Here is a 1,153,433-nt window from a genome sequence, read left to right as displayed (position 1 = left end):
GTGGAGGGAGAATATCAGCCCCCTAGAGCTTCCAGCGAGACAAAAATCAAATGTAAAGCAAACTGGACAAAAACACTAAATAATGCAAACGATCCAAATTGTACAAAACAGACTTAGCTTTTCTTGCATGAGGCAGACTGAAAGGAATCCGGAGGAGACCAAATAGGTCTGGATACAACGATGCCAGGCAAGAGACTGAGTCCAGAGGAGACTCAAATAGGAAACACCCGCTGCTTAACGACACAGCTGGAGCTCAGGCCTGCAACAAGACATACCTAACACAATACCGTTAGTGACCACCAGAGGGAGCCCAGAAACACAGTTCACAACATACCACCAACAACCACCGGAGGAAGCCGAAGAGCAGAATTCACAACAGTACCCCCCCCTGAAGAGGGGTCACCGAACCCTCAGCAGAGCCCCCAGGCCGATCAGGACGAGCCAGATGAAAGGCACGGACCAAATCAGCAGCATGGACATCAGAGGCAAAAAACCAAGAATTATCCTCCTGGCCATAACCCTTCCATTTGACAAGGTACTGAAGCCTCCGCCTCGAAAAGCGAGAATCCAAAATCTTCTCAACCACATACTCCAACTCCCCATCAACCAACACAGGAGCAGGAGGATCAACAGAGGGAACAACGGGCACCACATATTTCCGCAATAAAGATCTATGGAAAACATTATGGATGGCAAAAGAGGCCGGAAGGGCCAAACGAAAAGACACCGGATTGATAATCTCAGAAATCCTATAAGGACCAATAAACCAAGGCTTAAACTTAGGGGAAGAAACCTTCATAGGAACATGACGGGAAGACAACCAGACCAAATCCCCAACCCGAAGCCGGGAACCAACACACCGACGACGGTTAGCAAAACGCTGAGCCTCCTCCTGAGACAACACCAAATTGTCCACCACCTGAGCCCAAATCTGCTGCAACCTGTCAACCTAGGAATCCACACCAGGACAATCAGAAGGCTCAACCTGCCCCGAAGAAAAACGAGTATGAAAACCAAAATTACAAAAGAAGGGCGAAACCAAGATAGCCGAACTAGCCCGATTGTTAAGCGCAAACTCGGCCAATGGCAAGAAAGCCACCCAATCATCCTGATCAGCAGACACAAAGCATCTCAAATAAGTTTCCAAAGTCTGATTAGTTCGCTCGGTCTGGTCATTTGTCTGAGGATGAAATGCGGAAGAAAAAGACAAATCAATGCCCAGCCTAGCACAAAAGGCCCACCAAAACCTAGAAACAAACTGGGAACCTCTGTCAGACACAATATTCTCCGGAATACCATGCAAACAAACCACATGCTGAAAAAACAATGGAATCAAATCAGAAGAGGAAGGCAATTTAGGCAAAGGCACCAAATGAACCATCTTAGAAAACCGGTCACAAACCACCCAGATAACCGACATCCTCTGGGAAACCGGAAGATCTGAAATAAAATCCATAGAAATATGCATTCAGGGCCTCTCAGGAACTGGCAAAGGCAAAAGCAACCCACTAGCATGGGAACAACAAGGCTTGGCCCGCACACAAGTCCCACAGGACTGCACAAAAGAACGCACATCACGCGACAAAGAAGGCCACCAAAAGGACCTACCAACCAAATCTCTGGTACCAAAAATACCAGGATGGCCAGCCAACACAGAACAATGAACCTCAGAAATCACTCTACTAGTCCATCTATCAGGAACATACAGTTTCCCCACTGGACAGCGGTCAGGTTTGTCAGCCTGAAATTCCTGCAGAACCCATCGCAAATCAGGGGAAATGGCAGAAAGGACCACCCCTTCCTTCAGAATGCCGACCGGCTCAAGTACCTCAGGAGAATCAGGCAAAAAACTCCTAGAGAGGGCATCAGCCTTAATATTCTTAGAACCCGGAAGATACGAAACCACGAAATCAAAATGGGAGAAAAACAGGGACCATCGAGCCAGTCTAGGATTCAGCTGTTTGGCAGATTCGAGGTAAATCAGATTTTTATGATCGGTCAAGACCACAATACGGTGCTTGGCTCCCTCAAGCCAATGTCGCCATTCCTCAAACGCCCACTTCATAGCCAACAACTCCCGATTGCCGACATCATAATTGCGTTCAGCAGGCAAATACTTACGGGAAAAGAAGGCACACGGTTTCATCAAGGAACCATCAGAATTCCTCTGAGACAAAACGGCCCCTGCTCCAATCTCAGAAGCGTCAACCTCAACCTGAAATGGAAGAGAAACATCTGGCTGACACAACACCGGGGCAGAAGTAAATCGGCGTTTAAGCTCCTGAAAGGCAGAGACAGCCACAGAGGACCAATTCGTTACATCAGCGCCTTTCTTCGTGAAATCGGTCAGGGGTTTAACCACACTGGAGAAGTTAGCAATGAAACGGCGATAAAAATTAGCAAAGCCCAAAAATTTCTGAAGGCTCTTCATGGATGTGGGCTGAATCCAATCATGAATGGCCTGAACCTTAACCGGATCCATCTCTATAGATGAGGGAGAAAAAATGAAGCCCAAAAAAGAAACCTTCTGCACTCCAAAGAGACATTTAGACCCCTTCACAAACAAAGCATTGTCACGAAGGATCTGAAATGCCATCCTGACCTGTTTCACATGAGACTCCCAATCATCGGAAAAAATTAAGATGTCATCCAAATATACAATAATGAATTTATCAAGATAATTCCGGAAGATAACATGCATGAAGGACTGAAAAACAGATGGAGCATTAGAGAGCCCGAATGGCATCACAAGGTATTCAAAATGGCCTTCGGGCGTATTAAACGCAGTTTTCCATTCGTCACCCTGCTTAATACGAACAAGATTATATGCCCCCCGAAGGTCAAGTTTAGTAAACCAACTAGCCCCCTTAATCCTGGCAAACAAATCGGAAAGCAAAGGTAAAGGGTATTGAAACTTAACGTGATCTTATTCAAGAGGCGATAATCAATACAGGGTCTCAAGAAGCCATCCTTCTTAGCAACAAAAAAAATCCCGCTCCCAACGGTGAAGAAGATGGCCGAATATGCCCTTTCTCCAAAGACTCCTTAACATAACTCCGCATGGCGGTATGTTCCGGCACAGACAGGTTGAAAAGTCGGCCCTTAGGAAACTTACAGCCTGGAATCAAGTCAATAGCACAATCACAGTCCCTATGCGGTGGAAGGGAACTGGACTTGGGCTCATCGAATACATCCTGAAAATCAGACAAAAACTCTGGAACTTCAGAAGAGGAGGAAGAGGAGATTGACATCACAGGAACGTCATTATGAACCCCCTGACAACCCCAACTAGTCACAGACATAGACTTCCAATCCAACACAGGATTATGTATCTGCAACCATGGAAACCCCAGCACAATAGCATCATGCAAATTATGCAACACCAGAAAACGACAATCTTCCTGATGGGCTGGCGCCATGCACATGGTCACCTGTGTCCAAAACTGGGGTTTATTTTTAGCCAAAGGTGTAGCATCAATGCCCCTTAAAGGAATAGGGTTCTGCAAAGACTGCATGGGGAAACCACGAAACCATGGGGAAACCACCAACGCCTGGCAAATTCAAAGTCCATTAAGTTCAAAGCGGCGCCTGAGTCCACAAACGCCATGACAGAAAATGACGACAATGAGCAGATCAAGGTCACAGATAACAGAAATTTAGGTTGTACAGTTCCGATGGTAACTGAACTAGCGATTCTCTTTGTACGCTTTGGGCAGACTGAAATGACATGAGAAGCATCGCCAAAATAAAAACACAACCTATTCTGATGTCTGAATCCTTGTTGTTCCGTTCTAGACAGAATCCTATCACACTGCATAGGCTCAGGCACCTGCTCTGAGGACAACGCCACAGCGCGCACAGTTCTGCGCTCTCGCAAGCCCCGATCGATCTGAATGGCCAGAGACATAGAATCACTCAGACCAACAGGCGTGGGAAACCCCACCATAACATCTTTAACAGATTCAGAAAGACCCTTTCTGAAAATTGCCGCCAAAGCATCCTCATTCCATTTAGTCAGCACAGACCATTTTCTAAATTTCTGACAATACAATTCTGCCGCTTCTTGACCCTGAGACAGGGCCAACAAGGTCTTCTCCACTTGATCCACAGAATTTGGTTCATTATATAATAATCCTAGAGCCTGAAAAAAGGCATCTACATTAAGCAAGGCCGGATTCCCAGATTCCAGGGAAAATGCCCAATCCTGAGGGTCGCCACGCATCAGGGAGATGACAATTTTAATCTGCTGAATGGGATCACCAGAGGAACGAGGCTTCAGAGCAAAAAACAGTTTACAGTTGTTTTTAAAACTCAAAAATTTGGACCTGTCCCCAAAAAACAAATCAGGAGTAGGAATCCTAGGCTATAAAAGCGGAGTCTGAGCAATATAATCAGAAATGCCCTGTACCCTAGCAGCAAGCTGGTCTACACGAGAAACTAATCCCTGAACATCCATGCTAGCACAAGACTCCTCAGTCGCCCAGAGGAAAAGAGGGAAGAAAGGACAAAACAGGCTACAGAAAAAAATGGCTCTTTCTTTCCTTCTTCTGAGATGCATTTAACTCATTGTTGGCCAGTTGTACTGTTATGATCTGGTGACCTTGGAGCCGCATGACAGACTTTCTCAGGAGTAGGTGGTACCTGTACTGACCGCAAACCCTAATCTAACACCGCAACTAGAAGTAGCCGTGGGATGTACCTAACACGTCCTAGACATCTCGACACAGCCGGAGGACTAAATACCCCTATAGATGGAAATGGGAATTCTATCTTGCCTCAGAGCAGAACCCCAAAGGATAGGCAGCCCCCCACAAATATTGACTGTGAGTATAAGAGGAAAGACACACGCAGGCAGAATAACAGGATTTAGCAAAAGAGGCACTTCTAGCTAAATAGAAAAGGATAGGACAGAATTCTAAGCGGTCAGTATTAAAATCCTATACTCAAAGGTATCAGTATCGGATGGTATCGGCCGATATCCAAAAAATATCGGATATCGCCGATACTGATACCCGATACCAATGCAAGTCAATGGGACACAAGTATCGGAAGGTATCCTGGATGGTTCCCAGGGTCTGAAGGAGAGGAAACACTCCTTCAGGCCCTGGGATCCATATTCATGTTAAAAATAAAGAATTAAAATAAAAAATATGGATATACTCACCCCTCCGGCGGCCCCTGGACCTTACTGATGTAACCGGCACCCTCCGTTCCTAAGAATGAGCAGTGAAGGACCTTCGATGACGTCTGTTATGACCCCAATGGCAGATGGTCTCAGAAATAAATACCAAGTCTGCAAACACAAAAAACCAGCTCATAGGGCAGTGGTAACTGGGCTGACCGTATATCTAATCCTAGCACCACAAATAGCAGCAGCCGGGGAACGTGCCTACGTTGGTTCTAGACGTCTCGCGCCAGCCGGAGAATTAACTAACCCTAGAAGGGAAAAGATAGACCTTTCTTGCCTCCAGAGAAAAGACCCCAAAAGTTGGATACAAGCCCCCAACAAATATTAACGGTGAGGTAAGAAGAAAAGACAAACGTAAGAATGAACTAGGTATTTAGCAAAGAGAGGCCCACTAACTAATAGCAGAATATAGTAAGATGACTTATACGGTCAGCAAAACCCCTATCAAAATTTCCATGCTGGATATTCAAGAACCCCCGAACCGTCTAACGGCCCGGGGGGAGAATACCAGCCCCCAAGAGCTTCCAGCAAAAACAGGAATCACATTTAGTACAAGCTGGACAAAAAATAAGAGCAATGCAAATAACCAAAAAACAAGGAAGCAGGACTTAGCTTAATTTTGCAAGAACCAGGACCAGCAGACAGGAGCAAACAGAAAGGACTGATTACAACGATGCCAGGCACCAGACTGAGAATTCAGAAAGTCTATATAGCAACACCCCTGGACTAACGACCCAGGTGGGTGCCAAACTAGGGAAAGACAATCCCAGAGTCATACCACTAGTGACCACAAGAGGGAGCCAAAAAAGTCTAATTCACAACAGTACCCCCCCTTTAAGGAGGGGTCACCGAACCCTCACCAAGACCACCAGGGCGATCAGGATGAGCAGCGTGAAAGGCACGAACTAAATCGGCCGCATGCACATCAGAGGCAACCACCCAGGAATTATCCTCCTGACCATAGCCCTTCCACTTGACCAGATACTGAAGCCTCCGTCTGGAGAGACGAGAATCCAAGATCTTCTCCACCACGTACTCCAACTCGCCCTCAACCAACACCGGAGCAGGAGGCTCAACAGAAGGAACCACAGGTACAACGTACCGCCGCAACAAAGACCTATGGAACACGTTGTGAATGGCAAACGACACCGGAAGATCCAAGCGAAAGGACACAGGATTAAGGATTTCCAATATCTTGTAAGGACCGATGAAGCGAGGCTTGAATTTAGGAGAGGAGACCTTCATAGGAACAAATCGAGAAGACAGCCATACCAAATCCCCAACACGAAGTCAGGGACCCACACCGTGGTGGCGGTTGGCAAAACGCTGAGCCTTCTCCTGTGACAACTTCAAGTTGTCCACCACATGGTTCCAAATCTGCTGCAACCTATCCACCACAGAATCTACCCCAGGACAGTCAGAAGGCTCCACATGTCCTGAGGAAAAACGAGGATGGAAACCAGAGTTGCAGAAAAATGGCGAGACCAAAGTAGCGGAACTAGCCCGATTATTAAGGGCAACCTCAGCCAACGGCAAGAAGGTCACCCAATCATCCTGATCTGCAGAAACAAAACACCTCAAATAAGCCTCCAGAGTCTGATTAGTTCGCTCCGTTTGTCCATTAGTCTGAGGATGAAAGGCAGACGAAAACGACAAATCAATGCCCATCTTAGCACAAAAGGATCGCCAGAATCTGGAAACAAACTGGGATCCTCTGTCAGACACGATATTCTCAGGAATGCCGTGTAAACGAACCACATTCTGAAAGAACAAAGGAACCAGATCGGAAGAGGAAGGCAGCTTAGGCAAAGATACCAAATGGACCATCTTGGAAAAGCGATCACATACCACCCAGATGACAGACATTCCTTGAGCCACCGGAAGATCCGAAATGAAATCCATGGAAATGTGTGTCCAAGGCCTCTTCGGGACAGGCAAGGGCAAGAGCAACCCGCTGGCACGAGAACAGCAAGGCTTAGCTCGAGCACAAGTCCCACAGGACTGCACAAATGACCGCACATCCCGTGACAAGGAAGGCCACCAAAAGGACCTAGCCACCAAATCTCTGGTGCCAAAAATTCCCGGATGCCCTGCCAACACCGAGGAATGAACCTCGGAAATGACTCTGCTGGTCCACTTATCAGGAACAAACAGTCTGTCAGGTGGACAAGAGTCAGGTCTACCAGCCTGAAATCTCTGCAACACACGTCGCAAATCTGGAGAAATGGCTGACAAGATTACTCCCTCTTTAAGAATACCAACTGGTTCTGCGACTCCAGGAGAGTCAGGCACAAAGCTCCTTGAAAGAGCATCAGCCTTCACATTCTTTGAACCTGGTAAATAGGAGACCACAAAGTCAAAACGGGAGAAAAACAATGACCAACGGGCCTGTCTAGGATTCAGGCGTTTAGCAGACTCGAGATACATCAGATTTTTGTGATCAGTCAAGACCACCACACGATGCTTAGCACCCTCGAGCCAATGACGCCACTCCTCAAATGCCCACTTCATGGCCAACAACTCACGATTGCCAACATCATAATTCCGCTCAGCAGGCGAAAACTTCCTAGAGAAAAAGGCACATGGTCTCATTACAGAGCAACCAGGGCCTCTCTGCGACAAAACGGCCCCTGCCCCAATCTCAGAAGCATCCACTTCAACCTGAAAGGGAAGTGAGACATCAGGCTGGCACAAAACAGGCGCCGAAGTAAACCGGCGCTTCAACTCTTGGAAAGCTTCCACGGCTGCAGGAGCCCAGTTAGCAACATCAGAACCTTTCTTGGTCATATCCGTCAAAGGTTTAACAACGCTAGAAAAGTTAGCGATAAAACGACGGTAGAAGTTAGCAAAACCCAAGAACTTCTGAAGACTCTTAACAGACGTGGGCTGAGTCCAATCATGAATAGCTCGGTTCTTGACTGGGTCCATCTCCACCGCAGAAGGGGAAAAAATAAAACCCAAAAAGGGAACCTTCTGTACTCCAAAGAGACACTTTGAGCCCTTAACAAACAAAGCATTCTCACGCAAAACCTGAAACACCATCCTGACCTGCTCTACATGCGAGTCCCAATCATCAGAAAAAAACAGAATATCATCCAGATAAACAATCATAAGTCTATCCAGATACTTCCGGAAAATATCATGCATAAAGGACTGAAACACTGAAGGGGCATTAGAGAGCCCAAAAGGCATCACCAAGTACTCAAAATGACCTTCGGGCGTATTAAATGCAGTTTTCCATTCATCTCCTTGCTTAATGCGCACAAGGTTGTACGCACCACGAAGATCTATCTTGGTGAACCACTTGGCACCTTTAATCCGGGCAAACATGTCCGACAACAGAGGCAAAGGATACTGAAATTTAACAGTGATTTTATTCAGAAGCCGATAGTCAATACAAGGTCTCAAAGATCCGTCCTTCTTGGCCACAAAAAAGAATCCCGCACCAAGAGGGGAAGAGGATGGACGGATATGCCCCTTCTCCAGAGATTCCTTGATATACGAACGCATTGCGGTATGCTCAGGTACAGACAGATTAAATAATCTTCCCTTAGGAAATTTACTACCCGGAATCAAATCTATAGCGCAGTCACAGTCCCTATGAGGAGGAAGAGCACTGGACCTGGACTCGCTGAATACATCCTGATAATCAGACAAATACTCAGGAACTTCCGAAGGAGTAGAGGAAGCAATAGACACCGGTGGGGAATCACCATGAATTCCCTGACAGCCCCAACTTGACACAGACATTGCCTTCCAATCCAAGACTGGATTATGGGTCTGTAACCATGGCAGACCCAAAACGACCAAATCATGCATTTTATGCAGAACAAGAAAACGAATCACCTCCCGATGTTCAGGAGTCATGCACATGGTCACCTGTGTCCAAAACTGCGGCTTATTTTCCGCCAATGGTGTAGCATCAATACCTCTAAGAGGGATGGGATTTACCAATGGCTCAAGAACAAAACCACAGCGCTTGGCAAATGACAGATCCATAAGACTCAGGGCAGCACCTGAATCCACAAACGCCATAACAGGGTAGGAAGACAATGAGCAAATTAAAGTCACAGACAAAATAAATTTAGGTTGCAAATTACCAATGGCGACAGGGCTGACAACCCTTGTAAGGCGTTTAGAGCATGCTGATATAACATGTGTAGAATCACCACAGTAAAAACACAACCCATTCTGACGTCTATGATTTTTCCGTTCATTTCTAGTCTGAATTCTATCACATTGCATTAAATCAGGTGTTTGTTCAGACAACACCACCAGAGGATTAGCAGTTTTGCGCTCCCGCAAACGCCGGTCAATTTGAATAGCCAGCGCCATGGAATCATTCAGACTTGTAGGAATGGAGAAACCCACCATCACATTCTTAATGGCTTCAGAAAGGCCATTTCTGAAATTTGCGGCCAGAGCACACTCATTCCACTGAGTAAGCACGGACCATTTCCGAAATTTTTGGCAATACACTTCAGCTTCATCCTGGCCCTGAGAAATAGCCAGCAAGGCTTTTTCTGCCTGAATTTCAAGATTGGGTTCCTCGTAAAGCAATCCGAGCGCCAGAAAAAACGCATCAATATTCGCCAATGCCGGATCTCCTGGCGCTAGCGAGAAAGCCCAATCCTGAGGGTCGCCCCGCAAGAAAGAGATAACAATTTTAACTTGCTGAGCTGAGTCTCCAGACGAACGGGGTCTCAGAGATAGAAACAATTTACAATTATTCCTGAAATTCCTAAACTTAAATCGGTCTCCAGAGAACAGTTCAGGAATAGGTATTTTAGGTTCAGACATTGGACTACTGGTAACAAAATCTTGTATGCCCTGCACACGAGCAGCAAGCTGATCCACACTTGTAATCAAAGTCTGGACATTCATGTCTGCAGCAAGCTTAAGCCACTCAGAGGTAAAGGGGAGGAAGAAAGAGAGGAAAAAAAAAAAAAAACTCAGAATTTCCTTTCTTATTATCACACTTCTGCAATGCAAGAAACATTCAACTTAGGCCTGGCATACTGTTATGACCCCAATGGCAGAGGGTCTCAGAAATAAATACCAAGTCTGCAAACACAAAAAACCAGCTCATAGGGCAGTGGTAACTGGGCTGACCGTATATCTAATCCTAGCACCACAAATAGCAGCAGCCGGGGAACGTGCCTACGTTGGTTCTAGACGTCTCGCGCCAGCCGGAGAACTAACTAACCCTAGAAGGGAAAAGATAGACCTTTCTTGCCTCCAGAGAAAAGACCCCAAAAGTTGGATACAAGCCCCCAACAAATATTAATGGTGAGGTAAGAAGAAAAGACAAACGTAAGAATGAACTAGGTATTTAGCAAAGAGAGGCCCACTAACTAATAGCAGAATATAGTAAGATGACTTATACGGTCAGCAAAACCCCTATCAAAATTTCCACGCTGGATATTCAAGAACCCCCGAACCGTCTAACAGCCCGGGGGAAGAATACCAGCCCCCTAGAGCTTCCAGCAAAAACAGGAATCACATTTAGTACAAGCTGGACAAAAAATAAGAGCAATGCAAATAACCAAAAAACAAGGAAGCAGGACTTAGCTTAATTTTGCAAGAACCAGGACCAGCAGACAGGAGCAAACAGAAAGGACTGATAACAACGACGCCAGGCACCAGACTGAGAATTCAGGAAGTCTATATAGCAACACCCCTGGACTAACGACCCAGGTGGGTGCCAAACTAGGGAAAGACAATCCCAGAGTCATACCACTAGTGACCACAAGAGGGAGCCAAAAAAGTCTAATTCAAAACAGACGTCGCGACTTGTGATTGGTCGCGTGACCGCTCATGTGACCGCTCACGCGACCAATCACAAGCCGCACGTCATCGCAGGTCCTAAACTCACTGCATTCTTAGGAACGGAAGCTGCCGGTTACATCGGTAAGGTCCAGGGGCCGCCGGACGGGTGAGTATATCCATATTTTTTATTTTAATTCTTTATTTTTTACATGAATATGGATCCCAGGGCCTCAAGGAGAGTCTCCTCTCCTCCAGACCCTGGGAACCATACACTGGGAACTTCCGATTCCGATTTCCGATATCACAAAAATATCGGAACTCGGTATCGGAATTCCGATACAGCAAATATCGGCCGATACCCGGTACTTGCGGTATCGGAATGCTCAACACTACTGCTGATGCTTACCACTAGCTGTTCCATAATGGGACACCTTGTGTGCAACACTGGCAGCTGCGGATGGAGTGGTCATGGGACTGTGCTCTGTGGACGAGCTTTCGCTTCTGCTGGAGGAGGAGGAGGAGGGGTGGCGAACGCCTACAGCCAACTTTTTCCTAGACCGTGGGCTAGGCAAAACTGTCCCACTATGGCTGTCCCCTGTGGACCCTGCATCCACCACATTAACCCAGTGTGCCGTGATGGACACGTAACATCCCTGGCCATGCCTACTGGTCTTGCATCTGTTGTGAATTGCACCTTTCTACTGCCTGAATGCATGGACAATGCAGTCTTTGACATGCTGGTGAAGGGCTGGGAAGGCTTTTCTCGCAAAGAAGTGTCGACTGGGTAGGTCATAGCGTGGTACTGCGTAGGCCATCAGGGCTTTGAAAGCTTCGCTTTAAACCAACCGGTAGGGCATCATCTCTAACGAGATTAGTCTGAGCTGAACTGGAGAGCTGCATATGGTGGAACTAGCGGGGGTGGTAGTGGACATGGCAGATTGAGAGAGGGTTGGTGAGGGTATTCCTGCTGTTGGCCTACATACAGTGTTTCCTACCAAGAACCTGGTGATTCCCTGACTGCTTTGGCCTTGCGACGATACCTGTTGTGAACTCCGTTTTCAGGCTCCCTCTTGTGGTCACAGATGGTATTGTGTGACTTTGGTTTTTTGGCTCCCCCTGGTGGTTTGGTTTATTATCCTGCGGGTCTGGCTGGATCAGCTGCCTCGTTATTCACCAGGGAGGCTCCTATTTAGCTCTGCTTCACTTCCACTTGTTGCCGGCTGTCAATGTATTCAGTGCTATTCTGATTACTCCTGATTATCCCGTTTTCTGCCTCTTCAGGATAAGCTACAGTGGGGCAAAAAAGTATTTAGTCAGTCAGCAATAGTGCAAGTTCCACCACTTAAAAAGATGAGAGGCGACTGTAATTTACATCATTGGTAGACCTCAACTATGGGAGACAAACTGAGACAAAAAAATCCAGAAAATCACATTGTCTGTTTTTTATCATTTTATTTGCATATTATGGTGGAAAATAAGTATTTGGTCAGGAACAAACAATCAAGATTTCTGGCTCTCACAGACCTGTAACTTCTTCTTTAAGAGTCTCCTCTTTCCTCCACTCATTACCTGTAGTAATGGCACCTGTTTAAACTTGTTATCAGTATAAAAAGACACCTGTGCACACCCTCAAACAGTCTGACTCCAAACTCCACTATGGTGAAGACCAAAGAGCTGTCAAAGGACACCAGAAACAAAATTGTAGCCCTGCACCAGGCTGGGAAGACTGAATCTGCAATAGCCAACCAGCTTGGAGTGAATAAATCAACAGTGGGAGCAATAATTAGAAAATGGAAGACATTCAAGACCACTGATAATCTCCCTCGATCTGGGGCTCCACGCAAAATCCCACCCCGTGGGGTCAGAATGATCACAAGAACGGTGAGCAAAAATCCCAGAACCACGCGGGGGGACCTAGTGAATGAACTGCAGAGAGCTGGGACCAATGTAACAAGGCCTACCATAAGTAACACACTACGCCACCATGGACTCAGATCCTGCAGTGCCAGACGTGTCCCACTGCTTAAGCTAGTACATGTCCGGGCCCGTCTGAAGTTTGCTAGAGAGCATTTGGATGATCCAGAGAAGTTTTGGGAGAATGTCCTATGGTCTGATGAAACCAAACTGGAACTGTTTGGTAGAAACACAACTTGTCGTGTTTGGAGGAAAAAGAATACTGAGTTGCATACATCAAACACCATACCTACTGTAAAGCATGGTGGTTGAAACATCATGCTTTGGGGCTGTTTCTCTGCAAAGGGGCCAGGACGACTGATCCTGGTACATGAAAGAATGAATGGGGCCATGTATCGTGAGATTTTTAGTGCAAACCTCCTTCCATCAGCAAGGGCATTGAAGATGAAACGTGGCTGGGTTTTTCAACATGACAATGATCCAAAGCACTCCGCCAGGGCAACGAAGGAGTGGCTTCGTAAGAAGCATTTCAAGGTCCTGGAGTGGCCTAGCCAGTCTCCAGATCTCAACCCTATAGAAAACCTTTGGAGGGAGTTGAAAGTCCGTGTTGCCAAGCGAAAAGCCAAAAACATCACTGCTCTAGAGGAGATCTGCATGGAGGAATGGGCCAACATACCAACAACAGTGTGTGGCAACTTTGTGAAGACTTACAGAAAACGTTTGACCTCTGTCATTGCCAACAAAGGATATATCACAAAGTATTGAGATGAAATTTTGTTTCTGACCAAATACTTATTTTCCACCATAATATGCAAATAAAATGATAAAAAAACAGACAATGTGACTTTCTGGATTTTTTTGTCTCAGTTTGTCTCCCATAGTTGAGGTCTACCTATGATGTAAATTACAGACGCCTCTCATCTTTTTAAGTGGTGGAACTTGCACTATTGCTGACTGACTAAATACTTTTTTGCCCCACTGTAAGTTCTGTTTGAATATTTTTTTGCTCATCTGCCTGCAATATGATTTCTGTGTATGATGAGTCTAGTCCAGCTTGCTAATATGTGATTTCTTTTTGCTGGTAAGCTCTGGGGTACGGAGTTGCTTCCCCCGCACCGTTAGTTGGTGCGGGGGCTCGAGCAATCTCTGCGTGGATATTTTGAATAGGGTTTTTTATTGACCGCACAGTTCCCTTCCTATTTTCTGCTATCTAGTATTAGCGGGCCTCATTTGCTAAATCTGATTTAATCTCTGCGTTTGTGCTTTCCCCTTAACTCACCGTTAATATTTGTGGGTGGCTATTCTATATCTTTGGGGTCATTCCACTGAGGCAAGAGAGGACTTTCTTTCCCTCCAGGAATAGTCAGTTTCTCAGGCCGTGAAGAGACGTCTAGGATTTTTAGGTAACGTTCCACGGCTGCCTATAGTTGTTTGCGGATAGGATCAGGTTGCGGTCAATCTAGTTACCACTTCCCCAGAGCTAGTAGTCTGTTCAGTTACTTAGCTAGTCCGACCTGCGATCCTTGCCACTAGGATCATATCAGTACAGCCGGACTATAAAGTGTTAATTGCATGGCAGAAGCAGGAGAAAAGAAGCTTGGAGATATTTTTTTTTTTTTTTTTTGCTGCCGTGTGTCTAGCTGCTGTGTGTCTGGCTTCTCTCCTCCTCTTAATCTTGGTGTGGCTCTGAGTTCAGCTGCTGATATGGATATCCAGAGTTTAGCCTCCAGTGTAGATCATCTTGCTGCAAGGGTACAAAGTATTCCGGATTTTGTTTTGCACAGTCCTATGTCATAGCCTAGAATACCTATTCCGGAGTTGTTTTCTGGAGATAGATCTATGTTCCTGAATTTTAAGAACAATTGCAAGTTGTTTCTTTCTTTGAAACCTCGTTCCTCTGGTGATTCCGTTCAGCAAGTTAAGATTATTATTTCTTTCTTGCGCGGCGACCCTCAAGATTGGGCCTTCGCATTGGCTCCAGGGGATCCTGCATTGCTCAGTGTGGATGCGTTTTTTCTGGCCCTTGGATTGCTCTATGAGGAACCTAATCTTGAGAACCAGGCTGAAAAAGCGTTGTTGGCCCTCTCTCAGGGGCAAGATGATGCAGAGGTGTACTGCCAGAAATTTCGGAAATGGTCGGTGCTTACTCAATGGAATGAGTGTGCACTGGCTGCAAATTTCAGAAAAGGTCTTTCTGAAGCCATTAAGAATGTCATGGTGGGGTTCCCTATGCCTGCAGGTCTGAGTGAGTCAATGACTCTGGCCATTCAGATTGATCGGCGTTTGCGGGAGCGCAAACCTGCACACCATTTGGCGGTGTCTTCTGAACAGACACCTGAGTCTATGCAATGTGATAGAATTCTGACCAGAAGTGAACGGCAAAATTATAGACGGCAAAATGGGTTGTGCTTTTACTGTGGTGACTCAGCTCATGTTATCTCAGCATGCTCTAAGCGCACAAAAAAGATTGATAAATCTGTCACCATCGGTACTTTACAGCCTAAGTTTATTTTGTCTGTTACCCTGATTTGTTCCCTGTCATCGTACCCGGTTATGGCTTTTGTGGATTCAGGTGCTGCCCTGAGTCTGATGGATTTGTCATTTGCCAGGCGCTGTGGTTTTGTTTTGGAGCCTTTAAAATTCCCTATTCCATTAAGGGGAATTGATGCTACACCATTGGCTACGAATAAACCTCAGTACTGGACACAAGTGACCATGTGCATGACTCCTGTTCATCAGGAGGTGATTCGCTTTCTTGTATTGCATAATTTGCATGATGTTGTCGTGTTGGGCCTGCCATGGTTGCAGACTCATAATCCAGTCCTGGATTGGAAAACAATGTCTGTGTCAAGTTGGGGTTGTCAGGGAATTCATGGCGACGCTCCTGTGGTGTCAATTGCTTCATCCACTCCTTCTGAGGTCCCTGCGTTTTTGTCAGATTACCAGGATGTATTTGATGAGCCCAAACTCAGTTCTCTACCTCCTCATAGGGATTGTGATTGTGCTATAAATTTGATTCCTGGTAGTAAGTTTCCTAAGGGACGACTTTTCAATTTGTCAGTGCCGGAGCATGCTGCTATGCGGAGTTATATAAAGGAGTCTTTGGAGAAAGGACTTATTCGCCCCTCCTCCTCCCCTCTTGGTGCGGGGTTCTTTTTTGTGGCTAAGAAGGATGGTTCCTTGAGACCTTGTATTGATTATCGCCTTCTAAACAAAATCACGGTCAAATTTCAGTATCCTTTGCCATTGTTATCTGATCTGTTTGCTCGCATTAGGGGGTCTAGTTGGTTCTCCAAGATAGATCTTCGTGGTGCGTATAACCTTGTGCGTATTAAGCAGGGTGATGAATGGAAAACTGCATTTAATATGCCCGAAGGCCATTTTGAGTACTTGGTGATGCCTTTTGGACTTTCTAACGCTCCTTCTGTCTTTCAGTCCTTTATGCACGACATCTTCCGCGAATATCTGGATAAATTTATGATTGTGTATCTGGATGATATTCTGGTTTTTTCGGATGATTGGGAGTCCCATGATAAGCAGGTCAGGATGGTGTTTCAGGTCCTGCGTGCCAATGCTTTATTTGTGAAGGGCTCAAAATGTCTTTTTGGAGTCCAGAAGGTCTCTTTTTTGGGTTTCATTTTTTCTCCTTCTGCTATTGAGATGGACCCAGTCAAGGTTCAGGCTATTCATGACTGGACTCAGCCTACATCTGTTAAGAGTCTTCAGAAGTTCTTGGGTTTTGCTAATTTTTACCGTCGCTTCATCGCTAATTTTTCTGGTGTTGTTAAGCCATTGACGGATTTGACCAAGAAGGGTTCTGATGTTACTAATTGGTCTCCTTCGGCTGTGGAGGCCTTTCGGGAGCTGAAGCGCCGGTTTTCTTCGGCTCCGGTCTTATGTCAGCCAGACGTCTCCCTTCCTTTCCAGGTCGAGGTTGATGCTTCTGAGATTGGAGCGGGGGCTGTTTTGTCGCAGAGAAGCTCTGATGGCTCTGTGATGAAGCCATGTGCTTTCTTTTCAAGAAAGTTTTCGCCTGCCGAGCGGAATTATGATGTTGGTAATCGGGAGTTGTTGGCTATGAAGTGGGCATTTGAGGAGTGGCGACATTGGCTCAAGGGAGCTAAGCATCGTGTGGTGGTCTTGACGGATCACAAGAATTTGATTTATCTTGAGTCGGCCAAGCGGCTGAATCCCAGACAGGCTCGTTGGTCGTTGTTTTTCTCTCGCTTTGATTTCGTGGTCTCATACCTGCCTGGTTAGAAGAATGTGAAGGCTGATGCTCTTTCTAGGAGTTTTGTGCCTGACTTTCCTGGTGATTCAGAGCCAGCTGGTATCCTCAGAGAAGGGGTGATTTTGTCTGCCATCTCCCCAGATTTGCGACGAGTGCTGCAGGAGTTTCAGGTGGATAGACCTGACCGTTGTCCACCGGAGAGACTGTTTGTCCCGGATAGATGGACCAGCAGAGTTATTTCCGAGGTTCATTCTTCGGTGTTGGCAGGCCATCCTGGGATTTTTGGTACCAGAGATTTGGTGGCTAGGTCCTTCTGGTGGCCTTCCTTGTCACGGGATGTGCGTTCCTTTGTGCAGTCTTGTGGAATTTGTGCTCGGGCTAAGCCTTGCTGTTCTCGTGCCAGTGGCTTGTTGTTGCCTTTGCCTGTCCCGAAGAGGCCTTGGACGCACATTTCCATGGATTTTATTTCAGATCTCCCTGTCTCTCAGAGAATGTCGGTCATTTGGGTGGTGTGTGATCGTTTTTCTAAAATGGTCCATTTGCTGCCCTTGCCTAAGTTGGCTTCCTCCTCCGAGTTGGTTCCTCTGTTTTTTCAAAATGTGGTTCGTTTGCACAGGATCCCTGAAAATATTGTTTCCGACAGAGGATCCCAGTTTGTGTCTAGATTTTGGCGGACCTTTTGTGCTAAGATGGGCATTAATTTGTCTTTTTCGTCGGCCTTCCATCCTCAGACGAATGGCCAAACCGAGCGCACTAATCAGACTTTGGAAACCTATTTAAGATGTTTTGTTTCTGCTGATCAGGACGACTGGGTGACTTTTTTGCCATTGGCCGAGTTTGCCCTTAATAATCGGGCTAGTTCTGCTACTTTGGTTTCGCCTTTTTTTTGTAATTCAGGGTTTCATCCTCGTTTTTCCTCGGGTCAGGTGGAGCTTTCTGACTGTCCTGGAGTGGATGTTGTGGTGGATAGGTTGCATCAGATTTGGAATCATGTGGTGGACAATTTGAAGCTGTCACAAGAGAAGGCTCAGCGCTTTGCCAACCGCCGTCGCTGTGTGGGTCCCCGACTTCGCGTTGGGGATTTGGTGTGGTTGTCTTCTCGCTTTGTTCCTATGAAGGTCTCCTCTCCTAAGTTTAAGCCTCAGTTTATCGGTCCTTATAAGATTTTGGAAGTCCTTAACCCTGTGTCATTTCGTTTGGACATCCCGGCATCGTTTGCTATTCATAATGTGTTCCATCGGTCGTTGTTGCGGAGGTATGTGGTGCCTGTGGTTCCTTCAGTTGAGCCTCCTGCCCCTGTGCTGGTTGAGGGAGAATTGGAATATGTGGTGGAGAAGATCTTGAATTCTCGTATTTCTAGACGGAGGCTTCAGTATTTGGTTAAGTGGAAAGGCTATGGTCAGGAGGATAATTCCTGGGTTGTCGCCTCTGATGTTCATGCGGCCGATTTGGTTCGTGCCTTCCATGTGGCTCACCCTGATCGCCCTGGGGGTTTTGATGAGGGTTCGGTGACCCCTCCTCAAGGGGGGGTACTGTTGTGAACTCCGTTTTCAGGCTCCCTCTTGTGGTCACAGATGGTATTGTGTGACTTTGGTTTTTTGGCTCCCCCTGGTGGTTTGGTTTATTATCCTGCGGGTCTGGCTGGATCAGCTGCCTTGTTATTCACCAGGGAGGCTCCTATTTAGCTCTGCTTCACTTCCACTTGTTGCCGGCTGTCAATGTATTCAGTGCTATTCTGATTACTCCTGATTATCCCGTTTTCTGCCTCTTCAGGATAAGCTAAGTTCTATTTGAATATTTTTTTGCTCATCTGCCTGCAATATGATTTCTGTGTATGATGAGTCTAGTCCAGCTTGCTAATATGTGATTTCTTTTTGCTGGTAAGCTCTGGGGTACGGAGTTGCTTCCCCCGCACCGTTAGTTGGTGCGGGGGCTCGAGCAATCTCTGCGTGGATATTTTGAATAGGGTTTTTTATTGACCGCACAGTTCCCTTCCTATTTTCTGCTATCTAGTATTAGCGGGCCTCATTTGCTAAATCTGATTTCATCTCTGCGTTTGTGCTTTCCCCTTAACTCACCGTTAATATTTGTGGGGGGCTATTCTATATCTTTGGGGTCATTCCACTGAGGCAAGAGAGGACTTTCTTTCCCTCCAGGAATAGTCAGTTTCTCAGGCCGTGAAGAGATGTCTAGGATTTTTAGGTAACGTTCCACGGCTGCCTATAGTTGTTTGCGGATAGGATCAGGTTGCGGTCAATCTAGTTACCACTTCCCCAGAGCTAGTAGTCTGTTCAGTTACTTAGCTAGTCCAACCTGCGATCCTTGCCACTAGGATCATAACAGATACCTCCACATTTGCTGCAGGTGGTGTCCTAAATGGTGGGCTTACAGTGAGGGAAGCAATGTAGCATTGCTGACTACCTTCATTCTGAGCAGGTGCACCTATGTTAAGGACGTTTGGTAGTTAGTCCAGGCTTGCAAGTGCATGCTGGTTAAGTGTCTACGCATGCACGTCGTATTTAAATTTTTGACATTCTGCCCTCTGCTAAAGGTCCTTGAGCATTTCTTACAGATAACTTTGCACTGATCATTCGGATCTTGGTTAAAAAATTGCCAGACTGCACTCTTCCTACTATCGAATACCTTTTCAGGTATTGCACACTGTGCTACTTTCACCGGATGACCATGCTGTCCTAAAACTGTTTTTGATTTTGACACATGGTTTGGGCCAGATACGGGCCTGCCAGATGAAAGCTGTTGCGATGTTGATGTCTGCTGCGGCTCATACTCCTCCGCTTCAGAGCTACTGCCAGCGGCACCCTGTTCCCCCAATGGCTGCCAATCGGGGTCAACAACTGGGTAATCTATCACCTTCTCTTCAATGTCCTGTGCACCTTCCTCTGTGTCACCGTGTTAGGTGCTATAGCGTTCGGTACGGGGCACCATAGTCTCATCAGGGTCAGATTCTGGCTCAGTACACTGCGAGGGCAATGTTGTGATCTGAGTCAATGGAACAGCATAATAATCTAGCTGTGGCTGTGCATCTGTGCACTCCATGTCCGATTCATCTTGTAATGGCCTGTTAACAATTTCCCTTTCTAACCCAGGCACGGTATGTGTAAAGAGCTCCATGGAGTAACCTGTTGTGTCACCTGACACATCCTTCACTGTTGTTCTGGATGAAGGACACAAGGAAGCGACTTGTTCCTGACCGGGAGCATCCACTGACCACTCGCTTTTTTTTAATTTTGAACTTTCCGAAGAGGAGGCGAAAGAGCTAGAGGCTGAGTCAGCAAGGAAAGCCAAAACTTTTTCCTGCTGCTCCGGCTTTAAAAGCGGTTTTCCTACTCCCAGAAAAGGGAGCGTTTGAGGCCTTGTGTAGCCAGACGATGACGCTGGCTAAACAACTCGAGCCTTAGGTGCTATTTTGCTTTTCCCACTGCCACCAGATGCTCCACCACCACCACCATCATTACCAGCTGGCAATGACCGCCCACGGCCACGACCTCTTCCACCAGACTTCCTCATTCTTGGGAAAATGTAACCAAACTAACAACCGTTATATGGTACTGTAAAACAAGGTAGAAGGTGTATGTGAACCTATTGTGAATTTAAATCTCCCTTTCTATATGTGTGGGAGACTGGTGCAAAATTCAGGCCCACTGTATTACACTACACAGTGTATGTGGCAGAAAGTGGCTGGCAGAGATACGCCAAACAGAACTGACGCAGATACACTTAGTGGCAATATAAATCTCCCTTTTTATGTGTGGGACACTGCTGTAAAATTCAGGCCCACTGTATTACACTACACGGTATAAGTGGCAGAAATTGGCTGGCAGATATACGCCAAACAGAACTGACGCAGATGCACTTAGTGGCAATATTAATCTCCCTTTTTATGTGTGGGACACTGCAGCAAAAAACAAAACAGGCCCACTGTATTACACTACTCAGTATAAGTGGCAGAAAGTGGCTGGCTGATATACGCCAAACAGAACTGACGCAGATACACTTAGTGGCAATATTAATCTCCCTTTTTATGTGTGGGACACTGCAGCAAAATTCAGGCCCACTGTATTACACTACACAGTATAAGTGGCAGAAAGTGGCTGGAAATATATAAAAAAGGGACTGTACTACAATAACAATCTCCCTACAATGATCTCAGGACAGGTATGGCAGCCAGCAATAAAAATGACTGCTGCACACAAAAGTGGGGACAAATAAACAATAGAACTGTGCAGAAAGGAACAACAGGACTTTTGCTTTTAAAAAAGCAGTTGGTTTGCACAGCGGCATACAAACAGCAATGCAGCTATCAGGGAGCCTTATAAGCTACAGAGCCGATGCACAAAAATCTAGCCTCCACTGTCCCTGCAAAGAAAAGGTGGTGTTGGACAGTGGAAATCACTACAGCACAAGCGGTTTGGGGGTTAATATTTCCTCCCTAACAATATCCCTGCTTCTGACGAAGCTGCAGCAACCTTTCCCTTTGCTCAGTTCGGCAGAAGTAAGATGGCGGTCGGTGTGCACGCCCCTTTATAGCCCCTGTGACGCTGCAGAAAGCAAGCCAATCACTGTCCTGCCCTTCTATAAGATGGTGGGGACCGAGACCTATGTCATCACGCTGCCCACACTCTGCGTCCACCTTCATTGGCTGAGAAATGGTGCTGAAAGCGTCATACGAAACGCGACTTTGGCACGAAGATCGCCGACAGCATGGCCGATCCCACGCTGGGATCGGGTCGGGTTTCACGAAACCCGACTTTGCCAAAAGTCGGCAATTTTTTAAAATGTCCGATCCATTTCGCTCAACCCGAGTGGTGATCAATTGAGGCTCAAGAAAACTCATCCTGATGCCACAGATAGGCTGGAGTTACACACAACGTATAAAAAATCAGTCCGTTTTATGAGGCCGAGATACGCAGAAATGTTCATGAACAGTGATCCGTATGTGATCCGTATTCAATGTGAGGATGTGATTTTTTTCTCCAAAAAGTATCCGTGTGTCAGCTGTATGGCGAAATTTTCTTGCCGGATTGCAAAATGGACATATAATGGATTCATGGGCTCAAATATTTGTATATAAATATAAATATATATAATAGTCTATATATTGTCGGCTTTTGCTAAATCATTACCGAACCCAACAGGAAATGAGACATGGTTTACATACAGTAAACCATTGCATATCCGTTATATTTTTACATATCACTCCCTAGTAATGTTAATAGTGTATGTGTGTACAATTTGGGAGCTGTAGGTTTTAAATTAAAGGATTAATTCACGGAAAAAACTGGCATGGGCTCCCGCACAATTTTCTCCACCAGAGAGGGAAAGCCAGTGACTGAGGGCAGATATTAATAGCCTACAGAGGGATCATGGTTATTTCCCCCCCCCTGGCTAAAAACATCTGCCCCCAGCCACCCCAGAAAAGGCGCATCTGTAAGATGCACCTATTCCAGAACTTAGCCTCTCTTCCCATTGCCCTGTAGCATTGGCTTATGGGGTCATAAGGGGTTAATATCACCTTGCTGTCATAAGGTTATATTAAGCCTGGTTAATAATGACAATAAGACACCTATCCATTATTAATCCAATAGTCTGAAAGGGTTAAAAATACACACATATTAAGAATAAAGTCTTTTAATGAAATAATGAAACACACAGGTTTTAACATCTTTATTGTAAGCTCAATCCAAGCGAAGCCCTCATTCTTCTGTAAAAAAATGCAAAATAAAAAAGCAACAATATCCCATAGCTGGCATTTTCCCAGGCTGAAGAGTTCATGCCACCAGGGGGCGCAGTTTTGGTGATGGCACCACTAGTCACCGAAGTTCCGTTCCCTGTATTTCATTCATTCTCCTGTCGTTTACAGCTGGGAGCGGCCACATTAGCAGTGCTCCCAGTTGTAAAATGTAAATGCCTAAAGATATGGATTACTATACGGCGGACAAGTATGGGATATTGCTTCTTTTCTATTTTGCATTTTTTTACAGAAGAATGAGGGCTTCACTTGGATTGAGCATACAATAAAGATGTTAAAACCTGTGTGTTTCATTATTTCATTAAAAGACTTTATTCTTAATGTGCGTGTATTTGTAATCCCTTTCAGACTATTGGATTAAAAATGGATAGGTGTCTTATTGACACATCCATTATTAACCAGGCTTAATATCACCTTACAACAACAAGGTAACATCAACCCCTTATGACCCCATTAGCCAATGCTACAGGGCAATGGGAAGAGAGAGGCTAGGTGCTGGAATAGGCTCATCTTACAGATGCACCTTTTCTGGGGTGGCTGGGGGCAGATGTTTTTAGCCAGGGGGCAATAACCGTGTTCCCTCTCTAGGCTATTAATGTCTGCCGTCATTCACTGGCTTTCCCTCTGAGGCAGGGAAAATTGCGCGGGAGCCCTCGCCAGTTTTTTTTGTGAATTAATCCTTTAATTTAACACCTACAGCTCTCAAATTTTACACACACACACTACTAACATTATTAGGAAGGGATATATAAAAATATAACGGATATGCAATGATTTACTGTATGTAAACCATGTCTCATATCCTTTTGGGTTCTGCATAGTGTTGAGCATTCCGATACCGCAAGTATCGGGTATCGGCTGATACTTGCGGGTATCGGAATTCCGATACCGAGATCCGATACTTTTGTGGTATCGGGTATCGGTATCGAAACAACATTAATGTGTAAAATAAAGAATTAAAATAAAAAATATTGCTATACTCACCTCTCCGACGCAGCCTGGACCTCACCGAGGGAACCGGCAGCGTTCTTTGCTTAAAATGCGCGCTTTTCCTTCCTTCCGTGACGTCACGGCTTCTGATTGGTCACGTGCCGCTCATGTGGCCGCGACGCGACCAATCACAGCAAGCCGTGACGTAATTTTCAGGTCCTTCTAGGCATTCAGTATTTTAAAATTACGTTCCGGCTTTGCGATTGGTCGCGTCGCGGTCACATGGGCGACGCGACCAATCACAAGCCGAGACGTCACGGGAGGCAGGAAACGCGCGCATTTTTAAAATTAAGTCACGGCTTGTGATTGGTTGCGTGCCGCCCATGTGACCGCGACGCGACCAATCACAGCAAGCCGTGACGTAATTTCAGGTCCTGAATGCAGAAATAGGCATCAGGACCTGAAATTACGTCACGGCTTGCTGTGATTGGTCGCGTCGTGGCCACATGGGCGGCACGCAACCAATCACAAGCCGTAATTTTAAAAATGCGTGCGTTTCCTGCCTCCCGTGACATCACGGCTTGTGATTGGTCGCGTCGCCCATGTGACCGCGACGCGACCAATCACAAAGCCGGAACGTAATTTTAAAATACTGAATGCCTAGAAGGACCTGAAAATTACGTCACGGCTTGCTGTGATTGGTCGCGTCGCGGCCACATGGGCGGCACGCGACCAATCAGAAGCCGTGACGTCACGGAAGGAAGGAAAGGCGCGCATTTTAAGCAAAGAACGCTGCCAGTTCCCTCGGTGAGGTCCAGGCTGCGTCGGAGAGGTGAGTATAGCAATATTTTTTATTTTAATTCTTTATTTTACACATTAATATGGTTCCCAGGGCCTGAAGGAGAGTTTCCTCTCCTTCAGACCCTGGGAACCATCAGGGATACCGTCCGATACTTGAGTCCCATTGACTTGTATTGGTATCGGGTATCGGTATCGGATTAGATCCGATACTTTGCCGGTATCGGCCGATACTTTCCGATACTGATACTTTCAAGTATCGGACGGTATCGCTCAACACTAGTTCTGCAATGATATTACAGAACCCGACAATTGAATTATTGCCTACTCTGCTATCTAACTCTCTATGAAATATAAAGATATACATATATATATATATATATATGTATATATATGTATATATACACATATTACAGTGCCTTGCGAAAGTATTTCACCCCCTGGAACTTTTCAACCTTTTCCCACATATTATGCTTCAAACATAAAGATACGAAATGTACATTTTTTGTGAAGAATCAACAACAAGTAGAACACAATTGTGAAGTTGAACGAAATTTATTATTTTACATTTTTGTGGAAATTCAAAAACTGAAAAGTGGGGTGTGCAATATTATTATTCGGCCCCTTTAGCTTAATACTTTGTTGCGCCACCTTTTGCTGTGATTACAGCTGCAAGTCACTTGGGGTATGTCTCTATCAGTTTTGTACATCGAGAGACTGAAATTCTTGCCCATTCTTCCTTGGCAAACAGCTAAAGCTCAGTGAGGTTTGATGGAGATCGTTTGTGAACAGCAGTTTTCAGCTCTTTCCACAGATTCTCGATTGGATAGAGGTCTGGACTTTGACTTGGCCATTCTAATACCTAAATACGTTTTTTTGTGAACCATTCCATTGTAGATTTTGCTTTATGTTTGGGATCATTGTCTTGTTGAAAGACAAATCTCCGTCCCAGTCTCAGGTTTTTCGCAGACTCCAACAGGTTTTCTTCAAGAATGGTCCAGTATTTGGTTCCATCCATCTTCCCATCAATTTTACCATCTTCCTAATCCCTGCTGAAGAAAAGCAGGCCCAAACCATGATGCTGCCACCACCATGTTTGACAGTGGGGATGGTGTGTTCAGGGTGATGAGCTGTGTTGCCTTTATGCCAAACATATAGTTTGGCATTGTTGCCAAAAAGTTAAATTTTGGTTTCATCCAGAGCACCTTCTTCCACATGTTCGGTGTGTCTCCCAGGTGGCTTGTTGCAAACTTTAAACAACAATTTTTATGGATATCTTTGAGAAATGTCTTTTTTCTTGCCACTCATCCATAAAGGCCAGATTTGTGCAGTGTTCGAGTGATTGTTGTCCTATGGACAGTCTGTCCCACCTCAGCTGTAGATCTCTGCAGTTCATACAGAGCAGTGTTTCTCAACTCCAATCCTCAAGACCCACCAACAGGTCATGTTTTCAGGATTTTCTTAGTATTGCCAAGGTGATGGAATTAATGCTTGAGGAGGTAATGAAATTATCACCTGTGCAATACAAAGGAAATCCCGAAAACATGACCTGTTGGTGGGTCTTGAGGACTGGAATTGAGAAACACTGATCCAGAGTGATCATGGACCTCTTGGCTGCATCTCTGATCAGTCTTCTCCTTGCTTGAGATGAAAGTTTAGAGGGACAGCCAGGTCTTGGTTTATTTGCAGTGGTATGATACTCCTTCCATTTCAATATGATCGCTTGCACAGTGCTCCTTGGGATGTTTAAAGTTTTGGAAATCATTTTGTATCCAAATCTGGCTTAAAACTTATCCACAACAGTATCATGGACCTGCCTGTTGTGTTCCTTGGTCTTCATGATGCTCTCTTTGCTTCAAACAGAACCCTGAGACTATCACAGAGCAGGTGCATTTATACGAAGACTTGATTACACACAGGTGGATTATATTTATCACCATTAGGCATTTAGGACAACAATGGATCATTCAGAGATCCACAATGAACTTCTGGAGTGGGTTTGCTGCACTGAAAGTAAAGGGGCCGAATAACATTGTACGCCCCACTTTTCAGATTTTGAATTTCCCCAAAAATTTGAAATAACCAATAAATTTCGTTCAACTTCACAATTGTGTTCCACTTGTTGTTGATTCTTCACCAAAAATTTACATTTGGTATCTTTATGTTTGAAGCATGATATGTGGGAAAAGGTTGAAAATATATATATGTATATATATATACTGTATGTGTCAATGATATATACTGTATATCTACCTATACTACGTGCAGACATTTATTTTATCTATTTTATTCTAACCTGTACACCGCACTGAATTGCCGGCTTTTCTAAAGGACACTGGTGCTTATTTCTTGCAAGCACTCATCCGTATTACAGTCTAGTGTGACTCCAGCCATAAATAGAAACTCTGGCTTATTACCCATGTTTTTGTCATATTTGACAGTAGATTTTTTATATGAAACCTGCAAATATTGGCAGCAAGCCACAGGACCAATGTGAATAGCAGTAAACAAAATAGCTGTCATAAGAAGTAATCTAACAAACAACTTACAAGTATAACAGCATATGTGTTAAAATAATTTCCTAATTATGTCCAAATATAAGATTAAAGACAGAAACTGAATGACAAACTTTGGATAATGTCATCTCAGTAGTGATATGCGAGCACTAAAATGCTCGGATGCTCGTTGCTCGGGTCCAGCATATTGGAATGCTCAGGTGCTCGACCCCAGCGACAAGCCCAATGTAAGTCTATGTGAAACGTGAGCATTTTTACCGTGGCTCCCGCCCCCCCCCCCCCCCCGGGGACTATAGAGTGACTATAAATTGCGGAAATCAATGGGATCAGTGCTCAAATGACATGGAAACATCATGGGGAAGACCCCTGGAAGCATTTCTGACTCCCAGGTCACAGCTTTGAACAATATTGTCAGGGTCTTATGCAACTTTAACAGACTCACAATAAAACATAAAAAAACAAAAACAAAATGGATTTTACTGGGAAATATGTTAAGGAACATCCTTTCCAGGGAAATGACTTGTATATAAGGCAAAATAAATAACCCCCCCAAAAAATGCTCCTCCACACCTTGGGTTTGTTCAGATGTAGATTTTTTCATGTGTTTTTTAACTTTAGCATTGCTTTCAACCAAGACAAATGCATTCACTGGGAAATGTCATTTTATCATTTTACAACCTTATCCGGCCATGTGGTATGTCACACATCATCAGACACATCCTGTTTCATTTATGAATGAGGGACTCTGAAAGTCACAAAGCCTATGTTTCTAGGGCCATCAGGCGGCCTTTACTATTCATCCATGAGCTGGCTATGCTTTATTGTTCTCATTATTAAACAATGGGTCTCCTATACTGTTATTGCCTATGCAGTGAGTGTCAGGGCTGCCAAATATTTGGACGCACCCCAATAATCCTATGAAGAGATGTACAGGAGGGCTTCCTGAAAAACAGTGTTCCCATTATTAGGAAGTTGATACTCCCATACTGTTTGCCTATGAATTTAATGCAATGCTTGCCCTGCACCAAATTTAGACGCACCCCAATACTCCTTTGAAGAGACGTACGGGAGGGCCACCTGAGAACAATATTCAATACTGTTTGCCTATGCATTGAATGCAAGGCCTGCCCAAAATTTATACGCACCCCAATACCCCTTTGAAGAGACGTATAGGAGGTCCTCCTGAAATCAGTGTTTACATTATAAGGTGATTGCTGTCTCATCTGCTGCTATAGACTCTAATGGTATAAAGTCCCTCTGCTTGCTGTCTCCTGCAACATATTCAAATGGTGCAACTTCCTACCTCTGATTGCTGTCTCATCTGCTGCTATAGACTCTAATGGTATAAAGTCCCTCTGCTTGCTGTCTCCTGCAAAATATTCAAATGGTGCAACTTCCTACCTCTGATTGCTGTCTCATCTGCTGATATAGACTCTAATGGTATACACTTCATCTTTCTGTCTGCTGTCTGTCATCTGCCACTCTACCATCTAGCAACATATTTTAATGTGCCTGCTTAATGATTGGTATATTTCATTTGTTGCATTGTACAATTTACTCACTGTTTGATGTATATCCATTACTGTGCCCACTCTAGATACTATCAGGTGAAGGTGTTAGGGTACCGTCACACAGTGCCATTTTCATCGCTACGACGGCACGATCCGTGACGTCGCAGCGTCGTATGATTATCGCTCCAGCGTCGTAGACTGCGGTCACACTTTGCAATCACAGCGCTGGAGCGATGCCGAAGTCCCCGGGTAACCAGGGTAAACATCGGGTTACTAAGCGCAGGGCCGCGCTTAGTAACCCGATGTTTACCCTGGTTAACAGCGTAAACGTAAAAAAACCAAACAGTACATACTTACATTCCGGTGTCTGTCCCCCGGCGTTCTGCTTCTCTCCACTGTGTCTGTGCCAGCCGGAAAGCACAGCGGTGACGTCACCGCTGTGCTCGCTTTCCGGCCGGCAGGCGCTCACAGTGCAGAGTAGCTGAGACGCCGGAGGACAGACACCGGAATGTAAGTATGTACTGTTTGTTTTTTTTTACGTTTACGCTGGTAACCACGGTAAACATCGGGTTACTAAGCGCGGCCCTGCGCTTAGTTACCCGATGTTTACCCTGGTTACAAGCGAACACATCGCTGGATCGGTGTCACACACAACGATCCAGCGATGTCAGCGGGTGATCAAGCGACGAAAGAAAGTGCCAAACGATCTGCTACGACGTACGATTCTCAGCAGGGTCCCTGATCGCTGCTGCGTGTCAGACACTGCGATATCGTAACGATATCGCTAGAATGTCATGAATCGTACCGTCGTAGCGATGAAAATGGCACTGTGTGATGGTACCCTTATAGCATGTTGCCAGCCACAATGTGTTTGATCATTTAACCACCCCCTGGTGTGCTGGCCCCAGCTGCCAAATTATCCCCACCCTGGTCCCACAATCCATCTCTCCTGACCCAGCAGTCTGGACTATAAATTAAGAACCATACTTAGGGATGCACGCAAGTGGGGGTGCACGCAAGCATCCCAGAAGGAAAGCGTCATGAAGATAAGCGTCGTGATACAGCAGTTATTCCATGGCAGATAGTCAGGGCAGGAGTCAGGTAACCCACACTCTGCACTCCCTTCTATCAAAATGCATTATTCCTATCCTCCTATGTTCCCTTGCAATCCACTTTCACCGCCCCATCCCCCCTCCACCACGACTCATATACATCAGCTCCTCTCTCCTTCCCTCTCCCATGTACAGCTCCCATGCACTTCTCACCTTCCTGGAAAACCTCAGTCCATCTTGCCCAAACACACCGCGCAAAAAAACTTCATACACTTCCAAAAACTACTTGCTTTTTATCTTCTTACTCCTATTGATTTCGGGGGACATCTCCCCCAACCCCGGTCCCCCATCCCCCAACTTCAACCCCTACCCTACCTCATATCAAAACCATACTAACCTTATTAATATTACTTGCACTCCCTCACCTCTCTCTTTCAATTGTGCCCTTTGGAATCCACGGTCTGTTTGTAACAAGCTTCCTTTCCTGCACAACTACTTTGTGAACAGCTCTCTGAATCTGTTGGCCCTCACTGAAACCTGGATCCAGGACTCTGACACTGTCTCCCCTGCTGCCATTTCTCATGGTGGCTTACAATTCTCCCATTCCCCGAGACCCACAAACAGACCTGGTGGTGGAGTCGGCATACTCCTGTCCCCACAATGCACGTTCCATATTATACCCCCAGTTCCATCACTCTCATTCCCTTCTTTTGAGGTCCACACCATCAGGCTCTTTCGTCCCCTCTCCCTCAGAGTAGCGGTCATATACCGGCCCCCAGGCTCACCCACCCACTTCCTGGACCACTTCTCAGCCTGGCTGCCGCACTTCATGTCCTCAGAACTTCCAACCCTTAACCTGGGAGACTTCAACATTCCCATTGTCAGCCCCACTTCCACATCGGCATCCCAGCTTCTATCACTAACCACTTCTCTAGGCCTCTCACAGCTCTCAACCTCTGAAACACACAAAGACGGTAATACCCTGGACCTGGTCTTTGTCCTGCTCTGTTCAATCTCCCACCTAGATAACACACCGCTTCCCCTCTCTGACCACAACATTCTATCCTTCACACTCAAAGTTCCTCCCCCACCCCAGCACTCTCCTACCTACAACACATTCAGAAATCTACATGCCATTAACCCTCATACACTTTCAGACTCCCTACACTCATCATTGTCCCCAATCTCTTCTATTTCATGTCCTGATCTGGCTGTACATCACTACAACGACACTCTTAGAAGCACCCTTGAAGAAGTAGCTCCCTTCACCCTCAGAACCTCCAAACACAGAGTGAAACTGCCCTGGCTCACTCTACACATTCGATCCCATCACAGAAGAAGAAGTCTCCCTTCTCTTCTCCTCTTCTCGTCCGACTACATGCACTACCGACCCCATTCCCTCACACCTCCTCCAGTCTCTCACTCCAGTTGTCACAACTCACCTAACCACAATCTTTAATCTCTCCCTCTCCTCTGGCATTTTCCCCTCCTCCTTCAAACACTCTATTATTACTCCATTACTAAAAAAACCCACCCTCGACCCATCCTGCACAAACAACTACAGACCGGTCTCCAATCTCTCCTTCATCTCTAAACTCTTGGAGTGCCTGATCTACTCCCACCTTACCCGTTACCTCTCCACTCATTCCCTCCTAGACCCTTCACAGTCCAGTTTCCGCCCCCTACATTTGACAGAAACTGCACTCATCAAGGTGACCAATGACCTTCTGACAGCAAAATGTAATGGTGACCACTCTCTGCTCATTCTTCTCGACCTTTCTGCAGCTTTTGACACTGTTGATCACCCTCTACTACTCTCTAGGCTCCAGTTACTAGGCATTAAGGAAACTGCTCTCTCCTGGTTCTCCTCTTATCTTTCTGACCGCTCCCTCAGTGTTCTGTTCTCTGGTTCCACTTCATCTCCTCTTCCTCTCACTGTCGGGGTACCCCAGGGCTCAGTCCTTGGCCCCCTTCTCTTCTCCCTCTACACAGCCCCAATTGGACAGACCATCAGCATATTTGGCTTTCAGTACCATCTTTATGCTGATGACACACAACTATACATGTCATCCCCTGACCTTACCCCCGCTGTACTACAGAACGCCACTGAAAGCTGTCTGCAGTCTCCAACATCATGTCCACTCTCTATCTGAAAGTCAGCCTCTCCAAAACTGAACAACTTCTGCTCCCGCCATCTACAAACATCCCTAAATCTGACATTTCCCTCTCCGTGGGTGGCACCATAATAACACCCCGGCAGCTGGCACGCTGTCTGGGTGTTTTGTTTGACTCCGATCTCCCCTTCACATCCCATATACAATCTCTTGCCCGCTCGTGCCGCTTACAACTAAAGAACATCTCAAGAATCCGCCCTTTTCTTACCATGCAGACAACAAAAACCCTCACTGTCGCCCTGATCCTGTTATGATCCTAGTGGCAAGGATCGCAGGTCGGACTAGCTAAGTAACTGAACAGACTACTAGCTCTGGGGAAGTGGTAACTAGATTGACCGCAACCTGATCCTATCCGCAAACAACTATAGGCAGCCGTGGAACTTTACCTAAAAATCCTAGACGTCTCTTCACGGCCTGAGAAACTGACTATTCCTGAAGGGAAAGAAAGTCCTCTCTTGCCTCAGTGGAATGACCCCAAAGATATAGAATAGCCCCCCACAAATATTAACGGTGAGTTAAGGGGAAAGCACAAACGCAGAGATGAAATCAGATTTAGCAAATGAGGCCTGCTAATACTAGATAGCAGAAAATAGGAAGGGAACTGTGCGGTCAATAAAACACCCTATTCAAAATATCCACGCAGAGATTGCTCGAGCCCCCGCACCAACTAACGGTGCGGGGGAAGCAACTCCATACCCCAGAGCTTACCAGCAAAAAGAAATCACATATTAGCAAGCTGGACTAGACTCATCATACACAGAAATCATATTGCAGGCAGATGAGCAAAAAATATTCAAACAGAACTTAGCTTATCCTGAAGAGGCAGAAAACGAGATAATCAGGAGTAATCAGAATAGCACTGAATACATTGACAGCCGGCAACAAGTGGAAGTGAAGCAGAGCTAAATAGGAGCCTCCCTGGTGAATAATGAGGCAGCTGATCCAGCCAGACCCGCAGGATAATAAACCAAACCACCAGGGGGAGCCGCCAAAAAACCAAAGTCACACAATACCATCTGTGACCACAAGAGGGAGCCTGAAAACGGAGTTCACAACAGTACCCCCCCCTTGAGGAGGGGTCACCGAACCCTCATCAAAACCCCCAGGGCGATCAGGGTGAGCCACATGGAAGGCACGAACCAAATCGGCCGCATGAACATCAGAGGCGACAACCCAGGAATTATCCTCCTGACCATAGCCTTTCCACTTAACCAAATACTGAAGCCTCCATCTAGAAATACGAGAATCCAAGATCTTCTCCACCACGTATTCCAATTCTCCCTCAACCAGCACAGGGGCAGGAGGCTCAACCGAAGGAACCACAGGCACCACATACCTCCGCAACAACGACCTATGGAACACATTATGAATAGCAAACGATGCCGGGAGGTCCAAACGAAATGACACAGGGTTAAGGATTTCCAAAATCTTATAAGGACCGATAAACCGAGGCTTAAACTTAGGAGAGGAGACCTTCATAGGAACAAAGCGAGAAGACAACCACACCAAATCCCCAACGCGAAGTCGGGGACCCACACAGCGACGGCGGTTGGCAAAGCGCTGAGCCTTCTCTTGTGACAGCTTCAAATTGTCCACCACATGATTCCAAATCTGATGCAACCTATCCACCATAACATCCACTCCAGGACAGTCAGAAGGCTCCACCTGACCCGAGGAAAAACGAGGATGAAACCCTGAATTACAAAAAAAAGGCGAAACCAAAGTAGCAGAACTAGCCCGATTATTAAGGGCAAATTCGGCCAATGGCAAAAAAGTCACCCAGTCGTCCTGATCAGCAGAAACAAAACATCTTAAATAGGTTTCCAAAGTCTGATTAGTGCGCTCGGTTTGGCCATTCGTCTGAGGATGGAAGGCCGACGAAAAAGACAAATTAATGCCCATCTTAGCACAAAAGGTCCGCCAAAATCTAGACACAAACTGGGATCCTCTGTCGGAAACAATATTTTCAGGGATCCCGTGCAAACGAACCACATTTTGAAAAAACAGAGGAACCAACTCGGAGGAGGAAGGCAACTTAGGCAAGGGCACCAAATGGACCATTTTAGAAAAACGATCACACACCACCCAAATGACCGACATTCTCTGAGAGACAGGGAGATCTGAAATAAAATCCATGGAAATGTGCATCCAAGGCCTCTTCGGGACACGCAAAGGCAACAACAAGCCACTGGCACGAGAACAGCAAGGCTTAGCCCGAGCACAAATTCCACAAGACTGCACAAAGGAACGCACATCCCGCGACAAGGAAGGCCACCAGAAGGACCTAGCCACCAAATCTCTGGTACCAAAAATCCCAGGATGGCCTGCCAACACCGAAGAATGAACCTCGGAAATAACTCTGCTGGTCTATCTATCCGGGACAAACAGTCTCTCCGGTGGACAACGGTCAGGTCTATCCACCTGAAACTCCTGCAGCACTCGTCGCAAATCTGGGGAGATGGCAGACAAAATCACCCCTTCTCTGAGGATACCAGCTGGCTTTGAATCACCAGGAGAGTCAGGCACAAAACTCCTAGAAAGAGCATCAGCCTTCACATTCTTCGAACCAGGCAGGTATGAGACCACGAAATCAAAACGAGAGAAAAACAACGACCAACGAGCCTGTCTAGGATTCAGCCACTTGGCCGACTCGAGATAAATCAAATTCTTGTTATCAGTCAAGACCACCACACGATGCTTAGCTCCCTCGAGCCAATGTCGCCAATCCTCAAATGCCCACTTCATAGCCAACAACTCCCGATTACCAACATCATAATTCCACTCGGCAGGCGAAAACTTGCTTGAAAAGAAAGCACATGGCTTCATCACAGAGCCATCAGAGCTTCTCTGCGACAAAACAGCCCCCGCTCCAATCCCAGAAGCATCAACCTCGACCTGGAAAGGAAGGGAGACGTCTGGCTGACATAAGACCGGAGCCGAAGAAAACCGGCGCTTCGGCTCCCGAAAGGCCTCCACAGCCGAAGGAGACCAATTAGTAACATCAGAACCCTTCTTGGTCAAATCCGTCAATGGCTTAACAACACCAGAAAAATTAGCGACGAAGCGACGGTAAAAATTAGCAAAACCCAAGAACTTCTGAAGACTCTTAACAGATGTAGGCTGAGTCCAGTCATGAATAGCCTGAACCTTGACTGGGTCCATCTCAATAGCAGAAGGAGAAAAAATGAAACCCAAAAAAGAGACCTTCTGGACTCCAAAAAGACATTTTGAGCCCTTCACAAATAAAGCATTGGCACGCAGGACCTGAAACACCATCCTGACCTGCTTAACATGGGAGTCCCAATCATCCGAAAAAAACAGAATATCATCCAGATACACAATCATAAATCTATCCAGATATTTGCGGAAGATGTCGTGCATAAAGGACTGAAAGACAGAAGGAGCGTTAGAAAGTCCAAAAGGCATCACCAAGTACTCAAAATGGCCTTCGGGCGTATTAAATGCAGTTTTCCATTCATCACCCTGGTTAATACGCACAAGGTTATACGCACCACGAAGATCTATCTTGGTGAACCAACTAGACCCCCTAATGCGAGCAAACAGATCAGATAACAATGGCAAAGGATACTGAAATTTGACCGTGATTTTGTTTAGAAGGCGATAATCAATACAAGGTCTCAAGGAACCATCCTTCTTAGCCACAAAAAAGAACCCCGCACCAAGAGGGGAGGAGGAGGGGCGAATAAGTCCTTTCTCCAAAGACTCCTTTATATAACTCCGCATAGCAGCATGCTCCGGCACTGACAAATTGAAAAGTCGTCCCTTAGGAAACTTACTACCAGGAATCAAATTTATAGCACAATCACAATCCATATGAGGAGGTAGAGAACTGAGTTTGGGCTCATCAAATACATCCTGGTAATCTGACAAAAACGCAGGGACCTCAGAAGGAGTGGATGAAGCAATTGACACCACAGGAGCGTCGCCATGAATTCCCTGACAACCCCAACTTGACTTAGACATTGCTTTCCAATCCAGGACTGGATTATGAGTCTGCAACCATGGCAGGCCCAACACGACAACATCATGCAAATTATGCAATACAAGAAAGCGAATCACCTCCTGATGAACAGGAGTCATGCACATGGTCACTTGTGTCCAGTACTGAGGTTTATTCGTAGCCAATGGTGTAGCATCAATTCCCCTTAGTGGAATAGGGAATTTTAAAGGCTCCAAAACAAAACCACAGCGCCTGGCAAATGACAAATCCATCAGACTCAGGGCAGCACCTGAATCCACAAAAGCCATAACCGGGTAAGATGACAGGGAACAAATCAGGGTAACAGACAAAATAAACTTAGGCTGTAAAGTACCGATGGTGACAGATTTATCAATCTTTTTTGTGCACTTAGAGCATGCTGAGATAACATGAGCTGAGTCACCACAGTAAAAGCACAACCCATTTTGCCGTCTATAATTTTGCTGTTCACTTCTGGTCAGAATTCTATCACATTGCATAGACTCAGGTGTCTGTTCAGAAGACACCGCCAAATGGTGTGCAGGTTTGCGCTCCCGCAAATGCCGATCAATCTGAATGGCCATCGTCATTTACTCATTCAGACCTGCAGGCGTAGGGAACCCCACCATGACATTCTTAATGGCTTCAGAAAGACCTTTTCTGAAATTTGCAGCCAGTGCACACTCATTCCATTGAGTAAGCACCGACCATTTCCGAAATTTCTGGCAGTACACCTCTGCCTCATCTTGCCCCTGAGAGAGGGCCAACAATGCTTTTTCAGCCTGGTTCTCAAGATTAGGTTCCTCATAGAGTAATCCAAGGGCCAGAAAAAACGCATCCACACTGAGCAATGCAGGATCCCCTGGAGCCAATGCGAAAGCCCAATCTTGAGGATCGCCACGCAAGAAAGAAATAATAATCTTAACTTGCTGAACAGAATCCCCAGAGGAATGAGGTTTCAAAGAAAGAAACAACTTGCAATTGTTCTTAAAATTCAGGAACCTAGATCTATCTCCAGAAAACAACTCCGAAATAGGTATTCTAGGCTCTGACATAGGACTGTGCACAACAAAATCCTGAATACTTTGTACTAGTGTTGAGCGATACCGTCCAATACTTGAAAGTATCGGTATCGGAAAGTATCGGCCGATACCGGCAAAGTATCGGATCTAATCCGATACCGATACCCGATACCAATACAAGTCAATGGGACTCAAGTATCGGACGGTATCCCTGATGGTTCCCAGGGTCTGAAGGAGAGGAAACTCTCCTTCAGGCCCTGGGATCCATATTAATGTGTAAAAGAAAGAATTAAAATAAAAAATATTGCTATACTCACCTCTCCGACGCAGCCTGGACCTCACCGAGTGACCCGGCAGCGTTCTTTGCTTAAAATGCGCGCGTTTACTTCCTTCCGTGATGTCACGGCTTGTGATTGGTCGCGTGCGGCCCATGTGGCCGCGACGCAACCAATCACAGCAAGTCGTGACGTAATTTTCAGGTCCTCAATGCCTAATTCTAGGCATTCAGGATTTTAAAATTACGTTCCGGCTTGTGATTGGTCGCGTCGCGGTCACATGGGCGACGCGACCAATCACAAGCCATGACGTCACGGGAGGCAGGAGACGCACGCATTTTAAAATTACGTCACGGCTTGTGATTGGTTGCGTGCCGCCCATGTGACCGCGACGCGACCAATCACAGCAAGCCTTGACGTAATTTCAGGTCCTGAATGCCTAATTCTGCATTCAGGACCTGAAAATTACGTCACGGCTTGCTGTGATTGGTCGCGTCGCGGTCACATGGGCAGCACGCAACCAATCACAAGCCGTGACGTAATTTTAAAATGCGCGCGTCTCCTGCCTCCCGTGACGTCACGGCTTGTGATTGGCCGCGTCGCCCATGTGACCGCGACGCGACCAATCACAAGCCGGAACGTAATTTTAAAATCCTGAATGCCTAGAATTAGGCATTGAGGACCGGAAAATTACGTCACGGCTTGCTGTGATTGGTTGCGTCGCGGCCACATGGGTGGCACGCGACCAATCACAAGCCGTGACGTCACGGAAGGAAGTAAACGCGCGCATTTTAAGCAAAGAACGCTGCCGGGTCCCTCGGTGAGGTCCAGGCTGCGTCGGAGAGGTGAGTATAGCAATATTTTTTATTTTAATTCTTTCTTTTACACATTAATGTTGTTTCGATACCGATACCCGATACCACAAAAGTATCGGATCTCGGTATCGGAATTCCGATACCCGCAAGTATCGGCCGATACCCGATACTTGCGGTATCGGAATGCTCAACACTACTTTGTACCCTTGCAGCAAGATGATCTACACTGGAGGCTAAACTCTGGATATCCATATCAGCAGCTGAACTCAGGGCCACACCAAGATTAAGAGGAGGAGAGAAGCCAGACACACAGCAGCTAGACACACGGCAGCAAAAAAAAAAAAAAAAATATCTCCAAGCTTCTTTTCTCCTGCTTCTGCCATGCAATTAACACTTTACATGGCCGGCTGTACTGTTATGATCCTAGTGGCAAGGATCGCAGGTCGGACTAGCTAAGTAACTGAACAGACTACTAGCTCTGGGGAAGTGGTAACTAGATTGACCGCAACCTGATCCTATCCGCAAACAACTATAGGCAGCCGTGGAACGTTACCTAAAAATCCTAGACGTCTCTTCAAGGCCTGAGAAACTGACTATTCCTGAAGAGAAAGAAAGTCCTCTCTTGCCTCAGTGGAATGACCCCAAAGATATAGAATAGCCCCCCACAAATATTAACGGTGAGTTAAGGGGAAAGCACAAACGCAGAGATGAAATCAGATTTAGCAAATGAGGCCCGCTAATACTAGATAGCAGAAAATAGGAAGGGAACTGTGCGGTCAATAAAAAACCCTACTCAAAATATCCACGCAGAGATTGCTCGAGCCCCCGCACCAACTAACGGTGTGGGGGAAGCAACTCCGTACCCCAGAGCTTACCAGCAAAAAGAAATCACATATTAGCAAGCTGGACTAGACTCATCATACACAGAAATCATATTGCAAGCAGATGAGCAAAAAATATTCAAACAGAACTTAGCTTATCCTGAAGAGGCAGAAAACGAGATAATCAGGAGTAATCAGAATAGCACTGAATACATTGACAGCCAGCAACAAGTGGAAGTGAAGCAGAGCTAAATAGGAGCCTCCCTGGTGAATAACGAGGCAGCTGATCCAGCCAGACCCGCAGGATAATAAACCAAACCACCAGGGGGAGCCAAAAAACCAAAGTCACACAATACCATCTGTGACCACAAGAGGGAGCCTGAAAACGGAGTTCACAACAGATCCACTCCCGCCTGGACTACTGCAATGCTCTATTAATTGGCCTCCCCCTTACTCGACTTTCCCCTCTCCAGTCCATCCTTAATGCAGCAGCCAGGGTTGTCCATCTGGCTAATCGTTACTCAGATGCATCCGCTCTTCGCCATTCATTACACTGGCTGCCCATTCATTACAGGATACAATTCAAAGTTCTTGTTCTCACCCACAAAGCTCTCCACAGTGCGGCACCCTCATACATCTCCTCCCTCATTTCGGTCTATCGGCCTAACCGACTGCTGCATTCTGCAAATGACGTTCGACTAACCTCGGCATTAATCCGTACCTCCCACTCCCAACTCCAAGACTTCTCCCGTGCTGTGGCAATCTTCTGGAATGCTCTACCACAAGATATTAGGACCATCCACAACTTGCAAAGTTTTAGTCGCTCCCTCAAAACACATTTGTTCAGAGCTGCCTACCACATTAACTAATCAAGGTCATTTTATGTTTGTGTGTGTGTAGCCCTTTCACTATCTCCATCTATCCCCCACCCCCTGAAGATGGCTGGACCATCATTGTAAATACATCATTGTAAATACACACCTGTACTTTGTATCTCCCCCACCTCATTGTAGATTGCAAGCTCTCATGGGCAGGGTCATCTTATTTTGCTTTATTATTGTATTGCTAACATTGTTACCTATGATTGTTGTTTGAAACTGTTAAACTGTAAAGCGCTGCGGAATATGTTGGCGCTATATAAATAAAGATTATTATTAAGGAAGTTGGTCCACCCATACTGTTTGCTTATGCAGTGAATGCAACACCTGCCCCAAATTTTGACGCATCCCAATAACCCTTTTAAGAGACGTACAGGAGGGCCACATGAAAGCATTGTTCCCATTATTAGGAAGATGGTATTCCCATACTGTTTGCATATGCATTAAATGCAAGGCCTGCCCTGCACCAAATTTAGACGCATACCAATACCCCTTTGAAGAGAAGTACAGGAGGGACACCTGAAAGCAATGTTCTCATTATTAGGAAGTTGGTACTCCCATACTGTTTGCCTATGTATTGAATGCAAGGCCTGCCCTGCACCAAATTTAGATGCACCCAAATTCACCTTTGAAGAGAAGTACAGGAGGGACACCTGAAGGAAATGCTCCCATTATTATGAAGTTAGTACTCCCATACTGTTTGCCTATGCATTGAATGCAAGGCCTGCCCAAAATTTAGACGCACCCCAATACCGCTTTGAAGAGACGTACAGAAGGTCCTCCTGAAATCAATGTTCCCATTATTAGGAAGTTGGTCCTCCAAAACTGTTTGCCTATGCAGTGAATGCAACACCTGACCCAAGTTTGGACGCATCTCAATAACCCTTTGAAGAGACGTACAGGAGCGCCACCTGAAAGCAATGTTCCTATTATTAGGAAGTTGGTACTCCCATACTGTTTGCCTATGCAGTGAATTGCAGTGTTGAGGCTGAAAAACCGGCAGTGTAGAATTGCAGTGTTGAGGCTGAAGAACCTGCAGTGGAGAATTGCAATATTGAAGCTGAAGAACCTGCAGTGGGGAACTGCATTGTTGAGGCTGAAGAATCTACAATGAAAATTGCAATGTTGATGCTTCCTGACAGTGTTTGAAAGGGTCACCGAGAAGGAGAAACTCCTGCCAGTGCAATGGGCACAGGTATTGGCATCATTCTTGACAGGGTAAGCCCAGAAAGCATACTGAGATTTAGTTTTGCAGGATGATAAAGAGTATGGCAAGCTATAAACGGAGATTTTTGCATGCTTGGTAGTAACAATGACTCTCAGTGCCTAGCGGGTTCACCATTGGCCGTATCACTGGGACAAACCACCTCGCTCCCAAATGTTTGACCTGTTGCACCTGGTCCAGAAGTGGCTGCAGCCAGACTCCTCTATGCCTGCTCATATGGTAGAACAGGTGGTGATGGACCGGTTTGTGCGCTCTCTGCCGAGGCCCGTACACGCTTGGGTTGCCCAGGGTGATCCCTGGAATGTCGATGAACTGGACGGACTGGTTGAGAGATGCCAGGGGATGGAAGGTTCCGTGGTAAAGCAGCCCACTCCATAGTGGGGGTCCCAACAGGGGGCAGAAGCCCAAAAGGGGGTGGGTCTCCCATACTATTTGCCTATGTAGTGAATGCTTGAGCTGACCCAAATTTGGATGCATCACAATGCCCCTTGGAAGAGACGTTGAGGAGGGCCTCATAAAGCAATTTTCCCATTATTAGGAAGTGGGTCTTCCATACTGTTTGCCTATGCAGTGAATGCAATGGTTACCAAAAATTTGGACGCAGCACAATACCCCTTTGATGAGACCCCTTTGACAGGAGTGCCTAATGAAAACAATGTTACCATTATTAGGAAGTCAGTCTCCCATAGTGTTTGCCTATGCAGTGAATCCAAGGGCTGCCAATAATTTGGACGCACCGCAATACCCTTTTGACGAGACGTGGAGGAGTGCCTCATAAAAAATGTTCCCATTAGAAAGGAGAGCGTCTCTTATACTTGTAATGCTCATGCACCAAGTGTATGGATTGACAAACATTTACCCCTGGGGGGTATACATGAACATACTGTATAACCATTTTTTTTTGTATGGGCATCATAAAAACTCTTTAAAAAATTATGTGGGTGTTGCATCACGGACCATAGTCACCCTGGCGATCTGGTGGTGTAGGATGGGAAGGAGGAGGACAACAGCAAATAGATAAAATAAGGAAGCGTTTACCCAAGGGTGGGTGTGAAGAGGTGCTTGGAAATATTATGTTACACTGTTATTATTCGGTGGTGTAGAGAAGTCTGGCCCAATCCAGCCCTTGTTCATTTTTATAAGAGTCAGCCTGTCAGCATTTTCAGTTGTCAGGCAGGTACGCTTATCACTTATAATTCCATCAGTGGCACTAAAATCCAATCAAAATGCTAGCGGCAGGCAGGCCAGGACCTCCAAGGCATAGAGAGCCAGTTCATGCCACATGTCCAGTTTGGATACCCAATAATTATAAGGCACAAAGGAATCAGGACGTTGGTACAATCAGCAAGGTACTCCCTCAGCATCTTCCAAAACCTTGCACCCCTTGTAAGAGTACCCCGTGCCTCAGGGCCAGTGCAATAGTAGGGTCTGAGAAAACTCTCTCAGAACTTTTCCAATGTACCCCTGACTCTGCTGGATTGGATTTGTGTCTCTCTTGTCTGTACTCCTTGGTTGTCCAATGAACTGTGTCCTCTGCTGCCAGCGTTTTCAGATGGGAATTTTTTTAATAATTCTGCAACAAGGGCCATCTTGTACTGCCCCATTTTAGTAGACCTGTCTGCCTCTGAAATAAGAGATAGACAGGTCTCCTTGTAGTGTGGGTCTAGAAGTGTCACCAACCAGTAATGACTGTCACACAAAATTTTGAGAACGCGAGGGTCACGGGAAAGGCAGTGTTACATAAACTCAGCCATGTGTGCCAGACTGCTAACAGGCAAGATTTCTGTGTCCTCACAAATAGGATCAAACAAAAAAGACAGCACACTGCAGCTCCAAAACTTGTAAACATGAAAAATTAAAATTGAATTGCATTACTGCACTAGAAATAGGAAAAATTGAGAAACTTTAGCTCATAAATTGGCCAATTCATGTGTACCTGGTAGCCACGATAAGGCATTTCTTGTATACCAGGACCTAGCAATGCCTTTCCTCACTTAGAATAAAGTTTTCATCTGTATGGGAACATGAATCCTCTGTTACACTAAAATATATATCTCTATTGAAGTGGTGATTTTAATCATAGCACGACCACTACCCCTCAACAGAGATATAGATTTTAGTCTACCAGAGGATTCATGTTCTCATACAGATGAAGAAGACTTTATTCTAAGTGAGGAAAGGCATTGCTAGGTCCTGGTATATGAGAAATGCCTTATCGTGGCTACCAGTTACACATGAATTGGCCAATTTATGAGCTAAACTTTCTCAATTTTTCATATGTCTTCTGCAGTAATGCAATTCAATTTTAATTTTTCATGTTTGCAAGTTTTGGCGCTATAGTGTGCTGCTTTTTTTGTTTGAGTGTAGATGAGTTGGTAACTCTAGGTTCAGCACTTGTTCATACTTAGTCTGTGTTTGGATGTGATGGTCAGTTTTTTTAAATTTGTATTTATTAGCCTTCTGACTGAGCACTCCGCCTTTTAGCCACAGGTGTTTTTAATCACAGCAGGACCACCACCCCTCCACAGAGATATAGATTTCAGTCTAACAGAGGATACATGTGCCCATACAGATGAAGACTTTATTCTAAGTGAGGAAAGGCAATGCTAGGTCCTGGTATAAGGGAAATGCCTTATCGTGGCTACCAGTTACACATGAATTGGCCAATTTATGAGCTAAACTTTCTCAATTTTTCATATGTCTTCTGCAGTAATGCAATTCAATTTTAATTTTTCATGTTTGCAAGTTTTGGCGCTACAATGTGCTGCCTTTTTTGTTTGAGTGTATATGAGTTGGTAACTCTAGGTTCAGTACCTGTTCACACTCATTCTATGCTTGGATGTGAAGGTCAGTTTTTTTTAAATTTCTCAGCAAGAGGGTGACTGACCTTGCTCTCCTTCTCCTCCTCCTCCCTGTCCTCAGGCCACCCACGCTATATAGACAGAATGACAGTTGTGCTTGTAGTACCTTCTACAGGGCATGAAAGTAGCTCCTGTTTTTCCTCCTCCTCTTCCTCATTATCACGCAATCCACATTGGGATGAGATGAGGCTGGGCTGTGTGTAGTCACTCTGTATGGCTCCTTGCTCCATCTCATGGTGCTCCGCCTGCAATGCATCCTCTTCGATTGTGAGCAGAGAGCATTTCAGAACACACAGAAGGAGGATGGTGATGCTAATTATGGTGTCATCGCCGCTCACCATCTTGGTGGAATCCTCAAAGTTTTGGAGGATGGTACATATGTCTGACATCCATGTCCACTCCTGAGGTCTTATTTGTGTAGTTTTAACTGAATACCAATGGCCTTGTTGATGCTGGTAGTAAACAACTGCCCTCTTCTGCTCACAAATCCTTTCCAACATCTGTAGTGTAGAGTTCCAACGCGTGGTGACATCACACACCAGTCGGTGAGCCAGATGCTGCAAATGCTGCTGAAGCACGGCAAGGGCGGCAGAAGCTGTAGCTGATTTTCTAAAATGGCATACATGGGGCATACTTTGACAAGCAGATCTGGTAGTTCTGGGTAGGTTTTGAGAAATCGCTGAAACACAAGGTTAAGCACATGGGCCAGGCATAGCACGTGTGTGAGCTTGCCTCACCTCAGAGCCGCCACCAGGTTCCAGCCATTGTCACACACGACCATGCCTGGCTGTAGGTTCAGCGGTGTCAGCCACAGATCTGCCTGTTCTTTCAGAGCTTTCCACAACTCTTTAGCATTTTGCGGGTTGTCACCTAAGCATATTAGCTTCAACAAAGCTTATTGCCGCTTGGCTAAGGCACTGCTGCAGTTCTTCCAGCTTGTGACTGATGTGCTGATTTTGGAGATGGAGGGTGAAGAGGAGAAGGTCGTGCAGAAGCTGTAGACTGTGGGGAAAACCCTGATTGACGTGGGGCCCACAATCCTCGGCACTGGGAGGACGTCTTCCATCCCAAGGTCTGACTTGGTCCCGACTTCCACTATGTTAACCCAGTGTGCCATCAGCGAGATGTATCATCCCTGTCCACAATCAATTGTCCACATGCTCTTGGTTCGGTGGACATTCCCAGTAACTTCATTGTTGAGGGCACGGCTAAAGTTGTGGGACACGTGTTTGTTTAGTGTGAGAATGGCACACCTGGAGAAATAGTGGTGGCTGGGGACTGAGTACTGAGGGACAGTCGCCGCTATCAGGTTGCAGAAAGCTTCCATCTCCATGAGCCTGAAAGGCAACATTTAGAGAACAAGCAGTCGAGAAATGTATGAATTTAGTAGTGCTGCTTGTTGGGCATTGGCTGCGTATTTGCGCTTGCTTTCTAAGGACAGGGGTATGGACAGCTGAACACTGCGCTGGGACAAGGACGTGGACGTGCTTACTGATGGTGCTAGTTGAGTGGGTGTAATAACAGGTGCAGGGCAGGAGGCATCTTCACATGCACCATAGAAAGGGGATTGGCTTGCAAGCACAACAGCGGAAGAAGCAGTGGTGTCACCCGCAGACACTGTTCCTGGACCCTGGGGTTCGGCCCACAAAGTTGGGTGCCTTGCTGCCATGTGCCTGATCATGCTGGTGGTGGTCAGGCTGGTAGTTTTGCTACCCCTGCTGATACTGGCTTTGCAGGTGATGCAAGTGGCCTTTTTGGGGTTATCGGCAGAGTCTTTAAAAAGCAACCAGACTCGAGAAGACCTAACAGTTGTACTGGTTACTTCCGTAAAGTTAGTGTTACAGGAAACAGTTACCCGTCTTCTGTATGCGGCCAACACACTGCTTCATCCTGCCTGTTGGGGTCCTACACTTCCCTCCCCCTGTGTGCTGTTGTCCTCACTCTGCATGTACTCCTGCCTGCTTGGGTCAGTTACTGTATCATCCACCACCTCGTCCTCCACTTCCATACCTTGGGCCTCCTCCTGACTTTCTGGTAATTGTATCTCATCATTGTCCACCTCTTGGGACACTTTCCCACCGTCACCTTTGTGTGACCGTGGCTGCTCAAATATTTCGGCATCACTACATGCCATCTCCTCTTGCCTGCTTCAAGTGGACTGGGTGAGAGGCATGAATCTATAAATGGAAAAGTCAACATCTCTTCGGTGTCCAAGTGTGGGATCAGTTGTCTCCGGGCACTCAGCATGGTGGGAGGAAGGAGCATCAGGGTGAGGAATATGCGGTCCAGGCTAATGGCTACTGAGACTTGACCATGTGGAGGACAGGACTGTGGTGATTGCAAAGTGACTGGAAGCATTATCTGCTATCCAACCAACAACCTTTTGACACTGCTCTGGGTTTAATAGTGGTGTGCTGCGGTCCCCTAGTAATTTGGACAGGAAGGTCAGGCGAGAAGATGTGGGTGTTTTTTGTGGCAAAATTTCAGCTTGCCCACGGCCGCGGCCTTGGCCTCTGCATGCACCATCACCATCCCCATCACATCCAGTTCCCCGTCACTTGCCACGCGCCTTGCCCAGTTTTGTGAGGACAATATTTTACACATTAACTACAAATGGCTGAATTTGGAGTGCACTGAAATGTGATTCGTGTGACAGACAAACTCCAGTTTAAAATAGCTGGCCTGTAGGTAACTATTTTTTTTCAGCAAACTGGTGTCATATCTAAGACACTACAACAAAATTTAACAGTAGGCCACAAATTGCAGAATTTTCAATGCACTGAGACGTGATCCGTGTGACGGCCAAACCCCTGTTTAAAGAAGCTGGCCTGTAGGTAACTATGTTTTTTCAGCAAACCATCAGTGACTGGAGGTAAACTTTACATCTCCGATCACAGCTGAGAGCTCACAATGTTCTGTACAGCGTGGGAACCGCGAATCTCTGACCAGTGGGGATGATTTCCCCACCGATCAGAAGCAGTGTTTGCCACGCTGTCATAGGGAAAGAAAGAGAAATGGGGGTGCACCAATATCATATGTAAGTCATCATGACGGGGTGCAATAGCTAGTCTATACATCAAAACATGTCAAATCAGAAAAGATAGACTCATGTGGTATGCACAACCACAGAAAAATGAGAAACAAATGTATATATAAATATATAAAAAAACACCTTTATTACACCTCAAAGAATACATATAAAAACATTTAAAACATGAAAACCAAACCATCCATGCACCATACCCCAAAAGGCAGATAGAGATCCCATCAATATGCCAACAGTATAATGTGAATGCCTACAAATAAACCTATATATTCCAGTTAAATCCTCCAGTATGGAGTACTCCTAGGGACTAACCGCCCTAACCTGTGTATATTAGCACATTATATGTCAAAATGTTCCGCCATCCGGGACCGGTGTGCACACTGCTCATACATAGACGCACACACCGTGTTCCGGTTTGAGTGATAGTATCCGGAAGAGTCCAAGATAATACTACCTGTTGGTGGTCAGATAGCAACGAACAACAGAGCTGTTAGAATACAGCAGGCATTAGTGGCACAGGGTTTCTTAACAAAGGTTAGGTTCCCATGAGGCAAATTTGAGGGATCGACACAATAGCCCAAAGCAAATAAGGGGGGGGGGGGGTGCAGGCAGGCCCCACGCGTATCGCTGCCGCAGCAGCTTCGTCAGACTTCCCCTGACGAAGCTGCTGCGGCAGCGATACGCGTGGGGCCTGCCTGCACCACACCCCCCCTTATTTGCTTTGGGCTATTGTGTCGATCCCTCAAATTTGCCTCATGGGAACCTAACCTTTGTTAAGAAACCCTGTGCCACTAATGCCTGCTGTATTCTAACAGCTCTGTTGTTCGTTGCCATCTGACCACCAACAGGTAGTATTATCTTGGACTCTTCTGGATACTATCACTCAAACCGGAACACGGTGTGTGCGTCTATGTATGAGCAGTGTGCACACCGGTCCCGGATGGCGGAACATTTTGACATATAATGTGCTAATATACACAGGTTAGGGCGGTTAGTCCCTAGGAGTACTCCATACTGGAGGATTTAACTGGAATATATAGGTTTATTTGTAGGCATTCACATTATACTGTTGGCATATTGATGGGATCTCTATCTGCCTTTTGGGGTATGGTACATGGATGGTTTGGTTTTCATGTTTTAAATGTTTTTATATGTATTCTTTGAGGTGTAATAAAGGTGTTTTTTTATATATTTATATATACATTTGTTTCTCATTTTTCTGTGGTTGTGCATACTACATGAGTCTATCTTTTCTGGTTTGACATGCCACGCTGTCATACACATGACAGCATGTCAAACACTATGCTGTCGGACCCCCCATTCAAGAGAATGGGGTTCGGGCCCACTATGCTGGATGACAGGCTGTATGGACGCATCATGCAGCCTGCCATCTAGATGCAGCAGGGATGACTGTGAGGTCACATTCTGCTGTCCTTGACTTTTCTGCAGCAAATACGCTGCAAAAAAAGTCAGCCTGCGTATTTGCAGCGTTTTTTTCACGATCCATTCAAGTCAATGGGTGAAAAATGCTGCAAAAACGCTGAAAGAAGTGACATTCTCTATTTGTTTTTAAAAAAACGCTGCGAACCATAAAATCATGATGACAGAAAAAACAATATGTGCGCATGAGATGCCTGAAATCTCATAGGCTTTGTTGGTACTGTAAAAAGCAGCTGAAAATTATCAAAAAAGCAGTAAAAAATGCCCAGATTGAACTTACCCTAAGACAATTTCAGATCTGTTATTTGTGCTTAGTGTGAACCAAATTTAATCTGTGCAACAAATTTAATCTGTGCTAATAGTGGTGTTATCTGATGAATTACAGTTAAGCTGCACAATACTGGACTGTGAGCACAGATCTCACTAAAGGATGTAGGTCCCTCATGATTCTGGCTGATCAGTCACAAACACACCAGTAGTTTTCTGGAAATCATTTGGCAGGGTTATGGCAGTTCTTGTCCTGTACATAATCGCAAGAAGGAGCTAATACTAGTCTAGCTGCTAATTTGTTGACCTTCTATGGAATGAATGTTTGTGACTACCACTTGCAAAAACTTTGCTTTTAAGGGGTTGGCTTGCTGGCACCTCATCAGTGTCAATTTCATTTTCATCAAAGATTTTCAAATTGGTTCACAATATCTTTTGCTTTGCTTTTAGAAACATTAACATTTCTGGTTTAATTACGCTAAGGTTATACTCTGATGGGCAAGTGGTCACTTAAGTTTTTGAGCAGTGTATTTATGCATTAAAATTACTGTGTATATTATGTGTATAGTTAAGAAAGTATTTACAACGTTCAATTATAGAAAAGAAAATGCAATTAAAATTTCAATTCAGTTTATTCTCAATGTTATTTTATGTACAGGGTGGGCCACTTATATGGATACACCTAAATAAAATGGGAATGGTTGGTGATATCAACTTCCTGTTTGTGGCACATTAGTATATGGGAGGGGGAAAACTTTTCAAGATAGGTGGTGACCATGGTGGCCATTTTGAAGTGCGTCATTTTGGATCCAACTTTATTTTTTTCAATGGGAAGTGGGTCATGTGACACATCAAACGTATTGAGAATTTCACAAGAAAAACAATGGTGTGCTTGGTTTTAATGTAACTTTATTCTTTCATGAGTTATTTACAAGTTTCTCTTTGTTTACAGCCATTGACATGTCGCAGAGGTTAACAAGTGAGGAGTGGATAGAAATAGTGTTGATGTCTGGTGAACACAATACCCGGGTCATTGCAGCAGATTTCAATGTAAGACACCCTACGAGACCACCCATCTCTCACGCTACAGCTAGCAAACTGCTTGCCAGATTTTATGAAACAGGTTCAGTGTTGGATTTGTCAAAGTGTGGACGCAAGAAAACTGTCACTAATGAAGAAACACCAGTGTATGTCCTGGCTTCATTCAGCAAGAGCCCACAGCGTGGCACTCACCGCATGTCACTGGAGAGTGGCATCAGTCGAACATCCTTTCGGCGGATATTAGCTACTCACAAATGGCATCCTTGAGGATGACCCAGATCGGCACACTGAAATTACAGAATGAGCAAAACAAAAATTGGAACAGGACTCTCAGTTTACACAGAACATTATGTTCAGTGATGAGGCAAACTTTCTTGTGAATGGTGAAGTTAACAAAATCAACCACCGCTATTGGTCTGACACTAACCCACAGTGGATAGATCCGTCCAAGACTATTGGAACACAAAAAATTGATGGTATGGTGTGTTATATGGGGTACAAAGATAGTGGGGCCATTCTTCATCAATGGAAACCTCAATGCCACTGGATATGTGAAATTTCTACATGATGATGTATTGCCCTATTTATGCACTGAAGTTGGCACGTTCCCTGAGTTTTTCTGGCAAGATGGTGCACCACCACATTATGGGTGTCAGGTCCAAACATTCCTACATGAACAGTTTCCTAGAAAGTGAATTGGTCATTGTGGGCCAGTTGAATGGCCACCAAGGTCTCCCGATCTGACCCCCATTAGACTTTTATCTTTGGGGTCATCTGAAGGCAATTGTCTATGCTGTGAAGATACGAAATGTGCAGCATCTGAAACAACGGATACTGGAAGCCTGTGCTAGCATTTCTTCTGCGGTGTTGCTATCAGTGTGTCAAGAGTGGGAGAAGGGGGTTGCATTGACAATCCAAAACAATGGACAGCACTTTGAAAACATTTTATAAGTGGTCATAAACTTGTAAATAACTCATGACAGAATAAAGTTACGTTAAAAGCAAGCACATTATTGTTTTTATTGTGAAAATTCTCAATAAGTTTGATGTGTCACATGACCTTCTTCCCATTGGAAAAAATAAAGTTGGATCCAAAATGACTAACTTTAAAATGGCCGCCGTGGTCACCACCCATCTTGAAAAGTTTTCGTCCTCCCATATACTAATGTGCCACAAACAGGAAGTTGATATCACCAACCATTCCTATTTTATTTAGTTGTATCCATATAAATGGCTCTCTCTGTACATTGCACTGTAGTTTTCACTTAATTTACACATTTGTTAGTTGTAGTAGTATTCTGCAAACTGCTTCATGTTTTGTCTATTATGAATTTTCTAGAATATTACTATTCATGGCAATTTATGTAAAGTATAATTAATATATAAGAGGAAATCCAACAGCAATTATACTTGTTCTATATGTAATTGTCATAGTTTGTACATGATATAAGCCTTTGCTTTTATTGCTTGTAAAGAAGAATTTGTTTTGCAATAAATGCTATCTTCTTAAAAAGCCATGTGTTTTTCACTGCCCACATAAAAATCAAACTACTTTTTGTAAAGTACATTTAGTGCTTCCCCCAGACACTGGTCATGGAACAGATGAATCATGCAACATATAGCTGCCAATAAAATGATTCCTGCCTTTATTTTTTCTAATAATCATAGTCCCCAAATCCTTAGTAACACTTCACCAAACATGTAATAACCACCCAGGATATAATTGTTAATTCCAGTTTAAGAAGAGATTTATGCCAAATTTTTTAATATTAAAAATAGAATTTTTTTAAAAAAATGATACATAAAAGATTGTGAAATAACAGAGAACATCTTATGTTAGAGACACATAATTAGCTTGTAGAAACCTATGAAGTAATACATAAGGTGGGCTCATTATGTGTTCTTAAGGCTGGGGTCACACTAGCATATAACACGGCTAAGTGCTATGTGATCGCATAGCACTCTGCCCAGCGATTTTCTTTGGCGCACCTCAGATCTGAGAATATTTTCTCATGCCGATTCGACATGAGAGAAGAATAGCAGCATGCAGAGACTGGCAGCCAGACTCCACTCATTTGCGCCCATACTACAAGTCTATGTAAACATGTGGAACATCGGACTGCACTCGGATGTCATCTCAGAGTGCAGTGCGATATACACCGAGACAGGCCACGGAGGAGATGGAGAAATTAAAGCTCTTCTTAACCTGGGATTAACAATTATATCCAGGGTGGTGGTTATTATACTGTATAATTTCTTGCCTTAAGATATGCCAATAATAAGAGACACAAAGTAGTCAGGATCAAAATTGCATTTCAAAATGATAATTGAATAATATTTCAGTTGCTTAATCAACATTCATATTGCAAGTTTTTTATGTTTGTTTGTTTTTTTGGCTATTTTGCACATTTTTTATTTATTAGTATTATTATTATTATTTATTATTATTATTATTATAGTGCCATTTATTCCATGGCGCTTTACATGTGAGGAGAGGTATACATAATAAAAACAGGTACAATAATCTTGAGCAATATAAGTCACAACTGGTATAGGAGGAGAGAGGACCCTGCCCGCGAGGGCTCGCAATCTACAAGGGATGGGTGAGGATACAGTAGGTGAGGATAGAGCTGGTCGTGCAGTGGTTTGGTCGATCGGTGGTTACTGCAGGTTGTAGGCTTGCTGGAAGAGGTAGGTCTTCAGGTTATTTTTGAAGGTTTCGATGGTAGGTGAGAGTCTGATATGTTGTGGTAGAGAGTTCCAGAGTAGGGGTGATGTGCGACAGAAATCTTGTATGCGATTGTGGGAAGAGGAGATAAGAGGGGAGTAGAGAAGGAGATCTTGTGAGGATCGGAGGTTGCGTGCAGGAAAGTCCCGGGAGACGAGGTCAAAGATGTATGGAGGAGACAGGTGGTGGAGGGCTTTGTATCTCATGGTTAGGCTTTTGTACTGGAGTCTCTGGGTAATGGGGAGCCAGTGAAGGGATTGACATATGGGAGAGGCCGGGAATAGCGGGGGCACAGGTGGATTAGTCAGACAGCAGAGTTTAGAATAGATTGGAGGGGTGCAAGAGTGTTAGAGGGGAGACCACAGAGCAGGAGGTTACAGTAGTCAAGGCGGGAGATGATGAGGGCATGGACTAGGGTTTTTGAAGATTCTTGGTTTAAGCATTTATTTAGCAGTAATATTTTGTAATCATTTTACAAATAGGGGAAGCAGTAATTAATTAATAATACATTATTATCGAATAGCAATGAGAAGCAAAAGGAAAGAGTAGCACCTTGCCAAATTTTAGAGCGTTTCTCCTAATGAATGGAGGCAGACATAGCCTAACTAAAAGAAAAAAAGAGTGAAAAAACCCAAAGACTCCGAACACATTTATGATTCATGTTTCCCTAACACTGTCTAGACTATTTCTTTTGAGGGAATCTTCATATGTGAGAAGCTCATATGATCTTTATATAGATTTTCTTGCACCAAAAGGACTCATCTTTAAAGCAGATCTTACGTATCTCTATTAAGGGTATGAGAACACATTGCGTATTTGGCTGTGGATCCGCAGCAGATTTGGCCCTGCGGATCCACAGCAGTTTTCCATGTGGTACAGCATGTCAATTCTTTGAGCGGAATCCGCAGTGTTTTACACCTATTCCATTGTAGGAATCCGCAGGTGTAAAAACACAGGCGTAATCTGCACAAAATCGGCACAAAATCGGCAGAAAACCCACAGGGAATCCGAAGGTAAAACGCAGGTCATTTTGCCTGCGGATTCTGCAGAATCTGCATGGAAAAATCCTCAATAGAATCTGCAACGTGTGAACATATCCTTAATGTGACCTAATTGTTATACTACTAATATGAGCTATTTTATGTATTTGATTTATCCATGTTTTAACTTGTCCCCTTTTGATCTCCTTTTTTTCTTCACCCTCCATTCCTATCTGGTAAATAGATTTCTTAATGACATTGTTCTGTCCTCACTAAATGAGGCAGGCTCAAGTAGCTATACAGGCAGCCAAACCGCTATACAGGAGTCCAATAAGGAGACTGTGGTTGAGTCTGTGCTTTATTTAACGTAGTGATATATTGATGCGGTGAAACTGTAAACAATGATATACATACAATCAGTGCATGGTATAGAAGAAATACATACTACACATGATGTACATTATGCATAAACATTTAGATAGTTAGTAACTGAACTAGGAGTACAACTGACTAAGCTAGGCTAATATAGAGCAGAAATTATCTACTGAAAGCATAAAGACATACCGGCAATGCAATTGCAAGGGGGATGAAGTGCAAGTGTCTTTCCTTGAAAGCAGACTGAAGGAAGTGAAGAGAAAATGGAGGGAGGTGTAGGCTGAGCTACCATAATACTTTGCAAAGTGGGAGGAGAATCAGACATGGAAAAAATAGAAAAAACAGAAATAGAAGTGTGATTATGACTCTGACCGCTAGAGGGAGCCAAAACACTACAGACAAATAAAGGTATGAACAAATTAGATGGCGGAGACAGAACAGACATACTGTACATACTGTGACTTATCCAAATCAACCTGTTCAGAGATTCATGGTGTTTATAGCCCTATAGTCCGTGCATCATATCAAACACGTGCAACTGAGTTGCATGTATCAAACTACATTTATGTGCTGTATATGAGAAGGTATATCAAATGCCAATACTAATACTTAAATTTGAAAACATGAAAAAAGAACACAAGAACAGGCACTTTAAAAATCATTATATATGGTGGAATAATATAATCTCATTTGGTGTGGGTATACAAATTGAGCATGACTAACATTTAGAGTCCAGTTGTATAAGGAAGTTTGTGGCCATCTGATGCTTGTCTTAGGACATCAAATTTGTGAATAATGTTAGACTGATTGGAGGTGTTTCCTTCGATTGTCGCATTGTATCGGTGCATCTACAGTTGTGTGCAAAAGTGTTTGCCCCCTTCCTGATTTCCTATTCTTTGCATATTTTTCACACTTGAAGGTTTCAGATCACAAAACAAATTTAAATATTGGACAAAGAAAACACATGTAAACACTAAATGCAGTTTTTAAATGAAGGTCTTTATTATTAAGGGAAAAAGAAATCCAAACCTACAGGGACCTCTGTGAAAAAGTGATTGTCCCCTAAACCTAATAGCTGGTTGGGACAACCTTAGCAGCAACAACTCAATCACACCTATCCTCAAAAAGCCCTCTCTTGACCCATCCTCTGTATCTAGCGATAGCCCTATATCACTTCTCTCCTATGCCTCAAAACTACTGGAACAACACGTCCATCTTGAACTGTCCTCCCATCTATGTTCCTGCTCCCTCTTCGACCGCTTACAATCAGGCTTCCGGTCATTCCACTCCACTGAAACTGCCCTAACTAAGGTCACCAATGACCTATTAACCGCCAAGAGCAAGCGACACTACTCTATTCTCCTCGTCTTGGACCTGTCCTCTGCCTTTGACACAGCAGACCATTCCCTGTTGCTGCGGACCCTCTCATCCCTTGGCATCACAGACTTGGCCCTATCCTGGATCTCGTCATATCTAACTGACCGGACATTCAGTGTCTGCCACTCACACACCACCTCCTCACCTCGCCCCCTATCTGTCAGAGTCCCGCAAGGTTCAGTTCTAGGGCCCCTGCTCTTCTCCATTTACACTTTTGGCCTGGGACAGCTCATAGAATCTCACGGTTTTCAGTATCATCTCTATGCTGATGACACACAGATCTACATCTCTGGACCTGATATCACCACCCTACTAACCAGAATCCCTCAATGTCTATCCGCTATTTCATCCTTCTTCTCCTCTAGATTTCTAAAACTTAACATGAACAAAACAGAATTCATCGTCTTTCCCCATCTCACGCGACCCCTGTTATGACCCCAATGGCGAGGGTCTCAGAGGAACGTGGAAGTCTGCAGAATACAAAAATCCAGCTCATAGGGCAGTGGTAACTGGGTTGACCATATATCTACTCCTAACGCCAACACTAGAAGTAGCCGGGGATCATTCCTACGTTGATTCTAGATGACACGCGCCAGCCGGAGAATCTAGCTACCCCTAGTAGAGGAAAACAAAGACCTTTCTTGCCTCCAGAGAAGGGGACCTCAAAGCTGGATAGAAGCCCCCCACAAATAATGACGGTGAGGTAAGAGGAAATGACAAACACAGAAATGAACCAGGTTTAGCACAGAGAGGCCCGCTTACTGATAGCAGAATAAAGAAAGGTAACTTATATGGTCAACAAAAACCCTATCAAAATCCACACTGGAAATTCAAGAACCCCCGAACCGTCTAACGGTCCGGGGGGAGAACACCAGCCCCCTAGAGCTTCCAGCAAAGGTCAGGATATAGATTTGGAACAAGCTGGACAAAAATACAAAACCAAAACAAATAGCAAAAAGCAAAAGGCAGACTTAGCTGATATAACTGGAACCAGGATCAGTAGACAAGAGCACAGCAGACTAGCTCTGATAACTACGTTGCCAGGCATTGAACTGAAGGTCCAGGGAGCTTATATAGCAACACCCCTAACTAACGACCCAGGTGCGGATAAAAGGAATGACAGAAAAACCAAAGTCAAAAAACTAGTAACCACTAGAGGGAGCAAAAAGCAAATTCACAACAGTACCCCCCCCTTAGTGAGGGGTCACCGAACCCTCACCACGACCACCAGGGCGATCAGGATGAGCGGCATGAAAGGCACGAACTAAATCGGCCGCATGAACATCAGAGGCGACCACCCAGGAATTATCCTCCTGACCATAGCCCTTCCACTTGACCAGGTACTGAAGCCTCCGCCTGGAGAGGCGAGAATCCAAGATCTTCTCCACCACGTACTCCAACTCGCCCTCAACCAACACCGGAGCAGGAGGCTCAGCAGAAGGAACTACAGGCACAATGTACCGTCGCAACAAGGACCTATGAAATACATTGTGAATAGCAAACGACACAGGAAGATCCAGACGAAAAGATACAGGATTAAGGATTTCCAATATCTTGTAAGGCCCAATAAAACGAGGTTTAAATTTGGGAGAGGAGACCTTCATAGGAACAAAGCGGGAAGAAAGCCACACCAAATCCCCAACGCGTAGTCGGGGACCCATACCGCGGCGGCGGTTGGCAAAGCGTTGAGCCTTCTCCTGTGACAACTTCAAGTTGTCCACCACATGATTCCAGATCTGCTGCAACCTATCCACCACAGAATCCACCCCAGGACAGTCAGAAGACTCCACATGACCCGAAGAAAAGCGAGGATGGAAACCAGAGTTGCAGAAAAAAGGCGAAACCAAGGTGGCGGAACTAGCCCGATTATTAAGGGCAAACTCAGCCAACGGCAAGAATGTCACCCAATCGTCCTGATCAGCAGAGACAAAACACCTCAAATAAGCCTCCAAAGTCTGATTGGTTCGCTCCATCTGTCCATTAGTCTGAGGATGGAAAGCAGACAAAAACGACAAATCAATGCCCATCCTACTACAAAAGGATCGCCAGAACCTGGAAACGAACTGGGATCCTCTGTCTGACACAATATTCTCAGGGATGCCGTGCAAACGAACCACGTTCTGGAAAAACACAGGAACCAGATCGGAAGAGGAAGGCAGCTTAGGCAAAGGAACCAAATGGACCATCTTGGAGAAGCGATCACATATCACCCAGATAACGGACATGCCCTGAGATAGCGGAAGATCAGAAATGAAATCCATGGAGATATGTGTCCAAGGTCTCTTCGGGACAGGCAAGGGCAAGAGCAAACCGCTGGCACGAGAACAGCAAGGCTTAGCTCGAGCACAAGTCCCACAGGACTGCACAAATGACCGCACATCCCTTGACAAGGAAGGCCACCAAAAGGACCTGGCCACCAGATCTCTGGTGCCAAAAATTCCCGGGTGACCTGCCAACACCGAGGAATGAACCTCGGAAATGACTCTGCTGGTCCACTTATCCGGGACAAACAGTCTGTCAGGTGGACAAGACTCAGGCCAATCAGCCTGAAATCTCTGCAACACACGTCGCAGATCCGGAGAAATAGCTGACAAGATAACTCCTTCTTTAAGAATACCAACAGGATCAGCGACTCCAGGAGCATCAGGCACAAAGCTCCTAGAAAGAGCATCGGCCTTCACATTCTTTGAACCTGGTAAATACGAGACAACAAAATCAAAGCGGGAGAAAAACAATGACCAGCGGGCCTGTCTCGGATTAAGGCGTTTAGCAGACTCGAGATACATCAGATTTTTGTGATCAGTCAAGACCACCACACGATGCTTAGCACCCTCGAGCCAATGACGCCACTCCTCAAATGCCCATTTCATGGCCAACAACTCCCGATTGCCCACATCATAATTTCGCTCGGCAGGCGAAAACTTCCTAGAGAAAAAGGCACAAGGTTTCATAACAGAGCAACCAGGGCCTCTCTGCGACAAAACGGCCCCTGCCCCAATCTCCGAAGCATCCACCTCAACCTGAAAGGGAAGTGAGACGTCAGGCTGGCACAAAACAGGCGCCGAAGTAAACCGGCGTTTCAACTCCTGGAAAGCCTCCACGGCAGCAGGAGCCCAGTTAGCTACATCGGAGCCCTTCTTGGTCATATCCGTCAAAGGTTTCACAATGCTAGAAAAATTAGCGATAAAACGACGGTAGAAGTTAGCGAAGCCCAAGAACTTCTGAAGACTCTTAACTGACGAGGGCTGAGTCCAATCAAGAATAGCTCGGACCTTGACTGGGTCCATCTCCACAGCAGAAGGGGAAAAAATGAACCCCAAAAAGGGAACCTTCTGTACACCAAAGAGACACTTTGAGCCCTTGACAAACAAAGAATTTTCACGCAAAATTTTAAAGACCAACCTGACCTGCTCCACATGCGAATCCCAATTATCAGAAAAAACCAAAATATCATCCAGATAAACAATCAAAAATTTATCCAGATACTTCCGGAAAATGTCATGCATAAAGGACTGAAAAACTGAAGGCGCATTGGAGAGCCCAAAAGGCATCACCAAGTACTCAAAATGACCTTCGGGCGTATTGAATGCGGTTTTCCATTCATCACCTTGCTTAATGCGCACAAGGTTGTACGCACCACGAAGGTCTATCTTGGTGAACCACTTGGCACCCTTAATCCGGGCAAACAAGTCAGACAACAGCGGTAAAGGATACTGAAATTTGACAGTGATCTTATTTAAAAGCCGATAATCAATACAAGGTCTCAAAGATCCGTCCTTTTTTGCCACAAAAAAGAATCCCGCACCAAGAGGGGAAGAAGACGGACGAATATGTCCTTTTTCCAGAGACTCCTTGATATATGAACGCATAGCGGTATGTTCAGGTACCGACAGATTAAACAGTCTTCCCTTAGGAAATTTACTGCCTGGGATCAAATCTATAGCACAGTCACAGTCCCTATGAGGAGGCAGTGCACTGGACTCAGACTCACTGAAGACATCCTGATAATCAGACAAATACTCCGGAACTTCCGAAGGCGTAGAAGAAGCAATAGACACAGGCAGGGAATCCTCATGAATACCACGACAGCCCCAACTTGAGACTGACATAGCCTTCCAGTCCAGGACTGGATTATGGGTCTGTAACCATGGCAGCCCTAAAACGACCAAATCATGCATTTTATGTAAAACCAGGAAACGTATCACCTCGCGGTGTTCAGGAGTCATGCACATGGTAACCTGAGTCCAATACTGCGGTTTATTTGCTGCCAATGGTGTAGCATCAATACCCCTAAGAGGAATAGGATTTTCTAATGGTTCAAGAGTAAATCCACAGCGCTTAGCAAATGAGAGATCCATGAGACTCAGGGCAGCACCTGAATCTACAAACGCCATGACAGGATAAGATGACAGTGAGCAAATCAAAGTTACAGACAGAATAAATTTAGGTTGCAAATTACCAACGGTGACAGGACTAACAACCTTAGCTATACGTTTAGAGCATGCTGAGATAACATGTGTAGAATCACCACAGTAGTAGCACAAGCCATTCCGGCGTCTATGAATTTTCCGCTCATTTCTAGTCAGGATTCTATCACATTGCATTAAATCAGGTGTCTGTTCAGACAACACCATGAGGGAATTTGCGGTTTTTCTATCACATTGCACCGAATTAGGTGTCTGTTCAGACAACACCATGAGAGAATTTGCGGTTTTGCGCTCCCGCAACCGCCGGTCAATTTGAATAGCCAGTGCCATAGTATCATTCAGACCTGTGGGAATGGGAAAACCCACCATAACATTCTTAATGGCTTCAGAAAGGCCATTTCTAAAATTAGCGGCCAGTGCACACTCGTTCCAATGTGTCAGCACGGACCATTTCCGAAATTTTTGGCAATACACTTCAGCCTCGTCCTGCCCCTGAGACATAGACAGCAAGGCCTTTTCTGCCTGAATCTCAAGATTGGGTTCCTCATAAAGTAAACCGAGCGCCAGAAAAAACGCATCAAGATCAGCCAATGCCGGATCTCCTGGCGCCAGCGAAAAAGCCCAATCCTGAGGGTCGCCCCGTAAGAACGAAATAACAATTTTTACTTGCTGAGCAGAATCTCCTGATGAACAGGGTCTCAGGGACAAAAACAATTTACAATCATTCACGAAATTCCTAAACTTAAACCTGTCTCCGGAAAACAGTTCAGGAATCGGTATTTTAGGTTCTGACCTAGGATTTCTGATAACATAGTCTTGTATGCCCTGCACACGAGTAGCCAGCTGGTCCACACTTGTAATCAAGGTCTGGACATTCATGTCTGCAGCAAGCATAGCCACTCTGAGGTAAAGGGGAAGGAGAAAAAAAAAACCTCAGAATCTTCTTTCTTATAATCCCTCTTCTGCAATGCATTAAACATTTAATACTGGCCTGGCAAACTGTTATGACCCCAATGGCGAGGGTCTCAGAGGAACGTGGAAGTCTGCAGAATACAAAAATCCAGCTCATAGGGCAGTGGTAACTGGGTTGACCATATATCTACTCCTAACGCCAACACTAGAAGTAGCCGGGGATCATTCCTACGTTGATTCTAGATGACACGCGCCAGCCGGAGAATCTAGCTACCCCTAGTAGAGGAAAACAAAGACCTTTCTTGCCTCCAGAGAAGGGGACCCCAAAGCTGGATAGAAGCCCCCCACAAATAATGACGGTGAGGTAAGAGGAAATGACAAACACAGAAATGAACCAGGTTTAGCACAGAGAGGCCCGCTTACTGATAGCAGAATAAAGAAAGGTAACTTATATGGTCAACAAAAACCCTATCAAAATCCACACTGGAAATTCAAGAACCCCCGAACCGTCTAACGGTCCGGGGGGAGAACACCAGCCCCCTAGAGCTTCCAGCAAAGGTCAGGATATAGATTTGGAACAAGCTGGACAAAAATACAAAACCAAAACAAATAGCAAAAAGCAAAAGGCAGACTTAGCTGATATAACTGGAACCAGGATCAGTAGACAAGAGCACAGCAGACTAGCTCTGATAACTACGTTGCCAGGCATTGAACTGAAGGTCCAGGGAGCTTATATAGCAACACCCCTAACTAACGACCCAGGTGCGGATAAAAGGAATGACAGAAAAACCAAAGTCAAAAAACTAGTAACCACTAGAGGGAGCAAAAAGCAAATTCACAACAGACCCCCCAACGAACCTATCCATTACAGTAAACGACTGACCACTCTCCCCAGTCCCACAAGCTCGCTGTCTCGGGCTAATCCTTGACACTGATCTCTCCTTCAAACCACATATCCAAGCCCTTTCCACTTCCTGCCTTCTTCAACTCAAAACTATTTCACGGATCCGTACATTCCTAAACCAAGAATCTGCAAAAACCCTAGTCCATGCCCTCATCATCTCCTGCCTCGACTACTGTAACTTCCTGCTCTGTGGCCTCCCCTCTAACACTCTTGCACCCCTCAAATCTATTCTAAACTCAGCTGCCCGACTAATACATCTGTCCCCCCGCTATTCCCCGGCCTCTCCCCTCTGTCAATCCCTTCACTGGCTCCCCATTACCCAGAGACTCCAGAACAAAAGCCTAACCATGACATACAAAGCCATCCACAACCTGTCTCCTCCATACATCTGTGACCTCGTCTCCCGGGACTTTCCTGCACGCAACCTCTAATCCTCCCTCACAAGATCTCCTTCTCTACTCCCCTCTTATCTCCTCTTCACACAATCTCATACAAGATTTCTCTTGCGCATCACCCCTACTCTGGAACTCTCTACCACAACATATCAGACTCTCACCTACCATCAAAACCTTCAAAAAGAACCTGAAGACCCACCTCTTCCAACAAGCTTACAACCTGCAGTAACCACCGATCAACCAAACCACTGCATGACCAGCTCTATACTCACCTACTGTATCCTCACCCATTCCTTGTAGATTGGCAGCCCTCGCGGGCAGGGTCCTTTCTCCTCCTGTACCAGTTGTGACTTGTATTGTTCAAGATTATTGTACTTGTTTTTATTATGTATACCCCTCCTCACATGTAAAGTGCCATGGAATAAATAGTGCTATAATAATAAATAATAATAACTGCAATCAGGCATTTGCTATAACTGGCAATGAGTCTTTTACAACGCTCTGTAGGAATTTTGACCCACTGATCATGAACTGCCTTTTTAATGCCATGCCACAGCATCTCAGACGGATTTAGGTCAGGACATTTACTAGGTGACTAAAAAGTCTTAAATTTGTTTTTCTTAAGCCATTCAGAAGTGGACTTGCTTGTGTGTTTTGAATCATTGTCCTGCTGCATAACCTAAGTGCACTTCAGTCACATACAGATGGCAGGATATTTTCCTTCAGAATATTTTGATAGACAGCAGAGTTCATGGTTCCATTTATCAAACGAAGCCTTCCAGGTCCTGAAACAGCAAAACAGCCCCAGATCATCACATTACCACCACCATATTTTACTGTTGGTATGATATTCCTTTTCTTAAATGCTGTGCTACTTCTATGCCAAATGTAATGGGACATACAGCTTCCAAAAATTTAACTTTTGTCTCGAAAGTCCATAGAGTATTCTCTCAAAAGTGATGTTTTCTTGCCAAACCGAGACAAGCATTTATGTTGTTATTGCTCAGCAGTGGTTGTCGTCTTGGAACTCTGTGATGCAGGCCGTTTTTTCCTTGTGTTTTTCTTATGGTGAAGTCATGAACACTGACCTTTACTGACGCAAGTGAGGCCTCCAGTTCTTTAGATGTTGTTGTGGAATCTTTTGTGACCATTTGGGTGAGTTATTGCTGAGCTTTCGGGGTAATATTGGCCTACCGGCCACTTCTCTGGAGGTTCGCTGTTCCATGTTATCGCCATTTGTAGATAATGGCTCTCACTGCGGTTTGCTGGAGTTCCAAGGCTTGAGAAATGGCTTTATAACCTTTTCCAGACTGACAGATCTCAAATACTTTGGTTCTCATTTATTCCAGATTTTTTTTGGATTGTGGCATGATGTCTAGTTTTTGAGAATGTGTTGATCTACTTCACTTTGTCAGGCAGGTTCTATTTCAGTGATTTCTTGATTGAGAACAGGTGTGGCAGTAAACTGGTCTGCTACTGGCCATGGAATTTGAACTCAGTTTCCCAAAGATGTGTTAAACCACAGTTCATTTATGTTTTAACGAGAAGAGGTCGGGATGCAATCACTTTTTCACATCGGACCTTGTAGGCTTGAATTAGAGATGAGTGAACTTTTCAAGGCTCGGTTAGGTTTGGATTTGACAAACGGTCCACCATTTGACAAACAGTTTGCCAAACGTACCCGAACAGCATTGGATTCAGGCAAAACTAAACGCATAGACAACAACTTAAGGGGTGACAAAAAGCTTCCCAAACAACTATAATTAGGGGCAGACACCATGACATGTTGCATCAATTGACTCACAGTATAAATTTGCAAATGTCAAAGCAGCAGTCAGCCATGGGCCATGCATGAGGTATCAGGGTCTGGGATAGCATTTACAGCTTGGAATTTAAATTTTAATGAAGACCTGGTGGTTAAGGGAGTGGTGTAAGCCTTCTTAGCTGGGAGCCTAGAGGATACCATTAAAAATTAACTTTTATTTAAATCATAACTTAAAAATTCATCAGAGCAGCAAGAGCCCAAATCCAAACCTAACACATACTACTACTACCTAGATACTGCAAACCACAAAAAAAATTCCCATCCTTAGGTAACAATGTTAGCTAATGTATCTGATTAGTGCTACTAGGACTAAATAAGTGAAGTATCACAGTGCAATAAAGTGAATGGTAAAGGAAAAAACATTGTGGATCTCACCCAATTGAAGTGCAGACTGTCCTCCGGGTCACGTCCATATGGATAGAAGCATCCCTCACTCTGCCATCAAATTATTGCAATTTTTGCCTCTACTGAGTTTTTTTTGCAAATTTGACAGACAACGTGTGTTCGGTAGTGTTGAGTGAAGCGCCCCAGAGTCTGGTCGTTGCAGTAACGTCGCTCTTCCACCAGGGGGAGTGATGGTACATCTGATTGCACTAAAAGAGTTCACCTTGCCAGGTATCACAGTCACACATTACACTTCACACTCCAGCCACCAGGGGGAGCAAAAGGTCCTATCCACTAGGCCACTCCTCACACATGGGTAAAACTGGGGGTTGGATAGGAAGTGGGGGAGAAAGCAGTTGGGGAGAGTTCGAGATAGGGCCTGTCAGGGGTGGGATCCTGACAGTGGCCTAACACAGACAGATCGCTACGGAGCCGTGCCTGTACCTTATAGCAGCAGTCTCCTAAGAAAGGACATGAAGCGAAGTATATTGTGGAGAAGTGAGAAACGGGATCACAGCACAAGGAGACAGAACCAGAAGGAGTCATGCCCCGAGATCGGCAACATCCTTCTGAGGCGTGTAGCCGGCGGCCGGAATGCCGAGGAAGTAATAGACTCTACGCATTACTTTGAACTACGGCAGGGCAGTTAACTTTAGGTTGGCTGTCTCACCTTTTACACCTAATGAAGACAATGGAGGCAATTGTGGGAGAGGGGCGTCTCTAGGGTCCCTATAAAATAACTCCAGGCCTACCCCGTCATACAGGTGCGTCCTATCCATATCATCTGGGGGACAGAGAGAAAGAACAGAAACATACACGACAGTTGTGAGGACTATCCCGTGGTGCTCAGCAGGGAAGTACTACAACACCAAGGCACTAGTAGGTAGGCTACTGATTTCCACCTGCAAAGGGAACTCTGGATGTGCCTTCGGACCGGCCAGTCTCAGCCAGCCCTGTTAGCAGTGCTCTGGATTGCGGATGCCAAAGCCTTCAGTAAAGAGTTAAAGAGACTGCAACCCTGTGTCCTTGTCATTTACTGCAACCTACACTACCACCTACTCCTTTTATTGGGCGCCCCTTAGCAGGGCCACGGACCGGGTCGGGCCACCGTGACATTCTCAGAACCGAGAGACCCGGTACCGAGTATGCTGCTGCCCTGCGTCTGGGGGCCGCTCCAACTTGGCGTCACGAACAAGATCTACTTAAGCCTGAGGAATCAGGTCATGTGTGCCTTGAAACTGTGATTGAATTGTGCTTGAACCGTGATTTATTGCAAAGACTGTGTATTGCTACTTGCCGCCAAAATCAGCCATTGCCGCGCCGTGTGGGGCACGAGGGGAGGAGCCATAGCTTCGTGTGTGGAGCCGGCCGAAAAGAGCGTGGAGCAAGAAGACGCGGTGAGGTGCTGATTCCGGAAGAGGAACCCCGACTTCCACCAGGTTAGCAGAGGGGAAGAGCGGCCATATCTGATTCAGGAGGAGAGGAGGCGGCGGTCGCAGCTGCAGACCCAGAGGCACCTCTGGGCCCTGCAGTAGGCGCAGCCGCAGGCCTTGTACCACCGCCGGGTTCCGCAAAACTTGCCGCCCCCAGCAGCCAGCCGGATACTGCCGCGGCCACAGCAGCCATAATGCCCTTCTCCATGCCGTACCTACCTGGAGCAGCCTGGCTCCCAAGATACTCTGGAGAATCACATACATTAACCGACTTTAAAGAGGGGATCTGCAGCCTGCTTGAGTTTTATCCCCTGACAGAACCTCAGAAAGTTCATATAACAGGCCAACTCTTTGGAGCTGCTCTGAGAGAAGTGAAATCCTGGCCCGCCGCGGATAAGAGAACTGAGCAGCAGGTCTTTGCAAAGCTTAAGGCCACCTTTGACATCCGCACTGCCACAGAAATTAAATTGACGTTCTATGGGTGCAAGCAGAGGCCACAGGATAGCTTACAGGACTATGCCCTTAATCTCCAGGAGGCACTGCGGGCCATCAAGCAGAATGACCCAAACAGCATGCAAGATGAGGATAAACTCCTGAAAGAGCAGTTCGTCGAGGGGCTCCTGTGCAGTCACCAAAGGGCCCAACTGCACTTCCTGGACATGCAGAATCCATACCTGACTTTCGCACAATTCAAATATAAAGCCATCCAGGCGCTACAGGAGCGACAGCCCAGCCGTGCAGTACTTCCCAGGTGTCAAGCTCTCACGTACCACCAGGAGGTGGCGACAGATGCTCCAGTTTCTGCTGAGGCTGATGCCCAGATCCTGGAAGACTATTCCCCTGCAGGACTACGCCTCCAGATGCCGGAGCTGACCAAGAGCATTGCTGCCCCAGCCCAGACCATACAGTCCCTACATGAGGCCCCCAAGGAGAAGATCCAGCTGGCTTCCAGACTAGAGGATGTCCCCTGGCAGCAACAAAGGAGGATCCCGCTGACCAGAGGCAGGGATGACGATCGCTTTCATCGGGATGGACGACCTATCTGCCGCCGCTGCCACCAGGTGGGCCACCTTGCAAGGTACTGTCATTTAAACGAGCAACCCCTGGGGCAGAGGGCCAACCCCAGAAGTAGGACGATCAGGCCCGCAAAATTGGAGAGCCAAATATATTGGAGGGCGACCAGTTCTTCCCATCGTGATCGACGGTATCCCCATGAACGCTTTGCTGGATACTGGTTCTCAGTTGACGACTATGCCTTACATCCTTTATAAACGTTATTGGGAGGACAACGACATTACTCGTGGCCCCGATGATGATTTCACCATAATAGCCAGTAATGGTCAGCCATTGCCACAAGTGGGATATAAAGAGGTCACCATTAAAGTGGGGCGGGTAGAATTGGAGGCCCATGGGATTGTCATTGTTGATATTGACCGACGTGAATGTAATCCCATGATGACCATTGGCACTAATGTCATAGAAAATTGTCTTGCAGAGGTTATTGTCTTGTTACAGCAGGTAGCAGAAACAGCTGGTTACAGTGAACAACGTGCCCTGCAGAAAGAAATCAGAGCTCTGATGCAGAGACAGCAGGTGGAGCTGACTGGTGGTGAAATTGGCCGTGTCACAGTGAGTGATTCAAACCCCATTGCGATACCCCCCAGGAGTGAAATGTTAATATGGTGTCGGGCAGCCATAGGCCTCAGGGGTAATGACTACCAGGCCCTGGTAGAACCTGTATATTCAGATAATAGGCCTACCCTCCTGACAGCCAGAGGGGTGGTCGACGTCCGCAAGGGGAGGGTGCCAGTAAGTGTTCTTAACTGTGGGGAGGAAGAAGTCCACCTAACTAAATATGCCACACTTGCCAAACTGTTTACTGTTAATAATAGTGTGATACAGGCACCCGGACCCTTGGTCCCGTCCAATCCGGCGGAGAACGACGGCTCTGCAGGGCAACTGAAAGATTGGTGTCGGGAATTGCACGTGGGCACTGACTCTACCCCATCTCACCAGAAACAGGGGGCCTACAGGGTGGTTCATGAGTACGAGCGGGTATTCAGCAAGCACCCCCTAGATTTCGAGCAGGTAAAAGGGATTCAACACCATATCCCCACAGGAGATCATCCACCCATAAAAGAGAGATACCGTCCTGTACCCCCAGCTCATTATCAGTGTGCCAAAGACATGTTGCGAGAGATGAAGGAGGCTGGGTGTTGTGAACTGTGTTTCTGGGCTCCCTCTGGTGGTCACTAACGGTATTGTGTTAGGTATGTCTTGTTGCAGGCCTGAGCTCCAGCTGTGTCGTTAAGCAGCGGGTGTTTCCTATTTGAGTCTCCTCTGGACTCAGTCTCTTGCCTGGCATCGTTGTATCCAGACCTATTTGGTCTCCTCCGGATTCCTTTCAGTCTGCCTCATGCAAGAAAAGCTAAGTCTGTTTTGTACAATTTGGATCGTTTGCATTATTCAGTGTTTTTGTCCAGCTTGCTTTACATTTGTTTTTTGACTAGCTGGAAGCTCTAGGGGGCTGATATTCTCCCTCCACACCGTCAGTCGGTGTGGGGGTTCTTGAATGTTCAGCGTGGATGTTTTGTAGGGTTTTCTGCTAACCGCATAGTCCACTATCTATTTTCTGCTATCTAGACTATTGGGCCTCACTTTGCTGAATCTAGTTCATCTCTACGTTTGTGTTTTCCTCTTGCCTCACCGTTATTATTTGTTGGGGGCTTTCTATATCTTTGGGGTTCAATTTCTCTGGAGGCAAGCGAGGTCTTATTTTTTCCCTCTAGGGGTAGTCAGTTCTCCGGCTGGCTCGAGACGTCTAGAACCAACGTAGGCACGTTCACCGGCTACTTTTAGTTGTTTGTGTCAGGATCAGGTATGCGGTTAGCCCAGTTTCCACCTCCCTAGAGCAGTATTTATATTTTTGCTATCTTGCCAGAATATCAGAGATCCTCTGCCATTGGAATCATAACAGAATGCCAGGCCAAAAGAAAATGTTTAATGCATCGCAGAAGCGGGATTAAAAAGAAGTTCTGATTTTTTTTTTTTTTTGCTGCAGTTTGCCTAGCTTCTTTTATCCCCTTTTTCTCTGAGTGGCTGAAACTCTGCTGCAGATATGAATGTCCAGACTCTGACTTCTAGTGTGGATCAGCTTGCTGCTAGGGTGCAAAGCATTCAGGATTTTGTTATCCATAGCCCTATGTCTGAACCAAAAATACCTATTCCTGAGCCGTTTTTTGGAGATAGATCTAAATTCCTGAATTTTAGGAATAATTGTAAATTGTTTCTGTCTCTGAAACCTCGTTCCTCTGATGATTCCGCTCAGCAAGTTAAGATTGTTATTTCCTTCTTGCGCGGCGACCCTCAGTATTGGGCCTTCTCTCTGGCGCCAGGAGATCCTGCATTGGTGAATGTTGATGCGTTTTTTCTGGCACTTGGTTTGCTTTATGAGGAGCCTAATCTTGAAAATCAGGCTGAAAAAATGTTGCTGGTTATCTCTTAGGGTCAGGACGAAGCTGAGGTATATTGCCAAAAATTTCGGAAATGGTCCGTGCTTACTCAATGGAATGAGTGTGCACTGGCCGCAAATTTCAGAAATGGTCTTTCTGAAGCCATTAAAGATGTGATGGTGGGGTTTCCTATCCCTACAGGTCTAAATGATTCAATGGCTCTAGCCATTCAAATTGATCGACGTTTGCGGGAGCGCAAATCTGATAATCCTTTGGCGGTGCTGTCTGAACGGTCACCTGATTCTATGCAATGTGACAGAATTCTGACCAGAGCCGAGCGACAAAATCATAAACGTCAAAATGGGTTGTGTTTCTACTGTGGTGATTCAACACATGTTATCTCAGCATGCTCTAAACGTTTAAAGAAAAAAAAGTTAATCGCCATTGGTACTTTTCAGCCTAAGTTTATTTTGTCTGTGACTTTAATTTGTTCATTATCTTCTTACTCAGTTATGGCTTTTGTGGATTCTGGTGCTGCTTTAAGTCTGATGGATTTTTCGTTTGCCAAGCGCTGCGGTTTTGTCCTGGAGCCTTTGGAAAATCCTATTCCTCTTAGAGGAATTGATTCTACGCCATTGGCAGAGAATAAACCTCAGTATTGGACGCAGGTGACCATGTGCATGACTCCTGTACATCAGGAGGTGATTCGTTTTCTGGTACTGCATAAAATGCATGATGTTGTCGTTTTGGGTCTGCCATGGTTACAGGCCCATAATCCAGTTTTAGATTGGAAAGCTATGACTGTGTCTAGTTGGGGGTGTCAGGGGATTCATGGCATTGGTGTCTATTGCTTCTTCTACTCCTTCTGAGATCCCTGAGTTTTTGTCAGACTTTCAGGATGTATTTAATGAGGCCAGGTCCAGTGCCCTTCCTCCTCATAGGGACTGTGATTGTGCTATAGATTTGATTCCTGGTAGTAAGTTTCCTAAGGGACGACTGTTTAATTTATCTGTGCCAGAGCATGCCGCGATGCGGAGTTATATAAAGGAGTCTTTGGAGAAGGGACATATTCGCCCCTCCTCCTCCCCACTTGGTGCAGGATTCTTTTTTGTGGGCAAGAAAGACGGGTCTCTGAGACCTTGTATTGATTATCGTCTTCTGAATAAGATCACTGTTAAATTTCAGTATCCTTTGCCATTGTTGTCTGATTTGTTTGCTCGGATTAAGGGATCCAGTTGGTTCACCAAGATAGATCTTCGTGGTGCGTATAACCTTGTGCGCATAAAGCAGGGAGATGAATGGAAAACGGCATTTAATACGCCTGAGGGTCATTTTGAGTACCTGGTGATGCCTTTCGGATTATCTAATGCTCCTTCTGTGTTTCAGTCCTTCATGCATGACATATTCCGGAAACATCTGGATAAATTTATGATTATTTATCTGGATGATATTTTGGTTTTTTCTGATGATTGGGAGTCCCATGTGAACCAGGTCAGGATGGTGTTTCAGGTTTTGCGGGAGAATGCTCTATTTGTGAAGGGCTCAAAATGTATCTTTGGGGTACAGAAGGTTTCTTTTTTGGGTTTCATTTTTTCCCCTTCTACTGTGGAGATGGACCCAGTTAAGGTCCGTGCCATTCATGACTGGACTCAGCCCACGTCTGTTAAGAGCCTGCAGAAGTTCTTGGGCTTTGCTAATTTTTACCGTCGTTTTATCGCTAATTTCTCCAGCGTGGTTAAACTTTGACGGATATGACCAAGAAGGGTTCTGATGTTGCGAATTGGTCTCCTGCGGCCGTGGAGGCCTTTCGGGAGCTGAAGCGTCGGTTTACTTCAGCGCCAGTCTTGTGCCAGCCGGATGTCTCTCTTCCCTTCCAGGTTGAAGTTGATGCTTCTGAAATTGGTGCAGGGGCTGTTTTGTCGCAAAAAAGTTCTGATGGCTCCGTGATGAAGCCATGCGCCTTCTTTTCAAGGAAATTTTCGCCTGCTGAGCGGAACTACGATGTTGGTAATCGGGAGTTGTTGGCCATGAGGTGGGCATTTGAGGAGTGGCGACATTGGCTCGAGGGAGCTAGTCATCGTGTGGTGGTCTTGACTGATCATAAAAATCTGATTTACCTCGAGTCTGCCAAGCGCCTGAATCCTAGACAGGCCCGTTGGTCGTTGTTTTTCTCCCGTTTTGACTTTGTGGTCTCGTACCTGCCTGGTTCGAAGAACGTGAAGGCTGATGCATTTTCTAGGAGTTTTGTGCCTGATTCTCCGGGAGTCTCTGAGCCGGCTGGTATTCTCAGAGAGGGAGTAATTTTGTCTGCCATTTCCCCAGATTTGCGATGAGGGCTGCAAAAATTTCAGGCTGATAGGCCTGATCGTTTTCCACCAGAGAGATTGTTTGTCCCTGATGGATGGACCAACAGAGTTATTTCTGAGGTTCATTCTTCGGTGTTGGCGGGACATCCTGGGATTTTTGGTACCAGAGATTTGGTGGCCAGGTCCTTTTGGTGGCCTTCCTTGTCGCGGGATGTGCGTTCTTTTGTGCAGTCCTGTGGGATTTGTGCTCGGGCTAAGCCTTGCTGTTCTCGTGCCAGCGGGTTGCTTTTGCCCTTGCCTATCCCAAAGAGGCCTTGGACGCACATTTCCATGGATTTCATTTCGGATCTTCCGGTGTCTCGGAAGATGTCTGTCATCTGGGTGGTGTGCGATCGTTTTTCTAAAATGGTCCATTTGGTGCCCTTGCCTAAGTTGCCTTCCTCCTCTGATTTGGTTCCTTTGTTCTTTCAGAATGTGGTTCGTTTGCATGGCATCCCTGAGAATATTGTATCTGACAGAGGATCCCAGTTTGTGTCCAGATTCTGGCGATCCTTTTGTGCTAAGATGGGTATTGATTTGTCTTTTTCGTCGGCTTTTCATCCTTAGACTAATGGCCAGACCGAGCGAACTAATCAGACGTTAGAGACTTATTTGAGATGTTTTGTTTCTGCTGATCAGGACGACTGGGTTACCTTTTTGCCACTGGCCGAGTTTGCCCTTAATAATCGGGCTAGTTCTGCCACCTTGGTTTCACCCTTTTTCTGCAACTCTGGTTTTCATCCTCGTTTCTCCTCAGGTCAGGTTGAACCTTCTGACTGTCCTGGGGTTGATTCTGTGGTGGATAGGTTGCAGCGGATTTGGAACCATGTGGTGGACAATTTGAAATTGTCACAAGACAAGGCCCAGCGGTTTGCCAACCGCCGCCGCGGTGTGGGTCCCCGACTTCGTGTTGGGGATTTGGTTTGGTTGTCTTCTCGGCATGTTCCTTTGAAAGTCTCCTCTCCTATGTTCAAGCCTCGCTTTATCGGTCCTTTTAAGATTTTGGAAATCCTTAACCCGGTGTCTTTTCGCTTGGACCTTCCAGCGTCTTTTGCTATTCATAATGTGTTCCATAGGTCCTTGTTGCGGCGGTACGTGGTGCCTATGGTTCCTGCTGTTGAGCCTCCTGCCCCGGTTTTGGTTGAGGGCGAGTTGGAGTACGTGGTGGAGAAGATTCTGGATTCTCGTATCTCTAGACGGAAACTCCAATATTTAGTTAAGTGGAAAGGCTATGGTCAGGAGGATAATTCCTGGGTTGTCGCCTCTGATGTTCATGCGGCTGATTTGGTTCATGCCTTTCACGCTGCTCATCCTGATCGCCCTGGGGGTCTTGGTGAGGGTTCGGTGACCCCTCCTCAAGGGGGGGGGGTACTGTTGTGAACTGTGTTTCTGGGCTCCCTCAGGTAAAAGCAGGTAAAAGGGATTCAACACCATATCCCCACAGGAGATCATCCACCCATAAAAGAGAGATACCGTCCTGTACCCCCAGCTCATTATCAGTGTGCCAAAGACATGTTGCGAGAGATGAAGGAGGCTGGGTGTTGTGAACTGTGTTTCTGGGCTCCCTCTGGTGGTCACTAACGGTATTGTGTTAGGTATGTCTTGTTGCAGGCCTGAGCTCCAGCTGTGTCGTTAAGCAGCGGGTGTTTCCTATTTGAGTCTCCTCTGGACTCAGTCTCTTGCCTGGCATCGTTGTATCCAGACCTATTTGGTCTCCTCCGGATTCCTTTCAGTCTGCCTCATGCAAGAAAAGCTAAGTCTGTTTTGTACAATTTGGATCGTTTGCATTATTCAGTGTTTTTGTCCAGCTTGCTTTACATTTGTTTTTTGACTCGCTGGAAGCTCTAGGGGGCTGATATTCTCCCTCCACACCGTCAGTCGGTGTGGGGGTTCTTGAATGTTCAGCGTGGATGTTTTGTAGGGTTTTCTGCTAACCGCATAGTCCACTATCTATTTTCTGCTATCTAGACTATTGGGCCTCACTTTGCTGAATCTAGTTCATCTCTACGTTTGTGTTTTCCTCTTGCCTCACCGTTATTATTTGTTGGGGGTTTTCTATATCTTTGGGGTTCAATTTCTCTGGAGGAAAGCGAGGTCTTATTTTTTCCCTCTAGGGGTAGTCAGTTCTCCGGCTGGCTCGAGACGTCTAGAACCAACGTAGGCACGTTCACCGGCTACTTTTAGTTGTTTGTGTCAGGATCAGGTATGCGGTTAGCCCAGTTTCCACCTCCCTAGAGCAGTATTTATATTTTTGCTATCTTGCCGGAATATCAGAGATCCTCTGCCATTGGGATCATAACAGCTGGGGTAGTGAGAGACAGTTGTAGCCCCTGGGCAGCTCCATTAGTCCTCGTTAGGAAGAAAGATGGCACAATGAGGATGTGTGTTGATTATAGGCAGCTAAATCACATTACACATAAGGATGCTTACCCACTGCCCAGGATAGAGGAGTCCTTGGCTGCTTTAAAATCTGCTAACTACTTCTCTACTTTGGATCTTACCAGTGGGTACTGGCAGGTTCCCGTGGCAGAGGCAGACAAGAAAAAGACGGCCTTCACGACGCCGATGGGTCTCTGCGAATTCAACTACATGCCCTTCGGATTGTGCAATGCCCCGGGAACGCTCCAGAGGATGATGGAGTGCTGTCTAGGGCACAAGAACTTTGAAACCGTGTTGCTATACCTGGACGACGTCATCGTCTTCTCCAAGACTTATGAGGACCATCTGAAGCACCTGGCCGAGGTGTTCGAAGCCCTGTCCAACTTTGGCCTAAAGGTAAAACCGTCCAAATGCCATCTGCTAAAACCAAAGGTGCAGTACCTGGGCCATGTAGTGAGTGTCGAAGGGGTGGCCCCAGACCCTGACAAGGTCACTGTGATCAAAGACTGGCCGAAGCCCGGCAACCTCCATGAAATCCGGCAGTTCCTTGGGTTGGTAGGCTACTACAGGAGGTTTATCAAGGACTTCACCAAGATGGCCGCGCCATTGCAAGACCTGTTGGTGGGCCAATCCAAAAAAACCAAGGGTAAGAATACCCCATTTGATTGGAATGATGGACTGGAAAGATCGTTCACTTGCTTAAAGTTGGCGCTGACGGGAGAAGAGGTACTGGCCTACCCTGAATATGACCAACCGTTTGTGCTGTATACGGATGCCAGCAATGTGGGGCTGGGAGCCGTGTTGTCCCAGGTCCAGAAAGGCAAGGAGAGGGTAATCGCTTATGCCAGCAGGAAACTTCGTCCCACTGAAAGGAACCCTGACAACTACAGTTCCTTTAAGCTGGAATTCCTCGCCATCGTTTGGGCAGTGACGGAGAGGTTCAAGCACTACCTGGCCTCAGCAAAATTCACCGTCTTCAAGGATAATAATCCACTAACGCATTTGGACACAGCAGAGCTCGGTGCCTTGGAACAGCGGTGGATGGCCCGGCTGTCCAATTATGACTTTACCATCAAGTACTGGGCAGGGCACAAGAATGCGAATGCCGATGCATTGTCCCAGATGCCCAACTTGCCAGAAACGGGGGAAGACCCGGAGGCACTTGAAGAGGTAGAGCTGCCCGCTTTCCATCGCCCCAAGGCCACCCAGTGTTCCCATCATGTGGAGAACAGGCGCAAGAATAAGCAGGATGCCACGCTGAATCCCCTGCCCCATCACGGATGGGCAGAGACCCAGGAAGGTGACCCCGCGGTCCATCAGGTGAAAGAGCTTCTGATGCAGGCAGGTTTGCATCCTGGCCCAGATGATCCACAAGAGACACAACAGCTGTGGAAGGGGAGAGGCAAACTGTTTATTCACGATGGTAAGCTGTGCCGTAGAAGCATCGACCCACACACTGATGAATTGGTATGGCAGATAGTGGTCCCAAGGCAAGATGTGCCAATGGTTCTGGGAGCGTACCACGATGGGGCAGGACACTTCGGATGGAGGAAGTTGGAGAGGCTACTCCGTGGGAGGTTCTACTAGATCGGCATGAAGAAAGCCATCGAGAAGTGGTGTCGAGAGTGTGGCCCATGTAGCCTACGCAGGAAGGATAGTGACAGCCAGCGGGCTCCCTTGCAGCCTATCATCACCAAACGGCCGCTCGATCTGGTCGCGCTAGATCATGTGAAGCTAACACCTAGCCGGTCAGGCTATATCTACTGTTGTGAACTCTGTTTTTGGGCTCCGTCTTGTGGTCACAAGTGGTACTGTGTGAGTGCTGTCTTTGGGTTCCCTCTGGTGGCTCTTTGTGTCATTCTGCAGGTCTGAGACAGGATCAGCTGTCTCGTTATCTGTTAGCTGGTTTCCTATTTAGCTCACCTGGACTTTCAGTGTTTGCCTGCTGTCGATGTATTCAGTGCTATTTTGATCTCTCCTGAATTCCTTCACTATCAGTCTCTTCAAGAGAAGCTAAGTTTTCTGTTTGGTTATTTTTTGCTCATCAGTGTTCAATATGTTTCTTGGTTATTTACTTGTCCTTGTCCAGCTTGCTAATATGTGATTTCCTTGCTTGCTGGTAGCTCTGGGGGGCTGAGTTTCTCCCCTCACACCGTTAGTTGGTGTGGGGGTTCTTGAAATCTTGGCGTGGATATTTTGTATAGGGTTTTTTACTGACCGCACAGTTCCCTGCCTGTCTTCTGCTATCTAGTATTAGTGGGCCTCATTTGCTGAATCTGTTTTCATTTCTACGTTTTGTATTTTCCCCTTACCTCACCGTTAATATTTGTTGGGGGCTTCCTATATCTTTGGGGTCATTTCTCTGAGGCAAGTGAGGTCTTACTTTCTCTATAGGGGTAGCAAGTTTCTCAGGCTGCGTTGAGACGTCCAGGAATTTAGGCACGTTCACCGGCTACCTTCAGTGTGTTTGGTTAGGATCAGGTTTTGCGGTCAGTCCAGTTACCACCTCCCTAGAGCTCGTTCTATGTTCAGTTACTTAGCTAGTTCATTCTGTGATTCTCAGCCACTAAGGATCATAACAGTACAGCAGGCCAAAAAGTGTTTAATGCATCGCAGAAGTGGGATAAGAGAAGTCCTGAGTACAATTTTTTTTTTTCCTCTCCCTTTGCTGCAGTCTGTCCAGCTTCTCTCATCCCCTTAATCTCTGGGTGGCTTTGAGTTCAGCTGCAGACATGGATATTCAGAGTCTGACTTCTAGTGTGGATCATCTTGCTGCAAGGGTGCAAAGCATTCAGGATTTTGTTGTTCACAGTCCTATGTCTGAGCCAAAAGTACCTATTCCTGAGTTGTTTTCTGGAGATAGATCTAGGTTTCTGAATTTTAAGAATATCTGGATAAATTTATGATTGTGTATCTGGATGACATTTTGGTCTTTTCTGAGGACTGGGAGTCCCATGTGAAGCAGGTCAGGATGGTATTTCAGGTCCTGCGTGCTAATGCCTTATTTGTGAAGGGCTCAAAATGTCTCTTCGGAGTACAGAAGGTTTCCTTTTTGGGTTTTATTTTTTCTCCTTCTACTATTGAGATGGACCCAGTCAAGGTCCAGGCTATTCATGACTGGACTCAGCCTACATCTGTTAAGAGTCTTCAGAAGTTCTTGGGTTTTGCTAATTTTTACCGTCGCTTCATTGCTAATTTTTCTGGCGTGGTTAAACCCTTGACGGATTTGACCAAGAAGGGTTCTGATGTGACTAATTGGTCTCCTGCGGCCGTGGAAGCCTTTCGGGAGCTGAAGCGCCGGTTTTCTTCGGCTCCAGTTTTGTGTCAGCCTGATGTCTCTCTTCCTTTTCAGGTCGAGGTTGATGCTTCTGAGATTGGAGCAGGGGCTGTTTTGTCACAGAGAAGCTCTGATTGCTCGGTGATGAAACCTTGTGCTTTCTTTTCAAGAAAGTTTTCGCCTGCCGAGCGGAATTATGATGTTGGTAATCGGGAGTTGTTGGCTATGAAATGGGCATTTGAGGAGTGGCGACATTGGCTCGAGGGAGCTAAGCATCGTGTGGTGGTCTTGACTGATCACAAAAATCTGATTTATCTCGAGTCTGCCAAGCGGCTGAATCCTAGACAGGCTCGTTGGTCATTGTTTTTCTCCCGTTTCGATTTCGTGGTCTCATACCTGCCTGGTTCGAAGAACGTGAAGGCTGATGCTCTTTCTAGGAGTTTTGTGCCTGACTCTCCGGGAGTTTCAGAGCCGGCTGGTATCCTCAGAGAGGGAGTGATTTTGTCTGCCATTTCCCCAGATTTGCGACGAGTGCTGCAGAAATTTCAGGCGGATAGACCTGACCGTTGCCCACCAGAGAGACTGTTTGTCCCAGATAGATGGACGAGCAGAGTTATTTCCGAGGTTCATTCTTCGGTGTTGGCAGGCCATCCTGGGATTTTTGGTACCAGAGATTTGGTGGCTAGGTCCTTTTGGTGGCCTTCCTTGTCGCGGGATGTGCGTTCCTTTGTTCAGTCTTGTGGGATTTGTGCTCGGGCTAAGCCTTGCTGTTCTCATGCCAGCGGTTTGCTTTTGCCTTTGCCTGTCCCGAAGAGGCCTTGGACGCACATTTCCATGGATTTTATTTCGGATCTTCCAGTCTCTCAGAGAATGTCGGTCATCTGGGTGGTGTGTGATCGTTTTTCCAAAATGGTCCATTTGGTGCCCTTGCCTAAGTTGCCTTCCTCCTCCTATTTGGTTCCTCTATTTTTTCAGAATGTGGTTCGCTTGCACGGCATCCCTGAAAATATTGTGTCTGACAGAGGATCCCAGTTTGTGTCCAGATTTTGGCGGATCTTTTGTGCTAAGATGGGCATTGATTTGTCTTTTTCGTCGGCCTTCCATCCTCAGAGGAATGGCCAAACCGAGCGAACTAATCAGACCTTGGAAACTTATTTAAGATGTTTTGTTTCTGCTGATCAGGATGATTGGGTGACTTTTTTGCCATTGGCCGAGTTTGCCCTTAATAATCGGGCTAGTTCTGCTACTTTGGTTTCGCCTTTTTTCTGCAATTCTGGTTTTCATCCTCGTTTTTCCTTGGGTCAGGTTGAACCTTCTGACTGTCCTGGGGTGGATTCTGTGGTGGATAGGTTGCAGCAGATTTGGAACCATGTGGTGGACAATTTGAAGTTGTCACAGGAGAAGGCTCAGCGCTTTGCCAACCGCCGTCGCGGTGTGGGTCCCCGACTTCATGTTGGGGATTTGGTATGGCTGTCTTCTCGGTATGTTCCTATGAAGGTCTCCTCTCCTAAATTCAAGCCTCGCTTCATCGGTCCTTATAAGATTTTGGAAATCCTTAACCCGGTGTCATTTGGTTTGGACCTCCCAGCGTCGTTTGCCATTCATAACGTGTTCCATAGGTCTTTGTTGCGGAGGTATGTGGTGCCTGTGGTTCCTTCTGTTGAGCCCCCTGCCCCGGTGCTGGTTGAGGGCGAATTGGAGTACGTGGTGGAGAAGATCTTGGATTCTCGTATTTCTAGACGGAGGCTTCAGTATTTGGTTAAGTGGAAGGGCTATGGTCAGGAGGATAATTCCTGGGTTGTCGCCTCTGATGTTCATGCGGCCGATTTGGTTCATGCCTTCCACGCGGCTCATCCTGATCGCCCTGGGGGTTTTGATGAGGGTTCGGTGACCCCTCCTCAAGGGGGGGGTACTGTTGTGAACTCTGTTTTTGGGCTCCCTCTTGTGGTCACAAGTGGTACTGTGTGAGTGCTGTCTTTGGGCTCCCTCTGGTGGCTCTTTGTGTCATTCTGCAGGTCTGAGACAGGATCAGCTGTCTCGTTATCTGTTAGCTGGTTTCCTATTTAGCTCACCTGGACTTTCAGTGTTTGCCTGCTGTCGATGTATTCAGTGCTATTTTGATATCTCCTGAATTCCTTCGCTATCAGTCTCTTCAAGAGAAGCTAAGTTTTCTGTTTGGTTATTTTTTGCTCATCAGTGTTCAATATGTTTATTGGTTATTTACTTGTCCTTGTCCAGCTTGCTAATATGTGATTTCCTTGCTTGCTGGTAGCTCTGGGGGGGCTGAGTTTCTCCCCTCACACCGTTAGTTGGTGTGGGGGTTCTTGAATTCTCGGCGTGGATATTTTGTATAGGGTTTTTTACTGACCGCACAGTTCCCTGCCTGTCTTCTGCTATCTAGTATTAGTGGGCCTCATTTGCTGAATCTGTTTTCATTTCTACGTTTTGTATTTTCCCCTTACCTCACCGTTAATATTTGTTGGGGGCTTCCTATATCTTTGGGGTCATTTCTCTGAGGCAAGTGAGGTCTTACTTTCTCTATAGGGGTAGCAAGTTTCTCAGGCTGCGTCGAGACGTCCAGGAATTTAGGCACGTTCACCGGCTACCTTCAGTGTGTTTGGTTAGGATCAGGTTTTGCGGTCAGTCCAGTTACCACCTCCCTAGAGCTCGTTCTATGTTCAGTTACTTAGCTAGTTCATTCTGTGATTCTCAGCCACTAAGGATCATAACAATCTACGCTCTTACCATCGTGGATCACTACTCTAGATTCCTGGTAGTCGTGCCTGTCAAAGATCTAACCGCCAGGACGGCCACCAAAACCTTCCAGCAGTACTTCTGTAGACCACATGGGTACCCGGAGAATGTACTTACCAATCAGGGGCCAGCATTAGAAGCGGAAGTGTTCCAGGAGATCTGCAATCTGTACGGGTGTAAGAAGATCAGGACTACACCGCACCATCCACAAACCAACGGGATGTGTGAGAAGATGAACCAAGTGGTGATCGACTTACTGAAGACCTTGCCTGTGGAGGAACGGAACTTGTGGCCAACAAAGTTGCCTGACTTGGTAGACATGAGCAACCACATCCCAGTGAACTCCACCAACTGCACTCCAGCGTACTTGATGCGAGGAAGATCTAGCAAGTTACCTGTTGATCTGGACATGGGGGTCCTAACCCCTGAAGATACCTTGCCAGATGCAGATTGGGATACAGAAAGGCAGCAAAGGTACCCCCAAATACAGGAATGCGTGAAAAGAAGTCTAGCCCAAGCCAGACAAAAACAAGAAAGGGACTACAACCAGCATGCTCCTGCGATTACCTTGTCACCCGGTGAGCAAGTACTCAAACGGAAGAGGAGATTACACAAGCTTGACGACCAATGGGAAGCGGAACCGTATACCATCCTGCCATCCGATTTTGACAATACGAAGGTCTGTCTCATCAGCAAAGATGGAGGGGAAACCTCAACGGCAATATCCAGAGACCACCTTAAAATATGACCTGACAAGTTGAGAGAGAGGGAAACAGATCCAGGGACCTCTCCACCTGTAGAAGAGGAGAAGATGATACACACTGTTCTCGGCGATTTTCCCCAGTCTTGGACTCAAATAAATCAGGCCATCGTGGTACCTGTCTTAACGTTTTGTCAACTGAAACCGCCAGAACTAAATGTGGTGCCAGATCATCCGGACCCGAAATCACAGCAGACCCCACCAGAGGATGCCATGCCAACAGTTGAACCGGCAAGTCCTCCCACTGCTATCAGTGAATCTGCCATGCCCACCATTAGTAGCAGTAGCCCTGAGAGCTCCAGCATGCCAGTGCTACCCAGAGTCGCTAGAAGTGTAGCTAGAAGACAGTGCACTACACAAGCGATAGCAAGCACAGCGGGCCCTGTTAGGCCAATAGCAACCCCTGCACTGCGGAGGTCTACACGTAGCACCAAGAATCAAACTCCACTTCGCTACAAATATAACGATATGGAAATATTAACGATAGCTGCTATTTTGTTGAAAATGTTTGTGTAAATATCTTTGTTACAGGTTTAAAAATGGACAATGGAGTAATGGACAGTGAATTGCTCCAAAGCTTTCAAAAGGGATCCCTTTGTTTACCCGGGATCCCTGCTGTTTCAAAGATACACCCACTAAACTGGGAGTCATGAACTGTGCATGACCAAGACTTTCGCAATGTTCAAGTGTCCTCACCTCCCATAAAGGGAAGCACTGTTATATTTACTTGTTTATAGCATTTACTTGTTCATAGCATTTCAAAAATGTTGTATGTCTTTTACTAACATGTATTGTTGTTCTTCTTTTCCCAGTCTGGGAGTACTGGATTTAATGGGGGGGGAGTGCAGCGCCCCAGAGTCTGGTCATTGCAGTAACGTCGCTCTTCCACCAAGGGGAGTGATGTTATGTCTGATTGCTCTAAAAGAGTTCACCTTGCCAGGTATCACAGTCACACATTAGACTTCACACTCCGGCCACCAGGGGGAGCAAAAGGTCCTATCCACTAGGCCACTCCTCACACATGGGTAAAACTGGGGGTTGGATAGGAAGTGGGGGAGAAAGCAGTTGGGGAGAGTTCGAGAGAGAGGCTGCTGTCAGGATCCCACCACTGGCAGGCCAACACAGACAGATCGTTACGGTGCCGTGCCTGTACCTTATAGTGGCAGTCTCCTAAGAAAGGACACGAAGCGAAGTATATTGTGGAGAAGTGAGAAACGGGATCACAGCACAAGGAGACAGAACCAGAAGGAGTCGTGCCCCGAGATCGGCAACATCCTTTTGAGGCGTGTAGCCAGCGGCCGGAACGCCTAGGAAGTAATAGACTCTACGCATTACTTTGAACTACGGCAGGGAAGTTAACTTTAGGTTGGCTGTCTCACCTTTTACACCTAATGAAGACAACGGAGGCAATTGTGGGAGAGGGGCGTCTCTAGGGTCCCTATAAAATAACTCCAGGCCTACCCTGTCATACGGGTGCGTCCTATCCATATCATCTGGGGGACGGAGAGAAAGAACAAAAACATACACGACAGTTGTGAGGACTATCTCGTGGTGCTCAGCAGGGAAGTACTACAACACCCAGGCGCTAGTAGGTAGGCTACTGATTTCCACCTGCAAAGGGAACTCTGGATGTGCCTTCGGACCGGCCGGTCTCAGAGAGCCCTGTTAGCAGTGCTCTGGATTGCGGATGCCGAAGCCTTCAGTAAAGAGGTAAAGAGACTGCAACCCTGTGTACTTGTCATTTACTGCAACCTACACTACCTCCTACTCCTTTTATTGGGCGCCCCTTAAGAGGGCCACGGACCGGGTCGGGCCACCGTGACATTCCCAGAACTGAGAGACCCGGTATCGAGTACCCCGCTGCCCTGCGTCTGGGGGCTGCTCCATGAGCGATACCTTCTGATATCGGAAAGTATCGGTATCGGATTGGATCGGCCGATATTCAAAAAATATCGGCTATCGCCGATACCGATACCCGATACCAATGTAAGTCAATGGGACCAAAATATCGGAATTAAAATAAACCCTTTCTTTCCTTGTAGGTTCATTCTACATGAAGGAAAACAACTAAGAATAATGTAGGATGTATTGGGGGAGGTGGTGGAGACATTAAAGGCATATAGGTTTAGCCCAATCAAATAGAATAGCAGGAATTTTAATTTTTTTTTAAGACGTTTGGAGTTACAAAGATATTGACTATGTTAAGATTTTTTTTATTTTGTCAGATATTGATGTTTCACTACTTCCATGCCCTTCACTTTCTTTTTTACTTCTCCCACACTTTCTTCTTCATCATCCTCAGCAGCAGCATCTTTGACATCAACTTCTTCTTCACCTTATTCATCTTCTTCATCTTCTACCTATTATTTTTTTGTTACATTCTTCATATTCTTTTTATTAAACTATTATTCTTCTTAATATTCTACTTCTTCATCATATTCTTATTTGTGACAGACATTCCTGTAGTTGATATCTATAACAGTTTGAAGATTACACCTTCCGTTCTGCCAGTCACAAAAGAGTTACAACAGGATTTGTCCGCGTTCAGTTAGGCCTGCAGCAGCAGGCTTTTTCCAGGGGAACCACGAGGAGGAACGGACTCACCCCCATACACTGCTTAGTCTTCTTCTGCTTATAATTTAGATAATATCTTTTGCTCTGATGTTTAGTCTTATGCTTAATGTTCTTCCGCTTTTTGTTCTGCAGCCTCTTCTTCTTCTGCTTCTCGGTCTTCCGGGTCGTCGTCTTTAGGGTCTTGAACTTGGAAATGTAGCAGAAGGTACAAGGAGGCTGAGAAAATGCCAATAACCAGCTGATGGAACTGGAACTCAGATGGTTACCCAAAGGTCCAAGAGCCAATGGAACTACCGAGGACCAGCTGACGTTACTGGAACCCGGTTACTAAGCAGGAGGTACCCGTGCCAGAAAGCACTACCAAGGACCACCTGATGCTGGTGGAACTCGGATACCCAGAAGGAGGCACCTAAGCCATAGGCTCTGCCCAGAACCAGCTGACTGTACTGGAACCAGGATGGGGAGCAGAAAGTACAAGAGCAAAAAACACTGCCGAGAACCAGCTGACGGTACTGGAACCCGGATGGGTAGCCGAAGGTACAAGAGCCAATGGAACTACCGAGGACCAGCTGATGTTACTGGAACCCGGTTACTAAGCAGGAGGTACCCATGCCAGAAAGCACTACCAAGGACCACCTGACGTTGGTGGAACTCAGATACCCAGAAGGAGGCACCTAAGCCAAAGGCTCTGCCTGGAACCAGCTGACGGCACTGGAACCAGGATGGGGAGCAGAAGGTACAAGAGCAAAAGACACTGCCGAGAACCAGCTGAGGGTACTGGAACCCGGATGGGTAGCCAAAAGTACAAGAGCCAATGGAACTACCGAGGACCAGCTGATGTTACTGGAACCCGGTTACTAAGCAGGAGGTACCCGTGCCAGAAAGCACTACCAAGGACCACCTGATGCTGGTGGAACTCGGATACCCAGAAGGAGGCACCTAAGCCAAAGGCTCTGCCTGGAATCAGCTGACGGTACGGGAACCAGGGGGACCTATTCAAGATTGTCTTCCTAGAGCGCCAACTAGCGGTGTTGGAACCAAGGGGGGAGCAGAGTGTAGGCCGAAGCCTGCACTGGAGGCAGCTTATTGTCTGTTGTGTCTGCATGGCATTTGAAGGACACGTTGCTGGCTACACAGCAGGGGAACAGCTGGCGTTACTGAACCCCACTGACAGTGGCAGGTGTTTTTCTCTGTGCAGCCAGCATTTCCGAGCACCAACTGGCGGTGTTAGAGCCCAGGGACAGCAGGAGGAGCAGAATGTAGGCCGAAGCCTGCTCTGGAGGCAGCTTAATATCTGTTGTGTCTGCGTGGTGTTTGCAGGACACGTTGCCGGCTACTGTTATGACCCCAATGGCAGAGGGTCTCAAAAGTACATACCAAGTCTGCAAACATAAAAAACCAGCTCATAGGGCAGTGGTAACTGGGCTAACCGTATATCTAATCCTAGCACCACAAATAGCAGCAGCCGGGGAACGTGCCTACGTTGGTTCTAGACGTCTCGCGCCAGCCGGAGAACTAACTAACCCTAGAAGGGAAAAGATAGACCTTTCTTGCCTCCAGAGAAAAGACCCCAAAAGTTGGATACAAGCCCCCCACAAATAATAACGGTGAGGTAAGGAGAAAAGACAAACGTAAGAATGAACTAGATATTTAGCAAAGAGAGGCCCACTGACTAATAGCAGAATATAGTAAGATGACTTATACAGTCAGCAAAAACCCTATCAAAATTTCCACGCTGGATATTCAAGAACCCCCGAACCGTCTAACGGCCCGGGGGGAGAATACCAGCCCCCTAGAGCTTCCAGCAAAATCAGGAATCACATTTAGTACAAGCTGGACAGAAAATACGAGCAATACAAATAACCAAAAAACAAGGAAGCAGGACTTAGCTTAATTTTGCAAGAACCAAGACCAGCAGACAGGAGCAAACAGAAAGGATCTGATTACAACGATGCCAGGCACTGGACTGAGAATCCAGGAAGCTTATATAGCAACACCCCTGGACTAATGACCCAGGTGGGTGCCAAACTGAGGAAAGACAATCCCAGAGTCAAATCACCAGTGACCACAAGAGGGAGCCAAAAAAGTCTAATTCACAACAGTACCCCCCCTTTAAGGAGGGGTCACTGAACCCTCACCAGGACCACCAGGGCGATCAGGATGAGCAGCGTGAAAGGCACGAACTAAGTCGGCCGCATGCACATCAGAGGCAACCACTCAGGAATTATCCTCCTGACCATAGCCCTTCCACTTGACCAGATACTGAAGCCTCCGCCTGGAGAGACGAGAATCCAAGATCTTCACCACCACGTACTCCAACTCGCCCTCAACCAACACCGGAGCAGGAGGCTCAACAGAAGGAACCACAGGTACAACGTACCGCCGCAACAAAGACCTATGGAACACGTTGTGAATGGCAAACGACACCGGAAGATCCAAGCGAAAGGACACAGGATTAAGGATTTCCAATATCTTGTAAGGACCGATGAAGCGAGGCTTAAATTTAGGAGAGGAGACCTTCATAGGAACAAATCGAGAAGACAGCCATACAAAATCCCCAACACGAAGTCGGGGACCCACACCGTGGCGGCGGTTGGCAAAACGCTGAGCCTTCTCCTGTGACAACTTCAAGTTGTCCACCACATGATTCCAGATCTGCTGCAACCTATCCACCACGGAATCTACCCCAGGACAGTCAGAAGGCTCCACATGTCCCGAGGAAAAACGGGGATGGAAACCAGAGTTGCAAAAAAAAGGTGAAACCAAAGTAGCGGAACTAGCCCGATTATTAAGGGCAAACTCAGCCAACGGCAAGAAGGTCACCCAATCATCCTGATCTGCAGAAACAAAACACCTCAAATAAGCCTCCAGAGTCTGATTAGTTCGCTCCGTTTGTCCATTAGTCTGAGGATGAAAGGCAGACAAAAACGACAAATCAATGCCCATCTTAGCACAAAAGGATCGCCAGAACCTGGAAACAAACTGGGATCCTCTGTCAGACACAATATTCTCAGGAATGCCATGTAAACGAACCACATTCTGAAAGAACAAAGGAACCAGATCGGAAGAGGAAGGCAGCTTAGGCAAAGATACCAAATGGACCATCTTGGAAAAGCGATCACATACCACCCAGATGACAGACATGCCCTGAGACACCGGAAGATCTGAAATGAAATCCATGGAAATGTACGTCCAAGGCCTCTTCGGGACAGGCAAGGGCAAGAGCAACCCGCTGGCACGAGAACAGCAAGGCTTAGCTCGAGCACAAGTCCCACAGGACTGCACAAATGACCGCACATCCCGTGACAAGGAAGGCCACCAAAAGGACCTAGCCACCAGATCTCTGGTGCCAAAAATTCCCGGATGCCCTGCCAACACCGAGGAATGAACCTCGGAAATGACTCTGCTGGTCCACTTATCAGGAACAAACAGTCTGTCAGGTGGACAAGAGTCAGGTCTACCAGCCTGAAATCTCTGCAACACACGTCGCAAATCCGGAGAAATGGCTGACAAGATAACTCCCTCTTTAAGAATACCAACTGGTTCTACGACTCCAGGAGAGTCAGGCACAAAGCTCCTTGAAAGAGCATCAGCCTTCACATTCTTTGAACCTGGTAAATACGAGACCACAAAGTCAAAACGGGAGAAAAACAATGACCAGCGGGCCTGTCTAGGATTCAGGCGTTTAGCAGACTCGAGATACATCAGATTTTTGTGATCAGTCAAGACCACCACACGATGCTTAGCACCCTCGAGCCAATGACGCCACTCCTCAAATGCCCACTTCATGGCCAACAACTCCCGATTGCCAACATCATAATTCCGCTCAGCAGGCGAAAACTTCCTAGAGAAAAAGGCACATGGTCTCATTACAGAGCAACCAGGGCCTCTCTGCGACAAAAAGGCCCCTGCCCCAATCTCAGAAGCATCCACTTCAACCTGAAAGGGCAGTGAGACATCAGGCTGGCACAAAACAGGCGCCGAAGTAAACCGGCGCTTCAACTCTTGGAAACCTTCCACGGCTGCAGGAGCCCAGTTAGCAACATCAGAACCTTTCTTGGTCATATCTGTCAAAGGTTTAACAACGCTAGAAAAATTAGCGATAAAACGACGGTAGAAGTTAGCAAAACCCAAGAACTTCTGAAGACTTTTAACTGACGTGGGCTGAGTCCAATCATGAATAGCTCGGACCTTGACTGGGTCCATCTCCACCGCAGATGGGGAAAAAATGAACCCCAAAAAGGGAACCTTCTGTACTCCAAAGAGACACTTTGAGCCCTTAACAAACAAAGCATGCTCACGCAAAACCTGAAACACCATCCTGACCTGCTCTACATGCGAGTCCCAATCATCAGAAAAAACCAGAATATCATCCAGATAAACAATCATAAATTTATCCAGATACTTCTGGAAAATATCATGCATAAAGGACTGAAACACTGAAGGAGCATTAGAGAGCCCAAAAGGCATCACCAAGTACTCAAAATGACCTTCGGGCGTATTAAATGCAGTTTTCCATTCATCTCCCTGCTTAATGCGCACAAGGTTGTATGCACCACGAAGATCTATCTTGGTAAACCACTTGGCACCTTTAATCCGGGCAAACAAGTCCGACAACAGAGGCAAAGGATACTGAAATTTAACAGTGATTTTATTCAGAAGCCGATAGTCAATACAAGGTCTCAAAGATCCGTCCTTCTTGGCCACAAAAAAGAATCCCGCACCAAGAGGGGAAGAGGATGGACGGATATGCCCCTTCTCCAGAGACTCCTTGATATACGAACGCATTGCGGTATGCTCAGGTACAGACAGATTAAATAGTCTTCCCTTAGGAAATTTACTACCTGGAATCAAATCTATGGTGCAGTCACAGTCCCTATGAGGAGGCAGAGCACTGGACCTGGACTCGCTGAATACATCCTGATAATCAGACAAATACTCAGGAACTTCTGAAGGAGTAGATGAAGCAATAGACACCGGCGGGGAATCACCATGAATTCCCTGACAGCCCCAACTTGACACAGACATTGCCTTCCAATCCAAGACTGGATTATGGGTCTGTAACCATGGCAGACCCAAAACGACCAAATCATGCATTTTATGCAGAACAAGAAAACGAATCACCTCCCGATGTTCAGGAGTCATGCACATGGTTACCTGTGTCCAAAACTGCGGTTTATTTTCTGCCAATGGCGTAGCATCAATACCTCTAAGAGGGATAGGATTTACCAAAGGCTCAAGAACAAAACCACAGCGCTTGGCAAATGACAGATCCATAAGACTCAGGGCAGCACCTGAATCCACAAACGCCATAACAGGGTAGGAAGACAATGAGCAAATTAAAGTCACAGACAAAATAAATTTAGGTTGCAAATTACCAATGGCGACAGGGCTAGCAACCCTTGTTAGGCGTTTAGTGCATGCTGATATAACATGTGTAGAATCACCACAGTAAAAACACAACCCATTCTGACGTCTATGATTTTTCCGTTCATTTCTAGTCCGAATTCTATCACATTGCATTAAATCAGGTGTTTGTTCAGACAACACCACCAGAGGATTAGCAGTTTTGCGCTCCCGCAAACGCCGGTCAATTTGAATAGCCAGCGCCATGGAATCATTCAGACTTGTAGGAATGGAGAAACCCACCATCACATTCTTAATGGCTTCAGAGAGGCCATTTCTGAAATTTGCGGCCAGAGCACACTCATTCCATTGAGTAAGCACGGACCATTTCCGAAATTTTTGGCAATACACTTCAGCTTCATCCTGGCCCTGAGAAATAGCCAGCAAGGCTTTTTCTGCCTGAATTTCAAGATTGGGTTCCTCGTAAAGCAACCCGAGCGCCAGAAAAAACGCATCAATATTTGCTAATGCCGGATCTCCTGGCGCTAGCGAGAAGGCGCAATCCTGAGGGTCGCCCCATAAAAAAGAGATAACAATTTTAACTTGCTGAGCTGAGTCTCCAGATGAACGGGGTCTCAGAGATAGAAACAATTTACAATTATTCCTGAAATTCCTAAACTTGAATCGGTCTCCAGAGAACAGTTCAGGAATAGGTATTTTAGGTTCAGACATTGGACTACTGGTAACAAAATCTTGTATGCCCTGCACATGAGCAGCAAGCTGATCCACACTTGTAATCAAGGTCTGGACATTCATGTCTGCAGCAAGCACAAGCCACTCAGAGGTAAAGGGGAGGAACAAAGAGAGGAAAAAAAAAAAAAACTCAGAATTTCCTTTCTTATTATCCCACTTCTGCAATGCATTAAACATTCAACTTAGGCCTGGCATACTGTTATGACCCCAATGGCAGAGGGTCTCAAAAGTACATACCAAGTCTGCAAACATAAAAAACCAGCTCATAGGGCAGTGGTAACTGGGCTAACCGTATATCTAATCCTAGCACCACAAATAGCAGCAGCCGGGGAACGTGCCTACGTTGGTTCTAGACGTCTCGCGCCAGCCGGAGAACTAACTAACTAACCCTAGAAGGGAAAAGCTAGACCTTTCTTGCCTCCAGAGAAAAGACCCCAAAAGTTGGATACAAGCCCCCACAAATAATAACGGTGAGGTAAGGAGAAAAGACAAACGTAAGAATGAACTAGATATTTAGCAAAGAGAGGCCCACTGACTAATAGCAGAATATAGTAAGATGACTTATACGGTCAGCAAAAACCCTATCAAATTTTCCACGCTGGAAATTCAAGAACCCCCAAACTGTCTAACGGCCCGGGGGGAGAATACCAGCCCCCTTGAGCTTCCAGCAAAATCAGGAATCACATTTAGTACAAGCTGGACAGAAAATACGAGCAATACAAATAACCAAAAAACAAGGAAGCAGGACTTAGCTTAATTTTGCAAGAACCAAGACCAGCAGACAGGAGCAAACAGAAAGGATCTGATTACAAAGATGCCAGGCACTGGACTGAGAATCCAGGAAGCTTATATAGCAACACCCCTGGACTAACGACCCAGGTGGGTGCCAAACTGAGGAAAGACAATCCCAGAGTCAAATCACCAGTGACCACAAGAGGGAGCCAAAAAAGTCTAATTCACAACAGGCTACACAGCAGGGGAACAGCTGGCGTTACTGAACCCCACTGACACAGTGGCGAGTGTTTTTCTCTGTGCAGCCAGCACTTCCGAGTACCAACTGGCGGTGTTAGAGCCCAGGGACAGCAGGAGGAGCAGAGTGTAGACCGAAGCCTGCACTGGAGGCAGCTTATTGTCTGTTGTGTCTGCGTGGCATTTGCAGGACACATTGCTGGCTACACAGCAGGGGAAGAGCTGGCGTTACTGAACCCCACTGACACAGTGGCGAGTGTTTTTCTCTGTGCAGCCAGCACTTCCGAGCACCAACTGGCGGTGTTAGAGCCCAGGGACAGCAGGGGGAGCAGAGTGTAAGCCGAAGCCTGCACTGGAGGCAGTTCAATATCTGTTGTATCTGTGTGGCATTTGCAGGACACGTTGCCGGCTACACAGCAGGGGAACAGCTGGCGTTACTGAACCCCCCTGACACAGTGGCAAGTGTTTTTCTCTGTGCAGCCAGCACTTCCGAGCACCAACTGGCGGTGTTAGAGCCCAGGGACAGCAGGGGGAGCAGAGTGTAGGCCAAAGCCTGCACTGGAGGCAGTTCAATATCTGTTCTATCTGTGTGGCATTTGCAGGACATGTTGCCGGCTTCACAGCAGGGGAACAGCTGGCGTTACTGAACCCCACTGACACAGTGGTGAGTGTTTTTCTCTGTGCAGCCAGCACTTCTGAGCACCAACTGGCGGTGTTAGAGCCCAGGGACAGCAGGGGGAGCAGAGTGTAGGCTGACGCCTAATTGGAGCAAATTGAAAGGGAACCTTTAAACCCCTCCAGGCGTTAGTAACTCGAAGAGCCACCTTGTGCAGCAGTAATGCTGCAGAAGGAAAAGGTGGCTCTTTTAGTTATGTTCCTTGCACACGCTGAATGAAATACTTCTAAAATTTTGCCCCTCATAACGTGAAACCATTTCGGAGGCGGTACTTTCCTTCTTAATGAGACGAAGCACAGCTGTCAAAAATACCCCCTTGGTCTTGGGCGCAGCCTCCTGAGCGTTGTTTTTTTGTGTTCCGGAGTCTGCGCTGTTGTGTTATCCCTTGGCCATGCGCTGTTACTGGGCATGCCCATGAATCCCAGCCCCGCAGTGTCTTCCGATTTATTCACACTGCGGGGCTGGGATTCATGGCCTTGCGCAGTAAATATCTTCGCCTCTCTCTCATGTCCTTATGCCTGCTTTAGACTGTGCGGCGTCAGCTGATCCCTTATCGCATGACACGGCCCTGAAGCTGCACAGTCTGAAGAAGGCGGAAGGAGATGAGTGAGAGGCGAAGATATGCACTGCGCATACCCAAGAATCCCAGCCCCGCAGTGTCTTCTGATTTATTCACACTGCGGGGCTGGGATTCATGGCCTTGCGCAGTAAATATCTTTGCCTCTCACTCATGTCCTTACGTCTGCTTTATTCTGTGCGGTGTCAGCTGATCCCTTATCGCATGCCATGGCTGTGAAGCCGCACAGTCTGAAGAAGGCGGAAGGAGATGAGTGAGAGGCGAAGATATGCACTGCGCATGCCAATGAATCCCAGCCCCACAGTGTCTTCTGATTTATTCACACTGCAGGGCTGGGATTCATGGCCTTGCTCAGTTAATATCTTTGCCTCTCACTCATGTCCTTACGCCTGCTTTAGACTGTGCGGCGTCAGCTGATCCCTTATCGCATGCCACGGCCGTGAAGCCGCACAGTCTGAAGAAGGCGGAAGGAGATGAGTGAGAGGCGAAGATATGCACTGCACATGCCCATGAATCCCAGCCCCGCAGTGTCTTCCGATTTATTCACACTGCGGGGCTGGGATCCATGGCTGTTATGGCCTGGTGGTTACGGAGCAGTACTGAGATGACCTGGTGGGTAAAACCAATCATGGACAAGCTCAGCGGAGGTGGCAGCTCAACTGACAGTAATCACTGTTATGACCTGGTGATTACGGAGCAGAACTGAAATGACCTGGTGGGTAAAACAAATAAAGTACTAGCTCTGAGGAGGTGGTAGCTTTACTGACCGCAATCCCTACTCCTAACACCAACACTAGAAATAGCCGTGGAGCGTACATATCTCTGCCTAGACGCCTCTTCACAGCCTAAGAACTAGCTACCCCTGAAGATGGAAACGGAAAACTATCTCGCCTCAGAGAAACCCCCAAAGGAAAGATAGCCCCCCACAAATATTGACGGTGAGTGGAGAGGGAAATGACAAACTCAGAAATGAAACTAGATTTAGCAAAGGAGGCCAATACTATCGAAATAGACAGAGATAGAAAAGGCTACTGTGCGGTCAGTATAAAAACTAAAAGTCCACGCAGAGTTTACAAAAAAATAACCTCCACACCGACTCACAGTGTGGAGGAGCAAATCTGCGACCCCAGAGCTTCCAACTAGCCAGAATACTTCATAATGACAAGCTGGACAAAAGAGACATAACCTAAACTGAACAGACGGTCATAAGCAGGGAAACACCCAAAAACTAGCAGAACTTATCTTAAGCTGAAATGGACTGGCCAACAGAGAACTTCCAGGAAAGGACTGAATCCACAGGAAGAAACATTGACAGCTGGCATCAACTACAGCCTAAAGCCCAGTTAAATAACAAGGCCAGGGCACCGATTAGTGAAAGCAGCTGCTAAGTTCCACTTGAAACCACCAGAGGGAGCCCAAGAGCAGAACTCCCAAAAATACCATTCATGACCACAGGATGGAGCCCAAGAACGGAATTCACAACAGTCCCCCCCCCCTTGAGGAGGGGTCACCGAACCCTCACCAGAGCCCCCAGGCCGATCGGGACGAGCCAAATGAAAAGCACGTACCAAATCGGCAGCATGGACATCGGAGGCAAAAACCCAAGAGTTATCCTCCTGGCCATAACCCTTCCACTTGACCAGATACTGAAGTTTCCGCCTTGAAAGACGAGAATCCAAAATCTTCTCCACCACATATTCCAGCTCCCCCTCAACCAACACCGGAGCAGGAGGGTCAACAGAGGGAACCATGGGCACCACATATCTCCGCAACAAAGATCTATGGAACACATTATGAATGGAAAAAGAAGCTGGAAGGGCCAAACGAAAAGACACCAGATTGATAATTTCCGAAATCCTATAAGGACCAATAAAACGAGGCTTGAACTTAGGGGAAGAGACCTTCATAGGAACATGACGAGAAGACAACCAGACCAAATCCCCAACCCGAAGCCGGGGACCAACGCACCGACGGCGGTTAGCAAAACGTTGAGCCTTTTCCTGAGACAATGTTAAATTGTCCACCACATGAGTCCAAATCCGCTGCAACCTATCCACCACAGAATCTACCCCAGGACAGTCCGAAGGCTCAACCTGCACTGAAGAAAAACAAGGATGAAAACCGAAGTTACAAAAAAAAGGCGAAATCAAAGTAGCCGAAATAGCCCGGTTATTAAGGGCAAACTCGGCCAACGGCAAGAAGGTAACCCAATCATCCTGATCAGCAGACACAAAGCATCTCAAATAGGTTTCCAAGGTCTGATTGGTTCGCTCCGTCTGTCCATTTGTCTGAGGGTGAAATGCCGAAGAAAGACAAATTAATGCCCATTCTAACACAAAAGGACCGCCAAAGCCTAGAAACAAACTGGGTACCTCTGTCAGACACAATATTCTCCGGAATACCATGCAAACGAACCACATGCTGGAAAAACAAAGGAACCAAATCAGAGGAGGAAGGCAACTTAGGCAAAGGTACCAAGTGGACCATTTTAGAAAACCGGTCACAAACCACCCAGATGACAGACATCTTCTGAGAAACAGGAAGATCAGAAATAAAATCCATGGAAATATGCGTCCAGGGCCTCTCAGGGATAGGCAAAGGCAAAAGCAACCCACTAGCACGAGAACAGCAGGGCTTAGCCCAGGCACAGGTCCCACAGGACTGCACGAAGGAACGCACATCCCGTGACAAAGAAGGCCACCAAAAGGACCTGGCAACCAAATCTCTGGTACCAAAGATCCCAGGATGACCGGCCAACACCGAACAATGAATCTCAGAAATCACCTTACTAGTCCATCTATCAGGAACAAACAGACCCGACCGCTGTCCTGTGGGGAAATTATCAGCCTGAAACTCCTGAAGCACCCGCCGCAAATCAGGGGAGATAGCAGAAAGAATCACCCCCTCCTTGAGAATACCAGCCGGCTCCCGGACTCCAGGAGAATCAGGCAAAAAACTCCTAGACAGGGCATCAGCCTTCACAATCTTAGATCCCGGAAGATACGAGACCACAAAATCAAAACGGGAGAAAAACAAAGACTAGTCTAGGATTCAACCGCTTGGCAGGCTCAAGGTAAATCAGATTCTTATGGTCGGTCAAGACCACAACACGATGCTTAGCTCCCTCAAGCCAATGTCGCCACTTCTCAAATGCCCACTTCATAGCCAACAACTCCCGATTGCCGACATCATAATTACACTCAGCAGGCGAAAACTTTCTGGAGAAGAAAGCACACGGTTTTAACACAGAGCCATCAGAACTTCTCTGAGACAGAACAGCTCCTGCCCCAATCTCAGAAGCGTCAACCTCAACCTGAAAAGGGAAAGAAACATCTGGCTGACGCAACACAGGGGCAGAAGTAAAACGATGCTTAAGCTCCTGAAAGGCCTCCACAGCTCCAGAGGACCAATTCACCACATCAGCACCTTTCTTGGTCAAATCGGTCAGAGGTTTAACCACAGTAGAAAAATTAGCAATGAAGCGGCGATAAAAATTAGCAAAGCCCAAAAATTTCTGAAGGCTCTTCACAGATGTGGGTTGAGTCCAATCAAAAATAGCCTGGACCTTAAGAGGGTCCATTTCAATAGCCAAGGGAGAAAAAATGAACCCCAGAAAAGAAACCTTCTGAACTCCAAAAAGGCACTTAGACCCCTTCACAAACAGTGTATTAGCACGGAGAATCTGAAATACCATCCTGACCTGCTTCACATGAGACTCCCAATTATCAGAAAAAAACAAAATATCATCCAAATATACAATCATGAATTTATCCAGATACTCCCGGAAAATATCATGCATAAAGGACTGAAACACAGATGGAGCATTAGAGAGCCCGAAAGGCATCACAAGATATTCAAAATGGCCTTCGGGCGTATTAAATGCTGTTTTCCATTCATCACCCTGTTTGATGCAAACAAGATTATACGCCCCTCGAAGGTCAATCTTGGTAAACCAGCTAGCCCCTTTAATCCGAGCAAACAAATCAGAGAGCAAAGGCAAAGGGTACTGGAATTTGACCGTGATCTTATTGAGAAGGCGATAATCTATACAGGGCCTCAAGGAGCCATCCTTCTTGGCAACAAAAAAGAACCCCGCTCCCAACGGTGATGAAGAAGGGCGAATATGCCCCTTCTCCAAGGACTCCTTTACATAACTCCGCATAGCGGCATGCTCTGGCACAGACAGATTGAAAAGTCGACCCTTAGGGAACTTACAGCCAGGAATCAAATTAATAGCGCAATCACAGTCCCTATGAGGAGGCAGAGGACTGGATTTAGGCTCCTCAAATATATCCTGGAAATCCGACAAAAACTCAGGAACTTCATAAGAAGGGGACGAGGAAATTGACATCAGGGGGATGTCACTATGTATCCCCTGACAACCCCAACTAGTCACAGACATAGATTTCCAATCCAGCACTGGATTATGCACCTGTAACCATGGAAACCCCAGCACAACCACATCATGCAAATTATGCAACACCAAAAAGCGAATATTTTCCTGATGTGCTGGAGCCATGTTCATGGCTAACTGTGTTCAGTACTGAGGTTTATTCTTGGCCAATGGCGTAGCATCAATCCCCCTCAAGGGAATAGGGCTCTGCAAAGGCTCCAAGGAAAAACCACAGCGCTTGGCAAATTCTAGGTCCATTAGGTTCAGAGCAGCGCCAGAATCCACAAATGCCATTACAGAAAAGGACGAAAATGAGCAAATCAGGGTAATAGACAAGAGAAATTTAGGCTGTACAGTACTGATGGTAACCGACCTAGCAACCCTCTTAGTTCGCTTCGGGCAGTCAGAGATAGCATGAGTAGCGTCACCACAGTAAAAACACAGCCCATTCTGACGTCTGAACTCCTGCCGTTCTGCTCTCGTCAAAATCCTATCACATTGCATAGGCTCAGAACTCTGCCCAGAGGACACCGCCATATGGTGCACCATCTTACGTTCACGTAGGCGCCAATCAATCTGAATGGCCAGAGACATTGATTTGTTCAAACCAGCAGGCGTGGGAAACCCCACCATAACATCTTTAAGGGCTTCAGAAAGACCCTTTCTGAAAATAGCTGCCAGGGCATCCTCATTCCATTTTGTAAGCACAGACCACTTTCTAAATTTCTGACAATATATTTCTACTGCTTCCTGATCCTGACACAGAGCCAGTAAAAAATTTTCTGCCTGATCCACAGAATTAGGTTTGTCATAAAGCAGTCCAAGTGCTTGAAAAAATGAATCTACATTGAGCAATGCAGGATTCCCTGGCTCAAGGGAGAATGCCCAGTCCTGCGGGTCGCCACGCAGCAGAGAAATAACAATCTTCACCTGCTGAATGGGGTCACCAGAGGAACGGGGTCTCAGAGCAAAAAACAATCTGCAATTATTTTTAAAGTTCAAAAACTTAGATCTATCCCCAGAAAACAAATCAGGGATAGGAATTCTAGGCTCAGAAACAGGAGTTTGAACAACAAAGTCTTGGATACTCTGTACCCTTGCAGCGAGATGATCAACACGCGCAGACAGACCCTGAACCTCCATATCAGCACCAAGCTCCTGCACCATCCAAAAATCAAGGGGAAAAAAAAAGACAAAACAGGCAACAAGAAAAAAAACAAAAAAACAATGACTCAGAACTTTCTTTTCCCTCTTTTGAGATGCATTTAACACATTGTGGGCCAGCTGTACTGTTATGGCCTGGTGGTTACGGAGCGGTACTGAGATGACCCGGTGGGTAAAACCAATCATGGACAAGCTCAGCGGAGGTGGCAGCTCCACTGACAGTAATCACTGTTATGACCTGGTGATTACGGAGCAGAACTGAAATGACCTGGTGGGTAAAACAAATAAAGTACTAGCTCTGGGGAGGTGGTAGCTTTACTGACCGCAATCCCTACTCCTAACACCAACACTAGAAATAGCCGTGGAGCATACCTATCTCTGCCTAGACAGCCTAAGAACTAGCTACCCCTGAAGATGGAAACAGAAAACTATCTCGCCTCAGAGAAACCCCCAAAGGAAAGATAGCCCCCCACAAATATTGACAGTGAGTGGAGAGGGAAATGACAAACTCAGAAATGAAACTAGATTTAGCAAAGGAGGCCAATACTATCTAAATAGACAGAGATAGAAAAGGCTACTGTGCGGTCAGTATAAAAACTAAAAGTCCACGCAGAGTTTACAAAAAAATAACCTCCACACCGACTCACGGTGTGGAGGAGCAAATCTGCGACCCCAGAGCTTCCAACTAGCCGGAATACTTCATAATGACAAGCTGGACAAAAGAGACATAACCTAAACTGAACAGAAGGTCATAAGCAGGAAAACACCCAAAAACTAGCAGAACTTATCTTAAGCTGAAAATGGACTGGCCAACAGAGAACTTCCAGGAAAGGACTGAATCCACAGGAAAAAACATTGACAGCTGGCATCAACTACAGCCTAAAGCCCAGTTAAATAACAAGGCCAGGGCACCGATTAGTGAAAGCAGCTGCTAAGTTCCACTTGAAACCACCAGAGGGAGCCCAAGAGCAGAACTCCCAAAAATATCATTCATGACCACAGGACGGAGCCCAAGAACGGAATTCACAACACATGGCCTTGCGCAGTAAATATCTTCACTTCTCACTCACGTCCTTACGCCTGCTTTAGACTGTGCGGTGTCAGCTGATCCCTTATTGCATGCCACGGCCGTGAAGCCGCACAGTCTGAAGAAGGCGGAAGGAGATGAGTGAGAGGCGAAGATATGCACTGCGCATGCCCATGAATCCAAGCCCCACAGTGAGAATAAATAAGACACTGCGGGGCATTATCTTGGGCAGGGTGGTCACACAGGCGCAGCCATCCTGACAACAAATGATGTCAGAAGACGGGCAGCGCTAAACGTGCATGTCCAAGGGATAACATAACAGCGCAGGCTCCGGGACAGATTCAAACAACGCAGAAGAGGTGGCGCACGGCACCAAGGGGGTAGGAATGACGGCTGTGCTGCGTCCCATTACGAAGGAAAGTCACACCTCCGGGATGGTTAATCGGTATCAGGGGACACATTTTATAAGTGTTTAGTTCTGCGTGTGCAATGAGTATAACAAAAAGAGCCACCTTGTCCAAATGCAGCATTTATGCTGCGCAAGGTGGCTCTTTTAGTTACAAACGCCTGGGAGGGGGGCAGGTTCCCTTGAATTTTTGTTGTAGTGTCTGCGTGGTGTTTTCAGGACACGTTGCCGGCTACACAGCAGGGGAACAGCTGGCATTACTGAACCCCACTGACACAGTGGCGAGTGTTTTTCTCTGCGCAGCCAGCACTTCTGAGCACCAACTTGCGGTGTTAGAGCCCAGGGTCAGCAGGAGGAGCAGAGGAGCAGAGTGTAGGCCGAAGCCTGCACTTGAGGCAGCTTAGTGTCTGTTGTGTCTGCGTGGCATTTGCAGGACACGTTGTCGGCTACACAGCAGGGGAACAGCTGGCGTTACTGAACCCCACTGACAGAGTGGCGGGTGTTTTTCTCTGTGCAGCCAGCACTTCCGAGCACCAACTGGTGGTGTTAAAGCCCAGGGATAGCAGGAGGAGCAGAGTGAAAGCCGAAGCCTGCACTGGAGGCAGTTTAATATCTGTTATGTTTGCGTGGCGTTTGCAGGACACGTTGCTGGCTACACAGCAGGGGAACAGCAGGCATTACTGAACCCCACTGACACAGTGACGAGTGTTTTTCTCTGTGCAGTCCGCACTTCCGAGCACCAACTGACAGTGATAGAGCCCAGGGAATCAAGGAGGAGTGTAGGCCGAGGCCTAATTGGAGCAAGTTGAAAGGGAACCTTTAACCCCCCCCAGGCATTTGTAGCTGAAAGAGCCATCTTGTAAAGCACTAATGCTGCATAAGGAAAAGGTGGCTCTTTTAATTATGTTACTTTCAAATGCAGAACTAGACACTTATGAAATGTGTCCCCTCACACCGTGAGACCGTCCTGGAGGTGGGACTATCCTTCGTAATGGGACGCAGCACAGCCGTCATTCCTACCCCCTTGGCGCCGTGCGCCGCCTCCTCAGCGTTGTTTGAATCTGACCCGTAGCTTGCGCTGCTATGTTATCCCTTGGCCATTCGCACTTAGAGCTGCCCGTCTTCTGACATCATTTGTTGTCAGGCTGGCTGTGCCTGTGCGGCCGCGCTGCCCGAGATCCCACCTCACAGTGTCGTCTAATGTAATCACACTGCGGGCCTGGGATCCATAGGCATGTGCAGTGCATATCTTTGCCTCTCACTCCCCTCCTTCCAGCTTCTTCAGACTGTGCGGCATCACGGCCGTGGCATGCTATTAAGGATCAGCTGACAGTGCACAGTCTGAAGAAGGCGGAGGGAGATGAGTGAGAGCCTGAGGTGAAGATATGCACTGCGTAAGCCCATGGATCCCAGGCCCACAGTATGATTAAATCAGAAGAGACTGCGAGGCGGGATCTCAGGCAACGCGGCTGCAGCCTGACAACAAATGATGTCAGAAGTCTGGCGGCCCTAAATGCGCATAACCAAGGGATAACATAACAGCGCAGGCTACGGGACAGATTCAAACAACGCTGAGGAGGCGGCGTACGGTGCCAAGTGGGTAGGAATGACGGCTGTGCTGCGTCCCATTACGAAGGAAAGTCCCACCTTCGGGACGGTTTCACGGTGTGAGGGGACACATTTCATAAGTGTTAGCTTCAGCATGTGCAAGGAGCACAAAGAAAAGAGGTACCTTTTCCTTGTGCAGCATTACTGCTGCCCAAGGTGGCTCTTTCAGTAACAAACGCCTGGGGGTGGGGGACAGGTTCCCTTAAATTTCAGTAGTTGTGTCAGCGTGGCAGTCGCAGGACACATTGCCGCAACACAGCAGGGGAGCAGCTGGCGTTACTCAACCCCAATAACAGAGGAGCAACTGTTGACTGTGTAGACAGCACTTCCGGGCAGCAACTGGCTGTGTTAAAGCCCAGGGACAGCAGGAGGAGCAGGCTGGAGGTATTGCCGCAACACAGCAGGGGAGCAGCTGGTGTTACTGAACCCCAATAACAGAGGAGCAACTGTTGACTGTGCAGACAGCACTTCCGAGCAGCAACTGGCGGTGTTGAAGCCCAGGGACAGCAGGAGAAGCAGGCTGCAGGTATTGCCGCAACACAGCAGGGAAGCAGCTGGCATTACTGAACCCCAATAACAGAGGAGCAACTGTTGACTGTGCAGACAGCACTTCCGGGCAGCAACTGGCTGTGTTAAAGCCCAGGGACAGCAGGAGGAGCAGGCTGGAGGTATTGCCGCAACACAGCAGGGGAGCAGCTGGTGTTACTGAACCCCAATAACAGAGGAGCAACTGTTGACTGTGCAGACAGCACTTCGGAGCAGCAACTGGCGGTGTTGAAGCCCAGGGACAGCAGGAGGAGCAGGCTGGAGGTATTGCCGCAACACAGCAGGGGAGCAGCTGGCATTACTGAACCCCAATAACAGAGGAGCAACTGCTGACTGTGCAGACAGCACTTCCGGGCAGCAACTGGTGGTGTTGGAGACCAGGGAATCAAGGAGGAGCAGAGGAACAGAGTTTAGGCCAAAGCCTGACTGGAGGAAGTTGAAAGGGAACCTTTAACCCTCCCCCCAAGGCGTTTGTAGCTGAAAGAGCCATCTTGTGCAGCACTAAGGATGCAAAAGGAAAAAGTGGCTCTTTATTTATGCTCCTTGCAAATGCAGATCTAAACACTTATAAAATGTGTCCCCTGATACCGTGAGACCGTCCCGGAGGTAAGACTTTCCTTCGTTATGAAACGCAGCACAGCCATCATTCCTACCCTGCTTTGAAAAAGAACTCATTGTTCGAAACGCGTAGCCTGCTGCTAATCATTCTCCTGTGAACCATGTCATTGGACTTTGGATTTTATCTTCAATAAATTTTGATATTTTTGGAAGCTGGATTTCTTTTTCCTTTTATCTTATCGTTCCACCTGATGACTGCTTGGTATCCGGGCTTCCCCACAACAAATGCCTAATAGGTGAGCTGGTTTTCACTATTTTTCCTTATTTTTCCTTGATCATTCCTACCCCCTTGGTGCCATGCGCCGCCTCCTCAGCATTGTTTGAATCTGTCCCGTAGCCTGCGCTGTTATGTTATCCCTTGGCCATGCGCACTTAGCGCTGCCCGTCTTCTGACATCATTTGTTGTCAGACTGGCTGCGCCTGTGCGGCCGCGCTGCCCGAGATCCCACCTCGCAGTGTTGTCTAATGTAATCACACTGCAGGCCTGGGATCCATGGGCATGTGCAGTGCATATCTTTGCCTCTCACTCCCCTCCTTCTGGCTTCTTCAGACTGTGCGGCGTCACAGCTGTGGCATACTACTAGGGATCAGCTGACGGCGCACAGTCTGAAGAAGGTGGAGGGAGATGAGTGAGAGCCTGAGGTGAAGATATGCACTGCGCATGCCCATGGATCCCAGGGCCGCAGTGTAATTAAATCAGAAGAGACTGTGAGGTGGAATCTATGGCAGCGCGGCCGCACAGGCGCAGGCAGCCTGAAAACAGATGATATCAGAAGACGGGCAGCGGTAAGTGCGCATGGCCAAGGGATAACATAACAGCGCTGGCTACGGGACAGATTCAAACAACGCTGAGGAGGCGGGGCACGGCACCAAGGGGGTAGGAATGACGGCTGTGCTGCGTCCCATTACGAAGGAAAGTTCCACCTCCGGGACGGTCTCACAATATGAGGGGACACATTTTATAAGTGTTAAGTTCTGCAGGTGCAAGGAGCTAAACTAAAAGAGCTACCTTTTCCTTGTGCAGCATTACTGCTGCACAAGGTGGCTCTTTCAGTAACAAACGCCTGGGGGGGACAGGTTCCCTTAAATTTCAGTAGTTGTGTCAGCGTGGCGGTCGCAGGACACATTGCCGGCTACACAGCTGGGGATCAGCTTACGTTATTGAAACCCAATAACACTGGGTCATGTGTTTTGACTGTGCAGCCTGCACTTCTGAGCATCAACTGGCGGTTTTGGAACCCAGGGATTACAGTTCAGGTGGTAGAAACATGAACGCAACAGGAGACCTGGATACTGTAGCCAATCAATTATTTAATCTGGAAGAGGAGTGGCAAATTCCTGCGAGATCAAGGCCTTGTTCATTTTCAGAAAAGTAAGCCGGTCTATGTTATCGGAGGATAGTCGCATGCGACGGTCTGTGTTATGGACCTGGTGGTTAGGAGCACCCTGAATGACCTGATGGTTAAACTGTAGAACAGGACAAGCTCTGGGAAGTGGGAGCTCTGCTGAACGCAAACCCTAATCCTATCACACACACTAGAAATAGCCGTGGAGCGTACCTAACTCTGCCTAGACGCCTCTTCACAGCCTAAGAGCTAACTACCCCTAAGAATAGGAAATAAAGCCTTACCTTGCCTCAGAGAAATTCCCAAAAGGAAAAGGCAGCCCCCACAAATATTGACTGTGAATTAAGATGGAAGTCACAAACACAGGAATGAAACAGGTTTTAGCAAAGGAGGCCAGACTTCACTAAACAGACAGAGGATAGAAAAGGTCTCTTTGCGGTCAGCACAAAAAACTACAAAATACCACGCAGAGTATGCAAAAAGTCTCCCGCACCGACTCACGGTGCGGAGGTGCCACTCTGCATCCCAGAGCTTCCAGCTAGCAAGGCAAATTCATGATAGCAAGCTGGACAAGAAAACAATGAACAACAAAATAACTAGCAGGGACTTAGCTTCTGCTGGAGTAGACAGGTCATCAGAAAGATCCAGGAGAGATCTGAACCAGTACTAAGACATTGACAGCTGGCATGAAGTAACGATCTGAGTGGAGTTAAATAGAGAAGCCAGCCTAGCCATAAACGAGGGCAGCTGAGGAAGGAATCTCAGAACCAGCAGCTCCACTCACATCCACCAGAGGGAGTCCACGGACAGAACTCGCCGAATTACCATTCATGACCACAGGAGGGAGTTCGAGAACGGAATTCACAACAGGTCTGTTAGTACACCACCTGCGGCACTAAAGACGCGTTCCGATAATACACTAGCAGCAGGGCAAGCCAGCACCTCCAATGCATACTGGCTTAGCTCTGGCCATGTATCCAGCTTAGAGACCCAAAATTTGAAGGGGGAAGTGTCATGGTTCCCAATGGCAAGGGAACGTAAGAAACATATAAATAACGAACGAGCTCTCGGGTGATGGAAACTCGAGTTGACCGTGAGCTAAATCTACCACACAACTAATAGTAGCCAGGGAGCATACCTACGGCTTCCTATATGCCACGCGCCAGCCGGAGGACTAACTACGCCTGGTAGAGGAAGAAACAGACCTGGCTTACCTCTAGGGAAATACCCCAAAAGATGATAGCAGCCCCCCACATGTAATAACGGTGAATTAAGAGGAAAAGACATACACAGTATGAAAGTAGATTTAGCAAAGAGAGGTCCACTTACTAGATAGCAGAAGGATACAAAAGAGGACTTCACGGTCAACTGAAAACCCTTTCAAAAACCATCCTGAAATTACTTTAAGACTCCTGTGTCAACTCATGACACAGGAGTGGCAATTTCAGCCCGCAAGAGCTTCCAGCTACAGAGAATTACAAAAACTGCAAACTGGACAAAAGGTACAAAACAAAAGGACAATGTCCACTTAGCTGATCAGCAGACTAGTAGCAGGAACATGCAACCGAAGGCTCTGGTTACAATGATGACCGGCAAGGAAATGACTGGAGAGCAAGGCTAAATAGGAAACTCCCAAACGCTGATGGAAGCAGGTGAACAGAAGCAGCAAAGTGCAAACAAGTCACCAGTACCACCAGCAACCACCAGGGGAGCCCAAAAAGCGGATACACAACAGTACCCTCCCCTTAAGGAGGGGGCACCGAACCCTCACAAGAACCGCCAGGGCGATCTGGATGAGCCCTATGAAAGGCACGAACCAAATCCGAGGCATGAACATCAGAGGCAGTTACCCAAGAATTATCTTCCTGACCATAGCCCTTCCATTTAACCAGATATTGAAGTCTCCGTCTGGAAATACGGGAGTCCAAGATCTTTTCTACCACGTACTCCAATTCACCCTCCACCAGCACAGGAGCAGGAGGTTCAGTAGAAGGAACCACCGGTATCTCATATCTCCGCAACAACGACCGATGGAACACATTATGGATAGCGAAAGATGCCGGGAGGTCCAAACGAAAGGAAACAGGGTTAAGAATCTCCAAAATCCTATAAGGACCGATGAACCGAGGCTTAAATTTAGGAGAAGAAACCCTCATAGGGACAAAACGGGAAGACAACCACACCAAGTCCCCAACACGAAGGTGGGGGCCAACACGACGACGGCGGTTAGCAAACTGCTGAGTCCTCTCCCCAAAAGATGATAGCAGCCCCCCACATGTAATAACGGTGAATTAAGAGGAAAAGACATACACAGTATGAAAGTAGATTTAGCAAAGAGAGGTCCACTTACTAGATAGCAGAAGGATACAAAAGAGGACTTCACGGTCAACTGAAAACCCTTTCAAAAACCATCCTGAAATTACTTTAAGACTCCTGTGTCAACTCATGACACAGGAGTGGCAATTTCAGCCCGCAAGAGCTTCCAGCTACAGAGAATTACAAAAACTGCAAACTGGACAAAAGGTACAAAACAAAAGGACAAAGTCCACTTAGCTGATCAGCAGACTAGTAGCAGGAACATGCAACCGAAGGCTCTGGTTACAATGATGACCGGCAAGGAAATGACTGGAGAGCAAGGCTAAATAGGAAACTCCCAAACGCTGATGGAAGCAGGTGAACAGAAGCAGCAAAGTGCAAACAAGTCACCAGTACCACCAGCAACCACCAGGGGAGCCCAAAAAGCGGATACACAACAGGGAAGAGCCGTCTAGGAGTACAGTAAGAGGGCAAGACATGTAGTCTGTCACCATCTGACGGAAATGTTGCCTCCTGCTGACTGGAGCCGTCTGTGATGGTGTAGACATGTGTGGCAGGCACACAAAACTGTGCCACAGTTGGGACATACTGGTCTTGCCCTGTGCTGAGGAACTGATTCTGCTCCATCTTTGTGCAGAGCTTCCTCTACTGCCACGACGCACTGAGCTGCTTTGTAAAGCACTAGCAGCACTGCTCTCACTTGGACTGGAGAAGATGATGGAATTCACCAGTGTGTCTTGGTACTCCTGCATTTTACGCTCCCGGTTCAACGGTGTTATGAGGCTTTGTAAGTTGTCCCGGTAGCGAGGATCTAGGAGGGTGCACACCCAATAATCAGCTGTGTTGAGAATGTGGGCAATGCGGCGGTCAATTCTCAGGCACTGCAGCATGTAATCAGCCATGTGCTGCAGACTGCCAACTGGCCAAGAAACGCTGTCCCCTGCTTGAGGCGTGATCTCTGCCTGCTCTGCATCACCCCACCCTCGCTCTACACACTGACTACTGGAGAATTGTGTAACTCCCTCCTCTGGACCGATGTCTTCCTCCTCCATTGACTCCTCCTCATCCTCCTCACAAAGTGTCCCCTGCCTAGGCCTTTGTGAGGAACCACGTAGCCCTGACTGTCCAGAAGCTGATGGAATTGGTGACTCCTCATCCTCCACCTCTTCCACAACATCATCCCTTAGCGCTTGCAGTGTTTGTTGAAGCAGGCAGATAAGGGGGACAGTCATGCTGACTAGTGCATCATCTGCACTCGCCATCCGCGTGGAATCATCAAAGGAACGCAAAACCTGGCAGACGTCCTTCATAGTGGCCCACTGGGTGGTTGTGAAGTCTGACCGGCGCGGAGTGTGACTTCTTTGCGCCTGATGCAGCTGGTACTCCATTACTGCTGGCTGCTGCTCACTAGGGTTGAGCGAAACGGGTCGATCATTTTCAAAAGTCGCCGACTTTTGGCTAAGTCGGCGTCTCATGAAACCCGATCCGACCCCTGTGCTTGTCGGCCATGCGGTACGCGACTTTCGCGCCAAAGTCGCGTTTCAATGACGCGAAAAGCGCCATTTCTCAGCCAATGAAGGTGAACGCAGAGTGTGGGCAGCGTGATGACATAGATCCTGGTCCCCACCATCTTAGAGAAGGGCATTGCAGTGATTGGCTTGCTGTCTGCGGCGTCACAGGGGCTATAAAGGGGCGTTCCCGCCGACCGCCATCTTACTGCTGCTGATCTGAGCTTAGGGAGAGGTTGCTGCCGCTTCGTCAGAAGCAGGGAGAGCGTTAGGCAGGGTCCACTAACCACCAAACCGCTTGTGCTGCAGCGATTTCCACTGTCCAACACCACCTTCGGTGTGCAGGGACTGTGGAAGCTATTTTTTTTTTTTTTTCCCCTCAGCGCTGTAGCTCATTGGGCTGCCCTAGAAGGCTCCGTGATAGCTGTATTGCTGTGTGTACGCCACTGTGGAAACCAACTGCTTTTTTCAAAGCACATATCCTCTTGTTCCTTCCTTTCTGCACAGCTATCTTTTTTGTTTGTCCACACTTTTTATTTAATTTGTGCATCAGTCCACTCCTATTGCTGCCTGCCATACCTGGCTTAGATTACTGCAGGGAGATAGTAATTATAGGACAGTCCCTGTTTTTTTTTTGTTTTTTTTTGTGGGAGATTAAGATTGGCATTTCTGCTACAGTGCCATCCCTGTGTGTGCCATCTCTCACTGAGTGGGCCATAGAAAGCCTATTTATTTTTTCCGTGATTTGTGTTCTAAATTCTACCTCAACACAAAAACACTACATCAATCAGTGGGAGAAAAATATTGGCCTCAGTCAGGGCTTGTGTGCCACTGCTGTGTGTGCTATCTCTCATTCAGTGGGCTATAGAAAGCCTATTTATTTATTTATTTTTTTTAATATTATTTGGTTTCTAAAGTCTCCCTGAAAAAAAAAAAAAACCTAAAAAAACAGTGGGAGAGTAATATTGCCCTTTCAGCTTGTGTGCCAGTCTTGACTCCTGGGTGTGCCACCTCTCTCTAATTGTGGGCCATAGAAAGCCTATTTATTTTTTCCGTGATTTGTGTTCTAAATTCTACCTCAACACAAAAACACTACATCAATCAGTGGGAGAAAAATATTGGCCTCAGTCAGGGCTTGTGTGCCACTGCTGTGTGTGCTATCTCTCATTCAGTGGGCTATAGAAAGCCTATTTATTTTTATTTTTTTTTTAATATTATTGGGTTTCTAAAGTCTCCCTTAAAAAAAAAAAAATACCTAAAAAAACAGTGGGAGAGTAATATTGCCCTTTCAGCTTGTGTGCCAGTCTTGACTCCTGGGTGTGCCACCTCTCTCTCTCATTCAGTGGGCCATAGAAAGGCTATTTTTTTTTTTGGTTTTTTTAATATTATTTGGTTTCTAAAGTCTCCCTGAAAAAAAAAAAAAAAACATAAAAAAACAGTGGGAGAGTAATATTGCCCTTTCAGCTTGTGTGCCAGTCTTGACTCCTGGGTGTGCCACCTCTCTCCCTCTCATTCAGTGGGCCATAGAAAGCCTATTTATTTATTTTTTTAAATATTATTGGGTTTCTAAAGTCTCCCTTAAAAAACAAAAAATACATAAAAAAACAGTGGGAGAGTAATATTGCCCTTTCAGCTTGTGTGCCAGTCTTGACTCCTGGGTGTGCCACCTCTCTCTCATTCAGTGGGCCATAAAAAAGCTTTTTTTTTTTTTTTTCCTTGATTTGTGTTCTAAAATCTACCTCAACACAAAAACACTACATCAATCAGTGGGAGAAAAATATTGGCCTCAGTCAGGGCTTGTGTGCCACTGCTGTGTGTGCTATCTCTCATTCAGTGGGCTATAGAAAGACTATTTATTTATTTATTTATTTTCTTATTATTTGGTTTCTAAAGTCTCCCTGAAAAAAAAAAAAAAAACATAAAAAAACAGTGGGAGAGTAATATTGCCCTTTCAGCTTGTGTGCCAGTCTTGACTCCTGGGTGTGCCACCTCTCTCCCTCTCATTCAGTGGGCCATAGAAAGCCTATTTATTTATTTTTTTAAATATTATTGGGTTTCTAAAGTCTCCCTTAAAAAACAAAAAATACATAAAAAAACAGTGGGAGAGTAATATTGCCCTTTCAGCTTGTGTGCCAGTCTTGACTCCTGGGTGTGCCACCTCTCTCTCTCATTCAGTGGGCCATAGAAAGGCTATTTTTTTTTTGGTTTTTTTAATATTATTTGGTTTCTAAAGTCTCCCTGAAAAAAAAAAAAAAAACATAAAAAAACAGTGGGAGAGTAATATTGCCCTTTCAGCTTGTGTGCCAGTCTTGACTCCTGGGTGTGCCACCTCTCTCCCTCTCATTCAGTGGGCCATAGAAAGCCTATTTATTTTTTTTTTTAAATATTATTGGGTTTCTAAAGTCTCCCTTAAAAAAAAAAAAAACATAAAAAAACAGTGGGAGAGTAATATTGCCCTTTCAGCTTGTGTGCCAGTCTTGACTCCTGGGTGTGCCACCTCTCTCCCTCTCATTCAGTGGGCCATAGAAAGCCTATTTATTTTTTTTTTTAAATATTATTGGGTTTCTAAAGTCTCCCTTAAAAAACAAAAAATACATAAAAAAACAGTGGGAGAGTAATATTGCCCTTTCAGCTTGTGTGCCAGTCTTGACTCCTGGGTGTGCCACCTCTCTCTCATTCAGTGGGCCATAGAAAGCATTTTTTTTTTTTCCTTGATTTGTGTTCTAAAATCTACCTCAACACAAAAACACTACATCAATCAGTGGGAGAAAAATATTGGCCTCAGTCAGGGCTTGTGTGCCACTGCTGTGTGTGCTATCTCTCATTCAGTGGGCTATAGAAAGACTATTTATTTATTTATTTATTTTCTTATTATTTGGTTTCTAAAGTCTCCCTGAAAAAAAAAAAAAAACCATAAAAAAACAGTGGGAGAGTAATATTGCCCTTTCAGCTTGTGTGCCAGTCTTGACTCCTGGGTGTGCCACCTCTCTCCCTCTCATTCAGTGGGCCATAGAAAGCCTATTTATTTTTTAAAAAAAAATATTATTGGGTTTCTAAAGTCTCCCTTAAAAAACAAAAAATACATAAAAAAACAGTGGGAGAGTAATATTGCCCTTTCAGCTTGTGTGCCAGTCTTGACTCCTGGGTGTGCCACCTCTCTCTCTCATTCAGTGGGCCATAGAAAGGCTATTTTTTTTTTTTGTTTTTTTAATATTATTTGGTTTCTAAAGTCTCCCTGAAAAAAAAAAAAAAAACATAAAAAAACAGTGGGAGAGTAATATTGCCCTTTCAGCTTGTGTGCCAGTCTTGACTCCTGGGTGTGCCACCTCTCTCTCATTCAGTGGGCCATAGAAAGCATTTTTTTTTTTTTTCCTTGATTTGTGTTCTAAAATCTACCTCAACACAAAAACACTACATCAATCAGTGGGAGAAAAATATTGGCCTCAGTCAGGGCTTGTGTGCCACTGCTGTGTGTGCTATCTCTCATTCAGTGGGCTATAGAAAGCCTATTTATTTATTTATTTTTTTTCTTATTATTTGGTTTCTAAAGTCTCCCCGAAAAAAAAAAAAAAAACATAAAAAAACCGTGGGAGAGTAATATTGCCCTTTCAGCTTGTGTGCCAGTCTTGACTCCTGGGTGTGCCACCTCTCTCTCTCATTCAGTGGGCCATAGAAAGGCTATTTTTTTTTTTTTGTTTTTTTAATATTATTTGGTTTCTAAAGTCTCCCTGAAAAAAAAAAAAAAAACATAAAAAAACAGTGGGAGAGTAATATTGCCCTTTCAGCTTGTGTGCCAGTCTTGACTCCTGGGTGTGCCACCTCTCTCCCTCTCATTCAGTGGGCCATAGAAAGCCTATTTGTTTTTTTTTTTAAATATTATTGGGTTTCTAAAGTCTCCCTTAAAAAAAAAAAAAAACATAAAAAAACAGTGGGAGAGTAATATTGCCCTTTCAGCTTGTGTGCCAGTCTTGACTCCTGGGTGTGCCACCTCTCTCCCTCTCATTCAGTGGGCCATAGAAAGCCTATTTATTTTTTTTTTAAAATATTATTTGGTTTCTAAAGTCTCCCTGAAATAAAAAAAAAACTTAAAAAAACAGTGGGAGAGTAATATTGCCCTTTCAGCTTGTGCGCCAGTCTTGACTCCTGGGTGTGCCACCTCTCTCTCTCTAATTGTGGGCCATAGAAAGCCTTTTTTTTTTTTTTTTTTTTTAATATTATTTGGTTTCTAAAGTCTCCCTGAGAAAAAAAAATAAATAAATTAGGTGGGAGATTAATATTGACATTAGTGCTTGAGTGACAGTCCTGCGTGTGTGTCATCTCTGTGATTTTGTGCCACAGAAAACAGAGTGTGTACCATTGTGCCTGATTTTACTTGTGGTCTCACCAACCTGTTAAGGGATATTGAAATCATACTGAAGTTATAGCTCACCGTGTAAGTTGTTTGACAGCAACAAATAAAGTTACTTTGGTTAAGATTTTAAAACAATGAGGAAGTCTGGTGCAAGAGGTCGTCGTGGGCGTTCATTGTCAGCTGGTAATGATGGTAGTGGTAGTGGAGCATCAGGTGGTCGTGGGGATAAAAATATTCCACCTAAGTCTGGAGCTGTGGAGCCAGTTTCGTCGTCAGGCTACACAAGGCCTCGAACGCTCTCTTTTCTGGGAGTAGGAAAACCGCTTTTAAAGGCGGAGCAGCAACAGCAAGTTTTGGCTTACATTGCAGACTCAGCCTCTAGCTCTTTTGCCTCCTCTTCCGAAACTGGTAAATGTAAAAGCAGCGCGTCGCTTGTGGATGTTCACGGTCAGGGACAAGTCGCTTCCTTGTCCTCCTCAGCAAAAACTACAACAAGAGAGAAGGATGCAGCAGGCGACACAACGGGTTACTCCATGGAGCTCTTTACACATACCGTCCCTGGCTTACAAAGTGAAACACTTAACAGGCCATGCCCATTACAAGTATATTCTGACATGGAGTGCACTGATGCACAGCCACAGCCAGAGTACTATGCTGCTCCTTTGACTCAGACCACCACATTGCCCTCTCAGGGTACAGATCCACAATCAGACCCTGATGAGACTATGTTGCCCCGCCACGAACGCTATACCACCGACCGACACAGTGACACAGACGAAGTTGCACACGAGCTCGAAGAGGAGGTAATAGATGACCCAGTTATTGACCCCGATTGGCAGCCATTGGGGGAACAGGGTGCAGGCGGCAGTAGTTCAGAAGCGGAGGTGGAGGAGGGGCCGCAGCAGGCATCAACATCGCAACAGGTTCCATCTGCCGGGCCCGTATCTGGCCCAAAACGCGTGTCAAAGCCAAAACCTGTTGGAGCACAGCGTTGCCATCCGGTTAAAGCTCAGTCTGCAATCCCTGAAAAGGGATCCGAGTCTAGGAAGAGTGCAGTCTGGCATTTTTTTAAACAACATCCAACTGATCAGCGCAAAGTCATCTGTCAAAAATGTTCAACTAGCTTAAGCAGAGGTCAGAATCTGAAAAGTCTAAATACTAGTTGCATGCATAGACACTTAACCACCATGCATTTTCAAGCCTGGACTAACTACCAAACGTCCCTCAAGGTTGTAGCACCCTCGGCCAATGAAGCTAGTCAGCAACGCAACATCCCTTCCGTCACTGTAAGGCCACCATTTTCCGCACCACCGGCAGTATCTGTGCAGGTTTCTTTGCCAGCCAAAAGCAGTCAGGGTCAGGGAATCACCAGTTTTGTAGGAGGAAATATTGCATCTAGGGCACCGGCGGAAACAATACCGTCTCCAACCGTCTCTCAGTCTGCCATGTACACCGGCACACCCGAAAGTTCCACGATCTCCAGCTCTCCAGTCCAGCTCACCCTACATGAGACTCTGGTTAGAAAAAGGAAGTACTTATCCTCGCATCCGCGTACACAGTGTTTTAACGCCCACATAGCTAGACTAATCTCGTTAGAGATGATGCCCTACCGGTTAGTTGAAAGCGAAGCTTTCAAAGCCCTGATGGAGTACGCTGAACCACGATACGAGCTACCCAGTCGACACTTTTTTTCCAGAAAAGCCATCCCAGCCCTGCACCAGCATGTTAAACAGCGCATCGTCCATGCACTCAGGCAATCTGTGAGTACAAAGGTGCACCTGACTACAGATGCATGGACCAGTAGGCATGGCCAGGGACGTTATGTGTCCATCACGGCACACTGGGTGAATGTGGTGGATGCAGGGTCCACAGGCGACATCAATTTAGGGACAGTTGTGCCTAGCCCACGGTCTAGGAAACAGTTGGCTGTAGGCGTTCGCACCCCCTCCTCCTCCTCCTCCTCGTCCTCCTGCAGAAGCTACAGCTCTTCCACAGAACGCAGTCTGCCAACCACTCCATCGGCAGATGACACTGTTGCACACCAGTTGTCCCATTATGGGCCAGCTACTGCCAAGCGTCAGCAGGCTGTATTGGCTATGAAGTGCTTGGGCGACAACAGACACACCGCGGAAGTTCTGTCCGAGTTCTTGCAACAAGAAACGCAGTCGTGGCTGGGCACAGTAGATCTTGAGGCAGGCAAGGTAGTGAGTGATAACGGAAGGAATTTCATGGCTGCCATCTCCCTTTCCCAACTGAAACACATTCCTTGCCTGGCTCACACCTTAAACCTGGTGGTGCAGTGCTTATTGAAAACTTATCCTGGGTTCTCCGACCTGCTCCTCAAAGTGCGTGCACTTTGCTCACATATCCGACGTTCGCCTGTACACGCCAGCCGTATGCAGACCTATCAGCGGTCTTTGAACCTTCCCCAGCATCGCCTAATCATAGACGTTGCAACAAGGTGGAACTCAACACTGCACATGCTTCAGAGACTGTGCGAACAGAGGCGTGCTGTTATTTATTTGTGGGAGGATACACGGGCAGGCAGTAGGATGGCAGACATGGAGTTGTCAGGTGTGCAGTGGTCTAAGATACAAGACATGTGTCAAGTCCTTCAGTGTTTTGAGGAATGCACACGGCTGGTTAGTGCAGACAACGCCGTAATAAGCATGAGCATCCCCCTAATGCGTCTGCTGATGCAAAGTTTGACGCACATAAAGGAGCAGGCGTCTGCACCAGAGGAAGAGGAAAGCCTTGATGACAGTCAGCCATTGTCTGGTCAGGGCAGTGTACAGGACGAGGTAGCGGGCGAAGAGGAGGTGGAGGACGAGGAGGATGATGGGGATGAGTATATTTTTAATGCCGAACCTTTCCCGGGGGCACAGGAAATTGGTTGCGTGTCACGGCCGGGTTCTGGTTTTTTGAGGGACACAAGTGACGTAGATTTGCCTGCAACTGCCCCTCAACCAATCACAACCGGAGATTTGACAACTGGAACTTTGGCCCACATGGCGGATTATGCCTTACGTATCCTAAAAAGGGACACACGCATTACGAAAATGATGAACGATGACGATTACTGGTTGGCCTGCCTCCTTGATCCACGCTATAAAGGCAAATTGCAAAATATTATGCCACATGAGAACTTGGAACTAATATTAGCAACCAAACAATCAACTCTTGTTGACCGTTTGCTTCAGGCATTCCCAGCACACAGCGCACGTGATCGTTCTCACACGAGCTCCAGGGGGCAGCAGACTAGGAGTGTTAGGGGTGCACACATCAGAAGTGGCGTTGGACAGAGGGGTTTTCTGACCAGGTTGTGGAGTGATTTTGCTATGACCGCAGACAGGACAGGTACTGCTGCATCAATTGAAAGTGACAGGAGACAACATTTGTCCAGTATGGTTACTAACTATTTTTCATCCCTTATCGATGTTCTCCCTCAACCGTCATTCCCATTTGATTACTGGGCCTCCAAATTAGACACCTGGCCAGAATTGGCAGAATATGCATTGCAGGAGCTTGCTTGCCCGGCAGCAAGTGTCCTATCAGAAAGAGTATTCAGTGCTGCAGGTTCAATATTAACCGAAAAAAGGACTCGTCTGGCTACCCAAAATGTTGACGATCTAACATTCATTAAAATGAACCACAACTGGATTTCGAAATCTTTTGCCCCACCTTGCCCGGCCGACACCTAGCTTTCCTATGAAAAGCTCTTGCCTGTGAATTACTTTTCTAATGTCTAATTTGCTGCAGCTGATTGTACAGCATACGACATGTTTACACCTCCCTAAATGGCAAAACTCCCCACACGGGGCCGTGGTATCGCGACTTGGCGCAAGCACCCGTGAGACTGCTGTTTGTCTGAAGAGGTGGGTGTGCTCGCTTTTGGTTGACGGCATTGCTACTGGGTCCCTCATAGTACAATGTAGTGTCTCTGGCGGTGGTGGTGCGCACCCAACGTCAGACACACCGTTGTAACATGAGGGGCCCTGGGGCGGTCCCGCCGGCCTCAAGAGAGTTCCCCCCTACCCCAGCTCAAAATGTGCTCTACCACGTGCAAAATTATGTCGCACAGCTCCACCAATCTTTAGTCTATTCGCTGACATCATTCAATGTCTGGCACTGACAATACAAATTTGTAGACATCTATGATGCAACTTAAAGTAGTCTGTGTCTGTGTCCTATATTGGCACCATTAAATAGTTACTGCCAAATTACTATGTCAGAAACTCAGCAGATGAGCCCACCCCTGTACCTAAGTATGCCACCTTTTTTTTTGTTTTGGTTGTTTTGCGAGACATTAACATCTATTTATATTTTGGGAGTACTGGGACAGACACTCCTTGCACTACTCCTCCACTCACCACCAAGCTGCCCGTGTATCCATGTAACCGCTGTAAAACTGCCATGAGCCTATTGTTTGTTATTTTAGGCCTTTGAAGCCTGTCTGCGGTCCCTCCTTCCACTAGTCCTCCACTGGCCAGACCACTGCTGCCCGTGTACCCCTGGAACCAATTATAAAGTGCCTACAGCCAGCCCATTTTTTTATGTTAGGCCTTTGAAGCCTGTCTGCGGTCCCTCCTTCCACTAGTCCTCCACTGGCCAGACCACTGCTGCCCGTGTACCCCTGGAACCAATTATAAAGTGCCTACAGCCAGCCCATTTTCTTATGTTAGGCCTTTGAAGCCTGTCTGCGGTCCCTACTTTAAATACTCCTCCACTCACCACCAAGCTGCCTGCCCGTGTATCCATGTAACCGCTGTAAAACTGCCATGAGCCTATTGTTTGTTATGTTAGGCCTTTGATAGCCTGTCTGCGGTCCCTACTTTAAATACTCCTCCACTCACCACCAAGCTGCCTGCCCGTCTATCCATGTAACCGCTGTAAAACTGCCATGAGCCTATTGTTTGTTATGTTAGGCCTTTGATAGCCTGTCTGCGGTCCTTACTTTAATTACTCCTCCACTCACCACCTAGCTGCCTGTGTATCCATGTAACCGATGTAAAACTGCCATGACTGCCTACTGTTTGTTATTTTAGGCCTTTGATAGCCTGTCTGCGGCCCCTACTTGCAATACTCCTCCACTGACCACAATGCTGCCTGGAGTGCCTGCCTGTGTATCCATGTAACCGATGTAAAACTGCCATGACTGCCTACTGTTTGTTATTTTAGGCCTTTGATAGCCTGTCTGCGGCCCCTACTTGCAATACTCCTCCACTGACCACAATGCTGCCTGGAGTGCCTGCCTGTGTATCCATGTAACCGATGTAAAACTGCCATGAGTGCCTACTGTTTGGTATTTTAGGCCTTTGATAGCCTGTCTGCAGCCCCTACTTGCAATACTCCTCCACTGACCACACCAATGCTGCCCGTGTACCCCTGGAACCTATTTAAAAGTTCATAGAGCCTAGTTATATATTTTATTTACTATTAATAAGGCCATGATGGACTACGCTGTACCACGCTACAAGCTAACCAGTCGACACTTCTTTTGCGAGAAAAGCCATCCCAACCCTCCACCAGCATGTAGAAGACCGCATTGTCCATGCACTCTGGCAATCTGTGAGTACAAAGGTGCACCTGACAACAGACGCATGGACCTGTAGGCATGGCCACGGAAGATTACGTGTCCATTACGGCGCAATGGGTTAATGTGGTGGATGCATGGTCCACAGGGGACAGCCTACTAAGTCTGTCTGCAGTCCCTAATTCAAATTGTCCTCCACTGTCTAAATTGGAGCTTCCACCTTCTGGCTTTCGGCCTATAGTATCAGAAATTAAACTGCATTTGGCCTTCAACTTTGGTTAGGGCCTACTAACGGCTTCTGCCCCTCCCTGGTGTTGCCCTCAACTAAATAAAGCTGAGCTTCAACCTTCCGGCTCTCATTAAGTGGTTTTTAAAAAAAAAAATGGTGGTTAGGGCCTACTAACGGCTTCTGCCCCTCCCTGGTGTTGCCCTCAACTAAATAAAGCTGAGCTTCAACCTTCTGCTCCAAATTACCATTTTAAAAAATGCAATAGGCTTTTCCGGCCTACTAAAGGTGTCTGTCTGTGTGCCCCTGCCTGGTGTTGTCCTCAACTAAATAAAGCTGAGCTTCAACCTTCTGCTCCAAATTACCATTTTAAAAAATGCAATAGGCTTTTCCGGCCTACTAAAGGTGTCTGTCTGTGTGCCCCTGCCTGGTGTTGTCCTCAACTAAATAAAGCTGAGCTTCAACCTTCTGCTCCAAATTACCATTTTAAAAAATGCAATAGGCTTTTCCGGCCTACTAAAGGTGTCTGTCTGTGTTCCCCTGCCTGGTGTTGTCCTCAACTAAATAAAGCTGAGCTTCAACCTTCTGCTCCAAATTACCATTTTAAAAAATGCAATAGGCTTTTCCGGCCTACTAAAAGTGTCTGTCTGTGTTCCCCTGCCTGGTGTTGTCCTCAACTAAATAAAGCTGAGCTTCAACCTTCTGCTCCAAATTACCAGTTTAAAAAATGCAATAGGCTTTTCCGGCCTACTAAAGGTGTCTGTCTGTGTGCCCCTGCCTGGTGTTGCCCTCAACTAAATAAAGCTGAGCTTCAACCTTCTGCTCCAAATTACCATTTTAAAAAATGCAATAGGCTTTTCCGGCCTACTAAAGGTGTCTGTCTGTGTGCCCCTGCCTGGTGTTGTCCTCAACTAAATAAAGCTGAGCTTCAACCTTCTGCTCCAAATTACCATTTTAAAAAATGCAATAGGCTTTTCCGGCCTACTAAAGGTGTCTGTCTGTGTGCCCCTGCCTGGTGTTGTCCTCAACTAAATAAAGCTGAGCTTCAACCTTCTGCTCCAAATTACCATTTTAAAAAATGCAATAGGCTTTTCCGGCCTACTAAAGGTGTCTGTCTGTGTGCCCCTGCCTGGTGTTGCCCTCAACTAAATAAAGCTGAGCTTCAACCTTCTGCTCCAAATTACCATTTTAAAAAATGCAATAGGCTTTTCCGGCCTACTAAAGGTGTCTGTCTGTGTGCCCCTGCCTGGTGTTGCCCTCAACTAAATAAAGCTGAGCTTCAACCTTCTGCTCCAAATTACCATTTTAAAAAATGCAATAGGCTTTTCCGGCCTACTAAAGGTGTCTGTCTGTGTGCCCCTGCCTGGTGTTGTCCTCAACTAAATAAAGCTGAGCTTCAACCTTCCGGCTCTCATTAAGTGGTTTTTAAAAAAAAAAATGGTGGTTAGGGCCTACTAACGGCTTTTGCCCCTCCCTGGTATTGCCCTCAACTAAATAAAGCTGAGCTTCAACCTTCTGCTCCAAATTACCATTTTAAAAAACGCAATAGGCTTTTCCGGCCTACTAAAGGTGTCTGTCTGTGTGCCCCTGCCTGGTGTTGCCCTCAACTAAATAAAGCTGAGCTTCAACCTTCTGCTCCAAATTACCATTTTAAAAAATGCAATAGGCTTTTCCGGCCTACTAAAGGTGTCTGTCTGTGTGCCCCTGCCTGGTGTTGTCCTCAACTAAATAAAGCTGAGCTTCAACCTTCTGCTCCAAATTACCATTTTAAAAAATGCAATAGGCTTTTCCGGCCTACTAAAGGTGTCTGTCTGTGTTCCCCTGCCTGGTGTTGTCCTCAACTAAATAAAGCTGAGCTTCAACCTTCTGCTCCAAATTACCATTTTAAAAAATGCAATAGGCTTTTCCGGCCTACTAAAGGTGTCTGTCTGTGTGCCCCTGCCTGGTGTTGCCCTCAACTAAATAAAGCTGAGCTTCAACCTTCTGCTCCAAATTACCATTTTAAAAAATGCAATAGGCTTTTCCGGCCTACTAAAGGTGTCTGTCTGTGTGCCCCTGCCTGGTGTTGTCCTCAACTAAATAAAGCTGAGCTTCAACCTTCTGCTCCAAATTACCATTTTAAAAAATGCAATAGGCTTTTCCGGCCTACTAAAGGTGTCTGTCTGTGTGCCCCTGCCTGGTGTTGTCCTCAACTAAATAAAGCTGAGCTTCAACCTTCTGCTCCAAATTACCATTTTAAAAAATGCAATAGGCTTTTCCGGCCTACTAAAGGTGTCTGTCTGTGTGCCCCTGCCTGGTGTTGCCCTCAACTAAATAAAGCTGAGCTTCAACCTTCTGCTCCAAATTACCATTTTAAAAAATGCAATAGGCTTTTCCGGCCTACTAAAGGTGTCTGTCTGTGTGCCCCTGCCTGGTGTTGCCCTCAACTAAATAAAGCTGAGCTTCAACCTTCTGCTCCAAATTACCATTTTAAAAAATGCAATAGGCTTTTCCGGCCTACTAAAGGTGTCTGTCTGTGTGCCCCTGCCTGGTGTTGTCCTCAACTAAATAAAGCTGAGCTTCAACCTTCCGGCTCTCATTAAGTGGTTTTTAAAAAAAAAAATGGTGGTTAGGGCCTACTAACGGCTTTTGCCCCTCCCTGGTGTTGCCCTCAACTAAATAAAGCTGAGCTTCAACCTTCTGCTCCAAATTACCATTTTAAAAAATGCAATAGGCTTTTCCGGCCTACTAAAGGTGTCTGTCTGTGTGCCCCTGCCTGGTGTTGCCCTCAACTAAATAAAGCTGAGCTTCAACCTTCTGCTCCAAATTACCATTTTAAAAAATGCAATAGGCTTTTCCGGCCTACTAAAGGTGTCTGTCTGTGTGCCCCTGCCTGGTGTTGTCCTCAACTAAATAAAGCTGAGCTTCAACCTTCCGGCTCTCATTAAGTGGTTTTTAAAAAAAAAAATGGTGGTTAGGGCCTACTAACGGCTTTTGCCCCTCCCTGGTGTTGCCCTCAACTAAATAAAGCTGAGCTTCAACCTTCTGCTCCAAATTACCATTTTAAAAAATGCAATAGGCTTTTCCGGCCTACTAAAGGTGTCTGTCTGTGTGCCCCTGCCTGGTGTTGCCCTCAACTAAATAAAGCTGAGCTTCAACCTTCTGCTCCAAATTACCATTTTAAAAAATGCAATAGGCTTTTCCGGCCTACTAAAGGTGTCTGTCTGTGTGCCCCTGCCTGGTGTTGTCCTCAACTAAATAAAGCTGAGCTTCAACCTTCTGCTCCAAACTACCATTTTAAAAAATGCAATAGGCTTTTCCGGCCTACTAAAGGTGTCTGTCTGTGTGCCCCTGCCTGGTGTTGCCCTCAACTAAATAAAGCTGAGCTTCAACCTTCTGCTCCAAATTACCATTTTAAAAAATGCAATAGGCTTTTCCGGCCTACTAAAGGTGTCTGTCTGTGTGCCCCTGCCTGGTGTTGTCCTCAACTAAATAAAGCTGAGCTTCAACCTTCTGCTCCAAATTACCATTTTAAAAAATGTAATAGGCTTTTCCGGCCTACTAAAGGTGTCTGTCTGTGTGCCCCTGCCTGGTGTTGTCCTCAACTAAATAAAGCTGAGCTTCAACCTTCTGCTCCAAATTACCATTTTAAAAAATGCAATAGGCTTTTCCGGCCTACTAAAGGTGTCTGTCTGTGTGCCCCTGCCTGGTGTTGCCCTCAACTAAATAAAGCTGAGCTTCAACCTTCTGCTCCAAATTACCATTTTAAAAAATGCAATAGGCTTTTCCGGCCTACTAAAGGTGTCTGTCTGTGTGCCCCTGCCTGGTGTTGTCCTCAACTAAATAAAGCTGAGCTTCAACCTTCTGCTCCAAATTACCATTTTAAAAAATGCAATAGGCTTTTCCGGCCTACTAAAGGTGTCTGTCTGTGTGCCCCTGCCTGGTGTTGTCCTCAACTAAATAAAGCTGAGCTTCAACCTTCTGCTCCAAATTACCATTTTAAAAAATGCAATAGGCTTTTCCGGCCTACTAAAGGTGTCTGTCTGTGTTCCCCTGCCTGGTGTTGTCCTCAACTAAATAAAGCTGAGCTTCAACCTTCTGCTCCAAATTACCATTTTAAAAAATGCAATAGGCTTTTCCGGCCTACTAAAGGTGTCTGTCTGTGTGCCCCTGCCTGGTGTTGCCCTCAACTAAATAAAGCTGAGCTTCAACCTTCTGCTCCAAATTACCATTTTAAAAAATGCAATAGGCTTTTCCGGCCTACTAAAGGTGTCTGTCTGTGTGCCCCTGCCTGGTGTTGTCCTCAACTAAATAAAGCTGAGCTTCAACCTTCCGGCTCTCATTAAGTGGTTTTTTAAAAAAAAAATGGTGGTTAGGGCCTACTAACGGCTTCTGCCCCTCCCTGGTGTTGCCCTCAACTAAATAAAGCTGAGCTTCAACCTTCTGCTCCAAATTACCATTTTAAAAAATGCAATAGGCTTTTCCGGCCTACTAAAGGTGTCTGTCTGTGTGCCCCTGCCTGGTGTTGTCCTCAACTAAATAAAGCTGAGCTTCAACCTTCTGCTCCAAATTACCATTTTAAAAAATGCAATAGGCTTTTCCGGCCTACTAAAGGTGTCTGTCTGTGTGCCCCTGCCTGGTGTTGTCCTCAACTAAATAAAGCTGAGCTTCAACCTTCTGCTCCAAATTACCATTTTAAAAAATGCAATAGGCTTTTCCGGCCTACTAAAGGTGTCTGCCCCTCCCTGGTGTTGTCCTCAACTGAACAAAGCTGAGCTTCCACATTCTGGCTTTCGCCCTATACTATCAGATATTAAACTGCATTTGGCCTACTAGTGTGGTTAGGCCCTTGAAACAGTGTCTGCTGCTCTTGGGTTTGCTACTCCACTGAACAAAGCAATGCCGCCTGTTTAGTCCTGTTACCAATTTTGAACTGCATTTAGCCTACTTTATTCTTTGGCCCTATATCTGTTTCCTCCTCATCCTGCCCATTGCCCAGCCACTGCTAAATGAGTCTGCTGGTACATTGACCTAGACCACTACATTCCCCTTGTACTCTACACAGCCAGAATCTGACCCTGCTGAAAGTAAGGTTCCCCTTCCCGCATGTTATACCACCTTACACAGGGACAAAGAGGAAGGTGCAGATGAAAGTGCAGGTTCCTTCATCAGGTGGGGGGGCATACTCGTTGGCGACGTCACTGGCACAGGGCCCCTCAGAGTACGCAAAAGTGTCGCTGCTGGTGGGAGGCGCCCCCGCCATGCAAACACACCGCCGTACTTTGAGGGGCCCTGTGCCAGTGCCAATGCGAACGAGTGGGCCCCCCCCTGCTTGCTCAGGATCACAGCACTTGCAACGTTTAAATACTTACCTTTCCCTGCAACACCGCCGTGACGTAGTCCGCATTTCCTGGGCCCACGAAAAACTTGAGCCAGCCCTACTCCCCCCACAACTTTCCCTCAATTCCCTATGCCCAACTATTATTATACAGTTAATTAAGATTGGCAAGCTTCAGAAACAAGAATGGATGTTTTTGGCATTAAAATGGGCACTGTAGGTGTTTTCCTGGCCTCCACTCACTGCCGACTATGCTTCCCCATTGACTTGCATTGGGTTTCGTGTTTCGGTCGATCCCCGACTTTTAGCGATAATCGGCCGACTGCACTCGACTCGACTCTGGACAAAATCGGGTTTCCCAAAACCCTACTCGATCTTAAAAAAATGAAAGTCGCTCAACCCTACTGCTCACACAACAGCTCCAACATATGTAACGTGGAATTCCACCTGGTGGGTAGGTCACATATGATGCGATGTTCCGGAAGGCGGAATCGGCGCTGCAGAGCTGCAATGCACGATCTTGCCATGCTAGAACACCGCAAGTGAGCACACTCTAGGCGGACCTTGTGCAGCAGTGCATCAAGATCCAGATAGTCCCTCAAAAAACTCTGCATGACCAAGTTGAGCACATGTGCCAGACATGGGATGTGAGTGAGGTTGCCTAGGGCCAGAGCTGCCACCAGATTTCGGCCATTGTCACATACTACCATGGCTGGCTGGAGATTCGCTGGTACAAACCACACGTCCCTCTCCTGCTTGATGGCATTCCAGAGCTCCTGCGCTGTGTGGCTTTGATTCCCCAAAAAATTAATTTCAAGACAGCCTGTTGACGTTTCGCCACAGCTGTGCTCATGTTGGTCGTAACAGGAAAACGTTCACGGGTCCATGTGGAGGTGGACTGTGACGGCTCCTGCAGCGATGATTCTGAGGAACTTGTGTATGAGGAGGAGTCAATGCATACAGACTGGATTCCTGCAATCCTTGGAGTTGGCAGAACACGTCCTGCGCCACTCGCACGATCTGTACCTGGCTCAACAACATTAACCCAATAGGCAGTGAGGGAAAGGTATCGCCCCTGTCCATGGTGACTGGTCCACGCATCGGTGGTGAGGTGGACCTTGTTACTGACGGCATTCAGTAGCGCGTGTTTTATGTGTCCCTCCACATGCTTGTGCAGGGCAGGGACGGCTTGCCTGCTGAAATAAAGGCAACTGGGCATATTGTATTGTGGGACTGCCAATGCCATCAAGTTACGGAAGCTGTCAGTCTCCACCAGCCTGAATGACAGCATTTCAAGGGACAGTAGTTTTGCAATGCCAGCATTTAGAGCCTGTGCTCGGGGGTGGTTTGACGAGAATGGCCGCCTTTTCTCCCATGCCTGTGCTACTGATGGCTGTAGACTGGGCTGGGAGTGTGAGGATGACTGGGAACGTGGTGCTGTGGGTGGAATTACAGTGGGTCTATGGACAAGAGTGCCAGAGGTTCTTCCATGGCGATCCTGTGAGGAAGCTGAACCAGCTGTGTGTGAGCTGGAGGAAGAGGCCACAACACGAGCTGAAGAGGTGGTAGGTGCCGCTGTTGGTTGGCCTAGGTCTTCAGTGTGTTTTTGTAACAACATCACGTGCTTGGTCCGCACATGTTTCCACATATTTGTGGTATTGAGGTTTCTGACATTTTTCCCTCTTTTGACTTTCTGATGACACACCTTGCACTTGACAAAGCAAATGTCATCGGCAACTGTGTCAAAAAAGGACCAGGCACTGCAAGTCTTGGGAGCGCCCGTTTTGGCTTTTGAAAGAGGTGTGCTCCTAACGGGTGCTGAAGTGGAGGCTACAGGAACCGCAGTCTTCCCCCTCCCTCTCCCTCTTTGGCCCATTTGGGGAATCTCTTCCTCAGAGCTGCTCCCACCACCTTCCTGTACCTCACGCCTTGATGGTTCAAGGACCTCATCATCTACACTACCCTCTGCCACCAACTGCTCCTCCTGGGTAGTCTCGGCAGCTCAGTACGCACCAGAAAGTGGCACCTGAGTCTCATCATTAGATGTGTACTGCGGTGTGGTGACCAGAGGCACCGGCCCACCTGCCTCTTCAGAGTCAGAGAGACAAAGCTGTTGGGCATCACTGCACACTGCCTCTTCTTCCATTTCTCCAATGCAGCTTGGCTTGCCCCCTGTTTCCAAGCCAAGAGATTCAGAGAACAGGAGTAGAGATGGCTCCTGTCCTGGGCTCTCTGACTGCCTGGGCAATTTGGCAGGTGGTGAAGAGACAAATGGGTGCTCTCCAGTGCTCTGTGCCTGAGAGGATGTAGCACTAATTGAAGTCGATGCGTTAGCTGCCATCCATCCGACAACGGCTTCAATTTGTTCTTCACGCAGCAGCGGTGTACGGCGATCTCCTACAAAGCTGCGCATGAAGGACTGTTCCCTGCTGAAACTGGGGAGTCACCGGTGCCCGCAGCAGGCTAGAATCCCCACGTCCTCTCCCTGCTCCGCGCCCATGCCCACGTGCCTTACTCCCTGCCCTCTTCATCTCGGTTGACTGATTAAGCCCTTAGTACTTTTCTGCTTATCTTTGTGTGCTTATTTCTGAACAGCTCCTAACAGGTATAAGAACCACTAATTTTCTAAAATGTGGACTAGACTTTAATATGAGCTAATGTGGCCTACACAACTGTAAAGTGGTGTGTTTGGTGAACTTTATTATTTTTTTTTTTTTTTGCAGAAATGACTACAGAGCGATGTGCACTCACACAGAGACCGTGCAGACAGCCATAAACGGCTCTGCAAGGCCAAAAAAAGCTCCTCAATGTAATCCTTTGTAGTGTTTTTCCACAATTTGGCTGGATACGGGTGGAAAGCCACTAATAGGAAATATTTGAAAAAATGTGAAGCAGGCTGCACTAATTGCAAAAAAGGACAATGGATTTAACGGTATGAGGCAGTGACGCACCCTGAGGTGACTACAACTGGCTGTGGCTGCGGACAGACTACAGAGCGATGTGCACTCACACAGAGACCGTGCAGAGAGCTGTAAACGGCACTGCAAGGCCAAAAAAAGCTCCTCTATGTAATCCTATGTAGTGTGTTTCCACAATTTAGCTGGACACGGGTGGAAAGCCACTAATAGGAAATATTTGAAAAAATGTGCATCAGGCTGCACTAATTGCAAAAAAGGACAATGGATTGAATGGTATAAGGCAGTGAGGCACCCTGAGCTGACTACAACCGGCTGTGGCTGCACACAGACTACAGAGCAATGTGCACTCACACAGAGACCGTGCAGACAGCCGTAATCGGCACTGCAAGGCCAAAAAAACCTCCTCTATGTTATCCCATGTAGTGTTTTTCCACAATGTAGCTGGATACGAGTGGAAAGCCGCTAATAGGAAATATTTGAAAAAAAGTGCAGCAGGCTGCACTAATAGCAAAAAAGGACAATGGATAGAACGGTATGAGGCAGTGACGCACCCTGAGCTGAATACAACCAGCTGTGGCTGCACACAGACTACAGAGTGATGTGCACTCACATAGAGACCTTGCAGACAGCTGTGAACAGCGCTGCAAGGCAAAAGCAAGGTTCTCACACAGCGGTTGCTAAATTAGCCTGGGTAAAGCACAATGAAGCAAATCGCTATCTCTAAACTGGCCCTCAGTCAGAACACAGTGTCCTGTCCCTAACTGAATTCACAGCAGAGTGAGCCCAAAATGGCGGCAGCAACTTTTAAACTGCAGCATGACATCATTTCAGCAGCCAATCACAGCCATGCCAGTAGTTACATGCCCACCATTCAGAACAGAATGTGCCCACACTTCTAATCACAGTCCTCATTGGCTGAATTCGGGCAGTTTGAATTCTGGGAACTTCCGATTCCAGTATCTGATATACGGAAAATATCGGAACTTGGTATCGGAATTCTGTTACCGCAAATATCGGCCGATACCCGATACTTGCGGTATCGGAATGCTCAACACTAGTGTTCGGTCATCCTTTGCTGTCTCAAAAAACTCCCAGGCTAGGCAACTTTTGATGCTCCTGCGAACTGCACACTCACGACAGGTGCTGGCCACAGCCAGAGTTGGGGCTAAAGATGCAGTGCTTGTCATGGTTGCATTACTTTGTGCCTGTGTGGATAGCCACAATATAACCTCCTCATCTTCCTTCTTCTCCACCTTCTCTGCTGAGCTTCTCAGCTGCGTACCTCTGGGTTCACACCAAGTGGGATCTACAACCTCCTCATTATCCTGTCTGTTCTCACACTCCTCACCCTGATGAGAGTAAACCTTCTCCTCCTCTTTTTGCCCTGAGATCACAGTATAGTCCATGTGTGCCTCTGGTGTCTGAGTCTCATCAGGATTACCTCCACCCTAGGTGGTTAAAGTCCGGTGACAAGGGTCTGGATTCTACTCAGACCCTACTTCGTTCAGCTCTGCTCTTTAGAGCAGACCTCTGATGCCCATGGAATACAATGTGTCAACAGCTCTTCAGAATGGCTCATTTGAGGTTCCCCACAGTCAGTTAGGTGTTTGGAAATTTTTGACGCTGGGGAAAATAAGGGTGATTGAGGTGTCACCTCTGAGTATTGCACTGTGTGTGTGTTGTTAAGGTGGAGGAGGAGGAGAGACCATTTGATGCAGTGTTTTCCATCCACTGGAGCACATACTCTTTCTGAGCCTCATCTACCGCTGTGCGGCTGCCAAACAAAGGGAGTGGAGTAGGCCGGCTAGTAACAGATGTTGTCAGTGGTGTTTGGATAGGACAAGACGGTGTTTGTTCAGTAGAGCTTTCATTAACATTAACACATAACCCACATACACGTTGAACACGAAACCTATTGTCCCTTCCACCATGACCTCGCTTCTTCCCACTTTTGTAAGTAGCCTTCCCCTCTTCTACTCTGCTGTTTCACAAACTTAGGCCCACAGCTGTCAATCACCTGTTACTAAATGAACAATCACTATTCATTTTCTTAGACAGTGTGCCTGAACAACACTTTTATGCCTAACAGTATTATAGAACCATGGGATGAGCGGGCACCATCCAATACTAAATATTTCAAAAGGGGATCACCAGATGCATGAATATATGAACCAACACTAAACTAAGAAAAACATCAGCATCATATGAATGGGATCACCACAACAATAAGTATAAATAGCAAGTTTTATTAATTTTAAACAACACCACACAGAAAACTGTAGTAAAAACAATTTAAAACTCCCACAAACAACTGGGAGATAAGGGTCCAAATAGTACAAAAATATTCAATACTTGAAAAACATTGCTGAGTCATATTATAACCATCTATCCCCGTATCAGGGTAAAGCCACATGTAAGAGGTGCTGTAGATTAAATCCTGCAAGCATGCTGTGTCACCGATAAATATAAACACAACCCCCAACCTGATATTGGGGGCTACCCCAGGGTTAGCTCACCTATATATGCACATGGGGATCTACACAGTGTCCACAGGGGCCTGATATAAGGAGCAGTTACCAGATGCAAAGCACCTATGCATTAAAGTGCTTACCACCCACATGCAAAGAGCAAACAGCAATTAAATAGGAGAGAGGACTCAAGCAATGTGTGACCCACACGTATCGACGCTAGAGGCGTCTTCCTCAAGGTCCACAGTCAACTAGTGGTGCAGCCATACTTAAATAATCCATAATTAAGAAAAAATGCATACCAGGTGTACAGCATAATGGCGGCGGAGCTCAGACCAGGTACGTTCATCCAGCGTACATTCAATCCCAATGCGCAGGCGCCAGACTCAGCATTATGCGCTGCGCATGCGTGAACCTGTGACCTCAGTCACTATGGCAACCCGTATGAGCAGTGAAAAACCCATACAAGGTCTGATCGCTTATCGCAGCCTATCCCAGGTGTGCGCCCTAACAATATAACGCCCATCTACTATATGCGAATACAGAATGTTGCGATCAGGTGATAAATGAGCATAATTACCCATCAGTCACTATAGCAACCCATGTATACAATGAAAGACCCATACTAAACGGTGAACAGAGTTTATTCCTATGTTTTGTTCCTCTTTTGGGTAAATTGTGCCCATTTAGAGTTTGCCCTTTCCCCATTTAAATTTAAGCTTTTCCAGTTAACACTTGGGTTCTACCTATAGTAAACGCTGGTGGATGCATGGGTCCTGCTGAGTATTTTTTCCCCCTTCCCTTGGTGGAGCCATGTATATACCAGCAGCCTTGTATTTAATATGGACATGTGAGTGTGGGGTTCCTTATATGATATAAAGTGTACTTTTTTTCACTTCCCTCACCGCACACATTGTATGCAATATGTTTATGTTGCATGCAAAACGGATATGTGTGTATGTGTGTGGGGGGCATTTATAGGGCACATTTCTTGTAATACTCTGTTCACCGTTTAGTTTGAAGGGATGAACACTGTCTTTGCTACTTATGCGTCTTCGCCTCTAGGGTAGCGTATTCGTATGCGCAGCATTTCCCATAGGTGTGTGCGACTGTATCTATTCATTACCTGATTGCAACCTGTTAGGTTTATATATGGTAGATGGGCGCCATGCTATTCAAATAATGTCAGGGCGCATCCCTAGGATGGGCAGCGATCAGACCCTGTATGGGTCTTTCATTGTATACATGGGTTGCTATAGTGACTGAGGTCACAGGTAGGGTTGAGCGAAACGGGTCGATCATTTTCAAAAGTCGCCGACTTTTGGCTAAGTCGGCGTCTCATGAAACCCGATCCGACCCCTGTGCTTGTCGGCCATGCGGTACGCGACTTTCGCGCCAAAGTCGCGTTTCAATGACGCGAAAAGCGCCATTTCTCAGCCAATGAAGGTGAACGCAGAGTGTGGGCAGCGTGATGACATAGATCCTGGTCCCCACCATCTTAGAGAAGGGCATTGCAGTGATTGGCTTGCTGTCTGCGGCGTCACAGGGGCTATAAAGGGGCGTTCCCGCCGACCGCCATCTTACTGCTGCTGATCTGAGCTTAGGGACAGGTTGCTGCCGCTTCATCAGAAGCAGGGAGAGCGTTAGGCAGGGTCCACTAACCACCAAACCGCTTGTGCTGCAGCGATTTCCACTGTCCAACACCACCTTCGGTGTGCAGGAACAGTGGAAGCTATTTTTTTTTTTTTTTCCCCTCAGCGCTGTAGCTCATTGGGCTGCCCTAGAAGGCTCCGTGATAGCTGTATTGCTGTGTGTACGCCACTGTGGAAACCAACTGCTTTTTTCAAAGCACATATCCTCTTGTTCCTTCCTTTCTGCACAGCTATCTTTTTTGTTTGTCCACACTTTTTATTTAATTTGTGCATCAGTCCACTCCTATTGCTGCCTGCCATACCTGGCTTACATTACTGCAGGGAGATAGTAATTGTAGGACAGTTTTTTTTTTTTTTTTGTTTTTTTTTTGTGGGAGATTAAGATTGGCATTTCTGCTACAGTGCCATCCCTGTGTGTGCCATCTCTCACTGAGTGGGCCATAGAAAGCCTATTTATTTTTTCCGTGATTTGTGTTCTAAAATCTACCTCAACACAGAAACACTACATCAATCAGTGGGAGAAAAATATTGGCCTCAGTCAGGGCTTGTGTGCCACTGCTGTGTGTGCGCTATCTCTCATTCAGTGGGCTATAGCAAGCCTATATTTTTTTTTTTTTTTTTTTTTAATATTATTTGGTTTCAAAAGTCTCCCTGAAAAAAAAAAAAAACCTAAAAAAACAGTGGGAGAGTAATATTGCCCTTTCAGCTTGTGTGCCAGTCTTGACTCCTGGGTGTGCCACCTCTCTCCCTCTCATTCAGTGGGCCATAGAAAGCCTATTTATTTTTTTTTTTAAATATTATTGGGTTTCTAAAGTCTCCCTGAAAAAAACAAAAAATACATAAAAAAACAGTGGGAGAGTAATATTGCCCTTTCAGCTTGTGTGCCAGTCTTGACTCCTGGGTGTGCCACCTCTCTCCCTTTCATTCAGTGGGCCATAGAAAGCCTATTTATTTTTTCCGTGATTTGTGTTCTAAATTCTACCTCAACACAAAAACACTACATCAATCAGTGGGAGAAAAATATTGGCCTCAGTCAGGGCTTGTGTGCCACTGCTGTGTGTGCTATCTCTCATTCAGTGGGCTATAGCAAGCCTATTTTTTTTTTTTTTTTTTTTTTTTAATATTATTTGGTTTCTAAAGTCTCCCTGAAAAAAAAAAAAAACCTAAAAAAACAGTGGGAGAGTAATATTGCCCTTTCAGCTTGTGTGCCAGTCTTGACTCCTGGGTGTGCCACCTCTCTCCCTCTCATTCAGTGGGCCATAGAAAGCCTATTTATTTTTTTTTTTAAATATTATTGGGTTTCTAAAGTCTCCCTGAAAAAACAAAAAATACATAAAAAAACAGTGGGAGAGTAATATTGCCCTTTCAGCTTGTGTGCCAGTCTTGACTCCTGGGTGTGCCACCTCTCTCCCTTTCATTCAGTGGGCCATAGAAAGCCTATTTTTTTTTTTTTTAATATTATTTGGTTTCTAATTCTCCCTGAAAAAAAAAAAAAAACCTAAAAAAACAGTGGGAGAGTAATATTGCCCTTTCAGCTTGTGTGCCAGTCTTGACTCCTGGGTGTGCCACCTCTCTCCCTCTCATTCAGTGGGCCATAGAAAGCCTATTTATTTTTTTTTTTAAATATTATTGGGTTTCTAAAGTCTCCCTGAAAAAACAAAAAATACATAAAAAAACAGTGGGAGAGTAATATTGCCCTTTCAGCTTGTGTGCCAGTCTTGACTCCTGGGTGTGCCACCTCTCTCCCTTTCATTCAGTGGGCCATAGAAAGCCTATTTTTTTTTTTTTTAATATTATTTGGTTTCTAATTCTCCCTGAAAAAAAAAAAAAAACCTAAAAAAACAGTGGGAGAGTAATATTGCCCTTTCAGCTTGTGTGCCAGTCTTGACTCCTGGGTGTGCCACCTCTCTCCCTCTCATTCAGTGGGCCATAGAAAGCCTATTTATTTTTTTTTTTAAATATTATTGGGTTTCTAAAGTCTCCCTGAAAAAACAAAAAATACATAAAAAAACAGTGGGAGAGTAATATTGCCCTTTCAGCTTGTGTGCCAGTCTTGACTCCTGGGTGTGCCACCTCTCTCCCTTTCATTCAGTGGGCCATAGAAAGCCTATTTTTTTTTTTTTTAATATTATTTGGTTTCTAATTCTCCCTGAAAAAAAAAAAAAAACCTAAAAAAACAGTGGGAGAGTAATATTGCCCTTTCAGCTTGTGTGCCAGTCTTGACTCCTGGGTGTGCCACCTCTCTCCCTCTCATTCAGTGGGCCATAGAAAGCCTTTTTTTTTTTTGGTTTTTTTAATATTATTTGGTTTCTAAAGTCTCCCTGAAAAAAACAAAAAAAACATAAAAAAACAGTGGGAGAGTAATATTGCCCTTTCAGCTTGTGTGCCAGTCTTGACTCCTGGGTGTGCCACCTCTCTCCCTTTCATTCAGTGGGCCATAGAAAGCCTATTTTTTTTTTTTTAATATTATTTGGTTTCTAATTCTCCCTGAAAAAAAAAAAAAAACCTAAAAAAACAGTGGGAGAGTAATATTGCCCTTTCAGCTTGTGTGCCAGTCTTGACTCCTGGGTGTGCCACCTCTCTCCCTCTCATTCAGTGGGCCATAGAAAGCCTATTTATTTTTTTTTTTAAATATTATTGGGTTTCTAAAGTCTCCCTGAAAAAACAAAAAATACATAAAAAAACAGTGGGAGAGTAATATTGCCCTTTCAGCTTGTGTGCCAGTCTTCACTCCTGGGTGTGCCACCTCTCTCCCTCTCATTCAGTGGGCCATAGAAAGCCTTTTTTTTTTTTGGTTTTTTTAATATTATTTGGTTTCTAAAGTCTCCCTGAAAAAAACAAAAAAAACATAAAAAACAGTGGGAGAGTAATATTGCCCTTTCAGCTTGTGCGCCAGTCTTGACTCCTGGTTGTGCCACCTCTCTCTCTCTAATTGTGGGCCATAGAAAGCCTTTTTTTTTTTTTTTTTTAATATTATTTGGTTTCTAAAGTCTCCCTGAGAAAAAAAAATAAATAAATTAGGTGGGAGATTAATATTGACATTAGTGCTTGAGTGACAGTCCTGCGTGTGTGTCATCTCTGTGATTTTGTGCCACAGAAAACAGAGTGTGTAACATTGTGCCTGATTTTCCTTGTGGTCTCACCAACCTGTTAAGGGATATTGAAATCATACTGAAGTTATAGCTCACCGTGTAAGTTGTTTGATAGCAACAAATAAAGTTACTTTGGTTAAGATTTTAAAACAATGAGGAAGTCTGGTGCAAGAGGTCGTCGTGGGCGTTCATTGTCAGCTGGTAATGATGGTAGTGGTAGTGGAGCATCAGGTGGTCGTGGGGATAAAAATATTCCACCTAAGTCTGGAGCTGTGGAGCCAGTTTCGTCGTCAGGCTACACAAGGCCTCGAACGCTCTCTTTTCTGGGAGTAGGAAAACCGCTTTTAAAGGCGGAGCAGCAACAGCAAGTTTTGGCTTACATTGCAGACTCAGCCTCTAGCTCTTTTGCCTCCTCTTCCGAAACTGGTAAATGTAAAAGCAGCGCGTCGCTTGTGGATGTTCACGGTCAGGGACAAGTCGCTTCCTTGTCCTCCTCAGCAAAAACTACAACAAGAGAGAAGGATGCAGCAGGCGACACAACGGGTCACTCCATGGAGCTCTTTACACATACCGTCCCTGGCTTAGAAAGTGAAACATTTAACAGGCCATGCCCATTACAAGTATATTCTGACATGGAGTGCACTGATGCACAGCCACAGCCAGAGTACTATGCTGCTCCTTTGACTCAGACCACCACATTGCCCTCTCAGGGTACAGATCCACAATCAGACCCTGATGAGACTATGTTGCCCCGCCACGAACGCTATACCACCGACCGACACAGTGACACAGACGAAGTTGCACACGAGCTCGAAGAGGAGGTAATAGATGACCCAGTTATTGACCCCGATTGGCAGCCATTGGGGGAACAGGGTGCAGGCGGCAGTAGTTCAGAAGCGGAGGTGGAGGAGGGGCCGCAGCAGGCATCAACATCGCAACAGGTTCCATCTGCCGGGCCCGTATCTGGACCAAAACGCGTGTCAAAGCCAAAACCTGTTGGAGCACAGCGTTGCCATCCGGTTAAAGCTCAGTCTGCAATCCCTGAAAAGGGATCAGAGTCTAGGAAGAGTGCAGTCTGGCATTTTTTTAAACAACATCCAACTGATCAGCGCAAAGTCATCTGTCAAAAATGTTCAACTAGCTTAAGCAGAGGTCAGAATCTGAAAAGTCTAAATACTAGTTGCATGCATAGACACTTAACCACCATGCATTCTCAAGCCTGGACTAACTACCAAACGTCCCTCAAGGTTGTAGCACCCTCGGCCAATGAAGCTAGTCAGCAACGCAACATCCCTTCCGTCACTGTAAGGCCACCATTTTCCGCACCACCGGCAGTATCTGTGCAGGTTTCTTTGCCAGCCAAAAGCAGTCAGGGTCAGGGAATCACCAGTTTTGTAGGAGGAAATATTGCATGTAGGGCACCGGCGGAAACAATACCGTCTCCAACCGTCTCTCAGTCTGCCATGTCCACCGGCACACCCGAAAGTTCCACGATCTACAGCTCTCCAGTCCAGCTCACCCTACATGAGACTCTGGTTAGAAAAAGGAAGTACTTATCCTCGCATCCGCGTACACAGGGTTTTAACGCCCACATAGCTAGACTAATCTCGTTAGAGATGATGCCCTACCGGTTAGTTGAAAGCGAAGCTTTCAAAGCCCTGATGGAGTACGCTGAACCACGATACGAGCTACCCAGTCGACACTTTTTTTCCAGAAAAGCCATCCCAGCCCTGCACCAGCATGTTAAACAGCGCATCGTCCATGCACTCAGGCAATCTGTGAGTACAAAGGTGCACCTGACTACAGATGCATGGACCAGTAGGCATGGCCAGGGACGTTATGTGTCCATCACGGCACACTGGGTGAATGTGGTGGATGCAGGGTCCACAGGCGACATCAATTTAGGGACAGTTGTGCCTAGCCCACGGTCTAGGAAACAGTTGGCTGTAGGCGTTCGCACCCCCTCCTCCTCCTCCTCGTCCTCCTGCAGAAGCTACAGCTCTTCCACAGAACGCAGTCGGCCAACCACTCCATCGGCAGATGACACTGTTGCACACCAGTTGTCCCATTATGGGCCAGCTACTGCCAAGCGTCAGCAGGCTGTATTGGCTATGAAGTGTTTGGGCGACAACAGACACACCGCGGAAGTTCTGTCCGAGTTCTTGCAACAAGAAACGCAGTCGTGGCTGGGCACAGTAGATCTTGAGGCAGGCAAGGTAGTGAGTGATAACGGAAGGAATTTCATGGCTGCCATCTCCCTTTCCCAACTGAAACACATTCCTTGCCTGGCTCACACCTTAAACCTGGTGGTGCAGTGCTTATTGAAAACTTATCCTGGGTTCTCCGACCTGCTCCTCAAAGTGCGTGCACTTTGCTCACATATCCGACGTTCGCCTGTACACGCCAGCCGTATGCAAACCTATCAGCGGTCTTTGAACCTTCCCCAGCATCGCCTAATCATAGACGTTGCAACAAGGTGGAACTCAACACTGCACATGCTTCAGAGACTGTGCGAACAGAGGCGTGCTGTTATTTATTTGTGGGAGGATACACGGGCAGGCAGTAGGATGGCAGACATGGAGTTGTCAGGTGTGCAGTGGTCGAAGATACAAGACATGTGTCAAGTCCTTCAGTGTTTTGAGGAATGCACACGGCTGGTTAGTGCAGACAACGCCGTAATAAGCATGAGCATCCCCCTAATGCGTCTGCTGATGCAAAGTTTGACGCACATAAAGGAGCAGGCGTCTGCACCAGAGGAAGAGGGAAGCCTTGATGACAGTCAGCCATTGTCTGGTCAGGGCAGTGTACAGGACGAGGTAGCGGGCGAAGAGGAGGTGGAGGACGAGGAGGATGATGGGGATGAGTATATTTTTAATGCGGAAACTTTCACGGGGGCACAGGAAATTGGTTGCGTGTCACGGCCGGGTTCTGGTTTTTTGAGGGACACAAGTGACGTAGATTTGCCTGCAACTGCCCCTCAACCAATCACAACCGGAGATTTGACAACTGGAACTTTGGCCCACATGGCGGATTATGCCTTACGTATCCTAAAAAGGGACACACGCATTACGAAAATGATGAACGATGACGATTACTGGTTGGCCTGCCTCCTTGATCCACGCTATAAAGGCAAATTGCAAAATATTATGCCACATGAGAACTTGGAACTAATATTAGCAACCAAACAATCAACTCTTGTTGACCGTTTGCTTCAGGCATTCCCAGCACACAGCGCACGTGATCGTTCTCACACGAGCTCCAGGGGGCAGCAGACTAGGAGTGTTAGGGGTGCACACATCAGAAGTGGCGTTGGACAGAGGGGTTTTCTGACCAGGTTGTGGAGTGATTTTGCTATGACCGCAGACAGGACAGGTACTGCTGCATCAATTGAAAGTGACAGGAGACAACATTTGTCCAGTATGGTTACTAACTATTTTTCATCCCTTATCGATGTTCTCCCTCAACCGTCATTCCCATTTGATTACTGGGCCTCCAAATTAGACACCTGGCCAGAATTGGCAGAATATGCATTGCAGGAGCTTGCTTGCCCGGCAGCAAGTGTCCTATCAGAAAGAGTATTCAGTGCTGCAGGGTCAATATTAACCGAAAAAAGGACTCGTCTGGCTACCCAAAATGTTGACGATCTAACATTCATTAAAATGAACCACAACTGGATTTCAAAATCTTTTGCCCCACCTTGCCCGGCCGACACCTAGCTTTCCTATGAAAAGCTCTTGCCTGTGAATTACTTTTCTAATGTCTAATTTGCTGCTGCAGATTGTACAGCATACGACATGTTTACACCTCCCTAAATGGCCAAACTCCCCACACGGGGCCGTGGTATCGCGACTTGGCGCAAGCACCCGTGAGACTGCTGTTTGTCTGAAGAGGTGGGTGTGCTCGCTTTTGGTTGACGGCATTGCTACTGGGTCCCTCATAGTACAATGTAGTGTCTCTGGCGGTGGTGGTGCGCACCCAACGTCAGACACACCGTTGTAACATGAGTGGCCCTGGGGCGGTCCCGCCGGCCTCAAGAGAGTTCCCCCCTACCCCAGCTCAAACTGGGCTCTACTACGTGCAAAATTATGTCGCACAGCTCCACCAATCTTTAGTCTATTCGCTGACATCATTCAATGTCTGGCACTGACAATACAAATTTGTAGACATCTATGATGCAACTTAAAGTAGTCTGTGTCTGTGTCCTATATTGGCACCATTAAATAGTTACTGCCAAATTACTATGTCAGAAACACAGCAGATGAGCCCACCCCTGTACCTAAGTATGCCATCTTTTTTTTTGTTTTGGTTGTTTTGCGAGACATTAACATCTATTTATATTTTGGGAGTACTGGGACAGACACTCCTTGCACTACTCCTCCACTCAGCACCAAGCTGCCTGCCCGTGTATCCATGTAACCGCTGTAAAACTGCCATGAGCCTATTGTTTGTTATTTTAGGCCTTTGATAGCCTGTCTGCGGTCCCTACTCCTCCACTGACCACCAAGCTGCCTGCCCGTGTATCCATGTAACCGCTGTAAAACTGCCATGAGCCTATTGTTTGTTATTTTAGGCCTTTGAAGCCTTTCTGCGCTCCCTCCTTCCACTAGTCCTCCACTGACCAGACCACTGCTGCCCGTGTACCCCTGGAACCAATTTTAAAGTGCCTACAGCCAGCCCATTTTATTGTGTTAGGCCTTCGAAGCCTGTCTGCGGTCCATACTTCCACTAGTCCTCCACTGACCAGACCACTGCTGCCCGTGTACCCCTGGAACCAATTTTAAAGTGCCTACAGCCAGCCCATTTTATTGTGTTAGGCCTTCGAAGCCTGTCTGCGGTCCATACTTTAAATACTCCTCCACTCACCACCAAGCTGCCTGCCCGTGTATCCATGTAACCGCTGTAAAACTGCCATGAGCCTATTGTTTGTTATGTTAGGCCTTTGATAGCCTGTCTGCGGTCCCTACTTTAAATACTCCTCCACTCACCACCACCAAGCTGCCTGCCCGTGTATCCATGTAACCGCTGTGAAACTGCCATGAGCCTATTGTTTTTTTATGTTAGGCCTTTGATAGCCTGTCTGCGGTCCCTACTTTAAATACTCCTCCACTCACCACCACCAAGCTGCCTGCCCGTGTATCCATGTAACCGCTGTAAAACTGCCATGAGCCTATTGTTTGTTATTTTAGGCCTTTGAAGCCTTTCTGCGCTCCCTCCTTCCACTAGTCCTCCACTGACCAGACCACTGCTGCCCGTGTACCCCTGGAACCAATTTTAAAGTGCCTACAGCCAGCCCATTTTATTGTGTTAGGCCTTCGAAGCCTGTCTGCGGTCCATACTTCCACTAGGCCTCCACTGACCAGACCACTGCTGCCCGTGTACCCCTGGAACCAATTTTAAAGTGCCTACAGCCAGCCCATTTTATTGTGTTAGGCCTTCGAAGCCTGTCTGCGGTCCATACTTCCACTAGGCCTCCACTGACCAGACCACTGCTGCCCGTGTACCCCTGGAACCAATTTTAAAGTGCCTACAGCCAGCCCATTTTATTGTGTTAGGCCTTCGAAGCCTGTCTGCGGTCCCTCCTTCCACTAGGCCTCCACTGACCAGACCACTGCTGCCCGTGTACCCCTGGAACCAATTTTAAAGTGCCTACAGCCAGCCCATTTTATTGTGTTAGGCCTTCGAAGCCTGTCTGCGGTCCATACTTTAAATACTCCTCCACTCACCACCAAGCTGCCTGCCCGTGTATCCATGTAACCGCTGTAAAACTGCCATGAGCCTATTGTTTGTTATGTTAGGCCTTTGATAGCCTGTCTGCGGTCCCTACTTTAAATACTCCTCCACTCACCACCACCAAGCTGCCTGCCCGTGTATCCATGTAACCGCTGTAAAACTGCCATGAGCCTATTGTTTGTTATGTTAGGCCTTTGATAGCCTGTCTGCGGTCCTTACTTTAAATACTCCTCCACTCACCACCTAGCTGCCTGTGTATCCATGTAACCGATGTAAAACTGCCATGACTGCCTACTGTTTGTTATTTTAGGCCTTTGATAGCCTGTCTGCGGCCCCTACTTGCAATACTCCTCCACTGACCACAATGCTGCCTGGAGTGCCTGCCTGTGTATCCATGTAACCGATGTAAAACTGCCATGACTGCCTACTGTTTGTTATTTTAGGCCTTTGATAGCCTGTCTGCGGCCCCTACTTGCAATACTCCTCCACTGACCACAATGCTGCCTGGAGTGCCTGCCTGTGTATCCATGTAACCGATGTAAAACTGCCATGAGTGCCTACTGTTTGGTATTTTAGGCCTTTGATAGCCTGTCTGCAGCCCCTACTTGCAATACTCCTCCACTGACCACACCAATGCTGCCCGTGTACCCCTGGAACCTATTTAAAAGTTCATAGAGCCTAGTTATATATTTTATTTACTATTAATAAGGCCATGATGGACTACGCTGTACCACGCTACAAGCTAACCAGTCGACACTTCTTTTGCGAGAAAAGCCATCCCAACCCTCCACCAGCATGTAGAAGACCGCATTGTCCATGCACTCTGGCAATCTGTGAGTACAAAGGTGCACCTGACAACAGACGCATGGACCTGTAGGCATGGCCACGGAAGATTACGTGTCCATTACGGCGCAATGGGTTAATGTGGTGGATGCATGGTCCACAGGGGACAGCCTACTAAGTCTGTCTGCAGTCCCTAATTCAAATTGTCCTCCACTGTCTAAATCGGAACTTCCACCTTCTGGCTTTCGGCCTATAGTATCAGAAATTAAACTGCATTTGGCCTTCAACTTTGGTTAGGGCCTACTAACGGCTTCTGCCCCTCCCTGGTGTTGTCCTCAACTAAATAAAGCTGAGCTTCAACCTTCCGGCTCTCATTATGTGGTTTTAAAAAAAAAAATGGTGGTTAGGGCCTACTAACGGCTTCTGCCCCTCCCTGGTGTTGTCCTCAACTAAATAAAGCTGAGCTTCAACCTTCCGGCTCTCATTAAGTGGTTTTTAAAAAAAAATGGTGGTTAGGGCCTACTAACGGCTTCTGCCCCTCCCTGGTGTTGTCCTCAACTAAATAAAGCTGAGCTTCAACCTTCCGGCTCTCATTAAGTGGTTTTAAAAAAAAAAAAAATGGTGGTTAGGGCCTACTAACGGCTTCTGCCCCTCCCTGGTGTTGTCCTCAACTAAATAAAGCTGAGCTTCAACCTTCCGGCTCTCATTATGTGGTTTAAAAAAAAAAATGGTGGTTAGGGCCTACTAACGGCTTCTGCCCCTCCCTGGTGTTGTCCTCAACTAAATAAAGCTGAGCTTCAACCTTCCGGCTCTCATTAAGTGGTTTTAAAAAAAAAATGGTGGTTAGGGCCTACTAACGGCTTCTGCCCCTCCCTGGTGTTGTCCTCAACTAAATAAAGCTGAGCTTCAACCTTCCGGCTCTCATTAAGTGGTTTTAAAAAAAAAAAAAATGGTGGTTAGGGCCTACTAACGGCTTCTGCCCCTCCCTGGTGTTGTCCTCAACTAAATAAAGCTGAGCTTCAACCTTCCGGCTCTCATTAAGTGGTTTTAAAAAAAAAAAAAATGGTGGTTAGGGCCTACTAACGGCTTCTGCCCCTCCCTGGTGTTGTCCTCAACTAAATAAAGCTGAGCTTCAACCTTCCGGCTCTCATTATGTGGTTTAAAAAAAAAAAATGGTGGTTAGGGCCTACTAACGGCTTCTGCCCCTCCCTGGTGTTGTCCTCAACTAAATAAAGCTGAGCTTCAACCTTCCGGCTCTCATTAAGTGGTTTTAAAAAAAAAATGGTGGTTAGGGCCTACTAACGGCTTCTGCCCCTCCCTGGTGTTGTCCTCAACTAAATAAAGCTGAGCTTCAACCTTCCGGCTCTCATTAAGTGGTTTTAAAAAAAAAAAAAATGGTGGTTAGGGCCTACTAACGGCTTCTGCCCCTCCCTGGTGTTGTCCTCAACTAAATAAAGCTGAGCTTCAACCTTCCGGCTCTCATTAAGTGGTTTTAAAAAAAAAATGGTGGTTAGGGCCTACTAACGGCTTCTGCCCCTCCCTGGTGTTGTCCTCAACTAAATAAAGCTGAGCTTCAACCTTCCGGCTCTCATTATGTGGTTTAAAAAAAAAAAATGGTGGTTAGGGCCTACTAACGGCTTCTGCCCCTCCCTGGTGTTGTCCTCAACTAAATAAAGCTGAGCTTCAACCTTCCGGCTCTCATTAAGTGGTTTTAAAAAAAAAAAAAATGGTGGTTAGGGCCTACTAACGGCTTCTGCCCCTCCCTGGTGTTGTCCTCAACTAAATAAAGCTGAGCTTCAACCTTCCGGCTCTCATTAAGTGGTTTTAAAAAAAAAAAAAATGGTGGTTAGGGCCTACTAACGGCTTCTGCCCCTCCCTGGTGTTGTCCTCAACTAAATAAAGCTGAGCTTCAACCTTCCGGCTCTCATTAAGTGGTTTTAAAAAAAAAAAAAATGGTGGTTAGGGCCTACTAACGGCTTCTGCCCCTCCCTGGTGTTGCCCTCAACTAAATAAAGCTGAGCTTCAACCTTCTGCTCCAAATTACCATTTTAAAAAATGCAATAGGCTTTTCCGGCCTACTAAAGGTGTCTGCCCCTCCCTGGTGTTGTCCTCAACTGAACAAAGCTGAGCTTCCACATTCTGGCTTTCGCCCTATACTATCAGATATTAAACTGCATTTGGCCTACTAGTGTGGTTAGGCCCTTGAAACAGTGTCTGCTGCTCTTGGGTTTGCTACTCCACTGAACAAAGCAATGCCGCCTGTTTAGTCCTGTTACCAATTTTGAACTGCATGTAGCCTACTTTATTCTTTGGCCCTATATCTGTTTCCTCCTCATCCTGCCCATTGCCCAGCCACTGCTAAATGAGTCTGCTGGTACATTGACCTAGACCACTACATTCCCCTTGTACTCTACACAGCCAGAATCTGTCCCTGCTGAAAGTAAGGTTCCCCTTCCCGCATGTTATACCACCTTACACAGGGACAAAGAGGAAGGTGCAGATGAAAGTGCAGGTTCCTTCATCAGGTGGGGGGGCATACTCGTTGGCGACGTCACTGGCACAGGGCCCCTCAGAGTACGCAAAAGTGTCGCTGCTGGTGGGAGGCGCCCCCGCCATGCAAACACACCGCCGTACTTTGAGGGGCCCTGTGCCAGTGGCAATGCGAACGAGTGGGCCCCCCCTGCTTGCTCAGGATCACAGCACTTGCAACTTTTAAATACTTACCTTTCCCTGCAACACCGCCGTGACGTAGTCCGCATTTCCTGGGCCCACGAAAAACTTGAGCCAGCCCTACTCCCCCCACAACTTTCCCCCAATTCCCTATGCCCAACTATTATTATACAGTTAATTAAGATTGGCAAGCTTCAGAAACAAGAATGGATGTTTTTGGCATTAAAATGGGCACTGTAGGTGTTTTCCTGGCCTCCACTCACTGCCGACTATGCTTCCCCATTGACTTGCATTGGGTTTCGTGTTTCGGTCGATCCCCGATTTTTAGCGATAATCGGCCGACTGCACTCGACTCGACTCTGGACAAAATCGGGTTTCCCAAAACCCTACTCGATCTTAAAAAAATGAAAGTCGCTCAACCCTAGTCACAGGTTCACGCATGCGTAGTGTTGAATGCTGAGTTTATTTATTTATTTCATTATTCAGCAACCATGTATGTGATACGGATATATGCATGTGTGTGTGTGGGGGGACTTATAATACATAATGTAGATTTTCTGTAATATGCTGTCCACCACACAGGCTTAAGGGACGAATACTACCGTCGTTACTTATGCGTCTCCGTTCCCATAGCAACGTGTCTGTAAGCGTAGTACTTTCCATAAGGATGGGTAATTATGCTCATTTATCACCTGATCGCAACATTCTGTATTCGCATATAGTAGATGGGCGTTATATTGTTAGGGCGCACACCTGGGATAGGCTGCGATAAGCGATCAGACCTTGTATGGGTTTTTCACTGCTCATACGGGTTGCCATAGTAACTGAGGTCACAGGTTCACGCATGCGCAGCGCATAATGCTGAGTCTGGCGCCTGCGCATTGGGATTGAATGTACGCTGGATGAACGTACCTGGTCTGAGCTCCGCCGCCATTATGCTGTACACCTGGTATGCATTTTTTCTTAATTATGGATTATTTAAGTATGGCTGCACCACTAGTTGACTGTGGACCTTGAGGAAGACGCCTCTAGCGTCGATACGCGTGGGTCACACATTGCTTGAGTCCTCTCTCCTATTTAATTGCTGTTTGCTCTTTGCATGTGGGTGGTAAGCACTTTAATGCATAGGTGCTTTGCATCTGGTAACTGCTCCTTATATCAGGCCCCTGTGGACACTGTGTAGATCCCCATGTGCATATATAGGTGAGCTAACCCTGGGGTAGCCCCCAATATCAGGTTGGGGGTTGTGTTTATATTTATCGGTGACACAGCATGCTTGCAGGATTTAATCTACAGCACCTCTTACATGTGGCTTTACCCTGATACGGGGATAGATGGTTATAATATGACTCAGCAATGTTTTTCAAGTATTGAATATTTTTGTACTATTTGGACCCTCATCTCCCAGTTGTTTGTGGGAGTTTTAAATTGTTTTTACTACAGTTTTCTGTGTGGTGTTGTTTAAAATTAATAAAACTTGCTATTTATACTTATTGTTGTGGTGATCCCATTCATATGATGCTGATGTTTTTCTTAGTTTAGTGTTGATGCCTAACAGTATTAGCACAAAAGATTTGGAGTAGCTAATTGGGCCTCGTGGCTGCATAACTATATTAGGCCTAACGATTTTTACGTTGAAATCTGGTCTTTTGATTTGCCACTGGATCACAGTTTTAGCACAAACAATTTGGAGAAGCTAATTTGGCCTCGTGGCTGCACCACTATATTAGGCCTACCAATTTTTATGTGGAAATCTAGCCTTTTGATTTGCAACTGAAACACAGTTTTAGCACAAACGATTTGGAGTAGCTAATTAGGCCTCATGGCTGCAACACTATATTAGGCCTAACGATTTTTAAGTGGAAATTTGGTCTTCTGGTTTGCCACTGAAGCACAGTTTTATCACAAATGATTTGGAGAAGCAAATGAGGCTTCTGGAGACTGCCACACAGTTTTTGCACAATCTACTGGAAGATCGATTTCACACAGGAGAGAATCCTATCTATTTCACTTTCAGCACAAGCACTAGCGCAGGAGCGACCTCTCTTCATTGTGACACTGAGCAAATGGTGCCAGCTAAACAACATTTCTGTGTCAGGACTCCAGGCCACCACCAGTTGCAAACTATTTGGAATTGCAAATACGACCTCTTGGCTGAACCTGTCAGGACTCTGAACATTTTTTATTACCTTTTTTGCATTACTTCCCTTTTCCAAGATGGCGTCTTTGGTCTCATGTGCAGTGTCTCCCTGCTATAAAACTCCACCCCAACCTCCAGTCTGTGCTAGAGTATTCTGCCTTGCATCCAGCTCCTGACCGTGGTGACTCTCTGGCTATATACCTGCTCCTGTGAACCTGTGTGGTGATCCTGCTACTCTGCTCTGAGTTCCTGCTGCATATACCAGTTTCCAGTAATCCTCCTTCATCTGCTGCTCATGTTTACTTCCATCTGCATTTGCTGGACATGTAAGCTGTTGCTGCTCTGCAAAAACCTGAGACTATTACCCAGGCCTCCCTGGTTGTACTAAGATATTATTTGAACTGCCTTATAAGCATAGCTATATGTGTTTGGAATAAAACAAGGACTTATTCGTGTCAAGTATCCTCAAGAATAATTGTGCTTCATAGACTTTCTGCGTGATTGAATTTTCCTCTGAAGTTTCTTAGACTGTTAAGCTGCGTTTAATATTTACACCAAGTGTTGTGGAATTGAGTTTCTCTCTGCACCTGTTTGAATCACTGTGTGATAATATAGACTTTACCACTTATAAAATTGTGTCCTGTAGTTGTCTTGTTCCATGCAAAGAGTCTCCTGAGTTATCCCCTATAATTATTACAGGATACTCTAGCCAAAAAAGAGGAGACTGCTGGAACAATGAATGCAGAAAGCAGATTAGAGCAGGTAGGTGTTTTCCATAATTAGATCACTGCAGAAAAATGTGCAAGGTCTGCAAAAGAAGTTTGGAAGCTTTGAACACAATCAACAAGTGTTCGGACAATCTTTGCAGGACTTAAGCACCCGCATGGCAGCCCAGGAAAACAAACTTGCTGGCATAGAGTTCCAGTATGGTCGGGCATTTCAGGACATAATCACGCAAATAGCTGCACAAGCGACTTTACCCTCTGGGCAACCGCCACCAGCTAGCCCACCTAAGTTGCCCCCATTCAGATTTAATGGTGATCGCGACAAATTTCGTGGCTTTGTGAATCAATGTATGCTATATTTTGATGTGCATGCTGACCATTTTCTTAATGATAGATCCAAAGTATTGTGTAATAATGCTGCTGACCTCACAAGCACTCGCCTGGGCGAATCCGATGATTGAGTCTCGTGACCCATGGTTAAATAACTTGATGATTTCTTGGCTGCTATGGCATTAATGTTTGATGATCCTAATCGCTGTGCAACCGCTGAATCTGCTTTATTGTCTTTACGCCAGGCTAAACGTTCTGTTATTGAGTATGCTACTGAATTCAGGATATTAGCGGTAGATACCAATTGGGACAGTTATGCACAATTGCCTATTTTTAAAAGGGGTCTGTCTAGTATTGTAAAAGATAAATTAGCTCGCTCTGAGTCACCACAAGAGCTAGAAACGTTTATACAGCATTGTGTGCGCATAGACATTCGCCTTACTGAACGTAGGCAGGAGAAGTTTGCTGCCTTTAACCGTATCACTAACTTTTCCCTTCCTTCCAAAGAGCCTGCAGGTAAAACATCTCGGGAGGTTGAGGAGGTGCCCATGCAAATAGATTCCGTTCAGAGGTGCGAGATTAATGAGCGCCGGGAGCATCGCATTCGTCAAAGTCTATGTTTCTACTGCGGCCAGTCTGACCACTTTTTGATTAATTGTCTTAAGTGTCCCAGACAGCCTAACAAGGTGCTAGCAGCAGTAGGGGAGTATGACAACTGTGATGATGAGTCTGACATCTCTGAATGTAGCCTGCCTTTAAACGCTGTATTCTATTCACTTTCTATGACTTCACCCCTCTAGGAACTTAAGGAAAAGAACTCTCACTGTTCTCTACCTATTAAGATCCTGTGTTCAGGACAGTGGATTTCCAGTGCAGCTATGACTGACTCTGGTGCAGGTGGCAATTTCATGGATATCGCATTTGCCAAGGAACATGGTATTGGAATTCAGCAAAGAGCCTCTCCAATTACCATGGAAACAGTGGATGGGTCACCTTTAATCTCTGGGCCTGTGGATCAGGAGACCGTACCCCTTGAAATTTGGTTGAAGCCTAATCATCAGGAGCAACTTTCTTTCTTGCTAATTTCTTCTCCTCATTTTCCTGTGATTTTAGGCATTCCTTGGTTGCGTTCTAAGAACCCAATTATCAACTGGGAGACCAAGGAGATCTTTCCAAAAAGGAGAAACTCGGTGTTAACAGATGCTGTCCCTGAGTCCACGGCTATGGAACCACATGTACAGGTATTTACTTTACCTTCAGCATATAAAGAGTTCTCTGACATCTGTGACAAGAAGAATGCAGATCAGCTTCCTCCACACAGGCATTATGACTGTCCCATTGAGCTGCTTCCTGGGGCAGCTATTCCTTTTGGTAACATATACCCTTTGGCGGCACCTGAGCTTCAAGCCTTAAAGGAGTATATTGATGAAAATCTGGCCAAAGGCTTTATACCTCCTTCTTCCTCACCAGCAGGGGCACCTATATTTTTTGTAAAAAAGGAGGATGGGACCCTGACACCCTGTGTTGACTATAGGGAACTCAATAAGGTAACCAAACGAAACCGTTACCCTCTGCCTCTGATTCCCGAATTATTGGAAAGAGCCGCCATGCTAAGTTGTTCTCTAAACTGGATCTTCGTGGGGCTTATAATTTGGTGCATATTCGTCCAGGGGATGAGTAGAAGACAGCATTCAGATGCCGGTATGGACACTTTGAATCTCTTGTGATGCCCTTCGGGCTTTGTAACGCCCCTGCAGCATTTCAACACCTTGTTAATGACATCTTCAGAGATTTGTTGGACCAGTTTGTGGTGATCTATTTGGACGATATACTAATCTTTTCTGACTCTCTACAGGAACATGAAGAACATGTCAAAACTGTTTTAAGACATCTGAAAGAGAACCATCTGTATATTAACCTGGAGAAATGCGAGTTCCATCATTCTGAGATACAGTTCTTAGGTTATATCATCTCTCCCCAGGGGCTGAACATGGAATCTGGTAAGATTCAGGCTATCCTTGACTAGCCGGTACCCAAGAACGTTAAGGAGTCCAACGTTTTATTGGTTTTACAAATTTCTACAGATGCTTTATTTGAAATTTTTCTGATATTGTCCATCCCATTACTTCCTTGTCAAAGAAGGAAAAGCCCTTTAAGTGGTCATCACATTCTCAAGAAGCTTTTGATCGGCTTAAGACCGGTTTCACCTCAGCACCGCTGTTGATACACCCAGATCCAACACTTTCTTTCATTGTGGAGGTGGACACTTCTGATAATGCTTTGGGGGCTATTCTCTCCCAAAGAACTGGAGAGAAGGGTCTGCTACATCCTTGTGCTTTCTTTTCCCATAGACAAATCTCATCAGAAAAGAATTACGACGTGGGAGACAAGGAATTGTTGGCTATTATTGCCGCTTTCAAAGAATGGAGGCATCATCTGCAAGGAGCTGCACAACAGATCATAGTGCTAACTGACCATCACAATTTAGAGTTCCTTAGATCCGCTAGATGTCTTTCTCCTCGACAGGCTCGATGGAACTTATTTTTAAATCAATTTAACTTTGTTATCTCATACCGTCCAGGTTCTCGTAATGGGAAGGCTGATGCTTTATCCCGAATCCATGCTGCGGATTCCGTACCTGGAGCCCCATTCAAGACCATTCTATCTGATGCCAATTTCATCAGAGTTATCCACAATCAGGACTTGTGGAAGGAGTGCAGGGAGGCTTATGACGGTGATGTATTTCAGGCCAACCCACCTGTGGATATTAATCTTGTCTTTAAGGGTGGCATGTGGTTCAGAGATCGACGTATCTATGTCCCTGAGGTCGTTCGGCTGCAGATCCTCAAGTTGGTACATGACTCCGAGTTGGCTGGTCACAGGGGGTACAGAAGACACAAGAGTTCCTGAGCTGATTCTTCTGGTGGCCAACTTGCCTGAAGGACACCAAGGACTATGTTCTCTCTTGCGAGGTATGTGCTCATTACAAGAATCCTCATGGTGCACCTACGGGTCTTCTACAACCATTACCTGTTCCATCCCGCCCTTGGGGGTCTATATCAATGGACTTTATTGTGGAGCTGCCTACATCGGGGGGCATAAATACAATCATGGTGGTAGTTGATCGCCTGACTAAAGCTACTCATTTTGTTCTGTGCACCGGCCTCCCCTCTGCTAAAGATACAGTGGACTTGGTTATACAGAATGTCTTTCAGTTGCATGGGGTCCCGGATGAGATCATCTCTGACTGTGGAGTACAGTTCACTTCAAGATTCTGGAAGGGGTTTTGCTCAGCACTAGTGTTGAGCATTCCGATACCGCAAGTATCGGGTATCGGCCGATATTTGCTGTATCGGAATTCCGATACCGAGATCCGATACTTTTGTGGTATCGGGTATCGGTATCGAAACAACATTAATGTGTAAAATAAAGAATTAAAATAAAAAATATTGCTATACTCACCTCTCCGACGCAGCCTGCACCTTACCGAGGGAACCGGCAGTGTTGTTTGCTTAAAATTCGCGCTTTAACTTCCTTACGTGAAGTCCCGGCTTGTGATTGGTCGCGCGCCGCCCATGTGGCCGCGACGCGACCAATCACAGCAAGCCGTGACGTAATTTCAGGTCCTTCAGGATTTTAAAATTACGTTCCGGCTTTGTGATTGGTCGCGTCGCGGTCACATGGGCGACGCGACCAATCACAAGCCGTGACGTCACGGGAGGCAGGACACGCGCGCATTACCGGTTCCCTCGGTAAGGTGCAGGCTGCGTCGGAGAGGTGAGTATAGCAATATTTTTTATTTTAATTCTTTATTTTACACATTAATATGGTTCCCAGGGCCTGAAGGAGAGTTTCCTCTCCTTCAGACCCTGGGAACCATCAGGAATACCGTCCGATACATGAGTCCCATTGATTTGTATTGGTATCGGGTATCGGTATCGGATTAGATCCGATACTTTGCCGGTATCGGCCGATACTTTCCGATACCGATACTTTCAAGTATCGGACGGTATCGCTCAACACTACTCAGCACTCAATATTGATGTCTGTCTCTCTTCGCTTACCATCCCCAGACAAATGGTCAGACTGAGCGTACCAACCAGATGCTGGAACAATATCTAAGATGCTATGTCACCCATCTCCAGGATGATTGGTTGGAGTTGCTGCTGTTAGCCGAATTTTCATATAACAATTCTCAGAGCGCCTCCACTAAATTTACACCTTTCTTTGCCAATCTGGGTTATCATCCGTGTATCTTACCTAGGTCTCCAATTAATTCTCCGGTTCCGGCAGTGGAGGAAAGGCTGACTGCGATGAGGCAAAATCTGGAGGTTCTAAAGGAATCCCTGACCACAGCGCAAGAAAGTTATAAGAGATCGGCTTATAGATTCCATAAACCTGCACCCATGTTCAAGGAAGGAGATTCCGTGTGGTTAGCAATTAAGAATCTGAAGTTAAACGTTCCTTCACAAAAACTTGGACAGAAATTCATTGGCCCCTTCAAGATCAACGGTATTGTGAGCTCTGTGGCCTGCCGGCTGAAGCTGCCTAGGACTATGAAGGTACACCCAGTTTTTCATGTATCTTTACTAAAGCCTGTATCTCCTAATACCTTCCAAGGACATGTTGTGCCACCTCCGCAGCCTGTGGTGATTGATGGGCAAGAACAATTTGTGGTGGAGGAAATTATTGATTCCAGGATTCCCAGGAATCGGCTCCAATATCTGATAAGATGGCAGGGATATGGCTCTGAGGAAGACTCTTGAAAACCTGTGGAAAACATCAGTGCCCAACAGAAGATTTCTCATTTTCATCAGAGATTCCCTGAGAAACCAGGTCTAGGATCGTCCTGAGGCCGCTTCTAAGGAGAGAGTAATGTCAGGACTCTGAACATTTTTTATTACCTTTTTTGCATTACTGCCCTTTTCCAAGATGGCGTCTTTGGTCTCATGTGCACTGTTTCTTCCTGCTATAAAACTCCACCCCAGCCTTCAGTCTGTGCTAGAGTATTCTGCCTGGCATCCAGCTCCTGACACTGGTGACTGGCTATATACCTGCTCCTGTGAACCTGTGTGATGATCCTGCTACTCTGCTCTGAGTTCCTGCTGCATACACCAGTTTCCAGTAATCCTCCTTCATCTGCTGCTCGTGTTTACTTCCATCTGCATTTGCTGGACATGTAAGCTGTTGCTGCTCTGAATTCTGACACCGGCTCCACAGATCACGTTCAGAAAGGGCCGCTCAATAAAAGACAGGGTAGTCCACAGCCATTTTACTCCTCCTCAGACACGATCTACCTGGTTAGGGAGTCCAGCCAGGGGATGCTATAGATGTGGAAACTGTAAATATTGCCAGTCCATACAGCAGGGCAGGGACTTTTTGAGCAATGTAACAGGAAGAACGTTTCACATTAATCATTTTATAAATTGTAAAACTACGGGAGTTATCTACAAGATGACATGCAAATGCGGGATGGAGTATATTGGCAAGACAAATAGGGAGCTTAGAAGAAGAGTAGGAGAACACCATCTTGACACAATTAATAAAAGAGACACTCCGGTTGCTAACCATATTAACAGGATTCATCAAGGCGATCTAAAGATGGTTAACTTTATGGGCATTGACAGAGTATATCAGTCCCAGAGAGGAGGCGATTGGGACAAAAGCATTTTGCAGAGAGAAAGCAAATGGATTTTTCGCCTCCGAACAACTACACCATGTGGCTTAAACGATCAGCTCAGCTTTTCTTCCTTCCTATAGAACTAGGGTGTATTAGGGTAACCTGTCAATAGGGTCAGCCGTCGTTGAGTGGGGGCGCCACTGCGTAGGAAAGGGTGCCAACCTCCGCGAGAGGTAGGGACAAGTATAGAGAGGGCTCCTTAGGGACATCAATAGATGCACCCTTTCCTATCTTTCCCACCACGGAGTTCCGCTGTGTCACGTACACATAAACTTATTTTTCATTTTTTTATTATTTTGTATACCGTATTTTTCGGACTATAAGACGCACCGGACCATAAGGCGCACCCCAAATTTGGGGTGAAAATTGCAGAAAAAAAGATTTTTTATAAGATGGGGGTCCGTCTTATTGTCCGAATTTACAGTATCTTACCTGAAGGCTGGCGGTGGCAGAGCAGGGTCACAGGAGGCATGGTGTCTGCAGAGGTGGGGTGATGCGGTACGGCGTGCACCTGAGCAGGGTCCCTTCCTGCTTAGGTGGGCGATGCCACGGCCTGGTGTCCATGGGAGGGTTGCAGCACTGGTTACCGGCAGAGGTGCTGGGATGAGGAAGTGCTGGGATGAGGAGGTGCTGGGATGAGGAGGTGCTGGGATCAGGAGGTGCTGGGATCAGGAGGTGCAGGGATCAGGAGGTGCAGGGATCAGGAGGTGCTGCGATCAGGAGGTGCTGGGATCAGGAGGTGCAGGGATCAGGAGGTGCTGGGATCAGGAGGTGCAGGGATCAGGAGGTGCAGGGATCAGGAGGTGCTGGGATCAGGAGGTGCAGGGATCAGGAGGTGCAGGGATCAGGAGGTGCTGCGATCAGGAGGTGCTGCGATCAGGAGGTGCTGCGATCAGGAGGTGCAGGGATCAGGAGGTGCAGGGATCAGGAGGTGCTGGGATCAGGAGGTGCTGGGATCAGGAGGTGCTGGGATCAGGAGGCGCAGTGACAGGTATGGTGTGAGAGGGTCCCTTTCCCCGGTGAGGTGATGCAGCAGCCCGGTAAGCAGCAGAGCCGGGTGAATGCTGTTGTTATCGGTGGTGGTGGCCATCTTCCGGGGGCCGCGCGTGCGCAGATGAAGCGCTCTGATTCCCGGGGCTTCAGGAAAATGGCCGCGGGAGGCCGCGCGTGCGCAGATGGAGATCGCAGCAGCCATTTTCCTGAAGCTAAGAACTTCAGAAAAATGGCCGCCGCGATCCCCATCTGCGCACGCGCGGCATCCCGTGGCCATTTTCCTGAAGCCCCGGGAAGCAGAGCGCTTCATCTGCGCACGCGCGGCCCCCGGAAGATGGCCGCCACCACCGATGACAACAGGATTCACCCGGCTCTGCTGCTTACCGGGCTGCTGCATCACCTCACCGGGGAAAGGGACCCCGCTCACTGCGCCTCCTCATCTCCGCACCTCTGCCGCCGCACCTCTGCCGCCACGGGTAAGCCTGCATTTCGACTATTAGATGCACCCCCCATTTTCCCCCCTTTTTTTTGGGGAAAAAGTGCGTCTTGTAGTCCGAAAAATACGGTATATCTCTATTTTTCATTTCTCATTCTTGATATGGCCATAGCGAGATGTGTGTACTTTTGTGGGGGTGGGGTTTAATCCGTTTTTTTGAGCTATATTTGATCCTCTAGTCATGGAGGTGCCGTTATTTAGATATGGTTGTTGTACCTGCATGTGCCATCTTCAGAGACTCGGGAGTAAGATAATAGCTCCCTTGGTACATAAGATGAGTATTCAACAGTGCAGGATTTTTTGGAGTGACGGCTGTCCCCTGTCCCGTACTGTATAGAGCGCAATGCGCTGTCGCACATTACCATATAATGGGCGGTATATGGACGAAAGTCCCCGCCCACCGGATATGATGTTACGGCATGTTCAGCCAATGTCTTGATATCCGGAACTAATGTGCGCATCCTAATTTAGAGTGCACGTATCTAAACATACCGGAAGTTAGGTTCCCGGCATCCGGAAGCACGAGGCTGCTAACGCCGGTGAGTAATCTATATAAGAAGGCGGAGTACAGACCGCTTTAGCGATATGCTCATCCATGATGCATGAAGGTGACACGATCCCCTGATGAATACAGGTCGTATGAAACGCGTTGGGAGGCACTATTCAGCAAGGTGGACCTATAGAAAATGATGCGGTTGTATTTGGAGAGCCGCGCAAATGGTCCGCACCAACTCAAACTGCATTAAGTCCAGACAAGGACCTTTAGAAGGCAGATGAGTATAACACCTTATCATATATGCATGCAACTGTGTTGATTCAGGCTTTTATCCTGTAATAAGAAATAAGGTTATATTGCCATACGGTTGCTATTTCTTTATGAGCACTGCTATAAATTCACCGCCTAGTCGATTATAGTACTTCAAGAGTACGGTCCTAGAATTGAGGACACTCTTTTTCCTATTTTATAGGTACTATACTTAGTTTGACTACCAATACCAAGTAGGTATACATTTTGTGAATATTAAGATTGGTTGTCTGTTAATCGGTGGCCATATCTCCACTTGGATATTTGAAACTAGTGACTTGTAGGACACTTGATTTCTTTGGCGGTGATACGTTTTTATACATGTCTTTCTGTTTTGTTTTTTTGTGTATGCACTGAGCACTTTGTTGTCAGCACTTTTATATGTACTTTTTATAGTTACAAAGATTAAAAGTTATATTTTAATAGTAGTATAAAGGAACACGCTTTACTTATCCTAGTATTCTTTGGTTCCTAAAAACTGAGAGTCTAGCTAATTCTGTTGCTGCTCTGCAAAAACCTGAGACTATTACCCAGGCCTCCCTGGTTGTGCTAAGATATTATTTGAACTGCCTTATAAGCATAGCTATCTGTGTTTGGACTAAAACAAGGACTTATTCGTGTCAAGTATCCTCAAGAATAATTGTGCTTCATAGACTTTCTGCGTGATTGAATTTTCCTCTGAAGTTTCTTATAGACTGTTAAGCTGCGTTTAATATTTACACCAAGTGTTGTGGAATTGAGTTTCTCTCTGCACCTGTTTGAATCACCGTGTGATAATATAGACTTTACCACTTATAAAACTGTGTCCTGTAGTTGTCTTGTTCCATGCAAAGAGTCTCCTGAGTAATCTCCTATAATTACTACAGTCTGCTTTTTATATGGCCAGGAACATGTGACTTCGGTAACCAATCACAAAAGACCTTTTGTGATGATGTCATGGATGGTTTCTGTGCCCTTATTGGTTGCTGGGATCAACACACATAAAGTTTTTTGGTTTTTTTTAAAAAGCATGCGCCACTCCTGTAATCTCTTCAGATGCTCCTTTATCCTCTCCACACCCCTTCCCTCATTAAACACATCCCCCGCTCATCCGCTCAACATACAGCAGCACCCTTGTAGCCAAAGTCATACAAAAGCATTAATGAAAACGTGATGATTTACCGAACTGTGACTGACTTTTGACGACTTTGAGTAAAAATGCTTGTGAAAACGAACACAAATCTTAATGTGCTACGTTGGTAGCTGGTGAATGTTTTCCGAACACATTCATCTCTAATCTGAAACATTTAAGTATTACAAATATGCAAAAGAAATGAAAATTTGGAAGGGGCAAACACTTTAGCACACAACTGTAGATGGATACAGGAGAGGATAGACTTAGTTATTTTATTTCCATATATTAGGGTGTATTGCAATTCATATTGCAGTGTTCATTAGTGGGTCCATATTGATTTGTAGGATTGCTACTTACAATAGGTGGCACTAGAGTTCAAATCCTCAAGTAATTCAAGAATCCAAGGCACCAGGTAGTATTCTTTAAAAGAGTTTTATTGACACCAGTGTGCACATAAAAAATAGATGTGATGTTTCGGCCATGCAGGGCCTTTTTCAAGCCAAAAACAAGTTGTACATATAGACATGAAACAAAACAAATATTAATTATAGTCAATCAGTTGTGTTCCACTCCTTCTAGTTTCTCCTACTGGTCCAATCTCCATAACCATGGTAACACTACATAGACATAATTCAAGTTAAAAAAAAAAACAATCATAAAACAGCCATCAGAGTATATGAATGGAATATTCTATAATATAATGCATTACAGTTGCAAGACAATTATTATCATTAAATATTAGAGATGAGCGTACCTTTCAAGGTTTGGATCTGTTCGGTTCTCCAAATGTCGCTATGTTCGCTGAACAATTCGAATGTGCCTGAACCCCATTAAATTCAATGGGAGGCTAAACCAAATACAGGTCCTTCTCAAAAAATTAGCATATAGTGTTAAATTTCATTATTTACCATAATGTAATGATTACAATTAAACTTTCATATATTATAGATTCATTATCCACCAACTGAAATTTGTCATGTCTTTTATTGTTTTAATACTGATGATTTTGGCATACAACTCCTGATAACCCAAAAAACCTGTCTCAATAAATTAGCATATCAAGAAAAGGTTCTCTAAACGACCTATTACCCTAATCTTCTGAATCAACTAATTAACTCTAAACACATGCTAAAGATACCTGAGGCTTTTAAAAACTCCCTGCCTGGTTCATTACTCAAAACCCCCATCATGGGTAAGACTAGCGACCTGACAGATGTCAAGAAGGCCATCATTGACACCCTCAAGCAAGAGGGTAAGACCCAGAAAGAAATTTCTCAACAAATAGGCTGTTCCCAGAGTGCTGTATCAAGGCACCTCAATGGTAAGTCTGTTGGAAGGCAAAAATGTGGCAGAAAACGCTGTACAACGAGAAGAGGTGACCGGACCCTGAGGAAGATTGTGGAGAAGGACCGGTTCCAGACCTTGGGGAACCTGAGGAAGCAGTGGACTGAGTCTGGTGTGGAAACATCCAGAGCCACCGTGCACAGGCGTGTGCAGGAAATGGGCTACAGGTGCCGCATTCCCCAGGTAAAGCCACTTTTGAACCATAAACAGCGGCAGAAGCGCCTGACCTGGGCTACAGAGAAGCAGCACTGGACTGTTGCTAAGTGGTCCCAAGTACTTTTTTCTGATGAAAGCAAATTTTGCATGTCATTCGGAAATCAAGGTGCCAGAGTCTGGAAGAAGACTGGGGAGAAGGAAATGCCAAAATTCCTGAAGTCCAGTGTCAAGTACCCACAGTCAGTGATGGTGTGGGGTGCCATGTCAGCTGCTGGTGTTGGTCCACTGTGTTTCATCAAGGGCAGGGTCAATGCAGCTAGCTATCAGGAGATTTTGGAGCACTTCATGCTTCCATCGGCAGAAAAGCTTTATGGAGATGAAGATTTCATTTTTCAGCACGACCTGGCACCTGCTCACAGTGCCAAAACCACTGGTAAATGGTTTACTGACCATGGTATTACTGTGCTCAATTGGCCTGCCAACTCTCCTGACCTGAACCCCATAGAGAATCTGTGGGATATTGTGAAGAGAAAGTTGAGAGACGCAAGACCCAACACTCTGGATGAGCTTAAGGCCGCTATTGAAGCATCCTGGGCCTCCATAACATCTCAGCAGTGTCACAGGCTGATTGCCTCCATGCCACGCCGCATTGAAGCAGTCATTTCTGCCAAAGGATTCCCGACCAAGTATTGAGTGCATAACTGAACATTATTATTTGATGGTTTTTTTGTTTGTTATTAAAAAACACTTTTATTTGATTGGATGGGTGAAATATGCTAATTTATTGAGACAGGTTTTTTGGGTTATCAGGAGTTGTATGCCAAAATCATCAGTATTAAAACAATAAAAGACCTGACAAATTTCAGTTGGTGGATAATGAATCTATAATATATGAAAGTTTAATTGTAATCATTACATTATGGTAAATAATGAAATTTAACACTATATGCTAATTTTTTGAGAAGGACCTGTATATACACAACACTTTAAAGGGTGATAGAAATCTTCCCAGACAGCTAAAATTAGGGGCACACACCATGAAAAGTGGCATCAATTGACCCATGTTAGAAACTTGCTAATGGCAAAGCAGTAGTCAGTCATGGGCCATGCATGAGGTATAAGGGTCTGGGCCAGGATTTACAGCTTTGAATTGAAGTTTCAGTGAAGACCTGGTGGTAAAGGGAGTGGTTTAAGCTGTGAGCCTTGATACCACATGCAGCAGCTTTTTTTTCCCAGCCACACTCAGATGGCACAAAGATAAGTTTCATAGAGGACTATTGGTAGAAAAATGTAAGGAAAGTAACAGGTAATTGACTGATCAATTGACCCACAGTAGAACATTTTATAATGGCACAAAAGCAGTCAGCCATGGGCCATGCATGAGGGAGCAGGGCCTGGGCCAGCATTTGCAGCTTTGGGGGTTAGGGGAGCAGTGTAAGCCTTCTTTGGTGTAAGCCCTGATACCTCATACAACAGCTATTTTTTCCCTGCCACACTCAGATGGCACACACATCAGTTTCATAGAGTACTATTGATAGAAAAATATAAGGATTGTAGCACAAGTAGTTGAGTGAAAATAAGTTCAGGACAGCCTTTCTGGGAGCCCTACAGGAAACACACATGAAGGAGTCCCAACTTGGATTCGCCACAATTAAAAAAATAGGCATAAAGAGAACAATGAGTCCATGCTATATCAATAGAATAATTGTTTACATTTTATTAGAAAAATGTTAAAAACATAAAAACAAAAAACAAAAAAACACATACAAATACATATACAGTAGAGAATTGAGCAAAAAAGTAACAAAAGGTCAGTGACACAAGAACCAAAGAAAATAGGACAAGGAGTGCTACATATATAAACAGCCTATAGAATAATGTCCGCACAATGATCTGAATATTGTAGCTTTGTGCATCCTCCTGTCTTTTACACCTGGTGCGGCTGCGTGGTCATGGTCAGGCGCTGGCCGTCCCGCGTGACCACACCGGGCTGACAAGTGGATGCACATCTGCAGGACCTTACAGGCGCTACTGCACATGTGCCGAATCCAGCGAAGTGAATCCAGCTGACCGCAGGCCCTGGATATAAATAGAGGGATATTGCAAATGATAAACCATGCCCCCTGAGGAAGATACCATTTAGTGAAACATGCATTGGGGTTAGCACACAGGAGTGATAGCCTATTTAAATCTATGGGTAATGACCACACCATTTGATGTATATATGTAGGTGCCTACCAACCCTTACTAGAGGGTTTATTGTTGTTAATATATGCCATGGTGGATATTGCTCCATATCTTTTGGTGTGGGCATCAATGTGGGTGTGCAGTAGTAGTTGAACTTATATTTATCTTATTACTATACATGGCTGTAGTCCATTTTTGAATGCCACACTTGAACGATATATGTACTATTATTATCGGTATAGTCACTTAGATTACTAAAGAGTCTGCTACAATATTCTGATTATTGTGAGAACATTACTCTATGGGCTATTTATATATATACAGTATAGCACTACATGCTCTATTTACTTTGGTTCTTGTGTCACTGGTCTCACCTTTTGTTACTTTTTTGCTCAATTCTCTTTATGTATTTGCATGTGTTTATTTTGTTTTCTGTTTTTAACATTTTCTAATAAAATGTAAACAATTTTATTGATATAGCATGGACTCATTGTTCTCTTTATGTCTAATATTTGATTGAGTCACTATTTAGTTTGATATATGGATACTTTTTGCATAAATATGCATAAATCATGATGATGTTGTTTAGCAGTTTGTTACATTTTCCAAAATTATTGTCACACACCACCAAAGTGGCATCGTTTGCTACAGAGTAGAAACAGTATCATAGGCCTCTTACACACCTTCCCCTACAGCAGAGGTGTCAAACTGCATTCCTCGAGGGCCGCCAACAGGTCATGTTTTCAGGATTTCCTTAGCATTCCACAAGGTGCTGGAATCATTCTGTGCAGGTGATTAAATTATCACCTGTGCAATACAAGGAAATCCTGAAAACATGACCTGTTGGCGGCCCTCGAGGAATGCAGTTTGACACCTCTGCCCTACAGGAAACCCAGATGAAGACCCAACTTGGAGTCTCCACATTTAAAAAACTTGTTTGTAACATAAGCAGCAGTAGCAACAGCAGACAGAGAAGAAATGACAAAGGTGGCACAGACTGCAATAATGCGAGCTCAAAGCAGCACACTAAAAACTGCACCATCTCTTAGTCTGTCCAGTCTGCGAATATGGTGCAAAAGTCGTTGGAGATCCATGACTTGTTCATTTTGATTAAAGTTAGGCGGTCTACACTTTCAGAAAACAGCCAGATGCGCTTAACCGTCAGGACTCCACCAGCAGCGCAGAAGACACATTCTGAAAGATGCTGGCTGTCAGACATAACAAATCCTCCGAGGCTTGACAGGCAAGCTCAAGTCACTCTTTCACTTTTGAAGACCAAAATGTAAAAGGGTCCAAGTTCCCCTTGATGGCATTGATACTGAGCTCAAAATACTCCTGCACTAACCTCTCCAGTCGTTCATAATGTGCCAGACTTGTACTCTGTTGTGCTTGTCTGAAAAATGTGTGAAATGACTCACAGAAATTGCTTAAGACAGTTACACTACTGCTGCTGCTGCTAATGTTTTTGCATGGCAAATTAATCGTTTAACTGGTAGGCTGAAAGACCTCTGTAGCGATGCAAGTCGATGACCTGCAGGGTGCGATCATCAGAAGTGAGCATACAGCGACCATGCTTTCTGCAGCAGCGCATACATCCCGAGATAGTGGTGGAGAAATTGGTGTACCACCAGGTTAAAGATGTGAGCCATGCAATGCATGTCTGTGAGGTTGTACCAGCGTAGGGCCGCCACCAGTTGCAAACTATTTGGAATTGCAAATACGACCTCTTGGCTGAACCTGTCAGGACTCTGAACATTTTTTATTACCTTTTGTGCATTACTGCCCTTTTCCAAGATGGCGTCTTTGGAGTCATGTGCACTGTGTCTTCCTGCTATAAGACTCCACCCCAGCCTTCAGTCTGTGCTAGAGTATTCTGCCTTGCTTCCAGCTCCTGACTCTGATGACTCCCTGGCTATATACCTGCTCCTGTGAACCTGTGTGGTGATCCTGCTACTCTGCTCTGAGTTCCTGCTGCATATACCAGTTTCCAGTAATCCTCCTTCATCTGCTGCTCGTGTTTACTTCCATCTGCATTTGCTGAACATGTAAGCTGTTGCTGCTCTGCAAAAACCTGAGACTATTACCCAGGCCTCCCCGGTTGAGCTAAGGTATTATTTGAACTGCCTTATAAGCATATCTATCTGTGTTTGGACTAAAACAAGGACTTATTCGTGTCAAGTATCCTCAAGAATAATTGTGCTTCATAGACTTTCTGCTTGATTGCATTTTCCTCTGAAGTTTCCTATAGACTGCTAAGCTGTGTTTAATATTTAGGCTACTTTCACACTAGCATTTTTCTGCAGACGTCGAAATGCGTCATTTTGTGAAAAAAACGCATCCTGCAAAATCACCCGCAGGATGCGTTTTTTTCCCATAGACTTGTATTGGCGACGCATGGTGATGGATTGTCATACGTCGTGTACGTCGTACAACGGATGCGTCAAAATTTAGCGACACGTCGTCTGGAAAAAATGTTGATTGTAACGTTTTTTGTCTCCGCCTAAAAAATGTGTCACGACGCATCCTGCGGCATGCGTCGTTGGCTACAATTGAAGTCTATGGACGCAGGATCCGTCGAGACACGTTGTACGATGCAATGCAGCGCTGCAATACGTTTTTTTACACTGAGCATGCTCAGATTCAGGATTTTGTAGCCAATTCACCAGACACCCCCAAATCTATATAAACCTGGCCTGGGCCTTCAACCTCACATATGCCAGCAAGACTCCAGCCTGCCAGCAAGACTCCAACCTGCCAGCGAGACTCCAGCCTGCCAGTGAGACTCCTGCCTGCCAGCTAGACTCCAGCCTGCCACCTAGACTACTGCCACACCCTGACTCTAGCCACCATAGAGCCAGTGTGAGTATTGCCATTTTTGTGTGCATCTGTGTGCATGTGTCTGCATGTCTGTGTGCAGCCAAGCATTTTAGTGCTTGCCCATCACTAGAGCTAACATTTTTATTGATACTATTTTGGGATAGATATGATGTTTTGATCACCTCATATTGCATTTTATTGCACTGTTGCAGTGGACAAAAAAACGTAATTCTAGAGTGTTGATTTTTTTTCTCTTTACATGGTTTACCAATCAGATTAAGTGTTTTTAGATTTTGATTGTTAGGATGTTATGAACACAAAAAGACCAAATATGTGCATTTTTTATTTTTTTAATTGTTTCATTTTTAATGGGGCAAAGGGTGAGTGATTTGGACTTTTGTGTTTTTTTTTACTTTTTTCATATTGTTAAAAACTTTTTTCACAATTTTACTGACTTTAAAAGTCTTCATAGGAGATCTGAAGCTTCGTCCAATCGCCTGTGCTATACAAAGCAGTGTATCAGCAATGCTATGTATATCAGAAATCACGAGCCAACGTTCACAAGAGACTCATAATGACATGCACGGGTGTTAGGTGTCGAATTCCTGCCTCTGCACAGGGGGCATCTCGAACCATCTCCTCTGCGGTCTCCCATTCTTCTCCAGCTGCAGTGGAGCCTGCTCAGCAGAGACGTCGGTCCCAACGTCTGACTCAGGCTGATACTGGGTGACTAGTTACTACTGTTCTTTCAGGCTCTGCCTTTGTAGCCAGCGCTGATCAGCAGTGAGCAGATCTTTCTGGGGACTAACTCCTGCTTTTCCCATACTGGGCATGCCCACAGGACGACTTCCCATTGGAGGTCGGGGGTCACATGCGCAAGTCCTGAAGCAGTTCCTATTGGACCACTAGGAAGGTCCTTGAGTGCTAAAACTATAAAAGGTTCGCATGCGCTAGCATCAAACCTATGTTATGAGCTCAGCGCTAGTGTGGTCATGGTTGTATGTGGTCAGGGTTTGGCTGAAATAAGCCCCTAGAATACCAGCACCTCCGGTGAGGAGTTTTGTGTATGTGGATTCATGGCTGGCATATAACCATTAGAATTCCGGCTCCACTGGAGAGGAGTTGCTTGTGTGCTATTCTGACTGCATGACCACTGTTGGCTCTATTAGGTAGCTGTGATCTCCTGTGAGGTTAACAGGGCACAGCGTTCTCTTTTGTAGTGAATCTGTGAAGTAACAGAGTTCGCTTATACCACCATATAGTACCACCTGCTACTAGCAGCAGGTTTCTCTCCTGCACGGTGGATGCACCTACTGTCTCATATATATATATTCAGTGTGTTCCACCAACCCTAACAACGGGGTTCTTCTGCAAACCTCCAAACGTCATTGCAACCCATCGGCACCCTACACTCACGTGACAGGGCACCAGTAGGTTGGATTTGTGACATGCTTTCTGGTGGCATGGGTTTAATCCCACTATCAGTCATATACAGCTGGATTTAAATGTTAAGAGATGTGGGTGGAACACCGATCCACCAAAGGTTGTTAAAGGCACTTCAATAAGCCATCAAGTGCGGGGGAAAGATGCAGCCTCGGTGTCAACCTTTGACGTAAATATATGTTCCAGGGTGCCAGTAGTGAAAGAAATACGATGTAGAATCGCTGATCAATAATGTTGAGCATTCGGATACCACAAGTATCGGGTATCGGCCTATATTTGCGGTATCGGAACTCCGATACCGAGATCCGATACTTTTGTTGTATCGGGAATCGGTATCGGGATCGATATAATGTGTAAAATAAAGAATTAAAATAAAAAATATTGATATACTCACCTCTCCGACGCAGACTGCACCTTACCGAGGGAACCGGCAGCCTTCTTTGCTTAAAATGCGCGCGTTTAATGCCTTCCGTGACGTCACGGCTTCTGATTGGTCGCGTGCCGCCCATGTGACCGCGACGCGACCAATCACAAGCTGAATCTCAGGATCTAAATGCCTAATTCTAGGCATTCAGGACCTGAAAATTACGTCACGGCTTGTGATTGGTCGCGTCGCGGTCACTTGGGCTGCATGCGACCAATCAGAAGCCGTGACGTCACGGAAGGCATTAAACGCGCGCATTTTAAGCAAAGAAGGCTGCCGGTTCCCTCGGTAAGGTGCAGGCTGCGTCGGAGAGGTGAGTATATCAATATTTTTTATTTTAATTCTTTATTTTACGCATTAATACGGATCCCAGGGCCTGAAGGAGAGTTTCCTCTCCTTCAGACCCTGGGAACCATCAGGGATACCGTCCGATACTTGAGTCCCATTGACTTGTATTCGGGTATCGGTATCGGATTAGATCCGATACTTTGCCGGTATCGGCCGATACTTTCCGATATCGATACTTTCAAGTATCGCTCAACACTACTGATCAAGTGAAGAAGACTAGTTAAACAGGACTGTACCATTAAAGCTGGGTTGTGGTCAAGTTGGAAGAAATAGTAGACTTAAATAGCCCTGGAGTATACTACTGTAATAATTATAGGGGATAACTCAGGAGACTCTTTGCGTGGAACAAGACAACTACAGGACACAGTTTTATAAGTGGTAAAGTCCATATTATCACACGGTGATTCAAACAGGTTCAGAGAGAAACTCAAGTCCACAACACTTGGTGCAAATAATAAACACAGCTTAGAAGTCTATAAGAAACTTCAGAGGAAAATGCAATCAAGCAGAAAGTCTATGAAGCACAGTTATTCTTGAGGATACTTGACATGAATAAATCCTTGTCTTAGTCCAGGCACAGATATATATGCTTATTAGGCAGTTCAAATCCTATCTTAGCTCAACCAGGGAGGCCTGGTTAATAGTCTCAAGTTATTGCAAAGCAGCAACAGCTTACATGACCAGCAAATGCAGATGGAAGTAAACACGAACAGCAGATGAAGGAGGATTACTGGAACTGGTGTGTTGTGAATTCCGTTCTTGGGCTCCATCCTGTGGTTGCGAATGGTATTTTTGGGAGTTCTGCTCTTGGGCTCCCTCTGGTGGTTTCAAGTGGAACTTAGCAGCTGCGTTCACTAATCGGTTTCCTGGCCTTGTTATTTAACTGGGCTTTTGGCTGTTAGTGGATGCCAGCTGTCAATGTATTTCCTGTGGATTCAGTCCTTTCCTGGAAGTTCTCTGTTGGCCAGTCCATTTTCAGCTTAAGATAAGTCTGCTAGTTTTTGGGTGTTTCCCTGCTTATGACCTTCTGTTCAGTTCAATTTATGTCTCTTTTGTCCAGATTGTCATTATGAAAAATTCCGGCTAGTTGGAAGCTCTGGGGTCGCAGATTTGCCCCTCCACACCGTGAGTCGGTGTGGTGGTTATTTTTGTAAACTCTGCGTGGACTTTTAGTTTTTATACTGACCGCACAGTAACCTTTTCTATCTCTGTCTATTTAGATAGTATTGGCCTCCTTTGCTAAAAATCTAGTTTCATTTCTGAGTTTGTCATTTCCCTCTCCACTCAACGTCAATATTTGTGGGGGGCTATCTTCCTTTGGGGGTTTCTCTGAGGTGAGATAGTTTTCCGTTTCCATCTTCAGGGGTAGCTAGTTCTTAGGCTGTGCAGAGGCATCTAGGCAGAGTTAGGTATGCTCCATGGCTATTTCTAGTGTTGGTGTTAGGAGTAGGGATTGCGGTCAGTAAAGTTACCACCTCCTCAGAGCTAGTACTACTTTGGCTTTACCCACCAGGTCATTTCAGTGCTGCTCCGTACTCACTAAGTCATATCAGTGATTACTGTCTGTGGAGCTGCTACCTCCTCTAAGCGAGTCCATGATTGGTTTTACCCACCAGGTCATCTCAGTACCGCTCCGTACCCACCAGGTCATAACACTGGTGTATGCAGCAGGAACTCAGAGCAGAGTAGCAGGATCACCACACAGGTTCACAGGAGCAGGTGTATAGCCAGGGAGTAATCAGAGGTCAGGAGCTGGATGCAAGGCAGAATACTCTAGCACAGACTGAAGGCTGGGGTGGAGTTTTATAGCAGGAGACATAGTGCACATGAGACCAAAGACGCCATCTTGGAAAAGGGCAGTAATGCACAAAAGGTAAAAAATGTTCAGAGTCCTAACAACTACAAAGGAAGGATACTGTATGTAAAATGCTTTGTACTGTAAATGAAACGTCCATAAATCTTTGTACCCACTATCCCTTATCAAGTTTCTGTTTAGTAAAGAGTTTATTAGTGAACGTTGGTCTCCCTCATTGAACTGTGAATCATCTGGTCCTGGCAAACCTGCAACATCAGTTGCATAAGGTCTGCACGGGCGTAATCCGGTCACAGCACAAGTCCACACACCCAGCCGTGACCTCCACTTTCATGTAATATGCCAGAGCAACCATGACTAATGCCTTGCCTGTGGCTACCTCTCATTGCCACATTTCAGTTTCATCAAGTCAACAGCATTGTAGATTTAAGTTACTGTGGAGATGAACTGATTGTTTTTCTAGAATGCTAAATTTCATGCAATCTACTCCAGAGACGCTCGTTCCCTGCTCTTGCGTACTATGAAGGATTTTAAGTGAAGAATAATCAAGTGAAAAAAGCCTTTGTAAACCTTGAAGGACAATAATACAGCATTGGTAAAAGGCAATAAGTTATTCAGCCAAGGCCTGAGACAGCTTGTTATATTTTAATGAACCACAAATTCTGCAATGTACTAGAAAATTCTTAAAAAGAACGTCTGGTCATCTATCTGTGAGCTGAAGCATAATTGGGCTATTCAGCAAGATTGTGATCCAAAAGACAAAATACAAATATGCATGTATAGAGAGAAACCTGGAAAGTCAATTGCAATAAGTGATATGTATGATAGAAGTAAATGATAAACATACTAAGTTGTAAAAGAGTTTAAATCTTTGTTTAATAAAGAGTCACAAGTTTTGTCATCACATTTAGTAATATATCCCCTTCCTGAGATGTGATGCACAATTCACAGTAATAAATAAAAATACAAAAAAGCAGACAAAACATATATTGCTTGCACATCTATAGCATTAAATCAAAGAAAAGGAGCACAAGTATGTTGCCTGGCAAATATAGAAACATATACACGATGCATCAACACACTGTGATTAATGAATTCCTGAGCTCCACTATTGCTGTAAGTCTTATAAAAGCAAGGTACTTAGTGTATTTTGATCAAAGAATGCAAAAGCCATCCAACCATGTCAAGATGTACTTAAATATGGATGGTCCCCATCTCTAATGTCCATGTGCCAAACCAGGCTTCATCTAAATGGGGAAATGAAAGGAAATGAGGCATAGCTCACATTTAAAACCTTGTCTGGGAGGAAGGTGTAGATAAGACCCCCCTCCCAATCGGGTATTGATGGTGTTATGAATTTACAAATGTACTGCTCTGTATTGATTAAGAAGGTGCTGCAATCACTCTGTGTGCTTGGTAGATGTGCACTTTTCCAACATGATGATGATTCAAAACACAGATCTGCTGCATTTTTGAAGAACAGTGAACAGTGAAAGTGATTCATTCCTCAAGTATGTTTCACGATCTGAACCCAATCGAACACCTATGGGGAATTTTGAAGAGGCAAGTTGAACATCCTTCTCCATTCAGCATCCAGGATCTAAAAGAGGTAATTTTTAAACAAATTTGGTGGCTGTCCTTAAAAATAATTGACAAAAAAGAAAGTCTAGCACTCAACTTCGGTAAACGTGAAAAGACGCTTTTATTTTGTAGCACTCGAAACGTTTCAGTCCTAACATGGACTTTCATCAGTCACGTGCCAGTGTAGGCCTGTGGGGTCAGGCAAGAGCCAGGAGATGTAGGCTATAAATAAAGGTATAGAGGAAAACCCTATGCGGCACAAATAAGGAAAGTAGTATATGCTGAATTGCGGTATTAAAAACTCGTGGATGATAATACCTCTGGTAGATAGTGGCACCTATGGGCGAAGACAGTGCCGATTGCAGGGAGAGGGTGCAGCCTTCAGACGCGGTATCCGTAATAAAAGCGTCTTTTCACGTTTACCGAAGTTGAGTGCTAGACTTTCTTTTTTGTTTATACTTACGGTTTGGGAACCTAGTCTATGCACCATATTGTGACTGTGCACACGGTGTTTTCTCATACTTAAAAATAATTGAGTCATACAAAATACTAGATGTAGTAGTTTTTTATGTGGGGTGTTTTTAATTTTGCATCATGGAATTTGAGTAAAACTGAAGATTTTATAATGACAGAAATATTTTTAACCTTACTTTCAAGTTATGGGTTCAAAAATGTTCTATGTAACCGTCTTGTCAACATTTTGGAAATTGTTCAGTGAAATATTGAATAAAATCTTACTTATCAAATGGGATGTACTGAATTATGCTGATGTATTTAAGATAAAATCGAGACCCCCTGCACACTCATCGCCAAAATCACTTACAACTACAGCTAAGCAATTAAATGGCTGTTTGGTCAGTGTTTCATCATTGTGGGAAGCGTATCATCTGCTAAATATCATCATTTTACCCCAATAAGAGTCATTCAGAAACTGTAAAAGGCTCTCACTGGAATATCAGCTCCCATCAATAACAGTAGGAAGCCGGCTCTTTGTACTTGATCATTCAGTAAAAACCCACCACTACATATAAGACTTATCAAGGTCGATAAGAACCAAGCTGAACACCTGAGGAAATTGCCATAATTCCTCATAGTTATGATTAGTGTTGAGCGATACCGTCCGATACTTGAAAGTATCGGTATCGGAAAGTATCGGCCGATACCGTCACAGTATCGGAATCCAATCCGATACCGATACCCGATACCAATACAAGTCAATGGGACTCATGTATCGGACGGTATCCCTGATGGTTCCCAGGGTCTGAAGGAGAGGAAACTCTCCTTCAGGCCCTGGGAACCATATAAATGTGTAAAAGAAAGAATTAAAATAAAAAATATCGCTATACTCACCTGTCCGACGCAGCCGGGACTTCAGCGAGGGAACCGGCAGCGTTGTTTGTTTAAAAATCGCGCTATTACTTGGTTACGTGAATTCCCGGCTTGTGATTGGTCAGGTCGGCCATGTTGCCGGGACGCGGACCAATCACAGCAAGCCGTGACGAAATTACGTCACGGCTTGCTGTGATTGGTCCGCGTCCCGGCAATATGGCCGCCCTGACCAATCACAAGCCGGGACGTCACGGGAGGCTGGACACGCGCTCATTTTAAAATGGGCGCGTGTCCAGCCTCCCGTGACGTCACGGCTTGTGATTGGTTGCGCCGCGATCAACCAATCACAAGCCGGGAGGCTGGACGCGCTCATTTTGAAATGGGCGCGTGTCCAGCCTCCCGTGACGTCACGGCTTGTGATTGGTTGCGCCGCGATCAACCAATCACAAGCCGGGAGGCTGGACGCGCTCATTTTGAAATGGGCGCGTGTCCAGCCTCCCGTGACGTCACGGCTTGTGATTGGTTGCGCCGCGATCAACCAATCACAAGCCGGGAGGCTGGACGCGCTCATTTTGAAATGGGCGCGTGTCCAGCCTCCCGGCTTGTGATTGGTTGACCGCGACGCAACCAATCACAAGCCGTGACGTCACGGGAGGCTGGACACGCGCCCTTTTTAAAATGAGCGCGTTTCCAGCCTCCCGTTACGTCACGGCTTGTGATTGGTTAATGGCGGCCATGTTGCCGGGACGCGGACCAATCACAGCAAGCCGTGACGTATTTTCGTCACGGCTTGCTGTGATTGGTCCGCGGCCCGGCAACATGGCCGCCCTGACCAATCACAAGCCGGGACTTCGCGTAACCAAGTAAAAGCGGGAATTTTAAACAAACAACGCTGCCGGTTCCTGCGCTGAGGTCCCGGCTGCGTCGGACAGGTGAGTATAGCGATATTTTTTATTTTAATTCTCTATTTTACACATTTTAACATTAATGTTGTTCCGATACCCGATACCACAAGAGTATCGGAATCCCGGTATCGGAATTCCGATACAGCAAGTATCGGCCGATACCCGATACTTGCAGCATCGGAATGCTCAACACTAGTTATGATCAATTTGCACAGTATACGAAAAGCTCAAGCACAGTTGGGTTATGCAGCAGAACAATGATCTGAATCACAGAAGTAGGTACACATTTGGATGGATTATTATTATTATTTATTACTAGACGGTGACCCGATTCTAACGCATCAGGTATTCTAGAATATGTATGCGTAGTGTATAGCACAGCCCATGTAGTATATTGCACAGTCACACAGTACATTGCGCAGCCCACGCAGTACATTGCGCAGCCCACGCAGTACATTGCGCAGCCCATGCAGTACATTGCGCAGCCAACGCAGTACATTGCGCAGCCAAAGCAGTACATTGCGCAGCCAACGCAGTACTTTGCACAGCCCACGTTGTATGTTGCGCAGCCCATGTTGTATATTGCGCAGTCCATGTTGTATATTACGCAGCCCACGTAGTATATTGCGCAGTCCATGTAGTATATTGCGCAGCCCACGTTGTATAGTCACATAGTATATTGCCCAGCCACATAGTATATAGCACAGCCCATGTAGTATATTGCCCAGCCCATGTAGTATATTGCTCAGCCACGTAGTATATTGCCCAGCACATGTAGTATATTGCCCAGCCACGCAGTATATTGCCAAGCGCATGTAGTATATTGCCCAGCCACATAGTATATAGCACAGCCCATGTAGGATATTGCCCAGCCCATGTAGGATATTGCCCAGCCCACATAGTATATAGCAATGTGGGCATCATATCCCTGTTAAAAAAAAAGAAATAAAATAAAAAATAGTTATATACTCACCTTCCAGAGCCCCCGGATCCAAGCGAAGCGGTTACCGACGCTGCTCGTGCGCTCCGGTCTCAAGAGTGCATTGCGGTCTCGCGAGATGATGACGTAGCAGTATCCCGAGACCGCTATGTCATCATCTCGCGAGATTGCAGCATGGACCGGTTACCGGAGCGTCGCGAGTGGGAAAGGCCTGTTGTCTATCCGGGGGCCGACGGACGGTGAGTATATAACGATTTTTTATTTTTATTATTATTTTTAACATTAGATCGTTTTACTATTCATGCTGCGTAAGCAGCATGAATAGTAAAAAGTTGGTCACACAGGGTTAATAGCAGCGGTAACGGAGTGCATTACACCGCGGCATAACGCGGTCCGTTACCGCTGCCAATAACCCTGTGTGAGGGCAGACTGGAGGGGAGTATGGAGCGGGCACTGACTGCTTGGAGGAGGGAGCGGCCATTTTTCCGCCGGACTGTGCCCGTCGCTGATTGGTCGTGGCTGTTTTGCCACGACCAATCAGCGACTTGGATTACATGACAGACAGAGGCCACGACCAATGAATATCCGTGACAGACAGACAGACGGAAGTGACCCTTAGACAATTATATAGTAGATTATAGTTCCATTTATTGCATGGCGCTTTACATGCCAAAAGGGGTATGTATAAAAAAATCAATTACAATAATTTAAACAACACAAGTCATTGACTGTTATAGGAGAAGAGAGGACCCTGTCCGCAAGGGCTCACAGTCTACAAGGGATGGGTGAGGATACAATAGGTGAGGGTAAAGCTGGTCGTGCAGCAGTTTGGTGGAACAATGGTTACTGCAGGTTGCAGGCTTGCCGGAAGAGGTGGTTCTTCAGGTTCCTTTTGAAGGTCTCCATGGTAGGTGAGAATATGATATGTTGGTTAGAGAATTCCAGAGTAGAGTGAATGCACGGGAGAAATCTTGTATGCGATTGTGGGAAGATGAGATAAGAGGGGAGTAGAAGTTGTGTGTAGGTGAGTATCAGGAGACTAGCTCACATAAGTATGGAGGAGACAGGTTGTGGATGACTTTATATGCCATGGTTAGGGTTTTCAACTTGAGTCTCTGGGCAATGGGGAGCCAGTGAAGAGATTAACAGAGCGGAGAGCCTGGGGAATAGCGTGGGACAGGTGGATTAGTCGAGCAGCAGAGTTTAGGATAGATTGGAGTGGTGCAAGAGTGTTAGAAGGGAGGCCACAGAGCAGGAGGTTGCAGTAGTTGATGCGGGAGATGATGAGGGCATGTTCTAGTGATTTTGCAGACTCTTGAATGTACAGATATTGGAAAAAATTTTGAGTTGGATAACGAAAATAGTTTTTGAGTGAGTCAATGTCCTGATTTGAATTGTATTGACATGCTTTGGCAATACATTAAATGAGTAGGTCATGCTAATGTAATCTTTAACATTTCTCTTCAGCAATTTAAGAGACTAATTGCAAGTTATCGTAATTACTTTTCACATGGGTGATATATGTTTTGAAAAAATCTTTACTTTCAATCAATGGAATGATCATTTCAGAATTCCATTTTATGGCTACTCAAGTCATCCTTATCTTATACAAAAATTGGTGGAATGATTGGAAACATTTAAATATGATAGATTAGGGAAAAAATAAAAATTGGCTGAGGGGCTAATATGTTCCACATCTATAAATGCATTCTACAGTATATATATATATATATGTATAGACTACACTTACATAGTAATTATGCAACCATATAATCACAGCCATCATTTCCATCATAAATGTTCCCTACCATTTTCTTCTAAGAGATTCATACTTACTTCATTGACATGATTACAAAGAAACACAAGTCTTGCTGTACACACAATGTTTGCGTGATTTAAAAAAAATCTGAATATTGATGTCTTTTCTATTTATTTCACATCTTTCTTCACATGCAAATGAGTTGAATTATATTTAATAAGCCTTGTCAAGTTGCAATCAGTTGATAGCCATCCTGTACTAACGCACAGTGATTAGCCTCATCACATGTAATTTCATTTTCTGCTTGTTCTCCAATTATTATAAGAAACCAGCAGAGATAGTGGAGAAAGTCTCTTTTGCCTGTATATACAGTATATATATACCCTTTGAGCTCATAACCCTAGTAATAAAATTCTTAATACAAATACAGTACACTTGTAAATCATATATATCAGGGGCAGACACTGAGAGCAAAGTGCCCCTGTTCAAGAATTGTGTATGGTCCCCTCTTAATAAAGGGGACTTTCATGTTATTTTTTTTGTGCTCATTGGCTTGAGCTAGGGAAAACATAATAAAATCAGAGTTACTCATTTTCACCTGATCTATTAATGTCTCTCTGCTATGACACCATCTATGTTTACAGGCAGCAGTGGTAATGTCACATGTGACCACTGCAGCCAATCACAGGGCTTCAGCCCCTTTTAGAAATAGTACTCGTTGATACTCGTTTCACTGTGGATATTGACACAATCCTACCAACTTCCACCATCATCTTCACAAGGTCTTTTGCTTTTGTACTTGGGTTGATATGTACATGTCGGACCAAAGCACGTTGATCTCTGGGACACAGAACCCATCTCCTTCCTGAGCAGTATGATGACTGAACATTCCCATCTTGTTTTTGCTTGCATATAATTGTTTGTACAGATGAATGAGGCACCTTCGGCTATCTTGAAATTGTACCCAAGGATGAGCCAGACTTGTGCAAGTCCACAATTCCCTTCCTGATATTTTGGCTGATTTCCTTAGACTTTCCCATGATGCTGCACAAGAAGCAGTGTGTTTTAGGTGTACATTAAAATACATCTGCAGGTGTGTCTCTAATTAACTTAGATGTTGCCAAAAAAAAACTATCAGAAGCTTCCAAACACATGACATCATCATGTGGGCACTCCAGAATTGTTTAAAGGCATAGTAATATTAGTGTATGTAAACTTTTGATTTTGCATTAAGTAGAAAAAATGCCTTAAAACATTCTCTCTCTCATTATTCTGGCATTTGGCAAATATTAATAATTATGGTAATTCTAATTGGTCTAAAATGAGAAAGGTTTATTCTGATTTCATGACAGATATTGAGAAAAACATGCATATGTGTCTTTTTATATAGAGTATGTAAACTGATTTCAACTGTACACTGGATAAGCATAAAAAGACACATCATGCGCACAATTATTACTGCACATACTATATCATAAAGAAATCAATCACACTACTAAGGATATTCATCAAAGGCAGATACACAAACACCAGATATACAGGTAGATAAATATATATAGAGGCACATACGAGACATACAGGTAGATACACATACAGTGGCATATAAAAGTTTTGGCACCCCAGGTCAAAATTACTGTTATTATGGACAGTTAAGCAAGCAGAAGACTAAATAATCTCTAAAAGGCCTAAAGTTAAAGGGATACTGTCACCTGAATTTGGAGGGAACAATCTTTAGACCTAGGGGCTGGGTTTTCGGGCGTTTGATGCACCCTTTCCTTACCCGCCGGCTGCATGCTGGCTGCAATATTGGATTGAAGTTCATTCTCTGTCCTCCGTAGTACATGCCTGCACAAGGCAAGATTGCCTTGTGCAGGCATGTACTACGGAGGACAGAGAATGAACTTCAATCCAATATTGCAGCCAGCATGCAGCCGGCGGGTAAGGAAAGGGTGCATCAAACACCCGAAAACCCCGCCCCTAGGTCTAAAGATTGTTCCCTCCAAATTCAGGTGACAGTGTCCCTTTAAAGACGACGCATTTACTTTGTATTTTAAGCATAAAATATATATTTTCATTTTTTACATTTCAAAAAGTATGAAAAGGAAAATGGGCTGATACAAAAGGTTGGGCAACACTGGAGATTTGTGTACTCAGATAAATTTGACCAAGGTTTTAGACCTTAATTAGCCTGTTAGGATTATGACTAGTGTTGAGCATTCCGATACCGCAAGTATCGGCCGATACTTGCCGTATCGGAATTCCGATACCGAGATCCGATACTTTTGTTGTATCGGGAATCGGTATCGGGACCATATTAATGTGTAAAATAAAGAATTAAAATAAAAAATATTGATATACACACCTCTCCGACGCAGCCTGGACATCACCGCTGGTAACCGGCAGCCTGCTTTGTTTAAAATGAGCGCGTTCAGTACCTTTCATGATGTCACGGCTTCTGATTGGTCGCGTGCCGCTCATGTGACCGCCATGCGACCAATCACAAGCCGTGACATCATCCCTCAGGTCCTAAATTCCTAATTCTAGGAATTTAGGACCTGAGAATTACATCACGGCTTGTGATTGGTCGCGTGGCGGTCACATGGGCGGCCGCGACCAATCACAAGCCGTGACGTCATCTAAGGCCCTGAACGCGCTCATTCTTAAGAAGGAAGGCTGCCGGAAAGAAGCAGGGCGCGTCTGAGGGTGAGTATATACCTAATAGGAATATACTCACCCTCGGCTTCTTTCCGGCAGCCTTCCTTCCTAAGAATGAGCGCGTTCAGGGCCTTAGATGACGTCACGGCTTGTGATTGGTCGCGGCCGCCCATGTGACCGCCACGCGACCAATCACAAGCCGTGACGTAATTCCCAGGTCCTAAATTCCTAGAATTAGGAATTTAGGACCTGAGGCATGACGTCACGGCTTGTGATTGGTCGCGTGGCGGTCACATGAGTGGCACGCGACCAATCAGAAGCCGTGACGTCATGGAAGGTACTGAACGCGCTCATTTTAAACAAAGCAGGCTGCCGGTTACCAGCGGTGATGTCCAGGCTGCGTCTGAGAGGTGAGTATATCAATATTTTTTATTTTAATTCTTTATTTTACACATTAATATGGTTCCCAGGGCCTGAAGGAGAGTTTCCTCTCCTTCAGACCCTGGGAACCATCAGGGATACCTTCCGATACTTGAGTCCCATTGACTTGTATTGGTATCGGGTATCGGTATCGGATTATATCCGATACTTTGCCGGTATCGGCCGATACTTTCCGATACCGATACTTTCAAGTATCGGACGATATCGCTCAACACTAATTATGACTTGTTCACTATGATTGTTGGGAAAGGCTAAGTGATGCAAATTTCCTAGCTTTTTAAAAAAACAGTTCTTCTAACCTTGTGCTGTAGAACAGCATATATGGTTTCTTCTAAGCAGCTGCCTAGTACACTGAAAATGAAAATGGTTGAGGTCCACAAAGCAGGGGAAAGCTATAAGAATATAGCAAAGGTTTTTAAAGCAGCTCTTTCCTCAGTATAAAATATAATTAAGAAATGGCAGTTAACAGGAACAGTGGAAGTCAAGGTAAGGTCTAGAAGACCAAGCAAAACTTCAGTGAGAACTGTTCATAGGATTGCTAGAGAGGCAAATCAGGATCCCCACTTGACTGCAAAAGACCTTCAGAAAGATTTAGCAGTCTCTGGAGTTCTGGTACATTGTTCTGCTGTTCACAGACACTTGCACAAATATGGCCTTCATGGAAGAGTAATCAGAAGAAAACCTCTCCAGCATCCTCACCATAAAATTCAGAGTCAGAAGTATGCAAAAGAACATTTAGACAAGCCTGATGCATTTTGTAAACAAGTAGTGTTGACCAATGAGGTTAAATAGAACTCCTTGGCTACATTTATCAAAGGTATTGTCACGGGTTTACTGTGAAAGAGAGGAGCCAAAAGACCGCAGTGCCTGATTTCTCCTACTCCTGCACTGATTAGAAGCACTTCACCTTCTTCTTAAAAGGTGTAAATTTCTTTAGGCTCTCAGCTGTGCACTGTTAGCCACTCCCATCTCGGATACAAACTAGGCACTTGCTAGCACTCATTGTCAGAGGTAGCTTATGCTGCATGGCTGGAGGTTGTTGTTGGCTATTATACTAAAAGGTGAGTTTATCTGTGACTGTTGTTAGGTTTTGAGTGTGTGATAATTCCCTTTCTTCTACTTTGGTTTAACTCCACCCTCCACTCCCTGGTGCATTCCTCTATTATATGTGTGACTATATTTGTATGCTTGGTATTTTTCGTTACTAGTGTTCATATTACCTTGTTAGTCTGGTTGGTGTACTATGGTGAAAGGGGTACAGACTGAGGGTGGTAATCTTAGGTAGATTGTAAGCTTGTGAGCAGGGACCTCACTCCTAATGTCTCTGTTTAAATTTTTAAATTGTCTTAACTTGTACTGAATTTATTGTCTGTACTGTTATGGACTGGTAATTTAGGAGCGACATGCGACTAGCTCTGAGCAGATGGTAACTATACAGACCGCAGTTCCTGATCTTAACACAACACTAGCAGTAGCCGTGGGATGTTCCTGTCACTCTCTGGACACCTCGTCACAGCCGGAGAACTAGCTACCCCTAAAGGTAGAAACAGGAAAGCTATCTTGCCTCAGAGAAAATCCCCAAAGGATAGGACAGCCTCCCACAAATATTGACTGTGAGAGGAGAAGGAAATGACATACGTAGTAGGAAACAAGATTTAGCAAAGGAGGCCACTTCTAGCTAGATAGACAGTAAGGAAAGGATACTGTGCGGTCGGTAATAAAAACTAGAAAAAGTCCACCGCAGAGATATGCAAAAAATCTCCACACCTGACTAAAGGTGTGGAGGGCAAAATCTGCAGCCCAGAGCTTCCAGCTTAGCTAAATAGATCCATACTGATAAGCTGGACAATAAGTCCACAACAAGTGGACTGCAAAAGAACAAACAAGGACTTATCTTTGCTGAACTGGACAGAGTGTCAGGGAAATCCAAAAGAGCAGTGGCTCCAAGCAGGAACAATTGACAACTGGCATTGATTGAGGGATAAGGCCAGACTAAAATAGCCGAGCCAGAAAGACGATCAGTGGAAGCAGCTGCTGATGCTAAATCCAAGAAGCAGCTATACCACTCAAAACCACAGGAGGGAGCCCAAGAGCAGAATTCACAAAAGTGCTACTTACAACCACCGGAGGGAGCCCAAGAGCGGAATTCACAACACTGTACATGTCCCCGCTTAATTGTAAAGTGCTGCGGAATATGTTGGCGCTATATAAATAAAAATTATTATTATTATTATTAGACTTTGTGATGTAGTGGGCCAATTCATAGACACTTACCTGAAACCCTTTGCGACTTCTCTACCATCACATATTAAAGATACCACTGTGACACTTCACAGACTGGATGATTTACATTTGGACAACATGTACATGGTGACTGTGGATGCTGAATCGCTCTATACTTCCATGAGATGGCATTGAGGCAGTATCCTGGTTTCTGAAGGTTAGCAGTCTGGATAAAAATCTGATCCATTTGCTACTGTCCTATTAGGATTTACCTTGACATATAACATCTTTGTGTTTAAAGATCGGACAAATCTACAGACTCAGGGTACGGCAATGGGGGCAGCTTGTGCCCCCTCTTATGCGAACCTCTTTCTTGGATATTGGGAACAGCAAATTGCTCAATCTACACCAAACTCACTTATAATTATGGGAGAAAACAGGAGTTCTTAGGCATTAACATCAGTCTATTTGAAAATGGCAGGATCGCCATTTATGTCCACCGTAAACCATCAATTCTTCCCTTCATGCAGAATCTTCACATATACCATCAACCATTCATCGAATTCCAGTTGGCCAATTTATGCGGATCAGTAGAATTTGCTCCACTGATGCCGACTTTTAATTTATATCAGGATGACCACTAGAGAAAACCGCAGAGACATAGAAAAAGCAAAGACAAGTACAGATTTGAATTCCTTGAAAATGTTCACTCATCATTTTAAGAGGTTCCATCACAGCAATGCTAATGGACTGAAAGTCAGAGAAATTGATGAATTTCACTACAATTTTGAGGAGGTGATATCTTCAACAAATTAGCCGGAATCGAGAGCAAGTGGATTTACAGACTCGGCACAGTTGTGCCTGGGGGTCTCCAGGAGCGCTTTGGTTTTAATGCTTTCCTGTAAAGATTCTTTTAAGGGTGGGTCCTTATATTGCATTTTACTATGAGTTTTAATTGTTGCTTTTCTCCTCTTTTATAGAATTTATGCTGATGACCTCTATTTGATATATGTGCTGTTAACATGAGAACATCGGTTAGCAGCGACGGCATCATCTTCCTTGGCCAGAGTTCAAATGGACCTTCTTTTTCCATCTTACTTTCCACTATTCGGGACTATTTATTGGTTGTGTTTCAGCCACCTGTTTTGATTTGGACATTACTGACTACCACATTTTTTGTTCTTGATTTCTTTTAGTGCTTCTTAAAGCCAAAAAGTTGCCATTTGAAATGACTTTAGTTTTGTGTGATGGCATCAGGCATAGACTAATAAAAATTCTGAAGAATCATATATTTATGCACAACATTTATGCATTGTTTTATTATTTTCAATTAACTGTATATTTGATGAGACCCATTTAACACCTTATTTCACATTGGTATTTACCTCAGAAGGCACAAGCTGAAAGCTTTACAATGGCCCTCACAGTTCATTGATCGGAACTTCATAGAAAATCTGTGGCTAGTCCTCAAAATAGCAGTGCATGCAAGACGACCAAGGAATCTCACAGAACAGGAAGACGTTTCCAAGGAAGAATGGATGGAAATCCCTCAAACAAGAATTGAAAGACTCTTGGCTGGCTGCAAAAATCGTTTACAAACTGTGATAATTTCAAACAGGGGGTGCTACTAGGTACTAACCAAGCAGGATGTCCAATCTTTTGCATTGGCCTATTTTCCTTTTTGTAATTTTTAAAATGTAAAAGATGAAAACATAGTTTATATCTATTTTGCCTAAAATACAAAGGAAATGTGTCATTTTTAACTTTAGGCTATTTCGAGATCATCTCATCTTCAACTTGCTTAACTGTTCACAATAACAGTAATTTTGACCAGGAGTGCCCAAACTTTTACATGCCATTGTATATAGACACATGCACACATACCAGATATACAGGTAGATACCTATATATATATATATATATATATATATATATATATATATATATATATATATAGGTACATACACACAAAATATGCAGGCACATACATACATACAAGATGTACAGTGGGTACGGAAAGTATTTATACCCCTTTAAATTTTTCTCTGTTTCTTTGTTTCATTGCAGCCATTTGGTATTTAAAAAAAATTATATTTTTTTATCATTAACGTACACTCTGCACCCCATCTTAACTGAAAAAAGCAGAAATGTGGAAATTTTTAAAAATGTATTAAAAAACAAAAACTGAAATATCACATGGTCATAAGTATTCAGACCCTTTGCTCATTATTGAGTAGAAGCACCCTTTTGAGCTAGTACAGCCATGAGTCTTCTTGGGAATGATGCAACAAGTTTTTCACACCTGGATTTGGGCATCCCCTGCCATTCTTCCATGCAGATCCTCTTCAGTTCCATCAGGTTGGATGGTGAGCGTTGGCGGTCAGCCATTTTCAGGTCACACCCCCTATACCAGATTGGATGGCCGAGCTGTCAGTAACTGCATCCCAGACACCCTGAGGGGTGGAACTGTGTCAAAATGTACCCCAGACCACAGAATAGGGTATGGGTGAGAAAGCAACATTAATAACCACTTTTTTGACTGTTATATACCACCAAAATGTGACAGAAAGCATGTAATACTCTATGGATGAGTAATCTAATCCAGAAATATTTTTCAACGCTTTTTGTGAGTTTTACATTCCACCATAATGCAATAATAATGTTAAACTGTGTTGTTGACTCATTGAATTCATAAAAAAATCTAAAATGTAAATATTTTGAAAGTGTAGCTGATGTACTTATACAGTCATAAAGGCTTTGCAGAAAGATCAAAGCCAGGCAAAAATTATATGGAGGGTTATCCATAAACCACTGAAACGCAAAAACTAGCAGGCCTCATTCAAATATTTTAAAAGTGTAGTTGCTATACTTCTACACTCATAAAGACTTTGCACAAGTACAAAGCCAGGATAAAATTCTAAGGAGGGTAAGACAGTAATTCTCTCCAGGTGTCCGGTCCTTCATTTCCTTCCTTGGAAGGCTGGGGGACTGTCTCCACCTCCTTCCTGGAGCCTGATTCCCAGGTGCCTGGGCTGTAAGTGACCTTGCTTCAGCTGTGTCAGAGCCACTGACATAAAGAAATGGGCAACAGCCCCTGTGTTACCTGCACCATTGCCTGCTCCCGCATAGGAGGTGGGAAACCCTAGGCAAAGTTCTGGGGCTTCCCACCTCCTATGTGGGAGCCCTGGTAGTAGCCCTGTCTTGAGCCACTTCAAGGAGCCTCTCACGGGCCTGTGGCATATATTTGCCAATGGACTGCACAGCCCTAATCCCTGTCTACAGATTGAATTCAGGCACTCTCCCTGCTCCTGCGACTCTCTATCCCTCTGTAGGCTAAATTCAGATTGTATATGATACAAACAGCCAGAGCCTTATTTAGAGTTTATGCTGCCCTAGGCACTTTTATTGATGTCTCCCCCATTGGTGAGTATGACTAATGTAGACACTGTTGGCAGTAATTAAGCTACTTTCACATCAGCGATTTTTACCATTTACGACATATCTGGCAGTTTTTCTGCATCTGCCACATAATGGATCACTTATGGCAACACTGCGTTCGGCCTCATTCTTTCCATATGGGACTTGCAGACATGTGCGGCATTTGCAATTTTGCCACAATCCGGCAAATGCGGTACTTGTTTTTTTGTCTCACCACAAGTGCAAAACCGAAAGTACAGCTCATGTCCGCAAGTAGCCATCACTACCTGTCCCTGCACCTTGCTAGCTCATCCCTAACCATCCCCGTCTAAAACTACACTATAAAGCTTTAGAAAAGCAATTTATTAACTTAAATATTCTTATGATATGGGCCATATGTGGGAAAAAAAGGTCTGATTACCGGAGAGTGGGAGAATTACCTGCATTGTCCCACTCTCCAGAGTTCAGTGCAGGTCAGGCTGTGAGGATGCGCAGCATCAGTCACATAACCGCTAGTCACTGAGAGGTATGGTATATTGTTGGTTTGTTTTGTTTTTTTTTATTACAGGAGAAAGACGGCTTTGCATGAATTAGCTGTATAATAAAGATGGAAAACTGTGTTTTATTTCTTTAAAATACTTTATTCTGGCTGTGTCTTTATTTAACCTATAATAACTATAGGTATAACAACTATAGGATTAGTAATGGATAGGTGTCTTATTGACACCTCTCCATTACTAAGAAGTGGGCTTGATATCACATTACAATACAAAGATGACATCAATCCCCCTAACTATCACCCCACTTGCCACTGCTACAGGGCAAGTGGGAAGAGAGAGGCTAAGTGCCAGAATTGGCGCATCTTTGAGATGCATCATTTCTGGGATGGTTGTGAGCTGGTGTTTGTAGCCAGGGGGCGGCCAATATCCATGGCCCCATCCTAGGCTATGAATATCAACCCGCAGCTATCTGCATAGACTTTTCTAGTTATTAATTATAGGGGGACCCCACATCATTTTTTTGAGGGGTCCCCTCTATTTCAATGGCCAGTAAAGGCTAAATATAGCGCTGCAGGCTGATATTCATAGCCTGGGAAGATCCATGGGTATTAACCTCTTCCCAGGCTATAAACATCAGCCCCCAGTCGCTAGCTTTCCTTGTATGGTTTGAAAAATTGCGTGGGAGACCATGCCAATTTTTTCACCAAAATCATCTTTTATTATTTAAATACAAGTACAGTAATTTGCACACACACTATACTAATTTAATTTGTCCCACACATCTATATACAGTAGCTACCTATTCTGTATGTATTTACTATATGTAAACCATCTATTCTATCCTTTTCCCAAGAAAATAGGAGGCGCCGGACCCGGACCTGTGACACCCATCGGACTGCCCCCTGGGTGAGTATACTAAAACTTATTTTTCTCATCTTGCAGGTCAGACCGCAGACTTATCTACAGCATTATAGAATGCTGTAGATAAGTCCTAAAAGGCAGTGGCCGCATCTTATAGTGGCCAAAACAGGCTACAGGTTTGCTATAAATTTAAACATGAGCCATGTATGAGGGAGTCAGAGTTGGAGTCATGGAAATTGAGGAGTCGGAGGTTTGGCTTATCAACTCCATAGCCCTGGTATTCTCAGGTCTTCGATGGGTTTTCATCTATAACAGTAATAAAGTTACTTAAAATGTAGATTTAGTAAAACGTAAGAGAAAAAAAACAAAAACACACAAACACGGACCTGTGACACCCATCAGAACGTTTTCAGGGAGAAAATGAAGGCGGAACTTTTTGTCATCCACACTTTCTTTAAAAAGGCGGAACTTTTTCAGGGAGAAAATGAGAAATATTTTAAAAAAGAAAAAAATAATAGAAAACGCACATCAGTAATGCATCTCATATTTCTCCCACTACAAAAGCCTCATGTCCCCAGGAATGACGTCACTGAGCACTACAGACCCCCAAACATATAGAGACTAAACCCTGTGGTACTGGAAAGGTTAATCTGGACAGAAAAGGTGGTGGCTCTTGTCCTGGGGGTCACAGCCTGGGTCCTCAGCAGCAGATATGGCTGCACCCCCTAGCACACCATATAATGACGGCTGCTTTACCTCATATCTCCTGTGAGGATTCCCTTAGTGACTGCAGCTAGGACACTGCGCGCCCGCAGTATCACAGCCTCCCGGCCCGCCCCACAAGGACCGGCTCATCTGCACCCAACACCGAGCACACACCCTCCCGACTCTGCATTCATAGATAAGGTGTGCCCGATGTGACGTAGCACTGTACATGCCAGGACCTAGTGGACTGAAGGACCTTTGATGATGTCATGAGCATGTGATCGGTCACATCTGTGGGAGGAGTCTGGAGGCTGCAGACAGACGGGAGATGTGTGTGGTGATATACGGATTACAGCATCAGGGTACATACCCATATCATATCATGTTCAGGTCACCCTTCTGCTCCCCTGCTCTGCTCACTTTCTCTCCTCTGCTGGATGTGTGTGTGCAGTGCCGCTGTCACTTGTAGCTCTTCTCCTCCTCTGCATCACAGAGATCCCCGCAGCAGCTAGAAAACTGAGGTGGGTGGGCGAGCTGACCCCTGGATTTATAAAAAAAAGACCTTGCTCAGGTAACGCCCCCCTCTCATCCTGGCATCCAAGGCACATGCCCTCAAGTGCCTAGTAGCAAATAGAGCCCTGCAAACAGTAAATGATTAGCCCATAGAAGAACTGTTAGAATGATGGCTCAGCTTCAGCACCAGTATCAATACTACCTCTGATTCATTATGCTGTGCACACACAGGAGGCCTATACAAGCACTCTATCCCTCCAATAGGAAGTGACACAGAGCGGTGCAATGGTGTCAGTGTGCAAAGCCGGGCAGCACCTGTTCTTTTATAACCCCTCATGATGTCACACGGCTAGCCAATCACAGTAATGCTACAACCAAGATGGCTATGGCATTACAGTGACACACAGGCACCCCCCGCATGCTTATTGGCTGTGTAACAGTTGCGAAAAATGCGGGGTGGGGATTTGAGTTTTACTTAGAGCACCACCCATTGCTAGCTGAGTAACAAGTACATTCAGGCACTGTGATACTTGAGTGTGATAGTATCACGAAACGTCCAGTGCAAAAGGCCAGAACGTGATTTAAGAGGGACATGAGGAGATCATGCGGAGAGATGCCCAAATATTTGGGTAGCCATGGTCAGAAGAAGACAATGGTGGAGAATACCAATTAGTGTCTCAAAAGATTAATGATGATGAGACACAGTTGTCAATAAGTGATGCTGTTAAGTGAAAAAGGCAGGAGGAGTAGAGTACAGAAGTAGAAGACGAGGTTGTGGATCAGGAAGTCACTGACCCAACCTGAGAAGGTTCCATGCAGAGCGAGGTCAGCAGCACAGAGGGGAGGGACTGTATAGTAAGGAAATGGCAGTGGGGTGCCCAGAAGGAGAAGGCAGGCAACTATTGCCCAGAGAACCCACACGCGGCAAGTTCCCAGGCAAAGGGTTAGGTGATCCCCAGTCTGGTGCCTTTTTAAAGAAAGTGTGGATGGCAAAAGAATAATCCTTTGCATCCTATGCTGTACCAGGATCAGCACCTCTTCCTTATGGGAACAGACAAGGGACTGACTGGGAGCTGGTAACATGTAGAATGCAGATGGGACATGGATTCTCCAGAGAAGTTGCCCTAAGGGCAGGTACAAGGAAAACATGGTCGGCACACGGAGTGTTTAAGGAGATAGCAGAGACTGCTGGAAGGAAACAAGGAAAGAATATAGTGAGAATGGAATCTGCCTGGGAAGCAGAGAAAGTTCAGGAAAATCATTTTTATGTGGACTATGCTGTGAAAGTGACGTGTGCTCTTGTTATAAGTAAAGTTGAACTGTTGGAAAAGGACTGTGGCTCTGCCATGTTTAATGGAACCTGGGAGCTTGAGACTGAAGTGACAGACACTGAAGGAACCTCAGTAACTACAGTGAGTATTCTGCTGCACGCCTCACACACACGACACAAGGGATTGTGTTTTTCATCTCTGTGGTGCCAGGGTGTGGGACTATCACAGTTTGTTGCCACGGCTACAACACTGGCTGCCTTACAGGACAGTATCAAAAAGAGAAAAATGGGTGAGTGAACCCTAAAAGCATCATTTGGATATAAACCAGATACATGAATAATATTCAACATTTAGTGATGTGTGTAATTGCAAATACCCCTCTATGCAGTTACCTGTCTGAATAGCCCTGTCTAGCAGCGGAGGTTGGCACCCTACTTGACAGATGATATGGTGCACCCGCTCAATGATGGCTGACCCTGGGAGTCCCAATGATAGGTGATTTGACCCTCAAGGAATAATGCAGGCAGGCAATATTAGTTTCATGGTAGAAGATAGAAACACTCACAAAAAGTTTCAAGCAACGAACATGTCTGTCTGCCCTACATCAGCTATCTGATAGATTGCTTCCAGACCATCTGATCCTGTCTGTGAGTGTTTCTATGTGAAAAAATACATTTTCTTGTCTGTCATCAAAATTTGTCTGCAACTTTCCAGTGGGCGTTCCACTTACTTACCTGGATGCAGCTATTTTCAGGTGGTACATTAATGCCAACACTGGGTAATTTTGAGTCAGGAGTATAACGTGTAGTACTTGACAACTATGTTCTGAAAAGTGGATGTCATTTTGTTTTTAAAAGCAGAACATTGTTGTGTGCAATATGTTTTTTTTGCAGTTACTTTGTTAAAAAAAACACCCATAGTGTAAAAACAAATGCAATATCCAAAAGAAAGAAACACTTTATTCTATGTCAGAAATAATGGCAAAATTATTTTTACATACTCTATATTTACATGTTTGGTTATTGTAAATTTCTAGTACATATGGCAGTCTTCTTTCCTTTATATGCTGAAATACTTTAAATATATATCTATATATATTATATATATATATTTCTGTTCATTTAAATAAGTTGCATGCTGAAATTTATTATATCATCAATATATACACAGTATTTGATATTTACAGATTTAAGAGTTATTTAACCCATAGGAGTCGCTTTGTGACCTCTACACAGCTTTGCATCAGGGATGAACATCAGCTCAGCTTGAAATCATGGGTATCCTAATACTGAGGTGGAGGAACAATTCCTCCCATCCCTGTCCTCCAAGCACATAGACTGTCACAAAGGGCTAACATGGGCAATAAGGCTCTGCAGGAGTCAGTAAGAAAGGGGTTACACACAATTGTGTTGCTGGCAATCTATTGAATAGTTATTCTCCTCATTTTGGATGCAGCAACAATCAGTGGAAAACAATGATTCACGGGAAATGAAAACAAAGAAATGTTAATAACATCATGTACATTGAATATGACATGTGCTCTAGTCATTTTTTTTCTTTTTGTTAAACAGGAGTTCTTAATTATTCAAATCAAAGTAGAGTATATGACGTAGAAGAAAAAAGCAAAATTGCAGTAGTTTTATTTAAAAAAGAAAAGGTTCAAATTTGACTTAATATTAATACCCTGTTTGGAGATACTCAGGCTCAATGATTGGGCAGCTGTATTCCCCAAATCATTACTCACAGTTGTAATCTGAACAAAGAGAAGAGATTCAATATCCTCAAAGAAATTCTCAAAACCCCATGAAAAATAAACAAATAAACAAAAAAAAACCCACATAAAATGACACTGCCGTCCTTTATATTTGCCTAAAGGGTAGATTAGATGGACTGTTTATAGGCAGCCTGGAAATTAATTTTCATGTAGACTACCTTGCTTTGAACTGTTCCAGATTCAGGCTAATTGTACTTTCTTTTTTCAAAGTTTTTTTTACTGTGGCCTAACCCTTTTTGTTAGGCCAAGGTCACACCAGTCTCTCGCATCAATTCCTGGCACTGCCGCAGGCACTCGGGACCGGAGCGTGCGGCTCCATGTATTTCTATGTAGCTGAACTCTCCGGTCCTGAGTGCTGGCGGCAGTGCCGGGAATTGATGTGAGAGACTCGTGCGAGATTCTCGCATTGAACTCGCAAGTGTGACCCCGGCCTTACAAGGATCCTTTTATGATATTTGTGAAAGGTCCCACTATTGGTACCTTTAGTGATTATTTGTAGTCTAAAAACAATCCACTAATTTTTATACAATGTCACCAGCTTTACGTTGTGCTAATTTAAAGATGACAGGTCACCAAGTCAAAAGTAGCCAGATATTTCACTTATTTTATTCCCACTGCTTCCCTAAGTATTGCGCTTTTTCATTTTAAAAATCTGCCATACAATTTCAGAGATAGGGGTCTTTTCATTTAGCGTTACTTTCTGTGGTCTTTACAACTGGGCGGCTCTCACAAGATAATAATACAGAGCTGTCTAAAGACGAAGCACCGAGAGAGTCACACCAGCACACCCTCTTGATAAAGACTAATAAGATCTGCACTAAATTACAAAGGCCTATATTTCTGGGACCATATGTTGGGTTTTAAAAAAGAAAACAAGTAGAATGCTTAGAGGAGCAGTGGGAATTAAAAAAGCAAAAATTGGCCATTTTTGACCTGATAATGCACACATTTTCTAGGAAGAAAGAGTGGGACTCTGTTTAGTGGCTCTCTGGTAAGGCTAATTGATGACTATCCCAAAAAAGGAAACTCCCCTGTATTAACAGGGTTGTCCGGTGACAAATCTTTATTTAATTTTTTCAATTGGATGTCAGAAACCCACTGCCCCCCTTAGCCCCCGATCTTAGTTGCAGAGGTGGAAGAACATGTGGACATGGCTGATTGAGGGCCATTTTAAAGCACTACTTCAGGTCTAAAGAGAGGATTGTGCTTTACCTGCTTTTTACCTATAAAAGGTAACTAAATCCTACTGGTTCCTGCAGCAGGAAGGTTTCAGAGGTCAGACGCCCCAGTGTTATTACTTCCATAACCTGTCTGATTGCCAGGCTACAAAAGTAAATAAGGAATTACATTTAAAAATTGGTTTTATAAACCAGATTACTCCCTTAAGGTATCATTAATCCAGAGTATCTCCAAACCAAAATAGATATTGGGGGTTTTACATGTAACATTTAGTGTTTTAATGTAATTCAACGTAGTAGAATGTATCTGCACAGATATTGCTAATCAACAGTGATCACTTCATTCACAATAACATTCTCTAAATGTTCACCTAAGAATATTACAGACATAGAATAATTGTCATTTTACATATACAAATTTTATCGGAACCTTCATTATCAAGGCATCAAGTAACCAGGAGTTCAGGACTTCATACAAGTTTTTAACATGAGCCCACATATTAGAAAATACAAAGCAGAGGATGATCACAGTTCACTAATTTAATCCCATTTCATTGGCAGGCAACCAAGGAAGACACAATTTTCTGCTTGTTTAGTAAAACAGAAATAATACACAGATTTTTAAGTAAACATTTTAAGAAGATATTCTTTACTGTGGGTATTGCCGTTGTGCTAATCCAGTTTTACACCAGTTAATGACATAGTTTATATATCAGTCGTAAAACGCTTGCACATTACCAGGAACCCATAAAATAAATATAAAAAACAGTTATATACCGTATGCTCTTCATTCAGCCCCTGTATTCATCTCTCAAGTACTGGTAAGTATAAATTAAAATAGAATTCAGTTTATGGCAATTATATTTATATCATAAGCTAAAGGCTCATTTAGACGTCAGTGATTTTCCTCGTACACAAAAAACTGTTCTGAGTTTCATCAGTGTTTTCGACCAGATTTTCATTTCAGCTTGGTTATTGTGTCAGTTTTGACCATTACAGATTCATCACTTTTTCTTGTATACAAAAAATCTGATGGAGATTTCTCAAGCTTCTCCTGTTAATGAGTCCGTGAATAATGGACAATGTATTGATTGCATCCGAGTCCTGTCCGATTCTTTCAAAGACCATAGACTTAAGACTGATCCAAGAATCGGATCAAAATCGGACATGTCTCCTTGATATTCTGATGAATATTCCCACCAGCCGCTGCCTGCGTTCACTGTTACTAGTGGCAGCAGTCATAGGCTGATGGGAGTAGTAGTCCCATCAGCCGACACCAGTAAACTTTTTACCTCCGATCACAGCTGCGGGCTCACACTGTTATTTGACAGCATGGGAACCACGGATGTCTCACCAGCTGTAATGATTTAACGATCAGAGACAGTGTTTGCCATGCTATCATGCCTGGCATTTGAAGTGCCAAACCCAAACAGTAACACAGACTTCCTGATGAAGTCCGTGTTCAGAGTCCATGCCCGAACAGTAGGTGTTCAGTAAGGAACAAACTTTACTGTCCGGGTTCGCCCATCTCTAATTATATTATGTACTGCAATTCTGAAATTTGATTTTGTACCCAAAGACTCTTTTTATCACAACATTATGGAAATTAATTAAAGTGGTAATCCGAAACACAAATTCATTTTAATTCCGAATCCTTATCTATTTAATGCAAAAATCGAATCTAATGCACTTTAATTAAAAATTCACTATCCTTCTCTAACTGCACTAACGGCTTTATTTTTTTATTACTTCCTTTGTGAAGACTTTTTCTATGAAATTCCCAGTGTATACTGTGATACTCAAACGAAGTGTCATAAGTGGGCAGAGGTTATCACAGTGACTGATGTTTCAAGGGCAGGGCTTGGGCACTGTCAGTGCGCATTGTAAAGGGATTAACCGGAGTGCAGAGATCAGTGCCGCCCCTGCGCCACTGCTCTCTGCATTTCCAATGTTCTTACCAAGCGCACTGTCACTGTTCTATAGGCTCATTGCTTCTGATCAGAGCCGATGAGAGAACACATTGTCATTGTGCATATTGCACCATGACAAGAATCTACTGAGCATATGTGGGAATTGACAACCGACACATGCTCAGTAGAATAGGGACTAGCCCTGCCCCTGTAAAAAGGTCACTGATGACTATTCCTATCAGGGAGGGGGCAGAGGCTGCAGCAGTGACCTCAGTCTCTGCCCCATGATGACACTTCATTTGAATATCCCAGCATGCACTGGAATTTTCAAACAAAGTGCCATACAAAATGAAGTAGTACAAAAATAGACAGTTAAGTAGTGTAGTTAGGGAAGGAAATACTTTTTAATTAAAGTGTATTAGAAAATAGATTAGATTATGGCAATAAATAGATAGGGATTTAGAATGAAAATTAAGTTGTGTTTCGGAACACCCCTTTAACCACTCACTAGTCATTATTACCTTAACTGTGCAAGAAACATCAGCAATACAAGTCCTATAACTATAGGTGCAAGGTATAGAGGCCATGATTTTTAGATGTAACTATGGTATAACGGTATGTACAAGAGGTATTTTCGCCCCTCACGAACTCTGTCTCAGGCAGGACTGTAAACCCCACACCTCATATTTATAGTGCTGTCAGTTTACTAGAAGAAACACATTATTATGTGCCATAAAAGTATTAGATGGGAATACTCTTTTAACTGCACTTATAAACAAAAGTAATGTTTAGTTATAGCTTATCCAAGATGTCCACAGATTAAAATCATTTATTATTCTATACAGTAATCGTATATTCGAAGAAGGAATTTATGGAACATCACATCATGATAAATATCTAATATTCTGAAGTCTATACTGCAGTATCACAAATGTGTCTTTCCATAGTAATCCAATGCCAAAGGTAAATAGCTAAAAGCTGCTGCAGCGCTGAGTGTCGCTTCAGTTTAGATTTGATACTATTGAGCTTTCTGACTTATTTTTATGGACTAATGCTTTCATTGTATTATTTCCTGTTGCTCCCCTCTCTTAAAAGTGCCATTATTAGATCTTAGAATTGCTTTTTTGGCATTTGATGCAAAGCATAATAACAGTGGAGTAGATTTTCTCCACAAGGGGCATGCTCCTGGCCAAATGTTATTTCTATTTATAAAATGGGAACTATTGAAAGGAACTGAAAATAACTGAAAAAAATGGCAAAAATTAATAGATTTAAAAGTATCCATCTCCAGCTGTACAAGTATATACTTATTCCATCCAGGTGTAAAAACTACAAGCTTTCAGAAATTACATTTCATAAAGAAAGGTGCAAATAAAATTATGGAGCTCTGAAACTGCATCTCTCACAGGATCACCGTTTTAGTTAAAATATACCACTTATGACCAGCAGATGGCACAACGGTTCTGCCAGTGAATTGTCTCTGGAGGTCAGTCAAACATGTCCTACTTTGCACTTCAGATAATGCACAGCCCAGTAGAGATTGAAGTGAAATGCTAGGTGGACTCACATGAAAAGCCTCTAACCCTTCTGTGTGCAGTGAGCCTGGTTGAATTGCTAGCACATCTATCTATCTATCTATCTATCTATCTATCTATCTATCTATCTATCTATCTATCTATCTATCTGTCTGTCTGTCTGTCTGTCTGTCTATCTATCTTTCTCATATCTATCTATCTCATATCTATTTATCCATCTTTTATTCCATATCTATCTATCTATCTATCTATCTATCTATCTATCTATCTATCTATCTTTCTATCCCATTTCTATCTATCTATCCCATATCTATCTATCTATCTATCTATCTATCTATCTATCTATCTATCTATCTATCCCATATCTATCTATCTATCTATCTATCTATCTATCTATCTATCTATCTATCCCATATCTATCTATCTATCTATCTATCTATCTAATGCTGAACATGATTCTGATATCATGTGTCACTGTCAATCAAGACTTTAACCCCTTCATGACCTTGGGATTTTCCATTTTTCAGTGTTCGTTTTTCACTCCCCTCCTTCCCAGAGCCATAACTTTTTTATTTTTCCATTAATATGGCCATGTGAGGTGTTATTTTTTGCAGAACGAGTTGTACTTTTGAACAACTTCATTGGTTTTACCATGTCGTGTACTAGAAATCGGGAAACAATTTCCAAGTGCAGTGAAATTGCAAAAAAAGTGCAATTCCACACTTGTTTTTTGCTTGGCTTTTTTGCTAGGTTCACTAAATGCAAAAACTGACCTGCCATGATTTTCCAGGTCATTACGAGTTCATAGACATCTAACATGACTAGGTTATTTTTTATCTAAGTAGTGAAAAAAAATTCCAAACTTTGCTAAAAAAAAAAAATGCGCCATTTTCCGATACCCGTAGCGTCTCCATTTTTCATGATCTGGGGTCAGGTGAGGGCTTATTTTTTGCGTGCCGAGCTGGTGTTTTTAATGATACCATTTCGGTGCAGATACATGCTTTTGATCGCCTGTTATTGCACTTTAATGCAATGTCGCAGCGACCAAAAAAACGTAATTCTGGCGTTTCAAATTTTTTTCTCGCTACGCCGTTTAGCGATCAGGTTAATCCTTTTTTTATTGATAGATCAGGCGATTCTGAATGCGGCGATACCAAATATGTGTAGATTTGTATTGTTTATTGATTTATTTTAAATGGGGCGAAAGGGGGGTGATTTAAACTTTTATTTTTTTATTTTTTTTTTCACATTTTTTTTACTTTTTTTTTTACTTTTGCCATGCTTCAATAGCCTCCATGGGAGGCTAGAAGCTGGCACAACGCGATCGGCTCTGCTACATAGCAGTGATCATCAGATTGCTGCTATGCAGCAGAAATGCAGGTGTGCTGTGAGCGCCGACCACAGGGTGGCGCTCATAGCTACCGGGGATCAGTAACAATAGAGGTCTCAAGGACCTCTATGGTTACACTGCAGAAGCATCGCTGACCCCCGATCATGTGACGGGGGTCGGCGATACACTCATTTCCGGCCGCCCGGTCGGAAGCGCCGGTTAAATGCAGCTGTCTGCGTTTGACAGCGGCATTTAACTAGTTAATAGCGGCGGGTGAATCGCAATTTCACCCACCGCTATTGCAAGCACATGTCAGCTGTTCAAAACAGCTGACATGTCCCGGCTTTGATGCGGGCTCACCGCCGGAGCCCTGCATCAAAGCGCGGTATCTGACCTCGGACGTACTATCCCGTCCGAGGTCAGAAAGAGGTTAATTAAACTGTATTCCACTGAAATATGACAAGTTATTAGGGTACCTTCACATGTTGGGAAAGTTTTACAAATTAAAGGGAATGTGTCAGCAGGTTTATCATACCTAATCTGAGCGCAGCATGATGTAGACAAAAAGACCCTGAATCCAACTATGTATCACTAAGTTTACTGGGTTCAGCTGTTCTGACTCAGAGATTTTCGAATTAGCAATTCAGCAGAGCTGAGAAAGCTAACCCCACCCACCCAGGCTCACAGTGCACATAGCTATAGACCCTGGGGTGCTTATCAAAGGAGGGGGTAGAGTCATACTTAGAAAAACTTGTAAGTGTCTGTTGCCTAGTAAAGGTAAAGGTAAACCACAGCACACAGCCTGACTTGTGAACAATCATTGCATTCTGTGTTTTAATCCCTACCTCATGCTGTCCTCACATTACATAGCAATGACCTACTGACAAATTCCCTTTAACAACATTCAAATCAATGGAATCAATTTTCAGTCTCAGAAATTCCAACAACAAAATCTACAATGAGGGAATTTACACTTAATAATAATCAGCTATTGATGCTCACAACTATGGGGTCCATATGACACAGTGGAACTAAACCATATTCAACTATGCCACCCCAGACGCTACACTCTCCCTTCCTCTTCTCTCACATAGGAAACACACTCAACAGGATTGACAGATAGTGTTAGTAAGACACACAGGGGGAAAAATAGTATTTAGCCAGCAACCAATTGTGCTCCCACTTAAAAAGATGAGAGAGGCCTATAATTAACATCATAAGTAGACCACAACTATGAGAGTCAAAATGAGAAAACAAATCCAGAAAATCACCTTGTCTGATTTAGCAAGATTTATTTTGCAAATTATGGTGGAAAAAATATTTGGTCTCCTAAAAACATGCAAGATTTCTGGCTCTCACAGACCTGTAACTTCTTCTTTAAGGGGCTCCTCTGTCTTCCGCTCACTACCTGTAGTTATGGCACCTGTTGGAACTTGTTATCGGACTAAAAGACACCTGTCCACAACCTCAAACAGTCACACTCCAAACTTCACTATGGTGAAGACCAAAGAGCTGTCGAAGGACACCAGAAACAAAATTGTAGCTCTGCTCCAGGCTGGGAAGACTGAATCTCCAATAGACAAGCAGCTTGGTGTGATGAAATCAACGGTGGGAGCAATAATAAGAAAATGGAAGACATACAAGACCACTCAAAATCTCCCTTGATCTGTGGCTCCATGCAAGATCTCACCCCGTGGGGTCAAAATGATCACAAGAATGGTGAGCAAAAATCCCAGAACCACATGGGGGAACTTAGTGAATGACCTGCATTGAGCTGGGACCGCCATAACAAAGGCTACCATTAGTAACACAATATGCCACCAGGGACTCAGATCCTGCAGTGCCAGACATGTCCCCTGCTTAACCCAGTACATGTCCGGGCCTGTCTGAAGTTTGCTAGATAGCATTTGGATTATCCAGAAGAGTATTGGGAGAATGTCATATGGTCTGTTGAAACCAAAGTAAAACTGTTTTGGTAGAAACAAAACTTGTGTTTGGAGGAGATAGAATGCTGAGCTATATATCCAAAGAACACCATACCTACTGTGAAGCATGGGGGTAGCAACATCATGCTTTGGGGCTGTTTCTCTGAAAGAGACCAGGACGACTGATCCGTGTACATGAAAGGATGAATTGGGCCATGTATCGTGAGATTTTGAGTGCAAACCTCCTTCCATCATCAAGGGCATTGAAGATGAAACGTGGATGGGTCTTTCAGCATGATAATGATCCCAAGCACACCACAAGGGCAATGAAGGAGTGGCTTTGTAAGAAGCACATGAAGGTCCTCGAGTGGCTTAACCAGTCTCCAGATCTTAACCCCATAGAAACCTTTGGAGGGAGTTGAAAGTCCGTGTTGCCCAGCGACAGGCTTAAAACCACACTGCTCTAGAGGAGATCTTGAACAACAGATAAACGCATATAATTGGGTGAGTGCCGCATAATATTAACAAATTCCTACTAGTGTAGTGAGTAACAGGCATACACACCCAGAGAACAGGACAAGTCCGGACCCACCAAAAATCAATATTATCACCACAGACTGAATAGTGGAAAAAAGTCCATAAGTATTACAAATTATTGCACAATAGAAAAATCTTTATTGTTTAAAAACACATATAAAGGCAAAAGACAGGGGCACAACTGGAATAAGCGGTGACACAAACCACATCACTGGTAAGGAACCACACATGTTAGGGACGTATCATATCATAAGCGCAAGTGCGCAGCATAAACTGTATAGTGACTGCGATGGACACATATCGATATAACATACCTAGTGATCTGTAGATCAAACACGTGTGGACCTCCACCCTCCTGGAGGAGGGTGGAGGTCCACACGTGTTTGATCTACAGATCACTAGGTATGTTATATCGATATGTGTCCATCGCAGTCACTATACAGTTTATGCTGCGCACTTGCGCTTATGATATGATACGTCCCTAACATGTGTGGTTCCTTACCAGTGATGTGGTTTGTGTCACCGCTTATTCCAGTTGTGCCCCTGTCTTTTGCCTTTATATGTGTTTTTAAACAATAAAGATTTTTCTATTGTGCAATAATTTGTAATACTTATGGACTTTTTTCCACTATTCAGTCTGTGGTGATAATCTAGAGGAGATCTGCATGGAGGAATGGGCCAACATACCACCAATAGTGTGTGCCAACCTTGTGAAGACTTACAGAAAACTTTGACCTCTGTCATTGCCAACAAAGGATATATAACAAAATATTGAGATTAACTTTTGTTAATGACCAAATACTTATTTTCCACCATAATTTGCAAAATAAATCTTGCCAAATCAGACAAGGTGATTTTCTGGATTTGTTTTCTCATTTTGACTGTCATAGTTGTGGTCTACCTATGATGTCAATTACAGACCTCTCTAAAAAAAAATTTAAGCGGGAGAACTTGCACAATTGGTGACTGACTAAATACTTTTTCCCCCCACTGTATAGACACACAATCAGACAGTCACAGAGTGAAATCAGAGTCAAATATTTCATGAAATAATTGTAATACAATACAACATGGTTTCGAAATCACTGACAGGCCACAACTCACATCACAACTACTAGGTGGCAAAACAAACAGTTACAGTATCCACATCTTGTAATCATGTAAAGGAAAAAAAATACGGTATTTTTATAAAAGCTGAGGCTAAATTCATGTTTGGTTTGCAAAACTCTGGTATAAACTTTATCCCACTAAGACAAGTTAATTGTCAAAGGGAACAATCTCTTTTATAGTTATTTGAAAAGTTACATCCCGTAATTCATTACTGTCCATCACTATTCCCTATTGTAAAGTTTCAGATAGACAGGATATATTTTGTGGATAATGAGTTCAGCTTTCGCCCCATAGATTGCAAATTAATTTAGAAATAGAATTTCCCTTTTATGGAAATCGGATGTAATGGTTTATGAAGGATTAATTTGCATGCAATTGAACTGTTCTTTTAAAATGATTATATCAACTTTCTCCATTAGAAAAAAAGGGAAAGAGTTTTTTAGAAAAGTTACTATTATAATGTTTATTGCCTAGATGATACATTACTTGTACATGGCATGCATGCTGCAGGTGTTTCCACTGAAAAATCAATTTGCTTTGGGATAAAAAAGTATAAAATGACTTAAAGGGGCTGTCCACTACTGGGGACAACCTCTTCTTGATCAAACTGTTTTGCCTCGATAAAATAATGAACCCTATACTCACCTCCCGTTCTGGAGTCTTTCCCGCGGTGTTGGCACCTGCTCTCACCAGGGTTCTCATGCACTGTTGTTACACATGATGCCGGCGCCCAATCAGAGCTGGCATCACTGTCCTGGCAGCAGCAGCCTGCACTTCGTCTTCATGGTTGATTTGTCTGAAGGTGGGGTCAGTGATGCCAGCGCTGATTGGCCGTTGGCGTCACATGTCACAACACAATACGGGGGCACCGGGCAGAGCGAAGGCTGACACAGCGGGAATGATGCTGGCATGGGAGGCAATTATAGGCTTTATTATTTTATTAAGGTTAAGCAAGGTGTATAAGAAGAAGTTGTCCAAGTAGTAGACAACTTCTTTAAAGAAGTTGTCCACTACTTTAACATTGATGGCCTATCCTTAGGCTGTTCTCTGTGTCGGCAATGTGCCATACTTGGCAGTGGCCACTATACAGTAGACAGAGCTGTGAGTATATCAATATTTTTTATTTTAATTCTTTATTTTACACATTCATATGGATCCCAGGGCCTGAAGGAGAGTTTCCTCTCCTTCAGACCCTGGGAACCATCAGGGATACCTTCCGATACTTGAGTCCCATTGACTTGTATTGGTATCGGGTATCAGTATCGGCGAGATCCGATACTTTGCCGGTATCGGCCGATACTTTCCGATACCGATACTTTCAAGTATCGGACGGTATCGCTCAACACTATTCATGAGGAATAACTTTCCCGCAAATTAAATTTCCTGAGAAAATCCACGCAAACAGGTGAATTCGAATTTTTCCTGATCTGCTCATCTATACAGCCCAGGTTAAATCAATGAGCAGGAACACATTACTGTCTCCATCAGTTCTTACTGAGTAGACTAGACATGGCAGTGATGAATAATACAACAGCTGTAACTACAATGACAAGCATAATGCATCCGCATAGTAGTGCTCTATAATCATATCTTATTATTAGTACGTCTGCTTTCAGAGATGGTAACAATTAAGTGACAAGAGTGTCACTGGAAAATCATCTGTATGCCATTTATATTATTTAGCCTACACTTGTAAAGCGGTATGCTGATCTGAGACATTTATCACATCTGCAACTCTTCCCATTCACTTCTGTTGGAGTGCTGAAAATAGGCACTCAACGTATGGTCACTTCTCCAATATCCTTTTTAGAGATATACAATATATACGTCTATAACACACTTATGGCATATCTTATGGAAATCCCATGCATGTCTAACTTTGGAATACCTGTCTAGGGCCATGGCGAAAAGGAATTGAAGACTTTCTTGTCAAGAATATTATGCAAATATCGGAAGCCATTCCATCACATTTAGGACTGCTAACCCTGCTTTTATGGAAATCAGAATTTGGTTTAAATTTCAAAGCAGTTAGTTAACATTATGTCCCTTCCAGAACATCACATCAAGAATATTCTCTAAGCATTGTAAAATAGCGGTGAACGTTGCAAAGCATGATTACTAACATCAGCTCATTGGAGTCTGTAGAATCCTTGATGATTAGATAAGCGATAGTTTAGGCCCCACATAGACCATGTACTGAGTGTTATTCAAGCAATCATAGCATATAGGGACTGGTGTCACATTAGTACCACTGTTTGTATATCTATTTCCTCCCATTATTCCAGCTGGGTTTTTACCATTCACATAGCCTGATTAGGCTATGTTCACACGATGAGCATTTTGGTGAGCTTTTGATGTTGCAGATTTTCTGCACCATTTCTGAACCCATAAAGTAAAATAGGTAAGTGGCATTTTTTCAAAAATCCACAGTGCATAAAACTCACCAAAAACGTATCATGGGAACTACGCATAAAGACTGACTTATTGCTGTTACAAACACATAGTTAGAGATGTGGAATAAGGGGGATAACATATTATTTGCCAAGAGAAAATCTCCATACAACATAGAAAACATTTAGGAGCTGAAATTCCTGATTAGAAATGTGGCTAATATTCAAAATAAATTCTAAGTCTTGTTTATAACAAAGTACAAAATTATGTTTTATTTATAATCACACAAACAAGACATATTGATATACAGTTGTGCTCAAAAGTTTATATACCCCAGCAGAATTTTTGCTTTCTTGGTCTTTTTTTCAGAGAAAATAAGTGATAACACCAAAACTTTTTTTCCACTCATAGTTAGTGGTTGAGTGAAGCCATTTATTGTCAAACTACTGTGTTTTCTCTCTTTAAATCATAATGACAACCCAAATAATCCAAATGACCCTGATCAAAAGTTCACATTCCCCATTTCTTAATACCGTGTATTGCCCCATCTAACTTCAATGACAGCTTGAAGTCTTTTGTGGTAGTTGTGGATGAGGTTCTTTATTTTCTGACAAGGAAAAGCTGTCCACTCTTCTTAACAAAAAGCCTCCAGGTCCTGTAAATTCCTGGGCTGTCTAGCATGAACTACATGCTTGAGATCTCCCCAGAGTGGCTCAATGATATTGAGGTCTGGAGACTGAGATGGCCACTCCAGAACCTTCACTTTGCTCTGCTGTAGCCAATGACATGTCAACTTGGCCTTGTGTTTTGGATCATTGTCAAGTTGGAACGTCCAAGTACGTCCCATGCGCAGCTTTCGGGCTGATGAGTGCAAATTTTCCTCCAGCATTTGCTGATAAGTAACATGTAATTTTTGTTTGTTTAAAACACATAGAGTAATATGCAGCTGAACATGCTGTGTGTTGCGTCAATACACCCATCAGGGCATGGTAGCCAAAACAACTCCCTAACTAAGACTCAGCCAAAGCATGTATAAAGTCCTCTTACCCATGGTTTGTGACGCCTGTACGCTGTGCGGGGCTTCTGCACAGCATGTATGCGTTACTTATCTATTACCTCCATGACCTGACTACAAAATGCTAATTGCTGCTATTTTGGCTACTATGCTGGTCCCCTACCTTATGTAATGATTTGCCTGTTTCGCTGCCTCACGGTTATATCACGGCCTGCCTTTTACATTCATTATGTTATATGTGGTCTTGTCTTGTTTGTGTGATTATAAACAAAACTTAATTTTGTACTTTGTTATAAACAAGACTCAGAATTTATTTTTAATATTATCCACATTTCTTTTTTCTGATCAGTGATTTAAGCTCCCAAATGTTCTCTCATGTTTCCTTATTTTTTGCAATTGTAGTTTTTAAACCCCTTCACAAATGAGGAAAATTCTGTTTTTTCCTCCCCTTCTTCCAAGAGCCATAACTTTTTTTTATCTTTCAATCGACATAGCCATATGAACGCTTGTTTTTTTTGCAGGATGAGTTATACTTTTCAATGACATCATTCATTTTATCATGTGATGCACTGGAAAAAAATCTAAGTGCATTGACATTGCAAACAAAGTGCAATTTTACAATTATTATTTATTTAACCTGTTCACTATATGGTAAAACTGATCTAACAAAATGGTTCTTCAGGTCCGCATGATTATGCAGATACCAAACATGTTAAAACTTTTTTTTATTATTATTTAAGTGGTGAAAAAAAATTCTGAAATTTGTAAAAAAACAAACAAAAACAAAACAATAAAACTTTGCATGGGTCGCCATCTTACGAGACCTGTAAAGCTTTAATTTTTCAGGATATGGGACTCTGTGAGGGCTAATTTTTTGTGTCCTGAGCTGATGTTTTTACTGATACCATTTTGAGGTAGAGACAATGTTTTGATCACCTCTCATTTTACTGCAATGTTGTAGCAGCCAAAAAAAAATTCGCAATTTTGGCATTTTGATTTTTTTTTCACGTTATGCTGTTTACCAATTTAATTAATTTAATTACCTGTACAGTATATTTTGAGAGATCGGACTTTTTATGAACACAGCAATATTAAATATGTCTATTTTTTTCTAATAGTTATATTTTTATGGGGCAAAAGGGGATGACTTGAACTTTTGTGGCTTCTGTTTTTTTCATTTTTTTTTTTTTTTTACTTTTTGCCATATTTAATAGTCCCCTTGAGGGACTGGAAGCTGCGATCATCTGATCGCTTGTGCTAATATAGCCGTGCATCAGCACGGCTATGTATAGTGAAAATACTGATCTCCTATGAACGCCCGCTAAACGTATTTTGTTGAATGCAGATTTTTGTTATATTCAAATAGAATTCAATTCCATTTAAACATATTTGCTCATCTCTAAAAATAACTGATCTTTTTAAACTTTTGTCTTCATTTAACATCTACATCCGCATTACAGGAGAGATTTTAGATGCCCCATATTGCAATATAGTAACATGTACAATCAGTCATTGCTGGAAACTACATTTTAGCTATGTTTACAGTTAACATTTTTACAGCGTTTTTTTCTGTATTCATAACATGTTCTGTAGTCAGCAAAAATGCTGTGTTCGAAACGTAAGTTGTGCTGCATTTTTTGGTGTATTTTTGCTGTGTCTAACTGCTGTGTTTTTGGTACGGATTACATGTGGGGTTTGTCTACACTATATGATTAATAAAGTCAATTTTTTTTCACTAAAAACACAACAACAAAACTTTGCAAAAACGCAGCAATGCCTGTTTGATGCGTTTTTTAAACACTGCAACAGCACTGAAAGAATTGACATGCTTCAGATTTAAAAAACTGCAGCACTCAAAGTCAATCAAGTAAAAAAAATAAGAATGTGCATGAAATCTCTGAAATCTCATAGCTTTCACTGGTACTGTAAAACGCAGCTTCTTCTCTGCAGAAAAAAAACAGCAAAAAATACTGCATGTAAACATAACCTAACTTGGCAAATACAGATACACTTCAAAATAGATCAATACATAAACGTTACCAGGATAATAAATGAAAATGAGAGTTTATAGTGCATCTTGGCTTTTTAATTGCCATAAAGATACACAACAAACCCAAAAAGACCGATATAATATCACAAATAAACTGTTGTAAAAGTATATTCTTATTCTTGAATCAATATGACTTTGCCAATTCCTAACCTCCCATGGTTGCTTTCTGAGGAAATGTCCATTAGCAGTTAGCACCCCGCCTGTTTGCTGTAAAGTCACATACAATTGATTGTTATGATTGTTCTTTTATCGAGACAAAAATAATTAAATCTATATTGTTCTACAATTCTTCTGCAAGCAAAGTATGCAAATCTATCTGTTATTACCTTGTGACTACATTTACATTCACACTATACGCAGGAGAAAGGAAAATCAAAATAGATTGAATACCAAATGCAATGTTGGAGTCGAAATCAGCAGGTTCTGTCATTGAATTTCTGTTCTGAGCGCAGTTGAAACCACTCAGTATTTTTCTTTATGTTCTTCCAAAGAAAACTGAAGCTTTGTTCATTCAACGAACAATTCTTGTGTTTGCAGATCAAGAATAGCTAGTATTTGCCACAAGCTTTATAGCACTTAATCCGAAAATTTTCTTATTTTCCCAGTTATTTAGACATTGTTTGCCTGCACATAGAAATATATATATATATATATATATATATATATATATATATATATATATATACATACATATATATATATATATGTGTGTGTACTAAAGTTACTTACAAAGTGGACACGCTAAGCAACATTAATTTCTGGACCCAAAGTTGTAATTGGAAAAAATAAAGGAATTCAGTTTAATTTTAAAAGATAAATTAAGCATTGGGAACTCGAAAATAGTGAAATAAATTCAAAGTTTTGACCCTCCACGTGTGACTATGAGAGGTCAGAAATGAAAAGCCATTTATAGGTTATTTTGGTATGGAAGTGCAGAGAAATATTATTATGGCTTAGGCAATTCAGATGATATTAATAGTGGTAAATGTATAGACATTTCCCACGAGTACATTGTTACACTATTCACAGATCTACATCTAAAAGTTATAACATTCCCAACAGGTCAATTAGGCCTCGCTTAGACATCCAATTTTTTCATGTAGAAGAAAATCGGATCAATTATTCTGATCAGACTCAGAGTGTGATACGAGTACCAGCTGATTTTCTTGTATGTGGAGAAATAAAAAAAACAATTTCTCCACCTTGTCCAATCTGACTACCCATGAAAATTGTTCCGCACTCTGATCTAATTCAAGTGCAGACCGATGTTTTCACGGACCCATTGACTTACATGGCTGATTTTGATCTGACCCCCAGATCAAAATCGGACAAGTCTCCCATATCAATGGCATCATAGACCATCATATGTACAAGTGCTATTTATTAAAAGCACTCGTATGCAAAAAACTGACGTCTGAATGAGGCCTTAACTAAAGCATCAGAATAGTCTTGTCATCCATATATGCCAAGAATATCTTGAAAGTGAATTGACTTTCCCATCGTGTCATTGCTGTTAGTATTGCTTCAATAATCATAAAAAAAATTCTATTAGATAAATAAAACCCAAACATTTTCAACCTTCAGATGTCAATTAGTTAACTTCAGATAAATTGACATCCAAGATGTAAAAATGAAATAAAGTTTTATAAATTGCTTAATGATAACATGTGAAAAGGGAAATGAATAATAAGCCATTTATTTAGGATGCTTCCTTGGTTGCCATTGGCATAGTGCAAAATATAAAATGATTAATTTTTAAAATTTCAGGTGTGGATGGATAACCATGAATATTTCATCTATCAATGATCATAAGCATCTGTGCGCAGATTCGACATTGTAGGGAATCTACTTAACTTTGAATTAATAATTCAGAACTCCTGCAGATTTATTGCATTAGGAAACAAAACCATTAAAGCATTAAGACAGCCCTTTTTGCGTCCCTGCCAAGAAGGTTCAATTGTTCTGCACATCACTTCACAACTGCTGGCCTTGTATTGTTTGCAGAACGATTCTTCTCACAGCAGTTCCCATTAAATATTCATTAAGAAAAATGTTCAGCTAGGCATGCGCATGCATGATTATTCTTGTTCACAGTGCTATGGTGAAAGACCTACTCCATGCCACTCCGAAGAATCTGGTTGGCTGCAATGAGCATGACACTTATGATAAAGGCCATGGCAAATGCACATATAAGGCTCTTCCGTACACAAGTTTGCCTGTTCTGCTTCTGGGAATGTACTGAAAGAAACAAAAGAAAAAAAAACATAAAAAAAAATTATCATTATGCATTAATTTTTGAGAATCCATTGCCATCATACAAACTGTCGAGATAGCAGAATGGCACAGCATTCCCTAAAGCTTGAAACTACAGGGAATCTGTCACCAGGCTTTCCCCATATAGAGTATGGCCAGCAACTGTAAGTCTCTGTTGCAGCATTCTGGAATGCTGTATACACAGTGGGGAAAATAAATATTTGATACACTGCCGATTGTGCAAGTTTTCCCACCTACAAAGAATGGAGAGGTCTGTAATTTTTATCATAGGTTCACTTCAACTGTGAGAGACAGAAACTAAAAATAAAAAAACAGAAATTACATTGTATGATTTTTAAATAATTCAATTGCATTTTATTGCATGAAATAAGTACTTGATCACCTACCAACTAGCAAGAATTCTGGCTCTCACAGACCTGTTAGTTTTTCTTTAAGAAGCCCTCCTACTCTTCACTCATTACCTGTATTAATTGCACCTGTTTGAACCCGTTGCCTGTATAAAAGACACGTGTCCACACAATCAATCACACTCCAACCTCTCCACCATGGCCAAGACAGAAAGAGCTTTCTAAGGACACCAGGGACAAAATTGTAGACCTGCACAAGGCTGGGATGGGCTACAGGACAATAGGCAAGCAGCTTGGTGAGAAGGCAACACATTTTGGCACAATTATTAGAAAATGGAAGAAACACAAGGCCTGGGGCTCCATGCAAGATCTTGCCTAGTGGGGTAAGGACAATTTTGAGAAAGGTCAGGAATCAGCCCAGAACTACATGAGAGGACCTGGTCAATGACAAGAAGATAGCTGGGAACACAGTCTCAAACATTACCGTTAGTAACACACTATGACGCCATGGATTAAAATCCTGTAGGGCCAGCTTGGTCCCCCTGTTGACGCCTGTACATGTCCAAGCCCATTTGAATTTTGCCAATGACCATCTGGATGATCCAGAGGAGGCATGGGAGAAGTTCATGTGGTAAGATGAAACCAAAATAGAACTTTTTGGTTTCAACTCCACTTGCCGAGGAAGAAGAGGGATGAGTACAACCCCAAGAACACCATCCAAACTATGATGCCTGGTGAGAGAAATATCATACTTTGGAGGTGCTTTTCTTCAATGGGACAGGATGACTGCACCGAATTGAAAGGAGGAAGGATGTATCATGAGAATTTGGCCAACAACCTCCTTCCTTCATTAAGAGCATTGAAGATGGGTCATGGCTGGATCTTCCAGCATGAAAATGACCCAAAACACACAGCCAGGCTAAGCAGTGGCTCTGTAAGAAGCATTTCAAGGTTCCTCAGTGGCCCGGGTAGTGTCCAGACCAGAACCTAATAAAAAATCTTTGGAGGGAGCTGAAACTCTATGTTGCCCAGCAACAGCGTCGAAACCTGACAGATCTGGAGAAGATATGTATGGAGCACAGGGCAAAAATCTCTGCTACAGTGTGTGCAAAACATTATCAAGAACTACAGGAAAAGTCTGATCTCTGTAATTGCAATCTAAGGTTTCTGTACCAAATATTAAATTCTGTTTCTCTATTGTATATTGTATACTTATTTCATGCAATAAAATGCAAATTCATTACATAAAAATCATACAATGTGATTTTCTGGATTTTTTTTTAGATTCACTCTCTCACAGTTGAAGTGAACCTACAATAAAAATAACAGACCTCTCCATTCTTTGCAGGTCCCAAAACTTGCAAAAATCGGCAGCGTGTCAAATACTTATTTTCCCCACTGTATGTCCCAATCCACTCTGCAAGACAAAAAAATAGCTTTTATTATTTTTAAAGAAGGGTGTCTTGATCCTGCATCTTCTCTCTACTTGTAATCACTGTCCCCCATCCCAGCTTCTTGCAGATGATGCATATTTTGTCAATCACAGTGTTCTCCATCACATTCCTGAGTAGGCACTCTTCTCTCTGTCCTGCCAAGCGTCAAACAAAGCACTGTAGTGCACATGAGCTGCATTTACTTACAGCTCATCAGCGTTCTTTGGCTTTTCCCCATGCATGTGCAATACATTACTGTACTCTGCACTCAGCAGACCAGAGAGGAGTGCGCCTATGCATAAGCACGATGGGGAACACTGTGTGGATGATGTATGATTCACATCCACATAAAGCAGGAAAGGAGGACGGCGATCGCGTAAAGAGAGGAGGGGCCGGATCAAGATCAGCAATACACATTGAACCACATCAACCTGTAGGTGAGTATAGTAAAAGGTATTTTTTTGTTTTGCAGGGAGACCTGGAGACTTATATAAAACATTCCAGTTTGCTGTAACAGAGTGCTGTAAGATACTGGCCCTACTTCATATGGGGAAAACCTGGTGACAGTTTCCTTTTAAGACAACAAGTAACACAAGCATTCTTCTATAAATCCTATGAAGAACACAAAGGTTAATTTCTTTCTGCATACATGGAAAGGGAGGGGGCTCCTGCGGCAGCCAGTTGACTTACAGCCAAATCCAAATTTTAGTTTTAATTTGTCTTTCTTGATTTTGTTTTACACTACAGTGAAAACAACAAGTTACCTTTATTCTATGAGTTGCTACAATGAGAGGTTTAATAAACATATTTTCTAAGGTAAACTATTTTAAATGAGGTTTTTATTTTTTTTTAACCCTTTAGGAACCAAGCCACTTTGTTGGTTAATTACTGGGCCTCATTTTTTAAATCTGACAAGTGTCAACTTATGAGGTATTAACTTTGGAATGCTTAAACGGATTCCAGGGATTCACGGAATGCTTTTCCATTAAATATTGTACTTCATGATATTGGTAAAATTTGTTCAATATGACTTGTGTTTTATGCTCTTAAACTAGAGAGTTATGTCACACAAAACAGTTAATAAATAACATTTCACACATGTCTAGTTTACATCAGCACAATTTTTGAAACATATTTTTTGTTAGGAAATTAGAAGGGTTAAAAGTTGATCAGAAATTTTTCATTTTTCCAACAAAATTTACGAAACGATTCTTTTTAGGGACCACATCACATTTGAAGTGACTTTGGGGGGCCTAAATAACAGACAACACCAAACAGTGATATAATTTTAAAAACTGCACCCCTAAACGTCGTTAAAACCACATTAAAGAAGTTTGTTAACCCTTCAGGTGCATCACAGGAATTAATGCAATGTGGAAGGAAAAAATGAACATTCTACTTTTTAAAACCAAAATTCTATTTTAGCCCCAATTTCTCCTGAGTACGCCAATACCTCATATGGGGGGAAAACTACTGTAAGTCTTGAAATGGAAGGAGCACCTTTTGAACGCAAAAATTAGCCCCTGATGTGCATAAACACAGTAAACCCCCACAAGTGACCTAATTTTGGAAACTAGACTGCTCAAGAAATGTATCTAGCGGTGTGGTGAGCATCTGGAACCCCAAGGTGCCTCACAGAAGTTTATAACATAGAGACATGAAAATAAAAAAAATCACATTTTTCCCTCAAAAAGTGTTCTTTTATCTCCAATTTTTTAATTTTCACAATGGTAAGAAGAGAAAATGGATACCAAAATTTGTTGTGTAATTTCTTGTGAATACGCCAATACCCCATATGTGGGACAAAACTACTTTTTGGGAGCATGGCAGGGCTCAGAAAAGAAGGAGCACTGTTCAGTCTCCAACATCTAATTTGTTACCTCTATTTGTTTTGCATAATGCCTCAGGTTATTCATTAGTACGAATATAGAAAACTTGCATACTCAGAATGTTAATAATCTTTATTTGGTCTGTAGTGTTTTGCTCCATCTAGCGGCTAAAGTCAAGTTTACGGTCCAATTTTCTATTTTCTATTTCTTATGTCTGATTCTCCTCCCCTTTGCAATGCATTGTGGTAGCTCAGCCTCCATTCCCTTTACCCTGCATTCAAGAAGAGACATCTCCACTACAGTCCCCTTGTGATTGCATTGCCGGTATGTATGTATGCTTTCTATAGGTAATTTTTGCTCTAATGTTAGCCTAGCTTAGTGAGTCGTACCCCTAGGTCAGTTACTAGCTTTGTAAACGTTCATACACAATGTGTAACATGTGTAATAAGTATTTCTGCTGTATCATGCACTGATTGCTTGCATTATGATTGTTTCCAGTTTCACTGCTCCAATATACTATCACTTTCAGTAAAACACAGACTCAACCACAGTCTCCTTATTGGACCCCAGTATAGCAGTTTATCTGCCTGCATAGCTACATGAGCCTGGCTCATTTATTGTGGACAGAACATGCACCGTTTCATTTTTTGAATGCAAAAATGGCTGGAATCGATGAGCGGACGCCTTGTCGCATTTGGAGAGCACCTGATGTGTCTAAACAGTGAAAAACCCCACAAGTGGAAACAAGACCCCTCAAGGAATATATCTAGATGTGTGGTGAGCACCTTGAACCCACAGGTGCTTCACAGAAGTTTATAACGTAGAGCCATGAAAATCAAAAAAATCACATTTTTGTCACAAAAATGGTCTTCTAGACCCATTTTTTTTATTTTTACAAGGGTAACATGAGAAAATGCACTGTACAATTTTATTGTGCATTTTTTCCTGAGTGTGCCAATACCCCATATATGGTCAAAAACTATGATTGAGGCACAGTGCAAAGCTTAGAAGGGAAGAAATGCCATATTGAAGTTCAGATTTTACTGGAATGGTTTGAGCGTGCCATTTCAATTTGGCAGAGCCTGAGGTGCCAGAACAGCAGAAATCCCCATAAATGATGTCATTTTACAAGCTACACCTCTCAATTAATTAATCTCGGGGTACAGTGAGCATGTTAACCCCACATGTGCCTCACAGAAATGTGCCTCAGGTAAAGAAAGAATAATTACATTTTCACCACTAAAATGTTGTTTTAGCCCCAAATGTTTAATTTTTATAAGGGTTAAATAGGAAAAACATGCAGCTCACAGTTTGTGCAATTTCTCCCGATTGTGCCAATACCCTACATGTAATCGGTAACCTATATTACAGGGCAGATTTTACTACTAAAACCCCCGAAGTGCCAGAATTGCAGAATCCCCCATAAGTGACCCCATTTTACAAACTACATCTCTAAATTAATTAATCTAGGGGTGCAGTCATCATATTGACACCACAGGTATGTCATAATTTTTTCTACCAATGGGCAGTGAAGAAAAAATAATTACATTTTTACCACAAAAATTTTGTCTTAGCCGCAGATTTTAAATTTTCACAAGGGGAAATGGGTAAAAATAGCACCAAAATATATCCCACAATTTCTGCTGAACGTGGCAATACCTGATATGTGGCTGTACAGCACTGGGATGGAGAGATATATGCCTTCTGGTTCGCAGATTTTCCCAGAACAGTTTGACGACACCATATACAGAGCCCCTAAGTGCTAGAAGAGCAGAATACTCCCCTCAAGTGATCCCATTTTGGTAATTATACCCCTGACATATATGTGTAAGCTAAATGTGGTTTAGGTACACTATGGGGCTCAGTTGCGAGGGGGCACTTGGAATTTGGTAGTGCAGAATTCGCTGGATTTATTTGGGGTGGTGTGGGGGCATAGCGCTTTTCCAGAGCCTGTGTACTACCAGTAACATGGAATCCCCCCATATTTCCATTCACAGATGATGGACCTGAGTGGGGAATTGCTTATTTTGTGCATTGCATTGAACCTTCTGTTGGGAACGTTTTACATAACTTGGGAATCACATGTAATAGGCACTCTTCGTTGTGCACTTGCATCAGGGTTTCCATCAAAATTTCCAAATGTCGTGATTCAGATGAAACACCTGAGGGATCCATTCACCATGATGAAGCAGCAGAGTTACTCTGGACTCTGCTGGCCTCTGTTAAGAAGTGTCCTTTTTTTCAGAAGTGCATAAAACTGTGGCTGATGGCACTTTTATGCACACTTAAAAAGACGGACACCGCCGGATTATAGGCCAGACAGCATCCACAGTGCCTCAGTCTGCCTCATTATAGGAAATCTTCCACCGGGGTTTCCATCTAAATCATGTGTTTCAGTGATTTACATGAAAACCCCGGTGTAAGCGCTCCATGCAGAGCACATGATAAAATGTGAGCAGAATGAACAAATCAACAGCAGGTGAAGAATTGGTTTTATTTATTTTTTATGTTGTTCCTCATGCGGCATAAGTGATTAAATGACTTTATTCTTTCGATAGATGTGATTACAGTGATACAAAGTTTATATTTTTTAATGTTTGGCTGCTGTCACACACTAAAATACGCTATTTTTTCCAAAAACTAATTTCTCCATCGCCATATTTTGAGAGCTATAATTTTTCCATATTTCTGCCGACAGTCATGTGAGGCCTTGTTTATACCATTTTCAGGCACATGACATTTTTTTTAGATTGCCTTGTATTCCTATTTTTGGGGTGGCAAAATGAACAAAAAACAACAATTCAGGAATTGTTTTTTTTAATGTAGTTTCGCATGTGGTAAAATTGATAAAGCCACTTTATTCTTCGTGTCAGTACGATTACAGAGATACCTCATTTATGTCTTTTTTTATATTTTGGCACTTTTACACAATAAAAAGCTTTATAGAAGAAGTAATTATTTTTGCATGTCTATATTCTGAGAGCTATAACTTTTTAATTTCTCTGCTGATGAAGCTGTATGGCAGCTTGTTTTTTGTCGGACAAGATGACATTTTCAGTTATATCATTTTTCCTTGTATTCGTCTTTTTGATCACATTTTATTCTGCTTTTTTTCCAGTGATATGATGAAAAAGCATAGTTTGCCACGCTTTTTTTTATTACATTGACTGAAGGGGTTAAGTAGTGTGACACTCTTACAGATTTTTTTTACATAAAAAAGGTATATTAGTGAAATATTTTTATTTATTTTTATTTTATAATTTTTTATAACACTTTTTATTTATCATTTTTAGCCTTGCAATTATAGCATCCTTGAGGCATTTGTTTCACCCTACTGCAGAAGACACCCTTATGATGATTTCATTGGGGGAGGGGGAGTAAATATGGACTGAGAGAGTTAGCATCCACTCTCTGTCAAACACTTTGACCATGGCATCTAAACTTCCGATACCAACTTTTGTAGCTTCTGATTGTGTTTATCGACAACAGTTTGGGCATTGGGACTGTGCAATGTACAGTGTGGCAATTCACTCATCAAGCGCTACTGTAAATAGATCAAACATTAAAAGAATTCTTTCAATAGAACTGCTGGATATTTTTTTTATATTTTGGTGAATATCAAGCTTTCTTTGTATGGAATATGTTTATAAATTCTTGCATTTTGGCTTAGATTAAAGTTTTTGCAACAATACATTGATCTAAAATAAACCAACCAAGAGATGACATAAAGCTTGACAAATATTTCTAAGAGAAGAGTGAGACAGCTCCATATAAACTGGAGCGAGATCGGAACGCAGTGTACAGACCGGCTGCTGCTCTCCGTTCCATAGTGATAGCTTCATGTATTTCTATACAGCCGTCATGCTCACGGTGGAGAGAACCACTGGCCAGTCCGTGCACTGGGTTCTGATCTTGCTCAATCTGACTCTGCAATAAAAATCTACTATGATGAATTTGGTGCATCTTGTCAAGGTCAAAGCTGGAGAAACTTTGCATGCAGCCTTTCTCTGTGAAATGTAACTAACTTAAACAAATTGTTTCAAAATAAATTAAATCAGTCACCAGGTTTTTGCCACTTTATCTGAGAGCAGCCTAATGCAGAGACAGAGACCCTGATTCCAGTGATGAATAACTTACTGAGATGCTTAGTATAGTTTTGATAAAATCATTGTATTATTAGCTGGAGTTCATTATTAGAGGACTAGTAACCATGCTCCAAGGTAGTCAGGGACTGAATATTCCACTCCCACCATTGATTGGCAGATCTCTGTGTACACTGTACCTGGGCAGAAAGCTGCCAGTGTTGGGGGGCAGGGTTATATAGAGCTCGGCATTAGATAACTGGTAGTTTTGCGGCACATAAAACAGTGATTTTATCAAAATCACAGCAAGCAGCTTATTAAGTGATGCTACACTGGAATCAGCGTCTCTGGCCCTGGATTATGCAGCTCTCAGATAGGGTAGCAAAACTCTGATTAAAAATTCTCTTTAAAAGGTATAAACAACTACTTATGAGACTAAAAGTGTGCAATCAGTGTAGCAAAATCCATAAAAAACCATCTTGCCTTGATGTCATAGGTTGAACATTTTATTAACTGTGCATTGTCACAATTTGCATGCTGTCATACTTTATACCAATTTATTAGATATAACAAAGTAAGGAATAAGTATTTTTGCTTTCTTTAGTAACATCACATATATTAACAACCATTATTACATGTATACTTAAAATATTTGTCCTATAATAATAAAAATACATGATTAAATCCATGCTTTGTAAATAAAATATTCAGACAAAGTGGCATACATTTTAAACTATAAGGCACTACAAAGTTTTAGACAGACCCTTATAATAGGGCACCCCTACATGTGCATCGGGACCTGAACTCTACCTTCCCATTCCTATAATTTATTTAAAATGATCTATTTTATCACAAGGCTACATTATCGTGATGCTTCTGTCTCTACATGGTTTACCACGCTCCCTGCAATGGATCGTTGAGTCTGTTGCAAAGCTAAGCTAATCCCACAGGATAAAACTGAGATAAAGAGAGATTAATTAAAAACAAGATGGATAACTAATGAAATCCGGAATCAGGCAGATAATAAATCTACTGACAGACCAAAATCTAAACTGCTTTTAGTTTCTCTGTGTCAGAGCAGATCATAGAGAGAGGTATATTATAAAACATTATAACCAATACTCCCGTATATGTAATTCACAGTATGATAAATTAAACAGAGCAAACATTTCTCAAAAATATTGTATGCAATGCTTATATATCACCCAAATAGATTGTCATTGTCATTGTCAGTGGGCAAACTTACAAAATCAGCAAGGGATCAAATAATTATTTCCCCCACTGTAAGTGCGTAAAATAAAAAGCAATGAAATAGCATTCTTATCTTAATCTTATGCACTTTATACTGCATTGGAACTATATTCACCTAATACTATATCTCTGCATAATTCTCACCGTGGCAACACTGCCATTTGGTTTGAACTACCACATAATATCAAATTAGCATTCCTTTGTTTCAATAATTATTTATTATTATTTATTTGAAGTAATTATTCTAGATTCTTTATGCTGCTCAATATCCCAGTCTGAGTTTACAATATTATTCTTACCTAATAAAGAATAGTTTGTCCCAAGAAACCTTTTAGTTTAAATTGTGAGTTTTGCTATAATTGTGAGCATGCGCTAGCCGCGCTAAACACGTCTGACTTGTGGTTCATGGCAACCAGTGACAATGGTTTTCGGCATCCAACTACTTTGGCGCCACTGAATCCATGCATTCTATCATGGCCATGGACCGGAAGTCACCTTGCTATGTGGTGATATCGGCATCGAATGCACCGCAATAATCATATGCACTGATGGATCACCTTACGATTGGCCAATAGCTCTTGGAAGATGATAGGTCACACTAACACTTGTTTGCTTCTTATTTGTCCCGGGTATGTTAAAAGTAACAACTCCCCTCCCCCAGACACGACCCCAGAATTAGCAGAGCGAAATGAGGGTCGAGTGAAGGGGCGCATGTCTTCTTATACATATACTATACATGTTTGAATTGCGCTGGTTCTATAACTGTCATTTATTATTGATACGTTACATAACAATTGTGGTGTTATTTTGCACTAATGATCATAAACTGCACTTAACTATCTTAGTATATATTGTTTCAGTACATTGGTTCTACATAGGTCCAAATTAGTGCTTTTCATAACTATTGCCATCATTATGTTGTTTTAAAACCATTGTTATTTACTTGAGCATAAATGAATTGGACTAAATTGCCTAAAAAACATATCTTTTTGAGAACTTCAGATTTTTTTTTTCTGTTGACCCACTTGTATGAGGATTTGTTTTATTGCATGGCAAGCTGATGTTTATAATTATATCATGTTGGAGTACATACAATCCTTTGATAGTTTTTTTTTATATTTTGTTTGCGGAGGTACAGCAAGTAATACAATGGGTTTTTTTTTGCATTTTTTCAAATGTCATTATTTCTGAAATGGGAAAAGAGGATGATTTTAAGTCGCCCTATGGATTATGAGCTTAATCATGTGAAAACTTGAACTATATTTTTATGGTGCATATAGTAAATTTATAATGCATATAGTAAATGTACTGCTTTCCTATAAAGCCCAGCCATTAGCTCCTCAGCTATCGTAGTCCAATTATTGCATCATGGGGGTGTGCATGGATGCTGGAACAATGGCACCATGCAATTGATCAATTTAAATACTGTTATCACAGACTAACATCAACATTTAAATGGTTAACAGCACCAATTGGATCTAGCTCCACTATTTAATCAACTTACTATTAAATTGTTTTAAAATATAAATACATTTCTTGGTGCAAATAATCATTGCCTTGTGAATATTATGATTTATAATATAATATTCATAAATGATTGTAAAGACCCATTTATAACACTCATTGCTCTTTTAGCTCATCCTTGCTGAAATGCTAATTGGTTATTTAAAAAAGCAGAAAAAAGTGTGATGCTCAATAGAGCAAGTTATATTGTGCATTGGCATTTCTAAAGTTCAATATTAGAGTTAAAGATTAAACATGGACAAAACTTAAGTTTAAATAAAAGCTTTGACAGTATCACTTTGCAGAGAATCTTAACATTTCCTTTTGAGAGTATAGAAATAACTAAAATTGAATCTTTTTACTCATTTTTAATCATAGTCAGATTCAAGAATTTTGTGGAAAGTAAATGGGGGTCTGTAGTTTAAGAATAGGTGGTTTGGCAGTTATCTTAAAAATTGAGTGCTATATTGCATATTACTGACGTTCTCTACATTTGCAAAAATATTGCTCAAAATTGTTAATACACCAGTAGTCTTGCAGAAAAAAATATATTTCAATGAGTAAAAGAATACAAAATGACTGGACAAGAGCATCACAGAGGATAGAGTCTTAGGCCTATATTCATCAAATTAGTTAAAACGCTTTGAAAAGTTGTTACATTTTTGGATACATCATAGGTCATGTAGCAGCATTTGATGCAGGCTCCGGCGCTGAGCCTGCATCTTTTCAGGCACACAGCTGCTGATTTGATCAGCTGTCATGTGCTCCTAACAATCTTGGGTGGAATCACGATATGCTGTTGTTAATCTCTGACAGCAGCATTTAACTCACACTTACCAGAAGCTCGTCACAAACCGATGCCCCCGTCACATGATTGCGGGGCACCGACAGGTTGGCATGACCAACGGGGTTCTGCAGAAGACTCCCATGCTTGTCATTGCATATCTCCTATGACCGCTGGCCCTTGACTGGCATTTATAGGAGATGATCATTCTTGCTACACATGGCAGGGATGAAGCCCTGCTATTAGTGTTGAGCATTCCGATACTGCAAGTATCGGGTATCGGCCGATACTTGCTGTATCGGAATTTCCGATACCGAGATCCGATACTTTTGTGGTATCGGGTATCGGGTATCGCAACAACATTAATGTAATAATGTGTAAAAAAGAGAATTAAAATAAAAAATATCGCTATACTCACCTGTCCGACGCAGCCGGGACCTCAGCGAGGGAACCGGCAGCGTTGTTTGTTTAAATTTCGCGCTTTTACTTGGTTACGTGAAGTCCCGGCTTGTGATTGGTCAGGGCGGCCATGTTGCCGGGACGCGGACCAATCACAGCAAGCCGTGACGAAATTACGTCACGGCTTGCTGTGATTGGTCCGCGTCCCGGCAACATGGCCGCCATTAACCAATCACAAGCCGTGACGTCACGGGAGGCTGGACATGCGCGTATTTTGAAAAGCGCGCGTGTCCAGCCTCCAGTGACGTCCCGGCAACATGGCCGCCATTAACCAATCACAAGCCGGGACGTCACGGGAGGCTGGACATGCGCGTATTTTGAAAAGCGCGCGTGTCCAGCCTCCAGTGACGTCCCGGCAACATGGCCGCCATTAACCAATCACAAGCCGGGACGTCACGGGAGGCTGGACATGCGCGTATTTTGAAAAGCGCGCGTGTCCAGCCTCCAGTGACGTCCCGGCAACATGGCCGCCATTAACCAATCACAAGCCGGGACGTCACGGGAGGCTGGACATGCGCGTATTTTGAAAAGCGCGCGTGTCCAGCCTCCAGTGACGTCCCGGCAACATGGCCGCCATTAACCAATCACAAGCCGGGACGTCACTGGAGGCTGGACACGCGCGCTTTTTAAAATACGCGCGTGTCCAGCCTCCCGTGACGTCACGGCTTGTGATTGGTTAATGGCGGCCATGTTGCCGGGACGCGGACCAATCACAGCAAGCCGTGACGTAATTTCATCACGGCTTGCTGTGATTGGTCCGCGTCCCGGCAACATGGCGCCGTGACCAATCATAAGCCGGGACGTCACTGGAGGCTGGACACGCGCGCTTTTCAAAATACGCGCATGTCCAGCCTCCCGTGACGTCACGGCTTGTGATTGGTTAATGGCGGCCATGTTGCCGGGACGCGGACCAATCACAGCAAGCCGTGACGTAATTTCGTCACGGCTTGCTGTGATTGGTCCGCGTCCCGGCAACATGGCCGCCCTGACCAATCACAAGCCGGGACCTCACGTAACCAAGTAAAAGCGCGAATTTTAAACAAACAACGCTGCCGGTTCCCTCGCTGAGGTCCCGGCTGCGTCGGAGAGGTGAGTATAGCAATATTTTTTATTTTAATTCTTTTTTTTACACATTAATATGGTTCCCAGGGCCTGAAGGAGAGTTTCCTCTCCTTCAGACCCTGGGAACCATCAGGAATACCGTCCGATACTTGAGTCCCATTGACTTGTATTGGTATCGGGTATCGGTATCGGATTGGATCCGATACTTTGCCGGTATCGGCCGATACTTTCCGATACCGATACTTTCAAGTATCGGACGGTATCGCTCAACACTACCTGCTATGTGTCGAACAAGCGATTGAATGATTGCAGCTTCAAATCTCCTAAGAAGACTATTGAAGGAAGTAAAACATTTTTTTTTAAATATTAAGAAAATATAAAAGTTAAAATCACCCCCTTTTTGCCCCACTCAAAATAAAACAATAAAAAATACACATATTTGGTATCTCTATGTTCAGAAATATCAGATGTATCAAAATATAAACTAAATTAGTCTGATTGGAAAACGGCTAACTGAGAACTGTGGATTTGGTTGTCAACATTTAAATGAGTTTTCCTACTTTCCAGTACACTAAATAGTAAAACCAATTAAAAAAAAACAGACAAAAAAAAAAAGTAATGGCGCTGGGAAGAAGTTGAGCCAGAAACGAAAATGCGAAAGGGAAAATCCCAAGGTTGTAAAGGGATTAAGAGGCACTTTTTAATGAATCAAGGGTATGTCACTCTTACATGTCTCTAAATCAAGACCGGTGTGAACAACGCAGGTCTTGATGAATCTAGGCCTTTGTCTCTGTCTTGTATATAAACCATTAACTGCAGAATTTATTGTAATACAATACAATATATATTAATTCAAACTACAAAGGACGTATGGATGAAATCCAATTCAATTTAGTTATTTTTGTTGAGTTTGTATAAAGGTTAGTTTGAACTTCTAAAATATTTCCTATCTGTCATAAATTGATTTTTCCATGATCTACTGTAGCTACCATCACTTCCAGTTTGAAGTTGCAGGATGTATCTCATCCGTCCAAATAAAAATTATACTGCTCTACTTACAGTGAGGTTTCCATCACTACACTATCTGACATGTTATTTAACACCTTTATTACATCTTTAAAAAGAAAATTTAAAAGCATTTTAACCCCTTTGCAACAATGAAATAATCAATCAAGTCAGGAAAATCCTTGGTAGAATAAACACATTGCTAAAAAATGAACATGCACAGAATATAGATAGCGTTTTACATAGTACATGAACTTCACTCATGCATTTCATTGATTGTATTTTTAAGTGCTGCACATATCATTGAAATTGTCACTAAAGTCGAATGTATTACTTTTGTAAAATCCAAAGATAATTGAATGGTACCAAAATATTTTTCTTAGTATATTGATTAAGATAAAGATAAATAATCTTATAAGCCTGTTAACAATGATGAAGTGAACTATTCTAAAGCTTAATTCGTGTTTTATTTAATTTTCATTATAGACACTAAAGGTCTTACAGGTCTTACCTTAGTAAAAAAAAATGTATTCAGGATATCCTAAAAATTGTCAATTAATAAAGTGAAATAGTATTAGCAGCTGCAACATATCTGCCGTCTATATGAAGATTATTACTACCTTTAGACTAAAGTTGTTTTAGAAAAATAATATTTTGAATATAAAATATATTACTTTACCACTAAACTGCAGCTACTGTTATGAATACATTCTAATGTACTTATTAATAAGTCAACTCATGTCATGTTTTTTGGGAACTGTGCTTAGTACTCCGTAAGGGCTCATTCAGACAAACCTAATGTATATTATGGCCACAAGTCATGGCCTGACAACTGGCCTAATAACTCAAACTTATGACATCATAGATATAAGTTAAAAAAAATATAGGTCCCACAGTCAGTGTGGGAGTAATACACATACTAAAGTGCAGTCACATAAGCTCTAACAATAAAAATGTATAGTGGTGAATCAGTAGAAGCATTAAAATGTTTGTCCAGGTCTAACATATTGATATCCATAGGATAAGTCATCAGTATATCGTTGGCAGAGCATTCAAGAGAATTATAATTAAACTGCAGAACTCAACAGCAGCCACTAAATAATATATGAAACAGATGTATTACACTTTGTACAGTGTTTACATCAGACTGCTACCAAAGCAGATATTAGCGGATTAATGGGTGTATCTGGTGCCAATCTCATATTGATGAGCTATCCTATATGTTAGTCTAGGTCAACATGCTTGAACTTTTGCAGTTTTCAAATTTTTCCAATAAATCAAAATACACGCAGTAATTGAAAGCTGTATAACATAAATGTTATGCAGTATGCACACTTATACAAACATTATGTATGTAGGTAGACAGGACCGACCTCCTGACTTCCCATCAATAACACTCAACTCCTAAAGTTAAGATTTTACCAAATACTTAAAAATTTATGAAGCAGTGAAAATATTGCAGTACTAATTAGTAATAATAACTATGACAGTGTAGCTTTACATGTAAGTGGTTAAAACCATCAATACGCCTTTTAACAATGGTCAATAAAGAGCCTTAAAGCTCACTGCCACTTGGAATTGAGTGAAAAGCACCTCCCGGTAGAGGAAAATGTTGTGGATATTGGCAGCACACCATGCTGACACCCTACTGCAATGGAACCAAATGGCTTTAGAATCGATCAGAACCACTTAACCCCTTCACGCCATGGCCAATTTCCATTTTTTCATTTTCATTTTTCCTCCCCTTCTTCCAAGACCCTGAGCTAATGTTTTTACTGATACCATTTCCAGGTAGATATGATGTTTTGATCGCCTCTTATTGCATTCCATTGCAATATTGCGGCAGCCAAAAAAATATAATTCTGGTGTTTTAATTTTTTTTCTCATTACACCGTTTACTACTCGGATTAATTTAATTTATTTTAAATATTGATAGATCAGAATTTCAAGAGTGCACCGATATCAAATGTTCATTTTTTTTTTATTTTAATTGCTTAATTTTTAATTGGGCAAAAATGGCATGATTTGAACTTTAAGATTTTTTTCATATCTTAAAAAACATTTTTTTCAATTTAACTATATTTGTTAGAGCCCTAAGGCTACTTTCACACTTGCGTCATGTGATGTACGTCACAATGCGTCGTTTTGGAGAAAAAACGCATCCTGCAAAGTTGCCCGCAGGATGCCTTTTTTTTATCCATAGACTTGCATTAGCGACGCATTGCTACGTATGGCCACATGTCGCATCTGTCGTGCGACGGATGCGTCGTGTTTTTGGCGGCCGCGAGGCACAAAAAAAGTTCAATGTAATGTTTTTTTGTCCGTCGGTTCCGCTTTTTCCGACAGCGCATGCGTGGCCCCTCCTCCCCGCTCATCACACTGGGCAGCGGATGCGTCGTAAGACTGCATACGCTGCCCATGTTGTGCTAAATTTAGCACAACGTCCGTCGGTACATCGGGCCGATGGTTTGCGACGGCCCTGTACCGACGGATGTGTTAAAGTATTCTTAGTGGACATGAACCTGCAATTATCTGATCGCTTTTACTATACATAACAGTGCATGTATAGAGAAAATCAGGGTCTCCTATGCACTGGCTTTCTCAGGAGTACTGTCATGACAACCACGGAAGTCTTAAGCAGACCGCTGGCCATCATGGCAACCGATCAGGGCCCCATGATCACATCATGGTTCTGTCCCTTGTCGGCATACATTTAACATTTAACAGGTTAACAGCCTCACTCCCCCTGTGGCTGTGATGATAGCTGAATAATTTAGTCATGATCTGCTGGGGAAGATTTGGGCTTGGCTCATGAGCCCGCATCAAGTCAGGAACCCAACATATGACGTAACTGAACATCATACATTGGGAAGGGGTTTAACCCTAAAATGCTTTTGTCAATCATGACAATGGCATGTACTGTAGATAGTTAAAAAATAGAGAGAGCTACCTCTTGAACCCTATCAGCACCCAGCAATCACAATTGCAATGGGTGTTAGGTCCTAATGCAACCCAAGGACATAATGATCCCAGGGTACAGTGGCCTGATAGGCCCAGCCATCAGCAGGTTCTAACAGGCTGTTTCAGTGAAAAACTGGTATAATGTACAGCAGTATATGAGTACTGCTGTGTATAAGAACAATTATCAAAGTGAAAAGTATTCATGTCCCATAGAGGGACAGAGTAAAAAAAAGCTCTAAAGATGTAAAAAAAAACACACAAAATGAAAAAAATTCTAAATCTTTTCATCAATAAAATAACCATTTTTTTTTTACAAAAAAGCCATACATATAAATAGCATAATTGTGTTATTTAGTGGACAATGTACCACCAATAACGAAAATGAGACTTTAGCTCATTCTGCATCTAAAAAATATAAATAAACCACAATGAAAAAATCTTATGGACTAGAGATGAAAATGCACTAAAATGCTTGGATGCTCTTTTCTCAAACTGAGCAATTCCTAATGCTTGGATGCTCACTTCAAATAAAGAGTATAATGGGAGTCAATGGACTACCAAGTTGAGGTCATGTGCCAAGCATGGCACATGTGTGAGCTTCCCAAGCTTCTCATCTGTCACCCGGTTAGGCTCACACACGACCGCGCCTGGTTGGAGGTTCAGTGGTAAAAAACAGATCTATCTGGACTGTTGTTCCTTTAAGTAATCTGCTGTGGTGTGCGGTTTGTCTCCTAGACAAATTAGCTTCAGCAGAACCTGTTTCCGGTTTGTTGAGTAGTGCTGCAAAGCTTCCAGGTTCTGGCTGATGTGGACGACGTGCTCTGAGATACCACATTGAAGATGGAGGTTGAGGAGAAGCAGGAGGGGTTGCAGGAACTGGTATAGGAGGTGAAGGAAACCCTGATAGAAGTAATGCTTGGTGTCGGTAGAACATGTACCGTGCCAGGCACCGGCCTCCACAATGTTCACACAGTGTGCAGTCAGGGAAATGTATCGTTCCTGGTCACAAGCGCTTGTCCACTTGTCAGCTGTTAAGTGGCCAATCCCAGTAACTGCTTTGGTAAGAGCATGGGTGATGTTCCTGGCCACATGCTGGTACAAGGCGGGATGCCACAACTAGAGAAATAGTTGAGGCTGGGGACTGAGTAATGTTGGACCAAATTTCTGTACGTGTGCCATACCAAATTTTATTTCAGATAGTCAAAATTTCTCACATACAAAGATCTAGAGTATACATGACAATATTCTATTTCTATTTCTACACAGGTAGGACAATTTTTGCTTTTATTACAAAGAGACAACATATTATACAAAACAAGTTCTACAGTATATATGACAATGCTCAATTTTTGAACATCAAAATTTCTACACCTGGAGGAGACCAATTTTTTTTTTATTTCAAACCAACGAAATTTCACATGAACCAAGTCATCACTAGCCAACAATCAAAAACAACTTTTTAAAACCTTCCATTACCTCCTGAGTCCTAAAGTACAGGTTCCAGTCTCCAACCTCAGCACTCACAATCTAGCCACTTATTTCATACAAAAAATCAACTACATCTGTGAGGACATTTTTGCAGAATCCCCTCAGAACCTTGATCCCCTTCCCGTACCTCAAGCTCACTTTACATCTTGAGCCTGTCACAGAAGAATTGACCAGACTTCTTGCTTTTTCTCCCCTACAATCTGCACCAGTGACCCTATTCAGTCACATCTCCTCCAGTTTCTCTCCCCAGCTGTCACTAGCTACCTAACTAAAATATTTAACCTCTCTCATTGTTCTGGTATCTTTCCCTCTTAATTCAAACATGCCATCATAGCGCTATACTTAAAAAAGGATCCCTTGAATAGAGCTGTGCTGATAACTACAGATCTGTCTCTAATCTTCATTTATCTTTAAACTCTGGAACTCTCCTCTGATACACTATCTCTCAGATCACTTTCTTCTTGACCCTTTACAATCTGGTTTCCACTCTTTAGACTCTACTGAAACTACCCTTACCAAAGTCTGTAATGACCAATTAACAGCAAAATCCATTGACCACTACTCCCTGCTGTTTCTCCTGGCTCTTTCTGCCACATTTGACACTGAGAATGACAATTCTCCGCTCTATCAGTCTCGAGGACATTGTGCTCTCCTGAATCTCCTCATAACTTTCTGACCGCTCCTTCACTGTATCTTTTGCCGGATCCTCTCTTTTTGACCTTACTATCAGGATTCATCAAAGCTCAGTCCTACACCCCCTACTTTTCTTTCCAAACACCACCGCTATTTTACAAACCATCAGCAGAATAGTGTCTAGTATTATCTTTATGCTGATAACACCCAATTATACACCTCTCCTCCTGACATCACCCCCACCTTAATACAAAATACTAAGGATTGTCTGTACTCTGTCTCTAACACCATGTCCTCCCTCTATCTGAAACTGAATCTCTCCAAAACTGAACTTCTCCTGTTTCCTCCCTCTACTAACCTACCTATACCATATATTGCAATTACCTTGGGTGGTTAAACCATTATTCCCAAGTGGCACTTTAGCTGTCTTTGGGTCATATTTGACACAGAACTTTCCTTTATACTTTCCTTTATTCCCTATATTCAATCACTCACTAGCTCATCTTACCTACATCCTAAAAACATCTCCAACATTCAACATTTTCTCACCTTTGAAACTATAAAAACATTCACTGTCGCTCTTATTCATCTTCGTCTTGACTGCTGCAACTCTTTACTGATCGGTCTCGCTCTAACCAAACTTTCTTCAATCAATCCGGTGTCCAGTGGTGCTACTGTGGGTGTCCGGCACTGCTGCCCGGTGCCCTGCTGGTGTCTCCAATGCTGCGGGTGCACGGCCAGCACTGCCCGATGCTGCTGCGGCAGTCTCCAGTCTCCTGGCAGTTCCATGGTTTCCTGTGTGGTGGACTCCAGTAAAATGGCTGCCGGGTGGGGTGGCACATGAGCAGATGGAGATCTCAGCACCGAGATCTCGAGAGATGATATTTCAGTGCTGAAATCTCATCTCTCGAGATCTCGGTGCCGAGATCTCCATCTGCACATGCGCCACTCCCCCATCAGCCATTTTCCCGGAGTCCACCACACAGGAAATCATGGGACTTCTGGGGCTCTGGCCTTTCAGAAAATGTCGGCAGAGCCCTGGCAGCAGCAAAGACTGCCGCAGCAGGACTGGGCAGCGTCGGCCGGGCACTCGCAGCATCGGAGACACCAGCAGATCACCGGGAAGCAGCACCGGACACCCGCAGCTGGACCGACGAACACTCCCCCGCAGCGCCGCTGAGCACTGGAATCACCCGCAAAGCACCAGGCAGCAGCACCAGACATCAGCAGCACTGCCATACACCCCTTCATCCCAGCTTGAGGCCTGCAGCATCACCCCTTTCTTGCCCCCTCCAGCAGTGACCCTGGGACTCTGCTTCACCGCAGCCACCACCCCCGGAAAGCAATAAGACACATGGATTATAAGAAGCACCACCATTTTATAAAAAAAAAATCCTATTTTTCTCCTCAAAATTTGGGGTGCGTCTTATAATCCGGAGCATCTTATAAAGTGAAAAATATGGTAGTTACAGATGGATGATGAATTCCTGAGGCTGGATAAAATTCAGGGTTCCAGAAGGACACCATTTATATTGATGTGTTCATCTTATCTCTAACTGAAATTTTTAATTTAGGTATTCAGCAGCTTAGCAGTTACAAAACTAAATGTGTCCAATTCCTACATCCTACAACTTCACATATGAGTCCGATCTAAAATTGGCATCATTCCAATTCTTACATTGAATTTATTCAAAAAAATTTCTGATAGAATGGCGATATATGTTTGACCTATTTTTTTCTAATTGCTTGCATACAGCAAAATGATGTAATCACATATTGTATAATATAAAACCGAAAAGTAATGTTAAATACTGTTTAATTCCATTAAGAGTGAGAACTTATTATATAGGTAATCCATTCATATTTGGAATGGCCAAATATGGTACTGTGGATTAATCTTGATTGGTTCCAAAAATGTTAAACTCTTTTTTTTTTTTACTTTAGATGTTTTTCATTCCATAAGGACATCTTATACTAATTCATTTTACTAAAAGGTTAAATTGCTGAATAATTGGTTGATCTCAGATTAAATTATAGCCTCTGCTTTATGACTACAATGCCTGGGTCTATTGAACTTGACTTCAGTTACCAATAATTAATACGAGGTGGTCATACACATTAGACTGAGGTTGGTCAAACCTGCCCATTTCAATGGGATCAAGGATCCATCTAATGGGAAAAAAATTGAGTAAGTTAAATTTTAACAAATCTAAGCCTTTGTTTTCAAATTATTGTGGATAAGCCAATGCCATAAATATCTGACAACTTGGTCTTTTTTTTAACAAGGATAAAGATTTAGTTAACTTAATTATTCCCCTGTTTAAAAACTCTGGTTTTGACTTGTTGGCACCTAACAGCATCTTGGGCAGAAACCCCTCCAGCATCTAGTTTTGCCACTGGGTCTAGTCAGTAGTTTGATTTCAGTAATGTCAGGGTTACACACAAAGAATAACGGTTTATTGAATGGATCATGTAGATGACGAAAAAGTGTACATAGCTAAATACATATATAGGTCAGATGTCCTAATAATGCATTTCAAAATTTAGATAATCAACAGAGATAAAGGGTTCACTTATTTTTAATAATGCAGCATGTCTGCTGCAAACAGCAATATGTACCATACACAAGACATCCTTCATACCCTGTCATCAATAGTTCACAAAATCAATTGTTGAATGATTTGCAATTACATTTGTCATTTCTAATGTTAATTAGAATTTATAATCTGATTTGTGCTGTTGCTGGAATATTTTATTGTATACAATTTTACTAGGCAAATATCAATTCTTACCTCCTTCAAACTCTGTTTGACAGTTCCCAGAATTTTCGTTTAAACTTTCCTCTTCATTTATTATTATGTTTTCAATGTCCTTCATTGTTAAATGATCCCGAAATGCGTGGTAAAGAATGTGCTTTAATTCCTCCAGTGTTATTCTTTGCATGTCAAACTGCAGAGAAAAAGTTAAGCATATATGTTAGTAGATAAATGACGTGTTCTTAGGCTGCGTTGACACGAGCTTTCATCAGTAGTTTAGGCAGATTTAACAGACAAAAAACACTACATTCAATACTCTCCATCAAAATGACAGAAGCAAGCATGCAACCAAAAGGACCTAATTATGTCATTGTCACAAATTGAATTTGCATTATTTTGCCAGAAGAAAAGACACAACTATAGTGCAGACATATCCTAATAATGACCTGTACATTTTTTTGTGGTGTTTGAGATGATTTATCAACTACCACCTAGAGATAGTAGATATTCTCATGACTCCTTAACCAGCAGACCATTGGTTGTCACTATTGGACATGTAGGTTTTCTGCCTGAAGGCTTGTAGGTTGCTGAAATTTATGATACAATAAAGGCATTTTTTCCGGATTTAGAATAGAGGTGTTTTTTACCCTCCCTGCTGAATCTCAGTACAACATGCTTACTAGTTTGATGTCCTTTAAAAAATATGTCCTCTCCTTTTTGTAAACATTGCTACTTTTTTGAATATTTTTCAAATCTCATTGTTTTATAGAGAACTTGAAATTTTAAGAAAATAAACTTTTAGTGAATACCAAATACTGAATTGCTAATTAAAGAGGTTGTCCACTACCCTAACCCTCTGCTGTAACATCCATCACTCCTACAAATTACTATACTCCATTCTGACTATATTTCCCATCATTCCTTGAACTGAGATGTAATTTAGCAGTGTGCCCACCCCCTATAATTCTACCTAAACACCTCCCACCTCTCTTCCAGCATCACACAACATCAGCACCATGCTTTTGTATAGAACACTGGTAGAGGAAACAGAAGTAATGCACGAGGCACCAGTCCTGCCAATAAAGATTATCCCCTACTGACACTCATTGACTGATGGATTGATAGATATATTATCGATTGATAAATAATATAGATAGAATACATACTCTGCTTTATACATACAGATATAACTGGGGCTGGGGCTGTAGGTAGAGGTGTGTCTACAGCATCAACAGCAGGAACAGCGGAGTGGAGCTACACCCACCCAAATTGCAAGCCATGTCTACTATTACTTTCCAGAGCCCAGAACTTAGGGAGATTTTGACCTGACATCTTGGAGGCAGGAGATTCTCAACAAGTGTTCAAATGACCAGAACAGCAGATCAGGTTATAGAAGGATTTGGAAAAGCAAGTGCTTATCTATGGCAGTTAGTTTGCATGAAAGGGACATGTAAAGTAGTGGCCAACCCCTTTGACATGAAAGTCTGCAGTCACTCAATGTGATTGTGAGACCTCACTCAATTCATTTGTATTGAGTGAGGCTGCGCACATCTATTCAGAATGTGGCGAAGAGTATGCATATCGCATACTTACAGTCTGACTGCCAGCACTCAACAAATCCTGACAGCGCATATTGTGCACGAAGTGAGAATTCACAAGTCACAAAAGTATCTGCAGACTTTCCTGTTAAGCCTGGACAACACCTTTAATAAATGAAAATACAATTTCTTGAATTTAAAAAGTGACAAATGTGCAATATTTCAATTAAATTAATTCATTTAACCAATTCCTATTTAACCCCTAAAAGAGACTCTCTTTTTAAACTTTTAAACTTACTCTCATATCTAAAATTCTGGTACCTATGATTTTTATATTGACAGCATGAAGCTTATCAAGATCTCCAATGAATGTCCAATAAGAATGCCAAGGCATATTAGCTTTATTATCAAAGGAATATACAGCCCGCTACATATTTCCACTATATTAATTGCTGCAGGGAAACTTTAGCATCCAACGAATGACCATCTGCATGCAATGGATGCACCAGGTCCACCAGAGTCTAACAGAGAGACACTGATTTTTCCTTTTATAGTAGTTGGGGCATGCAAATTGTTCCTTTCTGGCTGCTAGGCATCCTAAACCACTGGTATACATATAAAAGTCGCCAGATATTGTTTATTAAAGGGGGTTTCATTGATTAAAATATTAACAGCTTATCCTAAGAATAGGCCAACAATGTGATATAGATGGGTGTCATACAGTAGCATCCTGTTCATTGCTGCACCAAACACATGGTCGGGATTGTGCTGAGTACTGAACTCACAGAAGCTCAGCTTCATTTGTTTGATCATTACCATGAATATACCAATGGTAATATAGACACAGAAAAACCTTTTTAAAGCCTATGGTTTGTTAGTAAATGAAAGCTAAGATTATATTAGCTGCTTGATGTGAATAGGGGTGAACAATAATAATACTTTTAAGGACAACATTAAACAGTACATTCAAGTTTAATACATCTGAAAACTGTGTGTAGGTCACCCTTCATGATCTGTCATCACTTTATGTATTTGCTTAGTATTTCATATTTGTTATCATAAGCAGCCAAAATTGAGTTTTCATTCTTTTGAATAAGGCAATTCATCTTTAGCGCAATGATATGTAATCATGTTCTTTCACATTAATTCTAGAGTTATAAAGTTATTGATGGGTAGAGATCAAGTCAAAGACACTACTTATCCAATTTATACTTCCAGTTTTCTAAAATAAAAGCTGTTTGCAAATACTGCTATTTCATCCTTCTATTGCGGAAAGTAAATGAAGCCAAAGATGAATCTGTTTTCTCTTTATTGCTTTAAATGGATAATTTAATGTTACCAACACAGTCAAATCCTTAGAATGATTAATTGGGGCACTTCATTTCTTCTGACCCATTCCATTTAATGTCAACCAAAACACTGAACAAGACAAAATTACTATTTCAAAAAAGTAAATGTCTAAAATAATACACTTTCAACTGTGCTACAATCAAATTACTGAAAGTCCATCCATCTGTTTTAGTGACCTCCTTCTCGAAGGCTAATAGCTTTTCATGCTGATCAAATAAAAATAGCATCAGCCATGAGCTCCTTAAATGATTTCTTATCATGTCACAGATGTTACAACAGCCCAGGTGTGACAGACACAAACCTTGTGTACCTTGCTTTAATGCAACTAACTCTCTATGTCCTTGGTTTGTAGTTGACATATTAAAAGGGGCAATTAGGACTTTCTTAGGCTTGTCCATAATGCAACAATATAGGAATATGTATATGATTAAATTGTTTTTCTCATCAAAGACAATCCCCATCAGAATGTGGCCCTATGGAGTTTTGACTGATCACTCTAGATCCCAAGCCTAGGAAAATCAGCTGTGGGCAGCCATATTTTGTAGTGGCCATAATAAGGTATGGTGATCAATGTATAATGCAGGTATAGCTCATACAAAGTAGCTCTTCATTCTAGATCAAAGAGGAGAGGTCCAAATGAAAGCCAACTCTCTATGATTTCCATGTATTATAAAATCCAAAATATGTACCGCAAACTGACTCCTGATGCCTGAACTCATACATAATCACACATTATTGCCCTTCTATCGGTATCAAAAAATGTTAAATAGTTAAATATAGTCAATGTTATTAACCTTATACATCAAATGTGTTCCATTTAGAAAGAGCAATGGTCAAGAATGTGCACAACCACTCCAATCATTGTCTAAATCTGACAGTGATGGCAAAGTTCTGCATTAGGCTATCTCTGTCCGTCCCATAGACTGTGACAGGAGCGACATGACACATGCATGACCACTGCTCCACTCAATATTGGATAGCAGGATGCCTACTCTTGGAGATCAGTTAGAATTATAAAATATATATCCCTTAACCCTGCATTGGGCGCATCTCTGTGAACCAGAGTTTGGGCACTATGTGCCTGACAGGTACAGATTAGAAAATCACCTATAATATCTATTTATCTCAATTTCAGTAATCAATTACATTAATAGTGGTGTATTAAAAGAGAGTATGCAAAATCAGAGGCAAAAAAATTAACTACGGTAATTTAATAACTAGGGTTGAGCAAAACGGATCGGTCATTTTCATAAGTCGCCGACTTTTGGCAAAGTCGGGTTTCATGAAACCCGACCCGATCCCAGCATGGGATCGGCCATGCGGTACACGATCTTCGCGCCAAAGTCGCATTTCATATGACGCTTAAAGCGCCATTTCTCAGCCAATGAAGGTGCACGCAGAGTGTGGGCAGCGTGATGACATAGGTCCTGGTCCCCACCATCTTAGAGAAGGGCATGGCAGTGATTGGCTTGCTTTCTGCAGCGTCACAGGGGCTATAAAGGGGCATTCCCGCCGACCGCCATCTTACTGCTGCTGATCTGAGCGTAGGGAGAGGTTGCTGCCGCTTCGTCAGAAGCAGGGATAGAGTTAGGCAGGGTACATAAAGCCCCAAACCGCTTGTGCTGTAGTGATTTCCACTGTCCAACACCACCTTTTCTTTTTGGGACAGTGGAGGCTCGATTTCTGTGTAACAGCTCTGTAGGTTATAAGGCTCCCTGATAGCTGCGTTGCTGTGTGTACGCCGCTGTGCAAACCAACTGCTTTTTTCAAAGCACAAATCCTGTTGCTCCTTCATCTCTGCACAGCTATCTATCTTGTTTGTTTGTCCACACTTTTGACTTTTGTGTGCAGCAGTCCTTTTTATTGCTGCCTGACATACTTTTCCGAGACAACTGTAGGGAGATAGTAATTGTAGTACAGTCCCTTTTTTTTTTTTTTTTGGTTATATCTCTTCAAGCCACTTTTTGCTACAGAAAATATACTCTAATACAGTGGCCCCGATTTATTCACAATTCTCCCAGAAAAAAAAAAAAAAAGTGGGAGATTAAGATTGGCAAATCTGCATCAGTGCCAGTCCTGTGTGTGGCATCTGTCTTTGTTTTTCTGCCACAGAAAACCTACTTTTTAACAGCGGGCCTGATTTCTTCACAATTCTCCCAGAAAAAAAAATAAAAGTGGGAGATTAAGATTGGCAAATCTGCATTAGTGCCAGTCCTGTGTGTGGCATCTGTCTTTGTTTTTCTGCCACAGAAAACCTACTTTTTAACAGTGGGCCTGATTTCTTCACAATTCTCCCAGAAAAAAAAATAAAAGTGGGAGATTAAGATTGGCAAATCTGCATTAGTGCCAGTCGTGTGTGTGGCATCTTTTTTTGTTTTTTAATTTCTGCCACAGAAAACCTAATGTGTAGCAGTGGGGCTGATTTCTTCCTAATTCTCCCAGAAAAAAAAATAAAAGTGGGAGATTAAGATTGGCAAATCTGCATCAGTGCCAGTCCTGTGTGTGGCATCTGTCTTTGTTTTTCTGCCACAGAAAACCTACTTTTTAACAGTGGGCCTGATTTCTTCACAATTCTCCCAGAAAAAAAAATAAAAGTGGGAGATTAAGATTGGCAAATCTGCATTAGTGCCAGTCGTGTGTGTGGCATCTTTTTTTGTTTTTTAATTTCTGCCACAGAAAACCTAATGTGTAGCAGTGGGGCTGATTTCTTCCTAATTCTCCCAGAAAAAAATAAAAGTGTGAGATTAAGATTGGCAAATCTGCATTAGTGCCAGTCCTGTGTGTGACATCTTTTTTTTTTTAATTTCTGCCACAGAAAACCTACTGTGTAGCAGTGGGCCTGATTTCTTCCTAATTCTCACAGAAAAAAAAATAAAAGTGGGAGATTAAGATTGGCAAATCTGCATTAGTGCCAGTCCTGTGTGTGGCATCTTTTTTTTTTTATTATTTCTGCCACAGAAAACCTACTGTGTAGCAGTGGGCCTGATTAAATCACTTGTCTCACATATCCCCCCCAAAAAATAAAATAAAGGGATAATAATCTTGCCAAACCTGTGCATCTGTGCGAGTGCTGTCTGTGGTATCTGTCAGTCATTTTGTGCCACAGGAACTATACCGTGATATAGTGGGCCTGATTCAATCCCTTGTCTCCCATATCCAAAAAAAGAGGGACATTTCTATTGCCAGTGTTTTTATCTGCGTCAATCCTGTTAGTGCCATATCTGCCACCCTCTTTCTGCAAATCAAACTGTGTTGTTGTGTAATACAGTGGGCCTGATTTTTCCCTGGATTCTCCCACACATAAATAGGGACATTTCTATTGCCAGTGTTTTTATCTGCGTCACTCCTGTTACTGCCATATCTGCCAGCCTCTTTCTGCCAACAAAACTGTGTTGTTGTGTAATACAGTGGGCCTGATTTTTCCCTGGATTCTCCCACACATAAATATGGACATTTCTATTGCCAGTGGGTGCATCTGCGTCATTCCGGCTAGTGCCATATCTGCCACCCTCTTTCTGCAAATCAAACTGTGTTGTTGTGTAATACAGTGGGCCTGATTTTTCCCTGGATTCTCCCACACATAAATAGGGACATTTCTATTGCCAGTGTTTTTATCTGCGTCACTCTTGTTAGTGCCATATCTGCCAGTCTCTTTCTGCAATTCAAACTGTGGTGTTGTGTAATACAGTGGGCCTGATTTTTCCCTGGATTCTCCCACACATAAAAAAGGGAGATTTAAATTCACAACCAGTTCACGTACACCTTCTTCCTGGTTTTACTGGACCACATAACGGTTGTTAGTTTGATTACATTTTTCCAATAATGAGGAAGTCTGGTGGAAGAGGTCATGGCCGTGGGCATTCATTGCCAGCTGGTAATGATGTTAGTGGTGGTAGTCGTGGAGCATCAGGTGGTCGTGGGAAAAGCAATATAGCCCCTAAGTCTCGAGTTGTTGAGCCAGCGTCATCGTCTGGCTACACAAGGCCTCGAAGGCTCCCTTTTCTGGGAGTAGGAAAACCGCTTTTGAAGCCGGAGCAGCAGGAACAAGTATTGGCTTTCATTGCTGACTCTGCCTCTACCTCTTTCTCCTCCTCCTCGGAAAGTGCCAAATGTCAGAGCAGTGTGTTGTCAGTGGATGCTCCCGCTCAGGAACAAGTCGCTTCCTTGCGTCTTTCACCCAAAACAACAGTGAAGGATGCGTCAGGCGACACAACTGGTTACTCCATGGAGCTCTTTACACATACCGTGCCTGGGTTTGAAAGTGAAATTGTTAACAGGCCATGCCCATTACAAGATGAATCGGACATGGAGTGCACAGATGCACAGCCACAGCCAGATTATAATGCTGTTCCTTTGACTCAGATCAGAATATTGCCCTCGCAGTGTACTGATCCAGAATCTGACCCCGAGGAGACTATGGATCTCCGTCAAGAACGCTATAGCACCGGCTTACACGGTGACCCAGAGGAAGGTGCACAGAACATAGAAGAGGAGGTCATAGATGACCCAGTTGTTGACCCCGATTGGCAGCCATTGGGGGAACAGGGTGCAGGCTGCAGTAGCTCTGAAGCGGAGGAGGAGGAGCCGCAGCAGACATCAACATCGCAACAGGTTCCATCTGGCAGGCCCGTATCTGGCCAAAAACGTGTGGCAAAACCAAAACCAGTTGTAGGACAGCGTGGCCATCAGGTTTAAGTAGCTCAGTGTGCAATGCCTGAAAAGGTATCCGATAGGAAGAGTGCAGTGTGGAATTTTTTTAACCAAGATCCCAATGATAAGTGCAAAGTCATCTGTAAGAAATGCTCCAGGACATTCAGCAGAGGTCAGAATGTTAAAAATTTAAATACAAGTTGCATGCATCGACATTTAACCACCATGCACTTGCAAGCCTGGACACACTACCAAACGTCCCTTAATGTTGTAGCACCCTCTCACAATGAAGCTAATAAGCAAGGCGACATCCCTTCCCTCCCTGTAAGCCCACCGTTTACCACACCACCTGCAGGTAATGTGGCGGTTTCGTAGCAAGGCCAAAGCAGTCAGGGAATCACCAGGTTCATGGTCGGAAAAACTGTATGTAGGGCACCATCAAGAATACCGTCACCAACCCTCTCTCAGTCACCCATGTCCACCGGCACCCCCGCTAGTTCCACCGTATGCAGCTCTCCAGTCCAGCTCACCCTACATGACACTCTCGTTAGGAAAAGGAAGTACTCATCCTCCCATCCGCGTACACAGGGTTTGAACGCCCACATTGCTAGACTAATCTCGTTAGAGATGATGCCCTACCATTTAGTTGAAACTGAAGCTTTCAAAGCCCTGATGGACTACGCTGTACCACGCTACGAGCTACCCAGTCGACACTTCTTTTCGAGAAAAGCCATCCCAGCCCTCCACCAGCATGTAAAAGACCGCATAGTCCATGCACTCAGGCAATCTGTGAGTAGAAAGGTGCACCTGACAACAGATGCATGGACCAGTAGGCATGGCCAGGGGCGTTACGTCTCAATCACGGCACACTGGGTTAATGTGGTGGATGCAGGGTCCAGAGGGGACAGTAATATTGGGACAGTTCTGCCTAGCCCACGGTGTAGGAAACAGTTGGCTGTAGGCGTTCGTCCCCCCTCCTCCTCCTCGTCCTCCAGCAGAAGCGAGAGCTCGTCCACAGACCGCAGTCGCACCACCACTCCATCTGCAGCTGCCACTGTTGCACACAAGGTGTCCAATTATGGAACAGCTTGTGGCAAGCATCAGCAGGCTGTATTGGCAATGAAGTGTTTGGGTGACAACAGACACACCGCGGAAGTTCTGTCCGAGTTCTTGCAGCAAGAAACTCAGTCATAGCTGGGCACTGTACATCTTGAGGCAGGCAAGGTAGTCAGTGACAACGGAAGGAATTTTATGGCTGCCATAGCCCTTTCACAACTGAAACACATTCCTTGCCTGGCTCACACCTTAAAACTGGTGGTGCAGTGCTTCCTGAAAAGTTATCCAAGGTTACCCGACCTGCTGCTGAAAGTGTGCAGACTTTGCTCTCACATCCGCCGTTCGCCTGTACACTCCAGCTGTATGCATAACCATCAGCGGGCTTTGAACCTTCCACAGCATCGCCTAATCATCGACGTTGCAACAAGGTGGAACTCCACACTGCACATGCTTCAAAGACTGTGCGAACAGAGGCGTGCTGTTATGTATTTGTGGGAGGATACACATACACGGGCAGGCAGTTGGATGGCAGACATGGAGTTGTCAGCTGTGCAGTGGTCGAAGCTCCAAGACCTGTGTCAAGTCCTTCAGTGTTTTGAGGAATGCACACGGCTGGTTAGTGCAGACAGCGCCATAATAAGCATGAGCATCCCCTGTTGTGAGTTTGGTTTTTGGGCTCCCCCGGTGGTCACTGGTGGTACTGGACTTGTGTGCTTCACTTTCTCTGTTCACCTGTTTCCATTAGGATATGGGTGTATCCTATTTAGCCTTGCTGCTCAGTTATTCTAGTGCCGGCCATCAATGTAACCAGAGCCTTTCTGTTGCATGTTCCTGCTTCTAGACTACTATCAGCTAAGTTGGACTCTTAGTCCTAAGTTTGTTTTGCATTTTTGTTCCAGTTCACAGTTATGTTATTTTTCTGTAGCTGGAAGCTCTTGTGGGCCGAAATTGCCACTCCGGTGTCATGAGTTGACACATGAGTCTTAAAGTAATTTCGGGATGGTACTTTAATAGGGTTTTCAGCTGACCGTGAAGTTCCCTATTGTATCTTCTTGCTATCTAGTAAGCGGACCTCGCTTTGCTGAACCTACCTTCATACTGCGTATGTCTTTTCCTCTGAACTCACCGTCAATATATGTGGGGGGCTTCTGTCTCCTTTTTGGGGGAATTTCCCTAGAGGTAAGCCAGGTCTGTCTTTTCCTCTATTAGGGTTAGTTAGTCCTCCGGCTGGCGCTAGGCGTCTAGGGATAAAACGTAGGTACGCCACCCGGCCACTGTTAGTTGTGTGGTAGGTTTAGCTCACGGTCAGCTCGAGATTCCATCACCCAAGAGCTGTTCTGTTATTTATGTTCTCTGACGTTCCCTTGCCATTGGGAACCATGACAATCCCCCTAATGTGTCTGCCGATGCAAAGTTTGACGCACATAAAGGAACAGGCGTCTGAAGCTGAGGACGAGGGAAGCCTTGATGACAGTCAGCCATTGTCTGCTCAGGGAAGTCTACAGGACGAGGTGGCGGGCGAAGAGGAGGAGGACGAGGAGGATGATGGGAATGACTATTTGTTGGATGAGGAAGCTTCTCAGGGGGCAATAGAAACTGCTGGCGGTGCAAGGCCGAGTTCTGGGTTTTTGAGGGAGACAAGTGAAGTGGATTTGCCAGAAAGTGCTCCTCAACCCAGCATAAGCACTGACTTGACAACTGGAACATTGACCCACATGGCGGATTATGCCTTGCATATCCTCAAAAGGGACCCACGCATTTTAAAAATGATGACAGATGATGATTACTGGTTGGCCTGCCTCCTTGATCCTCGCTATAAAGGCAAATTGCAAAATATCATGCCACATGAGAACCTCGAACAGATATTGGCAACCAAACAAGCTACTCTTGTAGACCGTTTGATGCAGGCATTCCCAGCACACAGCGCCGGTGATGGTTCTCACGCGAGCCACAGGGGGCACCAGGGCAGAGGTGTTAGAGGTGCACAGATCAGAAGTGGCGTAGGACAGAGGGGTTTTCTGACAAGGTTGTGGAGTGATTTCGCAATGACCGCAGACACGACAGGTACAGCAGCATCCATTCAAAGTGACAGGAGACAACATTTGTCCAGTATGGTTACTAACTATTTTTCCTCCATTGCCGATGTGCTCCCTCAACCGTCATTTCCCTTTGATTACTGGGCATCCAAAATAGACACCTGGCCTGAATTGGCTGAATATGCATTGCAGGAGCTTGCTTGCCCAGCAGCTAGTGTGCTATCAGAAAGAGTATTCTGTGCTGCTGGTTGAATACTGACCGAAAAAAGGACTCGTCTGGCTACCCAAAATGTTGATGAGCTAACCTTCATAAAAATGAACCACTCATGGATTTCAAATTATTTTGCCCCACCTTTCCCGGCTGACACCTAGCTTTCCTGTAAAAAGGTCTTGCTTTGGGACTGGTGTTACTGACTGTTCCAATCTCTTAATTTGCAGCTGCTGTTTGTCCAGAATACGACATGTTTTCACCTCCCTAAATGCACTAACTCCCCCCACGGGGCCGTGGTCTCGCCACTTGTCGCAAGCACCCGTCAGAGTGCCGTTTGTCTGAAGAGGTGCGTGCCCACTTTTGGTCGACGGGACTGGCACTGGGTCCCTCATAGTACAATGAAGTGTCTCTGGCGGTGGTGGCGCGCACCCAACGTCAGACACACCGTTGTAACATGAGGGGCCCTGGGCTTGTACCGCCAGCCAGGAGAGAGTGTCCCCCCCAAGGTCAAACAGTGCTCTACCACTTGCTAAATTATCTGTCGCTGCTCCACCACTGTTTAGTATAGGCGCTGAAATCCTTTCATGCCTGGCACAGACAATAACAGTTTGTTGACATGTATGATGCTAGTTAAAATAGTCAGGGGCCCTGTCCTACATTTGCACCAGTAAATACTTTGCGCCAAATTACAATGTCTGAAAGTCAGCATAGGAGCACACCCCTGTACCTAAGTATGCCACCCTTTTTTTTTGGGGGGGGTAATTATGTTTTGGATACATTAACATCACTTTAGATTTTGGGACTCGGAGTACTTACTGTGTCAGACACTCCTTCCAATTGTCCTCCACTGACCACACCAATGCTGCCTGTGTACCCCTGCCACATAATGGAACCTGCATAGAGCCTAATTTATTATTTTAGGCCTAGGAAGTCTGTCTGCGGTCCCTCCTTCCAATTGTCCTCCACTGACCACACCAATGCTGCCTGTGTACCCCTGTCACATAATGGAACCTGCATAGAGCCTAATTTATTATTTTAGGCCTAGGAAGTCTGTCTGCGGTCCCTCCTTCCAATTGTCCTCCATTGACCACATCAATGCTGCCTGTGTATTCCTGTTGCCAAATTTAAGCTGCATAGAGCCTAATTTATTATTTTAGGCCTAGGAAGTCTGTCTGCGGTCCCTCCTTCCAATTGTCCTCCACTAACCACACCAATGCTGCCTGTGTATTCCTGTTGCCAAATTTAAGCTGCATAGAGCCTAATTTATTATTTTAGGCCTAGGAAGTCTGTCTGCGGTCCCTCCTTCCAATTGTCCTCCGCTGACCACACCAATGCTGCCTGTGTATTCCTGTTGCCAAATTTAAGCTGCATAGAGCCTAATTTATTATTTTAGGCCTAGGAAGTCTGTCTGCGGTCCCTCCTTCCAATTGTCCTCCGCTGACCACACCAATGCTGCCTGTGTATTCCTGTTGCCAAATTTAAGCTGCATAGAGCCTAATTTATTATTTTAGGCCTAGGAAGTCTGTCTGCGGTCCCTCCTTCCAATTGTCCTCTGCTGACCACACCAATGCTGCCTGTGTATTCCTGTTACCAAATTTAAGCTGCATAGAGCCTAATTTATTATTTTAGGCCTAGGAAGTCTGTCTGCGGTCCCTCCTTCCAATTGTCCTCCGCTGACCACACCAATGCTGCCTGTGTATTCCTGTTGCCAAATTTAAGCTGCATAGAGCCTAATTTATTATTTTAGGCCTAGGAAGTCTGTCTGCGGTCCCTCCTTCCAATTGTCCTCTGCTGACCACACCAATGCTGCCTGTGTATTCCTGTTACCAAATTTAAGCTGCATAGAGCCTAATTTATTATTTTAGGCCTAGGAAGTCTGTCTGCGGTCCCTCCTTCCAATTGTCCTCTGCTGACCACACCAATGCTGCCTGTCTATTCCTGTTACCAAATTTAAGCTGCATAGAGCCTAATTTATTATTTTAGGCCTAGGAAGTCTGTCTGCGGTCCCTCCTTCCAATTGTCCTCCACTGACCACACCAATGCTGCCTGTGTATTCCTGTTGCCAAATTTAAGCTGCATAGAGCCTAATTTATTATTTTAGGCCTAGGAAGTCTGTCTGCGGTCCCTCCTTCCAATTGTCCTCCACTGACCACACCAGTGCTGCCTGTGTATTCCTGTTGCCAAATTTAAGCTGCATAGAGCCTAATTTATTATTTTAGGCCTAGGAAGTCTGTCTGCGGTCCCTCCTTCCAATTGTCCTCCACTGACCACACCAATGCTGCCTGTGTATTCCTGTTGCCAAATTTAAGCTGCATAGAGCCTAATTTATTATTTTAGGCCTAGGAAGTCTGTCTGCGGTCCCTCCTTCCAATTGTCCTCCACTGACCACACCAATGCTGCCTGTGTATTCCTGTTGCCAAATTTAAGCTGCATAGAGCCTAATTTATTATTTTAGGCCTAGGAAGTCTGTCTGCGGTCCCTCCTTGCAATTGTCCTCCACTGACCACACCAATGCTGCCTGTGTACTCCTGCAACCAATTTAAAACTGCATAGAGCCAACTTTTTTAGTTAACACATACGATACTACCTTTGTCTGTCTGCGTCACTAAATCACGCTGTCCTCCACTGAAAAAGCTGAGCTTCAATCTTCCGGTTCTCATTAAGTATTTTTAAATGTAACACTACAGTTGCCATACTACTTGGGTTGGGGCCTAGTAACGGGGTCTGCCGCTCCTTGGTGTTCTCCTCCTCCTTGGTGTTCTTCTCTGGGTTTCCTTGTCTGAGCTTCAATCTTCCGGCTCTCATTAAGTATTTTTAAATGTAACACTACAGTTGCCATTATACTTGGGTTGGGGCCTAGTAACGGGGTCTGCCGCTCCTTGGTGTTCTCCTCCTCCTTGGTGTTCTCCTCCGGGTTTCCTTGTCTGAGCTTCAATCTTCCGGCTCTCATTAAGTATTTTTAAATGTAACACTACAGTTGCCATACTACTTGGGTTGGGGCCTAGTAACGGGGTCTGCCGCTCCTTGGTGTTCTCCTCCTCCTTGGTGTTCTCCTCCGGGTTTCCTTGTCTTAGCTTCAATCTTCCGGCTCTCATTAAGTATTTTTAAATTTAACACTACAGTTGCCATACTACTTGGGTTGGGAAAACCACTAAAGAAAATTAGTGTACACGTCCAAACAGTATAAATATTTTATTTAGACAAATACCACAACATGGATACAGGCTACAAGGTACGGGATGTAAAATAAAATAAAACCTCATGAGACCTAGGAGATTAGCAGCGATCCCCAGCAAGTGATCACATAAACAGCCCCACTAAAAATGTGGGATCACAAGATAAGCACACATAAGTAATATTAGTTCTCTGTCAAGGACATATAGAAATACCAGGTGTTATATATTAATATATAGAAATGTCCATAGATAGGTGCAAGTGTATAGAACGAATGCGTACATACCACGATACAAGAGGGGATCACGCCAACTCCAGCCCACCCCGACGCGCGTTTCGGTATAATCCTTCCTCAGGGGGCGTGTTTGGACGTGTACACTAATTTTCTTTAGTGGTTTTGCTTTCATAGCTATAGTGTGTCCTACACATTATCCATATATAGGTTGGTCATACTGTTTTATATAAATATGATAATATGAATGTACATTTATGTACCAGCCGTCTGTGTATACCTTTTTCTGCATGTTTACTTGGGTTGGGGCCTAGTAACGGTGTCTGCCGCTCCTTGGTGTTCTCCTCCGGGTTTCCTTGTCTGAGCTTCAATCTTCCGGCTCTCATTAAGTATTTTTAAATTTAACACTACAGTTGCCATACTACTTGGGTTGGGGCCTAGTAACGGGGTCTGCCGCTCCTTGGTGTTCTCCTCCACTGAACAAAGCAGTGCCGTCTGTTTCCTACTGTTAGCAATTTAGAACTGCATTTAGCCTAGTTACTTATTTGGCCCTACTCACTCTGTCAGCCTCTCATTACAGTGGTCCTCCACTGAACAAAGCAATGCCGCCTGGTTAGTCCTGTTACCAATTTTGAACTGCATTTAGGCCACTCTATTATTTGGGCCTAGATCTGTGTGTTCCTCCTCATCCTGCCCATTGACCAGCCACTGCTAGATTAGCCCGCTGGTACATTGACCCAGACCACTACATTCCCCTTGCACTCTACACAGCCTGAATCTGACCCTGCTGAAAGTCAGGTTCCTCTTCCCGCATACTATACCACCTTACACGGGGACAAAGAGGAAGGTGCAGGTGAAAGTGCAGGTTCCTTCATCAGGTGGGGGGGCACACTCGTTGTCGACGTCACTGGCACAGGGTCCCTCATAGTACGCAAAGTGTCGCTGCCGGTGGGAGGCACCCCCGCCGTGCAAACACACCGCCGTACTGTGAGGGGCCCTGTGCCAGTGCCAATGCGAACGAGTGGGACCCCCTGCTTGCTCAGGATCACAGCACTTGCAACATTGCAATACTTACCTCTAACTGCTCCACCGCCGTGACATAGTCCACGTTTCCTGGGCCCACTGAAAACTTGAACCAGCCCTACCCCCCACAACTTTAGCCAAATGACCCCCCAATTTTCAATGGCTACCTATTATTGTAAGGTAAATTAAGATTGACAAGCTTAAGTAACAAGAATTGATGTTTTTGGCATTAAAATGGGCACTGTAGGTGTTTTCCTGGCCTCCACTCACTGCCAACTATGCTTCCCCATTGACTTGCACTGGGTTTCGTGTTTCGGCCGAACAACGACCCCGACTTTGCAAGAAGATCGGCCGATTTCACTCGACTCGACTTTTGACAAAGTCGGGTTTCGCAAAACCCGACTCGACCCCAAAAAAGTAAAAGTCGCTCAACCCTATTAATAACCATAAAAGTAAACATAAAAGTCATAAAGCAATAAGTATCCAAATTTTGCAACCACTCACAAATAGCCTCCAGTTTTTAGGACATAACTATTACTAAACATTAAAATTAGGTAAAAACTTAATTGTAAGGAAATTAGATGCTTCTGGAGATACGTTCACTCAGATTTAGATGTTAAAAGCTCAGCAGAAGAAACACAATGCCAGAGAGAAATGCAAGGGTGGCAGATCATGTCACATAATATCAGAGATTATTATTACGTTTTCGGGCGCAATGTGCCTGAGAGGCCATTTCTAAGAAAACCCTACTTATTTCTATGAAATAGCCCCAAACTTTGCCTTAATCGTTCATAAATCTAGCAAAATAAACAATTGTGATGAAAAAACCCAGAAAATATAAACATTCAAAAGTGAGAACCTTCATTCACAATGAGCCTGAGATGCCACAGTGGTCACACCTTCTCTCCGCAAGGAAGAGGGTAAAACTGAGTGGGGGGGTTTTCAAGCAGTAAGCAAAACTAGGAAGGTATTGGGAGGGATGGGATACCCTGCTGTTTTGGAGAGGAGGGGGAAAAGAAAATGTGTAAGTTTTGCCTGTCAGGTCTATTATGCCTGATGCAGAGTTAACAAGAACCTGTCAGGTGATACATGCTGCCCAAACCACGGAAGCTGGACAGCATAAATCGCAGCTTGGCTACACAGTTGCAATCAGGAAAATTATTGGAACATTTTTGAGAAAATGCTCCAATAATTGAGAATTTCAAAGAAAATTTACTTTGAGGCTAGAGCAGCAGACGAGTCTGACTCTACCTACCGCCGGCTGTTTTGTGGTTCATTTGTTTCTCAGTGTGAATGTGAGGGAGAGACCTGTTAATCACCTGCATGCTGGGAAGAGCCATCTGGAGGAGGAATAGGACGAGTCTCATCTTTGGCTATGGTCACCTGTCGGATCTTCAAAGTATATTCTATCTGAAACACCGAAGCCTTTCAGAGAGTAATATACCCATCTGCAATCATGCAGCAAGGCTACGATTCATGCCGCTCATGGTTTGGGCAACATGAATTATCTTGCAGGTGGCCTTTAAAGAGCTTAGGCAGTTTTTTAAGGAATACAGAAAAAATTGGCAAACAGAGGAAGCAAAGATTGTCAAAGTGCATATAAAAAGTCCTAATATTTTATAAGCTGCAGTGGACAAGAAAAAACACTTCAAAGCCTTTTTATCACTGCTGTAGTGTAAAAAAGGAGATAATATTGAGCAGAACATTCATGTTTTATGCAAGAGAAAAATCAATTTCACAGTGTAGGTCACCTTTATTGATCATGTGCAGTAGCTTTACTTATGCTATATATTTTGCCACACTAGCTACATTAAGTCAATATTTAAATTTAGTCATGCATGTTTAGTACAATATATTATATGTTTCTTAACTGTACTTTAAAATCTATTTTATTTTATGTCCCAAAAAAATCTTTTGATTCCCCAAAATCAATTGTTTATTCATAAATTTGGGCTCATCAATATGTCAGTAAATACACCATGTTCCAAATTATTACGCAAATTATATGTTAAAGGATCTATACACGGTAGATCTCAGAGCATCATAAGGAATATTGCATCAAATAATTTTACTGTGAATCGCATTTTCCTGTAAAAATCACACAATTTTCTAAATTGTGATGTTGGGAGATTTAATCATTTCTGTTAGAATACCAATAGTTGATACACAAGCATCAGCAAGTGGTTGAAATAGTCAGGCTAAGACTCATTCACCGACCATGAAACATGGATGTGAGTACAGATAGTGATGCACAGGCCGCCCACAGGTCTTGTGACCTGAACCCGATGTCTTCATAGTCATGTGTGAGGCTCTTAAGTTTCAGGTGACCAGTCCATTCATTGCAGTTCTTTCACTGCCATGGGAGGATCTCAAAGCATCAAAGCATTCAAATAAGGAAATTTATTAAAAGGTGACAAAGCCTATATAGGAGAGGGGCAAATATTAAAAAGATTGCAGTATTTAGAAAAAAAATGCTCTGTGAGTTTCTATAAAAAACATCAATCTTATCCATAGCTCAGTCCTATGCATTTCCATGTGAATGCACTATCATTTAGAGACAGGTTTTATTATTTCATAAATGCATCATAATTCATGTAACCAAGAAGCATGCTAAGCTCCTGTTTTGTCTGCTAAAAAAATGCTATAAGTGCAGAAACAAAAACGACAGCAATATGGAGAAAAGCATGAATGTTTTCCTGAGTGAAATGTTCTCCATTGTATTTATCCACTCTCAGCATCACTACTGTATTGCGTCTCTATGAATGATCAGCATACACTATTCTCTTTTTAAATGTTTCCTCTATGTCATGATTGCATACTGTGTATTTCATAAGCATGTTTGCCAACCATAACTATCAAATCTGTTGAAGAAAATGTGACAGTTGCTCTGTGATATGTGCTATTCTTACATTCTGAGTCATTTGTGTTCTCCCCTGGAATCAATTGTTGAATAAATGGAAAACTGCCAACAAATTGAAAGAAAGAAAAGTGGAATTGGAAATGAAACAAAGGATCTACTTACGTCAAAGTGACATGGTGACTCACTTTGTAGAGTAACTGAAAAAAATGAATGTATTCTCACTGTAACAGGTTTTACATAGAAATAAGTACATAATATAGCTGAATCATAAGCAGCTGTGTAATGCAATTCTGATTGACAGAGACACTGATTTCGCTAGATTATGAAGTGTCAATACCAATGCCATCTCTGGATACAAATCATGATACTTTTTATTTCACATATTAATTCATACGTTAGTATATATATATATATATATATATATATATATATATATACACAGTATATAATAAATATATCACTGAGTCTGTCTGGGATTGTATGAAGAGGCAGATTTGCACATGCCTGCACCCAAGACAATCTGCAGCTAATTCTCCAAGATGTTTTGAACAACCTTCCTGCTGAGTTTTCTTTCAAAACTGTGTACAAGTGTTCCTAGAAAAATTGATGCTGTTGTGAAGGGAAAGGGTGGTAACTAGTGTTGAGCATTCCGATACCGCAAGTATCGGGTATCGGCCGATACTTGCGGTATCGGAATTCCGATACCGAGATCCGATACTTTTGTGGTATCGGGAATCGGAATCGGAAGTTCCCAGTGTATGGTTCCCAGGGTCTGAAGGAGAGGAAACTCTCCTTCAGGCCCTGGGATCCATATCCATGTAAAAAATAAAGAATTAAAATAAAAAATAGGGATATACTCACCCTCTGACGCGCCCTGGTAGTAACCGGCAGCCTGCTTTGCTTAAAATGAGCGCGTTCAGCACCTTCCATGACGTCACGGCTTCTGATTGGTCGCGTGCCGCTCATGTGACCGCCGCGTGACCAATCACAAGCCGCGACGTCATTCTCAGGCCCTATACTCCTCATTCTAGGAATTTAGGACCTGAGAATGACGTCGCGGCTTGTGATTGGTCGCGTGGCGGTCACATGAGCGGCACGCGACCAATCAGAAGCCGTGACGTCATGGAAGGTGCCGAACGCGCTCATTTTAAGCAAAGCAGGCTGCCGGTTAACAGCGGTAAGGTGCAGGGGCCTCCGGACGGGTGAGTATATCAATATTTTTTATTTTAATTCTTTATTTTACACATTAATATGGATCCCAGGGCCTGAAGGAGAGTTTCCTCTCCTTCAGACCCTGGGAACCATCAGGATACCTTCCGATACTTGGTGTCCCATTGACTTGTATTGGTATCGGGTATCGGTATCGGCGATATCCGATACTTTTCGGGTATCGGCCGATACTATCCGATACCGATACTTTCAAGTATCGGACGGTATCGCTCAACACTAGTGGTAACATCAAATATTGATTTCACTTAGATTCTTCTTATATTCACCCACTTTGCATTTTAATTCATGTATAGTTTTGAATGCATTCTTTCTTGCAGTATTTTTTCCACATATGCCTACAAAATTTGCACAGTGCTATATATATATATATATATATATATATACTGTATATATATGTGTATATATATATATCTGTAATATAATGCTGGGAGCGTTACTCTGCTCCACCACTTTATATACTGCGCAAGCGCCTGTGCAGACGCTCCCAGCGTTACATTATAGCCACAGTGCTGCTAATCAGGAGAAACAATGGAAGCTTGTATAAAAGGTTAAAATGCAATCTTTATTGAAAAATGACACATTAAAACAAAAACACAGCACTTATCAGACCATAATGATAGTGCAATACAAAAAGAGTAACAAAATGACAAAAGACACCAGACAATATGAGGTTTGACCGCATATAAGGTATTATGTGTTGGGGAAATATCCCATATAACAAGGCATAGGCATACTAGTTAGACCTCCAAACACCCATAACTGTTCTCAGGGATATACCATGAATCCCTTGCGTATATTATAACAACCCAGATCCATACCAGGTACCTATAGTCCAGTGCATGGGAATGAACAGAGGCTTATCCGCAATTAGGTGAGGCACTTCTGGTTATCCTTGTTCATTCCCATGCACTGGACTATAGGTACCTGGTATGGATCTGGGTTGTTATAATATACGCAAGGGATTCATGGTATATCCCTGAGAACAGTTATGGGTGTTTGGAGGTCTAACTAGTATGCCTATGCCTTGTTATATGGGATATTTCCCCAACACATAATACCTTATATGCGGTCAAACCTCATATTGTCTGGTGTCTTTTGTCATTTTGTTACTCTTTTTGTATTGCACTATCATTATGGTCTGATAAGTGCTGTGTTTTTGTTTTAATGTGTCATTTTTCAATAAAGATTGCATTTTAACCTTTTATACAAGCTTCCATTGTTTCTCCTGATTAGCATTCTCGGTGTATGGAGGTACATGCTATTGTGGGGTGACTGACATCAGTCACCACAATGAATCTGGTTTTTGTGTTAATATTATAGCCACAGTGTCCGTCTTAAAGAAAAACTGGCGCTGGTACCAATGTCGGCGTCACGATCTCACCTACTGATGAAGTCCACCACCACAGTGTCCCCACGCCCACTGATTCTGCCGAATGTCCAACTGCTCCAGGAATCGGCGCTTTCTTGAAGAGACACTATAGCAATCGGCACCTGCGCAGTCCGCGCTTTTCTGCACCAGCGACGATAGATAAGTATGTCTTTTTTGTTTGTTTGTTTATCGCAGCAGCATACGGCGCATATAACACTATTATGGGGCCATCAACTTTTATGGAGCAGCATACTGGGCATATACTATGCAGAATCTTATGGGGGACCATCAACCTTTATGGAGCAGCATACAGGGAATATTCTATGGAGCATTTTATGGGGGCCATCAACCTTTATAGAGCAGCATACAGGGCATATCAATGGAAGCAGCACATTACAGAATAAGGGTGCAGGATTGGAGCAGCACATGACAGAAATGGGGGCGCAGGATGGGAGAAGCACATGACAGAATGGGGGCGCAGGATGGGAGCAGCACATGACAGAACAGGGGCACAAAATGGGGGCGCAGGATGGGAGCACATGACAGAAATGGGGCACAGGATGGGAGCAGCACATGACAGAATGGGGGTGCAGGATGGGAGCACATGACACAACGGGGGCGCAGGATGGGAGCAGCACATGACAGAATGGGCTGCAGAATGGGAGCGCAGGATAGGAGGAGCACATGACAGAATGGGGGCGCAGGATGAAGGAGGAGCACCTGACAGAACGGGGGCCCAGGATGGGAGCAGCACATGACAGAATGGGGGCACAGGATGGGAGCACATGACAGAACGGGGGCGCAGGATGGGAGGAGCACATGACAGAACTGGGGCGCAGGTGTAATACTATTGTAGGAACTCAAGGATTCTTATAGCATGTTGCAATGAACAGACAGAGACGGGTTTCTTTAGTGCAAATAGTGTATTTTTACAACAGCAATAACACCCAAAACAATATACTGATAACCCACAGTGTCCTAGAATGAAACGAGTCCTTGAAATATATACAGCAAATCGGCAGAGTTCTTAAGGCAGAGTCCTCAGCAAGGTGAGTGTGATAGGTGACGTGGTGCAGATCCAAACACTGTCGGCACAGAAAGAGTCAAATCCAGGTATGAAGTAAACACAGGGAAGTCCAGAACAAGTCCACAAGTTCATCCCAGGTGTAGCATGAACATGGGTAAGTCCAGAAACTAGTTCACAAGTTGATCCCAAATGTGGCATAAACACGGGTAAGTTCAGATACAGGTTCACATTAAAGTATTATACTGGTGTTGTTTCCAACAGCTCCCACCGGGGGGAGTAAATGAAGGATTAAGTAGCAACACACAGTCGGGAAACAAAGTTCCAAAAACACAGTTCTTACCAGAAGGAGTGAACCGAGGGTTAAGTTCCAAGTCAGCAGACTAATGATAACCTAGTGAGTGTAGCTTACAAATGCAGGAAATGTCCAGAGCCAGAGGTAGAGACAAACTCAGAACCAGCAGCTGAGCTGAAGGAGAACAGTATCAGAATACTCCAGCAAAGAGGCTGACACCTGACCCAGGTTTTAAACAAACGAACAGGAAGTAGGGCAGACATAAACAGCAAACTCCATCTTAACAAAGGGCAAAATCATTCACAAGGTGACTTAGAAAACCCGGAATACTGACAGCAGGATGGGAGCAGCACATGACAGAATGGGCCGCAGGATGGAAGCACATGACAGAAAGGGGGCGCAGGATGGGAGGAGCACGACAGAACAGGGGAGGTGGATGGTAGCAGCACATGACAGAATGGGGGCACAGGATGGGAGCACACAACAGAAAGGGGGCGCAGGATGGTAGGAGCACATGACAGAACAGGGGCGCAGGATGGGAGGAGCACATGACAGAACAGGGGCACAGGATGGGAGCAGCACATGACAGGATGGGGGTGCAGGATGGGAGGAGCACATGACAGAAGGGGGGCGCAGGATGGGAGCAGCACATGACAGAATGAGGTGCAGGATGGCAGCAGCACATGACAGAAAGGGGGCACAGGATGGGAGCAGCACATGACAGAACGGGCCGCAGGATGGGAGCACATGACAGAACAGGGGCACAGGATGGGAGGAGCACATGACAGAAAGGGGGCGCAGGATGTTAGAAGCACATGACAGAACGGGCCGCAGGATGGGAGCACATGATAGAAGGGGGGTGCAGGATGGGAGGAGCACATGACAGAAAGGGGGCGCAGGATGGGAGCAGCACATGACAGAACAGCTGCGCAGGATGGGAGCAGCACATGACAGAATGGGGCGCAGGATGGCAGCAGAGCATGACAGGATGGGGGCACAGGATGGGAGCAGCACATGACAGAACAGGGGTGCAGGATGGGAGCAGCACATGACAATGGGGGTGCAGGATGGGAGCAACACATGACAAACTGGGGGCGCAGGATGGGAGGAGCACATGACAGAATGGGGGCGCAGGATAGAAGAAGCACATGACAGGATGGGGGCGCAGGATGGGAGCAGCACATGACAGAACGGGCCGCAGGATGGGAGCACATGACAGAATGGGGGTGCGGGATGGGAGGAGTACATGACAGAACGGGGGCACAGGATGGGAGCAGCACATGACAGAATGGGGCGCAGGATGGGAGCACATGACAGAACGGGGGCACAGAATGGGAGCAGCACATGACAGAATGGGGGCACAGGATGGGAGCACATGACAGAATGGGCCGCAGGATGGAAGCAGCACATGACAGAATGGGGGGCGCAGGATGGGAGCACATGACAGAATGGGGGTGCAGGATGGGAGGAGCACATGACAGAACGGGGCGCAGGATGGGAGCAGCAAATGACAGAATGGGGGCACAGGATAGCAGCAGCACATGACAGGATGGGGGCGCAGGATGGGAGCAGCACATAACAGGATGGGGGCACAGGATGGGAGCAGCACATGACAGGACGGGGCGCAGGATCAAAGCAGCACATGACAGAATGACAATATGCAGATACACAAAACAGTATAAGAGCACAGCATAAGGGCTGCACATGACAGGAAATGGGCGCAGGATAATAGCAGCATACGACAGGATGGAGGTGCAAGATGGTAGCAGCACATAAAGATAGGTTCTACATCCTGGTATGTGCTGCTTTCATCCTGTGTCCTTTTACCAATACAAATGCTTGCCACCCAGGCATAGAATGGGTTCAATAGCTAGAATATACAGTGGGGCAAAAAAGTATTTAGTCAGTCAGCAATAGTGCAAGTTCCACCACTTAAAAAGATGAGAGGCGTCTGTAATTTACATCATAGGTAGACCTCAACTATGGGAGACAAACTGAGAAAAAAAAATCCAGAAAATCACATTGTCTGTTTTTTTTATCATTTTATTTGCATTTTATGGTGGAAAATAAGTATTTCGTCAGAAACAAAATTTCATCTCAATACTTTGTAATATATCCTTTGTTGGCAATGACAGAGGTCAAACGTTTTCTGTAAGTCTTCACAAGGTTGCCACACACTGTTGTTGGTATTTTGGCCCATTTCTCCATGCAGATCTCCTCTAGAGCAGTGATGTTTTTTGCTTTTCGCTTGGCAACACGGACTTTCAACTCCCTCCAAAGGTTTTCTATAGGGTTGAGATCTGGAGACTGGCTAGGACACTCCAGGACCTTGAAATGCTTCTTACGAAGCCACTCCTTCGTTGCCCTGGTGGTGTGCTTTGGATCATTGTCATGTTGAAAGACCCAGCCACGTTTCAACTTCAATGCCCTTGCTGATGGAAGGAGGTTTGCACTCAAAATCTCACGATACATGGCCCCATTCATTCTTTCATGTACCCGGATCAGTCGTCCTGGCCCCTTTGCAGAGAAACAGCCCCAAGCATGATGTTTCCACCACCATGCTTTACAGTAGGTATGGTGTTTGATGGATGCAACTCAGTATTCTTTTTCCTCCAAACACGACAAGTTGTGTTTCTACCAAACAGTTCCAGTTTGGTTTCATCAGACCATAGGACATTCTCCCAAAACTCCTCTGGATCATCCAAATGCTCTCTAGCAGACTTCAGACGGGCCCGGACATGTACTGGCTTAAGCAGTGGGACACGTCTGGCATTGCAGGATCTGAGTCCATGGTGGCGTAGTGTGTTACTTATGGTAGGCCTTGTTACATTGGTCCCAGCTCTCTGCAGTTCATTCACTAGGTCCCCCCGCGTGGTTCTGGGATTTTTGCTCACCATTCTTGTGATCATTCTGACCCCACGGGGTGGGATTTTGCGTGGAGCCCCAGATCGAGGGAGATTATCAGTGGTCTTGTATGTCTTCCATTTTCTAATTATTGCTCCCACTGTTGATTTCTTCACTCCAACCTGGTTGGCTATTGCAGATTCAGTCTTCCCAGCCTGGTGCAGGGCTACAATTTTGTTTCTGGTGTCCTTTGACAGCTCTTTGGTCTTCACCATTGTGGAGTTTGGAGTCAGACTGTTTGAGGGTGTGCACAGGTGTCTTTTTATACTGATAACAAGTTTAAACAGGTGCCATTACTACTGGTAATGAGTGGAGGAAAGAGGAGACTCTTAAAGAAGAAGTTACAGGTCTGTGAGAGCCAGAAATCTTGATTGTTTGTTTCTGACCAAATACTTATTTTCCACCATAAAATGCAAATAAAATGATAAAAAAAACAGACAATGTGATTTTCTGGATTTTTTTTTCTCAGTTTGTCTCCCATAGTTGAGGTCTACCTATGATGTAAATTACAGACGCCTCTCATCTTTTTAAGTGGTGGAACTTGCACTATTGCTGACTGACTAAATACTTTTTTGCCCCACTGTATATATATATATATATATATATATATATATATATATATATATATATATATATATATATATATATATATATATATATATACACACAGCTCTGGCAAAAAAATTAAGGTACCACACATCAAAACCCTGTCATGGGCAGCCCAATCTCCAGACCTGAACCCCATTGAAAACCTCTGGAGTGTGATCAAGAGGATGATGGATAGTCACAAGTAGTGTTGAGCATTCAGATACCGCAAGTATCGGGTATCGGCCGATACTTGCGGTATCGGAATTCCGATACCGAGATCCGATACTTTTGTGGTATCGGGAATCGGAATCGGAAGTTTCCAGTGTATGGTTCCCAGGGTCTGAAGGAGAGGAAACTCTCCTTCAGGCCCTGGGATCCATATGAATGTGTAAAATAAAGAATTAAAATAAAAAATATTGATATACTCACCCGTCCGCAGGCCCCTGGACATCACCGCTGGTAACCGGCAGCCTTCTTTGTTTAAAATGAGCGCGTTCAGCACCTTCCATGACGTCACGGCTTCTGATTGGTCGCGTGCCGCTCATGTGACCGCCACACGACCAATCACAAGCCGCGACGTCATCCCTCAGGTCCTAAATTCCCTTCTAGGAATTTAGGACCTGAGGGATGACGTCACGGCTTCTGATTGGTCGCGTGGCGGTCACATGAGCGGCACGCGACCAATCAGAAGCCGTGACGTCATGGAAGGTGCTGAACACGCTCATTTTAAACAAAAAAGGCTGCCGGTTCACAGCGGTAAGGTCCAGGCTGCGTCGGAGAGGTGAGTATATCAATATTTTTTATTTTAATTCTTTATTTTACACATTAATATGGATCCCAGGGCCTGAAGGAGAGTTTCCTCTCCTTCAGACCCTGGGAACCATCAGGGATACCTTCCGATACTTGAGTCCCATTGACTTGTATTGGTATCGGGTATCGGTATCGGATCAGATCCGATACTTTGCCGGTATCGGCCGATACTTTCCGATACCGATACTTTCAAGTATCGGACGGTATCGCTCAACACTAGTCACAAGCCATCAAACAAAGAAGAACTGCTTACGTTTTTGCGCCAGAAGCAGTGTAAAAGACTGGTGGAAAGCATGCTAAGAGGCATGAAAGCTGTGACTAAAAATCATGGTTATTCAACAAAATATTGATTGCTGAACTCTTCCTGAGTTAAAACATTAGTATTGATGTTTCCAAATTATTATGAACTTGTTTTCTTTGCATTATTTGAGGTCTGAAAGCACTGTTTTTTAAAAAAAAAATTTGACCATTTCTCCTTTTCAGATCAAAAATACAAAATGTATTGCTTGGAAATTCAGAGACATGTTGTCAGAAGTTTATAGAATAAATGAACAATTTACATTTTACTCAAAAATATACCTATAAAGAGAAAAACCAGACAAACTGAACATTTTACAGTGGTCTCTTAATTTTTACCAAAGCTGTATATATATATATACATATATATATATATATATATATATATATATATATACACTCACTGGCCACTTTATTAGGTACACCTGTCCAACTTCTTGTTAACACTTAATTTCTAATCAGCCAATCACATGGCGGCAACTCAGTGCATTTAGGCATGTAGACATGGTCAAGACAATCTCCTGCAGTTCAAACCGAGCATCAGTATGGGGAAGAAAGGTGATTTGAGTGCCTTTGAACGTGGCATGGTTGTTGGTGCCAGAAGGGCTGGTCTGAGTATTTCAGAAACTGCTGATCTACTGGGATTTTCACGCACAACCATCTCTAGGGTTTACAGAGAATGGTCCGAAAAAGAAAAAAAATCCAGTGAGCGGCAGTTCTGTGGGCGGAAATGCCTTGTTGATGCCAGAGGTCAGAGGAGAATGGGCAGACTGGTTCGAGCTGATAGAAAGGCAACAGTGACTCAAATCGCCACCCGTTACAACCAAGGTAGGCCTAAGAGCATCTCTGAACGCACAGTGCGTCGAACTTTGAGGCAGATGGGCTACAGCAGCAGAAGACCACACCAGGTACCACTCCTTTCAGCTAAGAACAGGAAACTGAGGCTACAATTTGTACAAGCTCATCGAAATTGGACAGTAGAAGATTGGAAAAACGTTGCTTGGTCTGATGAGTCTCGATTTCTGCTGCGACATTCGGATGGTAGGGTCAGAATTTGACGTAAACAACATGAAAGCATGGATCCATCCTGCCTTGTATGGAGCATCTCTGGGATGTGCAGCCGACAAATCTGCGGCAACTGTGTGATGCCATCATGTCAATATGGACCAAAATCTCTGAGGAATGCTTCCAGCACCTTATTGAATCTATGCCACGAAGAATTGAGGCAGTTCTGAAGGCAAAAGGGGGTCCAACCCGTTACTAGCATGGTGTACCTAATAAAGTGGCCGGTGAGTGTATATATATATATATATATATATATATATATATATATATATATATATATACACATACATACTTACATACATGTATATATGTATATATACACTGCTCAAAAAAATAAAGGGAACACTAAAATCACACATCCTAGATATCACTGAATGAAATATTCCAGTTGTAACTCTTTATTCATTACATATTGGAAAGTGTTGAGAACAATATAACCTAAAAAGTATCAATGTAAATCACAACTAATATCCCACGGAGGTCTGGTTGGAATGATGCTCAAAATCAAAGTGGAAAATGAAGTTACAGGCTGGTCCAACTTCAGTAGAAATGCCTCAAGACAAGGAAATGATGCTCAGTAGTGTGTGTGGTCTCCACGTGCCTGTATGACCTCCATACAATGACTGGGCATGCTCCTGATGAGGTGGCAGATGGTCTTCTGAGGGATCTCTTCCCAGAACTGGACTAAAGCATCCGTCAACTCCTGGACAGTCTGTGGTGCAACGTGACGTTGGTGGCTGGTGCGAGACATAATATCCCAGATGTGTTCAATCGGACTGGTCGGGAATGGTCAGGCCAGTCCATAGCTTCAATACCTTCATCTTGCAGGAACTGCTGACACACTCTAGCCACATGAGGTCTGGCATTGTCCTGCATTTGGAGGAACCCAGGGCCAACCGCACCAGTATATGGTCTCATAAGGGGTCTGAGGATCTCATCTCAGTACCTAATGTCAGTCAGGCTACCTCTGGCGAGCACATGGAGGGCTGTGCGGCCCTCCAAAGAAATGCCACCCCACACCATTACTGACCCACTGCCAAACTGGTCATGCTGAAGGATGTTACAGGCTGCAGATCACTCTCCACGGCGTCTCCAGACTCTGTCATGTCTGTCACATGTGCTCAGTGTGAACCTTTTATCTGTGAAGAGCACAAAGCACCAGTTGCGAATTTGCCAATCCTGGTGCTCTGTGGAAAATGCCAAGCATCCTGCATGGTGATGCACTGTGAGCACAATCCCCATCTGTGGACGTACGTCAGGCACTCAGACCGGTTTCTAACCGTTTGTGCAGACACATGCACATTTGTAGTCTGCTGGAGGTCATTTTGCAGGGCTCTGGCAGTGCTCCTCCTGTTCCTCCTTGCACAAAGGATGAGGTAGCGGTCCTGCTGCTGGGTTGTTGCCCTCCTTCAGCCCCCTCCACGTCTCCTAGTATACTGGCCTGTCTCCTGGTAGCCTCTCCAGCCTCTGGACACTACGCTGACAGACACAGCAAACCTTCTTGCCACAGCTCGCAATGATGTGCCATGCTGGATGAGTTGCTCTACCTGAGCCACTTGTGTGGGTTGTAGAGTCCGTCTCATGCTACCACGAGTGTGAAAGCACAACCAACATTCAAAAGTGACCAAAACATCAGCCAGAAAGATTTGGTACTGAGATGTGGTCTGTCGTCCCCACCTGCAGAACCACTCCTTTATTGAGTGTGTCTTGATAATTGCCAATAATTTCCATCTGTTGTCTATTCCATTTGCACAACAGCATGTGAAATTGATTGTCAAACAGTGTTGCTTCCTACGTGGACAGTTCGGTTTCACAGAAGTTTGATTTACTTTGAGTTATATTATGTTGTTTAAGTGTTCCCTTTATTTTTTTAAGCAGTGTATATATTTTTTTGTTATAAGGCACGGAAAGATAGAGAATCTTTATATCTGTCATACGATATACATTATCTCAGTTAGATACACTACTTGTAGTTTCCTAAGAAATAATGAGCTGTCCAGAGTGCTGAAAGCTGCCATCTTTCTCTCTTCTTGATGCTCAGCCATCTTGTAAACTCAACTTCTGATTGACCAGAAGTGATATGTAATAGTCAAAAAATTATCAGTGTAAGTCTATGAGGGACTCATTCTGGCTCTTAGACTTACACTGAAAAGTGGCCCCCGGGTTGCTCCAGCAAACACTCTAGTGATCCAACAGGTTAGAACCTGCCAAAACACGACTGGATCGGTATTGATAACAGAAGAAGATGGCAGCTGGTAAGTATTAGACTAGGAGCAGAGAACTTACATTAGTGACACCACTCCGGCAATGAAATGTAAAAAAAAAATGCTGAAATGGTGCTTCAATCTTCTAGTAGGCACTGTTAAAACCAGAAGCTTACATTCACTATATAAAAAAGGTACATGTGCATGTTTTTCTCAATATCTGACATGAAATCAGAATAAACCTTTCACGTTTTAGGCCAATTAGGAATACTATAATTATTAATATTTGCCAAATGCCAGAATAATGAGAGAGAGAGAATGTTTTAACACATCTTTATTACGTACTACTTTGTCAAAGGTTTACATACACAAAGATTATTATGCCTCTAAACAATTCTGGACTGCCCATATGATGATGTCATGTGTTTGGAGGCTTCTGATTTTTGGTAACATCTAAGTTAATTAGAGACACACCTGTGGATGTATTTTAATGCACACCTGAAACACATTGCTTCTTCATGTAGCATCATGGGAAAGTCTAAAGAAATCAGCCAAGATAGCAGGAAGAGAATTGTGGACTTGCACAAGTCTGGCTCATCCTTGGGTACAATTTCAAGATACCTGAAGGTGCCTTGTTCATCTGTACAAACAATTATACGCAATAACAAAAAAGATGGGAATGTCCAGCCATGATACCCCTCAGGAAGGAGACGAAATCTGTGCCCCAGAGATTAACGTGCTTTAGTCTGACATGTGCATACCAACCCAAGGACAAAAGCAAAAGACCTTGTGAAGGTGATGGCAAAAACTGGTAAGATAGTGTCAATATCCACAGTGAAACGAGGACTGTATCAACATGGGCTGAAAGGCCATTCTGCCAGGAAGAAGACATTGCTTCAAAAAGAAACATTAAAAACAAGACTAATGTTTTCAAATGCACACAGGAATACAGACCTTAATTCTTGGAAACATGTCCTGTGGTCTGATGAAACTAAAATTGAACATTTTGGGCATAATGTACATTGTTACATTCGGAGGAAATAAGGGAGACCATCCTAACTGTGAAACATGGGGATGGCAGCATCATGTTGTGGGATTGTTTTGCTGCAGGAGGGACTAGTGCACTTCACAAAATAGCATCATGAGAAAAGAAGGTTATGTGGCAATACTGAAGCATCATCTCATCACATCTTGGACAATTACCCAAAGCATACTGACAAAATGGTAACAAAGTGGCTTAAGGATAACAAAGTCAATGTTTTGGAGTGGTCATCACAAAGCCCTGATCTCAGTCCTATTGAAAATTTATGGGCAAAGCTGAAATGGTAGGTGCGAGCACGGTGACCTACAAACCTAGATCAGTTACACCAGTTTTATCTGGAGGAATGGGTCCAAATTTGGACCAACTATTGTGAGAAGCTTGTGGAAGGATATCCCAAATGTTTGACCCAAGTCATAGAATGGTAGAGTTGGAAGGGACTTCCTGGGTCATCTGGTCCCACCCCCTGCTCAAAGCAGGGTTCACTAAATCATCCCAGACAGATGTCTGTCCAGCCTCTGTTTGAAGACTTCCATGGAAGGAGAACTCAGCACCTCTTGTGGCAGCCTGTTCCACTCATTGATCACCCTAACTGTCAAAAAGTTTTTTCTAATATCTAATCTGTGTCTCATCCCATTCAGTTTCATCGCATTGTTTCTAGTCTTTCCTTGTGCAAATGAGAATAAAGATAATCCCTCTACAATGTGACAGCCCTTGAGATATTTGTAGACAGCTATTAAGTCTCCCCTCAGTCTTCTTTTCTGCAAGCTAAACATTCCCAAATTGTGTAACCGTTCCTCATAGGACATGGTTTGCAGACCAGTCACCATTCTGGTCGCTCTTCTCTGAACTAGCTCAAGTTTATTGATGTCTTTTTTGAGTTCATTCACTTTAAGGGCAATGGTACCAAATACTAATGAAATATATGTAAACTTTTGACTTTGTAGTATCATAAATAGTGTTGAGCATGCCGATACCGCAAGTATCGGGTATCGGCCGATACTTGCGGGTATCGGAATTCCGATACCGAGTTTCCGATACTTTTGTGGTATCGGGAATCGGTATCGGGATTAATATCAATGTGTAAAATAAAGAATTAAAATAAAAAATAGGGATATACTCACCTCTCCGGCGGCTACTGGACTTTACCGCCGTAACCGGGAGCTGTTGTACCTAAGAATGCGCGCTTGAAGGGCCTTAGATGAGGTCACTGCACTCTGATTAGTCCGTAGCGGTCGCGTGACCACTACGCGACCAATCACAAAGCAGTGACGTCACCTAAGGTATTTCAAGCGCTTGAAATACCTTAGAAGACGTCACTGCTTTGTGATTGGTCGTGTAGCGGTCACGCGACCGCTACGCGACCAATCAGAAGCTGCGGACGTCTTCTAAGGTATTTCAAGCGCTTGAAAGACCTTAGGTGACGTCACTGGTTTGTGATTGGTCGCGTAGCGGTCACGCGACCGCTACGGACCAATCAGAGCGCAGTGACCTCATCTAAGGCCCTTCAAGTGCGCATTCTTAGGTACAACGGCTCCCGGTTACGGCGGTAAAGTCCAGGCTGCGTCGGAGGGTGAGTATATCCCTATTTTTTATTTTAATTCTTTCTTTTACACATTGATATGGATCCCAGGGCCTGAAGGAGAGTTTCCTCTCCTTCAGACCCTGGGAACCATACAGGATACCGTCCGATACTTGGTGTCCCATTGACTTGTATGGGTATCGGGTATCGGGTACTTTTAAGTATCGGACGGTATCGCTCAACACTAATCATAAATGCCTTAAAACATTCTCTCTTGCTCAATATTCTGGCATTTGATAAATATTAACAATTATGGTAATCCAAATGGGCCAAAACCAGGTAAGATATATTCTAATTTCATGTCAGATATTGAGAAAAACATGCATATGTGTTTTTTATATAGTGTATATAAACTTCTGGTTTCAACTGTATATAGCTCATACAATGAGAAAAAGTGATCTATAGTTACAGCTACATCATATTATTTCCTATGTATTTAGTAGGTTATAGTCTGGTTCAACTTTAGTTAATTGCCATTCTCCCTTGCAACAGTGAGAATATGTTATACTAGATGGTGGCACGATTCTAACGCATCGGGTATTCTAGAATATATGTGCGTAGTGTATAGCACAGCCCAAGTAGTATATTGCACAGCCATGCAGTACATTGCTCTGCCCACGCAGTACATTGCGCAGCCCACATAGTACATTGTGCAGCCCACGCAGTATATTGCGCAGCCCACGCAGTACATTGCGCAGCCCACGCAGTACATTGCGCAGCCAACACAGTACATTGTGCAGCCAACGCAGTACATTGCGTAACCAACGCAGTACATTGCGCAGCCCATGCAGTACATTGCGCAGCCCACGTAGTACATTGCGCAGCCCACGTAGTATTTTGCACAGCCCATGTAGTACATTGCGCAGCCCACTTAGTACATTGCGCAGCCCACGTAGTACATTGCGCAGCCCACATTGTATATTGCGCAGCCCACATTGTATATTGGGCAGTCCACGTAGTACATTGTGCAGCCCACGTAGTACATTGCGCAGCACACGTTGTACATTGCGCAGCCCACGTAGTATATTGCGCAGCCCACACAGTACATTGTGCAGCCCACACAGTGCATTGCGCAGCCCACACAGTACATTGTGCAGCCCACGCAGTACACTGCGCAGCCCACGCAGTACATTGCGTAGCCCAGGCAGTACATTGCGCAGCCAACACAGTACATTGCGCAGCCAATGCAGTACATTGCGTAACCAATGCAGTACATTGCGTAGCCCATGCAGTACATTGCGCAGCCCACGTAGTACATTGCACAGCCCAAGTAGTATATTGCACAGCCCACATAGTATATTGCACAGCCCACGTAGTACATTGCACAGCCCACGTAGTACATTGCGCAGCCCACGTTGTATATTGCGCAGCCCACGTAGTATATTGCGCAGCCCACGTTGTACATTGCGCAGCTGTAGTATATTGCTCAGCCCACGTAGTATATTGCACAGCCCACGAAGTATATTGCCCAGCCCATGTAGTATATTGCGCAGCCCACGTTGTACATTGCGCAGCCTACGTTATATATTGCGCAGCCCACATTGTACATTGCGCAGCCCACGTAGTATATTGCGCAGCACACGTAGTATATTGCCCAGCCCATGTAGTATATTGCGCAGCCTACGTTGCACATTGCGCAGCCCACGTAGTATATTGTGCAGCCCAATTTGTATATTGCGCAGCCCACATTGTATATTGCGTAGCCCACGTTGTATATTGCGCAGCCCACGTATAGAGCAATGTGGGCATGATATCCCTGTTAAAAAAAAAAGAATTAAAATAAAAAATAGTGTTATACTCACCTTCTGATGGCGCCTGGATCCAGGAAGCAGTTACAGATGCTTGGGATCCACCAAAGCTCCGCCAAGTCGCTCGCGCCGGCCGCCATCTTCCGTTCCCAGGATGGATTGCGAAATTACCCAGAAGACTTAGCGGTCTCGTGAGACCGCTATGTCTTCTGGGTAATTTCGCAATGAATCGCCGGGAACATAAGATGGCGGCTGGTGCGAGCGGCTTGGCAGACTACTGAGTGTGAGTATAGCAGGTTTTTTGTTTTTTTATTATTTTTAACATTACATTTTTTTACTTTTGATGCCGCATAGGCAGCCTCAATAGTAAAAAATTGGGGACACACAGGGTTAATAGCAGCGGTTACGGAGTGCATTACCCACGGCATAAAGCGGTCCGTTACCGCCGGCATTAACCCTGTGTGAGCGGTGACCGGAGGGGAGTATGCGGGAGCCAGGCAGTGAGTGCGGAGAGTAAGGAGCGGCAATTTTCTTCCGGACTGTGTGCGTCGCTGGCAATGGTCGTGGGCGTTTTGCCACGACCAATCAGCGACTTGGATTCCATGACAGACAGAGGCCGCGACCAATGAATATCCATGACAGACAGACAGACAGAAGGACAGACGGAAGTGACCCTTAGACAATTATATAGTAGATTCTTCCCAGGGAAGTGAAAGAAAAAAATGATTATCATCTGAACTGATACCATACCCAGTACCCAGCACCCAGAACGGATATCATTCCTCTGTACCCACTGCTGTTTCCAGACCAAAATCCTGGTATCAACAGGAGCACTGATAGATTGCAGTAATTTGTGCTTAGTGATTAGCTACATCGTTCAAATTTCATTCAAGCAGAAGAAGCAGTGTAGACAGCGGTTTTAATTTTTTTTTTCTACAATTGTATCAAATATGAAGAGTCTCATCCTATGTGACACAAGAAAACCTGTATTTATCTTTTTAACTAGCTGAAGATATTGGATAGTAGAGTTATTTACCATTCGTCCAAACAGAAGTACAGCAATATTTGGGTTGCCATGCACCTCTGACATCACTATCATAAGCCTTATAAGGCTGACTCCGGCAGCTGCACACCATTTGACTAATCAAGTAGTAACCAAATGCTGTTAACACGTAGCTGCGTTTAGTCTAGTCACACAACAAACCCAGCTCTGCTATTGCTTGGCTCTTCTACAACAAGGTGCTTGTCTGCCAATCCAACTCTGCTGTTCCAAGGTATGGTCCACACATTTGGCTCTGCCATACCAAGGCGGCTGTCAAATTCAGCTTTGCTGTTCCAGTGTGCTGTTAATACACTTGGACTGCTAGATGCACTTGGTGCCTGCCTAACAACTTGGCTCTGTTGCTCCAAGATGCTGACCATACATTTGGTTCTGCTATACAAAAAAGTCTGCCTTTTCACAAAACACTGTCCAACACTTAACTCTGCTGCAACAAGATCCCTGTCTGAACATGATTTTGCTCTTCTAAAGTGGTCTTATTGTACCAAGGTGCCTGACTATACATACAGCTCTTCTGCTTCAAGGTGATGTTCGCATATCCAACTCTACTGATCCTTGATGTTCCACATACCATTCAGTATATTCAGTTTTTCTGTTCTACATGCAGTCGTCTGGTTTGTGTACCTTGCTGCTTCAACACCTTAATTCAGTTTTGCTCACTTACACTTACAGCTTTGGAAATTCATTTACAAGGTGACTCATAACAGCCATAAGACAGCAAAAGAAACTATTATGACTAAAGAATGTGTTCAGATTTTGGTTGTGCTCCAGATCTTTGGAATCATTGAATATAAATACATCAACAATTGATTACGACTTTAATGATTAATGCCATATAAATAAGGTATAACATGTGGGACACCCAATCTATGTCAGGAACACAAGCCCTCTAAGCCTGATTTTGCAAGCAATGGCGGTGGCAGCAGATACATGGTAAAGACACACAAAAATATAGTCCAAGTAAATACTAATCAAATGAGTATACACTACCATTCAAAAGTTTAGGGTCACCCAGACAATGTTGTGTTTTCCATGAAAACTCATACTTTTATTAATCAAATGAGTTGACAAATGAATTGTAAAGTCAAGCTGCTCCCACAACAGCTCAATGGGGTTGTTTTTGCATAATTTGGAGGTGTGCTTTGGGTCATTGTCCTGTTGTAGAATGAAATTGGCTCCAATCAAGCACTGTCCACAGGGTATGGCATGGCATTGCAAAATGGAGTGATAGCCTTCCTTATTCAAAATCCCTTTTATCTTGCACAAATCTCCGACTTTAACAGCACCAAAGCAACCCCAGATCATCACATTACCTCCTCCATGCTTGACAGATGGAGTCAGGCTCTCTTCCAGCATCTTTTTAGTTCTGCGTCTCACTAATGTTCTTTGGATTCGTCCGTCCGTAACACTTTTTTCCAATCTTCCTCTGTCCAATGTCTGTGTTCTTTTGCCCATATTAATCTTTTCTTTTTATTATCCAGTCTCAGATATGACTTTTTCTTTGCCACTCTGCCCTGAAGGCCAGCATCCCGGAGTCGCCTCTTCACTGTAGACGTTGACACTGGCGTTTTGCGTGTACTATTTAATGAAGCTGCCAGTTGAGGACCTGTGAGGCATCGATTTCTCAAGGTACAGACTCTAATGTACTTGTCTTGTTGCTCAGTTGTGCAGCGGGGCCTCCCACTCCTCTTTCTACTCTGGTTAGAGCCTGTTTGTGCTCTCCTCTTAAGGGAGTAGTACACACGGTTGAAGGAAATCATCAGTTTCTTGGCAATTTTTCGCATGAAATAGCCTTTATTTCTAAGGACAAGAATAGACTGTCGAGTTTCACATGAAAGTTCTTTTTTTCTGGCCATTTTGAGAGTTTAATGGAACCAACAAATGTAATGTTCCAGATTATCAACTAGCTCAAAGGAAAGTCAGGTTTATAGGTTCTCTAATCAGCCAAACTGTTTTCAGCTGTGCTAACATACTTGCACAAGGGTTTTCAAGGGTATTCTAACCATCCATTTGCCTTCTTACACAGTTAGCATACACAAAGTACCATAAGAACACTGGAGTGATGATTGTTGGAAATGGGCCTCTATACATCTATGAAGATATTTCATTACACATCAGACGTTTGCAGCTAGAATAGTGATTTACCACATTAACAATGTATAGAGTGCATTTCTGAATCATTTAATGTTAGCTTCATTGGAAAAAACTGTTCTTTTCTTTAAAAAAAGGAAATTTCTAAGTGACCCTAAACTTTTGAACGGTAGTGTATATAATAATAATTCAAATAAAATTCCAGGGATAGACGTTCCACACAGTCTATGTAGCCTATACTGTTGCATAGGATTCTCATAAAGGACCTTTTAACAAGCAATCTGATCTGTAGGAATCATATTTTATGTCACTTGCTGCCTGTCTCTGCCTGTTCTCTTTTCTACATTCTTCAGAAAACATACAGCTTACGAAATTAGTATTGAACACGTCACCAATTTTCTAATTAAATACATTTCTAAAGGCGCTATTGGCATGAGTTTCTCACCAGATTTTGATAACAACCCCTCCAATCCACACAGGCAACAATCAAATCATAGCTGTCCTTAAATTATGTGTAATAATGAGAAATGACAAAGGGAAAAGATTCGAATACCTGACGAAAGATAGGTACAAAGCCATGGAAAGTCATGACACGAGCAAGAAATGTATCAGTATTTAGAAAGCAATCCTGCCACTTAGTGTAAATATTATCAGCTGGTTCAACTGATGGCATATATAAAAAGGTATCTCCTTACGAAGGTGCCACACAAGAAACATCTCATGATGGATAAAACCAGTGGTAGGGCTAGCGGAACGCACCAAATAATTAGAAAAATGGTATAAGGTGTGTTCGCAGCCCGGGGTCCACTGTGCAGAGATGGAATCTGCTGCTGAGTAATGATGGACTATGTGGTGGTATAATGTGGATACACACACGGGTTAGCTTCACTCAGTATGAAGGAAGTGAACCCTGTTGTGTCATAGGGCCGCGGTACCGCACAAAGAGCGCAAGCAAAGAGTCACAGAACTCTGTCCCAAGACTCAGGGAAAGAGTTCCTCTAGACCTCTAGTGCTCGACACCGCTACTGGGGTGTCAGAGATAACCAGAAATAATAATTTAATGCACAAGAGTGCGTGCAATGCCGCTCTGGTGGACGCCACTAACCACCCAGACTTGGGCCAGGAAAGCGCTCTATTTGCGCACGGTGCCACACTGGCGGCCAAAGCTATCAGACGCTGTATTGTGTGCTAGCTGTGCGGAATAGCACTGTCAGGCGCTAGGTAGCTTCCACCATTCGTGAACAGTCAACAACACTAGGGATGGGAATGATTCGGAGCTTTCATCCATCGACAGGCATACATCCACACACACACGTTAATAAGTTTATACTAGCGCATGCGGCCATGTAAACCTTTTATAGCGGAAGCTCTCCAGGACCTTCCTAGTGGTCCAATAGGAGCTGCTACAGGGCCTGAGCATGTAAGCCCCGCCCTCCAATGAGAGGTCATCCCTTGGGCATGCTCAGAAGAAGAAAAGCAGGACTTAGTCCCAGGGACACTTGCCCGCCGCTGATCAGTACTGGTTACAATGGCTGAGCCTGGAAGGAGAGCAGTAACCAGCCGCACAGTATCAGCTTGAGCCAGACGCTGGGACCGACATCTCTGCTGAGCAGGCTCCACTGTGGCTGGAGGAGAATGAGAGATCGCAGCAGAGATGGTTCGAGATTCCCCCTGTGCAGCGGCGGAAACTCAACACCTAACATTACCCCCCCTCCCAGGGCCCCCCTCCTTAGGCTTCGCTATGCTCGAGTGCAGCAATGAGCTGTGGAGCCCAAATGTGCTCAACAAGCTCCCAGGACCTCTTCTCTGGGCCATGACCCTTCCAATCCACCAAATAGAAATTTTTGCCACGTACCACCTTACACCCCATGATGGCGTTCATCTCATATTCGTCCGTGGAGGAGCCCGATGTCCCGGCAGATGACTCGGAAAACCGGGACATGTGGACGGGCTTTAGGAGGGACACATGAAAGGTGTCGGTGATACCTAGGTGTTGAGGAAGGGCCAGACGTTAAACCACAGGATTAACCTGTTCCAGGACCTTGAAGGGACCTAGGTAGCTAGGCGCAAACTTAGTGGACTCAACTCGCAGCTTGATGTTACGGGTGGAGAGTATAGAGGAACACGGCACTCGCTAGAATGGTGCTGTTGGTGCTCAAGTCAGACGTCCAACCTGTTGAAATGTAGTAATGAACTTGGCACTCAGGTATATGCCAGTATAGAGCTTCATTTTATTTATACATCCAGACACAATAGTTATGAACATTTTCGGTCCCTCCCTGCTGCACGGCACACATTAGGACTTGGACACAGTGCTGCTCCCTTGCAATTATATTGCCCTTTTCTTATGTGCTTCTGGCTCATGTTCCCTAGCTGGTATACAGCATACACCAGTTTGCAGCAGGTTTTCTTAATTTGGATGCTCATTTCCGTTTACAGAGCATCCCTCCACATCCAGTTCATGCTAAAGAGTGTTCTGATGAAGGTCCTTTGATGGACCGAAAACGTTCATAACTATTGTGTCTGGATGTATAAATAAAACAAAGCTCTATATTTGAATATACCGAGTGCCAAGTTCATTGTTATGGGTGGAGAGCCACACTAAATCACCAGGAGCAATGGTCGGAGCGGGGCGCCGATGTGCATCGGCAGAGACCCTCATTCTCTCCTTGGAGGCCCGGATAGTATCCTGTGTGCGGTCCCAAATGTCACGTGCCTCCACAGCCCAGTCTGCCAGCCTGGAGTCGGTGGAAGACACGGGCATAGGTACAGGAACCCGTGGATGCTGGCCGTAATTAAGGAGGAATGGGGTCTGCCCAGTGGAGTCAGCTACGGCGTTGTTCAGCACAAACTCCGCCCATGGTAGCAAGGATGCCCAGTCATCCTGCCTGGCAAAGACAAAATGTCGAAGGTATGTGACCAGTGTCTGGTTGGCTCTCTCTACCAACCCATTCACCTCAGGATGGTATGCTGAAGAGAGATTCAGCTCGATGCTGAGAAGACGACAAAGCTCTCTTCAGAACCGAGACGCAAACTGGGGGACCCTGGTAACTGTCAATTTTGTCTGGCATACCATGTAGGCGGAAAACGTGCTTAATAAACAACGCCACCAAGGCCCGTGCAGAAGGTAGTCATGGAAGAGGCACCAAGTGCACTATTTTGGAAAAATGTTTGGTGACTACTCAAATAATGGTGCAGCTAAGGGACTTGGGTAAGCCCACCACAAAGTCCATTCCGACCATTTCCCAGGGCTTGATCGCCACTGTAAGGGGGTAAAGTAGCCCAGCAGGCCATTGTCGAGGAGACTTATCCTTGGCGCAGTAGACAAACGCCCGAATATAGTCTCCAACGTCACGGGCCATATGCAGCCACCAGTACGTCCTTGTCAGAAGCTCCGATGTCCTCTTGGTCCCAAAATGTCCACCCACCCAGGACAAGTGAGCCCAAGAGAGAACCTCCGGTCGCAAACTAGATGGCACAAATGTCTTGCCCGGGGCAGAGACTCTATTGAAACCGGGGCCACGGTCCTCAGGCTCTCCGAAGGGACAATTAACCGAGGCTCCTTTTCCTCCTTTACTGATGACACTATGGAGTGGGAGAGAGTGTCAGCATGGATGTTCTTCTCCCCAGAAAGATAATGGAGGGTGAAGTGGAAGTGGGAGAAGAACAAGGACCATCTAGCCTGGTGAGAGTTTAGCCGCCGGGCAGTCTGTAAATAAACCACATTTTTGTGGTCAGTATTCACTTGGAAGGAAAAATGAGCCCCCTCCAGGAGCTGTCTCCCCTCCGAGAAGGCCAAATTCATAGCTAGCAACTCCCTGTCCCCGATGGAATAATTCCTCTCCACTGGTGTGAAGGTCTTGGAGAATGCAAGTATGCTTCCAAACTTGAGCATCCTTTTGGAAGAGGACTGCTCCAGCAATGACAGATGAGGCATCCACCTCCATTATAAATGGTTTATCTACATCGGGCGATGAAGGATGGGAGCGCTAGCAAAATTAGACTTAATAGAGAGGAAGGCCTTGGAGACCTCCTCTGACCACAATTTGGGATTTGCTCCCTTCTTGGTGAGGGCTACCAAGTGAGCTACCAAAGTTGAGAAGTGAGGAATGAACTGGCAATAATAGTTAATGAACCCCATAAAGCGCTGCTCCTCTTTGAGAGAATGGGGTTCCTGCCAGTCCATCACAGCCTGTAGCTTGGCAGGATCCATAGCCAATCCCTGGGTGGAAATGACATAGCCAAGGAAAGGTAAGGACTCCTGCTCAAACACACACTTCTCCAACTTGGCATAGAGGGAGTTTGCCCGAAGGAGGTTGAAGACTTTGCAATAATTTCTCTGGTGGGAGTCTATATCTGGAGAGTAGATGAGAATATCATCCAAATAGACTACGACCGAGGTGGTGAGCATATCCCGGAAAATATAATCCACAAAGTCTTGGAAAATGGCAGGAGCATTTCAGAGCCCAAAGGGCATCACCAGGTATTCATAGTGCCCGTCCCAGGTGTTAAATGCCATCTTCCATTCGTCCCCCTCAGGGATGTGAATCAGGTTGTAAGCACCCTGCAGATCTAGCTTATTAATACCCTTGCTCCCCGCAACCTATCGAATAGCTCAGATATCAGAGGCAGAGGGTATTTGTTGTTAATGATGATTGCAATAAGACCCCTGTAATCTATGCATGGACGTAGCTCTCCGTTATTCTTCTGCACGAAGAAGAACCACTCCCCTGCAGGTGACACTGACTTCTTAATGAATCCTCTTGCCAGATTCTCCTGAATTTATTGGGTCATTGCCTCCATCTATGGGAGAGGTAGGAGATAGACTCGACCCCGGGGAGGCTCTGCACCAGGCAAGAGGTCAATAGGACAGTCATCGGGGAGGTGGGGTGGAATGGTCTCCACAGCCCTCTTGGAGAACACGTCCGCATAGGGCCAATAGTGCTTGGGGAGAGAAGAAAGATCTGCGGGTACTTCAGTAGAAGCAACCTGAACACATTCCCTCAGATATCTACCCTCACAAGATTCACTCCATCCCAGAATTCTCCCATAGGACCACTCTATATGAGGAGAGTGGTAGCGTAGCCATGGTATCCCTAACAGAACCTCATCAATTCCCTCGGGAATGACTAGCAGGGAGATAATCTCCTGATGGGATGGAGACATGGATAAAGTAAATAGGATTGTCTGGTGTGTTATTTGTGAGGGCAGAGTCGACCCATTCACCACTCGTACAGTCACAGGCTTGGCGAGCATCGCCAGGGGTATTGTGTGGCATTGGGCGAAGGCAGAGGACATAAAATTCCCCTCTGCCCCGGAATCCACACAAAGCTCGACTGTAAGAGTGGATGGGCCAAAGGTGATTGTCCCTTTGAAGGACAGTTTGGAGGAAAACATCACTGTGTCTAGTGTACCTTCTCCTACATCCACTAGACGCTGACGTTTTCCCGACCACTGGGAACATCTGGAGGCAAGATGTCCTGACCGCCGGCAGACATGACAGACCTTGAGTGCATGAGCGATCCGGGACTTAGATCCTGCTTGTGACACCTCCATGGCCTCATGTGGCTCGGACGCCTGGACCGGAGATTCCAGAGGTATGGCAAAGGTGGGAACCAGCCAAAACCTCGGCCTACACGGGGCTCGCTCCAAACTTTGCTTGTTAAAATGAAGGTCGATGCGAGTTGATACAGCTATTAGCTCCTCCAGTGTGGCAGCAATCTCCCTAGTGGCCAAAGCATCCTTCACATGGTCAGCCAGCCCCCTCCAAAATACAGGGATGAGGGCTTTATCCAGCCACTCCAGCTCAGATGCTAAAGTCCAGAAGTGGACAGAAAAATGGATGAGCCCTGTGTCAGTGGCAGCAGTTGAAGCACCGTATCATGGGTGACATGAGGTCCCAAAAAGACCTGTTTTAGAGTGCTCAGGAACTGCAAAAGCACTCTGCACCACATGATCGTCACGCTCCCACAGCGGTGTAGCCCACTCCAACACCCTGTCCGACAAGAGAGATATTATGAATCCCACTTTAGCCCACTGTGAGGGGAAACATGAAGCCAGAAGCTCAAGGTGTATCGCACACTGGTTCGCGAATCCCCTGCATGACTTGCTATCGCCAGAGTACTTATCTTGCAGTGGGAGGAGGGATAAGGTCAGAACAGGGGTGGCAGTGGACAAACTAGCTGCAGCCATGCTAGCAGCCTGAACAGCTACTGCAGTAACATCCTTGAGAGCCGCCAACCTGCCCTCCAGCTGCTGGATGGACCACTGCAGTTGCAGTTGGTCTGCCATTACTAGCCAGACCCTGGTGCTAGTATGATGTTAGGGCTAGCGGAATGCACCAAATAATTAGAAAGATGGTATAAGGTGCGTTCGCAGCCCGGGGTCCACTGTGCAGAGATGGAACCTGCTGCTGAATAATGACGGACTATATGGTGGTATAATGTGGATACACACATGGGTTAGCATCACCTGGTATGAACGAAGCAAACCCTGTTGCTTCACAGGGCTGCGGTACCGCACAAAGAGCGCAAGCAAAGAGTCACAGAACTCTGTCCCTAGATTCAGGGATAGAGTTCCTCTAGACCTCTTGTGCTCGACACCGCTACTGGGGTGTCAGAGATAACCAGAAATAATAATTTAATGCTCAAGAGTGCGTGCAGTGCCGCTCTGGTGGACGCCACTAACCACCCAGACTTGGGCTAGGAAAGAGCTCTATTAGCGCACGGCACCGCACTGGCGGTCACTGCTATCAGACGCTGTATCGTGTGCTAGCTGTGCGGAATAGCACTGTCAGGTGCTAGGTAGCTTCCACCATTCGTGAACAGTCAACAACACTAGGGATGGGAATGATTCGGAGCTTTCATCCATCAACAGGCATACATCCACACACACACATGTTAGTAAGTTTATACTAGTGCATGGCCGTGTGGCCATGCGAACCTTTTATAGCGGAAGCTCTCCAGGACCTTCCTAGTGGTCCAATATGAGCTGCTACAGGGCCTGAGCATGTGACCCCCACCCTCCAATGAGAGGTTGTCCCTTGGGCATGCTCAGAAGAAGAAAAGCAGGACTTAGTCCGAGAGATACCTGCCCGCCGCTGATCAGTACTGGTTACAATGGCTTAGCCTGAAAGGACAGCAGCAACCAGCCGCACAGTATCAGCTTGAGCTAGATGCCGGGACCGACGTCTCTGCTGAGCAGGCTCCACTGTGGCTGGAGGAGAATGGGAGACCGCAGTGTAGATGGTTTGAAACTCCCCCTGTGCAGCGGTGGGAACTCGATACCTAACAACCAGTGAGCTGTCAAAACCTTGTTGACCTTATTATTGCAAATTTTCAAAACATACTGATGGCATTGGTTACAGAAGAATTTCTAAACTACGCAAGTTCCAATGAGCACTGTTGGGGCCATATTATATGGAAGTGGAAAGAACATCATTTCACCATAAATTGGCCATGATCATATTCTCTTCAGAAAATTTCAGAGGATTAAAAAGAAATCAGAAGAGTTGTCCAAGAGCCAAGGACCACCTGAGAATAGCAACTGAAGACAAACATAGGACTCAAAGAAGGGCAATTGAAATAGGTGTTGAGAATATTTCCATGCAGCAGGTCAAAAGAGTAAGCACATCACAAATTACAAACTGCACCCTACTACACTGATATCTAATAGAGGCAATTCCCCAGTGCATTCACTTTGTATACATCCCACCTGGATAATAGAATTTAGAAAGCTGGCAGGAGAGAAATTTATGCCTCTAACTTATTTTGCTTAAAGCGTAACCATAATTTTAATTTTTATTTGATAAATGAATTGTACACATGAAAATGGGCAACCTTGTAAAATAGCTTATCAGAAAAAAAATATTCTTTCTCTGCCAAAACTGATCAGACATTATCAAACTTCTCAATTTTGAGGTAAAATCTGCATTAAGTGAAGACAGACTTTCCCATTATGGAGATAGAATCACATCAGTAGCAGCTGCCATCTCTTATGTAGGTGGGAGGAGGGAGGAGCTAGAGACAGAGCTCCTTCCTCCTCTCCCTCCTATCTACATAAAATCTTATCTGCAGCAGCTGCCATTGCCTATGCCAGAAGTTATTGTAACATAGCTTTACTAAGGGCATATCAGCATATCTCTACCTATTATACTAAAAATGAGGATTATTCTACTTCTTCACAGAATGTGCTATAGAAGTGAGCCTATTTAAACTTTGTGCATTCAAGGCTGTCACGGGGTTACCGCAACAGGGAGGAGCCAGAAGACCACAGCGTCTGATTGCTCTTACTCAAGCGCTGAAAAGAAGCACTTCACCTTCTTTTTAAAGGGTGTAAATTTATTTTGGCAGTACAGTGGTTAATCGGGCATATTGTGATCTTTGGGAGCTACTCCCCTCTGCTGAGCATGGTTAGCTACGTCTATCTCCTTTATAATCAGCACTTTGTAAATGACATCTAGTCACCTGGTAGCTAAATTTGTAGTAATCTATTTTGATGACATATTCATTTATTTACCAGACCTTGATTCACATCGGGTACATGTCAGAAGGCCTTACAAATACTTAGCGATAATAAGTCATTTGTTATACTGGAGAAATGTATGTTCTCAGTTGAGGAGATCCCTTTTCTAGGAAATGTGCTATTGTCCACTGGTTTTCACATGGGTTCGGTGAAAATTTGGGCGGTACTGGATTGGGATTTCAAGTCCTTATAAAGGTTTTTAGGTTTTTAGGTTTCGCCAACTACTATTATAAGTTTATCAAGAAATTTTTGGTAATAGCCAAACCTCTGATGGATATATTTAGGAAGGGGACAGACTTTTCCAAACTAGGGAGACAATTGATACCCTGAAGAAGTGTTTTGCATCTGCGCAGATCCTCATACAGCATGACATCACTCAGCCTTTTACAGTCGAGGTTGACGCGTTTGAGGTGCGCTGTTTTGATTCTGACCTCTTGTCCCGCACATTTTGAGATGGACATGAGGAGATCCTGTGTAGTGATGCCCAAATATTTGACACAGTTGCCAAAAAGTGACGTTGTGAAGTCAACACGTCAGGAGGAGGATGCAGAAGTGGAAGATGAGGTGGTTGACAATGAACTCACTGACCCAACCTGGGAGGGTGCCATGCAGAGCAAGGCCAGCAGAACAGAGGGGGAAGGATGTTGCAGCATTGCAACAGGCAGGAAGAGGCAGTGTGGTGACCAAAGGGAGAAGGCAGGCAATTGTTCTACAGAGCACCCACACAGGGCAAGTTCCCAGGCCAAATGTAAGGTGTTCCAACCTTTGTTACTTTTTTCAAGAAAGTGCAGATGATAAACAAAAGGTCATTTGCAACCTGTGCCATACCAAGATCAGCAGGGGGCTGACCACACACAGTCTGACCACTACCAGCATGCTCAGGCACATATCATAAAAGTACCGAAATAGTGGGCCAAACGTCTGGGTCTACAATTGATGTTTATGGGTGTCACTACTGCCTCTTCCTCTTGCTATGTGTTTTCCAATCCCCTGTCCAGGACTCAGGCACAGATGCCACAGCCACCCACCCACAGGCCCAAAGACCTAATGGGCATATTTCTAGACTGCTTGCTCTGAAAATGTTGCCGTTTGAACTTGTAGATACTAACGCTTTCCGATACCTCATGGTGGCGGCCATCCCTCTGTCCAATAATACAGTATATAATATGACATTTCTTAATTTTGCCTGTATTGCTAATTCATGCAAAGATTATTGAAAATACAGTATCTATTTAAGCTAAATACAATTCACTTAAACAATTGTCAGGAAAGCGGAGATCATCTCTGAAAAGATATTAATGAATGAAACATATCAAGATATTTCTCCAGCAAACAAGATCATAGCACAATTCTAACTATCTAATCTTTGTGATGTTCTTCAACATTTTAATTAAGAAACATAAACCCTTCAAGAAGATTTTCACAATAATGACAGCAATGTTCTAATGTTTCAGCAGTTTGAATATGAAAATGGGTAAGAAATGAACCATTTTTTATAATTAAAAGGCATAGAACATAGAAGGTAATGGATATGATTCACAAATTTGTCATAGAGCTTCAAACATTTATGAGCAGACTATGGAATCATTTCATGGCAATGTAAGAACAGAGTGAGAGGTACAAATAATTGTCCACAGCCAAGTGGCTCCTTGGAAACTAGTAAAAATGTATTAAAAGAGACATCTGGAAAATGGGTACAAACATGATCACCACAGAACTATTACAATAGTCTCAGCCATTTTTTCCTCTCAGCAGCGTAACGTTCAGATTACTAGTGATAGTTTTAGGCAGTGGCGTAACTACAAAGTTATGGGCCCCGGTGCGAACTTCCAAATGGGGCCCCCCCCGCCATAAAATTCAATGTAAGCCCCATAGAATACAATGCAGCCCCCCTCATAGTATAATGCAGCCCCTCCATACAGGGGCAGTGACAAAGACACGAGCAAATGGTGACGAGGGGGCAGAGGAGAGGGAACAAGGGGGCAAGGAAGACAGGCACTAGGGGACACATGGGGGCTAGGAGGCAGGGGAGAAGGATACAAGGGGTCTAGTGGGCAAGGGAGACTGACACAAGTGGGCAAGGGAGACTGACACAAAGGGCACACGGGGACTAGTGGACAAGAGAGACTGGCACACGGGGACACGGACTAGTGGGCAAGGGAGACTGACACACGGGGAATAGTGGGCAAGGGAGACTGATACAAGGGGACTAGTGGGCAATGGAGACTGACACACGGGGACAAGGGACAAGCACAAGGGGACAAGGGAGACAGGCACAAGGGGACACATAGGGACTAGTGAGCAAGAGACTGACACAAGGGGACAAGGGATACAAGCACAAGGGGACACACAGGGACAAGTGGGAAAGGGAGACTGACACACAGGGACTAGTGGGCAAAGGAGACTGACACAAGCACAAGGGGACATAGGAGACAGGCACATGGGGACACACAGGGACTAATGGGCAAGGGAGACTGGCACACGGGGACACAAGCATAAGGGAGACAGGCTCAAGGGGACACACAGGGACTAATGGGCAAGGGAGACTGGCACACGGGGACAAGGGACACAAGCATAAGGGGACAAGGGAGACAGGCACATGGGGACACACAGGGACTAATGGGCAAGGGAGACTGGCACATGGGGACACAAGCATAAGGGAGACAGGCTCAAGGGGACTCACGGCCTCCTGACCTGCCAGAGCCGCTTGCAGCTGCGACCGTAGTAGTTACGCCGCTGCCTCACACACACATACTACAGATATCACACACACACTACAGATATCACACACACACATCATACTACAGATATCACACACACACACACACACACATCAGTTATTACACACACTACAGATATCACACACACATCATATTACAGATATCACACACATACTACAGTTATCACACACACACACTACAGATATCACACACACATCATATTACAGATATCACACACATACTACAGTTATCACACACACACACTACAGATATCACACACACACACACATCATACTACAGATATCACACACACACACATCATACTACAGATATCACACACACACACACTACAGATAACACACACACACACTACAGATATCACACACATACACACACTACAGATATCACACACACACACATACACACACTACAGATATCACACACACACACATCATACTACAGATATCACACACACACACACACTACAGATATCACACACACACACACATCATACTACAGATATCACACACATACTACAGTTATCACACACACACTACAGATACCACACACACACACCAGAGATACCAGCTCATATACACAACTCACAATCTCCTCTCTGGTACAGGGGTGGCTGATGTAAACCGGCTGCAGCTCCTCAGCTTCTCCTGACTAAGGCTAGTTTCACACTAGTGACTAAGGCTAGTTTCACACTAGCGTCGGGAACAACCCGTCGCTGTGCGTCGGGCCGACGTTCCCGACGCTAGTGTGGTCTCCGCCGCACAACGGGGGCAGCGGATGCATTTTTCCCACGCATCCGCTGCCCCATTGTGAGGTGCGGGGAAGTGCGGGGAGGTGGGGGCGGAGTTCCGGCCGCGCATGCGCGGTCGGAAAAAGTGGACCGTCGGGAGCAAAAAACGTTACATGTAAGGTTTTTTTCTCCCGACGGTCCGCTACCACACGCCCAAGCGTCGCAAAACAGACGCGACGTTTGGCAATGCGTCGCTAATGTTAGTCTATGACGAAAAAACGTATCCAGCAAGAACTTTTGCTGGATGCGTATTTTCGGCAAAACGACGCATTTGCGACGTATTGCAGTTAACGCTAGTGTGAAACTAGCCTAAAGCGGCTCTGTCCCGCACCTCCCCCCTGCTCTCGCCTTCTGTCCCGGGGTTATTTTGGCTTTCTCTTAAAGGGAACCTGTCACCCCGTTTTTTCCGTATGAGATAAAAATACTGTTAAATAGGGCCTGAGCTGTGCATTGCAATAGTGTATTTTGTGGACCCCGATTCCCCACCTATGCTGCCGAAATACGTTACCAAAGTAGTCGTTTTCGCCTGTCAATCAGGCTGGTCTGGTCAGATGGGCGTGGTGTCTTCCCCCAGATCTTGCTTAGTTTTCCGTTGGTGGCGTAGTGGTGTGCGCATGTCCAAGGTCCCGAATCCACTGCACAGGGGAGTGAAAATAGCGTGATGTGTGACATTTCATTGGTGATCGGTGGGGCGGCCATCTTCCTTTGGCCGCGCGTGCGCAGAAGCGGCGCTCTGCTGGCCGCGGCTTCAGGAAAATGGCCGCAGGATGCCGCGCGTGCCCAGATGGAGATCGCGGCGGCCATTTTCCTGAAGCAGAGATGCGACACCTCGTACACACCTGACTCCGCTCCGTACACCCCCGACTCCGCTCCGTACACCTCGTACACACACGGCTCCGCTCCGTACACCTCGTACACACACGGCTCCGCTCCGTACACCTCGTACACACCCGGCTCTGCTCCGTACACCTCATGCACACCCGGCTCTGCTCCGTACACCTCATACACACACGGCTCCGCTCTGTACACCTCATACACACACGGCTCCGCTCTGTACACCTCATACACACCCGGCTCCGCTCCGTACACCTCATACACACCCGGCTCTGCTCCGTACACCTCGTACACACCCGGCTCTGCTCCGTACACCTCATACACACCCGGCTCTGCTCCGTACACCTCATACACACCCGGCTCCGCTCCGTACACCTCATACACACACGGCTCCGCTCTGTACACCTCATACACACACGGCTCTGCTACATCCACCCAAACCCCTCCTGACCTCACACAAAATCTTACCCTCCTCCAGCATGATGACAAACAGCACTGCACTACTGTCCTGCACTACACGGAAGCCCTTGATCATGTGACTCCAACTCCTCCCCTCCTGTGACCTCATCACAGGTCCTGTGCGCACAGAGCAGTGGCAGCTATAGTAGTGGTGTGCGGCTCTCTGCGGTGGAGGGGCTCTGCTGCGGGTCAAGTGCAGTCCCACCCGTGATCGCGAGTGCACGCGCAGCAGGGCCTGTAAGGAAGAATTATTTAAAGGGCCGGCGGCCCATTTTGTAGCTTAGAGTTCTTAGGAGCCCGCCCAGTCTGCTGGACTGGGTGGGCCCCTAAGCACTGCGGGCCCCGTCGCAATTGCGACCCCTGCGACCGCGGTAGTTACGCCCCTGGTTTTAGGATCTTTTTGCAGATGGTAAAGTTAAAACTCTAATTAAAGAATGACAGCTTTGTTTTAAAAAACAATGTATTAATGTATAATAGTTTTCTAATGTATATGTTTACATTCCTAGTAGCCAAGGTAACTAAATGGCAGTATTATTAGCAGCCTAAGGTTATGTGCACATGTTGCGGATTTTGTTGCAGATCCACAGCGCTTTCTCCGCGCGGATTTGCACCAAATCTGCAAAGGGTGGATCAGGCAATGTTAATCAATGGGAATTCAGAATTGGTGTGCACATGCTGCGGAAAATTCCGCACTGATTCACATCGTTTTATTTTCCACAGCATGTCAATTCTTCCTGCAGATCTGCAGGGTTTCTGCACCCATTGAATTACATTGAGTCAGTCAAATCTGCATCTAAACCGCAGGTGTAAAAAGGTCTGTGGATTAGCTGCGGATTTGCTTGCCAAAAACACTGCAGAAAGGAAGGAAGAAGAGTGTGTGGGCGGATAATATGTGTGTGGGCGGAGACTATGTGTGAGTGGAGAATATGTGTGTGAGCAGAGAATATGTGCGTGTCTGTCTGTATGTGTCTGCAGGTGTCTGTGTGTGTGTGCGTGTGTCTGTGTGTGTCTGTGTGTATGTCTGCCAGTGTCTGTGTGGGTGTCTGCGGGTGTCTGTGTGTGTGCGGGTGTCTGTGTGTGTAGCCAGGCATTGTCTGATGGAACAGTAGTAGTCCCATCATCCAGTGACTGTGTTGAATTGTAAAACATAAAAAATACATTCATATACTCAAAAAACACCTAATTCCCCGAAGCCCTCGATCTCCTGCAATAAAAGTAAAGTAATAAACCAATACTTACCTTTCCTCCGTAGTCCATTTAATAATGAGTGTTCCATGGTGATCTCATGTGTAGAACAGTCACATCGGGAGATGTGACTGCTCTACCCGACTCCCAGTGATACAGTGACATGAGGCATCCTCCCACAGTGTATCACTGTGCCGTCATCAGAGTTCACCGGAGATAGTGCTGTCACTTGCAGCACCACTGCATGAGAAAATTCTCACACAGCAGTAGTGCCGTAAGCACGAACTCCGGAGACCACTTAGATAAAAAAGAACCTACACATTATTGGTGTCTATGAATTCGTAATGACCTGGAAAAATCATAATGGCAGGTCACTTTTAGTATTTAGTGAACCTAGTAAAAAAGCCAAACAAAAACAAGTGTGGGATTGCACTTTTTTGCAATTTCAACGCACTTGGATTTTTTTTACTGTTTTCTAGCACACAACATGGTAAAACCAAAGGTATTTTTCAAAAGTAAAACTCCTCCTTCAAAAAACAAGCCCTCACATGGCCATATTGACTTAAAAATAAAAAAGTTATGGCTCTGGGAAGAAGGGGAGCGAAAAATGAAAGAGCAAAGCCGAAAAAAGCTCTGAGGGTGAAGGGGTTAAGTTAGATTGCGGAGCGAAGCATACATCATGAAGTCTGCTCCTTTGTGCACCTTCCAAATGCAAGAAACAGGACAAGAGAGTGCGGTTTATTTCACCTACAAACATGAGTGGCAGAATATTGAAAAGTCACTGGTCAATACTGAAAACAGAATCTTCATTACTGTATTGCTTATCTTACACTCCTCTCATGACATCTAGACATTCTAGAAACCTGAAAAATATTGTCTATTGAAAAATTATTGTCTATTGTACCATAATGATATACATGTCTAAATTATTTAATTTTACCTTTTCTCTTTTCCTGACTTTTTTTCCCTTTTTTTTCTTATTTGTGACTTTATTAAAACACTTTCAATATGGTGGTTCACGATTTCACTTGTCATTTTGATCTGAGTGATCCACCTCTGGGACTGATGTGCGCGTACACCTTTCACTGTGTTCCCACCCACACCCCAGCAGGCCACACCCAACATGTCCGGGAGGCTCGGCAATGTTTCCTTCACTCACCAGTGTGCATGTTGCTGGTTTGATCGCTGGGGGTGAGCCTGGTGCGCACGCGGTCATCTGCACATGCGCTAAGAGTTCCATCCCATTGGACCGGTGACCATGTGATGCAGTCACATGTTTAAAAGGTTATTAAAACAGGAGAAAAACGAGTCACATTAAGCCTGGATATAATCAAAATATCCTTTATTATAAGACTAGTATCAATTCCATTTAAAACAGATATATAATACGGTACATGAATATGAATAAATTCACTAGGTAGCTAAACGGTGATTATTAAGGTGCAACCCATAAACCGGGACACATGACAGGACATAAGTATTAGGGAGGTTAAAAATTAATACACAAGCGAGTCCAATTCATGCAAACAAAAGTAAAGGCCCAAAATCAGCAGCACATGGCAGAATTAAACGTCCTTGCACGGCCAAAATGCCACAGTATATACCGCCATCATGTGCCACATAATAATGTCCATACTAATTGTGTAAACATAGATAGGTGTATCAATTACCCATTTCTGGTAAGGTGTCCTGAGCTGGGTCCCGGTCCCGTACCCCAACGCGCGTTTCGCGTTTACGTGTGCCGCTTCCTCAGGGGGCGCCCCCTGAGGAAGCGGCACACGTAAACGCGAAACGCGCGTTGGGGTACGGGACCGGGACCCAGCTCAGGACACCTTACCAGAAATGGGTAATTGATACACCTATCTATGTTTACACAATTAGTATGGACATTATTATGTGGCACATGATGGCGGTATATACTGTGGCATTTTGGCCGTGCAAGGACGTTTAATTCTGCCATGTGCTGCTGATTTTGGGCCTTTACTTTTGTTTGCATGAATTGGACTCGCTTGTGTATTAATTTTTAACCTCCCTAATACTTATGTCCTGTCATGTGTCCCGGTTTATGGGTTGCACCTTAATAATCACCGTTTAGCTACCTAGTGAATTTATTCATATTCATGTACCGTATTATATATCTGTTTTAAATGGAATTGATACTAGTCTTATAATAAAGGATATTTTGATTATATCCAGGCTTAATGTGACTCGTTTTTCTCCTGTTTTAATAAGCTTATGATCGAGTGGCTTTAAATGTACAAGAAATTCTCTGACGCTTTATTTATGTACATGTTTAAAAGGTTCTACAATGAACATCATTTTTACTTACCCTTGAGAAAGTGAGGTATGAACACATGAAACGCATGTTGGGGATTCACATGCACTTGCATGTGCACTGGGGATTGCCTCTGGCAGTATGGGTAAGGATTTTTCTTCACACTAATGACATTATTGAAGTTGGTGGGGATTTATTGTGAAGGAGGTTAAGGGCCCCTTTCCACTTGCGAGGAAAACGGACGAGTGCAATCCGATAAAAAATCGGATTGAACTCAGATAAATGTTATTCAATAGGTGTCTTTTCATTTGCGATTTTTTTCTCAGCCGAAATCGGACTGAGAAAAAAAATCGCTCGGCCGAGAAAAAAATCGCAGCATGCTGTGTATTGCTGCGATTCTCGGACGAGACTCACCAATGCAAGTCAATGGGTGCGAGAAAAAAATCGCACAGCACTCACACCATGCGAGTTCTGTCCGATTTTTACGCACCGGTGTCCTATGAAAAGCCGGCAATTCAGCGCGGTGTACAGTAAAATCACACTGACAGGTTAGAATAGAGTAGATATATACACATAGAATATATATATATATGTCAGTGAGACACCTATATATGTATATTTATATTTAATGCAGCGCTAGATAGCATAAAAGCCGCTAATTCAATTGCCGGCTTTTGCTCTCTCCTTCACAAACCCGACAGGATATGAGACATGGTTTACATACAGTAAACCATCTCATATCCCTTCTTTTATTACATATTCCTCTTCACTAATGTAAGAAGTGTCTGTGTGTCAAATTTGGGTGCTCTAGCTATTAAATTAAAGGGTTAAATCGCAGAAAAAATTGGCGTGGGCTCCCGCGCAATTTTCTCTGCCAGAGTGGTAAAGCCAGTGACTGAGGGCAGATATTAATAGCCTAGAGAGGGTCCATGGTTATTGCCCCCCCTAGCTACAAACATCTGCCCCCAGCCACCCCTGAAATCTGTAGTTTACCTGTAGTTACCTTGAGTTGCGGTGATGCGCCCCCTGCTGGATGTCCTCATATGAACTCGAGCGTGGGAAAAAATCCCAGGCTCCAGTTCATGAGGACATCCAGCAGAGGGTGCATCACCACAACTCAAGGTAACTACAGGTCACCCTGCTTTCCATTCAGTCCCCGGGTTTTTACAGGCAGGGGTGGAAGCTTGTTAAAGGCTTCTGCTTGTAAAAGTAGTTAACCCTTTCAGATGGATTTACAACGTGGGACAGAACGACAGAATGTATGGAATATTGTTTTTTGTTTTTTTGTAACTTTGTTTCAGGTGACAAGGGTCTTCAGGTGGATTAAGAGTCTAATAAAATATTACAACATCCTGTGTCTTTATTTTATTAAAATACTTTGTAATAATGTGTGTGTGTTTTATTAACCATTTACTACTATTGGATTAATAATGGATAGGTGTCTTATTGACGCCTCTCCATTATTAATCTGGCTTAATGTCACCTTACAATAGCAAGGTGACATTAACCCTTCATTACCCCATATCCCACCGCTACACGGGAGTGGGAAGAGAGTGGCCAAGTGCCAGAATAGGCGCATCTTCCAGATGTGCCTTTTCTGGGGTGGCTGAGGGCAGATGTTTGTAGCTAGGGGGGCCAATAACCATGGACCCTCTCTAGGCTATTAATATCTGCCCTCAGTCACTGGCTTTACCACTCTGGCGGAGAAAATTGCACGGGAGCCCACGCCAATTTTTTCCGCCATTTAACCCTTTAATTTAATAGCTAGAGCACCCAAATTTGACACACAGACACTTCTTACATTAGTGAAGAGGAATATGTAATAAAAGAAGGGATATGAGATGGTTTACTGTATGTAAACCATGTCTCATATCCTGTCGGGTTTGTGAAGGAGAGAGCAAAAGCCGGCAATTGAATTAGCGGCTTTTATGCTATCCAGCGCTGCATTAAATATAAATATACATATATAGGTGTCTCACTGACATATATACAGTATATGTATATATACCTATTCTATGTGTATATATCTATTCTATTCTAACCTGTCAGTGTGATTTTACTGTACACAGCACTGATTTACTGGCTTTTCAAAGGACACCAGTGCGTAAAAATCGGACAGCAATTCGGATGTCATACGGATGTTGCCATAAAAAATCGCATGACACTCGCATGACACTCGCATGACAATCGCATGATTTTCCTCCATTTTTTCGGTCCGTTAATCGGACCATTTTGTCTCTCGCAAGTGGAAAGGGGCCCTAATGGTCAGAATGTCATTATGAATCTGTTGTTTAAACTTTCTCTCAGACTCACATTAGAGGTTGCCCTTAGAGTGTTAACTACCACTTGTGTGTTTTTTTTTAAACTATCCCTGAGGGGGATTTTTATGTGAGTTTTATCTTTAAAAAAATAGATTTTTTTAACCTCAAAACACTCCATATTTCTCTTCCAATAATTTAAGTTCTTTAACCCCTTTCTGACCTCAGACAGGATAGTACGTCCGAAGTCAGATCCCCTGCTTTGATGCGGGTTCCGGCGGTGAGCCCGCATCAAAGCCAGGACATGTCAGCGGTTTTGAACAGCTGACATGTGCCCGCAATAGCTGTGGGTGGAATCGCGATTCACCCGCTGCTATTAACTAGTTAAATGCCTCTGTCAAACTCTGACAGCGGCATTTAACTACCACTTCCGGCCATCTGGTCAGAAATGCATGACAACATGACGGCATGACAACCAGAGGTCTCCTTGAGAGCTCTATGGTTGTTGATGCCAGATTGCTATGAGCGCCACCGTGTAGTCGGCGCTCATGACAATGCTGTAATTCTGCTGCACAGAGGTGATCTGTGCATAACCTCTATGTAACAAAGGCGATCGAGTTGTGCCAGCTTCTGCCAACCCATGAAGGCTATTGAAGCATGACAAAAGTAAAAAAAAGATTTAAAAAAATATAAAGAAAATAAAATAAATATAAAAGTTTAAATCACCCCCCATTCGCCCCATTCAAAATAAAACAGTAAAAAAATCAAATATACACATATTTGGTATCTACTCGTTCAGAAGCACCCGATCTATCAATAAAAAAAAAGGATTAACCTGATCACTAAACGGGGTAGCGAGAAAAAAATTAGAAACTCCAGAATTATGTTTCTTTGGTCGCCATGACATTGTATTAAAATGCAATAACAGGTGATCAAAAGAACATATCTGCACCAAAATGGTATTTTTAAAAATGTCAGCTCGACATGCAAAAAATAAGCCTTCACCCGACCCCAGATCACGAAAAATGGAGATGCTACGGGTATCGGAAAATGGCGCAATTTATTTATTTTTTTTAGCAAAGTTTGGAAATTTTTTTCACCACTTAGATAAAAAAATAACCTACACGTTTGGTGTCTATGAACTCGAAATGACCTGGAGAATCAAAATGACAGGTCAGTGTTAGGCTAGGTTCACATTGCGTCAAGTACATGGCGTTAAACGGATCCGTTAAACGCATGTACAGAAAAGGTTAAATTTTGTTGAAAAATCGGCATCACGTTAACGCTTGCGTTAACGATTGTGACCGCGTTTTCCTCACTTGGATGTCCTTTCGCGATGTATCCGTTTGTCTGCGTTTGTCACAGTCAATAAAGTTTTTTTTTTTTTCTCCTTTTGTCATCATCGGGGTGTGGGTGCAGACTCATTCTCCATTTTGAAAGCATTGAGTGAACTTCTGCTAGCAAGATGTTTGTGTCTGAGCTCGTTCGATTTCGCTTGATGCGGTTGCGACTTCGGCAGAGAAAGCGTAGTTCGCAAAGGAGATATTGGATCCATGAAGTGAATTTCTTGCGGAGTACATATGGTGCCTTTCACACCCTGTATCTTCAGCTTCGGGATCACCCCTCCAAATTCCAACGCTATCTAAGGATGTCCATTGAGACCTTTGATGTTCTGCTCTCACACGTGAAGGCTGAGATACATCATCATCGCAGCACTTTCCGTGAAAGCATTTGTGCGGAGGAACGTTTAGTAGTGACTGTGAGGTAATTATAAATTTTTTTTCTCATGCTAATGACAAAGACTACATGTAGGTATAGTGGGGCATAATGTTCATTTGAATATTCTATTGTATGTAGCCTTTTAGTTGTCCTTTAAAATCCTAAACAATTTCCTTTTTTTCTTTTCTTTTTCAATGCCGACAGATATCTGGCTACCGGAGAATCTTTTGCGTCACTGCATTACCAATTTAGACTGGGGAAGTCAACAATTTGCCAACTGGTTCGGGAAACTTGTGATGCCATTTGGAACAACTTGCAACCACTTGTGCTACCAACCCCGACATCAGAAATGTGGCTAGCGATTTCCCAACAGTTCGAGGATGTGGCTAATTTCCCCAATTGTATTGGTGCCGTTGACGGCAAGCACATACGGATTCAGAAACCAGCGCATAGTGGGTCCCTCTACTATAATTATAAGAAATACTTTTCTATTATATTGATGGCTATTGCAGATGCAAGATACCGTTTTGTAGCTGTGGATATTGGTGCGTATGGCCGGACAAACGATTCCAGAGTCTTCAGAGACTCCAACATGGGGAGATGTTTGTACAGCAACAATTTTAACATACCCTCATCACGACCTCTACCGGGGACCGAAGAACCAAGTTTGCCCTTTGTTTTAGTTGGTGATGAGGCGTTCCAACTTGGACAAAATCTCCTCAAGCCGTACTCAAGCCGCAGTCTGAACTCCACCAGGCGCATTTTTAATTATCGCTTGAGCCGGGCAAGACGTCATGTGGAGTGTGCATTTGGTATTTTGACATTAAAATGGTGAATTCTACTAACTTGCATGCAACTGCAACCAGAAAATGTGGACCGTGTTGTGAAGGCATGCATCTGTCTGCATAATTTTGTTGCCAGACATGAACCCCAGGTGGTTGACCCCGATGAATGTGAGTCGAACCTCATTAGCATTGAATCTACTGCAGTTCGGTCTACAGCTCAAATAATGAGGATTCGTGAGCCAGAATTACGTTTTTTTGGTCGCTGCGACATTGCATTAAAATGCAATAACAGGCGATCAAAAGAACGTATCTGCACCGAAATAATATCATTAAATCGCCAGCTCGGCATGCAAAAAATAAGCCATCACCTGACCCCAGATCATGAAAAATGGAGACGCTACGGGTGTCGGAAAATGGCGCAATTTTTTTTTTTTTTTTTTTTTTAAGCAAAGTTTGGAATTTTTTTTCACCACTTAGATAAAAAACAACCTAGTCATGTTAGGTGTCTATGAACTCGTATTGACCTGGTGAATCATGGCACGTCAGTTTTAGCATTTAGTGAACCTAGCAAAGAAGCCAAACAAAAAACAAGTTTGGGATTGCACTTTTTTTGCAATTTTACCGCACTTGGAATTTTTTTTCCGTTTTTTAGTACACGACATGGTAAAACCAATGAAGTCATTCAAAAGTACAACTCGTCCTGCAAAAATGAAGCCCTCACATGGCCATATTGGAGGAAAAAAAAGTCATGGCTCTGGGAAGGAGGGGAGCGAAAAACAAAAAATCGAAAATACCCAGGGTCATGAAGGGGTTAAAGAGTGGCTTCTAATATTGTTAGATGCATTTAAGGTCTATGATGACTTGATTTATACTCACTTAAAATGTTTCTGGGATTTGTTTCATGGTAAATACCTAGTAGAACCCCCTTTTTAAACTATCACAGCTTGTAAATGCTTTTTGTAGCCAGACAAAAGTTTTTCAATTCTAGTTTATGGCATTTTCATGAATTCTTCCTTGGAAAATCTGTGAGATTCCTGAGTCATCTTGCATGCACTGCCATTTTGAGGTCTATGTACAGAGTTGCAATGATGTCCAGCTCAGGGGACTGTGAGTGCCGTTGTAAAACCTTCAGCTTGCACCTTTTGAGTTAGTCAGATGATTTTGGCATGTGTTTAGGATGATTATCCATTTATAGAAGCCATCCTCTTTTCAATTTCAGCTTTTTTACAGATTGTGAAATGTTTTCATCTGCTTCATTGAATCCATTCTTCCCTCTAACTGTGAAATATTCCCTGTGCCATTGGCTGAAACAGTCACAAAGCATGATTGATCCACCCCCGTGATTAATAGTTGGCAAGATATTTTCCTGAAATTCTGTGCCCTTCTTACACATACCTTAGATTATTGTGGCTCTATTTTAACCTCATCAGACCACATGTTTGTATCCAAAGTGGATATGGCTTATTTAGATCTTCTTTTGCATGCTTCTGATGCTAAATTTTATGGTGAAGAAGCAGGAGAGTTTTTTCATATCTCTTCCATGAAGGCCATATTTGTGCAGGTGTCTCTGAACAGTAGAATAATGTACCACAACTACAGAGACTGCTAAATCTTTCTTAAGGTCTTTTGCAGTCAAGTGCAGCTTCTGATTTGCCTCTCTAGCAATTCTTCACGCAGCTGTCACTGAAATTTGCTTGGTCTTCCAAACCTTATCTTGACTTCCACTGTTCCTGTTCTGGCATTTCTTAATTACATTTAGAACTGAGGAAAAGACAACTTGAAAATGCTTTGCTATCTTCGTAAAGTCTTTTCCTGCTTTGTGGGCCTCCACCATTTTCATTTTTTGAGTGTTAGGCAGCTGCTTAGAAGAACCCACCACGGCTGCTGTTTTTTGGCACAAGGTTAGAGGCTGGATTTTTATAAAGCTGGAAAATTTGCATCACCTGGCCTTTCTTAACAACGATAGTGAACAAGCCATAGCTAGAGATGAGTGAATATTTCAATGTTCGATTCGGATTATGTTTGCCGAATTTGCAATATTCGCTTATTAATTAATCGAATATTCGCCAAGCATAGCCGAATGCCATTCACGTCAATGGGAGGCAAAAACAAAAGCATGCACAACACCTTAGAATGGCCCCAAATGCTGCCAAAACCCAACAAATGAGGGACAGACATCAGGAAAGTGGCCTCAATTTACCCACAGTACAGATTTTAGCATGGCACTGCAACAATCAGCCAGGCATGAGGTATCGGGGTTGGGACAACATTTAAAGCTTTCCAATGAACATCACAGTAAGACGAGGTGGGTGAGGGATCGGTGTAGGGCCCATTTGCTCGGAACCCTGACACCACATGCAGCACCTGTCATGTCGGACGCTGTTCAGACCAGGTCGTTCGACAGACAGCGTTAATTCCGCTTTTGACCACTATGTGCTCGTTGGCGTCGGCTAGATTTTATCTAGCTGTTCCGGGGTTAATTTACCTGATCCTCGGATTGGAGGCTGGGCCATGCCCATTGCCTTTAAATAGTTCTCCTGATCATTGGGCGTCACCAATTATAGCTTCTGTCTTCTTGCATTGTTATCTCGGTCTGGAGTGGAGAGTTGGTTGTTGGAGATTCGTTGCTGGTGGTGTATTTCCCTTTTTCTTATTTACTCCTTCCTATATTTGTATTTATTTTGCCCTGAGCATTTATAGTGTATTCCTGAGTGACTGCGGCATGGTGTATATTTTCCTTTATCCTTGTCTGTGCTAACTGTGGGTATTGGAGTATTACATCTTCACTGGGTGGTGGGCGGAGGTTTCAGCCTAGGGCTGATATCACCACCACAACATGACAATGTGTGATACGACGGGCTGTATCACATTCAGCAAGAGAAAAAATTAGATTTTTTTTAAATGCACGTTAGGTCTGAAGACAAGTTCATTCACTGCCACAATATGACAATGTATGATACGGCGGGCTCTATCACATTCAGCAAGAGAAAAAAATAGATTTTTTTTATTGCGTGTTAGGTCTGAAAACAGGATCATTTCACCGCCACAACATGACAATGTGTGATACGGCAGGTTGTATCACATTCAGCAAGAGAAAATAAATTTTTGTAGTGTGCCTTAGGTCTGAAGACAGTTTAATATCACTACAACCACAGCAATAAATGACAAGGTGGGAGGTGGGATAGAGCAGGCTTTTTCACATTTAGGTTAGTGAAAAAATATTATTTAATATGCTAAACTTGTGCATGGAGCACAATAGAAGCAGTGCACAGCACACTTGTAGGGCATGTGCCCTGTCAGCTTTGTCTGAGAACCATCAGAAATGCCCCCAAAACAAAATACGGAAGGTACATTTTATGACCACACTGGATACTATCTAGCTACATTATCTGACTGATATGCAACCACCTATCTTACGAGCTTACTAGCTTTTCCACATTTCCACATTTAGCTACTGAAATAATATAATTTAGAATGCTATACTCATGCACGCAGCACTGTAAATGCTGGGCACAACACACTTGTAGGACATGTGCCCTGCCAGCTTTGTCTGAGAACCTCAGTAATGCCACAAACAAATTCTGGAAGGCAAATTTTACAGCCACACTGGACACTATCTAGCTACAATATGTGACTGATATACAACCGCCTAACTAAATAGCTGAAATCTTGATAGCAGTAACAGTGGCAGCATCAAGAGCAGCCGCTCTGTGCTGGTACAGTGTCAAAATGGCACTAAAACCACATGTCAGATATTTATATGGAGAGGGACATGTAATTTCTGCAGCCAATGACATAAGCCGCAGTGTCAGGACTTTCTGTGTGTTTCCTGCGCCCTGATTGGCTAGCCACAATGTGCACACATAAAGTTACGGAAAAAAAATTACTGCTGTGCTTTCAAAAACGCTATGCCTCTGAGCTCTGCAAACCCCCTCCCTTCATCAAACACGTGCCAAACACACAAAAAAAACCACCATTATCGTTGCTAAAAATATTTTTGTGGCAACTGAAATATTTTCTCGCATTTTTATCGAATGTTACCGTTTTTTACCGATTTTATAAAATTTTGCTCAGGTTTCCGATTACGAATCCGAATGTGCCATATTCGTGCCGAATTTATGTTTGGTGATCGCTTTCCAATCAAATTCACTCAGGTCATAGCCATAACCCTAACAGGCGAATTAAAGTCTGAAAACTTTGTCAAACTTATCTGAGCACATAAATCTCCAAGGCTGCCCAAATTTTTGCATTGGCTCATTTTCCTTTCTGTAATTTTAAAATGAAAAAAATGACGTTATTGTTTAGTTAAAATGCAAAGGAAATGTGTCTTTTTAACTTTCAAACTTTTAGAGATCATTTCATTTTCATCTCGCTCAACTGTTCATAATAACAATAAAATAACCTTTTCATGCCACTGTATATAGCAATAATCTTATCAATGACTGTATCCTTGCTTATCTAGGTGAAAGAGAATTTGTCCACTATTCTTGGAAGCTGTTTCATTTGCATATTTATATAAGCAGGTTACCATAAGTATTAGGCCATGTTCACATGGTCAATATTTGGTTACTATTTAACATCAGTATTTGTAAGCCAAAACCAGGAGTGGAGTGGAACAGTCAGAGCAAATACGGAACATGTGAACATAGCCTTGCTTTGAGCTTTGGATAGGGATAAGCGAATATGCTTGGTGATAGGCGGATATCACTCGAGTAACTGGGTGCTTGGATGGACTCGGCACTCAACAAGCATTGGCTGGATTAGAAGCTCAAATCCCTGCCTGTTTGACAAGCAATCCCTGGATGTTTTTTGGCTCTGTAACTGGGGCCAGTCACTCTAATGCCATAGCCATCTTGGTCGTGGTATGACTGTGATTGGCTGGCCGCGTTACCTCATAGTGGATATAAAAGGACAGGTGCCATCACGCTCAGCACACTGATGGAATTATACAGCACAGGGACAGTTGTGATTGGAGGGAGAGAGCAGTTACCCAGGCCCACATGTGCACAGTTCAACTAATCAGAATCCATTTTGTGCTTTGGGGTTTGTATCAGATACATACTGAATTTAGCCTAGGGATAATTGCAGGAGCAGGTAGAGTGGCAGAATACAGCTGCTAGGCAGGGCTTAGCAGTCCGTTGCTAAATATATAGCTGCTGTACATGACCATATTCTTTTTTGGGGGGTGTAAAATTGACTATTGTCATCCATAGAGTTAAACGTACTTAGTGTTACACTCCGGTGGTATTTAGCATTCCAAAAAAAATGTTCAAAATTAATTCCGGAATGAATTTGTCATCCATAGAGTATTATGTCCATATTGTTATATTTCAGTGATATATAACATTCAAATAAAGCGTTGACATTTTTTTCTGGATTTAATTTGTCATCCATAGAGTTTTATGTGCTTTGTGTTACATTTCAATTGTACTTAAAACTCCAAAAAAGCTTTCAAAAATTGTTCTGAATCTAATTTGTCAACCATAAAGTATTGCATCCTCTGTGTTACATTTTGGTGGTATACAGCACTCCAAAAAAGGGTTAATTTTTTGAAAATTCAATTTGCTATCCATAAAGTATTGCATGCTTTGTGTTACAATAAGGTGGTATTAAACTAAAAAAAAAATGTTTGCCTTGTAGAGGTGACCAGTTTTTCCTTTATTAAAAGTAAACTTAGTTTAAAGAGACCTAGCAATTGGAAAATGCATAGGGTGTGCGGTAAGTGGAAGTGGTGATGATGGTGAACGCAGACACCAAGGACATGGGGCATGTGCGACTATGACTGTTGCTGAAGCACAAGAAACACAAGAAACATGACGATCCACAACAGTTTCCTGTCCCACTTTCCAGGGATTCCAGATTTGTTATCTCAGAGAACGTCGTCCACATCAGCCAGAAGCTGGAAGCTTTGCAGCACTGCCTCAACAAAATGCTAACAGGCTCTGCTGAAGCTAATTTGTCTAAAAGACAAACCACACACCAAGGCAGAGTTATGTAAAAAAATAACAGATCTGTGGCTCTCACCGCTGAACCTCCAACCAGGCACTGAAGAGTGAGCGTGGATGTCTGACATTTGTGCTGTTCTCCAAGACTTTGAGGACTCCACAAAGATGGTGAGTGCCAATGACGCCATCATCAGCACAATCATCCAACTTCTGCACCTACTTAAACAGTTGCTGATCACAATTAAAGTCAAAGATTTGCATGTGTAGCAGGTGGAGATGGAGGAATATATAAGAAAAGGAGATACTACCCAGCCACATCTCTATTGATTAGTGCAAATTGTGTAACAATGAGGAGGTGGAGGCTGAGGAGACGGAGTAACAGGATCTTGTGGCCAGCAGAACAGAGGCTGGTATCCAGACAAGTATCATTTGCATAATCTGTTTTCATTTTTACGTTTGTGTTTTCCCCTTACCTCACTGTTATTATTTGTTGGGGGCTTCCTATATCTTTGGGGTGATTTCTCTTGAGGCAAGTGAGGTCTTTCTTTCCCTCCAGGAGTAGATAGTTTCTCAGGCTGCGTCGAGACGTCCAGGATTTTAGGCACGTTCACCGGCTTCCTTTAGTGTGTTGGTTAGGATCAGGTTTGCGGTCAGTCCAGTTACCACCTCCCTAGAGCTCGTGTCTATGTTCATAAACTTAGCTAGTCCGTTTTGTGATCCTCAGCCACTAGGATCATAACAGCTCTCGCACTCATGGTAGCTTGAGATGGACTCTACAACCCACACAAGTGGCTCAGGTAGTGCAGCTCATCCAGGATGGCACATCAATGCGAGCTGTGGCAAGAAGGCTTGCTGTGTCTGTCAGCGTAGTGTCCAGAGGATGAAGACGCTACCAGGAGACAGGCCAGTACACCAGGAGATGTGGAGGGGGCCATAGGACGGCAACAACTCAGCAGAAGAACGCTATCTCAGTCTTTGTGCAAGGAGGAACAGGAGGAGCACTACCAGAGCCCTGCAAAATGACCTCCAGCAGGCCACAAATGTGCATGTGTCTGTTAGAAACTGACTCCATGAGGATGGTCTGAGTGCCTGATGTCCACAGATGGGGTCATGATCACAGCCCAACACCATGCAGGACACTTGGCATTTGCCACAGAACACCAGGATTGGCAAATTTGCCACTGGCACCCTGCGCTCTTCACAGATGAAAGCAGGTGCACACTGAGCACATGTGACAGACATGACAGAGTCTGGAGACGCCATGGAGAGAGATCTGCCTGCAACATCCTTCAGCATGACTTTTTTGCAGTGGGTCAGTAATGGTGTGGAGTTGCATTTCTTTGGAGGGCCACACAGCCCTTCATGTGCTCGCCAGTGGTAGCCTGACTGACATTAGGTACCGAGATGAGATCCTCAGACCCCTTGTGAGACCATATGCTGGTGAGGTTGGCCCTGCGTTCCTCCTAATGCAGGACAATGCCAGGCCTCATGTGGCTGGAGTGTGTCAGCAGTTCCTGCAAGATGAAGGCATTGAAGCTATGGACTGCCCCACCCATTCCCCAGACCTAAATCCGATTGAACACATCTGGGACATCATGTCTTGCACCATCCACCAATGTCGCGTTGCACCACAGACTGTCCAGGAGTTGGTGGATGCTTTAGTCCTGGTCTGGGAGAAGATCCCTCAGGAGACCATCCGCTGCCTCATCAGGAGCATGCCCAGGCATTGTAGGGAGGTCATACAGGCACATGGAGGTCACACACACACTGCTGAGCATCATTTCTTTGTTTTTAGGCATTTCCACTGAAGTTGGATCAGCCTGTAATTTGATTTTCCACTTTGATTTTGAGTATCGTTCCAAATCCTGGCCTCCGTAAGATATTAATTTTGATTTACATTGATAATTTTAATGTTTTTTTGTTCTCAACACTTTCCACTATGTAGTGAATAAAGGTTTACAAGTGGAATATTTTATTCAGTGATATTTAGGATGTGGTATTTTAGTGTTACCTTTATTGTTTTGAGCAGTGTATATAGCCTAATCACTATTTCTCTGAACAAAACTCTCTATGAACCGCCACCGCACCCAAAAGCACTACAAATATTGGCTGGTGACTAGATCATGCAGCCTTTATCTATCCACCATTTCCGCAAGATGGCTGGATTATCATTGTAAATAAGCACCTGTACTTTGTGTCACCCCCACCTCACTGTAGATTGTAAGCTCTTACCAGCAGGGTCGTCATTATTTTGCTTTAATTATTGTATTATCTTTAACGTTGTTACTTATGAACAATGTATGAATTGATGAATTGTAAAGCGTTGCTGAATATGTTGGCGCTATATAAATAAAGATTATTACTATAATTTTATTCTTTTAAAATTTTTCCTTATATTCCAGTCATTGTATAGGAAATAATTTTTTAATCATTTTTTCCTGTAAATTCCAATTTATCGACGGTTTTTAATTTTTTATTGTCTGTCCTTTAAGTGGAGTAAATGTGTGACATCATTGTTCTAGACAGCGATCTGGGAGTGAGAGATGCTTCCAGGAGTCTTCCCCATTCTGTTCTCCTTCCATTCAGCACTTTTTCCATCCATTTTAACATTTTCACTGCCTCCCAGACCTCCTTGTAGAGTCTGCCAGAAAAATGCTCAGATTTCCCATTGACTTCAATTATACTTCTTGCTGAAAAAGAGCATCTGAGCAGTAGGAATTGCTCAGTTCAAGTAACGCACATTCGAGCATTTTAGTGCTAGCTCATCCCTAGTTCTGGGCTAAAAATTATGTCCCCTTAAAATGTAGCTATGTGTAGAGTTTGATTTTGTGCAACCTTTAAAAAAGTGTTTAAGAACTTAAATTTGTTAGAAAAATGTGAATACTATCTAAGATAGATAACGATGTGACCTGGATAGACATCTATCTGCATGCATTTACTTGTGTCTACTATCAGCATGATATTAATAGATACTGTAAGTTATACACCTAAATATTCTATGCTAGAATACAGCTTACCATTCAATTTTTAAGTCTCCATGTGTATAGCATATTTTATCACTTTCATAGTGATGACCTGTTTGTCTTTGGCTGATACTGTATGTAGAGCTTGATTAAAATTAGTAAAATCATGGGATATTTCACAGTTTTCCAAGCAGAATATGTCCCAACTGAACAGAAAACTGGAACAGCTCCAAATGAAAATGAATTAATGTCTAACTCAATCCTTACATCTTTAATTTAGGCTCCATCTTGCAGCATATTCTCTAAGGAATGAGCCTGGGAGTTTTAATTGGAAACAAAGTCTGAATTCCCATTTGCGCTCCAAAAAGGTCTTCATATGGCCAGCTAGCTAGCAAGTTCATGATGACCCATGAAGACATATCTAAAATAGAAATCAGCTTCCTTGTCTGCACTAGTTTAAAATTCCACATCCTGAAAGACGTGAATGAATTGAAGAAGGCTTTGAAAGTGACACACTTAAGAGATTTAAATGCTGCATGAAAGCCACTAGATTTTCACATTTCTAGCAAATAGAAAAATAAATTGAGATGGTCAGCAATTACCAGTATATTTATATAGATAGTACGCAATGTTTGGTCATGAAGTACCTTAACATTTCAAATATAATATTCCTTCCTTTCTTCCAGTACCATTCTTAAAATTCCTAAAAAATGATTGATGAAATGCAATTTGCAAAATATATATTGATGCATATAAATGAAAACAAACGCTTTAGTTATCGCCAACACACCTTTTATGGCAGTCATTAATGGGTGTTATTTTACAGAACTACCTTTTCACCACTTTAGAAAAAAATTGTGCTGTTAACTTACAGCCAGGGCATGGAAAGAAGCTGTGATGTACAAGAAAGCCGAGCTGTGCTCTCCTGCAGCTTCCTGCCTGTTTTTTTTATAAGAGGAGTGACAGGTACCTGTTCGGAGAGCAAAAATCCCCATAGAAAGAACACACAAACTAGACAAAAACAGTTTTTACTGACTTTTTCTTACCATAATTAGGATTAGAGCTGGGGTTTAGGCCAAAGTTAGAGTCATGTCTAGGGTTAGGGGTAATAGTTGCACAAAATAGTAAAAAATGTAACAAAAAATAATAATAAAAAAATAAAAATAGCATATATACAGATATATTATATTTATGTGATATTACCTTATCTTATATATGTTTTATCATAATGTAATGTGAAATTTAGAAGCTAGTTTGTGCTCTAATTTAGGCAAGGACACGAAAATCACTTCACAGGGAGAAATTTTATGGAGTGGCACAAGAATTGCTACTTCTCATATTATGGAAGAAGCTGCAGAAATTTCAAGTGCAAATGCAGAAAGTATCTTTCATATAGTGCTGAAAATAAACTTTGAGAATGCAGCAAAATCTTTTTGTGCTCAGATCCCTCAATTTACAGCGACTCTGGGCAACATTGGTTTTTTAATTATGTTATGTAATTTTATGTCAGGTTTCAGGAAAAAGCAGAGAAAACCTATTGAGTAAAATGGCAAACTATAATCACATCCAAGTACATTAGGGTGCGTGCCAATTCAAATAATGAGCAATAAAAATGTTTATTCTCCTATATTTTTTTGCTGTGGTCTACAAAGTAATGCTACACTACACCTAATTTCCAAAAATATAATTTCCTTGTAAGCAATGTATTTTAGACCATATATAAGTCTAAAAAATAACAGATACCAGCATCCTTGTAATATTAACATTTCTATTATGTCATGTTTTAAAAAGCTGTTCTATGGAACTCAATCTTGTCAAAATTTTGGAAATTGTTCTTGTGTTCAGTGAGATATTGATTAAAATCTTTATTTTAAAGGCGGTGTACTTATTTTTGCTGAGCAGTGTACCAAACACGTGGAAACAAATGAAGCCAGCAAGAGGGAAGCTAAAGATGATAAAAAAGGGTAAGTAACCTATATGTGAGGGTGTCAAAGAAATGTGTCAAAGTATATGTGTCAAATAAAGATAAAGGAGAGTCCTTGCACACCCAAACGTGTGTTTTGCATTTAACTTAAACAGGGGAGGCTATTCTTTTTCGGGAAGCCACCTGATGACTTATATTTATGCTACTCTCAATCACTAGGTTCAACGGTTATGCCCATGTAGATAAAATAAGCCACTAGCATCAGTAATTGGCTGCACTGATTTCTACATAATGTCACAGCTGCACCCAAAGCAGTGAGACTGCACCAATGGCAGAGAGCTGGCATAGAGTTCCCTGAAAGGTGACAACTAGTGATGAGCGAATAGTGAAATATTCGGATCTGGGAATATCGGCACAAATAATTTCTAATTTCCTTGTATTCATACAGAATAACGAATCCAATGCAAGTCAAAGGGAATGCCAAATATTTTTCTGCTGGACTCAACAAATAGGTCTGGGGGCATGGGAAAAATGCTGAACTTGATTGGAAAGATCTAAAACTAAATGGAAACAGCATGGAGAAGATGCCTGCACGCCTTTCTGACTCACATATGGTATCTGGGAATAATGTTGTCCAATTATTGCACCAGTTTTATGGATTTATAAGAAGACCTACCAAACCAACCATTTTTTCCTTCATATAACATGTATATAACACAAAATAAAAAATAAATAAATAAAAAGTTATATTTCCCCTTTAGTGTTTCCTTAATGACCAAATACTTATTTTCCACCATTATTTGTAAAATAAATCATGCCAAATCAGACAAGGTGATTTTCAGGATTTGATTTCTCATTTTGATTCTTATAGTTGTGGTCTACCTATGATGTCAATTACAGGCCTCTCTTATCTTTTTAAGTGGGAGAACTTGCACAATTGGTCGCTGACTAAATACTTTTTTCCCCACTGTATAGCACTATCATATTACACAGCACTTTACATACTTTATCATCACTGTCCGAAATGGGGTTTACAATCTAAATTCCCTATCGATATGTCTTTATAGTGTGGTAGGAAACCAGAAAACCAGAAACACAAACATGGGGAGAACATACAAACTCCTAGCAGATGTCATTGGTGGGATTTGAATCATGACGCAGCCATCATTAGGTGATTACGTGGGGGAACTGACCAGTGAAATACCCGATGGCACTCACATCACAGAATCTGTATCTGCGGGTCCCAAAACTTACGGATACAAACTCAACACTGGTAAAACGGTATTAAAAGTTAAGGGTATAACACTGAATGTCAGTAATATTCAATCTATTAATTTTAGCAGTCTGACAGATTTAGTTCTAGACTACCCATGTAATTCTGACACAGAAACACAGAAGCATATTGTTCTACAACAGCCGTGCATTGTGAGAAATAAAAAGGACGGAACATTAAAACAAGGCCGTGACGCAGAACATAAAAGTGCGTTCACACAAAGCGGCGACTATTAGACAATTTCACCACCCAGCCATTTGGCTATTAATTGAGTATTGTGATGGATCCACGACTACAACACCCCTTCTCATGCATTCTAGCAGGCCTGTCTAATTCTGGAAAGAGCAATTTTGTAAAACAACTGATATATAATATTGAAACTCATTTTTCTCACAAACCTGATAATATTGTTTGGTTTTATTCATGCTGGCAAAAACTATATGATGAAATCTCTCTCTTTTCCCAACACCAGATTTGTGGAGGGTCTGCCGCATACATTCGTAGATGATGAATTATTCCCTCCTGCCAAGGTAAATTTGACTAGTGTTGATGATCTCATGGATAGTGCTAGCAAAAACTGTGAAGTAGAAAAAGCATTTACCAAGTATGTACACCACAGAAATCTCAGAAATTTTCTATCTGGTAGAAAACATATTTTGTCAGGGTAAGAAAAGTCGCATAATAAATTTCAACACATAGTACATGGTGCTTTTCCATAATCCACAAGATAAATTACAAATTTTAACACTAGTCTGTCAGATGTATCCTGTAAAAACACTTTCCTAGAAGCTTTTGAGGATGCCACGCAGGAACCTTATGGGTATTTGCTGGTAGATTTGAGAGCTGATACCCCTGAGGATCTTCACTTAAGAATGGGGTTGTTTCCACCAGCACTGTCCGCTTTCTAGTTCAAAAGAAAACCACTTCTAAAAAGTGAATTTTATGTGGAATCAGACATTCTACCCTATGTTTACTGTCTGTAAAGATGTCTGAGAAACTCTGTCGTAACTGGGCTTTCTTAAAAACACTGGTGAAGGCAACCCCCGCTGTCAGAAAATCTATTTTGTGCAGTGCAAACAACGATTTAATTACAGCCATAGGTGAGATTGCTTTAAACATCTTAAAAGGCCGAATTCCATTGAAAGAGCGATAAGAAAGTATACTAAAGAAGTGGCGTAAAGCTACAAGAACCATGAGTGATAGATCATAACCCATAAAACCCATAAAGAAAAAGAAGAGGCTACTAAAGCAGACTGGCGGGTTTATAGGACCTCTTTTAGGTTTTGCAATACCAATAATAATGAGTCTGCTCACAGGCAAAAAATGGAGCATACAGAGAAAATGTATCTAGTCCCCAAACAGGATCTAGTCAAACTAAGACCCCCTAATACAGCTAACAAGCAAGAGAGTGTTTTTTGTCACCTTTATGATGAAACTAGTGCTGTTTTACAATGCTGTGACATACCCGATGACGTGAAAATGAAAATGTATCATTCCATGCTACAGTGATACTTGGTACATGCTAGGCACAGTTCAAAAGATGTAACAACTTTACATCTCGTTAGCACTCCTAAATCTGAACAGCAACAATTGTCAAATTCAGACCCTGATAAAAATCAAGAGGTCACTGAAATTGTAAGTCATGTAAACCAAAGATATAAAAAGAATGCTGAATTTTTACTAAACAAGTTAGTGCAGAATAAAAATGTTACAGCCTAGAATGATAAAAGAAAATTTATTTTCAAAGGAACTGTAATGCCAGGATCTGATCTGCTGGATTTAGTACATACAGTAGTTCAACACAGAGTCATGCCTTGACCAGCAGGAATTTGTTTTGGGGTTGGGATTCATTTATGAAGGTAATGGCCAAGCTAAATATTCCATCTACAGTTGTGTACAATTCCGCTTCTAGATTAAAAATCTCCATCAGTGAAGGTAGTGTTGTTTCTACACCCCAGACGCTATCCACACCAATCTGTACAATTCAGTCATTACACTCTCCATCATTAGGTGTCACACAAGGAACACTGTGTTAGGGCTAGCGGAACGCACTGAGTGAATATAGATGTTTATTATTATTGATGCGTTCGCAGCCCGGGGTCCACCGTGCAGAGAAACCTGCTGCTAGTAAATGGTGGCACTATTTGGCGGTATAGACTAGCTCTGTTACTTCACAGAGTAGCCGTGAAAGGAAAGCACTGCGCCCTGTTAGACTTCTCAGGAGCACAGGCTAACTGCCCAACAGAGAGTAGTCAGTGGTCATGCATGAACACAATCTCCTCACCGGAGGTGCTGGTATTCTAAGGGCTTATTTCAGCCAGGTCCCTGAATACACACAAACACACAATCTCCTCACCGGAGGTGCCGGTATTCTAGGGGCTTATTTCAGCCAGGTCCCTGAATACAATCTCACATGACCACACTGGCGCAAAGCACATAACTCAGAAAGATACTAGCGCATGGCTGTGCGGTCATGCGCACCTTTTATAGCTGCAGCAACTACAGGACCTTCCAAAAAATGACCAACGGGAAGCTGCCACAGAACTTGAGCAACTTCAGGACCTTCCTAGAGTACCAATGGGAATAGCTACAGTACCTGAGCATGTGACCCTTGATCTCCAATGAGAGATCTTACCCTGGGCATGCTCAGAAGGGGAAAAGTAAGACTTAGTCCCAAAGACGTCTGCTCGCCGCTGACCAGTACTGGCTACAATGGCAGAAGCTGGAAAGGCAGCAGTAACCCTTTGCACAGTGTCAGACTGAGCATGACACTGGGACCGATGCCTCCGCTGAGCAGGCTCCACTGTGGCAGGATAAGAATGGGAGACCACAGCAGAGATGGCTCAAGATTCCCCCTGTGCAGAGGCAGGAACTCGACCCCTAACACACTGCTACCTAAAAAAGGCCTCTACCAATACTATCACATACCATGATTAAGGCTCTTAGCTATGTTGGTTGTTCATCCCAGGTTGTGGTGACCAGGATCCATGTCTTTTTTAATGTACTACTGTACCGAATCATTTTTTTTCATTTTTTTACAAAAAAGATAACTTTCCTTCTTTATTTCATCACTGGAGGTTTCTTCCCCCACCTTTTTCTATTTCGCCGACATCCAAGACTGAGAAGGCTCCGGGTGATGCTTCTTCATCCAGCAAGGTGCTGCAACAGATGGTGAGCTGATGTTTTCTCCCCACTAATTTCCCTCTATTGTTTTCTACCAATAATACAATCCATGTGGCTCACAATGTAAGTGATTTGTTGGATAAATGCAGTTTGGTACATGTGAATGTAATACTTTTTGTATTATTTTGTAAGAATTGTAATGATGTATATTAATTGTACTTGTAATGCTTTTATATTATTCTGTATGAATTTTTATATTATTGAAATGTCTTTGAGATGTATTTATTTTTAGAACAATAAAATCTTTTAAAACTTTTACAGTATCATATCTTTTGCTTTTTTTTTTAACAAACAAATAAAACACCCGCTTTATACTTGGTGGAGTTGTAACATGGCCATATAAATAATATGCCCATTGAATGAGAATCACACTATTAAGTAAGAGTAAATACTCTGCTCGGAATATAAAACTCATAAAATGAGAATCACACTGTCCTCATGTAAAATGTGAATCACACTCTCAAACAAGAGTGAAACACATTTTGTCCTATGTGAGAACTGTGCTATCAAATAAGAGTAAATACACTCTGGGAATATAAAACTCATATAAAATGAGAATCACAGAGAGAATCATGCTGTTGAATAAGATTGAAACACATTTTGTCCTATGCGAGAATACTCTGATAGCAACATCAAACTTATATAAAAAGAGAATCACACTATCAAATAAGAGTAAATACTCTGCTAGCAGATATAAAACTCACATAAATGAGAATCACACTATCAAATAAGAGTAAATAGTCTGATAACAAAATCAAACTCGTATACAGTGGGTATGGAAAGTATTCAAACCGCTTTAATTGTTCATTCTGTTTCATTGCAGTCATTTGGTAAATTCAAAAAAGTTCATTTTTTCACATTAATGCACACTCTGCACCCTATCTTGACTGAAAAGAACAGAAATGTAGAAATTTTTGCAAATGTAATAAAAAAAAAAAACTGAAATATCACATGGTCATTCAGACCCTTTTCAGCTAGTACAGCCATGAGTCTTGTTGGGAATGATGCAACAAGTTTTTCACACCTGGATTTGAGGATCCTCTGTCATTTTTCCTCGCATAGCCTCTCCATTTCCATCAGGTTGGATGGTGAACGTTAGTAGACAGCCATTTTCAGGTCTCTCCAGAGATGCTCAATTGGGGTTAGGTCAGGGCTCAGTCTGGGCCAGTCAAGAATGGTCACAGAGTTGTTTTGAAGCCACTCCTTTGTTACTTTAGCTTTGTGCTTTGGGCCATTTTCTTGTTGGAAAGTGACCCTTCGGCCACGTCTGAGGTCACATTAAAATTTTTTTCCTATTTTTATTCTATAAATTTGGGTGTGTTTTATGATCCAGTGCATCTCATAGTCTGATAAATGCAGTAATGTCTACTGGTCTTATAACTCTACTTTTGAAGCTTGTAGAAAATGCCTCTGATCAACACGACATGTATTCATAAACAATGATGGATAATTTCAATGATTAATATGTTATTTCTGTTATTGTATTTTGAGCCTTATATTTGATGGTGATAACTGTTTTTAGTACGACTAAAAATTAGCATGTTGACTGCATAGGCTCACATAAACTTGCAAAGACACTCCCATGTAAAATACTAAGTTATTTCCCCCAAAAGAGCCATTTCTAAGAGTATAAAAAATAATGAAGCACTTAACATGTCATTGCAGGTTTCTTCCATGATAAGTGCTGTGTATTCTCAAATATGGAATTGGGAAATATAAATACATTCAGGATACCAGCCAATAAGGCAATTAAAGACCCACTTCCTTTTCAGATCAGAAAAGAATGCCAACTCATGGCTGGCACATAAGTACTGAACAATCCCATGAACAGATGTTACTACTAATATAAAATTTTGGTGGAAATGTATATATGTACCGTATTTTCCGGCATATAAGACGACTGGGCGTATAAGACGACCCCCCAACTTTTCCAGTTAAAATATAAAATCTTCTTAAAAGTCGGGGGTCTTCTTATATGCCGTATGTCATCTTATAGGGCCGGTGAATATGTGCCTTTTGGCGTGGGGAGTGGTCCCGATGACGAAGAGAGGGGGCGTCTCACAGTAAAGTGTGAGTGGAGTATATCCCCCATTACCTCATTGCGGCAGCGTGGGGGGTCTCTGGCGGTGCATCTTCTTGCAGCATCGGGGCTCCTCCGGCATCTCCTCCAGGCCCGGAGGCACCGGCAGCCCCATTGCTCTGATGCGGTGGCCTCCGGGAAAATGGCCGCTGCTCAGATTCAGATCTCGTCTCCCGAGATCTCAGGAGACGAGATCTGAATCTGAGCAGCGGCCATTTTCCCGGAGGCTGCGATGCGGTGGCCTCCGGGAAAATGGCCGCTGGGGGCGGCGCATGCTCAGATTCAGATCTGAATCTGAGCAGCGGCCATTTTCTCGGAGGTCACCGCATCACAGCAATGGGGCTGCCGGTGCCTCCGGGCCTGGAGGAGATGCCGGAGGAGCCTCGACGCTGCAAGAAGATGCGCCGCCGCCGCCCCACAGCACCCACGGCACGAAGATGCACCGCCGCCCCACAGCACAGAGCACCCACGGCACGAAGAGGAGCTGCCACTCCCAGCACAGAGACCCCCACGCTGCCGCAATGAGGTAATAGGGGGATATACTCCACTCACACTTTACTGTGAGACGCCCCCTCTCTTCGTCATCGGGACCACTCCCCCCCACCCACCATATGGACATTTTATCTGTACCCGGCGTATAAGACGACACTCGACTTTTAAGAAGATTTTGAGGGGTTAAAAAGTCGTCTTATACGCCGGAAAATACGGTATATATGATACATATATACAGTATATATATATATACTGTGTATATATATATATATATATATATATATATATAAACACAGGTGCTTCTCACAAAATTAGAATATTTAGTTCAGTTATTCAATACAAAAAGTGAAGCTTATATTATATAGAGTCATTACAAACAGAGTGACCTAATTCAAGTGTTCATTTCGGCTAATGTTGATGATTATGGTTTACAGCCAATGAAAACCCAAAATTCATTATCTCAGTAAATTTGAATAATTAACAAAAAACACTTGCAAAGGTATCCTAAGTACCGTATATACTCGAGTATAAGCCGACCCCAGTATAAGCCGACCCCCCTAATTTTGCCACAAAAAACTGGGAAAACTTATTGACTCGAGTATAAGCTTAGGGTGGAAAATGCAGCAGCTCCGGTGAATTTCAAAAATAAAACTAGATGCTCCATACCGTTCATTATGGCCCCATAGATGCTCCATATAAAGCTGTGCCACATATAATGCTCTGCACCGTTCATTATGGCCCCATAGATGCTCCATAGAAAGCTGTGCCCCATATACAATGCTCTGCACCGTTCATTATGGCCCCATAGATGTGCCATAGAAAGCTGTGCCCCATATACAATGCTCTGCACCTTTCATTATTGCCCCATAGATGTACCATAGAAAGCTGTGCCCCATATACAATGCTCTGCACCATTCATTATGGCCCCATAGATGTGCCATATAAAGCTGTGCCATATAGAATGCTCTGCACCGTTCATTATGGCCCCATAGATGCTCCATATAAAGCTGTGCCATATACAATGCTCTGCACCTTTCATTATTGCCCCATAGATGTGCCATAGAAAGCTGTGCCCCATATACAATGCTCTGCACCGTTCATTATTGCCCCATAGATGTGCCATAGAAAGCTGTGCCCCGTATACAATGCTCTGCACCGTTCATTATTGCCCCATAGATGTGCCATAGAAAGCTGTGCCCCGTATACAATGCTCTGCACCGTTCATTATGGCCCCATAGATGTGCCATAGAAAGCTGTGCCCCATATACAATGCTCTGCACCATTCATTGTTGCCCCATAGATGTGCCATAGAAAGCTGTGCCATATATGCTCTGCACCGTTCATTGTTGCCCAATAGATGTGCCATAGAAAGCTGTGCCCCATCTATAATGCTGCTGCTGCAATAAAAAAAAAATGACATACTCACCTCTCTTGCTTGCAGCTCCTCAGCGTCCCGTCTCGGCTTCTCTCTGCACTGACTGTTCAGGCAGAGGGCGGCGCGCACACTAGTAGGTCATCACGCCCTCTGACCTGCACAGTCAGAGCAAGAGGATGGGAAGACGGAGCAGCGCCCGGCGTGTGGAACGGGGACAGGTAACTATGTAATACTCACCTGCTCCGGCGTCCCTGGCTCCTTATCCCAGACAGAGGGTCTCCGGGTGCCGCAGCCTCTTCCTCTGTCAGCGGTCACCATTACCGCTGATTAGAGGAATGAATATGCGGCTCCACCCCTATGGGAGTGGAGTCCATATTCATGACTTTAATCAGCGGTCCCATGTGACCGCTGAACAGGGGAAGAGCTGCTGCACCGAAGACCGTGGGATCAGCAGGGGGAGCGCCAGGAGCGCCGGGACTAGGTGAGTATGCGACAGTCCTCTCTCCCCCTCACCCGCCGACCCCAGCGCCGATCATGACTCGAGTATAAGCCGAGAGGGCACTTTCAGCCCCAAAATTTGGGCTGAAAATCTCGGCTTATACTCGAGTATATACGGTATATAAAAAGGTCCCTTAGTCTGTTTCAGTAGGCTCCACAATCATGCGGAAGACTGCCAGCTTGACAGATGTCCAGAAGGCAGTGATTGACAAATTTCCCAGCTTTATAAAAACTAAGCCTCATCTAACCTTGTGCCAAAAAATAGCAGCCATGGGTTCTTCTAAGCAGCATTTCAGTAAGAACTGTCATGATCCAGACAGGGTTTTGAGTACTGTTTTTCCTTGTTCCTGGTCTGGTCATGTCAAGAGTTAACGTTTCTCAGCCTCTGCTTGGGTTCAGGTTGGCTATTTATCACCACTGCTTCCTGCAGACGATGTCAGTTATAGTTTTTGCCTAGTGCTGCTGTAGCTGACTGATTGCTCTGATTTGTTCTGCTGCATTGTTGTCTGAACCTGTATCTGTTTTCCCCTATCCCTGTCTTGACTCTGTGTATCCCATTAGTGTGCTGACTCCCTTGGTTTGACTTGGCTTGAATCCTGACCTGCTTTTGTCTTTTGTCTTTTTGGCATATCCGCTCCTAACTGTTACTGACTCCCTGGCTTGTCTCTGACTGTGAGTTTGCTTATTCCTTTGGTACTGTGCTACAGTCTAGGATTTGACCCTGCTAGTTTGACTATTCTGCTGCCACCTGTGGTAGCCTCACTGCTGCACTGCAGGCCAGCTCTGTTTAGATACAGCCCTACTTCCACTCTACTGTCATCTAGTGGAGCCTGCACCTACCTGCATTGCATCAGCAAGCATGACAGAGCTGCTCGTAGGATTGCTAGAAAGCCAAATAAAAACCACCGTTTGACTACAAAAAACCTTCAAATATACTTAGCAAACTCTGGAGTTGTGGAACATTGTTCTACTGTTCAGATACACCTGCACAAAATATAGCCTTCATGGGAGAGTCATGAGAAGAAAATGACAGAATTTAAGGAAAAGAACATCTTCCAAATCATTAAGCATGGGGGTGGATCAATCATGCATTGAATTTGTATTGCATCCAGTGGCACAGGGAAAATTTCTCGGGTAGAAGGACGAATGGATTCAATAAAATTTCAACAAATTCTTAATGCAAACATAACATCATCTGTCAAAAAGTGGATAGCTTCTACATATGGATAACAATCCTGAACACAAGTCAAAATCCACAACAGACTACCTCAACAGGTGCAAGCTGAAGGTTTTACAATGGCCCTGGAATGAGTGAGTCATGACCTTCTGGGATTTCGGGGGTTAGAAAATCACTATGCATTGTGAATTGCAGATCTTCTATTTAGTTTGTGTGTTTCTGTATCATATTAAATGGATTTAATTTTCTTTGGTGTTGTGGAGGTTAAAGACCCTTTCTATGCTGGTTAGAAACTTGCAGCTCCATTTCACAGCTGTTCCTGACCTGGTCATTTCCTCTCCCTATAAAATCTGACCAGACCTACTCTTCCTTGTCAGTGAAGGTTTCACTTCCTAGCTCCTTGGAGTCGCTGTGCTCAGTTGGAGATCCTTGTTGCTGCTGGAGATTGTTGCATGCTGTTTTTGGGTGTTTGCTTTCCTCATTGTTCTATTTTCATTTGGCTTCTACTTCTATATCCTTCCCTATATACCTCTCTACCTTTGGTGTATGTTTTGTATGTTAGTTGCTTTTTGTTATCCCTGTTTGTATTATGTGTTTATATACTAGAATTTATGTCCTAGGCCTTTTGGGGGAGGGGACAGCTTAGTGTATAACAAGAGAACAGTAAAGATGGTGACCCAAACCTGGGTACTTTTGGGAGTATGGATAATTAGGGACCCAGCCCAAAGGACAGTGCAGGGCCCCTTTCCCTATTTACGTGCAGTCACACCATCACAAGCCCTCACAGTCTTCTGATCTGAAGATCATTGAAAATAGCAGTGCATGTGAAATGACCCAGTAAGCCCACAGAACTGGAAAAATGTTCCTAGGAAGAAAGAATAAAGATCCCTCAAACAAGAATTGAAAGATTGTGGCTGGCTACAAAAGCGTTTACAAGCCGTGATACTTTCAAAAGAGGATTCTACTACATACTACCCATGCAACTTGTCCAAAGTTTTGCATTGGCTCATTTTCCTTTTCGGAATTTTCAAAATATAAAAGGTTAATTTTTTCTTCCCTAAAATACAAAGGAAATGTGTCATCTTTAATTTTAAGGCTTTAGAGACCATTTCTTCTTTCTTCTTGAACTTGCTTAACCCCTTCCCGACCTTTGACGCCACGTAGGCGTCATGAAAACCCGTGCCAATCCAACCCATGACGCCTATGTGGCGTCATGGAATGATCGCGTCCCTGCAGAGCGGGTGAAAGGGTTAACTCCGATTTCACCCGATCTGCAGGGACTGGGGGAGTGGTACTTCAGCCCAGGGGGTGTGGCTTCACCCCCCAGTGGCTACGATCGCTCTGATAGGCTGTTGAAAGTGAAACTGCCAATCAGAGCGATTTGTAATATTTCACCTATAAAAATGGTGAAATATTACAATCCAGCCATGGCCGATGCTGCAATAGCATCTGCCATGGCTGGAGACCCCGATCTGACCCCCCCCACTGCCACCGATCGCCCCTCCCAGTTGTCCTTTCTGCCCCGTCCTCTCCGCTCCCCTCCGTCCTCCTGTCGGCTCCCCCATCCTCCTGCCCGCTCCCCCGTACTCCAATGGCTCCCCCCGTCCTCCGATCCACCCCCCATACTCAGATCTCCCCCCCTCATACTTACCGGGCCTCCCGATGCCCGTCCATCTTATGGCGGGCGCATGCGCAGTACGCCCGCCGAATCTGCCGGCCGGCAGATGAGTTCCAGGTATATTTTGATCACTGTAATATAACCTATCACAGTGATCAAAATAAAAAAAATAGTAAATGACCCCCCATTATCACCCCCATAGGTAGGAACAATAATAAAATAAAGAAAATATTTTTTTTTCTTTTTTCACTAGGGTTAGAAATAGGGTTAAAACTAGGAGTAGGGTTAGGGTTAGGGTTAGGGGTAGGGTTAGGGGTAGGGTTAGGGTTAGGGTTATGGCATGTGCACACAGTGTGGATTTGGCCGCAGATCCGCACCGGATTGGCTGCGGATCCGCAGCGGGTAGGCCGCGGATCTGCAGCGGATTGGCCGCTGCGAATTCGTAGCAGTTTTCCATCAGGTTTACAGTACCATGTAAACCTATGGAAAACCAAATCTGCTGTGCCCATGGTGCAGAAAATTCCGTGCGGAAACACTGCATTGTATTTTGCGCAGCATGTCATTTCTTTGTGCGGATTCCGCAGCGTTTAACACCTGTTCCTCAATAGGAATCCGCAGGTGAAATCCGCACAAAAAAACACTGGAAATCCACTGTAAGTCCGCAGGTAAAACGCAGTGCCTTTTACCTGCAGATTTTTCAAAAATCGTGCAGAAAAATCTCACACGAATCCGCAACGTGGGCACATAGCCTTAGGGTTAGGGTTGGAATTAGATTTAGGGTTGGAATTAGGGCTAGGGTTGGAAATAGGGTTAAGATTAGGCTTGTTGTTAGGGTTACGGATAGAGTTAGGGGTGTATTGGGGTTACAGTTGTGGTTAGGGTTGGGATTAGGGTTAAGGTTGGGATTAGGGTTAGGATTTGGGTTACGGGTGTGTTGGGGTTAGGGTTGTGGTTAGGGGTGTGTTGGGGTTAGGGTTGTGATTAGGGTTATGGCTACAGTTGGGATTAGGGTTAGGGGTGTGTTGGGGTTAGTGATGAAGTTAGAATTGAGGGGTTTCCACTGTTTAGGCACATCGGGGGTCTCCAAACGCAACATGGCGCCACCATTGATTCCAGCCAATCTTGCGTTCAAAAAGTCAAATGGTGCTCCCTCCCTTCCAAGCCCCGACGTGCGCCCAAACAATGGTTTATCCCCACATATGGGGTACCAGCGTACTCAGGACAAACTGGGCAACAGATATTGGGGTCCAATTTCTCCTGTTACCCTTGCAAAAATAAAAAATTACTTGCTAAAACATAATTTTTGAGGAAAGAACAATTATTTTTTATTTTCACGGCTCTGCATTATAAACTTCTGTGAAGCACTTGGGGGTTAAAAGTGCTCAACACACATCTAGATAAGTTCCTTGGGGGGGTCTAGTTTCCAAAATGGGGTCACTTGTGGGGGGTTTCTACTGTTTAGGCACATCAGGGGCTCTGCAAATGCAACGTGACGCCCGCAGACCATTCCATCAAAGTCAGCATTTCAAATGTCACTACTTCCCTTCCGAGCCCTGACGTGCGCCCAAACAGTGGTTTACCCCCCCATATGGGGTATCAGCATACTCACAACAAACTGGGCAACAAATATTGGGGTCCAATTTCTCCTGTTACCCTTGTGAAAATAAAAAATTGCTTGCTAAAACATCTTTTTTGAGGAAAGAAAAATTATTTTTTATTTTCACGGCTCTGCGTTGTAAACTTCTGTGAAGCACTTGGGGGTTCAAAGTGCTCACCACATATCTAGATAAGTTCCCTTGGGGGTCTAGTTTCCAAAATGGGGTCACTTGTGGGGAGTTCCTAATGTTTAGGCACATCAGGGGCTCAGCAACCTCAACCTGACGCCTGCAGAGCATTCCATCAAAGTCTGCATTTCAAAATGTCACTACTTCCTTTCTGAACCCTGACGTGTGCCAAAACAGTTGTTTACCCCCACATATGGGGTATCAACGTACTCAGGAGAAACTGGACAACAGCTTTTGGGGTCCAATTTCTCCTGTTACCCTTGGGAAAATAAAAAATTGTGGGCTAAAAAATCATTTTTGAGAAAAGAAAAATTATTTTTTATTTTCATGGCTCTGCGTTATAAACTTCTGTGAAGCACTTGGGGGTTCAAAGTGCTCACCACACATCTAGATTAGTTCCTTGGGAGGTCTAGTTTCCAAAATGGGGTCACTTGTGCGGGAGCTCCAATGTTTAGGCACACAGGGGCTCTCCAAACGTGACATGGTGTCCGCTAATGATTGGAGTTAATTTTCCATTCAAAAAGCCAAATGGCGTGCCTTCCCTTCCGAGCCCTGCCGTGCGCCCAAACAGTGGTTTACCCCCACATATGGGGTATCATTGTACTCAGGACAAACTGGACAACAACATTTGCGGTCCAATTTCTCCTATTACCCTTGGGAAAATAAAAAATTCTGGGCTAAAAATCATTTTTGAGGAAAGAAAAATTATTTTTTATTTTCACGGCTCTGCGTTATAAACTTCTGTGAAGCACCTGGGGGTTTTAAGTGCTCACTATGCATCTAGATAAGTTCCTTGGGGGGTCTAGTTTCCAAAATGGGGTCACTTGTAGGGGAGCTCCAATGTTTAGGCACACAGGGGCTCTCCAAACGCGACATGGTGTCCGCTAACGATTGGAGCTAATTTTCCATTCAAAAAGTCAAATGGCGCGCCTCCCCTTCCGAGCCTTACCATGTGCCCAAACAGTGGTTTACCCCCACATATGAGGTATCGGCATACTCAGGAGAAATTGCCCAACAAATTTTAGGATCCATTTTATCCTGTTGCCATGTGAAAATTAAAAAATTGAGGCTAAAATAAATTTTGTGTGAAAAAAAATACTTTTTCATTTTTACGGATCAATTTGTGAAGCACCTGAGGGTTTAAAGTGCTCATTATGCTTCTAGATAAGTTCCTTGGGGGGTCTAGTTTCCAAAATGGGGTCACTTGTGTGGGAGCTCCAATGTTTAGGCACACAGGGGCTCTCCAAACGTGACATGGTGTCCGCTAGCGATGGAGATAATTTTTCATTCAAAAAGTCAAATGGCGCTCCTTCCCTTCCGAGCCTTACCATGTGCCCAAACAGTGGTTTACCCCCACATATGAGGTATTGTTGTACTCAGGAGAAATTGTCCAACAAATTTTAGGATCCATTTTATCCTGTTGCCCATGTGAAAATGAAAAAATTGAGGCTAAAATAATTTTTTTGTGAAAAAAAAGTACTTTTTCATTTTTACGGATCAATTTGTGAAGCACCTTGGGGTTTAAAGTGCTCACTATGCTTCTAGATAAGTTCCTTGGGGGGTCTAGTTTCCAAAATGGGGTCACTTGTGGGGGAGCTCCAATGTTTAGGCACACGGGGGCTCTCCAAACATGACATGGTGTCCGCTAAAGATTGGAGCCAATTTTTCATTCAAAAAGTCAAATGGCGCTCTTTCCCTTCTGAGCCCTGCCGTGCGCCCAAACAGTGGTTTACCCCCACATATGAGGTATCATCGTACTCAGGACAAATTGGACAATAACGTTCGTGGTCCAGTTTCTCCTTTTACCCTTGGGAAAATAAAAAAATTGTTGCTAAAAGATAATTTTTGTGACTAAAAAGTTAAATGTTCATTTTTTACTTCCATGTTGCTTCTGCTGCTGTGAAACACCTGAAGTTTTAATAAACTTCTTGAATGTGGTTTTGAGCACCTTGAGGGGTGCAGTTTTTAGAATGGTGTCACTTTTGGGTATTTTCAGCCATATAGAACCCTCAAAATGACTTCAAATGTGAGGTGGTCCCTAAAAAAATGGTTTTGTAAATTTTGTTGTAAAAATGAGAAATCACTGGTCAAATTTTAACCCTTGTAACTTCCTAGCAAAAAAAAAATTTGTTACCAAAATTGTGCTGATGTAAAGTAGACATGTGGGAAATGTTATTTATTAACTATTTTGTGTCACATAACTCTCTGGTTTAACAGAATAAAAATTCAAAATGTGAAAATTGCGAAATTTTCAAAATTTTCGCCAAATTTCCGTTTTTTTCAAAAATAAACGCAGAAATTATCGACCTAAATTTACCACTAACATGAAGCCCAATATGTCACGAAAAAACAGTCTCAGAATCGCTAGGATCCGTTGAAGCGTTCCTGAGTTATTACCTCATAAAGGGACACTGGTCAGAATTGCAAAAAACGGCAAGGTCATTAAGGCCAAAATAGGCTGGGTCATGAAGGGGTTAACAAGTAACAGTAATATTAACCAGAGGTGACAAAACTTTACATGCAACTGTCTATATATGTACAGTACTGTGCAAAAGATTTAAGCTGATGTGAAAAAATGCTGCAAAGTCAGAATGCTTTATAAAATAGAATGTTAATACTTTATTTTGATCAATTAACAAATGAATGAACAAAAGAGAAATCTACGTCAAATCAGTGTTTTGTGTGACCTCCCTTTGTCTTCAAAACAGCATTAATTTCTAGGCACATGAGGAACAGCCAAATTGTGCTGCAAAGGTCAGGTTAGGGCTGGGTGATTCATCATTTAATTTGAATAATTCACCATTAGAGCTTGGCATAATTTATATTTTTTACAGAATTGAAAATTTTCCACTCTTTTTACCACTTATCAATGGTTGAGCTGACACTGTAAGATGAAGAAAACTGCTGAGCTCAGCAACTGGACGGAGCTGCTCAAACCTGAGTGGGAGCTGTGTAGTGTGAGATAAGTAGATGTTGATTGTCCACCAGGAAGCTCAGGGGATGCAGGAGAAAAGGAAAAAGAGGTGAGGTGTGCTGATGATTAGAGATGAGCGAACTTGTTTGGAAAACATTTGCCAATCTCAAATTCGGCATGAACGTTGCACATTCAGATTTATGTTCAGATTCCCGAGCTTTTCTCCTAAAAATCAGCGAAAGTCAGCTAAATTTTGATAAATGATTGAGTTTACTCAGGGCTCTTTCAGACGTCAGTGTTTCTGGCAGCTGGACGGGCTGCAACATGTCCCGCAGACGTGGGTCCCTTCCCAATTTTTGACAAGCAGCAAAGCTAAAGCAGACAGCTGAGGGCTGGCATTCTCTGGCTGGTTAGGGGCCATCGATATTTGCCCCCCAGCCTAAAAATAGCAGCTTTCAGCCATCCCAGAAAAGGCACATCTATTAGACATGCCAATTCTGATGCTTTCTTTGGCTAATCCCACTTGCCCTGTGGAAGTGGCAAGTGGGGTTCATATTTGTGGGGTTGATGTCACTTTTGTATTGTCTGGTGACACCAAGCCCACGGGTTCATAATGGAGAATGACTTGTTATCTTCTCTGCATACAGGTGAGGAATATTGTTGTTTATTATTTTAATTCTGTTACAGAAGATATTGGCTTCTGTGGGCTGTGCAATGAAGTGATTATTGTTTAAATTAGATTAAAGAAGTCTGTGTCATTCCTTCAACTAAAGAACTATATTCTGGTTGTGTGTTTTTTTCTACAATTTGACTGTAGGGTTAGAAATGGGGGTATCTTATAGCCTCCTCTTCGTTACTATCCTCTGGGCTTGATGTCACCTGACAATACAAAGGTGACATCAACCTCCCAACTATCACGCCACTTGCCACTGCACCAGGGCAAGTGGGAAGAGCGAGGCTAAGTGACAGATTTAGCGCATCTTATGGATGCACCATTTCTGGGGGGCTGAGAGCTAATGTTTTTAGTGTGTGAGGGGGCCAATATCCATAGCCCCTTCCTAGGCTATTAATATCATCCTGCAGCTGTTTGTCTAGACTTTGCTGGTTATTAAATATAGAGAGACCCTATGTCATTTTTTGTGGGGGTCCCCCATTTTAATAACCATGATATATTAAGTATACCTGGGAACCTTTATGAATATTGTCTCTTTCCCAGAATATTATCATCAGCCCCCAGCCGTCGGCTTTCACTCTGCTGATTATGAAAATTATGGAGACCCTCATGTGTTTTTTTCAATTACTTTTTTAATCGTCAACAAGAACAGTAAGGTCACCTGAGCTCATAGCAGCTGTTTCTCTTGCTTTGCAAGTGCCAGTCCTGAACTGATGAATGCCCGAGAGTCCGGCACTCTGACATTCAACAGTCTGGCACTGTAGCTACCGTGAGCCCCTGTGGCTTCAACTCAGGTAACATTTGTTACCAAAGTTCACAGCCAATGGGTCTCCTGGAAGCTGCAAGGCCTGGAAATCTCATATGAAACTTTGAGGGCCATTTTAAGGTTACTGTAGTTTCCAGCTGCTGAAACTCCTGAGGGCTGTGAACTAAGATCACCTTGGGTGTGTATTTTACTGTACTTGTTAATGAAAAAAAATAATGAAAAAAAATGAAGTGGGGTCCACTGTAGTTTTCATAAACAGATGAGGGAAAACGGATGGTTGGGGGCTGATGTTAATATTCTGAGAAGAGTCAAAATTCATAAAGGTACCCCGACATTTATTACCAGCTCACAGCTGTATTTTTAGCCTTACCTGGCTATAAAAATAGTTATTAAAATGGGGGACCTCCCCCAAAATTACTTTTTCCCTGTATTTTTGATAACCAGCCAAGCAAAACTGACAGCTACAGTCTGCAACCCTCAGCTGTCAGCTTCAGCAAGGCTGGTTATTGAGATTAGAGGTCCACATGCCGTATTTTTTAAATATTTAAATAAATTTAAAAAAAAATGGTGTAGGGTCCCCCCACTTTTAACAGCCAGCAGAGCTAAAACAGACAGCTGGGGGCTGGTATTCTCATGGCGCTGAGGTGACTGCAATTCAGGGGCCAGGCTGGGAACACAGCCTCAGTGAACGGCGGTAACCTTGATGACATGACTGCTAGTCACTGACGTTGTGCTCACAGCAGCTCATTCCTCAGTGGTTCTTTAGCCTGAACAATTGCATCTTGGCACTATTTCCAGGCATGGATTATGGCACTGGACAGAATGATGGACAGGTGAGAGATATGTTTATTTTTTGTTTTATTACAGGAGACAAGGGCTTCAACAGAATGGTTGTTAGGTGAGTATAACTTCCTTTTTTTATTTAAAAATAACAAACACAAAGAGAGTTTTGTTTCTATTTAAAAAAAGGACTTTATTCAGGCTATGTGTCTATTTAAAATATAACTGTAGGATAAGTAATGAATAGCCGTCTTATAGATGCCATTCCATTACTTAGTTGTGACCTTGATGTTACCGGACGATATAAAGGTGACATAAACTCCACAAATATGAACCCCACTTGTCACTGCATATCACGTCAAGTGGGAAGAGTCGGGCAAAGCACCACAATTGGTGGATCTATTAGATAAATAATTTTAAAAAATCATGGGGACCCCTTTATTCTTAATAGCCAGGCTTGCTTATGCTGACAGCAGAGGGTTGTAGCCCGTAGCTGACAGTTTTGACTGGATGATTATTGAAAATACTGGGGAGCCCACATCAAAAAATGTTTTACATTATTTATAGTTCAATTGATGGGTCAATTGATGCCACTGTTCCTGGTGTCTACCCCTAATTTGAGCTGTTTTGACAGCATTTTGCCCCCACTGAAGATGTCTATGCATTTGGTTTTGCCTCCCATTGAATTCAATGGGGATTGGGTGTGTTCGATGAACCATTCAGTGAACATGTTCAGTAAACATTGGGATTTTCGCCAAACAGAACCAAATTATTCTTCACTGAATACAGATTTCATCTCAGAATTGACAATTTTGACAATGACTGATACATTTTGGCATATAAAAAAGCACATTTTTTGGAAGATATATTACAAAGTTGCTTATTTTCACGTGTACTATTGATTTCTGAAGAAAAAATTAAAACAACGGTTACTTTTTAACCACCATTTTTTACCCCTTGCCTGTCACCTCCAACTTTACCCCTGTATGTCCACTTGTATCAACCCTAAAAATAAAAAAAGATGAGCTGGAGTACATTTATGAGTCAACGTATGTAACTTTCTAGGGTACATTATAGCAAATATGTACTTCAGATAGCCTCATCTTTCTGATTAGCTGTACCTTTAACCCCTTCACCCCCAAGGGTGGTTTGCACGTTAATGACCAGGCCAATTTTTACAATTCTGACCACTGTCCCTTTATGAGGTTATAACTCTGGAACACTTCAACGGATCCTGGTGATTCTGACACTGTTTTCTCAGGACATATTGTACTTTATGATAGTGGTAAAATTTCTTTGACATTACCTGAGTTTATTTGTGAAAAAAATTGAAATTTGGCGAAAATTTTGAAAATTTCGCAATTTTCCAACTTTGAATTTTTATGCAATTAAATCACAGTGATATATCACACAAAATACTTAATAAGTAACATTTCCCACATGTCTACTTTACATCAGCACCATTTTGGAACCAAATTTATTTTTTGTTAGGGAGTTATAAGCGTTAAAAGTTGACCAGCAATTTCTCATTTTTACAACACCATTTTTTTTTAGGGACCACATCTCATTTGAAGTCATTTTGAGGGGTCTATATGATAGAAAATACCCAAGTGTGACACCATTCTAAAAACTGCACCCCTCAAGGTGCTCAAAACCACATTCAAAAAGTTTATTAAGCCTTAAGGTGTTTCACAGGAATTTTTGGAATGTTTAAATAAAAATGAACATTTAACTTTTTTTCACACAAAATTTAATTCAGCTCCAATTTGTTTTATTTTACCAAGGGTAACAGGAGAAAATGGACCCCAAGAGATGTTGTACAATTTGTCCTGAGTACGCTGATACCCCATATGTGGGGGTAAACCACTGTTTGGGCGCATGACAGAGCTCGGAATCGAAGGAGCGCCATTTGACTTTTCAATGCAAAATTGACTGGAATTGAGATGGGATGCCATGTTGCGTTTGGAGAGCCACTGATGTGCCTAAACATTGAAATCCCCCACAAGTGAGACCATTTTGGAAAGTAGACCCCCTAAGGAACTTATCTAGATGTGTGGTGAGCACTTTGACCCACCAAGTGCTTCACAGAAGTTTATAATGCAGAACCGTAAAAATAAAAAATCATATTTTTTCACAAAAATGATCTTTTTGCCCCCACTTTTTTATTTTCCCAAGGGTAAGGGAAGAAATTGGTCCCCAAAAGTTGTTGTACAAATTGTCCTGAGTACGCTGATACCCAATATGTGGGGGTAAACCACTGTTTGGGCGCATGGGAGAGCTCGGAAGGGAAGGAGCGCCGTTTGACTTTTCATTGCAAAATTGACAGGAATTGAGATGGGACGCCATGTTGCGTTTGGAGAGCCACTGATGCGCCTAAACATTGAAACCCCCACAAGTGACACCATTTTGGAAAGTAAACCCCCTAAGGAACTTATCTAGATGTGTGGTGAGCACTTTGACCCACCAAGTGATTCACAGAAGTTTATAATGCAGAACCGTAAAAATAAAAAATCATATTATTTCACAAAAATGATCTTTTTGCCCCCAATTTTTTATTTTCCCAAGGGTAAGAAAAGAAATTGGACCCCAACAGTTGTTGTACAATTTGTTCTGAGTACGCTGATACCCCACATGTGGAGGTAAACCACTGTTTGGGCGCATGGGAGAGCTCGGAAGGGAAGGAGCGCCGTTTGACTTTTCACTGCAAAATTGACAGGAATTGAGATGGGACGCCATGTTGCGTTTGGAGAGCCACTGATGTGCCTAAACATTGAAACCCCCCACAAGTGAGACCATTTTGGAAAGTAGACCCCCTAAGGAACTTATCTAGATGTGTGGTGAGCACTTTGACCCACCAAGTGCTTCACAGAAGTTTATAATGCAGAACCGTAAAAATAAAAAATCATATTATTTCACAAAAATGATCTTTTTGCCCCCAATTTTTTATTTTCCCAAGGGTAAGAAAAGAAATTGGACCCCAAAAGTTGTTGTCCAATTTGTCCTGAGTATTCTGATACCCCATATGTGGGGGGGAACCACCGTTTGGGCTCATGGGAGGGCTCGGAAGGGATGGAGCGCCATTTGGAATGCAGACTTAGATGGAATGGTCTGCAGGCGTCACATTGCGTTTGCAGAGCCCCTAATGTACCTAAACAGTAAAAAAAAAAACACAAGTGACACCATTTTGGAAAGTAGACCCCCTAAGGAACTCATCTAGATGTGTTGTGAGAGCTTTGAACCCCCAAGTGTTTCACTACAGTTTATAACGCAGAGCCGTGCAAATAAAAAATATTTTTTTTTTCCACAAAAATTATTTTTAGCCCCTAGTTTTGAATTTTCCCAAGGGTAACAGGAGAAATTGGACCCCAAAAGTTGTTCTCCAATGTGTTCCAAGTACGTTGATACCCCATATGTTGGGGTAAACCCCTGTTTGGGCGCACGGGAGAGCTTGGAAGGGAAGGAGCACTGTTTTACTTTTTCAACGCAGAATTGGCTGGAATTGAAATCGGACGCCATGTCGCGTTTGGAGAGCCCCTGATGTGCTTAAACAGTGGAAACCCCCCAATTATAACTGAAACCCTAATCCAAACACACCCCTAACCCTAATCCCAACGGTAACCCTAACCACACCTCTAACCCAGACACACCCCTAACCCTAATCCCAGCGGTAACCCTAACCACACCTCTAACCCAGACACACCCCTAACCCTAATCCCAACCCTATTCCCAACCGTAAATGTAATCCAAACCCTAACCGTAACTTTAGCCCCAACCCTAACCCTAACTTTAGCCCCAACCCTAAATGTAGCCTTAACCCTAGCCCCAACCCTAGCCCCAACCCTAACCCTAGCCCTAACCCTAACCCTAGCCCTAACCCTAGCCCTAACCCTAACCCTAACCCTAGCCCTAACCCTAGCCCTAGCCCTAACCCTAACCCTAGCCCTAACCCTAGCCCTAACCCTAGCCCTAATCCTATCCCTAGCCCTAACCCTAGCCCTTGCCCTAACCCTAGCCCTAACCCTAACCCTAGCCCTAACCCTAGCCCTAGCCCTAACCCTAACCCTAATGGGAAAATGGAAATAAATACATTTTTTAAATGTTTTTAATTTTTCCCTAACTAAGCGGGTGATGAAGGGGGGTTTGATTTACTTTTATAGTGGGTTTTTTAGTGGATTTTTATGATTGGCAGCCCGCACACACAAAAAGACGCTTTTTATTGCAAAAAATATTTTTTGCGTTACTACATTTTGAGAGCTATAATTTTTCCATAATTGAGTCCACAGAGTCATGCAAGGTCTTGTTTTTTGCGGGACGAGTTGTCGTTTTTATTGGTAACATGTTTGCGCACGGGAGAATTTTTGTTCGCTTTTTATTCCGATTTTTGTGAGGCAGAATGACCAAAAACCAGCTATTCATTAATTTCTTTTGGGGGAGGCGTTTATACCGTTCCGCGTTTGGTAAAATTGATAAGGCAGTTTTATTCTTCGGGTCAGTACGATTACAGCGATACCTCATTTATATCATTTTTTTATGTTTTGGCGCTTTTATACGATAAAAGCTATTTTATAGAAAAAATAATTATTTTGGCATCGCTTTATTCTGAGGACTATAACTTTTTTATTTTTTTGCTGATGATTAGTGTTGAGCGATACCGTCCGATACTTGAAAGTATCGGTATCGGAAAGTATCGGCCGATGCCGGCAAAATATCGGATCCAATCCGATACCGATACCCGATACCAATACAAGTCAATGGGACTCATGTATCGGACGGTATTCCTGATGGTTCCCAGGGTCTGAAGGAGAGGAAACTCTCCTTCAGGCCCTGGGAACCATATAAATGTGTAAAAGAAAGAATTAAAATAAAAAATATCGCTATACTCACCTGTCCGACGCAGCCGGGACTTCAGCGAGGTGACCGGCAGCGTTGTTTGTTTAAAATTCGCGCTATTACTTGGTTACGTGAATTCCCGGCTTGTGATTGGTCAGGTCGGCCATGTTGCCGGGAGGCGGACCAATCACAGCAAGCCGTGACGAAATTACGTCACGGCTTGCTGTGATTGGTCCGCGTCCCGGCAATATGGCCGCCCTGACCAATCACAAGCCGTGACGTCACGGGAGGCTGGACACGCGCTCATTTTAAAATGGGCGCGTGTCCAGCCTCCCGTGACGTCACGGCTTGTGATTGGTTGCGCCGCGGTCAACCAATCACAAGCCGGGAGGCTGGACGCGCTCATTTTAAAATGGGCGCGTGTCCAGCCTCCCGTGACGTCACGGCTTGTGATTGGTTGCGCCGCGGTCAACCAATCACAAGCCGGGAGGCTGGACGCGCTCATTTTAAAATGGGCGCGTGTCCAGCCTCCCGTGACATCACGGCTTGTGATTGGTTGCGCCGCGGTCAACCAATCACAAGCCGGGAGGCTGGACGCGCTCATTTTAAAATGGGCGCGTGTCCAGCCTCCCGTGACGTCACGGCTTGTGATTGGTCAGGGCGGCCATATTGCCGGGACGCGGACCAATCACAGCAAGCCGTGACGTAATTTCGTCACGGCTTGCTGTGATTGGTCCGCGTCCCGGCAACGTGGCCGACCTGACCAATCACAAGCCGGGAATTCACGTAACCAAGTAATAGCGCGAATTTTAAACAAACAACGCTGCCGGTTCCCTCGCTGAAGTCCCGGCTGCGTCGGAGAGGTGAGTATAGCGATATTTTTTATTTTAATTCTCTCTTTTACACATTTTAACATTAATGTTGTTGCGATACCCGATACCCGATACCACAAGAGTATCGGAATCCCGGTATCGGAATTCCGATACAGCAAGTATCGGCCGATACCCGATACTTGCAGCATCGGAATGCTCAACACTACTGATGATGGTGTATAGTGGCTCGTTTTTTGCGGGACAAGATTAAATTTTCAGCGGTACCATGGTTATTTATATCCGTCTTTTTGATTGCGTGTTATTCCACTTTTTGTTTGGCGGTATGAGAATAAAGCGTTGTTTTTTGCCTCGTTTTTTTTTTTTTGTTACGGTGTTCACTGAAGGGGTTAACTAGTGATATAGTTTTATAGGTGGGGTCATTACGGACGCGGTGATACTAAATATGTGTACTTTTATTGTTTGATTTTTTTTTATTTAGATAAAGAAATGTATTTATGGGAATTATTTTTTTTTTTAATTTATTTATTTAGGATTTTTTTTTTTATTTTTATTTTTTTACACATGTGGACATTTTTTTTTACTTTGTCCCAGGGGGGGACATCACAGATCGGTGATCTGACAGTTTGCACAGCACTCTGTCAGATCACTGATCTATCTTACAGTGCTGCAGGCTTACCAAGCGTCTGCACTGAGCAGGCACTTGGTAAGCCACCTCCCTCCCTGCAGGACCCGGATGCCGCGGCCATCTTGGATCCGGGACCTGCAGCAAGGAAGGAGGTAGGAGACCCTCGGAGCAACGCGATCACATCGCGTTGCTGCGGGGGTCTCAGGGAAGCACGCAGGGAGCCCCCTCCCTGCGCGATGCTTCCCTGTACCGCCGGTGTGCCGGGGGTTAATGTGCCGGGGGCGGTCCGTGACCGCTCCTGGCACATAGCGCCGGATGTCAGCTGCGATAGGCAGCTGACACCCGGCCGCGATCGGCCGCGCTCCCCCCGTGAGCGCGGCCGATCGTGCTGGACGTACTATTCCGTCCTTGGGAAGTAGGGCCCACCCCACATGGACAGAATAGTACGTCCAATGGCAGAAAGGGGTTAAAAAACTTGAGATTTAAATTGAAAACCACCCTTAAAATTAAAAGAAAAAATGTGAGATTTTAGATTTTAGTAGAATCACTCATCTGTATGTCAGGTTGTGGCAAACAGTTTCATGTCACACCATGGCAAGACTGCACAGCAACAAGGCACAATGTACTTATACTGCATCAGAAATGACTCTCCTGGGCAATGATTTCAAAGCAGACAGTGATTTTAAGGTGTGCTGTTCAAGCTCTCTTGCTGTCATCAGCAAAAGAAAACTTCATGAGCAGTTGTAAAACATATCATGCTTACTACCAGTCAAATAGTTTAAACACATCTGTTCATATAATTATCTACTTTATTGCAATATGCACATTATAGATTTAGACTAAAGGCAGCAAAATCACAAAGGAACAGATGAAAGCGACGAGTAAAGAAAAGTGAAAAAAAAAAAAACAGATTATGTGTTGACCCTTAAATTCCTCAAAGTAAGCCCCTTTCTGATTATGAACTGATGATGGCTTTATACCCCCTTGTCATTTTATCAAGCAGCTTCATCAGGTAGTCAGTTTGAATGGTTTTCAATGAATGGGTATGTGTTTCTGTGTTTTGCAGAAGCAGTATTGGTACATAGTTCCATACAGTGCTAATGTAAGGAGATGACCATAGCCGTCACATGCCTCCCCCTCTTTGGACACTGTGCACATGTATCACATGCAGTACCTTGCCGTTTATTAATGTTAATGTATTCATGTAATGTTGCCGTATTGTGTATGTATTTGATATTTACTGTTTACAAGCTTAGGGATAGGATAGAAGTTAGCATAGGGTAAGAGTGGGATTAGATTAGTGGGGCACATTAGTGATAGGGAATCAGAGTCTTAGAGTAGGTACAGTGAGCATTAGGGGTTTGCCAGTTGGGAGGAGCAATATTGTAGTGCAGTATATTGCAGTGTGATATAGGGAGGCACTTCCTGGTTGGGAGTCAGTCAGGATGCAGCAGTGAAGAGAGACAGTCTGCTAGCCATGGGGATAAAGCTGCTAAGGCAGGAAGGGGCCCCAGGCTGAGTGTCATGCAGGCAGTCACCAGCTCAGACAGAACCGTTCCATGGAAGGATCCGAAGCTTATGGCAGGGACTAGGGGGCATGTCATGGTTCTCAATGGCAAGAGAACATAGTAAAGCATACAAAAAGGACTAGCTCTTGGAAGATGGGAACTCGAGCTGACTGTGAGCTAAACCTACCGCACAACTAACAGTGGCCGGGTAGCGTGCCTACGTTTTATCCCTAGACGCCCAGCGCCAGCCGGAGAACTGACTGACCCTAGCAGAGGAAAATACAGACCTGGCTTACCTCTAGAGAAATTTTCCCCAAAAGGCAGACAGTAGCCCCCACATATATTGTCGGTGATTTCAGAGGAAATTGACATACGAAGTATGAAGATAGGTTTAGCAAATTGAGGTCCGCTTACTAGATAGTAGGAAGACAGAAAAGGGAACTTCACAGTCAGCTGAAAACCCTTTCAAAACACCATCCTGAAATTACTTTAAGACTCTAATATCAACTCATGACACCAGAGTGGCAATTTCAGCTCACAAGAGCTTCCAGCCTCAGAAATAATCAATCACAGAGAACTGGAACAAAAATGCAAAACAAACTTAGGACTTCAAGTCCGACTTAGCTGATAGTAGTCTAGGAGCAGGAACATGCAACAGAAAGGCTTCTGGTAACATTGTTGGCCGGCATAGAAATGACTGAGGAGCAAGGTTAAATAGAAAACTCCCACATCCTGATGGAAACAGGTGAACAGAGGAGATGAAGCACACAAGTGCAGTACCACCAGAAACCACCAGGGGAGCCCAGAAACCAAATTCACAACAGTACCCCCCCCAAGGAGGGGGCACCGAACCCTCACCAGAACCACCAGGGCGATCAGGATGAGCCCTATGAAAGGCACGGACCAAATCGGAGGCATGAACATCAGAGGCTGTCACCCAAGAGTTATCCTCCTGACCGTAGCCCTTCCACTTGACCAGATACTGAAGTCTCCGTCTGGAAACACGGGAGTCCAAGATCTTCTCGACAACGTACTCCAACTCACCCTCAACCAACACCGGAGCAGGAGGCTCAACGGAAGGCACAACCGGTACCTCATACCTGCGCAACAATGACCGATGGAAGACATTATGAATAGAAAAAGATGCAGGGAGGTCCAAACGAAAGGACACAGGGTTAAGAATCTCCAATATCTTGTACGGGCCGATGAACCGAGGCTTAAACTTAGGAGAAGAAACCTTCATAGGGATAAAACGAGAAGATAACCACACCAAGTCCCCAACACAAAGACGAGGACCAACACGACGACGGCGGTTGGCAAAATGCTGAGTCTTCTCCTGGGACAACTTCAAATTGTCCACCACATGCCCCCAAATCTGATGCAACCTCTCCACCACAGCATCCACTCCAGGACAATCCGAAGACTCCACCTGACCGGAAGAGAAACGAGGATGAAACCCCGAATTACAGAAGAAAGGAGAAACCAAGGTGGCAGAACTAGCCCGATTATTGAGGGCAAACTCCGCCAAGGGCAAAAAGGCAACCCAATCATCCTGATCCGCAGACACAAAACACCTCAAATAAGTCTCCAAGGTCTGATTAGTTCGCTCGGTCTGGCCATTAGTCTGAGGGTGGAAAGCAGACGAAAAAGACAAATCAATGCCCATCCTAGCACAGAACGCTCGCCAAAATCTAGACACGAATTGGGTTCCCCTGTCAGAAACGATATTCTCCGGAATACCATGCAAGCGCACCACATTTTGAAAAAACAGAGGAACCAGCTCGGATGAGGAAGGCAATTTAGGCAAGGGCACCAAATGGACCATCTTAGAGAAATGGTCACACACCACCCAGATGACAGACATCTTCTGAGAAACAGGGAGATCAGAAATAAAATCCATGGAGATGTGAGTCCAAGGCCTCTTCGGAATAGGCAAGGATAACAACAATCCACTAGCCCGAGAACAACAAGGCTTGGCCCGAGCACAAACATCACAAGACTGCACAAAACCTCGCACATCTCGCGACAGGGAAGGCCACCAGAAGGACCTAGCCACCAAATCCCTGGTACCAAAGATTCCAGGATGACCTGCTAACGCAGAAGAATGGACCTCCGAGATGACTCTACTGGTCCAATCATCAGGAACAAACAATCTACCAGGCGGGCAACGATCCGGTCTATCCGCCTGAAACTCCTGCAAGACCCGTCGCAAATCTGGGGAAACAGCAGATAATATCACTCCATCCTTAAGGATACCTGTAGGTTCAGAATTACCAGGGGAATCAGGCTCAAAACTCCTAGAAAGGGCATCCGCCTTCACATTTTTAGAACCCGGTAGGTAAGAAACCACAAAATTAAACCGAGAGAAAAATAACGACCAGCGCGCCTGTCTAGGATTCAGGCGCCTGGCGGACTCAAGATAAATCAAATTCTTGTGGTCGGTCAATACCACCACCTGATGTCTAGCCCCCTCAAGCCAATGACGCCACTCCTCAAAAGCCCACTTCATAGCCAAGAGCTCCCGATTACCAATATCATAATTTCGCTCAGCGGGCGAAAACTTACGAGAAAAGAACGCACAAGGTCTCATCACGGAGCAGTCGGAACTTTTCTGCGACAAAACCGCCCCAGCTCCGATTTCTGAAGCGTCGACCTCAACCTGAAAAGGAAGAGTAACATCAGGCTGACGCAATACAGGGGCGGAAGAAAAGCGGCGCTTAAGCTCCCGAAAGGCCTCCACAGCAGCAGGGGACCACTCAGCAACATCAGCACCCTTCTTAGTCAAATCAGTCAACGGTTTAGCGACATCAGAAAAACCAGTTATAAATCGACGATAAAAATTAGCAAAGCCCAAAAACTTCTGAAGGCTCTTAAGAGAAGAGGGTTGCGTCCAATCACAAATAGCCTGAACCTTGACAGGGTCCATCTCAATGGAAGAGGGGGAAAAAATGTACCCCAAAAACGAAATCTTCTGAACCCCAAAAACGCACTTAGAACCCTTTACACACAAGGAATTAGAGCGCAAAAACTGAAAAACCCTCCTGACCTGTTGGACATGAGAGTCCCAGTCATCCGAAAAAATCAAAATATCATCCAGATACACAATCAAAAATGTATCCAAATATTCACGGAAAATGTCATGCATAAAGGACTGAAAGACTGAAGGGGCATTTGAAAGACCAAAAGGCATTACTAAATACTCAAAATGGCCCTCAGGCGTATTAAATGCGGTTTTCCACTCATCCCCCTGCTTAATTCGCACTAAATTATACGCCCCACGAAGATCAATCTTAGAGAACCACTTGGCCCCCTTTATTCGAGCAAACAAATCAGTAAGCAGTGGCAAAGGATACTGATATTTAACCGTGATTTTATTCAAAAGCCGATAATCAATACACGGCCTCAAAGAGCCATCTTTTTTAGATACAAAGAAAAAAACCGCTCCTAAGGGAGATGACGAAGGACGAATATGTCCCTTTTCCAAGGACTCCTTAATATATTCCCACATAGCAGCATGTTCAGGCACAGATAGATTAAATAAACGACCCTTTGGAAACTTACTGCCCGGAATCAGATCTATAGTACAATCGCACTCTCTGTGCGGAGGTAGTGAACCAATTTTAGGCTCCTCAAAAACGTCACGATAATCAGATAAAAATTCCGGAATCTCAGAGGGAATAGATGACGAAATGGAAACCAAAGGTACGTCCCCATGAGTCCCCTGACATCCCCAGCTTAACACAGACATTGCTTTCCAGTCGAGGACTGGGTTATGAGATTGCAGCCATGGCAATCCAAGCACCAACACATCATGTAGATTATACAACACAAGGAAGCGAATAATCTCCTGGTGATCCGGATTAATACGCATATTTACTTGTGTCCAGTATTGTGGTTTATTACTAGCCAATGGCGTGGAGTCAATACCCTTCAGAGGTATAGGAACTTCCAGAGGCTCTAAATCAAACCCACAGCGTTTGGCAAAGGACCAATCCATAAGACTCAAAGCGGCGCCAGAGTCGACATAGGCGTCCGTGGTAATAGACGATAAAGAGCAAATCAGGGTCACAGATAGAATAAACTTAGACTGTAAAGTGCCAATTGAAACAGACTTATCAACCTTCTTAGTACGTTTAGAGCATGCTGATATAACATGAGTTGAATCACCACAATAGAAGCATAACCCATTTTTTCGCCTAAAATTCTGTCGTTCGCTTTTGGACAGAATTCTATCACATTGCATAATCTCTGGCGCCTTCTCAGTAGACACCGCCAAATGGTGCACAGGTTTGCGCTCCTGCAAACGCCGATCAATCTGAATAGCCATTGTCATGGACTCATTCAGACCTGTAGGCACAGGGAACCCCACCATAACATCCTTAATGGCATCAGAGAGACCCTCTCTGAAATTCGCCGCCAGGGCGCACTCATTCCACTGAGTAAGCACAGACCACTTACGAAATTTTTGGCAGTATATTTCAGCCTCATCTTGCCCTTGAGACAGGGCCATTAAGGCTTTTTCAGCCTGAATCTCTAAATGAGGTTCCTCATAAAGCAACCCCAAAGCCAGGAAAAACGCATCCACATTGAGCAACGCAGGATCCCCTGGTGCCAAAGCAAATGCCCAGTCCTGAGGGTCGCCCCGGAGCAAGGAAATTACAATCCTGACCTGCTGTGCAGGATCTCCAGCGGAGCGAGATCTCAGAGACAAAAATAATTTACAATTATGTTTGAAATTCTGGAAGCGAGATCTATCCCCGGAGAAAAATTCAGGTAAAGGAATTCTAGGTTCAGATATAGGAGCATGAATAACAAAATCCTGTAACCTTTGAACCTTCACAGCGAGATTATCCAAACCTGTAGCTAAACTCTGAGGATCCATATTAATCAGGCGAAATCAGAACCATTCAAGGATTAGAAGGAGAGAGAGACGAAGGCTGCAGTAAGCAGAGATGCAAGTGAATCAACTAATGAGCAAACTCAGGAAAAAAAAAAAAAAAATTCTCTGCAGAGTTCTTTTCTCTCCTTTCTTCTGCCAATTATTTTAACCCTTGGCCGGCCAAACTGTCATGGTTCTCCATGGCAAGAGAACATAGTAAAGCATACAAAAAGGACTAGCTCTTGGAAGATGGGAACTCGAGCTGACTGTGAGCTAAACCTACCGCACAACTAACAGTGGCCGGGTAGCGTGCCTACGTTTTATCCCTAGACGCCCAGCGCCAGCCGGAGAACTGACTGACCCTAGCAGAGGAAAATACAGACCTGGCTTACCTCTAGAGAAATTTTCCCCAAAAGGCAGACAGTAGCCCCCACATATATTGTCGGTGATTTCAGAGGAAATTGACATATGAAGTATGAAGATAGGTTTAGCAAATTGAGGTCCGCTTACTAGATAGTAGGAAGACAGAAAAGGGAACTTCACAGTCAGCTGAAAACCCTTTCAAAACACCATCCTGAAATTACTTTAAGACTCTAATATCAACTCATGACACCAGAGTGGCAATTTCAGCTCACAAGAGCTTCCAGCCTCAGAAATATTCAATCACAGAGAACTGGAACAAAAATGCAAAACAAACTTAGGACTTCAAGTCCGACTTAGCTGATAGTAGTCTAGGAGCAGGAACATGCAACAGAAAGGCTTCTGGTAACATTGTTGGCCGGCATAGAAATGACTGAGGAGCAAGGTTAAATAGAAAACTCCCACATCCTGATGGAAACAGGTGAACAGAGGAGATGAAGCACACAAGTGCAGTACCACCAGAAACCACCGGGGGAGCCCAGAAACCAAATTCACAACAGGGGCAGCTGAGTTCGTGAGCCCATTCATTACCCTATAAATTGAAGCCTGACCAGGGGAATGGCAAGAAGCTGGCAGGCCCCTAAAGGCATGGACGGGGCAGAGATTGTCCAGAAGCAAGGCAGGGATTGCCAGAAGCAAGGCAGAGATTGCCAAAAGGAATAGAGGTTTCTGGAGAGATGCCACTCTGTGTACACTGTGCTGCATATGTGAAGGATGCCCTACTGCTCAGTAAAGTTGAACTGTTGGAAAAAGACATTGTCTCTGAAATGGTTTGTGGAGCGCGGGCATGCGGAGCTGGAGTAACAGAAGCCAAAGGGACTCTGACAGTAAATGTGGGTGTACTGCTGCGCATGCTGCACATGTAGCAGAAGGGACATTGTATTTCATTTGTGTGGTGCCAGGGTGTGGAAAAACTACAGTTCATTGCCATGACTACCACCCTTGCCGTCTTACACTGAGCCCTATTCAATAGCTCTTTAAGCAAGAATGTAGGAAGAATCACTCAATTCAAAAAAGAAAGGCAACAGTTCATCATTATGTTAAGACATGAAGGACAGTCATATCATAAAAAATCGCTAGAACCTTGAAGATATCCTGAAGAGCAGTTATTAACCCCTTCATGACCCAGCCTATTTTGGCCTTAATGACCTTGCCGTTTTTTGCAATTCTGACCAGTGTCCCTTTATGAGGTAATAACTCAGGAACGCTTCAACGGATCTTAGCGATTCTGAGATTGTTTTTTCGTGACATATTGGGCTTCATGATAGTGGTAAATTTAGGTCGATAATTTTTGAGTTTATTTGTGAAAAAAACGGAAATGTGGCAAAAAATTTGAAAATTTCGCAATTTTCACATTTTGAATTTTTATTCTGTTAAACCAGAGAGTTATGTGACACAAAATAGTTAATAAATAACGTTTCCCACATGTCTACTTTACATCAGCACAATTTTGGAAACAATTTTTTTTTTTGCTAGGAAGTTATAAGGGTTAAAATTTGACCAGTGATTTCTCATTTTTACAACAAAATTTACAAAACCATTTTTTTTAGGGACCACCTCACATTTGAAGTCATTTTGAGGGTTCTATATGGCTGAAAATACCCAAAAGTGACACCATTCTAAAAACTGCACCCCTCAAGGTGCTCAAAACCACATTCAAGAAGTTTATTAACCCTTCAGGTGTTTCACAGCAGCAGAAGCAACATGGAAGTAAAAAATGAACATTTAACTTTTTAGTCACAAAAATGATCTTTTAGCAACAATTTTTTTATTTTCCCAAGGGTAAAAGGAGAAACTGGACCAGGGACGTTGTTGTCCAATTTGTCCTGAGTACGCTGATACCTCATATGTGGGGGTAAACCACTGTTTGGGCGCACGGCAGGGCTCGGAAGGGAAGGAGCGCCATTTGACTTTTTTAATGAAAAATTGGCTCCAATCTTTAGCAGACACCATGTCGCGTTTGGAGAGCCCCCGTGTGCCTAAACATTGGAGCTCCCCCACAAGTGACCACATTTTGGAAACTAGACCCCCCAAGGAACTTATCTAGAAGCATAGTGAGCACTTTAAACCCCCAGGTGCTTCACAAATTGATCCGTAAAAATGAAAAAGTACTTTTTTTTCACAAAAAAATTATTTTAGCCTCAATTTTTTCATTTTCACATGGGCAACAGGATAAAATGGATCCTAAATTTTGTTGGGCAATTTCTCCTGAGTACACCAATACCTCACATGTGGGGGTAAACCACTGTTTGGGCACATGGTAAGGCTCAGAAGGGAAGGAGCGCCATTTGACTTTTTGAATGGAAAATTATCTCCATCGTTAGCGGACACCATGTCGCGTTTGGAAAGCTCCTGTGTGCCTAAACATTGGAGCTCCTCCACAAGTGACCCCATTTTGGAAACTAGACCCCCCAAGGAACTCATCCAGAGGCATAGTGAGCACTTTAAACCCCCAGGTGCTTCACAAATTGATCCGCAAAAATGAAAAAGTACTTTTTTTTCACACAAAATTTCTTTTAGCCTCAATTCTTTCATTTTCACATGGGCAACAGGATAAAATGGATCCTAAAATTTGTTGGGCAATTTCTCCTGAGTATGCCGATACCTCATATGTGGGGGTAAACCACTGTTTGGGTGCACGGCAAGGCTCGGAAGGGGAGGCGTGCCATTTGACTTTTTGAATGGAAAATTAGCTCCAATCGTTAGCGGACACCATGTCGCGTTTGGAGAGCCCCTGTGTGCCTAAACATTGGAGCTCCCCTACAAGTGACCCCATTTTGGAAACTAGACCCCCCAAGAAACTTATCTAGATGCATAGTGAGCACTTATAACCCCCAGGTGCTTCACAGAAGTTTATAACGCAGAGCCGTGAAAATAAAAAAATTATTTTTCTTTCCTCAAAAATGATTTTTAGCCCAGAATTTTTTATTTTCCCAAGGGTAATAGGAGAAATTGGACCCCAAATGTTTTTGTCCAGTTTGTTCTGAGTACGATGATACCCCATATGTGGGGGTAAACCACTGTTTGGGCGCACGGCAGGGCTCGGAAGGGAAGGCACGCCATTTGGCTTTTTGAATGGAAAATTAGCTCCAATCATTAGCGGACACCATGTCGCGTTTGGAGAGCCCCTGATGTGCCTAAACAGTAGGAACTCCCCACAATTGACTCCATTTTGGAAACTAGACCCCCAAGGGAACTTATCTAGATGTGTAGTGAGCACTTTGAACCCCCAAGTGCTTCACAGAAGTTTATAACGCAGAGCCGTGAAAATAAAAAATGTGTTTCCTTTCCTCAAAAATATTTTTTTAGCCCAGAATTTTTTTATTTTTGCAAGAGTAACAGGAGAAATTGGACCCCAAAAGTTGTTGTCCAGTTTCTCCTGAGTACGCTGATACCCCATATGTGGGGGTAAACCACTGTTTTGGCACACGTCAGGGTTCGGAAGGGAAGTAGTGACGTTTTGAAATGCAGACTTTGATGGAATGCTCTGCGGGCGTCAGGTTGCGTTTGCAGAGCCCCTGATGTGCCTAAACAGTAGGAACTCCCCACAATTGACTCCATTTTGGAAACTAGACCCCCAAGGGAACTTATCTAGATGTGTAGTGAGCACTTTGAACCCCCAAGTGCTTCACAGAAGTTTATAACGCAGAGCCGTGAAAATAAAAAATGTGTTTCCTTTCCTCAAAAATATTTTTTTAGCCCAGAATTTTTTTATTTTTGCAAGAGTAACAGGAGAAATTGGACCCCAAAAGTTGTTGTCCAGTTTCTCCTGAGTACGCTGATACCCCATATGTGGGGGTAAACCACTGTTTTGGCACACGTCGGGGTTCGGAAGGGAAGTAGTGATGTTTTGAAATGCAGACTTTGATGGAATGCTCTGCGGGCGTCAGGTTGCGTTTGCAGAGCCCCTGATATGCCTAAACAGTAGAAACCCCCCACAAGTGACCCCATTTTGGAAACTAGACCCCCCAAGGAACTTATCTAGATGTGTGGTGAGCACGTTCAACCCCCAAGTGCTTCACAGAAGTTTACAACGCAGAGCCGTGAAAATAAAAAATCATTTTTCTTTCCTCAAAAAAGATGTTTTAGCAAGCAATTTTTTATTTTCACAAGGGTAACAGGAGAATTTGGACCCCAATATTTGTTGCCCAGTTTGTTGTGAGTACGCTGATACCCCATATGTGGGGGTAAACCACTGTTTTGGCACACGTCGGGGTTCGGAAGGGAAGTAGTGACGTTTTGAAATGCAGACTTTGATGGAATGCTCTGCGGGCGTCAGGTTGCGTTTGCAGAGCCCCTGATATGCCTAAACAGTAGAAACCCCCCACAAGTGACCCCATTTTGGAAACTAGACCCCCCAAGGAACTTATCTAGATGTGTGGTGAGCACGTTCAACCCCCAAGTGCTTCACAGAAGTTTACAACGCAGAGCCGTGAAAATAAAAAATAATTGTTCTTTCCTCAAAAATTATGTTTTAGCAAGTAATTTTTTATTTTTGCAAGGGTATCAGGAGAAATTAGACCCCAACAGTTGTTGCCCAGTTTGTCCTGAGTACGCTGGTACCCCAAATGTGGGGGTAAACCACTGTTTGGGCGCACGTCGGGGCTTGGAAGGGCGGGAGCACCATTTGACTTTTTGAACGCAAGATTGGCTGGAATCAATGGTGGCGCCATGTTGCGTTTGGAGACCCCTGATGTGCCTAAACAGTGGAAACCCCTCAATTCTAACTTCAACACTAACCCCAACACACCCCTAATCCTAATCCCAACTGTAGCCATAACCCTAATCACAACCTTAACCCCAACACACCCCTAACCACAACCCTAACCGCAACACACCCGTAACCCTAATTCCAACCCTAATCCTAACCCTAATCCCAACCGTAACCCTAATCCCAACCCTAACCAGAACTGTAACCCCAACACACCCCTAACCCTATCCGTAACCCTAACCACAAGCCTAATCTTAACCCTATTTCAAACCCTAGCCCTAATTCCAACCCTAACTCTAATTCCAACCCTAACCCTAAGGCTATGTGCCCACGTTGCGGATTCGTGTGAGATTTTTCCGCATGATTTTTGAAAAATCTGCAGGTAAAAGGCACTGCGTTTTACCTGCGGATTTACAGCAGATTTCCAGTGTTTTTTTGTGCAGATTTCACCTGCGGATTCCTATTGAGGAACAGGTGTAAAACGCTGCGGAATCCGCACAAAGAATTGACATGCTGCGGAAAATACAACGCAGCGTTTCTGCACGGAATTTTCCGCACCATGGGCACAGCGGATTTGGTTTTCCTTAGGTGTACATGGTACTGTAAACCTGATGGAAAACTGCTTTGAATTCGCAGCGGCCAATCCGCTGCGGATCCGCGGCCGATCCGCTGCCAATCCACTGCGGATCCGCGGCCAATCCGCTGCGGATCCGCTGCGGATCCGCGGCCGATCCGCTGCGGATCCGCTGACAATCCGCTGCGGATCCGCTGCGGATCCGCTGCGGATCCGCTGCCGATCCGCTGCCGATCCGCTGCCGATCCGCTGCCGATCCGCTGCCGATCCGCTGCGCATCCGCTGCCGATCCGCGGCCGATCCGCTGCGGATCCGCGGCCGATCCGCGGCGGATCCGCGGCCGATCCGCTGCGGATCCGCTGCGGATTTGCTGCCGATCCGCTGCGGATCCGCTGCCGATCCGCTGCGGATCCGCGGCCGATCCGCTGCGGATCCGCTGCGGATTTGCTGCCGATCCGCTGCCGATCCGCTGCGGATCCGCTGCCGATCCGCTGCGGATCCGCGGCCGATCCGCTGCGGATCCGCTGCGGATTTGCTGCCGATCCGCTGCCGATCCGCTGCGGATCCGCTGCCGATCCGCTGCGGATCCGCGGCCGATCCGCTGCGGATCCGCGGCCGATCCGCTCTGTGTGCACATGCCATAACCCTACCCCTAACCCTACCCGTAACCCTAACCCTACCCCTAACCCTACCCCTAGTTCTAACCCTAGTTCTAACCCTAACCCTAGTGGAAAAAGAAAAAAAAAATATTTTCTTTATTTTATTATTGTCCCTACCTATGGGGGTGATAAAGGGGGGGGGTTTATTTATTATTTTTTTATTTTGATCGCTGTGATAGAACCTACCACAGCGATCAAAATGCACCTCTAATGAATCTGCCGGCCGGCGGGCGCACTGAGCATGCGCCCGCCATTTTGGAAGATGGCGGCGCCCATGATGGAGGCGGACGGGGACCGGGAGCCTCGGTAAGTATAAGGGGGGGGGAGATCGGGGCACGGGGGGGGCGTCGGAGCACGGGGGGGTGACATAGGAGCAGGGGGGGAGCGGGCAGGAGGACGGGGGAGCGGACAGCAGGACGGGGGAGCCGGCAGGCGGACGGAGGGGACCGGACCCTATAACGGAGCGGTGGGGGGGCGATCGGTGGGGTGGGGGGGGGTCACATTAGTGTTTCCAGCCATGGCCGATGATATTGCAGCATCGGCCATGGCTGGATTGTAATATTTCACCAGTTTTTTAGGTGAAATATTACAAATCGCTCTGATTGGCAGTTTCACTTTCAACAGCCAATCAGAGCGATCGTAGCCACGGGGGGGTGAAGCCACCCCCCCTGGGCTGAAGTACCACTCCCCCTCTCCCTGCAGATCGGGTAAAATAGGAGTTAACCCCTTCACCCGATCTGCAGGGACGCGATCATTCCATGACGCCACATAGGCGTCATGGGTCGGATTGGCACGGGTTTTCATGACGCCTATGTGGCGTCATGGGTCGGGAAGGGGTTAAAACTGTTAATCACTACGATGAAACTAGCTCTCTCGAAGGTCACTCCAGAGTTGAAAGACCAAGACTTACCTCTGCTACAGAAGATAAGTTCCCTAGAGTTTATGCACAAACATCACATCTCAAAATCAACTGTTCAGAGGAGTCTGCAAAAAGAAAGCTTATATAATTGAATTGCTGCAAAAAAGACGCTACTGAGGAATGCAAACAAGAAGACACTTGTTTTTACCAAGCAACACGAGGACTGGACATTAATTGAATTCTGTACTGTGGTCTGATTAGTCAAATATTTAGATTTTAGGTACCAACCACCTTGTCTTTGTGAGATGCAGAAAAAGTAAGTAGATAGTTTGTACATGTGTGGTGCCTAAAGTGAAAAAAGGAGGGGGTAGATGTGATGGTGTGCGGGTGCTGTGCTGGTGACACTGTTGGTAATTTATTCCAAATTCAAGTCACACTTACTCAGCATGACTACCATAGTATTCAGCAATGACATTCTATCCCATTTGGTTTGCACTATTGCAATGAGAGTATATTTTGTATTACAACAGGACAATGACCCAGATCACACCTACAGGCTATGGATATTCACCTCGGTATATTCAAGTGACCGGCTCAGCATGTTTGGCGCTTAATTTGCTTGCCAATCACAGTAATATTGGCACCATCTTTGGTGCAAACTCCGCTTCTGATTGGCGGTGAAATCATCCCCACTAGTCAGAGAGCCACGGTTTCCACACTGTCAAAAGACAGCGTAAGCGCTTAGCTGTGATTGGAGGTATAAAGCTTACCTCCAGTCATTGGTGTCAGCTGATGGGACTACAGCTCTTATCAGCTGCCATCTGCTGCCACCTAATTATAGTGACAGCAGGAGCGGCTGATGGAAGGATTCATTAGCCGGCTCCTGCGCTGTAAATAAATAATTACAGAAAAAATGGCGTCGGTTCCCCCATATTTTTGATAACCAGCCAGGCAAAACTCACAGCTGAGAGCTGCAACCCTCAGCTGTCAGCTTCAGCAACCTTGGTCGAAGGCTTATCTTCAAATAAGACAATGACACTAAGCACACAGCTAAATTAACAAAGGAGTGGCTTCAGAACAACTCTGCAGGGCCGGTTTTAGACAAAGTGGGGCCCTAGGCAAAAATTTAAAGTGGGGCCCCAAATGCTAACATTGTAAAATCACACAAACATTTAAGTTACAATACATGAGCAGGATGCGGATACAGTTGGTGGAGGGGCCTGGAGCCAGTGCTCACACTGTGGCCCCCATATTTAGGGGCCTAATATCGGCCAACAGGTCTGCCACTATTAGCTGTATGCAGGGGTGTTGCTAGGGTCAGGGTTTTTAACACCACAGATAATACAGTGATAACTCTCTGAGTACAGATAATTTAGTAGATGTCACCTGCAGTCCTATGTAACCCCACAGATAGACATAGCGTTTCAGAGTAAGACTATGTTCACATGCAGCATTTTTTTTCAGTAGCCAAAACCTTTTCTATTAGCAGTAAAAACGTTGCGTTCAAAACACCTGTTTTTCCGCTTGTTTTGTGGTGTTCTTCATGCTTTTTTCAGCTTTTGTTTGGAGTGAGGATGCTTGCTTTGTCTACAGTATGTTTAAGACCACATTCATACGATCAGAATTTGGTCAGTATTTCACATCAGTATGTGTAAGCCAAAACCAGGAGGGTGAGAAATACAGAAGTGGTAACGTGTTTCTCAGGGTATGTGCATATGCTGCAGATTTTGCTGTGGATCTGCAGCAGTTTTCCATGTGTTGTACAGCACCATGTAAACGTATGGAAAACAAAATCCGCCGTACACATGCTGCGGAAAATACCACGCGGAAACGCTGTGTTGTATTTTCTGCAACATGTCAATTCTTTGTGCAGATTCCTCAGCGTTTTACACCTGCTCCATAATAGGAATCCACAGGTGTAAAAACGCTGTTGAAAACCGCACAAAAAAAGTGGTAATTCCACCGTAAATCTGCAGGTAAAACGCAGCACGTTTTACCTGCAGATTTCTAGGAATCTGCGTGAAAAAATCCACTGCAGATTCCGCAATGTGTGCACATAGCCTCATTGTTCCACTGCTATTTCTGCATTACAAATATTGATGTGAAATACTGAACATGTGAACGAGACCTAATAGTTTAATTCACCAAAACCACTTAAAAAATTGCAGTGAAAAATGCCGTTGCAATATCTGCAGCTTTTTTATTCTTTCATTGCTTTCTACGGGTGAAAACACACTGAAAGAAGTGACATGTCACAGATTTAAAAAGTGCTACAGTTCTGAAATCCAATCAGAAAACAAACAAGCGCCAGCTGGAGATTTCGGAAATCTCCTATGTTTTGCTGGCACTTTGAAAAGCAGCTTTTCGCCATGTTCATATGCAGAATTTTTGCAGAGTTTTCTTCTGCAAATAAGAAGTTTACGGCATTTTACAGCACAAGCAAAATCTGAGATTTTCAGAAATCTCCTGCACACCCTTTTATTTTCCCCTGACTGGATTTCACAACTGCAGCATTTTTTAAATCTGCAGCGTGTCACTTTCAGCAATTTTTTTCACCCGTAGAAAGCAATGAAAAAGTTTAACAAATGCTGCAAATGTTGCAACGTTGTTTTTCGCTGCCTTTTTTGTGAATAAAACTAACTTTATTAAACATGTACTGTAGACAAAATGCATACTGTAAAAAACAAACAGCAAAAGCTCTAAGGGTGTGTGTCCACAATCAGTAAGCACTGCGGGTCAGCTGCTGTGTACTTGTGCAGCTTCCAACCCGCAGCGGCCAGATGTTACAGTATAGTGGATGGGATTTCAAGAAATTGCATCCCTACTATGCGTGCACTGACACCGGCACCTCACCTGCGGAGACGGACATGGGGCGCGTCTGTCCAGGCTGCAGCATGTCAATTTATATGGCGTAGATGCGAGTCTCCACCAGAGAAATCTCACACCTGCAATGTATAGGATGCAGGGATTCCGCACAGATCAATGAACACACGCGGAATCACCTGTGTTCAAAACATGGCAACACTTTGGACGCAGCACATGTCCGCTGCATCCAAGGTGCTGCCATTTCCGGATCCTCTGCACATACCCTAAAAAATGGGTGCTTTGAAAGCAGTGTTTTTACTGCCAAGAGAGCATGTTTTGGCTGCAAAAAAAATGCACCAAAAACGCTGATTCCTATGCACACCTGTACTATATGTGTATGGTTTACCCTTATTGTTTCACGTGGGAATTCATTTATTTCTATATAATAAATGCCCTGATTCAGCAGACAATATTCCTGTCTTGTGTCATCCAGACAGTAGTGACAGGAGGTCACCCTGTCAGATTACAAGCAGTGACTGTGGTCAGAGCCAATGCTGAAGGCTGCTGTATGCGACTGTGAAACCTGATCCTACAGCAAACAGCACAGAGCTCCGGGACCACAGTGAGTAAATCACAGCACTGAGGGGGTCACAAGGTGGGTTTGGGAGACACGTTCTGGGACTACAGAGCAATGCACAGCATTATTCACTGCTGAAAACCCTCTGGGCACTTCATACAGGGGTTGTAGGTGGGGGCCCCAGGCGTCTGCCTGGTCTGCCTGTGCCAAACGCCGGCCCTGCAACTCTGTGACCATTCTTGACTGGCCCAGCCAGAGCCCTGACCTAAACCCAATTGAGCATCTCTGGAGAGACCAGAAAATGGCTGTCCACCAACGTTCACCATCCAACCTGATGAAACTGGAGAGGATCTGCAAGGAAGAATGGCAGACGATCCCCAAATCCAGGAGTAAAAAACTTGTTGCATCATTCCCAAGAAGACTCATGGCTGTACTAGCTCAAAAGGGTGCTTCTTTCGTTTTTAATAAATTTGCAAGAATTTCTACATTTCAGTTTTTTTCAGTCAAGATGGGGTGCAGAGTGTACATTAATGAGAAAAAAATGAACTTTTTTGAATTTACCAAATGGCTGCAATGAAACAAAGTGAAAAATTTAAAGGGGTATGAATACTTTCCGTACCCACTATATATATATATATATATATATATATGTGTGTGTCATTGACATCTATATATGTACCTATTCTATGTGTATTCACTGTATGGAATCTGTCTATTCTATCCTGTCGGCTCCTGTGCTATTCTATCCTGTCGGCTCCTGTCCCCGGCAGATGAATTACTGGCTTTTCATCTATCGTGCGGTGTGAGTAAAAAAGGTATGCAGAAATCTTCTCCATGTTGTTCCCATTTAGTTTTAGCACTTTACAATCCATTTCAGATTTTTTTCTCATGCCCCCAGACCTGTTTGTTGGGTTGAGCAGAAAAATATTCGGCTTTTTCATTGACTTGCATTGGATCCGTTATTCAGTACGAATATGCGGATATTAGAAAGTATTTGTGCCAATTTTCCTGAATCTGAATATTTCACTATTCATTAATCACTAATGATAACTTGATGAAGCTGCTTGAGATAACGTGAAAGGGGCTTATAACTGTTAGGCCGGGTCACACTTGAGAGTGCAATGCGAGAAACTCGCGCAAGTCTCTCACATCAATACCTGGCACTGCCACCAACACTCGTGAGCGGAGCGTGCGACTGCATGTATTTCTATGTAGCTGAATGCTCCGTTCCCAAGTGCCGGCGGCAGTGCCGGGTATTGATGCGAGAGACTGACGCGAGGTTCTTGCATTGCACTCGCAAGAATATTTCTGGTTTGTTTCTAACATGTTTCTTCACTTCTTGTTTCCATATGTGTTCCTTTGTGGCTTTGTTGCCTTCAATGTGAATCTACAATGTGCACATAAATGTTTATGCACTCATACACACATCACCACTTACTGTACAAGAATGTACTCACAGATCACCACATTTTGCATATGGGTGCATTAATACACACACCACAACTTACTATACATGGGATTACTAATACACACATTACCACATATTTTACATGAAAGTGTTAATACACACGTCACCATTTATTGTACATGGAAGCACTAATACATACCGTATATACTCGAGTATAAGCCGTCCCGAGTATAAGCCAACCCCCCTAATTTTGCCACAAAAAACTGGGAAAACTTAATGACTCGAGTATAAGCCTAGGGTGGAAAATGCAGCAGCTACTGGTAAATTTCAAAAATAAAAATAGATACCAATAAAAGTAAAATGAATTGAGACATCAGTAGGTTAAGTGTTTTTGAATATCCATATTGAATCGGGAGCCCCATATAATGCTCCATACAGTTCATGATGGCCCCATAAGATGCTGCATATTAAAATATGCCCCATATAATGCTGCACAAATGTTGATTATGGCCCCATAAGATGCTCCATACAGATATTTGCCCCATATAATGCTGCACATGGCCCCATAAGATGCTCCATACAGATATTTGCCCCATATAATGGTGCACATGGCCACATAAGAACATAAGATGCCCCATACAGATATTTGCCCCATATAATGGTGCACATGGCCACATAAGATGCCCCATACAGATATGTGCCCCCATATAATGCTGCACATGGCCACATAAGATGCCCCATACAGATATTTGCCCCCATATAATGGTGCACATAGCCCCATAAGATGCTCCATACAGATAATTGCCCCATATAATGCTGCACATGGCCATATAAGATGCCCCATACAGATATTTGCCCCCATATAATGGTGCATACGGCCACATAAGATGCCCCATACAGATATTTGCCCCATATGCTGTTGCTGCGATTAAAAAAATTAAAAAATCACATACTCAACTCTCAGGCCCCCGGCACTTGCTATATTCACCTGCTCCGCATTCCACCGCTGCCAAGCGCCGCTGTGTCTTCCATCCTCTGCACCAACGATCAGGCAGAGGGCGGCATGCACTAATCGCGTCACTGCGCCCTCTGACCTGAGTGTCACTGCGGAAGATGCAGTGGCGCCAACGGTGGAACGAGGAGCAGGTGAATATCACTCACGGCCCCGTCATACTCACCTGCTCCTGGCGCCGTCGCTGCACGTCTGTTTCCCGGCGCCGCAGCTTCATCCTGTAGTGAGCGGTCACATGGTACCGCTCATTACAGTAATGAATATGTGGTTCCACCACTATGGGAGGTGGAGCCACATATTCATTACTGTAGTGAGCGGTACCATGTGACCGCTCACTACAGGAAGAAGCTGCCGGCGCCGGGGAAAAGACGTCCAGGGACCGCGCCAGGAGCAGGTGAGTATTATTACACAGCTCCACTCCCCCTCCCCTGCTGACCCCTGGGTATGACTTGAGTATAAGCCGAGAGGGTTACTTTCAGCCCAAAAAAGTGGGCTGAAAATCTCGGCTTATACTTGAGTATATACGGTATCTCCATTTGCAGTAAATCAAATCCCTAATACACACTTCACTACGTATTGTACATAGAAGCACTAATACACACATCACCACTTACTGCACATGGATGTACTAATACACACATCACCACTTACTGTACATGAACAAATTTATATACGTCATTACCACTTACATAAATGGAATCACTAATATGCATCACTACACATTGTACATGGATGTACTAATATACACCTAACAAAAGATTTTACAAAAAATGCTGGCTAGGTACAAAAGTACTGTACATATACAGAAACCAAAATGTGGCAGCAGTTTGGTGTGTGCAATTGCCAAACTGAACTAATAAAACAAATGTGCAAAAACAAGCGCACAATTAAATGTCTACATTTTTATTTCAATTTAACAAAATTCAACCCCTTACCCACAAACGACATAAGAAATGCTAGTCAAAAGGATAGCCCCTGTAGCAGAGCACTGTGTTGGTATAGCAGATGTGTTTTTTTCTCTATTGATTTATGTAGAGCCTTAGGCGCATTCTTAATATTAAGTATAATGGTATGTCAAGTGTAAGGAGATCTACAATATTATATCTTTGTGGTAAAAATTTAAAACAATAAAACCACTGTTTTTGGATTCCTACAGTGTCACCAGAGTTACATTTATTAGTTCAATTTGTGTCACAGATACAATTGTTGGACTACTGTGCAACAAGATGTCATTCTTTTTCACCCACAGTACCCTAAGTATATAATTGCAAATCAATTTTGATGAGTTAGGTAGTATTTGGCTTTAGTTTAATCATTCAAGCATCCCAATTTCAGTTGCCCATTTCTCTTTATTGTACATTTTAGTTTGGTTGTGTTTTTCATGATTTAAGTATTATCAGTGCTTTTTTCATACACCACTTGTTGTTTTTTTTAGCTTGGACTCTTTCTTTTTTATTGGCTAGGATAAAATACAAAACATATTGGATCCATAATACAAAACCATAAATTGTCTCTTGAGAAAGAAAATACGATTGTAATTAGTTATTTGCTGATAAATGTATTGAGCCACTTAAACATGCATTATTTGGCTGCACGACATGTTGTTCCTAAGAGCACTCTTGTTGGATACATTTCAAGATGCCAATAAGCAATCCATTTAAGATCACAAGCAGTTAAACAAAGTATTTTTTTCTGTTGTGCAGATTTGTTTTTCATTCCCAAAGGAAAAAAAATGTCATCTGCTCCCTGTGTGGTTATTGCACTGACAGTTTAATGATAGGTTAATATGGTTTCACAACACTGCATGTCTGTAGTAGTTCAAAAGCTGTTCTGAGAGAAAAGTAATGATCCAACCTTCAGAATTAAAGCTGCTATTAAAGACCAAAGTGCTAGTGGGAATAAAAGCCCATTTACTGAGTAACTTCATTGAAAATAAATTATGTAGCGCCCATATAGATCAATGCAGTTATTATTACATTTCACATAACTATTGTTGTTATACTTGACTTTTAGTAGCGGCTTTATTTTTCCAATTATATTTTATCATTTTTTATTTATAAAGTTTATGTTATCTCTTTCATGATCTTGGATGTATCTATACATCCTGGTTGGGAAGTACATCTCGATCTTGTCTGTATGGATACATCCCGGTGATTCTGCGAGCACAGGAGCTGGGAGCATGTAATCGTAACGGGGTGTTCAGCTGACATGGCGGCTGACATGTGGCACTCACTGCCAGAAGTGGTGCCAGCGCTGCTCCCGGCATTTCAACCCCCTAAATGCTGAGATTAATATCACAGCATTTAGAAGGCAGGCAGAGGGAGGGGCTCTCTCTGCCCTACAATCGGCACCCCTGCAATGTCATCATGATGAGCCAATCGTTGCCATGGTGACCCAATGTCATCATCACGACATCTGGGTCACCAGGGTTAGCAAGTTAGTTAGATCATGCTAACTTGTGTCAGTGCAGCATTGACAGTTATAAAGCATAGTAATGCTCCTCCTCCATATGCTTTATAAGTGAAATAAGCCTGCTGAAAGTGAAAGTCCCATAGTAGGGCTGGCAAAAAAAGTGAGAAAAAAAGTAAAAAAGAAACCTATATAACTGTCCCACTAGTTATCCACTTCAGTGAACACTGTAAAAAAAAAGTAAGGCAAATAACGATGCTTTTCCATCATATCGCTGAACAAAAAGTAGAATGAAACGCAATCAAAAAGATAAATATAAATGAAAATGGTATAGTTTAAAACATCATCTTGTCCTGCAAAAAAAAATCTGCCACACAGCTCTACCAGCTGGAAAAGGAAAAAGTTAAAACTCTCAGAATAAAGCAATGCAAAAAATATTTTCTTTTCTATAAAATAATTTTTATTATGTAAAAGCAACATAACATATAAAATATGTAAATGTGGTATCACTGTAATCATACTGACCTGAAGAATAAAGTTGCCTTATCAATTTTAGTACACGCAGAACGGCATTAACCCACCCCCCAAAAAAACAATTCCTGAATTGCTGGTTTTTGTTAATTCTGCCATCATCATCATGTGCTCGAAAATGGTATCAATAAAAATGGCAAATCGTCCCACAAAAAACAAGCCCTTACATGACTGTTGGCAAAAATATAGAAAAATTATAGCTCTCAAAATATGGCAATGCAAAAAATAGTTTTTACAAACAAAAGCATGTGACTTTTAGCATGTGACAGCAGCCAAATATAACAAAGATAAAAATCTGTTAATGCTGTAAATGTCCCAACCCAAAGTAGTCTAATCACTTATATGGCACAAGGAACAGAGTAAAAAGATAAATAAAACCAATTCTTGACCTACTGTTGATTTCTTCATTCTACTTCCCAAAGAACGCAGTATGGCTCAGCTCACATTTATTCTGAGTGCTTATACCACGGTTTCCTTGTAAATCTCCGAAATGCGTGATTCAAAAGGAACCCCAGGTGGAAGATTCCCTGTAGTAAGGAAGATGGAGGCACTGTGGATGCCGTCTGGCCTATGATCCTGTGGTGTGCGTCTTTTTAGGAGTGCATTAAAGTGGCGTCAGGCACAGTTTTGTGCACCTCTGCAACAAAGTACACCGCTGAATTTAGGCCAAACTGAATCCAGAGAAACTCTGCTGCCACACTATAGTGAATGGATCCCTCGGTGGCTTCATCACATCACAAAGAGATTTAAATGGAAACTGCGATATAAGGGCTCAGCGTAGAGCACCAGATAAATGTGATCACAAATTTTATGTTCCCAATAAAAGCTTCAACTTAATCCACAAAAAAGCAACTCCCCAAGCATATCCGTCATCTGTTAACAGAAATACATGGAGTGTAACACTAGTCATTGTTCATGGCCAAGCCGTGAGTCAGGGTAGTCAAGAAGTATAAGGTCCGAAGCCAAGAGGGTATGTCATAAACTGAAGGAAGAGACAAAAGCTTATTCAGGTAATGTTCTGAGGTCAAAATACCAGGAGGTTACTGACGTTACTGCCACTGCTAGCGGTGGAGGGCTATAGGGGTTTTCAAATTTTTTATCTGATCCTGCAACTGAAATTGCGATGACTCTAGATTCTGGCATTCTTTACCAAGATCCTGAGTCATCTGCATGAAAAGCGCCACCTGGTCACAAAGCAAATGAACAGGCTCCATACTGGCGAAAAAGAAAAATGTGTCAGCTAGACATAATGTGACACAAGTCACTGTTCATGGCCAAGCCATGAGTCAGGATAGTCAAGAAGTCCAAGGGCAGAAGCCAGGAGGGCACGTCATAAACAGAAGGAAGAGAAGAAATTATTGGATACATTTTGGCACAATTTTTACCCATTTTCCCTTGTGAAAATGTAAAATCAGGGACTAAAACAACATTTTTATGGTAAAAATTTAATTTTTTTCTTCACTGCCAAATGATATAAAATTCTGTGACACACCCGTGGTGTCAATATGATAATTGCACCTTTTGATGAATTCATTGAGAAATATAGTTTGTAAAATGGAGTCACTTATGGGGGGTTGCAGTTTTGGTACCTCACGGGCTCTCCCAGTAGGTCATGGCACCCACAAATAATAACAGTAAAATATGCACTAAATTATGGAGCACTTTGCCTCAAAAGTAGTTCCTGATTACATGTAAGGTATTGCAGTACTCAGGAGAAATTGCATAACAAACTGAGGGGTCCACTCTTTCCTATTAACGCTTATAAAAATTTACAATGTGGGATAAAGCAACATTTTAGCTGTGAAAATGTAATTATTCTTTCTTCCTGCCCAATGGTATAAATTTCTGTGAGGCACATATAATGTCAAGATGCTCACTGCACCCCTATATGAATTGATTGAGAGATGTAGTTTGTAAAATGATGTCACTTAGGTGGGGTTTATGCTGTTCTGACACCTTAGGGGCTATGCCAAAGTGACATAGTACTCTCAAACCATTCCAGAAAAATCTGAACTTCAATATTGTGCCTCTTCCCTTCTACACTTTGCACTGTGTCTCAAAAGCAACTACATATTGGTACTAATGTACTGTATGGATCAAATTCTCATGTTACCCTTATGAAAAAAAATTGAGGGTAAAAGAACATTATTGTGGGAAAAAATTGAAATTTTTTTTCATAGCTGAACGTTATAAACTTCTTTGAAGTACCCGAGGGCTGTAGGTGCTCACCACACTTCTAGATGCATTTTTGAGTGGTCTAGTTTCTGAAATTGGTTCACTTGTGGGGCAATTTCACTGTTCAGGAACATCAGGGTCTTTCCAAATGTGACATGTTGTGCGCTAATGATTAAAACAAATTTTGCGTTCAAATTTCAAATGGTGCTCCTTCCCTTTCGAGCCTTGCTGTGCTCCAAAACTGTAGTTTTCCCCGACATATGGGGTGTCATCGTTCTCAAGAAAAATTGCACAACAATTTTTATTGTTCATTTTCTCCTGTTTCCCTAATGAAAATAAAAAAAGTCTGAAAGAACATTTTTGTGGAAAAAAAATATTTTTTTATTTACACGGCTCAATGTTATAAATTTCTGTGAGGCATCTGAGGGTTTAAGGTGCTCACCACACATCTAGATAAGTTCCTTGAGGGGTCTAGTTTCCATAATGTGGTCAATAGTGGGGGGTTTCCACTGTTTAGGCACATCAGGGGCTCTCCAAACATGATGTGGTGTCCGTTCTCAATTCCAGCCAATTTTGCGTTCAAAAAGTAATAAGATGATCCTTCCCTTTTGCGCCCTGCCGTGCACCCAAAAGCAGTATTTATTCCCCACATTTGGGGTAATGGTGTGCGCAGGAGAAATTACATAACAAATTTTGTGGTCCATTTTCTCCTGCTTCCACTGTGAAATTAAAAAAAGGGCTAAAAAATATTATTATGGAAAAAAATGTGATTTTTTTATTTTCACAGCTTAATGTTATAAATTTCTGTGAAACACCTGGGGGTTAATGGTGCTTACTCTACATATTGAGGGGTCTAATTTCAAAAATTGGTCCACTTATGTTTTTTTTCACTGTTTAGGCACATCAGAAGCTTTCCAAATGCGACATGACATCCACTAATTATTGCAGAAACTTTTGCATTAAAAAAAGTCAAATGGCTCTCCTCTTTCGAGCTCTGCTGTGCATCCAAACAGTAGTTTTCTCCCACATATGGAGTATTGTTGTACTTAGGAGAAATCGCACAGCACATTTTACTGTGCATTTTTTCCTGATACCCTCATGAAAATAAAATATTTGGGGCTAAAAGAATATTTTTGTGAGAAAAATGTGATTTTTTTGAATTTTTACGGTGCTACCTTATAAACGTCTGTTAATCACCCGGGGTTCAAAGTGCTCACCACACATTTAGATGCATTATCTGAGGGGTCTTGTTTCCAAAATGGTGTTACATGTAGAGGATTCTACTGTTTAGGCATATCAAGGGCTCTCCAAACTCGAATGGTGTCAGCTAATGATTCCAGCCAATTTTACATTCAAAAAATCAAAAGGTACTCTTTCTCTTCCAAGCTCTGCCATGCACCCAAACAGTAGTTTTCCCCCACATATGGACATATGGAGTTTTGTCATACTTAAGAAAAATTCCACAACAATTTTTGCGGTTCTTTTTCTAATGTTAGCCTTATGGAGTCTATTTTCTCCTGCTACCCTTGTGAAAATAAAACAAAAATTGGGTCTAAAGTAAAACTTTTGTGAAAAAAGTTAAATGTTTATTTTTTCCCTCCACATTGTTTCAGTTCCTGTGAAGCACCTGAAGGGTTAATAAACTTCTTGTTTGTGGTTTTTAGCACCTTGGCAGGTGCAGTTTTTAAAATGGGGTCATTTTAGGTTATTTTCTATTACATAGGTCTCTCAAAGTCACAGGTTTTGTAAATGTTAGAAAAATGAGAAATTGTTGGTCAACTTTTAGCCCTTCTAACTTCCTAACAAAAATAAACGATGCTTCAAAAATTGTGAAGAAGTTATTTATTAACTATCTTTTGTGACAGAACTGATTTAAGGGCATACAAATTAATAGTATGAAAATTGGTACATTTCCCAAATTTTTGCCAAATTTACAGTTTTTTCACAAATAAATGCAAGTGATATCAAACCAATGTTATCACTGTCACGAAGTATAATATGTCTCAATAAAACAGTGGGATCTTTTGAAGCATTCCAGAGTTATTACCAAAGTGACACTGGTCAGAATTGTAAAAATTGTCCTGGTCATGAAGATAAAAAGAGGCTTGGGTGTGAAGAGGTTAATCATATATCACATTTATAAAGTTCCTATTTACCGTAATTATAAAAGTTGTACAAATTGTGCAAAATACCAAAAATGTATTTATGGTATGTTATGGTCCATGGCATATCTGTTCATCTTATGGAACCACATTACAGAATAACGGATTTCAATATGAAAACTTATTGAGTTCTGTATAAATAAAGCATATTGCCCATTGCATTACAGAGACTTCTATCATCTGAAAGTGTTTTAAACATTTTTCACAATATCTGCATTAGCAAATTATGCAAGCAGAAGGTAAGTAAATTAAATTATTTAAATCCTCTGCAAATCAGAGACTGTGATCATCATCCATGAGATCCTGTCTCAACTGATTAACTTACTATCATAAATATTCAGAATGAAAATATTTCCCGGTAATCATAGTTGAAGACATTATTTTTATGATGGTGAAGGCTGATAAGGTTATAGACTATTCAAGTAGTAAATACTTCTACTGGAAAAGTCATTTATTAAGCTAAAAGTGCTATAGTGTTATTGACCACCATCTCATCTTTAACTATTATTCCTTCAGAAGGAATTACTAATGAAAATACATTTTCCATTTGCAGTTTATATAGCGCTATCGTATATTTGTAAAATATGATTGCTAATTTGAGTAGACCCAAACATGCAGCAGACCGTCATATTGCTTAGGGTATTTTATTGGTGAAGGACTGCTAACTAACTATACAAAGAAGATTACTTTTAAAAGTTTTTTTAATTGTATGTGCATTTAGAATTCTTTACAGTGGTTGGGAGGTCCAATTGCCAGTGAGAATGCCTTTTCAGTTTTCTGAAATCTGACCAATCACTTTATGTGGTAATAACTCAACAGATCCAAAGGATTCTGAGATGTTTTGTTTTTTTTGTGACATATTGTACTTTTGGAAGATATATTATAGTATTAAAGTATCAAAAATGTTACAACAAAAATTGCAAATTGAGATTCTGGTTTGGCTATTATCCTAAGTCATGTGACAAGGCTTGTTAAAGGGTCGACATTGACTTGTAGGATTGCTACCTTCCAATAGGTGGCACTAGAGTTCTAGTTCTCTTCCTCTCTGAAGAGACAATTTGCATAATTAGCATATTTCCCAGAGGGTCGTTGCAGCTTTAAGTCTCCTCATCTCGGTATGTCAATCTCCGCAAGGAGAAACGTTACTTCTTGGACAGCAAAAATTGAAAATTGTAATTTTCAAACTTTACATTTTTATGCCCTTTAATTTCCCACATGTCTACTTTACATCTGCATCATTTTTTAAAGATTTTTATTGTTAGGAAGATAGAAGGGTTCAAAGTTGATCAGAAAGTTCTCATTTTTACAACAAAATTTTCAAAACCATTTTTTAGGGACCACATGACATTTGACTTTGGGGGGCCTATATAACAAAAAATACCAAAAAGTGACAATACTCTAAAAACTGCACCCCTGGAAGTTTTCAAAACCACATTCAAGAAGTTTATAAATCCCTCAGGTGCTTCACAAGAATTAATGGAAGTGGAAGGAAAAAAATGAACATTTAACTTTTTTCGCAAAAAAATTTACTTTATGCCCAAATTCTTTACTTTCACAAGTGTAACAGGAGAAAGTGAACACCAACATTTGTTGTGAAATTTCTCCTAAATACGCTACTACCAGATATAAAGGAGGAAACTAATGTTTGGGTTGCATGTCAGGGATCTGAAGGGAAGGAGCACCTTTTGATTTTTTAGCTCAAAAATAGCTGGAATCCAGAGCGGATGCCATGTCGCATTTGTAGAGCCCCTAGTGTGCTCAAAAATGATACCATTTTAAAACCCACACCTCTCAGATATTTGAAAATTGTTGTCTTTACATTTTTTTAACCCTTTAGTAGCTACATAGAAATTAATACAATGTGTAATGAAAAAAATACATTTTACCTCTAAAGTCATATTTTGGCTCTAAATTTCTCAATTTTGCAAGAGGTAACACCAAAAAGTGGGCCCCACACTTTGTTACTCACTTTCTTACAATACTCCACATGTAAAAAAAACAAAACACATATATATATATATGTATATATATATATATATATATATATATCCTAAATGGTGGCCATTAAATATATAAACACCTATACAATAAGGCTCCACACAAGAGCAAATAAGAATAAAAAATATTTTTATTTTCAAACCACAGTAAAATAAGACCAAAAAGGTCATAAAAGTCAATATAGATTACAGATGAGGTGCCTGGACAAAGCATTTCAGTGCGAAATGCGCGTCGGGTGTGGTGGACGCCTGGATCCTCTCTGTCATCTTTGGTAATGAATATGTCTTTATTTTTAACATCTTATATGCATTTTATTATGATTGAATAGACTCTGCAGGACCTCTCATCGGCCCTATATGGGAATATTTGTGTTAGGGTTGGCGGAACGCACGAATATATTTATTAGATGGGATAGGTGCGTTCGCAACCCGGGATCCACCGTGCAGGAAAGAACCTGCTGCTAAGTAAGGCGGCGAAGCAAATTAGAATAAACAAACTCTGTTACTTCACAGAGCCTCTAGTAAAGAGAACGCTGTGCCCTGTTTAGCTCACAGGGGACACAGCTATTGTGTAGAGCCGACAGTGGTCGTGCAGTCCAACCAACACGCAGCTCCTCTCCGGTGGAGCCGGAATTCTATCGGCTATCAGCCAGCCCTGAATTCACACATAAACTCCTCGCTGGAGGTGCCAGCATTCTAGGGGCTTATTTCAGCCGGGTCCCTGACTGCATACACAAAACTCCTCGCCGGAGGTGCCAGCATTCTAGGGGCTTATTTCAGCCGGGTCCCTGACCACACACACAACCACACTGGTGCTGAGCTCGTACATATTTGACACTAGCACATGGCCATACAGTCATGAGAACCTTATATAGCTGCAGCACCTACAGGACCTTCCAAGAAGGACCAATGGAAGGCTGCCACAGAACTTGATCAGGTACAGGACCTTCCTGGAGGACCTGAACATGTGACCCGTGATCTCCACTGAGAGATCTTACCCTGGGCATGATCAGTGTGTGCAAAGCGGGACTTAGTCCCAGAAAAGCCTGCTCGCCGCAGATCAGTGCAGGGTACAATAGCAGAGCCTGGAGAGACAGCAGTAACCCTTTGCACAGTATCAGACTCAGTGAGACGCTGGGACCGACGTCTCCGCTGAGCAGGCTCCACTGCGGCTGATGCAGAATGGGAGACCGCAGCAGACACAGCTCGAGATTCCCCCTGTGCAGCAGCGGGAACTCGACTCCTAACAATTTGTCTCTTGATGTATGTTTTAATAACTTTATTGTACATACTCAGGCCTACTTTATGGGGGTGCCCTGCTTTATGAGATAGGGTCTTTATGTCATGTGCAGCACTGTGCTGGATTAAATAACAATCATTACCTGGTGTATATATACACTTGGATTTGGATTATCAACATGTGAATTGTTTCCAGGCGTGTCCACTTTCTTTTTTCCTGTATATGTGTTCCTCATGTGTAATCTATATTGACTTTTATGACCTTTTTGGTCTTATTTTACTGTGGTTTGAAAATAAAAATATTTTTTATTCTTATTTGCTCTTGTGTTGAACCTTATTGTATAGGTGTTTATAATACTCCACATGTAGTAAAAAAGTTCTGTATGGACAAATGGCAGGGCTCAGAGCGGAAGAAGCAATATTTGGAACACAAATTTGGCTGAAAGAGATGGCGGGCACCATGATGCATTTTTAGGGTCCCTACAGGTCTAAACAGCAAAAACTCCCCACAACTGACCACATTTTAGAAACTACACCCCACCCCTCAGGGTTTTTATCCAGGAGTATCATGAGCATATTGAACTAACAGATGCAACACAGAATTTGAAAAAATTAGGCTGTTAATTTGAAAAATTCCATTTTTTTTCACAAAAATCTTGTTTTCGTCCCAATTTTCCCAAATCACTTTTTCAAGAGGTAACACCAAAAAAGTTTACCACACAGTTTTTATACACTTTACAAGCATGGTGATATCTCACATGTAGTCAAAAAGTTCTGTTTGGACAAACAGCAGCGCTAGGAATGGAAGGAGCAATATTTGAATTTTGGAACACAAATTGGTTGAAATAGATTGCGGGTGACATGTCATATTCGCAGGGCCCTTAACGCACTCAAACAGCAGAGATTCCCCACAAATGACTCAATTTTGTAAACTATACCCCTCAGGGATTTTATCCAGGGGTACAGTGAGGATTTTGAACTCAAAGGAACTAGATAGAATTTGATAACATTAGGTAATCATATTGAATGTGTCATTAGTCTTAAGTGCTTGCTACTTGAGCTTGTATGGGATAATCGGGTATGTACCAAGTATCATGGGTGCTTGAGTAACATGCTAAAGTACCTGTCCTGCATGTTAGATACCCCAAAAAAACATGCAGGAATCGCTCGCAATCCCCAGATAGTTTCTTGGTTGTCTAAAAGCCGCCAAACATGCAGAAGGAAGACTCAAGCATGTCACTTGAGCACCGTAATATTCAATGCATACCAAAGCATCCTGATGCAAACTTGAATAGCGAGAACTTGTGCTCAACACAAGTCTTCATATTGTCATTATTTTTTTTACTTTTGAAAAAACCCTAACCCCAAACCTGAACCAAACTCTAAGCCCAATGCCAACCCTAAGCCCATCCTCAACTCTAAGCTTAAGCCCAACCCTGACCTATAAAACTAACCCTATGACCAATCCTAACCCTAAGCCCTATCCTAAACCCTCGGCCCTACTCTAAACCTAAGCCCAACCCTAACTTTAAGAATAAAAGAAATAAAAAAAAATTATCTTACTAAGAGGATGACACAGTGGAGGATGACACACTAATTGGCTTTTTATCACTGTGATAGCACGTGTCACAGTGATCAAATGGAACCAACAGGAAAAAAAACCCTGCTGTTGCCAGGTACCTCTTTTTTTTCCATTAAGAGGAGGCGAAGGGCTTGTGGATGGAGCAGGAGGGCCCATAGGATGATGGTGGTACTGGGGTTGACTTGGTGACATCATGTCTCTCTCCTCTGACATGTATTTTAAAAGTGGGCACACTTTTTTTTTACCTGATCGCCGTCATGTCATTGGGGATTAGAAAATCCAGCCCTGATCGTGTTCTCCAAGGCCTCAGCTACCCCTTGTGGTTGAAACCCCGGAAATTTTCTGACTCTGGGGGGTGCTATACCCTTATTCCCAATCAGAGCATAAGGCCTCCTAGTGGCCACTATTTTAATGTGTATCACAGGTTGTTAATGGGTAAACTTTGTTCCCCTTTACATAACAGTTTTTTTTATATACCAGTCATGTAATAGAAATTTGGACTGGCTGTGGCTTTTTTTATGGCTTTTTTATGACTTTTAATAATTTATTTATTATTTATTTCATATATTATGCCTTGAATAAGCACACGAAAGCCATTTCAGGAGAATTTCAACATTGTATTACATTTTTTTTTTAAATTTCCCTAATTACTGCTGCTATGTTAGCCCTAGTTAAAGGAAAAATTCGGATCTCTCAGCAGTTCCTGTTCTTTACTTGCAACAAGTGATCACGTAAGTCTAGAGAAGGAAGCACAGTTAATACTTCCTATACTGAAATCAAATTTTAGAACATAACTGCAGAGTGTCATGCAGACACCAGATTCTTTTAAATTAATTGGTGTGCCCAAAATAGTTAATAATCGTTACCTGCATTACACACAGCTGTCTTACATAGACACCTTTATAAAAGAAACCTGTCCACAGAATCAATTGATCAGTCAGACTCTAACCTCTACAACATGGGCAAGACCAAAGAGCTTTATAAGGATGTCAGGGACAAGATCATATGTAGGATAGCTGCGGAGACACCATCACGTGTTTCTCAACGCAAGCAGTGAATAGCCAGACCTTTCCCCGGGAAGGAACCACGGGAAGGGCAGCATCCAATAAAGGAAACATCCAATACAGGAAAACCACCTATGCCAAGCATGGTATCCATCCACAGACAGCTGTTTCTCCTTTTTTCTTTTTTTCTTCCCTCAGATGGGAAAATCCACGGTCCAGAAATCCAAGACCAACGAAAGAATCCCAAACAGCTGCGTCAAATCCAAAACACAAAAGCTGTTCCCATCATCATCGGAAAATTTCAGTTTGATACAACATCAGAAAAAACAAATCAAGACATATTTACAAGATATCTCCACTTCTTCACCTTCCAAATCCCTTCGGCATCCACCTCCCCCCTTCTCCTTTTATCCCATAGAAAACACACATACATCTTCCCCAAAATTACTTTAAGACTATTCTTTACTACAATTTCCTTCCTCTTAAAAACATACACATTCCTCACATCCCATAATACTTCCTTTATACATGCAACCATTAACCACAACACTCTCTCCTTCACTCCATCACACATTCCCAAGCCAAACATGAACAACTCGAACGATAACAAGCTCACACCACACAATTCTTTACACAACGGTCCCATTCTTCCAATCACCTCCCTAGCATAATGACGATTCCAAAACACATGTATTACACTTTCCCTTCCACCACACCCACCTCTCGGACACATATCACTTCTCCCCAACCCACGATTCTTCTGAAATTCTCTAACTGGTAACACTCCATGCAAAGACTGCCACACAATCTCACTCTGCCTATTCGTCATACCGTCCAACCGCACTTTCTTCCATACTTTTTCTATATCATTCCCTCTTACCATGTTTATTCCACACTCTGTCTCTCTACATTCAATCATCCTATACACAGCCTTCTTATTACTCAACAACCTAACATCCACATCACACAACTCATACTTCACCAAAAATTTATAAACCCACACATACCATCTAGGCACATCAAAAGCAACCGGATACCTCAGATCCCTCTCTCGCCACCTCAAACGGAATAAATACGCCCCAAACAAAAACCTACACAGACAAGAAAACTTCCCATTCATCCTAATCACTCTCAACACAAAAACCACAATATTTACACCAAAAAACACCTCAAGGTTTGGAAAACCCAATCCACCTTTTTCTAGACGTTTCACCAAAACCTCCCTCCTAGCCCTCTCCATTCTAGAATTCCACAAAAACACAAACAGAATCCTATTTAACCCCCTCATACACATATACCCCGGCGGAAAGACCACTGCAATATATAAGAAAATAGGCAAAATCACACTTTTAATAACTAAGATTTTTCCAAAAAACGAAAGACTTCTCATCTTCCAAAAACATAACTTCCGCTCAACCTTTCCTTTCGCATCATCCCAACTTTCTTTCCCATCCAAACTCTCTGAAAATTTCACCCCCAAAACCTTAATAGACCCAGTCACCTCATTCACTCCTACATCCTTACTTAAAACCCCTCCCCCAAAAACCTTACACTCACTCTTCTCCCAATTCACCTTAAATGCTGACGCACCACAAAAAATAGACACTAATACCTTCACCCGCCTCACAGAATACTCTGAATCACACAACACACACACGTCATCCATATAACCACTAACCTTCCATTCCCTCCCCCCACCTCCTGGCACTTGTACACCTCTAATCACTTTATCTTTCCTCAACATACAAAGCAATGGTTCAATTGCACAGATAAAAACCACAGGAGACAAAGGACAACCTTGTCGCACACCTGAAAAAACATTCACTCTTCTACCCACATAACCATTCATCAAAACACAACTATAAATGTCCTTATATAAGCTCCTCACCCTCCAAACAAAATCAGGCGGAAACCCCATTCTCAATAATACCCGGAACAAAAAACTATGTGCTAACCGATCATACGCCTTTTCAAAGTCCAAACTCAAAACAAATACACTCTTCTTCCGACTCATACAGTCCCACAAACAATCTCTCAACATACACACACACTCATGTATACGTCTCCCAGGCACCGCACAATACTGTTCATCCCCAATCACACTCTCTATCACATCACGCATCCTATTCGCCATTACTTTCGCATAGATCTTATAATCGCAATTCAACAACGTTATCGGTCTCCAATTTTTTAAAGTCTTCAAATCTCCTTTTTTAGGTATTAACACAACCATCCCTGCACGCATACTCTCAGCCACCTCCATACTAGACCACATATACTTACACACATCCACAAAATCCTTACCAATCACATGCCACATCACCCTATAAAACTCTATAGGAAGACCATCCTCTCCTGGAGTCTTATTTAACGCCATGCTATTCATTACCTTCCATACCTCATCATCTGTCACCTCACCCATCACTCTCTCTCTCTCCATCTCACTCAATTTATTTTCTAATACACTTAGTACATCCTCCTCCAAAGCCTCATCCCTCCACTGCATACAGCTCCTCATAAAACATAGCCACCTCTTCACACATATCCTCCCCACTTACCTCTCTTCCATCCATTGCATTCAAAACACCCATACTCTGCTTTTTCCCAAAAACCTTTTTAAAGAAAAACCTCGAACACCTTTCATCTTGCTCCATTCTATCAATTTTTGCCCTAAAAATAATACTCTTCCCTTTCTCCTCCAAAAACTCATTAATTTATTTTTTAACCTTTTTTATCCCCTCCTCCACCTCCATTCCTCCATCCCTCAATTTATACAATAAACATAAACGGGCATTCAACTTAACAAACTTCTCCCTCTTAATTGCCGCAAACTCATACCCCACACTTTTAAAAAACTTTTTTGTCTGCCTCTTAACCCAATCCCACCACTCACAAACATTCCCCAAATTTTCCTTACTCTTACACCACTGTTCATACTTTCTCACATACTTCTTCCTCACATCTTCATTTTCCAACAATTTCACATTTAATTTCCACAAACCCTTTCCAAACACACCATTAACATTAATATCTAACTCGCACAACACACAAACATGGTCCGAAAAAACGACCCTATCCTGCTTATATCCAACAGGAATAATATTTTTAGAAATAAAACAATAATCCAACCTGGACTGTGCTCTTCCACTATCAGAAAAAAAGGTATCTAACAAAGGGTTAACCTTACACACACGTTGCATATCACTCAAATCAAAGTCAGTAACTAACTCCAGCAAGACTTTTCCAGACACATCCACATTCACTCCCCCCACATCACAATTCATATCACCCACAATCACCACAGGCACTCTTCCTGGAACAAAAAGCTTCACTTTTTCAAATAATAACTTACGCTCATTTTTTTCTACTGGCGCATAAATATTGATAACACAAAACTTAGCATTTTTATATTCAAAATTTGCTAAGATACACCTCCCCACCTCCACAACCAAATAATTATTCAAAACAACCTCCTGCCCCTTAACTAAAATACCCACACCATCATTTCTGTTATTTGCACTACCAGACCACACAGACGCACCATAAGACCACTCATCCCCTTTCACACCATCCACAATCCCACATTCTTGCAAACAAAAAATAGATGCACTCTGCATAGCTAAAAAATCCAAAATTGCTGCTCTCCTTCTCGCTTTCTTAAAAACTCTCACATTTTGAGAAACTATAGAAAAACCCATACTATAAAAACAAAAAACACAATGGAAAAATTTCCACAAAAACTACACACATTACACAAAAAGCCCTTGACAAAGGTCAAGACTCACAGAAAGGGAAAAAAAAAAACAACAGATCCACTGAGCTTTCATTCTACCCAGTATCACCATTGTCCTCCTCTGCCATTTGGACTGAACAGCTATTCCCTGAATCACTAACACGTTCGTGCTCACTCCACTTTTTTTTTTTAGCTGGCCCAATTTTCCTCTGAGGCATACTACTGCATGCCTCATCACTTTCCCCATCCTCCTCCCTCTGACACTTCTTCCCACCCCTGTCCTCATCTGAAGAAAACCCTCCAATATTCTGAGGATCTGAGGGGTGCACCAGGCTCTCAGCTTCAGAAATGCGCACGTCTTCCTCCGTTGCATCCATTGCTTCCTCAAGAGAAAACATTTCAGGCACAGTAGAGTCATCATCTTGCTCCTCATCTTCTTCCTGATCTTCTTCCTTATTAAACCCCTTCTCTACTTTTTTTGCTGCCAACCAAAACTCCTTATCTTCCTTCTGTTGTTTTTGGGCATCACTCATAGAACCACGGGGTGCTAGCACAATGTCCTCTGGAGTTACAGAGCGTCTTTCCCTCTCCCTCTCTCTCTCCCTCCTTTCCTCTCTCTCCATTCTTTCAGATTCCTTTCTGATAATCGCCAACCTCCTCCTTCTCTCCTCCTCCTCTCTCCATTCACTCTCTGAGCGTCTAGGCGCCCTCATCGGACAATCCTTATACATGTGGTCACCACTACCACAGACGTCACAGGTCTTAGCCATCGGGCAATCACCAGCCATATGCCCCTCCTTCTTGCAGTTTCGGCAACACTGCCCCTTCTGGCAGTCTGCCTGAACATGTCCAAAAGAGAAACATCTCCTGCAAAACAGAGGCTGCCCAGGGTATGTGAGGAAACCCCTATGCCCTGCCACCGAAAAATTCGCCGGAGGGTGTCTGAAACCACCCACACTGCCAGGATCTCTTCTGAATCTTACACGATACTTGTATCGACAATTGAAGATTCCTAAACAGTTGACTTGCTTCTCTCCCTTTGAAACAAAGTCACAGTACTGTGAGAGGAAGCTCTCCAACAATGCAGGTTCAGTAAAGGGGTTATAGACAGTGATAGTCACCTGCCTTTCCTGAAGACCAAACAGTGGTTCACATTTAACTCCCTTCAAACAGGGATCTCCGGCATGATTCCGGAACCACTCATAGATATTCAGGCAATAATGCTCCGACATAAAAGTAACGTCGTAGTTACCTTGATTAGGGAACTCATTGATACTATAGATGTTCTCCCGTTTTCCTCCAGCCTTTTCCTCAATAAGGTCACGAACGATAAAGACCACACTGTTCCTTGCCCGGATAGATGGCTCCAACGTCACACGGATGGTGTTCTTCACATAATTCATCTTCAAAGCTGTCGGTACAAGCTACCACAGAAAAAGACAGAAATCTCTGCAAAAGAGTCTGGATTCCTCCAGAAAAACCTCACTCCTGACAGCTGTTTCGGGGTGTTTGCCCCTCATCAGTGTGGAGTAGGAATCTGGCTATTAGGAGCAGTGCCTAGTAAAAGGCTGTAAAGGCACAGATGATTGGCCTCGGGGAGACCAAAGCATCCAACACCGCGGAGACACCATCACGTGTATCTCAACGCAGTGATCCAGAACACTGCCCCCATCCCTTATGGGAAATATGCAAACGCATGTAGGATAGCTGCGGAGACACCATCACGTGTTTCTCAACGCAAGCAGTGAATAGCCAGACCTTTCCCCGGGAAGGAACAACCACGGGAAGGACAGCATCCAATAAAGGAAACATCCAATACAGGAAAACCACCTATGCCAAGCATGGTATCCATCCACAGACAGCGGTTTCGGGGTGTTTGCCCCTCATCAGTGTGGAGTAGGAATCTGGCTATTAGGAGCAGTGCCTAGTAAAAGGCTGTAAAGGCACAGATGATTGGCCTCGGAGAGACCAAAGCATCCAACACCGCGGAGACACCATCACGTGTTTCTCAACGCAGTGATCCAGAACACTGCCCCCATCCCTTATGGGAAATATGCAAACGCATGTAGGATAGCTGCGGAGACACCATCACGTGTTTCTCAACGCAAGCAGTGAATAGCCAGACCTTTCCCCGGGAAGGAACAACCACGGGAAGGGTAGCATCCAATAAAGGAAACATCCAATACAGGAAAACCACCTATGCCAAGCATGGTATCCATCCACAGACAGCTGTTTCGGGGTGTTTGCCCCTCATCAGTGTGGAGTAGGAATCTGGCTATTAGGAGCAGTGCCTAGTAAAAGGCTGTAAAGGCACAGATGATTGGCCTCGGGGAGACCTGTATTGGATGTTTCCTTTATTGGATGCTGCCCTTCCCGTGGTTGTTGAGAAACACGTGATGGTGTCTCCGCAGCTATCCTACATGCGTTTGCATATTTCCCATAAGGGATGGGGGCAGTGTTCTGGATCACTGCGTTGAGAAACACGTGATGGTGTCTCCGCGGTGTTGGATGCTTTGGTCTCCCCGAGGCCAATCATCTGTGCCTTTACAGCCTTTTACTAGGCACTGCTCCTAATAGCCAGATTCCTACTCCACGCTGATGAGGGGCAAACACCCCGAAACAGCTGTCTGTGGATGGATACCATGCTTGGCATAGGTGGTTTTCCTGTATTGGATGTTTCCTTTATTGGATGCTGCCCTTCCCGTGGTTGTTCCTTCCCGGGGAAAGGTCTGGCTATTCACTGCTTGCGTTGAGAAACACGTGATGGTGTCTCCGCAGCTATCCTACATGCGTTTGCATATTTCTCATAAGGGATGGGGGCAGTGTTCTGGATCACTGCATTGAGAAACACGTGATGGTGTCTCCGCGGTGTTGGATGCTTTGGTCTCCCCGAGGCCAATCATCTGTGCCTTTACAGCCTTTTACTAGGCACTGCTCCTAATAGCCAGATTCCTACTCCACACTGATGAGGGGCAAACACCCCGAAACAGCTGTCTGTGGATGCATACCATGCTTGGCATAGGTGGTTTTCCTGTATTGGATGTTTCCTTTATTGGATGCTGCCCTTCCCGTGGTTGTTCCTTCCCGGGGAAAGGTCTGGCTATTCACTGCTTGCGCTGAGAAACACGTGATGGTGTCTCCGCAGCTATCCTACATGCGTTTGCATATTTCCCATAAGGGATGGGGGCAGTGTTCTGGATCACTGCGTTGAGAAACACGTGATGGTGTCTCCGCGGTGTTGGATGCTTTGGTCTCCCCGAGGCCAATCATCTGTGCCTTTTACAGCCTTTTACTAGGCACTGCTCCTAATAGCCAGATTCCTACTCCACACTGATGAGGGGCAAACACCCCGAAACAGCTGTCTGTGGGTAGGAGTGCCTCTCGGCCTTTTGGCTGCGATCTTGTGTCGCAGTCAGAGGGTGCGAGTGTTTCTTTGCAGCGTGCTGCTAATTTTCGTCTGCGATATTCGTATCGGCAGTGAAGACTGAAGATGTTTGTCAAGAATACGATTCGTTTGGTCGTGGAGGATGGTGCCAAAAACAACGTGGTATATGTGGTTCGTGACCTGCTGGAGGGAAAGGCTGGAGCTCATCGGACTGACATTTTCAGTGTGAATGAATTTCACAACCAAGGTATATATGATGTAACCTTTGTGAGTGAGCCTTGCTGTCTAACTGTCTTCGAGTGGTTAAGAAGCCATGATGGTGACCCCTGCCTGGGGGGAGTGCGGGTGGAGCCTTTGTTTGGGCTCATGGAGAAAGTAGTGACTGTAACCGTGTACAATCCTTACACAGAAGTAAGGCTGCTGGAGCAGTTCCTGGCTCGGTACTGCGAATATGTAAAAAGTGGAGAGAAACAGAGAAATTGTTTGGGCATTTTTAATTGTAAATATGTGTTTCGTGTGAAACTGAGGAAAGACCCAAGCTGTTTGGGAGGCTTTACCCATCCCCCGGCGAACTTTTCAGTGGCGGGTCATAGGGGCTTTCTGTCGTATGCAGGGCAGCCTCTATACTGCAGGAAGTGTTTTCAATTTGGGCACTTACAGAACACATGTGAGAAGAGCATGGTTTGTCGTAACTGCAAGCAAGAAGGCCATACAGCGGCTCAGTGTCCGATGCCACGTGAATGTGACCAGTGTGGTAATACAGGGCACCTGTATAAGGACTGTCCATATGGTGTGCCAAGGAGGCCAACTAGAGAGGAGGAGAGGCGGGAGGAGGAAGAAAAGAAACGTAGGGAGGAGCGGAGGCAGGAGGAGGAAAAAAAGAGAGAGGAGGAGGTTAAGAAACGGGAGGAGGAGAGGAAGCGGGAGGAAAGCGAGGCATCTGCGCAGCAAAGCGCTGAGGTAATTCCGCCCTCCATGGTTGAGAGATGGCGGGATAGATGGCAGGAGGACAAGGAGGCTGAAAGGAGGAAGGAGGAGCTGGAGGACAAGTTATTCTGGAGAGCTGCAAAGCAAGAAGAGCGTGCTATGGTTAAAAATAAAAAGAAAAAAAAGGAGGCCCCAGTTACCAAAGATGAGGAGTTGGGTGGTTTGATGGATTTTGACACTTCTGGGGCGGAGGAGATGGCTGCGTCATTGATTGTTGATTCTGATCCAGAAAGCATTGGCGTTTTTTCCTCAGAAGAGGAGCCTGGAGGTCGAAAGTGTCCCAGGGAGGGTGGTGGGGAAATCTGTGATGAAGGTGGAGGGCCCCAGAGGAAGGCTGGGCAGAAGAAGGCGCGTGTGGAGGAGTGTATGGAGGTCAGCGGCTCTGAAAGCTGCTCAGCGCAGATGGTGGAGGAGGACAGTGGCGGTGCTGTGTAGATATGTGCTATTATTTCAGTAGCTAGGTGATTTTGTATATAGCAGTTGCCTTTAACCCCTTCACCACCAAGGGTGGTTTGCACGTTAATGACCGGGCCAATTTTTACAATTCTGACCACTGTCCCTTTATGAGGTTATAACTCTGGAACGCTTCAACGGATCTTGGCGATTCTGACATTGTTTTCTCGTGACATATTGTTCTTCATGTTAGTGGTAAAATTTCTTCGATATAACTTGCGTTTATTTGTGAAAAAAACGAATATTTGGCGAAAATTTTGAAAATTTCGCAATTTTCCAACTTTGAATTTTTATGCCCTTAAATCACAGACATATGTCACACAAAATACTTAATAAATAACATTTGCCACATGTCTACTTTACATCAGCACAATTTTGGAACCAAAATTTTTTTTTGTGACGGAGTTATAAGGGTTAAAAGTTGACCAGCAATTTCTCATTTTTACAACACCATTTTTTTTAGGGACCACATCTCATTTGAAGTCATTTTGACAGGTCTATATGATAGAAAATACCCAAGTGTGACACCATTCTAAAAACTGCACCCCTCAAGGTACTCAAAACCACTTTCAAGAAGTTTATTAACCCTTCAGGTGTTTCACAGGAATTTTTGGAATGTTTAAATAAAAATGAACATTTAACTTTTTTTCACACAAAATTTATTTCAGCTCCAATTTGTTTTATTTTACCAAGGGTAACAGGAGAAAATAGACCCCAAAAGTTGTTGTACAATTTGTCCTGAGTACGCTGATACCCCATATGTGGGGGTAAACCACAGTTTGGGCGCATGGCAGAGCTTGGAAGCAAAGGAGCGCCATTTGACTTTTCAATGCAAAATTGACTGGAATTGAGATGGGACGCCATGTTGCATTTGGAGAGCCCCTGATGTGCCTAAACATTGAAACCCCTAACAAGTGACACCATTTTGGAAAGTAGACCCCCTAAGGAACTTATCTAGATGTGTGGTGAGCACTTTGACCCAACAAGTGCTTTACAGAAGTTTATAATGCAGAGCCGTAAAAATAAAAAATCATATTTTTTCACAAAAATGATCTTTTCACCCACAATTTTTTATTTTCCCAAGGGTGAGAGAAGAAATTGGACCCCAAAAATTGTTGTGCAATTTGTCCTGAGTACGCTGATACCCCATATGTGGGTGTAAACCATTGTTTGGGCGGAGGGCAGAGCTCGGAAGGGAAGGAGCGCCATTTGACTTTTCAATGCAAAATTGACTGGAATTGAGATGGGACGCCATGTTGCATTTAGAGAGCCCTTGATGTGCCTAAACATTGAAACCCCTAACAAGTGACACCATTTTGGAAAGTAGACCCCCTAAGGAACTTATGTAGATGTGTGGTGAGCACTTTGACCCAACAAGTGCTTTACAGAAGTTTATAATGCAGAGCCGTAAAAATAAAAAATCATATTTTTTCACAAAAATGATCTTTTCACCCCCATTTTTTTATTTCCCCAAGGGTAAGAGAAGAAATTAGACCACAAAAGTTGTTGTGCAATTTGTCCTGAGTACGACGATACCCCATATGTGGGTGTAAACCATTGTTTGGGCGCATAGCAGAGCTCAGAAGGGAAGAAGCGCTATTTTACTTTTCAATGCAAAATTGACTGGAATTAAGATGGGATGCCATGTTGCGTTTGGAGAGCCCCTGATGTGCCTAAACATTAAACCCCCCCACAAGTGACACCATTTTGGAAAGTAGACCCCCTAAGGAACTTATCTAGATGTGTTTTGAGAGCTTTGAACCCCCAAGTGTTTCACTACAGTTTATAACGCAGAGCCGTGAAAATAAATTTTTTTTTTTTTTTCACAAAAATGATTTTTTAGCCCCCAGTTTTGTATTTTCACAAGGGTATCAGGATAAATTGGACCCTAAAAGTTGTTGTCCAATTTGTCCTGAGTACGCTGATACCCCCTATGTGGGGGGGAACCACTGTTTGGGCGCATGACAGAGCTCGGAAGGGAAGGATCGCCATTTGGAATGCAGACTTAAATGGATTGGTCTGCAGGCGTCACGTTGCATTTGCAGAGCCCCTGATGTACCCAAACAGTACAAACCCCCCACAAGTGACCCCATATTGGAAACTAGACCCCCCAAGGAACTTATCTAGATGTGTTGTGAGAACTTTGAACCCCCAAGTGTTTCACTACAGTTTATAACGCAGAGCCGTGAAAATAAAAATTATTTTTTTTTTTTCACAAAAATGATTTTTTAGCCCCCAGTTTTGTATTTTCACAAGGGTATCAGGATAAATTGGACCCTAAACGTTGTTGTCCAATTTGTCCTGAGTACGCTGATACCCCCTATGTGGGGGGCAACCACTGTTTGGGCGCATGACAGAGCTCGGAAGGGAAGGAGCGCCATTTGGAATGCAGACTTAAATGGATTGGTCTGCAGGCGTCACGTTGCATTTGCAGAGCCCCTGATGTACCCAAATAGTACAAACCCCCCACAAGTGACCCCATATTGGAAACTAGACCTCCCAAGGAACTTATCTAGATGTGTTTCACTACAGTTTACAACGCAGAGCCGTGAAAATAAAACATATTTTTTTTCCCACAAAAATGATTTTTAGCCCCCCAAATTTTTATTTTCCCAAGGATAACAAGAGAACTTGGACCCCAGAAGTTGTTGTTCAATTTGTCCCTAGTACGCTGATACCCCATATGTTGGGGTAAACCCCTTTTTGGACGCACGGGAGAGCTCGGAAGGGAAGGAGCACTGTTTTACTTTTTCAACGCAGAATTGGCTGGAATTGAGATTGGACGCCATGTCGCGTTTGGAGAGCCCCTGATGTGCCTGAACAGTGGAAACTCCCCAATTCTACCTGAAACCCTACCCCTAACCTCACCCCTAACCGTTTACTGAACATTTTCTGACAGTCATAAGTGCCACGTATATAAGTGCCACGTATATAAGTGCCACGTATTTAAGTGCCACGTATTTAAGTGCCACGTATTTAAGTGCCACGTATTTCAGTGCCATGATATTTCAGTGCCACGATATTTCAGTGCCACGTATTTCAGTGCCACGTATTTCAGGCACTGAAAAATACGTGGCACGTAAATACTTCAGTGCCACGATATTTCAGTGCCACGATATTTCAGTGCCACGATATTTCAGTGCCACGTATTTTAGTGCCACGTATTTCAGGCACTGAAAAATACGTGGCACGTAAATACGTGGCACGTAAATACGTGGCACGTAAATACGTGGCACTTAAATACGTGGCACTGAAATATCGTGGCACTTATATACGTATATACGTATATAAACGTATATTTCAGTGCCACGTATTTCAGTGCCACGTATTTCAGGTTAGGGGTAGGGTTAGGGTTTTTTGTTTTTTTCTTGTTTTCTTGTGTTTTTCTATAAAAACGCATGCGTTTTACCGCATTTACATGCATTTTTTCACACATGTGGTTTTTTTAAAAAACGCATGCAGATAAAAACGCAAGTGTGAAACCAGACTAAAAGACGCTTTTTATAGCAAAAAAGTTTTTGCGTCTCCACATTTTGAGACCTATAATTTTTCCACATTTTGGTCCACAGAGTCATGTGAGGTCTTGTTTTTTGCGGGACGAGTTGACGTTTTTATTGGTAACATTTTCGGACACGTGACCATTTTTTATCACTTTTTATTCCGATTTTTGTGAGGCAGAATAACCAAAAACCAGCTATTCATGAATTTCTTTTGGGAGAGGCGTTTATACCGTTCTGCGCTTGGTAAAATTGATAAAGCAGTTTTATTCGTCGGGTCAGTACGATTACAGCGATACCTCATTTATATCATTTTTTTATGTTTCGACGCTTTTATACGATAAAAACTATTTTATAGAAAAAATAATTATTTTGGCATCGCTTTATTCTGAGGACTATAACTTTTTTATTTTTTTGCTGATGATGCTGTATGGCGGCTCGTTTTTTGCGGGACAAAATGACGTTTTCAGCGGTAACATGGTTATTTATATCTGTCTTTTTGATCGCGTGTTATTCCACTTTTTGTTCGGCGGTATGGTAATAAAGCGTTGTTTTTTGCCTCGTTTTTTTTTTTTTTTTCTTACGGTGTTTACTGAAGGGGTTAACTAGTGGGCCAGTTTTATAGGTTGGGTCGTTACGGACGCGGCGATACTAAATATGTGTACTTTTATTGTTTTTGTTTGTTTTTTTTAGATAAAGAAATGTATTTATGGGAATAATATTTTTTTTTTTATTATTATTTATTTAGGAATTTTTTTTTTTTTTTTTTACACATGTGGAAATTTTTTTTTTACTTTTTTACTTTGTCCCAGGGGGGGACATCACAGATCGCAGATCTGATAGTGTGCACAGCACTCTATCAGATCCGCGATCATACTTTCATCGGAGCAGGCTGCAGCTTTCATCTGCAGCCTGCTCCGACCCGGAAGTGCTCCCTGCAGGACCCGGATACAGCCCCTCGGCCATTTTGGATCCGGGGCCTGCAGGGAGAAGACGTTCGGTACGAGGTGAGTACATCACCTTGTACCGATCGTCTCAGGGAAGCCCGCAGGGAGCCCCCTCCCTGCGCGATGCTTCCCTGTACCGCCGGTACACCGCGATCATGTTTGATCGCGGTGTGCCGGGGGTTAATGTGCCGGGGGCGGTCCGTGACCGCTCCTGGCACATAGTGCCGGATGTCAGCTGCGATATGCAGCCGACACCCGGCCGCGATCGGCCGCGCCCCCCCCGTGAGCGCGGCCGATCGCGTATGACGTACTATCCCGTCGGCGGTCATGGGGGCCCACCCCACCTCGACGGGATAGTACGTCAAATGTCGGGAAGGGGTTAAATTTTTTTTTTTTTTTTTCCTTTTGGTTTGTTTTTCATGTAAGTTGAGTAATGTCATGTTCGTAGGTTATTTTTTTTATTTTTTTTTTTAGTATTTTTTTGTGTATGTGATGGGTTTTGTACTCATATCACAAAATGTGAGGGTCTTTAAAAGCAGGTGGCGGCGGGCAGCCATTTTGGATTTTTTTGCAACCCAGAATGCAGGAATTTTTTGTCTGCAGGAGTGTGGGATTGTGGATGGTGTGAAGGGGAGTGAATGGCCTCATGGTGCGTCTGTGTGGTCAGGGAGTGCCTGTAATAAAAATGATGGTGTGGGTTTTTTGGTGAAGGGAAATGATGTGAGTTTGTGTGACTATATGGTGATTGAGGTTGGAAGGTGTGTGTTGGCTAATTTTGAGTTTAGAAATGTTCGTTTTTGCGTTATTAATGTATATGCGCCTGTGGATAAACAGGAGCGTAGAGTTTTATTTGAAAAAATTAAGTTTTTTATTCCAGGAAGAGTGCCTGTTGTGATAGTGGGTGATATGAACTGTGATGTGGGAAGTGTGAATGTCGATGCATCAGGGAAAGTGTTAATGGATATGGTGAGTGATTTTGGTTTAAAAGATATGCAGCGGGCATGCAAGATAACTCCGTTGTTAAATACGTTTTTTTCTGACAGTGGGAGGGTGGAGTCTAGATTGGACTATTGTTTTGTTTCAAAAAATCTGATTCCTGTTAGTTATGCACAGGAGAGGGTGTTTTTTTTGGATCATGTGTGTATGAAGTGTGAATTGTATTTGCATGTTAATGAGGTGGCTGGGAAAGGTGTGTGGAAGTTGAATGTGAGTTTGCTGGAAGGAGGGGGGGTGAGAGAGGAGTATGAAAGACATTATGCAGAGTGGTGTGGGTGCAGGAGTGATTTCAGAAATGTGTGTGAATGGTGGGATTGGGTTAAATGGAGAACCAAGAGTTTTTTTAAAAAACTCGGGTACAAGTGTGCGGCTGCAAAGAGAGAAAGGTTTGTTTTTTTAAATGCAAGATTGAGTTTGTTGTATAAGTTGAGGGCGGGAGGGATGGATGTGAGTAAAGATTTAGTGAAAGTGAAAAAAGAAGTGAATGATTTTTTGTTAGAAAGAGGGAGGAGTATTGTGTATAGGGCCAAATTAGAGAATTTGGAGAAGAATGAGAAGTGTTCGCGGTTTTTCTTTAAGAAAGTTTTTGGGAAGAGACAGAGTATGAGTGTTTTGAATGGGATGGATGGAAATGAAGTTAGTGGCGCGGACTTGTGTGAGGAAGTGGCAAAGTTTTATGATGATTTGTATGCTGTGAAATGGAGGGATGAAGGTTTGGAGGGTGAGGTGTTGAGTGTTTTGGAAAATAGTTTGAATAGGATAGAAAGGGAAAGTTTGATGGGTGAGGTGACGGGTGAAGAAGTATGGAAGGTGGTGTGCAGTATGGCGCTGAATAAAACACCGGGGGAGGATGGTCTACCGGTGGAATTTTATCGTGTGATGTGGGATGTGATTGGGAAGGATTTTGTGGATGTATGTAAGTATATGTGGGCGAATGCAGAGGTGGCAAATGGTATGCGTGCAGGGGTGGTTGTGTTATTGCCAAAAAAAGGTGATTTGAAAAATCTAAAAAATTGGAGGCCGATCACATTGCTGAATTGTGATTATAAGATTTATGCGAAACTTTTGGCTAACAGGATGCGTGGTGTGGTTGGGAGTGTGGTGGGTGAGGAGCAATGTTGTGCGGTACCTGGAAGACGAATACATGGAAGTTTGTGTATGTTGAGAGATTGTTTGTGGGACTGCATGAATCGTAAGAAAGGGGTGTATGTGTTGAGTTTGGATTTTGAGAAGGCGTATGATAGATTGGCGCATGGTTTTTTGTTTAGTGTGTTGGTGAAGATGGGTTTTCCTTCTGAGTTTGTTGAGAGAGTGAGAAGTTTGTATAAGAATATTTACAGTTGTGTGTTGTTGAATGGAAATGTGGGGAGAAGAGTAAATGTATTTTCGGGTGTTCGGCAGGGGTGTCCTTTGTCCCCTATCGTTTTTATTTGCGCAATTGAGCCTTTGTTATGTTTGTTAAGAAAAGATAAGGTGATTCGGGGTGTGCAAGTACCCGGGGGTGGGGGGAGAGAATGGAAGATGAGTGGCTATATGGATGATGTGTGTGTGCTGTGTGATTCAGAGTGTTCGGTACGGCGTGTGAAGTTGTTGGTTTCTATTTTTTGTGGAGCATCTGCTTTTAAAGTGAATTGGGAGAAGAGTGAGTGTAAGAATTTTGGGGGAAGGAGTCTGAGCGATGATGTTGGAGTGAATGTGGTGAGTGGATCGATAAAGGTTTTGGGTGTGAAATTTTCAGAGAAATTGGATGGAGAGGAAAGCTGGGTGGATGTGAGAGAGAGAGTGGAGCGTAAGTTAAATTTTTGGAGTTTGAGGGATCTTACGTTTTTTGGTAAAATTTTAGTTATTAAGAGTGTTGTGTTACCTATTTTTTTGTATGTTGCGATGGTTTTTCCACCAAGCCACATGTGTATTAGAAGATTAAATAGGGTTTTGTTTGTCTTTTTTTGGGGTTCATGTATGGAGCGTGCAAGGAGAGAGATTGTTATGAAGAGTTTGGATAAGGGGGGACTGGGTTTCCCAAATTTGAATGTTTTTTTCGGCGTGAATATTATGGTGTTTGTACTAGGTGTGATTAGGATGGATGGGAAGTATGCATGTATGTGCAGGTTTTTGTTTGGAAATTTCTTGTTTCGTTTGAAATGGCGTGAAAGAGATCTTAGGAGCCCAGTGGCTTTTGAGGTTCCTGTGTGGTATGTGTGGGTTTACAAATTTCTAGTGAAGTATGAACTTTGTGATGTGGATGTGAGATTGTTAGAAAAGAAGAAAGCTGTATATAAGATGATTGAGTGTAGAGAGATGGAATGTGACATTATTGTAGGACGAGCCCATAGGCTGTTCTTGCCAGATTTTAAAATGGTAAGAGGGGATGATGTGCAGAAAGTATGGAAGAAGGTACGTGTGAATGGTATGACAAATAGGCAGAGTGAGATTGTATGGCAGTCATTGCATGGGGTGTTGCCAGTGAGGGAGTTTCTGAAAAATCGGGGTTTAGTGAGGAGTGAGAGGTGTCCGAGGAGTGGATGTGGTGGGAGTGAGAGTGTGGTGCATTTGTTTTGGAATTGTCAGTATGCTAGAAGTGTGATTGCAGGTCTGGGTCGTTTGTGTAAGGAGCTGTGTGAGGTAAATCTGTTGTCTTTTGAGCTCTTTATGTTTGGATTGGGTATGTGTGGGGAGAAGGAGAGAGTATTGTGGTTGATGATGGCATGTATAAAAGAGGTTTTGTGGGATGTGAGGAATGTGTATGTGTTTAAAAGGAAGGATATTGAGGTTAAAAACTGTATAAAAATTATTTTGGGAAAATTGTATTTTTGCTTTGTGTGTGATCAGAGGAGGAGAGGGGAGGTGGATGCAGAGGGAATTTGGAAGACTAAAAAGTGGAAACATTTTGTTAATGTATCTTGAAGTGGTTTTTGGTTGTTAATTAAAACATTTTTGTGTGTTTTCCAATGATGATGGGAATGGCGGTGGCACTAAGTGTGTGGCACGCTGTTTTGGGAGATGAGTTCCTTATAGTTTTGGTTACCTGACTGTGGAACTTCCCATCTGAGGGGAAAAGAAAAAAAAAAAAAAAGCTGTCTGTGGATGGATACCATGCTTGGCATAGGTGGTTTTCCTGTATTGGATGTTTCCTTTATTGGATGCTGCCCTTCCCGTGGTTGTTCCTTCCCGGGGAAAGGTCTGGCTATTCACTGCTTGCGTTGAGAAACACGTGATGGTGTCTCCGCAGCTATCCTACATGCGTTTGCATATTTCTCATAAGGGATGGGGGCAGTGTTCTGGATCACTGCGTTGAGAAACACGTGATGGTGTCTCCGCGGTGTTGGATGCTTTGGTCTCCCCGAGGCCAATCATCTGTGCCTTTACAGCCTTTTACTAGGCACTGCTCCTAATAGCCAGATTCCTACTCCACACTGATGAGGGGCAAACACCCCGAAACAGCTGTCTGTGGATGGATACCATGCTTGGCATAGGTGGTTTTCCTGTATTGGATGTTTCCTTTATTGGATGCTGCCCTTCCCGTGGTTGTTCCTTCCCGGGGAAAGGTCTGGCTATTCACTGCTTGCGCTGAGAAACACGTGATGGTGTCTCCGCAGCTATCCTACATGCGTTTGCATATTTACCATAAGGGATGGGGGCAGTGTTCTGGATCACTGCGTTGAGAAACACGTGATGGTGTCTCCGCGGTGTTGGATGCTTTGGTCTCCCCGAGGCCAATCATCTGTGCCTTTTACAGCCTTTTACTAGGCACTGCTCCTAATAGCCAGATTCCTACTCCACACTGATGAGGGGCAAACACCCCGAAACAGCTGTCTGTGGATGGATACCATGCTTGGCATAGGTGGTTTTCCTGTATTGGATGTTTCCTTTATTGGATGCTGCCCTTCCCGTGGTTGTTCCTTCCCGGGGAAAGGTCTGGCTATTCACTGCTTGCGTTGAGAAACACGTGATGGTGTCTCCGCAGCTATCCTACATGCGTTTGCATATTTCCCATAAGGGATGGGGGCAGTGTTCTGGATCACTGAGTTGAGAAACACGTGATGGTGTCTCCGCAGTGTTGGATGCTTTGGTCTCCCCGAGGCCAATCATCTGTGCCTTTACAGCCTTTTACTAGGCACTGCTCCTAATAGCCAGATTCCTCCTCCACACTGATGAGGGGCAAACACCCCGAAACAGCTGTCTGTGGATGGATACCATGCTTGGCATAGGTGGTTTTCCTGTATTGGATGTTTCCTTTATTGGATGCTGCCCTTCCCGTGGTTGTTCCTTCCCGGGGAAAGGTCTGGCTATTCACTGCTTGCGTTGAGAAACACGTGATGGTGTCTCCGCAGCTATCCTACATGCGTTTGCATATTTCCCATAAGGGATGGGGGCAGTGTTCTGGATCACTGCGTTGAGAAACACGTGATGGTGTCTCCGCGGTGTTGTATGCTTTGGTCTCCCCGAGGCCAATCATCTGTGCCTTTACAGCCTTTTACTAGGCACTGCTCCTAATAGCCAGATTCCTACTCCACACTGATGAGGGGCAAACACCCCGAAACAGCTGTCTGTGGATGGATTCCATGCTTGGCATAGGTGGTTTTCCTGTATTGGATGTTTCCTTTATTGGATGCTGCCCTTCCCGTGGTTGTTCCTTCCCGGGGAAAGGTCTGGCTATTCACTGCTTGCGTTGAGAAACACGTGATGGTGTCTCCGCAGCTATCCTACATGCGTTTGCATATTTCCCATAAGGGATGGGGGCAGTGTTCTGGATCACTGCGTTGAGAAACACGTGATGGTGTCTCCACGGTGTTGAATGCTTTGGTCTCCCCGAGGCCAATCATCTGTGCCTTTACAGCCTTTTATTAGGCACTGCTCCTAATAGCCAGATTCCTACTCCACACTGATGAGGGGCAAACACCCCGAAACAGCGGTCTGTGGATGGATGCCATGCTTGGCATAGGTGGTTTTCCTGTATTGGATGTTTCCTTTATTGGATGCTGCCCTTCCCGTGGTTGTTCCTTCCCGGGGAGAGGTCTGGCTATTCACTGCTTGCATTGAGAAACACGTGATGGTGTCTCCGCAGCTATCCTACATGCGTTTGCATATTTCCCATAAGGGATGGGGGCAGTGTTCTGGATCACTGCGTTGAGAAACACGTGATGGTGTCTCCGCGGTGTTGGATGCTTTGGTCTCCCCGAGGCCAATCATCTGTGCCTTTACAGCCTTTTACTAGGCACTGCTCCTAATAGCCAGATTCCTACTCCACACTGATGAAGGGCAAACACTCCGAAACAGCTGTCTGTGGATGGATACCATGCTTGGCATAGGTGGTTTTCCTGTATTGGATGTTTCCTTTATTGGATGCTGCCCTTCCCGTGGTTGTTCCTTCCCGGGGAAAGGTCTGGCTATTCACTGCTTGCGTTGAGAAACACGTGATGGTGTCTCCGCAGCTATCCTACATGCGTTTGCATATTTCCCATAAGGGATGGGGGCAGTGTTCTGGATCACTGCGTTGAGAAACACGTGATGGTGTCTCCGCGGTGTTGGATGCTTTGGTCCCCCCGAGGCCAATCATCTGTGCCTTTACAGCCTTTTACTAGGCACTGCTCCTAATAGCCAGATTCCTACTCCACGCTGATGAGGGGCAAACACCCCGAAACAGCTGTCTGTGGATGGATACCATGCTTGGCATAGGTGGTTTTCCTGTATTGGATGTTTCCTTTATTGGATGCTGCCCTTCCCGTGGTTGTTCCTTCCCGGGGAAAGGTCTGGCTATTCACTGCTTGCGTTGAGAAACACGTGATGGTGTCTCCGCAGCTATCCTACATGCGTTTGCATATTTCCCATAAGGGATGGGGGCAGTGTTCTGGATCACTGCGTTGAGAAACACGTGATGGTGTCTCCGCGGTGTTGGATGCTTTGGTCTCCCTGAGGCCAATCATCTGTGCCTTTACAGCCTTTTACTAGGCACTGCTCCTAATAGCCAGATTCCTACTCCACACTGATGAGGGGCAAACACCCCGAAACAGCTGTCTGTGGATGGATTCCATGCTTGGCATAGGTGGTTTTCCTGTATTGGATGTTTCCTTTATTGGATGCTGCCCTTCCCGTGGTTGTTCCTTCCCGGGGAAAGGTCTGGCTATTCACTGCTTGCGTTGAGAAACACGTGATGGTGTCTCCGCAGCTATCCTACATGCGTTTGCATATTTCCCATAAGGGATGGGGGCAGTGTTCTGGATCACTGCGTTGAGAAACACGTGATGGTGTCTCCGCGGTGTTGGATGCTTTGGTCCCCCCGAGGCCAATCATCTGTGCCTTTACAGCCTTTTACTAGGCACTGCTCCTAATAGCCAGATTCCTACTCCACGCTGATGAGGGGCAAACACCCCGAAACAGCTGTCTGTGGATGGATACCATGCTTGGCATAGGTGGTTTTCCTGTATTGGATGTTTCCTTTATTGGATGCTGCCCTTCCCGTGGTTGTTCCTTCCCGGGGAAAGGTCTGGCTATTCACTGCTTGCGTTGAGAAACACGTGATGGTGTCTCCGCAGCTATCCTACATGCGTTTGCATATTTCCCATAAGGGATGGGGGCAGTGTTCTGGATCACTGCGTTGAGAAACACGTGATGGTGTCTCCGCGGTGTTGGATGCTTTGGTCTCCCTGAGGCCAATCATCTGTGCCTTTACAGCCTTTTACTAGGCACTGCTCCTAATAGCCAGATTCCTACTCCACACTGATGAGGGGCAAACACCCCGAAACAGCTGTCTGTGGATGGATTCCATGCTTGGCATAGGTGGTTTTCCTGTATTGGATGTTTCCTTTATTGGATGCTGCCCTTCCCGTGGTTGTTCCTTCCCGGGGAAAGGTCTGGCTATTCACTGCTTGCGTTGAGAAACACGTGATGGTGTCTCCGCAGCTATCCTACATGCGTTTGCATATTTCCCATAAGGGATGGGGGCAGTGTTCTGGATCACTGCGTTGAGAAACACGTGATGGTGTCTCCGCGGTGTTGAATGCTTTGGTCTCCCCGAGGCCAATCATCTGTGCCTTTACAGCCTTTTATTAGGCACTGCTCCTAATAGCCAGATTCCTACTCCACACTGATGAGGGGCAAACACCCCGAAACAGCGGTCTGTGGATGGATACCATGCTTGGCATAGGTGGTTTTCCTGTATTGGATGTTTCCTTTATTGGATGCTGCCCTTCCCGTGGTTGTTCCTTCCCGGGGAAAGGTCTGGCTATTCACTGCTGGCGTTGAGAAACACGTGATGGTGTCTCCGCAGCTATCCTACATGCGTTTGCATATTTCCCATAAGGGATGGGGGCAGTGTTCTGGATCACTGCGTTGAGAAACACGTGATGGTGTCTCCGCGGTGTTGGATGCTTTGGTCTCCCCGAGGCCAATCATCTGTGCCTTTACAGCCTTTTACTAGGCACTGCTCCTAATAGCCAGATTCCTACTCCACGCTGATGAGGGGCAAACTCCCCGAAACAGCTGTCTGTGGGTAGGAGTGCCTCTCGGCCTTTTGGCTGCGATCTTGTGTCGCAGTCAGAGGGTGCGAGTGTTTCTTTGCAGCGTGCTGCTAATTTTCGTCTGCGATATTCGTATCGGCAGTGAAGACTGAAGATGTTTGTCAAGAATACGATTCGTTTGGTCGTGGAGGATGGTGCCAAAAACAACGTGGTATATGTGGTTCGTGACCTGCTGGAGGGAAAGGCTGGAGCTCATCGGACTGACATTTTCAGTGTGAATGAATTTCACAACCAAGTTATATATGATGTAACCTTTGTGAGTGAGCCTTGCTGTCTAACTGTCTTCGAGTGGTTAAGAAGCCATGATGGTGACCCCTGCCTGGGGGGAGTGCGGGTGGAGCCTTTGTTTGGGCTCATGGAGAAAGTAGTGACTGTAACCGTGTACAATCCTTACACAGAAGTAAGGCTGCTGGAGCAGTTCCTGGCTCGGTACTGCGAATATGTAAAAAGTGGAGAGAAACAGAGAAATTGTTTGGGCATTTTTAATTGTAAATATGTGTTTCGTGTGAAACTGAGGAAAGACCCAAGCTGTTTGGGAGGCTTTACCCATCCCCCGGCGAACTTTTCAGTGGCGGGTCATAGGGGCTTTCTGTCGTATGCAGGGCAGCCTCTATACTGCAGGAAGTGTTTTCAATTTGGGCACTTACAGAACACATGTGAGAAGAGCATGGTTTGTCGTAACTGCAAGCAAGAAGGCCATACAGCGGCTCAGTGTCCGATGCCACGTGAATGTGACCAGTGTGGTAATACAGGGCACCTGTATAAGGACTGTCCATATGGTGTGCCAAGGAGGCCAACTAGAGAGGAGGAGAGGCGGGAGGAGGAAGAAAAGAAACGTAGGGAGGAGCGGAGGCAGGAGGAGGAAAAAAAGAGAGAGGAGGAGGTTAAGAAACGGGAGGAGGAGAGGAAGCGGGAGGAAAGCGAGGCATCTGCGCAGCAAAGCGCTGAGGTAATTCCGCCCTCCATGGTTGAGAGATGGCGGGATAGATGGCAGGAGGACAAGGAGGCTGAAAGGAGGAAGGAGGAGCTGGAGGACAAGTTATTCTGGAGAGCTGCAAAGCAAGAAGAGCGTGCTATGGTTAAAAATAAAAAGAAAAAAAAGGAGGCCCCAGTTACCAAAGATGAGGAGTTGGGTGGTTTGATGGATTTTGACACTTCTGGGGCGGAGGAGATGGCTGCGTCATTGATTGTTGATTCTGATCCAGAAAGCATTGGCGTTTTTTCCTCAGAAGAGGAGCCTGGAGGTCGAAAGTGTCCCAGGGAGGGTGGTGGGGAAATCTGTGATGAAGGTGGAGGGCCCCAGAGGAAGGCTGGGCAGAAGAAGGCGCGTGTGGAGGAGTGTATGGAGGTCAGCGGCTCTGAAAGCTGCTCAGCGCAGATGGTGGAGGAGGACAGTGGCGGTGCTGTGTAGATATGTGCTATTATTTCAGTAGCTAGGTGATTTTGTATATAGCATTTGCCTTTAAATTTTTTTTTTTTTTTTTTTCCTTTTGGTTTGTTTTTCATGTAAGTTGAGTAATGTCATGTTCGTAGGTTATTTTTTTTAGTATTTTTTTGTGTATGTGATGGGTTTTGTACTCATATCACAAAATGTGAGGGTCTTTAAAAGCAGGTGGCGGCGGGCAGCCATTTTGGATTTTTTTGCAACCCAGAATGCAGGAATTTTTTGTCTGCAGGAGTGTGGGATTGTGGATGGTGTGAAGGGGAGTGAATGGCCTCATGGTGCGTCTGTGTGGTCAGGGAGTGCCTGTAATAAAAATGATGGTGTGGGTTTTTTGGTGAAGGGAAATGATGTGAGTTTGTGTGACTATATGGTGATTGAGGTTGGAAGGTGTGTGTTGGCTAATTTTGAGTTTAGAAATGTTCGTTTTTGCGTTATTAATGTATATGCGCCTGTGGATAAACAGGAGCATAGAGTTTTATTTGAAAAAATTAAGTTTTTTATTCCAGGAAGAGTGCCTGTTGTGATAGTGGGTGATATGAACTGTGATGTGGGAAGTGTGAATGTCGATGCATCAGGGAAAGTGTTAATGGATATGGTGAGTGATTTTGGTTTAAAAGATATGCAGCGGGCATGCAAGATAACTCCGTTGTTAAATACGTTTTTTTCTGACAGTGGGAGGGTGGAGTCTAGATTGGACTATTGTTTTGTTTCAAAAAATCTGATTCCTGTTAGTTATGCACAGGAGAGGGTGTTTTTTTCGGATCATGTGTGTATGAAGTGTGAATTGGATTTGCATGTTAATGAGGTGGCTGGGAAAGGTGTGTGGAAGTTGAATGTGAGTTTGCTGGAAGGAGGGGGGGTGAGAGAGGAATATGAAAGACATTATGCAGAGTGGTGTGGGTGCAGGAGTGATTTCAGAAATGTGTGTGAATGGTGGGATTGGGTTAAATGGAGAACCAAGAGTTTTTTTAAAAAACTCGGGTACAAGTGTGCGGCTGCAAAGAGAGAAAGGTTTGTTTTTTTAAATGCAAGATTGAGTTTGTTGTATAAGTTGAGGGCGGGAGGGATGGATGTGAGTGAAGATTTAGTGAAAGTGAAAAAAGAAGTGAATGATTTTTTGTTAGAAAGAGGGAGGAGTATTGTGTATAGGGCCAAATTAGAGAATTTGGAGAAGAATGAGAAGTGTTCGCGGTTTTTCTTTAAGAAAGTTTTTGGGAAGAGACAGAGTATGAGTGTTTTGAATGGGATGGATGGAAATGAAGTTAGTGGCGCGGACTTGTGTGAGGAAGTGGCAAAGTTTTATGATGATTTGTATGCTGTGAAATGGAGGGATGAAGGTTTGGAGGGTGAGGTGTTGAGTGTTTTGGAAAATAGTTTGAATAGGATAGAAAGGGAAAGTTTGATGGGTGAGGTGACGGGTGAAGAAGTATGGAAGGTGGTGTGCAGTATGGCGCTGAATAAAACACCGGGGGAGGATGGTCTACCGGTGGAATTTTATCGTGTGATGTGGGATGTGATTGGGAAGGATTTTGTGGATGTATGTAAGTATATGTGGGCGAATGCAGAGGTGGCAAATGGTATGCGTGCAGGGGTGGTTGTGTTATTGCCAAAAAAAGGTGATTTGAAAAATCTAAAAAATTGGAGGCCGATCACATTGCTGAATTGTGATTATAAGATTTATGCGAAACTTTTGGCTAACAGGATGCGTGGTGTGGTTGGGAGTGTGGTGGGTGAGGAGCAATGTTGTGCGGTACCTGGAAGACGAATACATGGAAGTTTGTGTATGTTGAGAGATTGTTTGTGGGACTGCATGAATCGTAAGAAAGGGGTGTATGTGTTGAGTTTGGATTTTGAGAAGGCGTATGATAGATTGGCGCATGGTTTTTTGTTTAGTGTGTTGGTGAAGATGGGTTTTCCTTCTGAGTTTGTTGAGAGAGTGAGAAGTTTGTATAAGAATATTTACAGTTGTGTGTTGTTGAATGGAAATGTGGGGAGGAGAGTAAATGTATTTTCGGGTGTTCGGCAGGGGTGTCCTTTGTCCCCTATCGTTTTTATTTGCGCAATTGAGCCTTTGTTATGTTTGTTAAGAAAAGATAAGGTGATTCGGGGTGTGCAAGTACCCGGGGGTGGGGGGAGAGAATGGAAGATGAGTGGCTATATGGATGATGTGTGTGTGCTGTGTGATTCAGAGTGTTCGGTACGGCGTGTGAAGTTGTTGGTTTCTATTTTTTGTGGAGCATCTGCTTTTAAAGTGAATTGGGAGAAGAGTGAGTGTAAGAATTTTTGGGGAAGGAGTCTGAGCGATGATGTTGGAGTGAATGTGGTGAGTGGATCGATAAAGGTTTTGGGTGTGAAATTTTCAGAGAAATTGGATGGAGAGGAAAGCTGGGTGGATGTGAGAGAGAGAGTGGAGCGTAAGTTAAATTTTTGGAGTTTGAGGGATCTTACGTTTTTTGGTAAAATTTTAGTTATTAAGAGTGTTGTGTTACCTATTTTTTTGTATGTTGCGATGGTGTTTCCACCAAGCCACATGTGTATTAGAAGATTAAATAGGGTTTTGTTTGTCTTTTTTTGGGGTTCATGTATGGAGCGTGCAAGGAGAGAGATTGTTATGAAGAGTTTGGATAAGGGGGGACTGGGTTTCCCAAATTTGAATGTTTTTTTCGGCGTGAATATTATGGTGTTTGTACTAGGTGTGATTAGGATGGATGGGAAGTATGCATGTATGTGCAGGTTTTTGTTTGGAAATTTCTTGTTTCGTTTGAAATGGCGTGAAAGAGATCTTAGGAGCCCAGTGGCTTTTGAGGTTCCTGTGTGGTATGTGTGGGTTTACAAATTTCTAGTGAAGTATGAACTTTGTGATGTGGATGTGAGATTGTTAGAAAAGAAGAAAGCTGTATATAAGATGATTGAGTGTAGAGAGATGGAATGTGACATTATTGTAGGACGAGCCCATAGGCTGTTCTTGCCAGATTTTAAAATGGTAAGAGGGGATGATGTGCAGAAAGTATGGAAGAAGGTACATGTGAATGGTATGACAAATAGGCAGAGTGAGATTGTATGGCAGTCATTGCATGGGGTGTTGCCAGTGAGGGAGTTTCTGAAAAATCGGGGTTTAGTGAGGAGTGAGAGGTGTCCGAGGAGTGGATGTGGTGGGAGTGAGAGTGTGGTGCATTTGTTTTGGAATTGTCAGTATGCTAGAAGTGTGATTGCAGGTCTGGGTCGTTTGTGTAAGGAGTTGTGTGAGGTGAATCTGTTGTCTTTTGAGCTCTTTATGTTTGGATTGGGTATGTGTGGGGAGAAGGAGAGAGTATTGTGGTTGATGATGACATGTATAAAAGAGGTTTTGTGGGATGTGAGGAATGTGTATGTGTTTAAAAGGAAGGATATTGAGGTTAAAAACTGTATAAAAATTATTTTGGGAAAATTGTATTTTTGCTTTGTGTGTGATCAGAGGAGGAGAGGGGAGGTGGATGCAGAGGGAATTTGGAAGACTAAAAAGTGGAAACATTTTGTTAATGTATCTTGAAGTGGTTTTTGGTTGTTAATTAAAACAATTTTTGTGTGTTTTCCAATGATGATGGGAATGGCGGTGGCACTAAGTGTGTGGCACGCTGTTTTGGGAGATGAGTTCCTTATAGTTTTGGTTACCTGACTGTGGAACTTCCCATCTGAGGGGAAAAAAAAAAAAAAAAAAAAAAAAAAAAAGCTGTCTGTGGATGGATACCATGCTTGGCATAGGTGGTTTTCCTGTATTGGATGTTTCCTTTATTGGATGCTGCCCTTCCCGTGGTTGTTCCTTCCCGGGGAAAGGTCTGGCTATTCACTGCTTGCGTTGAGAAACACGTGATGGTGTCTCCGCAGCTATCCTACATGCGTTTGCATATTTCCCATAAGGGATGGGGCAGTGTTCTGGATCACTGCGTTGAGAAACACGTGATGGTGTCTCCGCGGTGTTGGATGCTTTGGTCTCCCCGAGGCCAATCATCTGTGCCTTTACAGCCTTTTACTAGGCACTGCTCCTAATAGCCAGATTCCTACTCCACACTGATGAGGGGCAAACACCCCGAAACAGCTGTCTGTGGATGGATACCATGTTTGGCATAGGTGGTTTTCCTGTATTGGATGTTTCCTTTATTGGATGCTGCCCTTCCCGTGGTTGTTCCTTCCCGGGGAAAGGTCTGGCTATTCACTGCTTGCGTTGAGAAACACGTGATGGTGTCTCCGCAGCTATCCTACATGCGTTTGCATATTTCCCATAAGGGATGGGGGCAGTGTTCTGGATCACTGCGTTGAGAAACACGTGATGGTGTCTCCGCGGTGTTGGATGCTTTGGTCTCCCCGAGGCCAATCATCTGTGCCTTTACAGCCTTTTACTAGGCACTGCTCCTAATAGCCAGATTCCTACTCCACACTGATGAGGGGCAAACACCCCGAAACAGCGGTCTGTGGATGGATACCATGCTTGGCATAGGTGGTTTTCCTGTATTGGATGTTTCCTTTATTGGATGCTGCCCTTCCCGTGGTTGTTCCTTCCCGGGGAAAGGTCTGGCTATTCACTGCTTGCGTTGAGAAACACGTGATGGTGTCTCCGCAGCTATCCTACATGCGTTTGCATATTTCCCATAAGGGATGGGGGCAGTGTTCTGGATCACTGCGTTGAGAAACACGTGATGGTGTCTCCGCGGTGTTGGATGCTTTGGTCTCCCCGAGGCCAATTATCTGTGCTTTTACAGCCTTTTACTAGGCACTGCTCCTAATAGCCAGATTCCTACTCCACACTGATGAGGGGCAAACACCCCGAAACAGCTGTCTGTGGATGGATACCATGCTTGGCATAGGTGGTTTTCCTGTATTGGATGTTTCCTTTATTGGATGCTGCCCTTCCCGTGGTTGTTCCTTCCCGGGGAAAGGTCTGGCTATTCACTGCTTGCGTTGAGAAACACGTGATGGTGTCTCCGCAGCTATCCTACATGCGTTTGCATATTTCCCATAAGGGATGGGGGCAGTGTTCTGGATCACTGCGTTGAGAAACACGTGATGGTGTCTCCGCGGTGTTGGATGCTTTGGTCTCCCCGAGGCCAATCATCTGTGCCTTTACAGCCTTTTACTAGGCACTGCTCCTAATAGCCAGATTCCTACTCCACACTGATGAGGGGCAAACACCCCGAAACAGCTGTCTGTGGGTAGGAGTGTCTCTTGGCCTTTTGGCTGCGATCTTGTGTCGCAGTCAGAGGGTGCGAGTATTTCTTTGCAGCGTGCTGCTAATTTTCATCTGCGATATTCGTATCGGCAGTGAAGACTGAAGATGTTTATCAAGAATACGATTCGTGTGGTCGTGGAGGATGGTGCCAAAAACAACGTGGTGTATGTGGTTCGTGACCTGCTGGAGGGAAAGGCTGGAGCTCATCGGACTGACATTTTCAGTGTGAATGAATTTCACAACCAAGGTATATATGACGTTACCTTTGTGAGTGAGCCTTGCTGTCTAACTGTCTTCGAGTGGTTAAGAAGCCATGATGGTGATCCCTGCCTGGGGGGAGTGCGGGTGGAGCCTCTGTTTGGGCTCATGGAGAAAATTGTGACTGTTACCGTGTATAATCCTTACACAGAAGTAAGGCTGCTGGAGCAGTTCCTGGCTCGGTACTGTGAATATGTGAAAAGTGGAGAGAAACAGAGAAATTGTTTGGGCATTTTTAATTGTAAATATGTGTTTCGTGTGAAACTGAGGAAAGACCCAAGCTGTTTGGGAGGTTTCACCCATCCCCCGGCGAACTTTTCAGTGGCGGGTCATAGGGGCTTTCTGTCATATGCAGGGCAGCCTCTATACTGCAGGAAGTGTTTCCAATTTGGGCACTTACAGAATACGTGTGAGAAAGGCATGGTTTGTCGTAACTGCAAGCAAGAAGGCCATGCAGCGGCTCAGTGTCCGATGCCACGTGAATGTGACCAGTGTGGTAATACAGGGCACCTGTATAAGGACTGTCCATATGGTGTGCCAAGGAGGCCAACTAGAGAGGAGGAGAGGCGGGAGGAGGAAGAAAAAAAACGTAAGGAGGAGCGGAGGCAGGAGGAAAAAAAGAGAGAGGAGGAGGTTAAGAAAAGGGAGGAGAGGAAGCGGGAGGAAAGCGAGGCATCTGCGCAGCAAAGCGCTGAGGTAATTCCGCCCTCCATGGTTGAGAGGCGGCGGGATAGACGGCAGGAGGACAAGGAGGCTGAAAGGAGGAAGGAGGAGCTGGAAGACAAGTTATTCTGGAGAGCCGCAAAGCAAGAAGAGCGTGCTATGGTTAAAAATAAAAAGAAAAAAAAGGAGGCCCCAGTTACCAAAGATGAGGAGTTGGGTGGTTTGATGGATTTTGACACTTCTGGGGCGGAGGAGATGGCTGCGTCGTTGATTGTTGATTCTGATCCAGAAAGCATTGGCGTTTTTTCCTCAGAAGAGGAGCCTGGAGGTCGAAAGTGTCCCAGGGAGGGTGGTGGGGAAATCTGTGATGAAGGTGGAGGGCCCCAGAGGAAGGCTGGGCAGAAGAAGGCGCGTGTGGAGGAGTGTATGGAGGTCAGCGGCTCTGAAAGCTGCTCAGCGCAGATGGTGGAGGAGGACAGTGGCGGTGCTGTGTAGATATGTGCTATTATTTCAGTAGCTAGGTGATTTTGTATATAGCATTTGCCTTTAAATTTTTTTTTTTTTAATTTTATTTTCCTTTTGGTTTGTTTTTCATGTAAGTTGAGTAATGTCATGTTCGTAGGTTGTTTTTTTTAGTATTTTTTTGTGTATGTGATGGGTTTTGTACTCATATCACAAAATGTGAGGGTCTTTAAAAGCAGGTGGCGGCGGGCAGCCATTTTGGATTTTTTTGCAACCCAGAATGCAGGAATTTTTTGTCTGCAGGAGTGTGGGATTGTGGATGGTGTGAAGGGGAGTGAATGGCCTCATGGTGCGTCTGTGTGGTCAGGGAGTGCCTGTAATAAAAATGATGGTGTGGGTTTTTTGGTGAAGGGAAATGATGTGAGTTTGTGTGACTATATGGTGATTGAGGTTGGAAGGTGTGTGTTGGCTAATTTTGAGTTTAGAAATGTTCGTTTTTGCGTTATTAATGTATATGCGCCTGTGGATAAACAGGAGCGTAGAGTTTTATTTGAAAAAATTAAGTTTTTTATTCCAGGAAGAGTGCCTGTTGTGATAGTGGGTGATATGAACTGTGATGTGGGAAGTGTGAATGTCGATGCATCAGGGAAAGTGTTAATGGATATGGTGAGTGATTTTGGTTTAAAAGATATGCAGCGGGCATGCAAGATAACTCCGTTGTTAAATACGTTTTTTTCTGACAGTGGGAGGGTGGAGTCTAGATTGGACTATTGTTTTGTTTCAAAAAATCTGATTCCTGTTAGTTATGCACAGGAGAGGGTGTTTTTTTCGGATCATGTGTGTATGAAGTGTGAATTGGATTTGCATGTTAATGAGGTGGCTGGGAAAGGTGTGTGGAAGTTGAATGTGAGTTTGCTGGAAGGAGGGGGGGTGAGAGAGGAATATGAAAGACATTATGCAGAGTGGTGTGGGTGCAGGAGTGATTTCAGAAATGTGTGTGAATGGTGGGATTGGGTTAAATGGAGAACCAAGAGTTTTTTTAAAAAACTCGGGTACAAGTGTGCGGCTGCAAAGAGAGAAAGGTTTGTTTTTTTAAATGCAAGATTGAGTTTGTTGTATAAGTTGAGGGCGGGAGGGATGGATGTGAGTGAAGATTTAGTGAAAGTGAAAAAAGAAGTGAATGATTTTTTGTTAGAAAGAGGGAGGAGTATTGTGTATAGGGCCAAATTAGAGAATTTGGAGAAGAATGAGAAGTGTTCGCGGTTTTTCTTTAAGAAAGTTTTTGGGAAGAGACAGAGTATGAGTGTTTTGAATGGGATGGATGGAAATGAAGTTAGTGGCGCGGACTTGTGTGAGGAAGTGGCAAAGTTTTATGATGATTTGTATGCTGTGAAATGGAGGGATGAAGGTTTGGAGGGTGAGGTGTTGAGTGTTTTGGAAAATAGTTTGAATAGGATAGAAAGGGAAAGTTTGATGGGTGAGGTGACGGGTGAAGAAGTATGGAAGGTGGTGTGCAGTATGGCGCTGAATAAAACACCGGGGGAGGATGGTCTACCGGTGGAATTTTATCGTGTGATGTGGGATGTGATTGGGAAGGATTTTGTGGATGTATGTAAGTATATGTGGGCGAATGCAGAGGTGGCAAATGGTATGCGTGCAGGGGTGGTTGTGTTATTGCCAAAAAAAGGTGATTTGAAAAATCTAAAAAATTGGAGGCCGATCACATTGCTGAATTGTGATTATAAGATTTATGCGAAACTTTTGGCTAACAGGATGCGTGGTGTGGTTGGGAGTGTGGTGGGTGAGGAGCAATGTTGTGCGGTACCTGGAAGACGAATACATGGAAGTTTGTGTATGTTGAGAGATTGTTTGTGGGACTGCATGAATCGTAAGAAAGGGGTGTATGTGTTGAGTTTGGATTTTGAGAAGGCGTATGATAGATTGGCGCATGGTTTTTTGTTTAGTGTGTTGGTGAAGATGGGTTTTCCTTCTGAGTTTGTTGAGAGAGTGAGAAGTTTGTATAAGAATATTTACAGTTGTGTGTTGTTGAATGGAAATGTGGGGAGGAGAGTAAATGTATTTTCGGGTGTTCAGCAGGGGTGTCCTTTGTCCCCTATCGTTTTTATTTGCGCAATTGAGCCTTTGTTATGTTTGTTAAGAAAAGATAAGGTGATTCGGGGTGTGCAAGTACCCGGGGGTGGGGGGAGAGAATGGAAGATGAGTGGCTATATGGATGATGTGTGTGTGCTGTGTGATTCAGAGTGTTCGGTGCGGCGTGTGAAGTTGTTGGTTTCTATTTTTTGTGGAGCATCTGCTTTTAAAGTGAATTGGGAGAAGAGTGAGTGTAAGAATTTTGGGGGAAGGAGTCTGAGCGATGATGTTGGAGTGAATGTGGTGAGTGGATCGATAAAGGTTTTGGGTGTGAAATTTTCAGAGAAATTGGATGGAGAGGAAAGCTGGGTGGATGTGAGAGAGAGAGTGGAGCGTAAGTTAAATTTTTGGAGTTTGAGGGATCTTACGTTTTTTGGTAAAATTTTAGTTATTAAGAGTGTTGTGTTACCTATTTTTTTGTATGTTGCGATGGTGTTTCCACCAAGCTGCATGTGTATCAGAAGATTAAATAGGGTTTTGTTTGTCTTTTTTTGGGGTTCATGTATGGAGCGTGCGAGGAGAGAGATTGTTATGAAGAGTTTGGATAAGGGGGGACTGGGTTTCCCAAATTTGAATGTTTTTTTCGGCGTGAATATTATGGTGTTTGTACTAGGTGTGATTAGGATGGATGGGAAGTATGCATGTATGTGCAGGTTTTTGTTTGGAAATTTCTTGTTTCGTTTGAAATGGCGTGAAAGAGATCTTAGGAGCCCAGTGGCTTTTGAGGTTCCTGTGTGGTATGTGTGGGTTTACAAATTTCTAGTGAAGTATGAACTTTGTGATGTGGATGTGAGATTGTTAGAAAAGAAGAAAGCTGTATATAAGATGATTGAGTGTAAAGAGATGGAATGTGACATTATTGTAGGACGAGCCCATAGGCTGTTCTTGCCAGATTTTAAAATGGTAAGAGGGGATGATGTGCAGAAAGTATGGAAGAAGGTACGTGTGAATGGTATGACAAATAGGCAGAGTGAGATTGTATGGCAGTCATTGCATGGGGTGTTGCCGGTGAGGGAGTTTCTCAAAAATCGGGGTTTAGTGAGGAGTGAGAGGTGTCCGAGGAGTGGATGTGGTGGGAGTGAGAGTGTGGTGCATTTGTTTTGGAATTGTCAGTATGCTAGAAGTGTGATTGCAGGTCTGGGTCGTTTGTGTAAGGAGCTGTGTGAGGTGAATCTGTTGTCTTTTGAGCTCTTTATGTTTGGATTGGGTATGTGTGGGGAGAAGGAGAGAGTATTGTGGTTGATGATGGCATGTATAAAAGAGGTTTTGTGGGATGTGAGGAATGTGTATGTGTTTAAAAGGAAGGATATTGAGGTTAAAAACTGTATAAAAATTATTTTGGGAAAATTGTATTTTTGCTTTGTGTGTGATCAGAGGAGGAGAGGGGAGGTGGATGCAGAGGGAATTTGGAAGACTAAAAAGTGGAAACATTTTGTTAATGTATCTTGAAGTGGTTTTTGGTTGTTAATTAAAACATTTTTTGTGTGTTTTCCAATGATGATGGGAATGGCGGTGGCACTAAGTGTGTGGCACGCTGTTTTGGGAGATGAGTTCCTTATAGTTTTGGTTACCTGACTGTGGAACTTCCCATCTGAGGGGAAAAAAAAAAAAAAGCTGTCTGTGGATGGATACCATGCTTGGCATAGGTGGTTTTCCTGTATTGGATGTTTCCTTTATTGGATGCTGCCCTTCCCGTGGTTGTTCCTTCCCGGGGAAAGGTCTGGCTATTCACTGCTTGCGTTGAGAAACATGTGATGGTGTCTCCGCAGCTATCCTACATGCGTTTGCATATTTCCCATAAGGGATGGGGGCAGTGTTCTGGATCACTGCGTTGAGAAACATGTGATGGTGTCTCCGCGGTGTTGGATGCTTTGGTCTCCCCGAGGCCAATCATCTGTGCCTTTAGGGACAAGATCATAGACCTGCACAAAGCTGGAATGGGCTACAAAACCATAAGTAAGATGCTGGGTGAGAAGGAGACAACTGTTGGTGCAATAGTAAGAAAATGGAAGAAATACAAAATTACTGTCAATCAACATCGATCTGGGACACCATGCAAAATCTCACTGCATGGGGTGTCCTTGATCATGAGAAAGGTGAGAGATCAGCCTAAAAATACATGGTGGAACTTGTTAATGATCTCAAGGCAGCTGGGACCACAGTCACCAAGAAAACCATTGGTAACACATTACACCGTAAAGGTTTAAAACCCTGCAGTGCCCAAAGGTCCCCCTGCTTAAGAAAGCAGATGTGCAGGCCAGTCTGAAGTTTGCCAATTAACACCTGGATGATTCTGTGAGTGATTGGGAGGAGGTGCTGTGGTCAGATGAGACAAAAATTGAGGTCTTTGGTATTAACTCAACTCGCCGTGTTTGGAGGAAGAGAAATGCTGCCTATGACCCAAAGAACACCGTCCCCACTGTCAAGCATGGAGGTGGAAACACTATGTTTTGGGGATGTTTCTTTGCTAAGGGCACAGGACTACTTCACTGCATCAATGGCACAATGGATGGAGGCATGTACTGGAAAATCTTGACTGACAACCTCCTTCCTTCCGCTTAGACACTAAAAATGTGTCGTGGCTGGGTCTTCCAGCAAGACAATGACCCAAAACATACAGCCAAGGCAACATAGGAGTGGCTCAAAAAGAAGTACATTAATGTCATGGAGTGGTCTAGCCAGTCTACAGACCTTAATCCCATAGAAAACTTATGGAGGGAGTTGAAGTTCGAGTTCTCAAGTGACAGCCTCAAAATCTTAACGATTTAGAGATCATCTGCAAAGAGGAGTGGACCAAAATTCTTCATGACATGTGTGCAAATCTCATCATTAACTACAAAAAAAGTTTGACTGCTGTGCTTGCCAACAAGGGTTTTGCCACCAAGTATTAAGCCTTGTGTTGCCAGAGGAATCAAACACTTATTCCATCTCTCAATGTCAAAATTAACCTACCCTTAAAATTATAGACTATTCATGTCTTTGTCAGTGGGCAAACTTACAAAATCAGCAAGGGATCAAATACTTATTCCCCCACTGTATATGTGTGAATATATATATATATATATATATATATATATATATATATATATAGACAAAAAACACATCAGCACATGTACATGAATCTAGGCCATGTGAAAACACAGACAAATATTCAATATGAATTATACTTCAAAAATATTTTTTTCAAAATTTTTTTCAAATTTTTTTTTTCATAAAACTTACAGTAATGAGGAATCTTAGCGCATAAATTGGCCAATTCATGTGTGCCCATCAACCACGGCAAGGTGATCTTTCTCTGATGGGTCCTACATTAGGGGTGCTGGTTGGTTTTTTTCTCTATTTAGTTATTGGATGTGGCTGCATCCATACTGATCTTGCACTCCTCCCATTGACCTTGCAGGTGGCGGTAATCAGCTCTACCTGCCCATAAATTGTAGGTTTAGCCCAGAGTGACATGTTTTGTCCATAGTTGTAGGCTGGTGGCCCAAGAGTGGCATGTACGGTAGAGTAGGACCCATCAGAGGGAGATCACCTTGCCGTGGTTGATGGGCACACATGAATTGGCCAATTTATGCACTAAGAATCTTCATTACTGTAAGTTTTATGAAAAAAAATTTTGGGAAAAATATTTGTAAAAGAATAATTTTGAAGTATAATTCATATTGAATATTTGTCTGTGTTTTCACATGGCCTAGATTCATGTACATGTGCTGCTGTGTTTTTTTGTCTATATGATGCAGCTTGCAGCTTTGCACGTGTTTACATTAGGGGTGCTGGTTGTTTTTTTTTCTCTATTTAGTTATTGGATGTGGCTGCATCCATACTGATCTTGCACTCCTCCCATTGACCTTGCAGGTGGCGGTAATCAGCTCTACCTGCCCATAAATTGTAGGTTTAGCCCAGAGTGACATGTTTTGTCCATAGTTGTAGGCTGGTGGCCCAAGAGTGGCATGTACGGTAGAGTAGGACCCATCAGAGGGAGATCACCTTGCCGTGGTTGATGGGCACACATGAATTGGCCAATTTATGCGCTAATAATCTTCATTACTGTAAGTTTTATGAAAAAAAAATTTTTGAAAAAAATTTGTAAAAAAATAATTTTGAAGTATAATTCATATTGAATATTTGTCTGTGTTTTCACATGGCCTAGATTCATGTACATGTGCTGCTGTGTTTTTTTGTCTATATGATGCAGCTTGCAGCTTTGCACGTGTTCACATTAGGGGTGCTGGTTGTTTTTTTTTCTCTATTTAGTTATTGGATGTGGCTGCATCCATACTGATCTTGCACTCCTCCCATTGACCTTGCAGGTGGCGGTAATCAGCTCTACCTGCTCATAAATTGTAGGTTTAGCCCAGAGTGACATGTTTTGTCCATAGTTGTAGGCTGGTGGCTCAAGAGTGGCATGTACGGTAGAGTAGGACCCATCAGAGGGAAATCACCTTGCCGTGGTTGATGGGCACACATGAATTGGCCAATTTATGCGCTAAGAATCTTCATTACTGTAAGTTTTATGAAAAAAAAATTTTTGGAAAAAATTTGTAAAAAAATATTTTTGAAGTATAATTCATATTGAATATTTGTCTGTGTTTTCACATGGTCTAGATTCATGTACATGTGCTGCTGTGTTTTTTTGTCTATATGATGCAGCTTGCAGCTTTGCACGTGGTCACATTAGGGGTGCTGGTTGGTTTTTTCTCTCTCTCTCTCTCTCTCTCTCTCTCTCTCTCTCTATATATATATATATATATATATATATTATATATATATATATATATATATATATATATATATATATATGTATATACAGTACAGACCAAAAGTTTGGACACACCTCATTTAAATTTTTTTCTGTATTTTTCTGTATTTTCATGACTATGAAAGTTGTACATTCACACTGAAGGCATCAAAACTATGAATTAACACATGTGGAATTATATACTTAACAAAAAAGTGTGAAACAACTGAAATTATGTCTAGGTTCTAGGTTCTTCAAAGTAGCCACTTTTTGCTTTGATGACTGCTTTGCACACTCTTGGCATTCTCTTGATGAGCTTCAAGAGGTAGTCACCGGGAATGGTTTTCCCTTCACAGGTGTGCCCTGTCAGGTTTAATAAGTGGGATTTCTTGCCTTATAAATGGTGATGGGACCATCAGTTGTGTTGTGCAGAAGTGTGGTGGATACACAGCTGATATTCCTACTGAATAGACTGTTAGCTGTTTTTTTTCTTGCCATAATACAAATTCTAAGTAAAGAAAAACGAGTGGCCATCATTACTTTAAGATATGAAGGTCAGTCCAAAAAATTGGGAAAACTTTGAAAGTGTCCCCAAGTGCAGTGGCAAAAACCATCAAGCGCCGCAAAGAAACGGGCTCACATAAGGACCGCCCCAGGAAAGGAAGACAAAGAGTCACCTCTGCTTCTGAGGATAAGTTTATCCAAGTCACCAGCCTCAGAAATCACAGGTTAACAGCAGTTCAGATTAGAGACCAGGTCTATGCCACACAGAGTTCTAGCAGCAGACACATCTCTACAACATCTGTTAAGAGGAGACCTTGTGCAACAGGCCTTCATGGTAACAAGCAGAAGAGACTTGTTTGGGCTAAAGAACACAAGGAATGGACATTAGACCAGTGGAAATCTGTGGTTTGGTCTGATGAGTCCAAATTTGAGATCTTTGGTTCCAACCACCATTTCTTTGTGTGATGCAGAAAAGGTGAACGGATGGACTCTACATGCCTGGTTCCCAACGTGAAGCATGGAGGAGGAGGTGTTATGGTGTGGGGGTGGTTTGCTGGTGACACTGTTGGGGATTTATTCAAAATTGAAGGCTTACTGAACCAGCATGGCTACCACAGCATCTTGCAGCAACATGCTATTCCATCCGGTTTGCGTTTAGCTGGACCATCATTTATTTTTCAACAGGACAATGACCCCAAACAAACCTCCAGGCTGTGTAAGGGCTTTTTGACCAAGAAGGAGAGTGATGGTGTGCTACGCCAGATGACACGGCCTCCACAGTCACCAGACCTGAACCCAATCGAGATGGTTTGGGGTGAGCTGGACCGCAGAGTGAAGGCAAAAGAGCCAACAAGTGCAAAGCATCTGTAGGAACTCCTTCAAGATTGTTGGAAGATTATTCCCGGTGACTACCTCTTGAAGCTCATCAAGAGAATGCCAAGAGTGTGCAAAGCAGTAATCAAAGCAAAAGGTGGCTACTTTGAAGAACTTAGAATATAAGACATATTTTCAGTGGTTTCACACTTTTTTGTTAAGTATGTAATTCACATGTGTTAATTCATAGTTTTGATGCCTTCAGTGTTAATTTACAATTTTCATAGTCATGAAAATACAGAAAAATCTTTAAATGAGAAGGTATGTCCAAACTTTTGGTCTGTATTGTATCTATTTAAAAAATGGCAATTTTTTCATATCACAATCTTTATTAAAAACATAATTACAAATCTTGCAATTTTCACTCTGGCCACTGGGGCTGTTTTAGCTTCCAATCCATTTAGGATGACTTTTCAGCAGGCTCTTTATCATCAGAGGCAGGATTACAGTCACAGGTAACAACTCAATATGCAGATGATTATATAGGAGTCACCATTCACATAAGGGGTTGTTACAGTTCCCCTGCTGCCACTCCCTTCACAATTGAACATGCGCATTGGATGCTTCAATACAATATAAATGGTCATAGTCACTCTTTTGCTGCTAATGTACATGATGATTTTTTTGAAATAACAAGAAGTATTAGACTAAAAACATTTTACAGGTCAATGTGAAAATAAAAGAATCCTATTTGTATCAAAGATTGTGATACAAAAAAACAAAAATTGCCAAGAATTGTTTAAAAAATCATGAAACATAAAAAAAGATTTAAACAATAGGTCACTTTCTACTGACACATTTCCTTTAAACAAAAATAATATTGATATGATGTAGTTGACTCATCCTCAGTTTATGAACTAAAGCTTACAAGTGCGCTTTAAAAGAACAAGGACTATCAACCTATGGTATAAGCTATATTGGTTAGTGAGAAAACAGAAATATTTTAGTATATCTTTTAGTATGGAAAGTCACATACAAAATTGAAAAAAGTGTGGAGCCTTCTTTTCAATTAATTAGAATTGGGATTGATTCAAATGATATCTTTCATATCTGCATTTTATTGGATGCCTGATTTACATTCCCAACCTTCATTGTAAGTAATTGTGTTTGGTTAAGTGAAAAGCACTTCATTTTAGTACAACAGACACTATCACAATATATAGCATGTCAGTATGAAAGAAATTTGCCAAGGCTCAGTTGTTTTAGTCTTTTGCTTAGAATGATATTTTCTAGTATCATGTTGACCTTTAAAGCATGAATGAATTTCTAGTTTCCAAGGAATTTTACTTCTTAATTTGACTAGATATACAGTTATATGAAAAAGTTTGGGCACCCCTATTAATCTTAAGCTTAATGTTTTATAAAAATTGTTTTTTTTGCAACAGCTCTTTCAGTTTCATAGATCTAATAACTGTTGGACACAGTAATGTTTCTGCCTTGAAATTAGGTTTATTGTACTAACAGAATATGTGCAATCTGCATTCAAACAAAATTTGACAGGTGCATAAGTATGGGCACCCTTATCATTTTCTTGTTTTAAATACTCCTACCTACTTTTTACTGACTTACTAAAGCACTTTTTTTGGTTTTGTAACCTCATTGAGCTTTGAACTTCATAGCTAGGTGTATGCAATCATGAGAAAAGCTACTTAAAGTGGCCACTTGCAAGTTGTTCTCCTGTTTGAATCTCCTCTGAAGAGTGACATCATGGGCTCCTCAAAACAACTGTCACATGATCTGAAAACAAAGATTATTCAACATAGTTGTTAAGGGGAAGGATACAAAAAGCTGTCTCAGAGATTTAACCTGTCAATTTCCACTGTGAGGAACATAGTAAGGAAATGAAAGAACACAGGTACAGTTCTTGTTAAGGCCAGAAGTGGCAGGCCAAGAAAAACATCAGAAAGGCAGAGAAGAAGAATGGTGAGATCAGTCAAGGACAATCCTCAGGCCACCTCCAGAGATCTGCAGCATCATCTTGCTGCAGATGGTGTCACTGTGCATCGGTCAACTATACAACGCACTTTGCACAAGGAGAAGCTGTATGGGAGATTGATGCAAAAGAAGCCGTTTCTGCAAGTGAAGCGCCCCCACTGCCGCAGGGCCGAGGGGTACCCGGTACCGGGCCTCTGAGTCTCTGCTCTGGGGTTGTCACGGTGGCTAGGCCCGGTCCGTGACCCTGCTGAGGGGCGCCCCAAATAATAGGCTGTGGATGATGGTGGTGGTGCGGTGCAGTAAATAACGAGGACACCAGGTTGCAGTCTCTTTACCTCTTTACTGAAGGCTTCAGGTGTCCAATCCAGGGCGCTGTTAACCGGGCTGTCTGAGACCGGCCGGTCCGAAGGCACATCAGGAGTCCCCTTCACAGGTGGGAATCAGCATCTACCTTCTAGCGCCTGTGTGTTGTAGTCCTTCCCTGCTGAGCACCCCAGGATAGTCCTCACAACTGCTTCTGTCTGTCTCTGATGCTCGTTCTCTCCGTCCCCCAGAAGATATGGCTAGGACGCACCCGTATGAAGGGGTAGGCCTGGAGTTCTTCTGGGACTCTAGAGTCGCCCCTCTCCCACAGCTGCCTCCGTTGTCTGCTTAGGTGTTTTAGTGAGACACCCAACCTATGATTGGCTGTCCGGCCGTGGTTTGAAGTAATGCTTGTAGTCTCTTACTTGCTCGGCGTTCCGGCCACCGACTGTTGCCCCTCAGAAGGATGTTGCCTAGATCTTACAGCATGACTCCTTCTGGTTCTATCACTTCTTTGCTGTGTCCCCGTTGCTCACTGGTTTGTGCTATTCTTAGGAGTCTGCCAGGATCCCATCCCTGACAGGTCCTCTCACTGGCTCTTCCCAGTTACTTCTCTCTGTCTTCCTGTCCAACCCCCAGTTTTACCAGAGTGTGAGGAGTGGCCTACTAGATAGAACCACTCCCCCTGGTGGCCGGAGTGTGAAGTGTAATGTGAGTGTTACCTGATCAGGTGAACTCCTTTAGTGCAATCAGACGTAACATCACTCCCCTTAGCGGCAGAGCGACGTTACTGCAACGACCAGGACTCTGGGGCGCTGCACTCCCCCCCGGTTAAATCCAGTACTCCCGGACTGGGAAAATAAGAACAACAATACATGTTAACAGGAAAACACACAACATTTTGAAAGATTATTCACAATTAAACATAATATTGCTTCCCTCTGTGGGAGGTGAGGACTCTTGAACATTGTGAAATTTAGGTCATGCACAGTTTATGACTCTCAGTTCAGTAGTTGAAACAGCGGGGACCCCGGGTAAACAAAGGGGTCCCCTTTTAGAAGTTTTTGGAGCAATTCACTGTCCATTACTCCGCTGTCCATTTTTAAAACCTGTAACAGAAGATATGCACACAAACATTTTCAACTAAATAGCAGCCCTCATTAATACCTCCAAGTTTTGTAGCGGAGTGGAGTTTGATTCTGAGTGCTGCGTGTGGACCTTCGCAGCGCAGTGGTCGCTATTGACCTAACAGGGCCCGCTATGCTTGCTACCGCTGGTGTAGTGCACTGTCTTCTGGCTACACTTCTAGTGAGTCTGGGTAGCACTGGCAGGCTAGAGCTCTCAGGGCTGCTGCTACCAACAGTGGGTACGACAGATTCGCCGATAGCAGAGGGAGGACTTGCCGGTTCAACGGTTGGCATGGCATCTTCAGATCGGATCTGCTGAGCTTGCTGAGGCTGCGGGGCCGGATGATCTGGTACCACCATTGTTTCTGGTGGGTCCGGCTGTTGGAACGTTAGAACGGGTACCACGATGGCCTGATTTATCTGAGTCCAGGACTGGGGAAAGTCACCAAGGACAGTGTGGATCATCTTCTCCTTTTCTTCAGGTGGGGAGATTCCTGGATCCATTTCCTTCGCTCTCAGCTTATCAGGGCAGGCTTTAAGGTGGTCCCTGGATATCACCGTCGAGGTCTCCCCTCTGTCCTTGCTGATGAGACAGACCTTCGTGTTGTCGAAATCGGATGGCAGGATGGTTTATGGTTCCGCTTCCCATTGGTCATCGAGCTTGTGTAGTCTCCTTTTTTGTTTGAGTACTTGCTCACCAGGTGACAGGGGAATCGCAGGAGCGTGCTGGTTGTAGTCCCTTTCTTGTTTCTGCCTAGCCTGGGCAAGACTTCTTTCCACGCACTCCTGTACTTTGCGGTACCTTCGCTGCCTTTCTGCATCCCAATCTGCATCCGGCGAGGTATCTTCGGGGACTAGGACCCCCATGTCCAGATCAACGGGTAACTGGCTAGACCTTCCTCGCATCAGGTACGCTGGAGTGCAGTTGGTAGAATTTACTGGGATGTGATTGTATATATCCACCAAGTCAGGCAACTTTGTCGGCCACAGGTTCCGTTCCTCTATGGGCAAGGTCTTCAATAAGTCGATCACCACTTGGTTCATCTTTTCGCACATTCCATTGGTTTGAGGATGGTACGGTGTGGTTCTGATCTTCTTACACCCGTACAGTTGGCAGAACTCTTGGAACACTTCTGCTTCGAATGCTGGTCCCTGATCGGTCAGTACCTTCTCCGGGTAGCCATGGGGCCTACAAAAGTACTGCTGGAAGGCCTTGGCGGCAGTCCTGGCCGTTAGATGTCATGATCTCAATGGCAAGAGATCATAGCATCAGCATATATAGGAACTAGCTCTTGGAAGATGGAAACTGAGCTGACCATGAACTAAACCTAACGCACAACTAGCAGTGGCCGGGTAGCATGCCTACGATGATTCTAGATGCCCAGCACCAGCCGGAGGACTAAATAAAACTAGCAGAGGAAAATATTAGTCCTAGCTCACCTCTAGAGAAATACCCCGAAAGGAGACAGAGGCCCCCCACATGTATTGGCGGTGAATCAAGATGAAATAACAAACGTAGTATGAAAATAGGTTTAGCAAATTTGAGGTCCACTTACTACATAGCAGAAGACAGAAAGGACACTTTCATGGTCAGCTAAAAACCCTATCAAAACACCATCCAGAAATTACTTTAAAACTCTGGCATTAACTCATAACACCAGAGTGGCAATTCCTGTTCACAAGAGCTTTCCAGACACAGTAACGAAACTACAGCTGTGAACTGGAACAAAAATGCAAAAACAAACATGGACAAGAGTCCAACTTATCTAGTAGTTGTCTAGGAGCAGGAACAAGCACAGAGAGGCTTCTGATAACATTGTTGACCGGCAAGCAACTAACAGAGCAGCAAGGTTATATAGCGACTCCCACATCTTGATGGGAACAGGTGAACAGAGAAGATGAAGACACCAGTTCAATTCCACCAGTAGCCACCGGGGGAGCCCAGAATCCAAATTCACAACAGTTAGATCCTTGACAGGCACAACCACCAAAAATCTGGAGTAGTGATCTACGATGGTAAGAGCGTAGATATAGCCTGACCGGCTAGGTGTCAGCTTCACATGATCCAGCGCGACCAGTTCGAGCGGCCGTTTGGTGATGATAGGCTGCAAGGGAGCCCGCTGGCTGCCACGGTCCCTCCTGCGTAGGCTACATGGACCGCACTCTCGACACCACTTCTCAATGGCTCTCTTCATGCCAATCCAATAGAACCTCCCTCGGAGTAGCCTCTCCAGCTTCCTCCACCTGAAGTGTCCGGCTCCATCGTGGTAGGCTCCTAGAACCATGGGCGCATCTCGCCTTGGCACCACTATCTGCCATACCAATTCATGAGTACGTGGGTCGATGCTTCTCCGGCACAGCTTGCCATCATGGATAAACAGTTTGCTTCTCCCCTTCCACAGCTGTTGGGTCTCCTGTAGATCATCTGGGACGGGATGCAGCCCTGCCTGCGTCAAGAGCTCTTTCACCCGACGGACCGCGGGGTCACCATCCTGAGTTTCCGCCCATCCGTGATGGGGCAGGGGATTCAGCGTGGCATCCGGTTGGTTCTTGTGCCTGTTCCTCACATGATGGGAGTTCTGAGTGGCTTTGGGGCGATGGAATGCAGGCAGCTCCACCTCTTCAAGTGCCTCCGGGTCTTCCTCTGCTTCCGGCAAATTGGGCATTCGAGACAGGGCATCAGCATTTGCATTCTTGTGTCCTGCCCGGTACTTGATGGTGAAGTTGTAGTTGGACAGCCGGGCCATCCACCGCTGTTCCAAGGCCCCGAGCTTGGCGGTGTCCAGATGTGTTAACGGATTGTTATCCGTGAAGACAGTGAATTTCGCTGAGGCCAGGTAGTGTTTGAACCTCTCTGTCACGGCCCAGACGATGGCAAGGAATTCCAGCTTAAAGGAACTGTAGTTGTCAGGGTTCCTTTCCGTGGGACGAAGTTTCCTGCTGGCGTAAGCGATTACCCTCTCCTTGCCCTTCTGGACCTGGGACAGCACGGCTCCTAATCCTACATTGCTGGCATCCGTGTACAGCACAAACGGTTGGTCGTATTCGGGGTAGGCCAGTACCTCTTCTCCCGTCAGTGCCAACTTCAAGCAAGTGAAGGACCCTTCCAGCCCCTCGTTCCAATCAAATGGGGTGTTCTTCCCTTTGGTCTTCTTTGATTGCCCCACCAACAGGTCTTGCAAGGGCGCGGCCTTCTTGGTGAAGTCCTTAATGAACCTCCGGTAATAGCCTACCAGCCCGAGGAATTGCCGGACTTCGTAGAGGTTGCTGGGCTTCGGCCAATCCTGGATCACCGTGACCTTGTCGGGGTCTGGGGCCACTCCGTCAGCGCTCACCACATGGCCCAGGTACTGCACTTTAGGTTTCAGCAGATGACATTTGGACGGTTTCACCTTTAAGCCAAAGTTGGACAGGGCTTCAAACACCTCAGCCAGGTGTTTCAAATGGTCTTCGTAGGTCTTAGAGAAGACAATGACATCATCCAAATACAGCAGCACGGTTTCAAAGTTCTTGTGTCCCAGACAGCACTCCATCATCCTCTGGAACGTCCCCGGGGCATTGCACAATCCAAAGGGCATGTAGTTGAATTCGCAGAGACCCATCGGTGTCGTGAAGGCCGTCTTCTCTTTGTCCACCTCCGCCACGGGAACCTGCCAGTACCCACTGGTGAGATCTAAGGTAGAGAAGTAGTTAGCAGATTTTAAGGCAGCCAGAGACTCCTCTATCCTGGGCAGTGGGTATGCGTCCTTATGTGTAATGCGATTCAACTGTCTATAATCAACACACATCCTCATTGTACCATCCTTCTTTTTAACCAGGACTAATGGAGCTGCCCAGGGGCTACAACTGTCTCTCACCACCCCAGCCTCCTTCATTTCTCGTAACATATCCTTGGCACACTGGTAATGAGCTGGGGGTACAGGGCGGTATCTCTCTTTTATGGGCCGGTGATCTCCCGTGGGGATATGGTGTTGGATCCCTTTCACCTGTCCAAAATCTAAGGGGTGTTTGCTAAATACCTGCTCGTACTCGTGAACCACCCTGTAGGCCCCCTGTTTCTGATGGGATGGGGTGGAGTCAGTGCCCACATGCAATTCCCGACACCAATCTTTCGTGTGCCCTGCAGAACCATTGTCCTCCGTCATGCCTGACGGGACCAAGGGTTCAGGTGTCCTTATCACACTATTGTTGACAGTGAACAGTTTGGCGAGCGTGGCATACTTGGTGAGATGAACCTCTTCCTCCCCACAATTGAGGACACGTACGGGCACCCTCCCCTGGCGCACGTCGACCACCCCCCGGGCTGTCAGAATAGTAGGCCTATTGTCTGAATACACGGGTTCTACCAAGGCCTGGTAGTCCTTTCTCCTGAGGCCTATGGCAGCCCGACACCATATTAACATTTCACTCCTGGGGGGTATCGCAATGGGGTTTGAATCACTCACAGTGACACGGCCAATCTCACCACCAGTCAGCTCTACCTGCTGTCTCTGCATCAGAGCTCTGATTTCTTTTTGCAGGGCACGTTGTTCGCTGTGGCCAGCGGTTTCGGCTACCTGTTGCAACAAAACAATAACTTCTGCAAGACAATTTTCTATAACATTGGTACCGATAGTCATCATGGGATTACATTCTCGGCGGTCAATATCAACAATCACAATCCCCTGAGCTTTCAATTCCACCCGCCCCACTTTGATAGTGGCCTCTTTATACCCCACTTGTGGCAATGGCTGACCATTACTGGCTATTATGGTGAAATCATCATCAGGGCCACGAGTAATATCAGTGTCCTCCCAATACCGTTTATAGAGTACATAAGGCATAGTCGTCACCTGAGAACCGGTGTCCAGCAAAGCATTCAGGGGGATGCCGTCAACCACTACAGGAAGAACTGGTCGCCCTCCAATGTATTTGGCTCTCCAATGCTGTGGGCCTGACCGTCCTATTCCTGGGGGTTGGCCCTTTGCCCTAGGGGTTGCTCGTTTAAAGGACAGTACCTTGCAAGGTGGCCCACCTGATGACAGCGGCGGCAGATGGGTCGTCCATCCTCATGGAAGCGATCGTTGGACCGGCCTCTGGCCGGCGGGGTCCTCCTCGGTCGCATCCAAGGAACATCCTCCGGTCTGGTGGCCAGCTGGATCTTCTCCTTGGGGGCCTCCTGTAGGGACCGCACCGTCCGGGCCAGGGCAGCAATGCTCTTGGTCAGCTCCTGCATCTGAAGGCGGAGTCCTGCAGGGGAGTCGTCTTCTAGTCTCTGGGCATCGGCCTCGGCGGTGACTGGAACATCCGACGCCACCTCCTGGTGGTATGTGAGAGCGGGACGCCCAGAAGGTGCTGCATGGCTAGGCTGTCGCTCCTGCCATGCCTGGATAGCTTTATCCTTGAATTGCGAAAAAAGTCAAGTCTGGATTTTGCATGGCCAGGAAGTGCAGTTGACCCCTTTGGTGGCTGCACAGGAGCCCCTCAATGAACCTCTCCTTCAGGAGTTTATCCTCATCCTGCATGCTGTCAGGGTCACTCTGCTTAATGGCCCGCAGCGCCTCCTGGAGATTAAGGGCATAATCCCGTAAGCTATCCTGCGGCCTCTGCTTGCACCCATAGAAAGTCAGTTTAATTTCGGTAGCAGTGCGGGTATCAAAGGTGGCTTTAAGCTTTGCAAAAACCTGCTGTGCAGTTCCCTTATCTGCGGCGGGCCAGGATTTCATTTCTCTCAGAGCCACCCCAAAGAGTTGGTTTGTTATCAGATGAACCTTCTGAGGCTCTGTCAGGGGATAGAACTCAAGCAGGCTGCAGATCCCTTCTTTAAAGTCAGTGAATGTATGTGAATCCCCAGAGTATCGTGGGAGCCAGGCCGCCCCGGGCAGGTATGGCATAGAGAAGGGCATTATAGCCTTTGCGGTAGCGGCGGTGTCTGACTGGCTGATGGGGGCAACGGGCTCCGGGGCTGCCAGTGGCGGTATTAGGGCTGCGGCTTCGCCCGCTGCGGGGACCGGAGGTGCCCCTGCGTCCACGGCTGCGGCCACCACCTCCTCTCCTCCCGACTCGGACATGGCTGTCCCTTCCTCCTACTAACCTGCTGGAGGTCAGAGTTCCTCTTCCGGGATTGGCGCCTTACCTCGCTTTTCCGTTCCGCGCTTCTTTTGGCCGGTTCCGCCCACGAAGCTAAGGCTCCTCCTTCCGTGCGCGGCAATGGCGAATTTTGGCGGTAAATGACAATACACAGTCCTTGCAAAAAGTCACAGTAGTTCCAAGGCACACATGACCTGATTCTTCAGGCTTAAGTAGATCCTGTTCGTGACGCCAAGTTGCAGCGCTCCCACTGCCGCAGGGCCGAGGGGTACCCGGTACTGGGCCTCTGAGTCTCTGCTCTGGGGTTGTCACGGTGGCTAGGCCCGGTCCGTGACCCTGCTGAGGGGCGCCCCAAATAATAGGCTGTGGATGATGGTGGTGGTGCGGTGCAGTAAATAACGAGGACACCAGGTTGCAGTCTCTTTACTTCTTTACTGAAGGCTTCAGGTGTCCAATCCAGGGCGCTGTTAACCGGGCTGTCTGAGACCGGCCGGTCCGAAGGCACATCAGGAGTCCCCTTCACAGGTGGGAATCAGCGTCTACCTTCTAGCGCCTGTGTGTTGTAGTCCTTCCCTGCTGAGCACCCCGGGATAGTCCTCACAACTGCTTCTGTCTGTCTCTGATGCTCGTTCTCTCCGTCCCCCAGATGATATGGCTAGGACGCACCCGTATGACGGGGTAGGCCTGGAGTTCTTCCGGGACTCTAGAGTCGCCCCTCTCCCACAGCTGCCTCCGTTGTCTGCTTAGGTGTTTTAGTGAGACAGCCAACCTATGATTGGCTGTCCGGCCGTGGTTTGAAGTAATGCTTGTAGTCTCTTACTTGCTCGGCATTCCGGCCACCGACTGTTGCCCCTCAGAAGGATGTTGCCTAGATCTTACAGCACGACTCCTTCTGGTTCTATCACTTCTTTGCTGTGTCCCCGTTGCTCACTGGTTTGTGCTATTCTTAGGAGTCTGCCAGGATCCCATCCCTGACAGGTCCTCTCACTGGCTCTTCCCAGTTACTTCTCTCTGTCTTCCTGTCCAACCCCCAGTTTTACCAGAGTGTGAGGAGTGGCCTACTAGATAGAACCACTCCCCCTGGTGGCCGGAGTGTGAAGTGTAATGTGAGTGTTACCTGATCAGGTGAACTCCTTTAGTGCAATCAGACGTAACATCACTCCCCTTAGCGGCAGAGCGACGTTACTGCAACGACCAGGACTCTGGGGCGCTGCACAAGCACGTCACAAACAGAGTCTGCTGAGGTATGCAAAAGCACATTTGGAGAAGCCAATTTCTTTTTGGAAGAAGGTCCTGTGGACTGATGAAACCAAGACTGAGTTGTTTGGTAATACAAAAAGGCTTTATGCATGGTGGCAAAAAAACACAGTGCGTTGTATAGTTGACTGATGCAGTGACACCATCTGCAGCAAGATGATGCTGCAGATCTCTGGAGGTGGCCTGAGGATTGTCCTTGACTGATCTCACCATTCTTCTTCTCTGCCTTTCTGATGTTTTTCTTGGCCTGCCACTTCTGGCCTTAACAAGAACTGTACCTGTGTTCTTCCATTTCCTTACTATGTTCCTCACAGTGGAAATTGACAGGTTAAATCTCTGAGACAGCTTTTTGTATCCTTCCCTTTAACAACTATGTTGAATAATCTTTGTTTTCAGATCATTTGACAGTTGTTTTGAGGAGCCCATGATGCCACTCTTCAGAGGAGATTCAAACAGGAGAACAACTTGCAAGTGGCCACTTTAAGTAGCTTTTCTCATGATTGCATACACCTAGCTATGAAGTTCAAAGCTCAATGAGGTTACAAAACCAAAAAAAGTGCTTTAGTAAGTCAGTAAAAAGTAGGTAGGAGTATTTAAAACAAGAAAATGATAAGGGTGCCCATACTTATGCACCTGTCAAATTTTGTTTGAATGCAGATTGCACATTTTCTGTTAGTACAATAAACCTCATTTCAAGGCAGAATCATTACTGTGTCCAACAGTTATTAGATCTATGAAACTTAAATAGCTGTTGCAAAAAAAACAATTTTTATAAAAGATTAAGCTTAAGATTAATAGGGGTGCCCAAACTTTTTCATATAACTGTATGTAGTTCATGCAAGAGCGCTATTGATGTATTTCAGAATTCACCTTAAAGAAAAATAAGGACCATAATGAAAAATATTTAAATTGTTAACATCGTACAAAAAAAATAAATCACACCTAAATATTATTAAAAAAATAATAATTATATGAATGCATTTCTGAAATGTTATTAGTTGACATCCAGGTATGAAGATTCCTACTAACTGCTAAATCAAAGAAGCAGAAATTCTCCACTGAGCACTTTCCAATACATGTGTCTTATGCTTTCATCTGCATCTTTTTTTTTACTCCCCACAAATCATCATTAAACTCCTGTATGTAGGGTATATTGCCAAGATGTGGCAACTCTAGCCACACTAAAGAGAGGAAGGGAACTACTAGCTAAGTAATGTTGCGCTTTTTTTAGGTAATTGGTGGGAGTCTAATCATTGATGTCATATCAGAACCACAAACCGTGATCTGTCACGTTACAGTATTATTTCAAGGAAAAATAGGCCCATAATGCTAAAAAAATTATCAACGGGTTCTAAAGTAAAAAAATATCCACACACAAAAGAAACAACACTGTCTGACATCTAGCTTGATATTATTGTAATCTGAGACTATTGTACGTAAGTTAATGGATCACTGTACATAAACCCCAGTATTAATATTTTTTAAAACAAAAAAAGTTTTATTCACTCAAATTTTGACATACTGTAGGTTGGCAAGGTTTTTTAGTAGTGACAATTTTAAATTACATTATTTTAAAAGAAAATATTTAGAATTGAGAGTCCTCAGTAGTTGATACCTTTTAATGGCTAACTGAAAAGATGGTAACAAATTGCAAGCTTTCAAGAATACTCAGGCCTCTTCATCAGGCACAGACTAAAGCAAATTCTGAAGAATCACATATTTATACACAACACAACACAGAACTGTCATTATGGGAGAGTAATAAGTGATAAACAGTTGTGTCCATAAATATTGGAAATTTCCTAGACTAGGAGTGAATGTTTTGTTGTCCTCTGATTGTGGTCTGGTTCTGTTATGATGACCCCACATGGTCTGAAGTGCAAATTCCTTAACTGATGTAAAAAGACATAAATCCATGCGACACATTCATTCCTGCACTAAGTGTGTCAAAGGTTGTCATAAATTTATACTCCCAAATTCTCCTGTCTCTCTTAAATTTGAAGTTACCCTTCAGTACAAGTAATTTCATGTCTATAATGTTATGATTGGGGAGACAAAAATGTTTGGCCACAGGTAGATCCATTCTTTTTTCTCTTATTGTATGGCGGTGAGAATTTATCCTTGTTCTCAGTTTCTGCCCTGTCTCCCCAACATGCAAACCCTCAGTTGGACACTTAGTACAAATAATTAAGTACACCACATTAGATGTGATGCAGCTGACGATACCTGGTATCTTGTAGTCCTGATGTGAATTGGGGATCTTTATCTTGTCCATAGTCATTATAAATAGACAGGTTTTACATTTTTTCTGGTTGCAAGGAAAGGATCTTGCAGCTGTTGGCAAGGACAGGGAGCTTCTGACAATGATGCTTCTTAGATTTGGGGGCTGCCTAGAACACAGAACAATAGATTGTAAGCGGGCATCTTTTTGCAGTAAAGGTTGTAATTTCCGTGCAGCTCCCCTTAGCACCTCCAGATATGGATTGTAGGAAACTACTAGAGGTACCCGGTTATTTTCTTCTTTAGCTTTGTAATGTAGTAGGTGATTCCTTGATATTCTGGTGGCTCTTGTAATCTGGTTTTCAATTGTTCTTGGATGGTAGCCCTGATTCAAAAAGGTCTTTCTGAGGTAACCAAGGTTTTCATTCCTATCCATGGGGTTGGAACATATACGATTATATTTTGTGTTTTGGATGGAAACTGTCCCATTTAAGGTATGTTGGGCGGTCAATTGGATTCTGATACATGGATGTCTCTATTTTATTGTTCTGCAGCTTAATGATGGTGTCCAAAAAAGTTAATTTCAGTACAGGAGTAGTTGAGTGTAGTCTATGCCTGATGAAGAGACTTGAGTAGTCTCGAAAGCTTGCAATTTGTTACCATCTTTTCAATTAGCCATTAAAAGGTATCAGCCACTGAGGACTCTCAATTCTAAATATTTTTCTATTTACTGGCTAACACGGTACCAAGGTATATATCTTTCCTGTATCATTATTTTAAAGGAAACCTCTAAGGCGTTTTGTGCTGCCTGAACCATGAATAGAATGAATAAAACACAGGCTCCATCATTACAAATAACTACAAACACTGTGATGATTCAGAGAACATATATTTAAAAGTAAGAGCAGGGAACTAATTTATTAGTCAAAGAGGAAGGTCTCCGCAGCGCCGAGTCCAACTCTGTCTATGTAGGCATATTAAGGAACTCATCAATCTGACTGTGCGGAGCATGACTAGACTACTGTAGTTGTTTTATTCTCAGTTAGTATTTTCAAATATGTGTCCTCGGAAACCCATTGAATGAATTTCACTCATCTCTATTGTCAACAATTTCAGTATAACAATTCACAATTCAAAAGAAATTGGCACACCATTCAAGGACTTGCTAGAAAGAAGCTCTATAATTGGCAACTTCACTTTAAACTAGTGCATAACAAAATGGCCATATTCTTTATTTGCACATGGGCCAAATGCTGATTAGGTCTGTAAAAAGCTACAAAAATACTATTTTTATATAGAAATGTCAATTTTATGCTAAAATATGCTCATTTACATATACCGTATATTATGATACAACTAATAATGTACAATCTCCAAAAACATGCAGAACACTAGTCAGCGGTGAGATATTCCTGCAATAAAGTGTTTTCCTGCACAAATCCCAGATCTACGATTTTAATATAGCAAGAGAGAGTAACACAATGTTCATTCATATCATAGCATGGCCTATTTTTAAGTAAAAAATGTGTTCATATGTTTATCAGTGCTAATGGGTGCATTTGTTTCAACAAGCCTTTAAGTATATCCATGTGTCATTTCCTACTTTGCTCTCTAGTACTTGTTATAACCTTGTATATCTTATATTTATATTCTGATCTTTAGCCCCATGACTATCCAAGTATCAATCTTCTATACATTTGCTTTTTACATTACTTTATTGCTGATGTATGATATTGAACTGCCTGTGATATATTGTTCATAACTATAACAAAGTTTCAAAATCTAATTTGTTGTGTTGCTAGGAGGTCTCTTACTAAAGATCAGCGAACCTTCCAAGGTTCAGTTTGGTTTGTCGAACATCCCAATGTTCGCCGAACAGTTTGACGAACGTACCCAAACCAAATTAAATTCAATGGGAAGCCAAACCAAATGAATGCACAACTTTTAAGGGGTACAAAAAGCTTCCCAAACAGCTAAAATTAGGGACAGAGACCGTGAAAAGTGGCATCAATTGACCCAAAGTAGAAATTTGCCACTTACACTGCTGCTGTTTTTGCAGTGACACCTTGATGTTCCCGGGGTTGGACGTCTAGAACTGGGATGCATACTATGTGACTCACTGCTGTCTTAGGGGAAAATCACTCTTAAGATTTTCTACAAGTGTGTTTTGATACTCCAGCAAGCGCACATCCTTTTCGAAAGAGGAAAAGCATCTGGCTAAATTTACTGTTGTACCGTGAATCTAACAGAGTGGCAACCCAGTAGTAAGCACTATTTCTAATCCTAAAAATACTGACATCATGTTGAAGAAGGTGCAGCAAGAAGGCTCTCATGTGTCACACACTTCCATGAGGTCCAAGTTCGTGGTGTGTTGGTGGCAGAGTAACTCTCAAGGTTGCTTCCTCCAGCCCCTCCTGCAAACCATGGACCACAGAGAGGAAAACATTATCCTCTTCATCTCTTGACTGTTGCATGTCCATCATTTTTTTCCACACTCACATGGCACCTTCCTGTGCAATGAAATTCTGGAACGTAGAGATATTGTTATCCCTTCCACATCTTTTACTTCCTCCTCTTCCTCTGGGACCAACATCTCCTCCCGCTATTCAAAGTGTGCTCCAACATGTACAGTAGATGAGCAGAATAGTGATGCTGATGATGGCATCGTCAGTGCTAACCATCTTAGTAGCCATTTCAAAACTTTTCAGAAGGGTGCAGAGGTCCTTCATCTGTGCCCACTCCACAAGTGTGATTTGTACCACGTCCAGACTGTGTTGGCCCAGGGTATGCAAAAAAGGACATCCAGCACAAGGGCCCATTGCTGCTGCCACATGTGCAGAGTGGAATTCCACCATGTCAGAACAAATCAAACTGTTTACCGGTAGGTGGAAACACCTCTGTAGCAATGCAATTCGATAACCTGCAGGGTGCGATCATTGGAAGTGAGCACACAGCGATTGTACTTTCTGCAGCAGGGCATCTAGGCTGGGGTAGTGGCAGAGAAATTGCTGTACCACCAGGTTGAGGATGTGAGCTATTCAACATACGTGTGTGAGATTGCCTTGGTGTATAGCTGCCAGCAGGTTTGCAAAGTTACCACACACACGACCTTCTCTGGCTCCAGGTTCAGTGGAGACAGCCATTGCTTAAACTCAGTATGGATACCTGTCCACAACTCTTGAGCAGGGTGACTGTGATCTCCAAGGCATGTTAACTTTAACACTGCCTGATTGCATTGAGCCCTGACTGCACAGTACAGGGGTGGGGGGATTCTTTCTGCACTGTTGTAATGCATGCCTCATTAAGGGGAGGGTGAGGGTGCATGTGGAGGCTCTAGAGGAGGTGGAGGAGGAAGAAGCAGTGGAGGAACCCCTTTATTGCCTGCCCCCACAGCCACCAGAATCACCCAGTGCCCAGTCAGTGAGACGTAATGCCCCTGCCCATGTTTGCTTGCCCAGGTTTCAGTTGTGAAATACACCCTGGCACACATATACTTTTTCAGGGAATGTGTGCTGTTGTCTGCGACATGCTGGTGTAGCGCAGGCACAGCTTTCTTAGAGAAGAAATGGCAACTAGGCAACTGGTACTGGGGGACTGCAACGTCCATCAACTTTCAGAAACTGTCTGTATCCAGGTAGAAAGTCAGCATTTCCGTGGTCAAGAGAATGGAGATGGTGAAGTTCAAGCTCTTAGCTTTGGCACGTGTAGGAGGAAACATTCTTATATGTGACCACAGCTGCGGGACCGAGGGCTGGCTGCTGTGCTGAGAGAGGGTGAAGTGTGAACAGGACAAGTTGCTGGGCTGTGAGTGAGTTGCAGGTGGAGATGTTATGATGGAATGAGAAAGATGGGTTGTGCTTAGTGTTGAGCGATACCGTCCGATACTTGAAAGTATCGGTATCGGAAAGTATCGGCCGATACCGGCAAAGTATCGGATCTGATCCGATACCGATACCCGATAGCAATACAAGTCAATGGGACTCAAGTATCGGAAGGTATCCTGTATGGTTCCCAGGGTCTGAAGGAGAGGAAACTCTCCTTCAGGCCCTGGGATCCATATTAATGTGTAAAATAAAGAATTAAAATAAAAAATATTGATATACTCACCTCTCCGACGCAGCCTGGACCTTACCACTGTGAACCGGCAGCCTTCTTTGCTTAAAATGAGCGCTTTCAGCACCTTCCATGACGTCACGGCTTCTGATTGGTCGCGTGCCGCTCATGTGACCGCCACGCGACCAATCAGAAGCCGTGACGTCATCCCTCAGGTCCTAAATTCCTAGAAGGGAATTTAGGACCTGAGGGATGACGTCGCGGCTTGTGATTGGTCGTGTGGCGGTCACATGAGCGGCACGCGACCAATCAGAAGCCATGACGTCATGGAAGGTGATGAACGCGCTCATTTTAAACAAAGAAGGCTGCCGGTTACCAGCGGTGATGTCCAGGGGCCTCCGGACAGGTGAGTATATCAATATTTTTTATTTGAATTCTTTATTTTACACATTCATATGGATCCCAGGGCCTGAAGGAGAGTTTCCCCTCCTTCAGACCCTGGGAACCATACACTGGAAACTTCCGATTCCGATTCCCGATACCACAAAAGTATCGGATCTCGGTATCGGAATTCCGATACCGCAAGTATCGGCCGATACCCGATACTTGCGGTATCGGAATGCTCAACACTAGTTGTGCTAGATGAAATTAAACAGCAGCCATCTCTGCTTCCGTAATAGCTGATGAGCTCTCACTCACCCCAACTGTAGGGGATAAACAAGTGCAGTTTCTGAAGCCAGAGACCTGTGTGAGAACACTTGGAAAGGTGATGGAAGAGGAAGAAACAACAGATGTGTTTGATGGGACAGAGGGTGGTTGGCGAGGAATGCTAATCTGCATTTTAGCGCTGTGAGATTCCCAGATAAAGACATGTTGATCGCGCAAGTACCAGTTCATGCATGTAGTAGTCAAATTATTGCTATTTTTACCTCTATTGAGTCCACTTTTGCAAATCTGGCAGATAACGTGAGTTGGGTCATCCTTTGTGGCCTTAAAAAAGGCCCATGCTAGGTAACCCTTTCTGCCCCTGCGAACTACAGACTCATGACTGATGCTGGTCAAAGCTCATTTGTGGCTGAGAATGCAGTGCGCAGAGTCGTCATGGTTGCATCACTCCATGTCTGTGCGGCTATCGCAGCATAACCTCCTCATCTTAATCCTCCTCCATCTCCTCTGCTGAGCTACTCATCTTTATGCCTCTGGTTCACATGAAGTGGGATCTACAACTTCATGGTCATCATCTCTGTTCTCCCACTCATCGCCCATAGAGTCACCCTGTGAATTCGGAAGCCAATCACAGAAGACTTTGTGTCAAAGCGTTGGGGATGGTTTCTTCGCCCTGATTGACTTCAAGAATGTACATACATTAATTATTTCAGAACAAAAAAAATTATACTCCGCTGCTCCTTTGATCTAGACACACCTGCTCCCCTCATGAAACACGTCCCCACACTTATCATAGAGCATCACTATCCTAGACACAGCCAAGACAAAAGCATTAGTGGAAATGCGATTATTTACCAATCTGTGACCGAATTTTGCCAACTTTGAAGAAAAATGCTTGGGAAACCGAGCACAAATCTGAATGTGCCATGTTCATACTGCATTTGAGATTGGCGAACGTTTTCCAAACAAGTTCAGACATCTCTTTCTCTTACCTTGTACATTTTGGTTACGTTAACAGAATATTTTGTGTCTAGAATTGTGTATTAATTTAATTTTTTTAACTTATTTATTAATATAAGTGATTTTTTGTCTACTACATTTGAGTCCTGCACATTTTTCTATAGCTACTTTCTTTTAAATTGTGCATATAAAACTTAGTACCCTGTTGTAGACTACCATTATAGTTTGCTTTACAAATATTGAAACAACTTTTCTAGGCACAGAGAAATAATTGTATTGATTCCCAAAATCCAAATGTTACCTTTATTTTTAGTATCAATTTCCCCTTCAACTCCATCTTAGTTCTTTTTATTATTTACATCATGCCAATGTGCCTCTAGACAATATTTCCCATGAAACAGATCTGTATATATCCCACAGCTCACATACCCACCCTCTGTGCTTACCAATTGTGACTATACAGTCGGAGGATGGATACATCATTGCACACAGTTTCTCATTCTATTTTACCTAGTATGAGCTATCCTGACACTCATCTGCAGTCAATATTACAGACAATAATGTGAACCATGATGACAGTGGCCCCACACAGGCTTAGTACTGCAAGGGAGCAATGAGTCATATAACGTATAATGTAACTAGTACTCTGTATTGCTAAGCAGCACCATCGCCTCTGGCCAAAATCACTAATGGCTAAGATTATTTGCTCTGTGTGGAGCCTGCACACTGCCTCTACATCTTCTGATCTCCTACCCAGTAAAACTTGTTTACAATCACAGGCCATGCCCCCATGAAATTATTCTTCTGAGCACACTGCAGAGCTGAAGTCTGAGACTTCAAAGCACAGACAGGAAATTTCTGTGCTCTGTGCTTAAGAAGAATTATAACAGACAGTGAGAAGCTGTAAATTACATGGCCACATATGACAGCCCAGGAACACAGTGGACTTTTAAAAAGAAGTAAATGATGCAGTTTCTTCATTTCTAACATTTCTAATAGTCTTTACAATGCAGTGCCTTGGAAACCAGTTTAACCCCTTCACGACATATGGCATACATTTATATCATATGTAGTGTCCCTGACTTTGATGCAGGATCACACATCGATTTCATATATTTCCCAGTAAATGATGGCTGATTTAATCAGTGACCTCTGCCTACAGCTGTTACCTTAAGTGCCACTGTCAATCTCTGGAAGTGGCATTTAACATGCCCAGTCAGGGGGCCGTGTCATTCCACATTCCCATCGATGCACCCGTAATGTGATTGCAGGGCCCCAATGGGTTGCCATGACAGCTAAAGGCCTCTGTGCCTGTCATAACGAGTAAGTATGCAGCTGGCGGTCATAGGAGATCGTGATTTTTACTACAGAAAATCGCATGTTCAAGTTCCCTAAGGGGACTCATTAACCCCTTCATGACCCGGGGTATTTTAGCTTTTTCGTTTTCGTTTTTCGCTCCCCTCCTTCCCAGAGCTATAATTTTTTTATTTTTCTGTCAAAATGGCCATGTGAGGGCTTATATCTTGCGAAACAAGTTGTACTTTTTAATGACATCATTCGTTTTAGCATGTCATGTACTAGAAAACGGGAAAAAAATTCCAAGTGCGGTGAAATTGCAAAAAAAGTGCAATCCCACACTTGTTTTTTGTTTGGCTTTTTTTGCTAGGTTCACTAAATGCTAAAACTGACCTGCCATTTTGATTCTCCAGGTCATTACGAGTTCATAGACACCAAACATGTATAGGTTCTTTTGTATCTAAGTGGTAAAAAAAGGCCAAACTTTGCTTAACAAAAAAAAATGCGCAATTTTCCGATACCCGTAGCGTCTCCATTTTTCGTGATCTTGGGTTGGGTGAGGACTTATTTTTTGTGTGCCGAGCTGAAATTTTTAATGATATCATCTTGGTGCAGATACATTCTTTTGATAGCCCGTTATTGCATTTTAATGCAATGTCGTGGCGACCAAAAAAATGTAATTCTGGCATTTTGAATTTTTTCATGCTACGCCGCTTAGCGATCAGATTAATCCTTTTTTTATTGATAGATCAAGCAATTCTGAAAGCGGCAATACCAAATATGTGTATATTTGTTTTTTTATTTTATTTTGAATGGGGCGAAAGGGGGGGGTGATTTAAACTTTTATATTATTTTATTATTTTCATATGTTTAAAACTTTTTTTTTACTTTTGCCATGCTTCAATAGCCTTCATGGGGGGCTAGAAGCTGGCATTGCCTGATCGGCTCTGCTACATAGGAGCGAAGCTCAGATTGCCCCTATGTAGTAGAATTGCAGCATTACTATGAGTGCCGACCACAGGGTGGCACTCATAGCAATCTGGCATCAACAACCAAAGAGGTCTCAAGGAGACCTCTTAGGCCGGGGACATACACAAGGTATAAAAAAACGGTCCGTTTTTCACGGACGAGAATCGCACAAATGTTTCCAAAACAGTGATCCGTGTGCAGTGCGAGGATGCGATTTCCTCACATCAAATGATCCCTTTGACATCCGTGTGACATCCGTATGGCATCCGTATGCCGAGATTTTCTCGCAGGCTTGCAAAACCGACATCTAATGGATTTATGTGCTCAAATGTTCGTTAAAACATATATACAGTATATATATATATATATATATATATATATATATATCATTGAGACACATATATATATTCTGTATTTATATTTAATTCAGCATGAGATATGTTAAAAGCCGCTAATTCAATTGCCGGCTTTTCATTTCTCCTTCCCAAACCCGACAGGATATGAGACATGGTTTACATACAGTAAACCATCTCATATCCCCATTTTTTTGCATATTCCACACTACTAATGTTAGTAGTGTGTATGTGCAAAATTTCGGCGCTGTAGCTATTAAATTTAAGGGTTAAATTGCGGAAAAAATTGGCGTGGGCTCCCGCGCAATTTTCTCCGCCAGAGTGGTAAAGCCAGTGACTGAGGGCAGATATTAATAGCCAGGAGAGGGTCCATGGTTATTGGCCACCCCTGGCTACAAACATCTGCCCCCAGCCACCCCAGAAAAGGCACATCTGGAAGATGCGCCTATTCTGGCACTTGGCCACTCTCTTCCCACTCCCGTGTAGCGGTGGGATATGGGGTAATGAAGGGTTAATGCCACCTTGCTATTGTAAGGTGACATTAAGCCAGATTAATAATGGAGATGCGTCAATTATGACACCTATCCATTATTAATCCAATTGTATGAAAGGGTTAAAAAACACACACATTATTAAAAAGTATTTTAATGAAATAAACACACAGGTTGGTTTAGTATTTTATTGTTCTCTCAATCCATCCGGAACGCCCTCGCTTGGCAAAATAATAAACCAACAATATACATACCCTCTCTGATGAACTGTCACGTCCCACGAGGTAATCCATCTGAAGGGGTTAATTATTTTACAGGCAGGAGCAGTGCTAATGCACTCGCTCGTGTCTGTAAGCCCCGGGTGCTGAAAGGAAAGCTGAGTGGTCTGTACTTACATTGAGTTGCGGTAAGGCGCCCTCTGGTGGATGTTCTCATGAACTGCAGCCTTAGAAAAGTTCCCACGCTCGAGTTCATATGAGTTCATCCACCAGAGGGCGCCTCACCGCAACTCAATGTAAGTACAGATCACCCAGCTTTCCTTTCAGCACCCGGGGCTTACAGACACGAGCGAGTGCATTAGCACTGGTCCTGCCTGTAAAATAATTAACCCCTTCAGATGGATTACCTTGTGGGACGTGACAGTTCATCAGAGAGGGTATGCATATTGTTGGTTTATTATTTTGCCAAGCGAGGGTGTTCCGGATGGATTGAGAGAACAATAAAATACTAAACCAACCTGTGTGTTTATTTCATTAAAATACTTTGTAATAATGTGTGTGTGTTTTATTAACCATTTAGTACTATTGGATTAATAATGGATAGGTGTCATAATTGACGCCTCTCCATTATTAATCTGGCTTAATGTCACCTTACAATAGCAAGGTGGCATTAACCCTTCATTACCCCATATCCCACCGCTACACGGGAGTGGGAAGAGAGTGGCCAAGTGCCAGAATAGGCGCATCTTCCAGATGTGCCTTTTCTGGGGTGGCTGGGGGCAGATGTTTGTAGCCAGGGGGGGCCAATAACCATGGACCCTCTCCTGGCTATTAATATCTGCCCTCAGTCACTGGCTTTACCACTCTGGCGGAGAAAATTGCACGGGAGCCCACGCCAATTTTTTCCGCGATTTAACCCTTTATTTTACACGCTACAGTGCCCACATTTTGCACATACACACTACTAACATTAGTAGTGTGGAATATGCAAAAAAAAGGGGATATGAGATGGTTTACTGTATGTAAACCATGTCTCATATCCTGTCGGGTTTAGGCAGGAGTAATGAAAAGCCGGCAATTGAAGTACCGGCTTTTCTCTAACACCGGTGCGTATTTCTCGCAATGCACACGCATGGTCCGTGTGTAATCCGATTTTTTCTTGCACCCATAGACTTTCATTGGCGAGTCTCGGCCGAGATACGCTGACAATCGCAGCATGCTGCGAGTTCCCTCGGATCCGAAATACGGTGGAGAAAATATCGGATGATGGGAGCTGGACCATAGATTAACATTGGGCCGAGTGCTATGCGATTTTATTATCGCATAGCACTCGTCCGTATTACGGTCTAGTGTGACCCCGGCCTTATTGTCATGCTGATGCATCGCTGACCCCCGATCATGTGACGAGGATCAGCAATGCTCGCATTTCCGGCCCGATGGCTGGAAGCGCTAGTTAAATGCCACTGTCAGCATTTGACAGCGGCATTTAACTAGTTAATAGCAGCGGGTGAATCACGATTCCATGCGCCGCTATTGTGGGCACATGTCAGCTGTTCAAAACAGCTGACATGTCCTGTCTTTGATGCGGGCTCACCACCAGAGCCCGCATCAAAGCGGGGGTTCTGACTTCGGACCTACTATCCCGTCTGAGGTCAGAAAGGGGTTAAATACAGTAAAAAGTAAAAATAATTTTTTTAAAAAATGAAAAAATAAAAAATAAAACCCAAAGTTGTAATCACTCTCCTTTTGCCCCATTAACCTTGGGATTTTCCGTTTTTCAGTGTTCGTTTTTTGCTCCCCTCTTTCCCAGAGCCATAACTTTTTTATTTTTCCGTCAATATGGCCATGTGAGGGCTTATTTTTTGCCAAACAGGTTGCACTTTTGAACGACATCATTGGATGTCGTGTACTAGAAAACGGGAAAAAAAATCCAAGTGCGGTGAAATTGCAAAAAAAGTGTAATCCCACACTTGTTTTTTTGTTTGGCTTTTTGCTAGGTTCACTAAATGCTAAAACTGACCTGCCATTATGACTCTCCAGATCATTACGAGTTCATAGACACCTAACATGACTAGGTTATTTTTTATCTAAGTGGTGAAAAAAAATTCCAAACTTTGCTAAAAAAAAAAAAAATTGTGCCATTTTCCGATACTCGTAGCGTCTCCATTTTTCATGATCTGGGGTGGGTTGAGGGCTGATTTTTTGTGAGCCGAGCTGGTGTTTTTAATGATCCCATTTCGGTGCAGATATGTTCTTTTGATCACCCATTATTGCATTTTAATGCAATGTCGTGGCAACCAAAAAAAACTTAATTCTGGCATTTCGAATATTTTTCTTGCTACGCCGTTTAGCGATCAGGTTAATGCTTTTTTTTATTGATAGATTGGGCGATTCTGAACGCGTCGATACCAAGTATGTGTAGGTTTGTTGTTTTTTTTATTGATTTATTTTGAATGGGGCGAAAGGGGAGTGATTTCAACTTTTATTTTTTTTATTTTTTTCAAATTTTTTAACTTTTTTTTAAACTTTTGCCATGCTTCAATAGCCTCCATGGGAGGCTCAAAGCTGGCACAACTCGATCGCCTCTGCTACATAGCAGCGATCATCAGATCGTTGCTATGCAGCAGAAATGCAGGTGTGCTATGAGCGCTGACCACAGGGTGGCGCTCACAGCTATCCGGGATCAGTAACCATAGAGGTCCAAAGGACCTCTATGGTTACTCTGCAGAAGCATCGCTGACCCCCGATCATGTGACTGGGGTCAGCGATGCGCTCATTTCCGGCCACCCGGCCGGAAGCGCCGATTAAATGCCGCTGTCAGCGTTTGACAGCGGCATTTAACTAGTTAATAGCGGCGGGTGAATCGCGATTTCACCCGCCGCTATTGCGGGCACATGTCAGCTGTTCAAAACAGCTGACATGTCCCGGCTTGATGCGGGCTCACCGCCGGAGCCCTGTGGGTTTCACGGTGCTCACAATGATCTCATTGAGGTTATCACAGTTCATTGTCCCATCTCACAGTGAAGAGTGGAAACAGCGCTTCAATGACCGTCGGTGACCTCTATGATGTCACCGTTTGTCCATGACGATGCTCTCACAGCACCTCATTGTGTCCTGCTTTTCAGAGTGAATGGTTGCATCATGGCACCATACATGTTGAAAAGCAAATATCACACAGATGAGTTACGATGTAGGATAGTATGGATTATCTGCAGTTTGGTCAAGTGGGTGAGGTATATAGTTGTTTGTTATTTTTCTTTTTTTACAGGGGACATGGACATAGGTGGATTAGGTGTCAGGTGAGAATTATTGTTTATTATTATCTATGTTTTACAAGGGACAAGGGCTTCAATGGAATAGGCATAAGGTGAGTATAACTGTTTTTTATTTTGAAATAAATGTGTAAAATAGGGTGATGATTTTTATTTCAAATAAAGGACTTTGTGTTTATTTCCAAACTTACTATGGGGTTAGCAATGGGGGCATCTTATAGACAATGATGAGAGATGCCCTGAGCAGCCTGCTGGTGCCTGAGATCAGTGTGAACTGTACTGCTTCTCCATGGTGCCGGTCCATCTCACTCAGATACACGGAGGGCATAAGGATGTAATACACTGACACACTGCCACATGGACAGCACACAAACATCACACTGATGTCAAATACATACACATGGACACAGACCGCGGCTCTCACCAGTACTGGGATGTGTGAAAGAGGCCTAAGGGTTATCAACTTTTACATATTTTCGCAATCTCTTCGAAATCTGATCACAATCTTATACTATTGTCACCAGTCTACCAACCTGTTGTTAGAACACAGCCTGCTACCATTAAAACAGTTAGAATGTGGAGTCCAACAAATGAACAGGCTTTGCAGGATTGCTTTCATCTTACAGACTGGGATGTGTTGCTTGGGACAATGGACGAGTATACAAATGTTAATGATGTGGTTGGTAGAGTGACTGACTACATTAACTTCTGCACTGATATGCTGGTGCCTGCTAAAAAGATTAGGTGTTTTGCAAACAACAAGCCATGGATAACAAAGGAATTGAAGCATTTGCTCAACAGGAAAAAAAAGGCATTTAAATTAGGCGACAAAGAGGAAATTAAAATGATACAGCATGAATTGAAGTATAAAATAAAGGAGGCCCAGAAAGCCTTCAGAATTAAACTTGAAAAGAAACTGTCCCACAATAATACCAGGGATGTTTGGTCAGGAATGAAATTACTGACTGGGCTTAAGGCAAGGTCTGATCACGGGGGAGGAAAACTGGACAAGGCTCATGAGATGAACGAGTATTTCAATAGATTTAGCAGTACATGTGTACTGCCAACTGGAAGCGGAGGGGAATTGGGTGCAAATTCTGCAACATCAATATTGGAGGATGAGCAGACTAATTTTAGAGTATCCGAAAATGATGTGAGGAGGCAGTTTAAGTCACTTAACATTGGTAAAGCAGCAGGACCAGATGGACTCAGCTCACGTGTCCTTAAAGTTTGTGCAGACCAGCTGTGTACTGTCTTTACACTCCTATTTAATGGAAGTCTACAAACACAGAGGGTACCAGTGTTATGGAAAACTTCCTGTCTGGTGCCGGTACCCAAGACTTCTTCTCCTGCAACCCTAAATGACTATCATCCTGTAGCCTTAACATCTCACGCTGTGAAGGCCTTGGAAAGATTAGTGCTTGCTCACTTAAGACCAAGGGTTAACGCTTTTATTGATCCCCTTCGGTTTGCTTACCGACATAGATTGGGGGTGGATGATGCTATTCTTTCCCTGTTACATAGTGTACATTCATTTCTGGAGACTGACGGAACCATGGTGCGAGCGATGTTCTTTGATTTCTCGAGTGCATTTAATTCCCTGCAGCCACCTTTACTACACAAAAAGATGACTGATATGAAGGTGGAGGAGGGGATGAGAAATTGGATAACTGACTACCTATCAGATCGGCCACAGTTTGTACAGATGGGAGCAGTTGTGTCAAGCAGATTACTGAGCAGTGTAGGTGCCCCACAGGGAACGGTGCTTGCGCCCTTTCTATTCACACTGTATACATCAGACTTTCAGTATAAATCTGATCTTTGCCACCTTCAAAAATTTTCGGATGACTCCGTGGTTGTGGGATGTATTAGGGGAGATCAGGGGGATGAGGAATACAGAAGGGTGGTGTCGAATTTCGTGGATTGGTGCAATGGTAACTATCTACAACTTAATGTTAAGAAAACTAAGGAGTTGGTGGCCAACTATAGCAGGATTAAGTTGGAATGCTTACCGATCACTATTGCTGGGCAGGAGGTAGAGCAGGTGGATAGTTACAAATATTTGGGGGTCCATTTGGATAGCAAACTGGACTGGAGATGCCACTCAGAGACTGTCTACAAGAAGGGGATGAGCAGACTGTATTTCCTAAGGAAACTGAGGTATTTTAATGTGTGCAGCAAAATGTTAGAAATGTTCTACCAGTCTGTGGTGGCAAGTGCCATCTTTTTTGCAATCATATGCTGGGGTAATAGTGTGCGGGCCTCTGATGCTAATAAGCTGAATAAGCTTATCAAAAAGGCAAGCTCTGCTGTGGGCTGCAATCTGGACTCTCTTGAGGAGGTAGTGGAGAGAAGAACTCTGAAAAAGTGTATGGCAATTATGAACAATAATGCACATCCATTATATGAGTTATTCATGAGACAGAAGAGCACCTTCAGTAACCGGCTAATACTTCTGAGGTGTAAGAAGGAAAAATATAGGAAATCGTTTGTGCCAACTGCGATGGGAATGTACAACAATAACATTAGGGTTAAATCATCAAGGTGAATGTCTTCTTTATTCCTTCTACTTTTCAGTTTACCTGCGGTGTATGTCCTATTCTAATGTATAATGTCCTTCTGTCAACTACACTGTCATGTCAATTAAGTAATTCATTTTATGATTCTTATGATGTAAGTTGTGCTGCTGTGATACCATAATTTCCCACGGGATCAATAAAGTGTATCGTATCGTATCGTATCGTACTTTCTTGCTACTGGGGGTAAGGCACTCTTCCTTAAGTGTCACTTCTAGTTTAGTAACTTCTCCTTGTTCCTGTGACACATTAAATCTCTGTCAGTGCTTCTTCTGAAGTCTACACTGTGATCACTATGTTTGCATATATGAATTAATGCCAATACTGCTATCACAATATTTGCAAATAAAGATAACAGTGCCTTTAAATAAGACCAATCTGCTATGGAAACAGTAAATGGTGGGGGATAGAGAGCTGGTGATTTTGCATAACTGATAACAGCAGCTCCTTTTCAGGAGTTGAGAGGGAGGGGGAGGTAAGCAGCTAATTTCTGTACAGAAATGTATGGTCAGGAGAGAGGTGGCTCAGGAGTTAACTCATCAACATCAAATTTAGCTACTGCTTGGCAACAAGCTATGTATTATGTAAGACAAAAAAAGATAAAAGCTCTCAGAGCAGGAAAATGTCAGCAGGTAGAAAACAAATGTAATTGGAAATTTTCTGATATTCATGATAGTTATCTATACCAATTTCAGAACATGAAAATACTCCTTTAACCCCTTTCTTACCTCGGACGGGATAGTACGTCTGAGATCAGAAGCCCATCTTTGATGCGGGCTCCGGCGGTGAGCCCGCATCAAAGCCGGGACATGTCAGCTGACATGTGCCCATAATAGGCGCGGGCAGAATCACGATCTGCCCGTGCCTATTAACTAGTTAAATGCCTATTAACTAGTTAAATGCAGCTGTCAAACGCAGACAGCAGCATTTAACTACCGCTTCCGGCCGGGCGGCCGGAAATGATCGCATCGCCGACCCCCATCACATGATCGGAGGTCAGCGATGCTTCAGAATAGTAACCATAGAGGTCCTTGAGACCTCTATGGTTACTGATCCCCGGCAGCTGTGAGCGCCACCCTGTGGTCGGCGCTCACAGCACACCTGCAATTCTGCTACATAGCAGTGAACATCAGATCGCTGCTATGTAGCAGAGCCGATTGTGCCTGCTTCTAGCCTCCCATGGAGGCTATTGAAGCACGGCAAAAGTAAAAAAAAAGTAAAAAAAATGTGAAAAAAATAAAAAAATATAAAAGTTTAAATCACCCCCCTTTCGCCCCAATCAAAATAAATCAATAAAAAAATCAAATCTACACATATTTGGTATCGCCGCATTCAGAATCGCCAGATCTATCAATAAAAAAAGCATTAACCTTATCGCTAAACGGCGTAGCGAGAAAAAAATTTGAAACGCCAGAATTAAATTTTTTTGGTTGCCGTGACATTGCATTAAAATGCAATAACGGGTGATCAAAATAACTTATCTGCACCGAAATGGAATCATTAAAAACGCCAGCTCGGCACGCAAAAAATAAGCCCTCAACCCACCCCAGATCATGAAAAATGGAGACGCTACAAGTATCGGAAAATCGCGCAATTTTTTTTTTTTTAGCAAAGTTTGGAATTTTTTTTCACCACTTAGATAAAAAATAACCTAGTCATGTTAGGCGTCTATGAACTCGTACTGACCTGGAGAATCATAATGGTAGGTCAGTTTTAGCATTTAGTGAACCTAGCAACAAGCCAAACAAAAAACAAGTGTGGGACTGCACTTTTTTTGCAATTTCACTGCACTTGGAATAAATTTTTTTCCCTTTTTCTAGTACACAACATGCTAAAACCAATGATGTCTTTCAAAATACAACTCGTCCCGCAAAAAATATGCCATCACATGGCCAAATTGACAGAAAAATAAAAAAGTTATGGCTCTGGGAAGGAGGGGAGTGAAAAATGAACACGGAAAAACGGAAAATCCCAAGGTCATGAAGGGGTTAAGGAGGGTAAAAGAAGAACTTAATGTAAAATGAAATAATTAACCAAGCAAAATTGTTGCATTCACTGTCTGGCTGTTTGTAGTATTTTCTGCCTGATCCTGCAGAGAACAAAGTCCCATCTTTAGTTGGTAGCTATGCAGGCTGAAATCTCTTCCCACTTACAATGGACAGTATGAATTAACTATCTTTTGGATGTAGCAGGGAGGCTTCTGATGCAGTCATTTGTCTTACTACCACAAACATGACGGGGAGGAAGAGTAGGGATATTATGACTTATCTTCTCAGTTGAAATGGTAATATGAGACAATAAAGGATCATGGTAGAGGAGCAGATTTATAGGATAATATTTTAACATTATGTATTGAGAGAACAGACTAATGTACAGCACTGTGCAAGAGTTTTAGGCAGGTATGAAAAAACCCCTCATTTATTATTCAGCTCCATCAGGGAGCAATCTGACTGGCTCCAACTTTTTTCTGCAGCAGGACGATGATCCTATACAGCCACTATTGTTATAGCTATATTCAGAGGAAAGAATAACAAGGAGTCCTGGAAGTGAATCTATCTCTTCCCCGCCTTTTAGGCAGGTGTGGATAAAATGCTGCAGAGTAAAAACGCTTTAAAAAAATAGAAGTATTCACAGTTTATTTTTATCATTTAACAAAATGCAAAGAAAAATCTAAATGAAAACCATATTTTTATTTTGATCACCTTTGGACTTCACAACAGCATTAATTCTTCTAGGAATACTAGCACACAGTTTTCAAATTAGTTCAGCAAAGAGGAATCCCCAAACATCTTTAACAGCTAACTATAGATTTTTTGTGGATGTGGGCTTGCACAATTCCTTCGGTCTCTACATGTAATTCCAGACAGAATGGATGATATGGCCTCCATAAAGCTCTGATCTCAACATCGTCACATCTTTGCATGATGGATAAGTATTTGCCTGTGTTTATCAGCATTGAGGACACCAATAACACCTTAATGACTGTCAATACGCCTTTTAACAGCGGCAGTTAAGAGTACTTATTCCTCAGTGCCGCTAATTAGCAGCGCTGAGAAATAAGGGTATAGTGCCCCCCAGCGTTGGAAATTATCCAGGGTCTTGGCTATAGGGGTAGCTGAGACAAGGTATTAGTTGATGATTTAATGATTCATAGTTATCATCAAATCATCAACTAATACCTTGTCTTGTGTATATGAATTTTAAATGAGTGTCACTTCAAGGGGACCCATACATGTATAAGAAACCCTGAGAAACATTTTCTACACTTTAAAGCACTATAGCACCTTAACTAATCTTGCCCTCAACTGTTTAACCCTAGAATGCGTGACCATAGAAATCTACACTATTACGTACCTGGGGCCTTTGAGGCCTGTTTTCAAATAACATGGAATAACTCCAAAAAAAATTTTTTTCAAAGTTATTTGAAAGTAAGCATGCATTCCCACTAGCTCTGGGGTCCGCCTGGACGGGATTTCGTAATGGATCTGACCTCCTGGTGACCCCGGCTAAGGCTGGTAGAACGCGTACCTGGGGCCTCGCAGGCCTGTCAGGTTACTTTTTTATTATTTTCTATAAAACTACTTTAGTTACAATTTTGAAACTCTAGGTATTCCTCAGCTATATAGTTGTTAATAATTTCCAGTTGTTCGTATATTTTTATGTTATAGGCATTTTGTATAGCAACGCTTTTTTTGTGACTACCCCATATTCACGTACCTGGGGCCTTTTAGGCCTGTGTGCAAATAACATGGAATAACTCAAATAAAAATACTTTTCAAAGTTTATTTTAAATTTGCAAAGTAAGGATGCATTCCCACTAGCGCTGGGGTCCACCAGGAGGGGATCCGTAATGGATCTGACCTCCTGGTGACCTCAGCTAAGGCTGGTGGAATCCCGGCATTCCATCAGCCTTAGCTGGAGTTACCAGGAGGTCAGATCCATTATGGATCCCATTCTGGTGAACCCCAGTGCTACTTGGAACATAGCCTAAGATGTGTATAATTCCAAAAAAAAATTATGTACATAAAACAACAAAAATGTAACTAAACGGGCACGCCCAATATATTCACTCAGTACAATTTTTTATGATGGATACATTTTTTCTTATAAAAAGTTAACAAGGGACAGGATAGAGGATAGCCGCCGAGGAGCGGGGGCACCACTTGCGTACTAAAATAGGGTGCCAACCTCTGCTGACAGGTAGGGGCAAGATAGATGTAATCAAAGATCTGCCACTCTGCCAATGCGGACTAAAAATATGAAAATTGGGGTACAGTATGTATGACAAAGACTGGCTTATCCCATCTTACTAGGGCCCATTAGGGGTAGAAGGGATAGTTGACAGTGAGCGGGGGCGCCATTTGCGCAGGTGATAGGGTGCTAACCTCCGCTGACAGGGAGGGTGCATGTAGTGAAGTGTAGGGTCAGGCACCACCCTGGTCTTTTCTATGGTATGTTGTTGTTATGGTGATGGTTTATGTAGTGCACTAATTGAGATTTTTTAAAATTTAATCAAGAAAAGGTAATTTTTTATCCATTAAGCACTGGGGAGTTTTCTGTAATTAATTACAAAATTGACTCAGTCACTAAGGGGTTAAACCCTTTATGACCTTGTGATTTTCTGTTTTTGTTTTTTCCTCCACTTCTTCCAAAAGTCATAACTTTTTTATTTTTTTCTGTCAATATAGTTGTATAACAGCTTGTTATTTGCGCGACAAGTTTTACTTTTGATTGACAACATGCATTTTATCATATGATGCATTTGAAAGCTGGGAAAAAATTCCAAGTGTGTTGAAATTTTAAAAAAAGGGCAATTCAACTATTGTTTTTTGGGGGGTTTACTTGTCATGTTCACTATATGGTAAAACTGAACTGCTAATACAATTCTCCAGGTCAGTAAGAGAACACATAAATCTAACATGTGTAGTTTTTTTTATTTATGTGGTGAAAAAAATGTGGGAAATTTATAAGAAAAAAACATTTTGCTTGACCCAACTTCAGACCTTCTGACTACGCTTCTGTCTCACCCTCCTGTATTCTACATACCTGCTATGACTCATTGTTCAGCTGCTGCAGGTGTGGGAACTTCCGTGGAGTAACACCTAGTGACTACCTGCAGCCAAGCCTATCCTCACCGCCATAGGCTCTAGCAAAAATCAGGTAATCCCTTTGTCATGTCCCTCCAGCTTAAGACCAGCCTTTGGCACAGTGGGTCCACACTCATCTCTGTCACACCCTACTGATTCTGAGCTTAGCAGTCACTTGGTTCTACATAGTTATGGAAAGTTATCTCTGTATGAACATTATGACAGCCTTCTGGACTTCTACTTCCAGAAGTAATACTGAATCTTTTTCTACGAGAATATATGTCAACCAGTTCATCTCCAACATTTTCCAGAGCACTTTACAAATAGTGCCATAACTTTCTGTCCCTATAAAGACTCAAAATCTAAATTCTTTGTCAGTATGTCATTTAGAGTTTGGGAGGAAATCCAAACAAGGAGAGCATACACACTCCATGGTCAGATTCAAATCCAGGCCTCCGATACTGCAAGGCAACAGGGTTAACCAGTGAGCCACCATGGTTCCCAAAGTTTTAGTCATTTTAAGATGACTAAAAGTTGACTGTAGACAAAAAAATTAATTTCAATCCACATTCTGTTTACATCGATAAAGAATTGTATGTCTCTGCCTGTTCTTATATGTAATGTCATCTGACTTTACTACTTCAAACTGTGACCTCATGTTCCATCTCAGCCTATACCCCTGAGATGTGGTGTAGCTTGTGTCTTACTGTTTATGCAATCCAGTTCCCTGACCAAGACATACTACAGTCTGTCTGTGCTTTTGATGTACCCCCTCACTCTTACTCTTGTTCTACTGTACACTTGCTGCCTGTACCTTCACAGATTGTTTATGACCTGCCAAGGAGCAATAGAAACAGAGAGAGGGAAATGATGTCACATGCAAGCTGTAAAAGTGCAGGAAAACAATGCAAAACAAGAATCAGTGAAAGTGGGGACATGAAACCCATACACAGACTGTGATAAGCCTTGGTCAGGGGGCTGGCTTGTACAATAAGCAAGAGGCAAACCTCACCCCAGATCACCGATGTAGTGTTCCAGAAAGAAGGGGGAGAACTTGGGAACAGCAGCAGTGATGTGATCCTGTGATGTGATGTGAGAAATAGTAAAATCACATGACATTACATATAACAAGAGGCAGAGGTTTTTTTTTATACATTTTTATCTCATCAGAGTACCTATTTAATTTCTTAGCATACAGTATGATAATAGTATCCAGACACTTGGACTATTGGTATATACTGTAAGTGGTTATGGTACAACAACTACTAACTTATAGCAGCTTTTCAAATATGTTCTTCCCTTTTACCATTTCAGACTAAGTGCATATGAGGAAGAATATTCTTCATCGAATCATCATTGGTAGTCTGAGCTCTGAAGATTGTATCCAGTGAAGTGACGTCAAGGCCAATATCACGAGATGGCAGAGTCACTGTCTATCCATACACATTGGTGTTGGTGGAACTTGTGGTGCCACTCTGTCAGACAAAGTGGGTATGTGTGCTGCCCAGTAGCTCAACAGTTGTAATAAGATCCCTGCTTTGACTAATGGGGTAGTAACACACCCTACTTAAACTACAAGCATATTGCTTGGAGCTTGGAGTGCAAGTTGGGTTTGGTTGCATGATACTGTATATGTCTGATGCTATATCTGCTAACATCCTGATTCAGACTCAGCTTGATCTTGTCTGTTCTGTAATCCAGACCTTAAACCAGGCTAGATTGACTTTGATTTTTGACTGACCTTGGCTATTCTTCAGACCATAATTTTGTCTCATAATTCTGTGGCTGGTTCTATCACCCTAGTCAATGACCTGGCCGGTTTAATTAATCTTGCCTCATCTTCTGGCCAATAGCTACTCTTTGGACACAACTAAGGTGGCTCATTATAAATCCAGGTCCCTGTATTGGAGTTAAAGGATACAAGTTGGGATAATTCTGAGACCTGCTATTGGCTATCTCCAAGTCTGGCTGAGGGTGCCTTATTGAGCTCATGACCTCTGTAATGCCTAACAGTTAAATGCAGACAAACAACGATGGAACACAGCAGCTTCTATACTGGATAAGTAGGGCATTTGAAACCATAAATAATGTTTTTTTACAGTGATTTCTCCTTTTTCCAGAAACTGAAAATAATTTTAAATGAAAACATAAAAATTCAAATTAGGTAAAACGTAGTCATTGTAGGATATGTATGCAAATATTGGTTTAATCATTTACCATAGTTGTTAAGCAAAGGTCTAAAACATATCCATAAATGCAAATTTATATATTTTTCACATGAATATGTATCTAGTTACATCTGGAACTAAAACTTAGCCTGGTATAGGACATATATTAATATGAAAACTGTTTTAAGCTGCAGGGTTGATAAATTCAATTTCATTCAGTGAGATAATTGTTTTTGACTGCAATTTAATTCTGCTATTCGCATATAGCACAGAGGAGTTAAACATAATAAATGATGCATCACATAATTAAAATTCAGTGCATTAGAAAGACAAATCTCTGCCTATATATTTTACTGCAGCCAACTACCAGTTTAATTTGATGAAATACCCAGTGAGACTTGTATTTTTTAACTTAATGCCAATTAGCAATGTTAGTTATCATAAACTAAACATTTTACTATGAAAGAAACTAATTCCACTAAGTACGCAACACAGACCGAACAGCTTTTGGCTAAACTATCAGATGATTTCAAACACCCTTAGAGATTACAGCACCCTATGAAAGAAGTGCCCTAACCAATCATGATATGTTAGACACATCATTAAAATTCATGAGCAGATGTTGATGAGCTCCAAGGAGACTTGCTATGTATTATTATGCCAAACCAGTGTTAGATAGTTGTGGAACGTCAGCACAATTCAAAGACATTTTCAAGAGATTATGTCCTGCTATGGATAAATGATATGGGGAACAGAAATGGTGAGTACTGGGTCTAGGAATGAATAATTTGTTTTGATTACTCATTCACAGCCAAATAATACTGTAGCACAGGTTATAGTCCTTACACAACAATTTGCCTTCTAGGCATTTGATACAAATATAATTTGCCATCGTAGAATATTTTTACGATTTAATGGATGGGATAGGAGTTTTGTGCTGAAGAAGAGAACTATCAGGGTATGTTCCCACGGTCAGTAAACGTTGCGTACATTCGCAGCGTCCAACCCGCAGCACCCAGATGTTACAGCACAGTGGAAGGGATTTCAAGAAATCCCATCTCCACTATGCGTGTACGGATGCCTCCGGCTTCCCTGGGGAGACGGACATGCGGACCGTCTTTCCAGACTTAGGCTAAGTTCACACGTTGCAGAATTGCCGCGGAAATTTCAGCTGCAATTCTGCGCCTCCTGCCGCGGGTATATCGCATGCAGAATTAGCATGCATATACCTGCAGAAAACTAGCGTTTTGCAAGCATAATTAGCTTGCAGAATGCTAGAGTTTTCCAAGCGATCTGTAGCATCGCTTGGAAAACTGACTGACAGGTTGGTCACACTTGTCAAACATAGTGTTTGACAAGTGTGACCAACTTTTTACTATAGATGCAGCCTATGCAGCATCTATAGTAAAAGATCGAATGTTTAAAAATAATAAAAAAAATAAAAAACATGGTTATACTCACCTGCAGACCTCAGCGGCGTCCGTTCCTATAGCTGGAGTGCAGTGAAGGGCCTGCGATGACGTCTGTTATGATCCCAAGTGGCGGAGGATCACAAATAGATCAGCAAGTGATTAAACTAAGGACGAGCTCTAGGGAGATGGTAACTGGACTGATCGCAAATCTGAACCTATCTAAAACAACTAGAGGTAGCCGGTGAACGTGCCTTAAAAATTCTTAGACGTCTCGAGCCAGCCTGAGGAACTAGCTACCAATAAAGAGAAAGAAAGACCTCGCTTGCCTCCAGAGAAATAATCCCCAAAGATATAGAAGCCCCCAACAAATATTAGCGGTGAAGTAAGAAGAAGGCACATACATAGGGATGAAATCAGATTCAGCAAAAGAGGCCCACTAGTACTAGAAAGCAGAAAATAGAGCAGGGGTCTATGCGATCAATAAAAAACCCTTACAAAATATCCATCCTGAGATTTCAAGAACCCACACACCAACTAACGGTGTGTGGGGAGAAACTCAGCCCACTAGAGCAACCAGCAAGCGAGGGAATTACATTTTAGCAAGCTGGAACAGAAAACATGATAAACACTGCTGATCAAAAAATGAGCAAACAAAACTTAGCTTATCCTGGATGGACTGGGAGCAAGGTAGTCAGAAGGAATCTGAGTAGCACTGATTACATCGACAGCCGGCCACAAGTGGAAGTAAAACAGAGCTATATAGGAACCTCCCAGAGGATAACGAACCAGCTGATAGCCAGAGACCAGCAGGATAACAAACAAAGCCATCAGGGGGAGCCCAAAGCAAAAGTCACACCATACCACCAGTGACCACAAGAGGGAGCCCGAAAACAGAGTTCACAACAGTACCCCCCCCTTAAGGAGGGGTCACCGAACCCTCATGAAAACCCCCAGGGCGATCAGGATGAGCCACATGGAAGGCACGAACCAAATCGGCCGCATGAACATCAGAGGCGACAACCCAAGAATTATCCTCCTGACCATAGCCCTTCCACTTGACCAAATACTGGAGCCTCCGTCTAGAAACACGAGAATCCAAAATCTTCTCCACCACGTATTCCAATTCTCCCTCAACCAGCACCGGGGCAGGAGGCTCAACCGGAGGAACCACAGGTACCACATACCTCCGCAACAACGAGCGATGGAACACATTATGAATAGCAAATGATGCCGGGAGGTCCAGACGGAATGACACAGGGCCAAGGACTTCCAGAATCTTATAAGGACCGATAAACTGAGGCTTGAACTTAGGAGAGGAGACCTTCATAGGAACGAAGCGAGAAGACAACCACACCAAGTCCCCAACGCGAAGTCGGGGACCCACACGGCGACGGCGGTTGGCAAAGAGCTGAGCCTTCTCTTGTGACAACTTCAAATTGTCCACCACATGATTCCAAATCTGATGCAACCTATCCACCACAACATCCACTCCAGGACAGTCAGAAAGCTCCACCTGACCCGAGGAAAAACGAGGATGAAACCCCGAATTACAAAAAAAAGGAGAAACCAAAGTAGCAGAACTAGCCCGATTATTAAGGGCAAACTCGGCCAACGGTAAAAAAGTAACCCAGTCGTCCTGGTCAGCAGAAACAAAACATCTTAAATAAGTCTCCAAGGTCTGATTAGTTCGCTCGGTTTGGCCATTCATCTGAGGATGGAAGGCCGACGAAAAAGACAATTCAATGCCCAACTTAGCACAAAAGGTCCGACAAAATCTAGACACAAACTGGGATCCTCTGTCAGAAACAATGTTCTCAGGAATCCCGTGCAAACGAACCACATTTTGAAAAAACAGTGGAACCAACTCGGAGGAGGAAGGCAACTTAGGCAAGGGCACCAAATGGACCATCTTAGAAAAACGGTCACACACCACCCAGATGACAGACATTCTCTGAGAGACAGGGAGATCTGAAATAAAATCCATGGAAATGTGCGTCCAAGGCCTCTTCGGGACAGGCAAAGGTAACAGCAAACCACTGGCACGAGAACAGCAAGGCTTCGCCCGAGCACAAATTCCACAAGACTGCACAAAGGAACGTACATCCCGTGACAAGGAAGGCCACCAAAAAGACCTGGCCACCAAGTCTCTGGTACCAAATATTCCAGGATGGCCCGCCAACACCGAAGAATGAACCTCGGAGATGACTCTGTTGGTCCATCTATCCGGGACAAACAGTCTCTCCGGTGGACAGCGGTCAGGTCTATCCGCCTGAAACTCTTGCAGCACACGTCGCAAATCTGGGGAGATGGCAGACAAAATCACCCCTTCTCTAAGGATACCAGCCGGCTCTGAATCTCCAGGAGAGTCAGGCACAAAACTCCTAGAAAGAGCATCAGCTTTCACATTCTTCGAACCCGGCAGGTACGAGACCATGAAATCAAAACGAGAGAAAAACAACGACCAACGAGCCTGTCTGGGATTCAGCCACTTGGCCGACTCGAGATAAATCAAATTCTTGTGGTCAGTCAAGACCACCACACGATGTTTAGCTCCCTCGAGCCAATGTCGCCACTCCTCAAATGCCCACTTCATAGCAAACAGCTCCCGATTATCGACATCATAATTCCGCTCGGCAGGCGAAAACGTTCTTGAAAAGAAAGCACATGGCTTCATCACAGAGCCATCGGGGCTTCTCTGCGACAAAACAGCCCCCGCTCCAATCTCGGAAGCATCAACCTCCACCTGGAAGGGAAGTGAGACATCTGGCTGACATAAGACCGGAGCCGAAGAAAACCGACGCTTCAGCTCCCGAAAGGCCTCCACAGCCGCATAAGACCAATTAGTCACATCAGAACCCTTCTTGGTCAAATCCGTCAAAGGCTTAACAACGCCAGAAAAAGTAGCTATGAAGCGACGGTAAAAATTAGCAAAACCCAAGAACTTCTGAAGACTCTTAACAGATGTAGGCTGCGTCCAGTCATGAATAGCCTGAACCTTGACTGGGTCCATCTCAATAGTAGAAGGAGAAAAAATGAAACCCAAAAAAGAAATCTTCTGGACTCCAAAAAGACATTTTGAGCCCTTCACAAATAAAGCATTGTCACGTAGGACCTGAAAGACCATCCTGACCTGCTTAACATGAGACTCCCAATCATCCGAAAAAACCAGAATATCATCCAGATACACAATCATAAACTTATCCAGATATTCACGGAAGATGTCATGCATAAAGGACTGAAAGACTGAAGGAGCATTAGAAAGTCCAAAAGGCATCACCAAGTACTCAAAATGGCCTTCAGGCGTATTAAATGCAGTTTTCCATTCATCACCCTGTTTTATACGCACAAGGTTATACGCACCACCAAGATCTATCTTGGTGAACCAACTAGACCCCCTAATGCGAGCAAACAAATCAGTTAACAATGGCAAAGGATACTGAAATTTGACCGTGATTTTATTCAAAAGGCGATAATCAATACAGGGTCTCAGGGAACCATCCTTCTTAGCCACAAAAAAGAATCCTGCACCAAGAGGGGATGAGGACGGGCGAATATGTCCCTTCTCTAAAGACTCCTTTATATAACTCCGCATGGCAGCATGCTCCGGCACAGATAAATTGAAAAGTCGTCCCTTAGGAAACTTACTACCAGGAATCAAATTTATAGCACAATCACAGTCCCTATGAGGAGGTAAAGAATTGAGTTTGGGCTCCTCAAATACATCCTGGTAGTCTGACAAAAACGTAGGGACTTCAGAAGGAGTGGACGAAGCAATTGACACCACAGGAGCGTCACCATGAATTCCCTGACAACCCCAACTTGACACCGACATAGCTTTCCAATCCAGGACTGGATTATGAGTCTGCAACCATGGTAGACCCAACACGACGACATCATGCAAATTATGCAGTACAAGAAAGCGAATCACCTCCCGATGAACAGGAGTCATGCACATGGTCACTTGTGTCCAGTACTGAGGTTGTAGAGATCAGACTGAAAGAATCCATTGTGTCTTTTCTCCTGAGACATCTGGCTTCTTATCAGGAAACTTAAGTAAGGTTGACATTTCTTTTTATGGACGCATTCCTTCTTGACTGATGTAACCTCTTACCTAAATACCAAGCTGAACCTTATCTCTAGTATAGACTGTTTTTTTAAGGATGTGAAATATGAGCGCTTGTACGCATGTCTGTAAAATGTCTAACTCTTTTTATAAAGGAGGGGTAGAGCTCAGTGGGTCAGACGCGCTCCTGGGCTTCCCCTGTATATGATCACACAACCTTTTGTGCTGCGTGTCATTTCTATGGGATCCCTACCTCTAGTAAGCCAGGGACTGAGAAGGACTTAACATTTCTCTGGCGCACCGAACAGGGACCTGAGAAAAGAGTATTTGCTCGAGATTTACCTGCGGATACGGACAACGGAGATCTGGGATAATGGACGGCAAATGAACTGAAAAACCTGGCCAGGTAAGAGACATTATTAGTTCTCTTTTATCTGCCCTGTATTATCCGAAAGATCTCTATGAGCCGTGTCACGCTGGGTTAGTCTAGTAGTGAGTAGATACCTATAAAACTCGGGTTACCATATTGTATAGACTTATGAGTCCTGTCCCTGGCAGTGTGTGAACAGTGTGAAGGTTGTGGTATGTTGTGAAAGAAGAGCAAAAGTGCGTAGAAAAATAAGCCGAAATAGTTGGGGTATAAGCCTTATACACGGAAGTCAGCCTAACTGGGTCATGTTGTTGCGTCCTTCTGGGAGACCTCCGCCCATGCTTGATTCTCATTAAGTGCTTAACTTCCTTCATTTCTGGATAAGGTTTGATAGAATGAGCCCAGGACGCGGTTTCATGAGCCTGGGACAAGTATGCTAACTGACACAGAAAGTTTTGTGATCTGTATGGTGTTGCTGGGTCTGTTTGCGTGCATAATAGCACTTAAGTACGTCCTGCATATTAGAAGAAACGGAGCAGACAAGCCCTTTAATATTTTAGCTCCCTAGGAGAGAAGGCAACGAGACGCCACCAACAGAGGAAGTGGTTGTCCAAACGTCACCTAGGGTAGTCATAGCTAATATTGAAAAAGAAAAATGGGAAATAAACAGACAAAAACCGTCTTAGGACAAGTGGAAGCAGCAGATATCATACAGGAAAGATGTGGAAAGATAGTCAGAAGGCAGATTAGGAGGGTAAGAGAAAAATTGGGAATTTCAGAAGCACTTATGTTCAGTACAGAATGGGAAAGACTGAGTAAAGAACGAGGTGGAATTATCAAAGACAATGGGTGGGAAGAAATCATACATTGTATGATAGAGGTCTCAAAAACAGCTAAAGAGGAGAATTGGAAGTACGATTCAGACACTTCCAAATGGATCATGGGGAAGGGAAAAAGTTGTGACATAATCCCGCCACCTTACCTAGATCCAAAAGCCCAATCATTTGTACCATCTGGAAGAGCAGAAGGAGGAAAACAATTTCCAGCCTTGTATCCCAATCTTGGTGGGGTAGGAGGATGGGAATGTTCACACTGTGGACAACAAAATCCAGATTGGAGAAATGATTGCCTAGCCTGTGGTACACCTAGATATGGCGCTGTACTTGCCCCTGTTAGGGTAGTACCAAGACCTTTTAGAGAAGCTGGTGAAGGAGGAGTAATGAACACCAGATATCATCAGACCAGACAATACTTTCCTTGGTCCCCTGCTGAGGGTATGTCACTCTTGCATAATGCACCGGATCCCACTCAATACCCCATAAGGTTTGCGCAGTATATACAACAAATCATGCAGACTCATGCTGGGGTCTGGGCGGACGGGGAAGAATTATGTAGAATGAAAATGTCCCCCGGACTTTTTCAGGAATTATTGACACACCTACAGCCCAATAGACCAGTGGCAGAAGGGGGTGCCTTACAGACAGAAGCATCAGGTACCCAGTTCACAGAGGCATTAATAATTTTCATGAGAGGAAAACAGAGGGAAAGGGGGTCTACAGGTGTGATTATGCAGAAATTTGGGCAAAGTATTGAAGAATATAGTCAAGAACTAGAAAATAGCTTTAGGGATGAAGGATTGGATTTGACTGATGCTTCAGTAAGGAGACTTTTTACAAAACAATTAATAGAGGGGCTAGATCCGAAAATCAGAGAAAAATTTAAATCCTCTACTCCAGATTGGAGAACAATTGAACAACCAAATATTGTGAAACAACGATGTTTAGGAATAGTCATGGATATGAGAGAGAATCGTAAGCCTGTTAGAATAGCACAAGCTAATACAGGAGGAAGAGTGAGACACAATTTTCCTTGCCACTACTGTAAAAAGCCAGGTCATTTCCAAAGAGAGTGCAGGAAGAAGTTGGCAGATATAAAGTCAGGCAAATTTGTTCCCAGAAATAACCCTCCCCAAACGGACAACCAGCAGAAATCTACCATCATAGATGGTCCTATACCAGATTCAGATTGACTCGATGTGTTACAAACTTCCCTACCAGCTAGAAGACCTATGATACAGGTGAATGTGGGGGGGAGAGAGATTCCATTTTTGATAGATACAGGTGCAACTTCCTCAATTTTGAATCAAGATTTTCTTCCGAATCCGGAAGATATTTCAGAACAAACAACTTTTGCTGAGGGTTATGATGGGGTAATTCGAACACTGCCATATACTGTGCCCCTAGAGGTCTCATTAGGACCTAAATGTTTTGCATCCAGATTTTTGTATGCCAGAGGTGCCCCAACATGTCTGTTAGGAACTGATGTACTAAAGAAATTAGAAGCTAACATCAAATTTAGGGAAGATGGCACAGTTATGCTGACTATCCCTGATGATGCAGAAACATTAGAACAATATGTCAGAATTCAGGCTTTTGAGGATTATACTGAAGAAAAAGAGTACACCACAGATCTAGACCTCTCAATGATCCCAGAAACACTGTGGGCACAAGGTGACACTGATGTGGGATTATTGCATATTTCTCCTGTAAAATTATCTGTGCAGCCAGGAGCTGTTCTCCCACAGCTCAGACAATACCCTGTGAGTGCCCAGCAGGAACTAGCGATTACAAAACAGATAGAGGGATATAGAGAGAAAGGAGTTTTGGTAGAGATACAATCACCTGCTAACACTCCTCTGTATCCAGTCAAGAAGAGAACTCTTGATAAGGGTTCCATGCCCAAATATCGTATGGTACATGATCTAAGAGAAATAAACAAAGTTCTAGATCCAATCACCCCAGTTGTACCCAATCCTCATACGTTACTATCACAGATACCAGCCAGTTCTCAAGTGTTTACTGTAATAGATCTTTCAAATGCATTTTTCTCGGTTCCTTTACACCAAGATAGTTGGCATTTGTTTGCATTTACATTTAAGGGCAAACAGTTGGCGTGGACACGCCTTCCACAGGGAATGATACACTCCCCTACTCTTTATTCAAATGCCCTACAAACAGTTCTTCAAAGGTTTGAACCCGAACCACAGGTAGTAATTTTACAGTATGTGGATGACATACTACTTTGCTGCCCAGATCTAGAAACTGCAGAAAGGTCCACTGTAAGTTTACTATGTTTTCTAGAAAAAGAAGGGTGTAAAGTGAATAGACAAAAGCTACAAGTTTGTCAGACCAAAGTGGTCTTTCTAGGTCATTGCATTTCTCAAGGTAAAAAGCATCTTACACCTCAAAGAACTGAAGCAATAAGACAGATGAATGAGCCTAGAAATCATAAACAGCTACGAGCATTTTTAGGAATAGTGTCTCATTGTAGACAATGGATTATACATGCCAGTCAACTAATGCAATCACTGTATGACTGTGTAAAAAGTGAACCTTATTTGTTGACAAAAGAAGGTCAGATTTCGTTCCAACAATTAAAAGATGCCCTTGTTTCAGCTCCAGCGTTAGGGCTACCAGACTACACTAAACCATTTCAGCTTATGGCTGCAGAAGTTGATTCTCATGCTACAGGAGTTCTTACCCAGAAGCATGCAGGGAAACAAAGACCAATTGCATATCTTTCAGCAAGGTTAGATCCCGTAGCTAGAGCAGCGCCAACCTGTGTACGTGTAGTTGTTGCTGTCTCACTATTGTTGGACAAAGCATCAGAAATTGTCCTAGAGTATCCACTCACAGTTCAAACTACACATGATGTTTATGGGATATTAAACAAGGTCCAACCAAAACACATTTCCATGGCCAGACATTTGCGGCTACAGTGTTCTTTGCTGCTTCCCTCTACTATCACATTTGCAAGGCTTCAGACTCTTAATTTAGCAACACTGCTACCTCTCGAGTCTGAAGGGGGGAATAAGGACACTGATCCACACGCAAATTTTTTCCCTACAGACACACATGATTGTACAGAGCTCATTTTACAAGAAACGGTAGGCTTACCCAATGTATCCGAAACACCACTTCAAAACCCAGATTTAGAGCTGTTTATAGATGGTAGTAGGTTTGCAGATGACACAGGTAACTTCCATACAGGGTATGCAGTTGTGTCAGAATCTGAAACTCTCAAAGCAGAACCACTTCCACCAAAACAGTCTGCACAAGAAGCAGAACTAACAGCATTGATTGAAGCGCTAAAAATAGCTGAGAATCAGACAGCTAATATATACACTGATTCTAGGTATGCACATGGTATTGTGTTTGACTTTGGAGTAATCTGGAGAGCTAGAGGTTACATGACAGCGTCAGGACAACCTGTAAAACATGCTTCTCTGATCAAACAGATCTTAGAGGCTGCACAAGAAACAAAAGAAGTAGCAGTAATTAAGGTAGCTGCACATGTGAGACTCGACACTAGGGAATCTAGGGGAAATGATAGGGCTGATAAAGCAGCCAAAGCAGCGGCAGTCAAACCCTTACAGCAGGTTCATACTGTAAACCCCACAGAAAATACTGAAGATAGACTGAGACAAGCACAGGAAGATGCAGGAGAAGAGGAGAGGGACAGGTGGAAAAAGGAAGGGGCAGAAGAACAAGCAGGAATTTGGAAGAAAGATGGACTAATATGTCTACCTAGAGCCTGGTACCCGATTGTAGTTGGTGGACTACACCACCCTACTCATGTGTCTGCAAATGCAATGACACTACTGGCAAAGCAAGTCTGGTTGGCTCCAGGTTTTGGCAACTACGCAAGAGACTATTGTGCTGCATGCGTTATATGTCTGGCACATAATCCCGGACAGACGACAAAGACCCCTATGAAGCACCACGTCCGACCTCTCTATCCGTTTCAGCGATTACAAATAGACTTTATCCAGCTGCCAAAAAGTAATGGGTATGAGTATGTGTTGGTGTGTGTGGACATGTTCTCAGGGTGGCCAGAGGCCTATCCAGTTCGGAAGGCTTCAGCTAAAAACACTGCTGTAAAGCTAGTTGCCGAACTGATACCCCGTTATGGTCTCCCTGAAGTGATCGAGTCAGATAGGGGTACTCATTTCACTGGAGAAATATTTCAAAATGTACTGAAAATGTTGGGTGTTGAAAGTCAGTTACACACTCCATACCATCCTCAAAGTTCTGGTAAGGTGGAACGCATGAATGGAACTTTAAAATTAAAAATACAGAAAGCCATGGCTGAAACAGGAAAGCCTTGGACAGAATGCCTTCCACTGGCCCTTTACTCAATACGCAATACCCCAAGGGGTAAGACTAAACTGTCTCCATATGAAATTTTGTTTGGCAGGACTGCCAATTTAGGATGTTATTTTCCACAACAACTTGTGTTAAATATTGAGTCATTGACTTCTTATGTGCAAAATCTTCAGAAACAATTAACTAAGGTGCATGCACAAGTTTTTGCTTCCCTTCCAGATCCTGACAACATTGAAGGAAGTCACAAGTTGGAACCAGGTGATCAAGTCTATGTAAAAAGACACACCAGAAAGGCTCTTGAACCAAGATTTGACGGACCCTTCCAAGTCCTGTTGACAACACCTACATCAGTCAAGCTAGAAGGAAAGGCATCATGGATACATGCAAGCCACTGCAAAAAAGCAGTACAAAACTCATGATATTGATGTTAATAATGTTAATCTCAACGGAGGCATGGGATAGACTAAAATCTCTAGCCCCTTTGAACAATAGATTCGTACAACATCATAGAAAATTAGTGCATGACTTGTTAAACAATACACAAACCCTGACAGATTGTTGGATCTGTACCCATTCACCGGTATCAGCCACAAGTATACCTTTTCTAGCCGTTCCCGTATCAGCAGAAGAAATATTCGCTTGGCCTAATTGTTCAGACAACCTGGCCAACAACCAAACTGGTAATGCTAGGCTGTGGAATACTACAATCGCCATACCAATTGTGGGATGGGTAGAATTTCCTTGGTGGCAGGGTAATCTCTCAGGGAGTAATACACATCTACAATATTTAGCATTCAGGGGAGGAAAATGGGTACCTAGGAATAAGACTGGATTAACTGATCTAGGACAGGTCCCCACTGAAAATCTACAGCTCAGTTTCAGTACAACCGTCCCTTCCTCTGATGCTTTCAAACCTGTAGTATTGGAAAGATACATACATAATAGAAAATGGGAACATTCTGAGTTGTTCCCTCAAGGTAATGAAAGAGATTGTACAAGCAAACTGGGGAACCTGGTTTGTAATGAATAGTACTATGAGTATGACATTTAAATTAAAGGACGTACAACGACTCAGAGATCAGTATGACAAAGATAATGACCAGAATAAGGATAACTGGTGGTCAGATACCTTTTCTTTTCTTAACCCAGCCAACTGGTTCAGAGGAATCGGTGGGTGGGTTGCTGGGATTATGCAGAGCATAATACATATAGTTATGATTATTGTAGTCATATACGTACTATTCCAGATTGTGCTCAAGGGTATCTCAGTATGCACAGATAAACTTTGTGTAATAGATGCAAGAGTATAAAGTTTTTTTTTCCTTTATTCTTATGTTTTCCTCTAGTGATTCTAATTAATATTACTGTACTAATTTTTGTTTTTATATTTTAGTATACTGCTAAAGAAGAAAATAATTTGCGATAGAAGAATTAATACTAGATTTGATTCTCTTATTAATAATATAAGTGTGTACATGTGTAATACCAAAAATAAAGGCTTTGTCTTTGGCCCTATGGTAATAAAAAAAGAATATGTCAAAGGGGGGAATTGTAGAGATCAGACTGAAAGAATCCATTGTGTCTTTTCTCCTGAGACATCTGGCTTCTTATCAGGAAACTTAAGTAAGGTTGACATTTCTTTTTATGGACGCATTCCTTCTTGACTGACGTAACCTCTTACCTAAATACCAAGCTGAACCTTATCTCTAGTATAGACTGTTTTTTTAAGGATGTGAAATATGAGCGCTTGTACGCATGTCTGTAAAATGTCTAACTCTTTTTATAAAGGAGGGGTAGAGCTCAGTGGGTCAGACGCGCTCCTGGGCTTCCCCTGTATATGATCACACAACCTTTTGTGCTGCGTGTCATTTCTATGGGATCCCTACCTCTAGTAAGCCAGGGACTGAGAAGGACTTAACAAGGTCTATTCGTAGCCAATGGTGTAGAATCAATTCCCCTTAGTGGAATAGGGAATTTTAAAGGCTCCAAATCAAAACCACAGCGCCTGGCAAATGACCAATCCATCAGACTCAGGGCGGCACCTGAATCTACAAAAGCATTAACCGGGTAAGATGACAGGGAACAAATCAGGGTAACAGACAAAAAGAACTTAGGCTGTAAAGTACCAATGGTGACAGATTTATCAACCTTTTTTTTGCGCTTAGAGCATGCTGAGATAACATGAGCCGAGTCACCACAGTAAAAGCACAACCCATTTTGCCGTCTATAATTTTGCCATTCACTTCTAGTCAGAATTCTGTCACATTGCATAGATTCAGGTGTCTGTTCAGAAGACACCGCCAAATGGTGCACAGGTTTGCGCTCCCGCAAACGCCGATCAATCTGAATGGCCAGAGTCATTGACTCATTCAGACCTGCATGCGTAGGGAACCCCACCATGACATTCTTAATGGCTTCAGAAAGACCTTCTCTGAAATTTGCAGCCAGGGCACACTCATTCCACTGAGTAAGCACCGACCATTTCCGAAATTTCTGGCAGTACACCTCTGCTTCATCTTGCCCCTGTGAGAGGGCCAATAACGTTTTTTCAGCCTGGTTCTCAAGATTAGGTTCCTCATAGAGCAATCCAAGGGCTAGAAAAAACGCATCTACACTAAGCAATGCAGGATCCCCTGGCGCCAATGCGAAGGCCCAATCTTGGGGGTCACCACGCAAAAAGGAAATGATAATCTTAACTTGCTGAACGGCATCACCAGAGGAACGAGGTTTCAAAGAAAGAAACAACTTACAATTGTTCCTAAAATTCAGGAACCTAGATCTATCTCCAGAAAACAACTCCGGAATAGGTATTCTAGGCTCTGACATAGGACTGTGAACAACAAAATCCTGAATACTTTGAACCCTAGTAGCAAGATGATCCAGACTGGAAGCCAAGCTCTGGACATCCATGTCAGCAGCTGAACTCAGAGCCACACCAAGATTAAGAGGAGGAGAGAAGCAGCAACAGCAGCTAGACACATGGCAAAAAAAAAAAAAAATTCTCAAGGCTTCTTTTCTCCTGCTTCTGCCATGCAATTAACACTTTACTGGCTGGCTGTACTGTTATGATCCCAAGTGGCGGAGGATCACAAATAGATCAGCAAGTGATTAAACTAAGGACGAGCTCTAGGGAGATGGTAACTGGACTGATCGCAAATCTGAACCTATCCAAAACAACTAGAGGTAGCCGGTGAACGTGCCTAAAAAATTCTTAGACGTCTCGAGCCAGCCTGAGGAACTAGCTACCCCTAAAGAGAAAGAAAGACCTCGCTTGCCTCCAGAGAAATAATCCCCAAAGATATAGAAGCCCCCAACAAATATTAACGGTGAAGTAAGAAGAAGGCACATACATAGGGATGAAATCAGATTCAGCAAAAGAGGCCCACTAGTACTAGAAAGCAGAAAATAGAGCAGGGGTCTATGCGATCAATAAAAAACCCTTACAAAATATCCATCCTGAGATTTCAAGAACCCACACACCAACTAACGGTGTGTGGGGAGAAACTCAGCCCACTAGAGCAACCAGCAAGCGAGGGAATTACATTTTAGCAAGCTGGAACAGAAAACATGATAAACACTGCTGATCAAAAAATGAGCAAACAAAACTTAGCTTATCCTGGATGGACTGGGAGCAAGGTAGTCAGAAGGAATCTGAGTAGCACTGATTACATCGACAGCCGGCCACAAGTGGAAGTAAAACAGAGCTATATAGGAACCTCCCAGAGGATAACGAACCAGCTGATAGCCAGAGACCAGCAGGATAACAAACAAAGCCACCAGGGGGAGCCCAAAGAAAAAGTCACACCATACCACCAGTGACCACAAGAGGGAGCCCGAAAACAGAGTTCACAACAGACGTCACTGTCTTGTGATTGGTTGCGTGAGTCACATGAGCGGTCACGCGACCAATCACAAAACAGTGACGTCATCACAGGTCCTGAACCACATCATCTATAGGAACGGAAGAGAGATCATGCACCGGAGAGGCGGGAACACTTCGGGGGCCATCAGAGGGTGAGTATAGGACTATTTTTTATTTTAATTCTTTATTTTTTACCAATTATATGGTGCCCAGTCCGTGGAGGAGAGTCTCCTCTCCTCCACCCTGGGTACCAACCGCACATGATCTGCTTGCTTCCCGCATGGTGTGCACAGCCCCGTGCGGGAAGTAAGCAGATCAATGCACTCCTATGGGTGCAGAATCGCAGCGATTCCGCAATTTTAATGAACATGCTGCGTTTTTTTCTGGAATGCGATTCCGCTCAGGAAAAAAATGCAGCATGTGCACAAAAAATGCGGAATGCATTCTATTACATAGGATGCTTAATGTAAGCGTTTTTTTCGCGGTTTTATAGCGTTTTTATAGCGAAAAACCGCGAAAAAAACGCAAAAAATATGCTACATACAGCCTAAAAGAGCATGACTATTTATCTTGCGGAGACGCTCAGTCTCTGCAAGATAAATATCACGAGTGCAATGTATTGGGCGGTGTGATTCCGCACAGTTCAATGAACACATGTGGAATCACCAGCATTCAGAAGCCGGCAGCGCTTTGGACGGAACAGACATGTGCTGTGTCCAAATCGCTGCTGATTACTGACCGTGGGAACATACCCTCAAAGCAGTAGCAAACAGGCTGAGATTTTACAAAATCTCTTCCACAAACTGCAGTGGAAATTGATCTGCAAAATATTGCATCTTAGTTTATGTTGCAAATTTTACCCTTGGCAATGCATAGGGTGACATTAATGACGGCAAATACACATAAAAATCAAAGAAAAATGTGCTGCATGACGATTCTGTTGAAACTTTAGATTTGGATTTGCTGTACACTTGCTATCGCAGGTGCATGTGAACAATCATATAAAATTGTCACTTTACAAATGCATTTAGGGTGATTTAACCCCTCTAGCACCAGAGCCTGTTTTCACCTTCATGACCAAACCAAATTTACAGTTCTGACCACTGTCACTTTATGTGGTAATAACTTTGGAACGCTTCAACACATCCCACTGATTTTGAGAATGTTTTCTTGTGACATATTTTACTCTATGATAATGGTAACAAAATTTTGATATGACTTGCGTTTGTTAAAAAAATGGAAATTTGGCAAAGAATTTGAAAAATGTTGCAATTTTCAAACTTTAAATTTTTTTGTCATTAAATTAGAGTTATGCCACACAAAATAGTTACTAAAAAACATTTCCCACATGAGTAATGTAAAGACACTAGCGCCCAAAGGGATAGGTACTGCTGAAAAATGGGTCCTATGTGGCAAACTTGTAGAGAAAGATGATCAAATACAAACCGGATACTGTCACACTAAACAGCTAGTCTACATTAAAAAAAGATGTGCAGTGATAAATATATCAATAAGAATTGCATGTATAAAGTAATGCTCAAATAATCCCTTTAAAAATTATGGTAATTCAAATTTATACACAGGTATTTATGATCAATATCTTAGAGTAGTTCACTGGAGGATGGCGGTATCCTTGTACCTCTGAATCTCCTGTGTGTACTAGTGTCTGCATCCAGTGAACTAATCCAAGGAAGCTACAACCCCTGGCAAAAATTATGGAATCACCGGCCTTGGAGGATGTTCATTCAGTTGTTTAATTTTGTAGAAAAAAAGCAGATCACAGACATGGCACAAAACTAAAGTCATTTCAATTGGCAACTTTCTGGCTTTAAGAAACACTAAAAGAAATCAAGAACAAAAAATGTGGCAGTCAGTAAGTAATGGTTACTTTTTTAACCAAGCAGAGGAGAAAAATTATGGAGTCACTCAATTCTGAGGAAAAAGATATACAACCCCTGGCATAATTTTTGCCAGGGGTTGTATATCAGCAAACGGCAGGCCTTTTTTTTTTTACTCCTTCTCAAGTTTCACATACATGCTTGTTAGCTGAAATGCTAGGTCTACAATATCCAAGAAGTATCATTTCTCCTTGCGGAGATTGACATGCTAAGCATGCCAATAGAAAGTATTTGAAGCATTATAAACTGACACTTTTTAGTAGAAAGAGATTGGTTAACTATAACAAGGACGTTCTATCAGCAAATTGACTCACAGCATTTTGTTGCACCGCACCCATTTCTAAATGCTTCTGCAGGATCCCTACAGCGGATCTCAGTACACACAGGAGCTTTCTTCACTTACAAGGATAACCCCTGTCCTCCAGTGAACTACTGTATAACAAGGACACTATCTCAGCAAAGCAAACTGCAGGTCTTCTTTTTGTTTCACATACACAATTGTTGGCTGAAATGCTAGGTCTGCTGTGGAAACTCTTTGTAGCATTTGAAACTGACTCATTTTTAATAGAAAGAGATAAGTGAATTATTTATACTCTACAGTGCCAGCTAAAAAAATCTTTACACTTGTGCGGCAAAAAAAGTTACATATAAAACCGCATCATGATTTAACTTCTTACGAGTGCCCGCAATGGGGGAGATAATCAAAAACGGTCTAATAGCAAAACTGGCTTATTTGCCAGTAAGGGTAATGTATGGGTGACATGACAAAATACTAATTGTAACAAAATGTACACAATAAAACACTTGGATGTTAAGATTTTGTGTTTTTGTTGAACTTGCAAAGTTTTTTTTTTTACCAGCACTGTATATGTAATATGTATAGCCCAAACTGTAGATTTGTGGTGTTAGCAGAAACACCACAATTTGTTGCTTCTTCTATTTATAGAGAGGTATTGATTATAAATACCTGTCTATAAATTTGAATTACCATGATTTTTGAAGGGATTATCTGAGCATTACTTTATACATACAATTCTTATACCTATATTTATCATTGCACGTCATTTCCCCATTGCTGTCCACTCCCTATTTAGCGTGACAGTATCCAGATTGTATTTACCATATATACTTGTGTATAAGCCAAGATTTTCAGCACTTTTTTGTGCTGAAAACGCCCCCCTCGGATTATACACGAGTCATGGTCCAGAAAGCCAGCGGGAGAGGGCGAGGGGGGAGCACAGTGACAGCTGCAGCCGCCGGCTTCCAGAAGACATCAATACTCACCCTTCGTCGCTGCATCTTCGTCCCTGCACCTCTGATCCGGCGCCGACAGCTCTTTCCTGTTCCTGTCCTCAGCGATCACATGGTACCACTCATTAAGGTCATGAATATGGACGCGACTCCACTCCCATAGGCGTGGAGCACATATTCATGACGTTAATAAGCGGTACCACGTGACCGCTCAGCACAAGAACTGCCTTGCCAGGACAGTGGAGATGCAGGGACATTCAGCGATGGAGTGAGGAAGGTGAGTATGAAGAGGGAGGACAAGGGAGGATGGGGGAGCCGAGCATACAAGGATGGGAGCGGGGGAGCCGAGCATACAAGGATGGGACCGAGGGAGCCAAGCATACAAGGATGAGGCCGGGGAGCCGAGCATACAAGGATGGGACCGGGGGAGCCAAGCCATGCATACAAGGATGGGACCGGGGGAGCCGAGCCATGCATACAAGGATCGGACGGGGAGCCATGCATACAACAGGGGGAGCCACACAGTGCAGGACAGTACTGGGGGAACCACGCATACCGGGATAGGGATGAGGAGACAATACATACCCGGCTTATACTTGAGTCAATAAGCTTACTCATTTTTCCATGGCAAAATTAAGTGCCTTGGCTTATACTCGAGTATATACGGTAATAACATTTCCTACATTGTCTACTTTACATCAGTGCTTTTTTAATGTATTTTTTTAGGAAGTTATAGAGGTTAGAGGGTTTTAACAAAATTTACAAAAATTAAATTTTTTTAGAGACCACATTACAATTGAATTAACAGAAAATACCCAAAGGTGACACCATTCTAAAACTGCACCACTCAAGGTGCTCAATTTATTAACCCTTCAAGTGCTTCACAGGAATTTTTGGAATGTTGAAGTAAAAAATGAACATTTTACTTTTTTTTCACAAAAATTTTACTTTAGAACCCAATTTTTTTATTTTCACAAGGGTAGCAGGAAAAAATGGACCACAGCATGTGTTTTCAATTTCTTCTCAGCATGCTTACACCCCATATATGGGGAAAACTATTCTTTGGGCGCACAGCAGGGCTTGGAACAGAGCATCATTTGACTTTTTGAATACAAAATTTGCTGGTATAATTATAAGACACCATATCGCACTTAGAGTGCCCCTGATGTGACCAAACAGTGGAAACACCTAACATGTGACATCAATTTGGAAACTAAACCTCTCAGGGAACTTATCTATATGTGTTGTGAGCACCTTGAACCCCAGGTGCTTCACAGAAGTTTATAATGTAAAGCAATAAAAATAAAAAAAATCTAATTTTTTCATACAAAAATTTTCTTTAAGTCCCAAATTTTTCATTTTCACAAGGTAACAGGAGAATATGGATCCCAACATTTCTTCTGTTACTATTTCTGAGTAAACAGTTACCTCATATGTCATAAAAAAACTATTGTTTGTGCACATGGCGGGGCTCAGAAAAGAAGGAATGATGTTTTGGAAAGCAGATTTTGATGGAATGGTCTGCAGGTGCCATGTCACGTAACAAAACATGAGAGCCCCTGATGTGCCTAAACAGGCGTGTCAGCTCCTGCGCTTAGAAGGCACTCATAAGCCACCTTCCCTGCAGAACCCTGAAGTACCCCTATGTCCATCTTGCAGCCAAGGGCCACCATGGAGACCATCGGCATAATGCGATCGCATCGCGTTTTGCCAATGGAAGCAGAGAGGAAGCTCACTCCCTCTGTGATGCTCCTTGATATCGCTGTCAATATTGGTAGCAGCATCAGAGGGGTTGAACGTCCACGATCAGTGCTAGCACTGATAATAGGCATTGCTGCAGTGTGTTAGCTCTCACAAACAGCTCACATCCGCACCCTATCATGATGGCACTTAGCATGAGCCTGCCCGATTGCCATACATACAGTATATGGTGGATTGGGGAAATGCAGCTCTCGCGGCACTGTATATATACGGCACATGTCGGGAAGGGGTTAAACAGGACAATTTTAACCATTTATTGAGAGGTTTACACAGGCCAATGAATACTAATACAAATGGAAAAAATAAAATAAATAGGGATGTATTATTTATTGTTTGCTTGTTTATGCATTCATCCACTAGTATTTAATGCTCCTCTCCATTTCAACTTTACAATAACAATTTTTTGCGAATTATACAGTCATTACACTAGTCTTAACATTCTGGCCATATGCACTAGTCTGTGATCTCCTTATGTGATAATTTTTTAGGAAATACAGTGTGCTGCCCTCTGTGTGTTGATGATCTGTTATGACATCACAGGATTACGCATTTGTAACGTGGCCATAGTCAACATCGTAAAAATTCCAGCTGGACATTTTGCATACTGTTATGCCTAATAAATCCGTATTCCTTCTTATTTCTTTTTTGATTGACTCCCTGAGGAAGAGCATGTGAAACGCATGCTGCGATGTGTGGCTGGGGACAAGGGAAATCACTTTACTATGCAGGGTCTGTATTAAAGTTTTGAAATATTTTTTTGTATTTTCTGTTTTTTTCATATGAGTGCTGCACTTACAATTTCACATTTAGTCATATTTTTAAACACGTTTAATGCTTCAATTGTGCCATAATTTAATTATATGTCTTGAAATAATGGCTATTTATCTCTCTGCATTTTATAAATTGTTTACATTAAGTATTCATTTCTACCAATAATTTATCTTGTAACCTTTGAGCTAGTTCACATATAATAATTTTTGCCTATTTTTTTATTTATTATTTATATTTACTATACAGGCACTCACAACGATGGCCACACACTGGACCTCATCTTCACCCGCCTCTGCTCCCTATCTAAGGCCAGGTTCACATTAATGTATCTGTGCGCAGCGTATGCCTGTGTACAGATCCGCATAGATCCGCATGCGTCTTGCGTACCTATATTTAACATTGTGTACCCAGGGACATGCGTTTGCATCAGTTGCGTCATTTCGCGGTGTGCGGCGAACGCAGCATGTTGCATTTTTTTAGGCGTCAAATATGCGCAGGCATGCGCATGCAGATGAGTGCGTCAAGACAACGCATTACTGTCTATGAGAATGCATTGGTATGCAAGGACATGCGAACACATGCGCTCGATGCGCTTGCGTACTTCGGACTGCGCATGTCCAGGACAGGAACTGATTGAGACTTGCCTTCCTGGAAATATTGAACGCATGCGCATAAACAATGCAAACGCAGGCAAAAACGCATACAAACACATGCACACACAGCTTTTTTTTGCATCATGCGTAAGCTGCAGATGCGGATAAAAAACGCAGTGTAACCATGCATTTGCATGCGTTTTGGCATGTGTTTGCACATGCAGATGATGCGCTCTGCACAGATACACTAATGTGTACTTAGTCTAACCTCTCTAAGGGTTCACATTAATGTATCTGTGAACAGCATATGCCTGCATATAGATCTTCATGCGACTTGCGTACATATATTTAACATTGTGTACGCAGGGACATGCGTTTGCATCAGTCCGCATGTGGATGCGTCCGCATGCGTCGATTTGCTGTGTGCAGCGAAAGCAACATGTTGCATTTTTTGAAGCGTCAAAAATGCGCAGGAATGCACATGCGGATGAGTGTGTCAAAACAAGGCATTACTGTCTATGGAAACGCATTGATACGCAGGGACATGCATACGCATGTGTTCGATGCGCTTGCGTACTTCGGACTGTGCATGTCCGGGAACCGATTGAGACATGCCCTCCTGGAAATATCAAATGCATGCGCATAAACACAAACGCAGGCAAAAACGCATACAAACGCATGCCCATGCAGCATTTTTTTTGCATCATGCGTAAGCTGATGCGCATAAAAAAATGCAGCATAACCATGCGTTTGCATGCGTTTTGGCATGCGTTTGTGCATGCAGATGATATGCTGCACACAGATAGCGATTAGCACAGATCGAAACTAAGTGGATCGTTATGCTTGATACCATGACCCCTAAAGGTCTTAATGAGTCCCTTAGTTTCGCTCCCTACCTCTAGTTTGGGTTTGCTGTATTTCTGTTTCTCTTAGTGGTATGGCTCATCCTTGGTTCTTACCATCTTCCCTCCGGTGGTTTTGCATTGGTGTTTTTAATTGTTTTTAATTTGTGATTTTTTTTTTGTCTATTAGTAATCATATTTTTGTGGGCCCTGCCTCGGTCCTCCTCATCCTGCTTCACGCCATCTACTCTTTGGGAGCTGCTGAATTTGCTGCATTTGTGGACCCTTGAAGCGCTCTGATTATCAACCATCTGCCCCATATATGAAGATATCTGCATTATCCCTGCTTTAAACCTGTACCATTATTTGTTTATGCTGAGATTGATTACATTGTGAGTCGCTGCTGTTATTGTATGCACGGGTATACTGCATTTATATAGATTCATCTATAGCTATAGTCCTTAGTGGTCTTTTCTCTATATGGGCTCGAGTGCTTAATTTTAATTTTATCTATTTTTGGTTTCATATCTGCCACTGTCCCATTGCAGCGTGCGCCCCCATGTGGCCGTGCGCATCGCCCTGTGTGCGGGCGGCTGCCGCATATGGACGGGCGTCTCATGTGCCTTGTGCCCAGGTCCGGAACCTTTTTTCCTGGCCTGCGTGCTCGGCCTGACGCCAGGTCCTTGTGCGGAGCCTTCCCGCCGCAGTGCGCATGCGCCGACAGCGCTACTATGATTGGTGGCTGCCGGACATGTGACCTGGGTCAGGGGGGTTATAGGCAGGTCCTACCTCACCAGATACCATATCCCCTTGAGGAAGCGCCATGTGAGCGCTGCGAAACGTGCGTCGGGGGCTTACCACCGGCGGGGTCCCTTCTCCTCTCCCCCCCTTTTGCATGGGTAAGCATGTTTTTCATTTTATTGCTGCTGTGTCCTGGGCTACTGCTTATAATGAATTAGTGCACTTGCCTCAGACTGTTTGTTGCATATTGACACAGCAGTCACTTGTTTCTTAGCTTCCCATGCGATTGTAATTCTGTGCTATATGGTGTTTACTGTTTACACACTTGCTTGGGATTACTTCCTAGAGCGGTTGCTATATGGTGTACATTGCCCATAATTATTTACATAATTATTCCCTATAGCATTGGGGTGTTGGGGGCAAGGGTTTGTTTTCCTTCCCCTTTCATGCAGTGTTGTGGTATACTTGTTATGATTATCTATGTCCTGTTTTTAAATTTTGTTAAAATAAAGATTTTCTTACATATTTGTACTTCTGGCTCCTGATCCTCCTTTCCTTAAGCATTCAGTGTTTGGAGCAATGATTTGAATAATCCGGGTTATTACCTTATTTATACTAGTGCTCTCTCCCGGGTTTTCGCCTACTATGTATTCGGATTTTTGGTTATCATTAAGTGTTTCTGTGTGTTTGACAGTTTTTTCCGTTGCTACAATGGACTTTCGTGCACGTGATCGCACCTGGCGTGCACAACTTAATGAGGTATTCCATGACAACACTGAAGGGGGCAGTGATGGGCCCACCAGAGAGCTACAGGAGGTCATCACACGGTTTAAAGATCTATTACTCAAAAGAACGCATATCTGGTGGAATTATGAATTCCTTGACAAATATATCCAAAAAGATCTTATCCCAAGGGGACTCCGCATTCACGTGTTCCCCTCCTTCCCGATTGATGATGAGGAGTTCAGGGGTAAATGGGAGGATCTTACTAACACCTGTTCTAAGGGATTCATGATTCTCCTTAAACAGATGAACCAGAAATCCCTGGATCTCATCGAGACCGAGATTGATGGCCTTCAGGCCACTTTGCAAAAGGACATGACAGGTGATGCCTTGAAAAAACTGAACGATGACATTAATGTGGAGCTTCAGAGGTGGGATAAAGAGATACAGGCCACAAAAGCAAAAAAATTTCAGTGGGACATCCAGGACAAACAACACTCTAGAGTGTACCGGTGGCAGAACCATTTGGACGTTCCCGCAATAGGTCGAGAAATGCTTTTCACTCCAGATCTAGGTCCACCTCCACTCGATCCAATAAATCTATTTTTGATGAGGATACCATTACTACCTCCCAACCTAGCGGTTTGGCTCCTTTGGGTTCCAGTGATAGAAGAATGGCCACAAGACAATACAATAAAACTCAGACGCCTGGAGGGAGGGCCGCCCAGGTTGGTACACAGGGTTGTTTACAAGTGCTCAATCTATCTACACATACTCTTTCAGAGGATCAGGTGTATGTCCTCAGTAGGGGTCTCACTTTTTCTCCCACTAATTCTTTTGATTATTTTGCAGCGTTAAAGGATCTACATTTATTTTCCCGGAAACTCATCTTAAAGAAACTTCATACCAGCAGAGACTGTACTGTGGGGATGAGTGAACTAGAGAGGGAGACCCTTCGTGATTTGGAGGATTTGCTTGAGGAGCAACAGATATCTGATGTAAGTAAATTTCCCCCTTCCACTCATCCCAGATCGACCAAGTTTCCCCCCTTGTCCCTATCACCAGCAATCGAAGTCTTCACCAAATTGGTTGGTGAGGATTTCAAAAAGTTGTCAACACGGCGGACTTATGATAATCTGACCCTTAGGAATCGCCAGGCGATACAACAACTTCAACAACTTAAGTCCATGAAAGATGTTGTCTTTAAACAGGCGGACAAGGGGGATCGTGGTGATCTGGCCGTGTGTTAAGTATGAGCGGGAAGCTTTTCGGCAGCTTAAAGATCCAAATACTTACCTCAAGCTGTCCTCCAATCCCACGGCTCCCTTTCTACAGGAACTACAAAATATTTTAGTTGGGGCCCTTGATGATAACGTCATCACCAAACAGGTATTTGATGGGTTGTTGGTAAAGTCACCAAGGGTCCCAACTTTCTACTTATTGCCCAAGGTCCATAAGGATGCCCTCGATCCTCCGGGATGTCCTATCGTGTCGGGGATCGACAGCATATGTGATCCAGTGTGTCGATTCATTGACTACTACCTCAAACCATTGGTGGAGACCTTACCGTCCTTTGTCAAAGACACGACGGACGTCCTGTCTAGGGTCGATGGCATCCTTGTGGACCAGGGCACTATATTTGTTACGGCTGATGTCGAGAGCCTATATACGTGCATAGATCACTCTCAGGGTTTGGCAGCTGTCCGCCGCTTCCTGGGGGCCTCCGACCTGGACGGCCCTCTGTGTGAGCTGATCCTCGAGCTGGTGGGGTACATCCTTACCCACAACTTTTTTGTCTTTAAAGACAATTTCTACCTCCAGAAGCATGGCACAGCCATGGGCGCGGCGTGTGCGCCCTCGTATGCCAACCTCTTCCTTGGCGCCTGGGAGAGGGAGATTTTTTTGGCGACGGGGGCCCACCGCTTGCTGCCCATGTGCGGTGCTGGTATCGCTATATTGATGACATTCTGTTTTTGTGGGGGGGGTCTGCCCGCCAGCTCGGGGACTTTATGATGTGTCTCAATGAAAATCCATTGAATATACGACTTACGCATCATTGTAGTGAGGCCGCGGTCGACTTCCTGGACGTCCGTCTGGAGGTCGATTCTGACCGGCGCATTCAGACGGACATGTACAGGAAGCCGACTGCCATTAACTCTTTACTGCATGCATCTTCTGCTCACTATCCAGCCACTATTAGGGCCGTCCCGGTCGGACAGTTCCTCAGGGTGCGGCGGATTTGCTCCACCGAGGCCAGGTTTGAGTCACAGGCCCTTGATCTGAAGGATAGATTCGCGGCTCGCGGATATAGCCGCAGATCTATAAGGGCCGGATATGATTGGGCACGCTCCACACAACGCAGTGATCTTTTGCACTCTAGGGTCCGACGCCGTACTGTGGGTGGAGATGGACATATTAGATTCATCTCCACCTACAATCATGAATGGGAGAGTATGCGGTCCATTTTGAAAAAACATTGGCCTGTTCTCCAGGCCGAGCCTTCCCTGTGTGCTACCCTGGGCGCCTCTCCCTTCTTGACTCCCAGAAGAGGCACTAACCTCAGTAATATGTTGGTGAGGAGCCACTACATTCCAGCTCCGGAAAGGAACTTTTTCGGTACAGGTGGCCCTCGTGTGGGTTGCACCCCATGTGGGCACTGTCTTGCCTGCGCCAATGTCCTGCGCTGCTCCGACTTTGCTTCCAGTGATGGCATAAATGTATTTCAGATCAAAGAGCGTATATCCTGTGGGACCACTAATGTGATATATTACGCCACTTGTCCGTGCCCCAGGATATACGTCGGCCTCACTACTCGCGAACTTAGAGTTCGCGTGAGGGAGCATGTGCGGGACATTGGCGCGGCCAGGACGGTGTTTCCGGGGGTGGATCTCAAGACAATCCCCCGTCACTTTAGGTCATACCATCACTGCAATGCGAAATTGCTTAAAGTGAGGGGGATTGATGTGCTCCATTTGGGTATTAGGGGTGGGGACAACAAAAAGCGATTAGCACAGATCGAAACTAAGTGGATCGTTATGCTTGATACCATGACCCCTAAAGGTCTTAATGAGTCCCTTAGTTTCGCTCCCTACCTCTAGTTTGGCTTTGCTGTATTTCTGTTTCTCTTAGTGGTATGGCTCATCCTTGGTTCTTACCATCTTCCCTCCGGTGGTTTTGCATTGGTGTTTTTAATTGTTTTTAATTTGTGATTTTTTTTTTGTCTATTAGTAATCATATTTTTGTGGGCCCTGCCTCAGTCCTCCTCGTCCTGCTTCACGCCATCTACTCTTTGGGAGCTGCTGAATTTGCTGCATTTGTGGACCCTTGAAGCGCTCTGATTATCAACCATCTGCCCCATATATGAAGATATCTGCATTATCCCTGCTTTAAACCTGTACCATTATTTGTTTATGCTGAGATTGATTACATTGTGAGTCGCTGCTGTTATTGTATGCACGGGTATACTGCATTTATATAGATTCATCTATAGCTATAGTCCTTAGTGGTCTTTTCTCTATATGGGCTCGAGTGCTTAATTTTAATTTTATCTATTTTTAGTTTCATATCTGCCACTGTCCCATTGCAGCGTGCGCCCCCATGTGGCCGTGCGCATCGCCCTGTGTGCGGGCGGCTGCCGCATATGGACAGGCATCTCATGTGCCTTGTGCGCAGGTCCGGAACCTTTTTTCCTGGCCTGCGTGCTCGGCAATATAGTCCAGACTTTTATCTGTGTTTTTAAGAATTTTATTAAAAGCCTCTAAACCTTCTTTATATGTAATTCTTGTGTATAGATTTACCACATCTATTGTGTAATCTAATGTGTAAAAGAAAGAATTAAAATAAAAAATAGGGATATACTCACTTCTCCGACGCAGCCTGGACTTTACCGCCGTAACTGGGAGCCGTTGTACCTAAGAATGCGCGCTAGAAGGTCCTTAGATGAGGTCACTGCGCTCTGATTGGTCCGTAGCGGTGGCGTGACCGCTACGCGACCAATCACAAAGCAGTGATGTCACCTAAGGTCTTTCAAGTGCTTGAAATACCTTAGGTGACGTCACTGCTTTGTGATTGGTCGCGTAGCAGTCACGCGACCGCTACGCGACCAATCAGAAGCTGCGGACGTCTTCTAAGGTATTTCAAGCGCTTGAAAGACCTTAGGTGACGTCACTGCTTTGTGATTGGTCGCGTAGCGGTCACGCGACCGCTACGGACCAATCAGAGCGCCGTGACCTCATCTAAGGCCCTTCAAGCGCGCATTCTTAGGTACAACGGCTCCCGGTTACGGCGGTAAAGTCCAGGCTGCGTCGGAGAGGTGAGTATATCCCTATTTTTTATTTTAATTCTTTCTTTTACACATTGATATGGATCCCAGGGCCTGAAGGAGAGTTTCCTCTCCTTCAGACCCTGGGAACCATACAGGATACCGTCCGATACTTGGTGTCCCATTGACTTGTATTGGTATCGGGTATCGGTATCGGATTAGATCCGATACTTTGCCGGTATCGGCCGATACTTTCCGATACCGATACTGTCAAGTTTTTCTTTACTTAGCTGATTTTTTCTTGCCATAATACAAATTCTAACAGTCTATTCAGTAGGACTATCAGCTGTGTATCCACCAGACTTCTGCTCAGCACAACTTATGGTCCCAACCCCATTTATAAGGCAAGAAATCCCACTTATTAAACCTGACAGGGCTCACCTGTGAAGTGAAAACCATTTCCCGTGACTACCTCTTAAAGCTCATCAAGAGAATGCCAAGAGTGTGCAAAGCAGTCTTCAAAGCAGAAGGTGGCTACTTTGAAGAACCTAGAATATAAGACATATTTTCAGTTGTTTCACACTTTTCTGTTAAGTATATAATTCCACATGTGTTAATTCATAGTCTTGATGCCTTCAGTGTGAATTTACAATTTTCATAGTCATGAAAATACAGAAAAGTCTTTAAATGAGAAGGTGTGTCCAAACTTTTGGTCTGTACTGTAGATAGATAGATAGATAGATAGATAGATAGATAGATAGATAGATAGATAGATGATCGATAGATATGATATATATAGATAAATAGATGATAGATAGATATGATGTGTATATATATATATATATATATACACTCACTGGCCACTTTATTAGGTACACCATGCTAGTAACGGGTTGGACCCCTTTTGCCTTCAGAACTGCCTCAATTCTTGGCAATTCGTGGCATAGATTCAACAAGGTGCTGGAAGCATTCCTCAGAGATTTTGGTCCATATTGACATGATGGCATCACACAGTTGCCGCAGATTTGTCGGCTGCACATCCCTGATGCAAATCTCCCGTTCCACCACATCCCAAAGATTTCATGTTGTTTACGCCAAATTCTGACCCTACCATCCGAATGTCGCAGCAGAAATCGAGACTCATCAGACCAAGCAACGTTTTTCCAATCTTCTACTGTCCAATTTCGATGAGCTTGTGCAAATTGTAGCCTCAGTTTCCTGTTCTTAGCTGAAAGGAGTGGTACCCGGTGTGGTCTTCTGCTGCTGTAGCCCATCTGCCTCAAAGTTCGACGCACTGCGCATTCAGAGATGCTCTTAGGCCTACCTTGGTTGTAACGGGTGGCGATTTGAGTCACTGTTGCCTTTCTATCAGCTCGAACCAGTCTGCCCATTCTCCTCTGACCTCTGGCATCAACAAGGCATTTCCGCCCACAGAACTGCCGCTCACTGGATTTTTTTTCTTTTTCGGACCATTCTCTGTAAACCCTAGAGATGGTTGTGCGTGAAAATCCCAGTAGATCAGCAGTTTTTGAAATACTCAGACCAGCCCTTCTGGCACCAACAACCATGCCACGTTCAAAGGCACTCAAATCACCTTTCTTCCCCATACTGATGCTCGGTTTGAACTGCAGGAGATTGTCTTGACCATGTCTACATGCCTAAATGCACTGAGTTGCCGCCATGTGATTGGCTGATTAGAAATTAAGTGTTAACAAGAAGTTGGACAGGTGTACCTAATAAAGTGGCCAGTGAGTGTATATATATATATATACATATATATATATATATATATATATATATATATATATATATATCTATATATAAAATTGTCTAAGGGTTTTTCCGTCTGTCTGTCTGTCTGTCTTTCTGTCTGTCTGTCTGTCCTGGAAATCCCGCGTCTCTGATTGGTCGAAGCCGCCAGGCCTCGACCAATCAGTGACGGGCACAGCATGGCGACGATGATGTCATAATGGAAATCCCACGTCTCTGATTGGTCGAGGCCGCCAGGCCTCGACCAATCAGCGACGGGCACAGTATCGACTTTGATGTCATAATGGTTGCCATGGCGACGATGATGTCATAAAGGTTGCCTCGACCAATCAGCGACGGGCACAGTCTGTCGCGAATTCTGGAATCATCATTGTCCATATACTACGGGGACATGATGCATATTCTAGAATACCTGATGCGTTAGAATCGGGCCACAGTCTAGTATATATATATATATATATATATATATATATATATATATATATATATATATATAATATATACTGTAAATACCTTTTCAGGTGAAAAAAGTGAGGTTTATTCAGCCCACATCTCTGTGCGACGTTTCGGCTCACACTGAGCCTTTTTCAAGCAGTGAGTGGTACCAACAACTGTGGTTTTATACGCATAATCTACAACCATTTGCATAATTGTTCATAAAACATTATTACATATAATTACATATAACTTTGACATATAATTCATTGTGTACATATATATTATTTGTGCCATCATTAAAGTGCATTGTGCTAACGTGCTAATATAATTATATATCCTCATATCCATTTTGCTAACTCTCCTCTTTTGTTTATATTTCTGCTAATTCTTTTAAATGTCCATCACATATTATTAATATTTTATGCTTATTCCACTTTCTTACCCTGCCGCCCACAGAGCACACCACATGGAGGACACTGATCGCCATTCTCGGCGTTCCTTTGTTCCTACTGCGCATGTCTCAGCGTCATACCATTCAGTCATAGACTGTTAGCCAATCTCCTGCAGTGAATTTCACTTGCGCCTGCGCACTCGGCCTCTATCCTTACCGCGACACCATCTTTGATGTGGCTCACTCTTCGTGCATGATAAATCTAGCCTGTATATGTAGCGGTATTCATAATAATGAGAGATTCTCTTTATATTTTATATATCCCGCTGTACTTTTTACTTATAGACACTATATGGCTTCATGGCTAGACTTTGCACTCTGGTACAACGGATGACACCTTACTCAGGTTGTCTCCGCTTACCAATGCCCCTTCAACTAGTCTCATAGCCCATAACGGCCATAAGACATCGTATGAGGATACATAAAAGCGCTTTTATACTGCCAAATGTCTATGTATGTATAAACAGGCTTTCTTGTTCTGTTTAAAATAATTTTTATTTTTTCTATTTTTTTATATTATTCTTCGTGTCATCACTGTTGGCCAGTAACAAAGCCCTATATATACAATAAAGAAAATGCATTATAAAATACAGCGGAGTTGTGTAAAAAGCCTGTTTATACATACATAGACATTTGGCAGTATAAAAGCGCTTTTATGTATCCTCATACGATGTCTTATGGCCGTTATGGGCTATGAGACTTGTTGAAGGGGCATTGGTAAGCGGAGACAACCTGAGTAAGGTGTCGTCCGTTGTACCAGAGTGCAAAGTCTAGCCATGAAGCCATATAGTGTCTATAAGTAAAAAGTACAGCGGGATATATAAAATATAAAGAGAATCTCTCATTATTATGAATACCGCTACATATACAGGCTAGATTTATCATGCACGAAGAGTGAGCCACATCCAAGATGGTGTCGCGGCAAGGATAGAGGCCGAGTGCGCAGGCGCAAGTGAAATTCACTGCAGGAGGCTCCGGATTGGCTAACAGTCTATGACTGAATGGTATGACGCTGAGACATGCGCAGTAGGAACAAAGGAACGCCGAGAATGGCGATCAGTGTCCTCCATGTGGTGTGCTCTGTGGGCGGCAGGGTAAGAAAGTGGAATAAGCATAAAATATTAATAATATGTGACGGACATTTAAAAGAATTAGCAGAAATATAAACAAAAGAGGAGAGTTAGCAAAATGGATATGAGGATATATAATTATATTAGCACGTTAGCACAATGCACTTTAATGATGGCACAAATAATATATATGTACACAATGAATTATATGTCAAAGTTTTATGTAATTATATGTAATAATGTTTTATGGACAATTATGCAAATGGTTGTAGATTATGCGTATAAAACCACAGTTGTTGGTACCACTCACTGCTTGAAAAAGGCTCAGTGTGAGCCGAAACGTCGCACAGAGATGTGGGCTGAATAAACCTCACTTTTTTCACCTGAAAAGGTATTTGGAGTGCTGCCTTCTTTTGCTCTTTTTGTATACATTTGGGTGGAGGAGTGGACTACTCGACCCAGGAGGCCAGGCACCCACTGGTGAGCATTGTGCTGTTCCAATTTCACTTTCTAATATATACTGTATATATATATGAAAAATATCTTGATTCCTCTTATTCACTATCTTGCTATAACGCTGAAGCAGTGTAAATGTCTGTTTGTGTTTCCCATCTCTCACGCGCTAATAGCTGCAATAATTTGTAATGGACGTTTCATGGCCTAAAGTGATATAGAATTACTGACAATCACAGTTATCACTGAATAGTACTTAATAGTCATGTCTTCTCACAGATTTCAGTCTCTTTGGGGCAATAGATTTGCTTAGTGTGCTAGATGTTCCAGAAAGTCAATACCTGCATGGTGAATTTTCTTCTCACTTGATTAAATGTGTTAATTTCTTGGTGTCTGGTAGCACATTAATCAGTAACCAGTGATCATATCACCAGCATTTAATTACCTCTTCAGCATCTGTACGAAATCTCTTCTGTTAAACATACCTCAGCAACACAAAGCACCAGTTATAAAGTTCAATATCTTATATTTACACATGAAATTAAATTTAATCAAGGAAAAAATATAAGTGATAATTTTATTCTAAAGTTAAATAAAAGACAGAATAAAGCAGTCTGTTTTATCCATCTCCTTTATTAAAAAAATAGTACCTGGATAAGCTGATTGTCAATGTGGTCAGTGTATTGTTCTAGTTTTTGGGCTTTTATTGTGTCTACTCTTTAGCTTTCTTTTTTTTAACAAGACTGTGTTTTTTCTACTTATGTAGATGATTGTGATGTATTTCACATGCTGGCAAACAGCCATGATCTCTAGAAAACTGTCGATTTAGATCTTTCATTCTCAGAAATTGCACTTCAGGTCATAATGCCCTTGATTCAGGATTTCATTGCCTCAATATGGCATGTGTTTATACCTGAGAACTGCACATTGTAACATTACTTTGCCTTTTAATCTTTTTCAACTTGTGGCAAATGGTTCAGTTCTACTATTAGAATTATAGCTGACAGACTCGCAACCCAGGCTTGCTGATCAATGTGTTGGTTAACAGAACCTGTTCCCGTAACTCTAATATGGGATTTATTGATCTACACTTAGCAATTACAATTAAAAAATGTATTAATTAATCTGTGTGTTCTCTCTACCTAGTCCTGTGCTAGGTCAGGGATGTAGATATACAGCAGGGGTCCCCAACTTGTGGCTCAGAAGCCCATGATTTGTGATTTGCAGCTATCTGTCAGCTTTCTGCATTAGCACCAGGTCTAGCAAATGCTTAAGGAGATGGTGATAGGATGATACTGCCATTTAGAGGAGGTGCTTGAAGCTGGGTGTGATAGTGTGGTGAGTGTGCTTGATGTGAAAATACTGAAAGGGTTATAAAGTTGAAATCCCTGGATATACGGTAAGTATATTGCCTATAAGGGAAGGGGTCAAACTTAATAATTGGTCTGTACTCAAAAATAAAATTGAGGTGCTGGAGGAGTGAGTTGTAGTCCTAGTATATAGAAAGGAATATCCACTGCACTCTCAAATTCAATGTATTCAAGATACTTTATTGATTGGTACACATCAAAGAAGCATGAACCAGTTGAAAACAGATTAGCGACAAAATAAAGAAGACCTTTTGATCCGTCCTGGGTCTTTATCACAAGGTCACAGTATAGCTGAATCAATGAAATGCAAGATATGAAGGCAGGAGCTTGTTCTATAGGGATAAATAGAAGGGTCCATTTGTCTGGGGAATAGTAGAGAATAACGCATGCACATCCAGTGCCACACTGCACCTGTTGTTGGTTAAATATTTGTTGCTGCCTAGTGGCTTCCATGAGTGCTTTCACCACTGCCTCCATCTCTGCAAAAATCCCCGCCTGGGATTGCAACAATCCCTTTACCCAGGACACATAATGGCAGCCAGCCAAAAGGAAAAATGTTCGGTTTTAGCATCAACCTCACTGTGTTCCCACTTCCAGCCACCAATTTTTGGGATTTGCTTTGGTAGGCTATGGCAGGAATGCAGTAAAGAGGCAAATGTGGGCTTTCAGTCCAAGTTCAGTGTTTCATTCACATTGGCAGCAGAAAAAAACACAGCCTGACATCAGGCAATGCAAAATTCCAGCTTGTTTACACCTCATAGGTTAGGACCCTGATGTGCCAGTCCATTCAGATCTGATGTTGCCTAAAAATATACCTCAGCTTTTTTTGTTGGCCAAAAAACCCCGGAATCGAAGAGAAGGTCCAGGCAAGACTTGATCTCCTTACCTGCTGTTCATCAGTGTGAGAGCACTTGCTCGAAGGAATATATCTCGCATCCAGCAATACCCCTCACTTTGTCATAGTACATATATGACACGCCCACCAGGGCCGTGGGGTTATTGGAACTGGGTCAGATAGTTCTTTGGGGAAGTCACGGGGCCATGACCTGACTCCGTGGCCCTGGCTGTGCCGTAAAATGGGGAATATGCATATGGGATTTAACGTGACGCCACCTGTGGTGTTCGGCAACGGATGGCCGACGCTGCTAAAGGAGACCGCTGGGGCTGATGATGACACAGCTGGGATGGTTCTGCTCCCCACAGGTGGAGCGGGGCCCCAGGGCTATCGGTCCCATTTATGTCAGGCTTCATGTACCTTGTGGTGCAGGACTCAGGGTGCAAGAGATCACTGAATGACAGAAGGGCTATAGTTTTCTTTTCCTTTACTTGATGATTGATTGTACAGACAGGGGTACTAGAAACAGATCGTAATGGAGAGGAGGGCAGCCTGGAAGCAATTTTTGGATACACCTGGCCAGGTAGGTATGGAGACCTTCCTTCTGCGCTGTCCTACTTTTTTTTTCTTGCTGCCTAACAGCTCACCCTCCTGCTGCTAACTGACATTCTCTGTTTTATTAAAACAAAGCGTTGCCCGCATGGGAGGCAGCTCGAGCCTATCACAGGTGCTGCTCCTTTGTGTTGGCTCCAGGCTCTGGTATGCTGCTGTACCACTGGGTATTAGATCGGGTCAGGAGACCTGCAGTCCCCTGCCCTCCGGATTTAGCTGCCGGGACTTCAGTAACCACACAACCACGGACTCCAGTATCCGGTTCCTAGCTCTCAGCTCTCGGGCAAGTTTAATCACAGCTCCACTCCCCAGATTCTGCTCTACTTCTCTCCCACTGACACCTGGTAAGGGGACCCCTCCTTGCTTCCAGGCATGACATTACTCCTTGTAAGGGAGGCAATGCCACTGTATGTAGCAACCGGACTCCTGGGGTGCTATATATATATATATATATATATATATATATATATTTTTTTTTTTTTTTTACTTAATTCAGCACTTTGGGGATATTAATAAAGGGCTGTCCAACAGTAGACAACTGTTACATCTCCTAGTCCTATTTCTGTGATGTCTGATCTGTCACCGGTGATGTAGTGTCATCCAGACTGGCAGTATGGGTTTGTATGTTGGAGAAATTATCTCCCATCTTTGGTCAGTGAGACAGTACTACGCCCTTTAAAATGTTTTTACTGCTAAAAGTTTGTCAGTTATTGTTCATACTGGCTCTGGTCTACTCCTATTGTTCTGCTACTACTTTGCCTGTTTTAATTTCCATTTGAACTCAGCCAGTTTACTGTATTAGTCTACCCTTCTGATTCTGATCTGGCGACCTTACCAATCCTGTCAGCCTGCTACTCCCAGTTGCTCCTCCAAGGATTCAATCAAGGGTACGTTTGAATCTCTTTATATTCCTGTATATGGGCTAGAGGGTAAAGGCCAGGGCTCAACTTGGACCCAGTAATCGGAGTAGCTAGCGCAAAGCTTCTCTGTGGAATCCAGATGACCACGGAAAGATATTTCCCAAAACTCCTTTTAATATGCAACAAAACTGGTGACATTTGCATAATAAATTCCTTCTGCATATTTCCATATGTCTGCTTACCTATTAAACTTTTTTCTAATCCATATAAAAAAAATGTACTTCTCTATTGTGTGATTTTGTAAAAGTGCATTGCTTTAACAGTATATGTGATGATTCCTGCCTCTATTTATTATTTTTCAATCATGTTTCTTTTTCATGCATTGCCTTGTCCATGGAAACATTTATGCAGAAAGAAGGAATGGTTCAGGAAGCTAAGCTCAAGTCAAAATAATGGAAATAAGTGAGGTACATGTTGGCATTTCTGACATTTTCCTGTGTAGTTTAAATTGGTAATTAAGTGAATAATGTAAATTTTTGGAGTAAAGGTTCATTTCCATGAAGTATTTTTTCATGCAATGAAAACATGATATTCTTCAGAATAATATATTCCATTCTTATCTGTCATGATTTATTTTCATATTTATGCTGGCCATTAATGGTCATTAATAAAACTAATAAATCAATATTTTGTTGGGTCTTTTTAACACTGGAAAGCTTCCCCAACTGTCTCTTTACAAGAAGTGAGATTATAGGATTTGATTATTTAATTTCTTTAACAACATAGTAGTTGTACTTTTGACTCCGTCCTAAAACCCGAAGATTCAGGGCCCAGTGGCAGCGCCAGGAGTTAATTGAGAGCTGGAAGCATGGAGGTTAAACATCATGGAACTGCAAAGAGAAGAAGGAAATGCATGAGGGTCTGCTGTCTGGCTCTATAATCCCAAATGCCGAATGGAAAATATATGGGGCCATAAAGCATTGAATGCTAGAAGGAAGCCAGGCATGCTTTATTCCTGTTCCAAGTTGTCTTTACCATTAGCAACCTCTTTAACCCCTTGCCTGCTGGACTGTGTCTTTCCACTGTCTTCTAAAGCCATAGACCTCACAATTTGGTAATCATATGCTGGAGGTGAATGGAGATGGTTGTATTGACAGCGCTTCCCCTTGAAGAACAAGTGTGTTATTGCAATATGTAATGTGAATTGTGCTATACGTTAATAGTGTTAATGATGTGTGTTGTTGTTGACAGTAGGGAAAGTGACAGTTAATGTTTGGAGCTAGCCCAGAGTGAGGGGGCTACACTAAAGGGAAAGATAAAGTTTAATGTCACGATATCAGAAAAGGCTCAGTGTGCGTGGAAAAAAGACCTAAGGTCTGATGTGAGCAGTGACACTTGACATAGGTGTCCTAAACGAGAACGGAGACAGACAGAAGTGTAGCGCCCCCACTGCCGCAGGGCCGAGGGGTACCCGGTACCGGGCCTCTGAGTCTCTGCTCTGGGGTTGTCACGGTGGCTAGGCCCGGTCCGTGACCCTGCCGAGGGGCGTACAGTAAATAACAGATATGGATAATGGTGGTAGTGATGTTGTAGTAGTGAGGCTGTGGTGGTGCGGTGCAGTAAATAACGAGGACACCAGGTTGCAGTCTCTTTACCTCTTTACTGAAGATCTCTGGGTCCTCAGTCCGGAACACGGTTCACCAGGCTGCGCAAGTCCGGCCGGTCCAATGGCACCTCCAGAGTTCTCTTCACAGGTGGAAATCGGTGCCTTCCTTCTAGCGCTATGTGTTGTGGTCCTTCCCTGCTGTGCTTACAGAAAGTCCCCCACAACTGTTGTGTCTGTTTCTTAAGTTCCCTCACAACTCGATTAGATGATGTTCTGCTAATCCTCCGTCCCTCCCTGATGTTCTGGTTGGAACGGCACCCGTTTGACGGGTAGGCTCGGAGCTCTTCCGGGACCCTAGAGTCGCCCCTCTCCACAGGTTGCCCCCCAAGACTGCATAGGTGATTTAAGGTAGACAGCCCGCCTTAAACTGACTGTCCTGCCGCTGTTTGGAGTATTGCTTGAAGCTGAATGTTATGATACTCCCTCGGCGTTCCGGCCACCGGTAGTGCGCCTCAGTAGGATGTTGCTTCGGTCTTACAGCACAACTCCTACTGGTATTTCTCCTTTTGCGTGATCTCGTTTCTCACTCAGCACAATCTATCTCGCTTCTAATCCTTCCTTGGGCACCGCCGCTATCCTGAGCAGGCACGGTCCCGTTACGTTCGTTCAAGTTGCCAAGCCTCTGTCAGGATCCCACCCCTGACAGAGACCTTACTGTATCTTCCCCCACAACACCCTCTGCCACAAGGTGTTGCCTGGTTCCAACCCAGTCAGCTTTCTGATCTAACTTCCTGCCTGACCCCCAGTTTACCCACTATGGTGGGGAGTGGCCTAGTGAATAGAATCCTTAGCTCCCCCCGGGGGCCCGACTATGAAATGTATTGGTGTCTGTGATACCTGATCAGATGAACTCCTTCAGTGCCATCAGACGCACCATGGCTCCCCTTAGTGGCGGAGCCACAGTACTGCAACGACCAGGACTCTGGGGCGCTGCACTCCCCCCTGGTTAAACACAGTACTCCGGGACTGGGAAGAAAACAACAATACAAGTTAGCAAAAAGACATACAGTTTTGTTGAGTGCAATAACAATAAGCATATTTAAACAGAGCTTCCCTTTATGGGAGGTAAGGACACTTGAACGTTACAAACATGGTTAGATATCATAGCAACATGCTACAATTAACTTTTCTTACCCAACCGGGTATTCTACTAAGTGCAAAATTGTTGAACAATAATTTAACATTGCCTTTAAGGACATACTCTCTGAATCCACTAAAGACCTTCTTATAATCACATTATAAGGCAATTTAACTTTTTCATTCTCCTTCTTTAAATCTGCAGGACCGCCTGTCCTAACGGCACCAGACCTACTGCCTCTCCTTTCTATGCAGGACCGCCCCGTTCAGCCCGGGCCTACTGCCTTTTCAACTACTATACACGGTATAGAACATAACATTACTTTCAGTTTAAGAGCACTGAGCCATCTCTACATGACTCCTATGAGGACTCAGGGTTTACCTTCTATCCTAATTATCTATCAACATCATCAAAAACATTTTCTATTGAACATTAAGCCTTCTCATTATCTTTCTCACTATCATGCATGCTGGACACCACGTCTACCCCTACGGGCCCACTGCATCCTTCTTCTATCTTTCACTTTCTTTCGGAGAACATCATCAACATTTCTTCACAATTAACTAGTTAAATACATATAACTTACTCATATAAACATTATCATCACTTTCTTTCATCAAACATTATTGCTATCTGTCTTAAAACAATATCACCATTTACGTGCAACAAATGAACATCCCCTTTAAGAGGGGAACAAGTCTCTATGAGGTAGCATATCTTCTCAAGCTACCAGTCCGTACTCAGCAAAGGTTCCAGTGTGGTATCTTCACAAAGAGTCCTTTTTGAAGTAAAACCAGTAGGGAGCACCTTTAATAAGGTGCAAACTGTACAAAAAGTTCGTATCATGCACTGTTCATGATTTCAGCAGTTCTTTTCAACTAGAAACTTTGTGCAAAAACTTTGGAAAAACAAACAAAAACAAACAATAGGGATCCCGGGTCAACAAAAAGGATCCCCTTAAGAGTTAACCCTGAACAGGTTTAGCAGCAAAACAGTAAAACAGCAACTATATACATACTCAGGGTTTCGAGGTTTATCCTTCTAAATCTGGAGGTGACCTTTGTTCCCCGGCCGACGCAGCACCCGTACTGGTAGTTAGTCTCTCAGATGCCATCAGATCAGCCGGTGTCTGGATTTGAAGGCTAATCCTGCTTGCAAGTTTGGTAGCCGCTACAAGGCGTACAGTGGTGATAGGAACAAGGTCTGGCAAATCGGGATCATTCATGATCGGGGCAACAGGGGGCGCCCTCTCAGGTTCACACCGCCGAACATTCCGGGCACACCATCCTTGTGCATTCTGATGACGGGTGTAAGTCACCTGATCCCCCTTTGCAATGGGTCACCATTTCGACTGCAGCAGGGGGTTTTCACGTTATAGCTAGTAACAAAGACATCAGTTGGTAGCCCCGGTTCCTGTATGGAGCCCCATCCCCTCTTCGGGTGGTAGGCCAGCACAGTTCCCCGCTTTACCACGTCTTTCCTGCCGGGCGCAGACTTCTTACGCCGTGTATCATATTGTTCGGTCTCGTCTCGACCCTTCCAGTGTTGTATTAGACATTGCTTATACTGTTCCCAGGTAAGTACCGCAAGGGTGAGGCCATCCTCCCGGGTCCCATCCGGCCCGGTCCAGGGAGTGTCCCACCGGAGGATCACCCCGTCTAGGCCCACATCTATGGGTTCTCCCATCTTGGTTGGTAACGGAGGCACTAGCGTTCCCATCGCGTTAGAGGTGAGGATGACCCGCTCCACCAAGAAGGAACGATCACTACTGGGGTGAGGAGCGGTCTCAGGAGCGGGATCGGTCGGGAGAGCAGAATCGGCCAGGGGAGTAGGGGCGCCGTCCATACCTGCACCTGATGTGATTCCATCGATGTCGCTCCGGTCCATTGACAAGGACACTGGAATCGGCTGCAGCCCGGACCGCGGCTCCTCCAGAGTGGTCTCTGGATGTGGCTCCGCCCTCCATGGTTCCGTGGCTGGGATAGGTAAGCTCGGCTCCTCCACCGGCGGCTCCAAGGGGTTCAGGTCCTTCACCGGCGGTGGACGCAAGTCCGTCTCTGATGGGCAGGGGCAGGCCAGGATCACCTTGCTGTGGCTCGGGCACTTGCTGCTCATCGTCGCTGTCGGGCATTCGGCGGCAACGCATGCACCTGGCTCTGCCATTTCTCCGAGGTCGGGCTCCTTCTTCACCTCGTTCCCGCCGTTGCAAATCAGGGGGTGGTCCTCTGCTTTGAGGCAGGTCATCGCTTTGCAACAAGAGACGCAGGGGGCGGTCGCCGCTCCTGGCGCCACTTTGGTAGTCCCCTCCCATGGCACGCCCTCCTTCTTTTCTGGCGCAGCAATGGCGGCGGTTTTTGGCGGGAACTTTTGGCGGTAAGTGGTAGTACACAGTCTCTCAATAAAGTACAGTCCAAGCACAATAAATCACAGTTCCAAGGCACACATGACCTGACTCTTCAGGCTTAAGTAGATCCTGTTCGTGACGCCAAGTTGTAGCGCCCCCACTGCCGCAGGGCTGAGGGGTACCCGGTACCGGGCCTATGAGTCTCTGCTCTGGGGTTGTCACGGTGGCTAGGCCCGGTCCGTGACCCTGCCGAGGGGCGTACAGTAAATAATAGATATGGATAATGGTGGTAGTGATGTTGTAGTAGTGAGGCTGTGGTGGTGCAGTGCAGTAAATAACGAGGACACCAGGTTGCAGTCTCTTTACCTCTTTACTGAAGATCTCTGGGTCCTCAGTCCGGAACACGGTTCACCAGGCTGCGCAAGTCCGGCCGGTCCAATGGCACCTCTAGAGTTCTCTTCACAGGTGGAAATCGGTGCCTTCCTTCTAGCGCTATGTGTTGTGGTCCTTCCCTGCTGTGCTTACAGAAAGTCCCCCACAACTGTTGTGTCTGTTTCTTAAGTTCCCTCACAACTCGATTAGATGATGTTCTGCTAATCCTCCGTCCCTCCCTGATGTTCTGGTTGGAACGGCACCCGTTTGACGGGTAGGCTCGGAGCTCTTCCGGGACCCTAGAGTCGCCCCTCTCCACAGGTTGCCCCCCAAGACTGCATAGGTGATTTAAGGTAGACAGCCCGCCTTAAACTGACTGTCCTGCCGCTGTTTGGAGTATTGCTTGAAGCTGAATGTTATGATACTCCCTCGGCGTTCCGGCCACCGGTAGTGCGCCTCAGTAGGATGTTGCTTCGGTCTTACAGCACGACTCCTACTGGTATTTCTCCTTTTGCGTGATCTCGTTTCTCACTCAGCACAATCTATCTCGCTTCTAATCCTTCCTTGGGCACCGCCGCTATCCTGAGCAGGCACGGTCCCGTTACGTTCGTTCAAGTTGCCAAGCCTCTGTCAGGATCCCACCCCTGACAGAGACCCTACTGTATCTTCCCCCACAACACCCTCTGCCACAAGGTGTTGCCTGGTTCCAACCCAGTCAGCTTTCTGATCTAACTTCCTGCCTGACCCCCAGTTTACCCACTATGGTGGGGAGTGGCCTAGTGAATAGAACCCTTAGCTCCCCCCGGGGGCCCGACTATGAAATGTATTGGTGTCTGTGATACCTGATCAGATGAACTCCTTCAGTGCCATCAGACGCACCATGGCTCCCCTTAGTGGCGGAGCCACAGTACTGCAACGACCAGGACTCTGGGGCACTGCAGAAGATAGCAAGATTCCATCAGAAAGCGGAAGAGAGAAATAACTAAAAGAACAGAGTGATCGATGTGAGATGTGCCCTGGGAGAGGACGCCCAGCAATATAGCCCAGAGCTTACAACTCTGGAAGGCAAGGGGCCTAGACAGGACAGAGTACATAAGCCAAAGAGAGTGCCCCAGGCAGGAGTTCCATGGCGTCAGAGATGGAGAAGATAAATACTGGCCATACTGGCAACATTGTTCCTTTGAGGGGAAAGAAGATACAAAACCATGGGTTTTAGAATAGTATCAGGGAAATGCAGTAGATACAGTATATCTCGACTTCAGCAAAGCATTTGATAAAGTACCTCATACCATACTTATTGAAAGAATGACCAAGCATGAGATTGACAAGGCTATGCTTAGGTAGATTCATAACTGTCTCAGTGATCGTAGTCAAAGAGTGGTAATAAATGGTTGCACATCCAATTGTAAGAGTGTTTCAAGTGGAGTACCACAAGTATCCTGGCCCCAGTAATATTCAACATTTTTATAAATCTAGACAAAATAACTGAAGGAAAAACTAATCAAAGTTGCAAACGATGCAAAGCTAAGAGGGATAACTAACACTAGAATAGGCAGAGAAAGGATTCAGAAGGATCTAGATTAGCTTGAACATTTGGCAGTGACTAATAGAATGGTATTTAACGGAGAAATGCAAGATTCTACATCTGTGAAAGAAAAACGAAAATTTCATCTACAGAATGGGAGTAATAGAACTAACAACAGCATGTGTGACTTGGGTATACTAATAGATCACAGACTACACATGACTCAACAGTGTGATGCAGCAGCAAAAAAGAAAAACACAGTTCTAGGATGTATTAAGAGAAGCATAGAGAAGAGTCTAGATAACGTGAAGAAATTATCCCTCCAATCCTTGGTCAGGCCTCATCTGGAATACTGTGTCCAGGTCTGGGCACCACATTTTAAAAAAGACATTGAAAAACTGGAGCAAGTTCAGAGAAGAGCTACCAGAATGGTGAGCAGACTGCAAAGTATGTCCTATATGAAATGGTTATAGGATCTGGGAATGCTTAGCTTGTAAAAAGAAGGCTAAGAGGAGATTTAATAGCTGTCTACAAATATCTGAAGGAATGTTGCAGTGTAGGGGGATAATACTTATTTTTCATTTGCACATAGAAACACTAGAAGCAATGGAATGAACCAGAAAAGGAAAAGATACAGATTCAATATTAGAAAAAACATTTTGACGGTGAGGTTGATCAACGAGTGGAACAGACTGTCACGAGAGGTGGTGAGTTCTCCTTCATTGCAAGTCTAGTTTTAGGTTTAGTAAATCCTGAATTGGGCAGGGGGTTGGACATGATGACTCTGGAGGTCCCTTTCAACTCTAACATTCTATCATTCTATGATTTTTTTCTAACTGGACTGTACTTCTCAGCTGGGTTGTGGTGAAGTAGAAATGAATGTTGAAGATTGAAGATAGAGGATAAGCGAGTAAAGATTGAAAATGAATGTGAAACTGAATTGAAACTGTGTCTGGAAAAATGTTCCATATTGTAAAGGAAATGTTCATCAATTTGTGTGTCTGTTATGTACTCTATATAAACCCCACCGAGATATTGTTTAGTAAAAAGTTTATTTTTGACTGGTGGTCTCCCTCATTGAACCGCCAAACATCTGCTCCTGCCCAACCCAAGTCATTAGTACCATGCGGCCTGCGAGTGCATAGCGCCTCCATAGCACAAGTCAACACACCCAGCCACAACCTCCACTTTCATGTAATGTGCTGGGGAGTAAGAAACAAGTACCTCGCCCACAGCTATCACCCATGCTACATAGGATAAGTATATGCTATATACTCTGGTCTGGTGTCTGATATTAATATACAGGATCTGAATATGTTTATGGAGGTCTGGTCTGGGATCTAATAAAAATTAGAGGTCTGATCTGAAATAGTTTTTACAAACTGGTCTTAGGGATTGATTTTGGTATAGCGGTTCTGAATACATTTAGTTATGCCATTTTTAATAGGTCCTACCCTTATAAAAGGCCACTCTCAGTTTAGGTGCAATATGATGCTTAACATCTCTGCCACTGGCGTTAGTTGTGCACATCAGCTCTAAGAAACATTGCATATTTTATGCATTTGATATAGAATAATGTTAGATTTTTTTATAATATTTTGGTATTTTTGCCCTTTTTCTTCATATAGCACCTTCATCCAGTAGTCACATTATATCGGCATCACTATTACGCAAAGGCAAATACTTTTATTTGTTTTCACATTATTTTCTCATTTAGATTGAAACGCAGGTTCCAACTTAGGCACTGACCATCATAGCCCTACGATATTGTAGCAGATGGCACATTATACAGTTATATGAAAAAGTTTGGGCACCCCTATTAATCTTAAGCTTAATGTTTTATAAAAATTGTTTTTTGTAACAGCTATTTCAGTTTCATATATCTAATAACTGTTGGACACAGTAATGTTTCTGCCTTGAAATGACGTTTATTGTACTAACAGAAAATGTGCAATCTGCATTCAAACAAAATTTGACAGGTGCATAAGTATGGGCACCCTTATCATTTTCTTGTTTTAAATACTCCTATCTACTTTTTACTGACTTACTAAAGCACTTTTTTTGGTTTTGTAACCTTATTGAGCTTTGAACTTCATAGCCAGGTGTATGCAATCATGAGAAAAGCTACTTAAAGTGGCCACTTGCAAGTTGTTCTCCTGTTTGAATCTCCTCTGAAGAGTGGCATCATGGGCTCCTCAAAACAACTGTCAAATGATGTGAAAACAAAGATTATTCAACATAGTTGTTCAGGGGAAGGATACAAAAAGCTGTCTAAGAGATTTAACCTGTCAATTTCCACTGTGAGGAACATAGTAAGGAAATGGAAGAACACAAGTACAGTTCTTGTTAAGGCCAGAAGTGGCAGGCCAAGAAAAACATCAGAAAGGCAGAGAAGAAGAATGGTGAGATCAGTCAAGGACAATCCTCAGACCACCTCCAGAGAGCTGCAGCATCAACTTGCTGCAGATAGTGTCACTGTGCATCGGTCAACTATACAACGCACTTTGCACAAGGAGAAGCTGTATGGGAGAGTGATGCGAAAAAAGCCGTTTCTGCAAGCACGCCACAAACAGAGTTGGCTGAGGTATGCAAAAGCACATTTGGAGAAGCCAATTTCTTTTTGGAAGAAGGTCCTGTAGACTGATGAAACCAAGATTGAGTTGTTTGGTCATACAAAAAGGCGTTATGCATGGCGGCAAAAAAACACAGCATTCCAAGAAAAACACTTGCTACCCACAGTAAAATTTGGTGGAGGTTCCATCATGCTTTGGGGCTGTGTGGCCAATGCCGGCATCGGGAATCTTGTTAAAGTTGAGGGACGCATGGATTCCTCTCAGTATCAGCAGATTCTTGACAATAATGTTCATGAATCAGTGACAAAGTTGAAGTTACGCAGGGGATAGATCTTTCAGCAAGACAATGATCCAAAACGCTCCAAATCTACTCAGGCATTCATGCAGAGGAACAATTACACTGTTCTGGAATGGCCATCACAGTCCCCAGACCTGAATATCATTGAACATCTGTGGGATCATTTGAAGAGGGCTGTCCATGCTCGGCGACCATCAAACTTAACTGAACTGGAATTGTTTTGTAAAGAGGAATGGTCAAAAATATCTTCCTCCAGGATCCAGGAACTCATTAAAAGCTACAGTAAGCGACTAGAGGCTGCTATTTTTGCAAAAGGAGGATCTACTAAATATTAATGTGACTTTTCTGGTGAGGTGCCCATACTTATGCACCTGTCAAATTTTGTTTGAATGCAGATTGCACATTTTCTGTTAGTACAATAAACCTCATTTCAAGGCAGAAACATTACTGTGTCCAACAGTTATTAGATATATGAAACTGAAATAGCTGTTGCAAAAAAAACAATTTTTTATAAAAGATTAAGCTTAAGATTAATAGGGGTGCCCAAACGTTTTCATATAACTGTAGCTTTTATGTGAAACCAGAAATCTGTCACAGTAATTAACTTTTTTCCTTACAACACCTGGGCTACAAACACGGCATACTCTGTTGTCTCCATGGCTACCTCACTTTCCGTAAACTAAAAGTTATCACTTCCATGGCTATTGCCATATTGCTAAATGCAATGTACTTATACAAACAGCATTGATGCTGTTAGTTTTTAGCAGTGTCATAAAAAAACAGTTTATTCCAGGTAGTTATGGTGCTGACCAAATTAAAGGGATATTACTGAATTTATTCTTTCAAAACCGACATTTATTTATGCAACAACTAATATGATCTTAATGCTTCGTTTCATGGCTATTAAATCTAAAATTTTGTTCTCAGCAATACTAGTTTGCAAGACGATTGAAAAACAGCTACACCACGTTCTTACAAAAATTAAAGACTGATGGCACAGTCTTATGTTCTGGAGTTCAGGGATGACTTTGCTGGTCACTGTGGGCTACCACTAAATCAGTTCCACTGGAGAAACCACGTGGTTGCTTAAGATATTTCTCTAAAATGCAAATTTTTTTTCCATATCCGTGCTAATATTTGCAATCCCAATATTAAGCTACGATTTCTGTATATCTGCAGCAATGTGTTATTTCTAGTTAGTATCATGTCCCTTTCAGATACGTATGCTTAGATTGCCATACTTTTTTTTTTACTATATTATTGTAGAAGGTGTGTGTTGCAACAAAGCTGTGACAAATGTGCAACAAATTAGTGTGGGTCATGACATGTGTCCTTAAAGCCCCAGTCGTTTTTTTTTTTCGATCTCTTTCTAAGGGATCACTTATATGAGCGTATTTAATGTAGTCACATACTTACACACCCATCGGCATCTTCATCTATTTTATGCCCTCTCCTGTTGCTCCTACATCATGTAACGCCTTTTGTAGCTGCCAGATCAATGTGTGTTAAATAAGTCACTTAATAATAATAACTTTATTTCTATAGCTCCAACATATTTCGCAGCACTAGAGGGTACTTGTACAGACAATACAGACATTATAGAAAAACACAACTCAACAGACGCCAAAAGGAGTGAGCAACCTGCTCGTAAGTTTACAATCTGTGAGGAAATAGGGGAGACACGAAAGATAAATGATAAAAAGTGCTTGTATTGTATTGTCCAGCCATCAGTATAATAAATAAGGTATTCACATAATGCTGCATGAAGCGGTCACGAACCAGGATGTGTACAAGTACAGACACAGAGGGGTATTAAATGCATGGAGAGTGTGTGAATAGATGTGATGAAGGTCCTGATTTGGAAGAAAAATTTGTATGGGCAAAACAGGAATAGTTAAATAATTGCAAAGTGCCCTGGATGAAGCTGCACCTCCTATACATAGAACAACTCAGCGCAGACGGCGACAACCGTGGCACACGCTGCAAACACGTTTCCTGCAGCGGTGCTCCAGGTGCACCGAACGTCTGTGGAGAAAATCTAATCTACCCAAAGATTTCATCCATTATAAGTTCATGCTAAAAACATACAACTCTGCCCTTCACCTCTCGAAACAAACCTATTTCAACACCCTCATCACCTCGCTGTCCAATAACCCTAAACGTCTCTTTGACACTTTCCAGTCCCTACTCAACCCAAGAGAGCAAGCCCCAACCACAGATCTCCGCGCTGACGATCTGGCCAATTACTTCAAAGAAAAAATTTACCACATTTGACAGGAAATTATCTCCCAATCTCTTCATACCATGCACTGTCCTCCCTTCCCCACTGCATCTAGTTCACTCTCCGACTTTGAACCAGTTACAGAAGAAGAAGTAAGCAGGCTCCTTGCATCTTCTCGCCCGACCACTTGCACCAGTGACCCCATTCTGTCACATCTCCTCCAGTCCCTTTCCCCGGCTGTCACCTCTCACCTAACAAAAATATTCAACCTTTCCCTCACTTCCGGTATTTTTCCCTCCTCATTTAAGCATGCCATCATACATCCGTTACTTAAAAAACCCTCCCTCGACCAAAATTGTGCCCCTAATTATAGACCTGTCTCTAATCTTCCCTTCATCTCTAAACTCCTCGAACGCCTGGTCCACTCCCGTCTTACCCGCTATCTCTCAGATAACTCTCTTCTCGACCATCTTCAATCTGGCTTCCGCTCTTTACACTCTACTGAAACTGCCCTCACTAAAGTCTCTAATGACCTACTAACAGCTAAATCTAATGGTCACTACTCCATGCTAATTCTCATGGATCTCTCCGCAGCATTCGACACTGTGGATCATCAGCTCCTCCTCACTATGCTCCGCTCCATCGGCCTCAAGGACACCGTTCTCTCTTGGTTCTCCTCCTATTTCTCTGACCGATCCTTCACTGTATGTTTTGCTGGTTCCTCCTCCTCTCACCTTCCCATTACTGTTGGGGTTCCTCAAGGATCAGTCCTAGGCCCCCTCCTCTTCTCTTTGTATACTGCCCCTATTGGACAAACAATCAGTAGATTTGGTTTCCAGTACCATCTCTATGCTGACGACACCCAATTATACACTTCTTCTCCTGCTTTCACGCCGACCTTCTTAGAAAACACCAGTGATTGTCTTACCGCTGACTCTAACATCATGTCATCCCTCTATCTGAAACTGAACCTGTCAAAAACTGAACTCCTCGTGTTCTCTCCCTCTACTAACCTATCTTTGCCTGACATTGCCATCTCCGTGTGCGGTTCCACCATTACTCCAAAGCAACATGCCCGCTGCCTTGGGGTTATCCTTGATTCCGAGCTTTCATTCACCCCCACATCCGATCACTAGCTCGCTCTTCTTATCTGCGTCTCAAAAACATTTCTAGAATTCGCCCTTTTCTTACTTTTGACTCTGCAAAAACTCTTACTGTCTCACTTATTCATTCTCGTCTGGACTATTGTAACTCTCTACTAATCGGCCTCCCTCTTACCAAACTCTCCCCGCTCCAATCTGTCCTGAATGCTGCTGCCAGGATCATATTCCTCACCAACTGTTACACCGATGCCTCTACCTTGTGCCAGTCATTACACTGGCTACTAGTGTTGAGCGATACCGTCCGATACTTGAAAGTATCGGTATCGGAAAGTATCGGCCGATACCGGCAAAGTATCGGATCTAATCCGATACCGATACCCGATACCAATACAAGTCAATGGGACTCAAGTATCGGACGGTATCCCTGATGGTTCCCAGGGTCTGAAGGAGAGGAAACTCTCCTTCAGGCCCTGGGATCCATATTAATGTGTAAAAGAAAGAATTAAAATAAAAAATATTGCTATACTCACCTCTCCGACGCAGCCTGGACCTTACCGAGGGAACCAGCAGCGTTCTTTGCTTAAAATGCGCGCGTTTACTGCCTTCCGTGACGTCACGGCTTGTGATTGGTCACGTGCCGCCCATGTGGCCGCGACGCGACCAATCACAGCAAGCCGTGACGTAATTTTCAGGTCCTGAATGCAAAATTAGGCATTCAGGACCTGAAATTACGTCACGGCTTGCTGTGATTGGTCGCGTCGTGGTCACATGGGCGGCACGCAACCAATCACAAGCCGTGACGTAATTTTAAAATGCGCACGTTTCCTGCCTCCCGTGACGTCACGGCTTGTGATTGGTTGCGTCGCCCATGTGACCGCGATGCGACCAATCACAAGCCGTAACGTAATTTTCAAATCCTGAATGCCTAGAATTAGGCATTCAGGACCTGAAAATTACGTCACGGCTTGCTGTGATTGATCGCGTCGCAGCCACATGGGCGGCACGCGACCAATCACAAGCCGTGACGTCACGGGAGGCAGGAAACGCGCGCATTTTAAGCAAAGAAGGCTGCCGGTTCCCTCGGTAAGGTCCAGGCTGCGTCGGAGAGGTGAGTATAGCAATATTTTTTATTTTAATTCTTTCTTTTACACATTAATGTTGTTTCGATACCGATACCCGATACCACAAAAGTATCGGATCTCGGTATCGGAATTCCGATACCCGCAAGTATCGGCCGATACCCGATACTTGCGGTATCGGAATGCTCAACACTACTGGCTACCCATCCACTCCAGAATCCAGTACAAAACTACTACCCTCATCCACAAAGCACTCCATGGCTCAGCACCACCCTACATCTCCTCTCTGGTCTCAGTCTACCACCCTACCCGTGCCCTCCGCTCCGCTAATGACCTCAGGTTAGCATCCTCAATAATCAGAACCTCCCACTCCCGTCTCCAAGACTTTACACGTGCTGCGCCGATTCTTTGGAATGCACTCCCTAGGTTAATACGATTAATCCCCAATTCCCACAGTTTTAAGCATGCCCTAAAAACTCATTTGTTCAGACTGGCCTACAGCCTCAATGTATTAACCTAACTATCCCTGTGTGGCCTATTTAAAAAAAAAAATAAAAAAAGAAACAATCAGGTTCATCGCATCATGTTCTCATACACTTTATGCAGTTAATAGCACTCTGTGTCTGTACTGCTACATACTTAGGCAGTTAACTGGTTCATGCAGCTTTACATGAACACCCGAGCCTTACACTATGGCTGGTCCAAATAACTAAAGCAATTGTTACCATCCACCTCTCGTGTCTCCCCTTTTCCTCATAGTTTGTAAGCTTGCGAGCAGGGCCCTCATTCCTCCTGGTATCTGTTTTGAACTGTGATTTCTGTTATGCTGTAATGTCTATTGTCTGTACAAGTCCCCTCTATAAGTTGTAAAGCACTGCGGAATATGTTGGCACTATATAAATAAAAATTATTATTATTATTATTATTAATTGAGGTGACACGATAGGCCAGTCTAAAGAAATGCATCTTTAGGCCATGACTAAAATTGTGCATACTGGGAATCAATCGAATTGTCCTGCATAATGCATTTCAGAAAATTGGTGCAGCATGTGATAAATCTTAGAGACAAGATTGTGGGGTTCGGATTGAGGATGTTAGTCTTAGCTTATTAGCAGAACGGAGGGTACAGGTAGGGTGGTAGAATGAGATGAGAGATTTAGGGTGGTGCTGAACCATGGAGAACTCTATGGGTGAGAGTGATAAGTTTATATTGGATTCTGCAGTGGATGGACAACCATTGCAACAACTGGCAGAGGGTGGAAGCATCAGTGTAGCGGTTGGAAAGGAATTTGATTCTGGTTGCTGCATTCAGGAATAATTGGAGATGGGAGAGTTCAGTAAGAGGGAGACCGATGAGTAGAAAGTTGCAATAGTCCAGATGAGAATGAATAAGAACAACAGTAAGCATTTTAGCAGAGTCAAAGGTAAGAAAAGGTTAGATTCTAGAGATTTTTGAGGTGTAGGGGACATGAGCGAGCGAGTGATTGCATGTATGTGTGAATGAAAAATCTGAATCAAATATGACCCCAAGACAGCGGGCATGTTGTCAAGGAGTAATGGTAGAACGACACACGGAACTGGCAATATCAGGCATAGGTTAGTTAGTGGAGGGAGGAAACACAAGGAGTTCAGTTTTTGATTCAGCTTTAGATAGATGGAGTAAACAACATTGGAGACAGCAGAAAGACAATCGTTAGTATTGCGTAGTAATGCAGGGGTGATGTAGGGAGACAATATATACATGTCAAGGACTCATTTAGGATTGCTGGATAGTGCAGTGATAAGGGTGTTGAAGTAGTTTTATTTGGAGAGGTGAAGGGCAGATTTGTATGTTTTAAGCATAAATTTTAAATAGATGAAATCTTTGACCAGATTTGATATTCTCCACAGATGTTTGGCACACCTGGAGCACAGCTGGAGAAAACATGTTTGCAACATGTGCCAAAATTGTCGCCATCTCTTCAAAGTTGTTCTAAATGTAGGAGGTGCAGCTTCATCCAGGGCATTTTCCAATGTTTCACTATTATGTTTCATAGCAGAGTCACGACATGAGAGGGAGGAGATTGGAGCCAATGATGACTTCAAATTCTTCAGAAGTTTCTGGGTATTAATGGCTCGTATATTCCTACAAGTGTGGTAAGTGGGGGTGCACTGAGCGGGGTGACAGTTCTTAACAGAGAATAAAAGAAAGTTGTGGTCAGAGGGCGGGAGAGGGGAGTTAGTAAAATCATGCACTGAGCAGTGCTAGCAGAAAATCCATCTTCATGTTAGTCAGTAATCTGTGACTTTTCTCAATACAAGTCTGAGACTAAGAACAAAGCTACATGCAGTATGCAGTACGCTCACATATGTGATTCCTAACAAAGGGAAAAAACTCTGGAATGGTTCTTTACGTTTGAATTAAGTTCAAAGTGGCATGGCACGGATGGTCACAAGGTAGGGTGGGATTGGCATTAGCATGCATCTCTATTCTGACTGACAGCATCCAGAGAGTATATAAGCTAAAAATTTCAAGTCAAATGCAGATGACAGAGAATGGCAGAGGACATGCAGTACAAAGGAAATCTCTGTCCCATAGTTAGCTAGCATGCAGGGTGAGTAGAACGTGATAAGATTTGCCACTCCAGTGCTTTAAAGCGACACATTAGTGCCCGTAAAAAGCTCTAGTGTGAGCTTCAGTAGTTTTAGTTTGTCCTTGGTGAAGGAAACCAGCTCATTTAAATGAGGGTACCATCATACAAAGACAAAGATTGTCACAGCAAAGACATTTTAGACTATGAAATGCATCTGCCACAAAAATGAGAGATTAGGAATACCAGAGGGATGCAGAGTCACCACGCCAGAGGAGACTATATTCTGATACATTGGTGAGAAGAGAAGCGTAGTTCCAGAAATGCCTAGTAGACTGGTGCCAGTGTATAAGAGACTGTGACATGATAACCGTGGTTGGTAGTCCAAGTACAGAAAGACAAGCTTTACAGAGGCAAAGAGACGGTGCCAAAGTAAAAGAGGGCCTGCTGAGGACATTGCCAGCCAGGGCCGCCATCAGGGCATTACTGCCCTTACTACTGTATGGGGCCAGGTGATTAGAAGCAAAAAAGGGGCCCGAAAACGCTGGCAGCCTGGTCCGCTCAGGCCCACCTCTCTTTGCTTCTCCTCATCGGGCCCCTGGACATTTTGTTCAAAGCTTCCGAATGCCCGATGCATAACAACACTGTGGTGTTTTAAAGATACACCTACAGTGTTGTTAATGCATCCGGTGAATGGAAATTGGCACTGTACCTTTAAGCTGCGGCTGGCCCAGGAGCTTCATGGTCCTGACGTCACACGCTGCTCTACTTCCTCACTCCGGAGCAGAGCAACGTGCGGTGTGCCATGTGGGGGCAGACGACGAACGAGAAGGTGGAGGCGGCGGGCGAGCAGGGTGAGTCTCACTCTCTCCAGTGATCCCATCTGCTGAGCTGGTTCTAATCCTATCCTGTGTGATCCCATCTGCTGAGCTGTATCTAATCCTATCCTGTGTGATCTCATCTGCTGAGCCCTGTATCTAATCTTCTCCTGTGTCATGCTGTTTGCTGAGCTGTATCTAATCCTATCCTGTGTGATCCCATCTGCTGAGCCGTGTATCTAATCCTCTCCTGTGTGATACTGACTGCTGAGCCATGTATCTAATCCTCTCCTGTGTGATACTGACTGCTGAGCTGTGTATCTAATCCTCTCCTGTGATACTGACTGCTGAGCTGTGTATCTAATCCTATCCTGTGTGATACTGTCTGCTGAGCTGTGTATCTAAACCTGTCTTGTGTGATACTGCCTGCTGAGCTGTGTATCTAATACTTTCCTGTGTGATCCCATCTGCTGAGCTGTATCTCATCCTCTCCCATATGATACTGTCTGCTGAGCTGTATCTCTCGTAGGAATTTTTGAGAATATTTTCCCATGCTCGAGTTCATATGAAGTTATGCCAGCAGGGGGCGTTGCACCGCAAGTCTAGGTAGCTACGTTCCCCTGCATTCCATTCATTTCCCAGTTTTTACAGTCAGGGGCGACAGCTGCATTAGCAGGCTCCTGGTTGTAAAATTATTTAACTGCTTCTGATGGATTTACATCGTGGGACATGACTGTACAGCGGACAGGTATGGGATATTGTTGTTTGTATTTTTTAACTTTTTTTCAAAAGACAAGGGTCATCATTTGAATTGAGCGTATAATAAAGCTATTATAACACCATGTGTATTTATTTCATTAAAATACTTTTTTTCATAATGTGTGTGTGTTTTTTAACCCTTTATTACTATTGGGTTAATAATGGATAGATGTCTTATTGACACCTCTCCATTATTAACCTGGCTTAATGTCAACTTACAGTAGCAAGGTGGCATTAACCCTTTATTACCCCATATCCCACCGCTACTCTGGAGTGGGAAGAGAGTGGCTAAGTGCCAGAATAGATGCATCTTACAGATGCACCCTTTCTGGGGTGGCCGGGGGCAGATGTTTTTAGCTGGGGGGGCAATATCCATGGTCCCTCTCTAGGCTATTAATATCTGCCCTCAGTCACTGGCTTTCCCACTCTGGAGGAGAAAATTGCGCGGGAGCCCTAGCCAGTTTTTTCCGTGATTTAACCATTTATTTTAACACCTAGAGCTCCCAAATTTTGCACACATACACTTGTAACATTATTAGTGAAGAATATGTAAAAAAATAAGGGATATGAAATAGTTTACTGTATGTAAACCATGTCTCATATCCTGTCCGGTTTGATAAGGAGATAGCAAAAGCCGGCAATTGAATTACCGGCTTTTATGCTATCTAGCTCTGTATTAAATATAAATATATACATATATATGTGTGTGTCAATGACATATATATATATCTATACTATGTGTAGACATTTATTTTCTCTATTCTTTTCTAACCTGTCAGTGTGATTTTACTGTACACCGCGCTGAATTACCGGCTTTTCTATAGAACACTGTTGCGTATTTCTCGCAAGTCACACGCATGGTCCGTGTGTAATCCGTATTTTTCTCGCCCCCATAGACTTTCATTGGTGGATTTTTTGCGCAATACGCTGACAAACGCAGCATGCTGCGATTTTCTCAGCCCGTAAAATACGGCCGAGAAATATACGCCAGATAGGAGCTGCCCCATAGAGAAACATTGGTCAGTGTGCAATGTGTTTTTTTTGGTGCCTCTCATACGTCCGTATTCCTCTCTAGTGTGACCCCGACCTTAGCTAAATTATTGAACCTTCTACTGTGTATACCTGCATTCTTTCTTCCATCCATAAGTGGAAACCATTCAAACTTCAAGGAACACTACATTGTATATTATATTTGAAATGGCATACCATCTCCATAACCAAATTGACCAACCCACTTATCCGTTGGCTTGCCAAATAATACAACACACAAATATATTTTTCCACTAGTAACTGAGAACTTTATATAGTCCAAACTTCTCTACATCTGAATTAGGAAGCTTTATATTGGGCCCTTTGCAAATTCTCTACAAATTGAATGAAATTTGGATACGTTACAGATGCAGTAATTTAAAGTCCAAATGAAATATGTGTTTCTAAAAATCATACAGTTGTCTATAAGCTTGTGCCTCTTCTAATTTTCCAAGCTATAAAGCACTCAACCCCCTTTGGTGCAAATAGGTACTGAGTGAAAAAAAACTAAAGATAATGCAAAAGGAACAGGATGGCAGCAAGAAAACTAATAAAATGGGAAATATCTATGATGAGATGAATTCAGGGGTAAAAATTGAAAATAGAGTTTAACTGCTTAATTTTTCTTACAAGTGAAAATTGGCACAATGTAAGCTTTTTGTACGAAGGTACAATCCTCATATATTGAGAGTACATAAAGTCATAAGGATATACTAAGGAAAATACTAAATACACCATCTGCTTTAATACAAAATCACAATTAAAATAATTTCTTATTTCGTGATCACATAAATTAATTGAGAACTATTTGGAAACTTCTAATAAAATAGATGCAGTTTTTACATTTCCAAACTTTTATAGAAAAACTGAAATGATAAAAAAAATAACATTTGCCTTCATTATGGGTGCCAAATCTTACTGGAAGAAGTTATGTACCTAAAATATAACTGCTGCATGAATAGGACATCTGCAGCCATAGAAAAACACATTGAAGATCACACTGTTTCTTTTGCTATATCTATAGCTAAGGAAGGTCAGTTATTCACTACTGATCTATTCAAATGGAGCAAAAGAACACTTCTGGAGATACAATTGGAGATTCCAAGCCATGATTCAAGTATGTGAAGTGTCTTTTCTAACTGTAGAAGTCAGTATATAGATTATAAAACTGGTCGACATGGCTCCCGCATCTTAAATGTTCTTGTACAATAAATATTAACTAATAAAACAAATGTGTACTGCAAGTGCATGAGTATCAATAGAAAGACAGCAGGAACTTAGGGAGTTAAATAAGTGGATTAGAAATTTGTGCATGAAGGCTTTGGGGTCAAGGAGACTAGGATGACTTTTCATTTGGCTACAGGCTCTACAGAAGGGATAGGCTACGCCTCAATGGGGAGAGTGCTGGTGGAAAAAATAGTCAGACGGATGGAGACGCTTTTAAACCCTGATCTAGAAATAAGGAGGTTGGATGTGTAGAAAAGGAGATAGAGTAGACAAAGAGAGGGAAACAGTAGGGGTCAATGAGGATTTTTAAGGTGCAAGGAAACTGGGGAGGTGAGTAGGAGTAATAAATGTGCTAATAGTAATAAATGTCTGCTGGCAAATGCAAGATGTCTTGCAAGCAAAATAGATGAAATGGAGACTAATGTCAGCTACAGATTGTGTCAATAAGGCAGAAAAAATGAACAAAAAGGTCATAACAAATAATAGAACAAAAGTTGAAAATATAAAATGTGATTTTTAATGAGGCAAAAGATAAAAGGTGGGCAAGTAATGGCACTTACAACACACAGGAAGTACCTGCAAAGAAAGGTGAGACCACAAACATTGGGGGTAGCAATTGCATGAGACAGATAAGTAAAATGGTAGGCTAAAAAGCATACAGCCAACTGACTTAATACTGAATAAACAACAAAGGAAAAAACACTGACAGACCTTTCATGTGTAGTAGCAGAATAAATCAGAGGAGGAATGGGAGGAATAGTGCTAAGCAACAGCACATGTGAAAAAAGACTTGGGTATACTGATAGATCATAAACTGAACATGAGTCAACAGTGTGATGCAGCAGCAAAAAAAGGCAAATGCAATTCTGGGATGTATTGGCAGAAGCATACAGTCTAGATCAAGTCATTACTTTGGTCAGACCTCACCTGGAATACTGTGAGGAATCCAGTTTTGGGCACCATATTTTCAAAAATACATCAACAAACTGGAGCAAGTTCACAGAAGAGCGACAAGAATGGTAAGCGGTCTGCAAACCATGTCCTATGAGGAACGGTTACACAATTTGGGAATGTTTAGCTTGCAAAAAAGAAGACTGAGGGGAGACTTAATAGCTGTCTACAAATATCTCGAGGGCTGTCACATTGTAGAAGGATCATCTTTATTCTCATTTGCACAAGGAAAGATTAGAAGCATTGGTATGAAACTGAATGGGAGGAGACACAGATTAGATATTAGAAAAAACTTTTTGACAGGGTGATCAATGAGTGGAACAGGCTGCCACAAGTTCCCCTTCCATGGAAGTCTTCAAACAGAGGCTGGACAGACATCTGTCTGGGATGATTTAGGGAATCCTGCTTTGAGCAGAGGGTTGGACCAGATGACCCAGGAGGTCCCTTCCAACTCTACCATTCTATGATTCTATGAAGCTGCTCCCCAGAACTGTTACACAAAAAGAAGCAGCTGCCTTCCAAGCAATCAGGAAGTGAGAAGAAACTGCAGAGCTGTGAGCTGCTCATGCTAGCAAAGATAACTATAATGAATAGTGTTGAGCGATACCGTCCGATACTTGAAAGTATCGGTATCGGAAAGTATCGGCCGATACCGGCAAAGTATCGGATCCAATCCGATACCGATACCCGATACCAATACAAGTCAATGGGACTCAAGTATCGGACGGTATTCCTGATGGTTCCCAGGGTCTGAAGGAGAGGAAACTCTCCTTCAGGCCCTGGGATCCATATAAATGTGTAAAAGAAAGAATTAAAATAAAAAATATCGCTATACTCACCTCTCCGACGCAGCCTGGACCTCAGCGAGGGAACCGGCAGCGTTGTTTGTTTAAAATTCGCGCTTTTACTTGGTTACGTGAAGTCCCGGCTTGTGATTGGTCAGGGCGGCCATGTTGCCGGGACGCGGACCAATCACAGCAAGCCGTGACGAAATTACGTCACGGCTTGCTGTGATTGGTCCGCGTCCCGGCAACATGGCCGCCATTAACCAATCACAAGCCGGGACGTCACGGGAGGCTGGACACGTGCCCATTTTAAAAAGCGCGCGTGTCCAGCCTCCAGTGACGTCCCGGCTTATGATTGGTCACGGCGCCATGTTGCCGGGACGCGGACCAATCACAGCAAGCCGTGACGAAATTACGTCACGGCTTGCTGTGATTGGTCCGCGTCCCGGCAACATGGCCGCCATTAACCAATCACAAGCCGTGACGTCACGGGAGGCTGGACACGCGCGCTTTTTAAAATGGGCGCGTGTCCAGCCTCCCGTGACGTCCCGGCTTGTGATTGGTTGCGCCGCGGTCAACCAATCACAAGCCGGGAGGCTGGACACGCGCGCATTTTAAAATTTTAAAATGGGCGCGTGTCCAGCCTCCCGGCTTGTGATTGGTTGACCGCGGCGCAACCAATCACAAGCCGGGACGTCACGGGAGGCTGGACACGCGCCCATTTTAAAATGCGCGCGTGTCCAGCCTCCCGTGACGTCACAGCTTGTGATTGGTTGCGTCTCCCATGTGACTGCGACGCAACCAATCACAACGCCGGAACGTAATTTTAAAATCCTGAAGGACCTGAAATTACGTCACGGCTTGCTGTGATTGGTTGCGTCCCGGTCACATGGGCGGCACGCAACCAATCACAAGCCGGGACTCATGTAAAGGAAAGAAAAGCGCGAATTTTAAACAAAGAACGCTGCCGCTTCCCTCGGTAAGGTGCAGGCTGCGTCGGAGAGGTGAGTATAGCAATATTTTTTATTTTAATTCTCTCTTTTACACATTTTTACATTAATGTTGTTTCGATACCGATACCCGATATCACAAAAATATCGGATCTCGGTATCGGAATTCCGATACAGCAAGTATCGGCCGATACCCGATACTTGCAGTATCGGAATGCTCAACACTAATAACGAATGAAATCACCAAACGACATTAAAATAAATCTCCCCAATATAATATAAATATGTTAATGCCAAAGAGAAAACACCCATAAAAGATATACCATATATACCATAGCAATATAATTGTATAGAGCAAAAAGAAGGCTGAGATAAATTTTCAGCTGTGTTTTGCAATGAACTGCGTGTGCCAGGTACCAGTCAGCAAGCAGAAATCAGAGTTCACCACCCAATATAACTAAATTAACACAAGGAGAAGTACAGCTGTGTCTGAGCAAATTAAATATTGACAAAGCCCCAGGGCCAGATGGCATTCATCCACAGATATAGAGGGAGTTGAGTTCAGTAATTAAAAGACCACTATAGCTCATCTTCTTAAACTCTTTTGTAAAAGGGTCAGTGCCACAAGATTAAAAAATGGCTGATATGGTGCCTATTTTAAGAAAGGTAAAAAGATGGGTCCATACATCAATAGCGTTCAGAATATTTGAGGGCATTATAAGGGATGCCTTGCAAAAATATATTGCAGAGAACAGCATAATAACTGACAACCAGTATTGGTTCATTAAAAATAAATTATGCCTAACAAGCATGCTGTGTATTTATCAGGTCATAAATGCAAATCTGGATGCTGCTCATGCAGTAGATTTAATGTATCTGGACTTTGCAAAGGCATTTGATACTTTAATAATCTTTATTTTTTTACTTTACCACAATGCTGCCTTGTACTGAAGCTTCAACAGCAGGGACTAGGGAACAGTTTAGGCACGTGTGTAAAAAACTGGTTAAGGGACAGGAAACAAAGAATAATTGTTAACGGTACGTTCTCTAAATGAGAAAAATCAGCAATGTGGACCACAAGGAGCTGTGTTAGGACGAATTCTTTGTATTCTCTTTATAAATGACCTTGTGGATGAGGCTGATTCATGAGCCTCCTTTCCAGAGTTCAGAGACTACTGACCTGACCGATAGACAGGAGTACAGTGAATCGATCTGCCAGTCTTTTAAATGGTTATTGAGAAAAACTCAAAAAGAAAATTTAAATACACATGTAAGTAGTATAGAAATAGAGCAGAATCACACAAGTATAAGAGGAAAATTCCCTACTACAACCACATGTGTATTAAGGACCAATTAAAGACTCATCAGTAAACATAAATACAAGAAAGAAGAATAAAACGACAGCAGAAAGTGAATTAAATAAAATTATACAACTGTTTTAATCAAGAATACAACTATAGTGGGGATGGAAAAATGACCAAATAAGACAGCGCACACAACTCCAAGTGACGCTCATAGAATAAATCTATATCAGTTCAAAAATATATATAAACACTGTATAGTATAAATCAAATGAATAATGAATATAATTGATATTAGTAGGCTATTATAAAATGCAAAAAGTACTTAAATATAAACCTAATGTAGGTGCCTCAATCTTTAAATGGATTGTCTGTCCAAATAGATCAGTCTGCAGTCACTATGTGTCACTGTAGACTTCTGAATCCACCCAGTGCAATGTGCACTGCAAGGATTCTCCACTTTCTGAGTCGGGACCTGAGGATATGTATATACATGATACATACTCCTAGCCAGAGCCCTTCCAGTGGGCATGGCCTTTTTCCATACACTTTTATAAAGCGAGGCTGCACCCTGTAGTCGACCACACCAACTGAACACCACATCAGTAGTCAGGGCTCGGCCTCGCTCAATACAAGTGTATGGAGCGAAGTCGCGCCTACTTGATGGGTTCTGGCCGGGAGTATGCATAACTCATACATACCCTCCAGTTCTGGGTCAGAAACTGGCGAATCCTTGCAGTGCACAGTGTATATACTGGGGGCATTCATAAGTCTGCAGTCACACAGAGTGACTGAAGATTTATCAATTTGGACCAGACAAACCCTTTATTTCCCCTCTATAAATCATTTTCAATGTCTAGGATCTAGTTTTGGGGTGAAGGGATAATAATGTGGGCATTTTGTATGATGATATCTCTTTCAGGTTCTCTTTGAATTGAACAATAATTAACAGCTCATAAATTTAATGTATATAAGATATCTAATATATTTCATTTGTAGATCAGAACCCATTTATAACATGTTTATTATAAACCCCTAAAAGGTCAACTTTTCCATTTTACAGCAGTCTTTCTCTATTTTATTATACCACTGGTCTTCAGAGTACTACACATTAACAGCCATTAACCACAGATCCCATAAGTATAGTCACGAGTGAAGGAGATCTAGACCCACTCTAGATGAGCTTGAACTTTACCACTATCGCTTTCCCGTAAAGCACTGGAATGAGTTTAAAAAATTATCTAATTTACACTATAAATACACTTCTTATTGGAAAGTGACTTTTTTTGTAGATTAACTTGGTATATTTTGCTGATAAAAAGGCTGAATGTTTCAATAAAATGCGGTGAATGGTCTAATGCATAAAATGTCAAGACAATAGAAATATAAGAATCCAGTTGACTACCAGGCTGCTTCCAAATTTTAATTTACCTGAGTATGTATCTTGCAGTAGCTGAAAGCATACCGATATGAACATAAATTGTGAACAATAAAACATCTTAATGCAAGTAAGACTCTACTGGGAATAACGCAAGTTAAGTAGTCAAAGTCTTTAACCACAAATAGTCATTTGAATCTAAATATAGCAAGGAAAGCAGCAAGTCGTCTATTTTCTATAAGAAAAGGAGGCAAAACACACAAAATCAAACAATAGTTTATTATTTTCCATTCAGCGAGAAAAATGAAAGTCTCTATTCTTTTCAATGCTTCCTGAAATTATTTACCCTAGGTCTCTCCATGCTAATGTTTGCAATGCTGGTTTAGAACTAGAAGATTCCTACATACAGAGGACCATTTATAAGATTACCAATTATATATATTTTGTACATACTGCATAAGGCGTATACAAAAAAAAAAATCATAACCCGAGTCAAACTATTTAATAAAGGAAACTATTTAGAATGTGCTTAGTACTCTGATCGTGGGCACCAGTTTTACACAATATACAGTCTAAATATATATGTATATTGTTATATACTGTCTATTGTTATATTCAAATGTAACCTTTTCATATTTACAATGCCAAAAGAGTGGTGTAGAAAAGAGGGAGCCACACAGGAAAAAAACATATTGAGAACCCCAATATGGTACCATTTTATTTTTTACCAAGAACAAAGGAATTTATAGTGGTTGTCTGGCCTCAACAAAAATGTATAGGCATACTCATCTTCTAGCATCCGCATGTAGCCAGAACAGGCTGCTCCAGTAGTCTGTGCCATAACTAGAAGTAACAATGTTCTATTCTTCATTCCTCTATCCACTAGCGCCATGCATTGTCTGCCGCGGTATGGAGTCTGGAATGGCACATCATCATTTTCCTTGATTAAAGTGTAATCGTTGATTTGATTATTAGTCAATATTACACATGACAGTTACTTTGTAATATACACTCACCGGCCACTTTATTAGGTACACCATGCTAGTAACGGGTTGGACCCCCTTTTGCCTTCAGAACTGCCTCAATTCTTCGTGGCATAGATTCAACAAGGTGCTGGAAGCATTCCTCAGAGATTTTGGTCCATATTGACATGATGGCATCACACAGTTGCCGCAGATTTGTCGGCTGCACATCCCAAAGATGCTCCATACAAGGCAGGATGGATCCATGCTTTCATGTTGTTTACGCCAAATTCTGACCCTACCATCCGAATGTCGCAGCAGAAATCGAGACTCATCAGACCAAGCAACGTTTTTCCAATCTTCTACTGTCCAATTTCGATGAGCTTGTACAAATTGTAGCCTCAGTTTCCTGTTCTTAGCTGAAAGGAGTGGTACCCGGTGTGGTCTTCTGCTGCTGTAGCCCATCTGCCTCAAAGTTCGACGCACTGTGCGTTCAGAGATGCTCTTAGGCCTACCTTGGTTGTAACGGGTGGCGATTTGAGTCACTGTTGCCTTTCTATCAGCTCGAACCAGTCTGCCCATTCTCCTCTGACCTCTGGCATCAACAAGGCATTTCCGCCCACAGAACTGCCACTCACTGGATTTTTTTTCTTTTTCGGACCATTCTCTGTAAACCCTAGAGATGGTTGTGCGTGAAAATCCCAGTAGATCAGCAGTTTCTGAAATACTCAGACCAGCCCTTCTGGCACCAACAACCATGCCACGTTCAAAGGCACTCAAATCACCTTTCTTCCCCATACTGATGCTCGGTTTGAACTGCAGGAGATTGTCTTGACCATGTCTACATGCCTAAATGCACTGAGTTGCCGCCATGTGATTGGCTGATTAGAAATTAAGTGTTAACAAGAAGTTGGACAGGTGTACCTAATAAAGTGGCCGGTGAGTGTATTTTATCAGAGAAATGTGCTTCAATTCTGAGGTAAATTCGGTATTAAGTGAAGACAGACTTTCCCATTGCTGACATAAGAGATGCCAGTTGCTACTGATGAGATTCTATCTAGATAGAAGCTTCAGAGAGGAAGAGGACTAGAACTCTAGTACCACCTATTGGAAGTAGCAATCCTACAAGTCAATGTCGACCCTTTAACGAGCCTTGTCACAACACTTAGGATAAAAGCCAAACCAGAATCTCAATTTGCAGACACTGTGTTTCGGGGTATTGCCCCTCATCAATGCAAAGTGGAGATCTGGTTTGGCTGAGTGAGAGGCATCTGACCGGTATCCAAGAAGTATAATTTCTCCTTGAAGAGATTGACATGCTAAGCATGCCAAGATGAGGAGTCTTAAAGACGCAATGCTCCTCTGGGAAATATGCAAATTGTTTCTTAGACTCCTCTCACTCAGTCAAACCAGATCTCCACTTTGCAATGACAAGGGACGGTACCCCGAAACACAGTGTCTGCAAATTGAGATTCTGGTTTGTCTTTAATTTAGTCATGTGACAAGGCTCAATAAAGGGTCAACATTGACTTTTAGGATTGCTACTTTCAATAGGTGGCATTAGAGTTCTAGTCCTCTTCCTCTCTGAAAAGACAATTTGCATATTTCCCAGAGGAGCATTGTGGCTTTAAGTCTCCTTATCTCGGCATGCTTAGCATGTCAATCTCTGCAAGGAGAAACAATGCTTCTTGGATATCTAGATAGAAGAAAGAGGAGGAGGGCAGAGATTTGCCTCTAGATCCTCCCTCCTGCTATCTACATAAAATTATATTCTTAGTAACTGCCATCTTTTATGTCAGTAATGACGAAGTCTGTCTCCACTGAATACAGATTTTACCTCAGAAATGAGAATTTTGATAATGACTGATCAATTTTGGAAGAGAAAGAAGTACATTTCTTTAAAAAGATACAGTTGTTTGAAAAAACTGCTTTTGCCCCTTCCTGATTTCCTATTTTTATGCATGTTTGTCACACATGTTTCAGATCACCAAACAAATTTAAATATTAGACAAAGATAATGCAAGTAAACACAAAAAGCAGTTTTTAAATGAATGTCTTTATTATTAAGGGAAAAAAATCCAAACCTACAGGGCCCTGTGTGAAGAAATGCCCCTTAAGCCTAATAACTGGTTGGGCAGTTCCTATTCTTATGCATGTTTGTCACACTTAAATGTTTCAGGTCATCAAACAAATTTAAATATTAGACAAAGATAACGCAACTAAACACTAAAAGCAGTTTTTCAATTAAGGTCTTTATTATTAAGGGAAAAAATCCTAACCTACAGGGCCATGTATGAAGAAATGCCCCTAAACCTAATAACTGGTTTGGCAGTTGCAACAACTGCAGTCAAGTGTTTGTGGTAAATGGCAATGACCCTTTCACAATGCTTTGGAGAAATTTTGGCACACTCATCTTTGCAGAATTGTTATAATTCAGCCACATTGGAGGGTTTCCAAGCATGAACTGCCTTTTTAAGGTCATGCCACAGCATTTCAATCAGATTAAGATCAGGACTAGTGTTGAGCATTCCGATACCGCAAGTATCGGGTATCGGCCGATATTTGCTGTATCGGAATTCCGATACCGAGTTCCGATATTTTTGTGATATCGGAAATCGGAATCGGAAGTTCCCAGTGTATGGTTCCCAGGGTCTGGAGGAGAGGAGACTCTCCTTCAGGCCCTGGGATCCATATTCATGTAAAAAATAAAGAATTAAAATAAAAAATATGGATATACTCACCCGTCCGGCGGCCCCTGGACCTTACCGATGTAACCGGCAGCCTCCATTCCTAAGAATGAGGAGTTTAGGACCTGCAATGATGTCGCGGCTTGTGATTGGTCGCGTGAGCGGTCACATGAGCGGTCACGCGACCAATCACAAGCCGCGACGTCATCAAAGGTCCTTCACTGCTCATTCTTAGGAACGGAGGGTGCCGGTTACATCGGTAAGGTCCAGGGGCCGCCGGAGGGGTGAGTGTATCCATATTTTTTATTTTTATTTTTTACATGAATATGGATTCCAGGGCCTGAAGGAGAGTTTCCTCTCCTTCAGACCCTGGGAACCATCCAGGATACCTTCCGATACTTGGGTCCCATTCACTTGTATTGGTATCGGGTATCGGTATCGGCGATATCCGATATTTTTTGGATATCGGCCGATACCATCCGATACCGATACCTTTGAGTATCGGAAGGTATCGCTCAACACTAATCAGGACTTTAACTAGGCCACTGCAAAGTCTTAATTTTGTTTTTCTTAAGCCATTTAGAGGTGGATTTGCTGGTGTGTGTTGGATCATTATCCTCCTGCATAACCCAAGTCTGCTTCAGCTTGAGGTCACAAACAGATGGCCAGACATTCTCCTTCAGGATTTTTTGGTAGACCATATTTTACTGTTGATATGATGTTCCTTTTCGAAAATGCTATGTTACTTTTACGCGAAATATAATGAGACATACACCATCCAAAAAGTTCGACTTCTGTCTCATCAGTCCACAGAGTATTCTCCCACAAGTCTTGGGGCTCATCAACAGTACTGGATTTTGTCTTGGAACTCTGCCATGCAGACCATTTTTGCCCAGTTCCTTTCTTATGGTGGAGTAATGAACACTCAGAATAACTGAGGCAAGTGAACACTTCAGTTCTTTTGATGTTGTTGTGGGGTATTTTTTGACCTCTTGCATGAGTCGTTGTTGCGCTTTTGGGGTAATTTTAGTCAGCCGCACAATCCTGCAAACGTTCACCACTGTTCTATGTTATCCCCATTTGTAGATAATGGCTCTCACCATGGTTCGCTTGAGTCCCAAAGCTTGAGAAATGGCTGTATAACCTTTTCCAGACTGATAGATTTCAATTACATTGTTTCTCATTTGTTCCAGAATTTCTTGAGATCTTGAGATCGTGGCATGATGTTTAGCTTTTGAAGATATTTTGGTCTACATCACTTTGTCAGACAGGTCCTATTTAAGTGATTGTTTAATTGAGAACAGGTGTGGCAGTAATCATCAGGCCTAGGTGTAGCCAGGGAATTTGAACTCCCAAAAGATGTGATAAACCACAGTCAATTTATGTTTTAAGGGTGGGGAATCACTTTTTCACACAGGGCCCTGCTTCTTATCCCCTTAATAAAAACCTTCATTTAAAAGCTAATATTTAAATTTGTTTGGTGATCTGAAACATTTAAGTGTCATAAACATGCAAAGGAATAGGAAATCAGAAAGGGGCAAACATTTTTTCACACAACTGTATTATTACAAAGTTGATTATTTTCATGTGTACTATTGATTAATGAGATAAAAATGAAAATGATGGCTACTCTTTAACCCCTTCATGACCTTGGACGTACCCAGTATGTCTTGGTTGGGAAAGACTTCCCGATCTTGGACATACTGTGTACGTCCTGGTGATTATGCATATTATAATTATTAATGCATAAGGCCAGTCTCACACGTCTAGATAATTCCGGTACCGGAAAAATCTGTACCGGAGTTATCCATGTCCGTGTGTCCGTGAGCTCACGTGGCACATCAGTGTGGCACACGTGCGGCAGCCGTGTGCTGCCCGTGTGCCGACTGGGTACCACACGGACCGTGCAGGAGACAGCGCTACAGTAAGCGCTGTCCCCTGCTTTGGGTGCTGAAGCCGCCATTCATTTCTTCTCTCCAGCAGCGTTCGCTGGAGAGGAATGAAAAATCATTGGTTTTTTATTTTTTTTACGGTTGAAATACAGTTCCCGGTAACCTATGGGTGACCCCTATGGGAGGTGGAGCTGCATATTCATCACTGTAATGAGCGGTACCACGTGACCGCTCATACAGGACAAGCTGTGACGCTGAGAGGAAGCATCGAGGGAGCTGGGTGAGTATTTTATTTCCAGCGGGCGGACGCACAGGGGGTGGGAGGGGGTAGGTTACAGGGAACTTTATTTCAACCGCAAAAAAAATAAAAAAACAATGATTTTTCATTCCTTCTCTCCAACGAACGCTGCTGGAGAGAAGAAATGAATGGCGGCTTCAGCACCACAAGCTGGGGGGACAGCGCTTACTGTAGCGCTGTCTCCTGCACGGCACACGGACTGCACACGGACAGCATCCGTGTGCGGTACGTGTTTTACATGGACCCATTGACTTTAATGGGTCCGTGTGATCCGTGCGCTCCCACGAACACTGACATCCGTGAAAACACGCTGACATGTGCAGAGACACATTGATTTTAATGTGTCTACATGAGTCAGTGTCTCCGGTACGTGAGAAAACTGTCACCACACGTACCGGAGCCACTGACGTGTGAAACCGGCCTAAGAGATGTGCGCACGCGATCACCGCCAGCTGTGAAGCTAACATCATAGCTGACACCTGGCTCTAAGTTTAACCCCCTAAATGCTGAGATGCATATCTGGGTCATGAGGCTACGCCAATCCCCTTTGACCATGTGCAGAGCTGACAGAACTGGGAGCTGTAAACCATTGCAATGCCCCTGCATTGCAATGGTTTCTAACAATGATCAGACTGCTGAAAGTGAAAGTTCCATAGAGACACTAAGCACATAAAGTAAAGAAAATTGTAGAAGTATTTTTTTAAAAATCATAAAATAATAAAGAATATATATATATATATATATATATATATATATATATATATACCGTATATACTTGAGTATAAGCTGAGATTTTCAGCCCATTTTTTGGGGCTGAAAGTCCCCCTCTCAGCTTATACTCGAGTCATACCCGGGGGTCGGCAGGGGAGGGGGGGCAGGGGCTATCTAATTATACTCACCTACTGCTGGCAAAGTCCCTGCGCATCCCTGCTTCTTCCAGCGCTGCATATTCTTCATGTACTCAGGGGTCACATGGTCCCGCTCATTACAGTAATGAATATGCGGCTCCACCTCCCATAGAGGTGGAGCCGCATATTCATTTCGGTAATGAGCGGTAACTGTAACTGCTCAATACAGGAAGAAGATGCAGCGCTGGAAGAAGCAGGGACTGCAAATCGCCAGCAGTAGGTGAGTATACAGCGCTGCGACGCTTAGGTCAGAGGGTGCGGTGACGTATGTCAGTGCGCGCCCTCTGCTGAACGTCAGTGCTGAAGATGGAGCCGCATGGGGAGCAGGTAAATATTGAAAGTGCCAGGGGTCCTGAGCGAAGAGAGGTGAGTATGTGATTTTTTTTTTTTTTATCGCAGCAAATGCATATGGGGCAGTGACTGTACGGAGCATCTTATGGGGCCATAACGATTGTGCAGCACTATAAGGGGCAGTGACTGTATGGAGCATCTTATGGGGCCATAACGATTGTGCAGCACTATAAGGGGCAGTGACTGTACGGCGCATCTTATGGGGCCATAACGATTGTGCAGCACTATAAGGGGCAGTGACTGTACGGAGCATCTTATGGGGCCATAATGTTTGTGCAGCATCATATGGGGCAAGTGACTGTATGGAGCATCTTATGGGGCCCTTATTACCCTTTATGCAGGGTTATATGGGGCATATTTTAATATGGAGCATCTAATGGGGCCCATCAAACTTTATGGAGCATTATATGGGGCTCCTGATTCAATATGGATATTCAAAAACACTTAACCTACTGATGTTGTCTCAATTAATTTTACTTTTATTGGTATCTAATTTTACTGATGGATTATAGGCTGAACTGGATGGACAAATGTCTTTTTTCGGCCTTACTAACTATGTTACTATGTTACTATGTTACTTTTGAAATTTACCGGTAGCTGCTGCATTTTCCACCCTAGATAAACATACCGGAACCCATAATATAAAAGGACCATATTCATGGGAGATACTCTTCCAAAAGCCATATAAAAATCATACGAAAAAAATAAGAGCCTAAATTCCCAAATGTGACTCAATCGTATACAAATAATCACTAATGCCATGCGATTCGTTTTTGAAAAAATATGAATACAACTTTATTTATAATACAACACAATACATAACACAGGCAAGAGATTAGTGCAGAGATAAAAACAGGACCAATGGACAAGTTAGAATATGATGATACATACAGGTGGTGACTGATTATCCATATAACTACCGGCTATACCAACAATGTAACAAAGGTATACTCACTAAAGGTAATAGAAAGCCAGAGTAGAGTACTTAGAAACGGGCAAGAAAACCGTAATATACACCTTCCCAGAGGATGTACTATTTATACTATATCATGATCAATTAAATGACCTAAATGCAAAACCCAATTTAATCCGTACATCCATAGGGGAAGGGGTTAAAGAGCTATGCATGTGCAGCCCAAATATACCTTACCCATGGGATAATAACAGACGCCACGCAGATACCCCAACGCGCGTTTTGCTGCTGCTTCTTCGGGGGGCAGTGTGTAAATGTGTCAAACCCCGACCTTAAATACCCCTCAGAGCACTAGGGAACAGGTGAAGCCCATGTCAGAAAATTGCCTATAGCCGTGTAAGTGGAGCGCATGTGGGCGGGGCCAAAAACTCCCCCATCATCACATTCGGCATCAGGATGCGATGCAGTATGGGAAAGAGTTCCCATAGCTACCAGTGATTGCATCGCTCACAGAGACGCCTTATGGGATGGGAGGCAGAGACGGAATGACAGGTTGAGGCCTATTAGGCCCCCTCATGCACCTTATGATAAGTTCAGATCCAAACATAAGGGTATCTCACCACAATTAAAGGATAAGAAGAATATGACCAATTTGGAGGTAATTAACTTGTCCTCCCATATACTAACTGAGGCCCAGTGTGAGGTCCTGCGTTTGGGTTTGACCTTTGTGCCTAATAACAATTTTGATTTTTTTACCACAGTGAAAGATCTTTTCTTATTTACAAGAAAATTGATTTAAAAAAAATTGCACTTTAAGAGTCAACCAAGTGCGGACCTCAACACCAGGGCTGAACAGGAGGCTCTACGTATTCTCGAAGAATTAGCATGAGAAGTCTCTGATGTGTCCACAGGTAATTTTCCTAGATCCATCCTTCCTAGATCCACCACGTTCCCCCCATTGTCATTATGCCCACAAGTGGAAATTTTCTGCAAACTGGTTATGCAGGAACTTAAGGATATTCCTACTAGGAGAATTAATGACAATCTAACGGGCAAGCAGAGACAGGCTGTTATGACCCCAATGGCGAGGGTCTCAGAGGAACGTGGAAGTCTGCAGAATACAAAAATCCAGCTCATAGGGCAGTGGTAACTGGGTTGACCATATATCTACTCCTAACGCCAACACTAGAAGTAGCCGGGGATCATTCCTACGTTGATTCTAGATGACACGCACCAGCCGGAGAATCTAGCTACCCCTAGTAGAGGAAAACAAAGACCTTTCTTGCCTCCAGAGAAGGGGACCCCAAAGCTGGATAGAAGCCCCCCACAAATAATGACGGTGAGGTAAGAGGAAATGACAAACACAGAAATGAACCAGGTTTAGCACAGAGAGGCCCGCTTACTGATAGCAGAATAAAGAAAGGTAACTTATATGGTCAACAAAAACCCTATCAAAATCCACACTGGAAATTCAAGAACCCCCGAACCGTCTAACGGTCCGGGGGGAGAACACCAGCCCCCCTAGAGCTTCCAGCAAAGGTCAGGATATAGTTTTGGAACAAGCTGGACAAAAATACAAAACCAAAACAAATAGCAAAAAGCAAAAGGCAGACTTAGCTGATATAACTGGAACCAGGATCAGTAGACAAGAGCACAGCAGACTAGCTCTGATAACTACGTTGCCAGGCATAGAACTGAAGGTCCAGGGAGCTTATATAGCAACACCCCTAACTAACGACCCAGGTGCGGATAAAAGGAATGACAGAAAAACCAGAGTCAAAAAACTAGTAACCACTAGAGGGAGCAAAAAGCAAATTCACAACAGTACCCCCCCCTTAGTGAGGGGTCACCGAACCCTCACCACGACCACCAGGGCGATCAGGATGAGCGGCATGAAAGGCACGAACTAAATCGGCCGCATGAACATCAGAGGCGACCACCCAGGAATTATCCTCCTGACCATAGCCCTTCCACTTGACCAGGTACTGAAGCCTCCGCCTGGAGAGGCGAGAATCCAAGATCTTCTCCACCACGTACTCCAACTCGCCCTCAACCAACACCGGAGCAGGAGGCTCAGCAGAAGGAACTACAGGCACAATGTACCGCCGCAACAAGGACCTATGAAATACATTGTGAATAGCAAACGACACAGGAAGATCCAGACGAAAAGATACAGGATTACGGATTTCCAATATCTTGTAAGGCCCAATAAAACGAGGTTTAAATTTGGGAGAGGAGACCTTCATAGGAACAAAGCGGGAAGAAAGCCATACCAAATCCCCAACGCGTAGTCGGGGACCCACACCGCGGCGGCGGTTGGCAAAGCGCTGAGCCTTCTCCTGTGACAACTTCAAGTTGTCCACCACATGATTCCAGATCTGCTGCAACCTATCCACCACAGAATCCACCCCAGGACAGTCAGAAGGCTCCACATGACCCGAAGAAAAGCGAGGATGGAAACCAGAGTTGCAGAAAAAAGGTGAAACCAAGGTGGCGGAACTAGCCCGATTATTAAGGGCAAACTCAGCCAACGGCAAGAATGTCACCCAATCGTCCTGATCAGCAGAGACAAAACACCTCAAATAAGCCTCCAAAGTCTGATTGGTTCGCTCCGTCTGTCCATTAGTCTGAGGATGGAAAGCAGACGAAAACGACAAATCAATGCCCATCCTACTACAAAAGGATCGCCAGAACCTGGAAACGAACTGGGATCCTCTGTCTGACACAATATTCTCAGGGATGCCGTGCAAACGAACCACGTTCTGGAAAAACACAGGAACCAGATCGGAAGAGGAAGGCAGCTTAGGCAAAGGAACCAAATGGACCATCTTGGAGAAGCGATCACATATCACCCAGATAACGGACATGCCCTGAGATAGCGGAAGATCAGAAATGAAATCCATGGAGATATGTGTCCAAGGTCTCTTCGGGACAGGCAAGGGCAAGAGCAAACCGCTGGCACGAGAACAGCAAGGCTTAGCTCGATCACAAGTCCCACAGGACTGCACAAATGACCGCACATCCCTTGACAAGGAAGGCCACCAAAAGGACCTGGCCACCAGATCTCTGGTGCCAAAAATTCCCGGGTGACCTGCCAACACCGAGGAATGAACCTCGGAAATGACTCTGCTGGTCCACTTATCCGGGACAAACAGTCTGTCAGGTGGACAAGACTCAGGCCTATCAGCCTGAAATCTCTGCAACACACGTCGCAGATCCGGAGAAATAGCTGACAAGATAACTCCATCTTTAAGAATACCAACAGGATCAGCGACTCCAGGAGCATCAGGCACAAAGCTCCTAGAAAGAGCATCGGCCTTCACATTCTTTGAACCAGGTAAATACGAGACAACAAAATCAAAGCGGGAGAAAAACAATGACCAGCGGGCCTGTCTCGGATTAAGGCATTTAGCAGACTCGAGATACATCAGATTTTTGTGATCAGTCAAGACCACCACACGATGCTTAGCACCCTCGAGCCAATGACGCCACTCCTCAAATGCCCATTTCATGGCCAACAACTCCCGATTGCCCACATCATAATTTCGCTCGGCAGGCGAAAACTTCCTAGAGAAAAAGGCACAAGGTTTCATAACAGAGCAACCAGGGCCTCTCTGCGACAAAACGGCCCCTGCCCCAATCTCCGAAGCATCCACCTCAACCTGAAAGGGAAGTGAGACGTCAGGCTGGCACAAAACAGGCGCCGAAGTAAACCGGCGTTTCAACTCCTGGAAAGCCTCCACGGCAGCAGGAGCCCAGTTAGCTACATCGGAGCCCTTCTTGGTCATATCCGTCAAAGGTTTCACAATGCTAGAAAAATTAGCGATAAAACGACGGTAGAAGTTAGCGAAGCCCAAGAACTTCTGAAGACTCTTAACTGACGAGGGCTGAGTCCAATCAAGAATAGCTCGGACCTTGACTGGGTCCATCTCCACAGCAGAAGGGGAAAAAATGAACCCCAAAAAGGGAACCTTCTGTACACCAAAGAGACACTTTGAGCCCTTGACAAACAAAGAATTTTCACGCAAAATTTTAAAGACCAACCTGACCTGCTCCACATGCGAATCCCAATTATCAGAAAAAACCAAAATATCATCCAGATAAACAATCAAAAATTTATCCAGATACTTCCGGAAAATGTCATGCATAAAGGACTGAAAAACTGAAGGCGCATTGGAGAGCCCAAAAGGCATCACCAAGTACTCAAAATGACCTTCGGGCGTATTGAATGCGGTTTTCCATTCATCACCTTGCTTAATGCGCACAAGGTTGTACGCACCACGAAGGTCTATCTTGGTGAACCACTTGGCACCCTTAATCCGGGCAAACAAGTCAGACAACAGCGGTAAAGGATACTGAAATTTGACAGTGATCTTATTTAAAAGCCGATAATCAATACAAGGTCTCAAAGATCCGTCCTTTTTTGCCACAAAAAAGAATCCCGCACCAAGAGGGGAAGAAGACGGACGAATATGTCCTTTCTCCAGAGACTCCTTGATATATGAACGCATAGCGGTATGTTCAGGTACCGACAGATTAAACAGTCTTCCCTTAGGAAATTTACTGCCTGGGATCAAATCTATAGCACAGTCACAGTCCCTATGAGGAGGCAGTGCACTGGACTCAGACTCACTGAAGACGTCCTGATAATCAGACAAATACTCCGGAACTTCCGAAGGCGTAGAAGAAGCAATAGACACAGGCAGGGAATCCCCATGAATACCACGACAGCCCCAACTTGAGACTGACATAGCCTTCCAGTCCAGGACTGGATTATGGGTCTGTAACCATGGCAGCCCTAAAACAACCAAATCATGCATTTTATGTAAAACCAGGAAACGTATCACCTCGCGGTGTTCAGGAGTCATGCACATGGTAACCTGTGTCCAATACTGCGGTTTATTTGCTGCCAATGGTGTAGCATCAATACCCCTAAGAGGAATAGGATTTTCTAATGGTTCAAGAGTAAAACCACAGCGCTTAGCAAATGAGAGATCCATGAGACTCAGGGCAGCACCTGAATCTACAAACGCCATGACAGGATAAGATGACAGTGAGCAAATCAAAGTTACAGACAGAATAAATTTAGGTTGCAAATTACCAACGGTGACAGGACTAACAACCTTAGCTATACGTTTAGAGCATGCTGAGATAACATGTGTAGAATCACCACAGTAGTAGCACAAGCCATTCCGGCGTCTATGAATTTTCCGCTCATTTCTAGTCAGGATTCTATCACATTGCATTAAATCAGGTGTCTGTTCAGACAACACCATGAGGGAATTTGCGGTTTTTCTATCACATTGCACCGAATTAGGTGTCTGTTCAGACAACACCATGAGGGAATTTGCGGTTTTGCGCTCCCGCAACCGCCGGTCAATTTGAATAGCCAGTGCCATAGTATCATTCAGACCTGTGGGAATGGGAAAACCCACCATAACATTTTTAATGGCTTCAGAAAGGCCATTTCTAAAATTAGCGGCCAGTGCACACTCGTTCCAAAGTGTCAGCACGGACCATTTCCGAAATTTTTGGCAATACACTTCAGCCTCGTCCTGCCCCTGAGACATAGCAAGCAAGGCCTTTTCTGCCTGAATCTCAAGATTGGGTTCCTCATAAAGTAAACCGAGCGCCAGAAAAAACGCATCAAGATCAGCCAATGCCGGATCTCCTGGCGCCAGCGAAAAAGCCCAAGGGTCGCCCCGTAAGAACGAAATAACAATTTTTACTTGCTGAGCAGAATCTCCAGATGAACAGGGTCTCAGGGACAAAAACAATTTACAATTATTCACGAAATTCCTAAACTTAAACCTGTCTCCGGAAAACAGTTCAGGAATCGGTATTTTAGGTTCTGACCTAGGATTTCTGATAACATAGTCTTGTATGCCCTGCACACGAGTAGCCAGCTGGTCCACACTTGTAATCAAGGTCTGGACATTCATGTCTGCAGCAAGCATAGCCACTCTGAGGTAAAGGGGAAGAAGAAAAAAAAAAAAAAAACTCAGAATCTTCTTTCTTATAATCCCTCTTCTGCAATGCATTAAACATTTAATACTGGCCTGGCAAACTGTTATGACCCCAATGGCGAGGGTCTCAGAGGAACGTGGAAGTCTGCAGAATACAAAAATCCAGCTCATAGGGCAGTGGTAACTGGGTTGACCATATATCTACTCCTAACGCCAACACTAGAAGTAGCCGGGGATCATTCCTACGTTGATTCTAGATGACACGCGCCAGCCGGAGAATCTAGCTACCCCTAGTAGAGGAAAACAAAGACCTTTCTTGCCTCCAGAGAAGGGGACCCCAAAGCTGGATAGAAGCCCCCCACAAATAATGACGGTGAGGTAAGAGGAAATGACAAACACAGAAATGAACCAGGTTTAGCACAGAGAGGCCCGCTTACTGATAGCAGAATAAAGAAAGGTAACTTATATGGTCAACAAAAACCCTATCAAAATCCACACTGGAAATTCAAGAACCCCCGAACCGTCTAACGGTCCGGGGGGAGAACACCAGCCCCCCTAGAGCTTCCAGCAAAGGTCAGGATATAGTTTTGGAACAAGCTGGACAAAAATACAAAACCAAAACAAATAGCAAAAAGCAAAAGGCAGACTTAGCTGATATAACTGGAACCAGGATCAGTAGACAAGAGCACAGCAGACTAGCTCTGATAACTACGTTGCCAGGCATAGAACTGAAGGTCCAGGGAGCTTATATAGCAACACCCCTAACTAACGACCCAGGTGCGGATAAAAGGAATGACAGAAAAACCAGAGTCAAAAAACTAGTAACCACTAGAGGGAGCAAAAAAGCAAATTCACAACACAGGCACTCTCTGAATTGAGAGAGTTGCGTGATGTTGTTTTCAAACCTGCAGACAAGGGGGGGAACATGGTGGTTTGGTCTACCAGGATGTATGAACGTGAGGCCTTCAGACAGTTGAGGGACAAGGAGGCATACTCCACCCTCTCATACAATCCTGTTGCTGCTTTCCAGAATGAGCTGCTGCGCGTTCTTGAGCTTGTGCTCTCTCGGGGAGTGATCACCCCAAAAATTTTAGATGGCCTTTTTGTCCAGTCTCCGATGGTCCCGACCTTTTATCTCTTACCTAAGGTCCATAAAGATCCGGTCATACCTCCTGGTCGACCGATTGTCTCTGGCGTAGGGGGGTTATGTGAGCCAGTATGCAGATTTATTGATCATTATTTGCATCCCTTAGTGGAAGTGCTCCCCTCCTACGTCAGGGACACCACGGAGGTTCTTCGGAGACTGGATGGTCTTGTCCTGGAGCCCGGCATGTTGCTGGTCACGGCGAACGTCGAATCCCTGTATACCTGCATAGCGCACCAACATGGGGTGAGGGCTGTGGAATTTTTCCTGAGCACAAGTAATCTGGATGCTATGTTGCAGTCCTTAATTTTGGAGCTTTTGAGGTTTGTACTTACAGTTTTTTTACGTTTAAGGATCGTTTTTTTCTACAGCAACGCGGTACCGCGATGGGCGCGGAGTGTGCCCCATCCTACGCTAACCTCTTTCTCGGTTTTTTTTGAGAGGGAGGTTTTCAGGGATTGGGCATGTGCCGCTTCCCTAGCGGTGGGTTGGTACCGCTATATTGATGACTTATTGATTATTTGGCAGGGGTCAGTGTCTGACCTGTCCACATTTTTTTGCTTTCTTAATAGCAATGAGTACAACATTAAATTAATGTTTCAATACCATGATCGAAATATTGATTTTTTGGATATTCAGATTTTTGTTGATGGTGACTGCACTGTGCAAACAGATGTGTTTTGGAAAAAGACCTCAGTGAATTCACTATTACATGCTTCGTCAGCCCACACCCCATCCACGGTACGGGCGGATCCGATAGGGCAGTTCCTGCGGATCAGGCGGTTGTGTTCCACCCCCGATCGCTTTGAGGTGCAGGCGCTGGACCTTCGGGACCGTTTTCGCTCACGAGGGTATAGCAACAGATGCATCAAAAAGGGATACGTACGGGCTAAGACGTCTGTCCATGGCCGGCTTCTGACGGGCTCCAGGGGGGATAAGAATGGTTCTGAACAGATCAGGTTCATAACTACGTATAACAACAGATGGGATGCCATTCGTGGTATCCTAAATAAACACTGGCCTGTTCTAAAAACTGAACCGGTGATTGGTGGTTTACTCCCCGAGAGACCGCTAATGACAGCGAGAAGGAGCAGCAACTTGAGGGACCTTCTGGTTAAGAGCCACTATGTGGCAACCCCGTCTCTCCCCTCTTTTTTCACGGGTACACCACGGCAGGGCTGTTATCCATGTGGCTCATGTGTGGCCTGTCGGAATATTGTAAGGGCTACTGATTTTACATCATCTGATGGCAAAAGAACGTTCAAAATAAGGGAGTATATATCCTGTAGCAGTGACTTCGTCATATATTATGCCACATGCCCGTGTGGCTTGGTGTATGTGGGCCTTACTTCTAGGGAGTTGCGTATTCGTACAAGAGAGCATGTGAGGGACATCAGAGCAGCGCAGTCCTCTATTGACATGGCCTCCTTAAAAACGATCCCTCGGCATTTCAGGCTGTGCCATGCCTGCAACCCGGATCTACTAAAAGTCCGTGGTATTGACCGCTTACGTTGCGGTATTAGAGGAGGTGACCTTAAACGCAGGCTGGCACAGCTTGAATGTCGCTGGATCGTTACGTTAGATACTATTGCCCCTGCTGGGCTAAATGAAAAAATTAGTTTTTCCCCCTTTTTATAATTCGGTGCGTCTGTGGGGGATCCTGCCTGCCTTTTAGCGATGGTCTCATCTTGTGTTTCATCTGGTGCCGTTGTTTTTATTATATTTTCTTATGTGTGTTTTTTGTGTTTTTTCACTTAATTACTTAGCGTTATCTCTTGGGCGAAGTCCTTTGGACCTTGAAAGAATCTTATTCCTCATCTATATTCCGCACTCTATGGACAAGCCACGTATCTATGACATCTCCGCCATGTTTTTTCACTTTGTGCCATCATCATAAGTTGCAACATGCTGTATTACATGCTGTATTATGCATTTATTTTTCCTTGGCTGTATTTAATTGAGTGCATTACATTATTATATTGTAATACTGACCGTTATGTATTATCAGCAACTCTTCAGGTTGGTTACTGCCCTGAAGCAATATGGCGTAATTGTCGGTTCCGGTCGTGAGCTGCGCATGCGCACGGTTGCCGTCTCCGCCTCCCATCCCATAAGGCGTCTCTGTGAGCGATGCAATCACTGGTAGCTATGGGAACTCTGTTGTGATCCGCTTTTTGGGCTCCCCTGGTGGTGGCTGGTGGTACTGGAGACTTGTGTGTGCTTTTCTGCCTCAGCTCACCTGCTTCCATCAGTTTTGGGAGTTCCCTATTTAGCCTTGCTCTCCAGTCACTTCCTTGCCGGTCATCATTGTAACCTGAGTCATTCAGTTGCATGTTCCTGCTACTAGTCTGCTGATCAGCTAAGTGGACTCTTGTCCTTTTGTTTTGTATTTTTTGTCCAGTTTACAGTTTGGTCATTTCCTGTTACTGGAAGCTCTTGTGGACTGAAATTGCCACTCCTGTGTGATGAGTTGACACAGGAGTCTTAAAGTAATTTCAGGATGGGTTTTTGAAAGGGTTTTTCAGCTGACCGTGAAGTCCTCTTTTGTATCCTTCCTCTATCTAGTAAGTGGACCTCGCTTTGCTAAATCTACCTTCATACTGTGTATGTCTTTTCCTCTGAACTCACCGTTAATATATGTGGGGGCTACTATCATCTTTGGGGAATTTCACTAGAGGTAAGCCAGGTCTGTTCCTTCCTCTTTCAGGCGTAGTTAGTTCTCCGGCTGGCGCATGGCATCTAGGCAGCCGTAGGAATGCTTCCTGGCTACTGTTAGTTGTGTGGTAGATTTAGGTCACGGTCAGCTTGAGTTTCCATCACCCGAGAGCTAGTCTGTTATTTTTGTGTTTCTGATGTTCCCATGCCATTGGGGAATCATGACAGTATGACCGGCCACTGTTAAAGTAATTGGCAGAAGAAAGGAGAGTAAAAGAAGTCTGTAGATTTTTTTATTTTTTTTTTTTCCCTCTCATGTTTGCTACTTAGTTGGCTCAGTTGTATTTCTGCTCTATTTACAGCCTTGCCTTTCTCTCCTTCTAATCCTTGAATGGCTCTGATCTCTTCGGTTTAAGGATGGATCCTCAGAGTTTGGCTGCAGGTTTAAATAATCTTGCTACGAAGGTTCAGAATTTACAAGATTATGTTATACGTACTCCTATTTCTGAACCTAAGATTCCTACACCAGAGGTATTTTCCGGAGATAGATCTCGGTTTCTGAATTTCAAATGTAATTGTAAATTATTCCTTTCTCTCAGACCTCACTCCTCTGGAGATCCTGTTCAGCAGGTTAAGATTGTGATTTCTTTGCTGCGAGGTGACCCTCAAAATTGGGCATTTTCATTGACACCAGGGGATCCTGCGTTGCTCAATGTGGATGCGTTTTTTCTGGCTTTAGGGTTGCTGTATGAGGAACCTAATTTGGAGATTCAAGCTGAAAAAGCTTTAATAGCCCTGTCTCAAGGGCAAGATGAAGCTGAGATATACTGCCAAAAATTTCGTAAATGGTCTGTGCTTACTCAGTGGAATGAGTGTGCCCTAGCGGCAAATTTCAGAGAGGGCCTTTCTGATGCCGTTAAGGATGTCATGGTGGGGTTTCCTACGCCCACAGGTCTGAATGAGTCCATGACAATGGCGATTCAGATTGATCGGCGTTTGCGGGAGCGCAAACCCGTGCACCATTTGGCGGTATCTTCTGAAGGGACGCCAGAGAAAATGCAATGTGACAGAATTCTGTCAAGAAGCGAGCGGCAGAATTATAGGCGCAAAAATGGCTTGTGCTTCTACTGTGGTGATTCCGCGCATGTTATATCAGCATGCTCTAAACGTACTAGGAAGGTTGACAAGTCTGTTTCTATTGGCACTTTACAGTCTAAATTTCTTCTGTCTGTAACTCTGATTTGTTCATTATCAGTTATTACCGTGGATGCCTATGTGGACTCTGGCGCCGCTCTGAGTCTCATGGATTGGTCCTTCGCCAGGCGCTGTGGGTTTGATTTGGAGCCTCTGGAAGTTCCTATACCTCTGAAGGGTATTGATTCTACACCTTTGGCTTGTAATAGACCACAGTTCTGGACGCAAGTGACTATGCGTATGACTCCAGACCATCAGGAGATGATTCGCTTCCTCGTGTTGTATAATTTACATGATGTTTTAGTGCTTGGATTACCATGGTTACAATCTCATAACCCAGTACTGGACTGGAAAACTATGTCTGTGTTAAGCTGGGGATGTCGGGGGGCTCATGGGGACATACCTTTGGTTCCTATCTCGTCATCTATTCCCTCTGAGATTCCGGCATTTTTGTCGGATTTTGGGGATATTTTTGAAGAGCCTAAGATTGGTTCTCTCCCTCCCCACAGAGAGTGTGATTGCGCCATAGATCTGATTCCAGGCAGTAAATTTCCAAAGGGTCGTTTGTTTAACCTATCTGTACCTGAGCATGCTGCCATGCGAGAATATGTTAAGGAGTCCCTGGAAAAGGGACATATTCGTCCTTCTTCATCACCTTTAGGAGCTGGGTTTTTCTTTGTCTCTAAAAAGGATGGCTCGCTGAGGCCTTGTATTGATTATCGACTCCTGAATAAAATTACTGTCAAATATCAGTATCCGTTGCCGCTGCTTACTGATTTGTTTGCTCGCATAAGGGGGCTAAGTGGTTCTCCAAGATTGATCTCCGTGGGGCGTATAATTTGGTGCGAATTAAGCAAGGGGATGAGTGGAAAACCGCATTTAATACGCCTGAGGGCCACTTTGAGTATTTAGTAATGCCTTTCGGCCTTTCTAATGCGCCTTCAGTTTTTCAGTCCTTTATGCATGATATTTTCCGTGAATATCTGGATAAATTTATGATTGTGTATTTGGACGATATTTTGATTTTTTCTGAGGACTGGGAGTCTCATGTTCAGCAGGTCAGGAGGGTTTTTCAGGTCTTGCGGGAGAATTCTCTGTGTGTAAAGGGTTCTAAGTGTGTTTTTGGGGTTCAAAAGATTTCCTTTTTGGGGTACATTTTTTCCCCTTCTTCTGTTGAGATGGACCCTGTCAAGGTTCGGGCTATTTGTGACTGGACGCAGCCTACTTCTCTAAAGGGTCTTCAGAAGTTCTTGGGCTTTGCTAATTTTTATCGTCGATTTATAACTGGTTTTTCTGGTGTTGCTAAGCCTCTTACGGATTTGACTAAGAAGGGTGCTGATGTTGCCAATTGGTCCTCTGCCGCTGTGGAGGCCTTTCGGGAACTTAAGCGCCGCTTTTCGTCTGCCCCTGTGTTGCGCCAGCCCGATGTCTCTCTCCCCTTTCAGGTTGAGGTCGATGCTTCCGAGATCGGAGCGGGGGCGGTTTTGTCGCAGAAAAGTTCCAATTGCTCAGTGATGAGACCTTGTGCGTTCTTTTCTCGAAAATTTTCTGCCGCCGAAAGAAATTATGATGTCGGTAATCGGGAGCTTTTGGCCATGAAGTGGGCATTTGAGGAGTGGCGTCATTGGCTTGAGGGTGCTAAACATCAGGTGGTGGTTTTGACTGATCACAAGAATCTGATTTATCTTGAGTCTGCCAGGCGCCTGAATCCTAGACAGGCGCGCTGGTCGTTGTTTTTCTCTCGGTTTAATTTTGTGGTCTCATATCTACCAGGTTCTAAGAATGTGAAGGCGGATGCCCTTTCTAGGAGTTTTGAGCCTGATTCCCCTGGTGATTCGGAACCTACAGGAATCCTTAAGGATGGGGTGATATTATCCGCTATTTCCCCAGATCTGCGACGTGCTTTGCAAGAGTTTCAGGCGGATAGACCTGATCGCTGTCCACCTGGTAGACTGTTTGTTCCTGATGATTGGACCAGTAGAGTCATCTCGGAGGTTCATTCTTCTACGTTGGCGGGTCATCCTGGAATTTTTGGTACCAGGGATTTGGTGGCTAGATCCTTCTGGTGGCCATCTCTGTCTCGAGATGTGCGTGTTTTTGTGCAGTCTTGTGATGTGTGTGCTCGGGCCAAGCCTTGTTGTTCTAGGGCTAGCGGGTTGTTGTTGCCCTTGCCTATTCCGAAGAGGCCTTGGACGCACATCTCGATGGACTTTATTTCTGATCTTCCTGTCTCTCAGAGGATGTCTGTTATCTGGGTGGTGTGTGACCGTTTTTCTAAGATGGTTCATTTGGTGCCATTGCCGAAGTTGCCTTCCTCGTCTGAGTTGGTTCCTTTGTTTTTTCAAAATGTGGTTCGCTTGCATGGTATTCCTGAAAGTATCGTTTCTGATAGGGGTACCCAGTTCGTTTCTAGATTTTGGCGGGCATTCTGTGCCAGGTTGGGCATTGATTTGTCTTTTTCGTCTGCCTTCCATCCTCAGACTAATGGCCAGACGGAGCGAACTAATCAAACTTTGGAGACGTATTTGAGGTGTTTTGTGTCTGCGGATCAGGACGATTGGGTTGCCTTTTTGCCGTTGGCGGAGTTTGCTCTTAATAATCGGGCTAGTTCTGCCACTTTGGTTTCCCCTTTCTTTTGCAATTCGGGGTTTCATCCCCGTTTTTCTTCTGGTCAGGTGGAGTCTTCGGATTGTCCTGGAGTAGATGCTGTGGTGGATCGGTTGTATCGGATTTGGGAACAAGTGGTGGACAATTTGAATTTGTCCCAGGAGAGGACTCAGCGGTTTGCTAACCACCAGCGTCGGGTTGGTCCTCGCCTTCGTGTTGGGGACTTGGTGTGGTTGTCTTCCCGTTTTGTCCCAATGAGGGTTTCTTCTCCTAAATTTAAGCCTCGGTTCATCGGTCCCTATAGGATTTTGGAGATTATTAACCCTGTTTCCTTTCGTTTGGACCTTCCGGCATCTTTCGCTATCCATAATGTGTTCCATCGGTCGTTGTTGCGGAGATACGAGGTGCCGGTGGTTCCTTCTGCTGAGCCTCCTGCTCCTGTGCTGGTTGAGGGTGAATTGGAGTATGTTATAGAGAAGATCTTGGACTCCCGTATTTCCAGGCGGAGACTCCAGTATCTGGTTAAATGGAAGGGCTATGGTCAGGAAGATAATTCTTGGGTAACTGCCTCTGATGTTCATGCCTCGGATTTGGTTCGTGCCTTTCATAGGGCTCATCCAGGTCGCCCTGGCGGTTCTTGTGAGGGTTCGGTGCCCCCTCCTTAAGGGGGGGGTACTGTTGTGATCCGCTTTTTGGGCTCCCCTGGTGGTGGCTGGTGGTACTGGAGACTTGTGTGTGCTTTTCTGCCTCAGCTCACCTGCTTCCATCAGTTTTGGGAGTTCCCTATTTAGCCTTGCTTTAGACAGTCACTTCCTTGCCGGTCATCATTGTAACCTGAGTCATTCAGTTGCATGTTCCTGCTACTAGTCTGCTGATCAGCTAAGTGGACTCTTGTCCTTTTGTTTTGTATTTTTTGTCCAGTTTACAGTTTTGTCATTTCCTGTTACTGGAAGCTCTTGTGGACTGAAATTGCCACTCCTGTGTGATGAGTTGACACAGGAGTCTTAAAGTAATTTCAGGATGGGTTTTTGAAAGGGTTTTTCAGCTGACCGTGAAGTCCTCTTTTGTATCCTTCCTCTATCTAGTAAGTGGACCTCGCTTTGCTAAATCTACCTTCATACTGTGTATGTCTTTTCCTCTGAACTCACCGTTAATATATGTGGGGGCTACTATCAACTTTGGGGAATTTCACTAGAGGTAAGCCAGGTCTGTTCCTTCCTCTTTCAGGCGTAGTTAGTTCTCCGGCTGGCGCATGGCATCTAGGCAGCCGTAGGAATGCTTCCTGGCTACTGTTAGTTGTGTGGTAGATTTAGGTCACGGTCAGCTTGAGTTTCCATCACCCGAGAGCTAGTCTGTTATTTTTGTGTTTCTGATGTTCCCATGCCATTGGGGAATCATGACAGAACTCTTTCCCATACTGCATCGTATCCTGACGCCGAGTGTGACGATGGGGGAGTTTTTGGCCCCGCCCACATGCGCTCCACTAACACGGCTATAGGCAATTTTCTGACATGGGCTTCACCTGTTCCCTAGTGCTCTGAGGGGTATTTAAGGTCGGGGTTTGACACATTTACACACTGCCCCCCGAAGAAGCAGCAGCGAAACGCGCGTTGGGGTATCTGCGTGGCGTCTGTTATTATCCCATGGGTAAGGTATATTTGGGCTGCACATGCATAGCACTTTAACCACTTCTCCTATGGATGTACGGATTAAATTGGGTTTTACATTTAGGTCATTTAATTGATCACGATATAGTATAATAGTACATCCTCTGGGAAGGTGTATATTACGGTTTTCTTGCCCGTTTCTAAGTACTCTACTCTGGCTATCTATTACCTTTAGTGAGTATACCTTTGTTACATTGTTCGTATAGCCGGTAGTTATATGGATAATCAGTCACCACCTGTATGTATCATCATAGTCTAACTTGTCCATTGATCCTGTTTTTATCTCTGCACTAACCTGTTGCCTGTGTTATGTATTGTGTTGTATTATAAATAAAGTTGTATTCATATTTTTTCAAAAATGAATCGCATGGCATTAGTGATTATTTGTATACGATTGAGTCACATTTGGGAATTTAGGCTCTTATTTTTTTCTTATGATTTTTATTTTCCACCCTAGGCTTATACACGAGTCATTAAGTTTTCCCAGTTTTTTGTGGCAAAATCAGGGGGGTCGGCTGAAACTCGGGTCGGCTTATACTCGAGTATATACGATATAGATATATATATATATATATATATATATATATATATATATATATATATATATACAGTACCCATTTTATGTAAAAAAATAAAGAAAAAATGTACACATATATCATACATCAAATGGAGTAAAAATACCCAAAAGATAATTCATAAAGAAGTAGCAATCATGTTCAAATATTAGATAAAACTATATCAAGTTTATTGTACATACAAAAATTTAAAAAAAGTAGTGTCAAATACTGAAAAGTAGACAATTAACCCCTTCATGACCCCAGATTTTTTCATTTTTGCGTATTCTTTTTCCGCTCCCCTCCTTCTCAGAGCCATAACTTTTTTATTTTTCTGTTAATTTTGCCATGTGAGGGCTTATTTTTTGCAGGACAAGTTGTATTTTTGCACGACATCATTGGTTTTAGCATGTTGTGTTCTAGAAAATGAGAAAAAAAATTCCAAGTGCGATGAAATTGCAAAAAAAGTGCAGTCCCACACTTTTTTTGGTTGGCTTTTTTGTTAGGTTCTCCAAATGCTAAAACCGACCTGCCATTTCTATTCACCAGGTCATTACGAGTTCATAGACACCAAACATATCTAGGTTCTTTTTTATCTAAGTGGTAAAAAAAAATTCCAAACTTTGCTAAAAACAAAATTGCGCAATTTTCCAATACCCGTAGCATCTCCATTTTTCATTATCTGTGGTTGGCTGAGGGCTTATTTTTTGCGTGCTGAGCTGATGTTTTTAATGATACCATTTTGGTGCAGATATGTTCTTTTGATCGCCCGTTATTGCATTTTAATGCAATGTCGCTATGCTGTTTAGCGACCAGGTTAATTTTTTTTTTTTATTAATAGATCGGGTGATTCTGAATGTGGCGATACCATATAAGTGTAGGTTTGATTTTATTTTTATTGTTTTATTTTGAAAGTGGCAAAAAGGGGGTGTTTTAAACTTTTATATTTTTTTGTGTAAATCATTTTATTGAAACAAGTTGCATAGAAATTTGATACAAAATCAATCATCAACAGGTACATGTATGATTAAACGCCAGCGGTGTAGATGCTGGAATGATTACTAAAGGCATCATATATCAGTTTCAATATAGCATAAATACTAATGATATTTGAGAGTAAACAAAGTAGATAGAAGGGAGAAGAGAGGGGGAAAAGAAGAGGGGTGAGGGAAGGTGGGGATTGGGACCTGGTTTCCTGCTTACAATCTACCATGTTCTATCCAAGATGTCAAATCCGGAGTCTCCCTGAACATGATCCATGGAGACCATATACTTAACACCCTGTCCAGGGTGCCAGTGTCCTGTCCAATCAACTGTTCCATTCTAAATATGTGGTTCAACTCCACCACAAGATCAGATCGCGATGGGGAATTGGATTGTTTCCAGTATCTAGGTATCAAATTGCGTGCAGCAGTGAGGAAATGTCTAAGGAGGCCTTTCTTAAATCTGGCAATGGAAACATCACAAATCGATAATAAAGCCAGCTCTATAGTCGGCTGTATTCTATAAAAGGATAATTTGTTATGAAGATCAAATACCTCCATCCAAAATTTATGAATGGAGGGGCAAGACCACCATATATGTGTGTATGATCCCTTTTCAGTCCAGCACCTCCAACACACATCTGTAGTGGATGGGAACATTTTATGAATATTGTCTGGGCATCTATACCACCGAGACAATAGTTTGTAGCTTCTCTCCTGATAATCAGCACACAGCGAAGATCTGGACGTAAGAAGAAGGCTCTCGGATCTATCCTCTGGTGAAAAAGTTTTGTTTAGATCATTCTCCCATTTCACAAAGAAAGCAGGAGAGCCAAACGCAGCCACCCGATGGTCATGAAACATCTTATATAAGAATGATACCGGGCGCGTAGGAGGGCTTGCACCCAGGCATGCCGAGTCCGACTCCATGGGTGTGAGGGGTCTAAAAATATTGGTATGTTTCGAGATCCCTTTAATAAAACTTTTTACTTGTTCATAAGGGAACCATGATACAGGAGGCGGGTCTGAATCGGCAAAGAGGGACCGTAGGGGCTGTATGTCAGTTTGGTTTATATAATCATAAATTATTGGGTGGTTGTCCTTATGTTTATGGAGAAAAAAGATTTTATCTCGACCGGCTGGAAAGTCTAAATTATCGATATCTGGTGTCATGGGTCCCGGGATTGAGGAAATATTGAGATTTTGGCTGCCCTTTTTAATGAAGAACACCAAATTTCTTGTAAGTAGGGGGAATTCCTCCCTCGATTTCTGAGTGCTTTCTTTTTGCCAAATATTAGCGATAGGATTGATTGTCGAGAGGTCAAATTCCAGTTTAACCCATTTTTTAGTGTGCGCATGGTGGAAAAGGTCCAAGACACAAGTACCCAGGGATGCATAACTATAATTTTGGAAGTTTGGAAGGCCCAGTCCCCCTGTTTGCTTGGATCTGTTTAATAGCTGATATGATAGATGTGGGCGCTTGCCAGACCAGATATATCGTGTGATCATAGCTTTGAGTCTGGAAAAGAAAGAGGGCGGGAGGGCCATGGGGATCGTTTGGAAAAAATAGAGGAGGCGTGGTAACTAGTGTTGAGCATTCCGATACCGCAAGTATCGGGTATCGGCCGATACTTGCGGTATCGGAATTCCGATACCGGGATTCCGATACTTGGCGCGTATCGGATACCGGAATCGGAAGTTCCATGATTCAAAATTCAGAAATTCAGCCAATGAGAAAGATTCCAAGTGTGGGCACATCCTGTTTAGCATGGAGGGCATGAAACTACTGGCAAGGCTGTGATTGGCTGCTTAAATGATGTCATGATGCAGTTTAAAAGTCGCTGGCGCCATTTTGCGATCACTCTGCTGTGAATTCAGTTAGTGACAGGACGCTGTTTGCTGACTGAGGGACAGTTTAGAGATAGCGATTTGCTTCTTTGTGCTTTCCAAAGGCTAATTTAGCAACCGCTGTGTTCACCTACTAATCACCTTCCTTTTGCCTTGTAGCGCTGTTTTCACAGCGATCTGCAAGGTCTCTCTGTGTGTGTGTGTGAGTGCAGCCCACTCTCTAGTCTGAGTGCAGCCACATAGGCCATCCATAGCTGGTTGTATTCAGTTCAGGGAGGGTGGTTCATTGCCTCATACTGTCCTTTTTTTTTTTTTTTTTGAAGTAGTGCAGGCTGCTGCACATTTTTTCCAAAAATTCCTATTAGTGTCTTTCCACCCGTCTCCAGCTAATTTGTGGAAAAACACTACATAGGATAAAGTAGAGGAGGGTTTTTGGGCCTTGCAGCGCCGTTTACGGCTGTCTGCACGGTCTCCGTGTGACTGCAGCTCGCCCTGTAGTCTGTGAGCAGCCGTAGCTTGGTTGTCTCCAGCTCAGGGTTCTTCACTGCGTCATACCGCCAAATCAATTTTCATTTTGTTTTCAAGTAGTGTAGTCTGCTGCTAATTAATTTAAAAAAATCCTATTAGTGTCTTTCCACCCGTCTCCAGCTAATTTGTGGAAAAACACTACATAGGATAAAGTAGAGGAGGGTTTTTGGGCCTTGCAGCGCCGTTTACGGCTGTCTGCACGGTCTCCGTGTGACTGCAGCTCGCCCTGTAGTCTGTGAGCAGCCGTAGCTTGGTTGTCTCCAGCTCAGGGTTGTTCACTGCGTCATACCGCCAAATCAATTTTCATTTTGTTTTCAAGTAGTGTAGTCTGCTGCTAATTAATTTAAAAAAATCCTATTAGTGTCTTTCCACCCGTCTCCAGCTAATTTGTGGAAAAACACTACATAGGATAAAGTAGAGGAGGGTTTTTGGGCCTTGCAGCGCCGTTTACGTCTGTCTGCACGGTCTCCGTGTGACTGCAGCTCTATCCGTTGTCAGTTCAGCCCCAAAAAAATAAATAAATAATAAAGTTCACCAAACACACCAGTTACACCACTTTACATTTGTGTAGGCCACATTAGCTCATATTCAAGTCTAGTCCACACTTTAGAAAATTAGTGTGTCTTATACCTGTTAGGAGGAGTTGCTCAGGAATAAGCACACAAAGCCGTTAGTACTTTTCTGCTTATCTTTATCAGTCAACCAAGATGAAGAAGGCAGTGAGTAAGGCACGTGGGCGTGGGCGTGGGCGCGGAGCAGGGAGGGGACGTGGGGATTCTGTGCCTGCTGCGGGCACCGGTGAGTCATCAGCACCCACTTTCACAAGGGAACAGTCGTTCATGCGCAGCTTTGTCGCCGAGCGCCGTACACCGCTGCTGCGTGAAGACCAAATTGAAGCCGTTGTGGGATGGATGGCAGCTAATGCATCAACTTCCATTAGTGCCACATCCTCTCAGACACAGAGCACTGGAGAGCAGCCATCTGTCTCTTCACCACCTGCAAAATTGCCCAGGCAGACAGAGATCCCAGGACAGGAGCAGTCTCTACTTCTGTTCTCTGAATCATCTCTTGGCTTGGAAACAGGGGGCCAGCCAAGCAGCATTGGTGAAATGGAAGAAGAGGCAGGGTGCAGTGATGCCCAACCGCTTTTTCTGTCTTCCTCTGAAGAGGCGGGTGGGCCAGTGGCTCCGGTCACCACGTCGCAGGCCGCATCAGCTGATGATGACACTCAGGTGCCACTTACTGGTGCGTGCTCTGCTGCTGAGACTACCCAGGAGGAGCAGTTGGGGGCAGAGGGTAGTGTAGATGATGAGGTCCTTGACCCATCTTGGCGTCAGGGACAGGAAGGTGGTGGGAGCAGCTCTGAGGAAGAGATTCCCCGTACGGCCCAAAGAGGGAGAGGGAGGGGGAAGACTGCGGATCCTGCAGCCTCCGCTTTGGCACCCGTAAGGAGCATGTCTCTTCCAAAAGTCAAAAGGGGGGCTCCCAAGACTTGCAGTGCCTGGTCCTTTTTTGACACAGTTGCAGATGACATTTGCTATGTCAGATGCAAGGTGTGTCATCAAAAAATCAAAAGAGGTCAAAAAGTCGCCAACCTCAATACCTCCAACATGTGGAAACATGTGCGCAACAGGCACCCGGCGGAGTTAGACAAACACACTGAAGAGCTAGGCCAACCAACAGCGGCAGCTACCACCTCTTCAGCTCGTGTTGCCTCTTCCTCTAGCTCACACGCAGCTGGTTCGGCTTCCTCCCAGGATCGCCGTGGAAGAACCTCTGGCCCTGTTGTCCAGAGACCCGCTGTCATTCCACCCGCAGCACCACTTTCCCAGTCAACCACACACTCCCAGCCCAGTCTACAGCCATCGGTAGTACAGGCATGGGAGAAAAGGCGGCCTTTCTCGTCAAACCACCCACGAGCACAGGCTCTGACTGCAGGCATTGCCAAACTTCTGTCACTGGAAATGCTGTCATTCAGGCTGGTGGAGACTGACAGCTTCCGTGACTTGATGTCATTGGCAGTCCCACAGTACAGTGTGCCCAGCCGCTTTTACTTCAGCAGGCAAGCCGTCCCTGCCCTGCACAAGCATGTTGAGGGACACATAAAACACGCGCTACTGAACGCCGTCAGTAGCAAGGTCCACCTCACCACCGATGCGTGGACCAGTCAACATGGACAGGGGTGATACCTTTCCCTCACTGCCCATTGGGTTAATGTAGTTGAGCCGGGTACAGACCGTGCGAGTGGCGCAGGACGTGTCCTGCCCACTCCAAGGATTGCAGGAATCCATTCTGTACGCATTGACTCCTCCTCTTACACCAGTTCCTCAGAATCATCGCTGCAGGAGCCGTCACAGTCCACCTCCACATGGACCCGTGATGAACGTGTACCTGTTACGACCGACATGAGCACAGCCATGGCCAAACGTCAACAGGCCGTCTTGAAATTAATTTTTTTGGGGAATCGTAGCCACACAGCGCAGGAGCTCTGGAATGCCATCAAGCAGGAGAGCGATGTGTGGTTTGAGCCAGCGAATCTCCAGCCAGGCATGGTAGTGTGTGATAATGGCCGAAATCTGGTGGCAGCCCTGGGCCTCGGCAACCTCACTCACATCCCATGTCTGGCACATGTGCTCAATTTGGTCGTGCAGAGTTTTTTGAGGGACTATCCGGATCTTGATGCACTGCTGCACAAGGTCCGCCTAGAGTGTGCTCACTTGCGGCGTTCCAGCACGGCAAAAGCGCGCATTGCGGCTCTGCAGCGCCGACACCGCCTGCCGGAACATCGCATCATATGTGACCTACCTACCAGGTGGAATTCCACGTTACATATGTTGGAGCGGTTGTGTGAGCAGCAGCAAGCTGTAATGGAGTACCAGCTGTATCAGGCGCAAAAAAGTCGCAGTCAGCGCCGTACAGACTTCACAACCACAGAGTGGGCCACTATGAAGGATGTCTGCCAGGTTTTGCGTCCCTTTGATTATTCCACGCGGATGGCGAGTGCAGATGATGCACTAGTCAGCATGACTGTCCCCCTTATCTGCCTGCTTGAAAAATCACTGCAAGCGCTAAGGGATGATGTTGTGGAAGAGGTGGAGGATGAGGATTCACCACTTCCATCATCTTCTGGACAGTCAGCGCCACGTGGTTCCTCACAAACGCGTAGGCAGGGGACAGTTTGTGAGGAGGATGAGGAGGAGTCAATGGAGGAGGAAGACATCCGTCCAGAGGAGGGAGTTACACAATTGTCCAGTACTCAGTGTGTACAGCGAGGGTGGGGTGATGACGAGCGGGCAGAGATCACGCCTCCAGCTGGGGACAGCGTTTCTTGGGCAGTTGGCAGTCTGCAGCACATGGTGGATTACATGCTGCAGTGCCTGAGAAACGACCGCCGCATCGACCACATTCTCAACATGTCTGATTATTGGGTGTTCACCCTCCTCGATCCTCGCTACCGGGACAACGTAGAAAGCCTCATCACACCGTTGAACCGGGAGCGAAAAATGCGGGAGTACCAAGACACACTGGTCAGTTCCATCATCTTCTCCATTCCAACTGAGAGAAGTGCTGCTACTGCATTCCAAAGCAGCTCAGTGCGTCCAGGCAGTGGTGGAGGCTCTGCACAAAGAGGGAGCAGAAGCAGTGCCTCTGCCCAAGGCAAGACCAGTATGGCCCAACTGTGGCACAGTTTTGTGTGCCCCCCACAAAAGTCTACACCATCACAGACGGCTCCAGTCAGCAGGAGGCAACGGTTCCGTCAGATGGTGACAGACTACATGTCTTGCCCTCTTGCTGTACTCCCAGACGGCTCTTCCCCTTTCAAGTTTTGGGTCTCAAAGCTGGATACATGGCCAGAGCTAAGCCAGTATGCATTGGAGGTGCTGTCTTGCCCTGCGGCCAGTGTATTATCGGAACGTGTCTTTAGTGCTGCAGGTGGTGTACTAACTGACCGTCGCATGCGACTATCCTCCGATAACGTTGACCGGCTTACTTTCCTGAAAATGAACAAGGCCTGGATCTCGCAGGAATTTGCCACTCCTCCTCCTGATTAAATAATTAGGTCACTGTATACGTTATCCAGGTCTCCTGTTGTGTTCATCTTTCTACCACCTGAACTTAAATTCCTGGGCTCCAACACCGCCAGTTGAGGCTCAGACGTGCCGTCTGCACAGTCAAAACATACGACCCAGTGTTATTGGGTTTCAGTAACGTCAGCTGATCCCCAGCTGTGTAGCCGGCAATGTGTCATGCGACCGCCACGCTGACACAACAACTGAAATGTAAGGGAATCTGTCCCCCCCCCCCCCAAGGTGTTTGTTACTGAAAGAGCCACCTTGTGCAGCAGTAATGCTGCACAAGGAAAAAGGTAGCTATTTTGGTTTTGCTCCTTGCACACGCAAAACTTAACACTTATAAAATGTGTCCACTGATACCGTAAAACCGTCCCGGAGGTGGGACTTTCCTTCGTAATATGACGCAGCACAGCCGTCATTCCTACCCCCCCGGCGCCGCGCCCCGGCTCCTCAGCGTTGTTTGATTCCGTCCCGGAGCCTGCGCTGTTATGTTATCCCGTGGCCAGGCACACTTAGCGCTGCCCGTCTTCTGGCATCATTTGGTGTCAGGCTGGCTGCGCCTGTGCGGCCACGCTGGCCGAGAGCCCGCCTCGCAGTGTCTTCTGATTTAATCCCACTGGGGGCCTGGGATCTATGGACATGCGCAGTGCATATCTGAACCTCCACCTCTCACTCATCTCCCTATGGCTTCTTCAGACTGTTCGGTGTCAGCTGGTCCCTAATAGCATGCCACGGCCGTGACACCGCACAGTCTGAAAAAGAAGCCGTAGGGAGGGGAGTGAGAGGCGAGGATATGCACTGCGCATGGCCATGGATCCCAGGCCCCCAGTGGGATTACATCAGAAGACACTGCGAGGCGGGCTCTCGGCCAGCGCGGCCGCACAGGCGCAGCCAGCCTGACACCAAATGATGTCAGAAGATGGGCAGCGCTAAGTGTAACATAACAGCGCAGGCTCCGGGACGGAATCAAACAACGCTGAGGAGCCGGGGCACGGCGGCGGGGGGGTAGTAATGATGGCTGTGCTGCGTCATATTACGAAGGAAAGTCCCACCTCCGGGACGGTTTCACGGCTTCAGGGGACACATTTTATAAGTGTTTAGTTCTGTGTTTGCAAGGAGCATGATGAAAAGAGCCACCTTTTCCTTTTGCATCTTTTGTGCTGCACAAGCTGGCTCTTTCAGCTACAAACGCCTTGGGGGGGGGGTTAAAGGTTCCCTTTCGACTTTCTCAGGCTTCGGCCTACATTGTGTTCCTCTGCTTTTCCACCTGCCCCTGGGCTCCAACACCGCTAGTTGCCGTCCAGAAGTGCTGTACGCACAGTCAACAGTCGCTCCTCTGTTATTGGGGTTCAGTAACGTCAGCTGTTCCCCTGCTGTGTGTGTGGCAATCCCTCCTACCTCCTCCAACCTCCTCCTCCTCCACCTGTCCCTGGGCTCCAACACCGCCAGTTGCCGTCCAGAAGTGCTGTACGCACAGTCAACAGTCCCTCCTCTGTTATTGGGGTTCAGTAACGTCAGCTGTTCCCCTGCTGTGTGTGTGGCAATCCCTCCTACCTCCTCCAACCTCCTCCTCCTCCACCTGTCCCTGGGCTCCAACACCGCCAGTTGCCGTCCAGAAGTGCTGTACGCACAGTCAACAGTCCCTCCTCTGTTATTGGGGTTCAGTAACGTCAGCTGTTCCCCTGCTGTGTGTGTGGCAATCCCTCCTACCTCCTCCTACCTCCTCCAACCTCCTCCTCCTCCACCTGTCCCTGGGCTCCAACACCGCCAGTTGCCGTCCAGAAGTGCTGTACGCACAGTCAACAGTCCCTCCTCTGTTATTGGGGTTCAGTAACGTCAGCTATTCCCCTGCTGTGTGTGTGGCAATCCCTCCTACCTCCTCCAACCTCCTCCAACCTCCTCCTCCTCCACCTGTCCCTGGGCTCCAACACCGCCAGTTGCCGTCCAGAAGTGCTGTACGCACAGTCAACAGTCCCTCCTCTGTTATTGGGGTTCAGTAACGTCAGCTGTTCCCCTGCTGTGTGTGTGGCAATCCCTCCTACCTCCTCCTACCTCCTCCAACCTCCTCCTCCTCCACCTGTCCCTGGGCTCCAACACCGCCAGTTGCCGTCCAGAAGTGCTGTACGCACAGTCAACAGTCCCTCCTCTGTTATTGGGGTTCAGTAACGTCAGCTGTTCCCCTGCTGTGTGTGTGGCAATCCCTCCTACCTCCTCCAACCTCCTCCAACCTCCTCCTCCTCCACCTGTCCCTGGGCTCCAACACCGCCAGTTGCCGTCCAGAAGTGCTGTACGCACAGTCAACAGTCCCTCCTCTGTTATTGGGGTTCAGTAACGTCAGCTGTTACCCTGCTGTGTGTGTGGCAATCCCTCCTACCTCCTCCTACCTCCTCCAACCTCCTCCTCCTCCACCTGTCCCTGGGCTCCAACACCGCCAGTTGCCGTCCAGAAGTGCTGTACGCACAGTCAACAGTCCCTCCTCTGTTATTGGGGTTCAGTAACGTCAGCTGTTCCCCTGCTGTGTGTGTGGCAATCCCTCCTACCTCCTCCAACCTCCTCCAACCTCCTCCTCCTCCACCTGTCCCTGGGCTCCAACACCGCCAGTTGCCGTCCAGAAGTGCTGTACGCACAGTCAACAGTCGCTCCTCTGTTATTGGGGTTCAGTAACGTCAGCTGTTCCCCTGCTGTGTGTGTGGCAATCCCTCCTACCTCCTCCAACCTCCTCCTCCTCCACCTGTCCCTGGGCTCCAACACCGCCAGTTGCCGTCCAGAAGTGCTGTACGCACAGTCAACAGTCCCTCCTCTGTTATTGGGGTTCAGTAACGTCAGCTGTTCCCCTGCTGTGTGTGTGGCAATCCCTCCTACCTCCTCCAACCTCCTCCTCCTCCACCTGTCCCTGGGCTCCAACACCGCCAGTTGCCGTCCAGAAGTGCTGTACGCACAGTCAACAGTCCCTCCTCTGTTATTGGGGTTCAGTAACGTCAGCTGTTCCCCTGCTGTGTGTGTGGCAATCCCTCCTACCTCCTCCAACCTCCTCCACCCTCCTCCTCCTCCACCTGTCCCTGGGCTCCAACACCGCCAGTTGCCGTCCAGAAGTGCTGTACGCACAGTCAACAGTCCCTCCTCTGTTATTGGGGTTCAGTAACGTCAGCTGTTCCCCTGCTGTGTGTGTGGCAATCCCTCCTACCTCCTCCAACCTCCTCTAACCTCCTCCTCCTCCACCTGTCCCTGGGCTCCAACACCGCCAGTTGCCGTCCAGAAGTGCTGTACGCACAGTCAACAGTCCCTCCTCTGTTATTGGGGTTCAGTAACGTCAGCTGTTCCCCTGCTGTGTGTGTGGCAATCCCTCCTACCTCCTCCAACCTCCTCCAACCTCCTCCTCCTCCACCTGTCCCTGGGCTCCAACACCGCCAGTTGCCGTCCAGAAGTGCTGTACGCACAGTCAACAGTCGCTCCTCTGTTATTGGGGTTCAGTAACGTCAGCTGTTCCCCTGCTGTGTGTGTGGCAATCCCTCCTACCTCCTCCAACCTCCTCCTCCTCCACCTGTCCCTGGGCTCCAACACCGCCAGTTGCCGTCCAGAAGTGCTGTACGCACAGTCAACAGTCCCTCCTCTGTTATTGGGGTTCAGTAACGTCAGCTGTTCCCCTGCTGTGTGTGTGGCAATCCCTCCTACCTCCTCCAACCTCCTCCTCCTCCACCTGTCCCTGGGCTCCAACACCGCCAGTTGCCGTCCAGAAGTGCTGTACGCACAGTCAACAGTCCCTCCTCTGTTATTGGGGTTCAGTAACGTCAGCTGTTCCCCTGCTGTGTGTGTGGCAATCCCTCCTACCTCCTCCAACCTCCTCCAACCTCCTCCTCCTCCACCTGTCCCTGGGCTCCAACACCGCCAGTTGCCGTCCAGAAGTGCTGTACGCACAGTCAACAGTCCCTCCTCTGTTATTGGGGTTCAGTAACGTCAGCTGTTCCCCTGCTGTGTGTGTGGCAATCCCTCCTACCTCCTCCAACCTCCTCCAACCTCCTCCTCCTCCACCTGTCCCTGGGCTCCAACACCGCCAGTTGCCGTCCAGAAGTGCTGTACGCACAGTCAACAGTCCCTCCTCTGTTATTGGGGTTCAGTAACGTCAGCTGTTCCCCTGCTGTGTGTGTGGCAATCCCTCCTACCTCCTCCAACCTCCTCCTCCTCCACCTGTCCCTGGGCTCCAACACCGCCAGTTGCCGTCCAGAAGTGCTGTACGCACAGTCAACAGTCCCTCCTCTGTTATTGGGGTTCAGTAACGTCAGCTGTTCCCCTGCTGTGTGTGTGGCAATCCCTCCTACCTCCTCCAACCTCCTCCTCCTCCACCTGTCCCTGGGCTCCAACACCGCCAGTTGCCGTCCAGAAGTGCTGTACGCACAGTCAACAGTCCCTCCTCTGTTATTGGGGTTCAGTAACGTCAGCTGTTCCCCTGCTGTGTGTGTGGCAATCCCTCCTACCTCCTCCAACCTCCTCCTCCTCCACCTGTCCCTGGGCTCCAACACCGCCAGTTGCCGTCCAGAAGTGCTGTACGCACAGTCAACAGTCCCTCCTCTGTTATTGGGGTTCAGTAACGTCAGCTGTTCCCCTGCTGTGTGTGTGGCAATCCCTCCTACCTCCTCCAACCTCCTCCAACCTCCTCCTCCTCCACCTGTCCCTGGGCTCCAACACCGCCAGTTGCCGTCCAGAAGTGCTGTACGCACAGTCAACAGTCCCTCCTCTGTTATTGGGGTTCAGTAACGTCAGCTGTTCCCCTGCTGTGTGTGTGGCAATCCCTCCTACCTCCTCCAACCTCCTCCTCCTCCACCTGTCCCTGGGCTCCAACACCGCCAGTTGCCGTCCAGAAGTGCTGTACGCACAGTCAACAGTCCCTCCTCTGTTATTGGGGTTCAGTAACGTCAGCTGTTCCCCTGCTGTGTGTGTGGCAATCCCTCCTACCTCCTCCAACCTCCTCCTCCTCCACCTGTCCCTGGGCTCCAACACCGCCAGTTGCCGTCCAGAAGTGCTGTACGCACAGTCAACAGTCCCTCCTCTGTTATTGGGGTTCAGTAACGTCAGCTGTTCCCCTGCTGTGTGTGTGGCAATCCCTCCTACCTCCTCCAACCTCCTCCAACCTCCTCCTCCTCCACCTGTCCCTGGGCTCCAACACCGCCAGTTGCCGTCCAGAAGTGCTGTACGCACAGTCAACAGTCCCTCCTCTGTTATTGGGGTTCAGTAACGTCAGCTGTTCCCCTGCTGTGTGTGTGGCAATCCCTCCTACCTCCTCCAACCTCCTCCAACCTCCTCCTCCTCCACCTGTCCCTGGGCTCCAACACCGCCAGTTGCCGTCCAGAAGTGCTGTACGCACAGTCAACAGTCCCTCCTCTGTTATTGGGGTTCAGTAACGTCAGCTGTTCCCCTGCTGTGTGTGTGGCAATCCCTCCTACCTCCTCCAACCTCCTCCTCCTCCACCTGTCCCTGGGCTCCAACACCGCCAGTTGCCGTCCAGAAGTGCTGTACGCACAGTCAACAGTCCCTCCTCTGTTATTGGGGTTCAGTAACGTCAGCTGTTCCCCTGCTGTGTGTGTGGCAATCCCTCCTACCTCCTCCAACCTCCTCCAACCTCCTCCTCCTCCACCTGTCCCTGGGCTCCAACACCGCCAGTTGCCGTCCAGAAGTGCTGTACGCACAGTCAACAGTCCCTCCTCTGTTATTGGGGTTCAGTAACGTCAGCTGTTCCCCTGCTGTGTGTGTGGCAATCCCTCCTACCTCCTCCAACCTCCTCCTCCTCCACCTGTCCCTGGGCTCCAACACCGCCAGTTGCCGTCCAGAAGTGCTGTACGCACAGTCAACAGTCCCTCCTCTGTTATTGGGGTTCAGTAACGTCAGCTGTTCCCCTGCTGTGTGTGTGGCAATCCCTCCTACCTCCTCCAACCTCCTCCAACCTCCTCCTCCTCCACCTGTCCCTGGGCTCCAACACCGCCAGTTGCCGTCCAGAAGTGCTGTACGCACAGTCAACAGTCCCTCCTCTGTTATTGGGGTTCAGTAACGTCAGCTGTTCCCCTGCTGTGTGTGTGGCAATCCCTCCTACCTCCTCCAACCTCCTCCTCCTCCACCTGTCCCTGGGCTCCAACACCGCCAGTTGCCGTCCAGAAGTGCTGTACGCACAGTCAACAGTCCCTCCTCTGTTATTGGGGTTCAGTAACGTCAGCTGTTCCCCTGCTGTGTGTGTGGCAATCCCTCCTACCTCCTCCAACCTCCTCCTCCTCCACCTGTCCCTGGGCTCCAACACCGCCAGTTGCCGTCCAGAAGTGCTGTACGCACAGTCAACAGTCCCTCCTCTGTTATTGGGGTTCAGTAACGTCAGCTGTTCCCCTGCTGTGTGTGTGGCAATCCCTCCTACCTCCTCCAACCTCCTCCAACCTCCTCCTCCTCCACCTGTCCCTGGGCTCCAACACCGCCAGTTGCCGTCCAGAAGTGCTGTACGCACAGTCAACAGTCCCTCCTCTGTTATTGGGGTTCAGTAACGTCAGCTGTTCCCCTGCTGTGTGTGTGGCAATCCCTCCTACCTCCTCCAACCTCCTCCAACCTCCTCCTCCTCCACCTGTCCCTGGGCTCCAACACCGCCAGTTGCCGTCCAGAAGTGCTGTACGCACAGTCAACAGTCCCTCCTCTGTTATTGGGGTTCAGTAACGTCAGCTGTTCCCCTGCTGTGTGTGTGGCAATCCCTCCTACCTCCTCCAACCTCCTCCTCCTCCACCTGTCCCTGGGCTCCAACACCGCCAGTTGCCGTCCAGAAGTGCTGTACGCACAGTCAACAGTCCCTCCTCTGTTATTGGGGTTCAGTAACGTCAGCTGTTCCCCTGCTGTGTGTGTGGCAATCCCTCCTACCTCCTCCAACCTCCTCCAACCTCCTCCTCCTCCACCTGTCCCTGGGCTCCAACACCGCTAGTTGCCGTCCAGAAGTGCTGTACGCACAGAGCCAAACACCTCGCCAATGTGTTAGTGGGGTTCAGCACCGCCAGCTGTTCCCCTGCTGTGTATACGGCAACGTGTACTGCGACCGCCACGCAGGCACAACAAGTTAAATGTAAGGGAACCTGACCCCCCCCCCCCCAGGCGTTTGTTACTGAAGGAGCCACCTTGTGCAGCAGTAATGATGAAAAGGGAAAAAGTGCCTCTTTTCGTGATGCTCCTTGCACATGCTGAACCAAACACTTATGAAATGTGTCCCCACACAGCGTTAAACCGTCCGGTAGGTGGAACTTTCCTTTGTCGTGTGACGCAGCACAGCCATCATTTTTACCCCCTTGGCGCCGTGCGCCCCCTCCTCAGCGTTGTTTGAATCTGTCCCGGAGCCTGCGCTGTTAGGTTAGCCCTTGGCCATGCACACATGTTGCGCTGCCCGTCTTCTGACCTCATTTGGTGTCAGGCTGGCTGCGCCTGTGCGGGTGCGCTGGCCGAGATCCCGCCTCGCAGTGTCGTCTAATGTAATCCCACCGCGGGCCTGTGATCCGTGCCCGTGCGCAGTGCATATCCTCTCCTCTCACTCCCCTCCCTACGGCTTCTTCAGACTGTGCGATGTCAGCTGGTCCCTAATAGCATGCCACGGCCGTGACACCGCACAGTCTGAAAAAGCCGTAGGGAGGGGAGTGAGAGGAGAGGATATGCACTGCGCACGGGCACGGATCACAGGCCCGCGGTGGGATTACATTAGACGACACTGCGAGGCGGGATCTCGGCCAGCGCACCCGCACAGGCGCAGCCAGCCTGACACCAAATGAGGTCAGAAGACGGGCAGCGCAACATGTGTGCATGGCCAAGGGCTAACCTAACAGCGCAGGCTCCGGGACAGATTCAAACAACGCTGAGGAGGCGGCGCACGGCGCCAAGGGGGTAAAAATGATGGCTGTGCTGCGTCACACGACAAAGGAAAGTTCCACCTACCGGACGGTTTAACGCTGTGAGGAGACACATTTCATAAATGTTAGGTTCCGCATGTACAAGGACCATAATTAAAAGAGCTAAGTTTACCTTTTCCAGCATTAGTGCTGTACACAATGGCTCTTTCAGCTGCAAACGCCTGGGGGGGGGGGGGTTAAAGGTTTCCTTTCAACTTGCTCGAGTGCAGGCTTCGGCCTACACTCCGCTCCCCCTGCTCCTCCTGCTGACCCTGGGCTCTAACACCGCCAGTTTTTGCCCAGATGTGCTAGCTGCACAGAGAAAAACACCAGCCAATGTGTCAGTGGGGTTCAGCACCGCCAGCTGTTCCCCTGCTGTGTAGCCGGCAACGTGTCCTGCGACCGCCACGCAGACACAAGAACTGAAATTGAAGGGAACCTGTCCCCCCTCCCCCAGGTGTTTCTATGTTTTACAGCTACCTTGAACAGCAGTAATGCTGCATGTGTTCAAGGTGGCTCAGAAACTTATTCTCCTTGCCCATGTTGAAGTGAACACGTCTAAAATGTGTCCTCTGTGACCATTAAAACGTCCCTCAGGTGTGATTTGACTTTGTATTGACACACGCAACAAGCTCCTTGGTAACGCTGCCCGTCTTCTGGCATCATTGTTTGGCTGGCTGCGCCTCTGCGGCCGCCCTGACCCACACAACAGCCCTCGTTGTCTTATTTAATGGGACTGCGAGGGTGTGATTGATGGGCAGGATCAGTGCATCAGTTCGCCTGTCCCTCCTCTCCTTCCGCCTTCTTCGGACTGTGCGGCTTCATGGCCGTGGCATGCGATAAGGGATCAGATGACGCCGCACAGTCTGAAGCGGGTGTAAGGACCCGAGTGTGAGAGGCCAACATATGTGCTGCGCCAGGCCCTGAATCCCAGCCCCGCAGTGTTTTAACAATGTTAAGACACTGCGGGGCTGGGATTCATGGTCATCGCGAACCGCACCGGCCGACATTACATGATGCCAGAAGATGGGCAGCGCTAACGGCGCTAGGCCAGGGGATAACACGACAGCGCAGACTCCTGTACAGCAAATAACAACGCTCGGGAGGCTGCACCCAGCACCAAGGTGGGATTCTTGACACCTGTGCTGCGTCTCATTACAAAGGGAACTCTCGCCTCCATTACACAGTTTGACTGTATAAAGGGCTGAATGTTATACGTGTTCCATTCAGCGTGTGCAAGGAGAAAAATTACAAGAGCAACCTTTGACTTGCGCAGCACTGCTGCTGCATAAGCTGTGGCTCTTCTACTTTGTAACCCCTGAGGGGGGGTTAAAGGTGACTTTTGAAATCGGTTCAATTAGGCTTCGGCCTACACTCTGCTCCACCTGCAGAGCCCGGGCTCCAACAACGCTAGTTGCTGTCCGGAAGTGCTGGCTGCACAGAGCCAAACACCTCGCCAATGTGTCAGTGGGGTCCAGCACCGCCAGCTGTTCCCCTGCTGTGTAGCCGGCAACGTGTCCTGCAAAAGCCACGCAGACACAACAGACCCAAAGCTGCCGCCAGTGCAGGCTTCGGCCTACACTCCCCTCCCCCTGCTCCTCCTCCTCCTGCTCCTCCTCCTGCTGTCCCTGGGCTCTAACACACCGCCAGTTGGGGCCCAGATGTGCTAGCTGCACAGAGAAAAACACCAGCCAATGTGTCAGTGGGGTCCAGCACCGCCAGCTGTTCCCCTGCTGTGCAGCCGGCAACGTGTCCTGCAAAAGCCACGCAGACACAAGAACTGAAATTGAAGGGAACCTGTCCCCCCTCCCCCAGGCGTTTTTACGTTATCCAGCCACCTTGTACAGCGGTAATGCTGCATGTGTGCAAGGTAGCTCAGAAACGTATTCTCCTCGCACATGTGGAACTGAAAACACGTCTGAAATGTGTCCTCTGTGTGACCATTTAACCGTCCCGGTGGTGTGACTTTCCTTTGTAATGACACGCTGCAACCCCCTTGGTAGCGCTGCCCGTCTTCTGGCATCATTGTTTGGCTGGCTGCGCCTCTGCGGCCGCCCTGACCCACACAACGCCCCTCGGTGTCTTATTTATTGGGACTGCGAGGGTGTGATTCATGGGCAGGATCAGTGCATCAGTTCGCCTGTCCCTCCTCTCCTTCCGCCTTCTTCGGACTGTGCGGCTTCATGGCCGTGGCATGCGATAAGGGATCAGATGACGCCGCACAGTCTGAAGCGGGTGTAAGGACCCGAGTGTGAGAGGCCAACATATGTGCTGCGCCAGGCCCTGAATCCCAGCCCCGCAGTGTTTTAACAATGTTAAGACACTGCGGGGCTGGGATTTATGGTCATCGCGAACCGCACCGGCCGACATTACATGATGCCAGAAGATGGGCAGCGCTAACGGCGCTAGGCCAGGGGATAACACGACAGCGCAGACTCCTGTACAGCAAATAACAACGCTCGGGAGGCTGCACCCAGCACCAAGGTGGGATTCTTGACACCTGTGCTGCGTCTCATTACAAAGGGAACTCTCGCCTCCATTACACAGTTTGACTGTATAAAGGGCTGAATGTTATACGTGTTCCATTCAGCGTGTGCAAGGAGAAAAATTACAAGAGCAACCTTTGACTTGCGCAGCACTGCTGCTGCATAAGCTGTGGCTCTTCTACTTTGTAACCCCTGAGGAGGGGTTAAAGGTGACTTTTGAAATCGGTTCAATTAGGCTTCGGCCTACACTCTGCTCCACCTGCAGAGCCCGGGCTCCAACAACGCTAGTTGCTGTCCGGAAGTGCTGGCTGCACAGAGCCAAACACCTCGCCAATGTGTCAGTGGGGTCCAGCACCGCCAGCTGTTCCCCTGCTGTGTAGCCGGCAACGTGTCCTGCAAAAGCCACGCAGACACAACAGACCCAAAGCTGACGCCAGTGCAGGCTTCGGCCTACACTCCCCTCCCCCTGCTCCTCCTCCTCCTGCTCCTCCTCCTGCTGTCCCTGGGCTCTAACACACCGCCAGTTGGGGCCCAGATGTGCTAGCTGCACAGAGAAAAACACCAGCCAATGTGTCAGTGGGGTCCAGCACCGCCAGCTGTTCCCCTGCTGTGCAGCCGGCAACGTGTCCTGCAAAAGCCACGCAGACACAAGAACTGAAATTGAAGGGAACCTGTCCCCCCTCCCCCAGGCGTTTTTACGTTATCCAGCCACCTTGTACAGCGGTAATGCTGCATGTGTGCAAGGTGGCTCAGAAACGTATTCTCCTCGCACATGTGGAACTGAAAACACGTCTGAAATGTGTCCTCTGTGTGACCATTTAACCGTCCCGGTGGTGTGACTTTCCTTTGTAATGACACGCTGCAACCCCCTTGGTAGCGCTGCCCGTCTTCTGGCATCATTGTTTGGCTGGCTGCGCCTCTGCGGCCGCCCTGACCCACACAACGCCCCTCGGTGTCTTATTTATTGGGACTGCGAGGGTGTGATTCATGGGCAGGATCAGTGCATCAGTTCGCCTGTCCCTCCTCTCCTTCCGCCTTCTTCGGACTGTGCGGCTTCATGGCCGTGGCATGCGATAAGGGATCAGATGACGCCGCACAGTCTGAAGCGGGTGTAAGGACCCGAGTGTGAGAGGCCAACATATGTGCTGCGCCAGGCCCTGAATCCCAGCCCCGCAGTGTTTTAACAATGTTAAGACACTGCGGGGCTGGGATTCATGGTCATCGCGAACCGCACCGGCCGACATTACATGATGCCAGAAGATGGGCAGCGCTAACGGCGCTAGGCCAGGGGATAACACGACAGCGCAGACTCCTGTACAGCAAATAACAACGCTCGGGAGGCTGCACCCAGCACCAAGGTGGGATTCTTGACACCTGTGCTGCGTCTCATTACAAAGGGAACTCTCGCCTCCATTACACAGTTTGACTGTATAAAGGGCTGAATGTTATACGTGTTCCATTCAGCGTGTGCAAGGAGAAAAATTACAAGAGCAACCTTTGACTTGCGCAGCACTGCTGCTGCATAAGCTGTGGCTCTTCTACTTTGTAACCCCTGAGGGGGGGTTAAAGGTGACTTTTGAAATCGGTTCAATTAGGCTTCGGCCTACACTCTGCTCCACCTGCAGAGCCCGGGCTCCAACAACGCTAGTTGCTTTCCGGAAGTGCTGGCTGCACAGAGCCAAACACCTCGCCAATGTGTCAGTGGGGTCCAGCACCGCCAGCTGTTCCCCTGCTGTGTAGCCGGCAACGTGTCCTGCAAAAGCCACGCAGACACAACAGACCCAAAGCTGCCGCCAGTGCAGGCTTCGGCCTACACTCCCCTCCCCCTGCTCCTCCTCCTCCTGCTCCTCCTCCTGCTGTCCCTGGGCTCTAACACACCGCCAGTTGGGGCCCAGATGTGCTAGCTGCACAGAGAAAAACACCAGCCAATGTGTCAGTGGGGTCCAGCACCGCCAGCTGTTCCCCTGCTGTGCAGCCGGCAACGTGTCCTGCAAAAGCCACGCAGACACAAGAACTGAAATTGAAGGGAACCTGTCCCCCCTCCCCCAGGCGTTTTTACGTTATCCAGCCACCTTGTACAGCGGTAATGCTGCATGTGTGCAAGGTGGCTCAGAAACGTATTCTCCTCGCACATGTGGAACTGAAAACACGTCTGAAATGTGTCCTCTGTGTGACCATTTAACCGTCCCGGTGGTGTGACTTTCCTTTGTAATGACACGCTGCAACCCCCTTGGTAGCGCTGCCCGTCTTCTGGCATCATTGTTTGGCTGGCTGCGCCTCTGCGGCCGCCCTGACCCACACAACGCCCCTCGGTGTCTTATTTATTGGGACTGCGAGGGTGTGATTCATGGGCAGGATCAGTGCATCAGTTCGCCTGTCCCTCCTCTCCTTCCGCCTTCTTCGGACTGTGCGGCTTCATGGCCGTGGCATGCGATAAGGGATCAGATGACGCCGCACAGTCTGAAGCGGGTGTAAGGACCCGAGTGTGAGAGGCCAACATATGTGCTGCGCCAGGCCCTGAATCCCAGCCCCGCAGTGTTTTAACAATGTTAAGACACTGCGGGGCTGGGATTCATGGTCATCGCGAACCGCACCGGCCGACATTACATGATGCCAGAAGATGGGCAGCGCTAACGGCGCTAGGCCAGGGGATAACACGACAGCGCAGACTCCTGTACAGCAAATAACAATGCTCGGGAGGCTGCACCCAGCACCAAGGTGGGATTCTTGACATCTGTGCTGCGTCTCATTACAAAGGGAACTCGCGCCTCCAACACAGTTTGACTGTATAAAGGGCTAAATGTTATACGTGTTTCATTCAGCGTGTGCAAGGAGAAAAATTAAAAGAGCAACCTTTGACTTGTGCAGCACTACTGCTGCATAAGCTGTGGCTCTTCTACTTTCTAGCCCCTGAGGGGGGGTTAAAGGTGACCTTTGAAATCGGTTCAAGTAGGCTTCGGCCTACACTCTGCTCCCCCTGCAGAGCCCGGGCTCCAACACCGATCGTTGCTGTCCGGAAGTGCTGGCTGCACAGAGCCAAACACCTCGCCAATGTGTCAGTGGGGTCCAGCACCGCCAGCTGTTCCCATGCTGTGTAGCCGGCAACGTGTCCTGCAAAAGCCACGCAGACACAACAGACCCAAAGCTGCCGCCAGTGCAGGCTTCGGCCTACACTCCCCTCCCCCTGCTCCTCCTCCTCCTGCTCCTCCTCCTGCTGACCCTGGGCTCTAACAAACCGCCAGTTGGGGCCCAGATGTGCTAGCTGCACAGAGAAAAACACCTCGCCAATGTGTCAGTGGGGTCCAGCACCGCCAGCTGTTCCCCTGCTGTGCAGCCGGCATCGTGTCCTGCAAAAGCCACGCAGACACTTGCTCTTGTACCTTCTGCTCCCCATCCTGGTTCCAGTACCGTCAGCTGGTTCCGGGCAGAGCCTTTGGCTTAGGTGCCTCCCTTTGGTATCCGAGTTCCACCAACGTCAGGTGGTCCTTGGTAGTGCTTTCAGGCACGGGTACCTCCTGCTTAGTAACCGGGTTCCAGTAACGTCAGCTGGTCCTCGGTAGTTCCATTGGCTCTTGGACCTTCGGCTACCCATCCGGGTTCCAGCACCGTCAGCTGGTTCTCGGCAGTGTCTTTTGCTCTTGTACCTTCTGCTCCCCATCCTGGTTCCAGTACCGTCAGCTGGTTCCGGGCAGAGCCTTTGGCTTAGGTGCCTCCCTCTGGGTATCCGAGTTCCACCAACGTCAGGTGGTCCTTGGTAGTGCTTTCAGCACAGGTACCTCCTGCTTAGTAACCGGGTTCCAGTAACGTCAGCTGGTCCTCGGTAGTTCCATTGGCTCTTGGACCTTCGGGTAGCCATCCGAGTTCCAGTTCCATCAGCTGGTTCTCGGCATTTTCTCAGCCTTCTTGTACCTTCTGCTACATTTCCAAGTTCAAGAGACTAAACACAATGACCCAGAAGACCACCCCTAAGATGACGACGACACCAGAGACGACAACCACCGTGATGACGACGACCCTGGAGACGATGACCCCGAAGACCACCCCGATGACGACGACCCCGGAGACGACGACCCTGAAGACCACCCCGATGACGACGACCCCGGAGACGACGACCCTGGAGACGACGACGACCTGGAAGACCGAGAAGCAGAAGAACAAGAGGCTGCAGAACAAAGAGCAGAAGGACATTAAGCATAACACAAAATATCAGAGCAAAAAATATTATGTAAATTATAAGCAGAAGAAGACTAAGCAGTGTATGGGGGTGAGTCCGTTCCTCCTCGTGGTGCCCCTGGATAAAGCCTGATGCTGCAGGCCAAACTGAACGCGGACAAATGTAACTGTTTTGTGACAGGCAGAACGGAAGGTGTAATCTTCAAACTTTTATAGATAACAACTACGGGAATGCCTGTCACAAATAAGAATATGATGAAGAAGTTGAATATGATGAAGATAATAGTAAAATAAAAAGAATATGAACAATGTAACCCAAAAAATAATAGGTAGAAGATGAAGAAGAAGATGAATAAGGTGAAGAAGTTGATGTCAAAGAAGCTGATGATGAGGATAATTAAGAAGAAAGCGTGGGAGAAGTAAAAAAGAAGGTGAAGGGCGTGGAAGTAGTGAAACATCAATATCTGACATAAAAAAAAAAAAAAAAACATAGTCAAATTCTTTCTAACGCCGAACTTCATAAAAAAAAATAAAAAATCCTGCTATTCTATTACATTGGGCTAAACCTCTGTCCCTTTAATATCTCCGCCACGTCCCCCAATACATCCTACAATATTCTTAGTTGTTTTCCTTCATGTAGAATGAACCTACAAGTGTATAAAGGGTTTATTTTAATTCCGATATTTTCGTCCCATTGACTTGCATTGGGATCGGGTATCGGTATCGGATTGGATTCCGATACTGTGACGGTATCGGCCGATACTTTCCGATACCGATACTTTCCGATATCGGAAAGTATCGCTCAACACTAGTGGTAACAAATCCATCTTGACAGAATTTATTCTACCCAGCCAAGACAAGTGGAGTTTATTCCACTTATCCAGATCTATCTCCACTCTGCGAAGCGTCTGGCTGTAATTGGCTTCATATAGCTGTGTTGTTTTTGAAGTAAGTGTAATGCCTAAATATCTGAGGGAATCTGTTTGCCATCTGAATGGGAGAGAGGAGCGTAGCTGGGTGACCAAGGAAGACGGGAGTGAGACATTCAGTATTTCTGATTTGTGTGAATTTATCTTGAAGTTACTGAAGTTCTGAGATGATATTGGGAATGGTAACCATGGGGGAAGTGATGTACAAGAGCACATCGTCGGCAAACAGGGCGAGTTTGTGTTCTTCTGACTGGATCTCCACGCCCTTTATGGATGGGTTATTACGGATCGCGGTAGCTAAATGCTCCATGGTTAAGATATATAATAGGGGCGAGAGGGGACACCCCTGCCTAGTGCCATTACGGATTTGTATGGAGTTCGACAGGGATCCGTTTATTTTGATCCGTGCCGAGGGAGTCTCATAAAGCGCCATGATGCTCTGCAACATCTTCTCTTTTAGCCCAATACTCTCCAGTGCTCCCCGCATGAATTCCCATCCCACTCTATCAAATGCCTTGTCAGCATCAATTGAAAGTATACACATGGGGACTCCACCTCTGTTTGACCTATCAATCAGGGAAATCGATCTTATAGTATTGTCTCTTGCCTCTCTGCCCGGGATGAAGCCAACCTGATCTTGGTTGATCAGACGGGGCAGAAGGCCATTTAATCTTTGGGCTATCATTTTAGCATAGATTTTCACATCTACATTGATAAGTGAAATGGGGCGATAGCTGCTACACAAAAGAAGGTCCTTCTCCGGTTTAGGAATAACTGTTATATGCGCCGCTAATGCCTGTGGTGGAAAGGACCCTCCCGAGGCTACATAATTACAAGAGGTCAACAGAGGAGTGCACAGCAGGTCCGAGAACCGTTTATAGAAGCTGGCTGTAAAGCCATCAGGGCCAGGGCTCTTGCCAGGCTTCAAGTCCCCGACCACAGAGGAGATCTCTTCCAGTGAAAAATCATCCTCTAGCTCCGCCAGACACTCCTCCGAGACCGCAGGAAGTCGATTTGATTGGATGTATGATTTAATTTTATCTCGAAGTGAGGGTGGGGGAAGATCACTGTAATGGCCCTTTAAGTTATAAAGTGAACTATAATAATCATGAAAACTAGATAATATGTCCTGCGTACTATAGACTTTTTTACCTTTGGAATTTTTAATATATGGGATAAATGTTTGGGGACCCCTGGGGTGCAGAGCTCTTGCCAAAAGTTTACCACTTTTGTTACCTAGATGATAAAAACGGCTCTTTATTCTTTCTCTCAGGCATCGGGATTTCTGATCTAGGATAGTGAGAAGTTTTTGTCTGGTCGAGGACAGTTCTGACAAAGTGAGTGGGGAGAGATCCTGTTTATGTTTTGTTTCAAGTTTATGAATCCGAGAGGACAATTCTGTGATTTCTTCAATCCGCTCTCGTTTAAGATGAGCACCATGTGAAATAAATACGCCTCTCAGAGTGCACTTTAAGGCCTCCCATTTAATCGAGGGCGACGTGGGGTCGTCGACATGGTCCACCATAAAGCCTTCAATGGAGCGTTTCACTTCTGATACACAGGTCTGATCCTGCAGAAGATTCTCGTTTAACCTCCACGAGAACCTGGATCTCACAGAAGGGTCCAGTTGCATCGTGAGGTAAATAGGTGCATGGTCAGACCGCAGAATCGACCCCACATCGGCCCCAACATCGCCACCCAACAAGGAGTGAGAGACAAAGAAATAGTCAATTCTGCTATATGTAGAATAGATTGGAGAATAAAAGCTATAGTCCCTCACGCTCGGGTGCAGCACCCTCCACACATCCATCAACCGCAAGTCACTCAACTGCTTCTTCACTTTTTTGATAGAGGATATAGGATAGGAGGACTTACCCGATGACACGTCGAGTAAAGGATTCATTGGGAGATTGAAGTCACCTCCAAGGATGATCGGCGAGCCTCCTGCAAATTTTTCTAAGAGCTGTTTGTATGTGGAGCTGAATTTGTGCTGACCCTGATTGGGGAAATAAACATTTGCCAGAATGAGATTACGAGATTGCCATGCCAGCTTCAAGAAGATAAATCTCCCTTCTGTGTCGACCACTGAATCAAGTACCTCAGGAAGGAAGGACTTATGGAATCCAATAGATACCCCTTTAGACTTTGAATGAGGGTTTGTACTATGGAACCATTTGGGGTAATGGCACGATGTACAATTAGGAGTCACTCCAGTCTTAAAGTGAGTCTCCTGTAGCAACAATATTGAGACATGTTGCTTATGACTAGAGTATAATGTCTGTCTTCTCTTTTCCGGTATATTAAGCCCTTTAGCATTAAAAGAGCAAAATTTGACTCTAGCCATAGTCAAGATGTTGGTTAGATGAATGATTGTGAGAACAGTGAAACCAGGTCGATGGTAGGTCTATAAAACTTCTTAGGATAGGGGAGAAGGTAAGGAATAAAGAGGGAAAAGCTGTGAGGAAAAGAAAAAAGAAACCCATATGTAATAGGTTAAGGAAGAGGAGGAGCAAAGAGGTGACTGAACACCTAAGGGGGGAAATCTTGACGCGGTGGTGAGCCCAAAAGCCACCACTCGCGCCAATTTAGGTGAGGAAGAGCCGAGGGCGGGGTTTGGTCTCCCGGGCGCCCCCGCGGCCTTAGTACAAAAAACATATCAGCAATTATATAACATTATGAAGGGTCAAACTACAGATATTGGAAACTACATCTGCTTGGATTAACCAAAGCTCCAGCTAGATAATATAAATGTTAGCAAAGAAAGTTAAGCTAATAGCGCCTCAATATTATGCTAGACCTCAGCAAAAAAAAAAAAACATTCAAAATTAACTTATATTGAAGCGAATCATATAAAAGAACATGACCAATTCCCCTCAGATAGCAAGCCCACAGTTAGAGTGGTCCAGACAGAGAAGACCAGGTAGTTTAAATTACAGTGAGAGCAAACGGAAGTTGGAGAGAACGAAAACCCTCAGGTCTGATCCGTTGGTAAATCTTGTTTCTTGGGTTGCTTAGAGCGTTGGACCTTTGACCATCTCGGTGATAGATCTGGAAGCTGGGGAGAGCTAGGCCAATCAGGGATAGCCGTCATCGGCAACTCAAAAGTACCCAAGAAGTTGGCTAGGTCACCTAGGTTACGAAAGGTAGCCGTCTTCCCTCCTTTGAAGGCTATCAGTTGGAATGGAAAGCCCCACTTGTAAGGAATGTCTTTTTCCTGGAGGTGGGACAGCAACGGGCGCAGAGCTCTTCTCAGTTGCAGGGTTCGCCTGGATAGATCCGAGAGAATTAAAATCTGCGATCCGCAGAAATGAATTGTGCCCTTTCATCTAGCGGCCAGCATTATAGAATCCATGGTTTTATAATAGTGTACTCTGCAGATAACGTCTCTGGGTCTGGAATCTGATTGTGGTTTTGGGCCCAGAGATCTATGGATTCGATCAAATTCTATGGTGTCTGTCCCCTCGTCATTTAGGATTTCAAGAAACAGTTTCTGGACTGTGGTGTCTAATTCAGATGGGCTTATGGACTCCGGTAAACCACGGATCCTGATGTTGTTACGTCTGTTCCGGTTTTCTAGATCCTCCATTCCGGTTGCTAGTTCTTCCAGTCTCAAAGTATGGTTTGTTATGATTTCTCTGTGGGTTTGTAACTCTTGCAATACGAGTTCCTGGGAGTTCTCTACCTCCTCTACCCTGGTTGTAAATTCTGATTTTAATGCTTGAAGTTCCTTTTTATATGAGTTTTCTATTCTACAGGCAAATTTCTCCAAGTCTAATTTGGTAGTGAGGGATCTTATAAGTTTGCTGAGATCCTGTATGTTCAGGTCCTCAGAAAGTTCATTACCATCATCAACTTCCTCAGTTGCCCTTTCAGGGGAGTTGTGGGGGGTCATTAAGTCCTGTGAAAATAAACAGTCCTCTGAGAGCTTACTAGAGGACTGGGATCTGGTGTTTCTGTGCTGCTTATTAGCAGATAAAAAGTGATCCATCTCTGTGGAGTGGGCTGTAGAGTTCAATAGTGCCTCCAAGCGTTTCCTGGGCTTGCCCATGAACAGTAGAGATTTTATAAGCAAATAATTGGCCGCGGTGGGTACCCGTGAGATTCAAGGGGTTACATCAGGCAACTCATTCCCCACCTGGCAGAAACCTCTCCCTGGGAAATTTCCCCCTTTTTATTTACTTGGGGGGGTAAACTGAAGCCCTACAAGGGCTGGCTGGCACAAGCAATCTGGCGCTGGACTTATGGGCAATTCAGAGTCCTTGCAGGGAAATAGAGCTTGCTCCTTTAAAAAAAAAAAATATGGAGGCTTTTGGCGCCAAAAGAGGGAGCTGGAGAAGAAGGGGGGAGGGACCAGAACCGCCACCGCTCTGGACTTCCACAGGGCTCCGCTCACCGCCCACACCGGTGAGTGTGTTATGGAGGAGGCAGGCGTGGGGGGACGGCAAGGCTAAGGTGGTGGGTGTCCCGGACCGGTGAGCCGCAAGTGCCGCGGCGGCCTCCACGCTGCGATGGCTGCCGATGTAATGGGCGGGCTCTCCTTGCTCCGGCGCTGCTCCCCGACTCACCGGACCCTTCCAGGCTGCGCCGCAATCTCCCTCTCCGCCTCCTGTATCCCGGTCCAGCGGAGGTATATTTCCTGTTGCTCCTTCACCGCTGGAGCCCCGCGGGGAGACAGTAATGGCGCCGTCCGTCTGGGGCTCTGCAAGCTTTCACCGGCGTCTCTTCCTCCCGGAGTTTCTCCTAGCGCAGTAATCCGGCAGCGCCGGGTGGGGGACTCAGTAGCCTCCGGGTTTGGGGACAATTAGGGGGTTTTGGTGCGAGATTAGAGCTCCCAGACTATAAAATCTGGGGAGCTCAAAGCAGCCACGTCTGCACCTTTCAGACTCCAGGCCACGCCCCCAAACTTTTATATATTTTTTTCATATTTTTTAAAACACTTTTTTTTTACTTTTGTTACTTTTGCCATGCTTTGATAGCCTCCATGGGAGGCTAGAAGCTGGCACAACTCGATAACCTCTGCTACATAGGAGCGAAGCTTAGATCGCTCCTATGTAGCAGAATTACAGGCTTGCTATGAGCACCGACCACAGGGTGGTGCTCATAGCAATCTGGCATGAACAATCATAGAGGTCTCAAGGAGACCTCTGGTTGTTATGCCGACGCATCGCTGACCCCCGATCACGTGAAGGGTCAGCGATGCGCTCATTTTCGGCCCGATGGCCGGAAGCGCTAGTTAAATGCTGCTGTCAGAATTTGACAGTGGCATTTAACTAGTTAATAGCGGTGGGTGGATCGTGATTCCACCTGTCGCTATTGCGGGCACATGTCAGCTCTACAAAACAGCTGACATGTCAAGGCTTTGATGCGGGCTCATCAACGGGATGACATTGGATGGGATAGTACGTCCGAGGTCAGAAAAGGGTTAAATAGATTAACAATATAAAAATAGTAGGTCACTGGTGAGAACACAAGAGAGCAGAATAACAGAAGGAAAATGTTAGTAGATAATAAATGGGTAGTTAGTATAGTTAATATACACATGACCATTAATCCAGGTATAATCCTAAGAGGATTGGAGCATAATATGTAATAATACCATTATAGAGCAAAAAGGCATTTAAAGTGCAGAAAAAGATTTCAGTAATAAGCCTCAATCATTGAGAAAAAAAAAGAATAGATGAATGCACAATTCAGAATAGAAAAGATATCTTGGTACCGTGTTAGCCAAAAAAATGTTTAGAATTGAGAGTCCTCAGTGGTTTGTTACCATCTTTTCAGTTAGCCATTAAAAGGTATCAACCACTGAAGACTCTCAATTCTAAACATTTTTCAATTCAGAATAGAAATAGCATGATGTAAAGTAAGTGGTCACCTAAAAGTACAATAGCATGGCTTACACATAGAGCAGATTGTTCACATGTGACTCTGTGGGCCCCGACATGCATTTCATGTGGGCTTTCTCTGGGGGCGATGTGGGATCATGTGTAATGTGTATTTATATACACCTACCACAGGTGTAAGTGTCTCCAGTCCTACAAAATCAGAGCATGCGCAGTGAATCCCGCCGCCGCTTGCATCACATCCAATACTCCCGGTCACAGCAGAGGTCTAGGAAAAGTTTACAATGATGTCAATGACCCGCTGTGTTCAGTGTGGATGCCATCAGCAACATAGGCGGGTCAGAGCCTCAATGCCCATGCGCAAGTATCAGTGGACATTTTTGTTGAGGGAACAAATATGGACAGACGCAACTGTGTAAATGGATGACAAACAACCTGTAACAAGTGTATGTGATGTGTGAAAAAATGATGAAAATAGAAAGGAAAAGTAAGAAAAAAGTTGAAAGACATGAGGAAAATAAGGAAAATAAGAAAACTAAGGAAAAAAGTGTACAAATTGGAATGATCAATATGAAAATTTAGCACAATAGATAATGTAATCACAATATTATAATTATACCGTATATACTCGAGTATAAGCCGACCCGAGTATAAGCCGACCCCCCTAATTTTGCCACAAAAAACTGTGAAAATTTAATGACTCGAGTATAAGCCTAGGGTGGGAAATGCAGCAGCTCCGGGAAATGTCAAAAGTAAAAATAGATACCAATAAAATTAAAATTAATTGAGACATCTGTAGGATAAATGTTTTTGAATATCCATATTGAATCAGGAGCCCCATATAATGCTCCATAAAGTTTATGATGGCCCCATAAGATGCTCCATATTAAAATATGCCCCATATAATCCTGCATAAAGGTTAATAATGGCCCCATAAGATGCTCCATAGACACATCTGCCCAATATAATGCTGCACAAATGTTGATTATGGCCCCATAAGATGCTCCGTAAAGATATTTGCCCCATATAGTGCTGCACAAACGTTATGGCCCCATAAGATACTCCATACTGACATTTGCCCCATACAATGCTGCACAAAAATTAATTATGGCCCCATAAGATGCGCCATAAAGATATTTGCCCCATATAGTGCTGCACAAACCTTGAACCTTGATTATGGCCCCATAAGATGCTCCATATAGACACGTTATGGCCCCATACGATACTCCATACTGACATTTGCCCCATACAATGCTGCACAAACATTAGTTATGGCCCCATAAGATGCGCCATAAAGATATTTGCCCCATATAGTGCTGCACAAACCTTGAACCTTGATTATGGCCCCATAAGATGCTCCATACAGACACTTGCCCCATGTAGTACTGCACAAACGTTGATTATGGCCCCATACAGACACTTGCCCCATATAGTGCTGCACAAACGTTATGGCCCCATAAGATGCTTTATACAGATATTTGGCCCATATAATGCTGCACAAAAGTTAATTATGGCCCCATAAGATGCTCCATATAGACAATTGCCCCATATAGTGCTGCACAAACGTTGATTATGGCCCCATACAGACACTTGCCCCATATAGTGCTGCACAAACATTATTGCCCCTTAAGATGCTCCATAAAGACACTTGCCCCATTTGCTGTTGCTGCAATAAAAAAAATCACATACTCACCTCTCCGTCACTCAGGCACCCCGCCACTTTCAATATTCACCTGCTCCTCGTTCCGGCGCCGCTCCATCTTCAGTGTCTTCTGCACTGACGTTCAGGCAGAGGGCGTGCACTAACCACGTCAACGCGCCCTCCGACCTGAGTGTCACTGCAGAAGACGCTGAAGACGTAGCGACGCCGAAAAGGGGAGCAGGTGAATATCGCGCAGCGCTCCCCTCCCCGTTATACTCACCTGCTCCTGGCATGGTGCAGTCCATGCTTCCTCAGCGCCGCAGATTCTCCCACGGTCACCGTTACCGGGCAGCCAGGGTCCTGCAGGGACCACGCCAGGAGCAGGTGAGTATAATTAGACAGCCCCCGCTCCCTCTCCCCTGCCGACCCCTGGGTATGACTCAAGTATAAGCTGAGAGGGGGACTTTCAGCCCCCAAAAATGGGCTGAAAATCTCTGCTTATACTTGAGTATATATGGTAATAACTATAAATGTCAAAAAGGTGGTAATAGTACAAGCAAATAATGTATATGTTACCACAAATAAAGCAGCACAAAAAGCAGGCCATCCGCATGATGTAGAATAAAGACGGTTCTGGAGTACTGAGTAGTACTGAGTAGGGAAAGAAAGACGGTGCTCCAGATAATCGCAAAAATGCAATTCCTGAATTTCTGATGTTTGTACATTCTGCCTTCCAAAAAATTAAAATAGAAAGCAATTCCAAAACTGTACATGCCAGAAAATAGTACTAATAACAATGGCTATTCATCTTGCAAAAAACAAGCCCTCACCTGACTCTGTTGGTTGAAATCTGGAAAAATAGCTCTCAAAATATGGTGATGCACAATAAAAAATATATTATGTGTGACGGCAGTCAAACATGAAAATGCTATAAGTCTTGTATCACTGTAATTGAGACAGATGGAGACACTGTGGATGTAGTCTGGCCTATGATCCGGCTGTGTCTGTCCTTTTAGGTGTGCACTTCTGACATGAAGAACAACGCTGAACAGAGGCCAGATGGAGTCAAGCGTAACTCTGTTGCCTCATTATAGTGAGGTAAAGCAGGTGCTCAGAGTAGAGCACAGGATAATTGTGGTCCCCCAAAAATTATGTAAAATGTTCCCAACAAAAACTTCAAATCAATCCACGAAAAAAGAAATTCCTCACTCAAGTACATAATCTGTTAATAAAAATATAGGAAGCTTCCACAATACTGGTAGTAAAAAGGCTCTAGAAAAGCTAAATGGCTACTCACCCTCCAAAAGAAATCCAACAAATCCAAATGCCTCCCACCTTTCTGAGCCCGAATGTGCCTAAACCACATTTAGTGTCCACATGTTTGGAACTTCTGTAGCGAGTACAGCCTGCCTAATTCAAGGGTGTGAGTCTCCAGAAGAATGAGCTGGGCACTACAATGTACTGGGCACGACAGTATACTGGAGACTACAATGTACTGGGCACTACAATGGCAGCTTTCAATTTTCACTCAGCAACATCAGCTGCTGCCTGTTTCTGGAAAACACCCATGGAGTCAAAATTCTCACCAAACCTGTAGATAAATTCCAAAAGGGGTATAATTTCCAAAATCGGGTCACTTGAGGTGGAACTCTGTTCTTCTAGCACTAAGGGTCTCTGCAAACTATTTAAGGAAAATCTTTACTCCAAGAAGCAAATAGTTTGGGAAGGAGGGGAATATCCCTAAAGGTTCCCAGGCTACTAATATGGCAGGACCACAGAAAAAAATGTGGTGAGGGTCCTCCCCATACTTTCAAACCAACAAAGGCTAAACTGACAACTGTGAACTGATATTAATAGCCAGGGAAGGGGTCAGGGAAATTGGCTCTTCTCCCAGGCTAAGAACATCAGCTCTCAGCCACCCCAGAAATAGCACATCAATAAGAAATCTGTTGCTTAGCCTTGCTCTTCCTACTTGCCCTGTGGAGATGGCAAGTGGGGTAATAAGGTTGGGGTTGATGTCATCTTTGTATTGTCAGGTGACATCAAGCCCAGGGGTTAGTAAAGGAGAGGTGCCTATAAGATGCCCACCATTACTAACCCATACAAGTCTTGAAAATAAGCACACAGCATGAATAAAATTATTTATGTGAAATAAAAATCAACACCCTATTTCACAGTTATTTAAATATAAAAAACAAACTTATATTCAACTTACGCCTATTCCTTTGAAGTTCTTGTACCCCGTAAAAACAGAAAATAACTAACAACCATTACTCTCACCTTACGCCTATTCTTCCAATGCCCATGCCCCCTGCAAAAAGAAAAATAATAAACATATCCTCACCTGTCTGAAGTGAAGATTAGAAATACTGTCCCACACTGTAATCCATCTCTGCGATTACTGATTTACAACCTGAACGGTGTCATTATGCGACCATCTAGGCTGAAAACCAGGACACAATGAGGTGCTGCAAGCACAGCTTCAGTAATGTGCAGTAACATCATAGAGGCTACCGCCAGCACTTCGCTGTGAGCTGGGACTATGAACTGCAGTGACCTCAATGTGAGTACCACGAGCACCGTGAGAAAATTCTCACAGTGTTCTCTGTTATCTCATTGAGGTCACCACAGTTCATGGTCCAGGCTTACAGTGAAGTGAGAACCAAAAAGCATGAAGTAACATAACTCATAAAAATATAAAAATGTATGTTTATTAATAAATATAGAAAAAACAACCAAAACAAAGCAAAAAATATAATTACAATCCAGAGAAATAGACAATAATTAACACAGAGTCATATGAATATTGAGAACTGGGTGCACCAGAACCAGTGTTGTACTATGGACAAAGAGGGGAATCTACAATTTAAAGTGCAAATGCTTAATATACCGCAGTAATAGGTATAATAACAGAGGTAGGAAGGGATATACCCTATGGTCAAGTGACCGGTCACTTGACCATAGGGTATATCCCTTCCTACCTCTGTTATTATACCTATTACTGCGGTATATTAAGCATTTGCACTTTAAATTGTAGATTCCCCTCTTTGTCCATAGTACAACACTGGTTCTGGTGCACCCAGTTCTCAATATTCATATGACTCTGTGTTAATTATTGTCTATTTCTCTGGATTGTAATTATATTTTTTGCTTTGTTTTGGTTGTTTTTTCTATATTTATTAATAAACATACATTTTTATATTTTTATAAGTTATATTACTTCATGTTTTTTGGTTCTGATTGTATTTGAAGTATCTCAGGGTATTATCCCGATAAGTCCTGGATGATCCAGACAGGACTATTTTCTATGTAGTTATGGTTTCTGTATCTGAGGTCTTGTTTCTAATTACAGTGAAGTGAGCCTGGGAAGCAGCTCGCTGACAGGCGGTAAATAGTGATTAGCGAGCACTAAAATGCTCGAGTACTCGATACTCGAGTCAAACTAAATGAAATGCTCGGGTGCTCGACCCGAGTAATGAGTATAATGAAAGTCAAGCGCTGAAATGGCATAGGAACAGCATGGAGAAGACCCCTGGAAGCATCTCTAGATCTCAGGTCGCTGCTGTGAACAATGTTGTCAGAGTATTACGCTACTTTTACTGACTGACAAAACATACAAAACCGCACTTAAAATGGATTTGACTGGAAAAAATGTTAAGACACATTCTTTCCAGGATAATGAATTGTATATAAGGCAAAATAAATAGGAGGAAAAAATGCTCCTCCACACTTTGGGTTAAGGTCACATGAAGTGTTTTTGCAGTATTTTTGCACATTTGCATTGCTTTCAAAGGTGAAAAAAATATTCCACAGAAAAGGTAATTTTATCATTTTAATAGCTTATCTGACCATGTGGTGTGTGAGACATGATCACACACATTGAAATTCATTTTTGTTTTTTGCAGAGCCATTAGCCGACCCTCACTATTTGTAGATGGCCATCAGATGGCCCTTTTTATTGTTAGAGGGCCAGCAGGTGTCTTGTGTATAGACGAGACCAGGATAGAGTTTTATGGTAAACCATATAATTCAACTGTTTGGTGGAAATGGAATGAGGACTACAAATAAAAAACACAGTAGTTACAGTCAAATATTGCAGAGATTCAAAGATATTTTGGGGTTGTTTTGCTGCCTGTGGCTCTGAGTGCCTTGAAATGTGAAGATTCCCAAAGGATTTTGGGTCGCAATGTATTGCCCAGAGTCATAAAGCTGGGTTTGCCTCGTAGTAGTTCATGGGTCTTCCAGCAGGACAATGACCTCAAACATACTTCAAAAACCACTCAGAAATAGATGTAAATAAAGCACTGGAGAGTTCAGAAGTGGTAAATCCAGCCTTAGTAATGTAAAGTCTACAGAGATACTATGAATGGACACATTTGATTATTTAATTTTGCTTACTTATATCAATTTCTAAGTACAGAACACCATACAAAACGTGAATCAGGCAATGAGTGCATAGAAAAAAAACACCAGCAAGGCTTATAATTTATAAGGCAATAATCCCTGATCAGGCGCTTTGCCCAACTCTTCCCACTTGCCCTGCAGCATTAGTGATGAGTAGTGTTGAGCGATACCGTCCGATACTTGAAAGTATCGGTATTGGAAAGTATCGGCCGATACCGGCAAAGTATCGGATCTAATCCGATACCGATACCCGATACCAATACAAGTCAATGGGACTCAAGTATCGGACGGTATTCCTGATGGTTCCCAGGGTCTGAAGGAGAGGAAACTCTCCTTCAGGCCCTGGGATCCATATTAATGTGTAAAAGAAAGAATTAAAATAAAAAATATTGCTATACTCACCTCTCCGACGCAGCCTGGACCTCAGCGAGGGAACCGGCAGCGTTGTTTGCTTAAAATTCGCGCTTTTCCTTCCTTACGTGAAGTCCCGGCTTGTGATTGGTCGCGTGCCGCCCATGTGGCCGCGACGCGACCAATCACAGCAAGCCGTGACGTAATTTTAGGTCCTTCAGGATTTTAAAATTACGTTCTGGCTTGTGATTGGTCGCGTCGCGGTCACATGGGCGACGCGACCAATCACAAGCCGTGACGTCACGGGAGGCTGGACACGCGCGCATTTTAAAATGCGCGCGTGTCCTGCCTCCCGTGACGTCCCGGCTTGTGTTTGGTCGCGTCGCCCATGTGACCGCGATGCGACCAATCACAAGCCAGAACGTAATTTTAAAATCCTGAAGGACCTAAAATTACGTCACGGCTTGCTGTGATTGGTCGCGTCGCGGCCACATGGGCGACGCGACCAATCACAAGCCGGGACGTCACGGGAGGCAGGACACGCGCGCATTTTAAAATGCGCGCGTGTCCAGCCTCCCGTGACGTCACGGCTTGTGATTGGTCGCGTCGCCCATGTGACCGTGACGCGACCAATCACAAGCCAGAACGTAATTTTAAAATCCTGAAGGACCTAAAATTACGTCACGGCTTGCTGTGATTGGTCGCGTCGCGGCCACATGGGCGACGCGACCAATCACAAGCCGGGACGTCACGGGAGGCAGGACACGCGCGCATTTTAAAATGCGCGCGTGTCCAGCCTCCCGTGACGTCACGGCTTGTGATTGGTCGCGTCGCCCATGTGACCGTGACGCGACCAATCACAAGCCAGAACGTAATTTTAAAATCCTGAAGGACCTAAAATTACGTCACGGCTTGCTGTGATTGGTCGCGTCGCGGCCACATGGGCGGCACGCGACCAATCACAAGCCGGGACTTCACGTAAGGAAGGAAAAGCGCAAATTTTAAGCAAACAACGCTGCCGGTTCCCTCGCTGAGGTCCAGGCTGCGTCGGAGAGGTGAGTATAGCAATATTTTTTTATTTTAATTCTCTCTTTTACACATTTTTACATTAATGTTGTTTCGATACCGATACCCGATACCACAAAAGTATCGGATCTCGGTATCGGAATTCCGATACCCGCAAGTATCGGCCGATACCCGATACTTGCGGTATCGGAATGCTCAACACTAGTGATGAGCGAGTTTGTTCGGAAATCGATCGCCAAACATAAATTCGGCACAAATATTGCACATTTCCTGCCTTCAGTCACACTGATATTAGAATGTACACATTTGGAGTACTGATGATGTTCTGATTAGCATAACACTCAGAGGCGACAAGTACTAATCTGAATCTGCAAAAACCCTAGTCCATGCCCTCATCATCTCCCGCCTCGACTACTGTAACCTCCTGCTCTGTGGTCTCCCCTCTAACACTCTCGCACCCCTCCAATCTATTCTAAACTCAGCTGCCCGACTAATCCACCTGTCCCCCCCCGCTATTCCCCGGCCTCTCCCCTATGTCTATCCCATCACTGGCTCCCAATTACCCAGAGACTCAAGCACAAAACCCTAACCATGACATACAAAGCCATTCACAACCTGTCTCCTCCATACATCTGTGACCTCGTCTCATGGTACTTTCCTGCCCGCAACCTCCGATCCTCACAAGATCTCCTTCTCTACTCCCCTCTTATCTCCTCTGCCCACAATCGCATACAAGATTTCTGTCGCGCATCACCCCTACACTGGAACTCTCAACCTTCAAAAAGAACCTGAAGACCAACCTCTTTAGACAAGCCTACAACCTACAGTATCGACCAAACCACTGCACGACCAGCTCTATCCTCACCTACTGTATTCTCACCCATCCCTTGTAGATTGTGAGCCCTCGGGGGCAGGGTCCTATCTCCTCCTGTACCAGTTGTGACTTGTATTGTTCAAGATTATTGTACTTATTTTTATTATGTATACCCCTCCTCACGTGTAAAGCGCCATGGAATAAATGGCGCTATAATAATAAATAATAATAATACTAAATCTTGCACTGCTAGCATCAGTATTTCATACTTGTATAAATACAGCTAAAATGCAGGAAAGTAGACTGGGAAAAACCACTTGGAAGCCTCTTGCATACATTTTTGCAGAAATATAGACCAATTCCCTAAAAAAATGATTTGCTTAGTTTCATAACTTTCCATGCTGGATGCAATTATTTACAATACTGTTTAAATTTACTAGAAAAAATGCCACTGCTACATGTGCCCTTTAAAAACAGCATTTCTGTCCATTTTTTATTATTAATTGAATTTCTAGCAAGTCCAAGGATCAGAAAATATGAATCTTTTTCCAACCTAATAAAACTGTGAAGGGCAATAGTAAAGTCACAGTATGATTTAACTTTTGGAATGTTATATCAAAAGGTTCACGGACATTTTAGTATCTAAAGTACATTTATTTGACATCTTTTTAACATTTTTTGCACTTTTAATTAAATCCTAACAAAAAATGGACCTTTTCATTTCTATATAAAACAATTCCTTCTAGAGAAAATGAAGTCATAAATTCTAAAAATTACAACTAACCTGATTTTGAATTTATTGACCCTTTGATTTCTATGCACATATCGCATAGGCGCATACTGCCGCACATCTAAAAATACAAACTCTGATATAATCTACAAGTATTTACAAATTAACAAGCACAATTTTATGTTCTTCACGTACAGCATATGCTTTTATTATTTATTTTACTTACATAGCGCCATCATATTTAAGTGCTCTTTACAGGCATTATCATCACTGTCCACATCGGGAATCACGATCAGTACAGTGGCTTGTGAAAGTATTCACCCCCCCTTGGCTTTTTGCCTATTTTGTTACATTACAACCTGTGTTTAAATATTTTTGTGAACTGATTTGTGTGTGATGCATCAGCACTAAATAGTCTAAGTTGGTGAAGTGAAGTGAGAAAAATATAGGCATAAATTAACCCCCTAATGACCACCAATACGACTTAAAACTGACCTGATGTCACGATCCATGTTTGGATCTGTGCCAAATCTGGTTTCCCTCTGATTTAAACCTTTTTTCCTTTCTGGTCATCGGGGGTTAATGAAGTCCCCCCCCCCCCGGTGGCCGCTAGTGTTATTGCATTGCATTGCTGCTGGGTCAGCTGATGTTTGTGACCACTCCCACCATCCTTTATAAGGTCACCTGGTGCATCAGCTGGGCTGACTGTTGGTTATACAGTTCCTTTCAGGAGACCAACCTCGCAGTAGCAGCTCCCTGGTTTCAGCTAAGTCTGGTGTTTGGAGCTCAGTTGCTGTGCTATCTGTGTTGTGGAGTCTGCAGCGGTGTGCACAAGCTAAGTTCTGAGTTTTGTTACTTTGTAGTTTGTGCATTCACCTTTTGGTATCGTGTTCCCCTCACTCTCATATTGTTTATTCCTGTTTATTTGCTTTGTGGTGCTGTTTACACTGTTCACCTCCTGGGGTGGGGGTTAGGAGTTTAGTTCAGGGTTTAACAGGAGGCAGGGACAGGTCGGTGACTTGGGTCTCCCTAACTTCAAGGGTACCCCCAAGTTAAGGAAAGACAGGACTTCCCCTAGCCTGAGGGGCAGTTCAGGGGCCCAGATTCCTTATCTTCTGTTTTCCTATTTCTGCCCCATGACATTATAACCAACCGTTCCTTTTTTTTTTCTGGTGAGCCATGGCCAAAATGCAGGCCTTTGCCCAATTGCTACAGACTCTCACCGATGAGTGTAAGGTGCTGCGTGGTGAGGTGGTGCAGCAGCTGCAGCAATTGTTGGGGTTTTGGGCCTCGGCTCAGGTACAGGCTCAACCAGAACCCAAGATATCTCTCCCAGACAGGTTCTCTGGAGGGAGAGATAAATTTTTGGTTTTTAAGGAGGCCTGCAAGTTGTACTTCAGGCTCCGCCCTCGTTCATCAGGGAGTGAGGAACAATGGGTGGGTATCATTGTTTCCCTTCTTAAGGGTGATCCCCAATCCTGGGCCTTCTCCCTGCCGACCGGTTCACCATCCCTACGGTCGGTGGACAAGTTTTTTACGGCTCTGGCTCTGGTGTATGGTGATCCAGATGGAGTCTCCCTGGCGGAATCCCGACTCCGTAAGATCAAGCAGGGGGGTCGGGTGGCTGAGGAGTACTGTTCAGAGTTCAGGAGGTGGGCACAGACATACAGTGGAATGACCCTGCCCTTAGGAGCCATTTTGTGCAGGGTCTGTCCCCTAGGTTGCAAGATACTCTGGTGCAGTACGTAGCCCCCAGATTGTTGGAGGCCGCCATGTCCTTGCCATCCAGGTGGATAGACGCTTGAGGGACATACACCAAATGTGCCCCCTATAGTCTTTGCTAGGGAGGAGGACACACCTGGGAAGGCAGACGAACCCATGCAGGTGGGAGGAGTTGGTTCCCAAACTGGGTTGTCTGTGGTTCGCCGTGAAGTGGGGGCATGTTTCTACTGTGGGCAGACTGGTCATTCTATCAATGTCTGCCCAGCACGTGCCAAAGTACCTGCACCATCTAAAGAGCCACGTGTTGTGAATTTGGATTCTGGGCTCCCCCGGTGGCTACTGGTGGAATTGAACTGGTGTCTTCATCTTCTCTGTTCACCTGTTCCCATCAAGATGTGGGAGTCGCTATATAACCTTGCTGCTCTGTTAGTTGCTTGCCGGTCAACAATGTTATCAGAAGCCTCTCTGTGCTTGTTCCTGCTCCTAGACAACTACTAGATAAGTTGGACTCTTGTCCATGTTTGTTTTTGCATTTTTGTTCCAGTTCACAGCTGTAGTTTCGTTACTGTGTCTGGAAAGCTCTTGTGAACAGGAATTGCCACTCTGGTGTTATGAGTTAATGCCAGAGTTTTAAAGTAATTTCTGGATGGTGTTTTGATAGGGTTTTTTAGCTGACCATGAAAGTGTCCTTCCTGTCTTCTGCTATGTAGTAAGTGGACCTCAAATTTGCTAAACCTATTTTCATACTACGTTTGTTATTTCATCTTGATTCACCGCCAATACATGTGGGGGGCCTCTGTCTCCTTTCGGGGTATTTCTCTAGAGGTGAGCTAGGACTAATATTTTCCTCTGCTAGTTTTATTTAGTCCTCCGGCTGGTGCTGGGCATCTAGAATCAACGTAGGCATGCTACCCGGCCACTGCTAGTTGTGCGTTAGGTTTAGTTCATGGTCAGCTCAGTTTCCATCTTCCAAGAGCTAGTTCCTATATATGCTGATGCTATGATCTCTTGCCATTGAGATCATGACAGTTTGACCGGCCCACTAAAGGGTTAAAATCCTTGGCTGAGAAAGGAGAGAAATAAGTAGTCTGCTGAAATTTTTTTTTTTTTTTTTTTTTTTTTCTCTCTCCTTTGAATGGCTCTGTGTTCACCTGTTTGCAATGGATCTTCAGAGTGTAACTGCAGGTTTGAATAATCTCGCCACGAAGGTACAAAATTTGCAAGATTTTGTTTGTCATGCACCTGTATCTGAGCCGAGAATTCCTTTGCCGGAATTTTTCTCGGGGAATAGATCTGGGTTTCAGAATTTTCGAAATAATTGCAAATTATTTTTGTCCCTGAAATCTCGCTCTGCCGGAGATCCTGCACAGCAGGTCAGGATTGTGATTTCCTTGCTCCGGGGCGACCCTCAAGACTGGGCTTTTTCATTGACACCAGGGGATCCTGCGTTGCTCAATGTGGATGCGTTTTTTCTGGCCTTGGGGTTGCTTTATGACGAACCTCATTTGGAGCTTCAGGCAGAAAAAACTTTGATGTCCCTATCTCAGGGGCAAGATGAAGCGGAAATTTACTGCCAAAGATTCCGTAAATGGTCTGTGCTTACTCAGTGGAATGAGTGCGCCCTGGCGGCGACTTTCAGAGAGGGTCTCTCTGATGCCATTAAGGATGTTATGGTGGGGTTCCCTGTGCCTGCGGGTCTGAATGAGTCCATGACAATGGCTATTCAGATCGATAGGCGTTTGCGGGAGCGCAAACCAGTGCACCATCTGGCGGTGTCCACTGAGAAATCGCCAGAGAGTATGCAGTGTGATAGAATTCTGTCCCGAAGCGAGCGGCAGAATTTTAGACGGAAAAATGGGTTGTGTTTCTATTGTGGTGATTCTACTCATGTTATATCAGCATGCTCTAAGCGCACTAAAAAGCTTGGTAAATCTGTTTCCATTTGCACCTTACCGTCTAAGTTTATTCTATCTGTGACCCTGATTTGCTCTTTGTCATCTATTACCACGGACGCCTATGTCGACTCTGGCGCCGCTTTGAGTCTTATGGATTGGTCCTTTGCCAAACGCTGTGGGTATGATTTAGAGCCTTTGGAGACTCCTATTCCTCTGAAGGGGATTGACTCCACCCCATTGGCTAATAATAAACCACAATACTGGACACAAGTAACTATGCGTATTAATCCGGATCACCAGGAGATTATTCGCTTTCTGGTGCTGTATAATCTACATGATGATTTGGTGCTAGGATTGCCTTGGCTGCAATCTCACAACCCAGTCCTCGACTGGAAAGCTATGTCTGTGTTGAGCTGGGGATGTAAGGGGGCTCATGGGGATGTACCTGTTGTTTCCATTTCATCATCTATTCCCTCTGAAATTCCTGAGTTCCTGTCTGACTATCGTGACGTCTTTGAAGAATCCAAGCTTGGTTCGTTACCTCCGCACCGAGAGTGCGATTGTGCCATAGATTTAATCCCGGGTAGTAAATACCCAAGGGGTCGTTTATTTAATCTGTCTGTGCCTGAACATGCTGCTATGCGTGAATATATAAAGGAGTCCTTGGAAAAGGGACATATTCGTCCATCGTCATCTCCCTTAGGAGCCGGTTTTTTCTTTGTGTCAAAAAAAGACGGCTCTTTGAGACCATGTATTGATTATCGGCTTTTGAATAAAATCACTGTTAACCCCTTCCTGACATCTGACGTACTATCCCGTCGAGGTGGGGTGGGCCCGTATGACCGCCGACGGGATAGTACGTCATACGCGATCAGCGGCGCTCACGGGGGGAGCGCCGCCGATCGCGGCCGGGTGTCAGCTGATTATCACAGCTGACATCCGGCACTATGTGCCAGGAGCGGTCACGGACCGCCCCCGGCACATTAACCCCCGGCACACCGCGATCAAACATGATCGCGATGTGCCGGCGGTGCAGGGAAGCATCGCGCAGGGAGGGGGCTCCCTGCGGGCTTCCCTGAGCCCCCCGCAGCAACGCGATGTGATCGCGTTGCTGCGAGGGTCTTACCTCCCTCCCTGCAGCTCCCAGACCCGGATCCAAGATGGCCGCGGATCCGGGTCCTGCAGGGAGGGAGGTGGCTTCACAGAAGCCTGCTCAGAGCAGGCACTGTGAAGCAGCCTGCACTTTCCTCAGATCGGTGATCTGTCAGAGTGCTATGCAAACTGGCAGATCACCGATCTGTATTGTCCCCCCCTGGGGCAAAGTAAAAAAGTTTAAAAAAAAATTTTCCAAATGTGTAAAAAAAAAAAAAAAAATATTCCAAAATAATGAAAAAAAAAATAAAATATTATTCCCATAAATACATTTCTTTATCTAAATAAAATAAAAAAAACAATAAAAGTACACATATTTAGTATCGCCGCGTCCGTAACGACCCAACCTATAAAACTGCCCCACTAGTTAACCCCTTCAGTAAACACCGTAAGAAAAAAAAAAAAAAAACGAGGCAAAAAACAACGCTTTATTACCATACCGCCGAACAAAAAGTGGAATAACACGCGATCAAAAAGACGGATATAAATAACCATGGTACCGCTGAAAACGTCATCTTGTCCCGCAAAAAACGAGCCGCCATACAGCATCATCAGCAAAAAAATAAAAAAGTTATAGTCCTGAGAATAAAGCGATACCAAAATAATTATTTTTTCTATAAAATAGTTTTTATCGTATAAAAGCGCCAAAACATAAAAAAATTATATAAATGAGATATCGCTGTAATCGTACTGACCCGACGAATAAAACTGCTTTATCAATTTTACCAAACGCGGAACGGTATAAACGCCTCTCCCAAAAGAAATTCATGAATAGCTGGTTTTTGGTCCTTCTGCCTCACAAAAATCGGAATAAAAAGTGATCAAAAATGGTCACGTGTCCGAAAATGTTACCAATAAAAACGTCAACTCGTCCCACAAAAAACAAGACCTCACATGACTCTGTGGACCAAAATGTGGAAAAATTATAGGTCTCAAAATGTGGAGACGCAAAAACTTTTTTGCTATAAAAAGCGTCTTTTAGGCTGGTTTCACACTTGCGTTTTTATCTGCATGCGTTTTTTAAAAAAACGCATGTGTGAAAAAACGCATGTAAACGTGGTAAAACGCATGCGTTTTTAGACGCATGCGTTTTTATAGAAAAACACAAGAAAACAAACAAAAAAAAAAAACCCTACCCTTAACCCTACCCCTAACCTGAAATACGTGGCACTAAAATATACGTTTATATACGTATATAAGTGCCACGATATTTCAGTGGCCACGTATATAAGTGCCACGTATATAAGTGCCACGTATATAAGTGCCACGTACTTAAGTGCCACGTACTTAAGTGCCACGTACTTAAGTGCCACGTACTTAAGTGCCACGTATTTACGTGCCACGTATTTACGTGCCACGTATTTACGTGCCACGTATTTAAGTGCCACGTACTTAAGTGCCACGTACTTAAGTGCCACGTATTTACGTGCCACGATATTTCAGTGCCACGTATAACCACATAGTTATAGTATTTATAGTACGTGGCACTGAAATACGTGGCACTGAAATATCGTGGCACTGAAACACGTGGCACTGAAACACGTGGCACTGAAACACGTGGCACTTAAATATGTGGCACTTAAATATGTGGCACTTAAATACGTGGCACTTAAATACGTGGCACTTATGACTGTCAGAAAATGTTCATTAAACGGTTAGAGGTGAGGTTAGGGGTAGGGTTAGGGTTACCGTTGGGATTAGGGTTAGGGGTGTGTTTGGGTTAGGGTTTCAGGTAGAATTGGGGAGTTTCCACTGTTCAGGCACATCAGGGGCTCTCCAAACGCGACATGGCGTCCGATCTCAATTCCAGCCAATTCTGCGTTGAAAAAGTAAAACAGTGCTCCTTCCCTTCCGAGCTCTCCCGTGCGTCCAAAAAGGGGTTTACCCCAACATATGGGTTATCAGCGTACTCGGGACAAATTGAACAACAACTTCTGGGGTCCAAGTTCTCTTGTTATCCTTGGGAAAATAAAAATTTGGGGGGCTAAAAATCATTTTTGTGGGAAAAAAATATGTTTTATTTTCACGGCTCTGCGTTGTAAACTGTAGTGAAACACTTGGGGGTTCAAAGTTCTCACAACACATCTAGATAAGTTCCTTGGGAGGTCTAGTTTCCAATATGGGGTCACTTGTGGGGGGTTTGTACTGTTTGGGTACATCAGGGGCTCTGCAAATGCAACGTGACGCCTGCAGACCAATCCATTTAAGTCTGCATTCCAAATGGCGCTCCTTCCCTTCCGAGCTCTGTCATGTGCCCAAACAGTGGTTACCCCCCACATAGGGGGTATCAGCGTACTCAGGACAAATTGGAAAACAACTTTTAGGGTCCAATTTATTCTGTTACCCTTGTAAAAATACAAAGCTGGGGGCTAAAAAATCATTTTTGTGAAAAAAAAAAAGAATTTTTATTTTCACGGCTTTGCGTTACAAACTGTAGTGAAACACTTGGGGGTTCAAAGTTCTCACAACACATCTAGATAAGTTCCTTGGGAGGTCTAGTTTCCAATATGGGGTCACTTGTGGGGGGTTTGTACTGTTTGGGTACATCAGGGGCTCTGCAAATGCAACGTGACGCCTGCAGACCAATCCATTTAAGTCTGCATTCCAAATGGCGCTCCTTCCCTTCCGAGCTCTGTCATGTGCCCAAACAGTGGTTACCCCCCACATAGGGGGTATCAGCGTACTCAGGACAAATTGGACAACAACTTGTAGGGTCCAATTTATTCTGTTACCCTTGTAAAAATACAAAGCTGGGGGCTAAAAAATCATTTTTGTGAAAAAAAAAAAGAATTTTTATTTTCACGGCTTTGCGTTACAAACTGTAGTGAAACACTTGGGGGTTCAAAGTTCTCACAACACATCTAGATAAGTTCCTTGGGAGGTCTAGTTTCCAATATGGGGTCACTTGTGGGGGGTTTGTACTGTTTGGGTACATCAGGGGCTCTGCAAATGCAACGTGACGCCTGCAGACCAATCCATTTAAGTCTGCATTCCAAATGGCGCTCCTTCCCTTCCGAGCTCTGTCATGTGCCCAAACAGTGGTTACCCCCCACATAGGGGGTATCAGCGTACTCAGGACAAATTGGAAAACAACTTTTAGGGTCCAATTTATTCTGTTACCCTTGTAAAAATACAAAGCTGGGGGCTAAAAAATCATTTTTGTGAAAAAAAAAAAGAATTTTTATTTTCACGGCTTTGCGTTACAAACTGTAGTGAAACACTTGGGGGTTCAAAGTTCTCACAACACATCTAGATAAGTTCCTTGGGAGGTCTAGTTTCCAATATGGGGTCACTTGTGGGGGGTTTGTACTGTTTGGGTACATCAGGGGCTCTGCAAATGCAACGTGACGCCTGCAGACCAATCCATTTAAGTCTGCATTCCAAATGGCACTCCTTCCCTTCCGAGCTCTGTCATGTGCCCAAACAGTGGTTACCCCCCACATAGGGGGTATCAGCGTACTCAGGACAAATTGGAAAACAACTTTTAGGGTCCAATTTATTCTGTTACCCTTGTAAAAATACAAAGCTGGGGGCTAAAAAATCATTTTTGTGAAAAAAAAAAAGAATTTTTATTTTCACGGCTTTGCGTTACAAACTGTAGTGAAACACTTGGGGGTTCAAAGTTCTCACAACACATCTAGATAAGTTCCTTGGGAGGTCTAGTTTCCAATATGGGGTCACTTGTGGGGGGTTTGTACTGTTTGGGTACATCAGGGGCTCTGCAAATGCAACGTGACGCCTGCAGACCAATCCATTTAAGTCTGCATTCCAAATGGCGCTCCTTCCCTTCCGAGCTCTGTCATGCGCCCAAACAGTGGTTACCCTCCATATATGGGGTATCAGCGTACTCAGGACAAATTGGACAACAACTTTTGGGGTCCAGTTTATTCTGTTACTCTTGTAAAAATACAAAAGCTGGGGGCTAAAAAATCATTTTTGTGAAAAAAAAAAAAGAATTTTTATTTTCACGGCTCTGCGTTATAATCTGTAGTGAAACACTTGGGGGTGCAAAGCTCTCAAAACACATCTAGATAAGTTCCTTAGGGGGTCTAATTTCCAAAATGGTGTCATTTGTGGGGGGTTTCAATGTTTAGGCACATCAGGGGCTCTCCAAACGCAACATGGCGTCCCATCTCAATTCCAGTCAATTTTGCATTGAAAAGTCAAATGGCGCTCCTTCCCTTCCAAGCTCTGCCATGCGCCCAAACAGTGGTTTACCCCAACATATGGGGTATCTGCGTACTCAGGACAAATTGCACAACGTTTTTTGGGGACCAATTTCTTCTCTTACCCTTGGGAAAATAAAAAATTGGGGGCGAAAAGATCATTTTTGTGAAAAAATATGATTTTTTATTTTTACGGCTCTGCATTATAAACTTCTGTGAAGCACTTGGTGGGTCAAAGTGCTCACCACACATCTAGATAAGTTCCTTAGGGGGTCTACTTTCCAAAATGGTGTCACTTGTAGGAGGTTTCAATGTTTAGGCACATCAGGGGCTCTCCAAACGCAACATGGCGTCCCATCTCAATTCCAGTCAATTTTGCATTGAAAAGTCAAATGGCGCTCCTTCACTTCCGAGCTCTGCCATGCGCCCAAACAGTGGTTTACCCCAACATATGGGGTATCTGCGTACTCAGGACAAATTGCACAACATTTTTTGGGGACCAATTTCTTCTCTTACCCTTGGGAAAATAAAAAATTGGGGGCGAAAAGATCATTTTTGTGAAAAAATATGATTTTTTATTTTTACGGCTCTGCATTATAAACTTCTGTGAAGCACTTGGTGGGTCAAAGTGCTCACCACACATCTAGATAAGTTCCTTAGGGGGTCTACTTTCCAAAATGGTGTCACTTGTAGGGGGTTTCAATGTTTAGGCACATCAGGGGCTCTCCAAACGCAACATGGCGTCCCATCTCAATTCCAGTCAATTTTGCATTGAAAAGTCAAATGGCGCTCCTTCCCTTCCAAGCTCTGCCATGCGCCCAAACAGTGGTTTACCCCAACATATGGGGTATCTGCGTACTCAGAACAAATTGCACAACATTTTTTGGGGACCAATTTCTTCTCTTACCATTGGGAAAATAAAAAATTGGGGGCGAAAAGATCATTTTTGTGAAAAAATATGATTTTTTATTTTTACGGCTCTGCATTATAAACTTCTGTGAAGCACTTGGTGGGTCAAAGTGCTCACCACACATCTAGATAAGTTCCTTAGGGGGTCTACTTTCCAAAATGGTGTCACTTGTAGGGGGTTTCAATGTTTAGGCACATCAGGGGCTCTCCAAACGCAACATGGCGTCCCATCTCAATTCCAGTCAATTTTGCATTGAAAAGTCAAATGGCGCTCCTTCCCTTCCAAGCTCTGCCATGCGCCCAAACAATGGTTTACACCCACATATGGGGTATCAGCGTACTCAGGACAAATTGTACAACAACTTTTGCAGTCTATTTTCTCCTGTTACCCTTGGTAAAATAAAACAAATTGGAGCTGAAATAAATTTTGTGTGAAAAAAAATTAAATGTTCATTTTTATTTAAACATTCCAAAAATTCCTGTGAAACACCTGAAGGGTTAATAAACTTCTTGAGTGTGGTTTTGAGCACCTTGAGGGGTGCAGTTTTTAGAATGGTGTCACACTTGGGTATTTTCTATCATACAGACCCCTCAAAATGACTTCAAATGAGATGTGGTCCCTAAAAAAAAATGGTGTTGTAAAAATGAGAAATTTCTGGTCAACTTTTAACCCTTATAACTCCCTAACAAAAAAAAATTTTGGTTCCAAAATTGTGCTGATGTAAAGTAGACATGTGGGAAATGTTACTTATTAAGTATTTTGCGTGACATATGTCTGTGATTTAAGGGCATAAAAATTCAAAGTTGGAAAATTGCAAAATTTTCAAAATTTTCGCCAAATTTCCGTTTTTTTCACAAATAAGCGCAGGTAATATCGAAGAAATTTTACCACTATCATGAAGTACAATATGTCACAAGAAAACAATGTCAGAATCGCCAAGATCCGTTGAAGCGTTCCAGAGTTATAACCTCCTAAAGGGACAGTGGTCAGAATTGTAAAAATTGGCCCGGTCATTAACGTGCAAACCACCCTTGGGGGTGAAGGGGTTAAATATCAATACCCATTGCCGTTGCTGACTGATTTGTTTGCTCGCATAAAGGGGGCCAAGTGGTTCTCTAAGATTGACCTTCGTGGGGCGTATAATTTGGTGCGAATCAGGCAGGGGGATGAGTGGAAAACCGCATTTAATACGCCCGAGGGCCACTTTGAGTATTTAGTGATGCCTTTTGGTCTTTCAAATGCTCCGTCAGTTTTCCAGTCCTTTATGCATGATATTTTTCGCGATTATTTGGATAAATTTATGATTGTGTATCTGGATGATATTCTGATTTTTTCGGATGACTGGGACTCTCATGTCCAGCAAGTCAGGAGGGTTTTTCAGGTTTTGCGGTCTAATTCTTTGTGTGTGAAGGGTTCTAAGTGTGTTTTTGGGGTACAGAGGATTTCCTTTTTGGGATATATTTTTTCCCCCTCTTCCATTGAAATGGATCCTGTCAAGGTTCAAGCTATTTGTGATTGGACGCAGCCCTCTTCTCTTAAGAGTCTTCAGAAATTTTTGGGCTTTGCTAACTTTTATCGTCGATTTATTGCTGGTTTTTCGGATATTGCTAAGCCATTGACCGATTTGACTAAGAAGGGTGCTGATGTTGCTGATTGGTCCCCTGATGCTGTGGAGGCCTTTCGGGAGCTTAAGCGCCGTTTTTCCTCTGCCCCTGTGTTGCGTCAGCCTGATGTTGCTCTACCTTTTCAGGTTGAGGTCGACGCTTCTGAGATCGGAGCTGGGGCAGTGTTGTCGCAGAAAAGTTCTGACTGCTCCGTGATGAGGCCTTGTGCCTTCTTTTCCTGTAAATTTTCGCCCGCTGAGCGGAATTATGATGTTGGGAATCGGGAGCTTTTGGCCATGAAGTGGGCTTTTGAGGAGTGGCGCCATTGGCTTGAGGGGGCCAGACATCAGGTGGTGGTATTGACTGACCACAAAAATTTGGTTTATCTTGAGACCGCCAGGCGCCTGAATCCTAGACAGGTGCGCTGGTCATTATTTTTCTCTCGGTTTAATTTTGTGGTGTCATACCTACCGGGTTCTAAGAATGTTAAGGCGGATGCCCTTTCTAGGAGTTTTGAGCCTGACTCGCCTGGTAACTCTGAGCCCACAGGTATCCTTAAGGATGGAGTGGTATTGTCAGCCGTTTCTCCAGACCTGCGGCGGGCCTTGCAGGAGTTTCAGGCGGATAGACCTGATCGTTGCCCACCTGATAAACTGTTTGTTCCTGATGATTGGACCAGTAGAGTCATCTCTGAGGTTCATTCTTCTGCGTTGGCAGGTCATCCTGGCATTTTTGGTACCAGGGATTTGGTGGCAAGGTCCTTCTGGTGGCCTTCCCTGTCACGAGATGTGCGAGGCTTTGTGCAGTCTTGTGACGTTTGTGCTCGGGCCAAGCCTTGTTGTTCTCGGGCTAGTGGATTGTTGTTACCCTTGCCTATTCCTAAGAGGCCTTGGACGCACATCTCGATGGATTTTATTTCAGATCTGCCTGTTTCTCAGAAGATGTCTGTCATCTGGGTGGTGTGTGACCGTTTCTCTAAGATGGTCCATTTGGTTCCTCTGCCCAAGTTGCCTTCTTCTTCCGAGTTGGTTCCTCTGTTTTTTCAAAATATTGTTCGTTTGCATGGTATTCCTGAGAATATCGTTTCTGACAGAGGGACCCAATTCGTGTCTAGATTTTGGCGGGCATTCTGTGCTAGGATGGGCATAGATTTATCTTTTTCGTCCGCTTTCCATCCTCAGACGAATGGCCAGACTGAGCGGATTAATCAGACCCTGGAGACATATCTGAGGTGTTTTGTGTCTGCTGACCAGGATGATTGGGTTGCTTTTTTGCCATTGGCGGAGTTCGCTCTCAATAATCGGGCCAGCTCTGCCACTTTGGTGTCCCCGTTTTTCTGTAATTCGGGGTTTCATCCTCGATTTTCCTCTGGTCAGGTGGAATCTTCGGATTGTCCTGGAGTGGATGCTGTGGTGGAGAGATTGCATCAGATCTGGGGGCAGGTGGTGGACAATTTGAGGTTGTCCCAGGAGAAGACTCAGCTTTTTGCTAACCGCCGTCGTCGTGTTGGTCCTCGTCTTCGTGTTGGGGACTTGGTGTGGTTGTCTTCTCGTTTTGTCCCTATGAGGGTCTCTTCTCCTAAGTTTAAGCCTCGGTTCATCGGCCCGTATAAGATATTGGAGATTCTTAACCCTGTTTCCTTTCGTTTGGACCTCCCTGCATCCTTTTCTATTCATAACGTTTTTCATCGGTCATTATTGCGCAGGTATGAGGTACCGGTTGTGCCTTCCGTTGAGCCTCCTGCTCCGGTGTTGGTTGAGGGTGAGTTGGAGTACGTTGTGGAGAAAATCTTAGACTCTCGTGTTTCCAGACGGAGACTCCAGTATCTGGTCAAGTGGAAGGGATACGGCCAGGAGGATAATTCTTGGGTGAATGCATCTGATGTTCATGCCTCTGATCTGGTTCGTGCCTTTCATAGGGCCCATCCTGATCGCCCTGGTGGTTCTGGTGAGGGTTCGGTGCCCCCTCCTTGAGGGGGGGGTACTGTTGTGAATTTGGATTCTGGGCTCCCCCGGTGGCTACTGGTGGAATTGAACTGGTGTCTTCATCTTCTCTGTTCACCTGTTCCCATCAAGATGTGGGAGTCGCTATATAACCTTGCTGCTCTGTTAGTTGCTTGCCGGTCAACAATGTTATCAGAAGCCTCTCTGTGCTTGTTCCTGCTCCTAGACAACTACTAGATAAGTTGGACTCTTGTCCATGTTTGTTTTTGCATTTTTGTTCCAGTTCACAGCTGTAGTTTCGTTACTGTGTCTGGAAAGCTCTTGTGAACAGGAATTGCCACTCTGGTGTTATGAGTTAATGCCAGAGTTTTAAAGTAATTTCTGGATGGTGTTTTGATAGGGTTTTTTAGCTGACCATGAAAGTGTCCTTCCTGTCTTCTGCTATGTAGTAAGTGGACCTCAAATTTGCTAAACCTATTTTCATACTACGTTTGTTATTTCATCTTGATTCACCGCCAATACATGTGGGGGGCCTCTGTCTCCTTTCGGGGTATTTCTCTAGAGGTGAGCTAGGACTAATATTTTCCTCTGCTAGTTTTATTTAGTCCTCCGGCTGGTGCTGGGCATCTAGAATCAACGTAGGCATGCTACCCGGCCACTGCTAGTTGTGCGTTAGGTTTAGTTCATGGTCAGCTCAGTTTCCATCTTCCAAGAGCTAGTTCCTATATATGCTGATGCTATGATCTCTTGCCATTGAGATCATGACAGCCACGTCCTCCTGGTCAAGGGAGGGAGGCGACCAGGGTGTGTATATTTCCTCCATTTTTTCATCTCAGTGTACCTTACCTGCTGAGGTGGTTATTGGTGGGGTAACTGAGAATATTCCGGTGCTTGTGGACAGTGGAGCAGGAGTCAATTTGGTGGATGCTCATTTTGTCCAGACCCATGGCCGGATGAGTAGGACGCTAGCGAAACCCTTAATTGTCCAGGCCAATTAACTCTGCTCCGCTCAGCCAGGGGAGCATTACACAAGTCGTAGACAATATACATCTGCGTATAGGGGCTTGTCATGAAGAGTATTTATCATGCTACGTCTTGGAAGGCATACCAACTCCCATGGTTTTAGGGCTTCCTTGGTTGAAAAGACATAACCCGGTCATAGACTGGCGGTCCAGGAAAGTAGTCAGCTAGGGTCAGTCGTGTAAGGACTGCTGCCCAGGAGCTACGATCTCTGCCGTTCTTCTAAAACCTACCTCTTCTCCTTCAGTGGGTGCAGCAGAGGTGCTGCCAGGGATTAGGGGCAAGACTTTACCCTCACTACAAGTTAACCCGGTGGGTCAGAGACCTCTTAGGAGGAGGGGTCAGATGAGGGTGGTGGTTCCCTCGGAGCATTGTGGAGTTGTGAGTGTAGTGACACAGGGGGACACCTCTGTTGTCAATTCGTCAAAGAATTCTCTGTCTTGTGGCAAACATTTGCATGGAAATAAACGTTCAGGTCCGGACCTGTGTGTGAATGAGTACGTATGGGTGTCCACCAAAAACATCAGGTGGAAGTGTGCAACTGGGACCTGGAGTTCCAGGGTGATTGGGCCATATCGGGTGTTGGCCATTCTCAACCCGGGGACTTTTCAGTTGGAGTTACCCCCAGTTATGCATGTACACAACTCATTCCCCAGGTCGGCGCTCAGAAGATTTGTGGTGCCTCCGGAGCCTACGTTGCTGGCATTTTCATCAGGCCGCGTTTGCCATAAACCTGAGAGTCAGGTGATTGCCGAGGTGAACTCTGGTGGATCGAGGCGTCCTCACCATAGGTTGTTATCCGGTGAGGCCCGGTGTTGAGTGTCCAGAGGCCACTCATTGAAAGGGGGGTACTGTTACGATCCATGTTTGGATCTGTGGCAAATCTGGCTTCCTTCTGATTTAAACCTTTTTTCCTTTCTGGTCATCGGGGGTTAATGAAGTTTTCCCCCCCGGTGGCCGCTAGTGTTATTGCATTGCATTGCTGCTGGGTCAGCTGATGTTTGTGACCACTCCCACCATCCTTTATAAGGTCACCTGGTGCATCAGCTAACTGTTGGTTATACAGTTCCTTTCAGGAGACAACCTCGCAGTAGCAGCTTCCTGGTTTCAGTCAAGTCTGGTGTTTGGAGCTCAGTTGCTGTGCTATCTGTGTTGTGGAGTCTGCAGCGGCGTGCCCAAGCTAAGTTCTGAGTTTTGTTACTTTGTAGTTTGTGCGTTCACCTTTTGGTATCGTGTTCCCCTCACTCTCATATTGTTTATTCCTGTTTATTTGCTTTGTGGTGCTGTTTACACTGTTCACCTCCTGGGGTGGGGGTTGGGAGTTTAGTTCAGGGTTTAACAGGAGACAGGGACAGGTCGGTGACTTGGGCCTCCCAACCTTCAAGGGTACACCCCAAGTTAAGGAAAGACAGGGCTTCCCCTAGCCTGAGGGGCAGTTCAGGGGCCCAGATTCCTCATCTCCTGTTTTCTTATTTCTGCCCCGTGACACCTGAGATATAAGAGAATAGCATCATCTGATGGCTGACAATCCAGCAGCTGTCAACTGTACACTCTAGCTGACAACTTGCTACACCAGCCATGATTAGTGTTGGCACCGACAATGGCCGTTTAACCCCTTAAAAACTGCTGTAAATAGTGACTACAGCATCTGGATGGTTAACACAGTGTGGGGGCTCCTTCTTTAACCCCATCAGCACCTGGAGATCGTGATCGTATGGTTCTGGTGTTTGCGATGGCAATTCATGTTCAAATAATGGCCTTAAAGTCTGCCAGCTGTAAGGTATTACTGAAAATCACTGTGGGCTATGTGCAATAATATTATTTATTCTTATATTGATTATTGTTACATCTAATATGTTCTAATTGAAGTAGACAGTCTGTTTATATCTATTTATTTTATTTAATCTGAAGATAAAACCCTGTGAGATTTCTTTAGAAACTATTTATCATTATAATCTTTTGGGTAAACATTTCTTATGGTTTCACCTGCTATATAAATATGCAATTACATTTCTGTAATATATTATACCCATTGGCATATTACTAGTGGTTTTGGAGTCTATTGTAAAGATATTAGTGACATTCACAATACTGTCAGCCTCAGTGTCTTTAGAGATCTCTCTGTTTTTTTTTAGTACTGTTATATATAATTTTACTCTTTTAATAGTCAATAAGAATTGAAAATGTTTAACTTTATGGATCTCTTTGTTGTTTTTTTGGGGGGGAGGTTCTCACACCCTTAAGAAGTAGGTACGGTATATTTAATTGGTGAAGAGCCTTACACTTACACTGATTGGACACGTATGTTGTTAATAAGTTGAAACCTGAGCAGAGTGGCCCTCCAGGCACTGTGGGTTTCAGCATTTGTCCGGCCTTGCCTGGTGTTTGGGACAGCCCTGTTTATACTTATTGGTATTACAGTATATTTATAAATTGCCTCTAATGTGTTCTACTATTACCAAAGTTCTTTTTTTAACATTACATCGTCCGATCGTGTGACTTCTGCAATTGCTGAAGTTTTAGTAATCTCAAAGTATCAGTAATTGGTAATCTCAAAATATCTCAGTACTGTTCATCACATATTTATTAGATGTCAAACTGATAATAACAACAACTCTAAGATGTCATAACTATATGGCCTAACAGTGAAGTAATAATTAAACGTGTTTACAACTATATTACTACATCATCATAAAACAAGGAAAAAAATAAATTAACCCATAGGCTATTCATGATGGTAGAATTGAGTTTCAAGGTTTAAGTTTACCAGATTATAATTAACCTCTTCGCCACCTTGGGTTTTTCCATTTTTGAGTATCCGTTTTTTGCTCCCCTTCTTTCCAGAGCCATAACTTTTTTAATTTTTCCATCATCAATATGGTCATGTGAGGGCTTGTTTTTTTGCAGGACGAGTTGCCCTTTTGAACTACACCATTGGCATTTCCATATAGTATACTGAATACTGAAAAATGTGGAAAAAATATCAAATTGCGGGGAAATCGCAAAAAAGTGCAATTTTACAATTGTTTTTTTTCTTTTTTTTTACCATGTTCACTAAATGCTAAAACTGAACTGCCAATATGATTCTCCAGGTCATTACGAGTTCATAAATACCAAACATGTATAGGTTCTTTTTTAATTAAGTGGTGAAAAAAAAAAACAAATTTCTAAAAAAAAAAAACCAAAATCGCCATTTTCCGAGACCCGTAGTGTCTCCATTTTTTGTGATCTCGGGTTGGGTGAGGGTTTCTTTTTTTGCGTGCCAAGCTGACATTTTTAGAGATACTATTTTGGTGTAGATATGATCTTTTTATCGCATGTTATTACATTTTAATTAAATGCAGCGGTGCCCAAACGAAAGTAATTCTCGCATTTTGATTTTTTTCTCTTTATGCCATTTACGGATCAGCTTAATTATTTTTATATATTGATAGATCAGGTGATTCTGAACGCAGCGATACCAAATATGTGTAATTTATTTTAATTATTTTATTTTGAATAGGGAAAATGGGGGTTGATTTGAACTTTTATATATTTTGTTATTTTATATTTTTAAAAACTTTTTTTTACATTTTACTTTCTTCAGTAGTCTCCATGAGAGACTAGAAGCTGCGATCATCTGATCGCCTGTACTACCAGAGTCCTCTGTGTAGAAGAAATGCTCACTTGCTATGAGCGCCGACAACTATCTATCTGGCAATGACAACTACAGGGGTCTGCTGCGACCCACAGTCATGTGACATGGGCACCGATGGGCAGGATTAATGACATGTTTCTGGCACGATCATGTTAAAAGCTGCTTTCAAAGATTGACAGCGGCATTTAACATGTTAACAGCTGCGGGTGGATCATAATCCCATTTCATCAGCTGATACGTGCCTGAAAAGTTATAGGCTGATCGCCGAAGCCCGCAGCAAACAGGGGGAGGCCACCTTAGATGTAACCATATGTCTAAGGCGGTAAATAGGTTAATTCTCAATTTAGAAAAACAACAGAGAAGAGAATTCTAAATGATCAGGATATAGCGCTTACCTGCCAGAATATACTATCTATTGTATTGCCCAGGAATCCATCCCGACCCTCTGTGGACACCAGTTTAGGACCAAGAATTGTCATAAATTCGTCAAAGTCCACTTGACCATCCCCTACAAAAAAAGAAATTCATATAACATTTTTTTGCAGTTCATTTTATAGCATTGTCATGTGTTACAGTATTTTATATTAACTTTCTATAAGCAGTTTACCCACCTAACATACAATTACTCAGCTTAACACCACAGTAATTCTAGTGAGAAAATATTTTTATGAAAAATAAATTATCAATGTAGAATCCAAGGATCCAATGCAACAAAGGTTTTGGTTAACAAAGACCCGATGAAACCAAAACATTTTTTTTTTCAACCAATATACCTTTGATACTTGGACTCTACATGTAAAATTGGCCACGTGGAAAGCTGAACCAAGAAAGCACGAAGTCTTACTACTGGTGCATGGGATCTCTTCATAAATTCATGCAAATCAATTATGTAGGCAAAAATCCAATATTAATGTATCTAGAAGTAAGCAAAAAATGATTGACAAAGGAAAACAATATTACATTTAGGGGGGTTCACATTTAGGAGGTTTCAGGGGAGTCCTTTCATGTTCATTTTGAGGGGGATGCTCTTCAAAATCCTAGTCGATAATACATATCTTAATGTAAGTTTTTGTAATGGAAAAGTGGGCTAGCCTGTCAAACTAATTAGTATGGGAACACTGGTATCAAACAAGATTTACAACGCAGATTTCCTATCTAAAAGTAGCTGGTAAAGTAAAAATGTATAACTGCAGGTATAACAAGCATACCAAATGGATATAAGGCCAAATAAGTGAGGGGGACATCTGCAACAAATTGATGGGATATGTCCAATGTTTTTCAAGAGGGCAGAGGTCATCCGGTACATACGCTGACTGGGATAGAAAGATTGCTGCTCTCTCTATTCATTTCTACAGGATCTTCCAAAATTGCCAATTGAACATCCCTTTGAGGGAATTTGAATCCAGAGAAACAGATAGTTTTTCTTATATTAATATATTTTAAAATATACTGTATTTAATCCTATGTCAGGTGCAATAGGCCTGACAGACAGAGCTCTCACGTTTTTGTTTCCTCCTCCTCGCCAAGGAGCCAGGGGATCCCAGCACTCCAAGTACCTTCCTATCTTTAGGTGCTGTTTGAAACCCCCCACTCAGTTTTACTGCTAACTAGAGATGGGCAGACACCTGGATGTTTGGGTCCAGTGGATTCGGCCAAACAGTTACAAAAAGTTCGGGTTGGGGTGCCAGAACAGTACCCAGACCCCATTCACTTGAATGTGGGCCCAAACATCCAGTGTTTGCTGTGCTGTAATGTGCAAGACAACATGGCAAACACCGCTTCTATTCGGCGGTGAAATCATCCCCTCTGGTCAGAGAGCCGCTGTTCCCACTCTGTTAAAAGACAGAGTAAGTGGTCAGCTATAATCGGGGGTATAAAGTTTACCTCTGATAACTGATGTCAGCTGATGGGACAACTGCTCCCATCATCTGACACTTGCTGCCGCTAATAACAGCGAGAGCAGGAGTGGCGGATGGAAGTATTCAGCCGCTCCTTTGCGGTAAATAAATAATTTAAAAAAAACAGGCATGGGTCCCCCTGTGTTTTTGCTAACCAGCCAGGCAAAACTCAGCTGTCAGCTTTAGCAAGGCTAGTTATCAAGAATAGAGGGGTCCCCACGCCGTATTTTTGAATTATTTAAGTAAATATTTTTTTTAAATGGTGTGGGGTCCCCCCATTTTTGAAAACCAATCTTGCTATAGAAGACAGATTGTGAGCTGGTATTCTCAGGCTGGTAAGGGGCCATTGATATTGCCCCCCCCCCAGCATAAAAAGAGCAGCCCGCAGCTGCCTAGAAAAGGCACATCTATTAGTGTGCCAATTCTTGAGCTTTGCCTAGCTCTTCCCACTTGCTCTGTAGCGGTGGCAAGTGGGGTTAATATTTGTGGGGTTGATGTCACCTTTGTATTGTCAGGTGACATCAAGACCATGGCTTAGTAATGGAGAGGTGTCTATAAGACACCTCTACATTACTAATGATACAGTTGTATTGTAAATAAAGACACATCAAGAATAAAGTCCTTTAATTGAAAGAAAGACACAGACTCCTTTAATAATCTTAATTAAACAATACTTAGGACCTTGCCTAATTCCACCAAAGCCCTTGAACTCCTGTAATAAACCAAAAATTAAAAAAAAAAAACAATATACCATACCTGTCTGTGTCATGCTGTAATCCATGTCTGGGGGATAATCAGTTTTCAACCTAGACAGTGCCAAGATGAGACCATCGAAGCTGAGAACCACTGGGGAATGAACTGCTGCGAGTGCAGCCTCAGTGATCAGTGGTGACATCATTGAGGTTACGTCCAGTCATTCTCACACTGAGAGCGGGGATCTCACCGAGGTCACCACAGTTCAGCCAGCTGGGCACGGAGCTTTAGTGATGAAACATAACCTCAATGATGTCACCACCAGTCACTGAGGCTGCGATCGCAGCAGTTCATTCCCCAGTAGTTCTCAACGTTGATGGTTGCATCTTGGCACTGTCCAGGTTGAAAACCGTTTATCCCCCAGACATGGATTACGGAATGGGACAGAACAACGGACAGGTATGGCATATTGTTTTTTTATTTTTGGTTTGTTACAGGAGATCGAGGGCTTCGGTGGAATTAGGCAAGGTTGTAAGTATGGTATAAGTAAGATTATTAAAGAAGTCTGTGTCTTGCTTTCAATTAAAGGACTTTATTCTTGCTGTGTCTTTATTTACAATACAGCTGTAGGATTAGTAATGGATAGGTGTTGTATAGATGCCTCTCCATTGCTAAGCCATGGGCTTGATGTTACCTGACAATACAAAGGTGACATCAACCTCACAAATATTAATCCCACTTACCACCGCTACAGGGCAAGTGGGAAGAGCCAGGAAAAGCGCCAGAATTAGCGCATCTAATAGATGTGCTTTTTCTGGGCAGCTGTGGGCTGCTATTTTCAGGATGGGGGGACCAATATCCATGGCCCCTTGCCAGCCTGAGAAAACCAGCCCCAAGCTGCCTGCTTTAACAAGGTTGGTTGTCAAAAATGGGAAGACCCCAAGCCATTTTTTAAAATCATTTAAATAATTAAAAAATATGGCATGGGGACCCCTCCATTCTTGATAACTAGCCTTGCTGAAGCTGACAGCTGAGTTTTGCCCGGCTGGTTAACAAAAATACATGGGAACCCACGCCAGGTTTTTTTTTTTAATGATATATTTACAGCTCAGGAGCAGCTGATGAACACTCCCATCTGCTGCTCCTGCTCTCACTGTTATTAGCGACAGCAAGTGTCAGATGATGGGAGCAGTTGTTCCATCAGCTGACACCAGTAAATGGAGGTAAACTTTATACCTCTGATCACAGCTGAGCGCTCACGCTGTCTTTTGACAACATGGGAACCACGGCTCTGACCAGAGAGGATGATTTCACCACCTATCAGAATCGGTGTTTGCCACACTGCCATGCACATGACAGGGTGACAAACACCTGGTGTTCGGGCAGTCGAACTCAAACAGTAACATGGACTTCCTGGTGAAGTCGGTGTTCAGTGTCCATGACCGAACAGTAGGTGTTCGTTATGGATGCCGAACTTTACTGTTCGGGTTCGCCCATCTCTACTGCTAACCTTGTGGAAAGCAGGTGTGACCTATGTGGCCTTTTGGGCTCATTGATCCTAAAGGTTCTCACTTTTGAAGGTTCACACTTTCTATGATATTTTACATCACAGTTGTTTATTTTGCTTGTTTTATGAACGAATAATGCAAAGTTTGTGTATATTTTGTAGAAATAAGTAGAGTTTTCTTAGGTGGCCTCTCAGGCACATTGCGACCGAACACATAATAATAATTTCTAATACATGATATTATGATCTGCCAACCTAGCTTTTCTTTCTGTCAATGCGTTTCTTCTGCTGAGCTTTAAACTTCTGAATCTGAGTGAACTTGACTCCAGTAGCATTTAAGTGCCTTACAATTAAGTTTTTTACCTAATTTTAATGTTTAGTAATTGTTATCTCCTGAAAACTGAAGACTATTTGGCAGTGGTTGGGTACTTTTTGCTTTATTACTTTTATGGTCATTAAATGAGTTTTTTTGCATCTGATTTAGTATACTCTCTTTTAATGCATTTCTATGAAGGTCATTGATGACTTTTATGCCCCTACAATTGAGATAACTAGATGTTATAAGCGATTTTCTTACCTGTGCTTGTTAGGCGCATTGCGCCCAAAGTCTGGTGCGCCAGAGATGCACCTGATGCAGGGTTAAAAAGGAAACTTAGTGATTAATACATAAATTGTCATGACTCTGTTGTCCGGTATCCCGGTACCAGGGAATCCTTCCCTTTCCCTAATGCTAGGGAGCACCCTAGCTCGCCCTGCTCCCCAGATTTCTTCTGATGATGAAGATGCCGGGGCCACGTACCTTGCTTTAGCTCCTGAATCCGCCCTGAGTCTGTACCCTTCCCCCACCCAGGGAAGAGGGGAGTAGAAGTGTACCATAATACTCCAACCAGACTAACAAGGTAATAAGAACATACCAAACATACAAATATACTCACATACAACAGAGGAATGCATTGGGGAGTGGAGGATGGGGTTAAAAAAAGTAGGAGAAAAAAGGGAATTATCACACACTCAAAACCTAGCAACAGTCACAGATAAACCCACCAAACACCTTCTCCATTAATAACCAACAACAACCTCCAGCCATGCAGCTTAACCCCTTTACCCCCAAGGGTGGTTTGCACGTTAATGACCGGGCCAATTTTTACAATTCTGACCACAGTCCCTTTATGAGGTTATAACTCTGGAACGCTTCAACGGATCCCGGTGATTCTGACATTGTTTTCTCATGACATACTGTTCTTCATGATAGTGGTAAAATTTCTTTGATATTATCTGCATTTATTTGTGAAAAAAATGGAAATTTGGCAAAAATTTTAAAAATTTAGCAATTTTCCAAACTTGAATTTTTATACAATTAAATCACAGAGATATGTCACACAAAATACTTAATAAGTAACATTTCTCACATGTCTACTTTACATCAGCACAATTTTGGACCAAAATTTTTTTTTGTTAGGGAGTTATAAGGGTTAAAAGTTGACCAGCAATTTCTCATTTTTACAACACCATTTTTTTTAGGGACCACATGTCATTTGAAGTCATTTTGAGGAGTCTATATGATAGAAAATACCCAAGTGTGACACCTTTCTAAAACCTGCACCCCTCAAGGTGCACAAAACCACATTCAAGAAGTTTATTAACCCTTCAGGTGTTTCACAGGAATTTTTTGAATGTTTAAATAAAAATGAACATTTAACTTTTTTATACTAAAAATATAATTCAGCTCCAATTTGTTTTATTTCACCAAGGGCAACAGGAGAAAATGGACCTCAAAAGTTGTTGTACAATTTGTCCTGAGTACGTCGATACCCCATATGTGGGGGTAAACCACTGTTTGGGCGTATGGCAGAGCTCGGAAGCAAAGGAGCGCCATTTGACTTTTCAATGCAAAATTGACCGGAATTGAGATGGGACGCCATGTTGCGTTTGGAGAGCCCCTGATGTGCCTAAACATTGAAACCCCCCACAAGTGACAACATTTTGGAAAGTAGACCCCCTAAGGAACTTATCTAGATATGTGGTGAGCACTTTGACCCATTAAGTGATTCACAGAAGTCTATAATGCAGAGCCATAAAAATAAAAAAATCATATTTTTTCACAAAAATGATTTTTTGCCTCCAATTTTTTATTTCCCCAAGGGTAAGAGAAGAAATTGGATGCCAAAAGTTGTTGTCCAATTTATCCTGAATACGCTGATACCCCATATGTGGGGGGGAACCACCGTTTGGGCGCATGGGAGAGCTTGGAAGGGAAGGAGTGCCATTTGGAATGCAGACTTAGATGGAATGGTCTGCAGGCGTCACATTGCGTTTGCAGAGCCCCTAATGTACCTAAACCATAGAAACCCCCACAAGTGACCACATATTGGAAACTTGACACCCCAAGGAACTTATCTAGATGTGTTGTGAGAACTTTGAAGCCCCAAGTGTTTCACTACAGTTTATAACGCAGAGCCGTGAAAATAAAAAATCCTTTTTTTTCCACAAAAATATTTTTTAGCCCCCAGTTTTGTATTTTTCCAAGGGTAACAGTGTAAATTGAACCCCAAAAGTTGTTGCCCAATTTGTCCTGAGTACGCTGATATCCAATATGTGGGGAGAACCACCGTTTGGGCGCATGGCAGAGCCTGGAAGGGAAGGAGTGCCATTTGGAATGCAGACTTAGATGGATTGGTCTGCAGGCGTCACGTTGCATTTGCAGAGCCCCTGATGTAACTAAACAGTAGAAACCCCCCATAAGTAACCCCATATTGGAAACTAGACCTCCCAAGGAACTTATCTAGATGTGTTGTGAGAACTTTGAACCCCCAAGAGTTTCACTACAGTTTATAACGCAGAGCCGTGAAAATAAAAATCCTTTTTTTTCCACAAACATTATTTTTTAGCCCCCAGTTTTGTATTTTCCCATGGGTAACAGGAGAAATTGGACCCCAAAAGTTGTTGTCTAATGTGTCCTGAGTACGCTGATACCCCATATGTTGGGGTAAACCCCTGTTTGGGTGCACGGGAGAGCTCGGAAGGGAAAGAGCACTGTTTTACTTTTTCAATGCAGAATTGTCTGGAATTGAGATCGGACGCCATGTCGCGTTTGGAAAGCCCCTGATGTGCCTAAACAGTGGAAACCCCACAATTATAACTGAAACCCTAATCCAAACACACCCCTAACCCTAATCCCAATGGTAACCCTAACCACACCCCTAACCCTGACACACCCCTAACCCTAATCCCAAACCTATTCCCAACCGTAAATGTAATCCAAATCCTAACCCTAACTTTAGCCCCAAACTTAACTTTAGCCACAACCCTAACCCTAACTTTAGCCCCAACCCTAACTGTAGCCCTAACCCTAGCCCTAACCCTAGCCCTAGCCCTAGCCCTAACCCTAACCCTAGCCCTAACCCTGACCCTAACTCTATCCCTAACCCTGACCCTAGCCCTAACCCTAGCCCTAACCCTAGCCCAAACCCTAACCCTAACCCTAGCCCTAACCCTAATGGGAAAATGGAAATAAATACATTTTTTTAATTTTTTCCCTAACTAAGGGGGTGATGAAGGGGGGTTTGATTTACTATTTATAGCGGGTTGTCTAGCGGATTTTTGATTGGCAGCCGTCACACACTAAAAGATGCTTTTTATTGCAAAAGTTTTTTGTGTTACCACATTTTGAGAGCTATAATTTTTCCATATTTTTGTCTAGAGTCATGTGAGGTCTTGTTTTTTGCGGGACGAGTTGACGTTTTTATTGGTAACATTTTCGGGCATATGACATTTTTTGATCGCTTTTTATTCCGATTTTTGTGAGGCAGAATGACAAAAAAACAGCTATTCATGAATTTCTTTTTGGGGGGCGTTTATACCGTTCCGCGTTTGGTAAAATGGATAAAGCAGTTTTATTCTTCGGGTCAGTACGATTACAGTGATACCTCATTTATATCTTTTTTTATGTTTTGGCGCTTTTATACGATAAACATTTTTTATAGAAAAAATAATTATTTTTGCATCGCTTTATTCTGAGGACTATAACTTTTTAATTTTTTCACTGATGATGCTGTATGGCAGCTCATTTTTTGCGGGACAAGATGACATTTTCAGCGGTACCATGGTTATTTATTTCCATCTTTTTGATCGCGTGCTATTCCACTTTTTGTTCGGTGGTATGATAATAAAGCGTTGTTTTTTGCCTCGTTATTTTTACGGTGTTCACTGAAGCGGTTAACTAGTGGTGGGACAGTTTTATAGGTCAGGTCGTTACGGACGCGGCGATACTAAATATGTGTACTTTCATTGTTTTTTTTAAATTTAGATAAAGGAATGTATTTATTGGAACAATATTTCATTATTATTATATTTATTTAGGAATTTTTTTTTTTTTTTTTTACACATGTAAATTTTTTTTTTTACTTTGCCCCGGGATGGGGGGGCATCACAGTAAAGAGACAGATCGCTGATCTGACACTTTGCTGTGTACTGTGTCAGATCGGCGATCTGACATGCACAGCAGGGAGGCTTCCCGGCGCCTGCTCTGAGCAGGCGCTGTGAAGCCACCTCCCTGCAGGACCCGGATGCAGCCCCGTGGCCATGCCATTTTGGACCCAAGGCTTGCAGGGAGGAGACACTCAGTACAAGGTGAGCACATCGCCTTGTACCGATCGTCTCAGGGAAGCACGCAGGAAGGGGGCTTCCCTATACCGTCGGAACACTGCGATCATGTTTGATCGCAGTCTGCCGGGGGTTAATGTGCTGGGGGCGGTCCGTGACCACTCCTGGCACATAGTGCCAGATGTCAGCTGCGATAGTCAGCTGACACCCGGTCGCGATCGGCCGTGCTCCCCCCGTGAGCGTGGCTGATTGAGCTGGACGTACTATTCCGTCCTTGGGAAGTAGGGCCCACCCCACAAGGAATGGAATAGTATGTCCAATGGCAAAAAGGGTTTAAGCTAGCTCTGACAATCAGTGCTAGCTAGGATCTAGTTTATATAGGAGATGGAAGAGGCTAACAGTGCACAGCTGAGAGCCTAAATGCTCCAGGAGCTCTTAACTGAGCAGATTAAACCCTGCACTGCCAAAATAAATTTACACCTTTTAATATGAAGGTGAAGTACTTCTAATCAGTGCAGGATTAGGAAAAATCAGACGCTGCGGTCTTCAGGCTCCTCTCTGTCTCGGTACACCCATGACATAAAGGTTGAAAATAGACTGATAAAAAAGCGTGATTGTTACTGGTATCCAGTAATGACCATTCAAAAAATAAGGTATTGTTCATAAAATATTTAAGTTCTTTTGTTTTGTTTTGGTTAATTAGTTTCCATGAAAAGTGACAAAGCGCAAATCAGTGGTTTAACTAACACATGAATGTTGTTTGTGAACACTGTTATGTTAGTTGACTACAGCTTTCTGAAGTCCTTTCATAAGAATCTTCACAATTTGTGCATTTAAATGATACATTTGGAGAATCAATTACCTGTGTCACTCAGCTTCTTTACAAAAGCATAATTTGGACATCTGTGTCTATATCAAGCAGCTTCTCAGCATCACATAAAAATGATTTATGAGGCTATTAATAGTCTAATTTTTCATTTTAAAAATTGTGATAAGTAATAATATATTTAATAAGTGCCAACAACAGTTGTAACAGGAAAGTAGTTCAGCTTCAAGTAATTAGGGCATCTGTTTCAAACAACCCTGAACAGGGAAACACATATCCTTTAATAACATCTTAATTAGCAAAGTACCACTTATGCAATTTTCAACTTTTAAATAATTGCACAAAACTATTCTTGGAGGCAAAGGAAAAAAATAATTGGGACATAGATTTTTGAAAATTATTCAGGAATGTAATTAAGGAAAGGCAATGTAGAAGTCTGTTGGAAATTATTAATGAGGATGTTTATTACAGCATCATCATAATAGGTGCAAAAAAAACCAAAACAGAAATATAGCTTTATTTAATCCGCTTGACAAGTAGTATAAATGCTAAAGAATAATGGATCTCACATGGCAAAAACATTAAACACTACAGTATCTAGAATGAAAAGGCATACGATTTGGCGAAATCTCATTAGAATAATTGGACTCTATCATTAAATGACTTTTAAAATTATAATAAACCCATTCTGCGTAAAACTTTGTGGAAAAAACATACCCAAGTAAATTTTTTTTTCTTTGGTAGGTTTAACTAAAAGCTTGAACAATAGTTTTTGTTATATGTGTCTAGCACTATACTGTAGTTCATCTAGTAGTAGGTTTTTAGTAGCAGGTTTTCCTGCAGTTGTTAAATATGGCAGGTGATTTCCATAGCAAAGGAGTTATATGACTTTATTGCTCTATGCAGTAGGCCTTCTTTTGGCCAAGAAGAGATAGTGATAACGTCTTCAGTGACTGTTGGTTTATACTACACATGCCCCAATCAGACAGTGTTGATCTATATAGCTGTCTGACTGCTTGGATCAGGTCAACTGTGCTGTGCTGCTGAGTGAACTACAAGTTCCAGACACTCTAAGCAAAAGCTGCTGAGCGTAGAGAGGGCTGTTAAGTCCGAGGCTACAGATAAGTCCATAGTTGAATGCAATTTCATAGTTGAATACAAAGCATAGTTTGATGTTTTCCTTACTAGCTTCAATTGGGTTTTTTTCAGCTTGTATCTGTATGGTTATCCTTATTGAATATGTGCTCCATGGACAATACCACCAGGTATGCATCTTGTGAGATGTCTGCATGCCTTGAACAGTCGTTTGAGGGTGAATAAGTTTGCACTCAATGTCAGCATGTTACATGTTTGGAAGCCCAGGTAATGGATCTAAATGTGCAGCTGGCAACACTCGGGAGCATTGCAAACCTGGAAAGGAGTTTAGAGCTCACCGAGCTTGTGCCGGCTGGGATCAGTGATATGGAGGAAGGGTGGACATGGAGAAGATAAGGACAGAGAAGTAAGCAACTGGGTAAATGTTACAAGAAGGGGTAGGGGGAAAAGTGCCAGGGAGCCCAGTCCTAATCTGGCTCGACCTAGTAAATATGCCTGTTTGGCTGATATTAGGAATGCAAGCCAGGACTGGATTCACTGCAGCAGGATGTTGCTCCTAGCAATCATTAAAACAACTGCTATAGGAAAGAGGGAAATAGGCATGCAGCAAAGGACAGACAGATATTGGTGGTAGGGTGTAACAAAGGTGATTTGGGGTGGTAGTCATGGGCGAGTTCACTAAGTTACAGTCAGTGAGCACCCCTGCATCTTGTACATGGGGAGATAAGCGACATCTTGGTCCTGCGGTACGGTCAGTTACCTCCGTTTCACATTCACTTCAGTTGCTGGAGACCAATTCTCAGGAAACACCACAAAGCCGTAGTTCTGTTCCAACGGTTAAACTTTACTGAACAGCAAGAGATCCATCACATTCAGGGTACAATTCACACAGGTCAACATTTCCTACATTTCCTATTCTTTCCCTGCTGTCTTTACGGGCCATTAGGGTCCCATCTGTTTATCAGCTATTATCCTGGTCTCGGGCCCCATATTCTGCCTGGGGAGGATCCCTTTGAGCCGATGCCTGTTCCCACTGCTCTCCAGCCAGGAGCAGCTGTATTCCCCACAATTGGGGAAATCTCTCTGCTCACTGATGCACACATCCTGCCCTTGGGCAGATTGCCCAGCGGCTCACAGAACCAGGAAGTATCCTGACTAAAAAGTACTCTGCTCTGTGCTGCCCCTCCCATCAGGTTAGCCCCTGTGCTGCCAGTGTCTCCCTATTCTACACTATATTAGATCACTAATGTGCCCCCTTTATTCTAACCCCTATAGTTCGATATTATGTAAGATCCTATACTAACCCTAATCTTATACACGGCATATGCCAGACACATTATATAAACATTACTTTACATGACAGTTACAAGACATCACAGTGTATGAAAATTAATAAACAGCAGGGTGCCACATGTGAACTTGCAAACGGTATCAAGGAGAGAGAGAAGGAAACTGAGGGTCCCCACCACCTCCTTAGAAGGGGGCTCTATAATTAGGTGGACAGACAGGGTCATCTGCCTCCAAGACCGTGAATGCTGAACAGTGTGCTGTCTGCCTGGTGCTTAGGTTCGATATAATGTGGATCAAATAGACAGATTGCTGGGTGGAGCTGGGGAAAACCCAGCGGTCCTGGTATGCATCGGTACCAATGACAAAGTTAGATGAAGGTGAAAGGTTCTTAAGAATGATTTCAGGGAACTAGGAGAGAAGATGAAGACAAGGACCTCCAAGTGGGTGTCACCAGATAGGCAGCGGGAGCTTAGGGAGATAAATAAGTGCAGGAAGAAAGGGTTTGGGTTCGTGGATAACTGGGCCGACTACTCTGTTGGCTATAGGCTCTATGGTAGGGACAGGCTGTACCTCAATGAGGAGGGTGTAGCTGTGCCTGGGGAAAAAATGGTAAGAAGGATAGAGGAGCTTTTAAACTAGGGTATGGGGAAGGGATGGTAGTTGTTCTAATAAGGGGATAGATAGACAGAGAGAGGGAGGCAGTAGAGGCAAATGAGGATTTAGGGGGCTGGGACATGCAAGGAAAGCAGGGAGCTGAGTAGGAGTAATAAATGTGCTAATAATATTAAATGTTGGTTGGCAAATGAAAGAAGTCTAGTAAACAATATGGATGAACTGGAGACTCTTTTGACGGTCACAGAGTACGATGTGGTGGGCATTACGGAAACCTGCCTTGATGAGAGCCATGATTGGGTAACAAACGTAGAGAGTTACACTACATTTAGAAAGGACAGGAAAGATAAAAAAGGTTGAGGGGTGTGCATATTCGTAAAATCCACATTAAAACATATGCTCAATAAGCACATTGGGGGGAGTTACAGCAATATAGAGTCACTATGGGTAAATGTACATAGGGATGGTAATAATGGAAAGCTGCTAATTGGAGTTTGCTGCAAGCCTCCTAATATAGCTGAACAGGTAGAGGATGAAATGCTGCAGCAATGTAAAATAGAAATCAAGCTAGCAAAGCTATCTACAGAAAAACAAATCACCATCGACATTAAAATAAATCCCCAAATTTTTTATAAATACATCAATGCCAAGAAGAAAAAATAAATGGTATCGGCCCCTTAAAAGATGACAATAACAAGATAATCACAGAGGACAAAAAAAGGCTGAGATATTAAACCGGCACTTTTCATCCGTGTTCACCAATGAACTGTCTGTTACATGGATCATTCAACAAGGCAAAAATCAAAATTCACAACCTGATATAACTAGTTTAACACAAAAAGAAGTGCATTTACGTCTGAGCAATTTAAACATTGACAGACCATTGTATCTCATATTCTTAGACTCTCTTGAAACAAGGGTGATGCAACACGATTGGAGGATGGCTCACGTGGTACCAATATTTAAGAAAGGTAAGAAGGTGGATCCAGGCAAGTACCGTCCGGTAAGCCTGACATCAGTAGTGTGCAAAATTTTAGAGGGTATTATAAAAGATGACCAGCATAAATATATTGCAGAGAATATTATAATAAGTGACAACCAGCATGGATTCATGAAAAATAAGTCATGTCTAACTAGCATGTTGGGTTTCTATAAGGAGGCGAGTACAAATCTGGATGTAGGCAATGTGGCTGATGTGATTTATCTGGACTTTGCAAAGACATTTGATACAGTTCCACATAGCAGCCTTATACTTAAGCTACAGAAGCAAGGACTGGGGAAACTATATGCAGATGGGAAAGGAATTGGCTAATTGACAGTAAACAAAGAGTTGTCATAAATGGTACATTCTCTAAATGGGATATAGTCATCAGTGGGGTCCTGTAGGGATCTGTGCTAGGAGTCGGACCAATTCTTTTTAACCTCTTTATTAATGACCTTGTGAACGGTATTGAGAGTAAAGTGTCAGTCTTTGCTGAAGACACCACACTATGTAGGATATTAAAATCTGACCTTGACATTACAATATTACAAAACAATCTGAATAAGATGACTGAATGGACAAACACTTGCCAATTGAGATTTAATGTAGATAAATGTAAAGTAATGCACCTAGGACGGAGTAGTCCTAATGCTGCATATACATTAAATGGAAGTATACTCGGGATTACAGATCAAGAGAAGGACTTAGATATTCTCGTTATGAGTAAGCTGAGCAGCAGTACTCAGTGTCAAGCTGCAGCCGCAAAAGCAAATAAGATTTTTGGATGTATAAAAATAGAGAAAAAATCCCACAAACTCAACGTATTATTACCCCTTTATAAATAACTGGTGAGGCCACATCTAGAATATGGGATCCAGTTTTTGGCTCCTCATTTTAAAAAGGATATTCAGAAGTTAGCATCAGTTCAATGAAGAGCAACTAGACTATTGCAAGGGATGGAAGGCCTCTCATATGAGAGGTTGGAAAAGTTGGGCTTGTTTAACTTAGAAAAAAGACACCTCAGGGGGATCTCATTTACATGTATAAATATATGTGTGGCCAGTACAAAGCACTGGCAAATTACTTATTCCTTCCAAAAACCGTACTGAGAACTAGGCGGCACTCATTGCAGGTGGAAGAAAGGCGATTTTGACAGCTAAACAGGAAAGGGTTCTTTACAGTTAGAGCAGTCAGACTGTGGAATGCCTGACCACAGAAGGTAGTAATGGGACACACTATAACAGTTTTTTAAAAAAGGGCTGGACAATTTCCTTGATATATATAACATTGCAGTTTATAGCCAAATTAGTGATGAAATGTACAGTTGGTGGAGAAAAGTTGAACTTGATGGACCTAGGTCTTTATTCATCTGTGCATTGATATCAGTGCTATTTTTTTATAATACCATCTGATAGTAGCATGATGAAAGGGCAGAGACCATCGTTTCAGCGATATATCACTTATTGGTCTGCTTGCTGCAGTTTTGATAAAATTGATGTTTTATCTGCTGTAGATTTAACAGTTCTTTGAATGCTGAGCTCTGTATAACTCCACCCATAAAACATTCTGTGTATACTGTGCATAAGCAGAAAGATGCCAATCAGTTGCTGGGGCGGGTGATACATGGCTCAGGAACATGGAGGTCTACCTGTCAGCTGATTTACTAGTCCTACATTGATAATCTCCTGCTGATAAAACTATAGGAAGTAATCCAGTAAGTCACATATTGCTGGAATGAGGCTCTCAGTCTCTACATTTTGCTGATTTGGTGGCAAAAATGTGGTGAAATATATTTCATGTTAAACTGGGCACAGTGTAATAGTGGCTGAATAGGAGAATACAACTTTTGTAAAAAATGTTGCCTTTCTACTGCAGAGATGTTAGCAATAGTGATGAGCGAGCATGCCCGGAAGTGCTTGGTGCTCGTCCGAGCATCTCGCTGCTCGCGATGCTCGTCGAGATGCTAGGTGCTCAGCCGAGCATCTCACTACTCGGGATGCTGGGTGAGTGATGAGTATTTCCGGGGATGTTCAGTGGGAGTTCGGGTCCACGCCCTGCATGTTTGGCACTCTCTAGAGTGCCAATGACAATGCAGGGATTGTCTGCCACACACTGTAATGCCGCAGCCATGTTGGTTGTGGCATTACAGCGATTGGCTGGCCGCACAGCGTCATCAGGTCTATATCAGACCTGGCGCCGCCCTCCTCGTCCCACTCAGCTCCAGACTTAGGCAGTGTTGGGAGAGCTGCTGCAGAGATAGGGACAGATTTTGGAAAGTATAAGTTATTGTGGGTATACCATATTGAATACACAAATACAGCTAAACCAACAGTCCTTCTAAGGACTAATTATGGTGTATATAGATATCAGTACTAGGCATGCAGGCATTATATGTGGCATACTTCATTGCATACAGCAAGAGGGTCCATTCCATTACTGTCTGCTGCTGCCACCTATTACAGATATTTACTGTATACACATAACCCCAGGTATCAGTGGCTATGAATATTTTTTTGCATCTTAATCCTGATTATTTTCTTCAAAAGCAATCTAGAGCACACTTTTTTATCCATTTGCTTGTTTGCAGTGCAGAATACAGCCAGGTAGATCCTTTCTGACTTTCCTGGGCTACTGTAAAATTTTGTTGGAGTGTCTTATACAAGTTATTGACACCAGTTTGCTGAAAAAAACAACAATTAGTTACCTACAAGGCATTTATTTTAAACAGGGGTTTGGCCGTCACAGCAATCACACTTCAGCGCGCAGAGAATTCTGACAATTCAGGGCTACTGTAAAATTTTGTTGGAGTGTCTTATACAAGTTATTGACACCAGTTTGCTGTAAAAAAAGCCCAATTAGTTACCTACAGGGCATTTATTTTAAACAGGGGTTTGGCCGTCACAGCAATCACATCTGAGTGCGTAGACAATTCTGCCATCTCTGGGCTACTGTAAAATTTCTGTAGAATTGAACAGCCAATCACAGCGATCATGGTTGCGGGAGGGCAGAGACACCCCTCAGGATGATGACACCATCTAACCAGACGTAAGATGGTGCCCGAATTTTAATCTGATCACCGCGACTTCGGTCACAGTGTCGCATTAAAAAGATGACGCAATATTCCGTCCATGGTCAAATAGGCCCAGGTAACATGGACGGAATATTATGTCTTATGTCAGAAAGGGGTTAAATAGTTTTATCGGCTTTTGTGTTTTTTGTCTTCTATACTATTATGTAATATGTATTTCATTTATAAATTGATAGCATGAAAAGTTAATAATTAAGTGGTTTACATATATGGTATGTTTCCTTTCCTTCATCAGAAAAAAAAGTTTGATTCCTATTACTAGTGAGCTACCAAAGCTATTTCCAAGATGTATAATTACTTTGACAGTTCCCCATTGACACTAATGTATACATTAACACTTGGAAAACAGCACACTGTGTCCATGCAAGTGTATTGATGTATTTTGACCCAAGACTGCTAACAGAGGCTCTGTAATGATATGTCAACCAGTTTAGAAAGGACATCTTTAACTCCAGGGGCTCATATTGAGTGATGAGTCAATTCCACTAGCATGCACAGCAAGCATTTTGCAGGAAAAAAGAGAATGATTTTTAAAGTCCTAGTTTGGAATTCTAGTGTGTAAAGAGTACTGCTGATGAGATCTAAAATATCTAAAATACCGATTTTAATGAAAAAAAAAGCTTATATACCAAGAACAACAAGAAATAGAATATATATCAGAAATCTTAAAGGGTTTTGTTTACAGCACTCTAGTGCTCTCATTAGGACAATTTGTTTCCCTGTCTCTGGCAGCTATAATGGAAACCACAGTTGTTACCCAGCTTGCAGAAACAGCTAAAAAAAATTTTGAACCAATACATAAATAGAAGATACAGACAACACAGACTTATTTTTGCAAGAAACGTTTGTCGCTGATGGGGAAATGCTCTATAACATGCATAAAGGCAGACAGAATCAGGTTTCCAGTGCTACCTGGTATTAGTATCTTGAATGACTTTTCTAGGAAAGTCACCATTTAATTATTATTATTTTTTGATAAAACTATTTCATTAGTTTCAAGTGAAATTGAACATTAGAATGATAAATAGTTTATTCCAAATTATAACTGCCTTCTCTATACATACAAGACAGAACCATAAATCTAATGCAAAGAATGCCATTACTATTCCATTCTGGGGCATGTATTAGGGTGCTCAGTCATGGTCTTGAAGGTGGGGGGGGATCATTTATCAAAAATGTGACAGTTATATTCTGCATTGACATTTTGCTTCCACACAGATGTTACTAGCAGCTACAGTTATCCATTGGTGTACATTTTGTATTTTACGCTCTAAGATATTGACTATTTGCTTAATGAAATCAAGCTAGAAAGATAGGTAAAATTGAAAGACACTTCATAATATTTTTGCTAATAGCAAAATAATAATAATTCTTATTATTATTCGTACTAGTATTAATAACAATGATATTTTGAATATTCTGCAGCACTAATCACTTCCAATCCACTATTTTTCACATCATCCAAATCCCGTTCTCTCTCAATGCTGAATATCGGATCCTTTCTATTGCCTCAGTCTTAGTACCTTAACAAAAAGATATTCACCTTGCCTATTACTTTTTTCTATACTCGATTCCCTTTTTTTGCCCAATTTTGAGCAACATATATTTTGCTGCCACTGAGATTTCTAATCTTGTTATTTTTTAATTTTTTCTTTATCCTGGGATAAAAATTCGATAAGGCCACGATATTTATCTATTCATTATCATTTGACTAGCCCTATGCCAGAATTTTTTAAGAATTTTTCTCAATATGTTTTTTTTATGACCCTGTTGACTATTTACAACAAAACATTTGATGGTTCTGTGAATACGTTCCAATATCTTCGAAATTTCAAGAGTGCTGCATTCCTCTGTAAGACTTGACACAATTTTTCCTTTATAGAGTCGGTAAAATCTATATTATATATGCATATATTTGGATATATATTCAGTAGAACAGTATTTTTCTTTAAATTAAGTGAACACGGTATTTTTGGTGGGTCATTCGAATCACTAAAATTTGGTACAGGTGTATTTTTCTATTTATTTTTTTTTTAAGTGGTGCCCCAAAAGTAAAAAAGGTTGATAAACACTGCATTAAGTTGGTGTAGGTCTTATTTTATACATCCTAGCCACATCCTTTCAGATTTCAAATACATCTTTAATTACAGACTATTTAACACATTTTTTAAATTTTCTTTTTCCTCCACCCATATTATTCCTACACATCGTTATTTAACTTAGAATTTAAGTTCAGTATTAATCCAAATTGTTGTCATGCCACAGCTATTCAGGTAGATGCATGCTCCACTAGATGGCAGTAGAGTTGAGGGAAGACTGCAACACTTGCCAGAGCAGACCTGCAGCGCTGCAGTGAGGCCACCTACAGGTGGCAACAGGGTAGTCAAACAAGCTGCGTCAAAACCAGGAGAGTAACGTAGTACCAAGGGGAAAATCAACTCAGAGTCAGAGACGCACAAGAGGGTCAATACCAGATAGAAGCAGAAGTCAGGTCAGAGTCAAAGCCGAGTCAAGTACCAGGGAGTCCAAATTCAGCAATTCTGTGGCTTTTACTGATGTCACATATGCAGAGCAGCTGCTTCTCTTTCACTCTGCTCTGTTGTTGATGCGTGACTGCCCATTTCATACTGCTTAACAGCCAACTCTTGCTGTCTAACTGCAGTCATACCATGTTGACAGAGCGGCTCAGAAGAGGAAGCTGCTCTGTTGACCTAAAGCAGTAGTATCTCTGGCAAGAGCAGTCAGTGATCACTCTGAGCCGGAGAACAACTACCTGCCTGTCAGTTCTTAACCCCATGTCAAAAAATTAAAATAGTCCTGACTAACCCCTTTGATTACCTGCAAGGAACGTGACCACTTACAGTGCCTAGGGCAGCATGACTGCCAAATATTGCCCTAGTTATAATTTCTAGACAATACTGTCTTAATTAAGTACCCAGACCTACTGATGCCAATGGCACCTCCAAATTGTCCCAAACTATTGTGTTTATAACACAATAGGGCCACCAAATATTTATGCAATGTTGTGCTCTTACACATTTCACCCAATGTTGTGTAGTGTACACCAATATGTTAATGTCAGAGTGGTAATAAAATCACACCAGAATTTCCCTTACCTTACCAGTGCGCCGATCACACAAAATGACCCCTAAAACAATGCCAAGCATAGGAGTAGTTATCTCTAAGGCAGAGCCTTTATAGTTAAACACATTATCGCATATATGGTGATGCACTGTTCTATTCTCTTCTTTAAACTGGAGCAATGACTTAAAAGTAGCTTTTCAGGTGTCAAATACTGCAAAGATTTGTGCTGATAAATTAAATTTTTAAATGGCCTATTGCATCAGGTTAGACATATGTCAACCTGGGACAGTACAAGAAATTCAGTTCTCTCTCTGACTGAAGTGATAAAACCACTTGAGTGACATATTACAGTGGCTCAGCCCCAAATGTGCCTTGCCCTTGCTTCAATCAACACAGTTCATTTTGAAGCAGGTTGAACTTAGGTTAATGGACCCATGTCTTTTTCACATACAATAACTATGTAAGTTTTGGCAGCTAAGCATGCATTATGCAGTACAAACATCAAACAAAGAGTTTTTTTGCTTCTGCATTGAACATTTTTTATGAGTCATTCATTTCTTCATTTAGCATACAAAGAGATAACATGGTTAAGGAATTCATTATGCACTGGCATTTTCAGTAATAGATCACTAGTTAAAATGCAGTTGTAGGCTTCAATTGCAAGTGATTGTCAAAGCTGTGGCATTTGTGAGATAAATTATAGACCACAGTCATCAGTCTTTAGAATGGCAACCAAAAATCACATTTCATAGAAAGATATAAAAAGCAATCCAAAAATGTTTTACAGATACAAAAACACATTAGCATTGCTTTCACATTTGATTCATGTGTTACAGGATACATCTACTCTTTTTTATTTTTTATAGTTTGCTAAAACTTCATTTTTACAACATATTTAGTGAGTAGGTTTAGCTAGAATACCAGTAAATGCTCCTAGCATTTATGTTGAGTGATTGTAACTAGAGATGAGCGAATATGTTCAGATCCCTGCTTATTCGTCAAGCTATAACACAGCAAATAAGCTACAGCGGGAACCCGGATACATGGAGCACTCCAGCTAATCAGTGCCGCAGCTGCCTGTGATGCGAATTTGTGACAGTCACATCACATGCATGGAGAGCCATGAGCCCAAGGTGTGGTGCAGTCAGGAGCCCACATTTCACAATCTAATTCCTTTCTCTTAATAGTGTGGCCCAGACACCAGGCCATATTTCTGAATCTAAATGCTTTCTACTAATAGTATGGTCCAGACACCAGACCACATTTCACAATCTAAATCCTTTCTGCTAATAGTGTGGTCCAGCCAGCAGTCAACATTTTTTAACCTAAATATTTTGTGATAATTGTGTGGTCCAGCCAGCAGTATACATTTCAGCATCTAACTCTTTTGTGCTAATTGTGTTGTCCATCCTGGAGTCCACATTTCAGCATATAAATCCTTTGTGCTTATTCTGTGGTCCAGCCACACGATCTCAGCAAATAAATACAGATTGTTAATTTACTAACTTGTGACTGACTTGTGACTGACAGGTGTTGACCTAGGGTTGTGAAATAGGTGGTTAAAAGAAGAGAAGGGCACATCCAACATGAGCGGGAAACCAAGGCCCTGGTGGAATTGGGAATATGCTTGGTATTTGAGGTTTACGTGGGGTAGGCGGTAATATTACTAAAAGCTCTAGTAAACAAACACCAACTTGTCCTATCCAAAGACAACTGATAACTTCTGTTACTGGATGGGTTACTTGATTCCCTTCTTTGGCCTTGTAGATGAGAGCCTGAAAGAGCATGTTCTCCAGTGGATAGCAAGCACTGCATCAAGTGGCCTCTCCTCCTCCTTAACATCACATACAGTGCAGTCTTCAGAGGCGGCACCCCAATTACCCTTGTTTCCCCTCGCATCACAAGTCTCCAACTGCCCAAGTTTCCCAGAGTACAAATAATATAATTGCGCAGCATGGATGCATTGGACCATCATTTCTAGCTTAAATATTGATCAATAACAGGTGTATGGGTAACAGGTGAAGGTCTGGTGCTCTGAAAGCCCTGCCAAACTCAGGCTACACACATAAAGGAAAACAACGTTGGAGTCCAAACATTTCCAGAAATTAGGGGCAGGCAGCAGGAAAAGTGTCATCAATTGACCCACACTAGAAATTTTATAATGGCACAGCTACAGTCTTGTATGGGCCATTTATGAGCCAGGATCTTGTTCAGCATTTTCAGCTTTGAATTTAAGTTCAATTGAAGAGGCGGGTTAGGAACCGGTGTAGGCCTGCTGTGCTGAGAGCCCTGATACCTGTTAAAAATGGAGATAACAGCCCTGAATCTTGATGCTGCTCAGCGACACTCAGGTGACACAAATATCAGCTTTCTAGACTACTATTGTTTAAAAATTGAAGGACAGTAACACAAGTAGTTGACTGAAAGCAAGTGCAGACTTTCCAGTCTGGGAGCCCTACTGCTACAGGCAACACACATGAAGGAGACCCAACTTGGAGTCCAAACATTTTAAAAAAAATAGGGGCAGACACCAATAAAGTGGCATCAATTTCCCCAGAGTAGAAATAGCATAATAGGGCTCTGACATCCCTTTGACTACAGGCAACCCACCAGATAGTGACTCAATCTGGAGTCTCCACATTTTAACAAAACTGTTTGTAACACCAGCAGCAGTAGGAACAGCAGGCACAGTAGCCACAACAAAGGTGTCACAGATTGCAATAACGTGAGATCAATGAGAAACACTAAAAACTACATCTCCCAGTCTACCCAGTCTGCGACTGGAATGCAAAGGTCATCATTGGAGATCCATGACATGTTCATCTTAATGAAAGTTAGATGGTCTACACTTTCAGGGGATAGACGGATGCACTTATCTGTCAGGACACACCAGCAGCACATTATGAGAGAATGCTGTCTGCGGGGCATGACAAAACCTCCAAGGCGAGCTCTGGCTACTCTTCCATTTTTGAAGACCAAAATGCCAAAGGGTCCCAACCTCCCCTGATGGCATTGATATTGAGCCTTAGATACTCCTGCACCATCCTCTCCAGTTCACTACATATGAGACTTGCACTCTGTTCTGCTTGCACTCTGTTCTGCTGGTGCATGGGCTGGTCTAAAAAATGTGTGAAATTACTCACAGAAATTGCTCTGCCACTTACACTGCTGCTGCTAATGACTTTGCATTGACGACTTGACGAAGAGGAATAAGAGGAAGAGGAAGAAGAGGAAGAGAAAGAAGTGGAAAAGAAAAAAGAGGAATAGAAAGAAGAGGAAGAAGAGGAAGAGGAAGAAGAGGAAGAGGAAAAAGAAGTCTCCTTCATATGTGTGACCTGCAGCAGATCAGTAGACCTGCATTTACTTTCAGTCAGCTACCTGTATTACCATCCTTAAATTTTTCCAACATTATTGGTCTACAAAGCTGATATTTGCGCCACTTAAGTGTGGCTGAGCAGAAAAAGAATTTGAGCTATTGCATGAGGTATCAGGACTCACAGTAAACCAGGCTTACACCGGTCCCTCACCTACCTCATCTTAATTTAAACTTAAATTCAAAGCTGTAAATGCTGGCCCAGACCCTGATACCTCATGAATGGTCCAGGGCAGACTGATGCAGTGCCATTATCAAATTTTTACTGTGCGTCAATTGATGCCACTTTTTCTGATGTCTGCTCCTAAGTTTTGGAAATGTTGGACTCCAAGTTGGGTCTCCTTCATGTGTGTTGCCTGAATTTGGCAGGGCTCTCAGAGCACCAGAACTACACATGTCACTCATTCATCTGTTACTGATCAATGTTTAAGCTAAAAAAGCGGGTCCAAGCCTTGTCTCAGTCCATGTCCCAAGCAGCCATGCTGCACAATTATACTATTTGTATTCTAGGTCAATTGATGCCAGTTTTTCTGGTATTTACAAGTAGTCTGAGCTGTTTTGGCAAGTTTTTGCCCCCCCCCCCGGAGATGTTGTCTATGCATTTGGTTTTGCTTCCCATTGAATTCAGTGGGGTTTCGGAAATGTTCACTCAACCGTTTGGCGAACATTGGGATGTTTATTGAACCGAACTGAGCCTTAAAAAGGTTCGCTCAACTCTAGTCAGGAGTTTTAAACTGTACTATAAAGTAAAAACAACAATGTAAAAATGGAAATGGTAAAAATGGCTTTGAGGACTCAGTAATTATTTGCTGTGATGAAAGAAAAGTGTTTGATTCAAGCATCCAACATTACAATGTAATTTACCGATTTTATAAGCTTGGATGTCAAAATGTTTATTGAATACTGATGCTTACCATCCATATCGAGGCGTTGCATAATAATAGCCAACTCGACTTCACTGGGCATGTACCCCAACGATCGCATTGCCATACCAAGTTCTTGTTTTGAAATAAAACCATTTCCATCTCGATCCAGTATTCGAAAGGCTTCACGGATTTCTGTGGTAAAAGAGATTGAAGCTGTTGAAAATATATTAATTTGTACTTTGCGTATCAATAGCTGCGTTATGAAAATATGGACCCTTTCACTGCCGGCATCAGTACCCCAAAAGAGTAGAATGAGGAAAAGCAGGGGTTTGGAAGCCATTTACAAGCATTTCTTTTACAGGAATGAAATAAAATCCCCTAATTAAAGTAATTTGCAACGTTCAAAATAATAATAATAATAATAATAATAATAATAAAGTTTAATAGCTCTTTAAACCAGTCACTTGTTCAAAAAATTGAATGAAATATTTTTCCCTGTCCCTAATGCTAGGGGCGCCCTAGCTATCCATGCTCCCCAGGTTACTTCTGATGGTGAAGATACTGGGGCCACGTACCTTGCTGTACTCCTGAAACACCTCTTATCTGCCCCATCCCACTTCCAGGGAAGTGATGAGGAATAGTGTATGTATGTAAAGACATACAGGGATAACTGAATGTAGCAATCATACAAATATGCCCTCACTGACAACAGAGGGGAACACCAGGTAGAAAAGTTAGAGAAACTAAATAGGAGCGAATGGGTGATTGAACACAGCCGAAACAACTAACAACAGTCACAGAGCAACTCATTCCCCAAACCATCTCTACCGAACACCGAATCCTACACTCCTTCACCAGGCAGTACAAAACTTAACACTGACAATCCTGATTGCCACAGGCAAGAATATATAGGAGATGGAATGGCTGATACTGCACAGCTGAGATCTTCCAAGCAGGAAGCTACAGAGACTACAAGCTAAAAAGTTTAACCCCTGCACTGCTGAAAGAAACCTGCACTTTTTAATATGAAGTGCCTCTATTCAGTGAAGGAGTACCAGAACTCTGATCCGGCTGTCTTCTGGCTCCTCTGTCACGGCAAACCCCAGACAAACAGTTTTTTTGAAAACATTCACTTGTTCTCAGTGAAGGGGAATATTTTTTTAAGCACTGTCCAAAAAGACTATGCAAATCCCTTCACATTCATTGCTAAGTCATCTGAATATTCATTATAACTACTGGCAGATGAATGACAAGCTTGGCCTATAAGGGGCATTCACACATTCTCATGTTTTTCTTCCAATACTATTATAAAATCATGGCAAAAAAGACACATTGCATGGGGCTTCCAGCTCAGAACGTAAACCTTAAAGGGATATTTCCATGTAGAAGATATCATAACATGTAGTAGATATGTAGTATCCATGCTAACATGTAGTAGATAACATAATAATATTAGCAAATACCTCCAATTAGAAATGTAGTACAGTTCTTCGAATTTGCTATGTCACTTTCCCAAAGTAGGTCAATGCAGCAACTTCGGTATCCATGGTTACGACCACAACAGTTAACTAAGGCTGGAGACACACTAGCGATTTTAAACTCGGTCCAATTTTGATGCAGGCGAGTCGGACGAGTGTAATACAAGTGTCATGCGACTGTAATGCGTTTTTTATGCTAATACAATCCAATTTTTCCCACCTAGCATCCGATTTACATCCGAATGCAGTGCAATTGCTATCTGATTGCAATGCGATTTTAACATGAGCTTTTACAAACAGCAATTCTTTATGTCATTTACACATCATTTTCAAACAAAATATTCTTCAAAACACATACACACAAATATATATATATATGATAGACACTGTATATTGTCACTGCATAGACAATTGTCTTCAGATGACCCAAAAGATACAAATCTAAGGGGGTCAGATCAGGAGACCTTGGTGGCCATCAACTGGCCCATGACAACCAATCCACTTTCCAGGAAACTGTTCATGTAGGAATGCTCGGACCTGACACCCATAATGTGGTGGTGCACCATCTTGCTGGAAAAACTCAGGGAACATGCCATCTTCAGTGCATAAAGAGGGCAACGCATCATCATGTAGCAATTTCAGATATCCAGTGGCATTGAGGTTTCCATTGATGAAGATCGTTGTACTCCATATACCACATCATACCATCAATTTTTGTGTTCCAATTTTTGTGTTTCCTGGAAAGTGGATTGGTCACTGTGGGCCAGTTGAATGGTCACCAAGGTCTCCCGGTCTGACCCCCTTAGACTTTTATCTTTGGGGTCATCTGAAGGCAATTGTCTATGCTGTGAAGATACGAGATGTGCAGCATCTGAAATAACGGATACTGGAAGCCTGTGCTAGCATTTCTTCTGCGGTGTTGCTATCAGTGTGTCAAGAGCGGGAGAAGAGGGTTGCATTGACAATACAACACAATGGGCAGCACTTTGAACACATTTTATAAGTGTTCATAAACTTGTAAATAACCCAAGAAAGAAAAAAGTTATATTAAAATCAAGCACACCACTGTTTTTCCTGTGAAATTCTCAATAAGCTTGATGTGTCACATGACCCTCTTCCCATTGAAAAAAATAAAGATGGATCCAAAATGGCCATCTTCAAAATGGCTGCCATGGTCACCACCCATCTCGAAAAGTTTTACCCCTCCCATATACTAATGTGCCACAAACAGGAAGTTGATATGACCAACCATTCCCATTTTATTTAGGTGTATCCACATAAATGGCCAACCCTGTATATATACACTGCTCAAAAAAATAAAGGGAACACTAAAATCCCACATCCTAGATATCACTGAATGAAATATTCCAGTTGTAAATCTTTATTCATTACATAGTGGAATGTTTTGAGAACAATAAAACCTAAAAATTATCAACATAAATCACAACTAATATCCCACGGAGGTCTGGAGTTTGAATGATGCTCAAAATCAAAGTGGAAAATGAAGTTACAGACTGATCCAACTTCAGTGGAAATGCCTCAAGACAAGGAAATGATGCTCAGTAGTGTGTGTGGCCTCCAGATGCTGTGGCCTCCTCAAACACTGTTTGACAATCAATTTCACATGCTGTTGTGCAAATGGAATAGACAACAGATGAAAATTATTGGCAATTATCAAGACACACTCAATAAAGGAGTGGTTCTGCAGGTGTGGACTACAGACCACATCTAAGTACCAATGCTTTTTGGCTGATGTTTTGGTCACTTTTGAATGTTGGTTGTGCTTTCACACTCATGGTAGCATGAGACAGATTCTACAACCCACACAAGTGGCTCAGGCAGTGCAGCTCATCCAGGATGGCACATCAATGGAAGCTGTGGCAAGGTTTGCTGTGTCTGCCAGCGTAGTGTCCAGATGCTGGAGGCACTACCAGGAGACAGGCCAGTACACCAGGAGATGTGGAGGGGGCCGTAGGAGGGCAACAACCCAGCAGCAGGACTGCTACCTCAGCCTTTGTGCAAGGAGGAACAGGAGGAGCACTGTCAGAGTCCTGCAAAATTACCTCCAGCAGGACAAAATTGTGCATGTGTCTGCACAACCAGTTAGAAACCAACTCCATGAGGATGGTCTGAGTGCCCGATGTCCACAGATGGAGGTTGTGCTCACAGCCCAACACCGTGCATGACGCTTGGCATTTGCCACAGAGCACCAGGATTGGTAAATTCGCCACTAGTGCCCTGTGCTCTTCACAGATGAAAGCAGGTTCACACTGAGCACATGTGACAGACGTGACAGAGTCTGGAGACGCCGTGGAGAGCGATCTGCTGGCTGCAACAATCTTCAGCATGACCGGTTTGGCAGTGGGTCAGTAATGGTGTGAGATGGCATTTCTTTGGAGAGCCGCACAGCCCTCCATGTGCTTGCCAGAGGTAGCCTGACTACCATTAGGTACCAAGATGAGATCCTCAGACCCCTTGTGAGACAATATGCTGGTGCGGTTGGCTCTGGGTTCCTCCTAATGCAGGACAATGCTAGACCTCAGGTGGCTGGAGTGTTTCAGCAGTTCCTGCAGGATGAAGGCATTGAAGCTATGGACTGGCCTGCCCGTTCCCCTGACCTGAATCCAATTGAACACATCTAGGACATCATGTCTCACACCATCCACCAACGTCACATTGCACCACAGACTGTCCAGGAGTTGGTGGATACTTTAGTCCAGGTCTGGGAGGCGATCCCTCAGGAGACCATCCGCCGCCTCATTAGGAGCAAGCCCAGGCAATGTAGGGAGGTCATACAGGCACGTGGAGGCCACACACACTACTGAGCATTATTTCCTTGTCTTGAAGCATTTCCACTGAAGTTGAATCAGTCTGTAGCTTCATTTTCCACTTTTAGTTTGAGCATCATTCCAACTCCAGACCTCCGTGGGATATTAGTTGTGATTTACTTTGGAAATTTTGAGGTTTTACTCAACACATTCCACTATTAGTGTTGAGCATTCCGATACCGCAAGTATCGGGTATCGGCCGATATTTGCTGTATCGGAATTCCGATACCGAGATCCGATATTTTTGTGGTATCGGGTATCGGTATCGAAACAACATTAATGTGTAAAATAAAGAATTAAAATAAAAAATATTGCTATACTCACCTCTCCGACGCAGCCTGCACCTTACCGAGGGAACCGGCAGCGTTGTTTGCTTAAAATTCGCGCGTTTCCTTCCTTACGTGAAGTCCCGGCTTGTGATTGGTCGCGTGCCGCCCATGTGGCCGCGACGCAACCAATCACAGCAAGCCGTGATGTAATTTTAGGTCCTTCAGGATTTTAAAATTACGTTCCGGCGTTGTGATTGGTCGCGTCGCGGTCACATGGGCGACGCGACCAATCACAAGCCGTGACGTCACGGGAGGCTGGACACGCGCGCATTTTAAAATGCGCGCGTGTCCAGCCTCCCGTGACGTCACGGCTTGTGATTGGTCGCGTCGCCCATGTGACCGCGACGCGACCAATCACAACGCCGGAACGTAATTTTAAAATCCTGAAGGACCTGAAATTACGTCACGGCTTGCTGTGATTGGTCGCGTCGCGGCCACATGGGCGGCACGCGACCAATCACAAGCCGGGACTTCACGTAAGGAAGGAAACGCGCGAATTTTAAGCAAACAACGCTGCCGGTTCCCTCGGAGAGGTGAGTATAGCAATATTTTTTATTTTAATTCTTTCTTTTACACATTAATATGGATCCCAGGGCCTGAAGGAGAGTTTACTCTCCTTCAGACCCTGGGAACCATCAGGGATACCGTCCGATACTTGAGTCCCATTGACTTGTATTGGTATCGGGTATCGGTATCGGATTGGATCCGATACTTTGCCGGTATCGGCCGATACTTTCCGATGCCGATACTTTCCGATACCGATACTTTCAAGTATCGGACGGTATCGCTCAACACTATCCACTATGTAATGAATAAAGGGATGTGGGATTTTAGTGTCCCCTTTATTTTTTTGAGCAGTGCATATATATATATATATATATATATATATATATATATATACATATAAATATATATATATATATATATAAATACATACACATCTATTCTATGTATATATATCTATTATATCTATTCTATTCTAACCTGTCAGTGTGTTTTTACTATACCTGCATATGAATTGCTGGCTTTTCAAAGAACACCGCTGCATAAAAATTGGATAGCACTCGCACGGTGCGAGTGCTGTGCGATTTTATCTCGCACCCATTGACTTCTATTGCGGGACGTGATCCGATTTCTGATTACAATTGCAGCATGCTGCAATTTTTTTCCAGTCCGATCGCCATCCGATCCGAGCTGGAAAAAAAGGGCAGATGAAGACGCTATCATAGAATGACATTGGTCCAAATTCAATCAGATTTTTTATCGGATTGCATTCGTCCGATTTCATCGTGGGCATGAGCCCTAACTGTCACTATATCAGTGGTTGTAATCAGGGATCCCAAAACTACTGCCACACCCTACATAGGGCAAGAAGCATAGCGAATCAGAAGAACCATACTAGATTTCTAATTTGAGGTATTTGCTAATATTATTATTTTTACTTCTACTACATATTAGGCTAGAATCTTGGAAATGGGAGTACCCCTTTAAGGTTATGTACACAGGTAGCATCATTTGCTCTGCATTATGGTGAATCTACTATTGAAAAAATGTATGTTTACTTTGCAGGTCTTGTTGTAGATTGGCAACACTTTTCTCTCTATGGGCATGTTCATATAGTGCGCTGTTTCTGCTTTTTTCACTCGTTTTTGTCACAGGAAAAAAAGCACAGTGTTTTATAATACCAGCAAAGTGAATGAGATTTCTGAAATCTTATGCACATTCTGCTTATTTCTTCCTAGCAAATTGGAAACTTCAACGCATTTTATCAAATCTGCAACATGCTCTTACCATTCTGTAGGAATTTTAACCCACATGAATGGGGAAAAAAGGCACATAAAAATGCATAAAAAATGCATGTAAAAACGTGGCAAAAAACGCACATATTTTACATACTAATTTTCCTGCCAAAAGGTAAAAAAATAAATTTGCTGCAAATACTAAATGTGTGCACATAGCTTATAAATTGCAAACGGTGAAATTTGCAATGAAGATTAGTGGAATAAACACACAATGGGTTTCAAATCCATACCTCATGTCAATTTTTGTGCAAACATTTTTCTCTACATGCTGTAATATGCTGCAAAACCAACAGCATATTCTCTATGTTGGAAAATACCCTAAAGCGTTCAGTAAGTTAAAAACCTTGAGTGAACTCAAACAAGATATAGTAGAAAGTTTCTTCCTTTTTTATTATGCAGTGCTGAAAAAATGTATTAGACCATTAAAAAAAGTAAATGTTACAAAAATCAATCCTCTCTAATACTCTAATCCCCCTCCTATCCAGTAATTCAGTGGTCTCAGTAGTCACTTATTACTGTCATTCTGGTTTTCATAACACATTCAGGCTTAATTTAAATGCCTGTAGACAACATTTTACTGTTGTTTCTGTTATTAAATTAAAGGATCTGACTGCACAGATTGTGGAGAAAAAAACTTGGGCTGTATCAAGCCCCAATTATACTTCTAAGCTAATTTGTATGTGGATTCAAAGTTTGAATTCTAAGTAATGGCACATTAGATTAATACCTGACTGGAATCATTTGTATTGTAGCTATACAAATTTGTACAAAATTGTTAGGACCCTTGTAATAAAGTAAGAAAAACCAACAATGGCTTATTGCTGGTTGGAGAACTAGAAGTTCCAGTTACTCTGTGAGGCTGCTGTGCGAGTGCTGCCTTTTAAGTGCAGGGCTGCAGATAAGTGCATAGTTAAACACAATATCATAGTTTAACATTAGAGCATAGTTTGGTGTTTTCCATACTAGTTTGCCACAGTTGTTCTGTTTTTAACTGTACTGTTTATCTCCATTTAATTTGCGCTCCATGTACAATGCTACTAGGTCTGCATCTTGTAAGATGTCTGCTGTCATGAATCCCAATGGCTAGGGATAGCACAGGACAAGCAAAGTACAAATATATTATGGACGAGCTCTAGGGTGATGGAACCTGGGCTGACCGCTGCCCTACGCCTGACAAACGCAACCAGGGAGCGTGCCTACGTTGGTTCTAGACGCCACGCACCAGCCTAAGAGCTAACTAGCACTGCAGAGAAAATAAAGACCTCACTTGCCTCCAGCGGAATGAACCCCAAAAGATATAGTTGCCCCCCACATGTATTGACGGTGAAATGAGAGGAAGGCACACACATAGAGATGATATATATAGTTTTAGCAAATTGAGGCCCGCTGTAAACTAGAAAGCAGAACGATACAAAAGGGGACTGAGCGGTCAGCAAAAAAACCCTAATCAAAAAAACCATCCTGAGATTACAAGAACCCATGTGCCAACTCATGGCACATGGGGAGAACCTCAGTCCACTAGAGCTACCAGCTAGCATAGAGACATAATAAGCAAGCTGGACAAAAAACCAAACAACTGAAAATCAGCACTTAGCTTATCCTGAAAGATCTGGGAGCAGGTAGGCAGGAACCAAACAGAGCACATCTGAATACATTGATAGCCGGCAAGGGAAATGACAGAAAGGCCAGGTAAAATAGGAAACACCCAGCCACTGATGGACAGGTGGAAACCAAAGGCCGCAACCCACCAAAGTCACCCAGTACCAGCAGTAACCACCAGAGGGAGCCCACAAACAGAATCCACAACAGTACCCCCCCCCTTGAGGAGGGGTCACCGAACCCTCACGAGAACCCCCAGGGCGATCAGGGTGAGCTCTATGGAAGGCGCGGACCAAATCAGTCGCATGAACATCGGAGGCGACCACCCAGGAATTATCCTCCTGACCATAACCCTTCCACTTAACCAAATGCTGGAGTTTGCGTCTGGAAACACGAGAATCCAAGATCTTCTCAACAACATACTCCAATTCTCCCTCCACCAGCACCGGAGCAGGAGGCTCAACCGAAGGAACAACGGGCACCTCATACCTCCGCAACAACGACCGATGGAACACATTATGAATAGCAAACGATGCTGGGAGATCCAAACGAAAAGACACAGGGTTAAGAATCTCCGAGATCCTATAAGGACCGATGAACCGAGGCTTGAACTTAGGAGAAGAGACCTTCATAGGGACAAAACGAGAAGACAACCACACCAAATCCCCAACCAGAAGTCGGGGACCCACGCGGCGACGGCGATTAGCAAACTGCTGAGTCTTCTCCTGAGATAACTTCAAATTGTCCACCACCTGATTCCAAATCTGATGTAGCCTGTCCACCACCACGTCCACTCCAGGACAATCCAAAGGCTCCACCTGACCAGAGGAAAAACGAGGATGAAACCCTGAATTACAAAAAAAAAGGAGAGACCAACGTGGCCGAACTAGCCCGATTATTAAGAGCAAATTCGGCCAGTGGCAAAAAAGCAACCCAGTCATCTTGATCAGCAGAAACAAAACACCTCAAATAAGTTTCCAAGGTCTGATTAGTTCGCTCCGTCTGGCCATTCGTCTGAGGATGGAATGCAGACGAGAAAGACAAATCAATGCCCATCTTGGCACAAAACGTCCGCCAAAATCTAGACACAAACTGGGATCCCCTGTCAGAAACGATATTCTCCGGAATCCCATGCAAACGAACCACGTTCTGAAAAAATAAAGGGACCAACTCAGAGGAGGAAGGCAACTTAGGCAAGGGCACCAAATGAACCATCTTAGAAAAGCGGTCACACACAACCCAGATAACGGACATTTTCTGTGAAACCGGGAGATCAGAAATAAAATCCATGGAAATGTGCGTCCAAGGCCTCTTCGGGATGGGCAAGGATAACAACAACCCACTGACCCGAGAACAGCAAGGCTTAGCTCGAGCACACACTTCACAAGACTGCACAAAGGTACGCACATCCCTAGACAAGGAAGGCCACCAAAAAGACCTGGCCACCAAGTCTCTAGTACCAAATATTCCAGGATGACCAGCCAACACAGAAGAATGGACCTCGGAGATGACTCTACTGGTCCAATCATCCGGAACAAACAGTCTTTCTGGTGGACAACGATCCGGTTTATCCACCTGAAACTCCTGCAATGCACGTCGCAAGTCTGGGGATACGGCGGACAATATTACCCCATCCCTAAGGATACCAGTAGGCCCAGAGTCTCCAGGAGAGTCAGGCACAAAACTCCTGGAAAGAGCATCTGCCTTCACATTCTTTGAACCTGGCAGGTATGAAACCACGAAATTGAAACGAGAAAAAAACAACGACCAACGAGCCTGTCTAGGATTCAAACGCCTGGCAGACTCAAGGTAAATGAGATTCTTGTGATCAGTCAAGACCACCACACGATGTTTAGCACCCTCAAGCCAATGACGCCACTCCTCAAATGCCCACTTCATGGCCAAAAGCTCCCGATTACCCACATCATAATTGCGCTCGGCGGGCGAGAATTTTCTAGAGAAGAATGCACATGGCTTCATCACCGAGCCATTAGAACTTCTCTGTGACAAAACCGCCCCCGCTCCAATCTCGGAAGCATCAACCTCAACCTGAAAAGGAAGTGAAACATCTGGTTGACACAACACAGGAGCAGAAGAAAACCGGCGCTTAAGTTCCTGAAAGGCCTCCACGGCCGCAGGAGACCAATCAGCAACATCAGCACCCTTTTTAGTCAAATCAGTCAAAGGTTTAACAATACTGGAAAAATTAGCAATGAACCGACGATTAAAATTAGCAAACCCCAAGAACTTCTGAAGGCTCTTAACAGATGTAGGTTGTGTCCAGTCACAAATCGCCTGAACCTTGACGGGATCCATCTCAATAGTAGAAGGAGAAAAAATGTACCCCAAAAAAGAAATCTTCTGGACTTCGAAGAGACACTTTGAGCCCTTCACAAACAGAGAATTGGCCCGCAGAACCTGAAACACCTTCCTGACCTGTAGAACATGAGACTCCCAGTCATCAGAAAACACCAAAATATCATCCAAATACACAATCAAAAACTTATCCAGATATTCACGGAAAATATTGTGCATAAAGGACTGAAAGACTGACGGAGCATTGGAGAGTCCAAAAGGCATTACCAAATACTCAAAATGGCCCTCAGGCGTATTAAATGCGGTTTTCCACTCATCACCCTGTTTTATCCGCACCAGATTATACGCACCGCGAAGATCTATCTTAGTGAACCACCTAGCCCCCTTAATGCGAGCAAACAAATCAGTCAATAATGGCAATGGATACTGATACTTGACTGTAATCTTATTCAGAAGGCGATAATCTATACAAGGCCTCAGGGAACCATCTTTTTTTGCCACAAAAAAAAAACCTGCTCCCAGAGGAGACGAAGATGGACGAATATGTCCCTTTTCCAAGGACTCCTTAATATAATTCCGCATAGCAGTATGCTCTGGCAGTGACAGATTAAATAAACGACCCTTAGGGAACTTACTGCCAGGAATCAATTCTATAGCACAGTCACAATCTCTATGCGGAGGGAGCGAATTGAGCTTAGGCTCCTCAAAAACATCCCTATAGTCAGACAAAAACGCAGGGATCTCAGAAGGAGTAGATGAAGCGATTGAAATCGGAGGTGCATCATCATGAACCCCCTGACATCCCCAGCTTAACACAGACATTGTTTTCCAGTCCAGGACAGGATTATGAGTTTGTAACCATGGCAGACCAAGCACTAGTACATCATGTAAATTATAAAGTGCAAGGAAGCGAATCACCTCCTGATGAACGGGAGTCATGCGCATGGTCACTTGTGTCCAATACTGCGGTTTATTCATAGCCAATGGTGTAGAGTCAATTCCCTTCAGAGGAATAGGAACTTCCAGAGGTTCCAGACTAAAACCGCAGCGTTTAGCAAATGACCAATCCATAAGACTCAGGGCAGCGCCCGAATCCACATAGGCATCGACGGAAATGGAAGACAGTGAAAAAATCAGAGTCACAGACAAAATGAACTTAGGCTGCAGAGTACCAATGGCAAAAGATTTATCAACCCTTTTTGTGCGTTTAGAGCATGCTGATATAACATGAGCTGAATCACCACAATAGAAACACAATCCATTTTTCCGCCTATAATTTTGCCGTTCACTTCTGGACTGAATTCTATCACATTGCATAGTCTCAGGTGCCTGTTCAGAAGACACCGCCAACTGGTGCACGGGTTTGCGCTCCCGTAAACGCCGATCAATCTGAATGGCCATAGCCATAGACTCATTCAGACCTGTAGGCGTAGGGAACCCCACCATAATATCCTTAATGGCCTCAGAAAGACCATTTCTGAAGTTTGCAGCCAGGGCGCACTCATTCCACTGAGTAAGCACCGACCATTTCCGAAACTTCTGACAATATATCTCCGCTTCATCATGCCCCTGAGAGAGGGCTAATAAAGCCTTTTCAGCCTGAATCTCCAGGTTAGGTTCTTCATAGAGCAATCCCAATGCCAGAAAAAACGCATCCACACTGAGCAATGCAGGATCCCCTGGTGCCAATGCAAATGCCCAATTCTGAGGGTCGCCCCGCAGGAAAGATATTACAATCTTGACCTGTTGAGCAGGGTCTCCAGAGGAGCGAGATTTTAAAGAAAGAAACAATTTACAATTGTTCCTGAAATTCAGGAAGGTAGATCTATCTCCAGAAAAGAACTCTGGAATAGGAATTCTAGGTTCAGACATGGGAGTGTGAACAACAAAATCCTGTATGTTTTGAACTTTTGCCGCGAGATTACTCAGGCTGGAAGCCAAACTCTGGACATCCATGTTAAACAGCTAAGATCAGAGCCATTCAAGGGTTAAGAGGAGGTAAGAAGCAGCTAGACAGCAATTAAGGGCTAGGCAGCAAAACTCTGAAGGGGAAAAAAAAAAAAAAAAATTTCCCTTAAACACTTCTCTATCTCCTGCTTCAGCCCAAACAATTAACACTTTGTGGGCCGGCTATACTGTCATGAATCCCAATGGCTAGGGATAGCACAGGACAAGCAAAGTACAAATATATTACGGACGAGCTCTAGGGTGATGGAACCTGGGCTGACCGCTGCCCTACGCCTGACAAACGCAACTAGAGATAGCCAGGGAGCGTGCCTACGTTGGTTCTAGACGCCACGCACCAGCCTAAGAGCTAACTAGCACTGCAGAGAAAATAAAGACCTCACTTGCCTCCAGCGGAATGAACCCCAAAAGATATAGTTGCCCCCCACATGTATTGACGGTGAAATGAGAGGAAGGCACACACATAGAGATGATATATATAGTTTTAGCAAATTGAGGCCCGCTGTAAACTAGAAAGCAGAACGATACAAAAGGGGACTGAGCGGTCAGCAAAAAACCCTAATCAAAAAAACCATCCTGAGATTACAAGAACCCATGTGCCAACTCATGGCACATGGGGAGAACCTCAGTCCACTAGAGCTACCAGCTAGCATAGAGACATAATAAGCAAGCTGGACAAAAAACCAAACAACTGAAAATCAGCACTTAGCTTATCCTGAAAGATCTGGGAGCAGGTAGGCAGGAACCAAACAGAGCACATCTGAATACATTGATAGCCGGCAAGGGAAATGACAGAAAGGCCAGGTAAAATAGGAAACACCCAGCCACTGATGGACAGGTGGAAACCAAAGGCCGCAACCCACCAAAGTCACCCAGTACCAGCAGTAACCACCAGAGGGAGCCCACAAACAGAATCCACAACAGTCTGCATACCTTGAACAGCCGTTTGAGGGTGAATATGTCTGCGCTCGATGTCAGCATGTTACATGTTTGGAAGCCCAGGTAATGGATCTAAAAGCACAGCTTGCAACACTCAGGAGCATTGCAAAACTGGAGAGAAGTTTAGAGCTCACTGAACATGCGCTGGCTGCGGTCAGTGATACGGAGGAGGGTGGACATGGGGAAGATCAGGACCCAGAGATAGGTAAAATTAGTCGTAGGGGAAAAAGTGACAGGGAGTCTAGTCCTGATCTGGCACAACCTAGTACATAAGCCTGTTTGCCTGATATTAGGAATGCAAGCCAGGACTAGGATTACTACAGCAGGATGTTGCTCCTAGCAACCAGGAGAACAACTGCTGTAGGAAGGAGGGAAACAGGAGTGCAGCAAAGTCCAGAAAAATGCTGGTGGTAGGGAACTCTATAATTAGGCGGACACACAGGATCATCAGCCACCGAGACCATGAATGTCAAACAGAGTGCTTTATACCGGGTGCTCAGGTTCGGCATATTGATGGTCAGATAGACAGATAAGAGGGAGGTGAAAGGTTATTAAACATTGTTACATGGAAATAGAAGAGAAGCTGAAGGCCAGGACCTCCAAGTTGGTGTTTTTAGAAATATTGCATCACTAGAAAGACAGACGAAGTTTATGGAGATAAATAGAGTAAGTGGCTTAGAATTTGGTGCAAGAAGGAAGACTTTGGGTTCATGGAGAACTGGGTCAACTTTGCAATTTGGGTACAGATAATCTAATATGACAATTTAGCAGGGGCAATAATCTTCACTACTACGCATTTGGAGTGTGTCAGGAAGGTGATTTTAAAAAAAATCACAATTTTCTGTTGCTCTAAAACAGTGTATCTTTATCTAAGAGATAATCGTATGTGACAATTTATCAGGGGCAATAATCTTCATTACTCCACATCTGCAGTGAGTCAGCAAGCCGATTAAAAAAAAAACATAATTTTCTATTGTTCTAAAAAATAGCATATCTTTGTCTAGCAGTTGTGCGACTGGCGCAATCTGGGTAGAGATAATCATACGTGACAATTTAGTAGGGGCATTAATCTTCATTACTCCGCATTTGGAGTGTGAGAGCAAGACAATCTCCAAAAAAATAGCCACGCATTGCTAGATACAGTGAATTTGTACATAAGACCTTTGTAAGGTTATTTGTGAAAAATAAAGCCAGTATTTTTTGGTTTCACAAGCATAATGCATTCAAGATGCGAAAGGGTGACATTAAGGGATGTGAAGGTGGTGGTGCCTGCCAAGGCTATTTGACAGATCAGAAGGTGAGTGTATCTCTTTATAGATTCCTGTGAAAATTTGGTCAGCATGCTACACCACTAATGAACCCAGACAAGTGCGAGGATGTTGTGGGTTGGATGGCAGACAAAATCTCTAGTGTGTTGACAAGCAGCACCACGAAGTCTTCCACATGGTCCAGTCTCGGTAGCCAAAAGGCAGAGCCTCTGAATCCTCAACCTGGTTATTCTTCCTCCCACCATCAAGAGTCCCAGGAGACATATGACTCCAATGCTGGCCACTTTGAGGAACTGTTTACGTTCCCTTGTAATCTGTCAGGCCTGTCAGCATGTACCATTAAAGAGGGTCATGGGGAGGTGGAGTGCAGTGATGCACAAACATTTGAGCACCTACAGCCAGGAGAAAGGCACGTTGCGAAGGTCAATTGATGTCTGAAGAGGTTGAGGATAATCATGATTCACAGTTGCCATCAGGTCAGCCTTAAATCACAGCTCAGAGGGAGGATCAGATTGAGAAATTGGAAGCCGACGTGGTCAATGATAAGGCCACTGATCCAACCTGGCACGGTAGGACGCATAGCAAGCATAGCAGTGCAGAGACGGATGGATCCCTAGCATGAAAACAGGCAAGAAGAGGTTGTGGTTTGCCCAGAGGTAGAACTCGGTCAACTGTTCCACAGAGCCCCTCCACTCGGCTAGATAACAGGCCAAGAATGCATTCTTTCCCTGAATGGCAGTTTTTTCTGAAAGTCCTTCAGATAAAACAACTTTAATTTGCAGAATCTGCTAAACAAAGCTAAGAGGAGGCAAGAACACTGCCAACCTGAGGACCACCAGTATGCAAAAGCACATGGCAGCCGAGGAGGAATGCCTAGGTACCAAATCTGTGTCTGAGGGTGAAATCACTGCCCCTTACCGTGTGCTATGGCCTTCCCAATCTGCTGATCATGAAGCAGGCACTGATGTCTCCTACCCACAATCAGCGGTTGCACACACACAACAGTCAGCAACCACATCCGCTTCTTTGTCCCAGCACAGTGTTCAGTTGTCCCTGCCCCAGACAATTACTAAGGAGCAGGAATATCCAGCCACCCACCCACCCACAGGCCCAAACATTAAGCACCCACATTGCCAGATTGAAAGCCCTGGAAATGTTGTCCTTTCAACTTGTGGGAACTGAATCTTTTCGTCACCACTTGGTGTTAGCAGCCCCACAGTAGTCGATACCAAGCAGATACTATTTTTCATAGTGTACCGTACCGGCATTACATAAGCACGTGTTACACAATATCAGCCGTTTTCTGGCCAAAGCAGTCACAGGGAAGATCCACCTAACCACAGACACATGGACAAGTTCTTGTGGGCAGAGACTATACATATCCCTGATGACACACTGGGTTACCCTGGTGGAGTCTGGGACAGAGTCAGAGGCTGGGACATCACATATCTTATCCACATCAAGATTAGCGAGCCCAACTTCCATCAAGACTTCAGTCTCATCGTATTGCACTTACTATCTCTACTCCTCTGTGGAACTAGCCTCCCCATCACTCCCCAGCTGGGAAATCTGCAGCACTGCCTCGGCAAAGCGACAGCATATTCTGATGAAGCTCATATGTTTAGGTGATAAAGCTCACAACGCAGTTGAGCTGTTGAAAGGGATCAAAGAACAAACTGATCAGTGCCTCTCCCCACTGAACTCTAACCAGGTCTGGTTGTGTATGATAATGGGCGTAACTTGGTGGCGGCTTTAAAGCTCGGCAAGCTGGTACACGTTCCATGCATGGCCCACATGCTGAACTTGGTTGTACAGTGGTTTTTAAAAACATAACCTGACTTGCCTGACCTACTTGCCAAGGTACGCCGTGTCAGAGCACATTTCCGAAAGTCATCTCAGGTTCTTGACGATCTAAATTCGCTGCAGCAGCGCTTTAATTTGCGTTATCACCGACTGATTTGTGACCTGCCCACATGCTGGAATTCGACCTTACATATGTTGGCAAGGCTTAGTGAGCAGCAGAGGGCAGTCTCTGAATTCCAGCTGATCAATGCCCGCCAGAGTGACACTCAGCCCCAACACATAACAACTGCAGAGTGGGTGTGGATCGCTGACTTACATGATGTTCTTCAAAACTTTGAGTACTGCACCAAGATGGTGTGCGTTGATGATGCTATTATGATCATAACCATCATACTGCTCTGTCTATTAAAAGTTTGCTGTAGAATCTGAAAGATGAAGTTTTGAATGCCGAGCAGGTGGCTATGGAGCAAATTTGTACAGTGGCTAATATCACACAGCACAGCCTCACACAGGATTCTCAGGCCACATTGGGTAATGACAAGGAACAGGAAGAAGAGGAGGAGGATGAGGAGGAACAGGATTTTTTGCTCTAAACTACAGAGAGGACTCCCAATCCCAGTTTCATGCCTGTCCAGCATGGATGGCCTGAAGAGGAAGAGGAGGAGGCAATACGTCGTGAGGAGGAGAGGATGGTTACTGTTCTTCCTGGTGAGGACACTGAATGTTTGACTCTTTGTAGTCTGCCACACATGGCAGAGTTCATGTCAGACAGGCTGACTCTTCTAAAATTGAACACGGGCTGGATTTCCTCTGACTTTGTAAGCCCTACAGATGACAGTAATTTAAATGCAGGACAAATGTTGTTTTGGGAAGTTGCCTTAATGTCCATCCCTCACCATCCAAAACCATTTTGTTCAGGAAATCAACTCCTCCTCCTCCTCCTCCTTCTGCAACAAGTACTTAGTGTTCATCTATGACTTGTATACCACATGTGGGTATTTTTCTACTTTTTGAAACCTTTGCAAATTGTGCAATAGAGAAACTTGTACTCCCTATCTCTACCTATTGTAATAACTGAAAAATGTGTTGTGAGGTCCCCATCATGGTCTATTTCATCGTGTATAAAACAGTCCCCTTGGGGTAATTTTTTAAAACCTTTGTACATTGTGCAACAGTCAAATTTCTACTCTCATTTACTGCAGGAGGTATGTAATTCCATGCGCCCACTGGTGTGCCTGTGACTAGTGTTGAGCGATACCTTCCGATATTTGAAAGTATTGGTATCGGATTGGATCGGCCGATATCCAAAAAATATCGGATATCGCCGATACCGATACCCGATACCAATACAAGTCAATGGGACACAAATATCGGAAGTGATCCTGGATGGTTCCCAGGGTCTGAAGGAGAGGAAACTCTCCTTCAGGCCCTGGGATCCATATTCATGTAAAAAATAAAGAATAAAAATAAAAAATATGGATATACTCACCCTCGGACGGCCCCTGGCTGTCACCGCTGCAAGCGTCTGCCTCCGTTCCTAAGAATGCACAGTGAAGGACCTTCGCTGACGTCGCGGCTTGTGATTGGTCGCGTGACCGCTCATGTGACCGCTCACGTGACCAATTACAAGCTGTGATGTCATCGCAGGTCCTACACTCACTGCATTCTTAGGAACAGAGGCTGCCGGTTGCACGGCTGAGGTCCAGGTCCGTTGAAGGGGTGAGTATATCCATATTTTTTATTTTTATTCTTTATTTTTTACATGAATATGAATCCCAGGGCCTGAAGGAGAGTCTCCTCTCCTCCAGACCCTGGGAACCATACGCACCGCACATGCCTGGGAACTTATAGGAACTTCCGATTCTGATTTCCGATATCACAAAAATATCTGAACTCGGTATCGGAATTCCGATACAGCTCAACACTACCTGTGACGTATGATCTCGAGGTGCCGATGGGTTGACATGACTAAAGACAACATCCGCAAGGAGATTGTATATTTTCCCCTCGTGTTTGGGTTGGTTTCCTATGATTACTCTGGTTTCCTCCCATACTTCAAAGACATAATGATAGGGAATCTAGATTGTGAGACCCTATGGTGACAGTGATGAGATGTCAGTAAAATGCTGTGAAAATTAATGGTGCTATATAAGTAAATAAATTAAATAAAAATTCATAAATAAATACCCTAAAAGTGAAAGCTATGTTAAAGAGAAGCTCTATAAAAAAAAATCTACACTCCTTATTGTATCTGCACATTATGGGATGCTGCTTAGTGTACGAAAGCATTCGAGGTGTCTGTTTAATCTTTTACTTTGGTATCAGGGAGTATGCAGATATCATGGAGAGGGAGATTTTCATGACATCTACAGTGAGACATCCACTAAGTGACTCACCATTGGGGTCTATGTCAGTACCTCAGATATGACAGTATAAACCTGATGACAGCTTCCCTTTAATCTGCAATGAATGCAGAACAACTAGAATGTATATTATGTTGAGTGTAAATATATCATGTAATGGCTAGTAAGTAGTAATACTTGATGGTTGTAAATGGCTGCAAGTGCTATTGCCGTCATTTAACCATTGTAGCCGCTCAGTGTCAGCGTGATGCAATGAGGGCTGAATGTTAGATATGTTTATGTTCCATGTTCAGTGATCCAGGTACAAATATGAATGAGAACAAGCACACCCAATCAACCATAAACTCAGAGAGGTACAGGATGTACCCAAATGCACAGTTCTCAGTGCTGTGATCACTAAATCAGAACAACTAACTGTAATCACTTTTCCAGAGCCAGAGTAATCCAAACATATAATCAATACCAGAATTTACAGACATGCCACAAAGCAGATCCATCATTACAAGGAGCCTACAAAAGGTCTCTTGGATCAAGTTTGCAAGAATATAAAATTATGACAGTATTTAAAAAGGCTCAAAAGAAAAGCTTTATTTTTTAACCAGATTAATAAGATGAGATGAACTTTGAGATCAGGCAAACTGGGTGTTAAAGAGGACCTGTCAGCAGCTCAAGTGTGGCCAGTTTTTGTACTTATTTTATTACTGCTGCTCCCCATGTATTCAGCATGTTTTTTTAAAAATCTGCATTTTTATTTAGTGCTAATTGTTATTGTCTTTGAGCTTTGGTCTCGGGGTAGTTATGCAGAGCATCCTAAATTAATGCCCCTGGGAATCCTATAAGACACACCTCCTTGTATAAGAGTAGTAAATAACCCATATCTCTGGAACTATACTAAAACAAAAAGAAAAAAAAGAATACTCAGGTGAGCAGCAAGAATGAAAGAGCAATGGCCAATTTTCACATGGTGGCAGTTTATTTTACAGAGAATTTGTCAGTCCATTCATAGGCAGTAGTGATCATCGAACAGTGAAATATTCGGATTCGGGAATCTCAGCACAAATAATTTCTAATATCCGTGTATTTGTACAAAATAATGGATCCAATGCAAGTCAATGGGAAAGCCAAATATGTTTCTGCTGGACCCAACAAACAGATCTGCGGGCATGACAAAAAGCTGAAATGGATGGGATAGAAACAGATGAAAAGCCAGCAATTCATCTGCTGAGTACAATAATATCACATCGTGACAGGCTAGAATAGAAAAGATAGAATAGCTATATACACATAGAATAGAAAGATACATAGATAGATATATAGATGACACACACAAATATATATATATGTATACATATATTACATCCATCTATCTATGTATCTATCTAAGAAAAGTTTTCAATTAAGCAGCCACTTACTGTAAAATCACAGCAGGAGCTGAGAGCATAGAATAGATGGATTACACACAGTAAATACACATAGAATAGGTAGATATATACTGTAGATGTCAGTGACAAATACAATTAGTGCAGTGTGTTTACAGCTTACTGTACATGTATTTAATTATTAAAAGATTTTTCAGAAAAAAATGGCGTGGGCTCCTGCATAATTTTCTTAAGTAACTAGTGGGAAAGCCCATGACTGGGGCAGATGTTTATAGCCTGGGAATGGGGTAATACCCATGGAGCTTCCCATGCTATTAATATCAGCTTACAGCTGTATACCTAGCCTTTACTGGCTATTAAAATGGGTGACTCTCCAAAAAAATTACATAAGGTCCCCCTATAATTAACATCCAGCAAAGGCTATGAAGACAGCTGTGGGCTGATATTAATAGTCTAGGAAGTGTCCATGGGATACTGGCCCCCCAGGCTAAAAATATCAGCTCTCAGCCACCCCAGAAAAAGGTGCATATATAAGATATGCCAATTTTGGCACTTAGCCTCGCTATTCTCACTTGACCTGTAGAGGTGGCAAGTGAGGTGATAGTTGGAGGGGTTGATGTCACCTTTGTATTGTCAGGTGACACCAAGCCCCGAGGTTAGTAATGGAGAGGCGTCAATAAGACAACCCCATTACTAACCTCATGGTCATATTGCATAAAAACACACACAACCAGAAAAAGTCTTTTAATTGAAAGAATGACACAGACTCCTTTAATAAATCTTAATTAAACCATACTTATGATCTTGCCAATTCCGCCAATGCGATTGTCTTCTGCAAAAGGGTTAAAAAAACAAACAACAATATTCCTCACCATTCCGCAGAGAAGATGATAATCCATTTGTTCCATGACGGGTCTAGCTGTGCTACATCTAGATGGCAGGCTGCATGGTTGAATGATGTGACCATACAGCCTGTCATCCAGCAGAGACACTGAGCAGCATTTGCTACCGCTGCCCAATGTCTCACGGTGAACTGGTCGGACCTGTCTGACGTCATGGCAAGCTTGAGAAAATTCTCATGCTCCTGGTGCTTCAGAAAGGTCCTGGGAGTTCTCAGCCAATTAACTCACTTCACCTTTCTGACATTAGAGCGAGCGCCGTAACAAGTTTTCCCACGGCGCTCGCGCTAACATCAAATCGTAATGGGAGATGTCAGTGTCTGTGTAAGTAATACATGTGGCACACGTATGGCAAACGTGTGACACCCATGTGTTGCATCAGTACCACACAGCAGGAAAGCAGCGGTACAGTAAGAGCTGTTCCCCAGCGCCTGGTGATGAAGACAATTCTCATCATTCTCCCCTGCTCTGCCGGCGATCAGCATGAGCAGGGGAGAGAGATGAGCATTGTATTCAAGTAAGAACAATGACAGCTGGCGGTGGCTTTTGGGACTATAACTCCCATCAGTCTACACCTGCTTCCGCTAATAACAGGAGCAGCTGATGGAAGTATTCATCACCCGCCGCCTGCACTATAAATAAATAAATAAATGAATGAAAAAAAAACACCATGGGTTTCCCTGTATTTTCTATATCCAGCCAGGCAAAACTGACAGCTGGGGGCTGCAACCTTCAGCTGGAAGTGTTAGCAAGGCTGGTTATCAAGAATAGAGGGGTCCCAACACATATTTTTTAATTATTTAACCCCTTCACCCCCGGAGCTTTTTCCGTTTTTCCGTTTTCATTTTTCGCTACCCTCCTTCCCAGAGCCATAACTTTTTTATTTTTCCGTCAATTTGGCCATGTGAGGGCTTATTTTTTGCGGGACGAGTTGTACTTTTGAACGACATCATTGGTTTTAGCATGTCGTGTACTAGAAAACGGGAAAAAAATTCCAAGTGCAGTGAAATTGCAAAAAAAGTGCAATCCCACACTTGTTTTTTGCTTGCCTATTTTGCTAGGTTCACTAAATGCTAAAACTGACCTGCCATTATGATTCTCCAGGTCACTACGAGTTCATAGACACCTAACATGACTAGGTTATTTTTCACCTAAGTGGTGAAAAAAAATTCCAAACTTTGCAAAAAACAAAACAAAACAAAATTGCGCCATTTTCCGATACTCGTAGCGTCTCCATTTTTCGTGATCTGGGGTCAGGTGAGGGCTTATTTTTTGCGTGCCGAGCTGGCGTTTTTAATGATAGCATTTTGGTGTAGATACGTTCTTTTGATCGCCCGTTATTGCATTTTAATGCAATGTCGTGGCGACCAAAAAAACGTAAATCTGGCGTTTCGAATTTTTTTCTCATTACGCCATTTAGCGATCAGGTTAATGCTTTTTTTTATTGATAGATCGGGCGATTCTGAACGCGGCGATACCAAATATGTGTAGGTTGGGTTTTTTTTTTATTGATTTATTTTGATTGGGGCGAAAGGGGGGTGATTTAAACTTTTATATTTTTTTTATTTTTTTCACATTTTTAAAAACTTTTTTTTTTTACTTTTGCCATGCTTCTATAGCCTCCATGGGAGGCTAGAAGCAGGCACAGCCCGATCGGCTCTGCTATGCAGCAGTGATCATAAGATCGCTGCTACACAGCAGATTTGCAGGTGTGATGTGAGCGCCGACCACAGGGGGGCGCTCACAGCCACCGGCAATCAGTAACCATAGAGGTCTCAAGGACCTCTATGGTTACAATGGAGGAGCATCGCCGACCCCCGATCATGTGACGGGGGTCGGCGATGCGCTCATATCCGGCCGCACGGCCGGATGCGGTAGTTAAATGCCGCTGTCTGCGTTTGACAGCGGCATTTAACTAGTTAATAGCGGCAGGTGATCGCGATTTCACCCGCCGCTATTGCGCGCACATGTCAGCTGTAAAAAACAGCTGACATGTCGCGACTTTGATGTGCGCTCACCGCCGGAGCGCACATCAAAGCGGGGGTCCCGACATGTGACGTACTATACCGTCACATGTCGGGAAGGGGTTAAATAAATATATAAATAAATATTTTTAAAAAACAGCGTGGGGTACTTCCATTTTTGACAACCAGCCTTGCTAAAGCAAACAGCTGGGGGCTGGTATTCTCAGGTTGGTAAGGGGCCATGGATATTGGCCCCCCAGCCTAAAATTAGCAGCCTGCTGCCACCCAGAAAAGGCCCATCAATTCAGATGCTTTGTCCTGGTTCTTCCAACTTGCCCTGTAGTGGTGGCAAATGGGGTTCATATTTGTGGGGTTGATGTCTGTTTTGTATTGTCAGGTGACATGAAGTCCACAAATTACTAATGGAGAGGCATCTATAAGACACCTCTCCATTGCTAATCCTATAGTTATATGGTAAATAAAGATACAGCCAGAATAAAGTTCTTTATTCTCCACCGGCATTACTGTGATTGGCTGCAAATAAAGCGCCAAACATGCTGAGCAAGTCACTCGAATATACCGAGGTGAATAGCAAATTACTCGCAGAGTAATGAATAGCTCGAATAGCGTAGTATTCATGCGAGTAACGAATAGTGCCGTATATATGTAAAGCGCCATTGGAATTAATGGCGCTATAAAAATGAATAATAATAATAATAATATATTCACTCCTCACTATTTCTAAGCTAAACTCAGGAGTGGAAAAATCAGAGGAAAAATATACCGTAATAGAAACACATGAACCATGGCTGCATTTTTCCTGGTTTTGGCTTACAAATACTGATGTAAAATACTGACCAAAAACATAACAAGTGAGCGTGGCCTAAAGGTGCTAATATTCCTTTCAAACAAAAGGGCAGTATACCACAAGAATACAGAACTTCTCTTATTATGATAGAAGTTCTGCAATAAACACCCAGTTGGTTGAAGGGAAAAATATATTTCTTTACTACCAGGGACCATACCTTTGGAATGGAGGGGTAAATAAAAAAAGAAAAACTGTTACAGAATCTGTATAAAAGTGAACATCTTAGAAGGTACTCTACTATTTTTTTCTTTTATATTATGGCCTATAAGTCTTCTTATGGCAGTTTCATCAAAAGAAGAAACTTTCTACCTTAGGTTGGGGTCACACTTGCGTGTGCAATGCAAGAAACTCGGGCGAGACTCTCGCATCAATACCCGGCACTGCCGCCAGCATTCAGGACCGGAGTGTGCGACTGCATGTATTTCTATGCAGTCGCATGCTCCGGTCTCGAGTGCAGGCGGCAGTGCCGGTTATTGATGCGAGAGACTCATGCGAATTTCTCGCATTGCACACGTAATTGTGACCCCAGCCTTATACCAAGTGTCTGAGGCCTTTCACCCAGCCAAACCAGACTTCTTGCATTGATGAGGGGCAAATACAGCTGTAAAGTGGAAATCAACTCCATATACACTCACCGGCCACTTTATTAGGTACACCATGCTAGTAACGGGTTGGACCCCCTTTTGCCTTCAGAACTGCCTCAATTCTTCGTGGCATAGATTCAACAAGGTGCTGGAAGCATTCCTCAGAGATTTTGGTCCATATTGACATGATGGCATCACACAGTTGCCGCAGATTTGTCGGCTGCACATCCCAAAGATGCTCCATACAAGGCAGGATGGATCCATGCTTTCATGTTGTTTACGCCAAATTCTGACCCTACCATCCGAATGTCGCAGCAGAAATCGAGACTCATCAGACCAAGCAACGTTTTTCCAATCTTCTACTGTCCAATTTCGATGAGCTTGTACAAATTGTAGCCTCAGTTTCCTGTTCTTAGCTGAAAGGAGTGGTACCCGGTGTGGTCTTCTGCTGCTGTAGCCCATCTGCCTCAAAGTTCGACGCACTGTGCGTTCAGAGATGCTCTTAGGCCTACCTTGGTTGTAACGGGTGGCGATTTGAGTCACTGTTGCCTTTCTATCAGCTCGAACCAGTCTGCCCATTCTCCTCTGACCTCTGGCATCAACAAGGCATTTCCGCCCACAGAACTGCCGCTCACTGGATTTTTTTTCTTTTTCGGACCATTCTCTGTAAACCCTAGAGATGGTTGTGCGTGAAAATCCCAGTAGATCAGCAGTTTCTGAAATACTCAGACCAGCCCTTCTGGCACCAACAACCATGCCACATTCAAAGGCACTCAAATCACCTTTCTTCCCCATACTGATGCTCGGTTTGAACTGCAGGAGATTGTCTTGACCATGTCTACATGCCTGTTATGACCCCAGTGGACAGGGTCTCAGAGGAACGTGTAAGTCTGCAAGATACAAAAATCCAGCTCATAGGGCTGTGGTAACTGGGTTGACCAAATAGCTACTCCTAACGCCAACACTAGAAGTAGCCGGGGATCATGCCTACGGTGATCGCTAGATGACTCGCGCCAGCCGGAGAATCTAACTACCCCTAGGAGAAGAAAACAAAGACCTCTCTTGCCTCCAGAGAAAGGGACCCCAAAGCAAGATACAAGCCCCCCACAAATAATAACGGTGAGGTAAGAGGAAATGACAAACACAGAAATGAACCAGGTTCAGCAAAGAGAGGCCAGCTTACTAATAGCAGAATAAAGCAAGATAACTTATCTGGTCAACAAAAACCCTATAAAAATCCACGCTGGAGATTCAAGAACCCCCGAACCGTCTAACGGTCCGGGGGGAGAACACCAGCCCCCTAGAGCTTCCAGCAAAGGTCAGGATACAGATAGGAACAAGCTGGACAAAAATACCAAACAAAACAAAAGCAAAAAGCAAAGAAGCAGACTTAGCTTGAAAAACAGGAACCAGGATCAGAGGACAAGAGCACAACAGATTAGCTCTGATTTCAACGATGCCAGGCATTGAACTGAAGGTCCAGGGAGCTTATATAGCAATGCCCCTGAACTAACGGCCCAGGTGAGGATATAGGAAAAGACAGACGCTCCAGAGTCAAATCACTAATGACCACTAGAGGGAGCAAAAAGCAAAATCACAACAGTACCCCCCCCCTTAGTGAGGGGTCACCGAACCCTCACCACGACCACCAGGGCGATCAGGATGAGCGGCGTGAAAGGCACGAACTAAATCGGCCGCATGAACATCAGAGGCGACCACCCAGGAATTATCTTCCTGACCATAGCCCTTCCACTTGACCAGGTACTGAAGCCTCCGCCTGGAGAGACGAGAATCCAAGATCTTCTCCACCACGTACTCCAACTCGCCCTCAACCAACACCGGAGCAGGAGGCTCAGCAGAAGGAACCACAGGCACAACGTACCGCCGCAACAAGGACCTATGAAACACGTTGTGGATAGCAAACGACACAGGAAGATCCAGGCGAAAGGACACAGGATTAAGAATTTCCAATATCTTGTAAGGACCAATAAAACGAGGTTTAAATTTGGGAGAGGAAACCTTCATAGGAACAAAGCGGGAAGAAAGCCACACCAAATCCCCAACACGTAGTCGGGGACCCACACCTGTCATGATCTCTGCAGGCAGAGATCATAGCAAGCCTATAGAGGGACAAGCTCTCGGAAGATGGAACTATACTGACCATGAACTAAGCCTGCCGCGCAACTAGAAATAGCCAGGTAGCATTTCCTATTTATTGCTAGATGCCCAGCTCTGGCCTAAGACCTAAATAGCTAGCAGAGGGAAATATAAGACCTGGCTCACCTCTAGAGAAATATTCCAAAGAAGACAGTAGCCCCCACATATAATGACGGTGAGTTCAGACGAAACAACAAACGCAGCAGGAAAATAGTCTTAGCAAATTTGAGGTCCGCTTACTAGATAGCAGAAGACAGATAGTATACTTTCATGGTCAGCAGAAAAACACTAACAAAACACCATCCAGAGATTACCTTAAACTCTGGCATTAACTCATAACGCCAGAGTAGCAATCCCTGATCAACGAGAGCTTTCCAGACACAGTAACAAAACTTCAGCTGTGAACTGGAACAAATAGGCAAAACGAAACATGGACAAAAGTCCAACTTATCTAGTAGTTGTCAGAAGCAGGAACAAGCACTGAGAGGCATCAGATAACATTGTTGACCGGCAAGAAACCACCAGAGAAATGAGCTTAAATAGCGACACCCACTACTGATGGAACCAGGTGAAACAGGAAAGAGGATGACAAGTCCAATTCCACAAGCGGCCACCGGGGGAGCCCAGAATCCAAATTCACAACAGTACCCCCCCCTCAAGGAGGGGGCACCGAACCCTCACCAGATCCACCAGGGCGACCAGGATGAGCCCTATGGAAGGCTCGAACAAGATCAGAAGCATGAACATCAGATGCATTGACCCAAGAATTATCCTCCTGGCCGTAACCCTTCCAGTTGACCAGATACTGGAGTCTCCGTCTGGAAACACGAGAGTCCAAAATTTTCTCCACAACGTACTCCAACTCACCCTCAACCAACACCGGAGCAGGAGGCTCAACTGAAGGTACAACAGGTACCTCATACCTGCGCAATAACGACCGATGAAAAACGTTATGAATGGAAAAGGACGCAGGGAGGTCCAAACGGAAAGAAACAGGATTAAGAATCTCCAATATTCTATAAGGGCCGATGAACCGAGGTTTAAACTTAGGAGAAGAGACCCTCATAGGGACAAAACGAGAAGACAACCACACCAAATCTCCAACACAAAGCCGAGAACCAACACGACGATGACGGTTGGCAAAACGCTGAGTCTTCTCCTGGGACAACTTCAAATTGTCCATAACCTGCCCCCAGATGTGATGCAATCTCTCCACCACCGCATCCACTCCAGGACAATCCGAGGATTCCACCTGACCGGAGGAAAATCGAGGGTGAAACCCCGAATTACAGAAAAACGGGGACACCAAGGTGGAAGAGCTGGCCCGATTATTGAGGGCGAACTCTGCCAATGGCAAAAAAGCAACCCAATCATCCTGGTCAGCAGAGACAAAACACCTCAGATATGTCTCCAGGGTCTGATTAGTCCGCTCGGTCTGGCCATTAGTCTGAGGGTGAAAAGCAGATGAAAAAGACAAATCTATGCCCATCCTAGCACAGAATGCCCGCCAAAATCTAGACACAAATTGGGTACCTCTGTCAGAAACAATATTCTCAGGAATACCGTGCAATCGGACAACATTCTGAAAAAACAGAGGAACCAACTCAGAAGAAGAAGGCAACTTGGGCAGAGGAACCAAATGGACCATTTTAGAGAAACGGTCACAGACCACCCAGATGACAGACATCTTCTGGGAAACAGGCAGATCTGAAATAAAATCCATCGAGATGTGTGTCCAAGGCCTCTTAGGAATAGGCAAGGGCAACAGCAGTCCGCTAGCCCGAGAACTACAAGACTTGGCCCGAGCACAAATGTCACATGACTGCACAAAGACTCGCACATCTCGTGACAGGGAAGGCCACCAGAAGGATCTTGCCACCAAATCCCTGGTACCAAAAATTCCGGGATGACCTGCCAATGCAGAAGAATGTACCTCAGAGATGACTCTACTGGTCCAATCATCCGGAACAAACAGTCTATCAGGCGGACAACGATCCGGTCTATCCGCCTGAAACTCTTGCAAGGACCGCCGCAGATCAGGAGAAACGGCCGACAAAATTACTCCCTCCCTAAGGATACCTGTGGGTTCAGCATTACCAGGAGAGTCCGGGTCAAAACTCCTAGAAAGGGCATCTGCCTTAACATTCTTAGAACCCGGTAGGTATGACACCACAAAATTAAAGCGAGAAAAAAATAAAGACCAGCGCGCCTGTCTAGGATTCAGGCGCCTGGCAGTCTCAAGATAAATCAAATTTTTGTGGTCAGTCAATACCACCACCTGATGCTTAGCCCCCTCTAGCCAATGGCGCCACTCCTCAAACGCCCACTTCATGGCCAAAAGCTCCCTATTCCCAACATCATAATTCCGCTCTGCGGGCGAAAATTTGCGAGAAAAGAAGGCACAAGGCCTAATGACGGAGCAGTCGGAACCTTTCTGCGACAACACTGCCCCAGCTCCGATCTCCGAAGCGTCAACCTCAACCTGAAAAGGCAGATTCACATCAGGCTGACGTAACACAGGGGCAGAGGCAAAACGGTGCTTAAGCTCCTGAAAGGCCTCTACAGCATGAGGGGACCAATTAGCAACATCAGCGCCATGTCTGGTCAAATCAGTCAGTGGTTTAACGACATCCGAAAAACCAGCAATAAATCGGCGGTAAAAGTTGGCAAAGCCCAAAAATCTCTGAAGACCCTTAAGAGAGGAGGGCTGAGTCCAGTCACAAATAGCTTGCACCTTGACGGGATCCATCTCAATGGAAGAGGGAGAAAAAATATACCCCAAAAAGGAAATTTTCTGGACCCCAAAAACGCACTTAGACCCCTTCACACATAAAGAATTAGACCGCAGAACCTGAAAAACTCTCCTGACCTGCTGGACATGAGAGTCCCAGTCATCAGAAAAAATCAGAATATCATCCAGATATATTATCATAAATTTATCCAGAAAATCGCGGAAAATATCATGCATAAAAGACTGGAAAACTGAAGGGGCATTAGAAAGACCAAAAGGCATGACCAAATACTCAAAGTGGCCCTCGGGCGTATTAAATGCGGTCTTCCACTCATCCCCCTGCCTGATCCGCACCAAATTATACGCCCCACGAAGATCAATTTTAGAGAACCACTTAGCACCCTCTATACGAGCAAACAAATCAGTAAGCAATGGCAATGGGTATTGGTACTTAACAGTGATCTTATTCAGAAGCCGATAATCAATACATGGTCTCAAAGAGCCGTCCTTTTTTGAGACAAAGAAAAACCCAGCTCCCAAGGGAGAAGAAGATGGACGAATATGTCCCTTTTCCAAAGACTCCTTTATATATTCCCGCATAGCAGCATGTTCCGGCACAGACAGATTAAACAAACGACCCTTTGGATATTTGCAACCCGGTATCAAATCTATGGCACAATCGCACTCATTCCACTGAGTAAGCACAGACCATTTACGGAATTTTTGGCAGTAAACCTCAGCTTCGTCTTGCCCCTGAGATAGTGCCATCAAAGTTTTTTCTGCCTGAAGTTCCAAATGAGGTTCCTCATAAAGCAAGCCCAAGGCCAGAAAAAACGCATCCACATCGCGCAACGCAGGATCCCCTGCTGGCAATGAGAAGGCCCAATCTTGAGGGTCACCCCTGAGCAAGGAAATCACAATCCTAACCTGCTGAGCAGGGTCTCCAGCTGAACGAGACTTCAGGGACAAATAAAGCTTACAATTATTTCGGAAATTCTGGAAGCTAGCTCTATTCCCTGTGAAGAACTCCGGCAAAGGAATTCTCGGCTCAGATACTGGAGCATGTACCACAAAATCTTGTAAATTTTGTACTTTCGTGATGAGATTATTCAAACCCGCAGTTACACTCTGAAGATCCATTATTGTCAGGTGCACACAGAGCCATACAGAGATTAGGAGGAGAGAGAGAAAAAAAAAAACTGCAGCAAGGCAAACTGGAGGAAAAAAAAAAAAAATTCCAGCAGACTTCTTATAACTCTCCTTTCTCAACCTGGGTCTTTAACACTTTATGGGCCGGTCAAACTGTCATGATCTCTGCAGGCAGAGATCATAGCAAGCCTATAGAGGGACAAGCTCTCGGAAGATGGAACTATACTGACCATGAACTAAGCCTGCCGCGCAACTAGAAATAGCCAGGTAGCATTTCCTATTTATTGCTAGATGCCCAGCTCTGGCCTAAGACCTAAATAGCTAGCAGAGGGAAATATAAGACCTGGCTCACCTCTAGAGAAATATTCCAAAGAAGACAGTAGCCCCCACATATAATGACGGTGAGTTCAGACGAAACAACAAACGCAGCAGGAAAATAGTCTTAGCAAATTTGAGGTCCGCTTACTAGATAGCAGAAGACAGATAGTATACTTTCATGGTCAGCAGAAAAACACTAACAAAACACCATCCAGAGATTACCTTAAACTCTGGCATTAACTCATAACGCCAGAGTAGCAATCCCTGATCAACGAGAGCTTTCCAGACACAGTAACAAAACTTCAGCTGTGAACTGGAACAAATAGGCAAAACGAAACATGGACAAAAGTCCAACTTATCTAGTAGTTGTCAGAAGCAGGAACAAGCACTGAGAGGCATCAGATAACATTGTTGACCGGCAAGAAACCACCAGAGAAATGAGCTTAAATAGCGACACCCACTACTGATGGAACCAGGTGAAACAGGAAAGAGGATGACAAGTCCAATTCCACAAGCGGCCACCGGGGGAGCCCAGAATCCAAATTCACAACACACACCGCGGCGGCGGTTGGCAAAGCGCTGAGCCCTCTCCTGTGACAACTTCAAGTTGTCCACCACAAGATTCCAGATCCGCTGCAACCTATCCACCACAGAATCCACCCCAGGGCAGTCAGAAGGTTCCACATGACCCGAAGAAAAACGAGGGTGGAAACCAGAGTTGCAGAAAAACGGCGAAACCAAGGTGGCGGAACTAGCCCGATTATTAAGGGCAAACTCAGCTAACGGCAAGAAGGTCACCCAATCGTCCTGATCAGCAGAGACAAAACACCTCAAATAAGCCTCCAAAGTCTGATTAGTTCGCTCCGTCTGTCCATTAGTCTGAGGATGGAAAGCAGACGAAAACGACAAGTCAATGCCTATCCTACTACAAAAGGATCGCCAGAATCTGGAAATGAACTGGGATCCTCTGTCTGACACAATATTCTCAGGGATGCCGTGCAAACGAACCACGTTCTGGAAAAACACAGGAACCAGATCGGAAGAGGAAGGCAGTTTAGGCAAAGGAACCAAATGGACCATCTTGGAGAAGCGATCACATATCACCCAGATAACAGACATGCCCTGAGACACCGGAAGATCAGAAATGAAATCCATGGAGATATGTGTCCAAGGTCTCTTAGGGACAGGCAAGGGCAAGAGCAACCCGCTGGCACAAGAACAGCAAGGCTTAGCTCGAGCACAAGTCCCACAGGACTGTACAAATGACCGCACATCCCTAGACAAGGAAGGCCACCAAAAGGATCTGGCCACCAGATCTCTGGTGCCAAAAATTCCTGGGTGACCTGCCAACACCGAGGAATGAACCTCGGAAATGACTCTGCTGGTCCACTTATCAGGCACAAACAGTCTGTCAGGTGGACAAGAATCAGGCCTATCAGCCTGAAATCTCTGCAACACACGTCGCAGATCTGGAGAAATAGCTGACAAGATAATACCATCCTTAAGAATACCAACAGGTTCAGCGACTCCAGGAGCATCAGGCACAAAGCTCCTGGAAAGAGCATCGGCCTTCACATTCTTTGAACCTGGTAAATACGAGACAACAAAGTCAAAACGGGAGAAAAACAATGACCAGCGGGCCTGTCTAGGATTCAGGCGTTTAGCAGACTCGAGATACAACAGATTTTTGTGATCAGTCAAGACCACCACACGATGCTTAGCACCCTCGAGCCAATGACGCCACTCCTCAAATGCCCATTTCATGGCCAACAACTCCCGATTGCCCACATCATAATTTCGCTCCGCAGGCGAAAACTTCCTAGAGAAAAAGGCGCAAGGTCTCATAACAGAGCAACCAGGGCCTCTCTGCGACAAAACGGCCCCTGCTCCAATCTCTGAAGCATCCACCTCAACTTGAAAGGGAAGCGAGACATCAGGCTGGCACAAAACAGGCGCCGAAGTAAACCGACGTTTCAACTCCTGGAAAGCCTCCACGGCAGCAGGAGCCCAATTAACCACATCGGAGCCCTTCTTGGTCATATCCGTCAAAGGTTTCACAATGCTAGAAAAGTTAGCGATAAAACGACGGTAGAAGTTAGCGAAACCCAAGAACTTCTGAAGACTCTTAACTGACGAGGGCTGAGTCCAATCAAGAATAGCTCGGACCTTGACTGGGTCCATCTCCACAGCAGAAGGGGAAAAAATGAAACCCAAAAAGGGAACCTTCTGTACACCAAAAAGACACTTTGAGCCCTTGACAAACAAAGAATTTTCACGCAAAATTTTAAAGACCATCCTGACCTGCTCCACATGCGAGTCCCAATTATCAGAAAAAACCAGAATATCATCCAGATAAACGATCAGAAATTTATCCAGATAGTTCCGGAAAATGTCATGCATAAAGGACTGAAAAACTGAAGGGGCATTAGAGAGCCCAAAAGGCATCACCAAGTACTCAAAATGACCTTCGGGCGTATTGAATGCGGTTTTCCATTCATCCCCTTGCTTAATACGCACAAGGTTGTATGCACCACGAAGGTCTATCTTGGTAAACCACTTGGCACCTTTAATCCGGGCAAACAAGTCAGACAACAGCGGCAAAGGATACTGAAATTTGACAGTGATCTTATTTAAAAGCCGATAGTCAATACAAGGCCTCAAAGATCCGTCCTTTTTAGCCACAAAAAAGAATCCCGCACCAAGAGGGGAAGAAGACGGACGGATGTGTCCTTTCTCCAGAGACTCCTTGATATATGAACGCATAGCGGTATGTTCAGGTATCGACAGATTAAACAGTCTTCCCTTAGGAAACTTACTGCCTGGAATCAAATCTATTGCACAGTCACATTCCCTATGAGGAGGCAATGCACTGGACCTGGACTCGCTAAAGACATCCTGATAATCAGACAAGTACTCCGGAACTTCCGAAGGCGTAGAAGAAGCAATAGACACAGGCAGGGAATCCTCATGAATACCACGACAGCCCCAACTAGACACTGACATAGCCTTCCAGTCAAGGACTGGATTATGGGTCTGTAACCATGGCAGCCCCAAAACAACCAAATCATGCATTTTATGTAGAACGAGAAAACGTATCACCTCGCGGTGTTCAGGAGTCATGCACATGGTAACCTGTGTCCAATACTGCGGCTTATTTTCTGCCAATGGCGTAGCATCAATACCCCTAAGAGGGATAGGATTTTCTAATGGTTCAAGAACAAAACCACAGCGCTTAGCAAATGAGAGATCCATAAGACTCAGGGCAGCACCTGAATCTACAAACGCCATGACAGGATAAGATGACAGTGAGCAAATCAAAGTTACAGACAGAATAAACTTAGGATGCAAATTACCAACGGTGACAGGACTAACAACCTTAGATATACGTTTAGAGCATGCTGAGATAACATGTGTAGAATCACCACAGTACTAGCACAAGCCATTCCGGCGTCTATGAATTTTCCTCTCATTTCTAGTCAGGATTCTATCACATTGCATCAAATCAGGTGTCCGTTCAGACAACACCATGAGGGAATTAGCGGTTTTTCTATCACATTGCATCACATCAGGTGTCTGTTCAGACAACAACATGAGGGAATTTGCGGTTTTGCGCTCCCGCAACCGCCGGTCAATTTGAATAGCCAGGGACATGGTATCATTCAGACCTGTGGGAATGGGAAAACCCACCATAACATTCTTAATGGCCTCAGAAAGGCCATTTCTAAAATTAGCGGCCAGTGCACACTCGTTCCAATGTGTCAGCACGGACCATTTTCGAAATTTTTGGCAATACACCTCTGCCTCGTCCTGGCCCTGAGACATCGCCAGCAAGGCTTTCTCTGCCTGAATCTCAAGATTGGGTTCCTCATAAAGTAAACCGAGCGCCAGAAAAAACGCATCAATATCAGCCAATGCCGGATCTCCTGGCGCCAATGAAAAAGCCCAATCCTGAGGGTCACCCCGTAAGAATGAAATAACAATTTTTACTTGTTGAGCAGAGTCTCCAGACGAACAAGGTTTCAGGGACAAAAATAATTTACAATTATTCCTGAAATTCCTAAACTTAAATCGGTCTCCTGAAAACAGTTCAGGAATCGGAATCTTGGGTTCAGACCTAGGATTTCTGGTAACATAATCTTGTATACCCTGCACACGAGCGGCAAGCTGGTCCACACTTGTAATCAAGGTCTGGACATTCATGTCTGCAGCAAGCTTAAGCCACTCTGAGGTAAAGGGGAAAAGAAAAAAAAAAAAATGAGAGAGGGAAAAAAAAAAACTCAAAATTTTCTTTCTTATAATCCCACTTCTGCAATGCATTAAACATTTAATACTGGCCTGGCATACTGTTATGACCCCAGTGGACAGGGTCTCAGAGGAACGTGTAAGTCTGCAAGATACAAAAATCCAGCTCATAGGGCTGTGGTAACTGGGTTGACCAAATAGCTACTCCTAACGCCAACACTAGAAGTAGCCGGGGATCATGCCTACGGTGATCGCTAGATGACTCGCGCCAGCCGGAGAATCTAACTACCCCTAGGAGAAGAAAACAAAGACCTCTCTTGCCTCCAGAGAAAGGGACCCCAAAGCAAGATACAAGCCCCCCACAAATAATAACGGTGAGGTAAGAGGAAATGACAAACACAGAAATGAACCAGGTTCAGCAAAGAGAGGCCAGCTTACTAATAGCAGAATAAAGCAAGATAACTTATCTGGTCAACAAAAACCCTATAAAAATCCACGCTGGAGATTCAAGAACCCCCGAACCGTCTAACGGTCCGGGGGGAGAACACCAGCCCCCTAGAGCTTCCAGCAAAGGTCAGGATACAGATAGGAACAAGCTGGACAAAAATACCAAACAAAACAAAAGCAAAAAGCAAAGAAGCAGACTTAGCTTGAAAAACAGGAACCAGGATCAGAGGACAAGAGCACAACAGATTAGCTCTGATTTCAACGATGCCAGGCATTGAACTGAAGGTCCAGGGAGCTTATATAGCAACGCCCCTGAACTAACGGCCCAGGTGAGGATATAGGAAAAGACAGACGCTCCAGAGTCAAATCACTAATGACCACTAGATGGAGCAAAAAGCAAAATCACAACACATGCCTAAATGCACTGAGTTGCCGCCATGTGATTGGCTGATTAGAAATGAAGTGTTAACAAGAAGTTGGACAGGTGTACCTAATAAAGTGGCCGGTGAGTGTATATGCCTATGGACTTAGAAGAGGATATCATAAAAGTTCCTCTAGGTGTAATGTGTAGGTGACTCTAAACCTTCGTCCACATAGTGTATGTCCACATACAATTGTGCTGCTAATTTAGTTATGCTTTCTGCAAAGGCACCATTTTGGACATAATGATAAGGAATGATCCTTTGCTATAATTTAATTTTGTGTGTAAAAAGTTATGTTTGTTTCCTTATCTGAAAGCAGCTATAGAATAGCAGCATGCTTTACTCAGAACTGTATTTAAATTCATGGCACAAGCTTGCTTTCCATCAATATTCAAGTCAGATAAATTTTTAACGCTTATTCGTTGTAATATTTGTACTGTCAACTGCCTTAGACCATTGAATAGCTATAGAATATCTTTTATCGTTGTGCTGTAGCAGATCATTTATATCTCTTCAGTATGCAATATTCTCAGCAGTAGAGTGTTATAAATATTTTCTTTTGCAAATATTTAATGTTTACTATGATTGTAAACATTAAAGGGATAATCACACCTTGGACATTTATAGCTTATCCACAAGATCCACCATTAAAGTCTGATTGATGGGTCCCAAAGGCTACTTATCTATTTGAAAATCTCCAATACAAACGTATAGAGAATATATGTGACTACCACTGAAGTCTCAATTCACTCTGCACCTGGATGCGCCACCATTGGCAATCTCACCAGACAGGACAGGATCAGTTTATTTAACAAAATATCCTTTAAGATGAAATATTAACCCCTTTCCGATATCAGGCGCAAATTTACGCCGATGTCGGACTCCCTCCCTTTGATGTGGGCTCCTGCAGTGAGCCCACATCTTTCTCAGCATATGTCAGCTATTTTAAACAGTTGACATGTGCCACTAATAGCCGCGGGTGGAATCGTAATCCATCCTTGGCTATTAACCTGTTAAATGCCCTGTCAAACTCTGACAGCGGCATTTAACAAGCGCTTCCGGCAATCGTGCCGGAAATCTGCCCGTCATGTGATTGCGGGTCACCGATGGGTGGAGACCTCTATGGTTTTCCCTTCCAGCTTGCTGTGAGCGCCGCCCAGTGGTTGCCACTCATAGAAAGTGAGGTATTCTGCTACAAACAGGTGATCTGATAATTGCCTGAATGTAGCAGAGCCGATCGGGTTATGGCAGCTTCTAGTCTCCCATGGACACTATTGAAGCATGCCAAAAATGAAAAAAAAATGTTTTTAAAAATATTAAATAAATATATAAAAGTTCAAATCATCCCCCTTTCGCATCATTCAAAATAAAACAATAAAAAAATCAAACATACACATATTTGGTAACGTCACATTCAGAATCGCCCGATCTATCAATAAAAAAAGGAATACCCTGATTGCTAAATGTCGCAGCGACCTAAAAAATTTAAACAATAGAATTAAGTTTTTTTGGTGGCTGCAACATTGCATTAAAATGCAATAATGGGCGATCAAAAGATCATATCTGCACCAAAATGGTATAATTAAAAACATCAGCTCAGTGCACAAAAAATAAGCCCTCACCCAACCCGAGATCACGAAAAATGGAGATGCTACGGGTATTGGAAAATGGAGCAATTTTTTTTTTTTACAAAGTTTGGAATTTTTTTTCACCACTTAGATAAAAAAAGAACCTAGACATGTTTGGTGTATATGAACTCATAATGACCTGAATAATCATAAAAGCAGGTCAGTTTTAGCATTTAGAGAACCTAGTAAAAAAGCAAAACAAAAAAACAATGTGCGATTGCACTTTTTTTGCAATTTCACAGCACTGGTGAATGAGCTGCAGAGAGCATCATTCACCAGCAGTGACATAATTATGGCTGGCCTGAACTGAGGTGACCTCTGGACCGTGGGAAAAAGACGGTGGTGATGTCACCACTGGTGAATGATACTGTGCTCTCTACAGCTCATTCACCAGTGGTTTTCAGCCGGGACAGTCGCATCTTAGCACCGTCCTGGTTGAAAACTATTTAGCCCCAGGCTTGGATTACAGTGTGGGACACAACGACGGACAGGTATGGCATATTGTTGGTTTATTATTTTACTTTTATTACAGGAGATCGAGGGCATTGATGAATTAGGTGTTACAGTAAGTATGGTTTAACTTAGAACAATAAAGGTGTCTGTGTAATTATTTCAAATAAAAGACTGTATTCTGGTGGTGTCTTTATTTAACATTACAACTATAGGATTAGTAATGGATAGGTGTCTTATAGATGCCTCTCCATTACTAAGCCGTGGGCTTGATGTCACCTGAGAGGTGACATCAACCCCACAAAAAGTTACCATACTTGCCACCACTACAGGGCAAGTGGGAAGAGCCAGGCAAAGCGCCAGAAAAGGCGCATCTAATAGATGCGCCTTTTCTGGGCAGCTGCGGGTTGCTGTTTTTAGGCTGGGGAGGCCTATATCAATGGCCTCTTACCTGAGAATAGCATCCCCCATCTGTGAGCTTTAGCATGGCTGGTTGTCAAAAATGGGGGAGACCCCACGCCGGATTTTTTAATTATTTATGTAAATAATAAAAAAAACAGCGTGGGAACCCCTCTATTCTTGATAATCAACCTTGCAGAAGCTGACAGCTGGGGATTGCAGCCCCAGCTGTGAGTTTTGTCTGGTTCGTTAATAAAATAGTGGGGAACCCACGTCGGGTTTTTCATTCATTTATTTCCGAATGATTGCAGCCGGCGGCTGTGGATTACCCCCATCCTCTGCAACTACTGTCACTGTTATTAGCGACAGCAGGTGTGGGATGAAGGGGTAACAGTCCCAAAAGCCATCACTTACTGTAATTCGGACTTTAATATAACACTCATCATTCTTCAGTGCTCGCCTGCAGAGCAGGGTAGAATGATGACAGCCGGCTTCAGCACCAGCCACGGGGACCAGCGCATACTGTAGCGCTTCTTCCCTGGCGGTCGTCCATTTCACACAGAGGACATCAATGTGTGTTCTCCATGTGCACAAGTGAGGGAAGTTTTTCCGTCTGTGCTGATGGCAAAAAACGGACATGTCAGCTTGTTTTGCCCACAGATACACGGTCCGTAGAAACAAACTGACTTGTGCATAGACCCATTAATTTAAATGGGTCTACGAATGTGTCTCCGGTACGTGTGAAAACTGTCACCACATGTACCAGAGACAAGGACATGTAAAAGGGGTATAAATGACCTTGTGGATGGGATTGAAAGTAAAGTGTCAGTCTTTGCTAATGACACAGAACTATGTATTCCTGTTTTTCCTTAATGTAAATATGTTCAGGGCTATTGGCTGGATAGTGATATGCATGAGAATCTGCCTCCACAGCATATAATAAATAAAATGAGGCATTGCCAGTGTGACATGTACTGACACAGAACAGTAAAGCTGAACTTTGTCTCATAACAAACACGTTAGCAGCAGCAGCTCTCAAAGCTCAACTGTATTACAACACTATTACAACCCTATCTGCCTGTGAGATTGAAGCTAAAGCACTGAGAGGAACCTGCAGGTATGTCATTTATGCAAAGCTCTGCAGTGAGATCAGGAGAGCAGAGAGTGGCCATTAGGGCTTGTGCACACGCTGCGGATTCCATTGCGGATTTATCGCGGTTTCTATTGTGGTTTCCTCTGCAGGTTTTCACCTATAGATTTCTATTGGAGCAGGTGTAAACCCGCAGCGGAATCCGCACAAAGAATTGACATGCTGCGGAATATAAACCGCTGCGTTTCCTCGCGTTTTTTTCCGCAGCATGTGCACTGCGGATTTCGTTTCCCATAGGTTTACATTGTACTGTAAACTCATGGGAAACCGCTGCGGACCCGCAGCGTGTGCACATACCCTAACACATCACAGTGGTAACATCCACTTCATGTAAAATAATGTCGAGAGGCAAATTCTCATGCTGATCAGTGCCCTGCCCATAGCCCTGAACAACTCATTTACATATAAGATAAATGTGGATTTCTCTGGAATAAGATATCAGATCTCAGATATCAAGGTGTCAGCTTCCTTTGATCTACAGTGGCATGTAAAAGTTTGGGCACCCCTGGGCAAAATTACTGTTATTGTGAACAATTAAGCGAGTTGCAGATGAAATGATCTCTAAGAGGCCTAAAATTAAAGATGACACATTTCCTTTGTATTTTAGGCAAAAAAGCATTAAGCTATTACCGGTAGGGGCATTTTTCGGAGGCCTATGACAGCACCACGAGAGAGGTGATCCGCCTATTAGGAACAGAAAACCTACAGATACAAAAGGGCGGCATCTTTCCCACGTATCAGTTGTATTACAGAGCCTGAGAGGACTACTGCGGTTAATAGCAAATAAATATAAACAATCATATACAATATCTTAACCAAAAAAAACCCTACAAACCAGATATCACACGTGAAAAAAATCCTTTTTTATATTTTAAGGAAGTGCAACCCCCACGTTAATAGGGAGGGAACTAAGGGTGCTGTCATGGGCCTCCAAAAAATGCCGCTACCGGTAAGTAGGTTAATGCTTTATTCAAACTCCAATGACAGCACCACGAGAAATTTACAGAGATGTAAGCCACCTTAGGGAGGGACTATAGCCTGTAGCACCCTTAACCCGAAAGTGAGATCTGAGGAGAATCCCAAGTCCAACCGATAGTGTTTGAAAAAGGTGGAAGGGGATGACCATGTGGCCGCCTTACATATCAGGTCTATTGATACTCCAGATCCTTCCACCCAGGATGATGCCATGGCCCGAGTGGAATGCGCCCTCAGATTCTGCGGAGCTGGACCTCCACCTGCTGTATAAGCCAGAGAGATAGCCTTCCTAATCCATTTGGCTAGTGTGTATTTTGAAACTCTGAACCCTTTCCTAGGACCATGGAAGGATAAGAATGGTGCATTATTACTTTTGGCAAGTAAGCTGGGTCCAGCTTGAGGACCACTCTATCTTGTAAGAATTCTGTATAAGGGGGAAGTCTGGAAAGTGCCCGGATGTCTCCTATCCTGCGAACCGATGTTATAGCTACCAGGAAAGCTGTTTTAAGGGACAACATCTTGATTGAGACTTCTTTTAAGGGTTCAAAGGGGTCTCTCGTCAAAGATGAAAGGACTAGATTTAGGTCCCATGTACCGTCTTGTTTTTATGGAAAGGTCTAGCTCTACCGACTGCCTTAAAGAACCTCGACACCCAATAGTTATTGGCAATATTACAAGAGAACAGGGCACCCAGGGCTGAGAACTGTACTCTCAGTGTACTTGAGGAAAGATTTATTTCTAACCCCTTCTGCAGAAATTCTAAGATCTGGCATATCGGCACCCCTTCTTTGATGTTGAAATCTGAAAAGGTCAGGAACTTCCTCCAGGTTCTAGAGTAGATTTTTGTTGTTGTCTGTTTCCTACTCTTTAGAAGGGTATCTACCAAATTTGGGGAGAAGCCTCTGTCCTTTTTACAATGACCACTCAAACTTCAAGCCGTTAAATGGAGTCCCATCACTTGTGGATGGCAGATCGGTCCCTGGAAAGCAAGTTCAGGATATCTGGGAGTGCCCAGGGATTGCCTACCGACATTGTCCTGAGCCACGCGAACCAGGTTCTCCTGGGCCAGAATGGGACAATTAGAATGACTTTTGCTCCATCTTCCCTGATTTTCCTCACCACTAGAGGTAACAGGTCCAATGGTGGGAAAGCGCAAGCCAAAGGAAAATCCCATCTTATCAGGAATGCATCCACAGCCAGAGGATTCTTCCTGGGATTCAAAGAGCAAAGTTTTTACGTTTTTGTTGTCTCTGGTGGCAAAGAGGTCCACCACCGATTGACCCCATCTGCAGACAATTTGATTGAAAATGTCGCCATTTAGAGACCATTCTCCATGTTTTAGCGTATTGAGGCAGAGAAAGTCTGCTTTTACATTTTCTTTACTTTTGATGTGAAGGGCAGTCAAAGATTGAAAATTTGTCTCTGCTGTTTGGAACAGGCAATCTGCCACCTGCATCAGAGCTTCGTAACGTGTTCCACCTTGATGATTTACATAAGCCACCGCCACCTGGTTGTCCGAGAGGATCCTGACATGGTTTCCCTGCAGATATATGAGGAGTTTTTTAACTGCTAACTCGATCGCCATTAACTCCCTCTGATTGGATGAAGATGTTGTGCGGGGGTCCCATTGTCCCTGAACCACAATGTCACCCATGTGGGCCCCCCACCCTGAGGGGCTAGCATCTGTGGTTATCACCCAAGTTATATGTGTTACCCAGGGAACGCCTGCAGATAAATTATCTTTATCTAGCCACCACCTAAGGGATCTAAGGGTTAACGGCCTCAAAGTTATCCTTTCGCGTAAGGCCCCTCCCAAGGATTTGTCATTAATCAAGACATCTTTCTGTAGGGATCTAGTGTGAAGTTGAGCCCATTTGACAGCTGGAATACATGATGTGAGGGACCCTAACAAGGTCAAAGCTTGTTGAAGAGTCATGGAGGGTGTATTAATTGCTTTTAATACCTGTCGCTGAATTTGATCTGACTTCTCCATAGGAAGATGACACTGTTGTGTAGCTGAATCTAACAACAACCCTAAAAACTTTTGAACTTTTAGGGGCTGTAACTGAGATTTTTCATAATTTATTATCCAACCTAGGTGTTCCAACTTAATTCTAGCTACTTCCAATTGTGACAAGCAATGATCCATTGAATTCCCCGCTATGAGGAAATCATCTAGGTAGGGGACAATAAGAATATTGGATTCCCGTAAATGTGCCATAACCTCAGCGATTATCTTTGTAAATACCCTAGGGGCAGAAGATAGCCCGAAGGGAAGTGCCCTATACTGAAAATGGCAAACTACTCCCCCCATTAAAACTGCTACCCTTAGGAATTGTTGGAAATCTGCATGGATGGGTACATGATAATATGCATCTTTTAAATCCACTACTACCATGAAACAGTTCTTAAACAGCATCTTTATTGTTGAATTGATAGACTACATTTTGAAGGTATGTTTGACCAGAAAATTATTAAGGTATCTAAGGTTTATGATGGTCCTATATGTTTTGTCAGGCTTCTGAATAAGGAACAGGGAAGAGTAAAATCCCCTTCCTCTTTCAGATTCTGGAACTTCTATCAAGACATTTTTTGAACAAAGAGCCGTCACCTCTTCTTCTAAAGCCGACTGTTCAAGGGGAGAAGAGCGTAAGGTAGTCAATTTAAATTTATCCAGTGGGGTACGACTAAACTCAAGTTTGAGTCTCTGAGATATAGTGTTCTGCACCCAAACACTATTTGTGATCTCTGACCATGCTGAAAAGAAGTGTAACAATCTCCCCCCCACAGGAATTGCTAGTCATTGGTCTGGCTTCTTTCTCTCCCTCGAGGAACGATGGAACATAAATCCTGTACCTCTTCTATGCTTATCTTCCCATCTAGACCGATCTCTAACAGGTGAAAATGCACGCTTCCTTCCCAGGCCAAATCTCTTCTTATTGAAAGGACCGCGGTAGGACATGGATAAATAAGGGAACTTCTTTTTGTTATCTCCAGCCTTTTCTAGGAGCTCATCCATGGCCGGACCAAACAAATATTCTCCCTTGCAAGGAATGGCGCAGTTTTGACCTCGTCTGTATATCTTCTGGCCAGCATTTTAACCACAAGGCTCTTCTAGCCGCATTAGAGAGTCCTGCCGCTCTAGCAGTTATCTTAACTGAGTCAATAGAAGCATCTGATAAGAAGGCAGCAGCCTCCTGAATCACTGGTAGAGCAGTTAAAATAGAGTCTCTAGAGGTCCCCTCCTTTAACTGGGATTCTAATTGGTCCAGCCAAACCATCATTGACCTGGCTGTACAAGTTGATGCTACCGCAGGTCTTAAGGAACCGGCTGCCATTTCCCAGGTACCTTTAAGAAAGGTGTCGGCCTTCCTGTCAAGGGGGTCCTTAAGGGTTCCCATATCCTCAAAGGAAGAGAAGCTCGTTTTGCCACTTTGGCTACTGCCGCATCTAATTTAGGGGCCTTCTCCCAACTGCTGACTGCCAGGTCATCAAAGGGATATCTGTGTTTCTGTGCTGGTGGCAACGAACATTTTTTCTCAGGTTACCTCCATTCTCTATTAATAAGCTCCTAAATCTTTTCGTTTAGCGGAAAAGCCCTACGCTTCTTTTGCTCCAATCCACTAAACATAATCTCTTCTCTGGATAGCTGAGGTTTGGGTTCTGTTATGCCCATTGTCCCTCTGACCGCCTTAACTAATCCATCTATACTTTCAAGGGGTAGACAAAAGCGGGCAGTGTCTTCATCTGAAGAGGACGATGAAGCCGAATCGCAGGAACCTTCATCTCTATTCTCATCCGCCGAAGAATCAGAGACCAGAGGAGCTTTGCATTTAGAGCTTTCTGCTTGAGACAGGGACTTAATGGACTGTTTAACTTCCGCCCTGACCATCTCTTTCAGGCTTGCTGCCACACTAAATGATTCCTCCACTACCTGAGGGGGCAAGTAAGGCAATCTAGTCTAAGATCTAATGCCCTCACCCCTTCTCCTTCCCTGAGACCTCACCGTATGCTGGATACAGGGGGCACACAGTTTTTTAGGACACGAATCGGGTAAGGGAACTCCGCAGATGGCACATTCTTTATGTTTAGCTTTACCTATGCATTTCTTCCCCTAAAATAAAGAATATGAGGGGAATCACGTCACTGAGTGAACATTCTAGTAGATCACTTACCAGTGGTTGCCCAAAAAGAAAGATACCGGAATATGAGGGGGATTCTTCCTGGCTGATGCTCCTGATCCCTGTTTGGAGGAGCTTTTACGACCAGACTCATCACTCCTCCTGTCATGCTCCTTCCCTTTGGGCTTAAATTCCCCTCCTCCAGTCAGCAGACTCGCCAAGCACTCCCCCTGAATCGCTGTCTGCCCCCCAGGTGCAGGAGATCGGCCGGAGGGCCTGTGAGTGAGCGGCATGCAAATCCCGGTGGGCGCCGCCATTTTGGAGACACTGCGCATGCGCTGAACCCCGAGACCCGGAAGCAGATGCTGGCTCTGCCCCCAGGCGTCACCCCAGCCCACAGCATTTCCTGTCAGTGCCGAGAGCAGCGTGGGACACCCGACTAGCCAGCGGTGTACCGGGCGGTGCCACCACAATGCTGCTGCACAACACACAGCCCGCAGCACCAGCCATACACCCCAGGAGGAGCAACAACCAGGGGGAAATACATACCTCACGCTGGCCTGGAGACAGAACACCGCCGGCGACTGCTCCCTGCTGTGAACGTCACCACCATGCAGCCCTGCCAGGTCCACCATGATGTCTCCAGGATCTCCACGCCCGCCGAGGTAGGAGACCTCCCCGCTACCTTATTTGGCCGGCCTGGGATCCTTGAATATTCTGTAGGATCCAGTCCCTTTATGAACAGGAAACCAACTGATATGTGGGAGAGGTGCCACCCTTTTGTATCTGTAGGTTTCCTGATCCTAATGGGCAGATCCCCTCTCTCGTGGTGCTGTCATGGGAGTCTGAATAAATATATATATATATATATATATATATATATATATATATATATATAGTCATTATTTAAATTTAAAAAATTACAAAAATGAAAATGCGCTGATGCAAAAGTTTGGGAACCCTTGAAGATTTGTGTGCTCAGATAACCTTGACCAAGGCTTCAGACCTTAATTAGCATGTTAGAGTTATGGCTTATTCACTATCATCATTAGGAAAGGCTAGGTGAAGCAAAAAACCCAGCCTCTTCTAGACTTGTGCCAAAAAACAGAAGCCATGTGTTAGGCGTCGGGATCTTCCTGCTGCACAGGATAGATCCCAAGCCTTGTTTGAATCTGCGGTCTTCCATTCAGACTCGGCTGCTGTAGGAGCTGCTGAGCATAGCCGTTGGTCCCAGAATCTTGCTTAGACTCAGTGTTAGTTAGGTTAATGCTGGCTCTCCAGGCAAGTCTATAGCAATCAGCGATAGGCAGCTGAATCCTGAAGCTCTGGAGTTTAAGTCCAGAAATCACCTTACAGAGCATGACTGTGAGGTGGCGTCCTCTCATTTGTGGACAGACGTCAGTTGCTCTGGTGATGTGGTGGATTTATGCACGGGCTAGGTCCTGTCCATCTGTATATCACTTAGTTTACTGAGTGCAGCAGTTGTAATAGAATGACAGCGTGCTCTGCTGGAGATTTAGCAGGGCTCAAATGTTGAGCTGTGCATAACCCCCCACCCCCTGCACACTCCACTGATTGGCAGCTGTATGTGCATACTGTCTAGAGACAGAAAGCTGCTAATCAGTGTTGGGGGTGGGTTTGGACTAGCAGGCAGGAGATCAGTTGTCCTGTACACTCCCTGACAGAACTTATGTCGCTTATCCATGTTATGTAAATAAAAGCTTATAACCTGACGTTAAATTCATCCAAAGGTTGTATAAATTATTATGTTGAAAGCTGAAACCCTCCAAAATGTGGTTTAGGTTAAGAAAATAAATTGGCATCAATGCAGAAATATTGATCAATTAATGGACACAGAATGGTCAGATTTTGGCAAGACAAAAGTTTTGTCGCCCACAGAAAGTAATGTGATATTCAAACAAATAATTAACTTAAAATACAGATACATGTTGCATAACATTGGTGAATGAAGTTGTGGTGCTATTAGAGTCATATTTAATATTTTGTGGGACTTCCATGAGCTTGAAGGACTGCATCCATGCGGTTCAACAATGATTCATACAATTTATTAATGAAGTCATCAGGAATCGCAAAGAATGCAGTCTTTTACATGCCTCCCAGAGTTCATCTAGATTCTTTGGTTTTCTCTTCCAAGCTTCCTCTTTCATCCTACCCCAAATATGCTCAATAATGTTCATGTCTGGTGACTGGGCTGGCCAGTCCTTGAGCACCTTGATCTTTTTTGCCTGGAGGAACTTTGTTGTAGAGATGGATGTATGAGATGGAGCACCATCCTGCTGCAGAATTTGACCCCTTTTATGATTTGGAATATAAGAGGTAGCTAATACTTTAGGCTATTGATATTGCGCGCGTGTCCAGCCTCCCGTGACGTCACGGCTTGTGATTGGTCGCGTCGCCCATGTGACCGCGACGCGACTAATCACAAAGCCGGAACGTAATTTTAAAATCCTGAAGGACCTGAAATTACGTCACGGCTTGCTGTGATTGGTCGCGTCGCGGCCACATGGGCGGCACGCGACCAATCACAAGCCGGGACTTCACGTAAGGAAGGAAAAGCGCGAATTTTAAGCAAACAACGCTGCCGGTTCCCTCGGTGAGGTACAGGCTGCGTCGGAGAGGTGAGTATAGCAATATTTTTTATTTTAATTCTTTATTTTACACATTAATATGGTTCCCAGGGCCTGAAGGAGAGTTTCCTCTCCTTCAGACCCTGGGAACCATCAGGGATACCGTCCGATACATGAGTCCCATTGACTTGTATTGGTATCGGGTATCGGTATCGGATTGGATCCGATACTTTGCCGGTATCGGCCGATACTTTCCGATACCGATACTTTCAAGTATCGGACGGTATCGCTCAACACTAGTGACTGTACCTACTCACTGCACTGCCCCGATTACTGCAAGCGAGTGGCTGCAAAGAAAATAAAATTTAAGTTTCTTTCTGTAACCACAGCGCAAGTAAAACAGCCTAATATGATTTTAATGCTATTTACGTTCAGATTAACACTGGTAAAAGCATTTCTAGACATGACAGATTCTCTTTAAACATGTCATATAGGTAAATGAATATGGTTAATGTCTTACAAATATTTCATTGTTTGTTTTTGCAATTTTTACTTGACATTATAAAAATACTCATATATACTATAAAGTTACAGTATGTCCAGGGAACCTGTATGCCCAGAGAATTAAAGCATTGTTCTCAAAATCCATTCTCAGGAGCGCACCACTCCCCAGCATACCAGCTTCCTGAAGAGGGACAGTTCAGACCAGTAGCATCGTTGCACCAGTGGCTTTAACGGTGCGCTGTCTATTGCTGTAGTAGCATCTGACGAGTGCAGGAGCAATAATGTAGGCTGTAACAGATTCTCTTGTGATTCAGCCAGCTTTAGAGCAGTGCTTATAAGCTATGTTCCTAAAAAAGCTTGTAAGCACTGCTTAGTCTTGGCTACCCCTGCTAGACTGCATCTGTGACCAGTAATCTAGACAATAGTCATTTAACAATGAAATAAAAAAATTCCTCCTTTGTTCTTGAGCACAGAGAGGAATTTTTTAACAGGTAAATTACAAAATTGCTTGTCTTTTTCACGTTTTACAAGTCCAACCTCTTAATGCCCAAGGGTATTTCTGTTCTTATGTTTCCGTTTTTTGCTCCAATTCTTCCCAGAGCAATAACTTTTTTATCTTTCTGTCAATAAGGCCAAGTGAGAGCTTGTTTTTTGTGGGATGAGTAGTACTTTTGAACGACACCATTGCTTTTACCATATTGTGTACTGGAAAAAAGGAAAAAAATTCTAAGTGAGGTGAAATTGCAAAAAAAATGCAATTCAATCATTTTTTTTTTGTTTGTTTGTTTTGTTTTTTTTACCATGTTCACTAAATATAAAAACTGTCATGCCATTATCATTTCCCAGGTCATTATGAGTTTGTAGATAGCAAACATGTATAAGCTCTTTTTTATTTAAGTGGTGGAAAAAAATCCAAAGCTTGTAAAAAAAATAAATAAATGGTGCCATTTTATGAGATTCATAGTGTCTCCATTTTTCGTGATCTTGGCGAGGGCTTATTTTTAGAGATGGGCGAACCCAAACAGTAAAGCTCAGCATCCGAACCGAACACGTGCTGTTCGGGCACGGACTTCACCAGGAAGTCTGTGTTACTGTTCAGGTTGGGCCCCCCGAACGCTGGGTGTTTGTGCATGTGCATGACACTGCTTCTGATGGATGGTGAAATCATCACCGCCAGTCACACAATCGAGGTTCCCACGCTGTCAAAAGACATTATGAGTGTGCAACTGTGATAGGAGGTATAAGGTTTACCTACAGTCACTGGTGTCGACTGACGGAACTACTGCTTCCATCAGCCAAGGCCTGCTGCCGCTAATAACAGCGAGACCAATTTGTATCTCATGTGAGTATTTATCAGCCAGCGCCCGAGCTGTAAATAAATAATTTAGAAAAAAACACAGTGGGTTCCCCCATATGTTAGATAACCAGCCAGGCAAAACTCACAGCTGGGAGCTACAATCCTCAGCTGTCAGGTTCAGCAAGGCTGATTATCAAGAATAGAGTGTTCCCCACTCTGATTTTTTTAACTATTTAAATAATTAATTTTAAAATATGGCATGGTTTCTTCACCATTTTTGACAGCTAACCAAGCTAAATCAGACAGCTGGGGGCTGGTATTTTCAAGCTGGTATGGGGCCATGGATATTGGCCCTCCTCAGCCTAAAAATAACAGCCTGCAGCCACCCAGAAAAGGTGCACCTATTAGATGCACCAATTGTAGTGCTTAGTCTGGCTCTTTAAACTTGCCCTGTGACGGTGGCAAGTGGGGTAATATTTGTCGGGTTGATGTCACCTTTGTATTATCTGGTGACATCAAGGCTATTGCTCTCAATTACTAACCCTATAGTTGTATTATAAATAAACACACAACAAGAATAAAGTATTTTAATTTAAAGAATTACAAAGACTCCTTTAATGATTTTAAATTAAACAATACTCACGTCAGCACCCACCCGTTGAAGTCATAGTCTCTTGTAATAAACCAAAAATAAAAAACAACCATATCCCTCACCAGTCCGTCGTTCTTTTTCACGCCATAATCCATGTCTGGGGATAAACAGCTTTCAACCTGGATGGTGCAAAGATGCAACCATTCAGGCTGAGAACCACTCATGAATGAGCTGCTGCGAGCGCATCATTAGTGAGCAGTGGTGACGTCATGAAGGTTACCACTGGTCACTGAGGCTGCATTCCCAGCCAGGCCCCTGAACTGCAGTGAACTAAGTGTAAAATTAAAATCACCCAGAGTGGCAGTATGAGCTCTAAGTAGCAGAACACACATCTAAACAACACAGATCCATGATCAGGCAATATGGATAAGCCATAATTTTGATTTTGGCAACATATGAGGACTCAAACCACAATTAAAGCAGATTAATGACAAGTAGCATTATCCTATTTAAAGTTTAACTGCCCTTTCACAAAATACCTATGGATACATGTCAGAAGATTTTACTGTTGGATCCCATGCAATGCTAAAATGAAGAGCCAAAAATTTCAGAACTGTAGACAAGACATGGACCACACATATAAAAATCATACGTTAATTTAACGCCGCTAGGCAAAAATTCATAAAACTGAACATGAGCCCACTAAGGATCACGGTGAACCTCTCAGTGGGTCCTTAACTTAAAAGGTGTGGCCCTATGTGCCAACCACCGCCAATGCACGAACACACAAACAGTGGTGGCGACCACATCTCCCATGCTGCAAGTCAAAGCCCCCATGTCCCCACAAGCACACCATCACAGTAGCAATGGTCACCACTCAACACCAACACCAAATGAGAAGATCTGAAAACCTAACCTTCTACTTGTTCTCAGATTATGAACTGAGAGCAAAAAAGCAGGAAGAACCCCTTTTGAAGTCTCCTGCTAAATTAAAATCACCTGGGTCGTGGCTATAAAAAGTTATAGATCCACTGAGAGGTTCACCGTGACATGGCGATGGAGATCATACTGTTTGATGAGAATGTTAAACTAGGAGCCTCATGTTCAGTTTTTTACATTTTTGCCTAGCAGCATTAGATCAATGTATAATCTTTAGATGTGAGGTCCATGTATTTTTCAATAGCATGGCATGAAGAGATAAAAATACTCGAAGAGCCTACTCTTCCATGACTCAAGACTTGCTAATACATTTTCCAGTGGGCCTATTTTCAGCATCAAAGGAGAGAATGCCCTGCACATTGTATTGATCATTGGGGATATAAGCTAGTTACAAGTTACAATCAAGAATATAGCTTACTCAAAACTATAACTTTGCTAGTAACAAAACAATGCAATATTTTATATACCTTTTTACCTAATAGCCCAGATGAGTTGACATGTCATGGTAATAGTAACATATTGCTTCGCACTGACTATGGACTTAATTGTCATCATTTAGTTTTGAAAGAATGCACAGCGTAATGGTCTTTCTATCCACACGGGTGCTTCACCTATCCTACATTCTCATTTTGGAGCTATTTACCTCCTGTCATTCAATAGGGCTGTTCAGATGACCATTTTTTTCATAGACCGAATGTTTGCATGAAAAAAAAATTGCAGCATGGACTAGTCTTCTTCTTTGATGAGACCAGGGCCAGACTGGCCATCTGGCAATTCTGGCAAATGCCAGAAGGGCCTCTCTGGTCATGGGCTATCTTATCTGCCACATTTTTAACAAAGTCGTAGAATCCATCACTTACAGGGATAAGATGGGCCTGCATGATTTTAAATGCCAGGGCTGAATTTCAGTCCCAGTCCATACCTGGATGAGACTCACCTATTTTAGGTGCACAAAAAAATTGGATCCCATGTGGATAAACCATATATCATGTGAATTTTAAAGATATATTGCAATTCTTTAACACATGAAAGTGTATTTGGTGTTGTAAATTTCAATAACTACTGATGTATAAAAAGGGTGACATAAAGATATATGCAGTGGCGTAACTACAAAGTTATGGGCCCCGGTGCGACCTTTCAAATGGGCCCACCCCGCCAAAATAATTTCCACCCAAATCCACATCCTGCCCATGATCCTGCCCCTTCTGTCTCCACATTCTGCCCCATCTACCTCCACATTCTGCCCCATCTGTCTCCACATTCTGCCCCATCTGTCTCCACATTCTTCCCCATCTGACTCCACATTCTGCCCCATCTGACTCCACATTCTGCCCCATCTGACTCCACATTCTGCCCCATCTGTCACCACATTCTGCCACATCTGACTCCACATTCTGCCCCATCTGAATCCACATTCTGGCCCATCTGTCACCACATTCTGCCCCATCTGTCTCCACATTCTTCCCCATCTGACTCCACATTCTGCCCCATCTGTCTCCTCCACATTCTGCCCCTTCTGACTCCACATTCTGCCCCATCTGACTCCACATTCTGCCCCACTGAATCCACAGTCTGCCCCATCTGAATACACATTCTGCCCCATCTGTCACCACATTCTGCCCCATCTGACTCCACATTCTGCCTCATATGACTCCACATTCTGCCCCATCTGAATCCACATTCTGCCCCATCTGTCACCACATTCTGCCCCATCTGTCTCCATATTCTGCCCCATCTGACTCCACATTCTGCCTCATGTGACTCCACATTCTGCCCCATCTGAATCCACATTCTGCCCCATCTGTCACCACATTCTGCCCCATCTGTCACCACATTCTGCCCCATCTGACTCCACATTCTGCCTCATATGACTCCACATTCTGCCCCATCTGAATCCACATTCTGCCCCATCTGTCACCACATTCTACCCCATCTGTCTCCACATTCTGCCCCATCTGACTCCACATTCTGCGCCATCTGTCTCCACATTCTGCCCCATCTGTCTCCACATTCTGCCCCATCTGTCTCCACATTCTGCCCCATCTGACTCCACATTCTGCCCCATCTGACTCCACATTCTGCCCCATCTGAATCCACATTCTGCCCCATCTGTCATCACATTCTGCCCCATCTGACTCCACATTCTGCCTCATATGACTCCACATTCTGCCCCATCTGAATCCACATTCTGCCCCATCTGACTCCACGTTCTGCCCCATCTGAATCCACATTCTGCCCTATTTGAATCCACATTCTGCCCATCTGACTCCACATTCTGCCCCATCTGAATCCACATTCTGACCCATCTGTCTCCACATTCTGCCCCATCTGACTCCACATTCTGCCCCATCTGAATACACATTCTGCCCCACCTGAATCCACATTCTGCCCCATCTGAATCCACATTCTGACTCATCTGACTCCACACTCTGCCCCATCTGTCTCCACATTCTGCCCCATCTGACTCCACATTCTGCCCCATCTGAATACACATTCTGCCCCACCTGAATCCACATTCTGCCACATCTGAATCCACATTCTGACTCATCTGACTCCACATTCTGCCCCATCTGAATCCACATTCTGTCCCATCTGTCTCCACATTCTGCCCCATCTGAATCCACATTCTGCCCCATCTGAATCCACATTGTGCCCCTTCTGTCTCCACATTCTGCCCCATCTGACTCCACATTCTGCCTCATCTGACTCCACATTCTGCCCCATCTGTCACCACATTCTGCCCCATCTGACTCCACTTTCTGCCCCATCTGACTCCACATTCTGCCCCATCTGAATACACATTCTGCCCCATCTGAATCCACATTCTGACTCATCTGACTCCACATTCTGCCCCATCTGAATCCACATCTCACACGGAACAGCAGGAACCAGAAAGCTGATACCAGAGAACACGAGCTGCACACAACCAGGACTGAGCAGCTGCTGAGAGCTGAAGGACCTGTGGTGACGTCATCGTCATGTGATCAGGAGGTAGAGCTGATAAATGGTGAAGGACCTATGATAATGATGACGTCACCACAGGTCCTTCAGCACTTCCTTTCTAACAGTTCAGGTGTCGGCTGCTGATCTGATGTGTGCGCCCAGCAGGTCAGGTAGAGGGCAGGTCTGTCTGTTGCAGTGCAGGAGGAATCACCTGCATGGCAACAGTTTTTAACTTTTTGCTGGTGTCGGCGTGCATCTGACCTGCCAGGCCCCTGACTTCCCTGGGCCCGGTCGCAGTGGCGACTGCTGCAACCGTGGTAGTTACGCCCCTGGATATATGAATGACAGACGAACAACAAGATTTGTTTGTTTTTTGGGGGTGAAAAAACAGCCTAAAACTCTGTGGTGTTTCAAATAAAATAGTTTGAGAAGCCGGCCAGGAACTATGCATATTGAATGATTAGGCCATCAGACAGGTTCACAGTGGCTTCTACTCACCCACTCTCCTGGATTGATAGGTCCCTCCCTATAAACATAGATAGGGAGAAACCAGTTAGTCTGACTAGGGAGAAGCCATTGACTAGTCATCTGAGATGCATAATCCTCAGCCGGCCTTTCAAAGTTTGTTTTCTCTGAAATACAGTGTTTCAGAATATAACTTAAGGTTGTAAAACTGCAACCAATGTCTGATTCTTACTGTCTGTGGTTCAAGCAGTATGAATTTTCTATCAGATTTAAATTTTATGCTTCCAATTTTTCCTCCCCTTTGTCCAAGAATTAACTTTTTTATTTTTCCATCGCCATAAGATGAGGGCTTGTTGCGGGACGAGTTGTAGTTTTGAATTACATCATTTATTTTATCAAACAATGTACTGATAAATAGGGAAAAAATCCAAGAGGGATGAAATGGTAAAATAATTTCAATTCAACAATTGCTTTTTCGGGTTATTATTTTATCGCATTCATTGTGTGGTAATCATGACCTGTCAGCATGATTTAATGTGTCATTATAATGATGGTAATACAAAACTTGCATAGAGTTCTTTTTTTCAATTGCAGTGGTGAAAAAAAAATCCGAAGTTTGTAGAAAAAAAAAATTAGGTTTATGTATTCTTTGTCCAAAACTAATCTTTATTTTTCTGTCGATAGCTGTATGGTGGATTGTTTTTTTGCATCCTGCACCAACAGTTTTATTGATATCAATTTGGAGATTTTTTGATTGCATTTTTAGGGGGATTTTTTTTCTCTTTACGGCATTTACCATATAGGTTAATTAAAGGGAACCTGTCACCCCAAAAATTGAAGATGAGCTAAGCCCACCTGCATCAGGCGCTTATCTACAGCATTCTGCGTTCCGGTCTGGGGCCTTCATGCTGCGGCTCTGGCGCAGGCTTATTTTGTCTGCCCTGTTGAGGGCAGAGCACAGGTCTGCAGTGCGCAGGTGCCGGGCCTCTCTGACCTTTCCTGGCGCCGGGACAAAGTACGCCTGCATCTGAGCCGCAGCGTGAAGACAAGATGAGGATGTCATTGTATGAAGATAGGAGGCCCTGGACCGGACTGCGACGCCCATCAGATCAGACCACCCCCCAGGTAAGTATAATCTAACGTCTTTTTCTCATCTTTCAGGATACATCGGGGGCGTATCTACAACATTACAGAATGCTGTAGATAAGCCCCTGATGCTGGTGGGCTTAGCTCACCTTCTATTTTGGAGGTGACAGGTTCCATTTAATTCTATATTTTCATAGACTGGGCTGTTTTTGTTTTTTTTAGTTTCTAATTTCTTTATTTTTTGTCACGATACCCGGGTAATAATGCTGCAGGGGAAACTGCACCCAGCAGCAACAGAGATAGGTCAGAAACCGGGTAACTAAAATGAACACCAACAGGACCTTTCACATGAGACAGAGTGATCAGGTAAAGCAATAGGACCTGCGATCATGTGACAGAAGAGGGGGCGGAGCCAGACGCTGGGGAAACAGAGAAGGGGCAAGCATAAAAGAATAGTGAAATAAGCCGAGGTCTAAGCCAGGAGATAACAAGATACCAACAGGGAGAGTCAGAGAATAGTCAGAAGCCAAGCCAGGGGTCAGAAATCCAGGAAAGCGAATAAAGCAGGTGACAGCAAGACACAAAGCAAGCAGCACACACTTCAGAGGTCAAGCATACAGACTGCAGAAAAACCTATAGCTGACAAGGATACCAGGTTAGGAGCGAGTATAAATAGCCCTCCCATCTTGAAAGAGAGGCTAAGAACATTAACCCTTGCGAGCACAGGACAACCTTGTCCTAACCATGACATTTTTAAAGGGAGTAAAAGGGGAGATTCAATTTTGTTTTAGATTTTTAAAATCTTTTTCTTCTGCTACTGTATTTCCTAGTCACCTAAAGTTACTTGAACCTGTGATTGTCTGATTGTGCTTACAATGTACTGCAATACTACAGCCTGAGGATGAGCTTCACGGAAATATCAAGATGCCAGGTCCAAAGGACTTTGGCAACTAATTGGTGCCCTCCAAACATCCACGCCATTTAAATACCACTTACGGTACATTGGGTTTTAAATGGTTTACAGCACGGTTGGAGCTCAACTCTGGCCACAGCTGCCAGACACAGATTCCAGCTATGCAGTATAGTTGGCATCTACCTCAGGTGAAGTGAGGTGAGCTCAGCCCCTGAGCCTTTTCCACATAGAGTCACCAGCACAATGATGTCCCTCTATGTCCATTTGCTTTATTGGGTTAAATATGGAAAAATATTTTATATTCAGTATTGTGGTAATCAGGCTCGGACTGGCCCACAGGCTAATAGAGGAATCCCCCGGTGGGCCCCTGTGCAGACCTGGGCCCCCAACCTCACTGTATGAGCAGTACTTGGCATAATTCACTTGATTCACTCTGTACAGAAAAAAGCAGCATCTCATTCATTAATCAAACTACCCAATTTATTATTAGAGAAGTACATTTGTGACAAGGGTAGTGTATGTGTATGCAGGTGAAAAGTGGGCCCCCCAAAGTCAATGTTACTAGTGGGCCCTTGGCACCCCAGTCCGACACTGGTGGTGATAGGTAAATTTAGTGCACCAATATTCTGAAGGGTCAAGATGATGAATGTAAATGAGACACATTTCTAAACAATATAATGCACTGCTATAATAAATAAGGTTTTTTTATCAGAAATATTCTGTAAAACCTGTTTTTTAGGCTCCCAGATGTTATCAGCAATCATAAGAAATGAATAAAAGCAGCTTATCCCACAAAATCTAGTCGGCTATTTTTAATTACATATTTATATGGTTTTGCAGTAAAAATACTAACAATACAAAAGCAATACAGAAAGGTCATTGTAATCAACGTTAAAATATTCTCGTCAGATTAGATATATAACAGAAAATCAGAATGCCAAATTCTGGAATGATAAAATAATAATATGATTGCGTCCTTTAAAATATTACTATCTTCTTATACTAATCTTGGCATTTATATAGTAAGTTTTCTCTTAGGAAACATACACTTATTTGTAAGCTAATTGCTTAATGCAACAATTCTGTAAAATTTTCCTTTTACTCGCAATATTCCCTTTAGGAACTGGAGCGATTCAATTGAATGTCCTGCAAATCCTAGTAATCCAGTGGTAAGCTGCTGTTTACTTAAAAATGTTGTTTAAAAGAAGAAAAATAGACGAATATCAAAGGTTGGTTTGATATATTCATAATAATAGATTTGATGGCACAAATATGTTATCTTGTATGAAGATAACCTCGATACATACTGTATGTCCTATTAAGGCATATAGGCATCATACAGGAGGTCCATCACTCGGGTATCCTACTATGAGTCAGAATGGCTGTCTCTGTTTTTTAAGAGATGGTCTTTATGTCAATGGCTGCCATGTAATACAACATTCCACCATAGGGAACATGTCTGGCTGGCTACAGCATCCCTGCCAAAATCACCTGTTTCCCAAGATGATAACATCAGGACAGGGTAGATTAGATAATCAACCTGTTTGCTGCTTTTTGAAAGTGTTAATACTTTTTACTCAGCACAGAGACTGCTGTGACAGTTGCTCCATTGGGATCCGGTGGCAAAAATGAACTGTGTAGCTTACAAACTGCAGGTTTCACAGCGCCATCTGGCCCTCTGCTAATTGTCAACGAGGGCCGCATAATGACGTGAGGGTGGACATGGTGGTGGTGGTGGGCAAAGCCCAAAATTCAAATGGGTATGTTTTAGCTGGCATTGTAAAGTGATGGGAATTTGCATTCCACTATCTGGCAAACTGTTTTGCATGAGGGAGGGACCTTCCAAGTATAAAAGTGAGAGCTTTCCCAAATATATGATACAGGGCCACCTAAGGGCCCTTACCAAACTCAGGTTTCACAGCACCTGCTAGCACTCTGCTAATTGTCAGCAAGAGCCACATAATGACATAGTGGTGGACATGGTGGTGGTGGGCAAAGTCCAAAATTTAAATGGGCATGTTTGAAATGGCATTGTAAAGGGATGGGAACATGTATTCCACTATCTTCCTAACTATTTGGCATGAGGTAGGGTCCTCCAAAATGTATATACTGTATCACACAATGTATCCTAATAAACCCTGCAGGTCCACTATACTGACTACTGCCTGTTAGTTGAGGTTGGCACCCTAAGTTTCTGCGGTAGGCGCCCCTACTCCTCGACAGCTCACCCTTCTAACCCTACAAGTCCCTACAATCGCAAAAATGTGTACCAAAACACCCCATTACTCATGTAAAAAACACAAAAAAATCACAAAAAGAAAATAGAAAAAATGAAAAAAAAGAAAAAATTATAAATAGTAAGGGATATTGTATCAGAAAAAGAAAAGCAGCACAAAAAATAATAATACAAAAAGTGGACTTTATTGCCTGTGCGGCGTGGCGACGTTTCGGACACAAAAATCCTTTTTCTATAGTAAGGGATATTGATATGTCCTTGATATTAAAGTGAACAGGCTATATCAATAGGCAATTTTTAGCCACCTATCATCTGCATATACATGTAAACAGTCTCATGAAAAAAATCCCTTTCAAAAACATTAGCCCAAATAGGCCAGAATATATAGATATAAATCAAAAATATATTGTGTGGGTAAACAGGATGCAATATTCGTATACTTGTCTCATTGTCCTCATAAAATAAACATCAAACAAAGGACAGAAAAACTCAATACATCCAAGCCCTAATCAGGCATTAGCTCTCATGGGACTGTACATAATTGTATTTCAAAAAGCAATGCAAATATTCATGTTGAAAAATACGACACGGTGATCGTGTACTCATCTGGGCTTGTGATGTATCAGTTCAGATGATGGGTTCCCCATCCATTTTAAAGCCCCAATCAGGCTCTTTCTGCAGGCAGCAAGATCCCAAATCAATAACCAACGCGTTTCCCCCCCACGTCTCTTATATCCATCCAAAGCACGTGGAAATGCGCGCCGCCATGTAGTGTGTTCATGTCACATGGCAACTCGTCACGGAAGTGATACAATGTCACATGGCCGCATTACACTGCGCGCCGCAGCGCGTCCTGGAAATTATGTGGTATCACATGGTGGCTGCATTCCATAGTAACTCTGTGCCGGAAGTGATGTATATCATTCAAAAATGAGGCTCGGAACCCAACAATGTCAATACATATAGTACCGGGAATGATGTAAAGTCACATGACTATGTGGAATGCACTGCGCTCCAACCATTCACCAAAAGCCATGCCTACTCGGCATCATACAAGAACGGCAACAGTCTCTAATCACTTAATTTTCTTGTACTCCACCATAATATATGCTTATAGACTATAAGGTAAGTAGATAAGAAATATTCGAGCACAAAAATTGCAATGTCAACATACCATAATGATAACCCATAATACAACAATGCTAGGACAAATCCAAAAAAGAACAAAAAATAAAGGAAAAATCAGTCCCACAGTACAATATGACCCACAATCTATAATATAAATATACATGGCAGAAAAAGGTTTCAAAATAATACACAAAATGGCTCTAAATGAAACTAGTGAAGGACAACTGCTCATTGAGGCCAAACGGACTCATTGACCTCAGTAGATAGTAGACCTCAGTAGATAGATCCACCTTGTTTCCCGTTGAACAATTTTTTATCCCAATCCCCTTGTCTCACTTAGGAGGAAATTACCTCTATAACCACAAATGACATTGAGCCCAAATTGCCTCCATGCACTGTGTTTATATGCCGCGTGAGAGGTGTATCTCTGCCGTGTCTAATATCCCCAAGGTGTTCTCCAACGCGTACATGTAAATCACGTTTCATATTACCAAGGTAATCCTTAGGACAGGAATATGTGCAGAGATACACCACTCCCACCATCCTGCAGTTCGCAAAGTGTCTCATATGAAATCTTCTGTCAATCACTGAACTTTTAAACCTTTTGGAAGGTTGTACATGTTTACAAAAGGAACAATGTCCACATTTAAAAGTCCCAAAGGACCTATTTGTCAACCATGTACTCTGTTTCTTAGGGGGATCAAAATGGCTGTGGACAACAGTGTCCCTTACTGACTTACCCCTCCTATAAGTGACTGATGGATATGGGGAAATCGCAAATAACAGGATCAGATCTAAGAATCTGCTAATGCTTTTTGAGGATATTAAGCACCTTTTTAGATTGATCATCAAAGGTAACTATCAGACGTGTAATCGATTTAGACTCCATTTTCATTTTGGATACTAGAAGTGAGGCTCTATTCATATTGTATGCAGCACCATACCCAGAATTGATCACATCATCAGGGTATCTCCTATCTTTAAAGCAATACTGGAGATCCAATGATTTAGGTTCAAAATCGCTTAATGATGAACAATTCCTACGAAGTCTGACAAATTGTCCCTTGGGGATAACCCTCTTGAGCAGGAACGGATGATGGCTTTCCCATCTTAAAAGGTTATTTGTAGCTTTAGGTTTTTGATAGATTGCAGTATTTAGTGAGCCATCAATTTGTCTGGAAATTAGGACATCTAGAAAGGTGATAGTGTCAACACCGATCTCATAAGTAAACACCATACCCTCAAGATTTGTATTAAGGTAACGTATGAACCCAATGAATGACTCAGTATCTCCTTTCCACAGGACAAGAGTGTCGTCAATATAGTGGCCCCAGAAAGTAATCCTGGGGCTCCATATTTCATCCTCGTCCCGGAAAATAAAGTTGTCCTCCCACCAGCCCAGGAGCAAATTAGCATAATTGGGGCGCATGGGCTCCCCATCACTGTGCACTTGAGCTGGTGATAATACCTCCCACTGAAGAGAAAATAATTCTGCTGCAAGACAAAGCTGAGAAGTTCAAGTAAGAAGGTATTATGTGGCTCAAAATGATTCCCTCTACCACATAGGTAATGCTTGACAGCCTTGCAGTAGGCTGTAAGGTAAGTAGATAAGTAACCCATATTCGAGCACAAAAATTGTAATGTCAACATACCATAACGATAACCTATAATACAACAACGCTAGGAAAAATCCATGAAAGAACAAAAAATCAAGGTAAAATCAGTCATCATACATGCACTACCCAAGTTAATACGATTAATCCCCAATCCCCACAGTTTTAAGCGTGCCCTAAAAATGCATTTGTTCAGACTGGCCTACCGTCTCAACGCATTAACCTAACTATCCCTGTGTGGCCCATTCAAAAAATTTAAACCATAATCAGGTTCCTCATCATGTTCTGCTGCCATTCCCCTCTCATGTCTCCCCTTTTTACTCATAGATTGTAAGCTTGCGAGCAGGGCCCTCATTCCTCTTGGTATCAGTTTTTATCTGTGTTTATTGTTATGCTGTAATGTCCATTGTCTGTACAAGTTCCCCTCTATAATGTAAAGTGCTGCGGAATATGTTGGCGCTATATAAATAAAAATTATTATTATTATGACCCACCATGTATAATATAAATATACTGTATCTACTGAGGTCAATGAGTCCGTTTTGCCTCAATGAGAAGTTGTCCTCCACAAGTTTCATTTAGAGCCATTTTGTGTATTATTTTGAAACCTTTTTTTGCCATGTATATTTAGATTATACATTGTGGGTCATAATGTATGACGACTGATTTTTCCTTTATTTTTTGTTCTTTTTTGGATTTGTCCTAGCGTTGTTGCATTATGGGTTATCGTTATGGTATGTTGACATTACAATTTTTGTGCTCGAATATAGGTTGCTTATCTACTTACCTTATAGACTCTAAGCATATATTATAGTGGAGTACGAGTTAATTATGTGATTAGAGACTGTTGCCGTTCTTGTATGATGCGGAGTAGGCATGGCTTTTGGTGAATGGTTGGAACGCAGTGCGTTCCACATAGTCATGTGACTGTACATCATTCCCGGTACTATATATACTGATGTTGTTGGGTTCCAAGCCTCATTTTGGCATGATGTATGTCACTTCTGGCACAGGGTTACTATGGAATGCAGCGATAATGTGATATTCCATCATTTCCGGGACGCGCACACAATGGAATGTGGCTGTCATGTGACATTGTATCACTTCCGTGACGCATTACCATGTGATACTGCATCACTTCTGGGACACGCTACATGGCGGCGCACATTTCCACATCCTTTGGATGGATATAAGAGAGGTGGTGAGTGGTTTTACCCCAAGCCCTTTTTTCATTTGTTTGTGACTATCCCCTTATGAACCCCAGTTATTCTCATGGGGTGAAACGCTTTGGGTATTGATTTAGGATGTTGCTAACTGTGGATAGAGCCTGATTGGGGTTTTAATATGGATGGGGAACCCCGCATCTGAATCGATACATCAAAAGCCCAGATGAGTACACGACCACGGTATCATATTTTTCAGCATGAATATTTGCATTGCTCTTTGAAATTCAATTATGTACAGTCCCATTAGAGCTAATGCCTGATTAGGGCTTGGATGTATTGGGTTCTTCTTGTCCTTTGTTTGATGTTTATTTTATGAGGACAATGAGACAAGTATACGAATATTGCATCCTGTTTACCCACACAATATATTTTTGATTTTTATCAATATATTCTGGCCTATTTTGGCTAATGTTTTTGAAAGGGATTTTTTTCATGAGACTGTTTATATGTATATGCAGATCATAGGTGGCTAAAAATTGCCTATTGATATAGCCTGTTCACTTTAATATCAAGGACATATCAATATCCCTTACTATTTATATTTTTCCTGTTTTTTCATTTTTTCTATTTTCTTTTTGTGATTTTTTGTGTTTTTTACACGGGTAATGACTAATGAGGTGTATTGGTACACATTTTTGCGATTGTAGGGTGAGCTGTCGAGGAGGAGGAGTTGAGTTTTCTTACCGAAGAAACTCAGGGTGTCAACCTTCACTGACAGGCAGGAATCAGTATAGTGGACCTGCAGGGTTTATTAGGATACATTGTGTGATATATACCTTTCTATACATAGCTCTTCTTTGTCCCTTATTTTACATTTTGTATCTTGTCCACAATTTGGAACATGTTTTTTAAGACTTTTTTATTAAAAGTTATATTTTAGGGATCCTTATGTTTTGGTTTTGTTGTTTTTCTAGGATCCTGTCTTATTGGTTCTTTGGTTTGTTTTTTCCTCAAAAATGTAAGAGTGAGAGCCCTCACAAATGGTAAAGTAAAAAATAAAGCCAAAATGTTCCGTGTGAACATATGCTAAATGAGAGGTATAATTTTTTTTTGCATTATATGCAAGTAATTATGAAGGAAATAATGTTTCTTAGCATTTTTCCCTTTAAAAAAAATTTGGTTTTGTTTGGTAGGTCTTTTTAAAGTCCATAAAACCGGCACAATAGTCTGACAACATTATTCCTAGATGCCATACGTGAGCCACAAAGGCATGCTGGCATCTTCTCCATGTGGTTCCCATTTACTTTTAGCTCTTACCCATCAATTTCAGCTTTTTTTTCCCATGCCTCTAGACCTGTTTGTTGGTTCCAGCTGAAAATATTCGGCTTTCCATTGACTTGCATTGGATTCGTTATTCGGTACAAATACACGGATATTAGTAATTATTCGTGCTAATTTTCCCGAATCCGAATATTTCACTATTCGATCATCACTAATAATTGTAAATGGTACATTCTCTAAAAGGGATATAGTTAGCAGTGGAGTACTGCAGGGATTTGTGCTAGGACCAATTTGCTTTAATCTATTTATAAATGACATAGTGTATGGAATTGAGATTATAGTGTCAGTCTTTGCTGATAACACCAAACTATGTAGGATACTAAAATCTGACCTTGACATTACAATATTGCAAAATGATCTGGATAAGATGACTAAATGGGCAAACACTTGGAAAATGAGATTAAATGTAGATAAATGTAGAGTAAGGTACCTAGGACAGAGTAATCGTATTGCTGCATATACATTAAATGGGAGTATACTCGGGACTACAGAACAGGAGAAGGACTTGGGTATTCTGGTTACAAGTAAGCTGAGCAGCAGTACTCAATGTCAAGCAGCAGTCGCAAAAGAAAACAAGATTTTAGGGTTCTTAAAAACAGAGATAAAATCCTTCTATCCCAACATATTATTACCCCTCTATGAATCACTAGTGAGGCCACATCTAGAATATGGTATTGAATTTTGGACTTCACATATTAAAAAGGATACTCAAAATTTAGAGTCGGTTCAAAGGTGGGCAATTAGATTATTATAAGGGTTGGAAGGCCTCTCATATGAAAAGTTGGGCTTGTTTAGCTTAGAATAAAGACTAGTGTTGAGCATTCCGATACTGCAAATATCGGGTATCGGCCGATATTCGCTGTATCGGAATTCCGATACCGAGTTCCGATATTTTTGTGATATCGGAAATTGGAATCGGAAGTTCCCAGTGTATGGTTCCCAGGGTCTGGAGGAGAGGAGACTCTCCTTCAGGCCCTGGGATCCATATTCATGTAAAAAATAAAGTATAAAAATAAAAAATATGGATATACTCACCCCTCCGACGGACCCTGGAGCTTAGCGGTGCAACCGGCAGCCTCCGTTCCTAAGAATGCAGTGAGTGTACAGGACCTGCGATGACGTCGCGGTCTTGTGATTGGTCGCATGACCGCTCATGTGACCGCTCACGTGACCGCGACGTCATCGAAGGTCCTTCACTCACTGCATTCTTAGGAACGGAGGCTGCCGGTTGCACCGCTAAGGTCCAGGGTCCATCGGAGGGGTGAGTATATCCATATTTTTTTTTTTTATTCTTTATTTTTTACATGAATATGGATCCCAGGGCCTGAAGGAGAGTTTCCTCTCCTTCAGACCCTGGGAACCATCCAGGATACCTTCCGATATGTGTGTCCCATTGACTTGTATTGGTATCGGGTATCGGTATCGGCGATATCCGATATTTTTTGGATATCGGCCGATCCAATCCGATACTTTCAAATATCGGAAGGTATCGCTCAACACTAATAAAGACGTTTCAGAGGAGATCTCATTTATATGTATGAATATATGTGTGGTCAATACAAAGGACTGACACATGACTTATTCCTTCCATACTGAGGACCAGGGGGCATTGGTTATGGGTGGAAGAAAGGCAGCAACATTTTTAAAGGGTTCTTTACAGTTAGAGCAGTCAGACTGTGAAGTGCCCTACCACAAGAGGTAGTAATGGCAGATACTATAACAGCTTTTTAAAAAGGGCTGGATTATTATCTCAGTACACATAACATTATAGGTTATAGTTAAATTAGTGACAAAATGTATAATTGGTTGAGGAAGGTTGAACTTGATGGACCTAGGTCTTTTTTCAACCCATGTAACTATGTGATGCACTGGAAAGTGAAAAAAATCTAAGTGTGTTGAAATTGCAAAAAAGGTACAATTCTACAATTCTATTTTTTTTTTTTAATTTACCATGTTTACTATATGGTAAAACTGACCTGACAGTATGATTCTCAAGGTCAGTATGATTACGCTGAAACCAAACATGGAAATTTGTGAAAAAAAAATTCCTTGTGATGGCATTTTCTGAGACCAGTCACATATTACATTTTCGAGGTATAGGGCTCCATGAGGGTTTAGTTTTTGTGCCGTGAGCTGATGTTTTTACTGAGACCATTTTGGGGTAGATATGATGTTTTGATCACTTCTTATTGCATTTTATTGCAGTGTTGCGGTAACCAAAAAACCATAATACAGGTATGTAGATTTTTTTTCTTGCTTTGCCATTTACTGATTGGATTAATTTATTTTATATTTTGATAGAACTGACTTTTACGAATGCAGAGATACCAAATATGCGTATGTTTTATATTTTTTATTTTTCATGAAATTTTGACTCTCTGAAAAAAAATTGCCCTCGTTCAGGTATAGAAATTTTATATTAATAATGAGGTGAAAAGGGGTCATTTGAACTTTTATATATTTTACATTTTCTGATATTTTTAAAAACAGTCGCTTGCACTACTCATGTAAAGCGATTATCACTGTCTTCTATGAATGCAAACTACAGGCTGGCTTTCATATGAGAATCGTCATGACAAGCACGGAGGTCTTCAGCAAGACCCCCGGCAATAATGGCAACCCATCGGTTGACGTGATCACGTCATGGGTGCACCGATTGCCGCGTGGAATGATGTGCCCCCTGCCGGCACAGGTTAGATGCCGGTACATCCACGACTGTAAGAGGCAGATGATGGCTGAATAATTCAGTCATCATCAGACGGAAAGATGCGAGCTCAATGTGCGAGCCCACATCAAAGTCAGGGAAATGACTTATGCCATAAGTGTACATCATATGTTGTGAAGGTGTTACAAGATAACTGTCATTTTAACTTTTATTTAATAAATCAAAAGTTCACATGAAAATAAGAAACTTTGCAATATATCTTATCAGAGAAATCCATTTTTTTTCTTCTCCTGGAGTGATATACTTTTTCAAAATGTTGTATTTAGTGAAGACAGAGTTTTACGTTAGAGATAAGAGAAGGCAGTTAAGACTGATTCAATGTAGACAGAAGGGCGGTGGAAGAGGGAGGAGGAAGGAGCTCTCCCTCTAGCTCCTTCCTCCCCCTACCCTCTACATAGAATCCTATCAATACCAATTGTTGACACCTATCTCAATGTAATAATCTGTCTTCAATTGAGAGTCTTGAGAATGTATGATCAGTCCTGGTGGAGAAAGACTCAGACTTATCTGAAGAAAAATTAAAAAGTTTCTTATTTTCATGTGAACTATTGATTTATGTGGTAAAAATTTAAATGATGGCTTAAGCAAGTCCTGATTAAAAAGTTCCTGTTTGATGTCTACAGCACCTATGGAGATCTCTGGGCAGTCATGATCAGACTGCAAGCAAATCCTGTTTAACCTGGTCCTACAATTAGGCCATGTGCACAAGTTCAGTATTTGTTGCGGTTTTTTTCGCGTTTTTTCGCTATAAAAACGTGAAAAAAACGCTTACATATGCCTCCCATTATTTTAAGTGTATTCCGCATTTCTTGTGCAAATGCTGCATTTTTTTCCGCGAAAAAATCGCATCGCGGAAAAAACAGCAACATGTTCATTAAATTTGCGGAATTGTGGGAATTCCGCACACCTAGGAATGCATTGATCTGCTTACTTCCCGCACGGGGCTGTGCCCACCATGCGGGAAGTAAGCAGATCATGTGCGGTTGGTACCCAGGGTGGAGGTGAGGAGACTCTCCTCCACGGACTGGGCACCATATAATTGGTTAAAAAAAAAGAATTAAAATAAAAAATAGTCATATACTCACCTTCGATGGCCCCGGAGTCTTCCCGCCTCTCAGCGGTGCACGCTGCCGCTTCTGTTCCTATAGATGGTGTGTGTGAAGGACCTGCGATGACGTCGCGGTCACGTGACCGTGATGTCATCGAAGGTCCTGCACACACCATCTATAGGAACGGACGCCGCTGAGGAGATCGGCTGTCTGCAGAGGGTGAGTATAACCATTTTTTAATTTTATTATTATTTTTAACATATCTTTTTAATATTGATGCTGCATAAGAAGCATCTATAGTAAAAAGTCGGTCGCACTTGTCAAACAGTATGTCAAACCTGTCAATCAGTTTTCCAAGCGATGTTACAGAAAAAAAACACGAAAAAAAGGGGAAAAAACGCAAAAAAAAATGTGGATTTCTTGCAGAAAATTTCCGGTTTTCTTCAGGAAATTTCTGCAAGAAATCCTGACATGTGCAGATACCCTTACAGTCCTTTCCATTTGTGCTCTTATTCCAAATACACATTTATAGGATAGCAAGAAGCAGGGAAGAGATGGGAGAAAATGTGATTGTAAGATTAGACTGAACAGGTTTTATTTGCTGTATGTTACAATTAAGACACTAAGTTCCCAGTTCCTCTTACCTTTGCAGCCAAATACTGTAAAGCATCTGAGTTATACAGAGAAATTCAAAAAAGATGGAATTAATGTACTTATAATATACCCATCAATAACAATAAACAAGTGTCTCTGTCACAGCTAATAGCTGGGGTTTCTACAAGAGCAGGTGAACCAGTCCTGGAGAGTTCACTCTCAAATTTATTCAGTGAATCTTTCTAGTAAGATTGATGAGTTTGGAGTTTTGCATAATTTCTCCATAACTGGTGGAACCAATTGCAGCCAGTGAAAGGCTGTAATTACCTTACTAGTTCTATTTAGTAGCTTAGAAAAAGCAGTTTGGTGAACACTGTTTTTCCGTATATCCCAATACTTCAATCAGTGGAGTATCAGGACCCTTCACTCCATACATCTACTGTATCACATCATATACTCCAATCCAAAGATGAATAACCAATACCATACCTTATACTACAGTGGCATGTTACTGTTATAGTGGACAGTCAAGCAAGTTGAAGATAAAATGATCTCTAAAAAGTTAAAGATGACACATATCCGTTGTATTTTAGGCAAAAAAATACAAATATATATATATATATATATATATATATATATATATATATATATATATATATATATATATATATATATATATATAGTACAGACCAAAAGTTTGGACACACCCTCTCATTTAAAGATTTTTCTGTATTTTCATGACTATGAAAATTGTACATTCACACTGAAGGCATCAAAACTATGAATTAACACGTGGAATTATATACTTAACAAAAAAGTGTGAAACAACTGAAATTATGTCTTATATTCTAGGTTCTTCAAAGTAGCCACCTTTTGCTTTGATAAAACCTACAGTAAAGTCCTTAGAGCCACCAAAGGACATCCCCCCATGAAGGCCAAACCATACAAACCGAAACAAAAAAGAAATGGCGTGTGGTATAAGATTGACGCAATAACTCAAAGGTCATAGTATATCAATGTGACGGTGCACAGAATCCATACCAAACTGGGGGGAATATTAATATCCAAACTTTTTATTTAGAAAAACATTATTATAAATATACATAAAAGACAACAGTGACAGGTGAGAAAAAAACAGCTAAGAGAAAGGCGCATTAGATGGTATAAAGTGCGCTGCAAGATAGCACATATGTCCCTACTGCAGAACCCGCAACACCAGTGACACAGGTGCTGTCAGTGAGCATAATTACAAAAAGGCTCCTATATAATAGTAGTTAGCTAGTCTGGCATTGAATAGCGCTTAATAGCGCTTGAAATCTAAAGACCTAAGTGGTCACAATACAACAAGGTGATATGCAATAAAGCTAAAGATCATAATGCCAGAACTGGCTCATAACTTAATACCTTGAGACATCGTAGTAGAGGAGAGCGGGCCTGCGAGCAGGGTACAGAGAGCCTCGACGCACGTTTCACCACCTTGGCTTCGTCAGGAGGCCTCCGGGAATGGTCTTCCAACAATTTTGAAGGAGTTCCCAGAGATGCTTAGCACTTGTTGGCCATTTTGCCTTCACTCTGTGGTCCAGCTCACCCCAAACCATCTCGATTGGGTTCAGGTCTGGTGACTGTGGAGGCCAGGTCATCTGGCAACATTCACATATCAGTTCTTTAGTGAAAAAAATAAATAGAAGGATTTTCTGCAATACTGGGCTTTTAAAACTGATCAGTGAAAGTTGATAAAAATACTGTTGACCTTCCTGAAATTATACTGCGTGCACAACTATTAAGCAATCTGTCGTTTTGATTAATTTTATTTTTGAACATTTGCAGTGCTTTCGGTCAATCCAAAAGGTTAACCCCTTTTTGACATGAGACGTACTATCCTGTCCATGTGCCTTGGGCCTATTTGACCATGAAACGGATAGTACGACTCAACAATCGGCAGTGCACACAGGTGGGTGTACGGCCAATTGCGGCCTGGTGTCAGCTGATTCTCACAGCTGACACCCGGCACTAAGTTCCAGGAGTGGTCACAGACCACTCCCGGCACTTTAACTACTGGAATACTGTGATCAAACACGATCGCAGCTTTCCAGGAGCAGGTAGAGCGCTGACAGCCCCTCTGCCTTTGGATCGGAGACCCCGCGGCGTGACGCAGGGTCCCGATCGCTGACATGGTAACCCGATGTCGTCATAATGACATCCGGGTTACCAGAGCTGAGAAACTTCCTGTCATGCGCAGTGCACGTCAGGAAGTCTCTCAGGTCATTGTGCACTATTTGCAGTGCTGACAGCTTCTATAGCATGCAGATGCTGATTCATCTGCATCCTATAGAAGTGATCAGCCTGCAAAAAATGAGTGTTCCATAGAGGGACAAAGTATAAAAGTTAGAATGAGGTAAAAAAATTGTTTTGGAGGGTTGGAGCTAAAGTTAGGGTTAGGGTTAGGGTTGGAGCTAAAGTTGGAGTTAGGGTTCGGATTATGGTTACTGTTGGGATTAGGGTTAGGGTTTGGATTAGGGGTGTGTTAGGGTTAGGTTTGTGGTTAGGGTTATGGTTAAGGTTGGGATTAGGGTTAAAGGTGTTAGGGTTAGGGTTGAAGTCAGAATTGGGGGGTTTCCACTGTTTAGGCATATCAGGGGCTCTCCAAACGCGACATGGCATCCGATATCAATTTCAGCCAATTCTGCATTGAAAAAGTCAAACGGTGTTCATATCCTTCCGAGCTCTGTTCTGCACCCAAACAGTGATTTACCCCCACAAATGGGGAATTGGCGTACTCAGGACAAATTGGACAACAACTTTTTTGGTCCAATTTTTCCTTTTACCCTTAGGAAAAAAAACATTGGGGGCGAAAAGATCATTTTTGTGAAAAAAATGATTTTTTTATTTTTACGGCTCTACATTATAAACTTCTGTGAAGCACTTGAGTGGTTCAAAGTGCTCACCACACATCTAGATAAGTTTCTTAGGGGGTCTAGTTTCCAAAATTATGTCACCTGTGGGGGTTTCCACTGTTTAGGCACATCAGGGGCTCTGCAAAAGCAACATGGCATCCGATCTCAATTCCAGCCAATTTGCATTGAAAAGTCAAAGGGCGCACCTTCCTTTCCGAGCCTCTGCCATGTGCCCAAATCGTGGTTTACCTGCATATATGGGGTGTTATCGTACTCAGGCCAAATTGTACAACAACTTTTGGGGTCCAATTTCTCATGTTACCTTGGTAAAATTAAAAAAAATGGATCTGAAGTAATTTTTTGTGAAAAAAAGTTAAATGTTCATTTTTTTTTAAACATTCCAAAAATTCATGTGAAGCACCTGAAGGGTTAATAAACTTCTTGAATGTGGTTTTGAGAACCTTCAGGGGTGCAGTTATTAGAATGTTGTCATTTTTGGGTATTTTCTATCATATGGACCCCTCAAAGTGACTTCAAATGTGATCCCTAAAAAAATGGTGTTGTAAAAATGAAAAATCGCTGGTCAACTTTTAACCCTTATAACTTCCTAACAAAAAAATGTTGGTCCCAAAAGTGTGCTGATGTAAAGTAAACATGAGGGAAATGTTCCTTATTAAGTATTTTATGTGACATATCTCTTTGATTTAAGGGCATGAAAATTCAAATTTGGAAAATTGCAACATTTTTAACACATTTCCATTTTTTTCATAAATAAACGCAGGTAATATCAAAGAAATTTTTCCACTATCATGAAGTACAACATATGAGAAAACAGTGTCAGAATCGCCTGGATCCATGGAAGTGTTCCAGACTTATTACTTCATAAAAGGACAGTGGTCAGAATTGTAAAGATTGGCCTGGTCATTAACATGCAAGCCACCCTTGGGTGTAAAGAGGTTAATAAAACTGAATATTTAAGAGAGTAAAAGTGAGGTTTTGTCTTCCTCAGGAGAATATCTATGTGTGCATAATTACTGGGCAAGAATTAGCTTGCACAATTGGGAAACGAAATGAAACATGTTAATATTCGCATCTCAATTGTTAAAATAAAAATAATAACCAAACAACTCAAAATGTACAGAAATACATTTCTAAAAAATACCTGTGACTAATATAACCCCCTGCTTTTCAATAAGTCATAAACTTTCCATCCATGGCGTTTGTCTTTTTCTTAATCTTTTGACTATCATCTTTTCAAGAAGAACCAACCACAGCCTCCCAGACACTATTCAGAGATACTGTTTTTATTTACCATAAATTTCCCATTTAAAAAAGACCCACACATTCTCAATAGGTTTAGATCAGATGAGGAAGGTGGTATGTCATTACTACTTCTTCATTAAGGCCTGTACTGACTAGACAAGCAGTACAGTACTTCAAAGCATGCAATGGAGCATTATCTGTCATGAATCCCAATGGCTAGGGATAGCACAGGACAAGCAAAGTACAAATATATTACGGACGAGCTCTAGGGTGATGGAACCTGGGCTGACCGCTGCCCTACGCCTGACAAACGCAACTAGAGATAGCCAGGGAGCGTGCCTACGTTGGTTCTAGACGCCACGCACCAGCCTAAGAGCTAACTAGCACTGCAGAGAAAATAAAGACCTCACTTGCCTCCAGCGGAATGAACCCCAAAAGATATAGTTGCCCCCCACATGTATTGACGGTGAAATGAGAGGAAGGCACACACATAGAGATGATATATATAGTTTTAGCAAATTGAGGCCGCTGTAAACTAGAAAGCAGAACGATACAAAAGGGGACTGAGCGGTCAGCAAAAAACCCTAATCAAAAAAACCATCCTGAGATTACAAGAACCCATGTGCCAACTCATGGCACATGGGGAGAACCTCAGTCCACTAGAGCTACCAGCTAGCATAGAGACATAATAAGCAAGCTGGACAAAAAACCAAACAACTGAAAATCAGCACTTAGCTTATCCTGAAAGATCTGGGAGCAGGTAGGCAGGAACCAAACAGAGCACATCTGAATACATTGATAGCCGGCAAGGGAAATGACAAAAAGGCCAGGTAAAATAGGAAACACCCAGCCACTGATGGACAGTTGGAAACCAAAGGCCGCAACCCACCAAAGTCACCCAGTACCAGCAGTAACCACCAGAGGGAGCCCACAAACAGAATCCACAACAATTATCCTGCACAAAAATCATGGTTTTCTTGAAAGATGAAGACTTTTCCTATACCACTGCTTGAAAGTGTCTAAAAACTAGCCGTAGGTTTAGGGGATGATTTTGATTCCACTTTCAACCCGAAAAGATCCAGCTCAGTCATCTTTAGTAATACTAGCTCATAGCATTAACCCACCTCCACTTTGCTGGCCTCTGAGTAGAAATGAAGGTCTGTGCCCTTACTGATCCAGACACGAGTCCATCCATCTGGTTCTTCAAAAGTTACTATCATCTCAGCAGCCCATAAAACCTTTAGAAAATCTGTCTTCAGCTATTACTTGGCCCAATCTTAGGGCTCATACTCACGTGCGAGAAATTCGGATGAGTCTCGCACGTCAATACCCGGCACTGCACCCGGCACAGAGGAGCAGAGCGTGCGGCTGTATATATTGCTAGCTGCCAAGAAGAAATTTATGCAAGCAAATGCTCAACATGTGCACATACCTTAACAGGCTAATTAATATCTAAACCTCGGTGAAAATTATCGGAGCACACAAATCCCCAAGAGTTACCAAACTTTTGCACTGGCCCATTTTTCTTTTTATAATTTTTAAAATGTTAAAAATGACAATATATTTTAGGCCTTTTAGAGATCATTTCATCCTCAACTTGCTTAACTGTTCACAATAACAGTAATTTTGAGCAGTAGTGCCCAAACTTTTACAAGCCATCGTATTGATTAAAATCTTACTTTTCAAAGGAGCTGTACTAATTTATGCTGAGCACTGCATATGTATATCTATATCTATCTATATACATGCACACTCCGTATTCCGTGGATAGTTTTTTTATTTATTATATCTCTATTTTTCAATCAAACATCTAGCATTTGTATAATGTTATAATTACAAGCATCTCTGGTGTATTTAGTTTACAATGTCCTTGAATAAGTGTGATAGAAATATATATATCATGTAGATCTCACTTGCATGTATACTCCTCTATAATCAAATATATACTTATATGCTCACAGCTAATATATACATTATAATCAATGGTTTAAAATGGCTGACACAAACAAATATAACCTAGACAGATCATAAAATGGCTGACATGAACTAATATAAACCAGACAGATCATATGGGGTTTTCCATCCCTAAAAGCGGAATAATGTCAGATGTCTGATGACTGCTGATCAGATGTCTCAGCTTAATCAGCAGTCATATGAGCATTAATCACAATATTCCATATATGTTTAGATAACCAATGACAGAGGAGCTAGACAATATGGTAATTAACTAACCACCCCTGACAACCCCTAACCACTCCTTTCTATGTGAAAATATAAAACTATGTATGTACAATAAAGAATCAGTATTGATGGAATGTTGTTCTGTCACAGTTGTGTACAGTCCATTCTTGATGAGCGCTCTAAATACTCAGTCTAATTGGGAGCGGCCACAGCACACACAGGGATATATTTATCCAACCCTAATATTTCCATAACATAAGTATATACACAAGACAGTACATTGCCTGACAGGAAAGTCCTCATAAACAATGCCAAATAAAGCTATAAATAATAAATACCAACCCATAGAAACCCATTCTCTATGTGAAGTTCTGTGCTGTGAGCCATTTAATGCAAACCTTGATTCCATTAATACCTGGATAGTTCAGAGATATGGAAGACATACTACAACATTTGGATAAATCATGTGGCATGAAGATTATGTTTGGATAACAGCAGATATTGTACCTTTATATGCTGTAATTCCACATGATACAGCAATTATTGTGTTAACATGGATTTGAAGGTCAGTGATTACACCTTTGACCTTACAAATTACTTATGTGGTGCAGTTTAATAACTTCTTAAAGATAACTTTTTATGTTTAAAAATTACTGTTTCTTTCAAATTACAGGACTTTCGATGGTGCCAAATTTTCTCCAATGACATCTGTTATTTCTATGGCTTAGTGGGAGGACAAATTTATTTTTACTGTTTATAAAGTTGTTTGTCAGTTATGGTATCTATATAGACGACTTACACATTGTTATTATGTGGTTGTCTAATGTGGCAACCATACCAGATCATATCACTTACCACAATACTAATAATTGTATTTTAAAATTCAGCCATTCTAGTGATTTTTAGATATCCAGATGATATTATAAAAAATATAAAGTAGTATTTACTCAAAAGCAGTGTAGACTGCGATTATTTTGCATTCGTACTTCTGGTAGCACTGTCTTACATCCTAAGTCTGGTCACCCTATACATGGAATCAAGGATGTTCCTGGAGGAGAAAATTAAAAAAAGCTACAGCTACATGTTTGAGACTGTTTGAATGTCTTTATCCTCAATGGTTGTTAACTAGAGCTAAAAAATACAGTAGAACAACATACTGTACATGTTCACAAATATTATGTGGCTCCAAAAAAAAGAATAAAAATAACACCTCCAGGAAATCTTCACCTTTATTTTTCACTCAGTATAGCCAGCAATACAAAAATATCTGTGGTATCATTGGAAAGCTACTGTCAGTTCTATATCCATGTAAGGCTTTTAAACAAATATTGGACTTGGGCGTTAGATGTGTGACGAAAGAAGCTCCAAGTCTCACATCCGCCTCTTTGTTAAAAAATGAACTGCAACCTAATACATGTTTGTTTTACCCAGGTTGCTACAAGTATGGCTCATCCCAATGTAAATGTTACAGTGTACTAGAGGTTTCTCAACACTTAACTTCATGTGCCACAAACATTCAATGTCATATTAACTGTAATATACAATATGTGATTTATCCAGGTGCCTGCATATTACTCTGTTTTTGCTGGTTATTAGTGTTGAGCATTCCGATACCGCAAGTATCGGGTATCGGCCGATACTTGCGGTATCGGCCGATACTTGCGGTATCGGAATTCCGATACCGAGTTTCGATACTTTTGTGGTATCGGAAATCGGAATCGGAAGTTCCCAGTGTATGGTTCCCAGGGTCTGGAGGAGAGGAGACTCTCCTTCAGGCCCTGGGATCCATATTCATGTAAAAAATAAAGAATTAAAATAAAAAATATGGATATACTCACCCGTCCGGTGGCCCCTGGACCTTACCGATTGTAACCGGCAGCCTCCGTTCCTAAGAATGAGGAGTTTAAGACCCTCGATGACGTCGCGGCTTGTGATTGGTCGCGTGCCACTCATGTGACCGCTCACGCGACCAATCACAAGCCGCGACGTAATCGAAGGTCCTAAACTGCTCATTCTTAGGAACGGAGGCTGCCGGTTACAATCAGTAAGGTCCAGGGGCCACCGGACGGGTGAGTATATCCATATTTTTTATTTTAATTCTTTATTTTTTACATGAATATGGATCCCAGGGCCTGAAGGAGAGTTTCCTCTCCTTCAGACCCTGGGAACCATCCAGGATACCTTCCGATACTTGAGTCCCATTGACTTGTATTGGTATCGGGTATCGGTATCGGCGATATCCGATATTTTTCGGGTATCGGCCGATACCGATACTTTCAAGTATTGGAAGGTATCGCTCAACACTACTGGTTATGTATGGACCATACATTTTTAATATGAAAATAATGAATTCTAATTTCCTTTATTTACAAATGGCTTATCTACAGCTATGCACACATGGTGGATTTTTTAACCCCTTAAGCCCCGAGGGTGGTTTGCACGTTAATGACTGGGCCAATTTTTACAATTCTGACCACTGTCCCTTTATGAGGTTATAACTCTGGAACGCTTCAACAGATCTTAGTGATTCTGACACTGTTTTCTCATGACATATTGTACTTCATGATAGTGGTAACATTTCTTCGATATAACTTGCGTTTATTTGTGAAAAAAAAGGAAATTTGGCAAAAAATTCACAATTTTCCAACTTAGAATTTTTATGCCCTTAAATCACAGAGATATGTCACGCAAAATACTTAATAAGTAGCATTTCCCACATGTCTACTTTACATCAGCACAATTTTGGAACCAATATTTTTTTTTGTTAGGGAGTTATAAGGGTTAAAATTTTACCAGAAATTTCTCATTTTTACAACACCATTTTTTTTAGGGACCACATCTCATTTGAAGCAATTTTGAGGGGTCTATAAAATAGAAAATAACCAAGTGTGACACCATTCTAAAAACTGCACCCCTCAAGGTGCTCAAAACCACATTCAAGAAGTTTATTAACCCTTCAGGTGTTTCACAGGAATTTTTGGAATGTTTAAATAAAAATGAACATTTAACTTTTTTTCACACAAAATTTATTTCAGCTCCAATTTGTTTTATTTTACCAAGGTAAAAGGAGAAAATGGACCCCAAAATTTGTTGTACAATTTGTCCTGAGTACGCTGATACCCCATATGTGGGGGTAAACCACTGTTTGGGTGCATGGCAGAGCTCGGAAGGAAAGGAGCACCATTTTACTTTTCAATGCAAAATTGACTGGAATTGAGATCGGACGCCATGTTGCGTTTGGAGAGCCCCTGATGTGCCTAAACATTGAAGCCCTCCACAAGTGACATCATTTTGGAAATTAGACCCCCGAAGGAACTTATCTAGATGTGTGGTGAGCACTTTGACCCACCAAGTGCTTCAAAGAAGTTTTTAATGCAGAGCCGTAAAAATAAAAAAATCATATTTTTTCACAAAAATGATCTTTTCACCCTCAATTTCTTATTTTCCCAAGGGTAAGAGAAGAAATTTGACCCCAAAAATTGTTGTGCAATTTGTCTTGAGTACGCTGATACCCCATATCTGGGTGTAAACCACTGTTTGGGCGCATGGCAGAGCTCGGAAGGGAAGGAGCGCCATTTGACTTTTCAATGCAAAATTGACTGGAATTGAGATGGGACGCCATGTTGGGTTTGGAGAGCCCCTGATGTGCGTAAACATTGAAACCCCCCACAAGTGACACCATTTTGGAAATTAGACCCCTTAAGGAACTTATCTAGATGTGTGGTGAGCACTTTGACCCAACAAGTACTTCACAGAAGTTTATAATGCAGAGCCGTAAAAATAAAACATATTTTTTCACAAAAATGATTTTTCACCCCCAATTTTTTATTTTCCCAAGAGTAAGAGAAGAAATTAGACCACAAAAGTTGTTGTGCAATTTGTCTTGAGTACGCTGATACCCCATATGTGGGGGTAAGCCACTGTTTGGGCGCATAGCAGAGCTCGGAAGGGAAGGAGCACCGTTTGACTTTTCAATGCAAAATTGACTGGAATTGAGATGGGACGCAATGTTGCGTTTGAAGAGCCCCTGATGTGCCTAAACATTAAAAACCCCCACAAGTGACACCATTTTGGAAAGTAGACCCCCTTAGGAACTTATCTAGATGTGTTTTGAGAGCTTTGAACCCCCAAGTGTTTCACTACAGTTTATAACGCAGAGCCGTGAAAATAAAAATTCTTTTTTTTCCACAAAAATTATTTTTAGCCCCCAGTTTTGTATTTTCCCAAGGGTAACAGGAGAAATTGGACCCCAAAAGTTGTTGTCCAATTTGTCCTGAGTACGCTGATACCCCGTATGTGGGGGGAACCACTGTTTAGGCGCATGGCAGAGCTCGGAAGGAATGGAGTGCCATTTGGAATGCAGACTTAGATGGATTGGTCTGCAGGCGTCACGTTGCATTTGCAGAGCCCCTGATGTACTCAAACAGTGCAAACCCCCACAAATGACCCCATATTGGAAACTAGACCTCCCAATGAACTTATCTAGATGTGTTGTGAGAACTTTGAACCCCCAAGTGTTTCACTACAGTTTACAACGCAGAGCCGTGAAAATAAAAAATCCTTTTTTTCCCACAAAAATGATTTTTAGCCCCCCAAATTTTTATTTTCCCAAAGATAACAAGAGAACGTGGACCCCAAAAGCTGTTGTCCAATTTGTCCCGAGTACGCTGATAGCCCATATGTTGGGGTAAACCCCTGTTTGGGTGCAAGGGAGAGCACTGTTTTACATTTTCAACGCAGAATTGGCTGGAATTGAGATCGGACGCCATGTCGTGTTTGGAGAGCCGCTGATGTGCCTAAAAAGTGGAAACTCCCCAATTCAACCTGAAACCCTAATCCAAACACACCCCAAACCCTAATCCCAAAGGTCACCCTAACCACACCACTAACCCTGACACACCCCTAACTCTAATTCCAACCCTAATCCCAACCGTAAACGTAATCCAAACCCTAACCCTAACTTTAGCCCCAACCCTATCCCTAACTTTAGCCCCAACCCTAACCCTAACTTTAGCTCCAACCCTAGCCCCAACCCTAAACCTATCCCTAACCCTAGCCCTAACTCTAGCCCTAACCCTAACCCTAGCCCTAGCCCTAACCCTAATGGGAAAATGGAAATAAATACATTTTTTTAATTTTATTATTTTTCCTAAGGGGGTGATGAAGGGGGGTTTGATTTACTTTTATAGCATTTTTATAGCGGATTTTTATGATTGGCAGCTGTCACACACTAAAAGACGCTTTTTATAGCAAAAAAGTTTTTGCGTCTCCACATTTTGAGACCTATAATTTTTCCATATTTTGGTCCACAGAGTCATGTGAGGTCTTGCTTTTTGCGGGATGAGTTGACATTTTTATTGGTCACATTTTCGGACACGTCACAGTTTTTGATCGCTTTTTATTCTTATTTTTGTGAGGCAGAATGACCAAAAACCAGCTATTCATGAGTTTCTTTTGGGGGAGGCGTTTATACCATTCCACGTTTGGTAAAATTGATAAATCAGTTTTATTTTTCGGGTCAGTATGATTACAGCGATATCTCATTTATATTTTTTTATGTTTTGGCGCTTTTATACGATAAAAGCTATTTTACAGAAAAAATAATTATTTTGGCATCACTTTATTCTGAGGACTATAACTTTTTTATTTTTTTGCTTATGATGCTGTATGGCGGCTCGTTTTTTGTGGGACAAGATGATGTTTTCAGCGGTACCATGGTTATTTATATCCATCTTTTTGATCGCGTGTTATTCCACTTTTTGTTCGGCGGTATGATAATAAAGTGTTGTTTTTTGCCTCGTTTTTTTTTTCTTACGGCGTTCACTGAAGGGGTTAACTAGTGGGACAGTTTTATAGGCTGGGTCGTTATGGACGCAGCGATACTAAATATGTGTACTTTTATTGTTTTGTTTTTTTTATTTAGATAAAGAAATGTATTTATGGGAATAATATTTTTTTTTCTTTATTTAGGAATTTTTTTTTTTTTTTACACATGTGGTATTTTTTTTTTTACTTTTTTACTTTGTCCCAGGGGGGGACATCACAGATCACTGATCTGACAGTTTGCCTAGCACTCTGTCAGATCAGCAATCTGACTTACAGTGCTGCAGGCTTACCAGCGCCTGATCTGGACCCGGAAGTAGTACCTGCAGGACCCGGATGCAGCCCCGCGGCCATTTTGGATCCGGGGCCTGCAGGGATAGGCGGTAAAAGACGCTCGGAGCAACACAATCACATCGCGTTGCTCCGGGGGTCTCAGGGAAGCCCGCAGGGAACCCCCTCCCTGCGCAATGCTTCCCTAGACCGCATGTTTGATCGCAGTGTGCCGGGGGTTAATGTGCTGGGGGCGGTCCGTAACTGCTCCTGGCACATAGTGCCGGATGTCAGCTGACAGCCAGTCGCGATCGGCCACGCTCCCCCGTGAGCGCGGCCGATCGCATATGACGTACTATCCCGTCGGTGGGAATTAAGGCCCACCCCACCTAAACGGGATAGTACTTCATATGGGACTAAAGGTACCTTCACACGAAGCGACGCTGCAGCGATAGCGACAACGATGCCGATCGCTGCAGCGTCGCTGTTTGGTCGCTGGAGAGCTGTCACACAGACCGCTCTCCAGCGACCAACGATGCCGAGGTCCCCGGGTAACCAGGGTAAACATTGGGTTGCTAAGTGCAGGGCCGCGCTTAGTAACCCGATGTTTACCCTGGTTACCAGCGTAAAAGTAAAAATAACAAACAGTACATGCTCACCTGTGCGTCCCCCGGCGTCCGCTTCCTGTACTGTGTGAGCGCCGGCCCTAACAGCAGAGCGGTGACGTCACCGCTGTGCTGTACTTTCACTTTACGGGCGGCGCTCAGTCAGAGCAGGAAGCGGACGGCAGGGGACGCGCAGGTGAGTATGTACTGTTTGTTTTTTTTACTTTTACGCTGGTAACCAGGGTAAACATCGGGTTACTAAGCGCGGCCCTGCGCTTAGTAACCCGATATTTACCCTGGTTACCAGCGTAAAACATCGCTGGTATCGTTGCTTTTGGTGTCAAACCTGACGATACACGCCGGTCTGACGACCAAATAAAGTTCTGGACTTTCAGCAACGCCCAGCGATATCACAGCAGGATCCAGATCGCTGCTGCGTGTCAAACACAACGATATCGCTATCCAGGACGCTGCAACGTCACGGATCGTTGTCGTTCTCGTTGTAAAGTCGTTTCGTGTGAAGGTACCTTAAGGGGTTAATAATGTCTCTGTGTTGTTGTTTTTGGTCTCTCTCCAGGGATTCTGTCAGTAGTATCAACCCTCCAATGCCATCTGTATTGTCATTGCAGGCCCTTCTCCCACACTGATTTATGCAGGAGGTTAGACCAGAAGATCAGAGAAGATCAGATCACTACATCCCATACTGAGAAACCTGTTGTAACCTATGGGTGGGGGCTTGTTTGTCTTTCCTTTGACTGTTCCTACCTGCTTACTATTGGACAGCATCATACAGGGAGGAGAATTACATGCCCTCTGTGAAAACTGAGATAATACCAACTTGGGTTTAAAAAAGCTAACTCTATAGGTGCCAAATATTTGCTAATATCTCCATAATGGAGAGCTGAAATAAAAAGTTTTATTAAGCTCTACAACTAGGGTTGAGCGAAACGGGTCGATCATTTTCAAAAGTCGCCGACTTTTGGCTAAGTCGGCGTCTCATGAAACCCGATCCGACCCCTGTGCTTGTCGGCCATGCGGTACGCGACTTTCGCGCCAAAGTCGCGTTTCAATGACGCGAAAAGCGCCATTTCTCAGCCAATGAAGGTGAACGCAGAGTGTGGGCAGCGTGATGACATAGATCCTGGTCCCCACCATCTTAGAGAAGGGCATTGCAGTGATTGGCTTGCTGTCTGCGGCGTCACAGGGGCTATAAAGGGGCGTTCCCGCCGACCGCCATCTTACTGCTGCTGATCTGAGCTTAGGGACAGGTTGCTGCCGCTTCGTCAGAAGCAGGGAGAGCGTTAGGCAGGGTCCACTAACCACCAAACCGCTTGTGCTGCAGCGATTTCCACTGTCCAACACCACCTTCGGTGTGCAGGGACTGTGGAAGCTATTTTTTTTTTTTTTTCCCCTCAGCGCTGTAGCTCATTGGGCTGCCCTAGAAGGCTCCGTGATAGCTGTATTGCTGTGTGTACGCCACTGTGGAAACCAACTGCTTTTTTCAAAGCACATATCCTCTTGTTCCTTCCTTTCTGCACAGCTATCTTTTTTGTTTGTCCACACTTTTTATTTAATTTGTGCATCAGTCCACTCCTATTGCTGCCTGCCATACCTGGCTTACATTACTGCAGGGAGATAGTAATTGTAGGACAGTTTTTTTTTTTTGTTTGTTTTTTGTGGGAGATTAAGATTGGCATTTCTGCTACAGTGCCATCCCTGTGTGTGCCATCTCTCACTGAGTGGGCCATAGAAAGCCTATTTATTTTTTCCGTGATTTGTGTTCTAAAATCTACCTCAACACAAAAACACTACATCAATCAGTGGGAGAAAAATATTGGCCTCAGTCAGGGCTTGTGTGCCACTGCTGTGTGTGCTATCTCTCATTCAGTGGGCTATAGCAAGCCTATTTTTTTTTTTTTTTTTTAATATTATTTGGTTTCTAAAGTCTCCCTGAAAAAAAAAAAAAAACCTAAAAAAACAGTGGGAGAGTAATATTGCCCTTTCAGCTTGTGTGCCAGTCTTGACTCCTGGGTGTGCCACCTCTCTCCCTCTCATTCAGTGGGCCATAGAAAGCCTATTTATTTTTTTTTTTTAATATTATTTGGTTTCTAATTCTCCCTGAAAAAAAAAAAAAAAACCTAAAAAAACAGTGGGAGAATAATATTGCCCTTTCAGCTTGTGTGCCAGTCTTGACTCCTGGGTGTGCCACCTCTCTCCCTCTCATTCAGTGGGCCATAGAAAGCCTATTTATTTTTTTTTTTAAATATTATTGGGTTTCTAAAGTCTCCCTGAAAAAACAAAAAATACATAAAAAAACAGTGGGAGAGTAATATTGCCCTTTCAGCTTGTGTGCCAGTCTTGACTCCTGGGTGTGCCACCTCTCTCCCTCTCATTCAGTGGGCCATAGAAAGCCTATTTATTTTTTTTTTTTAATATTATTTGGTTTCTAATTCTCCCTGAAAAAAAAAAAAAAAACCTAAAAAAACAGTGGGAGAATAATATTGCCCTTTCAGCTTGTGTGCCAGTCTTGACTCCTGGGTGTGCCACCTCTCTCCCTTTCATTCAGTGGGCCATAGAAAGCCTATTCATTTTTTCCGTGATTTGTGTTCTAAATTCTACCTCAACACAAAAACACTACATCAATCAGTGGGAGAAAAATATTGGCCTCAGTCAGGGCTTGTGTGCCACTGCTGTGTGTGCTATCTCTCATTCAGTGGGCTATAGCAAGCCTATTTTTTTTTTTTTTTTTTTTTTAATATTATTTGGTTTCTAAAGTCTCCCTGAAAAAAAAAAAAAAAACCTAAAAAAACAGTGGGAGAGTAATATTGCCCTTTCAGCTTGTGTGCCAGTCTTGACTCCTGGGTGTGCCACCTCTCTCCCTCTCATTCAGTGGGCCATAGAAAGCCTATTTATTTTTTTTTTTTTAATATTATTTGGTTTCTAATTCTCCCTGAAAAAAAAAAAAAAACCTAAAAAAACAGTGGGAGAATAATATTGCCCTTTCAGCTTGTGTGCCAGTCTTGACTCCTGGGTGTGCCACCTCTCTCCCTCTCATTCAGTGGGCCATAGAAAGCCTATTTATTTTTTTTTTTAAATATTATTGGGTTTCTAAAGTCTCCCTGAAAAAACAAAAAATACATAAAAAAACAGTGGGAGAGTAATATTGCCCTTTCAGCTTGTGTGCCAGTCTTGACTCCTGGGTGTGCCACCTCTCTCCCTTTCATTCAGTGGGCCATAGAAAGCCTATTTATTTTTTCCGTGATTTGTGTTCTAAATTCTACCTCAACACAAAAACACTACATCAATCAGTGGGAGAAAAATATTGGCCTCAGTCAGGGCTTGTGTGCCACTGCTGTGTGTGCTATCTCTCATTCAGTGGGCTATAGCAAGCCTATTTTTTTTTTTTTTTTTTTTTTTTTTTAATATTATTTGGTTTCTAAAGTCTCCCTGAAAAAAAAAAAAAAACCTAAAAAAACAGTGGGAGAGTAATATTGCCCTTTCAGCTTGTGTGCCAGTCTTGACTCCTGGGTGTGCCACCTCTCTCCCTCTCATTCAGTGGGCCATAGAAAGCCTATTTATTTTTATTTTTTTTAATATTATTTGGTTTCTAATTCTCCCTGAAAAAAAAAAAAAAAACCTAAAAAAACAGTGGGAGAATAATATTGCCCTTTCAGCTTGTGTGCCAGTCTTGACTCCTGGGTGTGCCACCTCTCTCCCTCTCATTCAGTGGGCCATAGAAAGCCTATTTATTTTTTTTTTTAAATATTATTGGGTTTCTAAAGTCTCCCTGAAAAAACAAAAAATACATAAAAAAACAGTGGGAGAGTAATATTGCCCTTTCAGCTTGTGTGCCAGTCTTGACTCCTGGGTGTGCCACCTCTCTCTCATTCAGTGGGCCATAGAAAGCATTTTTTATTTTTTTTCCTTGATTTGTGTTCTAAAATCTACCTCAACACAAAAACACTACATCAATCAGTGGGAGAAAAATATTGGCCTCAGTCAGGGCTTGTGTGCCACTGCTGTGTGTGCTATCTCTCATTCAGTGGGCTATAGAAAGCCTATTTATTTATTTATTTTTTTTCTTATTATTTGGTTTCTAAAGTCTCCCTGAAAAAAAAAAAAAACCTAAAAAAACAGTGGGAGAGTAATATTGCCCTTTCAGCTTGTGTGCCAGTCTTGACTCCTGGGTGTGCCACCTCTCTCCCTTTCATTCAGTGGGCCATAGAAAGCCTATTTATTTTTTCCGTGATTTGTGTTCTAAATTCTACCTCAACACAAAAACACTACATCAATCAGTGGGAGAAAAATATTGGCCTCAGTCAGGGCTTGTGTGCCACTGCTGTGTGTGCTATCTCTCATTCAGTGGGCTATAGCAAGCCTATTTTTTTTTTTTTTTTTTTTTTTTAATATTATTTGGTTTCTAAAGTCTTCCTGAGAAAAAAAAATAAATAAATAAATTAGGTGGGAGATTAATATTGACATTAGTGCTTGAGTGACAGTCCTGCGTGTGTGTCATCTCTGTGATTTTGTGCCACAGAAAACAGAGTGTGTAACATTGTGCCTGATTTTCCTTGTGGTCTCACCAACCTGTTAAGGGATATTGAAATCATACTGAAGTTATAGCTCACCGTGTAAGTTGTTTGACAGCAACAAATAAAGTTACTTTGGTTAAGATTTTAAAACAATGAGGAAGTCTGGTGCAAGAGGTCGTCGTGGGCGTTCATTGTCAGCTGGTAATGATGGTAGTGGTAGTGGAGCATCAGGTGGTCGTGGGGATAAAAATATTCCACCTAAGTCTGGAGCTGTGGAGCCAGTTTCGTCGTCAGGCTACACAAGGCCTCGAACGCTCTCTTTTCTGGGAGTAGGAAAACCGCTTTTAAAGGCGGAGCAGCAACAGCAAGTTTTGGCTTACATTGCAGACTCAGCCTCTAGCTCTTTTGCCTCCTCTTCCGAAACTGGTAAATGTAAAAGCAGCGCGTCGCTTGTGGATGTTCACGGTCAGGGACAAGTCGCTTCCTTGTCCTCCTCAGCAAAAACTACAACAAGAGAGAAGGATGCAGCAGGCGACACAACGGGTCACTCCATGGAGCTCTTTACACATACCGTCCCTGGCTTAGAAAGTGAAACATTTAACAGGCCATGCCCATTACAAGTATATTCTGACATGGAGTGCACTGATGCACAGCCACAGCCAGAGTACTATGCTGCTCCTTTGACTCAGACCACCACATTGCCCTCTCAGGGTACAGATCCACAATCAGACCCTGATGAGACTATGTTGCCCCGCCACGAACGCTATACCACCGACCGACACAGTGACACAGACGAAGTTGCACACGAGCTCGAAGAGGAGGTAATAGATGACCCAGTTATTGACCCCGATTGGCAGCCATTGGGGGAACAGGGTGCAGGCGGCAGTAGTTCAGAAGCGGAGGTGGAGGAGGGGCCGCAGCAGGCATCAACATCGCAACAGGTTCCATCTGCCGGGCCCGTATCTGGCCCAAAACGCGTGTCAAAGCCAAAACCTGTTGGAGCACAGCGTTGCCATCCGGTTAAAGCTCAGTCTGCAATCCCTGAAAAGGGATCCGAGTCTAGGAAGAGTGCAGTCTGGCATTTTTTTAAACAACATCCAACTGATCAGCGCAAAGTCATCTGTCAAAAATGTTCAACTAGCTTAAGCAGAGGTCAGAATCTGAAAAGTCTAAATACTAGTTGCATGCATAGACACTTAACCACCATGCATTTTCAAGCCTGGACTAACTACCAAACGTCCCTCAAGGTTGTAGCACCCTCGGCCAATGAAGCTAGTCAGCAACGCAACATCCCTTCCGTCACTGTAAAGCCACCATTTTCCGCACCACCGGCAGTATCTGTGCAGGTTTCTTTGCCAGCCAAAAGCAGTCAGGGTCAGGGAATCACCAGTTTTGTAGGAGGAAATATTGCATCTAGGGCACCGGCGGAAACAATACCGTCTCCAACCGTCTCTCAGTCTGCCATGTACACCGGCACACCCGAAAGTTCCACGATCTCCAGCTCTCCAGTCCAGCTCACCCTACATGAGACTCTGGTTAGAAAAAGGAAGTACTTATCCTCGCATCCGCGTACACAGGGTTTTAACGCCCACATAGCTAGACTAATCTCGTTAGAGATGATGCCCTACCGGTTAGTTGAAAGCGAAGCTTTCAAAGCCCTGATGGAGTACGCTGAACCACGATACGAGCTACCCAGTCGACACTTTTTTTCCAGAAAAGCCATCCCAGCCCTGCACCAGCATGTTAAACAGCGCATCGTCCATGCACTCAGGCAATCTGTGAGTACAAAGGTGCACCTGACTACAGATGCATGGACCAGTAGGCATGGCCAGGGACGTTATGTGTCCATCACGGCACACTGGGTGAATGTGGTGGATGCAGGGTCCACAGGCGACATCAATTTAGGGACAGTTGTGCCTAGCCCACGGTCTAGGAAACAGTTGGCTGTAGGCGTTCGCACCCCCTCCTCCTCCTCCTCCTCGTCCTCCTGCAGAAGCTACAGCTCTTCCACAGAACGCAGTCTGCCAACCACTCCATCGGCAGATGACACTGTTGCACACCAGTTGTCCCATTATGGGCCAGCTACTGCCAAGCGTCAGCAGGCTGTATTGGCTATGAAGTGCTTGGGCGACAATAGACACACCGCGGAAGTTCTGTCCGAGTTCTTGCAACAAGAAACGCAGTCGTGGCTGGGCACAGTAGATCTTGAGGCAGGCAAGGTAGTGAGTGATAACGGAAGGAATTTCATGGCTGCCATCTCCCTTTCCCAACTGAAACACATTCCTTGCCTGGCTCACACCTTAAACCTGGTGGTGCAGTGCTTATTGAAAACTTATCCTGGGTTCTCCGACCTGCTCCTCAAAGTGCGTGCACTTTGCTCACATATCCGACGTTCGCCTGTACACGCCAGCCGTATGCAGACCTATCAGCGGTCTTTGAACCTTCCCCAGCATCGCCTAATCATAGACGTTGCAACAAGGTGGAACTCAACACTGCACATGCTTCAGAGACTGTGCGAACAGAGGCGTGCTGTTATTTATTTGTGGGAGGATACACGGGCAGGCAGTAGGATGGCAGACATGGAGTTGTCAGGTGTGCAGTGGTCTAAGATACAAGACATGTGTCAAGTCCTTCAGTGCTTTGAGGAATGCACACGGCTGGTTAGTGCAGACAACGCCGTAATAAGCATGAGCATCCCCCTAATGCGTCTGCTGATGCAAAGTTTGACGCACATAAAGGAGCAGGCGTCTGCACCAGAGGAAGAGGAAAGCCTTGATGACAGTCAGCCATTGTCTGGTCAGGGCAGTGTACAGGACGAGGTAGCGGGCGAAGAGGAGGTGGAGGACGAGGAGGATGATGGGGATGAGTATATTTTTAATGCCGAACCTTTCCCGGGGGCACAGGAATTTGGTTGCGTGTCACGGCCGGGTTCTGGTTTTTTGAGGGACACAAGTGACGTAGATTTGCCTGCAACTGCCCCTCAACCAATCACAACCGGAGATTTGACAACTGGAACTTTGGCCCACATGGCGGATTATGCCTTACGTATCCTAAAAAGGGACACACGCATTACGAAAATGATGAACGATGACGATTACTGGTTGGCCTGCCTCCTTGATCCACGCTATAAAGGCAAATTGCAAAATATTATGCCACATGAGAACTTGGAACTAATATTAGCAACCAAACAATCAACTCTTGTTGACCGTTTGCTTCAGGCATTCCCAGCACACAGCGCACGTGATCGTTCTCACACGAGCTCCAGGGGGCAGCAGACTAGGAGTGTTAGGGGTGCACACATCAGAAGTGGCGTTGGACAGAGGGGTTTTCTGACCAGGTTGTGGAGTGATTTTGCTATGACCGCAGACAGGACAGGTACTGCTGCATCAATTGAAAGTGACAGGAGACAACATTTGTCCAGTATGGTTACTAACTATTTTTCATCCCTTATCGATGTTCTCCCTCAACCGTCATTCCCATTTGATTACTGGGCCTCCAAATTAGACACCTGGCCAGAATTGGCAGAATATGCATTGCAGGAGCTTGCTTGCCCGGCAGCAAGTGTCCTATCAGAAAGAGTATTCAGTGCTGCAGGTTCAATATTAACCGAAAAAAGGACTCGTCTGGCTACCCAAAATGTTGACGATCTAACATTCATTAAAATGAACCACAACTGGATTTCAAAATCTTTTGCCCCACCTTGCCCGGCCGACACCTAGCTTTCCTATGAAAAGCTCTTGCCTGTGAATTACTTTTCTAATGTCTAATTTGCTGCAGCTGATTGTACAGCATACGACATGTTTACACCTCCCTAAATGGCAAAACTCCCCACACGGGGCCGTGGTATCGCGACTTGGCGCAAGCACCCGTGAGACTGCTGTTTGTCTGAAGAGGTGGGTGTGCTCGCTTTTGGTTGACGGCATTGCTACTGGGTCCCTCATAGTACAATGTAGTGTCTCTGGCGGTGGTGGTGCGCACCCAACGTCAGACACACCGTTGTAACATGAGGGGCCCTGGGGCGGTCCCGCCGGCCTCAAGAGAGTTCCCCCCTACCCCAGCTCAAAATGTGCTCTACCACGTGCAAAATTATGTCGCACAGCTCCACCAATCTTTAGTCTATTCGCTGACATCATTCAATGTCTGGCACTGACAATACAAATTTGTAGACATCTATGATGCAACTTAAAGTAGTCTGTGTCTGTGTCCTATATTGGCACCATTAAATAGTTACTGCCAAATTACTATGTCAGAAACTCAGTAGATGAGCCCACCCCTGTACCTAAGTATGCCACCTTTTTTTTTTGTTTTGGTTGTTTTGCGAGACATTAACATCTATTTATATTTTGGGAGTACTGGGACAGACACTCCTTGCACTACTCCTCCACTCACCACCAAGCTGCCTGTGTATCCATGTAACCGCTGTAAAACTGCCATGAGCCTATTGTTTGTTATTTTAGGCCTTTGATAGCCTGTCTGCGGCCCCTACTTGCAATACTCCTCCACTGACCACCAAGCTGCCTGCCCGTGTATCCATGTAACCGCTGTAAAACTGCCATGAGCCTATTGTTTGTTATTTTAGGCCTTTGATAGCCTGTCTGCGGTCCCTACTTTAAATACTCCTCCACTGACCACCAAGCTGCCTGCCCGTGTATCCATGTAACCGCTGTGAAACTGCCATGAGCCTATTGTTTGTTATGTTAGGCCTTTGATAGCCTGTCTGCGGTCCCTACTTTAAATACTCCTCCACTGACCACCAAGCTGCCTGCCCGTGTATCCATGTAACCGCTGTGAAACTGCCATGAGCCTATTGTTTGTTATGTTAGGCCTTTGATAGCCTGTCTGCGGTCCCTACTTTAAATACTCCTCCACTGACCAGACCACTGCTGCCCGTGTACCCCTGGAACCAATTATAAAGTGCCTACAGCCAGCCCATTTTCTTATGTTAGGCCTTTGAAGCCTGTCTGCGGTCCCTACTTTAAATACTCCTCCACTGACCAGACCACTGCTGCCCGTGTACCCCTGGAACCAATTATAAAGTGCCTACAGCCAGCCCATTTTCTTATGTTAGGCCTTTGAAGCCTGTCTGCGGTCCCTACTTTAAATACTCCTCCACTGACCAGACCACTGCTGCCCGTGTACCCCTGGAACCAATTATAAAGTGCCTACAGCCAGCCCATTTTCTTATGTTAGGCCTTTGAAGCCTGTCTGCGGTCCCTACTTTAAATACTCCTCCACTCACCACCACCAAGCTGCCTGCCCGTGTATCCATGTAACCGCTGTGAAACTGCCATGAGCCTATTGTTTGTTATGTTAGGCCTTTGATAGCCTGTCTGCGGTCCCTACTTTAAATACTCCTCCACTGACCAGACCACTGCTGCCCGTGTACCCCTGGAACCAATTATAAAGTGCCTACAGCCAGCCCATTTTCTTATGTTAGGCCTTTGAAGCCTGTCTGCGGTCCCTACTTTAAATACTCCTCCACTGACCACCAAGCTGCCTGCCCGTGTATCCATGTAACCGCTGTAAAACTGCCATGAGCCTATTGTTTGTTATTTTAGGCCTTTGATAGCCTGTCTGCGGTCCCTACTTTAAATACTCCTCCACTGACCACCAAGCTGCCTGCCCGTGTATCCATGTAACCGCTGTAAAACTGCCATGAGCCTATTGTTTGTTATTTTAGGCCTTTGATAGCCTGTCTGCGGTCCCTACTTTAAATACTCCTCCACTGACCACCAAGCTGCCTGCCCGTGTATCCATGTAACCGCTGTAAAACTGCCATGAGCCTATTGTTTGTTATTTTAGGCCTTTGATAGCCTGTCTGCGGCCCCTACTTGCAATACTCCTCCACTGACCACCAAGCTGCCTGCCCGTGTATCCATGTAACCGCTGTGAAACTGCCATGAGCCTATTGTTTGTTATGTTAGGCCTTTGATAGCCTGTCTGCGGTCCCTACTTTAAATACTCCTCCACTGACCAGACCACTGCTGCCCGTGTACCCCTGGAACCAATTATAAAGTGCCTACAGCCAGCCCATTTTCTTATGTTAGGCCTTTGAAGCCTGTCTGCGGTCCCTACTTTAAATACTCCTCCACTGACCAGACCACTGCTGCCCGTGTACCCCTGGAACCAATTATAAAGTGCCTACAGCCAGCCCATTTTCTTATGTTAGGCCTTTGAAGCCTGTCTGCGGTCCCTACTTTAAATACTCCTCCACTGACCAGACCACTGCTGCCCGTGTACCCCTGGAACCAATTATAAAGTGCCTACAGCCAGCCCATTTTCTTATGTTAGGCCTTTGAAGCCTGTCTGCGGTCCCTACTTTAAATACTCCTCCACTCACCACCACCAAGCTGCCTGCCCGTGTATCCATGTAACCGCTGTGAAACTGCCATGAGCCTATTGTTTGTTATGTTAGGCCTTTGATAGCCTGTCTGCGGTCCCTACTTTAAATACTCCTCCACTGACCAGACCACTGCTGCCCGTGTACCCCTGGAACCAATTATAAAGTGCCTACAGCCAGCCCATTTTCTTATGTTAGGCCTTTGAAGCCTGTCTGCGGTCCCTACTTTAAATACTCCTCCACTGACCAGACCACTGCTGCCCGTGTACCCCTGGAACCAATTATAAAGTGCCTACAGCCAGCCCATTTTCTTATGTTAGGCCTTTGAAGCCTGTCTGCGGTCCCTACTTTAAATACTCCTCCACTCACCACCACCAAGCTGCCTGCCCGTGTATCCATGTAACCGCTGTGAAACTGCCATGAGCCTATTGTTTGTTATGTTAGGCCTTTGATAGCCTGTCTGCGGTCCCTACTTTAAATACTCCTCCACTGACCAGACCACTGCTGCCCGTGTACCCCTGGAACCAATTATAAAGTGCCTACAGCCAGCCCATTTTCTTATGTTAGGCCTTTGAAGCCTGTCTGCGGTCCCTACTTTAAATACTCCTCCACTGACCAGACCACTGCTGCCCGTGTACCCCTGGAACCAATTATAAAGTGCCTACAGCCAGCCCATTTTCTTATGTTAGGCCTTTGAAGCCTGTCTGCGGTCCCTACTTTAAATACTCCTCCACTGACCAGACCACTGCTGCCCGTGTACCCCTGGAACCAATTATAAAGTGCCTACAGCCAGCCCATTTTCTTATGTTAGGCCTTTGAAGCCTGTCTGCGGTCCCTACTTTAAATACTCCTCCACTCACCACCACCAAGCTGCCTGCCCGTGTATCCATGTAACCGCTGTGAAACTGCCATGAGCCTATTGTTTGTTATGTTAGGCCTTTGATAGCCTGTCTGCGGTCCCTACTTTAAATACTCCTCCACTGACCAGACCACTGCTGCCCGTGTACCCCTGGAACCAATTATAAAGTGCCTACAGCCAGCCCATTTTCTTATGTTAGGCCTTTGAAGCCTGTCTGCGGTCCCTACTTTAAATACTCCTCCACTGACCACCAAGCTGCCTGCCCGTGTATCCATGTAACCGCTGTAAAACTGCCATGAGCCTATTGTTTGTTATTTTAGGCCTTTGATAGCCTGTCTGCGGTCCCTACTTTAAATACTCCTCCACTGACCACCAAGCTGCCTGCCCGTGTATCCATGTAACCGCTGTAAAACTGCCATGAGCCTATTGTTTGTTATTTTAGGCCTTTGATAGCCTGTCTGCGGTCCCTACTTTAAATACTCCTCCACTGACCACCAAGCTGCCTGCCCGTGTATCCATGTAACCGCTGTAAAACTGCCATGAGCCTATTGTTTGTTATTTTAGGCCTTTGATAGCCTGTCTGCGGCCCCTACTTGCAATACTCCTCCACTGACCACCAAGCTGCCTGCCCGTGTATCCATGTAACCGCTGTAAAACTGCCATGAGCCTATTGTTTGTTATTTTAGGCCTTTGATAGCCTGTCTGCGGCCCCTACTTGCAATACTCCTCCACTGACCACCAAGCTGCCTGCCCGTGTATCCATGTAACCGCTGTAAAACTGCCATGAGCCTATTGTTTGTTATTTTAGGCCTTTGATAGCCTGTCTGCGGCCCCTACTTGCAATACTCCTCCACTGACCACCAAGCTGCCTGCCCGTGTATCCATTTAACCGCTGTAAAACTGCCATGAGCCTATTGTTTGTTATTTTAGGCCTTTGATAGCCTGTCTGCGGTCCCTACTTTAAATACTCCTCCACTGACCACCAAGCTGCCTGCCCGTGTATCCATGTAACCGCTGTGAAACTGCCATGAGCCTATTGTTTGTTATGTTAGGCCTTTGATAGCCTGTCTGCGGTCCCTACTTTAAATACTCCTCCACTGACCAGACCACTGCTGCCCGTGTACCCCTGGAACCAATTATAAAGTGCCTACAGCCAGCCCATTTTCTTATGTTAGGCCTTTGAAGCCTGTCTGCGGTCCCTACTTTAAATACTCCTCCACTGACCAGACCACTGCTGCCCGTGTACCCCTGGAACCAATTATAAAGTGCCTACAGCCAGCCCATTTTCTTATGTTAGGCCTTTGAAGCCTGTCTGCGGTCCCTACTTTAAATACTCCTCCACTCACCACCACCAAGCTGCCTGCCCGTGTATCCATGTAACCGCTGTGAAACTGCCATGAGCCTATTGTTTGTTATGTTAGGCCTTTGATAGCCTGTCTGCGGTCCCTACTTTAAATACTCCTCCACTGACCAGACCACTGCTGCCCGTGTACCCCTGGAACCAATTATAAAGTGCCTACAGCCAGCCCATTTTCTTATGTTAGGCCTTTGAAGCCTGTCTGCGGTCCCTACTTTAAATACTCCTCCACTGACCAGACCACTGCTGCCCGTGTACCCCTGGAACCAATTATAAAGTGCCTACAGCCAGCCCATTTTCTTATGTTAGGCCTTTGAAGCCTGTCTGCGGTCCCTACTTTAAATACTCCTCCACTCACCACCACCAAGCTGCCTGCCCGTGTATCCATGTAACCGCTGTGAAACTGCCATGAGCCTATTGTTTGTTATGTTAGGCCTTTGATAGCCTGTCTGCGGTCCCTACTTTAAATACTCCTCCACTGACCAGACCACTGCTGCCCGTGTACCCCTGGAACCAATTATAAAGTGCCTACAGCCAGCCCATTTTCTTATGTTAGGCCTTTGAAGCCTGTCTGCGGTCCCTACTTTAAATACTCCTCCACTGACCACCAAGCTGCCTGCCCGTGTATCCATGTAACCGATGTAAAACTGCCATGACTGCCTACTGTTTGTTATTTTAGGCCTTTGATAGCCTGTCTGCAGCCCCTACTTGCAATACTCCTCCACTGACCACACCAATGCTGCCCGTGTACCCCTGGAACCTATTTAAAAGTTCATAGAGCCTAGTTATATATTTTATTTACTATTAATAAGGCCATGATGGACTACGCTGTACCACGCTACAAGCTAACCAGTCGACACTTCTTTTGCGAGAAAAGCCATCCCAACCCTCCACCAGCATGTAGAAGACCGCATTGTCCATGCACTCTGGCAATCTGTGAGTACAAAGGTGCACCTGACAACAGACGCATGGACCTGTAGGCATGGCCACGGAAGATTACGTGTCCATTACGGCGCAATGGGTTAATGTGTTGGATGCATGGTCCACAGGGGACAGCCTACTAAGTCTGTCTGCAGTCCCTAATTCAAATTGTCCTCCACTGTCTAAATCGGAACTTCCACCTTCTGGCTTTCGGCCTATAGTATCAGAAATTAAACTGCATTTGGCCTTCAACTTTGGTTAGGGCCTACTAACGGCTTCTGCCCCTCCCTGGTGTTGCCCTCAACTAAATAAAGCTGAGCTTCAACCTTCTGCTCCAAATTACCATTTTGAAAAATGCAATAGGCTTTTCAGGCCTACTAAAGGTGTCTGTCTGTGTGCCCCTGCCTGGTGTTGTCCTCAACTAAATAAAGCTGAGCTTCAACCTTCCGGCTCTCATTAAGTGGTTTTAAAAAAAAAAAATGGTGGTTAGGGCCTACTAACGGCTTCTGCCCCTCCCTGGTGTTGCCCTCAACTAAATAAAGCTGAGCTTCAACCTTCTGCTCCAAATTACCATTTTGAAAAATGCAATAGGCTTTTCAGGCCTACTAAAGGTGTCTGTCTGTGTGCCCCTGCCTGGTGTTGTCCTCAACTAAATAAAGCTGAGCTTCAACCTTCCGGCTCTCATTAAGTGGTTTTAAAAAAAAAAAAATGGTGGTTAGGGCCTACTAACGGCTTCTGCCCCTCCCTGGTGTTGCCCTCAACTAAATAAAGCTGAGCTTCAACCTTCTGCTCCAAATTACCATTTTGAAAAATGCAATAGGCTTTTCAGGCCTACTAAAGGTGTCTGTCTGTGTGCCCCTCCCTGGTGTTGTCCTCAACTAAATAAAGCTGAGCTTCAACCTTCCGGCTCTCATTATGTGGTTTTAAAAAAAAAAATGGTGGTTAGGGCCTACTAACGGCTTCTGCCCCTCCCTGGTGTTGCCCTCAACTAAATAAAGCTGAGCTTCAACCTTCTGCTCCAAATTACCATTTTGAAAAATGCAATAGGCTTTTCAGGCCTACTAAAGGTGTCTGTCTGTGTGCCCCTGCCTGGTGTTGTCCTCAACTAAATAAAGCTGAGCTTCAACCTTCCGGCTCTCATTAAGTGGTTTTAAAAAAAAAAAATGGTGGTTAGGGCCTACTAACGGCTTCTGCCCCTCCCTGGTGTTGCCCTCAACTAAATAAAGCTGAGCTTCAACCTTCTGCTCCAAATTACCATTTTGAAAAATGCAATAGGCTTTTCAGGCCTACAAAAGGTGTCTGTCTGTGTGCCCCTCCCTGGTGTTGTCCTCAACTAAATAAAGCTGAGCTTCAACCTTCCGGCTCTCATTATGTGGTTTTAAAAAAAAAAAATGGTGGTTAGGGCCTACTAACGGCTTCTGCCCCTCCCTGGTGTTGTCCTCAACTAAATAAAGCTGAGCTTCAACCTTCCGGCTCTCATTATGTGGTTTTAAAAAAAAAAATGGTGGTTAGGGCCTACTAACGGCTTCTGCCCCTCCCTGGTGTTGCCCTCAACTAAATAAAGCTGAGCTTCAACCTTCTGCTCCAAATTACCATTTTGAAAAATGCAATAGGCTTTTCAGGCCTACTAAAGGTGTCTGTCTGTGTGCCCCTGCCTGGTGTTGTCCTCAACTAAATAAAGCTTAGCTTCAACCTTCCGGCTCTCATTAAGTGGTTTTAAAAAAAAAAAAATGGTGGTTAGGGCCTACTAACGGCTTCTGCCCCTCCCTGGTGTTGCCCTCAACTAAATAAAGCTGAGCTTCAACCTTCTGCTCCAAATTACCATTTTGAAAAATGCAATAGGCTTTTCAGGCCTACTAAAGGTGTCTGTCTGTGTGCCCCTCCCTGGTGTTGTCCTCAACTAAATAAAGCTGAGCTTCAACCTTCCGGCTCTCATTATGTGGTTTTAAAAAAAAAAATGGTGGTTAGGGCCTACTAACGGCTTCTGCCCCTCCCTGGTGTTGCCCTCAACTAAATAAAGCTGAGCTTCAACCTTCTGCTCCAAATTACCATTTTGAAAAATGCAATAGGCTTTTCCGGCCTACTAAAGGTGTCTGTCTGTGTGCCCCTGCCTGGTGTTGCCCTCAACTAAATAAAGCTGAGCTTCAACCTTCTGCTCCAAATTACCATTTTAAAAAATGCAATAGGCTTTTCCGGCCTACTAAAGGTGTCTGCCCCTCCCTGGTGTTGTCCTCAACTGAACAAAGCTGAGCTTCCACATTCTGGCTTTCGCCCTATACTATCAGATATTAAACTGCATTTGGCCTACTAGTGTGGTTAGGCCCTTGAAACAGTGTCTGCTGCTCTTGGGTTTGCTACTCCACTGAACAAAGCAATGCCGCCTGTTTAGTCCTGTTACCAATTTTGAACTGCATGTAGCCTACTTTATTCTTTGGCCCTATATCTGTTTCCTCCTCATCCTGCCCATTGCCCAGCCACTGCTAAATGAGTCTGCTGGTACATTGACCTAGACCACTACATTCCCCTTGTACTCTACACAGCCAGAATCTGTCCCTGCTGAAAGTAAGGTTCCCCTTCCCGCATGTTATACCACCTGACACAGGGACAAAGAGGAAGGTGCAGATGAAAGTGCAGGTTCCTTCATCAGGTGGGGGGGCATACTCGTTGGCGACGTCACTGGCACAGGGCCCCTCAGAGTACGCAAAAGTGTCGCTGCTGGTGGGAGGCGCCCCCGCCATGCAAACACACCGCCGTACTTTGAGGGGCCCTGTGCCAGTGCCAATGCGAACGAGTGGGCCCCCCCCCTGCTTGCTCAGGATCACAGCACTTGCAACTTTTAAATACTTACCTTTCCCTGCAACACCGCCGTGACGTAGTCCGCATTTCCTGGGCCCACGAAAAACTTGAGCCAGCCCTACTCCCCCCACAACTTTCCCCCAATTCCCTATGCCCAACTATTATTATACAGTTAATTAAGATTGGCAAGCTTCAGAAACAAGAATGGATGTTTTTGGCATTAAAATGGGCACTGTATGTGTTTTCCTGGCCTCCACTCACTGCCGACTATGCTTCCCCATTGACTTGCATTGGGTTTCGTGTTTCGGTCGATCCCCGACTTTTAGCGATAATCGGCCGACTGCACTCGACTCGACTCTGGACAAAATCGGGTTTCCCAAAACCCTACTCGATCTTAAAAAAATGAAAGTCGCTCAACCCTATCTACAACCACTATTGCTATGTGTTTTCAGATTGGTGAAAAGTCCGCATTAACAACCCTTCCCGACATTTGCAGTATATATATATATATATATATATATATATATATATATATACATATATATGTCATGGTTGGGAAGTACAGTACTTCCCTACCAATAAAGTATGTACATCATGGCAATTGCTTCCTGTGGGTGAGTGATCACCGTCGGGTGTTCAGCTGCTAAGACAGCTAACAGCCAGTACTCAGTGCCCGCACTGCTCCCACCAGTTTAACCCGCTAAATGCTGCAATCGATATCAATTGCAGCATTTAAAAGCCACACAAAGGGAGGGAGCCCCCGCAGTGCTCTGATCAGTGCCCTGCAACGTCATCGCAAGGGGCCAATCATTGCCATGGGGACCCGAAGTTGTCATGATGACATCCGGATCAACAGAGATAACAAACTTGCTACACCATGCTCAGAACATGGTGCATCAAGCTTCTGTGTCAGTGCAGCACTGAGAGATTACAAAGCATAGCATTACTCAGAGCTGTCAAAGTGAAAGTCCTATAGAGGAACTAAGTAAAAAAAAGTGTTACATTTTTTAAAAAAAATCACAAAATAAAAAAATAGAAATATATTTTACTCATAAGGAAATATTTTCATGAAAAAAGTACACATACAGTACAGACAAAAAGTTTGGACACACCTTCTCATATACAGTAAAGAGGTTCTTCAAAGTAGCCACCTTTTGCTTTGATGACAGCTTTGCACACTCTTGGCATTCTCTTGATGAGCTTCAAGAGATTGTCACTGGGAATGGTTTTCAACTCACAGGTGTGCCCTGTCAGGTTTAATAAGTGGGATTTTTTGCCTTATAAATGGGGTTGGGACCATCAGTTATGTTGTGCAGAAGTCTGGTGGATACACATCTGATAGTCCTACTGAATAGACTGTTAGAATTTGTATTATGACAAGAAAAAAGCAGCTAAGTAAAGAAAAATGAGCGGCCATCATTACTTTAAGAAATGAAGGTCAGTCAGTCCGAAAAATTGGGAAAACTTTGAAAATGTCCCCAAGTGCATTGGCAAAAATCATCAAGCGCTACAAAGAAACTGGCTCACATGAGGACTGCCCCAGGAAAGGAAGACCAAGAGTCACCTCTGCTTCTGAAGATAAGTTTATCTGAGTCACCAGCCTCAGAAATCGCAGGCTAACAGCAGCTCAGATTAGAGACCAGGTCAATGCCACACAGAGTTCTAGCAGCAGACACATCTCTACAACAACTGTTAAGAGGAGACTTTGTGCAGCAAAACTATGTATGTTGTGATCCGCTTTTTGGCTCCCCTGGTGGTGGCTGGTGGTACTGGAGACTTGTGTGTGCTTTTTTGCCTCAGCTCACCTGCTTCCATCAGTTTTGGGAGTTCCCTATTTAGCCTTGCTCTCCAGTCACTTCCTTGCCGGTCATCATTGTAACCTGAGTCATTCAGTTGCATGTTCCTGCTACTAGTCTGCTGATCAGCTAAGTGGACTCTTGTCCTTATTGTTTTGTTTTTCTTGTTCAGTTTACAGTTTTGTCATTTCCTGTTACTGGAAGCTCTTGTGGACTGAAATTGCCACTCCTGTGTCATGAGTTGACACAGGAGTCTTAAAGTAATTTCAGGATGGGTTTTTTGAAAGGGTTTTTCAGCTGACCGTGAAGTCCTCTTTTGTATCCTTCCTCTATCTAGTAAGTGGACCTCGCTTTGCTAAATCTACCTTCTTACTGTGTATGTCTTTTCCTCTGAACTCACCGTTAATATACGTGGGGGCTACTATCATCTTTGGGGAATTTCTCTAGAGGTAAGCCAGGTCTGTTCCTTCCTCTTCCAGGCGTAGTTAGTTCTCCGGCTGGCGCATGGCATCTAGGCAGCCGTAGGAATGCTTCCTGGCTACTGTTAGTTGTGTGGTAGATTTAGGTCACGGTCAGCTTGAGTTTCCATCACCCGAGAGCTAGTCTGTTATTTTTGTGTTTCTGATGTTCCCATGCCATTGGGGAATCATGACAGTATGACCGGCCGCTGTTAAAGTAATTGGCAGAAGAAAGGAGAGTAAAAGAAGTCTGTAGATTTTTTTTTTTTTCCTCTCATGTTGGCTACTTAGTTGGCTCAGTTGTATTTCTGCTCTATTTACAGCCTTGCCTTTCTCTCCTTCTAATCCTTGAATGGCTCTGATCTTTCCGGTTTAAGGATGGACCCTCAGAGTTTGGCTGCAGGTTTAAATAATCTTGCTACGAAGGTTCAGAATTTACAAGATTATGTTATACGTACTCCTATTTCTGAACCTAAGATTCCTACACCAGAGGTATTTTCCGGAGATAGATCTCGGTTTCTGAATTTCAAATGTAATTGTAAATTATTCCTTTCTCTCAGACCTCACTCCTCTGGAGATCCTGTTCAGCAGGTTAAGATTGTGATTTCTTTGCTGCGAGGTGACCCTCAGAATTGGGCATTTTCATTGACACCAGGGGATCCTGCGTTGCTCAATGTGGATGCGTTTTTTCTGGCTTTAGGGTTGCTGTATGAGGAACCTAATTTGGAGATTCAAGCTGAAAAAGCTGTAATAGCCCTGTCTCAAGGGCAAGATGAAGCTGAGATATACTGCCAAAAATTCCGTAAATGGTCTGTGCTTACTCAGTGGAATGAGTGTGCCCTAGCGGCAAATTTCAGAGAGGGCCTTTCTGATGCCGTTAAGGATGTCATGGTGGGGTTTCCTACGCCCACAGGTCTGAATGAGTCCATGACAATGGCGATTCAGATCGATCGGCGTTTGCGGGAGCGCAAACCCGTGCACCATTTGGCGGTATCTTCTGAAGGGACGCCAGAGAAAATGCAATGTGACAGAATTCTGTCAAGAAGCGAGCGGCAGAATTATAGGCGCAAAAATGGCTTGTGCTTCTACTGTGGTGATTCCGCGCATGTTATATCAGCATGCTCTAAACGTACTAGGAAGGTTGACAAGTCTGTTTCTATTGGCACTTTACAGTCTAAATTTCTTCTGTCTGTAACTCTGATTTGTTCATTATCAGTTATTACCGTGGATGCCTATGTGGACTCTGGCGCCGCTCTGAGTCTCATGGATTGGTCCTTCGCCAGGCGCTGTGGGTTTGATTTGGAGCCTCTGGAAGTTCCTATACCTCTGAAGGGTATTGATTCTACACCTCTGGCTTGTAATAGACCACAGTTCTGGACGCAAGTGACTATGCGTATGACTCCAGACCATCAGGAGATGATTCGCTTCCTCGTGTTGTATAATTTACATGATGTTTTAGTGCTTGGATTACCATGGTTACAATCTCATAACCCAGTACTGGACTGGAAAACTATGTCTGTGTTAAGCTGGGGATGTCGGGGGGCTCATGGGGACATACCTTTGGTTCCTATCTCGTCATCTATTCCCTCTGAGATTCCTGCATTTTTGTCGGATTTTGGGGATATTTTTGAAGAGCCTAAAATTGGTTCTCTCCCTCCCCACAGAGAGTGTGATTGCGCCATAGATCTGATTCCAGGCAGTAAATTTCCAAAGGGTCGTTTGTTTAACCTATCTGTACCTGAGCATGCTGCCATGCGAGAATATGTTAAGGAGTCCCTGGAAAAGGGACATATTCGTCCTTCTTCATCACCTTTAGGAGCTGGGTTTTTCTTTGTCTCTAAAAAGGATGGCTCGCTGAGGCCTTGTATTGATTATCGACTCCTGAATAAAATTACTGTCAAATATCAGTATCCGTTGCCGCTGCTTACTGATTTGTTTGTTCGCATAAGGGGGGCAAAGTGGTTCTCCAAGATTGATCTCCGTGGGGCGTATAATTTGGTGCGAATTAAGCAAGGGGATGAGTGGAAAACCGCATTTAATACGCCTGAGGGCCACTTTGAGTATTTAGTAATGCCTTTCGGCCTTTCTAATGTGCCTTCAGTTTTTCAGTCCTTTATGCATGATATTTTCTGTGAATATCTGGATAAATTTATGATTGTGTATTTGGACGATATTTTGATTTTTTCTGAGGACTGGGAGTCTCATGTTCAGCAGGTCAGGAGGGTTTTTCAGGTCTTGCGGGAGAATTCTCTGTGTGTAAAGGGTTCTAAGTGTGTTTTGGGGGTTCAAAAGATTTCCTTTTTGGGGTACATTTTTTCCCCTTCTTCTGTTGAGATGGACCCTGTCAAGGTTCGGGCTATTTGTGACTGGTACCAGCCTACTTCTCTAAAGGGTCTTCAGAAGTTCTTGGGCTTTGCTAATTTTTATCGTCGATTTATAACTGGTTTTTCTGGTGTTGCTAAGCCTCTTACGGATTTGACTAAGAAGGGTGCTGATGTTGCCAATTGGTCCTCTGCCGCTGTGGAGGCCTTTCGGGAACTTAAGCGCCGCTTTTCGTCTGCCCCTGTGTTGCGCCAGCCCGATGTCTCTCTCCCCTTTCAGGTTGAGGTCGATGCTTCCGAGATCGGAGCGGGGGCGGTTTTGTCGCAGAAAAGTTCCGATTGCTCAGTGATGAGACCTTGTGCGTTCTTTTCTCGAAAATTTTCTGCCGCCGAAAGAAATTATGATGTCGGTAATCGGGAACTTTTGGCCATGAAGTGGGCATTTGAGGAGTGGCGTCATTGGCTTGAGGGTGCTAGACATCAGGTGGTGGTTTTGACTGATCACAAGAATCTGATTTATCTTGAGTCTGCCAGGCGCCTGAATCCTAGACAGGCGCGCTGGTCGTTGTTTTTCTCTCGGTTTAATTTTGTGGTCTCATATCTACCAGGTTCTAAGAATGTGAAGGCGGATGCCCTTTCTAGGAGTTTTGAGCCTGATTCCCCTGGTGATTCGGAACCTACAGGTATCCTTAAGGATGGGGTGATATTATCCGCTATTTCCCCAGATCTGCGACGTGCTTTGCAAGAGTTTCAGGCGGATAGACCTGATCGCTGTCCACCTGGTAGACTGTTTGTTCCTGATGATTGGACCAGTAGAGTCATCTCGGAGGTTCATTCTTCTACGCTGGCGGGTCATCCTGGAATTTTTGGTACCAGGGATTTGGTGGCTAGATCCTTCTGGTGGCCATCTCTGTCTCGTGATGTGCGTGTTTTTGTGCAGTCTTGTGATGTGTGTGCTCGGGCCAAGCCTTGTTGTTCTAGGGCTAGCGGGTTGTTGTTGCCCTTGCCTATTCCGAAGAGGCCTTGGACGCACATCTCGATGGACTTTATTTCTGATCTTCCTGTCTCTCAGAGGATGTCTGTTATCTGGGTGGTGTGTGACCGTTTTTCTAAGATGGTTCATTTGGTGCCATTGCCGAAGTTGCCTTCCTCGTCTGAGTTGGTTCCTTTGTTTTTTCAAAATGTGGTTCGCTTGCATGGTATTCCTGAAAATATCGTTTCTGATAGGGGTACCCAGTTCGTTTCTAGATTTTGGCGGGCATTCTGTGCCAGATTGGGCATTGATTTGTCTTTTTCGTCTGCCTTCCATCCTCAGACTAATGGCCAGACGGAGCGAACTAATCAAACTTTGGAGACGTATTTGAGGTGTTTTGTGTCTGCGGATCAGGATGATTGGGTTGCCTTTTTGCCGTTGGCGGAGTTTGCTCTTAATAATCGGGCCAGTTCTGCCACTTTGGTTTCCCCTTTCTTTTGCAATTCGGGGTTTCATCCCCGTTTTTCTTCTGGTCAGGTGGAGTCTTCGGATTGTCCTGGAGTAGATGCTGTGGTGGATCGGTTGTATCGGATTTGGGAACAAGTGGTGGACAATTTGAATTTGTCCCAGGAGAGGACTCAGCGGTTTGCTAACCGCCAGCGTCGGGTTGGTCCTCGCCTTCGTGTTGGCGACTTGATGTGGTTGTCTTCCCGTTTTGTCCCAATGAGGGTTTCTTCTCCTAAATTTAAGCCTCGGTTCATCGGTCCCTATAGGATTTTGGAGATTATTAACCCTGTTTCCTTTCGTTTGGACCTTCCGGCATCTTTCGCTATCCATAATGTGTTCCATCGGTCGTTGTTGCGGAGATACGAGGTGCCGGTGGTTCCTTCTGCTGGGCCTCCTGCTCCTGTGCTGGTTGAGGATGAATTGGAGTACGTTATAGAGAAGATCTTGGACTCCCGTATTTCCAGGCGGAGACTCCAGTACCTGGTTAAATGGAAGGGCTATGGTCAGGAAGATAATTCTTGGGTAACTGCCTCTGATGTTCATGCCTCGGATTTGGTTTGTGCCTTTCATAGGGCTCATCCAGGTTGCCCTGGCGGTTCTTGTGAGGGTTCGGTGCCCCCTCCTTAAGGGGGGGGTACTGTTGTGATCCGCTTTTTGGCTCCCCTGGTGGTGGCTGGTGGTACTGGAGACTTGTGTGTGCTTTTTTGCCTCAGCTCACCTGCTTCCATCAGTTTTGGGAGTTCCCTATTTAGCCTTGCTCTCCAGTCACTTCCTTGCCGGTCATCATTGTAACCTGAGTCATTCAGTTGCATGTTCCTGCTACTAGTCTGCTGATCAGCTAAGTGGACTCTTGTCCTTATTGTTTTGTTTTTCTTGTCCAGTTTACAGTTTTGTCATTTCCTGTTACTGGAAGCTCTTGTGGACTGAAATTGCCACTCCTGTGTCATGAGTTGACACAGGAGTCTTAAAGTAATTTCAGGATGGGTTTTTTGAAAGGGTTTTTCAGCTGACCGTGAAGTCCTCTTTTGTATCCTTCCTCTATCTAGTAAGTGGACCTCGCTTTGCTAAATCTACCTTCTTACTGTGTATGTCTTTTCCTCTGAACTCACCGTTAATATACGTGGGGGCTACTATCATCTTTGGGGAATTTCTCTAGAGGTAAGCCAGGTCTGTTCCTTCCTCTTCCAGGCGTAGTTAGTTCTCCGGCTGGCGCATGGCATCTAGGCAGCCGTAGGAATGCTTCCTGGCTACTGTTAGTTGTGTGGTAGATTTAGGTCACGGTCAGCTTGAGTTTCCATCACCCGAGAGCTAGTCTGTTATTTTTGTGTTTCTGATGTTCCCATGCCATTGGGGAATCATGACATATGTAACTATGTAACTATGTAACTATAGCAGGCCTTCATGGTAAAATAGCTGCTAGTAGGGTTGAGCGACTTTTATTTTTATAGGATCGGGTCGGGTTTCACGAAACCCGACTTTCTCAAAAGTCGGGTCGAGTGAAATCGGCCGATCCTATAAAAAAGTCGGGGTCGGGGTCGGCCGAAACACGAAACCCAATGCAGTGCAATGGGATACTATGGTTCCCAGGGTCTGAAGGAGAGGAAACTGCCGGAAAGAAGCAGGGCGCGTCCGAGGGTGAGTATATACTTAATAGGAATATACTCACCCTCGGCTTCTTTCCGGCAGCCTTCCTTCTTAAGAATGAGCGCGTGAAGGACCTTTCGATGACGTCACGGCTTGTGATTGGTCGCGGCGGCCCACATGACCGCTCAGCGACCAATCACAAGCCGTGACGTAATTCTCATGTCCTAAATTCCTAGAATGAGGAATTTAGGACCTGAAAATTACGTCACGGCTTCGTGATTGGTCGCTGAGCGGTCACGTGGGCAGCCGCGACCAATCACAAGCCGTGACGTCATCGAAAGGTCTTTCAAGCGCCATTCTTAGGAACGGAAGATGCCGGTTACCAGCGGCGATGTCCAGGCTGCGTCGGACAGGTGTGTATATCAATATTTTTTATTTTAATTCTTTATTTTACACTTAAATGTGGATTCCGATACTGATTTCCGATATCGCAAACATATCGGAACTCGGTATCGGAATTCCGATACCAGATTCAGAAGATCGCCGACCTCATGGCCGACCCCACACAGGGGTCGGGTTTCATGAAACCCGACTTTGCCAAAAGTCGGCGACTTCTGAAAATGGCCGACCCGTTTCGCTCAACCCTAGCTGCTAGGAAACCACTGCTAAGGACAGGCAACAAGCAGAAGAGACTTGTTTGGGCTAAAGAACACAAGGAATGGACATGAGACCAGTGGATATCTGTGCTTTGGTCTGATGAGTCCAAATTTGAGATCTTTGGTTCCAACCACCGTGTCTTTGTGGGACACAGAAAAGGTGAACGGATAGACTCTACATGCCTGGTTCCCACCGTGAAGCATGGAGGAGGAGGTGTGATGGTGTGGGGGTGCTTTACTGGTGACACTGTTAAGGATTTATTCAAAATTGAAGGCATACAGAACCAGCATGGCTACCACAGCATCTTGCAGTGGCATGCTATTCCATCCGGTTTGCGTTTAGTTGGACCATCATTTATTTTTCAACAGGACAATGACCCCAAACACACCTTCAGGCTCTGTAAGGGCTATTTGACCAAGAAGGAGAGTGATGGGATGCTACACCAGATGACGTGGCCTCCACAGTCACCAGATCTGAACCCAATCGAGATGGTTTGGGGTGAGCTGGACCACAGAGTGAAGGCAAAAGGGCCAACAAGTGCTAAGCATCTCTGGGAACTCCTTCTAGATTGTTGGAAGACCATTCCCGGTGACTACCTCTTTAAGCTCATCAAGAGAATGCCAAGAGTGTGCAAAGCAGTCATCAAAGCAAAAGGTGGCTACTTTGAAGAACCTAGAATATAAGACATAATTTCAGTTGTTTCACACTTTATTGTTAAGTATATAATTCCACATGTGCTAATTCATAGTTTTGATGCCTTCAGTGTGAATGTACAATTTTCATAGTCATGAAAATACAGAAAAATCTTTAAATGAGAAGGTGTGTCCAAACTTTTGGTCTGTACTGTATTTGGTATCGTTCAGTGAACACAGTAAAAAAATAATAAAAAACAAGACAAAAAACAATTCTTTATCATTATACCGCCAAACAAAAAGTGGAATAAAATGCGATAAAAAAGTTAAGTTTAAACAAAAATGGAACAGCTAAAAACGTCATCTTGTCCCGCAGAAAACAAGCTGCCATACACCTCCATCAGTAGAAAAATAAAAAAATTATTCCTATCAGAATAAAGTGATACAAAATTAATTATTTTTTCCTATAAAATAGTTTTTATTGTGTAAAAGAGCCAAAACTTAAAAAAACTATATACAGTAAATGTGTTACTGCTATAATCGTACTGACTCAAAGAATAAAGCTGACTTATCCATTTTGCCACATGTGGAACGGCATTAAAAAAAAAGGTGAACTGCTGGTTTTTGTTTAATCTGCCTCCACTATCAAAAAATGTCATGTCACCAAAAATAATACCAATAAAAACGTCAACTCTACCCACAAAAAGCAGCCCACACATGACTTTATCTGCTGAAATATGGAAAAATTATAGCTATCAAAATATGGGGATGCAAAGTTTTTTTTTGCAATAAAAAGTATCTTCCAGTGTGTGACAGCAGCCAAAAATAAAAAACAATATTAACCCGGTATCACTGTAATCGCACCAACCCAAAGAATAAAGTTGTGTAATCACTTATACAGCATGATGAATGGCATACAAAATAAATAAAACCAATTCTTAACCTACTACTGATTTTTTCAATCTGTCTCCAAAGATATCATTAAGGCTCGGCTTACATTCAGCGCTTACACCAGGATTCCTGTGTAAATCTCTGAAATGCCTGATTCAGACAGAATCCCGGTAAAAGATTCCCTATATTGAGGCAGATGGATGCACTATGGCCACCATCTGGTCTTTGATCCCGCGGTGTCCATCATTTTAGGCGCGCATAAAAGCCACAGTATTGTGCACTTCTGAAAAGAAGGACAACGTTGGCCATTGGCCAGACAGAGTCCAGATTAACTCTCCTGCCTCATTATAGTCAATGGATCTTGTGGTTTTCATCTGAATCACTTTACTTGGAGATATAGGTGAGTAAATGTGAACCCAAATGTTATGTGAAATGTTTCCAATAAAAGCTTCAACACAATCCACAAAGAAAGTAAGTACCTGCTGAGATCCATTATCTGTTAATGGAAATATAGTCAGCTTCCATATTACTGGTAGCACAAAGGCTATGGAAAAGGGCTATGGCTCCTTGCCTTCCAAAAGAAATATATGACCGTAATCAAAAAGCCCCAATACAACCTCAACTTGAGAGTATAAAACTCTCCCCGGATGCCCCAAGGGCATCCACCCAACTGGACAACTCCAGAAATATTGCGACACAAAGAAATGGAGTAAGACAGTCCAAAACAGCATTATAATACAATTTATTAGTAAACTATCAATTAAACAAACATAAGTGTATATCTGCTGTGTGCAGAAATATACCAAACAGGGTAGGCAATACAGGAAGGATACGACGGTACAACAGGTGGGGTGTGGTACTGCTGGGTAACATCCCTAACTAGTGCACATAATATAAAACTGACTTCACATGTCACAGGGAAAAAACATCACAAAGCGCCATAAGTAAATAAATGATCCCTGTACCACTGAACATACAAATAAAGTTGTAATTGTTGGTCATGTGCACTTACCCATATAACAAAAGGGAACCCGGCCACACACCACCTGAAGGCCCTGGACGCGCGTTTCGCGGTAGCTTTTTCAACAGGGAAAAAGCTACCGCGAAACGCGCGTCCAGGGCCTTCAGGTGGTGTGTGGCCGGGTTCCCTTTTGTTATATGGGTAAGTGCACATGACCAACAATTACAACTTTATTTGTATGTTCAGTGGTACAGGGATCATTTATTTACTTATGGAGCTTTGTGATGTTTTTTCCCTGTGACATGTGAAGTCAGTTTTATATTATGTGCACTAGTTAGGGATGTTACCCAGCAGTACCACACCCCACCTGTTGTACCGTCGTATCCTTCCTGTATTGCCTACCCTGTTTGGTATATTTCTGCACACAGCAGATATACACTTATGTTTGTTTAATTGATAGTTTACTAATAAATTGTATTATAATGCTGTTTTGGACTGTCTTACTCCATTTCTTTGCTTCCAAAAGAAATGTAGCAAATTCTTCTCTCCCAAATCCAAATTCCCCTCTCCTCTTCTGATGCCCAGTGTGCTTAAACCACATTTAGTAGCCACATGTTTGGCATTTCTGCAGTGATGAGAGCAAACCTAATTTACAGGTGCACGTCTCCAGAAGCATGAGTTGGGCTCTACCATGTATTAGACACTACAATGTACTGGTGACTGCTGCTTGCTTCTGAAAACACCCATGAAGTCAAAATCATTACACCCCAGAGTACTGAAGGAGATAGCAGAAGAAATTTTTGAACCACTCTCCATAGTCTTTCAAAATTCTTGGAGAACAGGAGAAGTCCCAGAAGACTGGAGAAGAGCAAATGTTGTTCCTATCTTCAAAAAGGGAAGAAGGTGGACCCAGGGAACTATAGGCCGGTGAGTCTGACTTTCATACCAGGAAAGATCTTTGAACAAATTATTAAACAACACGTATGTAAGTACCTGGATAAGAATGAAGTGATTAACCAGAGTCAGCATGGGTTTGTAACTAACAAGTCATGTCAGACTTACTTAATTTCCTTCTATGACAGAATCACTGACTGGGTGGATCAAGGAAATACTGTAGATATTGTATATCTTGACTTCAGCAAAGCATTTGACAAAGTATCTCACACCATCCTTATTGAAAAAATGACTAAGTATGGAATGGACAAGGCAACTGTTAGGTGGATTCATAACTGGCTTTGTGATCGGACCCAAAGAGTGGTCGTAAATGGCCACATCCAGTTGGAAGAATGTCTCAAGTGGGGTACCACAGGGTTCTGTCCTGGATCCTGTATTGTTCAACATTATTATCAATGATTTAGATAAAGGAATTGAGGGTACACTGATTAAATTTGCTGATGACACAAAGCTAGGAGGGATAGCTAATACTAGAGAAGAGAAAAAGAGGATTCAAAAAGATATAAATAAACTGGAGGAGTGGGCAGCAACTTATAGAATGGTTTTTAACAAGTAAAAATGCAAAGTACTACATCTGGGCAATAAAAATGAAAAAAGCATATACAGAATGGGAGGAATAGGGCAAAGCAACAGCGCATATGAAAAAGACTTGGGTATTCTAATAGATCATAAATAGTGTTGAGCATTCCGATACCGCAAGTATCGGGTATCGGCCGATACTTGCGGGTATTGGAATTCCGATACCGAGATCCGATACTTTTGTGGTATCGGGTATCGGTATCGAAACAACATTAATGTGTAAAATACAACATTAATGTGTAAAATAAAGAATTAAAATAAAAAAAATTGCTATACTCACCTCTCCGACGCAGCCTGGACCTCACCGAGGGAACCGGCAGCGTTGTTTGCTTAAAATGCGCGCGTTTCCTGCCTCCCGCGACGTCACGGCTTCTGATTGGTCGCGTGCCGCCCATGTGGCCGCGACGCGACCAATCACAGCAAGCCGTGACGTAATTTTGAGGTCCTGGAAGCTTAATTCTAGGCATTCAGGATTTTAAAATTACGTTCCGGCTTGTGATTGGTCGCGTCGCGGTCACATGGGCGACGTGACCAATCACAAGCCGTGACGTCACGGGAGGCAGGAGACGCGTGCATTTTTAAAATTACGTCACGGCTTGTGATTGGTTGCGTGCCGCCCATGTGACCGCGACGCGACCAATCACAGCAAGCCGTGACGTAATTTCAGGTCCTCAATGCAGAAATAGGCATCAGGACCTGAAATTACGTCACGGCTTGCTGTGATTGGTCGCGTCGCGGTCACATGGGCAGCACGCAATCAATCACAAGCCGTGACGTAATTTTAAAAATGCGCGCGTCTCCTGCCTCCCGTGACGTCACGGCTTGTGATTGGTCGCGTCGTCCATGTGACCGCGACGCGACCAATCACAAGCCGGAACGTAATTTTAAATTCCTGAATGCCTAGAATTAGGCATTGAGGACCTGAAAATTACGTCACGGCTTGCTGTGATTGGTCGCGTCGCGGCCACATGGGCGGCACGCGACCAATCACAAGCCGTGACGTCGCGGAAGGAAGTAAAAGCGCGCATTTAAGCAAACAACGCTGCCGGTTCCCTCGGTAAGGTCCAGGCTGCGTCGGAGAGGTGAGTATAGCAATATTTTTTATTTTTATTCTTTATTTTACACATTAATATGGTTCCCAGGGCCTGAAGGAGAGTTTCCTCTCCTTCAGACCCTGGGAACCATCAGGAATACCGTCCGATACTTGAGTCCCATTGACTTGTATTGGTATCGGGTATCGGTATCAGATTAGATCCGATACTTTGCCGGTATCGGCCGATACTTTCCGATACCGATACTTTCAAGTATCGGACGGTATCGCTCAACACTAATCATAAACTGAACATGAGTAAACAGTGTGATGCAACAGCAAAAAATGCAAATGCAATTCTGGGATGTGTTAACAGAAGCATACAGTCTAGATCATGCAAAGTCATTATTGACCTCATCTGGAATACTGTGTCCAGTTTTGGGCACCACATTTTAAAGACATCAACAAACTGGAGCAAGTTTAGAGAAGCGTGACCAGAATGGTGACCGGTCTGCAAACCATGTCCTATGAGGAACGGTTACAGGATTTGGGAATGTTTAGCTTGCATAAAAGAAGACTGAGAGAAGACTTAATAGCTGTCTACACATATATCAAGGGCTGTCACATTGTAGAAGGATCATCTTTATTCTCATTTGCACAAGGAAAGACTAGAAGCAATGGGATGAAACTGAATGAGAGGAGACACAGATTTGATATTAGAAAAAACTTTTTGACAGTTAGGGTGATCAATGAGTGGAACAGGCCTGCCACGAGAGGTGGCGAGTTCTCAAAGTTTTCAAACAGAGGCTGGACAGACATCTGTCTGGGATGATTTCGTGAATCCTGCGTTGAGCAGGGGGTTGGACCAGATGACCCAGGAGGTCCCTTCCAACTCTACCATTCTATAATTCTATGATTCAATGATTCATCACTACACCTGTAGATAAATTCCCAAAGGAGTATAATTTTGAAAATGGAATCACTTGAGGGGGGATTCTGCTCTTCTGCCACCTAGGGGCTCTGTATATGGAGTCCGCAAACTAATATAGGAAAATCAGCCCTCCAGGAAGCAAATAGCGTTCCATCCCACCTGATTCTGATCTTGACACTGTTCAGGTTGAAAACTATTTATCCCCCAGACATGGATTGCGTCATGGGACAGAACAACGATAGGTGAGGAATATTGTTGTTTTTTATTTTTGTTTTATTAAGAGAGATGAGGTATTCAGTGGAGTTAAGTGTTAGGTGAGTATAACTTTGTTTGTTATTTTTAAATAAAAAAGTAAAAGTGTGTTTTGTTTTATTTGAAATAAAAGACTTAATTCTGGCTGTGTGTTTATTTACCATACAACTATAGGATTAGTAATGGATAGGTGTCTTATAGATGCCTCTCCATTACTAAGCCATGAGCTTGATGTCACCTGACAATACAAAGGTGACATCAACCCCTCAAGTATTAACCTCACTTGCCATGGCCCCTTACCAGCCTGAGAATACCAGCCTCAGCTGTCTGCTGTAGCATAGCTGGTTGTCTAAAATAGGCAGAGGCCCATGCCATTTATGGAAATTATTTATTTCAATAATTAAAAAAGTGTGGGAACCCCTCTATTCTTGATAACCAACCTTCCTGAAGCTGACAGCTGAGGGTTGCAGCCTCCAGCTGTGAGTTTTGCCTGGCTGGTTATCAAACATACGGGGGAACCCACAATGTTTTTTTTATTATTTATTTACAGTGCAGGATCCAGCCAATGAATACTCCCATCTGCTGCTCCTGCTCTTGCTGTTATTAACGGCAGCAGGGGTCGGATGATGGGAGCTGTAATCCCATCAGCTGATACCAGTGACCAGAGGTAAACTTTATACCTCCGATTACAGCGAGCACTCAAGCTGTCTTTTGACAGCGTGGGAACCAATAAGAAGAGGTGTGTGCTGCGCTCTCATGCACATGACAGAGCAACAAACTCCCAGTGTTTGGGCAGCTGAACCCGAACAGTAACACAGATTTCCTAGTGAAGTCCGTGTTTCGGTGTGCATGTGCCAAACTTTACTGTTTGGGTTCACCCATCTCTATATATAATATATGAGCTTCACTTTTTGTATTGAAGAACTGTGAGAAGCACCTGTATAACTGAGAAAAAATACGCAGATCTGCACTGCTTCATTGAATAACATGAGTCCGAGGGCTATCCAATTTTTTATCAGATTACAGGAGACTGATTTATGCGCTAGCATGAGCAAGCCCTTAGGCAGGTTAAGGCACCTTGTCTGTGTTAATAACACTTAGCAATGATGCCTTCTTCAGGCAGGTAAACATATTGAATTCAAGCATAACGCACTTCCAATAACTCCAGCATTTAACTCCATCCAACAAATAAGAAAATGCTAGCAGTTTTTCAACCAACATTTCTGGCAATATATTCACTCAAAATCATCTTCAGGGAGTCTTTGAACTTTCCCATTGACTTAATAATAATAACAATAATAATCTTTATATATGTGGTGGTACACCATCTTGGGTGTCAGGTCCGAACATTTCCACATTCCTACATGAACAGTTTCCTGGAAAGTGGATTGGTTGTCGAGGGCCAGTTGAATGGCCACCAAGGTCTCCCGATCTGACCCCCTTAGACTTTTCTCTTTGGGGTCATCTGGAGGCAATTGTCTATGCTGTGAAGATACGAGATGTGCAGCATCTTTAACAACGGATACAAGAAGCCTGTGCTAGCATTTCTTCTGCTGTGTTGCTATCAGTGTGTTAAGAGTGGGAGAAGAGGTGCTGGGTGCTACGCCAGATGACCTGGCCTCCACAGTCACCAGACCTGAACCCAAACGAGATGGTTTGGGGTGAGCTGAACCGCAGATTGAAGGCAAAAGGGCCAACAAGTGCTAAGCATCTCTGTGAACTCCTTAAAAATTGTTGGAAGACAATTCCCAGTTACTACCTCTTGAAGCTCATCAAGAGAATGCCAAGAGTGTGCAAAGCAGTCATCAAAGCAAAAGGTGGCTACTTTGAAGAACCTAGAATATAAGACACAATTTCAGTTGTTTCACACTTTTTTGTTAACCCTAGAACACATACCTGGGGCCTCGCAGGCCTGCCAGGTTACTTGTTTTCTATTTTCTGTAAAAGTACTTTAGTTAGAATTTTGAAAATCTAGGTAATCCTCAGGTATATAGTTGTTAGTAATTTCCAGTTATTCATATATTTTTATGTTACAGACATTTCGGTACAACAACCTTTTTTTGGGACTACCCCATATTCACGCACCTGGGGCCTTTTAGGCCTGTACTAGGTTTACATGTGATACACAGATTTGCTTATCAAGGCAAATTACGGAGGCAATGATCCGATGTGGAATACTTTCTGGAACATCCAGAGCAAAGAGAAAAAAAAGAAAGCGCTGCTATATTTGTCCAGCAAAGAAGGAAAGAAAATCGGAGTGTTTCTGTTCTACTTGCAGACAAAATGTATGCAAGGAACATTCAGCCGAAAAAATAATATGCGAGAATTGTCGGGGGAATATGTAAAGTTACAAATAAATATTCCTGCACCAAGTTTGCTACAACCAAAAAATGTTTTCATAAAAAAATTGCATATAGAATGCCTATATTTGGCGTGTGTTCTGAAAGCTTGCAAGCATACTATTTTCTGGTTAGCCAATAACGGTATCACTCCAAGAATACTTTTGTCATCATTGGGCAGAAAAGTATTCACATCGATTTTTCTGGCTAATACGGTACCACAATACAATTTGTTATTGTACATCAGGGCGGGACTGTAAATGATTGATGTAATTAGGAAAACATGGCACTTCTGGAAATCTGGTGGTGCACAAGTAGGATAACCAAATCAGCTGTGATGTAGAAATACTTGGCACTGGTATAGGTGTGTTGAAGAACTTATTTATTGAGTGAAGAATTTCCAGAAATAAATGAGACGTTTCGGTCAACATCTGACCTTCATCAGTCATCTGGATAGAGGAGATCTGTGTGGCAGCGCGCTGTGTGGGAGTCTGTAGTATCCACTGCTAAGACAGGAATCACTGTAAATGATTAATAACTGCTGAGTAAAAAAGCGGATTGCACACGGATGACAAGTAAGAAAACACTCATCCCACTTTTCTGGATGAAAATCAGACCAATTTTTTATACTGTTGTGTGACTTTAGCCTAAAAGAGAGGGAACAGACTTCTTAAGGAGGGATGCTCATTTAGCTCTGAACTTGAAACTCCATAAGTAGGTGTTTTCGAGTAAAGTGGCTGTAACTAACATAAATGCTACAAAAATCAGTTAAAAATGTATTGCAACTTGAACATACAGCTGTGTGAAACAGTGTTTGCCCCCTTCCTGATTTCCTATTCTTTTGCATGTTTGTCACACTTAAATGTTTCAGATCACCAAACAAATTTAAATATTAGGCAAAGATAACACAAGTAAACACAAAAATGCAGTTTTTAAATGAAGGTCTTTATTATGAAGGGAAAAAGAAATCCAAACCTACAGGGCCCTGTACCAAAGAGTAATTGCCCCATAAACCTAATAACTGGTTGGGCCACCCTTAGCAGCAACAACTGCAATCAATCGTTTTTACAATAACTGGCAATAAATCTTTTACAACACTCTGAAGGAATTTTGGTCCAGTCACCTTTGCAGTATTATTATAATTGGAAGGAAGTCACTTAGTCACACCCCTTTCATTGGAAGGTTTCCGAGCATGAACCGCCTTTATAAGGTCATGCCACGGCATCTGAATCAGATTAAGTCAGGACTTTGAATAGGCCACTCCAAAGTCTTAATTTTGTTTTTCTTAAGCCATTCAGAGGTGGACTTGCTGATTTGTTTTGGATCATTGTCCTGCTGCATAACCCAAGTGCGCTTCAGCTTGAGGTCACAAAAAGATGGCCAGACATTCTCCTTCAGGATTTTTTGGTAGACAGAAGAATTCATGGTTCCATTTACCACAGTAAGTCTTCCAGGTCCTGAAAACAGCCCCAGACCGTCACACTACCACCATCATATTTTTCTGTTGGTATTTCTATTACTGTGTCACTTCTATGCCAGATATAATGGAACATACACCTTTTGAAATACTGTGTTACTTGTAATGGGATGTACAGCTTTCAAAAGGTTCCACTTTTGCCTCGTCAATCCACAGAGTATTCTCCGAAAAGTCTTGGGGATCATCAAGATATTTTTTGGCAAAACTGAGATGAGCCTTTATGTTCTTATTGCTCAGCAGTAGTTTGTGTCTTGGAGCTCTGCCATGCAGGCCATTTTTGCCCAGCCTCCTTCTTTTGGTGGAGTCATGAACACTGGCCTTAACTGAGGCAAGTTTGGCCTGCAGTTCTTTGGATGTTATTGTGGGGTCTTTTGTGACCTCTTGGATGAGTCGTCGCTTCGCTCTTGGGGTAATTTTGGTCAGCTGGTCACTCCTGGGAAGGTTCCCACTGTTCCATGTTTTTGCCATTTGTGGATAATGGCTCTCACTGTGGTTTGATGTAGTCTGAAAGCTTTTTAACCTTTTCCAGACTGATAGATCTCAATTACTTTGCTTCTTATTTGTTCAAGAATTTCTTTGGATCTCTGCAAGATGTCTAGCTTTTAAGGATCTTTTGTTCTACTTAACTTTGTCAGGGAGGTCCAGTTTAAGTGATTTCTTGATTGAGAATATGAGTGGCAGTAATCAGGCATGTGTGTGGCTAGATAATTTTAACTCAGCTTACCAAAGATGTGATAAACCACAGTTAGTTTATTTTTTAAGGGGGGGCAATCACTTTTATAAACAGAGCCCTGCAGGTTTGGATTTCTTTTACCTTTAGTAATAATCTTTCAAAAACTGCATTTTCTGTTTACTTGTGTTATCTTTGTCTAATTAAATTTGATTGGTCATCTGAAACATTTAAGTGTGACAAACATGCAAAAGAATAGGAAGTCAGGAAGGGACAAACACTTTTTCACACTACTGTATATAAAAATACCTTGCTGAACATTTGTAATTTACAGTGTATTTATGTGTTCAGTACATTACTTCAGTAGGTATTAGCCCTTTAATTAAAAAAACAATGTAACTACTATTTCACAAAAAGTCCATTATCCTGCCTCTCTCATTTATAGCTACTTTTAACAAATTCTACATACATAAATTCCTCAAAATTCCTCAAACCTAGAAAAATAATTAACAAACTAAAATTATTAATTCTGATTACATTGTTAATATGCTCTAGCAATATGCTATTTAAGGATATTTTATTTTCATTCTGATGGTCAATGGACAGAAAAAGGCACTCAATTCAACACACATATATAATATTATTCTGCATACACAACATAACACTGCATCCTCAAAATTAGCTGACACAATTAACTACATTTAGCAACATTCAATTATTTCCAAATGTGAATTCATGCAAGCAATTTATTCAAAGTGCATGAAAAGAAAGTCTAAAAATATCTTTGCTTAACCACATCAGATCAACTTGAAGATCAAATGGTTTGGCTTTCATTATTTAGATGAAAAGAAGATGGTCTGTGCATAGCAGAGCAAGCCCAGATATTTTTTAAGTCTCTCAGAAATGAAAAAATGCATTTAATACAATTAAGGTAATTTATTCAATTCTAAATCTATACCAGGGCCACCATTGTAGTGTAATAAATTTTGACAACTTTATATGAAAGTCCAAGGAAGATATCAGTGTCAGACTGGCAGTAAAATTCAGCCCAGGCATTAGAGAGCACTAATAACTGGCTGTGCGGTTATTGTGAAATATGCTTGTGCATTTGTGAGTCATAGCAGATCAGCAGATCAGCATTTATCACATTTACAGAATACAAGCTGCTGCAAACTGCATTTTGTAATCTACCCCCAGAACTAAACTGAAATCATGTTTTCCCTTCAGAACTTTCTTATTGGATGGAAAAACATATTTTTTGCTAAAGTGCTCTGTAACATTGGTGGGTGTGGACCCACTGCACCACAGGCCGGGCTTACCCTGGAGGGGTATGACTAAGCAACTACCTGGTGTTCACAAGAGCCTCTGATGGTGAGGTAGGCTTGGCCGCAGGTAGTTGCCAGGCGCCACTCCAGTCTAGTCCCGTTATCTGCAGCAGCTGACCGAAGGGTCATTAGCGTGGTACAGGAGTGCAAAGACAACAAATGGTCAAATGGTCCAAGGTAGTGGCAAGCAGCACAGGATCAGTATGAATAGCCGGGGTCAGGAACGGAGAGATCAGACATGATGGAAAATTAGCCAGGTCAGTAACAAGAATCAGAATGCTAGATATCATGCAAACATATCATGGAAACAAACGGGGTAGGTATCAACTTTCGGGCAAGGGATAGTGGGAGGAGCTGCCTTATATAGAACCTGCTCACATGAGATAGAACGGGGAGCCAGATCTCTGCAGGACACAGTAGGGTTAAATTCCTGAAGTGACAGACCAGATAGAACCACCATGCTTTATTAGCATTGCAAAAGAATGCAGCAAGAACCGAACTGAGAGGAGGAAATGTCGCACAGTGACCATAGTGAGTGAGATGTGTTGAAAAGGCATGCAGATTATGGCCATGACATGCTCTATGATCCCAAAATCAGAGAATTGAAGTCAGGCCGCACCCTAAAATAACAACGTCTCTATGGACACTAGGGTGCCCGTCCGTACCAGGGGATCCATCCCAGTATGTAAGTCCAAATGTAAAAAAAGAAACGGACAGCACCACAGCAATTGTGACAGAACAGCTTACGTGTTTATTCTGCCATCTGCAACGTTTCGGTCCTGAGACCTTTATCAAGCTTGATAAAGGTCTCAGGACCGAAACATTGCAGATGGCAGAATAAACACGTAAGCTGTTCTGTCACAATTGCTGTGGTGCTGTCCGATGCTCTATGATCCAGTCATAGAACGATGAAATACATATTGACCCCAACACCTCCTTGCGACAAGCAATAGTTGCAATGTAATGTATCTCAGTGGTTAGATATGCAAAGCTATGCATGCAATTTAACCATTATATAGCTAAAACAACATTTTATTTCCATGCCAAACTAGTATGCAAGTATCATTAAATGATTTGGCACACATCTATACTTGAAAAGTGGAGATGGCAAATGACGGTGATTTCAAAAAACAAAAAAGTCACATGCATAGTGCATTACTCAAAACGTTTTCCTAGCATCTCTCCTATAAACATAGGACATTCCCCCATGGAATCGCAATGAAAAAAAGTAAATATGACCCCAATCAGCACATTTGAAAACCACACCAGAGGCCCTAAATAAATATGGTTAACACTAAGTGCTATCCGTTGTTGTATAAATAAAATAGTACACTTTGTCTAAAAAGAGATGACATTATAGGGATAACAGAGGATATTGTACGATAAGGGACAACATTGTATAAAATCAGAAGGAATAACACTATATTCAATATGATTGTATATTATGACGAGTAGAAATAGCAAGGAGATGAACAATTTTCCCTATATCAAATCATGAGTGGGTGCACGGTACCTGGTAGTATCAGTGCCATGTATCCACCCAAATATGGAACCAAAGTGAAAAATGGAAGTAGCACTCCAATCGAACATTGCAAACACTATACTTCGAATCCAATATGCAATGTGATAGCTCAATGAAAGCTAAAGTATAACTGAGACGTTGAATCTCAAATTTGAAATGTTCCTTTGCAGAACTGTTCCAATTTTTTTGTTAAATTGTGGACTGTATGCAGTGAAAAATGTTAAGGGAGATTGATGTTTAGAAATTTGAGACAAAGCCAATTTTGTACTTAATGACCAAGCCAATTTTTACAATTCTGACCATTTTGGAGGTTATAGCTCTGAAACGCTTCAACGGATATTACGGATCCTGAGACTGTTTTTTCATGACATATTGTACTTCTTGCTAGTGGTAAAAATTTCTTCGATATGACTTGCGTTTATTTATGAAAAAAAACCAAATTTGTAAAAAATTTTGAAAATTTAGCAATTTTCACATTTTTATTTTTGTGTCCTTAAATCAGAGAGCCATTTCGCACAAAATAGTTAATAAATAACATTTCCCACATGTCTACTTTACATCAGTACAAATTTTGGAAATATACTTTTTTTTGTTAGGAAGTTATAAGGGTTAAAAGTTGATCAGCGATTTCAAATTTTTCCAAGAAAATTTATAAAACCATTTTTTTTAGGGACCACCTCACATTTGAAGTGAGTTTGGGGGTCAATATAACAAAAAATACCCCAAATTGACACCATTCTAAAAACTGCACCCCTCAGGGTGCGCAAAACCACATTCAAGAAGTTTATTAACCCTTCAGGTGCTTCATGAGAGCTAAAGCAATGTGGAAGAAAAAAAAATGAACATTTTACATTTTTCACAAAAAATTTACTTTGGAACCAAACGTTTTTATTTTCATAAGGGTATCAGGAAAAAATGGACCACAACATTTGTTGTGCAATTTATCCTGAGTACTCCACTACCCAGTATGTGGTGGAAATCCACTGTTTGGGCACATGGCAGGGCTCAGAAGGGAGGGAGCACATTTGACATTTTGAACGCAAATTGGCTGGAATCAATGGCGGGCACCATGTCGCGTTTGGAGATCCCCCGATGTACCTAAACAGTGGAAACTCACCAGTTCTAACTCGAACCCTTACATAGCCCTACCCCCAACCCCAACACACCCCTAACCCTAATCCCAACCCTAACCATAACTCTAACCACAACCCTAACCCGGAAACCACAACCCTAAACCCAACATATCCTTAACCCCAATATTACCCTAACCCCAACCCTAGCCCAACTATAGCCCAGCTGTAACCCTAGACCCAACCCTAACCCTAGCTCTAACTACAACCCTAACCCTAGTCCCAATCCTAACCCTATCCCCAACCCTAACCCTAGCTCTGACCCCAACCATATCCCTAGCCACAACCCTAATCCTAGCCCCAACTCTGACCCTTGCTCTAACCCCAACCCTAACCCTAAAGGAAAAATGGAAAAAATATATATTTTTTATTTTATTATTTTTACCTAAGGTGGAGATAAAATTTACAATTATTTTTATTTTGATCAACGTGACAGGCTCTAACAGTGATCAAAATTAGCTAATCTCCTATTGCTGACGGCTGCCAGGAGGTGCCAGAGGTACCGGGGGACACCATTTCTCTTTCCTCTGATGTGCTAGATCATTTAAGAGGAGAGAGAAATAAATGGGATATCGGACTTTTTCTTTTTTTTGCGGTTGCCGTAATTCCGTGAATAACGACGATCTCATCACTGGGGATGGCAAAAACTGTTCCGAATCATGTTCTCTTGGGTCTCAGCTATGGGGTTAAGGTCAGGCGAGTTTGCTGGCCAATCAAGCACAGTGATACTGCTGTTTTTAAACCAGGTATTGGTACTTTTGGCAATGTGGAAAGGTGGAATATAAACCAGCTCACCCATGATGCATAAACCAATCTTCGGGAGCACGGACCCGCTGTGTCCAGGCGTATAGAGTCCAAAATAGAAACGAATGTCCAGCTTCACCGAATCCGTAAAATGGTCATGATTAAGGGAGTTTAGTCTCCAGAAACACGTTGAGATTCTTACCCATATGTCTTGTGCTGAAGTCTGTATCCTCTATGCTTAAAAGTTTGTGAATAAAGAAAACTCTTTTTTACGGATTCGGTGAAGCTGGACATTCTTTTCTAATGTGGAAAGGTGCCAAGTCCTGCTGGAGAATGAAATTTCCATCTCCAAAAAGCTTGTTGGCAGAGGGAAGCATGAAGTGCTCTAAAATTTCCTTGTAGATGGCTGTACTGACTTTGGTCTTGATAAAACACAGGGGACCTACAGTAGTTGACATTAGGGTTGAGCGAAACGGGTCGATCATTTTCAAAAGTCGCCGACTTTTGGCTAAGTCGGCGTCTCATGAAACCCGATCCGACCCCTGTGCTTGTCGGCCATGCGGTACGCGACTTTCGCGCCAAAGTCGCGTTTCAATGACGCGAAAAGCGCCATTTCTCAGCCAATGAAGGTGAACGCAGAGTGTGGGCAGCGTGATGACATAGATCCTGGTCCCCACCATCTTAGAGAAGGGCATTGCAGTGATTGGCTTGCTGTCTGCGGCGTCACAGGGGCTATAAAGGGGCGTTCCCGCCGACCGCCATCTTACTGCTGCTGATCTGAGCTTAGGGACAGGTTGCTGCCGCTTCGTCAGAAGCAGGGAGAGCGTTAGGCAGGGTCCACTAACCACCAAACCGCTTGTGCTGCAGCGATTTCCACTGTCCAACACCACCTTCGGTGTGCAGGGACTGTGGAAGCTATTTTTTTTTTTTTTTCCCCTCAGCGCTGTAGCTCATTGGGCTGCCCTAGAAGGCTCCGTGATAGCTGTATTGCTGTGTGTACGCCACTGTGGAAACCAACTGCTTTTTTCAAAGCACATATCCTCTTGTTCCTTCCTTTCTGCACAGCTATCTTTTTTGTTTGTCCACACTTTTTATTTAATTTGTGCATCAGTCCACTCCTATTGCTGCCTGCCATACCTGGCTTACATTACTGCAGGGAGATAGTAATTGTAGGACAGTTTTTTTTTTTTGTTTGTTTTTTGTGGGAGATTAAGATTGGCATTTCTGCTACAGTGCCATCCCTGTGTGTGCCATCTCTCACTGAGTGGGCCATAGAAAGCCTATTTATTTTTTCCGTGATTTGTGTTCTAAAATCTACCTCAACACAAAAACACTACATCAATCAGTGGGAGAAAAATATTGGCCTCAGTCAGGGCTTGTGTGCCACTGCTGTGTGTGCTATCTCTCATTCAGTGGGCTATAGCAAGCCTATTTTTTTTTTTTTTTTTTAATATTATTTGGTTTCTAAAGTCTCCCTGAAAAAAAAAAAAAAACCTAAAAAAACAGTGGGAGAGTAATATTGCCTTTCAGCTTGTGTGCCAGTCTTGACTCCTGGGTGTGCCACCTCTCTCCCTCTCATTCAGTGGGCCATAGAAAGCCTATTTATTTATTTTTTTTAATATTATTTGGTTTCTAATTCTCCCTGAAAAAAAAAAAAAAAACCTAAAAAAACAGTGGGAGAATAATATTGCCCTTTCAGCTTGTGTGCCAGTCTTGACTCCTGGGTGTGCCACCTCTCTCCCTCTCATTCAGTGGGCCATAGAAAGCCTATTTATTTTTTTTTTAAAATATTATTGGGTTTCTAAAGTCTCCCTGAAAAAACAAAAAATACATAAAAAAACAGTGGGAGAGTAATATTGCCCTTTCAGCTTGTGTGCCAGTCTTGACTCCTGGGTGTGCCACCTCTCTCCCTCTCATTCAGTGGGCCATAGAAAGCCTATTTATTTTTTTTTTTTAATATTATTTGGTTTCTAATTCTCCCTGAAAAAAAAAAAAAAAACCTAAAAAAACAGTGGGAGAATAATATTGCCCTTTCAGCTTGTGTGCCAGTCTTGACTCCTGGGTGTGCCACCTCTCTCCCTTTCATTCAGTGGGCCATAGAAAGCCTATTTATTTTTTCCGTGATTTGTGTTCTAAATTCTACCTCAACACAAAAACACTACATCAATCAGTGGGAGAAAAATATTGGCCTCAGTCAGGGCTTGTGTGCCACTGCTGTGTGTGCTATCTCTCATTCAGTGGGCTATAGCAAGCCTATTTTTTTTTTTTTTTTTTTTTTTTTTAATATTATTTGGTTTCTAAAGTCTCCCTGAAAAAAAAAAAAAAAACCTAAAAAAACAGTGGGAGAGTAATATTGCCCTTTCAGCTTGTGTGCCAGTCTTGACTCCTGGGTGTGCCACCTCTCTCCCTCTCATTCAGTGGGCCATAGAAAGCCTATTTATTTTTTTTTTTTTAATATTATTTGGTTTCTAATTCTCCCTGAAAAAAAAAAAAAAACCTAAAAAAACAGTGGGAGAATAATATTGCCCTTTCAGCTTGTGTGCCAGTCTTGACTCCTGGGTGTGCCACCTCTCTCCCTCTCATTCAGTGGGCCATAGAAAGCCTATTTATTTTTTTTTTTAAATATTATTGGGTTTCTAAAGTCTCCCTGAAAAAACAAAAAATACATAAAAAAACAGTGGGAGAGTAATATTGCCCTTTCAGCTTGTGTGCCAGTCTTGACTCCTGGGTGTGCCACCTCTCTCCCTTTCATTCAGTGGGCCATAGAAAGCCTATTTATTTTTTCCGTGATTTGTGTTCTAAATTCTACCTCAACACAAAAACACTACATCAATCAGTGGGAGAAAAATATTGGCCTCAGTCAGGGCTTGTGTGCCACTGCTGTGTGTGCTATCTCTCATTCAGTGGGCTATAGCAAGCCTATTTTTTTTTTTTTTTTTTTTTTAATATTATTTGGTTTCTAAAGTCTCCCTGAAAAAAAAAAAAAAACCTAAAAAAACAGTGGGAGAGTAATATTGCCCTTTCAGCTTGTGTGCCAGTCTTGACTCCTGGGTGTGCCACCTCTCTCCCTCTCATTCAGTGGGCCATAGAAAGCCTATTTATTTTTTTTTTTTTAATATTATTTGGTTTCTAATTCTCCCTGAAAAAAAAAAAAAAAACCTAAAAAAACAGTGGGAGAATAATATTGCCCTTTCAGCTTGTGTGCCAGTCTTGACTCCTGGGTGTGCCACCTCTCTCCCTCTCATTCAGTGGGCCATAGAAAGCCTATTTATTTTTTTTTTTAAATATTATTGGGTTTCTAAAGTCTCCCTGAAAAAACAAAAAATACATAAAAAAACAGTGGGAGAGTAATATTGCCCTTTCAGCTTGTGTGCCAGTCTTGACTCCTGGGTGTGCCACCTCTCTCTCATTCAGTGGGCCATAGAAAGCATTTTTTATTTTTTTTCCTTGATTTGTGTTCTAAAATCTACCTCAACACAAAAACACTACATCAATCAGTGGGAGAAAAATATTGGCCTCAGTCAGGGCTTGTGTGCCACTGCTGTGTGTGCTATCTCTCATTCAGTGGGCTATAGAAAGCCTATTTATTTATTTATTTTTTTTCTTATTATTTGGTTTCTAAAGTCTCCCTGAAAAAAAAAAAAAACCTAAAAAAACAGTGGGAGAGTAATATTGCCCTTTCAGCTTGTGTGCCAGTCTTGACTCCTGGGTGTGCCACCTCTCTCCCTTTCATTCAGTGGGCCATAGAAAGCCTATTTATTTTTTCCGTGATTTGTGTTCTAAATTCTACCTCAACACAAAAACACTACATCAATCAGTGGGAGAAAAATATTGGCCTCAGTCAGGGCTTGTGTGCCACTGCTGTGTGTGCTATCTCTCATTCAGTGGGCTATAGCAAGCCTATTTTTTTTTTTTTTTTTTTTTTTTAATATTATTTGGTTTCTAAAGTCTTCCTGAGAAAAATAAATAAATAAATTAGGTGGGAGATTAATATTGACATTAGTGCTTGAGTGACAGTCCTGCGTGTGTGTCATCTCTGTGATTTTGTGCCACAGAAAACAGAGTGTGTAACATTGTGCCTGATTTTCCTTGTGGTCTCACCAACCTGTTAAGGGATATTGAAATCATACTGAAGTTATAGCTCACCGTGTAAGTTGTTTGACAGCAACAAATAAAGTTACTTTGGTTAAGATTTTAAAACAATGAGGAAGTCTGGTGCAAGAGGTCGTCGTGGGCGTTCATTGTCAGCTGGTAATGATGGTAGTGGTAGTGGAGCATCAGGTGGTCGTGGGGATAAAAATATTCCACCTAAGTCTGGAGCTGTGGAGCCAGTTTCGTCGTCAGGCTACACAAGGCCTCGAACGCTCTCTTTTCTGGGAGTAGGAAAACCGCTTTTAAAGGCGGAGCAGCAACAGCAAGTTTTGGCTTACATTGCAGACTCAGCCTCTAGCTCTTTTGCCTCCTCTTCCGAAACTGGTAAATGTAAAAGCAGCGCGTCGCTTGTGGATGTTCACGGTCAGGGACAAGTCGCTTCCTTGTCCTCCTCAGCAAAAACTACAACAAGAGAAAAGGATGCAGCAGGCGACACAACGGGTCACTCCATGGAGCTCTTTACACATACCGTCCCTGGCTTAGAAAGTGAAACATTTAACAGGCCATGCCCATTACAAGTATATTCTGACATGGAGTGCACTGATGCACAGCCACAGCCAGAGTACTATGCTGCTCCTTTGACTCAGACCACCACATTGCCCTCTCAGGGTACAGATCCACAATCAGACCCTGATGAGACTATGTTGCCCCGCCACGAACGCTATACCACCGACCGACACAGTGACACAGACGAAGTTGCACACGAGCTCGAAGAGGAGGTAATAGATGACCCAGTTATTGACCCCGATTGGCAGCCATTGGGGGAACAGGGTGCAGGCGGCAGTAGTTCAGAAGCGGAGGTGGAGGAGGGGCCGCAGCAGGCATCAACATCGCAACAGGTTCCATCTGCCGGGCCCGTATCTGGCCCAAAACGCGTGTCAAAGCCAAAACCTGTTGGAGCACAGCGTTGCCATCCGGTTAAAGCTCAGTCTGCAATCCCTGAAAAGGGATCCGAGTCTAGGAAGAGTGCAGTCTGGCATTTTTTTAAACAACATCCAACTGATCAGCGCAAAGTCATCTGTCAAAAATGTTCAACTAGCTTAAGCAGAGGTCAGAATCTGAAAAGTCTAAATACTAGTTGCATGCATAGACACTTAACCACCATGCATTTTCAAGCCTGGACTAACTACCAAACGTCCCTCAAGGTTGTAGCACCCTCGGCCAATGAAGCTAGTCAGCAACGCAACATCCCTTCCGTCACTGTAAGGCCACCATTTTCCGCACCACCGGCAGTATCTGTGCAGGTTTCTTTGCCAGCCAAAAGCAGTCAGGGTCAGGGAATCACCAGTTTTGTAGGAGGAAATATTGCATCTAGGGCACCGGCGGAAACAATACCGTCTCCAACCGTCTCTCAGTCTGCCATGTACACCGGCACACCCGAAAGTTCCACGATCTCCAGCTCTCCAGTCCAGCTCACCCTACATGAGACTCTGGTTAGAAAAAGGAAGTACTTATCCTCGCATCCGCGTACACAGGGTTTTAACGCCCACATAGCTAGACTAATCTCGTTAGAGATGATGCCCTACCGGTTAGTTGAAAGCGAAGCTTTCAAAGCCCTGATGGAGTACGCTGAACCACGATACGAGCTACCCAGTCGACACTTTTTTTCCAGAAAAGCCATCCCAGCCCTGCACCAGCATGTTAAACAGCGCATCGTCCATGCACTCAGGCAATCTGTGAGTACAAAGGTGCACCTGACTACAGATGCATGGACCAGTAGGCATGGCCAGGGACGTTATGTGTCCATCACGGCACACTGGGTGAATGTGGTGGATGCAGGGTCCACAGGCGACATCAATTTAGGGACAGTTGTGCCTAGCCCACGGTCTAGGAAACAGTTGGCTGTAGGCGTTCGCACCCCCTCCTCCTCCTCCTCCTCGTCCTCCTGCAGAAGCTACAGCTCTTCCACAGAACGCAGTCTGCCAACCACTCCATCGGCAGATGACACTGTTGCACACCAGTTGTCCCATTATGGGCCAGCTACTGCCAAGCGTCAGCAGGCTGTATTGGCTATGAAGTGCTTGGGCGACAATAGACACACCGCGGAAGTTCTGTCCGAGTTCTTGCAACAAGAAACGCAGTCGTGGCTGGGCACAGTAGATCTTGAGGCAGGCAAGGTAGTGAGTGATAACGGAAGGAATTTCATGGCTGCCATCTCCCTTTCCCAACTGAAACACATTCCTTGCCTGGCTCACACCTTAAACCTGGTGGTGCAGTGCTTATTGAAAACTTATCCTGGGTTCTCCGACCTGCTCCTCAAAGTGCGTGCACTTTGCTCACATATCCGACGTTCGCCTGTACACGCCAGCCGTATGCAGACCTATCAGCGGTCTTTGAACCTTCCCCAGCATCGCCTAATCATAGACGTTGCAACAAGGTGGAACTCAACACTGCACATGCTTCAGAGACTGTGCGAACAGAGGCGTGCTGTTATTTATTTGTGGGAGGATACACGGGCAGGCAGTAGGATGGCAGACATGGAGTTGTCAGGTGTGCAGTGGTCTAAGATACAAGACATGTGTCAAGTCCTTCAGTGCTTTGAGGAATGCACACGGCTGGTTAGTGCAGACAACGCCGTAATAAGCATGAGCATCCCCCTAATGCGTCTGCTGATGCAAAGTTTGACGCACATAAAGGAGCAGGCGTCTGCACCAGAGGAAGAGGAAAGCCTTGATGACAGTCAGCCATTGTCTGGTCAGGGCAGTGTACAGGACGAGGTAGCGGGCGAAGAGGAGGTGGAGGACGAGGAGGATGATGGGGATGAGTATATTTTTAATGCCGAACCTTTCCCGGGGGCACAGGAATTTGGTTGCGTGTCACGGCCGGGTTCTGGTTTTTTGAGGGACACAAGTGACGTAGATTTGCCTGCAACTGCCCCTCAACCAATCACAACCGGAGATTTGACAACTGGAACTTTGGCCCACATGGCGGATTATGCCTTACGTATCCTAAAAAGGGACACACGCATTACGAAAATGATGAACGATGACGATTACTGGTTGGCCTGCCTCCTTGATCCACGCTATAAAGGCAAATTGCAAAATATTATGCCACATGAGAACTTGGAACTAATATTAGCAACCAAACAATCAACTCTTGTTGACCGTTTGCTTCAGGCATTCCCAGCACACAGCGCACGTGATCGTTCTCACACGAGCTCCAGGGGGCAGCAGACTAGGAGTGTTAGGGGTGCACACATCAGAAGTGGCGTTGGACAGAGGGGTTTTCTGACCAGGTTGTGGAGTGATTTTGCTATGACCGCAGACAGGACAGGTACTGCTGCATCAATTGAAAGTGACAGGAGACAACATTTGTCCAGTATGGTTACTAACTATTTTTCATCCCTTATCGATGTTCTCCCTCAACCGTCATTCCCATTTGATTACTGGGCCTCCAAATTAGACACCTGGCCAGAATTGGCAGAATATGCATTGCAGGAGCTTGCTTGCCCGGCAGCAAGTGTCCTATCAGAAAGAGTATTCAGTGCTGCAGGTTCAATATTAACCGAAAAAAGGACTCGTCTGGCTACCCAAAATGTTGACGATCTAACATTCATTAAAATGAACCACAACTGGATTTCAAAATCTTTTGCCCCACCTTGCCCGGCCGACACCTAGCTTTCCTATGAAAAGCTCTTGCCTGTGAATTACTTTTCTAATGTCTAATTTGCTGCAGCTGATTGTACAGCATACGACATGTTTACACCTCCCTAAATGGCAAAACTCCCCACACGGGGCCGTGGTATCGCGACTTGGCGCAAGCACCCGTGAGACTGCTGTTTGTCTGAAGAGGTGGGTGTGCTCGCTTTTGGTTGACGGCATTGCTACTGGGTCCCTCATAGTACAATGTAGTGTCTCTGGCGGTGGTGGTGCGCACCCAACGTCAGACACACCGTTGTAACATGAGGGGCCCTGGGGCGGTCCCGCCGGCCTCAAGAGAGTTCCCCCCTACCCCAGCTCAAAATGTGCTCTACCACGTGCAAAATTATGTCGCACAGCTCCACCAATCTTTAGTCTATTCGCTGACATCATTCAATGTCTGGCACTGACAATACAAATTTGTAGACATCTATGATGCAACTTAAAGTAGTCTGTGTCTGTGTCCTATATTGGCACCATTAAATAGTTACTGCCAAATTACTATGTCAGAAACTCAGTAGATGAGCCCACCCCTGTACCTAAGTATGCCACCTTTTTTTTTTGTTTTGGTTGTTTTGCGAGACATTAACATCTATTTATATTTTGGGAGTACTGGGACAGACACTCCTTGCACTACTCCTCCACTCACCACCAAGCTGCCTGTGTATCCATGTAACCGCTGTAAAACTGCCATGAGCCTATTGTTTGTTATTTTAGGCCTTTGATAGCCTGTCTGCGGCCCCTACTTGCAATACTCCTCCACTGACCACCAAGCTGCCTGCCCGTGTATCCATGTAACCGCTGTAAAACTGCCATGAGCCTATTGTTTGTTATTTTAGGCCTTTGATAGCCTGTCTGCGGTCCCTACTTTAAATACTCCTCCACTGACCACCAAGCTGCCTGCCCGTGTATCCATGTAACCGCTGTGAAACTGCCATGAGCCTATTGTTTGTTATGTTAGGCCTTTGATAGCCTGTCTGCGGTCCCTACTTTAAATACTCCTCCACTGACCACCAAGCTGCCTGCCCGTGTATCCATGTAACCGCTGTGAAACTGCCATGAGCCTATTGTTTGTTATGTTAGGCCTTTGATAGCCTGTCTGCGGTCCCTACTTTAAATACTCCTCCACTGACCAGACCACTGCTGCCCGTGTACCCCTGGAACCAATTATAAAGTGCCTACAGCCAGCCCATTTTCTTATGTTAGGCCTTTGAAGCCTGTCTGCGGTCCCTACTTTAAATACTCCTCCACTGACCAGACCACTGCTGCCCGTGTACCCCTGGAACCAATTATAAAGTGCCTACAGCCAGCCCATTTTCTTATGTTAGGCCTTTGAAGCCTGTCTGCGGTCCCTACTTTAAATACTCCTCCACTGACCAGACCACTGCTGCCCGTGTACCCCTGGAACCAATTATAAAGTGCCTACAGCCAGCCCATTTTCTTATGTTAGGCCTTTGAAGCCTGTCTGCGGTCCCTACTTTAAATACTCCTCCACTCACCACCACCAAGCTGCCTGCCCGTGTATCCATGTAACCGCTGTGAAACTGCCATGAGCCTATTGTTTGTTATGTTAGGCCTTTGATAGCCTGTCTGCGGTCCCTACTTTAAATACTCCTCCACTGACCAGACCACTGCTGCCCGTGTACCCCTGGAACCAATTATAAAGTGCCTACAGCCAGCCCATTTTCTTATGTTAGGCCTTTGAAGCCTGTCTGCGGTCCCTACTTTAAATACTCCTCCACTGACCACCAAGCTGCCTGCCCGTGTATCCATGTAACCGCTGTAAAACTGCCATGAGCCTATTGTTTGTTATTTTAGGCCTTTGATAGCCTGTCTGCGGTCCCTACTTTAAATACTCCTCCACTGACCACCAAGCTGCCTGCCCGTGTATCCATGTAACCGCTGTAAAACTGCCATGAGCCTATTGTTTGTTATTTTAGGCCTTTGATAGCCTGTCTGCGGTCCCTACTTTAAATACTCCTCCACTGACCACCAAGCTGCCTGCCCGTGTATCCATGTAACCGCTGTAAAACTGCCATGAGCCTATTGTTTGTTATTTTAGGCCTTTGATAGCCTGTCTGCGGCCCCTACTTGCAATACTCCTCCACTGACCACCAAGCTGCCTACCCGTGTATCCATGTAACCGCTGTGAAACTGCCATGAGCCTATTGTTTGTTATGTTAGGCCTTTGATAGCCTGTCTGCGGTCCCTACTTTAAATACTCCTCCACTGACCAGACCACTGCTGCCCGTGTACCCCTGGAACCAATTATAAAGTGCCTACAGCCAGCCCATTTTCTTATGTTAGGCCTTTGAAGCCTGTCTGCGGTCCCTACTTTAAATACTCCTCCACTGACCAGACCACTGCTGCCCGTGTACCCCTGGAACCAATTATAAAGTGCCTACAGCCAGCCCATTTTCTTATGTTAGGCCTTTGAAGCCTGTCTGCGGTCCCTACTTTAAATACTCCTCCACTGACCAGACCACTGCTGCCCGTGTACCCCTGGAACCAATTATAAAGTGCCTACAGCCAGCCCATTTTCTTATGTTAGGCCTTTGAAGCCTGTCTGCGGTCCCTACTTTAAATACTCCTCCACTCACCACCACCAAGCTGCCTGCCCGTGTATCCATGTAACCGCTGTGAAACTGCCATGAGCCTATTGTTTGTTATGTTAGGCCTTTGATAGCCTGTCTGCGGTCCCTACTTTAAATACTCCTCCACTGACCAGACCACTGCTGCCCGTGTACCCCTGGAACCAATTATAAAGTGCCTACAGCCAGCCCATTTTCTTATGTTAGGCCTTTGAAGCCTGTCTGCGGTCCCTACTTTAAATACTCCTCCACTGACCAGACCACTGCTGCCCGTGTACCCCTGGAACCAATTATAAAGTGCCTACAGCCAGCCCATTTTCTTATGTTAGGCCTTTGAAGCCTGTCTGCGGTCCCTACTTTAAATACTCCTCCACTCACCACCACCAAGCTGCCTGCCCGTGTATCCATGTAACCGCTGTGAAACTGCCATGAGCCTATTGTTTGTTATGTTAGGCCTTTGATAGCCTGTCTGCGGTCCCTACTTTAAATACTCCTCCACTGACCAGACCACTGCTGCCTGTGTACCCCTGGAACCAATTATAAAGTGCCTACAGCCAGCCCATTTTCTTATGTTAGGCCTTTGAAGCCTGTCTGCGGTCCCTACTTTAAATACTCCTCCACTGACCAGACCACTGCTGCCCGTGTACCCCTGGAACCAATTATAAAGTGCCTACAGCCAGCCCATTTTCTTATGTTAGGCCTTTGAAGCCTGTCTGCGGTCCCTACTTTAAATACTCCTCCACTGACCAGACCACTGCTGCCCGTGTACCCCTGGAACCAATTATAAAGTGCCTACAGCCAGCCCATTTTCTTATGTTAGGCCTTTGAAGCCTGTCTGCGGTCCCTACTTTAAATACTCCTCCACTCACCACCACCAAGTTGCCTGCCCGTGTATCCATGTAACCGCTGTGAAACTGCCATGAGCCTATTGTTTGTTATGTTAGGCCTTTGATAGCCTGTCTGCGGTCCCTACTTTAAATACTCCTCCACTGACCAGACCACTGCTGCCCGTGTACCCCTGGAACCAATTATAAAGTGCCTACAGCCAGCCCATTTTCTTATGTTAGGCCTTTGAAGCCTGTCTGCGGTCCCTACTTTAAATACTCCTCCACTGACCACCAAGCTGCCTGCCCGTGTATCCATGTAACCGCTGTAAAACTGCCATGAGCCTATTGTTTGTTATTTTAGGCCTTTGATAGCCTGTCTGCGGTCCCTACTTTAAATACTCCTCCACTGACCACCAAGCTGCCTGCCCGTGTATCCATGTAACCGCTGTAAAACTGCCATGAGCCTATTGTTTGTTATTGTAGGCCTTTGATAGCCTGTCTGCGGTCCCTACTTTAAATACTCCTCCACTGACCACCAAGCTGCCTGCCCGTGTATCCATGTAACCGCTGTAAAACTGCCATGAGCCTATTGTTTGTTATTTTAGGCCTTTGATAGCCTGTCTGCGGCCCCTACTTGCAATACTCCTCCACTGACCACCAAGCTGCCTGCCCGTGTATCCATGTAACCGCTGTAAAACTGCCATGAGCCTATTGTTTGTTATTTTAGGCCTTTGATAGCCTGTCTGCGGCCCCTACTTGCAATACTCCTCCACTGACCACCAAGCTGCCTGCCCGTGTATCCATGTAACCGCTGTAAAACTGCCATGAGCCTATTGTTTGTTATTTTAGGCCTTTGATAGCCTGTCTGCGGCCCCTACTTGCAATACTCCTCCACTGACCACCAAGCTGCCTGCCCGTGTATCCATTTAACCGCTGTAAAACTGCCATGAGCCTATTGTTTGTTATTTTAGGCCTTTGATAGCCTGTCTGCGGTCCCTACTTTAAATACTCCTCCACTGACCACCAAGCTGCCTGCCCGTGTATCCATGTAACCGCTGTGAAACTGCCATGAGCCTATTGTTTGTTATGTTAGGCCTTTGATAGCCTGTCTGCGGTCCCTACTTTAAATACTCCTCCACTGACCAGACCACTGCTGCCCGTGTACCCCTGGAACCAATTATAAAGTGCCTACAGCCAGCCCATTTTCTTATGTTAGGCCTTTGAAGCCTGTCTGCGGTCCCTACTTTAAATACTCCTCCACTGACCAGACCACTGCTGCCCGTGTACCCCTGGAACCAATTATAAAGTGCCTACAGCCAGCCCATTTTCTTATGTTAGGCCTTTGAAGCCTGTCTGCGGTCCCTACTTTAAATACTCCTCCACTCACCACCACCAAGCTGCCTGCCCGTGTATCCATGTAACCGCTGTGAAACTGCCATGAGCCTATTGTTTGTTATGTTAGGCCTTTGATAGCCTGTCTGCGGTCCCTACTTTAAATACTCCTCCACTGACCAGACCACTGCTGCCCGTGTACCCCTGGAACCAATTATAAAGTGCCTACAGCCAGCCCATTTTCTTATGTTAGGCCTTTGAAGCCTGTCTGCGGTCCCTACTTTAAATACTCCTCCACTGACCAGACCACTGCTGCCCGTGTACCCCTGGAACCAATTATAAAGTGCCTACAGCCAGCCCATTTTCTTATGTTAGGCCTTTGAAGCCTGTCTGCGGTCCCTACTTTAAATACTCCTCCACTCACCACCACCAAGCTGCCTGCCCGTGTATCCATGTAACCGCTGTGAAACTGCCATGAGCCTATTGTTTGTTATGTTAGGCCTTTGATAGCCTGTCTGCGGTCCCTACTTTAAATACTCCTCCACTGACCAGACCACTGCTGCCCGTGTACCCCTGGAACCAATTATAAAGTGCCTACAGCCAGCCCATTTTCTTATGTTAGGCCTTTGAAGCCTGTCTGCGGTCCCTACTTTAAATACTCCTCCACTGACCACCAAGCTGCCTGCCCGTGTATCCATGTAACCGATGTAAAACTGCCATGACTGCCTACTGTTTGTTATTTTAGGCCTTTGATAGCCTGTCTGCAGCCCCTACTTGCAATACTCCTCCACTGACCACACCAATGCTGCCCGTGTACCCCTGGAACCTATTTAAAAGTTCATAGAGCCTAGTTATATATTTTATTTACTATTAATAAGGCCATGATGGACTACGCTGTACCACGCTACAAGCTAACCAGTCGACACTTCTTTTGCGAGAAAAGCCATCCCAACCCTCCACCAGCATGTAGAAGACCGCATTGTCCATGCACTCTGGCAATCTGTGAGTACAAAGGTGCACCTGACAACAGACGCATGGACCTGTAGGCATGGCCACGGAAGATTACGTGTCCATTACGGCGCAATGGGTTAATGTGTTGGATGCATGGTCCACAGGGGACAGCCTACTAAGTCTGTCTGCAGTCCCTAATTCAAATTGTCCTCCACTGTCTAAATCGGAACTTCCACCTTCTGGCTTTCGGCCTATAGTATCAGAAATTAAACTGCATTTGGCCTTCAACTTTGGTTAGGGCCTACTAACGGCTTCTGCCCCTCCCTGGTGTTGCCCTCAACTAAATAAAGCTGAGCTTCAACCTTCTGCTCCAAATTACCATTTTGAAAAATGCAATAGGCTTTTCAGGCCTACTAAAGGTGTCTGTCTGTGTGCCCCTGCCTGGTGTTGTCCTCAACTAAATAAAGCTGAGCTTCAACCTTCCGGCTCTCATTAAGTGGTTTTAAAAAAAAAAAATGGTGGTTAGGGCCTACTAACGGCTTCTGCCCCTCCCTGGTGTTGCCCTCAACTAAATAAAGCTGAGCTTCAACCTTCTGCTCCAAATTACCATTTTGAAAAATGCAATAGGCTTTTCAGGCCTACTAAAGGTGTCTGTCTGTGTGCCCCTGCCTGGTGTTGTCCTCAACTAAATAAAGCTGAGCTTCAACCTTCCGGCTCTCATTAAGTGGTTTTAAAAAAAAAAAAATGGTGGTTAGGGCCTACTAACGGCTTCTGCCCCTCCCTGGTGTTGCCCTCAACTAAATAAAGCTGAGCTTCAACCTTCTGCTCCAAATTACCATTTTGAAAAATGCAATAGGCTTTTCAGGCCTACTAAAGGTGTCTGTCTGTGTGCCCCTCCCTGGTGTTGTCCTCAACTAAATAAAGCTGAGCTTCAACCTTCCGGCTCTCATTATGTGGTTTTAAAAAAAAAAATGGTGGTTAGGGCCTACTAACGGCTTCTGCCCCTCCCTGGTGTTGCCCTCAACTAAATAAAGCTGAGCTTCAACCTTCTGCTCCAAATTACCATTTTGAAAAATGCAATAGGCTTTTCAGGCCTACTAAAGGTGTCTGTCTGTGTGCCCCTGCCTGGTGTTGTCCTCAACTAAATAAAGCTGAGCTTCAACCTTCCGGCTCTCATTAAGTGGTTTTAAAAAAAAAAAATGGTGGTTAGGGCCTACTAACGGCTTCTGCCCCTCCCTGGTGTTGCCCTCAACTAAATAAAGCTGAGCTTCAACCTTCTGCTCCAAATTACCATTTTGAAAAATGCAATAGGCTTTTCAGGCCTACAAAAGGTGTCTGTCTGTGTGCCCCTCCCTGGTGTTGTCCTCAACTAAATAAAGCTGAGCTTCAACCTTCCGGCTCTCATTATGTGGTTTTAAAAAAAAAAAATGGTGGTTAGGGCCTACTAACGGCTTCTGCCCCTCCCTGGTGTTGTCCTCAACTAAATAAAGCTGAGCTTCAACCTTCCGGCTCTCATTATGTGGTTTTAAAAAAAAAAATGGTGGTTAGGGCCTACTAACGGCTTCTGCCCCTCCCTGGTGTTGCCCTCAACTAAATAAAGCTGAGCTTCAACCTTCTGCTCCAAATTACCATTTTGAAAAATGCAATAGGCTTTTCAGGCCTACTAAAGGTGTCTGTCTGTGTGCCCCTGCCTGGTGTTGTCCTCAACTAAATAAAGCTGAGCTTCAACCTTCCGGCTCTCATTAAGTGGTTTTAAAAAAAAAAAAATGGTGGTTAGGGCCTACTAACGGCTTCTGCCCCTCCCTGGTGTTGCCCTCAACTAAATAAAGCTGAGCTTCAACCTTCTGCTCCAAATTACCATTTTGAAAAATGCAATAGGCTTTTCAGGCCTACTAAAGGTGTCTGTCTGTGTGCCCCTCCCTGGTGTTGTCCTCAACTAAATAAAGCTGAGCTTCAACCTTCCGGCTCTCATTATGTGGTTTTAAAAAAAAAAATGGTGGTTAGGGCCTACTAACGGCTTCTGCCCCTCCCTGGTGTTGCCCTCAACTAAATAAAGCTGAGCTTCAACCTTCTGCTCCAAATTACCATTTTGAAAAATGCAATAGGCTTTTCCGGCCTACTAAAGGTGTCTGTCTGTGTGCCCCTGCCTGGTGTTGCCCTCAACTAAATAAAGCTGAGCTTCAACCTTCTGCTCCAAATTACCATTTTAAAAAATGCAATAGGCTTTTCCGGCCTACTAAAGGTGTCTGCCCCTCCCTGGTGTTGTCCTCAACTGAACAAAGCTGAGCTTCCACATTCTGGCTTTCGCCCTATACTATCAGATATTAAACTGCATTTGGCCTACTAGTGTGGTTAGGCCCTTGAAACAGTGTCTGCTGCTCTTGGGTTTGCTACTCCACTGAACAAAGCAATGCCGCCTGTTTAGTCCTGTTACCAATTTTGAACTGCATGTAGCCTACTTTATTCTTTGGCCCTATATCTGTTTCCTCCTCATCCTGCCCATTGCCCAGCCACTGCTAAATGAGTCTGCTGGTACATTGACCTAGACCACTACATTCCCCTTGTACTCTACACAGCCAGAATCTGTCCCTGCTGAAAGTAAGGTTCCCCTTCCCGCATGTTATACCACCTGACACAGGGACAAAGAGGAAGGTGCAGATGAAAGTGCAGGTTCCTTCATCAGGTGGGGGGGCATACTCGTTGGCGACGTCACTGGCACAGGGCCCCTCAGAGTACGCAAAAGTGTCGCTGCTGGTGGGAGGCGCCCCCGCCATGCAAACACACCGCCGTACTTTGAGGGGCCCTGTGCCAGTGCCAATGCGAACGAGTGGGCCCCCCCCCTGCTTGCTCAGGATCACAGCACTTGCAACTTTTAAATACTTACCTTTCCCTGCAACACCGCCGTGACGTAGTCCGCATTTCCTGGGCCCACGAAAAACTTGAGCCAGCCCTACTCCCCCCACAACTTTCCCCCAATTCCCTATGCCCAACTATTATTATACAGTTAATTAAGATTGGCAAGCTTCAGAAACAAGAATGGATGTTTTTGGCATTAAAATGGGCACTGTAGGTGTTTTCCTGGCCTCCACTCACTGCCGACTATGCTTCCCCATTGACTTGCATTGGGTTTCGTGTTTCGGTCGATCCCCGACTTTTAGCGATAATCGGCCGACTGCACTCGACTCGACTCTGGACAAAATCGGGTTTCCCAAAACCCTACTCGATCTTAAAAAAATGAAAGTCGCTCAACCCTAGTTGACATGGATCCCCAAACCATCACTGATTGTGGAACTTCACACTATACCTCAAGCAGCTTGGATTGTGTGCCTCTCCACTCTTCCTCCAGACTCTGAGACCTTGATTTCCAAATGAAATGCAAAATTTATTTTCATCTGAAAGCAACACCTTGGATCACTGAGTAACAGCCCAGTTCTTTTTCTCCTTGGCCCAGGTAAGATGCTTCTGGCGTTGTCTATTGATCATGAGTGGCTAGACACAAGGAATGTGACACTTGTAGCACGTGTCCTGGATACATCTGTGTGTGGTGGCTCATGAAGCAATGACTCCAGCAGCAGTCCACTCCTTGTGAATCTCCCACACATTTTTGAATGGCCTTTTCTTATTCTTTCAAGGCTGCGGTTATCCTTGTTGCTTCTGCACCTTTTTCTACAATTTTTCCTTCCACTCAACTTTCCATTAATATGCTTGGATACAGCACTTTGTGTGTGAACAGCCAGCTATTTTAGCAATGATCTTTTGTGGCTTACCATCCTTGTGGAGTATGTCAAAGACTGCCTTGTGGACATTTGTCAAGTCAGCAATCTTCCCCATGATTGTGCAGCCTACTGAAACAGACTAAAGGACCTTTTTAAATTATTAGGAACCCTAGGCAGGTTTTTTTTGTTAATTATTCTAATCGCCTGAGATAATGACTTTTGGGTTTTCATTGGCTGTAAGCCATAATCATCAACATTAACAGAAATAAACACTTGAAATAGATCATTCTGTAATGACTCTATATAACATGAGTTTCACTTTTTGTATTGAAGAACTGAAGTAAATAAACTTTTTGATGCTATTCTAATTTTGTGAGAAGCACCTGTATATCTCTTTTCTGTACTTTATAAACATAGTCCATCCAGCAGTATATTGCTCCTTTATGTTCGCTCTACATACAGCCCATCCTGCATTATGTATCTCCTCTCAGCCTCTATATGCAGCCAATCCTGCTGTATACCTCATCTCATAGCCATCAGTACACAGCTTATCCTTTTTTATATATCTCTTTTCTGTACTCTATACATACAGTTCATATTGCAGTATTTTGTTCCCTTCTGCTCCTTCTATATACAGCCCAACCAACAGTATATTTCTCCTTTCTGTCCCCTCTGTATATATCACAGCTCTGCCACGGGGTTTCCATGACAGTGTGGAGCCAGAAGACTGCAGCATCTAATAGCTCCTACTCCGGCGCTGAGAAGAAGCACTTCTCCTTCATTTTAAATGGGTTTATTACTTCTGGCAGAACAGGGGTTAAACTGCGATATTGGAAATCCCTGTGCTCACAGCTGTGCTCGGATAGCCACTCCTTTTCTCTTTATAATCTGGGCTCTGTTACTAATCCTCGTCAGAGCTAGAATTTCCTGCATGGCTATCAGTGGGAGAGGAGTACATACGAGGAGAGTTGAAGGAGTTATTAGTGACTGTTGCTTGGTTTGTATGCGTGATAATTCAATATCCTTCTGTTTTGGTTTATTCCCCTACCTTCACACCCTGGTGCATTCCTCTGTTACATGTGAGTGAATATTTTGCATGCCTGGAGTTTTCTGTTTTCTTGTTAACCCTTGTACGTGATGCCTTGCTTATCGGGTTGGTGTACTACGGTGCACAGTAGCTCCCCCTTTTTTCTGGGTAGGGGAGGAGAACAGACAGAGAGCTAACTTAGGAGATAAGGAAAGGGCAGAGGCCCCACATCTTCACCATCTGAAGTATCCCGGGGAGAAGGACAAGCTAGGGTGCCCCCTGGTGTTAGGGACAGGGAAGGAGCCCCTGGTCCTGGATCACCCGACAGCTTTGTCGTGACAGGCTCCTGGTGTCAGTTCTGCACTTTAATGAAGGAGGCTCTGACCATTTCTGTGGCATCATCCTTTACAGTAGCAGATCCATTCTAGACATGGCACTACTATGCTGGCAGGATGTTAGCTAAGAAACATTGACTGCACTGTGGAGAATCGACTAGGCCTTCTAGAACTACAAGAAGTTTACAATGCCATCTGAACAGTAAGTAGAGCCTGGGGGACATCCATATGGGGAGAGTGGGAGAAATTTGAAAAATGATGCAGATTTAAAAATGGGTTATATTTGCACAAATGAGTAATTCTATGTGTACATTATATCACTATATTGTGATTTTGGGAATTCTCTGTTAAATTTAGTTTCCTTATAAAAAGAGATGATTGGTTAGCAAGGAAAACCTATTTGTCGGACAACAGGTTTCATTTTATCATATACTGTATATAAGTTATGTAGTTTAACCGCAAGATATCAAAGAACTGAATGACAAAAAGAAGTCTTATATATTAGCAATAAATATTTTGCATTATCTGTGATACATATTGTACTTGTCCTCACATAACTTTATCAGATATATGAGCATCTGTGTGCCACAATGTTCAGTTCACTGATGCTGACAACTTTTAACTACTGTCTCCTCCAAGCAAAACTGAACAGAGCAATGTGATTTGTTTTTCTTATCTAATACACTTCCAGATGTTTTAGCATTGTTTGATGTTCTAGTTTTTGATATAGCTTCTTCTTCTGTACTCTACTGCATCTCATATCTATCTATCTATCTATCTATCTATCTATCTATCCATCTAGAAGATATCATAAAGAAGTGGTGGTGAATAGTGTTGAGCATTCCGATACCGCAAGTATCGGGTATCGGCTGATACTTGCGGGTATCGGAATTCCGATACCGAGATCCGATACTTTTGTGGTATCGGGTATCGGTATCGAAACAACATTAATGTGTAAAATAAAGAATTAAAATAAAAAATATTGCTATACTCACCTCTCCGACGCAGCCTGGACCTCACCGAGGGAACCGGCAGCGTTCTTTGCTTAAAATGCGCGCGTTTACTTCCTTCCGTGACGTCACGGCTTGTGATTGGTCGCGTGCCGCCCATGTGGCCGCGACGCGACCAATCACAGCAAGCCGTGATGTAATTTTCAAGTCCTCAATGCCTAATTCTAGGCATTCAGGATTTTAAAATTACGTTCCGGCTTGTGAATGGTCGCGTCGCGGTCACATGGGCGACGCGACCAATCACAAGCCGTGACGTCACGGGAGGCAGGAAACGCGCGCATTTTAAAATTACGTCACGGCTTGTGATTGGTTGCGTGCCGCCCATGTGACCTCGACGCGACCAATCACAGCAAGCCGTGACGTAATTTCAGGTCCTGAATGCAGAATTAGGCATACAGGACCTGAAATTACGTCACGGCTTGCTGTGATTGGTCGCGTCGCGGTCACATGGGCGGCACGCAACCAATCACAAGCCGTGACGTAATTTTAAAATGCGCGCATTTCCTGCCTCCCGTGACGTCACGGCTTGTGATTGGTCGCGTCGCCCATGTGACCGCGACGCGACCAATCACAAGCCGGAACGTAATTTTAAAATCCTGAATGCCTAGAATTAGGCATTGAGGACCTGAAAATTACGTCACGGCTTGCTGTGATTGGTCGCGTCGCGGCCACATGGGCGGCACGCGACCAATCACAAGCCGTGACGTCACGGAAGGAAGTAAACGCGCGCATTTTAAGCAAAGAACGCTGCCGGTTCTCTCGGTGAGGTCCAGGCTGCGTCGGAGAGGTGAGTATAGCAATATTTTTTATTTTAATTCTTTCTTTTACACATTAATATGGATCCCAGGGCCTGAAGGAGAGTTTCCTCTCCTTCAGACCCTGGGAACCATCAGGGATACCGTCTGATACTTGAGTCCCATTGACTTGTATTGGTATCGGGTATCGGTATCGGATTAGATCCGATACTTTGCCGGTATCGGCCGATACTTTCCGATACCGATACTTTCAAGTATCGGACGGTATCGCTCAACACTAGTGGTGAACCTATGGCACAAGTGCCATAGGGGGCACGCAGAGCCCTCCTCAGCTCTAGGGCCACCAACACTCTTCATTGCCCACTCGCCAACTTAATCATCACTAGCGCCGCGACCACTCTTCTTCACACACGCACTATCCCATCAGGCCATGAGCTCTTCTGTCAGGCCGCATATCTTCCCATCAGTCTGCATGCGTGTTGAGGAGGGTGAGGGTGTCGGTGCTAGTGATCAGGGGGATTGTGCGCAGACTGAGGAGAGTGGCAGTGATGCTGAGGAGATAGGACTGTAATATATGAAGAGATCAGATCAGCATTAGAATGGGCATAGGTGAGTAGGTTTTTTTTTAAGTTGAGGCCATTATACCATATGGAGCATAATGTGAGGCCATTACACAATATGAAGCATCATGTGGGGCCCATTATACCACATGGAGCACTATGTGGGGCCATTATACTGTATGGAGCATCATGCAGGTCCATTATACTGTATGGAACATCATGTGGGGCCATTATTCAGTATGGAGCATCATGTGGGGTCATTATACTGTATGCTGCATCATGTGAAGCCATAATGCAGTACAGTATGGAGCATCATGTGTGTGAATACATGAACAAGGCTGGCAAGGACAATAATAACAAAATATCATGATGACAATTACCATAATCAATAAAAGAAATAGTGCAATATAGTTATTCAACCTACCCTGGATAGGCAAGGATGATAAGCATGCAAATAAACTGATTAATAATGCTGGTCTACGGTGTCTGAATGGCTATCACACAGAGTGAGCCTACACAGTTATTCAGACATTGTTGGAAAAAATGTGCTTGTGCATAGTTACGTAAATTTAAGTATTGCACCCTTACCCATGACAATAAGAGAAGTGTCACCAGGATATGCACAGACCCCAACGTGCGTTTCGTATATATAATGTGTCACTTCCTCAGGGGCTATGCAGGCACATTATACAGAATGGAACACTCTGTGGGGCCATTATACAATATGGAGCACTGTGGGGCCATTATAGAGTATGGAGCACCATGTGGGGCCATTATACTGTATGGAGCACCATGCGAGGCCATTATACAGTATGGAGCACCATGTGGGGCCATTATACTGTATGGAGCACCATGTGAGGCCATTATACTGTATGGAGCCCTATTTAAGGCCATTATACTGTACTAGATGGAGGCCCAATGCTATCGCATCGGGAGGGTGGTGACATGTGCTGCCCGGCGGAGAGGGTGCCCCGGTGGTCTGGATCCGAGCGGTGGCCGGGATCCCCGCAGTGGCCTGGATACCAGCGGTGGTTGGGATCCCAGCGGTGCCCTGGATCCCAGCGGTGGGGAGGGGTCCTTTGTGGCGTGGGGTTCTTCCGGCGGGGGAGTCCCAGCAGCGGGGCATCGGCAATGTGAAAGTCCCGAGTCTCATGTTTCCCACTCCTGGACACAATGCTGTGGTTGCCATTACCATGGTCTGCAGCACCCCTCAAACCCCAGCCACCACCAGTGGTGACCCCTCCAATCCCTGGCCCTGCTTGTAGTCACCCTTCAGTACACGGTGGCTGCTGTCAGTACACGGTGGCTGCTGTCGGTACATGATGGCTGCTGCCTGTACATGGTGCCGCCCCAGTCTCACTGCTGTGCTCGGCACCGCTGGGTATGTAAATGTCCCAGGTCTCATGTTTCCCAACCTGGACACAATGCTGTGGTTGCCATTACCGCGGTCTGCAGCACCCTTCAAACCCCAGCCACCACCAGTGGTGACCTCTCCAATCCCTGGCCCTGCTTGTAGTCATCGTTCAGTACACAGTGGCTGCTGTCAGTACACGGTGGCTGCTGTCGGTACATGGTGGTTTCTGTCGGGACACGGTGGTGCTGCCTGTACACGGTGTCGCCCCTGTCTCACTGCTGTGCTCGGCACCGCTGGGTATGTGAATGTCCCAGGTCTCATGTTTCCCAACCTGGACACAATGCTGTGGTTAGCCATTATCACGGTCTGTAGCAGACCGCACACGCACACACAGCGGGCGGAGGACACCGAGCTGCGGCTCTGTTTTACATGGTCGTGTATTGGGGTCAGATGAGACGGTGTGTGCGGATTTCACATATTTCCTCCTCCCGGTTGCCCTCTCTCATTACCTCCTCCCTGGGTCCCACTGTTCTTCCCTTTGTCAGCAGCCTCTGGCCACAGTGCCGCCCCAGAGCACAGCCATGAAGCGCTCCTGCTGCAGATACTGAGCTGCTGCCTCTGCCACTGATCGTGCAGCTCAAAGCTCAGCAACGCACCCCGGGGATGAGACACACACACACAGGTCCGGCGATGACCCGCTAGTGGTACTGTGCAAGGGCCTGGTACCACCAGTGGGTGCCATATTGGAATACCCATGACTTGGGTATTCCAATATGGCGGTCGGCGTACTTCCGGTGCGGCATGGTGGATTGTGGGATTTGAGGACGTCCAAACGGAAGTGGATGACAGACAATTTAAGATAATTATCTAAATAAGATGGAAGGCAATGCGGGTTCCTGTAAGTGCTCCATACAGTATTTGTGGAGCTCATTACACTTTATGCAGAACTATTTAGGGCCCATTATAATGTATGGAGCACTACTTGGGGCGCATTACATTGTATGGAGGACCATATAGAGCCATTATACTGTATGGAGGACTATGTGGAGCCATTGCACTGTACAGAGGACTTTTTGTGCCCATTATATTGTATGCAGAGTTGCGTGGGGATTCATTCCATTCAGGGAAACTGAGGGAGGGGGTACAGTAGGGTCATCATACTGGGTGTGTGGAGGAATTAACTGTGCAAGTATCATACTGTGTTTGGGAGCACTTTTGCTGGCATCATAATTTATTATCTGTTTCGTTCAAAGTTTTTTATTTTTTGTTATTACATTTTTAAATTAAGCCATTGGGCCATATGCTTTTTATTGCTGTTACATAACATATTATATTATTCCACTATAATTCCAAAAGTTAATTGTTTTATTTATCTGATGATGAGGCCAGGATTGTGTGGCAGGTAGCTGCCAAGTACTACTCCAGGGTGGTGTCTGGCTGTGGCTGCTGATCCCAATTGAACAGGAACCTTTTTTAATACCAGGCACATGCTCAATGGCCACGCCACTCATATTCCTCCTATTCCTAGTTGTGCAATAAAGAGATCTGATGATGTAACAATCAGTGAAGGTTCCAATAGTGAGGCCCCCCGCATTCAAACATAATTTCTCATGTGGATATAGGATAAATGTGCCTCGTGGGAAAACCCTTATAATTCACATAGTGAGTCAGATGTTCCATCACATCTAAGACAATGCAACATGGTGGAAAACTCAGTGGAACCACTTAGGACTCTATGGGACCTATCGCCCACTATTTGGGTATGGCTGGTACTCTGGTGGGACAAGTATACGGGCAGGTATATGGAAACAGGTAGGGACCTGTTCAGACTGGATGGTATGTGGCAACAGGTAGGGACCTGCCGGCCTTTCTGGTGGCCTTCTTTAAGGTCTTCGATAAACCTAGTACAGTGTCTTCTGAGAAGTCTTCCCCCCCAAGATCACAGAGACGGGCCAGACGAAAGAAACCTGTGGGTAAACCATCCCATCTGTCCATGACCGTCCAAGACTCACCTGTTCCACAACCTGCCAAAGCAGCCACCCGAGCAAGATCAAAGAGGTCTGATAAGAGTGGGCTGCAGCCTGAATCTAGTCCTGAGAATGAAATACGGTATCGCTGCGGTTGCAAGGAACATCCTGACGGTCTCTGCCCTGTGAAGCCTTTACTTTTAAACCTTGGACCAGTAGCAGATACTGCCCTTGATGAGAGTACCTCCTCTCCATTAAAGTCGATGACTGTGTCTCTGCCTTCTGGGAGCTTTGGTGTGTTTAAACCGCCAGCCATATGGAGTCGGTGTGTGATCTCTGTCCTACAGCTCAAGAATCCAGTGAGGGCGTTGTCTGGTGATGGCCAAGCCTTATTTAAGAACAGTCTAGTCCTTCAGGGACAATTTCAGATCCAAGTTGGAGAATTGTATACAAGAAGTTCATCTTTCACATGCTGTCTGGTATGCCCATGTGTCACTCAGAGCCAAGAGAACTCTGTTACCCATTCAGGTCTGGAGACCCAGCAACATTCTTCCTTTGAAACAATCAAGTGGCAAGTGGTGTCTGGGCCCCATGCATCAGAATCAGTCAGCTTTTTCGTCTTCTTCAGCTGATCTGCTAGTCATTGAGTCAAGGTGTGAGGACGTATCCAATGAAGAGGAAGTGGTGGGCTTGAAGAAGAGGGTCCGTAAAGGGGGCACTGTAACAACCCTGCCGGCATCACTGCATGGCCACCCATCCCCCACCTGCCTTACACACCAACTTACTCACTATCCCGGGCCACGCTGTGAGTTCTGTCTTTCGCCTCCATGCTGGGTGCCTCTTGTCTCCTGCCTGCTCTCTGCATACTTCCTGGCTGTGTGCATAGGTGGGCAGCACCGGCTCCCTAGCTCTTATAGAGACTGTGTGCATCTTCCTATGATGTCCCGTGCCAATTGCCAAGAGGCCTTAGGTACTTAAAGCATTCACACCCCTAGGGGCATGCCTGGCAACATCTTACTTCCCCAGTTAGTGTCTTGCTGCTGACGTGCCAGGTCCTGTCTTGCTATTTCTCTTGTGTCAGCCACCCAGACGGGCTGCGTACCCTGCCTTGTAGCTGTGTCCCTTGTTTCCTCCACCCAGTGTGGCTTCTTACCCTGGTCTGCGTCCTTGTTTCTGTGCCTTGTCCTGCTCCTGACCCTGTCTGAACCTAGTCCTATACCTGTGTCCGTTAGTATCCATCTGTAGCCTTTCCTATTCTGCTGTTTCTTTGTGTTCACTCGTTCTGCTCTTAGCTCCGCCTCCTACATTCCTGCTCTTTGCTCCACCTCCTGTGGTTCTGCTCTTAGCTCTGCCTCCTATGCTTCTGCTCTTTGCTTCGCCTCCTGTGATTCTGCTCTTGACTCCACCTCCTGCGCTCTGCTCTTGACTCGACCTCCTGTGCTCTGCTCTTGACTATGCCTCCAGCGGTTCTGCTCTTAGCTCTGCCTCCTTCAGCTTTGCTCTTTGCTCCGCCTCCTTCAGCTCTGGTCTTTGCTCTGCCTCCTTCTGCTCTGCTCTTTGCTCCTCCTCCTGCAGTTCTGGTCTTTGCTCCGCCTCTTGCAGTTCTGACTTGCATCCGCTCCCTGCGGTTCAGCTCGCTGCACTGCAACCAGCATCTCTACTCTGCTCTCAGCTCTGTAACCTTGCGGTCCTGCTGTACTTCCATTTTGCAACCTGTGGGTCAGGTCCCTACCTGTTCCCATATACCCTCCAGTCTGAACAGGTGCCTACCTGTTTCCATATACCTGCCCGTATTCCTGTCCCTACCAAGTCAGTACCTCACCTGCCAGTGTCTCAGCCATGTCCGCCTGCCAGTGTCTCAGCCATGGTCACCTGGCAGTATCTCAGCCATGCCCGCCTGCCAGTATCTCAGTTGTGCCCACCTGCTAGTGTCTCATTCGTGCCCACCTGCCTGTGTCTCAGCCGTGCCTGTCTGCCAGTCAAGCCCATTGCCTGCACCTGTGCTAGCGCTCCATCCCCTAGTGGGATCAGCAGCAACAGCCAGACACCACCCTGGAGTGGTACCTGGCAAGCCTGACCTCACCACCAGTGAACACCAAGGTAACTGCTTAGTCACGCTCCTTCCAGGGTAGTCAGGTTTGTGGCACAGTGGGGCCACACCCTCCACACTCACGCCAACCAGTCAGGGCGCGTTTAACAGTTACAATCACAAAGAGGTGGTAAAAATAAGCAACTCTGCCATTTTATATTTAATTAAAAATCCTCTCCATTCTCAAGGACAGACCTTCACTGCAATCGGTGGCTAGCAGCTTAGGCTTGGAGTGCAGCACTTACAAGCTCTTTGGTATACACTTTAAAGCACGCTAATGTTCGAGTTCTTTTTCTAATCTAAAACCTCAGTATTCAGGGTAAATTGGCACTTTGTGTTGGCACTTTGTGATAAATAAGTGGGTTTTGGATTTCAGTTTGGGCACTTGGTCTCTAAATGGTTCTCCATGACTGTCATACAGTATCTCCTAAATCTCAGTAGACACAACACAGATAATCTTTTCAACCAAAATTAATTTTCATCTTACCGTCTAGTTCTTCCACTGAGATGTTAGCAAGTTGCTCACTGTCACTTCCTGTAGAAAGTGATCGGTTTAAGTAGTTATTCCCTTTGTACAACAAGCCAGCAGTCACATGATGGAATGGCATCTTCTTCCTGCATCCAGAGAAAGAAAGAATATTTAAACAGAACTCCACTGTTACATAATAGTGTCAAGATAAAATACTACTGTACTTTTACAATTTTGCATTTTCATTTGAAGAGCTATTTGAAAAAAAGGTAAATTCAAAAATACTGTTAATTACAATAAAAAGTCTAAGTGTATTTTAATCAAGACTATTAACTGATTTTATTTCCCTGGCATGTAAGTCTTCCTAAGCCTGCGCAGTGGTCTTCTAAGATGATAGATGTCTGCCTTATGTGTGTATATCAGTCTGCAGAGCAGAATAGGGAGAAGCTACTAGGGGACCTACAACTCTGGCAAAAATTAAGAGACCAACAAATCAAAACCCTTTCATGGGCAGCGTAATCTCCAGACCTGAACCCCATTGAAAACCACTGGAATGTAATCAAGAGGATGATGGATAGTCACAAGCAATCAAACAAAGAAGACCTGCTTACATTTTTGCACCAGAAGCAGTGTGAAAGACTGGTGGAGAGCATGCCAAGATGCATGAAAGCTGTGATTAAAAATCATGATTATTCCACAAAATATTGATTTCTGAACTTTTCCTGAGTTAAAACATTAGTATTGTTGTTTCTAAATGACTATGAACTTATTTTCTTTGCATTATTTGAGGTCTGAAAGCATTGTTTTTTTTGTAATTTTAACCATTTCTCCTTTTCAGAAAATTAATACAAAATTTATTGCTGGGAAATACGAAGACATGTTGTCAATAGTTTATAGAATAAAAGAAAAATTTACATTTTACTCAAAAATATACCTATAAAGAGAAAAATCAGACAAAATGAAAATTTTGCAGTGGTCTCTTAATTTTTGCCAGAGCTGTACATCAGACTAGTCAACCCAGATGCATGGTCTCAGTTGGATGCCAATGTATGTTTTATCTGAAACACTAGTATTTTAAAGTAAACCATACACAACTTCAATAGCACAGCGGTGTCTGATTCATGCTGCTTGTAGTTTAAGGGTAAATCAAGACTGTCACGTCAATGCAAAGCACAGTTTACTGCACCTGCATACTGAGTCAAGTAAATCGCATAATATTGAACTGCAACATAACTCCATTTTATATACAAAAGGTACGCCCTACAGGAAATCAGAAGCATTTTGAAGGTAACTAAGGGGTTCTGTACCCATATAAGGGGGAAATTCGGCTTACATCTATTCCTAAACACCTTACATAGGGGTCCCTGGGTGTATGCATGAGGTTGCGTTTCTGTTACGAAGATCTTAAGGTTTAGTTGTTTGTGTAGCACTGGACCTCTTTAATTTCATGATGAAGAAAAGAGGCAGGTTTGCAAAAAAAGTTTGGTTTACTGAGGTTGAAACACATATACAATGCGTGGCAGGAACATTGCTTGACTTTTTCTTCTGCACAGTACAGTGGCACATTCATAGAGGTTTTGGACGGCGACACATTGTGAGGAACGTTATATGTGTTTATCTGCTGTAAATCATGCAGCTGAGTGATGAAAATTAAATCTCCAGCACTAACAAATACTGGGAGACCACCCGAGCTGCTTGGAAAAACCCGAGCAATGAGCATACTTGCTCATCCCTAGTGAACAGTGTAAGGAAGCTCTCATTAGCTAACACCTTATTGACGTGTCCCAGCCTGGCTGATCCCATACTCCTTCACTGCGGACCTCAAGGTCTGAATAAGGCTACTTTCACACTTCCGTCAAAGTGCCTACGTCGCAATGCATCGTTTTGGAGAAAAACCGCATCCTGCAAAGTTGCCCGCAGTGTTGTGAATTCTGCTCTTGGGCTCCCTCCGGTGGTTGTAAGTAGCACTTCTGTGAATTCTGCTCTTGGGCTCCCTCCTGTGGTTTTGAGTGGTATAGCTGCTTCTTGGATTTAGTATCAGCAGCTGCTTCCACTGATCTTCTTTCTGCTCGGCTATTTTAGTCTGGCTTTATCCCTCAATCAATGCCAGTTGCCAATTGTTCTTGCCTGGAGGCACGGCTCTTGGATTTCCCTGACTCTCTGACCCGTTCAGCAAAGTTAAGTCCTTGCTTGTCCTTTTGCAGTCCACTTGTTGTGGACTTATTGTTCAGCACATTTATGTTTTGTTCATTTGTCCAGCTTATCAGTATGTATCTATTTAGCTAAGCTGGAAGCTCTGGGCTGCAGATTTGCCCTCCACACCTTTAGTCAGGTGTGGAGATTTTTGCATATCTCTGCGGTGGACTTTTTCTAGTTTTTATTACTGACCGCACAGTGTTTCTTTCCTTACTGTCTATCTAGCTAGAATTGGCCTCCTTTGCTAAATCTTGTTTCATACTACGTATGTCATTTCCTTCTCCTCTCACAGCCAATATTTGTGGGGGGCTGTCCTATCCTTTGGGGATTTTCTCTGAGGCAAGATAGCTTTCCTATTTCTTCCTTTAGGGGTAGCTAGTTCTCCGGCTGTGACGAGATGTCCAGGGAGTGACAGGAACATTCCACGGCTACTGCTAGTGTTGTGTTAAGATCAGGGACTGCGGTCTGTATAGTTACCACCTGCCCAGAGCTAGTCGCATGTCGCTCCTAAATTACCAGTCCATAACACTGCAGGATGCGTTTTTTCTCCATAGACTTGCATTAGCGAAGCATTGAGACGTATGGCCACACGTCGCATCCATCGTGCGACGGATGCGTCGTGTTTTGGCGGACCGTTGGCACAAAAATAGTTCCATGTAACTTTTTTGTGCGACGTGTCCGCCATTTCCGACCGCGCATGCCCGGCCGGAACTCCGCCCCCTCCTCCTCGGACATTACAATGGGGCAGCGGATACATTGAAAAACTGCATCCGCTGCCCCCATTGTTCATTTATTTCACAACGTCCGTCGGTATGTCGGGCCGACGCATGGCAACGGCCCCGTACCGATGGAAGTGTGAAAGTAGCCTAACATGGAGACTTGCTTAAAATCTTCCTACATAGGTGCCCCTACTTCCCTGCTGTAAGGAAGACTGCCTCTACTTTAGATTGCTTTCTGAATAACTTGCTCCATTGCTGGTCTGTTACTTCACACTCAGCCAATGATGACAGAACTCTCTGGGTGTCCTTTCTTTCTCCAGCTCTCCCTCAATTCCCTATCTAAAACAAGAAGCTAAAACACTAGTATCCATTACTCCACCCCAACTATGGGCGAGCCCTACAGTCAAGCCTGTCACTCCTGACTACCAAGAACTGCAGCTTTCATGAGGGTAAAACATGCAATAAAATACAATTTACACAAAATAAAACAACAGTGTTCTTCAGAGGTGGTGTTGCGCCGTCATCTTCTCATTTACACCAATATAAAAACATCAGGTTGCACCCCACTGAACTCTGTATTGAATTTTAACATTTATTGTAATAAAAGGAGATAAAATCCTCTTTCTAAAACATACCATCTCTGCTCAAAACCTCTTTTTAAAAGATAGTTGGGGATTCTGTTAGCAAAATTATGCTCAGCAGAACAGGGTCTAGCCTAGCACCCGAAATGGACATTACTTATGACGACTTGTTTCAGAGTGGAGACAGAAGCTGAGGCAGTGACTCCTTCCCTATGATAACATCTTGTTTGAGTATCCCAGCATTCACTGATGGTTCTCAAGCAAAGATTCATCAAATAGGAAGTAGATTAAAAAAATAACAAAGTTAAATAGCCAAAAATAAAGCTTTTAAATAGCGTAGTGAAGAAACGATAGGGAATTTTTATCAAGGTATATTAGAAAAGAGATTAGATTATTACATTAAATAGACAGATATTTAAGATTAAATAAATATTAGTTTTGGAACACCCCTTTAAGACATGGTTAAATCATATCGTAAACATTCAAGGCAGGAATTATATGTTGTCATGCACAGTTATGGCCAAAAGTGTTGATGCCCTTGAAATTGCCCTAGAAAATGAAATATTTCTCCTAGAAAATTATTGCAATTACACTTTTTGTTATACACATGTTTATATGCTTTGTGTATATTGGAACAACACACACAAAAAAAGGCAAATTGGACATAATTTCACACAAAACACCCAAAAAGGGCAGGACTAAATTGTTGTCACCTTTCCAAAATTGTGGGTAAACAACGTTTGTTTCAAGCATGTTATGCTTGTTCAAACTCACCTAAAACCAAATGGAAAGGGGAGACGTTGACTCAATCTTTGCATTGTGTGTCTGTAAGAAAGGAGAACAGAAAGAGGAGAAATGTTTAAGGCCTTGAGAACCAAAATTGTTGAAAAAAATCAACAATTTCAAGGTTACAAGTCCATCTCCAGAGATCTTGATGTTCCTTTGTTCATGATGTGCAATATAATTAGGAAATTTACAACCCAGAACACCCATTTCAATGAACAGCTATGGCAGGAGACCCAGAAAAACTCCACTGCTGCCACATTTTGACTTTCTTTTTTCTTGCTCTATTCACTGGTAGTATTCTCTTGAATTCATAGTATTCTGCTTATTGCGCCTGCAGGGAATTGGATGCAAATTACATTGTCTACTCTATTAGCTGAATGATTCCTGCTCATAAATGGATTGCCTGGTGTAATAGGTATTTATTAGTGAGTAGCTTATAAAGTACAAAATACTCCATAGCGAAGCTTCTTTTTAGCTTTATCAATGAACTCAGCTAAGATATAAATAACAAAGGAAAAATAAAAAATAACTCATTCATGTTTCTTAACTAATCATATGAATATGTCTATGCAAATATATGCTACCTGTAAGAATCAACTCAGAGAGATCTCGCATTTACCGTATATACTCGTGTATAAGCCGACCCGAGTATAAGCCGACCTCCCTAATTTTGCCACAAAAAATTGGGAAAACTTAATGACTCGAGTATAAGCCTAGGGTGGGAAATGCAGCAGGTACCGGTAAATGTCAAAAATAAAAATAGACACCAATAAAAGTAAAATTAATTGAGACATCAGTAGGTTAAGTATTTTTGAATATCCATATTGAATCAGGAGCCCCATATAATGCTCCATACAGTTCATGATGGGCCCCATAAAATGCTCCATATTAAAATATGCCCCATATAATGCTCCATATACAAATGTGCCACATATAATGCTCCAAACAGTTCATTATGGCCCCTTAAGATGCTCCATATACAAATGTGCCCCATATAATGCTCCATGCAGTTCATTATGGCCACATAGATGCTTCATATACAAATATGCCCCATATAATGCTCCATACAGTTCATTATGGCCCCATATATGCCCCATATAATGCTCCATGCAGTTCATTATGGCCCCATAAGATGCTCCATATACAAATATGCCCCATATAATGCTCCATACAGTTCATTATGACCACATAGATGCTCCATATACAAATATGCCCCATATAATGCTCCATACAGTTCATTATGGCCCCGTAGATGCTCCATATACAAATATACCCCATATAATGCTCCAGACAGTTCATTATGGCCCCATAGATGCTCCATATACAAATATGCCCCATATAATGCTCCATATAGTTCAGTATGGCCCCACAGACGCTCCATATAACAATGTGCCACATATAGTGCTGCTGTTGCTGCAATAAAAAAAAATTACATACTCACGTCACTGCCTGCTGCTCCTCAGCGTCCCATCTCTCCGCACTGACTGTTCAGGCAGAGGGCGGAGCGCATACTATTACGTCATCGCGCCCTCTGACCTGAACAGTCACTGCAGAGGATGTGGAAGACGGAGCGGTGCCGACGCTGGAGCGAGGGACAGGTGAATATTTAATACTCTCGTGCTCCCGGTGCGGCCCCTGGCAGCTTCTCCCGGACAGATGGTCTCCGGCGCCCGCAGCTTCTTCCTGTATTGAGCGGTCACTGGTACCGCTCATTACAGTAATGAATATGCGGCTCCACCCCTATGGGAGTGGAGTCCATATTCATTACTTTAATGAGCGGTACCATGTGACCGCTGAACAGAGGAAGAAGGTGCCGGTGCCGGAGACCATGGGACATGCAGGGACCGCTTCAGGAGCAGGTGAGTATGTGATCGTCATCGCTCCCCCTCACCTGCCGACCCCCCACCTTCCATGACTCGGGTATAAGCCGAGAGGGGCACTTTTAGCCCATTTTTTTTGGCTGAAAATCTCAGCTTATACTCGAGTATATACGGTAATTAGAATAAATGAGATAAGAAAGAATAAATTAGCAGATCATCTCCAGAGCTCTTGATGTTCATTTGTCCATGGTGTGCAATATAATCAAGAAATTTACAACCCATAACACCCATTTCAACATTTCAATGAAACGCTATGGCAAGAGACCCAGGAATCTCCTCTGTTGACAAAGAGATATAAAAATGCTAGACTGAGGTTGGCTAAAATGTACATGATTAAGCAAAAATCCTTCTGAGAAAGCATATTGTGGACAGATGAAAACAAGATAGAGCTTTTTGGTAAAGCACATCATTCTACTGGTTACTGAGGACAGATTGAGACCAACAAAGAAAAGAACACAGTACCTACAGTCAAGCAAGGTGGCGGTTCAAAGATGTTCTGGGGTTGTTTGCTGCCTCTGGCACTAGGTACCTTGACACCATGAAAGATATCATGGAATCTGAAGATTATCAAAGGTTATTGGGTCGCAATGTACTGCCTAGTATCAGAAAGCTGGGTGTGCGTCCTAGGTCATGAGTCTTCCAGCATTACAATAACCCCAAACATACTTCAAGAAGCACCCAGAAATGGATGGAAGCAAAGGGCGGGAGAGTCCTGAAGTGTCCAGCAATGAGTCCCAGATCTATATCCAATCTATATCCACTTGTGGAGAAGGCATCCTAATATGAGAGACCGGTGGAGCAGTTTGCAATAGAAGAGTGGTCCAAAATTCCAACTAAGTGGTTTAAGAAGCTTGTTTACTGCTATAAGAAATGATTGATTGCAGTTATTTATTCCAAAAGGAGTGCAACCAAATATTTAGTTCAGGGTGACAACAATTTTGTCCATCCCATTTTGGGGGTTTTGTGTGAAATTATGTCCAATTTCCCCTTTTCTCTCTCTTCGTTTTTTTTGTGTTGTTCCAATACACACAAAGGGAATAAACATGTATAACAAGATGTGTAATTACAATAATTTTCTGGGAGAAATACTTCATTTTCTGGAACAAGTTCAAGGGTGCCAACACTTTCAGCCTTGTCTATAAGTGTCTCTTACATTACAACCAATATCCTAGACATCGAGGCTGCCAAAACCTGCTGCCACATTTTGACTTTCTTTTTTCTTGCTCTATTCACTGGTAGTATTCTCTTGAATTCATAGTATTCTGCTTATTGCGCCTGCAGGGAATAGGAGGCAAATTACATTGTCTACTCTATTAGCTGAATGATTCCTGCTCATAAATGGATTGCCTGGTGTAATAGGTATTTATTAGTGAGTAGCTTATAAAGTATAAAATACTCCATAGCGAAGCTTCTTTTTAGCTTTATCAATGAATTCAGCTAAGATATATATAACAAAGGAAAAATAAAAAATAACTTATTCATGTTTCTTAACTAATCATATGAATATGTCTATGCAAATGTATGCTACCTGTAAGAATCAACTCAGAGAAATCTCACATTTAATTAAAACAAATGAGATAAGAATGAATAAATTAGCAGATCATATGCACAATCAGAGGAAACCAGGACCAATTATTGCATTTAACATAAAATATAATTAGATTTTAGTTGTTATTCATTCAAAAGATCAGCTTGAGGAATAAAAAACCCCAGAAAGATCTCCAGTACATTAGAATGCTGATGTACATAGTGTGGCAGCTGAAGGGAGGCCGACAGCTCATACATGCTGCTCCATCCTATACATGCATGCAGGGTGAGACCTGTCACTCCAGGTCAACGGGTGTGAAGAAGCCACCGGGGATCCTCATGTCTGACTAGTCTCCCGTGTGTCCGGCAGCTTTTAAATTATGTTTTTCTCTGAAACGCCACATCTCAAAGTCAAAATACTTGGCATTTATGACTTAACTGTCAAATATAGTGCTTTATATAGATTACCATGTACAATCCAAATAACCTAGAAGATGTAGTTAAAGGGAATCTGTCAGCAGGTTTTTGCTATCTAATCTTAGAGCACCATAATTTACAGAAGGAGCAAAGACCCTGATTCCAGTGATGTGTCGCTTACTGGGTTTTGTTGTTTCAATACAATCAGTGTTTTATCAGCAGAATATAATTACTAGAGGGCAACTGGCCTTGTGCACCGTAGTCCAACCCCACCCCCAGCACTGATTAGCAGCTTTCAGTTACCATACATTGTAAACAGAAAGCTGTAATGTGTTCAGGGTTATATACAGCTCAACAACTGAGCTCACATAGAACTGCAGCAGGGAAAATGGTGACTCTATCACAAATGCTGCACCCAGTAAACTAAGTGATACATTGCTGGAATCAGGGTCTCTGGCTCAACTTCATACTGCTGTCAGATTACATAGCAAAAACCTGATGACAGATTCCATTTAATGTTAAGCTTTAAGGTATCATTTTTTTCCCAAACTACAATGGACACCCTCAAATAATTAATTGATTTCATGCAGATGATTTACTTTTTCCCAAAAATGTAAAAAGGTATTCACATCTCCAAAATCCTATTCCAATACATAGTAGGTGTAATAATAATAATAATAATAATATTAGCAAATACCTCCAACTAGAAATGTAGAATAATATTTTCTGATTTGTATTGTCTCTTTCCTCATGTGCAGGCATTACAGGACCTTAGGTATCCATGGTTACGACCAGTACAGTCTCCAGGTTTTCGTGGGCCCCAGGTAAAAGAATCTGAGTGGGCCCCTTTATCACATACCACAATTCATGATGCACAGATACGGCAGAGAAATATAGGAATAGTGCAATGCCAAAGATTTCACTTCTTACATTACATGAGTGACATCTATTGTACATTCTACAGTAGCTCAGAAACTGGGAAAACCTCACAGCGCACAGTGCCTGCCCTAAGGGATTCAAAAGTTTTCTTTTTAGACCAGACAGTATAGTCCTCCATACAGTATTATGAGCACCACATAGTCATCCAGACAATATTATGGGCATCAGATAATCCTCCATACAATATAATGAACCCTATATATTGCTCCATACAGAATAACGGGTCTCATATATTGCTTCATACAGAATAGTGGGCACCACATATTCCTCCATATTATGGACACCACATAGTTATTGATACTGTACTACCGGCTCCACTTTATGCTCCATACAGTATAATGAGCCCCATATAATGCTCCATACAGCATAATGAGCCACATATTTTGTTCCATATAGAATAATGGGCCCCATATATTGCTCCACACACAATAATGGACTTCATATATTGCTCCATACAGAATAATGGGTCCCATATAATGCACCATACAGAATAATGAGCCCCATATAATGTTCCATAGAGAATGGGCCCCATACAAAAAAATAATAAACAAATACTTACATCTCCTCGTTCCCCACTGGCTGCAGCTCTGGTCTATTCAGCTCTGAGTGTCTTCAGCCTATTCTGGCTCTCTGCACTGCTCAGCGCTGAGGGCGTGCTGTAGTGACGTCATCGCGCCCTCTGCCCTGAGACATCAGAGGAAGAAGATATGGAAGAGGCAGAGCCTGTGGCCAGCAGGGAACAAGGAGAAATAAGTATTTCAAAAACAGTTTAAAGCAAGGGGGTAGGTTCGGGGCCAGCGTGCACCAACTTACAGGTCCCATAGCGTGCCAGTGTCCCCCCTACTTGCTCAGGGCTCTGTTAATTGCCCAGAGGCACCGAATGGTGACACCGACTCAGGTTATGACCACTGATATAGTGACATTTAGTTAGCTAGTTGTTATTGGGCCTAATCATGGATGCCTAACGTTCTGCAATGCCTACACATGAGGAAAGAGACATAGTGAATCAGAAAAAGCTTTACATTCCTAATTGGAGGTATTCGCTAATATTATTATTACAACTGCTACATATTGGGATAAGATCTTAAAGATAGGAATACCCCTTTAAGCACTATTCATAAGTAAACTTGCCTTAGAGAACAACCTTCCTATACTTGAAATGATGATATATCCAGAGGCTTAACTAGAAGCTACTAGACCAAAATGCAAAATGTATGACTGGGCCTCTTTACTGCCATTAGCAATACAAATGCATTCTTACATGGCAGAGGAGCTTTTGGGCTCCCTCTGGTGCCAGGAGACTGATGTCTCTCTACCAATACACCCACTCTAGCTATGCCTCTGTATACACTACATAGAGTTGAAGATTTTTCCCTAGAACAAATCATTAAAACATAAATTAAAGCAAACTATCAAAAAAAAGAACGTTTAGATGCTATTCTGATATCTAAGCATCTACCTGACCTCCTTCTATAGTACTTTCCTGACAGATTACATCAATATTCTCAGTAACTATGTAAGTGAGAAATTAGATAAAAGTATTATTTACACATGTAATACAGAAAATTACTTCAGAGGAATTTCTAAACCTAGACCCATAGGGTCATGATACACTACACATCACACAAATCTCCTCAGTACAGATCATTTCAGCTTTATATCCCCTTTAATACTTAATTTGAGTTTTGTGTATGTGCTGTAAGGTTTCCCACACAATGCATGGGTTGGCCTGATGTCGATATGTTTCCAACACTGTGAATGTTAGCTGTCAATTATTGAAATAACTTAAAAAAAAGATACCAAATTTTATATAACAATTAAGATTTTGGCCAGGGTCACATGAGCATGGGAAAGAATCGGCTCGATTATGCTCATGAAACTCAGAACAACCTCTGATCAGAGTGTCAGCTTAGTGTGATCCGATTTTCTCTGGTGAGGAGAAGCTGGAGAACATAACTTTTCCATCTTCTCCAGCAGATGTTGGACTGCACTCGAATAACATCCCAGTGTAGTGGGATGTTTTATATGCACCACATAGACGGAATGAGTCATCCTATTTATGGAGCAATTTGCTGCATGCCGCATTTTTGTTCTCATGCCAAATCAACTTGAGAAAAAAAACGCTCATCAGCATTGCTCCATACACAAACATTAGTCAGAGTGCTATCCGATAAAACATCAGATAGCACTCGTCTGATGTATACACTTGTGCGAGTGAGACCTTAAAGGGCACTTATAAGCACATTTTTACATATGGGTGTAGTAGTATGGTAGTATGGCTGCTATAATAAATTACATATTTTTTATGGCAATGGTGAGAATTCCAGCATAGAGGCCTTGTGAAGATCAGCCTGGACGTGCATTGGGGGGTGTCGCTGCACTAGGACAGCTTATTTCAACTGCATTGACACACCCACAGTGCCCCTCCAGACAGATTTATGCTAGGCTTTCATGTTTAGGAGGATAGTAGAAGGAGATGGTCGGCTTTATCTCACAAAGGATTAGAGGATCAATAAAGTAAAAACATTTGTTTATTCTGTGATGTGGATTTGTTTATTCATGTGGTTATTTCCTGAGGATGAGGTTGGGGTACCCCGAAACACGTAGCTCCATGCCACAGAATAAACAACTGTTTTTATTTTATTGATTCTCCGTTATCCTTTGTGGGATATTGACAGCAGCGCAGGAAAGTCGACCATCTCCTTTTACTATCCTCATGGTCTATCACCCACATTCTGCAGCAGCTGTTTAATCATATTCATTGCTGCAATTGCAACAAAACAAGGTGAGCTTACACCCCATTTGTTCACCCTTTGTATCACAGGTATCACCCTATTGGGCTATTGCTCTTTAGTTTCTTCACCAGGCTTTTATGTCTGTTACATGGTATCTCTATAAAAAAAAAGGTATTATTTTTGTTAGGGGATAAATGCCAACCTGGCCACACTACTACTTCATCCATATGTGAGCAGCACTGTGGCTCAGTGGTTAGCTTTTCAGTGCTGGGGTCCTGGGTTTAAATTTGACCAAGCACAACATCTGCAAGGAGTTTGTATGTTTTCTCCATGTTTGGGTTTCCTCCCACATTCCAAAGACATACTGATAGGGAATTTGGATTGTGAGCCACCAATGGAGACAGTCATGATAATGGTTATAAGACACTGTAGAATATGATGTTCCTATGTATGTAGGTAAAGTAAAGAAATAAATATCTAAAAATATGCCGACAGGTTTCCATTAAAAATAAAAACAGCAAAATCGAAAAATCAAACTGTTGAATTCATTGGAGGCACATCTTCAAATCACCTTGCTAATATGTTGTATTAAATCCACCTCAAATTTATGTTAAGAACCTATAAGTCTGCCATTCACTTCGCCAAACACACCTACTTCACCACCCTGATCTACTCACTATCCAACAACCCCAAGAAACTTTTTGACACCTTTTACTCCCTCCTCGGGCCAAATGCACAAGCCCCTATCACAGACGTTTGTGCTGATGACATGGCCTCCCACTTTATAGAGAAAATAGATAATATCCGTCAGGAAATCCACTCCCAGCCACCAAGTGCAGTGACTACCATCCCTCCCTGCATTTCCCCTGGCTCACTCTCCACATTCGATCCCATCACAGAAGAAGTCTCCAAGCTCCTCTCTTCTTCTCGTCCGACTACATGCACCACTGACCCCATTCCCTCACATCTCTTCCAGTCTCTCTCTCCAGTCGTCACAACTCACCTAACTACAATCTTTAATCTGTTCCTCTCCTTTGGCATTTTCCCCTCCTCCTTCAAACACTCTATCATTACTTCATTATTAAAACAACAAACAACTACAGACCAGTCTTCAATCTCGCCTTCATCTCTAAACTCTTAGAGCACCTGATCTACTCCCACCTTACCCATTACCTATCCACTCATTCCCTCCTAGACCCTTCACAGTCCGGCTTCCGCCCCCTACATTCGTCAGAAACTGCACTCATCAAAGTGACCAACGACCTTCTGACAGCAAAATGTAACTGTCACCACTCTCTGCTCATTCTTCTTGACCTTTCTGTAGCTTTCGACACTGTTGACCACCCTCTCCTACTCTCTAGGCTCCAGTCTCTAAGCATTAAGGACACTGCTCTCTCCTGGCTCTCTTCCTATCTTTCTGACTGCCCCTTCAGTGTATTGTTCATTGGCTCCACTTCATCCCCTCTTCCTCTCACTGTTGGGGTACCCCAGGGTTCAGTCCTTGGCCCCCTTCTCTTCTCCCTCTACACGGCCTCAACTGAACAGACCATCAGCAGATTTGGCTTTCAGTAACATCTTTACACCGATGACACACAACTGTATACATCATCGCCTGACCTTACCCCCGCTGTACTACAGAACACCAGTGACTGACTGTCCGCATTCTCCAACATCATGTCTGCTCTCTATCAGAAACTCAACCTTTCCAAAACCAAACTTCTTCTACTCCAGCTGTCTACTAACCTCCCTAAATCTGACATTTCCCTCTCCGTGGGTGGCACCATAATAACACCCAGGCAGCAGGCGCGATGTGTGGGTGTTATGCTTGACACAATCTCTTCTTCCCCTCCCATATACAATCTCTTGCCCACTCTTGCTGCTTACACCTAAAGAACATCTCTAAATTCTCTAAAATTTTTCTCACTATGGAAACAGCAAAAACCCTCACTGTCGTCTACTCTAGCCTGCACTACTGCAATGCTCTATTAATTGGCATCCCCCATACTCGACTATCCTGCTCCAGTCCATCCTTAATGCAGTAGCCAGGGTCATCCACCTAGCTAAACGTTACTCGGACGCGTCCGCTCTTCGCCAGTTGTTACACTGGCTGCCCATTCATTATAGAATCCAGTTCAAAGTACTTGTTCTCACCCACAAAGCTCTCCACAGTGCGGCACCCCCTTACATCTCCTCCCTCATTTCTGTCTATCGACCCAGCCAATTGCTACGCTCTGCAAACGATTTTCGACCAACCTCTTCACTAATCCATACCTCCCACTCCCGACTCCAAGGCTTCTCCTGCATTGTGCCAATCCTCTGTAATGCTCTACCCCAAGATATTAGGACCATCCACAATTTGCATAGTTTTAGGCACTCCCTCAAAACACATTTGTTCAGAGCGGCCTATCACGTTCCCTAATCAAAGTCATTTTATGCGTAAATATGCATGTGTAGCCCATTCACTACTTCCATCTATCCCCCACCCCCTGAAGATGGCTGGACCTTCATTGTAAATACATTATTGTAAATACACACCTGTACTTTGTATCTCCCCCACCTCATTGTAGATTGTAAGCTCTCACGAGCAGGGTTGTTTTATTTTGTTTTAATCATTATATTATTGTTAATGCTGTTACTTATGACTGTTGTGTTTGAAACTGTTTAACTGTAAAGCACTGCGGAATATGTTGGCTCTATATAAATAAAGATTATTATTATTATTATTATTATTATTATTATTATTATTAAAAAATGTAACGCTCAAAAAAGTAAACACTACCAAAACAGAGGCCAGACAGAGCACATAGTGTCATTAAAGTCAATGGTCCCATCAGGGCTACTGCCCAAATAATGTTTTTTGGCCTTTTTTTTGATAGAATCCCTGACAAAACCACTGATGTGTGGCCCAAATGCAATGTGATCAAAGCATAATAATTGTATTATCTAATATCAATAAGTTATTTTTGTTTATCTTGTATTTTTTTTATTACATTTACAGTGAAGAAATGGAACTCAAGCTGACACATAGCTAGACTTAGAAAAATCTAGCTGGATAAATAAAAGTACCGTAATATGTCAGTACAATGCAGGTCTACACATTAAAGGGCATTTTTTACATGGTAGATTTGTAAATAATGTCATTCTCATTGAAATTCCCAATGTCAACAGAGATATGAGGGATCAGAAAAAAATACAAAATTTTGGACTTTAAATTTTTTTTCTGGAATGTAATTATTTTAATGATTTGCCGAACTAGACCTGAGCAGGTGTTTAATTGGGTCTGATAATCAATCAGCAATGACTTTAGGGTTTATACATTTCTGTTAGTCGTGATGGTACAACATACAGTAACTGATTGCTTAATTTGCACTAATAAACACCTGCCTAAATTTTTCTACCAAGGGGAAATATGAAGAACAAAACTAGCATAAAGAAAGAGTCTTTGATTACAGCTTCTCTGAATGCAGTTTGATGGTTGAATGGAGGAAAACATTTTAATAGGTAGAGAATATTTCTTTATTCTGTCAACCAAGGGGACGAACAGGTGCTGAAACATCAAACATTTCAGATTATTGTACTAACATTAAAATCTAACTCATTATAATTAAAATGGTGATGTGATTTTAATTATGTCTCAAGCCTTTGGGGCATACAGTATATGTAAGCATGTGACTGTGCATGCATTTGAGATTAGTAAATTGAATGAATGTGATTTGGATTAGTGTAGAATTTTTAGGAATTTATTAAGCCCAGTAAATTCAAACAATTTGTGGTTCACTTCATTCAAATCTCCTAAAATGGCCATCTCCATTTTACACAGAAGATTGAATCAGCCAAGGAAGGCTCAAAAACCGCTTGGTGGGATTCTGTATATTTCCATGTAGCTATCACATCACATAGAATAGCACAGTCTGTCAGGAGAAACTGTCATAGCCTTTATAAAGGCACAGACAGGGAATGCAGCCTCCATTTTGTGGTGAATCTGGATAGTTAGAGAACATCATAGTTCACAGCTTAGCCATAGAGATAAGTAGTGAATGCAACAAAACATTGCACAGATTCTAGTCTGTAAGGGTTTTGTTGGTTTTTCTTTCCCTCCTCCCTCATCAGAAACGCTCGTTTTCAGCCTCTTTTCTTGTTTTTTTTTGTAATATCTGTTTTTTGTGACAGCTATTCCCATAAGGCACAGCAGTCCAGGTGCTAAGGAAGATATTTCACAACTGTTGTAGTTTCTTTATACTTTCTGAATGCCTATGACCTACACGCCTATGGCACATGGTTATACAGTTATTATGTCCATGTGTACATAGCTTTATCTGTTCCTTAACTGTATTGAGATTATGCAAATGCTCAGTCATTTTTGCATTTGTTATTACCTTGTTTCTATCCAGAATAATACATTCATCATCTTGAATGTTACAGTGAGTCCTTTAGCTGTTATGCGTTTAAGGATAGCAGTCCTCCTTCTACACTGGGAACATACAAAACATACTTTACTGCTATGGCTCAGTTGTGCTGATTTTTATCAGGACAGACTAGGATTTCATGTCCAATTCTTTCTGCATTTATTTTTCTTACATCTAAAGGAAAATTGTTTCCTTGTTGCTTAAGTCAAGTTCTGTGAAGAAACTTTTATCACTAATAGCTCCTGAATCAATGTACCAGTCCTTCAATTTTTGATTATTTGTCACTTTACACATATTATTCCAATGATCTGCACATGGGTCAGAGATTGTGCTTTTCAACTTTTGTTCAGTCCCTTTCAGAGCAAACTTCTGTTTCTCTCCTTTCCATATTGTACAGTCTTTCTTTAAATGCCCCTGTTTCTTACATCTGAAACATGTTCTTGTTTCTGTACTGTAGGGTCTTTCATTTATAACTTTATTATTATTGTTAGTATTTATTATTATAGCTCCATTTATTCCATGGCGCTTTACATGTGAAAAAGGGTATGCACAAAAATAGTACTATAATCTTGAACAAAACGAGTCACCGACTGGAACAGGAGGTGAGAGGACCATGCCCGCGAGTGCTCACAATCTACAAGGGAAGGGTGAGGATACAATAGGTGAGGATAGAGAAGGTCATGCAGCAGTATGGTGGAACGAGGGATAAAGCAGGTTGTACGCTTGACAGAAGAGGTAAGTTTTCAGGCTCCTTTCTAAGGTTTCCACGGTGGGCAAGAGTCTGATATGTTGTGGTTGAGAATTCCAAAGTAGAGGGATGTACTGGAAAAGTCTTGTATGTGATTATGGGAGGAGAAAATAAGACGGGAGTAGAGAAGGAGACCTCATGAGGATCCAAGGTTGAGTGCAAGTAAGTGCCGGAAGACTAGGTCACAGATGTATGGAGGGGACAGGTTGTGGATGGCTTTGTATGCCAAGGTTAGAGTTTTGAACTGGAGTCTCTGGGCATTGGGCTGCCAGTGAAGGGATTGACAGAGAGGAGAGGCCGGAGAATAGTGGGGGGTAGGACAGGGGGATTAGTCAGGCAGCAAATTTTAGGATAGATTAGAAGGGTGCGAGAGTGTTAGTGGGTAGGCCACAAAGCAAGAGGTTTCATTAGTCGAGACAGGAGATGATGAGTGCAAGAAATAGTGTTTTTGCAGATTCTTGTTTGAGGACTGTGTGACTCCAGGAGATATGTTTGAGTTGCAGTCAGCAAGAAGTGGAAAGGGCTTGGATTTGTGGTTTGAAGGAGAGATTGGGAATTGGGGAGAGTGGGCAGCCATTGACTTTGATAGGTAGATCTGTTGGAGGGGTTGAGTGAGATGGTTGAAAGATGATAAATCCTGTTTCATTCATGTTACGTTTTAGAAATCTAGCAGAGAAGAAAGATGAAATAGCAGACTGTTAGGGGTCGAGTTCCCGCCTCTGCACAGGGGGAATCTCGGGCCATCTCTGCTGCGGTCTCCCATTCTTCTCCTGCTGCAGTGGAGCCTGCTCAGCGGAGACGTCGGTCCCAGCGTCTCGCTCAGGTTGACTGTGCACAGAGTTGCTGCTGCCTTTCCTGCTTCTGCCATTGAGGCCAGTGTTGGGCAGCGGCGAGCAGCCGCTTCTGGGACTAAGTCCTGCTTTCCTCATTCTGAGCATGCCCAGAGTAAGATCTCTCAGTGGAAATCGAGGGTCACATGTTCAGATACTGCTGTCAATTCTATTCGTCCCTCTAGGAAGGTCCTGTAGGTGCGCAGGCTCTGTAGCAGCCTCTCATTGGTCCTTCTGGGAATGTCCTGTACGTGCTGCAACTATTTAAGGCTCGCATGGCCGCACGGCCATGCACTAGTGTCTTTTCAAGTTATGTGCTTTGCGCCAGTGTGGTCATGTGTTTGAATGTATTCAGGGACCCGGCTGAAATAAGCCCCTAGAATGCTGGCACCTCCGGCGAGGAGTTTTGTATGCATGCATGACCACTGACTGCTCTCATTTGGGTAGTTAGCCTGTGCCTCTGTGAAAGTCTAACAGGGCACAGTGCTTTGCTTTCTCGGCTGCTCTGTGAAGCTAACAGAGCTGGTTCATACCGCCATATAGTGCCGCCGTTTCCTAGCAGCAGGTTCTCCTGCACGGTGGACCCCGGGCTGCGAACGCATCTGTTTCAATAAAACATTTATATTTACTCGGTGCGTTCTGCTAGCCCTAACAGCAGACAATGTGGGATTCTGGTTAGTAGAGAGGTGATAGCGGGTCTAGAGAGGTAGATCTGTGTGTCATCAGCATAGAGGTGATACTGAAAGTTGTGGACTCTATGAGCTGTCCTAGGCCAAAGGTGTACTTGAAGAAGAGCAGAGGTCTTAGAACTGAATCTTGGGGACACTGACAGATAGGGAGTGAGATGAGGAGGTAGTGTGTGAGTGGAAAACTCTGAATGTCCGGTGAGATGTGATTTGGACAGTAAAGAGGAAAATTGATCTTCTGTAATGGTGGAGAATTTGGATTTGGAGGAGGAGAGTTGATTATTTATGAGGAGGGGCTGTGGGAATTTTAGGCAAAAGCTTTGCTATGCTTGAAGAATGAGGCAAAGTTTTCATCTGAGATGTGAGGAAAGGGAGCGGTGTGGGAAGACTGAGGAGAGAATTGAAAGTGTTGCATAGCTATTTAGGGTTGTGAGACAGGGAGAATACATATGAGAGATGAGAACTATGCTTTTGCTGAAGTGAGTGTGCACTTGAAAGTAGTGAGAGACTGTTTGAATGAGATGAAGTTCTCTTTGGAAAGAAACTTTTTCCATCTCCACTCAGCAACCCTGGATGCCTACCTCAGTTTTTTAGTTAGGCTGGTGTGCCAGGATTGCCTGTTGATTGTGCAAGCTTTGGTATATGAGAGGGGGTGACCAATTTGAGAGCTGCAGCTATTGTGATGTTATATAAAGTAGCAGCCGCATCTGCATTCTGTAAGGAACTTATGTCTGTAAGACGAAGAAGGGATTCAGAGAGCTCTGCATGCAGCTGCAGCGCCGGACAGCTGATCAGCTGGCGAGCCCCATGTATCTGGGTTCCCTCTGTAGCTTATTCGGTAAGCGATATAGCTTGCTGAATAATAAGCAGACCCATCAAATTCGCTCAACTCTAATGCTGATGCTGTTTTTTTTTTTTTAAACAGTCAGTCAATAGTATAGCAACCATCTTAGGATAAGTCTCGTATTTTCCTCTTCGTTGATGATTTCTACAGTTATTGTATATCTCAAGTAAAGTATGGTTTCTCCCACAAATGTCTGATTGTTGTTACTTTTGCTGAAGTCAAACAAATCTGGAACAACAACTTCTTCAAATTGATGTATTAGATTTGATGAACAATCAGCATTTGAACATGGATAAGATGGGAGCAGAGAAATTCTAGGACCGGACTCAAATGCCTTAGCTGTGTTGATGGTTATGGTAGTAGTGGCACTGTTAGTTTATGGTAGGGGTACTGGCTGTTGCCACCAATGTGGCATTGGCACTCTGAGTCAGTGAAAATCTAAAGCTGGTAAACAAGAGGGGGGAGGGCAAGGAGCACAAGACATTTCCACTCAGAAACAACTGTCAACCAAGTCAATGATGACTTCCCCATCAATTTTGTGTAAAACAGAGGTTTTAGGGCATCAACTAGAGGCCTAGTAGGATCTTGTGCAGAGTTGGGTCCTTGATGAGGAGCAGGACACAAAGGGGAAATTGTTGTAACTGTACAAAGTAAACAAAATTCATAGTATTCTACTAATTTAATTTTCCATTATCAAATTCTCAGTTTTTGTATAAATATTTAATGACTTTTTGGGTCTTGTGAAGTACCCCTGTAGAACCCAGGACTGAGAACATAAAATACTCTGATAGCGTTTCTTTTCTGTTGTATCTTTCTTTGTTTGAACTACATTTTGCTTTTTTTTCAGTTTTTGTTCAGGGTATGCCTATTGAAAAGAGAAGGTGTCAGTATGGATGATAAAAATATGGGAATTACCACTAATAATTTAATCAATGCATTGCAGCGCTGATGTGGGTTGGATGACATTAGTAATTTTTTTCATCAATGTGACAATGGAGAAGATGTTAAAGTGCTAAGTAGTGTTGAGCCACCCTCCTAGTGTTCGAGTTCGGTTCGGTTCGTCGAAATGGGACGTGTTCGACGAATGTTCGTCGAACATTTGACGAACACCGTCGAACCCATTGAAACCAATGGCAGGCAAACACATGCAAAACACATAGAAAACACATAGAAAACACCTTAAAAGGTGTCCAAATGCTGACAAACTGCTCAGAAGACACAACAAACACATGGAAAAGTCACAACTATTATGATCTGGTGGCCTGGTGAAAAGACACTGGATTGATAATCTCAGAAATCCTATAAGGACCAATAAACCGAGGCTTGAACTTAGGGGAAGAAACCTTCATAGGAACATGACGGGAAGACAACCAGACCAAATCCCCAACCCGAAGCCGGGAACCCACACGCCGCCAACGGTTAGCAAAATGTTGAGCCTCCTCCTGAGACAAGACCAAATTGTCCACAACATGAGCCCAAATTTGCTGCAACCTGTCAACCACAGAGTCCACCCCAGGACAATCAGAAGGCTCAACCTGCCCTGAAGAAAAACGAGGATGAAACCCAGAATTACAAAAAAAAAGTGAAACCAAGGTAGCAGAACTAGCCCGATTATTAAGGGCAAACTCGGCCAATGGCAAGAAAGCCACCCAATCATCCTGATCAGCAGACACAAAGCATCTCAAATAAGTTTCCAAAGTCTGGTTAGTTCGCTCGGTTTGGCCATTTGTCTGAGGATGAAATGCGGAAGAAAAAGACAAATCAATGCCCAGCCTAGCACAAAAGGCCCGCCAAAACCTGGAAACAAACTGGGAACCTCTATCGGACACAATATTCTCCGGAATGCCATGCAAACGAACCACATGCTGAAAAAACAACGGAACCAACTCAGAAGAGGAAGGCAATTTAGGCAAAGGTACCAAATGAACCATCTTAGAAAACCGGTCACAAACCACCCAGATAACCGACATCCTCTGGGAAACCGGAAGATCCAAAATAAAATCCATAGAAATATGCGTCCAAGGCCTCTCAGGGACCGGCAAAGGTAAAAGCAACCCACTGGCGCGTGAGCAGCAAGGTTTGGCCCGCGCACAAGTCCCACAGGACTGCACAAAGGAACGCACATCCCGTGACAAAGAAGGCCACCAAAATGACCTACCAACCAAATCTCTGGTACCAAAAATCCCAGGATGGCCAGCCAACACAGAACAGTGAACCTCAGAAATCACTTTGCTAGTCCATCTATCAGGAACAAACAGTTTCCCCACTGGACAGCGGTCAGGTTTATCAGCCTGAAGTTCCTGAAGAACCCGTCGTAAATCAGGGGAGATGGCAGAAAGAATCACCCCCTCCTTCAGAATGCCGACCGGCTCAAGGACCCCAGGGGAATCAGGCTAAAACTCCTAGAGAGGGCATCAGCCTTAACATTCTTAGAACCCGGAAGATACGAGACAACAAAATCAAAACGGGAGAAAAACAGGGACCATCGGGCCTGTCTAGGATTCAGCCGTTTGGCAGACTCGAGGTAAATCATATTCTTATGATCGGTCAAGACCACAATACGGTGCTTAGCCCCCTCAAGCCAATGTCGCCACTCCTCAAATGCCCACTTCATAGCCAACAACTCACGATTACCGACATCATAATTGCGTTCCGCAGGCGAAAACTTTCGAGAGAAGAAGGCACACGGTTTCATCAAGGAACCATCAGAATTCCTCTGAGACAAAACGGCCCCTGCCCCAATCTCAGAAGCGTCAACCTCAACCTGAAAAGGAAGAGAAACATCCGGCTGACGCAACACAGGGGCAGAAGTAAATCGGTGTTTAAGCTCCTGAAAGGCAGAAACGGCCGCAGAGTACCAATTCGTCACATCAGCGCCTTTCTTCGTCAAATCGGTCAGGGGTTTAACCACACTGGAGAAGTTGGCAATGAAACGGCGATAAAAATTAGCAAAGCCCAAAAATTTCTGAAGGCTCTTCACGGATGTGGGCTGGATCCAATCCTGAATGGCCTGAACCTTAACCTGATCCATTTCTATAGATGAGGGAGAAAAAATGAAGCCCAAAAAAGAAACCTTCTGTACTCCAAAGAGGCACTTATACCCCTTCACAAACAAGGCATTATCACGAAGGATCTGAAATACCATCCTGACTTGTTTCACATGAGACTCCCAATCATCCGAAAAAATCAAAATATCATCCAAATATACAATCATGAATTTATCAAGATAATTCCGAAATATATCATGCATGAAGGACTGAAACACAGATGGAGCATTAGAGAGTCAGAATGGCTTCACCAGATATTCAAAATGGCCCCCGGGCGTATTGAACGCAGTTTTCCATTCGTCGCCCTGCTTAATATGAACAAGATTATATGCCCCTCGAAGGTCAATCTTAGTAAACCAACTAGCACCCTTAATCCTGGCAAACAAATCAGAGAGCAAAGGCAAAGGGTATTGGAATTTGACCGTGATCTTATTCAAGAGGTGATAATCAATACAGGGTCTCAAGGAGCCATCCTTCTTGGCAACAAAAAAGAAACCTGCTCCCAATGGAGAAGAAGATGGCCGAATATGCCCCTTCTCCAAAGACTCCTTAACATAACATTTTCTGGCACAGACAGGTTGAAAAGTCAGCCCTTAGGGAACTTACAGCCTGGAATCAAGTCAATAGCTCAATCACAGTCCCTATGCGGCGGAAGGGAACTGGACTTGGGCTCATCAAAAACATCCTGGAAATCTGACAAAAACTCAGGAACTTCAGAAGAGGGGGAGGAGGAAATTGACATCAAAGAAACGTCATAATGAACCCCCTGACAACCCCAACTAGTCACAGACATAGATTTCCAATCCAACACCGGATTATGCACCTGTAACCATGGAAACCCCAGCACAATAGCATCATGCAGATTATGCAACACCAGAAAACGACAATCTTCCTGATGGGCTGGCGCCATGCACATGGTTAACTGTGTCCAAAACTGAGGTTTATTTTTAGCCAATGGTGTAGCATCAATGCCCCTCAAAGGGATAGGACTCTGCAAAGGCTGTAAGGGAAACCCACAACATCTGGCAAATTCTAATTCCATTAAATTTAAAGCGGCGCCTGAATCCACAAATGTCATGACAGAAAATGACGATAATGAGCAGATCAGGGTCACAGATAACAGAAATTTAGGTTGTACAGTACTGATGGTAACAGAACTAGCGATTCTCTTGAAACGCTTAGGGCAATCAGAAATAACATGAGCAGAATCGCCGCAGTAAAAACACAACCTATTCTGACGTCTGAATCCTTGTCGTTCAGCTCTAGACACAATCCTATCACATTGCATAGGCTCAGGACTCCGCTCGGAAGACAACGCCATAGTGTGCACAACTCTGTGCTCACGCAAGCGCCGATCAATTTGAATGGCCAGAGACATAGGATCACTCAAACCAGCAGGCGTGGGGAACCCCACCATAACATCTTTAACGGATTCAGAAAGACCCTTTCTGAAAATTGCCGCCAAAGCATCCTCATTCCATTTAGTCAACACAGACCATTTTCTAAATTTCTGGCAATATGATTCTGCCGCTTCTTGACCCAGACACAGAGCCAACAAGGTTTTCTCAGCATGGTCTACAGAGTTAGGTTCATCATACAATAACCCAAGCGCCTGAAAAAAGGTGTCTACATTAAGCAACGCCGGATTCCCAGGTTCCAGGACAAATGCCCAATCCTGGGGGTCACCACGCAGCAGAGATATGACAATTTTAACCTGCTGGATGGGATCACCAGAGGAACGGGGCTTCAGAGCAAAAAACAGTTTACAGTTATTTTTAAAGCTCAGAAATTTAGACCTGTCCCCAAAAAACAGATCAGGAGTTGGAATTCTAGGCTCTAAAACCGGAGTCTGAACGATATAATCGGAAATACCCTGTACTCTAGCAGCAAGTTGATCCACACGAGAAGCAAGTCTCTGAACATCCATGTCAGCGCCAAACTCCTGAACCACCCAGAGGTAAAGAGGGAAAAAAAAAACACAACAGAGTACAGAAAAAAAAAAATGGCTCAGCACTTTCTTTCCCTTCTTCTGAGATGCGGTTAACTCATTGTTGGCCAGTTGTACTGTTATGATCTGGTGGCCTAGGAGTAGCATTGGACGTACTCTGGAGAAGGTGGTATCTGTACTGACAGCGGACCCTGAACTTAACACCGCAACTAGAAGTAGCCGTGGGATGTACCTACTGATCCTAGACACCTCGACACAGCCGGAGGACTAATTAACCCTATAGATAGAAAAGGGAAAACTATCTCGCCTCAGAGAAAATTCCCAAAGGATAGGCAGCCCCCCACAAATATTGACTGTGAGAGGAGAGGAAAAAACATACACAGGCTGAAAACAGGATTTAGCAAAGGAGGCCAATCTAGCTAAATAGGAAAGATAGGACAGAGAACTATGCGGTCAGTATTAAAATACTAGGAAATATCCACCACAGAGAATACAAAAAACTCCACATCTAACTAAAGACATGGAGGGTATATCTGCCTCTCCAGAGATTCCAGCTTGACTGCATAAATCCTTACACAGATTAAGCTGGACAAGAAAAAACATGAAATGCACTGAACAATGAGACCCACAAAATGTGGGCTGCAAAACAGGCAGAACTTATCTTGGTGAAAAGACCAGGAAGCAGGAGAAACCATGAAGGGATGTGAATCCTCCAGAAACAATGGACAACTGGCACTGACTAAAGGGTGAGGCCAGACTAAATAGCCCAGTCCAGAGTGGACACACCTGATAACTGCTGTGAAGGACAGACAGCAGCGCTACCACTTATAACCACCGGAGGGAGCCCAAGAACAGAATTCACAACACACAACTAAATATAGTCATGCGAAAAGAAAAGAGGTGGAGGAGTAAAAGTAGGAGGAGACACAGATATAGGCATGTCTTGCCCTTCTAAAATCAAGAAAGGCTGGAGTCAAAATCTAAAATCGCCCTACCAACACCCAGACGCCGTGGCAAGAAAATTAGAAAAGAAATATCTTTAGGTAGAATGGCGGCGGGTCCATTCAGAACACTTTCCTTAGAAGACGCACTGGTACCCCCATTGGGAGTTGTGCCAAAAAAGGAACCCAATACATTCAGACTAATCCACCATTTGTCATATCCAGGTCAGTAAACGACAACATCGACGCGGAACCAAGTACAGTACTATGTACTGTACCTCCTTTGACGAGGCAATCAGGCGGATCAAGAAGTTGGGAAGGGGCACCCTAATAGCCAAAACAGACATTGAGGGGGCGCTCCGGTTACTACCTGTGCCTCCGAATAGTGTCCTCCCATTGGGCTGCTTCTGTGAAGGAGCATACTACATAGATCGCTGTTTGCTCATGGGGTGCTCCATATCCTGCTCACTATTTGAGGCATTTAGTTGCTTCATCGAATGTGTCATCATGGACGTTTGTAAGGCGGCACATATTATCCATTACCTCGACGACTTCTTATGCCTGGGCCCAAAAGATTTGCCACAGTGTGAATACACGCGGTAGTCCACCTGTGAGAAGGAGAGAGGAGAGAGCTGGAGGGACAGTGGACACCCCAGAGCCGAGGGGTTAGATTGAGAAAGGAAGAAGGAGGTGTGGCTTGCTTCATGGGTGGGGTACTCTGCTGAGTAGCAGAAATTGCTACTAGGCCCAAAAGGATTTCCCGGGCTACATGCCGTTAAAAAATAGTACTTAGGTCAACAGGCGGTGTAGCTTGCTTCATGGGTGGGGTACTCTGCTCAGTAGCACAAAATGCTACTAGGTACAAAACGATTTCCTGGGCTAGATGCAGTTAAAAATTAGTAATTAGATCAACAGGCGGTGTAGCTTGCTTCATGGGTGGGGTACGCTGCTGAGTAGCACCAAATTCTACTAGGCCCAAAAGGATTTCCTGGGCTAGATGCAGTAAAAATTTAGATACACAGGCGTGCAGACACTGCTCCTAGGCACAAAACTATTTACTGGGTTAGATGCAGTAGAAATTTAGATACACAGGCAGTGTAGCTAGCTTCACAGGCGGGCTACTCAGATGACTATCAGACAATGCTACTAGCCCTAAAGGATTGGCTGAGCTAGATTACACCAAATGCTGTGACAAACACTTGCACAGCACTGGCACAGACCTGCCTGGCAAAAAGTGCTAGGAACTGCTGTAACCTACCCTGAAAAGGGCTGATATTACAACTAGTCCCGACTCCTACCGACTCCCTAAACCTATCTCTCTGAAAATTCGCTCCAAAAAACACTCTTAGTCTGTATAGCATCCACAGCAGCAGCGGTGCCATCTAACACTAAGCTGCAGCAGTGAGGAAATGGTGGCGACGGGGCAAATGGCTGGTTCTTATAGGGCAAGGACATGTGACATACACAGCCAATGACACATGCCCTTGCTTGTGTGCATCACATGCACATTGCTGTGTGTGTGTGCACTGCTGATAGGCTGAGAGACTGCACCGCCCCACTGTAAATGCGGGAAAGAAAAAAAAATGGAGATCGGCATTATTTCAGCACAGATCTATCCCCCGCCCACTATACACTGAAACAGTCTATTAACAATGATAATCAGTTTTAATGTGCAAATTAAGTTAGACTTTTGGTGAACAAAAAGTTATCGAACAGAAACTCGAACAGCCGAATTTTAAGCAAATTGTTCGTTGAACGACTCGAACACCGCCCAAAACAGCTCGAATTTGAAATTGGCGAACAGTTCGACTCGAACATCGCTCATCTCTAGTGCTAAGCACGAGAGCACTGGAATATAAGATCACAGCATTGTCTGAGAAAGAGATTAAGCTTTCTTGGACTAATAATATACTGCAATCATATACTGATTGTGTAAGAGTACCATGAGGATAACAAGTCTATAAAGAGATTTCACATTACCAAGAACATGTCAAATTTACAGCTGTCTGGAAGAAAGCCCACATTGATCATCCATTATATTTATTGGACATTGTTTTGGAATGCACCCGGAAAGAGTATAAGAAGGTGAAGAGCAATTTGGATAAAGCAGTGAATTACATGGATGCAAAACAGAACCTAATTTTTTGTCTTTTAAATGCAAATTGGAAACAAAGTTGATCCCAATACAAAATGAATTAAAGGAAACAAAAAGGAATACATTCTTTAAGGACAGAATGGATTTTTAGTTGAGCAGTCTTTTAATGGAACCTAAAATCAAAGCAGAAATTACATAGACCTTCAAGTGGAAAGAGATATAAAGTGGCAAGCAAAACCTCCAAAAAATATTGGACCATGAACTGTACCTCTTCTGAAGATTCTGAAACTTCTGCACAAATGAACTCTGGAGATAACCTTGTGGTAACCACTGCCACTTTAGGCGGCATCCTTTGAGTGCCACAAAAAGAAACAATATAATCCTTGATATACGGGGACATGCAAAGAGGGAACAAGTCTCATGACAGAGGCAGAAATGAATGAGTGCTCACTATCTTTTTATGCTGTATTAGGGATGGAAGTTTTGTGGGAGGAATATTTTTTTTAAATGTGGAGCCATCAAGTTAGGTCTCCATCATGTGTGCTACCTGTAGCAATAGGGCTTCCAGACCAGCAGGCCTGCACGTCCTTTCAGTCAACTACCTGTGTGACTAATGCTTATAACAATAGTAGTCTACAAAGCTGGCACTTATTCCACCTGAGTTTGGCTTAGCAGAAAAGCAGTTTGAGCTGTTGCGCATGTTGCATGACGTATCAGGGCCCCCAGTACAGCAGTTTTACACTTGTCTTTCACCCACCTCGTCTTAATTTAAACTTAAATTAAAAGCTCTAAATGCTAGCCCAGACCCTGATACTTCGTAAATGGCCCATGGCTGACTGCTGCTGTGCTATTATCAAATTTAAACTGTGAGTGAATTAATCAGTCAACTACCTGTGTTACTATCCATAAAATCTTCTACCAATAGTAGTCTATGAAACTGATGTTTGGGCACCTGAATGTTTCTGAGAAAAAATCCAGTTTGAGCTGTTGCATGAGGTATCAGGGCTCCCAGCAAAGCAGGCTTGCACTAGTACCTCACTCATCTCATGTTAATTTAATCTTAAATTCAAAGCTGTAAATTATGGCCCAGATCCTGATACCTCATGCGTGGACCATGGCTGCTGCTGTGCTATTATCAAATTTCATCAATTTTATCAATTGATGCCACTTTTCCTAGTGTCTGCCCCTAATTTTTGGAAATGTTTGGACTCTAAGTTGGGTCTCCTTCAGGTGTGCTGCCTGATTTTGGTAGGGCTTGCAAAGCATCGGGCCTACACCTGTCACTCATACACCTGCTACTGATCAATGTTTCAGCTAGAAATGCTGGTTCAAGCCCTGTCCCATGTGTCCATCCTGCGCGATTATACTATTTGTACTCTAGGTCAAATGATGACAGTTTTTTCTTGTATTTGCCCCTAATTTGAGCTCTTTTGTCAGCTTTTTGGCCCCACTGAAGGTGTTGTGTATGCGTCTGGCTTTGTCTCCCATTAAAATCAATTTGTTCAGTGAACATCGTGGCATTCGCCGAACTGAACCAAGCCTTGAAAGGTTCACTCATCTGTACTCCTGAGAAAGCCTAGTGCTGGTGAATCGTGAATTGAGGTGCTATTACACACTTTAGCCCTCCCTCTTCATTTTGTTGGCAAGGTGTCTCAAGCTATCTATTATACAGTGGGTACGGAAAGTATTCAGACCCCTTTACATTTTTCACTCTTTGTTTCATTGTAACTCTCAATGTAATTCATGTAGCCCTCCCCATTACCCTGGGTCATGCTGACCTTTATTGCCCACGTACCCAGAACATTCTGTTTGCTGACCATTGAAAACATATAAGAAGAGACTACCAGGCTACAGCGTCATAAGAATAAATTCTAGCAATTCTAGCAATTAATGGCAAAAGGCAATAAAAGGCAAAACATTAACCCTTCTATATCACAGTCATTTGGTAAATTCAAAAAAGTTAATTTTTTTCTCGTTAATGTACACTCTGCACCCCATCTTGACTGAAAAAAACAGAAATATAGAAATTTTGGCAAATTTAATAAAAATGAAAAAACAAAATATCACATGGTCATAAGTATTTAGTCCCTTTGCTCAGACACATATTTAAGTCACATGCTATCCATTTCCTTGTGATCTGCCTTGAGATGGTTCTACTCATTCATTGGAGTCCAGCTGTGTTTAATTAATCTCATTTGATTTGGACTTGATTTGGAAAGGCACACACCTGTCTATATAGGACCTCACAGCTCACAGTGCATGTCAGACCAAATGAGAATCATGAGGTCAAAGGAACTGGCCAAAGAGCTCAGATACAGAATTGTGACAAGGCACAGATCTGGCCAAGGTTACAAAAGAATTTCTGCAGTACTCAAGGTTCCTAAGAGCACAGTGGCCTCCATAATCCTTAAATGGAAGAAGTTTGTGACCACCAGATGTCTTCCTAGACCTGGCAATCCAGCCAAACTGAGCAATCGTGGGAGAAGAGCCTTGGTGAGAGAGGTAAAGAAGAACCCCAAGATCACTGTGGCTGAGCTCCAGAGATGCAGTAGGTAGATGGGAGGAAGTTCCACAAAGTCAACTATCACTGCAACCCTCCAGCAGTCAGGCCTTTATGACAGAGTGGCCTGACGGAAGCCTGTCCTCAGTGCAATACATATGAAAGCCCGCATAGAGTTTGCTAAAAAGAAACACATGAACGACTCCCAGACCATGAGAAATAAAATTCTCTGGTCTGATGAGATGAAGTTAAACTTTTTTGGTGATAATTCTAAGTGGTATGTGTGGAGAAAACCAGGCACTACTCATCACCTGCCCAATACAATCCCAACAGTGAAACATGGTGGTGGAAGCATTATGCAAGGGGGTGTTTTTCAGCTGCAGGGACAGGACGACAGGTTGTCATTGAAGGAAACATGAATGTACAGAGATATCCTAGGTGAAAACCTCTTCCAGAGTGCTCTTGACCTCAGACTTGGCCGAAGGTTCACCTTCCAACAAGACAATGACCCTAAGCACACAGCTAAAATAACAAAAGAGTGGCTTTAGAACAACTATGTGATCATTCTTGACTGACCCAGCCAGAGCCCTGACCTAAACCCAATTGAGCATCTCTGGAAAGACTTGAAAATGGCTGTCACTAAGGTTCATCATCCAACCTGACGGAACTGTAGAGGATCTGCAAGGAAGAATGGCAGAGGATCCCCAAATCCAGGTGTGAAAAACTTGTTGCATCATTCCCAAGAAACTCATGGCTGTACTAGCTCAAAAGTGTGCTTAGGAACTTTCATTTATGGGTCGCTGCAGGGATAACCAGAGTCCACCATGTTTTTTACGTCGACGGGATTATTCCATTGTCGGTCCTGAGTGAAAAATATAATTTCCCCCCTGGAGAGGTATTTCGCTGTCTACAACTTAAAAACTTTGTCAACTCGTTACTAAAAAATTGTACCCCTCCTTACTCCTTTACTCCCTTCGAACAAAAATGCCGTCAAAATCCACATGCTCCAGGTACTACCGTATTTTTCGGACTATAAGACGCACCGTACTATAAGACGCACCCCAAATTTGGGGTGAAAATTGCAGAAAAAAAGATTTTTTATAAGATGGGGGTCCGTCTTATTGTCCAAATTTAAGATCTCTTACCTGAGGGCAGGCAGTGGCAGAGCAGGGTCACAGGAGGCATGGTGGTGGCAGAGGTGAGGTGATGCTGAGGTGCAGTGGGCGGAACGGCGTGCACCTGAGCAGGGTCCCATCCTGCTTAGGTGGGCGACGCCATGGCCTGGTGTCCATGGGGAGGTTGCTGTGGCGGCGGCAGATGTGCGGTCACTTCCTCAGGTGGCGGCGGCCAGGGTCCCATCCACATTTGAGGTGACGCCACAGCAGTAGTGAAGGAGAGCAGCAGAGCTGGGTGAGTCACGGTTTTCCTGGTGGCGGCAGGCTTACCGGCATTGTGGCGGCGACAGAGGTGCGGGGATGATGTGGCGCGGTGAGCTGTATGGCGTGAGCAGGGTCCCGTCCATATTTGAGGTGAATCCGTGGCCCGGTATTGATGGAGAGCAGCAGAGCAGGGTGAGTTAAGGATTTTTCCGGTGGCGGCGGCCATCTTGCTGAGGCCGCGGGTGCGCAGATTCAATACTCTGCGTCCCAGGGCTTCAGGAAAATGGCCGCGGGAGGCCGTGCGTGCGCAAATGGAGATCACGGTGGCCATTTTCCTGAAGCCGAGATCTCAAAATTGCTTTAGAGGGTGCAATTCCGCAGGAGATATGTTCCATACATGGTGGCTATGCCTGATTGTACGTAGATTTTGGATCAGAATCTACCACTTGGTTTCCTCTATAACAAATATAAACCTTAAAAAAACCTTGGGAGGCCTTACTAAACAAACGCATCCCCAACATCCCTAAACACAATCAAACCCTCATTGCATTCATATTCCTGGCAGCCAAACAAACCATAGCTTTGGCATGGAAAAAAACAAATTTAGATTTAGCTGCGGTTAAAACACGCCTTTCTTGGTATATGATCAACAAAAAATTATCTGCCATACTTACAGATAAAGTCGGTAAATTTGAGAAAATATGGCTCCTTGGGCGGAGTATGCCAACCACACCCCCTTTTCCACACCTGTATTTAATCTAACCAACCCAGATCCCCCTGATTCTGATTGAATCATTAACGATAATTGGACACAACATACCCCCCTCCTCAGGCTTCCCTCCTCCCCTCCCTACCATGTTGTTAGTTTGTCTGTTTGTCAACCGTTTACATGCTCTCTTATTATGCATATTGCAAATACAGCTCTGTATTGTGATTTGCTATCACCTTATTTGTAAAATGTAAACTTTCATTAAAAATGTATTGCTCAAAAAAAAAAAAAAAGTGTGCTTCTATTCAGGGGTGGATTAAGGGTAGCCAGGGCCCCGGGCTGTTCAGACACTGTGGGCCCCCCTCCGGTCATGTGACGGGGGTCATCTGACGGGGGTCATGTGACGGTCATCATGTGATACCTGAACCAGATTATTCCACAAAAATGGCCGGGCCCTACTCTACTGTAACCTATTAAATATTTGTTAAAATATCCAATACAATTTAGGTATATTTGGATTTATTTTTCAATTTTTAAAATGACCAATATCACATACAAGGAACAAATACCACCGCACCATGACCAGACCACAAATTACAACCACAGTGATTGAATAATATCACATACAAGGAACAAATACCACCGCACCATGTCAAGACCACATATTACCACCACTTGGTGACCAAATAGCACATACAAGGAACAAACACCGCAACACCATTTCCAGACCACATATTACCACCACATAGTGAATGAATACTACAATACTGATCAGTAATAAAAAACAACACGATACTATCACCATAAGTGCCAGTATTCACAGGTGATCTGTACTTAGTATGCAGTGTCTGTGTAGAGGTAATACAGTGATCACTGGTGACATTGTACACAGGACCTCTGTATATAGTATACAGTGTATAGTGTCAGTGTATAGGTAACACTGACTCACCAGTGACGTCTCTAGGTGAAGTCCTTCATCTTTCATCCAGCACAGACAGCCATCATTTCTTCCAGCCAGGACTCGTTTCTGCAGGAAATAACACAGTTATCTCGAGCTCCGCTTGCAGAACACATTACTTAATTTTTCCCAACTTCTACATTACACCACATGAAGAAAAAAAGGCGACATAGTGTCACTCTGCACAGTAACAGGACCGCCCCCCCATTTAAAACAGTATACTGAAAAAATAAAATAAATACATCACTGCAGTAATAATATCCCTTAATTAGCCCCTATGTCCAGCATTGCCCCCAGACAGTGTGTTCAACAATCTGCCCCAGTATGTCCAGCATATTGCTCCAGAGTGTCCAGCATTGCCCCCAGTGTGTCCAGCAATCTGCCCCAGTGTGTCCAGCATATTACCCCCAGTGTGTCCAGCATATTACCCCCAGTGTGTCCAACATACTACCCCCAGTGTGTCCAGCAATCTGCCCCAGTGTCTCCAGCATTGCCCCAGTGTCTCCAGCATTGCCCCAGTGTCTCCAGCAATCATCTGCCCCAGTGTGTCCTCCAGCATTGCCCCCAGTGTCCAGAAATCTGCCCCAGTGTCTCCAGCATTGCCCCAGTGTCTCCAGCATTTCCCCAGTGTCTCCAGCAATCTGCCCCAGTGTCTCCAGCATTGCCCCAGTGTCTCCAGCATTGCCCCCAGTGTCCAGCAATCTGCCCCAGTGTCTCCAGCATTGCCCCAGTGTCTCCAGCAATCATCTGCCCCAGTGTGTCCAGCAATCTGCCCCAGTGTCTCCAGCATTGCCCCCAGTGTCTCCAGCAATCATCTGCCCCAGTGTGTCCTCAAGCATTGCCCCCAGTGTGTCCAGCAATGTGCCTTATTGTCTCCAGCATTGCCCCCAGTGTGTCCAGTAATCATCTGCCCCAGTGTGTCCTCCAGCATTGCCCCAGTGTGTCCAGCATTGCCCCAGTGTCTCTAGCATTGCCCCAGTATGTCCAGCAATCTGCCCCAGTGTCTCCAGCATTGCCCCCAGTGTCCAGCAATCTGCCCCAGTGTCTCCAGCATTGCCCCAGTGTCTCCAGCAATCATCTGCCCCAGTGTGTCCTCCAGCATTGCCCCCAGTGTGTCCAGGATTGCCTCCAGTGTCTCCAGCAATCATCTGCCCCAGTGTGTCCTCCAGCATTGCCCCCAGTGTGTCCAGCATTGCCCCCAGTGTCTCCAGCAATCATCTGCCCCAGTGTGTCCTCCAGCATTGCCCCCAGTGTCTCCAGCATTGCCCCCAGTGTCTCCAGCAATCATCTGCCCCATTGTGTCCTCCAGCATTGCCCCCAGTGTGTCCAGCAATCTGCCCCAGTGTCTCCAGCATTGCCCCCAGTGTCTCCAGCATTGCCTCAGTATGTCCAGCAATCATCTGCCCCAGTGTGTCCTCCAGCATTGCCCCCAGTGTGTCCAGCAATCTGCCCCAGTGTCTCCAGCATTGCCCCAGTGTCTCCAGCATTGCCCCCAGTGTCCAGCAATCTGCCCCAGTGTCTCCAGCAATCATCTGCCCCAGTATGTCCTCCAGCATTGCCCCCAGTGTTTCCAGCATTGCCCCCAGTGTCTCCAGCATTGCCCCCAGTGTCTCCAGCATTGCCCCAGTGTCTCCAGCATTGCCCCAGTGTGTCCAGCAATCATCTGCCCCAGTGTGTCCAGCAATCATCTGCCCCAGTGTGTCCAGCAATCTGCCCCCAGTGTCTCCAGCATATTGCCCCGGGCCCCCCAGATTGCCATTCGCAAAAAAAAAAACCCAAAAAAAACGAGTACTCCTCACCTGACCAGCGCTCGAGGTGGCGAGCTCCCTTCAGCAGCATGGACTCACCGGCGACTGACAATGACGTCAGACGCCGGCGACGTGTGCGCTGTGCCTGCGGCCGACTTCAGCTGCCAGCCTCCAATTGGCTGGCGGCTGTTATTAACTATTGACGTGCGGGCGTGCGCCCACACATCAATAGGAAACCGCCGCAGCACCGGTAGGGGCCCGGTGAGCAGATGAGACGGGGCCCGATGCGGGCCCCCTCTCTCTGCCAACCGGGTCCGGGCCCATAAATGATACGCCAGTCTGACAGGGGCACATGCAGTAATGCCCTGATGGCAGCGGCCGGCAGGCAATCTGTGCGGTAGCCCAGGGCCCCCCCACACCACTGGGCCCTGGGCTACCGCCCAGGTTGACCCTCTTATAATCCGCCACTGCTTCTTTTCTATACTGAGCAAAGGGTCTGAAAACTTATGACCATTTGATATTTCAGTTTTTCTTTTTTAATAAATTTGCAAAAATTTCTACATTTATGTTTTTTTCAGTCAAGATGGGATGCAGAGTGTACATTAATGAGAAAAAAATGAACTTTTTTTAATTTGCCAAATGGCTGCAATGAAAGAAAGAGTGAAAAATGGAAAGGGATCTGAATACTTTCCGTACCCAGTGTATATTGGCTTATTACCTTTTAGCTTATGTGATATATGGAGGTACTTTATTGTGAGGATCCTCCCCACATTCTCTATTCATGGTTGTAGTATTATTATGATTATATTTATTTCCATTGAATTATTAGTATATTAAATTAAACATTTATTGAGATATGTATAATTAGTATTATATTATTAATTATTACAGTTTTTTTCTAGTGCCATCTTACCTTTTTATATGAATAAGCTCCAAAAAAAGTGGGTTAATCTTTTCATGCTCTTTGCATCAGGGATATTTTAGTTTTCATTTATGGACTACAGCATTCTGTATTTTTCCCTGATGCTTGTTTTTTTCAGTTTGATCTCTTTTTTGCTTATTTGCTTATTTATGTTTTGAAAAGTTTATAATGTTTCCATCAAAGTTGAGTGATATACAAGAGGGAGAAATGTATACAATGACGCCTATCTCAGCTGTAAGCCTTGAGTAAGTGTCTTAAGATGCAAACTCCCGTAAACTGGTGCTGTGTCCTCCCTGTTTTTATCCCGTCTGTTCGCGAAATTCAATAAAATGAGAAATTTCAACTTAAGTACCATAACTTTTTTCTTCTACTTGATGTCTTAACTTATACCCCCTTTATTCACTCTGAAACAAATATTAGGCAGTTTAGGAGACAGATAGATCCTGCTCAATATTGTCAGATACATGCTTCTCAAGGGATGACATTATTAAACAGTTATCTTGAGAAGGAATAAAAAACTTGATGGATTTCAGACTCAACAGAATTTAATTTGCATTAGTAATATTTCATTTTTTTGGTGATGGAGTATCTATTGCTGATTCTACAACATTTTTCCAATACAGGTCCTTCATTCAGCAGTGTCATTTATCTACACTATGTCAGATGGATGGAAAGAGTTATAACTCAAAGAATAGAACTCTGATTTTCTGCTTCCTGTTGTCTGGACACCATGTTAACCACAGGAAGATCAATGCAATGTCGATAGTACAAACAGACACCAGGACAGATGGCTGTCATTAAGTGTGGACTTGTATGCATACTTTACAAAATGTGTGGTCAATCAGGCTTGGCATGAAACACAAGCCTAGGCAGGTGAATACTTAATTGGCCCCATGCATATTATTGAAGTCATTCTCATTTCCTTACAGACAGTGACATAGCAGTGTGCCTGATGACAAAATACCAACATTTTTGGACCTTTTTTTATTGTTATAAAACATGAAAATTCTGTCTGTGCTGTGTGTTATTAAAAAGGCTGTTAGCTATCACCAATTACCTTCAGACTGTTTTATTGTGATCACATTTCTAAGGCTGTCTTTGTGTTAAAAGGTTTGCGCTTGAAAGGGATTCAAACAGTCCTAGGTGACATCTGAGTGTAGCCCATATCTTTTGTAGACAATTGGAGGTTTTGTGATCTTTGGTGAATTAATTTGATGAGAAAAACATTTTAGGGAAAATTTGTTGAAGCTGGCAAATTTGAATTTTTAAATATCCGATCATCTCTACTAGCAGCCATTATTTCTTGAAGACAGAGTACCCAGCTTTGGCAAACACTCTTTTGAGTTGTCGTTGTGCACGCCATCGTCGAGAGCAATAATTGCAGACAGGGACATTTGATGGCTCATTGAGTTACTGTTTTTAATGACAGAGATACATTATTGCAAGCAGGCCAGGCAGTCACTGCTGACATCTACACCAGTCAGGAGTCAGGACTTATGCACTTCCTCCACGTACACCTTCTTGTCCTCAACAGCACAGGACCAGATTATTATATCAAATGTCACACTGCATGACTCCCTATAAACTACAACAGTGCAACTTAGTAAGTGATAATTTCGGAAAATGGATGCTCCCTGCATAGCTCTTGTCCTCAATTTGATTGTGATATACAAAAAGAAAAATATTCAGCTCACCCACATGAATCCAAATGTTGTGAAGACATCCGAGCAAGGATAAACGTCCAGCCAATGACGTAGTAAATGCAGGAAAAAACTTGAAAAAATCCAGCTCCAGGAGAAAGAAATATGTTTAGTTAAAATAGTGTTTGAAACGCGTTCAGTGAGGGCTGTTATGTGATCCTCTTTTCAGCCACTTGTTATTGGGATTTTTATCATGTTATTCAAAATATAATTTGGATTTTAACTAAACATATTTCTTTCTCCTGGAGCTGGATTTTTTCAAGTTTTTTCCTCAATTTGACATTTTACCTCCTTGAATAAAATGATACATCTGAATAAGCAAGGTAAGGCAGTGAAATGATTGACTATATCATGCAGCAAAGAAACTGGAGCTTGGGTTAACTTGTGATCCCCCATTGGTAGTTGATGAGAAACGCGTGTCCCTTATTACCACCCTTCAGCGAGCCTACAAAATTTGTTAGTAAGGACAACTATAGCATCAACAATGTCATTCCCCACTTAACTATGCTGGAAAAATGTCGACACAGATACACTAAGAGATCAAAGAAGATCAACTTCCAAACCTATCCCACTGCACTGGCTCTGCTATACACAAAAGACCATGGCTCCATGGCTACTATTGTCTTTAATTTTGACTAAAAATGAGAATGACGGTAAAGTATTTTGTGCCTTGTCTGCTGTAAACTCTCCACACAGGATTGGTCACTTGTGTAGCACTGGGCACAAAAGGCAAATTTAAGAAATTAAGAAAAGTGGATTTGATAGCTTCCATGACTATTGTTTTCTTACCATCAACCTCATTTTTGTGAAAATTAGGAGTTTTGGGGAATTGGTTGGTGTTATATTCCCAGGTGGATTCCTGCACAGCTTAGAATGCAAAAATTGAAAAATCCCCCCCCCCCAAAAAAAAAAAATTCTATGGCATTCATGGCTACTATTTTCCTTACCATTATCATCATTTTGGTGAATATTAGGAGTTTTTGTGCCTTGCATGGTGTGAATTTTCCTGGTAGGCACCTACATAGACTTAAAATTAAAAAATTGGCTTCAGTGACTACTATTTTTTTTCTCATCATTCTCATTTTTTATTTTATAAATATCTTATGGGTATTGATTGATGTGAATTCCCCAGCAGGCACCAGGGCAGAATTGGTTTGGATTTCCCTGGCAGGCCATTGGCCTGTCCCTTCTTGGCCTTTGCTAAAAATTATGTTCTATAGCATTTTATAGCTGATTTACATCAGATCTACAACAATGGACCACCATAACAAGGAAATGTACAAATGGCCCCTAACTATAGAGCTTGAAAGAGTGTAAATACAGTGTATGAGACCTCTGAGTGTCTTTTCAGGGCAATTTGAGGCTTTGGGTTATTTTACATTGGGGTAAATCATTTTACAGCAAATCCAATTTTTAAAAAAAATAAATTAAAGGTGGCAAAATTTTAATTTCAAAAGATGTCTAGCAGATAGATAAAGTATATATGTGTTTGTGTGTATGTGTGAACTGTATATACAATTCAAACAGCATGTATGTCACAGTATGAAAAAAATATGTGTGCCAAAATGTTGTTGTTATGTGCGTTTGTTCTTTGCAATAAGCATTGAAAATCTCTCTATTGGTATCCTGGACTTCCCTAAGCTGGCATGCACAAAAAACTAGTTGAATATACTGTTTCCAATTATTATGCATGTATGGTCTAAATGTTAAACACACAGTTGACCCATATGGAGCATACAAATACATTCAGAGGTAAGCATAACTTAATATTCAATGCCAGAACACAAATACAGTAAAAAGTTTGTTCCTAAAAAATAAAAAAGCAATAAAGAGTGTATTAGAAAATCATGCTTTAATTATGAAATTTGAAACATATTGTGTGTCTTTTTACTGTTTTTTTACTATGAACTTTGACATATCATGTGACAACATTGGCGCTGTTTTTTTGAATCTTGGATATATTTAAGAACTGCCAAACATGTATTTATGTACACTCACCGGCCACATTATTAGGTACACCATGCTAGTAACGGGTTGGACCCCTTTTGCCTTCAGAACTGCCTCAATTCTTCATGGCATAGATTCAACAAGGTGCTGGAAGCATTCCTCAGAGATTTTGGTCCATATTGACATGATGGCATCACACAGTTGCCGCAGATTTGTCGGCTGCACATCCCAAAGATGCTCCATACAAGGCAGGATGGATCCATGCTTTCATGTTGTTTACGCCAAATTCTGACCCTACCATCCGAATGTCGCAGCAGAAATCGAGACTCATCAGACCAAGCAACGTTTTTCCAATCTTCTACTGTCCAATTTCGATGAGCTTGTGCAAATTGTAGCCTCAGTTTCCTGTTCTTAGCTGAAAGGAGTGGTACCCGGTGTGGTCTTCTGCTGCTGTAGCCCATCTGCCTCAAAGTTCGACGCACTGTGCGTTCAGAAATGCTCTTAGGCCTACCTTGGTTGTAACGGGTGGCGATTTGAGTCACTGTTGCCTTTCTATCAGCTCGAACCAGTCTGCCCATTCTCCTCTGACCTCTGGCATCAACAAGGCATTTCCGCCCACAGAACTGCCGCTCACTGGATTTTTTTTCTTTTTCGGACCATTCTCTGTAAACCCTAGAGATGGTTGTGCGTGAAAATCCCAGTAGATCAGCAGTTTCTGAAATACTCAGACCAGCCCTTCTGGCACCAACAACCATGGCACGTTCAAAGGCACTCAAATCACCTTTCTTCCCCATACTGATGCTCGGTTTGAACTGCAGGAGATTGTCTTGACCATGTCTACATGCCTAAATGCACTGAGTTGCCGCCATGTGATTGGCTGATTAGAAATTAAGTGTTAACAAGAAATTGGACAGGTGTACCTAATAAAGTGGCCAGTGAGTGTACATTCCATGTGGAATCCTGATGAAGGAGCCTTGTTGCTCCAAAACGCATTGAATGAAGCAACTCTTTCATTGAATTACCTATTTTTGGATTTTCTATCTGTTAAGCGGCGCAAAAGAGAATCTACCATTTCCTCCCATTTTTTTCACTTTGGTAGAACACAAATACAGGCATTGCAAAAGCTCAACACCCAGACTATATTAAATTATGACATTTAAAATTAACACATGGCCCGTTAGGTAATGTGGGGATCTATTATCAGTATTTAGTTAAATTACCATAAATACCACTTTAGAAAATACAGTGCCTTGTGAAAGTATTCTGCTCCCTGGAACTTTTCAACCTTTTCCCACATATCACGCTTCAAACATAAAGATGCCAAATGTAAGTTTTTAGAGAAGAATCAACAACAAGTGGAACACAATTGTGAAGTTGAACGAAAATTATTGGTTATTTTAAATTTTTGTGGAAAATCAAGAACTGAAAAGTAGGGGGTGCAATATTATTCGGCCCCTTTACTTTTAGTGCAGCAAACTCACTCAAGAAGTTCATTGTGGATCTCTGAATGATCCAATGTTGTCCTAAATGCCTAATGATGATAAATATAATCCACCTGTGTGTAATCAAGTATCCATATAAATGCACCCGCTCTGTGATAGTCTCAGGGTTCTGTTTGAAACAGAGAGAGCAGAATGAAGACCAGGGAATATAACAGGCAGGTCTGTGATACTATTGTGGTGAAGTTTAAAGCCGGATTTGGATATGAAATGATTTCCAAAACTTTAAACATCCCAAGGAGCACTGTGCAAGTGATCATATTGAAATGGAAGGAGTATACCACTGCAAATCTACCAAGACCCGGCTGTCCCTCTAAACTTTCATCTCAAACAAGGAGAAGACTGATCAGAGATGCAGCCAAGAGGCCCATGATCACTCTGGATGAATTGCAGAGAACTACAGCTGAGGTGGGACAGTCTGTCCATAGGACAACAATCAGTCGTACACTGCACAAATCTGGTCTTTATGGAAGAGTGGCAAGAAGAAAGCCATTTCTCAAAGATATCCATAAAAAGTGTGGATTAAAGTTTGCAACAAGCCACTTGGGAGACATACCAAAAATGTGGAAGAAGGTGCGCTGGTCAGATGAAACCAAAATCGAACTTTTTGGCAACAATGCTAAACGATATGTTTGGCGTAAAGGCAACACAGCTCATAACCCTGTACACACCATCCCCACTGTCAAACATGGTGGTGGCAGCATCATGGTGTGGGTCTGCTTTTCCTCAGCAGAGAAGATGGTTAAAATTGATGGGAAGAAGGATGGAGCCAAATACAGGACCATTCTTGAAGAAAACCTGTTGGAGTCTGCAAAAGATCTGAGACTGGGACGGAGATTTGTCTTCCAACAAGACAATGATCCCAAACACAAAGCAAAATCTACAATGGAATGGTTCACAAATAAACTTATCCAGGTTTTAGAATGGCCAAGTCAAAGTCCAGACCTCAATCCAATGAAGAATCTGTGGAAAAAGCTGAAAACTGCTGTTCACAAACGATCTCCATCAAACCTCACGGAACTCGAGCTGTTTGCCAAGGAAGAATGGGCAAGAATTTCAGTCTCTCAATGAACAAAACTGATAGAGACATACCCCAAGCGACTTGCAGCTGTAATCGACCAAGAGGTGGCGCAACAAAGTATTAAGTTAAAGGGGCCGAATAATATTGCACGCCCCACTTTTCAGTTTTTGATTTTCCACAAAAATTTTAAATAACCAATAAATTTTGTTCAGCTTCACAATTGTGTTCCACTTGTTGATGATTCTTCACCAAAAATTTACATTTGGTATCTTTATGTTTGAAGCATGATATGTGGGTAAAGGTTGAAAAATTCCAGGGAGCCGAATGCTTTCACAAGGCACTGTATATAATAGTGTTTTTTACCCTTGAAATAGGATTTTACCAATGGTTATGTTAGGGGTCAAGTTCCCACCTCTGCACAGGGGGAATATCGGGCCAATATCGGACCGCTGCGGTCCCCCATTCTTCTTCTGCCACAGTGGAGCCTGCTCAGCGGAGACGTCAGTCCCAGCATCACGCTCAGTCTGACTATGTACAAAGAGTTACTGCTGCCTTTCCTGCTTCTGCCATTGAAGTCAGTGCTGGGCAGCAGCGAGCAGATGCTTCTAGGACTAAGTCCTGCTTTTCTCGTTCTGAGCATGCCCAGAGTAGGATCTCTCAGTGGAGATCGAGGGTCACATGATCAGATACTGCAGCTAAGGCCATTGGTCCTTCAGGAAGGTCCTGTAGGTGCTCACGCTCTGTGGCAGCCTCTCATTGGTCCTTCTAGGAAGGTCCTGTACATGCTGCAACTATTTAAGGTTTGCATGGCCGCACGGCCATGCGCTAGTATTGTTCTTTGTTATGTACTTTGCGCCAGTGTGGTCACGTGAGAGTGTGTTCAGAGACACAGCTGAAATAAGTCCCTAGAATGCTGGCACCTCCGGCGAGGAGTATGTGTTTGTATGTATTCAGGGACCTGGCTGAAATAAGCCCCTAGAATGCTGGCACCTCCGGCGAGGTGTGCATGCGTGACCACTGACTGCTCTCTCTTTGGGCAGTTAGCCTGTGCCTCTGTGAAGTCTAACAGGGCACAGTGCTTTGCTTTCACGGCTACTCGGTGAATTAACTGAGTTAGTCCATACTGCCATATAGTGCCGCCGTTTGCTAACAGCAGGTACTCCTGCACGGCGGACCCTGGGCTGCGAACGCACCAATATCAATAAAAAACATCTCTATTTACTCAGTGAATTCCGCTAGCCTTAACAGAATACTGGCGCCAGGGTCTGGCTAGTAAATGGCGGACATTCAGCAATCCTTGCGGTATATCCAGCAGCTGGAGGGTAGGTTGGCGGCTCTTTAGAGCTCAACCTCAGCTGTGGATGTTACCGCAGTTGCTGTACAGACTGCTAGCGTGGCTGCAGCAACCTTGTCCACTGCCACCCCTGTTCCGACATTATCTCGCCTCCCGCTGCCAGAAAAATTTTCTGGAGATAGCAAATCTTGTAGGGGATTCGTGAGTCAGTGCTCTATTCACCTCGAGCTCCTGGCTGCACGTTTTCCCACTGAGCGGGCTAAGGTGGGATTTATTCTGTCTCTCTTGTCGGACAGGGCGTTGGAATGGGCTACGCCGCTGTGGGAGTGTGGCGATCATGTGGTGCAGAGTGCTCCGCTGTTCCTGAGCACTCTGAAACAGGTCTTTTTAGGGCCTCAAGTCACCCATGACACGGCGCTCCAACTGCTGGCATTAACTCAGGGTGAGTCCTTGGTCAGCCATTTTGCCGTCCACTTTCGTACTTTAGCTTCTGAGCTGGAGTGGTCGGATAAAGCCCTTATCCCCATATTTTGGAGGGGCCTGGCTGATCACGTTAAGGACGTTCTGGCCACTAGGGAGATTCCTGCCACACTGGAGGAGTTAATAACTGTCTCTACTCTAATTGACCTCCGTTTTAATGAGCGGAGGTTAGAGCGAGTCCAGTGTAGGCAGAGGTTTCGACTGGCTCCCACCTTCGCCAAACCTCTGGAATCTCCGGTCCTGGTTCCTGAGTCACATGAGGCCATGGAAGTGTCACGAGCGGGATCTAAGTCCCGGACCGCTTGTGCACTCAAGGTCTGTCATGTTTGCCAGCAGTCAGGACATCTTGCCACCAGATGTCCCCAGCGGTCGAGGAAACGTCAGCGTCTAGTGGTAGTAGGTGAAGGTACACTAGACACGGCGACGTTTGCCTCCAAATTGTCCTTTAAGGGGACAATTATTATAGGCTCATCCTCCCACTCGGTAGAGCTCTGCATGGATTCTGGGGCAGAGGGCAATTTTATGTCTTCTGCCTTCGCCCAACGTCACGCAATACCCCTGGTTATCCCAACTCAACCAGTAACGGTACGAGTGGTGAATGGGTTGACACTGCCCTCACAGATAACACACCAGACCATCCCTCTTACTCTGTCCATGTCGCCATCACATCAGGAGATTAAATCTTGTGTGGGTAGGTGTCAGAGGGAGTGCGTTCAGGTTGCGACTACAGAGGTACTCGCAGACCTATCCTCTCTCCCCAAGCAATATTGGTCTTATGCAGACGTGTTCTCCAAAAAGGCGGCGGAGACCCTTCCGCCCCATCGCCCCTATGACTGTCCTATTGATCTCTTGCCTAGTGCTGAGCCTCCCCGGGGTCGAGTTTATCCGTTATCTCTCCCGGAGACGGAGGCAATGTCTCAGTACATTCAAGAGAATCTGGCAAGAGGGTTCATCAGGAAGTCAGTGTCACCTGCTGGGGCTGGGTTCTTCTTCGTGCAGAAGAAGAATGGGGAACTGCGTCCATGTATAGACTACAGGGGTCTTAATGCCATCACCGTTAAGAATAAGTATCCTTTGCCCTTGATATCTGAGCTCTTCGATAGGCTTCGGGGAGCAAGGGTGTTTACTAAACTAGATCTGTGGGGTGCTTACAACCTGATTCGCATCCGTGAGGGGGACGAATGGAAGACGGCTTTTAACACCAGGGATGGGCACTATGAATATCTGGTGATGCCTTTCGGGCTCTGTAATGCCCCAGCCGTTTTCCAAGACTTTGTGAATGACATCTTCCGGGATATGCTCACCACCTCGGTCGCAGTCTATCTGGATGATATTCTCATCTACTCTCCAGATATTGACTCCCACCGGAGAGATGTTTGCAAAGTCTTCGACCTCCTATGGGCAAACTCCCTCTATGCCAAGTTGGAGAAGTGTATGTTTGAGCAGGAGTCCTTACCTTTTCTAGGCTATATCATCTCCGCCCAGGGATTGGCTATGGATCCTGCCAAACTACAGGCTGTGATGGACTGGCAGGAACCCCATTCTCTTAAAGCGGTGCAGCGCTTTATGGGGTTCATTAATTATTATCGCCAGTTCATTCCGCACTTCTCAACTTTGGTAGCTCCCTTGGTTGCCCTCACCAAGAAGGGGGCAAATCCCAAATTGTGGTCTGAGGAGGTCTCCAAGGCCTTTAACTCCATAAAGTCACACTTCGCTAGCGCTCCCATCCTACATCGCCCGATGTAGATAAGCCATTTGTCATGGAGGTGGATGCCTCATCTGTTGATGCTGGAGCAGTCCTCTTCCAAAAGGATGCTCAAGGTTGGAAGTGTCCTTGCTTCTATTTTTCTAAGACCTTCTCACCAGCAGAGAGGAATTATTCCATCGGGGACAGGGAGTTGCTAGCCATGAAGTTGGCGTTCTCGGAGTGGAGATATCTCTTGGAAGGAGCTCGTTTTCCCTTCCAAGTCTTCACAGATCATAAAAAATTTGGTGTACCTGCAGATAGACCAGCGGTTAAATTCCCACCAGGCCAGATGGTCCTTGTTCTTCTCCCAGTTTCATTTCACCCTCCATTTTCTTTCTGGGGAGAAGAACATTCATGACGATGCTCTCTATCGCTCCGTTGTGTCATCTGTGGAGGAGGAAGAGTAGCCTCGGCTTATTGTCCCCACCGAGAGCCTGAGAACTGTGGCCCTGGTTTCACTAAAGTCTGTGCCTCCGGGCAAGACTTTTGTATCATCCAGTTTGCAACCGGAAGTTCTCTCTTGGGCACACTTGTCCAGGGTGGGTGGACATTTTGGTTCCAAAAGGACATCTGAGTTACTGGCGAGGACATACTGGTGGCCACATATGGCTCGTGATGTTGCAGACTATGTTCGGGCATGTGTCTCTTGCACCAAGAACAAGTCCCCTCGGCAATGGCCAGCTGGGTTGCTTTACCCTCTGCCGGTGGTGGAAAAGCCCTGGGAGATGGTCGGGATGGGCTTTGTAGTGGGCTTACCCAAGTCTCGTAGTTGTACCATTATCTGGGTGATCACCGACCATTTTTACAAAATGGTTCATTTGGTGCCTCTTCCACGGCTACCTTTTGCACGGGCTCTGGCAGCCTTGTTCATGAAGCATATCTTTCGCTTACATAGTATGCCGGACAAGATTGTCAGTGACCGGGGTCCCCAGTTTGCATCTCGATTCTGGAGGGAGCTTTGTCGTCTACTCAGTATTGAGTTAAATCTCTCCTCAGCTTATCATCCCGAGACGAATTGGTTGGTTGAGAGAGCCAATCAGACTCTGGTCACTTATTTACGACATTTTGTTTCTGCCAGGCAGGATGACTGGGCATCCTTGTTACCGTGGGCAAAGTTTGCCCTTAACAACGCTGTAGCCGACTCCACCGGTCAGACTCTTTCCTCCTTAATTACGGCCAGCATCCGTGTGTTCCTGTGCCTATGCCCGTGTCCTCTGCTGACTCCAGGGTGGCAGACTGGGCAGTGGAGGCATGAGACTTTTGGGACCGCACTCAGGATGCCATCCGGGCCTCCAAGGAGAGAATGAGGTCCTCCGCCGATGCACATCGGCGCCCTGTCCCGACCTTTGCTCCTGGCGACTTAGTGTGGCTCTCCGCTCGTAACATCAGGCTGTGTATTGAGTCCACTAAGTTTGCTCCTCGCTACTTGGGTCCCTTCAAGGTCCTCAAACAGGTTAATCCTGTGGGCTACCGTCTAGCTCTTCCTCCATGCCTAGGTATCACCGACACCTTTCATGTGTCCCTCCTTAAGCCCGTATACATGTCCCGGTTTTCTGAGTCATCTGCCGGGACATTGGGTTCATCTATGGATGATTACGAGGTGAACGCTATTTTGGGGTGCAAGGTGGTTCATGGCAAAAAAATTTATTTGGTGGACTGGAAGGGTTACGGTCCTGAGAGCCTGCTGAGCACTTTCAGGCTCCGCAGCTCATTGCTGCCTTCGAACGTAGCGAGGCCCTAGGAGTGGGGGTAATGTTAGGGGTCGAGTTCCCGCCTCTGCACAGGGGGAATCTCAGGCCATCTCCGCTGCGGTCCCCCATTCTTCTCCTGCCGCAGTGGAGCCTGCTCAGTGGAGACGCTTCTGGGACTAAGTCCTGCTTTTCTCGTTCTGAGCATGCCCAGAGTAGCATCTCTCAGTGGAGATTGAGGGTCACATGATCAGATACTGCAGCTAAGGCCATTGGTCCTTCAGGAAGGTCCTGTAGGTGCTCACGCTCTGTGGCAGCCTCTCATTGGTCCTTCTAGGAAGGTCCTGTACATGCTGCAACTATTTAAGGTTCGCATGGCCGCACGGCCATGCGCTAGTATTGTTCTTTGTTATGTGTTTTGCGCCAGTGTGGTCACGTGAGAGTGTGTTCAGGGACCCGGCTGAAATAAGTCCCTAGAATGCTGGCACCTCTGGTGAGGAGTTTGTGTTTGTATGTATTCAGGGACCTGGCTGAAATAAGCCCCTAGAATGCTGGCACCTCTGGTGAGGAGTTTGTGTTTGTATGTATTCAGGGACCTGGCTGAAATAAGCCCCTAGAATGCTGGCACCTCCGGCGAGGAGTTTTGTGTGCATGCGTGACCACTGACTGCTCTCTCTTTGGGCAGTTAGCCTGTGCCTCTGTGAAGTCTAACAGGGCAGAGTGCTTTGCTTTCATGGCTACTCGGTGAATTAACTGAGTTAGTCCATACCGCCATATAGTGCCGCCGTTTGCTAGCAGGTACTCCTGCACGGTGGACCCCGGGCTGCGAACGCACCAATATCAATAAAAAACATCTCTATTTACTCGGTGCATAAATTTGAACCATACAATTTTATATAATGTACATCAACAAAAAAAAGGCCAAGGTCACAATAGATTATAAAGTGCAATCAGTCATATCTATGTGTAACATGTGTGCCGTGTTGCACTGCTTCGAGTACTCCACAACCATTGCCAGCGCTGATGACGCCATCATCAGCTTTACTATGCCACTTCTATGCTTCCTTGAAAAAACACTTCAGGCGATGATTAATCAGGTGGTGGCACAGGAGGAAGAGGAAAATTAGGTCAGAGATACAGTGGGGAAAAAAGTATTTAGTCAGCCACCAATACTTATTTTCCACCGTAATTTGCAAAATAAATCTTGCCAAATCAGACAAGGTGTTTTTCTGGATTTGTTTTCTCATTTTGACTCTCATAGTTGTGGTCTACCTATGATGTAAATTACAGGCCTCTCATCTTTTTAAGTGGGAGAACTTGCACAATTAATGGCTGACTAAATACTTTTGTTCCCCACTGGGGAGACAGAGACAGATTATAGACGGCTTTGTAGGTCTTTGTTAGTAGCTTGAAGTGGATATATTGTTTAATTGTGAGACAATGGGATTTGTAGAGGGGAGAAGCTGAGGAGTAGTGAGAATGGGTGAGTAAATCCGAGCCAGAAAGTTCAGGGTTCATACCAGACACCTAGTGTCCGATACCAGTCACAAACATTGTACTGTATGTCCAGTTTCCTGTTTGGGTTCGCCAGTCTAATAATGCTTGTTGAAAGGCTGCAGCACATTTTCTACTCCAAATCATTTGTGATAAAACTGTGTTTAATTGGCAAATCAGAAGGTCAGATTTCCACTTAAAAATTGTTAGGCCTAATATTGGGGTGCAGCCACGACGCCCAATTAGCTACTCCAAATCGTTTGGTATAAAACTGTGTTTCGGTGGCTAATGAGAATGCCAGATTTCCTCATAATAATTGTTAGGCCTAATATTGGGGTGCAGCCACAAGGCCCAATTAGCTACTCCACATTGTTTGTGATAAAATTGTGATTCAGTGGCAAATCGAGGGCCAGATTTCCACTTAAAATCGTTAGGTATAACAGTGTGGTTCAGGCACACTATCTAAGAAAATAAATAGTGATTGTTATTTATTGACAGGTGACTGACAGCTGTGGACCTAAGCTTGTGAAACAGTAAGTTACAAGAGGGGAAGGCTACTTACAACATGAGCGGGAAAAAACGTGGTTGTTGTGGAAGGGGGAATAGGCTTGGAGTTTAACGTGTATGTGGGTGAGGTGCTAAAGTGAAAGAAAGTTCAACTGAAAAAACATCGTCTTGTCCCATGACTGCGATGGTTCCACAGTGCCCACAGTCTAAAAGCATGTTTATTGACTGCTCTGCGCTACATTAGAATGGTGAGCCTGAACAGGCAACCATTCAGTAAAATGTCTGTGTTTAGGATTCGGTAACAGACAGGTGTACGGTACAGTCCCCGAACCTTCCTTTTTGGGTTCGCTCATCCCCAGTTCTGACCTATGTAAATATGAATAGATATGAGATTAACAGTAACTATAAATAAACACCTTTATTCTTTTTCATAATTTTCAACTGTGATACTATCAAAAACAAAAAGAAAAAAACACTGCACTTGGTGCATAGATGGAATAATTAGTAATGTATTATTGATATAAGAGTCAATCGGTTAAATATTCACATCCCAAATAAACACTTTGCTGTGTAGAATTTCAAACGTGCCGTTCATTAGAATTACATTATGCTTCCTGTAGCAGTTGGCCACAGATTCTTGCACAGGCAAATTTACAGCAATTTCCAACTGGCTGGGCATCTGCTGCATGGATTTATATTATTTTGAAAATGTCAAAAGTGCTGTGTATAAACTGACTTAATGCTTAGCTATTAGGTGCCTGTTAAGCCTGAAACATAATGGGAGGATACTTTTATTATGAGTTCAAGTGTCAATCAATATATGACATTTGCAATACTTTATATACTTATCTACAAAATGTATGGCTATTATGACTTATATTCCAGAAACATGAGTCAAACAGAGGTACAGTCGTGGCCAAATGTGTTGTGTTCTTTGAAATTGATACAAAAAAAAAAAAAGCATTTCTCCAAGAAATTGCAGTTACACCTTTTTTATATACACATGTTTATTTCATCTGTGTGTATTATTTCAAAGGGTGAGCAACCAAATATTAAGTTGAGGGTGCCAACAATTTTGGTCAGTCTATTTTGGTGGGTTCTTGTGTGAAATTATGTTCAACTTGTCTTTTTTTTCTGTTGTTTTTGTGTTGTTCCAATACACACTGTTATGGCGGCATCCATGCACTTCCACTGGCAGGGACGACGACATACTCCCTGCCATGGCCAGCCAGCTGATCCAGTTCCCACAGCACCTCCTGTGTCCCATGACCTGCGCACTCTGTGCAGGACTGCTGACAGCATGCTCAGGGCATGCACCCTCACTCCCCACTTCTTAAAAGGGCAGCTCATGCACTGCAGTTGTGCCCCAGGCCAATAGCTGGAAAGCGCTAAGTATTAAAGGCACCTTCCCCAGTAGGGAGGTGCCTTAGCAACTTTAGAGTTTAGTTTGTACTCAAGCTGCTAAGTCCTTTGCCAGGTCCTAGTTTTTGCAACCTGTACTGCTTCTCAGTACCAGAATTTGTCTAGTAATCCAATCCCGTCCTGTCCATATTGTCTTTCCTGTCTTTTAGTCCAGAAGCCATACTATCTGTACCAGCACCAGTTGCCATCCTGCCTTATAATCTAGAAATCACACTATATTAGTACCGGGCCTTCAGAGTATCAGTGCGCGGCAGGCACAGGCCAAATCTGTCATGTCTAGAATGGAGTTGCTCCTGTGAGGCATGAAGTCAAGGGAAAGGGAGGAGACTCATGGATTACACCAGGAAGATGCTGTGCACGTGTGAAGGGAAGAGAGAATTGAGGTGAAAATGAGAGGAGTGAGGGGAAAATGAGAGGATAGAGGGGAAAATAGTAGAGTGAGGGGAAAATGAGAGGATAGAGGGGAAAATAGTAAAGTGAGGGGAAAATGAGAGGTGTGAGGTGAAAATGAGAGGTGTGAGGTGAAAATGAAGACGTGTGAGTGGAAAATGACAGGTGTGAGATCAAAATGACAGGTGTGAGAGGGGAAAATGAGAGGAGTGAGGGGAACATGAGAGTTGTGAGGGGGAAAATGAGAAGAGTGAGGGGAAAATGAGAGGCGTGATGAGAAAATGAGAGAAGTGATGTGTTGCTGCAGTATGAGGCTGTGTATAGAGAAGAGTGAGGTGCTGCAAGTGGAGGCTGTGTATAAGGCCACATTCACACATTCACACATTCAGTATTTGGTCAGTATTTTACCTCAAGCCAAAACCATGAGTGGGAGAAAAATACAGAAGTGGTGACGTATTTCTAATATACTTTTCCTCTGATTGTTTTACACCAAGTTTTAGCTTACAAATACTGAGTTAAAAATACTGACCAAATAACGTGTGAACGAGGTCTAAAGGAGAAAAGTGTGGTGCTGCAGAAAAAGTAAGCTGTGTATACAATACGCTTTATTGCAATTAGTGCAATTTCTCTTGGGATCAAGTTTTTCCAATTGTATATGGAAAAGGAGTGTGAGGTGCAGGAGGAGGCGACAATAAAGGAGAAAAGCTGTGCTGCAGAAAAATGCTGTGATTAAAACGAGGAGCGTGAGGTGCAGGAGAAGGCTGTGTAAAAAGAAGGAGCATGAGACGCAAGAGAAATAAGGCCACTTAAGGCTAAGTTCACACTAGCGTTGTGCGCCGCTGCGTCGGCGACGCAACGCACAACGCACGCAAAAACGCGGCAAAACGCACGCAAAAACGCTGCGTTTTGCGACGCATGCGTCGGTTTTTGCCGAAAATCGGACGCAAGAAAAATGCAACTTGTTGCGTTTTCTTGGTCCGACGCTTGCGGCAAAAAAGACGCATGTGTGGCACAACGCAACAAAAAAAAACGCATGCGTCCCCCATGTTAAGTATAGGGGGCGCATGACGCATGCGTCGCCGCTGCGTCGCCGACGCAAACCCGACGCACATTAGCTTAACGCTAATGTGAACGTAGCCTAACTGCCGCTGTTAAAAGTCATATCGGCAGTTGTTAAGGGGTTAATATTGTGTTTAAAAACTTTAATAAAATACTATCAATACTTAATCAGTTAATTTATGTTGCAAATCTGTAGTGTTGAATACAGTATATGATGTGAAATGTTTTTATGTGCAATATAATCATTATAATTTGTTATAACTAACCACAGTTAGTCACTATGCCCGGGCAACGCTGGGCTCTTCAGCTAGTATATATAGACTCTCCGATCAGAATGGTAATAATTATGCTATTTTGTTTGACATTACATATATCCATAAAAAATAACGAGTCCAAAAAATAGAAAGAATGAGCCTGAATTGATAAAGACCTGTCACCATCTGCAGGCTGTCACTTAATTATGACCACACTCAAATCACTGCTGTTTCCTGAACAATTTATTTACTTTCCAAATGGAAATAAAGAGCCAAAATGTCTGCCAAATAACCTTGCCAACTTTCCATTCATGAATATACAGCTGAGATGTCAGATGAGCTAAAGGTATTCATTTGGCATACTGGTCATAACCAGAGAACAGTTCTTTTTTATACTACTCCCTTTGGAATCCTGAACATGACAGTAAAAATATTTTTAAAATATAGAGGTTAATTACATAATGTAATTATTATATTAGCTCTCTAGCTATAAACCAATCAATAAAATCTGGGACTAAACATTACTCAATTCCACTTGGCTGTTTCTATGCAGCAAACCAGGGGAATATCTAGAAGGGGGCAGGTGGGGATTTACTCTGGGCTCATCTCGCAGGGTGGCACCCTTAAGCCACCTGATAAAGCAGTCTAAGGTGTCTCCCAGGCGGATGTATTTTGCTGACAACCGGCTTAGGCTAGGGTCACATTGCGTTAGGGCAATCCGTTAAGCGCATAGCGCTAGCGGATTGCGCTAACGCAATGCTTCTCTAGGGTCCGCGTTCGGCGTCCCCGCTAGCGCAGATCCCCGATCTGCACTAGCGAGGAACGGACCTCGGGCGCGCCGCGGACACTGCAAGCAGCGTCCGAGGTCCGTCACTCAAATGACGGCACATCGCTAGCGCACGCCCAATGTGGGCGGGCGCTAGCAACGCGTTCACCATTACAGGCTATGGCGGCGTTAACGGACTACGTTAACACCGCGTTATGCTGCGGTGTAACATAGTCCGTTAAACGCGGTCACATAACGCAATGTGACCCTAGCCTTAGAGAAAATGTAACATGCTGGCTCTCAGCTTCCAATTGTTCTCACATGTGTCAGGCATGAGAACAATTTAAGCCCTGACTATTGGCACTTCAGGGTAAGGGTGACATCGGTATATACTGTACTTTTCAGTAGGCCAACATTTTGGATTTTAAAATAATTTTTCAAGCTGGTGTTATAAAGTATTCTAATTTACTATGATAATGACTTTGTGGTTTACATTGGCTGTAAACCATAATCATTAATATTAACAGAAACACTTTAAATAGATCACTCTGTAATGACTCTATATGAGTTTAACTTTTTGATGATATTCTATGATATTCTAATTTTGAGAGAAGCACCTATACTTGGGGTTTAATTTTTTTTGCATTTTTTTTTTCTATTTTGTATTTTTTTTTAAAACATATTGGTCATCAATTTTGGCTTGCTTCTGACATACAATATCCTCTATATCTCCCCATCTATATCGAAATAGACGTTTTAAGTGATGATTATGATCAGGTCTTATATTTAGACTACTATTGTGTCACTGATGTTCTGGTGTATTTGGGTCCCTTATACATATATTTTTTGTTTTATGGTAGTGTTTTCTTGTTTTCTTTACAGGGTTTACTAGGGACAGTGAGGGTAAGCCATTGTTGAGCAAAGGCACCACTTCGACACTTAAGGTGCCAACCTCCGCGGCAAGGTAAGGCAACCATTAGGCTATTATTAGGGCCATTACCCCTACTCCTCACCTTGTCAGCTCCACCCTGTATAGTATATGAGCCCATCCTTTTTATTTATTCTTTCATTAAATTTAGCTTATGTATATAGTAGGTGGTTGTACAGCAGGGGTTGAGGAGGATGGGCAAAGCTATATCAATGCTCCAAATATAATCAGTTTAACCAGCAGGGAGAAACATATATAGAAAACTTAACTTTTAATCATAAGTATAAAATATCCCAATCAATTGTATACAGAAAGACCACAAAAACAAACATATAAAGTGTAAGTGCTTTACTGTACTCAGTGCTCATAGATAAAAATGGATCGGTCTCACCACCGTTGTATGATGAACCAGATTCAATTAAGCGCAGAAGTGATCAGAGCCAGTCGTTCCAGGAATTTTAACTATTATACCCTGTCATGCCCCATGTGTTGCTCCTGCCCTGACAAGTGCAGTATCCAAATATGGTACTGTCTAAATGCACCTCAAAATGAATAGTGTCCTTCTCTATGCATTTCTTCTTCTATTCAGAGGATTCAACAGGGGTTTGTAAATTGCAGAGGTACGGGAGGTAATAGGTAAATAGGATTCTTGCAGTGGCAAGTTACGCTATAGTGGGTTTGACTGGTCCCGTCAAGATTTCAAATGAGGGGCAGGAGCAACACATGGGGCATGACAGGGTATTATAGTTAAAATCTTGTGCTTAATTGAATCTGGTTCATTATACAATGCGGGTGAGACTGAAGACACAAGAGTTCTACTAGGGAAAATATTAGGAGACAGCAATGTGGGGGTAGTGAGTAAATGAGCGAGGAGCCAACAGTATGGTGGGTGAGTAAATGCGTGAGGAGGGGACAGTGTGAAGGAGAGGTAAATGTGTATGGCGGTGACAGTATGAGGGATAAATGTATGAGCAGAGGACAATATGTTGGGGGGTAAATGTGTGAGGATATGACAAGGGAGAGGATAAATATGTGGGGAGACAATAATATGGTAGGGAAGGTATAAATGTGTAAGAAGACAACAGTATGGGGTTATAGGTAAATGTGTGAAGAGACGATAGTATGGGAGGAGGGGGTGAATGTGTGAATAGACAGTTACTCTTCTACACAGAATAGGCAGTGAAAGGCTGTATGGTAAGAATTCTAATGGAGTTGAAGAAACAAGGTATAGAGTCTTGAGAGGGGACAGTATTGGGGTTGAGAGCTTTGAGGAGGCAGTATGGGAACACAATATTAGGAGCAGGGGATGTGTTAGGAGACTGTATGGTGAGTGGGCAGGAATGTGTGAGGAGACACAATGGGGAGGGAGGGGAGAAATGGTGGGAGATATGTGTGGAGACAATATGAGGAGGGTGTGGAGAAATGTGTGAGGAGATAGTACTAGAAGGGTGGAGGGAATGTATGAGGTAATAGGAGGGGGAGAAATGTGTGAGGAGTCAGTAGTGGAGAGCATGAGAGGACAGTATATGGGAGAAATGTGTGAAGGGATAGTATGGGGTACAAAATTGTGAGGGGCATAATATAGAGACTGAAGAGTCTGGAAGGTAGTATTGAGTGAGGAAAGCGTAAGGTGATAGTGTGAGAACTCATGTATGAATGAGTATGAAATTAACAGTATGCAGAGTGGAGGAGTGTGAGGAAGGGTTTCAGTATAGAGACTGGACTGCATAGGCAGACAGAGTGTGAGGGAACAGTGGGAAGAGGGGGCCCAGTATGGAAAAGATGGGTTCCAAACTGAATTTTTTTCTGGGGTGCTGGAAAACGTAGATCCGCCTCTGCCGTTAACTATAATATTAAATTAGTGGAGTTACAACTCTAGACACCCACTCTGATCAACTGTGTGAAGAGACCATGTTGTTTACTCACTTCAATTGGACCAATCGGCAATACCAAGCATAGCCTCTGAAAAAAGTACAGCGTGTGTAAGTATAATCCAGTGTAACATCCAATGTAAGCAATAAAGAGGTCACAGGGCTCACAAGAGCAATGAGTTTGACCAACGTTCATTTAATTTTTTATACCTGGATAATCCATCGAATGATCAACTTTTAAACTATTTTTGGTAAATACTAGCAAACTAAAATAGAGGTTTATTATCCCTGGGCAACTTTTCGCTCCCTCCTGCTACACAGACGAAATAAGAAGAATTACAATGATGAAATTATGAAAAATGGTGCTCTACACTAAGTAAAGAAAGTCTCTCATCCTCAAAGCAAAATTAAATTAAGCACAGTCTTCTTGCTACCTCTTTGCTTACAATCTGGCTTCCGGCAGCATCACTCCACTGAAATTGCCCTAACCAAAGTAACCAATGAACTATTAACCGTCAAAGCCAAGCTACACTACTCTGTCCTCCTCCTCCTAGACCTGTCCTCTGCCTTTGACACAGTGATCCATTCAATATTATTACAGACCCTCTCATCTCTTGGCATTACTGACTTGGCCCTATCTTGGATCTCGTCATACCTAACAGACCGGACATTCAGCGTCTTCCACTCGTACACCAGCTCCTCACCTCACCCCCTATCTGTCGGAGTCCCGCAAGGTTCAGTCCTAGGACCTCTGCTCTTCTCCATCTACACCTTCGGTCTCGGACAACTCATAGAATCTCACGGCTTTCAGTATCACCTCTATGCTGATGACACAAATCTACATCTCTGGACTAGATGTCACCTCCCTACTAACCACAATCCCACAATGTCTGTCTGCTATTTCATCCTTCTTCTCCACTAGATTTCTAAAACATATCATGGACAAAACAGAATTCATCATCTTTCCCCCATCTCACTCAACTCCCCTAACAGACCTATCCATTAAAGTAAATGGCTACTCACTCTCCCCAGTCCCACAAGCTCGCTGCCTCGGGGTAATCCTTGACACTGATCTCTCCTTCAAACCACATATCCAAGCCCTTTCCACTTCCTGACAACTTCAACTCATATTTTCCAGGATCCGTACATAAACCAAGAATCTGCAAAAACCTTAATCCATGCCCTCATCATCTCCTGCCTTGAGTACTGTAACCTCCTGCTCTGTGGCCTCCCCTCTAACATTCTCGCACCCCTCCAATCTATTCTAAACTCTGCTGCCCAACTAATCCACCTGTCCCCCCGCTATTCCCCGGCCTCTCCCCTCTGTCAATCCCTGCACTGGCTCCCCATTACCCAAGTACTCCAGTTCAAAATACTAACCATGACATACAATACATACCATGTAATTGTTAGTTTGCTTTCTGTAAGTGATATCTGTAATTTGTTTGTAACCCCTTCTCATGTACAGCACCATGGAATCAATGGTGCTATATAAATAATAATTATAATAGTAATAATAATATAAATAATACAAAGCCATCTAGAACCTGTGTCCTCAATACATCTGTTACCTTGTCTCCCGCTACTTTCCTGCATGCAACCTTCGATCCTCACAAGATCTCCTTCTATACTCCCCTCTTATCTCCTCTTCCCACAATCGCATACAAGACTTCTCACGCACATCACCCCTACTCTGGAACTCTCTACCCCCACATATCAGACTCTCGTCTACCATGGAAACCTTCAAAAAGAACCTGAAGACCTACCTCTTCCGACAAGCCTACAACCTGCAGTAACCACCGATCGACCAAACCTCTGCACGCCCAGCTCTACCCTTGCCTACTGTATTCTCACCCATCCCTTGTAGATTGTGAGCCCTCGCGGGCAGGGTCCTCTCTCCTCCTGTACCAGTCATGACTTGTATCGTTTAAGATTACTGGACTTGTTTTTATTACATATACCCCTCCTCACATGTAAAGCACCATGGAATAAATGGTGCTATAATAATAAATAATAATATAAGGGGTCATAACCCTCACAAATCATACTATATAACATGGCCGAGTGCTATTCCATAAAGCATCACATAGCACTCAGCTCAGTGTTATACTATGGAACAGCTCAGATCTGCGATTATTTTCTCATGCCAATTCATATCCTGCGATTGGCTGGAAGACTCGTCTCACTCACACCCATTCAAGTCTATGGGTGCAAGCGAAACATCGCTCTGCACTTAGATATCACCCGAGTGCAGTGTGATATATGCTGACACCGGCAGCAGAGGATATGGATAGATTACTTTCTCGGTCTACTCCGCAACAATGCTCCGATCCTGTCACACGAGAGGATTGGAGCACAGTAGCATGAAACTCGGATCACGATCGCAGCAGAGCAGGAGTCGAGGGTCATTAGTATATCGTATCTGATGTTCTCATACCAGATGCCATACGCTGGTGTGACTCCAGACTTATGGTGCAAATCTGTCATTGTGCAAAAAACACTGTTTATTCCTACATACTAATTAGGGTGCTCAGTGCACCATTGCTGTGGATGAGCAGCTTCAGTATTTGGTCAGTATGTATAAGCCAAAACCAGGAATGGAACAATCAGAGGAAAAGTAAACTAGAAACACCTCACCACTTCTGTATTTATCATCCACTCCTAGTTTGGCTTACAAGTATTGATGTAAAATACTGAACAAATAATGAACGTGTGATAATGGCCAAACATACACAAATGTGACCACTACACTAAACACAGGAAAATGTGGCTGCAGAAGAAATCAGCTGACATGTGCCAGAAAAGTTGCAGGCTCATCGCAGGAGCCTGCATCAAACAGGGGGAGGTAACCTATGAAGTACCTGTACGTCATAGGTCATAAAGGAGTTTGATCAGATACCAGATACAAGAGTATCAAACCACATTAAGTGAGTGATACAAAGAATATTTTGTATGAAATATTGGTTTTTTTTTGTAAATAGATTAAAATGCAAGTACAATATAAAATTAGAATGTCAAGGTAGCTCTAGAAAATGAGATGCACAGTAGGCCAAAAAAAGAAAAAGTATAGCAGCAGTCACAGTAATAATAAATAAATGTACATTATATTATTTAATGCCAATACAACAGTTAGGTTTCGCCCTGCTTCTTCAAGAGCTTGTGGGAGGGAGAAACAGTTATTTATAGTTAGACAAATCCAATAGAGGCAAGATGGAATACCTATCTAAGGGATGATTATGGCGTTCAGGATGTACTGTAGCTGCGCATGCAGTGTCCTCATCTCCTCATCAACTAAATGTACAGTTCTGCTAGCTGCTTACTTTTATGATATTTTTTGCACATCTTTCATTATCTTATCTTCTGCACTTTGGAATTAACTGTTAATTGTTTTGTCATTATATAATATAGTATTTATTTCGTATTATTGTCACTACTGCTATCATTTTTCAGGCTTACTATATGTCCAATTTTTAGAGCTAGCTTGTCATTCTAATTTTATATTGTAGTTACATTTGAATCTATTTTCAATAAAAATCAATTTTATTCAAAATATTGGGATTTTCTTTGTATAACTCAACCCATGCTCAAAGTCTGTCGGTCTTGTTTATGTAATTAATATAGTCATATCCCAGTTCTTATTTGGAAAAAGATAATAATGCACCAAAGTAGACACAATCACACGACAGCCCACATGAACATTATGAGCTATTAATGTAAATTCCTTTCTGTTAAATGAATATACATTGATTTATCCTGGGAGAAGCTATAAATGCGAAAAGCGGGTTTTCAATAATAAATGAGTTTTCATGTACTTGATGGTAGTTGTCTCAAAGAAATAGCTGGAGATACTTTAAACCACTTGAAGTGTAGTTTGTTTGAAATAAATTATCTCTAACTAGAGCTGGGCTAATGTATAAGGGTACTGTCACACAGTACCATTTTAATCGCTACGACGGCACGATCCGTGACGTCGCAGCGTCGTATGATTATCGCTCCAGCGTCGTAGACTGCGGTCACACTTTGCAATCACGGCGCTGGAGCGATGCCGAAGTCCCCGGTAACCAGGGTAAACATCGGGTAACTAAGCGCAGGGCCGCGCTTAGTAACCCGATGTTTACCCTGGTTACCAGCGTAAACGTAAAAAAAACAAACAGTGCATACTTACATTCCAGTGTCTGTCCTCCGGCATTCTGCTTCTCTCCACTGTGTAAGCGCCATAGCCGGAAAGCAGAGCGGTGACGTCAGACGTCACCGCTGTGCTCGCTTTCCGGCTGGCAGACGCTCACACAGTGGAGAGAAGCTGAGACGCCGGAGGACAGACACCGGAATGTAAGTATGCACTGTTTGTTTTTTTTACGTTTACGCTGGTAACCAGGGTAAACATCGGGTTACTAAGCGCGGCCCTGCGCTTAGTTACCCGATGTTTACCCTGGTTACAAGCGAACACATCGCTGGATCGCTGTCACACACAACGATCCAGCGATGTCAGCGGGTGATCAAGCGACGAAAGAAAATTCCATACGATCTGCTACGACGTACGATTCTCAGCAGGATCCCTGATCGCTGCTGCGTGTCAGACACTGCGATATCGTAACGATATCGCTAGAACGTCACGAATCGTACCGTCGTAGTGATCAAAATGGTACTGTGTGACAGTACCCTAAGTCACTTATGCAAAGTCACACATCAATAACAAAGTGGGATCTTGTTATCTCAGGATCATTTCCAGTCCACTTCAGCCTTCTCTCCTAAAGTCTGCTTTGGGTCAGTTCTAAGGGGTAATCTTCATAATGATCAGTAGAACAATCTGCAGCGACTACTCCAAAGAAGTCAAAATATTCCACATGAAGCTTATGCTTCAGTTTGCTTATTGGACAAAGACTTGTAGAAACTTCTAAATGAATAAAGTTAAGTGACCATTCTAAACACGCTGTACTTTTATTAAGAGTGATGAAGTTGGCCATTTGTGACCTGCTTTAATTATTATAGTGATTTCACTTGTACACTATTGCTGAGTGTGTTCAGTTGTAGAGATCACAGAAATGTTCACAGACCATATAACACTGTAGGAATGAGAAATGGAGGTCTACGCAATTTTTAAAAGCTTTTTATCAGTTTTAGAGATCACAGAAATGTTCACAGATCACATAATACTGTAGGGCTGAGAAAAGGAAGCATACAAAATTTTTAAAAGCTTATTATCTGTTTTAGAGATCACATAAATATTCACAGACCATATAACACTGTATGATTGAGAAATGGAAGCCTACAACATTTTTTAAAAAGCTTTTTCTCAATTTTAGACATCACATAAATGTACTCAACAGTACAGAATATAGCTGAGAAATGTAGCCCGGAAAAAAGTTTCAACAATTTTTGGGTGTGTTATATAACACAAAAAAAGACCTCAAAGCACATAATACTTGATGAATCAAAACATATTCAGTTTTTTCAGCCCCCACAAAGATGCTGCAGCTACATATTTGCCAATGGACTGCACAGGTCTAATCCCTGTTTTAGACTGGATTATGTCATTTTCCCTGATCCTGCAACTCTCTGTCTCTCCCTAGGTAAAATGCAAATTGTATGTGATACAAACGGCAGAGCTGTTAGTACGATGGCTCAGCTTTAGCACCACTGCCTGTGATTCTGTAAGGGGGTGAGATTGAATTACCGCCTTGCTCCCTTCTAGCCCATTTTTCATAAATGTGTTGTTATGTCTTTTATCAATATCTGGTGGTACTGCTACATATGTAGCAATATGTATTAACGCTCACATTTACGGTACTGCCACATTTGTGTATGTGTTACCATTCCTTGTTATGTAATATTGTGTATTGTATTCATGTACAGTTTAGGGTAAGTGTAGTTCTATTGTGGGCCACTAGATGGGGCATACTAGTGGGGATTGTAGGTGTAGTTGATAGGATGGTTATAGAGGGTTAAATGTAGGAGGGGCTGCTGGGGAATCAGACAGATGTTTCTAGGAAGTCAGATCAGATGGGATCTGGGCGCCCAAAGTGTCCACATGGGCAATGAGCCTGGGATGGCTCGGAAGACACGCAACGTTCCACAAGGGATAGTCCTCAGCTATAGTGTTGGAACACATCAGAGTACAGAAAGATGTGGCAGCTCATAGCCTGGGTGGGCTCTCTCAGATCTGAAGCTAGATGGGCTGAGGAGCATCCATAACCAGTATGTGAGGAAGGGAAGAATGCTGTAGCTTCACAGAGAGCAGGACATGCCTGTCGGATGCTTGGCCAGTGTCAACTGTACCAGGTGACTGATGATCTCGAGTCTAGTCTGGTGCGAAGCAGGCAGAGGGAATTGTCATCTAAGAAAGGCTGAGACAGGAGGGAGCTGGGAAGCAGTCTAAGACGATCCGGTCCGAGTACATGCCAGGTGGAAGCAACAGTGAAGTAGGGAAAGACGAGGAACCCTGTATAGAAGGATGTGTGACCAAAGATGTGTCAACTGTGGAAATGCTGTGTGAAGGTTTAAGTAAAGAAACCCTTCAAGTTACTAAGGACTGTGTCTCTGTTAATGGGAGTCGCCTTGGAGAGGAGTCTCCGTCGCCTGAGAAGTGCCAAAAGGGAACCGAGCTTGGAGATACAGGTATAATATAATAATAATAATTTTTACTTTTATATAGCACTAACATATTCTGCAGCGCTTTACAGTTTGCACACATTATCATCGCTGTCCCCATTGGGGCTCACATTCTAAATTCCCTATCAGTATGTCTTTGGAATGTGGGAGGAAACCGGAGTACCCGCAGGAAACCCACGCAAACACGGAGAGATGTTTGCAGATGTTGTCCTTGGTGGGGTTTGAACCTAGTACTCCAGCGCTGCAAGGCTGCAGTGCTAACCACTGCGCCACCGTGCTGCAGGTATGGCAAATAATGGGCAAAACTTTTATGTGGGGCAAGGCCAAGACACAATTATCCTAGTGTCCGTGACCACGACTACAGTCCTGGCCGCATCCTACAATTCGTTATACTGGGCACACAGGCCTTTACAATCACTCTCTCCTTCCAATACAAAGTGTCACAGAGCTGTGTAATGGTGTCATAGTGTCAAGGTGAAAACATATTTCTTATATATCCTTTTGTACTTTTATATAAATCTTTATACTCTTTTTGTACTGCTATATTTTTATACTGTGAAACAATAAGTTTTTCCTATGCTTGCAGATATAACTGTATTTAAAGATGGCCGCCAGAGTTTAGTTTCGTTTCAGGTTTTAGTGTCCGAAGGGTTAAGCCATTTCCTCAGAAACGAAACTCAGGAATGTGAAGAAAAGGAGGATTCACCAGAAGACGTCAGAACAAATCAGGAAGACTGGATGCTAGCTTAAACCCCGCCTAATGCACGCCTTCCCCTAACACTCAATATAGTATTGTGCATTTTAGAATAAAGCCAGTTGGTGCCATCGCCGCAGACATGTGTGGATGCACGGGGCATTAACTAAGTTTGAACCAGCTACCTGTCTGATTTATTCTTATCCGGTACCAGATGCCCTGCACACATATTAATTTGGAATGACTGGTGAAGGAAGGGTAATTGTCGTATTACGACCCCGACAATAGTGCCGAGCCAGGCGCTTGTCCTTTTACAATTCCTGATGATATCTGGTGCCAAAAATCACAGTAATGCAACCAAAATGGCTACGGCATTACAGTGATTCACAGGCAATCCCTGCATGCTTATCAGCTGCATAACAGGTGCCAAAGATAAGGGCAGGGATTTGAGTTTTACATTGAGCACTGCCCATTGCTCTCCAAGTAACGAGCACATCCGAGCAGTGTGATGACCGAGGATCGACAAGCATGTTTGCTCATCCCTACCATATACCATCCAAACAGCCGTTGTACAGCATAGAAATCATTCAGTCCATAACAGTCCATTGCATTGAATTAGCTTTACAATTTCTTTTACATTTTCAACATCTTTAGAAAAATCCGTATAAAGTGATAGTCTCTCTCATTAAAATAATGTGTTCAGTACAGAACTGCAATGATAAGAGCACCTGGGGAGAGGCATGTACCAATTTAGCTTGTATTCACATATAGTGCCTGGGGCAGCCTGAAAAACATTATACAATTAAATATTACATATTTGGAAAACACACATACATAAATGCCTCTTTTGTAACAGTGTATCACAAAATGAGTAATGCATATTTATACTCATTACAGTGTTTTGTAGATTTCTCTCATATGTTAAAAAAAACAGACCTAAAGTCCAATTGTGATTATAATGATGAATATTCATATTTATGTTATTTTTACCTTCATAAAAATCATGTTGCCAAGAAGAAAAATGTATGATTGTAATCGGGCTGTTTGAGATGCTTGGGTATTTTTGACCATAGATTAGAATATACCATAGAACCCAATATGAAATTACCACTGTAGTAGAAATTTGAGCACATTTACTTACTCTGGCAGAGAAACATTTATTTCCTGAGTAGTTTTAATTTCCCAATTATCATCCTGTCTTTACAATCACCAGGTGAACACACATTTGTCTGGTGAAATAATTTTGAAGCTTGTTAAAAATCATACTTTCTGTACCCACTGTATATCATAGGAGATGCTGGGGCATATACATTACAGGTGACGCAGGGGCTGGGGCATTTTACATTACAGGAGAATCTGGGGCATATACAATACAAGAGTGGCTGGAACACATACGTTACAAGAGGGGCTGGGGACATATACATCACTGGGTGCTGGGATAGATATATTACAGGAGGGGCTGGACACACATACATCACAAGAGGTGCTAAGGACATATGCATCACAGTAGGAACTGGGGCATATACATCCCAGGAGTGACTGGGGCACATACATCACAGGAGCTCTGGAGGCAGATTCTCAGGGAGATCAGTGTGAGGCCCATAGTCCTGAATAGCTATTTTACACATGAAAAAACATGAATCTATCTGGAATAAGACATCAGATTGTAGATATCAAGGTATCATTTAATTCATCTTTCTATGATCAGCAAGTAAATGTAGATGGCTTAGGAGGATTGATCCTGCTGACAGATTCCCTTTAAACCTCATCAGATAACTAGACATGGCCAGCTTCAGTGTTCTTGTGCTCTTCTGATGCTGGAAAGGCAAAGCTGTCTCTGCTAGCAGTAATAAAGAGAGCACATCACATAGTTTGAGAGTTGTAATAGTTGAGAGTTGTAATTTTTATATATATATCTGCCAACAGAGTCATGTTAGGGCTTGTTTTTTGTGGGTCGAGTTGACGTTTTACTAGTATCATTTTCGGGCACAACATTTTTTTGATAGCTATCTATTTCAATTTTTGGGAGGTAGAATCAACAAAAAACGGCAACTCTGGGATTGTTTTTTTGGGTGCCTTTTTATGCCATTCACCGTATGGTAAAAGGGATCAGGCACCTTTATTCTTCGGGTCAGTATGTTTACAGCGATACTACATTTATATAATTTTTTAATGATTTGTCAATTCTACACAATAAAACAATTATGTAGAAAAAATGTTGTTTTTTTCAACTCTTTATTCTGAAAGCTATAACATTTTTATTTTTTTAAACGATGGAGCTGTATGGTGGCTCGTTTTTATTTACGGTCATCTTTTTGATCGCGTTTAGTCCGGCAGTATGAGGAAAACTATAGCCGCATTTTTTTTATTTTTACAGTGCTTACTGTAAGAGTTAACTAGTGTGTCAGTTTTTTAGGTTATGTTATTCTGTACGAGAAGATACCAAATATGTGTACTTTTTTGTCTATTTTTGTTTCTACATAAATATGTGTATTTATTGGTGTAATATTTTTTGTTCTTTGTTTTGTGTTTTTTTTTGTTCTTTAATATTTTTTCAATCATCTTCGTTCTTTCTTACTTTTTTACTTAGTCCCTTTATGTAACATTAACTTTTATTATTCTGATCACTGGTCTCATGCACTGCAAATGCACCAGCACTGCAATACATGAGACCTGTTGTGATGGTGTCATATGTTATGTGGGTATCATTTTTGTGTATATTTCTATTTTACTGATTATCATGGTGTTACTGTATCTTGTAGGATGAGTTGTTATTTGCCATCTAATATTTTCCCTACAGTTCTGTATTGTTGTCTCTCCACAGGGTCAGTGAATAATGTTGTTTGCTAGTATGCTAATGACATGTTGACCTAGCTTGTTGAAACAATGAGCCCCTGAGACCTTCCCCCTCCTGGCCTGTGAATGAGTGGGGAGACTTGTAAATATCAGCGAGGTGAGACACAGAGATCAGTCTGATGTGGAACCATGATGTGAAGAACATATCAGAGAGAAAGAAGGGAATATGGACTGTTATCCTCTGTGCTGGATTGTTGGACTTTTATTCTGTAACTGAACTGTATTCGTGTTCTGGAATATTTAATCCTTTGTGTGATGGATCGTTTATATGGACCTTTCATGTTTTGCCTAAATAAAGGTCTTGGAATTGTTCACTATTCTTTTGCTCTGTTGATTGTGTGATACCGGAGAAGGACCCCGTGACAACCGGTGGCAAGCAGCGGGATCAACAGAGCGTAACCTAATGGAGAACCACCCACAGAGTGAGTACAATAATTGGACTGTATCCAGTTTACAGAAGAGAGCCAGAGACCTGGGCCTGAACTACCAGGGACTGACTAAAGAGGCCTTAATCGATCTACTGGTGGGTGCTAGCCAGATCACCTACTCCCATATGTCTGAAGGACGAGCACTGGAGACGAGGACCCCCACCCCAAAAAGCCAGTAGGTGGTGTGGTACGAAGAAGGGATGGCAGTTCTGGACCCAGGTGTCTCTCAGGAGTACAAGGAGAAGGCTGCCCGCTGGGCACAGCGGAGACAACAAGCAATGGAGCTTGAAAGAGGGACTAACGCAATGTGGACTGTAAACCCAACGATCCGGGAGCCTGTACGGATCACCCGGACAGAGTTTAAGCCATTTGATGAGGCTTCCGGAGATGTGGAGGTGTTCTTCAAGGACTTTGAGCAGCAGTGTGCTGTGATGGAGGTGCCCCCTTCTGGCTGGATGCGTTTGTTAGTGGGACTCCTGAACGGTAGCCTGGCGGAGGCTTACCGAACCATTGACTCACAGAGGAATCGGGATTATAACATTGTAAAGCAGACTATCCTGGATTACCATGCTATCACCCCAGACTCATATAGGGCCAAGATCCGAGACCTCCCATGCAATACGGGGGGATCGTTTAGGATGTATGCACATAAGATGTCCCAGGCATGTCGGAGATGGCTGGAAGCAGAAAATGCCTTTACTGTGGAAGATGTTATACAGGCATTCCTTGTAGAACAATTTTTTGCCAAGTGCCCCACAGAGGTATGGGAATGGGTCCGGGAGCGCACGCCGTGCACCGTGGATATAGCTGCAGACCTGGCCGATGAAGCCCTTACTATCCGACCACAATGGAGGAGGCTTCTGGACAATGAACCACGGCCTTCGACCGCGCCCCATCCCCCTTCGATTATATCTGCCCCTCCACCCAGCCACAGGCCAATGACAATCATAGCTCACAATCCTGGGCTCCAACAGTTCCGACCACGACCTGGGGGTATCACAGAGAGGAGATGTTACGGGTGTGGGCAACCTGGACATTTGCAGTCTGGCTGTCCCTCAAGGATTCGGAGGGAGCCCCATGCAGCCCCACCTCGTCCAATGCATCTTGTGCACTCCATCCCACCTGAGGAAGAGGAACCAGCACCCCCACCAGAGTGGACCACCGACCACGGCACCATAGATACCCCTCCTGGAGTGTACGGACTCCGGCCTTTGTCCATCAGAAATACACAGCAATGGCATTGCCACCTGCAGGATGTCTTAATTGATGGATACAAAGTGTCAGGATTAAGAGACATGGGGGCATTCCTGACTATCGCTGACCCTCGTGTGGTCCGACCCGAGGCAATTCACCAGGGCCCGGGAATTCCCATTGTCCTGGCGGGGGGTGTCCGCAAATATATACAGAGAGCTTTGGTACGTTTGGATTTCGATTTTGGAGAAAAACTGTTGGATTGGCGTTATGGGAGGACTTCCTGCAGATATCCTCCTTGGAAATGACATTGGGGAGTTGCAAAGTCATTTTGTGGGAGCAGAAGGTCCGTGGGCCTCTCCTTCTTCTGAAAGAACAATTGGAGGGATATATTGCAGATACCGTAATGCCCATCATTCCCTACGTTCTTGAGTTCAGAGGCTGTCTCACCCAGCTAGCTACCTTGGCTAATGAACATCAGCGAACGGCCCAGTCCAGTCAAAAAGCCTGGTATGACCATAAAGCCAGGACCCGGGAATTTATGGACAAGTGCTCATGATTATTGCAACCCTTGCCACTGTACAAGGAACAATAAACAGTGGAGCAAAGTGGACTAAAGTGAGCAGGCCAGTGGTCTGTGTAGACCTAATGGCATGCTCACTTATTATGAGGGGGGAGAGGTTGTGATGGTGTGATATGTTATGTGGGTATCATTTTTGTGTATATTTCTATTTTACTGATTATCATGGTGTTACCTTATCTTGTAGGATGAGTTGTTATTTGCCATCTGATATTCTCCCCACAGTTCTGTATTGTTGTCTCTCCACAGGGTCAGTGAATAATGTTTGCTAGTATGCTAATGACATGTTGACCTAGCTTGTTGAAACAATGAGCCCCTGAGACCTTCCCCTTCCTGGCCTGTGAATGAGGGGGGAGACTTGTAAATATCAGGGAGGTGAGACTCAGAGATCAGTCTGATGTGGAACCATGATGTGAAGAGCATATCAGAGAGAAAGAAGGGAATATGGACTGTTATCCTCTGTGCTCGATTGTTGGACTTTTATTCTGTAAGTGAACTGTATTCGTGTTCTGGGACATTTAATCCTTTGTGTGATGGATCGTATATATGGACCTTTCGTGTTTTGCCTAAATAAAGGTCTTGGAATTGTTCACTATTCTCTTGCTCTGTTGATTGTGTGATACCGGAGAAGGAACCCGTGACACCTGTGATATTACAAATGCATATTGCCTGCTAGACCCTGCCTATGACTGAGTCTAACAAGTCACTGTACCTGGCACACCAAGAGGTCATTGTTTAACCTCTGAGTGTCATGACAACCATCAGCTCACTGTGATTTTGTCACAGGGGTGCCGATGAGGTGAGAGAGGCAGCCTTTTTTCTTTTGACAATCAAAATGTTTTGATCGCTATCGATTGCAGCATCTTGAGGCTTAATCAACCAAGGGTGGTGTGGGCACTTGCCCTGGCTAATATTGCAGGATCTTGTCTGCCAGCTAAGCTGAGCTCCAGTGGTGACTATTCAGGGAAGTGATGTCTCAGCACCTCCCATAAGATCAAGCTGCGATTGGTTAGTCAGATTGCCTGATCGATTACAGCGATCAGAGAGCGGGGCCCATGAAATCCCTTGCTGGATGGCTGTCAGTGACAGCTGTGGGCACAGTGCTCTCACTGTGTAATTTGCTCGCAGCTTAAAGTCATGACAGATATAACACGTCATGATGCGGGATCTGACATTGGCTGATGATGGGCTATATCCGTCATTTGTTGTAAAGTGGTTAAGAACATTTACACTTTTGTTTATTTTTCACTGTTAGGAAAAAATATTTATAAAAAATTCTAGATGCTCTTCAAGCATATTTTTCAACTATACCATCATCACTGTTAGGATTTGTTCATACAGGTGAGTAGCATCCCATGATTTGTGTATGCAAGAGAATAGGAAGATGCTATATACAAATGACCCTCTACTCAAACTCTGCTGCGAGCGTGTGCCGAGTGTCATTTTACTGTGATCTGATTCTCTCCCCAGTAAGTGTGAGTGAACCTTTAAACTGACAGCTTTTCCTGTTTGTAGTGGTACTTTAAGATGTTTTTGAAAGCCTGGTGGCCAGTAAGAAAGCTCTAAGTGCACATGACTGGAGATTCAGTCTGACTGCTATCCATTAAAAAAGTATTGCACTGGGACCGATGTTACTCAATGGAGCAGTGCAAATAAATTATTTTTTTACTGGCTGAATTGGTGTGTGCAAAAATATTGCAGCATGCACAAGTTTCCTCTGTAAATCAGATGAGATTCACCCATCCAAGTCTAAGAGTGCGCAAAAAAAAAAATCAAAGACACAGTATAGCATCTGGTTTTTACAGATAGATTGCAATTCTGTGGCATGTAAATGGTCTTGTAAATGATTATTAGCTGCTGCTGTAAAAAAAAAGATTTCCTATAGATGACAACTGAGAAAAAAATTGTCCCACTTTTCTGAATGAAACGAACAATTTTTTTTATAGAATCTTGTGAATCTACCCATTGTAGGGATTTCACTCACTCAGGTGCGATGGCTGACACTTCCGGAGGCACGTTCCTTTAAAAGTTCATAGGTTTATTACATCATAAACCACGAGGCAAAATAACAGCAAACAAATAGCCTTTAGTTCAGGAAAAGGAAAAACAAAGTGTCCAGTCTTTCAGGCTCAGACCTGGAACTTTAACACACTCTGGAGGCTAGTAGCTCCACACATATATCCCCTGTGTTAAACATTAGCCTTTCTTATATAGAGCTAACCACACCCAGTAACCCATCACATGATTACCCATGTGGTCTGACATCATCACAGGTCCTGACAGACATATAGGTAGCTATGGTTACATCACAGCGGCAAGCCATCTATGCGACACATATCTCCCGTCGATTAGACACCCTTTAGCCACGCTACACCATAAAGTCAGGCCCATTTCTAAAGTAGAAGCTTCTAATACTATTAAATATCTGAGTAGTGCTCCTTTTCTTAAAGATGTTGTCCTTTCTCAGTTATTGTTTGTTCCTGGAAGAAGTTTGGTATAAAAAAAAGTGTTGTTCTCACCTTCTCCGGGTTCACCGGTAAGTCACCGGTAAGTCGCCAATTAGTGGGCTTAGCCGCTCTGATTCATTCCGTCTATACTGGCATGGCTGCTGAGCTTGATGATTACCTGGTGTTGATGTGAGATGAGAAATGCAGCCAATGCCAGACACAAGGAGCAATAGCAAAGACCCATCTGTAGACCCAGGGAACGTGAGTACAGAGTGGTTTTGTTTATACTAAAAGGGAATAATCCCTAAAGTGCTCTTATCACAGGACACTTCACTTCATTTTCTCTTAATGCTAAAGAGAACACCAAAGGCTTAGAAACTCAACTGACCCCCAAAAATATCTTCCTCATGTAATTGTCTAGTTTTGTAGGTAGTATATCCTCTATATACTGTATGTCAGCTGTGCACCAGCTAGTTCCTTGGTTTCTTGCTTTTTTTTCTAAAAATTAATACTATCTGTGACAAAGGGATTCCTAAATATAATAATTTTAAATGAATAAAATGTATACAAAGTTCTAATTTGTGTTAATATTTTCAATGTATTGTTTAATAGCTATTTACTAGAAAGCGATTAGGGCGACCATGTTGCAGTCTGGTACTAGAATATACAGTATGTCTTAAACCTTCCATTACACATTTCTGTCCCTAAAGTTATGACCTTCACAGTCTCAATTTTCTACCAATGAACTTCTTCTCAAGATTTTCCAATTGCAATAAAAGATCATGTCAAGAGTTCGCAGAAGTTACTCACACACAATCAGACATTTCAGTTGGATTATGTTTTTATTGAGAAGAGGGCATTGCCAGGTGACAATGTTCCACATTCAGCATGACATTTACAACTCCATTATTTTTATTAACCAGCAAGGAAAGTGAAGACAAACTCAGTCAATCAGTTTCAAGGAGTGAAAGTTTCCAACCAGTCCAATAATACTGTATTTCTAAAAATAAATAACTTTATAATGTACTTAATAACAAATGATCGCTAATGGACATTAGACCTTAAGCCACTGCTTTCTGTAATGTCAAAAACTCTTAAATGACTTGGTATTTTAGTTTTCATTTTCATTCCTTTCAATTAATTAGTAAGGGAAATGTAGTCCTTGCTAGGAAACTCATTAAAAGTAAATGTGAATCTCTGTGACCAATACATCTTGACATTAAATTATGTAAATAAGTCTAATGAAGTTTTTTGGCACTAGACCTTTTGTTCCTAAAATATTTTTTTCCATATTTTATGTTAAGTCATTTTATTTTTAGATTTCTACATATCTATTTTATAAAATGACTCTCACTGAAGGTAGCACTAAAAGTTTCTAGGTTACGTCATATTTAATTATTACATTTTTCCATAGGAAACTACAATACTATTTAAATGAAAGAAAATAAAATAAAAAATGATACATGTGAAAAAAGTAGTAATTCAGTTAATAGGATGGAAACAGTAAGGTTACCAGGAATTAGTTATGTATTAACCCTTGGTAGAAGTAAAAAGGAAACTTCTTTAGCAGACACAATGAGGCTGAATTAATTGATTTAAATCTAACCAAACCAGGGCAAAAATCTCTTAGGATTACTCTAGGACTTTAGGTTTGTAGAAGGTTCACAGGAATATATTTATGACACAGTCCACAATAAAATCAAGATTTTTTTTAAACAATTACAACAAATAAATACAGCCTAATTAATACAAATGTGGTGAACCTACAGACATACCAATCTGTGATCAGAGGAAAAGTCACCTAAATGTTGCCAAGTTACCAGTTATAACTCAGGGGAGTCATAGTTCTCTTGTTATATTTAACAGTTCACAATTCCTTTCTGCACATGAAGGTAATGGTCACAGATCAATAAAGATTCTGTTCAAATTGACCCAACCGAGCAGTTCCTTCAGAGGACCTGGAATCCATCTCACAGGCTCAATTTAGATCAGTTGTCGAAAGTACCCCCTCATCCCACTCACTATGTAGCTTTGGAAAGCAGCGACTCTACATAAGAAGTCTACAAATCTAAGTACACTTTTAGCAAAAGGCTGGCCTAAATATAGGGTCAGATGTGCCAATCCTGTCCAATACTTAGACTTTGTAAACTTATAGATGGAGATGGCTACTCTTAGTATGCACCTGTTCACACCTGATTTCTGTTTGGAAGTAACGGTCAGTCTTTTGATATTTTTATACATAGGCTCTGGCTGAGCACTTCATCCCTCAGCCTCATATGTTTTTAATTAAGGATCCCACCTTCCCATATAAATGTAGGCTTCCGCCTAAAAGAGGATTCACATTAGGTAGGTTCCCAGCAATGAGAATCGCCTTATCATAGCTTAAGGTACACATGAATTGGCTAATGTATGCACTAAGTATTCTCAATTTTTCTAGAGCAGTAAGGTAATTCAAATTTCATATACACTGCGTGCAGAATTATTAGGCAAGTTGTATTTTAGAGGATTATTTTTATTATTGATCAACAACTATGTTCTCAATCAACCCAAAAGACTCATAAATATCAAAGCTTAATATTTTTGGAAGTTGGAGTGTTTTTTTTTAGATTTGGCTATCTTAGGAGGATATCTGTTTGTGCAGGTAACTATTACTGTGCCGAATTATTAGGCAACTTAATAAAAACCAAATATATTCCCATCTCACTTGTTTGTTTTCACCAGGCAAACCAATATAACTGCACAAAATATAGAAATAAACATTTCTGACATGCAAAAACAAAATCCAAAAAAACTAGTGACCAATATAGCCACCTTTCTTTATGACACTCAGCAGCCTTCCATCCATAGATTCTGTCAGTTGCTTGATCTGTTTACGATCAACATTGCGTGCAGCAGCCAACACAGCCTCCCAGACACTGTTCCGAGAGGTGGACTGTTTTCCCTCTCTGTAGATCTCACATTTTATGAGGGACCACAGGTTCTCTATGGGGTTCAGATCAGGAGAACAAGGGGGCCATGTCATTTTTTTTCCATCTTTGAGACCTTTACTGGCCAGCCACGCTGTGGAGTAGTTGGAGGCATGTGATGGAGCATTGTCCTGCATGAAAATCATGTTTTTCTTGAATGATACAGACTTCTTCCTGTACCACTGTTTGAAGAAGTTGTCTTCCAGAAACTGGCAGTAGGTCTGGGAGTTGATCTTCACTCCATCCTCTACCCGTAAAGGTCCCACAAGTTCATCTTTGATGATACCAGCCTATACCAGTACCCCACCTCCACCTTGCTGGCGTCTGAGTCGGAGTGGAGCTCCAACATCCATCTGGCCCATCAAGAGTCACTCTGATTTCATCAGTCCATAAAACCTTTGAAAAGTCAGTCTTAAGATATTTCTTGGCCCAGTCTTGACGTTTTATCTTGTTCAAAGGTGGTCGTTTTTCAGCCTTCCTTACCTTGGCTATGTCCCTGAGTATCGCACACCTTGTGCTTTTTGATACTCCAGTAACGTTGCAGCTCTGAAATATGGCAAAACTGGTGGCAAATGGCATCTTGGAAGCTTCACGCTTGATTTTCCTCAATTCATGGGCAGTTATTTTGTGCCTTTTTTGCCCAACACGCTTCTTGCGACCCTGTTGGCTATTGGCCATGAAAAGCTTGATTGTTCGGTGATCAAGCTTCAAAAGTTTGGCAATTGCAAGACTGCTGCATCCCTCTTCAAGACATCTCACAATTTTGGACTTTTCAGAGCCCATCAAATCTCTCTTCTGACCCATTTTGCCAAAGTAAAGGAAGTTGCCTAATAATTAAGCACACCTTATATAGGGTGTTGATGTCATTAGACAACACCCCTCCTTATTAGAGATGCACATCACCTGATTTACTTAATTGGTAGTTGGCTCTCAAGCCTAAACAGCTTGGAGTAGGACAACATGTATAAATAGTATCATGTGATCAAAAATACAACTTGCCTAATAATTCTGCATGCAGTGTATTTCATGCAAAGCCATGCTAGTTTAAAGGAGTTTTCCTTGCTAAACTTAAATCTCTGCAGTCACTATCTGTGACTTTAGATTGCTGAATCCTAACAGTGGGAAATATGCACACTATCAGGATTCCCTTCTGTTGCCTACACAGCAAATATCACCTGACTGCTCATATGTCTCTTGTATACTTTTCTAGCTTCTGACAATGTTCCTATTGAGAGAAGCAAAAACGTTGCTAGTCAGAATGTAGCCATGTCTGTTGTCAGCACTGATGATCAGCACAGCATGCTGGGGATTTGGTGAGGAGTAATGGTGTCCTCAAAGCTGAGAAATACTGGCAGGTACTTATCAATCACACAATACCATCTAGTCTGTCTGGAATTACATGAAGAGGCAGAAGGATTTTCACAAACCTAACCCCCACAGAAAATAAGAGTTAGTTCTCCAAATTATTTGTAACAAGCTCCCTGCCAAGTTCCTTCAAAAACTGTGCACAAGTGTACTTAAAATAATTGATGTTTTGATACTGTTTTGAAGGCAGAGTGGTCTCACCAAATATTGATTTAATTTAGGTATCTCTTTTTTTATTCACTTTTCAATTTAATTGATAAAAATAAATTATTAATACTTCTTTTTTAAAAAATACTCTCATTTTACAGCATTTGTTCTAGATCTATATATCATATTTTTCTGACTATAGGACACATTTTTTCCCAAATTTTTTTTTGTGGAAAATGAGGGTCCAAATGTAGATAACGGGGGGGGGGCTGCAGCGGCGATGGTGGAGGGGAATCACGGGAGAAAGGGTCCTTTTCTCAGAAAGCCGGCGGTGGCAGAAGTGGTGCAATGCTGCAGGCCCAGTGATGGCGGTGAGGCACAGAGGAGTGCATTGCTTTCCCGGTGTCCATTTTTCTGAAGCTGTTGGCCAATGGAGGCGATGCATGTGCAGACTGGGATCTCGGGCTTGCTGAGATCTCAATTTGTGCAAGCGTTGCCTCCAGTGACCTATTCCCTGAAGCTCATTTCCCTAAAGCTTCCGCTGGAAGTGGCACTTGCGCAGATTGAGATTTCAGCTGGACTGAAATCCCAGTCCAGGAAAGCGATGCAATTTGCTTTGCCTTGCCATCGACCTCAGGCTCACAGCATTGCACTGCTGGGGCACCCACTACTCCCACCCAGGGCCTGCTGCATTACCCTAATTTTGCCACCGCCAGCTTCCTGAGAAAGAGACAATGCCTTCTGTGACCCTGCTCCACCGCCCCCCCAGGTAACATACCTTAAATTTGGACTATAATACAGACCCCAATTTTATAAAAAAAATCTTTTTTTCCCTATTTTCTGCCCCAAAATTTGTGGTGCATCTCATGGTCAGAAAAACACAGTATAGATATATCCATACACACAATAGACATACAGCTGTGATACTAGTATATTTAGAGTGAGGCAGAATAAAATATAGAAGCAAAAGATAATAATAATACAGTGACAATAGGAAAATTCACTTTACAATATAATATTCATGCAGTAAAAATAATAGAAGCGATGAATAAGTAACGGTGTATGTATGCAGAATAATTTCAATGCCGTTAAGGCACACCAAAAGGCTTTGCATAGCTACCACCATTAGGTATTGTTTCAGGTAGCATTTAGCCTATGGAAAAAATCAAAGAACAGGAAAATATGATAACATGTTGTAATAGCAGGAAGGTGGAAAAATACAATTTAGAATGCACGGCTCTTCCAAGATACTCCTAGCAATAAAATATTATTTTAATCTCCATCACACAGAATTTTGCAGATCTTTCTCATAGTATAGTTGAACAAATTGAAAGATATTTAGTGCCATGCAAGAGGCTTGAAAATTCGGCAGTATGTGATCGAATTTTGGAGGATAGCTGAAATAACTATTCTGTACACGTGAGAGAACATCTGGTAGAAATACTTGAATTTTTATGCTTGTAAATGAGGCATCAGCAATCTAAGTGAACACTAAGAACAGGTTTTCTGCCCGTGTTATCGCTCACTCTCTACCACTTGTTAGAGTTGCTCAGGGGGAAAAACACATTTTATATATGCACAGCAGAAGCTGTCATTGCAGTTTTTCAGAAATTCTAATAATCATGTCCTTCCACCTAGCAAAATCAGTAACGTACATTAAAAAAAATCACAGCATAATTCCTCAGACACATTTACAAATTTACAAGGGTCTATCTATGGGCATCAGGGTAGTTAAGAAGATTAAAGTCCTTTACTTAGAAATATTGTATTAAAGAAAGTTCTGTATATTGAAATATACTTTTTCCCCCTATTCATTGAGACTGGCATTTTGCATATCAGTTTTACTGAAGGGTAAGATGTACCAAATTCATTAACATGTGTGTACCAATTGCTGAAGCTTGGTTGACGTACACTTGTGTTGTAATTTATGCCACTTTTGTGGCATCATTTCTGATGAATTTTTTATGCACTTTTGACAATGTCGATCCCGTCAATCATTTTTGCACAACTTTTGCACAATCGTGTGTGAGGCAGTGACCCCTGTTACAGCTAGGGGGCGCTGGATGTGCTCTGCAGAATGTGCATGGAAGTGTAGTGAGGCCATGAGGGCGTACTACAGACACAGGTATGGCTGTAATTAGAATAGTGAAGCAGTGACTGATTAAAAAGCCCTGTAGTAGTGGGGGAGGTGTGTCAGTGTGTTCTTGGAAGCAGACAGGGCAGTTGTCTGCAGAGCTCTCACTGTGTGGAGTAACACAGAAGCTAAAGGAACCAGAGAGACTGACACCCTGCGTCTTGGGCTGTCTTATGTGTACCCGGCTGCACTCCAGAAGATAAAGAGTGCAGTGCGCTGAGTGAGTACAGAGACTTGTTACTTGCGTGCGGTCACCCAGGGAAACTGGACAGAGAGAAGTTCGGCCTGTGTATTGACTGCATCATATAGCCATGCATTATTAATGGACTGTATGAAGAAGCTGTATACTATATTGACTGTGTGAAGTAACACAATAAAATAACTTTTGTTTGAACTTGCCTGGGTCACTGCCGTTTCACTGTGTATGGTCCTACCGCTGCATCACACATGGTGGAAAGAATGCGGGCCATGTAAACTGAGGCATACCCAAAGCATGCTGCATGTCAGTGATTAAGCCTGCAAAGCTACAGGTTAAGCCAGCTGATAAAATGGAGGAGTTTTGAAGCAGTTTGCCCGCTCACAGCAGCAGCAGCAAGAGGCGCTGCAATTGCAGCGGCAACAGTTGGAGCTACAAAAGCAGCAACAGCAGCAGACTACTGAATTGTTGATGCAGCAGTTCACGGCTATGCGAGAGGCAGGTCCACCAGGGACAGCATTCCGGTCTGAGGCTCGGTACAAGGTCCGGTCAGCGCTGAGGAAGATGGAGCCTGAGGATGACATGGAGGCTTTTCTCACCATCTTTGAACGTACTGCGGAGCGGGAGAGCTTGCCGGTGACTCAGTGGGCTGAGGTGGTGTCCAATTTCCTGACGGGAGATGCCCAGAAAGCCTTCATAGACCTCAGTTGGGATGATGCCCTGGACTATGGGAAGCTAAAAGGTGAGATCCTTGCTAGACCGGGGGTTAATACATATGTGCGGGCCCAATGGGTGTTCCAGTGGTCCTTTTCCGAGACTCGCCCTGCCCGATCTCAGGCACATGACTTGCTGCAACTGGTTAAAAAATGGCTTCAGCCTGAGACATTAACCCCATTCCAGTTGGCAGAGAGGGTGGTGGTTGACCCCCTGGTGAGGGTTCTGCCAGCAGCCATACAGCATTGGGTGGGACAAGGGAACCCAGGCACTCTGGATGAAGTGGTGGGACTGGTAAAGCAATATACAGCCACTCAGGACTTTATACGGAACACTGCTCCATTTCGGTTGTCACATAAGGTTTCCCCAGCCCAGGAGCCGGGGAAAACTAAATCGGCTCCGGGGCACTGTCGTGCCACAGCGATCAGGTGTTGGCGCTGCCAGGGGCCTGGCCATGTGGCTGCTAACTGGCCATTGGTGTCTTATCCCATGGACTGCAGGTATGGTTGCTGTATTTCTATGTATGCTGAGCTAGTCAGTACCACCACTACAGGCACCACCGATAGCGAACCCCAGCTGTGCCAGGTGTCACGCTCACGCCCTGACTGGTGGGCATGAGCTCGGGGGCTTTGTGGCCCCACTGTGCCACAAACCAGACTACCCTGAAAGGGGCATGACTATGACAGCTGCCTGGGTTTTCACTGGAGCCTCTGATGGTGAGGTCAGGCTTGTGCAGCAGGCAGCTGCCAGGTGCTACTCCAGGGTGGTGTCTGGCTGTGGCTGCTGATCCCACTTGGGAGACAGGAACACCAAGATTGGTGCGGGCATCAGGCATGACTGGCAGAAGAGCAAGGCTGAAACTCAGATGAGTAAGATGGCACGGCTGAGACACAGGGCTGGCAGAGACACGGCAGAGAACACAGGGCTGGCAGAGACACGGCAGAGAACACAGGGCTGGCAGAGACACGGCAGAGAACACAGGGCTGGCAGGAACACAGGACTGGCAGGGACGGGAGGAAACACAGGACTGGCTAGGACGGCAGGAAACACAGGACTGGAAGGCACAGCAGGAACGACAGGAACACTGGATTGGAAGGTACGGCAGAGAACACGGGACTGGTTGATGTGGTTTATGAAGGAACAGGTAGGGACCTCTTCACACTGTAGGTGCAGGTACGGATATGTAGTGTGGAGGAACAGGTAGGGACCTGTTCACACAGGAGGTGCAGGAACGGATATGAAATATGAAGGAACAGGTAGGGACCTGTTCACACAAGAGGTGCAGGAAAGGAAACAAGCAGAAACGAATGAGGTATGAAGGAACAGGTTGGGGCCTGTTCACACAGGAGATGTAGGTACGGAAACAAGCTAGAAGGAAAGGAGAATGAAGGAACAGGTTGGGACCTGTTCACACAGGAAGAGAACCGCAAGGCTGCGGATAGGAATGGTAGAGCAGCAAGAGATAGTGTAGCAACAAAAGCTAAGCAGAGCAGAACCACAAGGAATACAGAGAGGAGCTGCAGCGAGAGGTTACTGCAGCAAAGAATAGCGGAGCCACAAGGAATGTGGAGAGGAGCTGCAGCAAGGGATAACTGCAGCAGCAGAAGACAAGCAGAGTAGAAAGGAGCAGAACTGCAGGAGTGTGAAGCAGAGGTAAAGCCGCAAGGGTACAGAGCAGGCAGAGGCGCATGAGTGCGGAGTGTAAGCAGACTGAGAACACGAGGAAAGACACAGCAGGGAAGGAAGCCACAGACAAGGAGACCGAGATAAGACTAAGTTCAGACAAGGAAATGGAACAAGAAAAGAAACAAGGACAAAGACACAGGGACCAGGATATTCTGCCTCCTGGAGGGCGGACAACAAGACCAAGGCAATAGCACAGAGAACAGCCTCCAGAGAGGGAGTAACACAGTGCAAGGCCTGGCAAACTCAGAAGCTAAACACTAACTGAGCTAACACATTGCACAGGCCCAGACCACTGGGTGGAGCTGCACTATATACTGGAGGCCTCTTGGTAATTGGTCAGGAACAGATTAGACAGATGCACCTGATTCCTATAAGAACCAGACAGTTCAGGCGCCGCCCCCTATACACACAGCCATGAAGCATGCAGAGAGCAGAGACACAGAACATGGAGCTGGCATGAAACAGAAACCACATCATGACCTGGAGCAGTGGGTAAGATAGTGTGAGAGATGCGAGGCCATGCCATGATGCCAGCAGAGTTGTTACACCAGGTACTTGTGAATGGGTGCCGAACAGAGGCTCTCCTGGACATGGGGAGTAAAGTGACTCTGGTCCATCGTTCCCTTGTTGCTGGGGAAAACACCAACGGACAGAAAGTGGAGGTGATGGGTATCCATGGGGAAATCCGTGAGTACCCGACCGCGGAGGTCAATGTTTCTACACCATGTGGAGACATTAGACATGTGGTGGGAGTGGCAAAGACCCTTCCCTATGGGACTGTGTTGGGAAGAGATTTTCCCCTGTTTTGGTCCCTGTGGGAGACCAGGGTAAACCCTCTCATGGAAAAAGTTGTTTCTGGCGTAGAACCTGAAGATCCTAAGATGTATGCCACAGGGGTCGCCAATTTAGGATTAGAGTGTAATCCCGATAGGCTCCCTCTAGAGGTTGTGGCAGTAGAGGTTGTGGGGACCCCATTGAACCCTGTGCTGGAGGTGTTCCCTGGTAAGGTTGGGACAGCTCAGATCCAGGGTCCCTTTCGGAGATGCAGATATAAAAGACACAGGTATGAGAAGAGCCGAGAGTGTATGATCACAGAGGCGACTGGGGACGTGCGCACGAGGAACCCTCTGACACCGGTCAAGGATGGGGCCGGGGGTCAGGGTAAATTAGATAGAGCGCTCGCTAGTCAGCAGTGTCGGGAGGCTCCGGTTCAGGTGTGGTGTAGTACAGATATATGCTCAGAGTTGCCAGCGCAGTCTGTGGCGTTTCAGCATGATATAGTCACTGAGGCACAGGTAAGGGTACAGAGGAAGCGGTACCAGGGGCCTGAAAGCAGATACTTAGGTGACAGGATGACCCGTGGGGTTAGTGAACCTGAAGTAAACAAAGTAAAGACCACCCAAAACTGGCCCAAATCTGCGGTTAATCAGAAAAGAGGGTTTGGCTTCTTCGATGGAGATCGGGGTGGGTGGTCCCATAATGAAATATGGAGGAGAAGCACAAAGGGGAGGGATGCATGCGCCGGTCAATGGTTCCGGACCCTACTTTGATTTCTTAATGTAGTGAGCGGGGATGTCAGGGGGGCATACCGATGCCCTGTCTTTCGCCCTTATGGGGTAACAAATGTTCAACCCCACAGGTATGAACAGGGGGGAGGATATGTGAGGCAGTGACCCCTGTTACAGCTAGGGGGCACTGGATGTGCTCTGCAGAATGTGCATGGAAGCGTAGTGAGGCCATGAGGGCGTACTACAGACACAGGTATGGCTGTAATTAGAATAGTGAAGCATTGACTGATTAAAAAGCCCTGTAGTAGTGGGGGAGGTGTGTCAGTGTGTTCTTGGAAGCAGACAGGGCAGTTGTCTGCAGAGCTCTCGCTGTGTGGAGTAACACAGAGGCTAAAGGAACCAGAGAGACTGACACCCTGCGTCTTTGGCTGTCTTATGTGTACCTGGCTGCACTCCAGAAGATAAAGAGTGCAGTGCGCTGAGTGAGTACAGAGACTTGTTACTGGTGTGCGGTCACCCAGGGAAACTAGACAGAGGGAAGTTCGGCCTGTGTATTGACTGCATCATATAGCCATGCATTATTAATGGACTGTATGAAGAAGCTGTATACTATATTGACTGTGTGAAGTAGCACAATAAAAGAACATTTTGTTTGAACTTGCTTGGGTCACTGCCGTTTCACTGTGTAGGGTCCTACCGCTGCATCACACATGTGACATTTCAAGCAGTTTTAAGCCAGAATTCTGGCTAAAACTGCCTGATGAGTTGGAGCCTTTTAGTTTTAAATCCACAGAATTTAATATTTGCTTGACCATCAGTGGCTAAAACCCAGATACAGCTGATATGGAGTATTTTGCTACATTTCCACCTACACTGCAAAACTCTCCATGAGTTGCACAAAACAGTAAGGCTATGTGCACACATTGCTGAATGTTGTGCTGATTTCTCCGCCCTGACTTTGGTAAATCCGCAGGAAAACCGCACTGCGGATTTACTACGGATTTACAGCGGATTTACAGCAGTTTTTTGTGCGGATTCCACCTGCGGTTTTACACCTGCTGATTCCTATTGAGGAGCAGGTGTAAACCGCTGTGGAATCCGCACAAAGAATTGACATGCTGCGGAATAAACAATGTAGCATTTCCGTGCATTTTTTTCCGCAGCATGTGCACTGCGGATTTTGTTTTCCATAGGTTTACATGGTACTGTAAACTCATGGAAAAAGCTGGGAATCCGCAGCGGCCAATCCGGTGCGGATCCGCAGCAAAATCTACAGCTTGTGCACATAGCCATAAACTCTCTTCTGTCTTATCTTCCACATATCAGCGAAGGAAAATGTAGTAACATATTTGGCTCACAGGGACTTGCCCGAGTTGTATACAGTTGTAGCCAACTGTTTTTGATCTGTACAGGTTTTCAGCCTTTTCAATAAACTACAATATTGTGATTCTCTGACAGCCGGGATCATGAAAAGCACATTATTGAAATGGAAAATGTATTACTTAGTGCTTACATTTTATTATACAATGATAAAAATGAAAACTTACATTGGTAAATTATTGTTACAATCTATTTTTGGATTTGTGGCAGATCTGGTTTCCCTCAGATTAAAACCTTTTTCCTTTCAGGTCACGGGGGTTAATGCAGTTTCCCCGGTGGCCTGCTGGTGTAATTGCATTGCTGCTGGGTCAGCTGATGTGGGTGGTGACCACTCCCACCATCCTTTAAGAGGTTACCTGATGCATCAGCTGACTGTCCGGCGTCCCGCGCAGCGTTACCGATGCTCGCGATGATCCCAGCAGCTAGCGTTCCCAGTAATGCATTGCGAAATGATCCGAGACCGCTGCAAAGACGCATATATATAACAGGTGCTCATAGTCTCGACGGGTCCATCAGAAAAACGGGCCCAGTGCACCCGTTTTTTACAATCTGCACAGGATCCGTCATTTCAACATTTTGATGGATCCTGTGCAGATTGTAAAAACAGAAGTGTGAAAGAAGCCTTACTGAAACATGGATTCAGCAGTCGGACACCATCACCGCTACTGATCTCTCATACCGTTGCCTACATTTTTCACATACATCCTGACCAGAGAACAGACTTGGTGGAGAGGTTGAACTGCTTTTTTCAACAAAATGTCCTCTTTAGGTTATCCTCTCTGTACCTTCATGTATCTTCCATTCTTTTGATGTTCACACTATCAGACTTTTTTGGTCCTTCTCCCTGAGAGTAGCAGTTGTGTATTGCCCTTCAGACCCCTCCTTTGAGTTCCTGAATTACTTTGCCTCCTAACTTCCACATTTTCTAGCCTCTAATGTTCCCTCTCTCTCTATGGGGGACTTTAACATCCCTATTCATAATCCGCTCTCCTCATCTGTCACTTATCTTTTACCTTTAACCTTATCTCTCAGCCTTTCACAGCTTACTAACTCTCCTACGCATAAAGATAGGAGTACATTGGGCCTGATCTTCTCCCGGCTCTACTCCGGGCATGATTTTACTAACTTTTATCTCTTCCTCTCTCACCATAATCTTCTTTAATTCTTTGTCAAGAATCCACCTTTCACCTCTCCAAACAAGCCTACTTCCCTGCCCTCATCACCTCACGATCCAATAATCCAAACTGACCTTTGACACTTTTGATTTACTCCTCAGTCGAAAAGTGCTATCCCCAATCACCAACTTCAGCACTCACCAACTTCAGCACTGACAATCTGGCCAATTATTTCAAAGAAAACATTGACCATATCCAACAGGAAATTTTCACTCAATCCTCTAATATCATGCGTTGTCTTCCCTCTTGCACTTTACCCAGCTCACTTTCTGTCTTTGAACCAGTTGCCGAAAAAGATGTTACCAGGCTCCTTTCATTTTCTCACCCTACTACATGCACCACTTATCCTATTCACTATCACCTCCTCCAATTCATCTCTCTGGCTGTCACTACCCACCTAACAAAAATATTTAACCTCTCCCACCTGGTATCTTTCCCTCCATCTTCAAATACTCCATCATACAGCCATTACTTTAAAAAAAAAAAATCCTCAACCAGAATTGTGCTGCTAACTACGTACATGTCTCTAATTTCCACTTCATCTCTTCACTTCTGGAACGCCTGGTCTACTCCCATCTATTTCTTTATTTTTTTTCTCAGATATCGCTGTTCTTGAGCCTTTACAATTCAGTTTTTGCTCCTTACACTCCACAGAAACTGCCCTTACAAAAGTCTCTAATGATCTTCTAACAATTAAATTTAATGGTCACTACTCCCTGCTGATTCACCTGGATCTCTCTGCAGCATTGGATACTGTGGATCACCAGTTCCTCCTTACTATGATCTGCTCTATCATCCTCCAGGATACTGCTCTTTCTTGGTTCTGTTCCTACCTTTCTGAGCACTCCTTCACTGTATCTCTTGGTGGCTCCTCTTCTTCTCTTCTTGTCATTACCGTTGGGGCGCCTCAGGGTTCAATGTTAGAGCCCCTCCCCCTCTTTCTAAACAGCATCCCCATTTGCAAACCATCAGCGGATTCCATTTTCAATACCATCTCTATGTTGATGACATCCAATTATACACATCATTTCCTGACATCACCCCTGCATTACTACAAAATAACAGTGATTGCCTGTTCACTGTCTCTTAATTCATGTCCTTCCTGTATCTAAAACTGAATCTGTCTAAAACTGAGCTCCTTGTGTTTTTTCCCTCTACTAATTTTTTTAAAAATAATATTTGTGGTTCTACCATTACACACGAGCAGTACACCAGCAGTCTTGGGTTTATATTTGATGTTTCCTTTACTCCCTATATCCAATCACTCACTCATTCATGTCAGCTGCACCTCAAAAATATCTCTAGAATTCAACCTTTTTTTTACCTTTGACTCTGCAAAAACTTTTACAGTTGTTCTCATTCATTCTTGTCTGGACTATTGTAACTCTCTACTAATTGGTCTCACTTTTACTAAATCCTCCCTTCTCCAATCCGTCATGAATGCAGCAGACAGGATCACATTCCTCCCCAACTTCTGCACTGATGCCTCAGTCATGGAACTAGTTGCCCATCCAATATAGAAAACAATATAAACTTATCTCTCTCTCCTGCAAAGTGCTACACAGTCCCGCACCACCCTTCATCTCTTCCCTCATCTCTGTCCATCACCCTACCCATGCCCTCCATTCGACAAATTACCTAAGACTAAAATGCTCAATAATGCAAACCACTCCCATCTCCAAGACATTTTACGTGCTACGCCAATTCTCTGGAATGCACTACCCTCGACAATATGATTAATTTCCAATCTCCAAAGTTTTAAGTATGCCTTCAATATGCATTTCTAGACTGGCCTATCATCTAACTATTCCCATTTTGCCCTTCCAAAATTTTCAACAGAATCAGGTCCCTTGTATTATCTGTTCACACATCCTCCAGGCACTTAATAACACTCTATATCTGTATTTCTACAGATACTGGCTGGTGACCGGTTCATGCAGCGTTATTTGTATGCCCTATTTAATATATTAATGGCTGGACCGTACATTATGAGCACATTTTACCACATAGATTGTGAGTTTGCGATGAGGGCCCTGACTCCTTTTGGTATCTGTAGAATTATGTGTTACTCTGTAATGTCTGGTATTGTCTGTACATGTCGCCTCTGAATTGTAAAATGCTGCAGAAAATGCTGGCGCTATAAAATGGTTATTATTATTATTATTAGAGATGGGCAAATATTTCAATGTTCATTTCGGATTACGATAGTCGAATTTGCAATATTTGCCAATTTATTAGTTGAATATTCGCTGAACATAGCCAAACGCCATTCAAGGCAATGGAAGGCAAAAACAAATGCCACCCATCACCTCTTCCTCCCTCATTTGTTTCTTGGATCTTGCACCTTCACTAACAGTTTGTCTGTTATCACCAGCCCCCCTCAATCACACTAATCCACCCTCCCTTGGCATCCACCTGTGTGATGACAGTCTGGAGCTTAGAGACAATGTTATCCCTTCCTCATCCTCCTCTGATTCTTCCTCTTCTTCTGGGACCACCATCACCTCCCTCAGGCTATTCAAAGTCTGCTCCAGCATATAGATGACTGGAATAGTGATGCTGGTGATAGCGTTGTCAGCGCTATCCATTTTAATAACTATTTAAAAACTTTGCAGAAGGATGCAGAGGTCATTAATCTGTGCTCACTCCATAAACGTGGTATGCGGTGAGCCACGGCTGTGCAGTACGGGGGTGGTGGAGATTCGATCTGCACTGTTGGAATGCATGTCTCATTAAGGCAGAGGTTGGGGGCGCAGGTGGAGGCTCTATTGGAGATAGAGGAGGAAGCCGAAGCAGTGGAGGAAGTGTTAAATGTAGAAGTATGTCCTGCAAGCTATGGGGATTCTAAGACTTGTGGAGCAGCGTCTGCCCCCACAGCCACCAGAGTCACCCAGTGCCCAGTCAGCAAGATGTTACGCCCTTGGCCATGCTTACACGTCCAAGTGTCTGTGGTGAAATGCACCCTGGCAGACGTAGATATAGTCAAGGAATGGGTGATGTTGTCTGCAACATGCCGGTGTAGTGCAGGCACGGCTTTCTTAGAAAAGTAATGGTGACTAGGCAATTGGTACTGAGGACTGCGATCAGCTTTTGGAACTGTTTTTATCTGCCAGGCGGAAAGGCAGCATTTCCGTGGCTGACAGATTGGAGATAGTGGAGTTTAACCTCTTAGCTTTGTCATGCGTAGGAGGAAACAATCTTTAACGTGACAAAAACTGTGGCACCGTGGACTGGCTGCAGTGCTGAAAGAGCAGAGTATGGTGAACTGCACAAACTGATGGACCGTGAGAGAGGTGCAGGCGGAAATGTTATGGTGGATTGAGAAAGTTGTTCTCTGAGATCGGTCAAAAACAGCAGGCATGTCCTCTTCCATTACAGCTGATGGCAGGCTCTCAGTTAGCATGACTGGAGCAGGTAAAGTATCAAATACCAGGCACACTCAGGGATTTTTGGGGCAAAAATCTAAATTTAATACACTAGCCACTAGTTACAAACGTTTCTGTCGTGATAGACCTTCATCAGTGTACTAGGGTTAATTTTTAGATGCTAGTGTGAGTAGAACACAAACAGTAGCCAAAGATCAGCTTAAGGATGTAGCCCAGAGGGTGGGTGGTCAGTGACCTGCAGTCAGATATACCAAACTAGATATGTGCCGAGTATCATATGTCATGGTGTCCACCTTGTCTTGCTTGTAAAGAACCTGAGAATCTGTGGTCGAAGACCTGCATCTCAATAGTTGGCACGGTAACAGAGAGGAAGAAGCAGCAGAGCTGATTTATGGGTGGCTGATGGTTGTTGAGGTCCGCTGGTCCACATTTCAGCACAGTGGGATTCCTAGGGTAATGCATGTTGATTGCGCATGTGAAGGCTCATATATGTAATAGTCAAATTATTACAGTTTTTACCTCTACTCAGTTTTTTTGCAATTTCACAGATTACGTGAGTTGGCTCATCCTTTGAAGTGTCAAAAAAGTCCCAGGCTAGGCAACCCTTGCCACGCCTGAGAGCTGAAGACTCACGGATGCTGCTGGTTGCAGCCACAGTTATGGCTGATGATGCATTGCTCATTGTGGCTGCATCTCTACGTGTCTGCGACATACGGTGCAACAAAACCTCCTAGTCTTCCTCCTCAGATGACCTACTCAGCTGTGTGCTTCTATGTTCACTGTTCACGCCAACTGGGATCTAGCACCTCATCAACATCCTCTGTGTTATCACATTCCTTGTCCTTGGAGTTGCCCTCCTCCTCTTCCTGCCCTGACAGCACCGTACAATCCACGTAAACCTCAGATATCTAAGAGCTGAGTCTCATCAGGATCACCTCCTCCCCTGGAGTTAACGTCTGATGACGAGGGTCAGGATGCTGCTTAGACCCTACTTCGTCCTGCCATGGATCCAAGCTAAAAAAAAATTGTGCATCAGTTCAGATTTCCTCCTCTTGACTCTGTGAAGCTTTTGAATACACTTCTGATGACCATGGCATAGAATGTGTGAACAGCTCTTCCCACTCACCCATCTGTTGTTCTGTACAGTCAGTTGTACGGTTGGAGAGTTGGGATGCGGGGGAAGCAGGGGTAATTTGAGTGCCATCTCTGTGGACTGTACTGGGTGCGATGTTGCGGTGGAGGAAGAGGAGAAGAAGCCACTTGAAGCAGGGCTTGCCATCCACTCGAGCACATGCTCTTTCTGGGCCTCATCAACAAGACATACTGCTGTGCGTCTGCTAAAGAAAGGTAGTGAAGTAACCCATCCAGTAACAGAAGTTGTCAGTTGTCTTTGCATAGGACGTGACATTGTTGGTTCACTAGTGCTTTCAAAAACATTACCACCTACCCCACATACACTTTGAACACCAAGCCTAATTCCCCTTCCATCATGGCCTCGCTTTTTCCCAGTCATGTTGCTCAGATAATATGGTAGGAGCACAGTATTAGCAAAAAATTTGATTTTTAACTTTGCAACAGTTCTGCAAATAGTTGAATTTCAGTGGCGGTAAATTACAAGGTAAAATATGGTGTTCTGAATCACGTTAGTTACTCAAGAATTGTTTGAGTGTGGATGAGGCCTGCATGACAAAGAAGATATGCCACAAACAATTTGAAAGTGAGATGTCCCCTACTGTATGACGTTAGTAACAGAAGAATTTTTTTGGGTGGCCTTTGGATCAGGCCTCTATAACACACTAGATGCTACAAACAATTTGAAAGTGAGATGTCCCCTACTGTATGACATTAGTAACAGAAGAATGTTTTGGTGGCGTCTGGATCAGGCCTCTATAGCACACTAGATGCTACAAACAATTTGAAAGTGAGATGTCCCATACTGTATGATGTTAGTAACAGAAGAATTTTTTGGTGGCCTCTGGATTAGGCCTCTATAACACACCAGATGCTGCAAACAATTTGAAAGTGAGATGTCCCCTACTGTATGATGTTAGTAGCACAGAAGAATTTTGGGGGGCCTGTGGATCAGGCCTCTATAACACACTAGATGCTGCAAACAATTTGAAAATCAGGTACTATGCTGTATGACGTTTAGCAACAGAAAACATTTTTTTGTTATGTGTGTGAGATCTGCAGACAGCTTAATTTCAACCCAACAAAATGACAAAGTGATATACGGCGGGCTGTATAACGTTTTGCAACAGAAAAATTATATATTTTTTTTAATGTGCGTTAGGTCTGCAAACAGTTTCATATCACCACAGCACTAAATGACAAGGTGGGATGCAGCAGACTGTTTCACATTTAGCTAGTGAACAAAAAAAGATTTAGAACAGTATACTCGTGCACAGAGCACAATAGAAGCAGTGTACAACACACTTATATGACATGTGCCCTGCTGGCTTTGTCTGTGGACCTCCTTAATAGCAAAAAAGCAAAAAAATTGAAAGGTCAATTTCACAGCCACACTGGACAGTAGCTAGCTAAACTCTCTAACTGATAAACACCTGCCTAGGTAACTAGTTAATATCTTGCTGTTAACAGTGTCAGCGTCAGGAGCAGCCTCTCTGTGCTGATACAGTGTCAAAATAGCGCTAAAACAACATGTCCGCTCTTTATATTGAGAGGCACATGTGATTTCAGCAGCCAATGACACATGTCGTTGCGTCAGGACATTGTGGATGTTTCCTGAGCCCTTATTGGCTAACCGCAATGTGCACACATCAAGTTAGGGAAAAAATACTGTTTACAAAAACACCGCACCTCTGAGCTCTGCAAACCCCCTCCCCTCATCAAACAAGTGTCAAATACTCATGATACACCACCATTATAGTTGCAAAAGTGCTTTTTAATGATTTGTTCCGATTTTATAAAATTTTGCTCATGTTTCCTATCACGAATCCGAATTTATGTTTGGCGATCGATTTCTGAGCAAATTTGCTGATCACTAGTTATATACTATTGATATATACACAGTTTGTGGAAAGTACAGTTCTTTATTATTTTAGTTTTATGAAGTAGAATGCAGTACACATTAATCAAAAATTACAGGGCCAGTTATCGAGCCTATATTATCAATTACCCATAAAATTATGTTTGTATCCAGGAAGGACTTATTTATACTGGACTAGCATAGGAATATATGGTGTTGATGGACATTTAAAAATGCCTAGAAACAAGAAATGTTGCTGCCTTTACATGGGTGGTCTTTTTCTGTTACCAGACGTATTTTAAGTCACTGCTCATCAAGATGATATTTTCCGTTCACTTCTCAATATCGTCCAAATTAATGATGCTGCATTTTAGTATGAAATGTAGACATATCAATTAGTAAGCAAATGTGAGGATTCTCCTCTGCCAGCACCAGGAGCAGCGGGCACGTTACCGCAAGTATGTGATTTGCATAGACGTGGTAACGTGCTGACTAGATGAACGTGGCTTCGTTCTGAAATTGTGTGACAGGGGCTGTCACATGCCTCTCCCTCTCTAAAGAGTGTTTGTACCAAGTGTGTTTTATTGTATTTTTGTGACTGTATTAATATGTAAATCTGCAAAGAGTTTCATAGGATTTAAGGATTAAGTTAGAAAGGGGGAAGATTTAGTTGGAGGAACATTATATATAGGAAGTGCAGTGCATACTGTTAGAAGGTAGTGACTGAAGTTAAATAGGTGAAAGGTGAAGTGTGCCAGCAACCGACTGCTGGGGCAGACAGAAAGGAGACAGTTGGTGACTTGTCCAGCCTGAAGTGGAAGGGGTTAGGTCCAGTAAAAGGCAACCACTTCCTGGTTTAGTCAATTAATGAGCAGAGTTCGTTGCTGACAGTTGCTAGGGCTAGTTTAAAGTGCAGTGGGCTGAAACAAGGCGTGGGCAAAAGATGTTCTGGCAGTATGAGGTCGCACAAAACTCTCTACGGACATTCCTGCAATGTTCAGAGACTAAAGGTACCTTCACACTAAACGATTTAACAACGATCACGACCAGCGATACGACCTGGCCGTGATCGTTGGTAAGTCGTTGTGTGGTCACTGGGGAGCTGTCAGACAGACAGCTCTCCAGCGACCAACGATGCCGAGGTCCCCGGGTAACCAGGGTAAACATCGGGTTACTAAGCGCAGGGCTGCGCTTAGTAACCCGATGTTTACCCTGGTTACCATTGTAAATGTAAAAAAAAACAAACAGTACATACTTACATTCCGGTGTCTGTCACACGTCCCTCGCCGTCTGCTTCCCGCACTGACTGTGAGTGCCGGCCGTAAAGCAGAGCGGTGACGTCACCGCTGTGCTCTGCTTTCACTTTACGGCCGGCACTCACAGTCAGTGTGGGAAGCAGACGGCGAGGTACGTGTGACAGACAGCAGAAGGTGAGTATGTACTGTTTGTTTTTTTTACTTTTACAATGGTAACCAGGGTAAATATCGGGTTACTAAGCGCGGCCCTGCGCTTAGTAACCCGATATTTACCCTGGTTACCATTGTAAAACATTGCTGGCATCGTTGCTTTTGCTGTCAAACACAACGATACATGCCGATCTGACGACCAAATAAAGTTCTGAACTTTCAGCAACGACCAGGGATATCACAGCAGGATCCAGATCGCTGCTGCGTGTCAAACACAACGATATTGCTATCCAGGACGCTGCAACGTCACGGATCGCTATCGTTATCGTTGCAAAGTCGTTTAGTGTGAAGGTACCTTAAGACTCAAGTTCTGGGCTATGGACAGCTTGAACAACCCTTCAGTATAGTGGTGTGGGACCGTGTGTGGGAAAAGTTGCGGATCTCGGGCATACTGTGTAGCCAGATGGGAAACCCTGGGGCTGACAGGAGGATCAAGCATTGAGGTAATCCATGCCGAATGTGAGAACAGGAGTGAGATGTTCTGTGTGGAGGAAGCAAGTGACGGAGGGTGCTGTGCCCGATGTTAAACATGGCTGTACTTGAAATTTTCAGTTAACACGAAGTTGCTAAAACAAACTGAGTGTCCCTTATTGAATGCCTGGCTGTTCCTGGATCTGGAATCAGTGAGACAGCAGAGGCCTGTGCCAAAATGTGAGTGAATGGCACAGCTTTTACAGCACACAGGAACTGGGACACCATTTATTTGTGTTGTGCCGGGGTATGGGAGGACAACAGCCCCTCACCCATGACTACCTCCCTGTGCACCTTACAGCTAAATGCAAGTGTATTGAGCAAGGACAAACACAGTTTAATCAGAAGGTGGCCAGGAGTATGCATATTGCTCCTGGCACAGTGACTACAGAATTGTAGCCTAAGGGCTGACAACCATTTTAATTTTTAACTTTTGTGCATATAACAATGATGATCTATCTTTAGGAAAGGTCATAAATATAAAACAGTTTGGAGTGCAAAACCAATCACCCCCAACGATCAGCTCTTATTATCCCTTATGGGGATAGATGAAATCATTTAACAGAAGTTGAACAACACTGGCCCATTCATTGTGTAGTTGACTCTGCCAGATACAGCTGTTAGATCCCTGGGTCAGTGATGTCACTGCTACATCTGTACTCACTAGAGTACAACACTGACACAATTATAACAGGTGTCATCTGTATTTGTGATTTACAAGGATTTCTTTCTTCAAAGAAATACATTTCAAAGAGCTCCTCCCAGTTTTCAAATTCCAATTCTTCAATGAAATTTTCTGCACGTATTCAGTCTGCAAAATTGATTTTGCTTTTCCCTCAGGTTCTCTTGAAAAGAAGTAAGAAATTGGTAAGCCACCAGTAAAGTCAGGTATGTAATGTTTGTCTTGACAATGCTTATGGCAAGATTAATGTGTGAACAGCAGACAGGAAAATGAATATACCCTGTAAAGGACTAGAGCTGCATTGCTGGAACTTTAGGCACCAAACCATTGATATCATATTCCACCAGAGCATCTGCTCCACTTCACCCAGCAAGAAATTGCATACTTTCTCTCATAAATTGTACAAATTATAGATGTTATGCTTCCATCCAAAGCTTCCATCACAATTAAATCTAAAATAAGTTCATTTTCAATCTTCTTCAATGAATAAAAACTACTATTCGCATCTGTGCTGAGCTGACCATCCATTCACTTCCAGCCTGATTTGCATATTGCTTCTATGCCATATTTTACGTGACTACGCTGAACGCTATCTGCAACAAAATGTACAATTTTTATTGGGGTAGTCAATCAACTATATAGCCATCTATAATATAACGCTGGGAGCGTCACTCTGTCCGAAGCCTCTATAGACTGCGCAAGCGCAAGCGCCGGCGCAGTCTGGACCTCACAGAGCGACGCTCCCAGGAGATCGCGGTATGCGTAAGCACTGAACGCACACCTCGATCTCCAACGGAGAAACAGGGATGAGCCAGGAGGCGGAGGGCGAGTATACTTACCTGTCCCGTTCCACCGACGCCATTCCGGGCCATGAATATCCCCCTGCTCCCGGAATCGGCGCCTGCGCAGTCCGCGCTTTCCGGCGCCATTTTCTTGAAGACACATTGCAGTGTGTCTTCAAGAAAATGGCGCCGGAAAGCGCAGACTGCGCAGGCGCCGATTCCGGCACCAAGAGGACACAGAAAATGGCGCCGGAAATGAATAAGGTACCGCAAGTAACAAATTGCTGTGCCATGAGGCTGTGGCACTTCATGCCATAGCTATTTGTTACTTACGCCACTTACGTCCACAGCCGCCGCACCCACCACAGCAACCGCACCCAGCACAGCCACGCACAGCCGCCGCACCCAGCACAGCCGCCCACAGCCGCCGCACCCAGCACAGCCACGCACAGCCGCCCACAGCCACGCACAGCCGCCCACAGCCACGCACAGCCGCCGCACCCAGCACAGCCGCCGCACCCAGCACAGCCACGCACAGCCACCCACAGCCGCCGCACCCACCACAGCCACCGCACCCAGCAGAGCCACGCACAGCCGCTGCACCCAGCACAGCCACCCACAGCCACGCACAGGCGCCTACAGCCACGCACAGCCGCCGCACCCAGCACAGCCGACGCACCCAGCACAGCCACGCACAGCCACCCACAGCCGCCGCACCCACCACAGCCACCGCACCCAGCACAGCCATGCACAGCCGCCGCACCCAGCACAGCCGCCGCACCCAGCACAGCCACGCACAGCTGCCCACAGCCACGCACAGCCGCCCACAGCCACGCACAGCCGCCGCACCCAGCACAGCCGCCGCACCCAGCACAGCCACGCACAGCCCCCACAGCCACGCACAGCCGCCGCACCCAGCACAGCCGTCCACAGCCGCCGCACCCAGCACAGCCACGCACAGCCGCCCACAGCCACGCACAGCCGCCTACAGCCACGCACAGCCGCCGCACCCAGCACAGCCGCCGCACCCAGCACAGCCGACGCACCCAGCACAGCCACGCACAGCCGCCCACAGCCATGCACAGCAGCCCACAGCCACGCACAGCCGCTGCACCCAGCACAGCCACCGCACCCAGCACAGCCGTCCACAGCCGCCGCACCCAGCACAGCCACGCACAGCCACCCACAGCAACGCACAGCCGCCGCACCCAGCACAGCCGCCGCACCCAGCACAGCCACGCACAGCCGCCCACAGCCACGCACAGCCGCCTACAGCCACGCACAGCCGCTTCACCCAGCACAGCCACCGCACCCAGCACAGCCGTCCACAGCCACCGCACCCAGCACAGCCACGCACAGCCGCCGCACCCACCACAGCCACCGCACCCAGCACAGCCACGCACAGCCGCCGCACCCACCACAGCCACCGCACCCAGCACAGCAACGCACAGCCGCCGCACCCAGCACAGCCACCGCACCCAGCACAGCTGTCCACAGCCGCCCGCACCCAGCACAGCCACGCACAGCCGCGCCACATACAGCCGCCCGCACTCAGCACAGCCGCTGCACCCAGCACAGCCACGCACAGCCGCCCACAGCCACGCACAGCCGCCTACAGCCACGCACAGTCACCGCACCCAGCACAGCCGCCGCACCCAACACAGCCGCCCACAGCCACGCACAGCCGCCCACAGCCACGCACAGCCGCCGCACCCAGCACAGCCACCGCACCCAGCACAGCTGTCCACAGCCGCCGCACCCAGCACAGCCACGCACAGCCGCCCACAGCCACGCACAGCCGCCTAGAGCCACGCACAGCCGCTGCACCCAGCACAGCCGTCCACAGCCGCTGCACCCAGCACAGCCACCCACAGCCACCGCACCCACCACAGCGACGCACAGCTGCCGCACCCAGCACAGCCGCCGCACCCAGCACAGCCGCCCACAGCCGCCGCCCACAGCCACGCACAGCCGCCCACAGCCACGCACAGCTGCCGCACCCAGCACAGCCGCCGCACCCAGCACAGCCGCCCGCACTCAGCACAGCCGCCCGCAGTAGCACGTGATAGGATGGGGGCGCAGGATGGGAGCACATGACAGGATGGGGATGCAGGATGGAGCAGCACATGACACAGTGGAGCATCACATGACAGGATGGGGGCGCAGGATGGAGCAGCACATGACACGGTGGAGCAGCACATGACAGGATGGGGATGCAGGATGGAGCAGCACATGACACGGTGGAGCAGCACATGACAGGATGGGGCGCAGGATGGAGCAGCACATGACAGGATGGGAGAGCAAGATGGGAGCAGCACATACCAGGATGGAGACCATATACTAATATAAATGCTCGCCACCCAGGCGTAGAACGGGTTCAATAGCTAGTACTACTATAGTACTTCCATATTTAAAAATGTGCTGACTATTGATGAACGAGCATGCTCACCACTACTCGTTTCTCGCTCGAGCATCAGTGTGCTCAAGATGCTAGTTATTCTGCAAGGTTTTTTTAATGCTCAAGCGGAAGCTTTAGTCTCAGCCCCACAATGTTTGGTGCCTTTTAGACAGCCAATAAACATGTGGGGATTGCCTGCCAGTCACTGTAATGCCATAGCCATCTTGGTTGTGGCATTACTGTGATTGGCTGGCCGCATAACCTCATCAGGTCTATGTAAGACCTGGGACACCATGCTCATCACACTGTACCCTGGAAATAAGCAAAGCAGGCAGAGATGCTGGTGAAAATGGGATCGAATTGTAGCTGCATATTGGCCAATGATTCAACCACATTTACATTTCTTTCAAGTACAACAACAGCCCTTCTTAGGGCTTATTATAATCAATAGTAATACTGGATATCAATAGAATCACTATATTGATCCTGCAGTGTAACCAGGCCATCTGAGGTGTGCAAATTTTCCTGCAATAGCAATATTGCAATTTTTTTTCAGTGGTGAAATTTTATACGGCATTTATAGTGCTTCAGTTGTGCCTCAAAACACAAAAAAACAGTTTAGTTAGAAATAGCATTGCTATATTGATACTGCAGTCTAAGAAGCCCCTCTTAAGTGGGCAAATTTTCCCGCCATTGTAATACTACAACATTTTCTCAACAGGGATATATACGTAATTTAAAATAGGTAAGGGACGGGGAAGAGAACGTGATGCTGATGGTGAGCGCAGAGGCTGAGGCCATCAGCAAGGTGAAACTGTGCTTTCCGCCGGAGCCCAGCAAACACACACATTATGTCGATCTAGCTTCCTGTCCAACATTGTAGGGGGGCTCGGAACACCACTCTTGAAGCCAGAATAGTGTGAAAAGGTTGCTGGATGGATAGCTGATAATGCTTCCAGTCACTTTGCCAGCACCATCCTGTCTTCCACATGGTCTAGTCTCAGTAGCCGTGATTCTGAAGCACATAATCCTCACGCTGATCCTTCTTCCTCCCACCATGTCGAGTGTCCAGAGACAGGTGATTCCACACTTGGACACTCCCAAGAGCTGTTCACATTTATAGATTCTGGCCTCTTGCCCTGCTCGTTTCAAGCAGGACATGAGGAGATCACATGTAGCGATACCCAAATATTTGAGCAGCCACGCTCATGAAAAGTCAATGGTGCAAAAATGTAATTACTGTCTCAAGAGGTGGATGATGATTAAACAGAATTGTCAGCAAGTGATGTTGTTACATCAGTCAAGAGGAGGACCAGGGTGCAGAAGTGGAAGATGAGGTTGTCGGTGGGGGATGAAGTCACAGACCCAACCTAGGAAGGTACAATGCAGAGCGATGACAGCAGCGCACAGGGGGAGGGATCCGCAGCACCACAGCAGGCAGGAAGTGTTAGTGCGATGGCCAGTGACACAAGGCAGGCAAATGTTTCACAGAGCAACAACACAGGTGAAGTTGCCAATCCAAAAGTTAGGTATTCCCGAGCATGGCGCTTTTTTAAAGACAAACCAGTTAACTAAAAAAAGGCCATTTTCAACAGCATCAGCATCAACATGGGCAGCACAACTATCAGCCTGATCACCACCAGCATGCTCAGGCACATGCAAGCAAAGCACCCGACTACTTGGGCCAAACACCAGGGTGCAGTAGCACTGTCTGTGGGTGACAGGACTGACTCCTCCCCTGTTCTATGCATGCCAATCCCCTGTCCATGATATAGGTGAAAATGCCTCCCTACCCTGCACCTGTCGATGCACACTTGCAGCCACCATCAGCAACCACGTCCATGTCCATGTCCTTGTCCTAGCATAGCATTCAGTTTTTCCTACTGGAGTCTTTGGAGCGCAAGCATAAATACGCAGCCACCCACAGGCCACAATACTAAATGACCACATTTACAGACTGCTTGCTCTGAAAATGTTGTCATTTAGGCTTGGAGAGACCTCATGGTGGCAGACGTCCCTCGGTACCTGGTCCCCAGCCACCGCCATTCCCCTTACACAAGCATGTGTACCATAACATGCCCTGACCAACGGTGTTACTGGGAAGGTCCACTTAACCACAGACACCTGGACAAGTGCTCATGGCCATGGACACTACATTTCCCTGACAGCATACTGAGTGAACATTGTGAAAGCTGGGACCCAGTTGGACCCTGGGACGGAACACATGCTACTGACACCAAGGATTGCAGGCCCTGGTTGAATCAGTGCTGCTCCCACCTTCCACAGCACTTTCTGGACTTACTCTGCCTCACCCTCCATCTCAGAAACGTCAACATCAGTCAAAAGATGGAAGCATAACAGTACTGTCTTGGCCAAGCGGCAACAAGCTCTGCTGAAGCTAATATGCTCTGACAAACCACACATCCCTGCAGAGTTGTTGAAAGGTCTAACAGGTCAGACTAATCTGTGGCTCTCAGCCCTTAATCTACAACCATGTATAGTCATGTGTGACAATGGACGTTACCTGGTATCAGCTCTGAAGCTTGGCAACTACCCACATGTACCATGCCTGGCCCACACGCTCAAATTAGTGGTTCAGCATTTTCTCAAAACCGACCCAGATGTGCCTGAGCTACTTGTGTGTCCATCTCTGCAAGTCAGCTACAGCTGCCGCCGTCCTGGCAGTACTGCATCGGTGTTTGTAACTTCCAGCTTACGGATTGGTGTGCGATATGACCACGCATTGGAACTCAACATTGCATACAGTGGGGAAAATAAGTATTTGATCCCTTGCTGATTTTGTAAGTTTGCCCACTGACAAAGACATGAACAGTCTATAATTTTAAGGGTAGGTTAATTTTAACATTGAGAGATAGAATCTAAAAAAAAAAACAGAAAATCACATTGTATAAATTATATAAATGTATTTGCATTTTGCAGTGAGAAATAAAGATTTGATCCCCTACCAACCATTAAGAGTTCTGGCTCCTACAGACCAGTTAGATGCTCCTAATCAACTCGATGCCTGTATAAAAGACTCCTGTCCACAGACTCAATTAATCAGTCAGACTCTAACCTCTACAACATGAGCAAGACTAAGGAGCTTTATAAGGATGTCAGGGACAAGATCATGGACCTGCACAAAGCTGGAATGGGCTACAAAACCATAAGTAAGATGCTGTGTGAGAAGGAGACAACTGTTGGAGCAATAGTAAGAAAATGGAAGAAATACAAAATGACTGTCAATCGACATCGATCTGGGGCACCACGCAAAATCTCACATTGTGGTGTATCCTCGATCATGAGGAAGGTGAGAGATCAGCCTAAAACTACATAGGTGGAACTTGTTAATGATCTCAATGCAGTTGGGACCAAATTCACCAAGAAAACTCTTGGTAGCACATTACACCATAAAGGTTTAAAATCCTGCAGTGCCCACAAGGTACCCCTGCTCAAGAAGGCACATGTGCAGGCCCATCTGAAATTTGATGGAGCCAAGTACCGTAAAATCCTGAGTGACAACCTCCTTCCCTCTGCCAGGACATTAAAAATGGGTAGTCCAGAGAGGGTTAATGTCAGGTTTTCCCTTGCTGGCAATCTACTGCAGTTGCAGAGTTGCTGGGTCAGCTGATTTGGGTGGTGACCACTCCCACCATCCTTTAAAGGGTCACCTGATGCATCAGCTGACTGTTGGTGATAGAGTTTCCCTATAGAGACCAGCCTTGCAGTGGAAGCTCTCTGGTGTCTGCTGTTTCAGGAGTTTGGAGTCCGGCTTCTGTCATCTGAGTTGTGGAGCTTGGCAGTGGAGTCTGGAAGCTAAGTGTTGTGTTTTCTCCTCATCCCTTTTGTGTTAGTCACTGTCCCCTGTGTGATAATATCTGCAGTGGTGAGGCTAGTGCCCCTTGCCGGCCAGTGCACTAGCCAGGACAGAGCAAGGTGACAGTGATGGACGAGGCTCCTGATGGCGATGGGGGAAGGACCCACTTAGGGCACTAGGGGAGTGCAGGGTCAGTCTCAGGTTTGAGCTCAGGTGGTGACCATCCCCCATTTCCCTATTAGTAGAGCTTACCTCTCCCCATTTCCATCCCATTGTGTGTGCTGCACTGTCTGCTGACTGACCCCCTGTTGGGTCATGTCACATCGTGACAGTGGCCTAACCAGTCTCCAGACCTTAATCCCATAGAAAACTTATGAAGAGATACGAAGCTACGAGTTGCCAAGCGTCAACCTCAAAATCTTAATGATTTAGAGATGATCTGCAATGAGAAGCGGACCAAAATTGACATTTGCGCAAACCTCATCATCAACTACAAAAAACTTCTGACTGCTGTACTTGCTAACAAGGGTTTTGCCACCAAGTATTAAGTCTTGTTTGCCAGAGGGATCAAATACTTATTTCTCACTGCAAAATGCAAATTCATTTATATAATTTATACAATGTGATTTTCTGGATTTTATTTTTTATATTCTGTCTCTCAATGTTAAAATTAACCAACCCTTAAAATTATAGACTGTTCATGTCTTTGTCAGTCGGCAAACTTACAAAATCAGCAAAGGATCAAAAACTTATTTCCCCCACTGTATGTTGGCAAGTCTTTGGGAGCAGCAGAGGGCAGTAGTTGAATAACAGCTACACCATGTCCATTGGTATAGTATTCCAGTCAGCCTCTGCACATAAGAGCCGATAAGAAGGCATGGATGTCTGACATCTGTGCAGTTCTTCAAAACTGTGAAGATGTAACAAAGATGGTGAGCGGCGATGACGCCATAATCAGTGTCACCATCCCGCTTCGCTGTCTACTGAAATGCTGCTCACTAATCACAATTAAAGAGGAGGCTTTGCAGGTGGAGCAAGTTGAGCTGGAGCAAGAAACTACTCGTTGATGCTACACAGCCCAGCCTTATCTTATCTTTTCAGATTGGGTGATAATGAGGAGGAGGAGGAACAGGAGCTGGTTGCCTGTGATATTGTCTGTAGTACCCACACCACCTTCATCCCATCTGTTCAGTGTGCAAGGCCTGAAGATGAAGAAGATGACATGGACAATCGTCCTCTTTGTGTGGACAAGGAAGTCTTGGATGTTTGCAGTCTGGCACACATGGCTGAGTTTATGTTCTGCTGCCTTTCCCATGACACTGGCATTGTATGCATTTTGGCCAACACTAATTGCTAGATGGTCACCCTTCTAGACTCACACCACAAGGAGAACTTTATATCTCTTTTTCCCATGGCAGAGAGGTCTAATACAATTTTGCAGTACTATAAGGCCCTTGTTGAAGAATTATTTTAAAAATTCCGATCTGACAATGCTGGTGGCAGAGGTCACAGTTCCTTGGACAACCAAGGAGTAGAAACAAGGAAGACACACCAGATGCATCAGAGGCAGAGAATCACTCTAAAAGGACGGGGACAGTTTTCTCAGACCCTCCCATCACCCAGGCCCTGATGCGTGGGGTACTCTGACAAGGAGTGAAAAGTTTTGGAAGATGCTGAGTACCTTGCCAACTGTAACAGCACCCTCTGTATTTCTCTGTGCCTTACAACTATTGGGTATCCAAGCTAGACACGTGGCATGAACTGTCCCTCTATGCCTTGGAGGTCCTTGCCTACCCTGCTGTTAGTGTTTTGTCAGAGTGAGTGTTTAGTACCACTGGGGGGTATTATCCGCCTGCCAACTGAAAATGCTGACAAGCTGATTCTTATCAAAATGAACAAGGGCTGGATTGGGCCAGACTTCTGAACACCACAAGATGACAGCAGTGGAACATAAACTCAAATCCAGTGATTTTTTTTGTTTTTATTTCTGGTCCATTCCCATGCACCCCTTCCCACCCAAACATGGGTATACACTTCAAGATTTTGTCTTTTTTGTGTCGTCCTTCTCCACCACCATATAAACATCATGCTGACTCACTAGAAATATTTGAAGGGTATTCATGATGCCCTCATTAACAATTTTTGGAGGCCTACCTCAAACATTCTTTGATATATGTATACTCCCCAGGGTTAAATGTTTTTCAGCCCGTGCAATTAGGGCATGGGCATTACCAGTCTAGGATACCCACTCCATAATAATGGGAAAAAATATTTTCTGAAGCCCTTCACTACATCTTTTCAAAGGGGTATTGAAGTGCCTCCTTCTATTTTTCTGCATTCCTTGCACTTAGTGCATACGCTTTACTAGTGTAGGAGACCCACTCATTAAAAATGGAAAAAATGCTTTTTTGAGGCTCCACCTTCTAGTTGAGGGAACATTTTTGGAAACCAAAAGAAACAGTGGGTTTTATTAGTATATGATCCAGTGCCTTGTTGTGGGCTGTCATGTGGTCGTCACATAGGGATTTCTCATACTGCATACAGGATTTCACAGCCGGAACAGAAGACTTTGTACAGTAAGTTCAGAAGATCCTGGTCTCCTCCATATCCAGCTAGGTAAATGCAACATGCTACACTGTATTCCCCAGCAGGGTGGATGAAATAACAATCCTTGATGCTACTACATTGGACTCATTTCTTTATTCAGGGCTATATCAAATAGATTATATCTTGCTATAATAATACCACTTTTATCTGCACTTTGTCTTCGGTGAGTTGTTGCAGTTGGGATAGCGTATGACAGGCATCTAGTCATGGATTATTGCCTTATAAATTCTAAGACTTCCTGCTGCTCTTTTCCATGGACTCATTGACCGATTAATGTTCCTTATGGTGATTTGTACTGAGAAATTCATCAAAGCTGCCGGTATTACTTCCGCTCCTCTAGAGTTTGTTGCTGCCACGTAAAACAAAAAATCTTTTCAGGGCAGTTCTAATCCCTTCTACAGTATATTCTACAATTAAACTTCTCTTATCTGCAGTTCATCTATGATGAAGTGTTGTAGCAGGTATAACGTATGACATGCATCTAGTCAGATATTTTTGCCTTATAAATTCTGGAAATGAGGTGCCGCACCTCATTTCCAGGTAATGCTTTAGGCACTCTACCTTCATATGTCTATGGGTCTTATAACTGTGCACGTTACTATTGCAGTCTGATGGACTGTTTGTATGACACTTGATGTACTTTACCTTCATTTATCTAGGGATTTTATTAACAGTGTATTGCACAACTGAAATCTGATGGGTGATTTAGCTACAGTGCCTTCACTTTGCCTTCCTTCCCTTGTTATTGAGCACTCCTTGTGTAGCATTTCATTTTTTACATCAGTCATTTTCTTTATATTAGTTGAATATTGTTTTTTGTACTATTCTACTGTATATGGTTTGAGTACATTTTTATCCCCCAATTTGTCCTTATTGCCATCAGTCCTCCCCTCTCTTTACATTGCGATATACATGTTATGCCTGGAGACCCTATGCGTTCCTGGCTATGTGACACTCCATAACTCTTCTCCTCATTTTTTAACTTTGTTGATAATTAATTATTCTTTCAATATAATATGTTGTTTTATCATATGTGTTAGTTCGCTCTCTACTTCCATTTTTGGGGGGTCTGTATTATGATAGGAAGTGTGATTTATTTATGACCGATCTTTTTTTTGGTTTACGCATGTTACAATGGAGCAAGCTGTACAGAGGAATAAACAAGTCGGTGCTGAATGCTCCACGCTATTCAGTTTTAATGCTACCTGATAAATGCACGCCATGCTGTGAGAAACCTGGCAGTAGGAAGGAATAAATTTTGGATTCAAGGATAATCAGTTTGCTAATATATTCTAAATTTTTATGCTGCTCTGTCCAAATTCTGAAGATAACAGGCACATTTTAGCTGTTTTCCTTCCATATACTATTTTATTCCCAAAAATGTCCATATTGCCAGGATATTTGGATAACCTGATTTGTTTTACTATAATTTACTCACAGTATTCTGAAAAAACAAGCAATTTCTTCAGTCTGATCTGATTTAATTTAATCTACTTCCTCCAGAAATTCCCATGTAAGTAACATTATAATTTGTTTAATGATCTGAAGAGTAATTCTTTTATTTTTGAATGTCAATCTTAGCATCCTCATATTTCTTATATTTGCACGACTCAAGTTGGGACTACAAAGCAACTTCTGAGATTATAGACATTTCTTTGGATTACTTGGATGTTGTAATAATATCATTACCCTATTAAAGTTCAATATTTCTTTAATCCCATCTCGCTTGGAAAATTTTCGTTTTTGTGCCTTAATTTTTTTCCTCCCTTTCTTCCGAAAGTCATAACTTTTTTATTTTTTAGTCAACATAACCATATAGGGGAATGTTTTCTATAGAAAGATTTGTCGTCCAATTGAGGTGAAATTATGAAAGAAAATGCAAGTTGCCCATTGTTTTTTGGGTCTTGTTTTTTACGCCATTCAATGTGTGGTAAAAATGACCTGGCAACATGATTTTAATTTAAGTGGTGACAAAAAAAAATTGGTTTGAGTTTTTTGAGACGCATAACTTTTTTTATTTTTTCAATATTGGAGCTGTGTAACGCTTTGTTTTTTTTTTATGTGGTGAGCTAATGTTTTCATTCCTACACCAGACATTACCAGGCATTGCCTTCTGGTTGTGTATGAATGTATTGTGACTTTATTATTTTTTTTATTTTTTTTGCACTATGCACTTTAGATTGGCAGTCTTTATGCTCCCGCACATTGCTTAGCAGTTCTGTATTCTAATTATTTCTGTATTTTAAATTAATTCTAATAAATATTATTTTATGATTATACTCAGTGAGCCCTCAGCTCCTCTTTTATTGTAGTATTATAAAAGACCTTCAAATGTTTTATTTTGCACAAAAAAGTTGCACAAGAATTAAGCAACTTTTGTCAGTTATGGGCAGCTCCCCTACAATGGGCAGACTAAGCACAGACTGGGGCGAATTGAGGGCGGATTGAGGCGGATAAAACAAATTCATTAAAAGTGTTGGAGTTTCTTATACCAGAAATGTTAGTCCTGTCACCTCCTGGAATAATATTTTTGGCGAGGCGCATGCCACTGATAGAATGCTGCTAATTCATTAAGACTGGCGTACAAAAGACCAGTCTTATTGAATCAGAGCCTGAGTGTTCATTTGGAAGACAAATATTTTTCTATCTACTGGCTAACACGGTACCAAGATACTGTATATATCTTTTCTGTATCATTTGGAAGACATCATTTTGTTAACAATGTAAAACCTAAATGGATGATGATGAAATGCTAGAATATGAATAATGTTCAGATAATGCTAACAATCTCCACAGAAATATATAATATCGTTTCACAATGTCCGTAGATCAGAAAACAAATGACGTGGGAGGATTGTTGTTGTGATTATCATTTCTGGACATAATTCTTTCCAGGCACATTCACTTCAGAAAACGGTATGTACAAATCCGCTTTGGTCTTTTTTATAAACAATGTTTTTATTAATTCCTAGTGACTTTCACACAGATTGACTTTCATCCAGAAGATCTGGATACCAATGATGCTATTCTACTGTATGTACCTGCTTTTTATATTTTCCTGTGATTCTCTAAAGTATAACGTCTGTCTCTCTCATGTAACACCATTACTCCGCAACATTCACTTACAAAACAATGCACAGTTTTATAAAAGCATTGATGTGATCTGAATGTAAAAAATATCAAAAGCAGCAATTTGTGATGTGAATTGAAATTTGCTATGAACACATTATTGCAAATTATCACTTAGAGCGTAAGAGATATCCCTGGTCAGAGTATTTTATTATCTAATCAATTGTACTAAGCTCAAGTGGCACCACGATTGATGCCATGCCTTGCATAACAAATCAGGTACAAGAACAAGGCAGCATTACTGTGCGTTTTTATGAGGGAGAATGGGAACATTGCACTTAGTGTAGGATTTATCTTCCAACTCCACCAAGTCTGTATGGTAATTTCAATGGGAAGAGAAAAATATATCAGCTATCCATGTATTGATCCTTCTAAAACAAATTTACCTCATGAAAATGCAACTGGTTATTCTTATACTGAATTTCTGCCATCCAAGGACCATGGAAATAATGAAATTCATGTATACAATGTTTTCACGTGTGTGTGTGTGTATGTATATATATATATATATATATATATATATATATATATATATATATATATATACTGTATATATACACTTACAGTGGTACAGTGGGGAAAATAAGTATTTGATACACTGCTGATTTTGCAAGTTTTCCCACCCACAAAGTGTATCTAAAATAAAAATTACCGACCTTTCCATTCTTAACACAATGGAAAAAGAGAACTTAATATTTGGTACAGAAATCTTTGTTTGCAATTACAGAAGCCAGACGTTTCCTGCACTTCTTGACCAACTTTGCACATACTGGGGTAAGGATTTTGGCCCACTCCTCCATACAGTTCTACTTCAGATCTTTCAGGTTTTGGGACTGTCATGGGGCAATATTGAGGTTCTGCTCTCTCCAAAGATTTTCTATTGGGTTCAGGTTTGGAGACTGGCTAGCCCACTCCAGGACCTTGAAATGCGTCTTACGTAGCCACTCCTTAGTTGTCCTGGCTGTGTGTTTCAGGTCATTGTCATGCTGGAAGACCCAGCCATCTTCAATGCTGTTACTGAGGGAAGGAGTTTATTTGTCAAAATCTCGGGAATCATGACCCCATCCATCCTACCTTCAATACAGTGAAGTCGCCCTGCTCCCTTTGCAGAAAAGCACCCCGAATGTATGGTATTCCCCGCACCATGCTTCACAGTTAGGACGGTGTTCTTGGGGTTGTACTCATCCTTCTTCTGCCTCCAAACATGGCGAGTGAAGTTTATACCAAAAAGCACTATTTTGGTCTCATCTGACCACATGACCTACTCCCATACCTCCTCTGGATCATCCAGGTGGTCATTGGTGAGCTTCAAACGGGTATGGACATGTGCTGGCATGAGTAGGGGGGACCTTGCATGCCCTGCAGGATTTTAATCCATGAAATGGATGGTCATTAGTTAGCTTCAAATGGGCATGGACATGTGCTAGCGTGAGCAGGGGGACCTTGCATGCCCTGCATGATTTTAATCCATGAAGTGTAGTGCGTCACTAGCTGTAATGTTTGAGACTGTGGTCCCAGCTTTCAGGTCATTGACCAGATCCTCCCATGTAGTTCTGAGCAGATTTCTGACCTTTCCCAGAATCATCCTTACCCCACAAGGCGAGATCTTGCATGGAGCCCCAGACTGAGGAAGATTGAGAGTCACCTTGTGTTTCATCCGTTTTCTAATAATTGTGCCAACAGTTGTTGCCTTCTCACCAAGCTGTTTGCATATTGTCCTGTAGCCCATCATAGCCTTGTGCAGATCTACAATTTTGTCACTGGTGTCTTTAAACAGATCTTTGGTCTTGGCTATGGAGTAGAGGTTGGAGTGTGATTGTGTAGACAGGTGTCTTTCATACAGGTAACAAGTCTAAACAGGTGCAAATAATAAAGATAATGAGTGCAGAGTAGGAGGGCTTCATAAAGAAAGACTAAAGGTACCTTCACACTGAACGATATCGCTAGCGATCTGTTACGTTGCAGCGTCCTGGCTAGCGATATCGTTGAGTTTGACACGTAGCAGCGATCAGGATCCTGCTGTGCCATCGTTGGTCGGAGCAGAAAGTCCAGAACTTTATTTCGTCGCTGGACTCCCGCAGACATCGCTGAATCGGTGTGTGTGACGCCGATTCAGCGATGTCTTCACTGGTGACCAGGGTAAACATCGGGTTACTAAGCGCAGGGCCGCGCTTAGTAACCCGATGTTTACCCTGGTTACCAGTGTAAATGTAAAAAAAAAAAAACACTACATACTTACATTCCGGTGTCTGTCCCCCGGCGCTGTGCTTTCCTGCACTGTCAGCGCCGGCCAGCCGTAAAGCAGATTACAGTGGTGACGTCACCGCTGTGCTTTCCGGCCGGCGCTCACAGTCAGTGCAGGAAAGCACAGCGCCGGGGGACAGACACCGGAATGTAAGTATGTAGTGTTTGGTTTTCTTTACATTAGCACTGGTAACCAGGGTAAACATCGGGTTACTAAGCGCGGCCCTGCGCTTACTAACCTGATGTTTACCCTGGTTACCCGGGGACCGGCATCGTTGGTCGCTGGAGAGCTGTCTGTGTGACAGCTCTCCAGCGACCACACAGCGACGCTGCAGCGATCTAGATCGTTGTCTAGATCGCTGCAGCGTCGCTAAATGTGACGGTACCTTAACAGGATTGTTAGAATTGTTGCTGTTTGGTAGGTGATCACATACTTATTTCATGCAAGAAAATGCTATTTCATTATTTAAAAAATCATATAGTTTGATTTTCTCTTACTGTTGAAGTGCACCTACTGTACAATAAAAATTACAGACCTCCCCATTTTTTGTAGGTGGGCAGTGTATCCAATACTTATTCTCCTCACTGTGTGTGTATATATACATATATATATATATATAAGAAAGCAGGAGGTAGGGTCCTGGATGCCATGTATAAGTCACCGAGTCGCCTGGCTTCTGTAATATGAGCCCCAGGAAGTCTGTACCAGTAACACTGGGTTACTGAGAGGGTTTTTATTTGACTGAATTTTTAGTCCAGGATTAAGAGCAACCGAAAGAGCTTGGATGGGAAAGGTATACAGGCATAATAACAGGCAGTGGGTTAGCTTTGCTTAGCAAAGTGTAGAGTGCTGAGGTTAGAGAGTTAGAGAAAGAAGGAGCTGCTGAATACTCTGTGTTATAGCCTGAGAGGTTCCTGTGACACCAATTTGGTGAGACTGTTTTGATTGGCTTTGCCTTACCCAGAGAAAAGGACTGTTTTGTTTATTCATATGTGCTGAAGAAAGCTGTTTCTGTTTTGGAACTGTAAAGTTTATGAAGGACAATAAACTTTTCTCTGTTTTGATATAAAAACCCTGTGTCTCTGTGTACCCACATGGCTACCAAAGAGCCCTATATATATATTGTTAAATTTCTATTCACTTGGTTGCATTTGAGGTAGGCATGGGAAGCAGTTTAGGTAAAACGTCCAGGCTGGTTTATTAAGACTCCATGAACCATGCCTTAAACAAAGGAAATAAATGGCTTTTCAGTGCAGATAAATAAAAACAATGTCAACAGTCCAAATAATGGCACTTTGGTGTTGGTCTGGTACATCTGTGCTGGATAGCATCCAATACGCAAACCCAGTCTGGAGACATCACACAGGAGACCTTCTTGCATCCACACACTGTGCAATAATGATACAGCTCCTTACAGTATCCATCTCTGCTCAGAGCCAAGGGGACTAGGCACATTTCGTTATCATACAGTGGACTTTTAACATAGCGTCAGCATTAGCATGTAGCTTTTTGAGTCACTGGGGCATTGTTCCCCTTCTTCTTCCACATCCACCTCAGCAGGGCCTGGTCTGACACTAACCTGAACTTCCTGCCTAATAGGTAATATATTAAAATGTCCAATGTCCACTTGATGGCAAAACACTTGTTCTCCATGATGAAGTTGTTTTTCTCACAGGAAGACAGGTTCCGCCTTAGGTACATTATCCGGTGTTCTTTGCCGTTCACTTCCTGAGACTAATCCGACATATGATGTGTATGTCTGGACCACAAATTCCTTGGAGAGGTCTGGAGCCACTAACACTGGCTGTTTACACAGGGCCAGCTTCAGTTCCTGGAATGCTGTTTCATCTTCTGGAGACCACTTGACCATTGACGACTTTTTACCATTAAGGTCGTCCATCAGAGGTGATGCTATCATGGCGAAGTTAGCAATGAACTGGCAGTAGTAGCACACAATGCCTAGAAACACTCTGACCTGCTTCTTTGAAAGTGGTTTTGACCAATTCATGATTGGGAAATCTGCCAATACAATTTGTGAGAGTGGTAATGTACCAGGCTATTCCTAGCCTTTTAATGAGCTTATCGACAAAGAGCATTGGATATGTGTCAAATTTAGAGACTTCATTCAGTTTAAGGTAGTTATTGCATAACTGCCATTCTCCATCTGGTTTCGGCATCAAAACTATGGGACTGGACCAGTCACTCTTAGACTCTTCAATGACCAATGTCCTGAGTTGTGTGATCTGCAGGGATTTGCACAACTATCTCATGACTTTCAACATGAATTGAGTCCCATATAACCTCTTTCAACAGTCTCGTCTGAGAAAAGATATGGACTAGCTCTAGGGTTATACAGTTAGTGGAGGAGTTTCTTAATGGCATCACATCCAGGTACCATGTAGTATAGTCAAGGACTACCAGGATATACAGATTCTTTCTGGAGGACTCGACCAGGGGTCCCACTAAATCCATCACTACGTGATCAAAACATGACCTCAATGATGGGTAATGGCTAGGGTTGAGCGACTTTCATTTTTTTAAGATCGAGTAGGGTTTTGGGAAACCCGATTTTGTCCAGAGTCGAGTCGAGTGCAGTCGGCCGATTATCGCTAAAAGTCGGGGATCGACCGAAACACGAAACCCAATGCAAGTCAATGGGGAAGCATAGTCGGCAGTGAGTGGAGGCCAGGAAAACACCTACAGTGCCCATTTTAATGCCAAAAACATCCATTCTTGTTTCTGAAGCTTGCCAATCTTAATTAACTGTATAATAATAGTTGGGCATAGGGAATTGGGGGAAAGTTGTGGGGGGAGTAGGGCTGGCTCAAGTTTTTCGTGGGCCCAGGAAATGCGGACTACGTCACGGCGGTGTTGCAGGGAAAGGTAAGTATTTAAAAGTTGCAAGTGCTGTGATCCTGAGCAAGCAGGGGGGGGCCCACTCGTTCGCATTGCCACTGGCACAGGGCCCCTCAAAGTACGGCGGTGTGTTTGCATGGCGGGGGCGCCTCCCACCAGCAGCGACACTTTTGCGTACTCTGAGGGGCCCTGTGCCAGTGACGTCGCCAACGAGTATGCCCCCCCACCTGATGAAGGAACCTGCACTTTCATCTGCACCTTCCTCTTTGTCCCTGTGTAAGGTGGTATAACATGCGGGAAGGGGAACCTTACTTTCAGCAGGGACAGATTCTGGCTGTGTAGAGTACAAGGGGAATGTAGTGGTCTAGGTCAATGTACCAGCAGACTCATTTAGCAGTGGCTGGGCAATGGGCAGGATGAGGAGGAAACAGATATAGGGCCAAAGAATAAAGTAGGCTACATGCAGTTCAAAATTGGTAACAGGACTAAACAGGCGGCATTGCTTTGTTCAGTGGAGTAGCAAACCCAAGAGCAGCAGACACTGTTTCAAGGGCCTAACCACACTAGTAGGCCAAATGCAGTTTAATATCTGATAGTATAGGGCGAAAGCCAGAATGTGGAAGCTCAGCTTTGTTCAGTTGAGGACAACACCAGGGAGGGGCAGACACCTTTAGTAGGCCGGAAAAGCCTATTGCATTTTTTAAAATGGTAATTTGGAGCAGAAGGTTGAAGCTCAGCTTTATTTAGTTGAGGGCAACACCAGGCAGGGGCACACAGACAGACACCTTTAGTAGGCCGGAAAAGCCTATTGCATTTTTTAAAATGGTAATTTGGAGCAGAAGGTTGAAGCTCAGCTTTATTTAGTTGAGGGCAACACCAGGGAGGGGCAGAAGCCGTTAGTAGGCCCTAACCACCATTTTTTTTTTTTTAAAACCACTTAATGAGAGCCGGAAGGTTGAAGCTCAGCTTTATTTAGTTGAGGACAACACCAGGCAGGGGCACACAGACAGACACCTTTAGTAGGCCGGAAAAGCCTATTGCATTTTTCAAAATGGTAATTTGGAGCAGAAGGTTGAAGCTCAGCTTTATTTAGTTGAGGGCAACACCAGGCAGGGGCACACAGACAGACACCTTTAGTAGGCCGGAAAAGCCTATTGCATTTTTTAAAATGGTAATTTGGAGCAGAAGGTTGAAGCTCAGCTTTATTTAGTTGAGGACAACACCAGGCAGGGGCACACAGACAGACACCTTTAGTAGGCCGGAAAAGCCTATTGCATTTTTTAAAATGGTAATTTGGAGCAGAAGGTTGAAGCTCAGCTTTATTTAGTTGAGGACAACACCAGGCAGGGGCACACAGACAGACACCTTTAGTAGGCCGGAAAAGCCTATTGCATTTTTTAAAATGGTAATTTGGAGCAGAAGGTTGAAGCTCAGCTTTATTTAGTTGAGGGCAACACCAGGCAGGGGCACACAGACAGACACCTTTAGTAGGCCGGAAAAGCCTATTGCATTTTTTAAAATGGTAATTTGGAGCAGAAGGTTGAAGCTCAGCTTTATTTAGTTGAGGACAACACCAGGGAGGGGCAGAAGCCGTTAGTAGGCCCTAACCACCATTTTTTTTTTTAAAACCACTTAATGAGAGCCGGAAGGTTGAAGCTCAGCTTTATTTAGTTGAGGACAACACCAGGGAGGGGCAGAAGCCGTTAGTAGGCCCTAACCACCATTTTTTTTTTTTAAACCACTTAATGAGAGCCGGAAGGTTGAAGCTCAGCTTTATTTAGTTGAGGACAACACCAGGGAGGGGCAGAAGCCGTTAGTAGGCCCTAACCACCATTTTTTTTTTTAAAACCACTTAATGAGAGCCGGAAGGTTGAAGCTCAGCTTTATTTAGTTGAGGACAACACCAGGCAGGGGCACACAGACAGACACCTTTAGTAGGCCGGAAAAGCCTATTGCATTTTTCAAAATGGTAATTTGGAGCAGAAGGTTGAAGCTCAGCTTTATTTAGTTGAGGGCAACACCAGGCAGGGGCACACAGACAGACACCTTTAGTAGGCCGGAAAAGCCTATTGCATTTTTCAAAATGGTAATTTGGAGCAGAAGGTTGAAGCTCAGCTTTATTTAGTTGAGGGCAACACCAGGCAGGGGCACACAGACAGACACCTTTAGTAGGCCGGAAAAGATTATTGCATTTTTTAAAATGGTAATTTGGAGCAGAAGGTTGAAGCTCAGCTTTATTTAGTTGAGGGCAACACCAGGCAGGGGCACACAGACAGACACCTTTAGTAGGCCGGAAAAGCCTATTGCATTTTTTAAAATGGTAATTTGGAGCAGAAGGTTGAAGCTCAGCTTTATTTAGTTGAGGGCAACACCAGGGAGGGGCACACAGACAGACACCTTTAGTAGGCCGGAAAAGCCTATTGCATTTTTTAAAATGGTAATTTGGAGCAGAAGGTTGAAGCTCAGCTTTATTTAGTTGAGGACAACACCAGGCAGGGGCACACAGACAGACACCTTTAGTAGGCCGGAAAAGCCTATTGCATTTTTCAAAATGGTAATTTGGAGCAGAAGGTTGAAGCTCAGCTTCATTTAGTTGAGGGCAACACCAGGCAGGGGCACACAGACAGACACCTTTAGTAGGCCGGAAAAGATTATTGCATTTTTTAAAATGGTAATTTGGAGCAGAAGGTTGAAGCTCAGCTTTATTTAGTTGAGGGCAACACCAGGCAGGGGCACACAGACAGACACCTTTAGTAGGCCGGAAAAGCCTATTGCATTTTTTAAAATGGTAATTTGGAGCAGAAGGTTGAAGCTCAGCTTTATTTAGTTGAGGGCAACACCAGGCAGGGGCAGAAGCCGTTAGTAGGCCCTAACCACCATTTTTTTTTTTTAAAACCACTTAATGAGAGCCGGAAGGTTGAAGCTCAGCTTTATTTAGTTGAGGACAACACCAGGCAGGGGCACACAGACAGACACCTTTAGTAGGCCGGAAAAGCCTATTGCATTTTTTAAAATGGTAATTTGGAGCAGAAGGTTGAAGCTCAGCTTTATTTAGTTGAGGGCAACACCAGGCAGGGGCAGAAGCCGTTAGTAGGCCCTAACCACCATTTTTTTTTTTTAAAACCACTTAATGAGAGCCGGAAGGTTGAAGCTCAGCTTTATTTAGTTGAGGGCAACACCAGGCAGGGGCAGAAGCCGTTAGTAGGCCCTAACCAAAGTTGAAGGCCAAATGCAGTTTAATTTCTGATACTATAGGCCGAAAGCCAGAAGGTGGAAGCTCCGATTTAGACAGTGGAGGACAATTTGAATTAGGGTCTGCAGACAGACTTAGTAGGCTGTCCCCTGTGGACCATGCATCCACCACATTAACCCATTGCGCCGTAATGGACACGTAATCTTCCGTGGCCATGCCTACAGGTCCATGCGTCTGTTGTCAGGTGCACCTTTGTACTCACAGATTGCCAGAGTGCATGGACAATGCGGTCTTCTACATGCTGGTGGAGGGTTGGGATGGCTTTTCTCGCAAAAGAAGTGTCGACTGGTTAGCTTGTAGTGTGGTACAGCGTAGTCCATCATGGCCTTATTAATAGTAAATAAAATATATAACTAGGCTCTATGAACTTTTAAATAGGTTCCAGGGGTACACGGGCAGCATTGGTGTGGTCAGTGGAGGAGTATTGCAAGTAGGGGCCGCAGACAGGCTATCAAAGGCCTAAAATAACAAACAATAGGCTCATTGCAGTTTTACAGCGGTTACATGGATAGACGGGCAGGCAGCTTGGTGGTGAGTGGAGGAGTATTTAAAGTAGGGGCCGCAGACAGGCTATCAAAGGCCTAAAATAACAAACAATAGGCTCATTGCAGTTTTACAGCGGTTACATGGATAGACGGGCAGGCAGCTTGGTGGTGAGTGGAGGAGTATTTAAAGTAGGGACCGCAGACAGGCTATCAAAGGCCTAAAATAACAAACAATAGGCTCATGGCAGTTTTACAGCGGTTACATGGATACACGGGCAGGCAGCTTGGTGGTCAGTGGAGGAGTATTTAAAGTAGGGACCGCAGACAGGCTATCAAAGGCCTAAAATAACAAACAATAGGCTCATGGCAGTTTTACAGCGGTTACATGGATACACGGGCAGGCAGCTTGGTGGTCAGTGGAGGAGTATTTAAAGTAGGGACCGCAGACAGGCTATCAAAGGCCTAAAATAACAAACAATAGGCTTATGGCAGTTTTACAGCGGTTACATGGATACACGGGCAGGCAGCTTGGTGGTGGTGAGTGGAGGAGTATTTAAAGTAGGGACCGCAGACAGGCTATCAAAGGCCTAAAATAACAAACAATAGGCTCATGGCAGTTTTACAGCGGTTACATGGATACACGGGCAGGCAGCTTGGTGGTCAGTGGAGGAGTATTTAAAGTAGGGACCGCAGACAGGCTATCAAAGGCCTAAAATAACAAACAATAGGCTTATGGCAGTTTTACAGCGGTTACATGGATACACGGGCAGGCAGCTTGGTGGTCAGTGGAGGAGTATTTAAAGTAGGGACCGCAGACAGGCTATCAAAGGCCTAAAATAACAAACAATAGGCTCATGGCAGCTTTACAGCGGTTACATGGATACACAGGCAGCTTGGTGGTGAGTGGAGGAGTAGTGCAAGGAGTGTCTGTCCCAGTACTCCCAAAATATAAATAGATGTTAATGTCTCGCAAAACAACCAAAACAAAAAAAAAGGTGGCATACTTAGGTACAGGGGTGGGCTCATCTACTGAGTTTCTGACATAGTAATTTGGCAGTAACTATTTAATGGTGCCAATATAGGACACAGACACAGACTACTTTAAGTTGCATCATAGATGTCTACAAATTTGTATTGTCAGTGCCAGACATTGAATGATGTCAGCGAATAGACTAAAGATTGGTGGAGCTGTGCGACATAATTTTGGACGTGGTAGAGCACATTTTGAGCTGGGGTAGGGGGGAACTCTCTTGAGGCCGGCGGGACCGCCCCAGGGCCCCTCATGTTACAACGGTGTGTCTGACGTTGGGTGCGCACCACCACCGCCAGAGACACTACATTGTACTATGAGGGACCCAGTAGCAATGCCGTCAACCAAAAGCGAGCACACCCACCTCTTCAGACAAACAGCAGTCTCACGGGTGCTTGCGCCAAGTCGCGATACCACGGCCCCGTGTGGGGAGTTTTGCCATTTAGGGAGGTGTAAACATGTCGTATGCTGTACAATCAGCTGCAGCAAATTAGACATTAGAAAAGTAATTCACAGGCAAGAGCTTTTCATAGGAAAGCTAGGTGTCGGCCGGGCAAGGTGGGGCAAAAGATTTCGAAATCCAGTTGTGGTTCATTTTAATGAATGTTAGATCGTCAACATTTTGGGTAGCCAGACGAGTCCTTTTTTCGGTTAATATTGAACCTGCAGCACTGAATACTCTTTCTGAAAGGACACTTGCTGCCGGGCAAGCAAGCTCCTGCAATGCATATTCTGCCAATTCTGGCCAGGTGTCTAATTTGGAGGCCCAGTAATCAAATGGGAATGACGGTTGAGGGAGAACATCGATAAGGGATGAAAAATAGTTAGTAACCATACTGGACAAATGTTGTCTCCTGTCACTTTCAATTGATGCAGCAGTACCTGTCCTGTCTGCGGTCATAGCAAAATCACTCCACAACCTGGTCAGAAAACCCCTCTGTCCAACGCCACTTCTGATGTGTGCACCCCTAACACTCCTAGTCTGCTGCCCCCTGGAGCTCGTGTGAGAACGATCACGTGCGCTGTGTGCTGGGAATGCCTGAAGCAAACGGTCAACAAGAGTTGATTGTTTGGTTGCTAATATTAGTTCCAAGTTCTCATGTGGCATAACATTTTGCAATTTGCCTTTATAGCGTGGATCAAGGAGGCAGGCCAACCAGTAATCGTCATCGTTCATCATTTTCGTAATGCGTGTGTCCCTTTTTAGGATACGTAAGGCATAATCCGCCATGTGGGCCAAAGTTCCAGTTGTCAAATCTCCGGTTGTGATTGGTTGAGGGGCAGTTGCAGGCAAATCTACGTCACTTGTGTCCCTCAAAAAACCAGAACCCGGCCGTGACACGCAACCAATTTCCTGTGCCCCCGGGAAAGGTTCGGCATTAAAAATATACTCATCCCCATCATCCTCCTCGTCCTCCACCTCCTCTTCGCCCGCTACCTCGTCCTGTACACTGCCCTGACCAGACAATGGCTGACTGTCATCAAGGCTTTCCTCTTCCTCTGGTGCAGACGCCTGCTCCTTTATGTGCGTCAAACTTTGCATCAGCAGACGCATTAGGGGGATGCTCATGCTTATTACGGCGTTGTCTGCACTAACCAGCCGTGTGCATTCCTCAAAACACTGAAGGACTTGACACATGTCTTGTATCTTAGACCACTGCACACCTGACAACTCCATGTCTGCCATCCTACTGCCTGCCCGTGTATCCTCCCACAAATAAATAACAGCACGCCTCTGTTCGCACAGTCTCTGAAGCATGTGCAGTGTTGAGTTCCACCTTGTTGCAACGTCTATGATTAGGCGATGCTGGGGAAGGTTCAAAGACCGCTGATAGGTCTGCATACGGCTGGCGTGTACAGGCGAACGTCGGATATGTGAGCAAAGTGCACGCACTTTGAGGAGCAGGTCGGAGAACCCAGGATAAGTTTTCAATAAGCACTGCACCACCAGGTTTAAGGTGTGAGCCAGGCAAGGAATGTGTTTCAGTTGGGAAAGGGAGATGGCAGCCATGAAATTCCTTCCGTTATCACTCACTACCTTGCCTGCCTCAAGATCTACTGTGCCCAGCCACGACTGTGTTTCTTGTTGCAAGAACTCGGACAGAACTTCCGCGGTGTGTCTGTTGTCGCCCAAGCACTTCATAGCCAATACAGCCTGCTGACGCTTGGCAGTAGCTGGCCCATAATGGGACAACTGGTGTGCAACAGTGTCATCTGCCGATGGAGTGGTTGGCAGACTGCGTTCTGTGGAAGAGCTGTAGCTTCTGCAGGAGGACGAGGAGGAGGAGGAGGAGGGGGTGCGAACGCCTACAGCCAACTGTTTCCTAGACCGTGGGCTAGGCACAACTGTCCCTAAATTGATGTCGCCTGTGGACCCTGCATCCACCACATTCACCCAGTGTGCCGTGATGGACACATAACGTCCCTGGCCATGCCTACTGGTCCATGCATCTGTAGTCAGGTGCACCTTTGTACTCACAGATTGCCTGAGTGCATGGACGATGCGCTGTTTAACATGCTGGTGCAGGGCTGGGATGGCTTTTCTGGAAAAAAAGTGTCGACTGGGTAGCTCGTATCGTGGTTCAGCGTACTCCATCAGGGCTTTGAAAGCTTCGCTTTCAACTAACCGGTAGGGCATCATCTCTAACGAGATTAGTCTAGCTATGTGGGCGTTAAAACACTGTGTACGCGGATGCGAGGATAAGTACTTCCTTTTTCTAACCAGAGTCTCATGTAGGGTGAGCTGGACTGGAGAGCTGGAGATCGTGGAACTTTCGGGTGTGCCGGTGTACATGGCAGACTGAGAGACGGTTGGAGACGGTATTGTTTCCGCCGGTGCCCTAGATGCAATATTTCCTCCTACAAAACTGGTGATTCCCTGACCCTGACTGCTTTTGGCTGGCAAAGAAACCTGCACAGATACTGCCGGTGGTGCGGAAAATGGTGGCCTTACAGTGACGGAAGGGATGTTGCGTTGCTGACTAGCTTCATTGGCCGAGGGTGCTACAACCTTGAGGGACGTTTGGTAGTTAGTCCAGGCTTGAAAATGCATGGTGGTTAAGTGTCTATGCATGCAACTAGTATTTAGACTTTTCAGATTCTGACCTCTGCTTAAGCTAGTTGAACATTTTTGACAGATGACTTTGCGCTGATCAGTTGGATGTTGTTTAAAAAAATGCCAGACTGCACTCTTCCTAGACTCGGATCCCTTTTCAGGGATTGCAGACTGAGCTTTAACCGGATGGCAACGCTGTGCTCCAACAGGTTTTGGCTTTGACACGCGTTTTGGGCCAGATACGGGCCCGGCAGATGGAACCTGTTGCGATGTTGATGCCTGCTGCGGCCCCTCCTCCACCTCCGCTTCTGAACTACTGCCGCCTGCACCCTGTTCCCCCAATGGCTGCCAATCGGGGTCAATAACTGGGTCATCTATTACCTCCTCTTCGAGCTCGTGTGCAACTTCGTCTGTGTCACTGTGTCGGTCGGTGGTATAGCGTTTGTGGCGGGGCAACATAGTCTCATCAGGGTCTGATTGTGGATCTGTACCCTGAGAGGGCAATGTGGTGGTCTGAATCAAAGGAGCAGCATAGTACTCTGGCTGTGGCTGTGCATCAGTGCACTCCATGTCAGAATATACTTGTAATGGGCATGGCCTGTTAAATGTTTCACTTTCTAAGCCAGGGACGGTATGTGTAAAGAGCTCCATGGAGTGACCCGTTGTGTCGCCTGCTGCATCCTTCTCTCTTGTTGTAGTTTTTGCTGAGGAGGACAAGGAAGCGACTTGTCCCTGACCGTGAACATCCACAAGCGACGCGCTGCTTTTACATTTACCAGTTTCGGAAGAGGAGGCAAAAGAGCTAGAGGCTGAGTCTGCAATGTAAGCCAAAACTTGCTGTTGCTGCTCCGCCTTTAAAAGCGGTTTTCCTACTCCCAGAAAAGAGAGCGTTCGAGGCCTTGTGTAGCCTGACGACGAAACTGGCTCCACAGCTCCAGACTTAGGTGGAATATTTTTATCCCCACGACCACCTGATGCTCCACTACCACTACCATCATTACCAGCTGACAATGAACGCCCACGACGACCTCTTGCACCAGACTTCCTCATTGTTTTAAAATCTTAACCAAAGTAACTTTATTTGTTGCTGTCAAACAACTTACACGGTGAGCTATAACTTCAGTATGATTTCAATATCCCTTAACAGGTTGGTGAGACCACAAGGAAAATCAGGCACAATGTTACACACTCTGTTTTCTGTGGCACAAAATCACAGAGATGACACACACGCAGGACTGTCACTCAAGCACTAATGTCAATATTAATCTCCCACCTAATTTATTTATTTTTTTTTCTCAGGGAGACTTTAGAAACCAAATAATATTAAAAAAAAAAAAAAAAAAAAGGCTTTCTGTGGCCCACAATTAGAGAGAGAGAGGTGGCACACCCAGGAGTCAAGACTGGCGCACAAGCTGAAAGGGCAATATTACTCTCCCACTGTTTTTTTACGTTTTTTTTTTATTTCAGGGAGACTTTAGAAACCAAATAATATAAAAAAAAAAATAAAAAATAAAAAATAGGCTTTCTATAGCCCACTGAATGAGAGAGAGAGGTGGCACACCCAGGAGTCAAGCCTGGCACACAAGCTGAAAGGGCAATATTACTCTCCCACTGTTTTTTTATGTTTTTTTTTTTTTTTAAGGGAGACTTTAGAAACCCAATAATATTTAAAAAAAAAAATAAATAGGCTTTCTATGGCCCACTGAATGAGAGGGAGAGAGGTGGCACACCCAGGAGTCAAGACTGGCACACAAGCTCAAAGGGCAATATTACTCTCCCACTGTTTTTTTATGTATTTTTTGTTTTTTAAGGGAGACTTTAGAAACCCAATAATATTTAAAAAAAAAAATAAATAGGCTTTCTATGGCCCACTGAATGAAAGGGAGAGAGGTGGCACACCCAGGAGTCAAGACTGGCACACAAGCTGAAAGGGCAATATTACTCTCCCACTGTTTTTTGTATGTTTTTTTTTTTTTTTTCAGGGAGACTTTAGAAACCAAATAATATTAAAAAAACCAAAAAAAAAAATAGCCTTTCTATGGCCCACTGAATGAGAGAGAGAGGTGGCACACCCAGGAGTCAAGACTGGCACACAAGCTGAAAGGGCAATATTACTCTCCCACTGTTTTTTTATGTATTTTTTGTTTTTTAAGGGAGACTTTAGAAACCCAATAATATTTTTTTAAAAAAATAAATAGGCTTTCTATGGCCCACTGAATGAGAGGGAGAGAGGTGGCACACCCAGGAGTCAAGACTGGCACACAAGCTGAAAGGGCAATATTACTCTCCCACTGTTTTTTTATGTATTTTTTGTTTTTTAAGGGAGACTTTAGAAACCCAATAATATTTAAAAAAAAAAATAAATAGGCTTTCTATGGCCCACTGAATGAGAGGGAGAGAGGTGGCACACCCAGGAGTCAAGCCTGGCACACAAGCTGAAAGGGCAATATTACTCTCCCACTGTTTTTTTATGTTTTTTTTTTTTTTTAAGGGAGACTTTAGAAACCCAATAATATTTAAAAAAAAAATAAATAGGCTTTCTATGGCCCACTGAATGAGAGGGAGAGAGGTGGCACACCCAGGAGTCAAGACTGGCACACAAGCTGAAAGGGCAATATTACTCTCCCACTGTTTTTTTATGTATTTTTTTTTTTTTCAGGGAGACTTTAGAAACCAAATAATATTAAAAAAAAAAAAAATAGGCTTTCTATAGCCCACTGAATGAGAGTTAGCACACACAGCAGTGGCACACAAGCCCTGACTGAGGCCAATATTTTTCTCCCACTGATTGATGTAGTGTTTTTGTGTTGAGGTAGATTTTAGAACACAAATCAAGGAAAAAAAAAAAAAAATGCTTTCTATGGCCCACTGAATGAGAGAGAGAGGTGGCACACCCAGGAGTCAAGACTGGCACACAAGCTGAAAGGGCAATATTACTCTCCCACTGTTTTTTGTATGTTTTTTTTTTTTTTTTCAGGGAGACTTTAGAAACCAAATAATATTAAAAAAACCAAAAAAAAAATAGCCTTTCTATGGCCCACTGAATGAGAGAGAGAGGTGGCACACCCAGGAGTCAAGACTGGCACACAAGCTGAAAGGGCAATATTACTCTCCCACTGTTTTTTTATGTATTTTTTGTTTTTTAAGGGAGACTTTAGAAACCCAATAATATTTAAAAAAAATAAATAAATAGGCTTTCTATGGCCCACTGAATGAAAGGGAGAGAGGTGGCACACCCAGGAGTCAAGACTGGCACACAAGCTGAAAGGGCAATATTACTCTCCCACTGTTTTTTTAGGTTTTTTTTTTTTTTTCAGGGAGACTTTAGAAACCAAATAATATTAAAAAAAAAAAATAAATAAATAGGCTTGCTATAGCCCACTGAATGAGAGATAGCACACACAGCAGTGGCACACAAGCCCTGACTGAGGCCAATATTTTTCTCCCACTGATTGATGTAGTGTTTTTGTGTTGAGGTAGAATTTAGAACACAAATCACGGAAAAAATAAATAGGCTTTCTATGGCCCACTCAGTGAGAGATGGCACACACAGGGATGGCACTGTAGCAGAAATGCCAATCTTAATCTCCCACAAAAAAAACAAAAAAAAAAAAAAAACTGTCCTACAATTACTATCTCCCTGCAGTAATGTAAGCCAGGTATGGCAGGCAGCAATAGGAGTGGACTGATGCACAAATTAAATAAAAAGTGTGGACAAACAAAAAAGATAGCTGTGCAGAAAGGAAGGAACAAGAGGATATGTGCTTTGAAAAAAGCAGTTGGTTTCCACAGTGGCGTAAACACAGCAATACAGCTATCACGGAGCCTTCTAGGGCAGCCCAATGAGCTACAGCGCTGAGGGGAAAAAAAAAAAAAAATAGCTTCCACAGTCCCTGCACACCGAAGGTGGTGTTGGACAGTGGAAATCGCTGCAGCACAAGCGGTTTGGTGGTTAGTGGACCCTGCCTAACGCTCTCCCTGCTTCTGACGAAGCGGCAGCAACCTGTCCCTAAGCTCAGATCAGCAGCAGTAAGATGGCGGTCGGCGGGAACGCCCCTTTATAGCCCCTGTGACGCCGCAGACAGCAAGCCAATCACTGCAATGCCCTTCTCTAAGATGGTGGGGACCAGGATCTATGTCATCACGCTGCCCACACTCTGCGTTCACCTTCATTGGCTGAGAAATGGCGCTTTTTGCGTCATTGAAACGCGACTTTGGCGCGAAAGTCGCGTACCGCATGGCCGACAAGCACAGGGGTCGGATCGGGTTTCATGAGACGCCGACTTAGCCAAAAGTCGGCGACTTTTGAAAATGATCGACCCGTTTCGCTCAACCCTAGTAATGGCAATAAGATACTAAAAAAATGAGTGATCGGGGAGGTTAGCTGGCAGATGGGACAGGACCTACAATAATTCATGATATCTTTGTGACAGCTGAGCCAGTAGAACCTCTGAAGTATCAAGTCTTAGGTTTTGTCTACCACCAGATGACCACCTAGGACATGAGTATAGGCCAAGTCTAACAATCGCCTCTGTTAGGAGTTCCATGTCCGCATTCTCCACCAACTGTAAAGTTTCTACTCACTCTGTTGCGTTTGAGGTAGGAGCGTAAAGCGGCTTAGGCAAAATGTCCGGGATGGCTTATTAAGACTCTATAAACCACGCCTCAAAGCAATTAAACGATCTTTTAGTGCAGATAAACAAAAATAACGTAAGCAGTCCAAATAATGGCACTTTGGAGTTGGTCTGGTACTCTCATGCTGGATAACATCCAGTAAACAACTCAGTCTGGAGGCATCACACATGAGGCCTTCTTACCACCACACACTGTGCAATAATGATACAGTTGGACTTCATTTTCTCTGCTATACCATGCCCCAGGGTGGGGATATGTAAGGAATCAGTCCCACCCATCTATCTAACTGCTCATAAAAAAAATGAATACTCATCTCACCACTAACCTCCACTCCTTGCTCTCCACTGTATGTATAAGAAGATGAAATGGACCAGGGGTACCTCTCTTACGCCAGTTCCAGAACTGTCGGGACTGTCACCATTGTTGCACGAGGGAGACTTTTGTGGCCCGACCGACCTCTGCACTTGTCAGCAGAGGGTGGGTCAGAGATAAAAAGGGCTGCTTGTGGGAAAAAGACAGGAGTCCTGGCAGGAAGAGCGTGAAGCAGGGTGAGGTGAAGGTCTTGTTAGCGGAGCATCTTGTGTGCGCAGGCCCACCTTGCACATCCCCTCTGACCATGTCCACTGATCACGGACATCAGATTGCTACGCACCCGTTGCCCTCCGCTCCTAGAGGTGACTCACATGGGAGACCAGTGACTGCTGCAACCCTATAGTAATCCTATAGTAGTGAAAAAGTTAAAAAAGACAGCCAGAAAAAAGTATTTTAATATTTTTAATTTCACCATACTTACAACCATGCCTAATTCCTGCAACGCCCTCGATCACCTGAAAAAATAAAACATAATAAACCAACCGTATACTCCCTGTCCGACGCAGTCCAATTAATTATGAGTGTCCCACTATGATCTAACCCTATAGAGCTGTCACATCAGGAGATGTGACAGCTCTATAGACCTTCAGTGACACACTGACAGGAGACAATGGCTCCTGCAGTGCATCGCTGAAGAGGTTGCTTTAGTTCATTGTCTCGCTTTATGCAATGCTGCATGGGAATTTGTGCCGCAAGTGACAGTATGAACTATATTGTACTCACAGCGGCGGAGGGTACAGTGCGGAAGGATACCTTCCATCATTGTATCACGGGGCCCCTGTAGAGCGGTCGCATCAGCCGATGTTACAGCTCTCCACAGGAGATCGTCGTGGGACAATCGTATTAATTGGATTACGGTGGATACAGGGAGTATATTGTTGGTTTATTATATAATTTTTTTTCAGGTGAGCTTCGGGGATTAGGTGTAGATGGTGAATATGAACTATATATGTACCGTATGTGTTTTTTTTTACATTCAACACATTAGCTGGATGATGGGACTACTACTGTCCCATCATTGGCTAATGTGTCAATCAATGTCAATGTAGCAGGCATAGCCGGGACATGGTGCCAGAGATCGCGGTATGCATTCAGTGCTTACGCATACCGCGATCTCTGCCGCGGCCACAATCCTGGGCCACAATCCTCATTCCCGGATGCGTAATTCTATGGGGTCCAGACTGCGCAGGCACGTTGCTCTTGCACAGTCTATAACGACTTCGGACAGAGTGACGCTCCTACCATTATATTATAGATATATATTTATAATGCAGACACAAAAGACTTACACCTGCAAATCCATGTAATACTAAGTAATTCTAGCCAATTTCTAGATTTTCCATCAGAAGACTGTCAAATGAGCTTTGCATACATGAGCTTGTTAGCTACCATATTTGCACATTATAAGACGCACCACAAATTTTGAGTAGAAAAATAGGAAAAAAACTCTTTTAAATAAAATGGTGGTGCTTCTTATAATCCATGCGTCTTATTGCTTACCGGGGGTGGTGGCTGCGGTGAAACGGGATCCCAGGGTCGCTGCTGGGGGAGGCAGGAGTGGAGCGTTGCTCTAGGCCACAGGCTGGGATGAGGGGGTGTTCGGATGTGCGCCACTGCCGACATTTTGTGAAAGCCCAGAGCCCCCACACTTACATGGTTTACTATGCGTTGGACTCCGGGAAAATGGCTGCCGTGGGCAGCGCATGCGCAGATGGAGATCTCAGCACCAAGATCTCGGGAGATGAGATCTCATTGCTTCAAATCCAAACACCCCCTCATCCCAGCCTGCAGCAACGCTCCACTCTTGCCTCCTCCAGCAGCGACCCTGGGACCCTGCTCCACCACAGACGGTAAGGTATATCCGCATTATAAGACGCACCCCTATTTTCCCCCAAAAAAAAATTGGGAAAAAAGTGCATCTTATAATCAGAAAAATACGGTAATTCTGCAGGAAATAACAGGTTTACCTGACTTTTTAGCAATATGTATGGTCAGCTATACCCCAGTAGTCTGAATAAGTGCTGGTAACCTGTGCAGATGAGGTGCCACCAGCACTTCTAACTCCAGCAAATAGCAAAACCATTTAGGCGCACATTTCTATGTTTCTAAACGGTATATTACATGTAGGAACAGGGTAAGGCCAGTCTCACACGTCCAGATAATTCCGGTACCGGAGAAATCGGTACCGGAGTTATCCATGTCCGTGTGTCCGTGTGCTCACGTGGCACATCAGTGTGGCACACGTGCGGCAGCCGTGTGCCGCCCGTGTGCCGCCTGAGGACCACACAGACTGTGCAGGAGAGACAGCGCTACAGTAAGCGCTGTCCCCTAGGTGTGGTGCTGAAGGCGCAATACATCCCTTCTGTCCTGCTCGGCTGAAAGCAGCGCTCGCAGAACAGAAGAGATGAAAAATGATGTTTTGTGTTTTTTTTCTTTAAATATAAAGTTTGGGGGTCACCTCCCACCCCTCCCCACCCCCTGTGCGCCCGCCCGCTTGCAGAGAAATACTCACCCAGCTCCCACGATGCCTCCTCTCAGCACCGGCTGCTTGTCCTGTGTGAGCGGTCACGTGGTACCGCTCATTACAGTGATGAATATGCGGCTCCACCCCTATGGGAGGTGAAAACAAAACATCATTTTTCATCTGTTCTGTTCTGTAAGCGCTGCTTTCAGCCGAGCAGGACAGAAGGGATGAATGCCGCCTTCAGCACCACATGCAGGGGGGACAGGCGGTACGTGCACACGGAGGAGAGTGCACACTGTTCTCCGTGCGTACGTGTGCGGGACGCTTTGCAGACCGTGCTGCTGGAGAAAAACGGACATGTCTCCGTGTTTTGCACATGGACACACGGTCCGTGAAAACATGGAGACATGTGCATAGACCCATTCAAGCTGTCACTACACATACCGGAGCCACTGACATGTAAAACCGGCCTAAAGGGAGAATAGGATAAAAAAAAGTTAACAACTATCAACATAATACCCACATTACCCACTAACACATATTGATATATAGAAATAAACCAACTTGTCATTCGGTCCTAACAAAGATATACCATATTCTGCTGCTGGGTGTTATGCTTGCTGCCCACTCCATTTACTCATTATTTTCTCTTGCATGACTAGTCCAAAGCTTCCACTACTAATTTTACTAATTTCAATATTTTAATCTAAGTACATATAAGGGCACTGTTCTACGGCCTATGGTAGTGCACAGCACCCTACCTAAACTTTTTTTATCATACTGTGGTTGTTAAAGGAGTTTAAACTGTGACATTCCTGATTACTGTTGCTGACAAATGACTGGCCTTGCCTATTTACTACTCTTTACTTTTATCCTCAAATTGGTACATGAACTTGACTCTATTAAATTAGCTCTTCACTTTCTGTTTCTTTTCTCCATGTTTTGACCAGAGCTTTACAAGAAACCCTTCCATCTAATGTTGTCCTTTTTACCATTTCTCTGACTTTGACCAGGCAGCAGCTACTCTGTGGATGCAACCCAAGGGTCTTTGTAGTTAAATCCACTTCCATGTACAGAGGTGAAAAGGTGTAAACAAAAGCATGCGATCTCCTAAGCAGAGTAGCTTGTGTTTTTAAGGGCTCACTTACATGGCTGTATATTCTCTCATGCAAAAATCAGACCAATTATGCTAAAGACGCTGTCATCTTAGTGTGATCCAAGCCTCTGGAATAAGAGAATCGGAGTACAGGGATTGCGAACTTAATTTCTCCATCTTTTCCATTGTCTCCGTGAGCATACATCCAACTGCACTCGGAAGACATCCAAGTGCAGTAAGATGTTTTACACACATCCATAAACCTATATGGCTGCGCATGTTTTGATTATAGGATGCACTCGCAACATACTGCTATTTTAAAAATCACTGATTTGCACTGCCCCATAGTATAACATTGAGCCAAGTGTTATAAAATAAAACGTCGGATAGCTTTCGGCTGTGTTGTGCACTCGTGCGAGCAAGCCCTGAGAGTAACTAAAACACCAGAAACAATCCCTTGTAATAACTAGAGAGCAAAATGAACCAAGATATTGGTCTTACAATATGCTTTTCCTCATAATCAAATATTTAATTATATGGGAAACACTTGTCATCACTCAGTCATTATATTCATTAGCTCATGTCTTTGTTTATGCCTCTTCTACCAAGATTTATTTCTTATGTGGTTAACTATTCCTAGAAAATTACTTCAATCATTAACTTTAATGGCAATCAGCTGCAATACAAGACACAGCCCATGACCAAGAGTGATCCTGTTTCTTGAAAAAATAATACTACAAATGATTTCAGGTATGGTCCCTTTTTAGCACATCAGTCCAAATAAAACCTACATTTTCGTGATAAAAAGACCTAAAAAAGCAGGATTAATATAAATGAATGTGAAATGTACAGTATGATGCACTAAAGACACAGGAGCCCCAATTAGCGCAATGTGACACAAGGCTTATCAGCACCTGCATATTTTTATTTCTATTTTTAAACTGCATAATATAAAGCATCTACGGTGCCTTATATACACAACAGCATATATAAATGCTACATTATCATTATAGAATATTTATAGCTTAAGTACAGCATGTTCCTACAGAAGGTAAAAAAGCACCTTCCTCACAAATACTGTACGGCTCCTTGGATCGTCTGCACCTTATACAGTAGCAATCTGGGTAACAGCCATGAACCCCAATAAAGCTACTATAACTGCTATGCATCAAGATGCAATATTGCATTTTAACTGATTATGTTAACTCCCCATTGAAAATTTTAGCCTGCTTTATCATTTGCGATATTCTCAAATCCCTTTTTCTGTCTTGTGGTATTCACTAATGCTTTTTGTGACAAATTCATCAAAATGGTGCAGACAGTTTTAATTTGAAACAAAAAAGTCTTAAATTCTTTAAAAAGTGGCTTTCATAGTTATATAATAGTTTCATAATTACATACTGTAGGCTGGAAAAAGACTTCGGTCCATCAAGTTCAACCTTTCTAGTTTGTCTTAAAATGGACCAAATTGAACATTTTGCTAAAAACCATACTCCAGCCACGGACAGTATGACCCACCCGCCCGCCCTTGAGTATAATATAACCTCTTTTTCTCATCTTTCAGGATACCTCGGGGGCTTATCTACAGCATTACAGAATGCTGTAGATAAGCCCCTGATGCCGTGGGCTTAGCTCACCTTCGATTTTGGGGGTGACAGGTTCCCTTTAAAGGGCCACTGTCACCCCCTCCAGCCATTATAAACTAAAAGAGCCACCTTGTGCAGCAGTAATGCTGCAGTCTAACAAGGTGGCTCTTTTAGTTTTTGATTCCATTATTCCCTCAATAAAGCGTTTTAAAATTTGCCCTAACTACCTGTCTGTAGACCTGGAGGCGGTCCGAAGCCTCCTCTGTGAATCTCCCAACGGCCGTCACTCTTCTCTTCTGGGGATGTGGTCGCCGCCCCCTTCGCGCTGTTTCTTCTTAAATCCGACGCCTGCGCTGTGCGTGCCTGCCTGGGACAGGCGCAGTCTTCATTGTCCTTCATAGCTCAGATCCAGGGTGCCTGACTGCGCCTGTGCGGGCAGTGCGGCCACCTTGTTGCTGAATCCCCGCCCCGCATTGTGTTATTCATTATGCACAGTGCGGGGCTGGGGTTCCTGGGCATTCGCACTGCGCTGTTCAGACGTTCCCCCGGTCCCCCGCCTTCCAGCGTTGCCATAATATACAGGTTTCCTTGCCAGCGTTTGGAATGAAGCAGCCGCAAATAACAACGCTGGAAGGCGGGGGAGCTGGGGGAGCGTCTGAGCTGGGGGAGCGTCTGAACAGCGCAGTGCGCATGCCCAGGAACCCCAGCCCCGCACTGTGCATAATGAATAACACAGTGCGGGGCGGGGATTCAGCAACAGGGTGGCCGCACTGCCCGCACAGGCGCAGTCAGGCACCCTGCATCTGACCTATGACGGACAATGAAGACTGCGCCTGTCCCAGGCAGGCACGCACAGCGCAGGCGCCGGATTTAAGAAGAAACAGCGCGAAGGGGGCGGCGACCACATCCCCAGAAGAGAAGAGTGACGGCCGTTGGGAGATTCACAGAGGAGGCTTCGGACCTACCTCCAGGTCTACAGACAGGTAGTTAGGGCAAATTTTAAAACGCTTTATTGAGGGAATAACGGAATCAAAAACTAAAAGAGCCACCTTGTTAGACTGCAGCATTACTGCTGCACAAGGTGGCTCTTTTAGTTTATAACTGGTGGAGGGGTGACAGTGGCCCTTTAATTGCCAGTTTAGCATATCAAACTAGAGTGCTTGTTCTCCAATAAATATGTCTATTTGTTCATTCATGTTCATGCACAGGAATGAAATTGATAAAGCAGTAGATTGTTCTTTCTTATCATACTTTGATTGGAGACAGGAAGAGTTGTAACAATATTCAGACATATGTGAGTCTACATATTGCAAAAAGTCATGTGGGGGATAAAGTTAGCATGTGGAAGAATGTGTTCTGCTCAAATGAGAAGCAATGTTTTTTTTGCTAAATGCAAACACTATGTGTGGTGGAAAATTAATAATGCACATCACCCTGAAAACACTATCCCCAACATCAACCATGGTGGTAGCAACATCATGCTGCGGGGATGCTTTTCTTCAGAAGGGAGAGGGAAGATGGTAAGAGGTAATGGGAAGATAAATACAGCAAAATACATCGAAATACTGGATGATACTGCCAGAGCTACAATTGAATGGTTTAAATGAAAGCATATTCATGTGTTTAAATAGCACAGTCAAAGCCCAGACCTAAATCACATTGAGAATCTGTTTAAGACTTGAAAATTGCTGTTCATAGACACTCTCCATTTAATCTCACCGAGCTAGAGCTAGTGTACAAAGAATAATGGGAAATATTTCAGCCTCTAGATATACAAAATTGGTAGAGACGTAGTCCAAAAGACAAGCAGCAGTAATTTCAGCGAAAGGTGGTCCTATAAAGTATTGGCTCAGAGGGGCTTAATGCAAATGCACATCACAATTTTCAGATTTATATTATTAAAATATTAATAAAACCATGTATCATTTTCTTTATACTTCACAAGTTCTTGCTGCATTGTGCTGGTATATCAACTAAAATCCAAATGAAAAACAGTGGGTTAAAAAGTTCACAGGGTATGAATACTTTTCCAAAGCACTGTATGTATACAAGATAAAGTTCCGAACTTGAAAGAACCCCAACATGCATTGAGGTCTGGAGAGGGGTGGCTGCTCATGACCAATTGACCATCTCTCTTCATTTATTTTGTGTCGAAGATTTAAAAATTGCTGAGCATGATTGATAAAAATACAGTAGTATACAAAGGTTTAAGACAGGTATGGAAAAAATACATCAGAGTAAGGCTGGGTTCACATTTACATTCGGGGGCTATGCGGAGGGCTGCATACATCCTCCCTTAAGCCCCGCCTGCTTCCGCATACTTATGCATGCGTCCTGCATACCTATCTTTAACATTGGGTATGCGGATGTATGCAGATGTATGCGGATGTGTCGTTTTTACACACCCTCCATCAGCACAAAACGCAACTTGTCACCTGCGTGCTGACAACAGCTGCCAGCCAACTGGAGGCTGGCAGCTGACGCCAGCATGCGCGTCGCCAGCGTATGACGTCATAGTCATTCGCCGACAAGTCCCATCTGGAAATGCCTGGAGGGAACATCGCCGCAGGAACGTGGCCAGGTAAGGAGAAAGTTTTTGTTTTTATTTTTATTGAAAGCGGCATGCCACAATATGTTTCAACAGCAGGATGGAGACACATGGACTATGTGTCTTCATCCTGCTTGATTCTGAATGGAGACATGGGGCAAAATAGAGAGATGGGGCAGAATGGAGATATGGGGGCAGGATGGGAGACACAGGACAGAATGAGAGACATGGGGTAGAATGGAGACATGGGGCAGAACGGAGACACGGGGCAGGATGGGAGACATGGGGCAGCATGGGAGACACGGTGTAATAATTATAGGGGATAACTCAAAAGACTCTTTGCGTGGAACAAGACAACTACAGGACACAGTTTTATAAGTGGTAAAGTCTATATTATCACACGGTGATTCAAACAGGTGCAGAGAGAAACTCAAGTCCACAACACTTGGAGTAAATATTAAATGCAGCTTAGCAGTCTATAGGAAACTTCAGAGGAAAATGCAATCACGCAGAAAGTCTAGGAAGCACAATTATTCTTGAGGATACTTGACACGAATAAGTCTTTGCTTAGTCAAAAACACAGATAGATATGCTTATAAGGCAGTTCAAATAACATCTTAGCTCAACCAGGGAGGCCTGGGTGATAGTCTCAGGTTCTTGCAGAGCAGAAACAGCTTACATGTCCAGCAAATGCAGATGGAAGTAAACACGAGCAGCAGATGAAGAAGGATTACTGGAACTGGTGTATGCAGCAGGAACTCAGAGCTGAGTAGCAGCATCTCCACACAGGTTCACAGGAGCAGGTGCAAAGCCAGGGAGTCATCAGAGGTCAGGAGCTGGATGCAAGGCAGAATACTCTAGCACAGACTGAAGGCTGGGGTGGAGTTTTATAGCAGGAAGATACAGTGCACATGAGACCAAAGACGCCACCTTGGAAAAGGGCAGTAATGCACAAAAGGTAATAAAAAATGTTCAGAGTCCTGACACATGGGGGCAGGATGTAAACACATGATGCATGATGGGAGACATGGGGGCAGGATGTTAACACATGGGTCAGAATGGAGACATGGGGCAGAATGGAGACAAGGGGCAGGATGGAGACATGGGGCAGGATGGAGAAACGGGGGCAGGATGGAGACATGGGGCAGAATGGTGACATGGGGCAGGATGGAGACAGATGGGGTAGGAATATGTGGCAGGATGGAGACACATGGTGCAGTATCATGGGGCAGGATGGATACGATAGAGCCAGTTGGGCCAGGATCATGTGACAGATGGGGCAGAATGGGGAGATCATATGGGTTAGGATGGGACATAACATGAGAGCAGAATGGATACTCATGAGGACAGGATGGGAGAGCATATGGGGTCAGGATGGGAGAACATATGGCTAGAGCCAGGAATGAGAAACACAGGGGTCAGGATGGGGGATATTATTACCATTGGGGCTAATTAAGTGATATTATTACTGCAGTGATGTATTTATTTTATTTTTTAAGGATACTATTTAAAATGAGGAGAGGTGTTCCTGTTACTGTGACACCTTTTTTTCTTCATCTGGTGTAGTGTAGATGTTGGGAAAAAATTAAGTAATGTGTTCTGCAAGCGGAGCTCCAGATAACTGTGTTATTTCCTGCAGAGATGAGCCCTGGCTGGAAGAAGTGATGGCAGTCTGTGCTGGATGAAGATAAAAAGCGAAGAAGGACTTCACCTAGAGACGTCACTGGTGAGTCATTGTGTTACGTGTATACCGACACTATACACTGTATACTATATACAGAGGTCCTGTGTACAATGTCACCAGTAATCATTGTATTATCTTTACACTGACACTATATACAGAGTTCCTGTGTATATTGTCACTGTTGATCACTGTATTACCTGTACACTGACACTATATACAGAGCTCCTGTGTATAATGTAACTGGTGATCCCTGTATTACCTGTACACTGACACTATAAAAAGAGCTCCTGTGTATAATGTCACTGGTGATCACTGTATTGCCTGTACACTATACACTATATACAGAGCTCCTGTGTATAATGTCACTGGTGATCACTGTATTACCTGTACACTGACAGTATATACAGAGCTTATGTGTATAATGTTACCTGTGATAACTATATCACCTGTACACTGACACTACATACAGAGCTTCTGTGTATAATATCATCTGCGATCACTATATTACCTGTATACTGACACTATATACAGAGCTCCTGTGTATAATATCACTGTTGATCACTGTATTACCTGTTCATAGACACTGCATACTAAGTACAGATCTGTGTATAATGGCACTTATGGTGATATTAGTATTGTGTTTTTTTATATTAATGATCAGTATTGTATTCAGCCACTATGTGGTGGTAATTTGTTGTGCGGCCATGGTGTGGCAGTAGTTGTTCCTTGCATATGCTATTATTTGGTCACTATGTGGTGGTAATATATAGTCTGGTCATGGTGTGGTGTATTTGTCCCTTGTATGTGCTATTATTTGGTCACTATGTGGTGTTAATATGTGGTGTGGTTATGGTGTGGTGGTATTTGTTCCTTGTATGTGGTATTATTGTTCACCATGTGGTGGTAATATGTGGTCTGAACATGGTGCATTTATATTTGTCTCTTGTATGTGATATTATTCAGTCACTGTGGTGGCAATATGTGGTCAGGACATGGTGGTGGTATTTGTTCCTTGCCTGTGGTATTATAGGTCACTATGTGGTGGTAATATGGTGTCTGGTCATGGTGTGGTGGTATTGGTCCCTTGTATGTGATATTATTGGTCATTTTAAAAATTGAAAAATAAAAAAAAATATACCTAAATTGTATTGCATATTTTAACAAATGTTTAATAGGTTAAAGTAGAGTAGGGCCTGGCCAAAAGAGTCTACCTTGTCATGATGGCAGATTAAAAAAATCTTTTGGCCAAAACAAAAGCTGCTGGCTATATGTATGATCTGGTGATGGGAACTGTTAATGTGTGATTGGTGAGAAGTGGAGTTTTTCCAAGAGAGAGCGGTGGGACTGTGGACAGTTTGAGGGGTGGTGGCAGGGCTGGGATGGAACCTGGGTGGAGTCTCAAGGGGGCTCTGAAAATTTTGCCAGTATGGGGCCCCAAAATTCCTAGTGGCAGCCCTGTCCAAACATCTTGTAGAACTGACCACAAATCTTCTGTGGATATAGTCTTGAGCAAATCCTTTTGTCTCTTCATTAGTGTTGAGCATTCCGATACCGCAAGTATCGGGTATCGGCCGATACTTGCGGTATCGGAATTCCGATACCGGGATTCCGATACTTGCCGCGTATCGGATACCGGAATCGGAAGTTCCCAGATTCAAACTGCACAAATTCAGCCAATGAGAATGATTCCAAGTGTGGGCACATCCTGTTCAGCATGGAGGGCATGAAACTACTGGCATGGCTGTGATTGGCTGCTGAAATGATGTCATGATGCAGTTTAAAAGTCGCTGGCGCCATTTTTCGCTCACTCTGCTGTGAATTCAGTTAGTGACAGGACGCTGTTTGCTGACTGAGGGCCAGTCTAGAGATAGTGATTTGCTTCTTTGTGCATTTCAAAGGCTAATTTAGCAACCGCTGTGTTCACCTACTATTCACCTTGCTTTTGCCTTGTAGCGCTGTTTTCACAGCGATCTGCAAGGTCTGTGTGTGTGTGTGAGTGCAGCCCACTCTCTAGTCTGAGTGCAGCCATAGGCCATCCATAGCTGGTTGGAATCAGTTCAGGGAGGGTGGTTCATTGCCTCATACTGTTTTTTTTTTTTTTTTTCAAGTAGTGTAGTCTGCTGCTCATTTTTAAAAAAAATTCCTATTAGTGTCTTTCCACCCGTCTCCAGCTAACTTGTGGAAAAACACTACATAGGATAAAGTAGAGGAGGGTTTTTGGGCCTTGCAGCGCCGTTTACGGCTATCTGCACGGTCTCCGTGTGACTGCAGCTCGCCCTGTAGTCTGTGAGCAGCCATAGCCTGGTTGTCTCCAGCTCAGGGTTCTTCACTGCGTCATACCGTAAAATCAATTTTCCTTTTGTTTTAAGTAGTGCAGGCTGCTGCACATTTTTTCAAAAAATTCCTATTAGTGTCTTTCCACCCGTCTCCAGCTAACTTGTGGAAAAACACTACATAGGATAACGTAGAGGAGGGTTTTTGGGCCTTGCAGCGCCATTTACGGCTGTCTGCACGGTCTCCGTGTGACTGCAGCTCGCCCTGTAGTCTGTGAGCAGCCATAGCCTGGTTGTCTCCAGCTCAGGGTTCTTCACTGCGTCATACCGTAAAATCAATTTTCCTTTTGTTTTAAGTAGTGCAGGCTGCTGCACATTTTTTCAAAAAATTCCTATTAGTGTCTTTCCACCCGTCTCCAGCTAACTTGTGGAAAAACACTACATAGGATAACGTAGAGGAGGGTTTTTGGGCCTTGCAGCGCCGTTTACGGCTGTCTGCACGGTCTCTGTGTGACTGCAGCTCTCTCTGTTGTCAGTTCAGTCCCCAAAAAATAAATGAATAATAAAGTTCACCAAACACACCAGTGACACCACTTAACATTTGTGTAGGCCACATTAGCTCATATTAAAGTCTAGTCCACACTTTAGAAAATTAGTGTTTCTTATACCTGTTAGGAGTTGTTCAGGAATAAGCACACAAAGCCTTTAGTACTTTTCTGCTTATCTTTATCAGTCAACCAAGATGAAGAAGGCAGTGAGTAAGGCACGTGGGCATGGGCGCGGAGCAGGGAGAGGACGTGGGGATTCTGTGCCTGCTGCGGGCACCGGTGACTCATCAGCACCCACTTTCACCAGGGAACAGTCCTTCATGCGCAGCTTTGTCGCAGAGCGCCGTACACCGCTGCTGCGTGAAGAACAAATTGAAGCCGTTGTCGGATGGATGGCAGCTAATGCATCAACTTCAATTAGTGCCACATCCTCTCAGACACAGAGCACTGGAGAGCAGCCATCTGTCTCTTCACCACCTGCCAAATTGCCCAGGCAGACAGAGAGCCCAGGACAGGAGCCGTCTCTACTTCTGTTCTCTGAATCTCTTGGCTTGGAAACAGGGGGCCAGCCAAGCAGCATTGGAGAAATGGAAGAAGAGGCAGGGTGCAGTGATGCCCAACAGCTTTTTCTCTCTTCCTCTGAAGAGGCGGGTGGGCCAGTGCTTCCGGTCACCACATCGCAGGCCGCATCCGCTGATGATGACACTCAGGTGCCACTTTCTGGTGCGTGCTCTGCTGCTGAGACTACCCAGGAGGAGCAGTTGGGGGCAGAGGGTAGTGTAGATGATGAGGTCCTTGACCCATCTTGGCGTGAGGGACAGGAAGGTGGTGGGAGCAGCTCTGAGGAAGAGATTCCCCGTACGGCCCAAAGAGGGAGAGGGAGGGGGAAGACTGCAGATCCTGCAGCCTCCGCTTTGGCACCCGTTAGGAGCATGTCTCTTCCAAAAGCCAAAAAGGGCGCTCCCAAGACTTGCAGTGCCTGGTCCTTTTTTGACACAGTTGCAGATGACATTTGCTATGTCAAATGCAAGGTGTGTCATCACAAAGTAAAAAGAGGTCGAAATGTCAGCAACCTCAATACCTCCAACATTTGGAAACATGTGCGCAACAGGCACGCGGCGGAGTTACAAAAACACACTGAAGTGCTAGGCCAACCAACAGCGGCAGCTACCACCTCTTCAGCTCGTGTTGCCTCTTCCTCCAGCTCACACGCAGCTGGTTCGGCTTCCTCCCAGGATCGCCGTGGAAGAACCTCTGGCCCTGTTGTCCAGAGACCCGCTGTAATTCCACCCGCAGCACCACGTTCCCAGTCATCCACACACTCCCAGCCCAGTGTACAGCCAACGGTAGTACAGGCATGGGAGAAAAGGCGGCCTTTCTCGTCAAACCACCCACGAGCACAGGCTCTGACTGCAGGCATTGCCAAACTTCTGTCACTGGAAATGCTGTCATTCAGGCTGGTGGAGACTGACAGCTTCCGTGACTTGATGTCATTGGCAGTCCCACAGTACAATGTGCCCAGCCGCTTTTACTTCAGCAGGCAAGCCGTCCCTGCCCTGCACAAGCAGTGTGTGATAATGGCCGAAATCTGGTGGCAGCTCTGGGCCTCGGCAACCTCACTCACATCCCATGTCTGGCACATGTGCTCAATTTGGTCGTGCAGAGTTTTTTGAGGGACTATCCGGATCTTGATGCACTGCTGCACAAGGTCTGCCTAGAGTGTGCTCACGTGCGGCGTTCCAGCACGGCAAAAGCGCGCATTGCGGCTCTGCAGCGCCGACACCACCTGCCGGAACATCGCATCATATGTGACCTACCTACCAGGTGGAATTCCACGTTACATATGTTGGAGCGGTTGTGTGAGCAGCAGCAAGCTGTAATGGAGTACCAGCTGCATCAGGCGCAAAGAAGTCGCACTCCGCGCCATTCAGACTTCACAACCACAGAGTGGGCCACTATGAATGACGTCTGCCAGGTTTTGCGTCCCTTCGATTATTCCACGCGGATGGCGAGTGCAGATGATGCACTAGTCAGCATGACTGTCCCCCTTATCTGCCTGCTTGAAAAATCACTGCAAGCGCTAAGGGATGATGTTGTGGAAGAGGTGGAGGATGAGGATTCAACATTTCCATCATCTTCTGGACAGTCAGCGCCACGTGGTTCCTCACAAACGCGTAGGCAGGGGACAGTTTGTGAGGAGGATGAGGAGGAGTCAATGGAGGAGGAAGACATCCGTCCAGAGGAGGAAGTTACACAATTGTCCAGTACTCAGTGTGTACAGCGAGGGTGGGGTGATGATGAGCGGGCAGAGATCACGCCTCCAGCAGGGGACAGCGTTTCTTGGGCAGTTGGCAGTCTGCAGCACATGGTGGATTACATGCTGCAGTGCCTGAGAAACGACCGCCGCATCGCCCACATTCTCAACATGTCTGAATATTGGGTGTTCACCCTCCTCGATCCTCGCTACCGGGACAACGTAGAAAGCCTCATCACACCGTTGAACCGGGAGCGAAAAATGCGGGAGTACCAAGACACACTGGTGAATTCCATCATCTTCTCCATTCCAAGTGAGAGAAGTGCTGCTAGTGCATTACAAAGCAGCTCAGTGCGTCCAGGCAGTGGTGGAGGCTCTGCACAAAGAGGGAGCAGAAGCAGTGCCTCTGCCCAAGGCAAGAGCAGTATGGCCCAACTGTGGCACAGTTTTCTGTGCCCGTCACAAAAGTCAACACCATCACAGACGGCTCCAGTCAGCAGGAGGCAACGGTTCCGTCAGATGGTGACAGACTACATGTCTTGCCCTCTTGCTGTACTCCCAGACGGCTCTTCACCTTTCAAGTTTTGGGTCTCAAAGCTGGATACATGGCCAGAGCTAAGCCAGTATGCATTGGAGGTGCTGGCTTGCCCTGCGGCTAGTGTATTATCGGAACGCGTCTTTAGTGCTGCAGGTGGTGTACTAACTGACCGTCGCATGCGACTATCCTCCGATAACGTTGACCGGCTTACTTTCCTGAAAATGAACAAGGCCTGGATCTCGCCGGAATTTGCCACTCCTCTTCCTGATTAAATAATTAGGTGACTGTCTACGTTATCCAGGTCTCCTGTTGTGTTCATCTTTCTACCACCTGAACTTAAATTCCTGGGCTCCAACACCGCCAGTTGAGGTTCAGAAGTGCCGTCTGCACAGTCAAAACATACGACCCAGTGTTATTGGGTTACAGTAATGTCAGCTGATCCCCAGCTGTGTAGCCGGCAATGTGTCCTGCGACCGCCACGCTGACACAACAACTGAAATGTAAGGGAACCTGTCCCCCCCCCCCAAGGTGTTTGTTACTGAAGGAACCACCTTGTGCAGCAGTAATGCTGCACAAGGAAAAGGTAGCTATTTTTGTTTAGCTCCTTGCACACGCAGAACTTAACACTTATAAAATGTGTCCACTGATACCGTAAAACCGTCCCGGAGGTGGGACTTTCCTTCGTAATGTGACGCAGCACAGCCGTCATTCTTACCCCCCCGGCGCGGTGCGCCGGCTGCTCAGCGTTGTTTGATTCCGTCCCAGAGCCTGCGCTGTTATGTTATCCCTTGGCCAGGCACACTTAGCGCTGCCCATCTTCTGACATCATTTGTGTCAGGCTGGCTGCGCCTGTGCGGCCGCGCTGGCCGAGAGCCTGCCTCGCAGTGTCTTCTGATTTAATCCCACTGGGGGCCTGAGATCCATGGACATGCGCAGTGCATATCTGAACCTCCACCTCTCACTCATCTCCCTACGGCTTCTTCAGACTGTGCGGTGTCAGCTGGTCCCTAATAGCATGCCACGGCCGTGACACCGCACAGTCTGAAGAAGCCGTAGGGAGGGGAGTGAGAGGCGAGGATATGCACTGCGCATGGCCATAGATCCCAGGCCCACGGTGGGATTACATTAGACGACACTGCGAGGCGGGCTCTCGGCGAGCACGTCCGCACAGGCGCAGCCAGCCTGACACCAAATGATGCCAGAAGATGGGCAGCGCTAAGTGTGCCTGACCAAGGGATAACATAACAGCGCAGGCTCCGGGAAGGAATCAAACAACGCTGAGGAGCCGGGGCACGGCGCCAAGGGGGTAGGAATGACGGCTGTGCTGCGTCATATTACGAAGGAAAGTCCCACCTCCGGGACGGTCTCACGGTATCAGGGGACACATTTTATAAGTGTTCAGTTCTGTGTTTGCAAGGAGCATAATGAAAAGAGCCAACTTTTCCTTTTGCATCCTTTGTGCTGCACAAGCTGGCTCTTTCAGCTACAAATGCCTTGGGGGGGGGTTAAAGGTTCCCTTTCGACTTTCTCCAATCAGGCTTCGGCCTACACTGTGTTCCTCTCCTCCTCCTCCTGTCCCTGGGCTCCAACACCGCTAGTTGTTGCCTGGTAGTGCTGTACGCACAGTCAACAGTCGCTCCTCTGTTATTGGGGTTCAGTAACGTCAGCTGTTCCCCAGCTGTGTGTGTGGCAATCCCTCCTATCTCCTCCACCTCCTCCTCCTCCTGTCCCTGGGCTCCAACACCGCTAGTTGCCGTCCAGAAGTGCTGTCCGCACAGTCCCAACGGTCCCTCCTCGGTTATTGGGGTTCAGTAACGTCAGCTGTTCCCCAGCTGTGTGTGTGGCAATCCCTCTTATCTCCTCCACCTCCTCCTCCTCCTCCTGTCCCTGGGCTCCAACACCGCTAGTTGCCGTCCAGAAGTGCTGTCCGCACAGTCCCAACAGTCCCTCCTCTGTTATTGGGGTTCAGTAACGTCAGCTGTTCCCCAGCTGTGAGTGTGGCAATCCCTCCTATCTCCTCCACCTCCTCCTCCTCCTCCTGTCCCTGGGTTCCAACACTGCTAGTTGCCGTCCAGAAGTGCTGTCCGCACAGTCCCAACAGTCCCTCCTCTGTTATTGGGGTTCAGTAACGTCAGCTGTTCCCCAGCTGTGTGTGTGGCAATCCCTCCTATCTCCTCCACCTCCTCCTCCTCCTCCTGTCCCTGGGCTCCAAAACCGCTAGTTGCCATCCAGAAGTGCTGTCCGCACAGTCCCAACAGTCCCTCCTCTGTTATTGGGGTTCAGTAACGTCAGCTGTTCCCCAGCTGTGTGTGTGGCAATCCCTCCTATCTCCTCCACCTCCTCCTCCTCCTCCTGTCCCTGGGCTCCAACACCGCTAGTTGACGTCCAGAAGTGCTGTCCGCACAGTCCCAACAGTCCCTCCTCTGTTATTGGGGTTCAGTAACGTCAGCTGTTCCCCAGCTGTGTGTGTGGCAATCCCTCCTATCTCCTACACCTCCTCCTCCTCCTGTCCCTGGGCTCCAACACCGCTAGTTGCCATCCAGAAGTGCTGTCCGCAGTCCCAACAGTCCCTCCTCTGTTATTGGGGTTCAGTAACGTCAGCTGTTCCCCAGCTGTGTGTGTGGCAATCCCTCCTATCTCCTCCACCTCCTCCTCCTGTCCCTGGGCTCCAACACCGCTAGTTGCCGTCCAGAAGTGCTGTCCGCACAGTCCCAACAGTCCCTCCTCTGTTATTGGGGTTCAGTAACGTCAGCTGTTCCCCAGCTGTGTGTGTGGCAATCCCTCCTATCTCCTCCACCTCCTCCTCCTCCTGCTGTCCCTGGGCTCCAACACCGCTGGTTGCCATCCAGAAGTGCTGTCCGCACAGTCCCAACAGTCCCTCCTCTGTTATTGGGGTTCAGTAACGTCAGCTGTTCCCCAGCTGTGTGTGTGGCAATCCCTCCTATCTCCTCCACCTCCTCCTCCTCCTCCTGTCCCTGGGCTCCAACACCGCTAGTTGCCGTCCAGAAGTGCTGTCCGCACAGTCCCAACAGTCCCTCCTCTGTTATTGGGGTTCAGTAACGTCAGCTGTTCCCCAGCTGTGTGTGTGGCAATCCCTCCTATCTCCTCCACCTCCTCCTCCTCCTCCTGTCCCTGGGCTCCAACACCGCTAGTTGCCGTCCAGAAGTGCTGTCCACACAGTCCCAACAGTCCCTCCTCTGTTATTGGGGTTCAGTAACGTCAGCTGTTCCCCAGCTGTGTGTGTGGCAATCCCTCCTATCTCCTCCACCTCCTCCTCCTCCTCCTGTCCCTGGGCTCCAACACCGCTAGTTGCCGTCCAGAAGTGCTGTCCACACAGTCCCAACAGTCCCTCCTCTGTTATTGGGGTTCAGTAATGTCAGCTGTTCCCCAGCTGTGTGTGTGGCAATCCCTCCTAACTCCTCCACCTCCTCCTCCTCCTCCTGTCCCTGGGCTCCAACACCGCTAGTTGCCGTCCAGAAGTGCTGTCCGCACAGTCCCAACAGTCCCTCCTCTGTTATTGGGGTTCAGTAACGTCAGCTGTTCCCCAGCTGTGTGTGTGGCAATCCCTCCTAACTCCTCCACCTCCTCCTCCTCCTCCTGTCCCTGGGCTCCAACACCGCTAGTTGCCATCCAGAAGTGCTGTCCGCACAGTCCCAACAGTCCCTCCTCTGTTATTGGGGTTCAGTAACGTCAGCTGTTCCCCAGCTGTGTGTGTGGCAATCCCTCCTATCTCCTCCGCCTCCTCCTCCTCCTCCTGTCCCTGGGCTCCAACACCGCTAGTTGCCATCCAGAAGTGCTGTCCGCACAGTCCCAACAGTCCCTCCTCTGTTATTGGGGTTCAGTAACGTCAGCTGTTCCCCAGCTGTGTGTGTGGCAATCCCTCCTATCTCCTCCACCTCCTCCTCCTCCTCCTGTCCCTGGGCTCCAACACCGCTAGTTGCCGTCCAGAAGTGCTGTCCGCACAGTCCCAACAGTCCCTCCTCTGTTATTGGGGTTCAGTAACGTCAGCTGTTCCCCAGCTGTGTGTGTGGCAATCCCTCCTATCTCCTCCACCTCCTCCTCCTCCTCCTGTCCCTGGGCTCCAACACCGCTAGTTGCCGTCCAGAAGTGCTGTCCACACAGTCCCAACAGTCCCTCCTCTGTTATTGGGGTTCAGTAACGTCAGCTGTTCCCCAGCTGTGTGTGTGGCAATCCCTCCTATCTCCTCCACCTCCTCCTCCTCCTCCTGTCCCTGGGCTCCAACACCGCTAGTTGCCGTCCAGAAGTGCTGTCCGCACAGTCCCAACAGTCCCTCCTCTGTTATTGGGGTTCAGTAATGTCAGCTGTTCCCCAGCTGTGTGTGTGGCAATCCCTCCTAACTCCTCCACCTCCTCCTCCTCCTCCTGTCCCTGGGCTCCAACACCGCTAGTTGCCATCCAGAAGTGCTGTCCGCACAGTCCCAACAGTCCCTCCTCTGTTATTGGGGTTCAGTAACGTCAGCTGTTCCCCAGCTGTGTGTGTGGCAATCCCTCCTATCTCCTCCGCCTCCTCCTCCTCCTCCTGTCCCTGGGCTCCAACACCGCTAGTTGCCATCCAGAAGTGCTGTCCGCACAGTCCCAACAGTCCCTCCTCTGTTATTGGGGTTCAGTAACGTCAGCTGTTCCCCAGCTCTGTGTGTGGCAATCCCTCCTATCTCCTCCACCTCCTCCTCCTCCTCCTGTCCCTTTGGCTCCAACACCGCTAGTTGTCATCCAGAAGTGCTGTCCGCACAGTCCCAACAGTCCCTCCTCTGTTATTGGGGTTCAGTAACGTCAGCTGTTCCCCAGCTGTGTGTGTGGCAATCCCTCCTATCTCCTCCACCTCCTCCTCCTCCTCCTGTCCCTGGGCTCCAACACCGCTAGTTGCCGTCCAGAAGTGCTGTCCACACAGTCCCAACAGTCCCTCCTCTGTTATTGGGGTTCAGTAATGTCAGCTGTTCCCCAGCTGTGTGTGTGGCAATCCCTCCTATCTCCTCCACCTCCTCCTCCTCCTCCTGTCCCTGGGCTCCAACACCGCTAGTTGCCGTCCAGAAGTGCTGTCCGCACAGTCCCAACAGTCCCTCCTCTGTTATTGGGGTTCAGTAACGTCAGCTGTTCCCCAGCTGTGTGTGTGGCAATCCCTCCTAACTCCTCCACCTCCTCCTCCTCCTCCTGTCCCTGGGCTCCAACACCGCTAGTTGCCATCCAGAAGTGCTGTCCGCACAGTCCCAACAGTCCCTCCTCTGTTATTGGGGTTCAGTAACGTCAGCTGTTCCCCAGCTGTGTGTGTGGCAATCCCTCCTATCTCCTCCGCCTCCTCCTCCTCCTCCTGTCCCTGGGCTCCAACACCGCTAGTTGCCATCCAGAAGTGCTGTCCGCACAGTCCCAACAGTCCCTCCTCTGTTATTGGGGTTCAGTAACGTCAGCTGTTCCCCAGCTGTGTGTGTGGCAATCCCTCCTATCTCCTCCACCTCCTCCTCCTCCTCCTGTCCCTGGGCTCCAACACCGCTAGTTGCCGTCCAGAAGTGCTGTCCGCACAGTCCCAACAGTCCCTCCTCTGTTATTGGGGTTCAGTAACGTCAGCTGTTCCCCAGCTGTGTGTGTGGCAATCCCTCCTATCTCCTCCACCTCCTCCTCCTCCTCCTGTCCCTGGGCTCCAACACCGCTAGTTGCCATCCAGAAGTGCTGTCCACACAGTCCCAACAGTCCCTCCTCTGTTATTGGGGTTCAGTAACGTCAGCTGTTCCCCAGCTGTGTGTGTGGCAATCCCTCCTATCTCCTCCACCTCCTCCTCCTCCTGTCCCTGGGCTCCAACACCGCTAGTTGCCGTCCAGAAGTGCTGTCCGCACAGTCCCAACAGTCCCTCCTCTGTTATTGGGGTTCAGTAACGTCAGCTGTTCCCCAGCTGTGTGTGTGGCAATCCCTCCTAACTCCTCCACCTCCTCCTCCTCCTCCTGTCCCTGGGCTCCAACACCGCTAGTTGCCATCCAGAAGTGCTGTCCGCACAGTCCCAACAGTCCCTCCTCTGTTATTGGGGTTCAGTAACGTCAGCTGTTCCCCAGCTGTGTGTGTGGCAATCCCTCCTATCTCCTCCGCCTCCTCCTCCTCCTCCTGTCCCTGGGCTCCAACACCGCTAGTTGCCATCCAGAAGTGCTGTCCGCACAGTCCCAACAGTCCCTCCTCTGTTATTGGGGTTCAGTAACGTCAGCTGTTCCCCAGCTGTGTGTGTGGCAATCCCTCCTATCTCCTCCACCTCCTCCTCCTCCTCCTGTCCCTGGGCTCCAACACCGCTAGTTGCCGTCCAGAAGTGCTGTCCGCACAGTCCCAACTGTTATGACCCCAATGGCGAGGGTCTCAGAGATATCAGCAAGTCTGCGAAGTACAAAAATCCAGCTCATAGGGCAGTGGTAACTGGGTTGACCATATATCTACTCCTAACGCCAACACTAGAAGTAGCCGGGGAACATGCCTACGTTGGTCGCTAGATGTCTCGCGCCAGCCGGAGGACTAACTACCCCTAGAAGAGGAAAACAAAGACCTCTCTTGCCTCCAGAGAATAGACCCCAAAAGCAGGATACAAGCCCCCCACAAATAATAACGGTGAGGTAAGAGGAAATGACAAACACAGAGATGAACTAGGTTTAGCAAAGAGAGGCCCACTTACTAATAGCAGAATGTAGTAAGATAACTTATATGGTCAACGAAAACCCTAACAAAAATCCACACTGGAGATTCAAGAACCCCCGAACCGTCTAACGGCCCGGGGGGAGAACTCCAGCCTCCCTAGAGCTTCCAGCAAGGATAGGATACAGATTATGTACAAGCTGGACAAAAATGCAAACAAAAACAAATAGCAAAAAAGCAAGAAAGCAGACTTAGCTTAATCAAGCAGGAACCAGGATCAGTAGACAAGAGCACTACAGATTAGCTCTGATATCAACGTTGCCAGGCATTGAACTGAAGGTCCAGGGAGCTTATATAGCAACACCCCTGACCTAACGACCCAGGTGAGCATACAAGGGATGATAGACATACCCAGAGTAAAATCACTAGTAGCCACTAGAGGGAGCCAAAAGGTAAATTCACAACAGTACCCCCCCCTTAGTGAGGGGTCACCGAACCCTCACCAAGACCACCAGGGCGATCAGGATGAGCGGCGTGAAAGGCACGAACTAAATCGGCCGCATGCACATCAGAGGCGACCACCCAGGAATTATCTTCCTGACCATAGCCCTTCCACTTGACCAGGTACTGAAGCCTCCGCCTGGAGAGACGAGAATCTAAGATCTTCTCCACCACGTACTCCAACTCGCCCTCAACCAACACCGGAGCAGGAGGCTCAGCAGAAGGAACCACAGGCACAACGTACCGCCGCAACAAGGACCTATGAAATACGTTGTGAATGGCAAACGACACCGGAAGATCCAGGCGAAAGGATACAGGATTAAGGATCTCCAATATCTTGTAAGGACCAATGAATCGAGGCTTAAATTTGGGAGAGGAGACCTTCATAGGAACAAATCGAGAAGACAGCCATACCAAATCCCCAACACGAAGTCGGGGACCCACACCGCGGCGGCGGTTGGCAAAACGCTGAGCCTTCTCCTGTGACAACTTCAAGTTGTCCACCACATGATTCCAGATCCGCTGCAACCTATCCACCACAGAATCCACTCCAGGACAGTCAGAAGGCTCCACATGTCCCGAGGAAAAACGAGGATGTAAACCGGAGTTGCAGAAAAATGGCGAAACCAAGGTGGCAGAACTAGCCCGATTATTAAGGGCAAATTCAGCCAACGGCAAGAAGGTCACCCAATCATCCTGATCAGAAGAGACAAAACACCTCAAATACGCCTCCAGAGTCTGATTAGTTCGTTCCGTTTGTCCGTTAGTCTGTGGATGAAAAGCGGACGAAAACGACAAATCAATGCCCATCCTACCACAAAAGGATCGCCAGAACCTGGAAACAAACTGGGATCCTCTGTCCGACACAATTTCTCAGGAATGCCGTGCAAACGAACCACGTTCTGGAAGAACACAGGAACCAGATCAGAAGAGGAAGGCAGCTTAGGCAAAGGAACCAGATGGACCATCTTGGAGAAACGATCACATATCACCCAGATGACAGACATGCCCTTAGACACCGGAAGATCCGAAATGAAATCCATAGAGATGTGTGTCCAAGGTCTCTTCGGGACAGGCAAGGGCAAGAGCAACCCGCTGGCACGAGAACAGCAAGGCTTAGCTCGAGCACAAGTACCACAGGACTGCACAAATGACCGCACATCCCTTGACAAGGAAGGCCACCAAAAGGACCTGGCCACCAGATCTCTGGTGCCAAAAATTCCCGGGTGCCCTGCCAACACTGAGGAATGAACCTCGGAAATGACTCTGCTGGTCCATTTAGCAGGCACAAACAATCTGTCAGGTGGACAAGAGTCAGGCCTACCAGCCTGAAATCTCTGCAACACACGTCGCAGATCTGGAGAAATAGCTGACAAGATAACTCCTTCCTTAAGAATACCCTCAGGTTCAGCGACTCCAGGAGCATCAGGCACAAAGCTCCTAGACAGAGCATCGGCCTTCACATTCTTAGAACCTGGTAAATACGAGACCACAAAGTCAAAACGGGAGAAAAACAATGACCAGCGGGCCTGTCTAGGATTCAGGCGTTTAGCAGACTCAAGATACATCAAATTTTTGTGATCAGTCAAGACCACCACCCGATGCTTAGCACCCTCGAGCCAATGACGCCACTCCTCAAATGCCCACTTCATGGCCAACAACTCCCGATTGCCCACATCATAATTTCGCTCTGCCGGCGAAAACTTCCTAGAGAAAAAGGCACAAGGTCTCATAGTAGAGCAACCAGGGCCTCTCTGCGACAAACCGGCCCCTGCCCCAATCTCCGAAGCATCCACCTCAACCTGAAAGGGAAGTGAGACGTCAGGCTGGCACAAAACAGGCGCCAAAGTAAACCGGTGTTTCAACTCCTGGAAAGCCTCCACGGCAGCAGGAGCCCAGTTAGCTACATCAGAGCCTTTCTTGGTCATATCCGTCAGCGGTTTAACAACGCTAGAGAAATTTGCGATAAAACGACGGTAGAAGTTAGCAAAACCCAAGAACTTCTGAAGACTCTTAACTGACGAGGGTTGAGTCCAATCATGAATAGCTCAGACCTTGACTGGATCCATCTCCACAGCAGAAGGGGAAAAAATGAACCCCAAAAAGGGAACCTTCTGTACACCAAAGAGACACTTTGAGCCTTTTACAAACAAAGAATTTTCACGCAGAATCTCAAAAACCATCCTGGCCTGCTCCACATGCGAGTCCCAATCATCAGAAAAAAACAGAATATCATCCAGATAAACAATCAAAAATTTATCCAGATACTTCCGGAAAATGTCATGCATGAAGGACTGAAAAACTGAAGGTGCATTAGAGAGCCCAAATGGCATCACCAAGTACTCAAAATGACCTTCGGGCGTATTGAATGCGGTTTTCCATTCATCGCCCTGCCTAATGCGCACAAGGTTGTATGCACCACGAAGGTCTATCTTGGTGAACCACTTGGCACCTTTAATCCGGGCAAACAAATCTGACAACAGCGGCAAAGGATACTGAAATTTGACAGTGATCTTATTTAAAAGCCGATAGTCAATACAAGGCCTCAAAGATCCGTCCTTTTTGGCCACAAAAAAGAATCCCGCACCAAGAGGGGAAGAAGAAGGACGGATATGCCCCTTCTCAAGAGACTCCTTGATATATGAACGCATCGCGGTATGTTCAGGTACCAACAGATTAAACAGTCTCCCCTTAGGAAACTTACTGCCAGGAATCAAATCTATTGCACAGTCACATTCCCTATGAGGAGGCAGTGCACTGGACTTAGACTCGCTGAAGACATCCTGATAATCAGACAAATACGCCGGAACTTCCGAAGGCGTAGAAGAAGCAATAGACAAGGGCAGGGAATCTCCATGAATTCCATGGCAGCCCCAACTTGACACTGACATAGCCTTCCAGTCCAAGACTGGATTATGGGTCTGTAACCATGGCAAACCCAAAACAACCAAATCATGCATTTTATGCAGAACGAGAAAACGTATTACCTCCCGATGTTCGGGAGTCATGCACATGGTAACCTGTGTCCAAAACTGCGGTTTATTTTTTGCCAATGGCGTAGAATCAATACCCCTAAGAGGGATAGGATTTTCCAATGGCTCAAGAACAAATCCGCAGCGCTTGGCAAATGACAGATCCATAAGGCTCAGGGCCGCACCTGAGTCCACAAACGCCATAACAGGATACGATGACAGTGAGCAAATCAAAGTTACAGATAGAATAAATTTAGGTTGCAAATTACCAATGGCGACCGGACTATCAACCTTAGTAAGACGTTTAGAGCATGCTGAGATAACATGTGTAGAATCACCACAGTAGTAACACAAGCCATTCTGGCGTCTATGAATTTTCCGCTAATTTCTAGTCAGGATTCTATCACATTGCATTAAATCAGGTGCCTGTTCAGACAACACCATGAGGGAATTTGCGGTTTTGCGCTCCCGCAACCGCCGGTCGATTTGAATAGCCAGGGCCATAGAATCATTCAGACCTGTGGGAATGGGAAAACCCACCATCACATTCTTAATGGCTTCAGAAAGGCCATTTCTAAAATTTGCAGCCAATGCACACTCGTTCCATTGGGTCAGCACGGACCATTTCCGAAATTTTTGGCAATACACTTCAGCCTCGTCCTGGCCCTGAGACATCACCAGCAAGGCTTTTTCTGCCTGAATCTCAAGATTGGGTTCCTCATAAAGCAAACCGAGCGCCAGAAAAAACGCATCAATGTCAGCCAATGCTGGATCTCCTGGCGCCAGCGAGAAAGCCCAATCCTGAGGGTCGCCCCGTAAAAAAGAAATAACAATTTTTACTTGCTGAGCGGAGTCTCCAGATGAACAGGGTCTCAGGGACAAAAACAATTTACAATTATTCCTGAAATTTCTAAATTTAAATCGGTCTCCGGAAAACGGTTCAGGAATCGGTATCTTAGGTTCTGACATAGGAGTTCTGATAACATAATCTTGTATGCCCTGCACACGAGCAGCAAGCTGGTCCACACTTGTAATCAAGGTCTGGACATTCATGTCTGCAGCAAACACAAGCCACTCAGAGGTAAAGGGGAAAAGAAAAAAAAAATGAGAGAGAGAAAAAAAAACTCAGAACTTTCTTTCTTATAATCCCGCTTCTGCAATGCATTTAACATTTAATACTGGCCTGGCAAACTGTTATGACCCCAATGGCGAGGGTCTCAGAGATATCAGCAAGTCTGCGAAGTACAAAAATCCAGCTCATAGGGCAGTGGTAACTGGGTTGACCATATATCTACTCCTAACGCCAACACTAGAAGTAGCCGGGGAACATGCCTACGTTGGTCGCTAGATGTCTCGCGCCAGCCGGAGGACTAACTACCCCTAGAAGAGGAAAACAAAGACCTCTCTTGCCTCCAGAGAATAGACCCCAAAAGCAGGATACAAGCCCCCCACAAATAATAACGGTGAGGTAAGAGGAAATGACAAACACAGAAATGAACTAGGTTTAGCAAAGAGAGGCCCACTTACTAATAGCAGAATGTAGTAAGATAACTTATATGGTCAACGAAAACCCTAACAAAAATCCACACTGGAGATTCAAGAACCCCCAAACCGTCTAACGGCCCGGGGGGAGAACTCCAGCCTCACTAGAGCTTCCAGCAAGGATAGGATACAGATTATGTACAAGCTGGACAAAAATGCAAACAAAAACAAATAGCAAAAAAGCAAGAAAGCAGACTTAGCTTAATCAAGCAGGAACCAGGATCAGTAGACAAGAGCACTACAGATTAGCTCTGATATCAACGTTGCCAGGCATTGAACTGAAGGTCCAGGGAGCTTATATAGCAACACCCCTGACCTAACGACCCAGGTGAGCATACAAGGGATGATAGACATACCCAGAGTAAAATCACTAGTAGCCACTAGAGGGAGCCAAAAGGTAAATTCACAACACCCAACAGTCCCTCCTCTGTTATTGGGGTTCAGTAACGTCAGCTGTTCCCCAGCTGTGTGTGTGGCAATCCCTCCTATCTCCTACACCTCCTCCTCCTCCTCCTGTCCCTGGGCTCCAACACCGCTAATTGCCATCCAGAAGTGCTGTCCGCACAGTCCCAACAGTCCTTCCTCTGTTATTGGGGTTCAGTAACGTCAGCTGTTCCCCAGCTGTGTGTGTGGCAATCCCTCCTATCTCCTCCACCTCCTCCTCCTCCTGTCCCTGGGCTCCAACACCGCTAGTTGCCGTCCAGAAGTGCTGTCCGCACAGTCCCAACAGTCCCTCCTCTGTTATTGGGGTTCAGTAACGTCAGCTGTTCCCCAGCTGTGTGTGTGGCAATCCCTCCTATCTCCTCCACCTCCTCCTCCTCCTCCTGTCCCTGGGCTCCAACACCGCTAGTTGCTGTCCAGAAGTGCTGTCCGCACAGAGCCAAACACCTCGCCAATGTGTTAGTGGGGTTCAGCACCGCCAGCTGTTCCCCTGCTGTGTATACGGCAACGTGTACTGCGACCGCCACGCAGGCACAACAAGTTAAATTTAAGGGAACCTGTCCCCCCCCAGGCGTTTGTTACCGAAGGAGCCACCTTGTGCAGCAGTAATGATGCAAAGGGAAAAAGTGCCTCTTTTCGTGGTGCTCCTTGCACATGCTGAACCTAACACTTATGAAATGTGTCCCCTCCTACCGTGATACCGTCCGGTAGGTGGAACTTTCCTTTGTGATGTGACGCAGCACAGCCATCATTCTTACCCCCTTGGCGCCGTGCGCCGCCTCCTCAGCATTGTTTGAATCAGTCCCGGAGCCTGCGCTGTTAGGTTAGCCCTTGGCCATGCACACATTTTGCGCTGCCCGTCTTCTGACATCATTTGGTGTCAGGCTGGCTGCGCCTGTGCGGCCGCGCTGGACGAGATCCCGCCTCGTAGTGTCTTCTGATTTAATCCCACTGGGGGCCTGAGATCCATGGACATGCGCAGTGCATATCTGAACCTCCACCTCTCACTCATCTCCCTACGGCTTCTTCAGACTGTGCGGTGTCAGCTGATCCCTAATAGCATGCCACGGCCCTGACACCGCCCAGTCTGAAGAAGCCGTAGGGAGGGGAGTGAGAGGTGAGGATATGCACTGCGCATGGCCACGGATCCCAGGCCCGCGGTGGGATTACATTAGACGACACTGCGAGGCGGGATCTTGGCCAGCGCGGCCGCACAGGCGCAGCCAGTCTGACACCAAATGATGTCAGAAGACGGGCAGCGCAAAATGTGTGCATGGCCAAGGGCTAACCTAACAGCGCAGGCTCCGGGACTGATTCAAACAACGCTGAGGAGGTGGCGCACAGCGCCAAGGGGGTAAGAATGACGGCTGTGCTGCGTCACATCACAAAGGAAAGTTCCACCAACCGGACGGTATCACGGTAGGAGGGGACACTTTTCATAAGTGTTAGGTTTAGCATGTGCAAGGACCATAATTAAAAGAGCTAAGTTTACCTTTTCCAGCATTAGTGCTGTACACGATGGCTCTTTCAGCTACAAACGCCTGGGGGGGGGTTAAAGTTTCCCTTTCAACTTGCTCCAGTGCAGGCTTCGGCCTACACTCTGCTCCCTCTCCTCCTCCTGCTGACCCTGGGCTCTAACACCGCCAGTTGGGGCCCAGATGTGCTAGCTGCACAGAGAAAAACACCAGCCAATGTGTCAGTGGGGTTCAGCACCGCCAGCTGTTCCCCTGCTGTGCAGCCGGCAACGTGTCCTGCAACAGCCACGCAGACACAACAGACCCAAAGCTGCCGCCAGTGCAGGCTTCAGCCTACACTCTGCTCCCTCTCCTCCTCCTGCAGAGCCTGGGCTCTAACACCGCCAGTTGGGGCCCGGTACTGCTAGCTGCACAGAGAAAAACACCAGCCAATGTGTCAGTGGGGTTCAGCACCGCCAGCTGTTCCCCTGCTGTGCAGCCGGCAACGTGTCCTGCAACAGCCACGCAGACACAAGAACTGAACTTGAAGGGAACCTGTCCCTCCTCCATCAGGCGTTTGTATGTTTTACAGCCACCTTGTACAGCAGTAATGCTGCATGTGTGCAAGGTGGCTCAGAAACTTATTCTCCTTGCCCATGTTGAACTGAACACGTCTAAAATGAGTCCTCTGCGACCATTAAAATGTCCCTCAGGTGTGATTTTCCTTTGTATTGACATGCAACAAGCTCCTTGGTAGCGCTGCCCGTCTTCTGGCATCATTGTTTGGCTGCCTGCGCCTCTGCGGCCGCCTTGCCCCACACAACGCCCCTTGGTGTCTTATTTATTTGGACTGCGAGGGTGTGATTGATGGGCATGAACGGTGCATTTCTTCGCCTGTCCCTCATCTCCTTCCGCCTTCTTCGGACTGTGCGTCTTCATGGCCGTGGCATGCGATAAGGGATCAGCTGACGCCACATAGTCTGAAGCGGGTGTAAGAACCCAAGTGAGAGGTGAACATATGTACTGCGCCAGGCCATGAATCCCAGCCCCGCAGTGTTTTAACAATGTTAAGACACTGCGGGGCTGGGATTCATGGTCATCGCAAACCGCAACGGCCGACATTACATGATGTCAGAGGATGGGCAGCGCTAACAGCGCAAGGCCAAGGGATAACACGAAAGCGCAGACTCCTGTGCAACAAATAACGATGCTCAGGAGGCCGCGCAAAGCACCAAGGTGGCATTTTTGCCAGCTGTACTGCGTCTCTTTACGAAGGGAACTCACGCCTCAAAATCAGTTTGACTGTGTAAGGGCCTAAATGTTATACGTGTTCCTTTCAGCGTGTGCAAGGATCAAAATTAAAAGAGCAACCTTTGACTTGTGCAGCATTACTGCTGCATAAGCTGTGGCTCTTCTAGTTTGTAACACCTGAGGGGGGGTTAAAGGTTACCTTTGAAATTGGTTCAATTAGGCTTCGGCCTACACTCCGCTCCCTCTCCTCCTCCTGCTGACCCTGGGCTCTAACACCGCCAGTTGGGGCCCAGATGTGCTGGCTGCACAGAGCCAAACACCTCGCCAATGTGTCAGTGGGGTTCAGCACCGCCAGCTGTTCCCCTGCTGTGTAGCCGGCAACGTGTCCTGCAACTGCCACGCAGACACAACAGACCCAAAGCTGCCGCCAGTGCAGGCTTCGGCCTACACTCTGCTCCCTCTCCTCCTCCTGCTGACCCTGAGCTCTAACACTGCCAGTTGGGGCCCAGATGTGCTAGCTGCACAGAGAAAAACACCAGCCAATGTGTCAGTGGGGTTCAGCACCGCCAGCTGTTCCCCTGCTGTGCAGCCGGCAACGTGTCCTGCAACAGCCACGCAGACACAAGAACTGAACTTGAAGGGAACCTGTCCCCCCTCCCCCAGGCATTTGTATGTTTTACAGCCATCTTGTACAGCAGTAATGCTGCATGTGTGCAAGGTGGCTCATAAACTTATTCTCCTCGCACATGTGGAACTGAAAACACGTCTAAAATGCGTCCTCCCTGAGACCATTAAACCATCCCGGAGGTGTGACTTTCCTTTGTAATGACACGCTGCAACCCCCTTGGTAGCGCTGCCCGTCTTCTGACATCATTGTTTGGCTGGCTGCGCCTCTGAGGCCGCCCTGCCCGACACAACGCCCCTCGGTGTCTTATTTATTTTGACTGCGAGGGTGTGATTGACGGGCATGAGCAGTGCATATCTTCGCCTGTTGTCACTCATCTCCTTCCGTCTTCTTCAGACTGTGCGGCTTCATGGCCATGGCATGCGATAAGGGATCAGCTGACGCCGCACAGTCTGTAGCAGGTGTAAGGACCCGAGCGAGAGGCGAACATATGTACTGCGCCAGGCCATGAATCCCAGCCCCGCAGTGTGAAACACTGTAAAGGCACTACGGGGCTGGGATTCATGGTCATCGCGAACCGCACCGGCCGACATTAAATGATGTCAGGAGACGGGCAGCGCTAACAGCGCAAGGCCAAGGGATAACACGACAGCGCAGACTCCTGTACAGCAAATAACAACGCTCAGGAGGCTGCACCCAGCAACAAGGTGGGATTTTTGACATCTGTGCTGCGTCTCATTACGAAGGGAACTCTCGCCTCCAACACAGTTTGACTGTATAAAGGGCTAAATGTTATACGTGTTTCATTCAGCGTGTGCAAGGAGAAAAATTAAAAGAGCAACCTTTGACTTGTGCAGCACTACTGCTGCATAAGGTGTGGCTCTTCTAGTTTGTAACCCCTGAGGGGGGGTTAAAGGTTACCTTTAAAATTGGTTCAAGTAGGCTTCGGCCTACACTCTGCTCACCCTGCAGAGCCTGGGCTCTAACACCGCCAGTTGGGGCCCGGTACTGCTAGCTGCACAGAGAAAAACACCAGCCAATGTGTCAGTGGGGTTCAGCACCGCCAGCTGTTCCCCTGCTGTGTAGCCGGCAACATGTCCTGCAACAGCCACGCAGACACAAAGCTGCCGCCAGTGCAGGCTTCGGCCTACACTCTGCTCCCTCTCCTCCTCCTGCTGACCCTGGGCTCTAACACCGCCAGTTGGGGCCCGCTACTGCTAGCTGCACAGAGATAAACACCAGCCAATGTGTCAGTGGGGTTCTGCACCGCCAGCTGTTCCCCTGCTGTGTAGCCGGCAACGTGTCCTGAAACAGCCACGCAGACACAACAGACCTACAAATGCCTCCAGTGCAGGCTTCGGCCTACACTCTTCTCCCCCTGCTGACCCTTTGCTCCAACACCGCTAGTTGGGGCTCTAGGAAGACAAGCTTGAATAGGTCCCCATCCTGGTTCCAGCACCGTCAGCTGTTTCCGGGCAGAGCCTTTGGCTTAGGTGCCTCCCTCTGGGTATCCGAGTTCCACCAACGTCAGGTGGTCCTTGGTAGTGCTTTCAGGCAGGGTACCTCCTGCTTAGTAACCGGGTTCCAGTAACGTCAGCTGGTCCTCGGTAGTTCCATTGGCTCTTGGACCTTCGGCTACCCATCCGGGTTCCAGTACCGTCAGCTGGTTCTCGGCAGTGTCTTTTGCTCTTGTACCTTCTGCTCCCCATCCTGGTTCCAGTACCGTCAGCTGGTTCCGGGCAGAGCCTTTGGCTTAGGTGCCTCCCTCTGGGTATCTGAGTTCCACCAACGTCAGGTGGTCCTTGGTAGTGCTTTCAGCACGGGTACCTCCTGCTTAGTAACCGGGTTCCAGTAACGTCAGCTGGTCCTCGGTAGTTCCATTGGCTCTTGGACCTTCAGCTACCCATCCGGGTTCCAGTACCGTCAGCTGGTTCTCGGCAGTGTCTTTTGCTCTTGTACCTTCTGCTCCCCATCCTGGTTCCAGTACCGTCAGCTGGTTCCGGGCAGAGCCTTTGGCTTAGGTGCCTCCCTCTGGGTATCCGAGTTCCACCAACGTCAGGTGGTCCTTGGTAGTGCTTTCAGGCACGGGTACCTCCTGCTTAGTAACCGGGTTCCAGTAACGTCAGCTGGTCCTCGGTAGTTCCATTGGCTCTTGGACCTTCGGGTAGCCATCCGAGTTCCAGTTCCATCAGCTGTTTCTCGGCATTTTCTCAGCCTTCTTGTACCTTCTGCTACATTTCCAAATTCAAGACCCTAAAGACGATGACCCGGAAGACCACCCCTAAGATGACGACGACACCAGAGACGACGACCACTGAGATGACGACGACCCTGGAGATGATGACCCTGAAGACCACCCCGATGACGACGACCCCGGAGACGATGACCCTGGAGACGACGACCCTGGAGACGACGACGACATGGGAGACCGAGAAGCAGAAGAACAAGAGCCTGCAGAACAAAGAGCAGAAGAACATTAAGCATAAGACTAAATATCAGAGCAAAAGATATTATCTAAATTATAAGCAGAAGAAGACTAAGCATTGTATGGGGGTGAGTCCGTTCCTCCTCGTGGTGCCCCTGGATAAAGCCTGATGCTGCAGGCCAAACTGAACGCGGACAAATGTAACTCTTTTGTGACAGGCAGAACGGAAGGTGTAATCTTCAAACTTTTATAGATAACAACTACGGGAATGCCTGTCACAAATAAGAATATGATGAAGAAGTTGAATATGAAAAAGATAATAGTTAAATAAAAAGAATATGAACAATGTAAAAAAAAAAAAATATAGGTAGAAGAAGAAGAAGATGAATAAGGTGAAGATAGTTGATGTCAAAGAAGCTGATGATGAGGATAATGAAGAAGAAAGTGGGAGAAGTAAAAAAGAAGGTGAAGGACGTGGAAGTAGTGAAACATCAATATCTGAAAAAAATAAAATAAATAACATAGTCAAAATCTTTCTAACGCCGAACGTCATAAAAAAAAACAAAAAAAAACTGCTATTCTATTTGTTTGGGCTAAACCTCTGTGCCTGTAATGTCTCCGCCACCTCCCCCAATACATCCTACATTATTCTTAGTTGTTTTCCTTCATGTAGAATGAACCTACAAGGAAAGAAAGGGTTTATTTTAATTCCGATATTTTCGTCCCATTGACTTGCATTGGGATCGGGTATCGGTATCGGATTAGATCCGATACTTTGACGGTATCGGCCGATACTTTCCGATACCGATACTTTCCGATATCGGAAGGTATCGCTCAACACTAGTGTTGAGCGATACCGTCCGATACTTGAAAGTATCGGTATCGGAAAGTATCGGCCGATACCGGCAAAGTATCGGATCTAATCCGATACCGATACCCGATACCAATACAAGTCAATGGGACTCAAGTATCGGACGGTATCCCTGATGGTTCCCAGGGTCTGAAGGAGAGGAAACTCTCCTTCAGGCCCTGGGAACCATATTCATGTGTAAAATAAAGAATTAAAATAAAAAATATTGCTATACTCACCTCTCCGACGCAGCCTGCACCTTACCGAGGGAACCGGCAGCGTTCTTTGCTTAAAATGCGCGCTTTTCCTTCCTTCCGTGACGTCACGGCTTCTGATTGGTCGCGTGCCGCCCATGTGGCCGCGACGCAACCAATCACAGCAAGCCGTGACGTAATTTTAGGTCCTTCAGTATTTTAAAATTACGTTCCGGCGTTGTGATTGGCCGCATCGCGGTCACATGGGCGACGCGACCAATCACAAGCCGTGACGTCACGGGAGGCAGGAGACGCGCGCATTTTAAAATGCGCGCGTGTCCAGCCTCCCGTGACGTCACGGCTTGTGATTGGTCGCGTCGCCCATGTGGCCACGACGCAACCAATCACAGCAAGCCGTGACATAATTTCAGGTCCTTCAGGATTTTAAAATTACGTTCCGGCGTTGTGATTGGTCGCGTCGCGGCACATGGGCGACGCGACCAATCACAAGCCGTGACGTCACGGGAGGCTGGACACGCGCGCATTTTAAAATGCGCGCGTCTCCTGCCTCCCGTGACGTCACGGCTTGTGATAGGTCGCGTCGCCCATGTGACCGTGACGCGACCAATCACAACGCCGGAACGTAATTTTAAAATACTGAAGGACCTAAAATTACGTCACGGCTTGCTGTGATTGGTTGCGTCGCAGCCACATGGGCGGCACGCGACCAATCAGAAGCCGTGACGTCACGGAAGGAAGGAAAAGCGCGCATTTTAAGCAAAGAACGCTGCCGGTTCCCTCGGTAAGGTGCAGGCTGCGTCGGAGAGGTGAGTATAGCAATATTTTTTATTTTAATTCTTTCTTTTACACATTAATGTTGTTTCGATACCGATACCCGATACCACAAAAGTATCGGATCTCGGTATCGGAATTCCGATACCCGCAAGTATCGGCTGATACCCGATACTTGCGGTATCGGAATGCTCAACACTACTCAACACTACTCTTCATGCAATCCCAGACAGACTTGATGATGTTGAGCTCAGAGCAATATTTTTGTGAAATCTTGAAGATAACCATGAAATCCTAAACTTCATTTCCATCTTAATGACTTGTTTCATATCCAATTGCACTGATAAACAGAAGGCAAAATCTTAACCATGATAAGCCTTTTAACCGTGGCCATTAAGGGTACATATTCCTCAGCAACACTTTTTAATGTCTCTGAGAAATAATGTTATAATGCCCCCCAGCTTTGGAAAAGCTCTGGGGTCTCTGCTACGGGGGGTAGCTGAGACCCCAGAAAACATGATTTGTGTTGGTTTTTACTGTCCCCAGTGTTGCGATTGCCATTAATCACTGAATTACGGCGACCGCAAAATAAGTCCGATTTCCCATTTATTTCGCTCTCCTCTGATATGATCTAGCATACAAGATGAGAGAGAAATTGGGACTTCCAAGCCCATCCAGTACCTCTGGTATCCTCCGGTCCCTCCGGCTCTGTACCCTGGCCCTCGGCATCTTCTTCTGGGAAGAGCATGGCTGGTGCATGCGCAGTGTTCCTGCCAACAATAGGACATTTTTCCTATTGCTTCATTTTGATCACTGTGTTAGACCCTATCACAGTGATCAAAATTAAAAAATAATAGTTATAGTAACAAACCGCCCTTTAACACTCCCTTAGGTAAAAATAATAAATTTTTAAAAATGTATTTTTTAGGCTTAGGCTGCCATCACACTAGCGAGTTTTACGGACGTAAGAGCGCATAAAATACGTCTGTAAAACACGCCTAACAAACGGCCCAATTATTCTCAATGGGTCAGGTCCTATCAGCCGTATATAACGCATCCGTAATATATACGCCTTTCTACGGCCGTACAAAATCACAGCATGCTGCGTTTGTCAGCGTATTGCGCAAAAAATACGCCAATGAAAGTCTATGGGGGCGAAAAAAATACGGATTCCACATGGACCAGCAGTGTGACTTGCGAGAAATACGCAGCGGTGTTAGTGAAAAGCCAGTAATTCAATTGCCGGCTTTTCATTTCTCCTTCCCCAACCCGACAGGATATAAGACATGGTTTACATACAGTAAACCATCTCATATCCCCTTTTTTTTTGCATATTCCATACTACTGTTAGTACTGTGTATGTGCAAAATTTGGGCGCTGTAGCTTGTAAAATAAAGGGTTAAATCGCGGAAAAAATTGGCTTGGGCTCCCGCGCAATTTTCTCCGCCAGAGTGGTAAAGCCAGTGACTGAGGGCAGATATTAATAGCCAGGAGAGGGTCCATGGTTTTTGGCCCCCCCTGGCTACAAACATCTGCCCCAGCCACCCCAGAAAAGGCACATCTGGAAGATGCGCCTATTCTGGCACTTGGCCACTCACTTCCCACTCCCGTGTAGCGGTGGGATATGGGGTAATGAAGGGTTAATGTCACCTTGCTATTGTAAGGTGACATTAAGCCAGATTAATAATGGAGAGGCGTCAATTATGTCACCTATCCATTATTAATCCAATTGTATGAAAGGGTTAAAAAACACACACACACGTTATTAAAAAGTATTTTAATGAAATAAACAAACAGGTTGTTTTAGTATTTTATTGCTCTCTCAATCCATCCGGAAGACCCTCGCTTGGCAAAATAATAAACCAACAATATACATACCTTCGGATGAACTGTCAGGTCCCACGAAGTAAATCCATCTGAAGGGGTTAAATCATTTTACAGCCAGGAGCTGCGCTAAAGCACTGCTTGTGGCTGTAAAAACCCCGGGTGCTGAAAGGAAAGCTGGATGATCTGTACTTATATTGAGTTGCGGTGAGGCGCCCTCTGGTGGATGTTCTCATGAACTGCAGCCTTGGAAAAGTTCCCACGCTCAAGTTCCTATGAGTTCATCCACCAGAGGGCGCCTCACCGCGACACAATGTAAGTACAGATCACCCAGCTTTCCTTTCAGCACCCGGGGTTTTTACAGCCACGAGCAGTGCTTTAGCGCAGCTCCTGGCTGTAAAATGATTTAACCCCTTCAGATGGATTTACTTCGTGGGACCTGACAGTTCATCCGAAGGTATGTATATTGTTGGTTTATTATTTTGCCAAGCGAGGGTCTTCCGGATGGATTGAGAGAGCAATAAAATACTAAAACAACCTGTTTGTTTATTTCATTAAAATACTTTTTAATAATGTGTGTGTGTGTCTTTTAACCCTTTCATACAATTGGATTAATAAGGGATAGGTGACATAATTGACGCCTCTCCATTTTTAATCTGGCTTAATGTCACCTTACAATAGCAAGGTGACATTAACCCTTCATTACCCCATATCCCACTGCTACACGGGAGTGGGAAGAGAGTGGCCAAGTGCCAGAATAGGCGCATCTTCCAGATGTGCCTTTTCTGGGGTGGCTGGGGGCAGATGTTTGTAGCCAGGGGGGGCCAATAACCATGGACCCTCTCTAGGCTATTAATATCTGCCCTCAGTCACTGGCTTTACCACTCTGGCGGAGAAAATTGCGCGGGAGCCCACGCCAATTTTTTCCGCGATTTAACCCTTTATTTTAGCAGCTACAGCACCCAAATTTTGCACATACACACTACTAACATTAGTAGTGTGGAATGTGCAAAAAAAAAAGGGATATGAGATGGTTTGCTGCATGTAAACCATGTCTCATATCATGCCGGGTTTGTGAAGGAGAAATGAGAAGCCGGCAATTGATTTACCGGCTTTTCACATATATCGCGCTGCATTAAATATAAATACAGAATATATATACAGTATATGTGTCTCAATGACATATATATATATATATATATATATATATATATATATACTGTATATGTTTTACCGAACATTTGAGCACATAAATCCATTAGATGTCGGTTTTGCAAGCCTGCAAGAAAATATCGCAGTACGGATGCCATAAGGATTACATACGGAGGATGCCATGCGCAAAATACGCTGACACACCCTGCCTACGGATGACATACGGACCACTATTTTGGGAACATTTCTCCGTATTACGGCCGTAAAAAACGGACCGTATTGTCTTACGCTGAGTGTGACGCCGGCCTTAGGGTTGGGGTTAACGTTGTTTTGGGGTTAGGGTTGTGGTGTTGTTAGGGTGCTGTTGGGGTTAAGGTTGGGGTTAGGGTATGGTTAGGGTTGGGATTAGGGTTAGGGGGGTGTTGAGGTTAGGATTAGGGCTGTGTTAGGGTTGGAGTCAGAATTGGGGGGGTTCCACTGTTTAGATACATCAGGGGGTCTCCAAACGCGACATTGCGCCCGCCATTGATTTCAGCCAATTTTGCGTTCAAAAAGTCAAAGGGTGCTCCCTCCTTTCTGAGCCCTGCCATGCGCCCAAACTGTGGCTTTTCCCAACATACGGGGTATCAGCATACACAGGAGAAGATGCACAACAAATTTTGTGGTCCATTTTCTCTTGATACCCTTGTTAAAATAAAAAAGTTTGGTTCCAAAGAAAACAATTTTGTGAAAAAAGTTAAATGTAAATTTTTTCCTTCCACGTTGCTTTAGTTCTCGTGAAGCACCTGAAGGGTTAATACACTTCTTGAATGTCGTTTTGAGCACCTTGAAGGGTGCAGTTTTTAGAATGGTGTCATTTGGGGTATTTTCCGTGATATTGACCCCCCAAATTCACTTGAAATTTGAGGTGGTCCCTAAAAAAAAAAGATTTTGTAAATTTTGTTGGAAAAATGAGAAATCGCTGGTCAACTTTTAATCCTTATAACGTCCTAACAAAAAAAAATATGTTTCCAAAATTGTGCTGATGTAAAGTAGACATGTGGGAAATGTTATTTGTTAACTATTTTATGTGATATGACTCTGATTTAAGGGCACAGAAATTAAAAGTTTGAAAATTGCAACATTTTCAAAATTGTTGCCAAATTTAGGGTATGTTTCCACAGTCAGTAAACGTTGCGAATTGGATGTTGCGTACAGCCACAGCGTCTAATCCGAAGCTGTCAGAAGTTACAGCATAGTGGGTGGGATTTTATAAAATCTAACCTCCACTATGCGTGCAGGACGCCTCCAGCATCCCTGTGTAAACACACATGTGGCACGTCTTTCTAGACCACAGCATGTCAATTTATCTTGGTGAGATGCTCAGTTTCTGCAAGATAGTGTAAGAAATGTAAGACTATTCTTACTGAGTGTGTTGGGGGACACTCGCTTGGCCGCGACATTCAGCACACGGGCACGGGTTTTAAAAACAAAACAGTCCATACGGTTTATTATGCCTCATAAACCATACCATGAGCAGTCCATTTACATACTGAACCAGGACCTCACTTTAAGTTTCAGGCCCTTATTCTGGGGCAACAAAACACGCTGGTCCTCACTGACCAGTTGCCGTGGGTTACCACACAGTTCATGTTACAAGCACCAACAGCTTGTGGAGGTACCTTATGGGAGCTCCTGCTCCATCTGCCGACTCCTTGTCAGTCCTCTCTCCTGGGGAAACTGCCTTACGGGGTTCACCAACTTGCCTGGCCGGCACACATCAGTCAGTCCAGAGCCACCGAAGGCCGGTAGTTTCCCCAACACCGATCATCCAGGTCCCCAGTCTCTCAGGTGCTCCAAGAAGACTCCACTCACAGGAGCACCTAACCCAGACTGTGCAGGACCATGATCACACTGTGGACTTCAGGACGTCCATCCCATCTGGGACCTTCCAACACAGGAGCATACACAGCCCATACACAGGCCCTCAGGAACCATGTGACCCACACCCTGGCCACACTATGTACCCGTAACCACACCCACAGTAATGGATCACATGGGCTGGCCACGTGATCCTGACATCACTGCAGGTTGATTCTCACGGCCTCAATACGACTCCGTGCACATACGGGGAGACCATGCAGCGCCCCCTACCTGTTACAGGGGTCACTGCATCACAATAGATATCACAGTCCAATGTATAGGATGCGGTAATTCCGCATGGTTCAATGAACACATGCGGAATCACCTTGCGTAAAAAGCCGGCAGCGCTTTGGACGGAGCTGCGTCCAAAGCGCTGCCAATAATGACCGTGGAAACATACCCTTACATTTTCATAAATTAACGCAAGTTATACCGAAGGTATTTTACCACTAACTTGAAGTACAATATGTCACGAAAAAAACAGAATCACCGGGATCCGTTGAAGCGTTCCAGAGCTATAAGCTCACAAATTGACAATGGTCAGAAATGTAAAAATTGGCTTGGTCATTAAATACAAAACAGGTTGTGTCACTAAGGGGTTAAAATTCCTTCTCTCTAAATACTTTTAGATTTATTTGTGAGTATCTTTTATTTGTGGACTATCTACCTCAATTGTATACGTTTTGGTCTAGATTTATCACAGCATTTTGGGATAAATTGTTTAGAAGAGTCTCAAAATTTTTTACGCAACTCGTTTCACAGACACTTTCCAACTTTTGATAATTTTGTGACAGTTCTTCAAGTTCCACCAAAATTGGCAAAGCTGGAGTGGAACAGGAGCACAGCGAGGGTGTGACGTCACAGTTTATCTAATTCTTGACAAGCTGAAGTATTCCTCGTGCCAGAAATATTACTCCAGTCCGTGACTGGAGTAAGATTTGTAGCATAGATATCTGTGACTCTTAATGAATCAGAAGCTTCTGACTCCAACAAGTCCCCTCAAACGGGATTTAAATCAATTGTCTTGAAGAATGTGGAAAAAACAAAACCGATAACTTGCTAGCAGGGTGACTCGGTAGTTTGCATTACTACCTTCAGTGCTGAGCACTGCTGAGTTCTTGTTTTGGTCATTTTCCTTTGACTCTGACTCCTTCTCCCCTGACCCCCTCAAACCGGGATTTAAATCAATTGTCTTGAAGAAAGGCCCATATTGTATTTGGAATTATTACCATTTCAAATCATTCATATACTCAATGTCTGCATATATCTTTGTGCACATGTTGCAGTGCTGTATTCTTTGGAAACAGAAGACTGAGAATGACTCAGAAGAGGTACGAAAGAGTCTGAGTCTGAGAGTCGGTTCCCATCCAAAAAAGTTAATGTCGAGCCTGGTAAGTATAAACAAATTGCCCAGTTGGTATATGTACATCAATTCCACAAGTATATTCTGCATAAAATGCATTGCAATACTCATATTCATTGTTTGCAAATATCTTGGTGCACATAGTGTGCTGTATTTTCTTGTATGTAGATAGACACAAATAGATGCAATTCTGTTATATAAGCAATTGTTTTTTTTCCCCTCAACTACTTTTCTTTACAACTTCTAAGCTCTGACACACATAACTCAAAACTCCCTGACTCTGCATTAATCTACAGGACCACAAGTGTATTTTTATAGAATCCAGAGGGGAAGATAATTTTACAGGAAGAAAAATGTTTGAACAAATAAACAAATATAATCTTAAGGTGTACAGAATGATGCTCTGGGGAAATATAAGCAGGTTGTTTTGCTAGAAATGCCTCCATTATTTTTTGTACTTGTGTGCTAATATTGCGGAAATTTTTAATATGGATGAAACTTATGATTACAGACCATATCATAAACTGTATTTTAATAATACTGCTGTGCTTTAAAACTAAACATATAGCTGTAAATGTGGAAAAAAAACAAATCCGATAACTTGCTAGCAGGGTGGCTTGGTAGTTTCCATTCCTACCTTTCAGTACTGAGTTCTTGTTTTGGTCATTTTCCTTTGACTCTGACTCCTTCTCCCCTGCTCCAAAAAACATGCTTCGGAAAATTAATTTGCTACAAAACTGACCTTAGAGTTTTTGTGTCTGAGACAGAGAAATACGTCTTGAACCCAATGAAGGACAGGGACAAAGTGATGACAATCACGGTACAATGCTGAACGATATGTGATATAGGCAGGGGCAGGCAGACTTGGTAGCTGCATAGGGCACCCGCTGCCCCAGTGGCCCTCAGCCAGGGGCGCCGAAGGTGGAGGGGGCCCCGGCAGGCAAGGGTGTACTGCTCATAGGGGCAATGTATGTAGCCGCTATTGGACCACTCGTCAAGATTACGGGTATGAGTGAAAGGGGCCCTGTGTCATGCAGCATCGGGTCCCACTCACTCCCTCCTGTAATCATGTCAATACCCAGAGCCAGGGAGAGAGTGGTGCACAGAGTGCAGGAGTTCAAAAAGGGGGCGTGTCATTCAGGAAGAGATGCTGGCCAATGAACGCTTTCCCCACCAGAGTGATGAGAGCACTCACTGGCTGCCGCCTCTGTCCTCCTGCATGGTGCCTCCCAATGGTGAGTACTCACCTGTAGTCAGGGGGCCCTGGCTGCACAGCATACAGGGGGCAACAGTTGAGGAAGAGCAGGACTTACAGTGTGTCTTCTGCTCCCTACGCTGTTCTGTTCCCAGCAGCATCTCAGAGAAGAGGTCGGGGGAGGAGGCTCACTGCAAGAGACAGCAGCAGGGGGCTGATATCAGTGTCCCCATCCCCCACAGTGGAGCCCTCTCCAGCAGATCTCTGCGCTATGTGGATAACATCCTCCAGAGCTCATCTGGACACCTGATGTCACAGATTATTATGTGTATGTACGTGCTTGTATATGCATGTAAACCTTATTTTCCAGACTATAAACGCACCGGACCATAAGACGCACCCCAAATTTTGAGGTGGAAAATAGCAGAAAAATATTATTTTATAAGATGGGGGTCCGTCTTATTGTCCGAATTTAAGGTATCTTACCTGAGAGCCAGTGGTGGTAAAAAGGGGTCACAGAAGGCAGGGTCCCTTCCTCAGGAAGCGGGCGGTAGCAGAAGTGGGGCAATGCTGCAGTCCTGGGGTGCGATGCTGCGGGTTCGGTGTCGGCGGTGAGGCAGAGCTGGAGCAGGGTCCTATCCTCAGGATGCCGGCAGTGGCAGAGTTGTGGCAATGCTGTGGCAGTGGGCGGTGCACAGTGCACATGAGCAGGGTCCCTTCTTCAGGATGCTGGCGGCGGAAATGTGGTGGTGCAGCGGCCCGGTGTCCACAGTGAGCAGAGTGCATCACCGGTTTCCCTGCGGCCACCTTCCTGAAGCCGTGGGCTGCTGGAGGCTTCAAGAAAATGGCTGCCGGAGTCTGCGCGGGTGCAGATTGAGATCTCTGTGGCCATTTTCCTGAAGCCGAGTGCCGCTGAGATTTCAATGTGAGCACGCGCGGCCTCTGGCGGCAATTTTCCTGAAGCCTCCAGCGGCCCACTGCTTCAGGAATATGGCCCCAGAGAAAACAGTGATGCACTCTGCTAAACGCGGACACCGGGCAGCGGCGCCACGACATTTCTGCCGCCGCCATCCTGAAGAAGGGACCCTGCTTAGGTGAATTCCGCACATCCCACTGCCGCAGCATCGCCACACCTCTGCCGCAACCCCCCAGTAAACCTGCGTTTGCACTATAAGATGCACCCCCGCAATTTCCTCCCAAATTTTTGGGGAAAAAAGGCAACTTATAGTCCCAAAAATACTTTATGTGTGCATCCGTGTATGTACTGCATATGTGTGTATCTATGTGTATGTTTCTCTCTATGTATGTATCTGCATATGTATGTATGTGTATGTATGTACAGTATATGTGTGTGCATGTATGCTATATTTGTACGTGTGTGTGTGTATGCATTTACAGTATATGTGTATGCGTATGTCTATGTATGTACAGCTCTGGCAAAAATTAAGAGACCACTGCAAAATTTTCAGTTTGTCTGATTTTTCTCTATATGTATATTTTTTAGTAAAATGTGATTTTTTCTATGAACTACTGACAACATGTCTCCAAAGTTCCAAGCAATAAATTTTGTATTTATTTTCAGAAAATGAGAAATGTTCAAAATAACAAAAAAATGCCTTTCTTGAATACCTCAAATAATGCAAAAAAAAACAACAAGTTCATAATTATTTAGAAACAACAATACTGATGTTTTAACTCAGGAATCAATATTTTGTGGAATAACCATGATTTTCATGCGTCTTGGCATGCTTTCCACCAGTCTTTCACACTGCTTTTGGGTGACCTTATGCCACTCCTGGTACAAAAATTTAAGCAGTTCTTTGATGACTTGTGACTATCTTCCTCTTGATTACATTCCAGGGGTTTTCAATTGGGTTCAGGTCTGGAGATTGGGCTGGCCATGACAGGGATTTGATGTGGTGGTCCCCTTCATCCACACCTTCATTGACCTAGCTGTGTGGCATGGCATATTGTCCTTCTGGAAAAAACAGTCCTCAGAGTTGGGGAACATTGCCTGAGCACCACTCCTGCAGCCTATGCCAGCCTTCTGAAGCAACAAACCTGCCTCCTGTGACCCCGCTTCACCGCAGTTGCCACTTTGGTAAGCTACCTTCAGCTTATAAAACGCCCCCTCATTTTCCTCCAAAATTTGGAGGGGAAAAAGTGAGTTTTATAATTCAAAAAATATGGTATGCCTGCAGAAGCAGGAGTTGCTGTGTGTATGGTCAAGTGTCAAGTTTGCACCCTTAACGCCAGCCTTATGTTTAGAAGCCTTATGGTGCATTAAATTTCCCGATGTGTGGCTTTTCCCACTGGCAGACTCAACTTCAGATGTTCAATGAACGATCTGTAATAAATCATTCAGTGTGCAATATTCTCGCCAGCACATGTCCTATTTACACAGGATAATCTGCCACTAAGAACGATGATCTTTTTGTGAGGACAAAAGATCATTTCACATGACGAACAAGCGTTTTGCTCATTCATTGGTTGATCGGCAGTCTATTTAGATGGCACAATTATCGTGAACAAGCGTCCCTCAGGTCAGTCTCACACGTCCAGATAATTCCGGTACAGGAGAAAACGGTACCGGAGTTATCCGTGTCCGTGTGTCCTTGTGCTCACATGGCACATCAGTGTGGCACACGTGCGGCAGCCGTGTGCCGCCCGTGTGCCGCCTGAGGACCACACGGACCGTGCAGGAGAGACAGCGCTACAGTAAGCGCTGTCCCCAGCATGTGGTGCTGAAGCCGGCATTCATCCCTTCTGTCCTGTTCGGCTGAAAGCAGCGCTTGCAGGAGAGAAGGGATTAAAGATCAAGTTTTTTTTGTTAAAAATAAAGGTTGGGGTCACCTCCCGTGTCCCACCCCCCACGCACCCGCCCGTGTGCAGAGAAATACTCACTCAGCTCCCGCGATGCCTCCTCTCAGCGCCGGCAGCCGGTCCTGTGTGAGCAGTCACGTGGTACCGCTCATTACAGTGATGAAAATGCGGCTCCACCCCTATGGGAGGTGTAAATGCACCTTTGGCAGCAGAATAGCTATTGCTAATTAGATCAGCAAAGTATTCATGGAATTAGAATGTAAACTTCTAGGACCAGGGTGTAGATTAGTCTGTAAGCTTTCAGCAGCATATACAGTATATAGTATATTAGATTGTAAACTAGGAGCAAGGTGTAGATTAGTCTATAAACTCTCAGGGACAGCCTGTATATTGTATATTATATTGGCAGCTCTTTTAAATGTTACACAAATAAAAATTTAAACTTTTATTTCCTGGTTGGATGTGCCGACATATGCCTTCTCGTCATTTCGGCATTGCTGTAATGACCAGTGGGTGCGGCACCCACCAGCATGTCTCCAGTCTGAACTGAAGATCGCAAGCCGTCAACATGGTGGGCTCCTATATATGCCCTCCCTCATTTACCTGTATTATGCTTTCAACTGGATTTATATTGTATATTAGATTGTAAGCTCCTAGGAGCAGGGTGTGTATTGTATGCTAAATTTTAAGCTCCTAGGAGCAAGGTGTGTATTGTATATTAGATTGTAAGCTCCTAGGAGTAAAGTGTATATTGTATATTAGATTGTAAGCTCCTAGGAGCAAGGTGTATATTGTATATTAGATTGTAAGCTCTTAAGAGCAAGGTGGATATTGTATATTAGATTGTAAGCTCCTAGGAGCAAGGTGTATATTGTATATTAGATTGTAAGCTCCTAGGAGAAAGGTGTATGTTGTATATTAGATTGTAAGCTCCTAGGAGCAAGGCGTATATTGTATATTAGCTTGTAAGCTCCTAGGAGCAAGGTGTATATTGTATATTAGATTGTAAGCTCCTAGGAGCAAGGTGTATATTGTATATTAGATTGTAAGCTCCTAGGAGAAAGGTGTATGTTGTATATTAGATTGTAAGCTCCTAGGAGCAGGGCGTATATTGTATATTCGCTTGTAAGCTCCTAGGAGCAAGGTGTATTTATCTTTTCCCTTCCAAATTGACTCTCCTGAGCTTATAATACATGTAGATACACAGCAATATGCAGCAGGACATACGTGATCCAGGGAAATATCCGATCACCACAACTGGGGTCAGGAAGGAATTCCCCCCCCCCGAGGCAGAACTCTCCGGGGGGATCTTTTGCCTTCCTCTGGATCTTTCGGTCAAGTGGCTCTCAGCCAGTCCTCAATGCCAACAGCTAGTTCTGTGGTCTGTATAGGGCCTGACCTGAGAGTCACTGGGATCATGGTTTAATTTCTTAAAGGGACAGTAATATTTTTATTACAGTGTTGTTTATTGCTATTCCAATAAAAAATGTAAAGAAAAAATAAGTGTCATGGGAATTTTTTTGTATTCACTTTCTTTTTACATAGTTACAATAATGGGAGTGATCATTTCTACCCTCGATACTCTACAAGTTGAACCAGGAATTATAGGGGGGCGCCATTTACAGAAGGCAGACCACATATATCTCCACCCATTGTAGTATCATAATTAGGGTTGAGCGACTTTCATTTTTTTAAGATCGAGTAGGGTTTTGGGAAACCCGATTTTGTCCAGAGTCGAGTCGAGTGCAGTCGGCCGATTATCGCTAAAAGTCGGGGATCGACCGAAACACGAAACCCAATGCAAGTCAATGGGGAAGCATAGTCGGCAGTGAGTGGAGGCCAGGAAAACACCTACAGTGCCCATTTTAATGCCAAAAACATCCATTCTTGTTTCTGAAGCTTGTCAATCTTAATTAACTTTATAATAATAGTTGGGCATAGGGAATTGGGGGTCATTTGGCAAAAGTTGTGGGGGGAGTAGGGCCGGCTCAAGTTTTTCGTGGGCCCAGGAAATGCGGACTACGTCACGGCGGTGTTGCAGGGAAAGGTAATTATTTAAAAGTTGCAAGTGCTGTGATCCTGAGCAAGCAGGGGGGGGGCCCACTCGTTCGCATTGCCACTGGCACAGGGCCCCTCAAAGTACGGCGGTGTGTTTGCATGGCGGGGGCGCCTCCCACCAGCAGCGACACTTTTGCGTACTCTGAGGGGCCCTGTGCCAGTGACGTCGCCAACGAGTATGCCCCCCCACCTGATGAAGGAACCTGCACTTTCATCTGCACCTTCCTCTTTGTCCCTGTGTAAGGTGGTATAACATGCGGGAAGGGGAACCTTACTTTCAGCAGGGACAGATTCTGGCTGTGTAGAGTACAAGGGGAATGTAGTGGTCTCGGTCAATGTACCAGCAGACTCATTTAGCAGTGGCTGGGCAATGGGCAGGATGAGGAGGAAACAGATATAGGGCCAAAGAATAAAGTAGGCTACATGCAGTTCAAAATTGGTAACAGGACTAAACAGGCGGCATTGCTTTGTTCAGTGGAGTAGCAAACCCAAGAGCAGCAGACACTGTTTCAAGGGCCTAACCACACTAGTAGGCCAAATGCAGTTTAATATCTGATAGTATAGGGCGAAAGCCAGAATGTGGAAGCTCAGCTTTGTTCAGTTGAGGACAACACCACGGAGGGGCAGACACCTTTAGTAGGCCGGAAAAGCCTATTGCATTTTTTAAAATGGTAATTTGGAGCAGAAGGTTGAAGCTCAGCTTTATTTAGTTGAGGGCAACACCAGGGAGGGGCAGAAGCCGTTAGTAGGCCCTAACCACCATTTTTTTTTTAAAACCACTTAATGAGAGCCGGAAGGTTGAAGCTCAGCTTTATTTAGTTGAGGACAACACCAGGGAGGGGCAGAAGCCGTTAGTAGGCCCTAACCACCATTTTTTTTTTTTAAAACCACATAATGAGAGCCGGAAGGTTGAAGCTCAGCTTTATTTAGTTGAGGACAACACCAGGGAGGGGCAGAAGCCGTTAGTAGGCCCTAACCACCTTTTTTTTTTTAAAACCACATAATGAGAGCCGGAAGGTTGAAGCTCAGCTTTATTTAGTTGAGGACAACACCAGGGAGGGGCAGAAGCCGTTAGTAGGCCCTAACCACCTTTTTTTTTTTTAAAACCACATAATGAGAGCCGGAAGGTTGAAGCTCAGCTTTATTTAGTTGAGGACAACACCAGGGAGGGGCAGAAGCCGTTAGTAGGCCCTAACCACCATTTTTTTTTTTAAAACCACATAATGAGAGCCGGAAGGTTGAAGCTCAGCTTTATTTAGTTGAGGACAACACCAGGGAGGGGCAGAAGCCGTTAGTAGGCCCTAACCACCTTTTTTTTTTTTAAAACCACATAATGAGAGCCGGAAGGTTGAAGCTCAGCTTTATTTAGTTGAGGACAACACCAGGGAGGGGCAGAAGCCGTTAGTAGGCCCTAACCACCTTTTTTTTTTTTAAAACCACATAATGAGAGCCGGAAGGTTGAAGCTCAGCTTTATTTAGTTGAGGACAACACCAGGGAGGGGCAGAAGCCGTTAGTAGGCCCTAACCACCATTTTTTTTTTTAAAACCACATAATGAGAGCCGGAAGGTTGAAGCTCAGCTTTATTTAGTTGAGGACAACACCAGGGAGGGGCAGAAGCCGTTAGTAGGCCCTAACCACCTTTTTTTTTTTTAAAACCACATAATGAGAGCCGGAAGGTTGAAGCTCAGCTTTATTTAGTTGAGGACAACACCAGGGAGGGGCAGAAGCCGTTAGTAGGCCCTAACCACCTTTTTTTTTTTTAAAACCACATAATGAGAGCCGGAAGGTTGAAGCTCAGCTTTATTTAGTTGAGGACAACACCAGGGAGGGGCAGAAGCCGTTAGTAGGCCCTAACCACCTTTTTTTTTTTTAAAACCACATAATGAGAGCCGGAAGGTTGAAGCTCAGCTTTATTTAGTTGAGGACAACACCAGGGAGGGGCAGAAGCCGTTAGTAGGCCCTAACCACCTTTTTTTTTTTTAAAACCACATAATGAGAGCCGGAAGGTTGAAGCTCAGCTTTATTTAGTTGAGGACAACACCAGGGAGGGGCAGAAGCCGTTAGTAGGCCCTAACCACCTTTTTTTTTTTTAAAACCACATAATGAGAGCCGGAAGGTTGAAGCTCAGCTTTATTTAGTTGAGGACAACACCAGGGAGGGGCAGAAGCCGTTAGTAGGCCCTAACCACCTTTTTTTTTTTTAAAACCACATAATGAGAGCCGGAAGGTTGAAGCTCAGCTTTATTTAGTTGAGGACAACACCAGGGAGGGGCACACAGACAGACTCCTTTAGTAGGCCTGAAAAGCCTATTGCATTTTTCAAAATGGTAATTTGGAGCAGAAGGTTGAAGCTCAGCTTTATTTAGTTGAGGGCAACACCAGGGAGGGGCAGAAGCCGTTAGTAGGCCCTAACCAAAGTTGAAGGCCAAATGCAGTTTAATTTCTGATACTATAGGCCGAAAGCCAGAAGGTGGAAGTTCCGATTTAGACAGTGGAGCACAATTTGAATTAGGGACTGCAGACAGACTTAGTAGGCTGTCCCCTGTGGACCATGCATCCACCACATTAACCCATTGCGCCGTAATGGACACGTAATCTTCCGTGGCCATGCCTACAGGTCCATGCGTCTGTTGTCAGGTGCACCTTTGTACTCACAGATTGCCAGAGTGCATGGACAATGCGGTCTTCTACATGCTGGTGGAGGGTTGGGATGGCTTTTCTCGCAAAAGAAGTGTCGACTGGTTAGCTTGTAGCGTGGTACAGCGTAGTCCATCATGGCCTTATTAATAGTAAATAAAATATATAACTAGGCTCTATGAACTTTTAAATAGGTTCCAGGGGTACACGGGCAGCATTGGTGTGGTCAGTGGAGGAGTATTGCAAGTAGGGGCTGCAGACAGGCTATCAAAGGCCTAAAATAACAAACAGTAGGCAGTCATGGCAGTTTTACATCGGTTACATGGATACACAGGCAGGCACTCCAGGCAGCATTGTGGTCAGTGGAGGAGTATTGCAAGTAGGGGCCGCAGACAGGCTATCAAAGGCCTAAAATAACAAACAATAGGCTCATTGCAGTTTTACAGCGGTTACATGGATAGACGGGCAGGCAGCTTGGTGGTGGTGAGTGGAGGAGTATTTAAAGTAGGGACCGCAGACAGGCTTCAAAGGCCTAACATAAGAAAATGGGCTGGCTGTAGGCACTTTATAATTGGTTCCAGGGGTACACGGGCAGCAGTGGTCTGGTCAGTGGAGGAGTATTTAAAGTAGGGACCGCAGACAGGCTTCAAAGGCCTAACATAAGAAAATGGGCTGGCTGTAGGCACTTTATAATTGGTTCCAGGGGTACACGGGCAGCAGTGGTCTGGTCAGTGGAGGAGTATTTAAAGTAGGGACCGCAGACAGGCTATCAAAGGCCTAACATAACAAACAATAGGCTCATGATGGCAGTTTCACAGCGGTTACATGGATACACGGGCAGGCAGCTTGGTGGTGAGTGGAGGAGTATTTAAAGTAGGGACCGCAGACAGGCTATCAAAGGCCTAAAATAACAAACAATAGGCTCATGGCAGTTTCACAGCGGTTACATGGATACACGGGCAGGCAGCTTGGTGGTGGTGAGTGGAGGAGTATTTAAAGTAGGGACCGCAGACAGGCTTCAAAGGCCTAACATAAGAAAATGGGCTGGCTGTAGGCACTTTATAATTGGTTCCAGGGGTACACGGGCAGCAGTGGTCTGGTCAGTGGAGGAGTATTTAAAGTAGGGACCGCAGACAGGCTTCAAAGGCCTAACATAAGAAAATGGGCTGGCTGTAGGCACTTTATAATTGGTTCCAGGGGTACACGGGCAGCAGTGGTCTGGTCAGTGGAGGAGTATTTAAAGTAGGGACCGCAGACAGGCTATCAAAGGCCTAACATAACAAACAATAGGCTCATGGCAGTTTCACAGCGGTTACATGGATACACGGGCAGGCAGCTTGGTGGTGAGTGGAGGAGTATTTAAAGTAGGGACCGCACACAGGCTATCAAAGGCCTAAAATAACAAACAATAGGCTCATGGCAGTTTCACAGCGGTTACATGGATACACGGGCAGGCAGCTTGGTGGTGAGTGGAGGAGTATTTAAAGTAGGGACCGCACACAGGCTATCAAAGGCCTAAAATAACAAACAATAGGCTCATGGCAGTTTCACAGCGGTTACATGGATACACGGGCAGGCAGCTTGGTGGTGGTGAGTGGAGGAGTATTTAAAGTAGGGACCGCAGACAGGCTTCAAAGGCCTAACATAAGAAAATGGGCTGGCTGTAGGCACTTTATAATTGGTTCCAGGGGTACACGGGCAGCAGTGGTCTGGTCAGTGGAGGAGTATTTAAAGTAGGGACCGCAGACAGGCTATCAAAGGCCTAACATAACAAACAATAGGCTCATGATGGCAGTTTCACAGCGGTTACATGGATACACGGGCAGGCAGCTTGGTGGTGAGTGGAGGAGTATTTAAAGTAGGGACCGCAGACAGGCTATCAAAGGCCTAACATAAGAAAATGGGCTGGCTGTAGGCACTTTATAATTGGTTCCAGGGGTACACGGGCAGCAGTGGTCTGGTCAGTGGAGGAGTATTTAAAGTAGGGACCGCAGACAGGCTATCAAAGGCCTAACATAACAAACAATAGGCTCATGATGGCAGTTTCACAGCGGTTACATGGATACACGGGCAGGCAGCTTGGTGGTGAGTGGAGGAGTATTTAAAGTAGGGACCGCAGACAGGCTATCAAAGGCCTAAAATAACAAACAATAGGCTCATGGCAGTTTCACAGCGGTTACATGGATACACGGGCAGGCAGCTTGGTGGTGGTGAGTGGAGGAGTATTTAAAGTAGGGACCGCAGACAGGCTTCAAAGGCCTAACATAAGAAAATGGGCTGGCTGTAGGCACTTTATAATTGGTTCCAGGGGTACACGGGCAGCAGTGGTCTGGTCAGTGGAGGAGTATTTAAAGTAGGGACCGCAGACAGGCTTCAAAGGCCTAACATAAGAAAATGGGCTGGCTGTAGGCACTTTATAATTGGTTCCAGGGGTACACGGGCAGCAGTGGTCTGGTCAGTGGAGGAGTATTTAAAGTAGGGACCGCAGACAGGCTATCAAAGGCCTAACATAACAAACAATAGGCTCATGGCAGTTTCACAGCGGTTACATGGATACACGGGCAGGCAGCTTGGTGGTGAGTGGAGGAGTATTTAAAGTAGGGACCGCACACAGGCTATCAAAGGCCTAAAATAACAAACAGTAGGCAGTCATGGCAGTTTTACATCGGTTACATGGATACACAGGCAGGCACTCCAGGCAGCATTGTGGTCAGTGGAGGAGTATTGCAAGTAGGGGCCGCAGACAGGCTATCAAAGGCCTAAAATAACAAACAATAGGCTCATGGCAGTTTTACAGCGGTTACATGGATACACAGGCAGCTTGGTGGTGAGTGGAGGAGTAGTGCAAGGAGTGTCTGTCCCAGTACTCCCAAAATATAAATAGATGTTAATGTCTCGCAAAACAACCAAAACAAAAAAAAAAGGTGGCATACTTAGGTACAGGGGTGGGCTCATCTACTGAGTTTCTGACATTGTAATTTGGCAGTAACTATTTAATGGTGCCAATATAGGACACAGACACAGACTACTTTAAGTTGCATCATAGATGTCTACAAATTTGTATTGTCAGTGCCAGACATTGAATGATGTCAGCGAATAGACTAAAGATTGGTGGAGCTGTGCGACATAATTTTGCACGTGGTAGAGCACATTTTGAGCTGGGGTAGGGGGGAACTCTCTTGAGGCCGGCGGGACCGCCCCAGGGCCCCTCATGTTACAACGGTGTGTCTGACGTTGGGTGCGCACCACCACCGCCAGAGACACTACATTGTACTATGAGGGACCCAGTAGCAATGCCGTCAACCAAAAGCGAGCACACCCACCTCTTCAGACAAACAGCAGTCTCACGGGTGCTTGCGCCAAGTCGCGATACCACGGCCCCGTGTGGGGAGTTTTGCCATTTAGGGAGGTGTAAACATGTCGTATGCTGTACAATCAGCTGCAGCAAATTAGACATTAGAAAAGTAATTCACAGGCAAGAGCTTTTCATAGGAAAGCTAGGTGTCGGCCGGGCAAGGTGGGGCAAAAGATTTCGAAATCCAGTTGTGGTTCATTTTAATGAATGTTAGATCGTCAACATTTTGGGTAGCCAGACGAGTCCTTTTTTCGGTTAATATTGAACCTGCAGCACTGAATACTCTTTCTGATAGGACACTTGCTGCCGGGCAAGCAAGCTCCTGCAATGCATATTCTGCCAATTCTGGCCAGGTGTCTAATTTGGAGGCCCAGTAATCAAATGGGAATGACGGTTGAGGGAGAACATCGATAAGGGATGAAAAATAGTTAGTAACCATACTGGACAAATGTTGTCTCCTGTCACTTTCAATTGATGCAGCAGTACCTGTCCTGTCTGCGGTCATAGCAAAATCACTCCACAACCTGGTCAGAAAACCCCTCTGTCCAACGCCACTTCTGATGTGTGCACCCCTAACACTCCTAGTCTGCTGCCCCCTGGAGCTTGTGTGAGAACGATCACGTGCGCTGTGTGCTGGGAATGCCTGAAGCAAACGGTCAACAAGAGTTGATTGTTTGGTTGCTAATATTAGTTCCAAGTTCTCATGTGGCATAATATTTTGCAATTTGCCTTTATAGCGTGGATCAAGGAGGCAGGCCAACCAGTAATCGTCATCGTTCATCATTTTCGTAATGCGTGTGTCCCTTTTTAGGATACGTAAGGCATAATCCGCCATGTGGGCCAAAGTTCCAGTTGTCAAATCTCCGGTTGTGATTGGTTGAGGGGCAGTTGCAGGCAAATCTACGTCACTTGTGTCCCTCAAAAAACCAGAACCCGGCCGTGACACGCAACCAATTTCCTGTGCCCCCGTGAAAGTTTCCGCATTAAAAATATACTCATCCCCATCATCCTCCTCGTCCTCCACCTCCTCTTCGCCCGCTACCTCGTCCTGTACACTGCCCTGACCAGACAATGGCTGACTGTCATCAAGGCTTCCCTCTTCCTCTGGTGCAGACGCCTGCTCCTTTATGTGCGTCAAACTTTGCATCAGCAGACGCATTAGGGGGATGCTCATGCTTATTACGGCGTTGTCTGCACTAACCAGCCGTGTGCATTCCTCAAAACACTGAAGGACTTGACACATGTCTTGTATCTTCGACCACTGCACACCTGACAACTCCATGTCTGCCATCCTACTGCCTGCCCGTGTATCCTCCCACAAATAAATAACAGCACGCCTCTGTTCGCACAGTCTCTGAAGCATGTGCAGTGTTGAGTTCCACCTTGTTGCAACGTCTATGATTAGGCGATGCTGGGGAAGGTTCAAAGACCGCTGATAGGTCTGCATACGGCTGGCGTGTACAGGCGAACGTCGGATATGTGAGCAAAGTGCACGCACTTTGAGGAGCAGGTCGGAGAACCCAGGATAAGTTTTCAATAAGCACTGCACCACCAGGTTTAAGGTGTGAGCCAGGCAAGGAATGTGTTTCAGTTGGGAAAGGGAGATGGCAGCCATGAAATTCCTTCCGTTATCACTCACTACCTTGCCTGCCTCAAGATCTACTGTGCCCAGCCACGACTGCGTTTCTTGTTGCAAGAACTCGGACAGAACTTCCGCGGTGTGTCTGTTGTCGCCCAAACACTTCATAGCCAATACAGCCTGCTGACGCTTGGCAGTAGCTGGCCCATAATGGGACAACTGGTGTGCAACAGTGTCATCTGCCGATGGAGTGGTTGGCCGACTGCGTTCTGTGGAAGAGCTGTAGCTTCTGCAGGAGGACGAGGAGGAGGAGGAGGGGGTGCGAACGCCTACAGCCAACTGTTTCCTAGACCGTGGGCTAGGCACAACTGTCCCTAAATTGATGTCGCCTGTGGACCCTGCATCCACCACATTCACCCAGTGTGCCGTGATGGACACATAACGTCCCTGGCCATGCCTACTGGTCCATGCATCTGTAGTCAGGTGCACCTTTGTACTCACAGATTGCCTAAGTGCATGGACGATGCGCTGTTTAACATGCTGGTGCAGGGCTGGGATGGCTTTTCTGGAAAAAAAGTGTCGACTAGGTAGCTCGTATCGTGGTTCAGCGTACTCCATCAGGGCTTTAAAAGCTTCGCTTTCAACTAAACGGTAGGGCATCATCTCTAACGAGATTAGTCTAGCTATGTGGGCGTTAAAACCCTGTGTACGCGGATGCGAGGATAAGTACTTCCTTTTTCTAACCAGAGTCTCATGTAGGGTGAGCTGGACTGGAGAGCAGGAGATCGTGGAACTTTCGGGTGTGCCGGTGTACATGGCAGACTGAGAGACGGTTGGAGACGGTATTGTTTCCGCCGGTGCCCTAGATGCAATATTTCCTCCTACTAAACTGGTGATTCCCTGACCCTGACTGCTTTTGGCTGGCAAAGAAACCTGCACAGATACTGCCGGTGGTGCGGAAAATGGTGGCCTTACAGTGACGGAAGGGATGTTGCGTTGCTGACTAGCTTCATTGGCCGAGGGTGCTACAACCTTAAGGGACGTTTGGTAGTTAGTCCAGGCTTGAAAATGCATGGTGGTTAAGTGTCTATGCATGCAACTAGTATTTAGACTTTTCAGATTCTGACCTCTGCTTAAGCTAGTTGAACATTTTTGACAGATGACTTTGCGCTGATCAGTTGGATGTTGTTTAAAAAAATGCCAGACTGCACTCTTCCTAGACTCGGATCCCTTTTCAGGGATTGCAGACTGAGCTTTAACCGGATGGCCACGCTGTCCTCCAACAGGTTTTGGCTTTGACACGCGTTTTGGGCCAGATACGGGCCCGGCAGATGGAACCTGTTGCGATGTTGATGCCTGCTGCGGCCCCTCCTCCACCTCCGCTTCTGAACTACTGCCGCCTGCACCCTGTTCCCCCAATGGCTGCCAATCGGGGTCAATAACTGGGTCATCTATTACCTCCTCTTCGAGCTCGTGTGCAACTTCGTCTGTGTCACTGTGTCGGTCGGTGGTATAGCGTTCGTGGCGGGGCAACATAGTCTCATCAGGGTCTGATTGTGGATCTGTACCCTGAGAGGGCAATGTGGTGGTCTGAGTCAAAGGAGCAGCATAGTACTCTGGCTGTGGCTGTGCATCAGTGCACTCCATGTCAGAATCTACTTGTAATGGGCATGGCCTGTTAAATGTTTCACTTTCTAAGCCAGGGACGGTATGTGTAAAGAGCTCCATGGAGTGACCCGTTGTGTCGCCTGCTGCATCCTTCTCTCTTGTTGTAGTTTTTGCTGAGGAGGACAAGGAAGCGACTTGTCCCTGACCGTGAACATCCACAAGCGACGCGCTGCTTTTACATTTACCAGTTTCGGAAGAGGAGGCAAAAGAGCTAGAGGCTGAGTCTGCAATGTAAGCCAAAACTTGCTGTTGCTGCTCAGCCTTTAAAAGCGGTTTTCCTACTCCCAGAAAAGAGAGCGTTCGAGGCCTTGTGTAGCCTGACGACGAAACTGGCTCCACAGCTCCAGACTTAGGTGGAATATTTTTATCCCCACGACCACCTGATGCTCCACTACCACTACCATCATTACCAGCTGACAATGAACGCCCACGACGACCTCTTGCACCAGACTTCCTCATTGTTTAAAAATCGTAACCAAACTAACTTTATTTGTTGCTGTCAAACAACTTACACGGTGAGCTATAACTTCAGTATGATTTCAATATCCCTTAACAGGTTGGTGAGACCACAAGGAAAATCAGGCACAATGTTACACACTCTGTTTTCTGTGACACCAAATCACAGAGATGACACACACGCAGGACTGTCACTCAAGCACTAATGTCAATATTAATCTCCCACCTAATTTATTTTTTTTTTTTTCTCTGTGAGACTTTAGAAACCAAATAATATTTAAAAAAAAAACAAAAAAACAAGGCTTTCTATGGCCCACTGAATGAGAGATGGCACGCACAGGAGTGGCACACAAGCCCTGACTGAGGCCAATATTTTTCTCCCACTGATTGATGTAGTGTTTTTGTGTTGAGGTTGATTTTAAAACACAAATGAAGGAAAAAAATAAAAAGGCTTTCTATGGCCCACAATTAGAGAGAGAGGTGGCACACCCAGGAGTCAAGACTGGCACACAAGCTGAAATGGCAATATTACTCTCCCACTGTTTTTTTATGTATTTTTTTTTTATTTTCAGGGAGACTTTAGAAACCAAATAATATTTAAAAAAAAAAAAAAAAACAAGGCTTTCTATGGCCCACTGAATGAGAGGGACAGAGGTGGCACACCCAGGAGTCAAGACTGGCACACAAGCTGAAATGGCAATATTACTCTCCCACTGTTTTTTTATGTATTTTTTTTTTTTATTTTCAGGGAGACTTTAGAAACCAAATAATATTAAAAAAACCAAAAAATAAATAGGCTTTCTATGGCCCACTGAATGAAAGGGAGAGAGGTGGCACACCCAGGAGTCAAGACTGGCACACAAGCTGAAAGGGCAATATTACTCTCCCACTGTTTTTTTATGTATTTTTTTTTTTTATTTTCAGGGAGACTTTAGAAACCAAATAATATTAAAAAAACCAAAAAATAAATAGGCTTTCTATGGCCCACAATTAGAGAGAGAGGTGGCACACCCAGGAGTCAAGACTGGCACACAAGCTGAAATGGCAATATTACTCTCCCACTGTTTTTTTATGTTTTTTTTTTTTATTTTCAGGGAGACTTTAGAAACCAAATAATATTAAAAAAAAAACAAAAAAACAAGGCTTTCTATGGCCCACTGAATGAGAGGGAGAGAGGTGGCACACCCAGGAGTCAAGACTGGCACACAAGCTGAAATGGCAATATTACTCTCCCACTGTTTTTTTATGTATTTTTTTTTTTTATTTTCAGGGAGACTTTAGAAACCAAATAATATTAAAAAAACCAAAAAATAAATAGGCTTTCTATGGCCCACTGAATGAAAGGGAGAGAGGTGGCACACCCAGGAGTCAAGACTGGCACACAAGCTGAAAGGGCAATATTACTCTCCCACTGTTTTTTTATGTATTTTTTTTTTTTATTTTCAGGGAGACTTTAGAAACCAAATAATATTAAAAAAACCAAAAAATAAATAGGCTTTCTATGGCCCACAATTAGAGAGAGAGGTGGCACACCCAGGAGTCAAGACTGGCACACAAGCTGAAATGGCAATATTACTCTCCCACTGTTTTTTTATGTTTTTTTTTTTTATTTTCAGGGAGACTTTAGAAACCAAATAATATTAAAAAAAAACAAAAAAACAAGGCTTTCTATGGCCCACTGAATGAGAGGGAGAGAGGTGGCACACCCAGGAGTCAAGACTGGCACACAAGCTGAAATGGCAATATTACTCTCCCACTGTTTTTTTATGTATTTTTTTTTTTTATTTTCAGGGAGACTTTAGAAACCAAATAATATTAAAAAAACCAAAAAATAAATAGGCTTTCTATGGCCCACTGAATGAAAGGGAGAGAGGTGGCACACCCAGGAGTCAAGACTGGCACACAAGCTGAAAGGGCAATATTACTCTCCCACTGTTTTTTTATGTATTTTTTTTTTTTATTTTCAGGGAGACTTTAGAAACCAAATAATATTAAAAAAACCAAAAAATAAATAGGCTTTCTATGGCCCACAATTAGAGAGAGAGGTGGCACACCCAGGAGTCAAGACTGGCACACAAGCTGAAATGGCAATATTACTCTCCCACTGTTTTTTTATGTTTTTTTTTTTTATTTTCAGGGAGACTTTAGAAACCAAATAATATTAAAAAAAAAAAAAAAAACAAGGCTTTCTATGGCCCACTGAATGAGAGGGAGAGAGGTGGCACACCCAGGAGTCAAGACTGGCACACAAGCTGAAATGGCAATATTACTCTCCCACTGTTTTTTTATGTATTTTTTTTTTTTATTTTCAGGGAGACTTTAGAAACCAAATAATATTAAAAAAACCAAAAAATAAATAGGCTTTCTATGGCCCACTGAATGAAAGGGAGAGAGGTGGCACACCCAGGAGTCAAGACTGGCACACAAGCTGAAAGGGCAATATTACTCTCCCACTGTTTTTTTATGTATTTTTTTTTTTTATTTTCAGGGAGACTTTAGAAACCAAATAATATTAAAAAAACCAAAAAATAAATAGGCTTTCTATGGCCCACAATTAGAGAGAGAGGTGGCACACCCAGGAGTCAAGACTGGCACACAAGCTGAAATGGCAATATTACTCTCCCACTGTTTTTTTATGTTTTTTTTTTTTATTTTCAGGGAGACTTTAGAAACCAAATAATATTAAAAAAAAAAAAAAAAAAAAAAATAGGCTTGCTATAGCCCACTGAATGAGAGGGAGAGAGGTGGCACACCCAGGAGTCAAGACTGGCACACAAGCTGAAAGGGCAATATTATTCTCCCACTGTTTTTTTAGGTTTTTTTTTTTTTTTTCAGGGAGAATTAGAAACCAAATAATATTAAAAAAAAAAAAAAAAAATAGGCTTGCTATAGCCCACTGAATGAGAGATAGCACACACAGCAGTGGCACACAAGCCCTGACTGAGGCCAATATTTTTCTCCCACTGATTGATGTACTGTTTTTGTGTTGAGGTAGATTTTAGAACACAAATCACGGAAAAAATAAATAGGCTTTCTATGGCCCACTCAGTGAGAGATGGCACACACAGGGATGGCACTGTAGCAGAAATGCCAATCTTAATCTCCCACAAAAAAAAAAAACAAAAAAAAAAAAAAAACTGTCCTACAATTACTATCTCCCTGCAGTAATGTAAGCCAGGTATGGCAGGCAGCAATAGGAGTGGACTGATGCACAAATTAAATAAAAAGTGTGGAAAAACAGAAAAGATAGCTGTGCAGAAAGGAAGGAACAAGAGGATATGTGCTTTGAAAAAAGCAGTTGGTTTCCACAGTGGCGTACACACAGCAATACAGCTATCACGGAGCCTTCTAGGGCAGCCCAATGAGCTACAGCGCTGAGGGGAAAAAAAAAAAAAAATAGCTTCCACAGTCCCTGCACACCGAAGGTGGTGTTGGACAGTGGAAATCGCTGCAGCACAAGCGGTTTGGTGGTTAGTGGACCCTGCCTAACGCTCTCCCTGCTTCTGATGAAGCGGCAGCAACCTGTCCCTAAGCTCAGATCAGCAGCAGTAAGATGGCGGTCGGCGGGAACGCCCCTTTATAGCCCCTGTGACGCCGCAGACAGCAAGCCAATCACTGCAATGCCCTTCTCTAAGATGGTGGGGACCAGGATCTATGTCATCACGCTGCCCACACTCTGCGTTCACCTTCATTGGCTGAGAAATGGCGCTTTTCGCGTCATTGAAACGCGACTTTGGCGCGAAAGTCGCGTACCGCATGGCCGACAAGCACAGGGGTCGGATCGGGTTTCATGAGACGCCGACTTAGCCAAAAGTCGGCGACTTTTGAAAATGATCGACCCGTTTCGCTCAACCCTAATCATAATGTCAACTCCTGATCCCAAGTTACATTAAAAGTGTTATGAGACAGTGCCCTAAAGTAGTATATGTCCTACACAACAGACTACCTGATAGAAGTCTGAAGACAGGGACACAGCGCTGCAGAATGCAAGAGACACAATTAGTGTAAGATTGCGGTGCCAAGGGCCCACCAGTAACCAACCCCAGTGCCCCACTTTTCAGCTGATATTGTGATATTATCCTCAATCACAAATTTACATAACAATAAACTGGGTAGATTGTTACATGAATAAGATGCCACCTTTATCTGTACATAGTGTTTTAAGTAACAGTATATTGCCAAGCACTGCTCACATAAGAGGGTAGTGGCTCACTCTTGCGCAGTGACCCACCAGAGGATTTTCCTGTTCTCCTGTGGGCCAATCAAAGCCTGGGTATAATATGTGTAATGTATGTAAATGTAATACTTCGTGTTAGTAGCGGTGATCTGTCCAGCGGCATACTGTAGAGACAGACATTAATTAAAGCTTAGGACTGGCTCATAGTGAGACGGGAAAACCTTTGTAAAACAGGACTACTTCCTGATAGTCAGATAGGGAAGTACAGTATAGCAGGCAGCCATCGTTCAAGGCAGTGGGAGGCTTTAGGCCATGTTCACACTTTGCGGGTTTTACCGCGGATCCGCTGCGATTTTGATGCTGCGGGTCCGCAGCAGTTTCCATAGTGTTTCCATTTACATGTAAACCCTATGGAAACCGCAATCCACTGTGCACATGCTGCGGGAAAAACCGCGCAGAAATGCAACGGTTTACATTCCGCAGCATGTCACTTCTTTGTGCAGAATCGCTGCGATTCTGCACACATAGGAATGCATTGATCCGCAAACTTCCCGCATGGGGCTGTGCCCACGATGCGGGAAGTAAGCGGATCATGTGCAGATGGTACCCGGGGTGGAGGAGAGGAGACTCTCCTCCAGGCCCTGGAAACCATATTAGTGTAAAAAAAAAAAGAATAAAAATAAAAAATAATGATATACTCACCTCTCAGCGCTGAACGCGGCCATCCGGTCGCAGGTTTGCTGTGCGAGCAGGACCTGCAGTGACGTCGCGGTCACATGACCGGGACGTCGCGGTCACATGACCGTGACGTCACGAAGGTCCTTCTCGCACAGCATCTTTGGAACCGGACCGCCATGTGCAGCGCCGAGGAGATCGGGACGTCAGAGGGTGAGTATATAACCATTTTTTATTATTTTTAACATTACTATTGATGCTGCATATTGCTGCATAAGCAGCATCAATAGTATAGGAGTAAACCCGCAGCGGAAACCGCAAAACAAATCGCGATAAATCTGCAGGGATAACCGCAGCGGTTTTGCCCTGCAGATTTATCAAATCCGCTGCGGGAGAACCCGCAGAGGACCCCGCAAAGTGTGCACATAGCCTTACTGGTATCTCTTGTGGACATTCCTGCAACATCCGGAGCCTAGGGCTCAGTACAGATACTATAAAGTGTGCCTTATCCTCTAGTGTACAGAGGAAGTGGAAGTGAAACCGCATTAAGGGAAAGTTGCACTGCATGACTGGACAGGAAATCCCTGGAAAACCAGTTATGGTGAGGATAGTCCAGGAGGAACGAAGAGCGATGCTGGAGACATACTGTACTAAAGAAACAAGGAATAAGAGGTGCCAGACACTGCATGTTACAGTCTGAGGAACTTAAACTGGCCAATAAATGTTTCCTTGCTACAATGAACTGCGTGTTCCCTGAGTTATATGCTGCATCTGAGGAGAGAGACCTAGAGAAAGCAGAGGCATGAGGTCTACAGGTGAGTGTGGGACAGACTGGGCTCCTGGCATTTGGAATCACACAGGCCCATGGTGTTCCCGTCCCCAAGCACCAGATGGGGATATCTATTTATAAAATTGCCTTAAATTGTCTGTCATCCACTTCCGTCTGGACGTCCTCGAATGCCACAATCCACCGCGCCGCACCGGAAGTACACCGACCGCCATATTGGAATACCCAAGTGATGGGTTTTTCAATATGGCACCCGCTGGTGGTATCAGGCCCTTGTGCAGTACAGGCCCGGATTTAGTGGGGGGCCCAAGGGGCCCAGGCCCTGGACCACCCACCAAGTGGGGGCCCCCCACCAATATAGGTATAGATATCTCAAAACATGTAAAATACACGTCTCTTTGCTGTGAACTGTTTCTAATGATAAGGAACATTTAACAAAAGAGAAACTATTGAAAGTGTAGGGACCTGGCTACGGTCTTACATCTCAGTGGCTGGCGCAGAGCGCCAGAGACATGGCACATAACCTGGCTAGCCTAGCCAGACTTCCTTAGTACCCTCCCTGTACCTAATGCTTAACTTACGGCATGCAGCAGTCTTCTCTGATCCCAACAGAAGCTTCAAGGAGCTACCTATTCAGCTATATGAACGCTCTCTCGGATTAGATCAGATGAGAGTTTGTTCAACCAACTTTTTAGGAAGGAGGCGGAGCCACGATGTCGGCATGAGAAGAGGATTCTCCACCACTGAGCACTGCAGGACTTCACTCTGGATCTTCAGTCACTGAAGATCCAGAGGTGAAGTGGTTCAGTCTTTACAGTGTCGCAGTGGGTATGATCTCTGTCTGTCTGTCTGTGTGTATGTCTGTGTATCTTTCTTGCAGCTCCTGTCCTACACAGTACTATACTGTATGTACAGGTCCACACTATATCCTGCATTAACAGTGTGTCTGTGTATACTGTATTTATATAGTGTGGACCTGTTTACAGTATAGTGCTGCATATACACTTTATACAGCCCCTCAGCCTCTAATCTATATACAGCCAGTACAGCAAACTTGTATTGGGTGAGGCCGAGCACATCTAGTGAGCAAGTGACCGCATGTATGCAAATCGTATCATTACAGTAGATGCAAGGGTTGCAATTCCACCCAGGTTCTGGAGCCTAGAGGAGCCCCAAAGTCCATTTGGCCAATATAAAAAGACCAATGCTATTAAAGGCTTGCAGTAATTGGGAGCCCAATTAGAGCTTTTGCTTTGGAGCCCATGCTGTTCAAGTTACAACACTGCACATTATTACCAACTCCGAGTGCTAGCACCTGGGAATTCTCACAGCGAGTGAGCTTCGGGAGAATTCAGAAGTCCGCAGTCACATAGAGTCACTGCAGACTTTAGCTTCAAGCTTGGGCAACAACTCTAAACAAAAACCCCTGTACTAAGACTGATATTACTGCCATACAGTGACCATACAATGGCGATATCCATTTTACACCAGTACTCTGCAGAGCAATATATGTGTATATTGTGCAGGTTCTCGCTCTTTGCTGTCAATCATTTTCCCTTTTCCTTTGCATTCGGTCCAGACCACCATGACCTCTAATTTCATCTATAATTCATCCTTACAAATGTAAAACACAAACATCTTGATTTTACTTATTTTCCAGGACCCTCTATCTTCCACCACCTCTACACAGACCACAACTTGTGATACCTTATTACAATTCCCCTTTACCTCCTTTAATAATGCCTCCCTTGACCTCTTATAATCTTATAATAATGACCCTGTATCTTCCTATAATAAAAATATCCAATGAGCTTTCTTATATTAATAACAATGGCTCCTTGCTTCCCCATAATGATAATGATTCCCCCATTGTGCCTCTTTGTAATAATCACTCTCAGTGCCTCTATATTGTAATAATGCTCCTGAGAAGGGGTGTACATAAATAACAGGCGCCCCTTATAAAAAGTCCTATCACAGTAAAAGAAGAGCATATCTCCCAACATTTTAAGAAACGTAGAAGGAAGTGTATAGCAGCACAGACATTTTGCCCCTACTGAAGCCCCTGAGTGGTCTCACTCACTATGATACCCCATTCATGACCCCCGTAGAATATTATGCCCCCACAAAGTGTGATGACCCCACCCAGTGTGATTTTCCCACAAACTTTACACAAAGTATGATGCCCCACAGCACACCACACAGTAAGATTGTCACCACAGGCTCCCATACAGTATGGTATCCACCACAGCCCCCAATATACAGTATGATATCCACCACAGCCCCAATACACAGTATGAGAGGCACCACAGACTCCCACACAGTATAATGTCCACCACAGGCCCCTACATAAAGTCTGATGTCCACCAAAGCCCCCCAGACAGTATGAGAACCCCACAGCCCATATACCCCATATACAATATAATGTCCCCCATAACCATACCATACAGTTTGAAGGTCAACACAGTCCCCAACATATAATGTATCCCATAGACCTCCAGAAGGTATAATGTCCACCACAGCCACCCCACACAGTATGATGTCCACCACAACCACCCTACACTGTAAGCTGGTCCTCCCCACAGCCATCCCACACAGTATGATATATCCGTCATACATTATTGAGATCCCCCATAGCCAAAGTACCATATGATGGTCCCTTCACAATCCCCTATATAGTATGATGGTCCCATCACAGCACCCTGCATAGTATGATGGTTCACCTCACAGTCCCCCATATAGTATGATGGGCCCTCCAATAGCCCTCTATTTAGTATGATGGTCTCCCAAAAAACCCATATAGTATGATGGAACACCTCACAGATCATTATATATTATGATGGTACACCTCACAGTTCCTATACAGTACGATGGTGCCACCAACAATCCCCCTTAAATTATGTTTCACCTCATAGCCCCCTATATGGTATGATGGTCCACATCACAGCCCCTATATAGTATGTTGGTCCACCTCAAAGCCCCTCATATAGTATGATGGTACCTCCAACAGCCCCCTATATAGTATGATGGTCCCCTTAGCAACACCGCCTATATAATATGATGGTACAACCCACAGCTCCTTATATATTATGATGGTCCCCTTAGCAACACCTCCTATATAGTATGATGGTACAACTCACAGCTCCTTATATATTATGATGGTACACCTCACAGTCCCCCATTTACTATGGTGATCCACCCCACAGCCCCTTATATACTATGATGGTCCAACTCACAGTGCCCTTTGTAGTGTGATGGTCCCCCACAACCACCCAAAGATTAAAAAAATCCCTATAATCACCTATTTCAGACATCTCATCCTCGACAGTGTCTGACTCCTCTTTTATCCATTCTCGCAGTGGATGCTGGCGGCACAATGCAGTCATGTTATTACACTGCCAACGTCACCTGTTGGTGGTGGCCTCTGGCAGGTAGCAGCCAGAGAGGACATCAGCGGCCTGCTGGGGCAATTGATGGAGCCAGCAACTTTGTCCTCCATCACAAATGTTAATAGTATTGGTGCCTTAAGAATGCAGATTCTGATAACAAGTTAGTAGACAAGGTGGCCCACGACCAGACAGGCCCTTCTGGCATTTGCCAGAATTGCCAGATGGCCAGTCCAGCCCTGGTGCTATAGAAGCAAAAGCAAAATAAATAATAATTTTGTGGATGTTAAGTAAGTGAAGGGAAATGAGAGGATTTATCAATTAACCAAGCAGTTAATGAAAAATTAAAGTCACACCACTATTTACAAAACACAAAGGACCCAGAGTCCACATTCATCACTATTCATCACCACCAGCACATCTACAAATTGTATGGAGTGATAATTGAGCTTGCATATTGGCCTACGATGCAGCTCTATGGTAGATATGGTGACTTCAAAGCATTCATGGACCTCAATGTCACAATCAATCTCTTTATTTATTTGTCAAACAAGTATACATTTTGTAAACTGTTTCTTTTTTATTGTTTTCCTAATACAAAATCAATTGAAAGAAAAATAGCATCAATTATCTTCAGTAGATTGCATTTATATGGCAATATATTCAGTAGAGAATGAGATGATCATTTTTCATAAAAAGGTGTTGGATAACCAGAGGCAGACTAAGTCTAGGATCAACTTTACCCATTGATAAATGTTATTTTTTAATATCTTTTAATACTGTATTTATGACAAGTATAAAGGCAAAGCATATCTGTTATAACTGGATATTATAGGGAGCAGTGTACAGACACAAGGATGGCCTCCTCATGGATAGCTATTAATTGCCTCAGGGGTCCAAAATTTAATTGAACAAGTATTTCAGATTAGTGAACACAGTAATATGAACTGGTTAACATCACTGCACAAAAGATGAGAAGAGCTGTAAATAGGCTCTCTTCTAAATTAATACGGTATATACTTCATACATCCAGAATTCATTGGACGCGTATTGGAACCTGGCAAGTGTGTATTGATAACTGAGGGAAATGTTAAACTCTAAGCAGCTCACTATTGGTATGGATGTACAATTTTGATTTTAAGCTTTTATATATGTCAATGTATTTTTCTCTTAAGTTTTCCACTCTTTTGGGTTAAATTAGTATAGATGCTGATTTTATAGAAAATTGGGCTCTGGATAGTATTAAAAAGGCTATAAAATGACAAAATAATACAATGCCTATATAATACTGACAGACTGTCAGTACTGCCTAAATTATAACTTTATACAATATCCAAATTAAATTATTATGCAGTGCTAATATAACACTGCCACATCACAATTTTCTGATTTATATTTTTTAAATACTTAGAAAACCATGTATCATTTCCTTTACACTTCACAAATGCATGCTACTTTGTTATGTTATATCACAGAAATTTCCCCAAAAATATACTTTTAAGTTTGCGTGTGTAACATGAAAAAATGTGCAAAAGGTTAAGCGTTAGGAATTCTTTTTAAAGGCACTCTTTTGTGTGTGTCTGATTATGCAGGAACATGATCTGAACATACCCCATACCAAAAGAGTGTATACAGATAGGACAACATGGGACTGCAACTGCTATTTTCTGTGAGGTAAAGCATTTGCAACTTGTTTTTAAACATGTTTTACCTCACAGAAATAACAGAAATAATCAAATCTACAAGGGAAAAGTAAGAAACATGAACCTCATTCACTTTGCTGGAACATGGAAATTCTTCAATTTTTGTGACAAAATGGCATTTAAAAACACTCATAAAAATGCAGCAAATACTTTATATGTGCACAAAGCCTTATATATTTTTAGTTTCAGTGTGTAAAAACAAGTTTTATTTCACTGACAGCCAGCAGGAATTGTAAAAACTAGTCAGGCATGATAGAAAGTTGGATAACCACAATAATATAATTTTTAGCCATTATACACTAAAAATCCATCTAACCACTGTACAGTCTAAAAACAACTTTATGTATTTTTTATATGTTTTATGTTATGTATTAATTAGTCATGTGTGGCGTTTCAGGGACTTGTGCAGCTGACCTCCATTATATATTTGTGGTGCATTGTAGACTGTCATGAGGGTGGATTGTGGATCCACGATGCTTCCAGGGGATCCAGGAAAACTTAACAGGACGAACACTGGTGTATGAGCTGGTTGACTAGATGGTTCGGGATCAGGAGTTCAGGTTCGATAACAAATAGAAAGGATTCAGGTTCAGGTAGACAGGTAACGGTTACCGATTCAGACACAGACAGGTAACAGATTCAGGTAAAGAAGGTCGGTTACAGGTTCAAGTACAGACAGGTAACAGGTTCAGACACAGACAGGTAACAGGTTCAGGTACCGATTGAGCTGTTCAGTTTCAGGATTCAGGTTCAGGTACCGAAAAGTTGGTTCAAGTTCAGGATTTTGGGACAGTGACCTGACACCAGCTTAGCAGGTTGCGAACTAACTAATCACAGATGACAGCCTATAAGCTAAAGTGTCTTAAATACTTTAGTGCCTCCAGTCATTGGTTGGGGACACATCAGGAGTTTACACGCTACCCCTTTAAGAGGCAGGGAGCATGCCCGCATCCTAAGGGTGGTGACAGGAGACCTGTGTGGCTTGTAAAGGTCCTGAGTTACGTGAGTTGGAGCACAGGGCATAGCTGAGCAGTTGAGGTGGTGAGCATGTTGGTGTCTCTGCCGGGAGGAGGGGGAAAAACCATGCAGGGATGCCAGCATTACAGAGAATATTTATGTTCCTAATAACCATGTAATGTATCAGACAAGATATCTGATAGGAACCAATGCAGTGTGTTAGCTATTACCATATTTTGCGCACTATAAGATGCTCTGGACCAAAAGACACACCCCAAATTTTGGAGAGGAAAATATAAAAAAAAAGTTTTTAATAAAATGGTGGTGTGTCTTATAGTTCGATTTTACAGTAGCTTACCGGCGGGAGTGGCTGCAGGGGAGCAAGGTCACAGGAGGTAAAGTCGCTGCTGCAGAATGACGGTGACGGCAGGAGTGGGGAGATGCTGCGGGTGCCGTGGCATGCAGAAGAGGGCATCCCAGCGCTGTGAGGCAACAGGCCCTGGGCTCCAAATTTCCCAGGAGCCAAGATCTCAATCTGCACATACCTTTGGTGGTCATGTTTCCAGAAGCCCACCATTGGGAAATCAATGGGAGAGTGCAGGGATTGCACTCAACACCAACATTTTCTAACAGCCCAGAGCCCACAGTACTGCAGCGCTGGGAGATTCTATACTCACAGCCTGGGGCCTGCAGCATCGCCCCACTCCTGCGGCCACCTGCCTTCTGCAGCAGCAACCTTGCCTCCTGTGACCCAGCTTTACCGCAGCCTCCCCACCCACGGTAAGCTACATTTGAATTATAAGATACAACCCAATTTTCTTCCCAAATTTGGGGGCAAAAAGTTCATCTTATAATCGGAAAAATACGGTATTACATTCTATGTTAGCTTACTCAGAAGTCATTTAATCTTTGTAAAAAAAAAAGTTTCTTGTTTTTTTCAGCACTCCTGTCGAAGTCGCCTCATTAATTTTACTGCAATCCATATCTGTGTAAGACAAAACTAATTTTAAACTATTGTCTTTTCAATGTGCTTCCTAAATAGTCCTATGTAGCACACAGTAACATGGATTTATTGCATGTTGAAAAATAATTTTTCCACTCACACACACATGACCTAATAAAAATGACAATTATAGATCAACTGGCACTGGGAAGGTATGGTTTGTAATAAATGTTAAACAAATATAAGTCTAAAACACATACACTGGTAATATCGTTTTCCTGACAAACAAAAAACCTTTGTATGAGCAAATCTAATTCAGGACATGGCATATGCTTGTTATGAGGTTATTAAATATAACAATGTGTGCCAATGTAACGTACAGTTTATATATGTAGTGGAAGATTAACCAAGCATGTGATCAATGCAACAAGAGCAACCGACAATGAAGTTCAGTTCAAACATAGCTTCTGTTTTTATTGTTAGTGTACAAAATAAATGCAAAACCTTCACATCCCAGCACAAAGCAAAGATTAACACCCTGGTCATATGAGCACTAACTAAGGCAAATTTTGTGTATGAGATAGATGATGATGAGACACATTGGCCAATATGTCAAGTTGTTGTTAAGTCACCAAGTCAGGAGGACCAGTGTGCAGTAGTGGAAGATGACGTGGTGGATGACTAAGTTACCAACCCAACCTGGGAAGCTGGTATGTAGAGCAAGACCAGCAGTGCTGAGGGGGAGAGATCTGCAGCACCGAAACAGGCAGGAAGGGGCAGTGGGGTGCTCAGAGGGAGAAGTCAGGCAACTGTTTTGCAGATTACTCTTGAACTTCTCTGTCAACATTAGGTGTTCCACAGTCTGCAAATTTTTAACGAGAGTTCTGAGACCAAAAAATGGTCATTTGCAACCTGAGCCATGAAAAAATCATCAGGGGTCTGACCACTAAGATTCTAACCACCAGCAGCATCAGGTACATTATACAAACTTTATGTCCTTGTTAGTGCAACACTACTATAATAATAGGAACACTCACGAAAATTCATGAAATAATTTATATTAACCTAGGTGCAAGTTTAACAAAAGGTGAATTGAGTTACTCAATTAGAGTGCAGATAAATAAAAAAAAATTATATTATTAATGACAAAAACAAAATAAAATTAACAAAGGTACAAGAGAAAAAAATGGAGGGACACAGGACTCAGATAATGATAATTGCTAACCATGATTAAAACCTCATGTCTTGAACAAAGGATGTTCAATAAAAATGCAACTAAGGTATGATATTAAAATTCAGCTGTGTGAGCAGATTACAATGACCATAAAATGTCACTTAGTATTTACAAATTACACACATTATTTCACTTCATTTGCATTCCAAGGCACATGGATTTGTTGTAGCTAATTTCACTCATATACTAAGGTTGTGCGTATGCGAGGGCTTGGGCTCATGACATGGAATGCGTGGACTTGATGTAGGTGCCAAACATTCACTATTTCCTTATTGGTGGAGTGAATCGCCGGCGATCCTGCAACCCTTTCTGCCCCTTTTCATCTTCGATCTCCGACTTAGTATCTCAGCGCATGTCATCCACATCAGTCGGAAGGTGGAAGCTCTGCATTACTGCCACAGCATAGCAGCAACAGGCTCTGCTGAAGCTAATTTGTTTAGGAGTCAAACTGCAAACCGTGGCATAGTTAATGAAAGAAATAACAGACCAGACCGATCTGTGTCTCTCACTGCTGAACCTCCAACCAGACATGGTCACGTGTGATAATGGCCGTAACGTGGTGGCAGCTATAAATCTTGGCAAGCTCACACACATATCATGCATGGCCCACGTGCTCTGACAGTTGTGCAGTTATCCAAGAATTTGAGGACTCCACAACGAATTTAAGCGGCGATGACGCCATGATCAGCGCAAGATCCCGCTTCTGTGCCTATTTAGACAGTCACTGCTCACAATTAAAGCTGAAGCTTTGCATGAGTACTAAGTGGAGATGGAGGAAGTCATGAGCTAGGGAGATACTACCCAGCACATCCTCTTATCTGCTCAGCGTAGATTGGGTAACAATGAGGAGGTGGAGGCTGAGGAAGAACAGGAGCTGGTTGGTAGCGCAACAGAGGCTAGTAGCCACCTAAGATTCATCCCATCTCTCCCATGTGGATGGGCTGAAGAGGAGAATAAAGAAGAAGAGATGGACAAGATGGAGAGTAGTCATCATGGTGCAGACAGAGAGCTGTTGGCTGTACGAAGCTTGGCACATTCGGCTGACTTCATATACTGATGACTTTCCTGTGACCCTCACTTTACATTCATCTTGGCCAAAAAAGAGTACTGATTGTTCACCCTGCTAGACCCACCCTACATCAGAACCTTTCATCTCTCCGTTCTGAGGTGGAGAGGTCTACTAAAATGGTGCTATACCAGAAGGTCATTGTGGAAAATATGTTGAAAAAATTTCCATCAGATAACATTAGCGGCAGTGGCAAGATTCATTGCCCAACCAAGGTGGAGATGCAAGGGAGACGCACACCAGCAACAGCAGAGGCAGGAATACACTGTCAAAAACCAGGGCCAATTTCATGACACCATCCCAATGTCCATGATCTGATGAACAGGTATTTTTGACAAGGAAGGAAAAGTTTTTAAAGATGGTCAAGCAATACCTGGCCGGCAAAACCAGCGAACTCTCTAATTCCTCTGCAAACTTCAACTATTGGGTCTCATAGCTGGACAACTGGCATTTGCTGTCCCTCTATGCCTTGGAGGTGTTGTACTGCACTGCTTCAAGCCTCTTGCTAAGCAGGTTTTTAGTGCCTGGGGGGTCATAACAGACAGGCACTTTTGGCTATCAACAAAAAATGCTGACAGGCTCACTCTGATAAAAATGAACAATACCTGGATTAGCCCCGACTTTTCCACACCACCAGATGATAGCAGCACATAAAGTCTTTTTAATCTTCAATTTTTCAATGAGGCCCACCAATTGTTGCCTTAAAGGGTCAATGGATGACTAGATGACCCTACTTACAATTTTTTCGTGAATCTGCACTTTGTACAAAGCTGTTATGACTGTAGGAGTACATAAACTACACATTCAAAATATTTTATTGGGGCCCTCAAGTTGTTGCCTTCAACGATCTATGGATGACCCTGGTTGTAATTTTTGTCAGGCTTTGTGCTGTGTTCAAAGCTGTTATGATTGTAGGAGTACCACCACTACAATTTATTAACAATATTTGAATGTGGCACTACAGTTGGTGCATTGAAGGGTGTATTCATGACCCTGCTTGTAATTTTTGGCAGGTTTTGAACATAGTGCAGACCTTTCATGAGTGTGAGAGTACCACAACTACACTTTGCTCACAATATTTGAATGAGATACTACAGTTGGTGCCTTGAATGGTGTATGGATGACACTGCTTGTAGTTTTTGGCAGCCATTGCATTTAGTGCATATTCTTTATGAACATAGGAATACTACTACATTTGAACAGAATGTGTATATAACATCCTTTATGTCTAATATAGGGCGTATGTGAGTCCCTCTTCCATCAAATTTTTGGCAGTTCTTGCTTCCTTCATAAATTATGCTGAAACTTCCATTTTTTTAATAAAGAAACAATTTTGGTTTGCTTAAATTATTATTATTATTTTTAAATCCCTTTTAAATGTTGCCTCATAAAAAAGTCATTATACAGGAAAGAATGTTTAACTGTTTTTCTGTGAAATTATTGTTCTCAGCAGCAATCTTGGAGTCAGAGATACTTCCAGGGGTCTTCCCCATGCTGTTCTCCTTTCATTCAGCACTATATTGTCACTGCACCGCAGACCTCCTTGTAGGATCTGAAAAAATGCTCGGATTTCCAATTGACTCCCATTATACTCCTTATTCGAACGACGCATTCGAGTATTAGAAATTGCTCAGTTCGAGTAAATAGCATCAAAGCATTTTAGTGCTCGCTCATCCCTAGTAAGGATGTCTTTATAGTTCAATCTGTTATTCCGGTATTGAAAAAAAATCGGTTTTAATTCGAAGCTTAAGTGTTCTGAGAGTGTCAAAGCAATTCCCAAGCTTTTGGCTCCCTGGGTCTCTGTCTCACCCCAGCACCACCTTCCTCCATTTGACTGACAGCTCACTGGCTTAACTATAGAACTAGTGAGCTGTCAGTCAAGCAGAGGAAGATGGGGCTGTGTGGGGAACAGATCCAGGGAGGCTTAAACATTAAATGAATGAAATGTTGGCTAATAATACAAGTTTAGGCCTCATTACAAATACTGAATCTATCAAGTTGTATGTAATCTGAACTTACATTAAGAAACTACAGAATATAATTACAAACTCTCAAGTCAACTTTTTGGAAAGCAGTTTAAGCATCAAATGTTGTTTTCTAGATGAAATCTTCTTGCAACAGTTGGTGGGAACTGTAAAGATGAGGATAGCAACCTATGTATGCCTGTTGCCCTTCTCTACAATCTCATAGACAATATAGGCCAAAAAAACACTCTAAGAAATCTATTAGTACATAACATATAGTGGTCCCTCGAGTTATAATGGACTTAGGCCGGTTTTACATTTGCATATGGCTGGTCTGCGTGTGGCTGCGTAGTTCCTCCCTTAAGCTCTGCCTACGCTCCACCTACTTCCGCATGCGGTAGGCGGAGCTTAAGGGAGGAAGTATGCAGCCATACGCAGACCAGCGAAATGCAAGTGTGCCCTTAGCCTTAGGTTACTTCATTTATAGTTTACAGATTTTGTATTTTTTGCATCATCATAATTTAAAACTACATTTAAAGATTTATTAACAAAATATAAATAATTTCATAGTATAGGGGATAACTTGTTGATTTCTGAGGCTCTGACTGCTGGGCTCCCTGTAATCTGAAGATCAGGGCTCTGGGAACCCTAAGAATAGGGCTCTGCAGCCTGTCTTATATGGAAAAAAAAAAATATATATATATATATATATGGAGTGGAGACACGCATATTCAATCTTGACACCACCACCGCAGACACCAGATAATCTCATTCTACAGCCCCTAACGGGACTCCTGCATCTCTACAGGGATTTGTGCCCTCCTCTTGGTATCCACCACTGAAAGTAAGGTTTGAGAAAGACCCTGTGGGTCGAAACGTTACCTACCTTGAAACACTGCGGTGATACCCTCATTTTTGGTGTTTGTTAACAATAAAGAAAATCACGTTTTTTTGACTAACGAAAATTCTAAAAACTCCTTTATTGAGTGCGACTGTTGTTGTACAGGATTATAGTCTGGAGTATCCCTCCATGTTCAGTCCGCACCAGCACTAGCGAGAGTGCACGTCTTGTTCTTCACTACATGGTCTCCCGGTACTTACCTACACGCAACCTTCGATCCTTACAAGATCTCCTTCTCTACTCCCCTCTTATTTCTTCTTCCACAAACGCATCCAAGACTTCTCCTGTGCTTCCCCTATACTCTGGAACTCTCTACCCCAACACATCAGACTCTCGCCTACCATAGAAACCTTCAAAAAGAACCTGAAGACTCACATCTTCCAACAAGCCTACAGGCTGCAGTGATCCTCAACCTACTGACCCGCCGCACAACCAGATCTAACCTCTCCTAGTGTATCCTCACCCATCCCCTGCAGGGTCCTCCCTCTTTCTGTACCTGTAAGTGCCTTGCTTTTTGCTCATATTTAATGTATTTGTCTATATTTGCCCCCTTTTCATAAGGTAACAAACCAAACTGAATAAACCAGGGTATATATTACTTAGAAAACCAAAAAAGAAAAAACCCTTTAAAAAATACCTTTATTTCACTTTTTTTAAAAAATTTTTAGTCAATTTTAAAATCAAATATGTGAAACTAACACCAAAAGGGATTAGGGCTGGGTGTAGGTGGGCCGATAATAGGGACCACAAAGACCGAGGGGGAAAAAATGGCAAATGCCTAGAGGACCCTGTTAAGATCCTAAATGACCTGTGCCCTACCTGACAGTGGAGGTTGGCACCCTAACACACGATGTGGCGCCCCCACTCCGCGTCGACTGTCCCTTATGTCCCTATACCGCCCTATCCACTACCCAAAACCCCAAACCCTCCACACCATACACACAGAAAAAAGCGGGTCTAGCTGAGTAATACTAAACCTTAATAGGTTTTCTGCCTAAACAACGGGCCAGAAAACAAAAGTTTTTGCCAATTGAGTACGGCTCTAGTAAAACTTTTGAAAGTGTGTCAGCCACATGTAGATACGATCTACATCTGATTATGCTCAAAGAGGATGGATATTATATAGATTAATAGTGTCTGTTGATAATGATATAAAAACCAACAGGTTATTCAACACTAATCTGTTCCCTATAATTCAGGTCTACATATGTGATGGATTGACACAGAGCAATATATCTCAGTGACCAGTAACTTGGCCTAGCATGCAAGAAAAAAGTTAACACCTTATTGCTTTCACAATGGAACATACTATAGCCAGGTGCTTTTTGTCATAAGTGTACCAACACTTCAGCAGCAGCATGCTAGGAACACCATAATAGGTAGACTTATCTGGGTAAAAAGCGGCATTCTTTGCTTTGTCCCAGTATCCTTGTCCCAGTATCCTTGTCCCAACGCGTTTCACCCCCTCCTAGTATAGGGGCTCATCAGGGGACCATAAATTGGAGTAAGCCATAATGGCGAAAATAGTATGTTTTTCATATGTAAAGCGCCATGGAATAAATGGCGCTATAAAACTGTATAATAATAATAATAATAATAATAATGTAGATAAGCCCCCGATCCGACCTGAAAAAATAAGTTTTATTATACTCACCCAGGGGGCGGTCCGGTCCGATGGGTGTCGCAGGTCCTGGCTCAGCGCCTCCCATCTTCTTGTGATGCCACCCTTCTTCTTGCTTCACAGGATCCACGGCATTGCACTCCTGCGCATGCGTACTTCTCTGCTCTGTTGAGGACAGAGCAAAGTACAGCAGTGCGCAGGCACTGGGCCTCTCTGGCCTTTCCTGGCACCTGTGCACTGCAGTACTTTCCCCTGTCCTCAACAGGGCAGATAATTACGCCTGCGCAGGAGCCATGATGCAGGCAGGAGGGCAGCAATCATAAGAAGAGGGGAGGTGCCGGAACCAGACCTGCGACACCAATCGGACCAGACTGCCCCCAGGATGAGTATAGCAAAACTTATTTTTCTTCTCTTGCAGGTTGGATCGGGGGCTTATCCACGGCATTATAGAATGCTAACAACCCAATTCCACTAGGGAATAAATGATGTACTAGTCCAATAAAATTTTATATAATCTTTATTAGAAACAATAAAACAAAATTGACAGGTGTGTGTCAGATGAACTATGAAAAACACTTATACCATAAGGCATCACACCCCCCTGTGTATCCCCACCAATATCAAATTACCATACCAAAATAGTCTATTATAACAACAACAAAGTCCTTTCCCCATCATTAATGTTGCCCTGCATTGAATATCCTTCACATATTGCTCACTTGTGACTTATCACTAGGCCACGTCCCAATTTGGGACACCACACCTTGGCATCATGGTTGTTGTGGGGATGTGCGCGTCATATCCGGTGGGGACGTCACATCCAGGGGACGCCGCTACGATCTATTGGTGGCCGCATGTAGATTAAGACTATATAAGGCATGGGACAGGAGGAAGTGTGTGCTCCCTGATGAAGGACGGACAGAAACGCGCATTGGGGCGGGCACACACTCACCTGGTTCCCTACCTCTTGCTGCGCACTCTGCACTTTATAGTGAGTATAAAGACACTAATATATTATGGTATGGTGTCCCAAATTGGAACGTGGCCCAGTGATAAGTCACAAGTGAGCAATATGTGAAGGATATTCGATGCAGGGCAGCGTTAATGATGTTCAAAGGACCCTGTTGTTGTTATAATAGACTATTTTGGTATGGTAATTTGATATTGGTGGGGATACACATGGGGGTGTGATGCCTTATGGTTTAAGTATTTTTCATAGTTGCATCTGACACACACCTGTCAATTTAGTTTTATTGTTTCTAATAAAGATTGGTTGTTGTTAAATTGATGTGTCCATTATGACAAAGTATTCACATAGGGGTCTATGATTGATATTATATAAGAATAAGTTTAGAATCCCCCATAATATGTAGTTGCGTTGGTGGTTTGTGACCAGCATTATGGAATGCTGTAGATAAGCCCTGAAAGGTGGTGGCCGTAACTTATATCGGCCAAAACTGCTGACAGGTTCTCTTTAAATGCACAAATAGCCTCTTCAGAGTGGAAGAGAACAGGAACTCTAGTGCCAACTATTTGAAGTAGCAATCCCCCACTAGGTGGCACTACAGTTTCCGCCCTCCTGCTGTTTGAAGAGGCTATTGGCATATAATGTTACAGACAGTGCTGATGTGTGATGCAGGTGCTTGGAAAAGAAGATCCAAGTAATAACTGGTAAATCTCTTTTACATAGGCAGGCATTATCTTACTGAAGTATATACACTGATAGATTTTCTAGTCACAGCAGCAGTTTATTTTCCAGAGTTCTTCTTCCTTCTGTAACTTAGGACAAATAATTGAGAACTGTTACATTTGGATCTGTTTTATCACCCAGACACAGGACAGAGATTCACACATGCAGGCTTTTTTCCTTCCTCCTCTTCCTCACTTTAAATACATTTTCTATGTGTGCAAAATAAGTCTAAGGACACAATACATTCAAAGCCTCTGTAGGGCGCATTCGCTCAGGAGATATGTACAGTACAGACCAAAAGTTTGGACACACCTTCTCATTTAAAGATGCTTCTGTATTTTCATGACTATGAAAATTGTAAATTCACACTGAAGGCATCAAAACTATGAATTAACACATGTGGAATTATATACTTAACAAAAAAGTGTGAAACAACTGAAAATATGTCTTATATTCTAGGTTCTTCAAAGTAGCCACCTTTTGCTTTGATGACTGCTTTGCACACTCTTGGCATTCTCTTGATGAGCTTCAAGAGGTAGTCACCAGGAATGGTTTTCACTTCACAGGTGTGCCCTGTCAGGTTTAATAAGTGGGATTTCTGTCAGTCTGAAAAATTGGGAAAACTTTGAAAGTGTCCCCAAGTGCAGTTGAAAAAACCATCAAGCACTACAAAGAAACTGGCTCACATGAGGACCGCCCCAGGAAAGGAAGACCAAGAGTCACCTCTGCTTCTGAGGATAAGCAGCTCAGATTAGAGACCAGGTCAATGCCACACAGAGTTCTAGCAGCAGACACATCTCTGCAACAACTGTTAAGAGGAAACTTTGTGCAGTAGGCCTTCATGGTTAAATAGCTGCTAGGGAACCACTGCTAAGGACAGGCAACAAGCAGAAGAGACTTGTTTGGGCTAAAGAACACAAGGAATGGACATTAGACCAGTGGAAATCTGTGCTTTGGTCTGATGAGTCCAAATTTGAGATCTTTGGTTCCAACCACCGTGTCTTTGTGCGATGCAGAAAAGGTGAACGGATGGACTCTACATGCCTGGTTCCCACCGTGAAGCATGGAGGAGGAGGTGTGATGTTGTGGGGTTGCTTTGCTGGTGACACTGTTGGGGATATATTCAAAATTGAAGGCATACTGAACCAGCTTGGCTACCACAGCATCTTGCAGCAGCATGCTATTCCATCCGGTTTGCGTTTAGTTGGACCATCATTTATTTAACAGCACAATGACCCACAAACACACCTTCCGGCTGTGTAACGGTTATTCGACCAAGAAGGAGAGTGATGGGGTGCTACGCCAGTTGACCTGGCCTCCACAGTCACCAGGCCTGAACCCAATCGAGATGGTTTGGGGTGAGCTGGACCGCAGAGTGAAGGCAAAAGGGCCAACAAGTGCAAAGCATCTCTAGGAACTCCTTCAAGATTGTTGGAAGACCATTCCCGGTGACTACCTCTTGAAGCTCATCAAGAGAATGCCAAGAGTATGCAAAGCAGTCATCAAAGCAAAAGGTGGCTACTTTGAAGAACCTAGAATATAAGATATATTTTCAGTTGTTTCACACTTTTTTGTTAAGTATATAATTCCACATGTGTTAATTCATAGTTTTGATGCCTTCAGTGTGAATTTACAATTTTCATAGTCATGAAAATACAGAAAAATCTTTAAATGAGAAGGTGTGTCCAAACTTTTGGTCTGTACTGTACATGCCCGACAGTGGCTATGTTGTGGATGGCACTGGCTAAAAAGTGACTAAAAAGATGGGTGCCCTGACAATGGGTGCAATGACCATAGAGACCAATAGTAAAAAAAAAATTGATACAGCATGGTATATGTACTCTGTATTGGAGCATATTTCTGAATAAGAGCATATAATGATATGCAGATGTGTAACAGTGAAAAGGCCAACATAACTGACTTTTGGCCTCCATTTAGTAAAAAGGGTCTTGTATATACATATCGCTACCTGACGTATACTTTAGACTGAGTGCACAGACACAGAGTGATCTCAGCCTTACTCAGTCATTCCTTCGTGCTTTCTTTGCATATTGGGTTTAGCACACAATGGGAAAGCACGCCCTCCCTAAGTATCTGACCACAAGCACCCTGATCGAGAGCTAGCTAGGCAAACTCTTCATTTAGGCTTTGCATTCGTTCCAGTAGAGGGCACTGCTGTAATAATATAATATAACACACATTTTGTTATGCAAAGGAACACAGCGTACTAACAGTGCACGCGATGAACATCTTTACAAATATATCTTAAGAATATATGTTTTTAATAAAGCATATAAAGTGAAAAACATATATTAAATATTGTATATGCAGTTTTTAGCATTGGGGTACTTGGGAAATGAGTGTATTATGATATAAAACACATCAAGACTCTAGATTCATTCCAAAACGTTATCCAGCCTAATGTAGTCAAAGGTTAAAAGGAATCAGTCAGCAGGTTTCTGTTACCTCATCCAACAGCAACCTGAAGTAGGCAAAGAGACACTGCATCCAGTGATGTATCACTTAGTTTACTGGGCACAGCCATTCTGAGACAATCAGAGTTCTCTGAGGTAGAATGCAGCAGAGCTGAGAAAGCTAGCTCCGCCAACACCAGTCTCCCCATGTACATTGTCTATTGACAGTGAGCTGCTTATTACAGAAGGGGTGGAGTCAGATGAGTGCCTGTGCTCCAATGAGTCACAGCAATGATAATGTCCTTGTGATAAAACCTTCAGTACAAGTAAACAAGAGCACACAGCTTGATAGGTGTGGTACATCAATGAATTCAGTATTTTAACCCCTACCTCGAGTTATTCTCAGATTACATAGCAAAAAACCTGCTGACAGATTCCCTTTAGCAATTGCATTATGAAAATATCTGCTTGCTGTCAGTGAAAATAAGTCACGATACACTGCATTAATTCTTAAGAAGTATCAGGTCTGTATGGAAAAAAAAAAGTTTCTATTCACTGATAGTGGGCAGGCATCTTAATAATTGGCTAAAGATGTGTCCACCATTGCCATTTCCTGAATTGACTCTTTAAAGACTCCAATTTCTCATTAACAAATTCAACACAATATTGAGACAAATTAGCATAAACCTAGACAAGCTGCAATACACATCACAACCACTGGGTGGCCAAACATAGAAGCATTCACTGTACAGCTTGTGACCAAGTAATCAGATTTTCTTAATTTGGTAGTCACATGTCAGGATATATTGAGCCAGGAGGACACAGTGGTCATATCTATATGTAATAACTTTATATATGAAAAATTAAGCAGGCCATACATTTAAGATTATTATTTGCTAAACCTATTGACCACGTAATGTATACATACTCTACCTAATGGGGGAGGAGAAGGACCATTCTTTTGAATTTTAACATGTCTTTGCCTTTTATACCCAGGTGAGATACTGTAATTTACCACCATAAGTTTATATCAGTGGCATAAGGCCCTTTTACACCTGCCAATAGTCAGTGAACAAGTGCTGAAAAGAGCCCTCATTTCTAGTTATTGGTGAATACTTTTTTCAATATTTGACCAGGTCCTAGGTTATACGTGCCTTTCTATATGATACTTATTTGGGTCCTGTTCCCATTAACTGCTTTTACTGACTGATATAAATCTAAACTTATAGGGGTATTCCCATCTCCAAGCTCCTATGCCAAATAGTAGTAGGTGTAATAATCATAATAGTTGCAAATGCCTTCAATTAATAATGTAGTATAGTTTTTCTAATTCACTATGTTTCTTTCCTCATGTGCAGGACCTTAGGTATCCATGGTTACAACCATTAGCAACTAGCTGTCACTTTATCAGTGGACGTAATCATGGATACCTAAGGTCCTGCACATAAGGCAAGAGACATAACGAATCAGAAAAACTACACTATATTACTAATTGGAGGGAATTGCTAATATTATTATTACTATTATTTTTTATTATTAACCCCTTTCTGACCTCGGACGGGATAGTACGTCCGAGGTCAGAACTCACGCTTTGATGCAGGGCTCCGGCGGTGAGCCCGCATCAAAGCCGGGACATGTCAGCTGTTTTGAACAGCTGACATGTGCCCGCAATAGCGGCGGGTCAAATCGCGATTCACCTGCCGCTATTAACTAGTTAAATGCCGCTGTCAAATGCAGACAGCGGCATTTAACCGGCGCTTCCGGCCGGGCGGCCGGATATGAGCGCATCGCCGACCCCCGTCACATGATCGGGGGTCGGCGATGCTTCTGCAGAGTAACCATAGAGGTCCTTGAGACCTCTATGGTTACTGATCGCCGGTAACTGTCAGCGCTCATAGCACACCGGCATTTCAGCTACATAGCAGTGATCTGATGATCGCTGCTCTGTAGTAGAGGCGATCGAGTTGTGCCAGCTTCTAGCCTCCCATGGAGGCTATTGAAGCATGGAAAAAGTAAAAAAAAGCGTAAATAAAATTGTGGAAAAAATAAAAAAATATAAAAGTTTAAATCACGCCCCACCCTTCGCCCCATTCAAAATAAATCAATTAAAAAAAAATCAAACCTACACATATTTGGTATAGCCGCATTCAGAATCGCCCGATCTATCAATAAAAAAAGCATTAACCTGATCGCTAAATGGCGTAGCAAGAAAAAATTAAAACTGCCAAAATTAAGTTTTTTTGGTTGCCGCGACATTGCATTAAAATGAAATAACAGGCAATCAAAAGAATGTATCTGCACCAAAATGGTATAATTAAAAACGCCAGCTTGGCACGCAAAAAATAAGCCCTCAATCGACCCCAGATCATGAAAAATGGAGACGCTACGAGTATTGGAAAATGGCGCAATTTTTTTTTTTTTTTTTAGCAAAGTTTGGAATTTTTTTTCACCACTTAGATAAAAAAATAACCTAGTCATGTTAGGTGTCTATGAACTCGTACTGACCTGGAGAATCATAATAGCAGGTCAGTTTTAGCATTTAGTGAACCTAGCAAAAAAGCCAAACAAAAAACAAGTGTGGGACTGCACTTTTTTTGCAATTTCACCGCACTTGGAATTTTTTTCCCATTTTCTAGTACATGACATACTAAAACCAATGATGTCATTCAAAAGTACAACTTGTTTCGCAAAAAATAAGCCCTCACATGGCCATATTGACAGAAAAATAAAAAAGTTATGGCTCTGGGAAGGAGGAGAGTGAAAAACGAACACGGAAAAATGGAAAATCCCAAGGTCATGAAGGGGTTATTATACTTGCTATGTATTGGGATAGGATCTTGGAGATGTGCATACCCCCTTTAACTGATTACCTATGGTAATGTATACTTAATATATGCAGTGTATATTGATCGGACGATTTATAACATTAATCCTTAATTAAAATTAATTTAAATGTATTTCTATTTTAGTGACTATATGTGAACAAGGCTCGAGATAAGCTAAAACTTCCTGAAATGGACACAGCTGATATACAACAGTTAATATAAAACATTCACAGCTGATTATACATCTGAATCATTCTTCCTGCGTGGTGATAAAAAACATTTTCTTTGTAATTTTTTGGTATTCTTTATCTCACATTTGACATCTTCTGGAAATTTCTTGCATCCAATTAAAACATTGTATGCATGAGAGTTTTGTATTTTTTAAATTCAGCTTAATTTAGCTTTCTATAAATGAGCTAAATTTACTACGGTGAAACACAGAGAAAGGCAATTGCATTTACTATAAGTGACATTAAAATATTGTAATGCAGAAAAGCAATGTGTAATGTGTTTATGGTATTCCAATACTAAACAGGCTTATGAAAGTAAAAAGTAATGTCAGCCTATGGGAGGATGATTGCAAGTTTCATCAATGGAATTAACTGCCTGAAGTCCAGAAATATGTTTGCCCTGTGATCTCTACGTTACCCTACATATTTCCAATTACTAGAACTTCATGGCATATCTGAGTGTTTGCAACTAAAATACCTTAGGTTAAAGAGAATCTGTCACCAGGTTTTTGCTGCCTCATCTGAGAGCAACATGATGTTGGAAAAGAGACCCTGAATCCAAGGATGTATCACTTAGTTTTTCTGGGTGCAGCAGTTGTGACACAGAGTTCTTAGATTTAGCAATGCAGGATAGCTAAGAAAGCTGACTATGCCTACACCAGGCTCTCTATATACATTGTCAATAGACAGTGAGCTGCTTATCACAGGAGGGGAGGACTTCGACTAGCATCCTGTATCTTCTGTAGTGTAGACAATGATAATTTCCTAGTGATAAAATCTTCAGTGTAAATCAACAACTTGTTACTTCTTCAGTTTCTAACTACTATCTGATTTTAACACAACCTAACATGTAACACATGTCTGCCCTAAAATTACATAGCAAAAACCCGTTGACAGATTCCCTTTAAACGATAATTTAAAGGAAACCTATTATGTTTAGCATGAAATCTAATGGGCAGGTACAAATATACAGTAGCATTTGCTGATGTGACACTACGAGGCAGCATGGTGACTCAGTGGACACTGTTGCTTTGCAGCGCTGAGGTCCAGGGTTCAGTTCCCACCAAGGACAACGTCTGTAAGGAGTCTGTATGTTCTCTCTGTGTTTGTGTAAAGTGATGGCAGGTAGTAGCCATGGCTCAGCTGCTGCTTCGTATCGCCCTGACACATTACAGGAAATATGGGTCCTGGCAGGGTGTTAGTGATGTGAGGGCCTTGCGCCCGTGCAGGCCGCCTTTAGCAGATGGTATTGGCTGGCCAAGACCACAAACTCCACAAATTAATAAAGGAGACTTCTGTACAAACATGGTGACTTTGCTAAATGTGATAAGGGTTACGTACAAGGGATAACAGGTACACAATTTTAAGCACGTCTCCTTCACAATGAAAAGCATATTCAGACACATCGTTTCCTTCCACTGTAGTCTACTTCAGGGCCGCTGAAGCACACCGTTTCACTCTTACTTCACCATAACCCAGCTTTTAGGCCACAGTCATGATCAACAAATCTCTCTCTACTCGTTCAGTGGTTCATGTCTTATTATTAAGGATACCTTGGATTTACCACTCAGGACCCCCACTAGTCCTTTACTCTCAGTCCCCTTTAGGTCTGTTACCTTCAGCTTTCGGGTTTCTCGTGGCACATTGTCCTATCCGAGGACCCCTAAAGGTGGAAGGCCACTCTTTATTGTCAGTAATTCTCTTCAGGATCTCACTATCCCTGTCTCTATGCTGTGAATCACCCCTTGGCAGCATTGCACACTTGTTACTTCTTCAGATTCTAACTACTATCTGACTTTAACCAGAAAATACAGTCCTTCCCCTTTCACTAAGTCCTTCCTCTGTGGGCTAGTCCCAACACTTAACTACTTCTGACCCCGTTGTCTGTTGATGGGCAGAAGTCACTTACATTACACACTATGCATTAACAATACTTATACTATACCTTACTCTATCACATCCTACATTACTATACACTATGAATATTACACTTTCAATACACTTTTCAACCCTATAGATTACACTGGAACATTTTACATTTCACACGACACAATATATTTATATGACGCACAACACCATTCACATGGCGCGATTGGTATCTTCAAGGTTAAAAATGTGACAGTTCAGTCCATCACTATTACATTTGCAAGTTTTCTTCTGGGTACTCCAGTTTCCTCCCCACTCCAAAAACATACCAATAGGGAATTTAGGGAACAGTGATGATGATGTCTGTAAAGTGATGTGGAATTAATGGTGTTATATAAGTGTGTAAAATAAGGAAATACTACAGTGCAGCAATGTATTGATGTAGAAACCTTAACTCCACATCTAACTTGATATATTCAATGGCTTGTGCACTGTTAAATATTCATTTATCATTTTCTGCTTTTTTCCACATCAGGGTATAGTTAACGCGTTGTGTAGAAATCCATCTCATGTTATCGATCAGAATGAGCCGAGCAGATTGCTGTATAGTTTTGTGGTAAAAGATTAGTATAACTGACACTTTATTCATTTAAATCCCTGTACTTTCTAAGATTATGGGTCTAGTGGGAGATCCTATTCAGTGACAGTGTTCCTTATATGCCTATGTAAAAAGAGGTAGCTGTCAATCGCTTAATAGGGCTGCCCACTGGACTCCTAAGCATGGAAACAGCATGGATCATCAAATGTGGCACAAAGGACATTTGCACAATAATGTTTCTACTTTTTGCCCTTTTGTGCTGGCCCCAATGTTCATGTATAAAGTGAGTAGGCTTTAGTAACGGAATTGTGGCCTATTTTGAGACGAAGTTAACGTATTCCAAAAATGTAAGTGAAATCTATGTTAGATCAAAGTGGATTTAGATTGCTTTTTCTAGTGCACAGATAGCCTAAATATTCACAAAATTTATTACGATTAGCAAATTTGGCATTGGTGCTTATTTTTCCATTATAACATGAAATTTTACCGTCGTCTACCCGTAGATCTCAATTTTAAAAACTGCAGCAGAGCCAAGGTAAGGTCTATAACATACAAGTGGTACTATCACTGTGATCTATTGCATGTGGTCTGGTTTTATTTCCTTCTAGGTAGAGGGAAGACAGGAGAGAGAATCAGCGTCATACATCTTTCTGTAATGGCTGTCTACAACCTACTTAAGACTGTATCTCTGAAACTTCGATGTTATAACAGTATAGCCGAAAGAATCTTACCTCTTTTTCACTCCAGTTAAAAGCATCTTTTACTATAAGGCTATTAAATTTGCTCTATATATCATACTCATGCAATATATAATTCTATAGTTTGAGATTTTTTTGCATATTTGATTTATTATGTTACAAAGAAATATATTTTAAGTAAGATTTATCTGATATATATTTTTTTTTTCCTAAACTAAGAAATCCTCAAACACATTTTATGTCATCGACTTCAGTCCATCTCACTCTGGCTCTCTGCTCTAAACTCTAAAAATAAAAGAATCGCATTGCATGATAAAAATTCAGACAAGAACCAACTGAAGAGACAAAATACAATAAGCAGCTTGAATTGGCTGGGCAGAAAACACTTTCATGACCTTCAAATGTCATCCTTTGGAAAGAACAAAAATAAAAAGGTGTCAAGACAAACTAGGGCAAGTGATCTTAACTTGAAAGCAAAGCACTAAAAGAAAAATACTTTGCAATTCATCACAAAGAGGATGCCAGGCCCCAAAGAAACATAATATCAATCCGATTGTTGTAGCTGATTAAATATTATTTATGATTATCTGTTTTTTCATTTACCGTGTAAAATCAAATATATTCAAACAGTAATGAAAAGTAGGCGACTTCGAGCTTTCATATACATACTGTAAAATCATTTATCACCCATGGAGCACTATAGACCTATGTACAAATTACATCCAATACTTTCATAAATATTTATAGGACAAATGTCACTCGCAGAATGAATTACAGCTTCAAACCTGAAGGAAAACCAACGTAGCATATCAAAATTGAAACATCCAATACACTAATAAAACCCAATTTCTATTCTACTGTGTAGATAGTAAATCATTCCTTGAATTGTCTAGTATTTATGCATATCTATGTCACATGTATTTTCAAGGAATACAGAGCATTGGCTCTACTTTCTACTACAAGTACTTTGAAGGGCGTTTTTTACGCTGCTCGTAGTATTCTTATTGTAAGTATACAAAAACTTCACCAAAAATTGTCACCACATGACGTCTAGTTTAAAAAAAGATATAACTGATTGTATAACGGGCAGTGTGTTTAGGCTAAGGGTGATTGATGAAGTGGGATCCCGCACAGTATAGTCCTATATGGTCATTACAAGAACACACAGTGGTTAATTTCTTATGCTTTTTTTATTTTTAGGTACTTTCAAGTTCATTCACTGAAAACCTCATATGGCTGAGTATTCCTCCTCTTATTAATGTGTAAAAAGTAACAATTTTTTGAGAGATTATTATTAATATGCTGAACTATAATAACTATACTCTAGTAAACCTATTATATGTAACTATATGTTCTTAAACAATAATTAATCTCCGAATATTCCCACGTTATCACGTCAAATATGTAGGAACCGACTGCGGATAAAGTGTAATTTATTGATCTAGTGTTCCATCAGCGTCACAGCTCCATGCTGGTTAAGTACAGTTTACAAAAACTGCCTTTCCATATTCTCCCACACTAATGTAAATTGTTGTAATTTGGATGAATCTTAGTAAATGATTTTGTATCATTGTAGCAATGCCATCCCTATTAGAAGAGATCTGGCGGTTTATATGACAATAGGTATGCACTTATAAAAGCCGAGCTTCAACTGTTAAGACCCAAGGAAATTGGTATAATGTCTGGTGCTCAGCATCCAGGAAAAAGCTCAATGTGTTTTAGTAAAATGAAGAATGAAACACATATTCTGCATCTAGGTATTTTGAAGGTTTCTTCCTTCAAGTCTTTTGTCTACTACCCTAAGAAACTTACGCATCACCGTGAAGAGATACATTACTGCTTGCTGATCAAAGTTTTCATCATGATAAAGCTGCATCTTAATCAGTATGCCACCGTGCCCAAATGTTATGACTCATCTTTGGCTCATAGCAGAAGCAACACAGAACATGAGTAACGGCACCGATGCCTCAATAGATTGGCACTGCGATGTGTAGTTTTTATACCTACAGGAAGCAAGTTGAAACTTGGCCTGGGTCAGCAGCTACTGGAAGTCATTATCATCTGAGAACAGTTCTTCGCTTAGATACAAGCTGCAACGTTCCTGCTAGGGACCCCTCACAATGAAAATTGAGGAAGACAATGGGGGGGGGCAGTGTCTGTTCTGTAAGAACATTGACTATGTCTGAACCCAACTCATTCTTCCACCTTGCTCAAAAAATCAAAACACGTCTTCTAAAAAGCCAAGCAATTTCCAGAGCAACACGGCGCAAGCAGAGAAGGAGTTTTAACTTATTCATGCTACGATTATTTTTATAGAAATAATACAAATTAGATTCTTAAACCACGTAGTAATTCATAGTATAAAAAAAAACAGATTTTACGACATTTTGGATACATGTTGGTGTATGGGAATACAGCACAGGCACAAGGAAGTATATATATTTTCTGCTAACATTTGGGGTTCCAGTGCTATTTATAGTGCTTTATACCGCGATGGCAGGTCATAGGGTTAATACTAATGTATATGAATTGTATGTACCAGTCAGGTGCATTCAATGAATCAAAGCAAAACCTCTCATTCTTCCACAAATAAGCTTTTCACACTAAAGCCAGAATTTATAATACATAACATATTGCAATTTATGTGGTCCCTGAGACCACTGCAGCCTGCGACCCATGGTCATGCGTGACATGATTCATCTGAATTACTGTACAGCTGTACAACTTAGTTCTTATGTGCTAATGATTGTCTTTCAGTCCAGATAATCCTGACTATCCCACAGTTGCAGGCAAAAATGATTATCCAAGCAGTCACTGTGGTCATATGCTGCGATTAGAGGACTGGGCTTACATTTAGGGTGTGTACTTTCCAAAATGCCATATTATAACCCAGGTATGTGGTCATCAACACTGTCCACCTTCTACACGCAGGTATTATTCATGTAAATGCATTTAGCTGTGGGACACCAGGGCATAGCAGTGCACACTACCCTAGAAGTCAGCCTTCCATCTTTTACTGTCCCCTTCTTGGCACTGAGAGCAAGCCTTCATGATGTGACAATTTATAATGCAATGCAACCATAAAAAGGATCCTGACAAATGACTCATAAATGGACTGTCTCATACCCTCCGTGTTATATCATATGGCAAATAGCTGTAAATTGCCGCAAGGATGACCGATTGCCTAAATAGGGTTTTATGGGGGGCACAGACATGAGCAAGTAAATGTTAAAATTCTTACAGTTCGTCCAGTCCATGCTGAGAGGCGGCTGCTTGTACCACAGAATCTGAAGCCTGCTCCATTACCAGAGTGATGAACAGCTCCATGCTTCCATTCACTGCAGCCAGTGAAGAGGTAAATGATCAAACCTAAATTACTGGACTCTTGCAAGAACCTAGTTAGAGCAAGCCAAAAAATACATCTCCTAATTAAAAGAAAAATGCAAGGACCTGCACATAGGCTGTAATGCAGGAGTGGAGCAGGATCCCCCAGTGCTATGACAACAGGTTTCAGGAATATTTCCCAAACTACAGAACAGAATAGGACCGCTTGACAATGACCGCCGCGTTAACCTCTCCCTTGCTGGAACCTCAGATACAATCATTACAAATCCAGTGAAGGAGGGGGTCCTTCCTTACCTGTCTGTGTTCTGCTACTTGACTGATCCTCGCAGCTGTTCTCTTTGGATCCTGTATCTTTGACTGGTGGGCCAGGTCAGTGTCCTTTGCCCTTGGCTTTGTGGAAGCTTAGACCAGGATGGAGGTGCATTCAGTTCAGGCAATGCACCTTCCCCAGGAATCTCTCCTGCCCATTACCTTAATTTGCAATATGTGGAGCAAACAAGTGTCCTGATCAGTCATGAGCTGTGTACCAGGGAGCATCAATACTCCACACATCCAGGAGCTGTGATGGGGAACTTGCTAGAAACTCCATTCCACAATGGCATACCCCTCAAGAATCCTGAGACGGTTCCCGAAGAAATCAGGAGGATCAGCTATTGTCTTGGTTGGCATACACTGGCAGCGGGCAATTCAAAGAGCTGTGCGCTGATCAGAGGCTGGCAGAGGGAGCAGCAGGGATGAGGGATGTCACAAGTCAGTGATGCCCAGCAAATCCTACAGCTGTCAATACACTGGAAACAATACTCACTGACTGTACTATACAGCATGGACGTATGTGTCTCACATAGCTGCCTGCACTGTGCCTGCCTCACTGCTGGGACTGGAGGAGGAGCAGGAGCTGAACTTCACATGGATTTGTAGGGAAAATGGAAATGTGTGCAACTGGCTGCAGTCCCCTAATTCTGCACCCAGGACATCTCATGTGCAGAGCAAAGATGGGCTTGTGAGCCTCTCATCCCCTCTCCTACCAGTCTGATTCATTTTGCAGTTCTGTTTTGTATCTGATCTTTAAATACATCAAAACAAACAATCACACTCACCTAGTTTCTCATATTTTCTAATTCATGCTCTTATTTTTTACATCTTTGCAGCTCTGTGTTTATTTTATCACCATCAGTTTTGCTTTTTTTTGTGAAACGTTAAGGTACTACATTAAGAGCATGTGTATAATGATAAGGTCCAGTTCACACTTATGCGTCACTTTTAATAAGATACATAACACTGACAGACTTGATAGATTTATTTTTCATGTTTTCCTTTATTTAGTAAGAAGACAAGGTGAACATAATTGTACCCTAGTCTTGATGAAGAGTATGCTGGATAAAAATGTACCAAGTTCACTAAGATGTGTACGCAACTTAATGAATTTGGAGAGTCTTTTAGTTGTCGTGCGCCCACACATGAAAAAAAAGGACTCAAGTCAACAATTGGAGTATATTTGTGTTTTAATTTACACCCTTTTTCTCACATAAACTTTGATTAATTGAACAAGTCTCCTGAGTAAACTTTGTCTCCTTATCAAAATGTTAGTGGAGATGGCTGGAGACAAGGTGAAAATGCAAAAGTCTCAAACCTGTTTTGATAAATCAGACCAAAATGTTCTTCTTTTCTGTGCTGATCAAGGCAACTTGAAACAATGGAATCTAAATGTTGATCAGGCAAGGATGGGGGACCAATGTTGAAATAGATATAGATCCGATCCTATAGACCTCCATGATCCTAAATATTAAGGGAACATGTTTGGACTTGCTGCAGAAGACTGAAAAATCTGAAAATCTGCACAGATGAGGTGCGGATATGAAAAGTCTTCATAGTATATGGATCAGAGGGAAATGAAAAGTATGAGAATGCTGAGGACTGGCTAGGGCAGAAGTGCACAATAGAGCAATATTTGTGATAAGCGAGCACTAAAATGCTTAGATGCTCGTTACTCGAACCAATCAATTCCTAATGCTCGGATACTCATTTCAAGTAACAAGTATAATGGGAGTCAATGGGAAATCCAAGCATTTTGCTGGCAGACCCTACAAGGAGGCGTGGGGACAGTGAAAATGTTGAAATGGATGGAAAAAGTGCTGAATGGAAGAAGAGCAGAATGGGGAACACCCCTAAAAGCACCTCTGACTCCCATGTCCCTGCTGAGAGCAATGATGTCAATCTTTTACTCCACTTTAAGGACTGACAATAAAACATTCAAAATTGATGAGAAATTGTAGTTTACAGGAAACAAAATGTCAAGAAACATTCTTTCCTGTATAATGACTTGTATATATGGAAACATTTAAAGAGGGTTAATAAAAAAAAATAAAATTTTTTTTTTTTTTATTTGTATTAAAAAATTGAAAATATCAGTGTAATTTATGAAGGAAGCACAAACTGCCAAAAATTTGATGGAAGAGGGACTCAGCTTGTATTAGATATAAAGGAGGGACTCATACACATTCTGTTTCGTGATGAGTGTACTCGTTACTCGGGTTTTCTGAGCAAGCTCGGGTGATCTCCAAGTATTTTGGGCGTTCTCGTAGGTTATGTTTGTGTTGCAGCAGCTGTTTGTTAGGCAATCCCCACATGTATTCAGGCTGTCTAGCAGCCGCAAATCATGCAGCTACGTCAACACAAACATAATCTACGAGCACACCCAAAATACTCGGAGATCACCCGAGCATGCTCGGAAAACCTGAGTAACGAGCACACTCGCTCATTACTAATTCTGTTCAAATTGTCCTATAGTGCTACTCCAAAACTCAAAAAGGCTATGCAATAAGTGCAAAGCCCGCCAAAAATTCCAAACAGGGTCATTCATACACCCTTGAAGACACCAACTGTATTGCTTCATTCAAATATTGTAGACAAAGTATAGTTGTTGTACACATATACTCATAAAGACTCTCCACACAGTGAAAAGCCAGGCAAAAATTACAAGCAGGATCATCCGTACATCCTTCAAGGCATCAACTGACGTACCTTATTCAAATAGTGTGAACAAAGTGTAGTTATGGTACCTCTATACTCATAAAAGCTCTGCACACAGTACAAAACCTGCCAAGAATTACAAGCAGGGTTACCCACGCAACCTTGAAGTCACCAACTGTAGTGCCTCTTTCAAATATTAAAAAAGTGTAGTTGTGGTATTCCTACACTCACAAAGGCTATGCACACAGTGTAAAGTCAGAAAAAATTATAAGGAAAGTCATGCATAGTCCCTTGAATGCAACAACTGTAGGGCCTCATTCAAATATTAGGAAATTGTAATTGTGGTACTTCTAAACTCATAAATACACTGCACACAGTGCAAGGCCAGAAAAAATTATAAGGCGGGTCATCCATTGACTCTTGAATTCAACAACTGGGTGGCCTCTTTCAAATATTACATTTTATAAACACTCTATGTGCTGCTGTCTTCTGGAGTTGTGGAAAAGTCTGGGAAAATCCAGGCTTTGCTCATTTTTATCAGAATGAGCCTGTGAGCATTTTGTGCTGACAGATGAAAGCACCTGTCTGTTATGACCCCTCTATAGGCAGTAAAAGCCCACACAGACAAGATGCAGCACAACACCTCCAAAGCAGACAGCTCAAACCAGGTGTCCAGCTTTAAGACCTAATAGTTGAAGGTCGCAGAGCAATTAGGGAGTACACTGGTTTAGTCAGCCAGGTATCGCTTGACCAGCTTTAAAATCTTTTTCCTCCTTGGCAAAAATACTTGGTCATCAGGGTCTGGATTCTGGTATGGTATCATGAAATTGTCCCAGGCCTTTAACAGTGTACCCATGCCTTTGCTGTACCTGGTGTGTGTCTCTCTCACCTCTCTTCCTTAGATGGGCAAGAAAACTTGCCCTCTGCAGCTTACGTTGCCTGTTGGGAATTTTCTCAATTTATTTTCCCCAATGGCCTTTTGGTATAGCACCATTTTAGTAGGGTCTAGCAGGGTGAATAACCAGTACTCTTTTTTGAAAATGAATATAACGTAAGGTCAAGGGAAAGGCATCGGTACATAGAGTCAGCCATATTTGCTAAGCTCCCTACAGTCAGCACTTCCCTGTCTCCACAATGTCTCCACACTTCTATCTCCTCCGCCCTCTCTTCCTCCTCATTTCCCTCCTCAGCTAGGAGAGACAGGATGAAGCTGGTGTAGATATAAGCCTCTGTTGCACTAGCAGCCAGCTGCTTTTCCTTCTCTTCCTCCTCAGCCTTCATCTCTTCATTGTTGCCCAATGCGCACTGAACAGATGAGATGAGGCTGGGTAATATATCCCTGTCTCATGTCTTTCTCCATCTAAACCTGGTAAGCATGCAAAGCTTCATGTTTTTAAATGTGAGCAGTGACTGTTTCAGTAGGCACAGATCGTTGCACTGATTATGGCATCACCGCTTTGTGGAGTCGTCCAAGTCTTGGCAAATCGCACAAATATCAGACATCCATGACCAATTTTAAATTGTTATGGGTGGAGGCTGACCAGAATACCGATTGGTGTGTTGGAGCTGCTCACAAAGCCTTGCCAGCATGTGCAGTGGGGAGTTTCAACATGTGATCATGTCGCACACCACTCGGTGCACTTCTGCAGCCTGCTAGAGTGGCGGCAGCTGTAGCTGACTTGCAGAAATGGAAGCTGATGCAGCGCACCTTGACTAGAAACTTTAGCAAATCTGGGTAGGTTTTCAGAAATACCAAGTTGAGCATCTGAGCCCAGCATGGTACACGTGTGACTTGTCAAGCAGTGAGAGCCGTAGATCTGCCTAGTCTGTTATTCCTTTCAATAACTCTGCCAACATGTGCCGTTTGTCTCCTAGACAAATTAGCTTCAGCAGAGCCTGTTGTCGCTTCACTAAAGCAGTGCTGCAGAGCTTCCAGCTTCCAGCTGATGTGGACAATGCGCTCTGAGATACCAAATTGGAGATGGAAGATTAGGACAAGCAGGAGGCAGCAGGAACTTGTGTAGGAGGTGAAGGAAATCCTGATCGAAGTAGGGCCAGCAATCGTTAGCTTCGGTAGGGGACATCTTAGACAGTGTTATGAACAGGGGATTGGGAAGATCTTAGCACAGGGGAAAAGGCAGTGATATCAGCCGCTGGCACCAATTGTGGATCCAGGTGTTTGGGCCACCGAGTCGGGTGCTTAGATAATATGTGCCTGATCATGCTGGTGGTGGTTAGGCTCTTAGTGGTCAGACCTATGCTTATCTTGGCATGGCACGGGTTGCAAATGATGATTTTTTTGTCTCAGAACTTTTTAAAAAGTCACAAAATGGGGAACACCTAACTCTTTGACAGAGAAATTCCCGAGTGTCAGTGCTCTGCGGAACAATTGCCCACATTATCTCTCTGGTCACCCAACTGCCTCTCCCTGCCTGTTTTGGTGTTGCCAATACCTTCACCTCAGGGCTGTTGACCTCACTCTGCAAGCTAACATCTCAGGGTGGGTCAGTGACTTTGTCATTTACCACCTCGTCTTCCACTGATGCACCCTAGTCCTCCTGAGTTGGTGAATTAACAACTTGACTTATCAGCAAATGTCTCAGCATCGTCTACCTCCATAAACAAAATTTGCTGTTCCCCACAGTCATCTTCTTGTGATCGTCTCTGCTCTAATTTTTGTGCATCACTAAACAGCAAGTCCTCCTGTCCCTCTTGGAACATGCAGGGTGAGAGGCCACAATCAAGAAATGATTATGTATAGCTACTTGGAGTTTCCTAGTGTGGGACCACTGGTCTCCTGGGTGGTGGGAGGAAGATGGATTAGACTGAGGATTAAGTGATCCAGACTCTTGGCTGGTGAGACTGGACCGTGCATAAGACTGAGTGGTGCTGGCAAGCATGCTGGAAGCATTATGTGCTATCCAACTGACCACCTGTTCGCACTGGTGTCGTTCAGAAGTGGTGTCCTGTGCCTCCCTACAAAGTGAGACAGAAAGCAATGTGTTGTGGACGGGCATGTTGCTTGTGCTACAGCAACAGGTGCAGTCACATCTGCCCCACAACCTCTCTGTCTGCATGCACCGCCATCAGCACTTTCACTTCTCCGTCCCTTACCCCACGCCTTTTGCATTTCCTAAATGCTTGTTCTCTGGAAGCCAAGTTTCCTTTATTAATTGAAACTATTTTTTTTAAATAAAAAAAGTTTGGACACCTGTAGCAGGTCAAGCGTTTTTTAAGTTTCAAACCACCGTAATTTCACACAAAGCAGTTTAAACTATATGGATGACAATAGTTACTTTTTGGAACAAAAAAATGTGGTCACCTGCAGCAGGCCAAGTGTTTTTTTTTTTTTTCAATTTCAAACCACCGTAATTTCACACAAAGCACGTTACACTGTATGGACTAAATTAGTCAATATTTGGAACAAAATTATTTGGTCACCTATAGCAGACCAAGCAGTTTTTAAACATTTCAAACCAACGTAATTTCACACAAAGCATGTTACATTGTATGGATGACAATAGTCAATTTCTGGAACTAAAAAAGGGTCACCTGAGGCAGGCCAAGCTTTTTTTGAAAAATTTCAAACCACCATAATGTCACACAAAGCACGATAATCTGTATTGGTGACAATAGTCAATTTTTGGAATTAAAAAATGTATTCAGTTCACCTGTAGCAGACCAAGAAGGTTTTTAAATTTCAAGCCACTGTAATTTCACAAAAAGCAAGTTAAACTCTATGGATGACAAAAGTTAATTTTTGGAACAAAAAATGAGGTCACCTGTGGAGATGAGCTAACTTTTTCAGAAAATGTTTGCCAATTTCAAATTTGGCACAAATGTTGCACATTCGGATTCATGTTCGGATTCTCCAGCATTTTCCTCAAAATTGGCAAAATTAGGCCAAAATTTGGTAAATAATCAGTTTCCATTAATGCTTTTGTTAGGACTTTGGCTAGGATAGTGGTGCTGTATGATGAGCTTAGGGGACATGTTTGATGAGGGAGGGTATGAGGAGAGGTCAGAGTAGCTGCAGACTGTATTTTAATTTTTTTATTATGTTAATGTGTGGAGATTCCAACAGCCAATCAGGGTGCAGAAATCATTTCTATGTCTAGACACAAGGTCTTCTGTTATTGGCTGCTGAAGTCAGATATCTTTCTTCATATAAAAAGTGGACATGTTATTTTTGCACCATTTTGTCAGTCTAACAGCGCAGAGAGGCTGCTCCTGCTGCTTTGTTTGTGCTAATAGTTTGGTCCAGCTAGGAGCCCACATTTCCCAATCTAAATCCTTTCTGCTAATAGTGTGGGCCACACACTAGGCCACATTTCAGAATCTAAATTGTTTGTGATAATATTGTGGTCCAGACAGGAGTCCACATTTCAGAATCTAAATCCTTTCTGCTAATAATGTGGTCCAGAACACTATCTCCGCAAATAAATACTGATTTTTAATTTAGTGACAGGTGACTGACAGGTCTGGGCCTAGAGCTGTGAAACAGCTGGTTAAAAGAAGGGAAGGGTACATCCAACATTAGTGGGAAAAAGCAAGGTCGTGGTGGAAAGGGAAATAAGCTTTGTGTTCAAGATGTCCATGGGTTAAATGGTAATGATACTGAAAGCTCTACTGAACAAACACCTTCTCGTCCTATCCAAAGACAAATGACAACATCTGTTGCTGGACAGGCTACTCCACTCCCTTTCTTTGGCAGCCGCACAGCAGTAGACCTTGCAGATGAGGGCCAGAGAGAGCATGTGCTCCAGTGAATGGCAAGCACTGCATCAAGTGGCCTTTCCTCCTTTTCCTTCACCTTAACATCACAGTACAATCTGTAGAGGTAACATCCTAATTACCCTTGTTTCCTCCCACGTCACGATTCTCCATCCGCCCAACTGACTGTAGAGAAACACAGATGGCTGAGTCTGCAGATCTGTTCACACAGTCTATGCCATGGGTAATGGAAGTGTACTCCAAAGATTCACAGAGTCAAGAGGAGGAAATCATCTGCACCGATGCCCACATTTTTTTTAGTTTGATCCACCAGGGCTGGATGAAGTAAGGTCTGAGCAGAACCCAAACCCTTGTCAACAGGCCTTAACTTTGGGGGTGGAAGTGAATCTGACAAGACTGAGATACTTAAGGGGCACGTGGACTCTACTGTGCTGTAAGGGCAGGAAGAGGAGGAGGGTGACTCTCAGGGCGAAGAGTGGGAGAACAGAGAGGATGATAATGAGGTAGTAGATTACACTTGGTGTAAACCCAGAGGCAAGCAGCTGAGTAGCTCAGCATTGGAAGTAGAGGAGTAGGAAGATGAGGAGATTACATTGTGGCTTGCTGCACAGAAATGGAGTGATGCATCCACGACAAACACTGTATCCTCAGCCACAACTATGGCTGTGGGCAGTAGCAGTCATGGGTCTGCAATTCGAAGAGGAGGCAAGGATTACCTAACCTGGGCCTTTCTAAGACCGCAAAGGATGACCCAACTCACGTTAGTTGCCAACTTTGCAAAAAACTACTCACTAGAGGCAAAAATTGCAATAAGTTGACTATATGCATGAACCGAGAACATGCGTTAGTCTGGGAATCTCACTACGATAAAATGCAGACTAGCAGGCCCTGCCAACCACCAGCTGTCCCATCAACAGCATCAGCTGCTTCTTCCTCCTCCATCACCGTGATAAGTGTTCTCACACAGGTCTCCGGCCGCAGAACCTCCACTTGTTTACCCCCTACAGTGGGGGTGACTGAGAGCTCGTCAGCTGTTATGGAAGTGGAGATGCCTGCTGTTTTTGTTTCACCGAGCACACCACATCTGTCTAAAACCACCATAACATCTCCGCCTGCACCTCATTTACAGTCTATCAGTTTGTGGTGTTCACCCTACTCTACCCTCTCTCAGCGCAGCAGCCAACCCTCGGTCCCGCAGTTGTAGTCATGTAAAAGAATATTTCCTCCTACACATGCCAAAGCTAAGAGCTAGATCTACAACATCTCCAATCTGTTGGCCACGGAAATGCTGCCTTTTCACCTGGTGGATACAGATGGTTTCCGAAAGCTGATGGCCAGAATAAAAGACTAAAAGTAAAGAAATGCTAGAATGGAGATACACCTTTCCCATGTGTATACCCATTCTAGCATGTCTTTTTTTGTATTTTATTCTGGCTTAACTTTACCTGCTTTGTGCTGATCCGTGCTATATAAAATGTGGTAGTGCCCTCCATGTTTCTTTTTCATCCAAAAGCTGATGGCCGTCACAGTCCCCCAGTACCAGTTGCCCAGTCGCCATTATGTCTCTAAAAAAACTGCCTGCACTACACCAGCATTTCACAGACATCACCCATTCCTTGAAAAAAAATCAGTGCCTGCCAGGGTGCATTTCACCACTGATCTGCATGAGAAAACATGGCCAGGGGCGTTACATCTCACTCACTGGGCACAGAGTGACTCTGGTGACTGTGTTAGCAGGCGGCAAGGGGCTGCTTCACAAGTCTTGTAATTCCCCTTGGGGGACAAACCTCGGTATCTAAAACTTCCTCCGCTGTTTCTGCCTCCTCCAGCTCCTCTAGGGCCTCCACCTGCACCATCAACCTCTCCCTTAATGACACACGCATTCCAACAGTGCAGAGTGAATCTCCCCAACTCCGTAATGCGCAGCTCACCGCAATCAGGCAGTGCTTAAATTAATATGCCATGAAGATCGCAGTCACACAGATCAAAAGCTGTCTTGCTTTGGCCTAACTCAATATATATCAGGAAAGCTAGGGGCCAGCTGCAGGCCACTTCTTGCTATCGTATTCTACCCTGTAACCCAACTTCTTTTTTCAAGGATTGTTTGGACACCTTAATCCGACAAGCTGCACGGAACAACATTTTGAACAACAAAGAGGTATATTTCCTCACTACTCACCATTCGGTCATACCTACACTACCGTTCAAAAGTTTAGGGTCACTAAGAAATTTCCTTATTTTTGAAAGAAAAGCACAGTTTTCCCAATGAAGTTAGCAGTAAATGATTCAGAAAAACACTCTATACACTGTTAATGTGCTAAATGACTATTCTAGCTGCAAACATCTGGTTTGTAATGCAATATCGTCATAGGTGTATAGAGGCCCATTTCCAACAACCATCACTCCAGTGTTCTTATGGTACTTTGTGTTTGCTAACTGTGTAAGAAGGCTAATGGATGGCTAGAAAACTCTTGAAAACCCTTGTGCAAGTATGTTAGCACAGCTAAAAACAGTTTGGCTGATTAGAGAATCTATAAACCTGACCTTCCTTTGAGTTAGTTAAGAATCTGGAGCATTACATTTATTCATTCCATTAAACTCTCAAAATGGCCAGAAAAAAAGAACTTTCATGTGAGACTCGACAGACTATTCTTGTTCTTAGAAATGAAGGCTGTTCCATGCGAGAAATTGCCAAGAAACTGAAGATTTCCTACAATGGTGTGTTCTACTACCTTCAGAGGAGAGCACAAACAGGCTCTAACCAGAGTAGAAAGAGAAATGGGAGGCCCCGCTGCACAACTGAGCAAAAAGACAAGTACATTAGAGTCTATAGTTTGAGAAATCGACGCTTCACAGGTCCTCAACTGGCAGCTTCATTAAATAGTACACGCAAAATGCCAGTGTCAACATCTACAGTAAAGAGGTGACTCCAGGATGCTGGCCTTCAAGGCAGAGTGGCAAAGAAAAGCCATATCTGAGAGTGGCTAATAAAAGGAAATGATTAATATGGGCTAAAGAACACAGACATTGGACAGAGGAAGATTGGAAAAAAGTGTTATTGACAGACGAATCCAAGTTCGAGGTGTTTGGATCACACAGAAGAACATTTATGAGACGCAGAACAACTGAAAAGATGCTGGAAGAGTGTCTGATGCCATCTGTCAAGCATGGTGGAGGTAATGTGATGCTTTGGTGCTGGTAAAGTGGGAGACTTGTACAACGTAAAAGGGATATTCAATAAGGAAGGCTATTACTCCATTTTACGACGCCATGCCATACCCTGTGGACAGCGCTTGGTTGGAGCCAATTTCATCCTACAACAGGACAATGACTCAAAGCACACCTCCAAATTATGCAAGAAGTATTTAGGGAAGAAGCAGGTAGCTGGTATTCTTTCTGCAATGGAATGGCCAGCGCAGTCACCAGATCTCAACCCCATTAAGCTGTTGTGGGAGCAACTTGATGTATGGTACGCAAAAAGTGCCCATCAAGCCAAACCAACTTGTGGGGGTGGCTTTATGGAAGCATGCGGTGAACTTTCTCCAGATTACCTCAGCAAATTAACTGCTAGAATGCCAAAGGTCTGCAATGCTGTAATTTCTCTAAAGGGAGCATTCTTTGACGAAAGCAAAGTTTGAAGGAGAAAATTATTATTTCAAATTAAAATCTTTTTTTTTTTGTCTGGACAAGATTTTCAATTCATTTGGCAACTCATTTGATTAATAAAAGTATGAGTTTTCATGAAAAACACAAAATTGTCTGGGTGACCCTAAACTTTTGAACCATAGTGTACCTTCTACCTTCTACCCATAAGTCTCTACAAGACCCCCATGTAGGGCCATTGTGTCTGGGATTGGGGGGCTCTTTGAATGTCCTTGCATTTACTTGGACTTCTTTCTTCAACCTTTGGCATCTTCTCTACGCTCATACATTAGGGACTCTACGCATCTTATTCAACATCTTGATGGACTTTTCATCCAAAAACATACAATCTTGATAACACTAGATGTAGAGTCCCTGTATACAAGTATTAACCATGACTTGGGCATCGAGGCTTTCTCCTTTCTTGCTTCCAACTCCACAGGGGACAGGAGACATGACTCTTTCATCTTGAAACTTCTACACTTTGTCCTTGACAAAACTTACTTTACTTTTGACAGACAATTTTATAGACGAATCACCGGGACCGCGATGGGTGCACACTGTGCACCTTCATATGCAAATTTTTTGGGGGATGGTGGAAGGAAATTGTTGAGTACAGACACAAAGAGTATGCCACCAAAGTATCGATATGGCCCAGCTTTATTGACGATGCCATTCTGATTTGGACAGGGACCATGGGAGAGTGTAACTCATTCATCTCAGAACTTAATGATAAAATTCTAAATATAAGGCTCACCTCTACCATATCCTGTATGTCTGTGGATTTCTTGGATCTGAGACTCACCATTTCTAGTTTGCATATTTCTACAACCCTTTTCTGTAAACCCACAGCCACTAACAACCTTTTACATAACACGAGTTTCCATCCTTACCATCTAAAAAATGGTATCCCAAAGGGACAATTTAGCACCCTATCTGAGTTTGAGTTACAGGCAAAGAGCTTGACCACACATTTCAAACAACATGGATATCCCAAAGGAGTTATTTCTGATATCTTTCAACAAGCAAAACAGGTTACACACCAAAATCTACTGCAGAGACGACCAATTGAGTCAGCTAGACTCTTAAGCATCATTACCACTTTTAACAATCAATGGCAAGATATAAGCAAAATATTGGGAAAAAATTGGGGAAACCTACTAAGTGAACCAAAATTGGCTCCCCATATTGTTACAGGGCTAGTGTAGTAGCTAGGGGGAGAGGGGCTCAGTCAGAGTGATACAGGGGGATGTAGTGCAGTCAGGGGTAATACAGGGGTAGAGGGGCTCAGTCAGGGTCATACAGGGGGAGTGTGCTCAGTCAGGGATGATACAGGGGGAGGGGACACAGTCAGTCAGGGGTGATACAGGTGGAGGTGTTGCAGTCAGTGTTGATACAGGGAGAGGGGCTTTAGTCTATCAGGGTGATACAGGGGGAGGGGGTGCAGTCAGGGGTTATACAGGGAAAGGACATTCAGCAGCGGTGATATATGGAGAAGGGGCCCAGTCAGGGGTAATACAGGGGAGAGGGGCTCAGTCAGAGTGATACAGAGGGAGGTGGAGCAGTCAGGGAATGCAGGAGCAGAGAGGATCATTCAGGGTGATTCCGGGGTGTGGGGGTTTAGCAGAGGGAACTCAGCTAGGGGTGATAAGGTGAGGGGGTGCAGTCATGGGTGATACAAGGAAGGAGGCTCAGTCAGGGGTGATATAGAGGGAGGGGTGCAGTCAGTCATGAGTGAAAGGAGAGATGAGGTAATGGGGCCCTCATTTATCCCTACGTAACTCATCCCCTCCCCCTCTATCAACCCAGACTAAAGGCCACCCATTTACACTTACTCACTATTAAGCTGGCAGGGGGGCATCCTTCAACCATTGCAGCTGTAGCAGGGAAAAAACACAAAAATTGAGCTTGGTTTAAGTTGATATGCATGCAGCACATAAATGCATGTTCAAACTTGGCCATGAAGCATACAAAGCCTACAATAAGCAAAATGAGCAAAAACCCTGCTGTAACTAAATAAGTAAAAAGCAAAAGTTCATTTAAATAACACAGGGTTATTAGTAATACTGTTTTTGATCAAAAATAGCATAAAAGCAATCCCACCGTCGACAAGGTGACCCTGATTGGGATGGTCCTGCCCCGTCTAATATTAAAAACCTTACCATGTGTCAGAGTTGACCTCAGTATGTTAATAAGGACAAACAAAATGACCGGGACCCGACCTGTGGACACCAGTCTGGGGAAGCCTTTAAATTTAATTTCCAGCTCAGGAGAGGAAGGCCACACCCCAGCTTGCACAGAATGCAAAAATACAAATAAAAAACACAAAAACTGAGCTTGGTTTAAGTTGGTATACAGTACAGACCAAAAGTTCGGACACACCTTCTCATTAACAGATTTTTCTGTATTTTCATGACTATGAAAGTTGTACATTCACACTGAAGGCATCAAAACTATGAATTAACATGTGGAATTATATACTTAACAAAAAAGTGTGAAACAACTGAAAATATGTCTAATATTCTAGGTTCTGCAAAGTAGCCACCTTTTGCTTTGATGACTGCTTTGCACACTCTTGGCATTCTCTTGATGAACTCCAAGAAGTAGTCACCGGAAATGGTTTTCACTTCACAGGTGTGCCCTGTCAGGTTTAATAAGTGGGATTTCTTGCCTTATAAATGGGGTTGGGACCATCAGTTGTGTTGTGCAGAAGTCTGGTGGATACACAGCTGATAGTCCTACTGAATAGACTGCAGGAATTTGTATTATGGCAAGAAAAAAGCAGCTAAGTAAAGAAAAGCGAGTGGCCATCATTACTTTAAGAAATGAAGGTCAGTTAGTCCGAAAAATTGGGAAAACTTTGAAAGTGTCCTCAAGTGCAGTGGCAAAAACCATCAAGCGCTACAAAGAAACTGGCTCACATGAGGACCGCCCCAGGAAAGAAAGACCAAGAGTCACCTCTGCTTCTGAGGATAAATTAATCCGAGTCACCAGCCTCAGAAATCGCAGGTTAGCAGCAGCTCAGTATAGAGACCAGGTCAATGCCACACAGAGTTCTAGCAGCAGACACATCTCTACAACAACTGTTAAGAGGAGACTTTGTGCAGCAGGCCTTCATGTAAAATAGCTGCTAGGAAACCACTGCTAAGGACAGGCAACAAGCAGAAGAGACTTGTTTGGGCTAAGGAACACAAGGAATGGACATTAGACAAGTGGAAATCTGTGCTTTGGTCTGATGAGTCTAAATTTGAGATCTTTGGTTCCAACCACTGTGTCTTTGTGCGATGCAGAAAAGGTGAACGGATGGACTCTACATGCCTGGTTCCCACCATGAAGCATGGAGAAGGAGGTGTGATGGTGTTGGGGTGCTTTGCTGGTGACACTGTTGGGGATTTATTCAAAATTGAAGGCATACTGAACCAGCATGGCTACCACAGCATCTTGCAGCGGCATGCTATTCCATCCGGTTTGCATTTAGTTGGACCATCATTTATTTTTCAACAGGGCAATGACCCCAAACACACCTCCAGGCTGTGTAAGGGCTATTTGACCAAGGAGAGTGATGGGGTGCTACGCCAAATGACCTGGCCTCCACAATCACCAGACCTGAACCCAATCGAGATGGTTTGGGATGAGCTGGACCGCAGAGCGAAGGCAAAAGGGCCAACAAGTGCTAAGCACCTCTAAGAACTCCTTCAAGATTGTTGGAAGACCATTCCCGGTGACTACCTCTTGAAGCTTATCAAGAGAATGCCAAGAGTGTGCAAAGTAGTCATCAAAGCAAAAGGTGGTTACTTTATAGAACCTAGAATATAAGACATATTTTCAGTTATTTCACACTTTTTTGTTAAGTACCGTATTTTCCGGCGTATAAGACGACTTTTTAACCCCCGAAAATCTTCTTAAAAGTCGGGGGTCGTCTTATACGCCGGGAATCGACTTGTACGCCGGTGTATATGGTGGGTGGGGAGGGGGAGTGATCCTGATGACGAGGGGGCGTCTCACAGGAAAGTGAGTAATCCCCATTACCTTATCCTAGCGGTGCAGCGTGGGGGTGTCAGTGCTGGGAGCGGCGGCAGCTGCTGTGTTCTGGTGCGGCGGCTCCTCTTCTGTGTGGGGCCTCTGTGCTGTGAGGTGGCAGCGGCAGCGGCGTATCTTTATCCAGTTGGGGCTCCTCCGGCATCTCCTTAGCCCTGGAGGCCCCGCCGCAACTCCATCGGTGCAATGTGGTGGCCTCCGGGAAAATGGCCGCTGCTCAGATTCAGATCTCGTGTCCCGAGATTTCGGGACGAGATCTGAATCTGAGCAGCGGCCATTTTCCCGGAGGCCACCGCATCGCACCTATTGAGCTGCCTCCGGGAAAATGGCCGCTGCATTGCACTCATGGAGTTGCGGCGGGGCCTCCAGGGCTAAGGAGATGCCGGAGGAGCCCCAACTGGATAAAGATATGCCGCCGCCACCGCCACCGCACAGCACAGAGGCCCCACACAGAAGAGGAGCCGCCGCACCAGAGCACAGCAGCCGCCGCACCAGAGCACAGCAGCCGCCGCACCAGAGCACAGCAGCCGCCGCACCAGAGCACAGCAGCCGCCGCCGCCACTCCCAGCACTGAGACCCCCACGCTGCACCGCTACGATAAGGTAATGGGGGATACTCACTTTCCTGTGAGACGCCCCCTCGTCATCAGGATCACTCCCCCCCCCCCCAAAGGCACATATTCACCGGCCCTATAAGACGACATAGGGTGTATAAGAAGACCCCCGACTTTTAAGAAGATTTTATATTTTAACTGGTAAAGTTGGGGGGTCGTCTTATACGCCCAGTCGTCTTATACGCCGGAAAATACGGTATATAATTCCACATGTGTTAATTCATAGTTTTGATGCCTTCAGTGTGAATGTACAGTTTTCACAGTCATGAAAATACAGAAAAATCTTTAAATGAGAAGGTGTGTCCAAGCTTTTGGTCTGTACTGTACATGCAGCACATAAACGCATGTTCAAATTGGCCATAAAGCATACAAAATCTACAAGAAGCAAAATGAGCGAAAACCCTGATGTAACTAAATAACTAAAAAGGAATGGGCCAACATACCACCAACAGTGTGTGCCAACCTTGTGAAGACTTACAGAAAACATTTGACCTCTGTAATCGCCAGCAAAGGATATATAACAAAATATTGAGATGAACTTTTGTTAATGACCAAATACTTATTTTCCACCATATTTTGCAAAATAAATCTTGCCAAATCAGACAAGGCAATTTCCTGGATTTGTTTTCTCATTTTGACTCTCATAGTTGTGGACTACCTATGATGTCAATTACAGGCCTGTCTCATCTTTTTAAGTGGGAGAACTTGGACAATTGGTCACTGACTAAATACTTTTTTCCCCACTGTAGAAACAAAAACCCTGATTCCAATGATGTGTCATTTACTTGTCTGCTTGCAGTAGTTTTTATAAAATCATTGTTTTGTCAGCAAGCGATTACCACTAGAGGACTAGTAAACCTGCTGCCAGGTAGTTCTCTATATTCATTAGCTCAGTATAAATCCGCTTCTGCTGATTGTCGTCTTTCTGCCTATGCAGAGTGTACAGAAAGTCACTCAGAGCTCAGCCTTCAGAGAACTAGCAGATCTTTAGCAGAATTCAGCAAACTGCCTAGTAAGTGATACATCATTGCAATCAGAGTCTCTGCCCCTACATCATGCAAATCTCAGATGGGTTATCAAAAATCTGTTGACAAATTCTCTATAAGATGAACATAAACAATGCTCAGCAGCTCATACTTTTAGTGCCAGTATACTATAGCTATTTTATTTGCGTGTACTGGCCATTTTGTTTCATGCTCACCTTGTACTAATAATGAATATGGAGCGCCCCCAGACGCAGAGCCGCGGGGTACTCGGTACCGGGCATCTCTGTCTCGGTTCTGGGGTTGTCACGGTGGCTAGACCCGGTCCGTGACCCTGCTAAGGGGCATCCAATGAAAGGTGTGATGAGGGTGCGTGGTGCAGGTCGCAATGAATGATGAGGACACAGGGTTGCAGTCTCTTTACCTCTTTACTGAAGGCTTCAGGGTCCGCAATCCAGAGTACTGCTAACAGGGCTGTCTGAGACCGGCCGGTCCGAAGGCACATCCAGAGTTTCCTTTGCAGGTGGAAATCAGTGCCTACCTTCTAGCGCCTGTGTGTTGTAGTACCTCCCTGCTGAGCACCACGGGATAGTCCAGGATATCTGTTCTGATGTTCTTTCTCTGTCCCCCAGATGATATGGCTAGGACGCACCCGTATGACGGGTAGGCCTGGAGTTCTTCCAGGACCCTAGCGTCGCCCCTCTCCCACAGTTGCCCCCTATGTCTGCTTAGGTGATTTAGGTGAGACAGCCAACCTATAATCAACTGTCCTGCCGCTGTTTGAAGTAATGCTTGGAGCCCAATACTTCCTCGGCGTTCCGGCCACCGGCTACGCGCCTCAGTAGGATGTTGCCACGATCTTAAGGCACAACTCCTACTGGTTCTATTCTCCTTTGTGCTGGATCTCGTTTCTCACTTCTCCACAATAAACTTCGCTTTGTGTCCTTTCTTAAGATACCGCCGCAATGAAGTGCAGGCGCAGTTCCGTAACGATCTGTCCTTTTCGCTAGGTCACTGTCAGGATCCCACCCCTGACAGAGACCCCCCTGAATCTTCCCCCCGCAACACCCTCTGCCACACGATGTTGCCTGGATCCAACCCAGCCAGCTTCTGACTAACTTCCTATCCAGCCCCAGTTTTACCCAAGTGTGAGGAGTGGCCTAATACATAGAACCCTTTGCTCCCCCTGGTGGCCAGAGTGTGAAGTGTAATGTGTGACTGTGATACCTGGTCAGGTGAACACTTTAGGTGCCATCAGACGTACCATCACTCCCCTTAGTGGCGGAGCATCAGTACTGCATCAACCAGGACTCTGGGGCGCTGCACTCCCCCCGGTTAAATCCAGTACTCCCGGACTGGGAAGAAGAACAACAATACATGTTAGCAAAAGACATACAAAATTTTGAAATGCAATGAACAAGTAGATTTCACAGTGCTTCCCTTTATGGGAGGTGAGGACTCTTGAACGTTACAAACAGAAACATGTTTAAATATTTTAAATAACATACTATAAATAACTTCTATTACCCAGCCGGGTATTCTATCTATCAAGTGCAAAAATTCTGAACAATAATTTAACTTTCCTTTAAGGGCATATAGGCTGAACCCACTAAAGGCTTACTATAAAACTCTGAAATATAAATTAACTTTTTCTTCATTTCTCTTCTTCTAAGTGCAACATTTTTCTTTTGACTCTCTGATTTCTCATATGCAGGACCACCTGTCTATCTGCCCAGGCCTACTGCCTCTTTTCTTAGTACAGGATCAATTAACCATCTCTCTATGGCTTTCAGGAGGACTCACTAACCAACCCCCATGGGTTCACTTTATTGAAATTCGGCTTTCAACTCTTTCCTGTCCTCAATCTCTAGTAACATCATTAAACATTTTCTATAACTATCTAGCTAACTACATACTACTTTTATGTAAAACATTATCACTATTCAACATTCTTAAGGCAACATTATACTCAGGTGCAACAAGTGGACATTCCCTTTAAGAAGGAACCAAGTCTCTTCGAGGTAGTGCAGACTCTCTATCTGCAAGTCCGTTTAAGGCAAGAGCTTCCGTGCTGTATTCAGGAACAGTCTCTTCCAAAAGCTCTCCTTTTGTAAAACCAGTAAGGGGCACCTTTAAGAAGGTGCGAACTATTTACAATACAGTTTGTGAACCATTCACCGTCCATGATTCGGCAGTCTTTGTAAACATTGATGAACTTGGTGCAAAAACAGACGAAAGCAAAAGCAAAAGCAATAGGGATCCCGGGTAAACAAAGGGATACCTTTAAGAATAACCCTGGTCGGGTTTAAAGCAGCAAAACAGCAGGAAAACAAACAGTTAACTATTTACATACTCGTGGTTCCGAGGTTTGCTTTACAGTAGGTTACAAGGCATCAGGGGGTAGCGAACACTTCCTGACCATGGAAGCCTTAGTTCCGTGTTCCTGCCTGATGCGGTGTCAGTATCAGTGGTTCGTTTCTCAGGTGCGGCCAGGTCACCCGGCGTCTGGATTCGAATGTCAGCTTTGGTTGCAAGTTCAGTAGCGGCGATAATGCACACCGTGGTGACAGGGGTGGAATTTGTCAAATCAGGATGAGTCATAGTCAGAACACCAGGTGACACCACCGCCGGCTCGCATCGTTGGACGTTCCGTGCGCACCACCCCTGCGCACTCCGATGGCGAGTGTAGGTCACCTGGTCTCCTCTACATAGTAGCGGATCGTCACATCTGTTGCGGGACGGGGTCTTCACATTGTAGCTGGTAAAGAAGACTTCAGTTGGCAGTCCCGGTTCCTGTATAGAGCCCCAACCCCGCTTTGGGTGAAAGGCTAACACAGTCCCCTGCTTTACCGGGTTTCTCTTACTGCTTCCCGCCTTTGGTTCTGGTACTCTCAGTGGGTCCCTTTGTTCTGTCTCTTTTTGGTCTTTCCAGTGTAAAATTAGGCATTGTTTATATTGTTCCCAAGTGAGCGCAGCAATGCTAAGACCCTCCTGTCTAGTCCCGTCTGGCCCGATCGTTGGGGTGTCCCATTGGAAGATTACCCCCTCTGAGCTCACATCTAGTGGTTCCCCCATAGTTGTCGGTAGCGGAGGCACCAGCTTCTCCATAGTGCCGGGGGCTATCGTCACCAGCTCAGGAGCGAAGAATCGGTCACTGTCGGGACGGGGAGCGGTCACGGGAGCAGGAGCGGTCGGGGGAGCAGGGGAGTTTTCCATACCTCCATCTGATGTGGTTCCACCGACGCCGATCGACTCCATTGACGAGGGCGATGGAGTCGGCTGCGGCTCGGACCACAGTTCTCCCGATGCGGCTCCCTGTGCCGGCTCCAACCTCCATTGCTTCACATTGACTGGCTCCAGGCTCGGGATAGGCTGACTCGGCTCCTCCGCCTGCGGCTCCAAGAAGTCCGGATCCTCCAGCTGCGGCAGGTTCGGGTCCGTCTCCGGTTGATGAGGACAATCCCGGGTCACTTCATCGTCGTTCCAGGACTCGCTGGTCGCCATCCCTGCTCCCGGATCTTCGGCGGCACATGCACATTGCTCCTCCATTTTCTGAGGGCGTAGCTTCTTCTTCCTCTCGTTCCCACCGGAGCAAATCAGGGGGCGGTTCTCCTCTGCTTCGGGGCAGGTCATCTTCTCGCAGCAGCAATCGGAGGGGGAGGTCGCAGCTTCTGGCGCCACTTTGATAGTCTCCTCCCATGGCACGCCCTTCTTCTTCCTCTGCGCTCCTCATGGCGCTGTAATGGCGGCGGTTTTGGCGGGAATCGGCAATGCACAGTCTTTGCAATAAGTCACAGTTCAAGCACAATTCAGACACTGTTCCAAGGCACACATGACCTGATTCTTCAGGCTTAAGTAGATCCTGTTCGTGACACCAAGTTGGAGCGCCCCCAGACGCAGAGCCGTGGGGTACTCGGTACCAGGCCTCTCTGTCTCGGTTCTGGGGTTGTCACGGTGGCTAGACCCGGTCCGTGACCCTGCTAAGGGGCGTCCAATGAAAGGTGTGATGAGGGTGCGTGGTGCAGGTCGCAATGAATGACGAGGACACAGGGTTGCAGTCTCTTTACCTCTTTACTGAAGGCTTCAGGGTCCGCAATCCAGAGTACTGCTAACAGGGCTGGCTGAGACCAGCCGGTCCGAAGGCACATCCAGAGTTTCCTTTGCAGGTGGAAATCAGTGCCTACCTTCTAGCGCCTGTGTGTTGTAGTACCTCCCTGCTGAGCACCACGGGATAGTCCTCACAACTGTTGTGTCTGTTTCTGATGTTCTTTCTCACAACTCGTATTTGTTCTGATGTTCTTTCTCCATCCCCCAGATGATATGGCTAGGACGCACCCGTATGACGGGTAGCCCTGGAGTTCTTCCGGGACCCTAGCGTCGCCCCTCTCCCACAATTGCCCCCTATGTCTGCTTAGGTGATTTAGGTGAGACAGCCAACCTATAATCAACTGTCCTGCCGCTGTTTGAAGTAATGCTTGGAGCCCAATACTTCCTCGGCATTCTGGCCACTGGTTACGCGCCTCAGTAGGATGTTGCCACGATCTTAAGGCACAACTCCTACTGGTTCTATTCGCCTTTGTGCTGGATCTCGTTTCTCACTTCTCCACAATAAACTTCGCTTCGTGTCCTTTCTTAAGATACCGCCGCAATGCAGTGCAGGTGCGGTTCCGTAACAATCTGTCCTTTTCGCTAGGTCACTGTCAGGATCCCACCCCTGACAGAGACCCCCTGAATCTTCCCCGGCAACACCCTCTGCCACAGGATGTTGCCTGGATCCAACCCAGTCAGCTTGTGACTAACTTCCTATCCAGCCCCAGTTTTACCCAAGTGTGAGGAGTGGCCTAATACATAGAACCCTTTGCTCCCCCTGGTGGCCAGAGTGTGAAGTGTAATGTGTGACTGTGATACCTGGTCAGGTGAACTCTTTAGGTGCCATCAGACGTACCATCACTCCCCTTAGTGGCGGAGCATCAGTACTGCAACGACCAGGACTCTGGGGCGCTGCAAATATTTTCATTCAATGCAGAATGATATTATTCTGGTTGTTCTGGCTGGAGGGCAAAATCTGTGTGATTAAATGTAGTCCAGTAAGTTGCAGAATTCAGTCATGTACTCATGAAAGACTAAACAACACCTTCGAGTTATTGGCTGTATGTGTTACTGACCAGTCATAAATCTAAGTACAACATATACCTATACCAATGTAGAGAACATACATTTTACATTGTCTGAAAGAAAGAGGTCATATGAAACTGTACTGTCTAACAAATCTTAAATGATGTTTCAATAAAACATCTTTAGAACTAGAAGAAAGCACAGCCATAAAATAATCCTTCTATATTCTTCCTGTAAACAATTGAAGAGATGCTTCTTCTAACAGGCAATAAAAACCATACTGTAAAACAAAGGAAAACAGCAAAAAGTAGTAAACAATAGAAATTTTACTATAGTTTGTTTACATTCAAATAAAGCAAGCAGCTAATTCCTTAACCTAAGCAAATGCACTGAATTGTTTTCACATTTACCATATACACGCGTGTATAAGCCAAGTTTTTCAGCACATTTTTTTGTGCTGAAAACGACCCCCTTGGCTTATACACGAGTCACGGTACAGAAAGCCGGCGGGGGAGGGGGGCGGCGCACACATCATACTCACCTATCTACGCGCCATTGGTGCTGGCATTGCATCTCGTTCCAGCCACCAGTGCCTGCCTGCAGCTCTTCCTGTGCTCAGCGGTCATGTGGTACCGCTCATTAAGGTGATGAATATGGACGCGCCTCCACTCCCATAGGCGTGGAGCGCATATTCATCACCTTAATTAGTGGCACTACGTGACCGCTGAGCACAGGAAAAGCTGCAGGCGGGCACTGGTGGCTGGAACGAGATGCAATGCCAGCACCCAGGACTTGCAGGTAGGTGAGTATGATGTTTTGTTTTCCCATGCACACAGGGATAGGGGATAATAGGGCATGCATACAGGGACAGAACTGGGAGGCATGCATACAGGGACTGAACGAGGAGGCATGCATACAGGGACTGAACGGGGGAGGCATGCATACAGGGACTGAACAGGGGTGGCATGCATACAGGGACTGAACAGGGGTGGCATGCATACAGGGACTGAACAGGGGTGGCATGCATACAGGGACTGAATGGGGGAAGCATGCATACAGGGACTAAACTGAAATCAATATCAGTTTAGTAGGGGCTACATCGGCATATCTGATTAGAACTAATATGGGTAAGAACCTAGAATAGGAATTTTAAACTTCTTGACAGCTCATGTATGTGAATAGGGGTAGTGCGATATCTACTTTAAACTTTGGGATACTTCTGCTTACTATACTGATATTGATTTAATTATACTATATACCCCCTAATAACATTATGCATCAATTTTTGGGACTGCTAGATGTATTTGCACTTTATTATAGGTAACCTATTTATCATTAAATAAACATACTTCCTAGTGTGTCCTTCCCATATTCACTTTACATAAAATTGATTAGCTGGTGTTTTTGTTCTTACTATGCCCTCTTTTGTCACCTAGTCTATAATTATGCACTGGACTTTTTAGTCATTGTATTGTGACTTATGTATTTTTGTATTAATAAACTGTGACTTTTTTTGGACTAATACTCCATTTTTTTCTGTTGTTTTATTATAATAGGCAATCTGCCTATGTAATCACACAGGTCTCATGTATTGCAGTGCTGGTGCATTGAAAGGATTGAGACCAGTGATCAGAATAATAAAAAATAATGTCTCATAGAGGGACTAAGTAAAAAAAAAAAAAGAAAAAGATGTTTGTTAAAAAAATTCTTGCAAAAACCCCAAAACAATTAAAAATAAAGGACAAAAAATAATAAACACTAATGAAAACACACATATATACAGTTGTACTCAAAAGTTTACATACCCCAGCAGAAGTTTTGCTTTTTTGCCTTTTTCCAGAGAATATGAATGATAACACAAAAACTTTTTCTCCACTCATGGTTAGTGGTTCGGTGAAGCCATTTATTGACAAACTACTGTGTTTTCTCTTTTTAACCCCTTTACCCCCAAGGGTGGTTTGCACGTTAATGACCGGGCCAATTTTTACAATTCTGACCACTGTCCCTTTATGAGGTTATAACTCTGGAACGCTTTATCAGATCCTGGTGATTCTGACAATGCTTTCTCGTGACATATTGTACTTCATGATAGCGGTAAAATTTATTTGATATTACCTGCATTTATTTGTGAAAAAAACGGAAATTTAGTGAAAACTTTTAAAATTTTGAAATTTTCCAAAATTTGAATTTTTATGCACTTAAATCACAGAGATATGTCACACAAAATACTTAACAAGTAACATTTCCCACATGTCTACTTTACATTAGCACAATTTTGGAACCAAAATTTTTTTTTGTTAGGGAGTTATAAGGGTTAAAAGTTGACCAGCAATTTCTCATTTTTACAACACCATTTTTTTTAGGGACCACATCTCATTTGAAGTCATTTTGAGGGGGCTATATGATAGAAAATAACCCAGTGTAACACCATTCTAAAAATTGCACCCCTCAAGGTGCTCAAAACCACATTGAAGAAGTTTATTAACCCTTCAGGTGTTTCACAGGAATTTTTGGAATGTTTAAATAAAAATGAACATTTAACTTTTTCTCACAAAAAATTTACTTCAGCTCCAATTTGATTTATTTTACCAAGGGTAACAGGAGAATATGGACTGCAAAAGTTGTTGTAAAATTTGCCCTCAGTACGCCGATACCCCATATGTGTGGGTAAATTACTGTTTGGGCGCATGGCAGAGCTCGGAAGCGAAGGAGCGCCATTTGACTTTTCAATGTTGCGTTTGGAGAGCCTGTGATGTGCCTAAACATTTAAACCCCCCACAAGTGACACCATTTTGGAAAGTAGACCCCTTAAGGAACTTATTTAGATGTGTGGTGAGCACTTTGACCCATTAAGTGATTCACAGAAGTTTATAATGCAGGGCCGTAAAAATAAAAAATCATATTTTTTCACAAAAATAATAATTTTGCCCCCAATTTTTTATTTTCTCAAGGGTAAGAGAAGAAATTGGACCCCAAAAGTTGTTGTACAATTTGTCCTGAGTACGCTGATACCCTATTTGTGGGGGAAAACCACTGTTTGGGCGCATGGCAGAGCTCGAAAGGGAAGGAGCATCGTTTGACTTTTCAATGCAAAATTGACTGGAATTGAGATGGGACGCCATGTTGCATTTGGAGAGCCACTGATGTGCCTAAACATTGAAACCCCCCACAAATTACACCATTTTGGAAAGAAGACCCCCTAAGGATCTTATCTAGATGTGTTGTGAGACCTTTTAACCCCCAAGTGTTTCACCCAGTTTTGTATTTTCCCAAGGGTAACAGAAGAAATTGGTCCCCAAAAGTTGTCCAATTTGTCCTGAGTACACTGATACCCCATATGTGGGGGGAACCACCTTTTGGGCACATGGCAGAGCTCAGAAGGGAAGGAGCGCCATTTGGAATGCAGACTTAGATGGATTGGTCTGCAGGCGTCACGTTGCATTTGCAGAGCCCATGATGTACCTAAACAGTAGAAACTCCCCACAAGTGACCCCATATTGGAATGTAGACCCCCCAAGGAACTTATCTAGATGTGTTGTGGGAACTTTGAACCCCCAAGTATTTCACTACAGTTTATAATGCAGAGCCGTAAAAATAAAAAATCATTCTTTTTTTCCTACAAAAATGGTTTTTTAGCCCCTCAAATTTTTTTTTCCCAAGGGTAACAAGAGAAATTGGGCCCCAGAAGTTGTTGTCCAATTTGTCCTGAGTACGCTGATGCCCAATATGTGGGGGTAAACCCCTGCTTGGGCACATGGGAGAGCTCGGAAGGGAAGGAGCACTGTTTTAATTTTTCAACGCAGAATTGGCTGGAATTGAGATGCCATGTCGCGTTTGGAGAGCCCTGATGTGCCTAAACAGTGGAAACACCCAATTCTAACTGAAACCCTAACCCAAACACACCCCTAACCCTAATCCCAACCACACCCCTAACCCCAACTCCAACACACCCCTAACCCTAATCCCAACCATAACCCTAAACACACCCCTAACCCTGACACACCCCTAACCCTAATCCCAACCGTAAATGTAATCCAAACCCCAACCCTAGCCCCAACCCTAACCCTTACCCTAGCCCTAACCCTAACTCTAGCCCTAGCCCTAGCCCTAGCCCTAACCCTAAACCTAACCCTGGCCCTAACCCTAATGGGAAAATGGAAATAAATACATTTTTTTAATTTTTTTATTTTTCCCTAAATAAGGGGGTGATAAATGGGGGTTTGATTTACTTTTAAAATGTTTTTTTTAGCGGATTTTTGTGACTGGCAGCCGTCACACACTAAAAGACGCTTTTATTGCAAAAAATATTTTATTGCGTTATCACTAGGGTTGAGCGACTTTAATTTTTTTAAGATCGAGTCGGGTTTTGCGAAACCCGACTTTGTCCAAAGTCGAGTCGAGTGCAGTCGGCCGATTATCGCTAAAAGTCGGGGATCGACCGAAACACGAAACCCAATGCAAGTCAATGGGGAAGCATAGTCAGCAGTGAGTGGAGGCCAGGAAAACACCTACAGTGCCCATTTTAATGCCAAAAACATCCATTCTTGTTTCTGAAGCTTGTCAATCTTAATTAACTTTATAATAATAGTTGGGCATTGGAAATTGGGGGTCATTTGGCAAAAGTTGTGGGGGGGTAGGGCTGGTTCAAGGTTTTAGTGGGCCCAGGAAACGTGGACTTCGTCACGGCGGTGGAGTAGTGAGAGGTAAGTATGTCAAGTTTGCAAGTGCTGTGATCCTAAGCAAGCAGGGAGGGCCCACTCGTTGGCATTGGCACTGGCACAGGGCCCTCAAAGTACAGCGGTGTGTTTGCACGGCGGGGGCGCCTCCCACCAGCAGCGACACTTTTGCGTACTCTGAGGGGCCCTGTGCCATTGACGTCGCCAACGAGTATGCCCCCCACCTGATGAAGGAACCTGCACTTTCATCTGCACCTTCCTCTTTGTCCCTGTGTAAGGTGGTATAACATGCGGGAAGGGGAAGCTTACTTTCAGCAGGGTCAGATTCTGGCTGTGTAGAGTGCAAGGGGAATGTAGTGGTCTAGGTCAATGTACCAGCAGACTCATCTAGCAGTGGCTGGGCAATGGGCAGGATGAGGAGTACTAAACACAGATATAGGGCCAAAGAATAAAGTAGGCTAAATGCAGTTCAAAATTGGTAACAGGACTAAACAGGCGGCATTGCTTTGTTCAGTGGAGTAGCAAACCCAGGAGCAGCAGACACTGTTTTAAGGGCCCAACCACACTAGTAGGCCAAATGCAGTTTAATATCTGCTACTATAGGCCAAAAGCCTAAAGACTGAAGCTCAGCTTTATACAGTGGAGGACAACACCATGGAGCAGCAGACACCGTTAGTAGGCCGTAACCACCAATTTTTTGTTAAAAAAGCACTTAATGAGAGCCAGAAGGTTGAAGCTCAGCTTTATACAGTTGAGGACAACACCAGGGAGCAGCAGACACCGTTAGTAGGCCGTAACCGAAGTCGAAGGCCAAATGAAGTTTAATATCTGCTGCTGTAGGCCAAAAGCCTAAAGACTGAAGCTCAGCTTTATACAGTGGAGGACAACACCATGGAGCGGCAGACACCGTTAGTAGGCCGTAACCACCAATTTTTGGTTAAAAAAGCACTTAATGAGAGCCAGAAGGTTGAAGCTCATCTTTATACAGTTGAGGACAACACCAGGGAGTGGCAGACACCGTTAGTAGGCCGTAACCAAAGTTGAAGGCCAAATGCAGTTTAATATCTGATACTATAGGCCGAAAGCATAAAGACTGAAGCTCAGCTTTATACAGTGGAGGACAACACCAGGGAGCGGCAGACACCGTTAGTAGGCCGTAACCATCAATTTTTTGTTAAAAAAGCACTTAATGAGAGCCAGAAGGTTGAAGCTCAGATTTATTCAGTTGAGGAGAACACCAGGGAGCGGCAAACAGAGGTATTAGGCCCCAACCACCAATTATTTTTAAAAAAGCACTTAATGAGAGCCAGAAGGTTGAAGCTCAAATTTCTTCAGTTAAGGAGAACACCAGGGAGTGGCAAACAGAGGTATTAGGCCCCAAACACCATTTTTTTTTTTTTAAAAAAGCACTTAATGAGAGCCAGAAGGTTGAAGCTCAGATTTATTCAGTTGAGGACAACACCAGGGAGCGCCAGACACCGTTAGTAGGCCGTAACCAAAGTTGAAGGCAAAATGCAGTTTAATATCTGATACTATAGGCCGAAAGCATAAAGACTGAAGCTCAGTTTTATACAGTGGAGGACAACACCAGGGAGCGGCAGACACCGTTAGTAGGCCGTAACCACCAATTTTTTGTTAAAAAAGCACTTAATGAGAGCCAGAAGGTTGAAGCTCAGATTTATTCAGTTGAGGACAACACCAGGGAGCGGCAAACAGAGGTATTAGGCCCCAACCACCAATTTTTTTTTTAAAAAGCACTTAATGAGAGCCAGAAGGTTGAAGCTCAGATTTATTCAGTTGAGGAGAACACCAGGGAGCGGCAAACAGAGGTATTAGGCCCCAACCACCAATTTTTTTTTTAAAAAGCACTTAATGAGAGCCAGAAGGTTGAAGTTCAGATTTATTCAGTTGAGGAGAACACCAGGGAGCGGCAAACAGAGGTATTAGGCCCCAACCACCAATTTTTTTTAAAAAAAGCACTTAATGAGAGCCAGAAGGTTGAAGCTCAGATTTAGACAGTGGAGGAAAATTTGAATTAGGGACTGCAGACTGACTTAGTAGGCTGTCCCCTGTGGACCATGCATCCACCACATTAACCCATTGCGCCGTAATGGACACGTAACCTTCCGTGGCCATGCCTACAGGTCCATGCGTCTGTTGTCAGGTGCACCTTTGTACTCACAGATTGCCAGAGTGCATGGACAATGGAGGTGGTGCTGGTGGAGGGCTGGGATGGCTTTTCTTGCAAAACAAGTGTCGACTGGGTAGCTTGTAGCGTGGGACAGCGTAGTCCATCATGGCTTTTTTAATATTACATAAAATAAAGAAATAGGCTCTATGCAGTTTAAAATAGGTTCCAGTGGTACACGGGCAGCATTGGTGTGGTCAGCGGAGGAGGAGGATTGCAAGGAGGGACCGCAGACAGGCGTACTAGGCCTAAAACAACTAAAAATAGGCTCAAGGCAGTTTTAAATCGGTTACATGGATACACAGGCAGCATTGTGGTCAGAGGAGGAGGAGGATTGCAAGGAGGGACCGCAGACAGGCGTACTAGGCCTAAAATAACTAAAAATAGGCTCAAGGCAGTTTGAAATCGGTTACATGGATACACAGGCAGCATTGTGGTCAGCGGAGGAGGAGGATTGCAAGGAGGGACCGCAGACTGGCGTACTAGGCCTAAAATAACTAAAAATAGGCTCAAGGCAGTTTGAAATCGGTTACATGGATACACAGGCAGCATTGTGGCCAGCGGAGGAGGAGGATTGCAAGGAGGGACCGCAGACTGGCGTACTAGGCCTAAAATAACTAAAAATAGGCTCAAGGCAGTTTTAAATCGGTTACATGGATACACAGGCAGCATTGTGGTATGCTCAGCGGAGGAGGAGGATTGCAAGGAGGGACCGCAGACAGGCTTACTAGGCCTAAAAGAAATAAAAATAGGCTCAAGGCACTTAGAGTTATCTCGCAGGGGTACACAGGCAGCATTGGTGTGGTCAGCGGAGGACGATTGCAAGGAGTGTCTGACACTGTTAGTACTCACAAAAAATAAATAGATGTTAATGTCTCGCCAAAAAACAAAAAAAAAAAAGTGTGGCATACTTAGGTACAGGGGTGGGCTCATCTGCTGAGTTTCTGACATAGTAATTTGGCAGTAAGTATTTATTGGTGTCAATATAGGACACTGACCCAGACTACTTAAACTAGCATCATAGATGTCAAAAAATTGGTATTGTCAGTGCCAGGCATTGAATGATGTCAGAGCATAGACTAAACATTGGTGGAGCTGTGAGAGATGATTTTGCACGTGGTAGAGCACAGTTTGAGATGGGGGGGGTGAACTCTCTTGTGGCCGGCGGTACCGTCCCAGGGCCCCTCATGTTACAACGGTGTGTCTGACGTTGGGTGCGCGCCACCACCGCCAGAGACACTTTATTGTACTATGAGGGACCCAGTGGCAGTGCCGTCGACCAACAGCGGGCACACCCACCTCTTCAGACAAACGGCACTCTAACGGGTGCTTGCGCCAAGTGGCGAGACCACGGCCCCGTGGGGGGAGTTTTCCCATTGAGGGAGGTGTAAACATGTCGTATGCTGGACAAACAGCTGCTGCAAATTAAGAGATTGGAACACTCAGTAAGACCAGTCCACAAGCAAGACCTTTTTATAGGAAAGCTAGGTGTCAGCCGGGAAAGGTGGGGCAAAATAATTTGAAATCCAGGAGTGGTTCATTTTAATGAAGGTGAGATCACCCACATTTTGGGTAGCCAGACGAGTCCTTTTTTCGGTTAATATTGAACCAGCAGCACTGAATACTCTTTCTGATAGCACACTAGCTGCTGGGCAAGCAAGCTCCTGCAATGCATATTCTGCCAATTCAGGCCAGGTGTCTAATTTGGATGCCCAGTAATCAAATGGGAATGACGGTTGAGGGAGAACATCGATAAGGGATGAAAAATAGTTAGTAACCATACTGGACAAATGTTGTCTCCTGTCACTTTGAATAGATGCTGCAGTACCTGTCCTGTCTGCGGTCATTGCGAAATCGCTCCACAACCTGGTCAGAAAACCCCTCTGTCCAACGCCACTTCTGATTTGTGCACCTCTAACACCTTTGCCCTGTAGCCCCCTGCAGCTCGTGTGAGAACCATCACCGGTGCTGTGTGCTGGGAATGCCTGAATCAAACGGTCTACAAGAGTAGCTTGTTTGGTTGCTAATATTTGTTCGAGGTTCTCATGTGGCATAATATTTTGCAATTTGCCTTTATAGCGAGGATCAAGGATGCAGGCCAACCAGTAATCGTCATCGCTCATCATTTTAATAATGCATGGGTCCCTTTTGAGGATACGTAAGGCATAATCCGCCATGTGGGCCAAAGTTCCAGTTGTCAAATCTGCGGTTGTGCTGGTTTGAGGGGCAGTTACAGGCAAATCTACGTCACTTGTCTCCCTTAAAAAAACAGAACCCGGCCTTGCAACGCCACAAATTTCGGTTGGCCCAGGAGAAGCTTCCTCATTAAAAAAGTACTCATCCCCATCATCCTCCTCGTCCTCCTCCTCCTCCTCTTCGCCCGCTACCGCGTCCTCTACACGGCCCTGACCAGACAATGGCTGACTGCCATCAAGGCTTTCCTCTTCCTTGGCTGCAGACGCCTGCTCCTTTATGTGCGTCAAACTTTGCATCAGCAGACGCATTAGGGGGATGCTCATGCTTATTATGGCGTTGTCTGCACTAACCAGCCGTGTGCATTCCTCAAAACACTGAAGGACTTGACACAGGTCTTGTAGCTTCGACCACTGCACACCTGACAACTCCATGTCTGCCATCCAACTGCCTGCCCGTGTATGTGTATCCTCCCACAAAAACATAACAGCACGCCTCTGTTTGCACAGTCTCTGAAGCATGTGCAGTGTGGAGTTCCACCTTGTTGCAACGTCGATGATTAGGCGATGCTGGGGAAGGTTCAAAGACCGCTGATAGTTCTGCATACGGCTGGAGTGTACGGGCGAACGGCGGATATGCGAGCAAAGTCTGCGCACTTTGAGGAGCAGGTCGGGTAACCCCGGATAACTTTTCAGGAAGCACTGCACCACCAGGTTTAAGGTGTGAGCCAGGCAAGGAATGTGTTTCAGTTGGGAAAGGGCTATGGCAGCCATGAAATTCCTTCCGTTATCACTCACTACCTTGCCTGCCTCAAGATGTACAGTGCCCAGCCATGACTGAGTTTCTTTCTGCAAGAACTCGGACAGAACTTCCGCGGTGTGTCTGTTGTCGCCCAAACACTTCATTGCCAATACAGCCTGCTGACGCTTGCCATCAGCTGTCCCATAATGGCACACCTGGTGTGCAACAGTGGCAGCTGCGGATGGAGTGGATGTGCGACTGCGGTCTGTGGATGAGCTCTCGCTTCTGCAGAAGGAGGAGGAAGAGGAGGAGGGGGGGCGAACGCCTACAGCCAACTCTTTCCTTGACCGTGGGCTAGGCAGAACTGTCCCAATATTGCTGTCCCCTGTGGACCCTGCATCCACCACATTCACCCAGTGTGCCGTGATGGACACGTAACGTCCCTGGCCATGCCTACTGGTCCATGCGTCTGTTGTCAGGTGCACCTTTGTAGTCACAGACTGCCTGAGTGCATGGACGATGCGGTCTTTAACATGCTGTTGGAGGGCTGGGATGGCTTTTCTAGAAAAGAAGTGTTGACTGGGTAGCTCGTAGCGTGGTACAGCGTAGTCCATCAGCGCTTTGAAAGCTTCGCTTTCAACTAACCGGTAGGGCATCATCTCTAATGAGATTAGTCTAGCAATGTGGGCGTTCAAAAGCTGTGTACGCGGATGCGAGGATGAGTACTTCCTTTTCCTAACGAGAGTCTCATGAAGGGTGAGCTGGACTGGAGAGCTGCATACGGTGGAACTAGCGGGGGTGCCGGTGGACATGGGTGACTGAGAGAGGGTTGGAGATGGTATTCTTGCTGGTGCCCTACATGCAGTGTTTCCTACTACTAACCTGGTGATTCCCTGACTGCTTTGGCCTGGCGACGAAAGCTGCACAGATACTGCAGGTGGTGCGGGAAATGGTGGGCTTACAGGGAGGGAAGGGATGTAGCGTTGCTGACTAGCTTCATTGGCCGAGGGTGCTGCAACCTTTAGGGACGTTTGGTAGTTAGTCCATGCTTGCAAATGCATGGTGGATAAATGTCTATGCATGCAACTTGTATTTAGACTTTTAAGATTCTGACCTCTGCTTAAGGTAGTTGAACATTTTTGACAGATGACTTTGCGCTGATGATTTGGATGTTGTTTAAAAAAATGCCAGACTACACTCTTTCTACTATCGGATACCTTTTCAGGCATTGCAGACTGAGCTTCTTTAAGCGGATGGCCACGCTGTCCTCCAACTGGTTTTGCTTTTGCCAAGCATTTTTGGCCAAATACGGGCCCGGCAGATGGAACCTGTTGTGATGTTGATGCCTGCTGTGGCTCCTCCTCCTCTGCTTCAGAACTACTGCCGCCTGCACCCTGTTCCCCCAATGGCTGCCAATCGGGGTCAACAACTGGGTCATCTATGACCTCCTCTTCTATGTCATGTGCAACTTTGTCTGTGTCACCGTGTAAGCCGGTGGTATAGCGTTCGTGACGGGGCACCATAGTCTCCGCTGGTTTTGATTCTGCCTCAGTACACTGCGAGGGCAATGTTCTGGTCTGAGTCAAAGGAACAGCATAGTAATCTGGCTGTGGCTGTGCATCTGTGCACTCCATGTCCGATTCAACTTCTAATGGGCATGGCCTGTTAACTGGTTAACTGTTTCACTGTCTAACCCAGGAACGGTATGTGTAAAGAGCTCCATGGAGTAGCCTGTTGTGTCGACTGACGCATCCTTCACTGTTGTTCTGGGTGAAGGACACAAGGAAGCGACTTGTTCCTGACCGGGAGCATCCACTGACGATGCACTGCTCTGACATTTGGCACTTTCCGAGGAGGAGGCGAAAGAGCTAGAGGCAGAGTCAGCAATGAAAGCCAATACTTTTTCCTCCTGCTCCAGCTTCAAAAGTGGTTTTCCTACTCCCAGAAAAGAGAGCGTTCGAGGCCTTGTGTAGCCAGACGACGAACCTGGCTCAACAACTCGAGACTTAGGTGCTGTACTGCTTTTACCACAACCACCTGATGCTCCACCACCACTACCATCATTACTAGCTGACAATGACCGCCCATGGCCACGACCTCCTCCACTAGACTTCCTCATTGTTTGCAAAACGTAACCAAAGTAACGGTATTTGTTACTGTAAAACAACTTATAAGGTGAACTCAAACTTCTGTAGGATTTATATATACCTTTATAGGTGCCTGACACTGAAAGAAAAATCAGGCCCAATGTTACACACAAGGTTTTCTGTGCCCCAATAATTTGAGACAGATGGCACACACAGGACCGGCACTCAAGCAGAAATGCCAATCTTAATCTCCCACTATTTTTTTTTTCTGGGAGAATTAAAAAAAAAAAAAATGGCCCAGTATTACACACTTGTTTTTGGTGGCACACAAGGAGAGACAGATGCCACACACAGCACTGGCACAGAGGCAGACTTGCCAATCTTTATCTCCCACTATTATTTTTTTTTTTACAGGGAGAATTTACAAAAAAAAATAAAAAATGGCCCAATAATACACACTGGTTTTCGGTGGCACACAAGGAGAGACAGATGCCACACACAGGACTGGCACAGAGGCAGACTTGCCAATCTTTATCTCCCACTATTAATTATTTTTTTTACAGGGAGAATTTACCCCCAAAAAAAAATTGCCCAATATTACACACTGGTTTTTGGTGGCACACAAGGAGAGACAGATGCCACACACAGGACTGGCACAGAGGCAGACTTGCCAATCTTTATCTCCCACTGTTAATTATTTTTTTACAGGGAGAATTTACCAAAAAAAAAAAATGGCCCAATATTACACACTGGTTTTCGGTGGCACACAAGGAGAGACATGCCACACACAGGACTGGCACAGAGGCAGACTTGACCATCTTTATCTCCCACTATTAATTTGTTTTTTTACAGGGAGAATTTACCCCCCCAAAAAAATGGCCCTGTATTACACACTGGTTTTCGGTGGCACACAAGGAGAGACAGATGCCACACACAGCACTGGCACAGAGGCAGACTTGCCAATCTTTATCTCCCACTATTATTTTTTTTTTTTACAATGAGAATTTACCCCCCCCAAAAAAATGGCCCAATATTACACACTGGTTTTCGGTGGCACACAAGGAGAGACAGATGCCACACACAGGACTGGCACAGAGGCAGACTTGCCAATCTTTATCTCCCACTATTAATTTTTTTTTTACAGGGAGAATTTACAAAAAAAAAAAAAATGGCCCAATATTACACACTGGTTTTTGGTGGCACACAAGGAGAGACAGATGCCACACACAGGACTGGCACAGAGGCAGACTTGCCAATCTTTATCTCCCACTATTAATTTGTTTTTTTACAGGGAGAATTTACCCCCCCCAAAAAAATGGCCCAATATTACACACTGGTTTTCGGTGGCACACAAGAGAGACAGATGCCACACACAGGACTGGCACAGAGGCAGACTTGCCAATCTTTATCTCCCAATATTAATTTTTTTTTTACAGGGAGAATTTACCAAAAAAAAAAAAATGGCCCAATATTACACACTGGTTTTCGGTGGCACACAAGGAGAGACAGATGCCACACACAGGACTGGCATAGAGGCAGACTTGCCAATCTTTATCTCCCACTATTAATTTGTTTTTTTACAGGGAGAATTTACCCCCCCCCAAAAAAATGGCCCAATATTACACACTGGTTTTCGGTGGCACACAAGGAGAGACAGATGCCACACACAGGACTGGCACAGAGGCAGACTTGCCACTCTTTATCTCCCACTATTAATACATTTTTTTACAGGGAGAATTTACCCCCCCCCCAAAAAAAAATGGCCCAATATTACACATTGGTTTTCGGTGGCACACAAGGAGAGACAGATGCCACACACAGGACTGGCACAGAGGCAGACTTGCCAATCTTTATCTCCCACTATTATTATTTTTTTTACAGGGAGAATTTACCCAAAAAAAAAATGGCCCAATATTACACTCTGGTTTTCGGTGGCACACAAGGAGAGACAGATGCCACACACAGGACTGGCACAGAGGCAGACTTGCCAATCTTTATCTCCCACTATTAATTTTTTTTTTTACAGGGAGAATTGACCAAAAAAAAAAAAGGCCCAATATTACACACTGGTTTTTGGTGGCACACAAGGAGAGACAGATGCCACACACAGGACTGGCACAGAGGCAGACTTGCCAATCTTTATCTCCCACTATTATTATTTTTTTACAGGGAGAATTTACCGAAAAAAAAAAATGGCCCAATGTTACACACTGGTTTTCGGTGGCACACAAGGAGAGACAGATGCCACACACAGGACTGGCACAGAGGCAGACTTGCCAATCTTTATCTCCCACTATTAATTTTTTTTACAGGGAGAATATACCCCCCCCCAAAAAAATGGCCCAATATTACACACTGGTTTTCGGTGGCACACAAGGAGAGACATATGCCACAAACAGGACTGGCACAGAGGCAGACTTGCCAATCTTTATCTCCCACTATTAATAATTTTTTTACAGGGAGAATTTACCCCCCCCCCCCAAAAAAAAGGCCCAATATTACACACTGGTTTTCGGTGGCACACAAGGAGAGACAGATGCCATACACAGGACTGGCACAGAGGCAGACTTGCCAATCTTTATCTCCCACTATTAATTTGTTTTTTTAAAGGGAGAATTTACCCCCCCCAAAAAAATGGCCCTGTATTACACACTGGTTTTCGGTGGCACACAAGGAGAGACAGATGCCACACAGCACTGGCACAGAGGCAGACTTGCCAATCTTTATCTCCCACTATTATTTTTTTTTTTTACAGGGAGAATTTACATAAAAAATAAAAAGGCCCAATATTACACACTGGTTTTCGGTGGCACACAAGGAGAGACAGATGCCACACACAGGACTGGCACAGAGGCAGACTTGCCAATCTTTATCTCCCACTATTAATAATTTTTTTTACAGGGAGAATTTACCCCCCCCAAAAAAATGGCCCAATATTACACACTGGTTTTCGGTGGCACACAAGGAGAGACAGATGCCACACACAGGACTGGCACAGAGGCAGACTTGCCAATCTTTATCTCCCAATATTAATTTGTTTTTTTACAGGGAGAATTTACCCCCCCCAAAAAAATGGCCCAGTATTACACACTGGTTTTCGGTGGCACACAAGGAGAGACAGATGCCACACACAGCACTGGCACAGAGGCAGACTTGCCAATCTTTATCTCCCACTATTAATTTTTTTTTTTACAGGGAGAATTTACCGAAAAAAAAAAATGGCCCAATATTACACACTGGTTTTCGGTGGCACACAAGGAGAGGCAGATGCCACACACAGGACTGGCACAGAGGCAGACTTGCCAATCTTTATCTCCCACTATTAATTTTTTTTTTTTTACAGGGAGAATTTACCAAAAAAAAAAAAATGGCCCAATATTACACACTGGTTTTCGGTGGCACACAAGGAGAGACAGATGCCACACACAGGACTGGCACAGAGGCAGACTTGCCAATCTTTATCTTCCACTATTAATTTTTTTTTTTACAGGGAGAATTTACCCCCCCCAAAAAAATGGCCCAATATTACACACTGGTTTTTGGTGGCACACAAGGAGAGACAGATGCCACACACAGGACTGGCACAGAGGCAGACTTGCCAATCTTTATCTCCCAGTGTTTAATTTTTTTTTTTTTTCAGGGAGAATTAAAAAAAAACAAAAAAAAAAAAACAATATTACACACTAGGTTTTCTGTGGCACACAATGAGAGACAGATGCCACACACAGCACTGGCACAGAGGCAGACTTGCCAATCTTTATCTCCCTGCAGTAATCTCAGAAAAGTATGTCAGGCAGCTATGAAAAGGACTGCTGCACACAAAAGTGTGGACAAACAAACAAGATAGCTGTGCAGAAAGGAAGGAACAACAGGATTTGTGCTTTGAAAAAAGCAGTTGGTTTGCACAGCGGCGTACACACACAGCAACGCAGCTATCAGGCAGCCTTCTAGGGCAGCCCAATGAGCTACAGCGCTGAGGAAAAAAAAATGTAGCTTCCACTGTCCTGCAAACAAAAGGTGGTGTTGGACAGTGGAAATCGCTACAGCACAAGCGGTTTGGGGGTGAATGTACCCTGCCTAACGCTCTCCCTGCTTCTGACGAAGCGGCAGCAACCTCTCCCTACGCTCAGATCAGCAGCAGTAAGATGGCGGTCGGCGGGAATGCCCCTTTATAGCCCCTGTGATGCCGCAGAAAGCAAGCCAATCACTGCAATGCCCTTCTCTAAGATGGTGGGGACTGAGATCTATGTCATCACGCTGCCCACACTCTGCGTCCACCTTCATTGGCTGAGAAATGGCGCTTTTAGCGTCATTGAAACGCGACTTTGGCACGAAAGTCGCGTACCGCATGGCCAACCCCACACAGGGATCAGGTCGGGTTTCATGAGACGCCGACTTTGCCAAAAGTCAGCGACTTATGAAAACGAACGATCCGTTTCGCTCAACCCTAGTTATCACATTTTGAGAGCTATAATTTTTCCATATTTTGATCCACAGAGTCATGTGAGGTCTTGTTTTTTGCGGGACGAGTTGACGTTTTTATTGGTAACATTTTCGGGCATGTGACTTTTTTGATTGCTTTTTATTCCGATTTTTGTGAGGCAGTATGACCAAAAACCAGCTATTCACGAATTACTTTTGGGGGGGCGTTTATACTGTTCCGCTTTGGTAAAATAGATAAAGCAGTTTTATTCTTCGGGTCAGTACGATTACAGCGATACCTCATTTATATAATTTTTTTATGTTTTGTCGCTTTCATACGATAAAAACTATTTTATAGAAAAAATAATTATTTTTGCATCGCTTTATTCTGAGGACTATAACTTTTTTATTTTTTCGCTGATGATGCTGTATGGCAGCTCGTTTTTTGCGGGACAAGATGACGTTTTCAAGGTACTATGGTTCTTTATATCCGTCTTTATGATCGCGTGCGATTCCAATTTTTGTGCAGCGGTATGAAAATAAAGCGTTGTTTTTTGCCTCTTTTTTCTTTACGGTATTCACTGAAGGGGTTAACTAGTGGGGCAGTTTTATAGGTCGGGTCGTTACGGACGCGGCAATACTAAATATGTGTACTTTTTTTTATTATTATTATTTAGATAAATGTATTTATGGGAATTATTTTTTTTTCCTTTATTTAGGATTTTTTTTTTTTTTTTAACTTTATAACATTGCCCCAGGGGAGGGCATCATGTTATAAGGTCAGTTCGCTGATCTGACACTTTGCACAGCACTGTGTCAGATCAGCGATCTGACGTGCACTGCTCCTGACTTACCAGCGCCTGCTCTGAGCAGGCGCTTGGTGAGCCACCTCCCTGCAGGACCCGGATGCAGCCCCGCGGCCATTTTGGTTCCGGGGCCTGCAGGGAGAAGGAGGTAGGAGACACTCGGAGCAACGCTATCACATCGCATTGCTCCGAGGGTCTCATGGAAGCACGCAGGGAGCCCCCTCCTGCGTGATACTTCCCTATACCGCAGCAACACTGCGATCATGTTTGATCACAGTGTGCCAGGGGTTAATGTGCCGGGGGCGATCCGTGACCGCTCCTGGCACATAGTGCCGGAAGTCAGCAGTAGTGTTGAGCATTCCGATACCGAGTTCCGATATTTACCGCATATCGGATACCAGAATCGGAAGTTCCCAGAATTCAAACTGCACGAATTCAGCCAATGAGGAATGATTACAAGTGTGGGCACATCCTGTTCAGCATGGTGGGCATGTAACTACTGGCAAGGCTGTGATTGGCTGCTGAAATTATGTCATGATGCACTATAAAAAACGCTGCCGCCCTTTCTGGCTCACTCTGCTGTGAATTCAGTTAGGCATAGGATGCTGTGTTCTGACTGAGGGCCAGTTGAGATAGCGATTTGCTTCATTGTGCTTTTCCCAGGCTAATTTAGCAACCGCTGTGTGTTCACCTTGCTTTTGCCTTGCAGCGCTGTTTTCACAGCGATCTGCAAGGTCTCTGTGTGTGTGTGTGTGTGTGTGTGTGTGTGTGTGAGTGAAGCCCACCCTGTAGTCTGTGTGCAGCCATAGCCGGTTGTATTCAGCTCAGGGTGGTTCACTGACTCATACTGTCATACTCATTGTCCTTTTTTGCAAATAGTGCAGGCTGCTGCACATTTTTTCAAACAATTCCTATTAGTGGCTTTCCACCTGTATCCAGCTAAATTGTGGAAAAACACTACATAGGATAACCTAGAGGAGGTTTTTTGGGCCTTGCAGCGCCGTTTACGGCTGTCTGCACGGTCTCCGTGTGAGTGCAGCTTGCCCTGTAGTCATTTCTGCAAAAAAAAAAAAAAATAAATAATAAAGTTCACCAAACACACCACTTTACAGATGTGTAGGCCACATTAGCTCGTATGTTGTGAAATTGGATTCTGGGCTCCCCCGGTGGCCACTTGTGGAATTGAACTTGTGTGCATCATCCCCTCTGTTCACCTGCTCCTATCAGGATGTGGGAGTCGCTATATAACCTTGCTCCTCTGTCAGTTTCTTGCCGGTCAACAATGTAATCAGAAGCCTTCTGTGCTTGTTCCTGCTACTAGACAACTCCCAGCTAAGTTGGACTTTTGTCCTTGTGTGTTTTTGCATTTTGTTCCTGTTCACAGCTGCTGTTTCGTTACTCTGTCTGGAAAGCTCTTGTGATCGGAAATTGCCACTCTGGTGTTATGAGTTAATGCTAGAGTCTTAAAGGAATTTCTGGATGGTGTTTTGATAGGGTTTTCTGCTGACCATGAAAGTGTCCTTTCTGTCTTCCTGCTATCTAGAAAGCGGACCTCGATTTTGCTAAACCTATTTTCATACTACGTTTGTCATTTCATCTTAAATCACCGCCAATATATGTAGGGGCCTCTGTCTGCCTTTTGGGAAAATTTCTCTAGAGGTGAGCCAGGACTGTCTTTTCCTCTGCTAGGATTAGGTAGTTCTCCGGCTGGCGCTGGGCATCTAGGGTTAAAAAACGTAGGCATGCTACCCGGCCACTTCTAGTTGTGCGGCAGGTTTAGTTCATGGTCAGTATAGTTTCCATCTTCCAAGAGCTAGTTCTCATATATGCTGGGCTATGTTCTCTCGCCATTGAGAATCATGACAGTTTGACCGGCCCAAAAAAGGGTTAAATTACTGGCTGAGAAAGGAGAGAAAAAAGAAGTCTGCTACAATTTTTTTTTTTTTTTTTTTTTTTTTTCCTCTAGTTCTGAGTGTGCTCTTAATTGAATCACTTGCTAGTCTGCCTATACTGCAGCCTTCCTCTCTTTCTCTCCTTCTAATCCTTGAATGGCTCTGTGTTCACCTGTTTCAAATGGATCTTCAGAGTGTAGCTACAGGTTTGAATAATCTCGCCACAAAGGTAAAAATTTGCAAGATTTTGTTGTTCATGCACCTATGTCTGAGCCTAGAATTCCTTTGCCTGAATTCTTCTCGGGGAATAGATCTCACTTTCAAAATTTTAAAAATAATTGCAAATTGTTTTTGTCCCTGAAGTCTCGCTCTGCCGGAGACCCTGCACAGCAGGTCAGGATTGTAATTTCCTTGCTCCGGGGCGACCCTCAAGACTGGGCTTTTGCATTGGCACCAGGGGATCCTGCGTTGCTCAATGTGGATGCGTTTTTTCTGGCCTTGGGGTTGCTTTATGAGGAACCTCATTTAGAGCTTCAGGCGGAAAAGGCCTTGATGTCCTTGTCTCAGGGGCAAGATGAAGCTGAAATATACTGCCAAAAATTCCGCAAATGGTCTGTGCTTACTCAGTGGAATGAGTGCGCCCTGGCGGCGATTTTCAGAGAAGGTCTCTCTGATGCCATTAAGGATGTTATGGTGGGGTTCCCTGTGCCTGCGAGTCTGAATGAGTCCATGACGATGGCTATTCAGATCGATAGGCGTCTGCGGGAGCGCAAACCTGTGCACCATTTGGCGGTGTCTACTGAGAAAACGCCAGAAAATATGCAATGTGATAGAATTCTGTCCAGAAGCGAGCGGCAGAATTTTAGACGAAAAAATGGGTTGTGCTTCTATTGTGGTGATTCAACTCATGTTATATCAGCATGCTTTAAGCGTACTAAGAAGCCTGACAAGTCTGTTTCAATTAGCACTTTACAGTCTAAGTTTATTCTATCTGTGACCCTGATTTGTTCTTTGTCATCTATTACCGCGGACGCCTATGTCGACTCTGGCGCTGCTTTGAGTCTTATGGATTGGTCCTTTGCCAAACGCTGTGGGTATGATTTGGAGCCACTGGAGGCTCCGATACCTCTGAAAGGGATTGACTCCACCCCATTGGCTAGTAATAAACCACAATACTGGACACAAGTGACTATGCGTGTTAATCCGGATCACCAGGAGGTTATTCGCTTTCTGGTGCTGTATAATCTACATGATGTTTTGGTGCTGGGATTGCCATGGCTGCAATCTCATAACCCAGTCCTCGACTGGAGAGCTATGTCTGTGTTAAGCTGGGGATGTAAAGGAACTCATGGGGACGTACCTTTGGTTTCCATTTCATCATCTATTCCCTCTGAGATTCCTGAATTCTTGTCTGACTTTCGTGACGTTTTTGAAGAACCCAAGGTTGGTTCACTACCTCCGCACCGGGAGTGCTATTGTGCCATAGACTTGATTCCGGGTAGTAAATACCCTAAGGGTCGTTTATTTAATCTGTCTGTGCCTGAACACGCTGCTATGCGAGAATATATAAAGGAGTCCTTGGAAAAGGGACATATTCGTCCTTCGTCATCTCCCTTAGGAGCCGGTTTTTTCTTTGTGTCTAAGAAAGACGGCTCTTTGAGGCCGTGTATTGATTATCGACTTTTGAATAAAATCACGGTTAAATATCAATATCCGTTACCACTGCTTACTGATTTGTTTGCTCGTATAAAGGGGGCCAAGTGGTTCTCTAAGATTGATCTCCGTGGGGCGTATAATTTGGTGCGAATCAAGCAGGGGGATGAGTGGAAGACCGCATTTAATACGCCCGAGGGCCATTTTGAGTATTTGGTGATGCCTTTTGGTCTTTCAAATGCCCCTTCAGTCTTCCAGTCCTTTATGCATGACATTTTCCGCGATTATTTGGATAAATTTATGATTGTGTATCTGGATGATATTCTGATTTTTTCGGATGACTGGGACTCTCATGTCCAGCAGGTCAGGAGGGTTTTTCAGGTTTTGCGGTCTAATTCCTTGTGTGTGAAGGGTTCTAAGTGTGTTTTTGGGGTTCAAAAGATTTCTTTCTTGGGATACATTTTTTCCCCCTCTTCCATCGAGATGGATCCTGTCAAGGTTCAGGCTATTGGTGATTGGACGCAACCCTCTTCTCTTAAGAGTCTTCAGAAATTTTTGGACTTTGCTAACTTTTATCGTCGATTTATTGCTGGTTTTTCTGATGTTGTAAAACCATTGACTGATTTGACTAAGAAGGGTGCTGATGTTGCTGATTGGTCCCCTGATGCTGTGGAGGCCTTTCGGGAGCTCAAGCGCCGCTTTTCTTCCGCCCCAGTGTTGCGTCAGCCTGATGTTGCTCTTCCTTTTCAGGTTGAGGTCGACGCTTCTGAAGTCGGAGCTGGGGCGGTGTTGTCGCAGAGAAGTTCCGACTGCTCCGTGATGAGACCTTGTGCTTTTTTTTCCCGTAAATTTTCGCCCGCCGAGCGGAATTATGATATTGGGAATCGGGAGCTTTTGGCCATGAAGTGGGCTTTTGAGGAGTGGCGTCACTGGCTTGAGGGGGCCAGACATCGGGTGGTGGTATTGACTGACCACAAAAATTTAATTTACCTTGAGTCTGCCAGGCGCCTGAATCCTAGACAGGCGCGCTGGTCGTTGTTTTTCTCTCGGTTTAATTTTGTGGTGTCGTACCTACCGGGTTCTAAGAATGTTAAGGCGGATGCCCTTTCTAGGAGTTTTGAGCCTGACTCCCCTGGTAATTCTGAGCCCACAGGTATCCTTAAAGATGGAGTGATATTGTCTGCCGTTTCTCCAGACCTGCGGCGGGCCTGGCAGGAGTTTCAGGCGGATAGACCTGATCGTTGCCCACCTGGTAGACTGTTTGTTCCTGATGATTGGACCAGTAGAGTCATCTCTGAGGTTCATTCTTCTGCGTTGGCAGGTCATCCTGGAATCTTTGGTACCAGGGATTTGGTGGCAAGGTCCTTCTGGTGGCCTTCCCTGTCACGAGATGTGCGAGGCTTTGTGCAGTCTTGTGACGTTTGTGCTCGGGCCAAGCCTTGTTGTTCTCGGGCTAGTGGATTGTTGTTGCCCTTGCCTATCCCGAAGAGGCCTTGGACGCACATCTCGATGGATTTTATTTCGGATCTGCCTGTTTCTCAGAAGATGTCTGTCATCTGGGTGGTGTGTGACCGTTTCTCTAAGATGGTCCATCTGGTTCCCTTGCCTAAGTTGCCTTCTTCTTCCGAGTTGGTTCCTCTGTTTTTTCAAAATGTTGTTCGTTTGCATGGTATTCCTGAGAATATCGTTTCTGACAGAGGGACCCAATTCGTGTCTAGATTTTGGCGGGCATTCTGTGCTAGGATGGGCATAGATTTGTCTTTTTCGTCTGCTTTCCATCCTCAGACTAATGGCCAGACCGAGCGGACTAATCAGACCTTGGAGACATATTTGAGGTGTTTTGTGTCTGCGGATCAGGATGATTGGGTTGCTTTTTTGCCTTTGGCGGAGTTCGCCCTCAATAATCGGGCCAGCTCTGCCACCTTGGTGTCCCCGTTTTTCTGTAATTTGGGGTTTCATCCTCGATTTTCCTCCGGTCAAGTGGAATCTTCGGATTGTCCTGGAGTGGATGCTGTGGTGGAGAGGTTGCATCAGATTTGGGGGCAGGTGGTGGACAATTTGAAGTTGTCCCAGGAGAAGACTCAGCTTTTTGCCAACCGCCGTCGTCGTGTTGGTCCTCGGCTTTGTGTTGGGGACTTGGTGTGGTTGTCTTCTCGTTTTGTCCCTATGAGGGTTTCTTCTCCTAAGTTTAAGCCTCGGTTCATCGGCCCGTACAAGATATTGGAGATTCTTAACCCTGTGTCCTTCCGTTTGGACCTCCCTGCATCCTTTTCGATTCATAATGTTTTTCATCGGTCATTGTTGCGCAGGTATGAGGTACCGGTTGTGCCTTCCGTTGAGCCTCCTGCTCCGGTGTTGGTTGAGGGTGAGTTGGAGTACGTTGTGGAAAAGATCTTAGACTCTCGTGTTTCCAGACGGAGACTCCAGTATCTGGTCAAATGGAAGGGATACGGTCAGGAGGATAATTCTTGGGTCACTGCCTCTGATGTTCATGCCTCCGATCTTGTCCGTGCCTTTCATAGGGCTCATCCTGATCGCCCTGGTGGTTCTGGTGAGGGTTCGGTGCCCCCTCCTTGAGGGGGGGGTACTGTTGTGAAATTGAATTCTGGGCTCCCCCGGTGGCCACTTGTGGAATTGAACTTGTGTGCATCATCCCCTCTGTTCACCTGCTCCTATCAGGATGTGGGAGTCGCTATATAACCTTGCTCCTCTGTCAGTTTCTTGCCGGTCAACAATGTAATCAGAAGCCTTCTGTGCTTGTTCCTGCTACTAGACAACTCCCAGCTAAGTTGGACTTTTGTCCTTGTGTGTTTTTGCATTTTGTTCCTGTTCACAGCTGCTGTTTCGTTACTGTGTCTGGAAAGCTCTTGTGATCGGAAATTGCCACTCTGGTGTTATGAGTTAATGCTAGAGTCTTAAAGGAATTTCTGGATGGTGTTTTGATAGGGTTTTCTGCTGACCATGAAAGTGTCCTTTCTGTCTTCCTGCTATCTAGAAAGCGGACCTCGATTTTGCTAAACCTATTTTCATACTACGTTTGTCATTTCATCTTAAATCACCGCCAATATATGTGGGGGCCTCTGTCTGCCTTTTGGGAAAATTTCTCTAGAGGTGAGCCAGGACTGTCTTTTCCTCTGCTAGGATTAGGTAGTTCTCCGGCTGGCGCTGGGCATCTAGGGTTAAAAAACGTAGGCATGCTACCCGGCCACTTCTAGTTGTGCGGCAGGTTTAGTTCATGGTCAGTATAGTTTCCATCTTCCAAGAGCTAGTTCTCATATATGCTGGGCTATGTTCTCTCGCCATTGAGAATCATGACACTCGTATTAAAGTCTAGTCCACACTTTAGAAAATTAGTGTTTCTTATACCTGTTAGGAGCTGTTCAGGAATAAGCACACTAAGCCCTTAGTACTTTTCTGCTTATCTTTATCAGTCAACCAAGATGAAGAAGTCAGGGAGTAAGGCAAGTGGGCGTGGGCGCGAAGCAGGGAGAGGCCGTGGAGATTCTGTGCCTGCTGCGGGCATCGGTGACTCATCATCACCCAGTTTCAGCAGGGAACAGTCCTTCATGCGCAGCTTTGTCGGCGAGCACCCTACACCGCTGCTGCGTGAAGACCAAATTGAAGCCGCTGTCAGATGGATGGCAGCTAACGCATTGACTTCAATTAGTGCCACATCCTCTCAGGCACAGAGCACTGGAGAGCACCCATCTGTCTCTTCACCACCTGCCAAATTGCCCAGGCAGTCAGAGAGCCCAGGACAGGAGCCATCTCTACTTCTGTTCTCTGAATCTCTTGGCTTGGAAACAGGGGGCCAGCCAAGCAGCATTGGAGAAATGGAAGAAGAGGCAGTGTGCAGTGATGCGCAACAGCTTTGTCTCTCTGACTCTGAAGAGGCGGGTGGGCCAGTGCCTCCGGTCACCACACCGCAGTACGCATCTGATGATGACACTCAGGTGCCACTTTCTGGTGCGTGCTGTGCTGCCGAGACTACCCAGGAGGAGCAGTTGGTGGCAGAGGGTAGTGTAGATGATGAGGTCCTTGACCCATCGTGGCGTGAGGAACAGGAAGTTGGTGGGAGCAGCTCTGAGGAAGAGATTCCCTGAACGGGCCAAAGAGGGAGAGGGAGGGGGAAGACTGCGGAGCCTGTAGCCTCCACTTCGGCACCCCTTAGGAGCATGTCTCTTCCAAAAGCCAAAAAGGGCACTCCCAAGACTTGCAGTGCCTGGTCCTTTTTTGACACAGTTGCAGATGACATTTGCTTTGTCAAATGCAAGGTGTGTCATCAGAAAATCAAAAGAGGGAGAAATGTCGGCAACCTCAATACCTCAAATATGTGGAAACATGTGCGGACCAGGCACGCGGTGGAGTTACAAAAACACACTGAAGACCTAGGCCAACCAACAGCGGCAGCTACCACCTCTTCAGCTCGTGTTGCCTCTTCCTCCAGCTCACACACAGCTGGTTCGGCTTCCTCCCAGGATCGCCATGGAAGAACCTCTGGCACTGTTGTCCAGAGACCCACTGTAATTCCACCCGCAGCACCACGTTCTCAGTCATCCTCACACTCCCAGCCCAGTCTAGAGCCATCGGTAGTACAGGCATGGGAGAAAAGGTGGCCATTCTCGGCAAACCACCCACAAGCAGAGGCTCTGAATGCAGGCATTGCCAAACTTCTGTCACTGGAAATGCTGTCATTCAGGCTGGTGGAGACTGACAGCTTCCGTGACTTGATGGCATTGGCAGTCCCACAGTACAATGTGCCCAGCTGCTTTTATTTCAGCAGGCAAGCCATCCCTGCCCTGCACAAGCATGTGGAGGGACACATAAAACATGCGCTACTGAACGCCGTCAGAAGCAAGGTCCACCTCACCACCGATGCGTGGACCAGTCACCATGGACAGGGGTGATACCTTTCCCTCACTGCCCATTGGGTTAATGTTGTTGAGCCGGGTACAGATCATGCGAATGGCGCAGGACGTGTCCTGCCCACTCCAAGGATTGCAGGAATCCAGTCTGTATGCATTGACTCCTCCTCATACACAAGTTCCTCAGAATCATCGCTGCAGGAGCCGTCACAGTCCACCTCCACATGGACCCGTGATGAACGTTTACCTGTTACGACCGACATGAGCACAGCCGTGGCCAAACGTCAACAGGCCGTCTTGAAATTAATTTCTTTGGGGAATCGAAGCCACACAGCGCAGGAGCTCTGGAATGCCATCAAGCAGGAGAGCGATGTGTGGTTTGTGCCAACAAATCTCCAGCCAGGCATGGTAGTGTGTGACAATGGCCGAAATCTGGTGGCAGCTCTGGGCCTCGGCAACCTCACTCACATCCCATGTCTGGCACATGTGCTCAACTTGGTCGTGCAGAGTTTTTTGAGGGACTATCCGGATCTTGATGCACTGCTGCACAAGGTCCGCCTAGAGTGTGCTCACTTGCGGCGTTCCAGCAAGGCAAGAACGCGCATTGCAGCTCTGCAGCTCTGATTCCGCCTTCCGGAACATCGCATCATATGTGACCTACCTACCAGGTGGAATTCCACATTACATATGTTGGAGCGGTTGTGTGAGCAGCAGCAAGCAGTAATGGAGTACCTGCTGCATCAGTCGCAAAGAAGTCACACTCCACGCGTTCAGACTTCACAACCACAGAGTGGGACACTATGAAGGACGTCTGCCAGGTTTTGCGTCCCTTCGATTATTCCACGCGGATGGCGAGTGCAGATGATGCACTAGTCAGCATGACTGTCCCCCTTATCTGCCTGCTTCAACAAACACTGCAAGCGCTAAGGGATGATGTTGTGGAAGAGGTGGAGGATGAGGATTCACCATTTCCATCAGCTTCTGGACAGTCAGTGCCACGTGGTTCCTCACAAACGCGTAGGCAGGGGACACTTTGTGAGGAGGATGAGGAGGAGTCAATGGAGGAGGAAGACATCCGTCCAGAGGAGGGAGTTACACAATTGTCCAGTAGTCAGTGTGTACAGCGAGGGTGGGGTGATGAAGAGCGGGCAGAGATCACGCCTCAAGCAGGGGACAGCGTTTCTTGGGCAGTTGGCAGTCTGCAGCACATGGTTGATTACATGCTGCAGTGCCTGAGAAACGACCGCCGCATCGCCCACATTCTCAACATGGCTGATTATTGGTTGAACACCCTCCTCGATCCTCGCTACCGGGACAACGTCCAAAGCCTCATCACACCTTTGAACCGGGAGCGTAAAATGCGGGAGTACCACCAAGACACACTGGTGAATTCCATCATCTTCTCCAGTCCAACTGAGAGAAGTGCTGCTAGTGCTTTACAAAGCAGCTCAGTGCGTCCAGGCAGTGGTGGAGGCTCTGCACAAAGAGGGAGCAGAAGCAGTGCCTCTGCCCAAGGCAAGACCAGTATGTCCCAACTGTGGCACAGTTTTGTGTGCCCGCCACAAATGTCTTCACCATCACAAGCGGCTCCAGTCAGCAAGAGGCAACGGTTCCGTCAGATGGTGACAGACTACATGTCTTGCCCTCTTACTGTACTCCCAGACGGCTCTTCCCCTTTCAAGTTTTGGGTCTCTAAGCTGGATACATGGCCAGAGCTAAGCCAGTATGCATTGGAGGTGCTGGCTTGCCCTGCGGCTAGTGTATTATCGGAACGCGTCTTTAGTGCTGCAGGTGGTGTACTAACAGACCGTCGCATGCGACTATCCTCCGATAACGTTGACCGGCTTACTTTTCTGAAAATGAACCATGCCTGGATCTTGCGGGAATTTGCCACTCCTCTTCCTGATTAAATAATTGGGTGACTGTCTACAGTATCCAGGTCTCCTGTTGTGTTCATCTTTCTACCACCTGAACTGTAATTCCTGGGCTCCAACACCACCAGTTGAGGCTCAAAAGCGCCGTCTGCACAGTTAAAACATACGACCCAGTGTTATTGGGTTTCAGTAACGTCAGCTGATCCCCAGCTGTGTAGCCGGCAATGTGTCCTGCGACCACCACGCTGACACAACAACTAAAATTGAAGGGAACCTGTCCCCCCCCCCAGGCATTTGTTACTGAAAGAGCCACCTTGTGCAGCAGTAATGCTGCACAAGGAAAAGGTAGCTATTTTAGTTCAGCTCCTTGCACACGCAGAACTGAACACTTATAAAATGTGTCCACTGATACCATAAAACCGTCGCGGATGTGGGACTTTCCTTCGTAATGTGACGCAGCACAGCCGTCATTCCTACCCCCTTGGTGCCGTGCGCCGCCTCCTCAGCATTGTTTGATTCTGTCCCGGAGCCTGCGCTGTTATGTTATCCCTTGGCCAGGCGCACTTAGCGCTGCCCGTCTTCTGACATCATTTGGTGTCAGGCTGACTGCGCCTGTGCGGCCGCACTGGCCGAGATCCCACCTCGCAGTGTCTTCTGATTTAATCACACTGTGGGCCTGGGATCCATGGGCATGCGCAGTGCACGTGTCTTGCAAATGCCACGCAGACACAAAGCTGCCGCCAGTGCAGGCTTTGGCCTACACTCTGCTCCCTCTGCTCCTCCTGCTGACCCTGTGCTCTAACACCGCCAGTTGGTGCCCGGAAGGGCTGGCTGCACAGAGCAAAACACCCGCCAATGTGTCAGTGGGGTTCAGCAACGCCAGCTGTTCCCCTGCTGTGTAGCCGGCAACATGTCCTGCAAATGCCACGCAGACACAACTGACCTAAAACTGCCGCCAGTGCAGGCTTCGGCCTACACTCTGCTCCCTCTGCTCCTCCTGCTCACTCTGGGCTCTAACACCGCCAGTTGGTGCCCGGAAGTGCTAGCTGCACAAAGAAAAACACCCGCCAATGTGTCAGTGGGGTTCAGCAACGCCTGCTGTTCCCTTGCTGTGTAGCTGGCATCGTGTCCTGCAAATGCCACGCAGACACAACAGACCTTCAAATGCCTCCAGAGCAGGCTTCGGCCTAAACTCTGCTCCCCCTGCTGACCCTTTGCTCCAACGCCGCTAGTTGGGGCTCTAGGAAGACAATCTTGAATAGGTCCCCATCCTGGTTCCAGTACCGTCAGCTGGTTCCGGGTAGAGCCTTTGGCTAAGGTGCCTCCTTCTGTGTATCCGAGTTCCACCAACGTCAGGTGGTCCTTGGTAGTGCTTTCAGGCACGGGTACCTCCTGCTTAGTAACCGGGTTCCAGTAACGTCAGCTGGTCCTCGGTAGTTCCATTGGCTCTTGGACCTTCGGCTACCCATCCGGGTTCCAGTACCGTCAGCTGGTTCTCGGCAGTGTCTTTTGCTCTTGTACCTTCTGCTCCCCATCCTGGTTCCAGTACTGTCAGCTGGTTCCGGGTAGAGCCTTTGGCTAAGGTGCCTCCTTCTGGGTATCCGAGTTCCACCAACGTCAGGTGGTCCTTGGTAGTGCTTTCAGGCACGGGTACCTCCTGCTTAGTAACCGGGTTCCAGCAACGTCAGCTGGTCCTCGGTAATTCCATTGGCTCTTGGACCTTCGGCTACCCATCCGGGTTCCAGTACCGTCAGCTGGTTCTTGGCAGTGTCTTTTGCTCTTGTACCTTCTGCTCCCCATCCTGGTTCCAGTACCATCAGCTGGTTCCGGGCAGAGCCTTTGGCTTAGGTGCCTCCTTCTGGGTATCCGAGTTCTACCAACGTCAGGTGGTCCTTGGTAGTGCTTTCTGGCATGGGTACCTCCTGCTTAGTAACCGGGTTCCAGTAACGTCAGCTGGTCCTCGGTAGTTCCATTGGCTCTTGGACCTTCGGGTAGCCATCCGAGTTCCAGTTCCATCAGCTGGTTCTTGGCATTTTCTCAGCCTTCTTGTACCTTCTGCTACATTTCCAAGTTCAAGACCCTAAAGACGACGACCTGGAAGACCACCCCTAAGATGACGACGACACCAGAGACGACAACCAGTGAGATGACGACGACCCTAGAGACGATGACCCTGAAGACCACCCCGATGACGACGACGACGACAACGACCCCGGAGACGACGACCTGGAGACGACGACATGGAAGACCGAGAAGCAGAAGAACAAGAGGCTGCAGAACAAAGAGCAGAAGAACATTAAGCATAACACTAAATATCAGAGCAAAAGATATTATCTAAATTATAAGCAGAAGAAGACTAAGCAGTGTATGGGGGTGAGTCCGTATCTCCTCGTGGTGCCCCTGGATAAAGCCTGATGCTGCAGGCCAAACTGAATGCGGACAAATGTAACTCTTTTGTGACAGGCAGAACGGAAGGTGTAATCTTCAAACTTTTATAGATAACAACTACAGGAATGCCTGTCACAAATAAGAATATGATGAAGAAGTAGAATATGAAGAAGAAGAATAGTTGAATAAAAAGAATATGAAGAATGTAACAAAAAAAAATAATAGGTAGAAGATGAAGAAGAAGATGAATAAGGTGAAGAAGAAGTTGATGTCAAAGATGCTGATGATGATGAAGAAGAAAGTGTGGGAGAAGTAAAAAAAAGGTGAAGGGCGTGGAAGTAGTGACACATCAATATCTGACAAAATAAAAAAATTCTTAACATAGTCGATATCTTTGTAACTCCGAACATCTTAAAAAAAAAAAAAAATTCCTGCTATTCTATTTGATTGGGCTAAACCTCTATGCCTTTAATGTCTCCGCCACCTCCCCCAATACATCCTACATTATTCTTAGTTGTTTTCCTTCATGTAGAATGAACCTACAAGGTAAGAAAGGATTTATTTTAATTCTGATATTTTCGTCCCATTGACTTGCATTGGTATCGGGTATCGGTATCGGCTAGATCCGATATTTTGCCGGTGTCGGCCGATCCAATCCGATACCGATACTTTCCGATATCGGAAGGTATCGCTCAACACTAGTCAGCAGCGATAGTCAGCTGACACCCGGCCGCAATCGGCCGCGCTCCCCCAGTGAGCCTGGCTGATCGCGCTGGACGTACTATTCCATCTTTGGGAAGTAGGGCCCACCCCACATGGATGGAATAGTACGTTCAATGGTAGAAAGGGGTTAAATCATAATAACAACCCAAAACATCCAAATGACCCTGATCCAAAGTTCACATACCCTGGTGATTTTGGCCTGATCACATGCACAGAAGTTGACACAAATGGGTTTGAATGGCTACTAAAGGTAACATCCTCACCTGTGACCTATTTGCTTGTAATCAGTGTTTGTGCATAAAAGCTGAGTGAGATTCTGGGATCCAGAAAGACTCTTGCATTTTTCATCCAGCCACTGACACATTTGGATTGTGAGTCATGGGGAAAGCAAAAGATTGTCAACAGATCTACAGGAAAAGTTAGTTGAACTGTAAAAACCAGTAAAGAGATACAAAAAGATATCCAAAGAATTGATAATGCCAGCCAGCAGCATTCAAACTTTGATTAACACATGGAAAATCAGGAGTTCTGTAAAACAAAACCACGGTCAGGTAGATCAACAAAAATTTCATCCACAACTGCCAGGAAAATTGTTCGGGATGCAAAGAAAACCCCACAAAGAACATCAGCTGAAATACTGGACTCTCTGAAAACTAGCAGTGTGGCTGTTTCAAGATGCACAATAAGGAGGCACTTCAAGAAAAATGGACTGCATGGTCGAGTTGTTAGAAGAAAGTCATTACAGTGCAAATGCCACAAAGTATCAAACCTACAATATGTAAAACAACACAGATACAAGCCTCAAAACTTCTGGATCAAGGTAATTTGGAGTGATGAGACCAAAATTGAACTTTATGGCCACAAACATAGACGTTACATTTGGAGAGAGGTCAAAAAGGCCTATGATGGAAGGAACACCATACCTACTGTAAAGCATGGAGGTGGATTGCTGATGTTTTGGGGATGTGTTAGCTACAGGAAACTTGATCATAGTTGAAGGAAAGATGAATGCAGCACGTTATCAGCAAATACTGTAGGCAAATTTGCAATCATCAGCCCAGAAGCTGCTCATGGGATGTACGTGTATGTTTCAACATGACAACAATCCAAAACACAAGGCCAAGTCAATCTGTCATTGGCTAGCAGAACAAAGTGAAGGTTCCGGAGTGGCCATCTCATTCTCCTGACCTCAATATCATTGAGCCACTCTGGGGAGATCTCAAGAACCCTGTTAATGCTAGACAGCCCAGGAATTTACAGGAACTGGAGGCTTTTTGCCAATAAGAGTGGGCAGCTTTACCATCTGAGAAAATAAAGAACCTCATCCACAACTACCACAAAAGACTTTCATCGATGTTAGAGGGGACAATACACGGTATTAAGAAATGGGGTATGTGAACTTTTGATCAGGGTCATTTGGATTTTTTGGATTGTCATTATGATTTAAAGAGAGAAAACACAGTAGTTTGACAATAAATGGCTAACCCAACCAGTCACCATGACTGGAGAAAACGTTTTTGTGCTATTATTCATATTCTCTGAGAAAAGGCCAAGAAAGCAAAAATTCTGCTGGGGTATGTAAACTTTTGAGCATAACTGGATGTAAAAGCAAAAATAATCAAAAAAGGACACAAATTTGGTATCGCTGTGTCCAGAACGACCACACCGTAAAAAAAAGTGGCAAAAAAACGATGGTTTTTCATCATGCTGCTGGAAAAAAATGGAGTAAAATGATATCAAAATTAAAATAAAAAAGTGGGTAAAAACTATGCTTTACCATTATACTGCAAAACAGAATGAAAAACATAAATGAGGTATCGTTGTGATCATGCTGACCCAATGAATTAATTTGTCTTATCACTTTTACCACACGCTGAATTGCATAAAAGTTTTTTTTAGAAAAACAGTCTTTGAATGGCTGGATATTGTTGATGCTGCCTCCCTTAAATCAGAATAAAAAACGATACAAAAGTGGTATGTGCCTGAAAATGGTACCAATAAAAACGTCATTTTGTCCAGCAAAAAACAAGCTCTCACATGACTGTCAGCAGAAATATAAAACAATTATAGCTCTCAAAATATGACGATGCAAAAACTAGTTTTGGTTTAAAAAAAGTCTTTTAGTTTGTGACATCATCCAAACATAAAAGAAATATAAATCTTGTATCACTGAAATCACACCGACCTGAAGAATAAAGTTGTGTAACCGCATAAACCGTACGAGGAATGGCGTAAAAAATAAAAAAAAACAGTTCTTGACTTGCTATTGATTTGTTCCTTCTGCCTCCCTAAGATTGCTTTAAAGCTTCGCTCACATTTGTCTTGCACCCTGCACTGAGCGCCTGCACGGGGTTTCCACGTAAATCTCTGAAATACATGATTCAAATGGAACAATCTGCAGAAAATTCCTTATAATGAGGCAAATGGAGACATTGCTGATCCTGTTTTGTGCCCCTCTTAAAAGCCAGATACCACCAAATAACAGCGTTTACTGTAGACCACCTTGGCAAGCTGAAGATATTGACAAACTCTTTATGCATCAGGTTGCCAAGTGCTCAAATAAATATGACTTAGTGATTATGGGAGATTTCAACTATCCAGATATTTGTTGGGAATCTCTCTCAGGCAAAAATCTCAAGTCCAGCAAATTCTGGAGGAAATGGTTGAGGAGGCAAGCGTGACTGAGACTCTAGGAGGCAGCGATCATGCTATCTTAGAATTTTGGATAACTAGAGGATAGACCTGTGAAGACTTTGAATTCAAGGTTGAGTTTCAGAAAGGCAGATTTTAACCCCTTTACCCCCAAGGGTGGTTTGCACGTTAATGACCAGGTCAATTTTTACAATTCTGACCACTGTCCCTTTATGAGGTTATAACTCTGGAACGCTTCAACGGATCCTGTCATTTGACTTTTAAATGCAAAATTGACTGGAATTGAGATGGGACGCCATGTTGCGTTTGGAGAGCCCCTGATGTGCCTAAACATTGAAACCCCCCACAGGTGACACCATTTTGGAAATTAGACCCCCTATGGAACTTATCTAGATGTGTTGTGAGAGCTTTGAACCCCCAAGTTACATATAGTTACATAGTTAGTAAGGCCGAAAAAAGACATTTGTCCATCCAGTTCAGCCTATATTCCATCATAATAAATCCCCAGATCTATGTCCTTCTACAGAACCTAATAATTGTATGATACAATATTGTTCTGCTCCAGGAAGACATCCAGGCCTCTCTTGAACCCCTCAACTGAGTTCGCCATCACCACCTCCTCAGGCAAGCAATTCCAGATTCTCACTGCCCTAACAGTAAAGAATCCTCTTCTATTTTGGTGGAAAAACCTTCTCTCCTCCAGACGCAAAGAATGCCCCCTTGTGCCCGTCACCTTCCTTGGTATAAACAGATCCTCAGCGAGATATTTGTATTGTCCCCTTATATACTTATACATGGTTATTAGATCGCCCCTCAGTCGTCTTTTTTCTAGACTAAATAATCCTAATTTCGCTAATCTATCTGGGTATTGTAGTTCTCCCATCCCCTTTATTAATTTTGTTGCCCTCCTTTGTACTCTCTCTAGTTCCATTATATCCTTCTTGAGCACCGGTGCCCAAAACTGGACACAGTACTCCATGTGCGGTCTAACTAGGGATTTGTACAGAGGCAGTATAATGCTCTCATCATGTGTATCCAGACCTCTTTTTATGCACCCCATGATCCTGTTTGCCTTGGCAGCTGCTGCCTGGCACTGGCTGCTCCAGGTAAGTTTATCATTAACTAGGATCCCCAAGTCCTTCTCCATGTCAGATTTACCCAGTGGTTTCCCATTCAGTGTGTAATGGTGATATTTATTCTTTCTTCCCATGTGTATAACCTTACATTTATCATTGTTAAACCTCATCTGCCACCTTTCAGCCCAAGTTTCCAACTTATCCAGATCCATCTGTAGCAGAATACTATCTTCTCTTGTATTAACTGCTTTACATAGTTTTGTATCATCTGCAAATATCAATATTTTACTGTGTAAACCTTCTACCAGATCATTAATGAATATGTTGAAGAGAACAGGTCCCAATACCGACCCCTGCGGTACCCCACTGGTCACAGCGACCCAGTTAGAGACTATACCATTTATAACCACCCTCTGCTTTCTATCACTAAGCCAGTTACTAACCCATTTACACACAGTTTCCCCCAGACCAAGCATTCTCATTTTGTGTACCAACCTCTTGTGCGGCACGGTATCAAATGCTTTGGAAAAATCGACATATACCACGTCCAATGACTCACCGTGGTCAAGCCTATAGCTTACCTCTTCATAAAAACTGATTAGATTGGTTTGACAGGAGCGATTTCTCATAAACCCATGCTGATATGGAGTTAAACAGTTATTCTCATTGAGATATTCCAGAATAACATCCTTCAGAAACCCTTCAAATATTTTACCAACAGTAGAGGTTAGACTTACTGGCCTATAATTTCCAGGTTCACTTTTAGAGCCCTTTTTGAATATTGGCACCACATTTGCTATGCGCCAGTCCTGCGGAACAGACCCCGTCGCTATAGAGTCCCTAAAAAAAAAGTGTTTCACTACAGTTTATAACGCAGAGCCATGAAAATAAAAATTCTTTTTTTCCCACAAAAATTATGTTTTAGCCCCCAGTTTTGTATTTTCCCAAGGGTAACAGGAGAAATTGGACCACAAAAGTTGTCTAACTTGATGTGTGGTAAGCACTTTGACCCACCAAGTGCTTCACAGAAGTTTATAATGCAGAGCCGTAAAAATAAAAAATCATATTTTTTCACAAAAATGATCTTTTTGCCCCCAATTTTTTATTTTCCCAAGGGTAAGAGAAGAAATTGGACCCCAAAAGTTGTACAATTTGTCCTGAGTACGCTGATACCCCATATGTGGGAGTAAACCACTGTTTGGGAGCATGGCAGAGCTCGGAAGTGAAGGAGCGCCATTTGACTTTTCAATGCAAAATTGACTGGAATTGAGATGGGATGCTGTTGTGAATCCGCTTTTTGGGCTCCCCTGGTGGTTGCTGGTGGTACTGGTGACTTGTGTGTGTTTTGCTGTCTCAGTTCACCTGCTCCCATCAGTGTTTGGGAGTTTCCTATTTAGCCTTGCTCTCCAGTCATTTCCTTGCCGGTCATCATTGTAACCAGAGCCTTCGGTTGCATGTTCCTGCTAATAGTCTGCTGATCAGCTAAGTGGACTTTGTCCTTTTGTTTTGTATCTTTTGTCCAGTTTGCAGTTTTTGTTATTCTCTGTAGCTGGAAGCTCTTGCGGGCTGAAATTGCCACTCCTGTGTCATGAGTTGACACAGGAGTCTTAAAGTAATTTCAGGATGGTTTTTTGAAAGGGTTTTCAGTTGACCGTGAAGTCCTCTTTTGTATCCTTCTGCTATCTAGTAAGTGGACCTCTCTTTGCTAAATCTACTTTCATACTGTGTATGTCTTTTCCTCTTAAACTCACCGTTATTACATGTGGGGGGCTGCTATCATCTTTTGGGGTATTTCCCTAGAGGTAAGCCAGGTCTGTTCCTTCCTCTACCAGGCGTAGTTAGTCCTCCGGCTGGCGCGTGGCATTTAGGAAGTCGTAGGTATGCTCCCTGGCTACTATTAGTTGTGTGGTAGATTTAGCTCACGGTCAGCTCGAGATTCCATCACCCAGAGCTCGTCCGTTATTTTTGTGTTCTGATGTTTCCCTGCCATTGGGAATCATGACAGTATGACCGGCCTATGTTAAAGTTATTGGCAGAAGAAAGGAGAGAAAAAAGAAGTCTGTAGATTTTTTTTTTTCCCCCTATGCTTGCTCCATAGTTGGATCAGTTGTATTTCAGCTCTAATTACAGCCTTTGCCTTTCTCTCCTTCTAATCCTTGAATGGCTCTGATCTCACCTGTTTAAAGATGGACCCTCAGAGTTTGGCTGTAGGTTTAAATAATCTTGCTACTAGTGTTGAGCATTCCGATACTGCAAGTATCGGGTATCGGCCGATACTTGCTGTATCGGAATTCCGATACCGAGATCCGATATTTTTGTGGTATCGGGTATCGGTATCGAAACAACATTAATGTAAAAATGTGTAAAAGAAAGAATTAAAATAAAAAATATTGCTATACTCACCTCTCCGACGCAGCCTGCACCTTACCGAGGGAAGCGGCAGCGTTCTTTGTTTAAAATGCGCACTTTTCTTTCCTTTACTGAAGTCCCGGCTTGTGATTGGTCGCGTGCCGACCATGTGGCCGGGACGCAACCAATCACAGCAAGCCGTGACGTAATTTCAGGTCCTTCAGGATTTTAAAATTACGTTCCGGCATTGTGATTGGTTGCGTCGCAGTCACATGGGCAACGCAACCAATCACAGCAAGCCGTGACGTAATTTCAGGTCCTTAAGGATTTTAAAATTACGTCCCGGCTTTGTGATTGGTTGCGTCGCAGTCACATGGGAGACGCAACCAATCACAAGCCGTGACGTCACGGGAGGCTGGACACGCGCGCATTTTAAAATGGGCGCGTGTCCAGCCTCCCGGCTTGTGATTGGTTGATCGCGACGCAACCAATCACAAGCCGGGACGTCACGGGAGGCTGGACACGCGCCCATTTTAAAATGCGCGCGTGTCCAGCCTCCCGGCTTGTGATTGGTTGATCGCGACGCAACCAATCACAAGCCGGGACGTCACGGGAGGCTGGACACGCGCCCATTTTAAAATGCGCGCGTGTCCAGCCTCCCGGCTTGTGATTGGTTGATCGCGACGCAACCAATCACAAGCCGGGACGTCACGGGAGGCTGGACACGCGCCCATTTTAAAATGCGCGCGTGTCCAGCCTCCCGGCTTGTGATTGGTTGATCGCGACGCAACCAATCACAAGCCGGGACGTCACGGGAGGCTGGACACGCGCCCATTTTAAAATGCGCGCGTGTCCAGCCTCCCGGCTTGTGATTGGTTGATCGCGACGCAACCAATCACAAGCCGGGACGTCACGGGAGGCTGGACACGCGCCCATTTTAAAATGCGCGCGTGTCCAGCCTCCCGTGACGTCACGGCTTGTGATTGGTTGCGTCTCCCATGTGACTGCGACGCAACCAATCACAAAGCCGGGACGTAATTTTAAAATCCTTAAGGACCTGAAATTACGTCACGGCTTGCTGTGATTGGTTGCGTTGCCCATGTGACTGCGACGCAACCAATCACAACGTCGGAACGTAATTTTAAAATCCTGAAGGACCTGAAATTACGTCACGGCTTGCTGTGATTGGTTGCGTCCCGGCCACATGGTCGGCACGCGACCAATCACAAGCCGGGACTTCAGTAAAGGAAAGAAAAGCGCGCATTTTAAACAAAGAACGCTGCCGCTTCCCTCGGTAAGGTGCAGGCTGCGTCGGAGAGGTGAGTATAGCAATATTTTGTATTTTAATTCTTTCTTTTACACATTAATATGGTTCCCAGGGCCTGAAGGAGAGTTTACTCTCCTTCAGACCCTGGGAACCATCAGGAATACCGTCCGATACATGAGTCCCATTGACTTGTATTGGTATCGGGTATCGGTATCGGATTGGATCCGATACTTTGCCGGTATCGGCCGATACTTTCCGATACCGATACTTTCAAGTATCGGACGGTATCGCTCAACACTACTTGCTACCAAGGTTCAAAATTTACAAGATTTTGTTATACATACTCCGATGTCTGAACCTAAAATTCCTACACCAGAGGTGTTTTCCGGAGATAGATCTCGGTTCCTGAATTTCAAATATAATTGTAAATTGTTCCTTTCTCTCAGACCTCACTCCTCTGGAGATCCTGTCCAGCAGGTTAAGATTGTAATCTCTTTGCTGCGAGGTGACCCTCAAAATTGGGCATTTTCATTGACACCAGGGGATCCTGCGTTGCTCAATGTGGATGCGTTTTTTCTGGCTTTAGGGTTGCTTTATGAGGAACCTAATTTGGAGATTCAAGCTGAAAAAGCTTTGATAGCCCTATCTCAAGGGCAAGATGAAGCTGAGATATACTGCCAAAAATTTCGTAGATGGTCTGTGCTTACTCAGTGGAATGAGTGCGCCCTAGCGGCAAATTTCAGAGAGGGCCTTTCTGATGCCGTTAAAGATGTTATGGTCGGGTTCCCTGCGCCCACAGGTCTGAATGAGTCCATGACAATGGCTATTCAGATTGATCGGCGTTTGCGGGAGCGCAAACCCGTGCACCATTTGGCGGTATCTTCTGAAGAGACGCCAGAGAAAATGCAATGTGACAGAATTCTGTCCAGAAGCGAGCGGCAGAATTATAGGCGTAAAAATGGGTTATGCTTCTATTGTGGTGATTCTGCTCATGTTATATCAGCATGCTCTAAACGTACAAGGAAGGCTGACAAGTCTATTTCAATTGGCACTTTACAGTCTAAATTTATTCTGTCTGTAACCTTGATTTGTTCATTATCAGTTATTACCGTGGATGCCTATGTGGACTCTGGCGCCGCTCTGAGTCTTATGGATTGGTCCTTTGCCAGGCGCTGTGGGTTTGATTTAGAGCCTCTGGAAGTCCCTATACCTCTGAAGGGTATTGATTCTACGCCTTTGGCTTGTAATAAACCACAATTCTGGATGCAAATGACTATGCGTATGACTCCAGACCATCAGGAGGTGATTCGCTTCCTTGTGTTGTACAATTTGCATGATGTTTTGGTGCTTGGATTACCATGGTTACAATCTCATAACCCAGTCCTTGACTGGAAAACAATGTCTGTGTTAAGCTGGGGATGTCGGGGGGCTCATGGGGACATACCTTTGGTTTCCATTTCGTCATCTATTCCCTCTGAGATTCCGGCATTTTTGTCTGATTATCGTGATATTTTTGAGGAGCCAAAAATTGGTTCACTCCCTCCCCACAGAGATTGTGATTGCGCCATAGATCTGATTCCTGGCAGTAAATTTCCAAAGGGTCGTTTGTTTAACTTATCTGTACCTGAACATGCTGCTATGCGAGAGTATATTAAGGAGTCCCTGGAAAAGGGACACATTCGTCCTTCTTCATCTCCTTTAGGAGCTGGTTTTTTCTTTGTATCTAAAAAGGATGGCTCTCTGAGGCCTTGTATTGATTATCGACTCCTGAATAAAATTACAGTCAAATATCAGTATCCGTTGCCTTTGCTGACTGATTTGTTTGCTCGCATAAGGGGGGCTAAGTGGTTCTCTAAGATTGATCTTCGTGGGGCGTATAATTTGGTGCGAATTAAGCAGGGGGATGAGTGGAAAACCGCATTTAATACGCCTGAGGGCCATTTTGAGTATTTAGTAATGCCTTTCGGCCTTTCTAATGCACCTTCAGTCTTTCAGTCCTTAATGCATGATATTTTCCGTGAATATTTGGATAAATTTATGATTGTGTATTTGGATGATATTTTGATTTTTTCTGATGACTGGGAGTCTCATGTTCAACAGGTCAGGAGGGTTTTTCAGGTTTTGCGGGAGAATTCTTTGTGTGTAAAGGGTTCAAAGTGTGTTTTTGGGGTTCAAAAGATTTCCTTTTTGGGGTACATTTTTTCCCCTTCTTCTATTGAGATGGACCCTGTCAAGGTTCGGGCTATTTGTGACTGGACGCAGCCTACTTCTCTTAAGAGTCTTCAGAAATTCTTGGGCTTTGCTAATTTTTATCGTCGATTTATAACTGGTTTTTCTGGCGTTGTTAAACCTCTGACGGATTTGACCAAAAAGGGTGCTGATGTTGCCAATTGGTCCCCTGCTGCTGTGGAGGCCTTTCGGGAGCTTAAGCGCCGCTTTTTGTCTGCCCCTGTGTTGCGCCAGCCTGATGTTTCTCTTCCCTTTCAGGTTGAGGTCGATGCTTCCGAGATCGGAGCGGGGGCGGTTTTGTCGCAGAAAAGTTCCGACTGCTCAGTGATGAGACCTTGTGCGTTCTTTTCTCGAAAATTTTCGGCCGCCGAGCGAAACTATGATGTTGGTAATCGGGAGCTTTTGGCCATGAAGTGGGCATTTGAGGAGTGGCGTCATTGGCTTGAGGGTGCCAGACATCAGGTGGTGGTTTTGACGGATCACAAGAATCTGATTTATCTAGAGTCTGCCAGGCGCCTGAATCCTAGACAGGCACGATGGTCGTTGTTTTTTTTTTCTCGGTTTAATTTTGTGGTTTCATACTTACCGGGTTCTAAAAATGTTAAGGCAGATGCTCTTTCTAGGAGTTTTGAGCCTGACTCTCCTGGGGATTCTGAACCTGCTGGTGTCCTTAAGGATGGGGTGGTTTTTGTCTGTTGTCTCCCCAGATCTGCGACGTGCTTTGCAAGAATTTCAGGCGGATAGACCTGATCGTTGTCCGCCTGGTAGACTGTTTGTTCCTGATGATTGGACCAGTAGAGTCATCTCGGAAGTTCATTCTTCTTCGCTGGCAGGTCATCCTGGAATTTTTGGTACCAGAGATTTGGTGGCTAGATCCTTCTGGTGGCCTTCCCTGTCTCGGGATGTGCGTGTTTTTGTGCAGTCTTGTGATGTGTGTGCTCGGGCCAAGCCTTGTTGTTCTAGGGCTAGTGGGTTATTGTTGCCCTTGCCTGTTCCGAAGAGGCCTTGGACGCACATCTCTATGGACTTTATTTCTGATCTCCCTGTTTCTCAGAAGATGTCTGTCATTTGGGTGGTGTGTGACCGTTTTTCTAAAATGGTTCATTTGGTACCATTGCCTAAGTTGCCTTCCTCATCTGAGTTGGTCCCTCTATTTTTTCAAAATGTGGTTCGCTTGCATGGTATTCCGGAAAACATCGTTTCTGACAGGGGAACCCAGTTCGTGTCTAGGTTTTGGCGGGCATTCTGTGCCAGGTTGGGCATTGATTTGTCTTTTTCGTCTGCATTCCATCCTCAGACTAATGGCCAGACGGAGCGAACTAATCAAACCTTGGAGACTTATTTGAGGTGTTTTGTGTCTGCGGATCAGGATGACTGGGTTGCCTTTTTGCCGTTGGCAGAATTTGCTCTTAATAATCGGGCTAGTTCTGCCACTTTGGTTTCTCCTTTCTTTTGCAATTCAGGGTTTCATCCTCGTTTTTCATCTGGTCAGGTGGAATCTTCGGATTGTCCTGGAGTGGATGTGGTGGTGGATCGGTTGCATCAGATTTGGGGACAAGTGGTGGACAATTTGAAGTTGTCCCAGGAGAGGACTCAGCAGTTTGCTAACCGCCGTCGTCGTGTTCGTCCTCGCCTTCGTGTTGGGGACTTGGTGTGGTTGTCTTCCCGTTTTGTCCCTATGAGGGTTTCTTCTCCTAAGTTTAAGCCTCGGTTCATCGGTCCTTATAGGATTTTGGAGATACTTAACCCTGTGTCCTTTCGTTTGGACCTCCCGGCATCTTTCGCTATCCATAATGTATTCCATCGGTCGTTGTTGCGGAAATATGAGGTACCGGTGGTTCCTTCTACTGAACCTCCTGCTCCTGTGCTGGTGGAGGGTGAATTGGAGTACGTTGTAGAGAAGATCTTGGATTCCCGTATTTCCAGACGGAGACTTCAATATCTGGTTAAATGGAAGGGCTATGGTCAGGAAGATAATTCTTGGGTAACTGCCTCTGATGTTCATGCCTCGGATTTGGTTCGTGCCTTTCATAGGGCTCATCCTGATCGCCCTGGCGGTTCTTGTGAGGGTTCGGTGCCCCCTCCTTAAGGGGGGGTACTGTTGTGAATCCGCTTTTTGGGCTCCCCTGGTGGTTGCTGGTGGTACTGGTGACTTGTGTGTGTTTTGCTGTCTCAGTTCACCTGCTCCCATCAGTGTTTGGGAGTTTCCTATTTAGCCTTGCTCTCCAGTCATTTCCTTGCCGGTCATCATTGTAACCAGAGCCTTCGGTTGCATGTTCCTGCTACTAGTCTGCTGATCAGCTAAGTGGACTTTGTCCTTTTGTTTTGTATCTTTTGTCCAGTTTGCAGTTTTTGTTATTCTCTGTAGCTGGAAGCTCTTGCGGGCTGAAATTGCCACTCCTGTGTCATGAGTTGACACAGGAGTCTTAAAGTAATTTCAGGATGGTTTTTTGAAAGGGTTTTCAGTTGACCGTGAAGTCCTCTTTTGTATCCTTCTGCTATCTAGTAAGTGGACCTCTCTTTGCTAAATCTACTTTCATACTGTGTATGTCTTTTCCTCTTAAACTCACCGTTATTACATGTGGGGGGCTGCTATCATCTTTTGGGGTATTTCCCTAGAGGTAAGCCAGGTCTGTTCCTTCCTCTACCAGGCGTAGTTAGTCCTCCGGCTGGCGCGTGGCATTTAGGAAGTCGTAGGTATGCTCCCTGGCTACTATTAGTTGTGTGGTAGATTTAGCTCACGGTCAGCTCGAGATTCCATCACCCAGAGCTCGTCCGTTATTTTTGTGTTCTGATGTTTCCCTGCCATTGGGAATCATGACAGGATGCCATGTTGCGTTTGGAGAGCCACTATTGTGCCTAAACATTGAAACCCCCCACAAGTTACACCATTTTGGAAAGTAGACCCCTAAGGAACTCATCTAGATGTGTTGTGAGGGCTTTGAACCCCCAAGTGTTTCACTACAGTTTATAACGCAGAGCCATGAAAATAAAAATTCTTTTTTTTTCCCACAAAAATTATTTTTTAGCCCCCAGTTTTGTATTTTCCCAAGGGTAACAGGAGAAATTGGACCCCAAAAGTTGTTGTGCAATTTGTCCTGAGTACACTGATACCCCATATGTGGGGGGGGACCACCGTTTGGGCGCATGGGAGAGCTCGGAAGGGAAGGAGCGCCATTTGGAATGCAGACTTGGAATGGTCTGCAGGAGTCACATTGCGTTTGCAGAGCCCCTAATGTACCTAAACAGTAGAAACCCCCCACAAGTGACCCCATATTGGAAACTAGACCCCCAAGGAACTTATCTAGATGTGTTGTGAGAACTTGGAACCCCCAAGTGTTTCACTACAGTTTATAACGCAGAGCCGTGAAAATAAAAAATATTTTTTTTCCACAAAAATTATTTTAGCCCCCAGTTTTGTATTTTCCCAAGTGTAACAGGATAAATTGGACCCCAAAAGTTGTTGTCCAATGTGTCCTGAGTACGCTGATATCCCATATGTTGGGGTAAACCCCTGTTTGGGCGCACGGGAGAGCTCGGAAGGTAAAGAGCACTGTTTTACTTTTTCAATGCAGAATTGGCTGGAATTGAGATCGGACGCCATGTCATGTTTGGAGAGACCCTGATCTGCCTAAACAGTGGAAACCTCCCAATTATAACTGAAACCCTAATCCAAACACACCCCTAACCCTAATCCCAATGGTAACCCTAACCCTGACACATCCCTAACCCTAATTCCAACCCTATTCCCAACTGTAAATGTAATCCAAACCCTAACCATAACTTTAGCCCCAATCCTAACCCTAACTTTAGCCCCAACCCTAACTTTAGCCCCAACCCTAACTGTAGCCCTAACCCTAGCCCCAACCCTAACCCTAGCCCTAACCCTAGCCCTAGTGCTAACCCTAACCCTAGCCCTAACCCTAGCCCTAACCCTAACCCTAGCCTTAACCCTAACCCTAGCCCTAACCCTAGCCCTAACCCTAACCCTAACCCTAACCCTAGCCCTAACTCTAACCCTAATGGGAAAATGGAAATAAATACATTTTTTAAATTTTTTAATTTTTCCCTAACTAAGGGGGTGATGAAGGGGGGTTTGATTTACTATTTATAGCGGGTTTTCTAGCGAATTTTTATGATTGGCAGCTGTCACACATTAAAAGATGCTTTTTAATTGTGGTAAAGATCTATGATATTTGAGGTGAAAGGTGATGATGTTCATATGATATGTGATCAACTTGTGATTTACAGCTAACCTGGTGCAAAACTGCAAACATGCTGAAGATCTGTGGTTTGTAGCAGTCTGTCATTCTCAGCAATAGATAGATCTAGTCTGCTCTCATCTCTCACTGATTCTGCCTTACTCCTCCGACCAGCCCAGAGCAGCAGCACATACAGAGCCAGCAGCAGTGTGATCCAGAGGAGCCATCACTGCAATCAGTACCCACAAAAGAATCACTCTAGTATCTGTGGAGTTACATGGGACTGCAGGTCAGATCTAATACATTATCATCTCAGTGGGTGCAATTTTCCGTGTGGGCAATTTTCCGTGTGGGGAATTTTCCGTGTGGGGAATTCTCCGTGTGGACAATTTTCCGTGTGGGGAATTTTCCGTGTGGGCAATTTTCCTGTGGGCAATTTTCCTGTGAGCATTTTTCTTGTCACCGGGGTTAACTAGTGGGACAGTTTTATAGGTCGGGTCATTACTTACGCGGCGATACTAAATATGTGTACTTTTATTTTTTTTTTATTATTTAGATAAAGAAATGTATTTGTGGGAACAATATTTATTTATTTTATTTTATTTAGGAATTTTTTTTTAACTTTTTTACACATCTGAATATTTTTTTTTACACTATAACATTGCCACTGGGGGGGAGGGGGGGGACATCATGTTATAGTGTAAGATCGCTGATCTGACACTTTGCTGTGCACTGTGTCAGATCAGCGATATGACGTGCACTCCGGAAGGCTTCCCAGCTCCTGCTCTGAGCGGGCACTGGTAAGCCACCTCCCTGCAGGATCCGGATGCAGCCCCGCGGCCATTTTGGATCCGGGCCTGCAGGGAGGAGGAGGTAAGAGACCCCCGGAGCAACACGATCACATCCCTTCCCTTCGCTTCCCTATACCGCCGGAACACTGCGATCATGTTTGATTGCAGTGTGCCGGGGGTTAATGTGCCAGGGGCGGTCCGTGACTGCTCCTGGCACATAGTGCCAGATGTCAGCTGCGATAGTCAGCTGACTCCCGGCCGCGCTCCTCCCATGAGCGCGGACGATCGCTATGACGTACTATCCCGTCGGTGGGCATACGGGCCCACCCCACCTCGACAGGATAGTACTTCTAATGTCAGAAAGGGGTTAAGGGACTGAGAAAGAAGATAGGAGGTATACAATGGGTGAATGTTCTTAAGGACAGATATTTTCAGGAAGGATGGGAAATTTTTGAAAAATTAGATCCCCAAATCACAATCCTTAACAATCTCAAAACGATGGAAAAATAGGATGCATTTAAGGAAACCAGGATGGATGAACACAGAACTTAAACACTAGACATAAGCAAATATTTCAGTGTTCGGTATGGATTACTATCACCGATTTTGCAATATTTACCTATTTATTCGTTGAATATTCACCGAACATAGCTGAACGCTACTGAAGTCAATGAGAGGCAAAAACAAACGCATATACAACACCTTCAAACGTTCCCAAAAGCTGCCAAAACAAATCAAGTTAGGAGCAGACACCAGGAAAATGGCCTCAATTCACCCACAGTACAAATTTTAGAATGTCACAGAAGCAATTAGCCATGCATGAGGTATCAGTGTCTGGGCCAGCATTTACAGCTTTGAATTGAATTTCAAATTAAGACGAGGTGGGTGAGGCATTGGTGTAGGCCTGCTGTGCTGGGAGCCCTGATACCACCTGCAAAAGCTCAACCTGTTTTGATGCTCAGCCATACTCAGGTGGCACAAATATCAGTTTCGTAGACTACTATTGTCAGACAAATGTAAGGATTGTAACACGAGTAGTTGACTCAAAGGAGGTGGAAGCCTGCTGGTCTTGGAGTCCTTTTGCTACAGGCAACACACATGAAGGAGACCCAACCAGGAGTCTGCACATTTCCAAAAATTAGTGGCAGACCCCAACAAAGTGGCATCAATTGCAATAGAGTAGAACTTGTATAATAGGGACCAACACCTCTTCCACTACAGCCAACCCAGCAGATGGAATGGAGACCCAATCAGGAGTCTTCAAATTTTATAAAAAATAAAGCTTGACACCACCAAAGTGGCATCAATTTTACCAAAGTATAAATAGTATATTGGGGACCAACATCTCTTCCATTGCAGACAACCCAGCAGATGGAAACCCAATCATGAGTTTCCAAATTTCCAAAAATTAGTGGCAGACACCACCAAAGTGCCATTCATTTCACCAGCTTAGAATAGTATAATGTGGAGCAACATCTCTTCCACTACAGCCAACCCAACAGATGGAGACACAATCAGAAGTCTTCAAATTTCAATAAATTAGGGCCTGACACAACCGAAGTGGCATCAATTTCACGAGACTAGAAATAGTAAAATAAGAACTTACTCCTCTTCTGCTTCAGACAACCCAGCAGATGGAGACCCAACCAGGAGTGTTCAGATTTCCAAAAATTAGTGGCAAACACCAACAAAGTGGCATCAATTTCACGAGAGTAGAAATAGAATAATTGGCACCGACACCTCTTCCACTACAGCCAATTCAGCAGAAGAAGACCCAACCAGGAGTGTTCACATTTCCAACAATTAATGGCAGATGCCAACAAAGTGTCATCAATTTCACCAGAGTAAAAATAGTATAATGGGAAGCGACACTTTTTCCACTGCAGTCAACCTAGCAGATGGAGGGAGACTCAACCAGGAGGGTTCACATTTCCACAAATTAATATTAACATCTGCAGCAGCAGCAACAGCAGGCACAGAAGCCCCACTAAACGTACGGTACAGACCAAAAGTTTGGACACACCTCATTTAAAGATTTCTCTCTATTTTCCTGACTATGAAATTTGTACATTCACACTGAAGGCATCAAAACTATGAATTAACACATGTGGAATTATATACTTAACAAAAAAGTGTGAAACAACTGAAATTATGTCTTATATTCTAGGTTCTTTTTGATGCCTTCAGTGTGAATTTACAATTTTCATAGCCATGAAAATACAGAGAAATCTTTAAATGAGAAGGTGTGTCCAAACTTTTGGTCTGTACTGTATCACAGACTGCAATTACACGAGATCAGTGCAGCACACTGAAAACTACAACATTGCTTAGTCTGTACAGTCTGCGATCGGGGTACAAAAGTCCTTGAAGATCCATGACTTGTTCATCTTGATGAAAGTTAGGCAGTCTACACTTTCAGGGGACAGCCGGCTGTGCTTATCCATCAGAACACCACCAGCAGGTCTGAAGACATGTTCTGAGAGACGTTGTCTGCCGGGCATGATAAAGCCTCCAGGCCATGAGAAGCGAGCTCAGGCCACTCATCCATTTTTGAAGACCAAAATGTGAAAGGGTCCAAACCCTCCCTGATGGTATTCATATTGCATTCTAGACTCTGCATCATCACCTCTAGTCGTTCACCATGTGTCAGACTTGGACTCTGTTGTGCTGGTGCATGAGATGGACTTAAAAATGTGTCAAAAGACTCACAGAAATTGCTTCTGCCACTTACATTACTGCTGCTAATGTTTTGGTGTTGATGAATTAACATGCCAGAGATTGGAAGTCTAAAGCTGCAATGTGCACTGTGTGCCTCACTGCTGTCTTGGGGATAACTTCTCTTAAGGTTGTGTAAAAGCATGTTTCGATACTCCAGCATTTGCGGGTCCCTTTGATGGGTGGGAAGCATCTGACAAAATTTTATCTTACAACTTGGATCTAACAGAGTGGCAACCCAGTAATCAGCACTATTTCACATCATAAGAATCATGGTGCAGATAGTGCAGCAAGAAGGTACTCGTATGTTGAGCTCTTCCATGAGATCCAAGCCCATGCAGTGTTGGTGGCTGGGTAACACTGATGTTTGTTTCATCCATCCTCTCCCACCAACCATAAACAATAGAGAGGGTATGATTATCCTCTTCATCTCCTGACAGTTGCTTTCCCATCACCTCTTCCTCTTTCATTTGTTCCTCAGCTCTTGCACCTTCACTAAGGCCGGCGTCACACTAGGCGTATGAAAATACGGTCCGTATTTTACAGCCGTAATACGCAGTAATTGTCCCAAAACACTGTTCCGTATTCATATATTTATACGAAGATGCGATTTTTACAGACAAATTTATCCGTGTGTCATCCGTATGGCTTCCGTACGGTGTTTTTTTCTCGCAGGCTTGCAAAATGGACATATCATGGATCCATCGGCTCAAATATTCTAAAAAACATATATCTATATATATAATTGTCTAAGGGTTTTTCGGTCTGTCCTGGAAATCCCGCGTCTCTGATTGGTCGAGGCCACCTGGCCTCGACCAATCAGCGACGGGCACAGTATCGACGTAGATGTCATAATGGTTGCCATGGCGACGATGATGTCATAAAGGTTGCCTCGACCAATCAGCGACGGGCACAGTCTGCCGCGAATTCTGGAATCATCATTGTCCATATACTACGGGGACATGCATTGTTGTGAACTCTGTTTTCGGGCTCCCTCTTGTGGTCACAGGTGGTATTGTGTGAGTTTTGTTTTTGGGCTCCCCCTGGTGGCTTTGTTTGTTATCCTGCGGATCTGTGGCTGGATCAGCTGCCTCGTTATGCACTAGGGAGTTTCCTATTTAGCTCTGCTTCACCTCCACTTGTTGCCGGCTGTCGATGTATTCAGTGCTATTCTGATCTCCCCTGATTATCTTCGTTTTCAGTCTCTTCTGGAGAAGCTAAGTTTCTGTTTGATTATTTTTTGCTCATCAGTCTGCAATATGATTTCAGTGTATGATGAGTTTAGTCCAGCTTGCTAATATGTGAGTTCTTGCTGCTGGTAAGCTCTGGGGTACGGAGTTGCTTCCCCCGCACCGTCAGTTGGTGCGGGGGCTCGAGCAATCTCTGCGTGGATATTTTGCTTAGGGTTTTCTATTGACCGCACAGCTCCCTTCCTATTTTCTGCTATCTAGTGTTAGCGGGCCTCATTTGCTAAATCTATTTCATCTCTGCGTTTGTGCTTTCCCCTTAACTCACCGTTAATATTTGTGGGGGGCTTTTCTATATCTTTAGGGTCATTTCTCTGAGGCAAGTAAGGACTTTACTTTCCCTCTAGGAATAGGTAGTTTCTCAGGCCGTGAAGAGACGTCTAGGATTTCCAGGTAACGTTCCACGGCTGCCTATAGTTGTTTGCGGATAGGATCAGGTTGCGGTCAATCCAGATACCACTTCCCAGAGCTGGTCATCTGTTTAGTTACTTAGCTAGTCAAACTTGCGATCCTTGCCACTAGGATCATAACAATGCATATTCTAGAATACCCGATGCGTTAGAATCAGGCCACAATCTAGTAGTCTATATATATATATATATATATATATACATATATATATGTCAGTGATACATATATATATATATATATATATATATATATATATACTGTATATATATATATATATATATATATATATATATGAAGTGAAAAAATTGGAACAGCATCAAATTACTACCTTACAAGGCTTGCAGAGCTCTTCCGACCAGCAATCCAATGGTCAAAAAGTAATAAGCTTTTGAGGTTTTTTTGAGGTTTTTTTTAGTATATATATATATATATATATATATATATATATATATATATATATATATATATATATATTTATTTAATTCAGCGCTAGATAGCAGAAAAGCCGGTAATTCAATTGCCGGCTTTTCCTATCACTTTCACAAACCCGACATGATATGAGACATGGTATACATACAGTAAACCATCTCATATCCCTTCTTTTATTACATATTCCTCTTTACTAATGTAACAAGTGTCTCTGTGTAAAATTTGGGGTCTCTAGCTATTAAATTAAAGGGTTAAATCCCGGAAAAAATTGGCGTGGGCTCCCGCGCAATTTTCTCCGCCAGAGTGGGAAAGCCAGTGACAGAGGGCAGATATTAATAGCCTAGGGAGGTACCATGGTTATAGGACCCCCCTGGCTAAAAACATCTGCCCCCAGCCACCCCAGAAAAGGCAAATCTGGAAGATGCGCCTATTCTGGCACTTAGCCTCTCTCTTCCAACTCCCATGTAGCGGTGGCATATGGGGTAATGAAGGGTTAATGTCACCTTGCTATTGTAAGGTGACATTAACAAACTACCAAAAAAATGGTGCAAGAAAATGTCCAAAATGTACAAAAATCTTTATTAAATAAATATAAAAGATATAACAACAAGGAATGCAGAAATGGTGGATAAAAGATGCAGGTAACATGTACCGTATGTCTGGAGATAAATGGCACCTCACCACAAGTCAGCAGACAGGCAGAGCATAACATAATTTGCTTACTGCTACATTTTTAGGACTCAATAAGTATGCCATAAATGGAACACAAAAAAAAAAAAAAAATTTGGGAACCAGCCAGTACGTATCACATGATATAAGTATACAATGTAAACTAAAGGAGTCCTACCAGCTGCTGTCCTGGGGAGAGCGCATCCACTCCAGACCCACCCCAACGCGCGTTTCGGCGATGTCCTTCCTCAGGGGGCCCCTTTTTTTTTTTTTTTTTTGTGTTCCATTTATGGCATACTTATTGAGTCCTAAAAATGTAGCAGTAAGCAAATTATGTTATGCTCTGCCTGTCTGCTGACTTGTGGTGAGGTGCCATTTATCTCCAGACATACGGTACATGTTACCTGCATCTTTTATCCACCATTTCTGCATTCCTTGTTGTTATATCTTTTATATTTATTTAATAAAGATTTTTGTACATTTTGGACATTTTCTTGCACCATTTTTTTGGTAGTTTGTTGCTTTAGCAATTGGTGTGTCCCTAGACATTCATTATACAGGCACTTGTTACCTCTTATATACAATATCTTATGCCATCATGATAGGAGGTTTTACTAGGTTGTGCTGTATTTGTTTTCCTTGTTTGTAAGGTGACATTAAGCCAGGTTAATAATGGAGAGGCGTCAATTATGACAACTATCCATTATTAATCCAATAGTACGAAATGGTTAATAAAACACACACATATTATTAAAAAGTATTTTAATGAAATAAAGACACATGGTGTTTTAATATTTTATTATACTCTTAAACCACCTGAACACCCTTGTCACCTGAAATAAAGTTAAACAAAACAAACAACAATATTCCATACCTTCCATCGTTCAGTCTTGTCCCACGCTGTAAATCCATCTGAAGGGGTTAAATCATTTTACACCCAGGAGCTCTGCTAATGCAGCTGTGCTCCTGTCTGTAAAACTTGATGCATATTTTCTGCGCTCATACATCCGTAAAACTCGCTAGTGTGACGCCGGCCAAACAGTTTGCCTGGTATCACCAGCCCCCCTCAATCGCAGTCATTCACTCTCCCTTGGCACCTGCCTATGTGATGACAGTCTGGAACTTTGAAACAATGTTATCCCTTCCGCGTTCTCCTACGCTTCCTCCCCTTCCTCTAGGACCACCACCTCCTCCCGCAGGCTATTGAAAATGTCTGCCCCAGCATGTAGATGACTGGAATAGTGATGCTGATGACATCATCATCAGCGCTAACCATCTTAGTAGCCATTTCAAAACTGTGCAGAAGGGTGCAGAGGTCCTTAATATGTGCCCACTCTGTAAACATGATATGCAACACGTCTGTACTGTGCTGGTCCAGGCAATATGAAATGAAATTCTGCATCAGGGCTCGTTGCTGTTGCTATAGTCACTGCAACATGTGCAGAGTGGAATTCCACCATGTTGGCACATCACATATAAACCTGTTAACTGACATGGACAAAGACTTCTGAATTGATGAAAGTCGATAACTTGAGGGGTGTGAATAGTGGAAGTGAGCACACAGCTTACGTGCTTTCTGGAGAAGCTCACCCAGGTCAGGATAGAAGTTGCTGTACCACCAGGTTGAGGATATGAGCCATGCAAGGCACATGTGTGAGCTTGCTTCTGCGTTGGGCCGCCACCAGGTTCCCACCGTTATCGGACAAGGCCTTACCTGGATTCAGGTTCAGCGGAGACAGCCATTGCTCAAACTGGAACACTATCCACAACTCTTCAGCTGTATGACTGCCATCTCCAAGGCATATCAATTTTAAAGGAAAAAAAAAAAGGAGAAGTCAGCACTGCTTATGGTCAGAACGCAATACAAAAGGTGCACATGCACATACTGAATTCTAACTGTATTTCAAATATGAGACATTTAGCAAATGATCAATTCTTTGAGCTACCCCACCACTTCACGGCAATCTCATAATGGGGCAGTCCTACTCTACGTATTTTATTAACATTGTGCCATTACGGCCTCCTAAATGTATAAAGAGTATAAAAAGAAAGACACCATTACATTACTATAACATGCAAACTGTACCTGGAGCATTTTCAGAATCACTCCCTTGTCAATTTTAACACTGCTTGATTGCGGTGAGCCCTGGCTGTTCAGAACGGAGGTGGTGGAGATTCGCTGTTCACATTTGGAACGCGTGTCTCATTAAGGCAGAGATTTAAGGTGCTGACAGAAGCCCTAGAGGAGAGTAGGGGAGGCAGAAGTAGTGATACAGAGACTTGTCCTGCAAGCCATGGGGATTCCAAGACTTGTGAAGAAGTCCATTTCCCGCCTGCCCCCGCAGCCACCAGAGTCACCCAGTGCACAATCAGTGAGGTGTAACACCCTTGGCCCTACTAATTTTTTCAAGTGTCTGTGGTGAAATGCACCCTGGCAGACATAGATTTAGTCATGGAATGGGTGATGTTGTCAGCAACATGCTGATGTAGCACAGGCACAGCTTTCTTAGAGAAGTAATTGCGACTAGTCAACTGGTACTGGGGGACTGCGATGGCCATCAGCTTTCGGAAGCTGTCTGTATCTACCAGGAAGAAAGCAGCATTTCCATGGCCAACCTCTTAGCTTTGTCATGTGTAGGAGGAAACAATCTTTCTAGTGACCACAACTGCGGAACCGAGGATTGTCTGCAGTGCTGAGAGAGGGCAAAGTACGGTGAACCACACAAACTACTGAACTGCGACTGAGGTGCAGGCAGAGATGTTACAGTGTATTGATAAATTGGTGTGTGCTAGTTCTCTGAGATCGGTCAAAAACAGAAGACATGTCCATTTTTGTTACAGCTGAAGGTGGGCTCTCACTCAGCCTGACTGGAGCAGGTTAAGAAACGGAGTGTTAGGGGTCGAGTTCCCGCCTCTGCACAGGGGGAATCTCGGGCCATCTCCGTTGCAGTCTCCCATTCTTCCCCTGCCGCAGTGGAGCCTGCTCAGTGGAGACATTGGTCCCAGCGTCTCACTCAGGCTGACTCTGTACAAACAGTTACTGCTGCTTTTCCTGCTTCTGCCATTGAAGCCAGTGTTGGGCAGCGGCGAGCAGACGCTTCTAGGACTAAGTCCTGCTTTTCTCATTCTGAGCATGCCCAGAGTAAGATCTCTCAGTGGAGATCGAGGGTCACATGTTCAGATACTGCAGTCAAATCTATTGGTCCTTCTAGGAAGGTCCTGTAGGTGCGCAGACTCTGTAGCAGCCTCTCATTGGTCCTTCTAGGAAGGTCCTGTATGTGCTGCAACTATTTAAGGCTCGCATGGCCGCACGGCCGCACGGCCATGCGCTAGTATCTTTCTAAGTTATGTGCTTTGCGCCAGTGTGGTCATGTGAGTTTGCGTTCAGGGACCCGGCTGAAATAAGCCCCTAGAATGCTGGCACCTCCGGTGAGGAGATTGTGTTTGTATGTATTCAGGGACCTGGCTGAAATAAGCCCCTAGAATGCTGGCACCTCCGGCGAAGAGTTTTGTGTGCATGCATGACCACTGACTGCACTCATTTGGGTAGTTAGCCTGTGCCTCTGTGAAGTCTAACAGGGCACAGAGCTTTGCTTTCACGGCTACTCTGTGAAACTAACAGAGCTAGTTCATACCGCCATACAGTGCCGCCGTTTGCTAGCAGCAGGTTCTCCTGCACAGTGGACCCCGGGCTGCGAACGCATCTATTTCAATAAAACATTTATATTTACTCGGTGCGTTCTGCTAGCCTTAACAGTATACTAGCGCCAGGGTCTGGCTAGTAAATGGCGGACGATCAACATCTACAGCGGTACATCCAGCAGCTGGAGGGTAGGTTGGCGGCTCTAGAGCGTACAACCTCAGCTGTGGACGTCACTGCTGTCGCTGTTCAGGCTGCAAGGGTAGCTGCAGCCAGTTTGTCCGCTGCCACCCCTGCTCCGACTATATCCCTTCTCCCGCTTCCAGACAAGTTTGCTGGTGATAGTAAGCTATGTCGGGGATTCGTGAGCCAATGCTCCATACACCTCGAGCTCCTGGCTGCACGTTTTCCTACGGAACGGGCGAAAGTGGGATTCATTATATCTCTTTTGTCAGGCAGGGCGTTGGAGTGGGCAACTCCGCTTTGGGAGCGTGATGATCGTGTGGTACAGAGTGCTCCTCTCCTCTTGAACGCTCTGAGGCAGGTCTTTTTGGGACCATGTGTCACCCACGATACCGCGCTCCAATTGTTGCCAATTACTCAGGGTTCGTCCACGGTCAGCCAGTTTGCCATCCAATTCCGGACTCTAGCCTCTGAGCTAGAATGGCCAGATAAAGTCCTTATTCCGGTGTTCTGGAAAGGACTGGCAGATCATGTAAAGGACACCTTAGCCACCAGGGAGATTCCCGCCACACTGGAGGAGCTCATTTCCATTTCTACCCGCATCGATCTCCATTTTAACGAGCGGAGGTTGGAGCAGACCCAGTGTAGGCAGAGGTTTCGGCTGACTCCCACCTTTGCCAAACCTCTAGAATCTCCTGTTCTGGCGTCCGACTCCCATGAGGCCATGGAGGTTTCTCGAGCGGGACCTAGGTCTCAGACCGCTCGGGTACCGGTGGTGTGTAAAAATTGCCAAAAACTGGGACATCACGCTAATCAATGTCCACGGCGGTCAGGAAACGATCGCGTCTAGTGACCATAAGAGGGGATTCACTAGACTCAGCGGCATTTTCCTCCAAGCTGTCCTTTAAAGGGGCAATCCTCTTAGGCTCATCCACTCATACAGTTGAGCTTTGTGTGGATTCAGGAGCAGAGGGAAATTTCATGTCCTCTGCTTTTGCTTTGCGCCACACAATACCTCTGGTAATGCTTGCCAAACCAGTAACTGTTAGAGTGGTGAATGGGTCAACACTTCCATTACAAATCACACATCAGACTGTCCCTTTCACATTAGCCATGTCCCCATCCCACCAAGAGATTATTTCCCTTCTTGTCCTTCCCGAGTGAATGGATGAGATTCTGTTGGGGATACCCTGGCTCCATTTCCACTCCCCACATATTGAGTGGACCTCTGGGAGGATATTGGATTGGAGTGAAGCTTGTAAGGGCAGATGTGTGAAAGAGTGCGTTCAGGTTTCCACCACTGAGATACCCGCAGATCTCTCTTCTCTTCCCAAATGCTATTGGTCCTATGCAGACGTCTTCTCCAAAAAGGCTGCGGAGACCCTTCCGCCTCACCGTCCCTATGACTGTCCTATAGATCTCTTGCCTGGAGAAGAACCTCCTCGGGGTCATGTCTATCCCCTCTCTCTCCTGGAAATGGAGGCTATGTCCCAATACATCCAGGAGAATTTGGCAAGAGGGTTCATTTGGAAGTCAGTGTCACCAGCAGGGGCGGGGTTCTTCTTCGTGCAGAAGAAGAATGGAGAGTTACGTCCTTGCATAGATTACAGGGGTCTTAACGCCATCACCATTAAGAATAAGTACCCGCTGCCCCTGATTTCTGAGCTTTTTGATAGGCTTCAGGGAGCAAGGGTATTTACCAAATTAGATCTGCGGGGTGTTTATAACCTGATTCGCATCCGTGAGGGGGACGAATGGAAGACGGCATTTAACACCAGAGATGGGCACTATGAGCATCTGGTGATGCCCTTCAGGCTCTGTAATGCCCCAGCCGTCTTCCAAGACTTTGTCAACGACATCTTCTGGGATATGCTCTCCACCTCGGTCGTAGTCTATCTGGATGATATTCTCATCTTCTCTCCAGATATTGACTCCCACCGGAGAGATGTTGGCAGAGTCTTCGGCCTCTTACGGGCAAATTCTCTTTATGCAAAGTTGGAGAAGTGTATGTTTGAGCAGGAGTCTTTACCTTTCCTGGGCTATATCATCTCAGCCCAGGGATTGGCTATGGATCCTGCCAAACTACAGGCTGTGATGGACTGGCAAGAACCCCATTCTCTTAAAGCGGTGCAGCGCTTTTTGGGGTTCATTAATTATTATCGCCAGTTCATTCCCCACTTCTCAACTTTGGTAGCTCCCTTGGTAGCCCTCACCAAGAAGGGAGCAAATCCCAAATTGTGGTCTGAAGAGGTCTCCAGGGCCTTTTCTTCTATTAAGTCTCATTTTGCTAGCGCTTCCATCCTACATCGTCCCGATGTTCATAAGCCATTCATAATGGAGGTGGATGCCTCTTCCGTTGGTGCAGGAGCAGTCCTCTTCCAAAAGGATGCTCAAGGTCAGAAGCATCCGTGCTTCTTCTTCTCCAAGACCTTCACACCAGTGGAGAGGAATTATTCCATCGCCATTCATAATGGAGGTGGATGCCTCTTCCGTTGGTGCAGGAGCAGTCCTCTTCCAAAAGGATGCTCAAGGTCGGAAGCATCCGTGCTTCTTCTTCTCCAAGACCTTCACACCAGCGGAGAAGAATTATTCCATCGGGGACAGGGAGTTGCTGGTGATGAAGTTGGCTTTCTCGGAGTGGAGACATCTCTTGGAAGGGGCTCGTTTTCCCTTTCAGGTCTTCACAGACCACAAAAACTTGTTATATTTGCAAACAGCCCAGCGGCTAAATTCTCACCAGGCCAGATGTCCTTGTTCTTCTCCCGGTTCCACTTCACCCTCCATTATCTCGCTGGGGAGAAGAACATTCGTGCTGACGCCCCCTCTCTCGCTCTGTTGTGTCATCTGAGGAGGAGGAAGGAGAGCCTTGGCTTATTGTCCCTTCGGAGAGCCTGAGAACCGTAGCTCCAGTTTCGCTAGAGTCTGTGCCTCCGGGCAAGACTTTTGTGCCCATTAATTTGTGACCGAAGGTTCTCCCTTGGGCTCATATGTCCAGGGTGGGTTGACACTTTGGGACAAAGAGGACATATGAGCTGCTGGCGATGATGTACTGGTGGCCACATATGGTCTGAGATGTCAGAGATTATATTCAGGCGTGTGTCTCCTGCGCCAAAAATAAGTCTCCTCGACAACGGCCAGCTGGGTTACTCTATCCCTTGCCGGTGGCAGACAGGCCCTGGGAGATGGTCAGGATGGACTTTGTAGTGGGTTTGCCCAACTGTCGCGGCTGTACCATCATTTGGGTCATCATCACCGATCATTTCTTGAAAATGGTGCATTTGGTGCCGCTACCACGGTTACCTTCTGCACGGGCCTTGGCAGCGTTGTTCATAAAACACATCTTCCGCCTACACGGTATGCTGGACAAAATTGTCAGTGACCGGGGTCCCCAGTTTGCATCTCGGTTCTGGAGAGAGCTTTGTCGTCTTCTCAGCATTGAGTTAAATCTCTCTTCCGCATATCATCCCGAGATGAATGGGTTGGTAGAGAGGGCCAACCAGACCTTGGTCACATATTTGCGACATTTTGTCTCAGTCAGGCAGGATGACTGGGCATCCTTGCTATCGTGGGCGGAGTTTGCACTGAACAATGCCGTAGCTGACTCCACTGGACAAACCCCTTTCCTCCTCAACTATGGTCAGCATCCGCGGGTACCTGTGCCTATGCCCGTGTCTTCCGCCAACACCAGGGTGGCAGACTGGGCTGTGGAGGCACGGGATATTTGGGACCACACTCAGGATGCCATTCGGGCTTCCAAGGAGAGAAAGAGGTCCTCCGCCGATGCACATCGGCGCCCCGCTCCGACCTTTGCTCCTGGTGACTTGGTGTGGCTCTCCGCCCGTAACATCAGGCTGCGAGTTGAGTCCACTAAGTTTGCACCTCGCTACTTGGTGCCTTTCAAGGTCCTCGAGCAGGTTAACCCTGTGGTCTATCGTTTAGCCCTTCCGCCACACCTGGGTATCACCGACACCTTTCATGTGTCCCTCTTTAAACCCGTATACATGTCCTGGTTTTCCGAGTCATCTGCTGGGACATCGGGTTCGTCTACGGACGATTACGAGGTGAACGCTATTTTGGGGTGCAAGGTGGTATGTGGCAAAAAGTTTTATTTGGTGGACTGGAAGGGTTATGGCTCTGAGGACAGGACCTGGGAGCCTGCTGAGCACATTCTGGCTCCGCAGCTCATTGCTGCCTTCGAACGTAGCGAGGTCCAAGAAGGGGGGCCATGTTAGGGGTCAAGTTCCCGCCTCTGCACAGGGGGAATCTCTGGCCATCTCCGCTGCGGTCTCCCATTCTTCTCCTGCCGCAGTGGAGACTGCTCAGCAGAGACGTCGGTCCCAGCGTCTCGCTCAGGCTGACTCTGTACAAAGAGTTACTGCTGCTTTTCCTGATTCTGCCATTGAAGCCAGTGTTGGGCAGCGGCGAGCAGACGCTTCTAGGACTAAGTCCTGTTTTTCTCATTCTGAGCATGCCCAGAGTAAGATCTCTCAGTGGAGATCGAGGGTCACATGTTCAGATACTGCAGTCAAATCTATTGGTCCTTCTAGGAAGGTCCTGTAGGTGCGCAGGCTCTGTAGCAGCCTCTCATTGGTCCTTCTAGGAAGGTCCTGAATGTGCTGCAACTATTTAAGGCTCGCATGGCCACACGGCCATGCGCTAGTATCTTTCTAAGTTATGTGCTTTGCGCCAGTGTGGTCATGTGAGTTTGTGTTCAGGGACCCGGCTGAAATAAGCCCCTAGAATGCTGGCACCTCCGGCAAGGAGATTGTGCTTGTATGTATTTAGGGACTTGGCTGAAATAAGCCCCTAGAATGCTGGCACCTCCGGCGAGGAGTTTTGTGTGCATGCATGACCACTGACTGCTCTCATTTGGGTAGTTAGCCTGTGCCTCTGTGAAGTCTAACAGGGCACAGAGCTTTGCTTTCACGGCTACTCTGTGAAACTAACAGGGCTAGTTCATACCACCATATAGTACCGCCGTTTGCTAGCAGCAGGTTCTCCTGCACGGTGGTTCTCCTGCACGGTGGACCCCGGGCTGCGAACGCATCTATTTCAATAAAACATTTAGATTTACTCGGTGCATTCCGCTAGCCCTAGCACAGAGTATCTGCTGTCAGAGTCCTGCGTGACAATACTTGGCATGGTAACAGAGGAGGAGAAAGAAGCAGCAGATGCAGTTGACGGGGTGGCTGATGGTTATTGAGGTCCGCTGGTCTCCATTTTATCGCAGTGGGATTGCCAAAGTAACACATGTTGATTGCGCATGTGAATGTTCATGTATGTAGTAGTCAAATTATTGCACAGTATCCTTCTACTCAGTTTCTTTTGCAAAGTTGGCAGATAGCGTGAGTTGGCTCATCCATTGCGGTGTCAAAAAAGGCCCAGGCTAGGCAAGCTGGATCTGCTACCTTGGATCTGATCCTTATCAACAGGGAGGAAATGGTTGAGGAGGTAAGAGTGGCTGGGACCCTAGGAAGACTTGTGAAGACTTCAAGGTTAGATTTCAGAAAGGCAGAATTTAAGGGACTCAGAAAGAGAATCAGAGGGATCCAATGGCTGGATATCCTCAAGGACAAAAATGTCCAGGAAGGTTGGGAAATCTTGAAAAATGAGATTCTCAAAGCACAATTGTTAACAATTCCAAAAAGAGGGAAGAATACAAAGCATTTAAGGAAACCAGGATGGATGAACACAGAACTTAAACACATGCTAAAAAGGAAGAAAAAAATGTTTATCAAATGGAAAGAGGGAGGCATATCTAAAGAAGAATATAATGCTGTTTGCAAAACCTGCAGTGCACAAATCACACAAATCAGAATATTAAAGCTGACACCGAATTAAGGCCTGCAAGAGACGTCAAAAGCAATAAAAAAGGATTTGGGTGATATGTCAAAAGTAAATGAAAAGTCAAAGATGCTATAGAATTTTTACAGGATGAAAATCATGAAATGGTAAGAAAGGATGTTGAGAAGGCGAACTTTTAAATTCCTATTTTGCATCTGTTTTCTCTCAGAAAGGAAATTTAACATCAACTAATCTTCACTGTCCTGTTAAAGGAATAGAAGAATCCAGGATATCTATAAACAGAAAGAGGAAAGATAGTGAGGAAACACTTAGCTAACATAAATGAATTCAAGTCTCCAGGTCCAGATGAATTACACCCCAGAGTACTGAAGGAGATAGCAGAATAAATTTTTGAACCACTCTCCATAATCTTTGAAAATTCTTGGAGAACAGGAGAAGTCCCAGAAAACTGGAGAAGAGCAAATGTTGTTCCAATCTTCAAAAAGGGGAAGAAGGTGGACCCAGAGAACTATAAGCCGGTGAGTCTTACTTCCATACCAGGAAAGATCTTTGAACAAATTATTAACATATATGTAAGAACCTGGATAAGAATGAAGTGATTAACCAGAGTCAGCATGGGTTTGTAACTAATAAGTCATGTCAGACTAACTTAATTTTCTTCTATGACAGAATGACTGACTGGGTGGATCAGGTAAATGCTGTAGATATAGTATATCTTGACTTCAGCAAAGCATTTGACAAAGTATCTCACACCATCCTTTTTTAACTCAAATAGATTTTTATTAAAAAAAACAAAAATTGCATTTTACATATTATAGTCTTGTTTTCAACACAAAGTTTTCCCAATATCCAAACCCCAGCATTCCCAACTTATCCCTCCCCATCCCAATAAGACAGCTCACCTCTTTTAATAACACGACCATCAATGATACTGAATGGATATTATCCCATTTAGGACCGCATACACCATATTTTGTTCTCACCGAGTCAGGCCCTTGACTCTCCCGTCCCCTTTACCTAACCTCTATCCCATTTCAAGCCACAAAGACCACAGTTTATTGAACATTTCTATTTTCTCTCTTTTCTTATAAATCCCTTTTTCCAATGTCAGACCCTGCTTCACATATTGAAGGATTTCTCTTCTTGTGGGCGGTTAATCCAATTTCATGCTTTTACCTTTCGGGCCATATACAACAATCTGGCAATTGCTATCTTCAGGGTGTTATCCACTCCAATCTCATCTATATAGCCCAGCAAACACACCATTGGATCCCTTGGCACTGTGCATCTATACGCTCCTTCCACATGACTCAAAACCACCAACCAAAAAGCAGCCAGTCTCGGACACGTCCACATCATATGAAATATACCAGCATTTGTAGTCTTACACCTCGGGCACTCAGAATCAGTACACAAACCTGCTTTATACAATACTTCCGGAGATTTGTAAACTCTGTGTATTATACAGAGCTGTGACAGCCTATACGGTTCGCTTAGTGACAGCCGTGGAACCCACTCCAACACCGATTCCCAAGTTTCATTCTCCAGTGGGCCCAGATCCCTCTCCCACTTAGCTCTCGCATTTATCGGAAATCCCAAAAGGTATGTATGCAGTAAATCTTTATAAAGGGTAGAAATAACCCCCCTCGTAGTTCCTTCACCACACACATATTCCAACGCTATATCTCTGTGGATTATAATACATTCATCCCTGTTTTGAGCTCCAAATGCGTGTCTCATCTGCACATACTGATATTCCCCCGAGGGCCTGAGACCAAACTCCACCTGCAATTGAGAAAAGGATTTCAGCTCTTGCTGCTCAATTATTTGATACACATATTGAATTCCCTTGGCCTGACACTCTGATAGTACCCCCAGTGCCACAAACTCAGGTAAATTATTATTATGCCATAACGGGGAGAACCTGGTCAGACCCGTAATCCCACAAATTTGTTTCAATGTACCCCACAGCTTACATATCAAAAATATAGTTGGATACAATTTCCCCAATGCCCCCAGGGAACCATCCTCCAGACACTGTATTACTGGCCTTCTTTTGGTCACCTTTTCCATCAAATGCTGTACCGCACTGGACGACCCCTCAGGCGCCCAGCCCATTAAATGGTGACTCTGGGCTGCAAGAAAATATACTTCAGGGTTGAGCAAAGCCAAGCCACCATCTTCCTTGGGTCGCTCAAGCGTCTCCAGTCTGATACGTGGATAATGTCTCCCCCATACCAGACTCCTGAACAGGAAATTAATCTGCCTAAATTTCCCACGCGGTATCCAAACTGGCGCGTTGTGAAGAGCATATAATATTTTCAGCATCAAAATCTTTTTAATGAGATTAACTGAAGCACCTGCCAGAGATATCCCCATTCCACACTGTCGAATGCCTTATGGGCATCTAAGGATGCAATAACTCTCTGGCCACAGTTGTCGGACCCAAGCTGAAAATTCATAAACAGCCTCCGCAGGTTGACCGCTGTGGATCTGTCAGGCATAAAGCCAGACTGATCTGGGTGCACTAGGTTAGAGATAACACTCGTCAAACGAGTCACTAACACCTTGGCCAGAAGCTTGACATCCATAGTGAGCAAAAAAATTGGCCGATATGACTCAGGTTGCCCCAAATCTTTACCCTCCTTTGGAATTACCACTATTATGGCTTCTCTCTTGGATGCTGGCAGATACCCTCTACACTTAGCCTCATCTAGAACCGCCTTTAATCTGGGAACTAACACCTCCCCCATATTTTTATAAATTTCAGTGGGTAACCCATCCACTCCAGGCGCCTTCCCATTAGCCATAGACTGTAATGCCCGACCCAGTTCATCCTCCGTGATAGGAGCCTCCAAGCCTTCTCTGTCTGCGTCACTCAGCCTCGGCAGCCTCAGTCCTTCCAGGAAAGCCACTGTGTCTCCCGCCGACGCATCCACCCGAGAGGAATATAGGTCCGCGTAAAAGTCCGCGAAGACCTTCAAAATCTCAGAATTTTTGGAGACTCTAGTACCACTCTCGGAAACCAGCGAATGGACAAACAAAGTACTCCTCTGGGCAGAAGCCACCAGTGACAGCATGTGACCAACAGTTTCACCCTCCTGATAATAAGTCAGCCTCTGAAATTCCCGCTTCCTTTCAGCCTTCCCCAATAGAATTTTCTCCAGATGACTTAGAGCTGCTTTTAATCTGTTCCCAGCCTCAGGAGTACCCATTATTACCATCTCGTCTTCCGCTGCCCTTAGCCCATCAATTGCTGCCTTCTCTGCCTCCCTCGTCTTCCACTTACATCTACTAATATCTCTAAACAACAGCCCTCTTAAGTACGCCTTCATGGCTTCCCATACAGTAAGAGCATCTGCACTCCCATCATTCAGCACAAAAAATTCCATCACCTCCTGTTTTATATTATCTAAATCTATACTGTGCAACCAGTTAGGGTGAATCTTCCACTCTCACCTGCTCACAGCCTGTGTCCCCAGCAATCAGAACTCCACCTCAATTGGGCTATGGTATGAGAGGGCCCTAGGCAAGTACCGCACATCCCCCACCATCGTGTCCAACAGACGATTGCCTAGAGCCATATCAATTCTGGATAGAGTACTATGAGCCGATGAATAACATGAATACCCCTCTCCCCAGCATGTCTAACTCTCCGTAGGTCAATCATACCTATTTCACGAATATAAGTACCAAACGTAGTAATGTGTCCCACCATCCTATTCTGGGAGTTTTTATTTTTGTCCCAAAAGTCATCGCATATATTATTAAGATCACCAATGATTAGAAATGGTATCGGGCCCCAACGTTCCACACGTTCCAACACCTCTCTAATTTTCTTACTTGAGTATGGAGGTGGAATATACATTGCCGCTATACACATCAACACTCCATTTATTTTACATTGTACCACCACGTACTGACCATCCACATCCACCTGTACCTTCACCTCTTCAAAATGCACTCCCACGGGTACCAACACTGACACACCCCTTGAATACGTAGAGAAGTTAGAATGGTATGCCCTCTGTATCCAGCGCCTATTTAATACATCCACCTTCTCCCGTAACAAATGTGTCTCCAGCAGACATATCATTGAAACTCTCTGATCTCAAACATACTGCAGACTCGCCGCCCACCTAGACTTATCCACAAGGCCTCTTACATTCCACCTCAGTATCTTAATGCGACCCCCCATCATGTGACTCATCATCCTTCATAGTATCTTCACTCCCAAGTATGAGCTGTCTAACCCCTCCCACCCCCCTGCCAAAACCCAACTTACCCCCGTAACCCTCCCAATGCTACACATTCTGCCTCTTATCAAGAGTGGGGCTCCACCGCCCATTGCGAACACTCTCCCTTGCTTTACCCTCTCCACTCGCCTCCCGCTACCATAAAGAACAGAATTTCCTACAGTTTTTAAAAAAAAAAAAAACACAACAAAACATTTCAATGTATATGAACATGTAGAGAGACTACAAAACAAACTTGCAGTACCCCGCATAACCCTCCTCCCCAGTACATATTAACCATTACTGCCCACTCCGGCCATTCACTCAATATGGCCCAGCTCAGCCCTCAACAGTTGCCCATCCCTTTAGCAATTATGCTATTAAACACAGATCCCTCCTCCAGCCACAGAGAAATATCTCCCATCCGGATTTCCCCGAAATTTCAATCGCCTTTTCCGTTAAGTTTTTTAGCATTAGTGTCTATCTACTGGGTAGCGTCCTCTGGTGTCAGGAAAAAGTGGGTTTTGTCAAAATGCACCACTCTTAACTTTGCAGGAAACAGCATAGAGTATTGCACTCCTAGTTCCCTCAGTCGTCTCTTGACCCCAGTGAACTTCCTCCTCTGTTTCTGAACCGCAGCAAAATAATCCGGGTAAATAGCAATCCTTTGACCTCCAGCCATAAGAACCTCCATTTCTCTGGCCTTCCTAAGGATAATGTCCCTGTCCCTGTAGTTCAGTATTTTGGCAAGCATGGTACGGGGATTCGCTCCTGGACAGGGGGCTTCGGCGGGACCCTGTGAGCTCTCTCAACTGCAAAAACTTATGTCAACACTGTGCCACCAATTTTCTCCATCAGCCAGCTTTCAATAAACTCAGTGGGGTTTCTCCCCTCAGTTTTTTCAGGCAGACCCACTATACATATATTATTCCTTCAGGATCTGTTTTCCAGATCCTCATTTTTGGCGGCCAGCTCTGATATCGCTTGAGCAAACTTTTTCTCCGCCTTTTGCAGTTTTACTATATGGTCTTCTGCAGTGCTCACCCTCTCTTCCACCACACCCATGCGTCTGTCCATCTTTTGCAGGGCTGCATTTATCTGTGCTGTTTCCCCTTTTACCTCCTGCATCTGAAAGGTCAGGGTATTTAGGGACTGCTTGCATGAGGAGACCAGTGCAAAAACATCCCTGAGCGTCGGCTCATCTTCCGGTGTCATATCTTCAGATCCCTCTTTAGCCCCGCCATGCTGCTTTTCTCCCTCCCCGTCTGTACCTCATGCTTTCCTGCCGGGATCACATCCTCCTCCTCAATGTCAGTTCCAGCTCCGGTTCCCTTCTCTGCCTCCACTGCTTCTTCCACTCTGGCAAACTGCTGTAGCTTCGCCGCCACCTCCATGCACCTCTGACATGCGGCATTAACCTTGTCAGCGTCTTCTCTGGCCTCAGCGCCATCTTGGCTGGCTCCTGCATCGCCAGCTCCCGTGTCCCTCTGCCGCCTTCTAGTCATTTCCTCCGGTGTCGGGTCCACCGCTCAGCCCCACTTTGCTCCCCAGACCTTCAGCCAGCCGGTATGTAGCAGAATAGTCTGGTCAGCAGCGTCTGCACAGGATTTTTAGAAGTTCAGTAGCGGGAGCACCCTTCTGTGCATCCGCTCACATGGCAAGTTAGGACATGCCCCATCTCACACCATCCTTATTGAAAAAATGACTAAGTAAGGAATGGACAAGGAAACTGTTAGGTGGATTCATACCTAGCTTAATGATCGGACCCAAAGTGTGGTCGTAAATGGCTGCACATCCAGTTGGAAGAATGTCTCAAGTGGGGTACCACAGGGTTCTGTCCTGGACCCTGTATTGTTCAACATCTTTATCAATGATTTAGATAAAGGAATTGAGGGTACACTGATTAAATTTGCTGATGACACAAAGCTACAAGGGATTGCTAATACTAGAGAAGAGAGAGGATTCAAAAAGGTACAAATAAACTGGAGCAGTGGGAAGCAACTAACAAAATGGTTTTTAACAAGGAAAAATGCAAAGTACTACATCTGGGCAATAAAAATTAAAAAGCATATACAGGATGGGAGGAATAGGGCTAAGCCACAGCACATGTGAAAAAGACTTGGGTTTACTAATAGATCATAAACTGAACATGAGTCAACAGTGTGATGCAGCAGCAAAAAAGGCAAATGCAATTCTGAGTTGTATTAACAGAACCATACAGTCTAGATCATGCAAAGTCATTATTGCCCTCTACTCCACTTTGGTCAGACCTCATCTGGAATACTGTGCCCAGTTTTGGTCACCACATTTTAAAAAAGACATCAAACTGGAGCAAGTTCAGAGAAGAGCGACCAGAATGATGACCGGTCTGCAAACCATGAAGAACGGTTACAGGATTTGGGAATGTTTAGCCTTCAAAAAAGAAGACCGAGAGGAGATTTAGTAGCTGGCTACAAATATCTCAAGGGCTGTCACATTGTAGAATGATCTTAGAAAAAACTTTTTGACAGTTTTTGGAAGTTTTCAAACAGAGGCTGGACAGACATCTGTGTGGGATGATTTAGTGAATCCTGCTTTGAGCAGGGGTTTGGACCAAATGACCCAGGAGGTCCCTTCCAACTCTGCCATTCTATGATTTTATGATTCTATAACCCTTGCCTCCCCTGCTAGCTACAGACCTGCAAACGCTGCTGGCAACAGCCACAGTTGTGGCTGATGATGCAGTGCTCATCGTGGCTGCATCACCTCGTGTCTCTGCCTACAGTGCAATGTAACCTCCTCCTCAGATGACCTACTCAGTTGCGTGCCTTTGTGTTCAAGCCAAGTGGGATCTACAGCCTCATCATCATCCTCTGCGATATCACATTCCTTGTCTTAAGAGTCACCCTCCTCTTTTTCCTACCCTGATAGCACTGTAAAGTCTGCGTGAACCTCAGATATCCAAGTCTCATCATAATAACCACCCGCACAGGGGTTAAAGTTTGGTGACGAAGGTAAGGATGCTGCTCGGACCTTACCTAAACCTGCCATGCATCCAAGCTAAAAAACTATTGAGCTTCGGTGCAGATGATTTCCTCCTCTTGACTTTGTGAATCTTTGGAGTACAGTTTTGATGCCCATGGCACAGAATTTGTGAAAAGCTCTGCAAACCCACACATCGGTTGTTCCCTATAGTCAATTGGGCAATTGAAGAGTTGTGACATGGGGGAAAGCAAGAGTACTTGGGGTGCCACCTCTGTGGACTGTACTGGATATGATGTTGAGGTGGAGAAAGAGGAATAGAGGTAACTTGAAGCTGCGCTTGTTATCCACTAAAGCACATGCTCTTTCTGAACCTCATCAACAAGGTGTACCACTGTGCGTTTGCCAAAAAAAGGTAGTGGCGTTTCTCATCCAGTAACAGAAGTTGTCAGTTGTGTTTGTATAGGACTTGACATTGTTGGTTCACTAGTGCTTTTACTAACATTACCAATTACCCCACGTACATCTTGAACACCAAGCCTAAACCCCTTGCACCACGACCTCGCTTTTTCCAAGTCATATTGCTTAGTGTGGTAGGAGCACAGTATCCGCAATAAAAAATTAGATTTTTTTTACCTTGCACCAGCTCTGGACACAGCTGAATTTCAGCTGCACTAAATGACAAGGAGATATTTGGCATGCTGAACCACGTTAGTCACAGAAGAAAGATTTGTTTCAGTGTGGATGAGGCCTGCATGACAAAGTAGATATGCTCCAAACAATTTCAAACTGAGATCTCCCCTACTGTGTCACGTTAGTCACAGAAGAAAGAATTGTTTCAATGTGGATGAGGCCTGTATGACAAAGAGGATATGCTCCAATCAATTTCAAACTGAGATATACCCTACTTTGTTACGTTAGTCACAGACGAAAGAATTGTTTCAGTGTGTATTAGACCTGTATAGCAAAGAAGATATGCTCCAAACAATTTCAAACTGAGTTCTCCCCTACTGTATTACGTTAGTCACAGAAGAAAGAATTGTTTCCCTGTGGATGTGTAAGCAGGCACAGGAATGCAGTAACGGTCGCAGGCAGAGCAAGGGTTAATGTGGAAATGTACTATAACAGGTATACTCCACACAGGGAGGAAGTGTAACATAGGCAGTATACTAGAACAAGTGATTGAAAACCTAAGGGCAACAGGTATAAATGAAGGAAGGGTAGAGTTCAAAGGAATCAAACTTATTGATTCGGCGATGTGGAGGATCAATCTCAAAGATGATGGCAGTGGCGTCCTGGCCTGGACGCTTGAAGGATCCGCTGTCGCCCCGCTGTGGAAGGAGGGTGGGGTTGCGGTGGCATCGGTGATTCTCTGATGTCCAACCATAGTTCCTGCATTCAGAAGAAGAAGACTCGGGAGGGAAGCAGACCTCCTTGATCATTGCTGGCACTGCTCACAAGTGTACCAGAGCAGGTAAATCAAACAGCCGCACCTTGCGTGCGGCCTGGTTTCTCTGTTGAGGAGTGTGCAACTCATGGCCCGGTCTTGGGGGAAAGTCACTCATGCCTAGCGATGTCACGGAAGTCGGCAGGGGCAGCGGTATGTGGGTACGTCCTTGTTAGTAGTCTCTGGCAGTAACCTGCGAGCCCCTATGGCTTGAGCCTGCTTTCTCCTGACACCGCAGCACAGGGGGCCTAACACCTAGCTTCTGCACTCTGCAAAGTCCCGCTGCAATTCCCGCCGTTCCTGTGCACTGCCACCCTTTTATCCTAACCACTCCCCCTCACTTTTGGTTCAAGGATCAGTAAATATTTCACTCTTTGTTTCATTGCAGCCATTTGGTAAATTCAAAAAAGTTCATTTTTTTCACATTAATGTACACTCTGCACTCCATCTTGACTGAAAAAACAGAAATGTAGAAAATTTAGCAAATGTAATAATAAAATAGGGCTCAGAAAATAAGGAGTGATGTTTTGGAAAGCAGATTTTGATGGAATGGTCTGCAGGCGTCATGTAATGTTTGGTGAGCCCCTAATGTGCCTAAACAGTGGAAGTCCTCCACACGATACACAATTTTGGAACATAGACACCTCAAGGAATGTATCTAGATGTGTGGGGAGCACCTTCAACCCCCCGATGCTTCACAAAAGTTTATAACTCCGTGAAAATAAACAAATCTAATTTTTCTCTCAAAAATGTTATTTTAGCAATACAATGTTTAATTTTCACAGGGTAACAGGAGAAAATAGAAGACAAAATAAGTTGTGCAATTTCTCCTGAGTATGCAGATACCCCATATAAGGGGGTAAACTAATATTTGGGCGCACAACAAGGCTCAGAAAAGAAGGAGTGACATTTTTGAATGTAAACTTTGATGCAATAGTCTGCCGGTGTCATGTTGCGTTTGCAGAGGCCCTGATGTGCCTAGACAGTGAAACACCTCCACTAGTGACCCCATTTTGGAAACTAGACCTCTCAAGAAATCTATCTAGATGTGTTGTGAGCACCTTGAACCCACAGGTGCTTTACAGAATTTTACAATGTTGATCTGTGGAAATGAAGAAAAAATATTTTTTTCATTTTCACAAGGATAGCAGGAGAAAATGGACCCAAAAAAAAAACTTTCTCCTGAGTACACCGAAACCCCATATGTAGTTGAAAAATACTCCTGAGGCAAGGCACATTGCACATATTAGAGTTCAGATTTTGCTGGACTGGTTTGAGGGTGCCATGTCACATTAGCAGAGTCCTTAAGGTGCCAGAACAGCAGAACCCCCCCATAAGAGACCCCATTTTACAACTACACCTCTCAATTAATTCATCTAGAGGTGCAGTGATCATATTGACACCACAGGTGAGACACAGAATTTTATACCATTGAGCTATGAAGAAAAAAATAATTACATTTTTACAATCAAAATGTAGTTTAAGCCCAGGATTTTACATTTTCACACTGGGAAATGGGTAAAAATGGCACCAAAATTTGTCCCACAATTTCTGATGAATGTGAAAATACCCCATATGTGGCTGTACAGTACTGATTAGCTACATGGCGAGACTCTGGAGGGACAGAGCGCTCTTTGCCTCATGGAGCACAGATTTTCCTAGAATAGTTTGAGGACTTCATATACATAGCCCCTAAGTGCTTTTAGTGCAGAATTTCCTTTCATTGTTGACCATTTTGGAAATTATACCCTTTTGGGAATTTGCCTATGTTACACCCGGTCCGTTTCCTGTACCTCCAAGGGGTCTCCGTCGGGACTCCCGCTCTGTGCCGGCTCCACGCTATCTGGATGCAGCCTCTACCCCTCCTTCCTCTCCTGCTTCCTGGCGTGCGGCCAGCATGTTCCTAGGCAGGGTTCTTAGGTCGCACGCGCGCTGACTCCCAGTCTCTTAAAGAGACAGTGTGCATTTTCCAAAAGTTACCTCTAACCAATAGCGTGTGGTTGGCTACTATTTCTAGCCCCTCCACCTTAGGGAGGGCGCCGGAGCAACAAGTATCCACTGTTGCTAACTTCCGGTTCCTGTTTACATGTGCTACTGTTTCTGAAGTATCTGCCAAGTACTCCGCTTACACTGTCTGTCTCCACAGATCCTCTGCTATCTGTTACCTGTTATTCTGGACTGCATTCACACTATCTACGCTGGACCCGTCTAGTCCCGCCAGTCTGCCTGCCACTCTTCCGGACTATGCCAGTACTCCCGGTACCAGCTTCTACTCGAACACCCAGTATCTTCCGGTCAGCTCTGCAGCATCCGCTAACCCTGCTGGTCCATCTGTTCCGCTGGGACAGCTGCCATGAGTATGGGGTCTAACTGAAGGTAGCGCCCGTGTCCTCCAGGCATTCCATTCTGTCGCTGTTCGAGGGTACTTACTACGGGTGTCTGGGGCTCACGCAGTAACACCAAAAGACATTTGTCTATCCAGTTCAGCCTATAATCCATCAGAATAAATCCCCAGATCTACGTCCTTCTAAAGAACCTAATAACTGTAAGATACAATATTGTTATGCTCCAGGAAGACATCCAGGCCTCTCTTGAACCCCTCAACTGAGTTCCCTATCACAACCTCCTCAGGCAAGGAATTCCAGATTCTCCCTGCCCTAACAGTAAAGAATCCTCTTCTATGTTGGTGGAAAAACCTTCTCTCATCCAGACAGCGGAGTTACTCTGAATTTTGTCTGGCCTCTGTTCAGCGTTGTCCTTTCAGATGTGCACAAAACTGTGGATGATGGCACTGTTATGCACCCCTAAAAAGACAGACACCACCAAATCACAGGCCAAACAGCATCCTCAGTGTCTCCATCTGCCTCTTTATTGAGAATTTTCCATAGGGGGTCCTGCCTGAATCACGTGTTTCAGAGATTTACACGGAAACTCCAGTTTAGCTCTCAACATAATACGCAGGATAAATGTAAATGTAAATTATCTTTGGGAGTCAGAAAGAAAAAATCAACCGCAAGTGAAGAATTAGTTTTATTTATTTTTTACATCATTCCTCATGCGGTGTAAGCAATTAGATGACTTTATTCTTCGGGGTGGTTCAGTTATAGCGATATGGGCAGCATGGCGGCTCAGTGGTTAGCTTTGCAGCGCTGGAGTTCTGGGTTCAAATCCCAGCAAGGACAACATCTGCAAGGAGTTTTTATGTACCCCCGTGCTTGCGTGGGTTTCCACTGGGATCTCCGATTTCCTCCCACATGCCAAAGATATACTGATAGGGAATTTAGGTTGTTAGCCCCATCGGGGACAGCGATGATAATGTCGGTAAAGCGCTGCGGAATATGTTGGCGCTATATCAATAAAGAGATTATTATTATTACCAGATTTATATATTGTTTTTTCATGTTTGGCTGCTGTCACACACTAAAAGATGCCTTTTTTTGGCAAAAACAATTTTTTGCATAGCCATATTTTGAGAGCTATAAATTTTAAATATTTCTGCAGACAGAGTGATATGATGGCTTGTTTCTTGTGGGATGAGTTGACATTTGTATTGTTATAATTTTCGAGCACATTACATTTTTTGATCGCTTTCTATTCCAATTTTTGGGAGTCAGAATTAACAAACACCAGCATTCACCTTTTTTTATTACGTTTTATTCTACTTTTTGTTCGGAGATATGATGATAAAGCATAGCTTTTTGCCCTTTTTTTGGTGTTCACTGAAGGGGTTAACTGGTGGGAAAATTTTATAGGGCTGGTCATTCAGGATGCGGCGATTCCAAAAATGTGTACTTTTTTTGCTGGTTTTTTTTTAATGCAAATATTTATTTATGGGTGCAATATATATATTTTCTTATTATTATTATTATTTTTTGATTTAAAAAAAAATATTTTTACAATTTGATTTTTTACTTTTTTACTTAGTCCCACTATGGGACTTTCAATTTCTTCAGTCTGATCGCAGTTATTAGGTCTAGCAATGCAGGGGAATTGCTATACCTTATAGTGTGTCATCACTGCAAATACAAGTTAGTTAGATCATGCACTGCGCATGATCTACCTAATGTGCTAGTTCCTGGTGACCCCATTAGGTCACCACGGCAACAATTGGGACCCAGCGATGATGTTGTGGGGTCTCCGATCCAAGGGCAGAGAGGCTTTTTTCCCTCTGCCTGTTCACTAAATGATGTGATCCACCATTTAGGGGGTTAGAGTGCTGGGAGCAATGGCGGCACTGCTCCTGGCACTGAGTGCCAGGTGTCAGCTGTCTGAATCAGCTAACACCCAGTGGAAATTGCGTGCTCACAGCCCCTTTGTGCACAAAATCACCTGGAAGTATCTATATGTCCAAGGTCAGTAAGTACCAGGCGACTTGGATGTATGGATACGTCCAAGGTTTTTAAGGAGTTATATTCCTATTTTGCATCCGTTTTTTCTCAGAAAGTAAATGTAACATCAACTGAGCTTCACTGTACTATTGAAGGAATAGAAGAATCCTCACTGTCTATAAACAGAATAATAGTGAGGGAACACTTAAATCATGAATATAAGTCTCTAGGTCCAGATAAATTACAGCCTAGGATACTGAAGGAGATAGCAATGGAAATTATTTAACCACTCACCGTAGTCTTTGAAAATTCTTGGAGAACAGAAGTCCCTGAAGACTGGAGTGTAGAAAATGTTGTCCCTATCTTCAAAAAGGGGAAGAAGGTGGACCCAGGGAACTATAGGCCAGTTAGCATGACTTCTATAACAGTGAAGATCTTTGAACAAATTATTAAAAAGCATGTATGCAAGTATCTGGATGAAAATAAAGTGTTTAACCAGAGACTACATGGGTTTGAAACTAATAAGTCAGGTTAGACTAACTTAATTTCCTTCTATGAGAGAATCACTGTCCTGATGGATCAGGGAGACGCAGTATATATAGTATACCTTGACTTCAGCAAACCATTTGACAAAGTATCTCATATCATCCTTATTGAAAACATGACCAAGTATGGAATGGACAAGGCATCTGTTAGGTGGATTCATAACTGGCTTAGTGATCGGACCCAACCTGTGATCATAAATGACTGCATCCAGTTAAAAGAATGTCTCAAGTTGGGTACCACTTGGCCCTTAGTTGTTCAACATCTTTATCAATGATTTAGATGAAGGAATTGAGGTTAAACTGATCAAATTTGCTGATGACACAAAGTTATGAGGGATAGCTAATATTAGAGAAGAGAGAGAGGATTCAAAAAGATCTAAACAAACTAAAACTGTGGGCAGTAACTAACAGAATGGTTTTTAACAGGGAGAAATGCAAAGTCCTATATCGGGGCAAGGAAAATTAAAAAAACATGAACAGAATGGGAGGAATAAGGCTAAGCAACAGCACATGTCAAAAAGACTTGAGTATACTAATAGATCACAGACATAGCATGAGTTAACAGTGTGATGCAGCAAAAAAAAAAGGCAAACACAATTCTGGATTTAATTAACAGAAGCATAGAGCCTAGATCACGTGAAGTAATTATCCCTCTCTACTCCTTCTTGGTCAGACCTAATCTAAAATACTGTGTCCACTGTAACCTTATCTGGAATATTTTGGGCACCATATTTTAAAAAAGACATAAATAAACTGGAGCAAGTTCAGAGAAGAATAACCAGAATGGTGACCGGTCTGCAACCCTATGTCCTATGAGGAACGGTTAGAGGATTTGGGAATGTTTAGCTTGCAAAAGTGAAGACTGACAGGAAATTTAATAGCTGTCTAGAAATATCTCAAGGCTGTCACACTGTAGAGGGATCAGCTTTACTCTCATTTGCACAAGTTAAAAAGACTAGAAAGAAGCAATGGGATGAAACTGAATGGCAGTAGACCCAGACATTAGAAAAAGCTTTTTGACAGTGAGGGTGATCAATGAGTGGAGCAGGCTGCCATGAGAGGTGGTGAGTTCTCCTTCAATGAAAATATTCAAACAGAGGCTGGACAGACTTCTGTCTGGGATCATTTAGGAAATTCTGCATTGAGCAGGGCATTAGATACAATGACCTTGGAGGTTCCTTACAACTCTGCCATTCTATGATTCTATAATTCTAGGAGCTGCACTGGGAACAGGTGAAGACAATGGCTGGTAAGTACAGTTATGGATGAAAGTGTTGGCACCCTTGAAATTGTTCCACAAAATTAAGTATTTTTCTCACAAAATTATTGCAATTACACGTTTTGTGATATACATGTTTATTTCCTTTGTGTGTATTGGAACAACTAAAAACAAATAGAAAAAAGGCAAATTGGACATAATTTTACACAAAACCCCAAAAATGGGCAAGACAAAATTGTTGGCACCCTTAACTTAGTATTTGGTTGCAAAACCTTTAGGAATAAGTAACTGCAATCAATCGCATCCTATAACCATCAACAGGCTTCTTACACCTCTCTACTGGAATTTTGGACCACTCTTCTTTGGCAAACTGATTCAGGTCTCTCATATTTGAAGGGTGCCTTCTCCCAACAGCAATTTTAATCTCCACAGATGTTCAATGGGATTTAGATCAGGGCTAATTGCAGGCCACTTCATAACTCCCCAGCGCTTAGTTTCCATCAATTTATGGCTGCTTCTTGAAGTACAGTATGTTTGAGGTAATTGTTCTGCTGGGAGACCTATGACCTAGGATGCAAAGCCAGCTTTCTGATACTAGGCTCTACATTGCAACCCAAAGTCCTTTGGTAATTTTCAGATTTCCTGATGCCTTGCACACAGTCAAGGCACACAGTACTAGAGGCAACAAAACAACCCCAAAACATGACCCTCTACCATATTGGACTATAGTTACTGTGCTCTTTTCTTTGTAGGCCTCATTCCGTTTTTGGTAAAAAGGAGAAGGGTGTGAGTAGTGTATCAGAGCTACCACTCGTCAAACTCAATCTGACAGGTGCCCCGCCCCTATCAAGATGTATCAAAAGGGTGTAACCCCTCCTCCCCCTGCCCTGTCAGCAGCTGTCCCTCCTTGTCTGGCTGTCAGCTTCTGATACACTTTGATATAGTAAGATTTTATTGTTGTAAAATAAATACATCTCAAAGACATTTCAATACTATAAAAATTATTACAGAGTATAAAAGCAAAAACATTAAATAGTACAATGATCATACATCAACACACTTCTTACAAAATAAATAAATAGTATCACAAGTACAATGAACATACATCATTACACTTCTTACAAAATAAATAATATACTGTTACAAGCCAAGTACAGCATTTATCCAGTACATTCTTTACATCGTGAGCCACATGGTTTGCAGCATCGGTAGAGACCTTTTTTAGGCATTAGAGTTCCGCGTGTGGTGCCTAATGACGGGGAATGTAAAGATTGAATTGTACGTGGCATTGGGGTTAACTTCTGCGGCGTAGATACAGTGTGTGTCTCACTGCTGGAAATTTTTAATTCATCTAAAAGCTTCCTGGTAGTGGGATTACCCACAACTGTAGACGGTATATTTAGCTCGGCCATAGCCTGCATAAATGAATCCCAACCCAGAGGTAAATTCCGGCCGGTCAGAGCATGACTCTGTGTTGTACTGCGTACCAAGTCAAGTTAGACCCGGGTATTACAGCTCCTTTGAAAATAAATTCGGCTTTATTATTCCATGCTGTAACATTTTTATTCTGCAATAATCTGTTTAGTAAAAATTCAGCATTCTTTTTATATCTTTGGTTTATATGACTGACAATTTGAGCGATCTCTTGATTTTTATCAGAGTCGGTATTTGGCAATTGTTGCTGACCAGGATCAGGAGTGCTAACGAGATTTAAAGCCGTTACTTCTTTTGAGCTGTGCCTTGTATGTACCAAGTAGCGTTGTAGCACGGAGCTATACATTTTAATTTTCACATCATCGGGAATGTCACTGCGTTGTAAAATGGCGCTAATTTCACCATCAAGGCGACGAATAACACTGTCGCGTATGTTATCTGTAGTACTGGGCCTTAGTTTGTCTAGCTCCTGTTTGGGCACTAGATACATTTTCTCTGTATGCTCCATTATCTTCCTGCGAGCAGGCTTGTTATTATTGGAATTGCAAAAGCTAAAAGAGGGCCGATAAACCCGCCGGCCTGCTTTAGTAGCCGCTTCTTTTTCTTTATAGGCTGGGATCTGTCGCTCAGGGTTCTTATAACTTTACGCCACTTCTTTAATATGCCTTTTTGACGCTCTTTTAGAGGAATCCTGCCTTTTAAGATGTTTAAAGCAATCTCGCCTATGGCTGTGATTAAATCATTGCTTGCATTGTGCAAAATAGACTTTCGGACAGCGGGTGTTGCTTTCACCAGAGTTTTTAAGAGAGCCCAGTTACGCCGGAGTCTCTCAGACATCTTTACATCACAACGCCCACAGCGTAGAATGTCTGATACCGGGTGAAATTCACTTTTTAGAAGTGTTTTTCTTTTGAACATAGACAGCAGGCAACGCTGGTGGAAACAATCCGGTCCTTAAGCGCAGATCCTCAGGGGTATTAGCTCTAAAATCTACAAGCAAATACCCATAAGGCTCCCGCGTTGCATCCTCAAAAGCTTCTAGGAAAAAACGTGTTTTTCCGGGATACATCTGACGAGCTAGAGTTAAAATTTGTAATTTATCTCGGGGGTTATTAAAAAGCACCATGTACTTGGTGTTTAAATTTATCGTGCGGCTTTTCTTACCCTGACAAAATATGTTTTGTACCAGGTAGAAAATGCTGAGATTTCTGTGGTGCACATACTTGGTAAAGGCTTTTTCTATCTCACAATTTTCACTAGCACTCTCCATGAGATCATCAACAATAGCCAAATTCACCTTCTCCGGCGGGAATAATTCGTCATCTACGAATGTATTCGGCAGACCCTCCACAAATCTGGCGTTGGGAAAAGAGAGAGAGATTTCATCATATAGTTTTTGCCAACACGAATAAAACCAAACAATATTATCAGGTTTCTGAGAAAAATTAGTTTCAATATTATATAGCAGTTGTTTTACAAAATAGCTTTTTCCAGAATTAGACGGTCCTGTTAGAATGCATGAGAATGGGTGTTGCAGGCGTGTATCCATCACCATAATACTCAATTAATACCCAAAAGGTAGGGTTGTGAAATCGTCTAATAGTCGTCGCTTTGTATAAACACACTTTTGTGTTTTGCGTAATGGCCTTGTTTTAATATCCCAACACTTTTTATTTCTCACAATGGACGGTTGTTGTACGACAATACGTTTCTGAGTTTCTGTGGCAGAATTGCGTGGGTAGTCCAGAACTAGATCTTTTAGACTTTTGAAATTAATAGATTGAGAGTTACCGACATTTAGTGTTATCCCCTTAACTTTTAAGACAGTTTTACCGGTGTTGAGTTTGTATCCGTAAGATTTGGGCCCCGCGGATACAAATTCTGTGATGTGTGTACCGTCGGGTATTTCACTGGTCAGTTCCCCCAGGTAATCGCCTAAAGGCGGCTGCCACTCACCATCTCGCTGTACAAAAATAACTGAATCTGTGTCTTGATAAAGGCACCTCTCCTGCAGCCGGTCCAGAAGCGAATAGAGCTCTAGCCGCGCATACGCTGTTGTAAAACACGCTATAAAAATGTTTGTGTTTTTGTTGAGAGTGTGGTGGCCTTTTGCGTATTTCCAGTTAATGGTTGCGGTGTCATCATCAAGGAAATGTAACATCGAAATGTCATAGTAAGGCAGGAACAAATACTTAAAAAGCTCATCTGGATCCCTAACAATGCTGGTACATGATAGATTAGATCTCTGAGAAAACTTTCCCCATAAAGAATTTAAGAAAAGCTTGGAGATCTGTCTCTTAGCAGGATTGACAGCTATATTTTCAGGTCGTAATTGGACACCTTCTTTTTCAAGAAAAGAGTCAATGTACTGCCTTTTCTTGTCGTCATCAGTGCACCAGCTAGGATAACCAGAGGCTTCCTGCTTATCCCTAAGATGTAATTTAATGTAGGGAGCAAACAGATCATCCATGGTTTTAGGAAAATGCCATATTTCATAGATGTGGGCGATCCGATACCCTTTTTCTATCGCCATCTCGAGCTCTATAGTGCACCAGGTGCCTGTCAGGGCACGTTCTTCATCACTATGAGCACAAATATCTGCCTGGGAATTTACAGCGCATGTGTAGCAAAGGGGAAACATTAATTTTTTGTTGAGTTTTACTGGTAGAACTGGAAAAAATAAATCTCTCGGCGAGTAGACCTTGACTCTAGCAATGCCAAAGTATTTTTTAATGAATCCAAAATTGTCATAGATGATGTCTGAATGACCTACAGGGTATGTTTTAGTTTTGTTTACAAAGGGGTACCGACTGGTGAAATCGTAGTAGTGTAAAGTCTCCCCTTCTTCCAGATGGTGATAGAGCTTAATGGCATTAGTTCGACCGCCATAAAGCGCATCACGGGGGTCTAAAGAACGGGAAATTCCATATGGCGGAGAAATGTTTGAAGGTTAGAATCATTTTCAACCATTTCATTCCACTCATGCTCCCACATCACCCTTATTGTGTACCCGCAACACTGTAAGTAGCGCTTTTTAGCTAAAAAGGTATAATATAACTGACCGTAGGACGTGTTTGTGACCTTATTCATGTCATTTTCATTATAGCACACGGGACATCCATGGTAAAAACAACCCTGAAATTCAAAGGCTATGTGTTGGCCGTTAACATAGGCATAACCATCTAGAAAATATTTCCCGACTTGTTTTTCACCGCCTCTCAAAGCGTGCTGAATGTCGATGTTCTCGGAGTGAGCTACATACATGAGCCATTGTATAGCGGGTGTCGAGTAGCGCTTTTTTGCCTTGTGATAATTATCACCAGGTAAAATGGCGATTGTCTTTTTTGGAAGAAATTTAAACCTGTACATTGCCATACACACCGAGGCCAGGGTGATGAGCTGAAAAGGATCAACACATCTGCTCACTACAATCGTCTGCTTCTGACGCTTACAGTATTTTTTGACATTTTTCTGTGTCATCTGCATAATATGCTCTCTATAGATCTCACAGGCGTGTCTCAAAATTTCAACATCCTGTTTGCAATAAGATTTTAGTTCAGCCTTGAAGTCAAAAGTTGTATTTACCTGTGTCTCATACCACTCCATGAACTCTGACCTCTCACCAGGTGACATGTACTCTACCCCATAATATTTTACATCAGGTATGGGGCCTACATAGTTTTGGTTTTCTCTGGTATTAAAAAAGTGTGGAAAATGTCCTTTGCCACCCGAAAAGCCCATGGCCTGTGGTAATTTACTGAGTTTCATGGGGATAAAATTTAGAGAGTCTATGAACCTTATAGACAAATCGGGTAGCGTCACACATAAGAGGCGGCCACCTTGGGTTATCAACTGTACTTGTAGTTTTTCAGAAATCAGTTCCTTAACAATAAAGTATGAGTCGTATCTTCCACCATTGTGGGCAATAAGTGTATGATCTGAAAATTTACCGCTTGTAAAGAACTGTACAAAGTCATGTGTACAGGTATCACCCTCAAACTCCCAGGAGGGGTGACCATACAGCGTTGTAGCATAAATGTAATTCGGGATGTGCGTTCCTGTCTCCTGCATACATTCAAAATCATAAAAGATATAGCAATCTGACTCATCCTGTGCTACATACCGCCGCATGTAACAAAGATGGGCATCGAATTTATTTATATGTCTGCGACATACAGGACAGCGCAAACCATTACATTTATGCTCTGTTTTGCTATTTCTGAAAATAAAATGGTTGCATTTATCACAAAATGTTTTAAGCCTGCAGAATGCTGGGTCGCCTACAGCCAATTGTGTGTGATAATCTAAGCACTCGCTCGAGCGGCAATAAACTCTGCAAACAGGGCACCTGGGCTGCTGGTCAGCAGTGCTTTCTACACAGCCCTCTCTCTGACAGGCTTTACAAAAATACTGACAGGAATGATTGTTCTTGTGATGAAACACTGAATTACAGAGCTCACAAAAGTGCTTAGCACCGATAAACCCTTCATATTTTTGATACCGTAGTAGTGATTATCATGGAACAATATGAATACGGTTTTACAATTAGCTGTATTGCCACTCTGAAAGTAGCGCCAATCACCCTGACTATAGTACAGTACTTTAATGGTGACCCCCAAATATTTTTCAAATGCCGGGATGTCGCTAAAACTCACTAACTGATCATCAGGGATGCCCAGTGCTGTGTGTATGTTTTTAGAACGGCTCAGAAAAACGGCATCAGCGAGATCCGTGTCTGCCATCAGGGCGCACACACTAGCAGCCAAACACAGATTTATTGTGTAATTGTTAAAATCATACAACCTTTGCCTCTTTTGTTTAATGATCTGACTGCTCGCTATAGCTTTCAAGCGCCTTTTTACACCACCGCGTCGGTTTTTAATGATGGTGACGACTAGCTTTAGCGAATTGGATGATATGCATTCAGCGTTACTTTGAAGTGTGCTGGCAACGGCATTTAAAAAAGATTCAGAATTAAAATCTTCCCTGGTTTGTTTTGTAGTGAAAATAGGGTCTAAAGTATCGCTACCTTCAAACCTTAACTGTACAAAGTCGCCAGGTTCAATGTCCCTGATGATTCTATCCAGTAATGCCTGAATACCGGCATGAACAATATTCACACCCTCCTCAAATGATCGTTCACGCTCCAAATTTACAAATCTAAAATGATTTGTATATATATGACCGTTGAAATTGCGAAGGGCCCTTTGATGATGATGGATGCGCTGCAAAAATACTGCATGATTGGGGTACAACACATCACCATCAGCGGCAGTGTCAACGTCTGAGGCTTGTGAATTTTGTGTAGATGCATGCAGGACATTTGCATGGTTGTCTCGACTATGTGAATGCTGGTCTGACTCTTATGACGATAACTGGGGAGTCTGAAGAGATATTTCTGGACACATGCCACCACGACGTCTCCGAGCGTTTAGCGCTGACCAACAATTTCAGAGCCCTCTTTATAACTCTAGCCCTATTATACCTGGGTAGTGTTGGTTTAGGTGGTTTATGCAGGCCATAGCCGCCCATATTCAGTCATAATGGGCTAGCTGCAGATGTTGTCTCCCCATCCAGCTGCAGATTCCGGAGTGCGTATAGTTCGGCCTTATTAGCATGTGTTGGGATTAGTGTTGATAATAATTTTTCAAAAGTATCACAAAAAAACATTATTTTGGGGACCCAGAGTTTGTAGCGTAAGTAGCGGACGAAGTGTTCCTGAAACACAGGCATTTCAGCGGTGCCCCAGCCGATGGATTCATGCAGCAGATTTGTAGATGCCGCTTGAATCCTTGGCTTTTTACACACCTTAAGCTTTTTACACACCTTAACATCTGCTGGTAAAGACCTCTTTAATTTTTCTTAACATTAACAGTGTTAGATACACAGACATGAGATGTGGCGCCCAAATTAGAGGCTCCTGAGGGGCCGGCCCCAGAGGTATTAGCAGGTACAGTTAGACATGTCGCTGTCGGGTCCATAGTGTGGGCCATACGTATAATGAGCGGTTCTACAGATGATTGCTTACCATCAGCGAGCTGGTCAATCTCGCGATCAAGCTCTTCACGAGTCATCGTGGCTGTGGTACCCACGGCGCTGGATGTGGTTGGTAGCTCTGTAATATGCTTTGTTTTCCACCTATGTTTTCGGGGTGCCTCTACCACTTCTGGATATAGTAGCGTGGGGTCATTCACATGGCTGGTCGATAGCTGTCCAGTACTTGAATGGAGTATTTCACGCTGGTCCGCCGGTACAGGGTTTCCTGCGCCCTGCACCACACAGTTCGGTGATACCGGGGGTGTTCTAACAGGTCCATTAGCCAACTGTATTGCCGTCCACACTGGTACTGTGCCATTCTCGGCGAGCTGTAGCGGCTGTAGAGGTGCTGGAGGTGTTTTTCTCATGACTTTGCTTTTAGCTGCAGGAAAGATTATACATGTGTCAGATATGTGCGAGAACGTCGCATGTCGCTGCGCTTAGCTGCGGGAAAGATTATACATGTGTCAGATATGTGTGGTACCAGGATCTCATTGGAGAAGCACGTGTATCATTGATTGTACAGAGACTGTGCGTGTATATCAAAATATACACTTACGGGCTAGCGGTGTGGGGCGGATGATTGCTGTGGCGACTTCTGGAGCTTCTGTGAGGTTCTCCACTAGCAGGTGTATATTCTCTTTTGTGAAAATTCTTCTAGGCTTCAGTTTAGAAGCTATAAATAAAGATATAGGACTTAGTAGAGGCGTGGTGGATTTTCTCAGAGCTGTTGTGCAAAAACGCGTTTTTGTACGATTGCTACCTTTTCCTTTCTTGCTCGCTGGCCCTCGCGATTTTTTAGGGGCTCTACAAACAGGGCTGTTTCTCGGTGTGGGGGCCTGGTACCACAGCTCTTCAACGGACATCTGATTGTGTTCCGAGGTAATTGGTTCTGGAATCAGGTCGATATCTGTAAAGAATTAATATATATTTTCACGTCTAAATACTTAAAAGATATATATATATATATATATATATATATATATATATATATATATATATATATATATACACAGACACACAACGCACCTGTGATGTCTTGCACAAAATCCCACACAGCGGCGTCAGCTTCATTAGTGTTGCTATACTCAGCTCCGGCTGTATCACACTCCAGAGCAGGCACGCTGAAGCTGTTTAAAAAATCAGCGGGCATGGTCCTGATAAATTCATCTTAAACAGGAAAGAATAAAACAATATAAAAATAATATACAAAACAGCCCTTACTTAGAATGGCACACTAACAGATGCATTTATATAAAGCTTGAAACATACCTAATACCGAATCCTCAACTTGGTCGGAAAAATCCCAAAAATTTTGGGATTCCATCTAAAATAAATTATCTGTGTAAATTTTTGCGCTATCTATATTAATTTTACAACACAGACAAACTCATTTATATACCCCAACAAATAAAATTGCGCCCAGTGTATACAGTGGGGCAAAAAAGTATTTAGTCAGTCAGCAATAGTGCAAGTTCCACCACTTAAAAAGATGAGAGGCGTCTGTAATTTACATCATAGGTAGACCTCAACTATGGGAGACAAACTGAGAAAAAAAAATCCAGAAAATCACATTGTCTGTTTTTTTAACATTTTATTTGCATATTATGGTGGAAAATAAGTATTTTGTCAGAAACAAACAATCAAGATTTCTGGCTCTCACAGACCTGTAACTTCTTCTTTAAGAGTCTCCTCTTTCCTCCACTCATTACCTGTAGTAATGGCACCTGTTTAAACTTATCAGTATAAAAAGACACCTGTGCACACCCTCAAACAGTCTGACTCCAAACTCCACTATGGTGAAGACCAAAGAGCTGTCAAAGGACACCAGAAACAAAATTGTAGCCCTGCACCAGGCTGGGAAGACTGAATCTGCAATAGCCAACCAGCTTGGAGTGAAGAAATCAACAGTGGGAGCAATAATTAGAAAATGGAAGACATTCAAGACCACTGATAATCTCCCTCGATCTGGGGATCCACGCAAAATCCCACCCCGTGGGGTCAGAATGATCACAAGAACGGTGAGCAAAAATCCCAGAACCACGCAGGGGGACCTAGTGAATGAACTGCAGAGAGCTGGGACCAATGTAACAAGGCCTACCATAAGTAACACACTACGCCACCATGGACTCAGATCCTGCAGTACCAGACGTGTCCCACTGCTTAAGCCAGTACATGTCCGGGCCCGTCTGAAGTTTGCTAGAGAGCATTTGGATGATCCAGAGGAGTTTTGGGAGAATTTCCTATGGTCTGATGAAACCAAACTGGAACTGTTTGGTAGAAACACAACTTGTCGTGTTTGGAGGAAAAAGAATACTGAGTTGCATCCATCAAACACCATACCTACTGTAAAGCATGGTGGTGGAAACATCATGCTTTGGGGCTGTTTCTCTGCAAAGGGGCCAGGACAACTGATCCGGGTACATGAAATAATGAATGGGGCCATGTATCGTGAGGTTTTGAGTGCAAACCTCCTTCCATCAGCAAGGGCATTGAAGATGAAACGTGGCTGGGTCTTTCAACATGACAATGATCCAAAGCACACCGCCAGGGCAACGAAGGAGTGGCTTCGTAAAAAGCATTTCAAGGTCCTGGAGTGGCCTAGCCAGTCTCCAGATCTCAACCCTATAGAAAACCTTTGGAGGGAGTTGAAAGTCCGTGTTGCCAAGCGAAAAGCCAAAAACATCACTGCTCTAGAGGAGATCTGCATGGAGGAATGGGCCAACATATCAACAACAGTGTGTGGCAACCTTGTGAAGACTTACAGAAAACGTTTGAGCTCTGTCATTGCCAACAAAGGATATATTACAAAGTATTGAGATGAAATTTTGTTTCTGACCAAATACTTATTTTCCACCATAATATGCAAATAAAATGTTAAAAAAACAGACAATGTGATTTTCTGAATTTTTTTTTCTCAGTTTGTCTCCCATAGTTGAGGTCAACCTATCATGTAAATTACAGACGCCTCTCATCTTTTTAAGTGGTGGAACTTGCACTATTGCTGACTGACTAAATACTTTTTTGCCCCACTGTAAATATGTTTATACTAAGCAAATCATAGGTAATACGGATAAGTCTTTCTATATTAATTTTACCATAAATACTGGTTATACAGTTAAACTCTAATATACAGCGCAACTAAATTTGCACCACTGTATAAATATGGCTGTCATGCAAAACATAGGTAATGAGTAAGTACGCTAGTTAAGGTGTATTAACAGCTATTACCTACTGTATTACACAAATTATGTCATAATAAATGTGCGGTTAAATTATTAAAACAAATAATGCAGCTAACTATCAGTATAATACTAACTTATTAAACAAATAACATCCTTAATTATGGTTTTAGAGATGCATAGTTAAATATAATTAGCCACTTGCGAATAATAAGACAAAATAGAATAATGCTGCACTCTGTATATACTTACAATTAGAATAGCTCTGCTATTAGTCTAGTCTGACTTCTGGTAGCTGTCTGGTGTAGGGCAGTGGTGCAGCCAGCTGTATTTATCCCCAGTGTCAGAAATCAGCCCTTCTGTAATCATCCAGAAACACACCCAGTTACGCCCTGCCACACGTCTTCTGTTAACACCCAGAACACACCCATACAGCCAATTATTGCTTGTATTAACTCAAGCATGATATAGCCGGATTAAAACAGGAAATTTTATACAGCTGAATTTCTGAAAGAAGCAGATGGTTATTGATCATCGAGACACAATCATTTTATTCAATCATGACGCCTAAATCATATGATGCCATATTAAAAAAACAATATTTTACAGCTAAGGAGCCCGGATCATTCTGCGGAATTGACAAATTATTTAGAGAGACGAGAGACCGCGGAATAAAGAAATCTGATGTGTCTGAGTGGTTGAATAAGCAAGATGCCTACACTCTACACAAACCTGTTAGAAAATGCTTTTTGACAAATAAAATTTACGTCTCGGACATTGATGCGCAGTGGCAAGTGGATCTCGTAAGTTTAATTGACTATTCAAGGGAAAATGATAATGTCAAATACATCCTGACGGTGATTGATACTCTTATCGAGATATGCATGGTGCGTGGCCTTGTCAAACAAGACCGGCGAGAGTGTCGCCAGATCGTTCGAATTAATATTTCAAAATGATAAGCGCATACCGAAGAAATTGCAGACGGATCGCGGCAAAGAATTTATAAATTCACAACTCAAGCAACTATGTAATATGCATAATATTCATCACTTTTTCACCAATAATGATGTGAAGGCATCTATGGTAGAGCGCTTTAATCGCACATTAAAAACCCGTATGTGGCGCTATCTTACACAGCATAATACCTTTAGGTATATTGATATTTTACCGGATTTGGTGCATAGCTACAATCATACTTATCATTCTACCATACGCTGTAGTCCCGCTGAAGTGAGTAGGCAAAATGCTATGCAAATCTGGTGCTTTATTTACAGTTCTACTATTACTAGTGTTGAGCGATACCGTCCGATACTTGAAAGTATCGGTATCGGAAAGTATCGGCCGATACCGGCAAAGTATCGGATCCAATCCGATACCGATACCCGATACCAATACAAGTCAATGGGACTCATGTATCGGACGGTATTCCTGATGGTTCCCAGGGTCTGAAGGAGAGGAAACTCTCCTTCAGGCCCTGGGAACCATATTAATGTGTAAAAGAAAGAATTACAATAAAAAATATTGCTATACTCACCTCTCCGACGCAGCCTGCACCTTACCGAGGGAAGCGGCAGCGTTCTTTGTTTAAAATTCGCGCTTTTCTTTCCTTTACTGAAGTCCCGGCTTGTGATTGGTCGCGTGCCGACCATGTGGCCGGGACGCAACCAATCACAGCAAGCCGTGACGTAATTTCAGGTCCTTCAGGATTTTAAAATTACGTTCCGGCGTTGTGATTGGTTGCGTCGCAGTCACATGGGCAACGCAACCAATCACAGCAAGCCGTGACATAATTTCAGGTCCTTAAGGATTTTAAAATTACGTCCCGGCTTTGTGATTGGTTGCATCGCAGTCACATGGGAGACGCAACCAATCACAAGCCGTGACGTCACGGGAGGCTGGACACGCGCGCATTTTAAAATGGGCGCGTGTCCAGCCTCCCGTTACGTCCCGGCTTGTGATTGGTTGCATCGCGATCAACCAATCACAAGCCGGGAGGCTGGACACGTGCGCATTTTAAAATTTTAAAATGCGCGCGTGTCCAGCCTCCCGGCTTGTGATTGGTTGACCGCGACGCAACCAATCACAAGCCGGGACGTCACGGGAGGCTGGACACGCGCCCATTTTAAAATGCGCTCGTGTCCAGCCTCCCGTGATGTCACGGCTTGTGATTGGTTGCGTCTCCCATGTGACTGCGACGCAACCAATCACAAAGCCGGGACGTAATTTTAAAATCCTTAAGGACCTGAAATTACGTCACGGCTTGCTGTGATTGGTTGCGTTGCCCATGTGACTGCGACGCAACCAATCACAACGCCGGAACGTAATTTTAAAATCCTGAAGGACCTGAAATTACGTCACGGCTTGCTGTGATTGGTTGCGTCCCGGCCACATGGTCGGCACGTGACCAATCACAAGCCGGGACTTCAGTAAAGGAAAGAAAAGCGCGAATTTTAAACAAAGAACGCTGCCGCTTCCCTCGGTAAGGTGCAGGCTGCGTCGGAGAGGTGAGTATAGCAATATTTTTTATTTTAATTCTTTCTTTTACACATTTTTACATTAATGTTGTTTCGATACCGATACCCGATACCACAAAAATATCGGATCTCGGTATCGGAATTCCGATACAGCAAGTATCGGCCGATACCCGATACTTGCAGTATCGGAATGCTCAACACTAACTATTACTAATAAACCGATTAAACCGTCTTTAAAGGTTGGAGACCATGTCAGAATATCGCGCTATAAGGGAACATTCTGTAAGAGCTATGAGAAAACGTACAGCGAGGAGATTTTTTTAATTACCACAGTCTCCAATAAATTTCATAAACCTCTTTATAAAATTAGTGATTTAGCTGGCGAGGCTGTAGAGGGGTCATTTTATAAGGAAGAGCTGCAAAAAATACCTATGGATGAGAATCGTGTCTACAGAGTAGAAAAGATTTTGAGAAAAAAACGTGTCGGGGGTGTGAGTCACTGCTTCGTCAAATGGCTGGGGTACCCCGAAAAATTTAATAGTTGGATCCCGGCTTCGGAGTTGACAGATATATAGCCATGGAAGCGGGTTCGTTTTTCGTCACATTACCCAGCAATTCCTCAATTAAAATCTACCCCGACAACACCATATCGAATTACAATACCAAGTTAGCGAGGGCCGTTCATCTTTCAGACGCTTATGAAGTGGCGTTAACGGAAATACAGTACCCCCATACGTGGAACACATTTGAGGCTTTTGAAGGGAACTTCTATGCTGGTAAACACGGCGCGCCGTTAGAACATTATCACATAAAATCAGGATTTTACTCAAACATTCATAAGCTGGTTGGCACGGTCAATGCCCGAATAGAGGCGCTGAATTTATCCACGCCTGCCTACAGAATACGGTATGATGAGCTACGCCGAGAGGTGATCCTGCCCGACCCAGCCCCTATACAGTTTGCTCTGGGTACTAAGCTAAAATTTATTTTCGGCCTACAGACCATCGATGACTCCCCCGTTGCTTTAATGCCATAGAATCGCCGCTTTTACCCCGATTCAAAGGCTGGTTTTTATTCGCTTTTTGTATACACTGATATAATTCAACATCAGCTTGTAGGCGACAGTTACGTTCAACTGTTACGAACCGTAGAAGTTAGCGGAGATGATAATGATATTGTCACGGTGCGTTACACACGTCCCGATTACATACTGCTGTGCAAACAACACTTTGACTCCATAAACATTACAGTCATGTCGGACCAGGCTACGCCGGTTAAATTCAGATACGGCAAGTGTATAGTGTGATTGCATTTTAGACCGCGACAGTATTGACACGATAAAACGCCTCAACGGCCCTTATGAAACGGATAAATACACAACCACAGCAAGACGGATCTGGGGTAATTTATGTTGCTAAAAAAGCACAAAAAAGAAAGAGGCGCGCTTGCCCCCCTTTACCGCCGATGCTCATGAACAAAACTACCACCAAGAGACGCCCCCGTCAGAAATGAGTATGATGCTCTGCGGACGACATCTTCTAATCACTTATCATGGCTTTCCTGCATGACGCTTCAGTAGAGTGCGCAAAATCTGAACTGGATATTTTTGACGTACCCCCGACATAAACAAGTATAGAGAAATCTCTATTTGTAGAAGTACTACCGGTTGCGGCTCTGTCAGACAATGGACCGTTGGAATTTTTCATATCTGGGAGCGGCGATTATTATTATGATCTGAACAACACGCTGTTGTACATAAACTGTCGCATCGTGAAGCATGATAATACGGCTATCGCCGATGGTGCCCGTGTGGCCCTCATAAATTATCCTCTAGCCACTCTTTTTAACCAGGTCGATATTACTCTGGGAGATTGACTTATCTCACAATCGGACAATCTCTACAGCTATAGAGCGTACATAGAGACCCTTTTAAATTACAGTTCGCAGACGCTGTCATCACAATTTACTGCCGGTTTGTTCTATAAAGACACTGCGGGCCATCATAATGACCGGAGCTTGGATGGCGCAAATGCAGGGTTTATCAAAAGAGCCAATGCAACTTCTCACTCAAAGCCCGTTGACCTCTTGGGGCCCTTTTTTGGGGATATATTTAATCAACCAAAGTTAATATTGAATGGCCTTGACCTTAAGGTTAAGTTAACAAGAAATAAGGATGCTTTCTGCCTCATGTCCGCAGAAGCCGAGCCGCTGAAGGTGCAAATCACGCAAGCGGCTCTCTATGTGAAGAGAGTGCAGGTGTCTCCGGCTGCCCGAATTGGCCACAGCCAGGCCCTCCTATCCGCAACCACCAAGTACGCTATTGACCGAACATGTCTGAAAGTGTACAGCATCGCCGCAGGGACACAGATCACGAACCACGAGAACCTCTTCCTAGGCCAGATACCAAAAACTGTTATATTGGGGTTTGTAGATAATGACGCCTTCAGCGGTTCATACTCGAAAAATTCGTTGCACTTCCACCACTACCACGTCAACCACGCCGCTTTATATCTGGACGGCCAGCAGATACCCGCGAGACCATATAATCCTAATTTTAATGATGATTTAGCCATCAGAGAGTGTATGGCGCTTGCCCATATATCTGGCAAGCAAAAGGCTGATTGTGCCATGGCGATAGATCGTGAAGAATTTATGGCTGGATTCACTCTATTTGCTTTTGATTTATCGCCTGATCAAGAGCCTGGAGGCAATTTCTCACTCATTAACCCCTTCATGCCGCGGCCCTTTTTCGTTTTTGTGTTTTCGTTTTTCGCTCCCTTCCTTCCCAGAGCCATAACTTTTTTATTTTTCTGTCAATGTGGCCATGTGAGGGCTTATTTTTTGCGGGACGAGTTGTACTTTTGAACGACATCATTGGTTTTACCATGTCGTGTGCTAGAAAATGGGAAAAAAATTCCAAGTGCGGTGAAATTGCAAAAAAAGTGCAATCCCACACTTGTTTTTTGTTTGGCTTTTTTGCTAGGTTCACTAAATGCTAAAACTGACCTGCCATTATAATTCTCTAGGTCATTACGAGTTCATAGACACCTAACATGTCTAGGTTATTTTTTATCCAAGTGGTGATAAAAAATTCCAAACTTTGCTTAAAAAAAAAAAAAAAAGTGCCATTTTCCGATACCCGTAGCGTCTCCAATTTTCGTGATCTGGGGTCGGGTGAGGGCTTATTTTTTGCGTGCCGAGCTTATGTTTTTAATGATACAATTTCGGCACAGATGCGTTCTTTTGATCGCCCGTTATTGCATTTTAACGCAATGTCGTGGCGACCAAAAAAACGTAATTCTGGCGTTTCGGATTTTTTTCTTGCTACGCTGTTTAGCGATCAGGTTAATGCTTTTTTTTATTGATAGATCGGGCGATTCTGAACGTGGCGATACCAAATATGTGTAGGTTTGTTTTGTTTTTTATTGTTTTATTTAGGATGGGGCGAAAGGGGGGTGATTTCAACTTTTATATTTTTAATATTTTTTTCACATTTTTAAAAACTTTTTTTTTTCACTTTTGCCATGCTTCAATAGCCTCCAAGGGAGGCTAGAAGCAGGCACAGCCCGATCGGCTCTGCTACATAACAGCGATCATCAGATCGCTGTTATGTAGCTGAAATGCAGGTGTGCTGTGAGCGCCGACCACAGGGGAGCGCTCACAGCAGGCCGGCATCAGTAACCATAGAGGTCTCAAGGACCTCTATGGTTACCATCCTGATGCATCGCCGACCCCCGATCATGTGACGGGGGTCGGCGATGACGTCATTTCCGGCCGCCCGGCCGGATGCGGTAGTTAAATGCCGCTGTCTGCATTTGACAGCGGCATTTAACAGGTTAATAGCGGCGGGTGAATAGCGATTTCACCCGCCGCTATTGCGCGCACATGTCAGCTGTACAAAACAGCTGACATGTCGCGACTTTGATGTGCGCTCACTGCCGGAGCGCACATCAAAGCAGGGGACCCGACATGCGCAGTACATGTCGCGAAAGGGTTAAAACAGGCAACCCACGTGCTGAAGTTCGCTTTGCGCTAGCAACACCCCACATGATAAATATGATTGTTTTTGCAGTCAACCACACCATTCTGGAAATTAATAATAGGCGTGAGATCTTGTACGATTTTAATTAAGTAAGGATGGACAGTCTGCAGCTTACAGCGCTACTGAAGGCCGATAATTATACAGACCGCATATTCGCCGGTGTGTTTCCGTGTGATTTGCTTCTGGAAGAAAGAGTAACTCAGAGACTTACGGCATATATCGTGAATACAGACCCGGCGAATCAAGCTGGACGCCACTGGGTATTAATCGTACTCTGCGATGATAAGACGGGCATATTTTTTGATAGTTATGGGTTTTGTGCGGACAATATTATCTTCCCACGCGATTTTGTGGCATTCCTGAACAAGAATTGTGACTCGTATTGTTATCAAGACGCCCAAATCCAAGATGTGTATAGTCGTGTATGCGGCCATTATTGCATATATGTTCTGCACCATTTAGCGCTCGGGTTACCATTCAAGAAACTTTTACAACATTTCACTCCTGACTAGCAAAGAAATGATAGAATCGTATCAGAGTTTGTGGAATCAAAATTAGCAACTTTAAAGAACCGTTATAACACTCGTCATCTTTTTCATCAAAAATGTATGTGTCTTTGTGCGCAGTTGTATTGAGATTTAGCCAACAGTTGTGCACAGTTGTATTGAGATTTATCTAACTTTACAGAATCGCATCAATTTAATAAAGCCTTTTTAAAAACCCATACAATGATTGTCATCTTTTCATAATATTGAGAATTATACTATCATGCAATGATGAGAAGAGAATTATACTATCATGCAATGATGGGAATTAGCTAACATTGCAAAGTGTTAAGCCGTGTGATTGTGGTTAGCTGACTGCACTTTGCATGGACGTTATCTGTACAGGGTGGGGCGTTATCACACCTAACACAACCCTGGACACGCTGAAATGCTGATGGTGCTTTCATTCTAAATATGTCATGGTCAGCTCCCTGCGCAGCACTTGCAAATAAGAGTAAACTTAATACAATACACATTACAGAAGCCACAAACAACTGTTTGTGTTAATCTCGCAGCTCCATATAATGAGGCTGCTGTTATAAAAGAAACACAACATACCATGGGGGTAATAAAACACAGTGTGCTGATTACAGAATGCAATCGCTGTATCAAATTAACAATATCAAAATCTAATATAAAACAAATACTTTGGGAATTTGGAAGCAAACAGGAGCAGTGATATGGGGCGATAGCTGGGCATAGCAGTTGGGTCAAGGTTAGCTTTTTTGAGGATGGGTGTGATGGTGACATGTTTGAAGGCAGAGGGGAAGGTACCAGAAGATAGCGATAGGTTGAAGAGATGGGTTAGGGCTGGAATGAGCATGTTAGTGAGGTTGGAGAGCAGGTGGGAAGGTATGGGGTCAAGTGCACAGGTGGTGAGGTGTGATTCAGAAAGGAGGTGAGTAAGCTCTCCTTCAGTGATGTTGGAGAGGGAAGTTATTAGTGAAGGGCAGAGGTCTGGTATATGGAGTGGTTGGGGTGGTGGAACAGTAAAGGTTTGCCTTGTTTGGCCGATCTTGCTTTTGAAGTAGGTAGCAAACTCCTCAGAAGAGATGAGGGGAGTTGGAGGTGGCAGTGGTGGGCGGAGGAGGGAGTTAAATGTGCTGAACAGTTGTTTTGGGTTGTATTATAATGAATATATAAGGTTAGTGAAATAGGTCTGTTTAGCAGAAGTGAGGGCTAGTTTGAAGGCAAGTGTAGATTGTTTGAAAGCAGTGAAGTCGCCTGGCAGGCGTGTTTTTTCCAATGCCGCTCCGCGACCCTGGATGCTTGTCGGAGTTTTTTTTGTGAGGTTGTTATGTTAGGGTTGCCTATTGATTTGTCACACTTTGCCATGCATGAGAGGGGCGACTGAGTCTATGGCTGATGTTAGGGTGGAGTTATAGAAAGCGGTGGCGCTTTCCATGTCGTGGAGTGAAGATATGGAGGACAGCGGTAGAAGAAGGTCTGAGAGTCTGTGAATGTCTGTGAAATAAACATGTGTAATTGCAATAATTTTCTGGAAGAAATACTTCATTTTCTGGGACAAGTTCAAGGATGCCAACGCTTTTGGCCATGACTGTGTAAGACTGGGGCAAGGAACTTAGTTTAGTACCACTATTCCAGTGCTGCAATAAAAAACAATGCTGGATTTGTGCTTTAAATATCCAGCCAGGGACCATAGCTAGAGATGAGACTAGAGCAGCTCCATCCATAGCGAGAGACCTGTAAATCACTTAAAATGGTGACTAGCCTCATTTCTAGCAATGTTCCTGACTGGATCTTTAAAGTGTATTTTCTCTGAAATGCCAGAGCATTTAAAAGAGAGATATACCAGAAATTAGCACAAAGTCAAGCTAGTGAATAAGCATGTGTGAGCCACTACTATTGAGTTATACTGGTTTAGCAAAAAGTGGAATATAAAAATTAACTTTTATAAATATACTTTAAAAAAAATGTTCTCATGAAAATAGTTATTACTTTCTCTCTGTCCCAAATCATGAACATGATATAGCGTTATAATATTTCATAAAAATATAAAATAATGATCTTTCGTTAGTTTCACATTTCTAGATCAACTGTACTGTATTGTCATTTATAGACTGCTAAATAATATTGTTTTAAAAATTAAAGGGAAACTGTCACCAGGGTTTTGCTACCTCATCTAAGAGCAACATAATGTAGGAAGAGAGACCCTGATTCAAGTGATGTATCACTTAGTTTACTGGGTGCAGCAGCTGTGGCACAATCAGAGTTCTTAGATGGAAAATGTAGGAGAGCTCAGAAAACTAAGCCCGCCCACAACAGGCTTTCTATGTACATTGTCTATTGTCAGGTAGCTGCATATCAGAGGAGGGGGTGGAGTCGGATGACTTGGCAAGAGGTAGCTAGTTACAGCAATGATAATGTCCTAGTAATAAAACGTTCATTGTAAGTAAACAACAGCTCACAGCCTAATAAGTGACACATTGTTGAAGTCAGTGTTTTAACACATACCTTATGCTGTCATTAGATTATATAATAAAAACCTACTGACAAATTCCCTTTAAGAGTAAGAATGCTACAGGATAAGAAATAACATATTTTCCAGTTTATGTTTAATAAAGATTTTTAAAGTCAAAATGCCCCATTTAATATCATAATTATTAAATATATTATTGAGGAACACATCCAGTGCATCTTGCTGAGTGAACAGGTAAGTTATGCTTATTCACAATGCTTCTTCTCAACTTGACAGTGAAGACAAATCATTGAGCAATGTTTCTTCAGTGCGTGCCTAGGATGGGTTGCAGGCAGCCTGAAATTGGTGTCATCAGCCACTTTAAATGACTTCTTGTAGAAGTTAAGCACGAAAGTTTTAAAAAAATGCCATTGAGTTTGGCAAAACATATGCTCTAAGGTAAAATTTTACATTTTACTTTAACATTTAAACATAGATTGGCTTATCATTAACCCCTTGAGATACACCTCTTTGCCACACAGCATCATCTTATTTCACGATGTTACTAGGTGTGACGAGTCGACGACACAGCATTTAATCCTAATTATCTAGCTGTCTATTTTCAGTAAGTCAGGAGGCATGGACTGTTATGTACATGTTGACTTCTGAATTTATGTGCCTCTTTATTCAGATGAACAAGAGTATGACATGTTGACTCTTCTTGTAGGTTTAATGGATATCTGTAAATTGATGAATGGTTGTTATTTACCTCTTAGATCATCTCCTACAGTTCATTGTGCTATTATCTTTTCAAAACAAGGATGCAAGGTCACTGAGCAATGATGTTTGCTGATATGTTGATTGCATATTAAAGCAGGCCATACAATTTATTGACTTGCAAACACTGAAGGATAAACTAAGTAATCAAACAATGCAAGTTATTCTCATCAACCCTGCTCCTTGACCTTTAAATAATGGCTTGAAGAACAGCTGTGAACTATAAAAAGGGCATGTGCATGTACATCCAAATATCCAGATCACCCAAGAGATCCTCTTTACAAAACCACAACCAGGATCACTCTACATGATAGCTGCCAGATCATTGCTCCATCACGCGGTTACAGATTTGACATTTTACAGGATACTAGCTAAGGGGACCAAGGCCCTGGCTGAAATAATACAGATCTGCTCCATTGACTATCACTGAACCCATGGATACCTTTGGGGTAGTCAGGATTTGGACCTACCAGTCACCAGAGCCCCTTGGATGTGTTTGGGAAAGCCAGGATTGGGACCCACTGGTCACCTAGCTCCATGGAAATGTTTGGAGAAGCCAGGCTGCGACCCTCCGGTCACCTGGCCTTATACCTCAATGAACTATCAGATTCCTAAGCTTGTTATTACCTCCTCTTTTTGCATGCCACAGTTGGGGCAGCCAGCCCTGGAAGCGCTGAAGTCACAGCTGCTCTTATCCTGGCAAGTCAGCAGAAAGGTGAGGCTCTGTAATTTTTCACAATCTTGGGTATTTTGCTGGCACAGTTCTATGTGTTATTTAAAAAGGAAAACAAAGGGTTGGCGCAGAGTAATCCTAGGTACAGGTATTTGCTGCAAAACAGACACTTCCACAACGCATGTCAAATAGAAAAAAAATATATATAACATAGTTTGCGCAAATATCTTGTGAAAAAGACCTAACAAATTTATTATAAAGTCCATACACATTTAAAATAAATCTATCGGCTAAATGGCAAAAAGCCACATAATGACGTACGAGAAAGTCTTAAGATCCAAGTTCATTAACTCCAGAAGAATAAAAAATAGCAGCAGTTTATTGCATAGAGTCCGCCAAGCTAGTTCTATCTGAGACAGCTATATATAAGTGTAGGCGATAAGGGTTACCTCTGAAGAAAAGTGTTGAAGTCCGTGCTGAGTCCACACTGTAGAGTAACTCTCGATGAAGCATAGCAGCCAAAAAATAGGAGGAAAAAAATACTGACAGGAGTGCGGTCCTGGCCGGTGACCCACGCTCCCCAGAACCTGCTACCTGCCGGTGTGTGAGCGTATAGAAGCCCATGCTCGAAGTCCGCGGTGAGGAGAAAGACTGACAGGACCTTCCGTGACATAGATGGTCACGTGACCCGGCAGGGTACGAGGCGTAATGAGGACCAATTCCAATGCGTTTCGGAGAACACGAAGGAGACCTGCCGGGTCACGCGACCATCTACGTCACGGAAGGTCCTGTTGGTCTTTCTCCTCACCGCGGACTTCGAGCAGGGCTTCTATACACTCGCACACCAGCGGGTAGCAGGTTCTGGGGAGCGTGGGTCACCGGCCGGGACCGCGCTCCTGTCAGTATTTTTTTCCTCCTATTTTTTGGCTGCTACGCTTCATCGAGAGTTACTCTACAGTGTGGACTCAGCACGGACTTTAGCACTTTTCTTCAGAGGTAACCCTTATCGCCTACACTTATATATAGCTGTCTCAGATAGAACTAGCTTGGCAGACTCTATGCAATAAACTGCTGCTATTTTTTATTCTTCTGGAGTTAATGAACTTGGATCTTAAGACTTTCTCATACGTCATTATGTGGATTTTTACCATTTTGCCGATAGATTTATTTTAAATGTGTATGGACTTTATAATAAATTTGTTAGGCCTTTTTCACAAGGTATTTGCGCAAACTATGTTATATATCTATGTGTTATTTGCCTGTTTTGTGGGTCAATAAAGTATTGCCACACTGTTTTACCCTCACCCTGTATTGTCTGAGTAGAATTACGCTCACGGTAAAAGGAGAGCGGGCATTTGGTGGAATGAGCCCCGGTCCATGCAGTTTTGGCTAACAGATTAGAGCACCCACTGACCCCCATGATTCCACACTAGAGCACTATATTTATGCATAAATTGGTTTAATAATTTTAAAGGGAACATGTCACCATTAAAATGCCATCCAATCTGAGGTCACCATGCTATAGAGAAGATGGAGCTGAGTGGATTGAAATATAGTTGAGAAAAGATTTAGTATAACCTGGGTTTTCAGCATTTAAAGATCTGCACTTTCTGGGGTTTTTGTTACAGTAGTTGACAACTTTTCAGTCCATTGATTTACATCTTTCTTTGTTTAAGTGTGCATAGAGAGGTATCTGTCAATCACTGAAAGTACTGCCCTCTAGACAAAAACCTTAGAAAGTGCAAAGGTTCAAATTATAAAATCACAGGTTATACTGAATCTTTTCTCAAAAGACTATATATCAATCTACTCAGCTCCCCCTGCTCTGTAACATGTATTGTATATTCATGGTTACAGGTTCCCTTTAATCCCTTTTTGCCCTCAGACAGAATAGTATGTCCGAGGGCAGAACCCCCACTTTGATGCGGGCTTCGGCGGTGAGCCCGCATCAAAGCCGGGACTTGTCAGCTGTTTTGAACAGCTGACATGTGCCCGAAATAGGCAAGGGCGGAATCGCGATCCACCCATACCTATTAACTAGTTAAATGCCGCTGTCAGAGTTACAGCCATCCGTCTGGAAATGCACGCACCGGTGACCCCTGTCACGTGATCGGGGGTCTTTGGCACGTCGGCATAGCAACCAGAGGTCTCCTTGAGGCCTCTATGGTTGTTGATGCCGGATTGCTATGAGCCATGGAGGCCACTGAAGCATGCCAAAATTTAAAAAAATGTTTTTCAAAATATGAAAAAAATAAAACAATATAAAAGCTTAAATCACCCTCCTTTCACTCCATTTAAAATAAAACAATTAAACAGAAATCAAACCTACACATATTTGGTATCACCTCGTTCAGAATCGTCCGATCTATCAATAAAAAAAGGATTAACCTGATCGCTAAACTGCGTAGTGATAAAGAAAAGTCAAAACGCAAGAATTAAGTTTTTTTGGTCGCCGCGACATTGCATTATAATGCAATAATGTGCAATCAAAAGAACAAAATTGTATCATTAAAAATGACAGCTCAGCATTCAAAAAATAAGCCCTCGCCCAACCCCAGATCACGAAAAATGGAGACGCTACAGGTATCAGAAAATGGATCAATTTATTTTTATTTATTTTTTAGCGAAATTTGGAATTTGTTTCACCACTTAGGCCGGTTTCACATTTGCGGTTGTGTCCGCAGTGTTTTTTCCGCAATTATCCGCATGCGTTGTGTATTCCTACATTTAACATTAGGGAGCATGAGTCTGCGATCGGTTGCGTTTTGCCGCGTTTGACGACGCATGCGTCATTTCGTTGTCTGCGGTTTGGCGTGGTAAACGCAACAAGTAGTAATTTTAGAGGAGTCAATTTGCCGCCTAGAAAGGTATGTGGCAAAAAAATGCATTACTATCTATGGGAGCGCATGCGTACACATGTCTTTGCGTACGCATGCGTTTGATGCGCTTGCGTACTGCGGACTGTGCATGTCCATTAAAAACACACCCTCCTGGAAATATCAAACACATGCGCATAAAAAGCGCAAACACATGTAAAAACGCATGCAAACGCTGCGTTTTTTTTACCATCATGCGTAAGCTGATGTGGATAAAAAACGCTGCGTTATCAGACGTTTGCATGCGTTTTTGCATGCGGTTGCGGAACATACGCTGCGGATTCCAATGTGAAAGTAGCCTTAGATAAATAAAAACCTAGACATATCTGGTGTCTATCAACTCGTAATGACCTGGAGAATCATAATGGCAGGTCAGTTTTAGCATTTAGTGAACCTAGCAAAAAAGTCAAGCAAAAAACCAGTGTGAGATTGCACTTTTTTTTGTAATTTCACTTCACTTGGACTTTTTCTCCCGTTTTCGAGTACACGAAATGCTAAAACCAATGATGTTGTTCAAAAGTACAACTCGTCCCACAAAAAATAAGCCCTTACATGGCCATATTGACAGAAAAATAAAAAGTTATGGCTCTGGGAAGAAGGGGAGCGAAAAACAAAAACGCAAAACCGAAAAAAGCTGGGGCCATGAAGGGGTAAATTTTTTAAACATTTTAAAGTATTAGGTCCTATTTAATTATTTGTGGGGGTTTACATCACATTCCTCTTTTGTTTTATGGTATTAGTTGCCACTCTGGGTACCAAATTCATCAAAATGGTGCACGCGATTCATGAACTGTGCGCAAAGTCAAAAATGGGCTTTCTTCATGTTTTGAACTGGTTTTGTGAATTATTTAGTGATTACAGAGGCACAAATATTGGTATGCTTGGAGACATAAAGAAAATGGCTGCGTTTTTGTACTTGTATTTGAGACTTACAGATAGTAACATAGTAACACAGTTTTCAAGGTTGAAGGAAGACTTTAAGTCCATCTAGTTCAACCCATATCCTAGCCTAACTTGCTCTAACATGTTGATCCAGAGGAAGGCAAAAAAAAAACATTTGGCAAACAGTAAGCTCCACATTGGGGGAAAAAAATTCCTTCCCGACTCCACATATGGCAATCAGACTACTGTATATACTCGAGTATAAGCTGACCCGAGTATAAGCCGACCCCCCTAATTTTGCCACAAAAAACTGGGAAAACTTATTGACTCGAGTATAAGCCTAGGGTGAAAATGCAGCAGCTATCGGTGAATTTCAAAAATAAAAATAGATGCTCCATACCGTTCATTATTACCCCATAGCTGTACCATAGAAAGCTGTGCCATATAGTGCTCTGCACCGTTCAGTATTGCCCCATAGCTGTGCCATATAGTGCTCTGCACCGTTCATTATTGCCCCATAGCTGTACCATAGAAAGCTGTGCCATATAGTGCTCTGCACCGTTCATTATTGCCCCATAGCTGTACCATAGAAAGCTGTGCCATATAGTGCTCTGCACCGTTCATTATTGCCCCATAGCTGTGCCATATAGTGCTCTGCACCGTTCAGTATAGCCCCATAGCTGTGCCATATAGTGCTCTGCACCGTTCATTATTGCCCCATAGCTGTGCCATATAGTGCTCTGCTCCGTTCATTAGTGCCCCATAGATGTACCATAGAAAGCTGTGCCATATAGTCCTCTGCACCGTTCATTATTTCCCCATAGCTGTGCCATAGAAAGCTGTGCAATATAGTGCTCTGCACCATTCATTATTGCCCCATAGCTGTGCCATATAGTGCTCTGCACCGTTCATTATTGCCAGGGCCGGACTGGCCATAGGGCACTTCTGGCAAATGCCAGAAGGGCCGGTGCCAGTGGTGGGCCGCTCAATCCGCCGCCCCCGCCGTCGCATTCAACTATACCAGCGTATAGACGCCGGTACAGTTGAATGCAATGATGGAGGAGAGAGCGTCTACAGACGCTCCTCTCCCATCATTCCCCGCTCTGCCTCTGACACTGCGGGTGCGCGATGATGTCATATCATCGCGCACCTGCTGTGTCCCGGGCAGACTGCAGCTGCTGAGACAGGAGCAGGAACCAGGAAGCAACGCTGGGCACGAGGAGAGGTGAGGAGAGTTTTTTTTTTTTCTGGACTGTGGGGCCATTCTCGGAGGAGGTAAGGGGGGGAAGAGAAGAGATGTGGGCTGTATATAGTTCTCTGTGGGCTGTGCTCTGTGCTGTATACTGCTGTGGGCTGTATATAGCTCTCTGTGGGCTGTGCTCTGTGCTGTATACTGCTGTGGGCTGTATATAGTTCTCTGTGGGCTGTGCTCTGTGCTGTATACTGCTGTGGGCTGTATATAGCTCTCTGTGGGCTGTGCTCTGTGCTGTATACTGCTGTGGGCTGTATATAGTTCTCTGTGGGCTGTGCTGTATACTACTGTGTGCTCTGTGCTATATATAGTTCTCTGTGGGCTGTGCTCTGTGCTGTATACTGCTGTGGGCTGTATATAGTTCTCTGTGGGCTGTGCTCTGTGCTGTATACTGCTGTGGGCTGTATATAGTTCTCTGTGGGCTGTGCTCTGTGCTGTATACTGCTGTGGGCTGTATATAGCTCTCTGTGGGCTGTGCTCTGTGCTGTATACTACTGTGGGCTGTATATAGTTCTCTGTGGGCTGTGCTCTGTGCTGTATACTGCTGTGGGCTGTATATAGTTCTCTGTGGGCTGTGCTCTGTGCTGTATACTACTGTGGGCTGTATATAGCTCTCTGTGGGCTGTGCTCTGTGCTGTATACTGCTGTGGGCTGTATATAGTTCTCTGTGGGCTGTGCTCTGTGCTGTATACTGCTGTGGGCTGTATATAGTTCTCTGTGGGCTGTGCTCTGTGCTGTATACTGCTGTGGGCTGTATATAGTTCTCTGTGGGCTGTGCTCTGAGCTGTATACTACTGTGGGCTGTATATAGTTCTCTGTGGGCTGTGCTCTGTGCTGTATACTGCTGTGGGCTGTATATAGCTCTCCGTGGGCTGTGCTCTGTGCTGTATACTACTGTGTGCTCTGTGCTATATATAGTTCTCTGTGGGCTGTGCTCTGTGCTGTATACTGCTGTGGGCTGTATATAGTTCTCTGTGGGCTGTGCTCTGTGCTGTATACTGCTGTGGGCTGTATATAGTTCTCTGTGGGCTGTGCTCTGTGCTGTATACTGCTGTGGGCTGTATATAGCTCTCTGTGGGCTGTGCTCTGTGCTGTATACTACTGTGGGCTGTATATAGTTCTCTGTGGGCTGTGCTCTGTGCTGTATACTGCTGTGGGCTGTATATAGTTCTCTGTGGGCTGTGCTCTGTGCTGTATACTACTGTGGGCTGTATATAGCTCTCTGTGGGCTGTGCTCTGTGCTGTATACTACTGTGGGCTGTATATAGTTCTCTGTGGGCTGTGCTCTGTGCTGTATACTGCTGTGGGCTGTATATAGTTGTCTGTGGGCTGTGCTCTGTGCTGTATACTGCTGTGGGCTGTATATAGTTCTCTGTGGGCTGTGCTCTGTGCTGTATACTGCTGTGGGCTGTATATAGTTCTCTGTGGGCTGTGCTCTGTGCTGTATACTACTGTGGGCTGTATATAGTTCTCTGTGGGCTGTGCTCTGTGCTGTATACTGCTGTGGGCTGTATATAGCTCTCTGTGGGCTGTGCTCTGTGCTGTATACTACTGTGTGCTCTGTGCTATATATAGTTCTCTGTGGGCTGTGCTCTGTGCTGTATACTGCTGTGGGCTGTATATAGTTCTCTGTGGGCTGTGCTCTGTGCTGTATACTGCTGTGGGCTGTATATAGTTCTCTGTGGGCTGTGCTCTGTGCTGTATACTGCTGTGGGCTGTATATAGCTCTCTGTGGGCTGTGCTCTGTGCTGTATACTACTGTGGGCTGTATATAGTTCTCTGTGGGCTGTGCTCTGTGCTGTATACTGCTGTGGGCTGTATATAGTTCTCTGTGGGCTGTGCTCTGTGCTGTATACTACTGTGGGCTGTATATAGCTCTCTGTGGGCTGTGCTCTGTGCTGTATACTACTGTGGGCTGTATATAGCTCTCTGTGGGCTGTGCTCTGTGCTGTATACTACTGTGGGCTGTATATAGTTCTCTGTGGGCTGTGCTCTGTGCTGTATACTGCTGTGGGCTGTATATAGTTCTCTGTGGGCTGTGCTCTGTGCTGTATACTGCTGTGGGCTGTATATAGTTCTCTGTGGGCTGTGCTCTGTGCTGTATACTGCTGTGGGCTGTATATAGTTATCTGTGGGCTGTGCTCTGTGCTGTATACTGCTGTGGGCTGTATATAGTTCTCTGTGGGCTGTGCTCTGTGCTGTATACTACTGTGGGCTGTATATAGTTATCTGTGGGCTGTGCTCTGTGCTGTATACTGCTGTGGGCTGTATATAGTTCTCTGTGGGCTGTGCTCTGTGCTGTATACTACTGTGGGCTGTATATAGTTCTCTGTGGGCTGTGCTCTGTGCTGTATACTGCTGTGGGCTGTATATAGCTCTCTGTGGGCTGTGCTCTGTGCTGTATACTACTGTGGGCTGTATATAGTTCTCTGTGGGCTGTTCTCTGTGCTGTATACTGCTGTGGGCTGTATATAGCTCTCTGTGGGCTGTGCTCTGTGCTGTATACTACTGTGTGCTCTGTGCTATATATAGTTCTCTGTGGGCTGTGCTCTGTGCTGTATACTGCTGTGGGCTGTATATAGTTCTCTGTGGGCTGTGTTCTGTGCTGTATACTACTGTGGGCTGTATATAGTTCTCTGTGGGCTGTGCTCTGTGCTGTATACTGCTGTGGGCTGTATATAGTTCTCTGTGGGCTGTGCTCTGTGCTGTATACTGCTGTGGGCTGTATATAGTTCTCTGTGGGCTGTGCTCTGTGCTGTATACTGCTGTGGGCTGTATATAGTTCTCTGTGGGCTGTGCTCTGTGCTGTATACTGCTGTGGGCTGTATATAGCTCTCTGTGGGCTGTGCTCTGTGCTGTATACTACTGTGTGCTCTGTGCTATATATAGTTCTCTGTGGGCTGTGCTGTATACTGATGTGGGCTGTATATAGTTCTCTGTGGGCTGTGCTCTGTGCTGTATACTGCTGTGGGCTGTATATAGTTCTCTGTGGGCTGTGCTCTGTGCTGTATACTACTGTGGGCTGTAAATAGCTCTCTGTGGGCTGTGCTCTGTGCTGTATACTGCTGTGGGCTGTATATAGCTCTCTGTGGGCTGTGCTCTGTGCTGTATACTACTGTGTGCTATGTGCTATATATAGTTCTCTGTGGGCTGTGCTCTGTGCTGTATACTGCTGTGGGCTGTATATAGTTCTCTTTGGGCTGTGCTCTGTGCTGTATACTGCTGTGGGCTGTATATAGTTCTCTTTGGGCTGTGCTCTGTGCTGTATACTGCTGTGGGCTGTATATAGTTCTCTGTGGGCTGTGCTCTGTGCTGTATACTACTGTGGGCTGTATATAGCTCTCTGTGGGCTGTGCTCTGTGCTGTATACTACTGTGGGCTGTATATAGTTATCTGTGGGCTGTGCTCTGTGCTTTATACTGCTGTGGGCTGTATATAGTTCTCTGTGGGCTGTGCTCTGTGCTGTATATAGTTCTCTGTGGGCTGTATATAGTTCTCTGTGGGCTGTGCTCTGTGCTGTATACTACTGTGTGCTGTATATAGTTCTCTGTGGGCTGTGCTGTATATAGTACTCTGTGGGCTGTGCTGTATATAGTACTCTGTGGGCTGTGCTGTATATAGTACTCTGTGGACTGTGCTGTGTATAGTACTCTGTGGGCTGTGCTGTATATAGTACTTTGTGGGCTGTGCTGTATATAGTACTCTGTGGGCTGTGCTGTATATAGTACTCTGTGGGCTGTGCTGTATATAGTACTCTGTGGGCTGTGCTGTATATAGTACTCTCTGGGCTGTGCTGTATATAGTACTCTCTGGGCTGTGCTTTATATAGTACTCTGGGCTGTGCTGTATATAGTACTCTGGGCTGTGCTTTATATAGTTCTCTGTGGGCTGTGCTTTATATAGTTCTCTGTGGGCTGTGCTGTATATAGTTCTCTGTGGGCTGTGCTGTATATAGTTCTCTGTGGGCTGTGCTGTATATATTACTTTGTGGGCTGTGCTGTATATATTACTTTGTGGGCTGTGCTGTATATATTACTCTGTGGGCTGTGCTGTATATATTACTCTGTGGGCTGTGCTGTATACTACTGTGTGGACTGTGCTGTATACTTCTACGTGGGCTGTGCTGTATACTACTGTGTGGTCTGTGCTGTATACTACTGTGTGGTCTGCTGAATACTGCTGTGTGGGCTGTGTTATCTACTACGCGAGCTGTGCTATAGTATGCAGGCTGTGCTGTATACTATGCGGTTTGTGCTATATAATATGCGGGCTTTGCTATATACTATGGGGAGTATATTATATTCTATGGGGGAGGCCATGTTATGTACTATGTGGCTGTGTTATATACTATTGTGGGGGTATATTATATTCTATGGGGGAGGCTGCGTTATATACTATGGGGGGCTGCATTATATTCTATGGGGGGCTACATTATATATTATGGGGAGGTGGGCTGTATTATATTCTATGGGGGTTACATACTCTGGGGTGGCTGCATTATACTCTGTGGGGTGGCTGCATTATACTCTGGGGTGGCTGCATTATACTCTGGGGTGGCTGCATTATACTCTGGGGTGGCTGCATTATACTATATGTGGGCTGCATTATACTGTATCGAGGACTATGGGGAATACGTTATACTATATGAAGAACTATGGGGTGCATTATACTATGGGAAGTGAATTGTACTACATGGATGACTGTGGCGGTGCATTATACTATATGGAGCACTATGAGGATTGTATTATGCTATATGGAGGACTATGAGGATTGTATTATGCTATATGGAGGACTATGAGGATTGTATTATGCTATATGGAGGACTATGAGGAGTGTATTATACTATGTGGAGGACTGAGCAGTGTATTTTAATATATGGAGGACTATAGGGAGTGTATTATACTATATGGAGGACTATGGAGCACATTATAATATATGGAGGACTATGGGGTGTATTTTACTAAACAAGTAAAATGCTGCATATTCGGATTGTTTTTGCTGGAACAAAAAGCCTTGTTGTCAGCAGCACATCACCGGTGTAAACTGTAGATGTGCTGCTGAAAACATGATACTGTATGGTGATCTATTAGTGATCGTTCTGTCTCATCATTATTCCTCAGCTGGTGGAAAGAGGCCGGGAAACAAGCGTTGAACAACTTCAGTATTGTCGATCAAACTCGTTTAGCGGCCTGAACTCAGCGCATGTAAATACAACAGAAAGGCTTCTGTGTGATGTGCAATATGTTAGCATTTGGGGACCCATTTTAAACTTTGCCTAGGGCCCCACTTTGCCTAAAACCGGCCCTGCCTACAAGTGTACAAAGATATTATACAGTCACCATGTGACAAGTGGGCCTGTGTAACTTCAAATGCCAGGGCTGAATTTTAGTCCCAGTCCGGCCCTGATTATTGCCCCATAGCTGTGCCATATAGTGCGCTGCACCGTTCATTATTGCCCCATAGCTGTGCCATATAGTGCTCTGCACCGTTCATTATTGCCCCATAGCTGTGCCATTGCTGCTGCTGCTGCAATAAAAAAAAAATGACATACTCACCTCTCTTGCTTGCAGCTGCTCAGCGTCCCGTCCCGGCGTCTCTCTGCACTGACTGATCAGGCAGAGGGCGGCGCGCACACTATATGTGTCATCGCGCCCTCTGACCTGCACAGTCAGTGCGGAGAGACGCCGGGAAGATGGAGCGGCGCCCGGCGTGTGGAACGTGGACAGGTGAATATGTAATACTTACCTGCTCCCGGCGTCCCGCTCCTTCCCCCGGACAGCTGGTCTTCGGTGCCGCAGCCTCTTCCTCTATTAGCGGTCACCGTTACCGCTCATTAGAGAAATTAATATGTGGCTCCACCCCAGGAGCCCCGGGACTAGGTGAGTATGCCTCAGCGCCCTCTCCCCCTCACCCGCCGACCCTGCCGCCAACCGTGACTCGAGTATAAGCCGAGAGGGGCACTTTCAGCCCAAAAATTTGGGCTGAAAATCTCGGCTTATACTCGAGTATATACGGTAGTTCCCTGGATCAACACCCTATCAAGGAATCTAGTGTATATAACCTGTAACATTATGCTTTTTGAGAAAGGCATCCAGTCCCCTCTTAAATTTTAGTAATGAATCACTCATTACAACATCATACGGCACAGAGTTCCATAGTCTCACTACTCTTACAGTAAAGAATCCGCGTCTGTGATTTTGATTAAACCTTCTTTCCTCCAGATGTACAGGATGCCCTCTTGTCCCCGTCTCAGGTCTATGAGTAAAAAGTTAATTAGAAAGGTCTTTGTACTGTCCCCTCATGTATTTATACATTGTAATAAAATCACCCCTTTGCCTTCGTTTTTCCAAACTAAATAGCCCTAAGTGTAATAACCTATCTTGGTATTGCAGACCCCCAGTACTCTAATAATCTTGGTCGTTCTTCTCTGCACCCACTCTAGTTCAGATGTCTTTCTTGTATGCCGGAGACCAGAACTGTACACAATATTCTAAGTGTGGTCGCACCAGTGACTTGTATAAAGGTAAAATTATGTTCTCCTCATGAGCATCTATGCCACTTTTAATGCATCCCATTATTTTATTTGCCTTTGCAGCAGCTGTCTGACACTGCTCACTAAAGTGAGTTTGTCATTCACCCATAATCCCAGGTCTTTTTGATTGACGGTTTTGCTCAGTGTTTTACAATTAAGAACATAATTGTACATCTTATTTCTTCTGTCCAAGTGCATGACCTTACATTTATCCCCATTAAAGCTCATTTGCCATTCATCAGACCAAGCTTCTAGTTTACATAAATCCTCCTGTAATATAAAATTGTCCTCCTCTGTATTGATCACCCTGCAGAGCTTAGTGTCATCTGCAAATATTGAAATTCTACTCTGTATGCCCCCTACAAGGTATACGTAGAATATGGAGTAGAATATGTAGAATAGAATATGTTAAAAAAAAAGAAGTGTTGAGGAGAGCCATAAGATCAAATACTTAATTAACCTCAAGACATAAGGTAATTGAGAGAAGCAACCCATAACATGTATTGTTTAACCTTACATAAGTTTTCCTCAGATCAAAGTGAGACACTAAAGATGGCCGCCATCTCCTGTACCAGAGCCATGTGCTCTGGTATCCAAGATGAACAATGAAGACACTAAAGATGGCCGCCATTTCCTGTATCAGCAGACCGTGTGCTCTGGTATCCAAGATGACGCCCACCCTGATGACCTCATGGATCCACCCACAGTGACGCCCACCCTGATGACCTCATGGACCAACCCACCCTGATGACCTCATGGATCCGCCCATGGACTTGCTCATGCCCAACCCACTAACCAATGGAATATATCCGATCACTCCCATTTTAGAGCTAACCGAGCCCCCTTACAGGAGATATATAACATTGTGTTTGACTAATAAACTTCCCTTCTTGGAGCTGAGCCACACATTGATCAAGGAGAGTTACAGCTGACTGTGTCTGGTGTATTTCTTTAGTGCACATGATCAATATCCATTAGGCCAGGAGTAGGCAACTAGAGAATTGAACATTTTATTAATTGTTCAACCCTAATATTTGGCCGCCCAACCTGGGGCCAGCAGAGGAGAGCCCTGAACCCTGAGGACTGGCGAGTGGAATGGCTGGACGCACTGAATACCCCGAACCTGGAGACTGATCACCTCCTTAACAGAACACGGTAAGTCTGCTGATTTTTATAATCTGTAGTCTTTACCTGTGTCCTTCGGGGTATCCTGTGCAGATTGCCTGACCGTGTCCGGTTTTCTTGGTATCTGTAAGACGGCAGAAAGGTCTCTCCGCTGCTGGTCATTTAATTGCAAGAACCGTCACATGTTTTAGTTGCCTGCTGCCTGTTACATGTTGTGAAGAGGGGAGATGACTGGTAGTTAAGAGAAGCAAATGTTTACAGAAGGAAAAGCATTGTGTTTGGAACAGGAAGAGCAGGTTTTTAGAAAAGAAAAGAAGCAAGTGTTTACAGAAGGAGAACCGTGTGTTTGTAACAGGATGAGCAAGTTAAGCAATGTGTGTTAAAACAGGAAAAGCAGGGTTTGTTTTTTTTAGAGAAGGATAAGCAAGCAAGTGTAGAAAAAATAAAATAAATTTTTGTCTGTGGTATACGGTTGTCGCCTGTGATAAGATTTTCAGTTCTGTATAAGAGAGACTAGGACCTGGAGTGATTGACTCGGCCTAGGGGGGCCCGGTAAAGCTTGGAGTGATTGACTCAGTTCGGGCATAATAAATTGTGTAGCGGCTCATTAAAAACTTGGAGTGAATGACTCAGTTTGAGCCAAATAAATAAATTTATAGTTTTTGCCCCGTGACATCGAGTGAGTGACTCTGCACGGGGACCGGTAAGTTAGGGAGCAGTTTGACAAAGTAGGGAATAATTGGTTTGTAAAGTACGGAGCACGGAAGTCAGACAGGGACCACGTGACAAGAAGCAATAGGAACTGAGTACTGCTGACTCAGTTCCCTTTAGAATCTCAGGTTTGAGTCATCTCCCCCGTCTTATTGTTTGTTTGGTGTTTGTTATCTTGATAGATAGATATATATACTGTGTATCTATAGAAAGATGGAGAAATTAATGCAGTTCTGCCGTATGGGCACTAAGTCAAATTCAGATGGCAAGTTAGACTCGTGTAAATTAGTGGAAGTTGTGTGGAATGCCAGAAGGGGGGATGGTTACAGCCCCTGGAGTAGAAGATTGTCTTAAAAGAAAGAAAAGGTATCCTAGAAGATAATGGATTGTTGTCTATTGCTAGGGCAGAAGAGTCTCTGAAAGTCTGTATAGAAAAAAAAAAAAAAAAAAAAAGGAAATTGGGTAGAAGAGGAAAGGAATAGAAAGAATAGAGTTTTGAGTTGTGTGTATTACAAAAATATATCCTGTGAGCGGCCACCACCGTATAATGGTGGCCCAGAGCCATGTGCTAAATGTAATAGCGGCCATTTTGTTGATGGCAAATGTGTTAAATGTAATAGCAGCCATAATGGTGGCCCAGAGCCATGTGCTAAATCTAATGGCGGCCATTTTATAGATGGGCCATGTGCTAATGCTGGCGGCAGCCATTTTGTTGATGGCAAATGTTTTAATTCTAATAGCGGCCATTTTGTGGATGGCAAATGTTTTCATTCTAATATCGGCCATTTTGGTGATGGCAAAAGGTGTTAATGCTAACAGCAGCCATTTTGTGGATGGCAAATATGCTAATTCTAATATCGGCCATTTTGTGGATGGCAAATGTAATTCTGACGGCGGCCATTTTGTGGATGGCAAATGTGATTCTGACGGCGGCCATGTTGTGGATGGCAAATGTGCTGCTCCTGGTGGTGAACATCTCAGACTAAGGCTACACACCACATCACCAAATCCTTGTTACCCAGTAATGACCACTAACGGCCAATACTATATTCCTTCGGGAAGTGAACAGGCTTTACCCATGTTTCCTATCTCAGTGGTTTCCAATGGGGCACCAACCCTTTCCCCTATCACTCCTGTCGGGAATCCAGCAATACTCTCACCTGGATTGTCCCCGGCCCCGACCCTTTCTACTGTCACTTCCACTGCCAATTTAGCCGCACACCCACATGAGATGCTCCAAGCAGCGGCCTCTCCTCCCAATGCTTCCACTACAACAGCACTCTCACGCAGTCTACATAACCCTATACCCAGTACCTCACAGGCTGTCTCGCAGCCAAGCGCACACCTGTATGGGACGGTGGCAACTGTATCAAGGGGGGGGGCTCAATCTGGGAGGGGGATACCAATAGCCCAGGAAGCACAAAGGGAAGGGAATGTTGGCAACCTATTTTTGAAAAAGAACTTCCTGAGGGACCCTTGTTAGTGGTGGGAAATGGTGACATAACAACAATGGAGACAGATGCTATTGTTAATGCTGCCAATTCTCGGTTAGAGCACAATGGAGGTGTAGCTAGAGCTATAGTGGAAGCAGGAGGGGTGACTATTCAAGCTGACAGTCAAATCATTGTTGAGTCACATGGTCAGATAGCTGTTGGGGACATAGCGGTGACTAAAGCTGGCAATCTCTTGTGTAGAATGATCATACACACTGTGACCCCTACTTATGACCCTATTCATCCAGACGTTAGTGCTCAACAACTTCATGCAGCAATAACTCGCATTAATAAGGACAGGACTGTTAAAGCTTTTAAGACGGCCTGCGTCACCTGGAGCCCACACCATGATACTGGAGCTGCCCAAATAGAGCCCCTCATTCCAGGACTGGTACCTCCTCCGGCTCCTCATACACAAGGGACTACATCTGCACTCCCGGTGCCATCTCTACTCCCGCCTCAGGTGCCACCACCGACAGTGCCAATGCTCATGTCTGAGGAGCCCACCATCTATGTCAAGTTTACACCCCAGCAAGCTGCTACTCTGTTGAACCAACTTCCAGATCCAGAAAAACAGCCGATGCCTTTCTACAGGAGCATGCTTCAAATCCAAAGGAATCACTCAGCCACGTGGCAAGATCTCATTTCCTTGCCAAATCTTAAAGCAGGCGATGCATATTGGCCTGTTATGGATATCGTATTCAATGATGACTCACTTGCCAGTGACGAGACTTGGGACTCTGGTGTTGAGTTCTGCCAAGAACCTAAGACAAGGGCCTCGGATGAGCTGGCTGACCAATCACTTATTGTCGCCAAAGGATTCCAGATGCCTCCAAGCTGATGCAGCCATTGTACGATGACCTCAAGACGTCAGAGTTTCCACTATGTACCAAATCCGTGGAAGCTTTCTACGCTCTTAAACAGGCCATACAGTTTGCACCAGCTCTTGGAATCCCAAATCCTGATATCATCTGAGGACATCCAGTTCTCTTAATGGCTCCACACGACATAATGGCTATTTTTGGAACCTAAACTGTTGGTGCAGCGTTATATGAGACTCCAATGTTCACTCTTGGTTCCGGATATTGTCACTCTTGTCCGCTGCACCATCCTCAACCCGTCCACGCTGCTTCCTTTTTCCAGGGGGGATGTGGATGATGATACTGATGCTCTCGGAGAAGATGCCTCTACACACTCAAAGGAGGATCATGACTGTCTTGAACAAATGCAGGAAGAAGTAGCCTCCAAGAAAAACGTGTCTGAAGACCCATTCCCACATGCTGACCTGATGTTCTTCACTGATGGTTCCAGATTTGCAGATGAAACAGGAAGGTTCCATACGGGATATGCCGTGGTTACACATGACCAGGTTATCTCAGCTGGATCGCTACCACCGCACATGTCTGCACAAGAAGCGGAACTTAAAGCTTCGACCTTGGCTTGTCAGGAAGCGACGGAGAAGGTGGTCAACATCTACACGGATTCAAGATACGCTTTTGGAGTGGCTCATGACTTCGGCAGTATCTGGGCAACCAGAGGATACCCAACATCCAGTGGGACTCCTCTAAAACATGCTGCAACCATGCAAGAACTTGTGGTCACTCTGGATCTACCTTCAAAGGTTGCAGTGATCAAGATCAAAGCTCACGGGAGATTGGATTCTCCAGAAGCAAGGGGGAACTTCATTGCTGACAAAACAGCAAAGACCTATGCTGTGGATCCATTTGGGAAAGAGAAAGCAGCGGTGTACGTGTCACAAGACACTGAAGAAGGGACTAAAGCCTCTCTTATGAAGATTATCCATCTACATCAAGGCAAGACATCAGATGATGAAAAGAAGTCATGGCAAGAAGGAGGAGCTAAAAAAGGATGAATATGGAGTCTGGAGGGTGAACAAAAAGCTCTGTCTACCCCGTAATCTGAACCCCTCGGTGACAGAATGGGCACATGGTATCACCCACAGAGGCAAGAATCAGATGAATGACCTAATTTGGAAGACTTATATGGCACCTGGAATATCTACTGTCACCCAAAAATATTGCAAGTCCTGACTTGTGTGTGCAACATGCAATCCAGCACCGCCTCAGAAAGTTACTCAGAAACATTTAGCTAAACCACTTTATCCCTTTCAGAGGATTCAGATTGATCACATTCAAATGCCAAAAGTAGGGAAGTACGAGTATGTACTGGTAGTGACTGACATGTTCTCAGGATGGCCCGAAGCCTATCCAGTAACAAACATGACTGCCAGAGTGACTGTTAAGAGACTGATGACTGAAGTAGTCTGCAGATATGGGGTCCCAGAGGTAATTGAGAGTGACCAAGTACCCGCATTCATTGCAGCACTGTCTAAGGAACTAGGGACATTGGTTATTTGGGTTTACATACTCCATATCACCCACACAGCAGTGGGAAAGTAGAAACACTGAATGGCACCTTCAAAAATAAAATACTGAAAGCCAGTTAGGAGGTCAGACTTGGACAGACATTTTGCACGTTGCCTTATACTCAGTCAGAAACACTCCAAGGGGTTCCACTAAACTCACACCATTCGAGATTCTTTTTGGGGGGCCTCCAAGATTGGGTCAATATTTTCCACAACAGCTAGCCTCAGGAAGTGATACCCTTGTAAATTATGTAATTGTTGTTACTAAAGAACTGACAGTAACACATGTACAAGTTTTATCATCCATTCCAGGTCCAGATTCCACTGAAGGTACCCATACTTTCCAACCTGGTGACTACATGCTGGTAAAGAAGTGCATCAGAAAGACATCTCTGGAGTCGAGATTTGAGGGTCCCTGCTAAGTGCTCCTGACTACTCCTACTTTGGTCAGGGTTGCTGAGCGCCTCCTGGATCCATCTCTCACATTATAAACTTGTTAGACAGTTAGGGACAGAGTAGGATCTGACCTGCTTGTCAAAGTCCAGCTACAAAGGGAGGTTTTCCACAAGGGAAAACTTGTCTCAAACTGGTGAAAACTCCAATTCCCCCTCCCGGGCAAGACGGTCAGATCTAGGATGTGTACATCAGGGTTAGTCGCACATGTGTATTTTATGTAACCATGGAGATGGAAGATTGGAGAGTAATAGATCCCGCAGGTAGTAAAGTGCCGAGGACATGGGTAACGCGCTCCGATATACCTCCTCGGTATACCCATAATTAGTCACACATTCTCTGGTGTCAGTAGCATCCATATTGTCATGAAGCTTCTGATGTCATAATAACACTTAACATCGGTGGGTTAGGGAACAACGATGGGATCAAGATAAAAAAAAAGGTGGTTAATAAAGTATTTAGGGGGGACTGTTCAGGAGAGCCATAAGATCAAATACTTAATTAACCTCAAGACATAAGGTAATTGAGAGAAGCAACCCATAACATGTATTGTTTAACCTTACATAAGTTTTCCTCAGATCAAAGTGAGACACTAAAGATGGCCGCCATCTCCTGTACCAGAGCCATGTGCTCTGGTATCCAAGATGAACAATGAAGACACTAAAGATGGCCGCCATTTCCTGTATCAGCAGACCGTGTGCTCTGGTATCCAAGATGACGCCCACCCTGATGACCTCATGGATCCACCCACAGTGACGCCCACCCTGATGACCTCACAGACCAACCCACCCTGATGACATCATGGATCCGCCCATGGACTTGCTCATGCCCAGCCCACTAACCAATGGAATATATCCGATCACTCCCATTTTAGAGCTAACCGAGCCCCCTTACAGGAGATATATAACATTGTGTTTGACTAATAAACTTCCCTTCTTGGAGCTGAGCCACACATTGATCAAGGAGAGTTACAGCTGACTGTGTCTGGTGTATTTCTTTAGTGCACATGATCAATATCCATTAGGCCAGGAGTAGGCAACTAGAGAATTGAACATTTTATTAATTGTTCTACCCTAATATTAGCAGGCCTAATACTAACCCCTGTGGTACCTCACTGCTAACCGCGACCCAGTCCGAGTGTGCTCCATTAATAACCACCCTTTGTTTCCTATCCATGAGATAGCTCTTAACCCACTTACACATATTTTCCCCTATTCCCATTGTTCTCATTTTATGTATCAACATTTTGTGTGGCATCGTATCAAAAGCTTTTGAAAAGTCTATATACACCACATCCACTGCGCTTCCTTGGTCCAGTCCAGAACTTACCTCTTCATAGAAGCTTATCAGATTAGTCTGACAGGAACGGTCCCTAGTAAACCAATGTTGATATTGGGTCATGAGGTTATTCCTCTTCAGATACTCCAGCATAGAATTCTTTTAGAAAACCCTCAAGGATTTTACCCACAGTAGAGGTTAAGCTTACTGGCCTATAATTTCCGAGTTCAGTTTTTGTCCCCTTTTGAATATTGGCACCATATTTGCTATACGCCAGTCCCGTGGTACAGACCCTGTTATTATGGAGCCTTTAAAGATTAAAAATAATGGTCTATCTATAACATTACTTAATTCCTGTAGAACTCGAGGGTATATCCCATCCAGGCCTGGGGATTTGTCAACTTTAGTGATTTTTAGACGCCACTGTACTTCCTGCTGGGATAGGCTAAGTTCACATTTGTATATATGTGCACAGCGTATCATCTGCATGCGCAAACGCAGGCAGAAATGCATGCAAACACTTGCTTACGCAGCATTTTATATCCACATTATATTACTCATGACGCAAAAAAACCACTGCGTCTGCATGCATTTGTATGTGTTTTGGCATGCGTTTTCATTGATTACGCTCATGCGTTAGATATTTCCAATGCTTCACATGAGCTATTCCTTGACCTCACATACCCAGTAGGTGTGTCTCATGGGATTTCTATATATGTAGACACATTGCACTGACGAAATTCTCGTCTTTGGATGCTGTATCAAGCTGCAAGATGGATCGACATGGACAGCTTCTATGAAGATATGGATTTACAATTGAAATTGGCTGCTGCCTTTGCTGTGGCTTGTCAAGAACAAAGAAGAAGAGAAAGACGGAGAAGATGTCGTCGTCACTATTGGCAACACCCCATCCTTGAACTCCGATAGAGCCATGGATCCTACCACTCTTTGTACACAGAGCTGCATGAAAACCTTCAGAAGTTTTTTGACTGCATGAGGATGTCAGAACAGAGCTTCGATTACCTGCTGCTACGTGTCCAAGGATCCATCACCTGGCAGGACACACAGCTCCGTCGAGCAATTCCTGCTGAGGAACGTCTCTTGGTCACCCTGAGGTACGTAATTTGGAAAAAAAACAGCTATCATTAAAATGATTTTTCTAAAAGCCATGTACTGATTTATTTTTCTCATTTTCTGCTCTGCAGATTACAGGCTACCGGAGAGACCTTGTCATCCCTCCAGTTTCAATCCAGGATTGGAGTGTAAAAACTTTCTGGGATTATTGGAGACAACTGCCGTTCTTTAGGTGAGGTTCTGCGGCAAGAATTCCTCACCCAACCCACAACTGAAATATGTCTTGAAAATGTTGAAAAATTCAAGGACATTTGTAATTTTCCTAACTGTGTAGGGGCTGTGGACGGCAAACATATTCGGATTTTGAAACCTGCTAGAAATGGAAACGAATGTTTAAATTATAAAAAATACTTTTCCAGTGTTCTAATGGTGATTGCAGATGCCGAGTGTAGATTTGTCGCCATGGACATTGGCTCATATGGACGAGGAAATAACTCACAGACTTTCAAAAACTTTGACATGGGCCAATGTTTATATGGGAATGATTTTAATTTTCCACAGCCACAACCTCTTCCCAACACTGAAGGACCACCAATGCCATTTGATGTGGTTGGGGATAAAGTATTCCAAATGTGTGCAAACCTCATCAAACCATACTCAAGTCGAGACTTAAATCACACAAAAAAGATGTACAACTACCAACTGACAAGGGCAAGAAGAACCGTTGAGTGTGCCTTTGGATTGCTGGTTTCTAAATGGCGCATTTAGGGAGGGGAGTACTGACATTATCAGCAGATGTAGATGATGATGTACAACCTATTTTCAGCACTGGTCAGAGCTGCCTACATTCCCACCAACATAGAACTATAAGCCTAATCCATCACAGCTTCAGCAAGGGGGGAGACATCCTCACACAAAAAAGGCAACTTCTAAGTCCAATATTAGTCAGTGTATGACCCCAGTACACGCTATCACAACTATTCCTCTGATGAGGATGAAGAGGGAACATCATACATGCTGTCCAGTACTAGAAAAAGAAACCCACAGGCACCAAGAATGCAGGGGCAGATAGAGGCACCACCATGACACTATGTGCACTGCACTTCAAGTCAGATGACAATCTTCCAGACCCAGGGATGCATCCCATGCCATTTTACTGAAGAATGTAGCAGAACCAGCGAACATATGCAGCCACCTGGAATGATCTCTGGGCCATAAATGGAAATATAAGCAGGTGATGCACTCTGGCCAATCATGAAAGAACAACTCAAACTTCCAGCAGAATTAGATGTACACGCTTGGGAGTCAGGGCCACAGCTAATTGAACAGCTCAGAGAGTGGGCTAAAGGCAGATTGGCAGGACAAGCCCTCAGCTTACATGACATGAGCCAAGACAAGACAGAATCTGTAAAGAAGTTTCATGGCAAAGTAATGCTAGTTTTCCAAGACTTGGGCTTCACCATTCATGACCAGATACACAGGCAAATGTTGGCACAGGCCTTTGTGCATGGACTGAGACAGCCAATCAGGAAACCACTGATAGTGGCTAGGCCTGAGAACAGGTCATTGGCAGTGGACTGACCCAGCAAAATGGTTTATGTGCCCCTAGGAGACTGTTTATTGCCGATTGTCGCCAAAACTGCCGCCATTATAGCGCCACAAAGAGCGTGAAGGAAACGGGTGCCGTGCTGCTGAGAACGCCAGAAGGGGAGCCAGAGGTGAAGACGCTGCAAAGTTCCGAGCGACACACCGGAAGAACCACTGCAGACTCCGGAGAGGAGACACAGACCTCAATAAGGTTAGCAAAGGGGAGGAAGTGATGGAAGATGCAGCAGCAGCCCCTGTAATGCCCCAAGACCTTGGGTTGGATGCAGCCGCCGGTCTCATGGCACCCCCGGGCCTCGCCACTGACACACCTGCAGGCCCCATCTTACCACCGCAGCTTCAATCAGCAGGCCGGACCCCGCTGCCACTACAGTACCCATCATGCCATTGTCCACAGTAGCCAAAGGGACCGAGTCCCAACTAGGAGTGCAGAGGACGGCCCCTCTCATGGTGACCACTAACCTGGAAGCGTAATCTCCCTACGAAGACAGAAGAAGTGTCAAGTGTTACATCTGTGGCAAGTTTGGCCATTACCAGAACCAGTGCAAAGCACCCATGCCCCCAAAGAGACTGGACCCATGCAACCCAAGAGTTGGTCCAGAGAAACAGATCAAGGAAGAAGTGCAGAAAGCAGTGAAGCACCCCATCTATAGGACAGGGGCAAGCAAGCCAGGTCCGCAAGACACTACGCTCCTGACATGTAAAACTTAATCTGCAAGACCAATACCTCAAATTACCCTTAAAGTGGATGGCATTGTCAGATCTTTTCTTCTGCACACCGGTCCAAGTGTGATGAGACCTGTGGAACTCGCTGATCCCACCTGCCTATCAGAATCCTCTGTGCCTCGCATGGGCATTGACGGTCAAGTCAGACATTCTCAGCTTACAAAGTCACTGTGCATGTGCACTCAGCCAGGACACTCTATCCTGTCCCAGTTTGTGGTGTCAAGGACCTTCCACACAACCTGCTGGGAGCGAACCTATTGCAGAAGCTGAAGGCAACCACAGTGTTCCAGGAAGATGGGACAGTGACACTTCCTTCATCCCTGACCCAAGAAGAGTCATGCTGGCGGCCCTACAAGAACCTCAAACAACCGATGAGACCTACCCAAGGAGGTACTGGACATAGTACCAGAAAGTCTATGGTCTAAGGGACCTCAGGACGTGAGAAAACCTCAAGTTGACCCAGTACGGGTGTCACTCAAGCCTGGTACCCTGTACCCTCATAAGGCCCAGGCCAGGCCTAGAGTCAAGCTGCCTCTGACCAACTGAAGGTCTACCTGGAAATAGGAATCATTGTTCCTTGCACATCGCCTTGCAATACCCCGCTTTTCCCTGTCAAGAAAAAGACTGTAAAAGGAGAGCCAGCCAAGTTCAGAATGGTACATGACCTAAGAGCTGTGAATGACGCTACAGTATTTGAAACTCCAATTGTGCTGAATCCGCACACCCTGCTCTCAAATGTGCCTTCCACAGCAACAGTGTTCACGGTGATCGACCCAGCTAATGCTTTCTTCAGTGTTCCCCTCCATCCGAATGACCAGTTCCTGTTTGCCTTCATGCATCAGGGACACATGGGCGGTGATGCCCCAGGGGGCCCAGAACAGCCCCTCACAATTCACTAAAGCAATGTCCACATTTCTCACCAACTGGATCACAGAACATGCAGAAGTGACCCTGCTACAATACGTGGACGATCTACTCCTTTGTGCAGTTGACTTTGACACGTGTAAAGCACATTCCATGTCTCTCCTACTCTACCTGGCGGAGCAGTGCTGCAAGGTCTCAAAGAACAAAGTCCAGTGGTGTCTGAAGCGAGTTACATTCCTTGGGCATTGCATTGCTCACCAGACGAAACACTTGACAGATGACCGGAAGACCACAGTGGAGAAGATGGTTCCTCCAACAACTCCAAAGGTGCTACAGGCCTTCCTTGGTCTAGTTTCGTATTTCAGAGCCTGGATCCCTGATGCCTCAGACCTAATGTAGCCTCTGTGTGAATACATCAGCGTAACCCCGTTCCTCCTGACAGACGCAGCCTTCAGCTCGTTCAAGAAGTTAAAAGGCTCTGTAGTCTCAGCGCCAGCACTGGGCCTATCTGACTACGAGAAACCATTCCGTCTCTACTTGATGAGAAAAGAAGGCCTTGCTACTGGAGTCCTGACGCAGCTTCAGGGGAGAAAGCAGAGACTTTTGTACTACTTTTCAGCTCGCCTGGATGCAGATGCAAGGGGAGCCTCTTCTTCCCGCATGAGAGCAGCAGTTGCAGCACACGCCCTCCAGGACAGGACTACTGACATCATTGGAAAAACCATTGGAAATCCTGGCTCCACATGACATCTCAGCAATCCTCAACCAAACCCAGCCAAAACATCTCTCCACCGCCAGGCATCTTCGCCTCCAGTGCTCTCTACTCCTGCCCGACAATGTCACCAACTGCAGATGCACAGTGCTCAATCCATCTACTCTACTCCCACTCCCAAGGGGGAATACAGATATGGACCCTCAGATAAAAAGTCTGCATGGGATCTGGATTTGCTCCGGACAGATGACCATGATTGCTTCAGGATCATGCAACAGGAAACAGCAGGACTACCCAACGTGGCAGAAGAGCCACTGACCAACCCAGAATTGATCCTCTATGTGGATGGCTCCAGATTTGCAGATGATGAAGGAAGTTTCCACACGGGATGTGCAGTGACCAGCAATCAAGAGATCCTGTGGTCCAGAAGTCTGCTGCCTAGTCTGTCAGCCCAGGAAGTAGAACTGATAGTGCTGACGAAGGCCTACCATATGGCAGAAGACAAGACTGCGAAAATGTATACCGATTCGATGTACTCGCATGGCATAGCACATGACTTTGGGCCCATCTGGGCTGCAAGGGACTTCATCACAGCAAGCGGAACAACCGTGAAGCATCATGGAGCCATTAAGGACCTGCTGAACGCACTTCAACTTCCAAAAGTGGTGGCAGTACTAACAGTCAAAGTGCATGGAAGACTAAACACAGTAGAGGCATGAGGCAACAACATGGTGGATATGGCAGCCAAAGAAGCAGTCAAGGGAAGACAGTATGGAGAAGTGGGAGAGGTCGTAGAGCCAGACGGCTACTACATGACGACTGAAGACAAGAAACCTGACCAACTGACGTCCTGTGATCTGCTCAAAAAGCTGCAAGAGCAAGCCCCAAAGGACAAGAAGAAATGCTGGATGCAGAAGTGAGCAACACATGAAGAAGGAAGGGTATATGCAATGGACTACAAACCCTGTTTACCCCGAAGCATGTACCCTATGGTGGTCTAGTGGGCACATGGGCCCACACACAGATTAAAGACACAGATGAATGATCTGATTGGTGCTTACTGGTTCGCTCCAGGGATCCCCACCCTAACAGCCAAGTTCACTAGCAGCTGTCTGACCTGCTGCAAATGCAACCCTGGAAGAATGGAGAAAGTTCCCACCCATCATATTGCCAGACCACTGTACCCCTTCCAGAGGATCCAGATAGACCACATCCAAATGCCGCCAAGTGGAAGATTCGAATATGCCCTTGTGGTCGTGGACGTGTTCTCAGGATGGCCAGAAGCTTTCCCAGCAAGGAACCAGTCAGCAAAGCCTACTGCAAAGAAGCTACTCTCAGAGACGAGATATGCAGCTATGGGGTCCCAGAAGTGATAGAGAGTGACCAGGGACCCGCATTCACAGCAAATCTCACACGGAGAGATCTAGTCAGCAGTAGGGTCAGACTTAGGCCTACACACTCCCAATCACACTACTTAGTGTAAGGCATACTTCCAGAGGCCCAGAAAAGCTTTCACCATATGAAATTTTGTTTGGGTCTAGTCCCAGGTTAGGGGTATCCTTTCCCTCAGCAGCTGACTATGTAATATGATACTTTGTCTGCTTATGTAATTGAACTCACCAAGAAACTTGATAATATCCATTCTCAAGTTTTTTTCTTCATTGCCAGATCCAGATTCAGTGTCCGGTGCGCGCTCCTACAAGCCAGGAGACTGGGAGTTGGTGAAAAAAGTTTGTAAGGAGAACACCACTCGATCCCAGATTTGATGGTCCTGTTCAAGTGCTGCTGATGACACCAAACTCTGTGAAACTGGAGGGAAGACCCACTTGGATCCACTCATCGCATTGCAAGAAAGCTCCCCTACCAGAAGATGACACCCAAGCCAGAATGATGTTGTGGATGCCCTGCCTGACCGAATAGATGACCTACCTGATAAAGAATACACTACACATGCTATCGACTAAGAGACTGATTGCAACGAACCCCCGTTAGGGACAGATCTCCTGACCGCCCATTTGCGAAAAGTCTGTACGGAGTGGGGCGCAGGCGTTAGGCTTGTGTCAGTTCACCGGCAGCACAAAAGAGTTGCAGCGCTTTGGGACAGGAGGCTAGGATTAGGGCAAGTGATATCTAAGAGGGGCTTGTGATAGAAATATATATATCATGTAGATCTCACTTGCATGTATACTCCTCTATAATCATACTGTATATACTCATATATTCACAGCTAATATATACATTATAATCAATGGCTTAAAATGGCTGACATAAACTGATATAAGCCAGACAAACTGTGTGGGGTTTTCCAAGCAAAAACAGGAACTTAGGCCAGATGTCCTGAAATAATGTCTAGAATATCGCTGAAGTGGCAGACCAACAGTGTCAGATGTATTAAGTGCTGATCAGATGTCTCAACTCTGTCCTAGATGCAGAGAGCTCAATTTTAGTTGCTTAATCAGTAGTCATTTGTGCATTAATCACAATATTCCATATATGTTTAGATAACCAATGACAGAGGAGCTAGACAATATGGTAATTAACTAACCACCCCTAACAACGCCTAACCACTCCTTTCTATATGCAATTATAAAACTATGTATGTACAATAAAGTATCAGTATTGATGGAATGCTTTTCTGACACAATGGTGTGCTGTCTCATTCCCTGAGCGCTCAAAATACTCAGTCTTTTTGGGAGCAGCCACAGCACACACAGGGATAAATTTATCCAAACCAAATTTCCATATCATTGATGAGGGTGTGAAAGCTTGTGTTGTTCTGCACAACTACATCCTGGTAAAAGAGTGACCAAACTTAGAACCTGAGGAACCTGTTACATTGCATTATTACCAAGATCACCCTCTGAGGACTACAGCGGAAGTTGCTCAGATGAGGGATAAGTTTGCTGCTTATTTTGTTTCTGATATGGATGTGTTGCATGGCAACACCAAATGGTTTAATCCGCCATGTAAAATTTTCCTTTAATGTTAAAATGTCCCTGTTTTGTTAAAATGTCCCTGTAATGTTAAAATGTACATGTAATGTTAAAATGTACATGTAATTTTAAAATTTACCTGTAATTTAACAATGTACCTTTAATGTTAAAATCTACCTTTAGTTTTACAATGTACCTGTAATTTTTGTTTACTCAGATAATAAAATGCCTCCAGTTAAACTTACAAGCTCCCTCAACAATACAATACACACCTGTGTGTGTTTGCGGCAGCGGCGCATAAAGATACAAAGAAAACAAAGATATTGTGCAAAAAAATAAATACATATTTTATTTAACAAAATTTAAAAAAAGGGTTTAGGATAGGGGTGATTGGGTTTAGGATCGGGGGTCTAGGATAGGGGTGATTGGGTTTAGGATTGGGGGTTGTGGAGCTGTGAGGATTGGGTGGTAGTTGATGAGGCAGGTGTTATAGGGGAAGGAGCATCAAATTGAAGGATTGGATCATGGATGGGAGTGGACACATCAGAGATAGATGACACAGTGGAATCATGGGAATGGATAGACAAACTGGAAGAGACAGACACAGACACAAGGGAAGGTAGTGACACATTGGTAGGTGAGGGTGGAGATGGTGGGTCCAATCTTGGCAGGTTTTTGTGGCTCCAGATCTTCATCCTGGTGAGAAGAGGTTAACTCTTTGTTCTTTGTTTTCTTGGCTAACTGGGAGTGGTGGCCTCTGTAGCAGTGTTCTGGCGTGGTGCTGGACTGGGCAGCATCGTGGATACTGCTAGCTGCAGGGGTGCTGGGATGGGCAGCGTTGTGGATACTGCTGGCTGCATGGGTGCTGGAATGGGCAGCGTCGTGGATGCTGCTGGCTGCAGGGGTGCCGGAATGGGCATCATCATGGATACTGCTGGTTCCAGGGGTGCTGAACTCGGCAGGGTGGTGGATCTGTATACTGGAGGCGGTGGTGGTGGAGGATAGTTCGGTGCTGTGGGAGTTTGAAAGTATATGTTCGGCTGCTGGTAATATCCTCCGGCCTGTGGATTGTAGCTTTGGGACTGCTGCTGGGACTGCTGCTGCAATGCATGACTGTAAGCAGACTGGCAGGCCTGCATGACGTTCAGCTGGAGTAGAGATGTAAGGTTTTCTGACACGCTCTGCTCTATTGCTGAAAAGAATTGTCTCGCTGGTCTCTCAAGGTTGGCTTCCAGGCGGTCAAGGCATTTGTTGACATCCTGTAAAAGTGTGTTCACATGGCTGAACCCACTGTTCAGTCTATCACCAACCACCCTAATCCCATCCTGGAATACCGAGCTTAAGTGCATAAAATCGGGCATGCCTGGCCTCTCCCAGGCCCTCTGCCGCTGCCGAGAAGACCCAACTAAAGCAGAGGAAGAGGGCTGGGAGAGGGGAAAACCAGATGGACCGGCTGCCTGTTCCCCAGCCTGTGAAGCCTGCCAGGTTGCTCCATCGCTGGTGATGATTGGGACTGCGTCTGTTTGTTGGCTGGTCGATGAGGGGCCGCTTCAACAGAGGATGATCCAGGTTGTGCTGTGCTGCACCAGGTTCTGTGTGAAAAATAAAAGCAAAACATTAGTAAAAAAAAATATGCAACACAAAAGATACTTACGTTCACTGAGCAAGCTCAGGCCTCAAAAAAACAAGGTAACGGTGGTATTTATATTTTCTTAACCTATGAGCAGCACCACTTTGAACCCAAATCTCCTCTCTGATGTCCTTGTTGAAGATGTCCTTCATGGAACGCCAACGGATTTTGATTCTCTTCACTGTGAAGGGGTAATAAAAGGAAAAAATTAATTGGAAAACAATGCACATACATTAAAAGGTTCACTGCCACATCAGACAACATTGCAATACTTACCAAAAGAATTACTGCACATGGCGTGGCACGGTCCCAATCAGCCAGCAGCGGTGTTGCCACTTCTTCCCAGAGTCGTTGAATCACCATATTGTCACAGTGCTGACGGTCACGGATGTCCCACAACGGTGCTCGCTCTTGCATAAGGTTGATCAGTTGTTCGTTGTCAATTTCCTTAATGGCTTCTTCTCGTTGTGGAACCTATAGATAAAATAGAAAAATAGCTTTTTAAGTAAACTGCAAACAAATTCTATTACAACTCTGATGAAAAGAATAATAAAACCCGTCTTTCCTCCTCAGAAACTTGAGTCCGACGACCCTGGGAATCTTCATTTCCACTCGACTGCTCCTGCTCTTCCGAACTGGAAGGTACCTGTAAATAAAAAACAGGATTTACCACATGTATAGTTTTGCCAGTCAATACATACCAATCAGTATATCAAATGTGATTACATAATCAGGGTCATGTCCACTCTGGGAATCTTCACTGGAGGAGGACATGTTGGATGAGCAGGCAGCAGTCAAGTGAAACACTACAGAAAAGAACAGAAACGAACAATTAAACATGTTATGAGCAAAACACTATGTAAACAAAAAAAAATCCATGGACACCAATACTTACATTACAGGCAGTAGTACAACAGCACAGCAGTCAGCACAGGCCAGGGACAGACAGCAGCACCAGGAGATTCCGCAGCACAAGGAGACACACCGCAACACCAGGAGATTCCACCAGTCTACAAGCAACAGAAAATGCATTAGGGAAACAGACATACATTTTCAAAAAATTCTATACTTACATAGACAGTGTTGTCCTCGCCAGGAAATACGGCAGCACCAGGAGACCCAGGAGCACAAGAAGAAACACACCGCACCACCAGGAGAGTTGGCCAGTAGTGTTGAGCATTCCGATACCGCAAGTATCGGGTATCGGCCAATACTTGCGGTATCGGAATTCCGATACCGAGATCCGATACTTTTGTGGTATCAGGAATCGGAATCGGAAGTTCCCAGTGTATGGTTCCCAGGGTCTGAAGGAGAGGAAACTCTCCTTCAGGCCCTGGGATCCATATCCATGTAAAAAATAAAGAATTAAAATAAAAAATAGGGATATACTCACCCTCTGACGCGCCCTGGTAGTAACTGGCAGCCTGCTTTGCTTAAAATGAGCGCGTTCAGCACCTTCCATGACGTCACGGCTTCTGATTGGTCGCGTGCCGCTCATGTGACCGCCACGCGACCAATCACAAGCCGCGACGTCATCCCTCAGGTCCTAAATTCCCTTCTAGGAATTTAGGACCTGAGGGATGACGTCATGGCTTCTGATTGGTCGCGTGGCGGTCACATGAGCGGCACGCGACCAATCAGAAGCCGTGACGTCATGGAAGGTACTGAACGCGCTCATTTTAAGCAAAGAAGGCTGCCGGTTCACAGCGGTAAGACGTCCAGGCTGCGTCCGTGGGATTTTCTTGTGGAAATACTGTTGAAAAAAGTCATTTAGCATATTAGCATTTTCCTCATCCTCATCCACCATTTCACCCAGACTATTTTTAAGGGGACCAACCCTATCATTTTTTAGTTTCGTACTATTTATGTAGTTAAAGAATATTTTAGGATTATTTTTACTTTCTCTGGCAATGAGTCTCTCTGTCTCAATCTTTGCTGCCTTTATTTGCTTTTTACAGAATTTATTTAATTTTCTGTATTTATTTAATGCCTCATCACTACCTACTTGCTTTAATTCTGTAAATGCTTTCTTTTTGTAACTTATTGCGCCCCTTACAACTTTATTTAGACATATTAGTTTCCTCCTATTTCTAGTATGTTTATTCCCATACGGTATATACTGTGCACAGGTCCTATCCAGGATGCTAATAAATGTCTCCCATTTTCTTTGTGTATTTTTGTGTCTCAGGATATCGTCCTAGTTTATTGCACGAAGATCATCTCTCAACCATAACATTTGCCCTCCTTGTAACCTCTCTACTACACATCTTATTAAAGGATACATGAAAACTTATTATTTTGTGATCACTATTCCCCAAGTGACCCCCAACCCTTATATTTGATATGCGGTCTGGCCTGTTGGTTAATATTAGGTCTAGCAGTGCCCCCCTTCTTGTTGGGTCCTGAACCAGTTGTGAAAGGTAATTGTCTCTCGTAGTTGTCAAAAACAGATTACCTTTGCTGAAACTGCAGGTTTCTGTTCCCCAATGTATTTCAGGGTACTTGAAGTCCCCCATAATGATGACTTCTCCTTGAGTCACTGCTTCATCTATTTGCTTTACGAGGATATTTTGTGCTGCTTCCATTATTTTTGGAGACTTATAACAAACCCCTATCAGTAATTTGTTATTTTTTTCCCATCCCCTTATCTCCACCCACAGGGACTCTACATTTTCATTAGATTCACATATATTATCACGCAGGATGGGTTTTAAGGATGATTTTACATATAAACAAACACCCCCTTGCTTATTTATACTGTCATTTGTGAACAGACTATAGCCCTGCAAATTAACATCCCAGTCATGGCTCTCATCCAGCCATGTCTCAGATATCCCCACCATGTCATAATTATGTTCCAACAAAATTAATTCTAATTCCTCCATTTTGTTGGTGAGGCTCCTCGCATTAGTATACATGCACTTTATGTATCTCTCTGTACCTCTATTCTTTCTTAAATTATTAATTCTTCTAACCCCACCCCCCATGCCACCCCCAATCGCTATATTTTTCAGCCACCCCCAATGAAGCCTTTCTTAATGGGAATCTGTCAGAAAGTTTTTGCTATGTAATCTGAGAGAAGCATGATGTAAGGGCATAAACCCTGATTCCAACGATGTGTCAGTGTCATGATCCATTTTTGGATTCGTGGCAGCTCTGGTTCCACTATGATTTAAATGTAGCTTTTTTCCTTTCAGGCCAGCGGGGGTTAATATCAGTTTCCCTTGCTGGCAATCTGTTGTTTCTGCAGAATTGCTAGGTCAGCTTATGTGGGTGGTGATCACTCCCACCATCCTTTAAATGATCACCTGATGCATCAGCTGACTGTTGGTGATAGAGTTTCTGTATGGAGACCAGCTGTGCAGTTGCAGCTCTCTGGTGTCAGCTACTTCTGGTGTTTGGAGTCTTGTTTTTGTGTCATCTGCAATGTGGAGCTTGGATGGGAGTGGACACATCAGAGATAGATGACACAGTGGAATCATGGGAATGGATAGACAAACTGGAAGAGACAGACACAGACACAAGGGAAGGTAGTGACACATTGGTAGGTGAGGGTGGAGATGGTGGGTCCAATCTTGGCAGGTTTTTGTGGCTCCAGATCTTCATCCTGGTGAGAAGAGGTTAACTCTTTGTTCTTTGTTTTCTTGGCTAACTGGGAGTGGTGGCCTCTGTAGCAGTGTTCTGGCGTGGTGCTGGACTGGGCAGCATCGTGGATACTGCTAGCTGCAGGGGTGCTGGGATGGGCAGCGTTGTGGATACTGCTGGCTGCATGGGTGCTGGAATGGGCAGCGTCGTGGATGCTGCTGGCTGCAGGGGTGCCGGAATGGGCATCATCATGGATACTGCTGGTTCCAGGGGTGCTGAACTCGGCAGGGTGGTGGATCTGTATACTGGAGGCGGTGGTGGTGGAGGATAGTTCGGTGCTGTGGGAGTTTGAAAGTATATGTTCGGCTGCTGGTAATATCCTCCGGCCTGTGGATTGTAGCTTTGGGACTGCTGCTGGGACTGCTGCTGCAATGCATGACTGTAAGCAGACTGGCAGGCCTGCATGACGTTCAGCTGGAGTAGAGATGTAAGGTTTTCTGACACGCTCTGCTCTATTGCTGAAAAGAATTGTCTCGCTGGTCTCTCAAGGTTGGCTTCCAGGCGGTCAAGGCATTTGTTGACATCCTGTAAAAGTGTGTTCACATGGCTGAACCCACTGTTCAGTCTATCACCAACCACCCTAATCCCATCCTGGAATACCGAGCTTAAGTGCATAAAATCGGGCATGCCTGGCCTCTCCCAGGCCCTCTGCCGCTGCCGAGAAGACCCAACTAAAGCAGAGGAAGAGGGCTGGGAGAGGGGAAAACCAGATGGACCGGCTGCCTGTTCCCCAGCCTGTGAAGCCTGCCAGGTTGCTCCATCGCTGGTGATGATTGGGACTGCGTCTGTTTGTTGGCTGGTCGATGAGGGGCCGCTTCAACAGAGGATGATCCAGGTTGTGCTGTGCTGCACCAGGTTCTGTGTGAAAAATAAAAGCAAAACATTAGTAAAAAAAAATATGCAACACAAAAGATACTTACGTTCACTGAGCAAGCTCAGGCCTCAAAAAAACAAGGTAACGGTGGTATTTATATTTTCTTAACCTATGAGCAGCACCACTTTGAACCCAAATCTCCTCTCTGATGTCCTTGTTGAAGATGTCCTTCATGGAACGCCAACGGATTTTGATTCTCTTCACTGTGAAGGGGTAATAAAAGGAAAAAATTAATTGGAAAACAATGCACATACATTAAAAGGTTCACTGCCACATCAGACAACATTGCAATACTTACCAAAAGAATTACTGCACATGGCGTGGCACGGTCCCAATCAGCCAGCAGCGGTGTTGCCACTTCTTCCCAGAGTCGTTGAATCACCATATTGTCACAGTGCTGACGGTCACGGATGTCCCACAACGGTGCTCGCTCTTGCATAAGGTTGATCAGTTGTTCGTTGTCAATTTCCTTAATGGCTTCTTCTCGTTGTGGAACCTATAGATAAAATAGAAAAATAGCTTTTTAAGTAAACTGCAAACAAATTCTATTACAACTCTGATGAAAAGAATAATAAAACCCGTCTTTCCTCCTCAGAAACTTGAGTCCGACGACCCTGGGAATCTTCATTTCCACTCGACTGCTCCTGCTCTTCCGAACTGGAAGGTACCTGTAAATAAAAAACAGGATTTACCACATGTATAGTTTTGCCAGTCAATACATACCAATCAGTATATCAAATGTGATTACATAATCAGGGTCATGTCCACTCTGGGAATCTTCACTGGAGGAGGACATGTTGGATGAGCAGGCAGCAGTCAAGTGAAACACTACAGAAAAGAACAGAAACGAACAATTAAACATGTTATGAGCAAAACACTATGTAAACAAAAAAAAATCCATGGACACCAATACTTACATTACAGGCAGTAGTACAACAGCACAGCAGTCAGCACAGGCCAGGGACAGACAGCAGCACCAGGAGATTCCGCAGCACAAGGAGACACACCGCAACACCAGGAGATTCCACCAGTCTACAAGCAACAGAAAATGCATTAGGGAAACAGACATACATTTTCAAAAAATTCTATACTTACATAGACAGTGTTGTCCTCGCCAGGAAATACGGCAGCACCAGGAGACCCAGGAGCACAAGAAGAAACACACCGCACCACCAGGAGAGTTGGCCAGTAGTGTTGAGCATTCCGATACCGCAAGTATCGGGTATCGGCCAATACTTGCGGTATCGGAATTCCGATACCGAGATCCGATACTTTTGTGGTATCAGGAATCGGAATCGGAAGTTCCCAGTGTATGGTTCCCAGGGTCTGAAGGAGAGGAAACTCTCCTTCAGGCCCTGGGATCCATATCCATGTAAAAAATAAAGAATTAAAATAAAAAATAGGGATATACTCACCCTCTGACGCGCCCTGGTAGTAACTGGCAGCCTGCTTTGCTTAAAATGAGCGCGTTCAGCACCTTCCATGACGTCACGGCTTCTGATTGGTCGCGTGCCGCTCATGTGACCGCCACGCGACCAATCACAAGCCGCGACGTCATCCCTCAGGTCCTAAATTCCCTTCTAGGAATTTAGGACCTGAGGGATGACGTCATGGCTTCTGATTGGTCGCGTGGCGGTCACATGAGCGGCACGCGACCAATCAGAAGCCGTGACGTCATGGAAGGTACTGAACGCGCTCATTTTAAGCAAAGAAGGCTGCCGGTTCACAGCGGTAAGACGTCCAGGCTGCGTCGGAGAGGTGAGTATATCAATATTTTTTATTTTAATTCTTTATTTTACACATTCATATGGATCCCAGGGCCTGAAGGAGTGTTTCCTCTCCTTCAGACCCTGGGAACCATCAGGGATACCTTCCAATACTTGAGTCCCATTGACTTGTATTGGTATCGGGTATCGGTATCGGTGAGATCCGATACTTTGCCTGTATCGGCCAATACTTTCCGATACCGATACTTTCAAGTATCGGACGGTATCGCTCAACACTATTGGCCAGTCTACAAGCAACAGAAAAGGCATTAGAGAAACAGACAGACATTTTCAAGAATTCGATACTTACATAGACAGTGTTGTCCTCACCAGGAAAGACGGCAGCACCGGGAGACCCAGGAGCACAAGGAGAAACACACCGCACCACCAGGAGTGTCGAATAGAAATAAAAACTTAGTACAAAGTACAGACTGCAGTGAGAGAGACAGACATTTTCAAAGGTTCTATACTTATATAGCCAGTGTTGCGGTCAGCACCAGTATCTTAAAAGTACGGGACTTCCTGTGTCCACACCCTGTTTTTATATACAGCTTTGTTTTGGGGGTGGCTTAAACCAGTTCCTTGACCTGCTCATTCTGAAGTGCGCATGCATATCAAACGCAGGCGTACGCATGTCCTTGCGCACCAATGCGTTCCCATAGACAGTAATGCGTTGTTTTTACACACTCCATCCGCAATCATCCGTATGCGGATGACTGTGCATAATTGACGCCTCAAAAAATGCAACATGTTGCGTTAGCCCCGCCCCTCCCCTCCGCACATCGAGAAATGACGCATGGGTACGCAGACGCATGTGAACTGATGCAAAAGCATATCCATGCATACACCATGTTAAAGATAGGTACGCAAGACGTATGCAGATATATGCGGAGCAAACGCTGCGCACACATACGCAAATGGGAAACCAGCCTTAAGCACAGCCTTAATCTGGTGACATTTAATGGGGAATTTTTGTTAGCACTGATCATATTTTCCGTCGTGGGATTTTCTTGTGGAAATACTGTTGAAAAAAGTCATTTAGCATATTAGCATTTTCCTCATCCTCATCCACCATTTCACCCAGACTATTTTTAAGGGGACCAACCCTATCATTTTTTAGTTTCGTACTATTTATGTAGTTAAAGAATATTTTAGGATTATTTTTACTTTCTCTGGCAATGAGTCTCTCTGTCTCAATCTTTGCTGCCTTTATTTGCTTTTTACAGAATTTATTTAATTTTCTGTATTTATTTAATGCCTCATCACTACCTACTTGCTTTAATTCTGTAAATGCTTTCTTTTTGTAACTTATTGCGCCCCTTACAACTTTATTTAGACATATTAGTTTCCTCCTATTTCTAGTATGTTTATTCCCATACGGTATATACTGTGCACAGGTCCTATCCAGGATGCTAATAAATGTCTCCCATTTTCTTTGTGTATTTTTGTGTCTCAGGATATCGTCCTAGTTTATTGCACGAAGATCATCTCTCAACCATAACATTTGCCCTCCTTGTAACCTCTCTACTACACATCTTATTAAAGGATACATGAAAACTTATTATTTTGTGATCACTATTCCCCAAGTGACCCCCAACCCTTATATTTGATATGCGGTCTGGCCTGTTGGTTAATATTAGGTCTAGCAGTGCCCCCCTTCTTGTTGGGTCCTGAACCAGTTGTGAAAGGTAATTGTCTCTCGTAGTTGTCAAAAACAGATTACCTTTGCTGAAACTGCAGGTTTCTGTTCCCCAATGTATTTCAGGGTACTTGAAGTCCCCCATAATGATGACTTCTCCTTGAGTCACTGCTTCATCTATTTGCTTTACGAGGATATTTTGTGCTGCTTCCATTATTTTTGGAGACTTATAACAAACCCCTATCAGTAATTTGTTATTTTTTTCCCATCCCCTTATCTCCACCCACAGGGACTCTACATTTTCATTAGATTCACATATATTATCACGCAGGATGGGTTTTAAGGATGATTTTACATATAAACAAACACCCCCTTGCTTATTTATACTGTCATTTGTGAACAGACTATAGCCCTGCAAATTAACATCCCAGTCATGGCTCTCATCCAGCCATGTCTCAGATATCCCCACCATGTCATAATTATGTTCCAACAAAATTAATTCTAATTCCTCCATTTTGTTGGTGAGGCTCCTCGCATTAGTATACATGCACTTTATGTATCTCTCTGTACCTCTATTCTTTCTTAAATTATTAATTCTTCTAACCCCACCCCCCATGCCACCCCCAATCGCTATATTTTTCAGCCACCCCCAATGAAGCCTTTCTTAATGGGAATCTGTCAGAAAGTTTTTGCTATGTAATCTGAGAGAAGCATGATGTAAGGGCATAAACCCTGATTCCAACGATGTGTCAGTGTCATGATCCATTTTTGGATTCGTGGCAGCTCTGGTTCCACTATGATTTAAATGTAGCTTTTTTCCTTTCAGGCCAGCGGGGGTTAATATCAGTTTCCCTTGCTGGCAATCTGTTGTTTCTGCAGAATTGCTAGGTCAGCTTATGTGGGTGGTGATCACTCCCACCATCCTTTAAATGATCACCTGATGCATCAGCTGACTGTTGGTGATAGAGTTTCTGTATGGAGACCAGCTGTGCAGTTGCAGCTCTCTGGTGTCAGCTACTTCTGGTGTTTGGAGTCTTGTTTTTGTGTCATCTGCAATGTGGAGCTTGGCAGCGGTGTCTAGAAGCTAAGTGTTGTTTTTATTCATTGTTCCTTTCGTGTTTGTCACTGTCCCCTGTGTGATACTTTCTGCATTGGCGAGGCTAGCACCCCTTGCCGGCCAGTGCACTACCCAGGGCAGTGCTAGGTGACAGCGAGGGATGAGGTTTCTGATGGCGGTGGGGGGAAGGACCCACTTAGGGCTTTAGGGGAGTGCAGGGTCAGGCTCAGGCTTGAGCTCAGGGGGTGACCATCCCCCATTTCCCTATCAGTAGGGCCTTCCTCTCCCCATTTCCATCCCGTTGCGTGTGTGTTACATCGTCCGCTGACAACAAATATCTGGTTTTATGAATTATGAACGTCCAGCTAGCTAATAACTTTGCTGCATATTTGGTAGTGGTCCTGTTGTGGTGATAAAGCTTAGCAGTTTGAATTCTAGCAGCTATGAATAAATTAATAACATTTATAATAATGCCACCCATGGTACAAATATTACAATATTGCCTATATCTTGTAAGCAAATACTTACTTATAAAATACCTGCTCTACAACCTCTAATTTAACAGTCAAAGTTCTTAAAGAGGTTGTCCAAAACTTTAACATTGTGGCATACCCCTAAGACTAATGTCTGATTGTAGAGTGACACCTAGACCCCTGCCAATAAACTGTTGTCGATGTCAGTTACTGAGCTGCACAACTCATGAATGGAATAGTGGATGAGGCCGTGTAGAAATATGCTTTTTTGTATGAAAAAGGAATAAAGACAGGAATTAGCAGTGAGTAAAGGAGAAAACTGATGCCATATTGATTTCTTCATTACAACACCTAGTACAAATGAATCAAGTAGAGTCAAAGATAACTTTATAGAGATATTTAATCAGAATGAAGTAAAATTGAAATTTTATAATTGGTTGTCATTATTATATGTATCTGGTTTCCATCAATTTTAATGTTCTCACTTTGATCCCTAGAGTTTCTTTGTACTTGACAATTTATGATTGCTGTCTTGCCTATGATGTATAGCAGTGGTTCTCAACCTTTCTAATGCCGTGACCCCGCAATACAGTTCCTCATGTTGCAGTGACCCCCAACCCAAAAAATAATTTTGGTGGCTACTTTAAAACTGTAATTTTATTAGTTATGATTCGGAATGTAAATATCTGATATGCATTATGTATTCTCATTGCTACAAATCAAACATAATAAATAATCACAAAATGTTGCAGGAATCTCCTGCACTGCAACATGGTGTTGGGTGCCAGCACAGCCCGCACAGTGGTATATCCAGCACAGCCCGCACAGTGGTACATCCAGCACAGCCCGCACAGTGGTATATCCAGCACAGCCCTCACAGTGGTATATCCAGCACAGCCCGCACAGTGGTATATCCAGCACAGCCCGCACAGTGGTATATCCAGCACAGCCCGCAGTGGTATATCCAGCACAGCCCTCACAGTGGTATATCCAGCACAGCCCTCACAGTGGTATATCCAGCACAGCCCGCACAGTGGTATATCCAGCACAGTCAGCACAGGGGTACATCCAGCACAGCCCGCACAGTGGTATATCCAGCACAGCCCTCACAGTGGTATATCCAGCACAGTCAGCACAGGGGTACATCCAGCACAGCCCTCACAGTGGTATATCCAGCACAGCCAGCACAGGGGTACATCCAGCACAGCCCGCACAGTGGTATATCCAGCACAGCCCTCACAGTGGTATATCCAGCACAGCCCGCACAGTGGTATATCCAGCACAGCCCGCACAGTGGTATATCCAGCACAGCCCGCAGTGGTATATCCAGCACAGCCCTCACAGTGGTATATCCAGCACAGCCCTCACAGTGGTATATCCAGCACAGCCCGCACAGTGGTATATCCAGCACAGCCCTCACAGTGGTATATCCAGCACAGCCAGCACAGGGGTACATCCAGCACAGCCCGCACAGTGGTATATCCAGCACAGCCCTCACAGTGGTATATCCAGCACAGTCAGCACAGGGGTATATCCAGCACAGCCCTCACAGTGGTATGATATGACGTCATCGCGCACCCGCAGTGTACTGTCAGAGGCAGAGCGGGGAATGATGGGAGAGGGAGCGTCAGGTGACGCTCTCTCTTTCATCATTGCATTGAACTATACCGGTGTCATAGACGCCGGTATAGTTAAATGCGGCGGCGGCACTGGGGGGGGGGTTCCGGGGGAGGAACAGTGCAGCGGCCCACTACTGGCATCGGCTCTTCTGGCATTTGCCAGAAGTGCCCGATGGCCAGCCCGGCCCTGCTCAGACCTGCCGGCCCGCGGCCCCTGACCTGCGGGGCCCGGTCGCAATGGCGACCGCTGCGACCGCGGTAGTTACGCCCCTGAACACAGTGATGGCGGCGGATCACTGCTGGGTACCGAACGGCTCCTTTATGGCGTGCTCTTCCGCAGCCCTTCAAGCCGATTACCGATGCCGGCAGCCGCGTTCTTCCTGCATCCCTGCATTCCGTTGCCAGATACGTGCCACAGATTCCGGATCTGTCCTGGCTACACCAAACAAGAAGGGGGGACGTCGGAAGTTGGTATCTCCCTAGATCCGATGCGCGATCTATTCATTTTCCTGCGGGGATCCCAAAGCTATGCCGGGAGTAAAGCTAGCAGCAGGGGCGTAGCTAGAGCTTTTGCCGCCCGGGGCTGTTCCCGAGTTTGGCGCCCCCCCCCCCCCCCGAACTTATGTGATTTTCACACTTAGTCATGTACCGACGAGCTCCTCTCCCTTAAGCTCCCAATGTTCAGTGAAAAACTGAGAGAAGCAGAAGAGAAGCTCGATGTCACAGGACCATGAGTATGAAAATCGCATATGAGTGAAGTGTTCCATGTGTCGACGACTGGAACCTGCAGAGCTGAATCCTGACATCGCAGCTTCTGAAATCTCACAACGCATGCACTGCACACTTTTAGGATTCTCCCTTGCCGGTGGACGGTCATGTCAGCACAAGTATGTGATTTGTATACTTCTGACCACATTCCGACTAGACGTGCCCGGCCTCACTCAGTTCATTTTCATTGAGTGAGGCCACACATGTCTAGTCAGCACGTGATCGCATGTATGTAAATCGCCAGCACCAGAGAATCCTGACAGTGTGCAAGGTGCACTGTGAGAAGTCAGAAGTCTGCAGTCACAAAGAATGACTGCAGACTCATCACAAACCTGGACATCCCCTTTAATGCTCCTAACATAAATAAAAACATGAGAATTAGTCAGTATCACAAATAACATTTACATCCAGGTACCTTATAGATGACGTTGCCTCTGGAGCCGTTCTTCTTTTCTTCATGTTGTCCAGACCCCATGATGCGTTTTCTCATCCACAGCCGTCTCTGCAGACTTCCATCTTCTCCGTTCTTTTGCAGAAAATCTCCACATGACGCCCTTAAAGATACAAGTGTCATTATAATGCTCCTGAATAAAAAAATTGCCCCTCACTATATTGTCTGCACAAAATATGACCCCCACACTGTCTGTCTTATGGTACACGCTCTTTACACTGACCTCCCCTTTCCATACTGGCCCCCTCTTCACACTGTCCTCTCAGACTGTGTCCCCCCTATAGGGCCCAGTATTTATACTGTACTCTCTCATCATACTTCCCCTCCTTGGTATACTGTCCCCTCCTGGCTGTGCCCTTACACTGTCCCCCATGCTACGCATGCACACATCCCAACACCCTCACTCCCCGTACTCTGTCCACATACGTTTTTCACATCGCTACCCATACTGTGTCCGCATACAATCCCCCGTTTGACCCCAAACTGTCTGCACCCATCCCCCATACTGTTTCCTCATATATGCCCCCCCATCTCCCCCTTTGCTCTTCATTTTGTGTCCTTAGATCTCCCCCACACATTAAATCCCTCCATCCCCATGACAAATCTCCCCCCACACACATTTAATCCCCCATCTCCACTCCAATTCTCCACACACAATAAATACCCCCATCTCCACTCACATTAAATCCCTTCCCCACAATAAATCCCCCCATCTCCACTCATATTAAATCTCCCCCCCCCACAATAAATCCCCCCTCCCTACTCACATTAAATCTCCCCCCCACAATAAATCCACCCAGCTCCACTCATATTAAATATCCCCCATCCAATAATATATCCCCCACCACCACTCACATTAAATCCCCCCACAATATATCCCCCCATTCCCACTCACATTAAATCCCCCCCACAATGTATGCCCCCCATTCCCACTCACAGTAAATCCCCCCACAATGTATGCCCCCCATTCCCACTCACAGTAAATCCCCCCCACAATGTATGCCCCCCATTCCCACTCACAGTAAATCCCCCCACAATGTATGCCCCCCATTCCCACTCACAGTAAATCCCCCCCACAATGTATGCCCCCCATTCCCACTCACAGTAAATCCCCCCCCACAATGTATGCCCCCCATTCCCACTCACAGTAAATCCCCCCCACAATGTATGCTCCCCTGCACCTTCGGTGTCTTCAGCTCCACTGGAGCACTTACCACCGCTCTGTGTCTCCTGCTCTGCCGCGCAGGTGAGTGACGTCAGCAGCGTGATCACATGACCTGATCACGCTGCTGGCGTCGCTCTGACCCGGCAGTCAGAGCTTCAATTGTACTCGTATCACATACGAGTACAATTGAACACTGGGAGCTGGCGCGCCGCAGCTTCTGTGTGCCGGCTGTCAGCTTGACAGTCGGCACACAGAACAGCTGACTCACAGTGCGGGGGCGGCAGAATGCAGCCGCCGGGGGAGACACTGCGGACCGCCGCTTTAGGCGGCCCGACTGCGCCCCCCTGCCGGCTGCAGCCGCTGCACTGACTCACCCCCGCATTGTGCCGCCCCCAGCATTGTGCCGCCCGGGGCGGACCGCCCCCCTCTTCCTACGCCACTGGCCAGCAGTCCAGGCATACGGGGGGGGGAAGGTGGATGGGGAGGTGAGAGAGGTGGCGACCCCTGTGTTTTGGTCGTTCGACCCCCCTCGGGGTCGCGACCCCCAGGTTGAGAACCGCTGATGTATAGTGTTTTGAAGTGCAATAGTCAATAAATTCCAAGAAATTAAATGCATCTCATCAGAACACACTCCACCCCATCTATAAAACCCTGAGCAATGTTCTCTGAGTCAAATAAATCCTGCATAATATAGTATTCTTTTTGTTCCTCTACTTGATTTGGTTAAATGTAATTTCAGATTTAGCATATTCAATGAGATTTTTGAAAGCTCATGCACACGCTGTTTTGTTTTTAAGATCTGCGTTATTTTTTTGAAGACACGTCATGTCAATTCTTCAAGTGTTTTTAGCAGCACTTTTCACTATTTCAATGAATAATGAAAAATACAGGCAAATGCAACAAAAAAGTGCTTATTGTATGCAGTGTTTTTCCTACCACCACTCTCGTTATTTTGTGCTGAAAAAAACACTACAAAAACACAACATGTACACATACTTTAAGAGTACAGTGGGTACGGAAAGTATTCATACTCCTTTAAATTTTTCACTCTTTGTTTCATTGCAGCCATTTGGTGAATTCAAAAACATTCATTTTTTTCTCATTAATGTGCACTGAAAAAAACAGAAATGTAGTCATTTTTGCAAACTTATTAAAAAAGAAAAACTGAAATATTGCATGGTCATAAGTATTTAGACCCTTTGCTCAGTATTGAGTAGAAGCACCCTTTTGAGCTAGTACAGCCATGAGTCTTCTTGGGAATGATGCAACAAGTTTTTCACACCTGGATTTGGGGATCCTCTGCCAGTCTTCCTTGCAGATCCTCTCCAGTTCCGTCAGGTTGGATGGTGAACGTTGGTGGACAGCCATTTTCAGGGCTCTCCAGAGATGCTCAATTGGGTGGAAACATAAATACGGCCAAGTACAGAGATATCTGGATGAAAACCACTTCCAGAGTGCTCTGGACCTCAGACTTGGCCGAAAGCTCACCTTCCAACAAGACAATGACCCTAAGCACACAGCTAAAGTAACAAAGGAGTGGCTTCAGAACAACTCTGTGATCATTCTTGACTGGCCCAGCCAGAGCCCTGACCCAAGCCCAATTTATATTACCACTGTGGTTCTTTTTTGGCTACAACTTTTTGCACTCCAGCACCTTATACATCCTTTAGTTAGGGTGAGCCTTGGGATAGCCATCAAGGAGTGGGGGCACCACATGTTGTGATTATTTTAGGGTGGCAACCCCCGCTGTGAGGCAGGGTCAGAGTATAGGGTCATTGTCATCCTCTTTTGGCCCCTAGCCTTCCACGCTTACCACATTTGTTACATTGCTATTCTATCCCTTTTTATTCTACCCTTTCTCCCATAATGACTATAAGTTTAGAAGGGACAGCCAACGGTGAGTGGGGGCGCCATTGCACAGGGTATAGGGTGCCAACCTCCGCTGTCAGGTAAGGTGACAGTGAGTATCAGGCTACAGGGCCAGACACCTCCTAAGGCCTTTTCTATCAGATTTTTCATTAAGTTTTTTTGGTCTTGGTGTTGGTTTTGTGTGCACCGGATTTTAATAATATATTAATAAAAAGTAATTTTTAAATATTGTTTTTTTCTGTGAACTAGTTTTCTGATTAATATTCCCAACTAATCTAAATTTACTGTGAATTCTCTGAACTAAAAAAATCCTTTTATTTCATATTCATCTAATGTTGGCAATGTTAAAGATTCAATACTGTTCTCAAGTTTCAATAAGATTGCCTATGCTGAAATATTAATGGCCCGTGTTTAGGCTAGGTTCAAACAACCATTATCTCTCCATCCAAGAAAAATGGTGCGATTAGGCCAATCAGACTCGGAGTTTGATCAGAGTGTGATCAGAGTGGGATAAGATTTTCTCGGAGATGGAGAGAAAAAAAAATAGCTTCTCCACCTCCTCCATTATGTCAGTCCATAAAAATAGGACCGCACTGTTTTATGGACCCATAGACATGAAGTGCCATCTGATTCTTGGAGGCAAATTGTGCATGCTGTGATTTTTCTTCCTAACGGTCCAAGGAAACAATTGGACATGTGCACAGCCATTAGAATAACATGGGCACGACTGCTGTCAAAACCAAGAATATAGTCCAATTTAAATCATTGTATGCATGAGCCCTTAGCATAAGCCACCACTATCTGATCAGTTGGCTTCTACCACTTGGGAATTTAGCAGAACAAAGGGTTTAAATCTCTTCAGTGAGTCATGCGTACATTTCTTTGATTATTCAGCATATCTTTGTGGCCGTGTCTGATATTAAAGCTCGGTCCCTTTATTTTGAATGAGAGTTCTGAGCTGCTGTTAAAAGCAGAACAAAAAAGCCAAAATTTAATATGCATGCAGTGTCGGACTGGGGTGCCAAGGGCCCACCAGGAACCAACTCCAGGGCCCCACTTTTCAGGGACTGTTAAGTGAATAAGATACTGCCTTTGTCTGTACATAGCGATTCAAGTGTGTTGTCACAAGTACTGCTCATGTAAGAGGGTGGCGGCCCATTCTTTCACAGGGACCCACCGGAGGATTCTCCTGTTTTTCTGTGGGCCAGTCCAAGCCTGTGTGCATGGGTAAAAATAAAGTAAGTGCTAAGCCTCCGGGCATTTGCATGACATTGCTATGCCTAGTGACCACTGTAGCCAATCAGCAGAAATTAATTGGTTGCTTCACTCACATTTCCCCAGAATGGCATCCCATTAGTGACCAATCATCAGTTGCAGCATTCATCTGATATAACAATGTCATGCAGACGTCAGGAGACCTGTTATTTCTATTTTACACTGAGTAACACAGTATTAACAAAAGGGTTATCCAAGTAGTAGACACCACCATGAAAGTAACAGTCATTGTATTTACTATTCTTTTCACATGGACATTCAGAATGGTCTTCAGTTAACTGCTACAGTTTGATTTTTAGCATGGACATTTCTTCAAGATTCTTAAGGTACCTTCACACGAAACGACTTTGTAACGATATCGCTAGCGATCCGTGACGTTGCAGCGTCCTGTCTAGCGATATTGTTTAGTTTGACACGCAGCAGCGATCAGGATCCTGCTGTGATGTCGCTGGTCGCTGAATAAAGTTCAGAACTTTATTTGGTCGTCCGATCGCCGTGTATCGTTGTGTTTGACAGCAAAAGCAACGATACCAGCGATATTTTACACTGGTAACCAGGGTAAACATCGGGTTACTAAGCACAGGGCCGCGCTTAGTAACCCGATGTTTACCCTGGTTACCAGCATAAAATGTAAAAAAAACAAACAGTACATACTTACATGCGTCCCCCGGCGTCCGCTTCCCACACTGACTGAGCGCCGCAAAGTGAAAGTGAAAGCACAGCACAGCGGTGACGTCACCGCTGTGCCCTGCTACTGCCGGCGCTCACACAGTGCAGGAAGCGGACGCCGGGGGACGCATGTAAGTATGTACTGTTTGTTTTTTTTACATTTTACGCTGGTAACCAGGGTAAACATCGGGTTACTAAGCGCGGCCCTGCGCTTAGCAACCCGATGTTTACCCTGGTTACCCGGGGACCTCGGCATCGACCAAACAGCGACGCTGCAGCGATCGGCATTGTTGTCGCTATCGCTGCAGCGTCGCTTCGTGTGAAGGTACCTTTAGACTTAATAGCAGAAAAAGGTTCTTTATCACTACATTTTCCTTGGCATAGCACGGTTCACAATAAGCCAGATCGTGCTAGTTAAACTAGCACAGAGATTGATGTTCTCTGGCAAAACAAGTTTGATAAAGAGGCAGCCAATTAGACTGGCATTATTTTATAAACAGTTGGTTGGGAAAATACTATAAAGCAAGGACTTACGACTTGACGGCATATATTAAATTGCTTTCATGATCCTCTGATTTTCCAAAGTCATTCAATCCCAGGGTGGTTGCAAATTAACAGTAGGGGTTCCACAACATGAGAATTTCACACTGGCAAATTGTATTGTTTGAAGAATGATTTATTCATAACAATATTGGTGACCATTACAACTAGTTTATTTTATGCTTTTGACTATTTGTGTTAACCCCTTCCCGACCCATGACGCCACGTAGGCGTCATGAAAACCCGTGCCAATCCGACCCATGACGCCTATGTGGCGTCATAGAATGATCGCGTCCCTGCAGATCGGGTGAAGGGGTTAACTCCTATTTTACCCGATCTGCAGGGAGAGGGGGAGTGGTGCTTCAGCCCAGGGGGGGTGGCTTCACCCCCCCGTGGCTACGATCGCTCTGATTGGCTGTTGAAAGTGAAACTGCCAATCAGAGCGATTTGTAATATTTCACCTAAAAAACTGGTGAAATATTACAATCCAGCCATGGCCGATGCTGCAATATCATCGGCCATGGCTGGAAATACTGAAGTGCCCCCCCCCCACACCCACCGATCGCCCCCCCAGTCCTCCGTTATGGGGTCCGGTCCCCTCCGTCCGCCTGCCGGCTCCCCCGTCCTCCTGTCCGCTCCCTCCTTGCTCAGATCCACCCCCCCTGTGCTCCGATCACCCCTGTGCTCCGATCCACCCCCCCACCACCCCTTCATACTTACCGATCCTCCCGGTGTCCGTACGTCTCCTTGCTGGGCGCCGCCATCTTCCAAAATGGCGGGCGCATGCTCAGTGCGCCCGCCGAATCTGCCAGCCGGCAGATTCCTTACAGGTACATTTTGATCGCTGTGGTAGGTTCTATCATAGCGATCAAAATAAAAAAAATAATAAATAACCCCCCCCCCTTTATCACCTCCATAGGTAGGGACAATAATAAAATAAAGAAATTTTTTTTTTCTTTTTCCACTAGGGTTAGGGTTAGAACTAGGGTTAGAACTAGGGGTAGGCTTAGGGGTAGGGTTAGGGTTACGGGTAGGGTTAGGGGTAGGGTTATGGCATGTGCACACAGAGCGGATCGGCCGCGGATCCGCAGCGGATCGGCCGCGGATCCGCAGCGGATCGGCAGCGGATACGCAGCGGATCGGCCGCGGATCCGCAGCAGATCGGCCGCGGATCCGCAGCGGATCCGCAGCGGATACGCAGCGGATCCGCAGCGGATCGGCCATGGATCCGCAGCGGATCGGCCGCGGCTCCGCAGCGGATCGGCCGCGGATCCGCAGCTGATTGGCAGCGGATCCGCAGCGGATTGGCCGCAGATTGGCAGCGGATTGGCCGCGGATCCGCAGCGGATTGGCCGCGGATCCGCAGCGGATTGGCCGCTGCGAATTCGAAGCAGTTTTCCATCAGGTTTACAGTACCATGTACACCTAAGGAAAACCAAATCCGCTGTGCCCATGGTGCGGAAAATTCCGTGCAGAAACGCTGCGTTGTATTTTCCGCAGCATGTCAATTCTTTGTGCGGATTCCGCAGCGTTTTACACCTGTTCCTCAATAGGAATCCGCAGGTGAAATCCGCAAAACACTGGAAATCTGCTGTAAATCCGCAGGTAAAACGCAGTGCCTTTTACCTGCAGATTTTTCAAAAATCGTGCGGAAAAATTTCACACGAATCCGCAACGTGGGCACATAGCCTTAGGGTTAGGGTTGGAATTAGAGTTAGGGTTGGAATTAGGGCTAGGGTTTGAAATAGGGTTAAGATTAGGCTTGTGGTTAGGGTTACGGATAGGGTTAGGGGTGTGTTGGGGTTACAGTTGTGATTAGGGTTGGGATTAGGGTTACGGTTGGGATTAGGGTTAGGATTAGGGTTGGAATTAGGGTTACGGGTGTGTTGCGGTTAGGGTTGTGGTTAGGGGTGTGTTGGGGTTAGGGTTGTGATTAGGGTTATGGCTACAGTTGGGATTAGGATTAGGGGTGTGTTGGGGTTAGAGTTGAAGTTAGAATTGAGGGGTTTCCACTGTTTAGGCACATCAGGGGTCTCCAAACGCAACATGGCGCCACCATTGATTCCAGCCAATCTTGCGTTCAAAAAGTCAAATGGTGCTCCCGCCCTTCCAAGCCCCGACGTGCGCCCAAACAGTGGTTTACCCCCACATTTGGGGTACCAGCGTACTCAGGACAAACTGGGCAACAACTGTTGGGGTCCAATTTCTCCTGTTACCCTTGCAAAAATAAAAAATTACTTGCTAAAACATAATTTTTGAGGAAAGAACAATTATTTTTTATTTTCACGGCTCTGCGTTATAAACTTCTGTGAAGCACTTGGGGGTTGAAAGTGCTCACCACACATCTAGATAAGTTCCTTCGGGGGTCTAGTTTCCAAAATGGGGTCACTTGTGGGGTGTTTCTACTGTTTAGGCACATCAGGGGCTCTGCAAATGCAATGTGATGCCCGCAGACCATTCCATCAAAGTCTGCATTTCAAATGTCACTACTTCCCTTCCGAGCCCTGACGTGCGCCCAAACAGTGGTTTACCCCCACATATGGGGTATCAGCGTACTCACAACAAACTGGGCAACAAATATTGGGGTCCAAATTCTCCTGTTACCCTTGTGAAAATAAAAAATTGCTTGCTAAAACATCTTTTTTGAGGAAAGAAAAATGATTTTTTATTTTCACGGCTCTGCGTTGTAAACTTCTGTGAAACACTTGGGGGTTGAACGTGCTCACCACACATCTAGATAAGTTCCTTGGGGGGTCTAGTTTCCAAAATGGGGTCACTTGTGGGGGGTTTCTACTGTTTAGGCATATCAGGGGCTCTGCAAACGTAACATGATGCCCGCAGACCATTCCATCAAAGTCTGCATTCCAAAACGTCACTACTTCCCTTCCGAGCCCCGGCATGTGCCCAAACAGTGGTTTACCCCCACATATGGGGTATCAGCGTACTCAGGAGAAACTGGACAACAACTTTTGGGGTCCAATTTCTCCTGTTACTCTTGCAAAAATAAAAAATTCTGGGCTAAAAAATATTTTTGAGGAAAGGAAACACATTATTTTCACGGCTCTGCGTTATAAACTTCTGTGAAGCACTTGGGGGTTCAAAGTGCTCACCACACATCTAGATAAGTTCCCTTGGGGGTCTAGTTTCCAAAATGGAGTCACTTGTGGGGAGTTCCTACTGTTTAGGCACATCAGGGGCTCTGCAAACGCAACCTGATGCCCGCAGAGCATTCCATCAAAGTCTGCATTTCAAAACGTCACTACTTCCCTTCCGAACCCCGACGTGTGCCAAAACAGTGGTTTACCCCCACATATGGGGTATCAGCGTACTCAGGAGAAACTGGACAACAACTTTTGGGGTCCAATTTCTCCTGTTACTCTTGCAAAAATAAAAAAATTCTGGGCTAAAAAAATATTTTTGAGGAAAGGAAACACATTTATTATTTTCACGGCTCTGAGTTATAAACTTCTGTGAAGCACCTGGGGGTTATAAGTGCTCACTATGCATCTAGATAAGTTCCTTGGGGGGTCTAGTTTCCAAAATGGAGTCACTTGTGGGGAGTTCCTACTGTTAAGGCACATCGGGGGCTCTGCAAACGCAACCTGATGCCCGCAGAGCATTCCATCAAAGTCTGCATTTCAAAACGTCACTACTTCCCTTCCGAACCCCGACGTGTGCCAAAACAGTGGTTTACCCCCACATATGGGGTATCAGCGTACTCAGGAGAAACTGGACAACAACTTTTGGGGTCCAATTTCTCCTGTTACTCTTGCAAAAATAAAAAAATTCTGGGCTAAAAAAATATTTTTGAGGAAAGGAAACACATTTTTTATTTTCACGGCTCTGCGTTATAAACTTCTGTGAAGCACTTGGGGGTTCAAAGTGCTCACCACACATCTATATTAGTTCCTTGGGAGGTCTAGTTTCCAAAATGGGGTCACTTGTGCGGGAGCTCCAATGTTTAGGCACACAGGGGCTCTCCAAACGCGACATGGTGTCCGCTAATGATTGGAGCTAATTTTCCATTCAAAAAGCCAAAATGGCGTGCCTTCCCTTCCGAGCCCTGCCGTGCACCCAAACAGTGGTTTACCCCCACACATGGGGTATCATCATACTCAGGACAAACTGGACAACAACATTTGGGGTCCAATTTCTCCTATTACCCTTGGGAAAATAAAAAATTCTGGGCTAAAAATCATTTTTGAGGAAAGAAAAATTATTTTTTTATTTTCACGGCTCTGCGTTATAAACTTCTGTGAAGCACCTGGGGGTTATAAGTGCTCACTATGCATCTAGATAAGTTTCTTGGGGGGTCTAGTTTCCAAAATGGGGTCACTTGTAGGGGAGCTCCAATGTTTAGGCACACAGGGGCTCTCCAAACGCGACATGGTGTCCGCTAACGATTGGAGCTAATTTTCCATTCAAAAAGTCAAATGGCACGCCTCCCCTTCCGAGCCTTGCCGTGCACCCAAACAGTGGTTTACCCCCACATATGAGGTATCGGCATACTCAGGAGAAATTGCCCAACAAATTTTAGGATCCATTTTATCCTGTTGCCCATGTGAAAATGAAAGAATTGAGGCTAAAAGAAATTTTGTGTGAAAAAAAAGTACTTTTTCATTTTTGCGGATCAATTTGTGAAGCACCTGGGGGTTTAAAGTGCTCACTATGCCTCTAGATGAGTTCCTTGGGGGGTCTAGTTTCCAAAATGGGGTCACTTGTGGAGGAGCTCAAATGTTTAGGCACACAGGGGCTTTCCAAACGCGGCATGGTGTCCGCTAACGATGGAGATAATTTTTCATTCAAAAAGTCAAATGGCGCTCCTTCCCTTCCGAGCCTTACCATGTGCCCAAACAGTGGTTTACCCCCACATGTGAGGTATTGGTGTACTCAGGAGAAATTGCCCAACAAAATTTAGGATCCATTTTATCCTGTTGCCCATGTGAAAATGAAAAAATTGAGGCTAAAAAAATTGTTGCTAAAAGATCATTTTTGTGACTAAAAAGTTAAATGTTCATTTTTTACTTCCATGTTGCTTCTGCTGCTGTGAAACACCTGAAGGGTTAATAAACTTCTTGAATGTGGTTTTGAGCACCTTGAGGGGTGTAGTTTTTAGAATGGTGTCACTTTTGGGTATTTTCAGCCATATAGAACCCTCAAAATGACTTCAAATGTGAGGTGGTCCCTAAAAAAAATGGTTTTGTAAATTTTGTTGTAAAAATTAGAAATCACTGGTCAAATTTTAACCCTTATAACTTCCTAGTAGTGTTGAGCGATACCGTCCGATACTTGAAAGTATCGGTATCGGAAAGTATCGGCCGATACCGGCAAAGTATCGGATCCAATCCGATACCGATACCCGATACCAATACAAGTCAATGGGACTCAGGTATCGGACGGTATCCTGTTGGTTCCCAGGGTCTGAAGGAGAGGAAACTCTCCTTCAGGCCCTGGGAACCATATTAATGTGTAAAAGAAAGAATTAAAATAAAAAATATCGCTATACTCACCTGTCCGACGCAGCCGGGACCTCAGCGAGGGAACCGGCAGCGTTGTTTGTTTAAAATTCGCGCTTTTACTTGGTTACGTGAGGTCCCGGCTTGTGATTGGTCAGGGCGGCCATGTTGCCGGGACGCGGACCAATCACAGCAAGCCGTGACGAAATTACGTCACGGCTTGCTGTGATTGGTCCGCGTCCCGGCAACATGGCCGCCATTAACCAATCACAAGCCGTGACGTCACGGGAGGCTGGACATGCGCATATTTTGAAAAGCGCGCGTGTCCAGCCTCCAGTGACGTCCCGGCTTATGATTGGTCACGGCGCCATGTTGCCGGGACGCGGACCAATCACAGCAAGCCGTGACGAAATTACGTCACGGCTTGCTGTGATTGGTCCGCGTCCCGGCAACATGGCCGCCATTAACCAATCACAAGCCGTGACGTCACGGGAGGCTGGACACGCGCGCTTTTCAAAATACGCGCGTGTCCAGCCTCCCGTGACGTCCCGGCTTGTGATTGGTTAATGGCGGCCATGTTGCCGGGACGTCACTGGAGGCTGGACACGCGCGCTTTTCAAAATACGCGCATGTCCAGCCTCCCGTGACGTCACGGCTTGTGATTGGTTAATGGCGGCCATGTTGCCGGGACATCACTGGAGGCTGGACACGCGCGCTTTTCAAAATACGCGCATGTCCAGCCTCCCGTGACGTCACGGCTTGTGATTGGTTAATGGCGGCCATGTTGCCGGGACGCGGACCAATCACAGCAAGCCGTGACGTAATTTCGTCACGGCTTGCTGTGATTGGTCCGCGTCCCGGCAACATGGCCGCCCTGACCAATCACAAGCCGGGACTTCACGTAACCAAGTAAAAGCGCGAAATTTAAACAAACAACGCTGCCGGTTCCCTCGCTGAGGTCCCGGCTGCGTCGGACAGGTGAGTATAGCGATATTTTTTATTTTAATTATCTTTTTTACACATTAATACATTAATGTTGTTGCGATACCCGATACCCGATACCACAAAAGTATCGGATCTCGGTATCGGAAATTCCGATACAGCAAGTATCGGCCGATACCCGATACTTGCAGTATCGGAATGCTCAACACTACTTCCTAGCAAAAAAAAAAAATTGTTTCCAAAATTGTGCTGATGTAAAGTAGACATGTGGGAAATGTTATTTATTAACTATTTTGTGTCACATAACTCTCTGGTTTAACAGAATAAAAATTCAAAATGTGAAAATTGCGAAATTTTCAAATTTTTTGCCAAATTTCCGTTTTTTTCACAAATAAACTCAGAAATTATCGACCTAAATTTACCACTAACATGAAGCCCAATATGTCACGAAAAAACAATCTCAGAATCGCTAGGATCCGTTGAAGCGTTTCTGAGTTATTACCTCATAAAGGGACACTGGTCAGAATTGCAAAAAACGGCAAGGTCATTAAGGCCAAAATAGGCTGGGTCATGAAGGGGTTAAAGGGAACCTGTCATTAAAAAATCCTTGAATTATGGTGCTATTCTGCTGGGTTATAGCATTTTAAATATATGCAGCTGCCTAATTGGAATTTCAGCTTTAGGGAGAAAATGAAGTTATATTCTCCTTGCAATTAATTACTTCCAGCCAAATGGGGCTGTTATCAGTTATTATATTCACTACTGCTGCTCCTTGGTTGACATCATGGTCTGCCAACACACTATAGAGCTGGAGGTCAGTGACGGAGCAGAGAGATTTACTACAATGCATTGTGTCCAAAGTGCTGTCTGCTCACAGCCCCAGCTCTGCCCACGTGAGTGGAGGCAAGCGGTTCCAGGAAGAATATAACTTCATTTTCTCTCTGCAGCTGAACTTCCAATTAGACTGCATAAAGGCTGAAGGTAAATACCTTTTCTATGAAAGGTACTTTTTAAACTCACATGTAAGAGTGGAGAAACCCCAAGAAGAAATATAATCTTTACAACTTACATGGCCCCATGATCACATCACAGGTGCACTAATCAGGTGACAGTGTAAGGAGGAAGACCGGGTTGTGGGTACCTGTACCGAGCCAGGTCCGAAAATGTTGAGGCTGCCTCCCTTTTTGCCTGGGGAAAAGAATGAGGAACCGGACAAACCTCATGATAGGAGGGGCAAGATAAAAGAAAAAGTGCGCACAGCAGCCAGCAGTTTGGCGCGAACTAGCAGCAGTGTACAGCCGGGTGAGCAGCGTGCTCCGTCCCCTGAGTACCAGCGCCGTGACAGGCTGCGTTGGTTGGTCCCCACCATCTCCAATAGGGCTGCTGAGGAGAGAGGTACTGTGCACTCAGTGACTGAGAGTACCACGCACTAGCAGAGGAAAGGGAGCCAAGCACCGGACAGTGACTTCGCACCCATTCCTGTTTCACACTGGAAGTGCCGCAGCCTTGTTTGCTTTGGACGCATGTGTCTATGGACTAGGGGCTCAGCGGAAGGTATCGGAAACCGACCGCTGCCGCTAGAAGACAGACCATCATTTAAAGGACCCCATCTGAGGACATCTCCCCGTGAGCTCCCGGTGCTACAACCCTTGCAAGATCACCTGCTGAGGAGAAGCATAAAGAAGTTCCTAAGCTAGACTGCGATTGTTTTACTTAAATTATTCTTATTAACCATTCTTTAACCATTTACCTCTCTGCCAGGAGTGAATACCCTGTTCTATTAAATTGTTACATTTGGTTAACCCTAGCTCTGCCTTCTGTCTGTCACTTCATCCAGCAACCTGCTTGCAACAGTAGAATATTCTTCCCTCTGTTGAAGGGAAACTGTCAGGATCACCATATCAACATTATCTGTCTTATTAGGGCTTTCTTATTAAGCCCTTGGTGTCTGAAAAAACTCTTGATATGTTCGGCAAAATCACTTTTGCTTGGTATATGCAAATTCACCAGTACTCATCAAATGGGACATCTAGTCCCCCAGACTAGTCCAGCTTAATATCCTGTAATCACCCAACCTTGGAGTGATTGAGTTCTTTTTCACATACCCTTTCATATCTTGTGTCAGATACTGCGTGCTGGAACAGGAGATATGACAGAGACAGGCAAGAAGACATGGACCACTCTGAGTGAGCATGATTACAGGACCTGAGGCTGGATTTGTCTGAGAGAATAGATGCCGTGTTAGAGTTGTTTGGATAAACAGCAGTGCTATAAAAGAAATTTCACTATACAGATCAAGAATGTTTTGAAATAGCAGGAAAAGGGCTCTGGCAGATGAAAGAGACATTTTGTGAACTTTGGGGGTCCTGTCAAGTTCCTTTTAAGCTGCGTATGCTCTCTAGTTACTGATACCCATCAACCATGGCCAATCCCCTGAACATGATTGTTTGAAGACAACCATTATATCCTGCAATTACAGCATTCATTACTAGCTGCCAGTGCCATACTTTCACAATGGATGGCTCCATGGGGTCACATAACCAATTTTACAAAGATAATAAAAATAATGCTACAAAATCGAATGTCTTACACAGATCAGGAAGTAAACTGAACATTATTTTAATTGTTAGTGGGTACATACAGAGGGTACGAAAAGTATTCAGACGCCTTTAAATTTTTCACTCTTTGTTTCATTGCAGCCATTTGGTAAATTCAAAAAAAGTTCATTTTTTTTCTCATTAACCCCTTAAGCCCCGAGGGTGGTTTGCACGTTAATGACCAGGCCAATTTTTACAATTCTGACCACTGTCCCTTTATGAGGTTATAACTCTGGAACGCTTCAACGGATCTTGGCGATTCTGACATTATTTTCTCGTGACGTATTGTACTTCATGTTAGTGGTAAAATTTCTTCGATATAACTTGCGTTTATTTGTGAAAAAAACGAATATTTGGCGAAAATTTTGAAAATTTCGCAATTTTCCAACTTTGAATTTTTATGCCCTTAAATCACAGACATATGTCACACAAAATACTTAATAAATAACATTTCCCACATGTCTACTTTACATCAGCACAATTTTGGAACCAAAATTTTTTTTGTGACGGAGTTATAAGGGTTAAAAGTTGACCAGCAATTTCTCATTTTTACAACACCATTTTTTTTTAGGGACCACATCTCATTTGAAGTCATTTTGAGGGGTCTATATGATAGAAAATACCCAAGTGTGACACCATTCTAAAAACTGCACCCCTCAAGGTACTCAAAACCACTTTCAAGAAGTTTATTAACCCTTCAGGTGTTTCACAGGAATTTTTGGAATGTTTAAATAAAAATGAACATTTAACTTTTTTTCACACAAAATTTATTTCAGCTCCAATTTGTTTTATTTTACCAAGGGTAACAGGAGAAAATAGACCCCAAAAGTTGTTGTACAATTTGTCCTGAGTACGCTGATACCCCATATGTGGGGGTAAACCACAGTTTGGGCGCATGGCAGAGCTTGGAAGCAAAGGAGCGCCATTTGACTTTTCAATGCAAAATTGACTGGAATTGAGATGGGACGCCATGTTGCATTTGGAGAGCCCCTGATGTGCCTAAACATTGAAACCCCTAACAAGTGACACCATTTTGGAAAGTAGACCCCCTAAGGAACTTATCTAGATGTGTGGTGAGCACTTTGACCCAACAAGTGCTTTACAGAAGTTTATAATGCAGAGCCGTAAAAATAAAAAATCATATTTTTTCACAAAAATGATCTTTTCACCCCCAATTTTTTATTTTCCCAAGGGTGAGAAAAGAAATTGGACCCCAAAAATTGTTGTGCAATTTGTCCTGAGTACGCTGATACCCCATATGTGGGTGTAAACCATTGTTTGGGCGCAGGGCAGAGCTCGGAAGGGAAGGAGCGCCATTTGACTTTTCAATGCAAAATTGACTGGAATTGAGATGGGACGCCATGTTGCGTTTGGAGAGCCCCTAATGTGCCTAAACATTGAAACCCCCCACGAGTGACACCATTTTGGAAAGTAGACCCCTTAAGGAACTTATCTAGATGTGTGTTGAGCACTTTGACCCAACAAGTGCTTCACAGAAGTTTATAATGCAGAGCCGTAAAAATAAAAAATCATATTTTTTCACAAAAATGATCTTTTCACCCCCATTTTTTTATTTCCCCAAGGGTAAGAGAAGAAATTAGACCACAAAAGTTGTTGTGCAATTTGTCCTGAGTATGACGATACCCCATATGTGGGTGTAAACCATTGTTTGGGCGCATAGCAGAGCTCAGAAGGGAAGAAGCGCTATTTTACTTTTCAATGCAAAATTGACTGGAATTAAGATGGGATGCCATGTTGCGTTTGGAGAGCCCCTGATGTGCCTAAACATTAAACCCCCCCACAAGTGACACCATTTTGGAAAGTAGACCCCCTAAGGAACTTATCTAGATGTGTTTTGAGAGCTTTGAACCCCCAAGTGTTTCACTACAGTTTATAACGCAGAGCCGTGAAAATAAAACATATTTTTTTTCCCACAAAAATGATTTTTAGCCCCCCAAATTTTTATTTTCCCAAGGATAACAAGAGAACTTGGACCCCAGAAGTTGTTGTTCAATTTGTCCCTAGTACGCTGATACCCCATATGTTGGGGTAAACCCCTTTTTGGACGCACGGGAGAGCTCGGAAGGGAAGGAGCACTGTTTTACTTTTTCAACGCAGAATTGGCTGGAATTGAGATTGGACGCCATGTCGCGTTTGGAGAGCCCCTGATGTGCCTAAACAGTGGAAACCCCCCAATTCTACCTGAAACCCTACCCCTAACCTCACCCCTAACCATTTACTGAACATTTTCTGACAGTCATAAGTGCCACGTATATAAGTGCCACGTATATAAGTGCCACGTATTTAAGAGCCACGTATTTAAGTGCCACGTATTTAAGTGCCACGTATTTAAGTGCCACGATATTTCAGTGCCACGTATTTCAGTGCCACGTATTTCAGGCACTGAAAAATACGTGGCACGTAAATACTTCAGTGCCACGATATTTCAGTGCCACGATATTTCAGTGCCACGATATTTCAGTGCCACGTATTTCAGGCACTGAAAAATACGTGGCACGTAAATACGTGGCACGTAAATACGTGGCACGTAAATACGTGGCCACTGAAATATCATGGCACTTATATACGTATATAAACGTATATTTCAGTGCCACGTATTTCAGTGCCACGTATTTCAGGTTAGGGGTAGGGTTAGGGGTAGGATTAGGGTTTTTTGTTTTTTTCTTGTTTTCTTGTGTTTTTCTATAAAAACGCATGCGTTTTACCGCGTTTACATGCATTTTTTCACACATGCGGTTTTTTTAAAAAACGCATGCAGATAAAAACGCAAGTGTGAAACCAGACTAAAAGACGCTTTTTATAGCAAAAAAGTTTTTGCATCTCCACATTTTGAGACCTATAATTTTTCCACATTTTGGTCCACAGAGTCATGTGTGAGGTCTTGTTTTTTGCGGGACGAGTTGACGTTTTTATTGGTAACATTTTCGGACACGTGACCATTTTTTATCACTTTTTATTCCGATTTTTGTGAGGCAGAATAACCAAAAACCAGCTATTCATGAATTTCTTTTGGGAGAGGCGTTTATACCGTTCTGCGCTTGGTAAAATTGATAAAGCAGTTTTATTCGTCGGGTTAGTACGATTACAGCGATACCTCATTTATATCATTTTTTTATGTTTTGACGCTTTTATACGATAAAAACTATTTTATAGAAAAAATAATTATTTTGGCATCGCTTTATTCTGAGGACTATAACTTTTTTTATTTTTTTGCTGATGATGCTGTATGGTGGCTCGTTTTTTGCGGGACAAGATGACGTTTTCAGCGGTAACATGGTTATTTATATCCGTCTTTTTGATCGCGTGTTATTCCACTTTTTGTTCGGCGGTATGGTAATAAAGCGTTGTTTTTTGCCTCGTTTTTTTTTTTTTTTCTTACGGTGTTTACTGAAGGGGTTAACTAGTGGGCCAGTTTTATAGGTTGGGTCGTTACGGACGCGGCGATACTAAATATGTGTACTTTTATTGTTTTTGTTTGTTTTTTTAGATAAAGAAATGTATTTATGGGAATAATATTTTTTTTTTTATTATTATTTATTTAGGAATTTTTTTTTTTTTTTTTACACATGTGGAAATTTTTTTTTTAACTTTTTTACTTTGTCCCAGGGGGGGACATCACAGATCGCAGATCTGATAGTGTGCACAGCACTCTATCAGATCCGCGATCATACTTTCATCGGAGCAGGCTGCAGCTTTCATCTGCAGCCTGCTCCGACCCGGAAGTGCTCCCTGCAGGACCCGGATACAGCCCCTCGGCCATTTTGGATCCGGGGCCTGCAGGGAGAAGACGTTCGGTACGAGGTGAGTACATCACCTTGTACCGATCGTCTCAGGGAAGCACGCAGGGAGCCCCCTCCCTGCGCGATGCTTCCCTGTACCGCCGGTACACCGCGATCATGTTTGATCGCGGTGTGCCGGGGGTTAATGTGCCGGGGGCGGTCCGTGACCGCTCCTGGCACATAGTGCCGGATGTCAGCTGCGATATGCAGCCGACACCCGGCCGCGATCGGCCGCGCTCCCCCCGTGAGCGCGGCCGATCGCGTATGACGTACTATCCCGTCACCGGGAATTAAGGCCCACCCCACCTCGACGGTATAGTACGTCATACGGGCTTAAGGGGTTAATGTACATTCTGCACCCCATCTTGACTGGAAAAAAACAGAAATGTAGAAGTTTTTGCAAATTTAATAAAAAATAAAAACTGAAATATTACATGGTCAGTAAGTAATTCAGACACTTTGCTTAGGCACTCAAATTTAAGTCACATGCTGTCCATTTCCTTGTGATCCTCCTTGAGATGGTTCTACTCCTACATTGAAGTCCAGCTGTGTTTAATTAAACTGATAGGACTTGATTTGAAAAGGCACACACCTGTCTATATAAGACCTCACAGCTCACAGTGCATGTCAGACCAAATGAGATTCATGAGGTCAAAGGAACTGGCCAAGGAGTTCAGAGCCAGAATTGAGGCAAGGCACAGATCTGGCTAAGGTTAAAACAGTTTTCTGCAGTACTCAAGGTTCCTAAGAGCACAGTGACCTCCATAATCCTTAACATAGTAACATAGTTAGCAAGGCTGAAAAAAAGACATTTGTCCAACCCGTCCAGCCTATATTCCATCAGAATAAATCCTCAGATCTACATTTTTCTAAAGAACCTAATAACTGTAAGATACAATATTGTTACGCTCCAGGAAGACATCCAGGCCTCTCCTGAACCCCTGAGTTTGCCATAACCACCTCCTCAGGCAAGGAATTCCAGATTCTCACTGCCCTAACAGTAAAGAATCCTCTTCTATGTGGGTGGAAAACCCTTCTCTCCTCCAGCCGTAAAGAATGCCGCCTCGTGACCGTCACCTTCCTTGGTATAAACAGATCCTCAGAGAGATATTTGTATTGTCCCCGTGTTGTCTTTTTTCTAGACTAAATAATCCTAATTTTGCTAATCTCTCTGGGTATTGTAGTTCCCCCATCCCCTTTAATAATTTTCTTGCCGTCGTTTGTAGTGGCTCTAGTTCCATTATATCCTTTCTGAGCACCAGTGCCCAAAACTGTACCCAGTACTCCATGTGCGGTCTAACCAGAGATTTGTACAGAGGCAATATAATGCTCTCATTATGTGTATCCAGACGTCTTTTAATGCGCCTTGTTGTGAATTCTGCTCTTGGGCTCCCTCCGGTGGTTGTTGGTGGTAGTGCAGTTGTCTTGGGGTTGTAATCTGGGCAGGTGTTTCTGCTGATTGCAGCTCTATTAGGTATTTAGGTGTGCAGGATCCATGAGTCTGTGCCAGTTGTCCATTGTACTTGGAGGGATTGCATCTCTCTCTGGCTCCTCCTGCACTGCTGCCAATTCATCTAAGATAAGTGTCTGTTTTTTTGTCTCTGTGCACACATGCAGTGTGCTTTGCAATTCAGTGCAATTTATTGTGTTTTTGTCCAGCTTAGACTTTGTTTGGATTTTTCAGTCATGCTGGATTCTCAGGAGATGCAGATATACTTTCTATGTCTTTAGTTAGATGTGGAATATTTGTATTATCTGCTGTGGATATTTTTAGGATTTTAATACTGACCGCTTAGAATTCTGTCCTATCCTTTTCTATTTAGCTAGAAGTGCCTCTTTTGCTAAATCCTGTTTTTCTGCCTGCGTGTGTCTTTCCTCTTATACTCACAGTCAATATTTGTGGGGGGCTGCCTATCCTTTGGGGTTCTGCTCTGAGGCAAGATAGAATTCCCATTTCCATCTATAGGGGTATTTAGTCTTCCGGCTGTGTCGAGATGTCTAGGACGTGTTAGGTACATCCCACGGCTACTTCTAGTTGCGGTGTTAGTTTAGGGTTTGCAGTCAGTACAGGTACCACCTACTCCTGAGAAAGTCTCTCATGCGGCTCCAAGGTCACCAGATCATAACAGCACCCCATGATCCTGTTTAACTTGGCAGCCGCTGCCTGGCACTGGCTGCTCCAGGTAAGTTTATCATTAGCTAGGATCCCTATGTCCGTCTTCAAGTCAGATTTACCCAGTGGTTTCCTGTTCAGTGTGTAATGGTGATATTGATTCCTTTGTCATATGGAAGAAGTTTGAAACCACCAGAAGTCTTCCTAGACCTGGACATCCAGCCAAACTGAGCAATTGTGGAAGAAGAGCCTTGGTGAGAGAGTTAGGCTATGTGCACACGTCAGGATTTCAAGCAGAAATTTTCCTGACAAAAACCGGACATTTCTGCCAGAAATCCGCATGCGTTTTTGACGCGTTTTTTCATGCGTTTTTGTGCGTTTTTTTCCAAATGCATAGAATTGCGAAAAAAACACAGAAAATCCACAAAATTAATGAACATGCTGCTTTTTTTACCGCGATGCGTTTTTTGTGGGAAAAAAACGCACCACGTGCACAAAACATGCAGAATGCATTCTAAATGATAGGATGCATAATGTATGCATTTTTAATGAGTTTTTACAGCGTTTTTTTGCGAAAAAACGCAAAAAAAAACGCAAAAAAACCTGAACGTGTGCACATAGCCTAAGGTATGTGCACACGTCAGGATTTCTAGCAGAAATTTTCCTGACAAAAACCGGACATTTCAGCCAGAAATCCGCAAGTGTTTTTTTTGCGTTTTTTCATGCATTTTTGACGCGTTTTGACGCGTTTTTTGTGCGTTTTTTTCCAAATGCATATAATTGCGGAAAAAAGCGAAAAATCTGCAACACTAATGAACATGCTGCTTTTTTACCCTAAAGAATAACCCCAAGATCACTGTGGCTGAGCTCCAGAAATGCAGTAGGGAGATGGGAAAAAGTTCCACAAAGTCAACTATCACTGCAGCCCTCCACCAGTCGGGCCTTTATGGCAGAGTGTAGCCAAAAGAAGAAAATGTAGCGCACTCCTCGGTCCAGACAAAAAACTTTTTCTTTATTGGAACATCTTACATGAAGACAGGCGGGCGGGAGAAAACGTGCGTGGGGATAGAGGACAACAGCTGTTTCGCGCAGAAAGCGCTTCTACAGGTCCCAATGATGGACGGAAGTGGGGAGGAGGGATTTATAGTCTTTGCTAAACATGGTTACCACCCCATATTTCCGTGCATCATGGATGATACAAGTTATACAACAATATAACAAAAATGACTTAAAAAATACTTAAAAACAAAGTGAAGTGTGCTAAGATGTTTTTCATTTAACATAGCAATAGAGAGAGAATGTATGTGTGACTACGGGTTATAAGAAGACTGACATATCTATGTGTTCATTTAGTCCCATTGGACCAGTAGCGTTAGTACGCATTATCCACCGAGCCTCACATCTTAAAAGGAGCTGGTTTAAATTCCCCCCTCGTTGCAGTGAGTATACCCGTGCAATGCCGGCAAAGCATAATGTGTGGGTATTGCCTGCATGACATTGTCTGACGTGGTTTATTAGCCGGGGGACACCCTTTCCTGTTCGGACTGAACTGAAATGTTCTTTTATACGAATATATAGAGGACGGATGGTCTTACCTATGTAATAGAAGCCGCACTGACAAAAGATGACATACACGACATAGGTAGTTTTGCAGGAGATAAAGTCCCTAACTGTATGCTTTATTGGCCCTATTTGGACGGTATTGCCTATTATATGTTGTGTACACAGATTACACTGTCCGCATTTGTAGTTTCCCTTAGGGATATCTTTATTTAACCAATTTGTGTGATCAGTAGTGATTCGGTTACGCACCAGCATATCTCCTATGTTTTTACTGCGTCGGCTGGCAAACAAAGGGCCTCTTTGGAGTCTTTCAGTTAGCTCTGCGTCCTTTCCTAAAATATGCCAGTTTTTCCTGATTATAGATCTTATGTACATGTCCATTGGTCCATATTTAAAACTAAATACAAACTGTTTTCCATCACTGGTATTTTTATGATTCTCCAATTTTTTAGAAGAAAAATCCTCATTTTCTACCCTAGTTAGGGCTGCGTCGAGTAAAGGACGTGGGTATCCTCGATTTTCAAAGCGCTTATATAACGTGTGCGATTGTTTTTTAAAACCCCTTGTGGTGCTGTTAATCCTTTTGACTCTTAAAAATTGACTAAACGGCAAAGCCTGTTTTGTGTAAAAGCGCTTTGGAAATGAAGGAGTGCATTAGAAGAAGTGGGTTTCCTCCAATAGAGCCGTTTATGGCAGGAGTTAAATCCACGTTTATGCCCCCTGTTGCCCCTGGCAATCCAGTGGACATCTTTGAGGCACAAGTCAACAAAGACATGGAAGCGTTACTCTACCAGACCATGCCACCAAACTTATCCACAGCAGAAAATAAGGCCCTTAAGGAAATACAAAGTTGGCATGATACGGTGGTCCGGGCATCAGATAAAGGGGGTAATATTGTTCTATTGACAAAAAACTATTACATGTCAGAGGCCCTTGGACAATTGTCTGATACTACAACTTATGAAAAAATTAAAAGTGACCCCACATTAACCCCTTAACGACCGCCGATACGCCTTTTAACGGCGGCCGCTAAGGGTACTTAAACCACAGCGCCGTTAATTAACGGCGCTGTGGAAAAAGTGAATAGCGCCCCCCAGAGTCGGATTTTCTCTGGGGTCTCGGTTGCCGAGGGTAGCCGAGACCCCAGAGAACATGATTCGGGGTTTTTTTACCGACCCCCGAGTTGCGATCGCCGGTAATTAACCGTTTACCGGCGGTCGCAACAACAAAAAAAAAATGCGATTTGCCGTTTAATTTCTCTGTCCTCCGATGTGATCGCACATCGGAGGACAGAGAAATGTGGTCCCCGATGGCCCCCAATAGCCCCCCAATACTTACCTACCTCCCCCGGTGCTCCTCGTGTCTCCCCATGGGCGCCGCCATCTTTTTTCCGGGAAAAAATGGCGGGCGCACGCGCAGTGCGCCCGCCGCCCGGCACCCGGATGTTCTTTGGGGTCTCGGCTGCCGGGGGTAGCCGAGACCCCAAAGAACATGATCGGGGTCGATTTGCACCGACCCCTGCTTTGCAATCGCCGGTAATTAACAGTTTACCGGCGACCGCAAAAAAAAAAAAAAAAAAAGCGATCAGTTATTTCTCTGTCCTCTGATGTGATCGCACATCAGAGGACAGAGAAATAGGGGGATTCGGGGACCCTATCATACTCACCCGGGGTCCCTGGGTCCTCTTCTGTCTTCTCCTGCCAGCCGGCTTTTTCATCATGGCGGGCGCATGCGCAGTGCGCCCGCCATCTGCTGCCATCTGCCGGCCGGCAGGAGAAGACAAGTTGGGGCTAAAATTAGGGTTAGGGTTAGGGTTAGGGTTAGAGTTAGGGTTAGAGTTAGGGTTAGGGTTGGGGCTAAATTTAGGGTTAGGGTTAGGGCTAGGGTTAGGGTTAGGCTACTTTCACACTAGCGTTTTTTGGCTTCCGTCGCAATGCGTCGTTGGAGAAAAAACGCATCCTGCAAAAGTGCTTGCAGGATGCGTTTTTTCTCCATTGGCTTGCATTAGCGACGCATTGCGACGGATTGCCACATGTCGCATCCGTCGTGCGACGGATGCGTCGTGCTTCGGCGGACCGTCGACACAAAAAAAACTACATGTAACTTTTTTGTGCGACATGTCCTACATATTTCAGTGCCACGTGCCACGTATTTAAGTGACACGTGCCACGTATCAAAGTGCCACGTGCCACATCTTTCAGTGCCACGTGCCACGTATTTAAGAGATACTTGCCACGTATCAAAGTGCCACGTGCCACATATTTCAGTGCCACGTGCCACGTATTTAAGTGACACGTGCCACGTATCAAAGTGCCACGTGCCACATATTTCAGTGCCACGTATCAAAGTGCCACGTGCCACGTATCAAAGTGCCACGTGCCACGTATCAAAGTGCCACGTGCCACGTATCAAAGTGCCACGTGCCACGTATCAAAGTGCCACGTGCCACATATTTCAGTGCCACGTGCCACATATCAAAGTGCCACGTGCCACGTATCAAAGTGCCACGTGCCACATCTTTCAGTGCCACGTGCCACGTATTTAAGAGACACGTGCCACGTATCAAAGTGCCACGTGCCACATATTTCAGTGCCACGTGCCACGTGCCACATATTTCAGTGCCACGTGCCACGTATTTAAGTGACACGTGCCACGTATCAAAGTGCCACGTATCACGTATTTCAGTGCCACGTATTTAAGTGACACGTATCACGTATAAGTGCCACATGTCACGTATTTAATTGCCACATATTTAAGTGCCACGTATCAAGATTTTCCATGGAGAACAGACACATCCAGAGATATGTCTGCTCTCCACGGCTGCAGCAACACACTGACAGGAGCCATAGTTCCTGTCGGTGTGTCACTGCGCATGCGCGAGCGAGTTTACCGGCGGTCATTGACCCCGGCACTCTCGCTTAACGGCAGTGCTGCGTGGGAAAGTTCAACGCAGCTGTACTGCTGTTAACCGAGACGCCGGAGTCATTGAACTCCGGAACAGTACGCGATACACTGCTAGGAGCTTCGCTCCTGGCAGTGTATCGCCGGAGAGCAGCCGATCGGCGTGGGACACTCGTTTTATGGATTCTGCGGACAGGGAGTATGAATTTGGTTTATTATTTTTGGATTTTTTCCTGGAGGATCGAGGGCTTTGCCTACAAGTGTGCTGTTGGTGAGTATATACTCTGTGTTATATGTTGTATGTACTGTGTGTCATGTATGTGTATTGTGTGTAGGTGTTTTGTGTAACTTTACAATTGTGCTAAGTCGCCGGACACAGGGACAACTCTCCCATCCTAATACCGGATGGGAGTAGTAGTCCCATACGGCGACTTAGCACAATGGTGGCACTAGCGTCGCATGGGGACACACACACGCACACACACGCACACACACACACACAGAAGGACTCCATGCTGCTTCACTGGGGGGCGGGGGCTTCCCTCTTCCTGTCCGACGTCACGTCCGGTCCTGGGTGTCAACCCCTCCGTACAAAGACGCCGACACCCAGGACAAAGGCGCTGTGTGTGGAAGGTAATATGGGGCCCTAGGGGGATACGCAGACACGCCGCTGCGTAAAGAATTGACATGTCAATTCTTTTTACGCCGGCGTGTTTGCAGACAAAAGCGCCGCGTTTTTTTGCGGTGTGTCTGAACGGCAAAGTGAATTTCTCATTCACTTTGCCGGCAGATGAAAATGACATTGCGCATTTTTGAAAAGCGCCTGCAAAATAGTGCTCAAAAATGCGCTATGTCTGAAAGTAGCCTAAGGCTTCTTTCACACTTGCGTCGGTACGGGGCGGTCGCAATGCGTCGGCCCGATGTACCGACGCACGTTGTGAAAATTGTGCACAACGTGGGCAGCGGATGCAGTTTTTCAACGCATCCGCTGCCCAGTCTATGTCCTGGGGAGGAGGGGGCAGAGTTACGGCCACGCATCCGCGGAAATGGCGGACGCGACGTACAAAAAAAAGGTTACATTGAACTTTTTTTGTGACGACGGGGGCTAAAGTTATGGTTAGGGTTGGGGCTAAAGTTAGGGTTGGGGCTAAAGTTAGGGTTAGAGTTGGGATTAGGGTTAGGGTTTGGATTAGGGTTGGGATTAGTGTTACGTTTGGGATTAGGGTTGGGATTAGGGTTAGGGTTGGGATTAGGGTTAGGGGTGTGTTGGATTTAGGGTTTTGATTAGGGTTATGGTTAGGGTTGAGATTAGGGCTGTTTTGGGGTTAGGGTTGTGATTATCGTTAGGGTTGTGATTAGGATTATGGATCGGGTTGAGATTAGGGTTAGGGCTGTGTTGGGGTTAGGGTTGGAGTTAGAATTGGGGGGTTTCCACTGTTTAGGTACATCAGGGGGTCTCCAAACACGACAGCCAATTTTGCGCTAAAAAAGTCAAATGGTACTCCCTCCCTTCTGAGCTCTGCCGTGCGCCCAAACAGTGGTTTACCCCCACATATGGGGCATCAGCGTACTCGGGATAAATTGGACAACAACTTTTGGGGTCCAATTTCTCCTGTTACCCTTGTGAAAATAAAAACTTGGGGGCTAAAAATCTTTTTTGTTGGAAAAAAATATATTTTTTTATTTTCACTACTCTGCATTATAAATTTCTGTGAAGCACTTGAGCTTTCAAAGTTCTCACCACATATCTAGATAAGTTCCTTAGGGGGTCTAGTTTCCAAAATTTGGTCACTTGTGGGGGTTTCTACTGTTTAGGTACATTAGGGGTCTGCAAACGCAACATAACGCCCGCAGACAATTCTATCAAAGTCTGCATTGCAAAATGGCGCTCCTTCCCTTCCGAGCTCTGCCGTGTGCCCAAACAGTGGTTTACCCCCACATATGGGGTACCAGCATACTCAGGACAAATTGGACAACAACTTTTGGGGTCCAATTTCTCTTGTTACCCTTGTGAAAATAAAAATTTGGGGGCTAAAAAAATCTTTTTTGTGGGAAAAAAAATATTTTTTATTTTCACTACTCTGCATTATAAACTTCTGTGAAGCACTTGGGCATTCAAAGTTCTCACCACATATCTAGATAAGTTCCTTGGGGGGTCTATTTTCCAAAATGGGGTCACTTGTTGGGGGTTTCTACTGTTTAGGTACATTAGGGGTCTGCAAAGGCAACATAACGCCCGCAGACAATTCTATCAAAGTCTGCATTCCAAAATGGCACTCCTTCCCTTCCGAGCTCTGCCATGCGCCCAAACAGTGGTTTACCCCCACATATGGGGTACCAGCATACTCAGGACAAATTGGACAACAACTTTTGGGGTCCAATTTCTCTTGTTACCCTTGTGAAAATAAAAACTTGGGGGCTAAAAAATCTTTATTGTTAAAAAATATATATTTTTTATTTTCACGACTCTGCATTATAAACTTCTGTGATGCACTTGGGCATTCAAAGTTCTCACTACACATCTAGATAAGTTCCATGGGGGGTCTAGTTTCCAAAATGGGGTCACTTTTGGGGGGTTTCTGCTGTTTAGGCACATCAGGGGCTCTCCAAACGCGACATGGCGTCCGATCTCAATTCCAGTCAATTTTGCATTGAAAAGTCAAATGGCGCTCCTTTGCTTCCAAGCTCAGCCATGCGCCCAAACAGTGGTTTACCCCCACATATGGGGTGTCGGCGTACTCAAGACAAATTGTACAACAGCTTCTGGGGTCCATTTTCTCCTGTTACCCTTGGTAAAATAAAAATTTGGAGGCAAAAAGATCATTTTTGTAGAAAAAATGCGATTTTTTTATTTTCACGGCTCTACGTTATAAACTTCTGTGAAGCACCTGGGGGTTTAAAGTGCTCACCACACATCTAGATAAGTTCCTTAAGGGGTCTAGTTTCCAAAATGGTGTCATATGTGGGGGGTCTCTACTGTTTAGGCACATCAGCGGCTCTCCAAACGTGACATGGCGTCCGATCTCAATTCCAGCCAATTCTACATTGAAAAAGTAAAACGACACTCCTTCTCTTCCAAGCTCTGCGGTGCGCCCAAACAGTGGTTTACCCCCATATATGGGGTATCAACGTACTCAGGAGAAATTGCACAACAACTTTTGTGGTCTAATTTCTCCTGTTACCCTTGTGAAAATAAAAATTTGGGGGCAAAAAGATCATTTTTGTAGAAAAAATGAGATTTTTTATTTTCACGGCTCTACGTTATAAACTTCTGTGAAGCACTTGGGGGTTCAAAGTGCTCACCACACATCTAGATAAGTTCCTTGGGGGGTCTAGTTTCCAAAATGGTATCACTTGTGGGGGGTTTCCACTGTTTAGGCACATCAGGGACTCTCCAAACGCGACATGGCATCCGATCTCAATTCCAGCCAATTCTGCATTGAAAAAGTCAAACGGTGCTCCTTCACTTCCAAGCTCTGCGGTGCGCCCAAACAGTGGTTTACCTCCACATATGGGGTATCGACGTACTAAGGAGAAATTGCACAACAACTTTTGTGGTCTAATTTCTCCTGTTACCCTTGTGAAAATAAGAATTTGTGGGCGAAAAAATCATTTTTGTGAAAACAAATGCGATTTTTTATTTTCACGGCTCTACGTTATAAACTTCTGTGAAGCACTTGGGGGTTCAAAGTGCTCACCACACATCTAGATAAGTTCCTTGGGGGGTCTAGTTTTCAAAATGGTGTCACTTGTGGGGGGTTTCCACTGTTTAGGCACATTAGGGGCTCTCCAAACGCGACATGGCGTCCGATCTCAATTCCAGCCAATTCTGCATTGAAACAGTCAAACGGTGCTCCTTCACTTCCAAGCTCTGCGGTGCGCCCAAACAGTGGTTTACCTCCACATATGGGGTATCGGCGTACTCAGGAAAAATTGCACAACAAAATTTGTGGTTAAATTTCTGTTTTTACACTTGTGAAAATTAAAAAAAATGGTTCTGAAGTAAAATGTTTGCAAAAAAAAGTAAAATGTTAATTTTTTTCTTCCACATTGTTTTAGTTCCTGTGAAGTACGTAAAGGGTTAATAAACTTCTTGAATGTGGTTTTGAGCAGCTTGAGGGGTGCAGTTTTTAGAATGGTGTCACACTTGGTTATTTTCTATCATATAGACCCCTCAAAATCACTTCAAAGGTGATGTGGTCCCTAAAAAAAAACATGGTGTTGTAAAAATTAGAAATTGCTGGTCAACTTTTAACCCTTATAACTCCCTAACAAAAAAAAAAATTGTTTCCAAAATTGTGCTGATGTAAAGTAGACATGTGAGAAATGTTATTTATTAACTATTTTTTGTGACATATCTCTCTGATTTAAGGGCATAAAAATACAAAGTTTGAAAATTGCAAAATTTTAAACATTTTCGCCATATTTCCATTTTTTTCATAAATAATCGCAAGTAATATCGAAGAAATGTTACCACTAACTTGAAGTACAACATGTCACGAAAAAACAATCTCAGAATCAGCGGGATCCGATAAAGCGTTCCAGAGTTATAACCTCATAAAGTGACACTGGTCAGAATTGTAAAAATTGGCTCGGTCATTAAGTACCAAATTGGCTCTGTCACTAAGGGGTTAAAGTACCAAAATTATTATTATTATTATTATTATTATTATTATTTATTATTATAGCGCCATTTATTCCATGGCGCTTTACATGTGAGGAGGGGTATACATAATAAAAACAAGTACAATAATCTTGAACAATACAAGTCACAACTGGAACAGGAGGAGAGAGGACCCTGCCCGCGAGGGCTCACAATCTACAAGGGATGGGTGAGGATACAGTAGGTGAGGATAGAGCTGGTCGTGCAGCGGTTCGGTCGATTGGTGGTTACTGCAGGTTGTAGGCTTGTCGGAAGAGGTGGGTCTTCAGGTTCTTTTTGAAGGTTTCGATGGTAGGCGAGAGTCTGATATGTTGTGGTAGAGAGTTCCAGAGTAGGGGGGATGCACGAGAGAAATCTTGTATGCGATTGTGTGAAGAGGAGATAAGAGGGGAGTAGAGAAGGAGGTCTTGTGAGGATCGGAGGTTGCGTGCAGGAAAGTACCGGGAGACGAGGTCACAGATGTATGGAGGAGACAGGGTGTGGATGGCTTTGTATGTCATGGTTAGGCTTTTGTACTGGAGTCTCTGGGTAATGGGGAGCCAGTGAAGGGATTGACAGAGGGGAGAGGCCGGGGAATAGCGGGGGGACAGGTGGATTATTCGGGCAGCAGAGTTTAGAATAGATTGGAGGGGTGCGAGAGTGCTAGAGGGGAGGCCACAGAGCAGGAGGTTACAGTAGTCGAGGCGGGAGATGATGAGGGCATGGACTAGGGTTTTTGCAGATTCTTGGTTTAGGAATGTACGAAAAATGAATTAAGATCTTTGTTGAGGGAATATGTGGACCATCCGTCCTCTATATATTCGTATAAAAGAACATTTCAGTTCAGTCCGAACATGAAAGGGTGTCCCCCGGCTAATAAACCACGTCAGACAATGTCATGCAGGCAATACCCACACATTATGCTTTGCCGGCATTGCACGGGTATACTCACTGCAACGAGGGGGGAATTTAAACCAGCTCCTTTTAAGATGTGAGGCTCGGTGGATAATGCGTACTAACGCTACTGGTCCAATGGGACTAAATGAACACATAGATATGTCAGTCTTCTTATAACCCGTAGTCACACATACATGCTCTCTCTATTGCTATGTTAAATGAAAAACATCTTAGCACACTTCACTTTGTTTTTAAGTATTTTTTAAGTCATTTTTGTTATATTGTTGTATAACTTGTATCATCCATGATGCACGGAAATATGGGGTGGTAACCATGTTTAGCAAAGACTATAAATCCCTCCTCCCCACTTCCGTCCATCATTGGGACCTGTAGAAGCGCTTTCTGCGCGAAACAGCTGTTGTCCTCTATCCCCACGCACGTTTTCTCCCGCCCGCCTGTCTTCATGTAAGATGTTCCAATAAAGAAAAAGTTTTTTGTCTGGACCGAGGAGTGCGCTACATTTTCTTCTTTTGGCTACACAACATTTGAACTTTACGGACGCAGCACCCTCAAAAGGCCGACTATATGAGACAATGGAGTTTCAGCTATTTCGATAAACTTCCCACACGAGGGGTAAGTGCACTACAGCGGTGCTGATTTTCTTTTCTTTTTTCGTTTGCTACTTTATGGCAGAGTGGCCTGATCAAATCCTCTCCTCAGTGCAAGGCATATGAAAGCGCACATAGAGTTTGCTAAAAAATACATGAAGGACTTTCAGACTATGAGAAGTAAGATTCTCTGGTCTGATGAGACGAAGATAGACTTTTTTGTTTGATAATTCTAAATGGTATGTGTGGAGAAAACCAGGCACTGCTCATCACCTGCCCAATACACTCCCAACAGTGAAACATGGTGGTGGTAGCATCATGCTATAGGGGTGTTTTTCAGCTGCAGGGACAGGATGACTGGTTGTCATTGAAGGAAACATGAATGCGGTCAAGTACAGAGATATCCTGGATAATGATGAGCAAGTATACTTGTTGCTCGGGTTTTCCCGAGAACGCTCGAGTGGTCTCCGAGTAGTTGTGAGTGCTCGGAGATTTAGCTTTTGCTGACACAGCTGCATGATTTGCCGCTGCTAGCCAGCCAGAGTACATGTAGGGGTTGCCTGGTTCTTATGGAATCCACACTTGTATTCAAGCTGTCTAGCAGCCACAAATCATGCAGCTGCGGCGATGAAAACTAAATCTCCAAGCACTCACAAATCCTCGGAGACCACCCGAGCATGCTCAGGAAAACTCAAGCAACGAGTATACTCGATCATCAATGACCTTCTGACAGCAAAATATAATGGTGACCACTCTCTGTTCATTCTTCTCGACTTTTCTGCAGCTTTCGACACTGTTGACCAACCTCTCCTACTCTCTAGGCTCCAGTCAGTAGGGATTAAGGTCACTGTTCTCTCCTGGTTCTCCTCCTATCTTTCTGACCGCTCCTTCAGTGTTCTGTTCTCTGGCTCCACTTCATCTCCTCTTCCTCTCACTGTAGGAGTGCATCAGGGCTTAGTCCTTGGCCCCCTTTCTCTTCTCCCTCTACATAGCCCCAATTGGACAGACCATCAGCGGATTTGGCTTTCAGTACCATCTTTATGCTGATGACACACAACTATACACGTCAGCCCCTAACCTTACCCCCGCTGTACTACAGAACACCATTGACTGTCTGCAATCTCCATCATCATGTCTGCTCTCTATCTGAAACTCAACCTCTCCAAAACTGAACTTTTTCTGCTCCCGCCATCTACTAACCTCCCTAAATCTGACATTTCCCTCTCTGTGGGTGGCACCATAAAAACACCCCGGCAGCAGGTGCACTGTCTGGGTGTTATGTTTGACTCCGATCTCTCCTTCACCTCCCATATACAATCTCTTGCCCGCTCGTGCCGCTTACACCTAAAGAACATCTCTAGAATCCGCCCTTTTCTCACTATGGAAACAACAAAAACCCTCACTGTTGCCCTGATCCACTCCCGCCTGGACTACTGCAATGCTCTATTAATTGGCCTCCCCCTCACTCGACTTTCCCCTCTCCAGTCCATCCTTAATACAGTAGCCAGGGTTGTCCATCTGGCCAATCGTTACTCCGACGCGTCCGCTCTTTGCCAGTCGTTACTCTGGCTGCCCATTCATTACAGGACACAATTCAAAGTACTTGCTCTCACCCACACCCATCTTCTGGAATGCTCTACCCTAAGATATTAGGACCACTCACAATTTGCATAGTTTTAGGTGCTCGCTCAAAACACATTTGTTCAGAGCGGCCTACCATGTTCACTAATCAAAGTCATTTTATGTTTGTGTGTGTGTAGCCCATTCACTATCTCCATCTATCCCCCACCCCCTGAAGATGGCTGGACCATCATTGTAAATACATCATTGTAAATACACACCTGCACTTTGTATCTCCCCAACCTCATTGTAGATTGTAAGCTCTCACGAGCAGGGTCGTCTTATTTCACTTTAATGATTGTATTGTTAACGTTGTTAGTTATGACTGTTGTGTGAAACTGTTAAACTGTAAAGCGCTGCGGAATATGTTGGCGCTATATAAATAAAGATTATTATTATTTATTATCATTAATCCTGGATGAAAACCTCTTCCAGATTGCTCTAGACATCAGACTTGGCCGAAGGTTCACTTTCCAAAAAGACAATGACCCTAAGCACACAGCTAAAATAACAAAGGAGCGGCTTCAGAACAACTCTGTGATCATTCTTGACTGGCCCAACCAGTGCCGTGGCCTAAACCCAATTGAGTATCTCTGGAGAGACCTGAAAATGGCTGTCTATCAACGTTCACCATCCAACCTGACGGAACAGGAGAGGATCTGCAAGGAAGAATGGCAGAGGATCCCCAAATCCAGGTTAGATCATAAAAGAAGCTGTTGAATTTGGAAAGAATAATTTTAAACATATTTCTCTTTTCAGAAATCACATCTAAATGAGCATTGTGTCGCTAGAACAATATATGGGAACTTTACTAATGTAAATGCAAACTAAAAAGAAAAACTAGTCCACCTTCTATTCTAGCTCTGTGAACATCATTGCCTCCAATTAAGGATAAGCAAATCAATTGTAAACTAATTGAATTCCTTTATAAATTTCCAAAATTCACAGACTGCAGAAAATTCAATATTTGGAAGGATTTTTCCACCATTTGCTGGATTTGTATATGGTTGGGAAGGGTGTAAAAATAAAATAACATACCCCCCTCATCTATCCCTGCTACCGCGGCTCCCTGCCTGTCCTCCTCTCACTAGTTAAGGCATCAGCTCTGATTCCAGGCTTCTCCTCACTCTTTGACAGAGCTTCTGGTTCTGGTGAGGTATGAAATGATATGACATCATAGTGAGCGTTACCTTATATGGACACATGAGAGGCAACATGACCACTTGGGGAGACGCAAGTTTTGACATTAACATTAAGACATTAAGACCTTTGTCGAGGCCTAGTCAGCATACACTGCCAGCATAGAGTGAAGACAAGACAAAAGCAGGAGCCTAGGATGCAGCGGTGAGCTAACCTGGCAGAGATAGGTGAAGAGCGAAAGGAGTATGGTATTTTTTACGTTTTCCCAGCCCATCTGCTTATTATGCTATGTAATCAGGAGACCTCCCAACATACAAATGGCTTGTTTTAGCATCAGTAGGGGCACATTCAATTTGAATCTAATAAATTAGATGAAAATCAAATTTTACAGCCAAATATGAATTAATCTGTTGAATTAGAATTTTGGCAAATTCACTCATCTGTGCCTCCAATATCTCCAATGATGTTCATAGAACAGTATGATATTCTTGACTATTAGGATATTCATGGAGCATGTATATACTCTGTTATGGACTGACCTGGTTTGGAGTAGTGATATTACAACCACTAGGGGTAGCTGCGGCAGGTAGCATAGTCAGGGATACACAGGAACAGCAATGTAGTTTGAAGGAATAAGCAGTAATCGTAGTCAGGAAAGCCAGAGGTCGATATCAGGAACAGCAGTGTCGTTTGAAGGAATAAGCAGTAATCGTAGTCAGGAAAGCCAGAGGTCGATATCAGGAAAAGCAGAGTCATTTGAAGGAAAATGCAGCGGGTGAAAGGAAGCTTGACTAGAGGCTGGAAGCTCAAGAATCAGTCAAGGAAAGGAGAGCAAGGCCAGGTTTAAAAAGGTGTGCAAACAAAATGAGCTAATGTGAGGAGGGGGTACAGTTTTGAGAGAACAATGTGGTGGACAGAATGAGGGCATAGTATGTAGGGGGTCACAGAATGGATATGGTGAGGGGACAGCGTGAAATGGGGGCACAATATGGAGAGATGTTAGCATGGCGGGGGATGGTGTAGAAATATAGAGAGTGTTAGAGGAAATAGTGGGTGGGGACAGCCATGGTATAAGCCGTGGTTCATAAGAGTGGTCAGTCTGGAGGTTATAGCCAAAAATGGTGGACAGTGTGTTGGTTATAGCTCAGAAGGGCAGACAGTGTGGAGGTTATGGTATATGAGTCAGTGTGGAGGTCATATACCATAGGAGGCTTATTTAGGGCATAGTATGGACAGATAGCTTTATGCAGAAAGCATTTTAATAAAATTTATTTTGAAGGGCACCATGATGAGATTTGCTGCAGAAGAATGGAGAAGAGGGAAGTCTGAAGAGAAGAGGTTTGGATGTAAAAAGTCATCATGGAATCTGGACAAGATGGAAACTAAACGAAAAAGAAGCAACTCAAATAGAGAAGATGCCACCTATATGGAACCTGGATGTAAATGTTTAATTGTTGATACTGACTAAGTCTCATCAGTACTGTGGTTCCTGCATTGTCTGTAATCTGATAATGACTGATAACACCAATTCCCAGTATCTTTTTACCATTGTAAAGGAAATGCTGGGAGTTGTAGGTTTATGGCATACAAATGTGCAGCAGAATGTAAACGTTTGGGCACACCTGGTCAAATTGACTGTTATTTTGAACATAGTAAATATAGGTAAACTGACTGAACAGCAATCTAGTCTGAACAGGTGCATAACCAAAAAAGACTTACATAGCAAATAGATCAATGGCTGCACTCAACTGTACTAAAGCAAGGAAATGTGCGATATATGAAATGTGAATAGTGTAATGGCTTGTGAAATCTATGAAAAAACACATGAGATGCTTAGCACAAGATTTGGCCAAAAAATGTGAGCCCATCGACCAAACGTCAAGGTAATCGCAGATAGGGTCCCTGACCTGACTGCCTAGTGTGAACACTTACCTATGGCTAATAACATGGTAAAGCCTGCATTTATCGGTCGGAACCAACTGTGTTTGGATGTAATTAAAATCACAGCATGGTGAAGGGCGGGGCGTTCAAGTCAGAAAAAATAGTACATAGTAAATATAGGTAAACTGACTGAACAGCAATCTAGTCTGAACAGAAGACTTACATAGCAAATAGATCAATGGATCAATAGATCATGATTCTATGAATCATAGATTTCACAAGCCATTACGCTATTCACATTTTATATATCACACATTTCCTTGCTTTAGTACAGTTGAGTGCAGCCATTGATTTATTTGCTATGTTATTTTGAACAGTTAAAGGGAATCTGTCGCCTCATTTTTCGCATATAAGCTGCAGCCACCGCCATTAGGGGCTTATCTACAGCATTCTGTAATGCTGTAAATAAGCCTCTGATGTAACCTGAAAGATAAGAAAAACAAGCTAGATTATACTCACTCAGGGGCGGTCCGGTGCGGTGCCTCCCATCTTCATACGATGTCATCATCCTCCTTGCTTCGCGTCGCGTTTCCTGCGCAGGTGTACTGATTTGCCCTGTTGAGGGCAGAGTAAAGTACTGCAGTGCGCAGGCGCTGGGCCTCTCTGAGCTTTCCCCGCACCTGCATACTACAGTACTTCGATCTGCCCTCAACAGGGCAGAGAATTACACCTGCACAGGAGCTGCGGCAGAAGCAAGGAAGAGGATGTCATCGCATGAAGATGGGAGGCCCCGGACCTGCGATGCCCATTGGACCAGCACCGCACTGGACTGCCCTGGGTGAGTATAATCTAACTTGTTTTTCTTATCTTTCAGGTTACATAGGGGGCTTAGCTACAGCATTACGGAATGCTGTGGATAAGCCCCTAATGGCGGTGGTTGCAGCTTATATGCAAAAAATGAGATGACAGACTCCCTTTAAGCAGGTTGAATAGAAAAAATTGAAGTCCAGCTCAACAGGACTGGATTTTCCTTTTCTTTAAAAAAAAAAAAAAATACAGTAGTGCATACAAAAGTCAGAGTAAGACTGCTTAGTACAGTCGAAACGCATCGACTGGGTCATGTCGACCATGTAAACTTTTCTTTTGTATGCACTATATTTTCATTTGAAAAAGAAAAAGAAAAGGAAAATCCAGTCCTGTTGAGCCAGACTCCATTCTTTCTATTTTCCATGATGTGAAGCCAGGGTGAGGCCTGTGTTTGAGCCCCAGGTGGATGAGCATAGAACTACTAGGTGAGCTGGAATCAAGCTTTTATAAGCAAGTTGAAGATGAAATGATCTCTAAAAGACCTAAAGATGAAGATTGCAGATTTCATTTTGTATTTTAAGCTAACAAAATATATATATTTTCATCTTTCACAATATAAAAAATACTGAAAGTAAAATGGGCAAATACAAAAAGTTTGGGCACCCTTGGAGATTTGTGTGATCAGATTACTTTGACTAAAAAGGCAAGGAGATGCAAATTTCCACAGCAAAATTTTAGTGAGAACTGCTGTTAGGATTGCTTAGGACCCAGGAGGCAAATTAGAAACTTCACTTTAAGGTAAAAAGACCTTCATTTAGCAGACTCTGGAGTTGTAGTACATTGCTCTATGGTTCAGAGACACCTGCAGAAATTTAGCCTTCATGGAAGAGTCATCAGAAGAAAACCTCTCCTGCATCCTCATCATAAAATTCAGCTTCAGAAGTATGTGAAAGAACATCTAAACAAGCCTGATGCACTATGAAACAAGTCCTGTGGATCGATGAGATTAAAATAGAACTCTTCGGCCACAATGGTCAAAGGTATGTGTGGAGAAAAAAAGGGCACAAAATTTCAGGGAAAAAATGTCGCCAAACATTAAGCATGAGGGTCGATCAATCAAGCTTTGGGGTTGTTTTGCAGCCAATGGAACAGGGAACATTTCATGGGTAGAGGGAAGAATGGATTCAATGAAATTTCAACAAATTCTTGATGCAAACATAACACCAATTGTAAAAAAAATAAAGATGAAAAGAGCATGGCTTATATAAACGGATAATGATCATAAACACGCATCAAAATCCCGAATAGAATACCTCAAAAGGCACAAGCTGAAGGTTTTACAATGGCCCTCACAGTCCCCTGATCTGAACAACATTGATAATCTTTGCCTAGACCTCAAAATAGCAGTGCATGCAATATGACCCATGAATCTCACAGAACTGGAAGAATTTTCCAAGGAAGAATGGATGGAAATCCTTCAAACAAGAATTGAAAGACTCTTGGATGGCTACAAAAAGTATTTGCAAGCTGTGATACTTTTAAAAGGGAGTGCTACTAGATACTAATCATGCAGGATGCCAAAACTTTTGCATCAGCCCATTTTCCTTTTTGTAATTTTTAAAATATAAAAGATGAAAATATATATATATTTTGCCTATAATACAAAATAAATGTGTTATCTTTAACTTTAAGCCTTTTAGAGATACTTTCTTCTTCAACTTGCTTAACTGTCCACAATTACAGTAATTTTGACCAGGGGTGCCCAAACTTTTGCATGTCACAGTATATGGGCCCTATATTACATTTCATTTGATTGCTGTACTGAGCTTGGTGTTGTAGTCATGTACTGATGGCAGTTCTGGTGATGTATTAATGTACTGATGGTGGTTTTGGGGATGTATACATGTAATGATGATGATAATTATGTATGTATTTGCTGATGTGCTTCTGGTGATGCATTCATGCACTGATGGTAGTTCTAGTGATCTATTTATTTACTTATGATGGTTCTTGTTCTGTATTTATGTACCAGTGTTGGCTCTGGTGTTCTATTTATGTACAGATGATGATTTTGGTTTTGTATTCACATACTGATGATGGTTCTGGTGACAAATATGTCACCAGAACAGCCATCATACATGAATACGTCAAAAGAACCACCATCTGTACCTGAGTATGTTACCACAACCACTATCTGTACAGGCATATGGCATTACAACCACCATCGGTTTTGTTGCAAATTATATTTGTTGCATGGTGGAAGTAAAAATCATCAGACATATCCCCTTGTCTACAATGGGGTCTGTTTAGTTTCAGTCAGCGTATCTATCAAATGCAGAACACCTTAATTGAAACCAAATGGCCCCATTATTTTTTCCATTACTATTAGTGTTGAGCATTCCGATACCGCAAGTATCGGGTATCGGCCGATACTTGCGGTATCGGAATTCCGATACCGAGTTCCGATACTTTTGTGGTATCGGGAATCGGTATCGGAACCATATTCATGTGTAAAATAAAGAATTAAAATAAAAAATATGGATATACTCACCTCTCCGGCGGCCCCTGGATCTTACCGCTGTAACCGGGAGCCTCCGTTCCTAAGAATGAGCGCATGAAGGGCCTTCGATGACGTCGCAGCTTCTGATTGGTCGCGTGACCACTCATGTGACCGCTCACGCGACCAATCAGAAGCCGCGACGTCAGCCGCGACGTCATTGAAGGTCCTTCACGGGCTCATTCTTAGGAACGGAGACTCCCAGTTACAGCGGTAAGGTCCAGGGGCCACCGGAGAGGTGAGTATATCCATATATATCCATATACTCACCTCTCCGGCGGCCCCTGGACCTTACCGCTGTAACCGGGAGCCTCCGTTCCTAAGAATGAGCCCGTGAAGGACCTTCGATGACGTCGCGGCTGACGTCGCGGCTTCTGATTGGTCGCGTGAGCGGTCACATGAGCGGTCACGCGACCAATCAGAAGCCGCGACGTCATCGAAGGCCCTTCACGCGCTCATTCTTAGGAACGGAGGCTCCCGGTTACAGCGGTAAGATCCAGGGGCCACCGGAGAGGTGAGTATATCCATATTTTTTATTTTAATTCTTTATTTTACACATGAATATGGATCCCAGGGCCTGAAGGAGAGTTTCCTCTCCATCAGACCCTGGGAACCATTCCGATACTTTGCGTCCCATTGAAATGCATTGGTATCGGGTATCGGTATCGGCGATATCCGATATTTTTTGGGTATCGGCCGATACTATCCGATACCGATACTTTCAAGTATCGGACGGTATCGCTCAACACTAATTACTATCCTTTGGTTTAATGTTTAACCCCTTAGTGATGGAGCCAAATTTTGAAATCTGACCAGTTCCACTTTATGTAGTAATAACTCTAAAAACGCTTCAAAAAATCCCAGTGATTTTGAGACTGTTTTTTCGTGACACATTATACTTTATGATAATGGTAAATTTAGGTCGATATGGTTTGTGTTTATTTATAAAAAATATCAGAAATTTGAGAAAAATGTAAAAAAAATTGCAATTTTCAAACTTTGAATGATTATCCCTTTAATCCAGATAGTCATACCATAGCGAAACACTAATAAATAACATTTCCCTCTTGTCGGCTTTATATCAGAACCATTTGTAAAATGTTATTTTATTTTGTTAGCATTTTAAAAATGTAGCAGTAATTTTTCATTTTTTCAAGGAAATTTACAAAATTTATTTTTTTAGGGACCTATCCATGTTTGAACTGCCTTTAGGGGTCCTATATATTTGGAAACCAACAAAAGTTATACCATTTTAAAAACAGCACCCCCTGACATATTAAAAACTGCAGTCAGGTAGTATATTAACCCTTCAGGTGCTTTTCAGGAATTAATGCAAAGTGGCATGACAGAAATGAAAATGTGTATTTTTATCACCTAAATGCCTCTATCTTCTAAACAGATTACTACAGTCGTCAGACTCTTAGGCCGCTATTTGGTTGCGAATTGCCATGGCAAAAATCAGGACCACAAAATCATGATCTGAGGGCACCAATTGGGATAAAGAGGAAGCCCCCACACTCTGTTAACCATTTATAATGATGCAGTCACTATTGATAGCAGCATCTAAGGGGTTAAACAGATATGGACAGTGCAAACACTGATCGTGGCTGATACAGCAAGTTGTTAGTTATAGTGCAGAACCTGCAGCTGCTGGATTATCATCTGTGTGGGGAGGCTATTCCCTTTTATCTCAGGTCAGTTAAAAGACATGTTGGCCGTCATTAATGGGTTAAAATATTTGATGTCAGGCATGAATGGCGCTAAAATTGTCTTCACTAAGATGGCGCTGGTGATGTCTGCACAGTAGCATCTATCGGCAATTAGATATATCAGCAAATTAAACAATTTAATGCATATTATACATGCGATCATGCAGCCTCCGGGGCCTGCCTGCTGAATGTGATTTTTATTTTTTCATTACATATAATATTCAGTATGTAAAATAGGGGCAGGTCAATGAGGGATCAGTGACCTGTCAGAAGCCATCTGTATGAGCAGCTAAGCAGAGCACCCCATAAAGCCTCGCCCACAGGCTGCCCTAAAGCACGAGAATATGACTAACTGAAAACCGCAAATAAAGATTAAATAACAACCACAAGACGGATTTCATCAACCAAGGTATCATCAGTATAATGGCACCAATTTGACATTGTCTGTAAGTTACTGAGCTCATTTTTGCTGACAGGTTCCCTTTAATTGTAGATTTTTGCCATTTTATTTTTTTAGCAAAAATATAACATAATTACCTTATAGATACCACACATTGTTTTAAATGGATAATGCATTCAACTGAATCATGTCTAATTTACGGGAAATAAGTCTATACTATTTATTCTGGCCAGCACACCTCTTTAACATATCCTACATATATGTGCATCTGAAGAAAATAGATTCCAAAAGAATATACTTACCACAAAACTAGAATTTTTTCCTAGCATACACTATTTGGATATCTCTAAATTAGTTCTTCTCAAAATATCTATGGTTCAGAAAATAAATTAAATACAATCTTACTGCAAAGTGAAAATGAAGGCGAAATGCAAACTGATATAACATGAAAGCTAGGTAATAAGGAATAACTTTACAGAGGTAACCAAAGAAGTTCAACAATATGTAAAACACAGGAAAGCATACACCTAATTTATAATGATCTACTAGTACTGGAAAGGAAAAGGGTCCTAGGTTTCTGCAACATTTTCTTCCCAGAAACCCACCTTGTGTGATATCATGGGGATATAGCACATAAGCGACTCATTCTCAGGGAAAGTCTGCTCTTGTGCTCCAGAATTGCTGTGCCCTATTAGAGAGAGAACTGCACAGTCCTTTCTATTAGTGATGAGCAAAGTTGTCTGATAAACGATCGCCAAACATAAAATTGGCATGAATATGGCACATTCGGTTTCGTGGTCAGAAACATGAGCAAAATTTTATCAAATTGGAAAAAATCATATTGCTGCCACCAGACTCACACTGTTATCGCACATGGCCTTCCCCGGCTCCAGGTTGAGTGGAGACAGCCATTGCTCAAACTCAGCATGGATAGCTGTCCACAACTCTTGATCTGTATGACTGCGATCTCTAAGGCATATTAATTTAAACACTGCATGATTGCGGTGAGACCTGGATGGGTAGTACGTAGGTGGGGGATTCTCTATGCAGTGTAGGAACGCGTGTTTCTTTAAGGCAGAGGTTGAGGGTGCAGGTGGAGGCTCAAGAGGAGGAGGCAGAAGCACTGGAGGAAGTCTTAGATACAGAGGTTTGTTCCACAAGCCCTTAGGATTCTAAGACTTGGTGTCTTGTGACACCTTGGTGTCTAGTGCTTTAGTTCTCCGTCCCCTGGTCTGTACCAGTTTAGTTCTCCAACCCCTGTTGTCTATTAGTTTAGTTCTCCATTTTCTGATCTGTATTTGTTTCATTCTCCAATTATAGCTGTTTAGTAGTTTAGTTCCCCAACCCCCTGTTGTCTATTATTTTACTTCTCCATGTTTTGGTGTGTAGTGGTTTAGTTCTCCATCCTCAAGCGCCCTCCAAGCCTTGGGGATTGTAAGACTTGTGTAGCAGCCCCTTCCCCAACTGCCCACACAGCCACCACAGTCACCAAGTGCCCAGTCAACAAGATGTAATGCCCCTGCTGTAATGCTGGTGTAGCGCAGGCACATCTTTCTTAGGGAAATAATGGTGACTGGGCAACTGGTACTGGGAACTGTGACGGCAGGAAACCATCTGTAACCGCAAGGCACAAAGGCTGCATTTCCAAGGCCTACCAATTGGATTGGCCTTACAATAATCACAGAGATCCCAGGCCTTGAGTCACTCACTGTGATCTTTGTAGCAAAGAACCATCAGCTGGGCCCTATTGTCCAGACAATTACACGATTGCACGACGATCATTCGAGGAGGCTGCAAGCTGTTCACAATAATTAGTTGTCAGAAAACTAATTGTGAGCGTACGGTATATCAACCTCCGGATTAAAACGCATGTAATATGTGTTTATCCTGCCGTAACATCATTGCTAACTCCACAATAACCCCACAGTGCTTGCTGCCACCAACAATCCTGTTTGTTAAAAAAGTTATAAATATTGGCCCATTGGACGCCATTCTTCTTTGGAGCTTCACATGTAACACCCCAGGAAGCTGGTTGATACAGTGGTGTTGCCTTTCTCTCGGGGAGAACGCTAATCGATACACGCGATGGTGGACAGCAGTGGAGAGCCGCCGGAATCTACTGAAAAAGGAGTGGACTTCCCCGGTCGGCCAGAAGAAACCCCAGACCAGATGACAGCCTTGGATCCGGAGCTCCTCGGCGCTGAGGTGGAGAAGCTGGCCCGACAATTCCTGCGGTCTCAGTTGGCTCTGGTGACCACTTGGAAGGAGACGCTGCTGAAGAGAATGATGACACCTAGGAAACAGACCCTGCCACTGGCGCTCCTGACCCCAGCGGAGCCAGAGGAGGAGACCGGCACCAGGTATGCACACTGCCCCGGTAGTGGAGGAGACCCTTGTGAGACCTTTAAAACCCACGCCGACCCTAATGCCCGGCCAGGTATTCACAGCAGTAACCTGTGACCACATGGCAGATCTGGGGGTGCCCTGGAAGAACCTATAGTACCTGATCCCTTGTCCCTAGGGGTATGCAGGAAGGAGGAGGCAATATACTGGAGGCACTCAGAGACAGATCTAATGGGATTCCCAGAGGAGGCACAAGCAGAAGCTAATCAAGTGGAGATTGTTCGCAGGGAAGAGTTTTGCCATCAGAAAATACTTAAATTGGAGGCAGAAAAGCAAGAGCGCAGAGCTCGGTGGGAGGTCATGGAACAGCGAAATATGCAGGCCAAAGCCCAGACCCGCAGAGCCAGACCTACTGATAGGGGTCCAATCAGATAAGGGACTGTGATCTCCTTTAACCTGGATAGAGAATGGATATTTATTCAGGAACCTGGAGTACCTATAGAACGGTTTGTGAACTGCAGGGATGTGGAGTTGCATTTGTTAAAGGGACATCCATACCGTAACCTGTACCCTGGAGACCAAGTGACATTAACCCGGCACAAAGGTGAAAGGGGATGGTACGCCCTTAATGTTAAGCTATGCCCTGGAGAGCATGTTGACACACCTGGAGCAGCTAAAAATGCAGTGAGATAATAAGCAGCACAGACTGCAGTTCCTGGACAATCGGAGAGCTATAGACACCAGGAGTAGCCTTAAGAGAACAAGCAAATAATGACAGTTGTTGTTTATTAGTGAACAGTTAATTACTTGGTTAAGGATGTTGATTCCTGTTTATTAAGAGGTTAAAAGG

The 1,153,433-nt window shown here is 44.3% G+C and overlaps 1 protein-coding gene across 2 annotated transcripts; it reads right to left on the bottom strand.

Moving 5' to 3' along the window:
• Positions 1-198,617: 198,617 nt before the first annotated feature.
• Positions 198,618-950,527, bottom strand: CALN1 (calneuron 1). Of its 2 annotated transcripts, XM_077296429.1 has the most exons (7): positions 949,975-950,527; positions 736,610-736,737; positions 588,541-588,684; positions 564,972-565,084; positions 223,371-223,527; positions 201,582-201,705; positions 198,618-200,091 (listed from the first exon to the last, which is right to left on the bottom strand). In XM_077296429.1, exons 2-7 carry the CDS (start codon positions 736,728-736,730, stop codon positions 200,073-200,075), a joined length of 678 nt encoding a protein of 225 aa, XP_077152544.1. In that variant the 5' UTR covers positions 736,731-736,737; positions 949,975-950,527; the 3' UTR covers positions 198,618-200,072. The 2 variants fall into 2 exon arrangements, with proteins under 2 accessions (XP_077152544.1, XP_077152543.1); XM_077296428.1 differs by lacking the exons at positions 198,618-200,091; positions 949,975-950,527 and adding an exon at positions 949,577-949,786 and having other exon boundaries at positions 201,441-201,705.
• Positions 950,528-1,153,433: the final 202,906 nt, after the last annotated feature.

Source organism: Ranitomeya variabilis, chromosome 3, assembly GCF_051348905.1.
Source record: "Ranitomeya variabilis isolate aRanVar5 chromosome 3, aRanVar5.hap1, whole genome shotgun sequence".
NCBI classification, from domain to species: Eukaryota; Metazoa; Chordata; class Amphibia; order Anura; family Dendrobatidae; genus Ranitomeya; species Ranitomeya variabilis.
The sequence above is the reverse complement of the archived record's forward strand: the minus strand, read 5'-3'. Positions and strand labels throughout refer to the sequence as shown.

Bases quoted from the DNA above. Each gene is read 5' to 3' on its own strand.
- CALN1 (XM_077296428.1), bottom strand. From the start codon at position 949,662: ATGGAGCTGTTCATCACTCTGGTAATGGAGCAGGCTTCAGATTCTGTG. The intron at 223,528-564,971 runs GTAAGCGCTATA...TTTTCTCTGCAG, and splicing joins TAGATAGTATATTCTGGCAG to TTTGACATGCAAAGAATAAC. The intron at 201,706-223,370 runs GTAAGAATTGAT...TGTTTCTTTCAG, and splicing joins TCAAACAGAGTTTGAAGGAG to TACATTCCCAGAAGCAGAAC.